This window comes from Pseudopodoces humilis, chromosome 2 (assembly GCF_049639895.1).
Source record: "Pseudopodoces humilis isolate 2021_Gansu_Grassland_sample_001 chromosome 2, ASM4963989v1, whole genome shotgun sequence".
Taxonomy (NCBI): Eukaryota; Metazoa; Chordata; class Aves; order Passeriformes; family Paridae; genus Pseudopodoces; species Pseudopodoces humilis.
In genome coordinates, this window is record NC_142201.1 from 36,756,310 (window position 1) to 37,728,434 (window position 972,125).

General features: G+C 37.9%; 10 protein-coding genes across 28 annotated transcripts; 4 read left to right on the forward strand and 6 right to left on the reverse strand.

The window, feature by feature from the left end:
- Positions 1–165,376: 165,376 nt before the first annotated feature.
- Positions 165,377–175,669, forward strand: SLC10A2 (solute carrier family 10 member 2). Its single transcript, XM_005516483.2, has 6 exons — positions 165,377–165,844; positions 168,937–169,055; positions 170,174–170,262; positions 172,380–172,555; positions 173,127–173,284; positions 173,555–175,669. The coding sequence occupies exons 1-6, from the start codon at positions 165,423–165,425 to the stop codon at positions 173,677–173,679; spliced, it is 1,089 nt and encodes a 362-aa protein (XP_005516540.1). The 5' UTR covers positions 165,377–165,422; the 3' UTR covers positions 173,680–175,669.
- Positions 175,670–232,723: 57,054 nt separating this feature from the next.
- On the reverse strand, positions 232,724–248,510 carry LOC102109939 (methyltransferase-like protein 21E). 4 transcript variants are annotated; one of them, XM_088051469.1, is made up of 6 exons: positions 248,385–248,510; positions 246,584–246,668; positions 237,597–237,754; positions 235,004–235,121; positions 234,549–234,577; positions 234,056–234,137 (listed from the first exon to the last, which is right to left on the reverse strand). In XM_088051469.1, exons 2-6 carry the CDS (start codon positions 246,651–246,653, stop codon positions 234,126–234,128), a joined length of 387 nt encoding a protein of 128 aa, XP_087907595.1. In that variant the 5' UTR covers positions 246,654–246,668; positions 248,385–248,510; the 3' UTR covers positions 234,056–234,125. The 4 variants fall into 4 exon arrangements, with proteins under 4 accessions (XP_005516539.1, XP_014118646.1, XP_014118652.1 ...); XM_005516482.3 differs by lacking the exon at positions 234,549–234,577 and having other exon boundaries at positions 232,724–234,137; XM_014263171.2 differs by lacking the exons at positions 234,549–234,577; positions 248,385–248,510 and adding an exon at positions 247,689–247,768 and having other exon boundaries at positions 232,724–234,137.
- A 1,681-nt stretch (positions 248,511–250,191) lies between these two features.
- Positions 250,192–265,700, reverse strand: ERCC5 (ERCC excision repair 5, endonuclease). Of its 2 annotated transcripts, none has more exons than XM_088068965.1 (16): positions 265,616–265,700; positions 265,004–265,121; positions 264,136–264,311; positions 263,524–263,639; positions 263,335–263,427; positions 262,520–262,580; positions 261,471–261,614; positions 260,403–260,610; positions 258,985–260,133; positions 258,377–258,609; positions 257,877–257,996; positions 256,112–256,325; positions 254,147–254,291; positions 253,145–253,347; positions 252,176–252,258; positions 250,192–250,847 (listed from the first exon to the last, which is right to left on the reverse strand). In XM_088068965.1, exons 2-16 carry the CDS (start codon positions 265,089–265,091, stop codon positions 250,296–250,298), a joined length of 3,585 nt encoding a protein of 1,194 aa, XP_087925091.1. In that variant the 5' UTR covers positions 265,092–265,121; positions 265,616–265,700; the 3' UTR covers positions 250,192–250,295. The 2 variants fall into 2 exon arrangements, with proteins under 2 accessions (XP_087925091.1, XP_087925092.1); XM_088068966.1 differs by lacking the exon at positions 265,616–265,700 and adding an exon at positions 265,307–265,325.
- A 992-nt stretch (positions 265,701–266,692) lies between these two features.
- BIVM (basic, immunoglobulin-like variable motif containing) lies at positions 266,693–281,352 on the reverse strand. 2 transcript variants are annotated; one of them, XM_005516480.3, is made up of 11 exons: positions 281,229–281,352; positions 279,563–280,163; positions 278,548–278,674; positions 277,536–277,631; positions 277,347–277,451; positions 275,466–275,560; positions 274,158–274,290; positions 271,791–271,862; positions 270,861–270,944; positions 269,164–269,260; positions 266,693–268,194 (listed from the first exon to the last, which is right to left on the reverse strand). In XM_005516480.3, the coding sequence occupies exons 2-11, from the start codon at positions 280,050–280,052 to the stop codon at positions 267,904–267,906; spliced, it is 1,590 nt and encodes a 529-aa protein (XP_005516537.2). In that variant the 5' UTR covers positions 280,053–280,163; positions 281,229–281,352; the 3' UTR covers positions 266,693–267,903. The 2 variants fall into 2 exon arrangements, with proteins under 2 accessions (XP_005516537.2, XP_005516538.2); XM_005516481.3 differs by lacking the exon at positions 271,791–271,862.
- Positions 281,353–284,237: 2,885 nt separating this feature from the next.
- On the forward strand, positions 284,238–293,394 carry POGLUT2 (protein O-glucosyltransferase 2). Its single transcript, XM_005516478.2, has 10 exons — positions 284,238–284,527; positions 285,950–286,155; positions 286,572–286,777; positions 287,528–287,605; positions 289,663–289,835; positions 290,789–291,026; positions 291,604–291,813; positions 292,176–292,265; positions 292,802–292,906; positions 293,127–293,394. Exons 1-10 carry the CDS (start codon positions 284,238–284,240, stop codon positions 293,142–293,144), a joined length of 1,614 nt encoding a protein of 537 aa, XP_005516535.2. The 3' UTR covers positions 293,145–293,394.
- A 1,051-nt stretch (positions 293,395–294,445) lies between these two features.
- On the reverse strand, positions 294,446–299,881 carry TEX30 (testis expressed 30). 4 transcript variants are annotated; one of them, XM_005516476.3, is made up of 5 exons: positions 299,859–299,881; positions 298,727–298,957; positions 297,231–297,282; positions 295,950–296,158; positions 294,446–294,808 (listed from the first exon to the last, which is right to left on the reverse strand). In XM_005516476.3, exons 1-5 carry the CDS (start codon positions 299,874–299,876, stop codon positions 294,635–294,637), a joined length of 684 nt encoding a protein of 227 aa, XP_005516533.1. In that variant the 5' UTR covers positions 299,877–299,881; the 3' UTR covers positions 294,446–294,634. The 4 variants fall into 4 exon arrangements, with proteins under 4 accessions (XP_005516533.1, XP_014118899.1, XP_087907791.1 ...); XM_014263424.2 differs by lacking the exon at positions 299,859–299,881 and adding an exon at positions 299,722–299,853; XM_088051665.1 differs by lacking the exon at positions 299,859–299,881 and adding an exon at positions 299,722–299,847 and having other exon boundaries at positions 298,727–298,899.
- Positions 299,882–330,118: 30,237 nt separating this feature from the next.
- Positions 330,119–339,225, forward strand: METTL21C (methyltransferase 21C, AARS1 lysine). 7 transcript variants are annotated; one of them, XM_088051101.1, is made up of 6 exons: positions 330,119–330,174; positions 330,512–330,588; positions 334,316–334,467; positions 335,756–335,898; positions 337,426–337,543; positions 338,093–339,225. In XM_088051101.1, the coding sequence occupies exons 3-6, from the start codon at positions 334,326–334,328 to the stop codon at positions 338,485–338,487; spliced, it is 798 nt and encodes a 265-aa protein (XP_087907227.1). In that variant the 5' UTR covers positions 330,119–330,174; positions 330,512–330,588; positions 334,316–334,325; the 3' UTR covers positions 338,488–339,225. The 7 variants fall into 7 exon arrangements, with proteins under 7 accessions (XP_087907227.1, XP_087907224.1, XP_087907226.1 ...); XM_088051096.1 differs by having other exon boundaries at positions 330,161–330,252; XM_088051095.1 differs by lacking the exon at positions 330,119–330,174 and adding an exon at positions 330,337–330,411.
- On the reverse strand, positions 338,855–389,813 carry TPP2 (tripeptidyl peptidase 2). Of its 3 annotated transcripts, XM_088051093.1 has the most exons (30): positions 389,596–389,813; positions 383,612–383,740; positions 381,799–381,894; positions 381,295–381,399; positions 380,520–380,644; positions 379,652–379,815; positions 378,232–378,386; positions 377,152–377,228; positions 376,482–376,609; positions 374,528–374,627; positions 372,392–372,540; positions 372,154–372,269; positions 370,412–370,580; positions 368,379–368,536; positions 367,810–367,886; positions 366,868–366,974; positions 365,908–366,062; positions 364,557–364,673; positions 362,872–362,972; positions 360,836–360,932; positions 360,424–360,561; positions 358,325–358,569; positions 358,042–358,120; positions 356,110–356,148; positions 349,415–349,566; positions 349,230–349,326; positions 348,297–348,427; positions 346,759–346,966; positions 340,390–340,509; positions 338,855–339,763 (listed from the first exon to the last, which is right to left on the reverse strand). In XM_088051093.1, the coding sequence occupies exons 1-30, from the start codon at positions 389,755–389,757 to the stop codon at positions 339,674–339,676; spliced, it is 3,786 nt and encodes a 1,261-aa protein (XP_087907219.1). In that variant the 5' UTR covers positions 389,758–389,813; the 3' UTR covers positions 338,855–339,673. The 3 variants fall into 3 exon arrangements, with proteins under 3 accessions (XP_087907219.1, XP_005516531.1, XP_087907220.1); XM_005516474.3 differs by lacking the exon at positions 356,110–356,148; XM_088051094.1 differs by lacking the exons at positions 338,855–339,763; positions 340,390–340,509 and having other exon boundaries at positions 346,792–346,966; positions 348,286–348,427.
- Positions 389,814–460,781: 70,968 nt separating this feature from the next.
- FGF14 (fibroblast growth factor 14) lies at positions 460,782–838,319 on the forward strand. Of its 3 annotated transcripts, none has more exons than XM_005516471.2 (5): positions 460,782–460,989; positions 744,080–744,190; positions 752,424–752,527; positions 828,801–828,999; positions 831,390–838,319. In XM_005516471.2, exons 1-5 carry the CDS (start codon positions 460,782–460,784, stop codon positions 831,524–831,526), a joined length of 759 nt encoding a protein of 252 aa, XP_005516528.1. In that variant the 3' UTR covers positions 831,527–838,319. The 3 variants fall into 3 exon arrangements, with proteins under 3 accessions (XP_005516528.1, XP_005516530.1, XP_005516529.1); XM_005516473.2 differs by lacking the exon at positions 460,782–460,989 and adding an exon at positions 619,940–620,161; XM_005516472.2 differs by lacking the exon at positions 460,782–460,989 and adding an exon at positions 711,901–712,093.
- Positions 838,320–838,557: 238 nt separating this feature from the next.
- On the reverse strand, positions 838,558–963,965 carry ITGBL1 (integrin subunit beta like 1). Its single transcript, XM_005516470.3, has 11 exons — positions 963,683–963,965; positions 962,189–962,400; positions 908,567–908,713; positions 905,688–905,810; positions 902,415–902,555; positions 899,528–899,668; positions 895,381–895,527; positions 854,309–854,425; positions 845,866–846,012; positions 840,938–841,051; positions 838,558–839,417 (listed from the first exon to the last, which is right to left on the reverse strand). Exons 1-11 carry the CDS (start codon positions 963,751–963,753, stop codon positions 839,326–839,328), a joined length of 1,452 nt encoding a protein of 483 aa, XP_005516527.2. The 5' UTR covers positions 963,754–963,965; the 3' UTR covers positions 838,558–839,325.
- Between the last annotated feature and the right edge of the window lie 8,160 nt (positions 963,966–972,125).

Here is a 972,125-nt window from a genome sequence, read left to right on the forward strand (position 1 = left end):
CCATTATTGACAAGAATTTTAATATTCTGCAGCACCAGGAACAAAAAAAAAACCAAACAAAAAAAACCAAAAAAAACAAAAAAAAACAAAAAAAAAAAAGAAAAATTAAATTAATCCAAACTCCACAGCATTTATACAAGTCAAATACAAATAAATACATCAGAAATATTTATATCTGCATAATTTCACAGTTACCTAACTTCTGTTTGAACTTCTGATGCTAAGGGCATACACATACAAAGAAAAAAGAGAGCTGAAAAAAATGAGCATTTTTTCAGAGACCTAAGAAGAAGTAAGGCTCATTACAGAAGTAATGTATTCTCAATAAAAGAAGCCCATATGAATAAAAACTGATGATATAATAAAGAAGAACTAGTTGCATAACATGACCACTTCTGGAGGACTTGGGAGATCAATAACTAAGTCTGTGTAAAATTATTCACATCTCTTCAGAAAGTATGACCTGAAAAATGAGTTGATATGTGTTTTCTTTTAAGTAACTAGGATGTAATGTAAAATCTGCAGACAAAATCACTTTTTTTTTTCTCCTTTGAAAAATGAGATATCAGGATGAAATTTTTCTGAAATATAACATCAATGAATTTATTGTTGGGATAAACTCATGCCTGTGCATGCCCTTATTTAAATTGACACATATATTCTTTTAAATCTTTCCTTTATTCTGCTTTGGAAGTTGAAAAATAATTGATTTATACTTGATTATTTCAGTTTCTATGCTCTTGTGCATTTTGAAGAGTAGAATCCCCAAATATTTTTGGTTGGTAATTGCTGGTTAAGCACTTAGATTGCCACAGGGCTGAACTGAAATTGTTCAGGACATGATGAGGCTGGATTTCTCTGGGCTTTATCAGCCAGTCAGAATTCAGGCAAGGCAGCCAATATATTAGAATGAAATGTCAATTACAACGCTCTTCAGTGTTACAAGTTTCTGAGGATGACTGGGAAATAAATGCATGATGGTTGGAAAAATTACTTTCTTTGTAGTTTAACTGTAATGCTGGCAGCCAGCAAAGGGAGAAATCTTATTTTCTGTTCAATTTATTTAAGGGTCTGCACATCTGTGCAAAGCTTAGACATCAAGACACGCTTCCTTAACCAGGCCAAGGTACCCAGCCAATTCCTACAGTAACAGCTCCTGCTAGTATTTTCAATACAATGTCTTTCTGTGTAAAAATTACTTCTAGTAAAAAGAGAGCAATGCCTCTAACATTAATTTCTCTTGCACAAATTGCTTCCACAATATTTATTCTTCCATTGAATTAACATTATCTTGGCTAGAAATTAGAATTTCTCTCTATTTTAATGAGATCTCCACAAAGACAAGGTCTTAATCTGGAATGACCTTACTACAACATCTCTTAATTGTTGATGGCAGCAAATGAAATGCAAGTGGACACAGAACAAATTGCTTAATTAACAGTATAGTCTATACCTAAGGAACTGTAACCCACATTTCCAATTCATGGACCAGTTCATCTCATCATTTATCTCCCACAATGAGATTACACTGCTCATGGAAGCTAACAGTATACTTACTTGTCACATTATGAGAATATGCTCTTTAGCAGCTTATAGTAGGTATTATTAATCATGTAAAATATTGTCTTCACTTCCAAATACAGGAAGATCATCATATTTTAAAAGCATGGTGTAACTGAGAACACATGAAAGGCCACATCAGCAACTGGATTTCCACTGAGAGATCCTTGCATTTGTCACGTGTCCTATTCAGAAGTCTACCTTCTCACATTGGCAGTAGGGCATCACAGGTCTCATTGAAAAATAAAAGTGTCAATGATAATAAACTTATTAGGTAAAAACTCATCCAAACACTGGAAATTAGGTAACATTTGAGTTTGGAGTCTGCTATTTCCATAATTGTTGTTGAAGTGTGAAAATTGCAATATTAAAGCTCTTCCTGGGATATTCAGCTATTTTCACAATTAAATGCATTTATGTGTATGTGGCACTGTGCAGCTTCATAAATTTAACTTTCTTTTAAAAGTAATTAAATAATGGTGCTCCAAAACCACAGAAGCAAACACATAGAAAATGGGAAATGACAGAATCAAGCTCTGTTTGCAGCTTCAGTTCAGCATCTTTCTTAAATAAAACTATATAGATAGCGGTGACAAATCCAGAAAGGCTAGTTAGCTTTTGTCTCAATGACAAATCATATTTGCTTTTATTACTGCTTTGATTTTCATTTGGCTTCCAGGCTGTGCAATGAACAAAGGAGATACAAAAATATAATGAGACCAATTAATAGATTATCAGCATGACATAAATGCAGAGGCTGAAACAAAAGGGTATATTTAATCTCAATTGTGTGGGTAAAATATTTTTTTTAAATAAAAGATAAAGGAAAAGGATGTTTAAAAAATAAAATCTACCTCTAAATAAACAAATAATTCCATTTTTTCAGGATTACTTTGGAGATTAATAGATTTATTTCAGGTGTTTTAAACTGGCAATCTGAACCAAGAGCTTCTGATGTAAAGCATAGCTGTTGAAAATAAATTATTCTTTGTGTGGAACTACCAGAGAATGGGAGGGGGAAGAAAGGACGGACCACGTATCTATGAAGATACTACTCTGCTCAACCATCCCCATCTGAATGTGATGAATCCAGAATTAACAAATCGCCAGAAGATGTGAAAACCTTATCTCCCTACCAAGCCGTGTACCAGTACCAAAGTCATGGTTTCAGCTGTTGTACTTCATCCATGGATCAACGTCTGTGAGACTTGTGAGCTTTCTCTGCACCTGCAGACAGCAGGCTTCTTCATAGCATGCTTCATTGTATGTAAACCTGTGGCTTTTCAGAGTCTAACAATTTTTCCAAGTTAAATGTATTTTCATAAGCATAGAAGAAAAGTAGTTCTCCTGCTCCTAAGCCCAAAGGCACTAGAACACTTCAAAGAAGCAAATAGTAATACTATTTTTAAAAGAAAAATGTTTTTCTTCTCCTAAAGTAATTTGCATTTTAAATGACAGAGACATTTTTACTGAAGCATTAAAATAAAATAACTACTTAAAATATGGAAAAACTTATTCCAAAATTATTAGTGTTTGAAGAAGTTATAACAGGCTTATAATAAAAAATATTATACACCAAACTTTACTCATAACAATGTGTTATTTCTGCTCTCCAAGCTCCAGATTGGAAGCATCCTAGGATCTGAATAACCACTATGGTACCATTTTTTTTTGGACATGAGGATTTAGCATGTATTGTAATTCAGTGTGCTCTCAGATTGATGGTTTAGACTGACCACCACTCACTGTCCTCTTTGCACTCAACACATCCTCTGAGACAAAGCCAGGTGTGGCTGAGGGATAGTTTCCTCTAGTCTGCAGGACTGCAGCTTGTTGTGATAAGGCAATTAAAGGTTTGCAGTTTCTCACACCCCACAGCATTATCCCAGGCACTTTTCTAGGCTCAAACACACCTATGTGTCATTATTACATTTTGACATTGAGGTATGTGCCCCTACTTACTTGACATAAAAACCTGATATAAGCAGACTGTGATATCTCCACCTTTATGTATTTCAAAACAAAATTATTCAGTCATTAAAGGCCTGTTGGGCCATGGGGCCACAGAGGAAACCTGAACCAGCTGTCAGGTAACATTGATATGCCAGCATTTTGGAGAGGAGGTTGCACTGGGAGGTGGGTCATCCTGCACCACCCACCTTGGGAACCAACAAAATCAATCTCTGAGCAGGGACTTTGGTAGCCTTGGCACAGCCAGGACCAAATCTGCATTGATTTAGAGAATGCATGAATGGCAAGAATACTCATTTTTTATTTAATCAGGCCTATGTGCACTGATTCAGAAAGCAAGCATTTTCAAGTGTCTGTCATTCTTTGAAACAATTCTGTTAGTGAGATCAAAGGCAGCATGAGTAATAAAGTTTAGCAGGGAAAATGTAGATGAGTAATTACACAAAAATCTATACACCTCCATGCAATCTCATTTGAAAACACTATGGACAATTTCTTGCAATGGACATCCCTCTCCATCTCTCTGCTGGGGATAATAAACCTTGGAGATTAAATGAAGGAAAGAGGGAAATGAGCCATTTAGTTCTATTAACTATTCTAACCTGACATGTATGGAATTATATGATAATTACTATTGAAAGGTAGAACATACCATATGGATAGGGCAGAAATTGTCAGGCAATATCAAACTACAGTTCATTTCAAACTGGACTGTGATCTCTTAGCACTGCCAATTTTAACACTCTTGCCAAGTCACTGAGGAAGCTGAATCAACAAAAATGAGGTTTTGATTGATTAGGATTAAGTCACGGTATTCCATTTTTCAAACACAGAGATATTGAGGTTATTTAAAGGTTATTAAATATATTCTTCTGTGTATATTTAAGCGTCACCCTAATCTCATCAAAACTATTCAAGAACAGATGTTTCTCAAATAGCTCAAGAAGATTTTGAAGTACAAACTGTTTATTTAATGATCAGTTAACACTGTGAAGGTCAAAATCCAAAAAGGTTAAATCCAAAATGCCACTATTTGCAGTTGATGGTGTGTCCCATTTCTACCACTTCTAGTAAACAAATACACTGTAAGCTTTAGATTCATAATACAAATTCAAGCAACCAAAAATTTAAATCTTTAGAAGCATCATGCAAAATGCCCCAAGGAACTTGAACAAAAGAAGGTTTACACACTGCAGGATGTCAGAATTTGGCCCTGTCTAAATAGGTGTCAGGTTGGTAAAGGTAGTTTCAGATAATAACCCTATCTGTGCAAGTTATAAAATTCCTATTAAATATTACAGTGATCCTCATGTACAATAAGAAATTAATAAAAATAAAAGTCAGAAGTGAGTATGCAGAGGGGAAAATGTCTCATAAATGAAAAATGACCTAGAACTTATAAGCCTTGAGTCATTTCTCTAACAGCTGCAAAAATGTCAACAGCAGTAAAACATAAAAAGGCAGCAGTGACTTCATTAATAGTACTCTGCTATACTGCAGAGGGAATTGTGCTAACATACACTCGAAGGACAGACATTTCCTTTAAAATTCAAATACGTGAACTGGAACTTTTCCTGGGCTTCAACTTACCTGCTGCTACCTACACAAATGAAGCTGGCCAACAGGAGATCATTAATCCGTGGTCCCTATGAATCTCTCATTTTCCCAGTGAGTGAAGCACAGCACGCTGGAGCACATTCTACTCACAGCAAGAGCATCACAGAGTCTAGAGACTCTGGAGGAATGATTGCCGATTATGCTAATTCTGCACTTAGAGTATCAGTTGAAAAATATCCCCCACACCACTGCAGGTCGAGAGCTACTATATGTGTGTCCTTGAGCTTTTTGCTTTCCAAATATTAGTGACTCCATTTTATAACTTAGCTTGTATTTAAAGCAGCCTCTAAAAAATGGAAAGCAAATACACTGTCTGTGAAAGGAAACAAAAATAAAGTCACTGTGGTTAAGATACTAAATGACATCTCAACAAATTTAGGTTAAATATTTAGATTTTCTCAGAGAAGCCTGGACTGACCCTAGACAAACCAAGAGAAGAAGTGAAAGAAATCACTTAAGTGAGGCATGAAGACACTGTCTTGTCTATTTAATACCAAGCTGCCTGATCAAAGAGGTTGTCTCCTATTATCTGCAGGTACAGTACTCATATACCAGGGCATCACTGAGGACTTCTTGGTGTTACTTTAATACAGCTTTATATTACAGCAAAGGTCAAGTAATATTTTGGGATGCAATAAATTTAATGTCGTAGTATCCAGACTGCCTGGAAGCAGTAGAAAGCTCACTGCTGTCAGTTCACACAGTGAGGAAGAAGTAGATGAGACATGGGGCTGACTGCAGTGCTCTGGCCACACCTTTCCCCTGCCTTTCCCCTGCTCTCTCATGTGACACTACAAATCCAATATGCTGATAGAGGCTAGAGTAATCAAAAAAGTTGAATGCCTGAAGAACCGGAATCTTAACACAGCTTGGAAGGATTTCTAATAGCGAAGATCTCATTAAAAGATAGTGTTTGCATGTAAAGCCAGACAATAGTGAGATAGGCCTCGTAGGCTGTGATTGACAGTGCACCTGCACTCTTCATCCACTAGAGACCTACAGGTTTATGGATCAGCAGCCAAGGACATGACACTGCTTAATTCTGAACTGCAGAAATGAAGCACAATAGTATACTTTCCTTCTCCTGTTTTTCTTACAGCACAGGTGACTTTATTCCATCAGGATATTGACAACTAACGCAGTGGTGTCAGATATTTTTACTGAAGTTAATTTTTGGGAAAAAATCTCTGTGTCCTAGGCAGGAACAACTGTTGAATGTCAAGTTAGATCTATAGTAAATACTGAGGAAGTCAAGAGCCTTGTAGTGGGAGTTTAACAGGCAGAATGTACATTTCATTATATTTTAAAGATATTAGACTAGCTGAGATGTAATAATTGCCTTGCTATTTTATCTCCCAGTCTCTTTGTTAAAAAAGAATCAAAATTTTGTAATCTATTTCAAATAGACAATAAATCTCAAGTCTCTCACATTCTCTAAATCTTAATTTTTACCCAAGAAAGAAAACAATGCGAAAGAATTTACATATAATAAAGATCTTAATGCTCTTTCACTCAAGATATCTTTGAAAGCCCTTGAAAACACAATGGAAAGGGGATAAATGAATTTCTGATAAAATTCTTCAACAATCTTCACAGATCCTAGGAGCAGTTCCCATTTTCACTGATGGAAAAGCTATGTAAACATCCATCTTTTCTTCTGGTCTCTCAAGCAAGTCCTGTTTCTCATTTGCCAAAGCTTCAAAACCTGCAGTTCTTAAAAAAAAACCTCCTGCTCTTAACAGGAATAGTGATTTATTCCTGGGAGAGCCTACTTGTAGCTGTTCTGAGCTACCCTCAATGTGGCAGCAGGGTCTCTACAGGCCTGCCTCCAACTTTGGTGGCATAGCCCCAGTGTGGCCTTCTACACTCTCCTTCCTTTAAAAGAAAAAAAAAAAAAGAGAAATCTGTTTGACTTTTATCATCAAGGGCTTTGTAAATCTAGTTTTAGCCTTCATTTTAAATTTTGCCTGAATTCCACGTATTCCATAATCTCCAGACAGCTATGCGATTACTCAAACAACTAATTACTGTGTGCATTTCCCAAAGGAAATGTGGGAAGGCCATCAGGGTCTTCTTAGCCCATCTCTACTTTCCAGCAGGGAAGCATAAAAATCCTAATCTATTTCTTATACCCTGATTCTATTCTATTCTATTCTATTTTTATAAGCTTCTGTTAAACTGAGTCAGAGTCACAGAACATCATGGAGAAATTTTCCCAATTTTTACCCAATCTTCATCTATAAAATTTTGTGATGGATTGACCCTGGCTACCTGGCAGGTACCCACCAAACTGTTCCATTGTTACCCCTCCTCAGCTGGACATGGAAGAGAAAATATAATGAAAGGCTTGTGGATTGAAAAAAAGGACAGGAAGAGATCATTCACCAGTTACCACCACAGAATCACCAAATGGGTCAGGTTGGAAGAAACCACAATGGGTCATCTGGTCCAACCTCCCTGCTCAAGCAGGATTATCCCAGAGCCCATGGCACAGGATTGTGTCCAGATGGTTCTTGAACACATCCAGTGAGGGAGACTCCACAACCTCTCAGGGAAATCTGCTCCAGTGCATGGTCACCTGCACAGTAAAGAAGTTCCTCATGTTCAGGTGGAATTTCCTGTGCATCAGTCTCCGCCCATTGCCTCTTGTCATATTGCTCGGCACCACCGAGCAGAACCTGGCTCCATCCTCTTGACATCCTGCTGTCACATACTTAAAGATATTGACGAGGTCCCCTGTTAGCCTCTCAAGGCTGAACAGGCCCAGCTTCCTCAGCCTTTACCCATAACAGAGATGCTCCAGTCCCCTTTGTATCATCTTTGTTGCCCTCTGCTGGACCCATTCCAGGAGCTCCTGTCTTTCTTGTACTGAGGAGCCCAGCAGTGGACACAGCACCCCAGATGTGGCCTCACCAGGGCTGAGCAGAGGGGCAGGATCACCACCCTCCACATACACGATATCCCATATGAGTTTTCTACTGTTTTTCTACCCCATGTTACAGAAACTTTCTTGTGGGGAGGTTATGGTAGACAGTGTCAGAAACCTCGTTAAAGACAAGACAAACAGGATTCACCACTGAGCCAGTCATCTCACCATGGGAGGCTATCAAGTTGGATAGACATAGTGTCTGTCACCAGTTCCTTTCCCCATTCAGCACCTGTCCTGCATATATCCAAGTCTCTCTGGTTTTAGCTAGTCATGTGCCTGTAGAAGACCTTCTTGCTGTCCTTCATATTCTTTGCCAGATTCAGCTCCAAACAGACTTTAGTGTGAGCAGGAAATGTCTTCTCAATAAAAATGACAATGTTTCAATTTTAATGAAATTCCCCTTTTAGCACTAAATGTCCCATTGGAAAAAACTGGCTGGAAATACGTTAGTAATTATACACTGCTTGCATACTCTCACCCTGCGACCATTCAGCATGGTTTGGCTTCATCCATACCAACAAACTCTCAGTCTTCAAAAGAGGTGATCATATGTCTGTTCCAAGTGAGCTAATAGGATAAATCCAAAAATATTACCGAGTTGTTTGGGGGTTTTTGACAGCAAAGACAAAAGCATGGCAGAGATTATTCTAACAATGCAACATGTGTGAAAGTCTTCCAGTGCCTGGAAATATTTCCTGGTTTCATTTATATATTCATTTATAGCTTAAGCATAGATTCTGTGATTCAAGATGACAGAATATGTACCTGGATGTTTTACAATACACACCTGAATTGACTTTTATGGGATTATACTGATTTACAACATATGTTGATACAAGACTCTAAACATTTGATTAAAAATTAGGTGGGATGTGTATATATACTTTTTACTACAGTCCCCAATTAGGATACATTCTTTATTATGCAGGGTTTAATTCCAGTCCCTTTGAATCTACCCCATCATGTTTATCAACACTACTCTCCTGTCCTGGAGCTGAGGCAAGGTTTCTTGCCCTTGAATATATATTGTAATACTAATCACACAGTCTATTTTCTGCTGGTTTTAGCTTTCCAGGCCTGTCCTGCTCTGAGGTTTGCACCAAAACGTGCAAGATGACCAGAGAAGAGGATGAATAAGAGACCTTCTTGCCCTTTTTACTATCAGGTTAAGTGTTGAAACAAGAAAGGTGCCTGCCTTCAACTTTGTGCTTGGACCTACCTATATTGTCAATGAACTCTTGCTAAAACATCACAAAACACTGACTCAATATTTTAACAGGTTCATATGAGCACCATGTCATTCAACACTATGGTACAAGTACAAAAATAAAAATCCCATGTCCCCTTGGGTTATGAATCCTTCAAATGAAAAGTGGAATGGTCAAGCTAACTGTTACTGCATGTCCTACATGACCCCACTGAAAATTGAATGTTGCAGAGAGCGAATGCCAGCGCCAAGCTGGTCCTGGCGTGCCTTCAGGTGCAGACATTACATTTGCCCATGGGTCACCCACAGATCTGCTTTAATTTGAGCTGCATCTCCACTGATTATCCTCAGCTTTGTGAATAAAAACATGAATGAGACTAATTCTCCCTGCATCCCTTGTGAAGGGCTCACAGCACAGCCTGCATGCATCCAGGCTGCATCAGCCAATAACAGCGTGTGGTTTAAAAGTATGAAATATAGACATGGCTCTGTTCCCATGGAAGGCAGACTGGCACAATGCTGATGAAGGTTTGCCTCCTGCACTTATGTGTATTCTGCTAGGTGATTACATTTCCTTAAAAAAACTTGTCTGTTTATATAAACAATAATTTTTTTCCCAGTGATTTTATTTTCAAATTGACTTCAGAGTATTTCACACGTATTATGCTCCATAATTAATACTTTAATATTGTAAATTTTTACAATATACTGCTCCTGAAGTTATAGGACTGTATTGAAAATATAATGAGCTGTATATAAAAATATCTGAGCATTGAGGTTACTTAGAACTAGAAAAAATAAGCATTAGGAAGTTTGATTCTGTACTTTCTCCTGCTCATAACCTACACAACTTTTATTGGTTTACATCACATACTTATTATTTCTAATGTCTTTCAAGATAGAATATAAAAGGTCATTTCTAGGTATATAATTATGACTGAGGACAGAAGAGAGAGGAGTTATATCTTTTTCTACTGATGGGCAGACCAGGCATAGAGAAAAAAGATCAAGAATGATATCTTTGCCACTACTGCATGTACACAAGATGATTCAAACTATCCTGCAGTCAAGCACTGTGTTAAAAGATAAATGTTTCCTAGGTGAAATTCTGTGGCTCAGCAGTGACAGCACTCCTTACTCACTTGTAGCTGTGTAATACAACCCTACTCTGTTCATTAAAGTTGTAGAAATAAAACTGGAAGATCATTTGTCCTTTAGTTATTTCATAAATATACATAGAACATACATTTACGTGGATCTAAGTACTGCAGGACTTTTATTTATGAGGGCATGTGCAGAGGAGAGAAAGTGCTTGCTTCTCAAACTCATTGAGGGCTAACAAAGTAAATCCTGCTCTCAGGAAAAGCCAAGAACTGTTATTTTCATACTGTCCTAAGAAAATTGGTAAAGGAGGTGAAGGTAGCACCCTCTCTCCATGGAGTATCAGTTTGAGGAAGTGATCTGTTTTAAAGCCTTCAGTAATCATAAAGCTGCTTTAAATTTAACCACTCATTTGTGTAATGATCTGAAAAATATAATCATTCCTTCAACCTATCCTGAGAGTGAACATTTTGTCTCAGTGGAATAATTGAGCCATAGAAGCTCTTCCTGACTCCTTCTTGTGGTGTAAACCTCAGCAATATCTCAGAGTGGAACCTATTTAGCCACTCCTACCGGATACTATTTCCACAAAATAAAGGGATACTGAGTGGACATGAGTACATTCCAACAGTGCACATGAGTGCAGATGCAGGCAGAGCTGATGCCCTAGAACATGCTTCTTTAAGAAAGATCAGCAAGGTAAAAAAACTTATCTGGTTTCCACTTGAAGACTATTACTTAGGTCTGCATCACAACAAATGACAGAAAATTATAAATGTCTTGCCTGGTTACATCAATTAACTGTGTGAAAATGTACTGTAATCTGCAGTGTGAAGACAACGTCACCAGCAACTCAGTCCTGCCTTCTTTGTTACAAATGTACTGGTTTTTTAATATGCCTTCTTAAAGGATTAGAACATCACAAAACAGCCCTAAAAATTAAAATCTGAGAAAAGGTTGTTTAGAGCAAAATAGCAGTGTGTTGTTTTAGAGGTAGAATTCAAGATTATGGAGTTATTTCAAGTTATAAAATTGTCTACAAAACCATGACCTCCTCAGCTTTTTTGCACTTGAATTTTATAAGCCACCTTCAATTTATGAAAGCTATTATTTCATCAACAGTGGCATCTTCTGAATATAACAGAAAATATGAGACATGCTAGGAGCAATGTGTCTGTCCCTCAAATCAGTCTGCTGTCTGTGGGAGTCCCTGCTAGACCTAACAGTTGTAGCACTTACATGCAGAATCTATGCAAATTTGGTACTTATAACCTTTGTAGGTTTAATTGTAAGATGGAGCCAGCTGGAAAGGACAGCTACACAAAAAACCTTCAGAAAAAATTTTGCAGACCCTTATACAATACTAATTATCATCTTAAAGGGAGTTCTGCACTCAGAGTAATGAAATTATAGAAAATAATTAGCAAAGTAAAGGCATTTTGGTTTGTGTTTTTTTTCCTCTATACTATTCAGAACCCATTTTTGCTTTTGAAGAGGGGGTGTGTGTGTGTATAATGGCTTCTAAAATATCCTGTCTTCAAGTAATCTTCTGAAGTTTTCTTGTTTATCTTTAAAAACATTTCATAGACATATAAGAAGCAGCACATAACAGATATTCATTCCTTCCTAACTAGTTGCACCCACATATTACATGGTTGCACAAGAACTCCAGCCCCAGAAATGTTCTGCCACAATAATGGAAAAAAAGCTGTGTTGTGCGGCCAGCTCCCCATCACACGTTGAAAACATATGCACCATCACATGTTATACTAAAGGGGAATGAAGGCTACAAGGACACCCATGTGCCTTCCTGTCCCAGCCCATCTGCTGAGATTCCTTTGTAAGATGAAAGGATTTACCTTGGGTTATGTCTATTTACTGTGACAGGATCACAGGCGTGCTTGTGGCAAAGCAGAAGAAGATCCCATTAACATGTACACACAAGCCTGAGTGGTTGTAGCTTTTCAAGAGTCAATATTCACAGAAGATATTATGCTATTGGTACTGGTGTGTTTTCATGCAATCTGACATCTTAGAAGGCAAAGACATATCTGTACCAACTAATGGAAACACTTCACATAGTACATATTTTTGTATTTCACATTTCTGTTTTTGTCAACCAAAGAGTATAAAATATATTTCAATTTCATTCTATACAGCGTGCTAAAAATGTTGCTACGGATAAAAGCTATTTGTCACTGGGAATCTTAATTTACTAGTGCCAATTCTGCAAGATATTTCTGTCAATGGACTGATTGAAATTACATCAGGGCACTCACAGGCAAAAGAGCTTCATTTATATTTAGAATTATTATACTGTTTTTCTTTAAATGGTAAAATAAGAGGAATTCCTTAATGGATCTTCTAATTCACACATGCTCTTTTAGGAAATAGTTGTAAACATTCAGACAGCATGATTTACTGGAGGTATCCTATTAGAGAAAGACATTAGACAGAGTCAGATGAAGCATCTGAGTGCTTCCAATGCAGTCTTGATAACTTTACTTTCTCAACTCCAAATAATGCAGCAACTTCCAGCTTCTCTCTGAGAGTTTAACCACAGGCCTTGGGAATCACCTTGATGAAACTTCATGCTTCCACTTTACAAAAAACCACATGGCTGGAAACTTTGGTAAAATAACTAATGACACATTCAGCCTGGCAGATTCAGAAAACCAACATTTAAGAGCTAAATATTTATTCTGTAGCATATTTTTCAATTATCTCATACCCTCAGTTCACCTTCTTGGAATATTTACAGACATTGTAGTTATGGGCTCCACACTTGCTGTGTTTTTCATACAGATTCATCTTTAGGCCTGGCAAATATTCAGCTTGGGCAAACCAGTATAGTTAAGAGAAAGCAAAGAGACTTGATTTTTGAGTTCAACCATCTAAGAATCCAGTGCTTAATTTGCCTCTGAAACTCTTAAGGCAATACAGCTTACTATACTTTCCACAAGACACTTTATCTGTTCCCAGATTAATGTCTTCTTCTCTGTGCTCTTACCAGAATTACCATCCTAAAAATAAATTGTCCTAAACTAACTTTCCAGTATAAAGTACCTACTTCTTTATTTCCTTGTAATTCACATACAACTACTCAAGACCCTCTAGCAAACTGTACTGTTTGTATATTTGTTCCAACATTCTATCAGCCTGAACTATATATATATCCAGTTCCTCCCCCAGTGTATAATAGTATTGGAAAGATTAAATATTGATTTTCCCATATTACTTTAAATTATTTAGGGAAAAATGCATTCTTTTGAAATTATGGGTTTCAATATAGTGCAGTAGGTTTTACTTAGATTTATTATGTACCATGTTTTACAGTATGAAAATACTGTGAACACTGAACAGTGGAGTTTCAGTTCAGCTTTTGCATTATTCTGTTGACCATGTAGTAAGAACAGTCAGAAATAATCTGCTAAAGAAATGGTAAGAGTTTCAACCATGGAATTATGAGATTGGAATTTTTTCATTGGATTCTAGTGCAAGTTAAAAAATACTGCAATTAAAGACTTGGAACCTGAATGCCTTTACATATTAATTGAGTTTATATGACATAGCTTATCAGTGTAATCACATGTCGTGGTTTTAAACCAATAACTAAGAAAATTACTTATTTCTTGCTGTGAGATATGGATTAGAACAAGAGCAAAACAGGCATAAAACTTAAAAGGGAAAAAAAAGAAAGTTTATTGACAAACTACAATAAGAACACCAGAATAAACTTCCAGAAAAACCTTTTCATCCCCTGTCTACCCACTATTCCCTTGTTCACATGACAAAAGAGACAAAAACTTTGGAACTTTGATGGTTAAAACAGTCCCAATTCTTGCTATAGTCTTTTCACCAGTCTTTATAGAGAAACAGAAGTTTCTTCCTGTTAATTTATGGAGTTTCTCACAAGAAAAACTATTTTTGTTATAGTTTTCCATTGCTCTAATGTTAGCTGCCCAGAGCTGCTGTTATTAGAGCCCACTCCTCCCATTTTCACATCACTCTCAAGTGTGTATGGGCCATGAGTCTAGGGATGGGATTTTTAAGGATAAGTTATTCAAAGGCAAAAAGTCTTCTTCATCTGTTTCCGTGAGCTTCACCAGAAAACAGTTTTCTCATTGCCTCTCAAGGCTTCAAATCTTCCAGCACTTCACTGTGCCATAATTACTCTACTTTTTACTCAAAATTTACACTTTGAACACCCTATTCCTCCCTATATACTGTCATGAATTAAAGGAGTGTTTTCAAGACCTTATTGTCCATTTCCATAGTTTTAACAGAAAGATATTTCAGCTTAATTAAAGCATCTTCTTAATTCTCTACCTTTTCTTTTCTTTCCTGTCACTAGTAGTTTATAAAGTCTCTTTTCATGTTGATCACTCTCTTTTCTCTGTCTGGATAAAAAGATTAATCCGCAAGTCTCATCTGGGAAATGAAAGAGTTAAAATCTTGCCCAGGCTGTTGTAGGTAGTTCTGTGGCCTCGGCCGGTGCAGGAGCTGGAGCCGTCTGCGATGGAAAGTTCCTCATGGCTGCTCTGGAGAGTGCAGTCGCCGCGCCCAGCCCGCTGCAGGCCCAGATCCCCTCTCCTTCTTCACTCAGCAGTCTCCAGTGAATCCAGCCACAGCAAAAGACCTGCAGTCGAGCCAGAGATCGGCTCGGCCCGGCCCGGCCGGAGCCCGGAGAAAACCCCCTCCACAGGGCCCGCATCTCCCGGCTGGGAGACGCTGGGCCCAGCCCAGTCCCCGCCCGGCCGCATGGCCTGGGCAGGGAACGGGAGGCCTGAAGCTCCGCCACCCTTCCCAGCCAGGAAACAAAGAGAACCAAGAGAGCTCTGGTTTTACACTTTAAGGTAGGGTTCACAAGTTGATCCCACTTTTCAATGGCCTAAACTGCTGTCAGTTCTCAGCAATGACCGATAATTGGTCAGGAGAAAAGACGCCAGGCAGATCCCAGCAACTTAAACTTTCTTAAAGGTAAAGTAACTCCATGACATCACACAATAGTCCTCATTTACTAGTGTGCTTCAGTTTTATTCAAAGAATATATCTTGAAATAAAAGGCCACTCTGCTCTGAAGACCATGTCCTCAATTTGATAGTCAGATTCTGGCTGATGCTGATTACAAGGTGTCCAATCATTTATAAATATTAAATTTATATTGCAGTCAGTCCTGTTTTACTATGAGACCATCAAGGGAGCAGAGCAACCTAGAATGAAACAATTTTCAGTTACATTTGCCCTGGGGTTAGATTGTAAATGGTGACTGTAAAGAGCTTCTGATCCTATTACCAAGATCTCAGCAACACAGTCTTTAGTCCCACACTCCAGGACAAAATTATCACCTACACTGCTTTGAGCATTTGCATTCCCTAGAATTCCTTGCATTCCCTAGTTTGTTGTTTTGGGTTTTTTTTTAATATGTGGTAACTAAGGTACTTATTCACCGAGAACAATCTAAACCAAAATACTGTCACTACTGCTTTATGAAATAAATCATAATAAATATGCAGATATACACAAATCAAATCACAAGGGAGAGCCTAAAATAATAAAAAAGCACCTTAAACTCCATCTGAATTCATACCATAAAATAAGACTTCCCTTTTAGGAAGCCATAATGACTGTAAAAGGTCCAAAAATGTAAGTAATTTCCATAAGCAAGGTGTATATTCTGCAAATTCATGCAGGTCATGCTCTCTAAGATACATATATCGCATTTATTTAATGATTTTTTTTTCAAATTCTTTCTTCCAATATTTTATAGGACTTTTACCTCTCACTACAAAGAATTAAGGGCAGGGTAATTGTGTGTGCTTAAAGCACCACCAAGAAGAGAGAGGTTGTTATTTTATAAGATATGTCTGCTCCCAAGACCTCCAGCCTTGAGCAAAAAAAGTAGCAATAAGGGAAACCCTGATGGGGAAACTTTTCAGTTATTTGGTTCATTGGGTGCCCACAGGCGAAAGCACATGCATTTAATACACAATATTTTGGTCACGGCTTCCTCAGTCCTTGCTGTTACAGCTGCTTTGCTTGAGTAGGAGAAGCAAATATTCACTGCTCTAGAAAGTTTGAAGAAGCCTCTCATTGAAGGTTTTTTAATGGTTCCCTCTTGATTAGCCTCCATCCAGTGATACTAAAAAATACTTAAACAGTACATTTAAACTGTTTTTAACTGTGTTTAGACAAGATTCTATGTAAAAATGAGCATCCATAAATAATATTTGTTTCAATTTTCAGAAGACAGTACAGATTTACCTCTGTCCTTCATGCTATAAAATATTTTTTGATATGCACTAGCATCATTCAAGCAACATTTTTTCATGTAAAAAAGTATTTTCATACATTTTATTTCTGGAATTTAATTTTTTCCCATTGCCTTGTTAAGAAAGGCTTCATTCTTTTTCCTGAATGGAGTTATTTAGGTTTTAAATTATTTTTCCAGTACATGATTTGCAACAATCATGTCTTTATTCACTTGTTCCCATATTCTCCCACTGTACTTTTTGTACAGATGAAATACTTAAATAAATGAAATAATCACTCAATCAATTTGTCATAGTCACTGCAGCAAAAATACTCACCATTATGGAGAGGTGCCACTCTATTCCCATTAACTGCAAGGAAGATCATGGTGATTGTGTTTGCTAGTTCCTTGCTGTCAATCCTGCAGATTAGAAGGTTAAAATTGAGAAAGGTGTCCATCTGACCCTGAGAGCCAGCTGTAATAGTGCTCACACAGAAGTGAGCAGATGCAGGAAAACAAGAGATGTGTTACAGATTACTGAAATATTTCTGTGGCTGTTGCTGGTCCTGGCCAGTGAAACAACCACTTTGGAAGTCAGGAATGGGAATTTCTACAAATCAGTTATATTCTTGGACTTCCAGTACCCTGAGCGTTGCTTTAGGAAAAATTCTCCATGATCAAGGCAGAGACAGGAAAATAAGTTGCCATTAAATGTTGGCAGCAGGAAGAAAGGGGCAAGAGGGTTGGTTTTGGGTTATTTTCCCTCATAATTAAAGAAAAACTTAGTTACTTTTTCATACTTTAGTATTTCTCTTTTAGAATTCTGACATAACTTAGTGCAATATTTTTTTTTCCACTCAGAAGCACAGTTTTCTGTGAAAGAAATTCAGAGATGGAACAGTAAATAAAATCTGTTTCTAATTTTGTATGGGCAGAGTAGGCCAAAAAAATATTTGCTACCACATTTTTTGGTTTATACTATAAATTCTTTTGTGTGAGAATGTTTTAAAGAAAATTTTTACAAGTCAATTTCAGATCTCACGGCCAGAATAGTTCAGTGTTCACAACAGAGCTTATTTATGTGTTAAGCATGAGCAAAGTTTTCCAAAATGTGTCTTAAATGTCTAAATGTATCAATACAAATAATAATGAAGACCTAAAGCAAGCAACTTGTTGACAGACAGGAAATCCCTATAAGCTGAGGAAACTTTTCTTTCAAAGTGATTCTTTCCAGAAGAAATCTTCTGATTCAAAAGCATGGAGACATTTTTTTCAAAGTTATCACTTTCTTCTGCTGGTTTGTGTGAAATATTTTTACTAAAAGTTAAGAAAATAAAAACTTCTATTCAGAAAAATAATATAAACTGATACCAACTTTTTTTGGTCTTTACAAGGGTCAGTGAGCCTAGAAAAAGTAAATTTTACCATAGACTACAGGTGAAAAAGGCCTCTGTTATTACAATTAACCCAGGAAAGTATAGGCTATCTATTTTTCCTGTGATCTACTCAAAAATAGCCTGGATTAGCCAGGTAAGACAGCAAATTCTGCATCAGTGTTGACAGCAATGTCTACATACTCTGATATTCATACTGGTCTGATAGACTTCATAGGAGCTAATAAAGCCACATGTCTTAAGGATTCAGTTTGCAAATTATGTTAGATTCAGCAATGACATTTTTCATCTTGTTTTTTCTTTTCCCTGTCTTCTCATATACTGTTCCATTTTCATCTTCAAGCATTCAAAGTTAGCTTCTATTTCATGGACATGAGTCCATGAATTCTAATATTAATCCTTTCTAGGTTCTGAAATGCAGCTGTCTTTACATAGTAACAATCAAGTGAGAAGAAAAGACCTGATAAAACCTCTCTTATCCACAGCAGATACCTCCTGTGTCCAAAATGACAGATACATCAATGTCAGCATTTCAGACATTACTATTCACAGGTAAATCTTGGATTTCCTACCAAGATTAGGTTTCAGACAAAGTAAAACAAGGTTCTACAAGAACCTGCTCTGTGAAGAATTCACATACCCAAAAAAATCAGAAAAGTGTAACAATTTAGGAGGGGCAGAAGGAAGCACAAAGGAAGGAATCATCTTTTTTTTCTTCTTTTTAAATTCTTTTTTTTAATTTTGTTAGGGTTTTTTTTAAGAAAATATATCTTCAGGCAGCAGAGAAGCTCACAGCTGCACTGTTTCCAGATCTGCATGGGCATGGGAAGAGCATGTGTGCACTCATATAATATGTCTAGAGCTTCACACTGCAGAGCAGGAAGTTTAATCCCAGCCAAGTAAGGCTGCCTGGGGTATGCAGAGCATAGTAACTGACATGAGTTTCAGTGAAAGCAAGCCCACAGGAACACCCAAAAAATGAGTGCCAAGAGAATGTTAAAATAGAAACTTATATATAGTTACTCTAGGGAAGTATGCTTGGAAGGAAGAGGTAATATCTTTTATTAAATCAGTTGATATGGTTGAAAAAGCAGGCAAACTTTCAGTCTCAGAGTCCCTTCATCAAATCCTTACTGTTCCTTCTATAATTCACAAATTTTTATCATCCACTTGCATGAAAACAGTTGAAAAGAACTTTTTTGAATGCCAACGAGGCATTCTTTTTCCTTTTCACCACATTTGGGTTTGTGTTTTTAAGTGTGAATGAAGGGAAGGGACAAAGTAGGCTAGGACAGTAATAAAAATATACTATAGATTAATCTAAATATTGAAAAGTATTCCAGTTTTTGTTTTGGACTATATCAGAGTTACATCTGAAACATACTGACCCAAAGCACAATGACCTGAGAATTTTTCACAAACCTGTGTGGGAAATGCATAGATAAACTGGAGAATAAAACTAGACCAAAAAATTACCTCATCATTTTAATAGTTTTTTTCCCTGGGATTTATAATAAGTCTTGGCAGCTTGTCCTGACAAAAAACTTGGAGCACCTATGCCTAAATATATTCACACATCTATCCCTTCTCCAATCAATATTCAATTCTGCCTGGGAAGTGGTTGACTTTAGCTCACATTTTAATATTTTAAAACAAAAAAGTGTCAGCTTTTTGTGTCCCAGTAACACAATCCAGAAATGACCTCTCTCTCAGAAATGACAATTTCAACAATAACTGAAATATGAAAGTCAATGGCATTTGAAGAAATAGCCAAGATTTAACTTTTTTTCCTCCCGCATCCAGGAGTTTTAAGAAAAGTGTTTAGTAAATCAGTGAATCTTCCTTATAACAGAAAAGAAAAAAATAAATTCACTTAAAGTTTACAAAGTTTTCAGGAGTTTCCTGGTGACTGAAGAATGAAAATTTAAGTTTTTCTCTGTTTGTTTGTTCTCAAGCCACAGAGATGCAAAGCAAAATTGTTCTGAGACAGCTGATGTGGGAACACCTGAATAAGCACATCAATTGTAGATTGTAGACATGAATTCAGACTTGGACAGGTAGCATACCTGAGGTTAAAGGTGTTTTTAGGGGTATAAATATCTGGGTGAGTAAGCAAAATTCAGATTTATTTAATACTGTTCAGTTTAGAAAAACATTTGGCATGGCTTCTATGTGAGGGGGTGAAGATACTGGCAACAGGGTAGGAGGGGGGAACTCCATGATTCAGTGTAGAACCCAATAATGATGCCCAAAAGTTTGGTCCAAGCAGTTGGGTAGATCATGTAGACCTGACACTTCATGGGGCTGCATGTCACTACCTGGGGACACGTAGAAATAATAGCTAAGCTCCAGAAGCAGTGCTGCTTCTTGTCAATATGCTCTGCCCACAGCTGATTAACCATTTCCTTGTCACAGGGCGACTCTGCCAGCCCCCAATCCAAAAACAGCTGGAGAAGGTCTGCCTGTTACTTTGTATGAGAATGGCCTAGAGACACAAGATAAGCAACAGATATTTGAAATCAGATTATTATGAAAAATTATCTGAGAGGCCTGTTTTTCAGAACATGGCTTGTATGTATATATCTGTGAGTGGAACATTTGGGCAAGTACATGAAAAACACAGAATCAGAGCTAGTTTTTGTGGAAGGAGGAAAACTCTTCAGTCTGAATGAAGGTAGACAGTCTTATAGAACTGCTAAGTCCTGAGAAATATTTCTTACAAGTTTTAAGAGAAGTAAGTAACTTGCTTGAAGCAGGAAGTAAAAGGAAAAAAAGCTAACAGAAAAGAACATATTTCAGTTTTGACGGAACACCTATGACTATCAGAGATGAAAGTAAGAAGTGCTGTGCAAACTTTATAGTGGCTTTGAAACATTTCTTCTATTTGTCCCACTGCTGTAGGCCAGACCATTTTGATAAAGAGAACTCAACATAAACAAAGCAATTCTTCTCTCCTAACTTCTCCAAAAGTTAAAAAAAAAGCCAAAAAAACACAAAAAACAAAATACTTTCCGTTTTAAATAGACTATGAGGGGCACCTTATGACAACTATATATCTGAAAAAATTTAAGAAGTCCGGAACTATATTCATCTATATTGCTAGAAATCATTGTAACCATCTGAGAAGCAACTTTGCCTTACATTTATGTCATAATGGAGACAAAAGTAGCTTGTAACATGGTCTGAAAGTCATTCAAAGAGATATTTAGAATTATCATCCAGCTTCATCTGCACTTTCAAAGATCTTTCTCTTTAGCCTGTTGATAATAAATGTCAGAAAGAAAAAGCATCTTGTCTGCAGCAGACTTAACATTCTTTCATCCCTTGAAAATGATAGACATCTACAGCAGGAGATGACAGTATCAAGGACTGAAACTTAAATCCATCTAACCTGAAAAATACTTCTTGTGAGAGCTGAACAATCATTTTTTGCAAAGAGCAAAGACATCCAAAGATAGCTTCTCATACTGGTAATAACCATGTGTTACTCCTATCCTCAGCTCTACCAAGAATGGAGTTTTCAGCATTTCTTTGGTGATATAGGTATTACCAGTTAACAGCTGTTGGAAATAATAAGTTTTCAGTTGTAAGCAGTGTGCCTATCACCTGGCACTCATCACAGTGTCACTCAGACACCAAGATCCATAACAAATTCTCATAGGATTCAAACTCTAAAGGATATTTTTAGAAAATAATTGAAAGGAACAAAAGGTGTTGCTTTTTCTGTTGTTTCATTCTATCTGTGACTCCAGTACTAACACAGAAAAAACACCAATAGACTTAGCAGGAACAGGGAAGGAAGGACTAACAGACATAATTTTGTATTCTTCCTTGACCAAAGAAGAAAAGCATAAAGCCTGAGTATTGAAAACTATTTTGGAAATGTTCTCAAGAATCTTGAGATATTTTTAGATTAATGATTCCATTCTCATAATAGCTAAAAGAAGACAATGACAAATTTATTGTGTCAAATGGCAGGCTAGTGAAAGCCTTCAGTGACACTCTTTGTGTCTGACCACTCAAAAACCTGAAGGGTTGAGATTATTTACTGGTGATTTGCGTCTGCAGTGGTCCTGCAACCAGTTATCATTTCCTCTGATAGAGGCTGCTCAGGAGACAGTGCAGAGACAGTCTTTGATAAAGGTTATATCATATTCTTCTGTCATTCCATATTTCATTGCTGCTTTATTTCTTGTCTTCAAGGCCCAGCAGCACCTATGATGCACACTATGATCTCGACGGCATTAAATCCCTTCCCCCTACAGTGCTCGTTTTCAGCCTTCGACCAAACATCCCAGGATGTTTGCAGCCATGGCTGCAGTAGGCCCAGGCTGGCTCAGGCCCTGAAGCGCTTCCCTTTTGGAGTTCAGACCAACATAAGCATTCAGTAAATCAACCATATTTAACCATATTGTAGTTGAAACAAAGTGACCATTAATCTCATCAGGAAATGCAAAACATAACACAGGCAAGGTTGATAATGCAACAAACAATTTGTGAGTGCATCTGTCTCTCCTGAGAGTGAGATTGATGTCTTCCTGTACAATTTGATAGCCACTCAGCCTGGGCAATACTTCCCTCTTGCTCCCCATCTCCCTGTTTCCCAAGAATATTTTTTTCACATTTCTAAGTTCATGAGCCTGCTTCTGCCTTTTTAACTTGTGAAATATTTTATGTCCACAATGTCCCAAAAGTCTGACACTGAGACCAGAGACCTTGCTTCACAAAAGCAAAATTCACAAGTGACTGGGTTTATAGCGACTGTGCATGCAGAGCAACCTGAACTTCCTGCCCACTTCCCCGGTTGCTTGATATTTTCACTTCTCAGAATTAGCCCTTTATAGCCACAGAGCAAACTGCATAAGGGCAAATAGCTGAGTTCACAGCAATGACAACATAACACATCCATCCGTCTCACAGAAAACCACAAAATGGAGACAGTGTGTGCTGCTCAGTCTGCCTAAAGATTCAGCCTTCTGTCTGCCTGTAGGGAAAGTTGCTGCAAAATTATGCATCAGGGACTAAAAGGTACAATAAGTTGCAAAGTAGGAATTACACCAAGTTAGCTAACTACTGCTCAGTCTCCAGAAGATTTAATGTTCATGACGATTTTACTCTGTCAGCAAATGTGGTGCTCAAAGCACTCTTCCTTAAAGGAGAGGAGAAAGGATTTTCCTTTCAGCTCCTTAATCCTATGTATTATTTCCAGATTTCCTGATTAGATTTGACAACCTTGAGGTTTGTTTCGTTTTTCCTCCATGACTTTGACTAAAGCTGAGAACTCTCTTTTGTCCCCCTGGAGTCACCTTGTGACTTTCCTTTCCCCAGGAACACCTTAGCTGGCAAATTCATGTGTTTTCCTGATATTTAAGTAGTCAAAGGTACCATATGATGCAGGCTTTATTTCCTAGTTTCAGAAAGTGTGTCTGCCTTTCCCCACAGTTTACATACAAAGAAATAAAGGACACTCAGCCTCACTCAGAAGACATTTTGTCGTTTTTCTAAAGAAATGATTTTTCCCTTGCTAAGCAACTGCCCAGTACAAGCAGATTTCTCCCCTCCATCTCCACTCAGTGACCTGATCTGTGCTTACTACTGTGATTCTGCAACTTCGACAAGCACTCAGGAATTACACTGGAAAATGCCATCATCATATTTCTGAAATACTGATGTCAGCTTATCTCTGGCACTGTGCCAGGATGTATTAGCCACAAAATTTTGATTCAGACATTCCTTGTTTCCCTTTGAAAACACCAGAAATTACATTTTACCTATTTGTAAGAAAACGAGCTGTTCCTACAGAGGATGCCAGGAACAAAAATTCCTTTTAAAGAAGCTTACCTTCTGTTTCATCTCTGTCTTGCTCTGACAACCAGTTGAAGTGAGATCCTCAAAGTCCATTTTAATGTTGTTCTTAGTATGGAAATTAACAAATGTAGCCCCAGACCATGACTAATTTCTCCATGGTATAACACAATTATCTGATTACAGCAAATTCTAGATTACAGATTTTTTTTCTTTAGTCTGGGCAACTTCCTCATTATACCACCTCTTTTCCTCTCAGTCTTGAAAATTATGAAGAAAAATGTATGGTTAAAAAGGGCAGACTAAAACTAGGCTTCTAAATAAGATTTGCAGTAGTGCTAAGCACTTCTAGTCTGTGTCTGTGCTTTCTTTTTTTTTTTTTGCTGATGCATTTTAACTACTCAGTATTTAATAGTATGTATTAGTATTACAATAATAGCCTTAGATGCTCATCTTCAGAGCCCCTGGCTCAGTGAAACACACTGAATTGCATTTTGCCCTGCATTTCTCACAAGAAAGCTACTAGCAATCTTTGCAGTATAAATAGTCTTCTTTATAGTATAGACTGTAGCATAAAAACCAGCTATAGCAACTCAAGAAAGAATCATAGAATCATGGAATTTTTTGGAAATTTGGAATCTCTTTTAAGGGTCATTTACTCCAAACCCCCCCTGACATAGGCAGGAACACTATCGACTAAATCAAAGGGGTCAAAGCCCCATCCAGCCTGATCTTGAACTCTCCCAGTTATGTGATAGCAATCTCTATCTCATCATCTCTATCACAAAAAATTTCTTCCTTAGGTCCAATCTAAATATACTCTAACTCAGTTTAAAACCACTGTCTTGTGCCCTATCACTACCAGCTTTGGTAAAAACTCTCCATTCAACTTTCTTGTGTGATGTCTTTGTATATTGAAATGCCACAATAAAGTCTACAGGCTGAACAACCCCAACTCTCTCATTTCTGTGGTCCTCCACTGGACCCAGTCTGAGTCCAAGTCTGATCCCAGACTTGGATGCAGTACTTCTTACAACATTCAGGTGAGGGTCTCATGAAAATGGAGTAAACATTCATAAACATACTGTGAAAACACCCTCTGACTGAGAGATATGATCATGCCTATTATGCCCTTACTGAGATATGTTTAGCACTTCCATGTGAATGCTAACATGCTGGGACCCAAACAAGGAATATATTTCCTTTTCTAGGTGTACGCTTATCTTATACCTGTAAAAAGTGATTCCAGGTATGATTTAATCTGTTTTTTCCTCTCTTCTGAAGCTAGACAAATGATTCACAGCATAAAATATATTCTACTGACTCTGCCCTTTGCACGTTATGAGATTTTAACAGATATGACCAGATCCCAAAAATTTAGATTAATAATTTATGTATTTACCTGTGTGGTCGGCCACAAACTCTCTAATGAATTTATAATTTCTGATATGTTCTCTTCATAAATATAGAGTTTTGATTCAGTCTGCAAATAGCTGCACAGTGGTGAATAAGTAGGAGTACATATCTCCTTCATAACCTAACTAGAAGTGAATATTTCATTCTCATGGTATAATAAAATGAGTGTTTATTGCTGCCACCAATGCTTCTTTCAAAGAAGGGGGAATACTTCTGAATTCAAAGAATAATGTTTCTTTATGAGTGACCAAGGTGCAGTGTACTCTCTGTAAAACTTAAGAACAGAAAGTGAATACCCTGAAGACGTATAGTGAACATATGAAAGGGGGCAAGAGAATGTGGTTCCTCTTCCATTTCCCTTTCACTTTGAATTTCCAGTCAGAAAATACAAAACTCTTAAGCAAATATGGAAACAAAAAATCAGTATATTTTTATTTTTTTTTCAGAGTGAGGCAAAATTGTTGGATATTACTGAATATTTAAGTGTAATTCATTAACTCAATCCAGAATTACAGCTGACATAACTATCAATTGTCATGGGGACTTAAAAAGTTCTTTTACTTATTACACAGTTATTGGCCTTTATACTGTGGAAATCTACACAGATTTCTCTTTAATACTTACATACTCCAGAAATATAAGGAGACTGAAGAGAGAAAATATATAATTAATTTTTCATACATAAGATGGACGTATTTTCTTAGAAGGTAAAGGTAATCCTTTACCTAATCAGCAGTGTCTGACATTATACATTATGTGATTATGCATTATCCATTTCTAATATTGCAAAAATTATACAAGTCAAGCATTTCTACATTTTCTGTGTTTATTTTCTACTAAATTTTTTGTTAGTGGTCAAAGGATGCATTGCAATAGTGTAAAAAGAATAGTTTCACAGCATAGGCAAGAAACTGCCTTACTTTTGAGACCTTTAAATCATGTCAATTTAAATCATATCCAGATTTGGTGCCATAAAAAAATACATAAAAAATAAAAAAAAACTTATAGCCACAAATGTAAAGTGAAAATTTCCATAGAGTGAAGATTCTCCATACTTAGAGTAACATTTCATTTCCTCATGATCAACACCCATAAACATCCGTAAACGTATATGTAGTAGAACTGAAAATATCTTCAGATCCTTCAAGATTAATTGCAGAAAAGACAGATTTTCCTCGCTCTAAATACTGACAGTTGTTTAACATTTTGCTTACATTGAAAATTCATGCCTCCATCATAATCTTTCAACAGTTAAATATTTCAGCTTAATCGAGAAGCAAGGCAAATCTATTATTAACCACTATGACTGCTTAATTTTGTGTTTAGATGCTTTATTAATCACTAAAATATATTGTAATTGGCAGACATTATCTTAGTAGGGTTCCATTCAAAACAATATTTATTACAGATTGGAAATACTTCCCCACTGCGAATATCATGTGCTTGGGGATAATCTAGCACAATTATCCCATAAATAAAGTGTGTTATCATTTTTGTTATATGATGTCTTGATCCAAAGATTTTTCTAAATAGTTATGAAATAACAAAGAGTTTGCAGCTCAACAATATTATTAATTTATTCATTTTTTACCACAGATAGATTCATTAGCAAGTAAGCCACCAGTAATGCTCTTTTTGTATCAATTTCTAAGGCCACTATCTCAGTCCTCTCAAGTGAAAAGCAGCTTTAAAAATAAACAAACAAAAGAAAAAAAAATGGTTTTTTCTTATTGAAAGTTCACACAAATAAATTTATTACAACAAGGTAGATTCTCTTTCCATCACACATCTCACAATCAGTTTCACTTTTAGGTAGTCAGAAAAACAATGGTTATGAAATGATTGTGGTAGTAGTCATAATAAAAGAAGCATCACAAATTTTGAATAATAGATGAATAATCTCAATACTTTATGGATTTATTCTTATGTGCTGAAAGGATCTAAAAATAATATAAATTCTTTTGCTTTTAAGTTTTCTAAACAGAGATTTACTTGAGGAAAACACGTAACATTTTAATTCCATTAAATTGCTGAAATTAAAGAAAAATAGGGAGAAAATTCTGCTTACAAAACTAACAAGAGCCAAAGAGGACATTTTCTTCAGTTCTGGGGAGGAAGAGCAGGAAGATATTAATAGAAAGAGCTTTGTAGTTTTAGTACTTAATCACATCTGGAAATACCTAGCACAAATCTGTCTTTAAAGAAAAATACATAACTTCAATTGATAATAGCCCTAATTATAAAATGCACTTATGAAACTGGTCAGTCTGCAATAGAAATAAATACATTGAAAATCTAATGGGGTTTTACTCTGCAAAATTCTACATAGCACTGCTCTTAACTTAAAACTTTGAGGAAGTTCAATGCTGAACTGAGACAATTGGGACCCAACTGACTACTGAATATGTTTGTCAGAAAATGTAATTTCTAAAGATTCATATCATAACCAAAAGGGTCATTTTTCACCCACATAACATGGTAAATAATATTTAGTTTATCATAAATCTCTGTAGACTATACTATTTTTCAAAAGTCTCAGACTGTAGAGATGAAAGTTAACATTAAACCTAGGAATTTATTCCTACTTTAAAAAAATATTAATTTCAGACTTGTTCTTTGGTGATTCCAAAGTCTATTTCTATAGAAGCGAGCAACCTTACAATTAATTAACACTGACTGACAAGACAGCTTCTCCATATAATTTCCATTACCTATGTACTCTAGGCTTAGATTAAATGTCCTTTTTTTAGGATTGGCTTTTGCTCTTCCCTGGTCGTGATCATTAATAACTTCTTATATGTGATGATGGGTCTGATGGACACCAATATCTGATTTTAATTCAGTTTTCATAGTGGAGGAGGGATTGTAATATTTATTATTTTACATGGTGTACTTTTTCTTTTTTTTTCTAATGTCTGTCAATAGTTGCCAAAGCCTGGGAGACCTAATTGAAAAAATGTTCTTAATGAATATAAACAAATGCTCAGAACATAGTGTTTGACCTCCAAGTCTGTGCTTGGCATCAACACAAATAGGTCTTGATGCAGCTTTTTTTTTGGGAAGAGCAGAAGTGGTAACAGCAGGATCATTAGCATGAACAGACTGTAACAGGTCAGTTTTTTTGCTTTCTGAAGCCAGTGCTTCTTCCACTCCAATATTCAACGAGTAAGTAATTTTAAAATTATGGTTTCTCCAAGATCTTCTACAGTTTTAATCAAACTGAAGAACCTGTAGGTCAGCATATTTAGACAAATGTCAAAACCTGGTATTGAACTGGAGGTGAAAACCAATATATGTGCCCATATATGTGCCCATATATGAAAAATGTTCTGAAAGTATGGACATACTTTTGTCATATTTTGACCAGTTGCTATGGCATCCCATGATTTTAGATTTGTTTATGATGAGTTAAAAGTCATCAATCCATCCATCTGGATATACGGTATAATTACGTGACAAGAAGGACTACTTTCCCTGCAAAGTTTCTTGGTTTATTTATTGAAGTATTTAAGTTCAAAAATAAAAGGAAGCTAGGGGAGGATTAATTTGCTACATATTTTTCTTTATTTGCATTGTGCTGATCTGTTGGTCTAGGAAAATTAGTTGAAATGGTGTGGAGTAACATAATTACTTATGAATTTTGATGATATAGATTCATATAAATCAGACATGTTATTTAATTTTAGTAAAGCATTTATTCTAACTAGACTGTCTCTTTATGGTATACCAAATGTATATTTAGAGAGTTAAATATGGAAAAACAAGCTACTAAATTTTTAACAATATTAATCATTCCTGCTCATTATTCTAATTTAGAAAATCAGCTGAAACAGCACCAGCAGCCCCTTCTACCAAACCACATAAATATTTCCTTTTCGTTCAGGGATTTGCACACAGCAAAAACGGCAGTGTGTGAATCAAGGAAAGAGTAGGTGAGTGAAGTGATATATACCCAGTCTCTCCATCTCACTTAACTGGAGTCTTAAGGAGGAAAATATAATAAATATCAGGACATTGCATTTAGAGTCCTTACTGGTCCTGGTGAAAGTTACTGCGACACTTCACACTGCGACACTGGTGAAAGTTACAGCGTAGCTTCCATGGAGCAAACTGTACATATTGCTTTGTACATGGGCTTTGTACATATTGCTGTGATGGAAACTGAATATTTAGATGGTGTTCTTAAGCAGCAATTTGAATAGGCATACTGGTCACAGGCAAGGGAATTCCCATGAGGAGAAAGTCATAGCTCATAATTTACTGCTTTTCATGCTTCCTTCGATTAATATAAATGTTGTTTCCAGCATGATAGCTACTGATGAGCATTTCTTGTTGGAAGTTTAATAAACTGGATTCTTGTAATAAGTTTAAAATTATTTTTTCTTTAATTCGGTAGATTTTAACATTTCTTTCCCATTATGAACTTTTATTCATTGCAGGACAGAACTGGAGGGTATAACTTCAGTGGGAAAAAAAAAAAAAATGTCCTTCTAAAAGTTATGGAGTTATGGAGCCTAGATATTTTTTCTTTACCCTTAAATTAACACACACACACAAATAATTTTAATTTTTGTGGTCTCGTTCTATTTTTGCTTCTGCTTTCACTTTCTCCAGAGTACAATACCTCCACAAAATAAACAGTCCTTGACAGACTGCAGACAATAGTTCCTTATCCAGCACATGATAGACAAGGTGTTCCAGAAGTTATCGATGATTTATTGAGATGCATGTTTTATTAATTGAAAGACAAATTTTTCTTCTAAATCTACCATCAGTAATTTTTCTAAATATGTATACACGGTGGATAATAACCATTTTATTGGCCTCAGTGTTTTAAAGACTGGAAAGACCTTTTATTTAGCTAAGAATTTTATGTTTGCACTCTAGATTGCTTCTACACTGAATAAATGGGTAAAATGTGGTGGGTTTTTTTTCTTGTTTAACCACGAGATCAGTCCCCCCTCATCTCAGATTCCACAGTTTATGTGCAAACTCAGTGTTTAAATCTATTCAGCAATGTCAAACAATGATTTACTTGATATATTATTTATGTATTGTTCTGAGTAAAAGAACCACAGGAAAGATAAGGATTCATAAGAATATAGCATATATTGTTCTACTAAATGATTGTATGCAGTCAAATAAACAATCCAGCCTCACTGTGTCTTCATTTGAACTGACTCAACAACTGCATATAAAGAGTAGAGAGGAAAGGACTGAGAATGGATTTTTACAATTGAACTGTGAATTAGTATCACTTGCCTCTATAGCTGTTTTATGCATGTGTAATTTGAGGATAACAATGGTGCTTTCCTTTGCTTAGAAGGAGAGGATGAATTGAAGTGAAAGTCTCAAACAGGAACAAAGAACTGCAGATTTCATTACTGATTAGTGGTCTCACTATTTTGCTCCTCTGAAGATAAAAAGAGGACTCTCGGTACAGGGCAGACAGATAAGTCCTTTGCATAACTAATGGAAAATGAGCAGAACACCAGAAACTCTTGTATTAAGAAACCTGTGAGATTATATTTACAAGCTGTAGAGAAGTAGCTTAAAGGCAAACATGCTTCCTTACTTTGCACTTCACTTTTTATATTTATAAGGCACTTTGGAAAGTGTTATGCACTGCACTGTACTATTGTCAGAGGTTGATTTGTGGTGCTGTATTGAGCCTGTTTTGCCTTTAGGGTACAAGTCCTCTGAAGCACTGCTCTGAATGTTTGGCACAGTTCAGCTATTGTAAAATCATCGTGTACAGGTAACAATAAAGTTATAATAAAATAATGTTCTGGTTTGCTTCTAACTCTGTGCTCTAGGCTGACTCAATAAAAAGTGTATTTTAGTCTACATTCAGATGAAAAATACAGTAATATACACACTGAACATATAGCAAACCAAGATTACTTAGTCTGATTTCAGACCTTTCTTTGTTATTGAAATAAAATTTTGAGAGAGTTCATTAAGATTGCGGTGTTAGTATTTCCACTATATCATCTGGATATGTTCAATTTACAGGGAAGAAGTTACAGAACTATAAATCAGAGAGTTTTTCTTGCCTAGATGAGTGGAAGCCATAGGCTGTGATTTTTCATTACTTTCTGATGGCCCATTAAACAACTATTCTACCTATAACCAAGATGTGTTGCAGTTCAAACCAAAATTGTAGGTACCATGCACAAATCAAGGTAAGGTGCTTTGATCTATATTGAGTCAGGGATCAAACTAGAGAAATATTATTGGCCTTTTGTCCCAGACAGACATGAGGGGCAATGAGATATGGAGAGATGACCTAACAGAGTCACAGCTCTATGACTTAAACTCCTCTAGAAATTAGTTGGCCCTTTCTTCATATAACAGAGGCTATCATTTCCTCTTTACCCATCTCTCTGAGAATGACTGCTGTTAATCCTCACATTCCTCTCCCTAAAGTTCTGCTTTAAAATTAGTCCCTTGCCTTCTACTACAACGTCTTTTTCCCTCCTTACCATGCCAACCCTCAAGGCCTAGACCAATATTGACCAGAGATGCCTAATTCAGACATCTGGGCTCCATCCTGGACCCCAGGATGGACCATCACTTTCATAATCATCTTTTCATAAGAATGTTGCTGTCTGTATCACAGACAATGAATGAATTTGCAAAAAATACTTGCACACAAAACGAAAAACCTGACCTTACTATTCAGCCCTCGATTAATTTTTCTTCTTGTCCCCTTCTTCCCCTCCCCTCAGCTCTCTCAGCCTGGAATTGTAAAGAAAAGCTTTTCCCAGACTTGAAAATTACATCAACTGCATTAACCAAACAAAGTAAAATCTGACTTTTATTCAAGCCACTAGTAGAAGATACTGATGGAGAAGAGGGGGAAGATAGTTTCGGGAAAAAAAACCCAGAACTACCAAACCTGTAAATGCATTTTGGTGTTGTTGGGTTTCAATGCCTCCTCCCAGGTGGTTTTGCCCTCTCCTCCTGATTACAGGTTACAGAGAAAAAGCCTTGAGGCAGCCATAACCTCTTATATGAACCAGTCATGTTTTCCCATCTTTGACTTTGCTGTGGTATATTCTGGTCTTTGTACCGTGTCCCTCCCTTTCTCTGCTTCACCCCATAATGCTGCAGAAGGTACTGAATATTGTGTACATATATATCACAATTGCAGTAAACACACTACTATTTGGGAGACTTTCAAAACATTTTCACTTTCAACTGTTAAGTTTATTCTTCTCTGTTGCTCTCCTACCCTGTACGAGCCCTGTAGCTACCATCATGAACATCACTGTAATACGTATTGCCATTCCAGTCACAGGGTAGGTAACGTGACTAACATTTGTCACTTATAGTGTAGTTTGGTCTCCCATCTCCAGTTCTCCCATCACATTAAAAAAATATATATATTTGATGACATTCACAAAGAATATAGACTCATAACATATACATTGGCTTCTTTTGCTGTTACAGGAAGATTTGCAAATCTGACATTTCATCCTAAATCTCCGTTATGCATGTTGTAAAATTTAAAATAACTTTGTAATCTCAAACTTCACGACTGCAGCTTAAATAAACCTTGTTGGCACTGGTAGACCAGAAATATTTTATGTGACATCAAGTCAGACAGTAGTTTTCACATCATAATTCATAATGAATGATATCTAGAGAGAGATTGCAGGATAGCACTTCATAGGGGTATATCAATAGCATGCTCAAAGTGCTTTGTTTCTTTTAGCATGAATTATTTAAGTAGGAAAAGACAAGTCCCAGATATGAATTCAACTTTAATTCTCAAATTGCATTAGTTTTGAAACCCAGCTATCCATGTTGTAGCTCATAAAGCATTGCACTATATCTGTCTACTTAGGAAGACTAGGAAAATCTATAACCTTCTTATGTCCCTAAAATGTAAAAAAAAGAAATGATTCATATGAGCAGACTTGTAAGTCTGAAATTAAAGTCTAAAGAAAAATCTAAAATGGTGCATCCAAATATTGGTGTACTGCCATAATTTTCATAGGGATTTCATATGTCAGCCAAATTATATTTCAATGCTCTGCATCCTAAAGTCAGATCATCGCTTTGCCATGGAGGAAAAAAAAACCCCACGAAATTTCATTGCAGGGTCTGACATAAGGTGCTGTCAAACACGGGGCTTACAACTGTGACAATGGCAGCTGTTCCCTTTGGCAAACAAAACATCTGGGAAAACTACACAGAATGAGATTTTTTTATCTTTCTCACACACCATGATCTGAATGGGCATATGCCCAAAATATTAGCCATGTGGATGAAGGAAGCTTCTAGAGCTGGAAACCAGTTTGTCTGCATTGTATGCTCAGTCTGTTCTTGTTAAATGCAAAATGCTGACAAGCTAAGAAGAAAAAATCATAATGTTCTATGAGAAAAAATATCTGCTTAGAATTTATTACTAATGCATAAGTGTGTTTCACAAGCTCAATGTCCTGGGGTGACTTTATGATACTGGTATCCCCAGTCGTCTGGTTTATGTTATATATTAAGTTCTGCACCTTTAAGACTGGCTTTGAGAGCAAGAGAGGGGGAAGAAGAAGCGCGCAGTTTGTGTTAAAGAAAAACATCACTCCCACACATCCCGCTCCTGGACTGTGGTGTCTGCAGCACGGACAGACAGCGGGACAGAGCTTCTCTCTGGCTTTTAGTTAGTTCTAGCTAGCTGAGGCAGAGGAGTTCCCTGGACCTTTGTTTGTTTTTTTCCCAATTTTCTTGGATCTGTGCAAGCCTGCTCTGGACTGAACACCCAGCCAAACCCCGGGAGCTCACGCCTGTGGCCCACCGGGGCCTGGGCCTCGGCACTTTCCAGCGCCGGAGGGACTGATAAGAACCTGAGCGAGCCGAGCTACACCACATGAAAAGGACTTTTTTTTCTTCCTAGATTTGCCATCCCATCGAACAGCAAGAAGTTTTATTATTTAATATTACTCAATTTCTGTTAAATAAACAGCTTTTTCCACTTCTCTCCAAGGAATTTTTTTTTTCTTTTCCCGGACCAGTTGGTGGAGAGGGGCATTTCCCTGGGGAAATCCCCATTTAGAGTTTTCCTTCCTAATTTGCCCTAAACTAAGACACTCAGCCTGCCTAGTCCAAGGGCATCCTGACCTAAGCAGGTGAGACAGTTCTCTGAGGGAGTTTCACTCATATAAGCAATCTGGAACCTCCTGAAGAAACTTCAACAAATATTAGGCTGTAAGAGCTAAAGGTTAGTTTTTCTCAAGCAAGTACAGTCAAAGACAGGAACACTGGAGAAGGAGTGCAGTGCCAGACATTGCAGGAATGCAGCTCAAGATGCACTTTAAACTACCATTTACTTTTGAGTTTTACCTGCAGTACCAGAACAAAGTAGGAACAAATCACCTGTGGACCCGATTTTCTGAGTCTGAGAGAGTTCCCAGCCTGTCAGTGGCTGATTTGTTCCCAAGGGAAAATCTCTTGAGAACATTTTCTCTCAAGGACCAGTTTTGTAAATAACTCCATTTTTTCTCAAAACAATTCTGTACAGCTATGCTGAGCATGTTCTTCTCTTGTTCCACCAATGGGACAAGAGAGGTGGTGTTTCCTTTTCCAGTCACGTTAAACCTGTATTGTAACACCCTATAAAGAAGCTGAAAAGTTCAGAAAATAAACCTTCTGATGATTCTTGCTCTGCCTGATGCATAGAATCCATGCTCTTTATTTCGTGCCCAACAGCGACAATCACCTATGTCACTATTCCAATAGGGACATAGAGCATTTCTCCTTCAGAAGAGTATTTTGAATTTGTACACAAAATACTAGACTCTTACCTCCCCAAAATACCCATCACAACCTGTCTAAAGAAAATTCATTTTGGTGTTTACAGGTAAAACACTGAAATTGCAGGGCACAGAGATCAGAGGTAACAGTATAACCTTGGGAAAACAGCACCAGAAACCCTGTCCATAACATATATGTAATCAACAGGTCAGCTAGGCAGAATTTTCACAAGAGAATAGGTTGTAGAAATTTCTGTTCGATTTTGCCATATGTGGAGAAAAAATTTTCAGAGGTACAATTTTGACTGCCATTTTGGTCCGAATATTTTGGCTCTTTTTGGTGTGCATGCATATCATATGATCATAATTATGAACATAATTATGCATGAAGCATGTAACACAAGATTATTACAACCAAAACATTGATTATTAATAAGAAAACTATTATTTCAATTATACATAAACATATTAATATTTCACACATAAAATTTTACATATATCACAGATATGCAAGATATTTGCTGTCTTAATGTCAACATTTTTTCCATTTTTCATATTTTAAATAAATTAAGTAGTCATTAAATTAATTAATATTAACAATACAATATTAATATTAATAACTGACAATTAAAATATTAAATATTTATTAAAAAGAAGGAATAGTTTTGTTAAAAAAAGAAGGAGTAGGTTTTTTATGACCTTGCAACTCTCTTTATTGAATGCTCTGTCTCTGCCTGCTGTTCAACAAACAGGCTGTGGTCTGTAAACAGCTTTAAAGAGTTGGAGCCAAATAATGCAGCAGTGCAATGATCAAAGCAGTCCAACTGTCTATTATTCCATCTATGAAATATAAGTCTTTTCCACATTAAAAACACTAAGCCTGGTGTAAAAAATAAAAAAAGCCCATAAAGAAGACTGAACTGTCCTCTATAAATCATTGTTCAGAACAATAATTTCAAAAAGACTAACAAGTAGTCCCAATGTCACCAGGGTTTGTTTCGATCCCAAGCCAAATGATCTTTAAAATTCATAATTATAAAATAACATCATCTTTAAAAATTTAAACAGAAAATTAGAAGCACCTGGGAAACTGTTACTAAGGTTTAAATCATCAAAAAAAAAAACAAATATCAAGAAACAAATATGTTTGTTATCACAAATAAACTCTAGATTTGTTACATTTTTTTAGAGAAAGAAACCAGAGAAAAAGGGTACAGTGCTATTACAATTTAATTAATTTTTATAATTTATATATATATATATATTTTATAATTTTTAATATAATTTTAATTAATTTTAATACATTTTTACATAAAGTATGTATAAACTATCCAGCCTGTCAGACTGATCACAACCTCACCCAGACATATACAGGATAGCCATATATAAACTTAGGAAAATGGTTGTTTTTAGAAGTCCAGGGCTCTGTCAGCAATTTATCTTACCTGGTAAGTTTATTAGTTTGATGGGAGTAGAAAGAGTAGGTAAACATTGCATACACTGACAGATATATTCTGATAACTTCCAGGAAATAAGTTATCTATAGTTTGCCTTTCAGAAGTCAATGTAATTTGGAAAATAAAAATCACTAAGATTAAGGTTATCAGAAATAAGTTCCCAAAAGTTGCCTCCAAAAGACTGTCACAAAATGTAAAGCAAGTCATCTTTTGATCAGTCTTTGAAGAATAAGAGAGATACTTGAATAGTTATATCTGGTTTCTCATGAAAAAAAACCAAAAACAAAACAACCCCCCTGCCCTAAAAAAACTACAAAACAAAACAAAACAAAAAAACAGAATCAGGAAAAAAGCTTAAAATAGAAAAGCTGGAACTGTGTTTTATAGCTTAAATCATTCGCCACTGTAAAACTACTTAAGTCATAAAATTTTTCTACAATAATTTCTGATGTTGTAACATGCTCATCACAAGCTATAACCACAATAACAGCAACAATTATCTGGGGAAAAAAATGAAAACCTAAAATTAATACTTGCCATAATTCAAACCAGTACCAGATCCTTCTTTTAGGTATTGTTTCTTTTTCCATGATCATGAAGTTCAAAACCAGCCATGAGACAACAGCAGACCCAGGTCTCCGTAAAACTGGAGTACTGAATAATCTCCAGCAATCAAGATCAATGAGAGAACAAGGTTAAAGGAAAGAAAAGATGCTTCAAATTAATATCCAGACCTAACTTTCACAAAATTTCTATTGACCATAAATTACATATAATCTGCCCTTCAGCATGTACAACATTTATCTGAAGAATAAAGAGTTGTCATCCTTAATGAGATATCCCATGACCCCTTCCAATTTATTTCCACAATGCTGATGTGTTTACTGCATTGAAAATATTTCCACATTAATAGCCACACCATGGAAAATATTAGCAAGGACTTTGGCACCATACAAATTACAAGTTCTGCAGTTCATTTTGCTAATAGTTTACTCTGATGGTAGCCAAACTAAAATAAGTGGGAGGGAACAACTGGTTACTATTTGAAATCAGCAAATTAAATAATACGAGTCTCAGCAATTTCTATTGCACCCCAGTTTATTATTATTATAAAAACCTGTTTACGGTTTGAGATTAAGATGTAGATAGCTCAGTCTTTTTATTTCATACATGTTTATTTTACACATATATAAGTGAATTTTAAGTTTCAAAATTAAATTCAACACGTCCCAGAAATTGCAGTTCTGAAATTTAACTTTTTCTTTGGATTTCAGTGTTATAAATACAATATATAAGGAGTTCATTTGTCCTAATTCAATCTCTCAAAAATTACATATTCATATCTAATCTGGGCTTTTCTATAATGGAAGCAGCAGATAAAGGAAAGGAGTAATCCATCCAAAAATAGACAATAAGAAATAATTCAAATGTCAAGCTTAGACATAGACATCTGAACCTTACATGACTGAAGTTGATCAAAATACATCCAACACAAGGGGAAATTACATGCCTGATAAGATGATAAAATAGGTTTCATTTAGGAATAATCAAATCTTGGGAACTGTGTACAAAAGAACTGACTTTGTTAAAAACTGACTCCCTCTGTACAGGCCTAATTTTTAAAAACTTTATTTTGAAGGATATTTCAAAGTGCCTGAAGTTCCCAGATGTAATCCATGGGCTGAAGATTTTTAACTCCAACTTGATAGTTAACAATTTCACTTGTTTGCAATTTCATCAGGAACATTGCCAAAGATGTCAACTTTGAGTCTTTGTCTATAGAGGATTATTAGGAGCAGTGATTTCCAAACATTCCTAAGTATGAATTCTGCATCACCTGTAAAGTTGGGTCTTTAAACCTGTTCTTCTGCTTTATTAGCTCAAGAGACTTTCTAAGATTAGATTAGGTAGAAGACTACCTATACAACATACGTAATTGTCTTTAAATGCAATTTTCCATCTGGAAACAGGAAGGTAATTTACTTCCCAGGCACCATCAAAATTTCTGCTGTCCAGAAGCAAAAGTTTCACAGAATTATCTGTGGTAAACACATTACAAGTCCAAGAGATATGTGGGACGTACAAATATACTCATCTCAAGGGGTGAATTGGCCCACTTATAGGCTAAATCAACTTTTCAAACTTATTTCTCTCTCTTCATCATAATGGGAAAGTAGCACAACCACCTTCCTAAAGAAAGACCAAGGTTAAGTGCCTGAAGATAGTCGTGTAACATCAATTTTGAAATAAATGTTTTGACTATGAAATTATTCCTTAATAAATTAAGAATAGCTATTGCTATCTGCAGAGGATGTTTTGATGTTTTCTCCTGAGAAATAAAGGAAATATTAGCAAGACCAAAATAAGCTCTATATCTATTAAACAAGAGACATCAGAGTGAAGAATAATTCTGTGTGCAGGCCAATTTTTTAACAGCTAAAACAAGTTTGTATGGAGCTGAAAAAATTTATTGCACCATTAGCTTGTACAAAATAACAACTTACGCTACAAGAAGTGCTTTGATAAAGAATTGTCACCAAGAGCTAGCAATCAACAGCTAATGAAAGCATATATTCAGTATGCTTACTAAAATACTTCAAAAGTGCATTTAAATTTCCAAATAGTCTGACCAGAATATTATTGTTCATTCTGAAAAATATATTAATTTTGCATCAGCTGTAAATAAGTGATTGTCTTTCTACATTAAAAATATTTTAAAATACTATATCTCTCTAGAAGTCTTCCTACAACAACAAAAAACTCACTGAGTTTAAATGTACTCTCGCAAATTGATTTGCATTTTGTTATATTAGCAGATAATCAGAACAAATAGGAAAAAAGGCAGTTTATGCCCACTTTCATCTTGGCAATTTGGTTAAAGCATAGAATTTATAATTGTGTTTTTACAACACTTTCCTTGAGTTGATTTGCTAAATTTTAAACTTTTATTCAAGTAAAATACTACTTACATCAGGTAAGAAATACTTCACAGTGTTTCACAGGTGTGTGAGACAACAGAGATTCAAGATGTGTGTCACTAATAGAAACCATAATTTTGACAGATTCCAACATAGCTGATCATGATAATACTAGCCTGCTCTACAGAATTTACTAGAGCAAAAATAAAGCACTGTTTAGTTTGGATAAAGATGGGGGGAATATGTTGCTTCTTACTTTACATGTACTATATCATATTTAGGTAGAATGCAGACACTCAAAGAGGAGATTGGGGTAAAGAATTTTAGCTAGAAGTGAATTTCCATAGGGTTAGTAATCACAAAGGAGAATGTCTTTTTCATCTCTGGTGCTCGATAAATTTTCAAACATAAGTGTGCCATGGAGAAAGAGAGATCACAAGAAATAGAACGATTTTATGTCAGAACTATTCTAAAACTACTAGGCAGCAGCACTTTATTTATCAAGGAAAATAAGCTGAAATACCTCCTCTGTCATTAAACCAGTCTCTGAGACAGAAATAAAAGAAAGAATTCAGAGCCCTTGGCTACTTCCTTTTCATGTTCTGTTCACCACTTCCACAATATGCTTAGCATCACACAGTCCTTACATTTAATTGAATTCCTTTAATGATTGTAATCAAATAATCAAAAAAAAATAAAAAACAAGCGACAACCACTCATAACAGTAAATAAGGAACAAAATAAAAAAAATAACTAATTATATAAAAATAAATATTAATAAAGAGGAATAACAAAATATTGTGGACTATCACAAATTCAAATGTGACCAGAATAATTCTATAATAATCTTCAGATGTTATGGAATGTTAGAGTTTTGATTCATTTGAAAGTGGGATATAGCTTTAACATCCTGAGGGAGGAAACACAGTCCAAAGAATGAAAATATTTATCCAAGCTTTCCCATATATATTCAGGTGGCCAAATGTCTGTGCTGGTGCATGAATACAGGTCTACTTCATTCATTTAAGAGAAATCTCTGTCTCTTTGTATAGATATATTACTATACATTGGCTGGCACCCTCCTGGTTCTTGCCTGGCGTAAGAATTTTTTTAACTTATTCAGATATGTATAAAAGTGTTTTAATGTTCTTTAGCAGTGCAAACTAAAACCACCAAACTTACAACTCTGTCTCCATAGCATAAAAGATGAATCATTTGCCTTAATGAATGTGTCTATGGGTTAAATGTCTAAATGCTGGGTACTCACATACACTTTTTTTTAGTTATCATTGTTGGAGGGAATAAGACACCTCTGGAGAACGTTTATTCCTATCTGAAAACAGGCATCTAGGATGAGCAAAACCAGTAGTCTTTCACTGGCTGTAGAAGGAGTTGAAGTGACTGCCTTAGAGTTAATGATTAACTTTCAGACAGCTGAAACTGGAGAAGCACCATCTCCCAAAAACAAGAGAAGGCTCACAGACAGAAGTCTAAGTAAACAGTTACATTTTTCCAGATCAAAATGTTCTAAGTTGCAAATACATAATATCTAATTCACAAAAATATTCTGAGATACCATAGGTAGCTGTGTCCCTGAGCATGATTGGACACCACCCCTCGTAGACAGAAGCGTAGGTGCCAGAGACAGTCTCAAGAGGTGCATTCCAGATAGGAAAATATATGAAGGCATGATGACCCCCACAAAGGCCTGCAGATACCCATCACAGCACTGTTTATGGAAATATATTTCTCCTCATGGAGGGCTTCATAGCAAGGCTGAAAAAAAGAGATTGCTACTTTAGGCAGACTGGATCTTTCCACACCAGTGTTGAGTAGTAATAGTTAGTCTTCACTTTCATGCATTCATCCTTGATTGCACTCCTGCAACATAAGTATTGTTTCTATAGCTGAATTATCAACCCCTTAAAATCCCTGCTTCAGTAATGGGATTGGTGACAGCACCTCAACCATTATAATTATCATTATAGGAACAGATCTTACAGCAAGGCAGAGTGGTACACTCATTAATTCACTTGCCTGATGCAGCCAGGAGTCAGATACAGCTCCAAGTCTAAAGGTCAGAAGTTGTATCAATCTGTTCCATAAATGTTGATTTTAGCGAGATGCAATGTCATGAGGGGATGGCAGCAAAAAGCTTCCATGTTTATACAGTGACCCAGAAGCAACAAATTGAAAATGTTAATATCCAGTTAGATTAACTTTCTGTAACTTTTATTTTTAACGTAATGGAGATAAAAAAACCCTGGGGAAAATTCATGCAATTAACACCTGATTTGGCTGTGGATTTGTTGCTGTTACTGCATTTAGAGAGTTTGCTTGAAAGAGTGTAGCACATATACTGGACTTTCTATTACTTACAAAATCAGTTGTGTTTCAATATCCTAACTTTTAGACTGTAGTGACAATATGCAAAGTCCTTTTTTTCACTCTGTGAGCTTCAGCTTGCTGTTCCTTTCTTGCTTCAGAAATGTAGGTTCTCTCAAAGCTGGTGCATTTAAGCTGTGAGACAATTCATATAACCTGGACATCAATTAATGTTTTGTTCTCTGTGTATTTTAAGCAATGTTTACATGACAATATATCCTCTTCCTTATCCTTTTTCATAGGATGGCAATGAGTGAAAAGACAGCTGAATACAAACATGATACAACAATGTACTGTTTCAATAAAGACAACCACTAAAAACATATACACTGAAAAATTATTGGACATTAAACACCACATTTACCCATACATTAATAAATATGTTTTCTTCTGTGTCTGTGCCTTGTCTAGAAGCCTAGAGCAACTGAAGTTAACTTTTCTTACACTGTCATTAACTGACTAGAGTCCACAACCTTGATTAGCTTGAATGATTGAAGATGAAATACAGTTGAAAGCTGTCATCATTTATGTAGTCATTTATTTATTTATGAAGACTATTGTTCTTGGGAGGACTGGAAAAATCTTTCATTAATTAGTCTTGCTTCTCCTCATCCAATATGTTTACATCTTAACATACATACACGTCAATTTATAAAATTAATTGTTGATGCTGTGTCAGTGTTTTCTGTCATCATCTCTGTGTTAACAAAGTTTTAAAGTTCAGATGCATATAAATCCACAAACACCATGCTGGTATGTTTCCTTGCTGTTTCAACCCTATTTTTTGACAGACAATGCTATGTTTAAAGGCTTTCTCAGAAAATAACCTGAAACACATAATGTACACAGAAATGGGGCTCAATCAGCACCAAAAAAAAAGCTACTTGAAAAGGGGATTTGTTTTTTAATATAATATATTACTAGCAAAACAACTACTGTTTTCCTACATGAAGCAACACAATATCCCAGTCCTTCCTCCACCTATATCCTGCCCTGAACAAATGAGCTCATTATGCAGATTCCAAGGGCTAGAAACCCTTCAGGGAGATATTCTAGGAGCAAAATACTTTCCTCCTCTAGGACAAAACATGGGTGAACTCACAGAAGGGTCACAAGCTGCGAGGTTGATTATTCCTTCCTGACTTTCAATAGAAGCTGGATTATAGGCAGTGTAGATGGTTTTGGCCACTGACTTGAATGGCCTTTGCAGTTAATCACTTCTGGCTCGTTAGCCAGCCCAGCCCAGCTGCTTGGATCAGCTTTTGGACAGGTAGCAAGCAATCAAAACACAGTGAAACATGAAGTAATGATCATTACAGAAAATGAATGGGGGAAAGAGAGAATATCCCTCATAAGTAAATCTGAGAACATCATTACATGGCTGATGTTGGGCAGTTTGCTTGTTTTGTTTTCTTTCTGACACATCAGCACCAGCAATGGGGAACCAAACAATAAAAAATCAATCCTATTGTTCCCCAGTGTAATTGGGCAGAAATATTTGGAAAAGACTGCTATCATGTTTTCTAGAAATTACACTATTCACTGTCATTTATTCCAAACTTATTAAAAAACACAAGGACCCTAGAATGCAGACTGCATTCATCAAATCGTATCTGAAACACTGAGTACACTGGAGATTAGAAAACAAAACTCTTTTAGCATGGGCAAAACCATTTCTTCTCACTCCATGAGGTTAAAACGTTTTGAACTGAAAATGAAAAATGAAAAATCAATCATTATGTGCCCATCCCACAGGCTTAAAACTTCCATCCACAGCCATGATGCTGAAGAGAAGCAACACTGTCATTAAGTATGTATGTCCTTAAGTGTCAGGAGTGAAATCTAGAAAATTATATTGCAGACAAGATCAAACAGTAAGAGCATTCAGATTAAAGTCTCTCAGAAAATAGAAACTCAAATCACTGTAATAATACCTATTCCTGCCAAACAGAAAACAAAGTAGGTTAAATAATTCAGAAGCATTTCATGAGCAGAAAATGTGTGGTGTTCTGGGTAAGAAAGAAGCAAAAAGACATCCACCGTTTGGAAGGATTTGTACCTGCAACTTCTCCTTCCAGCATTAATATAAAAATTCTGATATTGGGTACCAAAGGTCAGCATGGGAGTGCTGGTTAATACATAGAGAAATAGAAAACTGACCTCTGCACCTTAAATAACATCTCAGAAGAGAAAATGATGACTTATTACACAACTTTAATTGCTTTTTTCTTGGTTTCAATTAAATTAAATGGGTTGTTAAGATTCCTTCTGTAGCTTTAATAGTTCTACAATGAAATTATGTGGGAATTACAACATCACTTTGTCCATCATAAGCAAAAAATAAAAGATATGCAAGAATGATGACAGTACATGCAGACAAACTGTGTGCACACGAATTGTATAGTGGTGTTCAACTATATTTTTTTAAGAATCCATAACATAGGCAGCAAACAATAAATTAACCACTTCCAAGCAAAAATTTCAACCAGCTATGTTTCTACAGCAAAAACCAGAATAATAATGATCCCTTAGTTATGCAGTAATCTAATAAAACTTACATCAAACTTAGCCTTTCTGGGTTTACCAATTTTTTCACACCAAACTTCATTACAATGACCCTTATATTAAAATGCTCAAAACCCATGAAACTCAGAAATATGTTGTTGACCATGGTTTTAACTAGGTTCCATGAAGTTGACAAAAAGAAAACATTAAGCTTTGCAAGTATCTATTACATCTCAAGTAAATTCATAATACACGTAAAGTTCTTGGTGCTTATATGTCTGTAGCTATATCCACAGAAGGAAAAAATACAAAGCCTACATGTTTATACCTGCAATATATGTGTAATACCTGACCTAACTACATCACTATCTATAAAAAGTCACTTACCTTGCACTAATCAGAGCTTTTTTAAGATTAGTAGTTCACACACCCATTCTACTGCTAATGCAGGTGTATCTCATGGAAGACAGTTTACAGGTTTGAGGTTAGCAGCAGCCTTTTGTGCACACCCGTGCCAAATCTTCATATTTGAAGGGAAAGGTTTACAGGTGTTCCCAGCAGCCACACCCTAGCTGCCCACTGACCCCCAACAAATTGCTGTGCAAGGCTAGAAGGAAGGGGTGGGCACTGCCTTAGCTATACAATGCAAATAAAGCCAGCATACCTGAGAGAACTCCTGTTACTCTAAGCAGCTTTTTCTCTTTTAACAATTACACATTTATGCACGTTCCAATTAATAGAGCATTTCAATCCAATGGTATAATATCAGAATACCAGTAAAGAAAGCAAAGCACCATGGTGAATGGTGCCCTGGACCTGGATGTTTCACAGAGAATAAGGTCATCACTTGAAATATGAATATATCTTTGCACATTTGCTTCTTGTCTGCAGTTACATCAGCTGCTGTTCCATCATTCTGTTCTACCAGTTTAAATAGTCTTCTTTCAGATGAAAAACATAGCCAAAGCACTGAAAATACTTTTGCTCTTCTTTTTCTTGATTGTTAGGCAGCTGGCACTCTAAGTGGGCCAGACTTAGGCAACTTTCCTCATTGTTATTCTGAATTCTTCTGGGTATATTCACTGCAGACGGCAAAATGAAAGAAACTCAATTTTGGGAAGCTCTGTGGACCTTCTCCTAAGTATGACAGAGGAGCAGGCTTCAGCTTGATTTACCTCCATTGGTGGTGAGAAGGAATGTCTTCAGATAAGCATATCCCGAGTTCTTCAAACAGCAATTTTCTACAAAAGCTGTGGAAATCTGCAGGCTCTCCCCCTCTCTTGAGTGCTTTCTCTGACAACAGCTGACACAGTTTGCAGTTGGAGCTGTGCAGACCCATTATTTTTCCTTACCTTTTTGCCAAAGTCTGATCCCAGCTGGGCTGCCGGCATTTGGAGCCAGTCTGCAGGTTTAGTCTCACTGCAGCCATCATGCAGGTAAACCAAAAGCTGAAGCATGTCAAAGCTTAACTATTCCCCAGAGATCTTCTTTCCCTAATTAACTTTTTTTCTTTTTTCTCAAAACTCTCATTGTACTTCCATTGCTTTCAAAGAGTAATATAGAGAGTTCTCTTGTGAGTAATTTCAGCCCTACAAAATTTGCTCAATTACCATGAAGTGCCATACAAGAGAGAGGAAAATGTCTCTGTACTCAAGGCATTTAGTTTGAAACCTACCAAAGTTCTATTTTTCATTTAGAAATGCTATCACCTCTCCATCAATTATATTGCTAGTTCTACCTTTTTAAAGAACAAAGTGGATAGGAAGATGAAGGAAACTACAAAAAAACTCTGACTTGTTGGTCACATTTAGGAACAATATCTTCAGCTGCAATACCCAGAAAATCCTCTTGCTATTGTTACTGTTATTCAAAAATAAATATGGGTTGCAGAGGAGAGGCATTTTCTTCAAAATGAGGGATTCTGCATCAATTAGTTTTCTCTGACCCTTAAAGACAGGATGGAGATATATAATGAAACACTTAAAAAGCTTTAAAATATATTTTCCACTGGTTTTTTTACCAGGATTTGATGCATTTGAGCACACATTACAGCAGACCAGTTGTGCACAATTATTTCACAGTCAAACTTACTGCATGAGGACAACAGAATCTGGCTTGTATGAAGTAGATACATGCAAAACATCTTTTGATGGCCTTGTTACTGAAAAAGTAAGAAGAAAGAAAACTCTGAAAATCTTTCCAGTGATTAAAATAAGTTATAAAGATAAATTGTTTTAAATCTTGATATTGTTGACTTTAAAAATAGTTTCTGTTTTAGCTCAAGGCAAATTCTATAGATGCTTACAAAAGCAATGAAAATAAGGTGCTGACACAATGTCAACTTTAGAGTAATAATTGCTCTGGTATAATAATCTGTTTAATTGTTGTTTATTGTAATTAAATTCTCATGCACACCAGACTTGCAATTTTCTTTTCCATGTCAGCAAGGTTTCCTTTTATAGAACAGTTTGCCCAAAGCAACCAGTGAAGTTACTAGACAGACATTAATCAAAGGACCCTACAAAGCTACACCTGGTATCCTTGAGGCAAAATGTTTGCCAAAACACAAAACCCACATAAATCAATGCATGGTGGTTATGGTGGCATTGTTATGCATGAAAGCAAAAATTTTATAATTCATTTTTAAGTATCTATTATATGAAGTAATATTCATAAGCCAATATTAATCACTTAATGATGAAAATACCTCTCATTGTGAAGACTGACAGCTAATTACAATTAAAAAGACCAATAATTTTCCCATATCCATTTTCCAGATGTTAATGTAAACTAGATTGACAATGTAGATAGACATAACAAAGGAGTCTAAGAGAATTCATTTGCACCTGCTCAATACCAAAACATCAGAGAGGTCAGCAGAAAATTCAGTGTTAATTTTAAGATTTTGATAAGTTGAAATGACATCTGGCCTCGAAGGAACATTGAGGGCAAACTCAATGAAAATTTATACCACCAAAGAAGCCTGAATTAATAAAAAAAATAAAGAACTCTAAAGATAATTAATATTACTTCCACATAGAGCATCAGTAATGTTGAAGCTTAATGTGAAATAAACACTTGAGTCAAGTTAATCTGATGCTAAAATGATTGGGCAATTTATTACAGCTTAAGAAGGACATTGCCACCAGAACAGGAAATAAAGGTTTTAAAACTTGGGTAATTATTTTCAATCAGAGCTGCTTTCAAGGTCAAATGTTTAATACTAGCCATTATTTTCTCTCTGCTAACTTTGGCAGGCATTTCACATGTCTCATCCATAAATAATTAAAGAAGTAACTGCTGTATCAGCTTAGTCTTTGGATTAAAATTTGAGTGTGCAAGGAAAAGATTTTATTTGATTTTTTCCCTCAAAGAGAGCAATGTGTAGTTTATCTGGCCTAAAAAATACTGTATACTGCTTTCTAATTCAACAATATAAACATTTCCTAATAAGCTTTTCCTATGATTTATTTTTCCTTTTCGACCATACTCAGCTACTTCAGCAAATTGAGACAAATAAACCCAAAAGTCCTCTGTAAAGGCTATGTGCTAACACATACACACCAAAGAAATTAAATGGAATTTAAGCTGCTGGCAGGCAGAAATGAAATAATATTTGATGTGGTTTTATTTTACTATTATTTCAACTATTTGAGAAGAAATGGAGCTACTAGGTTTGTTTTCAATTTACTTGCTCTTATACAAAAGACTAGATCTAGTAAAGCTTCTATATTAGTTATATATATTTATATCAGATTGAACCCCAGAGACTGGAAAGTCACATCAAAACAAATCAGAAATAAATAAAGGGAATGAGCTATAACATGATGTGTTGATAAATTCTGAAATGCACATTACTTTCTGAGCATCAACATCTAGAGTTGATGTCCTTAGTATTAATCACATTCGGTTTTTCAGACCGAAACTAGGAAAAAGTTCTACACAGCTAAGTACACTCAGTCCAATTCAGTTATTGAAGCACATGCTTAGAACTTTCTTTAAAACAAAATAAAAGTTATAAGATATGTTTGTTCTAACACTAAGCAAACTTCTAAATATTTTCCTTTCTATTCTTTTTTTTATATCATTTTTTTGTGAGTCTACTTGATTAAAATAATTGTTCTTTGTGGCGGTACAAGTAATTTGGGGAGATAGCCAAGGAATCAGTATTTTACAAGTGATTAAATATAAGTTGAGGTAATTTTTTACATGTCACAATTTCAACACTAAGAAGTTATAAATTAAAAGGAAGCTTTGTAAATAGCAAGAGAAGTCACCCATAAATTAAAAGAAGAAATCAAGCACAGTATAATTAATATAAAATGTTTTAAAAAGAGGAGGGAAAGGGAGAGGGGGAAGTAGGATTCTCATTGGCATTGGTGAAAATATATGGCATTTAAACAAAAAAAGACTAAATGTCTGTGGAACCAAATAGCTTTAAACCCTTTTAAAAGTGTTTTTGAAAATTTAGCACAGTAGTATCTTTACTGAGGCTGCAAGTCAGCAAAATAGTAAGCAATTGCCTAATTTAAGTCCATTTACTCCTTATTTAAATATAAGATTATTATAACTAAATCCTTCCCTCAAGAACATTCAGCCTTAAAATTCTACTCATTCTATTTGCTCCTGATTATTTTAAAATTGCTTCATTTTTTCATTTTAATGTCATTACACACACATAAGTGAATTCCCTGACAAAGTCTCTTTGTATTTACTCTAATCCTATGTTATTTCCCACTGCTTCTTAAGCTCAGCATTTCTTGTTGAGCTGCAATTAATAAATTTATGCAATATTTGACTACACAAAAAGCAACTACATCACTGCCTACAACAACAAAAAAGAAGAGTGGGAAGGCGCATCCAAGAAAAAAAATTCTAACCTGCACAAACTTATGGTTTAATTGCCTTCTGCTAATGCAAAGCAAAAAAAGTTCTTTAAACCTTTCTCTTATTTTTTTTTCCTCTTGTGGTCACAAATGAGCAATTTTCACACTTACAGACATTCTAATAGACATAATAGCTTCTCTACTGCCTACCATAGTAGTCAGTTATTATTAACTATTAAACCAATTACTGAGGATTGATTTTGAAAATTAACCTGTACATAGTAGTCTAAAACTAAATGCCTACTGGTTCACATTACAGCAGCCATTGGGGAATGTATGTTGGCCTACTGCTGCCTAGATTTATAAAAGTGTTTCACATTAACATAGTGTCTGTTGAGTTATTCTTAGGAGCCATTACAATTTCAGTCTTCAGGACAGGGTCAAATGCAGAACCTTATTTTCTCATCTTCCCTCTCTGGGACATGATAATTTAGAAAGCAGCTCACTTTGCCCCAGGAAAAAAAGAAAATCATGATCAGAGTTCTCCATATGTCACTCTTTACAATCTTTTCTTAATTTAAAATGAAGTCCTCAAATTAAACTGAAAGGTGTATTTTGGAAACAATGTCTACAAGGATGTGGACCCCCTGGAGAAACTGCTCCCACATGAAAGACCTGCAGTTTCTTCCAAATCACCTAGAACTGCTGTCACCTGAATGCATGTAACACTTTGAGCTTTCAAAACAGGCAGAGGAAAAATAGGGTAAAACATTTAATACAGTAATAGTTTATTTTGCTATTGGAAAATTGATAGTCATAGATGAGTTACATCTTTGATATCTTTTTCTTTTTAGAAGCATCAGCCAATCATGGATTAGAACACACAAATTAGCCAACATGAACAGACCTTATCTATGCAGAAGATCCTAAATTTTGTTTATAAAGTGTCATGTCGCAGTATACTGAAAAGGCAAAGAAAAAAAAGTTTTATCATCAGGTCTACAGTATACCTCCTCATTCTTCAGGCAAATTCAGTGTCTTGAATAATAGGATCCCTGGAGGCTCTATTATGATAAATTTACAATGATCCATCAAAATGGAAGCTACCTGCTTCAACTTGTAGATAAAGCATTTTTATGTAGATAAAGTGCAAAGCCTTTACTATTTTTCCAGCTCTTCTTGTAAGTTACAAGCTACACAGCTGTAAACATCTGGATGCCAGGTAACACAAAATTCCATGTCCACATGAGAAACCTACATCTTTATGTAATCAGATAGGTGGTTCCTTTGGCCATAAATGTACTCAATAATTTCATTTGACGGTAGAGTGAGGATGGAGAGGAAGAGTGAGCTCAGCATTTTAATTTCTGAGTTAATATTAAATTCTAGAAAAAAACTTACTAACAGGTAAACCCCAGCTCAAGGCCTGTCATTAGTCCCACTCTTCAGTGGCACCTCTACAGTTCCTCAGAAAGGAAATAATTTTGTCTATTCCTTCCAATCAAGCTTCTTTATTTTGTATAATCCCACATGTCATATCTTTCCAGTGCCGTGGAATAACAGAATATTTTTTACATCATATTTTAGCAGATGGAATCCGTCCCAGCCAAATTTATCACTGCCAGATGGCTGACCCTTATTTACTGATGGAAAGTTAGACACAGAGGTAAACCTTAATCAGTTAAAACATCCAGATTTTCTGCATGAAAATGGCTGGGTAGCTCTTCCTTCATCATATTCAGCAGAACTTACAGATTATCAGTTTCCATCACATCACTCTCTTAAACCAATCTCTTCATGTGAGATTCTAACATCTTCTGGACTAAATAACAAGATTAGCCAGTAAAGGACTTAGGTCTTTGATACTTCATAAGGAATGTACTAAATAATCTTTCAATGGCATTAATCCTATATTTGAAACTAATCATTTATCAGTGTTTGCAAGATAAAAACCCCATCTACAACAGGAAAATTGTATAACAGAGAATGAAAGGGTTAGTAGGTGTTACAGAGACAAATAATATATTACATACATTATTTATTGGCTACTTTCTTAGTTGGAAAATAAGTTCTGAATCTAGAAATTTTATGTGGAATGAAAATTTCAGTGTTTGGGCAAAGATGGAGATCATCAACATCTTACCAAGAGGGTTTAAACAAAAAGAGCTAAGCTTATCTACTGAATTTATAGGCTTTGACTTCATCCCAGAGTGCTTCTATACTATGTTCTCCTTTTTAACAGCATACTGGTTGGATTCTCCTTTTGAAAATGGTGTTAAATGTTGCATAGAAAGAGATGTAATGAAGGAGAGACCCCAGGAAAGTAGGTAACCCTAGGCTTACAATTCATGGATCTGAGTCAGACAGCAAATGTGAACCCCAGCAAGAAATATAAGTGGTTCTGCAAATAGTTTGTAAACACTGTCACAGTGTGCAGCTTCAGTATTACAGGTGGCTTAAAGACAGGGTGCGTTTTCCTACATGTTGTGCAGATAGTACAAAAGAAATCAGCACTGTGAGGAATTAATGAAAATGTTGCACCTTTTTCAGAAGTGTGTGATAACAGCTCCAGTCAGAAAAAGAATATAAATTAGGAGCAACCATCCTATTAAAACCATTTCTACCTTCAATTACAACATCAGAAATCACATGTAGTGTTATATATGAAATGTTTATATGAAATATATATATATATTGTCATTATCAAAATAGATACACATTTCATCTTCATTGGCAAATTATGAACCAAATATTACACAAAAGTGACAGTGAGTGGCATATATGAAAAATAATAAGACCTTATTTGTTTCTTTCATCTCTAACTCTTAGCCACTGGTTTAAAGGTAATATATCTCTCTTTATTTATGTTTTCTTTAGCTGTATTTTAGCCATTCTTTCTACTATTTCCACTAATTACGGAAAACATACTTTCTCTTTTTTGTATCTCTCTTGCAAAGATGAGATTTCAAGAACATCTGAGGGAACAGTCTACCCTATTCACTCCTTCCTGTCACAGTTTCCCATGTTCCTTCCTCTAGTTTGTCTGCTTCTAATTCCTTTGAATACCATGCAAATAACATTTTACATCAGTCTGTAAGCACACATGTTTCCAATTTGGGACATGTATATGCAAAAGGTTAAGGTGATACTTTCAGATCTATTTTTAAAGATGTATATGCAGTCAAAGATAGACCACTAGCAGAATTACAGATATTTTCATCTTACTGCACGCATTCCCATATCCAGTGAATGAAATGAACATACAAGTACTTTTTTATATAGAAAAATATCCCTTAAAGCAACACAAGAAGGAAGTTAGCACTATTTCATTGCAGTTTTAATTCAAGTTTTCATGTCATTTGCTAATCTCCTGTTTACCTTAAAACAGGAAGCAAGCTTTGAGCATTCATGCCATCAAGAGATTTCCGTGCTGTAATGTGGAGGATCAACTCATTCCTTCAGAAATTTCCAGGAAAGGGGTGGATCAAATGGGCCAGGAGACCTAGTAGCTAGTAGCTTGCTTCCTCCAGATCTGTGGTCACAGATAGTACCTAGTGTATTAGCTCTAGACTGCAGCAAACAAGGGAAATAATGCCTTTTTTGAAGGCTGCCAAAGTCTCTAATAATGATTATCATGCTACCTATATATAATGTCTGTCTCTTTTAAAGCTGTGTTATAATATACATTCCTCTATCAAACAGTTCAAATTTAAATCCAAAAGCTAATGTCCATATCACAGAATCCCATAATCATTTATGCTGGAAAAGACCTCTGAGATCATCAAGTCTTACTTTTGATCAGCATCTTGTCAACTAGACCATGGCACAAATTGCCATGTCCTGCTGTTCTGTGAATACGTCCAGGGATGTGGCTCCACCATCTCCCTGGGCAGTTCATGACAATGCTTAACAACCCTTTTCACCAAGAAATTTCTCTTGATGTCCAATCTGAATCTCCCCATGTGCAGATTAGGGCTGTGTGGTCTCATTGTGTCACTGGTTGCCTGGGAGAAGGGGCCGACCCTCATTTGGCTCCTTCCAGGTGATTGTCAAGAGTGATAAGGTCTTCCCTGAGCCTCCTTTTCCCCAGGCTAAACATCCCCAGCTGTCTCAGCTGCTCCTCACAGGATCTGTGCTCCAGACTCTTCACCAGTTCTGTTGCCCACTCTGGGCACACTCCAGCACCTCCTTGTCCTTCCTGAATTGAGGGGTCCAGAACTGAGCACAGGATTTGAGGTGTGGCCCCACCAGTGCTGAGCACAGGGGACAATCACTGCCCTTGTCCTGCTGGCCACACTACTGCTAATACATCCTGGGATGCCACTGGCCTTCTTGGCCACCTGGGCACACTGATGTCCATGCTCATTGGCAGGCAACCAGCACCCCCAGACTGGGCACCCTCCCTTTCACTCTTTCCCCAGCCTGTAGCACTGCATGGGGGTTTTGTGACCCATATCTAATACTTTAATTGGACTGTTCAAGAAGCACTTTAAGAATCTTCTCAATCCAGCTATGAATTGATCACTAATAAGAAGCTCTAGTTTCCACAAATACTCAATTTAATTTCCTCAAACATACTTCTTTTATCAAAGAATGCGGTATTTCCTAGTGCAATGACATAAAGCACACATAATCAGACACATCACTTTAAATTTCTTAATCAGTGTGTTCAAGATTATTTCTCTTGTTCTCTTTCCCTTTATTTTAGCAAGTAGAATTAATTCAGCCACATGCTGAATCATGAAGAATGCTGAAATATTAAAGTATTGGAAGAATGCTATCAAAACTTCTAATTGTTGTATCACTAGTGGGTATTTCTTATCTCAGACACTTGTGTCTGCCCCATAAATGTATCCATAATAGCTTGGCTGGAAGTTTTTCACATAAAATAATAAAGAAATGAGGAATCAAAGCATTCAGCAGTGTGAAAGGCAATACTTTAATTATCAAAGGAAGATATTTCAAATCTTTTTATAAAACTAAAATGGATGTCCAGGACAGGATTAGACTATAAAATAAACCATATTAATTTCCCTTTCTAGTCAGAGCTACATAGAGCTAAGACATTCAATATTATTCAAAATGAAATTACATGTAATATTCTCTTTTACTTTCTCTCTGTGAAGAACCAAATTGTAAAATTTAAGTAATAACCGTGAATCTTTTTTTAATGGTATCTGTAACGGTACCAAGAAATTCTACACCCAGCTGTAGCTTAAATAAATTTAGACTCTCAATAAGGAAATGACTGCTACACACAACAAATAACAGCAGCTAGTTCAAACATGAGCCTTAGGATAACTCATTTCTTGAAAAAGCAGTTTAAACTGAAATTCCAATTTCACTGCTTATTTTATCAGATAGCTTTTTACCACAACACTTCAATGCCCAGTGTTTACATTTTCACAGTAAAAGATTACCAGATTAATCCATGTTTAACATTCACACCTTACAAGATGAAGATTTCTCTAAATAAATATTACAATAGAATCCATTTACACACTTTAGTAAACAGGTCATTCTGGATAGAGGAAAAGTACACACAAAACCACAATCCTAAATTGCAGTCTGCGAGGCCAGTAAGATTTATTTCGAATTGACTGTCAAATGAGATTCTGAAAATTGTAAATTGGCTTCATCTTTTTTTACATGCAGAAGTAAAGTGTGTGCCAGTGTTAAATAAGTAATTAATACAGGAGCACAATTTGGAGAATTTCTTCATTTAACACACATTTTTCTTTAGTACTTAGCAAACATTTTTCCACAGGTTCATTTTCTCATTCTTATTGAGGAACTTCAGTTTGCACAATATATTCTTCTAGCAAAATGAAAAATACCTTCTTCACTGAGTAGAAGGAGCTCTACAGTTCCTCTTTCTCCCCTTAAATTATTGTTTTGGTTACAGCTTCATTAGCAAGAGCATCACAGTATGAATTGATCTGTAGAAGAAAATATTAGTTCTGAGAAGAAGTGGTCACATCTTGTGTGTTTTGCCGGCCTCCAGACCTGACAACCAATAGTGTTTGGAGTGCATTAAGAGGAGATTCTGGAGACCATCTTTTGATTTAATTTCATACAGGTTAGACACAGATTGGGGCAATGACTGGGAAATCTACTCCAGAAGCAGACTAGTCTGATCCAAACTAAAATGTGCAGATTTCCCCATTTCATGATATTCATCTCAATATAGAATACAATGGTCCTCTCTATACTTCCTCCACTCCTTCATGGTATGTTCCTCATAGTCCATTCCATTTCAGATGATGACCTCCTTGCTTTCTTAAGAGAAGGTCCTTTTCTCAATGAGTGTTTAAAATTCTCTATTTCTGCAAACCGCACTATTGTGAGTGACTGTTTTCCAAAGCTGAGATCAAGAGCAGTGTAACAAACTGCTGTAGTAGCTCTCCATTTTCATATATGAAGGTTTTAAAGAAAAAAAAAAAATAGAAGTACACCATTTCTAACAGATTTTGGAGTTGTTCAAATTAATGAAAATGCCTTGCTTGCTGTAGGATGCTGCTGACCTATTAAAAATGCCTACAAAAGAGAGAATTCACTATTGAAGTCTAAATAATTTTGAAGTAGTTTCTACAGATACCTATTCTATTTCTAATGAATTTTATAAGCTAAATCCTAAGTACGAAACTACACTATGGCTTTTTGTTCTAGGCAATAAAGCACAATGCATAGGGTGTGTAAGTTTTGTGTTTATTGGCTTGAGAGAAACAGAGCTGCTTAAAGAAATCTTTATAACGGCTTCTACATCTTTCCTCCCAAAGGGAGGAAAGTCCCAAAGGACAACTAAATTATGGTGTGCTGAAAAAAAATGCATGACATGTATAAATTTTCTAGTCCTCCACCATCTTCTGTTTCGCAACCTTTGCAGGGCTGATCAGATTTGCCCAGCCATTGCCAGTCATAGGCTTTTGCATCCTTGTCCAGTTAGGTGTTGTGCTTTTAAAGCATACTCAAATTTTTTAACATTAAATTTTCAATTCACTTGGAAATAAGCCTCTTGGATGTGTTAGAGACCATACAGAATCTTTAAAGCAATGCAAAACCATAAATTCTAAACTTCTTCCCCCTTAACAGAGGCAACATTATTCTATTAATATTGATATAATGTACATGACAGTGCTGAACATCTGCTCAGATTCATTAGCCTAATATATTTGTGATAGTACAAGAAAAAAAAAAATAAAGAGGAAATATAGTTAAAATCAACAGGCATATCTCCCAAAATTAGAAAAACATAATGTGAATTATTTTGTCACATAACTTCTTCCAACAAGAAAGAAGACAAAGAAATAAGGATATTTTCTGTCAAGAGCATAAATACAAATTCACATTTCCAAAAGTAACATGTGGTGGAGAAAAACATAAATCTTGAAAAAAAAAAATAACACCTTGTTCAAAAAATAAACACTTCAGCACATTTTAGCTCAAGTGTGTGATAAAGCTGATTTCCTAGACAGATAAAGTGTGAAATTCTTGCCATGGTTCTTATTCTAAATAATTTCAGTAGGTCACCATTCAGCATGTAGCCTGGAGCAGACCTCTTACTGAAGTGCTTACCATGTTCTACCACACAGAAAATGTTTCCTCTTGTCCAGCATTTTCCCCTGATGAAGCAAAAGATTAAGAGGATTAGATGCCTTTCCTTGGATCTGTGTTGTTCAAGCTCGTTGCAGCTTGTGAACATTTTACTGTCTTTTGAACATTTGTCCCTTCATTATTCCACCTTTGATCGGCTTTGTCTCCCAGTGTCTCTCCCCTTTCTTTACCCCTTTAAAGAATGACAAAGCTTTGAAAACACCTCAGGACATTCTGGACAGTTTATGTCTCATATTTTCTTCTGCTTAGATTCAAAAGATTAAATAACCACCCAAGTGAAAACTCCCTTTCTCTAAAAAGAACATATTTGAAAGAGTCCCCCTGAAAATATGCTATTTTTGCATTTTCCTACTTTTTCCTACATATTTTCTATTTCTCACTTAAGGCATGTGTACTTGTAAGAGCTCATTTTCATAATGGGGTGCTAGGGCACCAGCCATTAAAGAGAAAATGTAAAACTTACATTTTCACTTACAAAGGACACAACAACTTTGTTGACTCAAAGAGACTTCCTCGTTAAGAATGCCAAATGCACAGGACAGGCACATATTTCTCTAGACTGTGCTCCTGGAGACTGAAAATATGGCACCCAGCTCCTGCCCATCAGTCTCACAGGTGTGTGAGCACAAGCTCATAGCTTGACTAATATTCTCCTTTCCTGGAAGCAAAGGCAGAGCTAACAGCCTGGTACACAGCCACACATTGAATGGCCCTAACTTCTCACCTGAGACAGACCCTCAAAGACATAATTGCAGCAAACTAAGGATCAGCAGACTCCAGGTTTAACCGGCGATGTACTACGCGTAGACTTGACAATCCTATCTGGATGCAGACAATTTTACTCTTGATTCCTTTTGATGTATAGCCCTCACCATGTCTTATACTGTGTGTCCTGCAGTCTCAGGCAAAAAGAACTTCCACTGCTCCAGTCTGTACTCTTCTGTGGATGTCAGATCTAAATTCCGAAATTTCTGGATCAAATCCAGACCTCTGACAAAACTAACTGTGTCACCTTGCTAGTGTTTACGTAAGGTTCATACTCATGTTTCCATCCATTTGGAGTTCCCATTATCCAGATTTTCTACAGGTCTCAAACATATTCAGGTGAAAGGTTCTGTGCCATGCAGTACTTTACACAGTGGGGGTACTGTAAAAATAACAATTTAAAATATGCTCTTATTTCATTTGGCCATGCTGTTGTCTACCTGAATTGGATTTACTTAGGACAGCTAATTGCTCTTATGTGTGGGAGCATATACGTACACATTTATAAAATGTAAGTAATCAAAAAAGTCTTCTTTCTCTTTGTCCTTTCTACCAATATGCTGCCTGAGTGCTCTTGTTTGATCAATGGAATAAATGAAAGTGTTTCTCTGTGTGTCAACTCTCTGCTATTGTACCTGAATCACAATGTAGCTGTGACCTTGTGCCTTGTCTCTACTGTACTAGTAGAGACATGTTGTGAGTAAGTCCCAGAGAAAAGAAGTCTAGGATCTTTCTGGAGGTTGTTCCTTGTTGTCACATTTCTGGAAATACTGCCTGCAAGAAGAGCTGATGTCACCTCAGCTGGTCACTGTGGCCAGAATCCAGTTACAGGTACTCTGACTTTTCCTTCTAATTCAAAACAAAAAATAAAAACCTAAAAAATTATCTCGAAAAGAGTGCTCAGGAATAAATCCAGGGTCACCAGTTGGGAGGGCTGTGCTGTGGCTGGGAGGAATCTGCCAATCCCAGACACACTCTAGCTACCCATTGTACTGGTCAAGCAGGACAGAAGCAGGATTGCTGCTGTCCAGGCAAGCTGCAATCTCCCAGCAGTGTTTTCAGTGATCATTCTGAACTTTTAAACCACCAAAGTGTCTTGACTCAGCCTCAAACATAAATCTTCTCCTTGGTTAGGCTGTGTGTAGGTTCAACAACTAAGTCTGCATGCTATGAATAGGTTGTTGGCAGAAGTGAGAGGAGAAGAAACCTGCAGAAACCATTTCCCAGCATAAATGCTCCAGTATTTTCAAACTTTTTAAACCTTGTCTCTTTTTACTTCAAGTTACTGACTGCAGTCTAAAATGGGTAGTTTCCCTCTGTTTGCCTATTGGCACAGAGACAGTTTGAACAACCCTGATGCACACCCTAGTCCCAGTAAATTTAGGTTCTGCAGTGAGGTTCACATCCATAAGATTGTGTCAGAGTCTAATTTCTGTTTGAATTATTTATTTCATCAGTCCCTTAGGTGCCTGCATCAGAGCTAGGAACCAAGAGAGCTTGATAAATCTATTAAATATTTCCTTTTTATCATATATAAATCTGTATCTCCCTATAGATATATATTTAGATATATGGCTGAATGTGACTGTAATCGGTAAGGTAGGAGACCACTCTACACTCTTAGTTTCACATTATGAAAAGGCATCACCTACTGCCAGTCACGAAAGACATGAAAAAAGCAACTTTTATTAATGGGACCATTGGTCAGACATGCAAAGCCTTTTCTGCTACTTGGCTATACTGGAATAGCCAATCTTTAGCTAAGTTCCTTTATCTTCATTTGCACAAATAGCAGCCATTAAGCAAAGACTGAATTCAATCAGCTTGTCTCCAATGGGAGATAAAGTTGAAACCATCTGCTAGTTCTTAAAAGCAATGAGGCAAATTTTATTACAGAGTGATTTGGTTACTGATGCCCTTGTTTCAGCTGACACGTTGAAGTCTCTCTTCTAAGTCTTGCCTAAGGTCCAAAATGAGATAGGAATGCCCAATGCACTGTTTGTAAACATCAGAAAAAATTGCCATGGAACTACTGGACGTAGCTGTTCAAAAGTGGCATATCAGGCTTTTGGGTAGAGATTAACATGAATGATGGGGCTTCCAGAAGTCTTACGATGTATTCATTTTCTTTAGACTTTTTTTTGCCCCCATTCTTATATTATCTTGTTGACATTTTGTTTGTATGTCCATTTTTCTTGAAATAAATAGTATGGGAAATTAAAAATTAACATGAAAATTGCACATGACCTTCCAAACTCAATTCTATTACAAAAAAGTAAATTATCTCTATAACAGTATTTAGACATCTTCATTGCATTCACCATGGCTAACTTTTAAGTAAAGCCACATGTTAATGCTAACTCAAACTTCCCAGATATTGATACTGGCAACAGCATGAACATCCTTGCTAGCTCTGCATTTTCAAGTATTCCAAAGAGGTCTGGACTACTTACTCCAAAAGTAAATACATGGGCAGAGACATGTGGTCTTTGAAATCTCATAAAACCCTTCAAATTCCTTTCCAAACCACACCACAAATGGATGGGGGAAGTTGGTCTTTTAATTAGAGTAGCTATACAACAGCTCTGAGTGTATATACCATGATAAATACATGCTATCATAAGGTACATAATACTTTCATTACTCTTAGGAAGATCAGGTAATTATCAGATTGGAATCATTCGAAGAAATCACATTTTCATTCACATCCTCATTCTATAGCAGGCTAGAGAGGCTGGAGCTGAAATGGTACAGCTACTTGAATGTCAAGAGGTCCACAATTCTTTCTGCTCATTAATGGAAAATAAAAAATTCAGATTATTCTTCACAGCCCTATTTCCCAAGACTGCAAGTTATTAAGCAGTTTACCAGTTGGTGGCTGCATGGAATGGGAAAGACTGGAAGGTTACAATTAGATGAGCTACTAAAGATAAAGCTTTGGGCAGAGACTCCCTGAGCAAGAATTTAACACACCTGAGAGAATTAGAAACCTGAACATACTGCAAGGACTTGGGAACTGCAGTCTTGCTCTGTTAAAAAGCTCTGACATAAACTGAACGCTGAACTGCTGGTGCTTAAGTGACTTCTGCTTATAACTAGATACTACTCTCTTCTAGGATTTTTCAGCAGTATATAAGGTTAAGCCTAAGATCAAACATTTCATTTGTTTCACTTACTTTATTCTCCCTGTCAAACTCCTGGGAAAATGAAAAATGCTTTTGTAATAAACTCACTGAACACAACAGCTGTTCACTCTCCTTTCTGAGTGACACAGTTGTGTTAGATCATGATCAATTCTTGTTTTTCACAGTGACACTACTGTGGTAGGAAGCATTACTGGCTATTTGGAAATTCTGTTTTAGCAAAGAAATAAATTTAAAAGTCCTCTCTGCTACCTCTATTGTAGTGTTACGACATTCAGATTTATGGGAACTGTCTGGACTTCTCTAACTGTAATTAGCTGGAAGTCTTAGGCAGGGGTGTCCTCTTGTTTTCTTTTCAATGCATGCATGATATTTCAATGCAAGCTATTACTGGTTTTGGTCAACAGCTCTTGAGAACAGATTTCTATATCTGAAATTCATTTAAATTTTACACCATACTATATTCTTTTTGTCCATCTTCATCAATTCAGAGGTTCAAAAATAATAAAAATCTACCAAGAAAAGAAAAGGAAAAACAACAACAAAAAAAATCCCTCAAACACCTCAAGCACCTTAAGAGATGCTTTGATAGCAATGGAAAATTATAAACTTTTCCTTTAGGCCAGGGAAGAATAAGGGAAACGCAGCTGTATTTATTCAACTGAGTCAACTCTTACTGGGATTTTAAATAATGTAGAAATGCCTATAGAAATTTTAAAAAATGAAAAATGCAATTTTATTCACAGGAAAAAGATCTCTTGGGAAAAGGCTTAAGCAATTTGAGGGTGGAGCTTATAGAATTTTAAAAGCACAGGTCCAAAATAAACATTGCCTGTAATAAAAAGTAAAATGGCATGTGTTCTGTAGATGAAAATATGGATCCATTACACTATTAGAAAAAATTCTGAAGGTCTATAAAATATGGGAGGTAAAATACACTTGCAATTTAAATATGGATTAACAAGGGCTCCAAGTTTTGGTTTTTTATCGAGCAATTTGATATTTCCAATAATCAAAGCAGACTGCTTATAGCAGTCTCAATCTTGGCACAAAAAAATAATTACTATTTCTTTCAAGAAGACACCAATGGATTTTTTTTATTTTCTCTTTTTTTTGTTTCCTTTTTTATGTTGTCAGGAGGGATGGGCAAAAAGAGATACACATGTAATGCATGGAGAAAAAAAAGCTAAGATTAGTTTTAGTTACTCAAAACAATGAAGTCAGAGGAACTTAATTTTATGCAGAGCCAAGAATTCAACACATGTGGCCACTAGGAATACATAAAGAGGTATTTTGAGATTCTGGGTTAGCACATTTTAGAAGGCAAATTAATCACTCTACTCCAAGGGATGAATTAAGTGCTTAATAATCTTAGCGATCTCTGACTACATGGTGCATGTAGGGCATGAAGATACCAATAATGTCTATGGAGTCAGAAATCTCTTCAGGTTTCAAGTTTAAATAAACCATTCTAGGCAATCATCTGTAGGAAAATAAGGCTTGAGTTGTTACAGAGCATTACATTAGCGTATCTGGCTGATGTTGCAGCAATATCAAATGTCTTTCAAGAACTGCTTGTCTGGAATAGTTTTTCCTCCCTCACTAATGGGAAGAAAAATCATAACTGAGCTAAAATACTTCATGGACTTCTGCAATATTTCACTCTCACTGGCAAATAGTTGTCTTACACTGTATGCTTGTTGCTTACATTGTGTGTATGTTGTGCCATAAAAGTTATGGATCATCTGTAAAGATGTGGACTGTAGCAAGGGACAAATGTTTCCCATTCTGCATTTGTGGTGTAGTACCTATATATGACTGGATTCTAATTTCATATTTTTCCACACCTAACGATCTCCACATATTATGAATTAATTTTTACCAGTGTTTCCTATATATACTTGTAATGATTTCAGACAATTCTTAACAGGCACATCCAATTACAAGAATTTTGGGTTTTGAAATTAGATTACGACATCACAATTAAAGAGAAAATACTTCTAAGGAAAGTTGGGTTAAAGGGTACTGTGTATGCATACTATATACACCTAACTATTTTAATAAAACAATACATTTCCACTTTCCTTCCCTGCTTCTGAAGCTAATGTACTTATGTAATTTTTTAAATCCCATTACAATCCTCAGTGCCAACAGAGTGAAGACTTTAGCTACATTTAATACGTTTTAATACATTGCCCTACTAAATTCCAGAGTCACTTGTAATTTTTTTACAGCTACTTCAGGCAGAGTTATTAGAGAAAAAAACAGAAATGCGATGATCATGGTTTCCACCTGAAGGCCACACATGAACCCTCTGTCTGTGATATTTCTTTACCTGGCAAATTTTTAATCAAACCCAACCAAAACAGCCAATCACATAAGCTATTGGGCTAGCTCAGAAGACTTTAAGGAGTCTTAATATCTTTAATGTCACACTTGGAAGTTCAAGAGTTTTATATAAAAACAGTCAATTAAATTCAAATATCTCTGAGGAAAACACTGGGTTATGGCTGTTTTAACAGTTGCTTAAATTGATGCAAATAGAAACCGACTTGTCATAGGCTCATAAGACTAAACAGCATCTCAAAAAAATCAGTTATTCCTTTCTGATACAACAATGTAGAATTAGTTATGTATATCTCATAAAAATAAAATCCCTACATAAGCCATCCCAAAGAAATTTCTTAAACTGCTACAGTAATTTGTTTTTATCTTTCTTCATTATAAAAATCAAAAAAGAGGAGATGATATTTTTACTATTACCATTCAGAATGAAACTTCGGTTTAAATTTCTGAGACAACAATAGTCTGATACACTCTACAGGAAAGGAAATCTTTCTCCTTGCAGTCAAAACACTGCCACAAAGGCACTTTGCAGAAACTTTTGGATAAGTTTAAGGAAATATCCTTTACATGCAGATGAAGGCTCAAAGACAAGATCGGGTGAGGTGAGAGAAATATTTTGAAGGAGTAGATCTTCTGCCTTTGATGGAATGATGCACCACTCAAACACAATTTTAACTACCTCTCCAAGAAGATGATACCTGTTTCTTGATTGAAAAAGCAGGATTTCTTTCCTGAAAAGTTGGATTTTTAAGATATGATATGGTAGGAACTGCATGAGATAGAGTAATTCTTAAAATCAATCCTTAGCATCTGTATCAGAAAACCATTACTCGATCCACTGTTCATTAAAATATGCTAATGATATATACAAAGAAATACTAAAATAGGCCTTTCCACATATTTAACTCCTGAATAGCTAAACTTCACAAATTCATTTTCCTGAAACAGAATTCTGTTCTATTGTACACATTACTTCAACAACCTGTTCAATCAGAGTAACTTCAGGTGAGTTTCATTACAAAGTCAAATCCAACCCAGTCACCTGGGCTCTTTCTAAAGACAGTGAATCGAGAGACACCTCACCTGGTAACCAAGGAAATCCATCTCATTCTGAATCAGCCATCTAAGATCCCTCATCAGGGATTCATTTGCTCTACTTCTCTCCAAGCAAGATATAAAGAGCCCACCCTGATTTATTTATATTTAAACACTGATCCAGATGCCAAAGGGACAGCAGAAGCCATCCAAGTGTCTGAATAGGTAACTTAGAAACTGTCTCTGCAGCTGACCAACATCTACTTAGTAGAACAGCTGAGTTCTACTAAGTACTCCAGTACTCATTTTTTGAGTCAGACAGGCTGACAAACTCATTGCAGAGGCTTAATCATCAGGAGTTGATGGATATATCCTGCAACACATCATAAAGCAAGCAAGTCCATCAGCACTGACTCAACTCAGTCTGTGCCTAACCTCATAATCCCCCTACATACAAACCCCTTAGCCTTAGGTGGGTGCATGTACTGTGAAGAAGAATGAAAAATATCCTGGTGTGGATTTTGTAGATATTTTTTTGGTAGACTTTTGCCTTCTGTGAAATGATATTGTTACTGTCACACTAAAATCAAATTGCTGTTGACATGGTCTGCAGTTTATCATTTCTGTAGTGACTAGCCTGATGGATTTTAACACCCATTGAAGCTCCTCCTGCTGAAATGCAGGCATTTTTATTGCACAACAGCATGTGAAGGGTAATAGAAGTGAGGAAAATTTTTTCTTAATGTCAAACAAAGCCATTTGGCTATCAGAAAAGCTAAATATCAGAAAGCTACTTATTGTGTTGTTACAGTATATGTTATCTGCATGTTTTAATATGGAACATATGTAATGCTAACATAGAAGTAATTCCCAGTGTCTCTAACATTTCCTTCATTGTACAAAGAAGTGTAATTAACATTAAATTATTCTTAAGTAGTTTGATTTATGAGAATCTATGTATGAGTATACTACATAGAAAACTTTAGAAAATTAATTATGACAGAAAAAAATGTACAATTAATCGTGATATCAGTCTCATCTTTTGTTTATCAGTATATGAAACAGAAGAGATAAAAAATCATGTTTTATTAGGTCAATACCTCTAAAAAACTACTATTAAACACAAGAGGGGAAAAAACTGTGTAAGACAGATACCATCCAGGTTAACTAATTAATTCAATAAATACAAAATATAAATTCTTGTTAATTATAAAGTATATCCCAGTCAGTTGTCCGAAAATCCCTTTTATTTGCGTTAACTACTATTTCAATTTAGTGCATCAGGCCCTGATTCTCACAGGAGTTTAAATTTGCAAACACTGCCCTGAATGCAGCACTGTGACTGAAGTCTGGTGTGCATGTTTTCACAGCATCACAGCCTCATGAGAATCACTTCTGTCAGAAAATAATTCAAAAAGCTGATGCACTAAATGCTTGAGGATTCCTCATTTACCTGTTGCCGAACTTTTGAGAAGAAACAAGTTACAATGCATATCAGGATAAAAAAAGATGCTGGAATGAAAACCACTTGAATGACTGTCTTCACTGAAAAACAAGACAGTAAGTATTTAGGAAGTTTCTTGTCCCCAAACAGCACCACTGAAATTAATCAATCCTCCCTAGAAAAGATCTGCCCTCACAGGAATCTTTGTATTACTGCTTGGGCTCTGTGAGCCTTTTCAAGTGTGCAGTGAACAGATGGAGGTTGTTACAAGCTTTTCAAACCAGTGTTTACTGCAAACCTTCAGGCAATCTGTCATGGTTTTTTGTATTCCCAGGGACTTTTTAAGTTCTTGGAAAGGGACTGAAATCATAAATGTTCCTTACTAATTCACTTCTGCTTAATTCACAAGTAAACTTTTATATGCAGTATCAAAAACATGTATAAAAGGTGAAGGCAATTTTATAAACCTCTCAAAAATATCAAATCACTTTTGAAGATGGAGCCATATTTATTGCTGTTTTCAGAGAAAGCAGACTTTGTTGGAATGACTGGATCCTTTCCTAGACAACAAGCCATATCTTTTCTTCCAGCTATTGACATGATTTGTTGAATGTAGTTGTAGGATAATATGCAAAACTAGAAGCTTCATTCTTCAGTCTAGAAGAGTGTTCTCTGAAACAGATAAGACTTAGAGTAGTTTCAAATAGTCCAAGCTAAGGAGCAAAAATAGTTGTGCCCTTATTACCAAGATTTTCATTTTACCTTTTCCTAAGCATTTATGCATGGTTAGAAGGCAGCTCCTTATTTACATATCAATGAAATATTTCCCCTAACATTTTTCATAGTGACAAATAAGGAAGAAATTAAGTATCTCCCTCAGAGGCACTTACAGAAGTGTATATTTTTTTAACCTTTGTTATTTCCTATAAGTAATACCTGCTGCCTTGTTTTTATAATAATATATACACTTTTTTTAAAAGCTTCAGAAATTACACTGTTTGAAATTTTTAACTTTTGTGAAACTCAGATCGTGAGACAAAAAGTAGAAAAATATGGTATGATCACTAACAACTTTTTCTTCCAAATTTCATAAAAAGGAGCAGAATACAGCTTAAATTTCTGTTCAGATGACAGTTTCAGAGTTCCTGGATTCTTTTTCTCCCAATGATTTCTCTAATGAGTCACTACATCTGTCAGCAGACAGTGCCAGTTGTAAATTGCTGACAGGCAACAACCACAATTTGAAAGGATTCTTTCACAGGGTTTCCTGCTCATAATAACATCATCATTGACATCCCAAATTGTGTCTTGTACTTGAAATGACAAAAGGTCATCAGACGAATATTTTTATTTGTCTAATCAGGAACAGCAACCATCTAATGCCTAAAGGCTCCCTGACAGATCATTTGAAAAATCACAGTTGGTAGATGATAATCGATGAACGCAAAAAAATGCCCAGAGCACAACTGAAGCCAGTCCCTTCAAATTATAGAATAGTTTGACCAATGAAAGCAAAAGCTGCCAATCTCGAAACTCAGAATAATGTCTTATATTCATCTGTATCACATACAGTAAGAAAAATGCTTATATGCTTAAGGTCTTTGCTATAGGTTACATGGTGTTTCACAGATTGGAATTCCTGAGATTTCTTAATTTATTCACATTTACATGAGCATTTAAAAAAACCCCAAACCTCTTGCTCTTTTTCATCACACTCCATCTTATGCCCAAGGACAAACCAATCTGGTTTGTGAAGCTGCAAAACACAAATAGAGCCAGCTCACACACTGAGCAGGTGATCAAAGTCAAACCTCCTCATCAATTATTTCTGATGCTTATGGGGATACAGAGGGCTTTGTTGCAAGTGACAGAATGTTGTCTGGGAAAATCTGTCCTACTGGCCCAAGGGTAAACTTACTGTAAGAGCCAAGCAGCCAAAACCATAAGGAAACAGTATGTGTGGTCTTAACAGTCTTTCAATTCACCAGTTCTAAAAGACAAAGTGATTCACTTCCCAAAATCTTTGAGATTTCCCTGGTAATCTTATATGAATGATGCAACTCAGCCTTAGAAACCTCACTGATTTGCTCTGGAAAATATCTAACAAAACACTTGTCCTGAGACCGAACATCCATGGTATGAGGAGCAGTGATAACCCTCCAGCAAGGCCAACAGAACTCACTTCAGAGATTTTGCTTTTCAGTCAGAAAACTGAAAATCACTAAAAATGCATTAAGTTATACAGCAAATTGATAGAATTCGTGTTTTCATGTATAGCTTTTACAGGTTGAGGAGCAATAATCCATCTAGCACATACAAGCCAGGAAAAACTTGGCAAGCTGGGAATATTTTAGTTGGCACTGCACTGTAAAAGGGGTTTTAAACTTCAGTGAAACCACACGGTTACCCGAAGCATGCGAACATATTCAGAAACCATTTCAAAAGTCAACCATCTGTAGATTTTGAAACTATGGGAATGCTACAGGCAGCTGAGCATTTCTATTGCTTGATAATGAGCAGCATGATAAGTCTCAAATGGACCCTTGTTTTCCAAATGGTGAAAGGAGTATGGTTAGGCCTATCAAATACCTCATGTCCCATACGGTTCTTGCAGCCATTTGCTTATCAAAGAGTGTTTCTTGAACCCTAGGACCTGAGGCCCACACCATGACTGGGTACATAGCCAAAGGAAACCTTCTTGCCACAGTGTCTACCTGAAATGTGTGCCTGAACTGGTCCCAGTACAGCAGTGTCTGTAGGCTGGTAACACTGCAGAGAGGCTGCAGGAGGTCACTTGTGCCAGCAGAAGCAGCAAAGCATTCGTGTGCTCTCTCAGGAACGCGCAGGCTCTCAGGATGGCAGATGAAAAATGCAGTGCGTGCAGAGGGTTTTTAGCCTAGACGTCTTGGAGAATAGGCATTACATTCATCCATGCACATTATTGCATGCATATTCATAATTCATGGAGCAACAGATACACTAGGGATCACAGCAGTTTGTTCATCTAAGTTATTTATTATAAAACCTTTTTCTGTGGTGTTTAGCACACGATGCTCTAGTCAGGAAGAATCTGCCTAGCCACTCCTCAGATCATCAATAAAGAGGAGTGTTGTGAAAACCATTTTAGAGGTAGGCATTGAAAACAATAAAGGGATAAACAATAAAGACATGATCTGATACATATTTTAACACATTAATAAAAAAGCACGTGCAACTGGCCATCTATTAATGACCCAGCGAAGAAAAAGAGAAACAAAAACACCTCATGTTTTACATTCTTTAATAATTCCACAGTTTAAGATTTATTTTCAAGTACCAAGATATGACTCATGGAAAGAAAGTACCCACATAAAGGTCCACAGAGAGGCTATGTAAGACATTTACTAGTAGCTGTTTAGGAATATCGGTACCCTAGTCCTGCAAAAACTAGTCCCTAGTCCTCACCAAAAACTAGTAGAAATATCTGCATTGGTCCAGCCTTGAAACTGTCTATTAAAAACAACAACAACAAAAATAAAAGGCCTATTTCTGCCAAGAGAAAAAAACATGGGAATGCAATATCAGCTCTGATACATAAGCCACCCATGTACATGACTTTTACAAAGTTCATTTCCAGGAAAGCATAAATCCCTTCTGTTATCACTACTTCAAAAAATTCCTCAAAAAAAAGCACAGTCCTCAGGGGGAAAAAAAAAATATATAATGAGGCTTTTAGGATTTTAACACTAGTAGAGTCATACTGAGTCATTTTCCATACAACATATGTTTGCATCCTCCATCAGATAGGATGTGAACCCTCTTTAGGGAGACTTCTTAAGTATTTAGTCTTTTTATAAATTCCTCTTCTCTGTTCTCATTCAGCTCCTCCATAGCTGGAATCTCTTGAGTAATTTGTTATTTATCAGAACAAATAATTTTTTTATCTCTTTGATGAGGCTTTATATATTTACTCTATTTCTCTATAGTAACACATAAACACAATATTTTTCTTTGTAAGGTGATTTCAAGCACTACAGTTAAGGTCAGAATGTAAATAAAGAAATTGATTAAATGTCAGTTTACCTAGATTAGCTGCATCTTAAAGGATTTTTAAGAGATTGGCAAAATATTTTTATGCATTCTAAAAATAAATAAAAGTAATACCTCTGATAGAGGGGAAAGGAAAACTACAGTATATAAGGCTTATACTGAAATCCTGATTTGATTTATAGTATAGAGAAAGTAAAATGGATGTTTAGAAAAGCTCAGGAGCTTGTTACTGAAAAAACTCAGTCACAAAATTAGAAAATTTAAATGATTCAGTTTGGAGTTTGACATGAGATAATTCTCCTTATAAGAAACCCATCTTTCCTTTACAACATTATTCTTACAAAACAAAATGGGGCTCTCTAGCACAGCAAAATCAAATACTAGAGAATATAATTTGTGATGCTGAGTAATAAGTCACGTTCTTTTGTGTGTAAAACTCAAGGAGTTGAATTTGAATCACATCTCTGTTTTAACAGTACATTTTATACAGGATAGAAGATAATTCACCTTGTGCATTTGTATCTATGTTGAAAGAATAGATCCATTAGAAACCCATTCTACATTCCATCTTGAGGGAAGAGACAGATGATTCACTGACAGTTAACAAATCTAAGGTGTTTTCAGAATGGCACAGGTCATGAGAAACATGCAAGGGACACCTGACTTGCTTTCAGAGCTAGACTTTGGATGAAATTTCACTCAAAGCCAAAAAAATTATATAGATTTTTAGAATACCTTCCACAGTTCATACCAGGCATTGTTTAGAAGGAATGAGAGAGTTAACCACAGCCAGACCACTAGGCAACAGAACTCTATTTATTCACAAATGCTGGTACAACAGGAAGAGCTGGAAGGCAGTATGACAGATTGTCTATTCCATGCCCATCAACATACTAAGAAAAACAAAGAAAATTAATTGATGTATGCATACTATTAATGCTGTTTGTCTAAGATTTTTAGTAAGGCCTGGGAGACAGAGCTCAGCTGATCACACATGCAGGAAGACAAACGGAGCCTACTTTTAATTAGTGGAAATACTGGAACAATAACAGCAGATTCCCTATTTCCTTGGAAAGGACAATTAAATTAATGCAGTAACCTTCAGAATAAGGGTCTATGTGGCACAGGGCATCCCAAAGTCATAAAAATCCAAAAAAATCTTTATTTTACAAAAGAAAGCACAAATACTCAATGGTAACATGACAGGATGAGTCAATCATTTTTTCAGTGCTAATCCAAGTAACCAAAACTCTTCCAGGGTAAAACCACTGAAAGTAAAACTACTAAGCTCCAACTATCCTTAGCTGCTTACAACAGATAAAGTTTATGAGCTTCTAAATAATAAATAAATAAATAAATAATATAATAAAGATATTTTTCTCTTTTATCTGTTTAGAATAGATGTTGGCTCTATCTCATATGTTAGATAACAGAGAAGGCCCTGTGATTATTAACTGTGTCCTTATAAAACATTTAATTTTCTTTTCTTTACAGGATGGGAAAGAAAAAAAACAAAGAAACATGTCAACACTCACAAGAACTTGTCATATTTTTAATACAAAAATATTTACCATTAAATTAAATCAGAAAAGACAAGTCAATCACAGATTAGTACTAACTAATACATGACGGAAAAATGTGCACCACGACCTTATAAAAAGGAAAGTGCCAAAAAATGGATAGTTTAGCAGGAAGTTTAGAATTTAATCTCTGAATGTGCTACTTATCTGCCCAAGTAGTTCCTAAGAAGATACTCCCACTAGTACTTGTTAAACAGATTAAAATTATTTGTGTAAATTATGGTAGCAAAGTCAGGCATTTAGGGAGCAATACAACATGGATTGCTGTTAGTGCAGCTTTTGAGATGATGAAAGGGAAAAAAAATACTCCCTTCCAGATAAAGACATAAACAAATACCTAAAAAAGGAATATCTTCTGGAATCCTGAATCACGGACTTTCACCTGCTGGCCCCACCTCTGCTGCCTCACATACGCTGACCCTGCCATGAGCCAGCTGAAGATCCCAAACAAGGAATGGATATGCTTTGAGCTGTTTGGTTGGAGTTTCGTGCTGGTTTAGCTCCTACAACCAGTCACTTGGATTTCAGAAATGCTAAGGCAGAGAAAAAGCAACAAATTCATTAGTTCAGCAGTAGGCTTAGTCAGGCTGAACAGTAACAAGCAACCTGATCCTTCATCATGGGATCCCATTCATTGCAAGGGTTTGTTGTAAACCAGATCAGTGAAAAAAATTCAGGATTAAAAACAGAAGAGGGTATGAGCTCTAGATAATATGACTCATACTTTTCCAAGAAAAAACTGCAGAAACAGTTGCACTGGCACAACAAAGGAGACAGTGATTTATGAGGGGCAGAAGAGATGAAAGCAGCTGAAAACAGAAAGGACTATGACCTTCCAAATTCAGACTTGTCATGAGAAAAAATATAATAAGCCTCAATTAAACATTTTTTCAAGAGTTATCTTTCAATTATTTACTACAAAAATAATTTTAAAATGTTTTGTATACCATTTTCAGCCTCTTTACCAGGAGATTTGCTCCATGTTTGTGGATACCCTATACATCTCAAGTGAAACACTGAGGATTTCTATTGAAAACCTGTATGTACATAGCCAGCCTGATTGCCTTTTATCTCCAAGCCTGTTGAAAATGCTTTTCTATATTTTTCTCTCCTTCCTCTTGTGCCCAAGGTGCTGAGAGCTAATAGCTTGCTGTCAGTGCCAGTGCTTTGTGGAAGGGAATGGTTTTGAGCTGATCAGTTAATAGCTGAGAGTGAACAATGGCAAAAAAATCTCTACAGTCACAGCACATATCTGTCTGCTCTCATCACCCTGGATGGAACTCAGAATTGCAGCTTCTACTTCACTCTAAAGTTTAAACTAATATCAGAAAACAGGGGATTTTACGATTAATAGCAAACCCAGACAGAATCATAAATAACACCATGAATATATGGTTTCTGAATGTGCATGGTACTTGTATCTGATTTCTGCCTTGCACTGAGACCTAGTAACAAGCTATATTTCCACTTCCCACTGATTCTACTCCAAATCCCTGCCTTTCCTTGGAGAAGAACCAAGCCTGAACTTCTTTTGAGCACACATGCTCCTTCAAATATGGCATAGCAAATTGAATCCTGTCCTAGAAATAAACATCATAGAAATGTATCTGAATACACCAGTTGATTTAACATACTCTCATTCTTAGGCTGATGCAGGCTGCCTCTGAATTTTTTTTGATTCTCTGCTGTTGTCGTAGAATTTTTCAGCCCCATCAGTACTTGACTCCCACTTCACAAGCTGCGAAGTCATCTTCAAGCAATGAATAAGGCATAAAGTGTCTGCAGAATTATACAGTATTATTATCAAGTAGTTGGAAATTAATGTACCCTTAGCTGTGAGAAAGACAATGAGTCATAACATAACTTGCTTAGTGTTTAAGCCTGGAAATAATGAAGAGTATCTGGCAAGTCATATTCATAACTTGTGAATTTGTTAGGTATTCTTCAGGGATTTGACCTCATCCCCAGGTCAAGCAAACCTTTTCTGTGTCGTTTTGTGTATGTGAGTTTCTTTGTAAACTAAAAAAATATAAATTTAATAATTTAAAAAAAAATAGAAACATGTTAAATTTTGAGGGCTCTTTTTAGGGCAGTGCTATGAGCCTAACACTTAAATATCATTTTTTAAACCATTCAGGTTATGTAAACACACAGTGGTTCATATGCCACATGCAAGTCCACTATAAAATGTCAGATATTTAATACCCCAAAGCTTTGAAATCAGAAACAGCAATTATACACACATTGAAAAGAACTGCTGCCCTTTGGTCACTTATACCCTCTGTAAGCAGGTACTTCACACTTTTCAGCAAAGCCAAATGCTGCAGTAGTGACACCGGTTAGAGTCTGTCTATGAACACATAACTAAATGTCATGTCATTAGAAGTGCTGTGTTTCAGGAGGACTTCATTTTTATGTGCATTTAACTACTTTCTTTGAGTCCACTAATTTACAGCTATGTTTGCTCCAGATGGAAACATTTAATTTAATCTATGCCTCATTTTCTATACTGCTCATGACAAGGCCTTCAAGACATTTAAGAGAGAGGAGGAGGGAAAAAGTGATCTGTAAGATTTTGTGAATGATTAAAGGCTCTGCAACTCCAGAAGGAGCAGGGGGATGTTTGGCATGCTACTTACGCTTTTTATTACCAAGCAAACAGGAGAAATAAACCCCTTTCTGTCACACTACTCTGCATCCAGCAGCGTTCATACGGAAACCTTGTGAACAGTGGCAGCAGGGACAGACTCAACATCTGGTGCCCTGTTTTTGCAAGTCTCAACTGTTTTGCTCTGTGTTCCACCAGCGAGACCAGGGCATAAAGACTGAAAAAACAGAAACTCTCCCATTTGTTGAACCAAGACATTGGCCTAAATCCAGGTGCACTTTTCTCCACTTGTACCTGTTTCTGTTGAAGTGTCAGTATGCTAAATACTGTAAATCCCATTTTGAGGCATCCACAGCTTCTTAGGTATTATAGAGGTCCATAGACATTGATGTCAGGTTTGCAGCCCTGGACCCAAGTTCCCAGGCCAGGGCTAGGTGCAGCAATGCTTAGTTTCCTTGTGTTCAGCCTCTAGGGTACCTTTCTCATCAAAGAATAATGCAGCCTTTAAAAAATTAATCTTCTCAAAGGATGGATTTTAGTGGCTTAACCACGAACATAGCATATTACACCAGTCACACTCAAGCAAATCCGTAATTTAAACTACCAGGATTCTGTATGGAACATTACATCAACAGTTAAGAACTGAGGATTAAATCAGTTGTTAACTTTTACTTTGGGCAGCTTCAGTTTCCACATCTGTAAGAGGACAGATATTAGAAAGGGCACAGAGGAATGGCTGAGGAGAAGGACCAGATGTTATGTGCAGAAGGGTTAAATAGGTTAGAGTGGAAGAGGGATGTCTGAGGATAGAGGAGGGAAAGATTTACAAAATCCTGAAGAAGGCAGATAAGGTGGATAAAGAGCTGTTATTCCCCAGATGTTGATACATAGGGAATTTCTATAAATTGCCACTTAGAGATGCAGGGTTCCTCAACCAAAGAGTCAACAGCTCAAGTCTGAAAGCTGATGCTTTCAGAGAGAAAAGGTGGGATCAGAGGTCCATAGAATCTCTGAAAAAAACAGTCAAAATGCAGTCAGGTATCCTAAATACTACTTTTATTTTAAAATCTTGTGGAAGAATATAGGTAACTTTCTTACCAAAAGAAATGTTGTGTTTTGATAACTAAGATATAAGGCATGTATCAGAAAGTAAGCACCATCCAAAATAAATATCATCTGAGGCTGGTAGGAAGTTCACATCTTCTTGATGATTGTGAAAAAAGAGTAACAAAATGAGCTAAGAAAGGGCAAAAGAAAAACAGTCCTGCTAATTGCTGATAGCTGCTCATTTTTAAGCAGTCAGTGACATTTCTGCTCTTTCATTTACTGATGGTTTTCACTTTGATCCTAACAAAGATAATCATCAGTACCGTAACCTGACAGGTAATGTGTTAAACTGTGCATTTAGTTTTTCTCTCCCCTGTTACTCAAATCCTGCAGAGGCCAATTATATTGTCTTAACCAGCATCATTTGGGGTGCTAGTGATTATAAACACCAAGCTACACTCTGAATAAGGATTGTGCTGTGAAGTGGTGTTTCCACTTTACTTGAAATGCTTTTGAGTAGAAACACATTATAACTTACAATGTGGATACTTTCTCAGGAGTATTATTTCTGACTACAGGAAGACACCTGTGTTGTGCTTCCTTCTCTAATTACAAAGGTCAAATAATTCACCATATATGAGTTTTTCAGTTCTTCTCATTTTTCAACATCATGATTAAGTATGATCTATGTTTCACTTATTAAATCTATTATATAAATAATAAATATAGCACTTTGTCAATATTTGATAAAGCTGCTAAGAATTTCTATTTGGAAAAATTAAAACCAGAGAACTCTGCTCTCATGCAAAATATATTGACTTTTCATCGATGTTTGAAAACTTTATAATCATCTGTTTCACAACTGCATTTCAGGCAATTTCACTGTTAAAAAGAACTCCATTTTTGAGCAAAGACAGAGGCGTTGCAAGAACAGAGAGCAGGAAATTGAATGCTTCAGTGAAGAACAATAGAGGTTAAAGAGACATTCTTGACAGTATATCAGGGTAGTGATAGATGAGCAGCCTTATATTTTTTACACATGGCATTTCTTTTCATAGTAAGAGTGTTTTAGAAATTAAAGCAATGTTTTAAAATTAAGCCACTTGACTTTTATAATACTGGTTATTGTTAGCTTCCTAAATAAAATACTCATGACATTTTAAAAATGGGACTGAAGGTTAAAGTCCTTCACTTAGAGAGTTTTTCTAAGAACATTTTAAAGAAGGTTGAAGAAAATTGTTTCGGAAAACCTCTGTTTATCTGAACTTCTCTACTTGGCTCAGTACTCAAAAACCATGTATATCAAAGTTAGTTTGATGCAGCCATGTACATTTGTGTAACTGTGGGCAAGGACTTTGGAAACCATCTCTAGGAAGGGTAATTGGAGGAGTCTGGGCAGTTAGGACTTCACACAAAAGCCCATGTGTTCTGTGGTACCCTCAACTGAATAGAGATTTTAGGACATCTGTGTAAGGTTAAAGACACAACCAGGGATCTGGGTAAAATCTGGAATTCCATGGCCAAGAAGAAAGGACAAGCCATGTAGTCGTAAACTCCTACCTGAATGTGAAAATCATAAAATAACAGAATCATAGAATCTAAGGTTGGAAGGGAATTCAACGAGCATCTGGTCCAACTTTTCTTGTCAAAAGCACAGTCTAGACAAGGTGGTCGAGCAGTCTGCCCAGGTGAAACTTAAATGCGTCCATTGTTAAGGAATCCACCTATTTCCTGAGGAGATTTTTCCAAAGACTGATTTATTCTCATTGTGAAAAATCTTCATGTGTCATATTTGGAATCTCCCCAGAAGTAACTTGTACATGTTACCCCTCATCATTTACATGTCACTCCTCATAAAAAGTGAGTTTTCATCTTCTTTGTAAAGCAAAAGATGTCCTCCAGCCTATAAAATAAACATCACAAAAACGTACTTCATATTTGGGAGTACAGACAAGGGGCTGGGAGACCCAGGAACCTGGCAGTGTTTGAAGGCTTCAGCACTGTTGGCTGAAGAAAGTGCAAGTGCCAAGATCGGTGGGAAAATTCACCCTTGTAGCAATGAGGATTCATTTGCTAAAGTTTTAAGTCCAGCCTTTATGTGAGTGTTCTTCCTTCCCCTTGTCCAAAAGCAAAAAAGCTAAATTTATATATATAAATTTATATAAAATTAAAAGTTAATGTCACCCTGTCCTAAAACCAGACAAGAAGTGGTAGAAAGGTTTGAATGACTTTAACCAACCTGGTAGGAACAGACTTTCCCATGGAAGGTTGCAGTGAGACCTGCTTTCTTCTTTTGTCTTTATTCATGTCCTTTAACAACAAAAGATAATTAAATACTGAACACAAGGTGCAGGAGAATGAAACATCTACCAAGTGAGATGAAAGATTTATTACAAGTACTTACAGAGAAAGAGAACTTTGATTACAGGCATCCTTGAGAACAGTTGCAAGAATGAAAGGGCAGGATGTTAAACAATAAATCCCAAATTACTATTATATTCTAGTAAAAAAATCTTGATAACATAGTTTGACTAAACTAAGGCTTTGTGGCCTTTGTAAGGATAAACATTCCAGCCAAGGATTGTCTATAAGCACACTTGCAGTTTCCTTATGAAGGTGGGCATGAAGAGAGAAAACGAATTTTCTCTTTATATAAAAAGAAGGTGCTCCCAAGCACAGGAGCCCATTTCACCCTGCACAGGTTTCTCTGGAAGATCAAAGTGTGCACTCACACCAGGTGTTCAGTGTTTGTGATCCCAGGGCAAAGATTTGTTTGTACATCCTGTCCCACAGAGGCACCCATTCCCTATATGTAGCCTGTCATTGAAATTGTCTCCACACAAGCAGCAGGTTTTCAGGCTGCCACTGAGGTATGTGCACCACTGTCCCCAGCAGTGTCACACCCATTTGCTTAGGACAGACAAAAGCTGCCAGCTCTTTTAGAACACAGGCTCAGCCATGTCGTGAGAGGAGAGCTGTGGCTGACAGTTCTCAGGGACTTCTACATGGGTCTCACTGCTGCATTGCATTGCATTTTGTTGCAGGATTCCTGGGTCTCCAATCACTTTCTGTTCCAGTTCCTTCTTTTTCTTAATTTCTTCACTGACGCATTGCCTTTCATCCTTCCTTCTTTCCCTCAGCTGTTTTCCCTTTGATATGCCTTTGACATCTACCTTTCTTCACCACAGGAGGGTTTCTCAGAAAGAGCTGGGTCTGATTATACAGCACTTAGATCTCCCCTTGCTCCCACCAGCTCTTAAAAAGATAGGTGTCTAATTGGAGCCAGCTGCTTGGCAGGTTTTCCACCTATGTGGTAGTTCAGTCTGTCACAATGGGATGACAGTGGGAATAGACCATAAAAATCCTTGGAAGTGAAGACAAGCAGCTCACATTTGATATACAGAGGAGAAAGCATGTGGAGGGAATCAAAGACAGGGGCTGCATGGTCAACAGACCTGGAGAGAGATCTTTAATGTAGTGCTGTGGCAAGTCAGCTTGTGTCGAGGGAAGGGGTGGCTGCAGCAAGGAGGTGGGAGGTGATCAGAGCCTTGTGATGTGGTTTAGTGATGGAAACGAATAAGAAAACCCAAAGCTGAGAAATATATTTAGGAAGGATCAGAAAAATTTAGGGAGTGTTGATGTAAAGACCAAAAAAAAATAGGGGATTAAGTGCTATACATTTGCCATATATGACTAAAAATTTAACAGGAACAATGAAAATACTGCAAATCCACAGACTGATGTGAACATAAAGGCTCAAAGTTTCCTCCATCTTTTTCCCACATTTTCAGCTCTCTCACCTCAGTTTAGCCTCTGTTTCTAAATTCTACATTCTGCGGTCTAGAATCAGGATCAAAATGAGAAATATGCTCATTATTTATTCTAGGTATAAAAATCTACTCAACATTGTGTGAGGCTCTTTAGAGCCTCAATAATAAATAATAGATTTTAAAGTGTATATAGCTTATTTTTATTTTTTTCGTATATAAGAGGTATGCTTTAATATGTTAGAGTAGCATCACAATGTACCAATGTATATCATACAAATGAAAAAGTTTTCATTTCAAAACTGTAGTATGATATTACGTTTGCTTCTTGTCAATTCACCATTATAATAATAAGCTTGAAGATGTAAAAGAAAGAAGTGGAAATTAAAAAAGGAAAAAGAAGGCAAAGATGGGAAAGAAAAAGGGAAAAAGGGAAACCACTTCCCAATCTGCTAGAGGTGGAGGACTTTACATGCTCAGATGCTACTGCATTTTATGTAATAGTATAGCCCACCCAGAAATTTCAGGAAAATTATGCAGCCTGCTACCTAATAATTTATTTTGTTTTTTCAGAGTAGGATGTAGCTTAATCTAATTACGGACTGCTGAATTCAAGTATCAGCTTTTATGCATCCTGTTTATTGTACACTTGCCAATTATGTCTAATAAAGACAGACATGTGAAGTTCAAAGGAATAATTCAGAGAGTTATAATGGGAATCACCCAAATTAGCAAAACTGTATGGCTAAATCATGATTCAAAGAAGTCAAAGGGAGCTTTGTTTAAAAAGCCAGTGCACTTACAAGTGGGCAAATTAGGGTTTTCTAAACATGGGTGGAAATCAGTAAAGAGTTCATTTAAATCCTGGTTTCAGTTATGTCAAAAGAAATTTTGACTTTTTTTCCCCAGTAAGTTCGAGTTGCTAACAGTCTGGTTTTTGTTCTTCCCTGAATATATCATGTAACTTTTCATCTCATCTGGAAGAATACACACAAAGTGCATGTAAATACACTCAGCTGTTAACTGAAGACACCTGCCCTGGTGACTCTGAGCTTTCACAGATAAAGTGAGCTGGATTTAGGCAAGGTCAATGGCATCCCTTAGTTGGATCCCCTCAAAATTAGGTGGGTTTTGTTGCAGCACTGATGTCAGTCCACAGTGAGATAGAAACACAGAATGCTCTTGATGCTCATTGAAGTTTCTGTGGCATTTCTCCTAAGACTAGTATTGCTAGCTTCAGCATAAATGGTTTTGACCTGACTAATTTCCCATTGAAGCAAAATGGGTTTTTTTAGAATCTCCTTTTACTCACTTCATGATGCATACTGCTGGGCAAGTAGCTTCACTGAGCAGCTACTGAGATTCATCTTATGGAGCTGCATCTCAATGCCAATAAGTCTATTTACATATTCCTTACTTCTGACACAGAAGTAAGACCAAATGTGTTAAATGGGGACAGTGCAGGGGTTCACTTCAGCAGGGCCCAAACCTGGAGGGTGCTGGAGTAGCTGCAGTCTGCCAGCCAGGACTCTAAAAGCACTGCCACAGCTTGCCCTCTTTTTTAGGCAGCAAAAATAGAGGTACAACAGATAGCTGTATCTATTTCTGTCTCCTTGTGATGATGCATTGGCAAATATTGGCAAATATTTTTGTGTAAAGTGCTTAATTTCAATAAGCCTTAAGTTAATGCAACTAACTACCCTGTTTTTGAATAAACTGCTCTGTTCTGAGTAAGATAAGAATGGCAGCTTTAAAAGCAGCTTTCCTATTGTCCTTCTGTAGTGTTACAAACTATTACGAGGCTTACCTAATATTATACCAGAATTATGAAGTCTAATTGCAGAAACTATTTTATTTTAACACTCTATAGATAGAGTGTTAGGCTCAAGCTGAAAAATGTACTGATTTCCAGTTGCTATTTTTTCAATCAAAATTTAACATGTAAATATTTTTTATTCTTTTTCATTATTTCTATCAGAGTTTAATGACTAGAGAAAACAGAACCATAAGTAGCAGGTAAGAATGTCTTTTTTTTTTAAGAGCATTTCCCTTAAAAATATTGATTTCTTATTGCTTTCATCTGTAAAGGCATGGAATATAAATCCTGAACTCTATTACATTGTGCAAGTCCAGTTTAATTCTGCTAAAGGAATTCCCTTGGAATAATTCTGGCTTGACACTAATATAATCAAGACCATGACACCTTGGTTGTTAATGAAATCACAAGAATTATGAATTAGTATTAAAAGAAGAGTGCAGCACTCTCTCTGTAAACAAGGATGAATTTATACAAACATTTGCATCCGTATACTTATTTTTTTTTACCTTCTTCGAGAATTGCAGGTTTACATTCCACTACAGAGGGCATCAAGGAGGGTAAAAGTTGACATTGACTTCTTAGGAAAATGTCTGAGTGAAAGAAAGAAGTCTCTGTGAAGAAGAGAAAGTACTTGGAAAACCACAAAAATAAGCTCTTGTTTGTCAGTTCAGAAAAGAAGTTGCCAAATCAATTGAAGAAAAGGAGCTAAGCACCCTAGTTCACATCAGCCAGAGAGGAATGCCTTAGCAACAAAAGGCAGAGCACACAGGGCAGTTCTAATCCCAACTGGAAATGGTGGTCCTCACTGGTTTTATCCAAGGGCTCTGGGTGCTGAGAAGCTTGGAAAGCAGCTTGCTCTGCAAGCAGAAAGCTGCTTTCCAAGCTTCTCGCTCCGTTCAGAGGTTAAAATCTTCACCTTCCACATCAGAGTAAACATTTGACAGAGTAACAACAGGGCTGAATAGGGCTTTTAGCACCCCATAAAACTGAGCAGCACCTGAACTATTTCTTCTAAGCACTATTGAGTTAAAAACAGAGAAAGCCTGCTGGTGTCTTGCTGCAAATACGTATAATGACAGCAGAAATTACATATAAAAATGCATTATTTATAAATACTACTACAGTAATTTCTAAGCAAGATCAAATTAGTGGGTTTTTATAGCTGGTTTAGTAAAACATTATTGCCTTTTGTACTAACACAATACCTAATCCTGAATTCAGACCATATAAGTGTACCTTTGGCTTCTGCCACAATCAGGTGACTTCAGTGCACTACACAGAGACCAAAGCAGATCACTAAAGAGCTAGTATTAAAATAAAAGGTGGTAGAATTATGGATAATGATAATAAATCAATGGTAATATCTCTGATAACAGATTTTTTCTTATTATTTTTATTACAGGTATTCTTTTAAAGCAGCTCATTAAATTTAACAATCCTTTACAATAAAATGTGAATACATTAATGAAAATTAAAATTTTGACAGTAAATTTTGCTGTAATTTTATTCTAACCAAGAATTACTACAGCAGTATCAAGCTTCTGCCATTTCAGGGAGGAAAATTAAAGTCCGCTGTGTACAAGAATTCTTTCTAATAAATGTCAGCTATTTATGTATACCTTCATGGGATAATGTGTACAGGGTCATGTTTCATTTTTATAAGACCCTGCAATTTAGCTCTTACTAAATTCTACAGGCTCTTTCCATTCAGGGCATAAAATAGCAGTTCTTGAGATTTCCAGTCTGATAGTAGCCCAGTTAAGACCATCCAGGGCAAGTCCTGATCACCAGTGCCTCTAGAGCATGGAATCTGGTGGAGCCCACCAGGGTATGTTCTGTGCCAGTGAGTCTGGGCTTTCTCCCATTGGCAGACCTGTCACCAGGTGTCCCACAGTGGGAGAGGGTGAGATGGGTCTCACAGTTTAGCTCAGTGTACTTCACTCCATGGTCAGGCAATGATAGTGAGGAGGAAGCAGAAGCCATGGCCATGCTGGTTTCTCCACAGCATGTGCAGAGTCACCTTCCCTGAGCAGCAGTGACAAGACCACAAACAGAAGAAAGCAGAGACACCACATTTAGGTTTACCTTCAATCATGGCCCAGAGTGATATTGGTGTTCTGGCTCAAGAGCTCCCTTAATGTGTCTTCCCAAGAAAAGTGCTGATAGAATTGCCCTGATTTTCTGAAGTTACCATAAAATAATGGACTCCCTGTTACCCAACAGCCTGGAAGGAACTATCCACCCAGGTACAAGGACAAGTATATAAACTACATTCACACATGAAAAGCTTCCTGAAAGGTCAGCAAAACCCAAACAAGGTCATACTCAAAAAGAGAGGGACATAATCTGCTAGAAAACCTGTCTAGACTGTTTTTCTCCAGTAGCGTGTGTTGTCCTATTGTCCTATATTACATTTATTTACACACCTCTGGGAAACCCATGGTCATCTTTCCTTCTTTAAACAAGCATCTGATGGAATCTACTCTCCACTCCATCTGCCTCTGCTTAATCAGTGATCATGTCTTTCCCCTTATTTCTAGGGAAGAAGCTCACATTCCTTCTCTCAAGATGAGTCATTACTCTCCCTAACCTGTTTTGCAAACATTGCAGCTTGCACAGTGACAGAGCTGCCAGGTTGAGCCCATGTCCTATTCAACAAACCTGGGATCTAGACTCTTAAGAAATGTTGCAACCATTTTGCATCTCTCTTGCAAACATAAACCTCTGAGCAATATCATCAGATTTAATTACCCAAAATGCCAAAATGTACTTTATGGGCTAAAATGACTTTCCGGTTTGCAGAGCCCACAAAAGGATTACATGTTTAAACTATTTCTGTAAATAAACAGATACAAAAATGATAAATAAAATGTCAAACAATGTGACAGAGTCAGAAGCAGACAAGACTAGACACAGACCATCATGGCATTGATAATAAGCAGGCCTGCCCTTCCAACAGGTCTGCCTTGCAGGTGATGTATACTTTGTCTGACAATGCTGACACATATTATCTCAAAACTGACATGAAATAATAATGAAGCCAAGCTTTAAAAGAAATGGGGAGAAAAGTCTGTAATAATAGTATTTTGCTTTTATTGCCTAGCAGTTAAAATAACCATCTTCTCTGGTTGGTGCCCTATTACCAACAGAGCAGTAAAGCTTCAGTGTAACTCCATGCCATAAAATCTAATTGACTGTTGTCCAAACATTGGATGTAAGCAACATGCCACAAACTTGTCTCTTGTCCATTTACTGCAGTGCTTGGGAAGTGCTGTGGTGATTTACTGATCAAGGTGCTCTGCTTACTGCCTATGATTTACTTTGCAGCCATGCAGAAAATGACAGGACTGACAGATTTTTCAAAAAGTTTGTCAGCCATTACCCCCATGAGTTAGTCAGCAAAATGTTCCGGTTGGTGATAAGAAATTCTCACCAGAACACTATTTTGTATTTATTCTGGATTTTATTGTCTTATCCCTCAGTGCTTCTAAAAATGCTCTTCTTAAGGTTTTGAATGAAATTTTTATTGGCTCACATAGTGTGTAATTCACAGTCTCCATAAAAGTGCTGAATGCTAACCAGAAGTATTAGATAAGAATTTTAGAAAGCTGTATTTAAAATAACTTACCAAGCCATTCAGAAACACAGCAAAAACTAAATACTGAGAAAAGCAAAAAAAGAAAAGAACAGCAAATATATAGTGTGCTATAAAGTGTCAGCTTTTAGTGGTGCTGCTCTAAAATGGCTTGATTGCCATTTGCATAGAATTACAGAATTATCTACAGCCAGAGAACAAAGTAAAATATTATTATTTGGATTTGAGCTAAGCTGCTTTCTCAGGCAGCGACAAGGTTGTTAGGACATTATCACTCAGGTGCAAGGATTAAATGAGTTCTTTACATTAACTTTTCTGGAGACAGTAATACCCACTTTCAGGACAGAGGTGAACAAAGCATTTAAAGGTTGCCAAATCTCAATAGCCTAAAAGGACAGCATATCATGCAAGACCCAAGGTCTGTCTATAGAACCTGAATCAGTAAAAGAGGTGCACGTGATAGGGCAATAAAGGATCACTGCCTTGACACAGGCGTCGAGCTTCTCAGAAGCAGTTTTTTAAGAGACAGCATTGCCCAGGATTCTTACAGAAATGCATCTATTGTTCTTCCACAAAAAAACAGACAGAAGACCCAACTTGATGCTTTGCTAGTAAGAGTGAGCAATTTTGCTTTGAGAGCTCTCAAAAATGCCAGACCCCTTGGGCTACGCAAGCCCAGGAGAGACAACCATTGTACAAGAGAGACTCCAGCCTCCACACGAAGGTCAGACTCACATGGGAGAACATAACATGCTATCAGCACTCTCTAAAAGGAATGCAGATATCACAAATTTAAAAAAAAAAAAAAGTTTATTAAATATGAGAATATTCAGCTTTATAATACCTTAGCATATCATGTTACATTATGGGCTCCAGGGAAAATTGGGAAGAGCAGAATTGACTGTGTTGGTGTGAGAGAAACACATTAAGAAATGGTTTTATTAGTCAGACACTAGTGGTAGTGTCAACGAACCTGTGATGGTCTGAGAGAAAATGTTTAAATAGTTAGTCATATTTCTGAAAGAAATGTACAAAATTGCAAATCACACATGCCCCTGCTCAACGTCAAACAACGCCTGAGGCAGGAGCCTGTTCAGCTGCCAGTCAAAGCCTTTCCCTGGGGTAGTATTTCCCTGGGACTTTTCTTCAGCACAGGCCTATGGGAGAGCATCTTTACCAGAATTTTGCAGATGGTCTGCATGATGTGGTCACAGCCTTCTGGAGGCATGGGATTCACTATACGACACTTTCAAAGGGGGCCCAAGATATCTCAGAAATACCAAAAACTTCATGAGAGTGACAGTTCAGCTGATGTGCCTGAAATTTTCAGTTATATATCCAGCAATATATCCAGAGTAGAGGCAGCTGCATTTTCAGGTGTGAGGTACTTAGAAAAATTACTTCATCCTCAAATTCTAACCAGGCAAACTTCCAAGAACAGATAAGTTTTTACTTGGGGAAATCCAGATGTGAAGTTAGGAGAATAGATTACAGGAAAGCCTCTCAATTGTAGATAGGTTCCTGCTTGGACTTTGTTCTAAAAGTGAATTAAAATTATTTTAAGAATAATTTCAAGTGGATTTCAACAGTTCCCAAAATGTTCACTTAAGACAATGTATTCAGAAAGAGAAGAGTGGCAGTGCTTCTTGGATTGCTTAGAAACTTGTAGAGCTGTGGAAATTCAAAATAAAAATCCTCAGAGATATTAACATCAGAACTGAGGCAGTAGCAATGCTGAAGGAGACCCACCTTTAGCACTAGATGACAAGAAAAAAGAAAAATGGGTGAGTTCTCTGAAACAGCCGGGAATAAATCTGTGGAGAACGTGAAGATGGTGATCTTAAAAGAAGTTTTTAATAACTTCATTACTCTGCCTCATTTTGTGCTGTTGATGAAGAAAAAATGAATTCAGGTTATGTCTAGGGCCAAAGGACCTGGTGGCTGAAGAGCTCTGTGGTTCTTTGCCTTGAGTGGCCATTCAGAAATCGAGAAGTCAATCCACACAAGTGGAACTCAAAAACCAGAAGGGAAAGCTAAATCTCTTAACTTCTAGAAACAAACCTCCCCAAAATGTGTGTCACAGGAACCATGCCACCCAAACATCATTATGAGACACAAAGAGACAGAAGAAATCTCAGCTAATGTTAGTTACATATAGGATTAGATCCCTTAGCAGCAATGGGGATAGGTGTCTGAAGTAGATGGAATAACTTAGAGTCAGAAAGGCAAATCTCACATAAACAGACATAATTTTGGAGGAGATCAAGTCTGAACAAGACACAAATACTTTATTGATTTTAATAGCTCTAGTCTTAATTTGTACCATTGCTTTCTAAAAGGAAGGCAAATATGAACAGAAAAGAAAAAAAATACTTAAAGGTTATCTGAGCATAATATTTCAAGACTGTACTTCAACATTTTCTAATATGAAATAGTAATATTGGGGATTATTCTATGAACGTGGCATTTTCAGAGGGGAAAACGGCAGAAGTACCCAACTCATGAACAATTTTGATTAAAAGTAAAACAAAGGGGAATTCAAGTATGAAAATTTTAACTTAAACAGGAAGTACTATTTTACTTTCTATTCACTTTCTTTATGAAATGCCTTTCCAGAAATAATGCTTTTTTGAAGGAGTGAAGGTAAAGGAAGACAAAAAGACTATGTCCTTTACTGGGATTATTTCTTCTTTTCCTTACATGTTTATGGAAGAAACATAAAAGCTCAATAAATATTAATCTTTGCATGTCACACTAGCAACAATGCAGTAAGGAATGTTGGAGTTACAGTGAGTATTTTTGGCAGAACCAAACTCATCAGCTGTAGAGATCTGTGTTTGCGAGTGCCTGGCACTGAGAAACACAAGCTGAACAAATCCTACAAGAAATATAACAAAAAGTATTTTAAAAATATAAGTAAAATATATAAAACCCCCTTTACTTTATTAAGCAAGTGGAAACACCAAAAAATCTTCTACACAATACCCAAGCGGTAAGACAGGTTGTAGTCTACCAAATCATCTGTTTAAAGATACTCTCTCCATGGAAACTGTAAACAATTTGCAGCTAGCTCTGGGTGCAGCTGCTGGTGCCTTTCTTGTCTCCTTGGCAGCTACTACAGATGAAAGAAAAACAAAAACAGCACAAAATGTTATGTTATGTGATAACTAAGGATGAGCAGAGTGGATTTCAAGTGCCGACAAATTCAGCCTCCTCCAGAAATTATTCCTCTGCCCATTTTACTGCTACTTACTAGTGGGTCAGATTGTCTAAACTGTTTTATTTATTATCTTACTGTGCTTTTATCCCAGGTGAGCACACCTCACTTCCTTTTATTGTGCCATTTAAGGATCACTTTTCCCACCTTGTGCTCTGTACAGGTATAGGTACTTACCTGCATGTAGTAATACTCCTAAATGACCAGAGACTCACAAATGAAACATAGTTCATAAATAACTTCTGAAAAGTCAAGAACTGACTTACAAAATTACCTGGCTCCATCAATCAGAAACCATAGGACTGAGAATCTGGAATTATACTTTCAAAACTTCCTACCCATTCACCATACCCATCAATGCATCCTGCACATTCAAAATCTTCCCAAATCTTTCCAAGGAAAGTAAGCCAGAAGTCAAACAAAGAGCAACTTTAAGTGTGGGTCTTGCCTGTGCAGCAGTGTGGAGATGAGCTGAAGGACTGGAGGAACCATTAAATTTCTGGGCCAGTTCTACTGTAGTACAGCAAGGTCCCAGATTTTCACCCAGGTCCATATATTTCTATTTATAACAATTAAATAAAATGGGAAATTTTAAACTTCATGGCCAGAAAAATCCACTTTTACATAGTTTGATTCCTGGATTTAATGTTAATTTTTTTTTCCTTAAATTACATTAAATTAAAGTTACACAGTCAAATTGCCTTCAGATAATTCAGATCAATTATATTTCTATTTGTGTGGTTTTGTAGGAAAATTACTCCCTACTTAAGATGAAGATTTCTTTTCAAAATAAGTCCTGTAATTCAGAGGCAGTACAGCAGGTAGATTCACAAGTTCTTGAAGTCAATGTTAAGTATCCTGTTAAGTTTGCAGGAAATGGCACTCTTGGTAAAAAAGAAGTTTAACCGAAGAAGAGATTTTTTTTACATCTCTGTCCAACTCTGAGTTTCAAGTTTGCAGTACAGTATCAATCAAACTCCAATGGGTGTGACCATATTTGCTGGAGCATGTCCCTGGCCCTGCAGCTCTCTGCATTGGAAGAATTGCTACTGCTCCCAGTCCACATGTCCTACTGCCAAAGAAAATGGAGGAGAGAGAAATGCATGTACATAGTTAAACTGTGCCTCTGAATGGTATTGGGAATGGCCAGAATGCTCGCCAGGGCTTTGGCCTAAGAAGTTCGCCAGTGACTTGTCATAGAAGCATAGAACGGCCTGGGTTGAAAAGAACCTTAAGGATCATCTAGCTTCAACACCCCTGCACAGGGACACCTTCCACTAAACCAGACGGTTCAGAGCCCCATCCAACCTGGCCTTGAACAGTTCCAGGGGTGGGGCGTCCACAACCTATGTGGGCAACCTGATCCAGTGCCTCGCCATTCTTCACAGAATTTCTTCCTAACATCTGAATGAAACCTAATCTTTTTAAGTTGGACGCCATTGTCCCTTGTCCTGTCACAACAGGCTCTTGTAAATATTCCCTCTCCATCTCTCTTGTAAGCTCCCTTCTGGATTCTGCACGATCATTATTTGGTCACTCCACAGGCTTCTCTTCTGTAGGCTGAACAATCCCATTTCTTCCAGCCTTTCCTCATAGGAGTGTTGCTCCATCCCTCTAACCATCCTGGTGCCTCTTCTCTGGACTTGCTTTGACACATCCATGTTCTTCCTGTGCTGGGAACCCCAGAGCTGGATGAAGCACTGCAGATTGGATTTCATGAGGGCAGAGTAGAAGGGCAGAATTCCCACCCTCACCCTGCTGGTGACACCTCTTCACTTTCAGCCCAAGACACGACTGGCTTGCTAGACTGTGAGCATTGCAGGTCCTGTCCAGCCTCCCATCCCTTGTCAATGTCTGCATGTCTACTAGAAATATGTGTGGCAAAACACGAGTCTGCAAGAGCAAGGGCATCTGACCTGACATGACACTGACCTTGCCTAAAGTTATGCCTATAGAACACTGTGTTTCGGCAATGTAGGCCAGTCTGACAGGTTTTTTCAGTGCTTCTTTGTCACCTGTTTGAACAATTCTTCAGCAAGAGTCAAAGGAGGTTTAAGAAGGAGACTGACCTCCAGGAAACCAATTAGATATAAAATGAAAGCCCTTTTGTAATCTTCTTTAAAATAATAAAAAAACTGACTAAGTAAAATACGGTTTACCTTTAATAAAACTACCACAAAGTAATTGTATTGTATAACAAAGGATATATCAATGCCCATATTTATAGATTTTCTATAATAGCCAAAGTCAAAATGATCCATGTGCCTTCAGCCAGGTTAGTTATTTCTTATTTTAGAAAAATAAAAAGAATAATTTAAATTTAATTATCCTTTTAAACTGCCTTAAAACAGAGATTTAGCCTTCCAAGAAATCTTCTTCTTTAAATTCATCTCTGAATAAAGTGATAATGCTTCTATAAGATGGCTAATTATTTAAAATATGGTTCCTATTATGGGTTAGTGTGGACAATAATCAGCCCACCAATGTGTAGAGCTTTTGGAGTTTGACCCATCCGAGGGACACGTGTCCACACATTAAATCCTGACCTCCGTTACTGCCACTGTCATAGCTGCTGGTTCAGCCTGTGCCTAGTTCCAAGCATGAATCCCCAGAATCTAATTACTAAAAAACCTTCAGGATGAACCACTAAAAACTAGTGTGGATAAAAAAGTTAAATTAATATAATATCTGCTAAGAGTATTTGCTCCAAATCTAAACTAAACTTATATAATGCCCCTGAGGTTCAAAGCCATAGGCTTTGAATTATTCTGGTATGTTTCAGCTTTTTGAGCTTTGGAGATGAAAGTGTCAAAATATCACAAGTCAGCTTCCTCATATGAGATTTTTCATGACATTTTGCAGACATAAGAGGTTCAGGAAATTTAGGAAAGCTTCAATTAATAGTGTATAGCTTGCCTTTGCTCACCCTACAGTATTTATTAGATGTGAACAACACATACAGGCAAACACACACGCAGGGACTTCTTAGGTGTTTAGTGCCATCAGAAATGTTCTCTGTCTCAGACCAATGAAAATTGGAGTTTTATATTACCTGGGAGGAAGAAAATCAACAGCAACATTTGAATTGGAGTTGATTTATACCTGAAGGAAACAGTTAAATATGTACTGGTTTAAAATATGGCAGGATTTATTTCTTAGGTTTCCTTAAGATTCGGTTTGAGAATGTCAACTGGTGTTGTACTAAAGATTTTGTCTAACCAGAATGAAAGTACAATGGGTTTTGAATATCAAGAAGCTTTTTCTAAGGTATAACATACAGAAAATATGCAAATAGGTTGCCTCAATGATAAGACAAAGAAATAATTGGAAAAATCATACATACCTGAATAGAGTCCCATTAAAAACAACTTATATTGAAACAGCTTTTATTATGGCCAAGAGTTCAATTGGAAGTAATGAATAATTTCTTGGCTTCAGCACAGTCAATGACAAAACCTGTATCTATTTCATCAGAGCCAGAATTTAAATTTATACGTAGTGAGTATAATTAGGGCCTGTACTCCTCCTGCCTTTCTTACCTGAAAATTAGCTTATTCACTTGTAGCCCATTAGTATCCTGTTGGCTTCATGTTCCCTTCATCAAGACAAAAAAATTCTTGACTTTCAACCAAACTATCACCAATAATTCTTGCATACTGGATGAGCACTGAATTAATTCTGAGAGGGTTGATTTGAAATGTCATCCTGAAATGCAGAAGAGCTGCATTTGATGACCAGGGAACCCCCTAGTAAACAAAACAGGGATTCCTGATCCAAAGATAGCAAATAGAACATTTTCTAGATTTCTGTACTATCCTCTATTTCCATCACAATTAGTAGAATAAGACTGCTGAAATTATTTCTTTTCCATATTTCCAAACAGGGTGTTCAAGCTTTCAGATTCTATGGATGCATGTAGACACATTTGTATAGACAGTCATAATTTCTAGTTTGCTGTTTCAGATCAGTCCCAGCCTTTCCATATAAATGTCCTTGTATCTTAGTTCTCCACCTGTAAAATGGAAATTTGGAAAAACATCTCCTTACCTAATAAAGCTACTGTAAATCTATATTTTCAGTGTATCTGAGATGCATGATGCTCTGATGATTACAATTGTACAGGAAAGGAGAGAGAAAATGTTTTTTCTATAATTCTTTCAATCTAAATTGCAAGCAAAAAGACCAAAGGAGAACAAAGACACTAAAGTTTAGATCTGAGTTCTTTGGTCTGATTGCCACCTTTGGCTATGATCTTAGAGTTCATGAATGCAGGGAGGAGATATATATATATGTTGGAAGATACAAGCTCTTCTGATTATCTCTCAGAGCAGTAGTCATGTCTGAAGTGCTGTTTTAGTATCAGTACAGGAAGAGATTTATGGGATTTTGTATTTCTTTTCAAAGAAATTTCATTCTCTGAAACTAACTTCTAAAAATCCGAGTGTTATGTGTGAGAATTTTCTCCGTATGAGCTTACTAATACACTCCTAAACACTTCAAAATCTTTAGAGACTAAGAGACCTGGAGAGTGACTTTATAAGGGCATGTAGAGGTAGGATAAATGGGAAAGGCTTTAAACTGAAAGTGTGTAGGTTTGGACCAGATATTAGGAAGAAATGCATTACTGTGACAGTGGTGAAACACTGGAACAGTGCAGAGAAGTTGTGGCTGTCTCATCCCTGGAATTGTTCAGGGCAAGGTTCGATGGGGCTCTGAGAAACCAGGTCCAGTGGAAGACATCCCTGCCCATGGTAGTGGGGTTGGTATTAGAGAATCTAGAAGTTCCCTTCAAACCCAAACCATTCTATAATACTATAACTGCATAAAAGAACAAAACAGAGCTCTTTGCTTCAGATATTCCCAGTTTTTTATAACCTGAGATTCTTGATCTCCAGGATATTGGAATATGGAGCATTTTTTTCAGACATCTTTAGTTCTTCTAAACATAAAATATGACTTGTTCAAAGGGATCCATTTGAATGGTTCTAACAAATGTAAAAATTTTATTTTAGGCTTTCTGCCACTGATAGATGTCACAAGTCATTCATAAAAGTGTAATTTGAAAAAATAAAAGTGATTTTAAAATAAACTAAAACCCCAGCTAAAAGAAAACCACATTATAGAATATATTCCACCAGTTACCACCAGCACCTCTTAAGAGATCTGAATCATATATCTATATGTTCTGGCAAAATGAAATGCACTGCAGATCAGAATATTTTCATTTCCAGTTAACCAACCTGGGAAATACAATCTCATGCACATGTCTACTCTCAGGGGAAATAAATTGTATATACAACACTATTATATGCATTAAAGGAAGAAATAGTGGTTTAGTCACCCCCTAATCCACTATCACTCTAAAGGACTTCTCTGACATTATATATCAAGCCTCAGTCACAAGCTGTATACAGCTGAGCGTTGTTTTTCCAAGTGCATTTTTAATGTATTTTTTTTAAAATAAAGTGTATGAGAAATATATTCCTTAGTAAAAGAAACATTAGAAATAGTTATCGCAGGGAAGGAGACAGACCTCATTGAAATAAAATGCTCTTTACTAAACAATTTAGAGCAGAGGATGGGTCTCAGTAGACATATTTATATAACTAGGGAAATGAAATAATCCTTTTTTTCCTCCCTAAAATTTGGTGGGAAGACAGACTGTCTCTTCTGGAAGGATAAAACAGAAGTCATTGCAGAGGGGAAAAACACATGGTCTGGACTTCTGGAAGATTTGATTGAAGGAAATTAATAAGAAAGCTAGAATACTCCACTACAGGATATAAGTGACAAGCATAAAGCCTGCAACTTGAAAACAATCTTGACAAGAGAGGAAACAATCCTGAATTGAGAAGGAAAGGGAGACCTTTCTGATCTAATTCTAGGGAAGTAAGCTAAACAGATATTTTCTCTTGTTTCTTCACCCATTATTTCTATGGACTCTTGTGACTGAGCTATCTGCTTCTGACTCTATAAATAAATGATTGCCTATTTGTTCAACTTGTTTTGAATTAAGAATAATTTCTAAAAAAGAAAACCTGACTCAAACCGATGCACTTCTCAAGAAGTTTCAAAGGTAGATAGCAAATTTTATTGACATGGTAACAAACTAGGCCCCCATTTGAGCTACAAAATCAGAGTAGAGAGTAGGCAACAGAGGGATCAGGAGGTTCCCAGCTGTCTTCAGGTGGTGGCTGGGACAGACACTGGAGGATATATAGCAATCAATAACATACTGAGATACATAACTGAATGTCAAATCTTAAAGTTAATAAATTTTAAATAATGTCTGAGTGAGACAGAAATAAGGATAAATATATTTTTCAAGCATATAGTGGCACTGGCAGTTTTGTGTGTGTTAATTACAGATCTCAATTACTAGCAAAAGACATGGATTTTCCATTGTAATACATGGCTGTAAAAATGAAGAATTTTAAGATCAGGAAAAGGAAAAGAATTCAGAAGATTTCAAGGAGAATGATTTTATGGAGAAACAGAAGTTGCTGCAGTCCTACTTCATTGTTTCTTATCTCACTCATACCACTTGTTGCAGACAACCCCTTTTACATTCCTGAAAACTCCAAAGATTTAAGAATCATAAAATAAGCATAGAAATTATGAGATTGACTGTAAAGCCCTGAGATTTTTAAAAATATTTAGGTCTCTATCTGACTTTTTACTTTGGAGGCATTAGGCTTCACTTGAGCCATACAAACTCTTCAGCATGACCAGAATGAAATGAAATCTGAGCATTTCAAACACAGGAGCTGACTTTACCCAGAGTCCACTAAGCATCACAAGGCACATCATAAAAATTACAGGCATCAGCAAACAGGATTTTTAAAGCAGTCATGTTTTCAGAGAAACTCCAAGCCATGATGAATGCCTTTCTTCCCTTGATAGTCCGTTCCAGGGGCTAATTACACTTATAGAAGTTGTGGTTTCTTTTCATTTTTCATCTTGATGCTTTTCTTAAGTCAGCTTTGTGCCAAGGAGGGTCTTGCTGTGGCTTCATCATTTTAAGTCCCTAGTACTGAGAACCACTTCTATTATGATGAAAAGCACCAAACTTATACAAATATCCTTGGTGTTTTCGTGAGCTTTACACTTTTATTTGCCAGGGCAGCTGTATTGCAATGGACTGAAAGATGGAAAGTATTGTATGTAGACACAAAGGGAGCCTTGCTAGCTCTATTTCTTGCCAGTTGAATCTAAGTCAGCAGTGCCCCGGCAACCAGGAGGGCCATCCCTGTCATGGATGCATCCGGCACAGCAGCTCCAGTGGGATTGTTCTGCTCTGCTCTGAGCTGGGGCAGCGTCACCTTGAATGTTGTGTGGAGCTTTTGGCACCAAAATATAGGAAAGAAATTAAACTATGAGAGTGTCCAAAGGATGGCAACGAAGATGGTGAAGGACCTTGAGGGGAAGCTGTATGAGGAGCCGCTGAGCTCACTTGGTCTGTTCAGCCTGGAGGAGGCTGAAAGGAGACCTCATTGCAGTATACAGCTTCCTCATGAGGGAAAGGGGAGGGGCAGACACTGATCTCTCCTCTGTGGTGACAGTGACAGGACCTCAGGGAATGATCTGAAGTTTTTTTGGTAAGTTTAGGTTGGATATCAGTAAAAGGTTCTTCACCCAGAGGGTAGCTGGGCACTGGAACAGGCTCCCCAAGGAAGGGGTCACAGCACCAGCCTGACAGAGTTCAAGGGTTTGGACAATGCTCTTGGGCACATGGTATGACTCTTGGGAATGGTGCTGTGCAGGGCCAGGAGTTGGACTTTGTTGATCCTGATGGGTCCCTTCCAACTCATTTTATTCCATGATTCCCTGATTTTCTCCTGGTGAATAACACAAATGCAGAGCACAAGTCTGATCACAAATCATCAAATGGGGTCATCCACGTACATAAGCAACATTTGCACCTCTGAACCACAAGTGGTCTAAACAGTGAATACAGTGGGATCCTATTCAGTAAAATTTTCAATATATTCCAAACTCTTAATTTTATTTCTTCTTCCACAAATTACAACCCTATGTAATAAATAACAGCTGCAGTAATTTCAGTTTCATATAAGTAAGTATTTAACCTAACTCTTCTGAAAAGCAAACCACAAACCCCTCAGAAAAGCAAAATATTGCTATCCCAGTTTGTGTGGTATTCAAATATCACCATAAAATATAAGTTAACTATCCATTAAAAAGAAAAAAGGTCACTGTAATGCAAATTTTATATTTTGATATAACTTATTATTAATGTCTTCCATATCCAGAGGAGGATGACAGCAAAAGCTCCTCTATGGGTCACCTAAATGATTGTATAAAATAGTTATTCACATATTTCTCTCTATTCCCACACTTAAAAAGAATGGTAGTTCAGAGGACTATCTTGCCTGAAAGCATTTAGGAAGGAGGTATCCGTTCTTCTTGTTATTAGCCCAGACATTTTCATAAGGATTTAGAAGATATCACAGTGTTTTTTGTGTTCAACTATTTTTTCTGTGGCTATTACTTAATCAGGACTTCAAATATGTCAGAGAGTTTCTTGTCAAGAAGTCTAAAGGAAGAGTAGGAACAGGAACATAGTAAGTTTCTTGCAAACACATTATGTTTCACCCTTGAATAAAGTCTGGACACCAAATATTCCAGTTTTCATAACTGGATAATAATAAAACGATTTCCATAGTTTTACAGCTATGGATCCTCAAAAGGCACGTGGAGTTCCTGAAAGGTTTGCAGCATATAAAGTAAAATTGATTAATATAGAGGATAGTGGTCATCTGAGTTTCAGTTTGGGATTTTTGCAAGGTTTTTTGTTTGGTTTTCTATAATAATAAAAACTATTTTCTATATATAATATAATATAATATATCATTTCTATATAATATAATTTCTATAATAATAAAAACTCAGTTTCTGGAGCTTACATGTCAGGAGTATAGTGTGCCATCTACAAGAGGAAAAAAATCTTTCAGTGCTTGTGATACATTTTAGGACAAATGGAAGACTAAGCATTTGAGAAAAAAAGATGTATCTGTAATATTTTTGCCTTGATTTTCCAGAAGAAAAAATATCCAGAAGAAAAAAAAAATTAAGCGAACATCTTCCAGGGGATTAAACGGTACCTAGTAAAAAACAAAAAAAAAAAGCCAAATATACTAAAATGATACAAAGAATCTGAAAGTGTAATTCAGCAAATAATTTAGCTATGAAATATTTCTAGGATTTAAATGTAACTATTGCTTTGCTCTGTTTCATCTGGAACATCTGTTATTTGGAACACCAAGATTAAAGGACAAAATTTCTAATTCAATTTGTAGAGATAAGTTCATTGCTTCTAGTTCTACTTTAATTAGGTGATAGATGTTTAGAGGTTATGACCATGACACATTTTTCCAGAAAGCCACAAAAACCAAAGCCATAAAAAGTAATAGAGTTGAATCCTTTGATCCATTAAAATTTAACACACTGACATTTGTCATCTTGTATAGTTATGTACAAATACTTATATCTTATGAAACCAGATAATTTTTATCTTGACCACTATATTCAGATTTTTTTCAGGTTCATCAGTCTATTAAACCACATGCCTGAGAGATAATCTCGTATGAAAGTTTAGGTCCTGAGAAGGAGTTATGTGTTCATCAGCAGGCCCCAATGGCATCAGGTAAACATAGCTAAATGAACACATCCCCAAGCAGCATTTAGAAAGAAAGAAAGAATCAGAATTAAGTACAGCCAGGTCATCCAAACATGTCACCAGTTTCAGATTTTTTTCCACAGAACACCATATCCCTCTGTAATCATGAAAACGTTGTTATTGCATGTTTAATTCCATGGCAATAATGCTGTGTATTTACTATTCTGTCAGTTCATAACACCATCATTACATTTATAAATATCTGACAATACAAGTAGGAATTCCAAGCTTTTCTTCAATGCATTAAATCGATTAAAACCTTTCACAAAATTAACACTGACTGTTCTTTGATAAAATGTACAATAATTAATTCATAGATAGAAAATGTATTATTATTATTATTATTATTATTATTATTATTTTCTTCCTACAACTATTATTTTGGGCAAGTACAGCTCCTACAGATATGCTTTTTTTAAAGAGACATATATGAGAAACTAAATTCAGAAGAAAACATACCATGTTTTGATTTTAAAGGAGGAAAGCACATGTTTGTATTCTCTGGAAATTGTGATGTATTTTAACTCAAATTGTTTAGGAATCAAATTTTGGGAAATTATTATTCAACACTTTTGCTTCAAAAATATAACAGCTGAGAACAAAGAGGTTTACATAACATGATATGTATAGGTATCTGTCTTTTCTTGCTGTTTCTTATCTAGATTGTGATCAAACACTCTATTTGACTTCCACTTCTGGGATTTGTACTACCTTCTTAATCTTAATAGTTTGTAATCTTAATTCCTGCTCTTTTGAGCTGCTTTATCATTACCAGTATTCTGTAGATTTTTGGTAACTCAGTGAATGCAATATTTTCTCTCAATACTATCAGTATCAATGCAGAATTTAGGTTTCAGAAGAGTCTTTTATTTTAATTTGTCATTGAAAGGCTATGTGTGTCTTCATATGGATAATTTGATTGGCATACAACAAAAATTGCAAAGACATGTTCCCGTTTGATCCTCCAGGAGCACTGAGAAATGTATCTAGTTGAGGCATACGATCAGTCTCTCTGACCCTATGCTTAAGCAGGTTATTTTGGACAAGGGGCACAATCCCTAGGCACTCAGTTATATTTCTGCCTATATAAATATTTACAAAGGCTGCATGCTCAGGGAGGGAAGATAAGTCTGTATCATGCACTGCAGCACGATGTGAAGCTACACAAACCAGCCTTGAAAATGCTGGCAGGTCTACACAAGAATGGCTTACTGTGAACTCTTCTCTGCCAGCTGAATGCATGGACCAGTTCAAGGAGAAGCCAGATGAGGTTGTATTGCAATATAAGAGCATCACCATAAATGCTCTTCACCAGTTTAGCAATGTAGTGTCATGAAAAGATACTAGTTTTTGTCCCAGAGCTGCCTCTGTAATAGCAATGTTCTTGGAAATTAGTCCATCTTTTCTAAAGCATTTTTGCTTCATTATAATCAGATTTCTTCATGTTGCACCCTTTTTACAATGTCTGTTTTAGCTAAGGTCATACACTGCTGCCTAACAGCAGCCAGTAGCTTCCTGAGTTAGAGATCTGGTGTCTAACTCAGAGCAACCCTTTTATTCAAACCAACTCCAAACAAGCTCAAACATCACTTAGTGCTCCCATATCTTATCTGCCTCTTTTTAATGACTCTCTTTGGTGCATTGATAACTTTCTTTCTCTCTGTTTCATATTTGGGATTAGTAGCGTCTCTGATGGTATATGATGTCCAAACTCATTTTATTTCCTTAGTATTCAATATGGTCAATACTGACTGTGCCTAATCATCAATTCCCTTCAATTTCAATGCAGGCAGCACCATGCTATTTGTAGAGAAGGAACCTCCAGAATCCAAGCACAAAATTTTTTTTATTTTTTAACATAGGCAACTATTCTCTTTCTGACCACTGCAATGTTGATCAACACAAGGTATGGAGAAAGACCCACACATTGCCTAATCAGACTTTTTCAGTTCAGAAGCCACCCTCTTGAGCTTGAAATTTTGCCTGAAAGTTGAAGTCTGTAATAAATCATGTAAATTCATGCCCTCCCTTCACTACATATGATTTAGGACAGACTTGAGACACAGGCAAACTCTACAGAGTGGAACAAGTCATCAGAATCATTACCCCCAGGCACAGGGGTGGGTAAGGTCCCACCTGTCTGTGAACAAGCTCTGTGCCCAAACCCTTCTGCTGTTTTTTGGGACACAACAGAGCCCCATGGGCTCAGCCTCGGCACTGCAACAACACACAGTCCCTGGGGAGATAGATAAAGCTACAGCCTGGAGCCTCCACCCCTGCACTGGCAGTCCACCAGGGGAGGCAGGTCCAGTGAGGAGCTCCTGGAGAGGCTATCTTCCCTCAGATTGTGGCTGATTGTGTCATCAGAGACTGGCACAGGCACAGGAGGACACAGACTGGAAACGAGGTGCAGAGACAAGACAATAAATATTCCCTACTAGGGCTGAGCCACACATTTAATTCTTGCACATAGAGTGGCTTAAGGAGAATATTATCTTGTCCCACTAGGCAACCACAGGCTCAACACAGAGACAGTTGAGAAGGACAGGTCTCTGCCATAACCATGACTGCTATTTAACAATCCCCAAGACAGTATTATTTTAACTCATCTTAGGAGCAAGAAAATTGAATTTCATAATACTGAGATATCTTAGCCTGGTCTTGGCTGATCCCGACTGGATTAACTGATCACAACTAGATTGATCCCACTTAACTTGAAGCACTGTGCTGTGGCATATAATTTTTAAGGGTAGCCTGACCCCATTATAATCAATGGGATGAGAAAAAATGGGCTAAAATTGACTTCTGGAAATAATGTTATCTCTGTTCATTAACAAAGTGCATTTGACCCTAAATTAGACACCTTCATCTTGTGTCTGAAGCTAACAGGGAATGAATAACTCCTCTTAAGTTATCAAGTAACTTAAGATATCAAGTCCAATCAAGATTATAGTCTTATAGCCTTAACATTTATCCAAGATATTTGCTGCATCAGTTTTGTGTTGAACAAAGTCTAGGGTTTACTGCTTGGGTTCATCTGCTGCAGCAAACTAGTAGAGTTTCATAAAGTTTCAAAATGTAATTAATTGCCAGCACCACAGGCAGATTTAAAGACTGGGTTTTAATTCATGTACGCCTCTGCCTTCTGAGTCCCTACCATCAAATATAGTTTTAGAGACTCACTGTAATTCCAAAGGAAAAGTACATCCTGAAAACATATTTCAGCCCTTCAACTCCCATTCCCTGAGGAATTTTCCCTTTAGATATTTTTACAGCCTTTCTGTTCAGAGCTTTTGCTGCACAACCAGCAGAATGGATATATTCACCAGTCCTTTTTTTTTTTCATCAGTGGAACTCTGCACACAAAATGCTTTGCAGACTGGTTGGGAAAATCATCACTTCTGTTTGCTATACTGCTTTAGCGTGGGACATCTAACCCCTTTTCATCCAGGAGTGGTAATAACCAGAGCAAACAGACAATAAAAGAAAATCATTGTGATGGAATAAAACACAAGAAAGAAAGAATTTACACTAATTGGTGTAAAATTCAAAAAAACATAATTCAAGAATTTGTTTATATATTAATGTTATTCTACTCATTTTTTAACACTGCAAGGCAAGTAAACTTGTTATCCAAAGAGCAGTACAGAATAAAACGAAATATTTCCATTCTCTCCCAAACCCTTACTTCCCCAACATGTCAATCAGGGGCTTGCAATGCAAGAATCGTAATTCTAAAAACAAGGACAAATAATGTATTTTAAATACCAGTTCTGATGTGTGCATCCTTTTGACAGGAAGACAATCTTCTAAGGAAAGCAAAATATTACCTAAAGAAGATTTCATATTAAAATTGTGTATATTAAGATTATTAAATATATTAACATATTTCTATATTAATTCAGGAAAGCAACATTTTACCTTGCTTTAGCAATTTTTATATACATATATTTTTAGGAAGCGGTTGCTCAAAATATAGGAAGAACATGCTTGAAAGCATGTTTTCTGTATTAGGTAAACACAATGTCTCAGGCAGAATTTGATTAAAATATGAGGGGGAAAGGTAGTGGGTTTATCTTGAGTTTCCCCACCTCTTGCAGAAGACTCTTTCTAAAAGGCTTGCTTTATCCTAAGATAAAGAAATTGTAAGATTAATTCATCAAGTCAATGAAGTTCTATAATCTGAATAATCCAGAAGGTCAAGGTAGCTGATAAGAATGTTCCTTCATTGATCTTTTTTAATAGATTATCAGTTTGGTTTAATAGATTTAATAGTTTAATAGATTATCACCAGTGATCAAATCTAGCTTTGCTCTTTATCTTAGAGACAAATTTACAACATTGTGCTGATTCTAGCTAAAAGCCTCAGATAACTCTACAAGGAAAAGCAGCTTCTGTGAATTAACACTTAGATGCATTTCTATTGGAGCTTTCAATCTAAGTATCACCTTACTCACCTCAGAATTTCTAGGTCTTTTGCAGTGATGGACACATCTTCAAATAATGGGGTCTGTAGGGGAAAAACTTCACTTTTTCTGAAAAGCAGGTAAATGACCCAGGTAGGTACAAAGTATCGCTTTGCATGAGACACAAATAAAAGAATATGACACCACTTTAATTTGCAGGCAATCAAGAAATATATTATCTCCATCTGTAACCCAGACATAAAATTTAGAAAGATGAAATTCTGCAGCAAGGAGAAATTATTTCTGAAAATGCCATGCTGTCAGAAATAGTACACAGTTTAAGGAAATATAATATAAATAAGAAGCAGGTTTTTGTGTCTTTATGGTGTTCCATAATTGAAAGATCATTTGATAGCATGGCAGTGAGACTTTTTAGCATATTGGAACAAGGAATTTAACAACTTCAAGTATTGATCATTAATTAGATGGTAAGGTGCTTCTTGCTGTCTCATGAACCAGGAAAGCAGTAAGACCATTCATGCTATCTTACCCCAAGATATAGTCAGAGAGGATCTTGTCAGACAAAAGGTGAAAACTCAAGTACAAAGGCAGGCACACTTTTCTTCACAATGTTTGTCACAACACATTTACATCTGGAAATAGATGGAAGACGTCTTGTCTGGAGCTATTCAAAGTAATCTGCCAAATTCACACTGGCATAATTCCAGAAATCATCTTTAAGATTTGTCTCAGATAAATTTTGTCTAATAGGAAGCATAATATTTCTAGTGATGATGCCTCAAGGCAACAGTAGTAGGAGTACTAATCATCTCTATCTGAAGGTGTTTGCTAAAAAAAAATAACATTTAACTCTTCAATTTCCACACTCTGAGTTCAATGCTGCCGAGAAGTCATACATTATAAAAACATACTTATAAGCACTGTAAGATTTGAGAAAAAAGATTGTGCAGTGAGCTGTACCTATGTGGCACATTATTAATCCAAAGAGGAAGGCAGGCACATGACACTCTAAAACCCAGCGGTATTTTCAGACTTGTCAAATATGATCATATCTAATACTTTCCTTTACAACACAGTGGGCATCACTCAAGCTGTGATGATGCTCCCTGTGTATTTTGACTACACATCTTTAATGATTTAATGGGAGAACATATTTACATTATCTGATTTAAATGCAGGAAGAACAAATTGAATGGTTATTTGTGGGATAATATATTTAACTTTTACTTGTGGACATGTTCTCATGTCACAGGCATACAAAGAAATACCTAAATATTTAAAACAGTCTAAACAACTTCATGTAAGTTCTAAAAAGTCTAAGTTCCACTTTTTAAATAATTCAGGCTCCAGGAATCTAAGTTTCCTGTTAACACTGCTGACTTTTCAGTAACTAGATGGCTTTTGAAAATACACTAAGGTGGTCTTTTGAAAATAGGAAGGACTTGTTCCAAGATCAACTTCAGGCAGAAGTTCAATGCCATCATTTGGAAACCGAGCACTTTGAATGAGTACCAATTAAGAATATTCAGAGTTGAAACCCAAAATTACCCTATTCTAAAATCAAAACTGTTACACCAAAGATATATCTTACAGATTTTGCATACCATGCCCTACTCTGCCTTCTCTATCTAATCATAACTAGTATTTCAAAGGCATATGCTTAACAACTACTTTATTCCTAAAGGCATATATTACATAGATACAGAGAGGGAGTGAGGAAGAAGTATTTTACTTGCTGATCCTCTTCCACCAAGTTTGCATCTTCCTTGCTCCAGCCTTTCTGCTTGGTCTCCGGGACTTGCATTTCCTGAGGCGTGGTCTTGGAAAGACTGAGGCAAAAAGGCATTCATCACCTTAGCCTTTTGCAAGTCCTGTGCAATCAGGTCACCCATCTCATAGTACAGAGGGCCCACATTGTCCTTGTTCTTCCTTTTGAGTACTTATAGAAGGCTTTCTTGTAGTTTTTAACACTTGTGGGCAGATTTGATTCCATTTGGGATCTGACTTTCTTAAACCCATCTCTGCATGCTAAGACAGTGTCTGTGTATAACTCCCAGATTACTCATTTTTGCTTCTGCTCTCTGTGTGCTTCATTTTGTGTTTGAGTTTGGCCAGGAACTCCTTATTCATCTGCAAAACTCTCCTGGCATTTTTGTTTGACTTCCTACTCACTGAGTGCAACAGAAAATCTTTAAATATTAACCAGTTTTCTTTTCTTAGGCTCTTACTTCCTTTAGGACCTCATCCCATGTGACTCTTTCAAGCAAATTTTTGAAGAAGCCAAAATCTGCCCTTCTGAAATCCAGGGCTGTGAGCTTGACTTTTTACCTTCCCCTTTCTCTTCAAGATCCAAATTCCACCAGTTTTGGGCTACTGCAGGAAAAGTCACGTTTGACACACAATCCCAACAAGCTTCTCCTTGATATGATGTTCAGTAGAGCACCTCACCTCATTGGCTCCTCTGTCATTTGGGTCAGGAATATGTATCATTTATTGGACTTGCCTTGCTTTCCTTCCTCACGTCATCTATACACCTTCCCAGTATATGTGACTGCTGGAGAGGAGAGAATGGTTCTGGATGAGTAGTGTTCATCATACTATTTCACAAGCTGGAGAAGAAACATTTAGCTTTTGTGGCTCACAAGGAAGCTCTAGAATAGTACATGATAAAGGAAAAGTCCAAATGCTATCAATGCAACTTATGAGCAAGTAAACAACAAAGTCCTAAGACTGTCACTCTGAATTGTAAATGAAGAGGAAAACATAAGTAGAATATTTGCTTCCTTCAAAGGATCAGCTTTGAAATGTTTGCTGTACAGGCTGACAGTTATAAGACATAATTTGTTTTCCCATCTTTCTATTTTTCTGAAATGTGTAGGCATTAATTGAACTAGGAAGGGCCTCTAAAACTTCATGTTGCTGTATAATGTTTTACAGTCAAGGTTTCAGATTTTAACTTTTTCTCAAAACACTCTTGATCATAAAAGAGATATCTTTCTGCTTTTAGCACTTAGTTTTCATTTCCTTCCAGCTAATGCCAGCAATAACTAGTGCTTCAGCAGGTTATTATTCATTAAATGCTCATTTAAAACACATTTTCTTCTGTATACTTTGGACTCTAAATAGTGTTTTGATACCTAGAGCCTTTTATATTATAAGCCTTTTCTTTTGCAAATACGATCTAGTTTGATTTTTTAAAACAAGGGGGTTTTTTATACACTTTATTTTATTTGTAAAATTTCCAGGCTTAGCTTTAGTTTAAAAAGTTAATAAAAATATAAAAATATTGCCCCCCAATCCAACAAAAGTACGGGAAAAATGATCCTATAAAACAAAACTTATAAATAGGGTATTTCAGTGGACTTTTACTAAACACTCCAAGTCTGCCAGAAATAAGCTCAAAATATTTCTGATTTGAAGTTGTAACCCAGATTCTATAAAGCCCTGGAGCTGTACCAAATGGACCATCACATTATTTTTAGAAAATAAAGTATGAATACACTTAGATAAACTATTTCTTTTCAACATGGTATGAAATTGGGTTCATCAGCTATCCAGGTTTAGGCACATATTTTTACTGTGAGGGTTAAACAGGGTTTTATGCTCAAACTTCTTTTATACCAAACAGGTTCTTCCAAAGAATGGTTCCAAACAAGAGCCTCTCTCTAGAAAGACACTGGAGAGATTGCCTGCACAAGTAGCTCACACAGTTACGTATCTAAATGTGAGACCAAAACTACACCTTTTCCTCTTACAAGCAGAAAACTAGAAATTCAGGAAAGGCCCTGGGTGTCCTTGTGGATAACAAGTTGAGCACAACTCAGCTAAGCATCCATTGCAGCAACAAAGAACAAAAGCCTTCTGGGCTGCATTGTATATTGCCATATTCCACTCCCTGATGGAAGTATGTGAAGAGACAGAGACAGACTCTTCCAGGAGATGCACAGTGACATGACATGGGGCAGCAGACGCAAGCTGCAACCCCAGAAATTCTGACAAGGTACTAGAAAAAATTCACCCTCTGAGAGAAAGCAGGCGTTCGACTAAATTGCACAGAGATGCTGTGGGATCTCCACCCTTGGAAATATTTCATTTTTGCCTGGAAAAAAATCCTTGAGCAGCCTGGTCTGACTCCAAAATGAATCCTATTTTCACCAGGTGGTTTGACTAATTTACTTTAGAACGTCTTTTCCAGCCTCAATTATTCTATGAGCCTGTCAAAATGACAAAGAATTTAAAGCAGACATTTGCTGCATTGACCATGTTTTCATATCAAGCTACTAGCAAAACAGAGGCTACAAACATTCACAGGAAAAAAAATCTTTTTGTAAAATACTTTTTATCACAAAAGAATATAATTTTTGCCAGTTTGGAGAGTAATAACATCTCTAAGAGTTTCCTCAGATGCAAATAGTCAAAGCTGCCTAGAGACCTATTCCTGTTCCTCTCCATTTAGAGCCTAGATACATTGCCAACCAAAACTCCTATGTATTAGCCAAATATGAAACAGACTGAAAAGGCCAGTAAAGGTCACCCAGGAACCCAGTCTTGTGGCCAGAGGAATGTGGCCAGAGGAATGTGTCTGTGGGTGTGGCACACCATAATTAAAGTCTGATTTCCTCACTTTTACACTGATATTACTTTAATCTGCTTTAAAAGTGCCTTAGTCACTCAGTCACATCAGCATGATAGGCATAACAGATGCAAATTTGTACCCAGTAACACATGTTGCTGGTGATTAAAAAACACAGAACAGAAACTAATGTTAATGAATTCTGCATACCATAAATAGTGAATTACCCTTGCCACTACAAACATCCACAAAGGCAAACCTTGACAGAAAAGAGCATCAAAGAGAAACAATTAGGATATCCTTTCTAAAGAGGCATTACAAAAGCTTGTTCACACAAATCTGTCAGTTACTCTTGACTTCTAACAGCACTGCAGGGTACCAGGCTCTGTTTGAGATGCGCACTCCTGTCCACAGTCTAAAACTAGCAGCATTCAGGAAAGGCCCACCAGCATTACATGGCTCATCCCTTCTTCCCACCTGTTTGCCAGTGCAGGTTCACAGCCTGAAGCACTCTGGCCACACATTGGATTCCCAAGATGTGAATGTGTAAATCAAATCTTCAAAAAAAACCACACAACTTCTTGTCTGTGTACACCCTTCTAACACATGGAACAAATCAGCCTTCAGTATTTAAGTATTCATGGCCATTTTGTTGCTTGCAAACCACTATATGGAAAATCCTCTTAATTTGTGTAATATTGCTGACTTCACCAAGCTTGTATCCATAAATGAATGGATTTTAGTTGAGGATATTTATCTACAGTCCCAAGTTTAGGTGTTGAATCCACTTGCTCTGTCATTGTTGATATCCATACAAACTTTCTGGATGTTTGCATCAATGTTTGAAAAAGTAAATATACCGTTGTTTTTCTCCATTTTAATCTGGTGATCACAAACTCTGAGGGACTCAAAGGAGATGCAAAGAGAAGGGCGCACAGCATTCACTGAAGAACATTTTGATATGAGGCATTTGCTTAAATTCTTCACCTTTTCATAAAATTATTGTCAAAATAATAGAAATGTTTGAACAGCTTCTTAGTATCCCATCTAAAATTATACGCTTGGGGAAAAAGGAGTGAGATTACATTTGTATATCCACTACAAAGACCTAGTCACAATACTAGTATCTCACTTCAAGTTTGATGACAGACCTCTCCAAAGCTTATGCAAGCTGGACATTTGAACATCTGCTAAATGATAACCTGTGATCTGTACACACTCTAATATTATGCAAATTGTCAAGACACAAACAGAACCCTGGGAAGAAATTTTAAATGGTGCATGAATTCTTGTTTGAAACACCCCAAAACATTCAAAATAATTTTAATTGCATTCAGAGGATTGTTATACTGTCATAAGACACAGCATCTCTACAGACATCTCAGACAAGTGTTGGCATAAGAGAGCTAGGAAATAACATGCATATGTTCTCATAGTGTATTTACAAAAAGTGTAGGGAGAACATATGGTAGACACTATCATGAATGTTACAGGGAAAAAAAAAAAAAGTGCTGTATGTCCCATTCTCCCTCTCTGATGAGAACTGCAAATAAAAGCAACATGAACAGAGTAACACTGCAAGTGGCAAACCAGATATTGATGGATCAGAAAATGGCAAGACAACTACCATTCACTCAAATGCCTTTAAAAAGCATTGTGCTACAATGGTTAGGAAAGTCAAAATGGATCTTTACTACTGGTTATACACGGTAAGAAGGTAATTATTTTTTTTTTTAATAGACATTTGGCTGAGTTAGGGATCTCTGTTCTTCATTCCATGGTGCTTCAAGAACTAGATATTCCAAGACCATTTTTGCTGCTCAGTAAATTGAATAAGATCTTTAGTTTCAATCTGGAAATTAAATGAAATAAAATTATTGATATTATTTTCGCTTTTTTGCAGTGTTCAATGACATCAGAATTTGACTGCATATCTAAATATCAACTATCCTCTGAAAACTGTTCTAATTACTAGTACAGAGTAAATATATTAGAATCGTAACTTTTACCATTAATTTCTTCAACAGTTTTCATTATCACTTAGGAAAATCTGAGCCAAGTACAAAGACATTTACTTTCAGTTTTTTAAGCAAAATAATTTTTAAAAACCTATCCATTTTCTTTGTATTAAAAGTATCATTGACAAAAATCATCCCTTTTTCAGGTTGGCTTTCTATTTAAGGTCAGGAAGGAAAAAAACATAGAATTTTGGCAAAAAAAAACCACAGTTTTTATTCTTTAACAAAGTAATCTGGAATTTTGAAAATAATAAAAGTGCTTACGGGAGAAAGGAGAATAGAAGTGCAAGAGAAGATGGGAGAGAAGTTGTAGTCTCTTTTACCCCAAATAAATCCCTAATGATTTTTAATTGAATTTTAAGAAAAATAAACTCACTTCAATTAACTGTTCACAGGTATACTTTATAAACTTTTCATTGTAAGTGCTTCACAAGCCTGATTTCATATGAGTTTCAGTAAACACCTACTTAGAACAAATTTTCAGAAATTAAACTTGAGTTAAACAGTAAAAACTGAGGGGTCCAAGAGTGTTCTAGCACAAAAACAGAGGGAGAAAAATATGTTTTAAGACTACTGCTATAAGCACAATATAAAGGATTATATGGTAGATGCCCTGGCATAATCTGTCTTATTAAGACTCTAGAATGGTATTCATTGGACCAGATGGAGAGGTCTATAGCAGGACTCCAGGTTTGAGAGTGATGGGGCTGCCTACAGAAGAGATAACAGTCACTTTCGGGCACAATTCATCTCATACTTATTTCAACACCTACACTCTTCTTCAATACCTCAGCTGTTAATGGGAGGTGCTGCTGAGGGTCCTCTGCCAGAGCTGTCAAACAGATGCCAAAGGTTTGTACATTTATTTTCAAGGTCTCAAATGCTCATTGCAGTTTCCAGGATGATTTCTTGGCCCGCAGTCCCTCTTCCTATGATCCATCGCACCTGACCTTGTGGAAAAACCAATGTTGAGGTTAAAAAGAGCAATTTCAATTTCTGATCATTTAGGGGTGACTGATGGTAAAGTCAGTTGACTTTTCTGCTCAGTTCAGGTCACTGAGGCCACTGCTGTCAGCCCTGAGCTGTTCCAAAGTAAGAATTGTGTCCTTTTTATCAGGAATATGTGAAATGTCTGATTTATTGTACAACAGGGAAATATCTTTGCAGGTCAATGGATTTTTCTATGAAAAATCCCTCTCATAGGAAGTTGGTTAAAAAATAATATGTGACATTCAAAAATCTGGGTGAATGTATATATATATTCCAATCTACACTGACTTGGAAAAAAACCAGCAGAAGAAACGAACACTAGATAGTCTAAGGGTAGCAATTTTTAAGATACTTTTGCTGTCCATAACCTCATTTCAAAATACTGGCATCTCTTCATATACTAAAAAAAAAATTGAACAAATCTTACAAGGAGAAATAAATCAAAAGTACTTGAGACAGCAGCTGACCAAATAAAACAAACAAAAACAAACAAACAAAAAACCCACAACAATAAAAAAAACCACTCAGAGTACAGCTGTTGATCTTTTTCATGTGAAAATAAAGAGAACAATCCAGGGGTCACCATTATGTAGATTTTATGTTGACCAGAGCTCTGAAGCTATGCATACTGTTATTTAAATTTTTTTTTTGTGAATTATGTATTTCTGTTATGTAAACAGAATCTGTTTCTAGAAACTTAAATCAAGCAATGAGAAAATGTTAGACTTGCAGTACAGTCATAACTAACAACCACACACAGAAACAGAAATACCTTTATGAAAACTGACGTAAGGTTTCCTACTAGATAACTACTTCATTGGTCCAACAATTTTTGGTTACACTTTAAAAAGATAGTTAATATTAAAATAGCATGTTTTTACTAATATATTCCTAATTTTAGCATTTGACCAGTATGATTTTGGGGTTTTTATAATTATTGTCACAGTAAAATGTTTTTCTATACCATTTGAATTACTTTCATTCATCTAAGACAGACACAGTACAGCCTCATCAGCTAAGATAACCAAAGCTTATTATTTTCCTCAGAATTCTGCTTCCATTAACATAAGAAATGAAATTATTTGCCCTATCAGTAGCAGCAAAATAAAAATATGAGATTGCCTATTTATGAGTTATGCATTTTACTGCAATAAAATTAGCAAACCCCAAAGAAAAGGTAGCGGTAACTTTTGCCCAAATCAGACGCTTTTCACTCATAAGGTACCACTGACAGCAAACAACTGCATGGCAAATTAAGCTTGGATCTTAACAGAACGCTTGCATCAGGAGACTGAAATTTTTCTAGCTGAAAGTGACTGTAAAGCATTTTTAAAATCACTGCAATGATTTGAAGAAATTTGAGAAATATCTTGGTAAATACACACTGCTACATAACAAATGATGTCTCCAGTCTTAAACTGGACATTCTTAAAAACTCATTCCATGGAAAAGCTCAGGTATTGTTTCCACATGTGCATCTACAACACTTATGCTCACCACAAAAATATATAGCAACAAACACACTTTATTCATATTTGGATGCAAAATCCCAGATATTTATTCCTGAGCATCAGCTCAGGTTTCTAAAATCTGAGTTCAAATATGGTTTTGTCTGCACCTTGAAGAAGGAGCAAACCCTGCCTTACAGATTTAACTCAACAACTGTAGCAACTGCAAAGGATGGGAGCCCTGCATGAAACAGGCAGCCGTGTACCTCCTCATCCCACAAACTGAACATTGAGTGAGGAACTGTGTGGCACTGCAGCCTGGTTTGAAAAGGTACAGTGGACCACCTTCCCTCACACCCCTCAGAAATCAGATTTCAGCTGGAAGAACTTATGCTGACAAAGCAGCGTGAACCAGTTGTCCGCTCTGGTGGTCTCCTCTGCTCCTTTTCCATCTCGCCTATGACTATCCTTGAAGAGTAAAAAGACATTATGCCCAAGAAGGGGGATGGTTATTACCTTTCACATTCCATCCTCAGGCTATACTGCTTAACATTCCCACTGTGGCTGTTTGGGAAAGTAGCACCATTTCCATCTCTTATACTTTCTTGCCCTCTGCTGGAAAAACTATCAACTGAATGTGCAGAACTGAACTTTTAAAACTGATTTCTCAATCAATTGTGAAAATAACTGATTTTCTCCACAGGGTCTTTCTGCAAAAGCCTGGTAAGAAATGCCAAAAAATATTTAATTTCTTATTAAAATAATCTGATTTCTAACATTTAATCTTACTTCAGAATCAAACCAAGATGTTCAAAGTGACATCTTGCTCCCAAAATACACTCACTTCAATATACAAGGGGAAAGTTGATAGGAGTGAAGAACAAACACATTAGAGAAAGTTCAGGAACGAGTAATTTGATTGCATTTTTCAAAAACATAGATGAAATGCAGATACTGGTGTTAAATGGGAATACAGGGCAATAGTATTTTCTGCTTTAATACTATTTGTTTATAATATTTAAAGTAAATAGGTGGGTAACAGGTTTAAGTCCATTTCCAGTAAATAGCATATATATGTTATCCTACCCACAATGAAAGAAGTTTTCATAACAAGAACTAAATTGCCTCTCTGCTCTTACACCATTACTACATGGGCATATTCAGGAGCATATTCAGAACTTCTGTGAGAGAATTTTGCTCCTTGTTTTTATGTCTTCGAAACTTCAGGCCTCCAATTTTCTCCAAACACTTACAGTTTCCCATGAATAGCAGTTGGAAAAGCAGTCAGGTTTATCGGCTGTATTGTCACCATTCAACTTTCCATCAAAGAGTAGTTATGGTGGATTAAAAAAGTAATGTCACCATGTCACAAAGAAGGAAGGATAGCTCTTTGTTAAGTATGCCACTGGGAAGGACCTCTCTGGCTTTTAATGCCTCTTCAGGCCTTTCAGACAATCAGTAGTTCCCTCCTGTGAGCCATGAACCTTTGCAGAAAGTCTTTCTGTCATAAGTAACCTTCTGCTTTTTATTTAGTGACCTTAATCTTCAATATGACAGGGTATTTCCATGGCATGGAGAGTTCCCTTGCACACCCTTACCCAGCATGTAACAGCTCACAAGAATAAGCATATCATACTAAGGAAAATGGAAATTTTCTTTTATCTGTTAATATTTTCAAAGACCAGGTCTTTGCCTGATACTGAAAAAAGTAGTACTCTCTGCTTGGATAAAACAGATGGAAAATTGATGTGAGAAGAAATAATTTTCCTCTTCTCAGCTGCAGTCATGTTCCATTTCAGATAGTCAGTCCTTTTGCAGTGACTGATTTCAGTTATCATGCTATATTCTACTTTAATATCCACAAGTTCCAAATAATGTTTCATAATGTTCAACTCTGTCCTCCTGCCCAGATTTTTAAGGATTTGTTTATGGAACTACCACATTTTCACTAGCAGTACAGAGAGCATCTTCAATCCTGTTGCTGACTACCTAATACCCTTAACTATAACATCTTTTTATTCAGAGTAAGGGTCAAGATCTTTGAATTTTTAAAAGCATCATAAGAGCTGGAAACTAAAAATAGATCTAGCAAAATTCAGTCAGTAAGTTTTCAGTAGACTGTTGAAGGACTTCAGACTACAGATTAAGAAAAATTGATTCAAACTGCATTTGTATAGATTTATATATAGGCATAGTTTATAAATACTTCTATAGAAAGACACCAACCATGACATCATCTTCTGACAGTGTTATTTTGCCAACACAATTGCAGAAATACATCTTCCTTTTGCCTAAATATTGTTCAAATAAAAAACCCCAAAAACATCAGGGATAATATATTTGCAACGTGGCTCAGGGACTAAGTAAGGGACTAAGTTTTTGTTTCAGAAACATAAGTTCAGGCTCTGCCCAAGGCACAAGAGGCCTGAAAGTCCTGTTGTGACTCCTCTAACAACACATTTAAAATGAGTTCATTTTCAAAATCCGATTACTTTGGTTTTATTTTCCAAATCCAGTGAATATGTTCACATCACAAATAACATCAGCATAGAAGACAATCTTCTTAAAGTTTTTAGTAGAAAGGTCAATGGTTCGATGGGATTAAAGCATGTAAACTCATTTGAGTCATGTTTTCCTCCTTTGTCAGGACACCGAGGAATAGAGGTTCTCTTGAGCAGTTTTTCCAGAACAGTCACCCTGTTCCTTCTTTTCAGAAAGAAGTCAGTGGGAAAAGGAACAAATGTCATTTTGAGCTAGAGCTCTGTCACATCAAACAGACCTGCCATGTGGTCATATTGCTTTCTTTTTGTCACATATTGTGTGTATACAGTATTGTGGACATCTCGGAACGTGGGTAAGGGTTCCTGTGACTAATGTTAATGCAGTTAATACCAGGGGTAATCAAAAGTGATTTTAGGAAGGAGAAGCTATGATTCCCACAACAGTTGCTTGATACCTCTCAACAGGAAAGAGGAGCAGAAGCTCTTGAAATCCACCTTTAAGCTGAAAATTTTACCTCCATTTCTCATCTCTTTTATTTCACAAAAAATCCTAATTAGATTGGCCAGTTTACATATAAACTCTCCAGATCAGAACACTCCAAATTCCAAAAGGGACTTTCTGCCAATACCAGCAATTACTACAGAACAAAATATAGCGCTCCAGAATCAATCTGCAACTGAAATTCAAGACTTTTGGTGTGTGACAATACCATTAGTAATAATTTTGTTTCAGGGTTTTTTTGTAAAAGTTCAACTTATCAGACAGTTCTCTTCTTATAGTAATGTTTTTTTTCACAAGCAATAAATGGATGCTGAATGTAATACATTTTTCAGAAGTAAAAAAATTTACATTCACTTTGCTTCACTTTTCCCTATTCTGTGGCAGAGGACAATTCACAGGCATGATACAGACATCATACACATGTAGTCAGATCAGTAGTAGGTACCTGCAGCTGTTCATAGATTTGGGCAGTGGCACTAATCCACATTTTTATTTTGATGCTTCTGATTTTTCTTCAACAAGGGCATGGTCTTGACATTGATACTATTTGTCCCTGTACCAACCAGCAACACCTTGTGAGTTTCCTGCACTGTCCTGTTCTTGTTTTAGCAAATAAGCAGTATTTTATTAGTGAGAGTTTTTTTCTTACAGTATTATTCTATCTAGCAGGAATGCAAAACAGTGTTTCACAGGTGTTTTCCAAATTCTCACAGGGAGTTGTTTTATGATTTTGGGTAGGTCTACAATATACACAAAAGAAAATAGTTGTAAACTATGTTATCTAACTCAAGAGAGCAATGAAGATAAACTCAGTTTTAACTGGGATTTTACACTCTCTTTAAGGCATTACTCCAAGAGTTAACTGTCATTACTGAAGTTTAAAGTCAAGTGAAGAGGGAACTTTGTCTTTCAATGCAAGGTACACTCAAATTCTCAGAACTATCCTTCTTTAATGCATTTTTTCCCTTAAGGTCAGATGGAAGAAAAGGGGAAAATCTGCCTGTTAAAAGCATCTCACCAAATACAAATGGCCTGAAAACATCATCTGGGATTCACCTCTTCTTTGTGAGGACACTGTAGTATCAAGCACCTTTAAGGTATCAAAGAGAGTGCTTTTATCCACATTATACAATCAAGAACTCTAGATATCATTTGTACCTTGAATCTTTAATATTTTCTCTAATTTTAGTTACTTCTAATGGACAAGTCATAAAGTTTGTCAAAATATGTTCTACAGAAAGTTCTCTTCTACAGGTACTTTCCAGTGAAGATCCTGCAGTCTGCACACAGCAGCCATTAGCCAACATGCAATTTCAAGTTCTTCAGTGAAACTACTATCTTTTTCAATTAGTTTCACCATTATCAAGAAACTGTATCTTTGCATCCCTTCTGTTGTATGAGCATAGACAGAGCTGCTTTATCTACACCGTGAGGGAGGGGATCAACTGTATCTGGAAAAATGAGCTAGGATCTGAGGTGGTAGGATCTGAGTGGATCCCCCTGCAGGCAGGGCAGAGCCCCTCTCTGAGAAAACACAGTCCCCAGCACCTGCACAGGGTCAGGACAGCAAAGGTGAAGTGTCCTGGATGAGGCTGGTAGTGAGTCAGATTTGAGGTCCATCCAGGGAGTCTAGTCAATAAATTCAGACAATACAACACAGGGCTGCAACCTGCCTCACCTAATGCTCCACAACAGATGAGGAAAAATGGATTTATGAGCCCATGGGGTTTAGAAACATGTAATGTCTCTGCTTGCCACTGAAACAACATGTACACACTGAATTTGTAAAAGTCTGGGAAAGCCCAGAATACAGTAAGGATAAGAGTCAGTGCTGGATAATGGAGAAGACATGGTTGTTCCACGAGACAAGAGAACACAGCTTCCAGACTGGTATGGCATTGTAATCTGTCTAACATAAGAGTAAGTCATTATCCAGAGGACCTATAGCACCTTTTAACCTTCAAAGGAGAGAAATCCAGAACTGATGAAGAAAGGGGATCACCAAGTATGAGGACACAGACTGACTCAGATTAGTCAGTAAGAATGCTATGCATTTCTAAGGATTTGAGTATCCATTTAATTTTTTTTCTTCCATTCAGAAGGACACCAACTTTGTTCCCATTCCACTCAGATTTAATTTGAGCAGCAGTGCAACCCTGATGCAAGATCCTTATCTTTGAAGTAAATGCAGCAGAACTGTGCCCACACAAGTTTTCAATCACTGTCTAATCCCAGCCTGCAGCAAATCACCCTGACTCTGACTTCACTGCTACACCAGGGAAATTCCAAGACAAGTACACAGACTGAGAGCAGAGGTGTGGCAGGAGGCAAAGGTGGATGGAAACCTATCCTGTATTCTGAAATAAAGAACTAATTTGAAGAGAAAATACATTTATTCTTTCTACCATATCTGCTATATACCCAGTCAGTGGTGTCACGTCTATAGTGACTCATGGTACAACAAAACTTTTTATGCTGAGCTCTTTGTGGACATGGTTACTTTTATAGGAAAGAAAGAATTTGAATGTGGATCATTATGACTGATGTTTAAAATAGAATGAATGTTATTTGAGTCACTTTCAAATTAACATGATTGTTTAAAAATATATGAAGTGCTTCGCTGAATTTTAATCTCTCTACTGCAAAAACAATTTTAAAAGATTACAGGCTTGAACATTTTTAGAAGGATGTAATCATACTAGCTAAAACATAAATTTCACACACCACAATAATTTTTAATCATTCTGCAGTGCACATAGGCAGCATTCAAATGTCTCTTTCAAATGTCAAAATAAAATTAATATTTATTACCATACCTCTGAACTAGTACATTTACAAAACTGAAGCTCAGGACATTTTCTACTAAGCCATTTAAGCCAATTTATATGTTCTCAGTTAAACATATTTTCTAGAGCTATTGCTCTGCCCCAGGGACTCACAGGATTTCTGAAGCACTTTATGGCTTTTTTGACTACATTCTCCAGGAAAAATCACTCAGGTCAAGCCAAGAAGAGGATTCCAGTTTCAGAGGTGGCTTTGAATGTTGGTAGCTTTCTGTAAATAAAGCCATAAGCATAACGTTACACACACAAAAACCTGACTAAAAATGTAAAATTAAACACAGAAAAGTCATATTTGTACCAAAACCTTTGACTTTGACATCTCCAGGGCACAAAAAAAACTTCACATAGTAAAGACAGCATCCATAACAACTGGAAAACCCCAACCAGGTAGAAGAAAAGCTAGGTCGTTCATATCTCCTAGTTTGGGGAAAATAATTGCTCAAGAGGAGAACTTCATGGGCTCAAGACACCTGGAAAAGTATCAAAAAAGACCTGTAGGATCTTGCCAGAGAGAGAAAGCACTGTTCCCAGTCCCTACTGCAAACTAAACATTGGAGAGTATTTTAATTGTGTCCCTGACTTCATCTACATAGAGCATGGAGAGGGACGGGGTCCCCGTGCATTTCTCTCTGCAACATTTTTGCATGATACCCTCACTGTTAAGAGGATTGTAACAGAGCAGGTCTATCCAGAGAGATGTGCAAAGGATTTTGTATACCCATAACAACCTCTGTGCTGAGTTTCTTCAGCCTCCTATTGACTTTTTTGACTGTCTTCATACTGCAGCCAAATCTCAGGCGTTTAGGAAACTCCAGAGGGGTAAACAAGTACATTTATGATACTAGTCCTGTGTTACGTGGAAGGAAAAAATGAGCAGATCCATTTGCATCTGCACTCCTAAATCACTTCACTGCCTCTGAAAAATCCTACCTTTTCCACAAAAACACTAGCTGACAAAGATCGTGTTGTCAAGCAGTATGCACCAAACAAAAATCCAAACAGATATAGTATAATTTTTTGCTACTGCCCTTAAAACAATTAACCTGGTTTTAGGTTTCTGAGATAGCAAACAATTTATTCACAGAGTGAAATGGTAAGTGCTGCTGCCATGGTGTACCAGGAAAAAGTTGGAGAAGGAAGCTCCTTTTAACTGTTTTGAGTACAGCTAACTGGCAGCTGCTATCTTATTCATCAGCACAGAGCCAGCAGTCTGCCAGCAGTTTGTACTATCCAGTGTTTGGTAGGACCCCCTAACACCTCACAGCACCAGTACTGGTGGATGATGGCTGCCTTTTTACAGCTATAGCAAGACCCTGACATTTACTGCATACACCCTGCACCTCTGAGGCTGTAACACTTTGTTCAGTCTGGGATACAGATGAAGTTTATATTAAAAAGTTGAGAATTAATAATTTTCTATTGGTACTTGCAGTCATTTTGAATTTATTAATAAGACTGGAGTGACTGTTCTCAGAAACCATGGCACCCATAAACACCAGTTGCCCCACTAGAGGCAGAGTTACAGGTTGTCTAGTGTGGCTGCAGAAACAAGGAACATTGCTCAAGGTGTCAGGTTGGACTGAAAAAACCTCCTCTGCCCCTCCGTAAATGTTTACAATGTAATGCTAACACATGTTTCCAGCAGAAAAATGCTCTTCTGAAATTATTCTGGCAATGATTCCATATAGATAAGATGCTCAAGAAAGTCCCTCATCTGCAAATGGTTACGTAACTCATCCTGCTGTCGTGGAGTGACCTTGCTCATGAAGCTCCTGGCAAACAAGCAGCCACCTCACCCTGTAATTATACAAGTATGCAAAACCACCATACCAAACCTCCCAGAAATCTCTGCTGCTTCATTGATATCAGCACAAGGTGCCAAAAGCCATAATTAACTTTTGATTGAACTTTGATCAGTCTGAATGGATAGAGCCTGTGGGCAGTGCCTGGGCTGGGAACTCTGCCAAGCCTTCAAGTGCCTACAGGGAAGAGAAGCACTACCTGATGGTTGCTCTTGTTCTCATGTCATCTCCCCAGATATTTGCTACCCTCCCTGTCAAAGGCATCAAGCTGAGCTAGTTTTTTGACCTTGCCTGGTGTAGTTTCTGTTTCTTTTTTCATATGTTAATAAGAATTTCTTAAAAAACTCAATGACACCCAAGCAAGGTAGATCAAAGGATTGACAAGTCACAGCAGAAAATGGGAATCCCCTCGCCTCAAAACTGATCACCACCCAAAATTGTCCTATTCTTCTGACTTAAATCCAGCAAAGTTTGGGCTCTCATGACATAAGTACAGGCTGTGTCAAGAAGGACAGAGGCTAGAAATAACTACTCCTGGTCTACCACACCAATCCAGTATACCCAGAAAGAAATGGGATTGGGAACCTGGCAGGGAAAAACTGCATCTTGTATTTCTTCTGTTAAACATGGTATATTATTAGTGTTATGCTAATTTAGGTCACCTCAATGGGCTCTGCGTAATTTCATAAATTTAATTACTTAATAAAAGATTGGATTTGGCTGGGTGTCAGGCAGCCAGTTAAAGAGTGATTGACTGATACCCAGGGAAACACCACTCTCTAGGGTGGAGAGACCCCATCTTGGGGTTATGATGCCAAAGTATCTTTGTTAAACAAAGACAGGGCTCTTGGCAATAGACATTCCTGGTTTCAGATTCAAGGTCCCAAGTTCAGGCTTTTCTCTCAGTGATCTTCCCAGGGGTGTTCTGTTACACACCGACAAAGAAATGCATAAGCTGAATAAATCATTAATTAAAAAACATTTGTTCGGCTCTGTGCAGACGCAATGCCTCTCTCCCTTAGGGCAAATGTCTTACTCTCAAATCAATCCAAAGTGCCAGGAGAAGAGGATGATAGTTTCACTTACCTCTAGTCCAGTTCAAGAAGAGTGAATGTAGCTAATTAAATGTGCACTGTTTCAAAAAACAAAAAAATCCAAACGAAAAATGAACAAAAAAAATCCTGTGTCACTGGCTCCTATTTAAAAAAAAGAGCAACATACAAACAAATAAAAGACCCAGTGAGGCAGGAAGACTTTTAAATCTTCAGAGATGCAACTTGTCTACATAATTGCTCCTTGAGGAACAACTATGACAAATGTAAAAGACACTTAATTTTGTTGTTGTTGTTGTTGTTCATATATGTAATTGCAGAAGTATATGGGAAAGGAAGAGTTAGTTTCGTTAGTGCAGTTAGTGCAATCTCCCTCTTCAAGATATCTTGTAGATTCTTCTTTTTGTTTGGCTTTAATACAGGCTTTTATAGACAAAAGATCAGATATTGTGGTCAAAGCCACACAAGGCAACACAATGTCAGCAGTCAATGCACATCAACTATTTCCATTACTGTAAAGTAGTAGCTGTTTTTTACCCTTCAGCTGGTTGTCAACACTTCTTCACTCCTAGGATGGGTTTCTTTCAGGCAAATATAGATATTTTTATCTGAGACGGCCATCTCAAGCCCCCTCCAAACTTCTAAGAAAGGAAAGGCACTTTCAGGACACGCATCCTTCCAGTTCCGTTTTACTAAACATGTAGGTCTTTATTGCTGAGTCAGAATGCCTACTTCTAAAGTCAGTCCCTTCAATAGGGGAATATGGCCACCTTCTGCCTGGATGGCACCCCAGAGAAGTCTCTCCCTCTCTGCTGATTAGGGTGAACATGAAATAATAGTTATGTCCATAGTGGACTTCTCACTCTCCTGGTTTTTTACAGTATTTGCAAGAGTAATTGCTAGATCCTTCACCTAAAATAATCAAGGGTTTGCTCCTGAAGAATTTTGTCCATTTAGTAGGGGAATGTCTTACAATTTGCTAAAAAAGATAATTTCCTTTGCATACTTGTCTTTTTTATTTTGACTTGGAATTAAAATAAGATTAGGGGTGGCTGCAGAGCACATTCTCTCTGTTTGTGTTTAAAAATTATGTGCCTCATTTTCTGAAATTCCATTTGAATTTTATTTTAGTTCCTCCATAATGCATTTTTACTGTTCTACATGAGGTCATGCCATGTCAACAGTTCAAACATAAAGACTGAACTGGATAACTGAACTGGATAATCTCCAGGTATTCCCTTCCAAAAAAATCTTTCTGCCATTAATATACAGTAATCATAATTACATTTTAATACCTCAAACTCTAAAAGGTGTGCCAATTTAAATATATTAACATTAAATTTTATTTAAGATTGCAAGTTTTAAACAGTATTTTGTGAGTGTCTGAAGAGACAGAAGTGTCACACATCAGCAAATTTAAATTCAGGGTCCTGCGCTTCCACTTGTCATTCTGTTGTACCCAAGAGAGAGGTGAGAAGTCAAACATTTGACTAATTGAAAAGTTTTATTTGCTTCTATTCATGCTTGATTTCTTTCTTTGCTCTTCCTTCTTTCTACTCCTGTTGCTGTTTGTTGTGTTTGAAATGGATTGAGGATCTTCATGGACAGTCACTTAAATGGAAATACTCCTGGCTGAGCAATCATTTATAAAGTCCTTATAAAGCTACCTTCAGACAGGTCACCTAGCTCTTTTTTTCCTGTATAAAATCATAAACTTCAAAGGAATCTTTCACATACAGATCTTGAATAGGAATACCTGTACAAGAGTTGTGGGATGAAATTTCCTAGTTCAATTAACTGTGTGGTTTTATTATACACCTCTAACTGTTAGACAAATCCTTCTAGGACTACAAGACATGTGAAACCCAAACAAATAAACTTCACCTTGAACTTGAATGTTCATAGCAAGGTTTGTATGTGCATTGAAGTGAGACTGAAAATACTGAAATGAAAGAAAAATGTTATTGCTGTTTAAATTAAATATGAAAAGCAAATTGCCAGTAAAAGATACAGAAAGAGTAAAAAAACCCAAAATCTAGCTGGCAGACAGACATATGCTTCATTTCTAGACAGATGATTTTGCTGCATCTCATTTTTATATTGGATTCCTGTCTAGACCTCAGACAAGAGGCTTGCTGATTACCCATTTTGGAACAAATTAGGAGATGAAGTTCATTGTGCTACAGAAAACATTTTATTTGTGGCTATGCAGCTGGCTAAGAGCAAATTAGTCTGAGGCAGCACACAGGCCATCCTACCTTCCTAAAATTTCGCTCCATGATAAGTGCTTATTTTCCCAGAAGATTTCTAGTCTTCAGTTTATTCTACAAAGCGAATAAATAATAATAATATAATTATAAATAATAATTATAATATTATAATTTATAAATAATAAATAATAAAGCATAAATTGGTCACCCAAAAGTTTTTTCATGTCATCTGAAAGGTCATGTCATCTTTTTTTCCTTCATGGAATACTATGCAACATATTTTAAGTTCACAGACCTCTAGGAACTGAAAAGCAACAAGCCATTTCTTGAAAGTCTAGAAGCTTTCTGCCTCTCCAGATGAGAGATTATTGCAAGATTTGTCTGGTGACATTTGTTTTGTAAATTTTCACAGCTTTCCCTGGATTTTTTTCCACCCACCAGTAATAAGAATATAATCATGTCTGCACATATTTGTCCTTAATTGTTGGACAAAAGCCTGAAATAAACAGAAAGAGTGACTGGCATACCTCATTCTCACACACATCCCATACCACAACAGACAGAAGAGCATATTTTTAATGCAGTAACCAGAAATATTTAAGATAATTAACAATGCTCTCTTGTGTTCCTCCTACATATAATTGTTTCTTGTATAAACTCTTCAGCAAATTTAATAGATTGGTTAGGCAACACCTGAACCATGTAAGCGGATGACATATTTCTGGATTCCCCCTCAGCACCAATAATATACATCATATTCAGTAAAATTGCTTTAAGTGATAACAGGTGTTAAGCATAATGAAAACTGCTGCTAGTTGGTCAACACGTAAATTAATTTTATTATTTACGGAACCAGATGGCCAATTCTGGAGTACCAGCATGGGTAACATTAATAAGCCTCCTTGCTGCAAAACATGATGTCTCATCTGTAGCTTCACCAGTTTCTTGCATGTGAATTGCAAGACTACCTCCTCTGACAGAAAGATTAACTGACACTCTCTGCCCAAGAATACTATACCATATATCACCAAGTAAAAGTGGCTAAAGGTCATACAAATGAACTTCATGAGAAATTAAGAGAAGTGGTAAGAAAAAATAATGTTCAGCTTTTCCACTTTTTCTACTCTCTACTTCCTAAAGTGTCAGTATGATTTGATATCATTTTCTACCTGCTTGCTTGCTTTCTTTCTTAGAGCAACAGCTTGGTACTGTAGAAAATGCAATTTAGATACAGAGTTCAACAGATAATTTGCATTATCAGACAGATGGGCTTATTACTATACAAACTTTTCTTCAAAAGTCCTGTTTGAGAAACTCATAACCTGATTCAATCTGTGATTCAGAAGAAACCCTTTTCCATCCACAGTCAAAGTTTGTTCAGATGAAGTAAGGCAGACATATACAGGCAGGACTAAGAAATCCCACTTGGCTGAACTTCCAGAACCACACAGAAAGGGATGCGAAGACCCTCAGCATTCCAGCCACATTACTCAGGGCAGCACTCTTCCCACACACCTGCAGTGTGAGTTGTGCACAGCAAGCAGGGGCAGTTGTGGGTTGGGGCACACACGGGTTGTGCAGCTGGGGCACATCAGACCCGGAGCACTCCAGCTGTAAAATGCATGGGAGCACATACAGCACCCAACAGCAGCTCCTGCCTCATCGCCAGGCGCTGGAGAATCACAACTAACCTTTATCCTCAAACTGCAGTTGGACAAAGTCTAAGGCAGCAAACCAGGCCACTTCAGGGAAGCCCAGGCATGCAGTAGTCCTGCACACACCTACAGCAAGACAGATTTTACAGCAGAAAACACTGAATCAGGCTCCTTTGGATAGCTGTCTCCTCATCTGTGATCCCCTCCCTTTGTGCTGCACAGAACTGGCCTGTCTGCCTGGAAGTGGAGTGACCAAGTGGCAGAGAGGCAGGATGAGTGTGCTCACAGTCCCTGCAAACTGCAGAGAAGCTCCTCTCTTCCCATGTGTCCAATGCATTCCTGTTACACACTTTAAAGTTATAATGATTTATGCACAGTAGAAAGAAATAGTAATTAATAACAATTTTGTGCCTCATGTTTTCATTTAAGCAGGTTTTTTTGATGAATATAGACAAGAGTGCAGTCACTGTCCACGGCATCTTTGACACTCCTCTAATCCAATTTAACTGAAGGAAAACATAGAAAATATAAATGTGGATTCAATTCTAATCTACAACTACAAACATATAGACCTTATCTAGAACTTATATATTCTGTTTCCTTCTCTGTGTGCATCAAGAATGTTTTCTTCTTCTCCTCTTCACTACTAGGAGATTAGGCTTTAAAAATGCAAAACACTCAGTTGCTTACTAAGAATTATCAGTACATATGAACTAGTTTTGGAATTCAACTTGCATATCTGGAAGCTTCATGTCACACTGAATTATTCAAGTAAAGAGTTATGTATTAAAATGGGTAAAATACAGAGTGTACTAGTTGTTATTTTTTAAAATCCTGTCTATTTCAGAAATATTTTGGTCTGTTAAAAAAATAAAAGCATGCAGCAAGGTGAAGTAACATACATTACTATGGATTGCTTAGATTAGTGGTATCCCGTACTTCAGTCCTCCACTCACAGCTACAGTGGCCCTAAGTAAATTAAACTGTACACTACTTGTGTTATACAAAACATTTTTGCTGTTAGCATGCTCTGCAAGGTGTGAGACATCAAGCAAAATAAGTCATGGAAGAGCATAACTTGGTTATTTTTTGTGAAATACATATGTAACTCCAAACAGCTGCAAAGCACCATGCACTAACCAGGTACTTCATCTTCACAGCTGGGAGTCCATGAGGCATTAGTTGGCCAGCTTAGAAGAAGAGTAAATCATGGTAAAACATAGAAATATATTTAAGTCACAGAAACTGTCAAGGTCCTTAATGCACAAAGCAGTAACACACAGCTGCAGGTGGGTAAAGGTTATCATTCTGGCTCAAGTGTTTTGACTGAAGCCACACAAAGCCAGGGACAAGGACAGAATTAGGGATCCAAGCTGGCATTAAATGAGGCGGCATTTTTGAGTAGCCAGTTACGTCAGGGCTGTGTTGCTCTGTTAAATCTGTTGTGTACTGTATTCCAAACGGATGCTACATAGATCTTGTGGGGAAAAAAAACAGACACAAAACAAAATCTGCAGATGTTTATCTCCCAGGAAACACCAGAGAGAAAGGGAGAGAGCCATTGCTTTGGAAGAGCTCTTGCATGTACCACAGAACTCCCCGAATGGGCCATTAGAAGAATCGAGAAACCTGGGAACTGACTGCATGAAGAGTTTTGAGTTGCACAACATGTTGATGGTTGCATTCAGCCAGGCAAGCTGTTGGCAACTGCTCGGAGTGTCAAATAACAACTCCAAAATATCTTTTTACAGCCTGAGTCTTTTCAGTGACCCAGTTTGCAGCACAGTTCCTCAGATTATACATGCGACTGTTTCTGCTTTATTCCTGCTATTGACATTAAACTGTGCTTACAAACAAGTGTGTAGTGATTTAGTAAAACATTCTGAACGCAGAAAACCAGATGTACAGGCACTGAATTCTGTAGTATTTGAAGGAGATCCAGCTTTGTACAAGTGAATACATGTCCTGTGGTGAAGGAATCTTCCCTTACACACTGGTGGAAACCTGCATCCCCTCTCAACATGCCCAACAAACCTCTTTTGGTACAGGGCACGGGCAATTGATTTACAAAGTTCAGTTGAAGGAGGAGGATCATTGATTTCCTGGAGAGTGAGACATTGTCTGACATCTACAGGACTGTACTGTGCCACCCTACTGAAGAAACAAATGCAAGGAGTGCTGAATGCACAACACATCTTTTTCCACTGGGTATCTTGATCCCACAACTGCACCACCTACTGTGGTGAAAATTCTTCCTCCCAGTATCAAAATCGCTACAAATTTGTGTCAGTAATGCTGCATAGTTTCCTTGAAAACAGCCCCTGACTTTTGTCCAGCAGCTGGCAATTTGTTCCTATTATTTAATACCAAGAGTGATATGCTTGAATAATTAAAGTTTAATTAAAGCATTAAATAAACAAACAAACAAAAAAAAGTCTTTCTCTTGAAATCCAAATAAAACAGAGAATGAAAATTGACAAAGGAGAGGGAAAAAAAAAACACAGCCAAACAAAAAAACCCCAATTAACAGGCACCAAACCCCTGATAAACCATTCAAGCAAAACAAGCTTATCCCAAATCATAATGATGGCTCATTATAGAAAAATCTAATGCTGCACAAACCACAGTGTTTTCAGTAATTGCGATCATCTTACTTACCTGCAATTCAGTGACAAGAGAACAAGAGGAAGGTGAAACTGCATAATAAATTGCATAAAGCCTGTGCTGTTCTTCAGTATCTGTATATGCAGTCAAATTTTCCCCAGCTGAAATTCCCAGCTAAGGTGAACAGGCTGTGCTCAAATTTTGGACTGACGGAGATGGGTTGGCAGCCTTTGGTGCAGGCAGAGCTCCTGGGTAGCTCTCAGGTGGCTGTGCCTGCAGCACAAAGCTGAGCTAAGGGTCCTGAGCAGACCTCACACGCGGGCCTCAACAGCAAAGCTTGCAAAAGGAAGGTTAAGGGGTGTAGTAATGTCAGGAGATGGAACAACAGCTGGCTACAAGCATATCTTAACATGAACATGACTTCTAAGCATTCCGTAGGGGTTAGAATAAGTACCTGCATGCAGCAGTGCAGCACAACGAAGCAAGCTGTCAAAGTGCTTTAGATATTTCCAAAGAAAATTAAGCACTTTTCCCATCATGGCTGCAGGACTGAATGATGTTTAGTGTAGTCAGGAAGGAAAACAAGTTGCATTCAGTTCACTTAGGAGCACATAAAGACAATAATTGCTTTTAAAATTAAGCTGTGTAAATACCATAAATTGTGTTTAAGTAATCAGAATATAACATTTCTACCATCCCAGTATCTCAGCCATAGATAGGTACTAATTTGAGCTGCTTGTAGCAAAGAATTCAGAATAGAATAGAATACATTCTGTCTCAGATATGAACAATTCAAATAAAACCAAGGATATCCATAAGCTTGTAGAACATACACAAAAATGTGACAGAAGGTCAAGGTAAGTTACAAATGTCTGAATAATATTCCCAAAGAAGAGGAAAACTTTTAAATATTACCATAAAAATATGTAAAATTTTCTCTGTGGCATATGAGGAGTTTGTGTGTTTGGTAACTCCCTGCTTTTCCAGTGTGTAAAGCAGTTTTGCCAGTAGGTAATTGTATTAGAAAGAACAGAGGATGGAAGCCAAGCAGGAAAATATGTGGTTGTCACAGAAAATGCAAGAGGAAAATTTGTGAGAAGTCTCTGTATGTTTCACAACAGCAACCTGCAGTTTTATTACATCTTTCTTTAAAGAATTCAAAGCACTCTATAAGCAAGGTTTCATGCAGTTACACCTTGGCAGGACACCAAGACCTTCCTGTTTATTCGGTTTGGTTTTTGCAAAAAAAACCCTTTCTGTTCTTTAAGACTGTCATGTAAATTGGTGAAATAATACCTAGTTGAAAGAGACAGTCAAGCACCAAAGTTAATTTTCTCTTCTTGGTCTCTGTGGATACCTCACTATTAAATTACAGCAATACTTCTAAGATAAATCTGATACCTGCACTCTGTGTGCACTGCAAATTTCAACTTCTCAAGGACTTCTAACTAAGAGACTTCCAAGAAGAAGAGCAACAGAAACTAAGTAAACTACACCTTCATGCCTTGATGTGGACCTGCCCACCTCCTACCCAAAAGTCTACAAATGAGTCTTTAAGTTGGAGACTCATGTTCCAAATAAATTCTTAACTCTCAGCTGAGAAGTCTTGGATGTCAGTCCTTGGAAGTATAAAGGCACCTGGACCACAACATCTCCAGTCTTAATGTTACATCTATAATGAACATAGTCATAGGTTTAGAAAGGGCATTTTATAAAAACTTCCTCATAACTTTGAACAGAGAATATTTACAAGCAAGTGTTTAGGAACAAAAATAAAGCCTTCCAAAGGTTTCTGCATGGCTTCAGAGATTAAGTTCCACTTCACAAGTCATCTAGGAACTAAGGACAGGTCCTCTGAACTGGTTTCTATTGATAGTTAAGTTACTGCAGGGTAATAAGGCTTATTAAGTGTAACTGACATGCTACATCAGCAGAGTTCCCAGAAGTAATTCTGCTTGATCAGTATATCTGAAATTTGACCAATTTAACTTGTTTCATTCAGAGGGTAATTTAATGTACTGATGCTGACTTAATATGCATCACTTTACAGTTCTTGCTGAATTTCCTCTTGGAGCAGTTAGCTGCATTAGAATATTGCTATTTCCATACAAGGAGAGCACTACCAGTGCATATATAGCCTGTACATCATTTAAATTTAATGGGGCCTGATTTCTCAGAAATACATTTTAGAGATATTTAGGCTTCTAAGGATGAAGTTAATGCTTGAGGTACTTTGGAAAAAACAGTATTACCTATGTGCATCCCAAGACATCTGATTTCTTTGCAAATAAAGACCAACATGAGTTACTTACAGGTACGATTATCAAATTAATCCAGGACTTTTCTAGATGCAGTGGCAAATAGACAGCATAAGCAGAACTGCAGTCCAGGAACAGCAATTCAGAAGTCTGTGCAGTAACCACAGAATAACCTTTCTTCTCTTTAACTACTTCACTCTTCAAATCAATACACACTGATCAAAAACTACTATGCTTTAAAAATAAAATTTTCTTAGGCTGGCAAAGCCATGTTTAAAGTCTGATCAGAAGGGAAACTCCAATATTGTAGTTTTAGAATCATTATAAGTTTGATTCTATTTTACCAAGGCCTATATTTTAGACAACTGTTAACAGTAATTATTGATTGGGTGTGTATGCACATATATTTATATTCTTATGGCAGGTTTTGTAGCTTTGGTAATATGACTTTTATTTAATGTTTTGTAATGGTAATGTCCTTTTTTTTAATTAATAAGTAGTTTAAGAAATAATAATATATATTGCTAACGGACAAGGAGCATTTTCATAAGATACCAAGGGAGATAGGTAGATAAAATAATTCTTTCACAAGCTCCACTTTGGCCACAAATCTATACTTTGTTCAATATTTTAAACTGGTAGCTTTATTCAGTACCTCTTCTAAAGATAATTACACTACTCAGGATTCATTATACTAAAAAGAAGAACTATAAAGGTAGAGCAAATTAAATTTCAGGAGCACTTTTGTTTCTTAATTGATCAAAAGAATTATGGAGCACTGTACAACTGTAACAGCCACAGGTCTAATGGACATGTCAGCCCATCTGGCCTGCAAATGGCAGGAAAGTCACTTCATCAGATGAGCCAGGTGGCTAAATTCTGCTGTCACTACACTGAAATAGATGGTGTTGGGCAACTGTGTTTAAGAGCAATTTGACCCATTGACTGTAGTGAAAATTGTGCTAATGCATGTGAAAGAATAAATGGATCTTTCTCAGCTTAAATATAGCAGATTGAGCCAGGAGTATTATCTCATTTACATTGACAGGGGCCATTTGAAGTAATGCTATTGTGTTAATGCAAACTGACATTCTTTATGTCTTCCCAGCAATCTATCAGTCTGCTGCTATGTATATCATATATAATGTGTATTGTTTTAGTGAGGAAAAATGACCATTTTAAATACATAATGTCATGCATCTGTCTTTATTACAGCCAAAACAATGAAAGTCTGCCATTTCACTCTACAATCAGACCTCTATTTCTTATTAAAGACAATTCCATTATTCTGCAATAAGGGACCTATTACATGCCCTCATTTTGGTGAAATTACTAATGCAGATTGAGTTTTCCTATAAGAATTACTGAACTTCTGTATTTTTTGAGATTCTAACTTAAATCATGTGCTTATCATGATAATGTGCTTTATTATTTGTTACACCAAGCTGATGAATTCTCCCTAGGCAATGAGTAATTATTAGACAGTCCCTATTACAAGAACATTGAAAATTGCTATTATACAGTGACTCCATGTAGTTTACACCATCCCTCTTATATTTCATCTCCTGACTCAGAGCTGTCACTCTGATCTGTCTGTATTAATTCAAGGACGAAAGTTCTATTAAATTTTCAAATTATCTAATTATAGTGCCGATTTTGCATTAAGATATAGGAAATAAAATAAGAAGACTTGGCATTATTTTATCAGTTTAACATTCCTTAGGTATGTGAGGGTACTATCCCAAACCCAATCCACTAAATGCAGCTTAGTCAAAATTTTTAGGATATGCTCAGTAAAACTGGGTTAAAACACTTCTACAGATGAATAAGCAAAAAAGTGGGAAATGCTACCACCCACTTTTCAGATCAACTTACAAATGTCCCACATTCCTCATTCAAACAAAAGCCAGTAGATCCATAAATAAGAACCCAGAGTATTTTTGGCTGATTATTTCACCACTGATGTTTTTCATTTTATCGCTGTTCTTTTTCAAGTGTTTATATACAGAGTTTTAAAATACCAGAACATTCCAGCTACTATTAAAAATTTAGTTTTATCTCATAGAAGTTCAGAGAAAAGCTTAAAGGTTATAAACAAGAACCCAAGAAGAGGACACAAGAAAATAAATTCCCACTTTCCCATATGCATTTAATTTTTAATATCTAGTATTTTCCTATTCAAAATTTGTAAGCCTCAATTTAAATGTTCTATGCCACTAGTGAGTAAACAGCCTCCTTGACATATTCTGGACCAGTAAGACACCAAGAAGTTCCAGCACCTGAGGGATGACAGAAGTTATCCAGCCCAGTCATGGACCACTTTCCCTAGCTACCTACTCTAGTTAGCTCAACTGGTCACAGAAATTATGCTCTTTCAGCAGAAGAAACCCATCTTCAGAGCCCAGCTACACTTACGCAATGCTGATTTAGGGTGCAGTTGGTTTAAAAGTTGACATTTCCCAGAAGATCTTTTCTAGGCCCTTTTATTCAAAATCTGAACACTGGGCTATAATCAAAATGTTTGCTGAACTAACAGAAATCTTCCACTTGGAGTCAACCTGACATGAAAATGCACTTTGTGCATGTACCCTGTACATTAAAAGTTCCTGGAGCCCAAAAGAGAGAAGTTGTTTGGCCCTCTGGTCAGCTGTGTGGAGGAAGTTGTCAGCAGCATGATAGTGCAGAAGCTTTCTACAAATAGAACCTATTGCTTGGTCATGAGAGAAACTGTATTTAATCTTTAGCAAAAACAGAGCTAATGTGTTCATTACACTGAATTTCCCCTGTTAAGAATTATTCCACTCAGTTTGTGGAAGCTGTAACAGTGAATTAAGCCAAAGCAAAAAATGGGAGCTGTGTTTATTGCATTACAAAGCTTAGAAAAGAGCTTCTAGGACCTCACAGGTCACCATGAATATTTAACATCACATAACTGCTATGGTAGTGTCGTTCTAGTTTTATTTTTCTCCAATATAAGAAGATATTTCTTCAGTGTGAAATTGTTGTGCCGGTGTGGAGGAATTTCAGTTTACATTTCAGTGATGAGGCACATAAGCAGCAGCAGATGGTATTTGGAACACAGTGAAGATACAAAGATATCTGGGGAGCTGGAAGAGAGGATCTGAGCATTTCAAGCTGCTTTATAAGCCCTCACTGAAGAAAGCATGCACTTCTTCACATGTTTACTTGCTAACATTGTTTTCAGCTACTCTCTCTAAAATGCTAACAATAAAATATTGCTCCGCATTCTTAAAAACATTGCAATAACGATCAAAAAGAAACACAAAAGTATAATTATGTTTTCCATCCTTTATAATTCCCTCCTCTAACAGAATTCCCTCCCTGCTTAACAGAAAAGATTTTTACATGAATTTGGCAAATATGGAACTGAGTTGCAGAGGGACAAGGGAACCCCACTGGAACCTTGCAATATTGCTAAAAAATCAGCAGAAGTCTCCAGGATTAAGCTATAATGCATTAACTGTGATGTTGCCTGTAGGAGAAATCAATAAAAGGTACTTGAATGTGGAGAAAAACAGGAAACAAGCGGTAAGGAAGATCTGGTGGGAGTTTAGCTGGTTATCTTTAGAATGTGCTACAAACCAAGATTATGATCTGGGGCTAGTCAAGAGATGCCAAGTCCAATGCAAACCATATATAGGATAGGTGATTGGAGTCCTGGATTGCTACTGAAAGCTCAGTTCTCTTGGGAATTAAGTGCTGGTGATGCTACTCTCATGTTACATGTCACCTACCTGCAGAGATAGAGATCATGCAGGTAGAGAAAAAGTAGCTCAGGTTGTGAATGCAAACAGGTGGCAGATAATTGGAGTGGAGGTGGGTGTGACATCATGTCTCAGACTGAACTTCTGAGTTTCATGCAGAAATCAGCTACTTCCACTATTACCTTTCATAAAACCTTATAGTGAACCAAAGTAGCATCTGCCAAATCCTTTAGCTGGTAAAGAGACAAGGAACTAAAATTAAAAATTAGGAGGCTGATCATGGACTATGCTTCTCCACACACAATATTGACATTGGGAAAACAGAGGACTTTAGGGACTGAAAAGAAAGGGAAGGTCTTGACCAAAAGAAGTGTCCTAGGAGTGGGTGAATTTCCTGGAGGCCAGAGCTGCATGTAGAAAAATGCCCAAAGCCCTTGGCTCCCAAAAACCAGGCTGGGTTGTGATGAGCAACAGGTAGGAACCAACCCAACTTTCTGACCAGAATTCCCTAACTTCAGTGACCTCCTGGACAAAAAGGGATGGAAAGATCTAATGATCAGAGCTCTGAGACAACAAGGGAGCAGGAGGTGTGTAAAACTCTCATCTCACTTCTTAAATAGATCTTAGAAGCCAGATCCACTCTGGGTTATCATTCACGCTGTCTCACTGTGGCACTGGAGTCTTTGAAGTACTGTCAGGTCCCATCTAGATATGGCTGTGGTGAATTAAGCAAAGGAAGTCCATTTTTTAATTTTTGTGCAGGTTCAAAATACAAAGCGTTCACGAAGTTCTCAGCCCAGAGAAGTTTAGGTATGCAGGTACCTAAGATACATTTAAGTTTTGAATATTACTTTTTTCCTTTGTACACTTCATACACTTCATTTCCAAGTTCAGTTCTCTTAACAGAGTTTTGTTGTATGACAAAGATTCATGAAGGGATTATATGATTTGTGAGACACTTCACTACAGAAAACATCTGAAAAGCAGAAATCTACTTGACCTTCCACCTGCCTTTGCAGGTCTAAAAAAGAAATAATTCCCTCTGCCTGGACCTGGGATGAAATAGGCTGTTTATTTTACCTTTGTTAGTCTTACTCTGGAGTAGGAATTATGTGACATCTTATTTTTAAATTCTAGTTTATTTTAAACTGTCATTGAGTAAATAAGAACACACTAATTGTGATTAGCGATAGACAAGGATTGCCTGGAGGAAAGCTTGGATTTGATGAGAAAGGGTTAGGTTTTTTTAATCTTGTAATGAAATCAAAACATAGAGGAAGCATTTTAACTGATTAATGGGCTGCATATTTGTAAAAACTCTTTATTCAAATTGATGAGGCAAACAGGATTTTGCCTTAATCCACATGGAGTGACCAGAGCACTTCACCTTCCTATAGTACTGCTGCTAACATGCTACAAAATCAAGACTCTGACAGAAGGAAATTGTTCTTACCATCTCCTTTGCATGCAGTGCCTAGGGGAGGTTCCATACCTAGGGAGTTGCAGAGACAACTGATCTGCTAGAGAAAAAGGAAAGAGATACTGTTAATAGATAGTTTTCATTTAAAGACAGAAACATACACCACTAACAGGTTAAAAACACTGAGCTGTTCAGTGTGGAACTGCTGAGTGATTATTTAAACATCTTAGTATAGGTGGGAAACTATGAGAGGAGTAGGATAAATATTTGGGGGAGCTGGAGCCAATATGACCTCCTTAATTTTCAGCAGCAGTCTGAAGGGTATTTCAAGAACATAGGTAATGAACAAAGATCAATTTTTCAGGTACAGAATTTTATCAGCATTTTCTTTTATGTTGTATAATTTGTTTATATTATTTTATCACCTAGGAAATAACCAAGATGAGGATCCCAATGCCTATTACACGAACATTTGGAGAAACAGATGGAGCAGATGAACATTTATCACTTGTTTAACAGTTAATGCACTGCAGTGCTCCAGTCATTGGGGTTGCTCTGCAATTCCTCAACAACCATCATGTGGTTAACTCCTGATAGGATCTGACATCTTAATGCCACCTTCTGAGGTACCTCAACCTCTGGAGAAATAAAAGTATATAAAAATTACACCATTGCGTTTCAATGCATAATTTCCGTGATTGTCTAGAACACTGAAAATCTGACTGTACTATTTTTTATAGCTACATGCTTGCAGCAAAAGTGATGTTGTTGTAAACAGATGAGCCAGCAGTTTGGATAGTGTATTTGAAAAAAATTATTTTTATTAAATCAGAATTGTATTAAAATATGTTGTCTGCACAAACAAGATTGAAAAATAGCAGACGTTATTTCCATAATTTTGGGGGTTTAAGCATTAATTGAATTTTTATTTTGACTTTTTATATTATTAATCAGTGAAATATAAGCATTTTAATCACAAGTTTTCTGATGTCCTTCTATTATTTTATATGTTACAGGTGACATGCAGTTGTATTAAAACTGCCAGGTTTATAATACAGATATAAACCATATTTAGATGAATTAATGCATGGTCTAATGCTAATTAAACCAAGAGGGTTAGAAGAATTAATTAAGCTGTTTCAAGTTCCATTCAAATTTGCATTATAGATACAGAATTGAGGTGACTTTTTCTATTTCAGTCTACACCATAAGTTTATAAAATCCACAGTTATCTATATTTATATTTTTATGATATTTTTTATTAAAAAGAGTATGAGAAAATACTTCTAGTCCAGTGTAGCCCAAAATAATTCAGGAAATATTTCTCTCTCTCTTTACTGTCACAAGCAAGGAAGACAGGTTTCCACAGGGTGCATATCCAGACACCCGCATTTTCTTTCTGTTCCCCAAACAGGGCTTCAGATTCTATCTAAGGATGCTTAAATAAGAGTAAATCTGGATGGTACCCAAAGTCTTCAACAGAGAAAGGAAAGTAGAAGCATCTTAATGAACGTTCAACTCAATTCAAATTCTACGTGTATATTGATAATATCGCTTTCAGATCTCTTCAAAGTAAAGCGTGAATTTTTTCACCACGTTGATATTTTCATTATGCTTCATTCTTCTGAATGCTTAAACAGTCAGGAAAAAATAAATGTGGTATGCAATAAAGACATATATGTACACAGATACATAACTGGGCAAAAACTGTAACATATAGAGTGGGTGTTGCAGTTTTTTGTGCAGGTCTCCAAGAAAATCCTATCCAGGAATTTAAGAGATGTTAGTCTTAGAACTTTATAAGAATAAAATCAAACAATTTTTGATATTAACATCTTAAACATAAATTTGCAATCTTAAATGTGAAAATAACAACCAAGAAAACACACTCTTCCTTATATATCAAGGGTCAGTGAATTTTATCTGCTGGCTGAACCTGACAGACACTTCCTGATAGGAAGTGAGACAGATTTTTTTTCTGCCCAACCTAGCAAACTGATTTTACCTTAAATATATATATATATATATATATATATATATATTGTTTTTATTAATGCTAACATTCTGTAACTTTATCTGTGTAGTACTAATTTATAATAATAATTTTTTATACTAAAGCACACAATGGAACAAGACCCAATGAGGGTCAGATCCCACCCCATTAAATCACTGTGAATATCTGATTCTATGCATAACAGCTCATGGCAGCACTTGTCACAGGGTAGGTTATGGGAGTGAGAAGGAAGTCACCCCACCACAAAAGTAACTGAGGCTGTTTCATTCAACATCCAAGCCATTAGTCTTATCTTCCTCTTAGTACAGTTATTAATGTATTGACAGACAACAGTAGTCATATATTCATGTGAAATATAAGGGAAAAAAATATGCAAATTTTGTCTGCAGAAATGGTACATTACCTTCCCAGACATTGAAAAAACACCCTGAAAAAGCAAAGGTTCCTCATTTGCCAACATGGGAATTTACTGCACCTCTCCTGCCTTGATCCTATCAACTCAATAGAAAATCAGAAGCAGCAAGGGCCTGTTATCTCAGAAAGAGAAGGCTAAATATCCCTGAATAAATAAAGAACTAAACAGTCTTAATTTAGTCTTGAAAAAATGGTCAGAACTTAAAATAATGTGATTCTTCCAGACTCAGCTCCTCTTCTAAAGATGCACCCAAGGCAGCAAACAGGACTGAGCACTCTGCCACTTGCTCACACCGGTCATACAGCTGACAGCCAGTAGACATTGAAGCAAAGAGAAACGTTTCTAGCTTGCATTTTGGAATCAGCAGATGAAGCCCATTTTTTTCGCCCCTGCATCTTTATAAAGCGTCTTTCTCTCATGTGTGCTGGATATTTAACTCCTGTTCTCTTCCACCTAACCTTGACTTGTATCAAACATCATTTCAATGTCATTAGCTAACACTAGATTATCCCATCCCTACAGTCTGGTAATCTTTAAATAAAACAGGCTACTGGAATAATGTCACAGTAACAAGCATACTAATACACGCACTCCAGAGAAAGGGCCTGTACTTTCACTTAATCCCCTAGGATGCTCTGAGAGGTGATATTGCAAGGATGAGAAAGACTCATCTTCCAGGGACCTGCATTAGTCAGAGAACAGCTCTGACATATGGCAGCAGAGATCATGCTTTGGAGCCAAGGGAATTTTTAACATTTCTTCTTTGATGATTCAGAGAGGCTTGGTTGGCATATAATTGGATCCCATCAGCACATAATCTACCAGTGAGAATAATTGCATGCCTGTGCTCAAATCATCAGCTTTCCAACTTCTTTTCCAGATAATCTCCTCAGTGTGGCTGAACTAAGTAGCAACTTTAACAACACCAAAGGTTAATTAAGCTTTCCAGAAGTCCATGTGTTGCTGTTTTGATAGCAACCTTTAGAAATATTACCATATAATCTTATGCATTTTCATATCAACATGTTTTACAGTAGGATCAGCATCTGATTTCAATATTTATTGCAGCAGAAAATGGATTTCCTTACACTGTAAGACTTCAGAAGGTAAAAAAAAAAAAAATACAGAAGAAAGATTTTTATTAAAAATAATTTTCTTAGTCCAGGTCTGAACACAGAAGATTTCTCTCTGCTGTTTTTTTACTCAAGGCCTGACCAGAAATTCTCAAGTCAAGAACTTGCAAATGTCTCAACTTTATGCTAATCTAGATGGAAAATCTTGGAGTAGGGAGTGCTTATATGGTGTTCTCAGTCCTCTTCAGAGCAAAGGTTAGAGACCCCCTTTCTGGACTGGAGCTGCTGTCACTTATAGAAGGACAGTGGAACCAAGTGACAACAGTTCTCCAACAAGTAAAAATTCAGTCATCATCAGTTCTGGCTGAAAAATCACTTTTCAGTGATTGGAATATCTTTTCATTCTGTGAATTTTTGTTTAACCATACATTCCATAGTTGAAGCTCTGTCCAAGTTTGGTGTGCGTATTTACTAATTTTCATGTCATTTTCTTCTTTCGTACACCTCTTGGATAGTAGAAAAGGAAACGGATTACTTCACATAAAACCCACTTTTAAGTAAAGTGTTTAAAAAAGACAGACTTTTAATTACAATTCCAATTTTGCAACCTACTGAAAATATCTGTATTTAAGGGTTGAAGTAGATGATCTTTCAAGGTCCCTTTCAAGCAAAGCTACTCTATGCTTCTATGAGTTAAAATTTCTGTAGAAATGTGGACACCTCACATATTAAATAGTAAAAAATCAAACTATTTGTTTACCTCACTCTTTTTTTATTTTCTCCAAAAATTATTGCATCACGTACACTTTATTCATCATCTTTAAAACAAGAGATAAATGCAAAGTATGCTTCTACAAGTAGAAGAATTATTTAGTGACAAAATTTCAGATGAAAGAAACAATAATTTTCCAATTATCAAAACTGACAAGTAGCAAATCTGTCATTAAGCATAACTCTTCAAGAGCACAGGTTTACTTTCTCCAATCATGATTTTAACACAACCAAATTAATCCATTAAAATTGGAAGAAATCCCATGAGAAAAAAATATGTACAGCTAAATATGCTGGTAATAAAAATATTATGTTCCTGAGCAAATAATTATTATAGACTTCTTTAATAAACTGCTGAAATATAAATAATTATTAGAAAATGTTTTCATAATTTTAAATATGATTCATTTTAGCTTTCATTTATTTAATCAGGACTATGTTGATAAAAGCACTATTTCCTACAAGCAAAAGCAATAGAATGTGAGACTTAAAAGTGGAATTACATTCAGATCTACATTTGAATTAACTGTTTATTCCTCACACAGGCCTTGAATTTGCAAGCAGTTGTAAGAGTACCCCTGTTCATGTATGCAAAAGCAGTTTTGTAGATATGCAAACCCTTGCAGGACAGTAATCTTGCTGTACTTGGTAGATTTTTCTTCTCAGAAGTTTATTTCTCTTAACTTATGCAAGTATAGGCTGACTGAAGTGTTTGTATCTCAATGTTGAGCTCAGAAAAATTAGTTTAACAAAATCAAAGTTTTTTCCATTTAAAAATGGAATTTTTTAATTCAGAACCTTGAAAAGAATTTACATTTCTCTTAAATCTATAAAACCAGAGATGTATTTCAGTGTCTCCATTCCTTTGCAGTTTGAATTTGCTTCTTCTTGGTTTTAGCTCACCCAGAAAAAATGTTCTCTTTATGAGGGGGAAGCTTCTCTTAGCTTTGCAAACAATATCTAGGTTTGAGTAGAGGAAAGCTATTTCTATTGATTTTATATGTACAGTGAGTTACAGTATTGGACTGACTGTCAGCACAAATTTGCTGTGAAATACAGATGATAACCTCTTAAGATCCAAGTACCTCATATTCTCTTCATCCGACATTTCTGTAAAGGCAAGGAGGAGACAGAAGTGTATCACAGCTAATATTTATTCCAAAGAAATATTGCGAGGGTTGTTTATCACAGGCTCTAAAAGTATATTCTAATTATAAGCATATGTTAAAATCCTCAAAGGGTTCTGCCATGACTTTGGTGTTTCTATTTTTTGCAGCATGCAGTAGTCTTGTGTATCTGGTGTGTGTTTATTGTAACAAGAAAAATCAACCACAGCACCATTGCTTTACTCTGCCAGAACACCTGTTCCACCTGTTACTCCTACAGCTGTGAAGAGCAAGAGATTAAGAGAAATCTCTTGAATTTCTAGTTCTTTATTCTCTTATGCTTCATAAGCCATGAACCAAACACAGTTTCTACTAGATGTTTCAGGGTTTTTTGTTCTCAGTCTTACATCGGATTAGAAATAAATTAAAAAACTGAATATACAATTTTAACTCCTTATTTCTATTTTATTTGTTTGATGTTTGTGACTGGCCTCTTAATACAAACATTCTTAATGGTATCAATGAGTAGAGTCACCTTTTTTAGTCATCCATAGCCATTCTGTTCCATCATGGTTTTCAGACTCCAAAACAAGCAAGAAAAAAATTATCCCCCCGGCCAAGAAAATTGTTGATGGCAAAGAGGTATGTTCATGCATAATGTTCAAATGCTTCCACAGACCTTGAAAAGTGTTTTTCATGAAAGTGTTAACATATCTAAATTAGAACTAGAGAATTAGGGACTCAGTGCTCTCCTCAATTGTTTCAGCTCAGAAAGAAAATACTTCATGTTACTCATGTGGACTCTGAAGATCTGTTTTAGCAACTGTCTTTAGGCAATATAAAGTTAAAAATTTAAAAGTAAAGTGCTTAAGGCCCATTTTTTTGCCCAAGAGTTATAAACTGCTTTAGTTACTCTTTTCCTTCAGTGAGGACTGAAAACCCAATTAGGTCATTGCAGCAGTAGAATGACCACTTGCATAGTAGCCAAAAACCTTCTTTTCAATTAATAAGCTCGGACTATTTGCTACTCTTCAAGAACATTTCAAGTTAATTAATCCTTCAATTTTCCGGCTAATCACTCATTAAACCTGTCCTGATAATAATAATTTATGAGGTTTGTTATATAACTCACCTTGAAGGATTGCAAGAAGTAAAACTTGTGTGAGATTTCATGCTGCAGTGACCACTGATAGAAATTTGTAACATCTGGGCTGTCTTGGATCCTCACTTCTTAATTCTTTGAACAGGCTGCTAACATAAGACCCATATGCCTGTGAGCATGATTCACATCTGTAATTGATGTCCTCCTGTCTACAGGAACACTCTTCTGTACCCATAAGATATTAAGATGAATGCTGCACTGATCTCTAGGAGAAAAAAATACAAATCAAAAGTCTAATTTATTCAGCAGCAAGAAAGGAGCTAAAAGTATTATGCATTATCACAGACAAGGTTTAGTTTGAAGACGATTCTTCTGTTTAGGTAGGGTAAAGAGACATTAAAAAGCATCATAAATTGTCATGAAAGCCTTAAGGACAACATAAAAGTTAGATAAGAGATAATTAAGAAATTTTTCCAAATCTTTGGGGTTTTTGTGTATGGAAAATTGTACATTTTCCACGCCAGTGTCTGCCAGTCCCATTAACACTGTACTTTCCAATAACAGAGTAAATTGTAAGCTAAATTGACTTCAAAGGGTCTCTCTTAGCCTTACTCTTAGCCTTCCACCATGGTCAAAAACAGATCCTATGGTGACAGCACAGAATTTGTACATGGGGTTTTCCCTGGTTATGGGCACAGAGAACAGTGGCATAAAAAGAACCATCTTTAGAGTTATAGTTTGGAACTCCAATTTGTCTTCCTTGTCTTTATGTCCTAGAAAATAGTTGTCACAATTATTAAATTAAAATTTAATGTTCATTTTCATACAAATATACATATATTCATTTTCATACAAATATGAGCTGTGTGAAATAAAGGGTTTTGTTGTTTTTTTTTTAAAAATTGTGGGAACCATTTAGTTTGTATTATATACCCCATTCTTCCCCCTGCAGGTACATCAAGAAACATTTACAGGTCTCCTGCTGTGCATGACTAAGTAGTAAAATAAAAAGCCCAAAAGTAAATAGAGCATACAGGCAAACTTATAAAGAGCATATGTGAACAGCACTGAATTCAGTTAAGAGCTGACAGGGAACCCAGTTGCTTTATTTTACAAATTATCTTAGAAAATGAATCTTAAAAAGATATTCAGCTTGAATTCTGAACCCATTTCTGTGAGAACCAAAGAACATCAGGAGGAACCTGCACTTTAAAAGCCACAGAATTTCATGGGCAGCGTTTACAAACACTTTCATCCACAACAGTACAAAATTACAAAACAAATCACTGCCTTTCTGCATGTGCATCTTCCTGTTTTCTCCGGCACTGCTAATGAAAGCCTAATGGAAGCTATTAAGCCTTTTAAAAGCCATAAAAGCCATTAAGCCCCAAACATTACAGATAGGATATTCTAACACACTCATCTAAAAATTAATGTTAAATATGTTTTAATCAAATGATGTCAAGGTCTATCCATCTAATTTTGCATCTCCAACCTTGGAGCCTGTTTTAGTAGATGTTAGTCTCGGGCTTTTAAAGAGCCCTCTTAAAGTTCTGGCAGCCTGTGACTTGGAGTCATTCCATCCAACTCCAGATGCCCAAGTGTTGTACCAAAGTTGGAAATACAGTTATTTTAGGTTCTCTATAGCATCCATGGTGTAAATTGTTCTCTTCCAGATGTCCATTCAGATCTTCAATGCCCTGGATATTTTGTCTTTTTCTTGCTGACCAACAAGAAAATATTAGTAAAATAAGAGGCCCTTATGATCCCAGCAGCACAGGAGGTCCATTTATGTTCCAAAGAGTTGACATTCTGTAAATTTTTCTTTCACTGAGCACTTTTGAAATGAATTATGTCCTCAGATAAAGACAAGATAGATCACTAAACCTGGATGGTTAGCAGTTATAAGAAAACACAGTCCACTAATGGAAAAATAAGGATAAGCAGAAGAGTGAGCATAAGAATAAGAGAATGATAAGTCCAGATAACTTTGCCCATAGGTAGGGTACTTGGAGCAGCAGCATTTTCCCCAGGAGCAGGAGAAAGAAGCCAGGCAGCACAGCCGGGGCTTTGAAACCACAGAGGTTATGGACACATCAACACAGAAGCGAAGCTTGAGGCAAAAAGCCTGCAGCAAATCTCACTGTGACAGCTGCATCCAAACTGTACCTTGTGCTTCTGAGAGCATGAGAGAGCATGCTGAGCATCAAGAGGAAGGGTACTTTCGAGCATGACAAATGTAGCTGCCATTTGTTCAGGAGTCTGTTGGCTACTGCTACAGCCAGATTAAATTTCTGCTGGAGGTATCCCCATCTCTTTAAAACACAAACAGCTAAACTTGCTGGGGATTAACTTTTGATGTGTGTATATCTATTTAAAAGCTTGACAGGTAGGTCAAGAAGCCCAAAGGCAGGTAGTTCAAGCACAAAAGAAGGAGGGAGATGTGCTTTACTGGCAGAGGAATCCCGTTTAACTTCTGCAGGTAGAGGCTGGGGCAAACAGCACAAACTTCAAGACTGAGAAGTCACTTATAAGAGAGAAAATTGAAGCCACTCAAAAAGGAAAATGAAAAGAAAAAAAAATAAAAAGAAAAAAAAGAAGGCATAAGGGTATTTTTAAGCCTTTAAAAGCATGAGAGAAAGCACTCAGTAAGAAACACTATAGCAAAGTGCTTGTGAGGCTGAGGCTCTTGAAAATGAGACACTTAGCCTACCAGGGTCTCTGAGAAGGCAGAATTGAACCTGAAGCAAAGGCTTTCAGATAGCAGGCACCATTTCTGTAGCACATAATGCTCAAATCCTCCATGTCCAAATGGTCAGGGATGCCTGAAGCACCTGAGAAAAGGGAAAGTTAATGCAGACACCTGATTTGATTAGAAATGAGTATGTCCTCCAGGCTGCATATGAAAACTAACAAAATCTAAATGTACGTGATCTAATTATGAGGACACAGAAAAAAGGTGGAGAAACAAATAAAATTTGACAGACAATGGGTGATCCAAAACTAAAGATGAATGACTTCTCTTCCTTAAAGATACAAAATCCAAGCATAAAAGTACAGTTAACACAAATCCTCCCTGTGGTTTAAAAGTTTTTGTAGCTTTACAGAATCTTATAACTATAGAACTTTTCTAAAGTGGAATCACATAGAAACATTCAGTATACTTATAGTAGTACATATTTTGAGAGGCCTTAATTGTTTATCAAGTTCACCCCTAAAAGTGCCTGAAGGAATTTGATCAAACTTAAAAAACAACTTTTAGGTAGGACAGAATGCAGAGGAATAAAGTAAGTTCTCACAGCTATCATTTAAGGCAATTAGTGTAACTGGAAAATCTCTAAAAAGAGAGCACTTAGGTAACAATATCTATCCACACGCCACAGAAACAATTTCACTAAAATTCTAAGAGCTAAGATAAAAAACCTTTAAAAACTTTTATGGTAGGAAAGCTTTTAGGAAATATAGGGTCAAGGCTGTCTCTTATAAGCTCTCTGTTTAGCAATGCTTCTGCATCAGTAAGAGGGAAAATATCTGCAAGATATCACTCAAACAGCTTGTTATAGAAAGCTTGCCTCTGGTCCACACCAAATACTGGAGTCAAATGAAGCCAGCAAGACACTAATAAAAAATAAATATTAATACTGCAATATAATGAGCTCATCATTCATTCTTCTATACTTACTGTTAAGAATGTAGATTGTGATTAATTAATCTGCCTTAATCTAGCAGTTACAATGATTCATAGAATTTCCAGTATAAAAATCATGTTTCATGCAAATCCATGTCAATTATATAAAATTACATAGTTTGCTAATTTAATTCAATAAAATCTAGGAATAATTATGCAACTGCCTTCAGCAAGTGACTAAAAAATTTATATATGAGCTAGGAACGAATGAGCTACAATCAAACATGAAACATCTTTTAGATTCAATATTCAAGCACTCTCTTCCTCTGTAAACAAACCTTTCCAGACTTAAATCTGTAAGACTTACGAAGGAGTCACAAAACAGAGCAACAGAAATCCTGTAAGTGCATTTTAAGCAAGAACAGGACGAGTTACATCTTTCTTTTTCTCTTTTTTCTCTTTTTTCTCTACCAATATTTACAGTCCTTCTCATAATTTAGTTTAAAATATATTAACCTTATTAACTACAGTTAGAATGTTTCTTTATATTCTTGTGAGGCATGTACATTTAGAGGGGTTTTCCTCTCTAATAAAAAAAATCAAAACCAAAAATATATTCTTGCACAGTGGAAAAGAGGCAAAAGAAAAAAGGCCATTTGATGGTTATAATCAATGTCTCAACACAGGGTAAAAGTACCTGAGAAAGGTCAGACGTCCTTCAGGAGACATTTCCTGCAGAGTATTCACAAGTTAGTGCTCCTCTTCCACCAGAAAAAGCACTTTGCAAGTTTTGTCAAAGTAGCAATGTTCTGGAATTAGTTCTCCCAACTCAAACTCCCAAGCATTAATGTGTTATTTTCCTTACTAGAGATAGGGTTCCCCAAGAACAAGACAAATCTTGAAAAGGTGCTGGACAAAATCTGCTTGATGCAAAGCAGATCAAAAATACCATTCCCATATTTACAAAATCCATTGTAAAAGCAGGAATAACTGGTCTTGTCTTCCTGGCTGCACCCTGAGCTAAAAGATAACACTTAGGTAGTAAAAAGAGACTAAAAAATCAGGATTTGACAAAATTTCATTTTGGGATGTAGAAGCTGACAGATTCCTACAGGTTCCTACAGATACAGAGCTTTTTCTGGGGTAACCTCCTTACCCAGGCCCTCTGAAACAAAGCAGCAAGGCGTTGCTTCTCCCTCCAGCTGTCATCTCAGCCTCTCTGCCTCTCTCCCTCTGGAACTAGGTATTCAACAAGGCACCATGGGTGATAAATTTACAGTGAAGTCCTAGACTCTCTCTTTTATCACAGTTAGGTTAATCTACAAGCCATATATGACAAAATGAACAAAAACAGTCATAGCAGTTAATGTGATAAATCACTGTTCAAATCAGCAGGCCACTGGTAGTGGTCCTCCCAGTACTGCACTGGCAATGGGTCAGAATCTTGTCGCTGGAACGCAGCTAATGAATGTGATTAATGACAGAAGGGTGTGACATCCTGGACATTCATTTTTCCTTAACTTTACAGTGTTAAGCAGTTTTACTTGTATCCTCAAAATGATAGATACACCTAATCAGTAGTAGTAGAAGTCCCATTAAGTTCTCATTAAACTTCTATATCCTGTGTATAACCTTGAACAATGCATTAGACACTAATGAGTGTATTCTCCTTCCACTGTGCACTCCACCCCCAGAGCCACAAATGTGGTGTAAATACGCACACGGACATTGTTGGAGAGGGTTTTCTCTGCAAGCCTCAGAATAATTTCTTTGACTAGTGGAAGGGACAGTCTTAACACTAGCTGAACAGACAGTCTGTGTGTATTTATTTGCTTTGCACTTGAGTTCTAAAGGCAGGCCAGGACCTCACTATATTACATGCTGTACAAACACACACAGAGGACACCAGAGCTAAGCATGAGCTAAAAATAGCGACATTACAATACTCAGACTCCAGCTCTATTGTTCTTTTATTAATAGGCTAGGTGCAAAGATGAAAGATGGCATGGGGGTGTTTTTTATAGTACTCTTCTTAAAATTACTTAGTGCCTCTGTTAAGGCTATAATTAGTTATATGGTGCAATTTCAAGCAGCAATACACCAGCAGGCAAATAAAAATAAGTCTTTTGCAAGCTGCTTCTCATCAAAAAATGATAGTGTTAATGTTATGAAGCATCAGGAATGACTGAGAAATCTCAGTGCTGTCCAAAATAATGAGGTCAAGCCGGTAGGATAGGGATTTCAGCAGTGATCCAGTGAGTTATGTGCTCAAGAGCTCACGGAAAGCCTTTTGGGTCACATTAAGCCATTAAGTTTGGTTTCATTGAGCCACAGTGCTTGGAAAAAAATGAATAACAGCTTTCCTGTTTTATCTAATGAAGAACTTCATTTTAATATAGCTTGAGTGACTGGATTTCTTTCATTTTCTTTTTTGAAAAATTATACCCCAGTTTAAAAAACAAGAAAGGATTAACTTGTGTTCACGTGTATCAAATAAGTTCAACAAAGCATTAAGTATATTCTTAGATCAAAATATATTTTGTTTAGAGAAGCAGCTTGAAATCCAGTCGCAGGCTAGCAGGCTGCATTCACTTCAGTCAGTCCAGAGAGGCACTCACACTCATGGTGATTCACACCATACACTGAGAAACCTTTCTCTTTCCAGGGGATAAAGGGACCTTAGCCCAACAGGTAAGTTAAGAAAATTGAAAACCTGCTTCAACATAGTTCTGGAAAGGTCTGGAAAGCAGTTGAAGGAGGATCACAAAATCTCAGGTGTTTAAACTAAAAGGCGCTAATTAGTAAGGTGCAATTTTTCATCTACGTTTACTATCTCTTCATCCAGGATATGATAACTAGTTGTATTTCTCTTCTAGAAGTAAAAGCCAGAGCTTTAGAAACTGAGGTTGACTTCTACAATAATTATCAGTTGAAATATTTTGAGTACTTTCAAAAAGACATTTATCACTGCGAGAAAAAAGCTATATATAGTATATGGAACAGCAGAAGAAATTACTGGAGCAGCCAAAAGCCCCACTGCAGTGTTAAACAGGTGAACAAAAGAACAGCATCATATGGGAATATATCACTCTGCATTTTTTTCCCTGAAATACCTCCATTTAAGTTTGTCTTGAAACTTTAATTTCTGAAAGATTCCTTCATTCCTTCTTTTAAAGATTCCTTCCAAAGATGTCCAAAAAACCCTTCTGTGACTTTTCACCCACATTTATGTCTCTTAAAGATGATTCTTGTGCATCAGAGATAACAGAAACCTATTACTTTTTCAAACCTAAGGAGATAATATATTGTCTACACAACACATTTTAATGTAACTTATCTGATTTTCACAGTGGACCATATGTACACTTTGACAACAAAGATTTATGATAATGATTTTCAATTTAATATAGCTATTCCATAAGATGACCTTCATTGAGCTAATAGAGAGTTAGGGGCAATTTTGGTTTGCATAATTCAATTTGCAATGCAGATTAAGAATGGAGCCTTTGCATGTTTTATATTTTTCTAACACTTCTGTTTTTCTATTTTTACTGTAACATATTTCTACTTCCACCACAGATTCAATGCAATACTTTACAGTACATACAATTGTGGAAAAAAAAAAAAAAAAAAAAAAAGATAATAATACTTATAATACTTTCAGGCTGAGTGTTAAATGCGTTTGGTATTTCATGTAGACCCACAGTATTTCTTGAATAGCTTCTTATTTTTCTTCAGCATTGCGAGAGAAATGTTTGGGCTCGTCCATGGTTTATTGAAGTGATTGTATTACTGTGCTTCTGTGAATAATGTTGCCCAGCTTTGAATATGCTTTATTCTGTGCAGGTAGATTCTGGCGACTTTAACTGTCTGAATGCACCATATAAATATACTTCACATGAATTAATTCATTCTAGAGTTAACTCTAACCAAGACCACAGACTGATTTTGTTCAAGTGAGTCATATCAGTCCTTTTGCCAAGTTTTGCCATTCCCCAGATGCTGGTCTGTGGTATGGACTAGCCTACAAAACCAGACAGAAGCTACAGACAAAAGTGATGCTGATCCTTTTCTCCACCAAAAAAATTATAGTTCATATAATTCTTGGTTTAAAAAATTACCTCATATTATTTAAGTTCTTAATGACTTTTACATAAGTAAGATAAGTTAAAGTTATGAACTCTATCCCAAATGAGTTCTATTACAAAGGCCTTTGTTGGGTGCAAGCTAGACCCACACTCATCCCAGGCCTCATTTTGGTAAACTGCAACCAGTGTAGTTACAGACAGAACACCAGTAACTAAGCCACAGGTCTCTAGCCTAAGTTATGTAGGAGACCTTCTTTTTCTTAGGGGCTTAACATCTGAATCCACTGTCTCCCCTTCCCACTGCCCAGAATGAGCAGTCTGATACGATGCATGTGGTAGCTGCAAAAAGAAGTGGCTAAATCCTCTCTGTGAACCATCTCCTAAAATTGTTAACTTACTTTGCTTTCAGTAGCTGAGAGTACCTTCTGTTATGCTTCTTCTTGCTCACAGTGAAGGAGAGCTGGAAAACATGAATAACAATAGTCTGTTTCCGTGCCTCGGTCAGCCTGCACAAAGCATCTGTTCTACTTTAATATACTATAACCATAGAAATGAAAAGGTGTGAATAATACATATTAATTGTGATTTGAAGTGGAAAATTAAAATAAGATGGAATACATTTAACAAGGATGATTTCTCTCGCATGCACTTTTCTTTTAGATTGAATAATACTCTGCAACAAAGTCACAAAACACAAAGTATTGTGTTAATGGACTGCTTAGACACTTCTAGGACAGAGAGCTCATCCCTGCAATGTTAACCTCCCTTGTTTTGATTGCAATGTTACTTATGTTAATATTCAAGCATAAGTACCATTTCAGGCATTATTTTAAAGCTGATTTAAATAACTATTTGAAGAGTGTTAGAGAATAGAGTCATATATAGGAACATTTGTGTTCAAGTCTAATCCTGCTCCAGCATATTCAGACAACAGAGTCAAGGAGACAGCAGCCGTGGCTTTTGAAGAGCATTCTCTGTCTTAACTCTGTTACAGAGAGATCTCAGGAGCATATAAATCCTTTTTCAGGCAAAGGCACTCTAGGACTCATTTCATCCTGAGTTCAAGATCTAAAGAGGTGAGCCAGATCTTACTCTGAAAATACTTAATTTTTCTTTGTGTTTATGAGTTAAGACAATGATGGCTCATCACTCACAACTATGTCAAGGTCCTTATCAACACCTTATCTGAATTCAGGACAAATTAATTCCACATTCAAGAACAAGTTTAACAATAACAAGCAGTTAGAAGTAAAACAAATATCAGGGAACTCTGGAAGCAAGCCATGAGGTAGCTGGAAGCCAAATGGAAACGTACTTTACTTTTAAAATACAGGAAAACAGTCTTTAAATCTGTAGTGAGATAAAGAACAAAAGTTTAGCTAGTAGTCATCATAAGTACAAACTTTAAACAACTACAACTGGAGGAGCCTTGCACATAGGAGCAGATTTTGGACAAATTAAGATAGTTTATAGGCATCCTCATCTCCAGTGAAATGCCATTGCTTTGGCTTGTTACCTACTTATGGTACTGTATAAATCATGAGAGATTAAAATCAATAGAGGTACATAAATGAAGATGCACTAGCAATTAAGTGGATGGCTGAATAGGTCTGCCTGGGATGGAGTCCAAAACAGACTGCTTGGAGTTCCACTTCACTCAGAAATTTAGCTGATTCATTTGGGCACCTAAGCAAAAGTTACCCAAAACCGAAACTAAAGTCATCCTTATTAATTTCCTAAGCATATGGTCCTTCAGAACCCCTCCCCTGTGGTAGCTGGAAGGAATCCTGAAAGCCTCTGTGCTACTGAACTGAGTGAGAGCAGAAGGAAAAGTAGAGACTGGGAGGTGGAAATGTTTTTCAATTCTATCTCACCCCTCCACATAGAGAGGGTTTTAAAAACTTTGTCAGCATACAGTGGTAGCACAAAATTCCTGACAGAATACCTGGAAAGAAGTGTTCATTTGAGGCATTTCTAAGTTACAGTAAATGGCAACAATAAGGGCTTCTCAGCATAAAAACTTATATTTAAAAAGCTGAAACAAAACAAAACAAACAAAAAAAACAAACAGAAAGCTGTGAAAAAAATTTCAGAGATTTAGGTTATTTCTGTGCCAAATTTAAACAGTGTTTAGCAAACCCTCCTCAAGAATGTGGCTCAAGATTGTACACGGTAACTGAAATAATGCCAGATACATCTCATGGCTGAGGGGAAGTAAAATTACTAGCTATTTGAATATCATTCATAGGCATTGCAATGTCATAGACATTAAACAACTTTCCAGGCAGAAATATCTGTATTTTAATTCATATCAAAAACTGCTGGAGCAAACAATGTTCACACACTTTTGAAGTAAAGGAGACTTAAGCTGTATTAACCAGACAGTTTCAACATTAGTACTTTTCACTGTTTCAAATTTCCTTAGGAAATCTCTGTGCTGATTGGTAAACTAAAGCTGAATCTTTCTGGGAACACATGATAACCACTGGCCTATGACAATACTATCTCATTCAAAACAGCATGCATCCAGTTCACTGTACACATTTGTGTTATAAAGCAACTTTCACCAAATAAGTACTTTTTAAAAGGGGCATAAACCAGCACATCTTTAAGTGTAGGAACGAAACAGAGCTGCAGCAAAATCCAATTCTCTCCTTTGTCAAATTTAACAATAGAAGGAGCATCCATTTATTTCTTCTCAGCAAATAGGTCTTAAAAACTGATCAATGTTGACAAAGCCAATCCCAAGGATTTTTTGTGATTGGATGTCACAAACGATTTTCACATGGAAATCACACAAACTATTCTAAGGCACTACAAAAGAAATCTATAAGGAAAAAAAAATTTAAAAGTAACCAAATAATTCCATATCCAAGAAAAATTCAGAAACAAAGAAGAAAGCTTTGCATTCCAGTCTTATAATTTGTAACACAACAAAAAGAAATTACAGTAGCACTCCTGCATTTAGCAAATGAGAAATGTCAAAACAAGGAAGGCACTAAATCCATATAGGAGCATGACAAATCGATTTTGAAATCATGTTTTCTGCAATCAGATGCTGTTTCCATGATTGATTGTTTCAAAATTTTATACACATGCAAGGTCTTAGGCTTATGTTTTTGAGAAGGACAAAGCAATTCAGCAATTCCAGAGAGCATTTGACATAAACTTGCATTAGTTTTTCTTTTTGTCATCATTACCAAAATTATGATACTTCATGGAGCCAGACAGAATTGTTAATAGACCTAAATTGTTATATGCCAGGTTGCTTTATGCTTTTGATTTCTCTTGCAAATAAATGGAATTTTCTTCCTACTGCTTATCTATTCCATAGTTGATACCTCTGAGAGCAATGCTGTTTTCTTTATTTGTTATGACTGGCAGTTGTTCAACAGTCTTTTAACATATTGTTGGATAATAGAGTAGAAACCAAAAAAGTAAAACTTCTACCTTCCATAAAACTTAGTTGCCTTTCATGTGTCCTTCACAGCACGTCTTAAATTCAGTCATTTTGTATAAGGAGAGCAGTCAAGTGTAAATGTGTAGGACTATGAGGTTAATTCCTCAGTAATAAGAACTGTAAGAACAGAAAATATCAATGGAATATTTTTTACAGTTAGACACTCCTGATCTATCATACAGAAGGAAAATGTTAAGATCTGTAACATAATTTACACCATAACAAAAGCTGAGATCATGCATCCAGTCACTATGCAGGTTTGGCCATGATCAGATTTTTAAAAAATTAGCATAATTTTGCTGAAATAATGGAGTTCATAAGTTGAAGAACAGATTTAATAATTTCCCTGAAATTTTTTTCATAGCACTAGGAATCAAAATTATTACATGCAGAAATTAATGCCAGAAATTAAACTGAAACACATTCTCCAAGACTCCCTCTTTGATCTCGATTTCCATAGAATAAGCATGTTTCTCTAACCTTTAAACTTCACCAGGATCTAAGACAAAGGGACAGAACTGTAGAGAGCAGTAACACAGTGTGGGAAAATGTCGGAAGATAGTGATATTTTTTATTTGGATTCAAGGCAGTATTACAGTTTTGTCTTCACAACAAAATGTTGGTTTGGCGTTAGAAGTGACACAAAAAAACCCAACTAGCTTCTGCAAAACTGTATAACACAGGTGACAAGGGGATTCTTGTTCCTGCCCTTGGAAGATGTCATTTTCATGCACTGCTGAACACCTGGGAGGGGTGTGGATGCCGAGTAGCGGGATGAGCAGTTCCAAAAGGTCAGTCTCCCTAATAAACTGTCTTTCTCACAAGAAAAAGGGTTTAGGTTTTTTAATAACCAAAAAGCATAATCAGTTAAATTCAGTTTTATTCATTTCTTCCTTTCCTGAGCTAAAATTTTGACGCAATGATTTAGAAGCGTCTCATGAATAGACAGACTCTTCTTGCTGTACCAGATGGGAAGGGAAAGTGACTAGACCAGAAGCTAGACAGAAAACAGCACTCTACATGGTTTAAAAATAACTTTTAGGTGCTTAGAACTAACTGACTGTTAGGTTCATAAATAACTTCAATGGGACAAAAGCAATAAGAAAATGAAAAGAGCAAACGTCTGCTTGGACAGACCACAAACACCAAGAGCTACTAGGTTAGCTAGGTCAGTACACAAGATGCAACAAACAGCCTCCAGATAAGATCTCCTTAATCTCCTTCTCCTCCTCCTCCACAACTCAGTGACAGCAGTCACACAGCACCTTCACACTGCCTAGGGTGACCACATTTTCCAAGATGAAAAAAGCCCCTGACAAGCTTCCTCTTACATTTTCTACCTCTACAAATTCCATTTCCCTGTAAAGTAGTTATCTTGACCTAATCTGTTTCCTGAACATCATCATCCACAGTTGCAAAAATGTGGATTTGTGCTTCTTTCAGGAGATAAAGTGCTTTGAGACCCAGACAACTTTGCTACAGAACAGTGGTTTCAATCTGACATTGGGCCCATGAACTGCCTTGGAGATTGAAAGAAGCTACTTTGAACAAGATAAACTACTAGATAATGTTGTCATTACCTTTTTATGACAAGTGTAAAAGGAGGCTGCTGAAGTGTTTATCTTTTTCAGCCTAAGCATTTGCTTAGGATGTCTTCCTTCCTACTGCTGATAACTTTCTAAATTTTATCACAAGACCAGTTGGCTGCTTTTGCTGTCACATGTCTCTTATCACAAAATATAAATGTCGTATGTTCAAGTGGTCCAGTCTTCCAGCCTAGTTATCCCAGTTACAGAAAATGTACAACCACCATACGGATTAAACAAAATATTATTGAACGTTCCATTAAAGACTGCAACATAGTCTTCAAGTTATACCTATGGATGTTTGCCCAACATGTCTTACCAAGAGACTTGATGCTGGTAAACTGAAACCTGGAATTTCTACCTGTTAGAAGTGTTCATGAAGATACATATAGAGCCCTACCACATGACGTCGGGATCAAAGCCTTCTAGGAGAGTCAGAAGGCCTTGGGATTGAACAGTGTCTCTTTCACTGTGTTGTTTGATCACTGTATTTCCATTCCTTGCTGTCCAGTATTGCTCAATGTGAACACTAAGTGTCAAACTATTTCTGGTAATCAGCTGCACCTTTAGGTTTGATGGGCTGTTGCAGACGTCATGGACCTTAATTCAAACATCATTTAGTCAGGACATTTGTGTCACTTACAGTGATTACAGGGGCCAATAATAATAAATATCTATTAAAAAGCTAAATAAGTGAGCTTTCCCTGCCCTAAAAGTAATTAAGTACTGTATTGCCGAGTTTTGAAATAGGTAATGGATAATTGCCTATGGGAATGCTGTTTACTTATCCTTACCTACAATTTAGGAGATTAAGTGTGAGTCTCCTAAGGCTGACTGTGCCAATGTATTAACAAATGCTTTTTATTTTCTTCCCCAGTTTGTGAATATTTCCACTCTCCCTATAAGTTCCTTGCACAGCTTTGGTCTGAGTAGTTTCCCACACAGGCAAAGGCTGAGCCTACCCGTGGTTCAAGCTGAACAGGGTAGCGGATCATTAACAGCTCTCCTCAGTTATTGCCCTTCCACATGCTCCATGTAACTTTCTGAGGAATTTAAAGTCTATTTCTTTAATTTCTTGTACACTAATCAGGCTAGGTTGAAGGCACAAGGCCATCAAAGTTCTGAAAGTTTAACAGCAATTTGGAAAAAGTAATAGAGCTGCAAGTGTGAACTTTGTAAAAAGGTCTAGTGTTACTGCAGAAATCAGAAAAACAAAGAGGCTTCAGGGTTCTGAGTAAAACATGAGCAAGCACCAAGCATCAGAAGGTATGGATAATGACAAGCTACCAGGCAGCTTTTCAGTGTAGCCCATTCTTTAACCTGAGGTAAAAATTACTCTCCCTGGAAACATATTCCTGAATAATGACAGCATGGATAGATATACCCATTTAAGTTGAACTGCTGAAGAATCAATGAATGTGGTATGAACTGGCTGTTCACTAAAGTGTCTGGGATGGAAAAGACAGCCTCAAGCCAGAAGAAATAGATAACTGAAACAGATTTTTTAATTTTAATTTTTTTTCTATTACTTGTGCAGGGTAAAAAGCATTTTAAAAAGGAAATCTGGGGCATTATCAATTTATTTATCTTGCTTACTCTTTATGCTCCTCGTCAAGCCTAAAAAGGAAAGCTTCCACATCTCTCAAGAAAACCCTTCTGTAGTCGCCTTCTCCTGATCAGTTAAATTTCCACATGTTTTCACTGGTAACCCCTCAGCTCCAGCTGGATCTTACCTACCGTGCTTACAGCACATTGTTGCCAATACCAGAGATACCAGTCCCATACAAAAAGAGTAAATTTAAAAAACTTTGAAAAATAAGGTAAAGAACAAGATGGCTTGTCAGGTTTCTCATTAAACTGACAATACCCAAGGCTTAAATTCTCCTCTTTATGTAGTTAGCAGTAATGACCTGAAAAGCCTGTAGAGGAGAAGAGCCAATCTCCAGCTCAGAGAGCTGCCTGGCTGGTGAGCAGTTAAGTGTGTGTGGAGCTACAGCTACTTGGGGGAAGTCTCATTTCTGAGAGCCAGAAAGGGAAAACTTCTCATTCAGATGTAAAGTAATTCCTTCCTATCTTGTCCCCCCTCTCTCCACTGTGCAAAAATATCCCAGGCCAAAGACAACAGGGATCTTCAGAGGGAAAAAGGGCTCAGGGGATGAGGCATTAATCATTGTCTTTGTCACTATTGTCCCACCAAGGACAATCACAGAGGGCAGCAGTAGGACCATTGGATTCCTGGAAAGTTCTGCCTATCAAACATCTCAGCGAGCCCCATTTGCTCAGGTGTGTTCAGTGCTGATAACACAAGTGCAAGCAGCTCTGAAAACAAAAGGAGACCTTCAGACTACTCATTCACTCAGACACGGAATCAGGAGACAATTAATATTGTATAAGAACTGCTGATGACATGTTGGATGTGAAGAAAGGAGGCTTCCTTACCAAAGACTGTTTTATCTTTCAGTTAAATAAATATTCTTCAATTTCCACAGAATGCTGTTGCTAGCAAGTCTCTTATTTGGTATGTCACGGTCTCTGTCATAACCAGGTTTAACTGAACATAGATGCTCTCATTCAGACAGAAACATTTTTCCCCTGAAGCATGTAAAAACATTATCTACCTCTTACTTTAGAGACTCCTTTTAAAAGATTTCCCTCTAGAAATCTATAAAACTAATAAGAAGTATTCTTCATTCTTGCTAAGTGATCAAAGGAGGAGTTAGATCCTAAAGATAAAGCAAGTTAAAGAGATAAAGAACTGTCTCCCCCACATGCTCAGCGTAGATCAAATCTCAAGGTCAGTGTGTAGCTAACAAATAGTACATGCAGAAACTCAGCCAAAGACAGCTTTGAGCTGTGAGATTTGTGAGTTACTTCAGTGAGCTCATTATTGTCTTGGTCAGAGCACAGTCTGGTCCCTATCATCACTGCAGACTGTATTGCCTTCAAAAAGCATCACTCAAGCCTGGCCTTGTACCTCTGTCCCTAAAGAGGAACCAGGGCAGGACATCTCCTCCAGGGAACACACACATGTTAGATGCACAAAGTGGCCATCTGACAGAGGTTTTCCTCCATATAAAAGCTACAGAAATAGAAACCGTTCTGAAGAGAGGAAAAATGAAAGGCATTGGTTCAGATCCTGGTACTAAACCTGAGGTTTTCCTTTTTTTCCTAACTATATTCTTGAGTGACCTAAAAAATTTAGACTTTTTGCTTTCATTTACTGTAGAGGGTTTTTTTCCTATTTAAAAAAATATGTACTTCTGAGAAATATTTTATAATGTAAATGGACTTCAGCAAGCTGTGTGCTTAAATTGGACTTCTTTTTTTATTTCAGCTTGTCCACTAATGGTATTACTAAGTCTCAAAGGATCTACCTTGTACTCTTAAGTCCTCGTTTCTTAAAATATTTTGATTTCTACTGCAAGATACCTCCAGGTCACATTGATGAAAAAAAAGGGGAAAAAAAGTGTGGGAAAGTTGAGCCTGCACATTTAGAGATGCAGATGAAAAATTTTTGGACCATAACTTTGTTATTTGATATAAAGTACATGAACTAATTTAAAAGAGGGTTAATAAATTTTTAAAATTTTAATACATTGGTATGGTTCTGTCCCATTTTTTTATAATGAGTCCCACTCATCAATTTTATATTCCTGACTGTTGCAAAAGCCACATCTACATTAGTAATTTGTGCCCATGCACTCTGGTATAAAACTCATTTGAAAGGTTTTTGGAGATAACACTCTGTGAACAGATAACTGGGTTTTGTCACCAACTTATTGATTTAATTGAAATTCCAACTTGATGTTTTTTTCCATGCAGGAGAATTCTAATTCTCATTTTAAGGGCATTACCAAACCTCAAAAAGGAGAGTTCAAAACCAACACTAAAGCTCAGTCTAAGTGTCCAGGGGTCAGAAGGCAAAGAAAACAAATTCCTCCAGTTAATACCTGGACCTTTTAAAAGCACTGAAAGGTGTTTCAAACATTTTGAACTGGAATAGTATGTACGCAAATAATCATACATTTAAATATGCAAACTGAGTCACACAAGAATCACTAAGAACACTGTAACAAAGTTTATAAATTACATGTCCTCATTTCTGATAATGTATTAAAAATGATGTGGGTTCTTTTTCCTAGTTAATGCTACTTGACAGTAGGTCACCAGGGTTTCGACTGATCACAAAAGCCTCATGAAGAGGAAATAGATATTACTGAAATATTTACTGAAGATCTTGATGTACAAAAAACTAATACTGCCTAGACTTATTTCAGCATCAGAAAGAAAAAGTAATCTTTTAAGTATGTTGTCATTTACTGAAGGAGGCTAGGAAAGTTTTTCACTTTTCATTTACATGGAAATTCTCAGAAAGCACAGGTGCTGTCTCACCAGAAATGCCAAACCACCTCCACACCTTTATTTAATATTTTTTCTTGTTGCATATACTTTATATATAGATGCATATATGTAGTGTTTTATATGTGTTTATTTTACATATTCATATATAAATAACTTTTCTTGTAAGGATGAAATCAATACACCTTGATTTATTATATTCCAAATAGGAGACATTCAGCTGTGCCGAAAATGAAAGCAACCAGATGCAGATTATATTTCCATAGAAATAATTTCAGAACAGAACTGATGGAAATAACTCTGACAAGCATTTTCAGAGCAGATATCTGCACTAGCAAGCTTCAAGAAGAGCTGTGGGTCCTGTACTAACAGGTTGCCGCTGCAGGAGCCTGACGCCAGGTGAGATCCTCAGGCTTTCTCCGAGCTGTCATTTACGCCTGACTGTGCCCCAGCTCCTGACATTACCAACAGGCAGAAAGCACAGCCAAGGTGCAGGAGCATGCAGAAAGCGTGTCTAGCATCTCTGCTCTTTTTTTCACCCACTGGTTAAAAAACTGATGTGAGCTGAAGGGGTAGAAGACTTAAAATTGCCGTTTCTGCCCAGAGGGACCTGAGCGTGCATCAACCAGGTCCCAGGCAAACCATCTGCAAAACTCTCTGAGCACAGCCAGCAGGCTGCTCCAGGCCAGCACTCCCTCAGCCAGCCCACAGAAACAATATGACATAATCAAGTATTGACTGGGATAGAGAGAGGTCACGAACTAACAGGGTTCATGGAAAAAGGAACCTGGGCTCCAGATCCTCTTCCAGTTCTTGTATTTTAGGATGCAGTGTGAAGGGGAGCGGGTGCAAGTCACACACCTATTCCCTGGCATTTTGGACTGATTGCTGTGCACAGCTCCCACCCTGCTGCATTGCCTTTGTGAGATCACCCATTTTAAAGGATGGTGCATGGGGACACCAAGCGTCTGAGAATGGATTCTCCTGGCTCCCAAAGCCCACAGGTTCAGTGTTGTCAACCATAAGTTGTCAACCCAAAGGGCTTACTGAAAACCCAAAATGTTACTCAGGCTCTATTAAATAATGAAATCTCAATACTACCATCTGTTCTATTTGTATAGCTCCAAGCATCAGTTAAGAATTATACTCTCATTTACACAGGCCCATGGCACATCTGGACTTCACTTTCTTAGACGTCTTTTGCAAACTTAACTCTTCTATGAACAAGTCTATGACAGAGGCACTTACACAGAGGCTGTACCTGTCTGGTCATCCTCAGCACTGCAATACACCAGGGCACTTTCTTCCTCAGTACCTTCAACTCCTACAACCAGAAAGGCATCTGTCTGAATTTTCAGAACTGCATCACTAAAGTTTCTGCTACCCAGGCAGGTGGCTCAAATTTCCCACATCTGAAGAACTCAGGAGTTCCCAGCTAAAGTTGCACCTACACAGCACTCCTAAATGTTTTATCATCATATTTCACCTTATACATATCAGGATAAATCTCAAATAACTCTATAACAGTGTCTCCTGGTAATAAAAGGTATCCTGAAAGCAAACAGCCAAACAAGATGGTGAAACTGGTCTTATCAAAGCCAAAAATTCAAAGTCCTAGAAACCTTATGCAGTCCCAAACACTATTGCTCACTGTAATAAAGATGGATGTCCCAAGCAAATTAAAATCCTGTGAAGAAGATGGACACGCAGATAACATTTTTCCCCTGAGCAGAGGACAATAGTTTTAGACTGGCTTTTCAAAATTCTTCTCTCATTGTATGTAATATGTATAAGTAAAGGGTACTCTTTTACATTCTTATTTTTCTTCATTTCTATAGTGCTGACATATCCCATATGGAGAAGGAAGATGAGAAATGTTACCAAAAAAAGAAAAAAACCCAGAAGTGGTGGGAAGTGGTGCTTAATATGGCCTTGCACAGCATCCAGCTCAAGTGGGATCTTAAGCTTGTAACAGCTGCTATTATCTGTTTCCCCTCCCTCACACCTCACCATATGCAATCAGAAAACTTTAGAGTCAACATTAGTAAAATCTGGCTGGCTTCTACTTCAGGTGGAGCCCAGACAGTTTTGATGAAGAGATTATTCTTTTATATTATGTGACTCAATACTTTCTATAAATCTGCAGAACGTGAAAATAGTACCTCATAATTAGGGTGCCAACGAAAGAGATGGCATATATGGGTCCCAGCTCAGACCTTTGAAGGTGCTCACCTGAAGATAGTGTGAGACCAGCAGCTCCCAATATGGTCTGTGGAAATTTTTAGTTCAAATCTCTGCCGTAAATCAGAAAAATAAATGCTAAGGAACCTCCTATGCTGTGTTCACAGACATCAGCCCAGGTTTGAGAAGGGAGAATAACCTTGTCAGTTAATGAATCTGTCTGTGTTCTTTAGGAAAGCCTTAATTCAAAGCAAAACATCTGTTAAATAATAGAGGGGAAAAAAAACAGCAAAACAAAGAAACAAAACCAAAAACAAATATTAAAAATCTAAACCAAAACCCAAAAAACCCGCACAACTTTACTTTTGCATTTCCTCTCCTTTACATTTTTTTCTCATTCCCAGAAATGCTGCTCAGTGCTTACCTGAAACAATTCCAGCCACTTGACTTTCTGTTCCTTTTCAAATTCCTAGGCAAACTACAAGCAGGAACTCAGTAACACTTCTTCACAAATTTCTTGTTCTCATTAAAGAATGTGCTCTACAAAACCTGGCTCTCAACATCCCCAGTGCAGCTGTTGATTCAGAGCTGTTCACATGAGCTTGAACTTACTCTCAGCAGAGAACATCAGGAACATCAGGCACAATTCACCTTCTTCAGCACAGCTATCCAGGCTGGGACTCAGCTGTTTAAATGTAGGCATCTAATGGTATTTTTTTACGCTGCTAGCCATGTTCCTGCAGAAAACACAACTCCCACAGCCCATGGCCCACCAACCAGCCCAGTGCAGATGACATGGATAACCTAAGGCTGCATCCCCTTTGTAGTTTTGGTCTGGAGCACTAAAACAATATTGAAATAAATCCCCAAACTGCTCCCATTTACTATGTGCCAGGTTGTTTAGCAGAGAGGTTTTGGGGCCTGTTGACTGGTTTTCTTTAATGGTTTATAAGCCAAGAAGCCACTGCAGATTTGCAGATGTGCTCCAATACCAGGGATGTATGAGTTCATACCCATGACTCATCTTTCAGACCATTTCAAAGTACACATGTTAGGGACACCTAAATCAGGGAAGACTACACCATGCTGAAGTAAAATACCCAGATTACATGTAGGGAAATTTTTAAGTCCTCATTTTTATGTCTCCATTTTTAAGTCAAAATGTTTTGATCTTCTGATCTGCTCCTGTCATGTTTTATTCCTTGATAAGCCACATCCCATCCACTAATAGGTGAATTAATTCATGAACACTGTTCACTTATTATCAATTGTATTCTTCTGTAATTCTCTGCTTTCTTTGCTCTACCTTTATCTCTCAAAATAACAGAGAGAACAATTAGGTGATTTCATTGTTATTATTCCAGTCAAAGAAAAAATATCAAATTCATTTATCAATTATCTAAATGGAAATTTTTAAAGGTGCAGCCAGGTTCCAGAGTTGGATAATGGTGGGAAAGGCCATTCGAACTGCAGGCAAAAACACTGGTTTCCTAATACTTGTCAGGAGTTAAATGTCATAAACCACACAATAAAGAAGAAACCATATAAGTGGTTTCCCCTTCTGATGAAAATCAAGAGAGCCAAATTTGGTTCCAAGAAAATAAAATTCTTATAATATTTTTATTTTTCTTTAACCTTGTAGACTTAAAATCAATCAGACCTTTCATCTAGAATTTATACATGTATTTTTTTTTTTGGACACTTATCCCAATTAAGCCTTAACACTAATTAAAATTACAACTATAAAAGGACAGGCAAAGGCACTGAAATATTTCTGTGGTGTGTTAAATCTCGAAGACCGAAGCCAGTCTTTGTTGAGGAACATGAAAACATGCTTTTATTTAGGAATCCCAATCCAATAGAATCATTCAAAAACTTACACTTTTATAGCTGGTAGCATGACTCATTTCTTTGATTCATTATGAAACTATCTAACTTTCAGCTTTTTTAATCAATGTCAGAAGTCACTCTTACAGTTGGGTAGTCAAAAGGCTATCTTATGCTTTTTTCAGATTTCTGCTGCTTGTCTCACAGCAGACAGTCCTTGCTGAGCACGTGAAATGCAGATTTCCCCTCATACACCTATCAGAAAAGAGCAAAATTCTTTGAAGTCTATGGCCTTTGCATTCTCTTCCATGCATTTGCATAGTAACTATGCACTTTTTTTGTTCTACTGAAAACACTCACATTTGGCTACTTAAGATGGGTACACTAAAACATGATTTGGATTGGGAAGTCTGAATTGTATCAGAAAATGCAAAAGCACTATGGATTTCTCCTGAACATGGAGATTCCTTGATATGGATTTTCCTTGAACAATAATTACAGTTCTGACAAATCATAGCAGAACCCTATCCCTCCAGCCAATCACTTATTCTATGCAGGAATCCAGCCATGATTGTAAGGTGCATCTCTCAGAATACATACATCAGCTAGCTAAGTGTGCCTGTAATCCAAGTATGTAACACATCAGGCTTTTTTTCCCAGCTGAGTTCAACACCTGTGCCCCCAATGTGTCATTTGAAACTCAGTTCAAGAGTTTAACAGGCAGAGTCCAGATGTCTGCACCAGTCAGTGAAATGTAAATGTAAAGATTCTGTAAATTAGCTTTGCAGATGACTTTGATAGGAAGCTATCCCTACCTAGATCTATTTTAATGTCATCAGTTTCTCTCCTGCTATTGCCTTGAGATTTTTTTTCTTACTGCCTTCTATAAGCTTCCAACATAGTAAAACTTTTAAAAAAGAAACAAAATCTTCCGTCTATAGTTATACTAAAGTTTAATGTTATAAACAAGGTCAGCAATACTAGGTACAGCTGCTGTCTCTCTTTTAAAGATGGTGGCAAAAAGCAGGTAATTGACTTTATGTAATCAATTATCTGAAAGAAAAGATTCTTCTAGCCAAGACATAAATATACTAAGAAGCATCTCAGAGTCTGAATCAAGCAGACAGGGAAGATTCATAAGTCTCATTAAGAGAAACATCACCAAAATAAGCACCAAACAGCCATAAAAGACAGTTAAACAGTCTCTCCCAATGCAGGCTTCTGTATGCACTTACTGCTATTCTTGTTTTATAACTGCCTGAGTTAATGGATAAATCAATTATCTAATTGTCAGCACAGGGACAGATCCTTACAAGTTCTACCTGGCTGGATTTGTTTGCTGAAGTGACATGGAACTCACTTGAATAAGCTGGTACCCTCATCACTGCAAAAATTCAAGACAAATCAGAGTATTTCTGTTTGAGATGCAAATATACATTTAGTTTGGTATTTCTCTATTTAAGCATTGTTTTTTTTCTCATTTTGGATGTACACTGACAGTGTCAAGAATCGGCCTGAGTATGTTAATCATCTCCAAAATGCCACGAAGTTCACCGCACTGCTCCTTCCTTCTCTGTCATTGGCAAATGCTTAAAATCCCCCTGACTAACATGTGCAACATGTACAGGCAAAAGATGCCAACTGGGTTCACAGAGCAGTACATAGTCCATCTTACCAGTTAAGCACCATAACTTGAGTGGAAAACAGACAGTGAAACAGCAGGCATACAGCTAAGTATCTCTGAAAACCATCTCTGAATCGCTGCTTTCTTTGAGGATGTCTCCTGCTAGCCTGGATTTAATCCATGCAAATGGATTAAATCCCGAAAGCACATTTTAAAAAGCAAAACAGACTTAGAGGAATGTTTGAAATCCAGCACTCCTGAGAGACCCACCTGCCTACTCAATAATACTATACCTCCTGCAACATGCCAAGTTTTTTAACTGTGCCTGTAAATATTTCAATGTCTTGGATAAGGTTTTAATTCCCTAACATACAAGGACTTCTTGATACAGATATTCCCATCTGTGCTAAATTGTGGCCGTGTCAGCCTAATAATAAGTTGAATTAAGAAGGGCACTCTTCTATTTCCAGACAGCATTTTTGTGATCTAAGGTTATGTACAGCTAGCTGCTGAAATAATGACTCACAATCATCCCTTTTAAAATAGAGGGGAAAAAACAAAGGCAAAGCTAGCAGTTAAACACAGGTTAATTTTACACAACTTGATGCTCCACAAGGCCACACAGGTGAGTAGCTGATGCGCTATGTGTCCTTAGCTAGGCACAAAACCTAAGCATGAAGGTCTCCTCCTACACACTGTTTCCAGAAATCAAACTCCAAATGACAGCTGGACTGTCTAGTCCTTTAGCAGAGGCTGGAGACCCAAACCAGTGAGATTTCATCTGTGCTGTTTGTGGGGATACAGCATCAATCACCCCAACACTGCCCAGACAAAAAGTGTGCAAGGAGAGAGGAGGTAAAAGTAAGCCCCTGCATGAGGCTCTGCTGAGAAACAGCTACTCTAACCTCACTTCCTCTCCCAAGCTACTCACTCTGGGTTTCCACAGCATACCAGACATTTACAGGACTAGGAAAGTTGCCCCCAGCCCCAAGGTTTGCTGGAGATTTCAAGACACTTGTAAAAAATTTTCATTCCAACAAAAAGCAAGTTCAAGTGCAAATCAAGACTCTGATAGAAGTTTTATAGAAAATATTAATACAGCATTATTAATATGGCTTTAAAAACCTTACTAGCCCTTTAAAATATTTGGATCGAAAAGTAAAAGCTCTTAAACATTCTGTTTGAAAGCAAACATAAAAAGGAGAATAAGTTTTTCTGCCAAACTGAGATCTTGCGGCTTTCTCTTCCTTTCATCTACTTATTACCTTACCTGTTGTTCTGTTAGACATATCCTAGTCACTCAGATGTGGCACTAATCACAGAGTAGGAGTTGCCAGCTGCCTGGGAAGATAAAGCTAGTCTGACATTATCCCATCAGGCACCCAACAGTGACTTAGGAGATACAGCCATTTAGCTGACCCCTTTGTAAAGAAACGGGTGCCATCTGAGCATGCTGGGAAATCCTTTCTAATGCAGTCAGCTCCCCCTACACAATTCAAGGTTTAAAGTGGAAAAAAAAAAAAAAAAAAAAAAGCAACTCCTATCATTTCACACACTGATGTTAGGCACAAAGTGCTGAGACTTCTAGTAAGAGTCTTGGTTGCTGAAGATAATTATGGCTTAGCTCATTGCCCTAGTAAAAAATACTTCTGTGTTGAAAAATAAAGATTATTGGGGGGACATCAACTGCACTTTACATGTCAGACTTGATTTTAGTCTAAGATCTACACTTGAAGATACTTCTGCCACAAAACTTGGGCACAGGTAAAGAACCATTAACATTCTTCCTCTGAAAACCATCCAAATTTCCAGATTTTCAAGGAAGCCCAAGGAGTAAACCTTTAAAAGCTTTTCAAAATTTGGGATTGCTTTTGAGCCATGGGGATTGTTGTGGTGTATTTCTGTGTATTTCCTTTTAATGGTTTATTCTGTTGTCCCTTATGTTGATGTTCCTTGTCTCTCCTTCCCTCAGTTGTCAATCTGTCCTTAGACCAGCCTCCTACCTGAACCACTCCCTTGGAATTCCCCTAACCCTGGAGGCCCCATTGACCCATGTGACCCACTCTCCTCCCCTTGTCATCCCCATTGGTTTATGTATTGTGTGACCCTGCTCTGTGCTCCTCCCCAAGGCATCTCTTATTGGTTCATCTTTTGTACCCACCCCTTGATCCTTCCCCTCTATATAAGTTGTGGTGCCCTTGTATCCTTTGTGTTTTGTCCCTGGACCCTCCGTGGGAATGAAACTTCCTTGGAACCCAGACAAAAGGCCTTCTCCTTGTCCTTGTGTCCACCCTGCACCTGACAGCACCTACAGCAGTGCCATAGAGCATCCGCTCTAAGCCGCACCTCGGGTCATCCTGCTCCTGGGGTGTGTCCCACTCTGGTGCGGGGCTGTGGGAGAGCTAGCTGGCTCCAGCACTGCTTCAGGGGATGACAGGGCACATCAAGCCATACCAAAGCCAGGCACAAGAAACCTGTCTCCTCACCTTTGTGCTGCACCTGTCAAAAATAGGTGACCTGCATCCTGGTGTGCATGCTGAGCGTGTTGTGGCAGGGAAGGGGGCGTGGTCAACTTACTGGGTGCCATGGCTCCACAGTTGTGGCAGCCTCGCTGCCCTGCTCTCTGCTCTCCACTCCTGACTCAGAGAATATATCTCCTTCCTGCCCTTGCCACCCCACTCTCCTCTCGCTGTCCACCACTTCCACTCCAAGCTGAATCGAAGTGTGACTGCACCAGCTGCGCCTGGAAGAAGGTGCCAGGAGGTTGCTGAATCTCCATGCTGCAAGAAACAAAGATTCCACGTCTTTCAAATGAGCCTGTGTGTTGTGCTGAATGTTGCACCCATTAGCAAGAGTTGCAGCTTCAAATCATATCTCAGGACTTCTGCTTGTGGTTTCTTGTGTTTCAGTTACTCACCACACAGACCCCTGTACTGCCAGGGTCAGTATGCAACGCTGCATGCATGAGCAGGTCTCCCGAAGGCACGCAAGAAATTCAAAGAATGAAGTTTAAACTTTCTCTTCCTCCTGTGATTCTCATTTCATGGGCTTGGCAGCACTACAAGCCTCCTTTACACCCTTAAATATTAACACAGCTATTCTCTTGATATGGGATTCCTCATTATCATATGAATAAATGATTAATTGTCACTGTACCAAGCAAGTACAACTTTTATAACTATATGAATCAGCACTGAGCCAAACCCTTCAAGAACAGTAAGAGTTTTCCAGCATTTATTGCACTTTATTGCTTCCTGGATCATTTAAAAGAAGTCACTGACAAACAATCGTTTACACAGGTTTGAAAGTTTACCACGGATGTAGTGAGCAGTTCAGTAGTGAGCAGTATTTCAAAATGCAGACAAACTTTCTTTCCCAGCAATTGAATGCTGGTTCTTTGGCAGAAAACTCCACGGTTTGTCCAGCAAATGCTACTATTTGTGATGGTACATCTTGCGTATTACCAGAAGATAATTTTAATCGAACATTGAGCGTAATTTTAAGTACTGTTCTAACAGTCATGCTGGCTTTGGTGATGTTCTCCATGGGCTGCAATGTGGAACTTAAGAATTTCTTTTGCCACATAAAAAGACCATGGGGTATATTTGTGGGTTTCCTTTGCCAGTTTGGAATTATGCCTCTCACAGCCTTCTTGCTCTCTTTGGCCTTTAACATCCTTCCTATTCAAGCTGTTGTGGTGATGATCATGGGATGCTGCCCAGGGGGCACAGCCTCAAATGTCATCGCCTACTGGGTGGATGGAGACATGGACCTAAGGTAAGAGTAGCCACTCTAAGTACTTCATGTGGCTCTTTACATTGTAAATTTTACATTGAAAAGGACTGTCTGATCTGCCTGATGTTTTTCTTAGCTTCCTGGCACAGGCATGGTGGTTTCTCCTTGGTAGAGATGGTTAGCTACTGAAATTGCAGTAAATATAAGTAGAATAACAAATGTCCTTGGTTCATTGGGAATTCATGAGGAAAATATTACAACAGAATTGTGTATATTAGAAAATATCTTTGTTGTAAAACTTCAGATCCTGGAGCAAATATCATCTATGAAAATAATTAAGATAACATACATTATGAAAACTTTGCCAAGTTAAAATTACTTCTTTTTTTCCAAGATCTTGAATAGTAAAAAAATTAAAAAACACATGGGAATTTAGGACGAGAATCCTCTGTACAAAACAGTGGCTATACAACTTTCCTTGAAGTAATGTTTCTCGAAAAAGAGCTCCTGTGGAAAAAAAATATTTTCCCTCCTCTTTTGTTCCATACAATAAAAAGACGGGTATTTATTTTCTCTTTGGAAAATAGTTCTAATGAATATCACTTGGGATAATTCTTTCGGCTCCTGGAACCTTATTGCAAAGTCTTCAAACTGAGGGAATATTTTACACTACTGTAAATAAATACTGTAAATAATAATAGTGGTTTATAAAACACTGCTTAAGGCAGCCCTGCACATTGGGAGGAATGGAAACCCTCCTTTGTGGCACTGTGATGGTCTCAGTGACAAAATACTGTGAACTCAGATGTGTAAGGCACCTGACATGGCCTAGGACATCAAACACACAGGAGAAGTGAACCCTACTCTTGATGCAAATTCCATGGGGGGTTCATTAAGAGCCTTTAAAAATAAGCCATCTTTTTATTTTTATGTCCTGATTACTTTGGTCTAAAATAAACAGGATAATTTCTCTCTTTCCTACAGAGTAAAATTAATTGGAGCATTCAGCCAATTTATCATATGCCAGTCCTAACTAGAAATGGAAAAAAACAGTAGTAGCAAGAAAGATGTGGAACTAGGGTAAATAGTCTAAGAATGTTAACATTTGTAGCTTTAATACATTTTTTCCATCCTTTGAAAGCAGTGAACTTTTCTGTCACATACAGGTGTTAATGTAAAACAGCTTACAAATTATGAATGAGGTCAGCTCTGCTAATCATTGACTTCCTCATTGTAGAGGAAAGATCTATGATAATAAGAACTGTAAGGTCCTTAATTTCAATTAATACAGGTCTAAGAAACAAAGATGGAAAGATATTGAGTACAAGGCAGAAATTCTGTTCTAATCTCTTCCTGGAAGAATAAACTAAGTTAAACTGTGCGTGGTCAGCTATATATGTTCAGAGTTACTCCACTGAAATCAGAGATAAAAATCCAAATTTATAATGTCATAAACATGGATAGGATTTCTATCCCATGATGCTGACAGAGGGTGAAGTTAATTTAAAATGCCTTTAAAAGGTTGTTTTTCAGGTAAAGACCTCTACCTTAAGTCAAAGCTTTTGGTCAGTACCTTTGAGACAAAGATACAAGGACCACATGATACAGGAGATTCAGTAGATTGTAAAGGCAAGCATCTTCTCAACAGAAGAATTAGATTAGAAGTTGTGTGGATGGTTTCTGGAACCACCACAGTATTATAGAAACCTGCCAATCATACCAGACAATGTTTTGGTTTTAACTGTAATACTTTAGGATAATACATTACAATCCATGGTCATTGTCTATAGTTCTGCTTCAAAACCTCTCTGTGCAAATAGACCACAAGTTAGAGAAGGAATTAGTTTTATAATTACCATTATAATCGCAGTCAGGTGAAGTATGATTTCATATATTTCTTAGTAAACCAAACCTAGCTGATACCATCTAATGCTTCCCCATGGAGACATCTCTTGATGTTTCACTAAAACAGCTTCTGTGGAAACAGGGACTGAGTTTAGAGGCTGGCCAGACTTTGGAGAAGAAGGTACATTCAGGGACAGTATAAAGATACAGGAAATACAGAGGTAGAAAACATAAGGGATTTTATCCATTTGGGATTTCATCAAACCTTCTTTGTAGCCCATGACTCTTTTTCTCTGTAGGAGACTTCTCCAGGAACTCTTTTGCCAGAGGCTCCTGCAAAATCCTCTTCAATGATTCTAAAGTACAGAGTGACAGGAACCAAAATTAATGCAGATATTCCTGTGGTTTCTGCATTAATTTTTCTAGATTTCTCTGGATCTGCTCAGTCTGGACCAGGATCAGTAGTCCCTTTTCTGAGGACAAGAAACAAAAAAGAGAAATCAGAAGTGAGGCTCAGAAGAATGCTTCAAAAATCTCATAACTAGAGCCCTCTCTCAGTATTTTTATACCAGAAAAATGAGATTTCTGTGCATAATTTTATCCATTGTATTCCAGTTCTGAGAGTTTCCTCCTTATTTTAGATGCCTTGCCTTTTCCTATTTCTTCATTCCTATAGCAGAATGCATCTTTTTGTACAACAGAAAACAGAAACATCTTTGCAAGATGCAGCAACAATGCTTATGCTAAGCCTCACTGAGCAATTCTTAACACCTATTTTTTGGCCTAGAGCAAAACAAGTCAGAAAAGGGAATTTTATTATATCACATATCCTGAATAATGAAATGGATTTCTATGCTGTCAAGTTCAGAGTGAAATTTTAACACTCTAGAACTGCTGGTATAATGGTAAGCTCCATTTGATGTCCATCTCTGCCCCTGTTTGTCATCCATCCTCTCTGAAACCACAGACAGGCAGCATGGAGGCAGACTTGCCAACAGACCTTCCAGCTGCCCACCTGTCTGACTGCCTCCTTTGTTCCAAAAGTTATGGTTCTGTGGCTGCAGAACACCATGATATTTCTTATTTCTTGATATTTCTTTTCATGTTCTTTTCAGCAGAAGCCATTCATTTCATTTAGCTTTTCTCTAACCTGATAAACAGGATAAATTGTCTGTAGCCAGCAACATTTCTTGCACAACCTTTTACAAGGTGTGAAATGATAATAAGAAAATGAGAAAGACTATGGGCTAGCATGAGATGAACTGTCACTGTAACCAATTCCTTTGCAGCATCAGCATGACAACTTGCTCCACGCTGCTTGCAATGGGAATGATGCCACTTTGTCTCTTTATTTACACCAAGATGTGGACTGATTCTGATGCAATTGTACTCCCCTATGACAGTATTGGTGAGTCCAGTGAAACAGCGCTTTCCCTTCTGTCTATCAGCCCTTCAGTGACAACCACCTCTATACCATCATCCTGCAGTCACAAAGAAATTACCTCAGGTTTTTAAAAATATTCCTCTGTCTACTTTTTAATAACCTCCATGAGCATTAGGTACCGAAAATCACATCAACCACAGCTCTGCCAAGGAAGGACTTGAAGCCATTATAAATATTATACAGATAATTATGACAAGATTGCATGCTTTTTTCTTTTTAAATGGTTTTGAGATCTATGTGGTAGTGGGATAAGAATATAGATTAATTCATATAGGAGTAGCTGCTTCTCCTGGATGAAAGTGTTTGTAACAGTTTAAAGACACAATCCTGCAAAGTGCTAAATGCTGATGCCATAATCTGGCAAAATACTTAAGCACATGTGGATAATTAAGCAAGCGATTAAACTGCTGAGTCTTTTTGAAAAGCTGCAATCTACGCTGCCAGGACTGGCTTCATTTGACTTCCTGTCAAAAATCTCATCCAGCTACAAAGAGAAAATAGTTAAAGTGTTTAGAAATACATGCTCCAGTGCTTTGCAGAGTTGTGGCCCTAGTGCTTATCAAGTGCAGTTCCATGTTGTGCTAATCTTAAAAGCCAGCAGAATCACTTTCGCATTCTTCGGCTTCACTTCCCATTGTCCTTGGGGAAAAAAAAATCACATACATTGCTTGTGCTTTCAAAATAAATACTGGAAGGGGAAGGCCAAAACAAAAGAAGCTCTTAACCAGTTGCTGATACGGTACAGTAGCGAAACACCTGCAGACAAAATGAACATTTAATATAGCTACTCACATCACAGGATAGCGATGATTAGCACACTCAGATTTCTGTCTGCCTTTCTGACGCAGGTGAATGAGCATGTAGCTCAGCAGAATGGCAATTACTTCAACAGGCTGCCAAAGATAAGAGTCTATAGAAAAGCAAATGGGCAGGTGTGGGTAGAGTGTGCATGCTCCAGGGTGTGCACACCAGAAACATCCCCTGAAGGGCTGCTCCAGACCCACAGCCACTCGGCATGGTGTCTGTCCTGTGTGAGCTCCTGCACCACACAGGATCTTAACTTCTCTCTTCTCTTTTTACAGGACTGTCTCTGGTAGCTCTTGTGATTCCTGTTTCATTTGGAATATTTGTCAACCACAAATGGCCTAGTAAAGCTAAAATCATACTTAAGGTACGATGTATAAGGCTGAAGCATAAGCAGTTATGGACAAATTATGGAATCAGTGGGACCACTAAAGCAGTACATTACTATTCATAGTATTAGTGTCTGACTTCATAAGACCTGGAAAGTTTTCAGCAGAAAACAAATGAGGTGCTGGGGAAATGTATTGCATTCCCCCTGCACAAACATGCATGGGTTGCATGCATTATTAGAAACCATCATTATCTAAAGAACCTACTTTTGTCTTCGGCTGCAACTATGTTAGTAATTGAGTTCAGTATATAATGTAAACGGAAACTGGAAGGAAAATCATTCAGGTCAATGGAAAGCAGTTTTACTCTGCAAAAAAATAAAAAATTAAATCACTCTGGATCAAAGTGCCTTTCTCCTTTTAAGAGAGTTTCCTGATTTTTTGTGGGCAAATTTTTTTGAGTGTGAAGTCAATTTTTATTAAAAAATAATAAACAGAAAATATTCCAACACTTACAAAAACCTAAAAATAAAAAATCACGAAATACAGCTATCTTTGCAATATAGTTTCAGATACATCAAAAATATGGGGATTTGGGCAAAAACTGTTGTCATCAAAATAATAATAATAATTCAGCCACATCTAGGTTGACAGCAAATTAATAATTTGGAGCATTTAGTTTAAGTTTAAAGAGAATTTTCAGATGTGCTGAGAATTCTTGGCCTTTGTTAACCATTCTTAGTTAACAAATATATTATCTAAATTTTCTTAAAGAAAACTAGTCTGGTCACTTGTTTTTACATATATTTTGTTATCATTTCTTTGCTATTGGCTCAGCATAGAGCACAAGTAAGGTCTTTTAAAGTCAATTAATTTTCATTAAACTGCTAGCTTATCATGTTTCATTTTTAAATGCATTCACAGCTTACCATTTCTGTTCAGTGAGTTGAGGGAAAAGCATGGACCTGTACTCAGATGAAAAGAAACTCTGCTTGATCTCTCAACAAAGCCCCATGTCATTTCTTCTTACTGAGTGGGTGAGCAGCCCACAGAACAGTGCACTGAGAGTTTGTGTAGGACAATGATGCATCAAGTGAAGATTGAGCCATAGCTGTCAGATTAAGGCCTATGTAGTGAGAAATTCAGACAAGAGAACAAACACAGTGTGCCAGGTGAAAGAAGAGCTTGTCATGGTCAGACCATGTTTCTTCTTCCTAGGTGCATGTGGTTAATAGCTCAGCCAAACAAAAGCACTTGTTCACTCAGTGCTCTTAAAAGTGCTTCATCCAAAGACTGATGAAGCCACTTCAATGGCAATACATGTTTTAGCTGAGGAATAGTTTCTCCTAAGCCTAGACTAAGAAGTCTGTCTCTGAGATTCCTTGCAACATAGGCTATAATGACAGACATTCCACTTGAGTATTGAAAAGAGAGTGAGTTATAACTTTTTTAAGCAAGCAGCAGTAAATATCTCAGTACATTCAGTCACAGGAAATAAGATCAATTGCAGTGCTTAGGTATATGCTGAAGGGCTATACAAGCACATAACCAGTTTTCAAGCATGAATTTTTAGCCCCATTAAAGATTTACCCCAGCACTTGGCAAATAATTTCCTATCACTGGCAGACTAGCAATCTGGTGTCTAATTAGCACACACTGTACTTAGCCTCAGAGTGTCATTCTCCAAGTGGGGGAGGAAAATGCAGTATTCTAACTACTAGACTGTCAGTTGTCAACAACTCTGGGGAAATTCTTCTATTGTTGTGAGATGATGGAGTGAGCACCGTTCCTCACTCATATCCCACCTGTGAAATTATTTTTAATCTCCATCCCTAAGTACAGTTATAGTCAAGGCTTCAAAAGACTAGTTTTACAGATATCTGCTATAGATTCCTATTAGAGCTGTGTCTTGATCTAGAACTGTAGTCACACCTTGAAGCACATGGTACATCTCCTGTTTGGTAAAATGGCAGCTATCTAATCTCTCTGCCTGCTGTGAATTGTATTGCTGTAAACATTAGGGTTTGTGTTTAACAAGACATTTCAGTGACTCAGACATGTTTGACACAGTGTTTGTTGCCATTAAACTTCCTTGAGATCTCATTTGTGTAATATTCTGTGATTCTGACTCAGTCCCTCTTCTTCTGCTTCACAGGTTGGTTCCATTGTGGGAGCAGTGCTCATTGTGCTCATCGCTGTGGTTGGGGGAATACTCTACAAAGGCTCCTGGATTATCTCACCAAAGTTATGGATCATTGGCACCATATTTCCAGCAGCTGGCTATTCTTTAGGATTCCTTCTGGCTCGTATAGCTGGTCTGTCTTGGCACAGGTAATCCATAGCCTTTATTCTACTGTGTAAAAAGGTCATACTTAATGATTAATCGATGCTGAGAATACTCACTAAAAATTAGTTATGTTGCAGGGTCATTCATTCACTAAGCCTGTCTTTTGCAATACTATGTGCAGACAAAAGTTTTCTCATGCACATTTATTTACAGATTCTGACTATGGCACTTCCTCCAATCCTTCATATGTTTTCCCTTTGTGTGTCAATGTCTTGCACTTCAAACAAAAGAAACAGGCCTAACTTGTAAGTGGTTTGGAAGTGCAGCAAAATTTCTCATGTAGATGCAGCAGTCTACAATTTAGAACATCATTGCAAGAGACGGAGACAGCGAGTGCCCCATGTGTGCCTTGAAGGTGGTTCATAGTCTTTTGCAGCTGCTAAACTGCCAGTAATTGGTGGTACCAACCATAGGTGGAGTGTTTTGTTGACTACATCAGCTGAAGGAAACAATTTTCTTAGTTATCCATTACATTTTTTGCTTATCCAGATTAGTAAAAAGCATAAGGACCCACTGGATGCTATTTGACAAATATCTTTGTGTTATTTCCTTTAGATGTCGTACAGTGTCTTTGGAAACAGGCATGCAAAACACTCAGCTATGTTCCACTATAGTACAGCTCTCATTCACTCCTGAACAACTTGAACTGATGTTTACTTTCCCACTCGTCTACAGCATTTTCCAGCTGTTGTTTGCCCTACTCATTTTAGGAGGTAAAGTATAGTCATTTACTATTATAGCATTATAACTATCATTATTATTACCAGTTTAATTTTTCATGTGTGTGGAGAAAACAAGAAAATATAAAAATAATCAAATGGATTTCATCAAAGCATAGCTTTAAAGGAACTGTCTGGAGGTGTTGAAATGTTTTAGCATTATAAGAAAAAAAAATGTTGCATGGATATATGTTACTACAAACATGTTTTTCAGACAATTTTTATAATTCTTTTATTTAATACTAACCATATATTGATCCTCAGGCTACCGTCTTTACAGAAGACACCGTGTCAAAACAAAGACAGATGTTGAGAAAACAGCACAAGAAGAGGATTCAAAACCAAGTGCTAACATAAACGGAGGATATATATCAGATGAGATAAAATAGACAATTACATCTGCTCCCACCAGCTGTGAAGATAAAGAATATATGGTTTATTTTAAACTATTTTTTTCACATGCTGGTTTTTCATGGAAATATTTAACAGAAGAAGAAGTTCTGCTGATACTGTACAGTGAGACTTTAAAATAATTAACTTAAGAAAGATCTACTTTGATTTTTAACATGGTTTTTGCCACAATTGTAGAATCTGGTTTTGAGGCCAATTCCCTAAAATTATGTAATGTTTTATCATGGATTAATTAACAAAAAGCAGAATAAAGGTGGACTGTTGATAAAAAGAAGCAGGTATCTGCAATACCATCTCCAGCCCATGGTCCTGCAAATCCCTCTGCTAGTCTCGGCCCCACACAAAACAAAGAGAAATCTTGTGAAAGTGTCTGAGCAGGAGCAGAAGTTGATTTGGAAGATCTGTTAAGGCTGAATATGAATCAAGCACGAAATTGGACCAAGCCAATAATGAAATAAAAATTTCATTTAGGTGAGTCTGGGCAGACTAAAGCACTGTATTAATTGCTTGAAGCATTAATTTATTTTAAAGCTACAATTTTAGCAAGGGCAAGGCACCTTATGACTCCACTTTTTTTCCCTAAAGTAATAGAATGTAACAGTCCTACGTCTTTGGCCTGGGTCTTTTAGGTCCTGGAAACAGGAACAGAGAGAGACAAAGGTGAGGGCTTAAGCCTTGAGCAATTTTAGTGACAGCAGTGACAGCTGCATACAAAGGAGAAAGCAGAGGTTCTGGAAGTGTAAGAAATGATCAGCTTCTGCACTGAAAGAAAGGAAGGCATTTGAAAAATGGAACAAAAAATATCCCTGATTCATCCAAGACTGCTTCCACCAACCTTAACATAAAACAGCAGTGCTTGGAGAGAGTTACATATTTTTGTTATTTTATGAGCTAAATTTGAACCTGCCAGATGTCTATGACATGTAGACATTGGTATAGTTGACAATTTTAAGATTTTATTTATATCAATCACAAATAGATATAATTGGATGTACACATACATTATACATTGTTTGTTTCTGAAAATTCAAGAGTACATGTGGAAATCTCTCCTAATTATGTGGAGAAAATGAGTACAATTCTAGGAGAAACAGTGCAGTAAACTCCTTGCAGCTGTAATTTTTTAAGGAAACACTCAGTAACATTAGTCCTGTAGCTGCTAGGTAAAGAAAATACACAGAAAACTTCAGATAAATAAATGAGTGAGAGGTTAGCTGACCAAAAAATTCAAGAGTGAACTGACTATCAGCAAATGTAAACAATGCACCTTTCTGTTATATTCAAGTGGACCTTCCAAGGTATGGTGAGTTAATGTGGCAGGTTTTTTACAGACACAACTGAAATTGTAGAATTTAAGTTCCCAATGTGCAGCTTTCCATTGCTGCAGAAACATGCCCAGTACTAAACAAAGAATAAATTCTTGTTGTCTACCATATTTTGGAGAAAGGGTCTCAAAATGTTCCTGAGAGGCTTGAAGCTGCTTTACTTTTGGCAGGGATATCAGAATGGTCGTAACTTCCAAGGAGTTCAACACTGAGTGGGAGTTAGTACACAACAAGGTGTTCTGTGTTTTATAGAACGGAGATTAAACAAAACAATGTGGCAAAGACTGTTATGGAGAAATCATAAATTGTGAAATAACACATTCATCAAGAAAAGGATGCTGTTGTTTGTAACATCTGTATAAAATGGTTATTGTCTTGCTCCTGCATCTGTCAAAAAATGGACAGTGGAAGTTAATTAGGATCATGTCTGTCTCACACACGAGGCTGCTACTCTTCCCCCATGCTTGCTGAACTTCAACGTTTCTGTGTGTATTTCAAGCAGATCTTGAAAATGTATTGAAGAATAATAGTTTGTCTTGCTTATACTCTGTGTGTGTGTGTATGTGTGTGTGTGTGTGCTTCTGTGTGTATTTAACACAACTGTATAAACATTGAACTAAATAAAGTCAGAAGCTATTTATAATTTTGCCCACTGGAGTAATTTAAGGTGAAAAGAATTGAGACTGAAACCGAACATGCAGACAGAGTTTATAGCTTTGAGATGTAACAAAAACATCTCATGTCATGTGCCAAATGGTTATGTTTAATAATCATTGAACCACGGAGCAGTTTGGATTGGAAGGGACCTGGAAATGTCATGTAGTCCAACCTTCCTGCAATGAGCAGGGACATTTTCAACTAGATCTGGTTGATCAGAGCCCCATCCTACCTGATCTTGAATGTTTGCTTCTAAATCTCCAGCTGTAGAAGTGAAGTCTGGACAACACCTGTATCAGATCACTTGTGGAGCTGGGGTGGGCTATTTCACAGTACTGTAAGGAACCATTGGGAGGATGTGTCCTCTCCTCACAGGTGTCCAAAAAAATGTTTGGCTATATATATAACTATAAATTCTGGGATATGGGCTATTCAGTTGCAGTGGTCTGGTGGCCTCCAACCTTGCAGTTATCATTGTCGTGGTATCATCAAAAGGAAAACCCTGGACTGCTGGGATCAGCTTGTGATCTCAACCTTCTCAGTGTCACTTCCTCACATTCCACAGTATGAAAATCCTTTCTATGAAAGGCAGTATCACTGAGTCACCACTGCTTTTTAAGCAATATTCTATGCACAGAAACAACCTGTGGATGGAACATTGCAGCTTGTGCAATTTAAAAGCATTCATGTTCAGGCTAATAAATGCCCACTCTAATTAACCCTTACACCTACTGGCAATCAGGAATTTACCACTTCTAAGAAGTCATAAAGGTTCTAGGCTACCACTGCTAGTTTACTTTTAGATAGACATTCATGTCCAGAGTGTCTGGGTAGTCCATGACTTTGCTGCAGTGCTGGTTCTCAAGCTGTTGCAGTCAAAATGAGACGAAACATGTCTAAGGACAGACACCCTAAAAGTTGAAATGACAGCTGAATTAATGCCTCACTCATCCCAAGGTCTGTAGTATAAGGCCTACAAAGATGCAAAAACCACACTTCCCAAGGCAATCTGTAGCCATAAATCTGGATATAAAGATACATTCCCTGGTTAGTAAAGAGAAGGAGACACAACACCAGAGTTAATCATGCCCACTGCCTCAGAATTGTCTGTCTCTATAAAGTAGATTTAGATGGCCTGACTTACATCAAATATCTAAATTTTTAGTCTCAGCCAGAGAAAAAAAAAAAAGCTGAAATTACTATCTCTTTTTATCTTTCTTTCTTTTTTCTGCAAATGGTCTCTGAATATCCAATTTGTCTCCTTTAACCAGGAAGATAGGCTTTGTAGCTGAGAAAATAAAAACTAGACAAAATAAAAGATTATATGGTGATTCTAACCTTCTATTGTATAACTTCTAATATAACTAATTTCTCATCTGACTTAAAGACAGGTAGAAGAACTGGTTCAGTCATGCAGTGTGCTGTGTTAGTCAGAAGAGAGTGTAATTTGGATAGAATTAACAAGCAAATTGATTTGCCATTTACATTAAATTAGTTTCTTGTTTCAAACTAAATCAGGCTATGATGTTCAAAACCTGTTTTTATAATATCTGCCAGTCAGTATTATTTTTGTCAGCCAGAGAAAAGAGGAATTAGCTTATTTTTTTGTGGTCCAACCAATTAATATACTGTACTCCCGATGCAAATCTAAAAGAATAATCAGTATTCCTGAGTTCCCAAGGTACCAACCTAAACTTCTTGGTACCTGACCAGAATCTGCTGTCCACAGACTAATTGTATTGCTTGCTTACATCCAGAATTGAAGAAAATAGAGTGTAACAGTTCCCTAACCAGGCCTGACTGGATTTTTCAAGCCAGAACTGAAGGGGAGTAGAAGCAAATTTCTGCTTCTATCTCATAAGAAATATTCATTTTGCTCCGGAACATATCAGTTAAACTGAACACTAAATTAACTTAAAATATCAAATGTAAAAATAGCTTTTACTTGCCAGGATATCTGCCAATTTTCAAACTGGAATTGCAGAATATGGATAATTGAAGGTTCTGAAGGAGTTCTAATTTTTCTTCATCAATAGATACGTACTGTGGATGTGCCTCTTCCTTTAATTTCCATTAAATTTAGCCATCTACAAGTAAGTTTCCAGTATCAACCTTCATCCTTCCCTGGAAAGAAGTAGTCAGTGCTGTTAGTAGAAAAGGATAGGTATGTCTGGAGAAGCAGCCATCACACTCTTCTGACATCTGATTTAGGGCAGGGAGAATTCTGGAAGGAGACAAAGACGTGCAGAATCAAGCATGAAATTCAATTGTCTGAACACAGGACCTGGTGTGATGTGAATTGCCCTGGGTTGTCCTGCCTGGTTTCCACTGCCAGTCCAGGAAGTCACAAGTATTCTGTAAATTCTGTGTCCTGCCTGCACCTACCATGGCCCTACAACATCTAAAATGGCACCACAAACTTGTTTAATCAGCCTAATCCTCCTTGTGACCTCCATATAATTCATCCTCATTTGCAGAGTTTCCCATGATATATATGAATTCTTCTACAGTCAGATGAAAGGTCAGCACTTCATATTGCAAAATTGTAAGGCCATAATAATATATGTGATATATTGTAAAATATTTTAGCATTTAGAAAAACCAACAACAAAAGTGTTACTTTCAGCTGCCTCTTAAGAGCTGACCAAAAGTACATCTCCTTAAAAAATTTCTCCCAGCTTTGCATCTCCCCCTAGAATTACATGGGACTTTGAAATGTCTAGAAATAAAATTCAGTGAGGACATTCTAAAGTATGTCTACATAAACAAAGAGCATACAAAAAAAGAGTATTAGTGATATATCTACTTGCTAGTAATGGACTTTATGTAAAATGATTCAGTCAATTACCAGTTTCTCTTGAGAGATCGTAAGTTAGCCTAATACCTTAGATGATTTAGGAAAACATGAAGCTTTGGAAATATTAAATTGAAATAAAGGACATTATCTTTTGGAATTCAATTATTTGGGGATTCAGCCATGGAGAATGAACTATTGTCTTTCTAACCACCAGCTGAGAAATCTTTTGCAATCACAGCAAATACTTAAAAACTCCAAAGAAAGGGAAGGGAAAGCTCAACACTGAAGAAACCTCTTGTTGACCACAACAGGGAGTGGATCCGCTCCTTTAAGTGGTTCACTTCCTGTTTACTGCGTATCCTAGATATTGTTATGAAAAGGTTTCTGTTCCAGGCAGACAGAACCCAGTCAATTTCCCTTAGAGCACATGAGGCTCATGCACAGTTTCTCATTCGCTGCTATTGTTCCTGGATATAAGAAATATTAGCACACCCAGTGTTTCTACTCACACAAATTTAGCATTGCTTCATATCTTATAGATGTAACTTAATTGCTTCAGATATACTGATTAGGTCTGCTGATCAGGTATCATTAAGGTAATTTGATACATTCTTTTAAATATGACTGCAGACCTTCTGTCTCCTTCTTCTGCAATGAGTTCAAGTATTACTCATTTGGGGGATTTCATCACAGTTTTTAAATACGCTTTCCCCCATCTGAATTCAAACTAGAAGCGAGGGGTCATATTGAGATGGTAAGGCCCTGATTAAATAATTTGATGGTACAATTAATTCCCCACAAGTAGAATTAACTGCAGGGGATTAATGAAAATGTCAGGGTTGCAGGTTGTGCTGGTGATGTGTTTCTAATGTCAGTAGTAAATCTGCTGTAGGTAAAACACAAATTCTTCCCACAAAAGGCTTTTTCTTTAAAAATATACCCTGAACTCATAAAATAAACCGCAGCTAGTATGGAACAATTTTCCATAAAAGTGCACCTACTGAGGAAACAGACAAAACATACAAGCTTGCCTAGAAGAACACATATTTCAGGTTTAAGATATCCAATGATTGCCCAAAAAAGGGATAAAATTAATGCACAATATCTTAAAAACGGGCTTAAGTAAAAGGTGAAAAAAAAGACTGATTTATGCACCATAAATTCATTGCTAGCAATTTAATATGATGTTCAAGGTAAAGCTCATAGGATAGCCTTTAATAATCATCTGCTGGAAGCTGCAGAGATATGTGCCCATACCTTTTACACCCTTTTCTAAAGCACCTACTTGTGTCATTGCCAAGTTAACTGAAGATCTGAGGGTCTTGTGTTTGTTTGTACAGTCATCTCCAGTAAACATTAAATCCAAGGAAAAACACAAGCTGCTTTCAAATATTTTGCCTGTTGACAGGGAAATAACATCTGAGTAGAAGGATAGAACAGTCTATACCAAAATGTGCAAGGTAGTCATGGGGGGACAGGAGAAAATTCAGATAAAATTATTTTATGAAGATACACCTAGCTGTCTATAGAGGAACCAGTCATTACACAGATTACTTTGTGTCTATTCTGTATCACTTCACCTGTTCTGCTGTATTTTTCAGGAATCTTCCAGAGAAGCCATTACATGCACAAATGAAAACCTGTCACAGTCAGAAAATATAAAACAGCCAGACTGTTTACAATATCAAAATCACAGAGGATATTTGGTTTGCCACTGGAATATGGTCAGACTAGTTTGCAGTTGAAGAGAACGTATCCTCCTCGAGTCTTTGCAGTCACCCAGGAACACAGTGGTGCTACAAAATGTGAAGAGGATTCTATGAGCTGGGAGGTGAGGAGTCAGGGATGGCTGGGAGAGGAATCTGTGCTCAGGCAGTGGTGAGCAGAGAGCACTATTTCACCCCTTGTTCTCCAGCCAGCTGAGGTACACCAGCTGTACTTGTACCATCCATGTGGGCAGTGAAGGACAAAGCAGTCACACTCTCTGCGCTGACTTTTCTCCACTTGGTTCCCTACAGACCAGAGCCAGACCACAAGCCACCACTTCAGCCTGTATGAACAAGAGAATAGGCTGGGCTCAGGCACAAATCCAAGCTAAGCTAACAGCCGGGATGAAAGTTTAGGCTACCCCTTTTCTAGTAAATTAACAGGGTAGCAGTCTCTGACCCCAAAGTCAAGCAGCATCATCTCACTCACATGAGCAGGAAGAACACATTTCTGGCTCCCTTCTGGGAACGTTCCCTTTCATCAGCCCTAGGCTGGTGCCACTCAAGAGTGCCAGGTTGTGAGAGCTGAAGCTGTGCCAGGAAGGGTGCAAACAATTATGAGACAGCCCCCAAGCCTGTGCCCTCCTCTTGGCTTATTTACTGATGTAGATGCAACAATACATGCCCAAGCCCATTTTTTGTCTTTAAACACTCAAAATTGTCTGGCTTTAGAGAGGCCAGAGAATTCAGGGTAAAGACCATGTGTTTTCCCCTATTGTTTCCTTATAGACTTGTGGCAGCTCTGACTCATGTTGTTAATGATAAATTAAGCTTTAACCAAGAAGATATTTCAGACAGAGCAATTCTGCTTCTATGGAAGAGAGCCTCCATTTATACAAAGAAATGGACATGTTCATTCCAAAGGAATACTATAGCTTTGATTTAGTGTTGGTTTGGGTTTTTTTTTTACAGTTTAGTCATGGTTCCATTTACACTACACTTTGAGCATTACATATTTTTATTGTTAAATAAATTAATGGCTATGAGAGGGAATGAAAGTGATCCCTGAAATTAAGTTCTCAGAGGAGAATTTCTACTTTTTTACTGTGTTATGAAGGCTAATTGCATTGCATCAGCTTTTTATGTTTAACTGTAGAGAACTACAAGGCCAGGTTCAGAGATAATGTGCTGTCTTTAGGCAGGTTTTCCAAAAAATCTGTGACTCACATGTTTACAGTGATACTTACTCCTGCATGTGCTGTAAGTTCACCCCAACCGGCAACTAAGTTCTATGCAGCTCTTTGCTCACTTTCCCCCTGTTAGTAGGATGGTGGGGGGAGAATAGGAAGAAGGTAAAACTTTTGAGCTAAGAACAGTTTAAAAATTGAAATAAAGCATATTAATAATAATGTTCATAATAATAATAATAATTACTATTATTTCACTTTATTTTTATTGTTATTGTAATGAAAATGTGAGAGAGAGAGAGAGAAAGAGGTGAATAGAACTCAAGTAAAACAGGGGATGCATCATATAATTGCTCACCAGCTGATGCTCAGCCCATCCCTGAGCAGTGATCATCCCCTCCCAGCCAACTCTCCCCACTTCATATACTGAATGTGACATTCTATTTTATGAAATATTAATTTGGCTGGGTTGGGCCAGCTGTAGCAGACATGTTCCCTCCCTCCCAGCTTCTTGTGCATCTCCTCACATTGGCAGAGCAGGGGAAACAGAAAAGTCCTTGACCCAGAGTAATCACTACTTAACAACAACTGAAACATCAGTGTGTTACTATAATAAATCCAAAACACAGCACTGTTCCAGCTCCTAGGAAGAAAATTAACTTTTTCGCAGACAAAGACCGGACATTATAAGAAGGGACACTCTTGACAGTGGAGTAGGAAGATTAGTGCTATGAGACCGCTCAGTTAGATACATAAACACCTTAGCAAAAGTGCAAAACTGCTTGTTGTTCTTAATGCTAAACTCTTCAGAAAAGCTACCTGAATTCCAGAGACATGTTTCAGTCTTATCTAGGAGTTCTTCAGACAGTTTAGTAACATAAGCATGCAGACTCTGAAAGTGCTTATAGCATCATTCAGGTCAGAAACGAGTTTACCCCAAAGCCCAGCAAGGACCTAGCAATGAGGAATTCTGCCACCAGTTGCTCCTCAGGGTCTGACAGGCGTGTTCTTAGCAAACCTACTTGAGTCCCAGAGCAACAGGGTGTTTCTGCTGGCTTTCTATATGCAATTGTTATTGATGACACATTTCTACTTCCTTGTCCTCCTGCTCTCAGTGTACATCAGCCAAATCACCTTTGTTTTGGGGGAGTAGGAGAGGCAGAGGGACAGAGTTCAATTTCCTCTTGCATCTAAGGAGATTTAAATCATATTTCTCAATTCCCTAAAGAAAGCTCAACCACTTAATTATTTTTATTACACTCATGCTCAGCATATATCAGCACCCCTAGCACAGAGCCTCTAAGCTGTCCTTGTAGTTATGCTCTCTCCACTGTGTCCCTTCTCTGAGGGACTGTGCATTCTCAAAGCAGAAGTCCTGTGTTCCTAGCAGCATGGAAACATCCCCTAGAGGTAGTACAACTTCTTACATTCCTGAAAATATGCAAGAGTACGGAGAATAGTGTGTAGGCAGCAATGGGAATGTACAGAGCACTGTGTGGTACAGTACTGCTCCCAGACTCTCCATCAGAATAACTGGACTGAGCCAGCAGCATACGTGGATTTTGACTTATTCACAAAATTTGATATGGAGGCATTTGTTGAGGCCTGTGTTTTATCCCCTTAAAAGAGAGCAGTGACACTGACAGTGCAGTAACACAGGGCTGAAAGATGCCCGAGAGACAGAACAGACACCATCCCCTGCCTTTGGGGCTGCCCTCCAGAGAACCTCTTCAGCCAGAGGGAAAGTAACCATGAGCTCAGCTCAGCTGGTGGACTGTGGGAGAGGGCCCATGGGCAAAGAGTGACCAGGACAGCTGCATCCCAGAGCTATGTGTGTCAACAGCAACCAGTGTCAGCCATGGCACCTCAGCTCCTTACACACTCCAGTCTGTAGGTGGAGATTACCCTGTGCACAAGGGAATGTGGCTAAATGACAAGGTGTCCAGGAAGAAAATCTGCACACAGGGTTGCAGCTCATGCCCACTGCTAGCTGTTTTTGCAGTACTTACCAGCATTGGCAAAGGCCAGCCCCCAGCACTATGGGCTTGAATCAGGCCCCATCCTCTGTTTTAATGGTGTATACTTATATATAGTGAGACAATCCTCCTCCTGTCTGTGTGGAGGTACCTGGGCCTCCATCTGAGATGTGCCTGAGCATGTGCAAGACCCATCACAGATAGCTCTGGTCTCCTCAGGAGGTAAATCTTGCATCCAGAAAGACACCAGCTCTTCGTCAGCAGTTGGTAGATAACGCCATGTATCGCATGGCACTTGACGACAAACAAGACACTCGACACAACCACAGAGGTACAGAGAACATCTCTGTCCTACTTCATGCAGATTGGCCGGATCACTAGCAGGCAGGTGGATAAAAAAAATGTTTATCTATTCCAGAAATATACACGTGAATATATGAGTAGGTATAAGCACAGGGGATGCTATAAGGAGAGAAAATAAATGAGAATGACAGATATCAGTAGAAGTGTGAGAGAGTGAGCAACTACATTAACTATGGATGGAAGAAAAGTCTCAGCAAATAGAAACAGAATAGATGTAACACAAGGAAATCCAGGAGTGTTGATTACAACATCGCAATCCAACCAAGAAGACTTTTGATATAAAACAGAGACGAAGGCTCAGAATTAGCAAGAACAGTTTTTAGAAAAAAACAGTATGTGAAACCTTTCATATTGACACCAAGAACTGCCAAAGAATTAACATTTTTCAATATTCCTCTTTTTCTCTATGAAAATGAACCTTCAAAATTTAGAGATCAAAACAGATGATGAAGTAACAGCTCCAAGTTTAATATTTCTTATGTCTTTAACTACATGCTGAATCAAATAGGGTGGGCCACACACTTTTACCAGTGAGTCTCATCTTTACAACCTCAGAGATAAAAATGTCTTTTCTTATCAGATAAATTTCAAGAGATATGAGACAAGAGCTCGTCTAAAAGATGCACTTTGGATTAGAAAGTGAACAATGGGCAACTGTTAAATGGCAAAGAAATAAAAGAAAATAATATATCCTTCCCTTCAACCTGTACCCTGGTAAATATACAAAGATCTGTCTAATTTTGTTCTTTTAAACATATAGCTCAGTCAGTTTTTCCCTGTAACCTTCAAGCAGAATTTAGTTTTACTGGCTGCAGTACAGGCCCTATCTCCTCAGCCCACTTTAATTTGCCTGGTTAGTTTACAAAAAGTGAGATCCACATTGTGCAGTTTCATATAGTGCACTGTTTCACTGAATTTATGACACAGACTGAGCTTCCACAGCAAAACGGTGTACTGTAGCAAATATAATCTATTTGTTCTTTGGAAAAAGCTTTAAAGCAGCCTAAGAAAATATAAAATATTTTAGCACCATTTTACTGTGCACTTATTAAGTAGTAGACTGCACAAATTGGTTTTCTCTTTCCTTCCTAACTCTGACATTAAACTTGTGAAGGTTGATCTGACTTTTGTGTGGAGAAGGGGTTTGCACAGATGATTGGGATTTATGAATTCAGATTTTAGACTCATTTTAGATCTCAACACAGATAATTGAAATCCTTTATTGCAGCTTAATCAGTCCCTTGAAATTTTGGCCTATGTGATAGTGAGTACTCCATCTCTTGAAGCACTATACTAAAACTTACTTTCTTCTCAGAACAAGAGTAGGTTTTGGCTGCAGAAATTCTGATGTGCATGCCACATTCTATCCTGTACCACCAAACTAAACAACCTCAATAGTATTTGAGATACAGGTAACTGTGGAGTTAAACCCATAGATCATCTCAGACCTGTCATTTGCTATCTCGACTAGGAAACAAATTACTATACTGCTGCATTTGTTTTTCCTTCCTTCCAACTAGCTTACATTCTTTTGTCTTGTCTCCTATTTTTCACTCTATGTCCTGAAGCTAAACTTTTGAAATCATGTGAAATATTTAAACAGAAATTAGAAAATATCAACATTTAACGTGACATATAATGGGAGCAGGAAAAATGAGCTTCAGTTTCATTTTGCATAATCATTTCCTGACATCAGATAGTTTCACTGCACAGCAGGATGTACCAGCACAGTGTATTCAAATAAAAATAATAGAAGCCCATAAATATTATCTACAGCAAGATGTGTGAAAAAAGTTACTGCTTCTTTGCATATCTTGTTCTTGAAAGCTGGCATCAGAGATACAAGATATCAAGGTGGAGTACAAACCCAGGCACTAATTGGTTTAATTTTTAGCTCTGAATGACATAGGTATAGGGTATGCTGATAGTGTACTGTCAAGTTTTATCTGCTTCTACTAAAGCGTCTTTATTTACCCAACTCAATGAAACACCAAGCCAGACAACCCAAGAGGAAACAGATATTCAATTAACCTCATGAACATGTCCTTGGCCAGTCTGCCTTGGTGGATGTGGACATCACTGCCTTTTCCTGCACTGCAAGATGTCACCCTGCTTGTTCACACAGCCCATGGGATGAGCATCCCACATAATCAGGAGTCACAGAATCACAGAATCATTTAGGTTGGAAAAGACTCTAAGATCAAGTCCAACTGTGAGCCCAAGTCCACCATTGATTCCTGAAGAGCAGATACATCCCAGCTATTGGGAAAGGTCCTCTTCATTTCTCTTGTGGAAGGTATCACTTCCTTAGGCTTAGATGTAAACAGAACCATTCCTGGCTATTTAATATAAAAGTTGTTGATATGGGACTAATTTTCAGAACAGTGTGAAGTGTTGCTCACTCTGTGAAGTTACTACTTCAATACAGTTATTACCACCTAGAAGATGGATGATATACTCATTCCCTTCTCCTACCACCAATAAATCCATCTTTATCCACCCCAGTTCTTGGGGGCCATTTGACCCTTCTTTGTTTGCTCCCCCTGCATCTCTGTCCATGCATCACCTTGAATGGAGAGGTTTTAGTGCATGAACTGGAATGTCATGCCAGATCGGAAGATGGTACGACACCATGCGTGCAGTGACGTACACATCTCAGAGAAGTCATTTTGTCTTCTTTCTATCTAATCTAAGTGCTTATACTGTAGGCGTTATTATGACTTCTAAGTGTTTAATTATCTTAGGTAATATTCTACGAAGATTGCAACACAATATTTCTATCAGATTCCATTGCCATTTATGCCGGTTTTGCTGACTCAAATGACAGAAGTCTCTTGGGAGTGTCTTAATTATGCATGATCTGCAATCTGAAGAAGTTCAGTTTCCCATGCCCTATATGGCAACAGCATTTCAACGTCAAAAATAAATTCTTTTCTTTGCTGAATTCTCTCTTCACTGATACTTCACAACTGGTACTTTTCCACAGGAATCCAATACTCTAATTTAGTGTCTTTCAGGCTTTTATTTACCAAAAGAATCAAGATCTGAACCTTTGTGCACTTTTAATGCTGTCATCTAGCTCTACTGCATGCATGCCCTGACATATTACTGCAGAAGCCTTCAGTTACACACCAGGTGCCCTCTCCATTTTCTTCTGTAATTGCACCCAACCCTGACTGCCTCCCAGAGCAGGTACCTGCTTCTTTTAGAGAAATGCATGAGCTCTGCACAAGAGTACAAAAAATTCAACTCCTAGGCTTTGGGAGTAATTTCCTCGTAGGGTGGCACAGGCAAAACCAGGCAGCTGGTACTTAATGCTCTCGTGTTGAGCTAAGGCAAAAAGAATGTGAACAGGTCGATTTCCATCCAATTATGTTTTATGTTTGCAGACCTGTCCTTCAGAGATTTTGTTTTTGTCTTTCATGTTAATTGGCCAAAATAGCATAAATCAGATCTGATCAAAATCACTCAGTGTGCACTAAAAGAGGGAAAGTTGAGAGGGGAAGGTCAGTCATGTAAAGGTGTGATACAGTCAGTATGAGCCAAGTTACTAAAGGGCTAGTCCTCTAAATGGCCAAGTTAAATAAGATACAATTGGTGCTAAGTTAACTTCCAAGAGCTCCCAAGTGTGGGCTTATGAGTGTCTGGAGGGACAGGTTTGCTTCAATTGTGCTGTATTTAACTTGGCAATTTAAATGGCAAAAGTCCTTCCTAACTTGGATCTTAATACAAATATCACACCTTTATATGGCTTAACATCTTTTGTAAAGTAGAAATTTTTTGTTCATGTTAATTAGATATTGCCATATGTGTGTACATAATACACACTCACATAAAATAAGTGAATCTTAGATATCAATGGAAATTCTCATGGGGTAGGTAAAATTTTCCTGCTTCTGGCATATAACATATGCTCAGAGTTTTAGTCTTGAGGAAACTGGTTTTCTTAAAGCAAGGTCCTAAGGACCCAGATAGTCCAGGGAGAAAAGGAACTGTGATGAAGGCTTGTAGAAAGAGATCCTATCTGCTTTGACTTGTTACTTCTATTATGTGATAATTTGGGGGGGAGTGGGGAGGGAAGTGTCTACTTAGAGTTTTAAAAGAATCACCAAATAAAGGGAACTGGATTTTCCACTGACATACATTTTCCTGATATCTCAATTGAAGATTAATGAGAGTTGCTAAAGATTGAATGAGATCACACTGTGGGGCTAAGGTGGGCATTGTACAGATGTTCTTCATCACAGGAACCAAATTCAAGTGAATAAGGGCTAAAAAGGGTGGTGGGATTAAATTCATTCTTAGTAAATCCTTCCCTAGCATTGACATGACTGAGGCCAGACGGTCTCTCTTTCCTACTTCATTTCTTAATTTTTATTGTGATATGCAATGAACCTCCACTACTATTTTCTATTTTAGTAATCCAGGTGTTCTTCTCTGGGATAGCAATAAGAAAATAATTGGAGGTAAATTGATCTGTATTGATTTTTCTAGAATGCCAGCCTCATTTACCCTCAAATTTTAAACTGTTCATCATTAATCTTGTGAGCTTAAATTAAAGCACTTCAGCTGTCTGATTTCTAAAGGACCCCTTTTCTCTCCTAACAGCCATCCTTTTCAGATAATACAAATAAAATAAATTTTGTTTTGTTTTATTTTACTTTGCACTGATTTAAATGAAGGAGATACAAGAGAGGAGACATGAATTTACAGTCTGAGAAGGTATATTTTCTGGGAGAAACCAGACTTTGCTTGGGCACCTTTGGTCTGCAGAATGTTTGTTCCCATGATGGACTATTCCATTGTCATGTATCAGATTTTGAAGTTGAATTTCACTTCTCCACCTCTCAACAAAAGTATTGAAGTTAGAAAGCAGATTACAGGTTGATGACTCTACTACAGGCTGTAAAAGAAAGATTTGAAATGAGATGCCTTGTTTTGTGCTCCACTTTTAGTCACTTTTATTTAACCACTGAATTTTTCAAAATAAGCTAGAAAAGCATCATCTCAAAATGGCTTTTTTCCACAATATCAGCGACATTTTTTAGGGTTGGGGCAGTATTCTTCTGCCAGTTCAAAAGGCATGTCATGTTTGGGTGATTTCACAACCTACAAACAGTAGACTAGGCAGTTTGGGCTTCTAGTCTTGCTGAAGACATCAAAAGAAAGTAAGCAAATATATCTGTTAAGACAAGGTACAGGATTTCACTACTTTTCTTTGTGTTTTATTGCATTGTCCATATCATCAGTTATAATCCTTGCTATCAGTAGAATGTACAATTACAGGAAGCTTCAGATACCAATTATTTGTTTAGGTGGGCCATTGCAATTACTGAATGCACAGTATTTCAAATAGGAACATGTATCTCAAATAACACATAACATCCCCATTTGATACTTAAGCAGTCATCACTGTTCCAAAGCCATAATTCTTTACAAAGTGGCTGATGTGGCAACATCATGCACAATATTTTATGCACAGACAAATAGACATTAGGAAAATGGCTTGAAGGACAGTTCAGCGGCTGGGTTCAAGTTACTGCTTAGTCAAGTGGTTTTGGGACAAGTTATTTAGGACTACACCCAACAAACAAACAACAGGGTTCAGGGACATGAGTGTGCCAAGGTCACTGCCTGAACTCCACATGTGACACAGAGGGGGAGGAAGGCAGTAGAGAGATTCACAGCAACAGTTTCTGGAGCCATGAAGGAAGTGCCAGGTTAGCATAAGACAGTAAGCTTCAAATCAGTGGAGAAATTAACATACCCAAAATTATTGAAATTAGGAAATAAGACTCCCAGGCACAGATTATCAGCCTCTTCAAAGTTACGTAATTGGATGTTAATGTATCCTATTTCAAAATACAGCTGAAAGAGGGGATGGTTCTACTGCTGCCATTTGTCTTTTGCACAATAAGTGAAATAATTGTTTGCTGTAGTATTTCTTCCAGTTCCCTGAAGTCAGTGGAGGAAAAGGTATAGATAACAAACATTCCAAATAGTGTTTCATGCTTTTCTGTTCTCCAGCACAAATCGATAGCGATGACTTATAAATATTCTGCTTTTTTTACTAAGGTTTTGTGTGCAGCAGTACGTCACAGCTGGGGAACTATAATTTATGTATTGAGTTTATGAGTGAGCCATATTCAGTGGTATGGTATTTTTATAACTGAGGGTGCTGAATGTTACAATTTAAGACAACATTAAGGCTCTAATTGACTCCAGTGTGGAAAACCAGTAGCATAAGTTTCCTTGAAACTAGTTGAGGAAATTTTACTATATTATATTAACTTAAAACTGGTGAAATTTTACTACTCGTCTTTTACTTTTTAAAATCTTTGTAATTTTAAATAAAACAAACTTCATTGTTGAAAAAGGTAGGTATAGAAAGTATTATTTACACTACTGAAGAACTCTAATGAATGTCCCTCATTCATCAAGAACTCCTAAAATTAGTAACACACAGTTTGGAGAACAAGGAGGTAGTAAAGAAACAGCAAATACATAAACAACAACAAAAAAAAAAAAAACCAAAAACTAAACTTGTGGAGTTCCTTAGGTTCATGAAACCAATGCTGATTTTGTTTTTCCAATCCTCCAAGTTTTTTTTCTTTCAGACTAAATTATCCTCTATTTGATTCAACAAAAATAGGTAAATGGGAACTTTAGATAGGCAGGCTAAGTTATCTGGAGCTCTCTAGAGCTATCCAGAGAAAAACTAGATCCTCCTACATGATTTTGCTCTGTTTAGCAGCAGGGGATCATGAACATGGATGGATGATGCTGTGATCTATTAAATTGAGTTAGGTGAAATAGGGATGGTTCTTCCTTTTTGACAGTCACTTGTCATGAATGGGCAGCCAGGCAATACAGATGTATAACTAGTGAGAGGCACAGTATTCTCCATAATAATCATTGGACATTTTTTTCATTTACAGCAGCTACATCATAAAGCAACCATAGCCTAAGGAACTGTTCTGAGCTAGTGCCTTGTAGCATCCCTAAATATCTTCAAGATATGGAAGATGTGTTAAAGCAGAGAGAGGTGCCCTTGCATGTGTCAAATTCAAACACTGGAGATACTTCACATCAAATGGTAACAGTCATGAAGCATGGAGAGAGCCATCTGTTTCCCATACTTGAAAGAGGTGTTGAAAAGGAAGCTTTTTTTTTTTCACTCAGCTAAGATTGTGACTTTCATGAGGCCAGAGTGATGCTGAAAACAAGCAAAAACGAGACGCCCTGTCCTTGGGAAGGTGACAATTTGAACTCTAATATTAGTCTAATGTGACTGGAGGAAAAAGAAAATAGGTAGGTGAGATAAACCTCCTGAGTGCCATAGTTTTATATCAGAAAATTAGGTGTGGGCCCTGTCGTTAATCCCTAGATCCTCACCATCCGGTGTTTGTGGGAAATGTGCAGCTTGGAGCATTGCCATGGTCCTGCAGTGACAGTGAGAGACTGCTGATGCCAGGCCACGAAGGAGTGCTAGAAATAACACCTGCTCTCCTTCAGATGGAGATAACTCTGTGAGAAAACTGTGACAGCTGTTAGAGATATGGGACACAGCTCTGATGGATAAGAGCATTCAGAGGGCAAAATTTGCTCTAGCAGTTCTGAGAGCACTTGATAACTTCCATAGCACACTATGGCAGGAGATCAAAGGCAAGTATCTTCCAGAAGTCCTTTCCTGTCAACAATGCACTTCAATGGTCTCAGCTTTCTGTAAAGAAACTGAAAATAAAACAGATTCTAAATTATCTGTTCCCATTGCTTGGCAAAGGACCCCATGAGAGATTCCCATGGATCTGGAGTGAATGTTTGCTCTACACCATTTTTTGTCCCTAAAAGAAAGGCATCAAGTCAGCACTGGCGGTTTTCTCTTTTTTTTTTATGTTAGAAATATATGCATATTTTTAAGTATCTTACAACAAAGTACTCATAAAGGGAGTTTAAAAAAAAATAAAACCAAAGAGTTGTTAGGGGCAACAGATGTTTAGTGGCACTTTACACAATTACAATATCAGAGATACTTGCAAATACTTAAAAAACAATCCTTGCACAGCTTACAGATGGAAAGGAAAGACTTTCATGTAACCATTTTTAGACCTCCATGACCAAGTCAACATGTCTTTAGTATCAGTATGTTTTTGTACAGCCACTTTTCCCAGTTTTATGTATAGAGAAAAGTTTGCTGTCTTCAGCAATCCTGAAGACCTTTGTGGCTTCAAAATGAGTAGAGGATAAGGCAGTACTTTCATGGAACATTTTTTCAATTTCTAAAAGAAAGAATATTTTTCAATAGCAGTAATGGGAAAACACCTTTGTTATTTCCTAAGTATTCACAGGTCACAGCTTCATGTAAACATCTGTAAATATAGAATATATTGTTAACATCAGCCAGGAAACTTTCCCTTTTTTTCCCCCATGTAGGAAATAAATACCTAATCCAGTAAACTGTGAGGTTAAGGACATCAGAAAACATGTTAAACATTAAGCAGCTGATGACATTTGAAAACCATTGTCACTAGTAAGAGCTATAAAAGTATTCCATAAAACCACATTTTAAAGGAAACTAGAGTTGAAGCCAGGTGAAGAAGTATCTTATAATCATTGCTCATTAAAGTAAAGTTTGGTTTCAAAAGAAAAAAAAAATATTTAACATTAAAGAATTATATTTTCACACCAGTTTCTGGTCTGGTTATTCACTGTCAGGCAGCTTGTAGAGATATTTTCCTCTGTGACTTCCCATGTTCCTGTGAAACACAGGTATTCCACTGCATGCTGTACAATCACTACCCTAATAGGCTTCAACAGAACTATTTGCATTATTGCAGACACAAAGAAATGAGCAGTCATACAAAGATGATGATGATGATGACAACGACGATGAGGACGACAATGATGATGATGTCCTAAGACCCCACAGTCCCATCAGATACCCAAAGCTAAGCCCAAGCTGTGGTGGATGTGAGAAGCACACCCTGGGTAGGGTGAGAAGCACACCCTGGGTAGGGTGAGCCTTGAGGCACAGGGCCATGGCTTACTGGGCACCACAGGACATGGAGTGTGCACCACCCTATGAGACCAATGCAGATGGAGCTACAGAAACTGCAAAACATAACACTGGCTGGCTATGTATCTCTGTAAATATAACACTTGGAATTTATTACCCAATAAACCCTGACCAAAAGGTTGCTATTTGAAGGACAACTTTGCAAAAAGAATATAACTTTTATTTCCGGGATTTTCTTCTTGTTTATATTACAGGATTTTATAAAGTAAAGGAATGTTTACACTGTAGCTCCTGACATAAAAATAAACACCTTTATAGGATTCTCACACAGCTGGTATGAACTCCCACTCCAGTTTTGTACTAGTTAGTTCACTGTAATGATGGCCATTCCTCCCAGTTTGTGCCTCTTATTTGAAGACAGAATTAAAGCAGGTGATAATTGCTCACCACCCATGGAGCTGGGCTGAGAGAATCCCAAACACCTTCAGGTGGGATTCACTGTATCCTATAGCAAATCAGCTATATGGTTGTGGTTTTTCATGGGGCACAAGAAATTCAGAAACTGGAATCTCACACTGGAATCTCTGTGCGAATTATGTGGAATATAAAGATGGCATATTTTTAGGGGGGAAAAAAAATCAGTAAGAAGGGTTTCTATGAGGAGAGAGGCAGTGAAAGAATGTCTAAGGAGACTGAGATTGCCATGTTTTAACTGCAGAAACTACACACCATATAGTCATTCACCCCACTCAATCCCCAGTGGGATAGGGAGGATACTCAGGGAAAAAAGGCAAGGCCCATAAGTTAAGAACAGTTTAGTAATTGAAATAAAATAAAATACAGTAATAAGGGTAGAATAAGATGAAGAAGATGAAGAAGAAGATTGGAAAGTGAGACAGCAAAAGAAAGAGAGGAATAAAGCCTAAGTGAAATGAGAACAAGAGATGAGCACAGCTGCTCACCACCCAATGACCAATGCCAACCCCATCCACCAGCAGCTCCTGACTCTCTCCCCTCAGTTTATACACCAAGAATGACATTCTATTGTATGGAATATCCCCATGGCCAGTTTGGATCAGCTGTTCTAGCCACGTTCCCTCATGGCTTCTTGTTCATCTCCTCCCTATCAGAATATGGGAAACTGAAAAATTTTTGATTTTGTGGAAGCACTACTGAGCAAATACCAAAACATCAGTGTATTGGCAATACTATTCTTATATTGAATACAAAAAAAAAACCCAAAAACAACACTGTACCAACTAGTAGGAATAAAATTATCTCTATCTCAGTTGAAACTAGGACAGAGAAGGAGAAACGTGAGGTACTCAATCCCTTTTTTTACTTCAGCTTTCACTGCTAAGAGCCCAGGAGCTGCAGGCTAGCCAGCCTTACCTTAGGCCCTGGGAAGAGGATGGACCAAATGTGCTTAGGAGCCTTCTCCAGGTCATATAAAAGATAAGGTAACTGCAAACAGTCAACATTAATTTACCAAGGCCAAATCATGATCATGCCTGATCAACCTGATTTTTTTTTTCTATGATGAGATGACTGGCACTGTTATAAGGGAAAGGGCAGGATTATGCCACACACTTTGACTTTTTCAAGGCCTTTGACACTGTGTTCACTGCCTCTGTATCACCAAACTGGTAAGATATGGGCTGGATGAGTGAACAATAATGTGGGTGGGAAGTTGGCTGGACTGCTGGCCTCAAGGAGTTGTTATCAGTGGTGCAAATTTCAGCTGGCAGCCAGTTAATAGTGACATCCATCAGTGGTGAATGCCGGGGCCAGCACTGTTTAGTGTCTCCATTATCATTGTGGGCAGCAGAGTACTCTCTGTTTTGCAGACACAAAATATATTGCTATTCAGAGGGATCCTAGACAAGCTGGAGAAACAGGCTGTCAGAAAAACTTTTAATATTTTTATAAATGATCTGGAATCAAGACTAGAATGCAAATTAGGTAAGTTTGCTGATTATACTAAATTGGGAGTGGGTGTAAGCTCCCTCGAGGGTAGAGAGGCCTTATAGAGAGACCTGGATAAAGAGCTGGCTAATCAGCAAACGTGAAATTTAACAAGAGCAAGTGACAGATTCTACACCTGGAATGAGTGTAATCTTGGTTACATGTACAGACTGGGGAGTGACAGGCAGGGGAGCATCCCTGTGGAAAGAGATCTGGAGGTTTGGCTTGACAGCAAGTTGAGTACGACTCAGCAGTTCCCTGGAGCCAAGAGTCAGACGTGCCCAGAGGGGCATCAGGCACAGCATCACCAGCCCGCCAAGGGAGGTGGTGGTTCCACTCTGCATTTCACAGTGCAGCCCCACCTTGAGCCCCCTTGAGTGCTCAGTTTGGGGCACCTCAACACGAGCAGAACATCAAATTATGAGACTGTCCAGAGGTGTGCAAACAAGTCGGTGAAAGGCCTCGAGGGCAAGACCTGTGAGAGGTGCCTGAGGTCACCTGGCTTGTTCAGCTTGGAGGAGAAGGCTGAGGGGAGACCTCATCACAGCAAACAGCTTCCTCAAGTGGGGCAGTGGAGAGCAGGTGGTGATCCTCTCTCTGCTGACCAGTGACAGGACACAAGGAAATGGGATGAAGCAGGGGAAGTCCAGACTGGACATCAGGAAAAGGTTCTTCACTGCAAGGGTGACTGGCCACTGGAACTGGCTCCCCAGGGAAGTGGTCATGGCTCCAGGCCTGTCAGAGATCGAGGAGAGTCTGGGCAATGCTCTTTGTCACATGGGTTAGCTTTAGGCAGCCCTGTGAGGAGCAGGGGGTTGGACTCCATGATTCTTACGTGTCCATTCCAATTGAAGAAATTCTATGACAAGCAAATTCAAAGTACTGCATCTCAAATGGTAACAACTCCATGAGATAGTACTGACTACAGGACACCCATTTAGGAAACAGCTCTGCAGAAATAGACTTCAGGGGCCTGATGGACAAGTGAAACAAACATCAGCAGCTGCAGCAAAGACCATCAGGATGCTGGCTATAAAAGTGCAGACAACACATGTAAGGACATAATTTTTTGGTACTTTTGAAACTGCATTTGGAATACTATATTCTCTCTGAGGGGCCACCACTGCAAGAAAGAGAAGGACATACTGGAGCAAGTCCAGTGGACTTAGTGATTAGAGAGAGATGATTGTTATCTCACAGCCCCTAATTACTATCCTTGAACACATAAGCTGTTAGAGAGGAAGTCACATGAATTCATCTACTGCAAGTACCTCAGGTGAGGCTCATTTACTGAAATTTTCAGTGGAAAAGCATGGAGACACAGCCTGAAGCATAATTCAAGGCAGAAATCTTTCCTTAGAATCTGAAGAATTTGGGAAGGTCTCTTGTGTTCCCACTGCCTATACAAGCCAAGGGATTTCACTATATAATTAAGGTTCACTCCATGAACCTTAATTCTTTTTTCTTAACGTTCAAGAAAATGTGCACAATTAAGTTTTATCACAGGTTAGCAGCTTTTGGGTTATGCAGGACTCTGTGCATCTGCTGTGACATCTCTGTGAGATTTAGGAAATTTCACAGTCAGTCTTATTTGTCTGCAGTGGGACAAGATTGTGGTAAGCAGCCTTCTGCTGCAGTACTGGTGTCAGGTTTCCAATGGAAAAGGTTCCCCCACTTGTGATTATCTGAGTAACTGGAGGTCTTATGCAATTAAACTCGGTGTATTTGAAATATAGAGGCTCCATGCCTTTGATTTACCCTCTACTATGCACCTGAGCCACAGAAATTCTGCAAGACACAGCTGACAGTGCTGCCAGAGCAAGGAAGTTGTAATAAGAGACAGTCATACTGTAAATATTTTATTTCATGTTACTAATTTATTCTATTTTATATCAATATTTTAATGCCATTTGCTACAGAGCATTTTCACTTTTTTTGTCTGTGATGAGATTTAAAGAGACCCAAATCCACTAAACTTTTATATGTTTAATTCTGTGTTGAGTAAATCAGAAATGGGGTCTTAAAGAGCACCTACTCTGTCCTGTATTTCTTGACAAGTAGTCAAATAATGACAAGTAGTCAGGTTTTCCTCTCCCTGCACATTCAGTGAGGCTCCAGTCCCCCAGTATCCCTGAACTGCCAATGTCTAAAACAGACATATATTGAGACTCAAGGTATTTTCCACCTGGTTAACTCGACGGCATGGCAAGTGTCAGGACTCAATGCAGAGCTCCCAGAGGATGCTGATTGGCTCATAGAGACATTTGCAAAGGAATTTTGTCTCTCGGTTCCTCACCTGTCAGAAATACTGTTCTCATTCCCCATTCCCCTTGGTCAAATTCCTAGTTCAGCTAGAAATGCATGCAATTGCTACTGCTGCAGTGTTATTGGTGCAAAGCCTAGGGGATGGGAGGTGGAGAGCTTAAGTATCAATAATCACTCCTAAATGTCTGTACAAGTGTGGAGCTGGCAGCATATTAAGGAATATTAAGAAGCTGAACCTCTATCTGTTTCAAAATACATGTTCAAAATTAAGGTTGTTAAAATAACAAGCCATTTTTACATTATATTAATTTAATTTAACTTTTTCTTTATTTGAAGACTTGAAGATTTGAAGTTTATCCTGAACAATACATGAAAAGTAATATGATGTGCTGGAGTGGGTCTGAGTCCAAAGGTATATCATCAGAGACACTCTGAGCTTTCTTTAAATCACCTATAACTGATCATATGCAATACAGACATCTCTTGTTCTAAAATTTCCTTAAAATGCATTTGTTATACAAAAAAGGAACACATTCTCATCTTAAAGGCATGCTTAACACATCAATGTACCTAGAAAGTTTGCATATGTTCCATTAAAAGGAATTATTCTCTTTCCTTCTGCAAAATTTATTGATGATCCCTGACCAGTGACAATCTAATAAAACTATCCCATTAACTGTGTAAGGAAATTCCCAAGAGCCAAAAAGTAAAATGTAAACATACTTTATCGTATGTTATAAAATGAGTGAGAAGGATTTTACTAAACTACTGCAGCTTATCATGATCTTTGCTTAGAGAGGCATCTGGCATGGCTTTCCCTTAGAACAGCAACAAAAAGCACTGAGGAGCACAGAAATAAGTTCTTCACTAGATGAGGAATTTCCTTTATAAACTGTAGTAAGCTCAAATTTTTTAAACCTGAATATCTGAAATGAAGGGGAAACATCAATATATAAGCCTGCCTGAAGAAGTGACCTGGTTTTTAACTGATAGTGAGCAGCCACTTTGTCCTTTTGTGTCATTGAGCATAAATTCATACCTTGAAACATACCTTGAAATTTGGTACACCATGCACATACTAAAGGTATCTGAAAATCAGACCACTTACACTTGAAAACATAAACTTTTGCCCTGAGATAGAAAAATCATCTTTCACATGCATATACTATAATTTCTCTTATATTGTTAATAGTTTGCAGAGTATGAATGGTGATGCTACAAGTTCCTCTCTTAGAGGAATTTTTTCTGCTTTCCTTCTGCTAACTTGCCTTATAATCATTTCACAAGCACAGTTTCTTTTTTTCTTTAAACTTATTCCAAGGTAAATTACGTATAGAAGACATTATCATCTTTTTTATATCACAATTATTGTGGTTTTGGGGTTTGTTTCTGTGGGGTTTTTTAAACAGAAATCAAATGATTCAGTAACCAAGATGGAGAAGATGTAAAATTGAAAACTTTTTGGGTTTTGTTTTGTTTTTTTTTTTTTACATATGACATCCAGGTAAAGAATTCCAATAGTTCTTGTTTTCAGTAAGAAATTTCTGTTTCATCAGTTGTTAGAAAATTTGTGATCACTTCCTCTCACTCAAATACTATGGCTTTCTTACAACATCACTTTTTTTCTTCTCTCCCCATGCAGCTGACTGTGCATTTCCCACACAGTGCTGGAGTGTCCAGGATCTCCCAGCAACCACGGGGACAGTTTGTCACCTTTGCCAAGACATTCTCTCTGACTTCAGGAAAAAGAGAGACAATGACACTGCTGGTAGTGTTCAACTCTTTACACTTCCTTCTACAAGTGTCCCCTTTTCTTTCCACTATAGTTAGTAAGGCTATAGCATGTAAACTTAAGGTAGAGGAAACTGTGGTTTTTTCTTAGGAGGTGCCAGCACATTAATTTTCAAAGCTCACATTTTCTCCCTTCTTCAAAAGGAAATGACTGGGCAGCATTCTTGTCAAAGCATTTTCCTGACCTACGCTTCTTTTTATAACTTCTACAGGGCTAATTGTCTCTGTGTCGCAAGGCTTTCAAGGTGTCAGTACTGAAGTTTTTATCTTTCTGCCCATAAGCCTTAGAACTGGTGATCCTAATAAATCATCCTGAATTGTGCTGCAGTACTCTCACAATGCTATATATAGTTCTTTTGAAACTTACGGGACATTTTTTAAGTCAAGTTCATTGTACTGAGTTGTTTAAAAACCAGTTTAGCTTTTCACACTGTAACCTTGAAACATGTCCAAACAGTACTTTAAAATTATCTCCCAAATTAGTTACCTATTACAAATTCACCACAAATTTAATACTAACTGCGATGTAATGTAAAGTGTTCAAATATATAGTTTTTAATGCATTGAAAGATGTTTAAATCTTTAACAGTTTGAAGATATAGAGTGGTTCAAGTACACCACTCTTGAACCATGAACACGGAGAATTCCCAAATGATTTATTTCTATATTTTTGCTATTTTATTATTTTTAAAAAATTATTGATTTGAATCATTTATGTATTGCAAGAGTAAAATATTTTTGTCCTTCAGATGAAAATAGGAGTTATGCTTATTCTGACCAGTTTTACCACTTTCCACAGAATCTTCTAATTTTACCCATGTAGTCAAGAAAAAGTTGTTAAGCTTGAAAATCTGGGGGATTTTTCTGCTAGTCATTCATCTGGAGTATTGCCTTTGTGTTTTGACTCAATGAGCTCATTTTTTATTTCCAACTGAAGACTTTCAAAATCATTTCTAGAAATTCATATTACTTGTGTCTTACATTCTTCAAATCACTTTTTAACAGCTCTGGATATTTGCTGTTAAGAAGTACTTTTAAAATTCTGTGTCCACCACAAGAATCATCATGCCTAGTCTGCATTTCTTATTTAATGAAGCAACCATTTTTGATTTCTAGAAGTTTTTCAATAGTTAGTCCATTATTAATTGTGGTATTTTTCTACTCTAGCTCTTCCTTGCTGTCTCTTTTTGTCTATGGATAGTGTGAAAACAAACCCATGAAAAAAACTGTAGAAGTAAAAGCAAGCACCAAAATAATTCCCTTAAAATATTCAAGTCTGAATCCCATGTTCTTCTGCCACTAAGAACTTGTACTATTCATCTACTGGTACTAGGATGGTACATTTTAAACCTGAAAATCGCTAGTAATTTTTTTTAAAAACTATGCTGCTCATTTGTAAAGAGGCATTTACACATGTAAATATCAGTTGAATTCTCAAACAGCAATGAATAGAAGCATCAATTTATGCAATGTAGATAACAAATTCAATACCTCTGCCGTTGGGTCTAAAACAAAAAACCAACCAACCAAAACAAAACAACAAAAAACATCAGCTATTAAAAGGGAGAAGTCTGCAACTTGTTCCTCTCAGAGAGAAAGTTTTTATGTGAAAGGAAGGCCACTGTGACCTTCCTGCAAGGATGGATTGAAGCTGGTACTAGCCCTGGGCACAGCCAGAGTAGGCTGCTGGACAGCTGCCCCCACCAACCAAATGGGGCACCTGCAGCTCCTGGCAGCCCTGTGCCCTTCTCCATCCCATTCAGAGGGATCACACCAGGCATTTAAGCTGGACCTCTGTGAAAGGACAGAGAGGAAAGCCCCAGGGGACTTCGGTATGAGGGGCTGGCCACAGCCTCACAGCACAAAGGGCAGGTGATGCCTCCAGAACCTGCTGTCACACCAGAACCCACCAGATGTTTCTGAGTGTCTGAAATGTGAGTAGGATTTTTATGGCATCTAATTGTCAGGAAAGCAAATAACTTTATTTTGCAGTGGCATTTCGAAAGAAGCAAAATCATCAATTGCCACATTCCCACACCCTGCACTGGAGGACAAACTGTACATGTGTGAATCAGCACACTGCTGACCTCGTACATATAAACATTTCATATTCTTAGAATTCCCAGTCCAGCAGAAACTTTTCTTTCTCTTTAGTGTGTTCTGGCACTCTTCCACTTGTGTGTCTTCTTCCATGCATTGAAATGTGCTGATGTCATATCAGGAGAGATCGGAAGATGTTTGCATATGACTCAGTACAACAGGTTGCCTATCCCATAAACCTTCCTCTTTCCTGTACATTTCTGAAACAATATATAAGACCTCCTTAAGTAGTAGTGAAACTGACAGTTATGAAACTAATGAATCCTAGTACTTGGAAGAAAGATCTAGAACTAAATCTTTTAACTTGATAATAATTTTGTGAAAACATAATCACTTTCAAGTAAAATATAAAAAGGCTAAAGACTAACTTTTAGTGTACTATTAGTATATACATTTGTGCCAAGAGAAGGAAAATTGAATAGCAATATTAATGTAGAGAAAGCATGCCAGATTTAATCTTAATCTCCTACTGGTATGAGAAAGAAGCCTCTGTAACTGATAAAACTAAAACCTTCATCTGCTATACCTCTATCTTGCAGTAATTGTACCAGTTCACATCATCCCCCAAAATATTCCACAGGAGAGAGATGGATCTTTTGATGCATCCATCTAGTTTTCTACAAAAACAGAAGGAAAGGTGATTGCAAAGGCTGCAGTTTCATTCAGTAAATACTGTCACTCCTTTTAAAACTTGTACAGGGACGCATGAAACATCAGATACTAGCAAAACAGACATGGCACAAACATTTGCATTATCATTCTGGAAAATCATTGACCAACAATGAACGTGGAGAGCTTTCCCACCACCTGCTTTGGGGCACTCAGTATTTCAAATAAACCAGATTTTTCTAAGCTCCCTTTATGCATAAGGGGGAGAGAAAATTTTTACTGTGTTGAAACTCAGTTTTAGTCCAGAGCCCCAGTCAGTGGAAGCAATACCTGCATTGCTGTCTGCCACAGGCTTTGCTTTTGCAAAGTGCCAAAGTTTCCTCCTGCTGAGGAAACAAGCCATGGCAAGATACCACAAGACAGGTGTATTTCTGTATACAACCTCAGAGCACTCAAAACTGTATTTCTGCTTTCAACCACTGCCCAGCCTCTCTCTCTCTAAAAGGAGTCTATATTTTGACTAAGAAGGAGACTACTTCTTAAGCTGGACTAAAGTTTTGGTCCCCAAAGTTAGAACATGTGAACTACCCCTGAGATTCAAGAAAGGTTTTCAGAGCCCAGTCAGAAAATATAGAAAGTATAGAATTAATTTGAAACTTCGTTTCACAAAATAATTTTTTGCTTATTACTTCTTCCTCTCATGGATGCATGAAGAAAGAAAAAAAATTGGAGTAAATTTCTTTCGTTCACTTTAAGGATATATTGTCAAGGTAATCATTATACAAGTTTCAGCAATACTGCCTGCACTGTGCTATCCTGATTTCATCAACTGTTAACTCTATAAAATCAAAGCAGGATAAAGTTCAAGATAATCGCATCATGAAATTAGATAGTACTATAGCTACTGTTCATTGGAATTTAGAGGTCAGAACTGTCCAAGGTTTGCCTTAGAAATAAAGCTCCTATGGACTGTGTGTCAGTCTGTACTGTTCACAGTGGTTAGAAGAGTGGTTAGAAGAGAAGTTAAAAAGAATGAGAAACTTAATTTAGCTTCACTACACATCTCATGGTTACAAACACAGCACCACAGCGCCCTAACCTCATCAAAAAGTGCTTCAAATGAGCTACTTAAAAAGAACAGTCCTACGTCATTTGTTGGCTTTTATGCCCATGAGATCTGGAACTTGATGCATGAGCCCCTGGGATGAAAACGAACATTTGTTGTGTGGATTCTTTCAGGCACAGCTGATGCAAACTACACAGCATCAGCTACTTGATATTACGTACTCACAGCTAATTCAGGGTAAGTGGTAAGGACTAACAGGTCTGTGTACAAAACAGTGATGATTAATATCCTGTAAGATTTAGACATTATAGAGAAGTATGATGTTAAGCAATTAATTTAGTGAAGTTAAATTTTAATGTTTAAAGCTGGCCTAATTTTTCAGCCTTCTAAACATTCCTATCACAGTGATCATTAATTTCCTAATGGGTTTGTGTTCATTTGCAGTGCTGTCTGGCTTTATCCCATACCTTGAAGTAGGCAGAATTGTTACCATTAAATTAAATGAAAGCAGGTCCAGAATATTTTTTTTTTAAATAGTCACTTTTCCTTCACTTTAGCCATCTTCTGTCTTTCTCTCACGTACTGATTCTCTTACATCTTTTTCCCCAGCATTGAAAAGGATGATCTTTTTCTCTCACTGAAGCATAAGAATTTCTCTATTTCTCTCTTATTTTTGTTGTGAACATATATTCTTTATGAAAGGCTAGGAGAAGCCAGCCATACAGGTGAGTACATGGATGACTTTTACTTAGCCAGAGATCCCATAGAAACATGGGGCTGGAGTGCAAGCCCATAGTGTCTAAACCAGCAGAGATGAATTACATGTGGAAGTGCCGATTTCTCTTCATTAACTGGAAAAAAAATTCAGGCACTTAACTTTGAGGTGATTCAAGTTGGCAAAACAAGTGCTGCCTGGAGCAAAGAACTGATGAACATTGCTTCATAATGCTGTCAGGAGTTCAAGGCCACTGTTTAAGTGCAGGATAATGCAGTAACCAGAGTGAGCTGTGCAGGTATATGATGGATCTCTTCATTTTGTTATTAAGTTTCTTCCTTCTGGGATATAATGGGCATTTGAGCTTTGGAATCTTCACTTAATTGGTAGTGGAGACACTGAGGCTGGCAGATTTCATGGGACTGGTGATAAACAGCAGGAAACAAAATTATTTCCTATTGGCTGAAAATGTCCTGATGTCCTGCATGCAACAAAATTTGACTGAACCATGTGATCTTTTAATCATTGGTTGAGAAATGCATCTGAATTGTTTTGAGACCCCTCTCTTTTCATTGCAGAGATTTGTGTATTGTTACAAAAATTGTCCTTGTAGCAGAAGGGTCTAAACTTCCTGATTGTATATTGCCTCCTCTAATTGTATTCTTGTAGCTTGCCAGAAACCCACATTTCACTTGACTTGAGAAACTAAGAAGCCTCAGTAATCTTCAATCCTTTTTTTTTCCCTCTAAATATGTAGAAATGTATATCCAGCTCAGCAAAGCAGTAATCAATATAGCATTTGGGTACCTGATAAACAGTAGGTAGGTAAACTAATTTCTCTTTTTCTCCTTCAGCAGCATAAAGACAGCAAACGTGGTATATGGTTTTCGTTGAAATGCTAAACCATCACATATTTCATAACCCTCAACTCTGCATAAAGTATGCTCTATAAAACAAGTTTTTGCTGATACACACATCTAGAAGTGTCATGAAATTAAAATCTACATTGTATGCTCAGTTTTCTCTTCAAGGGAAATGACAAATTTGAATGCAGTAAGGGACAGCACTGGGATGGTGCAACATTTATCTATTTAAAGTAGACTCAGAACAGCAAAGCTACATGTATGCTTACCTCAGCAGAAAATACAGGACCAGAAGCAAATAACTTTTGGGACTAATGAAAAGCACCTAGAGCAATAAATGTTGCCTTAATATACATTCTCTGAAAAATGAGGATTCAGGATTCAGAGGGATTCACCCTTACCTGATGTTTCCAATGGCTACAAACTACATCTGAGTTAGTCATCCCAAGTGCCTGGTTAGAGAGTGTATTTTCAGATATGGTTTGTCCATTCTACACTTAATTTCACATTTAGGATGGGAGGTGCTGGTTTCTCCCTTGTTTAGACTGGAGATGAGTGTTCCTCCCTGTGGCCTATAAAGGAAGTTGACCTGAGGAACCCCTCCAAAGATGTCTCTTCATTACACACACACACACACCTGACCCCTTACTGATGCTGAATTTAGGTTACTCTGCACATTTGTCATTCTTACCTTCCCCCAGGCAGTATTCTTGAAACTATGGAAGGCACAGAGAGAACAGGAATTTGAGAAAGATATTTCATCTCGGGTCATTGGTGACAATTTGCCAGTGACAGAGGCTGTCAGTGCAGTAAACAGTAGTTTCCAGGGTCACAAAAACAGCTTTACATATACTGCCCTCCAAGGACAGGGGAAGACCTGGAGCTCAGTGATGCCTCCCACATGTTCACACAAACTGAAGTTCAGAATAACCATAGAAGTATCCTGCCTTCTTTGGTGTTGCCACAGCGCTGAAATCAGTGCTGAGTTTCATGTTCGTATGTAAATATTTATAAATGATTCATCAGAATTTTTGTTCCATATGAAATTTTCTTTACATGGCTTTTAGGTCACTTTAAAATACAGTGTCACATTTTGAGGGCTGTCTAATATTACAAACACATTAGCAAACTGAGTGCTGCCTCTTCCACTGTGACTAGATGAGAATTGATCTATTAGTGCACAATACACAAAGCCAAATTTAATTTTAATTTTAATTAATTAATTTTAACTTCTAATTTGCCTTGTTCCTTAACATGCAGGAAAAAAACCACTCTGGAAGTTCCTGCAAATTGATGAAGTTTATGCTCACCAACAAAATCAAAAATGCAAAGAACAAGGGACTGGTCAGTTTCTGGAATTAGTGCCAACACTCCAGAGAGCTTCCAAGCTCTAAGAGTTGTTTTGTATACATGAATTTCATGACTTACCTCCATCCTAGGTACTTGCTACTACTGGTCCTGCTTACTGGTACTACTGGTAGTACTACTGCCCAGGTACTACTTGCTGCAGAAAACCAGGGGAGGTAACAACTGCTTTACCTGGATTAGAGAGATGGAAAATAAGAGGCATTTTGCAAGGGCAGAAATTGCTCTGAGAAGACTCTGGGAATGGTCTGATGATCTTATAATGTCATTGTCTGGAGAATGACAGTGGAGGAGCTTTTGTCTGGGAGTTCTGTTTCCTTTGTGCAGAAGCTCTGCTATCTATTGCCCACAGAGCTTGTCTTTGTGGTGGATAGCATCAAAGCAAAGCCTTTGATAAGAAAGTATGGCTTGCTGGGATGAAATTTCCAGCACATGAAGAAGTGAAACAGAGGAAAGTGTTCCTCAGCAGTCATTCTCTTCCCTTTTACACACTCCAAGTAGCCTTTTTTGCTATTCACCTTTTTTTTTTTCATGGTTTTACTTGGCTTTTTGTTTGGAGGCATTTTCTAATTTAATGAAGGGACTATGAACTGAAGCATCTGTCTGCATTTTGCTAGTGTTACTGTGTCTCAAGTCCCAAGAGGGAAGGGAGTGCCAAAAGTTAATTTATGCAGGTTCATTAGCCCAAGGTTTCTTCCCCTCTTGTGTGCACAAGACTGACCTTTCTCAGAAGATGCCTTGACTTGTGCCTGGCCTGTTGTCACTACCTCCTTGATTTTCTAGTTTTTCATGCTGTGGGTATGTTTTTCACTGCATTTCTGGCACCAGCAGCAGACTCACGCCCTGCATTAAATTCACAAGCAGCATCTTAGCATTCAGAAAGGTAAAGCATGAGCACCAGTTTGTCAGATAAAGTCGATAAATGCTTGTGATTCGGCAACAAAGGCCAGCCATGTAAACAGAATCCCAGTAGGCAATGCCTGCTGTAACACCCTTCATCCTGGGATCATGTCAGGCCAGGAAAAAGTTCAGCCTCCAGAACACTGCTGTCACAAATATGCTGCTTGCTGGAACACAAGAAGAATTTTCCTTTTCCTGGACACCATGGTAAAGGAGCAGTAGTTTGCACATGCCCATCAATCACTGTGCAATCAGGATATAACCAGACCACACGTTGGCTAATAACACCAAATACACTAGAAACTGCCTGATTATAGTGTTTAAATAAAAATATGTTTGTATCATGGGTCACCATGAAACAGCTCCCAGGCAGAGTACACCAACACCTTGTAACTCCAGCTAAAGGAGATCTTCAGAGCCCAAGTTAGTGAGCTGGCACTAGCTCAAGGTTGCCTTGAAAGTTATCTTTTCAGTGCTTCTTTATCCCAACCACAGCCTTGAAGAAAAGGGGGTTAAAGTGTCAGAGGTGGCATTCTAGACCTGCTGCAAGCAAATAACTTTTTTAACAGATGCTGAAAGTTTCCACAGTGAAATGGGGAGGACAAATAGAGAGGCAGAACATCTTTCTTAAGAAAAGTATTTTGAAAAATGAGGATACTGTGTGGTAGCAGTGTTTTTCTCTTTGCACTCCTCTCTCTCTCTGACACCAACTTCTTACATATGTTTATCAATTTATGTCTGAAATTATGCATCAAATATTGTATATCTTATTTCACTCCCCTCACTTTTAAGTACCCATCCCTCTTCTAGTTGCTGAATACATGCGTTAACAGTAACAAATAATTTTATAAATGTAATTTTAATAGAGACATTTAAATATCTGACTATTCTTTAGCTATAAAAACTCCCAAGTAGCTTTTTCAACTTTCCAACAAATTGAGTTTTACTGTCTATAATTTTGTATATAAAAGTCTGTACATCTATTTTCCATTTCAGGTTATGTATATGCATTAATAATAAAAACATTATAAAAATAATTCAAAAAGAGCAATTCACAAATAGTAGGTGTTTCTTAGTGATTAAATATCAACTGCATCAAAATTAATAATAAGGAAATTGTTAAAATACAATAATATAGAGATGTGTACATCAAAGCTAGAAGCTGACAGACTAGAAATTATTGAATATCTAAAATTAAAATGCCAAAGCTGGATCTGCTAAATAATGAGAAACCGATTGACTCAATTACCTCAGAGGAAATGAGTTCAGCAGTATAGAAATAAGCAATCAGGTCGACGGGTATCAAATAGAATATTTAATAAATTTTTTTTGGAGAGAGAGAGGAATCTTTCAGATGAGGAATATATCATGGAATAATGCATGGGCAATGAGATAAACTCTTACACCTGTGATTTGTAAGATGAGTGAGCTAGAACCTCATTCAGAGTGACAACATTTGCCCTGTTTAATTAAATAATTAATTAATTCTGCATCAAAATCTTATCAGGTATCTTAAAACGGGTCACAGATAAACTAATTCGTAGAGATCAGATTGATTCACTCCATGCCCAATTTATGACTGATAATTTCTGTAAATTATCTAATTTATTACAGCATGTAAATAAATTAAGCATCTCTTCTACAGCAATCCCAGATAATACCCAGAAAACCTTTAAAAGGAAATTTACTCAAGACCTGGAATTAACTGAATTTCCAAGATCTCTTACTAATTCTTTATTACTACATTCTAATGTCATTGCAACTGGTTTTTTTCTATTCTTTGCCAATGCATGCAGTGAAGATGAAGGGAGAGTTTTGGCCCTCCCTCCTTAGACATTTGTCTTGCAGCTCAATAGGATCAGCACTGAGGGAAGCAGTTCTTCCCCCTTTGACTTGTTTATTTCTTCTTTAGCTGATGGAGAAAATTAGGTGTTTAATAAAGCCTCAGAAGTCCTGGCTGTTTAGGCTGAGTTATCTCAGGTTTCCCCTGCCTTTTCTGTGATGAGTTGGAATGCTCTGCAGTGGCTGCTGCTCATTATGTCACTCAGACACATTCACGGGGATGGAACTGTGCTGTGTGCCAATCCCTGTCAAAACAAGCCAGCAAAACAATGCCCCTGAAAAATGTGCTGTTATCCTGACATTTGCTCTCTAGAGAGGAAAAAAATAGGGGGAAAGGGAATGGAAACAAAAGGCTAATCTCACAAGCGTGCTGAAGGAGGCAGCACAGGTCGTGGGCAGCAGCCTGACAGTTACAGCATCCACATTAGGGATGTGTGGGACCCACCTACGGGATGTCCCTGCTCCTGGAGTGTTTCATAACAACCGAGCTGTTCCTTGATGGTGTTGTAATCCCTCCCCTTGATGCTGCTCTGTTTTGTGTAATATTCTGAAATACTCCAAGCAGAATGAATGACTCAGTAAGAGGGGAAACTTGAGCCCCAGTCCCCTTCCTAATCCAGTTTGTTCTTGGCTTATATTTACAAAGCCAAGATAAGTGTCAGCAGAAGAGACTGAGGCAATGTTGTCAAAGGACATGTGTGTCCACCCCACATCCCTGGGAAAGACCAGAAGGATCTTAAGCTGGAGAAGAAGGTGAACCCTTGTCTGCAACAGCCTGAGCAAGGCAGAGGTGTAGCCCCAGGACAGGGAGGCCAGCCCTGCCTCCAGCAAGCTGGCAGCTGCTCTGAGGCAGAGAGTGAATAAAAAAAATCCAGCAGCAAAGAGAAGCAGAGGTAAGTGGCATGGTGTACCACAGCCTGTCTACCAGCCAGCCCACTATTTTTAAGGACTAACAGGCTTCCAATCAGAATTTGAAAAATAAAGAGGGTAAGACAATGAATTACTATCAGCAGGCAAACCACAGTGGTCTGAGGAAGAAGAGGCAGCACGTTTCTCCTTTTCTGGCAATGTGGTATCTGTCCCCTTTTTCTCTTGTCAGTATAAGAACTTCACCCTGAAGACAAATGTGGGAACAACCATTTCAAAAAAGATCAAAGTAAAGTCCTCTGACTTTTCCTTACAGCATGCTGTCATTTTTATGTAACCCAGTCTTTCAGCAAAACTGAGACAAATATCATGAATTATTATCAGCAACCTTGGAACAGTAGGGGCTTTTTTGTAAATATGTTATTCAGAGAAAAACACTTTGCCTAGGTCTAATCAGAAACTAATTAGAATCAGCATATGCTTTTCTGCACAGTTACCGTGTCATCTGGAACACAGAATGTACAAACCCAGATCTAATCAAACAGAGATGCTTAACATTGGGAGCATTATCATCTGAAGAGTCTTCTGCAGTCAACAGAAAAAGAAATAGCAGCATGATTCAACTTACCTAGTATCTTGAACAATCTTCTAGAAATGATTACTGTTCCTCCTTGACTACAGAAAGGCTCTGAGAGTGTGATTTAGTTGCATGAGTGCTGGTAGCCAACAGTATTTTGGATGGCACAGAGTATCCACCCAGCCTGCAGCTGCCCCTTTGGAAGAGCACAGTCTCTCCTAAGTCTCATGGTATATCTGCCAGGCCCAGGAAGGTGTCTCAGGTGCCCTGGAGAATCCCGAATGGCAACTATGAGCTGCACCATAGCTACCTCTGCATGCTTCAGGTAGGGCCTGAAGTCATCAGTGGTGAGCCTGGGCTGCTGGGACACTGCTGTAGGCTCAAGTGAAGAGTATCAAAGCTGGAGTACAGCTTGGCTAAGAGAGAGTCAAGGGGCAAGGGAGCTGCTGTGACACTGGTGTTACAAAGCTTACATGTCAAACTCTGCCTGAACCCACTCCCAACTTATACAGAGTCATGAAGCCATCAGGCACATATAAGGGTAAATCCCATTTTTCTGCAACATTTTTTATTCTACGCCTATTGATATGATCACAGTTATAGAAATAGCACTTAAAGAGAAACAACCAAAAAAAAAAAAAAAAACCAGAATGGGCAAAACTCTAATCTTTGGCCACCACTAAATTCTCTGTCAAATTTTCTTGCCTGATGAACATCCCATTTGTCCTTTTGGTGTTTCCTTTTGGATAAAGCAAAATATTTTCCTGTATCTAAAAAAAAAGACCAAAACTTCAGTTGTACCATTAATCATAGAAGTAAGACATTCATATGAAGCAATTCATTTTGTGGCAACACACTAGACTTTTAAAAGGAGATATGAGAGGTTTTCCATCTTAGGAGGATCGATGTTGTTGTGCAACCAAGAGAAATTTCAGTCCATTTTTCAAACCATCTGAAGTCCCATGCATTGAAGAAAAATCATTCAGCACATATAGTTTCAATTCAACTAAAATTTATGATTCTATATGACTACAGTGATATTTGTAATACTGGCCACCAAAGACTGTCACTGATATTTTGCCAAGCAAAATGCAACAATCTTTCAGGCTAATTGCATATTTAATTCAAACAAATTTGCAAGATATTTCACCCTCTGCACAATTGAAAACTGTTCACCATATTTACAGTCAGTAGGTAATTATGTGTAGTTGAATATATTTAACCATTAGGGAATTTCAGAGCATACAAAGGCACAGTCCTGTCCTGCTACATCACTATCCAGCTCAAGGATCCTAAGGCAGGTTCCTGAGCTGGAAATCTAGGTTGTCTGCACAGAGAAGCAGCATCTGAACTCTGCCTACACTGATTTTTACACCTATAGCAGATACCTCAACTCAGGTCCTGAAATAATCCCCACTTTGTATAATTCTGAGACTGATTGAGAGGTGGATAGAATGTTAATACTGAAATACTTGTAGACCAACAAAGACTGACACAGAAGTAGGAAGATGGACTGCAAAGATTCCCATTAATTTGTTTAAAGTAAATATGTCAGTGTGTTAGTCCTTTGTGTTCAGAAATACTAAACCACTCACATATTGTATTTAAAACCACATCTTTATTCACAAATGCTCCGGCATGTTCAACTTGTTGAGCAAGCGATGCAGGTGAGTGTGCTCTGATGACAAAGTGTGTGGAAGATTGTTTGTCCATCACATTGAAAAGCAGAAGGAAGAATTTTCGTGTGTGACATTGACCAGGCACAATCTTCAGAACTGCCCAAAGAACAACAGCTTTGTAGAGGTCTGGCCTTTTCAGCCTTCAGCTTGGGACAGGAGAAATAGCTACATGCAGAATTGTTCTTAAATAACAGAGATGTTGCTGGTTGAACTAAGAAAGAGTGCCAGCTTTGATAAGAAAGAAGGACAGAGACACTCTTGAGAAGTCGCAGGAGCACCGCTGTTGGAAGCCAAAGAAAAGGACATGATGAAAACCTTTGAAGATATCACACTGTATACTGTGAAAAAAAAGAAAGGTTTTGCAGATATTCTTTGCATGGGCACCCACAAATCATCCAAACACATTGGACACAAGCCCAGATCCATGCCCCAGGACCTTGGCTGGCCTCCAAGAAGCACCATGGGCAACTGGATCAGGTGAACTGCAGAAGCTAAGAGAAAGTAGAAGAGAATGTGCATCTGCTTGGGATGAAGTTTTAGCCAACAAGAACACTGATGCTCTTCCCCTTGCAACAGCCACGTCTAAGTAAGATAAATCAAGTATTAAATATTAACCTGCTGAAATGTATATACTTAAAAACTGTACATTAACTTTTAGTCGTAGCATTTGTGCCCCATGTGCACAACCTGCCTGCACTTCAAAGTCATCCCAGCAGAGACAACCTGAGTAGATTTACTTTTGTCTTTGTAAATTATTATAAAATTTCTCTAAAACTTGTTCTTCAGACAAACAAAAACTTAAGGGGGACAAAACAAGGTCAATCCAAAGCTAATAAGAGCCCAACAAAAAATCCTTTGAGCAGACCTTGAAGCTGAATGATACATCAGAGCTATTTACTAGTGAGATAGGCAGTGCATGTGCTTGATGACAATAATAATGCTGTTATCAACATAGAAATGCTGGTTTTAAACTTAATCTCTTCCCTGATAAACTCACCTTTCACCAGCCCAAGGATTTATAGCAAAAAGCATTTCAGACACAGGACCAAACAGTGCATTTGTTTGTCCCATTTCTGTAAGGATTTGAAGGCAGTGCATGTGAAATGCAAATGCTTAGACTCCAGACACCAGAAGCTGAGGAGCAGAGCTGAAGGATCTGAGAAGTTCCCTGGGGAGCCATACAGTGAGTAAAATGCCAGTGCAGCCAACTCTGCTGAGAGCTGGCCCAGGGCTCAGCAGCACTCTGTGCTCAGGGCAGCAGCTGAGGCAGCAGAAGTGGGGGTGGCAGTATCCAGCCGGCTGCAGCAAACCAGGGGAAACAAAAGTATTAAGCAGATACTTAGTGTTCACACAAGGTCTACAGTCTTGTAAGGATAGTAAAAGCTTTGTGCTAAAAAGTTCAAAAGGGGTCTTTCCACTTTTTTCCAGCAGTGTATGAAAAGCCTTTTTGTTCTTCCCTAAGAGGCACATTTATTTTGAAAATCATATATAACAAAATGTATTTCTGCTTCCAATTTTTATGGAGGTGCAAAAAATTGTTGTTAAATTATCACTAATTATTGTAATCAGTCATAGAAGTGTCATTTCATTTTTGCTGACAAAAGACATGTTCAAAACAGCTGAAATCAGAAATGTGTTTCTTGTACATACACTTTTCAGTAGCTTATCCATCATTTCAGTTTTCCCCAACTTACTGAAGTGAGAGAATTCCATGACCAAATCTGGTGATTATCATAGGGTGACAAAAATCTAAATAAAAGGTGAGCCACAGCTACAGCAAGAGAAATGGAGAGGTAAAGACAACACTGCTTCCAACAAATGGAGAGTCATTGATTCATTGATTCATTGAAGAATCAGCCAACATCATGCAATTAAGCCAGAAATTCCTGAATTTATGCTTTGCACTGAAGTGCAGAGGTACGGAGCTTTTTCCAGTGCCCAGGAAAAGAAATGGCAGTGCTTTTCTTCTACTCTTGACCAGCCTGTAATGCGGAGAAAAATTAGTACATAATGCTTTGAGAACAAAATTCCTTTCCTGACAGTAAGAACAGAATGTACAAATTGTCATGTGGGTTTTGTTGCTGGTTTGCCAGTAGTAACATTCAAGTTGCAACATGCAGCTTTATAATACAGTAAAGTTTGTTTTGTATTGATTGTTTTTATTAAAAACTGCCTCCCAGGTTGCTTTGCTAAATATTGGACTAGTCTCAGTTAATCAATAAATACAGCTGCAGGAGAGGAGAGCTGTCAGATCTGTAAGCAAGGAAAAAGGTTTCCAGGTGGTTTGAGAACCAGGAATTGCCTCCTCCTTCAAATGTCCACTAACAAGCGATTAGGATGCGCTCACTGGAATAAAAAGAGTTTGCTAAAGAAAATTTTGGTCTCTGTGGCATTTAACCTGGTCTGCTTCAACCCAGAATCTGTCACCATCCACATAGTTGAGGCAAGACAGTCCTAGAGCACCCAGGAGGAATTCAGACCACTCAGCTGAGGAGAGAAAACCATAGACTTCCCATGTCAGCTGTCCAGAGTCCATCAGTAACAGTGCAAGGGCACAAAAAAGGGCAAAAGAGGCTGTGCCGTCATTTTGTGTCACTACTCACCTTTTTGAGCCCTTGCCTAATATGCAGGATATTTTGCCTCCAGGCCAAAGGGTTTGGAGTTGTATCTTCCCAGTTTTTCTGGTTAGACGTGAAAAAAGTGACCATTGTCCCACATTAGTGCTTATGGAGAGAAATTCCCCCAAAGCAGAGATAACAGGAGTAATATCACATGTCTTTAAAAAGCCCCAGAAAGTATACAGTATAAATCCATGCAAATATAAACAAAATCTAATGGATCTAATCTGGTCAACAGATGTAACAAGCCTCATATAAAACAAAGAGATTATCACCGTTATTCTCAAATTCTTCATGATACAATACCTGCAGATAATACGTGTAAAATTTTCATATGCCTTTTCAAACTGAGGCAGAATTCCTGCTACATCAAGGAATCCTTCTCCATCTCCCTGGGTTTCCTTTGGCCATGTTTTGCCATGATCCTAGCCATGCCCAGGTTGACCGCATGTTTCAGAAGAGACTTGGCCTCAAGATTTACTTTTTAAAAGGTACCATTTGCAGGCAAAATACCTGCAAAGGCAGAAAGGGGGAAAAAAAAAATTACTTAATGTCATGTCTTTCACAGAATAATATGTTTTCAAATAGATTAGAAAAGTACCAGCAACACCTTCATTCAAGCCCATTTATTTTTACATTATAACCCCCTATGTTTTTAGGTTATTTTTGAATTTTCCAGGGGTCAGTGCACAGTCACAATTTGCTAGAGCATAGTTCAGTTTTATTTCAAGTACAGAGTGCTAACAGGAGCCCATAATAAGCACTGCTCATTCCAGTTCCCCTTTAGTGACACTTCCCATAGCAGTGCCCTAAAACCAAACTAGGCCAGCCCTATGTCATCAACAGAGCACTGTTTCTACACTGTAAATCAAATCAAGGAATTCTTTACCACAAAACTTAACATTTGAAACTGTTTATATGGGCTTCTCATTTTCCTCTTTTAATTAAAAATATTATACCCTGATGCATGCATTCAGACTACTGAGGAGAGTTAAAGTAAGCATTTGCACAGTCACAAAAGCAAGACCTCAGAGTGTAAAGTCCTTGGACGCACTGCTGGTGTCCCTGCTAAGGTTAGCCTGCATTTTCTGATGCCAACCACAGCAGAATAAGAACTTAGAGTAGGAGTAAATGGCAAACACTGGAGGATGGATTAATAGCTCTGTGGCTCTTTGAAGTCTACATCCAGGAGTGAAAATGAAGTGCAGCTAAACGCCAAGTATCATAGAAGTCACCAAACATAATTCTTTCCCAGTTCTCTTCAAAAGTGAGTTTAGAAGTTGAAGTGGGGAATTAACTTCAGACTGGAGGTCTGTATTTAGACCTAGCAAGAAATCATTGAAAAGAAAGAATGGCAACCCTGAGACGCAAATGAAATGAGCTGCCAAGCAGATTTTTCACAGTCATGATAATTATTTTTGAAATCTCACAGCTTGATTTTCTCCAAGTAGAAAGCAATTCTCCTCACTATTCTCTTTCATGACAACTTGGGCATCAGCTCCCACAAAACTGATTTTCACTTGGACTGGTATTGTTAATTATTATAATGAGATATGCAAGTATCTAAGACTCAAAAAAAAAATCCAGATATGGTGCCTCATTGTCTATTTAATTAGAATACAAAAAGTGTAGAATTTGTCCTTTTCAATGTTTTGCAGACAACTTTCACACATGTGGTAAGTCTGTTAGAAATTTCATGCATAGCTAGATTTAAAGCTTCCCTGATGTTTGTCAGATACAGCTGAAGTAGTGATTTTGTGTTGTAGCTATAATTAGGTGGCATATTGCCATGGTTTTCCCTTTTTCCCTCTTCTTTTTTGCAACTCAGATGTCAAAGCAAATTATCTATCAGCTGTGAGATGTAAGGTCCGCTATAGGGAAAAAAATTAAACCTACATTTTCATTAGTTTTTCATTTAAATTTGCAAGTTCCTGAGGCATATTCTCATGCAAACTGTGTTCCCCACTCAACACAGCTCCTGTTCTCTCATCCTAAGGCAGCCTGTCACTGAAATGTTCTCACCTGGGAAGTAATTGCGTGTTTCAGTCGGGATCTTGGTGATTGTGTGTCCTCCTCACAAGAACTATCACCCATTTCGGCTTTTTGATTCTTCTCAAAAGAGAAAAGGCAAGAACTGAAAGAAAGAAGGAGAAATAGTCTGCACAGTGTTTGAGAGATGGGCAGTGCTGCCTGGGTGCAAGATCCATCCCCACCACGCCAAGGAGCTATTTGCAAAGCCTTGGGCAGTGAGGGGCACCTCGTCCTGCCAGATGTTCTCACAGCTGCTTCTCAGAGATCACATTGAGACATGGTTAGAGAAACTGACTCTCCTTTTCCCCACTTCTGCACAGTTTTTCTAAATCAAGGGCAGAAGGTAATGATAGGCGATTTCAGAAATATCCTTCTACCATTTCCAGCTGTGTCCACTCTCCAAGTACCCAGATGAGAGATGGGATGGGCTTATCTGAACTTTCTCTGTCACTTCCCTTCACCACCAGCAGCACAGAACACAATCCATCTCATCCTCAGGCAAACATTTAAAGCAGAAGAGGCAAACCACATTTTGGAATTTCAAAGGTGCTTGGGAAGTCTTCTGCCTAGCAGAAAATGTACAAAAAGACAATGTAAGCGTCTGAAATTATGCAACATAAGTCCCACTCCAGAGTCCAGAGATAATGATCTAATCCTTCCCTGCACACACTGCACAAATGTTTTGGGAAATATACTTTCATTGGTGCCTTTCATAATGACAGACACAAAGAGGAAGTGAAAAATAATTTGCCTTTGCTTTCATTTTAAATCCCTTTTCTGTGCTGTTTAAAGCTTTGGTTCTTTCTTGCAGAAGCAGAATTCTCCCAGAGGGATGAATTACACTGCCCATTCAACAGCAGAATTTTGCATTTCTCGTAATATCTAAGTATTAAAATCTAAATGCCTCTTAATAACAAAATTGTATTTCATACTATATAGCTGTTATTTTATTAAGGTTATTGCATTGATAATGTTAAACAATAATACCCTTAGTAATATATAAATCTCTGATTTATAGCTTAGTTTGAAATTTCTTCAACAATTCTGTTTGCATCTCAATAGCTCAGGTAACTATTGTTAATTTGAAGATTTCAGGAATCCGAAATCAAATCCTAACAATCTTGAGACTTGTCTGAAACCCAGAAGTAGTTGCCTTTCTTTTCTGCTTTTGAGCTGATTGACTCAGGTTCAAACTCCTTCTAAGCTGCGCTGGGTCAAATTAATGCCTTTCTGCCTCCTTTCTTTGCAGTACCCACCCCTCGGGTGTGACTGCACTGACCAAGTATCATGCTTGTTTTGCAGGGTGAAGGGCAGTGGCAAATAAATTCCAAGAAAAAAATCGTTCCACAAAATTATGTGATGTTTAAGCAGTTACAGTATGACAACACCACCTCCCTGAGCCGCAGCTTTTATTTCCTACTCCAAACACGAGCAGACTAATGATTTGCCTCCTCACCTCTTTCTTCATACCTCTGCGGCTTGTCAGTGAATCCTGTACTATTTCTAACATTAGTGCTGTCTAACTTTCAGTCTCCTGCTGAACAGCATGTCAGTAGGTGGCAGCCCATGGCTCATTAAGGCGGTTCTGCAGTGCTAAATTCATAGCACAGTCTGGATTTACAACTTTTTCAGTGGACAATTTATTATTTTAATGCCTTTTTCCACCGTCTGTTATACTGGGAATGATGGAGACTAGCAGTAATGTGTCTAAATCCAAATTTTACTGCAAATTGCCCAATTTTATGTTCTCTAAACTGTGGCCCACAGTCAGACATTATTATTCACCATGTACAATGTGTAGTGAAAGATTGGCTGGATATGTATGATCATGCATTACTGCAGTAATTCCCAGAGGGAATTGAAAAGAGCGGTTCAAGATAGACCTCTCAACAATTTTTTAGCAAACATGAAAAGATCTCAGATTGTTTTTGAGAAGGAATGAAAAATAAAAGATGAAATGCCTTTGTGATCTTTTCATTCTAAGAGGGGACCTTTCAGAAGCACATCTGAGACTGCGCATGTAGCAACCAAAATTCCAACAGCTGGAAACAAACCCTGTTAACTGCACACCCTCAGTGACTCAGGAGCACAACATCAAGAGCAATCAGAGAAAATGCCTCCACTGTCCATGAAAAGCAAGTAAATAAGGGATGTGAGCTGCTACTGAAGCAATGCTACAGCATAAGCATGTGAATGATGTGTCCATCTGTATCCTCTTTCTGAGCCTTTGTCACACCCGCTGTTACATGGTCAAATCTTGTCAAAGTGGGTTGGGAGGATGATTCACCCTCACTGGAGGATAGCTCAGACCTTACAAACTGTTCATTTGAGGGTGTTTCTTTAGTTTATAATGTTAAAAATAGAAATGTGCAAGTTGCCTCGTAGGATGGCCACATCTCCAAGCTCCCAGCTGAAACAAGTTCCAGCAGAGCAAGGTACAAATGCAACAGAGCATTTTCTGGCTGGGAAAAAGACCCTCAGGACAGCTACTGAAGGCAGGGAAAAGCGGGAGAACAGGAAGGCTGGTAGTCTGTCCTGGCATGTCCTGGCAGAAAAGGAGCCAGGCTTAGAGAGCAGGGGCAGTTTCTTCTTCCCTTGTCTTGTGTAGAGCTGCTGTGATAGACAGTGAGAGCAACATTTTCACCTCTGTGTGAGCGTGAAGCATGGAAACAGGTTCATTTTTGCCATGGAGATGTCCTGGCAAATACCATTACAGAATTCCTGACTTTGCTGGCAATGTTTTGAGCCTTGCAGCAGGCAGAAGAGAAGGCTCACCTGTTCTGATAAGCAGAGGATTTCATGCCTGTATAACTGATGTGCAACCTGAAGCTGAGCAGGGCTCTGACCACAGCCTGCATGACAGTGACACCTGCACAACCTGCCTGCACTTCAAAATCATCCCAGCAGAGACAACATATTCTCAGAAAGTTCAGAGGAATAAAAGGGAAACAACAAAACAGGTTACCAGGACTGAGCTTACTGAGGGGGAAGAAAAAGCGAGAGACCAAATTGTTCTTCCAAAGGCAACCTGCCATGAAGGAGCCCAGAAAGCACCTGGTAAAACTGTTGGCACTAATTGACACATCCAGTTATCACTAACACCCCCCTCTCTTATGTTTCATGACCTGCAATAGCACAGGCTTAGCACTGAACCAGACTCAGAAGCGTACACAAAGACTTGCTTTAACCTGCTCATCCCCACCATCTAGAAGTTGGGTAGATGATACTGTTACCATTTTGTTAGGGTTGATATTGATATTGATATTGATGATACTGATAGAGCAGGAAGACCATGAGCAGGCTGAAACCTCGCAGACCCCACAGGTTTTGATTATTTTTCTCAGATATGCCACTGTGGTGGACATAGGTCAGCATGAGATGGTGGGTGCCACACAGCCTTAATGGAGACTGACCTGCATTTTAGGCTCCTTTAGATCTAGGAGGGGAAGACACTTATCCCATCGCTGTCTGATATCCTTGTCAAACATGGTAACAGGTCAAGCAACTGTTCTGAAAAAACAAGGAGAAACTGGTAAACAGACTGGAAACATTGGAGTGCCTGAGAAAAGGCAGACTTCATAGCACTCAGCAGGAAAACCATACTTGACTGACAAGAAAACAGTGGCAGGAGTGCAGAGGCTTGCCCAAAATCACTCAGGCAGTTACAGATAATTGGCAAATTTGAGCTTCAAGTACATCGCCCTGTGTTTGGTCTTGCTTCTCCCAAAGATGTTGATGTGGTATTAAGGACAGACTGATGGATAATGTCTTTCAGATGCCAGGTCTCCTGTTTAAAGCATGGCTGGTTTTTGTAGAGTTGTCAGCCACAGTTTTTAATCAGGAGCTAAAGAGCTGATTTTCCAAATTAGATTGCAGGTTAGGATCAAATGTTAACTTTTCTAAAAAAAATTCCTTTTGAGTTCTCCTGCAGCAAAATTCTAGTTGCAAAGCCCTTAGAAACTACCTTCTCTTCCTCTGAAACACTTCTTTAGGTCTGATATTCAAACTGAATGGTAGAAAAAGGATGTAAAAACAAAACATTTTGAAAGCAACAGCGTTGGTTGGTGAGGTATTACTTATATAATTTCTGTTTTCACTTTGAAAAAGAAAGAAGGAGGTTTCTCAATAGTGAGCAGGAGCACCAGTGGCCACCTGCACTTGGGACTCTCCCTTCTGTGCATGCCTCCAGGTCCATCCACACATATTTCCCCCTCCTCCAGGGATAACTGCTGCACCTGGAGACTTCCCCTTCCCTTCTTCTACAGGAACAGACTCAGCTCGCACTCTGTGTTCAGCCCTTTTCCCTGCCAGCCTTCATCAGGCCTTTTGAGCAAAACTGGTGCTACTGCTCTCTGCTTCTCTCAGATGTGACTCAAGCACAGACTCACACAGGGAATATTGTAGACCTCAAATAAAAGGCCTTTTCCCAGACTTGGCTTTCAAAGAAATAAGCCCAGAAGGCTAGTAAATCAGATGAAAATCCAAAGTCAGCATTCTAAATGTCTCAAATTTCTGCCAGCTGGAAGCAGTAGAGCGCGTACCTTCACCCTCAAATGGTGTCCTTTGTACCAGCTTCTCCCTTCTGTCTACAATTCTGTGAGACATGTTTGTGACACAAGAGGTTTTACGTAACACCTTGGTGCGTCAGAGGGGCTGTACCTCTCATGGTACCAATGCCTAACCACAAGACCAGCCATGAACCTATTCCCCTATTTTCCCAGAGTCTCCACATGTCCTCACTGGCATTTTTACCTTATACACCTTTTGTGTATGTGATGAACATGCAAAGAACTGTCCTGGAATAGCATTTCTCTATCACCCTTCAAATTCTAGCTCAGAACTCAATGTTAATGATGTATTGAGTGCATTTTTGCACGTAGTGAAGCCTAATATGTTGGTATTAACCTCCTAGAAGCTCCATAGAGAAGTGAGAGGTTCTGTGCAAGTCCATGAAGACACCAAACAACTCTAGCTGATAGTACCAGCCTGACCTAGCAGCAATACACCTAAAAGAGCGGTTAATGGGCAGTAGTGAAAGCCCCATTCATAATCATTTAGAGCATTTCTAACAGGAAATAAAGAGGCTGTCTGGACTTTCTGTCACCAGACAAAAAGGTAACACCGATCTGAAATGGAAACATCAGAGTCTTAAGCCCTTTCCAAATTTGTTGCCATTTTATTGAGATACAGACATAAAGCCTGCAGCTGCAGTGCTGCATGCTCTATCTCTACCCCACACACCTTGGCAGGGCTGCTGTCCTCTGCACAATTGCAGACATGACATGCAGGCTGCAGTGTTAGTATATATGGAGACAGATGAATCATGGGCATTCCACTCCATGATTTGGTCATCTTTTATCTTAATCCACCACACACTTTTCCAGCAAGCCTATTAGCATCATCAACGTCCAGACGTCCTTGAAGGTTATTTACACTAAGTATCAGATGTCAATGCACATAATAAACAACCAACACTTAAGCATGCATGAATTTTCTATTAAATTGGCTTGTTACCACCTGAAAGAAAGAGATGTGAATGAACACAGCTTCTCTTTGAGCTGTACATTTGCGACCTTTTCTGCTGTTCAGTTGCCAGCTCCCTCGCTTACAATGAACCTCTTCCCAGGGAAACAGGCAGATTGCTCCAAGCCACATCTCTCAAGTTCCTGATAGCACAGCTCATCTTACCACAGGGCATGACTGTCACCTAAAGGTGGGTTGAGAGGTGCCAACCCTTATTCACTCATATGCTTTCTTCTGCACAAATGAAGGGCAGAGAGGGGGAATCCCCTCAGAGCTAAAACATAAAAGGAAACTGAGTCTTGTGCCTTGCATAGGAGGAACTTAGGCTTCAGTGATTTTAGTAGATGTCAATCTACCAGAGCAGATCCTTAGTGTCTGTGTATTTTCTCTCACATTTATTGTTCATATTAACTGTTGATTGACTGTCTTTAGCTAGAGGCTTTTTTGGGCCAATATCCATAACTTCCAGTGACAGATCGCCAAGCTGCACCTATTAAAGTACAAGTGACAGGAGACAGTTCTGGCATGAGAACTTCACAAATTCTGAGTCTTTTTAAAAGTTTTTGCATTCTTCAACCATATTCTTATGCACCATTTGAAGTCAGGGACTGACTGAGCATATGTTAAAGCGCTCTGCTGCAGGAAACCATTTTGTGTATTACTGCCAAATTTCATTCTTCCCGAGCTGGCTTTAAACTGGATGGCTCGACAGCTGATGGCAGGACTGCTGCAGCAGCACAGAGCTCAGGGTGGGATAAAAGCCATAAAGTCTAACCACCTTTTCACATAGATTTTGCAGCCTTTTCTGGTGTCACTGCTACACATGCAGCAGGTGACAAGTTTCAGTGAAGGCAGCTCAGTGCTCGTTAGAGTGCCAGTTACAGTGCTTGCATATGCATCAGTAACCAGGAGTAATGAGAGCTGGTTTTAGGTCCTGGTGCACCAGGGCTTGCTGTGGCTATGTCATCTACCTGCTGGGAGGCAGATGTTGCACTTTTACTGTCTGGAGGGGCAAAGAAGGACAAAGGTGAAATTCTGAGAAACCACAAAACCCCAGTTATTATGTTTCCTGTATCCTCAGGGTTTAGCTCTCCTAAAGAGGTGGGCAGCAAAGGGATGCAGATACTTCAGATAACAGTCACATGAGGCTGGAAAAAAATTCATGGTATTAAAAATCCTTCCCTATGTAAAGATGAGAGAATGAGCATTAGCCTAGTGCCTTCTCTCTTACACTGAGCACTTGAAATCATCACAGCATGTAAAGAAGCACGTGGGAAGTGGACTCCTACACTATTTTCTCAAAATATATCCTAAACATGCACAATTTGAAAAAAAAAAAAAAAAGTGAAAAAATATGTCACATTTTTCAATTGGTTTTGTTTTTATTTTATATCCCACAGTTTTCACACTGTAAACACAGTAAAGAAAGTCTCAGAACACTCAGTCTTTAAACCTTTCCGTGGTCAGTTGTTAATTAATGTTTTTTAATGGTTTGGATTTTTGTTTTGGTTTTTGGTGGGGGTGTTTTGGCTTAGTTTTTTCTTGTGGGTTTGGGGTTTTTTTTTGTAGAGCTACAGTGACCTCCAGTGGCCAAAAGAAGCCTTTCACGCTTCCAGACTTATTTTAGGAAAGGTAAAACTATCCCTGATTATTATCTATGTGTGACAGGTGGGTCTGGAAATGGAGACGGAAACTGGATCCCTGTACTTCTGGATCAAAGCTGAAGACTAACTATCATCTTTATCTTGAATTAAGTAACAGGAGAAAAGTTTAAAGTATTCATTATCTAAACATTTCTTTAGCTGGTATGCTTTTAATTAAACAGTTTGTTTATCTGTCTACAAATCCTTCCAGCAGCATCTCTGCATTTAGAGTTTAGTGGGATAAATTTCATGCTTTCTCATCAAATGTGAACCCAAGCAGTAAAAAAAACCCATAAAATATTGTAAAGTATGGAAAAGCAAATTCCAAGTTACAGGAATGAACAGCTAAGTGAAAAGTGCAGAAACACATATACTAAGCATTAACTACTTTCTGGCACTATAGTTCAAAAATTTATCTATTTCAGCTTCAGATATGTGCAAGAGCTTTGTTCAGTCCCATGCTGGACTGATGAACATTCATGGAAGAAGGGATATAATGGTGTAGCCCCTTCTTTAGCACATGGTCTGGTAAATCCTATTCTGTCAGTAGCCCCTGCCACAGAGGTCAGACAGATTGTCCAACCAGCACACTCAACCTCCTCAGACATGGCTTTGGGTGGGAGATACCATCTTGCCCACCACTCATCTTTGTAACATTCTTCATTATGGTTTCTAGGCTACTAAAGTACTACCACAGTTTCTGAGGATACATACTGATACAGTCAGTAGCCTCACTGTTGGTGGGCATAAATGAAAAAAGCCTGGGTTTAAGACAAGCTCAAATAATGGAAAAGCAGCTCTTACTGGTCCTTTTCCAAGTGGTGCTATGGAATTTGTGCACCAGTCACCATTACTGTTAGCATAACCATTTTTCCTGCGTTTTTTCACATCCCTCCATCTTAGCATCAGCTTTCCAGGAAAACCTTCTAGGCCTTGATAGGACAAGTGTTAAAGTACCTACAGAAATTACATATTTAAAAGGCATAGGTATTCCTTCTTTTTGTGTCAAGAGATTCCCTACAGGTTAATTCACTATGCAGGTGACTCACAGCAACACATCTCACTGAGAGATGAGTGGGCTCTTGGTTGAAAAGAAGACTGAAGGACAGTGAAACAGAGGTTTCATCAAACTAAGATGTCCCAGTAATACCATAAAACTCCAAGCAGTAACTCATAATGCCCAAAAAGGAGGTAGGAAAGTCACTTAAACAGTGACAGAATCCACTTTGAATTATCATAGTACCTTGTCCCATCTTTGTCTCAAGATAGCAAGTCTTCTACATCTTTCAGCTGTAGACAGATGCAACCAGGATCTTCCTGAACAGTCATGTTCTCCAGCTATTTAAGGAGGGGAGGGGAGGGGAGGGGAGGGGAGGGGGAGGGGAGGGGAGGGGAGGGGAGGGAGGGGAGGGGGGAGGGGAGGGGAGGGGAGGGGAGGGGAGGGGAGGGGAGGGGAGGGGAGGGGAGGGGAGGGGAGGGAGGGAGGGGAGGGGAGGGGAGGGGAGGGGAGGGGAGGGGAGGGGAGGGGAGGGGAGGGGAGGGGAGGGGAGGGGAGGGGAGGGGAGGGGAGGGGAGGGGAGGGGAGGGGAGGGGAGGGGAGGGGAGGGGAGGGGAGGGGAGGGGAGGGGAGGGAGGGAAGGGAAGGAAGGGAAGGGAAGGGAAGGGAAGGGAAGGGAAGGGAAGGGAAGGGAAGGGAAGGGAAGGGAAGGGAAGGGAAGGGAAGGGAAGGAAGGATGGGAAGGGAAGGGAAGGGAAGGGAAGGGAGGGAAGGGAAGGGAAGGGAAGGGAAGGGAAGGGAAGGGAAGGGAAGGGAAGGAAGGAAGGGAAGGGAAGGGAAGGGAAGGGAAGGGAAGGGAAGGGAAGGGAAGGGAAGGGAAGGGAAGGGAAGGGAAGGGAAGGGAAGGGAAGGGAAGGGAAGGGAAGGGAAGGGAAGGGAAGGGAAGGGAAGGGAAGGGAAGGGAAGGGAAGGGAAGGGAAGGGAGGGAGGGAAGGGAAGGGAAGGAAGGGAAGGGAAGGGAAGGGAAGGGAAGGGAAGGGAAGGGAAGGGAAGGGAAGGGAAGGGAAGGGAAGGGAAGGGAAGGAGAAGAGAAGAGAAGAGAAGAGAAGAGAAGAGAAGAGAAGAGAAGAGAAGAGAAGAGAAGAGAAGAGAAGAGAAGAGAAGAGAAGAGAAGAGAAGAGAAGAGAAGAGAAGAGAAGAGAAGAGAAGAGAGAAGAGAGAAGAGAAGCTTCACAGCTCTTTATCACAAACATATTGAAGTGCTTTCTTTGACCCAGATTACCTGGGCAAGAGTATGAATTTGAGTCTCTGTGGGAACTTCATAGTGTCTATATCTTCTGTAATGGACACAACATCAAGGAATGATGATATATTTCATACAAATAAAAAATCCATACCTCCTGTGCACATCTGGTATCTGGTTTATGGACCACAACAGACTGATCTCTCTCTAATATATAGGCTTATCTCTGCTGTCTTAACTGGAGAAAAGATCCTCTTGGAAGAAAATACTAATCATCTAGTGAATTGGTTGAGTAAATTCTTCTAATGACTAAGAGAAATGGAACATGCAAAAATAAATAAAAAGTAGGTTTTTTTTATTTTCATGCTTGTCTTTGACATTATCTTGGTGAAATATTAGGTGCTTGTCTGAGGCTGCAATGATATATCCAGTATTATTTTTAATGCTCCTTAGACAATTAGCAGAGGCAATGCCTCAAGAGGTCTGCTGAATCTTCAAATTCACTTGCCATCAGTGTCTCCATCTCTCCATTTATATTACACAGAATTTAAACACTGTGGTAATAAACTAGTTTCCTTAAATTATGTGTCTCCTTCTCCCACTAAAAGAAAAAACAGGTGTCTCTTGATCCAGACTGGGAAGTAGTGGTGCAGGATTTAATGTATTTGTCTAGTGGTTATTACACTTATTAAAGAAGATAAAGACTGAATTTCAAGGGTTTTTCTCATCATGAACCTAGATGGGAAGAATCTCTGCTTTGGTTCTGCATCTGGGAAGGTAGGAGTTACAGGATACAGACACCAGAGATCCAAGGCTAAGCTTAGCACTACATGACAAATGACAAAGCTCTTTCAGGTGGGAAGACACAGCAGCAGTTTCTCAACAACTCTCTAAACTGGATATACATTTTATATCAAACTTCTATGAGACAGAAAAAAAAAATGATGAGGCCACACACATGAAAAAGAATCCCAGATCTGTTATTTCCTCTTCCTTCTATACTCTGACATCCCTTTTTTCCCACAGCCATCACAACCTCTGGTAGTGTTGAGATTACAAGTGGGTATCCTTATGTACTAAATAAAAGACAGATTCCTCTTCATAGGCTGTGTAAGATAATTTGTCATATAAAACTTTTTCCTGAGTCTATTATTCAGTTGCTTAAGGTTGCTATATGGACTATCTGCTACGAGGTTACTGAAAAATAGGCACTAGAGACTGCAAACAAGTATTGAATAAAGCTGAGCTATTTTACATAGCTCAGCAATAATTTCCATATGATTTCTTATCTCTGCAACCTTCTGCACAGCTTGTTTAATACATTTTTTTCCCACTGTATTTTCCTGATTAGAATTTCCTGGGACTCTACTGACTAGGTTCGTTTGCAATATTGAACAGTGAGTTTAACAGCACCCATCAGTTTCAACAAACACACTTTGACTGAAGTTATTTGGTTTTTGTGCTTCTAGGAAAACCAGATTTCAAAAGTTGAAGAGTCTGGGTCCAGGGTTTCCTCTGAGCCAAAGTCTTTCAGGCACCTGCCTTGGAGCACTGGGTTCCTGCCATTCTGGGAGACGGAGAACTAACAGAGGTCCCCAGGCATTAGGTGTGGACAAAGATGATTTCTACCATCAAGAGATCTGTGCACTTACCCAGAGTGTTCAAAAAACTAAAAAACTGTATTTACCAGTTAATACAGTGCTGCTTGACTGTTGGCAGGAACGCAGCCAAAATGTAATGACCCTTCTACTCTGCTGCCAAGGCTGAGCCCCTTGGAGTGCAACAGTCATTGCTGCACACAGGGGTGTAATAATCATGGGCATCACACAAGCAACAGCATTTTCTGTTTAAATGAACTGCTTTCAAACTTAAAAGAATGTGAGTAGGGTCAATAACATGGAGGACAGATGGCCTATAGCTAATTTGATAATATATCAATAATCATCTGATAATATATAATCTGTGTAATCCAATAAAGTAATCATCTCATACTAGAAGTTAATAATCTCTAAAAATGAATTAATATCTCTAGAAAATTAATATAATTATGGACCTTCTAGGACATAAGTATTCAGGATTTCAATGCATTTGGGCTTTGTGCCTGGATAGCCCCTAAAACTGCAGGATCTCTTAAGTAATCCTTAAGTAATATGTAACATAAATCAGGTGATTTGGGATACAAGCATCGTAAAGTCATCCCAGGACACTGATTTACTTCCCTCTTGATTTCCTTTCTTCCTCAGAGGTAGTCATAGTCACACTGGTGTATTTTAGGGTCTTGTATTTCAGGTAAATGGCATAACTCATGTGCTGTGATCCACAGGTCTTTAAGAAGGACAAGAAAAGAGGACAAAAGCAGGAATGGATTTGCACTCTATGAGAGGAGAATCAAATAGATCTCACCCTGCTGTCAATTAGACAATGGGTGGAGCCAAAAGCTTATGGGTCAGATCAGAGAGAAGCTCAACAGAAACATCTGCTATAGACCACTCCATACAGAAAAGGTGCCAGGAAGCCTTCTTTAAACAGTCTGAGGAAGCAGCAGGATCGTGGTCCCAGGTTCTCACAAGGACTTTAATCCTCCCTGATGTATCTTGGAAAGGTAACTTGCAACGCTTCAAGCAACTCAAGAGGTTTCTGGAGTGCTTTGACATCAAAAATCAATTTTTTTGAAGCAGGTGCTGGAGTGGCCAGATAGGGAAAGTGCTCTGCTGGAAATTCTACTCACAATGGTCTCATAAATAGAGCCTGTGTCTTCATTGACTGCAGGAACTCTGAAATGAGGGTTGTAGGGTCTGAGAAGAGAAGAAGGTAAGTACTAGGAAAAACCACTTAGATTCTATGACATTAACAAATATTCTAAAGACTTAGATTTCCAGAGAGAAGGCTTCAAGGAATGCGTAGATGAGATCTCATTGCAGACTACCCTGAAGAGTAAAAGTATCAAGAGGTTAACTAATATTCAGGAGCAATTCCTCAATGATGTTTGGTCTATCCTATCATGTGGAAAGCCAAGAAAATTCTGCAGGAAAATAGCATGTATGAAAAGGAATATATTCTGACTGAGCTAAAATGGAAAAAAGAAGAAATATCCAAAAAGTGGAAACATGGATAGGCTACCAGGGAGGAATAAGAGCCATTGCTCAAACAGGCAGAGCATGAGTTAGGAAAGCCAGGGTTGGATAAGAAGGTATGGATGTGAACACATGAACAGCAGAAGGAGGACAACTGAAAATGTGACTTTACTGCTGAGTGAAGTAGGGTATAAAAAAGTACATGACAAAGGCTGAGCTAATCCATTCCTTGGTCTTTACTGGCAAGGCCAGCTCTCAATATTCCTGTATTTTCCTGTTTAGTGACAGAATTTGGTGAAAGCAGTAGGCATAGGGACAACCAAACTGGCATCCACTTAAACCCTCTGGGCACACTGAAATCTGTGAGACAAGGCAGTGTCTTGAGGATGCCAAGGAAGCTGGCTGATGATGTCACTCTAAGAGTGCTATCAACTCTGAAACGTGACATAAACTGAAATTAAATGCTACCAAGACACCAAACAGAGGAAGGGCAGAGCTGCTGTGCAGAGGGACTTTGGCAGATGGAAGGAATAGGCCAATAAAATCTACATAAGGTCCAGCAGAGTAACAGGAGGCAAAAGCACAGGATTTAACTCATGCCAATTCATGAGCTGACAACCTAGGGACTGCATCTGCAGAAGAGGAACTGGATGTCCTGATGGAACAGGAACAAAGACAGCGCTGTAGGCTTGCAGTTGATGCAAGTTAACTGCACTGACAAGAATGTGGCCAAAGTGATCATCACCCTTCTACATGGCACAGTGGTGTCCTAACTGCAGGACTGTGTCAGCTTGTGGAGCCACTGGTAACAGGAATCTCAACAAACTAAAGAGAATGCAGAGGAGGACTAAAAGGGTTAAGGGGCTGGAGGAAGCAAAAGGCTGAGAGTACTAGGTTTCTTCAGCCTAAGTGGTGGATCCCATAGCTGTCTGCTGCTATGTAACAAGAGGGTTGTAGAGAAGATAAAGCCACAAGTGTGCTGCAAAATGACAATGGACAGATGCCCAGTTGAAGCAAGAGAAATTCCAGTTGGATATGTGAGGTGGGGGGGAAGAAATTAACAAGCTGCTCAGGTGTATTGTGGAATATTCTTTCTTCAGGATTTTCACATACAACTGAGAAACTGAGCAACCTGTTCAAGCTTTGAATATGTGAGCAGAAGGCAGGACTAGATAACCTTCAGAGGTGCTGTCCAACCTGAATGATTCTGAAATTCCAGACTATCCAATGCAGTCTATGTATTGTATGTTTGGATGGCTGAACTATGCAAAAGGAAAAATTGTTATTTTATTCTGGCCTATTGATTGCTGAGTCCTTATACTTTTAGGGTGCTTATAATTTATCTACAGTGGCACAGAAGTACTTGTTTTTATGCAATAATAAAATTAATTTACTTTTTTTTCTTAATGTAAACAAGTTCAAGCAAGGTGGAGCACAGGTAATGTTATTTTTACTGTGAAAGAACTTTGGTACTGGACTTTCCCCTGTGAGTGAGGTTTAAATCCTTTGACATTTAGCTCAGTTTCCTCTTTGCTTTACACCTGTCTAACAACATTTCCCTGAAGTCACAGACTCATTATAAGAATGAACATGTCAATTTCTTAATTACACCCATGGAGCAATGACATCTTGACAGCTTCTTTCTTTCTTTGTCACTGAACTTATCTTGAGGGCACCTCAAGGTTACCAGTGCGGTTGCAGCAGCTGAATAGGGAAAAGTCCTGCACCATTCAGGTCTCCAGAGTTCAAATGGTGTTAGCTGAATTGGTGACTTTTAAATTGGTGACTTCAAAATCCATTTAGGTTTTGAGGTCTTTGGTTGTTTGGTAAATTTACTATTTCTTCAGATGTGATGACATACTCAATGTGACACAATAAAGATCCATTCAGGAGGACACACATGGTATTCTTTGGTCTTTTTTGCTCTCCTAGCACTGACTAGGGCTTGTATAATGGCCAATACAAGTTCATCATTCAACTGCCATTTGGGCCAGGGGCAGTTATTTGGGTATTTTTAGCAGTTGTATTTCTTAGGCTGGGGCTCCATTACTGCTTCTGAATGAAAATGAGGTCTGCACAGTAGATCTGTACTGTCATTTGAATATTTTCTTTCTAAATTTTCAGCAGCTACAGTTTTTTCTTACAGTTGTTATAAGAGGTAAAAGCCCAAGTGAGTGGGTGTAATAATGCAAGCAAAACCAAATCGCTCAGAGCTGCAAAACTGAAACTCAGCAAGAGAGAGACAAAACCACAATATGCCCATATGGAAACTATAATGTTTAAAATGTTTGTTTCTTTAATTCTGAGAGGAAAAAGGCAAAGATTTGTAGAAAACTTTGATGAAAATATAGAATAAGCAGAAAAGTAGGTCACTGTAATAGTAAACCTACATATACTTTGTACAAAAAGAACCCTTCCTGAAAACGTTAGCACTTGAAAAACATATTGTTTAAGGAAAATTTAGCAAATACCATCAAGTTACTTAAATATACTGCTGCTCTTAGGTTGAAATACATAAAATCCAAGGAATGGATTGAACCTATACCATACATCCAAATTTATCTCTTAAATTAGTTTGATTATCATAATACCCTATAAGAGACTGAAGAAGCCTACCAGCATAAGCAGATTCTCTCACGTTCTTTAAAAGTGGAGCTCTTTCACCCACAAATATAACTGACCTTCTTGCACCCTGCCTTTCAGAAACTACAGCTACAAATGCCATCTCTATTAGCAATATAATGCACTGAATGACAGTTTGATCCTTTATCTGAGCTATTAGAATAAAGAATAAGTGGTTATTAAAATTATGACTGACTTTAGGGGTCAGCAATACTTGACATTTATATGAGACTTATTCTCAAAGAGCAGAAATAAACTCCATGGGCAAATGCCAAATACAAGCTCACCCTCCACTGGTCATGGCTAATAACCTGCCCATCACACCAGAGGACAAAAGTGGCTGCACAATGGAGCAGCCAGTCACTAGAGATTTCCCAGGAAGCTTCACACAGCGGTGCTAGGCAGACTTGTGAGAAAGAGAGCTGATGTTACATTCCAGTACATATTAACAAGCTCTTGGGCCTGAAGTGCTGAATCCTGACTCCATTTGACAAACACTTCTCCTCTTGGAATTCAGCAGAAGCTCAGCAGGGGTCAGTCTGTGGCACAAACAGGAGGGCTAGTCAGCAGGACAGATATTTAAAAGCAATCACACTTAACCAGTTTGCTGTAGTCTTCCTCTTTAGCCTTCATCATTTTGGAGCTCACAAGGTCATTTCACTAATTATACAGCCAATCCATTTATCCATGAAACATATGTAGACTGAGATGTCCTTCTGGATACAAGGATTATGGTTACAATTGCAGTAGATTTGATGATTGCGAGCAAGTAAGAGGAAAGAAGCAGAGAGAGGAAATCAAGCAATGACAGAGATCCCTGTTTGTTTCTTTATTCGCCTATATTAAACTGTTTCTATTACACAATGTGGAAAAAAAATATTTCCAAATATTTCCATTCTGCAGTCTGTTTTTCTACAGCTGTAATTATCTAAGGACATATGCAAAGTAACATTATGCATAAGAGTAATACTCTCTGTCAGCCAGTATCGAGTCTAATTTTCTAGCTATAGTGATTGATCCAGTAACAGATTCTACCTCTATCTACAAACTTTGTCACAGGAAATTTACCGGTGAGGACTAGATTTTTCTCTAATAACCTCCAGCCCAAAATCCCACATGTGATTTCTCAGCAGGAGAGGTAAAAAAATAGACTTGACTATCTTGCTTTTCATTTTGCTTCTGGGCTAAGGCATGCTACTAATTGCTTTAGTTTTATCCTAGGGTCACCCTTTGTGTTTCACCAAGGATGCCCTAGGATATCCAGTTCCCACTGGAAAATTTTGGCAGATCAGCCTCTCCTCTCTGCAACACTTCACCTCTAACACCAGGCACCAGTGTTCAGTTGGGACAAAAAAGTACATTCCACATCACATTTACCACAGTTCTGCCCCAGACTTGTGTCAGAGTAAATAAGTAACATGCATCTGCCACAAGCAAAGGTAGAAATAATATGTTCAGGGAGTCAGCAGTAAGAAATAACAAACTCCTTGAGAGAATACAGATAGGAGCTACAAAAATAAATACTGACAGTCCCCAGAGCCTCCACATTACCAGGGCAGTTGCCTGCTAGAGTAGAGGCGACAAAGCCCTTCTCTAGCATTGAAGGCCTCAAAATCAAATACAAACAGAACCAGAAAATATGGTGTGTGGAAAGAATGATTTTATTAATCTCCCCAAAAGAAAACTCTTGGATAGGACACCGAAAATAGGAGCATGCAGTACTGAGTGTCTAGGAGGAAAATATTTTGTTTGTACTAAAAAACAAACAAATATCTAAGCCTATCCATGCCTCAGCCACACCATGAAAGGCTGGTTTAGTTTTCTGCCTCCAGCCACCAGCAGTGCAAAGCTCCTCTCTTGATGGCCACTGTCCTTTTTCCACTGTTGTTCCCTCAGGTTCAGATAACCGTTTCTATTTTTGGAGGAGCAGACCTCCAGACCAAGAATTAAAAGTCTTTGTAAAGGGCAGCTGGTGATATGTTGTATGCTTCTAATATGAGACCTTTGTTCAAGCAACAAAACATTTAACTCCCTCTTGCCTCATGTGTGTGGCTGTGTGTTAAAGAAACCCTAAATATAAATAAAAAATACAGCATAATTATTACATTAAGAGTAGCTAATACATTCTATCCCTTTATCTCAATAGTGTGTTTTCCAGGTGGTGAGGTTTTCTCTGCTCCTATTAAGAGTATTCAAAGGAAGGATTAACATGATAGTGAGAATAGGAAATATCAGATTTAACACCAAAACTTTTAAATACAAAGGTTTATAGTCTACACTTTTAAATACTTGTTGGAATTTTAAAGAATCTGTTCAAAGTTGAAATTGAAAACTTTTGGAAATATTCATTATATGACCCATAACAATAATGCTAAGATTTGTAAAAGTTATTGGAGTTGCCAGCTTACCACAATAAAAGTCAAGACAATGTCACAGATGTAACTCTTCTGTGTGTAACACTACTGTCAAATTGAATTTAGGAATTTATAGGAATTCCCTAGAATTTGATGATTTGTTTTACCTATCTCTAGAAATGTCATTCAAGTGTCAGCAGTTACTAAAATGGAAATTATTAAAGAGAGAAAAAGCTGCAGAAGAGCTGAAAGTGTCACCTCCCTGTATCTCTCTTTCAGACCTTCAGTTTGGAAGGTCTGGCTTTCATCCTGCCTTTCCTCATTGCTTTATACAAGGCTATGTTCAAACTGGGAAAATTGGAAATCATCTCTAAGTCAAACAGTGTCTGAAATCTGTCCACAAATTGGTTCTCATTCTCCAGCCTAAATTTCATGGCCCACAGAATAACAGTATCATTCTTGCACAAGTGATCAAAAGTTAGGAGGAGTTCATCCAGGAATGGATGGTGGTAAACTACATCAGCAGCCATAATGTAGTCAAAGTGACAGGAAGATCTAGGAAAGTTCTTTTCCAGATCAATTCCCCAAGACAACTCCTTAACACAAGGCTGGTGCTTGCACTTCTGCTTTGTATTTTGGAGAACGTTGTACTGAAGGTTTCCCAGTAGTTCTGGCAAATCTGTGGCAGTCACAAAGGCACCTGTGACACAGAGAAAACAAATATAATATTTGAATATATATCAAGACTTGAGTAAAAGCCTATTCACAAAAGCCACTGCACAAGGAACTGATTTTTATCAGGTAACTGTCACTGAGGGCAATAAAAAATGTAGATGCTGCCAATAACTCTTACACATTGTGCTTAAAATAAATATTTGCTCCCTCACAGTTCTACTCTACAGATTGCCACCTAAATGCAGCTGGTGGGGAGATATCAGATACTTCCTGTATCTTGATGTGGCTGACTAGGGATTGATGAATACCAATTACTGGATCTCAGAAGTCAGCATGAGATTTAAGCATTACCTCAGGTTCTTCCCGTCTCACACAAGAAGAAGCTTTTTCAAACTATCAAAAGCTAAAATTCTGTTAAAATGCAGAACACACTGACCTGGATTACTCTCCAAGATGAATAGGGTGCTATAAGAGAAAACACAAGAATGTAGCAGAAAGATAAAGTTGCTGAAGGAAAATACTGAAACACAAATGGATAGAAGGTGGCCTGGCATCCAAGAGCTGTTTGGTCATACCTACCTCTGGCTCAATCTATTTGCCATTGACATCCTGCAAAACCACTAATTTCTTATTTTGATCCCCAGTTTAGCACAGTTAATGACAACATATCTACTGGGACCTCCTTTATTGTATCAATACACTCTCAGGAAAAAAAAAACCAACAAAAAACAACAAAGCATGTTTCCAAACAAGCCTTTTAGAATTTACTGTTTCTTGCTCCTGGAAGCTTTCAAACAACACTCTCTTAGAAGAACCAAGCCACATCCTTCATCCTTCTCTGTTCATCTGAAAGGTGTTCCCAAGAGCATAAGAGAAATACCACATACTCACCCAGCAAACTGGCTACTATGGAGACCAAGCCAGTTCCAGCTCCAATTTCAATCACATTTTTGTCAACCAAATTGCATTGCTTAGAATTAGTTTCCAAAAAATAACACAGAACAAGAGCCTGTAGGGGAGGAAATCCATAAACATACTGAAAAAATTAATGAAATAAATCCCTTTACTAAATTTGAATTGACTTTTAAAAGCATGCAAAAAAATTGTTGTCCATTCAAATGAGCAATAGTCATTCAAGATCTATCCCTAAAGGACCACAGCTCACGTCTTTGGGCTCTATAGGTCACAAAATAAATGCTACAACATGCCTCCATATAGGTCTATGAATTATTACAGCCAGAAGGAGCAACTGCAATTTGATAATCTGTCACAACACATGACATGAGTTGTAAAATTCCAGTCACCAGTTCCTGCTTATAACTGGACTTACTTCTGGTTGAGATAAAATCTGTCCTTCACAAAAACATCTTGATATAAAACTGCTTGTGAGAGAAAATCCACACCAACCCTTGTTAAGTTCTTCCAATAGTCAATTATTTCTGACAATAATTAATTATTGTTAGGGTTCAAAAGGGACCAATAGATTTACCCCCTTTTCTTCTGGTTCAGATTTTTTGCAGTTTCTATTTTCTTATCTTGTTAAGCTTAACAAACTTTAATGGTAAATATAGCCACAAAGAGCATCTACAACAGACTCCTTACACATAAACTGATTAAGAATCAGTTAATTTTAAAATTATTAGGAATCTTCTTCAGCTTTTCTGCCCTGTCTCACACTGCCTAGTGAGTTTTAGTTCATGGGTGAAATAGAAATTGGTACTTTTATTTCTCTCATAAAGATAGTTTCCATATTTTCTTCCATATTTTTCTCAGACTTTGATAGCTGTATAGTCTGCATTGACAAATAGGATGATTGCCACATTCTCTCACAATACAGATGACCATTTGGAAAGGCAATTATTAGCAGCTTGCTCAGGGACAGCAAAACTAGTTTTGCTTTTAACTAAGAATGAGAAGGAAAGGAACAGAAGCATTGTTGACCCAATGTTAACATGCTAGAAATTCAAACAAAGGTTTTGTTTTCTACCTCTTAATTCAGAGCACAGAAGAGAAGGTAAGGAGAACTTACTTATATCACTTAATCAACAGCACTTTGATATAGAAATCAGCCTTTGAGAACCAGGAATAATTAAAGTCAGGTTCCTAAAGACTGGGTCCAATATTTGACATTATAGTGACATTATTTTGACCTTATATTTGGATTTCCTCCTAGTTACAATAATTCCTATAATTCCTTCCTTCAGGGTTTTGCCATATTCTGTTGTAGAAACTGGCTGGCATAATCAAAGTTTCTGAGAAATTTTCAGAGAAATTTTGAAATCTGCATTCCTTCCCATGAAACATGCAGAAAATTTACTTTCCTTAAAGTTTCCGCACTCTCAATAAATTTGGCTGACATTTTTCAGAAGATTTCAAGTACAGCTAGATGGAAGTGGAAGGAAGAACATTAAGAGACAAAGATCGAAGGGTTGTCTTCCTTCCACGACAAAATTGGCCAAGCCCTTCCAGATAAAAAAACATGTTTTTCAGTGAAGTCTATGATTTTGTGCAAGTAAATGGGAGTCAGCCAAACTTTCCATGAAGACATGCACTGAGGTCACTAAAACATATAGTACAGGTGACTGGTCCAGGGTTTCTAAAACCAGGAATATCATTTGGACTTCAAAACAAAAGAGTAGGACAATTATCCCCAGCTGAACTATGTTCATACTTCTAAAAACCAGTATGATCCCAGGAGGCTGAGGCAGTTGGGAAAGAAATGGAGCATCCTGGGTCTCTCCTATGGGGACACAAATTTCATCATGCATCGTGGCACCTCCCTGGAGATTTCTTTCAGCCTTACTATTATTCAATTATTCAATTAATTATTTCAAAACAGTAAGATTGCTACATTGTACAGATTCAAAACTTGAAGAAGACTCTTTGTACCGTGAATGTGTTGATGGTTCTCATATCAAGAGCCAAAGACAATGGTTCTTTCCAACTAGATTTCTAGCTGTTTAAGAAACTGAAAGCTCCAGCTGAACATTTTCCCATGTCTATGTATCAACAAGGTGTATTTGTTCCTTACATGAGTAGGTTGAGTAGCTTCTGTGAGTGCTAACACCTTGTGAGCTCGTATCACAGTTGTTTTCGCAACCTGGATCTGCCTGCTACACAGCCATCTGTATTTATAAAATGTACAGAAACGCAATCATCATAAAACTGACATATTTCTTTCAAAATATGCTTGTAATTGGCTAATAGGATTAAAAGCTACCGGCAAGCGAGGCGGGGACACAAGTCATACACCTTTCATGACTGGGGCATGCACAAGGAATAACAAGTAAGCTTTGAGAAACATGAATCCACACAAAACCAGGTTAAATTCAGGTTTGGGATTTGTGGAACAGAGACAGAGAAGCACAGAATTATTTACTTGGGTTTATAGCTTATAAAAAAGCATATTTATTATACAAAACAAACTTTTAAATGCTAGGCAGCTCCAAAAATGAAAAATAACAATACTACAAAAATATTGTACCGATGGCCAGACGACTGCCCCGTAACAATCAGTGGCTTCGGTAATTCTTATCTCATGGCCAGCAAAGTGAAAGCCTTCCCAGGTCTTATAAGCTATAATATCAGGAAAAAAACGCCTCCCCATGATTTCTGCAACTATCTGTTCGTCTTCTTTTTCCCCTGCAAGCAAAAGTATAAGAGGTCAAAGAGGCTGAGTGGGCTGATAATGAAACTACCAATTCATATTGAAAAGCTGATTTGGAAGCAAGAATATAAATTACATCTGTGAATAAAACACTTTTCACCATTAATAGTTAGCATGGTACACAGCAATTCTCCTGAATTCTAATTGAAATTTTCAATGTGTGACTAAATAACTTCTTTCGTGTTTTGCTGAAGCAGCCAAATTCATAAAAAGTAAAGAAGGGGAATGTTAGCATACATTGTTTTCAATTTCAGCAGCCCAAAGGAAATCTTTAAACTTCTTTTTCCCTCCAAGAACAGCTGCCCTAGTGTAGACACTCACAGTGTTAAGCACCTGGATTTTGCATTGTTTTGCATGTCCTTTTACTGTTCACTTTCCCCATATTATGGTTCTTTTTGACACTAAACAAAAGGAACCAGAATATCATTTATAAGTCTGTCACAAAACTTGTGAAACAGATCCTAGCAACACAAATTATGACAGACAGGAGTGAAAGCACTTGTGTTGTCAGGAAAGCTTATCCACCCACCCCAACAGAGCCCTGTCAGAGGGATTCTTTCCAGTTGGCTTGATATCCTGAATGCCATCCCTGTTGCTAAGCAAAGAATATTTATGATAGCTAACAAAATCCTGGATAACTGTTCAAACAGAAGAGTATTTATTCCTTTTTAGCGGAATACCAAGCTAGTTTCAGTTTTGCCACCATCACACAAAACTGCACCACAATGTCAGGAAAAAAATATGTAAGAGAAGCTGTCTAGAACATTTGCTTAGCAAAGTCTAGATTCATTCCAAGTTTTTGCTGGAATTTTTCTTTCATTGCCAGCTATGGTCTGTTGGCAAACCAGTGAAAGAAAAAGATGTTTACAAGGTACACCTTCTAGAAAGCATGCTAGAGATTTAGGTAACTCAGTTACTTTCTTGTCCAAAGCAGAGTTTCTGTATCAAGCCTGCAGCTCCCATCAGAATCACAGATATTAATTTTGGGATCTGCTAGCTGTTGAAAATGAAACCATTTATGCTTCCGTCAACATAAAACATTTTGTTTTACTGAAGATTCTTCACATTTTCTTCCCCCTCTAATCATCGCAGTCACAGGACATAGCGACCCAAAGTGTTGTCATTTGTTTTGCCATATGCTTCAGTATTTTTATTGTGATAACTTATGAACAAAATCTCTTTTCCTTCCTTGAGATACAAAGCCCAAAGGACAAAAGCAGGGGTGAACAAAGAAAAAGATTATACCAAACTACCAAATTAGGAAGCTGCTCAGGCTCATTAGCCAGGGCTTTAAGCTTGTAACTCAAATTTCAGCATCACAGGAAACTAGAGAATAGCAGCAAACAAGGAAGAAAAAACAAAAATATTTGATTTTGATATGTTGACACTAAGACACAAAAACCCAACAAAAACTGATTAACCAACCACAGTACTTGTAGAATTTATTGCAGGGAGGGAAGAACCCTGATCATGGGATACAGCAAAATTAAAACTAATACCATGCATATATTACTGGAAAAATAAAGTTTTCTTATATTTTAGAAATGTAACTAAAATAAAATGCTCAACATTGGAATGATGGTATTTTAAGATATTGGAAAACAAGCAGTATGTGTCAGCCTCTTCAAGCCTCTAATGTTAAGCTGGGAGAAAACACATGCATCACTGTGCCTGTAATCAGGGAGCTCTTGACAAACATGAGCTAAGTGCCAGGGAAATGCTGCTTCAGGGCAAAATTAATCTTTTTCTTATGAAAGAAGTAATAAAAAGCTGTCTTATTACACATATCATAAGTGTATTTAATAGATCATCCTGTTTCCAAGCATACGAGATGTAGCCTGCTTTTAATCTTCTCCAATTGCTTAGAGCAGTTTGATCTTGTTCTGTGATCATTACTAGCTGTGGAAGTAAAAGCTATTCTTTCTATTACCTTTCAATTACAACCATTTTTCTTGATTCTTCCTCCCTTGACATCTGTTTTGGATCCAATTTTGTTGAGAAGCTGGTAACTTACTAGGTCTTAACTTATAAAGCTCCTGCAAGAAGATCTATAAAACTTTAGCAGTATTACAGCTGCTCTTCTAGCACTCAGTAAACACTTCCCACCTATTCCCTACAGGCTCAGCAAACTTTCTACTTCAGGTTTGCATAGCACCTACACTAATAGAGTTTGTAACCTACTGCTCTCTTCCTGAACACTACTTGTAGCCCTGAAAGAAGAATCCCGAACCTGCTGACCAATAACAGCACTTGAATTTTTTCCCATCTTATCCTTTTGGTAATCTTCCAGGTGGCTTACCTGGAAAAGCTTACATGTTTTATTTTTTTTTTCTATTTCCCTTTAAGAAAACACTACTATTGGGAAGAACCAAAAATAGCATCTGTTTCGTCAGAGTTATCATATGTTAGACAAGGGCCAAAGGAGAAACTTTATCAGCACCAGGATGCTTATGATCCTGACAGAGTGCTGACAAAATAAGGAGTGCAGAGTTTTAGTCAGATTCACTTATTTCATACACATTTCCCTTTGAACAGCAAAAAACACTCCTCTGTTTGCTGCTTTTTATCTTTCACAACAACTTCTTGTGGGAATGCACAAAAGGAAATAAATTAATTTTTCTCTAACTGTCCTCAAAGTAGTGAGAATAGAAAAATAAAGAACTTGTGGGAAATCTTTTAAGTGACACAAAAATTGTTGTAAGAGTAAGTAAAAGCCGAGTGGGATGAACTCTTTTAATACCTGAAAACTTTAAGAAAATTCTACTTTCATTAAGCTAGTTCCCTGATAACAGGTGTGAAAAGCTGAAAGGGGATTATTCTCCTGGAAGGGTTTACCTCTGTGTTAGTGAATATTCTCTTGTTCACAACAAAAAATCCTGAAATTATGAGTCAATGAATGGACTCTAATGACATTTTAAGACAAAAAGAGATGACTCATCAATAGAATAGGGTAGGATAAGAGAAGAGGAGGCTTGACTGACCTGTCTATCAGTTCTTGTAAGAATGGAAGTGCATAGTGGGCATTTCCAGCAATACTACTGGGGCACAGGTACTGAACTATTAGAACTTAAAAGTCTGCCAGGATTGGCTTCTTCACAGAGACAGAAGAAGACAAACACACAGGTTCTGTTTGACCAGATAGGTTTGTCCTCACCCCTCTTCTGTGACGTGGAGAAGCATGGAAGTGGTATACACACAGATTTTCTTCAGCCTATTCATCTATTTGCATGAGCAAACACAGAAACCACCAGAGTTTCTAGTGCCAGAACCTTATTTACAGTCAGACGAGGCAGTTTGATTCTGTTGAGGTAACATATAGAATTTGAGATAATTTTTTTAGTGAAACAGAGCAAATTCCTTTGTCTTGAACTTGTGTACAAAAAGTTACCATCTATAGATGCCCCAAATTCTTCAAGAATACCTGTAAGTTTCTTAACACTTTTTGCCTAATAAATTACTTACAGTGTTCTTTGGAATATTTTAGATAAAGCATTGTTTATTATAGAAGTCTACCATCTTTGGAGCATGTTCCATGAGCTCCCTTGTTGACATATACTCACTGAATCAACTATGTCAAATAAGCATAAACATCATTCTCAAAGGCAAAGCAACTGAAATGCAGACAAAGTTCTCCAAACAGGTCTACTGATCACGTGGAAGACTGGAGTTGTGAAGTCAGTGGCAGGTTAGGTAGAGAAATGTGTGTCAAGCTGCAAAATCCTGTGTAGGGAACCAGAGGATTTTGCTGACACATTCACACGTCATGTTAAGCAATGTTAAACATTAAAACGTTATATGAGAACAAAACCTAAAGAAAATTATGTGAGTTCTGCTAAGAGAAAGGTGGAGAAGTCCTTCAAGTAGGGAAGGGAAGGTAGAAGGAAAATAACAGAAAATAGACCAGATCAGAATGGAACAAATTTCAAACTGCAGCAACTTTTCTATAAAAATGAAGGCAATCCTTATGTGCACAATTTTCCTTAGAATGAGTAGAAATATTGCTTGTTTAGAAACAAGCTACATGATCAGCTATTTATACCACTTGTCACATAAAATCATGCCTGGAAGCATACAGCTGCATCAGAAATGGTAAACTAAAAATTCAGTTGGGTGTCTTCCATCAACTAAAAGCAGATGTTAAATCCCTCACTGCAACCCTAGTGATACTGCCTACTATATTGAATTCTCCACTGAACCAAAAGGGAGTAGAGACAGACATTTTAAAACAACATTTAGAATGCAAAAAAAGTATTAAGGACAAGGGAACAAAATCAAAATCATATTTTAAAAAAATTACCACTATCTAGATACTACAGAACTAAACCTGTTCTAGTTTAGTCTGAACTAAAACATAGCTATAAAAATAAAAGGACTCTTTCACCATGAAAGCTGTGAAGAATATACTAGCACTCCATATCTCCATTTTCAGAATCATTCACAAAAAACACGTAGGGCAGCAAAACATACTCCAAGTACTTTGCTAGTGGCTTAGAAGAAGCATTCATTCAGAAAAAAATAAAATAAAATAAGCCATTGATTCATGGGAGCAGCCTACAGGGAGGAAAAATAACAGTCTCTTTCAAATGTTGGCCTGACTCTGCTTTATCTCAGGAGGTCAAATGGTGTCACAGCCCAATGTCATAAGGAAATAAGATCCAGTCATCTTCTGCTTGTCTCCTGCTTTGATGGATTTTCTCCAACTGGCAAAAGGAATGAAATCTAAAACTTCAGCATGAACTTGACCTGACAAAGTTCAGCCCTACAGCAACATATTCTCCCATCTTCAGAAGCAGTATACTCTCACCTGTGGGGTTTAGATTTAAAGTTTACCATTTAGACTTGTCCTTACAAATATTTTAATACCATGCATCAACAGCTGTGAAGATGGCTGCTCTATGACTTCTCAGCAATTGCCTCCTCAAAGGAGGACTACCAGTGCTGATATTACTGAGTAACACTGGAGTGTTTCCAAGAGATTCCAAGAATTCATAATATCCAGGACTCTTCAGATCACCCTCACTCTGGACACACAGGAGTGGTGTCATCCAAACGAAGTATTTAAGTTGTATTTTATTTATATAATTTAGAAATAATATATAAAATACATATTGCTTATATTAAATATATATATTATAGCTATCTATATATCCCAAAGTCAAGGGGATACCTGAAAACTGGTCAGTAAGGGAACAAACCTACAACCAGTTCTGTGACTGCAAGAAATGACTGGAGAAGGAGTTACACTACTCCAGTGATAGAAATCATCCCAAGGTATCCCAATAAACCCCTACGTGTATTTCCAATGGCTCACACCAAGTTTATCCTAAACTACATACAGGTCACAATAATAGGGGACTTCGGAGTCTCAGAATTTTTACTGAGCTACTGACATGGCAGGATCAGAGCCCTAGTCCTACAAGTACTACAGATGGCTCCGTGGAAACATACACTATCCTCAATCACAACATAGTCCCTAAATTTCAGGTAGCATCACTTTAGTACCTTTATTTCATTCCACTTATTTCTATTTTATTCCATTTTAGCCTAAGGACCCTCACAGGAAGGTGTTAGGAGGGAAAGCTAATCCTGTTCTTGACTTCACAAAGTCAAATGTAACCTACACCTTTCTAAGAATATAAAGCAAAGTACCATTCCAGCATGTCTAAACTGCACAGTTAATTTTTCCTTACTTCATCCCTACCTACCAAAAGGGATATCATCACGTAAGGCATTCCACTACATTCATCACAATCTCAGTCTGCTGAAGTGATGGCAATGAAGGGGCGTATTATATTGATTAATCTGAGATATCATGTCAGGGTAACAAAATGCTTGAAACTTTATACTTTGAAATGCAGAAACACAAAACTGCCTCCCACAGGCAGCCTCTTGTCAGCCAAGAGACAAGATGCACTTAGCCCAGAGCATGAGGACACAAGAACAGGAGATGGGTTTGCTCACAGTATCCAGTCTATGTATTTACCCAGGCTTGAGAGGTGTGTTTCCAACTTCAAATTTACACCACTGATATCCCAGCCCTACAAGTCAAAGGTCATCTAAAAACCATTAAATGGATGAAAAAGAAGTACTGTAGTCATTTTATCTCATGAACATATAATGAATTCAAATTTGCAAAGTACCTCATCATGTCTGTCTGTCATTGAAAACATCTCCAAGTCTAGGCTCAGAAGCTACTTAATTTCTAATAATAACTACATTATTTCCCTTTGACTACAAAGCAGGCTCTGTTCTTAAATTAGATGGTCTATTATACATTATAAAAAGCAGCTAACCTCCTGACAGATAGGAAGACACCCCAAAAAAAATGCTGTCAGTATTCACCTACCAATAATTCTGGATTTCTAAAATATTCCTTTGCATAAGGGACCTGAAAGTAAGCTAACAGCACCAACTCATGCAGTCTTACCACTTTTCTCATGGGACAGTTGAGATATATTATTTATCGACAAAATGCAGCTACTGCAAAGGCTAAAGAAGTGAAAATAGGAAAGTTGGACACGTGGCTGAGAGGGAAGAATGAGTTACAGACTTCCCTAAAAAGGTAATGTATACTTTGATTATGTGAGTGTTGCCTCCAACTTCTGTTCTATCCATACACAAGAAGTTTTCACTTGAGTTTAGCAATGTCTTAAGCAAAGACAGTGTCTACTAATTGAGGGGAGAGAAAGAGAACAGAGAAGTATTAAATTAATAAGGTGGGTCATCAGGAAGCCAGGATTGCAGGAATGATGCTAGAAGGATAACAAGCAAGGAAAAGTCCAACTACAAATTGGCCACTCACTTGTGAAGAAGCAGACTTGGGGCACATACTCAGGTCCCAGGATGTTTTCCACATTTTACAGCAAAGTCTTTGGAGTCAGTGAAAAAGTAAGAAAATGGGAGAGATAAGAAGTATCTTTAAAAGTAACCCAGGAAATATGAATGAGATGCTGCATCACTACCTCTTCCCAGTTGAATTATCTTAAATTATAAGTTACAGGGTTAGGATGCTTTTCTCTTTGCTCAATTCCAAGTATGCCCCATTTAAGGCACCGCTCTGGACTCCACCAAGATGCTTGAAATGATGGCAGGAATTGCCATCAATTAGGACACCTGTTAGGCAAGGCAAGTAGGAGTGTGTCCCTTCTAAAATGTCAGGAGTTACGAGAAGGTTACTAGGTCAGCATTTCCTCAGATATTTATGGATTAAAAACTGAGCTGTGGCCAAGTGAAGTGAGACGATGGACTGTCAAGGACAAGTGCACCTTGCAAACTTGTTCTTCTCCTTTTGTCTCAGAGATAAAAGTATTCTGGTGTGAATTTACATAATGCAGCTAGGGTAAAGCAATTTAGTATCCCAAGAAATTAAGACAGGAATGGTGGCATCTGGTCTCAGAAACATTTAGCCAAGGAGAGTTAAAGCTAGTATGAGAAACTGTGCAAGAAAAGATAGAGAGACATCTAACAATGCAGGTGTGGAGAACTGATTGTTTAAAGCCACAAAAGAAATTATCAGACTGGGTGAGGACTGACCTGTACAAAAATAAGGAGTTTTAAACTGGAGAATGTATGACAAGTAAATTAATAAGCAAAAGGGAAGGCACCAAACATAAAGAGCTCAGATTGTGAGGGTGGTGCAACACTGGAAGAGGCTGCCCAGAGAAATTGTGGATGCTCCATCCCTAGGAGTGTTCAAGGCCAGGCTGGATAAGGCTTTCTTCTGAGCAACCTGGTCTAGTGGAAAGTGTCCCTGCCCATGACAGGGAGTTTAGAACTAGATTGTTTTTAAGGTCCTTTCTAGCCCAAACCATTTTGTGAGTCTATGATCCTATGACTGAAACTTGCAAAGAAACCAAACTAGAATAAGAACCCTGGGAGACCGATATTGAGACTGGGTGAAATAATGGTGAAATAATGAAATAGAAATGGAGAAAGCAGTAAAGGATGAGAACAAGGAAGGCACAGTCTCTGAGTAATTGAGCAAGCAAATCTCCATGCATCAGGTTCAGCATCCTTCCACCTCCAGACCCTGGCACAGAATTTGAAATGGCAAAGTGTGTAAAGATATCCAATTTTCCATTCATGTCTCCTCATACTCTTAGACTAATGTTTATAGACATGGAAGAGAACTACCTGTGACTACACAGACCACAACTCAACTGAGATTTTAAATAAAAATATTATGAAAATAATTAAGATAATTTTTCAAATCTCCTCCTTTTCCACTCAGCTGTAGCATATAACTAGACCCCATCATAAAATATATGCACTTGTCCTATTATCTTGCCTACTCCTGGTGGCCACTAAAAAGCGGATTATTTACAAAGCTTTAGAATCCTCAAAGATGTACAGCCATGAAAGTACTTAACAAGGAAACACTGCCAACAGCCCCTGAAGGTGTTTGAAAGTACGGTCTGAGGCTGTCTAGACAGAAGTCAAACTTGTAATGACCAATTCTCCTAACTGACAGCCTGTAAACAAACCTCTCTGAAGAGCTTGATCATGGTCACAGCTTCATTCCTTGGAACCAGACACAGTCAAGTAACTGGAGGACAGATGCCAGCCACCAGCAGGAAACTGCCATGACAAGAGTATGCAGGTATAACTCACTAGAAATACCACGTGCATTGCTAGCATACTACAACAGTGCTCTCTTGCATTTTCCTGACAAATGGCATAAACATCCTTCTTCAGAAAAAAATTAATTAGAAGATAGTTCATTGGCAGCCAGACATTTTGTTCCTTATATTTTATAATATTCTTAAGTGTAACAAAGAAACATAGTGAAATAAAAAACATTTTACCTTCTTGTCTTTCAAATTCTCTGACCCATTGATTTTGTAGATGATTATGGTGTGATGATGTCAAATCCATACTATGCCACAAACCCTAGGACAGAGAAACACAAGTCTGTCTCAATAAAATGACTACTTCTTCTTTCACACATAAGCTTCATTTAAAAAAAAAAAAATTACATGTGTTATGCTACAATTTACTTCTATTGATAATAAAGACATGAAGACACATAAGTATGCAATGCATAAAAGTACAACACACAGCAAACTAATTCAACTGTTATATTCTTACAGAGGAAAAAGAACAGATTAAAAAATTAAAAAAAAAAACACAAACCAAACAAAAGCTTTGATTAACGTTTAGAACTTAGAATTTTAAGAAATTTTAAAGTTAGAATCAATTTAAAAGATTTGGTAGTCTTATAAAGGATTGAAAGGAAAGGTAGAAACAAATTCCTGAAAGAGAAGAAAAATTGAACCAATATGATCTAACCTTCTTTGAATTAATTGGCTTAGCAGGGAAGGAAACAATCTAATAATAAAAGCTGCACATGAGAATAAGGGAGCGGAATCTACTAATAACATACTGCACAGAAAGCATACATGCCTACATGAGCACACAAAGAGCATGCTGGATAAAAAAGTAGTAAGAAAAGTGGGACAGAGGACAATACAATTTTCAGCTGTCTGCAGAGAAACAGACAGACAACCAATAGTCCCCAGCTCTTAATATTTTACAATCAGAAAGAACACTGAGTTCACAGGAAAAACAAAATAAAAATAACAACAACAAAAAAAAAATCAAGAAAACCCAAAAATAAACAAACAAACAAAAAAGCACTACACAGTGCTTTGGTTATTTTGGTTATTTTTGATACTTTGATATGATTTTTAACTGTCCACTCTTATGTGGAAATTTGGCTGATTTTTGCCAGGATGGTTACAGGCAGTGAACAGTTGATAATCTACAGAATGTCTAAACACTTGCAATAGGGATGCAATTAAATAAGGCAAAGACTAAAAGAGTATCTCTCCATAGTGGGAACAAACAATGAAAAGAAAAAAAGAAAAGACAATAAAAAAAAATATATTCTGAATATTAAATCCTCCTCACAGTGCAATGTCTTTGGCAGGTTTTTCCCTCAAAACTTCTGGATAAAGAAGACAGTAGGGAACAGGCCTCTCCTGATTGAGAAGATGCACCTTACTCTCTTGACTTCATACTACAAAAGGCACACAGGTTTAATGTTTAATTTTAATACTACAATACTAGCAGCCGTTATTCTTTTTGAAGGAGAAAATAACTTAGGGGCTTTCTACATATCACCATAGCACAAAGAACAAAAATATTGCCATTATATTTATGTCTATACATGAACTTAGCAATAGCAACATCATTAGAGAGGCAACAGAAAAGAGACTCAGTGGGAATCAAAGTCTTCATATGACTCTTCAGAATAACAAGTAGCATAAGAAACTACAGGGCTATTAAGCAGAAAATGTTACACACATTCACCAGCTTGTTGTCTACATCAGAAGTATTAAAAATGACACATTTTCTTTCCGTTAGAAGACAAAATAAAAGGTAAAATCACCCTACAAAGGACAAAACCTTTGTATTTTGTGGTCCTCTACATTTTTTATGTCATTCTAAAAATATCCTGAGGTGCACTGGACTACACAGCAACCTAAAATAGTCCAACAGGGGCATTCAGGAGCGCTATAAGCAACTAAACAGCGCAGAACAGCTCACAAAAGACAGAGACAAGTGAAACACGACTGGCATCCACCGCGCTTCGGTCAATGTTACCTGAATCTCTCACAGCTCTCCAAAGATGGTGCTCCAGCAGCCAAGTCCCTATCCTGCCGGTGGCTTCCCCCGCAGACAAACGCGTGTTTCGCAGGCTGCGGCACACATTGCCAACATCCCCACACCGGCAGCGATCACAAATCCCGACAGCTGCAGCCCGAGCACAAAGAGGGCACCACGCAGCCCTTACGTAAGGGAGCAATTTTGTAACAGCAGGAGGCAGCCCCTCCAGGGTGCTCCAACCACAAAGTAACCAACTTGGGAGTACTGTTTACAAAATAAATAGTGGCAGGGTATCAGCAACTCCTCCCAGGGACTAAAAAGTAACCCAAGGGCACAGTCATTCTTCAGAGCCAAAAGGGACTTCCAAGAGAAAAGTTTACCACGGGGCAGGGGTGCTTTTGCAGCTGAGGTGTAGCAATGCAGAACTGCATCAAGGTATGCAACCCCCAAAATCCTGACCCCACGACACAGCTGTCACCCTGCATAAATCTAAACATATCCAAGATGTCCATTCACTCCACAGATTGCAAACACTGTCACGGGACCAAATACAGGTACCTAAGACATCTCTTTTTTGGGCTGTAATCAATTCAGGAGAGGACCCATCTCTCACTTTAGAAAAATCAGACTTCAGCCTCAACTGGGTTTCTAGGTGTTACCAAAAAATAATAAATTATTGTACCAAAATACTAAACAAGCCCTATGGAGAAATGAGAGTCTCTGTACCATAGTTAGCAGAAGAAATTAAGGGGAGCTCTTCTACACTTACAAACAACCCACCAGAACCTGACACACACTTTTAATGTAAAATTCAGCAATGCTAATGAGTGATTTATAAAGTAGTGTCTGGACAGACTGTGAATTTGCTTAAAATGTTACAATCTTTTAGAAAAGTAGTATCAAAAGGAATGACTTTTGCACCGTATAACTATACATGAAGCATTAGACGCCCTGCAATTGTAAGGGCCAAATCCCACCCTCTTCACCTCAGCCATTTAGGAGAGGATAATGTCTCATCCAAAACTTGAACGTATGCACTTGGATTTCAAATAATGAAACAATGAGAAATGCAGTAGAAATATCAAACTAGGGGAAAAAAAAAAAAGGCAAGAAGGACAAAAATATAAGGTAAGAACACAAGACAGAATTCTGTGCTTTTCCACAATACACAGGAGCTGGAAATAAATTCTACATTCAGAGAAGAGAGGTGTCCCAAAAGTCTGAGCTTCACATAGCCCTACACAAATTAATCCAGTGTGAGTGCTGCAACCAGTAGATACCTCTGAACATCACCTTTGCAAACAAATACTGTATTTGGACACAGCCATATAACTCCAAATCTAGAAATATGTCTTTTACATTCAGAACATAAACAATTATTATACATCAGATTATAGAGGGACTTACTGTACTGCATGTTTTTTCCTTGAGATATTTTGAGGGTTTGGATCATCTGTCTCCAACAAACAGTATTATTGTGGGCAGAAAACTTTCAAGACAGGCTTAAGGAAGGGAAGAAAAGCAAAAAAATTGAACCTATTTTATTTCTCCCAACACCTAGAAACAACCCAAGCAATTTTCAGAATTTCATTTAAATTTGAAGTTAAGGAAGCAACTGATTGCAGGTGATTTTAACAGCTCTATCAACTCAATTAGAATGCAAATAAATGGACAATATGTTTTTGCTCAATTTTAAAATCTGAAGGCTGGAAACCTCTTACTCTTTCTGAGTGTGCTAAAATGAGTGTTTTGTTTAGAATCACTTCTATTTAAGTCCTGGACAGAAAACGCATGACAAAATGCATTACAAATAGGGATAATTTATTATATTTTAAAAATAATTCATTAGAATATTTACAAAGCTCAAGACAGAAAAATCACAATCTCTTTTTATTTTTTTTTTTTAATTTAAGACATTTTCTTTCTTATTCCTCTCTTGCTTCGTGATTTCTTTTTTCTGCCTTCAAACACAGGTTTGGCAGTCACCATGACTACATTTCCCAGGTCTTCATCCTCACCACTTGAGCTACTGCACCTTTTTTTCTCTTTATGGTCTGCTGTCTCTGTTGCAGACATGTTTTTCCTCCTTTTGCTCTTGCCTAAACCTCTGCCTTCGGATTCCTCCACTGAGGAGTCACTAGAAGTTTCTGAAAGATGCAAATTTCCAACAAAACCACCTCCATATAAAAATTCTTTTCTGGAATCTGAATGTTTTCTTCTCTTTCTGCTCTGTACTTTTGTTGCTGCAGCTTGATTTGCATCACCTGTGGTACCTTCCCCTTTCTTTTTCCCAGGCTGTTTAAGTTCCAGCTCCATGACAGCGGTGGCCTCCTGAATTTCATCGTCTGCTTCCTTTTCCTTTCTCTTCAGACAAGTCACAGCTCTGCGCAGTCTCTGACTTTTAATAGCTTGTTTCTCGTGCTGTTCTAGTCTGAAGAATGAATCTATTCGAAGCTGAGTCTATCAGAAATAAAACAGAAAAGCAGTTAAGTATTTTTGTAATTGGAATTTGGTTGTTAGCTATATCATAAAGCATCTAAAACTAAAGCAGGACAAAGGAGTAATGAAATTAATACATATGCACATAGATGTGAACAATAAGATTCATCATTATAGTAATACCCATACTTTATAATAAATTAGGCAACAAGAACCTTTACAGAAATTAATAATTAGCAAACTCCAGGGAGATTTCATTAATTTTGTGCTGCTAGTGATTAGACATATGTTGCTGTTGTCAACCCTAATACAGAGAATCTCTGTAGTACTCTTAAGTATGTCCTTACAAACACATCCTTAGCTTCCAGCTGTTAAAGCAGAATGTTTACTGAGTAAATGCTGTAAGTGCACTTTGCATTTGTGCCTCCAAGTGCAAGAACACGCAGGCTTTTGACTCCAGTTCACTGCACCACATGCTGCTACAGTATAAAGACTGAAGGATAGAACTAAGAGTCATCACACAATGTGGATTTGTGCTATTCAACCAAAGCTAGGCTTTTTGCATAGGCTAAGCCAGTCCTCTACCTTTCCCCTAAAATTGTCTAAGAGAGAGACACTTCCAAAGGATATTCCAGTCAACCTGAAATTATATGTATATAACTAGGGGGCTTTCACTTCACCCAGTGATACTGAGAACCTAGAACACTGGTTTAGACAAGATACCTATCTTGTGTATGTTAAAAGGAAAAATTAATCTGAAGTTGGGGATCAATTTTACAACCCCCTTTGACAGGTACTGCAGTGGGCATCACTATTCATTTTCAAGTGTTCATGAAGTTGACAGAACATTTACTTGGAAATTAGAGTAATATTATTAATGGACACTTGCTCAACAGTTCAGTCTGCATTCATCCTCAAAGGATGTGTACAGCATCAAAAAGGTAGTATCACTCCACCAAAATCTATGGGGCACTTTTAAATATATTTTATAAAGTGTTTATAAAACTGTCCATCATCTTCTAAAAGTACTGAAGTTGTTTTAGGTACTTGTAGCTTCACTGTGTCCAGAAACAACAGCAGCCTGGACTTGAGATAGGTGCTTGATAGGTAAGGAAACTTGAAACCAATGTCTGAAATTATGCAGAGTCCCTCACAGCACACTCAAATCATACAGAAATGAAGTCTAGAGAAGCAAGCTTAGTGACTTTAAAAGAAATAAATACAGCAAAAGATTAAAAACCAAAGCCCAGCTTCTGAGAAAGATACTCTACTGCAATGCCTTGCTGTTCTTTTTAAAATGATGCTCTCACAATTTTCCAGTTACCCTTAAACCATAGGTAGATTTTCACCTGCTGCAAGTTCAGCTGTTTCATCACAGGCAAAAGGATTCCATCTATCTTCGTCCTAGTCCAGCCAAAGTGATCCTTGCAGAATGTGCAGAAAGTTAAGGAACTTTACAGAATGGCTACTACCGGTATTTTGTAAACACATGAAATGAAAATTCCTGAGGTAAAAAATGTCTGGAGGAAAGCTGCTCCACTTTAAAGCTTTTTCTACTACAAAATCAGACAAAAGACTCTTGGTTAAAACAACATATCACAATCACCCTGCTACATCTCCATTATTTGCACAACTTTTTCTCTAATAACATTTCCCAAAGTATGTCTCGGTGAAGATGGAACTAATTTTGGCTAAATGGTATTGCCATAACAAAAAATGCCTATTATAAATAGGCAAAAATAAACCTTATTTTTGCACTTGCACCTACCAAAAGTTTCATTTACTGTTTAAAATACTATTAGCTCTGCATTTATTGCCATTTACTTTTCAATAGTTCACTGCAGCTCAGACTTCAAATGAAGCAAAAAGTAGACATTATTAGAAGAAATGCAGGGAACAACTAGGGATAAAGTGCAGACTAAAACACCCTTTCTGTCTAGAACTCAAGACTTATTTGTGAAAAATGGCAAATATACAGAGGGAGTGTGCAAACAATCCCACTTAAAGAGGAGAAAGAGGCACAGGACAGTTAGAGAAATATAACAATTACAAAAATATCACAACAAACTAGTCAGTTCAGCTACAAGAGTGTCTCTGCATGCAAAGTGAGGCAGCCCACTCTCTCAGAAGGGCAGAGCAGCCCTGACTGGCACACATGCATGGCTGCACTCCCTTCTGTTCTAGAGCTGGTCTCATTTTAGGGGAGCACATGCAGATAGGGCTTGGGGCCCCTCACAACAAAGAGATGTTAAGAACTTGACTCTCCATTACTGACTCCTTACGAACTTTGAGTACTTTCACCTAACAAGTAAAAGGATATTCTCTGATCTGCTCTACATTGGGCTTTCCCCAGGTGAACGAACCCCTTGACTCATCCACCACAGGCTTCAGGTATGCTTCTGCCACTGCTGGATTTGGGAAACCTGAATAAAGCTGTAGCTCCCGCAGTTTCTTCTTGACTTTGGTATCATGTGGATTAGGCCTCGCTTTCTTATTCTTCTGAGCCTCATTCCACCACTCACTGAAAAACAGAGAAAATTATTAATTTGCCTCATAAAATAAAATTTGAAATATCAAGAGCCACCATGCTAATTTCAATAGCCTTAGTCTCCCTACTTCAATTATTACAAGATATTATGTAGAAAGATGGCCAAAGGGACAAAAAAAACCTTAAAAGTAGAAAAGACAAAACTTACACATTAAATGCAGCTATTGTAAGCCACAGTAGCAAATATCACCTAGATTCCCCATAAGCTGCTAAACAGAAGTCCCCAACTTCACCCTCACTTGCAGAGGATGTTCCACACACAGTGATCATTTTTGGAGGTTTTTTGGTACGCAAGGAAAAGAAATGAAAAATAAAGTCTTCTAACCATCCTTGCCATTGCCATTACAGCTGCATTGGCCCTCCTATAAATCTTGTTCTTGCCCACACCCTACTTGTCTGCCTCCAGGTTAGACATTCCTCAATCAAGTCCTCTTTCTCTATGAGCAAGTTACAGCAACCTCTCACCAACCCAGGAAGAATGAACCTCTGCTCCACTATGGATCCATGTCTCCAATAAACTCTGAGGCAGGTGAACAATTCTACAGCTGTTCTGCTGTCTTTATTTGTCTCACTGTGATTGCTCTATCAACTTGTCACTTTATCTACTCATCATTCCAAATAGTGATATAAGGGAGTCATGTTTTATAGCCTACTTAGTCTCAATAATGATGGTCAGTGATGGTCTCATGTTTTGCTGCATGCTTAAGCATCAGAAAAGCTATTAATAATCACAATAAGGAGATCCAAAAAAGCAAATCACAATGAAGCATACGCAAATTTTAAGAGAGGTTCCAAGCCATGCCCAGGAAATTCATTTAAAATCTCCATTGCTGTTACAAAGCCAACATTTGGGATGCCCTCAGTGTAGTCACTTCCAAGCAAGTATGCCAAATTAATTAGCTTGCTTCTATCCAATCCTGAAAAAAAAAAAAAGTGTATGGATTCATAATTTATTATCTTACAAAATAAAAAATATTAGCAGAAAGTCAAAAATTGAAAGAAACACAAAGGCATTAACTCCATAAAATTATATTTAATTCAACATCAGAATTTGCTAAGGTATATTCTGGAGCAGTATCAATATACTCCTGCTAACTCAAGCACCAGGAATTGTGCTAATCTGGCAAATATATTTTGCAAAAATGAAAATGTTACAATGGACATCAGGAGGAATTTTTTCATGGAAATGATTGTAAAACATTAGAATGGACTGTGCAGTGAGGTGCTGGAGTCACCATCCCTGAAAGTGTTAAACAACTGGATGTGGCACTCAGTGCCATGGTCTAGTTAACAAGGTGGTGATCAGATAAACGTTGGACTCAATCTTAGAGGTCTTTTCCAACTTAGATAATTCTGTGATTCTGTAATTTCAAAATTTGGGGTTGTTAAAAGATTTTTTTCTTTTCATTTATTACATCCAGTTACTGTCCTGTTCTTATCTAATGCTGACCTGAATTGAGTAATGCCAGAATCAAGTAACATTCTGTTTGAATTCTAGTCCACAATTCCAATGCCTGATTCCTAGAAGGGCTCCTCAACTGGGAGCCTTTTTCTCTCTGCTGGTACAGCTACTAAATAGACCAGAAGAGCCTGTGAAACAGCCAGAAAGAAGGAAGAACTCAGCTGACCACTTCTATTTGATATGCTATAAGGTCTAAGGCAACCAGACTGTTTTTAGTGACCAGCTTCAAGAGTTTAGATTTGAAAAAAAAAGTTTTTAAAAAATTCCATGCAGAAAAGGAGGTACGTGAGTCTAAACACGCAAAGCAGGACAGACCATCATCATGCTAGTCATCATATCCATCAGCTGTCCAGACAGAGGAATTTCTGCAATGCACGGGAAAGGAGAAGCACAAGACTACAGAGGAATGTGACAAAAAGACTGATGATGACTATTTTTTCCCAATAAATAAAGATTTGGCCTAGCACATTAAAACCAGTTAAAAATCACAGACACGCTTTTACAGCAATCCTTTCCAATTAAGCTACAGTAGCATACTTAAGTAGGGGAAAAATATTTCATTCAGTTTGCTGGAAGAAACCAAAGCTACATTTTTCACCACATAAAAACATTTTTCACCACATAAAAATGTTATGAAATTTTACCTGCTATTATTTCAAAGTCTATAGCCTCTCAAATTGAAAATGTCAAAACTGATTTTAAAACAGTTCTGCCCAAGACTTAAAGCATGTTTAAATCAGCTCATATTTTGCCTAATACTCTGTGTGACACTGAAGCTTAGTAGTTCAACAAAATTGATCACAATTTGGTTAGACTAGCTCAAGAGCAATCAGATAGAAGAAAAAAAAATCTTTCAGTCTCAGCTATATGAAAAATGTTTTACGCATATTCCAGATCCTCTTTTACTATACTACATCTCAGTATATCCAAAACTAACTTTCATCTCCAGAAGACTAAAAATCTGATGACATCAGAATACCATTTTCTCACCACATCAGAAAAGTCATGCTAACATTTACACAGAAACTGGTATAGCAGTTCATATCTCCAGCCTTGATGATCATTACACTAACTCAGTATATTAAATGCAGCTGGTCTGCAAATTCAGGAGTGTCATCTGGCAGTAAAACAGCAACCTAACTGAATGGCTTTAGAGACTCTCCAAAGAACAGACACTAAATAAGAGACACAAAATTCTGTAGAAAATACAAACAGACAGATGACAGATTTCTCCAGTTAAAGACTGTGTTTAACAAATCAGTCCCTGAGGCTTACCTAGCTCGTTCTGAAAGTCAGCGTACTGATAATATTCTACATATTTGTTCTGACTGAAAAAATTTTTATAAACATGTCGTGCACCAAACAACCAAACATCACTGTCATCAGTGATTGTCCCAGAGGTCTGATCAGTAAGGTCCAATACGGCACACTGTGCCTCTGCCTCCATCGGAGCTTCGATATATGGAATGCCAAACAGACGGAGGAGCTCCTGAGGGATGAAAGGAAAAGAGTTAATATTTCATCTAAAGAGTTAACTTCTAATACACTTCTGCTTGATTCAGAACCACTAGATTCACACTTGGGAGTTATTTAATATTTGACAACAAACCTTAAACTCCCGGTAAAAAGCACCTAGTTCAGTTAAGTCAAGGGGGAATCCCCACTCAACTCCTCTCAAGCAGACAGTGCCATATAAGTCAAGCACTACTTGAGCACACTTTTACCACACAGTTTGAGAACCTGCCATCTTAATTACACAAGCATACTTAAGTATTGTTTTGCACAGCAAGGAGAAAACTCCATGCATTACAAATTAAGTGGGCTTCATGAGAGCAAGATGCAGATTAAATATAAAAAGTGAAATAAAAAACAAATCTTATTTAAGGAAAAGATTAGGTCATCACTTCATCTAAGAAAGTAGTATGAAAGCATACAAGAAACATTCATATCAAGCAGGAAACAGTGGGAAGACTGATCATTCCTTGGATAGTATTTTGATATGCTTCTATTTTGATGCATTTTTGCTTTTATGGGATACACTACACAACCTCAGTTAAATATCCCAGATGCACTAGGTTTGCAGGTTTATAGGCTTGTGCTAGTTACATAGGTCTGAATGATGTCCTTCACTCAGGTGGCTTTTGAGGCGTGACAGAATCACTCTCAAGACTTTAAAATTTTTACTGTAATTAAGAATAAAAGCACAAGATCAAAAGACAACTATAATGGTGTGCCTATGATTACATGGCACATGCTACAAAAGCAATCTACTGGCCTTTACAAAAATCACCTGAAGAAACAAGTATGTGCAAATATTTAACCAAGATTAAATATGATTTTGAAACTACCTAAACTGTCACATTAAGACAAAAAAAATAAATACAAGCATTTACATATTTCTCAGAATTAATTTGTTCATAAGTTTATTTTTGTATAATTTGCATAATTTGTGCATAAGTTTATTACATCGCAGACACTATCACTAGTCTACTCTATTATGGGTTTGTTAACCTAAACACATTGTATTAAACATCAAAACATTTGACACAGAAGTAACAGGCTTATTCAGGCATTACTGGTGAGATTCATTCAAATTGTTTACTCAGGGCATAAACTATATAGACTCCTTGTAATTTTTTAACTTTTTAATTTCCCTGGGGGAAATCACAGTTTACCTAATACACAGACTGCATCAATTCTTTGCTGCTGAATATAGCTTCCAAGTATTTTTTGTTAATTTTGCACCTTTCACAAAAAACAGGCCAAGATAAAACTGGTCCAACTTTTAAAAGTTGGAGCTTTAAAGATATACTGATTTATCCATATTATTATTTTATAATGTTATTACACTTATTTGAAATAGTTGGAATTCAAGATCACCTCAACACTTTCAAATATTTTAAATCAAGCAAACTGAAGAAAACAAGCTCCTAAGAGGAGAAAAAAAGTGACTTATAACTAAGCAAAATTACTAACAGCTTTTGAGTAAATGACTGAGGTGGAGGAAGGAAACAAATAAAAATGACTCAACAAATACTACCTGGCTTTCCAAGAACATCTGTCCTGTTACAGAAGCAGCAACACGTTCCTGCTGCTGTTTTTGAGACTGAAGCATATTCTGCTCAGCAGAAAGGTCCTTTTCTAATTCTTCTAGTTCTTCCTGAAAATATAAACCAAGATTTTTATTATTTCAACAATTCAGGTATACTTAGTAAAGCACAAAGTCTCCAACTAGTTATTCTGGTATTCTATGTTCCATTAATTCACACTAGGAAGTTGTTACAGCTTCTCTAATGCAGCAAATTGTAAGACCAAAGATGGTCTAGTCATCAATTTGCTAAAACCTTGAAGTTTTCTTTTGATTTTAGGGAGATTATGATTAACCACCTTTAAAGAAAGATCAGTTCCCATACAATTAGATACCTATGTATCTATGAGAAAGCAATGAAACAATAAGAAGCTGTTCAATAGTTTTTCCTTAATAACTATTTGGAGACAAAATGCTCCATTACAAGCTCAAAACAAGAAACAACAAGTTACCAAACTGATGTCTTGCCACTCATCCACTGCACTTTTATCATCAGCTTCTTTTTCAGCATTCTGAGTGTTTCCCAACTGCACCTCATCAGACTTCTTCAGCAAGTCCAGTGTGAAAACATCAGGTCTGTCTGTCTCCACTTCTGGAAGTGTTGGTTCATCACCCATTTTTTCATCATATTTAGTAGGAAACTCAGCCTCATTACTGACCTCAGCATCCACTTCAATAAAGCTTCCTATCAAAGGAAAATAGAGACTTGTACATATTTTTAATTTGGGCAATGACTTTTTTTTTTTCTATATGCATTAGATAAATATAAGGATTGTGAAATTACATAAATCAAGTGGCTGTCTGGTTAATTAATACACCAGTTAAATTCAATGTACACAACATGCTTTCCTGACTCTCCATATTCTATACCCAGGCTTCAATGATAAAATGTGACACCAAGGGGAAAAACACAGCTCAGATTTTCATCCTGCCTCCTATATATGTGGGAGTGGATGCATTTTTAAACATTTCTTACTAAGAGAAAAGGTTAGCTTCAACTGACTACAAATACAATATTTTCCTATTTTCTTATCCTTTTACACAATCAAAAAGCACGTACCATCAGAATCACTATCTTCGGACTGTGATATGCCTTCTCTTTCCTCCTTAGGATCTATTGCTCCTGGAAAAACTCTAGTAACCCCAGATATATTCTCCTCTGTTTGTGAAATTACTTCCTGGGTATTTTCAGAAATTTTCACATTTTCCTCATTTTTTGAAAGGTCTGTTGTTTCAGCATGACTCAAAGCATCTATACCAGTTTGCACAGGGGAACAACGTGGCTTCTGCAAACACAAATTCATATCCTTATCTCCCAGAGACTTTAAGTCCATTTTGGAACCATTTTTTTCCTTGTCTAAGTCTTCTTTGTCGTTTCTAGTATCATTATTGTAAGAATAACTTTCAGCTCTGGATATACTGGTATCATTTGGTGAAATATGATTTTTGGAACCATTTTCTTCCTTGTCTACATCTTCTTTGTCTTTTATAGTATTGTCAATATAAGTTTCAGCTCTGGATATACTGATGTCCTTGGGTGCAATATGATTTTCCGAATAATTTTCTTCTTTGTCTATATCTTCTTTGCCTTTTCTAGTATTTTCAATAGCAGAGTAATTTTCATTTCTGAATACACCAGTGTCCTTGGGTGTAATATGATTTTTTTCTAACTCCTGACCCTTTTGTTTAAATTCAGCATCTTGCATAGTCACTTGGATTGATGAATGAATTGCAGCTGTAGGAATGTTTGTTCCCTCCTTAACTTCAGGAATCTGCTCTTCCTCATCTGAGCTATTAAGCAGAAAATCCTTCCTTTCAGGTCTTTCTGACAGCACTCCATCAGTTGTAGCAGTAACAACTTCCTCCCCTTTATCATCTTCACTCAGAGCTTGCTGAATTGCCCACAGTGTTCTTGGAGATACACTGCTTTCCTCTGACACAAATTGGTCCACGTTCAATTGTCCTGCATCTAGTTCTTCTTCTGAGCTGCTTTCCACCATGGCTGCCCGGATAGCAAGCAAAGTCCGAGGAGAGGGTGGTGCTGCCACCACATTGTCATCTTCCTCTGTCTGCTTCCTGTCAGATGCAGGCAGCTTTGCATTAGCAGGAGATTCACTGATTTTATTTAATTTAGCCAAATCATGCATTTTTGATGAGGGTCCTGCAGTAGCTTCCAAGTCTCTACTCATAGCTTCTTTTGCTTGAATACCTGAAAGAAAGTTTTGTGTAGAAAATACTGCTTTATAATAACATTCCATTTTACATAATGAACATCATTATATAAAGATTATTAAACCACTTTTCTACAGTTTTACTGGTCATAGTTAATGACATGTAACAGTAATGCACATTTCATCCAAAGGACTGGCTACGTGCACCCATAAACAATATTCAGGTTTTTCTTAAAACTGCCAGTTTTAAGTGTGACAGAGCGCACACTCCAAACAACAGGTTTTACAAAATTAAGACCCGACATACCCTTTATCAGAATATAGTGAGAAGTCTCTTCAGAGACCACCCTCCTTGATTCCACTTCTTTCACAAAACCACCTTCATTTTCATATTGTGTTTGGATTTCACCCGAGTGTTGTTGATTCATTTCTTTTTGTACATTTTCTATGCACCGATTGAGGTTGCTTTTTTTAAGCAAACCCCTAAGCTGGTACTGGGAAAAGTCATTGGAGTCCTCAAAAAAAAAACAAAACAAAAAACAAAACAACACAAACAAGTCAATTGAAATAAAACACCCCTTTTAAGAAAGTTCATTTCCCACATTCGGGAAGAGTGTGGGAATTCTTTCAAGAGCTCGTTTACGCAGCTACATTTGTATTTCACTGGATGCTGCACTCCCAAGCAACAGCAGTACTATACTGGTAACAAACAATTCTAAAAGGTATGAGTAGTTCTGACTGCTGGCTAAACATGAGATCTCATTTTTGTGACCAGCAAAACTTAGCTGGTTATCAGAGCTCACACTCACCGTAAAAAAAATGCAATTAAAAGAGAATTCCCACGTGGATCATTTTAAAATTATGGTTCTTGGCTTACACTTGGACACAAGCCATCATTTGATCGGATGTATACTGTACTTTCAAAACCTCATTGTAGAAGTGGAACTGTAGGATTCCCCATTTTTGTCTGAACAGCTCCAACACATCTGCCTAAGTTACAAAAGCCTTTTCCCAGCTGCCAGCTCCTCTAACAACATCAGAGTTTAGAATCCAAGCTGTGTTCATTCTGCCTGGTTCATCCACACCAGTAGCATGGGTCATTATGCCCCAGTCTCAGGCATTATGCTGATGAGGCATGAAACACAGCATGATTTTTAACATTTCTGCCAAACTGAATTAGCTCTTCTAACTTTAGTGGAAATCAAGAAATAAGGCTGCTAAGAGTCATTATCTCATTGGATTTTTTTTCTCCTCAAGGTAACACCTCTTATTAAATAGTCCAGGGTGTAAAGATTTCCAGATGTAGTACCCTTTCTTCATTTGCATTATGGCAATAGCTCCATTCCAATGCCTTGAAAGCTATTTTAAATATTACCTCTGGCATTGCTTCAAACAATGTTCTTCGTCGCTTTGTAAGTTCTTTGATATCAGTCAAGATCTCATGTTTTATTTCTGGAGGCAGCTTGTGGAAATCTTCTGATTCAATATCTACAGAATACGGATTTTCACATAACTGTTCCTATAAAAGCGGAAAACAATACTTATTTTGTATTGCAGCACAACAAAAATAATAAAATATTTAGAGCATCATTCCAAACAAAACAAAAGAAAACCACGTGAACTTTGTTGGTACTTCCCATATAGAGAAGAAAATAAGAAAAAAAAAGTAACTACAATGTAATAAAAAAATGTTAAGTACCCCATTGATGTATACCATATAGAGAAACTTGATTTTATTCTTTTTACAAAAAGATACTTAGTATAAATCACTAAAACAGGTCATATAGGCTCAGCTACTCTGATTTTATCCTTTCAAAGGGTTCTCATTCCTTCTGAATGAGAACTTCAAAGATAAACAGTCTTTCCAAGAGTTTCTTCTTTTTTTTTCCCCCATGGATGAAAGCAGAGATAATTTTATTATGTATTATGTCTTCTTCTTAGGTTATCTATTTCTCTTTTTCTCTTCCTATCAGATCAGCACATCAGAAGCAAATACAGAATTTATCTGTGACAACTCAAGGACTGTAGTGCTTCAACTTCAGTTCATATTTGGAGAAGCATAGGAATTTTGTTAAATATGCTGTCTTTTACATGCATCTCCACGTGCACAAATGCATGCTTTCACCTGCATTGCTACAAAAAACAATGTCTTCTCCATATGTTCAGAGGAAGTAGCAAAAAGGAAAAAAAAAGGATACCACAAGAATTTTCTGTTCTGCTGTATTCTAGTGGAGAAATCACATTTATATTCCCTCATTAAAAGGAATTCTTAGAGTACTGAAAATTAACTCATTTGCTTATAACCAATGCCATAGTAAGACCTATATCTCAAAATAATGGGATTTTTTAAGCTTTTTGTCTTTTAAGCATAGCACATAAACGTGAGGATTGTTCACAGTAACAAGGCAACTAGGTTGCACTTACTTGCAACATCTTTCTTTGGCTCATTCTCATTTGCCATTCTTTTTCTTCCTCCTCCTCTGAGCTAAAAATCACAAAGATAAAACAAAAGGTGTAGATATTTACTCAGGAAAACAGAGTTTCTATTTTAAGCAAGAAGTCATTATCCATATGCCTTTGCTGGTCAAGTACAAAATCATGCAGCGTCAAACACACACACACACACATATTTATACACACACACATAAACATGCACAGGTCAAAATAGATTTGAACAGAAAGTAAGAAGGCAAACTTATATCAGTTAAAACTAGATGAAGACAACTGCCTCTATTTAGATCATGGCACAATTCTTACTTGGTCAGCATTTGAAGTATATAAAAGTAGAGATGTGCAAAGAGAAACCTACAGAGCAGCTTCATGTTCTCACTTAGTGTTATTTAAGAAGATGCCATAAGTGTGACAAGTACGGACAAAGCCTGCTGAACACGTCAACACAAACAGAATCAAGCTGCCACACCCAAGCTAGAACAATCAGTCCCATTTAGTCTTATGGATATGGCCTTAGTGACCGAGTTAGAACTTTCATCCTTATACATTAATCCAGTTAGAAATTTAATCTGTGGGCTGAAAGCTTCTGTTACTTTCCCATAAATAACTAGGAGGCTTCTGTATCCAAAAAGAATCTGAAATAAAATATAAATTAAAGAAATATACTTTATATATATATTACAGCGTCTTATAGATCAAAGGCCTTTCATCAGCATCAAAAAATGTGGTTTATACTTTTATCAAGTTTATTAAAAGCCTTTTAAGCTTTTTTTCTTAATTCTACATACCTATTCTTCTCTTCATCCTCTAAAGCAGGCAATACATACATATCATCAACTCTTTCTCTTCGAACTTGTGTAATACTGGGCAAAGCTTCATTGCTTGGGAAAAAAAAAAAAGAAAAAAACCAGCAATTAACAGCTTCAAAAAGACTTACTGTCACTTAAAAGCAAGGGAAAAATAATTTTTATTCTTGCCTTTTGCCTGTAAGAGCAGTTTTGATAACATGTCTCTTCAAAAGTGTTTTCAAGAGTTTCTCTGTAGTTTTTCTGGAATCACTGATAGCAATTTCCTTTCTTTGTCTTCGCTTAGCCTATGAAAATAAGAGTAACACCAACATTTGGCTGCATGATGATGCACATCCAGTGAACCCCTGTTAAAATTCTGTGTGCTGAGCCTATGAGCTGCTCCTAACTCATCCTACACCAAGGGAGACAGTCTTCAGAGCCTTTAAAACTATGTTTGTTTCCTCTGTGGGACTCAGGAACAGCTTTCAGCTTCTGGGTACAAACACCTGCAGAGCTGCATTCAGGTCCATTCTGGAGCACAAGCCAGGCTTTTGCAATCATCCACTTTTCTGCAACCTGGCTCCCCTGCAAATCAAACATGCCTAGTTTAAAGAAGCGCTGCTGCATGCTCCAAGCTAACCCAGGCTGGGACTGCAAAGGACACCTGTACAGCAGTGGACTTCAATCCTCCATCCCCACAGCTCAGAAACATAAGCAGAGCAACAGGAAGGAAATCAAAAAGGGTTGCTTACTACGACATACAACCTCTTTTACACTGCAATAACTCACTAAGGTACTTACCAAGGTTTGTCTCTTCAGAAGAGGTGCCTCTCCATCAAAAACAAAGACGGGTCGAATCCGGAAAAACAGTAACTTGCAGAGTCGATGAAACAGAGTGAGCAGGTGAGCATTCCGTACAGAAATACCACCACGATCTCTGGCTCCCTTTATTGCTTGGTTCAACCAAATACTGATATCTTAAAGAATTGTTGAGAGGAAAAAAATATGCTCTTTTACACATATACCACATAAAAGTTCCTATAAAGCGCACAGATTTGACTGAGTGGCTTTTACCCACAGCTCCAAGCTTGTCTTATCAAAATCAAGAATATCCAAATAGTTAAGAACTTGGAAGAAGAATATATTATTGCCCCTATTGCCCTGCACAAAAAGCAGAGTTGAAGCAGAAGTGCAGCAAATACCTCCCCAGTTATTTTGACAGGTAAATGAAAGGTAACTTCCTTCCACATCTTTCCAGCATTTAACCAAGTATACAGGGCAGGAAAGCTGATGTGTAAGTATAAAACTTCTTCATCTTGTAGTCCTACTGAGAGAAGCATATTTATTTATAAAGTGCAAAATTCTATAGTCCAACACATGTACGAAGAACCTACTAAAATAAGTCTGGTTTTTTTAAAGATGAAAATAAAAAAGCTTAATATTTCATATATTATAAATATATTTATAATGTATTTATATATATATAATTTATATAATTTATATAATATATATATATTCACATATTATAAAGCAAAACTTCCACTTACCAAAACGTAGGCAATTTAAATGTAATAATAATAATATTAAAATAACCACTTATAAATAAGGGAAATAGTTAAAACAATCTCTCTTGCGACTTCGGTTTCCCAGCTTCACTTTTAAAGGATACCAACAGCAAGAATTTTCCCTTCCAGCGTTTCCGGGTTTATGGGTCTCCCGGTGCATTCAAGCAGCTTCCAAAGTCCTTGAACTCCCATTGTCCTTCCTTAGCTGCTTTGAGCGAAAATCTATGAGGCACAAAAGAAGGAATAACCCAAAGATTATGCGGCCCACGACTGCTTTATTAATTTACACAGAAATAAGGTGACAGCCGCTCGGGCCGGGATAGGCAGGGGCAGGGGCAGGGGCAGGAGCAGGAGCAGGAGCAGGGGCAGGGACAGGGACAGGGACAGGGGGGGTGGCGATCCCGGACCCAGGGCGGGCACGGGATGCCGGCGCAGGGACGCGGCAGTAAGGCCCCACCACTCCCCGAGCGCCGGCCCCGCCCGGCGCTGCCCCGCGGGCCGCCGGGAGCCGCGGGGCGGGGCTGGCGCAGGGCCCGGCCCCGGGGCAGCCGCCCACAGCCCGCCCCGCACACCGGGGCCGGCCGGCTCCCCCCGCCCTTTCTCCGGATCCTGAGGGCGGCGGGCTTCTCGGCTGCCTGGAGGAGAGCCTGGTAGCAAGCAGCAGAGAATAACAGAATGTTATGTTGGAAAAGATCTCTGAGATCGTCGAGTCCGACCTGTGACCGAACGCCCCTCTGTCAACTAGACCATGATCGAAGTGCCACGTCCAGTCTAAACGCTCCAGGGACGGTAACTGCACCAGCCCCCTAGGCAGTCCCTTCTAATATCTAATCACCCTTTCTGTGAAGAAATGTCCTTATGTCCAGCCTAAATCTCACCAGGCTCAGCTTGAGGCCATTTCCTCTCATGCTGTCATTTGTTACCTGGGAGAAGAGGCCGACCCCCTCCTGGCTACAGACGCCTGTCAGGTGGCTGTAGAGGGTGATAAGGTCACTAACAGCGCCCTCAGCTGCTCCTCACAGGACTTGTGCTCCAGAGCCCTTATCAACTCCAATGCCCTTCTCTGGTTGGAGAATGGAAAAAGTCTCCTATCCCAGAACAAAATCCCACAAGGCAGACAAAAGTAGTCCTATTTTTCCTACCCCCGAACACGATTTCCCCTGCAGTCTGTGCTCTCTGCTCTGCCCTGACCACAGCCCCAGTGCCCCTCACTGCACGTACCCCACCACCCGGGCAGCCTTAGGCAAAGCTCCCTGCAGCGCAACCCCAAGAACATGCACCTGGCTCCTGCTAATGCTGGAAGAACCCATTTCTACATACTCTGTGGATGAAGTGTGACAGCGTCCAACCCAAGAGCAAAATAATGGAAAACTAGAATTTAATCCCAACCTACGTAAGCAGAACAACAAGCTACCATCAGAGGATAGACTGTTTCTCAGTGTAACTATCATTATCAAGCAAAAGCTATGAGACTCACATGTAACTCTGGCTATTAAGTCTTAAATCCCCTAAAGAATACAGCTCAACCCAAACTCAGCTTGCAAAAACAGGGTCTGAAAATAGCTCATCTGGAAAATAAAATTTCAAAGCATATGGGTTTTGTTCAGTCATGAGGCTGCAGGCTTCAAGAAATTTAGTAGAAGTCACAGTGGCTGCACAGAGCACTTTTTATGACCCAAGAGATCCTACCTACTTTGCTAAGCAGTAGTTGAAACTGATCTGTCGCTTACCTACTTCACTGAAGACATTCACTAAATGCAGGGCCATCATTTTCAAGACAAATGAAAAGCAAACAAGATAGAAAACCAAATTTATTGAATGAACAAAAGTCTAAAAGTCTCCCATTTTTGGTTAACAAAAGCAGCAACCTACAAAACCCCTGCATTCCATGACAAATCTTTTTATGTCAAAAAATTAATCCTAGAGCAGGTATGAACATTTGTACACAGAACAATACAACTGTTGAGATGTGTCTGGGCAAACAACTGGCTTTATCAGGGAAAGAAAAAGGAAAAGAAAAAAAAAAGGACTTCACCTGGGACACCTGAAAAAGCTTGATTTGTGTGCTGGCTGAGAGGTATATCATCGGGGCTGCCAGCAGTTTTCAGCACTTGCATCCCCTTCACACAAAATGAAAAGAGCAGCAGAAAAAGGGCAGAGATTTTAAGACTGAGCAAGGAAAATAACTGCCAACGGAACACAGTGTCCAGCTACCTCATTTGGCTAATGGTAAATGCAGCTTTTAATACTGAATTTCATAAGCTTGTGTTAAGTGAGTCCGTGCTCTCAGGAGGCTCCAGGGTAAGAATTCAGCCACTTTACCCACGAGCAAAAGTAACAGAAGTTCCATCCTCAAACAGACAATTCCTCAGTCAAAAAAAGGCAACCAGATAAGGGAAAAGAAACTGAGACCTGCTTGACAAGATATGATTATCTGACTGACAGAAGTCTAATGGGAATTAAATGGAGAATGTGCACATTCTCTTTGTAAATCCAGTAAGGTTTTCTAACCTATGTGATCTTTTTTTTTCATTTGCACTGGATATGGGCAGCCTTACTAAAATGAAGTGCTAAAAACAAAGGCAATGTTTATTTTTATCCTTACACCATTTGCAGAATAACCCTTTTTTATAAAGTCATACCGTAAGTTTTCATGCTTTTGAACAATAAATATTTTCAATAAAGTCTGCTTATTACATTGAGTGATTTCAACCTGCTCTTTTGTTTCCACAGATCAGGACATAGTACAATTGTTTCAAAAGAAATTATCGACTTTGCTATCATATTCACCTTTGATTGCAAAATTACAACAATCTGTGCTTATCTGTCACTTTATACATCAGACCTCATCTATTGCAACCATATCAACATATTTATTTAATAATAATGAAGCTGTATCTTATACCATAATTTCTATTCTTATGTGTTCTAGGACTAATAAATCCCTAATATGTTTTGATTAAAACTAACTTTAATATATCAACTCTAGCATCTAAAGTTAATTTTAATCATTTCCATCATAATCATTATAACTCTGATACCCACTGTTCCTCCTCTCCCGAAGATTAGATTTCTTCCACATAGATTCTTGATGAAAGCTAGCACTAAAAGATCGACCCAGTCGTCCGTGTTGTTTCTTAGATATATTGTCTTCACTTTCAGATTTGGAAATTCCTTGTCCTTGTGTTTGGGATTGTTTATTCTGTCTAACATTTCCAAATGGAAAATTCCAAGGACCAAATCTTTGCCAGTTAAGTCTCTGAAAGGCAATGATGCAATGAAGATTTCCTCCAACCTAAACAAAGCAAAAAAGATTCTTTGTTAAATGCACACCACAGGCACATTTCTAACATAAATAGATATTTGACATCAACATTTTGGCAAGTAACACCATACTTTCAAAAAGAAAACAAACAAGAAGTGCCACAACATACAAACCAGGAAAAAAAAACAAACAACAATGAACAAAACACCACAGAATCATATACAGAAATATACAACTTGCATCAATCAGTTCTGATTGTTTCCCAGATTCAATTACTGCTTTCTTTTTCATCTTTTTGATCTTTTTAAGCTATCCATTTTATCCTTCATGGGCCAGTATCACTTAACTTCTGCTATTCTTTTTTTGCTTTCTAGCTACCTTCTCAGCAATTATCAGTTCTGGTCCATTCTGATCTTGCTGACACAGTCTTCCATAGGGTCTTCACATCTGAAATCATCTCTTCAGTCTATTATTTCTCACAGAGTTTCAATCTACAAATCACAAATACATCCTCCACCCATGAGATACAACCCTATCTACAGGACAGAAAGCCACATGCATTGACAGTAACTCCACACAAGGGAGACACACACATTCTTTTATGTCTGATCCTACTCAATTGTACTTTCTTTCCCACTTAAATGTCATTGGAGGGTCATACACCAAAGGGTCTGTAATCTGTCTGCAGAACATTTCTATTCTTGCTGCAGCTACATTTTAAACCAACAAAGTTAAATATTCTGACTAAATACATTCTGTATACACAGATATCCTGATTAATCCTAGCATATACGAAGCTACTGATGGTTTACAACTTACCCAGCAAGTAAATCTAAATTATTTTGGCATGCAAGAACCTACATCATACTTTTGTCTTCAGCAACACTTCCTAACAGAAAAAAATCCTTTAGTGAAGTTATCATCATACACTGCTGAAGTATGAGTAAATTTGCAAAAACCTACCATGAGTTTCCTCCTATCTTAGTGAGTTTACCTTACCTTCTTCGTTTTTCGATGTTGTAATCCTCTCTCTAGGTGTCGAATATCTAGATATTCTGGATTTTGAGTGTTTAGGTCAGTGACAATATCTGTCCACCTACAGAATAAAATCATTACTACTCAGCTGATATTTATGAAACCTCAGCAGCACAAAGACTCACATACACATACACACAAATACAGACCTTTGGCTTTAAACAGTCTTATCAGTGATTTAAGGATAAATGAATGTGTAAAGTTACAAAAGGTTCAGCATTAGAGACATCAAGCTAGATGTAAAAGTGTCACTTTTAATCAAAGCATTCACAGTGATTATTCCTGCTCTTGGAAACATCTTCTAAAATGAGTAAGAGCACCATGAGTCATAGTTACATTCCTTACGCTTACCAATTCATAAGTTTGAAGAAAGAAAGCAGCAAGTATAGTTTAGGCAAGGAGATACATTAACCTTTTTTTAAAAACTTCTCCTACTCTTTTGTATTAGTTTGTTCAGTTCCTTGGTTTCTTTCACACACTAAATGTGATTTTAGACAGCTCTCATCATAACTCACTCCTCCATTTTATTTAATTCTAAACTATCAATTCAATCACTCCCCCACTCCCCATTCACTCAGATTTTCAAAGATTCTTAATTCCTTCCATCCCAACTGAAACAGATATTTTCATATTTCAGACCTCTTTAAACCTGCACATCACCTTTTCATTTCCATCAATGTCTAACTACATGTTTCTCTTTAACACCACCCTACTAGTACAGAAAACACATTTCTACTCCAACCTTTTCCCCTTTTCCTTAAGCACAGAACTTCCTGCCAGCTCTCACTGGGAGTGCAGCAGGAGCAAGAATGTCTCCACAATCAAAATTAGTACTATAAATGGTTTTATCATATATTCAGAAACCTTTTCCTGTGCCTATATTGTACCTAATATACCACACAACAAAGTTCTACCCTTGGGACCTACAATATGGCATTTCTCAGTAATCAGATGCATGTGATTAATAATGTGATTTTAATTTTGTTCCACTTAATCTCACAGTCCAAAATACCCCGGTATTTGCAGTTATTGACAAGGTCACATCACTGACAAAAAAAAATTATTAAATATAACTAATCCATTATATTTCTACATAGCACCCTCTAGCTCTCCTAGTTTGTATGTCTAGCTTAGACATCAACTTTGAGTCAAACCTCATTGTAAATGTACCACTTGAATGCACAGATAAGCAAATAACACAACAGAGTATAGGCTGCACCTGCACCTGAGCTAGGAGGTCTCAGCAGTAGCAGAATATCTTGTGCATAGCCCAGACACAGCCCGTGGATGTCCTCAGCTCCAGTGTAAACTCCTCCAAGGGCCATGCAGTCTGTAAGTCACAACTGGCACGACTGTAGACAGCTGAGATGCCTTTTCTTCCTGACTAATAAGAGCTTTGTCACACTCAAACAAAAGATATGGGCTTTTGGCTCTCAGCAGCCCACATAAGTTCTGACAGGTGATATAAAACTGCAGAGCCAGCCCTGAGATCAAAACACAAAGCTTCTCACTAAAGCAGCATCTGTGTCTATTAGATACATATATATACACGTGTATATATTCATTCGAAATAACGAAAAAGTCACTCAGTGACTCTGAGTAGAGAACTACAAACTGTTTTGAAAGAAAACACTGTTTTACATTCTTAACAAATAACATACCTTTTACAGTGTATTGTTGGATGTTTTCTGCTGGGCTCTCCAATTAAGATCCAATATTCTACTTCCTGCTGCAAGACACGGCCTCTGTTCAATAGAAGATACAATCCTAGTAAGATTTATTGTGCATACTAAAAAGAAAAAGAGGTATTAACAGTCTCTTGTTCTTTTTAGGATTTTCTAACACTTAAAATTGTTTCCTCAGCCAAACTAAAAACCAGCTCCTGTGCTATAGTGCTCACAATTGCATACAGGGAACCTTTTGTTTCACAAGGCCTGAAAGCAAACCTTAGAGATGCTGCTACACATTATTTGGGAAGACAGATTTCCACCAAAAGAAATTTTATGTGGATGAAAGACAGACTGGTACATGATGTAAATATAAATATATAGGAAACAACAGAAATAATTGTGGAAAGCCACATAAATGTGGTACAAACAGCTTCCTCCCTATCTGTGATGTCTAACAGTCATGGAAGAGTCCTTTCCACTGTTTCTAAACTATACCTCAGCTGACAGTTGCTACTAAGAGCTGTAGGGTTACCTGTAAGAACAAAACCAGCAACTCCAAATGCTTCCTTCTAAACAGCCAATACCAGATACTAAAATCCAAACCTTTGAATTAATACTACTTTGCAATCAACTTCCAAGAAGCTCAAAGCTTGCGGTAACCTTGTCAAGGAAGATTTTTGACAGGTATTAGGGCAGAACTGATGAGACTGCTCTGTGATTTCCTGTGTATAATTTTCTCATGGAAAACTACATCAGTTTCAACTGTGACAAAACCTGACATTTTTCTGCTTAGGTTATAAGCATATGGCTTTATTGCTTGGAACAATTTGTTTACCTACAAAAAATTCCCTTTAAAATAACAATGTATTCCATCAGTGCAAAGACGGGAAACCAAGACACAGGATAGATTAATTGACTTACCTAAAGTCACACTGGAAGTCTGTGGTTGAACTGGGAACTGAACCCAGGTCTCCCGAGTCCAAATCCAGCAACCTAAGATCATACAGGAAGTCTGTGGGTGACCTAAGAACTGTCTCTAAGCTCAGCCTAACAACCTATCCACCCACTTCTTTTGGGACCTAAAATGTTTCTTAGCTTGTTTTTTAAATAAAAACTTTCCTTTTTAAGTAGAGTGCAAAAACAGGTAACCAAGAACTGCTCCAGAATCTATTGGTAGTGCTTCTGAAAACAAAACTTTTTGTTTTTTCCCTCAGCAGGATCAGAAAACACAAAGAAAACAGGATGCTCGTCTGGTCTGACCTCCAGCCTAAAGCAAGGCTATAAAAGCTTCTAAAACTAATTATTTCATGTTACATTGTTAGAAGAGAAGTGTTGTTAAGAAAGTTAACATTGACTTAAAAGTAACATCACTAGTGACTAAGAATCTTTTCCAGCCATGGGTAAAAATGGAAGTGTTCTCACTCATTACTAAACAACATAAATTTAAATTAGTTAAAAGGCATGTTATGTTTCCATACACTGGACCATATTATTTCTCAGATTGTATTTTTGATCTATTTTGATCTATTGATTGTATATTTGATCTATTAAACTTTTTTTTTCACTTTGGTCTTCTAGTTAGGATTCTTCCTAACTGATTAAGTGATTAACATTTTGGTAAACTCAAATAGTCTGATGTGTTAGATTTCTACTTGGGGCATATTTTTTACATTCTTCTTACAAACCTGGCAAGTCAGTGAACTAAGTCTCAACAAAAAACTGTATTATTTTGTACATATACTGAAAGTTTTCATTAACCCTATCATAAGCTTCACACTGGGAACCAATTAGATTCAGATGATTATGTTTTATCATCTCCAATCAATGACCATTTTGAACTCCAAAAGTAGAGCTAGCATTCTCTACTCCTTTATGTGATCCTATCTCTTCAACAAAGTCAAAGTCAGATAATCAGTCAAATAGCCAGAAGTTCACCTTATCCTAGTGACCTACACTTTTCACTGTTTAACATTTACCAACACTGGTATCTGCTAATTTTCTCAGGGACTGACTTCTTATGCTCTATACTAATACTAATAAATACTGACCAATGGCTGGGCATCGAGAAAGTCCAACAGAATCCTTTAATACATACCATGTTTGCAACTACTTTGAGAGAGGAAAAACAGCTTAATATGATTCAGTGAATGAGGTAAAACAAACTACTCTCGTTAAGAGGGTGCATAGAGTACTCTACTATGTATAGCAATCTACATTGAGCAGCAAGGTAAATGTCTTACAAAAGCTAATATATATCTCAAGAGTTAATATTTTCAAAGTTGAAATTTGTAGGTTTAATGCAAGACTCTCCCCAAATTCCATATGAGTATTAATGCTATTACCTGTTTTTTAAAATCTGTATTTAATTGAAAACTATATCAACTATTGCATTATATTATCCTAGTAGTGTAACTCTGACAAATCTGAAATTATTACACAGGGAACTGTACTTGTATTCTAAAACAACAGGAATATTAACCTTATAGAAGTACTCCAGCACTTCAAGCATTATTAAAAAAAGCCAAACATAATGTCATAGTCCAAAGATCTCTCCTAGTTTTTCTCCCTCCATTCCCTCACAATTCCTGGTAACAGACCATTCACATCTCTTTACTTTTCTATGTCCTACATGTCAGAAGTTGGAGTTTACCATCACCATTATTAGTCAACATTAATGCAAAAAAAGTACATAAGCACCATCCTGTGATACCTACAAAATCCCTGCTCTTGCCATACACAAACACTGGTTCCTAAACATAAATTTCATTACATCCACCTCATGAAGGATTAATATCATTGTAGACCTTTTACTTCTAGTTTATACAGGAAAATTGCAACATACATACACTTCTTTTGTTTTCTCTTCCAAGCTCTCTAGGAACAGACTCTCCCCATAATTAGCTGGCTTTTTATTGTTTAGCCTTGAAAAAACCTACCTGGCCTTTTTTCAGCCCACATTTTTATTTTTCAGATTAGTTACCTTCACTTGTTCTTCAATAAAATAACTACCTTCTCTCTATCTAGCTAAAAGGTCTTTAAACCATTTCCTAATACCACCTACAGTTTTCTCTTTTAAGCTCTCTCAGTGTAGTCTGTTTAGTTACATTTCATTTTAAGTCACTCCTTTCAAATCATACTCTAGTGTTTTTTCTAACTCAGACAGATGTCTACATGACACAAACTGAAATGTTATTTATGGAGAAAAATGGTATCAAATTGAAGTAAATTTTTCTGTATGTTTCTTCCACTAGCATAAGCATAAACACAGATAAGCATATAGTATCTTACCTATAGGCTTTACTAGCTTTTACTGGGGTTGCTTCAAAACCAATTGGGCAAAAATAATGATTTTGGCAATGGTAGATATAGGCCATTGATTCATCTTTCAGTCCTCGTGTTAGCTTTGCAAGGGCACCTGCAGCTACAAAGGAAAACCAGGTTACAGGCCAGGGTGCTTTGGATCCTGAGTAACATATTCAGCAGAAAAAAAGATCTATTTAACAACAAAAGTAGTTATACTGCTTTTTAAGTGGAAGGACGTGACCTGACAAGCATGCACAAAATACGTTTTTGATATCAAACTTATTACTTTTTTGTACCAGGCAGGAAATTAAATACTGTCTGCTGCACAGTCCGTGCCAGGGAAATGCAATATAAAGTATGCTTTGTGTTTAGATCAAAATCAAATTTAAAAAAGAACCATAAGCATATCTTGAACTAGGAAATACACACTGCAATAGAATGCAGTCCCAGCTGCCCTAAGTCAGATGTGGCACACATTGATGATACTACCAAAACCACTGAAAACACTCAAAAACATTTTGGTATCATGAGCTTCTTGGACCTTCCTAGTCTCAGGTACACATATGGGCATGCAGTGGTTTATAATGTGACCACAGTGCTCAGTTTCAGGAAAAGACTAGAAGAGGTACTGAAACATGACAATTTTCAAGTGGGATACCAAGGAAAAGAAATTCCATTTTCATAATCTCTAAAAATTTTCAGCATGATTTTGTGCTTTACAAGAACCTTTCAGTTAGAAGGTAATTACCCAGACTATACCAAAGGCTAGTAAACAGTGCATGAAAGTAAATTTTTTTAAAATGCATACCTAAAAAATAGACAAAAATGTAGCTGCATAAGCTAATTGAGAATAATCGCCTGACTTTAGAGAAAGGTGTTAGCTACAGTTAGGCAAAACACGTAAGTTCATTACCTTTCAAACTGGGCTTTTTAAAGGCATGAAACATTAAGTAAGGACTTTTTGTTCTCTCAGTGGATGACAGCAAACAAATTTTCCCACACAACGATGCAGAACTGGAAATGCAGTGTTTTCTTGGATACCTTAAAATTCCAATTCTGTGACAGCAGGATATGTAGCACAGAATGTATTTTATCATAATAGAAGTATAAATGAAAATTTTAGCTAAATAAGAGAAAAAGTAAAAGCAGAAAAATCAGCCAACTTGGAGGTATTTGATACCTTATCTCAGACTGGAAGTACTGCTTACAGACTTTGTCCTGTCAAATACTACATGCTGCAGGATTTTTCAAGTTATACACTGTAAGACGAATGCTTTCAGAGTAGCTACGTACCAGTTTCTCCAGCTGTCTTGTTCTTCCCATGAGGTTTATACAGAACGTATGAGCATCCCTTGATATGGAAGTGATCATTTATTTGCCTAAACCATCTGAAACAATAAGCTTAAAGATTGTAGTAACTCAAGAGTTATTAAATACCATTTCATTTCCTCACACTTTTCCTGTGCTTTGACTGTTTAGGAAAAAAATTATTTATGTGCTACTAAGTACCTACCTCACTAATATTTAGATTGTAGATGACCACAGTACCCAATACAAAATTTAAAATATCCTAGACAGAGAAGTAAATACACAAAGCCTTCTCCTTCATTTTGCTTTTCCAGACTCGACATAGAATCATAATAACCAACAATCTGGATATGAAATGTTGGTCCTGTTGTATTTAGTTCAGTCATCTCTAATGTTCAATTACAAAGCCTCTAGAAAGACGCACAAATTCTGAGGTGCCAAACTGCAAACATGATTTGAAAGGTACATAAATGAAATCTAAGACACCAGAAAGGACCCTTCAAGTGTGACTTTCTGGTTATCCTGCTGGATTTCTCTCACCTAAACTTCACAAAGCCTGAACATTACAGGAGCCAAATATTGCAACTCCTCACTGCAGCACTAAGTGAGGACAGGCCAGCAATTCTTCCACATTGGAAGATTCAAATTCACATGTTTGAAGATAGTACCTCAATCATAAAGCTATGTTGGGTAATGGGGCTGGCTCCCAGCCCTCCTGTTTCCAAGTCTGCTAAGCACTTCAAAATTATTGGACCAGGCCAGAAAAAAAAAAAAAAAAAAAGAAAAAAAAAAAAGAAAAAAAAAAGATGGGTAACTTCTCTGCTGCATAGAGGATGCTCACAGGGGAAATCAAAGAATTACAAGTTTAACTTGTCTGTATAGACTGTTGACACAAAGAGATAGAATATTACATCAGCTTGGTCTATAGGAGTTGCTATACCCTAACATGCTCCTGAAGAGACAGAAAACCTGGATCTGAATTTCCTAAAGCAGGTAAGGAAATCTTCATGACATTTTCCAATGGTCTAGCCAGTATGCTGAATGGAGATTAGACTGCTGCCACATTTTCAAATCCAGCATCATTTACAGTGATCAGCCAAACACTATATATTGCCCTAAAAAAAATTAACTAAATCAAATGCAACTCATGAAGCAAGCAAAAATACAGCCAAAGTTTTTAATCTCACCAAAGGGTAACACACCGAAGTCCTATCAAAACGTTCAGCATTCAGTAGTACAATATGCTTCTTGGCTCTGTTTAATCCTAGAATGTCTTATTAATTTAATACTAAAAAAAAAGTACAAAGAATTTAGGTCCAACCTATAAATATCAGGAAACAGCAGAGCAGAAGCGATAAAAGAATTTCAAAGTGTTCTGTGACTCCAGCCCCATGTTTTTGTTCCTGAACAGCTCCATTGCAGCAAAGATTCAGCACTATCTCATTTTCTATTCTTAAATTGCATTTTACATTAAGCTAATAGTGTATCAACTGTCTTGTCAGGCCATTTCAGTGATATTAACAAGCATTTAACTTGCATTTTCAAAAATAGAAAAATAAGTGTAAAGAGAAAGTTTCCTAACCAGGAGACTAGACTCATTAGAGTATTATACAACCATTACATAAACGGAACCAAAATATCAAATAGAATTTCACATTGACCTGACCTGTGTAATAACATCACACCATTCAAAGCAACCACTGCAAACAACTCTTTGAGAATTTCAGAGTCAGAGTACTCAGGTACGTTTCATTATTCTAAAACTTAAGAGGATTAACATGTCAGCCACTTTGTTTTTAAATAAATAAACTACTACTGTATTTTTAAAGGTTCTATCTCTTAGCTGCATCAAAAGAACAAACATACCTCATTAGAGTTGTATTTCCAGTGAAGGGACCAAACCTAATCTCTTCAAATGGGGGCTGAAAGCCCAGTATATGCAAGGCTTCTTCTTGAGTGATGGGGGGTAAACTTAAAAAAAAAAAAAGTGTTGTAATTAGAAACATATTTTTGACACTCTAGAGGCAAAGCAAAGCAGTCTGTGTATGACTTTACCTTCCAGCTCCCAGTGTACTATACAAGAAATTCCAGCAAGACACCAAGGACGAAATTCCACAGGAAGTCTTGTATTGAGGTCGGCTAACACAATACCTTAAACAAAAACCTCAAACATATTAGTAACACAGTCTTGACTCACATATATGACAAACCTGAACTACTTTTTTTGAGCCATGTCACTGAAGTGCCACATTATATTGAATGTTTTTATGTCAGTTGTATTAAAATAAATAAGCAAACAAAAAACCCAAAACAGCTATATCCTTAAAAACAAAAATTAAGCAATGTTAAACAATTTCTTTGCCTGCTGGCACTACCCTATTTCATATAAATCAGTCAAATTTCTAACAGCCCCAAGAGAGTTCTGTACAAATGAGCCTGTAGGAAAATATGATCCTGTACTAATATATCATATGGTTTTATCCAGTCTCTTCTAACACGTGCACTTGCGACAAACCACATCTCTACTTATGAATGTCATTCTGGGCCACAGATTCTGTAGGTTAACTCTAACTTTCTGGTATTACAAAGTTAGAACCAGACAGATGCATTAAACTGATTTAATTTACTGAGCTATATTAATGCAATAATGGTTGCATAGAAATTATAGACTCTGATCAAGTATTTCCCAATAAAAAGTAAAATCAGAAGTAAAACGTATCAGCGGTACATTTAAGGTTACTTTTGGCCTGACCATGTTACTGAATTTGTATTTTGTTTTGCAGTGAATCCCCACATAGGTTTTTCCCTTTCCTGAAAGTAAAATGGATGTTTAGAAAGAAAAATGTTTTAAGAATTTCAACAGATGGGAGGGAAGCTCTAATTTTTCTTCAAGAAAAAGAATGCAAGAGACAGTGTGTGTATGCTTAACGTTTCTACTAAAGAAAAATTTCCAGGACATTATTGAGAAGTTTGCAATCAGGTAACTAGCAACAGTGTTTACTGAGAAACTACATAGTTAGTGTAGTTCATAAATTCATAACTTCATAAATTAATTCATATATACTACCATCTCCGAAGGTCCAACACTTTTCTCTCCTTCACGTCTTCAAGAGCGGAACGCTGAGGACACTCCCTGTACTGTTTGCTTTTTTTGTCCACAGACTTTTTCTTTGTCCCTTGTTTCTTCATGTTGCCTGCAAATCAAATTTCCAAATCAAATGCATGTCTAGTTTGCCATTCACTGTTTTCTTCTTAAATACTTTTAGTAATAGCATCCAGCTCAAATAGAGACACGGGTTATGTCAGTAAGTTAAACTAGGACTAACCGTTAATTGAAAGAAGGCTCAAATACATAATCTAAGTTGTCAACAGGTCTGTAAAGCTGCCATTAGCTCTGTAAACAACATGGTGTTTAGATCATGAACAGAATTAATGACGACCTGCACAACTGCTAAGAGAGATAAGTCAATCTGATTATTCTAATGCATTAAATCATCCATCCCAGAAATAGACTCTCTAACCAACATGGACCTCCCAAACACTAAGTACACAAGGAACATAATAAAATGCTTGTTTCTCACTGCCAGCCTTGCAACCACCTACAGTTTCTGATGAAAACTTATATGCAAATCCATTAATAATAATATACACCAAAGATCTTTTCCTTTTCATAAGCCACCGTGACAGTGTTGGGCCACGTCCTAAAGCAGAAATATTTTTGTCCCATTCTGAAGTCATACATCCAGATGCATAATATACTAGGTCATACTAAAACAAAAAAAATCACTCCAACAACATAGGGGGAAGGATGGGAGGGATATCAGAAACCACCCCAAATAGCACACAATTAAGCAGAAGTCAGCCTTGCTTTGGATCCACTTCCCCTGGCAGTTACACTCAACTTTTACTCCTCTCTCGCTCTCACTCTCTTCTGTCCCGATGACAGATGCAGGTTCCTTGAAATGAAATACAGGCTCTTCTATAGCACTTCCTTACTGACCACATGTGCTGGCCAGCCCCTTTCACAAACAAGCTGGAAACATGAAGCCTTTTCCTTTCACATCAAAACTTTACCACCTCACCTGCTTTGCTCTTCAGATTTGAGTTCACGCCATTGAACTCTGATTTGTCTATCTCCCATGCCAGTGGAAGCTTTCCAAGATTGCCAGGCAGGCTTTCCAAGTTAGCATCTTCACGGTAGATAATCTCTGAAGCACCAGTTTGAACGCTGAGTAAGTTAGGTGTGTTATTTCCAACGTTTAAGGCAGCGCTGCTTGATAGGCAGGCACTAACAGAAGCACTTGGACTTTTACAAATAGATGTTACTCTGTTTAAAAAAGCATAGTCTGAGCAGATGGTATAAAACTTCTCTCTTGTATGAGTCACAGGACATCCCCATGGATAATGCCCATCTTCCCTAGACACCAAGGATGCAGTGGAAGCGTCTGACATGCAGTATGGCTTCACAGGATCGTGAAGAGAAGCTTCCGGGGATTCTTTACCAGGTGTGTTTTCAGTGTTTCCATTATTGCCAGAACCATTTTCTTTTTCATCTTCTGAAATAGTAGGCATTGAATGATACTAAGAGTATTGCACAACAAAGAATACTTTTTCTTTGTGTTTTAATTACAACAGGGTTTTCATCATTGCCTCCATTGCCTCTGCAAGGTATCAACAAGGTACCTGAAAAAAAAACAGAAAGCTAGTACTGGTGTCTCATTCAACATAAAATATACACAAAGCTTATCTTTCAACTCACAGCCAATAAAAGCTGAAATACCTTCAAGATACCACAACACAGGGTGTCTTTCCCTAAGCATCTCTAGAACTCTACAATCATCACCTTTTATCATTTGTGAGGTGCCAACAGCATACACTACAGTGATATCAAGACAAGGATGTAATAAGTAATTACACTTATAAGCTGCAGATAAACAAAAAAAATAAATTAAAAGCTTTCTACATGTTCTTAGTTGTGGTTGCTCTCTTCTATCCCTTATAGTCACGATACACTGTAAATATGGGATACAGAATAATTTATACAAATTAATAAATCATCATACAGTGATTTAAGATCTCTTAATTCTGCTGAATCCTGAAAACTTTAGCTGCAAGTGAAGTTCAAGCATACAATTACAGTAGCTATAACCTCTATCGATTGTAAATTGACAACACCACCCTCAATCTGTTCCAGTGCTTTCCTCCTATAGCTGTTAAAGGTTCCCTTTTATTTTTACGTGCCTCTTATTCTTCAAGACGTGAGAAAGAAAAGCAGGTTTTGTTTATGGCAGCTAAGAATTACCAAAAACAAATTTAGACGGCTGGCTGGCTTGCTTTAAACGATCATTTTTAAAGGGCAAGCTGACAGCGTGTGTGTTATCTGTCATCTCAGCAGCTCGCACGTCTGCAGACACGCGCCGCAGATGGGAACCTGGCGCGAGGGAGGCAGGAATTCCGCTCCACAGCTCCACAGCCTCCTCCTGCAACACCGGTTTCGGCTCGCTGCCCCGCACCTGCAGCGCCCCGGCAGCGCCTCTGGCCTCCCACGGCCGGCCGGGCTCCGCTCGGAGGAGCGCAGGGACGCATCCAAGCACCCGCCCCTCCCCCCGCGCTGCCGCCAGTCGGCTCCAGAGCCAAAGCCAAGGGCCGGGGAAGGGGCCCCCCGGGACCCTGGGCTCGTTCCCCTCCTGGGCACCTGCGAGGGGCATCGGCGGCGGGGGTGGCAGGGCTGCCCCCGGTCCGTGTTACCTGCGCGGAGCGGGGCTCGCCGGCGTCGCCTCCCCGGCCGCGGCGGAGCGGGGACGCGGGCGCGCCGGAAGCAGACACAGCCGCGCGCCCACCTGCGCGCCCCCGCCGCCCCCCACCTCCTCCGCCGCCGGCCCGCACCAACTCCCTCCGCCGCACGGGGACGGCGGGAGGCGCGGGGCTGCCCGGCGGGCGCAGCCGCGGCCGCGCTCCTTCTGCGGGATCTCACGGTGCCTCGGAGGATCCAGTGGCGAGCGCCTCCCGGCTGGGCCGCGACTGCGCCTCGGCGCCTTGAGTGGCGCCTCTTCGGTCGCCTTCCCCCCCCATATGCGCCTTCATGGTCTCGCCCGCTGGTGCCCCGCGGGCGGGCGGGGGAGGGAGGAGGGGAGGAGCGGGTCGGCCATGGCCGAGGCGGGAAGCGCCTCATGCGTGGGGGCCCAGCGCCGAGTAGTGAGAAACAGGCTGAGGGAGATAGCCCGCTTAGCCTCGAGAAGAGACGTCTGAGAGGGGATCTCATCAGTGTCTACAAGTACTGAAGGGAGGGTGCCAAAAGGATGGAGCCAGGTTCTGCTCGGTGGTGCCGAGCAATATGACGAGAGGCAACGGGCACAGACTGATGCACGGGAAATTCCACCTGAACGTGAGGATGAGTTTCTTTGGTGCAGGTGACCAAGCATTGGAACAGATTGCCCAGAGATTGTGGAGTCTCCCTCATTGGAGATACTGAAGAACCGTCTGGATGCAATCCTGTGCAGTGTTTTCAGGGCTGACCCTCCCTGGGCAGGGAGCTTGGACCAGATGAACTTTTATTTGCACCAGGGTTCTCTTGGTTCCCCTGACAGTAGTAAGAACATGTGTAACAACAGTGCTTCTGTAAAACCGTATGAAGGAACAAAAGTTTGTTTCAGGTAACGTGAACTGCTGACAATATTTATCTCATTCTTCACTGCAGTCAACGTGAACAAACACAGTGACACTGAAGATACAACTGGAACTGTCCTGGTACTGCCACAAATATGTAAAATTAATTATTGCTTAAGTACTCAGATTGATTTTATAACAAAGTCTTTATAAAAATTTAAATAAAGTATCAAAAAGTTAAATGATGTCTTGCTGACAGAGGATTCACTCTTGGCAATTATGACACTGTGCCCTCAGTTTGCAGAACCTCTACTCCCAGCAATACTTTCTGGGACAGATGCTGCAATTAATGGAAAAAAACCAGAATCTAATATCTCCTTAATTATTAGTGTTGTGTGATAGTTCTCAGTGTCTAGGCAGAGCTGAGTTGCCAAAGCGCTTGAGCAATTGTGGGTACAGCCATGTTTGCCATCCTCTGGACATGAGAAGACCTAGATCACATTCAGTAGTTTATGTGGCTTCATCCTGAGGCAACCTGCCCCTTGTAATGGAGAGCATCCCTTATGCCTTTGCCAGCTGGAAGCCTGTTGAGCCTTAGTCGGCCAACAGCCTTTGATATAATTAAATAATTCTGCCTTCAAAGCATTTTTATCTGAGCCAAATTATAGGCATTAGGATAGCGGTGATGTTGACTTTGCCAGCCAAGACTAAAATTAGGTTGCATGATTTATCTTGTAACTTGTTTGGGTGCTGACAGTGCCAAATCTCTGCATGGATTCCCTGAGCTGCACTTATGTGGGGGGAAAAAAGCTGGAGGAAAGAACATCAGGAGGGTGGAAGTGTGTCACCTTTACTTCATTACTGCTGTCCTTTTTTTAACATGTCTGTGCCATCCTGCTGAGAGGAGGAAGGATGATCTGTGAATTCTACAGCTATCAAATTTCTTTTTAAATAAAAACATCTTTAAAGTTCTCTTCCACTAGAGGAGACTGGCTTCTCTCATACAGCAAAATATAAGCTGAGAAGGAGTGTGATTTCTGCCTATAAAACACATCAGGAGAGTAAAGATGGGGAAAGGAGAGGAGCCAAAGGATCATGGATATACAGTAGAGCCTGTGTGAATTTTTAGACTGGAAACTTCTAACTGCTGAATGTCCTGAAAACTCATGTCAATGAGAACAGGGCGAAAACTATGTCTTCAAAAGCTGGAACTTTGTAGTATTTAAGGCATTTTGTAATGAGGTTGTTGGTTAGAAAAGACTCTCTTCATCGACCCAAGTTGTTATTTCTCAGCTTGCAGTTTTCTCCAAGCAAATGATTTGTGTGTGCTTTTCTTTAGGCATATTTGCAGTATTTCAAAATGTAAAATACAAAATCTCTTTGAAATGCATGAGTCCTTGCTGATGAGTTTCAATTTTCTGTATTGTTTGCTTTAACAAGAAAGAAGCAATAGGGAGCCAAGTTGAAAGTATTTTAGAGGTCTTTTCCAACTTAAATGATTCTGTATGTAGTTAAGAACAGCATTAGCGTTTGGGACTAGCTCTCTACAGTTGGAGACTAGATTATTTGACAGACAAAGGGCCAAAGAATCACCAAGACCTGCACTGGGTGATGGAGTCCCCTCATCTCTGCTCCAAACAATGCCAGACCTGCACTAGCAGCAGCCACACATCACAGAGTCACAAAACTGTTAGGGGAGGAAGAGACCTCGGGAGATCATCTAATCCAACCCCCCTGCCAAGGCAGGGTCACCTGGAGCAAGTGGCATGGGAACACAGTGGGTTTGGAATGTCTCCAGATGGGAGGACTCCACGGCCTCCATAAGCAGCCTGTTCCAGGGCTTTGCCACCCTCCGCGCAAAGAAGCTCTTCACCTTCAGCTGTTCTGGGGAGGATTTTGAAAATACATTTTCCTGACTGTAAACTCCATTTCCCACCCTAATGTTTGGGAAGGGAGGCGGGAGGGGAAGAACTTTAGCGCACGTCACGGGTTAAACAGCGGCTCAGACATGTCCGGATGCGTACATCAGGGCCGCGGGCAAGAGCCGGCTGTCCCCAGTCGTTTTCCTGCTCCGGGTCCCAATACTTCCCGGGGGCTCACCCGGCGCTTCCCAGGGGCTCGGCCGGCGCCTCCCGGCAGCGCCGCCCCGCGATGCCGCCGCCCCGCCCCATGGAGCCGCTCCGGGGGCGGGACTGCCCGGCGGCGGGCCGAGGGCAGGAGGCCGGTGCCGGCGGGGTCCGTCCGTCGGGGGTAGCGCTGCCGATGCGTGCGCTGTGGCCGCTGTGCCTCGCCCTGGGAGCCGCGGCGGCGGCGGCGGCCGCGGGCAGGGGCGGGCGGCCGAGCGCCGAGCGCAGCACCGTGTGGGGGCCCGGGCTGCGCGCCGCGGCCGCGCTCCCCGCACGGTACTTCTATGTGCAGGCCGTGGACGCCCAAGGGCTGAGGTGAGGGCGGCGGCGGCTTTCGGGGAGATTCTGGGCAGGGTCAAACCGAGAGGCTTGCGATTTGCTCGTAGAAAGAGCAGGCTAAAAGCTCTCCACGTGATTCTATATCATTTGGCAAGAGCTAATTAATCTTTTCAAGGAGTATCAAATAACGGCGCAAGGGGATGAGATAAGTGGATGAGAACGTTCAGCAGCAAAACATACGTAGTAGTGGAAAAATTAATGATTTATTCTTCTTTGTCAAAACTTTAGCAGTGACTAATACATTTAATTTTCATAGGCTCAGGCATCCTGCTTATTTCCACTGTTGGGAACATTGGTATTTCTCCTACGTGCCGAGGCACGAGATCAGTAGAGACGCTTAGGAGTTATTCCGCAGGCCAATAGGTAAACTTCATAAGAATGAAATAGGATGAGGAGCAATGGCCATAAACTAAAATACCAGAAATTTCACCTAAAGTGAGGAAAAGCTTTCCCCTGGGGATGGCAGAGGACTGGAACAGGCTGCCCAGGGAGGCTGTGGAGTCTCCCTATCTGGAGACATTGCAAACCCCCCTGGACACATTCCTGTGTCACCTGCTGCAGGTGACCCTGCTTTGGCAAGGGCATTGGACTAGATGATCTCTATTGGTCCTTTCCAGCCTTAACAACTCTGTGATTCTGTGATTTTTTGGAAGATACTCATTGCTTTCCATTTATTTAGGAAAATTGGTCATACAACCTAGATAGGAGCTTGGAATGCTCCATCAAGGTCATCCAGATTAGGTGGACCATGGCTTGTGTAAGTATGGAAGCTGCCAATTCAGCTTAACTTGGATAGTAAATATTTCTTGCATTTAATTGAACTGGCAGCTCTCAAGTACGTGTGGACAAGTTTTAGGACAGCTGGTGGGAGTGGCTGAACTAAGGAGTTACAGCCCAAGAGCCTGATTACTGCCTGGAAGAAAGGTGGAAGGAAGTTGACAGCACTTTGACTGTATCAACCTTGTTAATATCTCAATGATATGTACTAACTTCATGATTATTCAGATTATTTTATTTGGTTTTATGGAGGTTTTTCTATGTTTGATGTATGGAGAATTTTACCAAAACACCTCATTTACACATTGAATTATGTGATCCCTCTATAATGTTTTCCCTGTTTTTCTCCCCATATAAGCTACCATAATGATTAAGAAGTTTTACTTTGTTCTTTACTTCCTTTATACCTGGAAAACAAGGTAATCTAGAAACATTTTACTTCCAAATGTAAAATAATAGACTTGTTAACCTGTTAAAGTGAACGTTAGGATGTCCTTGTAGAGGCCTAACATGGCTCAGAGAAGCCACTAGAAATCTGTTGACTTGCAAAGGAATAGGCCAGACTAAGAAATCTGTTGTATGTTTCCTTTTTTATTAAGCACCCACTTATTCTCTGGGTAGGTTCACTTCATCACCAGGTGAAAACACATTCCAGGTGAAGATCACTGCTCCTGAAGAACAGTTCACTCGTGTTGGTGTGCAAGTATTGGACAGGAAAGATGGTTCCTTCCTTGTGAGGTACAGGATGTATGCAAGCTACAAAAGCCTGAGGATAGAAGTCAAAACTGGAGATAAGCATGTTGCAAAGTCTCCGTATATTTTAAAAGGTAAGACGCACCACTACACACAGGTTTCCTGTCATGGCTCATGAAGTGTGTCCCAGAATGTCTTTTGCTACAAGCACAGGATTCCTTGGGACCTCAGTACTTCTCTGGACTATCAAATCTCATAGGAATTATGGATTCATTATATGTGTCCTACACATGGTATTCCAAATAATAAAAGGAAGTAAATGCTGTGAAGCTGTTGCCTAATAAATACAGGTAGAGGGCTCACACAGAAGCTGATGTAGGTTGATGTGACCATATTAGAGTTAAAAAAAAAAAATTCAGATACATCCATTTAGAGTTGCTGAAGTTTTGGCCTTAAGCAGTGAATGTTCAGTGACTGACCCTGTTCTGTGATCTCAACAGCTTAATATTATGACTTATTAAAAATAAAATAATAATTGTGTTCCCAATAGGACCTGTTTACCATGAAAACTGTGACTGCCCTCAGGAGGAAAGCAGTGCATGGATGGAAGAGATGAACTGCCCTCAAACCATTCCACAGATTCAGAGAGACCTAGCAAATTTTCCCATTGTTGACCCAGATAAGATTGCAAAAGAAATTCCACAGAGGTTTGGACAAAGACAGAGTTTATGTCACTACACCATCAAAGACAATGAGGTATGGAATTTGGTTGATCTGAAGTCCATATGGGAGTTTGGTGGCAAGCCATGTTTACTGGGCAGTTTGTCTGTTCCCAGTTGTAAAAGCTTCTTGTAGTGTGTTCTTTAAGAACAAGACTTTGCTTGCTTCTCTGTCCTTGAATACTTTGCAGTTTGTATATGAGCTCAGCAATGTCTGTCCTACTTTGTAAGTGCTTTTTTGTCCACGTTACAACTGAAACACAGTGAAAGCAAATTACTTTCCAGGCAATCAGTATGAGTGCTGGGCACACACCCAAGTCTCCTAAATGCTAATTCAGTTTCCTGTTCTCTGAGCAATACTTCTGCAAGACATCACGATCATCTAATTTGAAGTGCATCAATAAATTACATTGTGCATAATTCTGAGGTAAAGAAATACCACTTTTAGCTGCACTGAGGATCAGAGCTACATTTCTTTATAAAAAAAGCTGTACTTAATTCAGTGGAGATTTATATGGAAATCAGAAGAATGGAACACCACAGAAATAGGCAACAGTTTCTGTTTCCATGAAACAGACCTTGAATGTCTGCAAAAGCAAGCAAAGCTTGTTTTTTATTTTTTCATCTCTTTCCTGTATGCTTGATTTCTGTTGCTTCCCAGCTGATTCATAAATCTGTACAGCCCTATAATCTGTCTGACTAATTGCTGTGCAATTAAAAAAGCTCTGAATTGTGCCAGCTATTCTCTGAAATGAAATCACCCAGTAAAACCTTCATTTATTTTCAGGTTTATATAAAGACGTATGGGGAACACGTTGGCTTCAGAATCTTCATGGATGCCATACTGCTTTCTTTGACAAGAAAAGTAAGTACATCTGTACAGCCACTAACTCTGCATGTCCTAATTTATAGAAGCCTGGGCTTAAGTACACATCAGCATATTTGTTGCCATTTCTGTTGAAAAACTTTTGCTTGTTTATTAATTATGGAAAGGTCATGGATTTTCCTTGTTTGAAGCTGTTGTGTTCTAGAATGCCATCTGATTGAATATCACAAAAATTAATTGAATAAGTAGGCTTTTATAGGAGAGTTTGATAGGCCACAATAGCGTGTGTTGATTTGGGCATTTTTCTGTAGAATAAATAAATCATTGTATAGCATCTAATAGAAAATTCTGTCTCTGCAGGTACATTTCTGCAAAAAGCTGAACACAAGTTAACATAACAGGTTACAGAACTATCAAGTAACCTTTCCACTATCCTTAGGATTAGTGATCAGTTATGCTACTCTGCCTTTGGGTGTCATGCTTTAAACATGGTTCAGTTTCTAACATAGCTGAACTAACATTACACAGGAAAATAGGACAAATGACTAAATGTACAAATGAACATTAACTAGGGATTGTTTCATCTAACACTGTCTACAGGAGGACATGATGTCTAAGGGAAGACATGAATGTAGACTACAATTATCTAGATTGTTCTCTGGAAGATGGAAGTAAACTGTTCTTGGTGTCAGTAGTGTTGGACATGGAATAATGGCGTTAAATTGCATCTAAGGACTTTAGACTAAAAGTTGAAAAAGGATTGCTAACTCCAAAACCTGAGTTTACAGATCTAGAAAACACATTAAATACCATTAAATAAGAATTTTTGTTAGGATAGTGTCACTGACTGACAGCAGATAGTTGGTTGGAGAAGAAGATTTAAACTGCTGAGTGATTCTGCCACTGAGGAGGTGTAGAAAACACCATTTGTAGGGTTTATGCCTATTACAACCATTAGATGGCACCGTAGTAATGAAGTTTAGTCCTGAGCATTAGACTGTGTAGCAACACCCTTAGAAAGGAAAAGAGTGTCTTCCACCATTTAGAAGAGTGTTTGATATTTGGCAAATTATTAATTTCTTTTGCTTTGAAAGAGGCAACTGAGGGGAATATATTGGAGACGTATATTTTTTAAAAATGAAATTAATAAAGTGAACTGAGATATGACATTAGTTCTGCAGTGACCTTACATGTGCCTTTAGGGTTCTGAAAAACACAGCCATATGTCATGTTTTGCCTCTGACTCTCCAAACTGAACTGTCCCACCATTTTCAGTGTTTTCTCACAAGGCAGCTGGTCTTTTCTTAGGAAAACTACAAAGCTGCCTTTCTTTGTACCTTTTCTTACTTCACTTTAAAATACCTAAACCACACACAATGCTTAATATAGGGGTGCATCATAGTTTCATAAAGCAGCAAAACTATTCCCTCTGTCCTGCTTTCTGGACATCAACAGTATTTTTCTTGGTTTTTGGCTGGAACAGTGATTTCAGGTATGGTTCCACACTACCAAGTATTTTAAGTAAGTGATGTTATGCTTAATAATTAACTGAAACACTGGCTAAATGTGGTGTTCCCATCATGGCTGTTTATTTCTGTTTCTTCTCTTCTGTTGTATTTAGGCATCCTGCAGATACAGGGTGAATCAGATCACTTATGTGACAGAAAACTGATTTACCAGCCAGCATCAATTTTCCATATAGTAACAGGGTGATCCAACTTACCTTGGAACTATACAATTGCTGACTAGGTCCCAGTGCTATCCTGATAAAAAGGTTGTGTGGCCAATCATGTAAAGTGTAACAGGAACCCATCCTCTAAAGAGTGCCTTATGTGACTTTGTACAAATATTTTTTTAAAAAAAAAATTTAATTTTTTTTAAAATTAATTTTTTTAAAAAAATTATTTTGTAGGCTTTACTCTGTGGTCTCAGTACCTCTAGCAGGTTTATAAATGTCAATTATTTATTACAGGTACAATAACTATATTAGACAACTGGCTATTTTTCCTCCTAGTGAGGTTGTTTTCAAAATCCAAGGTGCCAGCAGAATACTGTTTTGTGTTAAACTGCATTTGTGCCTACTTTGTTCTGTTTAGGTGAAAATGCCAGATGTAGAATTTTTTGTTAATTTGGGGGACTGGCCTCTGGAGAAAAGAAAGCCCCCACAGAACTTGCACCCGATCTTCTCGTGGTGTGGGTCCAGTGAGTCAAAAGACATTGTTATGCCGACATATGACTTAACAGACTCAGTTTTGGAGACTATGGGACGGTAAGAAATGGCTTAAACTTCTTACAAAATTCATGATGAATCATCTTCCATAGAGATCTGTGTATTAACAGTATAGTCACTGTTTTCGTTTACTCATTGAGACACTGACACCCTAGGTAGGTAGTGACTGTGTAATCAATATATTAACATTACACTTCAGTGTTTCATTTCAAAAATCTAAATTTATCTAAACATGGTCAAATCACTGAAAATAGTACTTAAGAGTGTTTCAAGTCTAGGCATTTGATTGTTTACTTTTTTTGTCCCCCCATGAACTTGTTGACAACTGGCCACGTGTCTTTCTTTCCTGGTTTTGTTAGAACCTGTTTTTTGTGTACCTTTCAAATCCCAACATAGTTAACGGGAATTCTCGAACTAGGAGCTACCATCTCCTACTTTGATTACTGACTATAACTAGCCTTGGCAACTGCTCTGTTCTGTCTTGAAACACTACAAAGACAGCTTGCTTCCAAGAAATCTTTGTAATCCATCTTGAACTTGTCTATTGTTTCACTGCATTTAGTTCAGGTTCCTTTTTTTTGTCAAGACTTTTTCTAAATTTACTATCCCTTGCCTTCCCAGTTTGTGTGTTTAATTTCTTAACATTTTTAAGGATGTGCAATATGTTTTATTTAACAAGTTATACTACCTTGCATCACCTCCTCTGGCAACCATATCCACTTTTACCTATTTTTTTCCATGACAGCTGACAGGTATTGTTTCCATATGCCAGGTTGTTGAATGATGCTCTCATGCCACACGCCTGTGAACTTAACATTCATTATCTGTTTCTATTGCTGCAAATAACTGATACAGTAACAGACATCTTGGTGTGCTCATGACTTGCCTTCATCTTTGCTCTCTGCCTATAGGTACTATGAACTCTTTTAAGTAACTGCACTTTAAAAAGTTTCCAGTAGGCTTCACTATTAAATCACTTCTTCCTCCTGCAGAGTCAGCCTGGATATGATGTCAGTCCAAGCAAACACCGGCCCATCGTGGGAAGAAAAGAATACCACAGCCTTCTGGAGAGGACGTGACAGCCGCAAAGAGAGGCTTGAGCTTGTAAAACTCAGCAGGAAATATCCAGAGATCATAGATGCTGCTTTCACGAACTTTTTTTTCTTTAAACATGATGAAAGCCTCTATGGCCCTATTGTTAAGCACATTTCATTTTTTGATTTTTTTAAGGTGAGCCACTAATCATTTTTTCATAGAACTCAGTTCTCACTGTTTCCCATTATCAAATAACTTAGCATGTATTACTGAAAATAAAGAGATTTTTAGTTTTTTAGGACACCACCAGTAACAAGCATGACTAGACATCCCTCCAGTGGGATTAACTGCTATGTAGCTCTTACCCTCAGGATAGTAATGTTTGATTTACCTCTAAAGGTTCTGTAGAACCTTGTGTAATCTATGTAACTTCAAGTTCCTTTTTATTTCTTTTTCCTGATTCAGCGGTCAGGACTACTAACATAACTAACATAGTGGGAGAATCAGTGGATGAAGTGGCACATCTACCCTCACATCTGAGGATGAGCACCTAAGAATTCCTGGAGAACTTAATTGATGAAGCTCTGTGTACTCTGCACTGTGATGAATTCCAAACTAGATAATAAAAGCTTCTTAGACATTGATGCTTGCCTAGCCAGTCCTACCTGTCTCAATATTGGCAAGTCAGTAACACCAGTGCCCTCAGAATATAACCTAACCAAGCCACTAGGATCTTGTGGTTTTTAGTAATTTCTGATCCTTTTCTTTCCAGTATAAATATCAAATTAATATTGATGGCACAGTGGCAGCATACAGATTGCCTTATCTACTAGCAGGAAACAGTGTGGTGCTAAAGCAAGACTCCATCTACTATGAGCACTTTTATAACGAGCTGCAGCCATGGAAACATTACATCCCATTTAAAAGTGACCTGAGTGATCTGCTAGAAAAACTACAGTGGGCAAAAGATCATGATGAAGAGGTAAAATATTCATTTAGAAGTATGCAGAAGAGAGAAGAGAACAAAAATTGTATTTCTTTAAAACAAGGCCAAAAAAAATACTAGGAGGACTTGAAATTTATTTTTACCAACTCTACAAACAAGAAAAACACTTAAAAATGCATAATATTGTCCTTAATTTGAAATCAAATTGAACTTCAGGAAAGAAAAAAGAAAAGAGCATTTTCCTAAGAATGCCTTAACTTTTAAAAAGAATGTTTTATTTGAGTTGTCCTAAACTGTCAACATAATTTGTAGCTCCACAACCAACAGTAGCACCCTGAAATAAATACTAGTTCTGGACAATAAAAAAAAATAAACCCAACTTTCATTTTCTTTGACAGGCAAAAAATATTGCAAAGTCTGGACAAGAATTTGCAAGAAACAATCTCATGGGAGACCACATTTTTTGTTACTATTTCAAACTTTTCCAGGTCAGTATATTTTTAATGGCTACTGGCACAGAAATAGAAATCACACAGCAAGAATTTAGGGCAACAGAGCTGCTGGAAACTGGCCAGTCTGGTATTTGAAACCACAAAGCAAGCAGCAGCAATTAAAATCTTCATTTGGTTTACAAACATTGTATTCAATTATATCCTATGAAACCACTTAAGACTACACTGGCTCTTTGAGAGGCAGTGGGATCCCATAAATCTTGATCTAATCTGCCAGAATATGTTGCCCACAATGATCAAAGAATTCCACATCAGACACACACCCTGTGAACCACAGCTGAAAATATCTGTGCATTAGCACCGAGATACCAAACTCCATGGAGGCACCCGAAGGGACTCCTGTTTGCAGCTGAGTGTTCCCTCACCCTGTCTGTGACAGAGTCTGCAGGAACAGACTGTGTAGCTCCAGAGGTTTTACAGAATTGCTCAGCTGATTTGGTACAGTATTGGTAACCAGATGTACAGTCTAAAAAAATGATGGATTAACAATACCTTCCTTTTTTTAAAACCAGGAATATGCCAGCTTGCAAGTGAGTGAACCAAAAATCAGAGATGGAATGGAGAAGGTGCCACAGCCTGATGATGACCTTTTCCCATGCACTTGCCACCGAAAAAAGGTACGGTACATGCAGAGTTAAATGTAAAGTGCTGAGTGTCTTCAGTTCCTGCTCAGCCCTGCTGGAGCAGGGCTGCTCAGTACCTCACAGTATCAGTTATCAGGCCAGGCCATTAACACCTATCGAACTTAGAAACACTTCTTGATGTATTTGCAGGACTAGACAGTGAAAAATTAGGCTTCCAGTTAACTGAAACATGTTTCTTCTTTTTTGACTGCAGGCCAAAGATGAACTCTGACAGAAGTAAATAATATTTTTGGTATTTATCTACATTCAGACTGTCTTCTTAAAGAAAGAAGAAAAATCTGGCTTACTACGCCTTTGGATAATGTCAGTGGGTATTTTAAAGTTTACCATTTCATGATTGACATATGGAAGAAAACAAAGCACCCCCGATTTCCTTTTTATCATGCAGTGGTGGCAGAGCCTTATTCAAACACATTTTTATAATTTCTTTTTTAAAATAAAAACTATGTTTGTATCAGTCATGTGTTCCTGTCCTAAGTTGCCTTGGAAATGCAGATACTTTTTACTCATGCTTGTTTATAGTGAGTCTTTTCACAAACATGAAACTGTTCTGCAAAAAAAGGGCAGACGAGAATTGTACATCTTCCCCACTACTGTCTGTCTATCTCTCCATCCAAAGGTATCTTTTTTCATACCATAACTTTGCCCTTTCTTAGAAAATCTCAAAGACAATGCTGTGGGGTTCATAATAAATCCTGTTAACCTGATGGAAAACTTCAATTCCAATATTGCTGTAAGCTTGGTTATACTAACAGGTTACTCACAGCCCTCATTATTTTCATAATGAGAAAGGCTGTCAGTACACACAAAGTGTTTCATCTACTCTGCAGTGTCAGGGCTCAGGAAGGGACCTGAGTGCCTCCTGTTAATGAGATATGTGGTGCAGACCCTGGCCTGCCTCTTTAGACCCCTCTGGATAGAAGCCTTGTGTGACATGTCACAATGGATGCAGAACTGATTCCTGCTCCAGGAGTTCCTCCATCACTAAACACAATTTGTCTAACAGTTTTTATTTATCAGAGGGCCCCTGTGATCAGTCGTTTACACAAAGGACATTGGTGAAGGGGACTTCTCAAAATGGAACAAAACCATGTTCTTTGCTCCACATGCCAAGCTGTGCCTGCATTACCTCTTCCTCCTCCTCACACAGGCAGAATCTGGCTCTCTAAGGTGGGAGACACTCTCAACAACCAGAGATTCCTCTCCCTGCCTAACTGCATTGGAAGCACCTGGGAAGGCCAGGACACAGCACCAAAGGCAAAGGAGTACACCAGGCTCACCAGCCTCAGGGGGTGTTTTAGCAAAACCCCACAAATCAGTAGGTTTTAATTGCAAGTGAGTACAGCATCAGTAATGTACTCAGAAGTTGAACACCCCTAAAGATAAGCTGTCCAAGTAGATTTTTTCCAGTATATTACTTTAAATATTAGTCCACAGTATTACTTAGTCCTCTGCATTCCCAAGCTGTATATGGTTATTTGCATAGAAACACAGAGAACAATGCTGCCATGATATATTTTCTGTCCTTCAAGAAGTTCTTTATTGTTTTGCATATTTTTTCCATTCATACAAAGCTTTATTTTCATTTGCAGTCAGACCTCTGAAAAGATTGGTTTTTAAAAAAATATGCCTCTAAAAATAACAAACCATTTATTTGCCACATTTAGGAAAAACTAAATGAAGATGCTTGAACACCACAAATTATTTGTGCTGAGGTTGAACATTCTCTCTAAGCCAAGAAAAAACTTGCACATTTACTTCTTCCATGATGTCATCTGCTGTTCGTCCTTTGACTGCCATCCCATGGTTTGCTTTATCAATCCAATGGATTTTTTTAGGGGCTTTCATTTTGCTCACCACACCTTTTAGCAATTGCTATGGAGAAAAAAAATGTGCAAATATTAGAGAATCAGCTGCTACAAACTCTGGAACTCCTAGATGTCTCTTGCTTTGCCTGTGTAATGCAAAATAGGCAGCTCCTAAAAACCAAATGGATTTGCGCGCACATGAAAAACACCTTGATGGGAAAATGGGATGTAGTCTCTATTCAGGAAATGAATACTGGGATCTGCTCAAAGCTTCACCCTCACTCAAACAGAGCAGAGCAGAAAATTAGAACTTCAAAACCTGCATAGGTCACAACCCTGTACGGGCACTCCCCATACTGACAAAGGAGCCCACATTTACTGTCAGAGGGTAGTGCTGGCAATAAAATTTTAGCATTGAAGCCAGATTAGCAATGTAACTCCTTCGGGACTGGCTTTGACACTGTTGAAATTTCTCAGCAACAGATCTAAGAACAAGCTCACAAAGTTAAAGATTTCCCCATTAAGACGGCACACCAAGGTTCTGCTGGTTGCTAGGTTCAGTACTTCAGTGTTTTGGTGACAACTCCTTACAAAAGCACTATGGCTCCTTAGAAACTGTCCAAGCATGGAAAATGCCAGTTGCACATAGCTCCAAATTCACACTGATCTGTTCAAGAACAACAGCCACCTGTTTGCAAGTAAACAAGGCAGAAGAGCACTGTTTCCCTGCCTCTGCACACCTGCTCTTCATCTCTACAAAAGTATCACTTTCTACCACAGAAGCCTGATTTCAGGGTAGAACTGCTTTGCTAGAATTTGTCATGAAAATGTGACCAGTGTGAAATTGGAGGCACAGCACAGGTTTTGTAACCTGAAATGATTAAAATAAAATAGCAAATAACTCTCTCCTTCCATAGGCCACTTTTAATTTGTACAGTCCTACTAATACCATTTAAATCAGTGGTATTTTAGTGGCCCAAAGATGAGCTTGCTAAAGTGGAAGATGAAGCATGATCTACTAAGTTGTAAGCAGCAAAAGAAAGCACTGACAGGCTTCCTTGTGTCTGATTAAGTTGCCTACCCACGGCTTCCTTCAGAAGACACCTATTTAAGGAAGATTGTTAATCAAGTGAAATACAGACATCGCTGAGGCTCACTGCTTCTCCTCCAGACTGCCCTTCCATAGCAGGATTTACAAGGGTACTCACTTTTTCACACATCTCATCTGCTGATCCTGAGACAAACAGCACTGGACAGCTGATCAGTAATAAATCCTCATCCCGGAGCTTGGACTGCAGTTTTGGTCGATGCAATGGGTAAGATAAACACACAAGTCCTTGAATGAAACCATCATCATCATCATCCTGGCTCAGCTGACGTATCACAGAGGCAGCAGCTCGTGAGCCCATGGAACGGCCTTTCTCCCAGATAGAAATACAGGAAAAAAGTATTATCTGCTGTTACCTCATCTACATTCTAATTTAGTAAACAACTCCCAAAACCAAGCCAACTGAGTGTATTTTGGTGGTAAAAAATGCTAGGGATGTTCTACTCCATGAAAAACATTAATTCTAATTTCAAAATTTTTTGCTAAGATATTTGTCTAGTTGTTACATTTACATCCCTGTTTAAAAAACAAGGGGAAAAGAAAGAAAAGGGATAGGAATCCCTTGTAATACTGGAAGGAACAACAGCCCATCCTGGGCACAAGGGAAGAGAGGGACTGGTCCTATGCTCCAGAGCCTGGAAATTCGAGATAGCCATGCTATGATCCATTATCATTATTTTCATGCAACCTCAATTTACTTAAATTCAAAACAAAATTCTGTGCTAGATTTCACCTTCCTTGCAAAACAAATCCAGCAAGTGTTTATGCACACCTTGAACTTAAGCCTAGAAGTAAAAGTAGAAGGGAGGGGAAAAAATGTATGAACTAGTAACATGAAGTCAGACAGTACCAGCAAGGGAGTATCAAAGTATCTCCTCAAAGAGCAGGCAAATAAGCTAACAATACGCTGTAACTAAGTCTTAGGAGTGGCTGATTCTTACAGCAGCACAGATTTGGTTTCACTTAAGAGAAAACATAGAATTTCCCCTATCCAGATATTCCTAATCACACCCATCTATTCCCCTTTTCACATAACACAGCTGATGTTTTTTGTCTGCTGCTAAGTTTAGATTATCAAAATCTGCTTTGGAAAGACTGTTTTCCATTTATCAGTAAGCAGAATTCTCCAAGACCTGCAGTTATAAAGTGCACATGGATAATCATAAAACTCATGCCCTATAATTTCTAAGTGATAAGGATGTTTTCTCTCTAAGTACCTGGAAAATACAATCTATTGCTCTTTCCTCCTCTGCAGTAAGATGTATGGTATCATAAGGAGGGTTCATTCACTTCTCACCAAAGTGGGACAGACTTGGAATTGCAGATTACTATTATTAAAAGACAGTATAAGAGAGAAAATTATTGATTATAAAAACAATACCTGCAAGGAAAACACCAGAAAGTTTATAATCATCAGAAAGTTTTAAGTATTCCTAAAGAAATAAGAGAAAGAGAAGCATTTCAATTCAGAATTAAGACAGCTGGGAAGCTGGGGATCTCTTCTGTTTGTAGCTACTACACAGAAAATGGGAAGGTCTTTCAACACTGTAGATTAAACAAAGAACAGATACGTATAAGGTGCTCTCTTGGGTTTTATCACACAAATGGTTTCATAAAATTCTGCAGCAACAACATAAACATAATCTATTTCACATGAGCTCTCAGTAAGTCTAAAATATCAGATGCCTTATCAAGTTACCAAAACATAAGTGATTACTATGTATCAAGTCACTTATAGTAACAGACGCCATGCACACTCTTGGCCCTCAAAAGGCACAGCCTTTGAGTTGGCAAAAATGCCTTTATTGAAGTTATATATTTCCAATTAAAAGTTTGTGACTTGATCAGTTAATCCTGACAGAAAAGATAAAATTCAGCAACGTTTTTTCAGGTTTTAGGAGACGACTAATCAAATGCTATCTTAGCAGACGCCTTAAAATTACCTTTACATAGCAGCATATTAAAATAAACACACTAACAACATTATACTTCTTCCAAAAAGAATGGAAATCCACATTAAAAACAGCAAAGTCTGACTTCAAATTAATTGTACATATAATCACAATGACGTCATACAAAATTTCTTTAGACCTGGACTTTGTTCCCCTATGAAAAAGCCTCATGCTCAAAGCAAAGCACTTCCTATGCCCCACCAAGAGTCCCTAGATAAACAGGAAAAAAATTCCACTCCTCCCTACATGTTCCAGATCAGGGGGATAATCTTAAACTGATATTCTTGCAACAGAAGGCTGCTTATTTTAGCAAAACATAGGTACCTAAGGACATCTTTAATAGGGCAGCAGCAGAAAGAGATAAACACATGCAGATAACACTTTGAATTGATTTTGGAATCAAAGATTACTTTGGTTCTAAGGCTGTCATATGCTGATTCCAATCTCTCTTGCTTCAAAATCCTGCTGTGACCCTGTCCCTGACTCTTTCCCAAAAGTCTGTTTCTCACACCTGAGAACCCTTTAAGATGCAGCACAATTCTCAGACCAACTTCCTCTCAAAACTGCTTCCAAAGCTGTCTCTTTTCTTCTCCCTCCACTCACCAAACCCTCCCAGATCACCCAGCTCGTTTCCATCTGAAATTCTTCCATTTTTTTCAAGCCATAAGTTTTCCCACGAAACACCCTTGCTTTTTGGCAAGCTTTTCTTTCTCCCTGGACTCAAACCCACACACTTGTGGCAGCTGTTCCAGCTGTTGCCCACCTAAGAACTACTTCTGCTGTTTCTGTTCACACACAGTGTTCCATTTATCTAAACATTGGTTCTAATTTTCCCAGTGTTGCTTGACTTATCTCTAATCTAAGAAACCTGCAAGACAACACCCATGGATCTAAGCTTTGGTCTAAGAATTTGGTCACTCCTTACCACAACTGCTTTGAAAGCCTTAGTCCTGTAGGCAACATTAAGGCCTTTACAAGTAAACCGCAGGCACAGAACTCCATGGGATGCAAGATAGGCTGCCAAGGACACTAAGTGAGGGAAATTCATATCTCCTCCAGCTCCATGAGTAAGAACCACTCCATATGTTGGTTTCTTCTCTGGGACAGAAAAAATAGCATCAAGGTATTTGTTTCCAAAAGGTATTTTCACTTTAACCTAGAAATGAAACAAAACCCAATATTATTTTTAAAAAAAGAAAGTGTTCCCAGTCTACACATCTACCGATTAGTATGAAGAAAAATCAGACAATTAAGAAGTAAACCAAAATTGCAAGCCTGTTTGTATTTCTTCTGTTTAAGAGTACTAAATGAGAAACTGAACCTCTGGTTCAAAGATTTTCCATACAATAATGGGTAAGTCACTTTATGACTCCACACCTTATGTTCTGCATTAGAAAACGAAGCTTGAAAGCATAAACTGAAATGATTCTGACCCTCTCTATATATCCATGTCTAGCTTTTCCAGACCTAATTAGCTGCCTGAACCATAAGAATATGACATTAAGACACAGCCTTGCAAACATTTTGAAATCAGAGTGGTAACCACTGAGTGAAGCAGCAGCCTGCACAGAGGCAAGGACTGACCCAGGGACAGGAGACAGCACAGGCTCTGCCAAAGCCCCAGGGGACCACAGGGCCTCCACCAGCACAGACAGCTGGAGGAACTGATCCCAACACAAGACCCGCTCATGTTCTGCGGAATGAGCGGGGACGGGGCAGCACAAGTGCCGCTGTAGCGGCTCCTGAGAGCGAAAAGGACACCCCGGGGCTGGGATGAAGCTCAGCTTTATCCACTTTTGTGTTCCGCAGAGGAGCCGCACAGGCCGAGGGAGGCGCTCAGCGTCCGGGCCGAGATGCTGCCTCCACAGCCCCTGGAGGGTACGCGGGGGCCTGCACACAGAGCTGCAGCCGCACACCAACCCGGGATACACCACTCCTCCTGGGAAGACGGGGGCGGCAGCGCAGCCACCCGGCCCCCTTGCCCAGCTCCAGGCCCGCTCAGAGAGGACGGACAGCTGCCGCGGGCCACACCCGCGCACACATCCCCGCCGCCATACCTCCGCCTGCCCGCTCATCCCGCCCTGACGTCACCTGAGTGACAGCCCCCCGCGCCAGTCCCGCCCCGCGCCCCGGCTGCCGCCGCGCTGATTGGTCGGAGCCGGCGAGGCCGCGCCTCCCGGGGCCGTGAGGGGCGGCCGGGAGTTGTGGATGGGCCGTGGGTTGGGCCGTGTAAATAAGTAAAACACCCATAAATAAATAAAGACCTCTAAATTGTTTTTATTCACCCGTGTGCACAAAAACTCCGTGGACTGCTAGGTGGTAATTCAGCACAAATAAAGCCAATTGCTTAGCGATTGCTCGGAAAGTCAGGCTCTTACTGACTTTAAGGACTACAATGGGATGCTTATGATGAGTTACAGAGTCACAAAATCATTTAGGTTGGAAACGATCCCTGACACCATCGAGTCCAAACACCACCATGTCAACAAGACCATGGCACTGAGTGCCACATCCAGTCATTTCCTGAACATCTTCCAGGGGTGGTAACTCCACCACCATGAAATTTAGAAACCCTTTCCATCACGAAATTGCCTCTGATGTCCAATCTGAACCTCCCCTGTCACTGCTTAAGGCCATTTTCTCCTGTTGCTGGCTGCCTGGGAGAAGGGAGCACCCCTCCACCTGGTTGCATCCTCTTTCTAGGTGGTTGTAGAAAATGATAAGGTCTCCCCTGAAACTCCTTTTCTCCCCTTCATCTCCCTCAGCTTCTCCTCATAAGGCTTGTGCTCCAGACCCTTCACCAGCTCCATTGCCCTTTTCTGGACTTGCTCATGCACCTCAATGTCTGTGCAGAAGTGAGGAGGGACACAGGATTCGGGATGTGGACTCAGCAGTGCCAAATACAGAGGGAAAGGTTAGGTGTCCACAGCAGCAACAGGCAATTATTTTGGCAGCTGTCAGCACACTCAATCTGTGTGACATTGACAAACGGGAGAGACACTCAATGGCTGATTTTCTAGGTACCAACACACATCTGTTCCCTGGGCTGTGCTCTGTTGTACAGTAAATAACCTACTGTGTTCAAAATGCAGCCTTAAACTGGTGTAAGGCAGCACCAACAATATACAATAATGCTTGCAATATTTGTATATTGTGTATTTCACAGGCAAAAAAAAAGTATTCCAAAATCCTCCATTGCAAGGTATTTAGCAAGAGCTCATGTTTTCTTCCAGTATCATTGTATAAAACTTACTCATATCAATTAAGGTGCCCTATTACTTAGCTGATTGAAGATATCATCACCAAGCAGAACTTTGTTCCTCACATGTTCACCTGCTGGAAAATAAACACTCTCCAGCTTGTGCTCTGAGTGTCTCACTGTCAGCCTGCCAGCTGGATGTTGTCAAACACTGGGATTGAAATATTGCAGCCCTCTGAGAAGTGAACCTGGCAGGGTAGCTCAGGTTCTGAGCTGCTGTCTCAGTGACCGTCCTGCTGCCTCATAGGCCAATTCCCAGTCCAGGCATTATGCAATAGGTGTGAAAGACAGAAGTGGAGAACCTTTGAGATTTACATGGCAATTTAGTTGTCTGGATTTCTACCTTGCCTAAAAGATCTCAAGCTAAAGTGAGATGCAGAAGCGTTAAGCTGAGTGAAAGTTGCTGGCACAGCCTGCATGAGTTGTGAACCTTCCACTGGGAGCTGAACCACAGATGGTGCCCAGGTGGCTGCTCCTGGAGCCATAGCTCACATTTGGGGAGTCCAGCAGACTAGGGAAATGTCGGATTAATTTATCTTGATTGGAGATCACACTATTCTAATTAGTCGTTCCCACCAGTTAAGCCTTTGTAAATAAGATACTTGGCAAAAGTGGGCTGAGAAGATTTGTTGTCCCAAAGTAGTTACCACCCCAACCTAGAAAGCAGGCATGCAAGAAGGTTAAGAAAAACTTTCTTCATATTGACTTCTGGGTTTTTCATTACTGCTTCCGTTTCTATACCTAAAGGATATTTATGTGCTTTGGTATAGTTTATATTTTTGGTGCTGTTTTGTTCCTTTCTTGGTCCGCTTTTTGCATTCTCTTTCTTTTTTAATTTTTCCTCCCTCTTCAGTCCACCTGCTGTGTTTGTCTTGCTTTACTCACATACTATCTCCAGAGCAGTCCTTGAGGAACATGTGTCCCATTAAATCTACCCATGTGTAACCACTTCCCACTGGAAAACTACTTTCTTATGCTTTCTGCATACAGCAAGCTGCTACCAGTTTACTTCCTATTTTCTCTGTTCAGTTTCTCTGTCTAAAGTCTCCTTTCCGCACTTGAAACTCTTCTGTGCATAAGCACAGCCTTTGAGGTAGGGTAGCTAATGCCCAGCAGAGTTGAGAACAATGCAAATGCCAGGTTGGATAGGGCCCTGAGCAGCCTCATCTAGTGGAAGGTGTCCCTCCTCACAGCAGAAGGGCTGGAACTAGATGACCCTTAAGGTCCCTTCCAACCCAAAGCATTCTGTGATTCTGTGATAGAATGAATGTGTGAGGAAGGAGAGACCCTGTCATTCTTCAGTCCTCTGGTCTGTGCCAATAGGGTTGTACCAGTACATTTTTGCCACATTTTTCCTGCTGTAACTTTCTTTCTTGGGAGATAATGACCCCAAGCATTGCTGGTATATCAAAGGCTAGACAGTTAAATTATAAATGCATATATTAGATTCCAACTCATGGGGAAATTCTTTATGATGGATAAATTCTGGGTTTTATTGAGTTCTGCATATCTAATAAAATGCATTAATTAACATGAGAATGAATTTGTTTTTAATTTGGCATCATAAATCAATTTTCATATCAAACTATTCCAAATCAGGTCTTTCTGGATTTAGGGAGGCATTTAAATAGATTCTTGTTGATTTTCAAGTGTGCTGAATAACTCTTCTGAAATTCAGTTTTATTCCCTTCCAGGAATATTGAAAATCCTTATGATTTTTTTTACACACTTAAATATTAATTAATATTTTAAGTTAAAGCTCCCCCAAAAAACTCAATTATGAACTTTTTCTGAACTTCTGGATCAATATTTTTAATTTAACATCTAAGAAAACATGGTTTCTTAGGAACATGGAGTCGTTTCATAACTTTAACCTTACATCACTCCTGGAAATAGAAGTTTATTCTGGAAACAATACAGTGCATAGTAATCTGTCACCAAATATGAAAATCATTGAAGGTATGTGATTTGCCATTTCTCAATGGGAATTTATGTTGAGTGTTATAATAACCTATGAGCTGCTGTAAGCACCTCTGACAGATTTGATATGCCAAAGGCAGCTGGGTTTGAAGAAACAGTGGCTGTTTATCAAAGAATTACATTATCCCCTGTCTAAACCTGGGACCTGATAACTTTCAGTAGCACATCAGACAATCCCTGTTCTTTTCTTTGGATTATAAATACAGCATTTCATACCAGAGACTTAGATTAACACACAATGGGAACAACAGAGATGACCTTTTGCATTAATCTTTTGTTGGAATAGATATGTTCAGAGGAATGTATAAAAATAATTCTAAAAGTATGAATCATATGTAGGGGGGAGTCTGTATTTCAGTGTAAAATAAATAACAGCTTAAGGACATTACGATCAGAAACATTTTTTTTCTTTTTAATACAGGACCATAAAAAATTTGTTTGTTTGTTTGTTCTAGTCTGGAGACACACTTATTTGTTCTAAAAGTTCAACTTTCCCTCTAAATTAAAAACTTGACTTTTGAGCAAGAACCCTTTTTTTTGCCCTGAGGATGAGGATACACACCAGCACATGTACATGCTGTGTTCACAGGAATCAAAAGTAACCTTTAATAATTTTCTGAAAGTCATCAGCCAGCTATTACCTGATTAGCCAGTATAGTTTCCTGTGTTTAAAAGTGGTGATATCCAAAACACTGCTTAATTTTTAGCTATTACATCATACTTCCTGAAGGTCTGAGGAAAAAAAAATGCAGGATTTTAGCACTGCATCTGTGAATCCCCATATCTCCATGATGATCTGGAGAACTTGGTCACTGGCACTAGATGACTTTCTCCAGGAAGGGTGAAGGAGTAAACCCAGCTGTTTTTAGTCTATTCAGACTGTAATATATCAGTGACACACTTACATAGTAAATGTGTTACTGATAAGCAATGTATAATATATAATAAATATATAATGTGTATCTGCTAGACATGTATTTTTGTGGAGCTATGCCATGGACAGAGAACTGGTGCCTTTTGTAGCATTATATAGGTCACAAACTATGGCAGCACAGACAATGTCAGGTGACAAACGTGCAGTGCCTAAAAACATCTCTCCCTGTGCATGAGTCTCTTTGGGAACATTTCTGGCTTTGTAGTTGTGGTGCTAAATGGAAGTTCCTTACCTTAATTAAGGAAGGTGTCATCATAGCACATGCTTCTGCACGGCAAATTTGGATGCTATACATTTCTCAGAGTCTTTGTTAGGGACTTTGAATTCCTGCACTGTTCTTGATAAATGCAGCCACTTTGTTTTCCAGTGGCAGCTGTTACAGTTCTTGCGTGTGCTGGGACTACACAGGACGCTGCTGGCAGGTTGCTCTGGTTATTCTCTCCCCTTGGCTGATGGTGAACTGACCTAGCCAGGAGCCAGTGGAACAAACCTTTCTGTTCACACTGCTGCAAGAAAAGATTTAATAGTTTTGGCATGTTTGTACAATCTTTGAATGCTAAGTTCAATTCCATGTATGTTTTTATTCTGAAGTCTCACTCTATCTGTTGCTTTTTTAAAAGGTTAGCATGGTCAGGGATGGTAAAGAATATGATTGCTGCTGCTAGTGTTACTTTTTCTGTAAAGACTGTTTGGAGCCTCTTTAACATTTCTGCAGTTGTCATCAACCATCCAAGTAAGTTACCTATCTGGAGTTTATTGATAGTTATAATTATAAACACCATGCCACAAGCCCTAAATATGGGCACTGTGTACATTTTTCATCTTGCTGCAGGATCCTAGGCTGTTTTCACTTCCATTAATATGATCATTATGAGATGCAGGAAGTGACATTGCACTTCTCTTTGCCTTTAATTCCCACATATGTTCACAGAAAATTAAGCCCTTTGCTTATCCGTAAGTTGTCAGAATGAGTAACTGCAGAGGCTCTGCAAATACATGTTTTACCTTCGTCAATTATCATTCCTCCAGGTCACTTCTTTCATTTAAGCAGACAGAATCACAGAACCACAGAATCGTTTAGGCTGGAAATGATCTCTGAGACCGTTGAGTCCAACCTTTGGCTGAACACCATCGTGTCAGCTAGATCATGGCACCGAGAGTCACATCCACTTGAAGAACTTCAGAGATGATGACTCCACCACCTACCTGAGCAGCCCATTCCAATGCTTAGCTACCCTTTCAGTGAAAAATTCTTCCAGAGGTTCAACCTGAACCTCCCCTAGTTCAGCTTGAGGCTGTGTCCTCTCATCCTGTCACTGGTTGCCAACCAAGCCCCACCTGGTTACAGCCTCCTGTCAGGTGGTGGTAGAGAGCAAGGTCTCCTCTGAGCCTCCTTCTCTCCAGGATTAACCGTAACTCCCTCAGCTGCTCCTCATAAGACTAACTTATGATGTTTCTAAGTCTCTTTTCCAAAGCATTCCAGGAATTCCTTTTAGTCTCACATTACCTGTACAGCTAAGAAGTACCTTATTTACTCTGGAGTCCAAGATATTTCGAAGTATAGGGAGTTCAAGAAAAGAGTGCAAGAAACTCTCTCTGATTTATTCTTCTGTTCCGACAGAATATCAGCCTCAGTTGCGTTATTCAGAAATGTTTTCTGGTTTTGCATGTGTGCTGCTGAAAGTTAATTTATGCTATGACTCTCTAGTCTGATAGAAAGAAACAAAGTGTAATAACGTCAACATCTATTGCTGTTCACAAAATCTACTACACTGGGGCAGGAGGAAAAATTATTTGGTTTCACACAATTTGTCAAATCCATTCTGGATATTGTTCAGCTGTTGGTAGATTTTGGTGTACACAAGGAGTGTGTATTTGCTTAGTGCCTGGAACTGAAGTCAGACTGAAAGGTCTAATTATTATCTACCTGTTTTCCCCTTTTATCTCACACACTGTCATATATCATGTCATGTTACATGTGTAACAGGATCTAGTTTATTCTGGAAACTTTTAGTTACCATCTATATACATATATATCAGTTTGTTACCAGCTATATACATTTGAATATAAACATTTATACTCATATATATACATGCACACCAGAAGTGTCAGGAAGCAAGGAAATGAGCCTGAAGACTGATTCATGCAGCTGTGGGTGGCCCCAGCAGAATTTTAAAAGAACTGTTACTTCTCAGAGCAGTTTTCTAGCTCATCATGTGTTCATAAGACAGTTCATACATCCTCGAACTTTGCTTAGTGAGTCTTAGGTGGAGTAATAATTGCAAGGCTGTCGATAACTATTTTAAATCCTTCTGGTGTCATGGAAAGCTGCACTCAATGCTCAACCAACTAGAGAACTCATCTCAGTTCCTGTGCTCCATGCATCAATTCTTGCAGTTGCCAGCATTGTGATGCACTTGGCAATCACAGAATCATAGAATGGCTTGGGTTGGAAGGGACCTTAAAGATCTTCCAGTTCCAGCCCCCTCACCTAGGGTAGGGACACTTTCCACTAGACTGGGTTGTTCAGAGCCTCATACAACCTGGCCTTGTTCCAATGATGGAACATCCACAACTTCTCTGGGCAATCTGTCCCAGTGCCTCACCACTCTCACAATGAAGAATTTGTTAATAACAGCCAATCTAAACCTAGTCTCTTTCAGCTTAAAGCCATTGCCCCATGTCCTACTACATGCCCTTGCAAATCCAGGTAAATGTGCGTTCTTAAGTCTTGCATTTTATCCCATATCTAAAACCAATCTGAGCATATCTGGGGAGAGGATATTTGACCACGTTTTTTTCTTATCTGCGATCTTCCTCCCAAGTAAACCCCAGCCAGAAACATTTTTCAGGACCTTTCAGTCCTGATCAGGTATATTCTCACCTCAGTCCTCACAAGTGTAAGGATTTTTTCACATCTACAACTTCCTGAAAAGCAATGGTTAAGTATGGCCTGAGTGATCTCTCCCCTACCTGTTCATGCTCTGCAGTTTTGGTTGTAAAATTTTCAACAGAGATGCTTGGAAACTATAACATGAAATGGTGACAGAACTAGGAACATTCTTTGAATAAGGCTGAAAGAACTGCTCTGACTACTATACAGGGTTTTTTGTGCCCTGCAGATACTCAGCTGAAACTCACTGGGAATTAATGGATCAGAGCTGTTATAAAACTGTATACATATGGCTTTTGTCGCCATTGCAAAGACTTTGATAGGCTGGAAGACTCAGGAATGGCGCAGGTAGTGACACACATGTTGTACATGGTCTCATTTAAAATCCCTAATTTAAACAAAGCTGAGCCTCATAAGTTCTTCTCTGATACACCATTAAGTGTGTCCTGACATATTTCTCATCTGAGAATTTCTTGCTAGGTGAAGTTAGCCATGTCAGTTATCTGACCTCCACTTGAAGTTGTGTTGCATGTCACAAAGTGTGCACTTCTTTTACATGGACAGGTTGATTGCCAAGTGGAAGATCTTTCACTAGATATTGCGAGGGCAACAGATTGCTGAAGTCCCCTTGACAGCTTTTAGCCCCAGACGTGTTTAGCTCCTCTTCTCAGCTCTTATAAAACGATAGATTATATGACATGAATAAGTTCAAGAGGATGACAAGAAGAAAGATGAAGCACAGGATTTCATCCACTGTGAGTACTCCTAAGACCCTGTAGCATTACAAGACTTTTATTTATGTGGGATTGGTCATCCCAGGGTTAACCTCTGGACTTTTGGACATGCAGCCTTGTCTTGATCACCTGAACATTTCAGCACGCAAAGCCCTTTGGAGATTGGATCTAAAAACACAGGTCTCTCAAATGTCTGTTCCACAATTAATCTCATTAACTGAAAAGCAAATACAAAAAAAGATCATTACACTGCAGCATTCTGGGAAGACACTAAGGATAGTAACATTACACTCACAAGTTGGAGGACTTGTTTTCATGAGGAATTTGTAGGTCTTTGCCAATTGCAGCAAATCAGACAGAGGATGTCTGAGCAATGACGTCGGGCACACTGTGGAGTCAAGAGGCAAGTTGGTGATAAAGCCAGAAGGAGGCAGGCTTGGCAAACTGCATCATTCCCATGCCAGCTTGTGACAGGGCACACAGAGAGGTTTTGGCCTAGTGCTTGGCAGTGTGATGGACAGGGACAGGGCTAATGAAAGGGGTGGTGAAAAGATGACCTAGGGAAAGGTCATTGCAGGAGGGAATTTATGGTGCTATTTATTTTGTGGTTTAATTGCTGCTTTCAGTCCTTCCAATTTTATATGCTCCCTGTGGGTTTTACTTTGATTTTGGGGTTGTGGGTTGCTGTTTGGTTTTAGTGGTTTTCTTTTGGGTTTTGGTTATTTGTTTTGTTGATTGTTGTTGTTGTTGTTTTTCACCAAAGAAAATAATTTCAGGGTTTCTGGTCAGTGAGTTTAAAATATTGACCCTTAAGAAAATGAACCATTTCCAGGTTAGGGGAGATCTCTAAGCCCTCAGTTTGGGTCAAGACCAGATTTAGCTCAGAGTAGAACTGTATCCAAATCAGGCTTAGGACCCAATGGTAGCAAACTATGTCTATGAACTTGTCATTCTCTTAGATGCTTTTCTCACTTTGAGCTCTTGGCCTTGTCTAAATTCTGAGCTGAGGTTATAGGCCCTCATGTGGTCAGGAATTAATTTATATCTGCAAAAAAGAGGGTCAGATCAATTGATGAGTGAGGAAGGTCAGTTGATTCGTCAAAGAAGAGTTGGAAGAAAATAATGGTTTTGCATTGATTTTGCATCCATCTGTTAGAATTCTTAAAATCTTCCTTTCACTATTTACTAGTGGAAGTGAAATGCAGCAGAAACATATCTCAGTAGATGCTTTGACATCACTGTGGTTAAATATTTTTTAAGTGGCAAGTAATTTTCCTAGAACTGCAAAAATGAGAGAATACAGCTATGTCACCTAACCCTATCCCTGCCAGTACAACATTATATGACTTTTGCTGTGGTGACTGTCAGGAACTTTTAAGACCACATTATGGCAGCAGAGGGGCTTGCTCATTGCAAAGAGGCTGTGCCAGTACAGGCACAGTGGATAATTCTGTTTAGTCCCTGCAGCTCTCTCACTCCTGTAAGTTTATGCCTCTATCAAAGAGTATCATTAACATCAGCTGTTTGTCTTCTCCCCCTCTGCCTAGAGGAAGTGTGCAAACAACCAAATGCCATCTTTTGAGATGGATTGCTTGTTTTCTCTTTGTGCAAACAGTGCAGGGTACTGCATGTTTAATGTTCATACAACAAAGTTTTTATGTGCAAGGTCCCAGTCCCAGATCTCACCTACATAGTAATGAATGCTGACTCACAAGGTTTAATACAGACCTGCACTTACAGTTTCACAGTGTTTTTATTCAGCTGCCATGAGCATTCCTCCTTTTGTTTGGTGGGGAAGGCAAATTTTCTGCAGACTGGCACACATAATGGGCACCCACCCCAAATGGCCTGATCTGTGCAGGGTGTGCTGACTCTTGACCAGGCAGAGTCCTCAGGTAAATCCAGCAAAATCGTTTAAGGAGAGGCTGGAGGATGCAGCATGCCATTTTGGGTTCTTGTCTCTTGTGGGCTGATCTCTCTCTGTCCTCTTTCTGATTTGTTTCAGTGGAGCATTGTAAAGAGGAGTTTGGTTTCTGCCACTCTGCCATTCCTTGATACTTGCAGACCCATCTCCATATTTTGGAGTAGCAGAGCAGTTGGAAATGTCATATTGTCATCTCTTAAATATGTCCCAACATTGTTTGCTACCAAAGAAGTGAAACTGGATAGTTGGCAATCAAATGATTAGCTGCAAAGTGTCTCTTGCCAGCCCGCTCTACTGGATGCGCTCTGTGTGAGACCATGGGGTTTCACCTGCAGGCCTTGCCAAGAGCCTCAGATTCTGGGCAATCTGAAGGCAGAGACTTCATAGTTTCATGAAGATCTAGTCCTTTAAGTTCCTGTGCTTATGGATTCTTGTTCTGACCTCCTTTCACAAGTCTTCTAGTTTATTGTTTGAGGCTGATAATACCTCAAATATGTCAAGTGCTGCTTTGCCTCCTCCAGTTGTTACATTCTTTTCTTTAGCTTTCCAAGGACACTCACCTCAATTTTCTTTCTTTCTTTCTTTCTTTTTTTTTTTTTTCTTTTAAGGAGCCTTGAATTCTCCAGTGCCAGTAGCTTTTTTTTATTTATCATCTTGAGGAAGGTTTAGTCATGTGCTACTTGTGCTGACAGCTTCCTATACTAAGTGCAGGCAACTTAGCCTGCATTATTCCTCCTCATTCCATGGGTTATTGGTTCAGCAGAAGCACGGAAGCAACCCCAGTGGTAGCTGTATTGGTAATGCTAGCACATGCTGAAAGTCAGGTGTTCATCTGCACGGATAGCCTATTGCTATCTTGAAGTGCATGGTCTTCCCAGAGCCTACTGAGTTCCTCTCTTAGCCAGAACTGCAGGAGTGTAGTAAGTGTAGGATTCCTTCTTCTGCACAGATTACAGATGTTGGGAAACTGCTAAGAAAAATCAAGGGAAGAAGATGACTGAAATATCAATCAAGAAGGTCTTCTATTTCCCATTTTACTCCTTCCAGTCCCTAACCAGCTGTGAAAATAAGACTGCATCTTTGGCAGATATATGTACATTCACTACACCATTGACATGACACCATATCTCCTAACTAATCTGCAGGCAATTGATAAAAGGATTTTCCAAGCCACAGGGACTGGTTAGATCATCTTGAGCCTCAGGGGACCACAGGGATCATCCTTAATGCATTCTGTTCTGTGCAGAGGAGGCACAGATGGACACTTGCAATATGTACGTTTTGTTGGGGTATGTTTACAGTCTTGGAACTTGCCATTCCTCATTTGCAGTGTTAATGTTGTGCTTATTGCAGCAAATAAAATACTGCAGGAAAAAAACCCAAACCAAACATTCCTTCTCATGTTTCTATTTATACCATTAAATCTTTGGTCAAAAACTTAATGGGGTGCTTTTTCGAATACCAGCACATGGGAATATCCACACAAATGTGCAGGTATGCTGATGCATATGCAAAACAGAAGTGTTTTTTTTAAGCTTATACCAGAATTCTTACAAGTTCATGGCCTGCAGGATGAAGCAAACTTTCCTCTGGAAAGTCTAGCACAAATTCAGCATTTAGGTGTTATTAAAGGCCCAGTCTGAGAGGTTAAATAGCATTAAATGTTGCAGAAGCCTCATGCCACATCTCTCCAAGGGGAGTGGGTAGAGTTCATTCACTGTGAAGTAATGCTTGTGTTAATAGTTAGAGGTAGGATGACCGGGAATCCATGCCTGGAAAACCTGTGATCTTGATGATTTCAGTGCCCTCTCTGGCATCCTGTGAAAAATCTCACATGACAGCTTTGAAGGTGGCTGGATCCCTTGCCAGTCAGCTGCTCCCTTCAGAAAATTCTTCCCCAGATATTCTCTGGATGGCAGAAATCCCCATCAAAACTCCCGTCAGAAGGAAAAGAGCAGCAGCACTGTGTAAACAGCCTGGGGAATGCCCTCATTTCAGATGAGCCTGTGAAAAACACTGCTAGGTCAGTAACAGTAACCCATCAAAATGCTGCAGCACTGGAGCTCAGCTTGAGCTGCTCAGTTCATTTCTGGGGTAGTGTTTGAAGGCTTGACAGCACCCCAGGCTCCTGAGGGAGGCTTGTCCCCAGTGCTTAGGGAAATGAGCTGGAAGGTGCATCCACGGGGCAGAAATACCTACAGAGTGACATTGTTTGGGATCAATCAGTCAGGAATACATAAATAAATCAGTCTTTGTGCCAGAGACACTGCCTTTATGAAAGGCATCTGATCTGCAGCTTAGGCAAAAGTGCTGTGGAGGTAAGGACGGCACCTCTCAGTGTGCCCCACAGGGCTTATGGATAACTTTGGAGAGTGCCTATACCTGGGCAAGGCCATGCCTGCCAGCAGCAGTGCCCTCCTTGCTTTAAGCATATAGATGCTGCAAGATCAATGTCCCTCAGGGAATGTGACTTTTCAGAGATGTTTCTGAGGCCATGCTTGAAATACATACTGTGGGTAAGCAGCTCGTGAGGCAGCTCAGTGAGCAAGAGGTCAGCAAGTGAGTTCTCTATGCTGGTACAAGACTATGTCTGAGGACATACTTGAGATAGAAGTGGCCTGAGTGTAGCACAAAGCCCTTCACAGTATCCTCTTCCCTAAGGCTTGCAGTGTGTAGCTCTGGAGCAGCCTCCCACCCTACTGCCACCATGTTCCAAACAGTAGTTTCAGGCTGCCTGGCCTAGCAGGATTTGAAATGATGCCAGGATATGATTAATACATTTCCATGTGCTTGCAGGAAGGGCAAGGAAAGCAGTGCTGGGAGCAGCTGTGGGAGATTGCTGAAAGCATGAGGTGACCTCCATCACTGCTATGGCTGAGTGTCCCTCCAGGCAGCAGAGTGGAGCTTGAAAAAGTCTGACTGGATCTTACCCCACAGTTCCCTCTCCCTGGATGGACTCCCCTTTCCTGGGCAAGCGGGCTCTGCTGTCTTGTCCTCATCAGCTTGAGTGCCATTACCAGTCAGTCAGAAGAGGTGACAAACCTCTCGGTGACAGGAGGCAGCCCCAGTGTGCTGAGGCCTCCGTGATGGCCATGGAAGAAGAGATTATGGGTGGTTTCACCTTTTTTTCTGTTGCTGGAGAAGAAGGACATTCCACCTCCAGTCTTCTGAGGCCCAGCAGTTCCTCCTGGGTGAGTGAAAGCACCTCAGCTTGCTGAGGCCGGCCCACCCCAAACCTGTGTGGGGGAGTGAACAGAAAAGCACCGTCCACAGGCACATGTAGCAGATTTTTTTGTTGCTGTTCAAGTGGGAAGTCTTAGCTGGGAAGTCAGGAAGTGGACTGTCCTCAGGGTATTTTTGGCCATGCAGGGCTTCTCACTTAGCAGTAATCTAATCCCCACAGAGGCAGGGGGATCCTGTATACTGAGGTGCAGGAGGTAATGCCTGCTGCCATTCTTTGTGTCAGCCTTTTTAACTTGCTCAGCAGCTTGCCACAGACTGAAAAAAAGCAAGCATAAAAAGCCATGCCAGTGGATGTGTAAAATGGAATAAAAATGGAGAAAGGTATGTGTTGCAGACAGGTAAAAGATGTTATAAAAGCAAGGCCTTATTAAGTCAGGCCTTGCTCTGCTAAATAGCCAAAGCTAGCCTGTCACTTCTTCCAAGGGCAGATTGCAAGTTCCCAGGCAAAGCACTCTTGGGAATGAGAGTTCCTTTGCACAACAATCTATTCTTGGGAAGAAAAATAAGTGCACCTGTGTAAACAGTAAGATTTTTCCCGTGAGAACCCACAAAGGAAAAATGTAAGCACCTGAGCTTTAGCACATACACAAAAAATCACCTTCTGACCAATGAATGAAGTAGTAAGAAAATAGCCAATTGGTGTTGCACATGAGGTCTGTGAAAATTGTATGAGTTGTGTGAATAAAGAATTGGCTTTTTATGCATGAAGCAAATGGAGTCTCAGCTGATTTATTACAACAAGTAAATTGTGTTTCTGAAACTTAGTGAGGTGTCAGATATTAATCAAGATAACTTTAGTCTTTGTCATTGCTAGACAGTTTAATTTCCCCAGTCATATATTAGCAAAAGCTTTCTGTGTGTAACGTCTCTTTTACTTTGGAAGAATGGCAATGCATTAAAAAAGCCCTGATTCTCAATTTAATGAAAACACATCTCACAGTGATTTTATATATTTCATAGTTGATTAAATAAAAAAAAACAACCTCTCTCTCAGGAGCAAAGATTTCCCAGCTTATGGAAAGGCAACATCAGTTTTTCCTTGGTTGCAAAGCTCATTTTTTGCTATAATTGGATATTAACACCTCTGACACTGACAGATATCAAAGGCAATGCTCTGGCACTGAGCTGGCAGGTTAGTAGTTGAGCTCATGACAGGGCTGCAAAGTACTTCTGACTTCAGGTTTCAGTTTCCAGGGATGGCCCATGCCATGGTATACCCTCTTTCCTCAGAGGTGTGGGGAGCAGGGTCAGGAGTGTGCCTGGCTGTGTCAGGTGTCCAGCTTCTGTGTATTTCCTGATACCACAGGGATGCAGCGTCACAGTTAAAAGATATGGATATCTGGGTGTGCTTGTAGTGAGATATCATAGCATATCCTGATCTGGAAGGGTAGGATCATTGAATTCCTACTGCTGGTCCTGCACAGGGCAGCCCCAGGAGTCACAACATGTGCCTGAGTGCATTGTCCAAACATACCTTGAAATTTGGCAGGTTTGTTGCCATGAAAAACCCACTCCTAATGTTCAGCCTAAACCTCTCCTGACACAGCTTCATGCTGTTCCCTCATTCATGTGTCTCAAAGATTATGTGGAATGCTTTTTTAAAGAAATGTGTGTGTGTATGTGTGTGTGTGTGTGTGTGTGTGTGTGTGTGGAGTCCATGTACACACATATTTTACACATACGTATTTCAACCTAAACTTTGCTTCTGTTAGGTGTATGAACAGTCACTGAATGGGACAGTGAGACTGTTCCACGTGGGTTATGCATCTGAAGCACACTGAGATAAGGAAACACGTTATTCCCAATGCTTTCAGGATCCTTCTGTACAGTAAAGTCAAAAAGATTTTGACCCTCTGCTGAGGGAGGCTGGGAAGCTCCAGGATTCAAGGTTACTTGTGAAGAGTTTCACCCTTGTGATAGAAATAAACATTTACAGGCTCTTTTAAAATAAGAAATAACCTTAAATGTGAAGACCCCTAAATGTATGTGCAGTTTATTAAACAGCTGCTTTCCAGGCTATATTTAACTGAAGAAGAAACTACTTATATCACATCCATATCAGATCCAAAGGAGTTCACATCTGGGGTCTAAGGTCAAACATAAGCTTGTAGGCACATTCATGACCTGAACATGCCAGGCATTATGTGATGATTACAGCTACCTGTGCTTGAGCCATGGGCTACACGTGTACCACCATGACCTTTGTCAAATTAGACTTAGTGGGGTGCTGGCTTAGTGAAATAAAATAATGTAATTAGGTAGCTTAGTTTGTACATTGAGCTTTATTCTAACAGGACTGTGTTTCCATTCCAGCACAGACATGTCCCACTGCCCAGGAGGCTTTGAATCAGAGGTGCTACAGCACATGTATATTGAAGTCTGTAATTGAAAAGATTCATTGCTTCCCTCCTTGTCTGTGTCTGAAGGAGGAAATCCAGATGTGACAGCTGCATGGAGTGAAAGGACACTTGGCTGTGGCAAGCTCACTGTGCTGAGTGCTTTGCAGGCAAACAGACATGGTCACTACTGAGGAAAACTAAACACTATTGTGATCCAATAAGAAGTTATTTACAGTAGAAAGTGAAAATTAATTAGTGCAGTTGCTGAGGTACCAATTCAACTGGCTTGGGAGGGCCAGAGTCTCTGGTCCGCTGTGGCCAGGTTGCATTGTAGGTACAATAAATAGTGCCCTTTCAGGTTTTTTAAATTACATTTTGACAAGTTTTAGTCATGGCTTTCCATCAGGAAACTATAGTTCTCTTTCTATATAGAACCAATAGTCCTGGTGCCTGGAGTCTCAAGACAACTGGGTGAGGTGGTATGACTGGTCCAGCAGCCCAGCAGAAAAGGCAGCCTGCCTTAGCCACTGTCCTCTTGCACTAGAAATGCCACACTAGACATGGCAAATGATTAGGACCTGGTTAGATGTCAAAATGCAGGCCTTTAAAGCAGGGAGAGGGTAAGATTAGAAAAGCCACTGTTCCTGTGAAAGGAGTCTTTGCTCATGTGAAACTGTGCCAGTGGACTTTTCTAGCCAAGAAATGAGGAGTGCTCTGGGAACAAAGCAGAGTAAGAGGGAGGATGGGGAAGAAATGGACAAGTGAGATGAGATGACTTCTCAACATCTCTATTGCTGTCAATGTACAAAGCAAATGTGCTGTATTAGTGTACTGAATATGGCTGGCAAAGGAGCTGCAGCACTCCTGCACAGGACAAGCCACAGGCTTCATTCCTGGTGTGTGAATACCCCGTTGACTGATTTAAGTGAGGCAGCTGCAGGACTCTTAGTGGGGTGGGAACCTCTGTGTCAGCACAAACTGTTAATGGAAATGAGAATGTGGTTCATCTTCTTTCTTCACTTCTATTCCTCTTCCCACTGCTTCCTACCACACAGTGCCACTGTTTCCTTGTCCTTGGGTGCTGGTCGGCCACTGGCACACACAAACACTCTCCAGGAGAAGACTCCTCTCCTGTGGGGAGAGGCTTACCAAGCTCAGTGATGTCACAGCCAGAGAGTGCCAGGGCCACCTAAAACCTGGGAGATGGATGGAGAGACAGGCACAGACATGGGGAGCAAAAACTTCCTGCTTGCAGTGGTGGGAGCACCAAGGGCATCCCCTTCTTGCTGTGGAGTTGGGTGAATAGATGGGTGCTACTCTGTCAAGCTTCCCAAGACCTGGATTGCTGATGGCTCCATGCAGTGGAAAGCCCCTTGAGCCAGTGGGATGCATCCCAGGTGCTCATTCAGGCTGTCCCCTCCTGCCTCATGGAGAGCTGAGTAGGTCAGACCTAGGATCGAGAGACTGGAATTTTGATGCTTGACTTAAGAGGGTCTCATGGCTCATTTGAAACTAAGCCTGAGCTAATTAGCACCTGAAGACAGCAGTTCAGAAATAACCTGTCTGGCTCTGAGTGACATGGTGGGAAAGGACGAGGAAAGTTCATCTCTCCCGATCTTTGCTCTTGCCTGGCACATGCTGTGAGGTGTGTTTTAGCTGGCTCCAGCCCAGCCCTGCCTTCTCTGCCTAGGGCTGAGGGATAAAGGGTTTCCTAAATGCTTTTTCCTGAGCTATTTTGGCTCTGCCAAAAGGCCTATTGTTTTAGGCCTGTGTTCAACTACTGTCATTGTCCCCCTGGATTAAAAACCCCAGCAAGTTCTCCCTGAACCTGCTGGGAAATGTTTGGCTTAATCCCAGGTACTCAGCCAAGCCAGGCGCACAGCAAGAGCAGAGCCTGCAGGGCCACCACCTCTTCCTGTCTCTGGGGGAGACACAAAGTGAGACAACCCCTGGCCTTTGCTTCACTTTCAGCAATGCTTTAGAGCCCTAAGTATAGGAAAGGGATGTTTCCAGGGACAGGGAACACCAGGCATTTCAATGTTTCTGATAAATCAGTACTCACAATGGAAAAAATTAATACCACATTTGTATCCAGAGATCAGAGCAATGCAATAAGTACAGAAGTCCCTTAATAAACAACTATCAGCCTGATGTTATAATTGGTATTATATATATTATATAAACCATTATATATATTATATATAATTATTTCCTTCTTAAACTTAACAGCTACTTTCTGATTTTTCCTCCTCTGGATGAGGCAGGCTGTTGCTCTCTTGCTATCTTTATGATTTTTAACTTGGCTTCTGCAATGAAATCAAAAACCAGTCCTCACTTTAAAAATATGTGGTCATGTTTCTTAAGTGAAACAGTGTGATGCTGAGAGTACCAAGACTGTAACTCAAGTTGCTGATCACAAACTGCCAAAGTGATTTTTCTTTCAGGATATTGCCTTTCACTGAACCTGAAGATTGACTTACAATTTGTTGGACTATACATATCTGTTGTACCATGGATATCTGTTACATTTAGGAAGAATGATTTACAAACACTGCCAAGGCATTCTCCTAAGTAATATGGCATTATTACTCAATGCTGAATTTAAATGAAAAGATAAATATTACATGTCACAAGCCTAGATGTATGCAAGTTTTGCTTCTGTTGTTTATTACATATTTCTAAAGTAGAAGATAATAATTCTGATAGTTTTGGAGCTGTACTTAAGACCCAACAAAGCTCCTTATTAAAGGAGCTTCTTCTTCAGAGCAGCATAGCCAGGTGTTAAGCTAGAAGTGCAGGAGAAAACCTTTAATACACTGCAAGATTAGAAGTGCTTTTGTAGAAATTGTCCCCTTCAACTGACAACTGAGGCTGTATTTGTTTTGTCATAAAAATTGAAAAAAATTGAAAGTGCTGTTTTTTTAAAGGGATTTTATACTGCTTTGGCTATTGCTGTCCTGGTCCTAGGAAGAGTCATGCCAGCAGCATTGCTCTTAGGAAGATGTGTTTTGCCACCAAGAATTAAGGCAATGACTATCTGGTCCTGAATTCTCCCATAAGTCAAGAAGCAGAGAAATGTTTTTCTAGTCAGACCACACACAAAACAGGGACATGGCATTCTGCAGAAGAGTGACCACTCTAAGAGGATGCTCTTAGACAAGTCTTCCTGCTTGTACAGGTGCATCAGAGCTCATGAGACCCATTAGGTTGTAGCCTTTAGAAGAGAGCCCATGACAATTTGGTGTTCAAAAGAAGGGCTTAAAATTATGGAATAGCTTGAATGTGCATGGGAAAGCTGAAAAGAGTTGGAAGAGGCAACCTTATCCTCATTAACATCATCTTAAATCACTGCATGAATGTCCTTTCTCATGTTTCCTGCACAGATGCTGGAGATAATTCTGAGTCTATAAAACTTTGCTGGATATAGCTCTGTTTGCAGGCCCTCATTCCAGTTTTGAGGAGTAAGTACATTCTTGTCCGGTCTTCATAGTGATATGGCTTGGAAAAAACAACATGCCAAAGCAGTTCTCTTCCATGTGGTCCTCCTTCAGCATAGATGGCTGCAATATCTGTGCCGCCATGTGAGTCACACACTCACACCTTTCAGTTTACACACATTTTGAAATGTCGTGGGGATGGGAGTAGGGTGTATGCCTACCTGTGCTATTTTTTTCTCATTAAATGAGCATTTGCCCTTTAATCTTGCTAAGAAACACAGTTTAACTCAGAGGGCACTCAACAGTGGAACTTGTTGGCTCATAAAAGGTTGGAGCAACTTCTTGCCATGTAAGTCTCAGTCTAGAGAGGTACCAAGGATATGGAAAGGTGTCAAGTAATGCCACCTCATGCTCAAACACAGTTGTGGTTGTCATTCAGCAATGTGCTTGCATATATTTTTCAATTTAATCTTATTGGGTTTAATGGGATTTGGAGTGTCCCCAGTGTTTGTGCTACAGCTGTGCAATCATCTGACTTGGAGCTTCGACCAGAGGCTGCACAAAGGCAAACTGTGCAAACCTGCTTTCAGCCTTGCACCTAGCACCTGTGATGCTCTGCTCCTCACAGACCTCAGTAAAATGAAGACTGCACCTCTTGGCAGGTCTTGAAAAGCAGGTTAGTCAAATGTCCGCCAGGAATGGCTCAGATGTACTTTCTCCTGCATTGGACTGGAAGAATGGTCTTCTACAAGCAATTGCAACCCAATTTTCTGAAATTTCTAGGAAATTATATCACCTGATGGTTAGACTATTAGATGGATGACAACTACAGTACTAGCTAGTAGCCAAATTGTCTGCCTGGGGAGATGGTGGAGTCACCATCCCTGGATGTGTTTAAATGAAAATTGGATGTGGAACTTGGTGCCATGGTTTAATTGAGGGTTTAGGGCATGGGTTGGACTCAATGATCTTGAAAGTCTCTTCCAACCTAGTGATTCTGTGAAATGAAACCTCCCTGCCAAGATGATGAAAGGTTTCCATTGTCAGTTTGACACAAGCACATGAGTGATACAGGAGAGCAAAGATTGCATTCAAACTTAAAAAGGTTTGGGCAAACTTGTTATTTGAGAGCACATTTCTGTGCTCTCACATCGTCCCCAGTGCCTGCATGACATTGAAGAATCTGGTCAGTGAGGACTGGAAAAGCCCATCACAAGTGGCTTTGCAATTGATCCTTCTGTGAGTGCACAGCAGGAGGACCAACAGCTGAGAGAGAATGACATCCCTCAGCAATAGGCAGGCACCCCAGGCTGCTCACTGCCCCCTGAAATGCATGCAGGGGAAGCCACTTCATCAGTGGGGAGCTTTACTGTTTAGCTTACATGGCACTAGCACTAACAATATTCTTTTAGAAGAGCTGCATTGCAGAAGTGATAATTAAAACCAAAGTAAGACTTTTTTTCTTGATTAAGACTAATTATTCTTCTCGTTGAATTTCATTACTCATGTGTGGATAACTGCCTAGCAAAGCATTTACTGCATAACATCCATAATAGCTATTTCCATTTGAAACAAGCTGGAGAGAATTCCTTGCAATCTTAGCAGTACATTTCCGTGTTTGACCAGAAGGACAAACAACATAAAAATATCCACACAATGGCACAGTTGTTGTGGAGATAAGTGAGTAATAATTTCCCCACAGAGAGGCTTCACTCAGAGCAGGTCACTCAGACAGGTGTGAGCATCACTCCCTACCTCCCAAGGACACAGGAGCAGAAAGGCAGAGCACCTGCCAGTGAAAGCAAGCATTCAGGCAGGAAGGCTGGAGCTCTGGGGTGGAGGGGAAGATGAACAAGGGACACAAAACCAGGTTTGGAACACCAGATGTAACTGTCCAGGATTGCTACTGCTGCAGCAGTGGATTAACCTGTGCTCTGTGGCACTATGTTGTTACTCATGGCATACATTTCACTTGAAGAAAATTTCCTACACTGCACAGCTACCCCTCCTCTGAGCTTCTGTCTGTACTGCACTGCTGAAATTGCAGTCCTTAAAGAGCTTTTAAAACAATTGTGGTTTTGACCAATTGGCATGAAAATGGAGGCCTGGAACCTCTCCCCTCCCCTGGGAGGGGAAGAGGAAAACAAAGCATTTGTGGGGCCCATCACTGGTATGAAATGCATAAAGTAACCCTTCATCTTTTGGTGGTGCTGGCAGGGAATCATTTTAACTTTGATGTAATAGCTATCCCAAAATATCTTTTCTGAATAGCCTTACAAAAGCTGCCAGGCAAATCTTTCATAGCTTTAAGCATTACTGGTACTTTCCAGATAACGTAATTCTGCTTTTTCTGGGCCATTCCTAGCATACTACAGGCACACTGCGTGACTGCAGAGGCAGGGACACAACAAAAGGTTTGCCAGGGCTGACTTCCTCCCTGGCACCAAGCTCCTGGGCCTTCTGGACTCCCACCTTCACAAAACACACTGATAAAATAGGTGAAGCTGAGGAAATAAGCTAAGATTCAGCTGTCCCTCTGATAAAATAAAAAAAAGCCAAGTGTCTCCCTTCAAACAGCCAGGCTTTGATTTATGTCTCTAATTTGTGCTTCTGCAGACTAAAACTAGGAACTAATTTTGATGTAAAGAAATCATGATGCGTACATTGTCAGCAGTTCCCTCTTTAGTGAGCCAGTAAGGACTTAATGATCACTTCTGACTGAAGATGTTTGTTAAACATCCATATTACAATTCTTTTAAACTTCTACAGAGCCAAATCAGCATCCTATTCCTAACTATGAGATGGACAGCTCAGCACACCTGTGAAGCAGGTGCACAGCAAGAAACAGCAAATACAGTGAATATATAGCCCATTTATAGCTCCAGCCAGCACTTAAAAGATGTGATAATAGACATTGGAGCTCATTTGATTTTTTTAAAATAAATATTATTAGTGACTCAGGATTAAATTCTGCAGTTCTTGCTTGGACAAAGCTGCTGAGCTTTCAGATGTGACACACTGCAGCACACAGATGTTGATTAAATCTGAGTGAAACCGGAGGTCTCAAAACTATCCCTTTTGCACCTTAACTCATTCTATAAATGGAAAAAAAGAAGAGGCAAGAAATAAAACTTCAATGAAAGCACAATGCCAAATATACAAGAGACCTCTTAAAGATAAACTTGAGAAAAAAATATAGAATATATTTTTTGCAGTCTAAGGCAAAAAAGCCCACTGTCTCCAGTGACATAGAAATTTACCTTTTGGTAACCATCTGATATTTCCACTATGGTTTTAATAATGTCATCAAGAGTCTGAGTACTAATTCAGTCACAATGCTGCTTTGATTTGCATTAGATTTTTTGATTTGCACACACAAAAGTTAAGGAAAAGTACTTTGCATTTGTATTGTGCATCTGTATAGTGAAACTTGTACAAGTCCAGGTTTGTTAAAAATCAGCAGCTTTACTTGAATAAGAACTTGAAGAATTTATTGCTTGGCAAATATTATTACAACAGTGGATAATTATATATCCCACAAAAGAAAAACATAACAAAAAAAACCCCCAAAACAACAACAACAACAAAAAACCTTAAATGAAAAACCCTAAACAAACAACAAAAAACAACAAAAAAACTAACAAAAAAAAGCCCAAAAAACAAAAAAAGCCCCCAAACTACACAGCAGTGAAAAACTCCAAAACCCAACAAAACAAAAAATCAAACAGTCCAACAAAAACAAAAAGTAAGCCAAAGCATGTAGCCCTGCAAGTGTTCATCCTTGACACAGCCAGCTTGAGTTGGTCCCTCATTTGTGTATATAGTAACCAGCCCCAAACAGATCGAGTAAGGGCAGCCACTGCTGTTAAACTTCCAGTTCAGCATATTAGGACCATCACAATCTTAGCTCTATAAAAAGCTCCATGGAATTAGTTCAAGATATTTCCTTGCCATTAGGAAAAAATAGCAGATGGCATTGCGTCCTTCTCTAAACAAGTGGCTGAGAAATGGTAGAGGGACCACAGGAGGTAAGACAACACTCCATGGCAAGGCAGGGGGCTCCTCAGTGAAGAGCTTTGAGAGAGTTCAGATGAAAGTTCAGCTTTAGTGACTTCTCTCTGCAGGGAGCAGCAGCACTCCAAACAGGTGGGATGAATAAGTAGATGAGAAAAAGGTGGCACCAAAGGGAAAAATCTGTCCTGATTTAAAACAGAGAAGAACTGAAATTAATGATGAAATTAAAACTAAAACAAACAGCTTCAGATTTTGAAAAATTACCTATAGAAGGATTGAATATATCCTCAAAACTCATTGCTGAGTTTTGAAGGTATATTTTGAGGGAAGCTGAGGTATGCAACTTTATAATTAAATAGGAATTAATCAAACATTGTCAAAAAAAAAAAAAAAAAAAGAAATCCATGGATGAGTTCTATTTCTTCTGCTGTGAAGACATGAAAATGAGGGCAAAGGATCTGATTTGGCCATGATTTCATGCAGTCAAATGCACTTTTCACATCCAGCAGTGCCAGAGGTTGTGCCTCCCTGCTCCTTCCCTGCCCTCTCTCTGCAGTTTACCTCTCTAGCCAATCTCTTCATGCAAGTGCATGGCATCTAAATGGTCTTTACCATGATCAGAGACACTTACAGAAGCTGGGCAAAAAACTCAACAAGGAAGTTACTAGTTAGAAAAGCTCAAATAACCTGTTAATTCTGGTATTACAATGCGTGCTTAAATAATTCTCCAGGACTCTTCACTTAAAGAAAAGTGAAGGAAGGTCCTACTCAGCCCACCATAAATTTTTGACACACCTGTCCACTTGTTTTTCTTGCAAGACAGGAAGAGCTCTTGGTTCAACAGACAGCATAGATGGAGCCAGATGGAGCCAGAGAACACATCTATCATCGCATGAATGAGGTTATTTAAGATAATCCAAAGCAGCCTAAATTATAGAGGAAGGTTAGATTATGGAAATTAGCACTCAGTTTAGAGTCCCATTCCTCACCACCTTTTGTGATAAGTCCAAGTGATGCAGCACTGTTTTTCCCAACAGCTTTGTTAATGAGCTGCAGTGCTTGCACTGCCAGGGAAGGGCAGAGCAGGCATTAAATGCACTATACACAACTAATAGCAGCCAGGAGCTGGTGACAAGGTGGAGGCAGCCTTGTGTCCCTCTACTCAGCATAAAATCTTGGAGCACTTCTTCACTCTTTCATGCTCCTGAACGTAAAGATCCCCTATGTGTCAGCAAAATTTAAAGTTATTACTCAGAATCACAAAATTGGATTTTGGGTTGGAAGGGACACAAAGATCATCTAGTTCCAACCCTGCTGCCATGGGCAGGGACACCTTTCACTAGACCACGTTGCTCAGACCCCCATCCAACCTGGCCTTGAATCTCCAGCAGCAGGGCATCCACAGCTTCTCTGGGCAACTTGTTCCAAGTTACCTACCTACCAACACTCAGCTTTGCTCCCTTCTTTAAGATGTGTGTCATCTCATTGTATGTGCAAATAAGGTTAAGCTTGACATGAAACATTGAATCAACTTAAGAATAAAAATAAAATTTTTGTCAAGCACTGAGACAGGCTGCCCAGTGAAGTGGTTGAGTCACCATCCCTGAGCCAGACAAGCAAAAGAAGGCATCTACCAAGGAGAATGGATTTCTTATTCTAAAAATAATGAAAACAGTGTGCTTGGTTTGAGGTTCATATTCAGTGTTATCCTACACCTTTCACTGCCCTTATTCAGGAAGGCCACCAGAATTAACTTTGGGTATTAGTGACCTTAAGCTGAGAATTCATTCCATGGCCATAATGAATTGGAAAAAAAAAATGCCAAACACTGAAGATCGTGCTTTGGGTTGGAAGAGATCTTTAAAGGTCATCTAGTGCAATCCCTCCTGCAATGATCTTGAACTAGATCAGGTTGCTCAGAGCTCTGTCCAACTTGACCTTGAATGTTTCCACGGATGGGGATCTGTCCGTCCCCCAGCATGTACTGGAACTTGGGGTTGCCCTGACCCAGGTTCGGCATCTTTCACTTGGTCTTGCTAAATGAAAGGGGATTCCCACGGGCCCACTTCTCAAGCTTGTCCATGTCCCTCTGGATGGCATCACATCTTTCAGGTATGTCAACAGCACCACTCAGCTTGGTGACATCTCCAAATGTGCTGAGGGTGCACTCAATCCCTTTGTCTATGTCATCAAGAAGATAGTAAGTAATACTGGTCCCAACATGGACCTCTGGACCATCTGGACATTGAACTATTGACCATTACCCTCTGGATGTGACCATCCAACCAATTCCTTAGCCGCAGAACAGTTCACCCATCAAATCCAACTCTCTCCAATTCAGAAATGTTTGTTGTTGAGGACCCTGTCAGAGACTTAACCATAGTCCAGATAAATGACATCTGTAGCTTTTCCCTTGTCCACTGATGTAGTCACTCCATCATAGAAGGCCCCTGGGTTGGTCAGGCAGGACTTGCCCTTGATGAAGCTTTGCTGGCTGTCTCAAATCACTTCCCTGTCTTCCATGTGCCTTAGCAGAGCTTCTAGGACAATCTGCTCCATGATTTTCCCAGGCACAGAGGTGAGACTGTGAGGCTGGCAGTTCCCTGGGTCCTCCTTTCTACCCTTTTTAAAGATGGGTACTATATTTCCCTTTTTCCAGTAGCCTGGAACTTTTCAAGTATCATGGGGAGTGGCTTGGCAACTACATCAGCCAATTCCATCAGGACTTGGATGCATCTCTTGGCATCCCAGAGACTCATGCACAATCAGATTCCTCATGTGGTCACGAAGATGATCTTCACTAACAGTGGGAAGCATGTTGCTCCCTAGCTCCTGTCGTGTGGTCCACTCACTCGAGAGGTGTGGGAAGAGAGGCCTCAGTGAAGACTGAGGTAGAAACATTGTTGAGTACCTCAGCCTTCTCTTCAGCTGTTGTTACCAGTGTGTCAGCCTTGCTTGTCATGAGTGGTACAGTTTGTTTGACCTTCCTTTTTTGGCTGAGATATCTACAGGAGCACTTCTCGTTCTTTGCATCCCTTACAAAGCTGTGCTCCAGCTTTGCCTTGGCCTTTCTCACCTCATCACTGTAGAGCCAGGCTGTATCCCTATACTCTTTCCAGGAGACCTGCCTTGCTTCCACTATGCATGTTTCCTTCTTGCCCTTTAGTTTAACCAGCATGTCCCAACCCAGCCACAACAGTCTCTTGCCTTCTTTGCCTGATCCAATTTCTTGCTCCTGGGAAGCTCAATCTCTTGCACTTTGTGTAAGGTATCCCTAAAGATCTACCACGTTTGTACTGCTTCCTTGGCCCTGAGGGCACTTTCACAGAGGGTCCTATTTACTAACTCCTTGAAGAGCTGAAAGTTTGCCTTCCTGAAGTTTGTGTTCCTAAAGTTGAGGGGCCTAACTTTACTGCTGACCTGACCCATATCTCTCAGGACTGCAAACTCCACCAGCACAGGATCACTGCAGCTTAGGCTGCCTCCAATATTGACATCCCAGAATAGTCTTCTTGTGTGGGTGACCACCAGGTCTCATATCACATCCCCTCTGGTAGGGCTGGCTATTACATGGGTCGGGAGGTTACCCTGCGCACATTCCCAGAGTCTCCTGGAATGCCTACAGGCACCGTACAACTTTCCCAGCAGATCTCAGGGTGGTCCAAGTCTCCCTGCAGGACAAGAGCCTGCAAGCACAATCCCTCCTGTAGCTGGAGCAAGAAGGCTTCACCAACAGGCTCCCCTTGAGCCCCTGGGTTCTGTAAGCACCCACAAAAGTTTCTCTTTGCTGCCTTGGACTCTGGTTTTTGTCCCAGGTTTTCAACCTGCTCATGTCTGTTCCTAAGAGACAACTCTCCACATTCAATCCACCTCTTGGTGTAGAGGGCAACCTGACCACCTCTCCTTTCTCCCCTGTCCCTTCTAAACATCCTGTAGCCATTGACAGTCACACTCCAGTCATGGGATTCATCCTATCAAGTTCCAGTAGTGGCAGCTAGGTCATAGATTTCCAGCAGCACAGTGACTTCCAGCACCTCCTGTCTGTTTCCTATACTGCCTGCTTTGGTGTAGAGGCACTCCAGCTGAGCTGTCAGCTGTGTCATCTTCCTAGGGAAACATCCCTTAATTCGTGTGAGATGTTTCACTGGTGTTTCCCTGTCAGGGATTCAACCTGGAAGAAATTCACCTCGCAGTTGTTTATACTTCAGCAGATCATGCCAGGACCATGCTGTAGACATTTATCTGGCTGGTGACAGATGTCTCCAGCAATAAGAATTGGGAGAATCTGCTCTAGAAGTGTGACTGCCATTTTTCATCAGTCATTCACCAGGACACCCAGGCCCTCCAGCAAATCCTGCAGGACCTCCAAGACGATGAATGTCTTAATCCAAGATTCGAGGCAAACACTGATTATATGCAATAATATCTGAATTAATGTAGTGGAAAAAACAGTGTTCCTTTTTCAGTTTTTGTTTGTTTGGTTAGCTTGTTGGTTGGATTTTTTTAATTTCCTTATAAAAATGCAACAATCCATTTGTGTTTTTGATTAGTGATGTGGTTTTGCAGGTAAATAGCTATGGTATATAGTTGTCTCTGGCTCAATGAAGATCTCTTTCCCAGGTGCTACTGAATTAGAGACTGTGTATTATGTGGTACTTGTCAGCACTGAATTTCATTTATCACATTATCACCTCTCATAACATGCCAGAGATCATTCTGGAACCCTGCAGCTTATTTTTCTTTTTACTGTCCTGAATAATTCTACATTATTGTCAACACATTATTTTCCACTACATTTTAGGAATACACTCAACAGCACAGGTCCTTCTGGGTCATTGGAAACCTGACCATTTATGGCCTCCTTGCTGTTAAATTATTAAAACAAAATATAAAACTCCTTATCCCAACAAAACTCAATTTCTGTGAGGACCTTTAGTGAGTGACCTATGAAAACTATGTACACTATAAACTGGAGGACCATTCATGACATGCTTGTAGACATTGCCAAAGAACACACAAAACCTTCTTTACAATACCTCTTATTTATCAGCAGCACTGCTGTTCCTTTCAGCACAGATGTCAGACTTACTTGCCCCACTGTTCCCTATATGCCTTCAAGACTCCCTTAGAAATACAACTCACATTTGTACAATTTCCTGTGCTTAGGTATCAAGGCTACTTTCAGAGGCAGGCTAGAGCTTTTGGTCTAGAGCTGGTAATACCACAGTGGAGTTCTGAGTAATTACCCATCTGATCCTGCTCATCCTTGGTTATTGATTTAAGTGACAAGAAAATAATTTAACTTTTCTGATTTAACTCTACTGCCTTTTGGCACAAATCTAGCAGGCTTCTTGCTCCTGATGGGTTTAATGACCATAAGATTTTCATTCCTGTTTATCCCAACCTTTCAAAGCTTTGATAGTTTTGTATTTTTTTAATGCCGTAATTGGTACTATTAACAGCAGAGGAACTTTTAAATTTGTTTTAAAATTTAAACACTGTAATCTATAATCCAATAAATGAGTTGAGATGTTAGGGCATGGGTTGGACTCGATGATCTTGAAGGTCTCTTCCAAACTAGTAATTTCTGTGATTCTGTGAATATAATTTTACTCTGCTGTACACTGAAGAGAATGTTACTGCTGAGTTTAGTGACACAGTCAGAAAAAATACTCTTCCCAGCTTTCCTGATAGTCTAATAGCACTAAACGGGAAAAAGACCCACACAACCAATTAGGTTTCACATTACCAGACTTAACACACCCCCAAACCTACACAAGTTACACAATTCTCATTAAATTACATACATTCTAAAAATATTTGAAGTCTGCTTTTCTTATCACATTTGGCAGCCTGCTGCATTTTGTCTTCCACCAATGGTCTAGATGGCAAAATTCCCAGGAGTGTTTAGAGAAAGAGAAAAGCCAACCAAAAAATTCAGAGCTTTGTGGAATTGGATGTTGAATTAACAACTGAAAAATGCTCTTTTACACATTGAACTGAGGTGCTGTATTGCTCTCAGCCTTCCCATTCACAGGAGTCTGGAGAAATTTTAATTCCATGGGACTATCCCTCCAGACAACAGTTATTTTCAATGTTAAACAAGAAATACTTGGAGACTGTGTGTAGAACCAGAAGTATTTCTAGAAAGTATATAGTAAATATATGTCAACAAAAGCTACATTTCAGAGTATCAGTGTTGATTCCTGCATGAGTTATAATCAAGAAATTAAGCCATAATTGCATGATTCATGAATAACTGGTAACACTGTCCCTACAGTTTCCACCCTTGCTACAAGAGGCACCTTACACAGTAAGCCAATTCCTCTGATTTCCTTTAACAAATAAACTGTTTATGTCCAGCACCAGTCCCATTCCAAAGCTTAGGACAGAGCTCTGACAGCAGCACCAGTCTGAGCTGCCTTCATCCCTGGTGACAAATAGAATAAATATGACAGCAGGAACATGCCTGCTAGAAGGAACACATCTCAAAAAAAAGCCATGGCAGTCATTCCAACAGCAGCCTGTCTTCATTTGCAATAGCAGCTACTCCCCTGTCTCAGGACCACTCACTTGCACTACTTGTAAAGTCAGGCAGGTCTGTGGAATGCAAAGTTTACAATATCAACTTAATACAGTGGATATCTTAATACTAGTTCCCAATTATAAATTAAAAAGCATCTTTTAACTATCAAATTTCAGAGGAAAGAAGCTGGGGAGCATTTGAACATGGAGCCAAGTGTTTCCTATCCTTGGTGTGATTCCTAGAGACATGCAGCAGCCCAGGCATGGAACAGCTGCCATGACACAAAAGGTTCATTTTTTTAACTTTGCCACTCTTCAGGAGAGCATTACCTAAATTCAAAATTTTCACCCCAAAATGAAAATGCCTATAAATTGAGTTAAAAATCTACATTTTCTCTGCCTCCCCCATTTCTTTTGCCAGCTTCCATCCGTCCATTAATTAGCCAGGGGGTGTTTTCTAACTCAGTGACTTTCAAAGTATCTTTTAAATTGTTCTGTCCTCTAATGGGATTGAATTACTTTTGGCAAAATCTTTACAAAGGAGAAGGGAGGGCAGAAGGACAGCAAAGGAATAAATGTCTTTGATAAGGCATTCATTAATAAATGAATAAACCTCTCCAATTCTTGAAATGTGTAAGGAATACACATCTGGTTCATCTTCAACATCTGTGACATCCATCAATCTGTTTTAAAATAATCAGTTGGAAGATCTTCTGATAAAAGTGGGACCTCTTTCAGTGGATACAATATTTCCTATGGTTATGACCTGCAGTGAAGATGATGAGAAAGTTGTTTTTTCCTTAGGACTGACTCTTCCCCACACTGTCCGTGACTCAGGGCAGGGAGGGTACCCACAGTTGCCCCAGCCAGACGCTCAGCAGGGCAAGGAAGACCTGACCTTTTCCTGGTAGTGGGAGCTTCATGAACTTTTCCCTGCATTTGGGCTGCTGCCAAGTTGCCACACTCATTATTTATGTGCTAGTTTGCCCACGGTAAGTTGCTTGCTAAGTTCAGCTCCGCTGACGTAAGGCGAACACAGGGAATACGTCGTCTGCAAAAACAGAACAAGAGTCTGGAGGAGCTGAGAAAGGTTTGTATGCTTGGGACTTCAAAGTCTAAGAGAGTTTTGATTTTGTACTGCACATGTGGAAGACTTAAGTGTAACATGGTAAGTTCTTTGAGCACTGCCTGGTAATGTTACTCTAAATAACCTGCAATCGGACTGGCTGAAGGGGAAAGTTATTCTTTTCAGGTGCACGCCTGTATAAAAAACCTCTGGAGCGTGCATCCACCCACAGGAAACTTCCCATGCCCTCTGTCACATCAGGTACCGCCACACAGCTGCCCAGCTAACCTTGTCTGATGTGCCTTTGTGTTCCCTGCTAACTAACAATAGAAATACCTTTGTCTGAATTCTTGTATTTCAGGTCAGCTCTGTGAGCCAACAGAATCCAGCTCTCTGTTTCGTGCGGAGTGACGGTCACTGCTGGCTTGCGGTATTTGGGTGTGTTTACCTTGTGGATTCAAACACCACATAGATTTACTATGGTGATGTTCCTAACATTGACATTTCCTTTATTTCCTAGCGTTTGTATTGCTGGTGGAGGTTTTTTAAACTTAGCGCATGGTAACATGAGAAAATTGCATGAGCTCTAAGAAACAGATGTTAATATACGGTTCAAGTATCGTTAAGCCCAGTCTTGCAAAGAAAAGACTGCAACAGCATTTTCCATGTGAGAAAATTAAATTGGCTTTTGCCCAAGTATTTAAACTAACACAGACTACACTGAGCAACTCTGTGCTGAGGTGAAACACATTTCAGCAGAGTTGTGTTTACAGCTGAAGACCCAGTGACACAGCACTGCTCACTAACCTACTTTTTTTTGGCAATGTAACTGGATATTAAAAGCTCTTTCAGAGTAATTGATTTCAGCAGTTTAAGAGGCACAAAGTTTATTCATATAGGGGATAAATTGCTGTCTTAAGGTTTATCATCATCTTACAATTTGCCCCTTAAGAGTTACCTTGTTAATTTCATGTAATATTGTCAAATATATATAGGTTTGAGAATTATTCTTTCTTCCTTAGGTTCTGAAGAAATTAAATGTGATTTTCTAAGTTTTGTTCACAACAGCTTAAGACTATTAATGAAGTTGATACTAGTTTCAAAACTCAGAAAGAATTTAGATAATTATTTCCCAACAAGACTAATTTGGAAAAAACCCTAGCTGCTAACATTCAGAAAGAGCCAGCATTTTCTAAGGGAACAGATTTTGCTTGCAACATTATCAAACCAAAATTCTTTCAGAGAAACATAATTTTTAGTAAAATATGGATCAGAAAAATATCAAAACATTTTGTAATTCCAGGAGAGCAGCAGCAACTTGAACATATTACACACAGAGAATGCAATAATGCAAACACCACCTATTTGCAAGCATTTTCCTGTTGTTTGCATCTAATAAAAGACGTACTGTTAACTCCTACAAAATATGTCATTGAATAATTATGGCAGTAGAATGAACATGCATATATATACATGTATACACACTTATAAACCCCTTTCTGTTCAGCAAAAACTACACCTTCACAAGGTATTATTATAGTATCCAGAAGGTCCAGCCAAAAACCAGAGCCCAGTGTGTCAGGTGACATACAAACACAGAGTGCATAGTGTTTATCCCCCCAAATCACCACCTAGGAGCTCAGGCAACTTATGTCTTAAGGACCACACCAGCAGCAGGGTAACCACTGGTGTGGATTTCAGGCCTCCTGATCATTTAAATGGATTTAGCAAAACCAGCAAGGTTCCTTTATAAATATTTAAGCAGACTCCCATTTTAGGGGAAGTCAAAGGACAAAGTGAGGGAAAGCATAACGATTTTTAATTTGAAAATGTAACTTTACATGTCTAATCGAATCTGAATGATTGATAATAGGGTATACATATATAGAGTATGCATATATATCAGGATCAGAGATATAATTTTATTTGCTGCAGGTACTTAATAGTTGATCAACAAATTTGTATTTATTAAGCATGTTTCCAAGCTGTTTTCTGGAATTCACTGCCACCCACAGCCAACTGAGATTGTGACCTGTTGTAGTAAGAACTTGTTTAAGCAAGGAAAAAAATATGGGGGGATCACTTTCCACCCAAACTGACAAATTAACAGTTTACTCATTAAACAAGACTTCTGGTTTTATACATAGTAGAGCACTGGACAAGGTAACATTTTCTCCTGCTTTTCTGTTTCAGAATTGGCTTTTTCACTTAAATAGCACAAATCATGCTACAAGAGCCTTACAAAAAATCCCACCAAAACAAATACCTCAAACCCCCAAAAATGAGAATGTAGTGCTCTGTTGGTCTCAACATAAAATGTGCAGACTATTGTGTCTTCAACCAAATGTTTTCTGGCTGTATCCATCACCAGTTCTGACAGATTCTTCTCTTTTCATTACGTACCTTCCCAATTGTACAAGTCTGAAAATATTTTTCACAGAGATTTTCTAAAACATTAAAACATGGGCAGATTTTATTCCAGCTCAAGGCATGAAAAGGAGACATTTCTCAAATCCAGAAGCCTACTTTTGATTAAATGAAAAAAAAGCATTTTTGGTGGAAGGAGTCCCACTGTGACGTGGAATGTGAACATGGATGCACTCACTCTTGTCAGGGAATTCAATGACTGCACCATTAACTTGTCTCCTACCTACCATCGTCATACTTCAAATCACACACAATGGGGGAAAGCCAGATCTTGTTACTAGCCAGATGGAGGCGCTTTGAAGGAAAAGAAAAAAAAGAAAAAAAGAAAAGGAAAAAAAAAAAAGGTGCAGAAATTGATTTAAAGCACTCCTTTCTGTACCAGTCCAAAATCACTGCCAAGACGGAACAAATGCAGTGTCAGAGTAATTAGAACAGAAATCCTGTCCTTGTGAATAAAAAGAACAGCAATAAGGAATATATCAGGTATCAGTAGAATTGCAATGGTGTCAATATCATGTGCAAATTAAATCACTCACATAAGTCAGCAGTCACACTGCTCCTTAAAAAAACTACCTGCAGGCATTGCTAAACATCTTGGCCACTGCCAAAGATTCACCCCTTCCAGTCAGGATATCTAAAACAGCCTCCTGCAGAATGATGCAACCCAAATGATACAACACTTTGTCTGCACTGCCTGTGGCGGGAGAGAGCAAATATGCAGTCTCAAAAATGAGCAGAACGGATAAATGTTTTTATCATGGATAAAAACACAGCTCACTCCAGCCATCATGCTAGGTGGGAAAGGTGAACTCGTACAGCCTCTGGCCAGAGCAAGTTATGAACCTTTTGCTCTTTACATACAGATGTGTCTGTGTATATATCTATGTCTATATATATATATTTCCACATACTCACAGACATATGCATATATATAGGTGCTTCACTGAAGAAAACTCTAGTCAAGCAAAGAATTTCACTGACCGATGTCTCTCCAAGCAAATCTATATAAAGTCTATCAAGTCCTGTTCCTGCTTTTATTGATGTCAGCGGGTATCAATCAGTTCCTTCTTAGACTGGGTGCTGCCCTGTACACTGGGGATGCACAAGAGAGAGTTATCCAAGAAGCCCTATGGATTTAGCCTTCTCACTGCGATGATTTCCTGACTTGCCATCTGCATACTCTGCAGTTCACTGCATTTCAGTGCAATAGAGTTAGCAGTTCTGTGGGAATAGACAGGGAAGAGAAGGCAACTCTATGCAAGGAGACAAAATCAAAAGCATTGACTGCAGCAAATGAAAGAGTTTTGTCTCTGGAATCATAAGTCCCAAGTTTTTTTAAAATAGTAAATTACACATAAAAAGTCACAGATATTAAGGCAGTTATCTTTCTCAGCTATTACTTCAACTTGTAAGAGTAGTTCAATTTTCAGGCTGACTAGTGGTATCAATTCAGTGACATAATGCTAAGCTTCTGCATAAATGATAAAATAAACACAACAATAAAAATTATAAAGGAGAGAGAATAAAAATTCTGACAGCATGATTACATTCCCAGAAACAGCTTGTACCACCCAGTGGAGTGGGGATGTCACATCTCATCCGATTTCTTCAATCCATCACGGAAAAAAGCCCCAAAAGGCCACCAAAGGCCACCTAAATTACTGTTTTTCCAGTCATATTTCATATGAACAGAGTGCCTGCAAGATTTTAAAACATTATTTTTCCCCTTCTGTTTCAGCTCTTTTTCGATGATCTCTGCACAGCAGCAACCATTCCCCAACAAAATTCAAAGAACAATGGACTGCCAATCCAAGGAAGAAGAAACCTGTGAAGAGCAGTATGACTCTGAAAACTGTACTTGCAGCTCTGAGCATGCGGAATCTGATGCAGGTTTAATCCAATTTAAATACTGCAATTGCTATGGCATGCTAGCATATCATACTTTGATTTTTGTCCGTCTTCAAATAGTAGATGTCATCATGTAACTTTTCTTTGATATCAAATTTTCCCCATTATTTCCCCTTATGTTTGCATATATTATCTGTTCAAATCTACAAAAAATACCTATCTCCATAATTAAGACATATATTTTAAAAGGTCTCTAGATTTTACTTAGACATCTAAGAATTATTTCTCAATTACAATCTCTTAAAAAAGAGATATGGTTATAATAGGCATTGATCGGGCTGGCACTATTGAAGCCACGGCATTACAGATTTCAACAGGCCAAACTGCTCCAACCAGCAGCTAGTAAGGATTCCAGGCAGGCATCAGTTAAAATCCCTGCAAGCCAGAGCAAAGTTTTCCCTTGCACTTAATTCTACGCCTATCCTTGCAACAAAAGTTCAGTCATTCAGAATAGTGTCCTTGTTTTCAGTGAGCTCAGATGGAACAGCCTCAGCACAAATCTGAAAAACCTCACCCACGAGCTTCCTTGCTATGATGAGACACCCTAGGACAACTGTAGCACTGACCTGCTGAACTATGTTGCGTATGCCAACATAAAAAGTGTCTTACAACCCTCCTTCTGTGGAAGGACGCTTAAAAAAAACCCACTAAGAAAGAGTTAGGTTTCCTTCAATGTAGGATGTAAATCCTAAGTCCTTAGGTAAAAAGCTTGCTGTTCTAGAGCTGCTGGCCTCACAAACGAAACCAACAGCACAAACACCAAAATACAAGCTAACTTGATCCTGAAAGTCTTCCAGCTGTTATTAGCAGTTTTGTATTTGAATTAGTAACTTTTCCTAAAAGGTTCATTTCTGTCTCTAAATTGGCCATGTGAATACCTAGAATGGCAGGAAATGACCATTGTTCCTTTCACTCCCTGGCCACCCAGACTCTCTGGTTTTGGACAGCAACTGGTCTTCACTGAAAGCGTGGTCAGGCATTGGAACAGGCTGCTCAGGAAAGTGGGAGAATCACCACCCACAAAAGTGTTCCAAAGATGTGTAGATGTGGCATTTGGGGACATGTTTTAGCGATTAACATAGTGCTGGGCTGGTTAATAGTTGGATTTGATGATCTTCCAGATCTTTCCCAACCTTAACAATTTAACAAGGATTCTATGATTCCTGAGAGCTTTTCTACTTCATGTGCCTACATACTGTTTATGTCAAATACATTTTGCCCTTTAACAAGTTGCATATAAACTTATGAAATTCCAACTTTTCTCTCACAGGTTTACCGGTAACTCTTAAAATACTGCAGAACTGGGTTCCTAGAGTTTCACACTACTTTGATAAGGAGCACTATACATACGTTGGCCATCAGATTGTCATTCAGGAGTCCATAGAACACTTTGGAGCTGTGGTATGGCCAGGGGTAAGTACACAGGACCACACACAGAAAGCTCACGTGACACAAGAGCAAACCAGGACAGCAGCACACAAATATCAAGGAAGCTTTCTTACACGACACTTCTGATAATGGAAGCTTCCCTATGCAGAATGAAGTCCTTCAGCAGAAAGCTCTGCCTTAGGGCAGTTTGCCAGTTCATGCCAAGAGGACTGGCACCAAAGCACTTGTACATTGGATGTAGGGATTGAAAAAAAATTCAGTAAGGGAACTCAGGAAGAAACATTCAGTTTCCTCCATGCTTCCAATCAGTCACTGCCGGCAAGAAAATAATCAGCAGTACAAAAAGGAGGCTGAAAAATAAAACTGTGAGAGATTAAATAAATAAAGGACGTTGTAATGATTAAATATGCTTCCTTTAAAGAAAAGGCTGGAACAGTTTCATTACAGTATGGAAAATCATACATGTAAGCAGTTCTTCAGTCTCTGCTTCTCCTATGCTTAAAACCAGAATTTTACGCTAAGAAAACTGCCTTTGAGGGAAGAGAGGGTCAACTGATAAACACAAGAAAATTAGGATTTCAAAATTTTTCAGATCCACATTTATTTAAAAAGCTCACAAGAAAATGGCAGACAATTTCAAAACAATAGAGAGAGAGCATATGGGTGTGTGAAACAGTATCTTATTTTGAAATGTCAGATCATCAATTTGCACATTAATCAAGTGTCAGAATGCAGATGGTAAAACTCTCCAAGAAAATTGAGAGGTTGCACAAATTGGACCAGTGATTTATTAGCTGTCAGCTTTCCCAGAGCAGGTAGACAGTGTTGCATTATGAAAAGCACAAGAGTTAAAACAGTAACACAGTTCTAAAGAAGAGAAGCAAAATGGGGAAGACAGTTTCTTTGGCATCAGTTTATGTTAATAAACAGCCCACTTATATTCTACTATCTGACAAAATCTTTACAAAGGCCCGATAATATTTTCATACAGTGCTGCACTGTTTCTTTTCAAAGTTTATACTATTATTAATAAACAAGTGTTGAGTTTGTAAATAACCAATTTTTAATATTTTCTTTGCTAAAAAAATTGAAACAAAAAAAGCTTTTTCAAAAATCTCTGCCGAAGCCTAAATTTACTTTATGATAGTGGTAGCATAACACTTAGGATAATAAATCAGAACATTACTTCCTACATATTGTTAAACTTTGCTGTTCTGACTGCATGGTTCACATTTTAACACTGCCTGTCCTTGTGGGTCCATTCCAACTCAGCTTATTCTGTGATTCTGTCTTGAGCTGTCAGAGGACTCATGCAGAAGTGTGTAGTAAATCCATATCACATAAACTTAAAAGTAAAAATAAACTGCTTTAATTTTTTAATATATAAAAAAAACCAGGATACATCACAATTCTTCCCATCTTACATTTTTGTTACACCCTTCGTTGTTTCTCATTATACTAAAAAAACCAACACCCTTGTATAAAAACTTCTAATGAAATTTTGTGCAACTTAGCTGTTACCCTCTTATGGATATGTGTTAACTGTTTTAGGCACTGGCTTTATCTCAATATCTGGAATCAAATCAAGAACAATTCAACCTCAAAGACAAAAAAGTTTTGGAAATTGGTGCTGGAACAGGCTTGCTTTCCATTGTGGCCTGTATCTTAGGTTGGTAAATTTGTATTTCCTTTTGGATTTTAGTGAATGATGATCTAGCTCTGCCATTGTCACTTTAAGGCAATGAAACAACAGTTGAAGCAAACTTTGTCACTTTTTTTTTGTGGTTTTTTTTGTGTTTTGTTAAATGAAAACTATTGTAAAATACCGTTTTGTTAACTAAACTACCCTAGTTATCGGGGAAGGGGAGGTTGGACCAGTTATATAGATAAAGCTTCATACATGTTCAACTACATACCTATGAATTTTGCCCTGTCTCAAGTGAAAGGATGAGAGGAAATAGCCCTAAATTATGCCAGGGGTGTTCAGATTTGATATTAGAAAAAAAATTTATTTTACAGAAAGGGTGGATTGGCACCCTTGCAATAAGTTGACCAGGGAGGTGGTGGAGTCACTGTCTCTGGAAGCATCCAAGAGGCATCGGGATGTGGGACATGAGGATCTGGTTTAGGAGCGATTATGGGTTCATGGTTGGACAGATGAAGGTCTCTTCCAACCTTAGTGATTCTGTGAATTGAAACAAACTCCCATTTTCTTTAGGAGCTCATGTTACAGCTACTGATTTGCCTGAAGTTCTTGAAAATCTTTCATATAATATTTCAAGAAATACACAGAACCTGAATATGCACAAACCTGAAGTGAGAAAACTGATATGGGGAGAAGGCCTCAATGAAGACTTTCCTGTATCAACTTACCATTATGATTTCATACTGGCAACTGATGTTGTGTACCATCATGGAGCTCTGGACCCCCTGCTAGCAACAATGGTGTACTTTTGTAAGCCAGGAACAGTATTACTATGGGCAAATAAATTCAGATTCAGTACAGACTACGAGTTTTTGGAAAAAGTTTGCAATATATTTAATACAACCATTCTAGCAGAATTTCCAGAATCAAATGTCAAGCTGCTTAAAGCCACAGTTAGAAAGAATTAAAGCAAAAACTATTCCTGATCTTTATTTAGTGGCAGCACCTCACAGATTGGAATGCTTTCCAAGATTATGTTGCACCTTCTGTGGATTTATGGTTGTAAAGATGCATCTAAGTTTTAGATTGTTAACTTAGTTGCATCCAAGTTTTGCATTGCAAGTACAAAAAAAAAATCCAGCAAGGCAAAAGATACAGCAGTTTGTCTCTGGCTGATACATATGACGTGTTCAAACTGACCAACTCCCCTCCACTGAAGGAACAATGTTAGTAAGAAGGCTTTAACAAAAAGCATTGATCTTCTGGGCTGCACTGCTGTTTGTAAGCTGCTTTCTTTCAGCAACTTTTATTTAGGTACTCATCCAGAAACCAGTACAATTTTTAGCTTCAGTATTTTTATTCATTATAAAAATCTTGTAAAGTATCAGAGTGAACATGGTGGTTTTTTGATCTTCAACTTTGCACATTTATTCTGCTGTGTTTTATATTTTTAACATTAATAAACATCTATGTATAGCTTTACAATATTTGATCAAGATGTAACTGTCTGGCACCTTTATACATGTATCAGCCTGTCATCATAGTCAGCTTCACCAGGACTTCTGAGCTTGCCTGAAATCACTCCAAAATGAAGAGTTCTGAAAATTTACAAGAGTACCTATGCATCAGCAATTCTGAGAAACATTGCAACTGTTTGAGAGGTTGAATTTTTCTTAAAAACATTAAATGTAAACTCTTGCAAACAATACAGGTGTCCATTATTTTCATCTAATAAGTAAAATTTTAGCTACTCTTGAAGTAGCTTTAAGGCCTTCATACAATTGAAATTAAGATCAAACATGTTAAAATTCAGTGTACCATAAAAAATACAGAACTTTTACCAGTTTGCAGTTAAAAGTAACAATTCAGAACATAACATGCATGCAGCAATTCTTTCCAAACTAATTCCAAATCCTTGATGTTGGCAGTTCTGGCACATCCATTGCCAGCAATGGGATGCACAATAAGGAACTCCTGATGACAGGAGTTAGGTTAACAGGTATTAAGCCATACCCAGGTGCCTTTACTGATAAATACACACAATTTAATAATCAGCATTCAGTAACGAAAACATGCGTTCGAATAAAAAGTCAAACTTCTCTTTTCCTATCCTGTCCCATATAAAATCATTGTAATTTTACAGTTGTTGATTCTCTAGAATACACAATAATCAGGTGGATACATCACAGGAAGCCAATTTGCAGTGAAAGTTGCACAATGAGTCCATCCAAGCAACTTCATTAGCTGAAGAAAAAAAGCATGCATTAAAAAAAAATGAGTCTTAATCTTTTTAATATCTGAATCTAAACAAACACTGCACTGATATCAACATTTTACTAAAAATTTCTATTATCAGAAAGAAAACAGATTGAAGATCTGGTAAGCTTTGAATTCCTCAGTCCTGAAAGGGGGGACCCCTCCTCCCCATTCTATATGATCCACATTCTTTCAATGTAATGCGCAAGAGCTTAATCTTAGGAATTCCCATTAATTCTTCGTTAAATTCTATGAGCAGGAATCATGATTAATAATAGTAAAAAATAACAGTAACAGCAACATAAGGGCATTTTTATGCAGATTTCTTTGACTAAGTTGTCTCTACTTCCTTTATGCCCCGAAGTAAGTTCGAAAAAGTAAATCTGCTGAAAACAACACTTACTCACAAATAAGTTATTCTAGAAAAAGGAAGGAAAAAAAAAATCACTGTTTAAAGTGAAGGCTGAGCTACAAAATCTGGATAAAGTTAAAATGTTACATTTAGTGCTTTCTAAAATGAGAAGAGTACAAAAAATTCCAGAGGACTTATATTTTACTTCTGAAAGCTTACGCAGCATGAACGCAGCCCCATTACTTGACCAAACACTCCTTACCTGAATGCAGTTTTTTAAGTTGTCCTTTGTTGGCTTTTCTTCTGCAAGTTTTGTGGCGAACTTGAGACCTCTTCCATACATTTTATTTACCAATGCATGCTTATAGGCAAAAGTCAAAACCTACAATGCAAATTAAAAACACCAAAGTAAATTAGGTATTTTAGTATCTTACAAGGCTTCAAGTAATATCAAACTCTGTTCAGGTAGCAGGTAAAACACTTACATGAGATATTTGCAGTATAACATGATTCACAGTAGTAGTCATAAACATGAACTTCCTAGAGACTATTTCTGACTTCACAAACATATTTGACTTCAGAACTTATGTAACACAGATGTCATTATTTTAATTTTTTGTCACATTTCTAGCTTCTTTGGATTTTCATTCTCTACAGGCAACTATATAGCACATTAAAAAGGTAACTAAAGAATCACCAACCAAGCAGGTATATTTTTGACCCAGAGAAGCAAAAAGCAAATTGAGAATTTTAATTCCTAGGTAGTCACAAACTTACTGCAGAAACAAGTATGAATGTACACAGTGAATGATATATACAGACAAAGATAGAGAAATGTACATAATTATAAACAAGCAATGAAGACAGGTAAGCATGAAGACAAGCCTCAGGTTTTAGGTCAGCTCCTCACTATTGGTAATTTTTTAAGAAGAGATTATAAAAAACCTCCTTCTTGATAGTATCATTTCTAAAAAGCCACCTTACAGTCCTTACCAATGCAGTAGTTCATGTGAGAAAATGAATGTGTCTACCTAAGACCTAACGTAAAACAGATCAGGTTCTTAATACCTAAACACCGACAGCGTTCAGGGTGTTGCCAGAGGGTTCAAACCATTTCACCAGCTGCAGCACTAAGAATTAGAGCAATCATGACACTTTCATATATTCCCTTTGGAACACTCATAGTGAAACAAGGTATTTTTTATTTTTTACTGAAGAGCGACATAGCAGTAAAGTTGGTGAATATGGCAGTGTGTCTGTCGTTGGCAGTGTTTATGAAATCTTTTTTAGCTTGCTATTCATTTTCCCTCATTCATTACATTTTTCCTTTGCTCTGACTCCACGATAAAAGTTGAAGATTTCCCACTTAAAATAACCCATTAAGAAAAGCTAATAAAAACCCTTCAAGGATGTTCAGAAATATGTTTTGCATTACAGAAAAAAATAAAATATTTCTCAAGAATATAAACATTATGGAACCAGAGATCTCAATCTTGCAAGGAGTGAAGGACCTGTCTAGTTTTAGCAGCCTGAACACTTCCACTTAATGTTAATCACATGCACAAGATTTTGCAGGATCAAGAAATAGTTAAAATATAAAAAAGAAATAAACTTAATTATCAAGCAAGTCAAGGATTAATTTTGAAGCTTCAAGATACTATGCCAAAGTACTCAAGAGTTGCTCATTCTTCTGTCTTCAAATACTTCTTTTACTGTGTTGAAATATTCACTTAAGCTGTTGTAGCTTACAACACACACATATATGCAACAATGAGCATACAGCACCATTCACATATACAATTTTCCAAATATTGCTATTGGAAAAATACTCTGCATGCTGCATTCTCAATCCAAGTATTTTGGATATTTTCCTAAAGCAAAACAAATTAGCAAACATTTCTAAATAACTGTTGAGTGGATCCATTAGCAGACTTAGTTTGCTAAACTAAACTTAAAAAAAAAATTGTCTTCTGTAAAAGATGATAGAACCACAAAACAAAACAACAAAAAAAACCAAACAAAAAAAAGTCAAATGAAAAATGCATTGGAGCTCTCAGCAAATATAACATTTCGGAGGCTAACCAGAAATAATGTCACTGCTCTATGAAGAAAGCTCTTACCTGACCCTGTAAGTTTTGAATGGTTATTGAACATCAGTGATAAAGGCAGGAGGAAAGCCACTTGACAGCATTTCTTTCGTAACAGGGCTTCCTAGAGTTTTTGTGGCAAGAAAACAAAGCATTTTACGAAATACCCTTGCTCCAGCCAAATAAAAGGTTGGGTATTTCTAAATGAGAAAAAGGTTCTCTGCTGAACCAAAAGGTTGAAAGCAATGCTCCAAGAGCTCTTGACATAAGACAATAATTTGTGTCTTAGTGTTCGTAAAAAAACCCCCAATCAACTGTATACAAGTTCAGCAAAACTACTAAAAATTCATTAGCATTTAAGAAGCTATGAACAATGCACGACTTGCTTTAAAATCAGAATTTGTTTATGAACAAAAGATGTTAGGTAAGAAATAGTACTTTACAGCTTGTACGCATATTGGCCAAATTAAGCCTTATAGATAAAATATTGCAAGCTTTATAAGATCACAGAAATAAAGGTTATGATTCTTTGATATGTGTAAGGAAAATGTAAGGAGTACTACTAAGATATAACAGAGAAAACAGCTGCTATCTGAATATATAAAACCACCAACTAAACCTATTTGTAGTATCCAAAACCAAATTGTTAGATGAAAGAATAGTAATGACTTCAAAGTATTTGATATTATTTCATAACTATGTAATGAAGAAGGCCAGCTTTTGTGTAACAAGCAATATGGGTCAGAAATTGTAGAGAGAGCAACAGAAGTATATTGACAAAAGGCAATGCATACTTCTAGGGTACTGTGGGAAAAAAAAAACAAACCAATCATTGTTAGATACTTTATCCCCCAAACTAATGGTCTAGAATACTACAATGTGCTAGGAGCCAGACCCATAAAAGTGTTTGGATGTCCACCTCCTAACTAGCTGCCTAACTTGCCATTGGCTATAAAGATTCATATTTAGGACAGTAAAATGCTGGAATGATCTCTCTGAAGACATTTGTGGGGCTGAAGTATTTAAAAGCTAGAAAACACTCTGTAAAAATGCATGTTTAAATCCAGAAATACCAGAACACCTAATGAAACTTTTCTAGTGTTCTAATGTTGTTACCTATGGAAACAGACTTGTATAATCAATTAATTAATCATTTAAAGAGCTGATTAAAATATACCTACGTTTACATATAGTTTAATTACTAGGTTAAACAATACAATCTCTAGTAACATGCTCCAGCTATTTGTAAGAATACTGAAGTTGTAATGTTGACAATTTCCAACAAATGAGTTTTTTAGGTTCATATACATCTATAGTAATAAACTAGGCTTTCTTAGCTCAGTTTGATTATTCTCTGCTCTATTAACTGCCCTATTACAAATAAAAATTACATTAACAAAAAAAAAAAAAAAAGAACCCATATTTTTGAGCAAAGGAAGTTAAGGGAATCCAGCAACACATTTTTGGCAGTGACTAAATATAATCACCTGGAAGAGAAAGCTGCATGTGATCATGCAAACAGTATCAGGAAAGCCAGTCCAGGCTAAAGATGTTTAAAAGGTAAGATGGAAAGGTGTGGGCCTTTTACTTATTTTTAAGTGTGACTTTTTGCTTTTCCTCCATGGCTAACAAAGGTTGAGGGGCATTACATTCCACAGACCGGTCATTCCCAATAACAAACACACAGCATCCTACTACTCTCCTGTAGCAGTTGTGTTTAAAACTGAGGATTCTGGTCTACAAAATTTAAAGTCATGTTCTAGGAAAAAGGACTAAAGTACTATCATAAACATGTTAGCATAATCAATCAAATACTTGCTGCATAAAGCTGTCTTAACTGGAGCTCATTTGAAAACTTGTGTACACAGGGGACATAAATATTTTCTTTCAAGTTTAGTTGAAAATGAATCTTCAGACAATAGCTGAAAGTATGAACAAGGGCACTTATTATCCAAATTAAAGTTACTTCCCCACATACTTGCTACAATATGGCAACAAGCAGGTTACTTCAATGACAAACAGACAATTCAAAGGAACTACCAAATGCCCTGTGGTGTCCAGACACTACATCTGCAGAGGAGAGATGAAACAAGGGACAGTACTTTATTTACGAGAACATGAGAAGAAACGCACAGAAAACTGATGCTGCTCCTGATTCCTCTTTAGAAACAATCAAAAACATGATCTCTCTTGGTTTTCAAAAATTTATTTAGCCTTTTAATTACTGACAGCTGCATGAACTTTATAGAAAGCTTAGAACTAAGCACACTTAGAGCAATGCTTCTATCTAAAGTCATATATATACATATAACTGAATGATCAGTGCAGTATTTAAATGCCTGATTTCCATCCTTATTCACCCAGATGTTCCATCTTTTGAATGGCAATATTATACAGCCATGTTTACATAAAACAAGAGCTCCACACTTTCATCTCCAACACACTGCTTCAGAAACTGTCTCTTGACACCTCTCCTTTGAAGGACATCCACACAAGTTCTATCCCCTATCTGACTTGACTGCTCCATTTTGAACCTGTGCTGGTTTAAGATGGGCTAATCAATTTTCTTCACCGTAGCTGGGATGTGGCTGTGTTTTTGATTTGTGCTGCAAAGGGTGTTGATAACTCAGAAATGTTTTAGCTGTTGCTGAGCAGCGCTTGCAGAGTCCAGACCTTTTCTGCATCTCATTCCACTCCAGCAGCGAGAAGACTGGTGGTGCACAAGGAGTTGGGAGGGGACACAGCCAGGACAGCTGAACCCAACTGACCACAGGGATATCCCACACCATATGACACCATTCTCAGCACATAAAGCTGAGTAAGGAGAAAGGGAGAAGGTTTGGAGTGATGGTGTTTGTCTTCCCAAATCATGGCTGCATATGATGGAGCCTGGCTTTCCTGGAAATGGCTGAATACCTGCCAGCCCATGGGAAGTGGTGAATTAATTCCTTGTTTTGTTTTGCTTCTGTGCAACGCTTTTGTTTTACCTACGGAACTGTCGTTTTTTGCACCCTGTGAGTAGCTCTGTAGGTCTCATGACAGTCAATCAGTTTGGATTTCAATTTGAGTAATAAAACTCAAAAAAGTAGGAAAAAGAAGACAAATGTACTGCATAAACAGGATGGAAGTTATTTCCATATGAAATACTACAAAAATCTAGAGAAGTTTTGATCTTCAATACAGAAGAATCAATTTTCAGAGCAAAACCTGAATATACGCCTTGACAACTCCATGGTTAAGACAGTTAAAGAGAGGTTCAACTCCTAATCCGTAGAACTCAAATCAGAGTTAATTATGCCAGGCCCAGAGCATGCAGCTCAACAATGCTATCTTGTCTTGAAATAAAAGCCAAAGAGTGAAAATCTCAACAAAATGTCTATACTGGCATTCTTCCACTAAAATTATTCCCATCAGCTTTAAAAAATAAAACAGGAGACAGAAGTAAACCAGGGGTTACTATGCTGGAACAAAGTATTGCATTTACAGACAGACAGCAAGAAAATCATGTGCCAAACAATATGATTGAAGCACAAAATCTGCTACATGATATTACCATCAGTTAACAATTAGAAGAGATATGCTGAAAAGATGTATGTGTACAAGGACATAAACATTAAGGCAAGGATGGTAAGCATCATCAACCTTCTTGACCAGGCCTTCACCTAAACCATGAGTTCTTACAGAAAGTTTATCTACTGTCAAGGAAGTTAAAGGTTTTATTTTGTTTTTTCCTCTACTCTTAAAAGGTCTTCTTTTGTAACTATCTGAAGTGCTTTGGTAATTTTACATTACCATCAACAAACACCCTGATCACTCCATCTTCCACTAAAACGCAGCCATATGTGACAGTTAAGCTCAGGAGCTAATTAACATCAATAGCTCAAAAGTTAAAAATAAAAAGTCATAACCTCTCTAAATTAAAAGCTACACAACTAATCTCCAACAATGGATTATTTTTTCCCTTCTGTAATTGCCATCTTGAATGAAGGAGAAAAAAAATTCAGCTCTCAGGATCAGGAACTCTGAAATGTCAGGGAAGTCTGTGCTAATAAGTATGTAAGCGTAATTATTTCCAAGGGTTTCTTCCTTTACCTCTACAGACATTATTGACAGCAAAACAAAACTCTTGCTCATAGTGTGGAAGAGGCTACAGCATGCAGGACTGAACAGGGTAGGGATGCTGCACACTTCTGTGTTTACAGCTACACACAGCACAGAGGTTAATCAAAAATATTCCCTGGAAAGTACAGAAAGCAGCAATTCAATAAAGGAAGCAGTTTTTTTGTGGAAATCTGGTACTGTCTTACACCCTTCCCTTAACCTCTACATTCACTTAAACAGAGATGGGCTTACCATGGATTTGACAGGCCTAGCAAAACCTCTGCGGAAAAAGGTCATAAAGGAAGCACAACATATGGGGACATCATGGAAAAGTAGGATGCAGGAATGTACAAGGCTGTGCACATAAAGGCAGTGCATAATTCCAGAATAAACCATTAGAAAACCCAACATGCAAATAAAAAAAAACTGCTCTGGTCTCTTACCTTGCTGTCAAAAAGATCAGTCCATTTTGTTGTTTCCCAGAATGTTTCTGTCAATGCTTCTGAGCAGCTCTCATGATCCTCATCTTTGCCTTCTGCATCACTGGAAGCAGCCCCTTCTTGGGCCTGCAGATGAAGAAGCTGGTCAGCCAGCGCACTTCCCTTTCGACAAAGTGCATCCACTAAAGTACTCTTCTGTTTTTCCATTTCACTAGGGAGAAAAAAATCCAGTATGAAAAATGTTTAGAATCTTCTGCAGATACCTCCTTAAGAACAGAAACAGTGCTAGCTCACTTTAAACTAAAAAAGTTTATGGCTGTACACACAAGACTATTTACTGTAAATTGAACTACTCATAAAAGATTACCTAAAGACACTATGCATTAAAGATACTCAATCATTCTTGAAGTATTAAATGCCTTAGATGACTTAAGGTAAGGGCAACTCAGGATTCTAAAAGAAAGTCAGCACCTAGAAATACAGCTTTATAGTTCCTGGCATTATAAACAGAAAGTCGAATCCACCACTAAGATAAGCAGATATAGTTCTGCTGACTTCAAAGGAATTGCATCCATTTAAAGCACCATTGAATTTGGTGTTCAATTTCAGATGTTATATTCAAAACACATGACCTAATGGATCACTTTACCAAGAAATGTTTAGAATTAAATTTATTATGTCAAGGCTTTGCTTTTATATCAGTAATTCTAGAATTACACACAAATCTGGATTCAGGAGAGCTAGAACACACAGACTAGCTTTACAATTGAAATCTGATATTTTATAAATAATCAACAAAGATACATCTCCCATTTTAAGGGCCTAATATTCAGATCTGCTGTTCTGTTACTAAAACAGCACCATGCTAGACACAGCAAAATCCATCACTTAATTCTCCAGACTAAGGTGTCACATTCAAAATACTATCTTCCTAAGAATATATATATACTGATAGAACAGAGGAACAATCTAAAACTAAAGAACAATAAGTCTCAAAAATACTCTGAGGCATGATCATCACGCTTTTCACAAATGAAATGTCTTGGAAGCAGTTACTTCTTAGGCTGATGTCAATTTTGTCTTCAAATATAAATGGGAAAGGTTGCAAAATATAAAGAAAAAACAAGTAGCATTCAAAACAGATACTTCTCCTAATACTTCAGTGGTCTCTCTGTGCTTAGATTAAGCTTGATACAACAACTTAATATCCCATTTTTCTGATACATTTAACTCCTGAAAGAACTCTTGTTTATTTTATTGAATTAAAAAAAACCCAAAAATTAAAAAAAAAAAACCCAAAACAAAACAAACAAAAAAACCCCACCAAAAATAAAAAAAAAACAAACTTCTATGTCCCTGCATTTCTGGAGATATAATAAGAGAACACAACAACTGTGTAGTCATATTTTAAATTGCCCATGCCACGAAAAAGCCCCCACAAATTATCAAAAAAGGTGCAGTCATTCTATTTCTTACATGCAGAGACAAATTACACAGACTACAGAAATAGGATGCAGGAAAATTATTTACTGGGTAGGTACTTTTTTATAGTAGTTGCATCAGGCCTGGGATCAGTCTTCATGGCAAAATATACTGCTAATGCTGTTTGATCAATATGAGAGATTACTGTATTTGCAGCTTCAACAATTTCATCAAGTCTTTTCATTCGTTCCTAAAAGAAGAACATAAAGATGCACAGCACCATGAAATCACAATACTTCATTGTTGATTCTACTAACATTAGGGTGACTGTAAGGCTATGCAGAAATAACATTTGGTAATTCAGCATGTTCTTTTCTCCACTTCATTCAAATTTTGCCTAAAACACCCCAGAAAGTCTTCAAGATTCCCTTCATACTTAGTCCATTTCACTGAAAACAAACTGTGAAATATGAGGTTGGACTATGCAAAATGCAGCGTTTACAGAAAGAAAATCACCTTTCAGTACAAATCAGTACTCTTATACAATGTAGCAGTTATTAAATTCAGAAATAAATATAAAATAAGAACAAAATCATAAAGAAAAGAAAAATATTCAAGTTAATGGCATATGCACAAAGGTGTGTGTCTTCAAGATAAAAAAAAACACATGCAAACTCTTCTGTTGACAGTTCCCATTTTTGAGGACAAGGATGGAAGCTGGATTTAGCTGTGACACTTTAGAGGGTTAATGTCCTCAGCTGTCTGAGTCATGCTGTTAGGAGAAATTAGCAGCCCAGAAGAGGAACAGAATAGGATGTGTGTTTGTCTTAGTAGCCACCATTCAGAATAAAACTGTTGTAGACTAAGTAATTTATTATTTTGTAGGGTTAAGTAAATCACAGTCGAGAGGCACCTGTCATTCTATTTAGAAATTTCTGCTTTTTAATACTGAGTACAGTCACTTCAAATTCAAATGTGCACAAAGAAAGACTTAGTTCATTAGGCTATATGAGCGTGTTGAGATAAATCAAGTTTAAGAAGTGTTAAATAACCTTTTCAGAATCCAGCTGATGAAGTCTTGCAACATACAGAGGAAGATGATTAGGAAATGCTTCTTTCAACTCGCTATACATGTCAGTGGTATCCAGCCTAGAAGAGAGGAGGATATAGCATGAAAGTACAGATTCTGAGTATTTTTGTGAACTTCAAACTTGTGCAATAATGATCGCAGACATACTTGGTCATCCACTGTATTTTTAGGTCTCTTAAAGCTTCAGCAAATTCTTCTTTTGCATCTTTTTCTTTTTCCTGTTCTTTTTCTTTTTCTTTGCTGCCATTTTTACTCTTTGATGGTGATGGTATCAGGTGATAATGAACAGTAAGGACATCCTGGAGGTGGGAAAAGAGACACATACTCAGAGGGATACAGTACACTTTTTTTTGATGTCATATGAAAGCTAAATCATAGCCAGCACTTACTCTGAGCTACACATACAGTGGATAAGGGTTCTGAGAGTAAAGGTATTAGACAGTAATAATTCAGGAACTGCTTTAAGTTTTTATGCTAAGCAATGCAAGGATGTAAATATTAAAACAGCACATTAGGTATAAGAAAAGGAAACCTAAAATTTAGCCACTGTGACATTTTTACATTCACATAATTTTACATAATATTAGTTAGGGAATAAGGAAGGTGCTTTTCTGTTTGTTTGTTGATAAAAAAGCAAATAACTTGGTTAAAAGGATAAGAGAAAAAAGATAGAAATCCTATCCTACAAATGTGGCAATAAATGAATAAAGATGGCAGAATTCTAAAAAATAGTACCACAGTAGGATAAACATGAAATATGTCACAGGATATGTTTGTTCCTCCCAAGATACTATTTCTTCCATGTGCATACTGAATTAGCTGATGCATCCACAGTCAACTGATTTCCAGTTTGCTGTCACAGTTTGCAGTTTCACCTGTATCTCAGTTCTAATTAAGTAGACACAACAGTAAGATTTTTTTTAAACCTTAAATGGTAGCATAGAAATATCATTATAGTTTGAGTTCATGCTATGCTAATCAATAACCACCATGAGAAAACCAGTTACAGTTATTTAAAAAGAAAATCCTAACTCAGACCATGTTCTTGAAGTCCATTTCCTGAAAATTTACATATAAGTTTGCAAATAAGGTAGCACTAGGTTCCATCCAGGGCTTCTTGAAACTATCAAACTGCTGGGTGAGGCCATTTGATCGTTTTGGTTTTAATGTTGCAATCTTTAAACAAGCCTATCCCTAAACAGCGAGGGCATGTGTCCCATTACTTCACATACCAGATACTTCACAGTGAAGACCACATAAGATTAAATTGTCTAGATACCACTACTCTGTTGCAAAATATTAAGCTGCATGCTCAATTACTGTGGCAATTTAATTATTCTCACCAATTATTCTAGAATACATTTGTGGGAATGCTTCCCATAAACACGATCAGCGTTGTGTTGCAAAATAAACACCTTGTATACAAGATGGAGTTAAAGTTATTTAAATAGTAAGTAAAATGGTGACAGAAACTGCAATAATGGACTTAAACACTACACTTCTGAAACATTCAAAAACCACGCTGCAAAAAAATTTTATTTGAACTCTTAGCTCAAACAAACTGGCATCTTGCTGTGGGTTACTGAACAATACTGGTAAAAATGATTTCAATATTCCCTTAAAATAATTCTTACAGCTACTTAATATGTAATCACAGAATCACAATATGGACATTTAAATACTTTTTTTTGAAAACTAGTTTAGATAACTAATCTGCGTTAAAGTTTAGCTTTCACAGGAACTATCTGCACACATGCATTGCAAGTATGAAGTGCTGACAACCAGTCAATACATCTAAAAGAACCTGCAACAAGACCTAGGCCAAAGCATGACAAAACAGGTCATGGAAGTAAGTGCACACAGGAAGATACAGAGGTCAGGAACATGGTGTGGGGATGAGTAAGGGAATTAGAATAGTAGAAAGCAACAATATAGTTCACTAAAGCAAACCAAACATTAAAAAGTCAAAGAAGCTAGTTAAGCACAAAAATCTTAATTTACAATATTTTCTAAAAGACATCTTCTTCTGAGACTAGTATTTTCCTAAGAAAGAAACCTGGCTTTCTAAGAAATATTCTTCCAAGAGTTGAGGATTTCCTTTTTGAAAGTTCATTTTCATTTCACCTGCAGCATATTTTTGGAGTTATATATCTAGATGACCTCTGCATTCTCAAGCTTTGTCTATATGAGAAGGCTCTACAACTCTTGTTTAAGTTTCAAACCAAACATAATTGGATTAACAAAATCTCACTTATGTGATTGAACACTTGCATTTTGAGAGATTAACCCTATGTCGCCAAATCATCAACAGTAAAATGTCATCTCCCCGTTCTCTCACATAGGTACTTCTGGTCTCATGAAGTTCCGCAAGCCTTACAAGCTATGACCACAGAAAGGAAAACAATGAGCTTCAGACCCAGGCACCCTCCTCTCAAAAGAGCTGACAGAGCAGACTTCTCCACAGACCTCAAACTTATTTCGTGGGATAAATAAAGTTTGGGTTATTATCACATTTACCTAACTATTACAGGGCATTAAGATGAACTGAAGGCTTCTTTATTTATCTGCAAACACTAGGATCCTTTACAACACTTGGCAACTCCCTAGGTACCAGAAGATCTCAGAATGGCACTGTCATTGCCATTACAGAAATATTCATCATTAGAGATTAAGGAGAAGAAAGGCAGCTCTTTCCAACCTGTTTTCTTATTCAAATTTCTCTCTGACAGGAACAGAATTCCTAGAGTAGTGTACTGGATTTCAATTTTACATATAACTATAAGAAGATAGAGAGCTATAGACAGAGAGCAAGTGAGCATATTATCCACTGAAAATATTACTTTAATGAAACTTTCAATTTTATCCACTAAAAAGAAATGCAGTATTGGGAAATTGCAAAGCATAGAGGATACACACTTTGGTCAATGTGCTCTGTGGCATCACATAAGCTTCACTGGGTTTACTTTTAACTGAACTACAAACTACACACATAAACAAGCACAGTGCCATCAAAACAGGCACCTCTTCAAAGACCTTAATTAACAGTGAACTTGGCTTCAAGATTTCAATTTAGATTTCTGTCTGGTGTTTTAACATCTAGTACTTTATATGTAAAACACATATAAAATGATTGTTATTTGTACTTCAAAGCATTCACAGCAAAACTAATCACAGGAAAAAAAGTTCCCTCCAGGAACAGATTCCAGGTCTCATTTTCCATTTAATAAGTATCTTCATATTAATGCCTACTGGCACATACAGATGAATATACATATGGAATTTGAATCTGCTTTAAGACACATACAATTTGTGCAGTGTTGCTTATTTTTATAGCAATTTCTCATTCAATGGGAAATTAACTAAGCTTCTTGAAGTCACCAGGCAGGCTTACACAAAATTGTACCAGACACATACCTCATCCTATTTTTGAATGCCTCATGATGAAACAGGGATAGTGTCTTAATGCTCAAAGGCAGTCACCCTTTTACACGTGACTTCACAATGGTATTTATTAGTCTTCCACTAGTACTTATCAATATAATACATTTCTTGCTTTAAATTGGTAGAAAGGATAGCAGAATAGGGAAAAAGGTGTAGAAACTTTCCATCCCTTGGCTAATTGTTACACACTGCTGTTCAAAGGCTGCATTATGTAAACCAACAAAAAATTATTCTTACAGACCCAAAAAAGTCAATTGTATGTTTTTCATTCTAACTATGTTCTGGACAAAGCTTGGACACAAGGGGAAAAAGTTATCAGATTGTAACTGCATTACAAATTAAAACAAATACACTATTTTATTACATGGAGAGAACCCCTTGACATTTTTGTACAGTTGTAAAAGTATTAATTATCTTTGGAAAACTAGGCTGTTACTTCCTGGCATAAGCACAAACTGTTTTTATGCAAAACAGAGATGCAGTCAGGTGGATTGAAACCTGCTGAATATCTGGGCCCAGAAGGTGGTCAGTGACATGCAGTTGGAGGCCACTAACTGTGTGCCCCAGGGGTCAATTCTGGATTGAACCCTGTCTGATGTCTTCACTGATTACCTGGACAATGGGGCAGAAGGCACCCTCAGCACGTTTGCCAGTGGCACCAAACTGGGAGGAGTGGCTGATATGCCAGGGAGTCTGCTGCCATCCAGAGGGACTTCAAAAGGCTGCAGAAATGGGCTCAACAGGAGCCTCATGAAGTTCAACAAAGAGAAGTGCAAGATCTGGAAAAGAATAAATCCAGGCACGGTATATGCTGGGGGCTATCCAGTAGGAAAGCAGCTTGGCATCCTGGTGGACATCAGGCTGAATATGAGCCAGCAGTGTGCCCTTGTGGAGAGTTACTAATCTTACAAGAAGGTCTAGACACATCTTTGACAAATATGAAAAATCTACACATACTTTTTTGACTGACTGCATCACTGAAGAAATATATAAATAACTTTTCTGTGCTGGAAAACATCTTAACTGCATGTAAACTTATGACAGGGCAGGGTAAATACAAAAATTTTTAAACTAGGAAGGCCTCTGAGTAGCATTCTCAGCAAAATGCATTAATTATTGGAGCTCTTACAGAGCAATGCTCTGAAATACACTGTTTTATTTCACAGAATATGCCAAGTTGGAAGGGACTGAAGGATCATCAAGTCCAGCTTCCGGCTCTCACTGTCCCCAGGTCCCACCATATACCCAAGAGTATTGTCCAAATGCTTCTCGAACTCTGTCAGGCTGGTGCTGTGACCACTTCCTTGGAGAGCCTGTTCCAGTGCCCAAACACCCTCTGGGTGAAGAATTTTCTGCTAATATCCAACCTAAACCTCCCCAGACACAACTTCAGGCCATTTCAGGTCCTATCACTGGTCACCAGAGAAGAAATCAGTGCCTGTGGCTCCATTTTCCTTCATAAGGAAGTTGCAGACTGCAATGAGGTCTCTCCTCAGTCTCCTCCAGGCTGAACCGACCAAGTGATCTCAGCCGCTCCTCATATGGCTTCCCCTCAAAGCCCTTCACCATCTTCATTTCCCTCTGGACACTGTCTAATAGTTTAATGTCTTTCTGATATTGTGGCACCCAAAACTGCACACAATATTCAAGGTGAGGCCACCCCAGAGCAGAGCAGGACAATCCCACTGGTGTTGCTGTACCTGATGTCCCCTAGGACATGGGTGGCCCTCCTGGCTGCCAGGGCACTGCTGACTCATGTTCAGCTTGCCATTGACCAGGACCCCCAAGGTCCCTTTCCATGGCACTGCTTTCCAGCATCTCATTCCCCAGTCTGTACTGAACATCCAGGGTTGGCCCATCCCAGGTGAAGAATCCAGCATTTTCACTTGCTGAACTTCATATGGGTTGTGACTGCCCAGCCCCTGAGGCCTCCCTGCAGGGCCTCCCTGCCCTCAAGGGAGACAACAGTTCCTCCCAGTTTTGCAGTGACTGTGAACTTGCTCAGTATCCTTCCAGTCCCGTGTCCAAGCCACTAATGAAAATGCTGAAGAGCACAGAGCTCTTTGATGGAGCTCTGCAGAAATCCAGTAGTTTATGTGCTGCTAGTACACTGGGTGAGTAACAGATGGAAGAAACAAGGATAGTTTTTATTTTGGCTTGGGTGGTTTTAGTGCTCAGATCTGAATACAAATCTCTGTTCAAAAACCAAAGGAAAAAAAAAGTAACCCACGAAAAAAACCCCCTCAAAACCACAACCTCTGGAATCTGTTTAATAGGTTTTAATAGGTTTTGTTATTCAAATTGTATTATTATTATTAGAGTTTAATTCCCTTGTTAGAGATTCACTTAGTGAAGATCTTGTACCCTATTTACCAGGAAGCCATGCATTCTCATGGGATTTTAAATTATCTTTCTGACAGTGATCCGCATGATTATTAGGTATGAAAATAAAATTCAGCAACATACACTAAAATGCTTCTTGGAAAGCCTAATCACATTCCCACATGGTTATTACACCACAACCAGAGTAAGTCAGCAGGTTCAGCTTCCAGCTTACTATTCACAAAATAACGGAATATGACCATAAACTATGTTACTCATGTTTCTCAGGTCTTACTTCTAACAAGAAGCCTGCATGTCACTCCAGAACAAAGTACCTTGAAATCAACAGAAAGTAAATACAACCTAAGAACAAGAAAAAACCCAGCAACCTTATGTAGGTAGTCTAGTGAAGCATATTTCTGCATTTTTTTAAACAAACTGTTTCACACTAACTGCTGGCAAAATATTTTATTAACCTGATGTGAAAATACAAGAAAGCACAATATTAAACACTGTTATACTGAAAGTCACCCCTTTCCAAACTATCTTATAAATGCTCCAAAATTCATTCTGTGAATATTACTACCTGCTACATGACTGTACATACTCTAGCTTTCTACTTTATATTTTTTATGACTGTAAAGAAGACAACTCTCAATTTAGTAGACTGGGAATACAGTTAAATATTCAATTATTCAATTTGAAGTGTTAGGTTCACATTTGATTCTCAATCTGCAGACAGAATAGGCGGAAACATTTGCCACAAAAAGTCTTGACCACAAACACTGAACATTACTGAGTATTTAATAACAAGAAAAATTGCAGACCACTAACACCACATCCATTTTTACAGCACTTATTGCAGAAGTATACAGATGCTCACGTGCCTCTCAGCTACGCATTACAGCAGTTGTTTTATCATTCTACTCGTAAACATACTTAAGATGCTGAAGTAAATAAATCAGGTCTAAGCAGGTAGATAAAGGAGACAAATTAAAAACCAAGACTGGTAGACAAATTCTTTAAGTCATATGCAAAAAGACTTCAGTATATCTTTTTCAAAAACTAGCATTCAGTACCTTTTTAAATTTTCCTTGTCGCTTTGCTGCAGACTGCCCCTGGGAGTTAGAATAACACACTGTAAGAAAACATGCACACACCACACAGGATGGAGACACCTTCTCTGTACAATTATAGTTATACTTCCAACCTACAGATTTCCAGCTTTTAGAAAGTCACATCTATGATGAAACATGCTCTTAAAGCATGCTCTTTCAGGTTTTTAAAATTAATAAAACAAATGCATCACTCTATACACAATCTATTACTCTTGCAATATAAGCAAGTGTTGTTAACCACTTAGCTTCAATTTAAAAATTACAGGAATTCAGTCTTGAGAATTTTAGACTTTTGACTGTTTAGTGGCATTGTTCTATTTCATGATAAATATAGATAAATTAGATACATTTTCCCCTACCTTGCATCCATCCACTGACTTAGAGACAACTTTGCTGCCTAGTACTCCTTTCTTGTCTCCTGGTACATATTGAGGCACTAAAGGCAGCAGAAAGTATCAGGTACTATTTCATACCATCCTTTTTCCACAGAAATATGACCATAGTAGTAAAGCCTTAGGCTATGACATGAGAAACACCTCAGCAAGAATTTCTTTCTGTGTAAGGTATTATTAAGTATTCTGCCTCACATGAAATTTGACAGGCTGTATCTACCTATCTCCTGCTTCCTATCCCATAAACTACTGTAGATATCCCACTTAGTCTGGTTTTAATATAAAACATGCAAGATTGCAACCAAGAGTTCAAGGAAGTGCACAATTCTAGCTAGGGAAACTAAATTACACTAGTGTAATGGATTTATCATGGATTTCATAAAAGCACACTTGCAACCTCGCACGAATCACAAAGAAATATTTAGATATTTTAGAGCTTCTAGTTACTGGGTTTTTCCTCACTGATACATAAATCCTCCTGATACATTCTCACCTGCAGTTATATGCAATCTTCCCCAAAAGTACAACCACTTCAGACTGAATTAACTAAATGTTTATGCTCAACAAGATCTAAAGGTATATGCCAACCTACTCACAGAAACTTACTTTCTATGAAGACATACTCTAGTTTTACACATGTTGTTCAGCCACGTCTAGTAATACATGGACATAGATCAACTACCTCTGAGTACTAACAGTCACCAGGATTGACTAAAATTTAGTCGCAGGTTTACCATCTGTTTAAAAACAGCTAAGGGAATCTTCTGAACACTAGAGCACCAGATACACAGAAAAGTGACAGTTACTATAATCAGTGTTGCATTACAGAGTCATGTAAGTTAAAAAACATTCTTCACGGGATGCTGTCTTATGAGCAAAAAAATATCCTTCATCTTTTTTTTCCTAGCCTCACACACAGAGATCTTATGCCATTCTGTTGAAGCATACAATCATACTAGTGGTTGACAACATCAGTGTGTAACAGATAAGAAAATCTGTTTATGTATTTGAGTCACCAAAATTCCTACTACTTGGTAATAGTAACACGTATGTGTTTAGAAAGCACTTTTTTTTTTTGCTGAATATTGCATGCATGCAACAAAGTGTATTACAGAACCAACATGCACTTAACACTGTATGCATGTATTTTCCATTCAAAAATTACATTAAGCTAGGGATTTACATAAGGTCAATTTTAAAGGCTCCACACCAACAAGAAAGCAGTTGCTTCTAGAAATAAAAGACTTCAGAGCAACAGAATTAAAATTCAAAATATAGAAAATGAAATTGTATTCGAAATTAGAAAATGAAAATAATAACAGAACTACTTAGAAGTTATGCTGACTTTATAATGAAATGACTGCTTCTAAAATGTATTATGTTAACAAACCTAATGCTCTTTAAAGTATTAATCCCATACAATACAGCAACTCCTGGCATGCCATTTACACACTAGAAAAAATTTCAGAAAAAACCCCCGTCATCCATTCCATATACTCACAGCTTTCTTTCCAAGTTCTGTTTTAGACAGAGTAAGACTTCCTGCAAGATAACATCCGGGTCCTGCTCCTTTAGGTATTCTGTTCAAAAAAAGTAAGTTCAGTGTTAAAACCAGGTTGACTGAGATTTCATGGAAAACTACAATAAAGAAGCCAAACAGGGAAAGAGCAACATGAGTACTAACCAAGCCTGGACAGGCAGACTTTATATTAAAGTATCATTTTAGTGAGATGCAGAGGCAGCTGCCTAGATGCAGGTGAGAAAAACAGAACTTCGTAACTTACTTGTCATCAGGCAGAGATGTAACAAAGAATGGCTGACTGTGTTTTGGTGGTAATGTCAAACTGTTGGATTTCTTCTTCCCCAAAAGAGCAAGGCTATGGTTTTCATAAATATCTAAGCTCAAGGTACTAGACAACCTATGAGAAACAATAAATGGCAGGTCTTTGATGCGATCCAGCTCACTGTTCTGCTCGTGACGAATTTGTAACCGAATAGTGTAATCTCCTTTTTCCAGTTTCACAGAATACTGAAAGAAAGAGAGAAGTTCTCATAAATGTGATGATTAAATATTTCACCATTCATTAGAAAACCTCCATACTCCAGAGACTGTCATATTCTTAATCCATAGTCTACACAGTCATATATTCATACAGTTCTAGCAATTTAAACTATACTAGATTGTTTGGTTTTTGGAATCTCCTGAAAACAAAACTGCTTTCAAGACATGATAGCAGCCAAAACACGTTTTGTACTGACTAAAAAAAAAATTAAGTTTTCAGACCACAAAACAGACTGACATAATTTGTTCCTATTTCAATACTGTTTTAACTGTTAAAATAATAATCAGAACTGTTAAGTTTTCATTTGAAAACCTCCGCAGGTTTGCCTTGATACACTTTCAATTTACTATGTTGGGGTGCTTTGCAGTTTAGATCACAGAACATCTGCTGCTGTCTCAAACACTGTACCAATATTTACACCAAGGAACCCAGTAATCCTGTGAGATGCAGTTTAAAGAGCTGACAGACTCTTTGTCCTGAGCTTGTTACTGAGGAATATGCAGATAACATCATCTCCATTACTTAAGAAAAACTCAAAACAAACCAAACAAAAAAACCCAACAGAACTAAGAATCCCTCTCCACCCCAAACTACACAAGGAAAAAACCTCCAGACTCTCAAATTTTTAGTTTTGAAAACATTTCATTTTTATCAACCAACAGGGCAAGATGCTGTTTTGAGCAGTAGAGTATGATAAGCCTTCTTTCTGATACTGCTGCAGTAATACAGAAGGCAGCCCCAAGTAGAAGGAACAATAACTCAGAACTACCCTGCTCCCAGAATCTCCCTCTCCTGACCTAGAGTCATGCTTCCTGTTGGTATTTCTTCCCAGATGAAATAATTTTGAACTGCTTCAGAATTGTCATATGATGCACAACACCAGAGATTTACAGCATGATAGTCCACCAGGTCTAAGTAACAAAGCACTGCGGTGATGTCTGGATTTTAGAGCATCTTAAAAATGCAGAAGCTTACACAATGCAATTTCTGAAAATAATTTATGAACTTTTAAGCATGTCTCTTGAAACTATCTTTTGTACATTTCCAGAATGATCAACCTATCAAAATTAACTCTAGGTTGCTGATGTTCAACTGTGATTTTAATTGGTAAAAAATAGTTTCAAAACAAAAAAAAATATGTAAAATGTGTCTTTTATGGCTTTTTTTCCTTTTTAAATTTTTTAAAATTTCTCTCTACTTCCCCCATTATTCAGACACACAGTCTGTTGCAGCAGAAAGAGAGTCCCATAGAGTATCTACAAGCGTTGGACAAAAAACTCCCTTTCAAAGATGGCAACAGGAAGCAAATGAAGCTGAAGCTTGAAAAAGGCTGTTTGAAGATATCAACAGCACACGGGACAGCATTCACGAATGCAGAAGCCTCTACTCTATCAGCACACCAGTCAGACTACAGGAAAAATAATGGATCCTTTCCACCTTGCACAGAGAAGTTTAAGGCATTGTCCTTGTAGAAAAAAAAAACAAAGAACAACATGATTTTGAATTCATTTCTTGAAAAGCACCAGGTAAGGTCACAAGAAATCAGAAGTTAACAGCTTTTCCTCTTTCTCCTTCCTCAGGAGAGAAAAAAAACCAAACAAACATGTTCTATTTCATGGACACATATCTATCTTTTTTTGATACAAATACATCACCATTGAACCTTGTATGTCTTCTTGTGAATATATAAAAACACGAAAACTATACATCAGAAAATGTGAAGAGCTAACAGGAGGCCTGGGAGGTGCAAAGGAATAAACACTTTTTTTCTTTCACAGTTTGCAGCAAACAGAAGGTAAAATAAATACATTACTCTGTACCTGGTGTGGATAGGCATCTCCTGAACCCATCTGTCTTTTGTTCTGGTCAAAAATAATCCAGAGTTGACTATCAAATTCAGATTCGTACAATAATTCACAAAGAAGTGGACAGCTTGGAGTTACTTCTCCACTCTTAGGCTATTAAAAGAAAGGTAAAGGTATTTAATCTACTATAGAATAAAACAAGTGCAATCCTTACATGCATATTCAAAAAGATAACTGAACTGTAGCCTGTTTCAAACAACAAAAGCTTTCAAAGTGGACCAAATCAGAATTTGACTGTTGATAGTCTAGAGTGAGAATCTGGACTTCCTTTCTGAGAGAAATCTAGTTAAAATTAAGAGTTGGTTTTAAAAAACATGCTGTATTTATTAACTTCAAAAAAAAAAAAACCAACTAGCATAACCCTTACCTGATGGAAGTTATAGGTCAAAATCATCTCATACAGCTGACGGTTATTTGGTAAAATATCTCTGGAGCCCAAAGGTTTTATTTTCGCACTCACTGGTCTGCAGTTAAACAACAAAAGGTTCTCTTGAGAAACACGTATCCTCTATCAAAATTTGTCTTGCTTAAGTAGAAGCATGTTCTGAGGTACAAATGAATTCAGTACATGCCATAACATCTCATATATTGTAACTATCCAAGCAGCATAAATTCCTCAGTTAAAATTAATGTCAGTCCAAAAACAAGGTTTAATGACACTACAGACACTGCCAAAAAAAAAAGAGAAGCCAATGTAGTAAGCATGTCTCAATTCTCAAAATTAAAGGCCATTAAAAGTTTAAGCAAAAAAAAAAAAATCAAGTTGCATTTCTAATATCCATGCTGAAATCAACACTTGCATTTGTAACTGAAAGACTACTGGCACTGCAATTAGAAGACAGAACAACTGATAATTCTTTGTTACAGAAGGTTGTATCTTCAGAGAATGTAAGAAGCCTTACAGAAATGTGAGTAGTAACACAGAAGAATGTACACTACAGAGTGTATATGTTAACTGAGATACAGTTGGGAAAAGCAGCCAAAGTTCAGGGCAGCCAAACATTTCAGACCTTAAACATCAAAGAATACAAACAAAATAATAAATGATATAGGAAAAAATCAATGCTTCAGAAATAAAGAATAGCAGAATCAGGGTGGTCTGGCATAATTTAAGTTTACATTTCATTCATTAAAGCAGATAACCTCTAACTACATAATCAGAATTTGTCTCTAAGGTTCTGCCAGGTCTTTCATTGCCGAGGACACAGACTAGTCACCCAGTTAGATATGGGTGCTGGGTCAGCCCACAAGTCCATTTAACCCAGGTTTCCTAGTCTGGCAGACACTGGATAGACTGCTGACAGGAGCCTTAAGAACTGAGTAATACCACAAGACATGATATGCCTCCCTAACATTCACCCAGCCTCCAAGCATTTGAAACAAGAGACAGAATGAAAAGCCATTCATTAATTTTCCCTCTGTGTTATGACTCATTAGTTTATTCAAGAGATCCTACTCCTGCCTTAATTTAAATACATAAATATTTCTCTATAGTTTACTTAATTGCAGTTCATTTACTGTCAGATGAGTGCCTTACAAGGAGTAGAGAGCACTTCCATTTTTCCAACCAAGAATGAGATAAAGCTGTGTTGAGGGACTGCTTTATTTCCTCATTTAGGGCACACCAAATGGATTATTTCTGAATCTAACATTAGGTAATATGTTCATTAAACCCCTGGCAACCTCAATTTCAGTTACAAGTACCCAAAAGCTCCAGACAGAGCCCCAGTTCCCCACTGACAGGCCCAAATAATGGAAAACTTTGGATTACTGACTACTGTGAAATTGTCCCACATCTCAAAAGTACCATTTGAACCACATGGGATTTCTTTATCCTTCTGAAGTGACCAACTTTAATCACAGATGCACCTTTTAGAAATTTTCCAGCAGAGGAAAAAATCAGCATGTGTCTAACTAACAAGGTAAACACAGCTTTCCCCCCAAAAATCTGCACCAGATTCTACAAAAACACTTTTAGTCAAGCAAGAGAGAGAGGACAGTCCTCCCAGGCCAAAATTTGGCAGAATCCCAAGCAGCTGTTTAGGAAAAAAAAACAAACCAAACCAAACCAAACAAGACAACAAACAGTAGCACATAACTCCAATAACTCTACAAATTTTTTCTTTAGATATTAAACTACCTCTTATCTGTAAGTGTCTGGAAGCAATGGAATATTTTTGTAAAGTTTTGATCTTTCAAATTAGCTTAAAGAAAAGTAATTTGTCTTGGAAAAGTCACCACAAAGAAGAGAATGCTGACAAATTAATTTATGCATCCAAAGCTACTTTGAATTTGACAGGAATATTTTTGTAATCCTGAATTTCACTGCTAATGTATTACTGTTTTAACTCTACATATGAGGAGTTTTCCCAGTCTCCCAAAACAGTTCTCCAGATACTCTACCTGAGCGTTTGAACCCAGCTTTTCAGATTTATACATGGAGCAATATCTTCGTATTTCAACAGGGACTGAACATCAAACCGTACAATGCCTTCTGAAGCGTGCTAGAAGAGGAGTATAGAACAGTTATGCTTCTGTGCACTTGCAACATCAGATGGGGACTACCCGTTACGACCCTCAAAACACAACATAAGCTGTAATTATTTATACTTCAAGTATAATTTGTCATTTGTGTAATTTGGAAAGTGTCACAAGTGCATCTCTATTTTACAACAGCAGATAATACTGGGACTTGCAAAACTCATACAAATAAAACTTAAGCTCCAGTTGTGGATTTTTTTTCCCTTCCTAATTTAAATACTTTGTACAGAACTGGTAAGTCATACTTCAGGCAGGACTGAATTTGTGCATTTAGGGTGATTTACTTTCAATATTTAATTCAATATATACAATATAGAATATTAAAACAAGTATTTTATGGTGCTTCCTAGGACTATTATTACAGAACAGATTAACTCTGCAAAAGAGAAACAATACTGCATACACAGACCTGGTGATGGGCAAAATAATTTGATAAGTTTATTTCTAGCAGTACCCCATGACAAAAACACTACTATATGAGCACTATTGAAAATGATTTTATGAAAGTTACTGATGCTCAAAAAGGAAGGGCAAGAGTATTTGTATTCTTCTATTTTTCACTGTCCATTATTCATTTGGCATAATCCTGCTGGACTGCGGGCAGCTTCTGTGCACACTATCACGAACAGTTCTTTTTCTGTTCTACCATTCAAGACCTGGTACCTTAACACACTGCACCCACTATTTCTTCCTCAGTTTATTTAACTCTTAGAGCCTGAATACATCCAAATTCACCCACAGGACAGCTAGAATTTGCTGTGGCCTTTAGCTGAAAAAAAAGGCAAGAGCCAAGACAGATTAGCATGGCACTGCTTCATGTAGGTACCAGCTCTCAAAGAGCTCTCTCCTGAGGGAAGCAGGGTCAAGCCAAGCCAGGTTGCACAGGACAGCAAAGAACACAGGACTAAGACAAAGTACTGTAGTTATCTCACTAACATTTTAAGCAACTTTTTCAATCCTTTAGTATCAAAGACCATTAGGAATCATAACACTGCCCTACCCACTGTACCTTCAACTGCTCTAAATGATGCATCTCAAGCCAACTATGACATGTCAACAGAACACTGAACAGAAAATAAATTTTAACAAAATTTTACTCTCAATATAGTATTGAGAATGCCGTTTATTTTACTATTTACTACTATTTAGCAATGGTAGTCTAGATATTCAAGTTGGAGAACTGTGGTCCCAGCAAAGTTTATTTATATAAAACACTTAGTACTGTAAGCATATTTTCAGCCATTTAGTATGTTTTTTCTACTGGTGTTGAGTTTAGGTTGTTTGTTTGCAGGTTTTTTCTCTTCCTTTTTTCACTACTGGTTTATAATGAAAAGGCATAGAAGAAAAATCATAAATAATGGTAACTGGGATTTCTCTGGGACTGAACTCCTATTTAACAATTTTTAAGAGAGAACATTAAAGTCCCACATACAAAAACACTTCTATTGTTTCTAAATACAGACAAGAAGGAAGAAAAGCTGTTTTTTTTTTTCTGAGATACCATAGGATTTCACAATAATTCTATATAAGCACTCTGGAAAACTTACCATGTTTAGCTGAGGAGCACCACAAAGTACACCATGGAAAGAAATTGTGTAATTAATGCTAACATCACTAAGGCTTGCCCACCACCGAGCAACACAAAATTCAATGGTTTTTCCAGCCTGGATAACAAAAGCAGAAAGTTAGATTCCAGGTCCCATCTTCCTCTTCTATTGACCCCAGCCTCCCTAAATCCAAGCCAAAAAAAAAAAAAAAAAAAAAAAAATTAAAAAAAAAAAAATCAGAATACAACTCAAAAAAGACTCCTTATGCCCAGTTTACTCCAGTTGTATAGATTTGTACAGTATTGAGTAAGACATTATACTTGGTTCAAAAAACACAAGACAATTCCAACAAAACAGATGACTGACAAAGGCTTCAAAACAAAAAATGCCAGGGTATACCCTACACAGAAAGGTAATGCTTTTAAATATTCTGTCTTCCATTCTTATTCCTCAAGAAAGGCAGACAGGTTAGTTCATAGATCAGTTAAATCTAGTTAAATCTAAATTTAGTGTGTCCCCTAAAAAACATGTATTAGAAAAAGAGATCTCACTCTCTGACTAAGGAAGATGACGCAAAACTTAAGAGGTTTGGGTTAGTTTTGTTTTTGTCTGTTTGGTGGGGTTTTCTGGGTTTTTTTTTTTTCAGTTTTTAACTAACATGATGAAATTCATAATGTGTCAATGGGACCAACATAGCTTATGGTCCCCCACCTGATACTTCCAGAAGGTAAGGGACCGAATCACACAAAAATTATAACTACTCTTTGGCATTAGAGCTATACAACTAAACTAAGCAAAATGGGACAAACTTGAGAAGGAGGCTCTGTTATCCACACCCCTGAACTGTTAGTTCATTCCCTGACTGTTTTGGACTCCTGAGCTAGCATTATCCAAGCAAAGACTCCTGTACCTAGGATGCATGAATGTGAGCCAGTCAGTTACTCATGGCTTCCAGATGAAGATGTCCCAGAGTACCGCATTAACCACTAAAGGCAAAATATACTGAACTATTCAACAAGTCATAGCCCCTATCTGAAAGGGAAACAAACTGCTTTGTATAAACAAGTACAAACAAATTCAAGAGATTAATGTGTATTACATCACAAAATAGCTCAGAAATATTAGCAAGCTCTTAAAGATCTTTTCAAAACTGAAAATCAAATGCGTTGACTACTGTAACAAGCACACGATGTTTTGGGTTTCAGGCTTTTCTCAGGAAAAAAAAATCCCAAATAAGTTATGTTATTAAACTGTTATATGCTATAACAATACATAACTATACATATACGATATATTACTATATATTATATGTTATACATTACTTTATTTATTCCACCCTAAGCTAACTTACTAAGACAGGAAATGCTTCAGTAATTGAGCCTTTTTCTGGTAAGGATGAAAATTTGTAGAACTCATGACTCCTGTATGCTTTTTGTTTCACGAGCTGAACAGCATGAAGCACAAACTTGGCAGTCACATCAGCTGAACACGAACACACTGTCACTTCTAGATCAAAAAAAAAAGAAAATTTAGTCTGAAGACACAACAATTTTAGAAGAAAAGCAGAGATTCACCAGACAAACAGTACTTTCACATGTAATTTGTAATTTAAGAAGTTATGCAGTACCCCAAGTTGCTCCACATGTATGGATGCTTATCTATCAATTTCAAAAGCCCTTTCAGGTAAAAGGAAAACCAGCTAAATTCAGAGGATGGTTAAAGAGAAATAATTCTCAATTAAATGGTCAAAGTTAATCAGATAGTACATATGTATCATCTGTATAGGACAGACTGCTGAATTCCAAATTAAGAGTCTTATCACTAACTTCAGTCTAAATGAAAGATTTTTGAAAGGTCTATTGTTTAGTAATCTCACAAAGAAAGACAAGGGAAAAAAACCGTTTTTTTCCCTTCTTGCGAAATTATGAGCTTTTTACCCATTGTGAAAAATCACATATTCTTCAGTTACGACTTCTTCCAATACTACATCTATACACCCTAAAAACTAGGTAAGCCTCAGACACTGATACTTTTACCTAAACATGGGGCATTCCTCTAGGTATAAGCAACCACTTCAGATTGTTATTGGCTGGTTTCTTTAAGATTTAGAATCAAGATCCCACTATACCAAAAACTGTGAAATAACTCAAAATCACTCATCTAAGAGATTAAGAATCAAACAAATATTTACATATTCATGGGCCAAAACCTTCAGTATTTATTCAGGCAGAACTCAAAATTATTTAAAACTAACTTTGTCAAGCCTGGCAGATGCAATCTTTAATTTAGTTAATGTGGTTATCTTCCTTACCAGCCCATGTAGCTCCCTGTGGAACATCAATGAAGTGCCTTCGGATCTGACCAGGTTTAAAATGAACATCTGTGTGTGTTAGGTCATAGCTTGATGATTCATCTACTCTGTATGTCAAAAGGAAAACACAAACAGTAGTCAAACAAGCTGTGAAGCCAATTTTTAAAGCATTTTAAAATGCAAAAATACTCTAAAAATGTGTACAATAAGGATATTTAATTTTTAACACCAATTATCTTAATCCTACTAACACAGAATCTGACAGCACAACATATCCAAAAGATTTAAAACATCAGCTTCACCACACTGCGTAAACACCTTCCCCACCTTCTTGAAATTATATTGCTTAAACAGAAATATCACAAAATCCTCATTTTCAGTGGATCTGCTTTTCCTGACTGAGTGAATTGCCACTGAAGTGAGCTAAGGTATGGAAGTAGCAATATTTCCTTGAATGAGTTAGAGAACATTTACTTTGTCTTTACCCCTCAGGGCATATTGTCCAGCAAACAAGTTTAATAAAATACTCTCCTTCCCTATCAACACCACTTAAGTCTTATGTTTAAACCAAGGATGGGTGCAATACCAACTCTAAACTCATTGTATTGAAGTCATGATCAAAGCTTATCCCAATGTATACAGTGGCCAAATAATGCCCTCTGACTCTATGTGCTCTAGGTCACCAGGCAGAAATGAAAAACCGAACTCCAGCTGACCTACACATATGAGCAGTACATTGATTGATACTTTGGTCAACAAGCCAGAAGGCATCTGTATGCTGATGGACCAGGAAACTGCTGCCACTGTGGCTAAGCCCACCAGGACACACTGCTGTCACAACCAAAACTATAAAAAACGTCACAGCTGCATAAGTCTGCTGTAAGAATCTTTTCAGGTGTTTGTAGAAAGTTCAGGAACTCTCAGAGTTCTGAATTTACTTACCTTGTTGGTATAACAACAGTGATTGGAACTCTGAACAGAGGGCCTGCATTAGGCATTGCTGTATCATATCCACACACCTAACAAAACAAAATAGAACAACTCAAAATCTTTGGTCAAAATCCAGCTGTAGAAGACAACATTCAACTTAAATGAGTCTTTTGAGTCTTTGTAGCTGTCACTGAGTTTGACCACTGTCACCCTAGAAACAGTAACACATCAACAATCACTGAAGAAAAAAGATGTATTTCCCATTTTGACTCATTTCACTAGAGGAAAAAAAACTTAATGGTTATTTATTTGGCTTATATTTTCTATATGCTTTTATTTTGCAAACTCAGATACTCAAAGTTCTACAGGTATGTATATACAACATCGTATATATATATATATATATATATTGCTGATCCCCGGCTTCCCTCTGTATAGTGAAATAGTGTGGCATTACCTTCTGGTCTGTAAAGCTCAGAGATTTTATTTTCTTATAAATTATTTCTATAAAAAGTTGATAGAAACACCATAAGGGCACACAAGGGCACAAAATCCTGCTCAGAACACCAGTACTTCCATACCTCTGTATAATGTACTCCTCCTCTCAGGCCACGTGGATCTACACGAATATTTATGTGCCGACACTGGTTCATGAGCTCTAAATGACTAGGACACTGGACCCATGGTGCATTTGAAGTTAAAGCTAAATGAAGCTGGAGAGATATTCTTTCAGTGTTTTCTGTCAGGAAACAAATTATAAAAACAATTCAATAACACAAATATGTGCACATAGTCCCCTGTAACAGTATTTGCCAATAAAATATAAACATTGGTAAAATATAACAGGAATCAATTCCTTAGGGCCCCTGGATCTCAGATTCTGCACTCTATGACTTCTTTTAACTTGACAAAAACAGAACAGCAGCAGTAGGCAGTAAAATAAAGGTGGTACCCAGGAGGTATTTGAAATTCCTCGCCCCTAGAACAGTCAAACCTGACAAAGTCAAAGGTAGGCTGATAAGCAAGGCTTCAGTTATCCACAGTATAGTCTGGAAGCAGATACAAACTTTCTTCTATAGATAAAGTGTTGCCTAATGAAGAGAAATACCATAAAAAGCAATCACATTGATTCTGAATGCTATGCTTATTACCAAACTACATTATAAAGCATACTAAGCAAGAGGTAAAGTCTACTAAAATTACTATGGTAATCTAGTCAGATTTTGCCAACAGTCAATCTTGGCAGATTCTTTAAATTAGCTTCCATGCCAAAAATGCTATGCATTAAAGCACAGCTTCCAGAAAATCATCCAGGGCAGTTGAAATCTTTTAGTTATTAGCAGCTTATTCCTGCTCTAAAGATTAATGTCACTTTGAAAACTTTTTCCTGTTTCTTAGTCCTAATTAAGCTCATCTTAATTTTCAGACATTTCATCACATCTAGATTAAGCACAAAAAAGAACACACTATTGTAACTACAGGAGAAGCAATAGAAGCTTGAAGAGAGGTTCAAACTGAGCAATCAGCCTCCCTTATTTACAGTTTCTCAAACTCAGTCTTGTTGAATACACCAGACACAGCACAAAAATAACTAGGGAAAATAGGTACTAGGGAAAACTAGGGAAACAGCATCTACAACTACTATGTGCCAGTCATCCACTGTCGATGCCTAATTGTTTTTATATTGCTTATTTCCTGCAGAAGTCTAGCAAACAATTATTTTGTGTCACATGTTAAATTAAAAATGCACTGATTGCAATGTAAGATATCAGGCAATTAAGTTATTCAGAGTCAGTAATGTACCCTAATTCAGGCCCTTTCTGCCCCTAAATAAACTCATCCCTCTGTCACATGCCAACCTTCTTACTGATCACTGGTTTTAGGAAAGGAATAAACCCAGTAACAAGATCTCACATGGCTCACTTTTTGAATACAACATAATTCAGCCTCTCAGTGAGTTCCAATTATTATTAAATAAAGCAAGGCAAAAAGGATTTGTGGAAAAAAAAAGTCAAACCTTATTTTAATCTGCACAAGTTCTTTTTACTCTTTTAGTAATAAAATCCATATAAATTCCTGTACTGCCCTTAGATATCTTTATTAATTATTAAATACTGAATGGAAGTCTAATTTGTTAAACAAGATTTTTCTCAGGTTGCAGAAACTTAGATGAATTCCAAATGTAGAATTTATAGTCTTTAAATAACTGAGAAACTAATTTCTGTGTAAATGCTTTCTTCTTTAGAACAAAAGTTATCTACAACAAAAAAACTGAAAATTCTGTAATTTCATGAAACATCAGGGATCTATGATTATTCTTCTGTTTCTTCCTAGTCCCCTAACTTGACTTTAAATTTCTACAGAACAGAGAGATCTTTTTTTCAGTGAGAAGAAGCATGAAGCAACAGTCTACTCAAACAACATGAAAGCCCTGCAGATGCAAGTCTGAGGTTGGACTGGAAAAGTTGTTTATTTGCACATCTTCCTTTACCATGAAACTTACACTGACTCTTTTTACAGTACAGATTCCTATCACTCCTCATTATGATGACTTTTTGTTTCAAGTTGACATTTGTATTTCTCCACATCTCCACCTACAAAAGCTCTTTCCTACCTGTATTCTCAGGAAAGACAGGTTCTATGCCAACCCCATGATCAGATGGTGCCACTATCTGGGCTGGATCCCTGAGGTAGATTCCACGGTTGCTGCCAACAGTAACTGTGAAACCGATGTTACTTGTGAATGATGAATTCTGAACGAGGTAGTCATAGGCTTTATCAACCTGTTAGAAAGAGCAAATTCTAAATTAACAAATTTCAACTTAATAGCACTTTATGCATATTCTCTTGATTATGAAGTGTTGAGCAAGCACAGCAACAAACAGTGAAGTACCTCACATGTTACCTGAGCAACATGCAAATCGCACGATACTCAATGAGGCAATTTTTGCAGTCTGCAATAGCTACAGAGAGCCCAAAAAGCCAAGAATATTTAAAAAAAACAAACAAGGCCAAGTCTCCTCTGCTATAAATCCATCAAAAGATTCCTATTCAGAGATGACTTTGAAGAAGAGGACTTTAAGGCCCAAACCTCCAATTCTAATTTAGGTGATTTTTTCATAGGCGAGGCAACAGTAGTTAAAACATTTAAAACTTTTATATAAGAAGTTGAGCTATTCAAATGAGACAAGCAGTGGAATACCCATACAAGTTTTATATATTGATATGAAGTAGAACGATCAGGTCATGAAATCTAGCCCTGGGTCTAAGTATATGAGCTGCCACAACAAACTCACATGACAAATACACCTTCTTGTTTTAAAAAGATACCCTTCTACCTCACTTGCTATTTTACTGACGACAAAAATCTTAACTTGTCTTCTACATGCCATCAAGGTACTTTCATCAGTGAAGACTAGGGCACCCTCCTTTGAGACAAATGGACATACAACACCTTGTCTCCCAATCAAATTCTAATCACATTTTAACATGTGATTTAATCACAGGCTACTAAAACATCTAGTATGACTGGTGCATTTTATTTTTTATTTGATATGGCTACCACCACTGCTGCCTTCTGTACCAATCTCAGCATTACAGATGTGCTTAACAGGCATTACCTACTAGGTTCTAGCATCTTCAGAATGTGAGTTTTGGGTAAGCATTTAATATCTGGCATCTTGAAGCACAAGAGAAAAATCTTGTGATTTTTCAGGAGTGACTGTAGACAAAAACCAGTCCCAGCTCTGTAAGAACATAAGCTTATGCATAGGGAGACACTCAGTACGCCTTCATCATACAGAGGATCACATCACAGATTTCCAAACTACTCTGAAGCTCACAGGAAATGAAGAGCATTCAGACTGCTTAGTGCAGGCCTGCAGCAAAGCCACCATACAACTGCAGCTGTACTTCTTTGTGAACCAGCATGGGTATCTGCTTTCACTGCTCAGAACTTACAGTCTCAGCTTTTGTCTGGACAGAACAAGTTCAGCTCTCTCTGATGATACATCAAAACATTTTTGGACGTTAATACAGAATTTAGGCACCCAAACCCACATGTGGGTGATGAAAACACCTACTACATCCTACTTTTATGTCCATGTATCTTTTTGATCAGTCTAAGAATGTGTCCAGTTATCACATTTATTTTACAGTAACTGCATGCTGAAACTGGAAGAACCTTCTCATTCCTCCTCCCCTCTTGCTACATTCCCTTCCTCTCCCGCCATGAGACTTTAGAATCAAGTAGCATGGAACAAACTGAGTGAGATCACCTCTAAAGCCGCTTTTTTTTATGGGTTAGTTTTTCACCAGCAGTTATTTATATTATACTATTTTTTTGGTTGCAAGTACCTGAATAATACCATGTCCTTGTGCAAATACTTCTATGTTTTCAGCTTTCACTGCAGTATTTTCTAATGCTCTTCTGACAGAATGAACAGTGTAATGAACTTTATTAGCTTTGAGTCCTGAAATTAAAAATAAGGTGTTACTGGATACAGCAAAAAATATGAAAGCGACAGCGTTTTTTAAAGAGAAAAAAGTATCTCTTTTAGATGATGTATTTATGTTTAATATTGTAGCACTTTACCTGACAGTACTAATGCAATGCCTCCACATGCATTGGGAGAAGACATGGATGTGCCATTCATGAGCTGTGTTCCTCGCAGAGTCCAGTTTGGAACAGAAGCAATAGCACCTCCTGGGGCACTGATACTTACTCCAAGGGCTCCATCAGTGCTAGTGTTAAAAAACAACAGTTAAGACACCAATTTGTTTTTTTTGCATGCTTTAAGATAAAGTTTTCAGTTCATTTTAAAGAAAAAAGGCTCACCTTAGAGAATATTCGCTACGCTTTACTTCACTAAACCCATTAAACCCCTTAAACCCAAGAAAAAGCATGCCACCAAGTAACAATTTAAAATGTCATGTTAATCATCAGCTGTGCCTGTTTTATGGTGAGAGGTTTCTAAATTCACACTCCTTCAATATTCTCCACCAGGCTTCAGTTTAGCCAGCAGAATACTTTCTGTGATTTGAATTACAAAATGCACACAAACCAACCTATTGAACACTTCAATAAATAAACTAGTAGTCCATGTAGCTTATTTAATGGTTATTACTTCTAAAGAAAAATAGGGGAAGGAAGGCTAGAAAAGATCCAAGACCTAGACTTCTAATTTAGCATGTTGACAGTTCATTACCAGGTCAAGTTTTGAATTACAAGCCTGAGACAAGAGGGCAAGGGGAGAACACATAAAAAGCAATGTCAAGAGGTAGGTCAGGATCAGCTAGGCCTGATCCCTAAACCCCACTTTTTCTTTCACAAGCATACTGAAGAACAGAGCAACTGTGTGCCTATGACACACTTAGCGCAGCATCTAGTTTTCAACTCAATAAGCCAGATATGCTCCATCTTTCTTGCTCTGGATAGACAAAAATTGCACTGCTTGAATAAGGACAGCCCTGTGCCTAAGTTATTAAGTTCTATAGACAGGCAGGATATTTTAGGGTACTTATATCCCATACTAATAGCTTCATATGTCTAAAACTATCTGAAATCAGAATATTCTAAGTATTATACTGCAATGTGATATTTGGACATATTTTATGACAGCTGTATATAAACCCATAAAAAGGTTCTGCATCCCAACACCTCTGGACAAGCAGTGCACAGCACACTGGCCTGAAAGCCTCGGCTGCTTACTGAGATACTACTACTAATCCCTACACCAAGACTGTTCTAGTAAACTTCAGGAACTCTTCAGTCATCCGCACATTGCACCATAAACAAGGACATAAACATAAACATCCTCCTTTGGCCAGACTAGGCCTTTCAGCTGATTATTTTACAGGGCACAGTGACTAAGCACTCAAAAAGTGATCTATATCACTTTTTTATATATGTCTGTGCATGTCTATCAAAATTAATTACAAATTGATCTCCCTTTCTCAGCTGAAGGCAGAGAGCACATTTCTCTTTTCCCTACATAAAACATGACAATTCTTCATAGTAAGATTCTTGAAACAATATACTTGCCTGTAAATGTACAAACACCATAACAGCTAGAGAACTGGAATTAAGTCTAAACACAGGCAAGAACTCAAGAAGAGATGTTACTATTTTTTTCTTTGTCTATCACATTACTATCAGATGCTTCTGAGACATGAAACAAAAATTGGAGTTTACTTTGCCCTTGAAATTTCTTTTACAGATATATATAAAAAATTTCTGTAATGTAAGGTAGAAATAAACTTTTCTGCCTACTCACACCTCTACTGAACTCAAACAAAACCCTTGAGTAAGTAATGCCATCCCAGTAATGTAACTGAAGCCAGAAGTAACACCACTGCAGTAACAGTATTTATTTTTATCTTCATCAGTTATAGCACATTTTTCACCACACTAACCTAATGAAATGAATGGTATAGAAAAAAATAAATGAAAAAAACCCCAACTTTCAGTAACTTTTATCATATTTGAATAGATCTGCACCCAAATATTTTCCCAGATAATACAGGCTATGCTGAGGCAGTTCCATGCTATTCCCTTTCCTCCAGGAGTTCTAGAGCCCAGCATACAAAGGTGTTACCAGAAAAGCAGGCTAGTTATGCTCTTTCCACAGGAAAGAAATATTTTTATTTTGGTATTACTGACCAATTTTAGATTTTGAGTTATGTCATTTGAACCCCAAAGTAATCAATTTGTTCTTGGAATATAACCTACCTAGGCCCTCTGGATGACCACGTGTATTGATTTGCTGGCAGTTTTTCCCTCAGAGAGTATTCAGCAACCATCATGTCAGGTGACACATAGGCACCAACACCTGTAAAAAAATATTCAAGTGTTTTAGATGTAATATGAATTTTTGTTAAAAACGAAAGTAAAATACTTCTGTAGTTTAAATTCTTTATGAGAAGAATTCTTGCTTGACATTTAAAATGGAAACACATTTTCCATCTCATTAAATCTGGATATTTTTGCAAGGCAAGTGTAACGCATCATGCTATGCAGTACCAATGCTGATGGGCGCACTGTATAATAGTAAAAAATCATGCAAACTTTAAAGTTTCACTTTTATTCAGCTGGAATACAACCTTCTGCACTTCTTTCACAACAGGTAACTTGTATGTGCCTTCTTTCTCTCCTGCACCCCTCTCCTCTGCTTACACTGCTCTGCCACACACTACAACAAATGCACCTCAGGCAAATACATGTGAATCGGTTCCTGTTCATGTTCAGCTACACCCCCTGGAGCAAATGGCCACATCCACCCATCTCAAGCAGTCAGGGGACAGTCATTACAGGGTATTGGTTCCAAGTGCACAGAGTATGTAAATGACTACATCGAAGCCTGATAAAGTAGCATTTGTACAAGAGAATGCCAAGTATACACATTGGAACTATGTCATCTACCTATTCAAGATGGTAACACTCCACTTTGTTTACAGCACAAGCACTACCAGGGTAGTACAAAACTACCATACCAAGCTGACAAATTTGGCAAGGCCCATGTCTGTGTGAACTAAGCCAACCTGTCAGCTGTATTTTGCTTTACCATGAAAAAATGAAAACTCTATCTGGTTCACTCCAGATGGAGGACAGGAGCAAGCTACTTGGCATGTGGAGTGAATAATCACACAGTCTCTAGAGTGATACAACTAAGCTGAATTGACAGAGTAGATGCACTGTAAAAGCAAAGCCAGTGCTGACCTGGAAAGAGCTTGTTCCAGTTACAACCCCCAGTGTCAGCAGTGAATTAATAGCAGAATAACTTCCAGAAAGTAATAGCATTAATTCTACTAGAAGCCCTAGAATAGCAGCTATCCAGCTTTCAAGGCTTCATGCTAGTCTCCTTACACACTGGCCTCCTTGCATAGGAATTCTGAGACTTAAAAAGCATCTTGTGTAATGCACTAGTGAGACAATAAAGGATTTATATAAAAATTAAGACTAAGGAAATGATACCTGAACGCTAGACATTTTGCTAAATCTTGTAACTCAACCTTTCACTAAAATATCAAAACCGTGTATTAGCCCATCAGAAAAAGAATTTTAATGACAGTAATAGACTTGCACAGCAGTGGCACTGCAGCTGAAAAAATTCCTCCCCTACAAGGACTTGTCTAGATTCTGACATGGAATTATTTTCTATCCAAATTAAAAACATCTGTTTCACTAAAAATAAAAATCAGAGTATCTGATGAAGACAGATGATCCAAAACTGTAGTTCTGACAATTCAGAATGCACTGCCAGACTTTCCAGAAGACTAATGAAAATTCAATTTAGAATCATATTTTTATATGCTGCATTTACCAGCAGGTATTGGTTGGAGCAAAGTGGTGTGCTTAGACAATTACAGTTGAAAAACTAATCCTGAAATATTCAAGTAAGACAGACCAAAGATTTATTTTGCAAATTTTATACAAAGCCATATCAGATCAAGACCATTTGCCTCCCACATCTTTTCTACACAAGTAAGGTCTTGAATTGTAAGAAGATAACAATCTAAATTTGTATACATAAGTTTAGAGCAAGTGTCTCTCTCAGAATTAACCTTGTAGCCCAGCATGCAATTTTGTAGATTTAGTTCAGTAATTACACTTGTAACAAAAGTACAAAGTTTGAAAAGACAGAAGTTGAATACTGTCAAAGTTTTTTTCTAAATTAATTATTTACCTATTACACTAGATGTAGTTCCACCAGGACATCCAACTGTAGAAAGGCAAGGACCATTATTTCCTGCACTTGAAACATAGATTACATTGTGTTTCCACACTGCTTCATTAATCACTTCACAAATTCTCCTGGAGTAAGAGAAAGAAATGAATCATTTACTCAACAATATTGCTTTCTTTCACAGGACAAAGCTCCCATTCTGTGTACAACCTCTGACCATTCAACAAACAAGGAATATTATGCAGCCTGCTTCCCACACCTAGTAGAGGCAGTTCCAAGACAGAAGCTGACCACAAAAATATCTTCTGGTTTCAAAAAGGAGTGATAACTATGTAGTGATCCTAGGTCTTCAAAAAATACCCCACAGCTCATGTGGTGTTGCAATTATGGAAGCTCTTTATTATGCTGAAATACTATTTGTGTATGTATAATACGTATAATATTATAAATCTGTGTACTATGTATTTGTGCACATACTATAAATTAAAAGCATTTTTAATGGGTTTACTTCTTTTAAAGCAAATTTAAAATTTATACTGCACATATTCTAACATATGAATCATACGAGCCTGGATGATTAACTCTTAGTCACTAGTTAACTTAAAGAAAGCCCAACAAATACAATTCCACCTCTGTGAAATTAAAATACTTTAACCACAGTACTACTCACCCAGAATTTGGCCAGTGTGTCGCTTCCCCATAGCTGTAGTTGACAAGATCACATTTGTACTTTATTGTTTCTATCATCTGGTAAAGTAAAAATGGAAGTTATAGTATGTGCTAGTCAAAGAATGTTAGTGACTTCAGGAATGACAGCGGACATCTACTTAAATTGATTTACTACATCTAAGAAATACAGATAAATCTCTTGAATCTAGAAAATAATTTACTGCAGCCAGTTAAGTGCTGTTTTCCCAAAGAACAAAGAAAATTTAAAAAAACTATTCCCTGAAAAGCCTAATTCTTGCTGTGTTCCCAGCTATAAATTAAGACATTACCCTATGAGAAAACTGCAGACAGCAAACATCATCAGTATTGTCTCAAGAACATAAAATTCTCTTTTCAGATACAGTTTGGTTTAACTACAAAAAGTTGCAAAAAAATTATTGTTCATGTTGCTACATCAAAATATCCCATGGACCACAAATATAGTCTTCTATTTTCAGATCCTTTTCTCGTGTAAAATTTTTCTTTATAAACTCATTATACAGAAAAGCTCTTGGGTCTTTCATCATTAAAAGTAACGATATTTTTCCTCACTCTGAAGAAAGAGTTAACACAAATACAGCAACATAGGTAGATACTTGTCTCTATTCTAGATTTTTATGTCTCCTACAGTTATCTAAGTAACTATAATAGATATACTGACAACACAAAGAACTTTAAGCAAGTAGGCAAGTAACTTCTCTCATGCATTAAGCTAGCGAGACATTGCAAGTGTGTTAGCCTAGAGAAACTCTAAGTGCTCTGTGCAACAGAAGTCTTGTTTTATACTAAAACACTAATCTTACAATATGCTTTAAAATACATTCTAGTTGTTTTTATGGGTTTTGGCTGTGTTATTTTTGCTTGAGGATGTTTTTTTGTTTTTTGGGTGGCTTGGTTGATTTTTTAATTTTTGATATTTTTGTTGGAAATACTGTAGAACCATAAAAACAAAGCCTATAGACAAAAAGGGCATGAAGTTTCACAGTATTTTATACTTAAGTCAAACTGCTGAGATTAATCATTTATTCAGTGAAATACCCACAGCTCTTATTAGACCAGTGCCAGTTTCCATTGTACTTAGTCTTGTATCACCAATCTTAATTGCAAGAATCTGAGCTCCAGGAGCCACACCATTTCGTTCTGGTTCTTCTGGAAAGTATCCAGCTGCAATACTAGCCACATGTGTTCCATGTGCTCCTGTGCAAATGAAAAGTATGCATTTTTAGTGGACTTCATTTATAAGAACTCAGTATGCTACAGCTCAATTAATTTTCTCTTTTTGAGTTGTAAGCACATAAATCCAGTCAGTGGCCAGTCACCAGTGCTGATGCTACCAAAAGGGTGACAGTGTTCACCAGGACTCAGAAGTGCAGCCAGCTCTGTTTAATATTTTTTTTTGATGATCTGGACAAGGGGATTGAGAGCATCCTCAGTCACCGTGCAGACAACAACAGATTGGGCAGGAATGCTGATCATCTGGAGGATAGGAAGGCTTTACAAAGGGATCTGGACAGGCTGGATCAATAGGCTGAGGCCAATTGTGAGGTTCAACAAAGCAAACAGCTTTTTAAGGAGAGAAAGGAGGCAGCAGAAAGAGATGAACAAAGTATTAACTTAATTCCACTAACAAAAGTTACTTCGAAAGCTCAACACTTCCTACTCAAAGTTATGAATATTACACCTGAGACAGCTCAGGTAGCAGGGATTAAGAATAGAAAACAGAACTGCACAGAAACAGAAAGGAACATCTCAAAAAAGTTACCATCTATTTAGAAACCTGAATTGCTTATGTAGCTCTACTGATATGGGATAGTGTCATGAGGAGTTAAGAGCATTTTCAAAGCAAATGCATCCATACCATCCTAACCACTCCATTTGCTTCCAAAATAAATCATGATTATTTACAGAATACTCTAAAACAGGTTCAGAGGTTGGAGCTACAGCTATATTGACACTTGACATAATAAAAAAAGTTTGTACAAACCCAAATTAAGATCATTACCCATTTTGTTCATGGATATTATATTTAAGTATAAATTTATTATCTTACAATTTATTGTATTTTAAGTGTAGGAGTACGAAGGAGAGCAACTAAAAATCAATCAATCATCACTCTATATTTAACAAACAAAACAAAAAATGTTTTTTGAAAGAAGGTTCTCTTTAGTTTAGGCTTTAAGATGCAGGAACATCTTAAAGAGTACCTAAGTATGCACATTCTATGTATATATAAAGTTGACAATATTTCATACAAAAATGCAAGCAAGCTTGGCAATGAGCTATCATTATAGATATAGTTCAGGAAATATGAGTATTGATCTTAAAACCCGTAATAACAGATGCTTGTACTATGACAGCTGCTTTGAGCCATCCCAAGTATCAGAAACAGGACCCAATATAAATTACTGCTTCTCATGATACCAACTTAGCAGCAAAATGTTCTTAAGATGACTTCCATTTACCTCCACTTGTCACAATGGAAAGGAGGTTTCCATCATCATATATATTCACAGAATAATTCAACATCTCAGATGTTCCAAAAGATCCATATTCCTGAGCCTCTCTGTAGGTTCTCAGCACTGTACAGTTAGTTAAGTCACCACTCTCACTTGTATCTATGCAGGCTCTGTTGACAAAAACAAACAAACAAAAAGGTAATGTCCCAACTGCTGCAAACCTTTGGTTACTTACCCTGTCCAGCTGAGCATAGCACAAAGACCTCAAGAAGTCTGGTTCTGTATGTTATCTTTAAAATTTCTTTAAGCAACTACTTTAAAACTTGGTTGTTTCTACTGAAGATTCAGAAACTATGAAGTTATCTAAATAAACTTATTTGCAAACACTACTAAATTCAAATAAATCTGTATTTGAAAAGCAAGAGTACGAAAATTCATGCAAATTCAAGGAAGAAATTTTACTAAAGGTAGATGTTCAGTGCTGGTACACAAATATTTGAAGTTTTACTGTTTTGTATGATGCACATTATCAGTTAAGAAATGTGCCATGTTACATTCTCAAGTCTGTGCAAAGACAGGTGTTTTGTTTTTTTATCATATCACCAATGGATAGTCAAAACAGATTTATTCTGCTTCAGAAGAAAAATCCCATAAGCTTACACTCATATCACACTGTCTTCAATAAGACTTTATGCCATCTTCATTTGGGACCAGAATTTTGTCAAGAAATTCAACTCAAACAGCAGGATAATTTTAAAGTGAAAAATACTTAAAACCTCTACAAAGAGGGCAAATACAAAAGGTAACAGGTCTTCGATGCAAGCGATCGTTTTATGTAAAGAACAAGACATTTTAGACAAGTTTAGTCATTTACCTCCAGGTCTCACCATCATGCCACACTACACAATCATATACTGGACCAGGATCACTGTATTTTTTCTCAAAAGAATTCAACAATTCTACTTGATTTTGAAGTTCTTCCTTTATTAGCTTATTTACCTAATAAGGTGAACAAAATTCATTAGAGTATTTAAAAAATTATTACAAGATAGGTAATCCTACATTCTTTTCTAGTGCTATACATTTTTCCCACTACTTTCTCAGGAATGTTAGACTATCCTAGAAGCCACAAATATCTAGAAGTTAAATGGCTTTCAACAGTGCACTATTTATATTTCACTTATTATGTACAACTACTTCTGATTTCTGTTAATATAACATTTAAAGCCATTATTTTCTTGAAGACTGTTAAATGATAAAGATTGAGGCATTTCTGGTATTTCACTGAAATAGTAAACACTTTATGAAAGAAAGAATATGTTTAGAAAATTCCAACTTTGAACACAGCAAGGATGGTGGCCTCAAAAAATAGCACATTAAATTAAAAAGAAAATTTACTGAAAACATCCAGCAATTTTTTTATATAATACCAGTTTCATATCTGACACCAACTCTCAAAAGCGAAGAGCAAACAAAACAACTACACACATAAAGACTTATAAAATTCATCAGAATATACACTGCTAAGTTATCTGCTAAAATACTCACAAGCACCCTTCCTTCACTCATCTAATGAAACATTTTAATCCTGTCAACCAGTAACAAATTGTTGCAAAGAACAAGTTTATAAAGGTAGACTTAATGCAAACCTGTGAGGGAGAGCTATGAGCAGCATCAAATTCTTCCTGTTTCCTACAGGCCTCTGCTAGAGCCAGCCTGTGAACAGGATCCCAGAGCTTTTCCTTGCGCTCTTTCTGTAAAATAGAATAGAGGTTCCTCAATATATTAAGAAATACATGTCAAAGTATGAAGTCTATAAAGATAATTTGAAAATTCTGATTTGAGAAATGACTAAAAAGTTCCATACAATAGTATAAATAAGCATAAATTGCCACAAAATTTAAAAAATGGCGTATCAGTAATTTCGTACTTTTCACCTCAATGGACCACTGTGAGGAGGAGCACTAGGCCACCTCCTGTTGCTCTGAAAAAAATCACAGAAGAAATGGATCATGTAAATAATAAAAATCAGAGAGAATAGTGCTCAACTGCTGGTTAGCAGCCTAAGCATGTTAGAAAATCACATGCTGTGGTGTTCTACAGAACTGTAAAGTATGACTATATACCAGAAAGAAAAGATAATTCCTCCTTACCTGAATCCTCTCCTTAAGAGCTTTAGGATAGATATCATAGCCATTTTTTATGCCAATGTGATATTTGCCTGAAGGATTTACCCAGTTTGCTGGAATCTACAGAAAAGTATATATAGAAATAGGTTAACTAATGGCACTAAAAAAATTCCACAAACAAAGCAGTTCAGCACTGTGTAAGACAGCTTAGCAGAACACACCTACAAATAATGCCAATTTAATTCCGTGTCTCCATAACAGTAACTACTGCACTGTTCCAACAACATGACATGGCACTTTCAATCCAGTTCCCAAAAAAACAATATCAGTTCATGTGACACTGCCATTAAACATCTTTAAGTATTAATTCTTCTGACAGTCTACTTTTAAAACACAAAGTCCCAGCTTTACTGAATTTACTGGGTAGAGACCTGGAGAAATAATAGTACCATAAATGAAACCTAACATGAGCCAGTATGGTAGAAAGTCATGACAAACATCTGAATATCTCATTTCACATCTTGATGCAATTTAGACTCAGTGTATCAGGATCCACTCATCCTAGTAACAAGAGTAAAAGACCAACAGATTCAACCTTACAATCATCCTCCGTGCAAAATTAGTAAGAAAGCTGACAGCATGGAGAGATCCAAAGACGTGATGCCCCCACATGACATCATTAATCCAATGAGGAAATCAAGAACATGTTAGCAACATCAGTTCTGTGTACCCAAGACCACTACTATATTTTGTGTCCTTTCTGAAAACCCTACATCATTTCTGTTCTATGCATAGTGGGAATTCAGTGAGTCTACCACTAGGTCCTCAGAGATTTTTCAGACTCTAAATCTATTCACCACAAGCTTAACACAATCCCTCTTGTAGCTTATGCAAATGTGGAAAATACTAGCACTTTTAAAGACACAACTGTGTCTGATATTTTTAAAGCATATTAGCATGTTTTCTTCAGACAATTTCCAAAGCTGTATCAGATACTGTTTTGAACAAATAATTAATCATTTGTCAAATCATCAAGCCACCCAAAAAGCCCTATACACACTCCTATTCAGCTTCAGAAAATACTAGAAATAAAGTCGTATAAAAAGTGTAGGAAACACTAAGCAAACTGCGTGAAGATGAGCAAATGCAACATTAGGTTTGGGTAAGATCTGGTTTGCTGGTTTCAGCTAGGCTAGGGTTGATTTTCTTCACAGTAGCTGGTATGGGGCTGTTTTGGATTTGTGCTGAACACTTTTGGTAACTCAGGGATGTTTTAGCTGTTGCTGGGCAGTGCTTGCACAGAGTCAAGGCTTTTTTCTCTTCCGGGCTCTTTCTCTCATCCATGCCAAACAGTGGTCCAGCTGGAGATGCACAAGGATTTGGGAGGGGACATAGGTGGGACAACTGACCCCAGGCACATTCCATACCATGTGGCATCATGGTCAGCATATAAAGCTGGGGAAAGAAGAAAGAAGGGGGGAGCCATTCAGAGTGATGGCATTTATATTCAACTCATTTCCTGGAGATGGCTGAATACCTGCTTGCCCATGGGAAGTGGTGAATGGATCCCTTGTTTTCCTTTGCTTGAATGCAAGGTTTTTGTTTTACCTATTAAACTGTCTATCTCAATGTATAAGTTTTCTCAATTTCACCCTTCTGATTCTCTTCTCCCCATGTTGCCAGGGGAGGGCTGAGTGAGAAGCTCTATGGTGCTTGGTTGCCAGCTGGGTTTAAACCGCAACATCTGGTTAAAAGGTAGTTCTGAAACAGGTGCTAAATTTGCTGTTAAGCAGAGAAGATGATGTCCAGTGCGGTCTCTGTACCACCAAATACTCACCTTTAAAATTCTTCCAGAAAGACCAGTAATTTCTCCATCTTTAGGTTCTGCAATGGTACATGTAGTTACATCACCACTGCCTGTGGTGTCAATTATATCAATTATCTTCGGTTTCCCATCAGTTGTAATCTGAAAATATGAGCACAGAAAAATTGAAAATGTACTTAATTACCCCTTAGCACACAAACCAGGAAAGTGTTAAAAATATCAACTAGCTTCCTCAGACACCCAACCTTTAACTGAAGGACATAATACCAACTTGAGCTCAAGATGAATTTTCAAAGAACTAAGACAAACATGTCCATCTTTCTGGTTCATACAAATCCACTTATTTCTAATAAAGATTTAGAAGATAAAGTAAAAACACTGTATCAACAAAGCACAGGCAGCCTCAAATTAAAAGGAAGCCTAAATTTGCAAAAAACCAAATTTGCAAGAACTACTATTTGTTTTTGTATTATTTCCTGTGTTGCTTCTAACCCCTCATTCTGGATAAATTTTATAATAATGAGCACAAGTAAGAAGATGAAAGGTGCTGAAGTACAAACTCTCACAAGCTGGAGTCTCTTAAATGAGCTTAAAGGAACCTAAAAGGAACACAAGTTACTATTACCTTATTTTTCCTGTTTCAAAGATTCTGCTTTGTGTTTTAATCCATTTGCACCGTTAGAAGCTATGGCTATATGCACCTAATACATCTATAAGAAGTCTGGAAAGATGATACAGCAGCCTCCCAGGACCTAAAGAAGGCCCATAAGAAACCTGAAGGCAACTTTTTACAAGGCACAGGCAGTGACAGGACAAGGAAGAATGGCTTTAAACTAAAGCAGACTATCAGACTAGTTATAAGGAAGAAATTTTTCACTGTGAGAACAGTGAAACACTGGAACAGGTTGCCCAGAGAGGTGGTGGAATCCCCATCCCTGGAAACATTCGAAGTCAGGTTGGATAGGGATCCAAGCAATCTGATCTAGTTGAAGATGTCCCTGCTTCTTGCAGGGAGGTTGGACTAGATGGCCTCTCAAGGTCCCTTCCAACCCAAACCATTCTATGATTCTATAAATTTATCATATGTACATATTTTTACAGTTCTATATCAAACACTGATTAAAAAAAATCAATCATCTTCCTAGTATGTTCTATACAATAACTACACCGAAAGTGAAAAAAGCTTCATATTCAGAAAAGCAGCAACATTTGTTGTTTCCTACCATTTAAACATATGCTTTTTTCCTCTATCAATAATTTTCATATTAGACATAATATATGGAAGGTTGTTTTGTTCCAATAATGCTCTGAATTGCGAATTCAGCTACTGGAAGCTACTGAAACATTCAAACAGTTTCATAAAAGTCACTCTGATACTGCCAAAAGGACAAGAGCCAGGTTCTTATCTCATCTCCACAAACAAAAAAAATTTGATACTTCCATGTATCAAATTCTCATGGCTTAAAAAAAACCAAACAACAAAAACCCAACCAAAACACATACAACCCAGGAAAAAACTCCCGAAAACCCAACACCAAAAAGCCAACCCAGACAAGTAACAAGCAACACCTTGCATGAAAACAGGCTTAAACAGCTTAAAAAAATAAAAAGAACAAATCCCAAATATTCCAAACCCATAGCAACCATAAAAACAGTACCAATTTAATTTCCCAGAAGGTAACAAATACTCCTTTTGATCAGGCTTGCTAGGGAAGAACTTCCATGACAAGAAACCAACACTCTACTCCGTTCATAGAACTTCAAGTTCACTGAAAAAAAATCTTTAGAGCATCTTAACCTTGTACAACATTGACTGAACTACAGTTACACAGTAGTGAAAATTTACTTGGGAAACTGTGTGTAGGCATAAACTATACACTTTACAAACATTTGTAATTAATGTCTTCAATGTTGGCTGCAATTCACACAAAAGTCAGGAGTTGCTCCAATACTAAAGCGACTGCAAGCCAAACCTGAGATTAGCAGCACTGGATATTTTTCAATATGCCTCTACTCAAAGTCAACTATTCAGTGATCAAAGTACAAGAAAACAAGAATGAAAATGTAATCCAAGGTGACTTGTTTGAAGGAGGCAAGTTATACAGCAACAGGTGGCCAGAACACAGATTTATGCTGCAGCAAGCTTGGGTAGTTTTAGAAGTTGTTTCCTAGACCAAAAGACAAGGTGGAACTCCTACACATTATGGCTCCTTGCCTCCTAGGTGAAACCTAGCAGGTCCACACATGCCACTCATGCACGTGAGTTTGTACTGTCAGAAGCAACAAATCAGAGTCTTTCAGTCAGACACAAGAAACTCAGAGTTTCAGCTGGTCTAAGGTTCAATTCCTAACAGCAGCAATCCAGACAGGTTCACGGTAATTTAGGGCAAGTAACTGATACGGCATCTCCTGCTACAGTGAACTGCTCTTCGGCACACTGCCCACCAGCAGCAACGCCAGAGTGAAACTCAAGAGTTCAGCTCCATTTTCTTTTGCAAATCTTGTAATTCTGAGTTTAAAATTATAATAAAAAAAATAATCAAGTGACCTTGATCAGCTTCCTTATGTGAATAGAAGAGTCCTGAAGTGATGAACTGATTACAGATAGAAGGTACGTTTTAGTACCTTTCGCATTAAAATAAAAAAAAAGAATTTTTATACAATTAAAAATATTTTATACTGTATTTAGAAAAACAAAAAAATCCCCATTCCTGCCTTAATTATAATGGCTTGCCTATAGGCATTTGAAAAACAAATTAGTAGTTTAAAACTGAAAACTACTTGGCTGTTTATACATTTCTGAAGTTTGAAAATCCTACTTACATGTTAGTTCTGACTTTGTAAAGCAGATAAATTGGTAAACTGAGAACACCAAAATTAATCTATGGTGCATAATCCTAGCAACGGATCAGTTATAATGGAAGTAGAGAAGCACCAGTACCTATGACAATTACAACAGAAAAGGGAAAGCCAGGTGAATCTGAGCATGTTTTTGCCAGCCCATACAATCATTCGCTCCAACTGACAGCTACTGCAGCCACAAGAGATGAACAAGTTCTTCAGCACTTTGGTGACAGGACAGCTGATCATCATAATCACAAATAAAATAATTTCCAACTAATTTGTTTTTAGCTCAGTGCTGAAATGCAAATAAAAGCAAACTGCTACTGCTAAAAAGTTGTCACATGAAAGTACAAATTAATATTAGTAAACAATAATTCCAAATGCCACTTCATAAAATAAATGAATTTTTAAGAAGAGAAATGAACTGGCTCATCTATCATGAAACATAAGAAGCCACAGCAGGAACAGGGAAAGGACAGGGTGGGGACTGAGCAAAGACTACACATGTACAACCACAACACTTCACTAATTGCACCTAAAATTTGATCAGTCGCTGTGCCTTAATAAGGAATTACAAACCATGACTTGGCAGACAGTAGGAAATGCATTTTACCAAGAGGATTGAAAAGGGGAAAAAACTCACATGAAAGAAGCAGACAAACTAAACTTTATAGATGCTGTCAACTGGTGGAAAAGCAATGAAAGAGGAGGTGAAAGGAGTTCCCTAGAGGGCACTGGTTACAAAAGATCCATAAAAGAAAAGTAAAGTAAGTAAATACAAGATAGATTAACGTTTTACGCATCAAAGAAAGCCAACCAACAGGCAACAGATCTAAGAAGGTTTGTTAAGCTTAACAACTATTCTCTCCATAGCAGCAAACATCCAGGGAAGAATAGGAACATAATGGTATTTCCCTGTTAAATTTTGTCCCCAAATCTTTCTGTCCCTTGAAAAGGGAACAAACAGTGCTTATCAATGTTTACAAACCAAGTCAGATTCAACAAGCAAAGGAACCCTACCCAGGAATGACACAGTAGGGAGCAGCAAAAAAAAAAACTGTTTTGTTTGACTAAGATCTCCACTATATTAACATGGTAGTTAATTTTAGCCTGTAATAATTATTGTCATTAACCAGAAGTTGTAACACCTATTAACCTTGCTATAGATAATGTCTCCTCCACCCTCTAAGCAACTGATTCAGCTCTTATAGATCTAACTCTATACCAGGCTAGGAACTGACAGTAAGAAAAAGCAGCAGCAGCAAAGACAGGGGTTTAAAAAAAAAAATAATTCCAAAAATCGTCCCAAAGTTAGAAACTACTTCTTGCAGTACAGCTATGCTGCATCACTGCCTGTGCCCAGGACACTAACTCATTGCATCAAGGCAAAATGTGAACTGGCAAATACTCCAGAGAGTGAGGACATTCTCTTGCTGAAGAAACACCTACAAAGCTATTCTAGACTGGGTGCTACCTATGCCTCCTTCCTAACTCCCTGTGCAGTAAGTCTCACCAGGCTGCAGTTCAGCAAGCCCCTAAAGACAGGTCTATTAAGCGTGCAGAAAGATCGCACAACTTCTTTACATGTTTTTCTAACAATCCTGAAAACTTGCTCTCTTTCACCCACTGCAACATGAATTCCACATCCTGCCCTCCAAATCCTTTACTTCTTTCACAAATCTTTTACTGCACTATTTGAAATTTTATCCTGTGCATAAAGAAGTTGGAGAAAACTGATATGGTCAACACGGAGATCATAAATAGCCCTTATAAGACTTGGGTTACCTAGATCAGAACAAAGTTTCCCATTACTGCCAATAAATTCATATTGGGGTTTTGTTGTTGTTGACCACTACTCATTCATAATCTCTAGAAACTTAGGGGTTTTTGCTTTTATATGTGAAACTTCAGAACTATGCACATCATTCAATTTATATTCACACCTTCCTAATTGTCTTCCATTATTTTCTACTCTGCCCATTTGGCTAGCTTTCATTAAGCTTTCCAATTACTCTTCCACTTACCCACAACTTCTTGCCAAAAGCACCAGCTTCATTTCAGCTTAAATCAATTAAAGTTACAGCTGTCCACTCCTTCCTTCCACCCAACCTGTCCTCTTAACTCATTCTCTAGTTTAACCGAATCCCATAAGGAATCATTTCAGAACACGGAACTACAGATCTGTCAGGGTCAGATCCCTGAATGAGGTCATTAGGAATTAATTCTACACCAAAGAAAGGGTAGAAATCAACAGAAGCTCTGCTTAGTCAAAACAAAACAAAACAAAGGATTCCGCATCGAAGTGAGCTGCATACAGCTCCGAATCATTCTTCCATGGACTCTTCTGCTATAACTCAGAGAAAACATGTTGATAAGAAATCAAAAACAGCAGTGACACAAAAGGCCATATGCAAACCTACGAGATAAAGAAATGTTAAAAGACAAGAGTTAAAAGAAGTAAGTACTGAGAAATGCCCAAACCGACATCACACACAGAAATTTACAAAACAGACATGGAGACACAAAGTTTGCAGACCAAAAAAAAGAAAGCTGTCAGAATCGAACTTGATGCAGACTGTTATTGCAATAAAACGCACGAGAAATAAAGAGATAAAGACGGGTATGCAAATTGTGCCAGAAATACACTTTTCATGTAAATTACCTAGGCGGCTGTGTGTAGCCTCGAGCTACCTACTGACGAAGTAATGCTAAGGTTTAACAAAAACACAAAGCGTTCTTTTATAATGAGCTCTGCGTGACAGAAGGCAGCACAAGAGATTTAAGTGCCATAACACGCCTGTGGACGGCTTAGGAGGATCCTCACAGCAGCACCCGGAGTGACCGGCGCGGAGCCCCTGGCTACGGCATCTCCCCGCCCTCCCGCACCCGAGCCCCCGCTCACGCGTGCTGGGCGGGAACCGCGAGCGAGCACACAGCCACGAGTCTCCGGGACAGGGACAGTCCCCGCGAAAGGGCAGTCCCCGGGACAGCCTTCCGGGGCCTCCCCTGCTCCCGCCGCCGCTGCCTCGGGCCGCCAGAGTGCCATGGCCACCCCCGTACTCGTCCCCGTCCTCTCGGGCTGGGTTCGGCGGGACCTGAGAGCTCCTCTCGGGCAGCGGCCGTGACCCAGGGCCGCCGCCGCCCCGCTCTACCTGCATGCCCGGCGCCCCGGGGTCCACGCCGGTGTCCAGCACGGCCAGCAGCACCCCTCGCCCGTCAAAGTCCGGGAAGCGGGCGAGGAAGGCGGCGGCGCCAGTCTCCTTCTTGGGCAGGAGCCCGTGGAACGGGAACGGCTCCTCGGCGGCGGCCGCCATGGCGCGAGACCAGGGCGCGGGGCCGGAGGGGCGGGGGGGACAAGCTGCGAGCGAGAGGCCAGGGGCGGGCGGCGCATGCGCGGTGCCGCCCCGCGGGGACGCGCACCCCCTCGCGGCCCGCGGCGCGAGCAGCACCGGAGCTAAACTGACCAATAGGGAGCCGAGGAGGGCGGTGCCTGATGTGGAGGCAGCCAATCACGGGAGGGACGTGTTCCACGCGCCGGGGCCGTGGCGGCCACGTACGGCGGCGGCGGGAGCCGAGGGCACCTTCCAGCGCCGTTCTCCGCGGGCGGGGCCGCCGCGGTCTCCGCGGGGCCGGACCTGCCCTGCCCCGCCCCAGGGCTCCCGGCCGGTCCCGGACTGCGGCCTCGGGGCCTGCCGGCGGCTGTGCGGGGGTGCGCGGCATCCTCCGAATCGAAAACGGAATCACGGAACCACTTAGGTTGGAGAAGACCGCTGAGATCATCAAGTCCGAGCTATGACAGATAGCCTCCAATATCGATTAGACTATGGCACAAGTGTGCCAAGTCCAGCCCTTAAACACCTCCAGGGACGGTGACTCCCTGGGCAGCCCATTCCAATATCTAATCACGCTTTCTGTAACGAATTTCTTCCCCGTGTCCAGACTGAACCTCTTCTGGCACACGTCTTGAGGCCGTTTCCTCTCGCCTGTCGCTGGTTGCCTGGGAGAAGAGGCTCACCCCCACCTGGCTGCACCCTCCTGCCAGGTGGTTGTAGCGAGCCGTAAGGTCACCCCCGAGCCTCCTTTATTCAAATAACCCATGTGCAAACATTTACCTAGTGACTTTTTTCGGTCTTCTTCTGCTGATTCATCGATGAAGATAAATAGATCCTGCGGTGGCAGTACCAGTGCAACTGTTTCGCAAAAAGCAGGAAAAAAAAACCCAAAACCAAAAACTAGCCAATCAAAAACCCCAACCAACCAACCAACCAAACCCCCAACCACACAAAAACAAACAAATAAACAAACAAAACCCTAAGGAAACCCACAAAAACCCCAACAAAACAAAAATCCCCAACAACAACACAGTAAACCTACGAACCCAAAATACCTAAAGGGGGAAAAAAGCAACCTAAAGGCTATAGGGAGCTCAAAATAAAAGTTTTGGTGAAGTTAATGGAAAATCTTGACTTTGAGCAGAGGTCAGAGGTTTCAAAGGCATTTTTCTAGCTTCCATGCTCACATACAAACTTGGAAAAGAACTTGAGCTGTGGAGTACCAGAAAACATACACACAGAATGTCTTTTGGAAAGATGCCCTGTTTATAGTGTCTGACACGTGCCTCTTCAGCTGTTTTAGCTGGTAATTTAGCTGGTTGATTTCTGGGGGATCACTTTGCTCTCTTCAGGCAAGTTTATGTTAAGAGTCACCTTGGCAGACACAGGTGTTTGTGAATTAATATGTTCACTGTAGAGCAGTGGAGATTTTGACCCCTGGGAGTTTTTCTGTGTGTGTATTTTTTGTTTTACAAGTCTGATGAGATTATTATGGAATGTTCATCAGTTATTAATCTTCACTGAAATTGAGCTGGCATTTGTTCTTTCTCTAGAAGTGAGAGAGGATTGCTACCAAATAGGGGTACTTCATTTATTTTTCCCATTTTGTCAGCTACCATCAGCATTGTCTTCCAGCTCACTTATGGCTTTAGAGAGCCATGTGATTTTTATCCAAGTGCTGAAATAAATCTGAAGAGCAGTACCTTAAAAATGCACAGTATTAAAAAAAAAAAAAAAAGTGAAAGCTGTACCACATGAATGTAGTATTTAACTCAGTCTGCTCCCCACTTTGGTTTTTAACCGTAAATCAAAACTTTACATTTTGATGTCTAGATACTATGTGCTTAACTTTCTTAGAATACTGATGGTGCCTGGCTGCATAATCAGATTTATTTTTTTTAATTACATAAAACTTTGACTGATCTTACCACAGTGGAGAGAATTATTCTGTCAGGATGGTTGTTCACTTGCTTAATACCTAATTCACTGCCCATTTGAGTTTAGATTTCCTTCTGTTAATCATTGTTAGTGCATCTCAATGGGAAAAGCTTGTATTTCTGGCAGCATGTTGACATGAACATAAGTCTCATATGTCCTATTCCTAGTACACTTTGAGACATTAAACTACAACAAACTCTCAAAATATTTCATATCCCATTCAATGAAAAAGCTGTGTGTTATAATCTGGAAACATTCATTACTAAACCTGAGAATTTCTTCCCTGTTCCGTTGCCTTGGTCTCAAAGTTATACCACAAACAACCCATCTAATTAGCAGGTTCATATTGTTCAGGTACGTATAAATTATGTGCACTGCCAAGTAGTAGGGCAGGTTCTGCAGGAAAACCCAGGATTTGAGGAAGGTGTGCCAATCAACTTTTAACAGACTTGAAAGTGATACCGTGCAAAGAAAAAGCTTTGTTTCAGTGAGTCTTCAAAATGTAGCTGTTTTGTTAATTGTATGATTACAACTGTAGCATTAGGACATGAGCTTAAGGATAAAGTTGTGCATCTTACTGAGACTCTGCAGATCCTGAGGATACTGAGAATTTTGGAATTTTAAACTTAATCCTGTGCTTCTCAGGTTTCTTATGTTTGGTGTAACACTCCCAAGTCCTCCACTAAAACATGTCTTTAAGCACCACATCTGCATCTTTTCAAATACTTCTGAGGATGGTGACTCAACCACTTCCCTCACGCACAGCCTGTTCCAGACGGGGAAAAACTTTTTATCAGGACCTGTAGCAATAGGGCAACTAAAAGAGGGTAGTATAAAGAAAAGTTTGTTTTACAATGGGAGTGGGGGAACACTGTAACTCTTGCCCACAAGAGGTGGTGGATGCCCCATCCCTGAAAGCATTGAAGGTTAGGTTGGACAGAGCCCTGAACAATCTGATCAAGTTGAAGATGTCCCTGCTCATTGCAGGGAGATTGGACTAGATGGCCTTTTAAGATCCCTTCCAATCTAAACCATTCTATGATTCTATGAACATCTGACCAGTTAGCTAGATTTGCATAGGCGTGTTACACTCCACAGAAATTCTGCTCTGAATACTCCCAATATGGATGTGCGTCTAGGTCTGCACCTGAGACCTGGCAAAGGTGTTCTGGTCTCGACAGCTGTGAGTTATTCCTCATAGTGCTCATGTGTCAGGCCTATCAGGATGTGGAGCTGGCCAGCGATGACCTTTGATTTCATGTGCAGCCTAATGCACTATGGGTGAGAAGGCTGATGCCACTTGCTGCATCTTCTGCCTGATGTTACACCCAGAAGTCCCATTCTGGGCTTCAAATCTCTTTTCTGTCTGAGCATGCATCTTTCTGCAAGCAAAATGCTCTAGCTGCTGCAGGGCTCTCTCTGAGTCAGACAGCTCTGTTTTGCATGGAAATATCCCAAAGTGAACCCGAAAAAACATGACCTAATATCTTTCTAGTACAGGCATTGACATGAATGTAGAAGTACTGGGCGGTATGTTCTTCCTATAATTAATGTTAAATTATTCTATTCAAAGTATCAATTGGAGTTGCGCATGAACTCTTTCAATTTCAGTTGCAGCAATTACCTTAGTCACTATGTTTCAGATTTCACCCACTCCTTCTTTCAACCCTGCCTCAGTTACAACATGTGGAGAGGAGGAGTCATCCTACCAGTTAGAGCATGAGAAGATGTGTTTGATCAAATTGTGTTAGGCAAGGAAGGCACTTCAGTGTTCTGAGTGAGGTCATTAATTACCAAGGTGCTCAGAGAGACCCTTCCTTATTCCCCTTTAAGAGAGAGGAATGGTTTCAGGGAATAATGGGGATAGAGGATCTTTGAATGAAGTGGATGTCAAGATTTGACTTAATTCCTGCCATTGCCTTCTGTCTCCTTTCCTATTCACTCTTCTTATTGATGTGTAAGCATAAAAACCCACAAATGCTCCAGAAGAAGCAGTTTCCCACTCCTTCCCAGCCTGATCCTTGGCCCTTCACTCTCATTCTTCTGCTTCCCCAGTCACTTGTGCTGTTGTGGCTTCATGATGGAACTGATAAAGGAAAAAATGTGGCTGAAAACTATCCCACATAAGCAGCTGGGAGCTGGTACCTGAAACAGGCTACCAAAACACCTCTTTCATGTTTATGCTGGTGCAGAGTGGAGACGATCCAGCACAGTACTCCTCAGTAAAACACACCATGGAACTAAGGCACTACTTGATGGAACTTGGCCACTGCATGTGGCCCACAACACACTTGGTAAGGGAAAATGGGTTTACAGGATTTGGGGGTTTTTTCACCAGGTCCTGTACTGAGACATCTATAGAATACATGGAGAGCTATGAGCCTGTGTAAATTTTTTTGTGTGTATCTATTTAATAAAGATTTTCAGAGAAGACCCCATGGAAATATTTTTCTTTGTTTATTGCTGAACAGTTCAGCATGGACAAGTATCAACTCCGCAGAGTGAACTGTTTGATGCTCTTTCTTCACAGAGAGGAAAACATTTACTAGTCTTTTAGTTTTGATAAGTATTCTTCGTTAATGCAGAATGTATCTTCAGCTTTGTCTTCAGGAAGTTATTTACTTGGTTAGGTCAATTTGCCGTGTCTTTCCCTTGATAAATAAAAAAAGATCATTGCATACATATAAGATTATGAGATCATTAGTGGACAACAGCTGGCATTACTCTCCCACACAATCATATCTCAAGTATGTCTGTTAGAGTTACCAGAATGAATTCTTATTGTTCTCTGTCACAGACTCTTGAGGCCTAGCTAATGTCTTTATGGTGTGTTTTCATTTACAGACTTGTTAAAAATTGTCTGAAATTATATACATATGGAGAGGATATAATAAGAGGATATAAAAATAGGGATAAGTTCATATCGTGCTTTAAACCCTTTCTCAATAATGCTGCTCAAAGAAATTATTAGTCCTGAAAATTCAAGAAGGTAGGGTTCATTTAGCACCGGCCTCAGCAAAAAGCTGCAGCTGCAGTTCAGTACCAGTTGAGCCTCAAAGCTTTAGTGGTTTTCTGTGGCAAAATTGTTAGTAGGGTTGCATTTTAAAAATATATTTCTGTGAGAACAGAGTCACTCTTTAACTGTGCTGCAGAAATGAGCAAAGAAATTACTGACTATAAATGCATACTTGTTATTTCTAGAGCTGAGCATGCATATTCATTTTTCATATTTCTCTGTAGCTTTAAACAGAGTTCAGTCTTTTTCCCAGACTTGGCCTTGTATAACTTGCAGAGATTTGTGATAAAACTACAAAAATTAGTAGAATGAATTACGGATGGAATTGTATGTATATAAAAGCACCAAAAGAAACAATATCAAACAAAGGTTAAAAAATGTCATATGCTGATAACCAAGGACACCGTTAACATCAGTGAAAGGGGTGAACAACAAGGAATCCATTGTTTGCAGCCAGACCAGAAGGCCTGAGTTCTCATGGGGCCACAGCACGACAACACTTAAGTAGACTTGAACTCTTCTAACAGGAGGATGACAGCAAGGTTGCAGCCACAAAGATGCCCAAATGGGGATCCATGGGTATCAATCTTCCAAAAAGTATATTGAGGAATCTTTAAACAAGATTCTGGAGCCTAAGTGTATGCCATAGTGACTGACTCACAGAGTGAATTAAAACTAAGTTTAAACCCCATTGTCAGCAATAGGACTCCAAGTGGTTTAATTTAAAGTTGATAGCTGATGTCCCTTGTCCCTCTGTCAAGTGTAAGTGAAATTGTCCAGACTACTGGGACACACACATCTTGGTGCAAAGGAACAGGAGAATGCAGGAGAACAATTTATGAGATAATGAATATAAATGATCAAAATTGGTTTTGTTTAATAGAGGTAGCATCTGCTTCCTCCAGGTGGTTTCACACTAATTTTTCTTGTTTTAAATTTTTGCAGTGCACTAATAGGGTGACTGCCAAAGCAGTTGTTGTTTCAAGTGCTATTCTGTCACATGAAAGTCACTTTGGAGGTTTTAGGCTTTTAATTAGTTGGATTTTGTAAGACATTACAACTGTGTTTCTTTTTAAATTTATAAAATACTAATACATTTATGCAGAAAATATTATGTCATTGTTTGACCCCAGCTGACTGCTAAGCTATATGAAAACTCTCGCTCACTCCTCACTGCTGGGGTAGGGGAAAGAATCAGAAAGGTAAAATTGAGAAAACTTGTGTGTTGAGATAAGGACAGTTTAATAGGTAAAGCAAAAGCCATGCACACAGGCAAAGCAGAAAAATGCACTCATTCACCACTTCCCAGGCAGGTGAAAGCCAAACATCACACACAACAAGGACTTGGGAAAACAAACACCATCACACCAAATGTTCCCCCCTTCCTCCTTCCCAGGCTTTGTATGCTGAGCAAGACACCAGACAGTGTGGATATCCCTGTGGTCAGTTGGGATCAGCTGTCCTGGCTGTGTCCCCTCCCAGCTTCTTGTGCACCCCCGGCCTGCTTGCTGGTGGGATAGGGTGAGAGGGAGAAAAGGCCTTACAAAATCTCCGGAGTTAGATGGAATCCACAAGAATCATCAAGTCCAGCTTCTGACCCTGCACAGGACAACCCCCAAAAAAAAGGCTTGACTATGTGTAACCACTGCTCACCAGGTGTTGTCAGCACTGTGTTCAGCACCAATCTAAAATACAGCCCCATAGCAGCTACTAGAAAGAAAATTAATTCTACCCCAGCCAAAATCAACAGACTTTTACAAATATAAGTACAATTATTGTTTATTTATGATGGAATGTAAAATCTTATGAGGTCTTTCTGAAGATTTCCTGTGTTTAACTCCAATATCCCACCTTAAAGAGGCTGAAAAATGCATCATGTATCTGCATACATATATTAATTATGTACATATTCCCTATAACAGAACTCAGGAGCTTTTGTCTGAGAAATGCTTTATGTATTTGGAAGTAAATATAGGAGGCATTTGAAGTTATGTTTTCATAGTCAGATACTATACAATATGGCAACTAGGAATATTTCCAGATTTTTCTGTAAGCACTTTTACAATATTTTTTTGCATTTTTTTTCTTTTTCGGTTGGTGAGCCTACAGTAAAATGGAAACATCATCTGAGATCTAAAGTTCCAGTGAGTATCTCCAAAGGATAAATTTGAATATCAAATCTTTCTTTGGCTTACTCAAATAGGAAATGGGTAGCAGCTGTTGGATTTTGGTAGTCAAGATTAAGGAATGTATTTCAAGGACCAACATACCCTGAAATAAAAGAAAAAGAAATCTGCATCATGGTAAGAGAAGTTACTGTGAATTCCCTATAATATAAGAGTTGCCTTTTGTGAGAAATCTCTCCAAATGGCAGCAGCTCATTCTCTGACTATAGGGTTATCCCTATGTCCCTCTTAAATCTTTCTTTGTTGTTGCACCCCATGCAGTAGTACAAATACTCAGTGACAATTTATCTCTCTTTTAAAGCAGAGGCAGCTACTGACCTTATACAAACTATTTACAACATGTAGCAACAATTTACATTGGCAAATAATATTCCTTATTTTTTTTAGTGACTACTTGGACACATTACTGAGATAAGAAACATATATGGCTATAGAAATTCAAAATTATAGAAGTCTATAATGTGCTTAAACAAGCAGAGAAAAATAAAACAATGTAGCAGAAACAGTTTGTAACATATCATATAAGAATTTAGTTGCCAGGTAAAAACATTAAAATAAGATATATTGCGAAAACTCAGCAAAGCAAGACCTAGGTATTATAAAAACCTGACAAAGTAGAAACCTGTAGCTCCAAAAATCAGCCAAGATTGGACTTGTAGTTTTACTCCAGACAAGCTGATCTGAGAGAAAGCCAAACTCTCACTGCACCTGTCCAGAGACAGGAGTCAATCAGCGAACACTGAAGAAGACATCTTTACTTCATCAAGAAAACCACCATTTGCGACTGCCAAAAGGCATAGCAGCTAATTATAATACAAAGCAAAAGAACCCAAAAATAAATGATCAAAAAAGTGTGAGTCTGTGAGATCAATGTGTATTTATACCTAGAACCTGTCTTAACTCAGTACACATAACTTAAAAAAAAAGCCCTCTTCATGCATCCCTAATGCTATCAGCTAATATAATAAAACATATCTCTCTGCAATTTCAGTTGTCAAGTCCTAATTCCCAAAATCATTCCTAGTCCTCAGTGGGGATACTGCTGTCTCTATTCAGAGTCATATGCAGTCAAGTCCGTTACTTGACTACAAAATGCTATGTTGACAGTGGTGACATGACAGCTATCTAGTGTCTGTTTTTAATTTGTATCTGATTTAAAAATATGAATAACTGTAAAGCTAAGTATTTCAGACTGCATTCTCTTCAACAACATAGTCATCTGGAGGTTTAATGGCTGGGATGTGTTTCTGTTTTGCAAAATATGAAAAATACATCCCTTCAGTCACTGTTTCCAAGTAATGTCATATACTAGATATTTGTTAAAGTTCTCCTCTTGAGGGCAGCAAACATTCAGAACTAAAAGTCGTTCATGTTTCTTAATGGTGTGATAAAGAATGTTCTGGATTTGAAATAGACCAGAGTTAGCTTATCCCTTGGCTGTCATGGTTTAGAGAAAGATTCACTCACAGCTCTACAATTCTTACACAAAGCCTGAAAGTTTAAGTGAAAAATGCAGCATATGAAATCAAGGCTTTACCTTATAAACCAGCTGAGAAAAGAGTAACCAAGTAGAAACATATAGAACCATAGAATCATCAAGGGAAGAGACTCTTAGGATCATCAAGTCCAACTGTCAACCCATCCCTATCACCCATAAGTTCCAGCCTAAGTTCTCTTAAACTAGATCAGCCTTTTCCTCCAATAACTTATCTTTCACAGAATTCACAGAATTCATAGAATGACTAGGTTAGAAGAGACCTTCAGAATCATCGAGTCCAACCCATGCCCTAACACCTCAACTAGATCATGGCACTGAGTGCCATATCCAGTCTTTTATAAACACATCCAGGTATGTTGACTCCACCACCTCCCTAGGCAGACCATTCCAGTATTTTATCACTTTTTCCATGAAAAAAATTTTCCTAATATCCAACCTATATTTCCCTTGGTGCAGCTAGAGACTGTGTCCTCTCATTCTGTCAGTTGCTGCCTGGCAAAAGAGACCAACCTCCAACTGTCTACATCCACCTTTCAGGAAGTTGTAGAGAGTGATAAGGTCACATCTGAGTCTCCTTTTCTCCAGGCTAAACAACTCCAGCTCCCTGGAGAAAACAGGGATCCCTGCACATGGGATGAATATTAAACAATTCTTCTTAAAAATATACCAGCCTTCCTGAACTCCTTTGCCCTTCAAGACTGACTCCCAAAGGGCTCTGTCAATCAATGTCCTAACCAGGCCACAGTCTGCATCCAAGGTCCAAACTGGAAGTTCTGCTGGTGCTTCTCCCTATTTCACCCCTTATAGAAAACACTAACATTTCATGGTCATTATGCCGAAGATGCCCACTGCCCACCACACCACCTACTAGTCCTCCTTTGTTCACAAAGCTCTCATGGGATACCTCTGCTGATAGGCTTGTTCACCAGCTGTGGTAGGAAATTGTCTTCCACACACCCCAGGAACATCTTGGACTACTTCCTCTCTGCTGTGTAGTATTCTCAGTAGACATCTGGCAAATGTGTTTCAATGAGTACCAAGGCCAGCAATCATTAAACTTCAGCCAGCCATTTGTAGAATGCCTCATCAGCCTGTTCATCCTGGTTGGGTGGTCGGTCTATCACAGACTTCCTCCATGACATATGCCCTGCTGAACTTCTCCCATGATCTTTACCCATAGGCACTCAACTTGTCATCTTCATCATCATCCACTCCAATACAATCAAAACACTGTAATTTACAGTAACATATGGTGAAATACTCTGTAATGTACTCCTGTCTTGCTTCACATGTCACTTCTATAAAACTTATAGCCATCCAACAGCAGCCATAGTCATAAAGTTTAAAAGGAGCTTTTAAACATGATTTCATAATAGCGGAGCTCAACTGAAGTCGGTGTGAGAAGCTCAGGTGCCTTGGACATCTCTGATGATTCATGACCATATTCACACATGCCCAGCCAAGAATGACACCTGTGCCTACATTCTGTCTACTGTGTCTTTATCATGGGCACAGTGCAGCATCTCCAAACAGAGAAAAGAAAACAACTACCAACCAGACAGAAAAAACTACTAATGTGTTGTGGTTTGCCTGTTTATTGCTTGCGTGTCTCCAATGTGGCTTCACTCTTCAAAGAGGTCTCATTCTGCAAAACAAGTAAATAAAAATTATTGCAGTGGTCAGTAAGACTGTGACAGGTTTCAGGAAGTATTTCTGTACCTCAACACAGCACCTGTTCTTGTGCTGTTCAATGTGTTGCACCAACATCATTGTGCAAAGTCAACTGTCATTAGCAAATTCAATGCAAATGTAAAGAAATAGTTTATTTCCTCATTCATTAATTAATAAAAGAAGAATTTGAACAAATGCACTGAAAACAACTCTGACTTCTGTGTAATCTTTGAATGAAGCTAGATAAAAGATTAAATTAGACAAGTTTAAGTGTAACCATTGCTACTGGCAGTGCTACAAATACACATTGGTATGTCTCATTTTACTGTTGCCTAGATTTTATTAATAGAAACTTTATGTTTCAGAACTTTTCTCTTTGCTTTTGACCCAGAATGTATGCCTGACCCAGGAATGACCTGCTTCCCTTGAATTTACTTCTAGTACTAGAAAACATAATGCCTTCAAACTTGGAGAGTGATGCAGAGATCCTGGGAATTATGGAAGGAGTTTGATTCTCCTCTGCTTGTTCTTTGGTTTACTTCCAGCTCCCAGGAAAGCTGGATATTATTTTCAGTGTGGTATTTCTGGTTTGTACCAAATCACATTCTCAAGGAGTACTTACTTGCAGTCTTGTAGCAAGAATGTATACTCCTGGATGAGTTATCCAAATCCCATACCTCAAATTCCCAAGTAGGTTACATGTATTTGAATTCTTCACTCATTGTGATATTGAAGAGTTCATGATAACACAGAGAAAATCAGGGGAAGTTATCTGAAAGGAATGTCTTCCAAAGGAATAAAATTCCTTGTGAATGAAGTGAAAGGCTGTGGGTGTTGCATGTCCATGCAGGCTTGCAAAAGAGACCTGACCTTGCAGGTTATTCTGTATGGTGTGCAGTCTGCACTGCATCTAGCCTGGTGAGAGTGTCTAGCCTCCACCATACAGAGCCCCCTCCTGCCTGTGCCTTGAAGAGAGGCCAGAGGGCAGGATCAGGATTGGATGGATCATCACTTCATCCTGCATAGGGCTGGACTGGGGAACCACGCTATTCCTTATCCATAGAGTTCCATACACTCTCTTCTGCTGAGGAACTCAAGGACTGGATGCTGCTGGTCATTCTTCATTGGAAATTAAGACACTGATGGCCCTGGAGAAGTCAGAAGGCCAGGTACTGGTGACTATGCTGGGGAAGCTGGGGAAGTCAATATTGCCTCCGTGAAATCCTTCAGAATGCTGGCCATGAGGCCCCTGTGTGATCTCCAGAAAGGTTTCTTTTTCCCTTTCCTTGTCTAGGTAGATCTTTCTTTTTCCAGAAGAACAACTTATCCAGGCTAATCAAGATTTTTGTCCCTATGCTCTAACGTGCCCTGAAGACTTAGTTTAAGGAAATGTTGTATGTGCCTGCTTTCAAGGATATAAAAACTTCAAATCTTTGGTTGTTCTGGCTATATTACCATTTTACATGTAACAGTTGACTAGTTTAATAAATGGCATTATACCATGCCAAAATCAAAATGTTTCTGTACCCATATGGATATTTGAAATGCTTTCTGACTTTTTTCTTACCTCCACTAGTGTTGAAGAATTTTTTGCTCTAACATAACTCAGAATTATAAAATATTGATTTTTTGCCCAGATATATGTGTGCCTTTCTTATATGGGTATTTCAAATTTTTTTAATGTGCATACAATGTAAATAGAAAATAATAGCATTTGATAGGCAATATAAAAAATGTCTCTCAGCTTAGCCATGCAACGTATAAAGCAATAATTAACCTTAAGGCCACTAGATGTCAGTGTTTCTCTGTGTATACATGACTGAAGCATCACTCCCTGCTCTAAATCGTAGTCCCCTAAAAAAATTCTGTGGTATAACTCTGCAGCGTTCTAGTGCTCTGTCCTTAATGCTATACATTGAGTATTCACCATTCCTCTTAGCAATTATACCTTAGAATTTTCAAAGCAATGAAAATACATTATTTCATTATTTTGAAGTCTTAACCATTAGATCTTTATATTGGAAAAAAAATATTATTTCTAGAAAAATAAATTGGTTAATCAATTAGTAGATTTTTGCATGGAAGATCGGCTAGATGGTTTTTCATTCTTTGGTTTGATTAGATGCTCAAAATATTTTATAGTTTAGATATAACTGAAAAGTGAAAAACATGTCCCTTCATATGCCAATTTATTTCCTCTGACTCCAAAATAACACTTTAGGGCTAATTAAAAATAAATTCAATAACTTTTAATTTTTTTTTTCCATCAGGCCAATGAGATGCCTATTTGTCCTTCCTAGATAACTCACCCAAAATATCTCCTGGAGTCAGTCTTCTATTTATTCCCACTCATGAATAAGTTAGGAATACACATATGGTCAGCAAAGTGGAATCACAAAGGGAAGTTGCAAATCATTGTGAGGTAAATCAAGTTAAGAATGGGACTCAAAAACTTTAGAATCTTCAAAAATAACGAAGCTGCTGGACATGAGCTTTAAGAGATTGTGAGACATAGGCATTACATGTTGCTTTTAAGTCAGTGCAGACCGTCCACAGATTTTAAAATATTTAAAGATTTTTTGTTAACAGCAAAGGTGAAACTTCAGAGAAGATTAAATTCATGCCTATTGTCTCTTATCTTCGCATTGCACATCACATTGGATAGTCTGACTCCCACCTCCTCAAGCTTCCTATAGATAATTTGGTAGCTACGTAGTGTCCCTAAAGCCATCTCTGCTGCAGGCTGGACAAGCCCCCTGCCATAGGGACACTGCTCCAGCCTCGACCATCACTGAATTGCTGCAGTTTATCGATGTCCTTCCTGTGCTGGAGAACAGTATCTAGATGTAGCTAGTAAGTGCTGAGCAGAAGGGGACAGCCCTGATCTCCTGGCTGTGCTCCAGGGATGCAGTCCCATATGCCTTTGGCAGTCTCTGCTGCCAGGGGATGCTGGTGGTTCCTGTTTAAGTAATTGGTTGGAATAAGAAACACAGCATAGGAATAAGTTCTCAGCTCTCTAGATTTTAGGAATTCATAAGTGAGTTCTGCATGGATCTGTGTGAAACGTACATGCACCTGGAGAAGTAGCAAATTAAGAGTTTTCAAATAATATTTGGTCCTTAAGGGAAATGAAGAAAGAGTGTATCACACATAAACCCTTCAGAGAAATGAGGGCAAAGAAAGTGTATCATATATAAAATGCAGCATTATACATAGATATATGTATATCTACTCAGAAGTGCCATTTTGAAAAGTTCTGGTTGCATTGATGAAAATCCTAAATCAATGCCTGACAGAGGTCAAGAACCTAAATATTAAATTGTTAGTATAAGGTGCAGAGAGTGAGGCAGAATGCCATTATACCATAGCTGTATGGTTCATTACATACATTTCTGCTTGCTTCATCTCAAAAAGGGAAGAATAAAATAAAGTGTCCAGAGAGGAGAAATAAGAAGGCAGAAGTGGAAGAAGCTTCAGAGAAGAGCTACAAAGGTGATCAAGTTCATGGATTTTTCAGTAAACTGAGATGCTGGAAGTAGTCTGGAAAAGAGAGAAATGAGGGGCATAAAGCAGAAGTCTAAACAGATGAGTAGTGTGCTGAAAGTGAATAGGAGTAAGTTCTGCTCTGGATCCCCCAGTGCAAAACCTGACATGCAGCAAATAAAATTGGTTGTATATCTTTGCACACAGAATCCATTTTCATGGCATGTTGTGGCTATTCAAATTTTAAGGGATCAGAGACCTCATGGTTTTTAGTCAAGTAGCAGTTATTAATGCTTATAAACCTTAAAAACTGAGTGTACACAGGTCACAAAAATTTTGAGTTTATGGTACAGACAAAACATTCTATATGTTTATCCCATTCTTTCATATTTCATTGAGCATCCCCCCTTGTTTAGTGCCAAGGTCAATGTACTGGGCTAAAGGGACCTATAGTGAGAGCCAGTGTGGTTACTGTTATTTCATAATTTAAAAAAAAAAAAAAAAAAAAGTATAAGATGAAGGAATGAAGAAGGATTTCTGTAAAGACTGCTTTTGAAAATTCAAAAGTTTATTTCTTACCTGACTGTTGAAGTCCCTATAAGATGGCATTATAAGGAAAAGAATAATGGTAACAAAATTGTACAATATAAATCCATATTAAAAAAGTATCTAATATAGTGTCATAAAAACAAGTAATTACTAAATTAATGAAAATTATATTCATTAATAATTTTCAAAATCCTAAGTGTGGATCAACTACTGGCTGCCTTACAATTAAGATTATGAATACAGACTATGTACACAGCTTCCAAGATGGTTTGCAAAACCCCTTATGTAATTCCATAGGTTATCCACCAAAAAAAGAAGAGTTTGGTCTATCAGTTGGAAATTACTCTTTCATCCAGTTCTTCTCTTTTAGTGTTTTTACTGCAGGCAAAGAATTTATATCTTTTCCTTGGAAGGTTCAATTTGTCCTTTAAAAAGAAATATTCCACATGTTCACACTATTTTTATTTCTTTGTCTTGAATATTTTTGCAGTATTTTCTAATCTTTACGTTTGCATACCCTCATATTTCAGAACTCTTATTGTCTGCTGTCCCAAGGGAGTCACTCCTTTTCAGATTTTTGTGAGATGTTATTGGGTTTTTTCTCTCAAAATTGTCTTGTATTTCAGTTTTTCGAGATTAAAATATAAACCAAATATCAAATCCTGTTATTTTATCAACAAAGAACAATTTTTTGACTCCATCACTTTCCTGGACAGTCCATTTTAATGCTTGACAAATCTTCAGTGAAGAAATTCTTCCTGATGTCCAAATGGATTTTTTTTTTTTTGTCATTCATATAATTTGGTATGAAATGAGGTACAACTGGAATTTTGTCACATTGGTAATACAAGTATAAATTACTGTAACAGATTGTGACAGACTAGTGTTATTGACAGGTTAGTAATTGTTAGTGTAACAGGTTAGTTAATGAAAACAGGGAAAAAGACAAATGTAGATCTCATTTTTCTCACCACTACGGGAGATGAACATTCTCAGTGCCAGCTCCAGTACAGCTTAAATACAATTTTCAAACTTTATTGGCAGTCCCTGGGCTTCAAACAGCAAAATACTAGGTTCATTTCTGACATGTTTTTAAGTCTGTAGTCTGACACCTTGCAGGGAAGGTTACCTTTAATCTCCCTTTGGGCAGCTTAAAGCCCCAAGTGTCCCACTGAGGATCTCCCAGCCTTTGTGTGGTGTGAAGTCTGCTCAGTTGCCAGTTTGGGATTTTTTTTCCTTCCCTGCCATCAAGACTAATGGATAAAATCTCAGCACTCCCCATAGTTTTTTCTTAGTCCTGTGACTAAACTCTTTGAAGTCTTACTGTAAATGACCCACCTTCCCATCTGTGAACAGTATTAAAAGGCCCAAATGAATTATTTAGATATAGAAAAATGCTCTACCCATGAAAATTTTCAAAATACTCAGAGTAATCAATCACTTCCTTTGGAGATAATGGAAAAATTATCACCATCACCTATTAGCAACTCTTCTTCTACTCCCTATCACCACTCTCCAAAAATCTCACAGGATTTCACAAGATGTCAACTAATTAGATATTGCCATGTGTCTGAACCAGCCTTAATCCCTCTTCTTCCTTCTAGCTGATGGCATGTCTTCTGTGCTCTAATTTGACTAACTGATAGTGTTCTGCCTGATGATATGGCATTAAGGAAAAGGATTAGGGGAAAGAGGACAGTGAGAGAATTAAAGCTGAGACATCTCTTGAAATATGCCTGGAGGAGTTGTGGAAACAATGAAAATCCATTGAGTGAAATTATATCTTCCAGGTGTAACCAGGAGTGATAAAGACATTTTTCAAAGACAAAAATGAGAGTTAAAATTATCCATTTGGAGTGCTTTTTATGTGGCCTGGGTGAGGCTCTGTCAAAGCAATCCTACAACATGGATGCACTTTGCCTTGAGCAATCTCAAGAAGCATCTCTCTGCAATTAGTTTTATAAGTGAATGCACTGAATTGTTGTGCATTTCTGTTAGGTATTAAAGCCACCGGGCTAGAAGCCAATCACTATCGACACTCTCAACTTAGTTTTCACAGGATGGAGTGAACAGATTCAAAGCCACCACTGCTGACTGAGAGGTCTTGCTTCCTTTTCAGTCTGCCTTGTTGCCTTCTCCAGCATGTGTGCTACTCCTGCTGAGCTTTTGGAAAACAATTCGTTTTGCTACAGCAGCACAAAGCAAACAGGATTTTTCTTCTGTTCATTTGTTTGCTTGTTGTTTGTTTGGGCTTTGTTCTGTTTTATTATAGGAAGGGAGCAGGACAGAGCAGCAAATCCACCAGCCTTTTTGGTGGTGGAATGAGGGCAGCTGTCTGTGAGGGGGGATGAACCCTTGAAGTCCAGAGAGACATAGTTGTTGCTGAGGGTGTTAAATGGCAGGTGCTGAGTGGGAGCATTGAGACCTACAACTCCCAACCCCTCATGAAGAGAGAAAAGTAATGTAGGTACACTGATGGCATTTCCCAGGCTTACGTCAGAAAAGCTCGCCTCTGTGATTGAGTCCCATGCCAAAGTTCATTAAAAACCTTGTTTAAACTTGTTGAGTGGAATAAGACCTGAAGTTACACTGGTCAAAAAAATTAAGTTGGTACTTAAGGCCCTCATCCTTTTGGACCCAAGCCTGTCTGGCATCTGCAACAACCCAACATGACTTCAAGGCTTAGGGTTTTAAGTAGCTTTGGGGATTGTTAAAGGGGAAAGCCCAGGCTCCTGCAGCCCCTCAGCACGGCCTTTGCCTTTCCTGCAGCATTAAAAGTATGGGCTTGGTGGGCTCAGTGGGTTTGCTGGTCATCTCACCCACACTAGAGGAAGGGTCACATGGATACAGAGCAAACCGGTCCACCCAGGCCTTCCTGGGGTGTAGTCCAATGCAACCTCCATCTTGTGGCACTGTGTGCTAGTTTGGGCTGGGATACAGACAGTGTTCTTCACTGTGTCTGGTATGGGCTTTTGATCTGTCCTGGAAAGAGTATTGACAACTCAGGAATGTTCAGCTGTTCCTGAGCAGCACTTGCACAGAGTCAAGGCCTTTTCTGCCTCTCACCCCACCAGGGAGTAGGCTGGGGGTGCACATAGAGTTGGGATGGGACACAGCAGGACAGCTGACCCCAACTGACCACAGGGATGTCCCATACCATAGGGCATTGTGCCCAGGATATAAAACTGGGGCAAGAAAGTTTGGATTGATGGTGTTTGTCTTTCCAAGACACATTGCACATGATGGAGCTCATCTTTCCTGGGTATGGCTGAACATCATTGCCCATGCAATGGAAAATGAATGGATTTCTTGTTTTGTTTTGCTTGTGTGGGTGTCTTTTCTTTTACCCATTAAACTATTTCTCACTTCTACTCTTCTGATTGTCTCCCCCTTCCCTCTGTGGGAGAGTGAGCAGCAGTTGCATGGGGCTGAACTGCTGGCTGAGGTTAAACAATGTCAACAGACTGGTATGAAATGTGGTCAAGGTTCACTGTAGACAGCTTGGACTAAATCAAAGAGGAGACAGCAAACCAATGATCTGGTTTTCCCAGTGATCTGCTTTGCCAGCCATGGGAGTGACTGCTTGTCACAGCTTTATGTTCAAAAGGAAATGATGAAGACCAGCTGTTTATTACCCTAAGCCTTTGCCTGGACATTTACAGACCTTTAGCTAAACATGCCCTGCAAGCACCAACAGCACTTGCTCAACCTCTTCCTCTCCCGCACTCATCGGCCACATCACAGCAGTGACCCTTGTGTCCCAGCAAGGTCTGCCTCATCTTCTGGTTCAGGCACCTGCAGATCAGTGTTGTCCCTGTCTTTCTGGACCTTGCTAAGTTGCTACTATCTAACTCAGAGCTGACCTGGGCTCCAGGTCTGTGAGGGATGAGAAAAGCCAAGTTTTATGTTTTGTAAGAGCCAAGTATGGAACAGCTTTAAATTATTAAACTGTTATATGCTATAAATGGGTTAATCTAAGACACACAGCAAGGAAAGATGAATAAAACTAAAGTTTTAGCTGCAGTTTTCAGTACCTACTTAGAGAGGGATGTTCTTGTTTAACCAAGTAGGGCTGCATAGCTAAACTTAAATCTATCCACTATGGATGCTGAATTCATTGCAGATCCCTGCTCTTCAGAAGGTGTGAATCTGAGCTGCAGGTAATGTAGCGTATGTCATCTCTGAAATGCAATTAGGGGAATTTTTATTTTTTATGGTGTGCTTCTGCTGAAGCCACGAGCAAAATAAATGACTGAATGAATGAAGTCTCTTTATGTCAGTGGAGACCAAATTATCTAACAAATTAACAATAAATACCTTGCTAAATAAATCTTATTTTCTTTGAATAGCCATAAGGAGTGTGAACATTCAGCAGCAAGTTGATTGTATAAAAACAAAGACATCTTAGACAAATGCCAAAAATTACAAACAAGGTATCATTTAACATCCTGATACTCAGATAAGAGTATATGAATGTGATTCAGACTTTACATAAGCACTCTTTCTCTTTGAAGGAAATCAAAGGGACATCTCAAAGCAAAATGATGCTTCAAGTCAAAATTATTGTACTAATAAAATAGGATTTTATAATGAAAGATGTTTGTATCTTTCTATATAATACCTGCTTCCTCCCAATGAGATGCAACCCACTGCTCACAATATTACATTGCCCATAGCTATTTTCTCTTCTCCCCTATGGATATACACAAACACGTATGCATGCTTTCCTATCTAACATGGAGATACTCATCCTGTGCTTTCACACATCCTCAAGGGCTTTTCCAACTAATGGAACATGCTGCATCCTTAGGCTGACATGAAATATTGAACACCTTACAGAGGTTATGCAATCCTTTTTTATATGTAATTAAACTACTCTGGTTTACATGGATTAAAAAATTCATAAACACTTCACTCAGTTAAATTTACTAGTACAATGGAGTCACTCCCTGAAAACACTGTATAACTTTCTCATGGTGGCAGGGAGCCTTTTATTTTCCTTTCTTCCAGAATAACATAAGAGACTGATGTGAAAGTTGTCATCTTTTTGTGCCTTTTTTTTCTTATTACAGAAGCAACAATGTCTGGAGCATGTTGTCTCTAAACAGTAATCCAACTGGTTTACTGGATTCCTTGTCCCCTCATCTGCTTCCCCCTCATATATCCTAGCTCTCATTCCCCAGCCCTCAATACTCACTTGCCAGAGGCAACACTACCTGCAGCTCTCTATCTGAAGGCTGGCTCCCAAGCTAGCACCAAACCAGGTGTATCGCAGCTGAATTTTGCCAGAGGTTTTTTGAGTGGGAACAATAATATAAGCTCCTTTCCAGAATCACCAATTTTCATATGGTTTACCAGACTTCTCTTATTTTTTCAGGCTTTGCTAGAAGTGCCCAGTGGGCTGAATGGCTTTAGGTGGCTGTGTGACACACCTCAGTGCACAAGCAGGTAGGCAGAAAAACTGTAATTTTTGGTTTTTTCCTTCAGCAAGCCAACCTAGGAAAGAGAAGACATATAAAATCCTGTTCAGGCCAAATTACAGCTAGTAACTAAGAGGGAATGGGAATAGAGATCCCACTGTGGAGGACCACTCTGTTGTGGACAGGTAATTCTGTATTTGAACAAATGCTTTTCTTGTTCCAGTTATAAACTGATAGAAATTCTTATGCTAGAAATAGGATACAGGCTAACTGATTCTATGGACTGATCAAAAAGGACAGAAATATTTCCATCTCTTATACAACATCAAGTTAAAAAAAAAAAAAAGAAAAAAGAAAGAGGAAATAGCAAATAGTTCTCCAAGCAGCAGTACTGTTGGGTTCTGATTTGCCTGGTGTCTGATATATTTAAGACTTCACTTAGTCTGTCATAATGAATTAAGATTGACTGGTAGCTTCAAAAATTATTACAGTGAACAAATGGAGAGGTGAACACAGAGGTGAACAGGCAGGACAAAAATACCTCTCCTCTCCAATCTATACCTAATCAAACTTTAATTAAAGTTTCTCATGAAAGTCACCTGGATGAGAATCCTGATTTATGCTCCCATGATTTAATCATATCATCATCTGACTTTCTGACTGAGAAATTTAACTATTATTCTAAGTGTAGAGCGATCCCACTAAGTTTCTTGCTTAAGCATCAAAAGTCCTTAGGTGCTGGTTTTCCAAGCTGAGAGTAGTATTTTAGAAATAAATATGCCATGGATTTTATTTCCTTCACTATGATGATTTGTCCCCAATTACCAAGTTACATGAATGAATATGTTCTGTTCATAAAGAGTGACCATACAAAACTACTCATAAGTCAGAGGCAAATCCTGAATTCAATTACCAGAAGCTGCCTCACTTTCCTTTTCTTTCAGCTTTCCCTCTTTAGCTGTATTTTAAAATCAGAATCATGTGTATTTAAGGTCCTTAGTGACTTTGTACTGAGTGAGAATGATGGAGAGGTTGTTCTGGGGGAGGGTGAGAGAGCGAACAAGCCCATGCAGGGCTGTTCCTGGACCTCAATAGAAAGAGCCTGACAACAAAAGTATCAATAATATAATTGCTATAATAAGACAGATTAGGAAGAAATATATGTAGTGAGTAGACATTATGTTCCTTCAGATGGACGACACAGGTGTTCATACAGCATCAGAGCTAAGACTGAATGGAATTTCCCTATCATGCTATGCAGAGCTGATCATGTCTGTGGAGGGAAGGTCTCCCTTTCTGGCCATTTGAGCAATTGTATAATACAATAATTGTTCTGCATACAAGAAAACTATTGTATTCCTACAGGATGCTCGCACATTAACTTCTTGCTCTTTTTAGATGAAGTCAGGGCCATGCTGTGATCAGCAGAGTCAGGTGGGAGCTGCCTGCAGGCTCCCCTGCTACCATGAGCTGGTGGAGCTCATCCTGCAGTCAATGGATGTAGATGGCACAATAGGGCCTGGAGGCCACGCTGCACATTCAGCCCATACTGGCCTGTGCCTGCTCACGTGTGGTGTGGCTCACTCCCTCCTCAATGAGCAGTGCTCACCTGGTCAGGTTCAATGAACACCATCCCTTCATCCATGTAGAGTTTACCTTTCCCAAAGCTCTAAGTTGCATAAGATATTAATAACATGGGGGCTTCTCAAGCCCTAAGTATGAGCCCTAACAAAGCAGATGAGACCTATTCAAGATCACTGACTCCTTGAAAGCAAAGTCTTCAGCAAAGCTGCCTGAACAGATGTGTGTCTCTTAAGGTTTTCCTCTGCACCTTCCATTTAAAAATAAATTGGTACATATGAAGTGTGCATGAATCATTTAAAAATGTCACCAGGGAGTTACATTAAAGGGTAATGTAATACTCTGTAGAAATTAGAAATAAATCCCCTAGCACAGAAAAATGCTGTACTGCAGAACAGCAATTACAAGCAAACAAAGGGAAACAATAAGATTCTTGAATATTCTGGCTGTATCTCCAAACCTAATTAGTTCAGCCTCGAACAACATCAAAGAGTGCTTCATTAATGAACCTCTGAATCATCTGTACTCATCTGTGACTGATAACCATGACTCAGTTCTACCAGTGACGAGGATGAGGTGGTTTGGTAATAAAGACATAAAATTTCGCACTATCTCCAAGTTCTGCCATGAACTTGCACAGGCAGGCTGTCATCTCTGCATCTCTGTTCCTCAATGAAAGGCAGTGCTCCTCAATACTGTGACATTTATATTTCTCATAGAATGGATCAGGCATTGCAACGAGCCTTGAGCCCAGCAGAGTCCCCTAGGTAGTCCTGGAGCACTTCAGAATGCAGAGAAAGCATCCACAGATGGGGGTCCTCAAGTACAGAATTACCTAATGTTCCAGGAGTTTCACAAGGAAGAGATTTTGGAAACTTCTAAGTTGTAGTAGTTGCAAAAACAGGAGTATGGTTTTAAGGAAATTATATTTAGGAGTTCATAGGAGAAGAATGAATAAAGAGGAAGAAGTAGTGAGCAGACCTAAGTTTGAAGAAGAAAAGAAGAAAAGAAGAAGTTTGAAGAGAAAATAGACTGGAGTAACTTGGGGAAAGAAAATAAAGTTGCTATCAGATTATATGGAAGGAGATTAATGAGAAAACTGAACAGAGTTATTCTGATAGGGAAATCAGAGAAAGCTGTTTAATGAACAGAGGAAAAAACTACCTCAGATAGTTAATTAAAACAGTACTGCTCCTGTAAGATACTAGGTAAAACAAATAACCACAGAGATGCCATTGTATTCAGAATTCTACTGATGACAACAGTACATTTTAGCTGCTTCTTTTCTTGCAGAGACACATCAATAATGAATACTTTAATTACATTCAACTACAGAACCTATGTATTAGAGTGGTGACACTTTGGTGATGGATAGAGATGTCCAACAATTTGTCATTTTGCCAAGTACCATACAGGGACAAGCCTAAATTACCTGTGTAGATCTATAAGTGCCATTCTCTAAAGAAAAACTTGAATTTATGCATTAAAAAGTGCATTCCATTGAATATTAGGAAATTCCTAACATAAATACTGGGATAAATTCTGGTCTCCTCATTGTAACTAAGATAAACTGTTAGATGTATCTGAAATACAAAAAGTCCAAAGAATGACAACAAAACAGAAAAAAAGATGATGCTTCTAGGACAAAAAATCTTGCAAAATCGAAGATTTTCTAACCTGAAAATTAGCAAAAATAACAAAAATATAACACTTCAGGAAAAAGTTATTACAGCTTAGGGAATTTAGATACTCTAAGCAGGTTTATCTGATTTTTCTAATGCTCTTGTAAGTGAATGAAATTAAAACGATGAAAAACAAAGCTGAAACTGTCTTTACATCACATATTTTCAAGTGGCATCAAAAATTCTGCACAGGTTTTGTTGCATATTGGCATATACCCCTTACAGTGCTTTACTGCTAACATACTTTTCACAATACAAGAATGGTAAGATTGCCTGCCTAAGAAACTGTCAGGCAAAATCCTGTTTACTCTAGCATGTCATAAAATCCAAGTATAACAAACTTTTCTGTCAGTTTTAGATTTTGAATATAGTTGGATCTGACATCAGTTCCCTACATAACAAATTTTGACTGTCAGTTTAGATATTTAAAAATTTATTTGCTGTGAAACTAAATTGAGATAGCAATGTTGGCTTTTCATTTCTTTTAAGTATGAAGTCTAAGGTTAAAATTTCTTCAACCACAAATGCTCTAACTGGAGAGCAGTAACTGCTGTTTGACACCTGAAACAATCCTGCGTGGCAGGAATAGAAGTTATTTATTGCTTTCCTTTTCCTTTTCATATTTTTAATGTTTTTCTTTTTGATTGACTGTAGATAAAGACATGCTTTTCAGATTTTGCTTCTGGTGAGAAAGACATTTATTTAAATGTGAAATACTGGAGGTGGACTGTATGGGCTATGTCTGTGACATCTGGTAGGAGAATTTCCAAGATCTTCAAGACATGATGGCATGGAGCTTGTGTTGGCCTAGAGACCTGTCTTGCATGGAGGTAGGAGCGTTGAAGAGTGGCTGTTTTTGTACAGCTGGGCATCTGGTTTTTGGCCTTCCCTCCAGTCCTCACAAAAACTTCATATCATGGAGCTTCCCACAACCACAGGTTGTCCTCATGGACTTCTGGGGTCTGATGTAGCTCAGGGCCCACTACAGCCTCATGCACAGAATCCCTTTAAAACAGCCAAAGGGCAAGATGCAGCATTTACTTTTCTGGGTATTAGTGATGTTAATTCTAGGGCAAACTGCCAGGAGAGACTCCTTCCCTTCCCTGCTGCACAGGATAGCCCAGACCTCTACAGTGGGCAGAGCCTCACTCATGATGGACATTGTCAAATGTGTTAGAAACATTGTTCAGAGAGGGCTGCATGACATACAGTGGCCCCAACTGGGGCTGTTAGCATGTGATACTTTCAGACCTCCTACTTCTGCCATGCACTAACCCCCTTAGCAACCTCAGATTTCTGCCAGATTTCTCTAGTCCTACAGCCGAGCTTCCATCTTCAATCCCTGCAAAGTCCAAGTCATAGAAGGCAAGGCTTCTCTTCATATGGGGAAAGTCCCTCATATGGGGTCAGAAAGACCCCATGACAAAATGCTGGTATGAACAGTGGCCCTAATTACTGATCACTCAAGGTTTTCCTACTCCCCTTCTGGGATGTCTTCGAAGCTCTGCTCACCTCCTATATCACAGCTGAGTGAAAACTTTGCAGGCATTATGGAGTCACACAGGCCCTGACGGAGCCTGTGGTGCCATTTGTGCAAGGAAACTCTCCTACCAATGGAGTATTCAGACACTTCTGTGTCTGTAAGTGTTCACAGCCTGTGCCAAATTCAAGTTCCTTTTAGACACATGTAAGGTGCTAAATTTAGGAAACTTCTGTGCACAAAGAGATGTTTGGAGAAGAAACTACCTCTGAATGTTAGCTTTCAGACAGCTTTTTGGGGTACATAGTTTCCTGACTGCTGCAACCTACTTCCCACCTTTGTTTCTGCTGCCACCCAGTCAGTATGGAAACACTGCAGAAAACAGAGCCAGATTTATTGGTTACTCCCCTTCTACCATTGAGGTGTCCCAGACCAGTCAGCAAAGTAGAAGGGACCACAGGAGACATTGTAAATCCTAGGCTCAGTTATTTGTTTGTAAGGCTAAGACTTTTGACACTAGTGGAGCAAGGATGAAAAGTCCCTGTTGGAAGCTATCCATGTAAAGGAAACTTTCAGTGCTGAAGAGATCTTAAGAAAGTTGGTTTATGTCAGTCCTGTTAGTCTCTGCCAGGGACCTGGATATCTAGTATTTAGTTTTACTTCACTCCTCAAATAAAATTGTCCTATAGTCGTTTCTTCTCCTTTCATTCCCAGACTGCAAGAACCACCAATCTGACACAAATGTGGCTTTGTCCCCTCTATCAGAGCATTGTAACATCTTATTTTGTACTTCCACTCTCATCTTTCCTTCATGTTGGCCCATTCATGTTGGCTTTTGTTTTTGTTGAAAATCCTCAATTTCTCCCTTCTACAAGTCTGAGCTCAGAGAACTTGAAGCATTTATCATCATGTGAGATTGCACTGGAGTGATGTGAGGTGTTACCACTGAATAATTTTTCATTCTCAGTAATCCATCATATGAAGTCAGACAGTGCAAGCACCACAAGTTTTGCATGGCAGAAATAAAGTTCTGCAGTGGCAGAAAAATAATATTGAAAAATCATATAGGAAATCTTATAATTCTTTATACATCCTTAACTGTGAATATAAATACTAGATGGACCCCTCTCCTCATATTGAGCTAGTGAAGAAACAGAGGTGACTTTTTGTGAATGAAAAGGAAGATGCAGATGACTAAAAACTTCTATTGCTTTTTCCTGTCAATAATATTCCAGACAGAATGCAGATTCAGCAAGGCCAGAATTTTTGGTCAGTGATACAAGATAGCAGATGCATGAAAGTGCAGTGAATTTGTGGGGGAAAACAATTGATCAGTTCAAGCTATTTTATGTGGAGTGGAAGTCCACTAGAACAGACAAATGTTAAAATGGATGGGTGTCTTCAGTCCTGTATGATTCTCTCCTGGGAACTAAAAGTACAATTAGGACGAAAAGTGCTGTTCCCAGGAAAGTAGAATAGTCATTCAGTGTTCAAGTGAGCAAGAAAAGAATGTGCTTTGTAAAGATTGTTTCATTCTCTGCAGCTCTCATGGTGCAGAATCACTCACTAACACTTGCTCTGTCATTTAAGTCTAAGACAAATACTTTAATCAAAATATTATTCTCATTGAAGTTTAAACATAGAACCAAGGAAGGTTAAGAACCATCTCATGACATGAATGCTTTGATATTAAAAATAAATCTTACTTGTAGAAATAAAAGCTACATGAAAAATACAATTTGAAGCAAACAAATTTGAAGCAAACACATAAACCATCTTGTAAAAGTGCCAGAATTACCAATATCCTTCAGATTTAAAAGGATAAATTTCTCTCCACAGCAATACAACCTGAAAATACCATAGCTCCTATCCACTAGGCAATGACCTAGGGAATCAGTATTGGACTGGAAGGCTGGAGTTACAGGGAAACATACTCCTTAATGCACCCTAAGAAAACCACTAAGCAGAGGGAAGAATATAGAAGGAAACCCCCTAGGTGGCTGGTCCAACATTGGCTGCTGTCTTTGCTTCCTTCCATAGTCAGTGGAGAGAGGAGCAGGGTCCTGCCAGGCCAACTGAGAACAGGAACCTGCCATCACACATTCTGCATTGTCCACACCTCCACTGCCTTAAGCTAAGAGCTACATGAAGAACTTCCAAAAGGGGGACAAAGGCAAAGAAATGAACAAAGAAAATGGGTGGAGAGCAACAGAGAGGGAGTACGAGCCAGCAGGGCACTTGAATGAGTAGAAGACCCACAGTTACATGGCAACTTGGTTTTGCTTCTCTCAACAGGAGAGAGCAGAGTTAATGCTTTATCGTGCAAGAGATTAAGGACCCAGTCAAGGATTTTGGATCTCATGTTAACTGTAGTTTGGAGCAGAACTGAATGAGTGTTTCAAGCTGAACAATTGTAAGAACAAAATGTTCATTGAGAGAGAACAGAGACAGTAAACTTGGAAAAAAACAAAAGAAGGAAAAACGACATGAAGTTTTGCTGGTGGAGATGTAAAGAAAAGGATGGATTTTGAAGGATATTGAAAAAGTTGACCATGAGAAGCCTAAGACAAGTCAGAGAACTGCACAGCTAGAAATCTGAATTAATGGAAATACATCTGAAATGCCAGTGACAATTACCTAAAAGAGGGACAGGAAGAAAGAAAATTCAATTTTAGTTGCCTTAAGCTAAGGAAGTACAGGCCTAAACAATATTCCCATGTCTCCATTGAGAGGGTCACAGAGTATGACAAACTGTGTACCTAATGCAGGCTTTTATCTTGCACTTAAAATTTAGGCAGATAGGGCCTCCTCCTGTAGGCTTTTAAAAGCACACTCCTCACTCCACTAGATATACATGAGGCATACAATTTACGAGAACTGATGAGCTAGGAGCAAAAAACTGAGGCAAAAATCTGACTTCTGAGTTATTCAGTCTAGATCTGTGCACGTTGTCCCACTCCCCTTCCCCCCAGTATTTGGGCAGAGGATTAGACATAGGTCTATAAAGCAAGATTCCACAAAAGAAGGAGAATTAAAAATATATGCCAGGATATGAGGAATAGAAAGACTACAGAGCAGACAGGATATGACATTAGGGAGTGGTGAAACAGGGAAAAGCTGATGAAAAGAGTCAGTAACAAGAGCAGAAGAGAGATTTTTGTACCTCAGTTATGCAGAAGGATGACAATGCCTTCAAAAACAAGTCAGAATTGGACTACAGTAGAGTTTAGCAGAGGATCACAAGTTTTTTGTGCCCTGGACATATCAGTTAAGCAAGGAATGGTTGTAACTTTGTAATTCAACTGTCAAAGACAGGTTTGAGTCACATAAACTCAGATCCAGCTCTAAATTTCCCTTGCCCGCTTTGAAGGGTATTTTCATTTGGATTTGATTCAGTACCATTATTTCTTTTAGTGGAACTCCAGTGCATATTGAGATCTGGAGATATTCCTAATTTTTAATGGCATTTTGATTCACATTTTATGCTTATTAAAGAAGGGGATGTATAGGATTTATTTGAATTGGAACTTATTTTGTCAATGTAACTTATAGCACAGTAAAATTAGAACAGCTCATGAATACATTTGTCAATACTATGAAGATAAAATGAAAGCTGATCTTATAGATTAGAGAATAAAAATTTGGTAGCAGTTCTGCAGATAAAGCTATCCTCTGCAAAGCATCAAAGATGACTTCTCTATGAACTGTTCTCCAAATAAAGCAAATTTTTTTATTCCGCAAAAAAACCTGTTAGAAGTCTAATGCATCAGAGATGGTTCTGTGGAAGTGCAGTTTGGTTAAAATCTGTTGAGAAAGTCAGCCAACCATGTTTTCACAGCAGTTTTCACTATTCACTACTGTTATGGTGAACTGCAAAGTAGCAGTGTATAATCACATCCTGCTCTGACGTAAAAATGGGATTTTTAAATTTAAAATAGCAGTTCTCACATTGCCTTCTCACCAGCAGAATATTTTTAGCAGTACTGCATACCATGGTGCTCCATGCTATGATCTGTAATACTAAAATTCAAAGAGTAAGGAAAGGAGATGCCTTAACTATGAAGTACAAATGTTATTGATTATTTTACTCTGAAGTCTTGATCTCTATAGGAACATTGTCATAAGAAATTAGGTGTGATAGCTTTGAAATAGTATTTTATCAGTGGAAGACTTCTTAGATTCAACCTGAAGAAAATACATGAGATCAGCACACCTTTCAAAAAACCTCGTCTATCCCATTTGTGTTCACTTAAAATCAGTGGGAAGTAACTAAATGACACATCAATTTTTAATCAAAAATACTTTAGCTAAATATATTTCTTTGGGAAGCTACAACAAAATGAATTATACAGTTCTTTCACTGTACAACTCAAAAGAGAATACTTAATAACACCATGCAGCACGAATTATGCTTGCATAGCTATTTTCACAGGATGCCTTAAGGAAAATTACACATCAAGAGTAAAAAAACCACAAATTTAGATCATTGAGTGGAAGCCAAGGAGGACAAATAAAATTTAGGGGTGGATTTATAATCAGAAATTGAATCAATAGAACAAACCTCAGTAGGCAATATGCTCCAGATGTGAGAAATAGTACCCCAGCAAATCTCTAGTTTCAAACAAAGGTTATCATACCATTAAAACAGCTGAAAAAAATAGCACATTTATTACCATAGTGACATTCTGCCACATATGTGAACAAAAGGCAGTGGGTTGTGCTAGGTTAAAATAGCACAAAAGATGAAAAGTAATATAGCCATTTTCATAACAGATGTACTGGCTGAAAAAATGGAATGATGAGCAAGAAGATACTGAGCTGTGGTAATCTGTGTTGGTTAACATGTGTCTTGAGGTCCTTGAACCAGACCATGAATTAACTGGTAACAGTAATCCTGAAAAGAGTAAAGTTTATGCACTTGTTGGTGTTTGTGGATGAGATGATAATGCAAAGCTGAGTTTTAATCTCAGCAAGCCTCTGAGATAGTGACTTCCCAAATGGATCCATGATTTTCTAGCTAATTTATACACTGTTGTCATATAAGCTTAATATTTTCACTAACCAATAGCTAAGAACTCTGTCATAAGCAATAGAGTTGTCACCCAGAAAACTTTGAATTCTCCCAAAGCTCAGAAATCTAAATAAAAGTCTTTAATCAAGACTTTTAAGCCTTTGAACACAATTGGGAAAGTATGCATCAGAAGCCAAATGTGGTATGACAAACACCTCTAACGATACTTCAATCACATTGTGACTATGACAAAATATTGTCCCTTCCTTTGCCAGCAACCTGTAGCTGAGCTTTTCTACGCTGGCACTTTCTTCACTGCCTGCTGCATGAGGCTCAGATACATGACCAGATTGCTGAGGGTACAATGGTAGTACATGTCTGCTGAGAAGCAAGAGACACTGGTGCCCACATTCCTAGACCATGGCAGTGTGCAGGAAGCCACTTGCTGCTATCCCTCCTCACAGTGGGCTGTCACAGTGGCTGTGTCTGAGCTGGGCACTGACACTTCCACACTTCCTTCTAGTCTGAGCTGATGTTTGTGTCAGCTTCCCAGCTAACATCACAAAACACTCAGCACATCAGACATTGTATCTAGTCAGAAAAATCACAGATGTTAAAGTTGAAAAAACTTACCAGTAAACTAGTTCCTTACTCTCCAAATCCCAGGAGTTGCTATTTGGGGGAAAATACCCCCACCAAACCCACAAAACTCTAGAAATATCTATGGTTGGAAAAAGAAAAGAGCAAAAAACTCCTTTTCCTTTGAGGCTGAATGAGGCTGGAAAGCTGAAGGGACAGGAGTGTTGTGTTTTATCATTAATTTGGAGGACTGTGGTTCTGCCTTCTTACAGCCTGGCAGGTGATATTAAATGGTTAAGGCAGGATGGTATGACATGAAAAATGGGTAATTCTATTTGCCTCTCTAGGTCTGATATATTTTTCTTTGGAAGAGTGGCTTGCACAAAATCATGTACTATCAATGCTTAAAGGAGAACAACTGAAGTTCAACTGAATGTGTGGTTACTTTTTGTCATGGTTAAACAGAATGTCAAAATATAGGGGCAGTTGATTTACTAAAAGGGGAAAGAACATATAAGATAGCATATTAAAATTTACATCAAAATGTCAATAAATCAGAAAAGGAAAGTGAGACTTTGTGGCTTTATAAGAAGAAAAACAAAAGCCATCTATTGATTTTGCATGCAGTAATACACAAGCATATATTAATTTAAACACAAAATGCTGCTATCTTGGGAGATGCAGTTTGTTTCAGATAAAACCAATCTGCCTTCCAGTCTCTAAGGTGTGGTAATACACAGGTAATCTGCTGGGAATACAGAATATGAATTCATCCATCTCCTCAGGGCTGACACTTTAGCAGATGATGAAATGTACATTACTTAATCAACAAGGCTTTTGCGGTCTCTAAATGGGTGAACATTGGAAGGCTTACCATGGCTAGGCCCTCACCTTGCATAACCATCAATGAATCAAGCAACAGTAAGTCAATAAAAGCAGCTACAGGGGTTTGTTTTTTCTGTTCTGTTTTTTTGTTGTGGTTTTTTTTGGTGGTTTTTTTTTAAATTTTATTTCAAACATGATTTTTTTTGGGACAAATTAGGAAGAACTGCTGGTTTCCTCATTGACGTGTTATATTACTTTGACAATTTATATTCAGCTATATGCACAAACATAATATTAAGAAATGTTGCTGACTAGTAACAGACAATTTACTGCACAGTGAACCTGTCAAAGTCATTCTTTTACCATGGTATTTTATTAAATAATTAGAAAATTGATCACAAAAAGAATTATAGTACAGCATAGTACTGATAATAAGTACTTTGTGAAAAAACAAAGTGTTTAAGATTTTTTTTCTTGTGAAGCATTTTTTCTGATTTACTTGTGGAGCTATAAAGCACTGTAATGATGCTTCAGAAATCTGTTTCATTCTTTCATTGAAGGATGAGGATTTAATTTTTAGAGGAGAGTACTGAGAGATGAAAGGCCTGGATATTTGGGGAAATTTCTTCATATCTCAAAATCTTGATGCCTCCCATTTCCTTAGTAATCTTTGGAAAGTGCCAACTACATGAAATTAGGCACTGACAAAAATACTGTTCTTAAAAAAAATTCCTTATGTCTGATACTTACATAGTTGATTCACCATTAGCTGGGGATTAAAAAAAACTGAATGGCTTTCTGCTGCATGAATTTTCTTCCAGACTTCCTCTTTTTCCTCACACATTTAACAAATGTTACAGTAGTAGGATTTATAAGTTCATTAACAGAAGGCTTAATCGTACCTTCATTATAACTAGCAAGAGAAACTTCTGGAAAAGTTGGGCCAGCAGTAGCTTAGTATAACTTTGCAGTTTCTGTATTAAGGCACATAAGTTACATGAGCTTAAACACTCAATTAAATGTTATCAGTATTATTAATGTTAAAACTGAAACCTGAGTCGATATCATCTCCATTTCATTCCAGATGGGACCCTTAATCCTGAATTCCCTCCCAGAAGAAGAAGAATGTCAGGTCTTAATTAACTCACAGGAATGTTACAAGTCTCCACTATTCTGTAAAATGCTTTGAAAATATCAGAAGTTTAATGCTAAATTAATGCTAACAGTCCTTATTACAATAATTATTAACTGTTTACAGTTGTAATCAGGTTGCTAAATGCCCTGCTCATTGCAAAGAGGCCGGAAAAAGTTCAATTTGTTGCATAATCAGCTATCTGCTCTTCAGTACACAAGCTAAATATAGTAGAAGATGTCAGCTACTAAATATGTAAGACTTGACGAAACAGCTCCTCTCTAACCTCAATTCTTCCAAACAAGTGTTATCAAATTCTGCAGAATTTTACCTTTATTTAAATATCAGTATGGAAATAAACAGGCTCAAGCCTGTGTAATTTAGATGGAAACCCTCTTTACATGAGGCAGGAATGACAAGAACAATGCTGTCTTCCTTGAGGTTACAGGCACACAGCTGCCTGTGCTCCTGTTGCAGCTTCCAGCTTTCCCAAGGGTTATGGTTGGATGAGGTCCTTGACACTTATATCTGCCCTAGATGTCTATTTTAGAATAGATGAATTGGTGCTGCCAGGATTGCTGTGGACAGTGGCAATGCTGGGATCCCTGAGGACAACTGAGCAACTGAGAAAACTTGGGTCAGAATCATCCCCCATAAGCTTGGAGGAGCTTTGAAGAAGAGTCACAGTCTGGAACTATTTACAGCAGCAGGAGATACAAAATAGGATGAGAAGAGAAAGACAAGCTGTGGCTTCCTGCTGAACAATAAATAGTTCTGCATTTCCAAAACCAAAGGTGGGAGAAGCAGAAAGAGAAAACTCCATCTGGCTTGAAGCAGTTGGGAGAGCTGACGGGAAAGAAGGACTTCCTGTTATTTATCAGACTCTTACTGAAAAATGCAAATGAAGGGTTTCTCCAGCAGTGACAAAAGCCAACAGCTTCTTAAGAATCCATGTGTTACATGTTAAAGAGGGGAGACCTGATATTCCCTCAGACCAATAAGAGCTTTTGTTTTGAATCACTTTTATACAAAGTGAGAAAAATGAGAACATTTTAGCCTAGTCCACAGAGTTGGCAGATGTGAATGGAGTACTAACATTTTGTTTATTTGTTTGCACAGGTTTGGATTTGCCTACTATGAATTCAGATTCAGCATAGTATCCTCATTATTCTTTAAAAATGACAAAGTGTCAGATGACACCTGCAAATGAAGGTGAATATTTTTGGAATTGTTCGTGTTTCTTTGCCCTTCATCTGATAGTGAGGAGGGTAATAGTGAATAACTCTAGTTGGGATGTGATTAATTTTGCCTAAATTCAGACACTCAAAATCTAGACATGTACAGAAGGGTCACTCAGGTAGTGGTTAAAGGTCTCAATCGCATTTCCTCCTGGATTTAGTTCAAGACATATATATTATCTGCACATAGCCAGACACAAGAAACAAAGAGTAGGCTGTTTCCAGACCTTAAAGGTGATAGTAAAAAGAGCTGTAACTTGAGGCAGAACTTAACTCCAAAGAAAGCAAACCTTGCCAAGAAATGCAGGTATGATTAGCTGCAGTAACAGTGATCTAAAGGACAATTATTGGAGTCAAATAAGGAAGATTATTAGGAAAATGCAGTGCTCATACTAACTGTTTTAAGATTTTTATATAGGGTTATCACCAATAGGAGATGTATATAAGAAATTTTAGGCATAGCTGACAGTCCCTCCTACAGTTCAATTTTCCTGACACATTCCTTTAGAAGACTCTGTTTTCAGTTACTTAAAATGTTACCAAAGATTAACCAAAGTTCTGGACTAATTTTTTTCCCTAGGCTGTGAATTTGTAGTTTTTTACAAGATTTTATGTAAGAATGACCCTAGGGACAACCTCTTTGTCTTTCTGCTATTAAAATTATATTTGTGAAGAGTTTATTAATGTTCTTATGCTATAAAGAAGGACCTTCAAGTTTGATGGCAGAGTGTTTCTTCTCTCCCATAAGGATCTATACAAATTTAAACATTTAGGAAATTCCCAAACATGCTTAGTTTGGTAGTAAGGCAATTGAATTTTTATCATTGCAGTGGCTGAAGATGTTACCTGTACAATGCACTGGATAGATGGATCTACAGGGTTCTCTGCATCCCACAAAATTAGTGTTGTGGCTTCACTTCAGAAACAGACGTGTGATTGAGAACCCAAAACAAGCACTGTGATACTTTTATGAAAAGTACTCTCTGGCTAGCACTCCAGACTTGTTTCAATAGTATCTCACATTAACTTCTATGAAGCTGATCCCAAACAAAACTGCAAAACTGTAACAGCTTTGAAATACCATCATCTGATTTTGTTATACTGAGTACCAAAATCAGTGGTGCTGATACCACTTTACCCCTGGATATCTATGCCTAAACAATAAAGGACAGATTTCCCTCCAGCTTCAGGTGGCAGATTCATATCCAGCTGTGTCTGGCTTTTACATTAAGATAAGATCTCTGTGTTTCCTCCATTCCCTGCCCACAGGGTCATTTTCTGTAGAAGCAAAGGCAGGGTAGGAACCATAGGATATTCAGTAGTTTGGTGTGATGATCGGGAAGCAGAACTGGGAACTTCTCTGAATCATCTGCTTCATGTCCTTGCATGCACAAATAGACTCTGAAACTTCTTCCACTTTCCCTTCTCACCTCCCTTGAATTTGGCTCTGCATGCTCAAACCAGCTGTGGTGTTGCTCAGCTATGTCATCTGGGTCAGATGGCTGGGAAAGGAGGTGGGCCATAGAGAGTGATCCTACCCATCCCTTAACTTGGTATCAGCTTTTAAGCCAGGGTTAACTGAACCTTATGCTGAACTGAACCCCCTGCTCCTGACTGAACTACGCAGTGGGAAAGGCAGTGCTCACTCTGGTACCACATAAGGCCTGGCCTTGTTGTGCTGACGTACCTTCCTAGATTGAGTTTGGCCCTGCCTTGTTGCAGTGAACTGTCCTGGCCATATGAACTCTTGTCTGACCTGGGTGGCTATTCCTGGACTTGCTCTGCTTATCTGTGAGCACTGTGGGTCTCTATCTGGTGGGTCACAGTCCTGCCTCACTGCCACATTTTTCCCCCATCTCCCTGCCTGCAAGGGCAGCACCTGTCTGGCTTGTTCCCTGGCACAGATCATGGTCTGATGTACATAGCAGCACATACCACGAGCACATAAACTCTCCCACCCACATGGAGATGGTTGGTTAGCAGCCATAATGATCTTTAAAGAAAACCTAGATTTAGGAAAAAAAAAAACCCAAAATCATTCACACAAGAGAAGGTAGTATTGAACATACCAGAAGTCCTAATATCCACACAAGTATCCAGTGAAACTTAGCATTGTTAGATAGTCCTGCAGTTCACTGCTGTTTCTCCCAGCAGTGTGGACTTTGGGAGAGTCAAGAGGGATTGAGGCTCTTTCCACACAAGAGCTGAATAATGAAAGTGCTCTGATGAAACTGGGCATTTTGTGGGGGATCTTCAGACATCTGAAACTAAAGTTAGAGATCACTTAAACCTTATGGACACAGAGAGAGCATTCACTTTACAAGTGAAGCAAGCCAAAAGAAAAAATATAGGAACACAGAAACAGTTTTGTCAACCAGCATGTGTTTTTAACGTTAAATATGCAAAAGCATTAATTGTAAGGACTTAAAAAGCACAGTTGCCTGTCTCAAACACTGCTAAGTCCACAAAAGGATTTTGCCATGAGATAAGCAGAGAATGGAGCGACAGCATGGCTTAGCTCCAGGCCTGGTGGAGGTGAGATCTGGTTAGCTCATCCCGGTTAACACATGTGGATAAAAAATCCCACTGTGACAAAGAATGTTAAAGTATATTAAGAAGTATGTTAAGAAGTAATGGCTCATACACATGTCATTGGTCAAATAAAGATCACCCCAAGTTACAGGACAGATAGACGACATCTGCAACCACCAATGACCACCAAAGCCCCCCAGAACATGCTTCTGTGCATACTAGGAACTCAGACTATAAGTTAAGCCACAGTAAAAACTTGAGATAAGAAAAACACGGTACTTTTGTCCAGGTATTGACTCAGACTTAGGGGGAGGTCCACAAAGCTTGGGGAGAAGAATCTATCACTGATAAGGGACACAAAGAATTCAGAATTTATGGGCCACAAGGAAAGCCAACTCTGTAACCGTGTTAAAATCAGTTCTTATAGGTAAAAGGTAATTCTGTGGGAGACTGTGACCAGTGACTCACAGCCTATCAACCCAAGAAATGACCCAAAAGAAGAGAAAGACTGAGTGTGTGGATTAATTAGCATTAGAATGTAAGAATTAGCATAAGAAGTGAGGGAATAATTTAACAAGTAGAATAAAAGAATTATACATCCAATGAGCATTAGTTCCTCTGTTTGCTAAGTCATATAAATAGTGAAAAATTTTGAATGACATTGGGTGGCCCAGCACAAAGAAGTCAATGGGATGCTGCTGGATCCATGGGTGGCGACATTTCTCCTTCTCCTTCTCCTTCTCCTTCTCCTTCTCCTTCTCCTTCTCCTTCTCCTTCTCCTTCTCCTTCTCCTTCTCCTTCTCCTTCTCCTTCTCCTTCTCCTTCTCCTTCTCCTTCTCCTTCTCCTTCTCCTTCTCCTTCTCCTTCTCCTTCTCCTTCTCCTTCTCCTTCTCCTTCTCCTTCTCCTTCTCCTTCTCCTCCTTCTCCTTCTCCTTCTCCTTCTCCTCCTTCTCACCCCCCTCCCTCCCTTCTCTTTTCTATTTCCCTCTATCTCTCTACCTCACATTTACTGTTAAATAAGATCTGTACTACTGATTTCAGCATATGGTCTCATTTTCACCTTAATTTGGGCAGAGGCATCTTTCACTATTCAGATCTTACACATAATGTCTGCCTTGTCTGCATGTAGATATTACCAGGACACCCTGTGGGATCAGTGCAAAGTGGTAGCAGGGAATGATAATCATTCTGTTAATGTGGTTACCCTCACACAGCTTTGCAAATACAGCATAGCATACAGGAGTGAAAAAAGATCATGCAAATTTCCAAAATTCAGCTGACCAGACGTGCAGCTGTACTCACTACTCAGTGGAGACACATCAGCCATTTGCCAGGAGGTATTGGCAGCAGGTATTGTTCATACTAGCTCTAGATAGCCCTAGATGCTAGCCCTAGTGTACTGAAATGCAAGTGTAAATAGTGAAGAAGAGAAAAAATAAGAAAAATTTGAGTATTTGACTAACAGCTTCAATGTCTAAATAAAAGGGTTAGGAGATTGATTTTTTTTTTTTCCAGACGAATGTTAATAAAAACCCAAAAAGTTAGCGAACACCATTAAGTTTATCACAGGTTTCAGCTCTTCATTGTGAGGTGCTTCTTGGAAAGTCCAAGTTCTGTGTGCTTTCATCAGAGGGACCATTCACATGCTGAAATCAGACTGTGCCACTCTGCAATAAATTCTTCTGGCACCTGTGTATTCCTGAGCCAAGAACTGCACTTGAGAGTGACTGAACTTTGGCTGCCTGATAACCTCCACACAATATAAAAAATGAGAAAAGTAGAAATTTTATGGAGCTACTTATAAGCTTATCTTCTCCAGAAAGCCTCACTTTTTAAGTCAGTCAGTGGCAGAAGTCAGTCCAAACCTGACAGCGACACTATTCTTGTAGAATAGTGTGTGCTAATGCATCTGAAGGCAAAAAAAAGTAATGTCAAACTCCAGTATGTGCTAGCAAAAAGAAATCCAAGCAAGGAAATAAGCTCTTTTCACTCAAAGTTCTACTTATTTTGCTAAATCATTGAGTTACAACTAGAAAATCAGAGTAAGCTTGTGTTCTCTCTCCTCCAAGGCTAAGGGTAATCCTGAACATGCCTCAAAAGCTGACAGTTTGAAGAAAAGCCAACCCACATCTCATGGAGCACAGTGTTTAAAACCCACAGATCTATTGATATAGCAAAGTGCTTTGTCCCCTTCCTTACATTAGCTGACACCTGACCGCTGTTTTGGTACTCCGGTACTCCACACTTCAGGCCAACAGAGAGTTGTATGTTACTCTTCCATGCCAACTACGTCTTTCTTTCTCATCAGACTGGTCTAATAAGCTCTTCTCTCTCCTTCTCTATACTGCTGAGACTTGGCATTGAGTCTGCAGTTCTCACTTCTTCCAGTCCCTTGACTCTCCTCCCTTGCTGCACTGCTTCTGTTTTTTGTGCTGGGTGTCAGTCCCAGCCCTAGTTCAGCTGCAGCTCTCACCTAACTATCAAGTTTGTTTCTGGACCTTATCTCTATTTCCTGCACAGTACATTTTTCCTAATCACAGTATTTTCTTCTCTAACATTTTCTCTACCCAAGCTCTTCTTTTGCAGACAGCTTTTTCAAATTTGGGACAAAAAATAATACCCCTAATGCTCTTTCTCCCATTTGTTTCTTTCACCTAATCTAAACTGAGATAACTGTTCAAAATTTTGAAGATAGCAGGTTCCTACAAGGGTTGCCTGTGAGGGAAACAACCAATCCATGTGCAGAAAAGAGAGTTTGTTTCTTCAGTATCCAAGTGCCAGATTAGCTAAATTCTCATACAGGAGATCAGCTGGCTATTTTTAAGGAAATTTTGACTCCTGCTACTGTATTTGAAAGCCAAACAAGCCTGAGAAACCAAAAAGGCTTCAGTAGAAATGTAGAAGAAAATGTAAATGTCTGAGCAGTCTTCTGTTGTTTCACTCTGCTGAAGTTTTAGGAAGAAGGAAGACATAAATTCAGTAGACATCATAAACTGATAAAAAAATAAGCACATATAAATACATAATTAGCTATACATTAGTTATATAATTAAGAATACAAAATCTCAAATATTTTAGTTATAGCCATGCAGTCTTATCCCTTAAATCTCCCAATTCAAGACAGGAGAAGAATTTTTTTAACTTTCATGGCTGTTTTACACTGAAGTAACTTGTCCCACTTTATGCTTGCACAGTGCCTCATGCAAAAGAATTCTGCTCTGCCTGGACACTAAAATAAGAAATAAAATTATTATGCATCCATAATTCCACAAAGTATAAAAATGGAGATCAGTAATTTACAGTACTGCATTTATAATTTCCTCCTGTTTTATATCATCACTGGAAGTGAAAAAGGTGAAGTTGAAACAGGAACTCTGATCCTTAAAGACCAGCACTGCCATTCTTCATTCAAAAGCTTTATCAGAGACAGAAAGGGAGCAATTGAGTAAGACAGTTTCCATCACATGCTGCTTCACCAAACAGGCTTTTGACATAGCCATATTTTGTGTTCCCCAAAATAGCACTTCAGCACGCTTCAGTTTATGAACTTGTTTTTTTAAACTCCTTTGAATTTAATTAGGCTATTCATCAGTTTGGTAAATGCAAAGAACCTTTTAAACGGAGAACAGTGATTGATTTTTAAAGTGCTATAATCACTCCAGCTAACTATAAAAAAATATTTTCTAATATATTTCAAAATATATTAATATTCACTTTTTAAAATACATCTTCCATCCTTATTTTAATATATAACCAAGAAGCTACCATAATATCACTAGGTGAAGTTCTTTACCCAGCACAGCTCCTGTATAAAGCTCCCATTAACATCTGTCCTTCATGTGAACCTTCCTGACACAGGAGGAAATTTTGAGAGTCAAATAAAGTTTGTCTTACACAGAGTCTGGATCTGAGTCTGAATGGACTCACATGCAAACTAAAGATACATGGCTATAGCAGCACATATCCCACTAGCATAAACTACCACTATTTGCACCCAAATAATAGTTTGAGAGGGGTGTCAAGTATTTGCATGAATTATTGCATTGAGCAATGTTGAAAAACTGCAGAAAGAGGGAAGCCCAGAACTGACTAACTTGCCTAAGCAAACCTAAGGACCCATGAAACCCTAAGGAACCCCAAGGAACCCTATGCAAATCAAGTCTCTCGTTTTGCAGAGTCTTGCACCAAATTGCATCAGAAAAATACTTCATATATTGCAGCATGTTTAACTCAGTCAGTCAGTCCCAGGGAGGGAATTCGCCCTTGAAATTTGTGTATTCTAAATGTTTTCAGCCATAGATGGTGTCACAGACATGTCCCTGCTGCAGAAACAGAGGTTATTGCCTCAAAGAGAAAGAGCTACTATTCAGACGATTACTGTGATGGTTTGCAACTTTTACATTCTTGCTAAGGCCCAAACCCAGCAGCTCAGTCATCAGGAGCACTGCCTGTGTGACAAGGCCAGTGTGGCAAGGCTGACTGCTCCAGGTGTACACCACAAATCTGACTGCTGAGACCTCTGATGAATGCAATGAGTAGAGTGTAACTCTGCCTGGGGCTGGCCAGCTCTGGAGAGAGAACTAATACTTGTACTCTCTGTGTGGCTGCCCCTCTGCAACCAGCAAATACTGTCATGTAATGAAAAGAAAGGCAATGAGACACCTTTGGTCTCTCCTTTCCATACAGCAATTGCTTACCAACACTCCCGCATCCCTTCTCTGTACCACCCTGAGTCCTTTACTTCACTGTCTCTCACTTCAGCTGTCTGTCCTCCTCATTTATCCCCCTGAACAGGATCAGCTCTTTTCCATCTATCAATAGTGTCATCCTTTGCTTCCCCTAAGTATTTTTCTCTTGCTTTGTCATTAATAGGAATAGCGTTTCTTCTCCATACCCCTTCATTTCACTTTGTTGATGTTTTTTACCTTACCTTACCTTACCTTACCTTACCTTACCTTACCTTACCTTACCTTACCTTACCTTACCTTACCTTACCTTACCTTACCTTACCTTACCTTACCTTACCTTACCTTTGTTTTATCTTCCCTTTGTTCCATCTTGGCTTCAGCAACATACAGGCAGACTTGATCCCATTCCAGCCACAGCCCATAGCCAACTGAAATCCTGCATGAGGAGACTGTAGTGATGTGGTGCACACCTGCAGTCTGCCATACCTTTAGCTAACAAGAATCTACTCAGCCCATGGATATTAAAAATTACAAAATGTGTGTGGGACTGTAATTGCCATTCCTCTCATTTTGCCGTTGGGTTTAAAGCATGTTAAATTGACCACTATAAAAGTATTTCAATTATGCCATTAACAGCAGAAAGAAAGCCAGTCATGAGTCACACCAGTAAATTTTAGGGAAGACAAACAGACTCATACTGTGTGCACACAGACCTCTTCTATTGATACAATACTCGATAATCCTGAAGTGCCTGACTCAGTGTTGCAAGTAGAGAGAGCTCAGGAGCCTTCTAGTGCTCAGGGATGCTCTCACAGCAACTCTGACCATAGATCAGCCCCCAGGAAGGAGCCTGGGAGGAGTGAAGCACCAGACAGGTGCCCTTCTTGAGAGGAGGAGGAGATGGTGGCACCAGCCTATGCAGGGTGTTTTGCAAGAGCATCCGTGGATTATTCGGGCCTTGAGAAATGAAGCAGGCTTATAAAGCCGAGAACTGTAGCCCAAATATTTTTCTTTCAGGAGAAAACAGTGTGGAAATGGGCATGTAACTGCATCTTTTACTGAGCTTTACAATCTTCTGTCATACATCTGCAAAAGAACTGCACTTTTGTTTTGGGAGGGAGTTTCAACTCCTTTCAATGAAGAGCACTGAACAGGAAGTAAACTCTCTTCACTCTACTACATTTTATCTGATAGATTTAAATAATTCATATAACAGCTACAAAAAATCCCAGAAAGCAAAAGTGTTTTAAAATTTGCTTCCATTTGTGTACTTCAGGCTTCAGTGAAACAGCTTAAAAATACAGGCCCATTCAAGCTGAAAGAGGACAATTTTGGGGGTTTTGCACAAAATACTTTTACTCTCAGAGTAGACTGCTCTGAGTGATCCTTTTCTTCCTCAATTTTGTTGCTACAAATAGCAAACTCTCCTGCCTCAAAGCTGCATCACCTTGAGAAAACAAATGCTGCTTACAGGATTCAGAACACTACACAAGCCATCAAAACACTACAATGCATTTCAAGTATGGAGACAACACCATGGAAATATGCCCCAAGAATGCCAGAGGTAATGACAAACTGATGAATAGAACATGAGATGGATGAGCCCTGCCCTGTCAATTTCTTCCTTTTTTTTTTTTCTCCCTGGGAAAGCTGGTATATTTTCTTTTCTTTTTTTTTTTTTTTTCTTTTCCCCAAGAATAAGCTATTTTCATTTATTATACTTCAATCCTTCTGTTATGCATACCATACCCATACTGGTTGCAGGATGTGTAGTTCTTAAAATGGATTCTGGTTGCAAAATTAATTCCTGCTTTCATTCAGAGTACAGGAAGTTTTAGCTACATTTTTTATAAATTGTTGACGCAGATACCTTGATTAGTCTGTAAAATCTCTGGATTTTGTTCTTACATAATAAAAATAATTTTTAGAGGTTGTAATTATTTTTTTAACTGTAAACTATTTCCATACATTTAAAAAATTAGCCATTAATGAGGCCAATATACTTCTAATATAAGAAATAAAAGGGAGGATTGCATCAAGTCAGCGTAATTTAGCAATTTGCTTGTACATACATCTTAGGTTTCTAACAAAGACAATTCTTCTCAAGCAGGTGCTAAATTTTCCTGTATAGATAATTAAGGTGCGTCATTGACTTTTATGATTTCCAGCGGGAGAGAGATGCTGTCTCTCAGAGCTGAATGGCCTGGGTCTTGAGTGATGAAAAGCAGGAAGAGACTCCTATTGTGTGAGATCCTATTATATTGAAACATTTTTGCTTGCAACTTTAACTAGATAATCACCTCTACTTAGAAGATTTTAAAAAGGAGCGTTTTAGCAAGCTCTATGCTCTTGTACACACTTTCAGTTTGTTGCCTTTAGCTGCTGGAGAGTTAAGAGAAGGCACTCTTTCATCATGCTACATTTTGCAGAGAAGAGCTGCATGTCAAGGACTCATCCCTGACATCCTACACTGTGCTTCATGACATCCATTTATACCAGGCTTGTTGTATTCCATCCCATGACCTGGGATAATGAGGTGTATGGCTGGTGTACCAGGACTTGATGTGTTGCAGCATGACATTATCTGGCTTGGGAAATGTGAAATGAAGGCAGTATGCAAAAATATAATTAAGGAAAAGGTTTCTTAGCCCTTAATAGCAGAGCATGAACACTATGAAAGCTGCTGCTGGTTTTGAAAAGAAATAGGATAACTGATGCAAAATAGAAATGGTTTTATTCTTCTTTGGTTGGAGGGAGCATTTTGGAAAATACAGAGCCTCAAGAAATATAGAATGAACTGAAGAAACTGAAATCAAGGTGATATAGTTCTCTTGAAAATCTAACTTAGGCTGTGTGTTGTAATAATGTATTATTATATTTTCACATCACCTGCAACCCAGTAAAAGGAGTTATTCCCTGAAAATAAGTATTCAGAGAATTCATATCCTCACAAAGGAATCATATTATGAGAATCAAAAGCAAAAGGTTTGCTGGATGATCAGAATTTGGAGACAAATTTTTCTTGTACTGCCTGCTTACGAAATCAGCCTACAGTGCTGCTGAAATCACAAGGGTTTTTTCATAGAAAAAACACAGTCATGTAATTCATGGTTATACACATGAAAATGCAGCACTAATCATATGTTCTTATGACTAATGGGAATGTTGTTATTGTCTGTAAGGCAGTGGCACATAAGAGCAGACCTAATATGGATTTGGCATCCATTACTTTTAGCATTCTGGAATCAGGTGTTATACAAACACAAAGGGTGGAACATGCTTGGGAGAGCTTACATCCTAACTTGACATAACTAATCAATGAACCTCACTGGTAAAAAAAAAGGGGTGAACATGGAGAGAAAGAACAAATGGGGAGAATAAAAACCATATTACATAGGTGAGAAGAAAAGCTCATTACTTTTCTTTCTCCAGGACCTTTTTGGAAGATAAAGCTAGATGTCTGTCGAGGCTTGTTGTATGGGAGGATGTGAGAGATGGGCAACACCAAAACTAAGGTCCTGGCAGGGATGCTGCACTTTCCATAAGAGATCAATGTTTGACAAAACCCCAAGAAGATGGTTTAAGTAAAGGAGGAATACAAGAGGAAAAATAAAGTAAAATGTCCCAAAGGAGAAAATGTTTGCAGGATCAGAACCTTGGTTTTTATCCTCTACAGAGTCCTTTATATTGAGTTCAGTGAAATATAAAACCATTCTTTCCCTTTAGTCAAGGGATGAAGCTGTATAGAGATGATGAGGCTAGTTGTGCAAGTGGGGTGAACACTATTTTCCCACATTGGCCCCTCAGGGAAAGAATCTGTAAATTCCATTTTCAAGGTATGACAGAATACAAATAAGTGTGGCTGTACCTTCATCAGGTTTTGAAGTCCCTGTAATAACAGCTAGGTCAGTATGACTGTGTGCTGTTTTAAATGAGAATTAGACTGTGAGCATCTGCATTCTTCTGCAGTCCTTTCCTCAAAGGAACGAAGCCCACACGCCTCTGCCAAGATGGCTTTAGGCCCCACATTTCAAAAAGACTAGATGTCCCATTGCTGCTTGTTATGGTCAGAAATAGCTTCTTGAAGTTGCACATATAAGTGGAGTTAACCTGCTCTAATTAGGGTAACATCATCAGTCAGGAGTGCATTGATAACATCTTTGCAGATTCCTCATGTTGGTTCTATACATCAGCTCTCCTTCAGGTTTTAAATGTTCAGTTCTGGCTTTATGAAGGCATTGAAATAAAAGAACCATGCAAACCACAATGTCCCACTGCCTGAAGTCCTAAATATTGATGACAGCACAATTGAAAGAAGGGCAGCAGTTCTAATTTTGTCCTGTCTCTATCCTGTATGTGTTGGACATCCTGTAATTGTCAAAGCAGTCTGATGACAGATTCCAGTAAAGCGAAATTGCTGTTTCAACTGTTACAAAATGACAATCAGCAGGCTTTGGAGAAAATAGCTGAAAATGGTGACATGAATATTGCACACTCAATCACATGATCCAAAACAGTCACTGATATAAAAAAACTGAAAACTAAAGGTGGCATACTTTGTTACCCACCAACACGCACAAAAGATGTCTGCTCTCCAATACAGCAAATATTGAATAAATTGACTTTGCTGCAGAACATAATTATTTTGTTAGTAACAGTCATTAAAGACATTCCAGCCTCTGAGTTTTTTACATCTGTTAAACTTTCTTTTTTTGTTTTTATAATATATGGAAATTTAACCAATAATATTGAATTCACACTAAACCCTTTCACAGATAAGGTCTTTTACATGGAGAAGAGATGAAAATTTAGAAATAAGTTTTCAAGGTTTCATGACACACGGTTATGTTACTGTATAATTATTTTGTAAGCAGAAATTGAGCAAATTCACACCTGGGTAGTGAAGACTGTATTTAAGCTTTAAGCAAAGCTTCAGTTCACACTTTGATAGTGTTGAAATCCTCAGAGTTGACCACACAAGAATGAAGGTGTGCCCAGATGGAAAGATTCAGTTGTAGCCCTCAGCTCAGGGGTCCTGGCCTGTCCTGGCCCTGGTGGCATTTCATCATCTGCTCATATGCCCCAGATGAGCTCTGCCCATCCCAGGGATGCTCCCTTTCTTCATACTGCACAAATCATGTAACTTCATGCTTTGAACCATCTGTCATTTAGAAAAATGTTCAAGTGAAATGGGCATTTAATTACCTCACTGAGAATGTCACCTACCAATTTTTGGTGCTAGTCTATTGTTAGAAATACCACACTGGTTCTGGTAGTTTCTGATATATATCTTTTCACACCAGCCTGTAGAGGTGAGCTGAAGGTCCTGCATCTATTTACATTACAAAATACTGGATTTATCCAGAGGAAATAATGAGAACAAAGAGCTACATTTATCTTTCACCTTGGCATGTGCACATATATTTCATGCTAGATGCTGCATAAATTTTTTTAGGGGGCAATCAGAAATGGATTGAAGGAAAATGACTGAAAAGGTACCTCCCATAGTTTTCACAGGAAGTCACAGAATATGTGTAAGATATTTTTAAAAGCCTTTTTACTACTTCAATTCTTTTTCTAGTGGTTCACTTTTCAGCTGGCAAAGTGATTTATTAACTATCTTTAAAAAAGTTCCATTTCATTGAACAAATGATAAATATCAAAACCTTAAGTCTGACCCAACATCAATGTCAAACATTTTCAGACTTAGTTTATATTTCAAAGAATATAAAAAAGGAGAATGAATGAACACTCAATATAAGAACAAATTAGAAAAGAACTATTGCTAGCCACAGTGACTGGAAGACACAACTCATTGTGTTAATTCCACTGGAGGCAGATGATAATCACATTTGAAAATTGTAAATTTCCACTCCCCCACCGGATAAGGGGCATCCACGAAGAAGGAAATGTACTTTTAATTAGCAAAATAAAGCAAAACACTATTCTGTGTCCTGATACTTCACCTTCTCCTACCCACCATCCACCTTGGGAATGCCGTGTGACAACTGGCGTTGTCACTTCTGTTAAAATCATGGAGAGGTGTGACTTGGTGCTCCAGAAAGTAAATACAGCAGGGGAGATGGTGTCATTCCCAAATACACACATGCACATGCACACACACATTGAGTGCAAAGGCAAAAACCAGGAAGCAGTCAGAATTCATTCATTTGTAGTAAACGTGGTTTCCTACACTTCATGAATGCCATTAGTTTAATCTAAGCCATTTATAGCTCCTTCATTGTATTTTTTTTAAGCACCAGCCTTCCTAAATTGATCTTCATTTCAAATGCTGTTAAAAACAGAAATACATAAATATGCAAATAGCAAAATATTCACAATTTTGATTCTACTCATTTTACATCTTGCTAATGCTCGTTGAACTGGCTGTCAGCACAGTGAAGAATGGAAAGGATCAAATAGTACCCAGCTGCAGTGACACCTGGCAATTCGCTACACCTACATGTGTCAGTCAATTCAAGCCAAGGGCCTGCAAGAAGAATGGAAAATCCACACGATCAAGTCAGACTTCTTGCAACAACACCATTTCCTCATTTTATCAACATCAATCTTCATTCACTCCTTGGAAGGTGATGGAGGGCTGAAGAGGTCCAAAACCCTCCAGAACAGATTCAGAATTTCTGTGACCTGTAGTTTCTTAAACTGCACTTCAGCACCAGTAGCAGAGGAACAAATGAGCTCATCTGTGGAACTGTACATATCGTTTTCCCCAATCAAATCCTAGACACTACCAGCAGATGATTTAACAGCATAAGCCAGAATACCTTTAGGCTCTTAGAAACACAGCTACTCTGAACATTTCCTGGTGTCCATATGGCACAGCAGCATGTAACAGAAACAAACTCGGTTTTCAGAAAGAATCTGGAAAACCGTTCAAGGAGAAAGGTTTTTTAGAGTAGAAGAAATGGACCAGGAGTGGAAATCCTGTAGTGAAAGAAGCAAGAAGCTTGAGGCAGTCAGGGCAGATTCTTCCACTGAAATACACACTTCCTCAGTGGAAAGATGACCAGAGGAAAGGCAGGTTTGAACCCAAACTAAATATTAAGGATTTTCTGGCTTTATCTCTGAGCTCAGCTTCCAAAGGAACCATTGCACAACAGTGTACATTTTAGTAATTTAAAAATTATAATTTGATTCTACTTCTTGAGCTTTACAGAAAGATGAACTAGAGGAAAAATTTTGCAGCTCAAGGAATACAGAAGATACATATTTTTAGTTATTCTTGTGTAGGTCCCTACTGTATCAGAACTGGCTGAGACAGAGAAGCCTCTGCACAAAAGCAAGGAGAGGATAAGGAAGATGAGAATGGCATTCTTCAGCAAGATAAAAATAGAGCATAGACAGAAAAAAAATTGAGTTTCTGACCTATTTTTTCTCCTGTAAGATACCAGATTGGTAAACAGTAAGTGTAGCTTGTCTCCCTGGCACTAGCTGAAGGCCAAAGATAGCATATCGACCTTCTCCAGGGTCTGCTGGGACTGGGGTAACCTTCAGGGTCAGCCTTGTCAGATTTTCTGATATCACAGGAGATTGTCTCCATGGCTAAAACACAGGCTGCTATCATATATCTTTTTGTTGCTTACCCAAGTGACCATGAAGAAAAAAAATTAGTTTAGGTTCTCTGAAGCAGAGCTGCACAAAATTCATGTGGTGGGAAAAATGTGTGGCTAAATGGTGTTAGGATTTGTCATAAGAATAAATGTGCTTAATTATGCAGTCTAGTTTCCACCAACTTTTAGATTCCTACATTAAACAAGAAACTCTATATATGGATGGCTACAGTGTCAGGACATTGACAGAGACTGCAACAGGTGCTTCTGGAGAGGGCAAAACAGAAAGAATCAAAAGTAATAGTGCTATACAAAAGTATATACAGATTGGAAAATTTCAAAGGCAAACCCTCTGCTTTATATGACCATACTCAGTAAGCTCAGAACACTGAAATCACAGGGAAGAGAACCCTCTTCCTGAGCAATTCCATGTGTCACCAGGTCCAGCTTAATCACAACCAGCTCACAACAGCGTTTCAGCTCTCAGCATCCATAGCTGAGGTTCTCCACAGTATTAATTACCTGGGTTACTTCACTCTTTAGGCTTTCCAGAGAAGTGGTGACTTTCCCATTCCTAGAAGTTTTTGAGGCCAGGCTGGATGAGGCTTTGAGCATCAGATCTACTGGAAGGGGTCCCTGCCCATGGCAATGAGGTTAGACTCAAAGGTCTTTATAAGTTCCTTCCAACCCAAACCATTCTGTCAGATTCTGCAATTCTATGACTTCTGCTTTAACCTACTCAAAGTCAGAATGCAATTATAATACTTCAGTGTCAAATTTGAATGGTAGAGGAAACTCTATCATTTTGGTTTGTCTTGCTTTTATTTGATTTCAGAGATCAGATCCTTTCAAGATGCTAAATTTTCATTCAGAGAGTTTCTGGTAGGGTCCCATTCTTTAGAACTGAAAAAATCATCAGAAATGCAAAATCCTGTGGAGCTACACTCCCCACTGATAACTTGGTAGAAAAAATATGTATTCTTCTAACCTTTTAAGACCACAGGATTGCAGGAAAGATTTTTAAGTGTGCAAAAATCAGTTAAGGACCTATTTTCTTAGAGATATGGTGGAAATCATGTGTGTAACTAGTATTTGTATCTTCTGAAATTTTCCTCTTCAGTGAATATACAGTTATTCCATTTGCCAGCATAAATGAACAATTTTCATGATCTACTTAGGCAAACATACTGTACTGAAACCTGAAATGATTTTAAATTATATATAGCTATTTTATCTTATAAATCTGGAAGTAGTCCTTTCATGTAGTTGCTGCTGATTATTAAAGAAGAGAAACATGTTCTTTACATATCATATAGGTGTTCATGAAGTGATGATAAATATGTTCTGCAATATCTATCATAAGTGGCTGTCTTTGAGTTTTAATTTTTATTCTTTTCTGGAGAAGCAGCATCCAATTATTTTCTGTGTTTTTCCTGATGGTAAAATACATCCATTTTATTACATAGCTCAAACAAGCTTGCTTTGTCAACTGCATGCACTTTGAAATATTTTACTCTATTTTGATGTAACTGCTTATTATAAAAATACAATTTTATAAATTATCCTGAGAAATATGTCTAGCAACATAAATGTTTTTCTTCAAACCATTTTGAAGTGACATGTTTTGGACACACTGCAACTTTTTTGAGTCTTGCATCTAAGTTGTAAGTCACCTACTTCATCAGGGAGTAAAACACATTTCCCTGTAAGTAGTGCACTTTACAGGTTTCAAATGTGTTTTTTCAAAACTATCTCTGGCAAAATCTTTGCTATCAAACATAGCATGTATTCAGCTTTTTTCTTCCTTTTTGTTCTGAGCCTCACTCTAAGAAGAAGAGTGAGGCAGCCAGTATTTCTTTTCTGTTTGATTTTTTCCTTGACCTGCCCTTGAATCTTAAAATGTTGCAATTTCTTTTTTGAGAAGTTGTAATAGGTTCACAATGACATGTAGCAGTTGAGTAGTTCATTCTGGTTTATTTTTAAAATCTAGTATAAAAACACCCTAACTCTCCACTTTCACAATGACTACAAATAGAATTTCTTCCCCCCCGTTATATTTTCAAGAAATCTTTTTCCAGAACTCAAAACCAATTTTTTTTTTTCTTACTAGATGGCCATCTTCCTTTCAGCTTTCAGTGTCACACTGCCCTTAGAGATATCAGCATCATCCTTGATCAAGGTGATGCTCCTCCTTGACTGAGGAAAAAAAGAGAGAGCATCAAAGTGCAGGGGAAAGATTCAATATTACCTTTGCACAAAGGAGCAACACGCCACAGTAATAGTTCTACAATAGCTGTACTTCTGTCTGCAGTAATGTGTTGAGCTACTGTAATGTGCTGGACTACCATAGCAGCTCTGCTATCCTCACTTCCAGAGGAAGAGTCATAGAATGAAATTGCTAAAAATAACTCTTCAGATGCGAAGCTGTTCCTGTTCAGCTTATAAAAAGGAAGCTGAGATAAGATCTTGCGTAGCTACTCATACATGTAGGGGAAAAAAAATCTTACAAGTGTGTAGTTCTGGCTTTTAGGAAAGAAAGTAAAACTGGAAGTCAGTATTATATAACATGCGACAACCAGATCCAATGAGCAGAAGTCAGGAAAATTCACCTTGACATATGATGCAGTTTTCTAACAGGGAAGATGATAAATTAACACTGATTTTGGAGGGTGGTGCAGTCACTATAATTGGAAGGTGACGTTAGTTGCTGTCCTAAAGATAGGATTTGATCCAGCTTCTGAGAGTGTGAAGATAGCACAGGCAGGTACCAAAGTAAGCCTAAGAGGTTGTGGTCCTTCTTGCTTTGGATCTTGTGGCTTTAAATACCACTCTGCTATCCACTTTCAGCCACATGTTCCTAGGGCAATGAAGGTACAACAGTCTTGCCTGTGCAGTGCCACAGAAGTAGAAGGTCTGCAATAAATGACTGTAATCTGTTCCCAAGGCTCCTCATTTCAATAAGAACAACTGGCCAAATTTAGTTTTCTCCATTTTTCTCCCTTATTCTAAGACATCAGACTTTGACTGGAACAGGACAACAGATGAACTGGTATTCTGAAATGCACCTGTCAAAAGATGGATGATTGACATTTACTTAAAGTCAAACTGAACATGAGGTATGGGATTATAAGGAAATGCTTCTGGGAAGAAAAATATATTCATACTGGAAAGACTCATGGCACTTTTTGCAATTTAAGTAAAAGAGGTCCTTTCACTTGTAGTTGATTCCCTTTGCTGTAGACTGATGCCTCAATCTCGTCTGTTTCTACTCTATGGTACAAAAGGGTTTAGTTGCTTGAGGATTGAAATATTTAAGTCTAATTAAAGTCATTGTGTTCAGAACGGAATGTGTGGGTGACATTTACAAGCCTTTAATACACGAGAAGTCAGTTTAAGTAATTTAACAGTCATCTCTGGCCTCTGAAGATGACATATTCCATGAAATGGTGAAATCACTACTTCTCTTAATTGATCTCCCTCATAAATACAGCATCAAATCCAGCCATCTGGTGTCATTTGTTACCCTAAATGCTTTTTCTTACTGAGAGCCTTTTGGGCCCTTCTTAATCCCATCTCCTTTCAGTTTCTGCTACAATGTGTGCACCTTTCCAGCGTGGATGGGCAGCCTGCCTCTGCCCTGGTTCCTCTCTGCTTCTTCGTGGGGGAATCTGTGGGTCTCTCATCCAGGAGCAGGGAACTAGTGCACTAAGTTATGTGTGACTTCTACAACATCTGGAGATAGTATAAAAGGTCCCAGAATCATCGCAAAACTGGTGTCTCCACCAGAACCCAAAGGGTTTAAAACTTAGCTATAACCAGGAAAAAGGTGTCACATCTCATAGGACTTAGTAAGTTTGTCTATGATTCTAAATTGGGAGGAGCTGCTGACTCCTTCAAAGGCAGAGGGGCTCTGCAGAGAGACCTGGAAATAGTCAAGGGTTGGGCAATCACCAACCACCTGGGATGGGCCAACCCTGGATGTTCAGTACAGACTGGGGAATGAGATGCTGAAAAACAGTGCCATGGAAAGGGACCTTGGGGGTCCTGGTCAATGGCAAGCTGAACATGAGTCAGCAGTGCCCTGGCAGCCAGGAGGGCCACCCATGTCCTAGGGGACATCAGGTACAGCAGCACCAGTGGGATTGTCCTGCTCTGCTCTGGGGTGGCCTCACCTTGAATATTGTGTGCAGTTTTGGGTGCCACAATGTCAGAAAGACATTAAACTATTAGACAGTGTCCAGAGGAGGGCAACAAATTTGGTGAAGGGCCTTGAAGGAAAACGTTATGAAGAGTGGCTAAGGTCACTTGGACTGCTCAGCCTGGAGAAGAGGAGACTGAGGGGAGACCTCACTGCAGTCTGCAACTTCCTTGTGAGGGAGGGGCAGACATTGATGTCTTTGCTGTAGTGACAGGACCTAAAGGACTGACAGGAAGCTGTGACAGGGGAGGTTTAGGCTGGATATTAGGAAAAGATTTTTCACTCAGATAGTGGTTGGGCGTTGGAATGGTCTCCCCAAGCCTCACAGAGTTCAAGAAGTATTTGGATAATGCTCTCAGGCACATGGTGTGGATCTTGGGACTGTCCTGTGCCAGGCCAGGGGTTGGACTCAATGAGCCTTGAGGGTCCCTTTTAACTCAGCTTATTCTATGATTCTACAAAAACCAGCAAGAACCCAGTAGCTAAGAGCTCTGAGTGCCTGTCCTCATGGTTCCAAGAAAAGGAGCTTCCAGAAGCTATAAATACATTCATAAAATAAAGATAAATGGAGAAGATATATGCAATCACAGGAACAATCCTTCTTACACAGGGAAGAGGTTTCCAGTACCTTTAGAGTGCCTGTATCAGAAAACTAAACAACTGGTAGTGAGATCTGCTTTACCACTTCTCCCCAGAACTAGTGCAGTTCATCTCTATTAGGACCTGCTTTATCTGGATGATCCAACCCTCCCCTTGGGGCATTGCTTTCCATCCCTTTTCCCAGAAGACAAAAATCCTACTCCTAGTTTTTGGTCATGCCTTCAAAACTTGAAATCCTCTTGGAACAGACTTTACAGGCAGGGTGAAAAAAAAAAAAAAGACATCTTGAGATTAAAAAACAGCCCCTCATATACAATCCCATTAGTCGTAGCATCCCAGAACTCCACTCCCTGCTCAAGTCTTTGAATTAGAGTGGCTAGAACACTGAATAAAATACTGCCATGTCACAGACACTTATAATTATTTGAGCATTAGCTTCAAAAAGCCAGGGAGTCTGGAAGATAGTGTTTTATATTTACTTTGTGCTGTACAAACAGGCCAAAGAAAGTACAGGAAGTGGACAGTCAGGTTGGTTCCTTGATTCCTTGGAAGTCAATGAATCATTTCACTGTATCCTGAAAGCACATGTACAGATATATAAAACATATATACCACCTGATGTGACACAGAGTGGTTCTACAGTGGGAGTTTTAAAGTACTTATTGTAATAAGGTCTGTGGAAAGGGAGTCTGCGCAAACAAACACAATGTGTCTAACTAATCTATTAAAATATGCAGAAATTTGAGGTATTAGGCCTGGCAGGAGAAAAGAGAGTGCCTACATTTCCTTTAGAGTTAGTGGGACAAGGGTAGGTATCTCCAAAGACAGTGGAAGAGAGATGCAGCCTCACTAAGTCAGATCTTTATCTCTCATCATTAGTTACACGGAGACTAAAATGTTAGACGACTTTGCCTATTTAAAATCCAGTCCACATAGCCCTCTTTGAAGATACCAACCTAATAAAGCATGACCAGTTCTTTTTAAAAAATAAAATGATAACCATTTTGTCCCACTTTTCTATCACATAGATAGTAACAGAGCAAATGTTTGCTCTGGAGTGGGACAGCCTTGGCTGTGCTCCCTCACAGACCCAGAGAAGTTTGTCTTCATCTTTCCTAGGAGGATCTGCTAAGAGGTTCTGGTGTAATAAATACATAGAGAATTTCTCCTCTCTTTGTTCTAATATGGAAAGGTACCCTGTGAAAAAGGACAGTCATGGAGTTAGTTTCCTTGGAAATACCTTGGACGCTGTTATCCAGGGATTTCTGTGTGCCAGTTCAATCATTTTTGATATGCTTTCCTACCTCTTTTCCAGGAAATAACACATATGTGCCAGGTGATTGAGACTTCTCCCTTTCCAAGTTGAAAGAAATAGCTTAACAGCTATTTGTGCAGTCAGCCACATCTGTAAGTTGCTAATATGTATGAATGGGCTGTGGCCCCGGGGTGCAGGAGGGGATAGTGCATGTAATATATAGAGTAAAAGCTGTAACATAAGCCCTGAGCTTTAGCTACTAACAGAGGTAGCTAACTCGCCCCCAGGGACCGCTGTTCCTCCCTTTGTAGTGATGTGCTATCTGCAAGTTTATCGGCTGGCTTTCCTCAAGCCTTTCCAACTATTTATTAGGAAAAAAAGCACGTATCTATCATAATATCTGAGGTGTTCATAAAACAACATTTTCCACAGCAAATCAGTGGTGAACAAGATCAAGCAGAGAACCAGAGGTGTTTTTGTAAAGGAGAAAATACACAGCTATCATTTTAAGATTGTAGGTTAGGAGGGTCATTCCTCCCTTCCTCCTCCTGCTGTCAAAAATAAAATCCAGTTTATCATATAGGTCTCCTGTGTGTAGGTTTTCGTGAATGGGCTCTACAGGGACACATGGACATGGATGGAGAAAGAGTTTCTGGAAACAGCCATTCAAAAGCAGGCGATGGAACTGAAAGGGAGCATGTGAGGGTCTCCCAAGAGCTGAGGAAATCCCAATCCTCCTCCAAGCCCATGAGAATGAACAAACCCATAACACACCAAGTCAGTGGAATTTGAAAGCGGTTGCCCATGGGCATCATCCTCAGGGGTGGGTGGGGTGTCCCAAAGGACGTGGCTGCCTCCCTGCAAAGGCTGTGACCAAGCACACAGCTGCCCCACGGGGCTGGGAGCCTCGGAGGGTGCCAAGACAGGCTGACCCCGCAGCCCTCAGAGCGAGCGTGTGGCTGGGGCGCTCGATGGATAATTGTAGTAGTCTGCCTCTGTTAAGAGTTACAGCTTCAGCTATACTGGGTATCAGATACTAGCAGGGGTCTGTGTCTCCCCTGATTTGGCAGCAGGGAAAAGGGAATGTTCAAAACCTCCAGCCTATTTTAGATGAAAAAGCATCCTGTTTTTTTCCCCACAAAATTGCTTTTTTTTCCCTCAGCTTTTCACTTTTAAGGCTTTTCTTGACTACCATTTGGGGTTTTCAGTCATTTATAATTATTGTTATCCCTTTTGTATTTACTTCACTGAAAAATTGTAAATGTGGGGAAGAAAAGGCATCTTGTCAAAGCATTATATGTTTTGTTTTTCAGGGATAAATAAAAAAATTACTACTTCAATTTAAACAGAGAGCGTATCTGAAAAGAACCAACACTTGTCAGTTAGCTCTGTTAGGAAACAACTGAGAGGCTTCCTTGAGCCATGCTAGGAACAAATCAATACAGCTGTGCAGCTGCCCACATGTTCTGGGTGGAAGAGGGCAGCAGATGGATTGTAAAAGCTACCTATTTCCACAAGAATCACAAGCACTTTCTGCCTGGAAATATGCTCAGGTTAGTCTATTAGGAAATGAATAAATAGTGACATCACTTCAGAGGCTTTTTGTAAAATTGAATCTTCAGCAATCCTAAATATAAATCCACATTCCTTAGTACCAATCTTGTCCTGCTCTATCTATGGTTAGAGTTTGTCTGTATATGGGAATTTAGCTACAAGATAAAATAGTCCTTTATATAAATATCTTATGAGTCAGTCCCAGCTGTAACTCCAAAGTGGTGAAGTCGTTAAGTAAACGCTGTTAAAAGAAATGTTAAATGAGCTATGATTTCTTCACAAGAAAATGCTTTTATGGCATTTAATGAAAGAAAAAAGGTTTTAGAAAAGCAGCATTGAACCCCATGTCATGCTGTACAAATGACTATTTGAAAAGTAACAGGGTTAAAATAAGATAAGAATCAACATGTCTGGCATAGCTCCCCTGATAGGTTTACATCAGTCACACTGGGGTATCCTATGATGCTTCAGTAGATCAAATCTTACAATATTTTCATTGTAAGGCAAATGGATCTTCTATGAATATGAGAAATGATGTACCCTGTGCATAATGTGTTTCTGTCTGTAGATAAATCTTTGTATTATTAGCTCATCAAACCTATTCTGTTATTCTATTATTAAAACTGGTTAAATTATTAATACAATTTTTAATCAGTTGAATTAATGCCTATAATGGTGGCTTGTGGTAACTTTGATTTCTACTTCTTTTCACTATGAATATTAAAAAAATTGTAATTAAAAGATGTACCATATTTGTAGGTTTCTTTTTTCATCTGTGGTATTTCCTGGAAATTTAAGTTATGCATTTTTTATTTTTTTGTCACAAAACAGTTAATTCCTTTGTAGCTGCATCAAAACTGGACTGCCTGGGGAGCAAGCCAATTTCATCAGCAATTAAAAAGGTCATTCTTTTAGGTTTTAAAATATACTGAGTAACATTTTTTACAGGCCATATGTTAAAATAGAACCATGTTCTGATAAGTGATCACCATGTACACTGGTTTAATGGGATTCTAATTTTTATTGTTCTTTAATGTTTTTATTCTACATGTGCTGCTTTATAACCAAAGTGTGCTTGCCAGCTATGCTATGTTTCTTAGATATATAGACAACTTGGGAAACAGCTTCCATCAGCAACAAATTCTGTTTCAGTTTCATTGCCTTGATAAGATGTTCCTGGATGCCATTGAATTGTCTTCTAAACTGCCACTAGCTTAAAATCAGTAAAAGAGCCTTGCTCCTTTGTGATCACACCTGGCCTGCATTGCTAACACCACCAGAGAGTTTACAAGCCCTCCCTTTTGGTCTGACTGCTTCATGTAAGGTCCATTACAGGATGAGGATGGTTGCCTCACAAACAGGGACATGGACAAGGCAGAGGTGTTTGACACGTTGTTTCTCTCTGCCTTCAACACATGATGGACCAAGGAAGGGTGTCTCCAGCCCTGAACTGGAGGATCATGACTATGGGAATGATCTACTCCCAGGTGACCCTGAACTTGTGAGGGATCTGCTGCTCCAAGTCTATGGAGCCTGATGGGATACATCCAAGAATCCTCAAAGAGCTGCTGGTGTCACCAGAAAACCTCTTGCGGTGATTTTTGAGCTGTCTTGGGAATCTGGAGATGTCCCAGCTGACTGGAAGCTGGTAAACATTGTCCTGATTTTCAATAAGGGCAAGAAGTAAAACTCTGGAAATTACATGCCTATCAGCCTCACTTCAGTGCCTGGTAAAGTTACAGAGAAGATTGTTCTGTGAGATCTCATTGCAGATTATAACTCCCTCGAGAGGGGAAGAGGAGGGGAAAGTACTGATCTCTTCTCTGTGATCAGTCACTGTGACCAGTGACAGGACCTGAGAAAATGTCCTGAACTTTTGTCAGGGAAATTTTAGGCTGGATACTAGAAAAAGGTTCTTTATCCAGAGGGTGGTTTTGCACTGGAACAGGCTCCCCAGGGAAGTGGTTACAGCACCAGCCTAACAGAGTACAAGAAGCTTTTGGACAATACCCTTGGGCACATGGTGTGTCTCTTGGGGATGGTGCTGTGCAGGGCCAGGAGTTGAACTTGATGATCCTTGTGGGTGCCTCCCAACTCAGCTTTTTCTGTGATTCTGTGAACTGTCTTGGTTTTGGTGGTTAAAGCACAGCTAAATTAGCATTGAGAACAGATGTGTGGCCGATGGCGCTCCTGGTGTTGCTATGCTGGAAGCAGATTAAGTTCACACTTTCAAGTCAGAAGGTACTGTATAAAGAAAAGGTGTGTCCGTTTTCCAGGATACAAAATGAGGAACAGATCAATTACAAAACAATGTTCCCTTCTTTAGAAATTAAAACTGGACAGAAAGTCAGGCAGGAAAGAGAAATGTCCGCAAAACCCAGGACTCCAGACCAGAGGGGAAGGCAACAGAAACAAAAAGCAGAGGTGTGAGCATTAAGCAAAGCCCACGAAAACTGGCCTCTTTCCTAGAAGGGTAAGTGGGAAGCTGAGTGTTGTGTGAGGGTCAGCACTCTGAGTTACTCTGACCTGCTCAGTGGCTTAATTGCCACTGTACGTGCAAATGACATCAGCTCTCTCAGGAGAGAGGTGAGGGTGGGCGGTGTAGCCTCCTTGGGATAGCTGGCCACCATCAGGCAGCAAGGAGCAGAGAAACACTGCAAAGCAGTGGGAATTAGGAAATGTGGCTATCTGAATCATGGTTTGTACTGCAGGGCCATTTTCCAAAGCCTTTACTTTTTACAGCTATGACAGAAAACCCTTTGCACGGAATAGGCTATAATACTAGGAAATATTGCCAAAATGGTATTTAGCTTTTTGATGAGGTTTAGATCTGGAGGCAAGCACTGCTGCCAGAAGCAGCACTGTCCAGCTTTCTGCAGAGCACTGCCTATGCTCTTTGAAACACCACTTTCAGAAAATGCAGCCTGTGCTACCAGAACTGTTCAGTTGGTGAGAGATTATTTCCAATTCGTTTCTTTGCATATGAAGTGAGTGCCAGTTTGGTCAGTCCTGCCCCAGTTTAATGAAAGAGAAATGAGGATTCAATACTCATGTTTCCTCTAGGATGAAAAGCTAGATCTTCTAAACATGGCTGTTTAAATTTAAAGCATCTGAGCTTTAAGTTGCAGAGCTTAGCAAGATGACAGTAGGAAAATATTATTCACTAAAATTAGTTAATCTGTAAATGTTTCCTGGGTGTTCAGAAAATGTGTAGGTCCATGTAGCAGCTGGTGAGTAGTACTATTTCTCTCATCTGAATCCCTGCAGATGCTAGGGTAAGGAATGTTTATCTAAGAAGCTGCTCCCTGTTTCAGAAGCGCATGGTCAGACTTTGTGAGGCCCTGAGAAAGAAGCAGGAACAGACACTATCACACCGGAGACATCACTACTCTAACAGATGTGAGGAAGGGCTTTCCTTTTCTACCTACCTAAAGCACCAAAGTGGAACACACAAAATAATTGCCAAGCTGCCATGGAAAATTAAATACTTGATCTGGTGTGCTAGGTTCTGAATGATGTAGGTCTGGGAATAAGATGTTTAGTGCTTTCTTGGGATAGCTCTGATTAAAAAATTAAACACCTCTAAAAATTAAATTAGACTTTGTAAAGAACAAGGTAATTGAAACAGATCTTTGTATGGGATCCAAATAATTATCACGTTGAGCAAAACCATGCCTGAGGTTGAGCCACTGAGTGCAGAGCTGTGAGGTGAGAGTCAAGATGGGAATGCTGTATGCCTAAGTGCATTTTTGGTCATGTGTTTTTTCCCATATTGCCTTATTCAGACATTCAGCTTGAAGTTAAGGAGAGGAGAAAGAATGAAAAGGTGGATTCATATAAAGGAGCCCTGAAATTTTGGTCCTACTTGCAGGCATCCTGAGACGAATCTTTGTAAGCTGCTTGCATCTATGTACGGGGAAGAAATGGTCTCACAGCAGCAGACAATGGAGAAGTAATAAAAAAATTAAATTAGATAAAATTAGTTTAAATAATGAGAAAGAATACAGAGGAAATGATCTCAGATGCATGTGCCCTTTTGAGAAAGTAGCTTTATTAGATTTTGATTTAATTTATTAAAGCTAGGCTGATGGTGTCCTTTTTTAATGCTGTGTGGAACGTTATCTTTTACTCCTGTTGATGGACAACGACAAAAAGCAGTGCATTTAGAATTGAGTGTGGCTAGAGGGAGGAACCGAAAGTTTTGTTCTGTTTTTCATCTTCTCTCTATATTTTAGCCCTATTTGCCAGTTGATGCCTGATAAATAGGCTTACCACAAAAAAAGCAATGAAGACTTGGAATTTTATGATACCTTGTGGTAACTAACTTGGAAATAACCTCAATAACACTATCAGACTTAGATTTACTGTCTAAATAGTGGAAAAAAAGTATAATTTTAGTAGTTATTTTAGTTAAAGATTTTCAGGTCTAATATGTTTCCAGTCATCTAATAAGTTTTTACTTTCTGTCTCTTTCAAATTAAATCCAAAGAGATATTATGGGTTCTTTCTATGCTTAGATTGAGGATGACCTAAAAATTCTTTTTATCAAACCATATTTCTTCTTCTTGCTTCCTTACATTCCTTAAAAGCATGTTTTAAGAAGGAAGAAATGGGGCCCTCATTCCTAAACTAAACTCCCTCCATTTTAAAAATGGCAATAAGCCTATATCAGCTCTGGGCACACTGCAGCAGGGCTCTGCCTGGCTTTTGTCCTTGGTCTCTCATCAGCCCTAATGTAATTTTATTTCTTTTTAATAAAGTATTTTTAAAATGTCTTTTTTATAAAGTTTTTAAACTTGGAAATTAAGCAAACTCAAATTTTCCCATATATGAAGTGCTTTCTACATTGTTCTGTGATTCCATTAGAGTTTATGAATGGTGTAAAGAGGGATGAGTATAAACCAGAGTAGGAAACTATTGAATCAGCCTGTGCTGACTATTTACTTTCCTCTGTGTCATTCCAATACATTCCAGGGATAGTCAGATCCTAGATGTCTAGATATCTGGGCAAGACTGTTACTTCCTATAGTCTTACTCAGAAGATGCTTCCCCAGCCTCCACCCCTGCTGACTGGAAAGTTTCGAAAATGTTCTTTCCTGCCCATATTCAGACAGTCCTGAGATGGGATTCAGAATGCACAAGGAATATATATTAAAAAAAAAAAAAAAAGAACCCTAGGTGATTTATTGAAGAGCATAACTGTTTTCTGCTTTGCCTGGTTTTCCACAGCAGTACTTTCATCCTTGCCATCTGTCACTTAAATTGGATTCTTTCTAGAACTCCATTGAAACCTAATACATGTTGGAGGTGGGACTAATAAATATAATCAGTAATCTATTCACTCTTAAATTACTTCTACTAGCCTTATCTTGCCACCATTCAATGTGAAAATGAGGCTTACTTGAAGAACTAATAGCAGAATTTTTGCAGCTGCTGCAACATCCGAACATACACTAATATTGGTTAAGCTGATTTCTGGGTTTCTTGATTTTGCTGATCTAGATGTGACTTCAGATGCATAAATGGGGTTAAGCAAATTTGCTTTAATTCTGTTTTTAATGCTTTGTTGCTTTATCTTTTAAATGAAAGTGAGTGAACTGCTGCCCCTGAGGAGTACATTTTTTCCTTTAAAAAATGGTGGCAGAATGGCTGAGATGTCTCTACAGAGGATGATAACACCATTGTTCTAAGCCATCTTCTGCTCTTAACTTGTATCCTTAATAAGGAATAACAACTCCAGTGATTCAACAGTGATTCCAGGTTATTAAGGATGCATATGGGAAACAATCTTGGGCTTTCTTTACCAACAATGCTCACATTTTATCACTCCTCATTTCTTTTTTCTATCGTTCTGCGACACAAGGCACAGCGCAGCCATTTAGTGTAACATAAATGCAAGATCTAAGAGGTGTGGTAGATACACTGTCAGTCTCTCTTGTAATTTATTATTTACAATATGTTCTCATTCATTTGCAGTACAAAAGTACATCACTATGTGCTTTAATTTATTAAAGAGTAGATTGTTACCTCTAAGGCCCATGCTTCAAGTACGAAGTAAAGCTTTTAAGTGAAAAATTTTTGGTGATTTCTGTGCAAACTCTGCAGTATGAGTGACTACTCAAAAAAAAAAAAAAAAAGTTAATGTAGCTGAAAAGCTGGTGAGTTGCCCAGATCCAACCTGAAACTAATATTTTGGTTGGGAAAAAAATATGAAAAAGATGTGAAAAATTCAAAGTGAATATTTTTCCTTTGGGAAAAATAATTAGAAAGTTCTTTAGAAAGATGTTCTCAATTAACAGTTTTTTCAGCACAAACATCTACTAAATACTGATATGAAGAGAAAGACATGAAGAAATAAGTTATGTGTATTTCATTTGGAACCTTCCATTCTAATGTAAGATTGGTTTTATTTTGCCTTCATCATTTTAATTGGAGTTGCTTTGTTTTGTTTTTTTTGTTTTTGTTTTTTAATAGCAAAATTAAATTCATTCTAGACCCTTTGCTTTTTCCATAAAATATATATTGCTGAAAAAGAGGACTCAAGACATAATTCTCATTTATAGATAGGCCTAGCTATTTTATTCTTGCAGAATAGAAAATGTCAGAGGGAATTCCTTCCAGATTAAAGCTTCATACACTAAAGATACAAGTGAGAATGACTGACTGAAAATCAGGATAGCAAATGGCATGCTTTTTTTTTGAAAAACCTTGCTTTCTGTTGCTCTGTGGTCACCAATTTACACCCTTTATACCTATAAAAATAAATTATATATAGCCACTTACAACTAAGCAGAACAAATTAACATAATGACTGAATCTGAGGTCTGGACTTACCCAATCATTTACAACTCTCTCTGGATTTGATAGCACAGGGAGAAAAGCAAAGGGGGACTTGACTTCTGTGTGGTGCAAATCTCTTCCTTCAACAGTAACAGCATTGAGAAAAAATCTGGAAATTACAAGTGTCAAAGAGGGACCATCACTGAAACCAATCAGCAGACGGTAATGCCAGAATCTGTAGGAGAAAAAAAACCTACTAGCAAAAAGCAAAAATGCTAACTGGAAGAACAAGGAATAATAATCATAGGACCTGCTTTCTTTTCTCACTGAAGAAGCTGTGCTAACATTTTCAAGCTGGATATTTACATCAACATTGCCACACAGCAATCTAAATAAATGTCCCAATTTTCAGATTGATGTACTGTTGCAGCTTTTCATGGCTCCAGAAAGTATGAATTCTCAGCACCTCAGAAGATCAAGCTGTTTATGTGGGAAGTGATCATAGTAGAAAGTGAAACTGATGCGGCTTAATTTGCACGTGCAGAAACTAACATGTCCACACAGAGGGTATTTTTCAGGAGTCAATGTCTGTCTGCCTATTATTTCATTAATTTGTTTGCCAGTATGGTATTTCTTGAAATTAGCCCAACTTGTTTTCATTCTCTGTTCATTGGCATATCACCTATATGCAATAAAGGACTGGACTCAACCTGCAGATTAAGGCTTTTAAACATAATCTCTGTTATGGAAAGCAAGTCAGTAGGGTCAGTGAAATCAAGAGTGGTTTTCAGCTGATGCAGTACACAGCAGGTCTGGTGTCTGTTTTGATGGGAGCAGAAAAACACTAAACTACAGACTACTCTAAATTCTTTGCACTCCATTCACTGTTCTGAGGAAATCTCACTGACTACACTGGGAACAGCTACCTCAAATACAGACATATATAGATTATGTAGACCTCTTACATTTAGGTATTTTAAGCTGGAAGCTGAAATCCACTCACTATCACTGTCATCAGACATAAAAGTTTTATTTCAGTCTTGAATAGTCTTTTTATACAGCCATTGTAGAATAACTGCATTCCTAGATGTAAAAAAAAAAAAAAAAGAAAAAAAAAAAGGCCTATTACAGCTGTCCCCAGCAATGATCACATGTTAATGTGCTCTCAAAACTTACAAAAAATTACAGAGTAGAAAGCACAATTTTGGATCTGAAGAATGGATAGTTTTCCTGTTGTAGTCTTTACCAATGAAAGAGTTTTCTTTATTTATGCAGGAAGAAAATGCAAAAATGGGTCAGCTGTGGGGGACACATTTCCAAATCTCAGCTGTGTCTCAGTGGTACAGCAAAATTGCCCGTCAAGGTACCCAAGCTAAATCTGAATTAGCTCGGTCTTGGGTAAGCCATGGACTCTTTTATGGTCAAGGGGAAAAAAAAAAAAAAGAGAGAGAATAAGTATCTTTATTAATCTTCATTGTTTAAGCTCTGGAAATGATTAGTGATAATAAAATCTGGCATGTAGAGAGTTTCCACTGAAAAAAATCCAAATGACAGCTCTTGACACTGTCTCTACTAAGCTCTTTAATTCTTTTATCTGCTTTGTGGGTTTTTTGGTCTTATTTACCTGGGCAATTCACAAATTTTCGTGTCATTACATCAGACATATACATAACACAGAAGAAAGAAAAGGCTCCAGTCAGTGCCTGTCCCATGTGTGTTTTGCTGTACTGGACTGTTGTTACACATAATAGCAATGACAGGTCATAGGGATTAGATTATCACTCTCTTTATCCTGAAGAGAGCCCCTTGCTTCCAGCTCTAAAACTCTGGCCAGGTGGACTGGATTCAGTTCCCTGCATAATCAATAGAAGATAAAGATACTCAGGCAGGATTTCCCCTCTTGTCTCTCATGGCCAAGTCTCTTGGCAGGCAACTATATAGGTGAGTTGACTTCTCTCTCCAGCTGTTTCTTACTTATCTATTTGAAGGGTGCCGTTTATCTTATGACAGTTTGATTTTTCTGGCTGAGTTTGATGCACTACATAATCAAATCAAGCCTGGAAAATAATTTGTTCTGAAGAAAGACACGTGTACTTGATTGTGGTTTTGAATGGTTTGGGTTTCATTCCTTTAGGGGACTCTGATTTCCTCTTGTGGATGATGACTATTGTTTTGGAGAACGTGTCTTGATAAGAAAAAGGTAAAAAGAAGTTTTCTGTGTCCAGGAGGTAGATGTTTGCAAATCCCCCTAGTCTGCTTTGATGGCAAACAGATTTTTTCTGTTCTTTAGTGACCCATTCCCACAGCCAGAGTGCTGCACTGTCTTCACACTTCGCCATGATTTGTTTAAATGGCCTGGCAGCCCACCACACCACCTTTCACACCCACCACTTTAATTGGCACAGCTGCTGCCTTAGGGTGCTCTGCCAAATGGTGCCAAGGCAAAGACAATCTGAAAACGTGTTCAAGTTTGTCACCACTGCACCTCTCTCTGTCTCTGCAGGAACCAAGTCTCTGCTTTCTGTATCAATAACACTTGCATGCAGATTGACATCCACTTTATGCTTCCTTGTTGGACCATGAAGGTCAAGGCATCATTCTATCCTTATGTTTTCATGAAGGTCAAGGTATCATACTATCCTTATGTTTTCATCAGTGTTTGCTGTTTATCTGTTCTAAGGATCTTTCAGAGACTTTGTTGCTTCTACTGCTCAAGTCAGTGAAAAAATTACTGTAGTATCTTCTCCTTTCCCGAACTGTTTGATTTCTTCACATCTTTCAACTACAATAAACGGAGACACAAAAACTCTGCTGAAGCAGAATTATTTTCTTCCACTTAACCACTTAAAGCATTTTGCTGTCCTTCACTGACACCATTTTTAATTTGGCCACAGAGATGTAACACAAATGCTTTGCCCTTAGGAACTATAAAAGTGTCACTCGTCAGTCTTCATAGCAATTACACATATCTGAAATTAAATCAAGCAACTACAGATACCAGGCCATTGTATCACATAAACAACTTAGACTAAGCTATTTTAAGTCTTTCCTCTGTCGTAAAACCTGCAATATTTGCTAAGGTTCACAGTTACCTGCTGCTTCAATGCCATTGTCCTTAGGTCCGTGAGACATTTCTCTCAGTATATTTATCTTAACTGTACCTTCTTCCTCAATGTTTTTATATTTCTAAATTACTATCCTCTGCCCTGTACTACATGCTGCTGCACTTTATGAAATGCCTGTTATTGAAGGAAAAGAGGTTCAATCTGCCTTTGAAAGTAGCGCCTTGACCAGGTTTGTTTAAAAATTAATTTCTTCTGCTCTATTACCCATAGCTGTATTTTGTTTGAATGACCACAACAATCTCCTGTTTCCTGCAGTTTATGGTCTCTGATTTGTGTTTCCACAGAGCAAAACACTGAAGAATTAGCCTTGCAATTTAAACAGGGATACTGCCTAGCTTCCTGCCATAACCAGAGGGCTTTACAGCTGCCTGCACACCACGGAGTAGCCAGGACTCTGCTCTCAAAGTTTTGGTCTGTTGGGGAGGCTCTGTGCTAAACCTGTCTGGAGCTGGTCCCAGAGCAGCCCCCAGCAGCACAGCCAGCACAGCCAAGACACGTCTTCAGGCTGAAAAGCTCAATCAGGAATTCCTTCACCACTTTCTAGCCCCTGCCCTGTGCCCTAAAGGCAGTCACTGCCATGTGGGTGCCACAGATCAGGCAGAGGCAAGTATGGCTACCACTACCTGCTTGAGCAAGTCTGCTCCATGTCTGATGGAAAGAATTTTAATGGGCTTCCTGAAGACAAATCCTACATGCAAACCTACATGGCATCCCACTCTACCCTTTTTGCTGACTCTGCACTCTGCCAGGTCGCCTGCATTCAGCCTCTCCCTTGTGGAACACACCCATGATACATGGGCTGATACATGGTTATGGCCACTAGACCTTACATTTGCTAGGGAATATGTTCATGCAGTTAAGGCATGCAGGAGCATTTCCGTTCCTTTGAACATTGCTCAAGTGTTTTACAGACTAATGAATGGATTACATTTTGTCTAATGTGGGACAATATCTGAGCTGTCTCAATCCGGCTGCTACTTCCAATTTAGGTCTTTTATTCTCCTCTGCAAAAATAGATTTAGTCCAGGCACAGTCTTTATGTTTTACCAGACCCAGCAGGCCAGAGTCCTGGCCCTTGAATAAAGCTCCTTTTTCACATTGATACATAAAAATCAACAAATTTCTCAGTAAAGCAAACTTGGCACCTCCTTGTAAAGCCTCTCATGGAGCTTCCAGTCCAAAACAGAGTAACAGACCAGGGATTCTGGTCCTGATTTCTGACTGTTTCATGTATCACTGGATTCACATCACAGTCATATCCCATTCACCACCCAGTTAATGTCTCGTAAAATGTTACTATTCTCTATGGAAACAGTAGGATTCCTTCCACAATTGCTCCTGCTGAACATTGGGACCCTAGGCCTCTGCTGAGCAGGCAGCCCCAGGCTTTTTCTCCCATTCACTTAGCTCATTCTTTCCCACACAAGCAATGCTGTCAGGAGATACCAGGTTGGTAGGACAGAGTCAGGCAATTGAGGACAGCACTCATGCTCATGAAAATACCCACTTGCTTTAGTAAACTGAAATAATCCCAGGCCCTCCATGAATGTTCACCTTGACCCAGGCTAGTCAACCAGGCATCACCTCTACAGGGCACCAGTGCATCACAAGTTTAGGGCACTGTTCACTGCCACAAGAACTCCCTGCAGCTCTTTCAACACGGTGGAGCAACAAGAAAATTCTGATATTTGGTAACTTCTTTTTGTATACATGGAACAATGGATTTGGCCAACATCTGAATGTAAGAATATGGTCTATTCCCCATTTTCTAGTCCTGCAGAAATTGGTACTGGGCTGGAGCTGGTGGATCAGCATGTTCAAATTTGTTTATACTCTTCATTCACTCAGGGCAAGTGCACCTGTATACTGAATCAAGGGAGGTTGATAATTCCTTCTTCCCTTTACCACTAGGAACAAGGCAACATTTCCAAAAAGGCTCAGTACCTTTATCTCTCTTGCTCTTGGTACTTGAGATCTTCTTTCAGATCAGTTCTCTCTGTGGAACAGTAAAGAAACCAATCTATTATGAAATAAAATGGCTTCATGTCCTCTTTCTCCTCCAGACACTGCCTGTGGCATAGAACAGGAAGAGATGAAGGTGTTCAGAACTAGCTGTCTCCAAGGATAGTGGGAGTCTACAGGTATAAACATTTAGTTTGGAGTACTGTTTGTAGGCAAGATGCCTGAACTGAACTGTGTGTGCGTCTGTGTATGAGCTGAGTATCTAAGCTCCCGTGCAATCAATAAGGATTTAAAAGCTTCATAAAATAGCTTACCCATGGGTAGCAATCACTGTCCTTTTGAGATTCTCTAGGATGAACTGTGCGGACTCCACCTGCAGCTCTGTAAGGGCCTTGATCTCCCATAGATCCAGAATCAGATCTTCCATGCCTTAATTTGCAGAATATCCTAGGACATCCCAGATGGCTCTAGATGTCTCTTGGTTTGTAGCTTTTTGTGGGTTCTTGTTTTGGGTTTGTTTTGTTTTTCGCTTTTTTTTCCACATTAGGTCAACTCTTCTTTCAAAAGGCTGATCTTTCTGTGACTCTGTCCTCACATAAAGAGGAATGCTGAATAAATTCTTGCTCTTGCTCAGGTATTTCTTTGCAGGCCTGCCATGCTTTGGGGACCTTTTCAAGGGCATTAAGTTATCAGACAGGCAAGGTGTGTATTGTCTCAATTGAGATACAAACCTCAAATCATGTTACTACCATTGGAACCAGCCCCCTTGGGTTCTGTAGCCATAATTCCTGACAACTGAACGACGATGAGATGCTACAGAGAAGTTTTACTCTCATTTAGAAAGTAGGCAGTTACATGCTAGCCCGAGGGACTAGCCTGTATATACCAATCAATTAATAATTATATTAGTATAGAGCAATTACTTGGGTGGGAAGCTGGTAAATGACTTTTTGTTTTCTACAGAACACAGATTGTGCCTAGCTACATATTGTTGGCTCCTGCGGTCAAGATAGACACAGACCTCAGATATTTTGGGAATACTCTAGATCAGTTTTATGTTTGTGGAGAGTTGTGACATATGAGCTACCATGAATAGCACTAGGGCTGTTGTGAACTCCCAGCCAGCTGGCTGCAAGGTGGCCGAGCCAGCTTGTCTTCCCGGCAGCCTGTGGAACACCCGCACGCCAGGCAGGACAGCTCAACAGGCAGCACAGCCAAGGTGATGGAATGAAAGACCGTGTCACTTCTTTTCAACAAAAAGTGTCACCTCTGTGACCTTTGCCTCACTCTAATTTTTCTTACATTTAATCTATCCAGCTTTGTTCTATTTTTACAACTTGGGTGCTCGGAGGTAGGAACTCTCCAAAGTTCTGCAAACTCCATGGGCTACTTCTCACAATTTAGCACGTCATTCCTGTGTGTAATTCTTCGTCTTTGTAAAACAGGGTAATGATACTTAAATATAATGTAGCTGAAGATCTGGTAACCAAGCTCATCTATATGAATACATCTAGAATGAAATTAACTACTGGAAAATTTCTGTTTCCTGGTGGGTTTTTTTTTGGTGTGCTGACCAAATGTTTAGTAAAAGCATTTTTCAGTGTCGATAAGCAACAGATCCTGGCAAGGCAGAAAAAGCACACACACAAACCTCTGCATTTTTCTTATTTTAGTCTTACACTTCCTTGAGCAATGACAGCTTCCATGAGTTCAGGAAAATATACCAACATCTGACCATGGCTAAGGGAATGTGAATATTATTAGAGATTCCATACATGGAAACAGTCTCCTGGTACTTCCAGTTTGTACTCTGATACTGGAAAAAGTGAATGGTCAAAGAGCAAACCTTTCTTCAAAGAGGTAAACATGATCATGAAGATATAGATTACTTTGGCAGTGGAGGAGAGAGAGGGAGGAGAGGGAGAGGAAGGAGAGGAAGACAGAGCTGTTCACTGTCCTCTGATCTCCCACCTGCTTTCTCCTTCCACCCTCTTCTCAGCAACTCCTTTTTTTACTACTGCCTCATAGTATTTCCCCTCATTTATTCATGCTCTCTGTCCTATTTCTCAATATTTTCCAGTATCCAAACAGTCCACACAGCTTCTAAAGGGGAGAGGGAGAACATGGGCATCAACTTTCAGCTCTTCCAGTGCCACTAGTGCCACGCGTGTGTGCAGGCGCTGTGGGCTCGGCTGTTGCAGCCCTCCGGCAGAGGCCAGGGAGGGCTGGTGAGAGGGCAGCGCTCCCTGGGTGGGCCTGTGGAGAGCATCGACTGGTGCCGCTCAGGAGCCGGTCCGCCTGCCCACGGCCGCGTTGTCAACTCGGCTGTGCAGCAGGTGCTTGGTGGAGCTGTGTTAGCCCTGACTCTCAGGGGATTTCTGGTACTCGGGAACCCCAGTACCGGCCCACGGATACGGTGGTTCATGGCATCATCACCCCATGAGACATACGGTGTTTGCCTCTGGTGGGGCAACCCCAAAATCTCACCAGAACCCTCTCTAGGTTTGGTGCCAGCGGGTTGCCGAAAGAAACATCCCTCTCGGGCTGATTTATTCAGTTCGCGACTGCGTTGGCCATTCGTGGCCGTTGAGACCATGGCACGGCCGAGACGGGCAAGAGCCACACTCGGGGGAGGGACAGATTCCAGGGGCGCTGCGGGTGAGGGGGACAGGGGTGCGCGCTCGGACGCCAGCCCCGGGGCAGCCCGCCCGTCCTGCCCGCGGGCGGTGCCGGGCCGGGCCGGGCCGGGCCGCACGTGGCTACGTGACGGCGACCGGGGCCGGCGGGGCTCGGCGGCTCCTCCTCCCCCGGCGCCCGCCGGCGACTGGGCGCCGAGGCTGCGGCGGGCGGCGCGGGGCGGGGGTGCTGCCTCCTGCGCGGCGGAGCGGGCGCAGCGGCAGCCGGGGCCGGAGGCGAGCGGCCCGCGCGGGCGAGGGCGGGCGGCGTCGGGGGGCGGCGGCGGGGGCTGCGGGGCATCGGCGGGGGCTGCGGGCGGGGTCCGCGCCCGCGGCCGGCAGCGGTCTCTGCGCCTCAGCCGGGCTTCGCCGGGTGCTGGCGGTGCGCTCTCCCGCCGCGGGGCTGCACAATGGCAGTCGTTCAGTAGGATGGATCCTGCCGTGGCTTTTGTTCTGCAGATCCACCCATCCTCCTAGCAGTCAAGTACCAGGCTATGGTTTTCTCTCTGGGGATCTTTCTTCCGCGTTTTGCCGGTGTCTCCGATGAGGTTTTGGCCTCGGCTGGGATTTCACTACCTTACTTTTCGTTTGGCTTCACGCTGAAAAAAGGGATTTCTTATATTTGCTCTCCACGCTTTTGGTTATAATCCGGTGTTGGTCTAGGGGGAACAACCGTTCAGCCTGGCTGAAAAAAAAGCATCCGTTGAAAAGTCTCAAAGAAATATACCACGTGAGGAAAAAAAACTGGGAGAAGATCGGAATATAATCGTTTTTTCTATGATAAAACTGGTGCCCCTCTTCAGGAGAACTGATCTCAATTTATTATTATGCAACCACAAGGATCTCTTCTTTCTCAGGGTGTATAAGCTGCTGGATTGCTTTTCGCCCAAATCAATGTGGTTTCTTTGGAACATTTTCAGCAAAGGATCGCATATGCTGCAGTGTCTTTGTGGCAAGAGTCTTAAGAAAAACAAGAACCCAACTGGTAAGCAATCCATTGCAATGCGTTGTTTTTCTTTAATGCTACCCTGTCTGTTGCTCGCCGAGGTAGATCTGCAGTCCTGGTGAGGGGAGAAGGGGGGATATATCGAGGCCACCACGGACATGTATGTGCATACGTGTATGAATAAGCAAGGAGCGGTTTGTATTAGCTTCAGCCCCTGTCACCACCGAAAAGGGGTAAAAAAAATAAAATCAAAGGCGACCCTCGCCCAGCCGCCACCTCTTAGTTCCTATGTGCTATTTCCAAGGAGGAAACTTTTGTATCACTACCCTTCTTGAGGGGAAGGCGGTGGAGCCCCCCGCTCCCGACCCCGATGCAAACCCCCCCCCCGGTCAGTTTTGGGAAGAGGAGACTGCCTCTCCTGTGCTGGTGCTAGCCGGCCCTGCCTGCGGTGGGTGAGCGTGCCGGGGCTCGGGTCCTGCACAGCACTTTCTGAATAGCTTGCAGTATGTCACCCCACACGCACACACACCCACCCAACCGCCTCGCTCGGCTTTCCAAAGTCAAGCCAGACACCCCCCTCCCCCGGCTTGGGGGCTCCCCGTTATCACTCACCCCCGGCACTCCAGGCCGGGAGGGTGGAGGGTGGTGAGGGAAGGGGACGGACACTTTCCTGGGGCTTGTGCCCAGACGGCAACTCAGCCAGCTATGCCGGGTGGCAGCAGCAGCACCGCCGGGTTGGCTGTGCCGCTCCTCTGCCTCTCGCTGCCGGGATGACCCCTCTGTGCCACACACCGGTGTCTCTGCGTCCGTCTCTCTGTCTGCCTGGCAGCCGGGATCATGCGCTTCGGTTCAGCCCGGCTCCGAGGGGGAAACTTGCAGTACATTACATAAGAAATGCAAATGCAGGTGCTCTGGGCCGCCTGGTCCCTGGGGGTCACGCTGCTGCTGTTGCATCCCTCTTGCTCGGGGCGTCCGTGCGGCCAAGCCCGTGGCTTGGCGAGCAAGGTGGCAGAGAAGGGATGCTCGGCGGGCGGGGGAGACGGGAGCTTTTCTGAGAAAATACCGGCCCTTCCCGCCGGCCTCTGGCCCCCCACGCCGCCTTGCTCGCTCACCCCGGCCGGCAGGTTGTCTGCGAGCACTTGCGTGCCTGGGAAGGCGAGAGCCCGGACTGCGAGGGGAGGGATGCCGTGTGTGAGCGCTGGTGTGTGTGTGTGCCGGCTGCCCTGCAGTGGCAGCTCCCGAGCAGGAGGCTCCTGACGCTGGCACTGCAGTGTAGTAGATCATAGGCTCTCGTTGCCTGACACCCCAACATCAACAAGCAGCAGCCCTGGCAGCCCGCACCCCACTCCTTAAAGGCAGCCGGGGTGCCGGCTGCTGCTTTGCCCAGCCCAGGTCCGGTGCAGAGTCGAGGTGGGCACCTCGGCGGATTTACCCTTCTCCGCCCCCGGCTTCCGTTTGCCAGCTCGTCTCGCCCCTTTCCCCCCCGCTGCTGCCGCAGCAGTGAAAAGCAGCCACTTAGCATACCAAAGAGGCTGAAATGCCCCGCCGGAGACTGCGCTCAGCCTCCCGCAAAGTGCCCTTCTCTTCACTCGTCCCTTAGCACTGCAGCCAGCCGGGGGCCACTTCCCAGCCGTGTGCCCCCCGGGGCGGGATGGGGCAGATACGGTCAGGACGGCCGACCACCTTCTCGCAGCCCTTGGGGGATGCCCCTCTCCGCCTACCCGGGCCGCGACCGCGGGGAGAGAGCAGAACGGCGGCGTGGCCCTGCCTGCCCTGCCCGCTGCCGCCGCTCCCCAGCCCCCGGCGGGGCTGGCTCTGGCGCCGTGGTGCTCTGGGCAAGAGGCGATGCTCCTGAGGAAGGGATTTGGAGGGAGTGCGGCAGGAGGAGGAAGAGGGCTGGTGGTTTCTAGGCCTTTCAGTTTTCATTCCGGGGGGGTGAGCCGTATACCCCTCCACACACACACACCCTGGTCCACCTCTAAGGATTCGTGTCCTTTCCTTGCTGAGGGCAGGCTGTCAAGACATTGGCTCTGAAGCCGAGTTGGGTCCCTCGGAGTGCCAGGCAGCCGCAGCATATCTTTCCACCTCCCCGGGGACTTTGCCGCACTTACCTACTCCCTCTGCACGGGACGAGTGGTTTTGGGTGGCAGGAGCAAGCTACACCCCGCCGCCACCCTGTCTGTAAAGGGCTGGACTGGCCCGAGGAGGGCTGACCCCCTTTCCTGAAGGAGTGGGGGGAGCACGTCTAAGCAAGCGAGGTGGGCAGGGGTCGGGGAGGCGGGCAGTGGGCCCTGGCGGGTGCTACCCCTCCGGCCAGCTCCGCGGTCTCGCTGCCCGCCCGCACAGAGCGCTGCTCCGCTCCGCTGCGACTCGATCCCGTCAGAGCAGCCGGGACGCCGAGCCCAGCCGAGCCGCACGCCCCGTCCTGGCACTCCGTTCCGGGAGCGCCGAACTGCGGCTATCTGTTTGAGGAGGCTAATAATCCGCTTGGCCGGATTAGCTGGTAGCTCGGTAACAGGCGCTGTTGCTCTGACGGCAGATCATCTCCATCCAGGCTGGAGTCTCCTGCTGGAGCGCAGGGAGCCGGTGCCGTGATGCCCGTCCTCGCCTGGTGCCCCCGGGCCGTGGGGCTCCCCCTCTGCGGCAGCCCGCAGACCCCATCCCCGCTGCGGCACCGGGCGCCGCTACCGCCCCCGGCCCCCTTCGCCCGCCAAACTTTTAGGGAGCCGCTGGGCTTTTCAGTCTCAAAAGGCATCAAATGAGCGAGCATCTGCCGCTGATCCAACCGTGCAGAAAATCCAGCAGGTTAGGCAGCTAACGCTGGCTGTAATTGCAGTTTATTTAGCTATTTTCGGCCTGCTGCACTTTTTTTTTTTTTTTTTTTTTTTTGTCCCTTCCGAGAGCTGGTCTATTTCCAGAAGCGGGACTAGGTGGCTGCTTTCCGAATGTTCTCTGCTTTGCATTTCCTCCTCACCGCTGGCTGCAGCCCCCCTGCATGTGCGGACCCTCTCCCAGGCTCCCCTGCCCTCCCCGGGGGCCTCGCTTCTCCGGCACCGGTCACCGGCACCGGTCGGAGCTCCAGAGACGTGGGACGAGTGCGGCAGGGAGGGATGGGGAGTCCGAAAGGCTGTGTGTAAGTCTCTGGCAGGGTTGCATCAGGAGGTTTTGGTTTTATGGTTGGCTGAAACCCCCTGGTTTCAAATTTGATATCCTCGATAGAGGAGCTGCGTTTGATCACTGCAATTATTTACCTCTCACGTTTCTTTGTGAGGAGAAAAACTTTGAGAATCAATAGGTGTGGCTGTGTTTCCAGCTACTGAATTTTTTTTGAGTGCTCCTGAGTTTAATGACACTAAAATCAATAAAGCCCCACATATCTGCAGTGTCTTGTCTGTCGTGAAAATGTTTGCCATATGTCAGGTTTCCTGGGCTTCACTTGCTTTTGTAATTATTTCTAATTCTGCCCTTCCTGCTTGTCATACACACAGAGAGGACTTTAAAAAGTGCAAGACCAAAGGGACTTTTCTCTCACAAATAGTTAAAACCTGCTCCAAACCACAAGTCCCAAACCAGGGCTTGTTATAATTAGATGTGGTCCTCCTGGTTTTCCCACCACCATCCCCAGCCTCCAAACTGGGTATCTCAGCTAGGGAATGGCAAAGTCATGGGGAGAATTTGGGGCCTGAGGGGAAGTGGGGAAGGATATTATCTCTGGTTGCGTTTTGAAGCAAGTCCAGCAAGTGAACAGATTTTTTTTTACCAAATGACAACTGTTTGGGTGCCCACGGGAGGTGTGTTGGCTGGAGTACTAAATGCCCCCATGGCGGGAATTGCTATCACATTTCACTCCTGGTGGCAACCCAGCAGACAGAAGACGGATCAGGTTTCCTCTCCATTCACTTCCAAGGAGAAGCATCTCTCCAACACAGTCAGGGATGTGGACAGGAGAGTAGGTGGCAATTGGCATTACTGTAAATATATTACTGATGGAGGACTTAGTTTAGGAAATTAGTATCAATCTCACATAAATTTCAAATGCAAAACCTGTTTATAAAGCAATACATCCAAAATCCAGGGTGCTGCTGAACTGGAATCTCTGCATAGTCCCATGTAAATTTCCTAATCCATAAAATAACTTGGCTGGTATTTTGTGGTTGCTAATTTTGAAAAAGTTTCTTAGCAGTCATGTGAGGATCTGTTTGAAATGGAAGCTTGTGTTCTGCCCATAAAATATACAGAAAGTATGTGTCTTTATCTAATTTCTGAAAAAATTTGACCTCCCCACTGCTTTCCTTATTCATAGAAAACAAACCTCCCACCAAAAGACAAAGGCAGTAAGAGCTGTGGGATCAGGTCCTTGAAATTTCTTTCATGTAGGTCCGAAAAGAAGCTCTGACTGCTTAAATACCATAATTCCTGTAATGGGAGTTGAGGCATGATCTGTTTCTCTTGATCAGATGTGAAACTGCCTATTTACATGTATTTCACCTATTGAAGTTTTGTCCTCTATGGAATACATTTCCTGAATTTATACAAATTTAATTATTCTTGATCAAATTAAATTGCATACTCTACTTATTAAGGGGTGAAATTTATGCCTGCTCATGCATCTCCCTGCTGTAATAAAATGTTTGCACCTAGTTCAATGTCTGCTAATGACAGGCCATTTATAAATGAATTCAAATATAAAAAGGACGACTTAGGCTTAAGGAAAATACAAAAAATGTATTTATGGATATCGTTGGTTTAAATATTTATGTGTATGCATTTTTCGTTTGAGCTTGATGTTTATTCTACTTAACCTCCTCGGCTTATATTAAGTATATTAATTTTAAGTTAGAGTTCCTATTGACTTCAAATATAAAAAATGAGTGATTTAGACATTCAGAATTTGTCCCTTTGTAAAGATTTTCTGTCCAGTAAATGCCTGTAAAAATATATTCTGGAGATGAGAGAGTTGCTTGTTATTGGAAACCAGTATTTCAAGAGGACTTCATAAATCTAGAGAAATGGGAATTGGGCCCTTACACTGACTCTGAGGGTACATTTTCTGGTGATACAGTTCCTGGTGGGGTCACTACTTCGATTTTCATAGGAACAGTCAACATGTAGGATAAAATACTCTGAATCTAGATTGCAGCTGGATAAATGAAGTAGTTGTGTGCAAATAAAACTGAATATTTACAGATGCTTGCCAAGCGTGCCTCTAAACAGTGAGTCCTGCTGGAGCATGTTTCACTCAGTCAAGGAGGATCTTGTTGCTTGGGGAGCAGTGATTTGTTTCTATACCTAGTTCTGGTTTAGATGGCTTTTGTGATTTTGGACACTCTATTACTTACCTATTCCTTCCCTTCCTGCTTGTTAGAAATTGCAGGCAATGTCTGAACATTGCACAAGTGTGCTGTTGGCCCTTTTGTTTGTTTTTCACATTTCAGTGAATGATAGCTTTTCAAAGATAAATTACTGGTTTACTGAGCAACTCACTGAGTAACAAAACATTGAACAATCATAAAACTTTACAATCTCTGTTGTGAAAAAGAAATTGCTGAGATGTAGCATGAGGCTTGCTGTACAATTAATGTATCCAAGAGCTACTTGCCACTGTACAGAAGGAGTGTATATGTGTATACAGTAGAAGAACAGTTTACCTGGTAATAAACTTCTTAGGACTGCATCCAAGTTTCTTTCAGAAAGAGCCCCTTTTCTCACACAGTGTGCTTCTATTGTCACAGCAAATTCAGCTGGTAAGAAAACCTTTTTATTGGAGACCATATAATAAAGTGCTTAAAAGAGTATATTCATCTTCAGACTGGCTATTGAAAAAATAAATTTATTGTGTTCTTGAAGTGGATCCATGCAGTAGATCCACCCAGAAGAACTGAAAATAATAATTGCAAAGGGAACTGATGGTGTTTGGCACTGTGATGGACTGAACACGCAGCAAGAAAAATGTAAGCGATGTATTCTTCTTAATATATTCTGCAGCAAAGATAAATAGCATGTGAATAATTAAAGTTGTTATCCAAAACAGGGGCACACTGACTGAAGAATAACTTTTTTGAGGCCAAAACATCAAAAATCATTAAGTGAAAGGCATTTACTGGATTCATGGAATACAGGTTTGGTGTATTTGTAGCATATGCTGTTAGAGGCATTCACATTAAATAGTAGCAAGGAAAGAAAATAGTTGCTGGTGAAACTGCGTCGAGAAGCCAGAATAATAATATCTGTAGTAATATTCAATGCACAAGCCAGATTAATAACACCTTCTGCAGTAAAATTCAATGACTAGTTTAGGTACCATATGTGGTGAACATAATCAACATTTTAATAGTTTTTGACTTAATATTGAATGGTTGTGTGGGTCAAATGACAATAGGTAGCACACATTTGCTGGCAGAAATTGATAGTCTAATTTTAATGTCTGTATTTTGTCTTTTCACTGTGACACGTGCTTATTTGACTTTTAACTGGAAACAGCATGAGGAACTGCTCAGAACAAGTTTAGCTCCTGTATACAGTAGGCACTCTCTTGGAAATTACTTGGCTTAATCTTCTTGTGTCACTAAAAGAACCTGGTCCTGTCAGACAGTAGAATCAAGCCAAGGTTAAACATTTTAATTCCATTGGAATTTTTTTGGCTTTTGCTTGAGGACAGTGAAACAAATAAACTGTAATTCTCTATGAAAAACCTTGATCTAAGGAGATTCTTGAAAGGCCTATATTTTACTGAGCTGAAAGATGAATAGATTTTGCTTTTCACTGAAATTCATTGTGTCATCCATGGTTTTTTTTTGTGTATGGCTTTGTCATCTGGAAGGATAAGAACCTAGTGAGGATACAGAATGTGCAGGATTTCTGCCTTAGCTGTTGAGCATGTCTTGTTTCCATCTCTGGGTGGTGATCATGTAAAGGGCAGTGTAAGAAAAAATGCAAGACTTGGGCAAATCTTCGGGTTTGATCCTTCCCCGAATCTGTCCTCTCAGTTTTCAGCTGTCACTGGACTGTGAAGTTGGAGCTTGTATTCAGGTCAGTGTGTGTAGTAGCTTCTGAAAGAGCTATGCAACTTCAGTTATCAAACAGCATTTCTATTTTGGGCATCAAAAAACTTTGCATGGCAGCGAGCTCTACATAACCATGTGCTGTGTGGAAAGGATGTGGAGGGGTTTGCACTTTCTGTGGGTACTCCTTGGTTCTTCTGTTGAGAAACAGAGGCTAACACTGCTATTCCTGCCCCCGTGTTTGTGATTACTGATTATGGTGAGCTTTTCAGGTGAAAAGCTCTTCTTTTGTGGTGCCTTCTCCTTCTTTGAACTGTCCTGAAGTCCTGGACATTTATATCATCTTGGTTCCTGTGCAGTATAAGTTGCCTTTGCTGAGGGTATAGGATATCTTTGACTTAGAAGGACAAAAATGAGGCAGCAGCTGACACATCCCTTTGCATGTGCTGCTTTTGTCCAGCTAAAAGAAGTTAATTTCTATTGGATTTTGTAGGCCTATGGGACAAGGAAGTATCTCCTGAAAAGGGCATGTTTTCACAATGTCCTTTCTCTTGAGGGAAGAAGTGGACTATTACTCCCTTGAAGAAGCTTTTAAAGAATTAAGCTCTAGTGTGACTGAAAACTAGAATTTCAACCGTTGTTGAACGGTTTGAACAGGAGAGACAGCTTGTGTATAAAAGCAGATTTCTGTTTACATATAAATCTCTTGCTTCTTACCAATGCTAGCAAAGGAAATGTACAGGAATTTCATTGCCCTTTAATGAAGTTTGAGATGAAAATGCTAATTTAAAGAAGGCAAGTTTTCCACTCTTTCAGTAAGTGTATTTCTAAGCATGTCCTGCTAAAATCAAACAAAGTGTCCCAATGAAACAGTTCCCAGTTCATGCTTCTCATTAAAGAAGTGTACTGTGGAGCACTGCCATTGCTCAGTAGTTTCTACACATATCACTCTTTGCTGTATAGGTACATTTATTGACACTGAATGAGATGAAGAGGAACTAGCAGTGCAAAGCATAGTGGAAAATACATGAAAAAAAGAAAAGATGTGGAAAAATTATAGATCAGGGTAATGCTTAAAAAAATCAGTTAAATCATTAACACAATAGTATCTTACAGAGTAACCTATCAGGAATGTGTTAACAAGGATTAAATTAATAGTGGTCCCTATTAATTTGTAGTACTAATGACACAAAGAGCCCACTTTACAGTTCTGATTTTCTTGGGACTGGAAATTGCAAGTCAAACCCAGACAGCCAATGGTTCCTGAGAAACTGAACCTAAATGTCATCTAGGTAGATTATCCCACTAGGAGATCAACCCAAGATCTCAGATGTGAATTACCGTTAGGATGTCTAAAACCCAGGTGCAGTTTTGTGGCTTGGACTCTTTTAATAAAATCCATATTTTAAAGTAACATTAACAAGTGGATTAAAATTTGTAAAGCTTTGCACCTCTGAAAGAGTTCTTCCTAGTCACTTGCTTTTTATTTTTGTGTTTGTCCCCATGTGAAGGAGACTTTCTGCCTCAAAAAATCTGGTTACACAGAGTTTCATAACCAACATTGCTAGTTTCCCACCTTTACTCAGATGTTTATTATCTCTGTGAATATGACCTTGATCCATCCCAAACTCTGTCATCTCCATTACAGCCTCTCACACCTCTTTGAGTTTTTTCACCTTTTCCTTGTGCAAGCATCTCACCTTTTTATTTTGGATAATGTCTTTGAGGAAAATTATTCCTTAATTGTATTTCTTTCAGATATTTTTAAGTCCTCTCCACCACTTTGAATAATTAGCTAGTAACCATGAGCAGATCCACTGCACAGGCTTTTTTTATTAATGATATAATAAGTATTTAGGATGGATGAAGGGTAGGTTAAGAGACTAGCCCTTTTTTTATTGGGCATGAGCTGTATACATTGTTGTTTTCCCATTTGCTTCTAATTTACAGTAGCAGAACAATAGCAGAAGTAAAGAAATGCAGAGGCTGTAAAGCAACTGTAATTGATTAGGAAAAGACAGAAAAATCAGCAAGAGGATTTAGAAGACCTAGGAACAAAAGTTATCCTTTTCATTTGTTTAGAGGATCATTTGAGGATAATACTTGCTTGAGGATAAAATGGTTTGTGTGACATTCTGCTGTTAAAGCAGGACTCCTTAGCATCCAGGGAAATTTTCTGGGTATTATTGCTGAGCATTTATTATTTGTGTTGGTAGGCAGTTGGTTCCAGGTCCTGGCTTTTTCTGTTCACTTAGGTGCTATGTATCGCCTTGAAGCTTGTGGCCATGGCACCCTGCAGGAGAGATCCCAAAGAACTGCAAAACCTGTGTGGATGCAAGACATTCCCCATATGTCCATATCCTCAGCAGGGTACAGACAGAGTAAACCTGTGGTTTGGATCTTGCTCTCTTTTGATTCACCTTGTTCACCTTTGAGCTCACTTTTGATAGCTGAGTTTAGAGACATTATTGTATGAGAGGATTGTAAGATGCCACTTCAGTGCAACGTGCTCCAGGGCTTCTGCTGACCAGGGACCTGAGTAGCAGAGCCAGTGACTATGTGTTACTGAACCCTGTGTTCTGAACTGTTGAGCTCCGGCTCTATGCACAAAGTTTTGAAACATGGCAGAGATGAGTTCTCTTACCTTTGATGGTAGGATGGTATTTTCCATGAAACAGGGTATCTGAAAGGAGTGTAGGATTATTTTACAGCAAGTAAGTAATTATGTAGTGTTTGTGTGGAAGAACCACATTTTTTGAAGTTGATCTTATTTTGTTTTCAAACTGGACTTTAAACTCAGATAATATTTGTGGAATAGTGAAAATACAAGAGAAAAAAAACTGTTGTAGTTTCCTATGTAATACATATCTGGATGAAATAAATGTTTTCTCATGGTAAGAGAAATTTGCACCAAAAAAATGAGATTAGAGGAACTGTGATTTTCTGTTCTAGTGTCTCTTCTCATTTTGATTTGTCTTTGCAGTTTATATGAAATTATGTATCTGAAGAATTACTGACATGAAGTGGAGATGAATGCAGTGATTCTTATGCCACAGGAAGATATTCTTTCCTGACTGAAAGTTTTCTGTGAAAGCATGTCTTTGAAGGCACTGGCTTTCTTAGCACTTCAACATCATGGATGTTGATTTTGACCATTTCCATACACCACTGATGAAAACAATCTCTAAGGGGTTCCTCAAGGTAGTTACATAAATATGTTGCTCTCATTAAAAAAAAAAAAAAAAAGTCTGTAAGGAAAATGAGAAAAAAAAATTGAACATAAGTATATAGAGGTGAATATCATGGTAGTTTTAATTGAGGGCTACTAAGTTTCTCTTGGATGCTGGATGAGAATGATTTGTCATGCCAGCTGCCATTGAATGAAAATGGAGGTTGAAATTTTGGCCCTTATAACTAAAGCAAAAACGAACTGTACATTGTGTGCAGTCTGGGTTAAAATACTTAAAAAGAAGTATTGGGAGTAACAGCAAAACAAGGGTTTGTTATGTTTTCTGGAGTTCTTTTTCCTTGGATTTCAGTGGCTGTCTGAAGTAACTGTGGTCTTGGTTGGCTGCCAAAAAAGAACACCTGCTAATAGATTTAAGACAGAAGATGAAGAGAAGATAAATACTAAGCCCTTGTAGTCATATATGTAGGTTAAGAATTTGGGGGTGGAACTTGCTGAAGTTAGAACAAAAGTAAGTCAGAATGTGATGTTAGTACATTAGGTGAGTTTTTATCGGGGGCTATGTGGATGATACATGAATAGTGTGGGATGCTCTCTCTCCCACTTATTCTCAGAGGGAGATGGAAAAACCAGAATGACAAAAGAAATTATAAAGTAAATAATAAAGGGATTAAAGGAGTCTGTAGTCATTTAGACAGGTTAGTGATAGAGAGTCCTACAGGCAAGCAGAATTTAGAAATTGTTGAAGCTATTTATCAGTTGAAGAGCAAATAGATCTGAAATTTAAGGACATTTTCATGGAAAACATCTATTTCTAGAAGTGTTTCTTTCCAAGGACATATAAGACGGTTACATTTGAGAGTCTAGCTTCTCTCAATTTAGTCCATTTATAGCTATCTTTCTAAAGGTGAGATATCCTTGTAAACATTGCTTTGCTATTAGAAATGAAGGTGCTCCCATGCTCCCCTGAGTCTACCAGCTGTCACTGCACAGCTCTGAAAAAGTGGCCTCCAGTGTGACCTCAGGCCAAGTGTCGAAGGCCTCCTGCCTTTCTGCTGTCACGTGGATGCCCTGAGAGCCTCCTGTCTGGCAGCCCTCCGTGCTCTGGACCTGCATGGGTGTGTGGAGTCCTGTGGGTGCCGCAGCTGCCTGGGCTAACACCTGCTGGCTCACCTGCAGCAGTGGTGATGGCACAGGCGTTGGCTCCTGAGGGTGGCCTTCAAGCTAAGCTGAAACAGCCTGTGTAGTTGCCACAGCAACTGCTGGGGAGAGGAAATCTATCATCCCCCTCCAAACTGTTTTACAGCACAACTTTCAAAATGCAGAATATGTACTTCCATGGATCTTTGTGCAAGACACCATATCCTGGGCAGTACAAGCTATAGAAGAAGGTACTATAGGTTCAGTATTAATTTGCATTTTTCTTCCAATAGCTTATTAAGTTCACAGTCAAACAGGTCAAGAGTGTTGGGTGCCATTCAGCCCTTGTAGATGACCACAAATCTGCATTGGGAAGCCTACACCAGAGATTTTCAAGTAACTTCAAAGGGAAAGCCAGTCTCTTCTTCTCATCAACAGATGGCAAATCAGAATTGTGAGTAAGAACCGTCCACCTTCAGTACGGCATTGATATCATTCTCCCACCTTAAACTCCTCCTAGTTGTTCAGGAACATAAGACTGAATTTATATTGCTTAATTAGAAAGGGCCAGGGATTGATCCAAGTCCAAATGGCTCTGGCTGGCTCATGTCCACACCACTTACAGTTATCACCCTCCCTGGCAGAAGAGCTTGGAGAGAGCTTGCTGAGGTGGTGCCTGTGTCTTAAGGAGCAGTGCGGATGAGTAGGGCTCTAGCACTTCCTTAGTTTAATCATCTGAACATAGCCAAAGAGGATTAGAAAAAGCCTTTCACTCCCAGTAAAGAAAGTTAAGGCGAGCTCTGCTTGTAGGGTGGTTCACTTGTGCCCCCAGCTTCAGAGAGGAACTATACCTGGACTAATAGCAGCATAACACCATCCTGGGTTGGCTAGGGGGTTATTAGAGCTTCAGTAAAGTGGATGAATCTCAGCTTCATCCTTTCAGGAAGGAGCACCTAGAAAGGGGATTCCTATGGGCCCTTGGTTAACCTTGTGCAAAGCTGGTGGAGGAAGGAGAGCAGGAGAGGATACCTGCTTCTGAGCAAGTCTGGCAGCTGAGCAGCAGGGACCTGAGTCTGCAGGGAATGAATCACAACGAGTTTCTGAGGAGGATGAACCAGACAGGAGGAAATCTCAGTCTTGCTGGGGAAAGGAACGTATCTTCTCTTTTTTCTCTCTTTCACAAGAAGAAGAAGGAGTTCCAGGGTATGGAAGAGCTGAAGGACAAGAGATTTCCTCTGTCTCCAAATAAAATCTTCTTCTGCTTCACTGTCTTGTACTTTATTTCCTTCTCACTGACCTTATTTGGGATCATCCCTTCATTTGTGTGAGCATGTGCATCAACACTTGTCAGCACTATCAGTCATCTCAGTAACCTGTTGCTTTTACTGCACATCCACTTTTTATTATCTGAGCTACATGGGCATCAGCCTGAATTGTTGCTGCATGTACTTCTTGATCTTCTTTTAATTAAAGGATATGTATTTCTCCCTAAATGGCCACCGGTTGCTCTCTTCCCTTATATGGTTATGAGGAGATGAGTAAAGAAATAGGGTTTTTTTTCTGAATATTGATGCTTTAAATATGTTGGCAGACTTAATCTGGTCACAGTCTGTGAATTTAAAAGGTCTGGTTTATAATCTAACAGTATGGTCCAGAATATACGTGTGTTTTTCTTAAAGTAGTGAAAATGAAACAGCATAAAACATTTTGCATTTGGTTTTTGGTTTGGTGGGTTTTTTTTAATAGTTTTAGGGAAAATCAGTTTGTGGCACTTGGAATCTTTGATTCTTCTCTGTGAGGATGCACTTACTCTTGCATTTAATGCTGAATGTGAAAAGATTGAATGTAAGCAGCAAATTATTTTTTTCATTAATCTCTTGAAGACCCCTTAAGGTGACTGTTCCTTTACAAGTTGAATATCTGAAAAAACCCAAGTATCACTGTTTTATCTGGGGTAAAGAAGGGTGTTGCATTTAACAGAGATTTTTATGTTTTCATTGCTTACAATAAAAGCAGTTCCGAAGAGCTCTTATGATAGGACACAGTTATGTTTTGCATTAAAATGAGGCACAGTGGGGGGCTGTATTCAGCCTGTTAGCTTGTTAGAAAAAGCTGGGATTTTGGAAACTATTCTAAACATCCTGAATTTGGAAGTCAAGTAAAATCTTCTAAACCAGTAAAGTCTTCTTAGCAATAGAGGAATAAAAGACTTTCAGTATAAATACTATATAAATGTATTAGGTATCTTGGAAACTGTTTTTTCTGCTAGCACAACATCAATGTAGCATGTCTAAGAGTTTTCTTATGGCTTGGCAATTAAGACAACATGGGCCAAACTAACTTCATTAAGATTCTTTTCAAGGATGAAATTTTGAACCTTATTTTCAGTCCTACTTCTAGGTTTGAGAAATTTTTTTGGTGTCTGAATTTATAGTGCTTTCCGCTTTTGTCATGCTAATTATAAGCACCATCTTTAATCCTTCTTCTAGGAAGTTTCTTGCTATTTGCTTTACGTGGCAGTGCTCCACTGTCATATTCAGGTCATCAAAGACCTCCAAAGTTGTGTTTTACAGGAGGATAAAGGAAGCATTCTCTCCTTGGCCAGAACATGGGACTGTTCTTGTGGTAAATTATCTTTGCTGTATGAAAAAAAAAAAAAGGGAAAAATTTTTTTGGCCTTGGCACATTGCTTTGGGTTTTTAAAAATCTAGCTCCATTTACATACTCAAATCTTTTCTTGCTAATCCCACTCCATGGCTTTTCAAAGGAAAGGTCCCTGTTTCTGTGGAAGACAAAAATTTTCTTGTACAGATTAAATAGTTCTGTCCTTAATCTACTATTACTTGAATAATTCTTAAAACATCATATTCAGTCTGCTTCATCTTCTTGTCTTTTTATCTTGCAATGACTAATTTGCAAAACAAGCATACCTTCCCATGTTTGCACTCAAGGGCATTAACTAATTTAGTTAACAAACTAGTCTAGGTCTAGAGAAAACAAATTGAACAAGCAGCAAATGAACAGCTGAGAGTGGACAACAATATTCTTCCATGTGGACATGGTTGTCTTGGGTTTTCCTCTAGAGAGACCTGAGCTTTTTTCTCAGAATCCTAAAGTTTCTGTTTTTGTCGTTGCTCAGTTAGGTACAGAAAAAACCTGAAAACCAGAGCAAACTGGAGGTTGCACAAATAGATTTCAGAAGTCTCAGTGTGTCTTCAGTGAAGGACTGCGAAGCCAATTTATTAAATGAAAGGCTGACTTGGCAGGAAGTTCTAATCCTTTTGAAAAAATACTTCTAAAAAAAGGAATATCAGAGAATGAAAGTTCAAACTGCCTACATTGCAGTATACAAATTAGTAATTGAGTCACCTGGTAGTCTCCTTGTCCCTGGTACATGGCATTAATGTTTTCTCTGTCAGGTGTATGTACCCTAAGTCCCTGACAGAGTGCTACCATTTTTTTAAAGTGGGTTTATTTTTTTGTTGTTGTTGTTATTGCTGTTGGTGTGCTTTTGTTTTATTTTGTTTTAATCCAGTACAGAAAGATCTGGCTAATACAGAAATATGTGACATCAGTAGATCTTAGCAGTACTTTTTGAATAATAGTTCTACAAATATTCATTCTTTTGTGGTCAGATAATAGTGGTGAGTATACAGAGCTTCTGAAAGAGCTTTGTTGGAAAGGCTAGTATGTAAAATGCTGCCCAGTAGACTGCAATACTCAATAATTATGAAATAAAGGTCCACCACTGAAACAAAATATAGCAATTCTTGCTTTAAATTCATAGATATTTACCTAGGAGGGCAGTTAAACAAAAGACCCTCCATTATCTTAATGTGGTACCTTCTGCAAGTCTGTGCTAAGACTTTTGAACTGAGAAGACACTGAAACAGGCAGCTGGGGTAGTAAGACTGTTTTCTGGAGTGTTTATAGGAACCAATTATATGCAATTTGTTTAGATTAGTGGTGAGCAGTTCTACATTAACAATTGTCTTAGTGCTAGCAAGTAGGAGTGTCTAGAATGTGGCACTTTGCATACTCAACTTGTATCTGCACTTTCAACACACTCAGTGCTTTCATAGCAAGAGGATGGAGCTAAATCTTTTCTGCTCAGATATTTTTACAAGCTCCTCTTTTTTTTCTGTTTTGTTCTGAGCAAATTGTTACTGCTCTTTGTACAAGATAATTAATTAGCTGTTGCTCCTATATTTCCTGCAATAACCCTATTAAAAGGCACCATTTCTATCAGAATATCCCATGGCTAATGACTGGGCTGGTTGTTCTTGCCCCTAGATGCAGATACCTAATTAGAGATTATCCTGTTACACAGCGCTTTAAGCTGTATTTCCTTTTCTTAGCCCACAGAGAATGTAGAATCACAGAACAGTTGGGGTGGCAAGGGACCTCTGGAAATCATCTAAGTCCCCTGCTAAAACAGGGTCTTTTAGAGTGGATTGCACAAGACCATGTCCAGTCAGATTTTGGATACCTCCAGAGACAGAGATACGAACATGGGAAAATTTTTTGCCAGTGCCGTGACCTCTACTGCTGTCTATCTACTTATTCTCCTCCTCCTGCTTTTGTCTCTCTCCCCATCTTCCTTTCAAACAAATTTATTAGTGAAAGAGTGAAAATCCTGCTTTACAGCACTGAGTGGGGAAATTTTCCCACCTGGGGATGGGATTTGGAGCTAAGTTTCCTCACCACTCTCCCTGCTTCAGTGGGAGCAGTACAAAGCCCTGTCAGTTCACATCCTTTGCTGTAGTGCAGAGCCTCAGCAGCCCTGTGTGTTTCCCTGTATTTTAAACTCTAATGGATTTAAAGAAGCCTGAGAGCTAGGACCCTTCTGCTGTGCTCCATAAGAGAACTCATGGTCTTGTTCCTGTTTTCCTTTAGTGCTGAGAGGAAGTAACCTGTGACAGCTTTCAACACCTTAGTAGCAGTGACCATCTTTTCAGCACGGTGTGTGTCCCCATCACTTGATGAGTTTCAGCATGGAGATGTTTCTTAACAGAAGCCTTTTCCTTAGGAGTGAAGAGGTTTTGAGCCTTGAGTTTGTGGTACTCTGGGGCAAATACTGCCCTTCTGAGAACAAGATCCACTCAGAACAAATTAGGGTGTATTTGAATAACAGATGGGGAGGGAAAAGGCTTCTGAAGTTTCTCTAGAGAGAGCACAAGATCTGCTCACTGTACCATCCCGCCTGTGTGCAGAGGGATTTGTGTGAGTGGAGTAGAGGGAGGAACAACAAAGCCAGTAAATCTGCTGGTAAGCAGACGTTCAACAAAGGAGCCTCACATTTTGTGGCTGAGAATAAACGTTTTTGGGTCTTATTACTGGAAGTTCTCTTCTTCAAAATGTGATAAAAAAGAATTAGTTTTTGTTTTGTTACAAACAGCCCTTCTGCTCTTCCTTATACTATACTGACAGTATTCACTGTATATTACTCTTGCTTCCTGCTCTTCCCAGCTCTTGGCTACCATGAGACTGTTAATACTTACTAAAGGGCATTTTTTTGGTTCTTTTTCATCATGCAGCAGCCATTTCAGTTTGGTCCACTCAACTTTGCTCCATTTTTGGCAATACTGTAATGAGGGTTTAAGAAGACAATATCTAAACAGAAGCCAATTAGGCATATTTATGATGGATGTACAAAGAGCTCTTAGAGAACAACTTTGGTATTACTTCCCTCTTATTTCATAGTTTGGCATGTACAAAAAAGCATGGATTTTTCAGTGGATGTTGGTTCAGTTAGATTTTGGGCTTTTTGCAGGCAATTTTTAGCTCAAAAATTCTAGTGATAATCTGAGAAATAAATAGGTTAATACATTATACAAATGCTCATTCTGCTGTTAACAGATCTCAAAATGTTCCTAAAGGCAAAGTGTAATGCTAATGGTGGGATAAGGCTCAGGGCCTAGTTGTCATATCTTGGAATATCAGCTGTGTTAAAAAAAATTCAATTTGTTTGGGAGCATTCAGCTTCAGACCAAAGGTCTTTCAGTAAGTGTGAACATTGCCCTTGGCTTGGATGAATCTTGGGGAGAAAATTTCTCCATGATTATTTAATGAATGTGAACTATTCAGTCAGCAACAATATGCAATAGAAGGTGCCACTTGCCTATTTGGTTTTTATGATTAGTATTACCATTCAGTTTCTTAACCAGCCTTTCCCAACTGGGTAGTATTACCAATGCATTTCAGTATGTTGAGAGGTTTAATGATGAGCTCAGTCACTCAAAAACCAAATTAAGTCAATAATAGCAGGCTTAAGCCCTTTCTGTGTCTCAGACTTTAGCCAATGAAGATGTTAACTACAAATTCACTGTTTTTGAGATTAATTGTTCCTGCAAATAACCCAGTTATTTGATTTATCTGTGAAAAACTAAGAAATTATTATTTCTGAGTGAATTCTATTCTATTCTATTCTATTCTATTCTATTCTATTCTATTCTATTCTATTCTATTCTATTCTATTCTATTCTACTCTATTCTACTCTATGCTACTCTACGCTACTCTACGCTACTCTACTCTATTCTATTTCTTTCATTTATTACTGTTTTAACGTGTGATTTTTTACTTACATAAATGGAAAGATACTTCAGTAGGAGATAAGGAAAGTACTTCATCTTAGCAATGTCCTTCAAAAGCTAGAAATTACTCACTGTTTTCTCTAGCTAATCTTGATCGATCCTAAGTAAATTTCTATGTTATTTTTCATCAGTCTTTGTAAACGTTCCAGGGGTAACAGGAAGGTAATGCTTAGTTTGTCTTATCAAGACAAAGAAATGTTCTCTCTTATAAACAAAATAGGTGACAGTACCTATAGGAGTGGAGGTACTAGAGTCATGGTCATATACATCTTCACTTTTAGTACCAAGACTGGAAACCTGGCTTGCTCGGAATACTTCTTCAGGGACAAAAATTATTTAGAAAAATATCACCAAACAGTTAAAATAGAGAATTAGATGGTCACTGTTCTTCATTCCAGCACCCCACAGTACTTACTGCTTTCTGTCCAAATTCGGGTTCTCCCATATGTGGTGACAAAGGGTAGGATTTTATTATTGAGTCCTCTGCTTTGGCATAGTGTTGCCATGGCCATGAAAAAAAAGCACAAAAATTACGTGCTGACTGTGCCAGATACATCTGAAGAAAATCCCTGTACAATAATGTGCACTCATTCAAGTTGTGCTATTCATATGGTAAGGGTGAGATTATGCTTTATTTCTGCACTTGGCATGCCAAGGACAAAGTAGTGCTTAGCTCATTCTCTCCCTCATCTTCCTGCAGAGTGGCTGGCACAAACTTATTTCTTCTATTCTGGGCATAGAGAGAGATGTCCAGGAGGTTGATTCTTGACAAGGTGGGAAAAGCCATGTCTCTGCCGTTTCTGCAGCAGCCAGAAGGCTAGAGGCAGAGCCATGGACTGCAGGATGTAGAGTAATACTGCATTTCTTGCAGTTACAACAAATCCATCTCTGGTGTCACATGGAGTGCTGCAATTCTGCTGATTAAAAAGGTACCTAATTCGCAGATTCCTAATGGTGTGGGGGATACAACTGCAAAGCCACTACTCTGCTTTACTATGGATAGCAATTAAAGTTAACAACTCGACTTAATTTTTTTTGTAATATTTTTTGAAGTGTTATTAGACACTTTCTATTCCTCATTCATTTGTCCCTGTGCTGTAATGGCGAGTTTTACTTAGGACAGCAATTAAAGTTTCCTGTTTTTCTCATTTCCTTTGCTCAGTTGACAATGTACACTACTGTCAACTGTTGCAGAAGTTAAAATAACAATTACAGGATGTTGTTTAAAATATCTGACAAATATCTGAGTTCTAATAGCCCCTGCTTGTGGGTTTAAGAAGGTAAATGAATTTTAGGGATTTTAGTGACTTTCAGAATTTGGGTTGTAATTCACATAGAGTTGCTAACACACAGTATTTACACAAATGGAAGCAATATTACCTGTTCTACTGCACTCTGAGCATCTGTTCAAAAATGGATGTAGTTGATACCCAAATGACTTGAACACAGCATGTGCAATGTGAGCAGAAAGACCTGTGTGTATTTTCAGCTATTTATGCTTGAGTGAGGGCAACTTTGGAAATCAACAAAGTGGGGGAGCAAAGAACCACCTGCCTGTTGCAGAATTGGGATCACTCCTTTTCCTAGTGTTTCTGGTGGGTTTTTTTTCAGATCAGGTCCTTGACTATGGTTGTGGCACAAAGCTAATGCATGGGCATATGATGTAAATAAACATCTTCACTGCAGACTTGCATTCCTTGTCTGGATGGCTGAGATGGCGGTGGGAGAACAAAGAAAAGAAGTCATGCCCCAGTTCCTTTGGCTGCAACCTTCCCTCTATGAGCATGTGAAAGAAAATTGCCCAGGAGTCATAAGCATGTCTCTGTCTGATGTGGGCACAGTGTTGACAATTCTCCTGTTTAAGCTACTGGATCTGCAGCAAGATTTCAACAGCCTCAGGAGAAAAATTAGCCACACCCTCACCGTAGAAAGTGTCTCAGCTGATGGAAACTGAAAGGGTTTCTTTCACATCAGTGATGTTGTGGAGATTTCCTTCTGTCACAACAGCACTTACTTCCTAGAAGGACTGCCACACAATGTAATATCTGAAACAAGTGCATTACCTTTTCTTTCTGTATGAATAGAAGTAATCAAAAGAGCTCAAGAATATTTTGCAACTGTAGTGATTTTAAGGAGAAAAGGGTAGAGGTTTTTGGCAGGTTTCATTGATAATTCCAAGCATTTTGATATTTTTGGGAGGTGAAAAAGTGTAAAGGTAATTAGTGCTATGGAAACTATAAGATGTGTAGTAGTTTCACTTATTTTTTCCTCTTTAAAATTAGGTCAATTTAAATGCATTCATTAAATGGAGTGCTGAAGGCTCTGAGAGAATGGGGCATGCACCAGGAGCTTTGTATTCTTTTGGTTACCATGTGGTATGAAATGTCCAGGTTTTTTTTCAGGCGCACTATAGAAAATACAGACAATAAAAATTAATTGCTTTAATTTATTGCATCCATCCCTGATCATAAATTATTATGCAGGTGCTATTTATTACATCCAAAATTTCTGTGGGCTAAAGTAGTCTTACTAACCTCTATCTATTTAGAAATAAAAAAAAGAAGGACTAGAAAAGCATAGTGATTTAACATTTTTGCACAATACTCTTTCTAAGAACACAAACTTATTTTTCAATGGCTAAACCTTAAAACCGTTCTTTGCTCACTAGCTTTAATACTGTGGCATCCAGATATCTGAAAAAAAGTAAATAGCTCCCAGGGATGTGAGACAAGATAAACCTGGTGCGTGTAAGCACAGTGCTTGTTTTCAGCTTGTTTTTGTTGCTGCTAGATGATATTTGTCAATACATCATTAAAACAAACAAATAAATTAAAATTCATTAAAAGGAGCTGCAAAATCAAGCATTCAAATGTTAGGTTTAATTGACTTTAGAAGTTAATGCTTCAACTACCTCAGCAGGATTAAATCCTGTAGTTTTGCAGGGCGTTGTACCAAGGAGGAGTAAGAAGCCTGGGTGTAAAGCAGCCTCGGGTATGTAGAGTTGTTAACTTTCTTCTTAACTGATCTCCATTATATGTATTAATTTTGTTCGAATAGGGCTTTAATTACTTGACTGCCTATTGGTTGTTTTCTTTGTCTTCACTACCTGAGCACTGAGCTTTGCCTGAGCACTGGAGCCACACTGTAGGATTACCTCAAAGGCAGCTTGGGAAGGGGGTTAGGAGCAACCAGAGAGAAAATCCTCCTTACTCACCAATCAAAATCCTGGGCTGGAGCATGCACAGCACAGCCAGAGATTTTAGCTCCTAAATTCTAGTAAGTCTATTAGAAAAACCCAATCTGAGGATTTCTGTGGTGCTTTTTACAGGCATCTGGATGCACTAGACCTTTTCAGAGGATTGACTGAGAGTTTTTTTAAATATGGGCAAGATGTTTCCAGACAGCTCAAGCTGACAATAATAAGTCTCAGGAGGTCTTATTAGCTCAGGTGTGATTAGAAATCAAGCTGTCTCTGTGTACTTGTGCTGCACCCTGGCCAAGTGAATAATGTTTCCTATTACGTGGTGTACTGAAGAGTGCAATACATAAACATCCAAGTGGCTACCACCAGAGCTGTCTAAACCCTTCTGAAACTGGTGCTCATCTGGAGCTAAAAAAACCCTGATGAATGCAAACTGATGCCAAGTACCTCATGCCATCTTTTCACTGGTGTAACTTTCCATATGCAGAAAGTAGGTAAAGCAGGTGCCAGTTCCTTTCCAGGAGTTAGTTCAGTGTCCAAACTTTTCAGGGTTGAGGACTGCTGTCTGCTTAAGGACAGAGGCTCTGAGGACTTTGATAAGAGAAATGGTTGCAGCTGCAGTTTGAATTTACAGCCACTGTTTTAAAGTGACAGAAGTATGCAGGATTCATAGTTCATTTCTTCCTTTTCTATTGTTTCCTTCTTTATCACTTATATGTCAACTTTACCAGGCACAGTATTTTCTTAGTGGCAAAACTTTATGCTCTGTTGTTATGAACTAAAGCATAAAGTTTCACCACAAAGAAAGTGAACTATGGTGACCACATTATTTGAAGCTGTAAGAGGATAATAAAAAATGAAAGGTGATGTTTCACTGCAGAAGCAAATGGATTTTGTTTATGACACTGGGAATGGCTTATTAGTTTGTGCTTTCTACCCCCTAATAGGAAGTCTTTATGGAAGGCTTATTTTTATCACAGAATCATAGAATATGCTCAGTTGGAAGAGACCCTTCAGGATTGAGTCCAACTCCTGGCCCTGCACAGTACCATCCCCAAGGGACACACCATGTGCCTGAGAGCATTGTCCAAACACCTTTTGAGTGCTGATGCTGTGACCACTGCCCTGGGGAGCCTGTTAGAGTGCCCCACCACTCTCTGGTGGAAAAGCTCTCTCTGATATCCAGCCTAAACTTTCCCTGACTCAGCTTCATGCCATTTCCTTGAGTCCTGTCACTGGCCATGCGAGTAGAGAGATCTCTACCTACCCCTCTGCTTCCTTTCTTGAGGAAGTTGTGGACTGCAGTGAGGTTTCCAGTCTCCTCCAGGCTGAACAGACAAAGAGACCTCAGCTGCTTCTTTTAAGGCTTCTTCTCCAGACCCTTCACCATCCTTGTGGCCCTGCTTTGAACACTCTCTAGTAGCTTAGTATCTAACTGCTTAGTGCTTGTCAGTTGTACATAAGCACCTATTTATGAAAGTACTGGGAAAAAAACACAGCAATGTTTCCCTTTGTGCACTTTCTGAAATGAAGCCTGGTTTTTCCTTGCTTGTTCTTTTCAGAAGTGTTACACAAACACACACAGGACATTGTATGAAAGTCCTGAAATGAAATCTGATTTTAACTACTGCTTTTAAAAAATGTCTTCAGTCCTCAGATATTTCACTTTGAGCAAAATACAGCATTCAAAATTCTGCCTGAATTATTGTAAAGCAAATGTAACCAATTTGATACAGCTTTTTTCGTGGCAGTATTCTGTAGTTTGTACAAGGCACATTTATGGAATAAAGAATACATGCCTCTGGAACCACAGGAGAAGGGGAAGGAGAGCTTTTAGTTTTGACTCACACATGGATGTGTCTTGTTTTGTGTTTCTTCCCTATTGTTTTTTATTCTTTGCTGTCTGAGCACTGAGCTTTGCCTGAGCACCGGAGCTGTGCAGTAGGGACATGTGCTGGAGAGTCTGCTCGTTGAGCCAGGAAGGCACTGAGGAAGGTGGAGTGAAGGTAAGATGAAAGCAGGTGGTTTGATCTTGGAAACCAGGTGTTTTTTTCTTTTGCTGGAAATGTCTGATTGTTGCAAGGGCTCAGTGACTGGGAAGATCTCTCAGGTGGGCTTACTCATGTTTGACTGGGAAGAAAGCTCTGATGCAGGTTTGAGAAGAGGGTAGGTTGGAAAGGCATTGTCATATGTAGTAGCTTGGCAGGTAAAGATGCAGACTGAGTCCTTCTTCTCTCGTTGAAAGTGTTTGTTCTTTCTAACTTTGCCTTCACTGGGGCAAAGGGATGGGTTGGAGTGGAACTCTGTGGCTGCTGTGTGAAAGGGGACAAGATATGAGCTGAGACTGCCACATGGAAAGGATGTTCGGCAGCCCCAGTCACAGTGTGAAATACAGCATTTGTCATTCAGGCTTCCACAGGTAATGGTGAAACAACAGCATGTCAGAACCAAATTCTTCTGCAGGGTCAGAAAATGTGACCTCAACTCTCCTACCTCAGTCTTCCTGCAATGCCCAGTTTCCAGTGTTAGAAAATATGTCCCAGTCAATCTGGCAACTGTGAAAATCTTGTCTGAGTTCACTGTAGCTCTTACACTCTAGCTTGGATGGCAATTACGTTTTTGGTCTTCTGACACCAGCTGTGTAGGGGAGCCAGAGCAGGTCTCCCATCTGTGCCTAGATCTGTAAAATCCTGGCCCCTTTCCTGCATCGTGATCTCAGTAGTTTGAACTCAGGCTAAGGGCATGTAGGGGATATATAAAACTGCCCCCGAGAATGACTTCCATAAGTTTTGATTAACCAGTTTGGAGCCTTATCTTCTAGATATTTTCTGGGGAAGTGGGTGGAAGAAGAGGACTAACTGTAGGGAAATGTTCTATTTCATTCTCTGGCTGCTTAAATAAAGATGAAGCTGTCAAATTCCTTTTTCACTCCTATTACTGTTTTTCTCTTTTTGCTTATAACTCCCAAGCAATGTGAAATAAAATGTTACAGTTTCAAAGGAAAATTGGATTATACTCACTTGGAGGGAGGGAAGGAAGAAGAAAACAGGCTTTATATTTTGACAGAATTCAATCCAGACTTTGAAAAAATAAAATGAATAATTTTGCAATATTTTGTAAGACTGTGTTTTCTAAAGACACAGCTAATCAGATATGCATGCAAATTTAACATGGATTGCCAACTCTCATGCGGTTTTTTTATTATTTTTTTTTTTTTAATTTTTGCTACGATTATGCGGTGTAAAAATTGGCCTCTTGTGAGAAGTTGCTGACAGCTCAGCAGTTCTGCTTCAGTGCTGGCTGCAGAGGGTGGGATGGCTGCCAGTGCAGGAAAGTGGAAGATGGCTTTGGACTGGCATGCAGGATGCTTCTGGTGGAGGCAGGTGTTGCATAGCCTGCACCAGTTTCTGCTGTCCTAGGAGTGACAACCTGTGTGGCAAACCAAGAAGCATCTCCTCACCCATCCTTTCCCATTACACAGGATGAAGTGAGGGAAGGAGAAGCAAAGAAGAAAGTGTAGCAGGTGCCCAGAATCTCTGTATTTCCCCATTTTACCCTCTGTTTTCATGTAATCAGATCCCAGAGGGAAAAAGATGAGGAAAAGGTTAAGAACAGTTTGGAAATAATATTCATAATAATATTTATTTTGCTTGTGGGTTATAATCTTATGAGGTTGGCAATGCTATGTGTATGTATAGATACACACAAACCTGTATAATTTGATAAAATTTGCAACTTGAAAGAAAATGAGAGGCAATAAAGCATTTTAGAGAAGTTCTCAATTACTGTGATATTTAAGTGCTGAAGAGGTAGCTATACTTTTATTAATTTGGTCCCTTATTTATTTGAATTTTGTACAAAATACCCAATTACCATTTCTAGGTATCAGTCTATTGATATTAAAAATCCTATGCAGAAGTTTATTTGATTTAGAAGAGGGATGTGGTGTAGTTCATTTTTCTGTTATATTCTCACATATGCTGCTGTTTACTTTGCGACAAGAACAAATCTTAGTTATCCAGTATTATTACCTGTAGTGAGTTCTGATGAATGGCTTTGTAAGCCTACAAAGTCTTTACAGACTTGGTCAGTACAGTGATCTGGTTTGTGCCAGGCTGTGGCTGGAAGACAGACCTTCAGGGCCTCACCTGTCTCATTACAGGGCTCCTCTTGGCTCCACAGTCAGACTGGGAAATTCAAACCATGTTAGACAGCCAGCTGAAATGAAGAAAACTTGTTCATTTTTACCAGTCTACAGATAAGTGAGAGAGTGAGAGCTAGGTGCTAAACAACCTGGAGTAATGAATGCTAGGCTGCCTCCTTTGCTGCTGTGCACAGGGTGAGGCCTCTTGTGCAAAGCAGATACCAAATCTGATCTGTCTGCCTACTGCTCTCTCGTTTTGCACAGCTGAGAGTTGCACGAGTCATGGGATGGGGGCAACTGAAACAACTTATGGGCTGGACATGTGCCACAAGGACTTGAAGCAGATTGACTTGATTGCCGTGTGGCTCTTCAACATGACACTGCTCCCCAAGTCCCTGGGATGGAGGCTGGGTGTGTAGTACGGCGTCTGTGGCACCGTGCTCCAGCTCCAGGCTCAGAGCCCACGTTACACCCAACCTGGAGCTGCTACGCCTCCTGAGTCTCTACCTAATAGGGAACATCCCATTATGTGAGGCTTTTTGGGTGTTGCAGGGGAGCGTTGTCACATGTTGTAACTGAAATGGTGAGATTTGTTGCTCAAGCTATAATTCCCAAAGTGTGAATGTTTTGAAGCACTAATTTTAACTTAAAAGACCAAAGACTTGAAGACTATTTTTAACTTGAAGACTTGATTCTCTGTGCTAGGAAACTAAAGATGGATACAGTCAAAGGATGTTATAAATACAGTGTGCCTATTCTAACTCCTCGCTATTTTGATCACGTAATGAGTATTCAACCTGAGTGATTTGTATTGTAAGGGAATGTTGATTTCTTTTGCAAGTTATAATTGAAATTAAAAAGGGAGAGATGTAAAACCTCAACTTTGTAGTAGATGAGTGGTTATATTATGGCTTGAAAAAGATAATGGTCCAGAAAAGCATGTCTGGTACTGCAGCCTTTGTACATATTTTAGAGGGGTCTTTGAGGCCAGACAGCATATCAAAGCTGATGAATACAAAATGGATCACTTACGTATTTGCTATGAAATCATTAATGTTTCACACTAAATGTGTGTCACATCAAGACAGTAGCTCATATTTTTCATTTACACATACAGAAGAGAAGAATTATTTTAATTTCATGTCAAACATACCATATTTTTCATCTTGAGAACTTTATAGTCAGATTTCAATTGTATATAGCCACTTGGATTTGTGCTCAAAGGCAGAACGGAGCTCAGTGAAGCTGTTTTATCTCCTGCTGTAGGTAGCTTGCATATTTTCAGAACATGGTTACTCATAGAAGTAGTTAAAAAAAAAGTTATTGTTTATAACAATCATTAGGGTATATTAATGAAAAGTAAATACGGAATTCAGACTCATGAATGGACATACTGCAGATCAGATGAGCTATGCTTGTGTAATCAGCAAAAGACACATTCAATTTAAGCTCTGTCAAATTAACTTTAATTTTGAATTGTGAGTATTCAACTTCTGATACATTCTTGCAATGAGCAGCTTATTAAATATCTGTAGGAGAGGATGCAAATGCATAAAACATGCTCAAAAGAATTTTGAACAATGAATGCATTTATGGAAAACATGTTCTGTTCCTAGGCAATTCTTGTTGAGTAATAAGTGCTAAATTTGACTTAATTGCTGGCTATTATTATTCCTTACTGTTTCATGTGGTAAAACCATTGAAAATGACCCAATTTTGTGAACTGAGGATTAAATGAAAAGCAAGTGAAATAGCAAGGATGATTTATTTCATTTTGTTCTGAGAAGAGCTTTCTAATCCACTGTGTAAAAATGAGGTGAATTCAAAATGTCTTGGTAAACCTTCTCCGAAAAACAGAAACTTTAATATATTGTAATGGCATGAGATTAGCTGGAGCAGTGCAGTCAGTATGTGCAACCAGCAGTGAAGAGAGTGACTTGAGCTCTGAGTTTTTACCCAGGACACCTTGTTTGATCCAGTTCTAGCTGGGCAGTGATCAATAGATCTAACTAAGATTAGTCTGGTTGGACAGGCATGGTAAAAAAACTAGGCTGTATTTACGTAGTGAGTACATCTCTCACTGCTTTCCTAGTTGTTTGTTCCGTGGACATGGGCAGGTGTGGGTGGGCATGTACAAGACACAGAAAATCTGTAGTTGCATACAATACCTGTGGCTGATTAACCATGTTCCTCCCACAGGAAAATGACACTTATCAGTTATTGTATCTAAGCAAAGCACTGCATTTGTGGATTAAGGAACGGTGACTGACCACAATCTTATCTTTCATTGTTGCTCCTTTCAATATGGAATGCATTAAAGATCATTAATGTTCAGTATGACATCTTAATAAAAATATATTAATAATATAATTGCAGCATTATAACACATATATGTAACATTATATACTATACATTATAATATTAGTCATGTCAACTTTTTTTCTAAAATAAAAATTTTATATTGCCCGACTAATTGTTATGATTTCTCAGAAAGAGGCCTATGGGTTGCTAGAGATGATTGAAAGAGATGTGAGTTGCTTTGAAAGTGGAAGGTGAATCCCACCTCTGGTGTTGATGCAATTCACTAAGAAAAACTTTACTATAGAAGGTTCCATTCTTCCAGAAGGATCAAATTATTTGCCAGATCCTCACAGTATTTGGGGTATCTTGCTGCTCAGTCATTGACATCTTCAAAAATAGGGATTAAGGCCTTGAACTGAATATTGCATGGAAAATGCATGTAATCCAAAACCAAATCTGATAATCAAGATGGGTATGGAGATGAGCTCCAATTAAGGTGTCTCACCTGCTATTCACTCTTCTGTAGAGATTAAGTTGCTGATCTGCAGCTGAGTGGTGATGAAAGTGCCAACATCCTAGGGAATTGCAGGCCCCACCAGCTGAGAGGTAGATGAATCAGTTTCATTGTAGTAAGGAAAATCAGGTGAAGTCTGCTATCATCCTTTCTCCAGATGGATGGATATCCAGTCCTTTGTGCTGCTGGTCTCTGTGTGTGTATGCTCACACACACGTAAACACGTATATGTATTTATATGTGCATCATCTTCTCACAGCCAGTCTGGAAGGCAATATGAAAAATTTAATGAGATTCACGCATCATTTGTGCATATGTAGAGCTTTATGGCAGAAGGTAATTTTTATGGTGCTCTACAGCTTGATTATGCACTGGTGCTTTTGAGCACAATACCTGTACATGGTTTGACATGTCAAGAGGTGCAATTAAAAGGTGAGCTCTCAGATTAGCTGTTCATAAGAATTGAAAAAGGAGGGTGAGCCTTATTGAATTTACATTTATAAGTGTGTACAACTGCAGATTTGATAGAAATGAATGCCATTATAATTAAAATGGTCTTTCTATAACATTTTCTGTTCATGCAATTAGAAAAAGAAGGCTAACCTTTGTGTGAGTCTTTCTTGAAGAATGGCTTCCATAGGGAGAAACTGAAATCCCTATTTTAACTCCCAGGCTTAATTACAGTTGCATGTAACCTACATGGCAAACCTCTCCTTTTTGTCTGCCTTTGTTTTTGTATTAATTGTTGGAAAAGATATCTTCTTTATATGGCTAGGTGAAAAATCATAGAACAGAGCAGCATCCCTCCATAGCTGAGAAAGTTCTGGAAAACAAATGAATAGGATTACAATAAGTAGTTATCAAAAAAGCTGAAGCTCTAATTTTGAGTTTTAAAAGCCTGCATTTTTCTTAAATGCAGGGATCTTGATGGGCAGTGTGCCAGGATTTTGATTTACTATAATCTGGAATAAGTAGTCTAAATCAGAGAGGAGTCATGACTATTAGAGTAACATGCGGCTGACATAAGCAAAGAGACCTTTCAGACTGTGGGCTGGAACCCTTAACCACAGATGAAATAATTTCTCTGTTAATGCCTTAACCTTATGTCACTTACATGACTCATATAAAAACTTGTAGCATACTAATATTTTAGATGCATTATGAAAGTATTATTGCATATTTCTTTTACTTTATTCATTAGAAAACATTGTTATGTAGCCAAGTTAACTTCACAACAAGTCCTGTTTACTTTTATATTAACAGAAGCTTTTAGGGATTGTTTTGTAAATAAGAACCTGATTCTCTTTGCTGTTGTCTCTTGCTGATTTAATTCTCTGAGAGACAGTGAAAATAATCAGTTCCTAAGAGAGTGAAACCAAAAGAGTCACACCTGCGCACGTGATATCATCCATGGAAGCTGCTTTAACAATTGCTCACTAGAGGACAGGCTCAAAAGCATGATTAATAGTGATTTTGGGTTTTTTTAGTACATGAATGTCTAACTCAGGTTTGTTCAAGATTTCCCTTTCTCCTGAAGTTACAGTTAATAAGGTACTTCTGTCAGAAGGCAGCTCTGGTGCTGCAGAAGAGCTGCATTTACTACATCTGAGGGGGAGGTGAGATTCGTATGCTGTGATTCATGGTGTGACTCTTGGGGATGGTGCTGTGCAGGGCTAGGAGCTGGACTCGATGATCCTTGTGGGTGCCTTCCAACTCAGCTTATTCTGTGATCCTGTGATTCTGTGATTCCTGACTGGCACAGTGTGGAGGGGGACACACTCCACAGGACAAGGCAAATCCATTTTTTTTTTCCCCTGAGGGCTCAAAGTACATGTGCTGTGTATGTGGGCAATGAAGTTCAGGCCAGTGGCTGAGTGTAGGCACTCACTGTGTGCTGAACTCACAGGCTGCCCCTGGAGGTTATGCAGGCTCCATCCTTGGAGGTATTCTGAAGATAAGTGGGCAATACCCTGAGAAACCTGGCATGATCTTGGAGCTGACCCTGCCGTGTGGGGGAGACCTTCTGAGCTGGCTTCCAGTCCAGATTGTGCTCTGGTCCTGTTTAGTGACCGGCAGCCGATTGCTGCTCAGCCATCCTGCGGCACTAGCACAGTTCCTACCTGAGGGCAGGACCCTGTGTTCACACAGACAGAAGGGTTCACCTGCGAAATCCTGGCACACAGCTTCAGCCATGGCACCACTGGGAGTGTGGAGCGCACTGCCTGTCCAATGTGAATTTCAACTTAAATGCAGCCTCTTACTAATGGTTGGTAAGTAAAGTAAATGGTTTACATTAAAGTAAATCGTTGGTGTTGGCACTATGCTGCTGAGAAATGAACTGGATCTTAGCATGACTTGGAAAAATCTCAGGATTTTCCAAGATGCTGACAGACTGTCATAGATCTGACAGGTCATTTTTCCCAACAGACAGTGCTGGAAAATTATTTTTGGCTTTATTTTCTTTTAATCCCATTCTTAGTAATTGAAAGCAGTAGGGCACAATTTGTTCTATATTTCATCTAGCAAACTCTCACACATTGGTTATCAGTGCATTGGGTTACTCAAATCGAACTGGTTGCACTTAGAATTTTTTTTTTTTTTTAATAAATTGTCAGACAAATATGATTCCCCATCGAGTTCATTTAAATTGTATTTTGTTTGAAATAAATATTCAGAAGTGGTTTTTCCACTTGGCTCTCAGATGAATATAAATATGGTTCTGTTGCAAAGTGTTCTTTGCCTCAGGCCCTGTTTTTTATAATATTACAATATAATTAATTCAACAGGTAGACATACATATCAATGGATGCTGACAGTTTTGGCCATCAGTCACAAAGAAAAGAAAATAAATTCTTTATTTAAATAAGGCATTTCAAAACATGGGACTTTTATTTATGTTTAGGGATCAGGTGGCATTCAGGTGATAAGGTTCTCTCCTTTTATGAATTCCACTAAAATTTCCCTTTTTTACCTTACAGAGAGTTCCTAAGTTAAGTTAAATTGCGCAAGAAGTGTTTTGCATTAATTTGCTTTAAAGCATCATCTGTATATCAGATTCTATGAAGTAGCTACATCTCCATCATAGCTTATTCTTTTTTATAACATGATGATGTAGATAATAGAATGAATGCATTATTTCCATGTTCTTGAATTGTTACATTACGTTACTTACATTGTTCTTGAATGACAAAGTTTGTGTGAAAGCCTTTATTTTTTTAGTTTTTGGGTTTTTTTTTTAAAGTTTTTGTAAATAGGAATTTCCTTTTTATTTCTTGGCATTTTTCTTGTTTGTCTTGAATAAGAACCAGCCTCATACAGACAGATTCAATGCATATCTGTAAGCAGAAATTTTCCAGGATGCAGATAAGCAACAGTTTAAGTCACTCTATGTACTGATGGTGTGCTCACTGGAAAATCACATATATTTGAAAATATAACATTAAACGGTTTAAAAGTACTGGGAAGTGTAGATAACAGTACCTTTGCATCTATCTAGACTTCACTATAGCTGAAGTATAAGGGGAGAGATCCTAAAGGACAAAGGGTATTGCAAACTTGGTGATGTCTTCACATCAAAAGTGGTCTGAAGAAGCTTCATTCTGTGCAGCACCTCATACGAAGTCTGCTGGAGTTCATAACAGATCCTTAAAATTTCTGTGGATTTCACTTCAAGCTTGTGAACCATAAGGAGTACACTAGATCTGGGGATTTGCATGTTGAGTTGCAGGTCTGTAATCTACAAATAGCTTTCACTTTATGGTTAGCAAAATATTTACAGAAATTGCCAATGTCTGCAAGCACACTTTGATGCTTTGCCACGGAAATATACTTAATGCCGCATGTTAGATTTTTTGTTTGTTTTCATGGATTATTTGTTCACAGAAGATAGGGCATATCATCCCATTTTTGTAAGAAACTGAACCCTTACTGACATTCATAGGAGTAAAAGTCACTCAGTACTTTATGACACTCAGTATCTTGCAATATCACAGTTTATGTTGTTGGAATAAAATATGACAGGATAAATTGAAGGGGATTTAAACAGTGTATGCCATTACCAGTTCTTGTGTTGGAAAGAGGAGTGGCGAGCAAAGCTTAATGCAAGGAAGCCAAAGCTTGGTATCAAGCACAGCTGTTAGTAGTTCTGATGATAAAGCTGTCCAAAGAATGGCAATTCTCACTGGCAAATACTTGCCTGCTTGTCAGAGACTTGCTGCTTGACTAAATTATCTAGCAGTGTTCGTGGCCAGGGTGAAAAATGTTAGACTCAGGATCATCACTGCATATGTTTCTTTCAGAGATTTAAGGATTGGAATTTAAAGGACTAGTATGGTGTTGTCATAGAAGTTAATCAGGAAGAGAAAGTCAGGGTTGGGAATACAATACGTAGAAGTCCATGGTTTTAATTACATATAATTGCAGTGTGATGTACTGTGTACTACAACTGGTACATGACATTCTCAAGCAATAGGCAATATTTACGTATTTACATATGTTTTGGGTTGCTTATTTACTGGCTTCTTGAAGCTTGTGGATATTTCCCAATATAAGTATTCTGTAATGTTGTAATAGCAGAATACACATTTAACATGTTAACTAATAGAATTTACATTTTATTTGAAAAACTGAAACTCTGCATAAGTTATATCATAATTTTGTAAAGGTCTTTATCTGAATTGTGGGAGCCAAACACAGATCAAACACTAGAATTCTTTATTTTGCTGAGTAGGGTATTCTGGTGTTTGAAATTTGTGAAGTTTTTCTATTGTGTTGGATTATATATTTGAATCAAAATAACAAAAAAAAAATATATTCAAACCACAACCAGCTCCCCAAAAGCCACTTTCTGATAACTCTGAGACCCAAACTGCACACATGGGCAAAAATAAATTTAGAGATTTGGGGAACACATCATCTTCTGTGTCTGAAGAGTATAGTAAGTTCAGCTGTTCAGAAAGTCCTTGCAAGAAAGCAGACAAAAATGTGAATTACCACAAATCCACTACTGTTAATGTGGATTGTCATATGGTTTGTACCAAATTTTCAAATTTAAGCATCAGAAATCATGCTGGATGTAATACAAAGAATGGTAGCTGGCATAGCAGAGACAAAGTATGTTCCTCTTCTATAGATTTTCTGGAGAGTTGGGATAAACAAAGCATCTCTTACATCCCCTACTACAGCATGAGGGAGATGCCTTTCTACGTCAGAGTGGTATTGAAAGGATAAATATGTGCTGGATGATGTGCTCAGAAGTGACACAACATTTTGCTGTATTTATACCATGGCTTTTGCAAAGCCTTTTGCTTTTGACTTGGGTAGGATAGTGCTACTCTAATACAGGCAAATGCTAATAATTTATTAAAGTACATGGATTTGGATATAGTTTTTTGAGGACTTCAGCTTCTTGCCTTCATATCAGTGTGCATAGTAAAAAAAATAAATAATTTTTTTGCCACAGCTGTGAAATAACTTGTGGCTGGGAGCCACATTGATTGCTTTACAAGGAGGAACAATGCCTCAGGGGTTTCTGTGCATCACATGTGTGTTTTGTGAAATCTGTTTCTGGAACTACTGCTGTGCTATATTTCTATGACTAAAGAAGGATAAAAAGAAAACATGACAGAAGTCGGCAGCGCTATTGGAAACCCACCGGAGTGTAAAGGATCAGAGTATTGTATGGATATCCCTATACCAATATCATGTTATGAGTTATGGATCTCATTTTGGAGTAAAATGTGCCTACGCGGGTCATTTAGCAACCTTAATCTCATTTTGTAAGAGAGTAATTTATAAATGTCACGATATTTGAAGAAATGAAATTGCTTTGTATATACTTTGTTTATACAGGGTTCACTCACAGCCAAAGCATTGCATGTATTGTAATTTATTGTGTTTTGTTCATCATTCTCTCTAATTTAAAGCCTATAACTGAGCATTGCCAACAGTCTTTACAGGGATAAGAAGGAAAGTCTGAAAATGGTGTGTATGTATATATGTGTATTTATATATATATATATATATATATTTATTTATTTGGTTTTTTCAGTACCTTCTTCCAGTTGTTTCAGGCTCTGGATTTCTCTGAATATTTCTTCTCAAAGCTCATGCAATCTTGTAATTTATTGACAGGTGCAGCAGATTTCAGGTGCATTGCAAGTACTTTGCCTTCATTTCCTTAAGGTCACACAAAGCTGTAAACGTCAGAACGAATTTGATTACATACATGCTGTTTATGTTTTAAATATTCTTAGCAGTAATCTATTTCAGTGGCAATAGCCAAATGCTCATGATTCTAAATGTGTAATTCTTAGCATTCTATGACATATTCAAAACTCATGGAGGGCGTATAATACCCACTGTTTTTACAAGTGTCATAATACTTGGAACACTTTTTTTTTTTTAATTTATTTAAAGGCTTCCACCATTAAATATATTTCCTATTATTGATGTTTAGGCTGTACATTCAGTAACCAACACTTTACAATTACTGGGAGTTTTTTGTTTCTAATTGACACATTTTTCTAAATACTTATAAAAATTTAAAAAAAATAAATTCTTAATTTTTAGTTCATTCCTTTCAATTGCTTTGTTAACATTTGGAATAATGCTAAATATTGTATCCTTACATAGGGTTGAGCAATGTCAAAGCAACTCTAAGTTAACAATTTCATGCTGCTGAAGCATTGTCTTACACAGCAGATAACTAAGCAAAGCATGTGTATTATTCTGCTTATTTAGTTTCAGTCACAATTTCCTTTCTGGAAAACAATGTATTTCTGATTTTCATATTTCCTATTGCTGTAGCTGCTGCTGTTCCTTTTTAAAATATTATCATTTGGATTGTATTGTCTGGTTAAAGTCAGGCTTTGTCACTAGCAATCTTTTGCACCTATATACTTTAATAGTATCCCTCAGTCATTCATGATTTTATTATTCATTAAAAATTGCAGCCTCTTTTCTTTATCCACTTGCAAGCTGCTGTGTCTATCATTCATCCCCATTCTTTTGAAAAAGGCTGAAAACCAGGTGTGTTTCCATCTTCCCCAGTGACTGGAGAGAAAGATCACATAAGTATCTGCTCCTGGGTCAATACTGCTTGCTTTTGGGGAAATGGCCCGCAATTAGCCAGGTGCATAAACATCCATTTTAGTGGGGCCACACAGATGAAATGTAGAGCTGAAGATCTTCAGTGGAAACCTGATTGTATTTCTCTAAAGTGTGGCAGGAGTGCCAAGGAGTGTTTGGAAACATGCAGGTAGCATAATACCTGGTTTATGAGGCCCCTTCTCTGTTCTTACAGTTTTCTACACTCAGGTTTTTTTTATATTTCTCTCAGAGAGGAGGTGAATATATCCAGTAAACCAAAAAATGTGTTTATGTCCATGTGGGTGTATATAAAATCTTGAATCTGTCATTGGTTTCCAAAGAAGAAATGAGTTTTCCATAGAAACCCTGATAGTAATAAGAGTGAAGATTGTGATTTCTTTACAGAAAGCTATAGAACTATGTAAGCATAAATCTGTGTTAAAGATTAAAAAGACCATTTTGGAGTCTGCAACTGCAATAACAGTGTTTGCTTTGGATCAAAACAATTCTATATTAAAGGGGCATTTTGGTGGTTTTTAGGCTTCTAGTTTTTAAAAGCAAAATTTTTGCTTTTTTGTGTAACAGCTTAATTTTTACACCTGTAATTTCTGAAAAAATAAGAGAGAAAACTCACTGCTATTTTCCTAATTCAGGCTCTGACAAGAAATATGATGACACGTGATTTGGACCTTGCACAGAAGAAAAGAGAGACAAAGAAGTCACAAAAGTAGCTTGAGCTTAGTAACTGGCTTTGGCTTGGCTGTGTCCATTCGTGAGGATCAATAATGCCAAGAGGATTTTTTCTGTCTTCCTGTTTTCTGCCTATCTCAGCATTCACAGGCATCACTTTATGCATTTCCTTCTTCACTTGTAGGTAATCAGATCAAGTAATATCGTTATGCTTTGATCTGTAGAGCCAAAGTGCTCAGAAAAAAGAGTAAAGGTGGATCTTTCTCTGCTTATGGCTTCATTTCAGTATTACTCAGGTGTGTCGCACAACATAAAAAGTGAGTGTCAGTGACAATTACTGTCTCTACTTCCAAAATAGTAACAGACCTATACAATTCTTTTCATTTCCTTGGGGACAGTAGCTTTTACAATTTTCTGGGAAGGTTGATATTTTTTTCTCTTTTTTGGGAGTTAGTTCCAGCCCTGAGTGTGATGTCAAAAAAGAGTTCTAATGCTTTTATGAATTTCACTGTTGAAAATGACAGCCCTATTGCTGTAGTGGGATACAGGTGTTCTGGAGGATCACACAAAGTTGATTTCATGACATTCAGCTTTTAAAGAAGAGATTTTGATTCTATGGAATTTAACTCATCATTTAACAGGACAAGCAGGTAGTGATGTACTTAATCACATGCTATTGATTGCTCTGTTCTGACTGAATTAGTTCCTTTAAAGATTAGAAGCATCATAAAGAGACAGGTGGATTGTAAAGGCTATTGAAAACTATCTAAATAATATGGAGGCTTTACATTTGAGGGCATTGAAGCTCAGCTTTTATTTGACGACATCAAATCCAACCTTCTTTAAACCTAGGAAAGTGGAAGCTATTTTTATTGTAGTGGTTCCAGTTAGATATTCAGAAGTAGACATAAATTCAAGTAACCAGCCTAGTTACTGAAGGTCTTCACGATCTCAGGGCAGACATTTATTGTGGGGAGTGCTATTATGGAAGAATTTGTGCGCTTCCATCTACTTTTCTCCTTGCCAGCATCATTTTAATCTTTGTAAGATTCAGTTCTTCAGGAGGCTGAACTAGCCATGAGAAGTATATTGACCAGGAAACAGGTTTCTGTGAACCATGCTAGGCTTTATTCATGTGTGTGTGTTGGAGACAGTGTTTCATACTCAGGAAAGCCAGTTGCCTCACTCAGCCTGGCAAAGGCAAGAGTTTCCAGTAGGAACCAGGACATCGCAGTCTTGGACAATTCTGCAGTGCAGCATCCTCTTCCTAGGTTTTCATGTGGATGAGCTGAAAGAGAGGAAAATAAGAGGAAAATATAAGCCCCCTCCATTAGGGGGCTTATAATAGTCCATTAGAAGGCTTATACTTATTGTATTATTCTTCATGGGACAATGCATTTTGGTTCAGTGAGGGTGCTGAAGGGACTTTTATCTCTCCCAATCAATTAATGATAGCCCCTGAGCTGTAATACAGCGCTTGTTGTAGATCTCTTACTCTGGCAAACTCCTGGCATGCCACTTGAAGGCTCCAAGACAGACTAGCACAGAAGCTATTTGCACCAAATTCATGGTTACTGTTCAACTCCCCTGTTAAATGTTGCTTGATTCCTTCTGTGAACTGCCAAAGAAGCATGAAAGTCTTGAATGCAGAGTGAAGAATTTAAGCAATGCTGTGGATGAGTTTCATATGTACTGAGGGCATATGCAAAATGATTTTGAGCATGACAAGGTTGGCTGAATTAAGAATTCTGAATTAATTTATCATCTGTCTGATTCCTCTTACAGCCTTGGAATGTTTGCTTTTTCATAGCAAATAATTGTAGCTGCCACAGCTTTACTGTTTTATTTTCAATCCACCATGGCTAGTCAGAAAAAAAATAATCATCACATTCTTTCCCTCTTCTTATTTATGTCTATGCCTTTGGCTCAGAGAGTATGTTGCAACAAAGAACTCCACTGAGTCACAGCAACATGATGGTTGCCTCATCACAGTGTGACACAACATTTTGTGAAAGCACAGGTGGTATGGTGCCTTCTTATTTTGAATACCACCTGGCAAAGAAGCCATTTCTAACATTTCAGTTACTGCAATCCAGTGTTTCATACTGGAATAAAAACAAAGTGCAGCCTAGTGCAGAGAGTGTCCAAGGAGCCAACATCAACAGCAGGAGAAAAATCAAGGCCTAGGCATGGAAAGCAGTGAGTTAAACACAAGGAACCAAAACACGCGCACATTGATTACGCTTCAAAATATGTTCCTATTCTACACCATGGTTTGTTTTGTAAAATACAGGTTTTGTATCTTGTGTTTATTTTTTAAAATAATAAAAAAATAGAACTAGACACTTGATAGGCCCTGGCTGATTGTGAATCTATTGATACATGTCTCTGCTGCTCACAATGCTCACTTCTGCTTCCCTGTCCCTCTGCTCCCCAAATCTTTGCTGGTGGTCATATGCTGGAGACGTGGATGGTTTGAACAAATGTCAGAAACCCAGACTTCTCTCTTGGACACACAAAGCTTTATGATTTTACTGCTCTAAGGGCACCCTCTGGCCATGAGTTGCTGCTAGACAAAATGTCTATTATCTACTCATCTGACCAGGAACTGTACACATTTAAAAATCTCTCCTGCTTGCCAAGGCACATCCTCCTGTAATATGGGATTCAAATGGCAGTCATAGCCGCTTTAAAGAAATTAATTCTTTTTCTGAGAACAGGTATTCTATTCTAGGATTTTTACTTGCTATTACTGTTAAGAATGTTTCTGAATTTTCACTGCAGAGACGTTTCATGTTTTGATGGAAAATAATTTTTATCTGTCTGAAATTTTGTGCTAGCTCAGCTATTATTTAGACATCTAAATAAACAGATTTGTTTTATCAAAATATTAATCGTACTAAATTTAGCATACTATAAAAGTAGAAACCATTGCACCAGGACTTGGTTATCATCACTTCTGGAAATATGGCACTTATATTTGATTTAGGAAGGTGACTCTGAACAATCATATTTTAAAAACTGGAATTTTAGTTTTAGATTATAATATGTAGTTCAGAGCTCCTGTGTCAAGAAGACACCATCTTAAAACAATCTACTCTACCAGCAAGCATGTTTTTTTCTATGGCTGTTTTTATTACAATGGCCTTGCTTTTTGTTTCTTTGTTTGTTTTGTTGTTTTTTTTTGGGAGGGGTGGGGTTTTTTTGGTTTTTTTTTATTTTTTTGTTGTTGTTGTTTTTAACATTAGAAAACTGGTTGCTCCTGTACTTGAAATAGATTTCTTTTCTACCTCTTTCTAAGCTGTGTCAAATGTTCTACATTACAACCTGCGCTGTCAAAACATCATCAGTGTCTTGACACAGTTTTAAAGTGGGAAATCTCAGCAGCTGAATGCAGATTGGCAGTGCAAGTAATGCTATCTGGGGACAAAGAAGTTAAAGAGACAAGTTGAGGGGTTTCAGTAAGACATAATTCTGAGCTGGGCTCAAAGATAAAAATGAGGAAGTTAACTGGTTTCCTAGGTGCTAGCTGATACTTGCTAGTTGGCTTGGATTGAGGGGTCTTTGAATTGTTGTCAGCAGATCTCAGGAAGTGTTTGCAGCTACAGTAAGTGCCACAAAGTTGTCCTGTGGAAGCAATCAGATTTGTCTTTGCTGACATCTCCACTGGCTCTAATATAGCACAGCAGACAATTTAGGTATCCCAGAGACTCAAACTCTATCGTGCTTCTGCCTGAAATGAAAAAAAAAACATGGAGTAAGACATAGAGGTACGAAAGACAAAGATCCAAATATGCTTAAGAGGGTCTAGCAATGACTTCTGGAGGCTTTTCATAGTGTGCTGTGAAAGTTGCTGTTTTTTGCATTTCAACTATGATGGAACAGAAAGAGATACCAAGGGAAGAAAAGCCAAATTAAATAGTCACAGGTACAAAATGATAGAATAACACTTTGCCTTTACAAGTCTCACAGGCTAGCAAATAAGGTCGTCATTCCAGGAACCATGAAAATGAGGTTTAAGCTTAGACCAAATCTACCTGGAAACACAGTGACATCCTAATTACAGCAATATATCATAGTTACAGGAAAACAGCTTAATTTTCATCATTAAGTAATAGAAGATGGGCTTTGTCCTGCAGCAGTGTTTTTCTGGCAATGACTCATCCTCAGCTCTCAGATGCAGGCACAAAGGACATCCCAGAAGTGGCATCTTTAGAGAAGCTAAGGAAGATTTAGCACAAAAGGGCTGACTGCTTGCTAAAGCTTATTGACATCTTTCAGCTTGTATAAATGTTATCTTTTTGATGAGTTAATAAACATCTCATGTATTTCTTTCCTGTAGTGCTTGTATTACATTAATTTGGTTTATTTGCCCTGTTCTGCAATTAATGTTTTAGGTAATGGTCTTCTGTGGATTGCTTCATTTCATTCCAGAACTCATTTGGTGAATGGTTCTCTCGTTTGAGAGTCATAACTTCTCTTCTGCCTATAACTCAGTCCCTCCTCTGGCGGTAGGCACTCTGCTTAGTGGTCCAGGAGAAACGTCGAGGTTTTACAGAAATACTTTGGCCCAGGCTGGTTAGGAACTGCTAGTTAGACTTGAAAAAAATATTTTTTCATAGCCTTCTTAAGCTCCTTCTTTGCAAGTGCTAGCTATGTAGATTTGTAGTGCTGAAGCAGGTCAAAGGGCTGTGCCAAGTAAGTGTAGGAAGGTGTGGGAACATTGCTTTAGAAATATTGAGTCAGACAGAGTAGTGAGAGCTGACAGTGTATGCCAGAAGTAAAAGGAAGGTAACTCAACACAAAAAGTCCGTTTGCTTAACGTGATTGCTGGCTGTTGGCCTTGGTTTGCTGTGGCTGAGGAAATTAGCCTAATAAGCACATAGTGGTTGCCTCAATGTGCTTAAGAGAAGGACTTCATATCCAATCCATATGATGGATTTCTGTCAGAAATAGTCTGTAGCTTCAAAATCTTTCATTATTTCTGCTCTAAGAACCTAAAAATTAGAAAGTCACCCTGTACAAGCATTTTGAAGAAGTAAAGAAGAGGAGCATGCAGTGGTAGTAATTATTTTGTTTATGTTTATTAATATTTTCTTTTTTTAAAGGGATCCTGGCCCATATGTAAGGAGTTGTGTGTATAAGAGCTTGATCTGCCATTGAACATGCCATGGAGATTGCTGATTCAACCCTTTAAGGCCTGCCAGCCCTTTGTTTTTCATATAAATTACCAAAATGAAATGTCAGTCAAATGGAATAGATATGTCAAATTTTGTTGGTTTTCCTGCCCTTTTCATGAGGGAAAAAAAGAGAAATCTTTGGATGTTTTACTTGTTTTATCATTTTAGCAGCTGGGATTGCTTAATCACACAGCCATACTTTACTAGAGTCTCCATATGGCATATGAATGTAGGAAAAGCAAACTATACATCACATGCTTTCTCCCCTGTAATTTATAGACTAGAATATAATAGAGAGGGTCAAAAGGATTCAATGGAATAGACTATTTCAGTTGGAAAGGACCTACAACCAACATCTATCTAGTCCTGGGGGCTGACCAAAAGCTAAAGCATGTTAGGTGCATTGTTCAAATGTCTCTTAAACACTGACAGTCTAGGGGAATCAACCACTTCTCTGGGAATCTCATTCCAGAGTCTGAGCACCCTGTCAGTAAAAAAGTGCTTCCTAGTGTCCAGTCCAAACTTCCACATGCGCAGCGGAACCATTGCCGCATGTCCTGTTACTGAGTACCAGGGAGGAGAGATCAGCACCTCCCTCTCCATTTCACCTCCACTGGAAACTGTAGCATGCAATGAAATCTTCCTTCAGCCTCCTTTTCTCCAAAATAGACCAGCCTATGAGGGCTTTAGCCTTCCAGCCCTGTTTCTCCAGCTTTATTGCCCTCCTCTGGAAGCATTCTGTGGCCTTCACATCCTTCTTAATCTGTGGGACCCTACTCTTGGCTTTGATTTATTTTAATTTCCCAAAGGTTGCATCTTTCAGTTTCTTTTCTTTCATCACCTTCCCTTCACTCTTCCGTTCTCTCCTTGTTCTAACTATTTTATTTTATTGTATAGCTGTGGCTACGCTCATTTTCACGCCGTAGCTGTTGATCTAGTGTTACTGGAAGGTGAGAAGCTGAAACAATGAGCAGTGCGTCACTGGTAGCTTTGACCTCATTTCTTTCTAATTCTTTTCTTTTGGTCTGAGTAAAAATCGCTCGGAGTTTGAAGAGGGCACACCTGTGTACTTTCTCAAACTACTTGCACATGTGAAGGTGACTGAGGAAGTCTCTGGACTTGGCTTCCAGTTCCCACCTTCCCACCTCAGCTTGTGACTGTTCAGGTACACGTAGTCTGCGGATCCAGTCTCCATACAAAGACTGGGAAATACTCAGTGTTAAAGATAATTTTTCAGAAAAAGGTGCACGATTGATGCATCTGAGAGCTGTGGCAGTACAGGGACCTAAAGGCAAAGTAGGCTTTGGTATTTCTTAAAACGACTTTGCCTCTGAGAACAAGTGTTTGTGAAACTATGTCCTGACATGGAGAAACACACACACACATAGACAGATGTCCCTTGTGCAGTAATGCAGGGACTGTACAGTTCCCTACCACCCCTTTTCCCACACATCCTGCTTTGAGGCTTTCTAGCGAGCTTCAGTGCTCCACCTTGGAAACCGGTGTTTTTAAAGAGACTACGGAGTGATAAGAAGTAGCAGGACTTAATGCTGCTACCCAGGGAGAGAAAAGTCTTTGGAAAAACGTTCCTAGAATTTTTTTCATAACACTGTAAAGCATTTGTTTAATAAGAACTTTTTTCACCTATGATAATCTTTTTTCTTCTGTTTGGACTTGCACTTCAATATCTGTCCTTGAGACCTTTCCATTCATTGTTTCCTTTAATCTAGGACTTTATGTTCTGAAGCTACTAATGTCAAAATAGGTCAAAATAATATTAATCATCTTCCCAGATACTATTGCAGTGACATATAGATAGTTTTTTAAGAATAGCTCCCTGCATGAAGGAGGTAAAAGAGCTGAGATGACCTTTTCTATTATTGCTGTTTGTTTTTCTCTGGTGATTGTTGAATATTTGTACACTTAGCAGGGTTGTCTGGTTTCTAAAACAGTTTCTTCACGTATGAAATGAAACCTTTTTTATGCCTTTTTAATATTTTTTCCTTAAAAGAGAATTAATAAAGCATGTCATGAATTAAGAGCAAATTAAATTGTATTTGTGGTAGAGTCATTAATAGTAGGAATACAGTATCTGTATTCCACAATAAAAAAAAAAAGGAGAAGAAATGCAAAGACATTCAGCTTTTAGACAATGTTTTCTGCTGTGAATCTGATTCTCAGATCACATGCAGACTGATAGCAGGTTTTTGTGCAGGTTGATGGCAAGAGATCATTAGGCAAAAGTAATGTATCACCTTCATATTTTGCTTTGGTCACCTGAAGCATGTGTTGACAGAGAGAACTGTAAAATGTATTCCCCTCTGTGTTTTTTCCTTCCTTCCTTCCATTTTCTTTTTATCAATTTCACTGATAGAAAATCATGTCTCATTGGAAATCCTCACAATTTCTTAAAAATCTGCCTTAAAAACTGCCTACTGACTGTGTTAATAAAAAAGAAATAGATATCTTAGCTGTTGATAAAGTGGTTTTTAAAAGTGTTTCTCACTGTGATACCTAGATGCTGAAACTTGATTAGGAACATTATGAAGATTCATTGGCTTTTGGAAATGACAGTAATGGGTTTGAATGCCGTGAGATAGCATGATCTCATGAGATTTACAGAGAGTCACAAATGTAAGTCACCTGAGAAACAATTTAGAAAGGAATTATTTTGGAGCATTTGATATCAAGCTACTCATGTTTATAGAATTTTACTGATTAGCAGAACTTAAATCCCCAAGATATGAAGTACTGAAGATGTGGTATTTTTAGTTTATATCCATGAACAAGGGAAGAATGGAAAAAACCCAAACTGACAGTAGTACTACTTTGAAATTTTGACTATTAGCTCTTCTTTCCACTCTATGCTCCAAGTCTGTGAGATCAAAGATTGGCGGTGGGTTTCAGAACAGCAGGACCTTTCTGGCACTTTAGAGAAGGTCCTTCAGTTACCCTGCAGAACCAGAGCCTGAAATTCTTCCCGAGATGGAGCTAGTCAGTTGAGGGATCATGGTTGCACATGGGATGCACTGCAGAGTCCTTACTCTGCTGAAGTCACCATCAGAAGAATCCCCATGCATGTCAGTGGCTGTTGGGGTTAAAAACTCACCAAAATACCTGACAATGGGATTGAGTCCCAGTGCTGGCCACAGTGTTTATTGTTGTTAATCTAGGTTAACTATAAATAATGCTTGTCTTTTCAGAAAGACTAAAATCTGTTCAGTGTGAAGAATTAACTGCAAAATCCCTTGCTGCTCAACAAAAAGAGAGAGAAAAAACACCACATGCAATATTTAATATAATGTTTTTATGATTAGCATTGTGAATTTAATTAATTTCTTTGTAATGATAAATAAAGTTAAAATATTCTTTAGATTTTGAGAGAATATTCTTTCTGTTTCTTGTCTCTATTAATGCTTAGGCCAGGAAAATATTTTTGAGATCAAATTATGGTGTTAGAGAAGCATAAAGCAGTACTTTTAAATATGGGGTTTCATTAGTACTCTTGCCAGAGCTTAAGCTTTCCAACTTTGTTATTCTCAAATTTAAAGCCACATTTGGATATAGATTCTAGTGACAGAAGTGACTGTGTATACTGCACACACATACAGATCTATTTAAACTCACATAAATGTAGTTTAAGAGATGAAGAGACCTCCTGTTCTTTGTTATCTACGTTCTGTCCATGCATCACTGGTGCATAATCTTTTATATTGTCAGGCATGAGTAAGTCTGCTAGAAATGGTTAATGCCAGAAGAGGCTCTCAAAAGAAGTGTTTTAGTAGATTTATTGCACCGTGTATTGTGTGCTCTTTTGGTTTCAGAGGGGATGCATCATGGTAAAATGCACTGATTGTGTCCATGTGTCTTTAGAACTGGGATAACTTAGGGGATAGGAGCTAAATGAATGACAGAAAAAGCAACTGTTGATAGAAGAAGATTTTGCAGGAAAAAAAATCACCTCTGCTGGCCCTGAATTAGGGCATTGTCTGTTAGTACAAAATTCCATTAAGTATTTAAAATTATTTGGTGTAATAGAGAGTTCAGGTTTGAGGGTTTTTTTCCCCCAAAATGCGATCAATCTGGCCATGTAAACAACTTCGTAGTCAAAAGATGAATGGACTCAATGCATTGTTGTGATGTCTTTGTTTATTTCATCCAAATGTGTTTTATAACTTCTGCATTTTTGAAGTTAATTTCCAAATTTTTTTTTTCAGTCTATATATATATAGTTGGGTTTTTCTCCCTCTCAGGTTCTGTCTTGTTCTGTCAGGGTAACTAAGGCTTACATTAAGATCCAACATAAATTAATCTTATTTTATTTGACTATGAAATCTCTGATTTTTCATGAATTATTTGTCTGTAGTTTTGCCTCCGTTAGTTTAAATGGGAATAAAGATGAGACTCAGCTATTCAAGTTTTTAATCATTGGGAAATGATAGATACAGCGAATATCATCTTGTTTCATCATTATTTTTTGACTTTCAGAGGTGTAAGAAATAAAATAAATTAAAATTCTAGTTATGGACATTTTCTAATATTTGTAATATGGCATAGGAATTTATATGATGTTACATATAATTAAGTTTCAGTCCTAGAAGAAACTTCATAAGGTTTACTGGAAACAATTAAAAATTTATCCCATAAGCAATAAACAGATTTGCCCTTGAACTGGTTTGCAATGAAGTCTAAATTAAATAATAATAAAAAAACCTCTACATTCTTGATGACTTTCCAAAGCACTTATCTGAAAAGGAAGGGGAGAGAGACCTTTTTTTTTGAGATGAAATATAAATTAAGCGAGGAAATGTTATTCCCAAGCAATTACAGAATTTCATCTAGAAATTCCATACCAAAATTTCAGTTCCTTAAAAGATAAATAAATGAAACAGGACTTTAGAGTCAGGCATGGATATTTCAAGCATTATTTTAAAGGCTGTCTGATGCCTATAATTCTTTCTCTCCAGGAATTAACTCCCACTGCTCGCTCCAGGTGGAATGAAACCTTTCCTTCATTAGGAGGAGATTGTTGGTTGTCAGCACTATCATTACCTGCACATACTGAGGACTGTTAAAAACAAACCATGCTTTTTTTCATGGCTGCTGCCCCCTGGTTACACTAATACTGCTTTACCAGGGGTTTCTATAAGTATTAAAGCAAAGAAGGTTTTCTCCAAAAAACAAACATGCAATGTATTTATATATTAATTTGGACTTCAGCAGGAAAGTCTGTTAATGTTCAAAATTGAAAATTAAATTAAAAATTAATCTAGTGTTTAATAGTTGAATTGCTGATTTTTCTAGTGCTGACCTGTGAACAAAAGAAGTAGTCAGCAATTGTTCTTTTGGCAAAGACGTTGGTGGTGTGCTGAAGTCAAAATAAGAAAAGGATTTTTAATGCCATTTTGTAAGTTTTGCTTTTGAACAGAGGTGTGAGGGGAAAACAGCTGTTAACTGGTAAAAGGCAAAGAAAAGTTCAAATATTTTCAAAGGTGAAAAACCAGAATAATATTTGGGAAGTGAAAACAGGAGTTTTGAGGCATTGATGTGATTGAACAGGGTACGTTTACAAGCTCAGTTTTTCACCTTCCATCATCTTACCAGCAGCTTTCAACTGCCTGGCTGATGGCTGATGTCTAGGCCAGTGGAGAGATCTCAAGAAAAATTGCCTTTTCTGTCTTGGCTGCACTGAGCTGTGTGATGTTGGTGATGGAAAGCAGAAGAATTTGCATAGCTGTCTGTCCAGTGTCTGCCAAAAATTTTACTGGCTCCCAGTGGCCATCTGAAGGGCTGTGAATTACTAATGAGGTTTATCCAGATCTTCTTCCCTCCTATTTTTTTTTTGCATTGCTGCAGGAGATACACAAGAAACATGGAAGAGAGAGATGTTTTTTTCCTGTAGTAGGGAGGATTTCCTGGTACAGGGTGTAAAGCAATGATGGAAAAATGTGGGGAAACTGGTCTTTTCGCAAAAGGAATGAGGCTGAGCCACCAGCACAGCACTATAGGTCTTGTGGCTGTGCCAGCTACCAGCACAACTACAGGTTGATCTTGTGGCCATGCTTGTTCTATTTTCAATGCAGGTTTTATAATCTATCACCATGCTGAAGGGTTTTTTCCATTCTTTTGTTTTTGTTTTTATGGAGAAACAGGAAGGGAAGAATAAGTTGGATTGTATCTCTTCCAACTTCATTTCTGTAGTAAAAAGGCTGTACAGAATGTCCTAAGAATAATAAGTGTATACACCTTAGAAGTGTAAATACAATTTATATCAGCAAAGCAAAGGGATATTTTGAGTAGATAGACTAGACTAGAATTAGAATTAGAATTAGAATAGAATAGAATAGAATAGAATAGAATAGAATAGAATAGAATAGAATAGAATAGAATATTTCAGTTGGAAGGGACCTACAACAATCATCTAGTCCAACTGCCTGACTGATTCAGAGATGACCAAAAGTTAAAGTATGCTGCTAAAGGCAATTGTCCAAGAGCCTCTTATACACTGACACACTTTGGGAATCAACCACCCCTACAGGAAACTATTCCAGTTTTCAGCCACCCTGTTGGCAAAGAAATGCTTTTAGTTTTCAGTCTAATTTTGCTATTTGACCTGTGGTGTTGGGCTTCCATGGGAGGTGGGCTGCTGCATCAGTGACACAGGTTGTTCTGAGGCAGGTCCTCAGTTCAGAGCTGGCGTGTCCTGCTCTGCTCCTTTGAAAAAGTATTTGAGCTCAGGCCTTGATTCAAGAGGTTCAGGGCTCTGTGAGCTGACTCATCTGAGGACATACACTACTTGAATTCTAAGTGAGGTGACACAAATTAAGTGTCTTTTGTTTAAAAAAGTATTTTGTAGAAGCTGACTTGAAAGTAACTGAAAGGAGACCTTTTTGTATATTGTCAAATGACAAGACAAGGATAAATAAGTGCAGCATGCATTTTCTTAGGAAAAATATGCACCAGGGTGTGGGCATAAGGAAGTGGGATCCAATCTTGGTATTTGGTTTTGGAAATTTCAAAGGCTTTGGAGCCAAAAATTTTATTCAGTGTCAGGACATCCTACAAAGATCTGCAAGGGGTAAGCAGATGGATGTTCAGTGTGTTCCATTTCCCACTCCCTTTTTGAGTTTGGACCAGTTTTATGACAATTAGCATGCACTCAGAATAACAAGCTTTAAAAAGCTGAAGGGAAAGAAGAAACTTAAGCTTATGTTAGAATATTCTGGGTAGACACATAGAAACAAGAAGGAGGTTTTGCCTCATTCCTTGGTCTAGACATGATAGAATTAAACCTCTAAATTTGATCTTGTAATCGTAGTCTAGTTTCAGAGCGGATGAAATGGGGAATTTCATGGTTTAATTTGACCATTTTTAGACACGTTGTTTGGGCTGAGCTGGATTCCTCTTTGCAAATACTAGTTTATTTTCATTGGATAAGGAGTGATCAGGCTGATTTGCTCAGACCTGGATGTCAGTTGTATTCCTGTGTTAGACCATGTGAATTTCACCTGGATTGTAGGGGAAAGTTGATCAATGACTTGATCAAGAAATGTGTTTTGTCATGATAATTTCATTCTAGCCAATCTGCAGTGACTGTGTGACTCAACACAAGGACCAGCCAATATTTCCCTGCCTTATTCTTAAAGGTAGACTGTTTCCATGAAAAAAAAAAAAAAAAAAAAAAAAAGCAGCTTTGAAGACAAAGAGACAGAAGATCACTAAAAAGGAAACATATTGTTTCCATTTAGTCCATCAGAAAATGTGACACCTCATTGTCTAAAGTCATTATTTTTCAGCAGATCCTCATTAATGAACTGAGACAGAATAGTACCAGCTCGCTGAACAATTTTGGTTCACGTGCAGCACTGTGATAGGCTGCCACACAGGACTACTGGAGGCTGAGCAAGGTTTTACAGTGCCACATTCTCCCACTTTCCTGTTTCCTAAACATAGCTTTATGAGCAAACTTTGTGGCAACATGGGCTGTTTCCTCTGGACAGTAATTAAATTTATACCTGGAGTCTTAGCCCCTGGGAAAGAGGTTTCCATGAGAAACTAAGATATTTAATGCAGAGGGACCTCTAAGGGATATTGCACACTGTTCAATATTATCCCTGAACCAAAATTTAAATCCTAACACTGTGGGTGCAGCAGAAGACTTTTGCCATGTATATATAATGTAGCCATTAAATTCCAGTGTTTACTTGAAAAACTAGTTTTTTTCTGCTGAGATTTAAACATGTTCAATGAATTTTTAGTGGAATGTATTATAGAGAGGATACATTGTCCCACAACAAGGCTATGTGCCCTGATTATATATTGCAAATATTTGGGCACAATAAGACCTTGATGATCTTGTTTGCTGTTTTGTCTCTTGGGGCTTTCTCCTTCTCATTCACTTCATTTGTAGCTCGCTCTGAGAAATGTGGGGAAAGAGAAGGGGTAGGGCTTGGAGAGTACATGCACACATTTACCTGACACAAAGTTATTTTTCCAAGCACTTGCTTCCACTGTATTCCTGGTCTCTTCACCTCTCCATGGCATCCTTTATCATCCCTGTCAAGGCCCTGCACTGTCATTTACTGCTAAGACCCTAAGTTGGCCCAGCATGCTCAACTGTATCTTCCATTTCTTAACTATCAAACATGCATTCTTGACTTTGCCCCTTAATCTAGGAAGGGCTACTACCTAAACTTTTTCAAAATTCTATATGAACCTTGATGTGTACAATTAAAGCGTTACCTAAAAAAGTGATTTTTCTTTGAACTCTGAATTCTAGCTTCTACAGCAGAAGAGCAAACTATGGATTTATGCAACATTCATTCAAAATTTTCTTTTAATTTTATGGCTATTCAGTCTTGTTCATCACCCTTTATCACTATGAATAGGAAAGTGGATGTGATTTACTTTCTCATGCATTCTCTCCCTTTTAAAATTGGTTTAGGGCTTTTTTGTTTTTTTTGGTTTTTTTTTTTTTTTCATCTACCTCATTGAAGTATCTCCCACTTATACCTTAATGTCTTTATTCACCATATCTTCTGGTCTTTCTATGTCTCTACGGGCTTGGGGTGGAGGGAATTACCTGCACTCTCTGATGCTCTTCTTCCCTTTCAGAGAACAAAACATGGTGTTCCAACTGAGGCTGAGCTGGTTCACACACAAGCTTTATAATCAAATCGAAAATTACTTTTTGTTCAGATTGTATCCCAGCATTGTTTGTTTTATTGATTTGCAGGGTGAGCAGGTGTCTTCACTGAACTCCTCTGCAGGATGTCCATGTTCTTCTCTCATGAACATTTTATCTGTGGTAATTTCTTCCTATGGACTACTTATTTTTATTGCCTAAAAATAAGTACCTATTCTCTGAAGCATAGAAATACTCACTCCTTTCCCATTTCTCTTTTCTTTCTCCTTTGGTACTATTTAAAGATATTTGGTATTTTACCACGTAAACCATTTAAAAATCTCGTTTTCTTCATACTGTGGTTAAAGTGTTTAGGGTATTCACTCTCTTTCAGTGTCTTTTTGATCAATTTCTTCACTTTCGTTTTTAAAAAATACTCCTCTCAGAAGACTGATGCAACAATGTCCTTTTATGCTATGATTTTTCCATGGAAGAAATTGAACTTAATTGTTTTTTGTCACTGTTACTCAGTGGCTTGTAGTGATTTCTTTAACTGATGGCAGCATCTTTAAGAGGAGAAACCTGAGAATAGCTCCAAATCCTGCATACTGTGAAAAAAGCTGTTCTGAGGAGAATTATATAATCTCTAATAATTTTAGAGATTAAGCGTATGTCACATACTTTGCATGTGTAGCTGAAATATCTTATAATCACTTGACATTTGGGGCTTTTTCTTTTATATCCCTTAACTTTATGAAATTAACTTCCTTCTCTTGGTCACTGGCCCTTGAAATGCAAGTACTACAAGTGAACCAGAACTGCTGGTAAAAGATGGAAAACAGCTTGGTGAGCCCTTCCACCAGCTCCCTTAGTACCCTACAGTGGATCTCATCTTGCCCCATAGGGTTGTGTGTGTCTCAGTGGCGGGACATTTATTTTACATTTAATAGATTAAGAACTAAAGAAATGTTGGTAAAAGTGTTAATCCAACATGGAATGAAAAATATAAAATTGTTAGAATGATTCAGGAAAAATAGATTCTTCAAAGAATATTTTTTCTTGTATTTGGGAAAAAATCAGGGTGGTGCATTCTTACTACATGAAAATAATTTTGACATTCAAATTCTGGTTCATAAACAATTTGGATGGTAAACAATGTCTGCTAGGAAAAAGCAGTTTTAAATCACCTGAACTAGTAAATTCATTGGAAGGTTGTCTGCCACCCTAGATTTAATTTTTAAAGCATATCAGATAAATACTGCAATTTGAGAGAACTATCACAGGAAAACATTGCTTCAGCATTAGAGAAAAGTAGTTAGTCTGATATGGGTAACCATAAATGGACATAAGCACTGGGAAAAATAATGAAATTTTGATACTGGATGTAATTATTAATGCCTTAGATTGTAGGAAGTTAATTAATACCAGTCAGCATAGTTTTATGGAAAACAAGTCTCATCAAGCAGCCTTTATTTCATTTTGAAGAGATTACAAACTAGATTAAAAGACTGAAAGAAAGCTGTGTAGGTGAAAACAAGTTTCTTAAAGCTATTGTTGGTTCTCCATATGTAGAATACCATTCTAGTTTTTTTGGGTCTTGGGACCTGAGAAGTTGCTTGTTTTGTTTTCAAAGCTTTCAAGATTAAATTTAAAAGTTGCTGTTAATTTAATACAAACAAAAAGAAATAGATCATGTTAGGAGAGATGATCTCTCTGGGAGGCGTGATCACAACACATCACTTGGACTGTTTGGGAAGGTCTGGCTGCTAGAGCAAATACACACTGGGATGTAGGATGGAGACCCTATTTACAGAAAGGAAGACTACAGAGAGGTAGGTCTTCAAAAGCAGCGTGGGCAGCAGGGCAAGGGAGGGGATTCTGCCCTCTGCTCTGGTGAGACCCCACCTGCAGGGCTGCATCCAGCTCTGGGGCCCCAGCACAGGAAGGATGTGGAGCTGCTGGGGAAAGTCCAGAGGAGGCCACCAAGATGATCAGAGGGATAGAACACCTCTCCTATGAGGAAGGGCTTAGGTGATTGGGATTGTTCAGCCTGGAGATGATTTTGGAGTGACCTAGTTACAACCTTCCAGTACCTGAGAAGACTCAAGAAAGACTGCAAGAAAGATGGAGAGGGACTTTTTACAAGGGTATGCGGTGATAGAACAACAGGGATGGCTTTAAACTGAAAGACAATAGGTTTAGCTCAGATATTAGGAAAAAAATCTATCCTGTGAGAGTGGTAGGGCACTGAAACAGGTTACCCAGAGAAACTGTGGATGCCCTATCCCTTGAAGTATTTAAGGCTGGGTTGAGCAAACTGGTCTAGGAGGTGTCCTTTTCCACACAGGAAGGTTGGAACTAGATTACCTTTGTGGTTCCTTCCAACCCAAACCATTCTGTGATTCTATCCTATGATTCAAAGGCATAGGAGAAACCAAGACCTGATAGCTGAAGCTGGAAAAAGTCCAAAATAGGCATAATTTTGTTAATGATCAAAATGCCTGATAGATGGAACAAATTATTAACAACTATGTCATCAAATCTAGACACAGTGTCTTTCTGGAAAACAATTATTTAATTTGGTAATTTTTCTAAATTTGAATTCTCCTTGAGTCACCAGACACTGCTTAAAGCACAGGAAAAGGATTGTTTTATCTTTGTCCACACTAGGCAAAGCGTCTGTATGCTGTCTTTTTAGCTAATGCTCTGAATAACCTCTCCTAGGTTTTTTGAGTTTTTTTATTTTATTTTATTTTTTGTTAGGCCAGTACCCTACCATAAAAATGGATGCATTGCCATAGTTTTAGTCACTGAAAGGAAGGAATTTATACTAGTAACAGAGGAATTTTTCTCTTGTATAGCCTGCCTCCCTTTCTGTAATTCCCCTTCTTTTTGGACATCACTAGCCTGAGAGTTTACCCTACATTCTGGTATGGAAATGCATATTTCCCAGGAGACATAAAATTATCTTTATTTAAATCCAAGTCTTCAATTAGAGTTTTGAATTAGAAGCTGTGAGAGAAATTTTAAGGAAATTCAAAGTGATTTGATTTTTCTTTATGTTTTTGTCTTTTTTCCCCCAGCACTGATATGTCTGCCCACATGCATAACATGAAGCTGAAGTAGGCTTTTTGGCCTGAAAGATTAGGCACATTAAAATTAAACACATTTGTTGCCTTTCATCTAGTTTAATGTATTTTACATGCTACAGGGTTTTAAAGTGACGTTTCCCTATAACTTCTTTGACACATGCTCACATTTCTTCTGACCTCACTTGTAGAACATATCCTTATTTAATAAGGGGTCTTTGTGATTCCCTGTATTAGAAAGTTGATAAAGGACTTGTCAGAAAACCATTTATTTGCAGACATTTCTAGGGAAAATAACCTCATCTAGATTCCTTTCATGTTTATCAACTGGGTAGATGAACCCATCATTTTAGTGGTGTCATCGCTTTAGACTACAACACTCATATCCAGGAAGCTTTTTGTCTCAATCATTAAAATAGGTTTTGAATGTGTTATCACCTCTAATTAAAAATACAACATTAAATTTGTGTTAATAAAGATGTGTGCACATCAAAATTTTACTTCTAGAGGTTTTATTGCATTAGAGTACCAGAGGGAGGCTGTACCTGTACTTTGTACTTTTCTTGGTGGATTATCTGTTATATAAGTCTTTTTCCTACTTTTACCCAAAACTACTAGAAGGAAACAAATGCCTTAGTAGGCAACTTCTATTTTCTTCTCCCCTAAATGCCTTCATTTTGGCAGGGAGGAACCATCTGCACAGTACTGTAATTTCTTCCCACTAATGTATGCTCTGATGAGAAACATAGAGGAGAAAATCAGTCCTTGTTATAGACAGATTTAGGGGGTGGTATTTGCTTGACTGAAAGCCTCCTCACTTCACTTTTTTAAAGCTTCATAGTAATAGTGTTTGCCATAGGTGTCTCCTGTGTCTAGGTGGCCCTGCCAGTTGCATGAAAAGTGATTAATGACAACTCCTACTATTTGCATTTTGCACTTTACATTTTGTATACAGGCTCATCTTACAATGGCTTTTGCAAATACTTTCGAGCTATAACCAATGAATGTTTAGGCAGGCCTGGTCACATTAAAATCTAGTTAATTCATATGATGTCTTCATTTCTTTAAATTTGAATCTTGGCATTGTGTTTTAGATTTCTCTTTGAATATGAAGTTCCAAATTCTGAACTATTTAATCTTACAGGGTTTTAAAAACTCAGTTCTCCTTTCTCCTTTACAAATGAATACCAGATCTGTTCTTCTTTCAAGTATTCTTTTAGCCATTAGGGATTCTCATCTTTTCTGCCTCCATACTCAAAACATGTCCCAGTTTAACAAAGACTTCTGTGAGTTCAAGCTCTGCTGAGTTGATACAACATGAAAGATGGGCAGATATTTAAATACATCCAATGGGAAATACAAAACAAATTCATGAAGGCAATAAGAAGATATTATTTTGAAATTTAAGGAAGATTGTGGTTATCCAAATCTGAAAACAAGGAGTGTTTTTTCAAGAGCTCCTTGTCATTGTTATAATAAATTTACAAATCTGTTTTCCTGTGAGCAGGGGGTAGGTTCAAGGAATAAAAAACGCTTGCATTTGAGTATTTCCTAATCACACTACCCTTGGAGGGTTCATAGACTCTGTGTCTTTGGTTTGAGGCCATGCCTCCTATAAGCACTATATATATACACTGATACTTGCTTCCTTTTAGGGAGAATGTCTGAGGCAGGCCTGTCTTTCAGTACACCCAAAATGAAGCATTTAAGATACATATTACAGAATCATGAGGTAATTTAGGTTGGATGGGGCATCTGGAATTCATCTGGTTCAATTCCTTCTCAAAGTGGCCTGACCGGATAATGTTGCTCAGGGTCAATATTGAATATTTCCAAGGGTGCCAATAACCTCTCTGGGACACCTGGTTCAACATTTAAACTCCTTTTTTATGTTAGCAGACAAAAGAAGATGTTCAATGGAAAAGCTGTTCTTTTGCACAGATTGGCATTACAGAACATCTCTTTCTGAGGTACCACATCTGCAACCTCAGTGAATCAAGGGAATTCCCCAACTTTCTTTTCCACTGTCAGGGCAATGTGTTCCTGCTTTTTTTCATGGATAAACCATACACTCGAGTGAGTAGCGGAGGTTCAGGTGATGCCTCACTTTACCTCCTTCCTGCCCACTGAGTTACCTATACAGAGGCAGACCAGACCCATCAAAGTTTTGTCTGTCATTTTTTAAGGCCCAATTTTGTATTTTGTCTGTGATCATCTGGAAAGGTTTTTAGCTGTCTTATTTTTAGTTTGGATAATGTCTGATCAAAGGAAGCAGGGTTAAGGTTGATGCAGGAGAAACACTCCTTATGGTAATTCCATGATTACTCAGAAGAGCATCACTTCAGAAAAATGTTAGAGTATAAGGAAAAATGAGGTGTGCTTGGCAAATTAAAGTTTTAAAATAATTGGTGCAACAGCAGTGCAGCCACACAGATTTTTAAACATGCCCTGGCTTAAACTGATGGGGAATTATACAGATACAAAATGGAATTATATAGGTACAAGATGTAATTATACATACAAGTACAAGACATACAAAATATAAGTCACTTGAGAAGAGGGAGGGAGGAAGGAAAAGGAAAGAAGGCAGGAAAAGTAAGGAAGGAAGGAAGGCTTTGGCTTTGGAAAGGACAGTGCATGACATAGAAAGATCTTTTCTTTCAGTGTGCTGTGCTGAGGAAATGGCATGCTGTTTGTTTATTAATAACAACAGAAAGGTCAAGTATCGTTCCTTTTGCTATCAGCTCTATGTTCTGTAAGCTGCTGTCCCTAGAAAATTCCTAGGGCCTACATTAAAGGGATGAAGGTCATGTTGTAAGTTCATATAAAAAAGATGATGATGTCTGCTTCAAGATGTTAGGAAATTATAGGCGGAATGACTACATCTCGTAAGTTGATTATAGGTGATGTGTGTCATGGATCACAAGGTCACAGGCATTGGTGTGAATTCCTTCCAACTTTAACATGTCTTGCTGGTATTTTTATTTTAACATTTATAAGTAAAATGCGAAGACTGTGGTTTGTGTAGCGTGTATGCAACAAGGTTGAAACATTTTGGACAGCTGGTGCCACACAAAGGTCTACAGAAGTCCCATACTTTCTCTGTGCATTTCTATTTATTGCCAGCTTCCTTATGTGGAGCATGAAAGGAGGTATGTGAGACCTTGTTGCATGTGGGGCAAATCAGTGAAGCCTATTTATTTTTCTCCCTGAGAACAATGTGGAAGATTCTGTGCTCTGTGTCAATTAATATTATTCTACTGACAGTGAAGGGGCTTTCTCCACTGTTAATATGACTGAAGATCAATGATGAGAAGGTTTTTAAAAAAATATTGGACTAGCAGAAGGAGAGAAGTCATGAAGGGAGAAAAATGATTTAAAAGATTGTGACCACTCAATTCAGAAAGGCTATGGAGAGTAAAGAATGCAAAGGGATGAAAAAGGTAAATTGAAAGCTCTGATAACTCAGAGATGCAGGGGCAAGGAAACTAAGGGACAACTAAAAGAAAAGCAAATTAAGTATTTGTACTGCAGGAAACTCCTGTAGATCAACAATTCAAATGGATATCAGTAATGAAATGAATTAGGGTTAAAAGGTTTATATGAAGTATAAAGCAATCAGACACACAGCAGAGATTAGAAAGAAACACCAGCAACTGGGCTGGTACCTCAGCCACAGCCTTCAGTGCTGTGACAGTAGCCTGTATGCTGGGGATCCACCTCTGTGACTTTGGAAAATTCCAACTCAACACTTTGAGGCATAAGCCAAACTTCCAGTATTACTGAGGAATTAGAAAGATTTTATTTTTTTAGGAAGATTTTATTTTTTCCCCAAAGGAGTAATTTAATAATCGCCTATTTCATGATTTCTTTGTCGTTAACTGAGGAGCTCTGAGGGTGCTGCTGTAGGAGACGTTCCTGGAATAGTCACACCACCAGACAGGCCTATCGTACTGTTTCTGGGCTGTGCTGGAGCACAAGCTCTGTGTGTTTAAAATGGAGCTCAAGCCTATTTAGTAGTGCAGTGTGATAATTACAGTGTCACCACGATGCTCCTGAAATAGGATTTAAAATTCTGCAAACTCTCACAGCAGCTTTCATAGGACCAGATGCTTCAGCTCAATCTGTGTTGACTCAGCTCAAGTGAAAACTGCTTGAAGTTTCTGCAGTTGACGAGGAAGTTACTGTCTCCAGAAAAGAAAAAATAAGTTTATTTTTAACCTTCTTTTACAGATTTAAGAAACTGCAATTTTATTTTATGAAAAGTCTTTTTGAAAAGACTTACACTATTCTGTGTGAACATAAACCTTGAAGTGGCTTTATAATCACTAAAATGAACAAACAAAGGTGTTATTTTTCTTTTCTAGATTTATACGTTCTTTTCAGTTATGTAAATATTTATCAAACACACGTGACCAGATTTCAATTGCAGGATCATAAAAAAAAAGGTTAAAGATCTCTTCAAGTTTCCAGATCTATCAGTAAGCTCAGTATATCTCTCCCTCATCCATGTAATTCCTTTCAGCTGGAGTTTAGCTTGTCAGAAACAAGCAAAAATAATCACATGTGACTTTAATCACTCAGGCTTTCCATCATGTCATGGTGGATGGCATTATCTTAGTGCAAAATGTAAGAAGATATTTGTTACTGTAAATTCATTTGTTAAAGTTATTGATACTTTCAAAATTTCATACGGTGCTTTTTGGGGGGAGATTTGTTTGGAAGAAGGGATCATGACTTCCCTGTCAAGTGCCGTTAAGATGTAAATCATTGATTCCTTAGAAAGAACAAACATGATTTAGTCAGTGATGATTCACTCTGAACTATATATGACCAATATTCTTGAAAGGCATCTCTTTTTTTCCCTTTTTGCTTCTGTTTTGAGTTGGTAAAAGTTGGAATAATTTTTATACAATAAGTCATAGCAGCTTCCTGACAGTTCAGGTAATTTTTGTAGCGTTCTGTCATCCGAATGACTTGGTGCAGTTGGTACGAATACAGAAGGGAACATTTTGTAAGTTATAACCACAAGATAATTTATTCATACAGAGAAGGCATTGTGTTTGATAACTGATAAATTTCATTCTGCTTTCATGATAAAAGCAAAAATGGGTGTGTGGATTGCAGCTGCTCGCTTAATAGTGTTAGTGATGACTAAGGAGTGAATGGATCTTTCTGTAGGTTATATAATCAGTTTAAAAGCTCTCCACACTCTGCCTGTAACACTTATTAAAAAAAAATAAGTAAACAACAGCCCATGAAAGAGAGACCTTTTTCTTTTTAAAACACCTCTTTTAGATGGCTGTAACAGCCAGATAAAGATGTGGCATGAAGTATTTGAACAGTGTATCTAGGAATAATTTTAAAAGTAAGCGCTGAATCATATCTGTATTTAAATGAAACTAAATACTATGTTTATTTAGACTAAGAGATCCTTATTTAGTAAACTATGAAGGGAAGGGTTGAATATTTAGCTCACACTAATTGGGAGCTTGCTTGGAATTATGATAATTATTAACAACTGAAGGAAGTAGCAAGACAGAGCTTTTTTCTCCATACACTAGGGGCTAGTGCTTCCTAAAATTGAGTTTTGACTGAAACAGTGATAGCCTACATAAACACACAGTCCACAGGGCATTTGAGTTGATTCTTAGCCTGGGACTGACTATTGGCTCAGCAAAATTCTAAGTGTATGATTATACTTTGTCTCTCTGACAGTGTCTTGCATACATCACATTTACACCTACTTAGATTCTCTTTAAATGGAGCAGCAGAAAAAGCCCAGAAAGAAGAAGGTGATTCCATAATCTCCACCAACTGCCTTAAAACCCAAACAAAAAAATGAGGTATTTAAAAAAATAAAAATATGGGCTTGGGTGTTTTGGGGTTGGTTTTGTTTTGTTTTGGTTTTTTTGTTTTGTTTTGGTTTTTTTTTAAAGCAAACACAATGTCAGAGTAGAAGAAAAACCTTTTATCACATAAGGCCAGAGGTTTCTTATTATCTCCAGGGAGGATGAGGTTGTGTTTGCATCACTGGTTTTCCTCCCTAGACCCAAGAGAAGGTAAATGCAAGGAACAGACATTGGCATTAAGGTAGTAATGGGAGATTTCTGGTGTTGTTCTCTTGCATGGGAACAGAGTCTGTCACAAGTTTACCCACATCAGGAAAATAAACCAACAAAGAAAACAAAATAACTGGTTGATTATGATGAGGAACAATTTTAAAAGAGGTAGATGGAAGAGTCCCACCACAACAAAAACACTCCCTGGTATTCCTCAGACCCTGAGCTTCATCCTGTGACCAGGCACATAACACTACAGGCAGCCTCTGTATCTCCTACTACCCACATTTTTCTTCACTCTTTGTTTTATCATAATAATTTAATACCTTGGTTACTTCAGGTGTAGGATGGAAGAATTATTCCCAACATCTGGTAGAGCACATTATCTGCTCAAGTAGAAAGTGTCAAAACTGTGATGTTGAGCACTTCTGTTGGGTTATTTTCTGCAAGGCATTCTATTTTTCTCCATGTTTTCTTAACATTTTACCTTCCTTTCTTCACAGGGTGTCTTAGCTTCTTAAGGTCTTTTTGTATTTTCCATAATTCCTGAATGGCTTCACAGTTTTGCAAAAAATAATATTTCTTTGGTGTTAAAAATGTATGTTGAAGAAACCAAATGTTAAATACAATGGGATCTACTAGCTTTTGAAAGATCAGGCTTGGACAATAATTGGCGCAGACCAGCTGAGCTGTACAGGTTTATGTATGCGAGATGGTGATGTGTAAATGGCAGGGAGAAAGGAGAGAGACGAGGGATTTATAATAATAATCATAATAATTTTGTGATACCTTGACAGAAGGAATTTAAAAGAGTAGAAAAACCCATTGGTAATGTGAAAGTGTTTCTGTCCATTTCCAAATCCTTTTGTGCCCTTTTGTTTTCTTTATATGTGATACTGGAAGCATCAGCTTATCTCTGGAAAAAATGTACATGTGTGTGCTTCCAGGTCTGGAAGCAGTTCCAGGAAGTTTGGAAATAAATTGATTCTGGGAAAACACTGACTTGTACATTCAGGTAGTGTTTCTCATCTTGTTCTTCCACATGATTTTCATCATCTCAAAAGATACTTTGAAGGATTCAAAATCTGGCGATGCAACAAGGCTGGTAGCAGTGCTGACAGCAATCAACACAGTAATTCTGTGACAGTGGAGGGCCTCAAATACTCCTGGAGAGAGAACTCAGGAAAATGTTACTAGAAGACACAATGCAAGCTGAAAGTTTAGCAGAGTTTAGTAAGAAAATTGCTGAAGCAAAAGCTTCCAGCAGTCCTCTTTCAATGCACTTGCAGGCTTAGTTTCTTCTTGGTTCTGCCTCCCAAGCACAGGGGAAGTCCTGCTGTGTTGGTGGTTTCTGTGCTTGGCACATCTGCTCTGCCTGACTGTGCGCTCCAGCAGCAGAGTGCTCACCTCTGCTTTGAAGGGAGCAGCTCGGGTATTTATGCACTCCAGAGTGCCATGAGAGAACCAGAGTGATCCTTTTCAGCTGTTGACTTCTGTATAAATAAATAAGTACAGAGGTTTAGAATGTTTGCTGTGGTTGCCTACCATAAAGTCAATTTGTAATTATGGAAAAAGGTACACTGAACTGCATGGTCTTTATACCAAAACACTTTGAACTTACAGGGAAAGAAGAAACAGATAACATTTTACTGGTCCTTACTGCTTCTGTGGTCTGCAGATAACACTAAGATTACAGTTGTGAACAGAGCAGCTTTTTGGAAATACTACATTTTTCACATTAATCTCTATTGAAATTGTTAAAAGCTTAGTGTTTTTTTCAAGTAAATCATTGAATGGATACCATATCATTTATCATCTGAGATAGCTGAGGCATATATATGAAGTTTGAAGGATCTCTTAGCTCATATATTGCAATGTTGTGTTGACTGACAGGAGATTAAAAGACAACAGTCTTGATCACTCAGCTGACCTCATTCCATATCATACAGGTTTCTAGGCAACCTGTGCAATGATAATTGCATTGTTTAATAAACAGATTGCAAAGAGGTGTGTTTAGCTCCTGATAGGAGTGTTAAGGTAGGGCATTGCCTACCATGTGCTTAATCCTAACATTTGATTAAAATTTTTTTCATTGTGTCTTAAATCAACTCTTCACAAAAATGGCTTTAGTAATCCTCAAACACTTGCAACACACTGACTAGCACCCCAAGAGAAGCAGTTGTTTTATATTGAACTCATCTAGTTCTTTTTCACTCTAAACCACTTTGTGCTCCCTCTTATCCTCTTTATATGATTTAGCTTTGCTCGTTAGCATGTTGCCACTAATTGAATCTGATGATTCAAAGGTAGTTACACCCAAGTGCTAAAGAAAGACACTCACCAACTGCTAATGAAGGTGTTTTAAAAGGATAGGAAGTGATTCAGTCATCAAGAAAACTCTGAAAGAAATAATCTTTTACTTTACTAACTTTAAGCTCAGTATCAGTAAAGATCTTTATTTTTTTTATATCCTTCAAAATTCAGGAGTGGCTGAGTTGAAAGTTAAATATGCCTTCCATTTCTTAAGTAAGCTTGGAAGATTGCTTACATCTCCTTTCTTTTAATATCCTTACTAAAAATTCAAATGTTATGGGTTTTTTCTGACAGATAATCTGTAATTTTATTTTTATGGAGTGTCGTTCTCTGATGAGGCACAATAACACCAAAGATAGGGCAAACTCCAATTTTTTTGTTTTAAGCAAACTTTATGTTTTGGAATAAATAGTCTCATTTTTTTCTGTTAATTCACATGCTTCCATGTGCTGTATGTGTCTTATGTAAATCCACAATATTTCAATTTTTTTTTTCTTTATCTGATACTTAGTTTGGAAGAATGTAGTTAAAATCAGAAAATATATATTTTGGAGCTGAATCTTTCAGGAGAGATTTTGGCCTTCACAAGCTCCACAGCAGATTTTATCACCAGAAAAAGATTGTAAAAGGAACTGTTAGGCAGACCTAGAGAAAAAAAAACTACATGGCCCTTTCTTCCCCTTCCTGGGTGAAAAGGGTGAGATCCTCAGCAGATATAAACAGCAGAAGTTATGCTGTAGTTTTAAACCGTATAAAATTATGTCAAGGTACATTTTAGCACTGTGGAGAACTGAAAATATAGAGGTGCCATAAATTCAAGAGCATATGCTAATCCTTTGCAGAATAAGCCTGTTTAATCTGGGATAACAGTAACTACGCATGTGCCATTTGGTTGATCTGGGCATGAGTAAAATATCTGATACTCAAAAAAAAAAAATATATATATATATATATAAAGCATCCAATTTTTCCACATCCCCAAAGCAAACAGCCTGTTCAGTGCATAGGAAGACTGTTCTTGTGCACTGTGGGTCTGATCTGTATTTCTGTGATGGCCGTTTGCCTATGGTTTTGTGAACATGTGGCAATACGGACAGGGCTCCTGCTACTGTACTGACCAGCCTGGGAAACACTCAGGCTCCTCTCATGAGCTCCTTTGGCTGTTGTATTACCAGAATGTCCAGGTGGAAAGAGAGGTGTGTGCAGGGCAGATGTGCTCTGTGATAATTGTCTTGTGTCTTGCAGGATAGTGCTTGATGAGGTGAGCCAGACAGAAAATTGCCACTTTTGCTTAGCATCTGGACAGGGAGCAACAGCACTGAAACTGTCATTTGTATGGTGGGTCAGATAGTGAACAGCTTCCTGCAAATAGATAAAAGAGTTTTACACCTGGCTACAACTCTGTTTTGATGGTATCAAAACTTTAGAATTAACTAATTCACACTGAAAATCTGATGTTTTTATTAACTCAGTTGCAGCAGGTTGGTTTTTTTTTTTTTTATTTCTGTTAGTCATTCCTGAATTTTTAAATATGGACCATAATTGGTACACTTTGGTTATAGATGTATAAAACTATCACACAAGGATCACACTGATGTGGTGAGTGAGTGAATCTCTGTTCTCAGAAATAATTTTATCTGAGGCATTGCTGAGATAGATTATCAGTGCTTCTGGGGAGGTTTTCACATTTCTGCCTGTAATGCATCACCTGTACTGATGCATCTGTGCTTGCTGTAGTTGACAGTATCATTTTTTCAGACAAGAACTTGATTTTTTCTAAGACTAGGTATTTTTTTTTTTTTCTAAAATAAAAAATAATAATTATTCTGGTGTATTTATAAGAAAGAAGAGTCTCAGATCTAGTTAGTTATTCAAAGCCTGTTGATGTCTGTGTTCAATAGCAAATAGGTGTGATGGGGCCAGTTCCTAAATTTTTCATGCCCTTGGTTTCCAGATGAGCTGGGTGGTTCAGATTCATATATACAAGAGAACACTAAACAAGTACATTTAAGTAAATATACATATAACTTTTTTGTTCTTATGTGGTATATAAAACATTTCATGATTTGCTTTGTGTAAGTTGAAAACTTAGCAAGAATATCAAAACGTTTTCAAGAAATTACTTCAAACAAGCCTACGCGGGTTGTAAAAATGAAATATATCAGGTGTTGCATAAAACTTCATGGGACTTGTGCTTTTCCTCTTATTTTACCAAAATGCTGAGAAAATCGAGTATTGATTGGTTTCCTGGAGAACCCTACCCACAGAAGGATGTCATTCAAAATAGGTAAAAATTCTTGAAAATATTTTTTTTCCATTGGCATGACAATAGTAAGGGAGACATTTGAGATACTTATTTTGCTCTTGTGCACTTTAGTACTGTAAATTCCAGTGTAGATAAGCTGAAATCTTGGTGGAGCAAAGATGAAATGTTTTTCTACATGGGTTTGTGCTACAGCTTCAAGAAAACATAAGGCCTGTGAGTGGAATCCATTTTTCTTGATCTTTGAAGTCTGTAAAGCTGAATGTGAGCTACTTCTCCTCAGCCATTTTAATTGTCACTGAAGAGAAAAAGGCAACTCTAGAAGGTGGTACTTGCCAATCAAAATAGACACTTGTGTTTTACCAAATGAATAATTAATATCTGATGCAAAAATATGAATGCCTAAATTTTAAACACCTAAGCTAAGTTAGATGTAGTCCAACCTAAGTCAGGAAACTGTTCTTCTAGTTCAGTAGCACCCATGTGAGGAGCTCAAGTAATATTTTATCTTCAGTGGGTAAAGTTCAAAACTGACCCTTTAAGTGGTAAAGTTTGTTTACCTTTTTTGCAGTTTGAGGCAGTGGGCCAGGCAGGTATTTACAAGGTGAGGATGCACTATAGTTTCTTAAAATGTTGCTTTACTGCACAAAGTTGAATCTGGTAGTTCTTACCTAAAAATCAAAAAGCAGCTTTAAGAAAATACAAATTCAAATTAAGAATGTTAAACACATAATCACTGAGAAATGTTCCTTATGAAATCCCTGGCTGCCAAAGTTTAACCTAAGCCAAAGCTAGCATTTGACAAAGGCAGATCTTTGCTTAGTCTGATATACAATTTGATTTTCATAAGGTAGTAGTGCCTGGCATGTGGATAAAGGGAATTCTTTTGTAGTATCCTTTTAAATTTACTTCCCTAAGAGTGCTCGTGCATTTGATTAGCTCCTATTTTCTTATAAAACTGATGTTAAGAAAATGTTAAAATGTTTTTAACTCATGCCATAGAGTCTTTATAATCTTATTAATATGAGAGAAAAAGCAGAGCTTTTGAATAGCCTTAGGTGCAGATAAAGATCTGATTTCCCAGATAGCACGTTCCTTAAAAAGTTCAGGCGCATGCAGTGGCTCTTTGCTTTGCAGAGCCAGAGAGAAAGAAATGTATGCCTACAAAGGAAATTCTGAAAATAAAGAGAAATGAGGGCTTGTCTAAATTAGCCCTTTATTACTACTGGACTATGAATCAGCATTTAATCTGAGGATCTTTTTTCATTGCCAGTGTGTCTGTGTTCCCAGAGCTCCTGTACTGCCACTGGCTCTTCACTTCTGTGTTGGGCAGGAGGACTGGGGAGGGCACTGCAAAGGACTGTGATGGCTTGGATTGACCTGAGCTTGGATCAAACTATTCAGGATTTAAAACCGTGCCAAAGCAGGAGTGGGGAAGGGAAAAGAAAACACATATGCACCCTGCATCCAGCAAGAGGAGGAGAATGCAGCAGCAGTACCTTCCCCATACATCTCTGAAGGGAAGGCTGTGTTGGGTTGCACATCCAGGGACAGTGCTGCCCATTCCCTGCCCCTCTGGGCCAGCACGGAATTGAGCCTAGTGCAGGAGCTGAAGTGGTCTGACTGTCAGAGCTCAGGGACATGGCTTAGGGCATCATTTGAATCAGATAAGACAGCAAACAGAAGCAGCTGGGAAGTGTCTCTGTAGTTTAAGAGCTTCAATATGTAATCACAGTACAAATCAATGATCTGGCCAAATCACAGCGCAAAGGAGATTACTGGATTGTCACATTGTGCTACTCGATTTTTCTTTATTAATATATTTATTTGGAGGCTGCAATAGAACACTGCTTTTAAGGGAGTACCTGACCAGAGATTTTACACAAGGACAGTGGGCCTTGTCTGTTGCTTTTATGATGCATTTAAAAAAAAGAACATTATTAAAAAATAAGTACTACAGCGAGAAATTTCCTAGTCTGTGCATCAGGCTTTCTGAAGAGAGTGAATTTTTTAATACTGATAGAGGTGATCATGGTTGGCATCTGAACATCAAATGAAAGAAGGTGCTCCAAAGGAAACCAGGAGGGATCAGTCACTCTCTGTGATAGGTCAACTTATTCCTGCCTTACAGTCAGAATAAATCAGCTTTCTTCTCATTGATTCCACTGCTCTGCAGTTTTAAGTTGTCCCAAGGCTTAGTTTATTTAAACGTACGTTGTGTGACACTGGACATCTGATGTGACTCCTTAGCACTGTGGGCTTCCACCCTGCAGGCAGGATTCAGAGAGGATTGCAAATAGAGTCTTATGCAATGTTATCTCCAATGGAAAAAATACTTCAATTTTTCTGCTTTCTAATGAAAAAAAATGTTTTGAGGAACATGTAGCAATTTGCTGAAAATGTTTTTGCGCCAGTGAAAATGTTTATCTAAGTTGCCTGCCAGGTTTGTCGGCAGAAATGCTAATGCTATTTTATGAGATTATTTTGAGCTTTGAGGTGGGTTGGAATGGGCTGCTATCATGTGTTGGAGTTCTTCAGCCTTCACAGGAACCTGATACAATTCTATACCATTGCAGAGGTCTCTACAAGTTACTGTAATGCCACTTCTTGAAAGTCAAGGTTTCATTTTCTTTTCTTGGATTCAGGTTGATGAATCATATTAGCTTTTTCTTGGTTTTAGATACTTACTGTTATAATTACATGACTCTCTATGGCTTTCTTTCCCTTCTCACATTTTCAGAAATCCAAACAAATTTTCCTCTGTCATTCAAATGAATTTTACACTAAGAAGGCCTGAGAAGAAGAGGTCTCATCACTCTATACTGTTCTGATATACCTATATAGACTAGATAACTTGAAGGAAATACGGTGCTAAGGAAATCAGACATTTATTCATCCTCCCCACTCAAATTTATCTTGCAATTAGCTGATTTCACTGTTCTTAAGGCCTGTGCAAGGTGCAAAATATTTCTGACAAAGAAAGTAGCTTTGAGGTGCTTATTTATCTCTGAGCTAACATCAGATACTCATGACTCTTCAGAAGAGTCCAGAATATTCTGACATTTATCCCTTTCTTCCATCTTTCTGTCCTTCATGCATTGAGTTTCTTCTCCTTTCCCACATTTTTACTGTCTTTTCCCCATCATAGAAGGAAAAAGTTCCTATATTCTTTTTTCCCTACTATAGAGGAAAAAGTTCCAAAACTTAAACACAAACACAAGCAGCAGCCATGAGCACTGCTTACATAGAAGCTAGGTGAGTGTTTTGTCAGCATCCAGCAGCTGTGAAGCTGATAAGACAGGATTCAGGGGAAGCAGATGAATTGTACTTAAGCACTGTTGAATGTTCACTAATATGTCCCTGTCAGGGACATCAGTTTTCTTAACCTCCCAGCTGCTTCAGGTGGCTGACCTTGAATAAACATACACTGCTACAAATAATTTGCTTGCTTCTGGCAATTTTTGGTACTCTGTCCTCTTCAGTACAAAATATGCAGCTACCCACTGCATTTTCAAATGATGTGCAAATTTCACAAGTGAGAATAAAACGTTTGGTCCTACAGCAGTAAAGGTTTTGTTTATTTTTCTAAAGGTCTTAGACATACGCACAGCAAATATTACCTAATTAGAAGCTTGCTATCAGAAAGATAATACACTTAAAAGTGGTGACATTTTTATAAGTGAGTTTTTCTATGTATGAATCTATGGGGTTACCTCTCTGTTATGCATTTGAACATATTTTGACTGAAAGATCTTTAAAAAAAAGTCCTAAAAACAAAATATAATTTTAATATCTATAAATAATTTTAGAAATGCTTACATAAAATATTAAATTCATTTAGTATTCAGAAATTAATGAAAGAAAGCTCAATAACAATAGCTATCTCCAAGAAAACATACCCAGTGTAATAGAATGACAACAACACCTCTTATAAAGGTAAGGAAAGATAACAATTTCTAAATTTTCTAAATTTCTAATGGAAGTAAAACAATGGAGTCCCTATTGTTTAATATTTATTGTCTCTATTTCATACTCAAATGCCTGTCTAGTTGACCAGAAAATTTAAAAGAACTAAGTGAGCCCAGGGCAATGCAGGAACTCCTCTGTGTGTGTGGTGTGTTTGTGTGTATAGAAGGATAAAAAAGTGGTAAATTGTTACCTGGAAAAGTGATGCAACTGTGATTTACTTCAAATATTTTCAATTTACAGGCTGCTTGAGATGGCTTGTAAACTGCCTCTTAACCAGGAGATAACACAATAACACTTGTCTAGACTTTCACTTCTTGAGAGATATTCCCCATCACAAGGGCAAGGAGGAACTAATTTTTATTTAATATTCTTGGGTTTGCTCTTTCCAGTGGCAGGAGAATATCCTATTCAAGAATTTCATAATTTCCCATGCTGTGTTTCCACCAGATGATAACACATCCTGGAAAAATAATCCCATGTATGTAATAGAAGAGAATAGCAAAAGAGAGCATGACATGCATAGAACTGCTCTTGTAATAGCAGTGGCTGCTTAATGATACAAGGAATGCTCAGTTTGTAGTAATGTCAACCCATATATTCAGAAAAAAGCAGTGAACCCACATGCACCCCTCACCCTGATGTGCGAGACTAAAAGCTCGCCTGCAACTTCTGACTCTTTTGACTTCTGACTCCCAGGTGAGAGATAAAATGCACTGCCTCTTCCCAGAAACAGAGTGGTTCTCACATAATGTGGAAGTGTAGCTGCTACTGCTTTTGGGCTGGGAACAGGGTTAGGTGGTTTCTCCCATTTCCTTCTGGGGAAGTCCTCAAGCACCGAGTTCCTCTGAGCTTTCACTGCACTCATGCCCACCAGAACCATGGCAATTTCTGAGCCACTGAGGCATTTTTGAAAAAGGCTCAGTTCCCTGATGTGGTCAGCGAGCGCTGTTTCTGTTCTGCCATGAGGGTGAGCTATGCAGGAAGCTCTTTGCATTACCCTGTCTACTTGTGATCCATTATAGCCTGTGTACCTGTAAGAGGATCTCTGGGACTTAGCAGGAGCCATTAGTGCTCTTATACATCCATCCCAGTTTACTTGCTTTTTTTTTTTTTTTTTTTGCTAAAATCCCCTGCTTTGGAGTCAGATGAAGATTATACATATCATTTTTGGAATGAGTAAAACATTTACAGGATCAGAATTTGATCTCTATGCAAGCATGAGGCTCAGAGATATAAGCAGCATTCACTGAATCTGCCTGCTTTGACTGAATAGCATGAGAAAAGAACAGATAAGGTACTTTAAGAAACAGATCTTCTCTAATCTAATCTACTCTGTGTATAATTTGATTTTATTCAGACTCAGAGGAAAGGAAATTTTTTTTTTTTTATATCTTTACAGAAGCCAGATCAGCAGCCTTTCCGTCCTGAACACTGTGTATTTTAATTAGTTTAATAGCCTAAAGGCTGCAAATGTAAGTCCCTTGATGTGAAAGATGAGGAGTCAGGCAAAGGAGATGTCACAAAGAATGTCCATACATAGCCTACAGGGTAGTAGTCACCAGCTTCTGAGGATCCTGTTGGGAATACTCCACCCGTCTAAGGATTTTATGGATACCCTTACTCAGGCTCATCAAAACTACTGTAGCATATTTAAGCAGCTGATTCAGCAGGACCCCTAAATAACTTCTATCCAGGCCTGCCCAGTTTGGTTATAAAGTCCATCAAATAAGCAAAATGACAACTAATCAAAGAGAAACCTTTTCCAGGAAATAACATCTTCTAGCCTTTATGTTTCTCAATCCTCCTGCGTAACTTGGCAGCAGAATTAAAGGACTTTTAGTTCATTTTTGGGGGTGCAGAGCTGATCTTAATCTTACTGGCAAGGTGCCCCCTTTGTTATATGACAAAACCCTCTCCTTTTCTGTATTTCTTTTTGTAGCAAGGGTCTACATCCTCAAAATGCCAACTACAAGACATTTTATACGTTTTTTTAGACACTAAGGCTGCATCAACTGCAAAATAAAAGAACACCAAGGATCTTGATAACCACTTTTTTAAGGATTAGCTTCTCCAGAGCTGGCTGGCTGGCTGGCAACAGCATGGTACCTGTTATTGGTTCTTCTCTGGGCCTTGCGTGGGGAATGTGTGGCTGCCTTTCAGAGCAGCATTTTGATGTGTGATACTCAGGCTGCTACAAACCCTGGCTAAGGAGTGTGTGCTTAACCCTGCAGAACTTGGGGCATACTTGGAGCACATCACGTGGTCTTTGTTTCTACTGCTGTTTGGTACAGCTTGCACTTTATGAAGAGTAACCAGAGTTTTTTAGAGAGGATAGTCAATCCAGGATTCAGTTGTGTGATGAAATACCAAATAAGCGATGGGAAAACTTCTGTGATTTAGGTGTGTAGGTGTACCATAAGAATCTGGCAAGTTGAGATACAATGTTCAAAGGCTGCCTTTGAGATGTGTGGTTGAGGTGGCAATGTGGGCTCTTGAGACTTTTTTAATTTTGATGCAAGTATCTGGGAGAAGTTCACATTAAAGTGACTGCACTGCTTCTTAAATCCAAATGGTGCCACACAGACTTTCCTGTTTGCTTACTGTTGCTGGGGTAGCCTTTGCCAAGGCCCCTTCTTTCTGCCCTAAGCACCAGCACATCTCCCCACAAGTCATGACCTGTAGCACTCACAGCTGGATCGTCCCTTGACTGTTTTCCCACTCTGGGGCTTTCATCTAGTCTTTTGAATAGCCTGTCTCTTTGTCTGTGCCTTCTGTATATGTTGCATCTCCGCTTGGACTGATGTGTAGTATAAGATTTCTACTGTTTACCCTTAGTCCTAGGCTTTTTTCCACTAATGCAACCTTTCAAATTTTGTTATGATAAAAAAGAAAGTTAAATCAGGAAGTCCAAGCAACTTGAGAAAATTTAATTTTGTCTTTCACTTATCTCTCCAGATTTTGATTCCTTTGCAAACTTCATCTTGATAAGAATAAGAAGATGATATGTAACTGTTACAGCCAAGGGCTTTCCAGCCACGTATAGTGATTTCTGATGTCTAAAATTCTTACAGTGAGTTTTGAGCCTTGTTATACTAGTCTCTGACTCCCACTGACCTTTAAGAGAGACTTGTAAAACAGTCATTACAATTTTTCTGCTGGGACAGATTTTCTTTTGCTTTCTGCCATAATATATAGAAGGTAAAATGGAAAAATAAAGTTGTTTTTGTTGCTATCCCTCAGTAAGTATTTGGCATTTTATCTTATGACTGAGAAAAAAGTCAAGGTTATGTTATTCAGTTCCTCTCTATGATCTCATTTCCCTGCTGGGGTTTAGTGTGGTCTATCACTGGGGACTTTGTGTGGAAAAATCTGCAAGCGGATCTCTGTTCCTTTACAGTGTCTGGTGGGAACACGGAGGGCAGTGCCTTCATGTGTATTATTTAACACTGTTGATAACAGTTACTGAACAGCCCTGTTCAGAAATGGTCAATATGAATCTTTGATTTAAGTACTTGTTGCAATCAGGTCAACTGATTTGCAATCAGGTCAACTGATTTACATGTGGAAAATTCTGGGTTTATACATTAAGCAATATCCTGCTCTTAACATACATCCCTCTTATTTTTCCTCAAGGGCAGAGGGTGATTTCTCAAGGTTCTTGATGTTTTTTTTAATTTATCATTCACAGCTACTAGAATTGATAATGGGTGAAATGTAGACCTTCATTTTGTATGTAGATTAAAATAGGAATCAGAGTACACAATCAACACTGAAAAAAGGTTCTCTTGGTCCCTGTCATCAAGGCATCTGAAAGGCATTTTAAAGAAGACATTCCAGCTGGCTTATGACCACTCTGCCCAGTATTTCTTTGCTTCCTAAGATGAGCAATAGTTTTGCCAATTATAGTTTAGTAACTTATTTTGTCTGAAATAAATGGTTCAGTAGAGGAATAAAGATTAATTATTTGATGGAAAAACTTTGTAGTATAAAATATAAACCTTCAATAAAGTTTAGCTTTCCTGCTCATTTGTTATCTTAAGATGAACAAAAAAGGGCTGTTGCAGCCAGATCAGTGTAAGGAGTGTCTACTAATTGCTCTCATCCTGACCTGTAGTTTATTCTTCTGTATACTTAATCAGGATTTTGCAGTCTTCATCTTTAGACAGACTGTGAAGCAATAATAAATCTTGAAGATGCTTGTCCAGCTTGATTAAGAATGGGAATAGAGGGAATATTTTCAAATTAATGTTATAATATATCATTCTCCAGTATAACAGGAGCTTCATAATCAGTATGGACTTACTGGGGAATGAGGGGGTTTATGTGTGTGTTTGCTTGCTTGTTTGCTTTTAACATTCTTCTAAGCCCACAAACTACCCTTTCTTTTCCCCTAAGAATCCTTATCCTCTGATAACCTCAAATCTGCCAGACAGTTAGTGGCTAAACAACCTTTCACTATAGTCTCATCTGAGAAGACAGAATTTTCTGAGCTGCTTTCTCTCTAAAGGCCGTTTTTCTCATGCAATTTTGCCAATCTCTGTCTTTTTTTCTTGATCTTCTGAAAAGCAGAAAGGGGATTTCATTAGCTAGCTTGATGTCTCAATCTGGACATGGAGAAGTGAGCTCAAGGGGATCTTATGAAGTTTGTCAAAACCAAGTGCAAGGTTCTGCAGCTGGGCTGGGGCAACCCCCACTATCAACACAGGCTGGGGGATGGACACACCGAGAGTAGCCCTGCAAGGGCTTGGGGGTGCTGGTGGATGAGAGCCTGGCCATGACCTGGCCATGTGCATTTGCAGTCCAGAGAGCCAATCTTATCATGGATGGCACCAAAAGCAGTGAGACCAGCAGGTCAAGGCAGGTGATTTTGCCCCTCTACTCCAGTCTGGTGACATTCCACCTGTAGGGCTGCATCCAACTCTGGGGTCCCCAGCACAGGAAGGGTATTGTTGGAGCAAGTCCAGAAGAGGACTTTGTAGAGGACACTAAGATGAACAGAGACATGAAGCACAGAGGCAGCTCTCCTATGAGGAATGTCTGAGAGAATTGGGATTATTCAGCCTGGAGAAAATAAGAATTTGGGGCAACCTAATGGCTGCTTTCCAGTAGCTGAAGGGTGCCTACAAGAAAGATGGAGAGTAGCTTTTTACAAGGGCATGTCGTGACAGAACAAGGGGAATATGGCTTCAAAGTGAAAGAGGATAGGTTTAGATTAGATATTAGGAAGAAATTCTTTACTGTGAGGGTGGTGAGGCACTGAAACAGGTTACCCAGAGCAGGTCTGGATGCCCCATCCTTGGAAATGTTTAAGGCCAGGTTGGATGGGGTTTTGAGCAACCTGGTCTAGTGCCTTATATTCTATAATTCTAGGAAATCTCTTCATCCAGTGCTGCTGAAGCTAAATAGCTCTCCCCACTCCCACTTCTTCCAAAAGCTCAGTAGTTACCACTGGGTCCTTACAGATGTCTTTCCTCCCTACCATGACTCCTGTCACCTCTTACAGGTTCCATATGTGACCTCTAGTTGGATAGTTTTGGTCAGAGGTTTGGATTTTAGGGGTCAAGTATTTTTCCAGGATTGTCTTTTCAGAGTGAATGGTCCAGCTGTTACCAAAGGGTGCCCCTCATGGTCTGCAAAGAATCTCTGCAATCACTGAGTTAAACCATCACTTTAAATACACACTTCATTTCTTCAGCCAGGTAATGAGGAAACTATGGTTCCTAGCAGTGAATACACTTGCTAGTATACCCATTTTGTGCTCCAAGTGGAAGTTACAGAACAGGCAGTAAATGACTATCAGACCATCTAATACGGCCTTTTAACTTTAATGTGAATTATTCCATCCACATTTCATGCACTCGACATCCAAGGCAGGGTCAGGAAGTGGAGAAGTCCAGGCTATAGGTGTCAATTCTCAATTTATATATAGTATTTAATTTACTAAACATCTTGAGCAGCATTGTCCTTGCCAGCTGCCTGCCCAAATGAGAATTGTGCATTCAATCAACAACAGGACTAGGGGTGTACCTTTACAAATAGTAGAACAGTACAAAAAGGGAAATAGATGAGATACTGGAACTGGCTGACTTATTTGAGGATCTGTACATTTCTGTGTTTTCTCCCAGTATTATTCTGACACTGGTTTCTTTTCTCCCAATATTATGCTGACACTGTATCAAGTGTCTGCGCTTTCTCCTAAATGCATAGGAGAATTGGGAGAAAAAATTATGTAAGTGAAATATTAGAATTTACTATTGCCTTTAAAGAAATAGTGAGTTTGACTTGTTCCTTACAGATGTAATTGATTGGGATGAAATTATGCTTTTTGCTGGGATTTTTGGTCCCTTTCACAGTGGATCTCAATTTATTTCTTTTTCTTTAAGGGCTTGATTCAATGAAAAGACAAATTGGTTCTCTCCTGCATGTTTCAAACCTCAAATGATGCAGGATGTACTAAGACATATGGAAGATAGATATTTCGATATGCTGGGAATATCAGAGTTTATGCACACCGTTTACGATACAGCTGGAATTTCTAGAGCTAAGAGAGGAGATGAGGATGACAGATATGCTGAATAATAAAATGTATTTCATGTCAAAAGAATACAGAAGTGACAATTGCTCACGCGTCTTATTTCCCTGTGTGTGGTTTGCTGCAATCTCTCAATGAAGGGCTGGATAAAGATAAATAAACAGGACAAGTTCTGCAGCTGATTTTGGGACATTGTATTCCAAACTGACAGCCATCAATAACAAAAGAGGGTAAATATCAAATTGCACTCCTTCACAGTGCATCCCTAGTTAATTTAGCCATCATAAATGGTGTTGCAAAGGGACATTTTCCCACCATATGGTGCTCTGCAAACAAAACCACACTTTCCTTAAACTTTCTTTAATTTGGGAGCACTCCAGTTCTGGCCTTCTTGGTTTCTCTTTGACCAAAAAAAGGTTTGTGGTCTCTTAATGAGTTCAACATGACCCTGTAGTTTTGGCTGTCTAATGAACAGGGTGAGCTGGGGTCCTGTGAGTGCACTGTTGGCCCAAAGCGGTGCCATATGGGGGCTTGGGTTTTCCTATGGCTTCCTGAGATGCTGGAGACAATCAGCACCCCCTTTTCAGGGAGTCCAAACTTTCATATAGTACAAGAAGCTATAGATCCAGGATCTGGTTTACTGCTGTGTATGCTGAAATCCCCTCCTTCCTCTCACCTAGCGATAGAGTCTATCTTAAGAAAATTCAACTTTCTTTTCTAGTTTAGTTCAGTAGGAGATCTTGATAGCTGGAATGATGTTCCTTGTCTCATAATGATTTACTTTTTATTTTTAAGCTCCCTAGCTTCACTTTGCTGACCTAACCATCTTCTTGTATGGTGCTCTTATTAAATGGAAGATTTTTCAGTATTCAAGAATATCCATTACTTAGTGATGCCAGCACTGCCTTAGATTTCATATATAAATGGAAGTAAAAATAATAATAGATATGTCAGGTTGTTATAAAAATTTAAATATAAGCTGTCATTTAACAAAGGTATACACAGGGAGTTCATAAAGTCAGACTGATTTCCACACCTTCCTAATACAGTGTTCATATGACCCCACAGTAATTATATTTTATGAACTCCACCATGTCAAACTGTGAACGTGTCTTAAATTTCTGAATATTCTATTACCACCTGCAGCTTTTCAAACAGAGAAACCTAATAAATTATCAGCAGAGGGATTCAGGCGGTTACAGAAAGAGAGCAACTGTGGTATTCATAAAAGCTAGTAAAAATGATTTTACCAATCACCTGTGGTAAAGCAGGGGATTTCCTGGGGTTCTGCCATTGTACAGAAACTGTTTACTGCAGAGGATGACCAGTCCACTGACAGGTCTGAACAAGCTGAAATTAATATGATTTCAGTCCCTGGATACAGCTGAAATTCATACAGAGGCTCCCTGTGCCTCAGGCACTTTTGTGTGCAGTCTGGCCTTATCTTTTTAAATGCTGTATGAGGATGATATGTAGGCTCCAAAATTACGTACTGTCACTGAAAGTATTGCCCTTTACTTCCAGTGACCTTTTTCAGCTATAAGAAGACATGGATTTTGGACTTTTACTGTTTTTTTTTTTTGTTTGCCAGTCTGAGCCCTCATGTTGCCAGCACCAGAGTAACCATTTGGATGGACAGGCAAAACAACTACGTGCTTTGGTAGGACTGACTTTGGTTCCAGTTGAAATCAATTCCACTAGTTCAAAGAATTTCTTTTCTTGTTGACACTAGAAGATATGTTGTTGAAGCCAAAAAACCCAGCAGATTACATTTACCTGTACTGAGGAAAAATCCTGGAAGAGTGGCAGTGATGCCTGAATCACTTGTCTTGAGACTCTTACAAGAGAATCCATGCAAATAGATTCTTGTATATTATAAAATATAAACTAACAAAACCAAGTCACTTTAACAAAACCAAGTCACTTTAACAATAACAATATGTTAATTATTCCACCATTTGCTCTCAAAGAAAAGTACAAAAAAAAAAGAACATTGAGAAATATGAAAGAAGTTATAAATGCATTTTGTCTGCTGCAGGCTTTTTCTTGTCTTTCCTATAGGTGCTATAGACATAATTTAAATTTTTTTTTTTTTCTTTTTGTCACAAATTATTTTATAGACTTCTGAAAAAAAAAGTCCCAGACAGGGGAGGAATGCTGTACAATTATCAGTGTACAGGAATAAATATTTTTTCCTCACAATGTAACCCTTACATTCTGAGCATCTGAATCAGGATCCCAGGATGTTGATGTTATGGAGGTTGTTTAATTAGTCACAAATAACATGGAAGAAGAATGAACCTTTGTGCCTACGTGCTGTTAATAATAAATAACTTGATTTCAATTTATATTTTCACCATATTTTATTTGTTTGCCAAACAACATTTCCAAATGCTAGTTTAGAAGGCAGTAGTTGGCCACGAGAAGGTATGTGATTTGCCTGTGTAATAAAGGGTAAACCTGTTAACCTCCCTTGGGGATTTTTAAAGGCACTTCCTTCATTGATTGTATCACCCTCTTTGACACTTCTGTTGTGAATCTTTAGCAGTGATTTGGAACATACACGCAAGTTAGAGAGGCCAGATTCCTGCCTCCTGCTTGCTTTTCACAACATGCATATAGCTTTGGATGTGTTCTTCTAGAAGAAGAAAGATATGATCAGAGCAGGTTCAGATATTCCTAAACTAGTGTTCACCTAAATCTGACAAGGGGATGCAGAAGCACAGATACACAGCTACAACAACCTTGTTACCAACAAAAATCTTATTACAGTACTTGGGTGTTATCAGCACCTGAGCTCTGCTTCTGCCTGTGTTGTACAGATTTGGCCAGGGAAAGTGAAGTAAACAAATACTTAAACTATTCCTGGAACCAGCCATTATTGGCTGACCAAATTACCACAATTTGTGCAGTTGGTTCTCATTAGCCATAATGCGAACATGCAGATCTCTCTATTAAGGCTCAGTAATCCCTCTCCCTCCTGTGTGGGAATTTGTGTGCTATTCTCGGCAAAAGTAGTGCATTGATTTCCAAGTCCCTTCAGAAGAAACTTCAACATCTACATGAGAGGCATGAGAAGATGATGGGACTGTAACTGTACAGGCTTATTTTAAAGTTAATTTTCTTCCCTTTATTTCTCTCCATCCTTTCACATCTCCTCTGTAAACTCCCTGCTTTAAGGAGCTCAGAAGTCATAAAACAATTATGACCCCATACCTCCCCTTCACAACTACTCCCAGGAATGGAAAAGTGCTTTGTATCGTCATTCCACCTCACCTTCAGGCAGAGCAGCTCTCCTTTGCAATCACTTATACAGAAAGGAAAATAGTTTTCTTGGATTTGTGTTACTCAGTTAAAGCATGGTGATTGCACAGACACTGTACAATTGTTACTGGTTGTGTCATTTTTATAGGCTGAATAATTCTGTTTCTCCTACTTGAGTAGATGCATTAAAGGCAGGGGCTAAGGATGCCATCTCTTGTGACTTTTTGGCAAAGAGGAATGAAGATTATTCCTCTGTTGGAAGTTGTTTCTCAATGTTAGTCTGTCTATTGTTACCTGTCTGTATAGTATGCAGATGCAGCAATGTGAGATCTAATGCAGATCCTTTGTTCTTGTATCTTACAAGACTGAGTAAAGTCAGATGGCTACTGTGCAGAGGTTATGATCTGATTGTAGTCTCTACCATTTGCTCCCGTGTGGTGCCTTGAGATCTCAAGAACTTTAACTTCATAACAGAAATATTTGAACTGAATGTGGTAAGACAGGGTCATGGACTCTTCATGTTGACTTTGATGCTGTTGTGGTAATAAAAATAGTAATACTTAGCAAACAATCAGTATTAAATATTTTACCTACATGACAACATGTAGCATTATCTGTAGTGGAAAACCACGTCTCTCTTTGGCTTGTGATATTAAAAGGCCCTACTTTATGTTTGGCTAGTTTATGGTTTACATTTCTACTGGCCTTACTCTTACATCTTCAGCAGATGCTGGAAATACGAGGTATAATACAGAATGATGGGAAATCCTCACAGCTGTCTGCAGCTTCAGAGTGGATCCACTCTCCAGTCCCTTTGAACAAAATTTGCTGAGGTAGAGCACAGAGGCTGTAATTCTAAAAAGCTATAAAAAGAATATGACTACATATATGCGTAGAGGGGGTAATAAAAATTATTTGCATTGCATTTTTGGTTTCATATTTAGGACAATTTGCCATTCAGAAAATCTTTAATTTTTTGATTTCCTCCCTTTCTTTAAAACACAGAAAACTTGCACATAACCTTAGTGTTGTAACAAGCTTATTATTTCAGCTGCACTCCCAAAACATTGATATTTTAGTCAAAATTAGTGTGATGCCTTAAGCTTTTGAGATAATGCAGCAGCAGGGTCTGAACCATGTATAGAAGGTATACACTGATGCTTTGTAATGTCTGTGTGGCACTGACTTCTAGTCCTCTACTCCTGCCTTGAAAGTGGACGATTGCAATGGAATCTGAGAGCTGTGTTCCTCTCTGTCATTTTAAGCAAAAAAAATTCTGAAAACAAAGGGCAGTTTAACTCTTGTTTGGTTTGCCTTGGCACCTTAAAAGATAATGTCATTAACCTTGATGGAACATTCCACGACAACAGTTCACATTAAAGAATGTCTGGTGTATTTTTGACTCCTTGTCAGAGCATTTTGAGGCAGGACACATTTGGGCAGACTTTGAGCTTCACAATTTAAGCATCCCATTAATACTCATTGTTCTCTGAGAAGATTGATAGTGCTTGCTGACTTCACCACCCATTTTACAAGTAGGAGAATGTTTAAACAACTGGCCTCCATGAGAAGACCTGACAACTTCTTTGTAGCCTGTCAGGTTGCCTTGCTTTGGAAAAGGACTGAGGATGAATTATTTTCTCTCTGAGCCTGATGCTTGTGGGAAGGCTGGCAGTGGATATTGCAGCATTACTGTAGCATTTCAGAATTTTTTGAAAGAATATAAGAGTCTGTAAGAATTTCTTGTTAGCTTTTATTTCCAGACAGAAACCCCTATATTTCAAGATCCTTTTGAATCCTGTATGCTTTTTTTATCTCACCCTATTGCACTGTATCATAATAGGCAGCAACTCTTGTTTTTGCCTTTGCCTCTGTAAAGTGACTTCTGCTGCATGTCTCTCCCATATTACTGCAAAGAAGAAAGCCAGGCTTGTGCTGGCATCTGTGCAAGAGTGAGGAATGTATAACAGTATTATATCTGGCAAGTCATATGGATGCCTTGTTTGATCACATCAGTCACTGGCTTTGCTGCTGAGACTTTTTAATGATAATACCAAGCACATTCCAGGAATCTGACTGAAGCAGAAAAGCCTGGACCCAAAAGGATTTCCTGAGAATCTAAATGTGTCTCACACAGAATTCAGAAGCCAGTGCACAAAGTTGTGACGTGGAAACTGCTGTTCATCTCCTTCCTACCCTAGGAAGGGCAGTATGAGTTCTGCTCTCTTGGACTACAGAACTTCTTGGGCACCTGTAGTCTGACTTCTGTGAATGGAAAGGCTTTATGATTCTTGATATGATCAAACGGCTTGCACTTAAGTGCTATTTGGATCCAAAGCTGCTTCTCGTTTACCCTGTGCTAATCTGATCTGAGCACACTGAGCAGCTCAGGAAGCAAGAAGCAAATGTTGGTTCAGTTTCCTAGAGAGCCAAACCTTCCAACTCCCAGGAAATTGCCCAGTACCACTTGGTAAGAATAGCTCAAAGAGGGTAAGGGGAGCTTCTCTTCTTACTGACTTCCTGTTTCCATGTAAAGCAAGCTGTCTTCCATATCAGACAGAACTGCTGTGGTCCCAGACTGAGCTGAGAAATGTTCGTCTGATATCATCAAAATTAATCTTTGGAGCAGGAACTGGCATTTGCACTCTCTTAGATGTGTATTGTGTCTATAAAATACTGTGTTTCTAGTTTTTAGGTGTCATTGCCTGGTATGAGGTGGAATAACTGTCGTAGATGAAGAAATGGATTGAACTATGAATGCCATGGGGGACAGATAAGTGGATGCACTCATGTGCATGGGTGAGTGTCTCAAGTTGAGCTGCTGAACTCTTGAGCAGAAACCTGCTACTCGCTGGCTGCAGCCACTGTAAGTTGCTTTAAACTTTGGTTACATCTGGACTAAGCAAAGTGTATCATCCTCAGTTCTTCAGCTAAGAGAAACATGAGCCAGAAACAACAATCACACACTTCTGCATGTAGGCTATTTAGATCAGGAAAACTCAGGGCTTGGAGTGCTGGGAAGAAGAGGTGATGTCAGTAAGTGCCTAGAGAGATGAAGGTGAAGAGCTTGGTTGGAAGAAAGATCATGGAAGTCCATCCTGAAGACCAAAGATCTCACAAAGACCCAACTGGAGATGGATGCCTGGGGACACCCGGGGACCTTACCTCCTACCAATCAACATGGATCATGGTGAGCAATGACATGGTAGAAACTAACTTGACTTTCTGCCTGACTGTCCTGAATCAGCAGCAATATTCCTGCTGGGAGTAGATGGCAAAGTCTAGTAGCCATGGCAGTGGGGGCAGTGGAAGTGTGAATGCCTCATAATCAAGTAGAATAAAACTCTTGTCTCACTGGTTGTTAAGTAAACCTCAGCACCTAAATCCTCAGGGGGATGCTGTTTACTGTCATTGCACTCTGAATCATGGATCCTGTGGCTATCAGGGTCGTGGTGATTTGGAGCAGTCTTACAATTGACACTCTACCTTCCCTTAGGGAGCAGGAATTTATGAAGCTGGAAGGATTTTTGACCACATCCATTTTGCCTCTGTCATGCATTAGCAAACCCTACAGCTATTTCAGGCCAGGAACTCATATGAAGTTAGCATTTTTTACTAAAACTGGGTCTTTGGAAGGGCTTATAATTATCTAACTCAATGATGCGACCTGAACTTTTGTAAGACAGATGGTTTTAAATATAAAAATACACTTCCTGTAGATACATAATATATTTTTGACTTATTTCTCCTCTCCTATGTGACTGACAACTATTTAAGACTTGCAGATACAACTACAGCATGGCATTCTCATTTTCTTCATCTTTCTTTCCTTCGCCCTTACTTATATATCTTACATTTCTCTGGTTTGTAATCCCCCCTATTCTTTCTCAGTGTTCTACCATGTCTTCAAGTATCTTCTTTCCCTAGGTGCTGGAAGGCTTTTATGAGTGCTAGTTCATTGTCCTGGAAGAGTCTGTGAAATACTTCCAATGTCCACGTATACTCTTCATCAAGGAATTATAAGCAGAAAAATTCAGTGTACTGTCAAAAGAGAAAATACATTTATTTTCTTTATTTATGGAAATTTGGCAAAATTCGGCTTATGTATGATAATGCCATTGGTACTTTGCAGGTTATTTCATTTTATTTGATTAGATTTCCTATCAGAGACACTAGTAGAAATTTGATAGAAGTCACAGAACTAGTAAAAACACTGGATTGATGGTGGTGTATAAGTAATGAGCAGTGTTTTGATATCAAAATGAGAACAGAAATAGGCCATATGGGACACTGCTAGTAACACCACTGGAGGTACTTCTGGCATGAGAAGTGTACATGTGCTAGAATTAGGTCATGCTCCTTGTCCAGCTTCTAGCACAAAATTGTCTGACCCTGGCACTTACCCCAGTGCACCTGAGGGAGAACGATCTGGCCTGGCATCTGTCATCAGTTTTAAATCTTAACATGGAGATTTATGATAGTCTGTGGAAAAATCAGTGCCTCAAGCAGGTCTGCTGTGGTCTGCATTACCTTTCCTGAGGGTGTCTGTGATTCTTGACGGAGTCTTGGTTGTTAGTAAGGAAAATAGGAAACTGGAGGGCATTTATTTCAAAGAAAAAAAAATATTAAAGGGTTACTCTAAGTAGAAAATTATGAGAAGGTTTGTTCCTATAAAGAGTCAGAGTGCACAAGCTGGGTATCCCAGCTTTGAGAGGCACAGACCTTGGGGATATTTTCACTCCTTTTCTGCAGCACTGACCACAGGTCGGCAGCTGAAATCATCTTGGTACTTCTAACTGGCTGGCAACTTGCCATCACAAAAGTATTAGATATTGTCTACATGTCAAAATCTCCTGTTCTCTACATATAACAAGTGGCTTCTCATCCCCTTCGTAGGTTGAACTTCTTATGTCTTTACTGGTAAATAAAGTGAGCCAGGAGATGGCCTCTGGCTGTGAAGCCAACTTGTACAGCTTGTCTTGCATCCTTTGGGTGATGCTCTTCCTTTTTAAAACAAGTCAACACACACCTACCTAAAACCTTGTAAGAAACAGGTTTTTAACATTTTAATACTCTGAAAGAAAGTTTGCTAATGCTCACACATGTATATTTGTGCCCAACAGGTAGCTGTTTATCTAACCAAAGTCTCTGGACCTTTTCTAGACGTGTTCATTAGGCAGCTAACGTGTAAAATCCACCTGACAAGATCTGTTTGTCCCATATTGGGGGTATGGAGAATGCCAGGAAAATCTAAACATAAGGATAAATGGGCAGATGAAAGCTGTAATAACCCACGGGTGCAATGTAGGGTGTGTATGTGGCATGGAAACAGACCTCCTTGATATCCTACATCCTTTGCCAGTAAATTGGATTGGGATTTGAATGTTAGATGCTGGGATTACCATGGTTGATAAAATTTCAGGTGGGGGAGGCAAATATTATGCGTTTCTTCTGTGAGGAGGAACTCTCTGTGAGTTCTGTTACTAAAACTCTTGTAGAATTAATCAGATTTATATTTTTTAATTGCACAAAGGTTGATATATGTATTATAAATTTTTCAACACTTTTTTCTTTTGCTCTGCAGTGTAACATGACATTTATACTATTTATTAACCAACTGGTCCTATGTCTTGTAAAACTTTGTAATCCTCTATAATAGAAAGTCCTTGTGGGCTAATGGAAATGATGCAGATGAAGAAACTGGTTTTGTGCTCACAAAAGGAAGCTTCTGTGCAGTGGAAAACCACAATTGTTTTGGATTTTTCTTCTGCAGATCACGTAATGTTGGATATATAACAATGAATGGATAACACAGCAAAATATTACACCCTTTTAAGATGATTAAATGAATGCCTTCTCTGACTGATGAACAGCTTAATGCTAGAAATAACTTAGGAGGCTTTTTTATGTCAGCCTGCTTGTAGAGAGAGTGTGGCAGTGTTTTAAGTAGTGCAGTATGTTCTGTGAGTTTGGTGCAGTGCAGCAAGCTTGTATAATATTAGCATCATCTTGATGTTACATTTGGATCTTAACTTAGAGAAATGGAAAGCATCCAGTGTTTTGCCTTTCTTTTCTGTGTCTCTACCCCATCTCTTCTCTTCTTAAAAATAAAATTGTAGCTTAACAAATGAGTTCCAGTGCAGTGTTGCTACCAGCAAGCCCACCATTTGCTGTGGTTTGATTTTTGTCTAGATTGTTAAAGACTTTTGAGCAAACTTTGGGATAACCCTGGGAATTCAAGGGTCTAAGTCCTGTTTTAGTTCTGTGTAAGAAGGGAATAAATGTTAGGATACCTCTGTGCTTTTCTCAGTTTGATATTCTTAAAAACAGTTTTAGGGTTAGATCCATTTGTCAAGTATTATCAAAAGCCCCAGAGCTGGTAGCTCTTTCAGTACTAATATTTTATACTTTGCTTTCTCTAAAATCTTTGGAACATCAATGTGACACATTTTCCTTTTGCCACCAGGTTTGATATTTTCTCACTTGCAATATTTTCAGTGTAATAGGACTCCACAACCAAATTCTTGAATTCTGGAATGTGAGGCTCTTAAAAGAGTACAAGTCTTTAGCTTCTGTCTTTGAGATTTTTCCTGCAGTAAAGGTGTGTTTTTCCAGGCCTTTTTCTGTAGATCTGCTTAGTCTCATAGTAATCTTTTCTGCTTACTCATAAAGGGGCAATCTAATTTAGATGGCTGCTTCTCCTGCAACATAATTTTTTTTATCTGCCAGTGCTACCCTTATTTTTTGGAATGAAGTCATCTTTTTCATAACTGAAGACTAAAAATGATGAATGATTTAATTTATAATTTATTTGTCCAGGCAGAATAAAGCCTTTTTTTTTTTCTTTTTTTTTTTTTAAATCAGGCTTATATCAGAATTAATGCACCTAAAACGCAAGTCAGCAGTCACCTTTCTTGTTTTCCTCAGTTCCTGCCATGATCATTAATTAAACTGCATCTTTTAAATGTAAACATACTGCAACAAAGTAAAAGTGTTTTCTGACCATAAATCTCATGGATGTTGTTGCTAGGCTGTTTATGTACACTGTGACTATTCTGCTGCTCTTCGGAGAGGTAACAGTGATGCAGTAATTTATAGTCTCAGAAAATATAATTTACCAATCATAAGATCAAATGCCTTTCAAATAATAAAATCTTTGGGATTTTTTTGACAATGCATCTGTCCCTCAATATTTTCTGATGTCAAATGAATGGCAGGAGAAAGAGAAATGAGTCAGGCAGGATTTTTCTGGTATATTGAACGTATCACTATATGATATTTTATATATGCTATTACATATTTTCAATCACCTGGTCAGCCTCTTCTTTTTTTTTTTAATTTCTCTCTATTATAAAAAATCTATTTATTATTTCAAATCCCAATCTCCTTTCAGTTTCCTGAATCTAACTACTACCTGCAGAAGCAGCAATTTCTGATTCAGTTCATTGTTACGTAGTTTCTACTAAAGGAAGTTCATTCTTAAACGATTCCTGTAAATCAGCTTTCCAGCAGAAAATAAGTCTTGATGTTGGATGCTGCACCAAAATCTGATGATGCAAAGACATCTGGGCTAAGGCAGAAAGGAGATTTAAAGCTGACTTTTTTCTTCTGAACTCATTCTGCTCTCCCACACACATACATGCACAATTTCTCTCCTCTGCCTCCTAGTACATTTGCCACCTCCTTTCTTTCTTACTTTTTTTTTTTCCCTCCCTCAATAAATGTCTAAAAACTGGAATTAGAGACTGGTTACAGTCATGTTGCATTCATTGTAAAAAGAAGCTTTGACTGCCCTGCCCAGGGAGCAAAAATCAGCATTTCTCAAAGAACATGGCATGCAGTGGTAATGAAGGAAAAAAAACATTGAAATTCCACTCAAACCTCTAATCTCTATTTTTGATAACTTCTTATTCTCAATGTTTTCATTTAAACTCCTGGGGTTTGGTTTGTTTGTTTGTTTGTTTGTTTTATGGACATACCTTATATTTCTAGTACTTTTGACAATGAGTATAAAGGATAATGAATTTAAGGACAGTTGCTGCTCTGTTAAAAACTTTCCTTGACTATGCTTGGATATGTTCACCACAGGATGAAAGCTGCATGCTTTCTTTAGCTAAGGTACTGCAGAGCCCTAGTGAACATTGGGGTGTTTTATACCTCCCAGACAGAAAACAGATCAAAGGATCGATTGGGGTAGAGCCTGGAAGTCATGAAATATTTTTAAAACTACTGGAGTCTAGTCTTCACCAGGACTTCATCTCAGAGGTGGTTACCACAAACATAAAGATGTATTTGTGCTGAAAAAAGGTTGTGTGAAAGAAACAGAATCCGTCAGATATTCAGAAAACTTCTAAATGCTAGCAGCCTTGAATGCAAAGGTTTGGGAAGAGCCACTGACTTCTGATGGCTCCTTGCTTGGAATTCCACCTTTGAAGTCTTGTTTGGTCCAGAGGGAGGACCCAGCTATTGCAGTTACAACCCCCAAAAGTGTAAGCTAAGTGTAACTTACATCACACTGCCATTCAGAAAGGTGACGCTAGACGTTCAGAAAGAAAGCTTTAAAAATGCCGCTAAGATCTCTTCCCAATTAATTGTAATTTCTAAAGGATGAATTCACATGTTTCTCAACCTCTGCATTTATCAGTAGCAGTATCATATTTCTTTTTTCTTCTCAAGCTCTCTTAAGGAATTTTATCATTCTCTAAAGAAATAGAAAATGTTTTTTCTGTGTCACTTAAACAAATTAATTTTAGGAAGACTTTTGTGTTACTAAATATATTCTTTGTTCCTTTTCAGGTTTTCAAGGTTTAAATGTTTTGCGTCTTCTGGTCCTTTTTTGGCCAGGCCCTTTTTTGTGGTACACAGCAAAGACTTCATTAGATCATGGCAGACAGACCGATATGACTGATATGATATCCATTATTAAAGGCAGGCAAATTACAGAGGTGAATGCAACATTTTCAGGGTGCAGAATCTCAAGTCTGATGAACATGAGGGATGAAAGAAAGAACATGTAAAATTATTAAAGTCTACATTTTGATATTACAAAAATATTCTTAGTCAATCTGTTCATATTTATATTCAGTGCTACCATGGTGGTAACATCACACTAGTGAGTCAAAGTACAAAAAGAGAAGCTTTACTTTTTCAGAAGTGAGTAGGAGAGCAGTTTTCATGCATCTGCAGAGATAGCAGTAAGACTTACTGGAGTTTGTGCAGAATAAATTTCTCAATCACATACGAATGACTGTCAGATGTAGGGCAGCATGTAAAACAAGCAGATCACAAACCCAACCCCAGCATAGCTCAAGAATAGAATTCTTGAAACTTTTGCAGAAATAACATTATAAGATAAGAAAACATAGTAGGTAATAAAGAAGATTCTGGAGTAAGTATGTTGGTTTACTACATATTATGCATAATTATTCATACTGATGAATTAACTATGGTAAAAAATAAAGTACTGCTGTTTGCCACACAGTAGGATAGAAACTTTATGAATAGTCAATCATGTAACACTTCTTAAAATTAGTTACTTCTTTGAAAGGATATATTTTTCTCTGTGACCACTGATGCCTCAGACCAAGGAAACACCAAAATGCTTCAAAATTATTTGTTATTATATAGACCCAGTGAAAAGAATCTTTTGTTTCCTTGGTTATATTTTAAAAGAATTAGGAATAGCTTAAAATATAAGAATACATACTGTATAAACTGCTTTCAGTTTTGACAGGGTATCTTCTTCATCTGCAGCTAAGAATGCTTCTATTTGTAGACATTATTTGTAGACACTGTCTTGTCTAGAGATAAGTGAAATGTAGGATGAACATTTATTTCCAGGTATTTACCAACTTTTTCACTGCAGCATTCGGCAAAGTCAACCATCATCAATTGAAAACTGTGTAGTAAAAATTTCGATTTCCTTCTTGTTATCAACTCCAAAAGAGTCAGACCTGTTTATATTCAATTAAATTTCCTCTGGCCTCTGTCACACTCTTCAGCTCACAATCAAAAGTATATAAAAATATTTTCCAACTGGTTTAAGATGCTTCCTACTTTGTATGAAGACAGCAATTTTAAATTCATTAATGAAAGACAGAGATGAAGAGATGCTGCCAATGACATAATACTAATTTCTATTTCTGTCACAGTATATTTAAAGTTTTTATGAAGGCATTTGAAAGCTAGATAAAAAAAAACCCTATTTTATGCATGACAAAGTTTCTGACACATTAATGGTAGTAAGTCCTTCCTTAAAAATAAGTTCTGGTTATTATTTTTTCAGTATACACACATTGTGAATCAGCAAGACACAGAGACTTTAATTCTGCAGTGTATTAGCACATAAATGTCTGCCTCCAAACTGTAATTTCAACAAGAAAATTTACTTTAACTCGATTTAGCCCATTTGCTCTTGTCTTGATTTTAGTCATTCTGAAATCATGATGTTCAGTCTTGCCTCAAACACATCAGTGGAAAGTTATCTAAAGACATCTGGACAGATTGCAAGACCTGCTGAATATTGATTCTGTTAAGCCTGAGCTTCCAATTAATGTTCAATTTTCCATACAGAGTGTTCTGTGAATGAAGAAAGATGTATTCAAATAAATTAAAACTGATAAGTACTACTTTAAGTAATAAATTTATTTACTTTTAATTATTGAACTCTCTGTTTGGAAGCTTCAGAGGTGTACATTTCAGGAAAAGTACGTGTTATATGGCATTTCTTGGACAGATGGTGTTTTATTTCATTGTCTTTTTCCATCTAAGGGATATTTTGCCTCCAGTTTGACCTTATCAAAATAAGGATTAGTGATAAATTATTATACTGGAAAAAATCCAATAATCAATAAGAAAATCTTCCTCAGGCTTGAATAGCTGAAATAAACATCTCCTGGCAATGATAGAAACTGATGTTTAAAAGCAAAATACATTAAGGTTTTGGGTTTTTTCTCCAGTAAAAATAAAATTGGACCATGAACTAAAGGAACTCATCAGATATACAGCATGCAAAATGCAGATATACAACATGCAGGTGGCAAAAGGAAATAATTTCTTTTTAATGATAAACTCTCATTTGTTTCATAGCAATTTAAAAAAAAAATGTAAACATTGGCTGTACAAATAAAAGCCTTCTTTGAAAGGGTGTTTCTTTGGGATGACATCATGCTGAAATGCATCACTTTTTTTGTAAGCTGATTCATTTGACTTCTATGATTTTATTAACTGATTATTTATGCCTTTATGCAACATTCTTCTAAAGAGGTTTGGTGCTAATTTGTTTCTTGTAGCATTACTGTTTAATTAGGCAATCAACTTTGTGTCTACCTGCTGCTGGAAATAAAAGAAGTGACAGCCTTACACAATGTGTTAATTTAAAACTGCAAAATATCAACTTGAACTAAAAACCCCAAATGAGCTTAAAATACAGCTGAAGATTGTTAATGGTGAGGCTTTTATGTTAGCACAACTCCATTGCTGGGTATAACTCATGCTTTCTTGCTTAGAATATAACAGAAATTTTTCAAATAAGGCATTATTTAACTCAGTAATCCTTCTGAGACTTGTAAAATCCCTGAAAATCTCATGTTTAAGTTTGACCAGATTTTTCTTCCTTTACTCAAGTCAAGTAATGTCTCTTATCCTTTAAAATTCTTACTGTAATCCCTGAGATCACTTGCAGGATAAAGTGATGCCTATTCTCCTGAAAATGTGAGAATGCTCAACATAATGTCCTTTGGAAAGTGTAACACATAAAATCAGCAAGTTTCTTCAAAAGAAAAGAGCTTAGACATGCATGGTCTGCAGCATACCAACAATTCAGGGATTTCTTGGACAACATATGGAGTCAATTCCCAAGGTGTGGACCTCTTTTAAAAAGAAAAAAGTCCTGGTAGCATTTTTTTTTTCTGTATTGAGAAACCTGAAAAAACATCAGCGAGAGCAATTATCTTCCAAACCTCAAAATGCAGTCCAGAGTAGCTCATTTTGGTTACACAATATAGAAGTAAACAAAGCTACTGAACATTTACAAGCCTTGGGTCTCAAATTATTTTATGCCTCTCTCCACCTGTAAAGTAAGTGGAATCATAACTATAAAGAGTTTAAAGGCTTGAAAATTGATAAGCAATGAAAAGGCACCCAAACTCTCCTCTATGTACTTCCTTAAAATACATAAAATACCTCTCAAGTATATGTAATATCTTGCAGTGAAAATAATTTTGTTTTGCTAACTTCTTTTTGCCCCTTTTAAATGTGATATTTTCAAGCTTTTCATCATGAATACAAAGATACACATTTATTATAATTTTTTAATAAAAAGCTCTCATTGTAATGTACTATTCTAATTTCAAAATTTAAAGGAAAAAAGCTCCAAAGTACTGAAAGAACTTTTATAAATTAAGGAGCAATTGTGCTACTTTGTTACTGGTTTGCTATGGCATTTCTGGCTTCAGGAACTGCCTCTGTCTGTGGCAGTAAAGGAGTAAAGAGCTTTCTCTGTTCTTACATTTAACTTATTTTTTTTCAATTAAGGACTAAAAAAAAATCAGTGGTTTAAAAAGAAATGGTTCATACAATTAATCATCCCACTGAAATTGGATCTTTCGTTCTTCTTTTGTTTGATACTTCAGTAATCTTTGTCAGCTTTGCAAAGCTTAAATCTTCTCACAATATGTTTCAGTTATTGGCCTAATTAACATACAGCTTTACATGATTGAGTGATCAGTGCAAATTAGATACCAACAGGGGCCATTGACCTAATGTGCAGACTATCCCCAAACTAGATCCTCAAAATTTTTAATGACTTCAGAGTGTGGATTTAGCACCATACAGCACTGTGTAGCTGAGCTCCTGCAGTTAAGAAAAGTAGAGAGGACTTGAGTGTGCCCAAAACACTTCACAGTGTCTCACTCCTATCAATGAATGGATTAGCAGAAAGAAGATAGTAAGTGACCTCAGTCACTTTGTTATACCAATGCAAAAGTTAGAATGACATTTTGAAGTGAACCGCTTTCTTTGGGAAAGCTCAGCCTCTTTATGATACTCATTTTGTTGGAAAGGGAAGAGGGGAGGTAACCTTAAATTTTTGTATTTGTAACAAATGAAAAAGTGTTTATACTTCCGATGGAAAAACAAATCTCTGAGCATCTGTAATTATTTGGTGGACTATTACCTAAAAACTATTCACAGGTGTTTATAACTAGTACTCATCAGGGGGCAGAGGCAATGGTATTTGCAAGGCCCAAAGCAAGTGGATCTCGGCTCTGCTTAATGCCTTTCTGGGAATTATTTTGAGAAATACAAGTCCTGGTACCCCTGAATTAAGGTCAGAAGCATTTCTGTTGCTAAAATTTGGGGAGGAGGGATATGAAAACACTCTTTGAAATGCATGCAAAAATGCCACTTTAGTTTTTGTCTGTGATATCTGCCCATGATGGTCTATTTTAAGAATAGCTAGGCTGTGTGCTGTGTAAAAGTGTGGTTTGCCTTCTTAGAAACTTTACAGGTTAAGCAGTTGTTTGAGCTGCTTACCTTACAGCCTTGAAACAGTTGTGCAGAACCTTCTTCCCTGACTTCCCAGTTTTCTGGGATATAACAGAAGAACATAAGCTAGAGCTGTCACCCACAGGTGTCAAATGGCACAGTCCACCAAGCCCAGGAAATACCTAGACCACCAAGTTTTTGCTGATGTCTGAAAGCATGAATGACATCAGCGTTGGTTTTTTTCCCTGGTATTACATGACCACTTGAATCGAATCCCATTTGTTAAAAGGTTTTCTTGGCATCTGAAACCAAAATATTCTTTGTAGTACTTCAGAGTGAATAAGTGTGCACTTCAAAGCACAGACATAGGGTTGTCTTTCATTTTTTGCCCCTGTGTACAGCTTCAAAGAATGAAACAAAGGGAGATTTATTGGAAGATTTCCATTTATTTATTTATTCATTTGTTCATCCATTCATTCACATATTTTGAAAAGACTCCATTTCATTTGTGCACAGCAGATAAAATTAATTACTGCACTGCAGATAATAGCACATAAAGGTCATCCTTAGAATTGTGTTTCACTTTGTTGTCTTTATCATGCTTTGAAGATAATGGTTTGATGTTGTTTGTACACTGTGGAGTGCAGTTCTATCCCTTGGGAAGCATGCTGACAAAACAAATAATAGTAAGAGAATGGCAGAGCATAGCTGTTCTGCAGTGTTTGTCCCTGCTTTAAAAGTCTCAGCTGCTTAAAGCAGTGCCTGATGACAGTGCAGAGCTCCTCAGTCCGTAAACATGAAGGTATTGATCTGAAGACACTGAAATTGATGTATCTGTGTGTGAGAAAAGGGATGTGGTGTTCTGGCAGCTATTAAATTATTCACAATGATTTGCTGCTGTGGTGCATTTCTGTAACATTCTTCCTGTGCCTCCTCTTCTCACCCAGTGCTGGATTAGTCAGTTTTCAATGGGTCAGGGATCACAGAAAGGTGTTTTGTTTATCAAATGTTTTTCCCCATACACAGTGCAGGAGTATAAATGAGGTTGCTTGGGAGAAAAGTGTTAGATTTCATCAGTATTCATGCAGAAATTTTTTTCCTGTGGACAAGTGCTATGGGTTTACTAATGGTCACAGAGCATATGGTTTGGCTACCCCACGTTGAACTGGGTGACAAACGAGGCGCATCGTCAATGAAGATGCAGACAGCAAGCTGCATGTGTTCAGGGCCTGCTTTGGGAGAGATTCCATTTTTTCTTTTCATATATGTGAGTGGGGCCAGGTTTAAATGATGGAGTTAGCTGGGCCTCACCAAGATTTTTGGTGGCACCATGGGCCCCGGTCTGACATGACAAGGCTCCTGGGCCAGGGGAGGTGTGTACATGTGCCTGTGCCCTGGCTGTGGTGTGGCTCTGCTGCTTCTCCCTCTTGGCTGGAAAGCAGCTGGGAAGCAGTGAGTTGCCAGCACTGTGGCAGGGAAGGGAGAATATGAGGAATGAGGAGTGATATGAGGAACTCAGGGGCTGGAACTTGATAAGACTTTAGGCTCCCTTTCTTCTTCTTGAAAACTAGCTCCTGATGTTGGTTAGAGATATGTTGCTGCTAAAATGTGATTGTATGGCTTAGAAAAGCATATATTGGATGCATGTAAAGAAGATGAGAGAGAGAGGAAGGTGGCTCCATTACAGTTTATCTTATCATAAGAAGTCTGTAGAGTTCAACTAATTTCTGACCTGTGAAATAGCAACAAATCTTAATTTTAAATATGCTCTTTTTCAAATAAAATCCAGTTTTATTACTTAAATTTTAAGAAATCTAGGAGGCTTGATAATTTGTTAGGAATGGTAATGATGTTTGAAATTTTCTCCTTGTAGATGTTGGCCAGTTCGGAATGTTTAATGCTGTTGAAAAATCTAAGTAACTTATCCAATATCTTATTGAAACTGTGTTGATTTGCATGTAGCTTTCACTAGAAAGATACCTACTTACTTTTTCATTAATTAAAAATTAATGTTCCAAGTATGGTTTAGAGGAAGAACTGGACTCCTAACAGTAGTCATGACTACAACATGTTGGTGGACTACTGTGAAAGGCATCTGTTCAGGGCCGTGCAGTTGTGGGGAATATGACAATCCTTATCTCAAGGTCATAGTCATTCCTCAGAGAAACTGAGATAACTCTCAGTACACCAACTCAGTATTCAAATAATGTGGCTTGCAAAGAAACTCCCTGTATAGAAATTTAAAGAAAAGAAAACACCATCTAGTGCTTAATTTCATCTGCTGTAGGTGATGGGATAGGTTCTTTCTAGGAATATATAGGCTATTATTGTGGTTTAAGCCCAGCTGACAACTAAGCACCATCAGCCATTCCCAACCTCCCTCTCTCCACCCCTTGCCATGGTGGACAGGGGAGGACAGTCAAATGTAAGACTTGAGGGTTTGGGAAAGAATAGTTTAATAATTGAAAACAATGTAAAAAATAATAATAATTGTAAATAATTTTAATAGTGGTAATAAAAAGGGAAAGGGAAAAAACCCAAACATGTGATGCACAATACAATTGTTCATGAACTGCCTGTGGATGCAGGCCCTGTTTCTGAACCCACGCTGGCCTCCCTTCCACATAACTCTGCCAGTTTATGTACTGGGCATGGTGTTCTATGGTGTGGTCTCAGGTCACCTATCCTAGCTATGCTCCCTCCTATTGAGTTGCCTTTTTTTTTTTTTTTCCTGGACCTCCTCAATGGCAGAGTGGGAGAACCCAAAAAAAAAAAAAAAAAAAAAAAAATTCCTTGATTTATTATGAACTCAACTTACAAAAACTCAAAACGTCAGAGTGTTATCAATGTCATTCTCATTTTGTATCCAAAACAGCACTGAGAAGAAGTTATCTCTATCCCAGCTAAAACCAGGATAACTATAAAAGAGATATCCCACTTTGCATAATGAACAAGTGTTGAATAGGTCAGAGGTGTTAAATTTGAAGCATTTAGAGCACATCTGGGTCATCTGCAACCAGGAAAGGATGCATTATATCCAAAGTACTAGGCCACAAAATAGTTTGAATTACCTTTGATACCTTTGATAATTACAATGTGATCCTTGTCTGTTGATAGAAGTGTTTCAAAGGAGACATAGCACTGAGTCTCGAGGACGTTGTTAGTGCTGATGAAATTGCTTATAATCAGTAAGTGGTTCATCATGCTCTTAAAAGTCAGTTGGGAAAGCCAGTAATACTGAAAAAAGACCTCAAAGGAATGGTATCACTGTGTGTCACATTACTCATATCATTATATGGATTCTCGTAATAGCTTTTTGTCTGGAAATAATTTTTCATGACAAGCAATATTTGTGTCATTAAATGTTTGTGCCATGTAAAAGGACCCAGGCTTGAAGAGTGTAAGAGAAAAATTGGTGAAATATTTTGAAGCTCAGATTCATGTTCCAACTTTCTTCAATGAAATGACAATAAGATAAACATGCAATTAGAAAAAATGAGAAAAAAAAATCCAAGAGTAAATTACTTTTTTTTTCCCATCCTTAATTTCCTACATTTATTTAGAACAGGTTCAGTGTGTTTTGACAGTGGTTGCCCTGCCAATAGAGTACTGCTGTCCAAAAGGGAAAAGCATTTCTGCTCTAAGTGCCCCTTCAATTTTGGGAAGTAGCTCTTAACACACTGGTTACTAAATCTGAAGGTAATAAAAGCCACTGTGTAATTCTGACATCCTTTCAAAGATTTTTAAGAGGTCCAACTGTTCTGAAGCAATGAAACCTAGCTGTTCAGGTTGATATGTTCAAGGTTATTCAGGTGGTCAGGTTTTATTCCTGTAAACAGTTGTTCAGAGTGGTTCTTCCAGGGCTTGTTTATGGTCAGTAGCTACTCAGTGACTGGAGAATCTGTAGGGTGCTTCCTTCTTCACCAACTGACCCCATCCATTTCTTAAAAGGAGATTGGCAAATCAAAAGCAAAAAAAGAGATTATTTTTAAATTCAGAATAACTTAAAAATAACCGGTGATCTGCTGGTTGTTCTGTTTGTTGCCGAGTCAAAGGCTGCACCCCCAAAAGACTCTTTGTGAGTGAAGGCCCAGCATTGGCTTAAGTGAAAGCTGGGCACTTGCCTATCTGTGAGGATCTGAGCCTTGTTGTGGAGGGGGAGAAAAGGATAAACCCCTTAAAAGTAGTGTCTTTCAGATACTGTGCATCTCTTGAAGGTGTGCCAGAGACTGTTAACTCATTTAGCGAGATTATTTGATCTGTTTTCTTCTCTTATGACAATAGATAAAGGTGCACTTCCTCCTGCAAATCTGCACAGCAGAGCTCATTTGGGCGAAATTTCATTGTTCCATACCCAATAATTCTCAAGTCTAAAGAGAGACAGTAGGAACACAGTAGGTTCAGACCTATTCAACAACGCAGGAAGCTGAACTGCTTCCAGAGAGCTTGCTTTGTCTCTGGCAGGCTCTGTGAGACAGGATATTATGGGAAGACACCTCTGTCCCTCCTCCACCGCCCATCGTCAGCCCTTTATGTAGGAGATTCTGCACTCTTGTTTTTGCAGCAAAGAGGTGGCTCTGTGGAGCCCCTGGGTGGTGGGGCCCGCTTTCACAGCTTTGTTCCCCAGCAGGGTGTGAGTATTAAAAATAAGGTGGCTCATACAGCTGCCCCAAAGCCGGGGGCTGTGGGACTTCTGTGGATGACCTGTGGTTCTTCATCTGCCCAGGAACAGAGCTCCCCTGCGAAACAACACCAACACCTTGTGGTCCCACGAGAGGTAGTGGGCATGCTCATCCCTCCAGCCCTTCCAGGGGACTGGAATTGGGTTTCCTTGTGGCAAACCCCAAATGAAATACTGGGCTGTGCTTTCCCCAGGGTAAGCACAGACACCATAATATTTTGATGTGCTTCCTGCTGAACGAGGCAGTAGGTAGGCCTGCTCATCACTTTGCTTGATCCACTCATTGCAAAAGAAGACTGAGGGTAACCAGCTGGGTCAAGGCTGGGAGGTTTTCTTTGCATCAGCACAAGAGAGGCAGCTGTGGTAGTAAGGGAAATTGTGTGAAGCATACCTAATCCCTCCTAGTCACACGTATCTGCTGATGCCTTAGAAAGGCATCTGGCTTTTAGATACCAAATCACATTATCCAACATCCTGGGCAATACATCTTGCCTTGCTCTGAGCTCTGCTCTGCCACCAGAGCGCAAGGAGTGCTGAAATCCAGGTGCTGAAGCAGTCAGCCCGTTCTTGAGGTGATCACAAATAGAAACAAGCGTCTTTATGTTATTTCCAGCCACCCATAATTTAAGTCAGAACTCTTTTCAGTTTGACCTGAAATAGCAGTATCACTTTGTATCTTCAGTACTATCTTCTCCTTATTTCTGAATGTGACAGTTGTTCCCACTCATATGGAGGAAAGGAGTACATCTGCACCCCAACGTGCCACGGTAAGAGCAGAGGACTCATAAATTCCTAATTTCCTATAGGGCTCGTAAGGCTGATGATAAGCCTTTCTCCAAACCCATGAGACAATATCACCTAATCTAGCACAACAGCTTTTGTCACTGCCATGGCATCAACTAACTCCAGGCTTCATCTTCAGTTTCAACCTTGGAAGATTAACATCTCAGTGAAGTCTTGGATGTGCCAGTTTTCTTCCTAAAAGCTTCTGTCTCCACTGGATGAGGCAATGCTGAATATTTTAGACCCTGTGAGGCTTTTGTGGCTTCACAGCTAGATTGGTCCAAAAAAACTGATGAATTTGTGCTGATAGTTGGGTTTAAGAATTTATTCTGCTTACTCTGGTGACATCATTATAGCTGTGCTGCCAAAGATCAGTTGTTACAAATGAGGCCTTACCTACATGAATGCTCTAAAATGGCTACTATTTCTGCACTATTTCAGAAAATTCTGTAGTTAGATTGGGACCACTTCTGATAGTTGAGGTCTGCAGACAATTGGTCTCTTTTGGAGCAGAGCTCAGTGCTCAACCAAAGGAGGTACATCTGTATTCACTGCCCAGATTTGGTCGGTTAGGAATCTTTTTAACTCTTACTCTTTTTCTCAAAATTTTGGAGGTATGGGAAGTTCTTTGTTGAGCACCCTGGAATAGGAACAGAAGATCATTGAAGAAAAAAATAAGTTTCTTAACAGTACCTGGAATTTGATAGGAAATTCCCTTCATCACTACCTGTATTCCTGTTTTCTTGCTAAAGTCTCCTGGCTTTGCAAGTAGTAAGATTATAAAAAATTGAGATGACTTCCTGGCTAACATGGAGTTTTAGACTCACGACTGAATAGGTATTACAGTGAGTTTTTAGATGTTTCCATTAGCACAACTCTTGTGTTATACTGCAGGTGTTTACCTGGAAGGGATGCCAGTTGTCCTCCTCTTTGATGCTGCAATCTGCAGTTGCAGTGAGCTGCTGGATGCCTGGCAATGCCACACAGCAGTTTGTGCTTTTTTATGCCATGGAACAGATACTGATCACCACATTTCCTTCCAAATGCCATCATGCTCAAAGCCTCTCTCTTTAACCTTTAAAAGTGAGGGTCACACAGACCAGTACATTTTACTGCATGACTCATAAGGAAATCTAAGGAATTTATTAGCATTTTCTTCACTTTCTTTTACTGGATTATTTCACAAGAAAACTTTTCTTATAAACCTTCCTGTGAGCTTGGTGGCAAAGTAATGTCAAACGGGACACTTTTGAAGGGAACTCCATTTAAATTTGGTCATGGAAAGTGTCTAAACTTAACAAGCATCTGTAATGGACTTTACATTTTGTGCAATTGGAGTGCTTAGTGATTATTAGATAGCTGTTAGGCAGAGAATTAAGGCTTACTGTAGATTTCAATGTGTTTGGTTTGACAGAGGCCATGCAATTTTTTGTGTAACACAGTAACATTTATAAGCTGATTCAAGCACTTCATGTAGACATGCTGTCCAAGTTTTCTTATTACAATTATGCATAATAACAATACAGTTATATGGAAATGATAGTACTTGGGTAATCACAGTAATGGGAGAATTTGTCCTTCATTCTGAAGAGCAGAGAAGTGGAAAAGTGTTCAATGTGGAGAAAGGAAATTAATATTTGACCTTGCAGAACACGCTTCTTCCTCTGGATTTGCATACATCTTGTCATACATTTTCTGCATCTTGCTTATGCTTCTGTCCAGTTCAGCAGGAGAACTATTTTTGTTTGATGCTGGGGAACAGGTCTGAACTTAGAAAAATTAGTTTTGATTATTCTTGTGGGAGAGTGTACATAAGTATACAATGGTTTTCTCTGACTGTCCCAATTTCAAGTAGTATTTAGCATTGGTCTGACTGGTAGGAAGACCCACAGGGCACAGGGGGACAAACTGCTGGCTGTAAACTTGCTGCTTTCCAGATAAGCAGTGTTTTCTGTAGTGGCTTTATTCTCATGCTGAAGGTCTCTTCTGTGGCCTTGGGCATTAGGAAGTTTGCCTGTGCCTCAGCTCCTTCCAGGCCTCTGCAAAAGATCCTAAGCAAAGTTGCCCAAGGAGTACATGGTTGCTCAGCACCAGAGAGTACACAGGGCAACAAAAATGCTCACTTGAGTTTCAAGACTGACTTTTAACCTATGTGATTTGGACAGGCTCCTCTTCTAATCTTTTGCCCTGCTAAAGTATGCTCTAGATGCTGAGTAAGGGGACCTTCCTTACTTGGTGATCAAAAATTTTGCCCACCCATTCCAATTCTTCCAGCTGACTGGTGAAAACCAAAACATTACTTGTTGACTGCTTATGTGTAGTTTCATCCTATCTGGACTTCCTTTTATTCCTTCTACTGAAGTCCTCCTTCAGTGAATTTGTACTAAAAATAGATGTTGGCATATGCTCCAGCACCTCTTCATGTTTCTGCAGCATACTGGATGCTCAAAGGGGGATGTCAGAACTTCTCCTTCCAAATAAGTTGCTTAGACCTCCAAAAATAGTATTTAAATAATATTTAACATGTAAACCCATGTCATTTTTCACCTGGTTAATACTGAGCCTGTTACTGCTTTTATCAAAAAATATAACACAGTTCTGAATTTTATGTATCATGATTAATTTTTGGCTAGCTTATACTGTTTTTTGAGACTTTATGTACCTTAGCAGATGGTGTTAAGAATTCTGTGAATAGTTTAATTTAATTTCTTCCCACCTTCCTAGAATTACTCTTTGCTTTTAATTATTTGCTTGCAAACTAGCTGACACAAACTAGTTGAACACACTGATGACAATGGATTGTAGCAAAAATACAAATTTTAAGATGTCAAGATTTAAGCATTGGACTGTTTTCAAGGAAAAACTTTTCAAGAATGTGACAACCTCTTTATTACAGGTTACTATTATAAAATAGTAATAATAATTTAAAAACCCATTATAGTGCTATATGATAGATATTCCTGAAATTTGGCTGCATGTTATCTTGGACATAATCACACTGAAAGGGTGAAACACAAAGATAAGCTTTATCACGTTCCAGTTCTGCAAAAAGCATCGTTTTGTGTGGGATCCACAGAGTTGGGGCCTTTGTCAACAAAAATGCTGGGAACAGATTTTTACTCAGTTATGTCATAATCTCATTTTCAGGCATCTAAATATATAGCCTTTTCCAAGGTGTACAGTATGTGCTATTAATACGCTTCAGAAATATCTGTTGGCATTTAATTCTGAAAGTTAATTATTTCAGGCAGGAACAATATAGGTGTGAAGTACCATTAAATGTACTGCTGGCTAATATAGAAGAAGACTTTTAGGAGACTCTCTGGAGTGCTGGTTAAAGTTAGACAGGACACTTCATGGTGCTCCAAGTTGTGCTGTATGTCTCAGACAGTGAATCCAGAATCTGACACAGTGGGAGCTTCTAAAGAAGGACCACTTTTGAAGTCATATACATGTCAAAGCATATGCATTGCATCTAATAACATTAATTTAATTTTAGACAGTAAAAAACAGAATTTTTTTTTTTCTGCATACTGAAGTAGTGGCAAAAACAAATAAATCAAAATAGTGAAAATTTTCATAGTTATGTGTTCTAGAAATAGTATTCTTGCTGCCCTGTTATTAATGACAATCTCTATACCTTACAATCTTGTGTTTCCTGCATCATTTGCTGCAGTATAGAACATTATGCTTCTAACAAACTGCATCTGTCAATGTATGGAATAGATTTACAAGGTATTGTTGATGACGGTGTGAGTTTAAAAAAAATAGCTTAAGAACCTTAAGTTTCAGGTGATTTTTTTTGGTTTACTTACCTGGAGCCCAAACCTGAATCAAATTGAATTTTAATAAATAAATAAAGATAAATTAATGCATTCCAACTGATGATAAAAACTTATTCCTTCTTTCATGATTGTAAAATATCCTAATTTATCTCTCCTTTTAGAACTTTCTGTGCCTTTCAACAGCTACCTTTTACACTTACAACCTACAACTTTTCAATCTGCTTTTCCACGACCATTACACTGTTCCACTCCTTCTCAGCTCCATTAAAACACATCTCAGTTCAGCAGTGGAGCATTAACTTCTTTTACCTGGACACCAGCATCATTTGCTATCAAATAAAAGAATCGGTCCAACTACCTTGATAGACTTGCACAGGTTTCTGGTTTTAGAAAAAAGGAAAAGCTATATTTAGCTACAGTTACATTTACTGAACTGCAGCCTGAAGCTGAAGGCAGTTTTCATTTTGAAGTTCTGTTTTTTCCCAGCTATAGTACTGGCTTGCAATAGTGGCTCGACATATAAAAAGACCAAATTCATGCTGGAAGCAGACGTTAGCGTCTTCTGAAAATTTCAGAATTTTCAGAATGAAAAGAAAGTCATCTTTGCGTCATCCTTCTCTAAAGTTCTGACTTTAATCTGTCCATCTCCACTGCTCAAAATAGCCCCTTATTGATATGCCAGAATTATTCTCCTTGCACACCTCTATGGTAACTACACTATAGGAACACCAGTTGTATCGAGCAAGGCTCTGAGTTCTGCAGTCTACAGCGTGTGGTTCAGTTCTTACCTCACTAGTGGGAGTATTTTTTCCCTGCTGCAAGAGCACGAGAACATTATTCTAAGTGTGCCCATGGAAATATACAGGGAAAGCTATAAATATGAATATATTAATTAAATGCTTCTATGCTCTGATATTTAAAGACACTCAGTAGTAGTCAAATGGCTGTGAACAAGGTCTATTGTAAATTTTTCCTTTTATTTACAAGGAATGTTGCCCATCACTTTTGAGCATTCGTTTTTCTTCACAGTTGCTATCAAAGGTAAATTAAAACCATTTTTGGCTTCTTTCTGTATAAGTTTATCGAAATAAGATGGGGTTTTTGTTGGTATTTTGACTTGCCCATGGTTGTTTTTTTTTATTTTGAAGAAATAGGGGCTTGTCTTCAGTCATTATGAACATATAGTTTCAGTAAAGTCTTCTCATTTAAAGAGCTTCAGATATCTTTTTCGTGAACAGGGTTTAGGAAAAAAAATAATTATCTAAGTAGAAAATACAAACCCTATACAAAACAAAAAAAGAACAAATAACAAAGCTTAAATACATAATAACATCCTTTGTATTACCTGGGAAGCATTCAGTTGCAAAATCTCATGTGCTTTAGCATTTTTAAAATGTTAATAAACTGTTATTGGGACATTACTGGTATTTTTATACTCACATGCACCTTTCACTGGTACTGCTTTGCCCTTCATACTTGGGCTAATAAAAGACCATGAGTAGTTACAATGAATAATGCATTTGAAAAATGTTGTCCTTCTTTTCCCTGTCTAGGCCAGTCTCATGTTCCTGCAGTTTTCCAGCACTTACTTGCCTGTGGCTTTTCCAAGACAGCTGCACAGTATGATAGGCTTCATCCAAAGCAGTCTTCGTTATTTCACCTCCATTTTCTCAGTAGCTTTTATTACAGTGCTGTCACTGCTTTCTATTTATTCAGGCAGTTTATCTTCCTAAAGGTGCATTTGGAAAGGGATCTCAGTATCACAATCGTTACTGAAATCATTATTTTAATCTCTCTTTTCATTTACTAACATATTTTCATTTTTTTGTAGTTCTTCAGTTTAACGTTTACAGAAGTTCCTCTTAACCTCTGTGGAGTAAGAAAAAAACCCATAAAAACATACATTATAAGTCATGGTTTTTTTCTTGTATTTCTCTTTCCTTCTGCTGATTTTCACTCAGATTTACTGGTCTGTTAGTGTGAGACTCTCATCACCAGGTTTCTCATGAATACCAGAATACCTCTGTCTAAATTTTCTGCTCAACTGTGCATCCATAACTGAATGCATTAACATCACAGAAGTCAATAAATATTTAATTAATAGCAATGTATGAGACTGAGGGGGTCAGAATGTGTTGCAAGTAGGTGTTATGCTCAAACAAAGCTTAATAGAGAGGACTTTTACCTAACATGGGCTACAATTTTAGGCTACTGATTCCCTTAAATTGACTTAATCTGCTAAACTATTTTCATAGGAATACAAGTGGAAAGAGTTGGATAACTCAGAAGTATCCAGAGGCAGAGCCATTTTGCTGAAATCCGTGTACTTGTGTTTGACAGATGTGTTATTCTTCTGCAGGCATTTCCTGTTCTCCATTTGCAATATGAGGAATTTTATTATTTCTTTAGATAACAGCTTCATCACCTAAAGTTTGAGTGCAAATTATCTGCTGGAGTCTGGCAGACTGTGCCAACAAGGCTCAGCACAGGGGCAAAATCTTGCTTAAGAGCAGCGTAATTTTCTTTGTAAAATGGATGTGAAGTTGTTCTGTAGATTGCCCAAGATTTGTGCTCAGCACCAGTTCAGCCCACACCATCTCTTAGATGGCTTAAGAATTGTACATGGCCCAAGCACCTGTGTGAAGAAAGCACAGCAGACTGCCCTATGAAGTCAGTGGGGAAGGAATTAAATTTCCCTGTCAGAGAGCAACTGGGATTTTCTTTGTTTTCACCTGAATTTCAGAGCCTTATTTTTGTATAGCTTGGCTAAGCTCAATGCATATTTAAAGAACGGTACAAGAGATAATATTTAAATGTGGAAAACTGTGAAAACAATTTAAACAAGTCTTTCAGTTAAGCTTGAAAATTGCTTTCTGGCATGTATCCAAACAAGAAAAGCACACAGAAATGTCTGCCATTTTATATCCAGTCCAGTATTTTTGGAATAACAACAGCTGAAAGAATAAAACTCTAACTGAAGATGGACACACATGTGCTTTCACATGTGTTCACAGTAACAGGCACAATCTTTTACACCTTTGCAACTGCTTATCTCCAATGTTTGTCAACTTTGTATTGACATGTTGGTCAGAAGAACTTCTGCTTAAATGAGAAATGCCAATTATTTTTGTGAGTAGTTACCACCAGAAAATAACACTCTTGATTCTGAGCTGCTGTTTCATGATCAACAAATATTTGCTCTGTAGAGATTAATTTCAGTGCAGATTAAGCTTAATGCATTTTTTGTTTAATTATCTGGTTTTGTAAATGGCAGGTACAAAGCCCTCTAGGGTTATGGTACACGGCAAAAGAACTTCTCTAGATATACTTAAAAGGCCTGTGTTGCTCACAGGCATTGAATATAGCATTGATTAGGAAATTTTCTTAAGGTTCTAGTTCTTAAAGTCAGGAAATGATTCAGCTGTTTCAATGTTCAAAAAACACAGTGCACCCAAATTCTCCCACCTAAACTCTGCCTAAAAGTTTGTGGAGACCAGGTTCAAGAATTATGGAACCAGTAATAATGTGAAGGGTGTGGGAGATGCTTGGGCTTTCACAGACATGTTCACACCCCCAATATATTGATAAATTTCCGAAATAAAGAAAACTGTACCACAGGAGTGGGGGAGCTGCTGATACTGAGTAGGTAACTGAGACTAATATTATAGAAAGAATGTGAAAGCTGTACTGCTTGTTCAAAGGAAAAAATTAAAATTAGGAGAAACAGACATAATGAGTACTGAAGGAAATCTCACTGGTCTTAGGGCTTTCTGCATAGTGGTGTCCTACTGGCATCTGGAGAGATATGCATTGGCTAGAAATCTTAAACACCTGCCCAATTCCCAAAGCCATTCATAATCAATAGGGAAAATTAAAAATAATTTTTAATTGTTGCATTTTTTTACTCTACTCTTGCTGGTTGAGATTCTATGGACTGGATTTTTCATAGCCTTGGTATAGCTTCATAGATACTGAATGGGGAGATGAAGCACAGAAATTGTTATTCAAGTTATTTGATTGTGTTCATGATTACACATGAGCACAAACAGACTTGAGGAACTCATGGAAAAATCTGAGAGAGATTATATAAAATATATATAATATATGTACATATATATAATAATAAATGTACCTTTTTATTCCTGATACTTAAGAACAAAGAATATTAACCAAAAGCACTGGCTAAAAAGGCTGAAGGAAGATAACTTGATTTCTTCGGCAAGATGCTGGTAGTACCAAGGTAGTACTTAAGAGTACAATCAGAATAGACTTGAAAAGTCATTGCTCTTATTCTTTCTGGGAAAATTTTGTGCAACTAAACCCCACACAGCCACTCACTCACTGTCCCTGCGTCAGGATGTGGGAGGGAGTTGGAAGAGTAAAAGTGAGAAAACTTACAGGGTGAGATAAAGGCAGTTAATAGGGAAAACAAAATCCATGCACACAAGCGAAGTAAAGAATTAATTCACTACTCTGCATGGATAGGCAGGTGTTTCCATCTGCAGGAAAGCTGCCCATCATGCAAAATGGCATCTTAGGAAGACAAACACCATCATTCCAAACTTCCCCCTCTTCCTTCTTTCCCCAGCTTTACATGCTGACCATGACACCATAGGGTGCAGGACATCCCTCTGGTCACTTGGGGTCAGCTGTCCTGGCTGTGTCTCCTCCCAGCTCCTTGGCCACCCTCAGCCTGCTCCCTAGTGGGGCAGGAGGAGGAAAAGGCCTTGACTCTGTGCAAGCACTGCTCAGTAAAAATGAAAACATCCCTGATTTATCAGTATCTGTTTTCCAGCACAAATCCAAAACGTGGCCCCCCTCCACCTCCCGTGAAGGAATTAACTCTCCCACAGTCAAAACCAGCAAAGTAGATAACTTTAGCAGACAGCTAGGGACGGGATTAACGGTATTGTCACATGGCCATTGGAGGGCACTTAACAGTATCAGTTTGCTCCGAGTCCGTTCAGTTGTATGCTGATACAAAGATGCCGTTTCTTTCATTTCCCAAGAATGCATTTGGCCAACCTAAATCAGCTGCAATCTCATCTCTTTCTTCCAGTGGCTGCATGAACCATAAATATATTTCATTGTTATAGATGTCAATCTCCTCAAAAAATCTAATCTAAGAAATCTCTTGCAAAATAATATCCTTCCAGTTCATTCTTTCTTCAATTTCCCACTTAACAAAACATGAGGCTCTCCTGGAAACTCAGAAATCTAGTAGAAATGAATTATCTCCTCAGAACTTTTTTGACAGTTTGAACCTTTTCTTTCCTCATGGCTTATTGAACTGATCTACAGACCAATCCTATTCCCCCAGATTGCAAAAGAAGATGCTGACTGTGGCACAGAGTTCTGGTATTTTAGCATGAGTGATAGTAGGTACTTCTCCTGATGGATAAATTTGATTTATGTAAGATGTCTGTTGGAAGTCCTTTTATTTTTTTTTCTTTGATTTTCAGTAAGAGACCCTGAGTTACGCCCCCTTAAAAATATCTTAACAGTCTCTTTTTGAGAAGTGGTGTGAAGTTGAATTTTTTTTTTTCTCCCCTAGAGGCAGCTGCTCTATGAAGGGTAAAAATAGTCCATAGTAGCTATCCCTTAATTGCAGGAAGTCAAATGTCTTTCTAGTTTTCTTACCTAAACAAGGGCCAGAGATTTGAAGCAGCCCCAGTATGCCAATTACAGGCTTTTAATAAAGTCTTTTAATGTTTGTTTTGGGCACATTTCTTTTTATTGATCATTCAAATGACTGGCAGCACTCATGTTCCTTAGTGATGAATAATAAAACTATATAGAGACAGTTAAGTTAAAAAAATGTTTCACCATGGAGCTGCACTCAATCATTCTTGCTCTATTGAAATTATTGTTCCATTCATGTGTCTGACACTTTCTTTTCGCTCATCAAGAGGAGAAAAGAATATTAAACCCAATGATGATAATTTTTGCTACCATAGTTGCATATCTCATAAAATGATAGGAAAATTCATTGGAGTTGCAGGTTTTGAAATATACTTAGCCATGAAATAGGCTTTAATCCTGTAAGCATGCACATAACTGAATATAAATTAATAGTTCCATTTAATTCACTAATACTTTTCATATACATTAAATTTAAAATAACATGTTTATTTTCACAGATGTACCGACACAGAATGGTTTGGGTTGGAAGGGGCCTTAGAGGTCACCTGGTTCCAACCTTTTTGCCATGGGCAGGAACCCTTGCACTAGACCAGATTGGTCAGAGCCCTATCCAGGTCATTGAACACTTCCATAGGGTTTCCATTTTGTACGGTTAAAGTCTAAGACTACTCTATGCTTTTGTTTTTCCTCAGGGCTGAATGAGTTGATGACTTGGGATTGGAAAAATAAGGCTTAGAAACAGAAAAAAAATCCATCATATATTAGAGACACAAGTTATTCTGTTTATTGTATGCTTTTCACTCTTTTCTATGATAGCTACTGTTCAGGCACTAGGAAAACTTCACAGAGATTAGGACTTCATAGAGCATTTTTAATATTTATAGTTTTATTTTTACCTTCATTTCTTGTTCTTTTAGCTACACATAGTGAGACTCAAAATATGTATTTTCAGATCAAAAGGAAAGCGATTAGGTACTCTGGCTAAATTGCCTTGTTCTTCAGAACACATTTATTCCTTTACAGATTGAAGGAGTGTGTTCATTCCTTAATGAATTAAGCATTCATGAGACACTGTCTTTGTCTCTCATTTTGTTTTTTGTTTTGTGGAATTGTCTGTGCTACTGCTGTTTTGTATTGGTGCATGGTACTGTAACCTCTAATTTGTGTGAAATACTGTTAACATTTTTTTTTTTTGCCTGAAGGGTATAGACTGTGGTTCCCCTTGGAAGGAAAAAAGATGCAGTTTCTTCATTCATGCAGCTTCCTTCTGTAAACTTGCATGCTTTATTTTAATCATGGTTGAACTATAGAATCACCATTACTATGCTGCTGTAATATTTTACAGCAGGATTCTAGAAGACTAGAATAAATTTTGAGGGAAAAAACCTAACAAATTTGTTCTTATTTCGAAAGGACCCAGAAGTGTTAAATTTTTACATTTTTCATTTTGTCACTTCTCCAGACCGTTTCCTCCGAGTGCAATAAGCTAACATGCTTTTCAGTGTGCACAGTACAGATAAATGCTAATAAAATATCTGACGTTGTAGTGTGGGGTAGGGTTTACAAGCTCTTTCAAGCAGAGAAATGGTTAACACAGGCACTGGCAAGACAGCAGATGGGATGATGAAATGCAGCTGCAAGGGATAAATGCACTCAGGAGAAGGCTGCAGAGGAGGGGAAGTGCCTAAGGAAATAGGGAGAGCACTTAGAAGAGTGCTGGTAGAAGGGCATGCTGTGAGGCTCAAGGTGACATGAGCCTCTGAAATTAGGGAAAAGGAAAACAGCTATGTGGAGGTGAAAAAATAAAGATGCACTTTTGGGAATGGGTTTGAGGATGAGTAAGGAAGAGCCTTTTCTTCCTAGCAAGGCTGCCTTTGGCAAGGATGAGTCCCAGCAGTCAACCTGTTTGTAAGGACATGGGTAGGGTTCAGCTCCCCAAACTTCCAAGGTCTTTCATGAGACACAAGTTTGCATTTGAGGTTGTTGGTGTTGGCCCCTTCACTGTCAATGGAAAGAAACAGATGCTTTTAGGGCATGATTCATATGACCTATTTTGAACACCTGCCTTAGGAGGAGTTGAATCATACCCTAGAACTGTTTCTGCCTATTGACATAAAGAGAGCCTAGGGCAACTAAGTCAGATTTAAATACCTATATAATAGATATCTTGGCTTGGCCAGATATAAGTGGTCCCAAATAACACCATGTAAGCTTGAATGTTATCATTGTGACAGCTCTAGAGCATGAGCACTACAGCAGTTTTTCCATATTTACCTTAAACTCCACTGCTTTGTTTCTGTACAGGATCTGAGTAGTGGGAGGTGGTGGCACAGCTATTTTTTGCCACTCGATGTATGCTGAGGTCTGATGGCAGCTTCAGAAACCTATGGCTCTGCCAATTGCCCCAAAGCTCCACTGATTCTTAGGAATTGCTTCCCTTAGATCTTCAGGGGAGAAATTCACAAAGGGGAGAGAGAGAGAGAGGGGGGGAAAAAGCCCAAAACACCCCAGGTCCTTCCTAACTTTCTTAATGAAATTTGGCAAGCCTACCAAGTTTTTCTATGTTCTAGGCTATCTCACAGCACCATTTTAAAGGAGCACTTCATTAATTAGGAGGAAGATTGTGAAATTTTGCTGTGGAAGGGACAAGGTTATCTTGAAGTGAGATTTTTATACATGGGAAAGATAAGGTTATCTTCACATCAGCTATTTTTTCCATTAAAATATGCTCAGTTCTGTCTGAATGGCAAGCTTCCATGTACCTCAGTTTGCCTAAGTCTGACTTGGCATTTGTGGACATGTCTCACATGATGTCACTGTGTCACAGATTCCTAGCTGGGAAATCAGGATTGCTGCTGCAGCCCTCACTTGCAAAGATTAATTGTCTTGAAGCTTTTGTTTAGTGTATGGTAGCTCTCAAAAAACTGATGAGGAAATTAGCAATGGTTCTTTCAAACTAGGGTTTGAGTAATTTTTAGTAAATAAGACATTGGGCTAAGCATTCAACAATAATTAAATGTTGCATAAATATTCATCAAATGTACACCATGAAGCTTATGTATTTACAAAGGCATTGTGGAAAAAAAACATTTTGAAGAAATGAGCTCTCCTAACTCTAGCATATCCTAAAAAATGGACCCTCTTAATTCTCCAGCATTTCTTAAAGGCTGAATATGAGCAAGTGGCTTGGAAACCATAATGATATTCTTTGGTGAAACAGCTCCCTGGATGGATGAGGGGAGAACAGTGGATATTGTCTACTTTGAGTTCAGCAAGGCTTTCAACACTGTCTTTCACAAGATCCTCATAGACAAACTCAGGAAGTGTGGACTCGATGAGTGGACAGTGAGGTGTGTTAAGAACTGGCTGAACAGCAGATCCCAGAGAGCTGTAGCCAGTGGTACAGGGTCTAGTTGGAGGCCTGTCACTATCAGTCCCCCTCCAAGGTTCCATACTAGGGCCAGGATTGTTTAAATTGTTCATCAGTGACTTGGCTGAAGGGACAGACATCTTCTTAGCAAGTTCACTGACAAAACTGGGAGGTGTGGCCAATACCCCAGAGGGCCATGCAGCCCTTCACAAGGATCTCAACAGGCTGGAGACATGGCCAGAGAGGGATATTCTGAAATTCCACAAAGGCAAATTCAGGCTCCTGAACCTGGGGAAGCAACCCCAGGTACCAGCACAGGCTGGGAGCCAGCTTGCTGGAAAGTAGTTCAGCACAGAATGACAGAAAGCCCTGGTGGGCAACAAGGTGTCTATGAGCCAGCAGTGCTCTTTAGGAAGAGCATTGCCATGAGGTTGAGGGATGTGATCCTGCACCTCTACTCAGCCCTGGTGAGGCCAGATATGAAATACTGTGTCTGGTTCTGGGCTCCTCAGTACTAGAGAGACAATGGAACTCCTGGAGTGGGTCCAGTGGAGGGTGGCAAAGATGATGAAGGTCTGGGGCATCTCTCTTATGGGTAAAGGCTAAGGATGTTGTACCTGTTCAGCCTCGAGAAGAGACAACTGAGAGGGGACCTCATCAGTGTCTATAAGTATTGAAGGGAGGGTGTCAAGAGGAGGAAGCCAGGCTCTTCTCAGCAGGGCCAAACAATAGAACAGGAGGCAATGGGCAGAAGTTGATGCACAGGAAGTTCCGACTAAATATGAAGAACTTCTTTACTTTGTGGGTGACCAAGCAGTGAAAGAGATTGACCAGAGAGGTTGTGAAGCTTCCCTCACTGGACACAACTCTGTGCCATGTGCTCTGGGATGACCCTGCTTGAGCAGCAAGGTCGGACCAGATGACCCACTGTGGTTGCTTCCAACCTTACCCTTTCGGTGATTCTGTGAATCTTTACATGCAAAATGTATGTGCTATATCAAAATATGTTAAAAATAAGGTTTTTGAAGTTCACTGTAATGATAATGTGTGTATATAATCTCTAGAAACATAAGTTTGAGGCTGTGATTCTGTTTATAATATTTGTGCTAAGAAGGGAAATATCTTGTTATTATCAAGCACAAGCTTAAAATCATTGCAATTTCTCTATGAGCCCATCACATACCAAGTTTGGCATATCTCCTTTTTCTAGAGCAGATATTTGTCAATACTTGGCTAGAGGAAGTAAATATAGATCAAAATAGAGATCTATATTTTATATTCTTTACATTTACAGTGAGATGATATCACTGACTTTAAAGATGGCAATATTTGAATTTAAAAATTAATGGAATTAATTATTATTTTATAGTTATAAAAAAGTTCTGCCTACTTTTCATATTAATTATCCAATTATTTCATACCCAAAGTACAGAAAAGACAACTTCTCAATATCACTGTTTTTCATTAAACCCCACCTTTAACAAACTTAAGCACAAAGAAGCAAATCCTTCACCTTTATATTTTTTTGGTTTTCAGTTTGTAGTCTGTGTTTGGCATATTTTCAGATACTGTGCTTTTCTTCCACAGGCAATTCAAATGATTCAAGGAGAATTAAGTCTTTGCTTAGTGAGTAGTACACAAGCATGTTTTCAGAATTAGCCCTAAGAAGTGAATTCAAATCAGGAAATATTTTTGTCAACACATTATACTTTCTCCAGGAATTTAAAAGAAAATGGTCCTTAATGTCAGATTTAGATTATCATATTACCTACATCTTTTAGTGTATAGTGTATCTATACATCTTACAGTGTATAGTTTATTCTGTTTCTGTGCTTCAAGTTTGACTCAATGATCTTTAATGATTCTTCTAGTCCTATGTTTGATGGTACTCCCACATGAGGGGAGAACTGAAGTGGCACAAATGAGGTCTGCTCTCTTACTGTAATTCTGCAGATGCTGAAGCTTTCTTATAGCTAAAAGTGAATGCATACAACCTCCTATTAACAGGAGTAGAGGAAAACCTCATTAGGAGAAAATTTTAGGATCATATGCAAGTGTATTCATTACTTACTGTATTTGCCATATATGTCAAGTTCTCTTTATGTTCCAATGTTGAATGAGAGGACCCGAGGTTTAGATTTTAAAAGAAAGGTATTTAAAAGAGTATTTAACTGATAGTATGTGGTTATTTGAAATAAAATATGAAAATTCCCAAATTATAAGGCATGTCTCACTACAGAAGGCAGGTTAAAACAGCTGAGGTTATTTGATGAAAATGTTGGTAAAAAGGAGAGCTCTCCCATCCAGATAACCAAGCAGTTTAGCAAGGCTGCCTAAAGCTCTGGTTAAAACCGTCTCAGATTAATTTATTTCCCTTTTGCATGAAATAATTGGTCTTCTGCAAAGTCAGGACTGCTGCTAAGAAAGCTGACACTGCCTTTTTAAGGTATCTACTTTTATATATACTCTGAGTTGTTAATCACATTTGATACATTGGTTTAAAATCTATTATTTGAAGGGTTGGTTTAAAAAAAGAATATCAGAGATATGTGGATGAACCTTTTTGAAGGAAAAACTATCAGCTTGTTCTTTGATGACAGAAGTTTGACTCTCAAGCTGCACACATTGTGCTTGTGTATTTTTACTGAATACTACTCATCCATAAAACATAATACTGTTTCTGACTTCTGACTAAGAAAATATCTAAGGCAGATTTATTTATTACTTTCATCACCTTAAGATATGATTTGAATATGTAAAATAGATAGGGAAAATGACAATTTTCAATTAATTTATTTAAATAAATAGTTATAATTTAATACTAGTGAACTCTCTCTGCATTAAGAAACATGTGGATGTAAATAAATGTCACATCTGGTATCTTGAGTGTTTATCTTTATATACATACTTATATGCAGAGTAATTTTTATTTTTTTTTTCTCACATGAAACTTTTGGTCACAGTTAAGACTTCCTTAATTTTCAATATCAAATTTGCATTTCCCTTTGCTGGGATTTTGCAGTGCTGTATCTGAAAAGGGTCATCATCTTTGGTATCTAGTGGACTTTGTCCACTGTGGACTTCTTGTAATTGCCAAATAACTTTTTCCCAGAAGGAAGCAGTAGCATGTCTGCCCTGTATTTGATAAACAGATCAAATCAGACAAATTTGGTAAACAGATCAAATCAGATCAAACAGATCTGACACACACTTTAAAGACTCACTTGAGAAATATATTCTGAGTGTTTCATGATAACAACAATAGAAGCTGGATAAGACTTAGTAAGCTGAGGGAGAGAAAAACTTCAAGGAAAGAGAAAAAACAATGTAATACCTAAAACTTTTGAAGATTTGGAGCTAATTCCTAACAGTTTATATTCTGCTTAGTATATGGCCTGTCTGCCAAAGCCTTTATAAATGCTCCTGTGACTTCTTTAGAGTAGCAATTTTTATATCACGAAGGACAGGAAAAATTAAGTTAGCTGCTGTCCACCTGGGTGTTCACCTGAAATCCAATCACAATGGATTTTTAGTGATTCTATTGCCAATTAAATATAGAATATGAGGGCATTTTTGTATCCCTATATGGAAAACATACACTCCCCCTTCTGCAATTCCAGCCTGATAATGCAGACTTTTTGATACTTAAAAAGTACTTGAAGTGCTTGTGGTAGTCAAGAACAACCTGCTTACATATTCAGTGTGGTGAGTTTAGTGAGTAGGAAGGCAGTTCAAGGTTTAACTCTCTCTGGAAGCCAGCAGCTGCACCCGTCACTTGTCCTTGTGACCCAGGTGCAAAGGAAGAGTAACTATGATAATAAGTACTGATCATCATGCAGATTTATGTCACCAGTCTGACTTGGCACTGATAGGTGGCCAGGTCTTTTTTTTATTTCCATTGTGATGTAAATGGCCAAGCTGAGAGCTGATTAAGTAAAATATCCCTAACTTTAAGGGGGAAAAAGAAGCCTAAGTCTTAAATACCTCTTTTTGTGATGTGGAGGGATAGTTCTATTCTTTCGTATTTTTTTCTTTTACTTTTTTTTTTTTTTTTCAGTTGCTCATAAGTGTTTTCCTTTTTGGTTATGAGAGCAATCACTATCATCACTGTAATGCAATAAGTACATAATAGTTTTATAGGTATAAAAGCCAAAATCCTATTGGTGCTGAGAACTATCATTTTAGCAACTGGTGTTGTTAAACTTATGTGTAAGAACCTAAATGATTTACTTATTGTTATGTATTCACAAAGTTAGTAGTCATTGAAATTTCCTATGCACTGTCTTTTTTGAACAGAAATGCTTTTGCCTGTCAAGTGCTATGTTATTAAAGAACATTAGTTAAATTAAAGTTGCTCCTAGGCAGAGAGTGTTCACAACCCTTAATGGACTTTTTGCAGTTTGCTTCCAAGTACTTGTCTACTAACAAGATTACAGTCATATTAAGATGAGTGTATTTAGGCTGGAGGGGCAGGTTTGGGAAATTGTGTGCTTAAAAAATAAAGCCACTTTCAGCTGTGTGTCTTTTGAGTCATAAGGGACAGTGCAGCAAGGTAAGCATCTCTCCTGCCATTGCTGCTGTAGTCTGGCAAGGCACTGAGCTGTAGCAAAGGGAAAGTAAGATGGGTGACTGCCCCAGGTACTCTGAAAAAAAGGCTTAAATAGCAGTGAGGTCGGAGCCTGTCCTGCAAGAAGGGGGGTGTGTCCTTGGTGGCAGGCTGGTGACAGGCAATAGCTGTAAACATCTGGAGGTAGAAATGTGGAGAATCACTCTCAGGAGAAATCACCTCCCCTCCTACCCACCGCATCTTTATGCCACAATATTTTCTTAGAGTTCTGCTGCATTAACCTACATTTAGTGAGAGCTCTGTTATACATTTATGGTCTTGTGCAATTTGATAACTCCTCCAGACAGCAGAGTAACTTTCCACAATACAAGCATATTATTTCCAAAAATTGTCAGGGTCTCTGGAGACTTCATCAGTATTTATAAAATGTCTTTAGATGTTTCTATGAGAGGTATTTTATACTGTGATAGGTGTTGTGGAACAGACCTCCCTCCCTCCCTCTCTCCCTCCCTCTCTCTACACTATACCCAAAACAAACATCTCTACAGTGGTAATGAGAAATTTCTATAGCATCAAGACAATTTTTTTCATCAAAGGCCTGTGCCATGTGTTTTATAGGATTCTCTATATTGGTATTCAAGTCTTGGTGTGGTAGCATGGCAGAGCTAATCATGTCCATACAACACTGAACTGGGCCCAAATGAAAAATACCTGATTGGCTCCAAGTCATCCTGTTGTTCTGTCCCACTCTAGTCTCATTCTAAACTGAACTTCTATCTATTGCCTTCACTACACAGTAACAGCAGAGAGAAGACATAAAAGAAGCAGTTTGAATTGCTGCCTTGCTCATGAGACCACCTTGGTGTTCCTTACCTGTGTGGTTCAGGTGAACATCTGGCTGGTTTTGAGTGGTTTCTCTTTCAATTGCTGTGCCAGCCTTTGCCATGCCACACATTCCTTGCTTCATATGAGCAGCAACCAGATTGATTATCTTCTGTTTGTTCCAGTTGTCTTGTTCTGGATGGGTCACTAAATTGATTTCTAACTACATCTTCTGTTACCTGCATTGAATGAATATGTTGGGCTGTGAAGAACGGAGAACCGTTCTTCACCGGCTATAGCTGTTTATGGTTTGCCTCTTTTAAAGAGAAAGAATTGAAAGTTGTGCTTTTTAGCTTCAAGGTGGAAATAAATAAACCCTTTCTAAAAGTGCCACATTAGGTTAAAATCAATGGGAACAACACAGAGGGAAGTTACGAGAGTACAGATGATCCAAATTAGAAATCCTACTCTGAAGTTTTAGAAGTCAAAAGATGGAAAGAAATATTTTTAGTTCTGCATATTTCATCACGAACTAGTGTAACAATAATATTGCAAAGTGTAGGTAACACTCTTCCACTAATTGTCAAAACATCCTTTAATAGTGGGATTTCTCCAATTTGTACTTATTCCTACAGAATGTCTTGTTTTTATAGTTTTCTTTCCTTCTTTCAAATATACATTTTAATATGCTACTTGTCAAGTTAGTACTTCCTAAAGATGTCAAAATTTTTGAATAATAACATCAGAATGAAGTCTTGCTTTTATTAAGGAGCAGAGGGACATAGAAATTAAGTTTCCATCTTTTGTAACTGGAGGACTAAACGTTATCTTGATAAAGTCTGCAGATATTAACCCCGTGTACAGAAGCTAATTAATATATTTTAAAAATTACCAACCTTGATTTGATCGTCTGAGGTTTTTGTTTTGAAAGGACTGCATGTATTATGTCTCTAACCTGTACCTGTATGACACCATTTACATAGTTTTCAGCATTCAGTGAACTGCAGTTATGTGTAAATTAATAGCAAAGGGAAACAGATATTTCCTAACTGCAAGAGATCTGAAAATCCTTCTTTTTGGGGCAGATTAGCATTTACATTGGTCCAGACAAGACAACCAGTGGGAGAGATTAATTGCTGGAAAGGGGTGATTCAAATATGCATGTGCAGCATCATCACCAAAGGAACCTTAGGCAGCCAGGTCACCCCTGAATGACTATGTTGGTTCCAGGAAATAGAAGCAGTACTGTTATTAACAGGTACTGTAAATCAGTGTCAAAATAAAAAATCTTGAACAATTAGAAAGTAATAATATTGTACTGTTGAGAAAAAATACTAAGACTTAGCAATAAATTTACTTGAGTGGAAGATCCGTATGTCCTCCAGTAAAATTAAAAGACTCAAAAGCCTTCATTTCAGTTAAAGATTTATAACACATTACCATGAGAATAAGACTGAACTATACATTCTGGAGGAAATTTAGAGACTAGCCAGCAGGAATTTTTTTTTGGTGGTATACAGATTGAATTATAAAGCTGGTCTCACAACATTATTTTTAAACTTGGTGGTCATGTTTATATTTTCTAATTTCAGCTTGTTTTGAGGATTTACTTTTTTTTCTGCCCTAAATTACACTTTAGAATATTTCTTCTGATTTAAAGAAAAGTGACTTATTCTCTTTAATAATGTATCATACTTATAGCTTGCAACATTTATTAGGAGGGAAGTTCAGATCTCTGTTTTCACTTTTGGGTTTTTTGGGAGAGGAAGGCATACTTGGAGAGATTTGGTAGCAAGACAAATCTATAGAGTGTGTCATCTCCCACAGTATCATGTCTTTAATGGTCAGCTGTTGCTGGAGACAATACAAGCATACTGTGAACTTTCTTTTTACTAATTATCCCAATTTTCAATAGGCAAAATCTAGGAGGCTTTCCTTTCATACTTTCAAGGGACAAAACAATTGCTGAGGGTCAGAAGGGAATGCATCCTGAAAACTTGAAAGAAAATAGATTTTTCCGTAGGCAACATCAACTGCTTCTTAACATTCCTAACTTTTCAATAGCTGGGAATAAACAGTCCTAGAGACTAGCATTATACTGGCGTTAATGTGTTGTTGCAATGTCTAGTGCATTAAAAAATAGTTTATTGTTTCTTTAATTCTTTTCCAAAATAGATGAATAGATAATATTTGTTATGTCTCTGAAAAACTAGAATGAGATGTGTTTTTCACTTTCACTGCTGTATTATCAGGGCTGTAAGTTTGTCTGTATATGCTATTTTCAGCTGATAAATTATGTTTTTTCTGACTTATTCTATAGAGACTATATATAGTGCTGGTAACTTTTCCCTCTCATATATAAATAATTTCTTCTGTAGAAATGTAAATTTTAACGTATTTTTGAAAATCAGGCAGAGTGAACATGCATTAACAAGAAAGTTAATGCACAAATGCAGCAGGCTTTTTCTTTCTTTTTCTTTTATTTCCAGCCAGCTTTATATGTGTTCAAAGCTCAAGGCAAGGAGTTAAAAAGAAGCCACTGAGGTCAACAGGTAATTATTAGTAGTAGGCAAGGTAAAATTGTCTATTTTGAAGGGAATGTTTTTGTATAAAAACATTAAGAGGTCCTCCAGCTTGCTTTCAGAGCAGGTTTTTACTAGATAGCAGTTAAGTATTCTTGAAGAATCTGCATCTCACAGAGCTATTTCACCTTTCTTCAACAGTGCTGTCATGATGTTTCAGGTGAATTTGAAAGAAGGCTGAGTGGTTGTTCACCTCTGCTTGCCCTTTTTATACCCTGGCCTCTGGGTGCTTGAGAGGGAGAGATGTGCTGAATTATCCCTCTTCCGTGAAGCAATTGTTGTGCTTTTCCTATTCCTAACTTGCTTTTTGGGCCAATTCAGGCATGACCCCTGTAAAGACAGGGCTCATTCCCAGGAGGGAATATCCTCCTGCTCTTCTCATGTTAAAACCATCTTGTTCCCTATTTTTGAGAACACCACCAAAGTTTTTTACCTCTCCCTGCTGTTATCTGCAATAGCCTGTGCTTGTATCAGCACTAGTGTGACGAGCAGGACTGGGTCAGTGATCCACGCCTCATGCTCAGCACTAGTGAGGCTGCACCTCCAATCCTGAGTTCAGTTAGGGATCCCTCATGACAAGAAGGACATTGAGATGCTGGAGTGTGTCCAGAGAAGGTCTGATGAAGCTGCTGGAGGTTCTGGAGGACAAGTCCTATGAGAAGCAGCTGAGGGAGCTTGGGGTGTTCAGCCTGGACAAGAGGATGCTCAGGGCAGACCTTACCTCTTCCTACAACTACGAGGCAGGAAGGGGGGAACATGGTCTCTTCTCCCAAATAACAATAGCATGAAGGGAAATGGCCTCAGGTTGCACCAGGTGAGGTTTAGATTGAATATTAGGAAAAGTTCTTCCCAGAAAGTGTTGCCAAGCATTGGAACAGGGTGCCCAGGGAAGTTGTGAGGTCACCATTTCTGGAGGTATTAAAAGATGTGTAGCTGCAGAACCTGGGAACATGGTTTAGTTGTGAACTTGTCAGTGCTGTGTTAACAGTTGAACATGGCGACTATAAAGGTCTTTTACAACCTAAAAAAAACCCAGTGGCTCTAGCATGCTATGATACTGTATAATTCTTATTTGTATTTTCATTATGCACCACTGACCTATATAGTTACTATTTACATTTTGTTAATGGAATTACAAGATGCAGGAAGATTACAAAGGCTTTCCATCCTGACAGAAGTTCTTGAAGTGAGTACAAGTTCATAGCCTTTACCTGAAGATCACCCTTCTCCTTCAGATTTATTGTGTCGAAAAGTCTAACCTGAAGTCTGAGTTTTCAGTGCATATACAAAGGATTTTTGTATATGAGTAACTTTCATATTGCTATTTGACACATAAGGATGTAAATACTCATTTCTAACATAGATAATATCCTTTATAAATTTAAATGTAATTTAAAAGTGCCATTTAGTTTCTGAAAATCAGATATAGTCATGGTCACTGTAGAAAGGTAAAGACAGACATGTAATAAGTAGCATTGTCTAAGAGGATGAGAAGAATATTTACAAAATATGGATGGAAAAAAACCAGAATGACCACATATATAATCAAATATTTTTGTGAGTGGAGTATTTGGCAGCTTGTTCTTCTCAATGGCATGCTTGCCTAAATCTCCCCATGTAAATACTTAGAGAATAATTGGTGTAAAAGCTGTCATAATTTCTCTACAAATGTGTGCTGCTGATTATTCCAATATATTTTGATTTATTGCAATGCTAAAAGCAGTGTAGCTGGACTGTATTCTTTCTACACTGCTGAAGTAAAAGCTGAAGTAAGTACAAGAAAAATAAAATATATTAGTTATTAGATATCTATCACTTTTATAACCTAATTACATTTTTAATAGTTTTTAATGTGTTGGAGTAGAAAAAATGGTAATGAAAATGCTTGAGTTAATTTTAAATTGAGAGGACCCTACTAGAAGAAAATCTAGAGGGTGGCAGGCTTTGCATCTGGGGAGAAAGTTTGGTGGGAAAGGACTGGATCAGCTGGCATTTGACTAATTAGTGATAATCCAGATGCAACAGCTGTCTCCTGTTGTATTCAGAAATGTTGTGGTGTAGAGAAGGAAAAAAAGAGGAACACTTAACCCAAAATTAGTAAACTAATTTTCCTGCAAGAAGCCGTATATTGAAGTAGTTTCTGGATGTCTACCATTGCATTCACAAAGTGCAACTCATCAGCTTAACCTGTGTGTAAGAGTTTTTGCAGAGTGAAAAACAATTAAATTTCTAGGAAATTCTTAATTTTCAATAATGAAACTTCTCTGGTCTGAATGGATTTATTGCTGAAGTTGGTCTCTTATCTACTAGGGCATTCTGTTTTGGTAGCTGAATGAAAGAATTGTATGGGTAATCATACACAGTCAGACAAATATTGACGTAAAGAAATACCAGGATCATGTGCAGATCCATAGCATTTTAACAAAGTCTTTTTTCTACCTGCCACACTGTTCAAGGCAGTTAGCTGTATAACATCAGTAATGAATACAGATCTTGGGTTCCTCCTACTGCTTAGGAAGTTTCCCGTGTTTTAGTTCACATTTATATGCCCAGAACTCTAGGGCCTAGTGTAGGCAATACATCTTGTACAGGCCACATGTTAATGTTAGCTGAGTTATAAAATTGGTGTGGGACAGAACCAAGTTCCTTGTGTTCCTGCTGCAATGAAGCATGTGAAGGCCTGTCATTTGGTTACCTTTTACAAATACCCTGGAGCTGCAATATTAGTGGTGCAATAAGGTAAACCATAGAATTATCATACAAGAGTTTGGGTTGGAAGGGACCTTACCAATCAACTAGTGGCAATCCCCCCTACTGTGGGCAGGAAACCTTCCACTAGACCAGGTTGTTAAAAACCTTGTCCAACCTGGCCTTGAACACTTCCAGGGATGGGGCGTCCACAACTTTTGTGGGCAGCCTGTTTCAGTGCCTCACTACTCACAGGATTTCTTCCTACTATTTAATCTTAACCTGCCCTCCTTCAGTTCAAATCTATTCCCCCACTTCACTGCAAGCCCTTGTAGAAAGTCCCCCTCCAGCTCCTTGTAGGCCTCCTTTAGGTACTGGAATGCTGCTGGAAGGTCTCATGGAGCATTCTCAAGGCTGAACAACGTCAATCATCTCAGCCTGTCTTCATAGCAGAGGTGTTCCAGTCCCCTGATCATCTTCATGGCCTCCCTTGGGACTTGCTCTGACAGGTTCACATCCTTTTTTTGTTGTTTCCCCCAGAGTTGAGTCCAGGACTCCACATGGGTTCTCACAAGGCAGAATCACCTCCCCAGACTGTTGGCTGCTGTTTGGATACAGTTGGCTTCCTGGCTGCAAGTGCACATTGCCAGCTTCTGTTGAGCTTCTTGTTAACCAATGCCCCCAGGTATTTCTTATCAGGGCTGCATCAAGTTGTGTTAGCTGGAGTTCTGGGGGTCCCTGCTTTCCATCGACATGTTTTTATCAGGTGAGTTTAGGTTTAGGGCTGAAGGAAGTGGGTGACAGTTCCACTGTAGATTAGTTTGAATTTTCATCAAATCACACCTGGGGTTAATTAATTTACCCTTTCAGGGAGGTCACTCCATTTTTATCTGGACCTGACTTTGCTACCCCTCTGCTTCTCTTGCAAAAGTATCTGTGTAGAGACAAACTTGTTCTCAGGTTTGGGCAAGTTGCACTGAACCTGTAACACAGAGACATTACCATGAAGTGTGCTAAAATGGAGTAGTGTTTAATTCCTCATGCAGCTTAAGTGTATCTAAATCACACTGCTGCAAAAGGCGTTTTGTTGGCACGGCCACCCCACCTGCCAGCACCCCCTGACCTGGGCACACAGCTTGTGCTTGCTTAAACAGAAACCAGTGTGGCCCAGTAAGGCCACCTCACTCAGCCAGATGAAAACACCCAGCAGAATGGGGATGGACCTTCGTTCCTGGTGGCTGTGCTGCTGCACAGACACATCTGCACCAGGCCTTCTTGGCAGCTGATCGTGGTTAGATGTGCCACAAGGTGGCTGCGTTAACTGTGTCTTCATGATATGGGCGTTTGAGTTACCTTGAAACAGCTGTAAATTCAACCTCATCAGCCCTCTTTTGTAGACAAGCCTTCCAGCTTGATACAGCACTAATATTTTTTTGTTATTATTTTTTATTATATTTTTATTTTTGTGAGTGGAGAGAACAGTGTATGCTTTAGTTTTGTAGGCTCATATCTCAAAAGACTCTTGGACCCTTGATAAAAAGTAAATATTAAATCCACAAAAATCTTATTGATTCTAAAACTGGGGATTCAAGGAAGGTAGGAATTGATGCAAGAATTGACTGTTATTCTAATCAGAGTTATTACAACCTACAGATTTGTATTGAGTCAGAAGTCAAATCCTTGCTAATATTAATGTTATTTGTAAAGAGTAATGCCCTAATTCCCTTGGGTATCTAACTTCATTAAGTGTACATGATCTTTAAACTGGCAGGCAGGTGGTGTGAATGCAAACTCCAGCGATTATCACTTTTTTGGTGGACTCACCTTATTGCTCTTTCTTTCAAATCTCAGGCTCTGTTTATTTCATGATGTTTAATATTTTAAAAAGTGTCAGTTGTAACAATATGTAAAGGGAGCTGTCAGGAATAAATTGAAAATGCTATTCTTTACTTTTTTGTGACCCCATGGGTGTTTGCTGGTATGGAGAGTTGAGCTCTTTCTTCGGATGAGGCATAAAGCTGTGTAGAGTAACACCACTTGGGAGTATCTGTTTTGTTTAGGATTACTGCAGGTCGATGTTTTCACCTACTGTGCACCTAATATTTGCAAAAAAATATTTTTTTTCCAATTCCAGTGCTTTTCATACTGTCAAACTGGGTAAACTTCTTGATTTAGTATTCTGTGAGGTTGCCAAAATAGGAAATCAATTGAAAATAAGATGTTGAACAAACTTTTCTGGGGGGAAAAAATTTAAAAAGTTTTTAAAAACAACTAATTTTTAATTCTACTTTATATTCATTATAGATTGACATTTCAAGAAAGGGATTCAAGTCATGCTCCTCTTCCAGAGTATCTCTGTGACTAATGGGAGTTTCCATAGTGCAGGTATTACACCTCCATAGGAAGGTCAAATTGTAAGGAAACCTTGAGTTCTCAGGTGTCACCTCTCAGTTCCTTTAGTAGGAGAATGAATGTCCTAAGAAAGGAACAAATTTTAGTTGTCAAACAATATTTTCATATTAGACCAAGCTGAGAAAGTTTTTTTGATTTTATTATCATTTATTGAATAATAATGCTTAAAGTGTTTATTTTGAGAGAAACATGAAGTAAAGTTTTTATAATAGAGATTCTCTGGAGAAAATAAAAAGAATTTTTATTCTAAAAGTTTTTGACAGGTTGGGAGGATATTAATAATTTAGTGAATTGAGGTTTATGATGATGCTATACTTATCAAATCAGTCCCAAATAACTCAGAAGGTATAGCCTTGAAAAATATGCACCTCTTTCTAGAATTGATTACATTAGATGTGTGTCAGTTTAGTTATTTCTGCAACTAACACAAAGTGGATGAAGAAATGTACCTTGCTTTTTCACCCTTTCTTCAATACCTGGAATTTGGATAAGAAAATGCTCGCAAATTACTACATTCCAATAATACTGAATATTTATTTTAAATGTTCTGGAATGGAAAAAGCAAGCTTGTTTTTGTTTTACTAAAACACATTAGTCCAGTAAGAATGATTGAATAGCTGTTATTTCTCTTTTTCATAAATTTTATCAAACTTTCATTCACTAGTTGTTTCTTGTCTTCTTGGTGTCAGTTTATGAGCAAAAATGCCCCACAGTAGTTACATAATTTTAGCTCTGGTGAAAGAATGATTGCCTTAGCTTAAGATAGAAATGAAACTTTTTTGGGGCTAACAACTTCTCAGGGGCAGAATTTCATGTAGCAAGGCACCTAAGTGATTCTGTTTTGAATTACTGGGTACTTCAAGAGGCATAAAAATTGTATTTTTTAACTTGTGGCCTAAGGAGATTCTTCAGTCACTTACAGCACTGTATGAGAAGTTAATTCACTGGTGTATTTTCAAAATTTTCAGGGAGAGGATTTTGAGGCTTAATCTCTCACTACTGAATTTTTGTGCTTCCAGCTAACACTGGTGAAGTTGTACATGTGAATAAGTGAAGCAAATGAATATTTTGAAGTGGTTCACTTTTCTGCATAAATTATCTTGTTCAGGTGTATATGGCATGCTGCTGGGATGCTTGGGGTCCTTTCATTTGTGTGTCTAGCCAGGAAAAGATGAGCAAACTTGTAATGGGAAAATTGCATACAAGAATGGAAGATAGTGAGGTGCAAATAAGATGAATTGTTGAAATATAGGTAGTTAAAGGGTCCCGAGGAAGGAATGAAGCAAATGTCACTGTGAGACTAAAAATAAGCAAATAGTTGTCAGGAGCAGAAGGATCTCTTGGATTTGCAGCACTGTGAAAAGCTGTGCCCAAGCAAGAGGAAGGTAAAGACCTTTCTAGGACTGTGTTGATATGAACTTTGATACCCAGAAGGGGCTTTTTTTCCCTTAGGTTTTACAAAATTCCCAGATCATCCAAAACACACAGGTACAGTCAGCTTTGTGATGGACAATGAAGCAGGCTACTTAGGGTGCTGGCATTTCTCATACCTACATCGAATCTCTGTCTCAGTGCTCAAGGATTACTGAGAGGCAGCAATGAATGTTATTCTACCAACACACCACTACATTTCCTTGAGCCCCAGGCCAAAGTGAATTGAAATCTGTGCTGGAACAGCTGGTTTGCACTTCGTGTGAAACAGTTCTACCAATAATAATTATATGGAAAACACTGTACTTCAGTAGCAGGGGTCAGACCCAGTCTGTAATCCTTCTGTGCCAACCAAGTGTGATCAAAGGGGCTGTTGAAAATTCAGTCTGAGTGACATCTTTTAAAAGTGTATTTTGTATCCTCTTACTTAGGGATTAGGTTTTGGGTTAGATGCTTCCTTCTTGCTGTTAGTCAATAAAACATTAATTTTTTTAGCTGAAGATTTCAACTTCTCTAAACCTGCAATTATTCTTACAGCATATTCTTATATTCTTTATTTAAGAGTTGAATTCTTAACACAAAGTATTAATAATAATAATCTATCAGCCAGGAATTGCTTAGTGTGGTCGTGTCCAGGAATGCACAAATCCAGTAATTCTGATATTGTGTCTGTGTGTGCTCATGTAGCCATTAGATTTCTTTCCTTACCAGTCCAAATGAGAGAAGCCAGCAGATCTTCAGGGCATTTCCTGGTCGTAGGACTTGGAACAGGGCTACTCTGTTCTTGGAGGTCTCTCTTAGTCCTTCACCCACTGCTCTTCTAAGGTCTGCATACCTCATCAAGGGTGACCCAAGGCTTGCCCTTGCATTAATGTGGCTGTACGTTGTCCGAGCGTTTTTGTACTGACCACTGTGTACTCAGAGACCAGGCACACATTTGCAAGGTGGAGTTCTTTGGCTACTTCTTGCCAAACAAAATGTTGTCCTGGAAAGAGTAAGTTTCACATCATAAAAATTCAGCTACAGCCATGTACATGAGTCACCTCTAAGAAGGTTTCTCATTGTCTAGAAGAGGAAAATAACTATTTGAAGAAGAAGGAACTCAGATGGGATTGATTCATCTGACCTGACATTCAGGCAGGTGTTTACAAAGTACATGGTTGATCAGAGTATTACTCAGCTGTGAAAAAATATGTACTCCATATTTGTCCCATTTCTTTGTAAATTCTCAGCCAAAAATTGATTTATTTTTGAATTAATGTGTACCATGCTTTGTTTATTTGAAATCCCCCATTTTTTTATAGATCACACTCTTCTACAAACTGTTTTGCTCAAATCAGTATTTGCTACATTTATTCTCTGGGGTGTGAGGTGATCCTATGACATCCTCATATCTTGAAATAGTTGCTGACATTCATGTGTTTACAATACTGAGTATTTTGCACCATTGAACTCTGATTACCCTTTTACTGTCTGTGATCTCTGCATCTACGTCTCTCTGCTTGAGGAATCTCTCATTTCTTATAATTATTCATTTCAGCTTGTGTACTGTTGTTTAGTGAAAGTTTAAAATGTGCACCTAAAGGATTAGTCTGTTGATTGCATTGAGTCCCTTTCACAGCAGTCAGTAGAGTTGCCTACACTGTACTTTTGCATGAAGTCCCTTTTTCCAAAGGACAACTGGGGAGTAAATTGTCTCCTATTTCCCTTTTGCTATACAGCTGTTTATTGATTGCAGTGAAGATAGATATATGCAAAGTAACATGTAACATTTGTTCTAACAGAGCAATCAGATTAAATTTATGCTAGTTGAAATGATCTTTGAATTCTGACACAGTGTAGTCATATAAGGAAAGAAAGGGTTAACTTGAAATAAAATTACTTGTCTTGAGTTACAGGCTTCCCAAGTCATGTGTGCTTAGTGTTAAAGGCTACATATATATATATATATATATATATATATATATATATATATATATATTTAAAAGGTATATTAGGGAATTAATTAATAAACTGATAAATGGAGTCTGTCTTTATTTTAAAATAAAACCTCAAGGCCCTTAGGCTTTGAACAAAACTCCCCACCTGCCGTTCCCAAAGTGAGCCTTGTTGTGTGTGAAGTCTTGTACATCATTTTCAGGTAGGAAAAATACTATTTAAGGGATTTGCTAAAAGGCTAGACAAGTGACACACTGGTGAATAGGGTGGGTGATTTAGTAACTGGAGGCATGGGTAAGGCTGATAGACTCAATGTTGTCTTTGCCTTAGTCTTCACTAGAAAAGTCTTTCAGGCCTCGAGCTCAGTGAAAGCTTTGGAGGAAGAGGAGAATGCCCAGCACAGGATGAGGACAAAACCAGATTGGCTGCGTTCAAGGCTGCTTAGAGACCTGACTGATGTACTGGCAAGGCCATTTTCTCATCTTTGAAAGCCAGCGAGACCAGGGTAGGTTCACAATGAGTGGAAAAGGCAAATGTTGCACTTGTCGCTGCAAACTGCAGAAAGGACAAGCTGGGGAACTACAGAGTTTCAGCCTCACTGTGATCCCTGTGGGTGTTTTAGAAAAGGTCTTCTTAGAGCACATTTCTGGGCACATAAAGAAGGTAACTGGGAGCTGCCAGCATTAATTTGGCAAGAATAAATCATGTCTGACAAACCTGACTGCCTTTTTTGATAAATTTATTGGTTTGCTGGACTAGGGAAGAACGGTGAATGGAATTTATGACTTAAGCAAAGCTTTTGGCACCATCTACCACTGTATTCTTTGGTCCACGTTAGGGTGTTCCAGACTAGATAATGGACTATCAGCTGGGTGAAAAGAATGGATGGTCAGGCTAAAGTTCAGTAGTTGTGCTCTACCTGGAGGTCAGTTACAAGTGCACTACTGCAGGGATCTGTTCTGGGTCCCACCCTGTTCACTTTGTCAGTGTCCAGCCAATTTGGAGGAGAAAATGGAAGGCAGCATCAAGAAACAGAAGTCCTCTGTTTGAGAATAGGGCTGCCATCCAGAAGGGTGTAGGTAAACAAGAGGATTAATGAAATACAGCAAGTCCTTTTTGGACTGGGTGGTCCAGTTTGTCATTGTTGTGGGAAGCTGAGGAAGAGGGGCTTCTTCAGCCTGGGCCAGAGATGGCTCCAAAGGATGTAACCACAGGAACATTGTGCCTACAGGGAGGGAACTGAGGAGTCTGATCTGGTCTCTGAGGCACTGGCCACAGACAGAAAAATGGGAAAAGTGACATTATAGGAGTGTATCCTATGTCCTTCTCAGAAGGACCCTTGGGCAGTGGGACAGGACACGCCCATAGAGATTGTGCAGAGTCATTCTTGCAGGGTTTAAAGATGTAATATGGTAAAGCTCTGAGCAACCTGGTTGTACCTCAGAGTTGACTCTCATATGGGCAGGAGGTTGGACTGTAACCCTCTGATGTCCCTTCCAACCCAAGTGATTCCGTGAATGAACAGAAATAAAATTATATTTAGCTTTCACAGAATGTAAGGTAATATATCAATTTTTGTGTGTTCAGACAAGATTTTTAAATTGGGAAGTGAAGGATTGAGCTGTCTTAATCTGTAAAGTGTGTTCTTTCCAGAGTTTGAGCATCAGTATTAATAAGTACTGGATATGCAGAGGCAGAATAGATGAAAAGAGGGAGATTTATCTTCTGAATTGGTGGTGTCTTCACTGCATTTCAATCATAAGAAAGTATTTTACTTAAGAGCTGGAGCCCATACACTTCAATTTCTTGGAGATAAACTGATTCCAGTGTGATTATTTACTGGATATATTCCATCGAGTATAGTGTTTAATGTTTCTCTGACTGATTGTTCTGACAGAAATTCCTTATGTACTCATATAAAAATAAAAAGGGAGGCAGGGAGCTTGAGTTAGCAGCCTTCCAAACAACAAAATCATAAATCCACTACTGGGTTGCTTTTCTTCCCTTAAGTCTGACATTGTTTTCTTCTGAGTGAATTTATATCTTTTGAAGGGTGAAGAAAAAAAATTGTGACTGTGTTTTGCAAATACAAGAATCTGTGAACTAGAATAAATTGCCAGCTATTGGCTTGATTCTGAAACTTGAATTCAAGCACATGGTTGGTTAGTCATACAAGTATTCCTCAAGTAAGTCAGCACCCTATTATCAGGTGTTAGGTTTGGCTATGATGTGATGAACAATTTAAGATATTTCGAGTTGATTTGAATATTACAGTCATATTTATACTTAGGCTGACTCTGTGAGTGTTTTGAAAGCACAGACTGGTTTTTTTTTGTATAGGAAAGGCACATGCTAGCAATATATATGGCAATTATATGGAGCATATAAGGTATCATGATGAACAGTCCCCCTTCTCCCTACTCTCCATTAAAATAGACAAAATTTTAAAGGACCAAGGGCTTAATCTGGTGTATTTGTTACTGTCTTAGATCTGCCCACAGCTGTCCCTTGAAGCATGCAGAAAGATTTGATAAGAAAACGTTGCCAGATGGCTAATGCTTGAAGGGAACGTTTTCCTACCAACTTTGCAAAGTACAGAAATGCTAAGGCGTAGCAGAAATGCTACAGGCGTAGGACTGCTCTGTGCTTCAAGGAACGCGCCCATGTATCTCATCTCCTGGAGTGGGGTCAGAGGCTCAATCAGCTTTTCAGGTACCCTTGGCACAGCTGACATTAGCGTGCACGTTTGTGGTCTTGACAGGGTTAAAAAATGATTACACTGTAGGGAATGAAGGTGCCTCTAATGTGCAAGTTCCTCAACATCCTACAGGTAAGTGAAGGTATGGACAGGGAGAAAAAAGGCATAAAAAGGAAAAGAAACTCTGGGAAAGCTGTTAGCCTTTTGAGGTGACACTGCTGGACACACTGTTAGTGAAGACAGTTGCTTGTAAGTGCCAGCTGGTGGGTGTTGAGAGAGTAGCATGTTCTGTCTCCTCTGTCCCCATCCCTGCCCTTGTGTACAGCTGATGCAGCCCAGAAAGAGTCTGTTGAGTACAATAATTGGTCTTTTGTGCCTTAGTTGTTGTGAATATGTCATCAAAATAATCTTTTTGCAGTACTGAGGCAGCCTCTAGAGAGGAATATCGCATCTTGTGATATAGTTATGCTTGGAAAAGCACTTACATCTTCTCCTATACAGATGAATGGGGAGAAAATGAATTCAGGTCATCGTGTATTTGTAATTTCTTCTTTTAGAGATTGTATTTGGGGATGAATAAACTAAAAAGAATGGGATTAAATAGATATAATAGCTATATATTACTAGTTTTCCCCATCCTGTAATATAATTTCTATTAGATTTTGGACATTCGTAAAGAAATGAACCTGATTAAAAAATGTCTTTAGTTGTAACTTCAGAGTATGAGCCATCAAGTCTAGAAGTTCTAGTGCATCCATCTGTGCTTTACACCCCCAAGGTCTCATATCATGTTCAGCATGGCTTTTGACAAAGTGGAAGGAACGTAAGGATTCCTACAAATATTCAGCTTTATGGTTCTTGCGGGAACTCTACCCAACCTGTGGTATAAGATTGTGGTCTGAGGTCATGTTAGTGTTCCTTCCAAATTTGCAAACTTCCCACCTTAATTTGCTCTTTCCACCTCAAAGTAGCTTAAAATCCAATTCTCAACTACAGAATTACTATTGTCTGTAGTAATATCAAACAAGTCTTAGCTGAATGCACTCAGTGATCTTGGATATCTCTTCCAACATTAATGATTCTGAGATTCTATTATTCTAAGTTTTACATCCTTTTCTGAGCATGAGAGGTAACAGTGAAAACTGAGCTGTTGTATACCAGTTGTTGGCAAACACTTCTTTGTGTAATAGTTTTTCTAACCTTGAGATGTTGGAAGTGAAGTAAAACACCAAAGCAAAGCCATAACTTTGGATGGTTGTGTTACTGGAAAGCATCCCATAATTGCTTCCTAAAACACTTAATCATGAAATTCTTTGCTTCCCAGACTTTATGTAAGCAACAGATCATAGCTCTGCTGAAAAAAAGCAACCTCAGGAAATTGCAGCGGAATTTTATTGTTGTAACCTATGGAGCATCTCTTCCCTTACTATTCATCAGGATGACCTTCGTAAGAAGTCTAAAATTTGTTTTCTTCAAGGTATGAAAATGATTAACTTAGACATTTATAGGACACAAATATTTTTCATCCCCTTTGAACAACAGTACATTTGTATCTGTAAATAAATGTCGGAAGATATCGTGTTGCAAGGGAATTTTATCTGTTGGTTGTGAATCACACCTGAAATGAGTGAGTAATCATTGATAATTCGACAGGCAAGCACCATTAAGTTACAGAAAAAATTCTCTAAATTTACTGCAATACTAAAATGTTTGTAAAACCAAATTTGAAGTATATTCCCCTAAATGCTAAAACAAATTTTCTGCTACACTTGCAAAAGCAATTAATATGAACATCTTTATTCACATGAAAACATTTTTCTTATAATATGAAGTAAAATCCAAAAGTAGTAGTCTATTAGGATCACATGCCATGTTTCAAATTTTAGCAGTTATTCCTGCAGTCTTTCCTTAAAGGAATAAAAATAGGATAAAAATATCAGCTTAGAACATTATTTTTCACTGTTTGACTTTTGAAGGAAAAGGAAAATATACTGTAAGAGTACCTACAGAGCTACCAATTAGTGCCTGGTAAAGCACTGCATAGTGGAAATTACTTGCAAGATGAGGGAGCCAAATACTGGTACAGATCATATTGATAAATAATGTACCTCAGCAGCTTCCTGTGGTGTTTAATCTCAGCTGTTTCAAAATGTTTTCCATAACTGTATGAATAAACCACTTATTACACGGAGTAAAGAGTATTTCATTATTTTCTTCCCTGCTTTTTTTATGGTGGATCATGTAGCACACCTCACCTCTAGAAGAGAAAAAATGGAAAGCCAGCAATGCATGCCAGTCACTCTTCCCTAAGAGGTGGAAGGATACGATTAAGTGATACAAGTTTACACAACGTTTTAAGACTCTTACAGAAACAGGAATGGACTGGACCAGCGACATTTCTGTACCTCCATAGAGAAGATGCTTCTGTATTTCAAAGGGAGCCTCAGCTGAGGCCACAGAACCCCACTAAGACCTTGAAGAGTATTCACAGGCATCAGAAGTGTTTCAGGTAGAATCTTTCTACACAAGGCAGTCAGGCACTTGCAAAAGATTATTTAAATGAAAATTACAGTCATAGAAACATGAAATGGCTTGGGTTGGAAAAGACCTTAATGGTCATCTAGTTCAAACCCCCCTGCCATGGACAGGGACACTTTCCACCAGACCAGGTTAGTCAGAGCTCCATCCAGCCTGACCTTGAATACTGCTGGGGATGGGGCATCTTGGAAACCTTTTCCACTGCTTCACCCACCACCCTCACAGTAAAGAACTTCGTCCTAATGTCCTAATCTAAATCTACTCTCTTTCAGTTTGAATCCATTCCCCTCTGTCATCTCACTATATATTATTGAAAATAGCCTCCATCTTTCTTGTAGGTGGTGCATTACAAGCCACACTTTTTTTTAAATGATTTTTATATTTTTAGGAGAAACCAAGTAAGTAAGGTTTTTTATTCTTTTCTTGTTTTTTTTATTGGAAGGTGCTATTTTTGGTGGTTTACAAGTTTAGCAAGTTTAAACATAGAAGTAAAACTATCAATGCTGATTGCTTTCCTCGGAATAACTTTGGTTTGCTTAGTGTTTTTTTTTAATTTTTTTTTTTTAAACTCGAAGTATGTATGTTGAAGGGAAGGAGAAGAACATGCAATTCTGAGGAATTTAAAATTATATGTACTTTTGCAGGTCTTTGATGATCTGTAGCTAAATGTGAGTCATCTTAGATCTGAAATGGTGTCACATTTTAACCTGCCAGGTGGCTAAACACCACACAGCTGCTCTCTCACTCACCACCCCAGTGGGGGATGAGTAAGAAATTTGTGGGAAACAAAAAGTAAAAAACTCTTGAGCTCAGATAGTGAAAATTTAATAGGACCAAAATGCTTCCTTTGCACCCCAGCCTGCTCACTGGTGGGGTGGGTTGAGAGGCAGAAAAGGCCTTGACTTTATTTCAACACTTATTAGCAACAACTAAAGTATCAGTGTGTTATCAACATTATTCTTATCCTAAATCCAAAACACAGCACTATACCAATTGCTAGGAAAAAAACAAACTCCCAGCTGAAACCATGACAATACCCATCCCTCCTTCTATACCATTCCCATCACGGCCAGGTCCCAATATTTCCAACATATTCTTTCCTGTCTTTTGATATATACAAGCAAATATAATTCCCTTAGTCTGTGGGCTGTTCCTCTAAAATATCCACTGAGATAATTTAGTCCATGACTTTGAGCTGTGTCCATCAGAGCAGTCCTTTAAGCCAGGAAGTTTTTTGTGATGCTGGATTGCTACATGCTGAAGCCAGTTTTGGTTTCATCATTTCTGTGCTTGTCCAGGTCTGTCATTGCTGCACGCTGCGGATTCATCAAAATTCATTCTTCGCTAATCTGGGAAATTACTTCTGTCATATCATTTACATGAACATATAGGAACTGTTGTTGTGAGGACATGCAGTATTATATAGCAGTTACCATGATGTAGTTCAAATCACTGGCTATAACCAAATCTCACTAAGGCACAGATCAGACTTGCCCATCCTTCCTCATTACCTACCAAATGCACCCAGGTCCTTGAGAAAAGCTGTCTGACAAATGTGTGTGCCATTGCCTGAAGCAGGGGTAACCTAGACAGTCTTCTGCAGCATATTTTTTATGTGCACTACAGTGACTTTATCCTCTTCCATAGTGTGTTAAATATTGACTTGGCAAGGCTGCTCGGTTGGCAGATTCCTTAGAGTTAACTAACCAGGTGGCTTTTTCTTAATGTAGACCATGATATTTGAAGGTCCCACTGCTCGTTTCTCTCAGTGTAGTCTTTAAAGTCCATGGTATGATTTGATTTTTCTGGAGACTGGTGCATGATGGGGGATGTGATTTACCCACTCAGTGCCATGCTCTTTGGACCAGGTGTCTATGAGGTTGTTTTGGAATGACTACCATTGTCTGAATCAATTATTTTTGGGATGCCATGTCACCATAAAACTTGTTCTTTAAGGCCCAAGATAGTGTTCTTGGTGATGGCTTGGGGCAAGGGATGTGTTTCCAGCCATCTGGTGGTTTCTTCCATCATTGTAAGCATGTGCTGCTTGTCTGGGAGGGTTTGAGGAAGCGTGATATAGTCAATCTGCCAGGCCTCCCCATATTTATATTTCAACCATCCTCATCCAGAGGAGGAGGTTTTTAGTGCTTGGTCTGCTTGATTGCAGCACATTTCACATTGATGAACAGCCTGTGCAATAGTGTCAATGGCTCAGTCTAACCCATCTATGGGCCCATCTATATGTTTCAACTCTTCCTTGGTGGCCTGAGGTGTCATGAGTCCATTTGGCTCTAAATAATCCACCTCTTCTGTTCCCAGCTCAGATTCAAATGAGCCATTTCAATTGTAGCAGCCTAACCCACCTGCTGGTTTGGTTTTATGTTTCTCAGTGGCCCAGCTCTTGGGTACAGGATATATATGTGACATACTTTTACAACCAGCTGCAGTATTTTGCCATAATTCAGCAACACAGATGGATTTAACTCTGTGCTGTCAGTTGCTCTGCTTCCATTGCTGTAACCACCCTCATGACTCATTATAAAGTATTGGCCATTTTTCTCATTCAGCAACGTCTAAAGCCAGCTTGATGGCTTTCAGCTCTACAAACTGGCTCAATTCACCTTGTCTTTCAGCAGTTTCTGTCACTTGTCATGTGAAACTCCACACAACAGCTCTCTGCCTTTGATGTTTTCCTATGATAACACATGATCCATTGCTTTTTATTTCATGGTAGTTCATTATACAGTGGGGCCCCTTCAGCACAGTTGCCAAAAGCCCCACAATGCCTAAGAAAGCTTGTGTTTCTTTTTTTGCTTGCTGTTGGAGACATTGCTGTTATCTTGTTAATTTTATCCACTGGGATCTGACAACCTCCATCTTGTCATTTTATTCCTAAAAACTAGATGTCTTATGCAAGTCCATTGACCTTTGTTTTATGGCCAAACTGGCTTTCAGAAAGATTTGGACTATTGTCTTCCCCTTCTCAAAAACTTAGTTTTGAGGTGTTGCCCCACACAATAATGACATCCATGTACTGCATGTGTTTCAGAGCTTCACCCTATTCCAGTGCAGTCTGGATCAGTCCGTGGCAGATGATAGGGCTCTATTTCCACCCCTGGAACAGTCACTTACAGGTCTACTGGACACCCATCCAAATGAAAACAAATTCCACTACCAAAGGGATCGAGAAAAATGTGTTAGCCTGGTGACAATGTTCTCACCTGGACAACAGTTCAATTCTTTCACATAACTCAAAGATCACACAGGTATAGGGGTTTGGTAGTTACTGGCCTACCTCTTCCTTCATCTGCCTATCTTTTCCTCCTGTCCTTGTGATGCCCCTGTGTGGGAGTAGCACAGGGTGGGGTTTTTCCTGTTTGTTTTTGTTGTTGTTTTGGTTTTTTTTGCTAATAATAAGTACCTACTCTCATGTGTGGAAATGAAAGTGCAATTAATGCTAATATATTTTTCCTGCAATGAAAAAACTGAATTGTGATTTTATAGATAAGTTTCCATTTTGAATACTCTCACTTCCAAATACTTGTTATATATATATGTATATATTTGCATACCTATGTAGTGATTTCCAGTGGTAATTTTATGCAAGCTGGGCTGATCTTTAAGATTTGGGCTGATCTTTGTATTATACTCTAGATTGGTTACAAATATATAGTGCAGATTGAGAGAGCACAAAACCAGATCTCCCTCTAGAGACCATTTTGGTTTGTATTTTCTTGAAATTTAAGCAAAACAACATGAAAGCTTGGAGAAAACCTAACTTCTCTTGGTAAGAAAAATTCCACACAGTGATGGCAAGCCTGGAGATGGGCAATTTACAAGTGGATTCCACTTCCATGTAAGGACTGGTCATGAAAATTTTGTTTTACCCAATTGCCACTTTCTTCCTTCTGCTGTGTATTTTTTGAAAATTAAGTATTTTTTTTTCTTTTGCTATTTTCTCCTGAATGTTAAAGTTGACTTAGAAGTCTGAATCTTCAATACCAATTAAATACGGAGGTCCAAAACAAGCAGGGTATGGCATGTTTGCAAAGGTATGCCGGTTGCAATAACTGGCTTTGCCAGTTGCAAAATGCCCATCAACAGAAACACTTTAATTCAAATTCCTCTTTAATTGTTTCCTGTATATATTAAGGAATATTTTTTTTTTTTTTTAAATGCATTAATATTTTGGAATGCACCTATGGAGAAATGAAAAAAATAGCATGTATCCAGCATACAGAAGTGAAACACTGATCCAGAAACAAAGTGTAGGCAAAGCTATCTTGAAGAAGAAGCTGCAGTCAGATTCCAACCCCCACCCCAACAAAACAGCTGATGTGTGAGCTTTTGCTAAGCTGAAGCAGTTTACCATCAGAGTGTCTTCTCTGATATACTGTATTAATGGGAATGCTTATATAGTATCATAAATATTTGTTCATTACCTTGGCAGTTTCACTGCTAAAATGGGCAACTCTGAAATCCTTATAATGTTTGTTTGGTGTTGCTAATAATAGTGTAACACTTTCTTACATAGAGGAAGAAACAGTTACATGGTGTTTCTATAAATAAACCTAGAGAATTAAAGGCTTTTAAAGTGTCTCTCATTGTTGGTAGTGAATTCGGAGATCATTTCCAGTTTTGAATAACTGGGAGTGCACCTTTATCAGCTTTTGAGTGGATGTCAAATCCCTAGAGCCAGCCTCTTTGTTCTGCAGATCTGCTATTGTTACATGGAGCTACTTGCTCCTGTAGATGTCAATGGGAATATGAACTTCTTTCACGTTAGCGCATCTTTATCTGTGCAGGATAGATGAGAAAGAGGGGAACAAGCAATGGGAATGCTAAACAGGAACTGACTTCCATTTTTGTAGTTTTGCATTCCTTTTAAAATTCCTTTTATTTTTTTTCTAGAAAGTGTGTGGTTTTATTTTGTTTTGTTCTGGTTTTGGTTTTTGCTGTTTTTTGGTTGTTGTTTTTAACGGGTAAAAGTCCTGCTTGAGTGCCTTTTACTATATTTAGAACTAATGACCATTTGACCATTCCCTTAGGTACCGGGGAAGGGATGGTGGAAAAAAAAGTTAGTTGAGGTGGACTGCTGGTTTAAAGGGTTTTTTTTTCTTAAGACAAAATGTACTAGAAGAAAGCAGCAAAAATAGAAAAAGCCATTCTTGTCTCAGGTGCTGGAAAGACGTAGGCAGAACACATGGTCTCATCAGCTGCTCTGTGATGTGGTGAACCTGTAGCAGGATTGGGCTGTTGAGACTATTATTGAGTTACCTCATTTGTCACAAGTTCACAGAAATGGCTCGTAAAAAAGACGGCCTTGCATGTCACAGTGAGACTCAGGTAGGAGAGAAATAGGCAGCAGTTACAAACCAGGTATCTCCCAGGACTTGCTCAAGATTTGGCCAAAGGTAATGGGTGTGGTAGTAAATCTACATCCCACCTTTTTGTCAAGTCTTACTGGGACAGCACTCAAAAAGTAAAAGATTCCTCACTGTCCTGATGGGTCTGTGGCTCTGGGAAAGGATGAAAGGGGTAGTAGTGAAGAGTGTTCCTCTACTTAGTTTCCTTGCTTCCATAGTTTTCCTTCCCATGTAGTCTTCTTCCACCTTTCCTCTGACTCCCAAACCAGTGATAAATTAGTAAAAATAAGATACAATTAATTTTATTCTTTTGCATCCTTTATTACTGTCACACCTGTCACAATTTTTATTCTTTCTGTCAAATATATTAATTTTTATTTTTTTTTTAAATTAGATCTGCTGTCCTGCTCCACTTTTGGGCCTTAATCCAGTAACATCAGGATGTTGGGATGCATTATGAGTTTTCACACAGTTTTCAAGAGTGCAATCTAAATAATACATATATTTGTATGTTCTTATATTACATATATACCATCTTCTTATATAATATGGTGATGCTAATATTAACTAGGTGTCTTGTAAAGTTGTAGTGGTCAGTCCTTCTTCAGTGTTTTTAACTTTAAGGATGTTAATATCTCAGCTGGGATAGCCAGGTCACCTAGTTATAGATATTTGACATGGGATACATTGAGGCTTTCTGGACAAGAAAGATGAACCCTGAATGTGGAGGATTTCTGAATTATCCTTGAATTCATAAAAAGCCTAACAAAATGGTATTCCAAAATGACATATTCATAGTGAGGCACTTAGAATCTCAAAGCTGGTTGGTATAATAATTTCTTTCCAAGCTCTGGTCTGTCAACTGTTCTCACTTCTGCCTCTCTTCTCAGGGAAAGCTCAACCATCAGTATTGCCATGATTTGAACATGGCACTGCATTCCTGAGCCTCATTTTTTTTCCCGTACTTGCTCTTTCCCACTCCTCTTCTGCTCTTCTGTCCCACTGTGTTCTTTCTATTACTTTGTTTGATATGATATAATGAAGAATGGGTTCTGGAAAGAAAGTTCTGGGCAGTAAAGCCTCTTTTTAAAAAATCATGTGCATAAAGTAAAAATAACAAAAACTGCCAAAAGAAGCTGTTAGTGTGAATGTATTTATTTTATCTTTGGTGGAAAAGCTTAACTCAGCTCCAGGACTTCAGAACTACAATAGACAGTAATTTCTATATGAGTAGAACATCTATTTCTCTTTTGAAATATAGGACAATCTGAACCCCAGGTTGTCAGCTGCTTTTACAAGTTTCAGGGGAAAAATAAATGAAGAAAAAGACCAGCTATTTTTGAACCATTTATCAGTTGATAATCCAAGTCCCTTTCAGGATTTTCAGGACTGGGGTTAAAGCATACCTGCAGTATAAGTGAATACAGTGAAAACTGCAACAGCTTCTGGGTGGTGCCAATAGAGTGTGGGTTAGAAACTTTGACTTAGAACCATGTTCCTGGAGGTAAGGGAGAGTAGTGGGGTCATTTCACAAGTAAGGAGAGACAGCATGGGAAGGAAAGAGACTTTTCTGCAAGGTGCTGTGGTAGCTCTTGTAAGTTTATGACATCCCAGTGCCTGGGCCTGGTCTCCCCTGGCATCCCTGGTGCTGTGCAGCCCCGGTGCCCAGCTGTACCCACCCAGCCGGAGCCGAGCTGCGCACACGCCACAGGTGGTCGCCCACGTCCCCTGGGGTGGGAGAATCGCTCACATGACTGAAGTCAGGAGCTGATCTGTGGGCTGATTCTTCTGTTTGGAGACTGACTGGGAGGAGAGGAGATGCTACGGAGATGTGATTCATTCCTGATAAAGAGTGGGTGAAACTCAGGCAGGCAGAAAAGCTGTGATTCAATGAACCTCCTGTACAAAGAGAGGACAAGGAAGAGAGCAACCAGCAAGGGTGCTTTGAGAATGAGCTAACGTGTACAATTAAAAAAAAACTATACCATTTTGTCCCCTTGAAATAATGTTTTTGGGCACAGTCACAGCTCTTTATAACACCTAAATTTTACAGTAAAAATGTGTTCCTTAGTGCATTAAGACATTTCTCCCTATAATTTCCTTGATTTGCTAGATAATGGATTTATTCAAACACTGAAAGAAAAATTACAGACTAAAAATAAGTATATCACCTAATTAAAAAGTATATAGAAACATTTTTCAAAATTTGATCAGAATGATATTTTCTCTGCTGCAGTAAATTCACTATTGTAAATCTGCAGGGGGAAGAAATAAGCAGAGAGAAATTATACAGCACACTGCCAGCTTCATAGATCCTGGGTGGGATGAATCAGATGGATAAACGAAACCCAGAGCTAAAGGTCTATTCAGCATCTTAGAAGAAAAAGTGCTTATGAAGAAGGAAAGAAGGAAATAGGCATAATAAATAAATAATAAAAATTTAAACACCTGAACTTGTTTACTTGCATTTCTCCCACCCTGACACTTTTCATCTGTAGCTTTTCTTTTGAAGAACAAGTCTCAATTTCATGAGCAGAAGCAATAGACTGTGCAGAGTTTTATGGATATTTCAGGGGCTTGGCACCAACCGAAGAGCCGTGCTTATGAATTGCAGTGCTGCATCAAACTGCTGGAGGGTGTGTTCTCTAGGGCAGAGATTATTAGCCCTTCATTTGTGCTTTGCTGAGCCTATTTTAGTTATTATCCCTGGTCAGACAAGGGCTCTGTTCTGCAGTTGCAAGGCCCCGGTTGACAGGGTGCTGACACTGCAGCACCGCTGTGTGATTACCCTCTTGTGCTGCCAGATTCCAAGGAGTGCTGATAAGAGCCAAGCATGGACTTCGTTTTCTGACTTGGGAGTGAGATGTGGGTCAAAAGAGCTCTGTCTTGGCATTTTCACTCACTGTGTTTCTAGCCCTCACTTTATAACACTATATATATATATATATATGTATATATATATTATTTTTCAGTGATTTGAATTAATTTGTTGCTAACCAAGTTGTCATTTCAAGATAACAAATACATTTTAAGACAGAAATTTAAGAGGTAGCTCTATTGAAATCATATCTGGAAACCAAGATTAACATTAACATGTCCATGCATAATATTGGTTTATATTTGGACAAAATCAGTAGGCATTCCTTAAAGAACTAAATACCTATAAAGTAATTATTCATTTGCTCGCTTCTAGACAAAAGTGTACTGACCTTTCCTCCAAGTTCTCGGAAAGCAGTAGTGATGGAAAATACACATCATGAAGGGAAATTGAGAGGTCAGGTGAAACAGTAAAATACTACTTTGTAGGCAGTATGCCACTATTCAGAGGCATGGCTGTTAACTTGAGAAAGATATTTCCCACATATACTTCAATAAAGGCAAGCAGATGCAGCAGGTTATTTATTATCATGGAGCAAGTTATATGATGTGCAAATATTTTGGCAGCTTGGAGGACTTCAGCTTTCCCATATTTATGACCGTATCCTTCTCTCAAGGGATAAAAGAAATATGGAGAAACCTTTTTTCTCACCTAGCAATATTGATCAGTGAAGCTACTGTTTTCATGAATTTATTTAAAAGTTTCTTCTATTTCTGGAAGCTTCTTCTTCTGAAAAAAAAAAAGTGTATATATACATATGTAAAACTGATATAATACCTTATATCTTAATTTAAAAGCCTTATATGTTCATACAACACACTGTAGAAATTAGAGTGCACTATAGAAACTTAGACAGTGGACAGAGTGAAAGTTTATAAGTGTTCTAAGTAAGCTGAGAAAATCATGATGGAAGAGTCCAAGGCTTGTATTCATGAAATTTAAATTTTTATTTAGGACACAGTAGGAATTAAAATGCTTAATTTTAATTTGAAAATAAATTTTAAGCTCTAAATATAACTACAACATCAAATTCCACTAGATCTGTGCTGCTTAGTATTACTTTGCATGTTTAGGAATTTTTTCAATGATGTTTCTGAGCATATTAGCCCATGCTGAGAATTCACCTTCCTCTGAGCGTTTTGGAAAAAAACTTCCTTTAGAAAGCATTGAGAAGCACACTGATATTGTACTAAGAGCATTGGTTTTAATGTCAGTACTGTAAATGTAAATGATTGTACTGTAAATGACGACCCGTTTGCAGAATGCTTCTGACCTTAGCAATCTGTACTTTATGGCCTTTTTTGTCTACATTCAGTAATGCTTTCTATTTTAATCAAAACAGTTATGGTGGCAGACTGCACACTTAGGCTTGGGATGTGGAGCTGTTTTGTCAGGGCATCCTGTTCTCACATTCAAAGTGGAAACTCAGTGCAAGCACTGCTAAAAACACATGAGGAAGCTGATTTGGGTATTCTGTATTCAGGACATGAAAGTGTCAGAAGTTTCTGCAGAGCATGGAGAAATGCAGTCTGTGAGAAAGGTTCAAGGGGAAATTGTGAAGAGCAGCCAGGAGTGAAGGTTGCTGTTTTCATGGTGGTTGTTTTCATGGCAAAGTCCCGAGTAGTTTGGCAAGGGTGCAGTGAGTCACTGCTGCCCCAGCGATAGCCTGGATGGGAGGCTATTCCCACACCGTTTGTGTGGCAAGAAGCCCATGGGAGGCTGACAAAATCTGTGATTAGCCAGGGAGTCTGGTTGTGGACAGCCATTGTTCCTGGCACTCAGCATGTCCCCAGAATGCTGCGCTAATAAGGGCTCAGGTGTCTTCACACTAAAGTAGCAGCTGTAGGCTGGGTTGAGCATTAGCTTAGCTGGCCATTGGTGCAGGTACAGTAATTCCACAGCAGTATCTCGTTCCTGTGCACTCTGGTTGTTCCTTCTGTTTACTTCATTGATTTGCACACAGGTCTCCTAAACCTGGACTCTGTTTCATTCACTTCAGCAGAGGTTGGTATTATTTGAAGAGCAATAATCTAAATTCAGATTTCCTGGTTCTTGCAGTCCCTTTTGGGCTTCACTGTGTTACCTCTGACTGTGGAAGGCTAAATGTATGAGGTGCCTACTCCCCCTGGACTGTTTTAGGGAACCCAGGATCTGCAGCTTGCCCAGGTGCAAGTGTGGTGGCTTGAGCAAATCTCCAGCTTCAGGAATTAGCTTAGCTGCCCACAGTTATTTCAAAAACAGCAAAACTAGTCCTGCTTTTAATTTCTTGGCTTTGTTAGCTTATTTTAGAACTTTTCAGAAATTTGCTATTCTGCTGCAGTTTATAGAAGAAATAAGTCTACTTATGCTTTTGTATTTTCTCCATGGAACTTGATTCTTGTTTTCAGAGAGAATAGGGGTCTCACAGTATAATCCAGTCCTGAAGCAAAAACTAGCTACTGTTGCCAACAAGAATCCAATGCTATAGAAGGCAAGTAGAGCAATGCTTGAAGGAAGTAGTGGAGGCATTTTTGTCATTAGGAAAGCACAGAAACTAATGATTCACTTCTTTCAAATAGTTTCCCACAAAGGACACTACTAGGACGGCTAGCTGGTGTTTGTAGTTTTGTACACCTCTTTTAAAATAATCTTTATCTTGATTTTGAAAAGGTCAGAGGGAAGAAGAGAAAATGGTGCTGATTGAAAGTAAAGTTTTGGGTTGGACATTTTTTTGTTCGTTTCTTTCTTGCTTTCTTTTGCCTTGCTGATAGTGATGCTGTTCAAATTTCACAGGCAGTCCTTGGCCCTCTGGGCAGAAGTATTGCAAAGCACATATCTTCAGATGTACCAGCAATGTAAGTGGAGAGATCCAGTCAAAGAGAATCTTGAGAACAAGGGTGAATTTTTGATCTTGCTGAGGAAGGGAATCATAACTGCTTGACAATGAAGAATTTGTAAAAGAGGCAAGTTTGAGAAACTCCAAGCCTTCTAGGGAAGGAAGAAGTAATTATAACTTTGAACATCATCCTTTAGTAGTAAGTCCCTAGAAAATTAATTATTAAAAGATAAGCCACTTTAATAGTTATCTTGTCATAGTATTTTGAAAAAAAGTTTTTTAATATCATTCCATAGAAACCAGTCAATTTAGAGAAGATGGAAATTAATGAAAAATTCCATTAAGAAATTGGTGAGGGATATGGAGACCAGTTTGGACTGAGAGGAATGCACTAATAGTTGGGCTGTGTGCATAAATATGCAGACGAATAAGAGCTTAGATTAAAAGACAGAAATATATTCATTGTCACAGTTGTTTCCAGTTGGAGGGAATATAAAGGAGTTAAGTCATAGACACTGAGATTTGTTACCTCAGTTTTACCCTAATTTCATACTTGTCAGAAAAATCTTGTCCCTTATCATATTAGTTATATTTGTAATTTCCTTGTTTTTTCACTCCTATATTGCAGAATAACAGGCCTAATTTTCTTTTTCTTGTTTGCACCACAAATTAGTCTTTACTTTCCACTCAATTTATTTGTGATTGAGAATTGCGTCAAATGTAACCCTATTTGTGTAATTGATCCCTTTCTAAAACAAAATCAGAAATAAAGAAGTAAATGGATTATCAGTTATCTCTCCTTAAATGGAATAAGGAATATTGTTAAAAAGTCATTATAATATCCATCTGAGCCTTCCAGAGCTATTAAAAAACTTACATTTCACATTCAATATTAGAATACACATGCTGCAGAGTACACATGTGCACTAACAATTGAATGGGTACTTTCTGCATGAATGTCATTTTCACTATTTAATTAGATGCCTCTGAATGTAAACCTAAAATTCACTTTTTTCCTCAGTGGGGATCTCTGCAGCTTGTAGGAACATGTATCCTGGTTTTTTTATTCTCCAGTTCAGGGGTCAGGGGGGACAGTAAAACTCTTTAAAATATTTAAGTTCACCACTATTCTGATGAACATTGTGCCCGACAGTAATTTGCTCAAGTTCTTGTCATGTCTCTTATATAGCTGATACTTGCTTCCAAGTAATTTTAAAAATATTTTTCCTGTCTTCACAGGGTTGAAGGTTTCTTCTTTTTCAAGCTGAAATAAACTGGTCAATAAACTGGACTTTTCCTTTGAGAAGAAAAATTTCAAAAATTTAGGGGGTATTTGCTAAGATTTTTAATACTCATTTAGTCCAAAAGTTCAAAAGAAGGGGTGAAATACCAGAGATAAAGGAGATGGAAGCAAATGTCTTTGTAAAGGGTATAAAAAAACAAACTAGATTAACTCATTGGGTTCAGTTGAACATGGTTTGGCTTGCTTTTACTTTGTCCTTTTTCCTTCTCAACCAAGCATCTCAGTCTTACTTGATACAGTTAGTCGTTCCACCTATGGCATTAGTCAGTGTTTAAGGATTACAGGCAACCCAAAATCTAGCAGAATCAAGGAACTGAAGAGCAGTCTTTTCAATATCATGTCTCTCTCTAGAAATATCTCTGGGGATTTTTAGCTGATAAGCTATAGATTTACTTAAAGCAGACTTTACATCAGTGTGGAGTAACTCGCTGATGTGAATGTTTCTGAACTTTGCAGGGTTTTGAAACACACATCTTTTCTAAGTACATCTTGTCTAAGACTGAATTACAGCCAGCTCCAGGCAAGGATTATATTGCCTCTGGAGCAGCCCAAAAGTGAAATTAACTTTCATGTCCAAAGACTCATGTCAAGGTTTTGGCTATTATATTGTAATGCTGGAGGTGTGCTTTCTCCAGGCATCCATCTATTCCAGCCCTTGAACTGTTCTTCACAAGTTATTGAAAGACTTTTCTGAAAGATAATCCCGTAGCCTGTGTTGTTCACCATGAAGGGCTTCCTGCCTAGGCTGTATACCTTCCTGATTTTGGATGGCTTTTCTCCCTGCAAAAGCCTCCTGAATGTGCCCTTTTTGTGGATTTTTTCTTTTGTTTTGCACCTCTGCATCATTCACCTGAGTTATTTAATGAAAGAGGTAAGCACTTAAATGTTCCTATTCGGCAGTTTTCAAATCAGATGGATAAATCATGTGTTACTGCGGAATGTTAACTTTTGACTTCTTAATAGTTTATAGTTTTCACAGCTCCTCTAAGAAATTAGAATTCAGAAGCAAGAAGGGATAGTTTGTGACTGATTAATTTCTTGATTCTCTCAGAGTGTGATGCATGGATCGCTCATCAATTTTATGGAGTAATGTATCATGCCACTTATAAATATCTCATTATCTTCTCTATGCAAACACGTGTATCAGAAATACAGCAGTTGAATGCATGCAGGATTTATATTTCCTTAGGGAAAATTAAGACTTCAGACTCATTTATAGCATCCCTAGACCCAGCTGGTTGCCATATCAAGCATCACCTGGTTTACTGAGTGCTTCTTATGGGTTCAGGGTGGCAGTAAATGTATCCTGAAACCCCTCTGGGTGTTAGGCAAGTTATTTGGCTTGGTCACAGGCAAATAATTTTTTTTCTTATTTTTATGAGAATTTCTTGCCTTTCTCCCTTTTGCTGTGCAATAAAAGTTGAGTTAATACATGAGGAAAAAGTAATGCTTTACTTGCAGGTCTTGTTTACACAAGCAAGAGCCATGCAAATGCTTCAACATTCTTGTTATTTTCAGCTTTTTACTACTACTAATTTTCATCCCAAATATTCAGTAAATACATTTTTAATCAAAACTAGAGATACAACAAGATAGAAAATGGGAGATTTTAGCAAAGAAGACTGGAAAAACCTGTCTTTTTTGGAAAAAAAATAATTTCACAGAGGCATTATTGATTATGACAGTTATTTTTATGGACCTACCATCTCAGTAACAATCAGAAGGTATCAAGTGCTAGGAATTTATAGGAAAATAACTGAAATCTATAAAAGAACAAAGTGTATGTTTGCAGGTCTGTGGTTCACCCATATCTTGAACACCATATTGTTCATATTCTCTCTTCTCAAAAAGGTCACATTGCAGAAAAGGAAATATTCAGGAAAAAACAACGACCAAAGGCAGGGAACAGCTTCCATACAAGCTGTGACTTGGTAGGCTGTCCATATGTATTGGGTTCCCATTGCTAAGTTTTGGTAGCAGGGCGAACTGCAGAGTGGGTTTCTCTGAGAAGATGCCAGAAGGTTCCCCTGTGTCTGACAGAGCCAGTGTCACCTGGCTCCAAGACACACCTGCCACTGGATGCCAAGCCTGCTTGTGATGATGGTAGTGATTCTGGGATAATGTGTTTCAGAAAGGGAAAAATTGCTGGGAAACAGCATCTGGGAGAGAACTGTGACAGTATGTGAGAGAAGTGACTGTAAATACATGAAGAATGTGAGGGAGGAGGTGCTCCAGGCACCAGAGCAAAGCTTCTCCTGCATCCCATGTTGAGTCCCTGCACTCCATGGAGGTCCATGGTGGAGCAGGTATCTGGAGGACCCCATGCCAGGGCAGGTGGGGTACACAAAGGAGATTATGACTCCCTGGGAAGATCATGCTGGAGCAGGGTCCTGGCAGAGCCTGTGAGCCTGCAGAGAGAAGAGCCCATGGTCAAGCAGATTTTCTGGCAGGACTTGTGACCCTAAGGGGGGGCCCTCACGGGAGCAGCCTGTTCCTGAATGACTGCACCCAGTGGAAGGGGTTTGCTAAGAACTGTAGCCTGTGGGAAGCAGTTCTTGAAGGACCGTATCCCATGAGAGTTATCCCATGCTTGAAGTGTGAGGAGGAAGGAGCAGCAGAGACAATGCATAAGGAGTTGACTGAAACCCCCATTCTCCATCTTCCTATCCTGCTCTCAGGGAAAAAGGTAGAGACATCTGGGGAGAAGCTAAGCCTGGGAAGAAAAGGGAGGGGGGAGAAGAAGTTTTTAGATTTTATCTTATTTCTTGCTATCTTACTGTGTTTAATTGTCAATAAATTAAATTAATTTCCCTAAGTCAAGTTTTTCCCACAACAAAAACTGTAGTGTGATCTCTCCCTGTCCTTATTTCTCCCCATAAGCTTTATTTTTTTCCAATTTTCTCCCCTGTCCTTTTTAGGGAGAGGGAAGTGATAGAGCAGCTTGGCAAGCACCCAACAGCCAGCCAAGGTTAACCCACAACAGATGCCGCAAATAGATGACGTGGAGATGGTGGACATGAAGGAGACGGGCACATAATAATTCTAAAATCATGAATGCCGTGGCAAAAGGAGACACTGCATGCTGCCTCTTCAAATACAAGAATTAGGGGCATGAAATTAATCTGAGAAGACCATTATAAAACAGAAAAAAAAAAAAATTTTGTGGGAATGGAATCAGAACCGAGGAGCTTGCTGATAAGCAGTGTTGTGAGTGATTCAAAGTTACATGGTCTCTAGAAAGAAATGGATGAGTACTTGGAAGAAGCATCTGCTGGGGTTAGTAATCCAGAAATCACATAAGGCTCTGTAAATTATCCCAGTGGAAAACATCTGGAAGGTAGGAAAGTACTCAGGGGAATCCTGTTCAGGTAAGGTTTATGGATGGGGCCCTGAGCAACCTGATCTAGTGAAAGCTGTCCCTGCCCATGGCACAGTTTTATTAGATGATCTTTGAAAGTAACCCACACCATTCTATGATTCTATGTGGTTGTCCCTGTTTTCAGTCTCATCAATTGGGTGCCTATAGCCATTGATAGAAACAGAATACAAAATCAGATGAATCTTTGGACTTTATGCTGATATTATTAAGAGGAAATACAAGGCTGAAACAGATACCTATAGTTAGATGGAAGATGGATCTCGCTTAAATTTCTGAGAGGAAAAATTCAGTGTGCACAGTTCAGGGGATAGAAAGGGGATGAAAATTCCTCCTGGAAAATGCATCAGCTTTGATATCTTCTTTGTCCATACAAGCAGACGTCGGGGTACAAATAGTGAGAAATATTTGAAAGCACTTCTCTAAAAAGGCTGTATGAACATTGAGAAATACAATCTTTCAACATATTGAGAATAGGAGCAAAGTGCAACACACAAAAAAGTTATCTCTTTGGTCATTTCTAGTAAACTTTCTTCAAAGTTCAGGGCATTTAGGTAAACCTGCACCGGTGAAAAGGAACAAGCATTTAGATGCAGACACTCCAACACACTAAAGGAAGGGCATTAAAATTACCTCAAAGACTGTGAGCAACCTATTTTCAGGCAGGCATTTTGGCACTATGTATTACAGTATTTTTATTTTGCTTTGAATGATAATATTTTTATTTTTTTTTTGTAACCTGTTGCATTCAATCTTCTATTGAATTAATAATCCAAAATTAGTGTCTGAAGGAGTGTGCTGTGAGGGACATGGGGGGCTGAAATTCTTACCTCACAGCCTAAACTATTATTTCAAGTATTGAAAAATAGACTAGTCATATCCTTATTGATGAAGATAAAATTACATCTCTATTTCTTAAAATATATGGTCTCTTTCATCAACTTTTATGAATTTTCCTTATATAGAATCAGAGAACATCAGAGAATTTAGGTTGGGAAAGATCTGTAAGATCATTGAGTCCAACCATAGAATTAACCCAGCCAATTCCACCACTAAACCATGTCCCTAAGCACCACATCTGCATGTCTTTTAAATACCTGCAGGGATGGTGAATCTACCACTTCCTTGGGCAGTCTGTTCCAGTGCTTGATAACGCTTTGGTGATGAAATTTTTCCGAACATCCAATATAAACTTCTCCTGGCCCCACTTGAGGCCATTTCCTTTTGTCCTGTCACTTGTTACCTGTGAGAAAGGACTGACCCTTACCTTGCTACAATCTCCTGTCAGGCAGTTGTAGAGAATGTTAAGGTGCCACTCCTAATCTCTTTTTCTCCAGGCTAAACAACACTGGTTCCCTCAGCTGCTTCTCATAAGACTTGTGCTCCAGACCCTTCACCACCTCTGTTAATTTTCTCTGGGTATGCAAATCTAATTATCATCTAACCAGCTTTGAAAAACTCAACTTGCATTTACCCTTTCCAAGTATTTTGACAGCTTTGTACAGAAAGGTTATTCACTACTGCTGGTAAATACTGATTTCACCCCTGATTTCTCTTAGAACTGCTTACTGTATGCTAGAGGGTTTTTGCAGTTTACTACTCGTTGCTTTAAAGTAACTGTAAAATATGACAGAATTCAGAGGTGTCCTTTACAGAGTCCACCCAAAATAAGAATTTCAGCATGGAATTCTGCCAGTATTTTTTTACAGTGAACACTAATACAAAGAACATATGTTATTCTTTGCAATTCTGTCCTTTGACACGTTTCTCTTGAGTACTTTGATCAACTGTTTGCCTTACAGACTTTGCAAACTTCTTGCTACTGATGTGTTTGAAGAAAGATTTTATATCTAGTTTAATTACCGTTGACAGTTGCTCTTCAAACCCTATTTTGGGCCCTCTTGGTTATGTTTTTATATTAAATCTGCCAGAGTTCATGATAACTTCACTTTTCTTAGGTTTGATACAGCATTTGCTTTCTGATGGAAAACTTGTTTCTAATTACCTCCCTAACCTGCTGCTCAGTCATCATGAGTTTTCTACCCTTTCTAAAAATACTTTCAAAAGAATCTGTGGTATGCATTCATCAGAGTTGCTCCTTCAACAATCTCCATACTGACTGTCAGGTTTTGATTCTCTTAGCTGCTCATTTTAAACAAGTAAGTTTCTTTGTCTTTGTGTGGTTCTACCTCCTGAAAAAGAGCAAAACTCTGGTGTATCCCTTTGTCTTTTGTTACTAATGTAGAGGCAGAGTTTATCTTGATCCACATGTGCAGTTTTGAGCCAAGACACATGTGATAGTGAGGACAAGGTTAAGAGAAGTGTCCTGGTTTGTGGGCTGCTTTCACAGCTGCTCCAGGATGTACTGATCGATGGCCTTGTAAAAATGTGATCTCTGTGTCACGTACCAGTGTAAATCTTCATAAGGGTAATTACTATTCTCCCATTTTCTGCCCTTTCTGCCTCCAGTCTCCCGTGGGATAGCAGGTAGTGCTGCCATCCTATCTAGGTGGTCACTAATGTCTTAATGTTCTTCCAATTTAGGCCTTGAATTTTGGCCTCTAAGGACATCAAAGCACTCGATCAGGTAGATAGTTTGTCAGTTTTGATTTTAATCAAACTGTGCTACTCCAATCCAGTGACTGTGGGGAGGATGACTGTAGACATGAGAAAGTGAGACAGGAAGGCAGCAGCAACAGTTCAGGGAAAGGGGTTCTTGCTCCAGGAATATGCCCAAATTTTCTCTTCAGTCGGAGAAGCAAGAGAAGCTCTTCTAAAGAACATTTAGTCCTATGTTCTTTAAAATAAGACTAGCCAATTTATTCTTAAACTTAGATTGGCTGCTTCTTAGTCATTTTTCCAATGGCAAAACATACATCTGAGGTCTTGCTAATGAGGGATTTAAGTGCCTGAAGTATGCCTTCAGGGAATAGAGGTCTGTCATGTAGACTGATTGGTTTGCTCTCCTTTCTCCTGCTGAAAGTGGTCCAATTAAATCTTGTACTTGTTGAGGACAGAGGTCCTTAGCTGGTAGGGCTCACAAGGGGAGGGCAACAAATGGGATACATTGGTTCTTGTGCTTATTTTTATATGAAGTAGTTAATGAGTAATTGAAATCCTTGGATAGAGATTGTCTGTCAGTAAATTAACTTTATTTCTTAGCTCTCTCAGTCTTGCACCAGTACTGCTTAAGCTTGGAGGCACAGTTCCAGGTGCCTGAAGGATTTTGAAATCTAGATTTTGAGGGTTAAAAGTTTTACTCTTTTCAAGGATAATGGAACACTTCTTTACATAAAGAGAGAGATACGAGAGGATGGGCAATATAGAATGGAAGATGTATTTTTATGTCTTATGCTTATAAAAGGACTTTATTCCCCTTAAGTAGCTTAGAAGAGATATGTTGGTAATTTAAGAGGTACATACCAGTTATTTGGATTCAGCAACTGTGGTGGTTTTAGCCAAAACTGCCAAACTACCACAGCAACAGAAATAACTGGGTTTGTGTAACATATAATCACTTAATAAGTGATTAATTCAAGACTCTTTCTGTGAGACAGTGAGCTTTGTGTGCTACTCCATTTGGAAAGGTGCAGGCACTAAATCATCTCTGGTTTGAAAGTAAGGAAAACCATGGCAGCCCATAATAGCTGATGAACAGCCTCTAAGTACATAAAAGATGCTTCAGCAGCTGCTGTGACTTAGCAAATTTAAAATCAACTTTCTTATGCATTGAAAGTTGAAAGTAAAATTTATTTTTTTTAATGTTCCAAATAATACATGTCTTTGCAAGTTTTGGTCAATTTCAAATTTAGTAAACATTCCACAGAGTACTAGCATTACTGCCTGAATTGTCTTATGCTAGGCTAGAAGCAGCTCCTTGTGGGCTTCCTAAGAACAGAGTGTGCTGTTTTGTTCTGGATCATTTTTATGACCGTACTCAGAGGAAGTACTTAATGGGTGGCAATTCACAGATTTGAAGTCAGTTTTCAGTGTACATGACTACATTCCAAAACAACATCAGAGGGATTTAAATTATTACCTTTAAAGATAGGAAAAGCAGAAAGTTTTATAGCACTTAGCAAAAATACTAAGCTTCCACTGGTAGGTGTGTTCCTGTTTAACAACCCAGTGAAGCTGCTTAAACTGACAACTTCCACTACAGCCAGAATTATTCTTATCTGCAATCTCATGTATCAAAGCATTTATATTCTTTTGTTCCATTTCATATCATGCAAATTTTCATTCTGAAGTGTCTGGGCAGCTTTCTGGAGTTCAGAAAATATTGTGACTAGCATCCATCATATCTATTCTTGCATCTATTCCTTATGGGAAAAATGAAAATAGTGGAGGTGCTTTGAGTTTATAAATTAAGTCAAAGCTGAAAATAGCTTTTGCACATAGAGATGCCCTTTTGTTATTCAGGAAATGCATTCCAAACAGTTAGCCCTGGAGAAAATGATGCCTCTAGTGCAGATGAGCTTTACCCTCACTGTAGAAAATTTCAGCATGTCAGAGTAGCACTGCTGTTGGCAACGTTGCTAATGTTGGCCTTTCACTTATCCTTGCTTGAAACAATGATGTACTTGAAGACAATAACCGAGTCCTCGGGCAAGAATAAATACTGTACAGAGAGCTGGTTCAGGAAGCAGAGGGCAGTTTTGCTTCCCAAACAGTAGAAAATGATGTTTGAAGGAGGTGCTATAGCATTTTGAACTTCCTAGTGTTTTCTAAGTGCTGAAGGCTATAAAACCAAATCTGCTGTGTTACCTCACTCAGCTCTGAATTTTTCATGAGATAATATGGTCACTGCCCACTGGCGTGAAATGGACGACTTCCTGTCACTGGAGGAGAGCGGATGCGCCTGACAGACTGATGTCACTACTGCCTGCCTCCAGCAAAAAGGATTATTTCAGGCTGACTTCTGGGTCTGTCCTGACAGAACACCCGCTCTAATGCCATGCTTTGGCTAAATAGAAATGCTAACTAGCTAAGAAACAAGATCTAGCTTTTTTCCTGGCTAGAGGAATTGCTTTTCTGGTATGAGTAACTCACAGCAGCCTGGCCATTAAAAGTAGCATAAGGATTAGTCTGTCACCTTCCCATATCCTGCACTTGATCTAAATAAACAAGTAAATAACATCTCCCTCCAAATATCCAAGAATTAATCTCTCCAATAGAAATTTTTCTCCTAAGCTGTGTACGTGTTAGTTTTAACCCTGTGGGAGTTGCTTTTCTATAACTATGTCTGGAATTTGGCCCTTAATAGTGACTGAGTCTTCACTCTGTAATGTAGGTCAAGAGAAGAAATTAAATGATGACATTGTGCTTGCTTGCTGTGGCATCCCCCAGGAGTTGGTATAGTCCCTACTGATTGCCTTGAATCATTAATCAAAGGGAAACTGCATTGCACAGCCTACGATATATTCTCAGCAGGCACATGCATTGATGATGCTGCACCATGAAAAAGACTTAATTGCATTGACAGTACATTTTTTTCACAGTTTAGAGTGTTTATCAAAATTGTGCTTGTAGCATCTAAAAATACTGTAATTAATGCAGCTTTTGGCCTCTTCACACACTGTTTTCTTTTTAGTTTCTTCTGTTAAAGAAGACAGCTGTTTGCTAGGAAAACAAATTCATCTCTTTTCCTTCTCTCTCTCGCCTCCTGTTTTGTATCTGAGTGCATCAGTAGGAGGCTCACAGTTTGTTGTAAATGTTCATTCACAGTTTCTGCAGATTCCTACATTCATATTCACAAAGGCAGAATATTTCAAGATGTCCTTCATATCAAGTTACTGCTACTTCACATCAGACAGGAGGAATATAAAATATGGGCATTGCTTCCAGAGGCAAAACAAAACAAAAAAAACCCCAATAAGGTACAAAAGCCACTGTCCTCGAGGAGAATGTGACAATTTGGATCAGCCATTTCTTCATTGTTAAATTGTTTCCTTTCATTGCTGATCTAAGGGTGGCTTGTGGGTATTAACTTGTGGAGTATATATAAGGAAAACAGACCTTCTTTGATAAGATAAAGAATCTGCAAGAGACAGGGAGGGAGAGGCTGGTGAGGCAGCTTGTGACACCACTAGGCAGCTGTTCCTTGGCTTCTGGGCAGACCAGGACAGTGTTTTCCTTTCTCCTCTTAAATATTCAGGCTGTGAGAGCAGGAAAGGACACAAAAGCATGGCACATGGTTTGGGTCAACAGCATAAGCTGTCGCTCCTGTGCTGGGCAACCTGTGTGCATGTGGGGAACTGCAACCCCATAAGAAACCCACCTGCTTAGTGACAAGCAGACTGGGAGTAAGAAAGCAGCATCTGCCCTCCTGTGCAGAGAGCAGCAAGAGCAAAGGGAATTTGTTATAGAAAGAGATCTAGGTTAAAGAAGACACTAGGAAAAAAATATCTGTTTCAGCATTAAGAAAAAAGTGACTTAACATCTGTTTTGCCCACACCTCTACAGAAAAATTGTATTATCATGACTTATTTTTGTCATCCATCTGCTACCATTAACTACTGTAAAGTGCTCTGTTACTTTAAACATCCTCATCAGGTTTTAAAATGTTTCAGTTCTACATATTGCTTTGCAAATCTTATATTAGAGTGAAGAAGACTGTGTATGCAGCAGAGCTTTGCAAGGCCGCAATTTCACTGAAATGACTATTATTACCTTATAGACTGCAATGGTAAAGCTCAAGTGGTGCAGTATATAAAATCCTAAGATTAAATAATGGATTTTACCATAACATTACACTGGACTTTATACTTCTGCTGCTGATGTAGGACTTGAACTTCTGTTAACAGAGGAGCCTATTGAACATCTTTATCACTGTCTGGCATAAAAGCCTGCACTGTGTACACACACAATGTGAAGGTTCATGATCAGAGACTAAGTGGAAGTATTTTGAGTTTATCAAATGCTTTCTACTCTGTGAATAAAGATATCTAGAGTCAAGCTGCCCTTACAGTGCTAGTTGGTGATGCATGTGAGAATGGGATTCACAACTGATAGCAGGACCAGAAATGGTCCTGTGGTGAAGCCTGCATTTAAGCCTATGAGCACCACAAAGTGAATTAATCAGGAAAACATATTAAACAATAGAAAACAAATTAAATATAATTAAAGAAAAAACATTCATAATAGTTAACAGAGAAAATTAATGAAAATTAAATGTATTTTAAGTAATTAAGATTCTAATGAAAGTTCATTTAAACAATTTTTTTTTCTTCAGAACATTAAAGCAGTATTTTGTATGGGATGGAAGAGCTTGAAAATTTCTGGATGGTAGTCTTCAAGGATATTTATTGAGCAAGCAGATTGTTTAGGCTCCTAAAAAATTTAGGTTGCTATCATCTTCCAGAGTGGTTTGAGTTTAATGTATTTGGAAAAGATCAGGCTGCTTTCTTTTCCAGTATAAACTTTGCTTTTGGAAGTGCTGTTTTACAGATTAGATCAAAGAAGAAACAACATCCAACCAAAGAAACATGTCCCTAGAATAGAAGATGCAGGTTTTGCTGGCAGTTCTTTTCATTTCATTCATGACCAGGACAGCATTCAAGTGCAGTGGCTATGTCATTGCTGTTAAAATTACATGATGGGTGAAGAAACACAGACCCAACATTCTGTACCTGCTCACAGATAAACTGTTAAAATTACCCGTGGCCTTTACATTGTAAGATCTTTTTTCTTGTATAATGTGGAGAATAATGGGTCTATTTTACTAATTTTCCTTTGTCTATGGTTTGGAAAACTACAGAAAAAAACTATTTTGTAACTGAAAAGTATTTTCAGCTTTCAGAAAGCATGGTACTGTAAAGTGTTGGACGAATAGGAAAGAATCTTCCCTTTGCATCATTGGGCTGCTGAGGTTTTTCCAGCCTTTCAAAGCGGCTACATTAAGGATGAGAATACTGACATTTGAAAGCCCTCTTGCCTGGTGATGCAGGGAAGTGCAGACTGACTTCTCTCTTCCCCAGCCATGCCCAGCTGCCTTCACATTTCAGCAGAGGCACCCTTGTCTTTCAGCTTAGCAGAGAAAGAAAAATGGCAGAAAGGGAAACCTTGGTCATTAAATTTTACCCGAAATATGTATGTCGATTTTTGAATAAGTAGCAGCCTTTTAGCTGGTTGTTTGTCATCCTCCTGTTTCACTGTGTCCCCCAGACAGGGGCAGTGAGGCAAGCCCAGGGCACCACGGGTGCCTTCAGAAAGCTGCCCCCAGCCCATGAGAATCTGTTGTGCTGAGGGCAAGGGCTCTGCTTGCAGCCCAGTGTCTGGCCACCTGCAAATGCCCTGACCCACAGCATGAACCCTCATGTCTCTCCTCTTTTCCCCAGCCCACATGGGGTAAATGTCTTCCATGGCACAGCCAGGGGGATGCTGTGATGCCATCTCGCTCCAACCGAGTATTCCTGGCTCTGTTATCACTCTCTTAAAGAAGTGAGTGTCAAAGCCATTGGTAAAGGAGCAGTAAATAATGGGTGGGGTCAGCCTGAAAGAGAAGCTGGTTACTGCTTGTTCAACACAGGATCATCTTCACACAGGCAGGCTCAACTTTTCACCGCTGTCCTTGTACCTTCTGTGGTCCAGCAACTTACAGAGCCTTTGAGAAAGATTATCAATTTTAATGATAGTACAGGGGTAAACCAGCAATTTAAGTTCAACTGTCACTCTAATATTAGTACTAGCTTGCTTCATTTAAGCTGGCTTTTGTTCTGTGCTATTTTAAAAACTCTTAGTAACTTCAAATGCTAAAATACAGGTGCTATTACTGATTTTTTAAAGCTGTTCAGTTACACTAACATTGCAATTCTTCAAATATTCCAGTCTAATTTTACTATTGAGATGAAGTTTGGGTTGTAGCTCCACAAGAATCAGTTCTGGAAAAGCAGAAACCGGGTTGCAAGCAGTTCCTATCAAGCAGCCATTCAGATAAATGTGCCGCCAATTGCTTCACAAAAAGCCAAATTGTTATTTTCAATAACTAACTCCTGCACACCATGTTTACTGGTTGCAACATCGAATAATAAAAAGTCATCCAAGGCTGAGGATTTTTATACTGAAAAAAAGATATGGAAAGACTGATTTCTTTTTCATGCTGTATGTACTTTGAGGAAAGTAGTTTTAAAGAATTTACTGTATAAAATTTTCTTCCTGCTCTTAAACACAGAAGAGTAATTTTGAGAGACATTTCAGATACTGAAATTGGTAGATTACTAATGTTCTTAAGGGTTTTTATTCCTCATATAAATCATACACCAAGCTCCTTTAGCAGTCACAGAGGTTATGGGCAGTGCTGAATGATTTGTCTTTTCCTTACTAGCCTAACACATAATTTTGTGTATATGAATGATATGTGAACATCCTTCCTTATAAGAAATGTACGGTTTTTCAACAAAACCAATGGACATTTACTACAGCATCTATGATATTTTGCTTTTCCTTCCCTCCTTTATTAATTTTTCATGCATTCAGGTGGTGTGAAATTTCTTGGCATACTGGAATACCATTGTGAAACTCAAGGAATTTTCGTGAAGTCATATTACTTCCCTTAAAATATAGAAACAAACTTCTACCAGCCATACTTTCTAGGGGAAAGGAAAAATAAACAAAACACCCCAAGCAACAGACCAATTAAAAAAAAATAGATTTCTATGCCCATGACTGAAAGCTGCTTTTGTCCTTGTAATTCTGTGATCATGGGTTTTGGCAGTCTAACAGCACAAGGTGCTGTTTGTGGAGTGGCAGTGTTTACTGCCTTGAAAACCAGACTCTAGATCCTTTCATCACTCTCTGATAAACTGGTTAATTACATAAGCTGGGTCATTGAACTAGTACTCCATAACCACTGGGCTAATAATAGTGGGTCACAGCCCTTTCATAGCCTGTGGTTTTGGATCCTAACATAAATGTTTTAATCCTTCTACGGCAACTTATCTTGAGCATATGTGTGCAAATTTCTCTTGCCACTCATCCCTGGGGTGTTTCAGCTGGTGCCTTCACTTCCACTCACCGCTGTTTAACCAAGATTGCTACAGGGCTTTCTGTTACTGCATTACCCCTGCACAAACAATTATTACCGAGTTTCAGACTAAGATCATTTTCTCAGCCAGAGATCATTACTTAAAATGTCATTTTTCTCCTCTCTTGCTGAATACAATACCATCACCCCTATCCAAGGACTTGCCAAGCTATGTTGTGTCTCTCAGGCACCCAGTGTGTTTCAAGACATCAGTAATGGCAGCAAACTCTCTCAACAAGCTAGAATCACTCCTTACATCTACAAAAGAATTGGTGCTATAAGTATCTCCTGGCTAATTATGCCTGAATCTGCTGTCTCCCAAAGGGTTGAGCAAGTGATTCTGCCCAATCTTAAAGTCTAAATATTCCTCAGATAGTGGAGCTGCAAGTGTTGCTTTCATATTGCTGGAGATCACCTGCTCTTGGTTTCAATGCTTGACTCTTGAGATCTTTTATTTCTAGCATAGAGTTTTGCCAACCTATGCATGAAGGTGGTTCGTGGTTTCTTACTCCATTTGGCTGTACCTTCTCCTAGGCATTCATTTTAAATTTGAAACACAATTATTCTAATTCCAATGCTATCCTCATGACTCATGCAGAATTCTTGGAAAAATAAAGATACAAAAACCCCTCTGTGCTATCCTGCAGTCAAACCCCATATATAAAACTGCAGGGGTCCATCTTGTCTTTACTTTACACTTGCTTGTAGATCTTCAGGGCCTCTATTAAAGATTTAATATCATAGCATATATTTAATAGCATTTATTTAAAATGCTTGTATCTATTAAAGATACAAGCATTAAAACTGCTTGTATCTTTTACTTTTGTACATATTTGCCTTCTCCTTTTTACTAGGTTCCTTGGTCTGTCCTGGGGAGTATTCCCAGACCTGCTAATCTGCCCTTCTGAATCCAGACTGTTTATGTTACCAGGGTTCAAAGGACCCATCCTCATCTGCAAGGGATGAGTGGATCCTCCAGCACTGCAGTTTTGAATGGTAGCTCATCCAAATTGGACTGCATCTCCCTCTGGCACCCATCTAATAACCACAGACAATAGTTTCTTTTAGCATGTGACTCTGGACCATATGGCTTTTGTTCTTTCAAAAAAGGCCCCGCAGACACCATTTCCAGGGGCCTTAACACATCTCAGTTCTGCCGGTATGCACAGTTCATTTGCCGTGGCTGGTGCTTCTTTTGGGTTGCACATGAAGCATTTTGTGGCTGCACAGGCTGTTTCAGGCAGGTGATTTTCATCTGCATTGGTCCACTGGGGGTGATTTGTTTTCACAAGGAGCAGTACCAGGTAGACAGGGATCATTCCAAACCCCTCTGTGTCAGTAATCAAGACCCTGCTTTGCTAGCTGTCCTGTGGTTTGTGCTGCTTTACCCATTTTACCTGTCACTTCTCTGTAAGCTTCTCACTTATCTTCCTGAAAGAGTTGTGATCCCCACCCTCCTGTCTCCTATCCTCTCTGTTTTCTCCAGCACCACTTGTAACAGTTACCTTAGCTAACTCAGTTTTCTTTTTTCTCCTCACACCGTGATATCTGAAACTTCTTTCTTCAATCTTTCCTAGCACCCTCACCATCCTCTCCTAGCAGCAGCAGGCTTTAGCCCTTCTGCAGCTGAGGTACACTCCCCAGCCTTGTACTCCCCAGCGTGATCCCCACAGCATTTTTTTCCTCCCCTAATGCCCTGCTCTTATCTTCACATTGCTCTCACTAGCTGCCCAACATTCCTCCAGCCCAGGCCACCCTCCCTGTTAACTCCTCCCTTCCCATAAACAATCCACTCTTCCCTCCACTCATAAACTTACACAGCTTTACTTAAAAGACTCTCAAAAGCCTTACATGTGTAGGCACGAGGATATAAATGTACTGCCTGTTCTTCTACCATAGAAGCCATGGTCTCCTTCTAAACCATGGCTGAACTGGCTGCTGGATTTGAAAAGACCTTCACAGTCCTGCTTTGGCATACATGACATGGGTTATGACCTTTTTACCAACTTGGTATTTGAGTGTTCTTGTCCGCTGTGTGTGACAGTGATACAACTTCTATTTCTGCTCCACTCAGGCTCCCACATTCTTGTTCTTATAGCCTTGGTTGTTGAGTTCTCCACATTCTCTACCAACCTGTGGCATGAAATACATGGTGTTTGCAGGACTCATATGGTGCAGAGTGGATGAATAAGAACAGGACTGATTTTTAACTTCTTTTACTAAACAAAATTGAAAGAAACATAAAAATTGCTAACATTTGTGTTGTGCTAAGCATTTTTGGGGGTTACGTTCATGTGTTTCAATATGCACAAAGCCTCAGGGAGGAGACGATTGAAGAAGAAACAATTTTCAACTGGACTCTCAAATGGTAGGTGAACTCTTCCATATGGTGCTCATTGTGGTTTCTATGTACTATTTGACCTTCATATTGCTCTTTATATAATTCTGTTTCATAGGAAAACACTCTTTATGTGGTCTAATCAAGATGGTCTTCTAGCACAATTCAGTTTTCATGTAGTTATGTGTACACAGCTATGTATTGGTGAAATGTTGTTTTGTAAGGTGGCCTTAGTTTTTCAGCAACTTTCCAACCTACTCATATCTCAAAGCATTTAGTTCCCCTTATCCTTTAATATCCCAAGAGTCCATAGCAGCTGTGTTTTGCAGCGTAAATAGTCGCGGTCAGCAGCAGTAACCAGGATTTCCTGTGCTGGACATTGTCCACTTGCAGTAAAAATTAAGTGGAACTGAAGTGGTTTGTAGGCTCTTTTAGCTGCATCATGAGAACTGTAATTGCATTCCTCATTTAAAACTTTTGATTATTAACAAATCTGTCAAGACATTAAAACCACTTTGCAGTTTCATTAATTCTTTCTTAAGCAGGGAAGAGCTTGGGATGGAAACTACAAGTAAAATGGCTCTGAAGTAAGAAGAAAGTTTTAAGTTCTGTTGTGAGGCTTTAACGAATCTGGAGGGGGGGCTGTCTATTGTTTGTTAGTCCTGTAACCAGCTCTACAGGGGGCCTGCTCATGAGCATTGTTACACAAAAGTAAATTTCATTGTGTTCTTTATCTTGTCTGTGTGCAGTTTTCCATTCACTTTTATCAAGATTGATCAAACCTTTGGAATTAGTGAATTGAACCCAATTTCCCATGTATGGAAGCAGTTTCAGTTTTTTATTACTTGCCATCACAATTATCTTTGGCTTACTCTTTGCAAATATCCTCTGTAATGTGCTAGTTTTCAGCTGTTCCTAATAGACCTAAAATTATTAAGACAGTATTTTGTGCTATACTGCTTCCAGTTTTGACAAGGAATATACACTGAATTTGCCTTGTATTTTACACATGCTTTGATCAGCCAGACTGATTTTCTCTCTCTGCCATTTTCCTACTGTTGACACATGTGCAATTCTGGAAGCCCGAGGTTATTCCACAACCTATTCCCACTTGTAACTAAAATATTGGGTGTAACTCACCAGAGATTATTCCTTGCAGGTTTGTTTTGTAGGACCCCAGATGTCTTACTGGTATTTATGGGTGGAAAAAACTGCAGTGTATCTCTCAGTTTACCAGAGCATTCTGATTTATGGTGGTTAGTTCACCAGTTAACACAATTTGATTTGGGAATTCCAAAGTAATAGAGAAATTGCTACAAATCAGGTAACTTGGTCATCTTAACCAGCTACAGATTTTTTTAAAAAAATATTAGAAAATATTTTGTTGATGAAAATGGTAATCAAAAAGTCACACCTATTAGTATGGAAATTAGTATGGTTTACTCTTTAACTGTTTAATACAGGCTAATCTGTGAGGGTGGACATTTAAAGTTCTTAGGATCAGTAATAATATAGTACTGCCAGTGGAGAAGCTGTTAACCTAGAATCTCTTTCTTTCTTTTGAGAGAGAAGAGAAAGACTAGAGATAGGGAAGGTCAATATAGCTAATTGCTTATGAATTCCCTGTGCTCCTTGCCTTTATATCCCTGCTGCTCAAAACAGAATGCCTTTTCCTTCTGAGGTTTCCTTATGGAGGTTAATATTACAAAGTTAAAAGGCGCCTTGTGAATGGGCACAAAGATGTCACAAGAACTAGGAGAGTTTTTGTTACTTTTTTCATTTCTTTTCTGTCTTTTTGTGGGATGAGATTCACATGTAGTTTGCTTTTATGATTTTTATTTGAAGGTGGCTTTGAATTTTGGGGGGGATTTATCATATGCATAATCACACATGTATCTAGCAACATGCCTGAAGTCTGTTTCACTTTCTTTCCAACAATGCATTTTAAACATGGCACACAAATGAGTATTGACACTGAGAAGTCAAGCCTGGATTAGTTTGCATCTTGTAGTCCTGTTTAATTTTGGATAACATTCTGAAAACAAAAGGTATCATTTAGTTACTCATCTGCCTAAAAAACTAATGATTCAAAGGGTGCCAGCAGAGACTTTGTCCTGAAAACTGAAACTTGCTGTTAAAATTTGCCAGATTATTCCTTAAAAAAACAAAAGAAAACAAAACCAAACAAACAAAAACAAAAAAAAACCCACCAACTCCACCCCCCCCAAAAAAACATGTAAAAAAGGCAGAATACTGGCAGTCATTATCAGAAGTGTGTGAATTTCAGATAGCATTTTCATTGTGGAACCATAAAATGCCCACCTTTCCTTATGGAAAACAAGGGTATATGTTTCTTGGCTGTGATAGCCAATGATTCTGTCCCCACAAAAATTTCGTTTTGTTTTATTTTACAGTTGGAATATTCTCTTACAGCAAGAATATATACTAGCATTTTGTAAAATATTCTGCTGTACATTCATTAAATGCCCTTCTCTTCATTTAGTATGCTGCCATCATTGGCTTAATAGAAGCACTGTAATTTGAACTCTTCTAACAGCTCATTTGATTTTATTTCTTTTTAATAACCTTAAATCTCACACTTTATCTCTTTAAATTTTACTTGGTTTCGTTTTTTACTTAGTTTGATTCTTCTTTTGCATTGGCAAAGAGCCTCAATGTTTCCTCGCATCGACTGCAAAGGTTATTGGTCCATCAGGGCTTTTATGTGATACCCACAGATTCCTGGGGTTCACCTCATAAAACTAAAGATAAATTCAAGAAACTGCTTGAGTGTACTTAACTGTAGACGTAAGAATTAATTCTGATTACAGAGAGAAACTCCGACAGTGTTCATTTTCCATCAAGCCCTTTCTACCATGCACACTCCTCCCAAACTGCAATAACAATTTAACTGTATTTCAATTTCAAGGGATCTAGCTATTGCCCTCATTCTATAGGTTCTCTAGATAATGATGCATAATATGTTTCTGGGCAAACAGAAGCCCAAAACAAGAAACTGAAAAAAGAAAGGGCAGCTTAGTTTGCAGGAAGGAATGTTTGATTCCACTCTGCTTAAGGCTTAACATCAGAAAACCCCAAAACACCTAAAACCTCAAAGACTATGTTCAGTATGTGTATAGCTGAAACCAAGAGTTTAGCTGTGATTTTTTTTTTCAGGCTTGGCAGGTGGATGGCACCCCAACCAGACCCCTGAAAAGGTCACCTACTTTAAGTACCACATTTCATTCACCCAAATTCTAGAATTAATTTCCCTGAACCCCCACCCACAGTATTTTCCTTTTATTAAAGTTTGCCTTATTTAATTATTCTGACTCTTCCTCCAATCTTTCTTCTCTGTTCTAGGGTCTTTTATTTAATATTCACATTTATACCATTTTATTAACCCTAATAAATTTAGCCATATGGCTGATAATATTCAAACTCCTTTTTTTGAGTCTCACTCCTATTCTCCATTATCAGAAGTCCTCTTGCTTTGAATGTGAAGTCATCATAGCTTTGCATCTTTCAGCATATTTTTTCCTTTGGCTTTGATTTCAACTCATAAATTTCCCTACAAAGCTTCCAATATATGATTTTTCTTTATGCTCTGATATTTGCCTTTACTTACTTTCACCAATATGCTTTAGAAATAAGAATTTTTACTGGTAGTGGCTAAAAACAAACTATTATATATTCTTCTCTCATATCTAGACACATACTATTTGTAGCAAACTTAATTAAAGGGAAAGAAAAAAAACAAAACATGGGAACAAGAATACAAATTCTTGTTATACAAATACAAACGCCTTTCCAAGGTGCCTTCTAAAATGCTGTTGACAATGAGGACAGCAGCCTGGGTGGGCAACAACCTGGTCCTGTGTCTGTGCTTTAGCCTTCCCAGCAAGCCTGAGTCTATGGCAGCTTACAACCTGCATGGCACATTGGATTGGGTTTGGGTCCCTTTATAATTTTAATATATAGTGCAGCTCTGCTTCCTGGAGACTGCAGCAGTGTCCACCTCTGCATCTGAGCAGTCAGGCTCTCAGAATATATACATGTAGTTACTTTGCAAGGAAATGCTTTATCTCCTCAAATCTCTACTACATGTCACAACTCTGGTAAGCAAAGAAATTTTTTTCCAGTTTTTTTTTTTTTTTTGCCTCAGTAAGCATTTTGTTCCCCTTTCTTAATGTACAATCACTGTGGAGGTATCTCTGCGGTTATTTTTGAAGATATCTCATATTTCCTCCTGGTTTCAGACAGGGAGAAATCTATAATGGGAGTTGGTAGAAAATTTGATTCATTGGTCTGTTATTCTGCCTAAAGCCGCTCTAACTCTGTCCAGCAAAATGGAATTGGACCAATTCCTGGGAAAATTGCTGGTATAAGAGTCATGTGAAACTAGGGTAGTGCAGTACATCAGACCTGTTCTCTTTTTAGTTGTTTTCCTGCATTGCTGTTGATGCTGCTCCTAGCGGTGCATTTAGTAACTTCTACCATTCTGAATGCTGTCTTTGTAGATTTCCTGGGTGCCTCCAATGAACTTTTGAGCAGACATCTAATAAAATGTTCTGTGGTTTGTTATTTACATAGCATTTAGCTATCCCTTTGTAACCTTCACTAATATAAGGGAGACCAACACTTTCTGGTAAGCAGCACACTGAAACAAAGCTGTATGGCATGCTGTATCCAACTGTTAAAGAAAAGGAATCATTATTCAGTTGTAGGGGACTTCCACTACAAAATAAGGAAGATAATTCTTACTTTTTCCTTGTGTGATTTTTAGTTTTCTTGGGTATTTTTTTGTTTTTTTTTTTCAAGAAGCATGGTCTATTTCAGCAGTTGCCATGGGCAGTGCCATCAACTTTCAACATTTTGTCTTAATTCTCTTGCCATTTCTGGTTTAGATAGTTTGTCTTTGCAGATGTTCTATTTTGTGAGGGTTTCTTTACTTCAAATTACAGGAATAGAAGTGCTGGGAATGGAGTCATATTGACAAGTTCCCCAACACAACATACAAAGGATTAAGGCAAAGCTGTTAATTTTCTCTGCTTCCATTGATGCAATTTGGAATCATCATGACGCTGGCAAAGGAGACTATTTAACAACATTGTTCTGCTGCTATTTATAAATGAGATCTCATTTAAATTTAGAACACAAAACCTTCCTGGGTGGAAAACTGCCATCTTGTGTATCCACACGCAGTGCAGCGCAGGGGATCCGATCTGATCGCTGTCAATACTGCCACTGCAACACAGACAGCAATAATGACAACAGCACTGAGCTGTCCTTAGGGCTCAGTTCTGTAACCTTGTCACTTCTGAACCTATGCCCTCAGTGTGGAGTTTTACAGAGACTATGTGTTTAAATGTATGCATTCATCAGGAGTTATGGACCATCTGTTGTTTGGACTGAGGTACATCAGATCTCCGAGGGGTGCTTCCCATCTACACCCAGGCAGCACCTTGGGTTGCATGGAGGATGCCTACCTTTTTTTTCCCTCTTCTCCTGCCAAACCTCTCATTCTTCCCCGGGGAACCTGGCTGGGCCAAGGAGAGGTGGGCATGTGAGGAACACTGGGATTTTTTCTGAGCCAGCACTGCAGTTTTGGTGTAACTTAGGGAATCTTAGTGTTTGCATACTGCCAGCGATGGAAACATGGCCTAAAAAGTAAGAGCTTCTGACTTGCTGAAAAGTCAAAGAGAGGAAATATTGTTATTAAGTAGGACTATTTGTAGCCCAAACTAGATATTTTGCATATTGTAATCAGTTCCTCTCAATCTGTGGAAAGTCTCACTAAAGTATCTAAGACTTGAAGTCCTGAACTCAGCTCTGCTTTTACTATTCCTAATTCTTGTAATTTGCTAAAGTAGCAAAGTCTACATGGATCTTCATCCACGTAGAGGAGGCAATCCTTGCACTGACAGTGATTTTTCAAGGATATAGTAAAAAGCATCCAACAAATTCCTGTTTGTCCAGGTAGTTGCCACTTTTATCTAAGCTGAGATAAGGCAGAGTACGTTTATGAAGACTTATGAAAGATCTTTGTCAGATCTGTAATTTCAGTATGCTAGAGGCACTTATCACGGTCAGTTTCAAAGCACCTTACATTTGCAAACAGTGCTTCATAAAAATTGCTTGATATGGTGATTTGCCCCAAATAAGAGATTCAGGCTTCAGGAAAGTCATTAAGTTATCCAGGCATTTTGGGCCACATTTGTTCCATGTGGGAGAGATGGCTTGTCCCAAGTCTAAACTTAAGTATCAGGTATGAAGTAATTGATATTCAACAGTGGTTACATGAAAAGAGTACAGTCACATAAATCACAATAATTTGACCACCTTGGATTAACAAATTACTGCCTGCCAACTAAGCAGCACTAATGTGCCAGGTGAAAGTCACGAAGATGATTTTTTTACAGTTAGTGTTAGTTTATTATAATTATTCTTGGAAAATGCAATAAAAAAACTACATTAATATTCAACTACTGTTGACATTAGATCTACTCGTACTCTTAAGAAATCACAAATTGCTTATGTGTAAATCCATAATATCAGTCTGTCCTTTTTCTTTAAATAAATTCTTCCTGTATATGAGAGTTCAAATGGCAGAATCTACTGTTTGCATTACTGCAAAATGGGTTTTCTACCTTTTGACTATGGCAGTTGTAGAGATGTTGCATTTATAAACTGATAAGGATTATAAGAACAAAAAAAAATAATTTCCATGGTTGGAAGCAGTTTTCAGGATGCAGGAATGTGCTCTAACTCTACCAATGGTATGCATTTTTTGTTTTTTCAAGATTGGAAAGGGATATAACTACCAGTATTTCTGAAAATTATGTACTTGCACTGCTGTAATTAACTTTGCTTTGGATGCTTGCAGTGGACATAGTGGATATCCCTGCTTTTCAGGTTTTTCACATGCATTGGAAACACTCTTAAGCCAGTATGGAAAATCCTGAGTTCAAAGTCAAGAATTCAATACCTGTCTGAACAAAGAGACCAGCTGGTGAAATCTTGCACTACAGGGATCAGTTATAACATTTCTGTGAATTCAGTAGACCCAGGACTTTACCTCTAGCTTAAACTTCAGAAACTATGTACAGAGGATAGGTGTAACTTCATCTTTGCTAAATATATTCCAATTTATCTACTTCACTGGCTGGTCATTTATATAACTGCTAGTTTATTAACCAGTAAGTGATAATAAATTCTGAAGACTTTGAAAGACCTGAAAAATTCTTTCTAACTCTGGAACATCAAAAATATTTCCTTAGTTTCAGCTTCCTCTTTAGACGGTCACACCACAAATTCATATCTTTGCCAGAAGTGCAGGCTTTTAGACTGTTGAAATATGCCTCTGGCATTGATGGCTGCAGATGTTCAGATACTGCTTGCTTTTAACCATTTTTCTCTTTGAAGGGGGCTTGCTCTGGTTTAGGTGGCACACCATAAAGGTCTAAGATGGCTTAGCTGCAGGGTCTGTCCACACCCATCCAGTTTTATGATGTGTGCCCTTTTTTCTTTCATAGTTTATTGCAAAGTCCCTCTTTTCAAATACACATGTGGAGATGAAGACAGATTGTGAGATGTGATGTTCAGTACAGCTAAAGTCATGGTGCAGCAGTGTCTCCTTGAACTTTTATCTGCTCAGATTTCAATAAATGGAAGCAGGACCTGATCATTCCAAACTGTGGTGAACATCCTTCCCAAAAATTCACTGACAAGTCATGAAAAGGTATTCCTGGCCTTTGTCATGGGTAGGAGTGGGATCTTCAGACAAAGTTAGAGAAGCCCTGTTGTTGAACCATGAGGTGCAGAAAGGACCCCTTTGTGTTCTAAACTGCTTCTGAGAAAGGAGCCTGGGTCCAATCAGCCACAGACTGTCAATGGTTTGAGGAACCTTGTCCTGCAGGATTAAAGATGGTAGATCAGATATTTTTATATGAAATGAATTATTTATTATGACAAATGATTAGACAAAATATCTCAATCAGAATTATTTACCAGTCAGTATAAAAGCTGAAACTACTTGTAGTGTATAGTATATTGTATATTGTAGTATAGGGCACTTTATCAAAGCAATTTTATCATAGCAATTATATTAAAGCTAGCAAATAAAAACCATTATTAAGTAGAGATTGATCTAACTCACCCAGTCAGGTAAAGTCTAAGATGACTGGAAAAAGGGAAACTTTATACCTACCTTTAAAAAGGGTTGCAAGGAGGACCCAGGGAGCTATCAACCTTTCAGCCTCAACCTCTCTGGCTGGAAAGATCATGGAACAGATCCTTCCTAGACACTGTGCTAAGGCACATGGAGGACAGAGAGGTGATTTGAGACAGCCAGCACTTCACAAGGGCAAGTCCTGCCTGACCAACCCAGTGGCCTTCTGTGATGGAGTGACTACATCAGTGGACAAGGGAAGAGCTACAGATGTCATTTATCTGGACTTCTGTAAAACCTTTGACACTGTCCCCCACAACATCCTTCTCTAAACTGGAGAGAGATGGATTTGATGGGTGGACTGTTGGGTGGATAAGGAATTGGTCGGACAGTTGTATCCAGAAGGCAGACCCACAGAGGTCTGAATTGGGACCAGTGTTCAATGCCTTCATTAATGACATAGGCAAGGGTGTTAAGTGTACCCTCAGCACATTTGGAGATGTCACCAAGCTGAGTGGTGCTGTTGACACACCTGAAGGACAGGATGTCATCCAGAGGGACGTGGACAAGCTCAAGAAGAGGGCCCATGAAATCTCCTGGGGTTTAACAAGACCAAGCATGAGGTGCTTCACCTGGGTTGGATGAATCTTTGAGCAATCTGGTCTAGTGAAGACTGCTCCTGCTCATGGCAGGGGTGGTGGAAATAGATAATCTTTAAGGCCCCTTCCAACCCAAGCTGATCTACAATTCTATGATTTAATGACAGTGTAAGCTGTATTTTCTCTGTAGAGAAAACAGATCTCCCCCTTCTGTCTACAGTGTGTTCCCATGCCTAAGCAGCAAAACCATTGGCTTCCATCAGTTTTTTATATCCATTCTGGAGGAATTTGATCCTCAATGTCTATTAGTTTTGTGGATTGAAACACTACTTTTGGATCTGAGAAATTAAAATATCCCAGCCATATGTGTACAGCTGTAAAACCAGTGAAAGGGAAGGGTAGGGCATGGGTGAGGAGATTTTACCTATGGTGGACAAATGACCCCATAGTGACGTCAGTTATATGGACATCACATCTAGGGAGGTACGGGAAGCCCTGAAATACTGACACTAGTGAGGGGTGTGGTTCATGTCCAAATGGAGACATTCAAGAAGATGCCAACAGGAGGAAATGCCTGGGCACCTGTTAGTGAGTGAAAAAGCAGTAAATATGCCTGGTGGAGCAGAGGCCGCTGTTCAGATGGGCAGAGCTGATGGTTGCTCATGAGCTCCTTCTCTCCCCATTGGAGACACGAGACACTGACTAGATACTGACACTGACCAGCTCTTGAATTATTACAAAGGGATATAGAAACCCAAAGTCACGTGTCTGAATCAAGAACTGTAATCCAGCATAGATGCCTAAAATCTAAGTTATTGGAATGAATTGAAAGTGAATTTAGGCATGGAAGAACAATAAAGCCTTTTTCTTTATTCCTAGCTCAGGATTTTGCTTCTCTGAGATGCAGGTCTTCTCATTTCCCCACTTTACCGTAACGTTTTCCTTTAACGTTTCATCGCATTTCCATAAAATTAATAATGTGCTTAAAACTACAAAAGGAAAAAAAAAATAGCAACAGAACAAAGTCTGTATTTTCAGATGTTGAGGTGAAAGTATGAATTACCTTAAAATATGCAGCAATTCTTTTGCATATTAATTTTTAACTTTTCCACAGACTTGAAACTTGTCAGTCTTTACCTAGAACATATCTTCACTTGAATGGTTTGCCTACATGCTCTGCTAATTGGGGAGGGGGTTTTCCTTCTTTCCTCCTTAGCATACATTCTGGTAACTGAATGAATGATATAGGCAATTGGCAGTCTTTTCCTCTGCTTAAATATTATTGACTTGAATCTAGAGCTTGGTCTGAGAATTGGGCCCTACTCTTGCAAAAGATGTATGTGTATTCTCTACATTTGAGGACATGAATAGTTCCACTGAGATCTGGGAGTACATTGCAGCGTAAAAATTAAAGAGCTATAAATCTTTGTAAGATGAGGCTGTGGCAAGAAAAAAATTAACTAAATGCTTATGGTGGATCAAAAGTAGACATATATTAGCTTGATAAGTTTGTAAGATCTGTCTGATATATTGATGCTCTTACATTAAGGAATTTAACTTGTTTGAATTAATGAACCATCTTGTTCTATCATTTGTCTATTAGAAATAATTTGGATTTTTTTTTCTTTTCTTTTTAGAAATACTTTTGTCAGTAATCAAACCTTTAAGGTGAATAAGCAGTTCTAATTTTAAAAATGTTATAATTTATTATGCATTAAGTTTCTTTGCTCAAGTTCTCACACAGATGAAATGCATTTGTGTGTGTACAAAATAATTTTTTAAATGTTTGAGAGCTGTCCTTGCTTGCCCATGAATCAGTGCTTCTACTCTACTCTAGTATGGTTTTGTTTCTGTTTGGGTCTTTGTAGGAAACTCGGAAATTACCAACCTTTCTATGAGATCGCTGTCAGGTTAAATTTACATTTAAAAAGTTGCTGGGATCTTATTGGCTTTTTAAAAATTATTTTTATTCTTGTTAGTTGTAGAAATATTGTTGTTCTACTGGATCTCAAAAGCATTATTTGTAAAAGCTGTTAAAATGCCCAGCCGTGTCCAATATCTGAAGTGACCCGTGTCACACGGTTTCACTTGTGATAATGTATTATAACGCAAACTGAAAAGCTAAATAAAGGTATACTACCTTTGGAGCTTTCCTTCAGTCTGAATAGACTTAATTACAAGATTCCCCCACCACCCCTGTAAGCATTCATGGACAGGTAACAATCAAGAAAGAGACTGTAACTTTGAAATGCTTTGTGTACAGATATCTGTTAACATTTTGTGCCAGCCAGAGAGGTGATATGTGCAATAAACAGAATGGAGAATCTATTCCATAGAAAATCATCTGAAAGAGCTTTACCACCTGTGTGTTCCTGTCAGGAGATGCTGCTGCAGGAATAGTTGCTGGCTGCTTTTGCATGTGCTGCTACTCCTGTCAGCCCTTGGTACAGGCATTTATCATCCTTCTACCTTGTCTCTAAGCAAGCAGCATGCATTCTGGTTTCATTGTATTCTTAAACATACAATGTTTATAGCATCCCTTTGCTAGCAAATTTTTTGGCCTTCAGTTCATCTTTTATTTTCTTTGATTTGGTTTACAATAGGCTTATATTCTCTTGAGATGATATGGTGAAAAAAATCAAATTTCAAGCTCTTCGGAGGCAGGAAACTTGCAGAGACCTGCTTCCTCTGTTGAATTGTTATGACTAATACACAAAAAATATGGTTGTTTGTTGAATCTTTATCATGAAGTTTTGGTTTTTTTTTCCCTTGGAAATTCTTCTTAGCTGAAATCAGATGTGAAATATGAAGTTGCAGTAGCAGTATAATGTCCCTTTTTAAAATTTGTATCCTTTGTGTAATAGCACAGCATTAAACCAAGTTTAATAGGAGGTGCATACCTTAAAGCATAAAGAAACATACTCAAGTGTTTCATATAATTGAAGGTTCATCTGTCTGTTTTCATGTAATCCTAACACACAAAGGTAAACTAAATACATACCAAAGACTGCATTTTTTGTAACAAACTGAGGTAAGTTTTAGCTTTAGTTTTAATTTGGAAAGTCTGTCATTGGTCAACAAGTTGTTGCCTTAGATAAATACAAGAACAAACTGTGGAAGTATCATGTGCTAAGAAGTTGTAATGGTATTTTCCTCGTGGGGATTTTAGAACTTGTTTGGTAGCCTTTTACTGCACTATGTGGACTCAGAGCCTTCCTCAGCTTCTAATGGGAAGAACCCACACCCAGGTCTACCTACATCCCATTCAACCTTCCAGCATCTCATTTCAGCTTTTACTTCCACAACAAAGTTAGTCATCGGTCCCCTGGATAATACAATGGAATTTGAGATAAAATGGTAATTGTCCCATGGTAGCTTTCTTCAGTGTCAGTGTCTCTTTTGTGATTCCTGGAGCCGTGGAGGAAGATGCAAGCCATGAGGATGGCACTCTGCTGCAACTGTAATTACCAATAAGGATGCCTGTATTACCCTTTCCAATTAGTCATTCTTGGAGACATGTCTTTTTTAATAAAATGGAGGGGATCTGCATGTAGAGGGAGCCTATAAATATTCTTTAATAGATGTGGTTCTGGAGAATTGGAGTTTTTCAGTAATTTGTCAAAACACACTGAATGAAGCATGGGGTGAGATCATATTTTTTTTTTGCTGCAGCAATGACTTATTTGCTCTGGGAATGAAGCTGTGTGGCTTTAGACAGAATTGTGTCTCCCTCTCTGCTGCATTATTTGATATATGTTAAATTAAGAAGAGCTGGTTTTAACTGGTTGTGTCTTGGCTGTCGCAACTGTGCTAGCTGTGCTGGTGAAATACAGCTTCCATGAGCCATTTGGTTTACCAGTACCTGTAATTTAAAAGATACTTTCCTCTCCCTGTTATTTCTCCTGTGTGTAATGTTTTCAGCCTTTTTCATTTCAGTGCCACTTAATACATTAACAGCTTTTAGAAAGACATCTTATCATATACACATCAGACATATCTGATACTCTCTTGAACAGACTCTCACATCTCTTCCTTTCTTCCCCAGTTATGATGGGTAATATTGAATCTCTTTATGAAGAGAAGATGCTGCACCATTAAGCACAGATGGTACTCCCTTCTCTGGTGTCCTGTGGAATAGCTAAATTCTCTCTTCAGCCAAATCTGAGAGAGAGAAGCGCTTGTTCCCTTTTCCTGTGCACACTGATTGTTTCTCAACACAATGCTCATCAAAACTCCCTTTGTCCAACCACTTTTCTAAACCAAACATCCTTTATAAAAGGTTGGAGGAGGTCTCACTTCCAGTAGGGCAAGCTATATCTCCAATTCCCAGATCCAGTTGACTGGGGGATGATCTGGTATCCCAGGATTGCAGCTTTAGTTCCTTTAATGGTCCATGCTAATACAGCATTATTGGTAAGCTACTGGACAACTACCACTGTTGAAGTAGCATTTGGCTACAGGAATTCATTCCCTCAGTGATTTGTTTTTGGAAACAAAAGGTATACAGGAACACCGCTGTTCTCAAGTAAAACCTAATAACTGTCATTGCACAAAACGTGAACAGCAAACTGTGACCTTTTTATACTTTTTCTCCCAAACAATTGGCACATAATTCTAAAAAAAAACAAAAACAAACCTGAAACTGTGTGAATATAAAGCATATTTTTAGAGAGTAAATTTGAGTATTTTTTCACTATTGCACTAATAAGACAATATATAAGCAGTAAGAGAAATAATATTAAATAATGTTAATGAAACTGCAGAATTTGTAAAACACCACTTCTTTTCCTCAATGGAAATTTCACTAGATTTGGTATAATAAAATTTTTTCCCCTGAGGATATTTTGTGGAATTTGTGTTTGAAATTGTTGGAATGGAGAAGTAAAGCCGGGTCTGAGTTGAATGGGTCTCTTGATAGGACTCGGTGCTTTGAATTCAGTCCTTATGCAGTGTGTGGTGATTCTACACTGTTTTTATTAATTTGATACTGTTTGAAATTCATTTTTTGAAAAGGAAAATTGAAATAACAATGTTTAGATTTGATGGATTGTGTGGTTCCCATCCCTCCTCAATGGTTCAGCAAGTGTGATGAATGGACATAACTCCCTCATGAAGTCTTAAAATGGATGGTGTAGAATTAGTTTAGATCTGTTTTCATTGAATGTCTGTACCCCGTGGGATATTTTTTTTTTTAACAGACTTATTGGGCATGTATTATTTGCTCTCTTTGTGGGAAATGAGCATGTTTGTATTATTGTCACAGATAACTTGCTATCAAAATAATCTCATACTTCTGCAGAATTGGCAGGGGGAGTTTTGAAAGGGTGAGAGTTTGGAATTGAAACTGTTATTTGCTGACATGTTCATCTTTATACCAGAATTACACTTTGCAGGGTTGGTGGGTTTTTTTGTGTGCATGTGTGCACATAGTTTCAAGTAACATGATGTGTTAAATCTGTGGTGTGTATCTCCTGGCAGCTACTGTAAAAATTTAGCCCAGAGGCACTGCCCTCATCTCAGCCAGCCTGTCAGTGGAGTTCAGCAATCTCACAGGATGAGCACTAGCAACCTGTTTCCAGGGTGTCTTGTAATTTGTTACAGCTCAATAAATCTCTGCATGAGCAGTAAAATTTGTGCTGTAAATCCATCCATGGAATCAGCTAAGCCTTGCATTTAGAGCAAAGGATAGTTCTGGGCTTTGCAGTGTGTCTGTGTGTGCAGGGTTGGTTGGGCCTTCCCACTTTCTTTCTCGGTGGATAGCTTTGGATCTCCGCCCCAAATCCTTTGGGTCCTGTTGTTTATCTGGGTACATATAGAGATCAATAAGCAATAAAGAAAAGGTCCTGTAAGCAAGGGAATTAATTCAGTCCAATATTTTTGAATATATTAAAAATAAAGTTTTTTGTATATATTAAAAATAAAGTCAAAAATTCTAATTGTGAAAAAGCTAAAATGTATAAAGTGAAACTCTGTTAGGTGAGGATATAAGTGAAATTGATATTAGTATTTTCCGCATTGATACACTATTGTCTTTAGAATTCTTTAGTCTGCTGCCTTCTCTAATTATTGGTCAAATGCTTAGAGACATAATTAAGGAAAATAACTATTTTACTGTATGTTGTACTGTAAAAATGCAACACTTCTTGAGTTTAACTACTTTTAATGAAAAGAAGTTTTTTCCTGTGAGATCTGTGCTAGAAGGAGCATATACAAAAGACTCAAAGGATTAACATTGGTCACATGACAGAATTTACCATTTCAGTAGCAAATAATGAACATGTCTGAAGGTAACTTAGAAGAACTGGTAAAATCTTGTTATCTTCAGACACAGAAAAGCCTTATGCTTACAATACCAAATGAAAATGTAATCTTCTTAAGATCACACTGTAATTGTGCCTGAAATGTTCCTTTCTGTAGAGAGAGTGTTGTAAGCATAGAACCTTCTCACTTTCAGGGGATAGTATCTCTCCCTAAAAACTGAGCTTTCTGTTTCAAAGGGATGCCGTTAATGTTTTGAACACCTACATTTGCATCGCCTGTGAAAATGGATCTAAAAGACAATGAGAGCCTACTCTAGGATTAGAGAAGGCATTTCCCTTTTTCTTGCTCTGTTGGACCCAGGAGTATAAGAAATTAGTTAGCTCCCAGGTAGAGTGAAAAGCAAGTGAAGCTAATGGTTTGAAACAAATTTATGTTTTGGAAATCAGCTTTCCTAAGGAAAGGAGAGGAAGAAGGAAGATCAGTAAGGAATTAAAATAAGTATTATCAGAGTATCACAAAATGCAATGGAAGGTAAAATGATAAGTTTTAAGATTGTTTAAGTTTGTACCTTTTTTTTTTTTAATCTGGAAGGGAGGAACTAATCAATTTGACCCCACAACAGCAAGACCAGAGTGTGATCTCATTTCCAAATTATTCTGACAAAACTGGAATTCTTCTGAGTCCCATGTGAAGGAAATTGAAGCCTGTAATCTCCAACAGCATGCTGTTCTTGGGAATATAGATGTGTGTTTGTAGTTAGCATGGAGGATCCTTAAGGAAATTAGAGAAGACCCATATTTAAACTCAAGGTGGATACCCAACCGAGTGGCACAGTAAGTATTTTATGCACTGCCAATTTGAAATTTAAATGAGTAACAGTTTCACACATGTAAGTTATAGACAGAGCCTTTTTTCAGAAGACTGTTGCAATACAAACAGCATATGGCTTGTGCCCTTTGTCACCCTTGTTCTGGAAGTGACTGCTTTACACCGACAGTTACAGTGACCGAGGGACATAAGATCTCTTGAAGTCTGTCACCTGGTGCTAAACTGAGGTTCCAGTCACTCTGCAGAGATCTGTAAACACTCTTATTTGGGCAAGCGTAAGTGAAAAGAGGCTTTATTATGAATCAGCATTTCTGGAGTCTTTAGTTCTTTGAGGCAATAATTTGGTTGTAGGAAGAAATTTCTGTGTTGGCATTATTTACCGAGGCAGAAGACATTCAAGCATTTTTGTTTCTAGGCTCATTCTTGTAGCACAGGGAGCTTGGTGCATAACCTGAGCAAAGTTTTAGATTGAACAGGATTTTACCTATTTTTGATGCATATCGTCAAGCAATGTCAGATGAATTCATATGAATTTTACCTTTAATAGTGCTTAGAGCCAAAAGTCCTCCTTGGTGATTTATTGTATTATAAGTTTGGTGTCCTGACCCAGCTCCTTTACAAATACTCCTGTGTTTAGCAGTCAATGATGTGGTTTCCCCACCTTTTCTCCTTGAGGATTGAGCATCTTCAGTGTGACCTTGATTTCTGGCATGCATTCCCATATTTGCCTTTTATTGTAATTCTAATTGTGTGTATCAAAACCAAAACAATGCCCTGCTCTTAAACTGGGTAGGGTTTTGGTGAAAGTTTTTTTTTTTTTTTTTAAATAAATGGGAGCTTTAAAATTTTTAATGTTTATTATTTTATGCTTTCTAAAGTACTTTAAAGGGGCTATTTCAGCCTTGTCAATCTAAATTCAAGCCAGTGCTTCTATGATGAGACACAATACATGAAAGCAGCACAGTTTTCTTAAGTTTTTTTTTTTAATTTTTTTTTTTTATTTTTTTCTTTCTTTTAGAAGTACACAAGGTTTATATTTTTTTCTTTGCCCCTCAGATTTTCATGTTTTCTATTTGGTTGGTTTACCAAAGAAGGAAAAGAAGAAAAACCTGCTGAGCATATGCTGCCAGATGCATGAAATAGTCAAGAGTAAGAATAAGGGTAAAAGAAGAAATCCTTTTAACTGTTGAAACTGCTAAATCTATCCTTAAAGAGACTTCTCACAGTGTGACTACAGGCTTTTACTTGAGCACCTTAACCCCAAGGCTGTCCTTGCTGTAAATCAGCTTGGAATGGGATTAGGAAAAGTAGAAAAGTTTTGTGCTTGTTTTATGGTCTGAAACATGTGTTGAGCTTGATGATAAGACAACACCCACTCTTTAGGTTTTGATTTTCAGTTTTCAATTTTTTTTCAGCTTTTTATTCAGGTTTTTTTTTTTTTTTTTCTATTATGCTTGATTATTTTATACTTGCAGCATTACTGTCAGCAGTGAAAAATTTTAAGATAAAGATAAAATTTTCCCATTTTATATTATTTCCTGTCAGTTTCAGGAATGGTTTTAGGGAACAGGACCTAAAAGTCAGTTTTTGGGGTATGGCTAGCTGTTGTGCAGCTGCATCAGTGTCTCCTCTGGCAGTGCTGCCTGCAGGGCTTCATGGGGGGACCAGCTGCCTGGTGCAGCCCATTCCCAGCCTGTGACTCTGGTCCTTGGTGCATTCTGGCCAACACCAGCCCTAAAGGGAAAATACTTGAATTCTGGAGTTCAAGGAAACAACATGCCCTTCCTGTCCCTAGCTTGTTCCATAGAAAGATGAGTTGTGGGTCCTGCTTGGCATACTGAAATTGGGACTGCAGTTCCAAGCTGACTTAAGAGTCAGAAGCTCCAAGGAATGTGAGCTCATGTCTCTTGTTAATGGTGTTTCCCACTGCTTGGTTTTTGATGACTTGCACTTGGAGCATGAAACTCTGGCTTTATGTCTAATTCTCCTTGGGCATTTTATGCTTGCTCTCAGTCTACTTCTGAATTTTCTATTCTGCTTTTTGAACAAGATTAAAAAAATTACACATTATTTAGACATTGCCATTTAGATAGGCCTAATTTAAGACAGCTGTTTCCTTCAGAGGATTATTTTTAAGTCCTTCTATGGATTCAGGCCCAGAAATTTTAAAGTTTTGGTCTTCTGATGTCTGGTGTTAGAATAGTCTCAGCCACTCTGTAGATTTAGTAGCAATAAATTATCTTGAGAGGTTTATGGAAGAGTGAAAAATTGAGTCTGCATCCAAGGCTAGGACTTTAATCAAGGACTCTTTCTTGTAGCATATGATTTTCTGTGTTGCTCTGCTGGTTCAACTGATGAGTGTCAGTGCACTACTTTGCAATTAAGCAGGATTCTTCATGTTGTGTTTCTGAAACCAGGATTGGATATCTATTTAGCCAAGCTGGTTGCATCAGTAGTCTGACTATTGGGATAAACTAAAAATCAATAGTTACATGACAGTATTTATGTACAAGGCCATCCAAATAATTTTTGTTATTTTCATGACCAACCAGTGCCCTGCCAAAGTTATTTTCAGCCTTTTTGGGGTGCAGTTTCTTTTTAGAGCTGATCGAAACTAACTGCGGGTCTTAACCCCTCACCTGGACCCTCAGGGACTTGCAGCTTCAGTCTCCTTTGCACTTGTGCAGCATGCAGATGAGTCATATTGATTTCTCTTGGGGATAATTAACTAATGAAAGTGCAGGATCCAGGGCTTCATTAGATCACCAACCTTATCCTATTTGCCCTCCATCCATGTGTTCATGAGATCTGGCAGGAAGCAGAGTAGAAACATGCTTTTGGCAGGAGTATGTGATTAGGTGTAGGCAGGTGTAACGTATTTCACCTTCTGCCAAAGAAGGCAGTGATTTAATGTTTGTGTTAAGGCAATATTAAGTGACATTATTTTTAGGGTAATATTAAATAAAAGTAGGCAATATTTTTAGAATAACATTTTTTAATTCATTAAAATAATTAATAAATTGATACCCAACCAGCCTAAGCACAGTACAAACACATAAGAAAAGGATATATATTATATAGAATTATATATTATTAATATTTATTATTATAATATATAATAATTATGTAATATATATTATATATTATATTATATTTTTAATTACACTGTGTTTATACTACATATGCATAGTTTTATCTTGGCTCTCTTAGAAGCTTTGACCTCATGCTCTGTGAATATTAATGTGTCCTATCACAATTGCATCTTTAATGTTAGTACTTTGAATCTGGTAAAACCCCCTATATTTGTAACAAGTAATGGGAATTTGTGATCAACAGGCTTTTTCCTACAGACCTTCCCTCTCCTGGACAGTATCCTTAAAGTATTAGGAAGCCTGTATATTAAATGACTTACAGTTTCCACCTGAGAAAAAGTAGCTGAATCCGATAAAGGTGATCTAAGGCCATCTGAAGGAACAAGGGAAAAGGTCTCAATGAGCAATTAGGCATATTTTACTGTATCACAAGTTAATTAAGTTCCTTCACTGAAGCATGAGGAAAGCTACTTTTTGTTAGAAGGATTTGAGATAAACTTTATTTGGGATGCAAACTTAAAAGAAGTCAGACATCTTAACCATGTGGGTACTGAAAGTGTTCTCTCTGAAGTGTGAAGACCAGATGCTTTTCTTTCTAAAAATGTCAAAAAGAAACATGCCTATTAACATCTTTCACAAAACAGGTTTTTATTTTTTTTGTTGTTATTTTTTTAAAAAAATTATTGTTAACCTTCTCTTCAAGTTTTGTTCAATCCCAAAAGAGAAGGGCTCCTGATTATGCTTTCACTTGTGTTAGTGCACAATAATCAAAGTATCTTATTTACAAGCAAACAAATAATTATATGTAGCAAGCATCTGCATGTGATGCTGAAGGTATGTAGTAAAATACCTGTTATATCTATAATAGCATGATAAAATCTGGTTAGTTATATGGTAGATGTACCGACTCTCTGAAAAAAAAAATGTTTTGCCACTGAAGTTGCTTTTTTATTACAGAGAAGGGACTATTGGTTAAAGTTATCATTCGCTCCTGCTTTATAATAGATTTGCTTTTAGCTTGTTTCCCTGAAACATCATATTCCAGGCATAATGACTAGAAAGTAGCACATCGTGAGATCACAGTAATTAGTAGTATGGTTAAAAGTTCAGTGTCTTCTACAACCTCTGGACATTTTCTTTCCTGAGTCAGAGTCAGCTGGCAGTGAATAATGTTTTTTTAAATGATTTATTGCATTACTGATGGAATGAAATGTGCTTTGACTGCATGAATGTTGGGAAGTGGCATGATCATGGCTAGGTACGAACTAAAGGAAAAACCAGGGGGCAGTGGAGAGGTATGGGAGGGACTGCCTCTCAGATTGCAATACTGCATGGTTCTGTGAAGAAAAACTTTTTAGGGCTGATACTTAACATCCTCGGCTAACCTGTATGCTTTTGTAACTTTAAATTGTATGAGACATTGAACTCATGTGTGATATTTGGGAGAAATAGCAGTTTTATATTTTGGCCCAGGCTATACCAGAAGGGATGGAATATAATTGCAAAACCTTTCCCACACCCCAAACATTTTGTCATTGTTTCCTGAATGTTTATTATCAGCTCTGCTTCTAAAAGGAAAGCTCAGTGCATGGTCCTCTGTTTCTACATCTTCTAGTGAGAGCCTTGGACTGCCACAAACCCTTGAGCAGTAAACGGAGCTGGAGCATTTCTTTAGGTTACAAACAATCTGGTGGGACTGACAGGTCCAGGTTAAACAAAAAGTGTTCTTTGCTACAGGTACTTCATTAAATTTCATTAAACTATTAACAGTCAAGGAAAAAATAAGCAAAAACTCCCTTGATACACATGTCCTATGATAAGTCCTGGTTTGTAAAAGTCTCTTTACAAAGATCCTGACAGGAATTTTTCTTTACTGAATTGCTGCATCATCAATGTGAAAATGAAGCCTTTTCCCAGCTGCTTTAAAATGTCAGGAAATTGTTGGCAGGTACAGCAGAGAGCTAAAGCACTTTTCTTTCTCTCAGCAGGTTGCCAGCATTGAGGACTGCTGGGGAGGAAGTTTCTCTAGGTAGTAATAAATATAATAATAAAGTTCCTGATGGCTCCTCTGACACAGAAATGTTCCTTTTTGCTCTGTTTTGGTGACAGAAATAAAAAGGAAGCAAGTGAAGGGTTCTAGTAATCCATTTCCTGAAAACATCAAACTGATAAATACCCACGTCATGGATACCAACTTTCCCCTCACACTTTTGCTCAAAAGTGAAGCTTCTGATGTCTCTTGCTTCTTTATATTTTGGCTCCTTAACTTTAGGAGAGCGTATCTGTGGTGTGGTGGCATCTTTTCTCAGTAGTGTAAGTTCTATATCAATTCCTTGTATGAATATAGCTGACTATCTTTTTATTTCTTGAGGACTGTAGTTGCTTAACTGTAGTTGCCTGAATAGTATGGAAGCAGGGATTTTGCATAGTGTCTGCCTATTTTTCTCCTTGTTTGACAGGCTTTGGAAAAATAGTCAAACCTATTTTTTTATTGTTTTTGTTGGTTTGTTTTTGATCCTGAGTGTACTAGTCCTCTTCTTGGTTATGGATTCGTTTGGGTGTATATAATTAAGAATTTAACATTCTTCCAGTTGCCAGCAGTAAGGGTGCCCAAGTTCAGGCTTGCTAGAACTCTTCTAAACTTAAATCCAGGTGGCAAAGAGGTTTTCCCAAAAAAAGTTTTCATTTTTCATTTCTAGTACTGGGAGTTAAAACAGGACCTCTTTGAGTGTCTCACTCTCATTTTGAACCTAATTAATTATTCATTAATGTGCAGAAATAGGAAAAGAAAAACTTTTTACTTGAAGGAGAAAGTATGAGAAAATGGCATGTGAGGAAATGTCAACTAAATATATAATAAAAAAAGCCAAATGTCACTTATATTCAGGAATCTAATTCACTTCATAGCTACAACAACTAAATGCTTTGGTCTCATTGAATCACAAAATAAATAAGCCTCTTTGGCAGGTTCTTGGCAGCTAAAGGCAGCATCCCACACTTCCCTTCCCACTCTTTGTGCTCTTGCACCACCAATCACCACTGAAGGTGCAACAGAATTTGTGAATTTTTGCAATATTTATGAATTTTTGCAGCATTCCTAGTCTGGCTCCCATAGGCTTATTCCAGAAAAGGTATTAAAATAACTAGATAGAAACAAGAATATTTTTTTGTCCTCTGGAAAAAGTGTCTATTGAGTGCCCTTTGATGGGAGGGCAGATCCTTTATGAGTTTGAACTGGAGGCCAGTTTGACAGTCTGGTTTGTCCCTCCCACCAGCTGATTGTGTTGTGCAGTAAATGCTCTTATATGATGATATTACATGAACTTACAGCTCAATGTCGGTCAGAGATGGAATAGATTTGTCATCCTCTTTTTCCTTTGATTGCTGAAAGAAAAGGAATGAATTGTCTCAGATCAAGGTGACCCACTTGTCTATTCCTGTCCTGTTGCAGCAGTCTGCAGTATTGGACATACAGTCAGAGCTTAAGTCCCTAGTAGTACTACAGAATGTCATGTGAAACTCTGGGTTACCCCCAGTCACATCCAATCTGGTGCCAGTGAGATGATTACTCCCTCTTAGAGAGGGAGTCTTATTCAGTCCCTCCAAGCTTTGTAGCACCAGACCTCACACAGATCAGAGGAGATCCCTATTTTGATCTATAAACAGGATTGCATATCCAGGTTTCTCTCTGAGGCTGTTTATGATTTTTGAAGTTTCCTGAGAAATGCCCTTGAGACTAAAGGGACAAAGTTTTCCTTTAACGTTTCTCTTCCTTCTTTAAGGAACAGTGGCAAGTGTGCTGTGAAAGTAAATAATTTCTCTTGAGCACATTGTAAAGGAAAATGATGCAGAAAAATAGTCTGTAAAATACAGTGTGTTTTTGGGCTATAAATAAGGCTTTTCATGGGTGAAATAGAAAAACATGTCTCATGATTCCATGAGACAAAGAGGAAAATAAGCTTATGGCCTTGTTTGCTAAATAAAAAAAAAAAGGTAAAAAGCCTTCCCAAACTGAACTGGGCATCAGATCTTTGTATGGATTTGGAGGATTGCTTCCTGACCTGCTGTTGCTTCAGTAATTTCACATAATTTATTTCAACATAAATAGCTTCTCCTCCTGGATGAAGTCTCACTTCTTGCACAGTTCCTTTTTCTTAACTGTTTAATCAAACTAATTGTGACAAGCAGTGTATTTGTATAAATATTTAAATGTGAAGCATGAGGATTGAATTATTTATTCTGCAAATGTAAGCTTAATGTAACTATCTTTGGAAACCATCTCTTTCTCACAAGGTTGTGCAGTTTGGTCATGCGTGCTCTCTGCTCAGTTCCATGTTTAATGTTGCAAAGGGCTCAAATAAATTATATTATTTGCATAAAAGCTAAACAAGGTGCCAGAAGAAACAAAACACAGGAGGTACCTTAGTTTAGCACACACAAAAACTAGTTGTCTTTCTAAATTCAGCCGTCAAGGGACCCTAGATTCCTGAAAATGGGTTAACAAAGATACAGATGATGTCATTCATTGTCCAATCTTGTCTCATGCATGAAGAGGCATATGTTCTGACCAGATTTTTCTCTTGTCTGATTTTGTGGCCTGTAGTACTTCTGCACCACCCCTTTCTGGGGGGGACCAGAGCTGTATGTAATAGTGCATCCCACTGTGTGGATGAGTTATTGCTCTTTAGGGAAAAAAGCAGTGCTAAACATGAAAAAGATCTCATGCCACAAACCATACCACAACCCAGTCAGTGTGTGACTGGTAGAGTCTCTTGCTTGACTGCATGCATTAAAGGGAAGCTTAACAGTGCAGAAATATTTCTTCCTTGCACTTTCCATCCCAAGACTCGGATCAGCTGGCCCCAGCTGCTGCCATCCCAGCAGCAGAGGTTCCACCCAGCTGCTGCTGCTCCCCTGGGCTTCAGCCACCGAGCTGAGAGCTGTTTCAGCAGCCGTGCTTCAGGAGGGAGGCAAGGAGCAGGAGAGCAGATCTGAGAGGGGGAATAGAGTTGGTGGCATAGGTAGAAATCAGTATTTGGCATGCTTATTTTCACCTTTATTAGGCTCTGCAGCAATAGGGTCAGTATCTCTAGACCGTACCTTGTGCCTCCTTACCTTACACTTCTAATTTACTGGGATCAGAGCAAAAAACCTCAAGGGTATCAGTGAGTGAGCTGAAATTAGTTAACAACAGTATACTCCAAGCTCAGAAAGAGCAGTAGAGAAAGAGTTTCCCAGCCCTGTCCCTCCAACTCCCTGTGTATTCTTCCTTTAAAAGCTGTGCAAGCGTATTCTCCGGGGAGAATGTTCCCCTCCTGCTGATGGTCTCTGGTGCTGATATCATCTGCAGCATGTTTGGGGAATGCTTTTACTTTCTCACTTCTTTGCTGTAGAACAAAGCTGCAGCAAAAAGAATTCTTCTCTGCTTTTGAAAACACCTTATTATGAATAATTTCTTGTTTAAATAATTCAGGATGTCGGCACTACTTCAGACAGGTTTAGTGGTTGATGTTAACATTGGGAGTTTTCAGTGGGAGGTGAAGTATAATCCCAAGGAATTATGCTACAGAAACCAGAGGGTAGACACCAATCCCTTCTGAGCTGTTTTTTTTCCCCTTAACTTCTATTTTTATTTTTTCTGAATAAAATTTGCACTGATTCTCAGCTGTCTTGATGAGAGACCTAGAGAAGCCAGTTTGCCTGAGCTCAGCTTGTTGTGAGACTGCACACAAGCAGCCAGGTTTTGCTACAATCTTACTGTTTGAACCCCAGAAACCTGTCCTAGCGCTTGTACTAGATCAAGTATGGAAGGTAGGAATTATTTCCAATTGGGTCTCACTCCTATATCTCAATTGCCTCTGTCAAATACCATCAAATTTTATCAAAATCAAGCATGTCTTGAAACTTCTGATGGGGTTTTCTAGGTTTTATTATGGGGTTTTATTTTTTTAGGTCTCTTGCAATAAGTGGGATTTCAGAGTTCAGGCTATTTCTTTGATATGTCAGAAACCCAGGCACATGTTTTTGTGTTAGGTGTACACTCGTGCTGTGCCTTTCTGGCTCATGTGCTTTGCTGGAGAGAAGGCTTTTTCACGAGATGTCAAAACTCTAAAAAGTTGAGGGGAAAAAACTTTCAAAATATTTTTGTGACTTTTTTATTTTTCATCCAGCTCTGCCTGTGTCCTTCAGATGATTTGATTCTCTGAAAAGAAATTGTGTGACTATTTCTAGAGTTGCTTCTGGGCTTGATGACATAATTTACTCAGTTTAGCAGAACTGCAAAAGTCTAAATTAACAAACAACTGTGGTCTGGTGCTTGAACTAGATCAACAAATAGTGTTTTCAGTGAAGCATTGCACCTTTCTTTTTTTCTCCAAGGTTTCTTTCACTGGCAGGGTGTCAGCAGGGGGAGGAGAGATATTCAATGTACAGATCAGAGCACAACTAAATTTTACTATATTGCAGTTTTGGAGGGCCTTTTTTTCTGTCTGCCATGGGTGTTGATCATTTCCAGTAGAAGTGAATTTCCTACAAAGATGCCAGTTTTAATTGTGCTTTTTTTTTATCACACATAAAAAAAAAAAAAAACCAAAAAACAAAACAGCTTGGTCTCAGCAATTGACTTCTCTCAAAGGAAATACCTGTTTCAGTCCCATGTAGTCAGAGGATGCTTTACAACACCCACAGCAGCATTTTGGGGATGTTGAGAGAGCATGAACATCTACTGACCACCCCATGCAGAAGGCTACAGCAAGAAGGGTGTTGACACCACCTGGCCAAAGCTTTCTAAAGCCCTGTTGGTTTTTCTTTTCTCATTAGGAGAAACAGAGCACCTCTGGGTTACCCCCCCTTATTTGTTCCTGCTACTTTGCAGGTATGAAACAGCCAAACAGCCTCCTTGTGGTTTTTTCCTTAAACAATAATTTTTTTCTGCTATTCAATTCCTGTTTAGCTGAAAAATATTTTCATTAAGAATGTGATATTAGATATTTGTCCTGTTTGATGGGACAAGGAAACCACTGTAAAACTCTTCAAACCAAAGCTACGTGGTGAAAAGGAAAGTATTCTGCTGGATCGTGTGCCATTTCAAATGACAACAGAATTTTGCCCCTAATGCTGAAGTAGCAGAATTTACTTGAATATCTCAGTTACTTAAAAAGAAAACCCATGGAACCAACTGATATTTTTGCTTAATATATACCAAAATTTTAGATAGATACCCTATAAAGAAATTGTTCCAAAGTAAACAAGTGGTACTCTTCTTTTAAAGAACTATAAAATTAATTAATAAATGTGAAGGTACAAAAGTAATTTTGATGCCCTCCAGAAGAAAACTTTGCCTGACTGATTAGCCAGTTTATGCAGCATCTTTCTCCTCTGGGCTGCAGCTTCTCTCAACCTATGTACACATTATGGCTGCCCAGAGCAGGAATCCGTGGGTATTCTCCCTTCTTTTACCTCATATCTTGAAACTGGGGAGCTGCTAACTTCAGCTGCATCTAAAGATGCATGAATGTTGATTGGCATACATTTTTCAATGGGAAGGAGCTCAGGAAAATATGGCACAAGCTTTGGAGGGCGTGGCTCCTGTGGGCTGTGTGCTGCTATCCTCCTGGCTTTTTTTAGCTCGGTTCAGTGACAGTCCTTCGGGGGAATGGTGCTTCTTACTTTTATAAAAATAAGAATATTTTTGTATCCCATCATTTAAAAAAATTTTTTTAGTCTTACATTATTATATTTTCTTTTTGTGCTTTATATTTAATCTCCTGACAAAAAAATATAAAATTCTTCCCTGATAGAAGCCAAACTGACATACTCGTTTCGCTAGGGAATTTTAATACAGATTTTCTTTTAAAACAAATTGGATTTTCAAGCTTGCTCTAGAGTAAGGAAATAATTCCATAATACAACAACATGCTCTATAACATCAAAAAGAAATCTGTAAGCTACCATATTGTGAGACATTAAACCGAATGTGAAGGTGACAAGGCAAATGTGGTTGCTTTTGTAATAGATGCACTTTACATACCATTATATGCCATGACACTATGACTGGACATGTTAAAGGAAATTATAACAATGGAGAAATGTTGCAAGAAGCCTTGAAAACAGACAGGGCTTCTGGGGGTGGATGAAAGAAACTGGAAAACAAACTAAGGCTGTCTTTGGGGATTGCTGGTAAACAGCAGTTGTCTTACTCAAATGTTAATATTTTCTTCATCACAGCAAGAATACAGCATTGTTACTTGAAGCACTGTTGGGACACTTCACTGTCTTGCGTGGCACCTTGCAAAATTGTGAGATTGAGTTCTTTATGCTATGTTGACATGTTATGTGACTGTTTCTCAAACGGTAAAATTGACACAGTCAGAAATTAGTGTCTGGTCCAGGCTATTTATTTATCTTGCAAGTGATAAACCAGCATATACCTGTCAAATCTTCCAGAATATTTCAGATTCAGATTTTTTAAAAAATCATAACTGCACTGAAATTCTGAAAAGCTGTTTTATTTTCCTAAAAGTAGATGGAAAATTACAGAGTTCTGAAATTTAATGTATTTATTTATATGTGGTGTTGTTAGTATACGTTCCATTAATTTAACAGAATATATTCTATGTACAGGTGATAGCTGATGTGACTGACATTACCCAGACTCTTAAGGAGTATTAAAAAATGAGAATAAATTTATTTAGGAAGAGTGAGTGACTAGAGCAGTTAGAGACTCTAGTAAAGATTATGTGCATAGCAAGTAGTTCAGTTAATGTATGAGTTCTGACATACCAGAATTTCTGCGCTGATATCAGTTTGAATTACAAAGTTATCTAGCATGATGGAGAAAAGACAGAAATAATGAATTGTTTTGCTTTAAGGAAAGCTGGGAAAAAATGAGAGCTACTGAAGAAGTCAGAGGAGAAGTTAAACATCAGCTGAAAAACAGAGTCATTTTCTACCTGCAGATTTGGTAATTTATACCAAAGATGTTCTGAACAACTTACCACAGAATTCTGAGTCGGTGACAAAGTTAAAAAATTCTGATACTAATGATGCATATATGACAGCGGGAAAATGCAACTGGTCAGTACATTTTGTTTCTTTTTAAAGTAAAAATAGACTGATAGAGAGCACTGCAACCAGGTTAGTTTGTTATCAGAGCTTGAAGACACCACAGGAGATGCAGTGACTAAGATATCAGAGGGTGAAATTTACTTGAGTCAGTGAGCATAATTTTATGAAGAATGAGACCTGTCACAAAGACATCAGTGATAACATGTCATTCAGATGTGACAGTGCTGCCTGCTGACAGCATTTCAGAGTTTCTGTAGAGCTCTTGATTCAATATCCTTTGTTTGGATTTTAACAGTCCCATGATCCAATGGTTTGGTTCCCTTATTAAGATTTGTAATTTAATGGGCCTTCTTAAAAGTACAGTGGGCATTTTCTACATTCCTTAATCTCATTATTATACCTCAGCTAGTTTTCCTTTAATGACAGAGTTTAATATTGAGGCCCCTGAGGCAGAGAAACAGAAGCTTCAAAACCTCGGAGTCTTTCTGCATTTAATCAACATTTTTTGAAAGCCTGAAGCTGGTGGATTATATTTCATATCAATTTGCAATTAAACATTAAAAGGAAAAAAATTAAGGTTTTGCAACATTTCAATATTATGTTCAATAATATTGATGTTATATAACTGGAAATAGCTATTAGAGATTTTATGGAAATCAGTTCTTAGTTGCAGTTGTGCATTCTGGTCAAAATTTCCTATTAGATATGAAGTCAACCAGATCTCTTAAGTGAAGACTTATTCAAGACTTCCTTCTATTTGCCAAAATACCTGTTATATTGACTTACCTTTCATTGCAAACTGCAAGAGTTGACATTTGGATGTACTTTGTCAAGTGAACACTCTTAACATCCTTGGTGTGTTGACACAAGTGGTTTGACTGTGAATGGAGGAAAAGCAGTACAGAGACATCCTTCCCTTCCTTACAGGAAAACACAGAGGCCAGTAAGTGACACTGACTGTTTGAATCTTGGTGTTTTCCCACAGACAGAACCACTGCTAGGGAATCTGGATGGTCAACTACTCACAAAAGCTTTGCAAGTTTCTGGTATAAGATTCAAAGTGAGATAATAAAATAGAAACATACTTTATATGACTTATTAACAGCTTGAGACACATTCATTAGTAGAATACTGCTCTGTACATTTTTTCTGAAAAAAACATAGATCAGTGTAGAAAAAACCAATTTTTTTCTCAGCATTTTCTGCACAAGACTAGCCTGTTGCATTCCTTTTCCCCATGTATCAATCATCTTAGAATATTTTTATTTTACATCCATACTATATATGTTTAGGAACTGTGTAACAAACGATCAGTGTAGATTCTTGTTTATAGTACACCAGCTGGCAGGATTTATAAAGGTCTGCCTGATCCGTGTTGATTTGTAAAACAGTGACTTTACTCTGTCATGCTGCTTAGTCTTCAAGGTGTTACTATCTTATGCAAAAGGTAAAAAACACATTTCAGGATTGTGATATGCTTCAGTAATATGTCTGTTACTTAATTGTTTGGTATTCTAAATAGCCTTTTTATTGACAAGTTTTAAGATTTAATACAGAAACCCCCTGTGGATCACCACAAATTCTTGAAAGAACATGATGCTGAAGAATAACAGTAGGAAGATACTGGCAAGGACAACTCTTACTGGAACTGAGCAAGAACATTGCACCAACATTTGTGATTTGTAATATGAGAACCTGTTTGGCTTCTCCTTTGCTCATTGAAAACAAAAAGTTTTAACAGCACTATCTAATGTGCTTCAGAGATTTCTTGAATCTGAAATGTCATCTCTGACAGTCAAACTTCAGAGAGGAAAGATTTATTAAAATCTTTTGGGTGAATCACTGGTAAACTCTCTGATTATATCCACAGCACTGGAAGCATGGTTATTTACCTCCTCTTTCATTCTTTTGTTGTTCATTTCTAGTGTTGGTCAAACATCTGAAATAATTTTGATAAAATCTCAGATGAGTTGGAAAAATGCCATCTTGGTCACCCTGAAACATGGATGTTACAATCTGGAGCTCCTTGAGGGAGCTCATGCACTCAAAGAGGAAGGAAACTCTCCTAAGCAGGTCCAGCCTGCCCCAGCTACTCCCAGAGTGCCAGAGTGTTTTTGTCAGCTGCCTGACTGTCTCTGTCATGCTTTCTTGAAAGGCTTGAGTCAGTCAAAGGGTGAGAGAAAGAAGTGACTCACAAATGTCACCTCAGGCACAGTGCTTTTGAGAGGTTAGGGCATTCTGGTGTCACCCACAGCCCCTGAGGCTGACAGGCATCTTTTGGCCTCTGTTCCCCAAACATTCATGTTCTTTAAATTGCAGAGAATTCTCAGGAGATGATGCTGGTTAGTAGATTCAGATGTTGTATGAAGATGCATATATTTATCTATTTTAAATGCATATGTAATAACAATTGAATTCCAGAATGCAGTTTTATTTTAAAATACTCAGTGTTAAATTCAGAATTTCATTGGAATATGTAGATTCTTTGTATGATTTTTAAAACTTCTAGTTTGCAAGGATCTTTTTTTCCTTAGGATGCAGTTAATGTACAAAACTGAAGAGCGATATATGTATAATCAAAATAACCCAACCCTGTTAAAAGGTGTGTCTTTAAAATATTTCTAGAAAGAGTTAGCAGCAAATGTTCTCCTGGAATTCAGTACTAATTATTAAATTGGGAAAAATTAGATACCTGTGACTTGCAGCTAGGTGCAGCCTATTTGTAACACCTATTTGTCAGGAGAGGCTAGAATGGTACAGTTACCTCAGAGTATAATATACCTGAGGAGTTTTTGTACTTCATAGAAAAAATATTGGAAGGATGCTCTGTTTCAACCTCCTTGCTTGTATTCAGGACCTCACCTTCTCACCGGACCAAAAAACTAATCTATATTTTTACTCTCTAAAAGGATTGAAATTAATTCTAGTTCACTTTACACATCACCAGAATAGCTCTTCAAATAATGCCTGTTATTTCTGAGTAAAAACAATATTATTGTGCACAGGGTTTGTGTTCCATCCAGTCCAAATTTCTTTACTACTACAAGCTTCTCCACTTCTTTCTTGGGTAACTGATTAACTATGTCTTTACCATAAAAAATTATAGTATCTTCTTCCTTCCATTCTGACATTTGTGGCTGAGAAAATTTACCCGCTCCAAAACTGAATTCATCCTTTGCACCTGTATTTAAGGGATTTAATGTCTGCAAGCTGGAAAGCCAATATTAGCTTGGTTACTGTGGTAACAGACTCATTTTCAGCAGCCTGTAATGAATGCTGCTAGAAGCAGCATTGCTATTCTTGAATTTTATTTATGTAAATGTGTTTTAAACACCTTTCTCCCATATCATATCTCCTGCTAATAATCTCCACATATGAAGGTACTGGTATTTGAGGCTATCTCATAAAGTTCAGGTTTCAGTGTGATGGTGCATTTGGATAAAGTAAACTCAGATGTTTTTGCAGAACTCTGGCCTATCACCCCAGTTAATACCACACTGAAAGTCTGCCCTTGGAACTGGGTGCTTCAGTGAAGCTTCGCTCTTCTTGCCTGTTTTACAAATACTTGTAGGTAAAAAGCCTTATGGGCTCTGGGTTTTTATCCACACTTTTTGAGAGATCAAAGGAGCCTGCCCACCAATATGTTTGAAACTATATCTCAGTTTAATAATTCTACTGTTGGAGACAGGAACATTGTTCCCTGGATTTCTTGTAAAGCAATAAAAACTCTTTAAATCGCATCAGAAAAAGCCCAAATGAAAAAAAAAAATATATATATTATAGAGGATTGCTCGTCATTTATAAAGCTGCCAGTACGTTTATGAGATGTTTTTGTTCTTACTCTCAGTGCTTAGCTCTCTTTGGAGTTAAGTTTTCACAAATTTTATGGAAGTTTACTCGTGCCAAAACCTAAAGACAATATTCTGTAGGCATAACCACCTTGAAACAAAAACCCAAATGTATTAGTAACAAGAGAAAAAAATAGTACAGCACTTAAAATAAGGGTAAAAAAAAATTATTAATATTTGTTAATATTTGTTGACCACTAGGCCTTTCTTAGAGAGGCTAACATTTTAACTACAGAAGAGCTGAATAAGGGAAATAAAACCAGCATAATTTTCAGCGTCATAATTACTTTCCAATATAGGAACAATCCTTGAGAGATTTATACAAAGATTACAGAAAGGTAATTATGAGAGCATGATGTAGGAATGAAATACAGATGCCTGCATTAAATTAGTTCATTGCTCAGAAGAACTTTGGAGGACGTTCCCTACCCTGTGACCAGTAACTTCCCCATGAACTCAGAATGACACAAGCCTGGCCCTCAGGCAGGGGGAGGTTGGGGCTGATATGATGGTTCACCATAATTACTCAATCATTAAATAACAAACCTACCAGCAGTACTAGTAGCACCACTGTTTTCTCTGCCTGCTATGAAAAACGCTTTCTACAACTTGGAAGGATTATCTCTGAAGTATTTCTCCCTTGTGTAAGTATTTTGTCTCCTCTGATAGCACCTGAAAACAAGCTATGAGAAAATATATAAAAAGAAATGTTTGAATTTGAGCACAGGGGTCTTGGAGTCAGCCCCAGCTCATTTTCTGTCTTTCCCATTGCAGTATTCCTCTCAGAGTTTGTAAGTACAGTAGGAGGGAGGGAACAAAGCAGTAATGGCTGTATTAGAGTATTGTGTATCACCACAGTATGATACTTGGGAAATTCAGGTCTTCTATGCGGTACAGGGATGTTTTTTTCTCACTCTCTTGCTACTCTCCTGGAAATATCTAGTAGCATTTTTTCCCACTTCCTGCTCCACTTAAGAGTTAACAATGTGTTAGTTTTACTAGAAACATGCAGGCCATTCAAACAAAATTGAGCCCCTGTTTTTTATTCTGCTATTGTAATCTGTATTTTAAAGTGATGCTAGACGTTTGCTAGAAACAAGGATCAGACATCTTATTCTGTAACAGCATCTAACTTTCTGTCCTCTGAGATTCACATTTTAAATTTTCTAGTTGAAAGGTAAATAAATATACTTTCCGAAGAGTCTTTTTCTTAGATGGGAGGACTTTTCACTAATCCTAGGGAAACAAATTGTCAAAAATTCCTCAGCTGCTTCATGCTGTGCTGCAGCGTGTGTGGATTATGAAGGCTAAAATGCTGTTACATTCAGCTTCCTTCCAGAAGGTGATGCTTTCTGGGGATATGCACACAAGTGCAGGAATTTGGTATGGCTGGCACTGCAGCACACAGGGCTCATCAAAGACAGAATGATCTGTGGCAGCTCCGGTGCCTCTCCTGTAGTGCTCATACACATGCTCTGCAAAGTACCATCACCTACTGACTCAAACACCTCCTAACATTCATAAGATAGTGTGCAGGGATCTGGTTTTTTTTTAAAAAAAATTTACAGCAGAGAAATGATGGGTGTCAGCCTTGGAGGGCCAGCAAAGCTCTGTGATAAATTGCTGGTGAGAGCAGAGACCTTATGTGCATATGGAGAGCAGCAGAAAATGCATCAGCAGTACTTTCTCTTGGGGGGATCAGTGAAAAGACACAGGGTGAACAGATGTCTCTGGTTTCTGCAGGCCTTTGCTAAGTTCCTCAGTCAGGCTGTTGGGGACTGAATCAGCTCACAGACCTTGGCACAAAGCAGCCTGTGCCAGGGCGAGCCTGTGCTCTCTCTGCTTGTGCTCCTTCACTGGCCAGGAGGGGCCAAACCCTGCCTGACAGGAGGGACCAGGAGCTACAGCTTCTGCCTTGCTGCTGTTCCCATTTGTTTTGGTCTCACTGATCATGCTGTTGCCTGCACTCATGACACAGATGTAAAGCTGTGATTGAATCATGGGAAGTGATGCCCAGAAATTACTTCCCATGCCCAGAAATGGAGAGGCTGGAGCAGAGCAGACTCCAGGGCTGTATCACCGCTTCTTTGATGCTAGTTTTGGTTCACGTTCAAAATTTTAAATTTTACTAGGAAGCAGAACACAGTCTCATCATGTTCTGCTGCTTTCATGGCCTTGCCAGACTGCATCGTATTGCATATAAGAAGCTAAACCTGCATTTAACGTGTGACTCCTCAGATAAGCTATCTGAAAGTACACTGCTGCAAAGTTGAATAGATGGTGAGGTTCATGTTGTAAATTATGCTGTTCTTCTACTCAAAACAGAGATTTCTATCGGGATGCAAAGGGAATAGGGAGTTGTTTAAATATTCTGAAACATTTTAAATTTGTAACAATCTTAAAAATACTGTGCTTTAGGGAGTATAAATATCTGGGAGGGATAATGAAAGTGTTGGTGGTAAATGTGAAAATTATGGATTTGAGTACAATCTTGTGTGTAGTTATTGGAGGTTATCATGTGATTAATATGATCTTGATGTGGAATTGGGATAGGGAAAAAGAAGATGAAGAGACTTCTCCTTACCTGTGTCAATTAAGAGAATATTTATTTATTCTTATTAGTAAGCTATCTCTATTTCCCCCTTCAATCCATAGAAAAATACTTCAGGGAACAATTAAAAGCATTTGACTCCCCTTTGTGTGTTATTTAGCAAAAAATTAATTAATTTTTCCAATACCTGTGTCAGTTAACTATTTTAAGTTCAAAACCAAATCTCAGCTTCTTTTCTTTGAGAAGAGAATGAATGGGGAGTTTTTTTTCCTTGCTAAAAAAGAATTTAAAAAGAGATTGTAGCTTTTCACATTTTTTGCATTTAAATTCCCCAAGTCACTATTGAGAATGAAGTAATTTGATAGTACTGGTATAATGAGTAAGGGAGAAATTAATAATATTTCAGAGGTTTCTTTGTGTCATTGACAGCAAGAGGGCCTGGAGTCTGGTATTTTTGTGGGGGTTTGTTTGTTTGTTGTTTTGTTTTTTCTTGCTTGTTTAATAATAACTAGAATTGTTAGCATCTGCTTAGCACTGAAATCTGTTTTTGTCACTGGTGTATCAGGATGACCTCAGTCAGGATTGGCCTGTAAAAATCTTACAGAGTGTCTCTTGCAGTCATGTCTCCAACACCATACGGCAAACAGGGATCAGCAGAGACCTCCTTCAGCTTTAGTATGTCTCATTGACATGATTTATTCCTAAGCACCCTTGCTTCAAGAAAATGGTCTTGGGTGATCACTGGTCAGCCACCACTCCTCCAAAAAAGCACCAGCAGTGAATCCTGCAGGACTACCTAGCTATGACAATTACTTCTGTGCACCTGCAAAAAATCCTCATGAGTATCTGCTTCCTGCAACACCCAGGGGCTTCTGTCTCCAGTGACATATCGGTTGTCCTGGCTGCTGAGGGCCATGTGAAACTTCCTCTAATGGGTACCAAAACATTTCATTGCCCAGCAGAATGAATTGTACCAGCACCAGAGTTTTCTCATGAAATCTCACTGCGTTACAGAAGCCTGTGGCATAACTAACACCAGCCCATTGCAAGTTTCAGGAACAGCTGTAATATTTGAATTCAAATACTACTTGATGTCAAATTTTCAAGGGAATGAAAAATGTTGCCAGCTTTCATTATTAACAATTTCTCTGTTTCTCTCTTTTCCTGCTGAAGAATTCCATCACAGTAATACAGAACCATCATGCATTTTATTTAAAATAAAAGAGCACAGAATTGTAAACAGTGAGATTAAAGGCTGAAGTGTCACCAGTAAGGCGTCCACTGGAAAAACTGACCACTGAAAAAAAATAGAGAAATTATATTTTTTTAATGGTTAAGCTTTCTTTTGCCCCAGTTCCAGGTTTTCTGGTGATAAAGCAGTATGTATTCATAAGGCAGTAATAACCCTCTACCTAATGGCAGGATATACTTGAAGAAAAAGATAATTTATTATTAATACGTTTTCTAATGAGCTGTGTGCCATAGGGAAATTGAGCCTAGAAATGTGAACAATTGATAAAGAACTGTTGTATTTTCCCTATCATAGGAGAAGAATGAAATATGTATATAAAAGACACAAAATTTGGACTAGTTTAAAAATAGGGTGATTTTGTTTGAAGGCATTTGCTTTCTCCCTCTGCTGTTTATTTTATTTTAGGATGCGTTCCACAGTTTTCACCCTCACCTTCTGGAACTTGTATATCTCTTTAAAGCAAGTTGTTGTAAAGCATATTTAGTGTCTCGAGTATTAATACCAAGCTACATTATTCATTGAAATTTCTACTAGCATCCAGTAAGTGATCAAAAGGAATACTACCTCCAGTAAAATCTGCTCATTTAAAAATAGCACATTTCAACACCTCATTTTATTGAATTTTGACCTGGTTTTGTCACCTTGGGTGGGGGGGTTATTGGTGGGGTTTTTTGTTCATTGTCTTTTGTTTTGAGAGAAAAGAAACATATGTGGCCAACCAATTGGGAAGAACGGCAAAGCTCTCTACGGGCAGACATTGCTCTAAAGCTCATTTGGATGTGTTTGGATTCTTCCAGAATTGGTTTTGTTTCACCATGCTGGCCAATGGGATGTACACATGGCAGTGTCCATCTCATGCTTTACCAGTGTTGTGTTCCTTGTGACCAGGGCTTTGGTTTTTTTTTTTTGTATTTGATTATTTCTATTGACCTGACTTAGTCTGTTTTGCTAAAAGCAACACTGACTTTTGCTATTCTAAAGCAAATATCTCCTGTAAACAGGCTCCTGATGGACCTTAAAATATACTGGCATATGATCAGCTGCAGGACGCTCATTGCTGGCACACTGTGGGAGCGTGATTGTCCTTCGTGCCTGCTCCTCGTGCTTCCTGGTTCAGACTTGTGCTGAGAGGAGGAGGGAGAGGCAGGCTGAGGTCCTCTGTGCTTCCCTGCTGCCACACATGGCAGCCAGGCTCACGCCATATAGCACAGTGATGGATTCTGCAGGGACCAGAGCTGTGCTCATTTTTTTTTCCAGATGGGAATTTACTGTTTGGGATTGATTATCTTGATTACAGTGATATGGTCATCCAAAGGGAGGTATGTAGGCAGCAAAATGTAGCATGTTCAAATTTACTTGTTCAAACCAAGGGTCCATCCAATTCTTTTTGCCATCACTCAATAACAGATAATTGGAAAACAATAAGAACAGGGTGAACAGGTAGGGATGCTTTTTCCAGAAAGTAGTTTTCCACTAACAGGAAGTTTAGGGGCTTCCTGAGTCAGAGGCAGTATGCTTTTATTAATTTGACTCAGAAATTTTGCCTGAGAGCTGGTCAAATCAATTTTCAAGTCTGTTGATGCCTTGATTCACCTACAATATTCACAGATGAAGAGCTTGACCCTGAGATTTGGTTTCTTTCATGCTTGTCCTCTCACAGCTTCAGCTGTGCATTTGGTCTCTTCATATGTTCTCTGTGGCACTTCTGAGTTGACAGAAAACTCTTATCCTCCCCAGCAACAGCAGTATTGCTGTCAGTGCTGATCCTAGTTTATGCAACACTTCTAGGTAAAATAATTAAAATGCTGATTTTTTTCTGACATTTCCCACTATTTTTCAACGTAATCCATTCTGAACTTTTACCTAAAATCCAGAACGTGTTATAGGAATAGAGGCACCCAATGTCTGAGTTTGGGAAGGGTTTTTTTCCTTTTCCTGTATCAACTGTTTCCTGGATCTGACTAATGCATTTTCTTTAAAAGAAAAAACACAAGCATCGTCCTGTTCCACCAACCCCACCTAACCTGACCCCTACCCTTCCCCCCCACAAAAAAGAAAACTAGCGATCCATTCCAAGAATATCTTCCTAGATTATATTTTCCTTGCACAGGATATAAATTTTTGGCTACACCGTTAGGAAAAAAATAAAATATTTGCTTTACTTTTATAGTTCTACATGTATGTATGAGAGTGCATGAATAATAACAATTTTTTTCAGCAGTTGCTATGGAAAACTGTTTTGAGTGGTGAATCATACTTCGACTTTTGTTGAATAAAATCATCCTACTTATTTTATAATAATTTTAATTACAAGCATTTGTTGAAAATCAAAATGTTAAGAAGTAGGATGTATGTTTAAGTGAATACACTTTAAAGAAGATGCTTTTTTTGTTTTCCATTGGATGATGTGTGGCATTTTTAATGCCACTCTGTAACAGAAAATATATCATAGTATTCTAGAATAGCATGTTGGAAGGGACCTTACAGATCATCTGGTACAAATTTCTTGGTGAAGGCACAGTCTAGAAAAGATGGCCCAGGACCCTGTCCAGGCAAATCTTTAAAGTGTTAAGCTGTGGGGAATCCACCACTTTCCGAGGGAAATTGTTCCGATGGCTTACTGTTCTCAATGTCAAAAATTTACCTTCTGTCCAATTGGAATCTCCCCATTCCAATTTGTACTCATTCCCCCTCAGCTGTTCCATGTGACTATGTGCAAAAAGGGAGTCTCCACCTTCCTTTTAGTCATCATTTAAATAATGGAACATGGTAATGAGGTCTCCCCTAAGCATTCCTTTCCCAAGGCTGAGCAACCTCAGTTCTCTCATATGGCAGGCTTCCCAGTCCTCTGATGATCCTTGGTATAAAATCTTTGAGGTATAAGTGGTTTGTAGGAACAGTTGGGAGGGGTGGTTTCCCTGTCCATAGGACATATCAGATTTTAAATTCATTTTGTTTTGCAGCACAGCTGAATGACTGGAGATGAGCTAATGGCCACGTGCATATGTCTCAGAATAGCTAATCATCCTGTTAAGACCTAACTGCAATTTGTTTGCCATTTTACTATATTTAGTCATTGGACCAAAAAAAACCTGGTAATCAAAATCCACTGGGGTATGGAGACCAAGGTTAAAAAGTTTTGCGTCAAGTGGATTTTATATGGGGCTTCCATATACTGAGTGTTGCACTTACTGGGGATGTGATTTAAGTATTACTTCCCCAGGCTGCCTTTTTTCCCCATTTTTTTTTCATTCCACTTCCTATTAAAAAGCAAACAAACAAAAATTTCCATTATTGTGAAAAGTGATGAATATATTCTAAGCAATTATTTAGATTTGTCAGATTATTATTTTGACATCTTTTGACATCTGCTCCTTACCTCTCTGTTTTTTTAAAATTTATTTTTAAAAAGACAATATCACCCTTCACTTCATGAAGATATTGTTGATAGGCTGCTTTTAGATCACAAAGTGAAATACACTGATAGTAAGCGAACACTCCTAATTTCAATTAGCATTTCTGAACAGGAGCTAAAATAGTTTAAATAAGTAGTAATAAGGAGTGGAAAGTCAGTCACACTAGTCATAGCAGACTAGAGTTTTGCAAGTCAATTTATGGTAAATAAACATTTTAGTCTTATATTTTTTTTTTTCATTCCCCATCAACTCCCTTTACTGATTTTAACATTGAATCTGATATATGTAGTCTTTAGAGAAAGGACAAAGTCGCCAAAATCTGACATAGCCATCCTCACACCTATTTATTCCCCTATAAACAGTTTCTTGTTATTGAAGCTGGTTCATGAAAACCTTGACATTTACAGCTGGAATGAAATATAAAAATTGTTAAAAGAAATCAAATTAATTTTGGCCGTTTAATTATTTTATTTTACTCATGTGTGTTATAACAAATTCAGTAGGTTTTGCAACTGGGAAATTTAAATTGTCCTAGCACTTGTGAAAGGGAAGCTAAGATAATGAAAGATGAACATGCACGTGAATAAAACAGGTAATTCTTGGTGGTATTAGATGCAGTTCAACATCTGACCAGCAGAAAGCCTGTGACTTAATTTCATCTAAAGGATGAAATCCAGGTCTTGAAAGACGTTTGTGTCTGTTTTACTCCCCCCTACTTGGGCAGTAACTGTTCATCATCACCAGAAATAATGAACTACCAAAAGAATCATATATAATTTCCATTTTAATATTTTCTTTTCACATTTTAGCCTTTTTTGCATTTTCTTCAGCATCCTTTTCCAAGTTTTAATTATATGAAATGAAGAGATAACAACAAAAAATGTTGCCTTCATTATTTTCTTCTTGTCTGGAATCTGAACATATTTGTCTTCACCTGAATTATCTCTATAAGGCTGCAGGATTCTTTTTTATCCATCCCAAACCTAACAAGCCTTTCCTTTATTAGTCCTAAAAATTACATAAAGTTTGTAATGAATGGCAAACTGAGACTGGAACTCTGGGCCTTATGCTTTCTAATTTCGTGCCCTTTGTGATGTTCTTCGCATTATTCTTGTGTCAGATAGCACTCCTCTAGCTCATTTATTTTTCTCTTGTTAACAAGAGGAAAAACTTTTGGTGATAATTAGTGATGCATGGTTTCAAGTCTTCAAATAGGATATATCTCAGTGGTCTAATAGCAATTGGATTTCTTGTCTCAGTATATTGCCTTATGCTAATTTCTTGTTTCAGCACAAGCTGAAGTAAAACAAAAAAGAATGAAACATTATGGAAATAAATAACTGTGATGCACTGGATTTACTTTGAAAATTTGTGAAGTTAAGCAGATAGAACTACTTGTATCCAAGTTCACCCAGTGACGCATGAGTTAGATTACAGAATTTGTATTAATTAATTTCTAGATTAACAGAATTTATATTAATTAATCTGTATGCAGGAAGAAGATGGGAGATTGTACAAAGTAAATTCCATTTTGCCTTTTTATGTTCTATTTTTTCTTTTTTCTTTTTATATATACTTAAAAGGTCATTGTTTTATGTGGACTGCCTAGCCAATAATATTTTTTTATATTTGTAAATGATTCAGCAGTAAGTATTATATATTACCTAATAACCTGAAAATAGCTGATCTTACAATTTACTGAATTTTATGAGTACAGTGTGGGGTCCTTGTTTTTATTTCCAAATTAAATTTTTTCAACTGTAAGTAAATAAAAAGGAGTACTGGTGAGTTCTATTTCTTTTTTTAACAGAAAAAAATGGTATGTATTGATCAGGATTGTTGCAGTTTTATGGTAGTATCAATAGTATATCTTCTGTTCCTGATTATTGAATCTTCTTCAGAGCTCTCTTTTGTGTCATAACATTCTGTAAATGTAATTGAAAAGGTAAAATCATTGTCTACCTTAGGGTGTTTTACAGGTTTGCTATTTTGATAGTGCATTTAGAAGAAAACCAGAATAGCTTATTGGAAAACTCCTCTAGTTTTATTTATGCATCTTATTCAACATTTTCTAGAAGAATTTAAACCTTTGGCTGTAGTGATAAAATCATAATACTACTATTGGAGAAAATTCAGTTGAGGGGGACAAACTGTGGAAAATAACAAAAAGATGGTGAAGCAACACAGCGGCGATGGAGTGCGTGTACTTTGTTTCATTGTTTTGATGGGTGGCTTTCCCCAACGCACACCTCACCTGAATCATAGTGGGTTGGTGGAGATGAGGCTTTGAGTAAAGCTGTAAGCATGTTTAGTGGAATGCAATCTGAATTTTTATCATTCCCATTATTTCGGGATTTCTTCATCGGAAAAAATGCCAAACCATTGGATACTGAAACATGTTTTTATGAGACAACAGCTGAAAAAAATTTGCAATTTCAAAAGGCACATCCAGAAACTAGCTGAAAATTCTTTTCTTTTTTTTTAGTTTAAATTCTGAATGCCTCTGTATTATGTATATGCCATTTGACAAGTGAAACAGAGATCTACATTGAGATTACAAGTTTGCAGTGCTTTTGCTCTAACAGAGCATCTGAAAATTGGTAGGCTGGTGGGTTTGTTCCTTTCTGCAAATGCTTGTCTTCATTAGATAGTGTTCTTTTCTTTGTTCTTTGTTACATCTCAGTGGATTAATACCAATCTTTTTTCTGAAGTATGATTCTCTATGGGTATAAACATGTGAATTCATAGAATCATGGAAGCATAGAATGGTTTGGTTTGGAAAAGAATTTGAAGATCATCTCATTCCAACTCCACTGCTGCAGGCAGGGACACTTTCCACTAGACCAGGTTTCTCAAACTTGTATCAATTAAAAAACCCAAACCATTAAAGCCTAACTTTTTCAAACATTTCTAATAATACTGTGGGTATAAATGTGTATAGATATCCACATTGATATTGATCTAAGGCAGATAAAATAATAGTGATTTATAAAATAGCCAAGACTTTTTTTTCAGGCTCCTCCTGAACATTGTAGCTACATTCTGCTAACCCTTGTCAAGCCTCTCTCTGTTGAACTTGTCAAAGGACAGGGGATTCAGCCAGAATCTCCTTTGCAGTATCTTTTCCAGTGTTCCCATTGACTGCTATATCCATCCAACTTTCTGAGAAGACTTTTCAAGTCTGAAAAAAAAAATAAAAAATATTGGATTAAATTAATTCGATTTCTTGGTGTGCTTTTTTCCTCTCCTTTTGCCAATGAGCAGTTGGGGCACAATATAAAAAAATATAAAAGTTAGAGGTATTTTTAGTGAAAGCAGTTGTATACATTGTCAAGAGCATGGACTGCAGAATAAAATTACATTTTCAGCAGTAAAAAGACCATTATAATTTGTATGCCTTAGGTGCATAAAGGACAATATGCTTTCCCTTACATGCTCACTCAGACCAGCCAGTAAAAGTCTTTTTCTTGATTACAAAATACTCATTTGTAGTTAACACTTATAAGCCTATTTTTTGAAGAGACAAAAAGCCATGAAACTTTAGAAAACAGGAGCAACGTGATTTTGAGGACCTGTCTCATGATGGTATTTACAGATATTTGTATTTGTAGGACATAAAAAAATATTTATAGGTACTTCCAGAACATATACAAATAATAATACTTTAACACTAGTAAAGACCCTCCAAAATTGGGGTTTTTTTTGGTTTTTACTAATTATATGTTTTCTAGGATTTTTGCCTTTAAACATGTTTAACACCATTTTTTCCTAGCTTTTCATCTCTTCCTCTCTCTGTTCCTTTATACCTGAAAATATATTTTTTTCAGGTACGACTTCACAAGACTATTTTATATACAGTGTTGTATGCTCACAAACAAAATCTGGCTCTATTCCAAAGCTTAAAAAGTGTTTTCTGTGGCTTCTGCACAACTGTATGACCTATACAACATTGGCTTCTCTGATTTTTCTCTTCTTTCTGCTTTTTTCACATATTATTGAATATAGATGAGTAGCTGCAAGTTTGAATTACCGTAATTTTTCTTCAGTCAGTACTATATACATTTAAAAGAAGTGTTTAACTGCATAATATTCCAATTACATGACTGAAAACAGGGTTACAAGTGTTCTTAAGCTTTTTATAGTTTTTCTAATAATGCTCAATCATTTATGTTTAATAACTTGCTCTGAGGTTGTTCCAAAGTTTTATTAATCCCCTCAAACACGTAAATTGTCGCCTCTCTGTGTTTCCTCCAGCATTAAAGTAGATATTTCACATCTATTCCTTGTAAGTTCATACTGTATATGCAGCAAGGCAAAATTCTGAGGCAGTGAGTTCCACAGATCAGTGCACACAAAGGTATTCATGTTTACACGCTTAAATTTGGCTCGTGACACTGTTTGTGTTTTTCCACCATCATGATGTGCAAGTCTCCTGTTCCTTGCACGTGGTCTTCTCCTCCCTGTTCCCTGAGCAGAGGCACCAGGCGAGGGGGCGTACGAAGTTGGGTGGATGCAGTCGAAGAGGAGGCTGGAGAGAGCGCAGAACAACCCCCGCGCTTTGCGCACCCCATCGTCATTTCTATTCTCTTGAATTTATCCTTGGCACTTCCCTGGACAGATAAGAGTCATTTATTCAAAACCCTTTTATCAAAGGGGCTTTTATTTTCATGTTTCCAAGTTTAATCTGATATCAGAAACAGTATCTCTACTTATCAGGGACAAAAACATCAGTTAATGTGAAAATGTAAGCACCGTGCTGGCAGCGCTGAATTTATAATATTGCTTACAGTGCTCTTCTGGATGATGTTACAAAACCCCACGTAAATGGTGTATAAAAGATGCACTTACTGTGGAAGACAAACAGTGATTTACTGCTGTGTGCAATGGTTTCTTCACTCATTGTGGGGAATAGCTGGGTATTGTGGTCTTCTGAAATGCATTTGAAATGTTTCAGACTTTAATGATGATAATAATGATAATAACAATAATAATAATAATAAGTCACACAAATTAAGGTGAGGAATCTTAGAAATATAGAAAACATTGCACACAGGAATTTCTGATATTACCTAGGCATTGAGACTTCTGTTTAAATTCATCATGTATCGCTTTCTCCATAAACATTGCAGCTAATATGTGTTTCTGGAGAGATGGGTGCAGTAAATAATGGTTGCAATTTCAGAGAACTTGTTATACTTACCAAAGGTGTTCTCATGAAAATGTTATTTACAGAGTTTAATTAACCTCCTGCCTGTTCAGGTTCCTGCTGCATACAAATAACTGAAACAAATGGCTTTATTATAATTATCTTCCTGCGCTTTCTTCCCTCTTGTTCACCTTAAAAAGTTACCACAATTTTCACCTGTTTATATTTCCTATATTATTTGCAAAATTTTACTATTTTGACTTTAATCAAATCTGAAGATCATTTTGTTTGGTCATAATTGTCAGGAATTTAAGAGTACAATGACAGAAACTTGTACAGAGTTTTGCCCTCTTATTATTGCAGGCAGCACAGCTATCCATTTTTAATATTTTTCCATGTCAGAAATTTATATTTCTTCTTCTTTTCCACTACTCTTCTGAGTAAGGTGTTCTAAAATATCATAAGTCTGACATTTAAAAGGTTGGGGACTTTTTTCTCTGCAATTAATTTGCTCCTCCATAACTTACATTCATATATTCTTCAGCCAATTCTGTTGTAATTTTATCCTGAAGGAATGTTTTAAAATTCAAGTACTTTTGAAGAGTCAAATTTTTCACAAAATCAAATCCTTGTTTACTGGAAGAGTAAATAAATTCTCAATTGATTTTAATTTAAAAATGAAGCCTCAAATTATTTTTTTCTTTTGTATTCAATACAAATGTTCAGGCTTTTCACCTTTAGGGTCCAATTCATGGTACAACGTGAGTTATAGCCCAAAAGAGCATATCTGCTGTCTTTGCAATGATATCTAATTTAAATATTTTGCTTGAACATAAATGTCTGAAGTCTTTTGGTGGACCAAAGTTGTCAAGCTAATGCTGCTATTTTGACTGAGCTTGCTGGGCATCTTCAGATTTGCCTTCCCAGTTCTGGTTTCTAGGAGAGATCTAAAGACTGAAAAAATCCACATCTGTGGGAGGAGAGAAAGGAGAATAAGAAATAGGTTGGTGAGCTTAAACAAGAAAATGGAAAAACTGTAGAACGATGGAAGGATGAAAGAGAAGGGATTTGTGAATACAGTAAGAATTACAAGTCATACCCACTCCCCGTCATAAAAAATCCAGTGAAAATTGAGTAAAGAGTTTTATTATGTCATTGATCTTGTACCATTTGTCAGTGATCAACAAATTATTGTTAACAAAGATGCTATTCCTGCATGTCTATTAACTCTTCATCACTGCAGATGGGGAAAATCCTGATAGTGATGTGCGTAACGGCTGTGTCCAAGACCCCTGGTTTGGCTGATGCTGATGGTTCTGATTTCTGTTGTCCTAGTGCCTCTTGCTGCTTTTTTACCTGACCCTAAGTACCATCAGGGCAAATTGTAGGGAGACCTAAGCCTTCTGATAACTCCTGGTCCATCAAGAGAATGAAAGAGATGTGGATAAAAAATTACTGGAGCTCTGGAGGTTGAAGGAGAACTCGGACATTTTTTGCTGTGTAGGTGGTTCTTAGACTGATCTCCTCAGCTGCAAGGCAGTTGATTCATACTGGATTTTGGAGGTGAGGCTTTTAAGGAATTTACAGGGATGCAAAATTTAACCTGTTTAATAGTGCTTAATCATTTTGTATTTTGGAAGGTGCTCAGGAGTGCTGCTTGTTGTGGCTTCTGTACAGGAATATATGTGACTGGTTTCACTCTCTGAACTCTTACCTCATAATTTCAGACAAGATTCCTGTGTATTTTCTATCAAAATTACTTTGGATGATGAACACTTAACGTCCATTTTGGAATTTGACCAAATTGTATGTCTTTATAGCAATTAAAGTAAATGTTCTTATGAGAAGAAAATTTTTAATTTCTTCTTTTTTCTCCTGGTTGCTAATAGCACAGTTGTAGACATGTTTTGTTTTTATCACATGCTTTGACCAGAATGAATAGCTAAATATTTTTGTTCCCTTTCTTCTGATAATAATAAATTTATAATACCTGGGTAACTTTCACTCTGTAGTAAATTGATTCCCTCTATAATAAAAATATGTATTTTTAAGGCTTCATTAAATACTTCATATTTTTTGCTCTTCATAGAAAGAAAAATTCTTTAACCCTCAATCAATGGGAAGAATTTTACAGATAATACAATCTCTTGGGTTTTGTTTAGTTGGGATTGTGAGGAAGTGGGATTGAGAGGTGCTGTAAATGAAAATACAAAGAGGTATCACTTCCAGTCTTCATTTGGGTAGATTAATTTCTTAGAGTGTCTTGCTAGGATGAATTTGAGCCCAAGTGAGGAAGAGAACAGTTATGAAAGCTGAAGGTGTATGCACAGAGGAAAAACATTTTGTGAATGTTCCTTGGCACTGAACTGGAAACCATGCTTAGCATAGTGAGAACTGTGGCCAATAGTCAAATTTTTCAAATACAGCAAGTTTTCCCAATTGTTAATAACAAAAAAAACCAAAACAACCCAAAACAAAAAACAAAACAAAACCCAAACAAAACCCAAACAAAACAAACAAACAAAAATTATCTGACAGGTTGCTGAAGTTCTGCTTCAGAAATCCCATATAAGAGGCGTTATAAGGCTGAAAAAGTTGCGTTCACATGCTTCAAGTGACTTAACATGTGGTACTTTCACAGTGGGCTGAGTTTGTCCCATGTGAGGACACCATGTCCAGAAGGTTTAGTGTTCTTGCACACAGAGTTTCCTTGAAGTGTGGCAGCATCATCCCCCTATGTCAATAACAGCTGATTTCCTCTTGCCTCAGCTCAGGAACAGCTCATTTGTCACTCTTCCTTCTGCCAGCTAAGAAGGACATTTTCTCTGGGAAGTGGAAGATCTTATAGCTTTTCTCTTCTTTTTTTTTTCTTTTTGACTTTTAAAATAAAACTCTTTAATATATTCAAAGAATTTCCTAGTAGTATGAGAAAATTTCAGTAAGATTTGGAAAGTTTGTTTTCATGTAGAACTTAGTGAAAAATTTGTAACTGGGTAGAATTTGGAAGCTTTCTGTTCCCCATAGCCAAAGATAGTAGTTTACAAGAGAATAATTTAACTGCATTTTACACTGCATTTTTAAAAGTTCTGAAATCAAGAGAATGTGCTGAAACTGTGGCTTGTTGTGCAGGATATTGATTAAGATGAAATAGTGTTGGTAAAAAACCCTAGTTAATTTTTCTGCCTAAATTTGATGTCAAATATGATGATTAAAACCTTAAAATTTTGATGCAGTACTTTCATATTTTTTGGGTGTTCATCCTCTTGATTTTCATAATCATTAGGTGTTAACTGTGATGATACATAGTGAGTACCCATGTGTAGGATTTGTAATTTGAACCTTCAGCAACCTGTATCCTCCTATAACTCCTTGCATATGTGTAAGTACAGAAGAGGTTCCTTTTTTGCATCAGCAGGGGGTGGTGGTGGTGATGAGATTTAGCATTTAAGATGTTAGCTAAAGTTCTCAGCTGTACTTCAGTGTCAATATTACTATTCCCCTAAGTGTTGTATTTAGTTTGTCTTCACGCTGCAGAAACAAATTCCTAGTTCTAATGGATGTGTGTGTGATTGATTGGCTACAATCAGATCGCTCAAAGAAGAGGAGTTTTCATCTGTATTTACTTACAAAATTTTTAATTTTTATGTTTTTAATCACCTTTAAAATGGAAGACATTTGACTTAGGATTTTTTTAGCTACACTATTCCAGACTGAGGTGTTGATCTTATTAATGGAAGTGTTTTTCTTTTTTGAGTGGTATATTATTTTTTTTTCCAAGTTACTTTACATATTTTGAGGTGAAAATGGCAAAACAGAACAAGTGCTGTTGTTTTCTAAACCTCCTAAGACTCTCTAAACCTCTAAAGAGGTTTCTTTAAATTGAAGACCCAACATTGTGAGAAGTGCTAAGAGCCCGACAGATACTGCAGGGAACTCTTCAGTTTGCAGGCCCTGACTCTTTCAGCGACAAAATGCATATCCTCTTCCTTGCAGTACCCGGTGCTGCTTCCCTTGAATAACTTTATTCAGAGATTGATTTTATTTTCTGGTGATCGCATAGTGCTGGATTAAATACAGCTCCGAGTCCTTGCCACAATGAATGAATTTTCCACAATGTTCTTGGGATAACATCGGAAATCTGAACATTTGAACAGATTTTTTCCCTGGCCAATTAAATATCAGTCTGCTGCAGAAATTTGAGGGAGACTGTGGAGAGTTTGGCCTAGGATCTCCCTGACTGTCAACTGTTGCAGAGGTCAAGAATGGAGATCTCTGTCATCCTTAATGTCCTGTGTTCCTCTGAGGAACCTCCACGAATGGATTGGTGGGAGACACTGCTGGCTTCAGAAACTCGTGATGTGACAATTCCCATGCTGCTACACGTCACCTGGCCCTTTGTTCATGTTCCCTGCTGTATAAACAGTGTTCATATGTGAGAAGTAAGAGGGAAAGCACACACTGCACACACACAGGGGGGCTGAACTCTGCCATTCCCAGGTGTTTACAGATGTTATCCGCTGCTCAATGATGCGCTGGTTGGCAGGAGCAGTGTTACAGGTCAGGGAGGATCGCATACATCTCAGAGCTCGTTTGTGAGAATATGGATAGCCTGTCTTTGGGCAGCTTTTCTGCAGAAAGTTTATCATGTGTATGATTACTATGCTGACTGATATGAAGTGAAATTTTGTTGTTTGCCTTGTTGAGAAATTTTGAGGTTCTTTGAGGTGGAAATCCATTCAAAACTTCTTTTGTGAAATATTCAGTAGTGGGATATGAAGACAGATTAAATGATACTGTTTTGAAAGACATCTGGTAAAGAAATTAAAATCTTCCATCAAACTAGGGTAATAAAGTACTTAACCCAGATGATTCTTTTGTTGTACATATTAGGAGCTATCATGCTTTATTCACTTGGTAAATATACTTCCTATTTCAGAAGCTCTGAGTACGTTTAGGTGAGCAGGTTCTTGCTTTGCATCTTAGTTTGATTAAGTCTTTTACTGTCCTTCCTTATTATTTCACAAAATAATAAGAATGTGTGTAGCAGGCTATATCTTTTTTTCCACTTGACATGTTTGCAGTGCTGGACATCACGCTGGAAATATTTTTCAGGTCCAAATTAATTACAGTACTGTTAAGGTGATTTTCTTTTGGTGTCAATGGAAGAAGATTAGGTTTCCTAAACTATATTTTTCTTTTTTCTAAAACACTGGTAAAATACTCCAATCTTCTGTAGCTATCAAAATAAGACATCAGCTTTTTTGGAATATGCTAATGTGTCAGTTGCTAAGCATTTTGGAAAATCTTTTTTCAGCACCTGAGTGGAAGCTGGACAATTACAAAAATCATGCACAAAGAATTCCTTAATGACTTTTATCTTTTCAGATATAGGAGGAGATAGGTCAGTGTGCATTCATTCACTTATTGGAGAACTATAACAGGCTAAGTGAATCTGCACAAATCTAGTCTGTAACTGAGTCTATGTGGCAAGTTACAACAACTTACAAAGTGTGAATACTTAGTGTAAAAAGGAGGGGTTTTAAAATGTACAAAAGGCACGTAAATACTTAATTTTCCATGGAGTTTACAGTTTCTTTCCTTTTGAACTAATTTTTCAGATTTTTTTTTTTTTTTTTTGTAGAAGAACAAAGCATTTAAAAGAAAATGGATTAGGAAATAAACCAGACATTTGTCATTGTGCACAATTTGTTGGACCCATAATAATTGCTGATGCAGGTTAGGTACCGCTCAACAGCTGTCTGATGTGCAGACTGGACAAAATGCCAACCCTGGATTCAAGCTGTTACAGACCAACATAATGTGTTCTTTTTACTTCAGCATATAATACATTTTAAAGAAAAGGTAAGCAAGCAATGTACTGAGGGGATATAATCAACACTTCTACAACTGATATTAGTCAGCTTAGCTCATATTCTAGTGCTTGGGAGGGCTTACAAGTTAAAAATCAGCCTAGTTCTTACATGCTAGCGTGAATTATCATAACATACAAAAATACCTCAGTATTCAAATGCAGTTCAACAACCTTAGGCATTTAATTGTGTGTCTAAACACGCAGATGTGTATTTTTATAGATTTTAAAAACTATTTTGGCAGTCAGAATAGTGTGCTGGTGAGACCTACAGAGAACTGAGATTTCTAGAAGGATGTTGGGGTGTCATTTGTTTCTCTGCTTTCTACTTACTGTGCAGATGTTTCTTTCATGTATTTCTTCTTTTTGAGACTAATTATAGTTTCTTAAAATCTATTTTCAGCTCTTTTAAATGCCTGCTTCCCTCATCTGCTAATTGTTTTCTATTTTAGTTTCTTCTGATGTTAGTCTCCCCCTGACACACACAGGCGTGCGCACACACACACGCCCCCACACATTTTCTGTTATTCTATTGTCTCCAATTCTTTTCTCTCCTCCAAATGCAAGTTCTCATTCTGTTCATATGGGGGTTCAGCTTGTGTAGCTGGGAATAAGACTTTCTACTCCAGGTTAGGTATCTAGCACTTCTGACATTTGTATAAAAATGACACATAGATCTCTATCTTCTCTTCACATCACATGTTCCTCCTTTTCTGTCTTATAGCAGCTTTTGCATATTTCCTCTAGAGAATTTTCTCTTGTCTTTCATGAGGGCCATTGTATATTATTCATTGAAGTTTGGGGGTGGTATTATAATTATTTTATACAATTCACACTTAGATTACTGCTTTAAATTAGAAAGCCAACCATTCATTGCATATTCTCAAACATACAAAAAACTATGTTTATATTTCCAGAAAGTCAAAATATTACAAGCAGGTATTTTTATTTTGATGTGGAATTAAAAACTCAAGTAATCTTTCCTAATAAATGATGAACAAAGACCCACTGAATAATTTAATAACTTGAACTGCAACTGAATAACTTTGCACACAGATTGTATGTACTGTAGTAGTACCACAAAGGCCCAGTCCCAGTCCAGAAACACACTGTGTGCTGTAAAAGCAAGCAAAGTGGATTGTCAAGCTCTAGCTTTCATACAGCTGGGGAATGACATTCTTCCTTGAAGCAGCATCTCTCAAATACATCAGCCTAGGAAATACAGTGGAGGTTAGTTGCAATATGGTGTTATTCCAATATTTATTGTATGAGCCTAGTAGAGTAATTTTCTTTTCTTTTCTGAGTTTCTGGTTTTCTTCAGACTCCATAACCATATCTCATAAGACCTGAATTTAACTTACAATGCTTATATCCTAGAAGTTCATGCTATCTCCTTCTCCAAGACATCTTGTATGTGATTGTCTTCATGTAAAAATGGTTTGATACAACAAACATGGTATTATCAAATCATAATTGTTTATGGAGCAAACTTGGGAGAGCAAAAGGTGCTCATTTGTAAATGAAATCAACTCCTTTAATTATATGGCTGCATTTTTACAGCTGGTACTTGCTTGGCGCATTGCTTGTCCACAGTATGGTGAGAGATTAACTGTGTGAACTGTGTGACTGGGCAGTAATTATTATTTATATTGCAAATTTTCGAGCTGTTACATGTATACATGATAACTTTGATTGTGCTATGAGGGCTGTAGAGCCAGAGGAGTTTAGTTACCTTTCAAAAAAATTATGAAATGTCTACAGTTGACTGTAAGCTCCAGTATGAGTATTTATAATGAGCTACCAAGTACACAAGCCTAACTGGCCCAAACATTAAATACCCAGTCTAGACTCTATTAACCCTGATTTTCACTGTAAGGATAACAATTAAAAATCTAAAAGACTCTGGAGAAACACAGTTGTGTGGTCTCATGAAGGCTGTTTACCTGCCTATCTGAAGTGTGTCTGAAGACTAACTGGTCTCTTTCATTTAGTAAAGGTTACTATTATTGTAGATTTATGTATTTCTAGTTTATGAGCAGCATTGTTATAGGAGTAAAGGCCTGAAAACCAAACTCCAAATTCTCATCTAGTATGTATTTTCTCCCTTTTTTTCTGTCTTTTCTTACACCTCCATCATCTAAGGTGGTGCTGTTGTGTGGCGATTGCAATACTGCTCTCTATGCTCATCTCTCAGAGATAGCTGAACCTTACCCAAATAAATTTTCTGTCCTATTTTTCAGACTTCATCTTAATTCTATTTTCTTATGTTGCTTCTTACTTTGGTCCACAAAATAACTTTCCTTACAACAACCAATATAGTTCCACCAATTTGAAATGAGGGAAAAGAGAGAAAATTGAATAGTGCGAGGTGTAAACAATTCCATTGCATGCTGCCCTAGCGCACTGGCTCTCTTAACACTTAAGTTTCTGAGCCAAAGGCTTTGTCTTTCAAAAGACAGCAGGGTGCTCAGGCACAAGGTGTCTCTCTTCTTGTACATGCCTCAAAGATACCTGAGGGAAAAAAAAAATCATATTCAAACTTTTGTCAGCATTATTGACTGAAGTGTCACAGGTTGCCTGTCTCTTGCAGAAGTGTGGAAATTACATTGTTCTGTCTCTGATCACAGCATGTTGCCACAGAATATCCAATATCACTGACATCCTGGCAGAGCAGTCAGTTAGTAGTAGCTGTCTCATTTCCTCATTCTACTTCTTAATGTTTCAGGGTTCATTGGTTAGTTTTTGATAGTATTTTTCCCTTTTTGTTTTCTATTTTTAAAAATCTTTTCTCCTTTCCCAAAGAGACTATCAAGGAAAACAGAAGTTCCACTATTTGAATGCTATTTTCAGATGTATATCTTCTGGTCCTGCTTATGATAAAATTCAGGCTGCAGATATAGCTGAGCACAGTGTCTTTTCAGATTTTGTGAGAAATTTCCATTTTTGCTTTTTTTTATTTTCTTTCACCATGAAATGATCTGTCAGCAGCCTTTTTTTTTGTCCTTTTATGATCCTTGGGTCTTTTCCTTTGTGCTTTTCCCCCCTCCAAGTATTCTGGCAGCTGATGTGTTCTTTACAATCAATATAACTGTCCTTCATCTCCACTGCCCAAAAGGTGGTCTTTTTGTAACTGTTCTTATTATTTAGTCATTCTCTTTTTAAAATAGGCATTCACTTCATACTCTTTATTCTGTGCACATTCACCACTTGCTAAATGGAGCGTGTCCCACCTAGAAAAGACTGTCTCTTCTGCAGAAATAGATTCCTTGCTTTTTGTGTCTGTACTGCCTGCTCCTGATCCAGCATTGCACACCAGTGGGCCTGTTCTTCAAATAATTAGATTTACACAGATAAAAATAACTTTGACAAAAAAACAATTGCTTTGCAGATTGGTAGGGGAACTTTCAAATGGGATAGTTTTCTTCTGAGTAAAAAAACAAAACCAAATCACCAAAACCTTTTCAGAGATTTCTAGATGAATTTTCAAAACCCTTTAGATTATGGTATTTAGCACCAAAAACTGGCAAATTCAGATTTTGATTGAGTACAGTATTTCAGCAGGTATTTCCAATGTTATATCTTTTGTATGAGGAAATCACTGCAAGCCGTGGAACTTCTGCAACTTCAGTAAAGCTGCTCGAGATCAAGCATTTTTTTCTGAAGTGGAAAGAAGATTAGAAATTCTGTATTTCATGTCAGTTAAAATATGTTTAATTAAAATCAATTTTGGTGATTTTTGCTGAAGTACAAACTTTGCACTGTAGGAACTGGCTATATATTTTTTTGGTTAATTTTTAATTCAAAAGATCTTCCAGATACTACAAGAGAACAACATCTCTTAATGCTCTCTCTGTGTTTTCATGACCATTAACATCTTTCTGGTGAGAAAATAGTATGTGTTACTTGGAATGAAGATGACTGAGTGCAGTTTACAGGCCTGAGATCATATTAACAGCTCTGTGCTGTGAGATTTGGGCCTCCTTGGCCATTCTGTACTATGTACTCTGTGCAGGCTTTCCTCCTGATCTGGACAGGCAGCATGTATCTGACAGCAAACTGCATATAAAGGTGATGCAATCTGATTGCTAGGTCTACGAGGATATTGCTGCTGAATAAAAAGTGTTTGAAGGAGGGGAGTTTGAACTCCCATGGGAAATCCAAGCCTGCTATCTTCTGTCTTCAGTGGCTGATGTGTATGAGCAGGATTCGATTGGAACTCCAGGAGCCTGTAGGGTCAAAACAGCTTCCACGAACAAAAAGTCAGAAGTGCAACCCCATGCTTTGGGTTTCATTCCAGTTCCTTATTGGAATTTCTGCCTTCCTCTTCTGGAAAAAAATTCTGTAGGTACAAAGGCAGAGGTGTTGGGTCCTCTGGATACGTGAAGCAATCTGTATCATCATAGAATTGTTGAGTAATAGATTAGTCTGGGTTGGAAGGGAGCTGAAAGATTTGTAGTTCCAACCCCCCTGCCACAGGCAGCAACACCTGCTAGACCAGGTTGCTCAAAGCCTCATCCAGCTTGGTGTTGAATGCTGCCTGGAATCAGGCTCTACAGAGTCTCTGGGCAACTCATTCCAGTGCCTCACCACCCTCACAGTGAAAAATTTCTTCCTAACATGAAATTTAAACCTGCCATTTTTCAGTTTAAAGCTGTTTCCTTTGTCTGCCTGCCCTTGTACAAAGATCCTTTCAGTGTGGTTGATGGTTTCAGGTAAAGCAGACGTGAATGGCTTATTTGGGCAGCCAGAAATTGCTGGGTATTACAGTAGCTGTAACATTTGCCTGCTTCTTGGAGCATCTATAGGAGCCAGTTTGTATTGTATTCCCTAACCCAGTGGATCATCTGGTAGTGCTGCATTCTTTTGTTTTCTGGTGATCTGTAGCTTTCCAGTTTTCTTGACTGTCATCCACGAGTATCTTCTCTTTGCTACATGAAAATAGAAGTTTACTGATTATTTTGTAGCTACAATAAGGCAAATATGTAATTTATGTTGCATTCCTCTGTTCTCCAGGAATGACAGTACATTTTTCTTTTCTCACAGTTTCTCTGATTCTCAGTTGATTTTTTTTTTTTTTTAATTGGGTTATTTAATTTTTAACCAGCCTCAAGGTTTTCTTCTGCTAGGTCTACTATTGAGAAAAAACAGCTTATTTTGTCTTCTCTTGAATTTTGCTTCTTCCATCATACTGCTGTTCCTTCTTGCTCTGTCTACCCTCAGTGACTTAATTATATTCTTCTAAAGGAGAGCTCATATGGAGTTGAAAAATTTTAATTTTGTATGTTCAAACCTTTGCATCTTGTGTAGGTAAAATTTTTATAAAGATCATTTGAGAGAAAGATCACTCTCTAAAGTTTGCAAGTTTCCCAGTACTGTAACATTTCAAAACGTAGAGCTTAGCTATATTCCAGTTTCTGTGGCATAGTGAAGGAACTGTAACTCCTATGGGAAGTGATATAGAAGAATGGTTTCTGATTCTCTTGAAACCAGGTAGTTTATGATCCAGAACTAGCAATTAGAAGATGCATTTATTTAACATGTCAGGAAACTTAGTTTCTAAAGCTTGTCCTGTTGTAACATTTGACCAGTGATTGCATGAGTGATCTCCTCCTCTTTTGGCTTTGTTGCCTACTTAAATGTGTATAAAAGCAGTGCCATAACCTGCTGCAGAAACATGTGTTCCAACAAATATTCTTTCAATCTTCTTGAACTTACCTACAATTCTGGTAATAATTATATCCTATTTGTCTTATAGTTGCAACATCAGTTTCTCTTTATATCTTTAAGCATTGACACTGTTTTACATCTGTTGAGATCTCTTATTTTAGGATGGTTTTGTTATCAAGTGATCTCTAATTGGGTGGTAAATCCCCCTTCCAGTGAGATCACCAAAAAACTCTTTAATGCTCAAGAAGTTTCTGTGCCTTCTGTATTCAAGATACAGCCTTGACAGTAAGCAAGGATATTCCTTATTTCAGACTATGGCTATTCCAAAACGTTCATCAAAAAGTTTCTTTGAGCCCTATAATTTCCTTCTACACAAACAGCCACTGAAGTCAGAATTATTTTTTTGAACTACTTCCAAATGAACTATGTGTGTTGTTCTTCAATTTTCAGCATTACAGATGAACAGCTATGCCTCTTGGTTACTTAAGAGCCATCAGATGTACTTGCATCTTTCCTGACCTAGATCACGTTCATTTGAAGAAGAGGTTTGCTTCATTCCCTGAGAAAGGAAGGTTTTAGTAATGCTAGAAGTAAGCAGTGCTATGAAGATACTGAATTTGGTACAGAAAATCTTTGATATGTACCTGTCAATAAGTAGCTCATTGGAAGCATTTTAATCTTCAAGACCAAGGACTGAAATACCAATATTTGTTATTTGCAAAGCTCAGATTTGATCCTTCATACAGTTCTTGCCACTGTTGTTATCAAGACTTGGTGCTTAAGGCATGATTTGATTGGAGAATTCTTCAGGTTGGCAATTTAGACGATCCTGTCTCCCAGTTTCATTTCTTACCACTTCTGCTTGTTGTATGGAATCTTGTTTTGTAGGATGGGAGGAGACAGAAATTACAAAGGTCTAAATTACGTACTAGTAATTGTCTTTGTCATAGTCTTGTTTTCTGCCATCAAATCTTCCTCCTCCTTTCCCCTTTTTACATTCTGCTGACTTTCTCCATAATAGTATATTTCCTTAATCTACAAAATTTTTCATTTCTTTTTTTTATGGACTGCAGAGGGGGGAAAGGGTGGAAGTTTTCTGTATGCAATACCCCTGTGATTGACAGTCTTTTTGCCTCCTGCTTCCTAGTAGGTAGATAACGCTTGCTGTATGGGATCTTGTTTTGTAGGGTGGAAGAAGAGGGAGGACTACAACAAACACAGATAGTGGTATGTAATTTTCCCTTTCTCCTTTGTCTCTCCCTACTTACCAGCCTTAACACAGAATTTTCTCAGTCACATGGTGATACCTTGTGCTGTTGTTTGCTGCTTCTCATAAAAACATATCTTCCCAGTTTTTGTTTGTTGAATCCCTTGCAGCATTTTAAGAAAGAATGCCAATGTTGCACAACACAAAGGTAGTGAATCAGACTGTGCTTACTCTTGGACACAAATTGACTTAAACTGAGCAGGTTCTGTAGCACATTGCAATATGAGATGTCTTCTAGTCATCCAGTATCTTTAAAAAGATTGAACAGGCTGTATAGGGGGATTTCAGAGAAAACAGCTGTGATGGGGCAAGAGTAATCATCCTATTTAAACTAAAATCAGCTATGTGCATAGACTGTGCTATCTTTTTGAAAAGCTAATGCAATAGAGCTGATAGAGAACTGCCTGATTTTCTGGTTCAAGTTTCATCAAAATGTTGTAAACGTAAATTCTAGTTGCAGAATCTTATTTTGAATGACAGAGGGAGATGATACTCAGCTAGGCATAATACAGATTATCTAGAGGTAAAGGGATCATTTTTGTAAAATAAAAGGAAAGATTGCTATTAGACAGAGAAATTGTATTATTTCTAAGGATAGGACAGCACTTTAAAAAGTATTGTGTTGTGTAGTGTTTGAATGTTTCACTCAAAAATTCAGAAGTTATTCAAAAGTCATTGTCATTTGTTGTGGGTTTTGGTGAGAGTTTTTTCTGCCAAAAAGTTCTCATTTCTGCCCTCTTGTTAAAAAGGTACAAGTTGTTTATCAGAGAGATACATAAAACATCAGAGCTGTAGAAAAAAAAATTATGGGGAAAATGCTTTATTGAATTCAGTTATCAAAAGGAATAGAGAAAAGCAAATGATGTGTCAAAAACGTGTTTCAAGGAAGATAGGATCTTCACTAGACCAATTTTTCTTTGCATTGTTCTGGATTGTTGGTTCACTATTGACTGAGAAGGAACATGTCTTCTCAGTGAATCATTCCTAGTTTCTATGACACCCCTAAGATCTGCACAGTACAGCTACTGCAAAAACAAGTCATATTTTCAAGGTCTGAATAGCTGTGATAATTAGGAAACAAGAGCTGCATTTGTATTCACCATGATGATAGGAAAGCTTTTCCATTCCAGTTGAAAACAAAAGAACACAGTAAATTCTCAGCAGCAGAGTGAATCTGCTCTTCTCTTGGTAACAGCACATAAGGGATCAGATCCTGTACATTAACTGATCTTCACAGATTGTGTGTTAAAAAACTAAATGGAAAAGGCAGAATAAATTTCATCTGTCTGATACTCAGTAAAATATTTTTTTTTTTTCTGTGAGAAAAACATGTTATAGTGGATTACTTTAATCCTCAGAATGTTGTTACTGTTAATGGACTGACACAATGTCTGTGATCAAGATAATTCTTTTCTTTCTACTGTGAAACTAGAAACAATGGGTGTGATCTCTCTGTGCTTGGTCCATTTAATAGGAATGTAGTGGGTTGACCCTGGCTGGATGCTGGGCACCCATCGAACCCTTTCTATCACTCCCCTCCACAACTGGACAGGGGAGAGAAAATATAACAAGAGTTTCATGGGTTGAGTTTAGGACCAGGAGACATCACTCCCCAAATGCTATCATGGGCAAAACAGACTTGGGGGATATTAATTGAATCTATTACTACCAAATTCAGAGCAGGATAATGAGAAGTAAAAGAAATCTTAAAAATTACTTTCCTCCCAATCCTCTCTCCCTCCCAGCTCTACCTCCTACTCTGCAGCAGTGCAGGGAGATGGGGAATGGGGGTTATGGTCAGTTCATCACATGTCTCTGATGCTGCTCAGGGAGAGGAGTCCTTCCCCTGCTCCAGCATGGGGTTCCTCCCACAAGAAGTTCTCCACAAACTTCTCCAGCATGAGTCCATCCCACAGCCAAGAGTTCTCCATGAACTGCTCAGATATGGATCACTCTTCCATAGGGTACTGTCCTTTGGGAACAGGCTGTACCACTGTGGGTCCTCCATGGGGTCACAAGTCCTAGCAGGAAACCTGCTCCAATGTGGGCTCCTCTCTCAATGGATCTGCGGGTCCCAGACTGGACCCTGCTCCAGCACAGGCTTCTCATGGGTTCACAGCCTCATCTCAGGCATCCACCTGCTGCAGTTTGGCTTCTCCACGGGCTGCAGGTGGATCTCTGCACTCCCACTGACCTGCATGGGCTGCAGGATCACAGCTCCCTCTCCATGGTCTGCACCAGGTTCTGCAGGGGATCTCGGCTCCAGCATTTGGAGCACCTCCTCCCCTTCCTTCTTCACTGACCTTGGTGTTTGCAGGGTTGTTCTTCTCATTCTCTCTTCTCAGAGAGCAGTTGCATCAGCACAATACTTTTTTTTCCCTTCTTAAATATCTTATCACAGAGGCATTACTATCATTCCTGATGGGCTTGGGCTTGGCTGGCAGTGGGTCCATCCTGGAGGTGGCTGGCATTGGCTCTGCTGGACATGGGGAAAGCTTCTGGCAGGTCCTTACAGAAGCTGCTCCTGTGTCTCCCAGCTACTAAAACCTGGCCACACAAACCCAACACAAGGAAATTCAGACTTTCAGTGGAGAGATTCTTCCCAGACTAGGGTAAAACCTAAACTGACATTGTCAACATGGAGCAAAACTACTCCATCATGATGGAAAATGAGTCCCCAAAGTGTATTTCATTTAAATAATAACTGTATATTGTGGAAAAATATGAAATAAGATGATAAAGAACTAATTAAAATCTAGAGGTTTTGTACCGATGGCATTTGGAAAAAAAAAGTTAATTGCTTTTATTATTAATGTTATTCATAACATTATCATTAATTTTCATTATAACTTTTTTGCATAGACGTGACACATATTGAATAGACCTGTCTGTTTGATAGAAAATGCATGGGCTACTAAGATGTCAACAATAATGGCACTTTAAAAGTTTCAAAAGGATGAATAATTACTGTGGATTAAGTTCTATTTAAGCTGAGTGCAGAGGGGTTGGGGTTTTTTCCTTTTTTTTTTTTTTTAATGGGATTGTGATTCAGCTACATAATCAAAAAAATCACCTGTCCATGCGGAATAAAATATTGTTTAAATTTTAATTTCAAGAGTTGTTTCTTGGCCTAGAGTGGAGGGGCCCACCACCTCCAGGTTATATTGGTACATAATATCTTTGCCTTGGCGTGTGGATGAAAGATATTGTAATGGGAACAGGTGTGGAGCAGTGATTCTTTTACCACTTGCAGTGAAGAGGAAGGGAGGTGCTTGGGGACTTTAGAGAGTCCTTGATAACTCTGCATCACTTAGAAATCTGTGCTAGCAACAAAGAGACCAGTATCCATTTTGTCTGGTTTGTGAATGAAAAATATATGTTGCAGCATTTCAGTCTTGTATTTGCTGTTTTCTGCATAAAAAATTGTGCAACAATGCTCCTAATGTGGTGAATTATATACATACTTTGCTAAGAATACAAAACCCTTTTAAGCAATGCTTTCCTGTGGGCATAAATAAATGCTTAGTAGCAGGTGTGTGGGCGTATTTTCTTCCATTTGGTAGATTCTCATAATTTTTCTGTTATAGGTAATGAAATAAAGCACTTAAGTATACTGAAGGTTAGGTTCTGAGACTGAATACTTACAAGTATTTTGAAGTTAATTTAAAAAAAAAATTCTAGTTCTCAGTCATATTGAATTTTTTCAGTGTTAGTTAGAAAGATGTCATGTTTTGAATTGCATTGGTACCTGAAAACTGCTATTCTGTTATAACAAATCAGATTAATAGGGGTCCTATGCTGATGCCTATTTTGCAGTTGATATATACTTTTGGTTGGCTTTTCTTTGACCCATAGCTTAAAATTTTCTTGTCTTATGGTAAATATATTGTGTTTTATTTTACAGTTTGATTGTTGCCTATAAAATAAATTTTGGTCCTCTGCTTCTGACATTTTAGTTTAAAATTACTATAACAAGTTTGTAAATATGCCCATCCACTTTTATCCTGCTTTTTTCAAGCTATTTATAATTCTCATTAGCAGTAGTAAGAGTAGAGATTTCTCTACTCTTTTCTATCTGTTAAACTCTGAGATGGGATCATGGAGATACTGTGAAGAGAAAATTGTTAGTCATGGACTTGATGTCCAAAAAAAATAGACATCAACCAAAAAGAAGTAGCCTTCTTATGCAACTAATTCCCAAGAAAGGAGAATTAGTAGAATATTACCTTTCCCGAGTTTGAGGCAAACCTGTAGTGCATGGGGAAGCAAACCCAAACCATTCTGTTATTCTCTCAGTCTATGAAATTAACTCCAGTCTAATTCTGCTAATAAAAATAAAAACAATTAAAAACAAAAATTCATGCCGTTGCTTCCTTCATATTCCAGCACTGCTGACTTTTGTGAAGCTGTGTCTGACCTGCCCACCACTGCTGGAGATGACTGACACACAGGGTTATGATTCAGCTTAGCTCCCTTTATCCTGACTGAGGTACAGGGCTGCTTATTCATGCTCAGTAGAGAGACTGGCCCTACCAGAAGCTGATCCTTCCTAACAACCTGAGCAGAGTTAGATACTTGTCTTAACAGTATTCTTATGGCTCAGGTGTGGTAAATTATTTCACAAATCCATTCAAGAAATATATAGCTCCAATAGTTCTGCTGGTTTTCTTCATGTGACTTACAGATAATTTATTCTTCCTTTGTAAATGTGTGTGTTAAATTTTCTCTACAAATGAGACTCGAAGATGCAAAGTTTCTCATTTCAACAGATCACATTTTTCCCAAAGAATTATACACTTTATAATGGTATGTAACATAAAGGATTAATGATCTTCAATAAAAGTTAGATTCCTTTACCTTATAAAGAAAAAACCCCAAACTTTATCCTTTTGTCTGAGGAACTCCATGCTGTCATTCTGTTTTCTGGTTAGGAAATTGGTAATGGTCTTCTTCATAGACTATGACCTTTCCAAAGTTATCTTACACATGCTAAGCTCTCTAAAAAGTGAAACTAGATATTTAATTGTGAATCTTCTTCTCAGTATTTTCAAAAAATAGTTAATCTCATATTTAATGAATTGGCAACATATTTCTTAAATAATATAAAAAAACTAACCCAAGAAATAGTCCATTGTAGAAGAGGGGAAGCTTGCAGCAATGTTGAAAAACAACCAATCAACTGATCAAAACAAACCAAACCAGAACCAAAACCAAAAACCCATCTAAATTTTGTAAAATTGCTGTTTGGGAGTTGTTGTGAGATACTGATCCTGAGAAATGTTGAATCATCAAAGATAGCCATACGTTTAGTAATTTCTCTAAGGTAACTTACAGAGTTCTCACTGAGAAATATGAATAATTTAATACTGTGCAGCATGGGGCTCAATATTTTGGGTTTCTTTTTCAGATTCTTTCTCAAGTTTCCACATTAAATATTCTCAGTTTAAAACATATGTGTTCTATGAAGCTTTCAAACCTCATGGAATTGGCCTAGAATTTAAAAGTCATTGCAGTTTCTCCACTCTCCCCTTGTGATCATCAGTACATTTCTTCTGTCAGTGTTTCTGGTCAAGCTTCGTGCTGCTGTCTCCTCTGTTTCCAAATGTCAGCTTATGACATACTGTCAATTTCTTTTTTTATTTTTTCTGAAAACATCAGGGCCATTCAGGGCCAAAAACTCATCACTGAGTTAGAGATTTGTCTGTATATGAACACACATGGGAAACAAATTTTTTACATCTAATGCTCTGGACTTTGAAGGGAGAAATCAACAATGGATCATGCTTGGATGAGTGATCTGGAAAACAGTAGCCCCATGATGCAATCTTCATGGACACCAAATAACCAGATTTGCAAAACAGAAGCATGGCCAAAGAAGATTGTTGTGATTAAATATTTCATAGCACTTAGCACTTAGATTATTTCCAAAGGAAGAATAATGCTTATTTTATACTTGTGATGCAATGATACTGTTCTCTGGTTTAGAGGAGAATTCAGAAAAGTTACTGAAATATCAAAATATAGACATGAGGGAGGCCTAAGTTTGAAAGAACTCTTGCTTTTATGTTTGTCCAGCCTGGATCATGGTCAGTACATACCCAGTTTTTGCTGCTCCTCTGAGTTCTTATCTTATGTATTTGGCTTAATGACCATGATTACATTATTTAAATTATTTAAAATCCAGAATATGGAATGTTGAACATGCTTATTAAATATATTATAGTCAAACGATTTACCATGGAAACTGAGGGTTTCCCAGTCTTCATGTGATATTCTTGGAACACATCTTACCAGTAATGGAGTTCATTTTGCCATCTGCTTAATATCAATGAATTTTAGTGAAGGAAAGGAGGTGAGCTGGGGTTTTTAAAACATGACTTCTTGGAAAAAATTGAAAAACAAACATTCTCTGTCAAAGGAAAAAGGACAACTGGTTGGCTTTTCTACTCCAATCATTCTTCACACTGTTGCTTATCCCCTTCTTTAAGTTATCAGTATCACATGACTGAATTTACAGAGGTTGTGGCTGGAACTCTGCAAAGTCGGTAAGAGCCGGGGCAGTCAGCTTTCTAAAAATAACTGGCCTGATTTTTATACTTTAGAGGAATTTTCACTCAAGCAAAAAAAAAATTGTCACTGCCAGATGGTGATGGAAACATTACTACAGCAAGTGAATGTTAACAAAGATGCACTCAGCAAAGCAAATTGTTGCCATAGCAACAGGATGCTAAGCATTTTCAAATAAATAAATAAATAAAATTAGACAGTATTATTTAGATAGCACAAAGGCTTCAACCCAAAAAAATTTGCATGATTTTTCCTTTTGGAAATAGATGTGGTTTTTCTACATTTTGCTTAAAACTTTGTTACAACACTTTCTTGCTGACTAGGTGCGTTTCTTTTAAGCTAAATACCCTTCTCATCTGTATTCATTTTTATTCCAGACCAATTTCTGCTATTTAGTCCCTTTCCTCTCTGCATTCTTCCAACACATTTTTACAGGTAAACAGTCCATAGGATTTGCAGACTTCACGGTTTGGTAGCAGGATATGACAAGCAGAAAAATTAATATTAGTGTTGTAAGAGCTTCTCAGTGTCCTCATCCAGTGACTGCCCTTCCACTGCTATTTATCACACAGAATTTCATAGAAATGTGGCTACAGTAAAGGGTCTCAAATTTGGTGTTTTTACCCACCTAAAAGAGGGCCAAATGAAACCTTGGAGGAGGGAAGCCTTTGCAGTGCACAGGAATGTTAAAGCAGGCGTACTTTAAAAAAAGGAAGCAGTAGTGATGTGTTTGTCTGGCACATGGCCAACGATACCACCTTCAGTGCTGGAAGGGTGGGCTGTGGTGGTTGTGTTTTTTCTCAAAGTCTTGTAAAAGTTGTTTGAGCCACACGGAAATTTGCAGAACATTTACAAACCCCTGTATTTACACCAAGCAGGGAATGGAGGGGAAGAGTATAAGAAGGGGAGAATGCACATTTTCCTTTCTTAATCATCATATCACTTCTTTAAAAAAAAATTCATTCCACTAAATCAAGAACACAGCAGGCTAAGGCTGATGTGGCAAGGTTTTAGAGGTAAGAGATTTCTCATCTTTAGAAATGAGAGGAAATGGCTTGGTGGAGCCATTTCTTAGTGTATTTGAAAAGTGTCCTGACAAAGGCATGAAAATGTAGAAAATGGGATGGTTCTTGAACTGGTTTGACGACTTGTTGGTTCATGTAGGAAGTGTGTCAATTCTCTTGCTGTTGGGACCAAATCGTTTTCAGTTTAATGTGTTCTCCACCAGCCTGAACATATGGAATATTGGTGTTGCTCCCATAGTTAGGCTCTCTTTCCTGCAGGATCACACTGTGTGTTGTATTGGCACCATCTGTCTCTATTTTAAATATTTAGATTAATGGTCTAACACTAATCCAATGTCTTAAACTATTAATTGCTCTAGATGTGTACAGAAAGACAAAGAAAAAATCATCTCCTCCAGGAAAACTTGCTCTAATTTGATTTTTCGCTTAAAATATTTTTTAGATCAGGGCCAAATACTCTGATGCAGTTGGAGCAAGCAAAGTGTTCAGATGTGAATAATCCATGAATATACATAATAAATCATACTTAATTACATTTTGATGTCTGGGTGGAATCCAGTATGTTTTGTCAAGTCTCACAGAGAAACTGCACAGGCTATTTATGCATCATTTCATAAATTGTTTCACCACCAGGCCTCATTCTGTTCTTCAAGCATGTTTTAAAGTTGACATCACTTGTTAAGACCAGCACTACTTTAGAGGAAACACAAATTTCAATATAAAAGCACCAAAGAATAGTCCAATGAAGCTTCACTCAGTAAATCTGAAAATATTCCCTCTCTTCAATAAATTTAATCCATTAAGAACCTGGTGATGTTATGTTATATTTGGTAACCTTAAATAAAAACCTCTAACCTTCTTTATGGAAGTGCAGGTATAAAATTTGCTAATAGTTTTTAATCTCTGGAATATCAGCGTCATATCTTGAGTGAATGTGGCACTTGACTGTTAAAATTTGTTAGTATTTAAGAATCGTAATGCTTTGTTGTCCTGAAGAATTGATTTGTCATCTGTCTGCAGTGTGCACCCACATAAACACCTTTTAAAATATGTAATGCAGTTCTTTAATCATATACAAACCTATTCTAGCTTTTTTGCTTGCTCCTTTGCTTGCTTGGTCATTATTTTGGATGCAGCCTTCAAAAATCTGACCTTTAATTACTTATTGTTTGTCTTCTTTTTGATAGTAAGTACTTAATTTTCTGTGGTTGCATAAATAGGTGAAGTTAAAGATTTCAATTATATTTCCAGCTAGGGCAAGAGTAAAATCCAGAGGAAACAAGTTAATTAATTTTTTTTTAAAGGATAAAAGTCATGATATATAAACACGTCGCTACTTTAGCCATTTACTAAATGCATTTATGTGATGTAGAAATGTGTGAGAATATTTGTCTTAGCCTAAAAATCAGACATTCTTTTCAGACACTAATTTGCATGAATATTTGGTTATTATGACTTGCATACTTAGTCTTGTTAAGATAATGCTTTGGTTTAGTGAAAAAAAATATTCTTTTCTTACACATGTAGCTTTCTTCACTGCAAGAGACAACAAATTAATTCAGCTTTATTTGTCATGCAGGCCTGCAATCCCAAACAAATTTAATAAGCTAAAGCTTACTGAACCAGTATCAGGAGGGTTGGGGAAATGGGTGCTAGGACTTGAAAATGGTATTTTTCTTTTTGATCATTGGCCATAAATCTGCACTGATATTAGGTAAATATTGCTGCAGACTCCAAACTGTGTGAAGCCTTGAAAAAGTCCCCTGAAGTATTTAGACATCCATGTCATCAGTACAGTCATGTCTTGGGCCAGTTGCACCCTTCAGTGGGCTCCTGATCTCCAAAAATATTTGGTTTCTTACCTCGAGGATCCTTGAGGATCCTTCTCCCTCGAGGCTCTCCTCACTTCGCCCTTGGCATTGGCAGAGCATTGCTGAAAGCCTCAACTGTTGGTGCCGCTTTCCCACTGTCAGGATGTTTGTGTCCTTCATTAAATACATTATTTCTCACACAGTTTGATGTCAAATTTCTGAACCTACTCAGAGAGAGTTTCTTTAGTTGTGCTCTGATGGAAACTTTGGTGTTTTACACAGTATAGGTGATTTTCTATTTGGTGTTATATACATAATTAAAATAGTTTGCAATGAAAGTTAAGTTTTGTCCATCACAAGTTGTCAAAATTGGATCACATTATCTATAATTATTACTTAAAAAACACACTTTAACCACTCTGGAGTAAAGAAAAGTTGAAACTGGAAAAATTATGACTGGCAATATATGGATATATTTGAGGGCCCTAGAAAGTATATGATCTGCAGGACACTTGCATCTATAACAGCTTTGGTGGCAGCAAGGATGGTGGAGGAAGAAGGAAAGTGGGAAAGGAGACTTACCTTCTTTTTTGGGGGGGAACTTAGAGTATTAAATAACATGAATAGGTGCCATCTGAATAATTTTTATGGGCATTTTTAACTTCAGCAATAGATTTTAATTGGTGTTTTACCAGACAGTGTTCTCATAATTTGTTTGATAAATACCAACTGTTTCATTTAATTTGCATAGAAGATTCAGTAAAATTTACTTTTGTGAAAGGAATATAGATCAGCTAAATATCTATATTCATTCTGTTTCTATTGGGAAAAAAATTCTTAAATGATGAAATTTATGCGACAGCTTGTGATTATTATTTTATTCCATGTGCTTTTGATATTGCAAAAACAAGGCACTGCTTTGTTATTTTTGTAGCTCTGTTTTAACTGTAGCTGCTCAAATGTAACATTCTCAAAGTCCGACTAAGGGGTAGAGATTCAACCTAAAACATTTGTGAATGAGAGTAGTGCTCATTTTTTCACAAAATATGAAACATGAGGCCTGACTGCCTCAAAAAGAAAAAACGTATTTGCCTCCTTGTGACATAGTTGGCTTTATTTTGTGTCATCAAGTCATCAAGCTTAGGTACTTACACTTTCAAAATGTTAGAAGAAATGTGTCTTCTTCCAGTGTTCTAAGAGTAGCTGACTGCATCATCATCATCATCATGCTCCTGGTTGCTCACCCTTACCATGTGTTTAACAGACAACTTTGCTCCCTGTCTTGGGATCCTGGGGACCATCCTGGGCTTGGGCAGCTCTACCAGTGTTGCTGTGACTAAAGGAGGCATTGAGCAAACCACTGAGACACACAGTGTGTAGTTTTAGCCTAGCCAGGAGAGGACTTCAACCTATGAGAATTTGAGCTGATGGGTTTTGCATTCAGGCAGTGTAAAGATGCATGGGAAAACCAGCCTGCTATCCCAAGTTTCAGCACTGAGTGGGCTGTGAGTCCCTCTGTTTGCCCAGCTGACTTTGTTTATGTTTGTATCCAACAGTTTTAAGTGTGGGGCGGGATCCAAACATTTAGGCATTTGATGGTCCAGTGTCAAAGAGCCTACAGAACTCAGATTAGTTAAAAAAATTAATAACTTAGGGTTTGGACCTGATGTCTAGTGCTTCACAAAAGACAACAGACTTCTGGTCAATGAGTCAAATATTTCCATTTGTCTTCTCTGCATGAAGTTCTTCATTACCGCATACTTCTGCTTACATAGTTTCATTAAAGCAATGCAGTAATAGCTCAAGGTTGCAAACTGTTGGAAGTCTCGTGAGTTTTAAAATCCCGAAGAATGTAACTATTTTTTTTTCTTTACTTCTCTTTTCTTGTTTCTTCATATTCTTGGAACATTTTTTTTCTTTATTTTTAAGACTTTTACTCAAAGGAAGCCAAATATAAGACTTTACTCTTGTGCATGCACGTGCTAGCATCTTCGATTCTCTCACACCAGTTTTCAGACAACCCAGCTGGCATTTTTTCCTATTGATCATTCTAAAAAAGTGTCTTACATTTAGGTTATTCCATATCTTAGACTAGAAAAAAATATTATGAAGTCAAGGTTCAAACCATATTCAAAACTTTTAAATAAAGACTCTATTCATTTCATGCTGACCTTTAAAATTGTGTGCTTAGTGAATTAAATAGAAAAAGTGCTTCACTATCACAGGAACAGTTTGATGCTGAGTGTTCTTTAAAATCATCTCATTTACATCAGTGACTAAATGTGGCCTTTTTTCCCTGCTCAGTTCAGTTAAGTATTTTGAACTGAAATAATATATCTAATGGAAAAGTGGTGGTAGCTGTCTTTCAAAATGTTTTTCATATTTGTAAAATAAAAGTAATGCCAAAAAAAATACCCTTTTTCTAATTTTAAAGCCATATTTAGGAATTTAGAAAAGGAAATACTAAATTTTAAACTTTAAATACTTCTGGATGTGTAACGTATTTTGGTATATCAGAAACTGTTTTGAAAACAAGTACAGAAATGCTCTGCAGTCGCATTTACTTAGTTAAAACAGAGCTACCTTAGAATATCAGGTCTCCTGCAAAATTATCAAGTGAGGTTTGATAACCATAGAGAAAAATGTCTGAACTAGTGTCTTCATTTCTCTTGCTGTACAATTTTACCTCAGATCATTCCCTGATTAGGTGCACTGGGAAGAGGATTTAACTTTTAATCAGTTTGGCTAAATGAATTTTGAGTTTTGGCATTTATCTTCAAATGTCTATATGTGTGTGCATATAATATGTATTTCGTAGCAAAAAGCTTCAATTATTCTCTAAATAATGGCATTTATATACCAGATGTAAAACTCTTTTCAGTTCGAGAGTTACTGCAGTGATCGTGTTTTCATTGTGCCTTTTAAAGATATTTCACTTTAAAAGTATCTGCATTTAGCCTGTCCCAAGGTTTTATTTTTGCTTATAGTGCCCTCACCTGTAACTTAGGGCCAACTGCAGTACTTCAGCAATAAAAATAGCTATTTTTTCTTTGAATCATAGCTTGTCTTGTTTTGACAGCCAGAAACAGCTAATGTGTTCCAGCTGACTTCTAGTAGTTTGCAATGTTACACTTGAAATATTACTGTGGTTTTTAGTGTACCCTGAACACAGCTTACTTTTATGTCAAAACATCAGTTGTGTATTTACTCTAAAATGGAACCTGCAAACCTTAATGAAGCAATTCATTCATTTTTTAATTTCAAATACTGTCCTTAATTTAATTATTTTTTTTATCAAGTTATGGGATAGAACAGATCAAAATAGAAAACAACTAAGGTAGGAGGAAAAAAAAAGAAATCAGTGTAGCTATATTTTATTCTTCCTTTACTCACTTCTGTCACCTTCCTAAGTGAAAACTCTCTGCAGAGTTCACAAGAATGATAAGCACAGCTTTCAAAAACAAACTTCATTTAGGCAACTTTTCAGAAACAAAGAAAACTAGGAAGGATAACTAATTTAGTCTGAATCCTTTCATCTGGAGTTTTAAAATTTAAGATTATACAGAACAATTCTAATAGTGATAATTTATATCTGAACACAGACTTAAGCGGATAGGCCTGTGGGATGGAAAGCAGGTACAGTTTTCTCATTCAGAGGTCATCTTGGTTTGGTACACAGACAAAAACAGCATGGACCACTTCACTTCTGACTCCCAGTTTAGTACACAGACACAAGGTGATAGCTGATAGAGTACAAACATTTTTCTAGCTCCATGTCTGGGTTACAATAGCTTTCCTTTGACTGGGGAATTTGAATCTGGCAGAATCTTGCAGTACTGGATTCCCAGGATTCCTTTTTGGGGGAACTTTTTTCTACTGTGATTTTCCAGGCTCTGTATCTTCAGCACCCATATTGCCAATCAGGCTGCAGGAGTAACTGGGGGTGCAGTTGTGGAATGCTAGGTGAAAATAAAAAAAAAAAACAAACACACAACTTGCATTGCTCTTTTCTAAGTGGAAAATTTATCACACAAAAATAAAAGATTTTGGTCTGATGAGAAATGGTGTAAGGTAAGAAGTGGTGTAATGAGGACTGAGCCTACAGATCACTGAAATTAAAAAAGTTCAGATTTCTGCAAAATTTGCAGGCAGATTTCTTTGAGTATGTTACAGCCAGAAGCTGACTGTAATTTGGGGATGCTCTTAACTCCTTTTCTGAAGGTGAAACCTATATCCTGTAAATCAAAGATTGCTCCCTTGCATACCTGCACATTCTCTTTCCCTCCTCCCCTTCCCTGCAAAATCACCCTTCCATTAATTTTGTTCATACTAACCTTAATATTCTGATTACAAATTTCTGCCCTGTCAACAGTGGAGAGTATAAGCTCTTCTTGTGCCTGATTAGACAATAGAAGGTTATTAAGGACAAATATCTGATCTTCACACAGATACGTTTCAGGGAGGCATTTCAGGGATGCAGGAGAATGGATAAGTGGAATATTGTATGTTTTGCTTCCTGTCTACTTTATATATGTGTATGAATATTCATGAATGGTTACTCTTCTCATCTAACACCTCTATGTCTTGGGCCAGGACCCCACTGTGCTGAGGCTGTTTCAAACAGTCTTTCCATGTCTGAAAGCCAAAATTAATGGGATATGTGGGATCACAGCCAATCTAAATTTAGTTTTCACCATATGTGTTCCACTGCCACAAATAATAATTTAAATTACTTCCCCCAGCCCCGTCTTTTTTTTCTTCTGTTTGTAGTTTTGTTCCACTTCCCAGTTCTCAAGCATTAACATTATACTATAATACTTGGACAATTAAAGTGAGGACATATTTTTTAAATAGAGCTTTTTCAAGAAATATTTGTTTTGTGGTTTTTTTATGAACTTAGGTTGCTCAAAAGGTTTCTTTACATCTTCCTTATGAGCTAATTTACATCAGCAATGATTCCTTTAAATATCAGTTGTTATGTCTATCTTCCTCCATGCTCATTCCCATCATTTTTATTTTGATTTTCAAAACATGAGGTTATTGTAGAAATTATGTATGAAGTTCTGACTATTAGTTTATGTATGATTTATTTAATAAACACTGGGAATTTGTATGGGTACAACAGATGGAAATGGGCTCAGTGATTTTAACTGTCCTGTAGCATGACTGACATTATTAACCTTGGGCAAGGATTTTGGGTTGGCCTTCCAAATTGGAGATTATCAGCCTTTGCAAGTGTTGGTGGGTAGGTTGTTACCCTAAAAGTATTGCCTCAGGAACCTGCCTTCAAAAGCCTTGGTCTTGGTCAAGAGGCTCAAAATAGGAAAGCAAGCTTCTTGTTCCTGTGGTGGAAGAGCTGAGGAGTTCCTTTGGGAATTTCCTTTAAATTGCTTTAGAAGTTATTGACCAGAGCAATCTGAGTGTGATTTCTGTCCAAAAGATATTTTAAAAAGATGAAATTATTTTGCAAGCATCCAGTTTAAGAGCAAGTTTTGCTTTTTTTTTATAGCTAAACACACAAAAAAAATCATATTCCTTTGGACTTAAATGTGCAATAACAGTGGGTTTTGTATGCCCATGTGTGTCTGCCATTGTAGCTACAATTTCTAAAATGTGTCATTGACTGGAACAGCCAATGTTGATGTTTTTTGAGGTGCAGCAAATTTTGTTTCTTCTTTCAATAACCATTGTTACAGTTAGCCTACAGATAACTTCCTGTTGAATATTTCTCTAGGGGCATGACTCCTCCTGTAGGATAACCCTTTAAGGGCATCCTTTTGTGATAAGTCTCCAATAAATAACAGCTTTATTTTAAAAAAGTTAAGAAAGCCTAAAAATCTGATTCTAGAAATATGTCAGAAACTTCTATTTGTTTTTCCTTTTCAAAAGTAAACTTCTTCATTTTGATAAATCAAAATTAGTATGGTGTTAAATTAAGTCTTAAGTCTTCCATTAATTTAAGTCTTAACTATTTCTTCAATTATTTTTTTTTAAAGCTGAAGCAATTTATTTCATGCTTTTAAAGATGGTCCAGGAAAGGATTCTGACATGGAAAACACATCAGACACAAGTTTCAATAACCATCAAAAGCCTCCCTAATATAAGAGGCCACCCCTCCATCTCTTCTCCATTTCCTGTCTCTTCTGAAGAGCTTGTAGCCATCTAACCATATAATGTACCCTGATCCACCACAACAGAAAAGCAGAAACCATGTATAATGCAGTATTTTATTATCCTTTTCTCATATTTCCTTTTGCAAAAACAAAATTTCAAACTGAAATAGCAAGCAGCTCTTCCCCAACTGCCTCAACAGAGATAAACATTTTTAAACACATTCAAAATAAATTTGGAGTACTGTAATTGGCAGCTATTTTGGGTCTGATCTATCAAAATCATTGACATTTTGCCATTGATTCCTTGAAAAGTCACTTCATTAGTACTATCACTGTAATAAAAATAAGCACTTGTTATGAAGTGGGCTAGTATGAAAGAGGTTTTCAACATTATAACAAATAGAAATATGCAGTTTCTGTGTCTCACACAACCCACTCATTGAATCTGCGTGTTTGAAATAATTGGGGAAACAGGTCAGTGAACAATTTAAGGTAGTCATAGAATCATAAAGGTTGGAAAAGACCTCCAAGATCATTGAGTTCAATCTCTGACTGAATACCACCACATCAACTACGCCACAGAACTAAGGGACATGTCCAGTTGTTTCTTGAATTCTGCCAGGGATGGTGCCTCCATCACTTCCCTGGGCAGGCCATTGCAATGCTTCCTTTCAGCAAAGAAATTCTTCCTGATGTCCAGCCTGAACCTCCCATGGCATGGCTTGAGGCCATTTCTTCTTGTCCTGTCACTTGTCACTTCAGAGAAGATGCCAAACCCCACCTTGCTACAACCTCCAGTAAATTATCTGAATTTGTATGTAGGTTACTAAAGCCAGTCATTTACTACACATGGAAAGCCAAGATAGAGCCACAGAACCACAAATCTCTCAGGACTTGTCCCATTGAATGACAGTGTTTGTGCAAAGTATCAGTGAACTCCAGTGCAGAGGTCAAGCCTTGTACTACAGAAGTCATGACTGAGACTTGGGCCAGACTGCTCTATATTTTCTCAGAAAATGGAAATCACATACAGGGTAAATCAAAATAATTTGGTTTAACATTTATTCTATAGCTTTGTTTTCTAAAGGTAACTTAGTAGCTGGTCTAGTAATCACAACGTTGAACTGTAGAAGAACATTTGTGAACAAAACGCAATCGTCTGAAAATTCCTTGAGTCCACAGCATCTCCTTTCTCTCAATATAGAAAGTCTTTAAATCATCGTATGTCCCTGGCATTGACTTTGAAACAGCCCAACTATTTGCATGAGATACCGTCTCTTTACAAAAAAACCCTCAGGAACAGTCATTAAAGTAGCTTTCCATTGATTTAAAAAATGCAGCTCAAATATTTTAAATGTTTATGAAGCCCTTGTGGTAGAATATTACAGTCATAGATTTCCAGTGGCAGTAACACTTCTGCTAACAGCTGCCAGACTAGCATGCAAACTTCAGAAGTTTGAGCATGTAAGGCAACCACCTATTACAGAGCATTAGACATTTTAGGAAAATATACCAAGCTTTTATAAAGCCATTCATCTGGGAGGACTTAGGTTCTTTGTGGTCTCACATTCCTCTCCTCTGCCCTCCAGCACTGTGACTACATGGCGAGCAGGAACAGCATGAATATCCAGCAGATTAACCTGCTAAAACTAATGCCATTTTTGCTATTGGATGTGTGAGCTGCTCTTACTCCCCCTAAAGCTCTGTAAAGAGAGAAGCACTGCTCAGCTATGGGAGCTGGAGACTAGTGGATGAATCAATGTAAAATGAAACTGCATTTTGTTCAGGAACTGAATATCTATCTAAACAGACACAAAGCAAATGCAAAGAGAAATGTTCTCTTGGCTAAGACCTTTCATGTCCACAGAATGACTATATCTTCTGTGACCAGCAAATTGCATTTCTATACCTCTAATCACTTTCAAAACAAGAGACAGATCCCTAGTCTTGGCTCTCCATTGCTGTGCTGCACTTATTGCCCCTTCCAGAATTTCAAAGCTGAGGATAAATTGCATAAAAGGGGAGAAGTTGTCTGAACATATTCAGTGTCTTGGTGGGAACATTCTCTGACTAATCATTGACATTTCTTTTGTGCATCTTGATGACATCGACATGGCAATTAATTTTGCTTCTACTGCACCATTATATGCAAAAAGTGAGGAATGGCTAGATGTTCCCAAATTGCCTGTCAACCTTTTAATTCGTTGCTCTTGGGTTTATTAATGGTTAAGACACCTGCTGTGAATCTTTCTCATTAAAATGGCTTCTAACACAGGCATCTGACACTATTCCTTGAATTTAGGCTGTGTGGGGAAAAAAAATAAAAAAAATTCTGGTTTTCTGCTGGCTAGAATATAATTCTTTTGTATGCTAACATATTAAACTCTGCATTCAAATAAAATTTTGTTTGAACCAGAGAAAAATCACCTTTCCACAACAACACGGGACTAGTGTCAAACCACAATTCATTCTGCATCCAAAAATACTGTAGATATTTATTTTATGATATTCAAAATAATGGCTGGTATTGCAAACTTTTTATAGGTAGCATGGACAGTTGAGATTTTCACAAATAACCAGAAAATGAGATCCCTTGATTTTTGTGTATCTAATTTAAAATGAATTTTAAAGCCATGTCAACTCCACCTGTAATAGGTTGCAGAGTTGTGACCCCTGAGCATTAGTTCCTTTCAGGCATTTTTTCTTCTAATGCTTGTTTATTTAACTAAAATGAAAATACTTAATTTCTTCATGTGACTTTTAAATATACATTTACTGGTATTAGCATGCAAAGCCAGTATACCTGTCAAACAAAAAAATTTTGTGAATAAAATTTGTTTAATCTGTAGTTCCTTGTCTGTACTAACAAAATACAATTTTAGTTGTTTTTTTCAATAGTGCTATAAACTACTCTAGAATTGTTTGTATTTATTCACTTGGTATTTACAGCTAGAGCCTTTTCTGTAAGTTGGGCTCAGAACTTTCTTTGTTACTTTAAACATTAGATTTTATTCAGTTTCTCCTGCTATGGTGCACAGCCAGCACAAAATAAAATTAGGTTCATTTTTTTAAAAGAGCCTCTGCAGTTATAGATTTACTTGCTTTGGACTATAGATAGAGATACATAGATGTCTGTATAGATAAAGAGATCTTAGCTACACACCCTGTGCAGAGAGGAGTGGCTTGGGAATGGCAGTTTACAAAGCAGGCAATGAGAAGGGGCAATCTCTCTTCTTTTCCGGCTGTAGCCCTGTGCAGCAAATACCTTCTAAGAGAAGGGAGCACTAGGTAAGCTGGTAGCCTTGTAACAAAAGAAAGAGGTTTCCTGGCTTTCATTTCCTATTGGTAGGGCAGTTTTCTATCCTGCCCAGTGAGTTCTTGGTCTAAAAATCCCTTAGAGGATGGGGGAATAACAGGATTTAGAATTCTGATGGGAAAGGCAAAGATTGTGGGTAGAGGGAAGAAGCAAGAGAGGGCAAAAAAATGGAGGCAGAAGGTGGTAGGACAGAAACCACATTCAATAATTGCTGCCACTGGTAAGTACTGGGAGCATATCTGATAGCATGTGATTCACAAAGATTAAAAACTCAGGTGATTAATAAAGTATTACCAAATTAACCAAGAGCATAATAATCCTCAAAAGTTGTTTATCATTCTTACTGCTCAGGATAGTAAAAAAATAAAATAAAAATAAATCATTAGTATTGACTCTTAATCCCTGAGATCTTCTTACAATGAACCTAGCGTGTCCAGATGTTCTACTGAAAATGACTATTGCAAGATTTGAATGCAGTTATTTCCATGGGAATTAATTTAGCTAAAATAGATGTAGCTAATGAATTTTAATTTCTCACTGCTCTTTTCATTTGAATATCTTCCTACGGTATCTACAGAAAGTTGTGACATTTGTGACCATATAAACACAAAGTTGACTGTGCTAAAAAAATTCAGTGTTCCCTCTCCTGTTTCATACCAGCTTGATGGTCTTAAAGGTCTTTTCCAACCTAAGCAGTTCTATGATTCAACACACAAATGGCTCTATGCCAACTGCAGCTTGACACAACATGAGGGCTCCAAGGCAAAGCAGCTTCAGCCTGCTTCATGTCTTCTCTGGTTCTGGTCTGAACCCAACCTCCAGCAGAGAAAGAACAGCTTCTACAGTATCTCTCCCACACCTGGGAAGAGAGAGTCAGAATTCCAGAAGAGAAGGAATAGTTGGCAAAATACAGGATTGAAAGAGTAAAGATAATCTATCTGCAGGTTGGACAAAAGAGGCTTGTAACATCTTGACCTGGACTATGAAAAAGGGACAGCTATTAAACCTAAATCAAGGTTTAAGAGAGCTCCTTGTTAGAAGCTAGATGCAAAAAAAAGTTCCTGTTGTACCAAAGCTGTTAAATGCTTCCCTCTTGTTTCAACTAATTCTTATGATCACAGATTTATTTATAATCAGTAGAGGGTGGTGAGATTTTTCCAAAGTCTCTGTGGGTGTTTGTCTCCTTTGGACAAATTGATCCATGTAGAGAGAGCCTGCCTAAATTTCAAACTTCTAGTGATGAAGTTTAGGTGACCTCAGTCTACTTCTTTGCATCTTCTGTATCAACCAGACATCTGAATCCTCAAAGTGTTATTAATGCTTGTCTGTATTATATACACATTCCTGTGTGATCTCCCCCTGCTAATTCCCACAGTGTTTTCTTAGCAATGTTTCTTTGATTAGCTGAATATTTATTAAGGGGTCATAATAAGCATGAGGGTTTTTTCAAAAATTTGAATAATATTAGCATTGTTTGGAGCTTGATTTGAATCAGTATGACATAAAAAATAAAGGAACTATCTTTGGTCTTGTAGTGAGGAAACTGTAATACATAATAATGTGTTTTGGGTGAGCTTAAGCACTATTTTTACCCTTTGTGCCACCTGCTGGTTAGACAGTAGGGAAAGGGGAATCGGGCAACATTCAGCTTCTGAATGAGATTGTATTACCTGGCTTTTCTGTTTATTGTTTGTCATAAAGTAACAAGTAGTTTCAATTTTCAAGTTATCAGTTAAGGCAACATTATAAGTGAATTAGACTCTTAGCCTCTATGAACTTGACTTTTAAAGAATACATACTGGTTTCATTTTTTTATTTTTTTGACTCATAAAATTTTGATTTTCTAAATGTGTGGTTTAGGGTGTTTGTTGCTTTATTTGCCATGTTATGTGGGCAGAGGATAAGCAAGTAAATTGCCTCTAATTGGCAGTAATATTGAGTGTATCAGAAAAAAGACTGTTCTTTGTCTTTTAAAATCTACATACTGTTCTTCAGAGTTCATTTCCTTTCCTGTATTAATAATTGTAATTACCACAAAACTAAGACTACATGGACACCACTGAGAATATGGCCCAATTGATACTAAAGTTAGGTAGTCTATATAGTTTAATTTATATTAAAGGATGTACAGCTTTGTGCTCTATATCAAAGCTTCACAAATATTCTGATGCTGGCAGCAGCACTGATTTCCTCCTAATATTTTGTATTGTGGGAGAAAGCCATTAGTGGGATGGATAGGTGATGAAACCAGGAATGTTTAGCATATGGAGATCACCAGTGGGCTGCAGGATCTGTCACAGAGGCTCAGGCCCTACAAGAGATACCACATATACAGAGCAGTGTAACACTATGGGAATACTTCAGTGATTTCCAAAGGAAAGCTCTGCCACAAAGGAGAGAATAAGATTTGTATATAGGGGAGCCAAAACAAAATAATTTTAAAATAACACAGACTGAATCTTGACAATGTGCAAAGGTTGTGCTTTTTTTTTGGGAGCAATACAAAGTTAACAAAGCCAAAGTAATGGAACAGAGAAATAGGAGGATTACTGGTGCTGTCCACCAAGTAAAGGAAAGAAACAGAGAAAATACATTTTAGGAAATGTCAGATGGTTGTCACTAATATACATTTGAAAATTGTGTATCCACAAAGAGATCTTGGAAAAATAGAGGGGATTTTTTTGCTTGCACTTCTGTGTGTATCTGGAGCAGAGCAACCCAGAGCAGGGCAGTATCTCTAGCCTGCCTTTAAATCCAAATGAAGTTAAAATTCATTTTACCAAGGCAATGTAAACATGTGCTGATGGTTAGAATGAGTCAAGTTGTGTATTGTGTTTAAATAAGGTATGGTGTTTAATTTTATGGCAGAATTGCATCAAGAATATTTCTTTAATACTTGATTTAGTTCAATGAACAAAATTAGCATTAGGCTCATACAAAAGGCCAATGGATTGTATAGTATTTTAATGTAAGAGGCTTTAAAATGGAAATATTCTTTCAAACTCAAGAGTGTGTGAAAATGGCTGATGCCTTTCTTTTTTCTCTGAAGATATATTGGAAGCTGGGAAGGCTTTACAACACAGAGCATCTCAGATTTTCATCTAATGCATTAATTTCACTTCCTCACTTCCACCCCAAAAGCCCATCATTGGCAAGTATCTTGCCACTTATCTGCAGAGAAATAGCAGAGATAGCCAGCTCTTATCACAGAGAATAGATGCTCACACTACTATTCATTTCTGCTAGCTAGATAATAAATCTGCAGTTACTTTCCTCTCAGCTATAAGGTCATTATGGGAGCCCCTATGTGCAAAAAAGTACATGAACATCAGATTTTGTTTATATGTTAGAATGTTGATTAAGTATAGTCAGAAGAGAAAGGAGATCTGTCTTAGGATGTGTTCAGGCATCACTGAATAACCAGGAGAAATGATCAGAGCTACAATACAAAATACTAGAAGTTTCAGCATATATAACTGAATGCATGAAAGGTGGTAATCCCTGATAATTTATATTGTTACAGTGTTTCACGTTATAGCTATTTTACATAATCTTTTAATGAGCACCCTTGCTGGCTTTTGTGAGAAAATTTAAATGGCCTAAAGATTTCTGATGGGCATGAGCATTATAAGCAGGAAAAAAAGGAAATCCAGGATATTTCAGCTGATGCTGGAATACAGAAAGCCTATTTCAAACAGCCACTTATTAACTACTGAAAACTGATAACTTTTTAATAACTTTGAAAAATTATTTTTCTGAAAAGCTTATCTCAAACCTTTTTCGTTGGTATAAACCCCTATAGGAACTTAAGTACTTCATTGTGTTTGAAGCATCAGCAGTGCATTTCAGAGAGGCAGAATTAGGCTTAGGAATCTGAATCTAAAAGCTACTTTTAAGGCCAGTGGAAGAGGAGCAGGGTCTTGGATTCAGCAGCTCAGAATATGTGTTGGAAAAATGCCTGTACATGCAGGGTGCTGATATCACTGTTAACTGAAACTCTGTGACAATTCATGTTAAGGTGATTGTCTTATGAAGGGGATTTTCCCAGCAAATCCACCAGTCTGCCTTAATTTTTTTATGAGAACAAAAGGTCCTCATTTTTGTTTGGAGTGAATCAGAAAAAGGCACAGCAAGGCTTCTCCATGATAATCACTCTGTCTTTTCTTAGATATTATCCTTCTTGTCTATTACCAAGTTTTTAAATTGTTAAAACATTAGCTCTAACTTTGCTATATATCATAAGTTATGATATAGATTTCCATTTCAGTAAGATCAGGTTTGTTGATTGGCAACAGTATGATACTCCTTGAATTTTTGTTTCTCTTTTTTCTATTTTTTAAATAAATAAGTACAAATTTTCTGGCAATTTTTGTCATATACAATTATTTTCATAGAGAAAAAATGGCCTATTTATTTTTCAGTGTGCAAAAGAGATTTGTTCTTTCAGTTCAAAAAGGCTTTTCTGTAGCTTCATTAGTTTTCTTGAATAATTGGAATAAAGAAAATAATCTTAATTTAGTTATGATAGATTTGAAATTTGCTTAGATCACTAAATTTGTCACAGATTTCTTTGAAGAACATATTATATTATTTTCTAGTCTCTCCATCATTTGTGTGTTTTCACGTGTCAGTATACATATATAAAACCTTAATTCCTTTATCCCTGTAAAAAAAATTCTGAGAACTTTTAAAGACACATTTTCTTATTTTCTATTTCTTATGCACTTCCATCTTGTACCTATCTTTTCATTTAGATTCACTCCTGATAGGCTATCTGAGGTTTTGTTTTCCAGAATCTGGTCTTACATTTCACCTTTGGCAGTGGGAAGATTGTGTGTAGCTGTCTTTCACTTCATAATAAATCTATGCCTTTCTAAGGCATAATTATTAACTAAATATTTTTAAGTAAAACTGTAAGAAATTATGTCCTATGAAGATTTTGGAGAAATGTTTTGAGAACTAAATTGCTTAAGCTTTGTCAGGCAACTGCTGATATTAATATTTGAGTCTCTGTATATCATTGATAGATTTTCTTCCTTTGGAGGGAAAGTTTGAATGTCATGGTTCATAAATCAAGGTCATCAGAAAATATATTGAAATATATTGGAAGTGGTAAAGATTAGCAGTGCTTCAGAAAATCCCATGTCATCTGAAGCATGTAAGAAGCAGTCAAGGTTTAAATTGCCAACAGCTCCACATGTTAAATATGCTGACCTATAACCATAAATGATTTCAGAAATAAATTGTGCTCAGGCACCTTATCAGGTAAAATATTTTTAATCCTTTATTTGCATACATCTTAAGTTAAAAGATCCTGTTGTTACACTGAAGTGTTTTCCTGTCTAGGGATAATCATTGGATTTAGAAATATCTATATACTGTTCAGATCCAGGTCTGCTGCTGTTGGTCATCTTCCTTTTTTTTTTTTTTTTTTTTTAATTAGAACATTTATTTTTAAAACAGCTTGAATGCAGAGCTGATCTACCTATAGTAAGTAGTGAGTTTAAAAACTGTGAGTGGCATCAAAGCACAATTATTTTGTATTACACAAGAGCAAACAAAATCACCAAGAACTTACTTATATGAGTGATACTTAGAGATACTAACTTAGAGATACTACTTAGAGATACTTAGAGAGTGTAGTACCCTATTCCACATGTGTAAAACTGCAATGGTAATTTTAAACTTTCCTCTTTTTTTCACAATAAATCATTGTATGTACATTGTTTATCTTCAAGCTTTAAGGCTCAGAAAGGGTTGCTTTGTCTCTAGAGAGAGAATATTACCAAAGGAGCTAAGGTTCACAGCAATTTTGCTGCCAGATTGTTCTGTTTTTAATGACTTCTGTTCTTCCTTGTCAGTCTAGCATAGCCAGAACCTCTCACTTATTATTTACAGAGCACAGTTTGGATTGCATGAAAGAGAGCTTCCACTCATCAAGCTGTTTCCTGATATTAATTTAGCTCTTCCTCCCTACATCTGTAGCTAAATCAAGCTTCCACAGAGTTTAAACTAAGTCTGGAAATAAGTAAAAAAAGCCCCGAGACTTGGGCTGATAAATTTTAGTTTAAGTTTATCTCAGTAAATGCAACACCTACCTGAACACAAAAGGGCAATGCAAAGGATGCTTACAGATTTTTGGTAATAAATGTGTCCCAGGGGACTGAGTTTGAAGAGAAACCTTATCCAGCAGTAGCGAGTTCAGTTTTAAGGTGGATGGCTTGGGAAAAGTAGGGTTTGGGAAGGGACAGTGCTCTGGTTCCCAGTGTCAAAGCCTGAGCCGGTTGAAGAGCTGAAGTGACTGGAAGGAAGTTTCAGCAGTCTCCGAGTTCAGTCCAAATATTCTTGTTGCCTGTTCATGTATTAATGACTTCTAAGTCACTTTTATATGCAAAATAAAAGGCTGAGAAGGTAATTGACCAAGTGGATACTCCAGGTTCTCAGAGATTGGAATGCAGCCTGCTAGAAGCTAGATCTCACACCAGTACATCTGAAGTTCCCAGCTTTCTGGTAGGCAATTTCACAATAGTCTTGGGCAGATCTCAAATGATCCCGCCACTGAATACAACTGACTTTTCATATGACAAAAAACATAGTTCTGATAGATGTTGTGGGTGTCCTGTGTACATGTGCTGGCAGCAGACTGTTGGGCCTTGTTTATGAAGTTTCAGCTGCATTAGGCAGAAAATTAGCTAATTATGCTATTAAGATACTGGACATTCTTACATGAGAACTGCATTTATTTTAAATTAAACTGATAGGTATTTTAGTAGGAGCTTAATGAATCATTCGAATACTGAAATATTGAAATTGCTGCAACTTTTTCAATAGTGCCTAAGATAATATTATATGTGATTAAACCTGTGCATGGCTTTATTTAAATGCTTAGACTTACTTTCTGTTTTTAAGATGAATGGAAACTGTCTTCCAACTAGCTAGGCTGATTTGTACTAAACCTTCTGCAACTCTTTGTGTTGGTCTTATAGCTATCTATTCTTTCATCCTAACAAAAAACCTACTCTTCAGCTAAATGTCAAAGTACCTGTAAAAATATCACTGGGTAAAACATATCCTTTGCAGATCTTGAACAATTGTTTTATTCAACAAATGGTATGGGATACTGAAGAAAATATTATCCTTAGAATTTTTTAGCTTGCTCATCTCATTATTTGCAAGAATTTTCTAGAAAATGCAAAGGCTGTACAGTTTCATTGTCATAAACATCACTCTGTGAAAAATACAAACAAAGAATTATTTTTTTTATATCAGAACATCTTCTACGACTTGAAATTATTATGGTTAAGATAAAAAGCAACCCCATGTGAATAAGCCTATATTTATTTTTCCTAAAGTTGGTTTCTTTGGTGGTTTCTTTTTGTTTTTTGTTTGTTTGTTTGTTTGTTTTTCTAAGAAAAGGGCAGTATTGTATTACACAGATGTTGAAAAATATTCTTACCACACAATCTTTACTCAGCTTGTGTCTGGTACCAATAACTCATTTTTTTTCTTTTTTTTTTTATATTTAATTACTTGCAGTTCAAGGAATAAAAGAAAAAATATGCCAGTATGTGTTGCAAGATATTCCTCAGTCAGTATATCTGTGAATAACTAGACAAACAGTGTCCACTGCTGGCAAATCAGATAATTGCACTGCACATTCGAGAGATATTATGCTGAAAGGTTTTGATGAGTTAAGTCTTAACTGACAGATATTTTGTATTGGCTTTGTAAGAATGGGTTATAAAATCAGGTCACTATGTTAGAAGTATTCATGTTGTTACCACTTTTAATAATAAGTAATAATAAATAATACCACATTTACCATAATAATAAATGCTATGGTATTTGAACTAATAGCCAGGAATTTTTTCAGGATTTAAAAATAATTCTAGTATTCGTTATATTCTATCTATCATGTCTACAAAATAAATAAAAAGATAGCAAAAGTCTATGAAATTAGTCTTGATGTTCTTGATCATATAAGTAACAAGATAGGTAAGCAGAAGTTATTAAATTCTTTTTTTTTCATGTCAAAGCATTCATTACTGATTTTGTTAGGTTTTTTTTAAGACTTGAAGTATAGAAGAAATCAATGTTTCTGTTTCGGAAGAAGTGAAATGGAAATGCTAATACAGCAAGTACCATTGCTGTAAATGAAGCTAGAGCTGAATTAAACTGATTATTAAAGAGGAAAGAGAAGGCTGATATCTAAAAAGTTTCCTCCTGGCATTTTTTTTTTTTTCCTAATAGATTTCTTTGCATCTTTTTCTAAACAATAGTGTGTTAATGCAAAGAAAATCTTTCAGTCAAAGAAAATAATACACAATAACATAAACATTGAGGGGGAGAAAAGAACAACCTGTTCCTATGCTAATATGAACAAATATTAGCTTGTCAGATACTTCTGAAAATCTAGATTAACTAAAAAGAAGCTTGCCATACTTATTTTTCAGAGATTTATGTTTGTCATTAATTTATTACATTCAATAAAATATTAGACAATGCACTGAATTTTCTGTTTGTTTGGAAAGGGGAACACAGAACAGGACACTTTTCAGAGAATATTGATTGTGTCTGAACCACAAGGGAAGGGATATGTCTATGTGATTAGATCTGAGAGGGGTTCAAGGAGCACCCTTTGGATGAATATGGCACTATCTCTCATTTTCTCCCTTCAGTACCCAGAGAAATACTGTATTCCCCCTTGAACAAGAAAATAACAGGATGCTAGTTTTGGTTTTTTGTGTCTTGGTGGGGTGTTTTTGTTGTTTTTGGAGGGTTTTTTGTTTGTTTTTTTTCTTCTTTGTTTTTTTTTCTTGTAAAAAATCGTATCAAAGAGATTGCAAAGCAAAAGTTATTAAAAATTAATAGTAGAATAATTGCAAAAAAAGATGATTATCTAAAAGTTATTTTGTGAAATTAATCACACTGTCAATTTTAGGTTGCACAGAAGAAAATAAGACCATTTTTTGCCTAGATTATTTGGCAGGGAGTATTTTTCATTCTTTCTTCCAGGAAACAAAGTGGTGTTGTGGATGAGTTTGTGTGTGCATGCGTGCATTCAAGAGCATGGGCAGACATGCTCCAGTTCTTCCTGTCAGTGGTAAAAATAACTTTTTATACTTATAAGATCATTAGATGTGTTTTGAGGGGAATCATCCATCTGCTTCTCAAGATAGCAATTTATGTATATCTCTGCTCATACTATCTTTTCTGTTCAGTGTTTTATTTTAATGGACATTAAGTGCTTTTTCTCCTGGATCTCTGTGAGATGGTCAAAATCCAGCATCTTCCTTGTTCTAAGGGCTCAGAAATATTGCATAATTTCTCTCATATTGACATGTGTTTTCATATTTGTTTCAAGGAGAGCAAGAAATCCACCTGTAAGTATGTCCTAGGTGCAGGAAATCCTCACTGCAGAGTATCATGAAACAGGTATAGCAGCTTACATGCTCTGCCAGCTGTACTGACTCCAGAGAAAATTCAGTGCAGAGACTGAATTTCTTAGGAACAGCGTTTCCTCTGTTTCTGTAGAACAAAATTAAGCAGACTCACCTTACAGGGACTTTCAGTTACTTGAGAGAATGACAGCAAAGTCTGTTGCATGTTTCAGAAGTCAGGCAAAGCAGACAAGTCCTGCTGTGGCTAGATAAGTAAATGCAACAGATGTTGGCTTAAGCTGTGCATATTAATGAAGGAGCTCTCCATGCTGTTTTTAGGCCTCTAAATCTTAAACTGCTCTCTGCAGCTGTGTGGACTAAAGATGGGGGGGGGGTGGGGGGGTGGTGTTTGTGTTTGTTTTTCTTTCATTAAAGTCCTTTTTCTGGCTTGTGTCACTAGAGCCTTGTTTGAAGCAGTCTTGTGGCAGATCTGCTCTTGGCTTCAGTAAGAACAAAATTATTGGTAACGTGTTTCTGTTATTATGAACATCTCTTTATAGAGATAAATTCATAACTTAAAATCTTACATATGTCACTGCAGAAACCACAATGTATTTAGGTTTTAATTACTTTTTTTGATTATACACTGAAAGTGATCTTGTTTCTTTTTTTTTTTTTTATTTTTTTCTTCCTTCACTGTTGTTAACTGTTTAAAAGAGACTTGGGCCTGGGAGAGCTATTTTGGAGATCCTCATATGATTTGTGTGCTGTTCAGATACTCCTGTCAACCCAGCTGGTTTCTTTTGTTCACCTGGTCTCAAAAGAATTGGTATCAAAAGTAGAGGGCAGATAGAATGAGAAACAGGAAGAGTCATGGAAGATGTCACAGGAGCTCTGCCAAAAGTTAGCAGCTGTAGTCAGGCATCTTATCTGGCTGAAAAATCAATTGTTAAAAACTGAGTTAAGAATTTTCATCCACCTTTTTCCCCTGTTGAAGGATGAGGAGTTAGCCCGTGGAGTAAAAAATTAAACTCTGAATTAAAGCAAGTATTTTACTTGACATGGGACTATTCACGAGACTCAGTACTGCAGGATAATCACTGCAATTTAGCACTGGATAGGGAAGGGGGACAGCAAAGTCAAAAAAAGCAAAAGCACACCCAAGCAATCTAAGAATTATGTAATGTCTGAGGAGTAAGAAAATATCTAGTATAGAGGTACTCAGTCCTTTGAGTTACAGATGTATCTCAGGACATATGTGAAAGAAATGAATGAAATATGTGAAAGAAGTGAATGGTCAATGCAGATGAAGTATTGCACCTGAGCTGCTACAGGCAGCATCGTAGGTGTTATGTATTTGAATAGTGTTATGTATTTGAATATAATTTTGTGATAGCTCTCTGCATAACCAGTCATCTAATGCTGAACTTCCTTGCATGGTGCATTAACTTATTCTTGTATATACAGGAATTGTTTTAATGTTTTTTCTTATGAGTTGGATACATAAGGTCAAATAAGTCCAAAGCCTGTGAAGAAGTTGGCTAAAATATGTACAGTCCTTTGAACAACATGTTGGAAGCTTACTTTTGTCTTAATTAAAGGGATTCACCTGACCTGTTTAAACAAGTGATTCCATAGGACCTTCTATGTATTTAGTAAATTTTAAGAGGTATGATTTTGGCTCCTCAAGCACATTGTGAATGCTAAGACTGAAAGCTGAGTGCTTTTGACACAAAGTGTGAAAGGATAGAAATCCAAATTCTGGGAAGCATATTATCATGTTTAACAAATTATTGATGTTCTTCAAAGTCTAATTGATAAGCATCAAGTGTTCAGGGTGTTAAGGATTTTAAATTTCAGTGCTTCATTGTACATTGCCTTTTGGGAAATTAACAATAACTTATAAGGAGAATTATATCCAGATTAATGGACAAGAACATATTAAACTGACCTAATTTAAACTCTTTACAGCTCATTGCACAAACATTCCGTACTAGTCTTCTTACAAACATAGAATGCACATAACTCATCTGAAAAGGGAACTTTTATCTATGTTTTAATATGTTCATACTGGTCTGCTCATGAAAAATATAATCTTTTAAGTTGACAAATGTTTTTTTCTAGCTTATTCAGTTTTGTACAATTAAATACCAAACCATGCAGTAAGAACATAGATTATATGTTTCACCTTGTTCAAGTCATTATTTCTCTCGCTCCATCTTTTTCACCCAAGAAAATTACATCAAAAAATGAAAATTACTGTTGCATACTGACACCTATCCACCCCATATGTACACACTGTGTGCCTTGGGAAGATACCAGTTTGTAATTACATGAATAAACCTATTTGTAGGACTGTATCACATTTTCTTATTATATTTGGGGGAGTAGAGGGGTCTTAGTATGTACATTGAATTTAGACACTCATTATGGTCCACCAAAACTACCAGCAACCTTCAATATTTTTTTTTTTTTTAATCAGAAGCAACAAATCAGACTCACAACTTCAGCTGGAAACAGTACTTTGGCAATCAGTCTGCAGTCTGATCAGAAGCACCACAAGAGTGATTAAATAAATCCATCACAATTTAGAAACAAGTAATTTTTCCACTCCTGAAATGTCTATTCTTGGAATAATGAATTCTCCCAGTGGTCTTGATGTACTTTCATGCATGCCTTTCAATTGTTAGGCCTAAGTTGATATTTTTACCCCTAGACCATCCTATCTATTTTGAATGGTATAAGGAGTAAGGTGCTAATACTTTTGCTACTATGGAACACAGGCTCTTCCAAAGGAAAAAAACCCAAACATTTTCAAAGACCCAAACCAATCTTCAACTCTGTAGAGTCTGAAAGAACATCTAGATTCACTGTACTTTATTAATGACTTCTAGAATGTAAGCCAATTTTATCTCATCTTCTTCTAGTGTATTTAACTGGGAAAGTGAGCTGTGTGTGCCCTACTCTTTGCAAGCAAGTGCAATAAAGACTTCACTATAGCTCATGGAACTTAAACATGTTTAGTAGTAATGTAATAGTCTGATATTTTACACTTGTAGAAAATACATGCTTGATATATTTTGGCATATATGAAAATATATGCTGAAGAACTTTGGCCTTTATTTGATTGATTTTGGTTCAGTTTTGATATCAAGAATGTTTTCAGGATATCTGCGAGGAGATAATTTGTGTGGAGTGTGTGTTAACTTGCCAGTAAGAAATTAACAGATGGGAGAATAGAAAGCACTGAAAATTTTTCTCCCTCTCTTTGGCTTTTAATAATTTGTTTTCATATCCAGAGTTTTGTTAATCAGAAATAAAACTCTGTTTTAATGTAGAAAATGTCAAAACTAAGATATATCCATTTGTCCTAAACGCATATTCTCATGTAGTTCCTAGTCTTTAAGGTAACTGATATGTTCATACTTGTACAATCCATCTGTTAACAGAACCTTCACTTTGACTAGAACTGCACACATTTTATCACAGGTTAGGACGCCAGATGGCTCTCTTGAGTTTTCTTTGTAAAACCCCAAGCTGTAAACAACTGCTCTGCATTTCTGGGATGTGAGTACAAAGCTTTTTATTTTATTATTTTTTTTAATCTCTGGAGTAAGAAACACGTTTTCTCTGTGTCTATAGGCATTCTGCCCATTTTCGCCCTCTCTTTTGCTTTTCTTTGCCATCACCCTGAGCATCATGTTGTTGAGAAATGTCAGTGTGTTTTGGCAAGGGCCCAGTGTTTGAAAGAAAATATAGAAAGGAACAATAGTAGTGGATAGCGTATCTACTTTATAGCATCATCGGATACTATAAAGAGGAACTTGGGACTCATACCTTTTTGGAGAGAGTTTCTCATGCAAATGTTAGGGTTATATGTATGTATTATATCTCTGCATTCCTAAGAAAGTGAGAGATAGTGGGTGGTTGGCCTCTATTCCACTCTACTCCCTCTCATTCATTCCTTTGTTTGGAGCCAGCAGGCAAGTCGAGCTGAATTTGGGCTGTGTCCTGTCAGCTCCCCGGCGATGGGGTCGGCGTGTCCGTGTGCCGTGCGGGGCCGGTCGCTGCTCCGCTGTCCGTGGTGCTGCAGGCAGACACAGACCGGGACGGGACCGGGCACCGGGGACCGGGCGGGGACGCCACTGGGGCGGCTCTCAGAGGAGCGCTTCCCTCTCGAGGGGTCTTAAGGAAGGCCACTCCGTGTCTTGTCCACTTTTGAGAAGGAAGGAAGAAAGAAAGCAGCATGCAAAAACGCTACACTGAAATGTATTTATTTGTTTTTTAAATAACCACCTCTCTGTCTAATTGCATTAGTTAAGGCAATTGTGACCGTTGTAAGGAAATTGCTGCTCTGTAAAAATTGCCAGATAGAAAATCCAACGAGTCTAAGCTGAATCTCTTTAGAGACACTTTTAAATAGAATTAAAATGTATTATCCAGATCCGATTGTGCATGTTCTGTTCCTAGTTGGTCTAGTATTAATACAAAATCCCTGTATACTGGAGTTCCCACCATACACTTTTGCCCTCTGTATAAAAATAGCGCTTTGTAGATTAAAGGATTTAGGAGAAAAATGGTCAATATCACAGAAGTTGAAGCTTCTGCCGAAACAAGAACCTATTATTACATACTAGGTTCTGTATTGCAAAGCGGTGAATTTTTCTGGATGGATATTTACACTTCCAAGCCTGTTTAAAACACAACAAAGAAAAACAAAACAAACAAACAAACAACTCCCCCACAAAACCATCTAATAAGAAATTAGAGTACTGTGAAAACCGTATAAAAGTAGATTTTACATCGTAGTTGCCTGTGCAAGCATCTGCCCTTCTTTATAGGATAACTTCATATTTTTCTGTGTAGCTGCTTGTTTCCTTCTTCTACTTTCCTCTGGCTAGCTACAACTTCAGGAAGTTTAACCATTAGGCTTCCAGAAAGTAAATCTGAAAAACTTTGGACCATTATTTGAAAAGAGAGACGAGCCAACAGGAAAAGATGAAAGGAAAGCAGTGGGGTGTCTTATTTTACATGGTATTTACTATTTGCAGTGCCTTGTGAACTTCTCAGGGCAGATACTTCTTAGGTGTTCTGTGTCTAGTGAGCTTGGCTGGTGCTGCCCTAAGTGCTCCAAAACATAGCCTGTAATTTTACACGGTGCTGGTGAGCAGTAAATCCACCTGCTCTTTGTGCGTGCTACATGCTACAATCCCTTTGGAATTTTGGTTTAAAGTCCCCTCAGCCCCGTAGATGTACTTCTTCCTCACGGCTCCAAAACCTTCCTGTGAGGCAGAGCCCCGTCTCCCTCCACATTTCACCTCCTGCTCGGTCCGTTCCTGGCTTGCGGGCAGGCGGAGGGGCTGCGCGGGGCAGGGTGCCCTTGGCGGAGCGCCGTGTCTCCTCAGCCGCCTGCCTTGCCCCCCGGCTTCCCCGCCTGGGGATGGGGACAGGTGCCCGTGTCACCGCCGGGTGAGGCCGGCAGGGAGCGGCTGCCGGGGAGCTGGAGAGGGTGCGTGCGAGGGATCCTCGGTGTGCCGGGGCGGGCGAAGGATTACGGGGAGGGCCATACGCCCCTCCGGCAGCGCGCAGGGCCCTCCTTCTTCCCCCGGGAAGGGAGCCCCGCACGAAGGCACCCGGAAACCTTTACGGGGGGGGGGGGCGGGGGGTGGCAGAGGCAGCTGGCGGCGGATCCACCGGGAACCTCCCGGTTCCCACCAGAAAATCACATCAGCATCACCCCGTCCCTCCGCCTCTCTCCCCGCTTGTGCTTTTTCTTCTGCCTTTTCCCATTCCCCCTCCTCCACTGCTTACACCCTCACCGCCCCTTGCCTTGGGGAGGACAAAAAAAACCCTCCAGCGGTGCGTGCCTGTGTGTGTGTGCCTCTGTGTGTGTGCGTGTGCGTATCTGTGTGTGTGCGTGTGCGTGTGTGTGTGTGTGTGTGTGTGTGTGTGTGTGTAGGGGAGGCTGGAGCGGGGTGGGACCGAGGAGCCGTGATTACAGCTCTCCCCGGAGAAGAAGATTGCTCTCTCCAGATGCTGATTTCTGAAGCACTTGGCAATCATCAGGCGGGAGTCGGGAAGAGGCGGCGGTAGCCGCCCCGGCCGTGGCGATGGCAGTGACGGGCGAGCGGCCGGCGGCGGCTCGGGGCTGAGGGGCAGCCCGGAGAGGCGACGCTGCCTGGCGGGCCCGACCCGACCCGACCCGACCGGAGCCGACCGGGCGCGGCTCTGCCCCGAGACCCGCTCGCTCGGCGCCGCTCCGCTCCGCCAGCCCGCCCGCAGACAGCCGCCCGAGCGGGTGTCCCTGCGCCGGGACACGGCGGGGGGGACGGCGGGGCACCCATGCGGTGACCCTCGGCGGCGGCAGCTCCCGCCGGCCGCAGGGTGCGGGTGCCCCTCCGCAGCAGCTCTCGGGCCGGAGGAGGCTCCCGCTCGCCCGCGCCCCCGGGGATGGGTCCCCGCCGGGGCTGAGCGCCTCGCCGCCTCCCTCCTCCCTGCCCGGCGTGGGCGAGCCGGCGAACAGCCATGGCAGCGGCCATCGCCAGCGGCTTGATCCGCCAGAAGCGGCAGGCGAGGGAGCAGCACTGGGACCGGCCCTCGGCCAGCAGGAGGCGGAACAGCCCCAACAAGAACCGCGGGCTCTGCAATGGCAACCTGGTGGACATCTTCTCCAAGGTCCGCATCTTCGGGCTCAAGAAGCGGCGGTTGCGGCGCCAAGGTGCGTCCCTGTGGCCGGGCCCTCCCGCGGGCTCCGGGGGCCGGGCGGGAGGGGGAAACCTGTGGCGAGAAACTTCCCGGGCCGGGCGCCGCCCCGGGTCCTGCCGGCCGGCGGCTCCCGGCTCCCCGGCAGCGGGCCAAGGGCTCCGCGGGCTGGGGAGGGCGGCAGCCTGCGGACCCGCTGTCGGCACCCCCGGGGCCAGCCTTGCTGCCTGGCTGTGTGCGCCGGGGCTCCGCCGTGGGTCACGACAGGTGTGTTTCGGGCAGGAAGCCCCACGGGGAGCCCTGCTCGCCGCCCCGCGCCTCCCCCTCTCGTTTGTGCATCCCTCTGAAGGACAAAGAGCGCACAGCGCTTTGGGTGTCCGGTGCCCGGGGGCCGCCCGTCGCCAGCCCCTTCCCTGAGCCACCAGTATGGTTTTGGCAGGCGCAGCCTGTCTGTAGTGAAGGGGTCCCGCTCCCCAGTGCTCGGTGACTTCCCAGTGAGCACAGTGAGAGGTGAGGCACAGCCGGCAGCTGTGGGTGAGCTTCTCGGCATCCCTGTGGGTGCCCAGGTGCAGGTACACCTGCCTGTTGCCCCTTCCCAGCCAGGGCCTTGCAGACCAGGAGGTTTTGCAGGCAGTTTTTCTTCAGGGTAGATGATCAGTAGTCAGCGGAGAAAACTGGTACCTTGGTGACTGCATTCTACCCAATACTTTGTATTAGAACCCTAGAAATAAAAGGAGTAAAATGGTGTCGCAGTGACTTCTGCAATCTTTTTAAAATTTTGTGGTATTCAACAGCATTCAAAAATGGTAATGGCTTACTCTATGTCCTCAGAAAACAAGTAGTTTTATAATGAAAGGATTTTATTGTGAGGAGTGAAAATGTTAAGTATCACTTGAAACATGGCTAATACCTACCAGGCAATGATAAAGTACAAACCACCCTCTGTTACATTATACAGAATGCCACCATGTGTTGTGGTTTGGTATGTATACTACAGCTCCTCTTTAGGTTGGGTTGGAAGATAATTTTCAGCATAATCAGGGAACTGTCCTGATTGGTGTTTTCTCCTTCTTTTCCATGGCTCACATTTTAAAAACAGATCAAAAAAATCCACACAATTTTATTTTTACATGGCTTTCTTGCAGTAAAATTATTTGTTGTAACTCCTAACATAAGCCAAATCTTGTCATTTTTGGATAGTCAGGGATACAGTGAATATGAGCAGGAAAATGTGAGTGGCAAAATTTATGGTGGCTTTTTTTTTTTAAGCAGTCTGTGTGTGCTTTAAAAGACTAGAGTATCTGGTTTATGGTGGTGGATTTTTATAAGTGATACTCTTCAGGAAAACAAGTTTAGGGAGATTTGCTAACAGCAATTGTGCTTGACCACCTGTGCAGTCTTATTTGGGAGAAAACTCTGTATTTGACAATATTACCATTTGAGGAGGAGATTACTGTCTTGCAGCACTGCCAAATATTTTTTTTTTAGGTGAGAAGGGGCTTTAAAGAGACTTTTGATTTCATCCTTTTTAATTCATTCATTTTTCATGAATTTCATTTTTCACTTTGTCACATTCCTGAATAAGAGAACTGAATTATAACATAACTCCGCTGTTAACCTGTACCACTGACACAGAACATATCAGCAGGAATAACCAGAACAAGGGCTCTTCACCAGTAAAATCTGCAGTGTCAGACCCCTCAGTTTATTTTCATTCATGAGGAGATGTGGTGATATTTATCCATTGGTTTACATTAAGTTCTCAGAATTACTGCTCATCTGTAACAATTCCTGCTGAAAAAAATTACTATCATAGCTTTTACTATCTATGTTCCTAATGCACAAAGTGATACATGGATAAATGGAAAGAATACCTGTGGATTCAAAGTTGCATTCTATTTAAGAGGGAAATTGAAGAAACAATCAACCAGGAGTCATCACTTAAACATCTTATGAAGGATAGTTTTGAGTGAATAATCATTTGTGGAAAAACCCAAGCAAACCACATTTAATAAGGCTGATTGGTTTAAAATACATTATGAGAGTTAAAAAATGAACATTTACCAGAGTCTGGTTTTAGTTTTTCTAAACTGAGGTGAATGACCGGTGAATTTGTCACTGAAATCATACTGTCAAATCCATTAAAATAAGTCTTTGCCAAGCAAAATAGGATGAATTTCAAAACATCTGTTGTCAGAAAGGTGCTATGGGATTTTGACAAATAAACCTTGTGTAAGTGATACAGAGTGTCACAAGAGCATTGTGAAAAATGAGCTAATCGAGATGTGACAAACCATCTGTAGCATTCTCATACAATTCAATGGAAGAGTAGAATCATATGTATTTTTTTTTTAATGTAGAACAGTAAAAGCAAAACTCTGTTTTTCTTGTAACAAAGAAGTGTTTTGCTTTGTACTTACATATGAAAAATAACTGTCTTCCCATCTTTGAAACAGTCAGGCAGCAAAAACCAGTGATGCTTCTTTTTAAATTAAAAATACACATTTAACCTTGTGCATATATGTATATGTGAACTGGATAAATAATATACACAATATATGCCCACATATCAACATGTCAGCAAACTTTAAAAATATTCTTTAATTTCTCCTTTAAAAATGCCTGTTAGTACTGTTCTTGTTCAGTGGGATTTATTTTAGAAAAAAATGAGGTTATTATGAATGTATAAAATGCTTCAATCATGTGTATACCCTGAAGAATTTTTTTTTCTGTCATTGTGACAAATTCTCTGTTCATGGTCCTTCCTTTAGGGGCATACTAAAATATCAACAGAAGTGTGCTTAGGGAGACTAACATTTAGGAATTAAAGATACATCCAGGAGCTCACTCAAAATAAAGAGTAATATTTGTATTTACTTACATATTTGCTCTAAAGATAGATGCCATGGTAGTTTTAAACAGCCTTTCTAAGACTTTGATTAATGAATTAAACAGCCAAAGTGATTTCTGTGGGAGACTTGTCTGCTAATCTACTGAGTGGATGAAACTATTTTCATTTACTGGACATCTTTGATTCGTATTGTTTAGTATTGTGGTATTTCAAGTTTATTTAATTTAAATTTTATTCTACCTGTCATCTGAGGAACAAATCACTGTCATTAATTTCCGAATAAGCATGAAGCCAAGATCTTGCCTATCTGATGCCAGACATCAATCAATTTTGAATCTTCCTCTCTTGCATTGCAGGTTGTTTAGTTATAATAGTTTAATTTATGTTAATATAACCACAACTGGGAGAATTGACAGGTATTTTGTTTTCATGTTAAAGAACCTTATCTAACCTGTTTCTACCCAATAAAAAGAAAATATATGTCACTTCACCTCATGCATCTACAAAGCACAGCTATTAAAACATATGCTTCTCACTGGTGAAAATTCAAACTACTTAGCCTGTATTTTCATCTACATATCTAGCTGCTTTGCTAGTCTGAAAAATCTTCATTTGGTTAATTAGGGCCCTTGGGAGTATTCTACTGAAAAAGACTCAACATTTAAATGTATTAAAAACTAAGTGTGATGTTTACTGTTTCTGTGTGCTAATACCACATTAAGATTTCTAAATTTATACACAGTGTATGAATTTTGGGATGGCTTGGCCCCTGATTTTGTGCATTAATATTTATAAGAGAGTCCTAGGGAACATGTTCAGAAAATGCAGTGATTAGATTTTACTGCATCTACAAAGGTAATTTAATTCTCCAAAGAAAGCATTTTTGGAAAATTAATCAGTAGATCACCTAATGTTTTTTGGCAGATGTGGGAGTGGCCCATAATCTCAGATATAAAATAATTCCCAATATTCATAGTGCCCTAAGTAGTTTCTAGTTCTCCTACTTGTAGAATGAAGTGGAACTGAAATGGAGATCTGTGCTTGTGAGTGTACATGACTTGTTTCCTAAAGCTTAAGAAATCACATGAACCTCCACCAGTAAGTTCCAGTGCTGGATGTTCTGCCTTGCTTAAAGTTTCAGCAGACCAAAACACATGTCTGTGCTTTCCTGTGAGATTGCCCTCAGGATTAATTCTTCTTGGCAGTTCACTAAAGTCCACTGCTCTTGCATTGTCTAGGTGCAAGGCCGTCTATTTTTCAGGGTGTTGAACTGATGTTGCTTGTTTTTCATTACTTTTCTTCAAATGAAATTGATTAACCCACAAACCTTTTGGAAGTATAAACACAGTCTTAACAGTCTATATAAGAAATCATTAATTTTTTCCATCATTGCTGTTAACCTGTTCAAAGGACTACATGATAATCACAAACTGAAACTGTGTAAATATGCTAGATTTCATGTAAAATATTCTAAGCATGCTTAAAAAATACTTTAGAAAACATGACTTTCTAGACTCAGTCTAGAAGATTTCTTAGACTAGTCAAGCTTTCTTTCCCATGCATTCAGTATTTCACATAAACCCTCGCTTGCTAACAGAAGCTTTTAAAAGAAATATGGTAATGGCTGGGATGAAATTTTTATTCTAAACTAGTATTGGTAGCTTTAAATGTGATGAATGAGTTGGCTTTGAGAGCAAGTGGGAAAAAATAGCTTGAAAATGGTAACATAATTTTAGGGACTATTGATTTTCAGAAATACCTCAAACAGGGGTGATAGAATAGTGGGCATTTAATGTACAGATAGTGCTGTAGCAGTGTCATTTCAGAATATCTTTCATATACTAACATTGCTTTTGAATGTCTTCACTTAGTAATTGGTGATTTAACTCTTCATTAAAAAATGAACTCTTCTTTTGAGTGACCTTCTGGATCTCTTCAGGCAGTTTCAGTCCACATAAAGTCTTGTAAAGTTCATCCCTTATTGTATCTATTAAATGTATTATAGAACTAAATTATCTGATTATTATAGATATTAAGGGAGATTGTAATACAGGTGGTTTCTGGTGCGTGGTGATGTACCAATAGAAACATTAAAAGTGAGATCAGGTTTCTATACTTTTCTATTTAAAGGCAGAATCCTGTCTTTAAACAATATATAATCTATTAACAGATGTAATTTTTTGTTGTTTCAGGCTCCGATTTGAATGAAAAAAAAATCCAGAACTTAAAATTTGTTTTGAATGATGAGTTTTCAAGTCAGCATCTTACAAACATAAGTAATTAATTTCAATACAGAGATAACACTCAAAAAGATTATTACAGAACATCTTTCTGTTGAAGTCTTTTGATTTAGACTCTAAGCATAGTTTTGAAGATACACAACTGTGGATCCCCATTTTTCATAGTGAGTGAACAGAGGTCTGTCTTATTTGGTCATATGTAAGCTCCTTTCTGCCTTAGGTAAGTATTGGAGTTAGTGATAGACAGGGAGATGTACTTCTGGCGTGTACTCTTACTGTGCCATCAGCTTTTTCTGAAAACCTTTGAAGGTGGCACGCTTTAGTTCTCAAGAGTTTATTACTGTTGTTATTATTATTATTATTATTATTATTATTATCATCATCATCATCATCATCATCTCAGATCTTATGCTCTGCCATACTGTGAGCGGTGTGAAAATAGAAAGAATTTTCCTATTCCATGGTAGAAAAGGATGAAAAAATTAGTAAAGCTTTAAATTTATTTTATTATGGTCAAAAATCAGCAACATGTTTTCATTACATTGTAGACAGTAACATTTCTGTACTTTAGAGTTTGTCATTTTAGTTATGTAAATAAGATAACCTGCTGAGGTCCAGCGTGGATATTCCAATTAATTTCCTGTAGGACTGAAAATTAAGGAACATAGGCCTTCCTGGCACCAAGGAAGAACCTGTCTGCTTTTGATGCCAGGATGTAGGAACAGATATTTGCATTAAGTTAGAGATGGTCAGGAGTAGAGTCCAGGACTACCAAGATCTGATTCTATGTTATAAACCATATTTGTTTTTAGCAATAAGTAACATTACCTAAATTTGTATTTCTGTAAATAAATACATACCCAAAGAAAAAGGAGGTTTCTTGTAACTCAAAGGAAAGCGAGTATAAGACTGGAAAGATTAAATGGTGAAATCTCCATATAAAATTTAGATAGATGGACTGTGTTGTAAAAATATTACAGAAATGTTACTACAAGGTTTTCAGGATTCCCGGTTTTTATGGTTGCCATTTTGTAAAGTGGTGAGTAGAAGCTAATAAGCATGATATTGGATGTTCAGTCAGAGGCTCATAAATGAATCTAGAGAAAGGTGATTGAAATGGGAATGTGAAGAATATCCTTTTCTGAGATATAAGGTATAATCCCTAGGATGTAACTAAATTAAACAATTTAATTACATCTGTGATCCTTATTCTAATCCCTTACCCAGGTGTAGAACTTCTGAAAGACATTGGAGTTACTGTGCTATAAAACTACTGTAAATTGAATCAAGACTGGACAGGTGATTGGCAGTTATCAGCTAAAATAAAAAAAAAATAAATTTAACTCATAATTTTTAAAAAACATTAAATCAAGCATTTTGCTTGATGTAAGAGTTGAGCTTTATGAAACACAAGTACACAAACAGTTCTCTCTGGAGAAATTAATTTTAAAAATATAAAAATAAAAACACCATCATTTACTATCATTTCCATTGCAAAGCCTGCCTTTTCTTCTTTATTTTGCAAATTGCAAGATGTATCCAAGTTACTAAATGTAGTAAATGCTCCTCCTCTAGTACAGTGAAGCCTGGCTCCAGAAATCATGTAGTTTTGTTTGTTAGATTGTTTTCAGTGGTTTTTAGAAAAAAACATGGATGGAGGGAAGGAGGGAAGGAAGGAGGGAAGGAAGGAAGGAAGGAGGGAAGGAAGGAGGGAAGGAAGGAAGGAAGGCAGGAAGGCAGGAAGGAAGGAAGGAAGGAAGGAAGGAAGGAAGGAAGGCAGGAAGGAAGGAAGGAGGGAAGGAAGGAGGGAAGGAAGGAAGGCAGGAAGGAAGGCAGGAAGGCAGGAAGGAAGGAAGGAAGGAAGGAAATTAGTTTTAAATTAATCTACATTTTAATGGTTCTTTTTACAGGTGGCTATGAGTGGAATTTCATGTCCTAATGAAAAGGGACTTTCAGAGCCTCAAGGCATTTTTATTACTGAATTTCAAAGTCAGTCAGCACACAGCAGATATGTCAGGCTTAAGAAAAGGTCAGCAGGTTTCTTTGCAGTAAAGATTCTTGTGGAACTATGAGCCTAGGGGTGGGAGCTGGAACCAGGGTCTCCCTTAATGTAATGTGTTATAGGTGTTTCTTGTTTGGTTTTGATAAGTATTTGCACTCCCTGAGTGACAGAGAGAGAGACTTCCTTACAATTTAAAACAAGAACAACGGCTGTTTTTTTCTTTTTTTCAGTAAAATTTACTATGCTTCTATTTTTGTATTTTCTTTAATATGAAAGAGGGTTTTCTGTGAAAGGTAACTATTTACCTCAAACTTCTGTGATCATAAGTACTAAATTTATGGCTTATTTATACCTACTTAGGTAAGTTGCATGTATATAATTCTTAAATCATGTTAATGCTCTTTTCTTTAAAGTATGTTCTACAATGAACCAAGTGAAGGTTCTTATGATTTCTTTCCAAATTTGCAGCAGAGTTTTTCATACAAGAGCAGACTTAACTTTTATGATTAAAATGATCTGTGTGAAGCTTATTGGTAGTTCGTAAAGAACAGACTGTTTGCTGTAGGTGTTTACATTTGTTTCTGTTTTAATCATTGGTTATTTTTTCTTTGCTGTGTTTTGAGGAAAAATCCTATAACAAATTGGTATGTTCAGAAATGTGGTGAAGTAAGAACTTTTTCCAGCCACTCCTCCTTGTAACTCTGTAGTTCATAGATTATATATTGTTCCAAAATCTTTCTACATTTACAGAGTGTTTAGTTGTTCACAGACTTACTGCTTTATGCATTGTGAATATTCCAGCTTGAGCAGATGCTCCTCTCATTTTCATCTATGTAGTTTATATATAACAGAGACTTGGATTCCTCTGTCTTAATTAGTGGTTTGTATCTCTTCATATGAAATTCTGATGAGTTGAAAAATTTGCCACTGTAATCTGTATACCAGCGACTATTAAATAAATGAACTCTTAAACTTCATTGCTCTATTTTCTTCTTTCACTTTTCTTGCTGTGTAATCAGAACAGTTCCTTCTGTGTAATCAAAGCAAATACACATGAAATGTGTAATACTTTGTTCCAAACATCATTTTAAACTGTATTATTAAAGCAAACAAAAATAAGATTCCATCAACTATTGAATCTCTTTCCATGGCATTAGAAAAAAACTTGCATGGTAGGAAGGGCTTTGCAGGAGCAAAATTTAGCAAGTCTCCCCTTGTGTCTAGAGCAAGTTTTGTCTTATGAGAGGTCTGGTCAGGCTTCTACATGGAAGTTCATTTATGGCCTCAGTCCTGAGAACTAGCCATGCTTGCCATCAGGCAGGTAGAGGCATGATTACAAGGTGAAGGCCTAAGTATGGTCGTGTAAGGACACACAATAAATTAATAATGAATGCCTCCCACTAGTAATTACTTTTTATCATCTTATAAATTATCCGGGATCATGACTGTGCCAAGAAGTAGGAATAATTATAAAATAGCACAGGATACTTTAGATTTTTTTAATAGAAAACTATTCCTGGGACTGAAAAATGGAGAGATTGATCTCTGCTGATATAGGTAACCAGAAGAAAAGCCTATTTTTTTTTGCTTCTAGCAAGTGTTACTGAACTTAGCTTGTGTATATTTAAAGGATTTGAAAATTTATATCTTCCTCCTAAGGTACTCATTAGAAAATTATTGATAGTGAACAATATACATCATCATCATCCACATCAGTTCTTAATGCCAAGCAAGTAATATTTCCATCTGAACATTTTTATTCTTTCTTTGGATCTTACTTTGTATTTACTGTCTTTTACTCTTTGGATAATCAAGTTTTGTGTTTATCACAAACTTCAAACAGAGACTGGTGCACATATCACTTACACATCATTCACAAAAAATGAAAAATCAAGACTGTAGCCTTAACTTACTTATTAACATACTTTGGGCCACCTTAAAATAACATCCTGAATTCTGAGAACAGGTTTTTGGGTGACTTTTTTTTAATGTATTTTTTAAATATTTTTTGTGCAGAGACTAGTGTATGGCTGAACTCTTCAAGGCATTAGATTGATAAATCTATGATAATGATAAATCATTATGGCTTCCTGTTATATTTTTGTTTTCTGACAAAGTAGAAAAATATGTCATTATACTTTATGTATCCACAGATTTTTGCTAAACAGATTAGAAACCTGCATCCATGGAGCATCAGTAATGACTTTTTGAGGCAATATTTAAGGAAAAAGAGATAAAAGTTTTTTAATTTCAGCTCTCAAGTTGTTTCCAAATTTGCAGTTTATGTACAACTAAGAACTGTAGCACATTTACATCGGTAGATGTAAATTAATTCATTAAATCTTGTTATCTAAGTTGCTTGTATGTGCTGAACAACTGCAAGGTTGTGATGTTACTACCCTAAAAGCATGTCTTTTGATGTAATGCACATGATTTGGGGATTCTTTGCAAAATTAATATGTACTGCTAACTAATTTTCTGTTGCAAGTTCTATGTAAAATAAGGAAAAAAAAAACACATGTAAAGAAATCAAAATGAGTAGATGGCTCAGATTTATATACATTATGACACTTTGAAAACCCTGAGTGCTACTAATAAGCAACCATCTCTCTTTGAAAACAGTGAATATCACTGTAGAGATAAGATAATTGAATCCAAACCAAGGAAAGGAAAAAAAATTAAACCATTGCCATTAGCCATATTCTCTAGTTCTCTATTTTAGAAAGGTTTATCATCACTCTCAGACTTTTTTTTTGTTTGTTTGTTTTGAAAGTGTTTTTCTGTTAAACAAGAGAGAAACAGACTCATCAAGTGTTCATAAAGTTAAAAGTTACAGAAATCAATTCAGGTTAAGACTGAATAATCTCGTTGTAATGAAACTAAGGTATGAATAGTCATTTATATCTCGTTGTGAAGACAAAGTGCTTGAATCAAGCCTGTAGTCATCTCAGGGCCACTTATCATATTCAGTATAATTCGATCAATCAATCAATCATCATCCTGTTTACCAGTGGTTTATGTTGCAAACATAATGGTTGAAGTTAACTGGCGCCCTAAGCAAACAGTTCTGTTGAATCACTGGTTTATGTTTTTAGGTCAATAGATGTCAGTGAGCGGGTTGTGTTCAAAATTTGTTGGGATAAACAGTCAACAATTCAGGGCCTGAGTAACAAAAACTCTCCACTTTCAGAGATTTAATAAAAACAGCTAGAAATGGTTTAAGCAGCCTCAGTGGCAGAAGTGTGAAGACCATAGTGAATCTCATCTTAAAAATTGTTTATGCTTAGAGATTCTTAACTATAATTTTGTCAGCTCGTTACCAACTTCACACAGTATTGTTATTTTGGTTTTCACAGTTTGCAGTTGTTTCAAATATAGGGAGGGATGCAAGGAAGATCAGCCTGTTTTCTACTCTTTGCTGAGTGTTTAGGTGTAAGTAGTACATGGCTTGAAGGCAAGTAGTTGTGGGGAATGAACTGGTGGAAAATTGCTGATGTTTTTACAAAAACATTCACTGAAAATTTTGGCTAAATTTTTAGAAGTTTCAATCACATTAAGGTGTGGAAAGGGAAAGTTAAATGCACCTGAGCAACCTGGCTAGAGATCTTAGTACTTCTAGATTAAATAGACTTGCAAAGACAAGGTAATTTTTAGGGTTTTTTAATTCTCTTTGTCCTGGTATTAACATCCATCCAGGACATAACAGGAGTTGTTTGAAGCACTCTCTTTGAATTGAATGAACTTTGAATAGAAGTAAAATGATAACTTCAGAACTTTAGTTCCTAGTTATAGTGGGGATACCAGCTACATTTGGAGCCTGAAGCAGAAAAAAGGATTTGCTTCCTTTTAGGTATTTTTGTTACAATCAACTCTATCAAGGATGACCCAAATTACAGCAAACACGATCTGATGTACAAACAGTCTTTAACTACTTGCTATTTATTTTTATTCTACTTACTCTGTTTAGTTTTTGATTGTGCAAATATTTACATGCATAATGGTTTTTGTTCCAACTGGTTTCCAGATAGATGTGTGTGATTACATAGGGACAATTTAGGTGTTTGCTGTTGGTTTTCCAGCACTGTTCTGATGTGACACCAGAGGACTAATGGCACAACTCACATCCTGAGTCCAATAGATTGTGGCATACTGAGTTCTTTTTTAGGGATATGTCATAGCTGTGTAGGAAGTGAAAAAATGTTTCTTCACTCCTGCCATAATATCAGCAGTGTCTTGCACAGTGGCTTTAGTATGTTGACAGCTCTGTGAGTCCTGAGTGCTTCCATTTGGTTATTGGGTTGAATTTTTATCTCTGCAAAGGCTTTTTTCTTTTTTTTCTTCTTTTTTTTTTTCTTTTTTTTTTTTCCTAAGTAACATGAAAATTATGCAGTTTTGGACTCTACTGGCTACTGCCATGGAGACAAAAAAGTATCTTTAGTGGAAAACTATTGAAATACCAGTATTATTCTTTTTGTATCCTTTGCTGAGCATTGAGAGAACATTTTCTTGATGAATTGGACCTTGTTTTTTTTTGTATACTGGATGCAGTTGGGCTTTCCACATTTTGATTGTATGGGTAGTTACGTTTATTCTTCTCACTGTGTACAGAGGCATTGGATCAGTGTTTTATAAACTTCTGTGGGGCAGGTCATCAGTAAGCTGATTCTGAATGGTACTATCTAAGCTTCTGTTTAGAGGAAGATGAAAAAATGGAATAGATTTTTTGAACGGCAGTCATCCAGACTGTATTTAGAGCAAGATAGAAATATTCTTATTTGCATTCCTGCAGAGGAAGAAGAAATATGGATTTCTATAGGTCTGAAAGCCCTTTGCCACCACCTTTACCTGTATATTTCAGCAGAGATGCTTTTGAAATGAACAGGGTTGTTTTCCAACCATCCCAACAGGCAGTTGTGCAGGCCTGCCGCTTGGAATCACAGGGATTGTGTTGCTAGCCTTCATCATTGCGAAGATAAGGCTGAAATAAGGTTTGCCATGAGGCTGTTGCTCAGTCCTTAAGGTAAAATCAATCAGCACTGGATATCACATCTTGTTCCAATGGGAGCAGTGAAACAGTTATCTAGAGTTTATACACCACTTGGGTAACTAAGTGCCCTCAAATTAAATTAGAGAAAAAAACAGAGAGAGGAAGTTCTTTTGACTATGCTAGCAATAGGTCAGAGCAGCAGATGCACCACATATGCAGATGAGTTATGCTGTTAAATGTTAAGGTTGCTGGGTATTAATACTCTGGGTATTTATGTGACTTCTGTGGCAAGTAGGTAAAGTGGTAATGTTGCTTCCATGAGCACTTGGACTCTTTAGTAGAAGAATATGACACTGATGTAGACAAGGCCATAGTTATTGTTATCTATGCTGTGATAAAGCTTAGACAACTGCAAGGTGTGATGTCTGAGGTCCACACCTTGAGACTACTCAAAATCCAAAAATAGAGTAGTAGTCTTTTGTGGTTTTCTTCCTAAGAAGCTCCAGATAGAAGGGCATAGTGCATTGTAAACTGCTCTGGCTTCTCAAAAGCTTCAGCTTGAAAATCAGAGTAGTAGCAATATCAACAACTTATTAAACAAAGCTGTTCAGAAAATGACTGTTCTGTCATCTGGGAAAGCAAACTGACGTTTAGGTTTGTGGAGTTTTTCACTGCAACGCATGCTGTATTTTCTGTTTTGTCAGAACAGTATTTCCAGTCACAGCCTGTTTTGACAGACACATCCTGACTTACCATATTGGTGAAACACCTGATTACTCAAGGAGGGGGATGGAATGGGGGGAAAACTGACAAATGTGCTATTCAAATCTTGTTCCATCTGGAAAACTATGGTGGATATAACAGACTTATTCAAAGAGTAGTTACATGAATTAGTCAGGCTTTAACTTTATTTCATTGGTTCTGCAACACCTCATATCTGTCATGATCCTGCAGTTTCATGCAGTAAAACACGACCAAGGGAAGTAAGAGTTGTTTGTGACAACCAGCTAACTGACAGCAATTAATGTCATTTCAGTCAGCGCAGTGGGGTTGACACTGAAGTCAAGCAGTACTGTAGCTGAACTTCAGACCTATCTCTGTATCCCTAGTATATTTCACTGAGATGATTTTTCTTAAAGCTTTATAGTAATAAAATAGGCAGATACTTGGAATTAATTTTAATCCTGTAGAGAGAAAATAAAATATAACTGGTTTGTTCTGTGACTGCAATTTTGGAATCTGCTAATGATCACAACCAACTTTTGTACAGGTTTTGGTAAATAAAATCAGAGATTTTGATTCCATTTCACTAATTTCTGTGAGTGCAGAAGTTATATAAATCTTTCAAGACTGAGTTTTTCATTTTAGCGTATGAAGTTGCAGAAGTTGCTCCTCATTCTTGTGTTCACCACTTGCTTGCTAGCAAGCAAGACTGTGAGACCAGACAATAAGTCCATGAGAAATAGTCCTGGAAGTGGTACATATATGAATCAAAAATATATCTTCTTTTATGTTCATGTCCACTTTGAATATAAGGAAATACCCCTGTGGGTTCATTAAACTGCTGTGGCCTATTAGAAATAAATGTTATTTCATTTAAAGGTTTTATTTGAATGGAAGCTTTAAAAAATCCAACCCTCACCCCTGCCCGAACCAAAGAAGGATCAAGCTATTATTTGTCTCATGAAGAATCAGAATTGATTTAAAATATAACTAAAATTATTTTTGATGGAATTTTTACTGAATTCTTACTAAAACGAGTCATGTTTGACAACCAGATAGGTTTCAGTACACAGCATTGGTCTTCTAGCTTGCACTCTTAGGGGAGCTGCAATATCAAATGTAAGCAAGCCTGCCAAACTCCAGATACACAAGTTCAGCAACATGTGAAGCTTAATATCGAGAGCTGTGTAGGTCAGAAAGTTCCAGCCATCATTCTAGGGAAGCAGAGATATGTATGGTACTTGGTTTAAAGACTGATATAAGAGTATGTTTTAAGACATTAGCTTCATTTATCTAGGCTTTATTTTTAGCAGCCAAACACAAGCTTTGTAAGGGTTTGTGCTTTCACATAATGACAAAGGAGTGATGACAGTGGTAAGTCACCTGTGCTAGAGGGGGTAGAATGTGCACGCATGTTTGTACTAATTTTGAGATTGTCTACTGCTGTTGTAGCAGTAATGAAACTCGGTCCTAATGAATATGAGATCTGGGTAATTTATTTTGTGACTTCTTCAAGTGACCTTCTGTTGTGCTATATTTAGTTTTGCATTTTGCATTTTGCTTTGTTTTTTATGCTTGTAGCTATAATTACTTTTTGAAAACAAAACAAAACAAAAAATCCACCAAAAATGAAGCAGTTCTTTAGGGCTGTGTATCATCATCAAGTAAAAGAGAAAAAAATTAACCAGATATTTTATGGTGAACAAGTAAAGTGAAATTGTCACACATGATCCTTCTTCCTAGACAAATGAGCCACTTTTTTTTTTTTTTTTCTGGCCTTCTGGTAGAGGTTGTTGGACTGATACTTTGATTTTGCCTGAAACTGTTTTACTGGTCTGTCAGGTCTGGCCAAATGCCAAGCTTTCATCAAAACAGGAGAGCTTTGTTAAAAATTTCTGCTGGAAAACAGTCTTAAGGCTGGAGAATTTTTTTTTTTTTTTAAACCCCTGGGCATAAAAAGCAGCTCTGCAGCTTGAACACTTTTCTGTCATGTGGACATTTCAAGTCTTGAGTTTCTAATCACTTTGATTCAGATAAAAAGCCTTTAACCCCAACCTGCATTGGTTGCCAAGCTGATAGTTATTCCTGTGTGAGTAACCCTGGAAATGTTTTTCCTTTCCTTTTATTTTTTTTTTTTAAAGAAACCTTTATTCTGGGCTTTATCCTGAAAAAAGTATTTCACAATGGGAACATTATTTTCTGCTTGGTTCTGTTGGGAAAGCTTTTTCAAAATACATTGACATAGTCAGATAACAGGTGACTGATGTTTATTACAAATGCCAGGACATTATCAGAGAGGGTTTGGTGGTGTGGAGCAATGGTAGTTGTAGGCAGATAAAGCAAAAAAATAATTGCTTCAATGTCTTAGAACCATTTTTCTGTTAAACAAAGACATAAAATTTAACCCCCTTGAGGTTGGTTTTATGCATTTTCCCACCACATGGTGATTTTAGACACCAGTTGATTATTTTAATACTTGTGGCACATGTTCACTTTTGTTACCTGTATGCTGTAAATGGGAGCTAGATCTTTATGTAATATGCTTTTTGCTGTTGAAAGACATCATAAACTTGTTTCTTCAAGGGACTGCATAAGACAGGTGTCAAGTAGGATGGGAAGTAATTTAACTTGTGGAATGCTGTGGGTGTCACAAAGGCAGAGGGGCTGTTCCCCTTCAGAAGTGTCATTCAGGGGAGGTTTAGCCATTATCACATATTTATATAGAATCCTGATTTTAAGGTAGTAATTTTATTTTATTTAGAGAAAAAGAGAGTTATTTAGTACCTTTTCCTGTTTTTCCTGCTAGGAAAGAGTTTTCTCTTAAGTCCAGTTTTGAAAAAGTTCTGCCTTAAGGATTGCATTTCAAAGGATTTCCATATTGGCTGGATTCAGATGACTCATAACCTTTCTCAGACAAGTTTCATTGCAATCATCTGTTACATCATTGATTATTTGTTGTGGTCATTTACTGTTAAATCTGAATGTTATTATAGGATATTTTGATGCTGGTGAAGTTCCAGGAAAAACAAAGTATGTTTTCCAACCAGTTAATAGGTAGGTGGCCACGGATCTACTCTAGACCCTTGGGATCAAGTTTACCTAATTGAATGAAAATTCTTACTATGGAAATACCAAAATTTGAGTAACTTATAGGTTCATATTTTGACTGACATGCAATTAATTAAAAATATTTATTTCTAGGAAGTAATTCGTGACACCCTGAAATAGATGGGTCCACTAGCTGTGAAGGAAGCCAAGGAGGACTGCATTGGACGGAGAAGCCCTAATGACTGCAGTCAGTGTCTGCTCTAGAAGCAGTCTTTTTCTGGTTCCTGAAATACTGCACAGCAGGCCAGAGGAGAGCTGAGACCCACAATATTGCTGTAGATCCCAAATCAAAGCTATAGTCCTCTTCCCAGCCTCCCAGTTTCCTGTGCCTGCCCAATGGAGCTGGGAGCCTGAGCCTTTGGGAGCCTTCCCTTGCACTGCAGTGACAGCTTAGAGTGTCCTACTCTCAGCAGAGCTGAGGGGAAAACTGGATTCTTCTCTCAGGGAGAAGTCAGATTTCTAAAGAACAAGGAGTATCATGGGTACAAGAAATATATTTTGAAATCTAAAATTTCCTACCATTTACCTGGGGTTTTCTCCCTTCCATTTCCATCATCCAAAATATTCTGATTATCTTAATTATAGCCCTTCTCACTAAAATTTATTGTTTTTTGTCATGCCTGGAGTGTAGACATTTCTGTGATATAAACCAGAAGCATTTAGTAATGTTTGGTTATTTAGGAGAGTTTGAAAGCTCCAACATTTTAAATTTTGCTGTTATCCCAGAAATATGTAATTTTCATACTAATTTCCAATTTACTCAGCTTTAAATGTAGGTTGCCCAGAAAAAATTGTGAGTGTCCCATCCCTGGCAGTGCTCAAGGCCAGGTTGGATGGGATTTTGAGCAATCTGGAGTAGTAGAAGGTGTCTCCTGCCTATGGCAGTGGTATTGGAACCACATGATCTTTAAATTCCCTTCTAACCCTAGCCATTCTATAATTCTGTGAAATGTCTCAGGACCTTTAGAAAAGTCTTAGAGCTATTTAGGGTTTGCAAAAACTGCCATTAAAATAATTTGTGATTTTTCAGAGGAGGTAATTCCACGGAGAAATTATGTATTCTGAACAACACATATCCAGTAGTTAACATGCATTAACCAAAACATAATTTTAGAAGCAAATTGTTTGATTTGAAATTGTTTGGAAACTGTTGACAAGGGTTTCTTTATATTTTTTCCCTCCTTCCAGTTGCATTCATTAGTAGATGACATTTTGCTACTCAGATAGGTGGTTTCTAATAAATTATGTCTATTTGCACTGACATATTTTTATTTTATTAAGAGTGGCAAGCCTTTTCCTCTTCACTTCCCCCCACTTTAAATTCCTCTTTTAAAATCCTTCCGTTTGCCTCAGCAGTGAGATTAATACTGCTTTGCAGAAACAAACACAATCAGTGTATAACTCAGGGCCTCTGACAAGCTTGTAAATAGTGCTTTCATCTACCCAGTTACTAATTGTGTCTTTTCCAGTCCTATTAAGTCCTTCTGTATAGCCTGGCAGGGACATCTACATGCTGGACTAGGAAGCAGAAAACCACATTTGTACTGCTGCCTTGGACAAACTGTTCATCCTTTTAGTTATTTTATTTTGTTGTCTGTAAAGCGAGGGTGATTCTAATCCCTTGTGTTTAGGTATGGCTTGGAAATCTGCTGGCAGCAGAGTCTTTTTACTGTGACTTTGCTGTGACTTTGCTGTGACAACATGAGGCCAGTGCTGATCATCCTCCAGGAGCATACCCCTGTGCTCTGGACCATCCCAGTCCCCTCCAAAGTGAAGCCTGACCCACACTCCTCTCCTGATTGAGCCCCTTCTGCTTTGCCCATAGGGCTATCCCCACCTTCTTCATGCTGCTGGAGTTACACATTCACTAGAGTCTACAAATTGTTAATTATTTATTAATGAATTATTATATTAATTATTATATTAATGTTAATTAATAGGGAACATTAAAAATCTTGTGGCTACTATGGGTTTTTTTAATCTAAATATCGTGGAAGAAGCTTGTCTTCAAATTCAAATATTCAAATAATTCAAATAATAATTTTGATTAATTACAGCCTTTAAAATATATATTTCAAAATATTCAAAGCTAAATGTGTTCTGAAATGAAAGGATGCTAAATAAAAACACATAGGCAACTTTTGAGGCAGTTTTAGGCAGAAATGAAAAACTAGCTTTGGTTTCCTTTGCATTAGAGCTGGAAATCTGGAGATTTCAGGAGGCAGCCAGACAAATTCTATGGAAGACACTCATCCTCTCTCAGTACATGACACTTTCCCAGGGAGAGGATGTAGGTTCTGCTCTTATGAGAATCTGAATCTGGTAGTAATTCTCTGCTTCCTTGGTGTCTCCATGTTTCCAAATTGGGCATATACCTATCACAAGTTCTTTAGATTTCAAGTCCTTTCATATACACCAGAGCTAGGCTGGAACCAGAAGCGTCAGAATCTCTCCCATTGACTTAGGTGGAAAAGATTTATATGCCTCTGCTTTAGCTAGATTATTTGGTGGGACATGACTGTGTTTCAAGGTACTTTTCTTTGCAATATAGAACTCAAAGCAACAAAAGATTCTTTGCAGACTTTAACCATGTTTCTCCTCATAGGTAAAAGGTGTGAACCTGGGAACAGTTTGGAGTACAGATTTCATTTTCATATAGAAATTTCACAATTTTGAAATTTTTCTCTGGTTTTGAAGCAGGTCTTTTTTCATGTTGTCAGTCGGTTGAACATTGTAGTTTTAACTGTCTTTATATTGAACAAAATATTTTATTTGTTAGGAAACAAAGGATTTAAACTCTGAGTTTATGATGATTTTGTTTGTTTTGGTATGACCAAGTGTGTTTTTCTGCAAAATACACAGTGAAAAGTGTGGTAGGTGGGTTTTGTGGCAACACAAATCTGACAAGTGCATGAGTCGGAGTCCTGGGAGCTTTTACTTCTTCCTTTTCCCTTCTCTGGCAAACCCACACTTTGCATATGGATAGAAATAATTTCTTAGAAACATCAAATGTTACCCATTTGATGAGGTTGCTGCCACAGATTTTAGTGAAGAACCTAATAAAGCATAATGAAGGCAAATCCTCACTTTGTGTAGAGAAAGGAGTTTAGCTGCTGTGTCAAATGGGAAGAGTTATGTTGGACAGTTCTGCTGTATTTGAGTTGAGAAACAGAGAACTATATCAAAGGTCTCTGAAAAACAAACATCTTTTGCTACAATCTGAACTTCATTGAAAAGGAAATAGATTCATTTCAGATAGCTTTCTAAATTAGTAATGTCCTGTTTGTTTGTTTGCTCTTCCTGACTGCCCATGAGAGCTGGAGAAGCTTGAATTTATGTCCTGATAAAAAGTAGAAGTGCTAGGTGTTTCAGCTATGCTATGTTGCTCTTGAAGTGTGTGTGAATCTGCATTGGAGATGTGTTAGGATACAAAGGCACACAACATTAAACCTGCAGTATTACACCAGCATCATCTCTGCTTATGGTACAGAGGATCAGTCCTTGGACTGCTCATTGGAGAGCCTGAGTAAGAGCATGTGAGGGTTAGAAAATGAAAGCAGGACAGGCAGCTCAGGCCCAGCATGGGGAAGCTGAAGAAATCTGAAACAATCAGTTGAGAGCTGTCTTTAGGACATTATCACAGAGTAAAATTTGTAGCACTTGTTGCAACTGCTCAGTGCTCTGGGCTGATAGCAGAGCTGTCACTGCAGCATCACCAGGCACAGGCAGAAGATGTTGTGGAAATCCCAGGAACAAATTTCCTACTCTTCAATATCTGTAATCTTTCAGCTTCTAATAACACTTGTTGTTATGATAAATGTGCAGGAAATAGAAGAGATTTAAAGAGAGTTTCATATTAAAAGTCAGAAAATGTTGTAATTTCTTCTCTAGAAGCATGTCTGTTGGCTCTCCTGAATGCTGGTGAAAGACATCTCAATCTTGACTGTCTCTCACAAGTTGCAGTAGCACATGGATCTAGAGAATGAAATTGCTTTTGATTTCTGTTTAAAACATGCTATTTCAACTTGTATGTTCTGTAAAGTGTTTTTCAGGACAAGCTTCAAATTGAAGGGTGGAGTGGAAGTCCTGGTGTGAGAAAAATCAGCAGCTGATAGTTGAGGATGCTAAGCAGGCTAGTTTAAATTTAGTTGTGCCCATATGGTTGCATGTTTGTAGTATAGGTAGCTTTCCCAACATGACATAAAGTGAATGAGCAGCTGTCTGGAGCTGGCCATAATTCTAGTCCAAACATAGTAGTCTGATGGGGCTGGAGTTGAGTCTTGGGGGAGAAAGACTTGTCCAAAATGTAGAAAACATTAGTGTCTCCACAGTGTGAACAGGTCTGAAGACCACAGGATAGATGTTTTGTGTGCATAACTAAGCCCTCTCAGGTGTAGTTAATTCAGTGCATTTCTGGCCTTCAGAATGAGCTACCTGTTTCTCACTACTCCATCTTGAAAGAATTAAAGATCAGTAGCTCAGGGAAGATGTCTATACATGGTTAGAGGAATGTCACCTTTATTGAGAGACACCAAAAAAAGCAGGTCTGGATTTTGCCTCATTTAGTATCTTCACACATAATTGGGCATCTGGAAGAAATTCAGAGATGATGCCAGACTTGACAAGGAGTGATAATGCTATTAACTCTTTCAGGCAAGCAGACAGTGAAGGAAGTAGACAGTTATGGAAGTGTTATAGCTCAGCAGCCTTGAGGAAGATGTTTTGGTTTGGGGTTTTTTGTCAGTCTTGTGTTACACATCTTGAGAGAGCATACGCATTTGAAACTGCCATGGTTCTTCAGTCTGGCTCCCTACTCTGCAAAATGCACTTGATGCTGGATGGTTGCTGAAGTTACTGGTGGGTTTGGATCTTTGTGATACAACCTGAAATTATAGACTGCATTGCATTTCCTGGTAGCTACAAGGTAGTTTGTATTTTCTGTTAGGTTCACAGCCTGAAAAGAATCTGTCTCTGTAAATTTGTAAAGAAGGACATACGTGACTGAAGGCAAATTTGTTTTATTTGTTGAAGCTTACAAATCTATTTTGTTATTAAAGTTAAGATGTGATTTGGCAGCGGAGTGGAGGGTTATCTTCTTATGTCCTGTTGAATAGTCACTATTGTTGGGCATGCACAGCATGAAAACAATACTTGAACAGAATACAGTTGGAAACAACAAAGGAATGAGAGTGCAGTAGGTAGGGAGTGAAAGACAGGATGTGAGAAACACTGGAAGGAAGGCTTGCAATCTGAACACGTTAAGGAAGCATGCATGGTAGATGTGTAGCCAGATCTGCATGATGAGAGAGCTGCACTGGAGGCAAAGCAAGATTTTGCACTAAATCACTGCAAAATTTCATTAGATAGGATGGGAGATTCCTTATAAAGCACTTATTTTTATTTCATTTTCCGGTTATATATTTAAAAGCTATATGTTCTGGTCTATGTTGTAATAAAATTTAGATTTAGAGACTGAAAGACCTGTCAGGGTTTTTGAGGTATTTTTGGACATCATCAAAACATGAACCAACTTTGGGCTCCTCCAAGACCTAACAGGTATTTTCAATCTTTTGATATGTTATAAAATTCTTTCATTTTCTGTAGGTGGCAGTGAGTGGCAGGGTAGTCTCTGCTGAGTGTGTCACCACTATTTTATCAAAAGATTCAGAACTGGAAGATTTACTCCTTATTAGTGAATAATCAAGTTGATCTGAACTGATTCTGCACATTTTCTCATAAATGCGATGAGTATAGGTCTGATTATTTTCTGGTTAGTAGCTAAATAACTGGACTAAATAGTGTTTTCAAAACAGTCAGGGTAATCTAAGCAGGATAAACAGTTTGATTTTGTTTGGGTTTTTTTGGTTTGTTTTTTTTCCTCTAGGAGCATCGGGTAGAATGAATGGAATTTGCCAGTTTTAGCCATGCCTTTTTGTTCTTGCTAGAGACGGTCTTGAAAAAAGAGAAGTTCCAGAGAAACAAAGTTGTTTGTGCTGAAGTCCCTCAAAGAGGTTTGAGTTGAGTGACTGCCTGTCACAGTTTCCTCTGATTGTCCTGTATCATTAGTGTCAAATTCTGTTGATTTCCTTAAAGCCCAGATCCTGGGGTCATATAACTTCATAATAGTTTGTTTTCTTTCTGTGTATTCCAAGTTTTCTTGGATAGCAGAGATGGGGAGAAGACAAAAAAGCCTTGAAGGCATGGCCCAAGTTAACCCCAAACTCAAAAAATAAGCAAAGTAGCTTCAGTTTTGTCATACCGAGGATAGAAGAAATTACTCTCTTATTTGGAATTCAAAAAGATTCAGACTGTGTTCTTCAAGTGCAGGGGATTATTTTCTTGTCTCTGAAAATCAGTTTTTCAAGCTGCTACTCTTAGGATTTCTGAATTGTGTTTAATGCCACAGATTACAAAGCTTTGCAATCTGCAGGCTGAATGGACTTTTCACTTTCTCACAGGGAGAATTTGGAAAAAAATTATCTCAGGTAACCAAAGCAGCCATGCATTACTTCTCTTTCTGTCTCTCCATCTCGCAGTCTTCTCACAAAGAAAACATGCAAGTGTTTGTGCATATAGTAGAATAAAACATAGGAAATAGTCTACTATTTCTTTCCTGGTTAAAGAGCAGTCCCAGGTAACACTTAGTTACACTGCAAAAAATAATTTCATCTGTAGTATGACAACCTATTTTCAGGTTCAAATAGTTCTCACTAATCCATTTCTGGTAACTCATGACATTTCTTGGGTATATTTTTTTAAAAAAATAAATAAATTAAAAAAGCAGAGCATCCTCAATTACAGTATTTTTGGTAATGCTGCCTCATTTTCACTTCTGTTGCTATTATTGGTCTCGGAGTTTATAAGCGAAAACAGCGACTCTTTGTGAAAGGGGAAGGTAATGCTATTTAAAATATTAAAAAAGTAGTTAATGACACTGTATGTGTAATGATATTAAAAATTCTTTTGTAGCTCTTCTATAAGAGAATTAATGCCAGTGCATTCGTGCTTTCCTGTAAAAATAAGTATATTTCTAAGTAAATAAGGCACTGTGTTCATACCAACAGCACAAACTTCTGCTTGCCTGATGGAACCTCTGTAATCTTGCTTTATAAAGAAACAATCATATTCTTAACTAATAACAAATATGGAAATATATTTATTTCCCTTTCACAATAAGATTATCCATTTCTCAATCAATATTCCTTTGTATTTCTTTGTCTCCAGTAATATTGCTTCTTCATGAATTGCAATTTGCACTTAACAGATCTCATTTTGCATTTTGCATTTTGCATTTTACATTTCTTTGTAAAAAAATTTTGTCTTTGTAAAAAAGTCTGTTCAGACAGTGATGGTGAATGACATGGTTTGACAATGAGTATTTATGTTAAAGCATAATGATTAAATAATAATTTATAAAAATACATAGTGTTCTACTAAGTAAAATTCTTACTTTTCTAATTTTTAAAGGTTGTAAGTTGGTTTATTGATCCAAATTTTTCACAATAAATGTTTTCCTGTCTGATATAAAGAAGAAATCCCTTTTTTTTTGTACCTTATTGAGCACTAATGTAATGTTTTATCAACACCTTCATTTTCTTTTAAATGAGTTTTTTAATTTGAAATAGGTTTATTTATCTTTGGTTACTACTTAAGGCTTTTATTTTGTTAATCAGGACTTTACATTTCTGCACTAAATTTTTAGCACTGATGAAAAAGAATAACTCCTGTTTCTTTTGGCTTTATGATTTATATATTTAAACCTGCACAAATCTCAACTCAGTCTACTCAGCTCAACAAACTGTCATGTGGAGATGACAACTTTTGATTTCTGTAATTTTATAAAATGTAGTATTGCATCTGTGGTGGCAGTAAAAAAATGAGACTGCTGCATTAGGAGATATTTGAAATCTTCTGCACCTGAAAGCAGGAAAGCTCTTAAGTTGTTCAGCTATCAAAGAAAATTGAATCTTTGCTCTGCAATGTGTCTCTGACACACCTTACGAGAAAAAATCTTACAGGGATTGGCTGAGGGAGCTGGGGTTGTTTAGACTGGAGAAAAGGAAGCTCAAGGGGGATGTTATCACTCTCTACAACCACCTGAAAGGAGCCTGTACCTGGATGGGGGTCAGCCTCTTCTCCCAGGTAACAAGTGTCAGGACAAAGGGAAATGGCCTCAAGTTGTGCCAGGGAAGGTTTATGCTGGGCATTAGAAAAAAAAATTCTTCATTGGAAGGGTAAAAGCGTTGGAAACGGCTGCCCCAGGAATGGTGGAGTCACCATCCCTGGAGGTATTTAAAAGATGTGTAGATGTGGCACTCAGGCACGTGGTGGTGGACATGGCAGTACTGGATTAACAGCTGGACTTAAAGGTCTTTCCAAACTACATGAGTCTATGATTCTATATTTTGCAATTTCTAATTGTCACTTCCTAACTAGGGAAAAATCTTTTTCCCAGTTCATTGGCAGTGGAACTTCTGTTTTTCTCCAATTTTTAGGTTAGTTGTTAATTTAAATTTCTTGAATGTAATTTGAATGGCTTATTTCAATATTTTGAGCCATTGGCAAGTAAATAAAACTAAATATAATACACTATGTTCTTCACAAGCATATTTCAGATGTGATGGTTTTGCATATCTAAACAGAGGGAATATACTTCATTTTTTAGACTTCTATGTATTCTGTCAAGAATTAAATCAAGTTAATAGCAAGTTAAAGACCCCTGCCACTTGGTATTATGGAAGCTTCCTGAATATAACAATAGAAAATGGAATGCTGTGTAGGATTCAATACTTAGTGTTAGAATTATCCTGTTATCCTCTCTCCATTAACAATTACCCTGATGGCTTTGAATACTTGTAGACTGTTGGGGTGTTTTGAAATTTAGTTCTAAGTCAGCTGGTGAAAGAAATAGAAGCTGACTTCAGATATTTCATTACTTAGTAATGCAGCATGAAAGGAGATAAATAGTAGGTGCTATGTGAAATATATTCAGTTACATGTGCAAAGGTCATCTATGCCCATCCTATTGTGCTTTCAACATTCAGCGACATCTTCAGAGAAATCTCATTTTTAAATCCCATTCATTTACTGATTCCAAGGGCAGTGCATTAGTCAAATTTTGTACATAGGTGAAATGGTAATAGAAGCTGTCATGTTGTTGTGCTTTGGTATTTTTTGAGTATGAGCAAAATTACATTCAGTGCTTGAAAAAGGCTTATCATGGAAAGATAACAAAGTAGAGACTATTGCAAATTGAAAACACAGAAATTACTTAATTTGGGGATCTATTGCTTGATGCTTTTTTCTTTTCAAGAGAAATATTAAACAGTATTTTGTATAATGTTAACATTTTGCTGTTGAAATTTAGAATCAAGAATATGCCTGGTAAAACTAAAGTCAGGTACAGGAACAGCTCCAAAACATAACACTGGAATGTTATTTTATCTACCTTAATAAGGTTCAGTAAGACATACTGAGTATTTTTTAGGCTTATGTAAAATGAAAAGAACAAATAAAAACTGTAATAGCAAGACTTCTCTAACATGGAATTTAGACAGTAGAACTTTTAGTGTTTCAAAGTAAGTTGGGAAAGCGAATACAGTTGCAAAGATGGGGCTTTTTCATTAGTGGAAGATGATACTTTTTAGTTAAATATGTTGAACTGTAACTGGTGCTACCTAAATAAGCTTGCAATAGAGACCAGCTTCTTCTCAATATTCCTGTGTGCAACATAAACTGAGATATCATTTAGATATTAAGAAATTGGAGATCTTTGAATTTTAGTGTAGTAGCCAAAAGTGGAAGGCAGTGTTTAGGAAGGAACTTCACAAGTAATCACTGTGTTGCAAGATCAGAACCATCAGATTTATACAGTATAGTCCAGTAGGAAGAGAAATGCAAATTATTAAATTAATTTGCTAAAATTAAACTACAATGCTCATATAAAACTGTGATTTTGGAACAAAGTGTTTTCTGAACAACCTAATCTTCTTCCCCTTCCAACAAATACACTCCAAAAATATTATGTCTGGTAGAAGCTGATAATTGTTAAGCTGTAGACAATCTATTAAATCAAATCATCTTGTAAATCTGAACAGATATAAATTATCCCTGTCAGCAGCCAAGTTCCTTTAATTCTATTGATGATCAAATTTGTGCAAGTAAAGCCATATAGCAAGAAACAAGTCTCATGTAGTTTGAAACTCACCGTGAGAACCAGAGACAAAATGCCAGCGCCCACAAATGGAAGGGAGCACATTTTGCAGTTAACATAAAAACATTTGCAGCACAAAGGCCAGGATGCCGGCACAAAGAGGGCTTTTAAGAAGAGCAATCATTTTGCAGAACTCCAACCTGCTTTCATAGTTTACCGGGAAATTTCATAAACGCTGTGGAAGTGCCAATGACAATGACAGCGCAGGAACGTGGGAGGACTCTCTGTCTCTTAACCGCGCTCTCAAAGCGCGGTTCTGCAGGGGATGAGCTTGTGATGTGAGACAAACGGACAAAAAGTAGAGTTAAAAATAAACACCAAAGTTAAGTGCCCTGTAATCATCATGAGAACGGAAAAATAAGTGAGCAAAGAGAAAGCCACCTCGTTTCAGAACAAGTACTATTATTACTTATGGGAACAGGGAATAATGGAAGCTATTGCTTTTCTGAGTTCACATTATGTGCTTTTCCCTTCTGCCCTGAATAGAGCAAAACTTTCTTTCAAAAATATTATTCTCTCAAGTCTTTAATTAAAGTTTAATTTTCTGATGCATATTGTGAGATACTGAAAAAATTATTATTCAAATAAGAGAGCACTACCATATAAAATAAATGTTTGTATTGTATCACTTCCTATTAACAATGAGAGAAAGTAAAAACATGATCAGAAACTTGGAAACATTGAGACACCAGGTGATAGGACTGTCTAATAAAGAAGTTAGGAGTGTATAAAGCTTTTGAATGTATCACTGTATCACTGGAACAGCTGAAGACTTTAATAATGAAGGATGGTTTTAGATGCCTATTTAGGATTTTATCACCTTTAAGTGAAGTACAAAGTTCTGCATTTTGAATTCCCTATTGGCAATGTACTTGCTTCAGGAAGCTTGCCGTTACAATTGTGTAACACACATTTCAGTGGACCCTGCACTTCTGTGTGCTGGAATGACGATGCAAGGCTTGGCGAAAACAAGGGAAAATGTAATGTGAAAATCTGTAACGACTGTACCTGTTTGAGTACTGCTGCAATTGAACTGAAGCAGTACACTTGAGAAGAATATGACTTTTTAAAACTGGGAAGAGCATTAGAGCAGAAACTGTGATATGTGAAGTATGAATCCAAAGAAGAAAATGTAGTTTTTATGTGGAATTTTTCCCTGCTTCTAGAGTAGAATTGCTTAATGGAATGTGTCTAAAATACAAGCATTACAGAGACATGTTTAAAGTTTAATAAAGTATCCAGACATTAATTTGAAGCAACAATAAGTTTCTGGGCAGAAGCCAGTGAGGGATTGAAGATGTCTTGAACAGTGGTACAGTGGATGGGGTCTAACCTGCAAGCAGGGAATAGTTAATTATTATACAAAGTTAATTTTTATGCAAAGTAGAGACACTTCAACAAGAGAGATGGCAAGAATTCCAGTCCAACACACCCTACACACACACTACTTTTGGAGTACTATTGTGTAGGAAGTCAGGAGAAAGGGCTTTTTGCATTTCCCAGGCTTTACAAAATAATAGGGAGATGAGTCTAGAGTGGGTGAGGCACTCTGGACTTTCAGTGGGTGTTTTACTTTCCAGGTTCAAAAGGAATTTTGTGGTTGCAGGATATTGGGGGTTGACTTTTTAAAAAAATCTGAATACAGACTATAATGGGGTTTTATTATATTTTCAATAAAGTTAAATAGATGAAGGAGAAGGTTCCTAACAAATGTTGACCATAACATCAGCAATCAAGACATGATGGCCAAGTCATGGTAACTATCAAGGTACCATTAATATTAAATAAAAAATGCTCTTTCATTTTTCTTTTTTTTTTCTTTTTTCTTTTTTCTTTTTTTTTTCTTTTTTTCTTTTTTCTTTTTTACTTTTTTTTTTCTTTTTTATGAGTGGTACTTTTAGTACTAAAATATCCAAAAGTGAAAACTGTCAGATGGAAGTGCAAAGAATAAAGGACAAGTAAAACATGAAAGACCTGGAGCTCTTATCATGAGTTTGATGCTCTGCTATCTGAGCAGAATGTACCTCTAAATAACAAGCTTTTACTTGGCTCACTGAGCGACTCATTTTGTGACAGACTGGATAGTGCAGGTTATTCTCCATAAGAATGTGAGTTGATGTGAGACTACCCCTCTATTAAGCATTTGCTTGTCAGCAGGCTTTTATTTAGTCCCTTTGCACAGAAGAGGGAGAAAATAAATAATGACAGTAAAAAGAAACCTTCCTCTGGTAAAAACTAAAAATTAAAACTCCAGTGGATGCTAAGGGACTAATTTTTAAAATATACAATAGGTATATTCACCACTGCTCTTTCAGCATTTCTATGTCTTAACACTCAAATTTAATAAGTTTTTTCCCTAGTTTATTTTATATCTATAAAGTTTCTAAATACATCTGTCCTGGCAGTGTGTTGGAGTGGGGAAGTACACGCAAAAGCCATTCTCTCTGTGAACAGAAAATATTCACAGTTCAAACCATAAAGTGTCATAATTGTGCTAGAGCAAGAGCTGGATTCAGCCTGTCATGAGTTAATGCCAAAGCCATTTTTGTAGCCACTATTTGAGAGAGAAGACATCTTAATTAAACTCTGCCTTTGTCGAGGACATTAGAAAAGCTCCTGACAGAATGTTCATGCTAACTGCAATCATGCATCCTACCATCACCACTGACAAAGAAAAAAAGCAAGAAAAGTGGGTTGCAAGTGGCTGCTGTCACACAGATTGCTGTGAAAAAGAGGCTTGAGGAGCTGTTGCTTTGTCCATTCAGTATGGCTTTGAATTTTAAGATACAACCTCTAATAATGACAAGTCAGAATAATTTTTCCCAGCGAACGGCATTGCTGACATGTCATGCTGAACTGTTCATCCTCAGGAGTCAAGGCACAAAAAAAGATTGATAAAAATCATTAGGAGATGTTGAACTCTTCCATAATTTTTGATGCATGGTAAAGTTTGCTTTTTTTATAGTTTGAGTTCCCCTGAAATAAAGGTGGTTTAAATTAAATAGGAATTATATTGTTCACAAAGTAACATTGATATAGCAGCTAGGAGTTAGAGAGAACTAATAGCAAAACTCCTATGATAAAATCATGAGAGCTGGGAGCTCTCTGGTGAGGTTGTCTGCTCTTATCCTGTTTCTGGTTTATTTTATTGCTGTATTTTCTTGCCACTGTTTTTCTCTGTGGGAAGATAAAAGCGAGTATAGGGGTTAAAGGGTAGGAATAAATGCTGGTCTGTCTTTCTGTCTGTCTTTGCACTGTGGTGAGAGTTAAAAACAGGTGAGACACACAGTACAACTGTGGACAGGCACCACCAGTCTTCTGCTGTTGTTTCTGGGCATTGCTGCTCATTCCTGCTGTCTAGCAGACAGAGAAAAAAAACAATAAAAAAATCTAAATTTTTTGATCTAAACCAAATACAATTTGAGAAACTCATTTGTAAATCATCTGACTGTTCCTGTAATATTATTAAAAGACAAAGGGTAGATAAAATGCTACAGAAATACTGGGACTAGCAGATTTCTCTTCTCTGCTTGCTGCTCAGGTGTCTCAAAAAGGACCTGAAAGGGTAATTAATCTTTCTGCAAGGAGAAGAGATAAACTTCTTGCCCGACAGGATTGTCTGCTTCATCCTGGAGATACTTACCTTGAAGCTGTATGGAGTGACTATTTTGTGACTATTGCTTATTATGATTTGCATCAAGATTGATGTGTCATTTCACTTTCATTCAGATATAATTTTGGATAGCTGGTAAAGCAGGGTTAATTTTAAAGAATGCTTTTGATGAAAACAGATGAATGATTATTAGAAAGTATATTTAATTTTGTCAACTTAATTTTGTCAGTTTAGAAAAATGAATAGAATGAGCATAAACAATGACTTTGAAAGTGACTTCTAAGTTTGACATTTTTCCCTTGAAGCAGTAGATGTAAACAGCTGGTGACAGTGAGTTGACTGTACTTTGCCTTCCTATGAAACTTCTTTCCACCAGAAAATGTTGATAAAAAGTCATTTATTCATGATTCCTTGGGTATGGAAAGTGTTTTTCGGAATGTTAATACTTTTCCTATAAATAATTTTTAAAGATCTAAGTTTTAATATTATTTTTATTATACCTTTATTTAGTCTTTAAAGATGCCTTTTTAATGGGTGTTAAGCAAGCATGTTTAAAATTGTCAATTTGAAGTACACATGGAAAGCATACATTGACAGGAATAGTGCCTGTGTAAAAGGAACTCACTTTTTGTTTTTAAATTATGAAAATACTTTTGTATCACCTGATGAAGTTGATGACGACAGTGCCTTCAAATGAATTGCAGTTTAACATGTTTAAAATTTTGAAATATATTTATTTCTGAGTATTCATATATAAAGACAAACTTTTGATAATGTAAAAATTAACAGAAAGCAGAATTTTCAGTTAAATTTTAAAAATTTAAGTTGTAGCATGCTTATATGTTGATCTTCGATTGTCCATATTATTTATTTCCATGCCTCAGAAGTCTTATAGTGTTACTATTTATAGTAACAGTTTTTAATTATATTTACAGTTTATCTTGTATTTTTAATTTAGATGGGCTTATTGTTTAATACAACTTTGTAATTTGGATATTCAATAAAAACTCAACATTTGCAGGATAATTTCATAGAACTGAGCCTCTATAGAAATTTCAGTACATACCATTTAGAGGCAGTTTTGTTTATCACTGTTTGTTTTCATGTCCCCCTAGGATACTCTAAGTAACCCAGCATGATTAATTGTGAGAGCAATTATACACAAATTTTGTATTCTGCCCGCAGGCTTGCATGAACATACTTTCTGTCTTCCTTCAAAGTTCACATGTTTATTTTATTATGTATCTGTATCAAAGTATTTATTAATTTAATTAATTATTGCAGAGCTAAGCATGATATGATATGATATAGATATTTTAATGCCAATATTCTCAAAATTTATGTACTGGCTGCCTGGAACTGGGCCTCACAGTTAATGTGTAACAGTATTAATACTGATATCATACAGAAGTAGTTCTGCTGAATTTTTTAAAGATGTGATGCCTTCTTTCTCTGAACCAGTTTTGCAACAGCTCAGTTTGTGATTTGGTGAGGCAACATCTGTGCTGTGAATCAAAAAGTTTGCGACTTGGCACTCCCCGTCCAATTCTTGGCAATTTTCATAAATGCAGAGTATTAAATGGAGTACCATCATTCTTCCAGCTACCTGGATTTCCCATAGCTTTAGCTTACTGAGAGTTTTTTCAGCTTTTTCTTTCTACTGAAGAAAGATTATGTCTTGCCCTGATTGTGGGTGTTATTCCCTGGGGAGTGGGAGAGGGCAGATGAGTTGGTTCTACTTCTAGCTTGGTTAAAATATTCTGAGAACTTCAGATGGTACTGTTGCAAATTACACCAGATAAGTTTACCACTTTTGATAGGAAAGGAAACCTACCTTGTCCCCCCAGTTTCCTTAAAACTTATATGCAGTACAGTAAGTTGCTAACATATATGAAACCAGTAGGGTTTTTCAAATGTTTTGTTAGTGTCTATAATGAGCTATATTGTTTCTGAAGTCTAAAATGCTTTTCAGGGCTTAATATGGTTTAAGCTTTTGACTGGGTATTTCGGGTGTTCTTTTTTTCTCTGTTTTACCTGTATTAATTGTAATGAAGGATGTTGGAGGCAGAGAACAGGACACAGAACTGACCTAACAACACTCTGCAGAGAGATTTTTTCTCCATCTCCATCAGCACACATCCTGTTGTAGTACTTACTTTTAAGACAGCACTGCTGCTTCACCAAACATCCTCCTACAGTGAGAGAAGTAGGGATAACTCTTGGAAAAAGTTTTGAGGCTAGTGACAAAATATGTTTGTCTTTCAGATCCCCAGCTCAAGGGTATAGTGACCAGGTTATATTGCAGGCAAGGCTACTACTTGCAAATGCACCCCGATGGAAGTCTCGATGGAACCAAGGATGACAGCAGTAATTCTAGTAAGTGACTGCCCCAGGGGAATGTCTTAATCGCACACGCAGATCGCATCGCTCAAATGTGTTTGCACAGGCACCGTGTTAATGCCTGCCTTTGGAGGGTTTCTGAGTGTGTTTTGTCCCAAGGAGGAGGGTTCTGTCTGTTCCAAGCCTGATGTTCCACCAGCATGGCTCATGCAGGACATTGGCCTAAATGTGTTGCCTCTGAAGGGGAAGGCGTAGGTGCTAATGGACCTTAGGAGGAAGATATTTAGGCCAATGAATGTCTTCTGGTAATTTTATAAAAGTGGTAAAATTATATTAAAATAATTTTTTTCTAAAAACTCATCTAACAAAAAATTTGTATCTTCCAATAAATAAAAAAAAAGAATTAACAAGACATGGAAACTAAATTTCTCAGAAAAATCTGAATTTACAAGCAAATAAATGTATGCTAAACTACCAAAGACCTTCATAAAACACATGCTAAATTACCTTGCTGAAGGTACTAAAAATTTTGGGGCTAAAATCTTGTGCCAGCCAGAATTCCAATGATGTTAAGAGATTTTATGCCACTGTAGAGACGACAAAAGTGGCAGTTTTTAAAAATGTTCCAAACAAAAGAGGTCTTGAAAGGCCGTGTGGATTGCTGCTTTGGTATGCTTTTCATATGATACTGCTACGTATTTTCGTTCAATGAGCATATATATATGTTTGATAACTTCAGCTGCAGATGGTAATTAAACAAACCTGTTCTTACTCTGGAAACAGTTGATTTGTGTTTTGTTTAATTATCATGACATATTTAAGTAATATTTCTGTGTCATCTAGAATTTTATTTTAAGCACTTTTAATACACAAGATTTTTCTTCTTATTATGCATATATAAATAACCCCTTCATTTTATTAAAAATGTTGAAATTAGGCTGGAGAAATTAAGGTATTTGAGGTTTCTGACTTACATTGGTAAGGTCCCTATTTTAATTGATGCATAGCTGTCTTTTATAACACCTTTCATCAGCAGATAGCATGATCATCTTGTTAGTTTTTTTTTTTAATTGAGAAAAATCGGTTAATATATATTTTTGTGTATCTCTGCTTGTTTTCCAAGTGGTTTTGTTCCCCTTTCATGCCCTCCCCATCCCACCCCCATCCTTGTTTCTTTTCTTCCCTCTGTTTCCATTTCTCATGCCCACTTCAGTACTGGAGTACATATGAAGACCTTAAACAGGACAAGATTATTCTCACTTTTTACAGAAGTTTTGCATAGGTGAGGTCTAAGAACTGTCTTAGGGTATAAGTGCATATCTCTCTCCCTCTGCCCATCTCTCTTATTTTCAGCTTCAGCACTAAGATGTGTATGACTGCAACAATTTTGTAATGCTTTTTTGTTATTTCTGAGAGATTTTTTAACTCTTAGATCTCTGGATTTGGAGTCTTTTCAAAGCTAGACCACAGTGCCTTACTTTGCTCTTTTTGATGTTGTCAGCTTCACAAATTGTCCTCTTTTGGTTTCTTTTTTACTCTTTCTCTCTCCTCTTCTATGCATTTCTGATTTTCCAGCTCTCTGCCCATCTCCCTTATTCTTCTTTATCCAAAACGTAGAATGAATATTCTATATAATAAATAATCTGATATTTTTAACTTCTCCAAACTTAACAAAATACTATACAAAATATAGAAGTATTATATAAAGTATATAGAAGTATTATATAGAAGTCTATATAAAATATAGAAGTATTGTGAATTTTGCATAAATATTGTTAGATAATTTGGTTTACTCCAAAATTATTTTTTTGCTAAAAAGGTGTGGGGTTGTTTTTTTTTTTTTTTTTCACAAATGCTTTTTTTTCTTCTGTCTTTAACTGGTGGGATTATTTTTTTCATAACTACTCCAATTTTCCAATATTTTTTAGTAAAGACAGTTCAGAACAGAAGTATGCAAAATTAATGTGTTTGTCAGGAAGGCTTACAGTCTACTTCTGAAATTTTGTTGGTATATATGAATCAACACTATATTAAGAGCTGAAAAGATTTACCTATTTGGTATCTTCATTATTGTATGAATATATGTTTGTTTCTTTTGTGCTGCCAGTCTTAGTTTTTTCCCTTTCCACTTTGTTGCCTTTAATTTCCTGTTGAACTTTTCTTTTCCTATTGCTTTTGTTTGTTGCAGCATGTGTTGTTTTTCCTACTCTCTTTCACTTTAAAACAATCATCTTCTCATGGATGGAATTTCTAGTGTTTTGATATTTTATTTTGTGAACTCCTTAGCATGATAATTTCTCTCTGAGGCTTACAAGTGAATTACTTCTGGCAGCTGCCCAAGGGAGAAAATTCTGCTTCTGACCGTGATGCTTGCAGGCTGCCTGTTTAATGTGCCCGGTGGCTGAAGGGAAGGACAGGTATCAGCTGTCCATAGGACAGATAGACTACTTACCTGGATAGTGAGGATGACTTCAATTCAAGGTGTGTTTTCATCAAAAAAAGGAAATACAGACTGCCAAAGGGTGTGCATCTCTGCCAGCCTTCCACCTGACTTCTGCTCTATTCACTGTCCCTGAAGAGAGCCCACTGAGTAACTGGGTGTCAGAGAAGCCAGAGGGAGAGAGGAGCGAGGGAGAGAAAAAAGATGCAGTTTCTTTTTTGTCTTCAGCAGGGAAACTGAAGCTTAGTCATGCTGCTACTTTTTGTGCTGTTGCCATGTATTTTTGTGTCAAGCAGTTAGAGAAGTAGTACTTGAAGTTAAAATTCCCTCAAGTGCCTGTATCATTTTGTACTCATTTCACATGTATGTCAGTAAACATAAGTTTGCACGCTTTTGGAGTCACAGTTATAGAGAGGTAGCTCAAACTAAAATTAAGATTTGCTTCTATCTAAAGTCAAATGAGTTTTACCAGTGGTTTTAATCAGCTGCTCATTATCCCAGTTTGAGTAAGGTTAGAGACTGCGGAGAGAGATGACAAGATTTTTAGTGTATCACTGTGTGCAAACACATGAAAAAGGAGGAAAGATGTGATGTGCAATTGCATCCCAGAATGTACTTTTGTCTGCTCATGTCTGCCATGATATTAGAACCCAGCCTAAACAGACCAACAGGTTTCAGTTCATTGCTGTAATTTCTTTTTATAACTTTGCCAAGATAATGATGTCTCATGAAACAATGGTAATTAATGCACCTATTGGTTAATGGTGCTGACTTTCCTTAAATCACTTCACCAAATCAAAGCTGTTATCCAAACAATCTTGTGTGTACAGTCTGTATTTATTTGGTTTTTGCCCCACTCTCAGTGATATCTTGTTTTATCTAGTTTTTTTTTGGGGTTTTTTTTTTTTTTTTTTCATTTAACTCCTCCGATGCCTTTCATTTCTGGTTTGCTTTTGTGTCTTGCTTGTAGCAAAGGCAGGAGTGACTGTGGTTAAAGCTGTGGCTCTGGTTACTGAGGTCCTACTCATTCTAGCTGTCACACTCACCCTAATTCTCCTGGATTTTACAGGTGCAAATGTGGCTTGCTTCACTGGCCTCAGCATTATTAATTAGACAAAGCAAACTACTACACAGAAATCATAAAGATACAAACTATTTCCATACGTGTAGTAACAAGCATTACATTCTCCTTCTGTCCTCCCCACCTAAAATAGCTCATTTTTAGGCTTTGGTCTATCTTCAGAGTTTTGTCTCATGAATTAAGAGTTGTGAATAAAAGACTAATTAATTTGAGAAACAGAGAATTGCAACTTTTTATTTTCTGAGATTGAAAACCTGAATCTTTCAGCCCTATATTTTGTTTTAATTCACCTAGAGTGTATCTTAGCCAACAACCACTGAAAAAATGCAGCGTAAATGGTGATACTTTCCTTTATAGGTGACAAACCTGACTGTAACACTCCAATGTTGCAATTTGTACCCCTTATGAAATTACAATTGTGTTTATAACATGTTTATAATATTCTCTAATTAAAAGAGCATTAATCATTGGTAGTCTTATTTCATAAACTGATAAATGAAAAAGTGAACATTATCCAGTAAATTTTGATTTGGCTGTGCTGTGCAAATCTTTTATTATGCTGCAGCATGCTTTACCTCCTTTGTGGTGCATGGTACCTGGTACAGTTGCTCTTCAAGAAATCCTGAAACCATTAAACATTCCTTTATTTTCATCTTTTAATGCATGCTTCTAATGTTCTCTTTATATCTCCCAAATTGAATGTGGAAGCATTAACTTTTTTACCTCTTTATAAAATACCTACCACTTCATACCAGTTCATATTTTGGTTTGAAGGTACTCATAAAATAACCTTTACAGCACCCTTGTATGGTAAAGGAGGTAATTAGATAGAAATAAAGCACATAAAGATTAGGGAAAAAACACCTGCAGTGCTGTTAAATTTGGATTAATTAATGTTAATTTTGGATTACTGCACTGAGATATCTGCAGCCTGATGCTTGCACTGGTTTTTACTTAAGTTTTTCCTCAAAGAATTATACAGGCATTTACTCCTCTATTTACACCACCTCTGGGAGCTAGGTAAGCCTGTTTCTCCCACTGGGATAATCTTAGTCTGAAAGGTAAATGTTCAGTCATACTTAAAAGAAAAGTTTTAATTATGTCTTCTGTAAGACTGGGCAGGTAGAATGGGTTTGCTCCATAAAAAATGGGTGGACAAGCCTCTAAACACCAAATTCCTTGCAGTCACTGCCAATCTAAAAGATGCTTTGAATAAATAGTTGCCTTGATCTGATTGGAGATTGGGTGCTGTGGAAAGTTTTGTTAACTGTCACGAGGGCAGTGTGTGTGCAGAAGAGACTGCAAGTTCATAACTCTTTAGCAATCCATCTCTAGCAAGATTCTTGATAGAAACAGTCATCTGTAATAGCAATTTTCTTGTAGCTGCAAGTCAGTTGTACCTAAATAGACTTTCACAAGTATATGGAAATACCTGATTTCAGGCATTTCAGATATCAAGTTAATGGACAGTGTTGGTATAACGTAAAAGAAGGAAAAAGTTATATGGTGGTTTTGTGTTCGGCTCAAGAAAGGAGTGATTGGTTATAAAAAAAGTGGACTCAAACATTTGGTAAAACTGGGTTAGAATCCAACTCAGATTTAGAGTGCCTGCAAGTCTCCTCCATGAAACCTAAACAAATAACCCTTTTTCATGCCAGTTGTTCCTGCTAACTGCCCCCAGCCCCATTTTCTGATCTTTTTTGTGGTGGGAGTAGGCTTGCAGGCTTAGGAAAATGAGAACACAATGCTTTATTGCTGTGATCTAGATAGAATACAAAGCAAAGTGAAGGAGTGCGCACAGTCTTAGCACCAAGGAGAAAGGGTTTTACTTGCACCATTTTTGCCAATCAGTTCCCTTGTCTTCCCTGATGCTCCCACTTCTTACTTATATTTGGAATTGCCAGGCTTTCTACTTAAGCGTGCAGCATGGGAATATTGAGCACCAGGCACCGCTGTAATTTCCAGGGCTGTTGGAGGGTGCGTACCTCTCCTCAGCTTATCTATGGCCTCACAGAACTGACTTTAGGTACATAAAGTTGTTCAGGAACCTCACTTCCCACTCCCCAGGTTTTCATTTCAGATCATTTTCTGAAACAGAGAGGGAAGCAGGGGACATGGCTCTTTTTAGTGACCTACTCAGATAAGAGTGTAGGTTTGGCTGTGCAGAATTGGAATGCCAGAGCTCTCTAGAAGACTTTCCGCTTTTCTTAGAGCACATTTTTTACTAGAGTGAGGAATAGCACAGGTGAATCCTAGGAATGTGTGAAATGTTTAATTGAACACAAAAGTCTTGCTCAGTAAAGAGCACTGCCCAGTCAGGTTCTGGAGGGAATTGAATTTCTTTTGGCCTGCTTCAAAGTGCATTAAAACCACATGCTGTTCCTTATTGGTGCATGTTTTGCTGACCCCAGTATGAAGCACATTGCTGAACATTTGTCAATCAATAGCTGAATGTAGACTGGCCTCCCTAGTTTCACTCAAGTCTAAAGGATTCTGTGAAGCTTATTGACTATTCTGAATGTACAGAATTGCAGCATTCCAGGTCACACTCTAAAATTTTGAGTGTTTAGATTAATTGCAGGAGCTCTGAAAATCTCCAATTAAAATTTGGTGGCAGTAAAAGATGCATTACATGCCCTCCACAGTGCTTTCTGAATTCATCAGCGACTATAAGCCACTTCAGTAACTTTACAGACTGCACAAAACACTGCTGTGCTACAGGCGTGTAATTCTTGTTCAATGGTGGTTGGATTTATGGGTTTTTTTAGCTTTGATGCTTTATTTTTAGTATTAAAATGGCAAATAATATCTACATTTCAGAATTTTTGACTGAACCACTTTGACTGGGAGTTATTTTTCATTAGCTGACAGTCCTCATGGCTGACTTGTCTTTTGTGTTCACCTCTTTTCTTTTTATAAGTATTGTTTGTTTTTCCTTCCTGGTGTCCCTTCAGTTGTTTCTTCAGTCCCTTTAGCATGGTGTTCATATGGAGATTTGCTCCTGCAATTTTTTTTCTTCTAGGAAAAAATCCAAACTCAATTGCTATCTGATACTTAGTTTTGCTGTGACAGACTCCCCCTCCACAACCCACAAGAGTGATTTTGCTGGTTTTGACATTGTTTCATTTGAGGATAATGACCTTAACTGATTTTTGACTTCCAAATTATATTGAACTAAAAGCCCTCAAGCCATGCAGTGTTTAGCTTATATATTTTTAGGATATCTTTTCTCTGAGTGCCATATTTCACAGTTTTACATTTATTAGACAGGAAACCTTATCTATAATATTACAATATTACAGAATATACTTTTTTTTTTTGTAGTAAACAGCACTGTAATATCCTAATGTAAAGGAGAATTTTGGAAACAACTGAAATTAAAATGCTATTTATTTGTGCAAATTCTTCTTATCTCTTTTAATTTCTTTGTAAAGCTGCCAAATAGCTTTGAGTTCTTGTAGAGCTCTTTTGAATATATTTTTCTTTCTACCGCTCTAGGAAGTGCTCTGCTACAACTCCTAGCTTTATATTGACTTTGTGTATTCCTAAAATTATCTGATGTTACATATTATTTTTCTGCATAACAATGCTGAAGGAAAGGTGTCTCTTTTTTTTTTTTTACATGCTTATATTTCTGGTAGGTATTCCTACCTATGTTTTTTTTTTTCTCTCAGTTGTAAAACTTGATCATATTGATCATAAACAAACTGTGGATTTTTGTCCTTTGACCAAATAGGAGTTTTCATACCTTGAGAAATGTATTTGTCCACTGCAACTACATGATCCTTTTTCTCTTGATTTTGGCTTTGGCTCTGACATTCTGATTACAGATAGCCTCATATAATACACTTCTTGGTCACATCTATGGATATCCTTCTTAAAGTTTGAGGAACTCACTGTAGATGTTACTGTGTTCCTGAGACCTGACTTGATAGAAACGTTCCCACTGCATATGCTGAACACACTGCTTGTGCTTTTGGTTTTCATCCCAGGACTTGTGAATCCTTGGCTCATCCAGAGTGGACAAACATTTGGCATGAACCCTGTCTCATCCAGGTCTTCCAAGACTGATGTGCGCTTTGCATCTAATTTTCTAGCAGGAGTCAGTAAATGTAATATAGGCGTGCGCTGGCACAAGTTTTAGAAGAATTGGTTCATGCCACCTACTTATACAACTTGTGTTTTTCTGTGGTGAGGCTGGTAAACTCCCGCTCTTCACACTGGTCTTTTTTTCAGAGAGTAATCAAAGTTGTGGCTGATTGGATTACTACAGAGGTATATAGTATTTCTAGGGTATTTGTTATTAGGTGGTTTTCTAATTATTTTCTAATTATTACCCCAAGTTCTGTATTCTTTTCAGTAACATTTATGCACAAAGTTAAGCACATATTTTAATGCTTTTATGAATTATGATAAGCCTCTGTCATTACCTGACACCAGTGCCTTACTGTTTGTATCACATATAACATTCACAAAAGAAAAAAAAAATAAATTTGAAATAACAGATCCCTTGACATCAGTCTTTAATAAGGGCACCTCTTAATCAAAAACCTTAAAAATGCCCAAGAAAATAAAAAGCTACTTACCAGAATCAAAGAAGCAAGATTTTCTGAGTTGGTCTGATTTTAAAAGCATAAAAAAGTTATACAGAAGCTATTTTTCTTTCTTCTTTTTTTTGCTAATGATGTTTATTAGACTATTGTATTAACCACAACATATTTATATCTGGGCATGTTTTTTCTTCACAGCTTTATTCAACCTTATACCAGTGGGGCTTCGAGTTGTCGCTATCCAGGGTGTAAAGACTGGGCTGTATATAGCCCTAAATGGAGAAGGTTTCCTCTACACATCAGTAAGTACCTTGCTGAACTCTCTTGAGGAGGCACAGTTGAAATCTACACAGGAATGAGACACGTGCCCACTTTCAAGAAGTTCTGTAATGTCTGTATACGTTGCACACACTGCGCTCGTGTGTAGCATTATCTATAAATGGGACACAGGGAAATCACTGTGTACTATGTATGAAAGTCTGAATGTTAACAATCCTAAAAAAACATACCATAGAACTCTTTTCCTGGCAGGGTGTAGGGGGAGAATGCCATATGCCACAAAGATTATAATTTTCAATTAAGTTCTTCAAAATTTTAAACTAAAGACCTGTGGTTTCTTTCTTAGTGACTTGTTGATCAGAATCCAAAAACCGCTCCAACGGTTCTTTTAAATGATAAGATTTATGAGTGCAACTTCCATCTAAAAGGTCATTAACAGCCTTATGGTTTATCACCATATAACTGTTTGTTTTGTAACTGTATGCTTATTGTTATTGATTTTTTTTTAATATCAGATATAAGGAAAATAAAGAGTTCTGTGAGGCACTATTACCTCTGTAGAATGATCAAAATTTAAAAAAAAAAATCTTTTGAGTCACAAAGAAGACTGCTGGAAAAAGTGGCTGGAAAGACCTCAGATTGTGATATTTCAAATGATTTGATGCTAATCACTCAGTGTGTTGTGAATATAAAATTCCTCAGTTTTGTATAAATTTACGGTCTTAACTTCCTTTGAAAGGCAAGCAACTTTAATGTGAACAGGCAGTTCTGTCAGGTATTAACAAGGTGGCTTAAAGGATTTTTCATTACTTTATTTTTATTTACATCTTTGTTAAATTTATTTACATAGTGTTTTTTCCTTTTTTTACGTCACATAGTTCTTAATTCCCAGCTGAGTTACAATACACTGCTTTGTTTTCAATGTCCATTGAAAGGAAATTGGAAAGATTAAGTTTCTGATGCCTGAGGGAAAATATTCTGTTTGCTTCAAACATACAATTGTCTTGCAAAAGCTAATTAGGAAGAAAAAATGGAAGAAATCTTGAATGCCAATGTTAAGACAAAGAAAAAATTCCTCCTCATAAAATGCCTGCTGGAAACTCCAGCAGTATCGTCTACATTTTTTTTTTTACATCATGTACATTTTACATTTTTTGAAAAAAAATTTACAAATTTTTACATTTTTTACATTCAAAATAAGAATTCTATTACAGGAAAACATACAAATTTGCTATCAGAAGGAAGAAAATATGAAGAAACCTTGAGCTATTAGAGAAAATGAATCACTTTCTTTCCAGTTCCATCACATTGTGAGGGGAGTTAATTTCTGGATCATGGCGTGAAGAGCATTATTTTTAAAGTGTTGGCACAGTGAAGAGTACATTCTTGCCCAGCACTGTTCCTGAAGTGACTTCTCAGTCCTCCAGAAAGAAATACAAGTTTCAGAAGCTGTGCAGTTTCCTGATGGTTAATTTTGCAGGGGGACAAAACATGTACAAATTGTGGTAGGCAATGTTTTATGTATTATTCTGGAAATGAATCAAGTTAAATGAAGTTAAGTGAGGCAAAGAAATGAGTGTTTTTATAATGTACTGCTTACTCTTCCTTGTACAGAGAATGAAAAATGAGTGGCTCATTCAATGACAAATTTTAAACATTAGAAAACACAGCAGAAGACTCTGTTATGTCTACAAAATGATTTTCAACTTAAACTTTTGTTAAGTAGAAAAATAATATCATTTGATCAAAAATTTAAAGATAGTGATTCCAAAACATCAGTGCTGTAATAAAAGTTTGTTTATTTTGTATTAATGTATGGACAATACTGATAATACATTTTTGTCTCAGCAAGTGCCTGCTTTCACCTTAAGGACTAATGCATTTGAATATAAAATGACAATGACATCAGAGAGAAGTCTGTGTTCTGAGGATCAAGAAATAGTGTATGCAGAATTACATATCACCATTTGTAGAAAAATATTTTTAACCAATCACTTTCTCTTACTGTCTTGGTGGACTTTTTGACTCCTTTTTCACATCTGTGTATCTGTTAACACCTAAATGCAGAAGTTCTGTATTACATGTCACATGTTTTTCCCTTGGTTATTTAGGAGAGAATGGGAGAAGAAAATTTTTTAAGTTTCATATGCCGACTACCATCACTGAAAATGACTGCTGCATAATGGGAATGCTAGTTAAAATGTACATAAATTTATACTTATTACCAAGTTTTTATGAAGATTTAAAAAATGGAAGCATGCCCTGTAGTCTAAGTAGCATTTTTAATCTAAGTTGAGACTGAAGTTGTGTATAGTCCTTCTCTGCAGAAAAGGTCGGTGTCCCCTCTTCCTATCACATTCATATTTGCAGTATATGAAACCTTTATCTGTGAGAATATCCTACATGGTGATGCTTCTCTTCAGAGACTGAAGGCCCCAACTCAATTATTTTTATTATAAGGTTCACATCACGTTGACTAATTAAGCAACAGCACTGACAGGAAAGGTATTATGTGTGAAGCTGCTGAGCGTTCTTTAAGAAGAAAACGAAGGTACAGTGACAGACTGGTTTTGCATACAGATTATCAAATGAAAATTTACATTGTTTCTCACCTTTTTTTAAATCCTTTTTTTAATGTTTTTTTGCATTAGATTGAGAGCTGCTCTTTTTTCCCCCTTTATTCTGCCATATATAAGATTTTTTCAACTATTTCTCAGAATTAGAACTAGAAAAATGTGCAGACACTTCATAGAAGAGTGTTATGTTGTCAGTATTTCTTAAGACAGAAACAGGAGGACAGCAAATTGTGTAGGAGGATCAGTCTCAAGAGCTTTTCATACCTATTTTGCCTGCTGTGGCACTTTGAGATTTGTATTCTGTCCTCTGAGAATAGGTTCTCTAACCTACACTATCAAAGTCTTGTAAAGTAAAGGAGAAGATTCTTTGGAGTTTGATAGGGTTTTCAAAATTCCTGAGAGAAATTATTCAAATTTTTTTCCAAAATCATAACGTGATTTTTTTCTATGCATTTAAAGTAATTATTGTAATACCATATTTAATTATTTTCTATCATGTGAAATATGGGAACAAGAGCCTTTTCATGGTGTGTTTTTCCCTGTTCTTTTAAGGGTTAGCTCACTTAAAGACTATCCATTAAGCTTACCTATTTTGAAGCTTTAGATTGCTCCAGCTCCAGCTTCATTTCTCAGAGTGTTTATATTCATATATGCTTCAGATCTGTATATCAATATATATCTAGTCATAAATAGGATATATTTACCTACTGGAAGCTTCCCAGTTCTACATGTATGTTAGTGAGCAATGAGAATTATAAAAGTGCATTAAAATTTATTTTAGATGGTTTAATGAATTGTGAATAATTTAATATTTATGGCTGACTAAGTAACTGTGAAAGCTAGTTGGAGAATCTGGATTTTTCCACAAACAGCCATCTCAGTTACTAGTGAGGTTTTTGAAATAGTACTTATGGACTTCATATGTTAAAGTCAAAAAATCTGCCTTATTCCTTTCTTCCTTTTGAAAGGGTGAGCAAGATGAGGTTTCATTTCCAGTTTTTGTCTTGTCAAAATCAAAAGGAATGAAACTGGCTCCATGCACTGAAAAAGGGAGCACAGCTGCAGGGATTCTCCATGGGGAACAGGTATTGCCAGCAGCAAGGTGGCAGTGCAGTACTTGGCAGAAGCTTTTGTTGGGTCTGATGTTAATTTTGATCAGCTCCCTTTGCAAATGGTTCATTAGTTCAACTTCCTGGGGGCTGCAGGTTTTGTTTTGCTTCTAGGATTTCCTGCTATCTTAGCAGGAAAAACTATAATACTTAGCAGGTAAAACTTATAATATGTTAGTCCATTTTATGATTCCTATTTTCCTGTGATGAGAATAGGAGAGTCTTCTGGATTTACATCAATAGATTTTTCTCCAGAATTATTTGATATATCTGGGAGTGTTAAGAAGGTCCACTGGTTCCCTTTTTCATCATAGGAGCAGTCTGGCACGGTACTACTACCTGTATTTAGTATCAGAGCAAGAGAGAAGGGAAAATCCAAAATGTAGACAAGGAAAAATCCTCTCTAGAACATCTTAAACTTCTTGTGTTTTCTTCTTTGTGTTTCCTGTTTCACCATTTCTTCTACCACTTTTCTGAGACCAGGGATGTGGAGTAAACCAGAGAGGAAGGGGTGCATCTGTGCTATTGTCCAGCAGCAGGTATCAAAGTCATAGGAATTCACTGCATGGTTTCTTAGTGAGACTGATGCTTTAAAAGATGACTGAGCCTGCAGTGCCAGGTCTGACCTCCCTGGTCCCCTCTTCCACCATTGTGTGCTGTGGTTCCAGAGCTCCTCTTCTGGGTAGTGGGAACCTCACTGCAAGGATGTAGAAAGTCAAAGAAAGAGAAGAGAGACATGGCTGCATTTCTGTGAGGTTTTACCAACTTTTTGTAAAGTATTTCAGAATTAGGAATGTCACACTACAAACCTAACAGAATAATCTTCTTGTGAGGCGGGGGTTTGTGCTTTTGATCTGCCATGGTACACAGTGTTGAGGGTGTTGGTTGGGGCAGCGTTTCTGTTGCAGTAAGACATCAGTCTGTGTCACAGCCTTCATGAAAGAAGAGAACATCAGTATCTGTTGCTGAGAAGTGTATTTGTTCTATCACTCTGGCAACTCTCACCTGAAATAAAAGCCTTTGAGGATTTCTCCTGACATTTCAGCAGCTTCCCAATGTCGTTATTTCTGCCACTTCTTTAAGCCCACATAATTGACCTCTCTGAGGAGAACAAAATTCAGCCTCAAGGAAGAACATAGGAGCACCTTCAGTGAAGCCTGGAAAAGAGTGAGAATTAAAGTAGTCTGTATTTCTAATATTCAAATCAAAGTCAAATGAAAAATAAATTTTGTCTAGCTTTTCATAGAGTCTCACTTTATGCTTTGGAATAACAAAGCTTTGCATGTGCAGTATTTTGAATAAGGTGCATAAAACCTTATAATAAACAGAGCAGAAGGGTGTTTAAACTAGACAAAACCGAAGAGGAAATGTGATGATTTAAAATTTTAAACATTTACAAGAATAATCAAAAAGGGGTTAATGTTGACATCAGAAAAACATTGTTGCAACAGTAGTTGACCTATGTTTTGGCAAAGATCATTCTCTACCTTGCAAAGTATTGTAGAAATAGTCAGGAATATATCTGTTTAGAGAAAAAGTAACAAATAGTGCTTGCTCTGTGATTGAAAAGATTTCTACTATTATTTCTAGTGGTCAAAAGTATAAAGCTAAATATCAGAAAAGGGTAAACCCCACTGCTCTTGAGGTGTCTGTGGTTTCATGAATGTAAGCACATCAGAGTGGCGTGTCTCATAATATTGTGATTAGTAGAAAACATTATTTTCTTTCTTATGTCAGACTTATGCTTTATGGTCTCAACCTGCTCCCACACATTCATCTTCCAGCACAGACTTTACTAAGAAAAGGATGGGACCTTATTTCACTTGTCATTATTTGTATCTTGGAAATATTCCGGCTCACTTTGGAGAGAGGGAAATGGATATTTTTAATTATTTGAAAATAAGGCTCTTGGTGAAGACTTTTGGTAACTGTTTATGTGACATTTTTAGGAGTGTAAAGGCAAAGACCTTATCCAAACTCTCTTATTTCAAAGGTTTACCACTAAGGTGCTTCCTTACATATGTATACTATTTTTGCATTTCCAATTATTTTGTATTCAGTTTGGAATCAGTTAGAAAGTGACCTATATTTGCTTCATATTGGGAAAAAAAAAAATTGAGAGGGGTACAGCATGTTTCAAGGTCTGTGTTCCTCTGTAAACTGGGCTGCATCTCTCAAAAGGTAAACAAGTTCAGCATGTTCCAGCAGTTGAAGTACACTGACAGGGAGGAGAAAAACATCTGCATGGTTTATGCTTATTTATATCTGCTTTTGGAGGTAGATAATTTGTTGCTCAGGCTGCCTTCTGAAAATAAATACAGAAAATTGTTAATGAATTTATTCTATGGTAGCACTTAAGGAACAACTAATAACATAGCCCTGCTATGTTGTACAAAAGAGTGTCAGATGTCCCTGCTACAGCATGTAGTAGAAAAGGGGTACAAAATGCATGCTAAGTCCATGACTTTTTTCACTGGGTTAGGTTTTCAGTACATTTTTGATTGAATGTGCTGAAGCCAATGCTTCCACACACAAGATAAGGTAAGAAAAGGAGGAATGCAGAGAGACATGAGAGTTTGATAAGGCAGGGGAGAAGTGAGAAGGGAAGAGATGAATGGAATGAGGCTGACATGAGGAGACTGTGATAAGAAGGGATATAAGTGGATAAATAGCACAGTGGAGCAGAACAGTATTGTAGAAAACTCTATAATGATATCATCATTGTAGAAATGTTTAGGATGGTATCACTATTGTTCAAGTCTCATGCTTACATTGATTACCACCTTTCTCAGTTTTTCATACCACACATGGCTACTATTTGAAGTACTGTTCCTAAACCATATTGTTTAGTGAAAAATGCTACTTTGAATATATAGGGATACAGTATTTTAGTGTGTGCATTTAGTTTATCTTACTCTATGGCCATATTTTTTCCTCCTGGAATTTAAATGCTGTGCTGGAGGTAATAACAGAACTTGACTCAAAACTTGGAGCACTGTTTCTTGCCACTTAAACCAAATATGTACGTCCTGTTTGTGTCATTGATGTCTACAGTATCCAGGATCTAGTTGAATTTTTATCTGTAAAAACAGTTTCATATTTGCTTAAATTATTAATTTTCCTTTCTCATGTATATTTCTCATGTCCCTGTGTAAAAAATCTCTTACTATATGTGTTCTCTCTCCCTGGAATGTAGATAAAAGCACCAAGGTTAAAAGTTGCTCTTCCAAAGTTTGCAAAGCATGGATGATCACAGAGTATTCAGCTGCAGCTGGATATTTCTCGATAATTGTATGACAAGGAATAGTAACTGTAGGTAGGCAGGTATGCTAAAATGAGGTAATCAAATCTCATGCTTCAGGAAGTAGGAGGACTGCCACAGGGACCGAGAGGAATGCTTTCCCCAGTGTACAGCATCATATAGTGCAGTTGCTCTGGAGGAGGTTTGTCTCTGAGCTGTTGTGCAATGGTCACAGCTAAAGGCTGAGCACAGGCTTGATGGACTAGCAGCTTAATCAAGTCTGTCAAATTTCTGCTTCTAGCAATTCTGTCTCTCATGGTAACATCCCTGTATTTTTGGCCAATGTTTGTTTTGTTGCATAAATACAACTACACTGTTCTGGATGTTTCTTTATTCTCTGCTTTGTTGCTCATAGAAATTTGGAGTTGTCTGTAATTCTAAATGTTGAATGCATCTCATTCTCTATTGTATACTACTCTTGCATTTTGTTCTCTTCCCTTCTAATTGTCACTTCCAAAGCATAAAGGATCATGTTTGAAATTTCTTATTTTCCATTATTTACTGTTTAATCTTATTTATTGCATCCAAGTAAGGAAAGAGGCTACCAAAGACTTGGAATCTGAAATTTTAAACAATTGTCAAAAACTTTTTTCCAAAACAAACTCTTACTACTTCTTTCTATTAGTGGCTAATGGATATTGAAAATATTAATGACAATTTTTATGGTAAATTTAAATCCATGTCATAGTAAGTGGGGCTCTAACAGTGTTGAGAAGACTTCCTATTGCATTGTCGAGAGGTATAGGTAAGAAAAAACCCTCAACTTTCTGTGGAGTAAAACACATGTGGCGCTGTCTATCACTTCTGTAACTGTATAGTTAATGCATCTTCCGTTATTCAGAGCTATTTCCAAAAGATACATGTCTAGATACAAAGATAGATGAACAGAAATTAACTGAGAGCTTTTAGATATATAGTCTATTTTCCAAAATATGTTTCTGTTTGTCTGAAGAATGGCTTCAGTCAGGCAAAAATTTGCTCTCATTATGTGAGAAAAAATCCACATTACCTTGAAGAAATGAAATAGTCAAATGCATATTTTGTGATTTCTTTTAAAAAAATTCCTCTAAAATTAAATACCTTTATAAGAATATTCAGTTTATATCTGATAATATCAAGACAAAAGATGAGAATGGTATTTACCTAGGTAATTAAAGAAAATTATGCAAGCATCCTATAATTTCAGGGAACTTTCTAAGGTATCTCCCATATCCTACAATAAGATTGTGTGGGCTCAAATATGTGCGTATTAAATTATCATCGTATCTTTACATATCTTTACAACAGCATTCTGTATCATGTGGGGTCCTTATGATTAGACTTCAAAAGAAGGATGGTATATTTAAAATGTCATTGTAATGTGCAACTCAACAGGGCTTTGTATAAAAGCTACAGTTCTGTAAATATCAGATGTTGACAAAAGCCATAGTTGCATTTGATGACTGATTTATACACAATATCCATTACATTTTTGTAGCAGGTTTCCTATTATTCCTATTATTCCTATTATTCCTATTATTCCTGTTATTCCTATTATTCCTGTTATTGATTTTTTACAGGTCTTGTTTCATCTTGCCATCATACACATTTGTTTTATTGTTGTAGCATGTTCATTTTTTCACTTGAAGAGGTAAATGTGTAGCTAAGCTTAGTGAATGATGGTCAGCAATACATTTATATCACCTGTAATCTTCCCATATGCCACGTGTCCCTGTGAAAAAATTTGGGGTATTTCTGTTTCTAAGGCAGCTTTAGCCATGGGCTGGATCCTGTATGGAAACTCGACCATCTGGGTAGGCCCACAGGAATGCTGATGCTGCATGTCCTGACTAGTGACCCTTTGCCTTGGCCTCTCACATGTTGGCAGGGTTTGTTAATTGGGACCTGCCCGAGGGTTCATACTGCCGTCTCTTCTGTCTGCGTGTCGCAGGGGACAGGGGCTGCTTCCATCACCTTTCCCCATGGGATTTTCTGGGACCAGGGACAGGATCTGGTGTGCAGCTTTGCAGACCTATGACAGTCTGTGGGCGATTATGTCCACAGAAAAGGCTGAGATTATCCCTGAAGCCTTGTCATTCCTGGGGGACTAAGCCTCAGAAAGGAGAATTTAGGGACCACATTTCATTTCCTTTCAGGTAAATTTATAACTATTAGTCGATTAAAGTTCATTTACAACGTAAGTGTTACCACTGATTTTTATGTGTCTATACAAAACTGATTAGGGAAGCAAGTGTCCAGCAACTTGTAGATAGCCAGTTAACATCAAGCCTTGATTTCCCTCTTGGTTTGTCAGATTCTTCAATCCTCCTCTTTACCTGCTGGCAACTTTCCCTAACAGTCTTCCTTGGTGTATTGCAGGATATTTGGCTAGTGCATATTTATACACTCATTAGTGCTCATTTAGATAAATATCATAGATCTTTGTTCCCATATGGGGCCACAAGTTGAACAGTGACTCTTTCCTGACTTTTCCTCTTTCCCTCTTTTAGGGCACCATTCATTCAGAGGAAGCTTATGGTGGAAACAGGCATCCCAAAAGAACGTGTGAGGTTCATTTGGTTTGTTACTTGACCAGGCACTAGTTGTGGCAGAGCATCAGAATAAATCCTAGCAGTGGTGGGTGGGACCTTTTCTGCCCACAGCTTAGTGTAATTAAAAAATCCAAATTTAAATTTCTAAAATACTGTCTGAACATTGAAGGGCTCTGAAATTCTTAGAAGTACCAAGTGTTGGTCTAGCTCTGATGCTAATTACAATTGCTGATCTTATAGGTATCAGTGTTGGCATAACAGAGCATTTTCAGAAATCCCTCTTGGAAGGGTTAAACTGGTGAGTTTGTTGTGCAGTGTTTATTCAGCATATTCTATTCACTGTCAGATGAGAAGCTCCTTTGAATGATTCCTGTTGATTTGACAAGGATTCTTGTTTTTTAGAAGACTACAAATACAGTCTTGGGGGCATGTTTTCTCTCCCTGAGGGTGTCTCACAAGGAATCATAAATCTGTAGAAAAAACAGCAGTCAAACCTGAATTTTACTGCAGCAAAAAAGTTGGAGTATGGGTGAGTAGACAAGTCACCCCATTGTGTTTGAATTCAGATGTGGCTCGGCTCTACATTGTTTTCCTGATATATTTGTCGCTAAAACATTTTGTAATAAAAAGTGACATGATGCCACTACCTGGAAAGCCGTGAACACCTGGACTTAATAGACAGGATTTGTAGGAAAACCTTGTACTTTGAGTAAGTGAAACAAAAATCTGAAAACTTAATTCCTTCTGTGCACTCATGGCTTTCTTTTTTCAATAGCACGTGATGTTATGGAAGGCTTTGGCTTATGAACAGACTGATAAGATTTTTTTGCATTACCAGACATTTACATGGTATTAAGTAGTCTTTAGTGTGATTGTGTCTGCAAAACTGAAAGCAATGTTTCAACATGAAAATGAAATACCAGTACTTTGTGGCTCCACAGATGTACAGAGCTAAGGACCCAAAGTTTTCCACAAAGAGATGTGATTGCCTAATTCACCATGGAATTGTTTACTTATTGCAGAATTGCCTAACGGCTGGTGAATTTTGAAAAGATAGAGAAAGAGTTTTATGCCACAGGCATAAAACAAAATATAGCCAACGTTTCAAAAGCATAATATGTTCTCTTTTTCATGTCCCTCTTGGCCAGCATGTGACTTCCATGTTATGACTGATGTCTCCTAAGCAGTTATACTCTTTCACATTGCTGTTCAGGCTACAGGCCAAAACTTAACACAGCCCAGATCATCAGGAAAGAGAATAATATTATGAAAAGATCTACACTTAAAATTAGCTTAGATGATGTTAGGAATAGGTAGAAGTATAAGATTTTTTTAATATATTTGCCAAGGATTGCTACTATTTCTCCCCCCAGTGCTTTTATTACTGGATGAGTATGGCTTTATTAAAAACAAAAAAAAAAAAACAACAAAAAAAAAGTTTAATTTTTATTAAAAAAATTAAAAAAATAAAAAAATTATAAACTAGACCTGCCTGGGATTCCAAAATTCTTGTTGGTAATTTTTTTCTTTACCCTAGAATGGAATTGGCTGTTCACTGCCAAGGGAAGTACAAAATACATGAAAGTGTATGTACAAGGTTAATGTGATAATGAAAGAATAGTCTAGTGAGAAAAAAGAGTAAAGTACAATTAATACAGAACCATCTGAAAGCACAGTCTCTGTAAATTTAGCTTTGTTTTTACAGTGGTATAGAATGACTTCTAGGTTTGGTAGCAGTTTTTTTCCATTTGTTCAGTGGGATCTGAAGCTGTTGGTCTGTACTTCAGTAAGTAGGATTTGTATAAGTGTAAGCATCATTCTCATTCAGCTTCTTGAACAGAATATATCAGGGAGAATTCCTTCATTTTATTGAGTACACAAAGGCTGTTAGTAGAAATGCATTTTTAATTTCAACCTGCTTTCAGCCATGTACTTTCCTCTTCCCCTCTCCCCACCCCTTTTTTCTCTGGAGAATTTCTTTTAAGGATTAGGGTAACATAGGAAGAGGCATCATTTAAAATTCTGTTTCAACATTTAGTTGTTTACGAGGAAGATGAGTTGAGTATTTTCTTCTTGACATTTGAAGATCAGGAGTGTGCCCTTGTCTCTTCATTTTCAAGTATCTATTGGCACCAGCAGCAAAGGAGATGAAGGAATCGGCCTTTCAGGCATTGGAAATGACAACTTCAGGAAGCATCAGCTGAGGCTATTCTATCACCCATTTAGCATTCATCTGACCATTGGAGGTGGCTGAAGAATAGCATTAGAAAACAGAATAAAAGACAAAATTGGTATTTCCCTTCATACTTACTGAAATTTCACTGCATCTTTGACAAGTGTCAACATCCTGCCTGGTGCTCAGAACTGTAAAAGTCACTTTTCTTCAATTGACATGATTAGAGTAGAAGATAGTTCAACTGATTTTTGATTTTCAGGGATTATCATGTGGAGGTCACTGCTCTATAGATGGAATAGGAGGAAGAGTGAGGTAGTGCCTAAACTACTTTGTTCAAATCACAGCTTTTGATGTGCAAGTATGACATTGAGAAAGAAGGAGACAGAGGAAAGGTCCACAGGTATACTATATTAGGTTCACTTCAAGCTCTGCCAATCATATGAAAACAATCTCTCTATATGAACACAGTCTCACTAGTGAATATTGTCAGAAACTAGATGTGATAAAAATAGCCTCACTTGAAATTGTTGGAATTACCCTAACAGGAAGTGCAGGGACATGGGCCATGTTGGAGACAGACAAGTTGCAAAATTCACACTAAATGACTTTTTATTCTGGCAGATCACAGATTTTATTAGTTGTGAAGAGGCATGGTCAGTTATATTTGTTTGTAGATACATCAAGCTCAGAAATATAGCATGGAGTTCTGCAGTCTTGCTCTTAAAAATTGCACTACAACCTTGATATCCTCATGACTTCCATAGACAAATTTTTGTGTGAGACTGCAGTGGTAGAAGCTTCATGAATGGATTTGAACAATAATACATTACTCATGGAAATGTAAAGAAAATGTTGATAAGTTGTTTAACTGAAAAGTCAAAAAATACCTCCACAAGTAAGCTGTTGACATAGATATTGATGAACAAAGGAAGGATGTAAAGAAATTGTAACACTCTAGGCATTCAAGGTATTAAATAAAAATTAAAAGTACTTTGAAAGAGAAGCACTGAATTCAAGTAGGTATTTTTTTTTAATAAAGTAAACAATCCAAAAATGAACAAAACAGAAGCAATTACTCAACCAAATTTATAAGATTTTTAGGAATGGAGAGAATGCTGAAATCTTCCCATAATTTTTAGTAAAAGTTCTGCATAATCAAAAGAAAATAACTTCATAAATAAAAGTTCATTAAAAAAGGCTCTTGATTTTATATGCTTAAAGGGGTGTGTTAGTGCGTAAATTTATAATTAGACTAAGACATATTTTGGTGAAAGAGATGGACATTCTGTAAATAGGTTTTTTCACATGTAATTTTTTTCAAATAATTTGAAACAACCTCCTTTTCTTCACTTTCTTTGCTCTGTCAAAATAAGAAATGCTGAAAAATGCCCACATCTATTTTCTCTCTTTTTTTGTCAAGTCCTATTTGTTAAAGTAGCGCTAGACAGTTTTTCCTTTGTATCTGGATAGAAGAAGGAATTTTATTTGGCATTTCATGGCCTGATGCTTTTTCTAAAGGTTTCCAACTCAGTTCCCCTCACTGGTAGACAGCAGGGGGTTCTCTAGCTATGCTTAGGATTGTTAGTAGTATCTTTCTGTTAACGTCAGCTTGATATCACTCTGTGATTGGAGTGACCTGGAAAACCAGCTCTGCTGGATAAGTCCTTTTTAAGGTGGCATACCGTTGTTTTATTCTAAAGTAGATATTTACTTTCAACTGTAAAAAGACAATAAAATAATGAAATTTATTTATTTATTCTATAGTAATGATAAAAAGCAAGCAAATATTTTTATTGACATCTTTTTCTTTGTCACATTCCATTCTAAACATCAGTGTTGAAATATTGATAGGAAAGCAGCCTTTTGTAGGGCAGGTTATTAAAATTATAATCTTATAATAAAGGAATATTTATTATTATATATGAGGAATATCAATAAGGGAATATGCCAAAGATTTCTCACACACTTCAGTAGTTTTCATGCTTTTGGGTAGCCTCAGTGAGGAGGGAACTCTGTTGTTTCCATGAGTGAAACCAGAGCCTTAGCAGTGTCAACAACTGCCCATAATATCATAATGACAAAAACTTATTTTGTTGACAAATTCCACCTGGTGACCCCCAAAAATCTGACATGCAGAAATGAATGTAGCTTTGTTACTCCCATGTGTGCTGTACAAGAATGACAGTAAACTTTCTTGTCTTCCTTCCTTTATCTTCCTTTTAAAAAACTATAAAATTTTGGAAGCTGTTTAATTGAGAAGAGTTTAAATGACCATGGTAGCAGATGTATATAAAGTGTCAATTATGAAGCAGAGATTTGAGATATGTGAATATGTAACAGTAGAAGCTAGTCTGCACAGAGATTCTAGATCTTTCTCTAGAGTGCTTCAGTCCAGGCTCTAACAGGATTAGGAAGTAGGTGTCTGAATTGCCCTTTGCTCTCTTGATTTTGAAAGTCATAATAAATTCATCATAGCACCATAGCATGTGGTTTGAATGTAGTCACAAAGCCTTCTGTCATGTGGGAAATGTCTACAGAAATTATTGACAGATTCAAATAATTTGAGGTAACTTTATGGTAGTATGAGTTTAACAAAACTGAAATTCTTTCTGCAGAAAGCCTGATATAGTCTGCAGTGTGGAATACTCTGATTTCTGCCACTAAACCATGGCAAAATTGCATTGTTCATCCACATGCTGTCTCCATAAATGTGTCTTCAGTAGATTCTGTAAAAGCCCTATCTTTTCATCATTTTAACAAATTGGTGATCAGTGGCAGAACAGTGAGAAAATGTCTTTCTCATATAGTTTGTTTGCTGGGGGCTAAAACCTCATGTTCGAAGTAACTGTCTAAAAATGAGCTAAAGAACTCATTCTTGTCTTCTCTTTTCTAGTTCTGGTGTCTATTTTTCCCCCTCAAGCCTATTTTGTTAGCTAACTGGACTACCTGAACACAGGGACTAAGTTGTGATTTCTTCCAGAGGAATTTTATATTGAGCCACCTTATCATTATGCAGATAAACTTAACTTTCACAACCTGATCTGGCTCATTTGGTCTTGACCATGGATATCTCCTAGCTATGCTGTTGATGAAGACAAAGCAGGACCAGGTGCAGCTTTTGGTAGTTTCTACTGAATCTTGGAAAAGTTTCCCTAAATAAGACTCTCTTCTAGTCTTCTAGGTGCAACTTCTGCAGCAGAGATTAGTAAAAAAAGCAATATTTTTTAACAGAGAAAACATAACTAATCATTTCAAATGTCAGATTTAGCATACACATTGAATAATACATAATGATTTCAAAATCACATCATTTAGAAATATAAAATCCATATTTCATGGGTAGCAATTAAGTGGAATACAATGAGGTGAAAAGCATTCCAGGTCATATTCTGCTAAAGCTTCTTTAGACTTGGCACCTACTCCTTGAGAGCATCAAAGGTGATTTGAAATGTAAATAACACTTAGAAAAATAGCCATACTTTTATTCAGACCTCTACACTTAAATCAGTGACATATCTTGCAAAGTTTCTATATTTGGAAGGTGTTAGGTCAATACAATTGAACAAGGTTCTTTCTTTTTGATGAGATGTAGTTAGTTGTTTCTCTTTCGTCTTAAAAGTAATGTAATAATGGAAGATTTAAGGTTGAAACTGAAAGGACACTTTTATTTCCACTTCTTTATATTAAAATGGCTTTATATCTATTCTATGCAATAAATCTAATAAAACAAAAAATATTATGTTAGAATTAAACTACTATTTTTTTCTAAGATACTGAAAAAATTGAGTAACATCTATAGCTAGGTGTCGGTGTGACATTGTCCCCTCTTGGCAGAGCTTCTGGCCCTTGGGAGCTTGTTATATCTCCTTGAATGCTTTTCTTAAGTGTAGTTCACCATGCACATAAGTATTATATGCATTTTACTTTGGGCTTCAAGAATATGTCTCAACAATACTTTTTTGAATCCTTGAATAACCATTTGGGTGAGTTTTCCACTTTCTGTATTTTCAAATGCTGTATGTCAGGGGATATGAAAATATTTTAAGCATGTCATTTCTTTTACTTCAAAGAACAGCTTCGGATGTTCTGCTAAATTTATGTTGAAAAATAGTGTTTTCTAGCGGTCTAGAAGACACTAAAATGTCCTAAAAATGACCTGGTAGTCAAAGTAGTATTAAGATATTCAAAGCCAATTGATGCTTCTTGCCAATAAAACATAGGAGTATAGGGGGGCAAAGAGGAGTATTGGACTCCTATAGGAGTGTTTTCTTTTTTCCTTTTGGTCCCTAGCTTGCTTTAAAAATTGCTAAAAAGGTAATGAAATCAGAAATATCCTGTAAGGGTTTTTTTGGTTGTTTTTTTTTGTTGTTGTTGTTTTTTTAAGTCAATATTAGAGCCTAATTAACAGCCCTCTATTGCAGAGGAAATCCATTCTGCAGTATTCCTGCAGTTAAAATGCTTAGTGCAATGGAGCATTAGGCTGAAAACAATATTCCTGAGGGGGTTAAAATCAGTGAATATTATGCAAAACCCAGCTACAAAAGATTTTCCAGGAAAAGTGCACGTGTAACAGAGCATCCAATTTTCTACTTTTGTTCCTTAAGACTACTGCTTCCTTTCCAAAAGGAAATTGAGTGTACATGGAGAGTGGCTAAACTTCTAAACCATGAGAATGGAAAAGCTGAAGATAAATGCAGTCTTCTGTAATAAAACGATAAAAATATATATACACATGGAGTTGGAAAACTCAACCCAAAGGATTTTCCATTATGTATAATCAATTTCATTTCTATTCAAAGGAACAGGTGGTCAGGGAAAGAAAAAGACCTTTCAGAGAGAATGTCTTCAGGATATACCTTACCACCCAGCCAGTAGCATGATGCTGGCTACTTTAGTAAAAAAACTTAATAAAAAATAATAATAAAAAAATAAAAATAACCAAAAAAATTACAGTAATAAAAATTTCCAGTTAACTTGGAAATGTAAGATGGAAATGAGAATGCATTTTTCTAGCACCCAACTCTGTCTCTTCAAGACAATTGCCAGGAGAAGGTAGGAACAGATTGGTGCACCTGAAACACCATATATACAAAATAGAAATTGCTGCAGAGATAGCTTTGAAATGAGAACGACCTATGAATAAAAAGATCATAGAAACAAATGTTACTGGAGGTAAATTAAATGAAAATATGTGACTAAATATATACCTTACCTTTTCCTGTTGAGATCTGAAAGGTAATTTGTGAATTTTACCTGTAGAGTACAAGATTATTATGTAAACTTAAATGCTATCTATAGCATAAATAGAAGTCTTACTAGTCTGTACTATAGCTTTTCCTTGTTTTTCCCTTTCTCTTTACATATTGTTGAAAAATCTTTTCCATGGTATTGCTTTCTTAGGTATGCTTTCAGCTTAAACTTTTTTTTAGTGTAGAAATTAATCAGTTAAAAAAAAAAAAGAGTTTCTTAATGTAAAACCTTAAGAAAAAGTTTTGTCATGTGTTTATGGCATTTGAAGGTCTGCTTCAGAGCATTAAAAAAACTTAGTAGAACTTTTAAGATTTTTTGATACCATAAAGTTTGGGTTCCATTTTCAAGTGGCATGTCCTAATAAGTTAACCATTGTTACAAATTGTAGAACAAATGGGAACAAGGGTATGAAGATGCCCTTTGGGCTATAAAAGCACATGGTGTAACTCTTGGGGACGGTCCTGTGAAGTGCCTAGAGTTAGATGATCCTTGTGGGTCTCTTCCAAAGCAGGATTTTCTGTGGTTCTCTGGTTCTGGGTGGGCTAGTGGTGAACTGATCTGTCAGAGAGGGAAGTTAACTCATGCTTCAAAAAGTAGAACACGCCTCTGTTATGCTTTTTTTGGCCTCCTGGTCTATAATGCTCATATCCTCTCCTCTCTGATCCTCTTCTCCTTCCCTCTGTATCCCAAATGTTATCATCCAAAAATATTTTTGTTACAACCCAATATACTGGTAATATTTATACAGTCTTTTTTAAAAGGAGTTATTTGCTACATGAAAGGGAAACTGTTGAATTCAGTCAATAAACAAAACCTAGTGCTCTGGAGAGCTGCAGAGAGGTAGTTACAGCACTAGTGTCAATCCCCAAATTTCTTATGCCAATCCTTACAAAATACAGCTTAGAGCTTTATTTTGAATTATCACATACAAAAAGAAGAATATAGGAAAGGAAGTAACAATGATTCAAAATAGAAATTAAATCCAGTAAGGAGCACGGAGCATAGAAAATCCTTCCAATAATATTTTGTCCATTTTCTTTCTATTTTTATTTGCTTTTCTCAGTCATTCCTACTGGTTGTTTTGCTATATTCTTGTCCAAAGCTAGAGTCATAGTAGACATTCATTTTTATTTGAGTGTGCAAAGCAAAAATGAGCACAGAAAAATTTTTACTTTCAAATGCTCTGAGAAGATTTTAAGTAGTCTTCAGTGCTGTCCTTCTTTCCATGGACGTCCAGACCTTAATTTTTATCCTTGAGAGAACTAAATGAAATGAAACTATCTAGTCTAAATCATTTCTTAGAAAACAATGCATGCAATGGCCTTCATTTGGTGTCCGGTAGAGCTCAAAGAAAAAGTGATGTGTGGCTGCTGTGCCTGATTGAAATCTGATGGTTCAGCAGCACAGGTTTGTAGCTACAGTGTAGGTAGCTCATAACCTCCTTCAGCAGCTCCAATGGCCCAAGATTAAATATGTTCATTTTAGATGAAACTCCCACTACATTCAACTGGAGCAAAGCCCAGAGAAGAGTGAATACTTTTGCAAGTCCCACTTCCTATTTCATTAAATGGAATGATGAAGCAGTTGCCTATTTTCTGGTGTAATTAAGTTATTACAGAAAATTAGGTACCACATAAAAGGACTCAAAAGTAGTTGAACTTCTAACACTCTGAAAAAAACTATTGCTGTGATTTACAGCTCAGTGTTCCTGGCATTAGTTTGACTGTGAGGTCTGAGAAGCTTTAATATATTCTTGAGAGGTGATGTTTTTAAGAAGTGAGAGACAACAACAATGCTTGATTAGTTCAGCAAGCTGTTTAAGAGTAAATTTATATTTTAGTTTAACCTTCTGTGTTTAGGGATAGTTTATATTTTCTTCAAGATTTCCAGTAGCTTTGCTCTAGGTTGTGCTGAGTGCATTTTAGTTTCAACCGCAAATAACATTCAGAAAGCGAATGTCATGATGACCAGATGACAGTTCAGAAATAGGATAATAATCCTACCAATAGTACAATATTTCACGCTACTGAAAGGGGAAAACATTAGAAAACCACAGGAAAACAATTATGATAAGCTGTGTAAAGAGTAGAAAAATAATTCACTTGTCATGGATGAAACTTTGAGTGTTACATACTCTTGTTTTTTCATATCTTTAATAAAACCACCAAAACATTAATTGTCAATAAGGGAAATTTTATCACAAGTAAGAATTAAACTAAGTTGCAGGAGATTCCACCATCATGCTGTATCACAGTAACAGCAGAAGTATATATTCCTCGAGGAACTTTTTCTGTGAAATCTCCTGTGACTTTGTATTGAATCCAAAAATGTGTCTGCCTAAGAAGCTTCAGTTTAAGCTTGCTTTGTGCACCATTTCTTCATTCCCCTCTGACTTATTTTCTAGCAAAAGCTAGAAATAGTTTTAATGCCTATAAATTCTCTTGAGGGTAGTTTAATATGACATGGCTGTGCAGTAGGGCACAACCTTTGAGCTTGCTGTGAAGGTAAAGTATACTTTAGAAATATTACAGAGATTAGGAAGCAATCGGATAGACGGTTATTACTTCAAGACTTAAAAAGCCTCCACAACACAAAAAATAAAAGTGTGGTTGTTCGACCTTTTTTTTTTTTTGTATTGACCAGAATGTTTCAGAAAAAAATAGTACTGTGTAAAGGAGATGCTTGAATTTTGGATGTATTCAATAAAAGATAAATAGCCAAAGTTCATGTTCAGTCAAATGTTTTGGAGCTACATAAACCTACTGCACCAATTTTCTTCTGTTACCACAAGTAGTTTAGAAAATATTTGAGATAATCCAATGCTATGAGTTTTCTTGATGGTTTTAGATTGCTTTAGCAGTGTGCAAGTATAAAAGCTTCAAGAAGTGAAATTATGTAGGCATTGAATATAACTATTACCATTGGAAGACAAATCTGCATCCTCTGACTAATAGAGACTCACAATGAAGATACTAACCTTACTTCCTTTAAAATAAAATAATAATATTCAGTAGTTTTCATTCACCAGGTTCAAAAATTTATGACTGAAAGAGTATTTAAATGAGTGTGGTGTCTTTCTGCAACTTAATTATAGAGCTTAAATTTACCTTGATTTTTTTTGCTTTAAGGGAAGTTCTAGACCCCAGTATTTTTGGAGTGTAGAATTACTACTGAGCCTATTGTTCTCCATATGGACATAGATTAGAAGATATGTTACTGAAAGTAACTAAACTGAATCAGAGGCTATCATCCAGGTAATTAAAGTCTCTTAATTATACTTAATTTGAAGGACTATCCTAGGGTAGTTCTTTCAACACTGTAAGCAAGTCTTTCTTTGAGTGATAAATCTGGTGTCACTTTTGTTTTTACTTGGAATACAAATTCCTTATATGCTAAAGTGTGGTTCTTGTCACACAAAATTACTCAGTGTCATGGTGACAGTGCTTTCTTGATAGGCTTGTAAAGTAAGTTCATAAGGACTGCATGTTCATTATGTTAAGTGATAAATTTTAGGTTTTAATTAAGTCATAAACTACAGCAATAGCTAATTGTTTTGAAGGTTCTGGGGTGTTTTTTTTTTGGCAGAGCACTATATTGCAATTGTAGTCACCATGAAAGAAACAAATTATATAGAGGTTGTAGCTGTCTGTGTAGTTCAGCATGCTAAATTCCCAAAGCTCTTTCTTCATTGTGTATAGCAAACTGATTTAAACATTTAATTGAAAATATGAAAATTCCACAATTAAAAGTCCAGAAACAAATTATAATAGCCCTGTATCCTTTATCCAGAACTAATCATCTAGTTTATGTAAGTCACAAATAAAGGCGGTGCCCAGTATCTTCTAAGACTTCTGTAAAGAAATGTATTCATGTTAAAACATTGTTCTTCACTGAAGGAGATCTGCCTCCACCCTAGTCCATGTCCCTCGTACTACATAAAAATGCTGTTGTTATTGCTCTTATAAGAAAGGAGGGGATGCAATGGGCACAAGCATTTTTACATAGGCCACCACCACACTAGGACCATATCTGAGTATGATCTGAATACGATTTACAGGTTTGGGCTGTTCGTTTGTTTGGTTTTTTTCTATTATAAGAAAGTGGTGATAGTGATTTTCTATGTACCTTATGTTTCCTGTTTTGTTGTTGTAGGTTTGGGGGATTTTTTTGTTTGTTTTTTTTCATTTGTTAGTTTTGCTTTCTACATTAATATAAATTTGGCTGGTGTCCTGTGTTACAGGGCTAGATGGTCTTTGTTCCAATATGATCCTTCTCTGTGGAGCCTTATTCAATGGGATTGCAGCTGGGTTTTTACTGCCGCAGTTCTGCTGTCTGCTGTGTGCTTACTAACTACACAGCATGAAGCAGGCAGAGTAAAGGCAGTATTTAAAGATTTTTTCGAGGCCACATCCATATCTGCTGTACCTCTGTGAAGTTTTTCTTTTTTTTTTGTGTTCCCCCAAACTGTAATTTCAGCATCAGCAGTATTCTGTATCTTTGGTAACAGCCAACAGCTGGCATCATGCTAGATAACACTCCTTGATGGTACAAAGATATTCGTCATACTTTGTAGGTACAGAATTCAATATAAAGATTTAAATTGCAACTTCAAGAGGATAGTTTCTAAAAATTCAGTTTCCCAACTGAGCAACATCTTCCTGTGTTTTTTGCTCTTGAAAGGAAACATCACTCATTTATTTATTCTATGGTAATTAACCAGGAGCTGTATTAGTGTATAATTTAATATCTTCTGTGTCAAAGTGATGCCACCTTGGCTGTTTCCTGAGCTTTCTGATCCTGGTGTTTCTCCTTGTCAGAGCAGTCCCAGGAGACAGGGATGGATGCCGGGGAGATTACTGCCTCTTAAAAGGATGTGCCAATACTCATTATTCTTGCAAAACGGAGTCGGTATGTGGGGCCTGGGTGTGGGCACAGGGGCTAATGTAAAGAGCCTGTGGTCACTTTTGCAGAGCACCTGTTTTGCTAAGACCTCGATCCAGGGCAGTAAGACAGGATAGGAGCTGCAGGGGATGTGCAGGCAGGATGCTGTTCCTCTCTGCTGTCCCGTGGGGTACCTGGTGTGCTGCATTTCCAGTCCCTGTGGTGTCAGGCTGTGGGTCCTGGTTGGTTGCCCAAGCTGTTTCTGAGAGGACAGGTACACAAGTGACTGCTGTCTGTAACCAGCCACAGGGGCTGCAAACAGCTCATTTTGCTTTTTACCCCCCTTCCAAAGAATCATTATGCCACTGCCAGGGGTGACAGTGCTACATTAAGATAAATGGCACATATCACATACTTAGAACTTTCTGCACTAGCTCTAGGAAATCCTACTAGTATTTTCAAATATTGTGTCTGTGTTTTAATTAGCATGATTTTAAGAGTGACACATCTGGTTTTGTTCAAACAGCCGTGTAAGGGAAACACAGTAATTTATTTCTAAGAATGCTGCAGTTTTAGCTCAAAACATGACTGAAGAGTGCTCCTGATGTAGCCCTGACAGTGGCTGTGATGGTATTTTAATTTCTTTTTAACTAGAGATACTTGTACATGAGGGAGACTAGATAAATGTGAAATATGAAAAGTTAAGTTTTGCTCAGTTCTTAGTCACTGATTCATATAATTCTTTCTGACACCCTTCTTTTTTTTGTTTTGGATTTTTTTTTTTTTTTTGGCTAGAAGCATAAAACACGGATAGAAGATTTGATGTGGAGCTTTGCTTATAATTTTTTTCTCACATACAAAATATATATACATATATAAATACAATATATATATGTATTTATATATTACAATATATATATTGTATTTATTATAATTTATATAATATATATAATCCTAAAATATATTCTCCTTTATTATTGAGAAATATTCTCTTTTTAATAGCAAAATCAATTGGAACAACAGTAGGTGTATATAATACATTTAATAATTTGTGAGGACATGGCTTAAGCATTAAAAGGAAAAGGAAGTCATTAGCTCAGAACAAACAACAGCACAGTTACTATTATGGATCTAATAGAAATGATGTAGGCTTTTTGTAAATATGAAAAATCTATTTTTACTTTTCATGCACACAGAAATCAATGTACTTTAGTGAGACCTTCATAAAGAAAAATCCCTCTGCCTCTTGGTTTAAAATCTTCAGATGCAGCTAACTTTAAAGGGACTCAGCAATACTTCCTTTCTGATAAAAGGACACATTTATTTTCTGGAATCTGGGGCAGTTTCATGAGTTGTTTGTGGTTTAATGAGGGTGTTGTGGTGGTAAAGGAAACCATTATTACCGCTAACAATCACATTCATTTCAAATGGCTGAAGCAATGCAATTCAGTGAGCAAAATTTGCAAATCAATGATGTAAAAATGATTTGTTGTGCTTGAGTTGAACAGCTGATGTGTTTGTTGCCTATAAAACTGAGATATAGTGCATGGTGCAATGATGTGTAAGTGGATATATAGTAAATAGAAATAAATGGGGTTTTCTTCTTGCATATATTTCTCTTTCAGCACCTATCAAGGATGCATCTGTGTTCTATGTAACAAAGACAGTACCCGAAGGAACTGATGACCTTAATTATTTGGTGTAGTTGAGGGCACCCCAGGCCATTGTTTTGCATTATCTTCATACCTTACATTGACATCTGATTTAAATCTCCTGTTTTCACGTATTACCATAGTAAATTAGGTACCTTTTTAATTTCCTTTTTTTTTTTGCTCTCAGTTTTTCTCTGTAATGAGTAACTAAGAGCTTTTTTTCAGAAGGAGGACTGGCAAGTTTGATTTTTGATTCTGATAAAATTGATTTTTGCAGACTGTGATTGTTCAGATTTGGCTTTACTAAGCTAGTAGATAGTATCTTTTTCACTTTTTTCTATATAGGAGGAAGTTCCAAGGTTTGCTTTTGTTCTGGAAAAGCATCTGCCTGTCCCATGACTAACATTTGAATCAAATTCTATTTGTAATGGTTTGTTTATTAAATTTATGACCTACTAAACTTGAAGATTTGAAGAAGTAAAAAGAAGAAATCTAAAAATCCCTGCCAACCAACCCTGTTCAAAGAAGTTCTTTTCTTTCTATTTGATGTTTTATTCACATCTCTGCAAATCCACAGATTTCTGGGGTTTCAAGGCATCTATTTTTGTCATCAACTATGGCTTTTAATGAGCTGGATATCCTTCAGAATTCAAAACAAAACTGTTACTTTTCTTCTCCAGCGTGCTTTGCGAACATGAGCCGGTCAATTCTAGTGCTGGTGTTACCACCTTGATTGTTTAGCAAGTGCTGTAAAAAAACCCCTCATGGTCTGAGATTCCAGACCTGTGAGACTCCAGATTAGGGAGCTGGCATAGTGGAGCATAGCAGAGAAGTGAGAGGTCTCCTCACAGTCTCAGGTGTTGTGGTGTAAGATTCACTCAGGTCTTCTGTATTGCACAGCTGTACAATTCCGAAAATTCAGTTCGAACAAGATATTCCATTACTCCTTGTGAACAGACTACAAAATAAATTAATCTGGGAGAAGATTTTAGGCTGGAGGAGAAAGGAGGCTGGTCCTCATTCATGTGATCAAAATCGATCCAAATTTAAGCAATTTCTAATACTCCTGACATCATGGTATTTCACCTCCATGTGTCAGCCTTTATGATGTTACAGCTCTTGCCACTGACTTCCCATTTGATCTTAAGACCTTTCTTGGCAAAATAGACCAGATGCAAATTTTCTTACAGTGTTTTATTTCCTTTTGTAATCCATTCTAGATATAATTCAAGCCCAAGTTTATTTCCCAGGCAACATTAGAAATAGTTGCAATTTTTAATTAAAAATTGGAAATAGAGGAAAACAAGAAATAGTTTCACAAAAGTTCCTTTAGTTTTGATCAGGGTAAAAAGCTACACTGATACACTATGTATCCTTCTGAAAAGGACTCCTCCAAACAGTGAGAAGAGTAGTGTCTTTTAGTTTGATTCCACATACAGCACCTTCAGTGAGAAAAGAAGACAGAATTTCATTGACTTAATCATGTGCAAATCTCTGTAGTGTACTTAGGTTTATAATTGATAAGAAAATTTTAGTGTTTCTGCATACAAATTTTGAAATAAATAAAAAACCACATTGAGATCTCTATGTAAAATTTCATATTTTAGTTCATAAATGCCTTGTGAAAAGTTCTTTTTTAAAAAAAAATAATCTTTATATCAAGAAAAATATTACAGATAACTCCTGTGTTTGGTAGGGGATCTAATATGCTGAGACTTCATAGCACAGTTGCATATCTACAGAGATATCTGTAGAAGCATTCACTGAATTTCTCAGTCACACTCTTGTGCATGTTAAGTGTTTGAAATCTAAGTTAAACATTTTTCACAACTCTTAGTGAGGCATGCTGCCTCAAGTATTTGAATTCAGCAATAAGATTTTTTTAGCCACTAAATCTCTATTCTAGTGGTCGTCTCTAGGGCTGAACTGAGTTGAGTTCAGGGCTGTACTTAAACCTGGATATGGATAAGCCTGAGTTCATCTCTTTGTTAATGTTTTGTCTTTCCGCTGCATAGTTTTGGAAAGAACTGAATGTAAGTAGAGAAATGCGAATAGAAAAAAATATAATTTCCTAGTGACCAGTTAAACTACAATTTTGTGCCTTGAATTTCTATTTGTTTAGTATTATGCACTTAACAGCTTTGCAGCTACAAGGAGCAGATTTAACTTGTGAAGCCCCAGCCAGGTGACCTTTCCTAGTCATTGCTCATTCAGAGCAAATGGTACCGAATATCAGCTTATAGCAAGGCCATTCCTGATTGGGAAACTTCCTTCCCTGGGTCACATGTACCATTCCCTCACAGTGTCCTTTGCTCCTGTTTCAGGCTCAGCTAAATTCACATTTTCTGTATTCTCTTCAAGAGTGTTAAAACTTGGTCGTTAAGCCATGTCGTAGGAATTTCCTGTAAACCGTATCATTGGCTCTCCAGAACTTGGTGAAATTATATATTTTTTCCATTTGTTTATGGTTTGCCATGCCATACTGTATTGGACATGTCAAAACACAGCTTGCTTCAGAAGATGAAATAAAAGGCTAAAAATCAATAAATCTTTTCACAGTTTTCCACTAGGGATCATTATGCAGTGTTTATTAGTTTTACCCTTCAGATGTAAGAAATAACAAATCTGTTGAGTCTTGGTGTGTCAGACTACTCTGCTGCCTGCCTGTGCTGCCTGTGTGAGGTATCAGCATGGCTGGCATGAGCAGCAGCAGTCCAGCCATGCTGGGGAGGCATCTGCTGTGGGCTGGGTGTTGGATCATAACACACTGGGACATCTCCTCTCAAGACATTTTTTGTAGCCCTTTCTCATCAATTTTCATGCTTCCTCAGCAGGACCACGGATGGTTCAGTGCCAGGTACTGTAACACCAGCCCCTGAAGAGGAATAGGCATGCTGGCACTTGGGGCTTGAGGGGTGTCAGCAGGAAGGTTTACTGCACATGGCTGCATGGTGTTTTCTCCCCATCATGGCTTGGACTGTGAGGAGCCCCCTCATGGACATGTTTCCATCTTGGAATTTCTCATCTGTCCCCTGCTTAACTGAGGACTTAACTGTCCTGCTACATCCAGATCAATGCACACGGTTCAAACCCATATGTCTGATAATACAATTTTCTTACCATCAGAGAGACAAATGAAGAACACAACCATAAGAAATTCCAAGATGTAAAAGCATTATGTGCTTTTCTTCCTTTCTCATAATTTTTTTCTGCCTTTTTTAATGCTTTCCTAAATTTTCTGGTTTGGCTTTTGTACTGATTTTTAAATTCCAGTTTTAGAGATCATTGATAAGTGATGTGGATTAAAGAAATCGTACTTGGATCTTTCATGAACAAGGAAGACTGACGATTTCATAGTTTAAAATAGTAGTAACTAAAAAGTGTTTGCTTAGCAATTCATGAAAACAGTGTAAATGTGAAGGAGATAACATTTCTCCCCAGGGAAGTGGTCACAGCTCCAGCCTGACAGAATTCAAGGAGCATTTGGACAATGCTCTCACGCACATGGTGTGATTCTTGGGGATGGTGCTGTGCAGGGCCAGGAGATGGACTAGATGATCTTTGTGGGTGCCATCCAACTCAGCATAGTCTGTAATTCTGTAATTCTGTGATTTTATTCAGGCTGGTGAAAAAGGAGGTAATTTAGTCTCCAAGACTGGAGGAGTCCAACACACATTTTGTCCTAACAAAAAATGTATCACAAGAAAAAACTGTCTGCTTAAAATTTCTTTTATATTTGTAATAATTTTCATTATGACTCTTTTTATAGACTTGGGAAGTGGTGGGCTGGAAGCCATTATCAAAAACTTGGTAATGAAGACTATAGGCAAAAATCTGAGACAAAGCAGGCAAGTGAGCAAAATTAAAACAGAAGTTAAAAATGGTCCTTGTTGCAGCTATTTCAGCTCTGTGCACTGAAAAGGCTTCAAATAGATTTTTTTTCTCTTGAGATCTAGGCCAAAATAGACAATCTGAAGTTGAAATTGTCACCACTAACCTACACTTTTCCTGCACTTCACAGGTGATATTTACAGTCTTAAAGTTGTTTAAACATGTCTATATTCTGTACAGATTTTTCAATGTGAAGGAGAAATCAGTACAGAAGACAAAGCTGCAGCAGAGTCTCATTATCCACAAGTGCAACTGGGCTTCCATGTAAATCTCTCTTTAAAGTGATGTGAATTTTTTCTTTGCTTTGTGACTATATCAAAGCTTAATATCTTTCATTCCTGTAATGTATTTTGTAAAGCATCAGGCACATTAGGTTGTCTGATATATTTTTGCTATTTTCTTTCTGACATGATATCCCATGAGGCAAGTGACTAATCTGCACTGGCATATTCCCTGGTGGCTTCGTATTGGCAGAATTAATTCACAACTCGAGTCCCTCCACATGCTGTTCTATAGAGAAGTAGTTAGATGGAGCAGGTGTGCCAAAGGTCTGAATGAGGTCTTGAGGGCAAAATTATAGGTGAAAAGGTTAAGGAATAAGAAGCAGTTTTGTTTCCATTTGTTCCTAATTGAAACATTGCTATCAGGAACAGGACGTGCCCTGGGGTAAGGGGAAACCAAACAGACCCAGCAAGTCCCTGAAAACTGCAGTAACCAACCTCTACAGATAACTGGAAAAATCCTGAGAGCTCTTCCTTAACTGTGGCCTGCACAGGTGACTGGTACCTCTGTGACAGGATCCCAACCAAGGGGAGGGATATTCCCTAGGGTGTGCTGTGGCATCCTAGTCCAGATTAGAGACACCTTTTGACACCTCCCCTGCACCAAACCTCACTTTCTCTCTGCTATTTTATAGATGTAATATAGGACAAAATCTAGTCTGTTCATGTGCCTGGCAATTGAAAAGGAAGGGGAGAAAAAAAAACCCAAAAACAGTAATGGTTCACCATTCAACACCTTTATTATTGAAATATTCAACACCACTTTCTGCTCTTTATTCTCCAACCTGCCTGTACGTGTTGTTTTTTGCTATCATGCACCCAAATCATTTTTGCAGCACTGCCTGGTGGAGTGGTGGTGGAGACCAGTCGCAGAACTTCTTTGCCTCCTGGTTCCACTCACCCTAAACAGAGCTGCATCTGTTTAGTGGCAGCTTACCCAGATACTGGCTATGGCAATGCTTTCTGGAATGCTCAGCTGTGGAGTTCCACCTGAACAATTCTTGTGCAGTTCCCTGATGCCCATCTTTTCATAATTAAGCCATCACACTCTGTTAAGAATTGTCTCCAACCCAGCAGTAGAGAAATTCTTCATCTAGAAAGTCAGTTTAGGCTGATAAAATAGAATTTTTAGATCAGTTTGAGGAAGAATTAACACATATAAATCTATCCAGATTTGGGTGTGGCTGCCTAGTCTTGGTGAATTTTTGTTACATAACTTTGCTGATACACAGATCTCTGGCATAAAAGCCCTCTGAAATGAGCTCTCTAAGATAGCTAAAGCTATATAGAGAATGATGATTAATAAAGTCTCCTCCTCTCTTTCCTCCCTCCATCCATCTGGAACAAAACTGTGGCAGACTAGAGAGATACACATTACTTATTTTCTGTCATTATGATCTGGGTGGATTTATTTGGAATCTCTTGAGAGGATGCAGAACAAGCACATTTTGATTTTGCTTTTTGATTCTGTCAGAGAAGCGTTTTCTGCTCATATCCCAAAATATGGATTTAGGTTTGATTGTATGTTAGGGCAATCAGGAATAACTTTAGGGTCAATAGAAGCTTTTCTGTGCATTAAAATGTCATTGCTTCTAAGTATTGTGTCTTACTACCTTTGAGGAGTGGGATTGGAGGGTTTCCAGATTCTCACTCTACCACAGCACTGAATTTAGCTCTTAAAGGCGTTCAATATCATACTGTTTTCAAAAGCAAAAAATTGTTAGGGCTCCTGCTTAACCTTTTCCTAATGATAATTTAGACATCTTTCAGAAGGATGAGAAGCACACTTTTAATATTATCGTTTTACGATCCCTAGTACATTCTTGATACATTCTTTCTCACAAGAAAATTTATGGATACCAGCTCACACAATTGTAAGGAATAAATGTTTGATTAATACCTGTGAAACGTAACATACATGACCAGCATTTGTTCATCAGTCCTGAATTTGATATGGATATGTGACCAAATTGTAGAAATCACTGAATTTCATTTTTTTCCCCTCACAGTTTTCTAACCCTTCATTCTTAGAAAAGCAGCACTGACTTATGCCAAGATAATGAAAAGGTTAATGAAACACAAAAGCAGCCTATTTTCTGTCAGTAAAGTATCCATGAACCATGAAGCAATGAGCCAAATATTTGTACTACATCTTAATATAGTGCTATTTGTTCTATACATGTTTGTAAAAGAAGCCTTGTAACCCCTGGGATTTCCCCATGCACAGAGTAACTGTAATCCAGAATTACAGAATGAGCTGTAATCCAGAATTAATTCTCAATTACTTTAAATTTGGAGATTGTACAGTCTTTTTATTGACAAGTGCACCACTGTGTCTTGAAACTGCCACTGCAGATATAGGATTTACCTTCATGTGTTATTGACACTGTGATATTTTAGTACACTCAGTAGAAGATAGTGTTCCCTAGTAATTAGTCTATATTAGAGTCTTGATTGATATTCCTAAACAGTCAGTAAATCAATAGTAATATACCTTTTAAAAGTATTTTATTTTGTGATAAGCATTTTTATGCTACTTCAGGTTATTTATTGCATCTTGTTACATAATAAGGGGAAAAGTTCACATTCATTCTTCTTGTATTTCAAAAGATACAGCCTGGATTATTTATTTTTTAATCCAGCATAGATCAAAATCCAACTGCTTCCACTTGCAAGTACTCATCAGTGTACTAAAAGGTTATGCTAGTAAAATATCTGGTAGCACACAGCTTCTGACTTTTTTGTGGTGTTCTGCTTCTTTCATATTTCAACCTTTTTCTAAGGCACTCCTTTCTTGCAACAGTGTTTTGCAGTGGCAGAAATTAATTGCAGCACTATGTACCCTACTGTCCTAATATTTCCAGGCATGCAGCATTGTGTTGTGCTGTAGAAGAGCTGCTCTCAGGGTGTGGTAGGTGATGAGGATCAAACATCCTAAAATTTCATTTTTTCATCTTCTCCATTATGGGGATTTTTTAAAGCATCCAGCCACTATCTCCAACTTGTTTCCTGACCACTGTTCCTCAAACTGACTTTTACTCTCTTTACAACTTCCTCATTAGAAGCTTCTATTTTGGAAAAATGGACTAAAATGCTTTGTTTTAGAGTATGTATAACCAATCCTTTTGTTTTCCTTCATTCAAAGCAACTACTAGAGCAGTCAATCATGCTATGTTGGAAATTAGATCCTTTGAAAAATGCGTGATGAGGACAACAAATGGAAGTTAACAGGTGACACAGGCATTTACATACCATAAAAATTGCTTACGGTGGAGTAGTAGTTGTAAACCCACTAAATACTTAGTAGCAAGTGTGGAAAAATGCAGCTACATTTTGGCTGTTGCAGAACTTTCAAACAGGGGGATATAATTCCTGAAATTGTGCATAATGCTCTTCCTATCCCTGCAATGCCATCAGCTGTGAGATGAGCAAGTGCTGGCTTGATGATGGAAATGCGTCTTGCTATCCTGCCTAGATTTGGACAATAGTAATTATTTTGGTATCAGAAAATCCAGGATAAGCATGTTTATCATCCACAGACAGAAAATTTCAGGGCCAAACAGGAATATTCAGTGCCATTACTATTCCAACAGCAGCTCTTTTTGGGCCCAGACTGGTCTCTACCTCACAAAACCCTAACAGAGATGACACAGAATAGTTTACTGTTGGAGCAGGCACAAGCTGGTTCGTCAGCACAAGTATCGCAATAGGATAGTAGGACAATATCCAGATCCTAACTCACCAAATATTGCTGCTGCTGCTGCAAGAAATTTTAGAACTAACAATGCCTACAAGTGCTACTTCCTTCTTCTCCGAAGACCGGTGACCTTCCAGAGCAAAGCAGCAAAGAAAGGAAGATACACACTCACAGTGGCACACATTTTTCCTCACTGGAGCATGAGGACATTGCATAACAATGTGGGCCAGTGGTTTGGGCCAGCACCTCCTCCTCCACCACCATCTGAACATGAAAAGAGTCTTTGTTTTCCTTCCTCCCCCATAGTAAGACAAAATTTATTTTCTTCTTAGAAAAAAAGGAGACAACAAATCACTCATTACTCCAGAAAAATGTAAATAACTGTGCACTGGTATAAAATATCTAAAATTAATCTCAGTGGAACTGTTGCTACTGTTTTGTCCTTACAACATTCTGTAATTTCTCTGATTATTGAACCGAAGTGCAACATGCAAGTAGTTTCCTTTGCACTTGACCTTTTGTTCTGGAATACAAAAAACACATGTATTTTTAGATAGAAACAATGTTTTTGAGAAGTTCTTATTAGTATGTTTGCAATGTGGCATAGTACAAGTATCCAGTTTGCGAATTCTTTACTGATAAACTTTGAGATTTTCACCACACTTAAATCAGTAATGTTTCATATACATTTCTATTGGTTTCCTTTGTGAGTATGTTTGCTTTTGACTGCATTATAAGCCTCTGATAAAATGTTTTCCTTGTGAATCCAGACTTTTTTTGGTTGACTTTATTGCTGCTTTTATTTATTTATTTATTTATTTATTTATTTATTTATTTATTTTTTGGAAGACAGCAGTAAAACCATAGCCTACAACACCACCACACACTAGATTTCAGGGAACGATTTGTAGGGCACACAATGTTTTTAGCATGTTCCTCTTCAAAGGTAAAGATTGATTAAAGATTTTTCACCCTGTTTACCATCAGTTAGCACATACATGACCCAGAAAGAAACTGGCTACCTTGAAGTAGAGAGTTTTTGTTTCTGACATTTATCGTAGGAAGAGAAGGGTTTGGAGATTGTGATGGGACACAGAGAATCAAATGCTGAAGCAATAAAGAATGATATTTTATATTTATTTTTTTTAATATGTGTGATACAGAGTTTCTTTTTTCCATCTTTCTCCATAGTTTTGTTGAGTCTGAAAGAGCTCATAGTTGTTTATGGGCTCTGCATCTTCTATGTTTCCTTGCTCTATGAACTCTTCCATGTCTTTTGATAATGGGTAGCCTTTCTCTGGGTGTTGCAAGAGTATTCCTTGTTCCTGGAATGGCACTGATCCCTGTACAAGATGGCACTAAGCCCTACGCAGCATTGTGGCTACACTTCTTTGTTTATGTCCTTTGTTTTCTTGTTTCAGGTCTCAGCTTTCCCCATGTGGTGAAGGGCATCTCCCATTAGATTTTGTGTCTTTTTTTAAACGTCCAAAGAAACATCTATATTCCCTCTGATTTCTGGCAGCTGACCTTCTGAACTGTTTTACTATATCCTCAGACTGAAAAAACAGCGAGGCTACCTTTCCTTATCTAGGGCAGTAACATCCACTTGTGGTTATTCCCTTGATGACCTATGCAAAGAAGGGGTATTTCCAAGACACTGTGACATCTTAAAGCTTGTGAATGTGTAGTCATTTAATCCTTGGGTAGCAGAGTTAGAAAATCCAGCCGGCAGTGCAAGTGTTATGGACACCGGTGTTACAGCACTGCCACGGTGGCATTAGAGCTGTTTGTGCTGCCAGACACCTGCACAGACCACCACAATGCACAAGTGCCAGTCAGTCACATAGCTCCAAGGATTGCTATTACTATACTTGCAGAAGGTCAGAGTTCAGCTGTCTGAAATTAGACTAGAATACATATATGCCCTGGACCATGCTGATAGAAGGTACAGCATTACAGCATTAACCATATCTGATATATTTTCTGGAAGAAATATCTCTCAAGATAATTCCTCAAATAGTTCTCAGCCTAGATTTCTCTCTTTAGATGTCCTTGGTTGCTTCATAATCTTTCTTTTGGGGGCCTGTTTGATACCAGTCCCCAGGCTGCTTGTGTTCCTATCCCACTGATGGCAGCTCCTGTTCAAAGGACATTTGTAGCAGCTATTTAATTCTGTGTGGAGAGAGAAGCCTTTGAAATGGATGGACTTGTGGTGAACTGTCAGAAAAGAGCATTAAAGAAACAGTTTTCCTGTATTTAGAATATTGTTAGCATTTTGCATAATTTAAACATTTGGGTAGTCATGTTTTACTTATTTGAATGCTGCTTACTGCGACATGCCTTGCAGTAGAGCTGTGAAGGGAGCGGTGATATTTCAAAACAACCCAGATTACTTGGGCAATATCAAATTTTGTGAAATGGAGGTGATCTGAGGGGATTAGGCGGTGCTCATACATCCCTAAAAGTATTAGACAAGAGCAGCAAGTAAAAATATCAATTTATTTCCTTCTTTCCCTCTCCTTCTTCCTTTGTTATTTCTGCTAGACAAGTTTGTCCTCACACCACTGAGTGGGAAGAAGAGGTTCCAATGGTTCAGAGGGTATTCCATGGTTTTGAAAACTGCATGTGAAACTAGGAAGAAGGAAGGAGACAGAGGAATTTCAGCAGAGGATGAACTTGCTAGAATTAAGAGTAAACATAACTGATTGTAAAAGGGATAAACAGTTTTGTAAATGTAGCAGCATCTTCTGAAGGGTCTACCCAGGAGTATTCTGACATCCTATGGTCTTCAGCTGCTTTTTGTGAATCAGCAAGCTGAAGGTATCTATATATCTGGACTGATACATAAACTCTTGCCATTTCACTGCTTAATACAATTTTCTAAAAATTAAAAAAAAAATTGCCCAAAAGACCCAAGCCTGCCCTCTAGTTGATTCATTACCAGTCCTGCAGATAAAATTAGGGAATCTTTTCCTTGCTTTCTGATTGCCTATTTTTGTACTTGGAGAACTTGGACTCCCAGAGGAGAACAGCAACTGATTCTGTTGTTCTTTCAGAGATACCTTTTGACTGAGCTTCCTGAGCACAGATTTTTGACAGTGCAGTTCAGATAACTGGAACCTGGAGTAATGGATGGAAAATGGTTTAAAGAGAAAGCCTGAAATATTTCTACAAGCTTGTGGACTGAGGAAGGACCAGCAGGCTGTATTTACCTTCACAGTGGTATAAAAGCTGTAGAGGGTCAGTGCCAATTGTCTATGTCTCTTCATCTCTTTAATTGCTAAGGTGTTAAAACTGGGCACTGTGCCAGAGAACCACAGGAAAACCTCGTGTATGGAAACTGGACAGGAAGGGTTAGTTATGTAATAATGCAGGGCATCACCTGAATTCAAGTCTGTCATCTCCCTTGGTTTGATCCCATTGTGTCTGGTTTCAGATAAAAGCCAGTGGTGAATAATGTGTGGGGTTTTTTTTTTTCCTGTGGTTGTGCAAAACAGGGTGTCATGCCTTATTACACCGAGAAACAGCCCAGGTTTGCCCCAGACTTTAGGTATGCCATTGGCATACTTAACTCACGAGTTCAGTCCTTCTATCCGTGAGACAGAGGATAGAGGAGTCACTAGAAAATCTCCTAATTAGGCTAAATTTGTTTTCTGAACCTTCAAAGTACAGGTTGGATGTCATTGGTGCAATGAATTCTGGCATAATCAATCTTTTCACTAGGCCAGGATATCAGTGCTGAGATGATGAGGTACACACACTCAACTAGCTCATCTTTTTCACCACCCATTTGGATAATAATGCTCTTGTGATTGCTTTGTAGTTTCTAAATTAAAACTGTGATCTATTTAACCAAATCTAAAACTAAAATATTTTTGAGATAAATCAATTTTGTCTAAGAAAGGTTTAGCATTAATTATATTTCATTTCCAAAAAATATTTTAAGTCTTTAAGTCACAAATATGGGGTTTTTTTTGTTTTCTTCAGTTATCGGTTTCAATAAGTTACACACACAAAAGATGTGTACTCTTGGCTTCTAGTGCTTCATCTTTGACACTCGTGTTCCTCTTGTGTACTGAAAAAAATTGCAGTCAGTCCACTCTGTGCCATTTGGTTTGACAGGGTCAAAAACTTCTGAAAAGCTGAAGCTGTTGGTTGCCATCCCTCTATTGCCTTCCTTTGTAGTGGTACCCCCCAGGTGACTGTGCATCACCCTCAGGAGGGAGTGCTACTCAATTATTCACACCTTAACCCTCAGACTTTCTCCACTTGTTCAGGCTGTCTCAATACGAGGATTAAAAAAAAATTCTTAAAAATGTGAAGTTTCAACATGAGACTGAAATTATGACAAGATATTGGCAGTGGCAAAACTACATGCAAGTCATCAGGCAGAATACACAGAGTAATTATAAAAATTAATTAAATGTGTTAATAGCATAAAAATTCATGCTTATGAAGTAATAGAAAATTTACAACAAAAAGTATGTGGAACAGCAAGATCGATATTGTCTTTTAGCTTGTTGTTAGTCCGAGTTCAAAATGCCTCTTTATAATAACAGCTCGGTCTTGCCATAACTGCAGCTCTTTTTTGATATAAACATTTAAGCATTTAGTGAGATATGGGACACATTTTAAACTTTATCCTCTAAAGCCCTCTAAAGGATAAATCCTTTTAAAATGGATTTAGCATCATCTCAGTTTGATAGATATTTATGATATAAAAGACCTATCCCACCTGCTATTTTCCTTTGTCAAATAGGATTATTTTTATTCTTGGTTACTTGATAATACTTTATTAAATGGATTGTGTTCATTTAGTCATATAAACTCTATTTTCTTTCCCAGAGTTCTTTCCTTTATTTTTAGTGTTTGGCCACAGTTAACGGCTTAAATATATTTAGTGTACAAAATTCAAATAAAATAGGAATGGCAGCTGTCCAATACAGCAGTGTAGCTTAGCATTATGAGCACTAATATAGAAGATAACAAGTCTATTAGTTAATATTAATTCTTTGACAATGTGTGCAATTGAATGCAGGACAATAAAGAGGAATTTAATGGTTGAAAAGTCATTAGACCAGTTAGTTTATCAATATCTGGTTTTAATTTTAGAAATGTGAATCCTGTTATTTTTAATTATATCTGTTTCTATCTCCTTGAGCATCCCTTTTTCTACATACATATTTGGATGTGAAATTTTTGATTTTGTTCTCAACTCATCAATCTGTCTATATTTGTTTTAAAAAGTATGAATGAATGAATGAATGAACCCTCTCAACCATCTCTGTGCATTTCTTCCAAAATTGCTCCCATTTAGCAGCATGGGGTAGATTCAAGCTGCATAGGATACTCTCAAGAGTATAATCAGCAAACTCATGTGGTTTAAGAAATCGGTTCTATGAGTACAGCAGTATATAACCAAGATCTCAAATTCTTAATAAAAAGTTGTGCTAGGCATGCTTCTCTAGGACATACCTGACATTCCTACAAACCAAATTTCTTTGGGACTTGTACTGGGAAAAGTGCCATCAAAATCTACTTTGTTCCAAGATGCTCTCTCCAAAGCACATGCTTTCATTTTACATTTGCTTCATGTGTATTATCATTAATATTACTTTCTTATATCAGAGTAGGCACATTTTAATAAAACAATGCATGTGTTATTGAGAACTTAAAAACTTAACTTTCAATTAGCTGTTAACAGAGGATACTAATGTAGGGCAATCCTCAGGTCTGGGGGAGAACTGCTGATGGTGAGTTATTGTTCCTTTTCATTGTATCCCCAATCCCATGAAGACTTACAGAAACTTCCAATTTAGTATATACTGTGAATTTAATTAGTGTTGTTAGCCTGTTAGATTACTTATGACATTGCTAATTAAAATTTAAATTAGCACTGTTGTCTATGCTTCCCTACTGGAAAAAAATTAATGCTAACTACGAAAGTGAGAAATACCTGAGCACTCAAAATGAATATATTTTATATTTTTATTCTCATAAATGACCTATATGAATTACCAAAATTACCTATTTTTCTTTTAAAACTTTTTGAACAATGACATCTGAACTCTTCTTTGCATTTTTAATTGATTTTTTTTTTCTGACTTGCTCTGTGGTGATACAAAGGAAACCTTGGATGATATTTTCAATGTAGAACCAGACATGGTGCTGCAAATACAGAAAAAATGTAAAATTCATGAACAAAGTTATAGAAAATATAGAATAGCAGAAATAGAAAAATGCAAAGTAGATAAATGTAAATGATAAGGACATCCCAAGATTTGATGAGATGATGCTTGCTTTAGCATGGAAATGGACTGGGGAGCCTGAGTTTTTGATTTTGTGATGTTTGAGCTGCATTTCTCCCTGAATTCAGAATGGTTTAGAAATGATCTGCAATAGTGCTCCTTCTTTTCACTCCCCAGACTTCTGCATCCTCTGGAGCATAAAATCTATCTTGAAAAGCTTCTGTCTGTTAGAATGGAGAGGTTATATCCCAATTGCAATTTGCTTTTTCCCTCTCATAAGATAACCAGAAATAATATCCAATTTCTGGGTTTTTTTGCAACCTTTTGGGATTTAGTAAAATTGATGCATTTTGTTGAATTTTTTGAGAAATATATTTTTATCGGATACTCTGTCATATCAAGTTACTTCTTGCAAAGTTATTATCTTTTCCTGGTTGAGAAGATACTGCTTTGGCTTGAAGAGTTTTAGTCAGAGAGTATTTCTCTGTGGGCATACAATAAATTATAGAAACATTGTCTGAGTTCATGGCATAAGCTATGATGATAATTCATGTTAATACAAATCGCAAAAATATTTTTTTCATGTCTGAATGCTTTATGCTCTTATCCTGGGAGCCAAAGGTGCCTTCTAACTACACATTAGAGATTTAGCAAGAATGGAATATAAAAAGTATTTTTATTTTTAACATTCAGATCTTATACAAAATAATAATTTAAATAAGGAAGGATTGATTTTAAAGTCATTCAGTGTTTTTGTTAAGAATATTTATTTCCTTACCCACATACAGCAGACTTCTTTGAAAAATGGGATATGATTACCAAAAGACGCAATAATTGAATTCTGAGATCTTCTATGCAATGAGCATTAGTTTTATCCTGGTATGGAATACTAAATAAAGAACATCTGTCCTTGGAACTGCCAGTGCTATGCTATAGTGCATTTGTCTATAAGGTGGATGGTGAGTAGTCAATCTTGACCTATATCTCAACAAACTGGATTATGAGCTATACCTCATAATTCAAAATTCACATATCTGCATTAGTACTATGACATGTGTAGTCAGGATACTGTTCCTCAGCAAAACTTTGAGCCTGATCTCAGAACTCTGTTGTCACAGGGGTCATAGACTGGACCTGCCCCAGAGCACAAGGCAAAACTTGCTCAAAATTATTCAGTCTCTTACCTAGGCATCCCCTTAATATTTACCAGTTATCTGGTAAATGTTAAAGGGATGCCTACATTTCAATTTTGTATTAGTTCTTCATTTTCTAATAGGGTGATAATACCTTGGATAATAGGGGAGGGCAAAGGGAAGATCCATTTCCTTTAAGTGTAGGGCACAGCCTGTGACACACAATACAACCTCATTCAGATGGACATTTAGACCAGTGAACATTGAATCAGTCCTCAAGGATATGTGATATACATCTTCCAGAGAAAACTGTGATGAAAGAATAGATAAATACAATGCTGGCCAGCTCCACAGCTGTTTATTCCCATGCTTCCAAAGGTGAAATAATGGGCATCAGAAATGAAAACTCCATTCCTGACCTGATCGCATTGCATAGAGAGATAAAGCCACCTCCACTTGGTTTTGGTTTATTAAGTCCAGACTGCTGTAAGCCCTATTTGCCAAAGCACTATGCACTGAGAATTCATGATAGATTCATCTCCACTGACCTTCTGTCCTGTTAAAAGTTTGTATTTTATATGATTTTTAATCTTAGTTTTAGAATTTTTATTTTAATTTTGTCCCTAAATAGCTGGGTCTCCACATGGCTGTATTAAGGCTCAATTTTTCCCTCTTACAATCAGTTCACCCAGTACCTGGCTTTCTTGTTTAGGGTGTTTTCCAGGAAAGATATAATCGAGACATGTCTCAATTTTTTCATTCAAAATTATGAAAAGTATCAAGTAAGATGCTTTTACAAGTTGAAATATGGTATGTATGGACACAGCTTCTTTTCCTTTGTCAGCTACCAAATTTAAGGTAATGAATAAACTGATATTGCTCTGAAAAAAAATCCAAACATTTTCCATAGTATAATGTTGAATTGACTACTTACATGCCTAAGTTTTAATTACTAATCAAATCCAATACAATTTTTGCTCTAACTGGTTCTTTTCTTGCCTGGTGATTGATGCACCTGATTGTTGCTGTGTTAACCGACATGCACTCCCTCCATTTGCCCTATTCAAATATTGACACAGCTTTAGAATGAGAATTTCCTTACTAATACCTGTTTGTATTAAAAATGAGAATGGTTGCTGGAGATTCATCTTAGCCAGCTCTTTCACTTCTTAGAAAAAATAATGTATGTTCAGTTCTTTCCTGAAAAAAAATATGTCAGGTGTTTGTAAAGATTTCTGTGATGTTTTGATACTGTAAAATAGTACAAAATATAGAGGATATGGTTTTTGCCTGAAAGATTTTACAAGCTACATTACTTGTCAGTCATGCATATTCTCACATACCTACAGACACATCCTTTCTTCTCCATGGGGAGAAACAGCGAAGTTACATTCTCTCTCTCACCAGAGAGAAAAAAGGGACTGACAAGGGAAGTCTCTTGCTCATTAAGTAAATTGCATGGTGAGCACCATTTCAACAAACCTGGAATGATCCCCATGCTTTCACACCCTGAGAAAATGGTCTATGTTTTTAGTATTTTGTGGTCCATAGGGTAGCTTAGTTTCCAGGTCTTTTGGCTGGTTTCTGTGTCACTGGAGTGACTTCAATGGGCCCACACTTGCTCCCTAGCTGCAAGTCAGCAGAGACTCAGCAGCCCATTGGAAGCATGTATATTTTATATTTTCTTGAGGAAAGCAGGCTTCTTACACATTTATTATGTGCTTAATTTGGTGTGATAGGTTGCATTCATTTTGCAGTTGTGATTTTTGAGAAAAGGGTCCCTTTCAGTTATTGCCAGAAAGCTTTCCATTTGTGTTGTACCATGTGGGTTTTGGTGCAGGTAGTCTGTTCACAGATTGGGCTGGCACACATTACAGAAATCTACAGGAAATCTGGATTCAGAGTGAATCCAATGTACCAATGTAATGTGTCTAATGTAAAAGCAGAATTAAATATCCAATAAGCAATAGGGAAGTATAATTACCTTTCCAGGTGGGGAGCTATTACCAGATCCAATATGTCTGATCGTGCAGTCTTCAAAGTAGTTCTAACTAAATTGATAAAATTAAAAATTCTTAAAATAAATGGATACAAAATCATTAACCAAGTACAGTATCCATAATAATTTATGTTGCAATTTATTGGAACAATATCATATAGTGAATTTTAAGGACTGGTTTTATGATGGAACTGAGAAATTGTTTGATGTCATCTTTATTTGCATATCCCCTAGGAACTATTCAAAGAGAATGATTAGATCTAGCAATTTACCATCTCTCTGAGCTTTCATGTGTTTGGTTACTTTGAAACTTCTGTAAGCTTTGGGTAAAACCTGAAAGAGGAGGAAAGTAGAAGGGCAGGGACATGTGTGCAGAGCAGTTTCATGGTGAGACACCAGTATAAATTTTGTGGTCTTTAGTCTTTCCTTGTTTCCTGTCTCTGTAAAGTGGAAGCTGGAAACAAATATTGGTAAGTGACCATCAACATGTCAAAAGACTGTGAAGCTTCCAAATGCAAAACAGAAAAACCTTAAAAAAATTAAATACTCTGCAAATTGTAGTTGAGGGTTTTATTACCATATAAAAGCAGAGGTCCTTTATGGCTGCAAAAAAATTTCTGAATGGTCCCTATATTCACATTTGTGTCAATCCTTATTCTATTTTGGCACTTAAATTGTATCTTTACAATAGCTTCACTTTGTCTGACTGAACAAGAAGCAATTAACTTCTTGCTGAAGTTCAGAAAAATTGCCTGGTATGTTATGCCACAAACTGCATCTCTAATCCTTAAAAAAAGAACAGTGTGGGCAGATGATTTCACCTAAATAAAGGTTTTTTGGGGGAAGTCAAGGGACTCCATGTGGGTGTAATGATCTACATTTATGCACCTGTGGACCTCAAGACTCAGGAAATTTAAGGCATTAGAGGCTCTATTTGCTTGAGTAGTTCCATTAATTTTAATAATAAGACTATTCACAGTTATAAGCACCAAGCTCAGAAGCAAATCAAGATCAGCCCCTACAGTATTTAAATGTTTGTGCAGTTCTGGCACCTTTGCCACTGAACCTTTCTCTTCTATCCTTGCATAAACAAAGGATGCATCTGCAAGTGAGTCTGAAAACAATGGTCAGCTCTGCAGGATCAACATCTGTTGAATGCACAAGGCAATAGATCCTGTGTGTGCTTCTGTGATTTGTCAGTTTTCCCTCCTGCTTCAGGAAAAGCCCAAGGATAGTGACAATGATACCTGCTGGTAGACAGACGATCTCTGAATGCTGACAGCTGTACTGTAAAATCCTTATTATGGATAACCTTGCCATACTATTTGACTTTGCAAGGAGCGTCTGTCCTTTCCTAAATTGAATGATTGGATGGAAATTGTCATTCTTAATATGTTTACCTTCCATTTATTGAGCAATCCCTTTATGAAGGGTCAAAAGAATGCAGGTACATACATGGATTTTGTTACAGTTCATCAAAGAAAATCCCCTTGCGATGTCAGAGTTCCTCTGTGGCAGGTGGCACCAGGAGCTGTAAGTACCCACCATGGAAGAGGGAATCGTTTAAAGTCAGTGTGAAAAGATTAAAGGGAGAAAAATTCAGACTAGGACTTATCTAAGGTCAGGAAATGCCTCAAGGTACTTCCTATGGAATTTCAGTATTTTGCACTGTCTGGTCTTCCATTCCCTGTGCGAGGTCTTCCAGTCATCAGGGCTTCTTCTCCCTGGTACCCTCACACCACTTTTCCTATTACCTAGGTTTCATCATCATGACAATGTAAAGACAATAGAGAAACATTTTGAGAGATCTTTTTCTGCTTTCAAGAGTCTCCACTGACCAATTTCTGCCTTTCTACTCAAGTTAAAAGCATGGTTGGTGGCAAAATCTGTACTGCTGACTCTGGTTTTGAATGACTCACATATTCTTTGACTAGTCAGTAAGTGAAAAGAGAAGTCAAACAAGTGTAAACTATAGGCAAAAATCTATTTTATGGCCAGGGAACATGTGATGTGCCATATCGTTGCCTTCCTTTTACGGTCCATTATTCCAGTGAATGATTTCCATCAATACAAATGCTTCCACAAAATTCAATTTCATCACTAAACTGTGGTCAATGTCCTGGTCACAAGAGCAGGCAGCGAGAGTCTGTGGCTGTCACATGGAGGGTTCCATGTACATGTTGGGAAGAGCTGGGACCGTGTGTCCTGACAGATCAAAGCCAGGTTTGATGTGCCATTCAGCAAAGGTCAACTCAGAACCCTTTACAAGTGAGGGCTACTTTTGTTTTTATACAGACCTCATATTTACTAGGAGCATACTTTTATACTTTTTGTTAAGTGCAATTAGCTACATACTGAATTGAAGTAAGTTCTCTTTTCAGATTCTATGGCCTCAGATTCATTTGCTTTTTGGAGGTGATGTTGGAAATAGCAAGCTGAGTTATTTCTGTATTTTCAAGGGCTACTGGAAATAGTAGAGACAGGCAGGTGAGGAGGTTAAAATAAGGATAAAACAATTGCTTAGTGAACCATGACACACAAGAGAAAACGAAATAGGTTTTTATCTTATCCAGTAGATTGAAGCAGTTTCATGTTCAAAGCTGATGCAGAGAAAATCACTTGGGATCAAGAAGGGAGTTTTTGCATTCTAGGGAGAGCATAAGCTTCTTGATTTTTTTCCTTGTAAGAATATTGAAATTTCTGTTTAAAATCCAATGTGAAGCAGCATATAACATTTTACACCAGAAAAACAATTTGCTCATGGGAAACTAATGGAACTGAAATCCATTCTCTGAAAAGGATACTCAGCGGAGGACTGACGGGAGTTTTTTTTTAATGTATGCATATATGTCTTTGTGGTGCTACCTAAAAAAGTCACGTGAGTCAGTCTTCTTCCAACTAAAAAAATACTTGCAGAACTAAGGCTATATGTAATTGGTGACAATTGGTGACAACCTGGAGTCCCAGAAGCCAGAATTATAAAGGACTTGAAGAGGAAACTGCTCTCTCACTCTGAAGGAAAAGCCAACTTTTCCTTTGGTTTCTTTCAAAGCCAAAATTTGGCAGTTACATAGCCCACCATTGACCACCCTTTGCACTGAAGCTTCCCTAAGACTTTTCCAAGTATGGTTCTCCCTTGAAATCCTCCTAAATTTTAAATTCGGTGCATTTTTCAAAGGGCTTTTACTGTTGTTGTTTTTTTTTTTCTGAAGTATCTGAAGTACCTAACAGTGTGAGCTATTAGCTGTAGTAGCTATTCTATGGTAGTGGGAATCGCATGGTTGTGTTTGCTTACTTCGTGTGGAGTAACAGTGACATCCAGTGGTTGGCTATTTCAGCCAGATGTATAAATCACTATTCCAGGCAGTATTTCAGTGAGTGCAGTTCTGCCAGTGCTTCCCTTTTAAGGTTCCTGTGGGTGGGAGATGAGGGGAAAGAGAAACAAAATTTATAGTGCAAGAGATTTACTCTGGGAGTTTAAGCAAGTGTCGTGCTGAAGTGAGAGAAAAGTATTTATGACTTTAAATTTAAAAAAGTAATTTTTTTGGTGTTCATTTCTGTGGTTTAAAATCAGCACTGGAAGGATGCTTCACGATTTGAATTTTACTTTGTATCTGAAGTTCATAGAATCATAGAATGTCTCTACAAAATAACTATGCAGCTGTGCACATAAAATAAGACATTTTTCTTTACCATCTGCAATTAATAATCTTGTCATTGAATAGCAGAAAGAGAGAGAAGATAATGGGAAGAATTTTTCATCTCTTTTCTTTGTGATATGACATATGCTTATTCTAATGACTTGTGAAACTAAAGCGTCTGTTATTATATATAAAATAAGCATCCCAGTAACTGCATTCATTCTATAATGTGCAACTTGTTGGACAATTTTTTGGTTGTCAAATCTTGAATGAAGCTTTTAAGAATGAAAAGAAACTTTTATTATTGTTCATCTGAATCAGACACGTTGAAAGACACCTGAACACAAATTCTTTACAGTGTGTTTCTGTGCTATTTTTCTTGTAGGCCGTATTTTGCTTCCATCTAAACAGTTGATCTGTCAACTATAAATGTAATCCCAAATGGCTTTTATTTATATGTCTATATAAATTACTTCTTTTCACTCTTGTCTGACATTCTGTAATAGTCTCTTCTAGTCCCTTCATAAGCTCTCAGCAGTAATTATTTCTGTGGTCATTTAGGAGAAGGAGCATTGGTGGTGGTACCTCTGCACCTCCCTTGCTGAATGCTAAAGGTTTTTCGTGCACTCAGTAAGACATCTTTGTACTGAAATGGAAAAGCATTTGAAATCATGTCTAAGCTTTGAAAAGGTTGAAGTGCTGGTGCATGGCTTTTGAGTTATGGCAGGGATCATTCCTGAAATAGTGCTCAAAGTGATTAAGACAAGATAGATGGAAATGCCAGGAGTAATAAAGAAGTGCTTCTTTATGGTCCCCCTTGATGGTGTGACTGAAAAAGTCAACACGTTGCAAATCCAAACAGGCAATGTCCCCATAATTTCTAGTCAAATACTGAAAAGCCTGTGAATTTTATTACCAGCTAAGTAAATAAGAAACGCTGATTTAATTTTGAGAAAGCAGCAGTATGTTTCCATTCTCTCATGTTTGTGTATTTTCCTGCTTCCCTAAGTACCCTGGTTCCAGTAGTCCGTGATGAAATTTCTTGTTATAGGTTACGAAGGAAAACTTTGAACAAAAAAAGCCCTTGTAGACATTTCAAAATCTGGTGATTTGTGACCATCTCTTCCAGGGTTAAAATGAACAATACTTTCCAGTTAAAGGCTGAGAACTGTCAGATGTACTGCAAAGTCCCCTAAGGCTGGAAATAGTGTTTCCAGCCATGTGTGCAGTGAAACATTTACTGTGGAGGTGTCTGAGGAGACATGTCAGCAGCTGTTCGGGGAAAATCTTGTGTCTGTCCAAGCCTTTGTACATGTTCAAGCTGATCTTAAGAAAAAAAAAAAAATTAAAAAAAAAATAATTTTAGCCCTTCTTTGGTGCAGCTGGATACTTAGTTTAATTTTATAGATATCTTTCAATTCAAAATTTAAGGGAAAAAAATGGTGTTTGCTGTTCTTGGCTTCAATTGTCATTAGGATGTAAATCCTTCAGTGCAGTCAGGTAGGTGAGCTTCTGGGGAGACTCAATTCAGGACTGATTTGCTGATGTGTGAAAAATAAGAGAGGTGGTTGACCTCCTCCAGTACTTTTGGTGTAGATGGAGACATCCTTTCAACATGAAGTGTATGTTTCTTTAAAAGCTACTTCACAGCATATCATGCATAGGAGGTATTGTCTGAAAAAAACACTTTTCTTAATTACAGTGAAAGTAATACTTTGAATAAAAAGGTTTTCCCACTTGCATTTCATCTATGGCTAGTTGAAGTTATCTTCTGCTCAAAATTCTATCTTCTGATTTGGAAACCAGTTGCAGCACTCCAATTCTTTTCAATTCTTGCTTAGTAAAAAGTGAAAGAAGTGAAATGAAAAAGGTTGTTATGTACCAAGAAAACAACTTGTGAATTGTCCTTAGTTAACAACTGTGAAAAAGGTCACTGGATTTCAATATATAGGTACAATTCTGACTTAATAAGCAAGAGCTCTTGCTAATCTGTTTAATACCAAAACTCCCTTATCCAGATATACAGCAGTTTCAACCCAGCATTACTAGAACAAGTCATCATTTAATAAACATGTTTGGTCAGAAGGGAACTTTAGAGGGATTTTTAGGTTGCCTCACTGTATTTCTCTGGGTTTTCCTGACTTCTTTGCATCTCTGTAGCATAAAGGCTGTTATTAATTTGGTCTGTTTCCAAGCTGGCATAGCTAAAAAACAGTTCTGTCTGAACCTTTTTTTTTTTGTTTTGTTTCTGTCATGTGAAAAACTTCAGATATCTGTTTCTTTCTTATTTTAACCTTGAGCTTTGATCTTTAGTGACAGTTCAGATTTAAAATCACTTCCTACTGGATCACATCAGTAGGATGATTGAAGGGAATTGGAACCCAAGCTGTTTACTCGGTTGGCCATCAGAAAGTTTCCCTTCAAGGGAAGCTTTTCAATTAATGTTATACAAACCACAATGAGAGTGGAGACCAGCCTAAAGCCATATATACGGGTGTCAGTTAAAATCAGATGTCAAACATGGCTTTTAATTACAGACCTACAGCTGCAAATCGATGGTATCTGAAGCATGCTGGTGATTTCAGCTTCACTTTGGCAACCCATGATATCTGAAAGTGAAGTGAGAGCCTACAGGTAAAGGTTTGTGCACGGTCTCCCTGTGCTTCAAACTGTGAATACAAAAGCTTTGTTTGCTCATCAGCCAGGAGTCTAATGAGTAAACAGACTTCTGTTCTCTTCACTGTATCTTTAAATGATGGGAATGGCAGTCTGGAGAGGGTAAACACAGGCTAAAGATGCCTTAGAGGTTTTCCAGCTCCTCCAGCTGTTTCCTCTATATATCCTGCTTGCAACCACAAGCTCACCCTTTGGGCAGTTCTTTATGGAGAGCATGTTAATATTTGAGCATATACTTTCTTTTTATTAATTTTTTGTTTTTCACCTCCTGCCTATTCACCTGCAGGGTCCTCAATTTATCAAGACAAATGTTTCTCAGATTTTTTAGATTATTTTTGAGGCACTTTTAAACATTGATGAATAAAAGGAGGACCATCATGTTTTCCAGATGAGAGTGAAAAAATTGTCAAGTTGACATTGACATGGTGTTGTGGAATCTTCCAAATTTAATTGTTTGAATAGTTTGAGTAGAATAAAAGAATGGAAGTTCAATTTAGCTGGAAATGACAATATTATTCCCAGGTAGAAAAAAGTTCATCTTTCCTTTCTGGGATGACTGTTCTGTTTTAGCAAGCAACATAATAGCACACCAGTCTTTTAGCTTAGTGATAGATGCTTTCTGTAACAGTATTTGAGTTTTTACCTTAGGAAACAGAAAAAAAGATTTCATTCAGCAGCAGAAATCTAGAGACAAAAATATGTAATTTACAATTACAGGCAACTTTCAATTTTTTGTATTCAGACTCAAGAGGCAATTAGGTGTTTTACATTTTCCAAATTTGTCCCTTTCACTTGACCAAGACAAAAGTAGTTTTTTTATTTGAATTCTTGATGCACTTTGGGGATCACAGCAGCAATGTGCCTGAACTATTTAAAACCATTTAATACCATTTGCTGAAGCAAATCTATGTCTGAAAGCACAAGAGTAAAATCAGCCTGGCATAGTACCATGAACTGCACCTCTGGAAGCAAGGTACCTATGAAGCATTATTGCAAACTTCAAAGTCAGTCAACAAAAAAATTTAAAGTAGAGTGTGTTAACTACATAAATAGAATCATAGAATCATAGAATCATAGGTTGAAAGGGATCTTTGAGGTCATCCAGTTCCACTCCCCTGTCATGGGCAGGGATACCACCCACCATACCAAAAACTGAGAAGCAGCTGCAATAGATTTAATTTCTAGTGATAAAGAGATTCCGCAGCATGGAATTAATAGTTTTGTTAAAATTTTGGTAGTCTTGTCTCCCTGCAGTGCATATTCCATTCATTTCTAAAGCTTAGCACACCAGAAATTCGGAAAATCACTGTAAAACTTAACCCCAAAGACCCGATATCTGTACAGCATATGTTTGATTATTATAATCCAGAGCTATTCTTTGGGGGTTTTCTGGGTGAATTCTTTGGAGCCTGTACAATTTGAAGAGCAAAACATGTTTAAAAATATAGTACATTCTTCAATACAAAGTTGTCCCATGAGAACTGTTTTTCTATTTGTATAGAGATGAGCATGTACATACCTACATGTATCTGGAGAGAAATAGTCTTTTAAAACTCTCAATTATTTCCCACTAATTATAGAAAAGTACTTTGGACTATTTGAATTCCTCATTATACACAGATGAACATATTTTTTTCATTTCCTTTTCAGAACTTGTTTGAAGAAGGTGCTGATAAAGGTTAGATAAAGTGTTAATTGGATTACAATGTATTTGTGAGAGAGATGAAGAGGGAAGACAAAGTTCTTGCTCTGAAAAAAGAGTGGAAGTGTCTGCATGTCCCAGACTATGATAATGTAATTTAGTTCAAGTAATTACAGGGCATTTCGCTTACAGGAAAAGTTTTACTGGCTCCTACTTGAGCTCTTTTTCCCTGCTCTAATGACAGTGTCTGCTAATTAAGTTAATTCATATTTAACTGGGCATTTCTCCACTTAAGAACAACGCTTATTGTCATCAAGCTGGGATTCAGCTGCCTACCCATCATTTTTGTCACTGGGCCAAACTAGTTTTAGGAGATGCTGTGGTGACATACAGTGAGCTCAGGACTTGCTGGACATTTAGGTTAGTTTAAACTACCCTGTTCTTTAGAAAGTCTCCAAATTCAGATATGTAAAGTATGGAAGATCAGACAGCCTCATTCAGATATTCTGTTGAGTGTGGGATTTATAGGGACATAGGATTTCTAAATTTTTTTTTCTGTCTTCTGAATTGTTATGGAGTTTTGTTTATTTATTTATTTACTAAATAGAGATGTTTAATTATCAATCTATTTCAAATAAGTAGCTAATTTTGACTGTGCTGTTCTGAAATGAAAATTACTGCAAGTAAACAACTCTGAACTAGCAAATCTTTTGACTGTAGAGAAATCTAATATGCCAAATCTGTAAATGATTTAAATCAGGGTAAGTGGCTTTACAATGTGATACTGCATTGCTGTAGAGACTGTCCCCTGTTTGTCAGTGTGCCTCTCACAGTGTATGTGAGACTGCCCAAAGAAAACATGATTTGTCCTGTATGAATGTAAATAGTATTGCTGTGCTGATCTGGGGTCACTGGGGCATTCTCTGCTCCTGGGAAAATCTCTTACAATTAATTAGTCTAGCACATGCTCGTTAAAGTTTCAGAAGAGGGATGCAGTTTCCAGCTAAACCCATTCTGAGATTAGTGTGTAATTTGTCAGGTAAAGCTGTGACAATTTTGCACCATGACCAGGAGGACTTTTGTATCTGGGCTGCCTTGACCACCTTGTGGTCTGAGAAGCTGGTTCAGTTCTCTGTAGGTTTGGTTCAGAATCTTTTCCAACCTTATTGCTTCTTGATGAAAAGCTGGTGAAGAGGAATATTTTTCAAATATAAATAATCAGTTGAAGTGGGCTTCTTAATTGCTACTTCAGTGTAATCCCACCACTCTGCTTCTTATGCTTGCTATGACCTTTCCAATACTTTCACATTTATGCATAACATTTAAGAAAAGATTGCTGATAATTGTAAGTAGTAAGTATGTGGTGATAACTGCCTGCCCAAGAGATTAGAAGGGTAAATGATTACCAACTGAGGAACATCATGATAAATTTAGGACCAGTCCATGAAGAGAAAATAATGATAATTAGAAGCTCCTCAAGTATTTGGCTCTGAAAACTACAAGGCAGGAAAGGAAAAGGAGTCAGTAGTAATGAAAGCAATGAAATAAGGCTGCTAATGATGATGAGCTGTCAGGTTCCTGGTTGCAGGAAGACCATTGCTAATGAGTGGCAGTTTGAGGAAAAAGCAGCAGTTTTTTGTGTGGGTGCCAGCTGTCCTTCCCAAATATGCACAAGTTGACTTTAAGTATGTTGCCCTTTTTCTGTGTATTTTACTGCTAGAAATGGATGTTTAAGTGCAATATTCTGCCTAAAGTTTCACTGATAACACCGGTTTCCAAGCTTGTGAGCCAGAAACAAGGTGGAGATGAAGAGCATGCACTTTTTGGCAAAATGCATAAGCACACAGGTGGGATGCAGAGAGTACCATTAGTGAAAGGGGACTGATGAGGAGGAGGGAGATTGTCCTGCGATCTCCATCTCTAGAAAACCATGTATTTTAAAATGTACTTAATAAAATTAATTTATAAACATTTTGCTTCTATCTAGAAGATAAACCTTCTGTCCGGCAAGAGTCTCTATCTTCCAATTAAATCACAGTATCTCATGTCTCTCTCAACACACTTGCCTGTGTGTGTTGGTTTATGAAATACTGAGCAGTGTGGGGGGATGATTAATAGGATGTTTTGTTCCAGCAGTATGATTTTTTGTAGAGATACTTCTAGTTGATATTAAAGCCAGTGACCAGAGAAAACACTGGTCTCAGTTCCTGTTTGGCTGCCACACATAAGAGGAAGTATTAGTGGTGCCATACAATTGTGGAGGCAACTTTTGCTTACATGGAATAATGGTTTATTTAGCTAGCTTGTGTACTACAAGCTGGGAAGATGATGATATGTTAGCACAGACCTCTCCCAGTCCGTGTGCTGCTGCATGTCCTGCAGGGAGCAGACACTGCCTGCTGTCTGGAATTTTAATTGCCTGTCACCCACAAGCACTGACCACACTGCTGCCCAGCACTTCTTATTTGCCTTGGACTAACTCACAGGTTTCCAGTCCTTGTGGACTGAGCATGTTCTTCTTCTCCACCTTCCTAAAATTGGATGCATGTAATGTGCTATTAAATAACAATCTAAACCGTGAGTAAATGATTTTACAAAGAAAATTGTGATAAGTATTGTATTTAGGCTGTTGGAGTACTTGGCATGATCCATCTAACTCCTTTATAAGAGAATAGGGATCCAGTTTTACATCTCTTGTGAAATTAATTACTCTTAGAGTCTTGGAAACACTTCCAAGGCTGCAGTTGCTATGGTGATAGATGTAGTATGGAGATGTAGAGAGATTGCCTGAGAAATCCTACCCAATCATCTTTAAACTTCACTTACCACAAACCAAACAACTGTCATTTGTTGGTTTTATTTTTTTTTTCTTTCTCTTTCACAAACTGTATTATGCCTGATCCTATAATTGAAACCTTGTGGGCTGTATTCATAGGGCTTGAGTACAAATCTTATTGTCTGGACCCTATGGTCCCTCTATCTGAACACAATTTGGAGCCAATGATTATTTAATATACTTTTAAAATAGTTAAACATACTTTTTTGATAACTAGTTTATTCTAACATATAGGATATTTCCAGGGTTTTCCTCTGTTGCAGTGTGCCCTCAATGAAGCAGAGTAGTAAATGCCAGCACCACTTCAAGCCTTGAGATTCCTTGATGCCAATCGTTTTTCAGCTGTCACCCAGCATTTTTATTTATAGAGAAGTATCTGTGCTAGATACTGATGGATTTCTGGCAGTATAGATCCCTAAACACAAAAGAAGAGAAATTGTAGGTTTATTTGTGTAAGTTATTAAAGGACATGTCACTCACAGTTATAACATGCTTATAACACATTTACTATTCACTATTTTTACCACACCAGTAACTCCGGGGTTTTTTTCTGAACTTCAGCAATTAGCATGAGATGATTGTCCTGTGAGATTGTCCTATGCATTCTTTATGACCAGTAAAAGAGGACTAGTCTTACATATCTTCAACTCATAGGTTGCAAGGGGTCCCTCTGTGGAGGTGCATGTCTCTCAACAGGCTACCTAAGACTTGAAAGATAAAGTTATGCCAGAGAGTTCCTTTATATCCACTGCTGCTGAATATATATATTCTAGTGTAGAGGGTATTTCCTATCTTCCAGGAGGATGTAGTTACAGTAGTTATACACTAAACAGACCAGGACATAGAATAATAGAATTATTTGGGTTGGAAAGGACTTTAAAGATTATCAAATTCTAACCCCCTTGCCACAGGCAGGGACACCCTCCACTAGACCAGGTTGTTCAGAGCCCTGCCCAACCTGGCCTTGACCACTTTTAGGAATGAGCATCCATGGTCAACCTCTTCTTGTACCTCATCCCTCTCACAGTAAAGAATTTCTCCCTAATACCTAATCTAAATCTAATCTAAATCTAATCTACTCTCTTTCAGCTTAAAGGCATTCCCCCTTGCCCTATCACTAAATGTTTGTGTAAAAAGTTGGTCTCCATGTCACTCATAGCCCCCTTAGGGGCTTCTGGACGGTCTCCCTGCAGCCTTCTCTTCTCCAGGCTGAACAACTCTAGCTCACTTGGACTCCTGTCTTCATAGGAGAGATGCTTTAGCTCTCTTATCAGCTTTGTGGACATCCTCTGAACTTGCTCTAAGAGGTCCATATCCTTCTTATGCTGGGGACCCCAAAGCTGAACACAGTACTCAAGTGGGGACTCATGAGAGTGGAGTGGTGGAGAAGAATCACCGCTCCTGATGCTTTCAGTATTCCTACTCCGTGTTTTTTTTATCTCTCTGGCATGAAAAGATTTTTTCAGTGACACCTAGTGTCAAGTAATTAAATCCTTTCTGAATAGTTCCTGTGGATTATTTTTCTTAAGCTGTTTGGGTTATTTCCTACAAGACTGAAGCTGACCAAGAGACTGCAAGAAGAGCAAGTTGGAGTTGGAGCTCAGCAGTTGGGAGGCAGAACAGCACTGAAAGGTGTTCGCTGAGGCTGCAGCAGCAAGCCTGCCCTAATGTAGGTCATTGCCTAGAATTCCTCAGGACATCTGTGGAAAAAGAGACAAGCAGGAAAATTTGGCTGATGCAGATGTAGTCTGAGGAAATAATAGACTTACAACCACTGTTTTAAACAGCGCCATCCAAGGCCACCAAACAGCTGTTTAATATTGAGGTATAAAGAAGAATTCTCAGTGAACAAATATTCTGCAATCATTGTAGTTAGCAGTACATGAATAAATATCCTGCAAAGAATGTAGATAAAAAATCATCTGCAGCAAGGACCTGGACCGAAAGCTGGGCAGTCGTAATATGTTTTTAATGTCTTTGCTGCCAAAAGTTTCAGACAACTGGATAATGACTCATCAGAAAGCCTATTGGAGTAATTCCACAGTCCTGCAAAAACCTAGATTTGGTCTTTTTTTCCCACTAAAAATTGCCATCAGCTATTTAGTTTCACACTGGTTGGCCAAGCAGCATGGATTAGCATGGGAGAAAGTCAAATAATGAGATGGTTTATTTTGTCACTGCACTTGAGAATATAGGACAGCTGGCAAAATGTGTCAGAGTGTGGTGCTTTGCTCCAGGAGTTCCACGAAAGTATGGCTTGGCAAGTGGCCACAGAGGCACTCAGCACAGAGTCTCCTCTGAGGGCTGGGCAAATCTGCCCCGTGATAGAGGTTCCAGGGAGAAGATGCTGATCCTTATCAAAGCCAGGATTTGATTTGATGATTTGATAATTTGGTAATTAAGACTGGCAGTAAGCCTGCTGGGTAATACAGCAGTTAGTTTGCTGCTCTTAGGGTGTGGACAATAATTTTCATTTCATTTACTTACCCATGTCTGCCAGGAGCAAGATCAGAATGGGCTTTTATGCAGTGAATGTGACACAGGATTGTTATCCTTGCAAAATGCACTTTGAAAATGCCCAAACACCCCAGAAAGAGACCAATTTTTTTTTGTCTTCATAGAGTTAATAGCATATTAACTACTTATATTTATTATAGATTAGGGCAGGAGAGCTCAGAAATTTGCAGGACAGAAACCTCACTCTGCTGCTTATGTACTTGGTCTAAGAGTGGCTCCGTTTTTGCAATAGCCTGCTGTGTTTTTTATTTCTGTAACTGTAAATTGTACACACCTGCACTCTGATTTGCTTCTGATCTGAGAATTTTCTCCTTACGTGCTTCACAAAAAGATGCTCATTTGCTCCCTCCCACACTTTCAGAATAACAACTTTGCTATTCTGTCCTGTTTTTTGTGGAGTTCTTGTTAGCTAAATCTGCTCACAAGCATTATGAGGTGATTGTCTCCAAAACAGTAATTTTTCTGCACTGAAAAATTAGAATAAAGATTGGCTACAGTCCTAGTCTCTGACTGTAAGTCATTGCAAAGCTTATTTCTCTATGTACTGCCGCACATATGCTGCAAAATCCTTGACAGGTTTCATATCCTAGGCACAAAAACTATCACATTGGAGATTGAGATTTTTGGCTATGGAGGAGATGCCAGGAAGGGTCCTGCACTTTTCCATCCTGTTGTTTCCATGTCTCTGCTGCTGTCTGAGCTAAGTGATGCATAGGCGAGTCTGTGTTTTCCCATCCATTTCATTCTTTAGTATTGTTATGGGTAAAATGATGGTATTTAATAATAAAGTAATTTTTCTGAACATCTTGGAATCAGATTTTCACGTGGGTGATGAGTCCAGGGCCCAGTTGGATTGGGTGCTTTCAGGGACTGTGTTTCCCTGTAGTCCCAGGCTCAGGTGATGCCCTCAAGACGTGGAGAGGTGCAGGACATTGAAAGTGATGGTAAGGGATTTGATGAGCACAGGTGGGAAGGGGCTGTAGGCACTTAGATGAAGCAAGAGTGGTACAGAAAAGAGAGTAAATAAGATAAGGTAAGCCCAGAGTGTTAAGCAGGCCTAGAAAGATTTTATCTGAGTGGGTATTTTATAAGATGCAAATATGCCTTTGCTTTTACTTCACAGGGTTTTTTATCTCAGGATCTGTCTTTGCTTGTGTTGCAGTAAGAAGATGGGAACAGCAGTATTTATTCAGTTACATGAAGTACCTAAAATCATATAATGCATAAACCTGCCTTGGTGTTACTCAACTTTGAAATGCATTAGAATACTACCTATATATTTAAGCTATATTAATGATGTAATCTTAATAGAATTTAAAGGAAAGATTATTTTAAGCTGATACTAAATTTTGCTGAACAAACAGAATTCTCAAAAATGTGTTCAACCTCAGCCATATGTTGTTTTAAAAGTGGTAAGGAATTAGGACAGTAGGTTACTTATATTTCTTATTGTATTATAAAGGTTATTACAAATATGGTGAATAGGAGTATCCAGGCTGATACTCTGCAGGAGTTCATCACAAACTTAAAAAACAATACAATTTACAGATAATTAATTATTTTTTCTTCTTTCCACAAATGAAATATTTTTTAAAAATTAATTTTTTTCTAAAGCTATAAAATTAATCAGGAAAACAATGTGAACAGAAATGGCTATGCCTTTTTTTGGCTGAGAATTTTGCTTCTGGTTTTCTTTAGAAGTAGAAAGAAGATATGCCAACAGATATGTAGAGTGTTGGGATTGCCACTAAAATATGTAATTTTAAATTTTGTGAGTAACTACTATTGTTTGGCATCAACTTCACTGAGCATTCTTACTCTTATTAATATTGTATCTCTGTGATTTTTAACTCCCACTTGATCTTTCTAGCTTTTCCTTTTTTTTCTTGGTAATTCAGTTAAGAGGGGATTCTTATTTTGGAGGGAATTTCACATGTTTAAAGTGAACACTTGGAATTTGAAGAGTTTGGGTTCACTATCATCTAATAAAAGCTGATTTAAATATGGCCTGAGTTAGAAATGCCTTAGAAAGTTGTTATTACATAACCACTTTGTTGTTGTTACAGCACTGTACTGTTCCTCACAAGTAATTGGAAAACATTGATTTAAAAATTATGAGATCGGAAAACAGAGAGCAAGTATCAAGTTTAATTTGATTTTTTTCTTTCCTTGCTTGCCAGCAATATAGACAATAAAGTAATATCAGGGAAAAAAGCTTTGGCAGCATCCTCTCATATCTGACTCTGTTTCAAGTACTGGTTGGACCTTCTGAAGCCTCTTTTAACCTGAGTTATGCTGGAATTCTGCTGCTACAGCTAAACAAGCAAAGCTCCAGGCAGGCCAGGACAAGCCCAAGTAGAGCCTGACAAGTCATGAGTACTGTTCACCAGCCTGACACCCAGCCAGTGGCCTGATGGAAGCAATGTGGCCACCCTTACCTGCCTCCATTTCTGGAAATCACAGCAGGGTCACCTTCATCTCCTGAGAAGAATGGGGAAACCCATTATTTCACTCTTATTCTTGTGGCTGTAATAAGCATCAAGGGTTGATTGGGAGAGGACTTATCTTCATCCTTCTTATTCTTGCTTCACACAGCCCCTTCTGTTGCAGGGCTTTTCTGAACAAATAGTTCTTAGCAGTAAAATGATTCAGCTCACCTCTCCAAAGAGGTCATCACTTCTCTGTGTATTCAGGTCTCATTTGCTCATCAGTAAAAATCCCAAGAGGTGCTGCAGCTTTTCTTTGCAACTACAAGGGAATCCCTGAAATCTGTTCTTAATTAGTAAGGAGATCAGAACACAAAGGGAAAATAAAAAAGGACTCACATATTTTTAATGATGTCTTTAAATGCTGTACCAAGTTCATCTAGAGGCAGAGATGACTGCAGGTTTGGATGCACACATTGGAAGAAGGGACACCAAGTAACAACATGGTGCTTATAGCTTGTTCAGTGAAGCCTGGGCTTACCTTTGACAATTGAATGCCATGTTCTGATTTAGAAGTATCAGCATCTCTTTCTCCTGATAATACCTCAGATCTGACTTTTGATGTCACTGATGTGTTTTAGTACTGAGGCATTCAGAATCCAAAAAGAGCATTGCTCAGGGCATCTAAACCACTTAATGATAGGAAATAGTTTTGTGCGCTCTGTGGGTCAGTTACTGCCTGTTCCACTTCAGGAGTTTTATTTATCTTTCAAAAAGATTTTGTAAATCAATTTAATGAACTGGAACTTAAAATTAATTATTTCCTAATACTTGAAATTATATCCTGTAGTTTTGGTCTCATACAATATCTCATATATTTAGATTTCTATCCTAATAAGCTGTGTCCCAAACCAAATACCTCTCAGTGGGTTTGTAAGGAGGTACAAAAGTAGCAAGGCTTCTATAAAAGGCTTATATAAAAGATATACACATCACTGGAGGAAGAACCTCATTTAATTCAGATTCCAGATGAGCTCAGAAAGACTGTATGCCTCGACTGGCATCTGCAGTAGTTAAAGAGAGAGGTGGTGGAAGGGATATTTTAGCAAGGATTGTATTTGAGAAGTATGCAATTTTTAGGCTGGAAAAAGGGCTCATTATTTTGCCAAAACAGATGTTTAAATGATAATGCCTTCTCTGTTACAAATCAAATGTGAGATTGCTTTTTGCCATTGAGGAAATGGAGATCTGCCCTTTCACAAGAAAAGAATTGCATTGTCTTGTAGTATGAGGAAAAAATACAAATTTAATAAAACAAAAGGAAGGGACTTTTTAAAAGTCCTACATTGTTTAAAAATTTTCAAACTAACTTTATTATTTGTGTTCTGGTTTTAGATTAGCTACTGAATTAGCTCTTTTCTTTTTTTCTTTAATAGCACAGCTGACCTAGTTCCCTTCACTGTCATTCACATCATGTGCAGCTTACTTACTCATGCACAGTAGTATTTTGTGAGAGCAGTTTTCACTTTAGAATAAATATCTGAGTTATGAAAGGATAGGGGGGAAATGCATCCCAATCCAGGCATTTTACCATAGATTAGGTTCCAAATCTCACAGTTTTGAGCTGTGACTTTTTCAGTGGCAGATAAAGGTGAGGCCAACTCCATGACTGCTTAAGGGAGCCAGCAGTGATAGATACATGGAATACTTCACAGAGTACCTCTTTTCAGATAATTATGTTTTTTGTGTATTTTAGTTTACGTATATATATGAGTGTCCTTCTAACATCAGGTATATTAATTGAGGTTATTTATATTTATAAATGTTTTCAGGTTGGGTCTTTGTTATCCAAGGCACTGGAGAGACTTTAAGGTTGCTGTTTTAATCCATAGAAAATAAACATAACAGGAACTCTCCTGATTGTTGGAAGGCCTCTCTATTCTTCATGATGAAAATTTTTATGAAAGTAATGTACCTGCAGCTTCTGAGCCTTAGAAAGAATCAGAGTACCCAGCAACAGGGATTAAATTCAGATGAGACTATCCATATGAATAATATGTTCCTGATTTTTATTTTAATAAAATTAATTACAGCACATAAAATTTTATGTTTCTTTAACTAATTTCATAAATGAGAATCATATACATGTTATATTTAGACAAATAAACACATTAAAGACTATAAATTATTTCGGAATATTTTTACTCAGTTCTGTCTATTTGCCATTTTGCTCATTGGCACTGAGGATTGATGCCTGATAGAGGTTTCACCAAGTCAGGGAACTACTTAGTCTATTAAAATACATAAAATCTAATGTAGATTTGAGGGTGACTGAGGCAGGGGGTGGATGGTTCTCCCCTGGACATCACTTCAGAGCAGCAGGAACTTCCTGCTCACTTCAGAGCTCCAATAAAGTGTTTTATACAGAATTCTACCTCTTTTCACAATACGCTATTATAATTTTTGCTCAGTATTTAATTTAAACGTATGTAAAACAGAATGTTTTTAAGAAATGATTTCCCACTTTTTTTTCAATTTTCTATTTGGGTTTTCCTTTTGGGGCGGTGAATTACAAAGGAAAAATATATTTTATGTGGTACATTTATTTACTTATTACTACAGTTATTTACTGTGGTAATTTATTTACTAATAAATGTGGTGATGCCTACAGAAGGCTTTTATCCTGAGAATTAAACAAGGAGTGACCTATGAACAAAAATACTCCACAAAAGTTTAAAAAATGTAAAAATTAAATTGCTCGAGGACATGATTTTAGAAGTGGAATCTAATAAAAGCATTTTAAAGAAATGGCCAAGATAATGAAAGTCTGGAATCTGCTGAGTTTCAGTGAAGGGAGAGCCTATTTTAATATCCATAAATTGAGCCATAACCTGGCTAGGAACAGGTTCCTTCATCTGCCCACTCTGATGGACTTCCTGGAAGAATCCAAAAGGAAATGATGTTGAACATCTGTCATGGCTCAATCCATCATTTTTCTGGGAGGCTCAGGTCCCTGTTTACAGCTTCTGTGCCCTGTGGCCAGTTCCAAGCAGATCACAATACCTGCGGTTTGCCTGTGCACCTGGGAAGGTGCCATGGAAAGGGACTGCTCCCTGCCCTAACTCCCTGCTTCCCCCATGCCAGGAGCATGTATCCACAGCAGGAGCCAGCCTGGTCCTGGGGAAATTGTCTTTGATGACGTCCCTGTAGTGTCCTCATGGTGTGACCTGTTTAGGATAAACTCAGGGCTTTAATTAAGGGCCTTTGAAGCCCACTCTGCTATCACTTTTAGGTGATGGTGGGCATGGAGTGACACTGATGTGAACACCCAGACAGAAATGTTAGGTATTTGCTATGTTGGTATTTGGTGAAATCACTGGCCAGGGGTAGCTGTATAATTCTTCCTGTAATCTCAATATAAAATTTAGCATTTAACCAAAGAGAATAACTCACCTTCAGTACTAAAATCAAGTAGATCTTTATCAGACATGTGGAGCCAAGTACTTAAAATATTAATTCTTACCTTCCAATGAGGATCCTGAGTATTTTTGTATCAATTTTCTGTGGGGTGTAATATTTTAAAATTTTACCTCTTTTTTTGTAACCCAGTGTATATTGGGTTTGAGTCAGTCATGTTTTATAGATACACAAGCTGAGGTACCAGATAACTTTTTTGTAAAAGTTAAGCAGACTATGGATGTTGTACAAGTTGTGAGTCTGAGTGGTGTCAGGCAAGAGACAGATACTATGTGAGCGGAGAGGGGAGGTTGTTAGTTTTTTTTCTTAAATGTCGCAGCACTTTATTATTATTATTGGTAAGAGCAAATAATAAAATGCTTACAAAAGCATTCTGGAGGCAGTGATAGGTTAGAAAAAAAAGGAGAGGGTTTCTGTCCCTTTTTCTTTGTAAGTATGACTCCATTTACTGAATTTCTGTTCTTGAAAAAGCTTTGCTAACACAAAATTGATCGACTGAGGCAGGGGGTGGATGGTTCTCCCCTGGACATCACTTCAGAGCAGCAGGAACTTCCTGCTCATTTCAGAGCTCCAATGAAGTGTTTTATTCAGAATTCTACCTCTTTTCACAATGTCAGGCTGAAACCTGTGACAACTTAGTTGTCCTATGAACATTCCTTTTCATGTTCCAGATCTGGATGTGGATAAGTGTACGGCATGGATTCAGTCTGGGAGGAAGGCTGGCAAAGCAGGGAAATTCTTATCTTATTACCTTATTAATTATCCTATTATCTTATTATCTGCTTGTCTTTCCATCCTGGGGTCAGTGTCTGTCCTAGCATCTCCTGGAGAAAGCTGGGTGAGTGATTTCTAAAAAGGGAGGAGTGGCAGGAAGATTTGGCAACTAAAGTCCTCCCCTCCTGCCAAAAAAATGAGGCAGAGCTGCAGCATGTCCAGCCTTGAGTATCAGGATGTCCTCAGGCCCACCTGAAGACCACTTTATATGTTTATCTGATCCCAGGTACTTTTTTAATGATTAAAAATGCCATTCTGCATTGGTAAAATTCACAAGAAGCTCTGCAAACGAACCCTAGAACTTCATTGGTTATATGGGAGGAGAGGTTTCTATAAGCAATATTTTTGTAACTTAAATGTACCTGTTCATTTACCCGTGGTGTTTCAGCCCAAATGAACTCTGCTTTTGATTCCTATGACTTGAGATCTTGAACATCTGTACTGCTTTTTCTCTGTCCTATAGCACTTCTGATCTGTTTTTTAATTCTGAACTCAATTAGTGGATTTTATTTTTCTTAAACACTTACACTGATGAAACACCAATAGATAATCTATTCACCCACTCAGTAAGTAGACTTGAGGATTGATTTGCAACCACAGCTCTGAATTGCATTTGATCTGTATATGTTTTTAGATCAGGACTGGGTTTTTTAAAGTCTGATAGTGAGATATCTAACTCTTTTTAAGTGTTGCACATAAGGTATAGACAGGACAGCATAGGTTAACAGTGACAACCAGTGGTGAAAATGCCCCTGCCCATTCTTGGGGCTTCCTGAGGAGGCCAGGCACAGGCAAGCCCAGCACTTCAGCTCGATTGAAAAATGGGACTGATTTTGTGAATTTAGGGGAAAATGTTTCTGGGTGGATTTCCCACAGTTCTCTATTTGGGGCACCAGAATTCCTGGCCTGATTTTCAGAAGCACCAGAGCAGCTGAGAATGAAGCAGAGGGTGCCCAGTGCTGCATAGCTGACCATGTGGCCTCCAGGTATTGCTGTTAGGAGATCATCTCAAAATCAGAGATCACCTTTGAGAATGCTGGCTTTAGTCTCAGTTTTACAGGTTTTTCTAGATGTACTTCAAAGGTTTTTTTTCCCAATTTATTTATTTGAAATGAAAGAGTACTTTTAGATCAGATATTCTGAAGAAATTATTTACTCTCAGGGCAGTGAGACATTGGCACAGGTTGCCCAGAGAAGTCATGGATGCCCCATCCCTGGATGTGTTCAAGACCAGGTTGGATGGGGCTCTGAGCAACCTGACCGAATGGAAGGTGTCCCTGCCCATGGCAAAGAAGGTTGGAACTAGATGATCTTTAAAGTCTCTTCCAACCCAAATAATTCTATTATTCTGTGATTCTGTTTGCTGGCAAAGGTGGGTGGAAATACTAGTCCAGACCTTTGAAGACATAAAGCTTGACAGAAATGAAAAAGATAAAAAAATTTCTGTTTGTCTTTTTGTGAAGTACCAGTTTTGTTATTGATGCAAATCACAGGGAATGTAAACAACATGTTCTTGTTACTGCGGGGGACTGAGCGCCTCAGCAGAAACTGTGAGTGTTATTCACGGTGACTCCCTCTTTTCTAATTGTTGATCTCACACAAGTACATAAAAGAGTTAAAGTTTATTCACTGAAATTAGTGACTTGTGTAGGCAGGTATATCTAATGCCTCTGATTTTATGTTTACTGGCAGCATTGTTTCAGTTGCTGCCTTTTTTCCATGGAAGAGTTCAGCTCCCAGGCTGAAGGGTTTCCAGAAGCAGCAGAGGAGGCACACCTGTAAGCACGACTGCAGAGGCAGCTCCCTGCAGCAGCACTCATCTCTTAATCACTGGCAGAGCATCGTGTCTGTGCACATCCTGAAGAGGAGGGCTTCTCCTTTCTCTTAGCAGCCTCATTTGGAATGTCACAGCCTGTTACTGGCAGCCTGATTCACACCCTGAGATTTCCCAAATATCTTGGTGCTTCCCACTGACATCTCTGAATGCTTGGTGAAACACTGAATGTGCAAGGTGATGTATCAGTAGGAAGGATCAGGTCTAAATACCAAGGAGAGGTTACATTGTTGGGGACCCAGACAAACTGTATCATGAACCAATCTCTACATTTGGATTTTAAAAGAAATGTTTATTTTTTACTTAATATTAAAACTATGTTATTGTTTGGAAAAAACTCCAACCAGTTGCTTCTCCCATTTTGTTTTAAGCACTGGTAGGTCTGCCAAATGATTATTATTGTGTTAACATATAAGAATTGTCCTTTTTTTGCAGCTGGTTGAGACATTCAGTGAATAAAGAAATAACCCTGGATTAGCCAAGTGATATATCTGTACTAAGATGTTGTAAATTATACAGTAGAAAACTACCCACATTTAAAAAATATCTAGGCATTTTGGCATGCTTGGGTTTTTTTTCTTGTTTATTTGCTTTTAGTTAGATAAAAAGTACAATTAAAAAGACCTGACAGGCAAACTAGAGAGGCAGAAGTAGAGGAGCTGCCACCTGCTGTAAGTTTTAGATGCTTAATTGCATGTTCAGTTGCTTGATTTCTCCTGCAGACTGCAGTCTCAGTTTTGTTACATGAAATACAGCAGCTCCAACTCTTTATGAGCTGGTTTGGTCTCCTTAGTGTTATTTTCCCACCCTTTATTCCCTACCCATCACAGAAATCAGGTATATGAACAGAACAATAATGGGTAATAGTCTCTAAACTTCAGTGGGGTTTTTGACTGCAGCTGTCTGAAATCTTTGCAAAAGAGTAGAAGTGGGATAAATAAATACAACTGATGATAAGTTAAAACTCAAAGCTAAAAAAAAAAAAAATACAATGAGAAAAAATAAAAAGGAAACAGGGCAGCACAGTACAGACTATAGTTGGGGAAATCTTTCATTTATTGCAGTCAAAGCTCCCTTTCCATGTCCATTCATTCATTTGCTCTTCCCCGGGGCATTGTGTTTGTGCATTTTAAATTGGGTCTGTGTTCCGTTCTGACCTTGGCCCTTGTAGATCGTGGACACAGATGACATGTTGCTCATTTGTGCCTGATCCCCCTTGTGCAGGCTTGCCCCTTGCCCGGGCTGTGCCAGGGCTGCAGAGGGCACGGCTGGAGATGTGGCAGCACGGGCAGTCCCTCGGGGCCACTGTGAGCTGGCACCACTGAGATCAGCCCCGACAGGCACTGAGTCACACCAACTGCTCCAGTCCCAGCCAAAAGGTCACATTTCCTCGCCTCTTCACATGTATCTGAAACATCATGTTTTGTAAGGAATTACAAGCAGCAAGGCAAAAATAATCTGTTGATTTTACAAAGGAACAGTACCGGGAGTTTTCAGGGAAAATAAACACATCCATATCTAATACAGACATGAGAACCAAATTCAGTTGTGATAAATATTGAAAAATAGGCTTTTATGCACAGACTCACATGGGACTACTTGTATCTATCTGGACCAATGTAAAAGGTGGAAGCTAAGAAATGTAAACAAATGGAACAGCTTAAGTCTAAACTCTTCATCTGCATTGTTGCTTATTTAAAGAACTTAGTGAGGTAATCCAGTGGGAATAACAGCAGAACACACATGCAGTTTTGACAGACTTTATGAACACATGTCATGCAATGTCTTTAGGACAGGGGAGAAATTGGAAATCCAGATAAAGCTGAGGATAAGAAAATTGCTTGTTTATAGCTCTAAACATGAAAGTATAAGCAGGCAGTCAAACCGAAGGTCAAAGTAAACAGTTACGTTCCTCAGCATACTTAAATATAGAAACAGGTGTGCAAGCACTATGGCATTCTCAGGAAAAGGAGTTCCTCTGGCCTGTAGCAATATTTTAATATGCTGATGGTTTGATTGTTGGGGGAGAAAGATTCAAAAGGTTCTTGAAAGACTTGAAGGGAATGGACAAGAAAAATGGAATGTAGATCAACAACTATTAAAAGACAAAAAAATCCCACAATCTTGTAAGCAAGGAGGCAGCTGAGCTCAGGATGACTACAGAGGCATCAATCAGCAGGCATCACCTGGAGCTCACCAACTCACTGGCTGAAGTTCAGCCTCTTTCCAGCCTTTTTGAATTATTTCTTGAAGTTCTGAATTTGTGTGCCCTATGGCTTGATGCACACCTCTCTTGAGACAGGAACATGTGTAAACCGCTCAGCTTTGGTGAGCCGGTAAAAAAGTGTGCTTCCAAGAAACCTGGAAATCAAAATGCCCAATATTTTCACCTTCATGCTTATTGCTTTAAAAATCAGAGGGCTGTTTCTACAACCTTAAAACGGTCTTCTCTTTGCATTTAGCAGGACCATGTTAATATGTGTGCCCATTCTGTCTCTTTTAGCAGTTGAAGGCAGGTTACAGGTCACCTTACGGTTTGGAATTAGCTAGAGTTTTGACCCTGATCCTCCAATTGTTTTTATACACAGTTCAATAGTAATATATGCTTTCTAACTCAGTTTATTCTTGTAATTAGTCACTCAAGTCTATACATAATGTGTTTTAATTGCCATGTTTACAAAGAGGAAGATCCTCCATTTTTCAGGAATGTTGTTGATGTAAACTAAATTCCAAGCAGCCATAAAAGCAACCACAATCTCAAGAAAAAACCTCATCGCTTTCTTGGAAATATATTCACAACAGCTGAGCTTCTTTGAAGAAGCTGTTATGTTTTACAGTCTGCCTTCATCAGGAGTAGATTACAAAGGTTAAAAGTTGGATATTTTAATCTCATTATTCACCAGGATAGTTCATGAATAGATTGTAGCTGCTCTAGAATAAATATGTTGTGTCCATGCAACACAAGTGCTGACTTTCTCAGGATGGCTATAGGAATACCATAGCATATTGTAACACTGAGGCAAATAAAAGCCCCTAACCCTTTACTACCCCTCTGAGTTTTGTATCTTTATGGGTTTTTCCAGGCATCTATATTCATGTTATATATAATCAACCCTTCAGAGCTTGCTGCTGAAAGAGGAATTTTATCTGAGCATCAGGATGTAGCTTATAACCACCTTGGAGTTGCCCATCCATAACAAAAACAAGCATCACTGCTGAGTGTGTTAGGAGTTGCACGTAATCATCTCCTTTCTAATGAGATCCATTAAATTTCTGGGGTTTTAGCACATAAATATATACCCAAAAGTGTCTGGCTTGTTTCTTTTCACAGTTTCCAACTGGCTAATGTTGTGATGCCATTCCACAAAAATACTTTTTAGTGGCTGACATTTTATTTCCCGTTAATTGTTTAGTTAAAACAGGAAACATAATGGATTTTCTTCTGTATTGATTCATAATGCAGTTTTTAAATGTTTGGGTGTGAGTCTCTGTACTTCAAGTTTCTTCTGATAATGGATACTTGAAGTAACAATTATGTAGATGTGTGAAAATTAAACAATAATAGGAACATATTTTTAGATCTCTAGATTAAATGAAATATTTTAAGTGAGTATTGCTATTTGCATTATATATATATATATTTATATATTTGTATTTCCTATACTAGAAAGACTTTTGGGATTCATGTTTAAATTTATTCATTTCAAGATAGGAAAATTTGCTCTTGTGTTATGTTTTCTGGACAGATACTTCGTGGCAGGCAGCAGTTTGTTCGGTATTCCATCCTATGTGCCCTGTTTTTTTATTTTTAAGTGGAACAGTGCTGTAGGCATCTATCTCTATGAAAGAATGAAAATGCATAAAATAAGAAATAGTACAGTATATTTAAGAGCTTGTCAGCCTGTCAGGTTTTGGCTGTCTTTCTGGTTTGATGTCCATCATTTTCTATCCTCTCACTGAAAAAGGAGAGAATGAAGAAGAACAAAGAATGGATTTAGAGTGCTTTGTCTTCATATGTGAAGCTGCTTTGGAAGGAAATGGAGAAAGCTTGTTGAATATTTAGTTGTGCTTTTGAATCAAAACAAGGATGGGCAAAAAGATGCACAGTGAAAGAAGGAAGAAATTGGTAGCTTCTCCTAAAACACATATTTTCTGTATCACAAGAGCTAAATAACAAACATCTGAGAGTTGTCTCTGTTCCCTTTGCTTCCCAGCCTTCAGTGATCAACTGAAGCTCATATTGAGTTGTGAAACTAGGAGAAGGTTTAGCTAATGCATTTTCTCAAAGATGTGATGGCATTCATTACACAGTAGTTTTGCCTTACACAAGTCTCCTCACACTCAGGCTCCTCTGAATTTACCTTTCATGTTCTTCTTATGAATTCTGAGTGTAAAACAGCAAAAGGATGAGAAAAAGACATTAGCATGAGTGTCATATAATAATCATATAATTTTAATTTCATAAAACCTACTCTCCTGAATTTTATTCATTCCAGCCCCAGTCTTTTATAATAGTTGATTTTTAGACAGTATAATTCATACACTGACAGGTCATAAAGAAAGGTTGCAAGCAGAAAAACAGGCTCACAAATATAAAGAGAAAAGAAATAGAAAAGAGTACACTAAAGTAGGCCACTTCATATAGCTTGAGTGTTCTTGCAACTTTTTCTAGCTTCTCAGCTTGTAAATTACACCCATTTTGAACTTTCATAAGTTCTCACATCTTTTGGAAGGAACACGTAGAACTGAAAGCCTAAATTATACCTTGAAAAATACTTCTGAATTTGCACCTATTTATGTTTATTCTTGCATTTGTACATTGTTATGGACATGCCATACTATCATACTGAGAGTATATACGCCATATATGTGAAAATATATCATCACCTATGATGTTGCACTATAGTGGCAAAAACTGTAATAATTTTACTTTATCCAATAATTCAGTGTATTAGAGACAAGCAGAAATTTCCTTGCGGTAAACAACTAGAAAAAGTCATCCTCCTTGGTTTTTTTTGGGTACTTGGCCATTCCAATAGCTATTTTTGCAGTTTTCTTTATAGTTTGTTTTATTTGAGGCATTTGCATTGCAGAACATTGTCTACAGTGATGGCTGCAAGTGTCTGGATAAACTTATGTCAAAAATTTCCATTGTCATTTGGAAAGGTTTGGTCTATGACTGAGTGTCACTGTATTCCTCTTGCATTATTCATCCAGGGACAGTGGATTGATGGGCAACCGGATGAGAATTTCTTCCCCAGCCCATTGTGGTTTGTTTCAACAGCTATGTTGTTAAATCCTTCCTTTCAGTCTCTTAATTTAGTGCCATCCCATTTTTCCCTTGGCATTGACCTTTTCTAGATGCGAGCCTGGTGCTGTCAACAAGCTGATGAATTATGGCTATTCTAAGTGGAAGTGACCATCAAATATTGGCTGGTTTACTCATCCTCTTCTCCAAAACCCCCCATGACAGTACTGGGAGAAAATATTCCCTGTAATGCATGCAATTTCTCTTAGTCATGCCTTGGGGCATCCGCCTTTCTTATTGATACTGGGTTTCTTTAATCACAGATGCTGTACAGGAGATAAAAGATGTCTCTGTGTTGATACAGCAAGGAGTTATTGTTGGTGTTTAAGCTGAAGCCTTAAAGCAATTTTTACTGAATATTTGAATCTTAAGGGAAGGTAGATTCTGAGGATTAGGTGGGGAGGAGATGATGCTCTGGGAGAAGGAATATCTCATTTCAGTGATACAAGGATTCTGGCTGCATTTCTTTTAAAGCCAAAGATGTACCCAAGCCAAAAATTACACATTTCTGTGAAAGTTCAGAGTTGAAATGAAGCAGAAAATAACTTCTCTCCCTTCATGTGTCTGTGGGGATACTTGACCATATGCTAAACTGTGTGATGGCTCTTGGTGGGCTGCGGACCATTCCTAGACCAAACCCATAGGTACAAATTTGGCTTTTCAATAATACTTCTAAAATAAATTTTGCTTCTTTTATTCAGGGGAAGCAGGACTGTTTTAGTGGTTCTACTCTTGAGAGTAGTGAAGTATTCTAATTTTTGAATGAGAATCATAAAGACAGTTTTGAAATTTAGTAACCTTTTCCAGGCTGCTGCCCCAAACTTTCTCTTTTGTTTAAAAAACCTCCACTCACTCATTCCCAGGTGAGGGTTATGTTTCTGGTCTTCATGATGGGCTGCATTTCACAAACATTAGGTAATTTTTTGAGTCAAATTGTCCATCTTTAAATAACATACATCAAAAGTGCTCATATCAAGGAAATTTGTCCTATCACAGCTGTGTCCCACTGAATTGATGGCTATGAATTGTAAATAGCGGTCAAAAAAAGATTAATACCAGAGCACTGCTTGCAACTTAATAGTAGCTTCTGTGTAAGAAGGAGAGAGAAATATAGGACTTCACCCGGCTAGTATATATAAGTAGCAATTTAGGATCATTCTTGCAGTTATTATTTCAAATATTCTTTTATCTCTCACATTGTTTCATCTTTCAAATGGTAAGTTTATGAAAGAGCATGTGCTCTGTGCTCTGCCTTCCATAAAAAAAAATTATTGCCTTTAATAAATTATATATTAATATGGCCATAGCTTCTAGTTGTAAGCAAGGCAACATATCTATTTTGAAGGAAATTTTTGTAAACCAAGACACTATTCTGGTTTTGCCTCATCACTTTCTATAACTACCTGAAAGGAGGTTGTAGGCAGGTGGGGGTCAGCCTCTTCTTCCAGGCAAACAGACACAAGAAAAGTTGAAATGGTTGTAAACTGAGCCAGGGAAGGTTCATGTTGGACATCAGAAAGAATTTCTTCACTGTAAGGGTGAAGAATTAAGCATTAAGCATTGGAATGGGCTGCCCAGGGAAGTGGTGGAGTCACCATCCCTGGAAGTGTTCAAGAAATGACGGGATGTGGCACTTAGGACTGTGGTTTACTTGACATGCTGGTGTTCAGTCAAAGGCTGAACTTGATGATCTTGGCGGCCTTTTCCAACTTTAATGATTCTGTGATTCCAATCTGGACATAAAATTAAGCCAAACTTGGGCTTTGACCAGTGTGTTAAGGGTGTTGGTGTCTGGATCTCCAGAAGTCCCTTGCAAGTCTCTTTGTGATTCTATGATCCTCTTAAACACACAGGTATCTGTTCAAGCCATTTTTTGTTAGCTTATCTTTATGTATAGTATGTGAATTTTATTCATGACCTTATTTTAGGTGCTTATGAATGTACATGAATAAAAAAATTGCTACATGATCAATATTACCATTCATATCCATGCTAATTAGAATCCTTGTTAAGTGCTAATATTTGCAATAACATTAACTTACATTGACTTTTGCCTAAATTTAGTCAAAAGTGTTTTATTTCTTTACAAGCAGTTACAGCCACATTTTCAAGTCTTTAAAGAACTTGAAAGTGAGATACAGAAATCATAGCTGAAAGTTTTCTTTTACACACTGACATTTTAATGTACTCTCAGTGATTTTTTAACCAGCAAGAATTATGCCTGATTTTCACCTGCATGATAACAAGTCCTCTTTTTATAACTTCCTTCTCTTTTAAGGACCATGAAACAGAAATAACATTACCTTAGAAGAGACAATAATGGTGTTCTCTGACTGTTGCAATTTATTGAGGAAATTTTCTGTCAGAAAACACTGGAAAGTGTTTGAAAGGGGCTGTGAGTGTTTGCTGCTTTTCTAGGACATCTACATGATTGTTGGGTTCAGCTATTACTGCCTTTACTTTTGAAGTTAGTAATTTGACTGCGAAGCTTGCAGTGGCAGCTAAAGTCTTGTGTTCCTTGGTATCTTACTTGGACAGTTTACACATAGAAAATTCTGCCAACTTTGCCTGTTCTGATGTTTAAAAATTATGTTTGCATTAGGGTTTTTTTAGGCCCAGATGCACTAAATGTCTTCTCAACCTGTGTGAAATAGAATATAAATTTCCCCTTAATTCATAAGGTATGTAACCATGTGTTGCTGTGTTTTCTGCCCTTCGAAGAGGAGCTCATGCACAAGATGGTTTCAAACTGCAGACTTCTAGCCCTCTTAACTGTTGAGAAAATTTTTGTTATGGACAGGAAATGTTAAGTGATTTTTTTTTGTTTTCCTACACAAGCATTTGTCAAATAGGTTTGCTGTAAGAAGGTAGTCTAACTCATCTAATTCAGTGTTCAGCAAGTCACTGGAATATCAATTTAAGTGTATTCCAAGTCTCATGTGAAGGAGAAGCCTCCAGATCTTACAGGTTTTGCTGCACAAATGTCTGTGACAAGGCCTTTTACTGTTCCACCCCACTGCAGCTGTTTTCTGGGATCTCATCATTTCACACTTTGATCACTGCAGCATCAGTGCATCATCCTCCTGCACTGAGGAATACAGTGCTACCCCCACAGTCCCCGTTCAGAACTCTGCCACAGAGTTCATTTGCCACCTTCATTATTTTAACTTCTCTTTTGAGTGCATTTTCCTCATTAAGCAGACTGCTTCTTTTCAACCTTAAGACCAGTCTTCATGAGTCATCTCCAACCTTTCTATCCACTATTAAAATGTCATTTCCTTCTTTTTATTCCTGTGTTGCTAGCCTCTAACTCTCAAAACACTTTTGTGCTGACTCTGTGCTGCTTTTCTCTCTGCAGAAATTTCCCAAAAGCCTCCACAAAGCTCGTGTTGCCCTTTCTACAGTCTGGCCTTAAGAATCCTTTGTCATCGTTTCTACCAAAAAAAAAAAAAAAAAATAAAAATTATATCCACCTACTACTGTGCTGATACCATTGATTGGATGTGTTGGTTTTTTTTTTGATTGTGAGGTGTTTGCATCAGTCAGATTCCACTTGGCCTGTACTTCAAAAGCTCTGAGGTCCTGTTCCATAACCTGTACTTTTAGGTGCAAGTAATGAATGGTGTCAGGGTTTTTTACAGTGCTCGATTAGACTGGCTGTTCCTCGCCTGGCAATCTCTTTGATTTTGTGTTGCAATTGTGTTTTCTGCATGGCAACAAGGAGAAACTGCAGCTAGTCCAGCCTACAGCTGTGCTTTTGCCTGCTTGATGAACAAGTCCTGTTGTGCCCATCTCCAGGGGAGTCCATCAGCTCCTTGTTTGCTGCTGACTGCAATTCAGGAAGATATCTGCTAGCTTTATCACTTCTGTGAGCCCTAACTAAAGTCCTTCCTTTGTATATTTCAGAATAAAACACAAAACTAAAGAGGCTTAAAGGTTCAGGACTAGAAGGTAGGAAACTTTTGTGGGAGCCCTTATTGTTGGGACAGCTGGCCATTGTAGAGCCAGGTTCTTACACTGTCCCTCACGGTGTGCAATGGAAGGTTACTTTTTGTTCAGTCCTGGCAGTTCATTATTGATTTACTGAACAGAAATATAATTTAAAACTGCAGGTGTCCATTTAATTTTTAAACAATATCTGGATGCTCTGTGGCTAGTTGTGTTGATATGTTACTTTTGCTTTGTAACTCTGTGGTTCACAGCATATTTCTTCTTTCTGAGAACTGGACTAGGAAAACACTTTGCTTCATGGGGTTTATTTTAAGTGAAAGATCATGTCTAAGAATGGATATGTGCAACTTCTCTAAAGCTAACTAACTTGAACAGACAAAATTGGGAAATCACAGCAATGGGAAGTTACTGATAATCCATTCAAATATTTTCAATTACTCAATGGCTTGTGGGACAATAAAGTTTGCTGTACTTTGATTTTGAATGATAGCCACTTGCTACAGTGCCATATTATTGATTGGCATTGAGGCTTAGCTTCATCATGTCAGACCTCAGCTTTTGACTGACAGGAAGACATTACTTGGTAGGGAGTTCATCTCAGATGTCATCTGAATTACTTTCAACAACCCTTATATCTCTGTGCTGACACCACAAGCTACCTGATCTGCGTTGTTCAGAAACTCCCAGACTTGAGAAGTGGATAATGGCTATTTTAATTTTATTTCTTTTGTGTTCTGTTCTTATATGAAAGTAGATTCTGATACCACCACATGATTCCATGAGTTCCATCAGTTTCAGTACTATAATGCTAAGATTTGACAGTGCTGCTGAGGGCCCCAAAACTAACTCTGCAATGACAGAACTTTTGATTCCACAAGTTTGAATTCACAAAATTTAATTAGCAATTAATGCTACTGCTACTAGAATTAAAATACCTCCAAATATGACTCACATTAAGCAAAAATTTGATGAGAATCTAGAAAAATATCCAAGTGAAAATTCTCCTCAGCAAAGTGCAGTTTAATACATCCTTCACTTCTCTGTGACCCAGGAAGCTGTACCAGATTACAGTTCACAGCCAATACCCATTCCTGGGGTTTTGGAAATTGGCAGCTGGTATACACTTTATTTCTCAAATGTTGCTTTGACAGGATAAAACCACTTTTTATATAAAACTACAGGCTAAATCTGGGCTCTGACCTTGAAAAGGAAAATCCTGAGCACAAGTTCTTGTTTGCAAATCATGTCTGGTTTTGCAATTTATGCATTCACTTCCTAATACAAAATGTCCTGGGATCAAAACCCAAAAAGTCATTCTTGCAGGGAAGATCTAAATTATTCATGTCAGCCAGATGCAGATTTGGATTCCTTCAGGTTGGATACAGAGAGGGAGGTAGCCTAGAGGAGTGTCCCCATCACTCAGTTTCCCTTATAACACACCCTGTACATCAATATTTGACCTAGGTAAATGCACAAACAACATCTTATGTGTTATGGCTACTTTACTGTAGAAAATAGAGTAGTGATTTTCAGCCACCTGAAATGGTGTCTGAGGCAAGACTTTAGGCACCGGTCTTAACTTGGAAATATTCAATTTCACCTGAGCCCCAGGGAAGAGGGCCTTTTCAGAAGTCTCCTGATTAACTCTTTCCTTAGAGGAACTGGTGTCTGCAGTTCAGTATAGTAATTGTCAGGTGTCTAATTTTCATTAACAAATACTCCTCACAGTGCTGGAACTTTTAGTCTGCCTTAAAGTAACATATATTTAAGGGACTTTTTGAACGAGAATTTAACCCAGGCAGAATAATCTCCTAATATACTGGATGAATGCAAACCCTGTCCAAAGCTGCTGCCCAGACATCTGAAGTAGGATAGCTGCAGTAGTTTCAGGCAGAATACAGTATTTGGGTTTGGCTCTTCCTTGTATTAAAAATAAATAAATAAATAAATAAATAAATAAATAAAATATTAAAAAAATCAGACTATTATTATGGTTTCTGTAACTACATAGTAGTAATGATGTCAGTTTGTCCACTCTATTAGTCTTCAATAGGAGTAGCCAAGTGATTGCATTGACAAAATCTGTATTTTTTTTTTTTTTCTTGGTAAAGTAAATGCCTACCACTTCATATACTCTGCACTGTCAGAACCACTATTGCAATACCAAAGAAATGAGAAAGGAAAGAGACTGGCTTGATTCAGGGAAGGGATATGAATTGAAGGAACCTTGTTTAATTATCATAATGGATATTGTTAGGGAAAACATACAAATAATGTTTAGAGGCAGCCAAGCAGCTCTAGTACGGAGGAACATAGAATGACAAACAGCTTTTGTTTATAGCACAAAAAATGTGAGTATTGGCTAAGAAGTAGTGTTTATGGTAATTGAGCTTTACAAGGAAGTAAAACTTCATGGGGAACACAGGGGGTAGCATTTTCAGTGAAGTAGGCAATAAGGAGAGCTGTGTAGGCATTTCCTGATTAGCATCTGCTGTTTCAACAGCCAAGGAACATGACTCGCATGTAAATGCTTGTGCTAGGATTTAACAGGCATTCCCTCTAGCATGCCTCCCTGCCTTCTGGTTTTATTTTGAGTCTCCTCCAACCCTACTGTGACTTGAAATCGGTGGAGGAGAAAGGAGAGTAACACAAACAACAGATGTCTTAAAGTTTTGAACAGAGGGAGAAAAAGCCCCATGGCAAAGGAGAAGGTGCAGTTAAGGTGTTTTCCTGTCATTTTTATTCAGTGCCTCTAGTACAGACTCTATTTGCATTTTTGCATTTTTACATATCTATATATATGCAGTTGGTATGCAGTGGTACACGTGGTGGGTAAAGAAGTGGTAGTGTAAAGAGATGCCCACTGCACAATTCAGAATTTTTTTTGCATCCTGTGAGTGTGACCTAGAGACACTAAGTGTACTGGCTGACACAGCCAAAGCAACCTCTTTTAGGGCAGGCTCACAAATTATTTCCCCAGCTGTTCTCTGTTTTTAGTCTCTTGCTGCATAAAATACTTTTTTTTTTTTTTTTAATCTGAAGTTCAAAGATTAGGAATGCTAATAGTGTGCCTGGTGTTCATCAAGACAGCTTTGATTACAGGTGGCAACTTAAGCCATGGCAATACAAATACCATGTACCCCATCACATTAGGAGAACTAGGTTGTGCACCAAGTGACATTCAGTGCACATTCAGAAAAGTCTTTAATCTGTGCTTTTTGGTATGAGGAACTGTGATTTCCAGAAAGCAAATCTGTGGCAGAAACAGCTGTGAAATTCTTACAATATATAGACAGCTGGGGATGGCATAGAGACCCTGAAAATACATTTCCTGCTGGGTGTTAACTCAGTACTGCATGGGGCCAGGAACAAAAAGAAATGGAAAAAAAAATACTGTGAACGAAAAAGTGAAAAGATGTGAAGTTTCCAGATTTTTTTTCTTTTTTGGGAAAGATAACTGAAAGAAATATAAAGAGTATTCAGGGCTGAGAACTTTGAGCTCTGAAATCTTTGCAAGCTACTTCCCCCTTTCCCACATCTACCTCCTCCTTTAATGTCTTATTTCTTCTACAGATTTCAGCAGATGTGTCCACAGACGGAAAATCACATTCACACAAAATCCTATTTTCTTGTGATATTTTAAATGTATATTTATTTGCTTATTAACTTGCTGGGTTTTTCCAAAGAATTTTGGCAATCCCTATCTCGATGGATATTCACACTGTTTATTTTGTTGGTTACTTTTGTTATAAATATTTATACATATATTTTAATTATTATATATATATATATATATATATGTAAAAATTATTTGTCTACTGGACTACAAAAGTTCATGCTTGGATTAACCAATATAGAGTTTAGGACAACTGCTGTTACTGAATGTGTCTTCTGAAAAAAAAAAGAAAAAGAAAAACCAGTTTTGAAATGAATGCTGAGGATGCCAGTAGGAATCACTGTTCTTTGTCCAGAAATTTGTACATCAAATGTGGTACATTCCTGGACTGTGGTGATATTTTCCTGGACTGCAGGGAATGCTATATATTACAATATGTTGGTAGCAGCACTTTAAGGATTAATATTAATTATTGTAAACAAGCGGGAGCCTGCTGCATTCAGTTAAGACAGAACAACTGTTATCTCATTAATGCTATTTTAGCACAGACTTTCTTAATCTTTGTAAGGATATCCTATCAGAAAAATAAGCATAATAACAATAATTATGCCCATATTTTAAACAGTGCTTTTATGCCTGTGTGGCTTTCTTTCTACTTTAAAATATACTATCTCTGTTGCACAGATGGGTAAACTGAGGCATGCATGGGAAGTGAAATAAGTTCACTGGAGGTCTTCCAGAGAAAGACAGAACTCCTGTTCTTAAAGCAGAAGCTTATCTTAAATCATATATAAAACTTTTCACAAGGTATTTGTAAATTAACAAATCCTGCATTTTAGAGATACCATTTAACATTTGCTTTTCTTCCCACAGGAACTTTTTACACCAGAGTGCAAATTCAAGGAGTCTGTTTTTGAAAATTATTATGTAATCTACTCATCCATGCTCTACAGACAACAGGAGTCCGGGAGGGCCTGGTTCTTGGGGCTGAACAAAGAAGGGCAGGTCATGAAAGGAAACAGAGTGAAGAAAACAAAACCAGCAGCTCATTTTCTACCCAAGCCATTGGAAGGTGAGGCTCAGTCCATCTCTGGCAGACTCCCCTATTGGTCTCACAAGAGGGAATGGTTTCCAAAATGCCCTTACTGAAGGTGCATGCCCCACACAAGGGCCAATCCCAATGCCCTTCCCAAAGTTTCACGGAGCAGTTTTGTGCTTCTGTGTAGTGATGTTACAAAGGACATGTGTAAAAACATTTTTCCAGGGACTGAGGTCATTCTACAAGAAAAGAAAAAGAAAATAAATCTTTTGAGGAAGAGCACTGTGCTGCTTTTAAAATATTCCGTTGTTAGGGACTTGTGAGTCTTGCAGTGAGAAAATAGTTCTTTCATTAGGCAGAATGAAATAATGAATATTGTAGCATGATTAGGAGTTGTAAAGGGAATGGATGAAATGTCAGCATTTCAAAGTAAAAGCTTTCTAATACAAAACATAAAGGTCTCTATAAAATAAATCATGATGTATTACTTTGCCAAGTGGTGTAATGTACTCAACTCGTGTAAGTTGGCCTTTAGACCAAGACAGGAGCAAGTAACAATCACAGTAATCTTACATACCAAAATGATGTCACATTCTCTGAAAAATCCATTTATATCTTGGAACTTTTGTGTTATTTGATGTATTCTGCAGGCTTTAACCCATGCTACCTTTTGCTTCTTGTCCTGATGGCAGTACTCATTGTTCTAATTGCTGCGCGTAGCCTCAGTCATTCTGAAAATTATCTCATTTCTTACCATCTGAAAACACATACCTGAGTAATACTTTTGTTAGCAGTCCAGTTTCCTTCTTGTGAAAGTTTACAGTTGTTTCATAAGCTCTCAACAATACTAATAATTTATATCTTGATCCCTCTATATTAAATTAAGACTTAAAGGGAGGGAATACCAGTGCATTTTTTAAAGCAATGCAAATCTGTATGTACTCGGAAAGAAGTTACTTTTTTTAAATAATGTTTGGATGATCAGACTCCATCGAAATAGCTTAGACAATGCTTAGAAATAACTTGATTTACATTGCCTATGAGAATCATCAAATATGACAGCTCTGCTATTTAATTCCTTACTTTGTAGTTTCATTTTGTGCTGTTCAACATAATAATTTTGTAGGTCACCGTGTTATCTCACCAAGCTCTTTTAATTAATCATCAAAGTGCCCTAAACACGTTTATAGGCCACTATGAAGATATATATCATAATCAGCCTTATGTACTCTAGAGAAGACATTTAATTTCAGTCTTTCAGAAACTATAAAAGGATTTGGATTATGTCACTGGAAATGTTAGAACAAGTATTTGATTAATTAATGATGCTGTGGGGCCATTTACATTTATTATGAAACTTCACACCATTGAAGATCAAGGTCACTACTTTGATGCTCCAGCCTCCTACTCCAATTAGCCAAGGGATGAAGGAATTGTGCTCTCTGTGGTAGCACACACCCAGTCCAGAAATCAGTGTGAAATCATTCCTTTGACTGCTGTGACACCTCTCTTAACATTGGTCTGATATAAATAAATGCAACTGAAGTTAAGTGGAAATATTACCTGATACAGTGACGTGGAAAATGAAATTGAATTATCCAAGAGCATTAATCATTAAGGCAGCTTAATGCTGGAATTGTGTAATTGAATACATGTATTTCCCTCAAAAGATTTGAAGCAGTTAGATAGGGACTGAAGCCCAGGGGAAAACTTCTAATTCTTCTAAGAATTCAGTTAATGGTTTAACTTGGAGTTTTCTGCACTTCTGCTATCAGTGGAGATTAGTGGCTACTGCATATGTTTTTGGAAATGAGAAAGAAAACTCCCAAACCTCTTTTGTACTCTCCACATATCCTGGATATTTCTTCAGAATACACCTGAAGAAGTGACCATGGCCAAATCCCTCAGATTTGGGAGACTGATGTACATGTAACTTTGTAGAACTGGACCCTAGCCTATTCTTGCAATGTATGACTAAGAAAGAATATTTATGTCTAGACAACTGTATTGTATGAACCCACTTTTTATTTACAGTCTGTCTTATCACATTTTTTTACTTCTAAAAGCTTGCATGTTTATTTAATATTTATTTAAGTGTTGTATATACATACATGTGTATCCACATGTATATTTTTGTGTGCTTTTGGCAAAGACAGAACACTATTTCATTTCCAAGAAGCTATAGTATCCATTGAACAAGCAAGAATGCAGTCACCTACTGCATTTTTAATTCAGATGCAGAAGAAGTGTGAGAATTTTGGAGGCTTAAGCAATTCTATCAGTGATGTAAAACCAGTGTCTGTCAAAATAAACAGCTTCCCTGGTATGCAAGAGGAACATAGAAAATTAATCCTATTTGAGATGAACTCTCGTATGTGATACATTGTTAAAAATGCCTCTCCTTTTCTCTTCCTTCCCCTCAGTTGCCATGTATCGAGAACCATCTTTGCATGATATTGGAGAAACAGTGCCAAAGGCTGGGGTAACTCCAAGTAAAAGCACAAGTGCATCTGCAATAATGAATGGCGGCAAACCAGTGAACAAGAGCAAGACGACATAGCCAGATCCTCACAGGTGTTGTGACTTTACTGAGTCCCAAGTACAGTTGAGTGATTTATCCTTGCCAGACTTCCCCTCGGCAGTGTCTGTGGATCAGCTTGTGGCAAGTCACCAGCTTGCCCGTTGCTGTTTCTGAACTGAGTTGTTGCAAGTGGATAAATCTCAACATGTAGCTCCACCACAACGAGAAGACACCTGGATGAACCAGCTAAACTCAGACCATGGAATGCCCTACCAGATATTGGAATGCCTTTTTAATATCTTTTCTGTGACTGTGACACTTCATGTGAATGACATACTTCACAAGTACACTTGATACCTTGCCTGCTGACAATTGCCCATAATCCCTTTTTGAGTCCAGTTTCAGCAAAATCCATGTGTTTAAGTTCTATTTTGTAGCACACAAATAATCAAGTAATTTCTAGTTAGATGCTGTAAACCTGTGCTATTATGGATTTCTCTTCTTCCCTTTTTTATAAGGCTGCTCGCTCCACTGTTTGTGACCTTTTGCAGGGATTGTGTTTCTCTATAACTTAAGTGTTGCCGGTGGCTTAGTTTTGAAAGCAATCAGGGAATCAGGAAGCCTTCAAAAATCTATTATTACAAATTATATCTATAAAGAATAGGATCGTTGTCTCTGGCTTAAAATATTGATTAAATGTGAATACTCTTTAGTAACAGATACTGTGCTTCTGAGGTTGGCATTAAAGTGGAGGGAAGAGTGTCAAACACAACCAACGGGGAGTTTTCTGAAACGTGTGTTTGGCATCCCCCTATAGTTTCTTTTTGTGTGTGTGTTTTATACATATCACAGGCTTACTGGTAATGGTAACATTTGCCTTGCCCAGCGAGCAAGACCCACTCATTTTTGGAAAAGTGGGTCCAAAGAATTTTGTAGGCCTTGTAGGTCTGAATTAAGGCTCATTTTTCATCTACTAAATCTTCATTGTTTGAAAAACAACCACCACCAGTAAAAGAAAAAAAAAAAAAGTAAGACTAATCAGAATTGCGCTACCTAACTCCATTTCAAATATAATCCTTTCCTGTTTTTAAGGAACTGAACTTAATGCCATTGTTATTTTTGGCTGAATCCCACACCTACTTAGCAAAGCATGGGCAAGGATGTTGTTGTGTTCTTTTTTGCAGCACCAATGCAAAGGGTAGTTAAAAATTATAGTTTAATATTTCTGGTGTTTTAAAAAAAGAAGTTTTAAAACTGGACATATTACAAAACTTTATTTTTATTTTTAGCTAAGCATGCAAAGTCCGGTCCTATGTATTTCACTGATATCCCAGTATGTACCTCCACCCAGCTTCCTAGGATAACATGCCCACCAAATTGCTAGATTGAAGGTGCCTTGCCTTGATCTCTATATACTGTACTTTCTCCTACATGAACCTAGAAAAATTCAAAAACATCATAAAATTGAAGCCTTGGATCATATTACCAGAAACAACATCAACCCTTTGAGTTTGTCACTTGTGAACAATTAAACCAGTGTTGCGGGGGATGAAGGAGGGCGGGGGAAAGATTTAGAGAATGCCACAGAGATGCCACTGAAGTTTTTTGCACGCTTAGTCACAGGCTTTCAGAAGATGAAAATTACGGGCACTCTCTGTATGCTTAAGAAGGAATTTGTTTCTTAGAAATGGCAGCAAAGATCAAACTGTATCTCAGCCTGGAAAACTGTGTGGCAACACTCTCTTGGCCTCTTGCTGTTACCTTGATATTTAAAGACAAAAAGAGGAAACCATCCTTTTTTAGCACTGTATTTCTGGCAATTTGTTTTATCAAATTTTTGAGCTGGAGTCCCTAACAGAGACTGCTGATTATTTCAAATTCCCTGTCTGCTCAGCTGAACAGTCTGATTCAGTCTGAATGACCTCTTCATACTAGTTTTCAAATGCATTCTGTTTTTATAAGCAACATTTAGTGCACTCTTCAAGGAGGCTACTGTAAAGCTGCTAAATTCTAGGTAAACTTTTTCTTTTTTTCTGTAGGTCAGACTTATTTTTGTATGTGTGATATGAGAACAGCAAGATATAATGCTTGATGTTGGGTCTTTCTAGGGAGGGAATGAGTTAAGCATGAAGCCCTCTATCCATATAGAGAAAAAAAAAAACAAACCTAATCTAAAACTGTGATAAAAATGCAAAGAAACTTTGACTTAAGACTGTGCCCTTGCCTGCTAGCACTAAATCTGTGTGCGTGGGGAAACAACACTTTTATTAGAAACTTTGGTGTGCCCTTCTCATCCCATCTGGTCCAGTGGGATTTGTGCACCATCCCTGAGAAAACAAAATCAAACCAAAGCAACTCAGATGGTGAGCTGGGGGCTTGCTCTGCGCTGCAGGACCCATGAGAGGCAGCAGCCTTGACACTGTCCTGTCCGCTGGGTCCTGCCATGGCCCCAGGCCTTCCTACAATTGTTAGAGGAGAACTTCACAGTGCTTCAAGTAAGATAAAACAGCTGAAGGCTACATTCTCTCTCACCTGATACATGAGGAGGGAATACATGAGTTCATGTCCCATTCAGCTGTCTTTTAACTCACCCAGTGTAAGAGCCTGAGGAGAGACAGGGCTGGAGACCTGGCTGAGCCATGCAAGGAGGATCTGGTTCATTGCCTGATCCTACATAAGAATTGTTTTTAACATTAACCTTTTGGTCCTGAGTAACTATGATCTGTGAACCAGTTTGGGAGGCTATAATTAAAGCCAGATTTAATTCCTTTAAGCAGTTAGTACATACTGGAAATACAGCTCTTTTTTTTTTTTTTTTTTTTAATTATTGTTTTCTGGTTTTGTTTCTGTGGGCTAAATTCATTTGAGTGTTTAATCCAATGAATCAATGTCCTGATATTTTTTTTTTCTACAATCTGTTTAAACATAACAAAGGTATCTTTGTGCTTTGTTTCCTCCTTTTAATTTTGTCTTGTCTCATCTGTTGCATGGGAAGAGTATGATAAGGATGAACTAACTGCATGTTGTAGGTTGTGTCTGTCAAAGAACTGTTGGTCAGTGTTACAAATTTACATACATATATGCAAAGAGTTTGTCTGCATTGTACAGTTTGTGTTTATTTTTATTTGTTGTATACACAGATTCAACATGATGAATAAAACATTTATATGAAGGCATACTGGAAACCAACAAAAAAGTTTATGTAAGAAGTAGACTGTGCAAAGCATCATTGCATTGGCCACAGGATGGTGAAACTTCATGTAAATAGGTTGGCAAACTCAGTTCTCCCCCTTTACCATGCCAAAGAAAATTTCAGCTCCTTAATATAATACCTCTCTTGCTGTTCTCCAGGATGAGAATTCACCATTTTCTTCCCTCTAAAATTAATTTTGCTGTTAAGTGAAAGCTGTTTTCAACTGTCTGTTACTACTAAGTACTGTATAGTAAACCTGATGGAATCAATTTGTATTTACAGATTGGGGTTTTTGTACTTACATGTGCAGCTGTCCGTGAATCTGCAGCGTTCCAGGTCTTTTGCATGCTTGCATTGTATTTTGTTCTTCTGGGTTTCCTCTAATCTCTGAGAGACTGTTCACACTGCAATCTAACCTCATCTTGCCATTTTATATGTTAACACTGCACAGAGTCATTTTCTTCTGGTTTTTTGATCTGTATTTCAGCTACAGTTCTATTTGGCAAAATCAGTCACACCTGCACAGTTTTAGAGATCCAGTTTTGAGGAGATATGAACTACTTCAACAAAGCACTATTTTGCTGTACTTCAAAAATTTTATAAATACACAAGAATCCTTATGAGGTTGTTCACATGATAGAGCCTATGGAAGGGTCTCTAGCTCCTCTTAAGTGCTTTGTAGTTCACATAACAGAACTTCTGTTTAATTTGCTAGGTTTTTTAGCCATTCTCAATTGATTTTTAATATACTGTCATTTTCATTAATGCTGGTTCTTAATAAACCCCTCCCAGCCCCTCCCCTTCACCAGATATAAAGTAAAGCAATTCACTTTGGTATAAAACTGAAACAAGACTAAGAACCCTGGCTTTACATATCGGGGAAACTTTTTGTCTTGGTTTAAAACTAGTTTAAGCAATGAGGTATGAAAGCAGGCAGTTTGGTCCATGCAGTAAAAGTGTATCATGATGATCCATCTGTTTGTTGGTATAAAGAATATATTATTCAGCTACATTCAAATGGGAATGGAAGCAAAATTAGACTAAGTAAGAAGGTTCTCTTTCTTTTAAATGGCCCTTTAGATAAATTCATATTTCATGCAATGCATTCTAAAATGTTTAATAACAGGGTTGTTTTTTTTCTGTGATGACTAATGCAAATGCTATGAATTATTTTTGAAGATGTAATATATTTTTTGTTCAATTACTTAGTCACAGAAATATTCAACTTAGCTTTCTTCATCCCAGTATCATTTAGCTGTATCATTTAGCTACAAAGTGAGATGCCATTCTGCAAAGAAGCAAGGGCAATGCACCAGAAAAGTGAGAGCAAGTACATGATTAAATGCATCTATGTGTTTCTAAGAAATAACATAGCCAGTGGAAAATAAAAAAACGATCACAAGCAGGTTAATAAATTATAGAAGCAAATGAATCCACAGGTTTTTTATAGGTTATATTACAGATATGTTATACACAATAGATATAATCCTGCAAGTCTTTTATAGAAGCACTGGCACACTTCTGGATTGTGTTCTTTCTCACATAAGAAGAAAACAAGGTTATAGTATCTTTTTGTTTATAAGGTTTATCAACCTAATCAGTAAAAAGTCCCCATTTATCCAATTTGGTTTTGCTGTTTGCCACAGGCCTGGAAGCAGGTTTTTACAGTCACTACCTATGAAATATCAAGCAGTAAGTTTCACTTCCTTATGCCTCTTCCTGCATTTACAGTTTATGTATCTCAAATTTCCATCACAGGGAATGGATAAGGAAAAAAGATAACAATTTATTAATACAGATATTATATTCAAATATGTGGAATTATAATCTTATTCCTTCTGATTTCATTTTGCTAGGGAGGAAATGAGCCACAAATACGATATGCTGAGTGTCACATCACCAGTTACCTCAGCATGAAGAGTAGGGGAAATGTTCAAGCAACATTATAGGAAACAGAAGAAAATTTGGAAAAGAATTAATGTGTACATTACATTTTTAGTAGTCTTAGTTAATACTTTAAGGTTTATAGTAATAGCACCATTTTGTTTGATAATTGCATTTAAATGAACCACTGAGAGTAGCCATCTTAGATATTCCAATTTTTTTTTCCAAATGTACGTTAATAAACAACTTGGATAACACTTTTTGAAATGCTATGGCTACATAATCCATCCAGTAGTCAAAAAGGTTGGAGCTGATTGGTTAAAAAAAAAAAATGAAGGTAGAAATAAAAATTACTTTATACTCTTTAAGTCTATAAATTTAAAATTAAAGCAAATGACAAAGTAAAATGCATCAAATACAACACTGGAACCACCTAAACAATTGTTCTTTTATGTATGAATGAGTACATGAAATACCACAGCTGATCTACAGTATATATAAATGTTTTGATGCCATGAAACAAGTCAAAAGGACCTACTGATACCAGATAAGAGTTTTGATTATGTTGTATTTTCTTAATACAGTACTAAATACAAATGGAAGGAAAGCAAGGAGAACTTTGTATCCTTCATTGTTTACACTCTGATTCAGCAGATGAATGTATATGAAAAAAACCCCAGTGATTATGAGATGATTCAGGTCAGCGGTATTCATTATTCATAAATATAAATAAAAGCAACAATTTGTGCTCTCCAGACACTAGGGTTGGCAAAATGCATATATGCTAAAACTTAAGAAAGGATTCCTGTTGAGCCCCATGCAGTTTAAGGGTTTCAAGTATAAAACATAAATTAAAATTTCAAGATGAATTTTACTTTGAAGATTCTTTATGCTTTATGAATACAATTTAAAACTCTGCCTGATACTTTGGTTATCTGATGAGAGAGTAGCTAGCAGCTTTGGGATGTATGTCTAGTTATTTATCTGGATAGCTTATATATAAGTTGGATGTTTGTTAATGGTACTCCCTGAGAATATGGGCTTCACAAGCTTCGTTTTTAGAAAGAAAGAAGCCAGGTTAAGGGGGGAAAAAAGTGGTAGTTAAAGAGCAAGCTATATGGGACAGGGGAATAATAAAGCAGTTAAATAAATTAATTTGAAATTTTGCATTCTATTACATGTTCTGTACCATTATATTTTCCTATTTCAAAACTGTCCTTTCTAAAAGAAAAATAATTTCTAGACTAATAATGGAAATACATTCTTTTTGTTAATACATAGTTCCATTATTTCTGAGTCATGTACCTCTTCAAAAATCAGGACCTTGGCACCTAAACCACAATGCTAAAGTTTGGTATCTAAAAGAAGTATTTTTGAGCCATTTAATCAACTTCTTGCTCAATCATGGTTTCACAAAATGTAAACACTTTTGAAACTGAAATGTATTATTTTTTTTTTGCTCTAAAGAATTCAAGGGCTGCCAAATCTACATGTACAAAAAAATAAGAGACTCATATGTAAATAAGTTAGGGAAGTCCCAATAGTTGTGCATCGTTCATAACTCAATGTGAATTTCACACTGAGCAGCATTTCACCATTGGAAAATAAAAATAAAATTTTTGTTCATACCACTGCTTTGTTTGTATTTACTGTATTAAAACTTCAATTACTTTGTTGCCATTGTCCAAACACCTTTGGCTGAGACCAAGCTATGGCACAGCACAGATCATTTTTCAAGTAAGTTGATGTTCATGTTCCCCACTTCTATGAAAGCAGTTAAATTCAGTGAATTCCATGTGTGCCATGGCAATTTGTCCTGAACAGTAATTTTTAAAAGTAGACAGAATTTTCATCCTAAAAGTTACTAATATAAAATATTTTCATTTGCTTTACATGTAGGAGGTAACTGTAGATACATAGAACAGCACAACAAAAGTACATGTGAGTTGCAGAACACATATGCAAAATAGGCAATCATACTTTTATATCTTTATTTGTTTCATTCCATATGTTTCTATAGGTTATGTATTTGAAAGTATTGTAATATGTAGATTAGATAACCAACTTACTGACGTATCAACCACGGAAACTAAAAGTTCTCTTGTGGAAAAGGTTCCATTCAAACATTTTGGGTCTTCAGCCTATGAGTGTAACATAACTGGACTTCAGCCACACAATTATTTGACCAAATAAAAAATCATTAATATTTTTATAGGCTTCTTTACAGTTTCTCTCAATTTATGAGTTGGTTCATAATCAGGATTGTTGAAAAGAAAGAAGGGCCAAATAATGTATTTTTCACACACCATAAAACAGATTGAACTAATTGTTTGACAAATATTCAACTAGTGCTACTCCTCTACATGTGTATTGTTGCGTAATGATAAGAAGACAGGACAACCAAGTAAATTATGTTAAAAAAAGGGATTTCTTATACCTTTGCCTCAGGTTGCTCAAAGAAATACTCATTATTGGTAAAATATCAGTTTGACTGAAGTTACAAAAAAATCTCTGGAGAAGTTCCATAGGGCCAGTATTTTATGACTTCACCCTCTAGAGAGCTCGGGCTGTCCTGCTCCCTTGTTTAGCTTTCTGATGCATTTCTTTAAGGAGCAGATCCTCAAATGTGTTTTAAGGTATTTACAACTGTGTATGTGTGCGTTCATGCATACCCACACCCAGACACTTCTGAAATTAAATGTCCTAGCAGCCTAAAGAAAAACAAACAAAAAAACCTCTCCTCAATCTTTGGCGTCCTTCATTAAGGGTATTCTCTCCCCAGCCAGATTTCACAAGCATTTCCATTCCATCCTTCCCAGCACTCACAGTTTCCACAGCTACAAACACCGTTACCTAGAATAGAATGAATAAAGTGCAATTATCATAATTGAAATGTACTACATTATAATGTGTTTTATGGGAAGTAAAAAGCTATGATAAAGTAGATGCATTGTTCCTTTATTGTTCCCCTACCCCTTTTCCCTTTGGAAGGGAGCAATAACTGCACCATTGCACTAAGAAGCCACCCCACACCTATACTTACAAGGCATTAATAGCATATTCTCAATAATTCCATCAGCAGTATTGCAAATGTTGAAATTGTGTATGGTAAAGTGTGCTTGTGCACACCAGCTTTTGTACCCAGCTGGTGAGGCTGTGTTCACACTGTGCCTCCAGGTACGAAGAAAAACAAGATTACTTTTAACTATTATTCATAAAGAAAAAGACATTAAAAGCTACCAGCAGAATAGCAATAAAACCATGACTTTGAGCATGAAAAAAGTTAAACCTAAAATCTCAGAAGTGCCATACAAATAAATCCTATCTCAAACTCTCTATTAAGTGAAAAATGTCCTGGCCCTATACTGCAGCAGGGAAACAGTTGAGACACATCTATTAATTTTATTTAAATGTTTTTTTATGACCCTTGGATGTTTAGCTTGAGACCTCTTTAGCCTTTGTATCTATCTATGTAAACCCCTCTTCCTTCTGACTTTATGAAGATCCATGATTAGGCATTAGAGCTACAGATAAGGCTCCTGTTCCTGCCATACTAGTTAGTTGCCTGCAGAATATGACCCTTGCTAACAGAGCTAGCTGGAAGACAAAATTTACTAGTGTCAGCCTTCCCACTCTCACTCTAATTGGCTTGCAGAGTTCTTCCACATCTAATAATTGCTCAGCAAAGATTTTCTAAAATTAAGATTTGTAACAGGAAGCAGCCAGTGAGTTAATTTAGCAATTCCCATGCTGCTTCTTGTCACTATGCTTGTCATGAGGGTTTGTTGGCAGCCTGCCCATTTCTATAGACATCTGCCACCTGCATATTCAGACAAGGTTAAGGTGAAGCTGCTTGAATCATTTACCATCACATCATAAGAAAAGCTATCAGCTATTCCAGCCTCCCACCGACAACTGTCTGATTGCTAGGAAGCTCTGTTAACCCACGCAGCTATGTCCCTAACCCACCTGGGATCATCAAACAAGTGAATTTTGTCTGTGACTTAAATTCATTACACACGTGGATTGTCACACGTGACAGAAGAACAAAGGCTAAGGAATCCTCATGGCTGCAATGCTGACATTGTGTCCTTTGCCAAAAAAACAGTAACTTGTAGTCTATTACAGAGAGAATTGTTGATGCATTCCATAGCTGGCTTAGCTGTTTAAATTCATACTCAAGCTTTTAACTGTTGTTTTGAAACCTTAATTTGATCATTGCGTTGCATGAAGAAACAATTATAGCAGTTTTGAATAACCAGAAAATACACTTCCTCCATCAGTGGGGAAAGAAGAAGCTGGGCTTTGTCTAACATAATTTCCATCAACTCAGTTTGTTTCCTGAAGCAATTAAGTGTTAGCCTGTACTGCACCTGTGCAAATGAGACCATCGTGTTTGTCACAGTCTCTGTCATCGCATTCACAGAAATCACCCGAAATGTACCATTCCTGGGGTGAACAGATGCACTTTCCACAGTGGCAGGAGCCTGAAATCACAAAAATTATTACTCACAGTCAAAGAGTACTGGCACATTCAGACTAGAATAACAACCCAAGTCACACATATGCACACATACGCACATATGCATGTGCACAAAATTGCTGCCTAAGAGGCTGTTGCATAAAAGAAAATAATCAAGCTAAAAGCCTTTTGAATGAAAGGATTCTTTTGGCATGAGCTAGAGTATGGTAGGATGTTAGTACTAATGCTTTGATCCTGCTATTTCAATTAATCAGGACTCACATTTTGAAGCTTTCTTTTGGTTTCAGAGACCTACAATCAGGGCTTCTCTCCCCAGTAGCTTCTATTTTTTTATTTTTATTTCTACTAGCAAAGCTCAAATTGTCCCTGACCCATTGTTACTGAAGGCAATAAAATTACACCCAGGAAGAAAATAATCCTCCTCATTTAAAGCTTATAGAGGTGAGTTCACAAAAGAACAGCAGTGCCCGAGACTAACATCTATGGACCCCCAAAATCCTCATCACCACAAATGAAGCCTCCCCATCTCTCATGGAATTACTGAACATTTGCTCTAGGTCAGAATGAGTTTCTGCACATAATGGCAGCTCAGCAATTGGCTCATTGGTGCAGTGTACCCTTTTTGAGACAAGCTGCTCTCCTTCTCCTCAATGATGTCAGGCCACACCCTCACAGGCAAAGCAGGGACTGGTCAAATTCAGGTGATGCCATAACCCATGGAGCACCAGAAACTTCCCTTGAGGTGAAGTCTCTGAGATATCCTTACCCTCAGGAGAAAGTTCGTGGCTCTGAATCGTGGAAAGTGACAGGTGCCCCCAGACAATCGTGTCAGGAAGCCTGTAGTCTGAGAGGCGTGTGAGAGAGGCTCTGCTGCAACTAGAAATGCCGTAAGGAGGTGGTAATTCCTCCTGAATGACTTCAGCACCTGGCTGAAGAGACTTGGCTTTTACAGATCTCATCTTCAGCAGCCTGGTCCTATACAGATTTCAGACTGAAGTGGGGAATCTTACTAACTGCTAAGCAAAACTCCTTTTGTGGACCTAGCCCACAGGTAACAGCAGAAATGAATGTTTAAAAAAAAATTAAAACCCAGATAAACTATAGCATGCAATATTTTCAACTAATAGGGACTGAGTTAAAAAAAAGTCACCAAAGAAACTGTTGACCTTTTACAGAAGATGCTTATAAATTAGTTAAATGTACTTGAAAATCCCAGCCTCCTGCAAAATTTCCAGAATGATTCTATTAAAAAGTCATCAATGTGCTGAATGCATTATTAAAGGAAAAAATATATAGAACTAAGCTTGGTTATGTCAGAATATACCCTAAACAAAATGCATGGGTTACTCAACTTTGGCCTGAGCCAAAGCCTATAAAATCGTGCTTTTCCATCTTTCCAGTTCTTTCAGTGACCTTTGAATAAAATCCACACTAATAATCCTAATACACTTAAAGAAAAATGTTGCATCTGTTGATATCAACCATTTTTCCATTCCTTTTTCTATGAATACTGAAGCTTAATTCTTGAAAACTTCAGAACAGCCTCAGCAGAGTGCTGATTTTTAATTAAATATGTAATTTAATGCTTAGTTTAAATTCACAAAAATTAACTAATTTTCTGATTTTAGGGAAGTGCTTTAACTTGTAACATATGGAACATGTAAATATATTCAGGAAGAGCTAGTGATTAGAACCGTTGAGGATGGAAGCATTTGATTAAGCATCAACATTTTCTGTGAGTTCTGAATACTGCTTACTGGGCCACTGCCATAGGAAATATTGACATTGCATACAAGGATCAAAAATGCTGCTGTATAAGGAGGCAGTGGAGGATGGCATACATATCACAGGGTTGCTCTACAAGAGGTACACTAAGGTGTACTTGAGGGTAATTTAAACCTAATACCTCTGCTTATACAAACAGTAAGGTACTGACAGCTGAAAATAATGAGGACTGGTATGAGTATTTGAGTGAAATTGAAGCAGTTATTAAGAGTATTACACTGTAAGGAGCTTGAAGTGATTCTGCATAAGCAAGCACTGGTGCTGCTACTGAGGGATGCCCACGATGTTTAAAACTGTTTTGCAGAAGATACAGCAAATTTAACACCAAGTCAAGCAAGGAAGATAAGCTCCAAACTGGAGCAAAAATCTGTTAGGGAAATGTATTGAGTTTTCTCTCTGAACAGGGCATGCTGCTCTGGGAGGCTCCCCAGTTTAACCGAGTCTAATGAGTTGCAGGGTGTTTCCTGGGATCCCAGCCAGATCCTCTTGGATGGGATTTGGCTCATTACCTTGCCCACATCCTGCACCGTTGCAGTCACCATGTACAGCCCTATCTTTACTGCCAGGGAGGCAGCAGCGTGGTGGGTGTTGCTGTTTTCCTTGGGAAGAGCTTTTGCTACAGGTGGCACAAGTCATTGAGCCAAGATTCTGAAAACAGCCCAGGAATGTGGATGCCCAACCTTTGCTTACATTACAGAGTGCAATTTTCTGATAGCGTTCAGCACTTATCTGCTAAAAACCAGGACTCCTCACAGTCCATTTAAACCTACATACAGAAACTCAAGCTATCCTCAGTCCATTTTAGCACTTGCATATCATGGCTAGGTTTCCAACAAAAATGGAATAACCACCATTATTGCACAGGTTCAAAATTCCCTTTTATTTGAGCAGTAATCATTATTTTTTCTCACTGTAATGAATCAGAAGGAAAAATTTGCCATTTGGGTTCCCAGATAGTGCTTCACTATCTATGAACAGTGTTTTAAACTATGACTATCTAGTAGGACATGATTTCCAGATACATATCTTAGCATCAAGAACAGATTTGAAAAAAAAAAATAAAACAAATAAAGGAGAAAAAGAGCTTAGCAACGGAAGTTATAAGTAATTAGTCTGTCTTTTCCTGTGATCCCCATCCTGCTCAGAGAAGAGGCAGGCCACACACTATTGAATATGTCTTATGGAGGTGATTTCTCTGCTGGGACAAGCATTTATATGCGAACTGCTGTTCCTACAATACAGCTTAAATTGCATCTAATTTGACACAGCTTTTTTATATTGATTGTCCTCAGGGCAACCTTTCCAGATGTTGGAAGCTAATATGTGCTTAGGGGCCAAAGAAACTTAACTAAAAAACAAACAAACAAAAAAAAAATTGAAAAAAAATATCCCACCACTGTTGCTGAGTATGGATTTACAGGCACAGAATCACAGAATGGGTCAGGTGGGAAAGGACAATTCTAGAGCACCTTTCAGGCTGCTACAGATTATATAAGTGACCAGATCCCAAACCATGCCCCAGCAGCACAGCCAAGAGAGGTAAAAAATCCCTGATATCTCTGCAAATTCCTGATGGATTATCTACTCCCAAAGCCTCAAAGTAAATTGTACCCTTGAAACGCATGTTCAAAGCTAATTGTTCTCACAGTAAGACCCACAGGCTGGAATAAGTAGAAATTCAGCCATTCATAGCAAAAGATAGCAGATAATACAAACATTTTAAAAATCAACATCATTTTTCATTTCTATATTTATATGGAATCTTACATAGTGCATTATATTGATACCAAGCATATTCCCTCACCTTCATGGTTTATATAAAAAATCTCAGTGAGGCACACATTAAGAGAAAAAAAAGTTAGCTTCTGCAGTAAAACAGAGTAATTTCCATTTCTCCAGTAACCCATCCTCTTACACATATGCTAATTTAGAGATAGTCCCATTTGGAAAACAACAGAGAAACTGTGCAACTTTCTCAATTTTTTATACATTGCATCAACTGAGGAAGAAAAAAACCCCAAAACATAATGAAATGGTGCAATAGGGAGAATTCTGATAAGTGATAATACAGATGGAGGAAGGCTGGGCTGGGAAACCCCATCTAAATTTCCTTTTCACTGAAATAAAATTTACCAAAGGGAAAACTGGAAATCTGCCTCATGTAGAAGGTTCCTAACTGTTTTTTTTTTCTAGCTGGCAGATTTCTTTCCTGTATGCAATGGACATAGAAATACAGAAAATGGCACCTAGAGTCTGGATTGAGTGCATTCTTGCCTCCAACCAGTCTCTTTTTTGTCTATTCTCTTTCAGACATATGATATACAAAAATAGTCAATTTGCACTACAGGGGAGCTAAAAAGCTCCCTCTTTCCATTAATGCAATTTCCTAGCCTGAAAGACTGCAAGGTAAGAACCTCAGAGAATAATTTCAAATAATTATCAAGATTTTCTAACTTTTATTCTTCCCTATGGCAATTTTTTTGAGCTGAAGCTGATGCAACCACCTGAATGAAAATTAGTAAATGAGAAAGTTTGTAGGACTCATTTGTGGGGGTTGCAGATATCTTCTTTTCCTCTGCAGCTGTTTTGGGAAGCAGGGTGATTAAGGACACCAAATTGCTTTTAAACACCTTCCTCCACTTACTGTTGTCCAATATATTACATTTGCCATCTTCCCCACTGGAGTGTTACTATGGGCAGTGCCCTTTTCCCCCAAAGTGGAAGCACTAACAGTTAGTTTACAATGTACAGCTGTTCCACACAGACCATCAGCTAAACACACACAGGAAATTATATGCTACTAACCTAAATTGCATAGGAGAGCAACGCTGCTGAACGTTTACAGCTGGGGTGGGTGTCTGACAAAATGGAAGTGCATTGCAGAGCATCCCTTAACATCCTTTTAATAATGAGTGCCTTTGAGAGACAGGGTTACTAAACAACAACCCCCTGCCATGCACATTAGTCTTCCAGAATGTGAATATTTTCCTCTGTCAGGCGCTGACACAGGGTAGCTCAGCTGCCAGATCTTACCCTTCCCAGAGCATAATATGCCATCCGCTGACTCGCAGAGACTTCTGCTCTCCTCCTCCGTCATGTTGCACTTCCTTGAGTGCTGGCACCACTTTCCAAACCACCCATCCTGGCAAATGCATCGGCCACATGAGCAGATACCATGGCCTGTAATGACAGCAAGGTTGGTTATGAGCAAGACAAGCAGAAACCTGTGACTGTGGTCACAGCTTCAGACCTCTTCAGTGTGAGGTGTGAGCTATGGGATAGCAAGGCTGATGGGTGGACAACATCAGCTTCCCAACAGGATGGCCTTCTCCAGTTCTCTCCTTGTGTTAAACAGGGTGCCCCAATGATGTGCAAAAAACAAGTGAGGGATAGGTCAAAGAAACCCTGGAGCATTGGTGAGAAATAGACACTAGAAGCCATAATTCACACTTTAAAGAAGGGGAGGGGAAAGATAAAATAGGATTTTTTAAAAATTATTTGTAAAAAAGATTACTAAAAAATGAAAATATTTTGAATAATAAACTGAGTAGAAAATTTGGCCAGAAAGAAGGGTAAAGTGGCAACAAATATAGATAAGAATACAGGAATACAGAAAAAAAGTGAGAAATGTCTCCCAGCCAGAACTACATTTTGCAGCTTTGCAATATTTCTGCATGAGAGGCAATAATTCCTTAGCTAATCAGTTACCTGGGAAGCAAATTATACATGCCAGTGACTATTTTCCTATACAATCTGTTCTGTAGGGCAAGGCAGTCGAAATGAAGGGACTGAGATAATTTGGGAGCATGGACAGGGAAGAAGGGAACAAGCAGTAGGAGTATCTGGGAAAGTATGGAGCTGTAGGATGCAGAGAAGAAAACCAGAGATTTTTCTTTTTTTTTTCTGATTTTTTCTCATGAGCCACCAGCGCAACTCGATTTTGTAAACTGAGAGGGAACACTGGTAGAAGGAAATTAAATATACACATAAAGCAGATTTACTGAGAAGTGGTCTGTCAATATTTGAGACCCAACAGAAATCAGTTAAAATCACAAACAAATTGCATTGCAAATGCTTATTCATAAAAAGCTAGGTTAATGAACTTTAAATAATCAACAATGTTTTAAAAATAAATTCTCAAAGAATAAAGACTTTGATGAGGGAGAGGCAAAGAAGACAAAAAGATGGTGTCAAATACTCTGTCATTTTCTTTAGAATTATAACGCAAATAACCACAAGATTTTAATGTGAAATATGAATTCAGCAAAAAGGCAAGCTGTGACACATTACTAGCAGGGGCCCATTATAACCCAAATCAACCTGAACCAAACTGGACATCAGGATGAATTTTTTCTTGCCATGCCTGGAATTGAAATTGTGTTGTTGTGGAAAATTCCAGTTTAGGACTACTCATGCAGCTGTTGTCAGTGTTCCCCAAAAATGTGCATGACCATTTTGTAATACAAAAGGCACCACTACAGGGGAGCACCAGCATAATGAGAACGGTGAAGTAATCATTACAAAGGGAGCTGGTTCTTATTTACAGACTATTACAAATAGATGATGTTCCTGAAGGGCAAACTGAGGCCAGATCCAAGCAAAATTTGGCACCTCAGGAACAGAAGTTTCTCAAACTAATACTATATCATGTATTTTAAATGGATGAAAAACAATAAGTTTTAAAAGTGTAATATAATTATGAAAAATTGCAGCATAACACAGGATCAGGATCCCTGATACAGAACACCACAGAAAATGAAACAAATATTTTTCTCTATATTTAAATAGAAACAGGATTTCCATTTTTATTTTTTTCTTTTAAATCACAGTACTTTCCATTATATTATTAACAGAAAAGAATCTTAAACCACATATAACTACAAGAAATACTTCTAGGTGAGCAGGCTTCATTACCGTGCCCAAATATGCTAAATGAGCTGCTAAAAAACATTACTGGAACAATGATTTTTATTTTTTTTTTGGACCAGAACAGTTGCAACAGCTGCAGTTAGAGAAGCCTAATATAAATGTGAAGTGAAATACTGACTATTATATTTTCAAAGAAAGTCACTTAGTCTTGTCTAAATCTAATGAAGGTGGACTGTGGCTCCAGTTGGAGTAACACAACAGTCAGGCAGTTCAGTGACACCTTCAAGTGAAACACTGCAGCAGAAAGGGCTAATGTCATTTTCACGTCTACCAACCCGGGAAAAAAAATGAGGAGAACAAAATTAGAGCATTGATGAGATGGGGTTTAAGTCCTGCAATTCTGTGACAGCCACGTTTGCAGAGATTTTTGCAAAACTTGGAAGGGTACTAAAAATTTCTGAGGAATTCAGAGGGTGTCAGAGCAGGTATTCCCAAACTACCAAAGACAAAGCAAGAGAGAAAACCTAATGCAGACAAATTCATTTAAGAAATGAACAAGCTTTTTAAACATGGGTGATGACTATTGGAACAAACTTTCAAGTGATGTTGGCATGGGCTAGACATGTCCTAGGAGCTCTGAGAGCATGGCCTGCTCAGAGACAAGCTTCTGCTGCAGACAGTGCACAGACTACTCTGCAGGGCACACATGGCAACGATGTAATGGCCACTTATAGCCTAATGGAAGAGGTTCAGAAGAAAAGCCCCTTTTGTATTCACAAAATTAATATCTGTTAATCAACTTAAATCTCAATGTACTAGCAGGAAGATTAAAGTGCTTTTTGCAAACCTGAATTACATTTTATGCTACCTGAAAAGCTAAACAAACTAAGTTCTCTGAGCATCTATGTAAAGTGTTGACTTTTCATACACCTACACAAATGTCTCTGTGACCAGGACAGAAACCTGTAGTGAATTTAAAAGAAAAATTAGAAAAATTAAAATTAATTTAATTTAATACAGACTATGCAATGCCATTAGTGCCTGTACTAGCTACAGTAGTCACTCTTGTATCTAATACCTACTGATCCTTTCAAATTTATCTGTTGCTGCCCTTGTATGTGCCTCAGAACTAGGATGAAGCAGTTAAATACAAGGACACAGGCGCTGAATCATTAATTTCTCCTCTTAGTATTGCCAAAATAAAACCCTAATTCACATTAGTTTTATTCCAGTTAGACTATGAGTTCTTCACTATTTAATACCATCATTTTCAACTTTGTTAGTGCCAGTTTTACTCAGTAAATGTATATGAAATGTTGGTTTGGTTTTCTGGGTTTTTTTTGGTTGCCTGCCCCACCCCCACCCTGAATAAATTTCATTTTTCAATAACAAATACCATTATAAAATTTATCTATTAAGTAATATATATAGGGAGAATGTTTCTATCTAGTATATTCACTAGCATGTTCAGTGCCAAAACCTATCTTTCTTTGGGAGATTGACAGGCATTATTTTTCTTTCCTAATTTGTTTTTTACATATATCAAAGAATTCCACAAATGTCTTATATACTGTTTCTGTGGATCAACATTAGTGCAAGAAATGAGGAAATTGTATGACTGCAACTGTACCATACTTAGCTTTGCTTAATGAAGCATATAATTAATCATAGCTCTCTCATTTCTATGGTTATGGTCTTATTGGTCCTCATAAGAACATGTTATCTGAAAATATCATGCTTCTGCTTCACTGAACAGATGACAAAAAGAAATGTCATTCATGATTTCTGCAGTATGGACTTAGAACTTTCATAAAAATAAAAGATTTTACATTTCCTGTTGTATATCTTCTATTAAAAAAGAAAAAAAAAAAACCAGTATTTCCTCTGAATCCAATTATTTAGCCTGGCTGGAGAATAATTAAAATTTTATATTCAAAGGAACATGGCATCAGGGGCAACTTACACCAGACTTTTGAGAGGGAGCTTTACCATCGTATAGTGATGACTGTGCAATCCTAGAATCCACCACCATAAGAATGTGATATGAGGTTTCTGTCTCAGTTTTAAAAGTTTAAATCATTGGAAAGCTGGGAATTGTGGCTTAAGGGGTATGTATGGCTTATAAACTCCAAATTTTCCCTTGTTCTCTGGCAATTCATAGAGAATAACATTGAAATCTTAATACTGGTGCCAATGATATATGGATGAAAATGTGTAAGTAAGCACCAGAAGAAACAGCAGAATGAGGTCAAATGCATGACTTGCTCTGATAACCAAGAACACATTCACAGGAGTAAACTAAGGAGTGTGTTACTTCATCAAAATCAGAAGGTCTGCACTCTCATAAAACAACAATATGATGAATGTCATGGTGACTTGTTGGCAGAAGGATATGTGCTGAACAATAAAAGATGTCAATGCAGACAAAGCACGTATCTTGTGTCATTCTTTTCCTCAAAACCCTGACAAGAACAGCATTGTCCCAAGAATGTCAAAAATCAGGAAGCACCAACAACAGGCACCAGACTTGCCTGAAGTTTGCAGAGATAAAAGTAGGCAAAACTGAGTGAGTCAAAAGGCTCACTCTAACTTTTGGGTCCTAAATACATAAAAGATGTATTTAAAGACCAGTTTGTTACTGTCAGTCAAGAAGAAATAAAAAGACCTAGCAAAAACTTGATGGGTGGCATCCCTTGTCCACGTTCTGTGTCACACATAAGGAATCCTGACCAAACTATTAAATGCAGACACTTTGATGCTTGTATTTGGGTGTGAAAATGCAAGAGGATGAAATAAAAAAAAAAAAAAAAAGATTTGTCTGAGTGGTGAAAATTAAATTACTTGTGGATTCCTCTCCCATAAAGTCTCAAGCAGAGTTTTTGCTGCACTGTTTTCTTATACTTAGAGAAGAGAGAGGTGTGAAGGCAAATCTGAGTAAGGAGGGAAATATTAATTACCCCAGCATTTGCTCCAAGAATAAGTCACCTCCTCCAGCTTCTAGAAGCCATTATAGTATAACCAGAACGTCAAACTAATGATAACTAATGCCTTTTACCAAAAAGCACTCTTTGATGTGACACAACGGGATTCCCTGCAGTGTTAGGATTGTATTTTGATGAGGACTGTATTTTGATGTGCCCTGGCCAAAACAATTACTTTAGAAGTCCTCAAAGTGGAATTGCTCACTTGAAAATAAAGAAATCAGACATAAAGTATTCCACTGTCACCAGTCAAAGAGCTGGTTTACTGGAATGATCAGTCTTAATTGTTTCTTAGTATAAAAGACAGTGCAAACATTTATGAATAAACATTAAAAGGTCTTATCAAAGCTAATGTTCTTATTGATGGCCCACTATTTGAAGTACAGAATGATATATTGATGTAGTACAAAATGGGTGCATCCACAGAAATATTTAAGAGTCTTGTTATGAGTTACCTATTACAAGTTTAAGCCTTTGCTAGTGATATTAGTTTCAACCAACATTTTACTATTTTTGTTGGATTTGGTTTTATTGCAGAGTTTTTAATCAGCATAATTCTACAGGAATTTTTGGTATGGAGAGGACCCCAAGGGTTTTGTTTCGTTCCTTCAATGGCTGCTATTTGGCTATGACAAGAACTCATAGCTAGGCCAATATTCGTCCAGAGAACAAATTTAAGTGAATGGAGTTAAGAGCACTATAAAATCCATTTCAAATTGATCTTTACTGTTGTTCTGAGTTCTTGTTGTCTGCCTGCCCTCAATCCTAAAAAGGAAAAAATTGTAACGGACAACAGTTGGCCCAGTGAGGTGGAGCAGCCAATGATGAAATCAGTGGAAAACATGACTGGACACAGAAAGGAAACAAATTCCACTTGAAAGCTTAGGATGCATCTGCAGCAAGCAGCACAGCCAGAACCTCAGAGGGCAGAAAGAAGTATGTCTCACCAGGATACAGGATGAGTAAATATCAAGCCTCATGTAAAAAAAGCGACACAGCATTGCCAAGGACTTGTGATTCTCTGGTCATGTGTGCACACCAAAACCACTTCACTTGCACATGAAAAGACTCAAAGAACCAAGTGAAGCAAAACGAAATGTGATGTGAAATACTTTGGTGGATCAACACTAAAGTACACCTGGGAAAATCTTACATAATCAAAAAACCTGAACAGTAGGGGAAGGGGCATTAGGTAGAACATCTCTATCCCAAAAAGGCTGCATGAGACATCTTCTCCAGTCTTAGCATATTAAGTCTATGTACAGAGGCACAGACAAAGGAAGAGGAACATGAAGGAAAGACCTGGAAAACAGGTCAAGGAAGGTGAGTCTCCTCATCCACTCCACTCTGGGGAGACTCCACCTGGAGTACTGTGTTCAGCTATGTGGTCCCTAGTACAAGAAAGACATTAATCTATAGGAACAGGTCCAGAGAATATCCCAAAAAATGGTCAGAGGGATGGAGCACCCCTTTTACGAGGAATGGCTGAGAGCATTGAGATTGCTTAGCCAGGAGAAGTGAAGGCTCAGGGGAGACCTTATTGTGACCTTTCAATGTTATAAAGGGGGAGTATAAGAAAGACAGAGAGATATTTATTTTACCAAAGTCAGTAGTGACAGAACAAGGGATAATGGTTTTCAGCTGAAAGATAATGGGTTTATCTGGGACATAAGGAAGAGATTTTTTATGATTAGAGTGTTGAGACTTGCAACAGGTTGCCAATAGCTGTGGATTCCCCACGCCTGAAATGTTCAAGGCCAGGTTGGATGGGGCTCTGACCAGCCTGGTCTTAGTGAAAGGCTCCCTGCCCATGTCAGGGGTGGTTGGACTAGATGATCTTTAAAGGTCCCCTTCAACCCAAACTGCTCTGTGATTCCGTAATTATATGAATCAATTTCTAACAGTGGAACACTGTGAAATCTATGCCAAGTCCTCCTGCAACCTCTGTCTTTGTGGAGACATTAAGTCTCTATTCTTGGTACTGCACTGATGGACAGCTGAATTTTTAAGTGAATGACTCACTACAATCATGGAGAGACATGGCCATGGGGTCTCATTCAGTTGTACCCTAATTTATCATAGCTTTTGCTTCATGTCTTTCTATCATTGCATGGACAGCTGGTCTGGAAAGCAAGCTATTAATCAGTCTCTGCTGGTTGAAGAAGGCCAGTAACAATTCTTATTCAAATAATTTAGGTTGTCATTCACATCTCACATTTCAGCATGCATTTAATCTGAAAACACTGGTCTTCCTTTTTTGTGCTTACAGGCACTCAGTGCTCTCAGTCAGACCCCACACGATCCAGCTTATAGCGCTCTGAAGACAGCAAGACTAGCTGAAAACTAGCAAGGGCTTACGTCCTTACTGTGATTGCCTAGGCAGCAACAGTGGTAGAAAAATAGCACTGAAAAGAAGACAAAGAAAGAGGAAAGAATAAGCAGTTCAGCAAGACATTTCAGGAAGTTCAGGCTGAGATGGAAGCACAGACAAACCCAAAAGAAAGAGAGGGAGATGTAATAATATAAAATATGAGTGATATAAACAGAAGATATTTTCAGCATGGACGATGATGAATTTTATTTCCCAACTATTTAATTTCTAACAAATATGAAACAGATTTTCAGTGCTTTTATGACCTTTACGCAAAATTAAATTTCAAATTTTTTTTTTCTGCACACTTATATTATTGAGTTACTCTGAATGCTGTAAACTATTTTTATGGTTAGACATTCAAACCAAAATTTTCTATATCCTGCATGGCAGACATCTTGAAGAAATATTCCCTGTAGTCAGAATTTTTTATGTACATGAGGATCATAAAGCAATACATTCTTTTTCCTACATAGAAATAAGGAATACAATACAATGAACCATTGTTCATTCCAAAAACTTTCTTAATATTTAGAATCAAAGAATAATTGTAAAAATGAAGCACATAAAATCTGGAAAGATAGAATTAAAGATAAATATTATTCACCTGCTTATAAAATGCCATGTGGTATGCATGCACTTACATATCCAAATCTACCTCAAAATACTGCTGAACACCAACACACTTTACTGAAATATCACAACGTAAGGTTTTCACTGTCAACACTAAAATAAACCACCTGCATCTCCAATTATTATGACACTGTCTCTCAAGAATTTTACATTCTTTCATAACATATTTTTGCTACTTTTTTAGAAAACAGACATATCATTGTTGGTGAATACAAAACATTTAAAAGTTTTGCTGGTCATTAGTACCTTTAGGTTTATTAGAACATCCTCAATAAAGCATCAGTTGTACTAAACACAATGTAAGGTTAACTAATGTTTTAGGTTTTTGTTTAAGTGTCTGTATTCTTTAATGAATACTGACAGAACTTAGGATATACTAGAGCACCTCCATTTACGTGTTAGCATTCCTGAAGTCTTAAAATAAATATTCTCTAACATGTTCAATACTTCTAGTGCTTGTTTCGTACAAAAATCTGCCATCTTATTATCAATCAACGATGTAAATAGTCTATACTGACATTATACTATAAAATCAAAGGGAACAGAAAGCATTACTGTCAAGATCTAGTTCTGTAATGTTGTTAAATTATGCTATGTTATGTGATATTCAGTGAACACATACCCCCACAGACATTGCCATCTGCATTTTCACACTGTCGATCATCACATTCACAGTTTTTGCCATGAACTCTGTTGTCTCCTGGAGGGAAACAAGTGCATTGGCCGCATTCACATCTCCCTGTAAGAATAAATAATTGCTAGAGTCATGATTTCAGTAAAGTAAAATAAATGGAATAAACCCCAAATTTATGCTACATCCTAATCCCAAAGACAAACTACAAGTCACACTCTATTAATTAAAGTATAGCACATAAACACAATTAAAAATCAACCAAACAAACAAAAACAGCAAAACAAAACGATTCCTCCTCCATGGCAACCAGATGGAAAGTGTATCACTGTTATAATCTTTCTGGAAATGGCAACAATAAGCAATCACTGGCACTGCATGTTTTTCATATCTGAATTTACCCCATAACTGAGCTGGCCCATGCTTATCTGCATAATTAACCTCTATAATTGATCTAAAATATTTAGCACATAACTCAGAAACAAGACAAATGTGACCAGAATTAAATAGTCTATGCACAGAGCTAAGATACTATATTCATGTAGAAAAATAATTCCTCAAATACTCTGTCAAGCTTTTTGAAAGCAAAATCCCTGTAATTTTTCTTGTCTAGATCTGAGGAAATAAGCACAGCCTCTGTTATAGTCTTCCCTTCCATCAGGCTATATACAGGAGAGCTCCCCAGAGCTTAAAGGGACAACAGATTTATCCAAGCTCCCACAGATCTTCACTTCAAAACCAAAAGCACTGAGTACTAAATGACCAGATGTGGACAAAATGAATATCCAGTCTTACATTGCATATACCTGGGACAAACTCAGTTCAGGTGATGGACCCTAACTTCTAAGAGCTTGCCTCTCTCTGTTTTTAAATTATTTTATGCAATGCTGGTGAAAGAATGTTCTAAATATGGCACAAACCATTGACCAAACTCATACACTTGATGGACTTGGGAAGGGATATTGTGTGTAAAAGATGGTCACCAGAGACATGGACTAGGACGCAGAAAACCTGCTTTTGTTGATTTAATTTAGTCACAACATCAGTGAAACTCAACTCAGGCCTGGTCATTGCTCTACTGACTGCAACCCCCAAATTTATAGTAGTTCTGGAAAGTGAAAAATATCCTCCCTGTGCAGCCTTTCATTATGCAATCAGACAGTTCACAACACACTGCACCAATTTTTTCCAGCACTTGCTGAAATATGTTATTGAACGGAAAGGACTGTTAATGAACATCTCAGTGAAGGTTTTCTAACTGTAGATGTCACGACAATAAAATCTTTTAGGGTAAGGTACTGAAAGAGAATTATCAATATTCTTCTTTTCCCAACTTCTAACCTTAATTTGTTGTATTTGTTTATGGGACTTTGGGGATTGTTTTTTGGTTTTTTTTTTAAAAAAAAGAAAACAGTCTAATTAAGTTGGATTAGGGAGAGATCTTTCTACTTATGGAAAAAAATTTCCAAGCTCATTTTATAACTTCTATACTCTTCATCTTCCCAAGCCTCAACGTATATTGCATTTTATGCACCAGGATTCAATCTAGAAGAACATAAAGTGCAAGAATTTTAGAGAAGATATACTTACTGATAGAGAAAATTAGAGTAAATATTTCTTAATACCTTTATTATATGCATGGTTTAAAAACTGTGTTGCAGCAAATTATATGAGGATACTTGTTTCAGAAACTTTTTATAGGATGTGCATCTACCACATCATGAAATAGAGTTGTGCTTAGTAATCATGTCAAAATTAAAGATATGATTGTCTACAGAAGAAAGATGCTATTTGTCTGCATTGTCTAAGCTATAATTATTTGTCAAGGGCAGCCACATTAGAAGTTTGAAAAAAAAATAATCCTTAGTGCTTAAATATACAGAGAATTTTATTGAGTCTAATTTGTCTCTTTTTATGCATTCACCTTAGGCAACCTGTTCACTTTTACAGAAGTGCCACATCTCCCTGCCCCAAGGAACAGTCAGTAATCCGTAGGCTGAGAGGTACCTGATGAACAGGACCCATTTGTTGTGGAGACTGTAACAAAAACAAAAGAAGAACCTTCCTGGCCAGCCATTGCTATAATAAGGATGCCTAAAGATGCTAAAATCATTTTAAGCAAGCTGCTTTGACTAGAGTCTTTAGAGATGGAAAATCCTCCAGAGGAATGAGCAAAGGAAGGTCCTATAATGAGGATTCTGCATGTTCTGTAACTAAGCATTATCTCTGTAATGCTTAATTTAGTAAGTCAGAGTCCAGTGACTGGTGCCTTGTGCTCCAATGGGAACAGGCTCCTTCTCACTCCCTGCTGCAAGTAATATCTATTCATTGTAGTTAATGTGCAACAGTTTTGACAGCAGAAAAATGGAGGGAAGCCCATCTCTAGGCAGACTGGGCACATTTTTGTCATGTAAGAGATACAAGATCAAAGGGAATTTAGGCCCTGCTTTCTCAATCTGTGCCTCTTTTTTTTTTTTTTTTTTTTTTTTTTGCCCGGCTCACACATAAATTCAGGGTATGGTTTGGATCATCTGTTTGCAGACCTCAGCAAAATTGAAAGTGTCTTGAAAATAGACAGAAACCTCAGTCAGCAAGTGCTCTGGAATAAGGATTTCTTTGAGCTATTCCTTTATTTTTAGATATTCAAAAATACAATTATAGTAGCTTATTACACTGCTGCTGAAATTGATACTCAAATTCTTAGTTCCTTTACTGTTACAGATGTTACAAGATCAGCATGAGAAATTAACTAAACGATGTCACAAACTAAATGCAACTTTGTACTGGCTATAAAAACATTCTGCTTCCAAAAGTATTGAGATTTGGTTAGATTATATAAAGTGGGCTCACTCTAATGAGCTAATTTAACAAACAATTAAAGTCCTATTTGTTCTGAACAGCTACCTATACAGTATGTATCTGCTGCTGAAATATCAGAAGCCACACCTTATTCTGTAATCTTCTTCTCTTAGCTACTTTGATAAAATACTTACCAAACAAATTCAATCATTCGGAAGTAATTTGAAGCTCACATTATACTGAAAAGGGATCAGCACTTTACTAAACATACTCTTTCTTTGTATAGAATAATAGGTTTACCATAGCAACCTGATTATACAGGGAAAGCTACTGCCATACATCCTAAATTCTCTTTAAATTCCAAGGCATACAGAAACAGTTAAAGACGGGATGACTATAATATTCTGCGCTTTCTCAACCATCTGTGCGAGAGCTACACTTTACGAGTAAAAACAAACCAGTTGACCTCCAGTTGGCTTCCACTCTTCCTCACTAAACAGGGAAAGTGCCATAATCTGATGGCTTCAGATGAAGGAAGCTTTATGATGGAAGTTAGATGAGCTATTAGTATTGAAAAGCTTAAGCTACTTATTGCAATGCACGATGCTAAGAATAGAATAATTATACAAGACATTTATTTGCCTACAGTCTTAATATTTCCTCACACTTCTTCCTCCCATTGATGTCAATAGAAGTATTAACTTATCTCTAATCATTGTTAGTACTTGAAGAGTGACAAAAGATCAGCTTAGGCTGGGTTTTCTGTTTTTAAAGGGAATTGAAGTACCACATCTCATCAAAACACAAGTTCATTAGATAATTGACTCTAGAATTCTATAAAAAGTGCCATAAGCTTTCAGCTTTTGATTTTATTCCCCATTTATTCCTATTTTATAAAAAATATTTTGATATTTATTCCCCGCATTTTTTCATTCCTCATGTCCACCATTTCTAAAAACATAACTAAACAGTGTCTAGATTTACATCAAACCTGGTCCCATGCAAATTGCTGTGACCATGAGCTGCTTGCATTCAAACCAGTTTCCAGTTGCCTATATGGATTAACTGAAAGCCTCCTCTGTACAGGTAATATTAAAACTGTTCTAGAAGTACAGAATTCGTGTAATTAAGCATTTTTACCTTGTTATTGTAAGCAAGGGAAAAGATAGTAACAGCTTTCAATTTAAAAATAAACACTGATTATAAGGTATAATAAGATAAGGTGATAAGATTATAAGATAATAAAATATATTTCATTGTCTTTCCCTGCCTGTAACTCTATAACATAAAGGATTTTTCTGTGCAGGATGATGAATTTTTATCTTCTAAATGAAAAAAAAAATAAATAAAGCATTTTAAAAATATATTTATTTATTTTTTTGTTTGTTTGTTTATTGTGTAAGGAACACAGTGCCAAATTTCACTTGTGAGACTGTGGTAAAAACAAGCCAGGTTCATTTGGCATATAGAAAAAAACAAAACAGGTGTTTCAGGCTACTGATAAATAGGAGGGAATCTGCCTTTAGGAAGGACTTTTCTGCCCCATGGCTGTCCCAGGCGTAACATCTGACAGCATTACCTATCAGAAATTGCAATTTCTTTTTTATCAGTAATCTCAGGCAACTTGAGCACATTCAGTAAAGCTGCTCTGTCTTTCTGCCAACAGAACTCATTTCATGCTGGATGTGAGCAAGATGATCTAAAACAATGTTCAGAAATGGCAAATCAGGGAAGGGGGATGGGAAGATTTGTACAGATCACAAAGTTTCAGTGGACATAAAGGGTGAGGGGAAGCCGATGTGGCTGAAGGGAGTAATAACAGATAGCAAATTCAAGTAAGACAAAAGAAAACCCACTGGGGTTTAGTGGTGTAGGGAACAAAAGACAAGCAAAGGGAACAAACAGTACCACAAAAGTGGCAAACAACATGCAACATTTGCCAAAAATAGGGTGAGCAGTATCACCATGCCCTGCTCAGTCTGAGGTGGTCAGAGCAGCACACTCCAGCTGAACTTGATCAGTGTGGAGAAATTCAGAAATCAGTGGCCATGCATTGTGTGTTTTGTATGTTCTATTCCAAAAATTGCCAGGAATTAACTGCCATGTAGAATGGCTTTAAAAAAAATTCATATTGTACCGACTAGACAGAAAATAATTCTGCCTTCTACATGAAAGGATCCTTGGGTTTTTAAATGCTGGCAATTCTTGGATCTGGTTGGTTGGTTGTTTATGAGCTGTCAGAAAAAGGAAACCTTTGGAACCATCTTAATTATGTACAAAAGTATCCTTAAAATCTCTTTAAATGCATGAATATCTGACTGATCTTGACCAAATGATGAAAATCTGGGGATTAGCTTCTTATGAGGACTTTAGGCAAGCAGGATATGAACCTGTAAGTGCACCTATGACGTAAAATATTTTCCTCCTCTAAAAAAGCTTTATGAACTCGTATTGGTACAAGATACAAGAACCATGAAGGGTTTCTTTTCTTGCACAGGATTTTTCTACCAGGTTGTTAGGGGCTTGGGGTGATGGATTTGTTTTTGTGGAGATAATTTGAAAATTGGGTGACAATTGGGTTTTCCACAAAATGTTCAAGCAAGAAGCATCTTTTTTGTTTTTTTTCTGCAATGCACAATGAAAAAATAAATGTATGCATTTATCTCCTCATACATGAGAAAAAACATTTGGCAGTTATCACAAGAACAGCTACTTGTTTGGGTTTGGATTGGGAACTAGCTTTCTCTTTCTAAATCAGTATACAGAAAGTAAACATGCCTTGAGTCTACTCATAAAAAGAGATTATTTGCAGCATGACTGACCCAAGACCTCAACTAAAGATATAAAAGCTCCAGAGAAGGGCTTAGCTGAATCATATTGACATAAAATGAAATTAAAATGGCTTTAATAAATCCAAAGTAATTTCCAAACTTCAGACTTCTGTGCTTATTTTTTTCACACTAAATGCTTATTTTTGTACACTAAAGTAAATCTTTAGCAGCAAGTTCTGAGATTTTTTTTTAAATAACATGAACAGTAGATGACATATAGAATTGGGTTAAATATCTGTATTTTTCTTAGTCTTACTGCTCATCTCTCATCCACAATAACTGCACTAGCTACTACATTCAGCACTATCAGCAGGTCTGCAACAAATGGATATAAATGTATGTAAATATTTGGCCTAAGAAAAATAACAGAAATTCACAAAGAAAGTAATTTGTTAAAGCTGCCCAAGACTTTCCACTACTGTGTGTTTCATTAAGTTGTTCAATAGTACAAAGTAGTAAGACTTCCCTTATATAATAGGTATCATGGGCATATTTTCTTATACAGAAAAAGTATGCTTCTTTTAGTTTTTTAAAAATTGAATTTCTTTATGATGTGAAAGAGCACCAAAAAATGTCTGACAGTTTAGTTTGTCCTTAAGGGTATAAAACCTCAAACCACAAAAACCCCAAGTAACCCTAAGATAAAAAGACCTCAAGAAATAAAAGTACGCTATTCCAAAGAATGCAGCTTTCACAACAGTGCAAGCAACAGAATATCCAGTATTGTAAAGGCAAATATTATGCAAGAGCAACTTCAAACAGCTGAGACGTGTCCCCCAGCTTTAGAACACACACGATGTATGACTGGAAGTCTGATTGCACAGTTGGCATATGGCACCTGAAGTAAATGCTTTTTCTTTGTGACAGCTTAATAGTGAAATATTTCTTTAGATAATTCCACTCAACAGCACCACTTTGCAGATTTAGCATCAGATAGTCCTTCAGAGTTCCTGCCAATCAGCAATACTGATTTGTATCTCCTTTTGCATGCTGTCTTTCCTTTTCTCTACTTTTTGTTTTTCATTTTTTCCCCTCCCTCTCTTTAAAAATGTTGGTAAGAAGTACGGCTACACTGCTAGTTTCCTTCTCATATTGTTAGCTTGACATCTGCTATCATCATCAAGCTGACATGTCTCCTCCATCTGCCTGCTCTCAGTAGCCCGGCTCTGAGGATGCACTCGAAAGCTCCTATTGCATTTCTGCACAGCCAGCAGGGAATTTCTAGAGGAGTTCTAGGAGAGAAGTCATTCAGATCACCCCTGCCCACTTTGCAGGAGCAGCATTTTAGCCGTATGCATCACTTTTCCTGGTGACATCTTCCTCAGGTTCTCCCACTGGGGGTGCACCCTTGGCAGTTCACTCACTATATTAAGGGGACAAGTAGGACTAGGAAGGCAATTACTTCTCTGTTCGAAGGAAAGGTGATAGTCAAAGTCACCACACAGAGAGATGTGTGAAGAAGACAAGAAGGAAGGCAGAAAAACACTTTCTAAAGTAATTTGTTAAGTCAGAGAACAGTGGAAATTGAAGGGGAGGAGAAGGAATACATTGGGGAAAAGAGAAAAATAGACAGCATGGGAAATTTCACTCTGAAGATGTACAAACCCTAGAATTCAGCAAGCTATCACCTGATTTTTAAATTCCTTTCCTCTGCTCGTCTCTTTTTCATTCTCCCCCCCCAAAAAAATGCTTTCAAAAACTCAAACTATGAAGAAAAAATACTGCAAAGAGATGCCACTAAATCAAGCAAAGGATACCAAGCATTCTACTAAAACTAACGTCTCCATAGAATATTAAAAATTAAGTTACACTTGATTTAAAGGATCTGACCTGATAATGCTTTCTCTTCACCTTGACAACTATCAGAAAGAATAAGTCTCATTTCCTTTTCAGCCTATTCAGCTGCTTGATGCTTAGAATAAGCTGCTACAAAATATTTTCTAGCAAAAGCCAAACATAGTGAAGAGGTGCAATCCCACAGTGAAAGATGCATGAAACACAAGGCCATTGTTCAAGAAGCCATGATGGTTTTTCAGCCATTTAGAGCTTTACATATCTGACTGCCTTATCATCCAGAGGATTGACTGCTTACTGCTTTTTCTACATGATCTGCCATGTAAAGAGTCATAGCACTAATTCCACAGAGGTATTTAATTTGCAGATTAATTTACTAGAAAATGTCAACTCCTTTGTGGAAATTTAATCACCAAAATGTTAACCTTGTTCACTTCCTGCTGATGCCTGTTGTTTATTAGATAGTAAAATTCAAGATATTTTAGGGTTGTAATAGAAGCTTATCTATTAAAACATTTAAACTTCTAAGTGGTCTGCTCTTTCAAGCTTTAGCTAAGATTAAAGTGCTTAATAACAGTAAAACAACAATATAAAAAGATGCAACTGCATAGCAACCATCAATACCATTTGCAGATAACAGACTGCTAAGTTCAGAAACCATGGCAACAAATGACATCACACAATAAGGTATCTACCTTATTGATTAGCTTTCACCTCAAGACTTTTTCCAGAAATGAAAGACATTTCCTAGCAACTGCATCATCTACTGAGTTGTTCCAAGCTAAAATGCTCTTACCCTTACTCTTAAGCTAATTTTTCCTGTTTTGCTGCCAACTGGCCAGATTGTGCACTAGCCTCTTGTTACAAGGTTCTCTAATCAGTTGTAGAGACACTGCCTTATGGCTTTTAAAATCTTTGCCCCAAATTTAATGGCGTCTGTGAAATAATGTTTTTTCCCAGCACCCAAAAAGGCTGGCTCTGTGGAAAAGTATCCAATATGGAACAGAGAAATAGCAGCTTTTGAAGGAGTTTAAATGAAGGGGTAACAGCTTTTTAAGTGCAAAGTTTATCTCAGAAAACAACACAATCCTTCATTTCCCCACTCTGTGATTTGAAGTATTAGTACTAAATTCTTCATTGCAAGTAACCCTGGGTTTACAGATTCCGAGGAGAGTGCATAACAATGACAAACCAGTTACCAAGGGCTCTCAAAGGACCAGCCAGGCACATTATACATCACTCTACAGGTGTGTACTTGTTTATAGTCCTTGAAAGTAATTCCCTCTTTGCTCATATGTCTTGGTAGAACCCCATGAGTAGGCAAGGACAGTGGTAAAACTGAGTTGGAGAGAACAGGTATAATTAGGAGCCACATGTATTTGTATTCAGCCTCCTGTTTGGATGACCTGAATAAAACTCAGCAGTCAGAGACAGCAGTTTTCAAGCTAGTTGAAACACATGTAACAAGTAATTAAAGCCTATCAGTGAGGGCTCCCCTATTTCCTGCATAAAAAAGATGGATTTGAGATCAGACTCCAAACATAGCAGTGTTTGTTCCTAACAAGACAACAGTGCTCTGAAACATTAAAATTAAGGCTTTTTTTTTCTACTTAGTTAACTCAAACTCCTATGAAGAGCTCAATACTGAATAAATTACCTATTCCTTAATATTCTTGCTAATTCTGAGAGCAAAAAATCAGGTTTATAGTGTGAATTAGCCCCAAAATTTCTAGAAGGATCACTGCTAAAGATGTGCTCCTGCCAAAATTTCTGCCTTGACTGGAACTGACCTTTATTTTGCTGGTTAGCCACAATCATCAGATTAACCTGTGTGTTTAAGCTGTAGATGTAAAAAGCAGCAGTCTTCTTGTGCAGCCAACCTGGCTCTTCTCTACCACCTGCATTCAGTCCTGACCCACTCTGCCACCAACTGCTCTGTGTCTGTTCTCAGTGGGGCAGCCCCCTGAATTCAGCCATGTCTGGAAGAGCCTCAGCCCTTGGCTGGTGTCACACACGGGGCAGGAGAGGAGGAAATACAATGGGCAAAAGAGGTGCTTGAAACTGAATGGAAACCAGGGAGCAAGAAAGTATTTTTTTCCCACTAGTGCAGAGACTTTTACATTTCCACACAAGAACTTCTGGGAGTGCCAGGGAAGTTTTGTATAACTCTCAATTCCTCCCATGACTTCTTTCAAGAGGGAAAGAAAGAAAGAAGAGTCCCCAGTGATCCCCAAGAACATTAAAAGTCTTCCAGCAGCTAGAGAATTCAAAACCCATGACCAGGCATCAGTCCCTTGAAAACTTTAGTCAACAAGATTTTGAGGAAAAATTCAGTCATATGCATGATATTAAATACCATATCTCTTTTGGTTTATGACTAATGATTTCTGTCTTTAAAAGTCACTGTTTAAAAAGTGATACTGTTATCAACATTGATACATGGAAAAATTAAAGATGAAAGTAAAATTAACAAAATGTCAATTTTTTTATAGCATTGGAAAAATTTAAAGTCAAATGAAACAAAAATAGAAAAACTAAGGTCTATTACATAAATCAGAGCGTAAGAGGATCTTTTACAACTGATTAAAAATGTTAAGATGTAAAGCTTTGTTAAAATGTTAATGTAAAGCCTGATAAGTACGGTAGGGAATTTTACGTTAAATTGAAAACATCTATCCTCTTCTGTTTTGGAAACAAGTATAGATACTACACAAAGTACTGCTTTGTCAATCTCCCCAGTCATCATGTAAGAATACAAAGACAATGCAAATTGTTCTTTTTACAGACCAATTGCTCTATTAAATATTTAAAACTTCATCAGAAATGAGACTGCTGGCAAAAAAGAAAAAAACAATCATTTCAAGGAAAAAGCAATATTCACTGTAATAGTCTGGCAAAAAAGTATCTGCCAAGCCAAAGAACAACTGAGCACAGAAATCTGGGCCTATCCAGTGAACCCTGAAGGTTTTTATCTTTCTGCATGGAGAAAGAATGCATCAAAGCTGCCTACTGTAGCAATTTGTGTACCTTTTCTCCCCCAGAGTACTTTTTCTAAGCACACTCAATAAATTGTAAACTAAATCTGCCTATTTTCCACTAGTGAATGTATGGAGAACATAGTGTTCCCAGAGACAGCAGTCACTATTACAGAAATCTAAAGTTAAATGCAACTCTCTACCCCCTCCAGCTATTTAGGAACAGTTCTTCAAAACTTCAGAGCAAGGTTATTCCAGGGGAGAGGAATGAAAGGACTCAACCCTTCACATAAACCACATTTTTCAAATAAACCCTATAAAAGTTTATTTCAATACATTTTTAATTAATGATAATTTACCAGTGAGATGAACTAAAGCTCACTGGTAAAACAGTGAAAGTCAACAAAGCTGAAACACAATGGAGATGTAAATTTAAAGGTGGGAGAGGTTCCTGGGAACTATTTCTTTCCTTCTTAGTGCTTTTACACTTAATGGTAGGAGCAGAAAAAAATATCTGAATGGTTTCAGAAGCAGCAGAAGATGGGACATGATGAGAAGACCATTAAAACAACCTCTTACATATGGTAAGTATGCTCTGGAATATGTATGTGTAAGAAATGTAATCTAAGTTCCACCAAACAAAGTATTCCCATACTAATGGCAGAGATAAAGACGAAGGCTTAATTTGGATGAGTAATGAAATCATAAGAGAGTAAAGGCCAGATATACCAAAAACTTGTAAAACTGGCAAAAAAGAAGATTTTGATAGCGCATACCAAGATGAATGAAAAACTTTTGGTCATGAAGTCAGGACACAAAAGCAAAACCATTTACACAGAAAAATAAAGCTTGAAAGATAAATTTGGAGTGCTCCAAACACCCTGAGAAATTAAAATTTAAAATGGAAGGAAAGAAGTGTAAAGATGCCTGCATAGGACTGAATCACAGAATCTTTTAGGTTGGAAAAGACCACTAAGAGCACCAAATCCAACCATTAACCCATCGCTGCCAAGGCCATCACTAAAACATGTCTCTAAGTGCAACAGCTCTGTGTTTTTCAAATGCCTTCAGGGATGATGACTCAACTACTTCCCTGGGAAGCCTGTTCCACTGCCTGAACATCCTTTAAGTGAAGAAACTTTTCATAATATCCTGTCTAAAACTTTCCCTGATGCAACTTGAGGCCAGTTCCTCTCATTCTACTGCTTGTTACTTGGGAGAAGAGACCAATTTGCTACAATCTCCTTTTGGGTAGTCGTAGAGAGTGATGAGGTCTGCTCTCATCCCTGAGGAATAGGCAAGGGAGGCAGGTAAGCAGCAGAGCTCACAGAAGAATAAGTGGGTAATGGTGAGAGAACAGAAAGTGAAATGATCAGCCAAAAGAACAAAGCAGGAAGGAGAGCCTGTGACTGACGCTTCACAAAATTAGGTGAATTAATCTCAAAAATACAAAGGTATGCCAAAGGGAGAAGGATGAGCAATTCTGAGGAAGATATTCCAGCAAATGGAAATCTGGGTTTTTTCAGGAAATTTTTTCCAATTTGAAGAAAAGTGTCATTAAAAGAGAATTAAACACAATAGCTAGGTCAAGCAGGGGTGTGAAGAGGGTGAAATGCTATCTTATTTTCTAAAAGCAAAAGAACTTCTTTCCAAATCAAAATGAGTTTATCCAAAGAAAAACCCAAAATATTTTCTGTAATACATAATCAGACTCCATTTCCATAGCAAGACCGCTCAGATTAATCGAGATACTCACTTTGCTGAAGTATGAAGCAATAAATCATTTTACAGACCACTGAGCCAACAGAAATAAACACGATTTCCTGCACCACCATGGCTGAAAACTTCACCAGCTTTACCAACTTTACCAGTTCTTGTCTGAGAACAATTTTTCTGTCACTGCTATGGCCACCCTACCTCTTATACACTTGCAGCAAACCACCCTCAGGGTCATGGTGCATGGTTGCACCTTCTGAGTTTCATCTTGGATTTGAATTCAGGCAATTGTTAACGATCCACCCACTTGTCTACAGGAAAGAAGCAGAATTACAGCCCCTGCCAAGCAGAGCACTAGCAACCCACGTATTAAAAGAAGTCAGCATTCAAACTGGTCCCCACATTCCCCCAAGAAAGGGCAGGTGGCTGTCCCTGGGGACAAACTCAGCTGTAAAGCCTAAACTTTGGCTCACAACAACCACTAGAGATAACCACACAAAGTTTTGCAGCTTGTATAAAGTACCATTTGTTGTTTGTGGCTTTCACTGTGAGAGATGGAAGTGATGTGAAGGAACAGACAACAGGCAAATCCTAGTGGTGAGAAACATTGTTCTAGCACTAGGATGCCATCTCTGAGTTTAGCATGCCATGAATTAGTGCTAAAGTCGTATTTGCTCATATGGACTTTTATAGAAAATCAAAAATTCATCCCAGCCCACTTCCAGGAAATGTCAGAGTTCTGTTTAGCAAAGAACAAAAAAAAGAAGGCCCCAAACCAAACAATAAAACAAACTAAACAAAACAAACTAAACAAAAACAAACAAACAAACAAACAAAACACCCAAAAAACCCACCAGAAACTAAAAAAACCCTAAAAATTAAACACAGAAAACCCCACAACAACCACAACCAAACAAACAAAAACAAAAAAACCCACAACCAAACAAAAACCACCCAACATTATGGCTAACCAGATAGAACATATTAGTTTGACAGTCTCTGTCAGACCTGATTTCAGCTGGAAATCAGGCCTAGATGGAGTATTCCATACTTGCTGTAAACGTTTTATTATAGAAACAGAGTGGACCTGGTATTACCTGTTTAAATTTGTGAAAATTGCTTTAAATACATCATGAATATGGGATCTACTTTTACTGCTATTCTAGAGAAAAGTACTCTAAATAACTCAGACATATAAAAGCAAAAGTTTAATGCTATACTTAAAAAGCAATTAATTCTACAAATCTGTTGTCTAAGCTAATAAAATCTTTGTTTTGTTTTACTTTGTTTATAACAACAAGCAGTAATGATCTAAAGAGCATTTATTTCTTCAAAGAAGGTGGTTTGACTCCTCTTTGCTAATAAAGTCATAAGGAAATTGTATTTAAGCCTCCCCTCAGTAGTTCCATGCAACTGAAAAACTGGTATGTTATTAAATTCCTGTGAAGCAAGATGTAAGGTTCCAGCAGCTGCTTGGATTTTAACCCTTCTCCCCATGAATTTGAGTTATGGAAGAGCACTGACAGTAGCAAAAAGTCTGCCACAGAAGAATTAATAATTTTGTTGCTATTTTCATTTCCCCCTTCCTGGAGTGGGAAGGCTAGTGAGGCTTGGTGCTCAGGGAGTGCGAAGAAATAAGGAAAATAATCAGTAGAACTCATTATTTTTCTGTGAGAAATAGTGGGAGGCATAAGTTACAGGGGGTGGAAATTGTAGATCAGACAAGGGCAGAAACTGATACTCAGTTGTGAGAGGGAAAAAGAGCAGTGTAGACATCAGCTGAAAACAAGCAGCAACCACATGTACTACGACATCAGTAGCATGCAAAACACACCGAAACTCTTGCAGTGCACACACAAACAAAGAAATGAAGCATTTATTTTAAAAAGGCAATCACTCTCCACTTCCTTCCCAAGAGCAGCAGCCCTGCCTTCTCCCCAGCAGTGAGGCTGCATGCATTTCAGCACCACTGCCAGAGACAAACAGGACTCTCCACTTTGCACAGTAATAGTCTGGCTTTCAGAAGCTTTGATGGTAAAAGGGGTCAACAGGCAGAGCATCAGCAGGCAACTGGCAGAGCAGGCTGTGTTGCAGCAGACCTGGACAGTCTGAGTGTTGCTTTCAGGATCCAGAGCCCGAGCACAGGCAGATCACAATGACAGAATTTAATATCTTCCTTGAAGCCTTCATTATCAGCACTGCTACTTAAATGAATGACTCATTCATCCATCCTGTCTCAAAGATCACAACAGGAAACATTACACCCATCTCTATCTGCTTCTCCACTACTTTATTTATAGCCTGAACTAATGAAAAAGAAATGTATTTTCCCAAGAAGTTTCATGGGAGAATGGAAAACTATCCACAATCTGAATAATTTACACAGTGTAAGCAATACACATGAAACCATACACACAACCCTGCCTCACTTTAGTATTTGATTGAAAGACAACCCAGGCTTACCCAAAAGAAGCCACCACTGTTGAGCAGAGGTTCAGTGTTCAGAAGTCAAACAAAATGAGCATACAAAACAAAACAAGCCCCATCTCAAATATCAAGAGACAAGCCGAGTGCAATATTTTGATATGACAAGGGGAAATGGTTTCAAAATAAAAGAGGGTAGAATCAGACTAGACATAAGGAACACATTTTTTATTATGAGGGTGGTAAAACACTGGAACAGGCTAAACATGTCTCTCTCACTTCAAAGGGGTTGGACTACATGACCTTTAGAGGTCCCTTCCAACCCAAACAAGTCTGTGCTTCTATGCTTCTAATTCTATACTGCAAATGCAATCATTTTCATAAGCATTTTTTCCCCAAAGGACTTGATCTGTAAATTGGTAGTACAGATGGATGCATATTTTCTTCATATAAGCCCCATGCAAGACCACAGGCACCCAAGTGCTTCTTAAAGGTAAAATGCAAAAAAATGTTGAGCTGTCACAGCATCATGTATCAAAATCACATGATCACATGACTTATGATACAGAAAATCAATATAATTCTAGGGAAAATGATCCCACCGCCATTTAAAAATGTCAGATTAAAAGAACTTCCAAATGGAGAGAAATTTGGAATGGCAGATAGAGTCGTGTGTGCACACAGATCTGCAACATCATGAGATCTGCTCACGAGTCAAATGGTTCAATTCTGCATTGAATCACAAAATGGTTTGGGCTGGGAGGGACCTTAAAGATCATCTAGTTCCAACCTCCCTGCCATGGGCAGGGACACCTCCCACTAGACCAGAGTGCTTAAATGCTGTCCAACTTTGCCTTGAACACTTTCAGGGATTCATCCACAACTTCTCTGGGCAATCTATTCCAGTGCCCTCACAAGAAAGAAAGTCTTCCTTACATCTGACCTAAATCTACTCTCTTCCACTTTAAACCTATTCCCCCATGTCCTATCACTATCTGCTCTTGTAAAAAGTTTCACCCCAACAAGCCCTGGATGCACTGACACTAAAGGGTAAGAAATTCCATGTCAGCCTTCACCTCATCCTCCTGCTTCTGCTAGGAAGTAGATAAAAGCTATAATGATTGATCTGTACAACCTTTCCAAACAAAACCGGATCCAGAACTAAGTTATCAGCATGAACACAGATGCCTAGCAGAATTCAACAACTTAAGCATGCTGCTGTGCCAATGTGTTTTCATCTCTGGAACTAGATCTTGCATGGCATGGCTGACACTGGGAAACACAAACCCAGGACTTTCTGTAGAAGACCCCATGGAAGAACTTAGCAATGCTGAAGAGTTTTGAACTCATTCATGGTCTATGTTCCTAATGAAATTATATCTTTTTCTGAAGAATCATATTAATTCCTAGAGAGTGGTACATACCATAAAGAAGCCCTTGATTAGATGCAGTCCATGGTAACTAGGGAGATGTGTCTTGAACTCAAGCTTGTGGAAGCTCATATATTTGTTTTCAGCATACAGATACTTAATGAAAATAAACTAAAATTTAAGAATGCCCATGGCTCCAAATATTTTAGCAGAGTAGAGCCCCACTGGGCAGCACAAAAGCTAATGTGAACCGTAAACTGACCAACATGGGATGTATGCTTCCAAACCCAAAAAACAGAAGGAGCAGCTCTCCTAAACCCCCACTTCAGCTCCCCCTCTTGCTGCAGATGTTAACTCCAGGCAGTTGTGGTGAGTGCCTGCTGCAAGGGAACAAATTCCTGAGTAGTTAAGTGATGAGGGACTGTCCAGTTTTCATGTACTTGTTACACAAATAAAAAAAGAAACACAGCAAAAGATAAATTACCAGTAATCTCTGCATAGATATGTAAAACAGAGAGATACACACTCTGAAGAGTGTTTTAGCTTTCCCTTTGCATTGTCATACATGACAACAATACTCTCAGATGTGAGCCTATTAAAATGAATTTGCACCATCTCAAATTAGAAAAGAGATGAACAAAATATTCTGCTCCTATGGGACTGCAATGCATTATCTTTAATTGAAATTAATTAATTTGTATTAATGGAAAAATGAAACTGTTACCGTGAAGCCATGCCGCAAAATTCAACAGATCAATGTGTCCTTGTTGGAAAGTCTTTTCAGCTAATCTAAGCCACACTGCCATCAACAGTGATCACAAAACAGTTGAGGTGGGAAGGCACCCCTGGAGACCATCCAGTCCAACCCACCTGCTCAGCACAGGGTGACCCTACAGCTGGCAGCCCAGGATGGGATCCAGTTTGGTTTGGAATGACTCCAGAGGTGGATATCACATAAAATCTCTAGGCAGCCTTCTCCAGTTTGTGGTCACCCTCACAGTAAAACATTTTTGTTTCATTTTGAACTTTTTCCTCTGCTGAATTACCATGGCACCAAGATGTTCATGGCTTTCCATTACACAGAAAATGACAAAATTTCAAGATGAATTATTATGATATTTCTCATATAGGAGGTGAAGAAAAATAATATTATTTATTGATTAATAATAATAATATTTATTGATTAATTGGTTATCATTGAGGGGGTTTTGGGTAAAACAAATACAGGTTTCCCAAAAGCTTGTGGTGGAACTACACAATTCACATTTGCACTCAACACTTTCTGATTCATCAAAAAAATACGAAACAATCTGGGAAATGGAATATTTTATAGAACTCAGTATGGCCACCTTACAATTCTTTGAAAATTAAGTTATGTACTTGTTTTGCAAAGGCTTTTGTTAATAAGAGGTTATGCTTTTTCTGTCTACATAAATTAGGACCAGAATCAATACAGCAGCAGATTTTACTTACTTCTAAGTAACACAGAAATTAATTCTTTAGAGTGTTGCTTTTGCCAGCGACCTTTAAAACAGTGATACTTGCACTTCAAGTAATTTACTTTTCTTGCCCCACTGTGTGAAGGATCCTCAGAAAAAAGCTCCGAATTAAAAATGGCACCCATCTAGAAAGAAATAGTCGTATACTATCAAAATTGGGGTCCACATTTATAATAAATGTATTTCCTAGGGAAGATAAAAGTTTGTAAGACCTCACATCAGGAATAAGCCAAGAATGAAGCTATGACAGCATTAATCTTTCTAAATATTCTATGAAGCTATTTCAACTTATTTTTCACTTTCTTTTTTCTTTAATCAAAGAATAAAATAGCTTGCATAAAAAGATATTCAGTGTTCTCATTTTGAGTCAGCTAGTAGTGCTGACTGTAATTAATACCTGATGGTTTGTCTACGCTTTAGGCCAAGAGCTACTGTAGGATCTCAAGACAAGTTCAGAGAATCACAAAATCATCAAGGCTGGACGAGACCTTCATCTGTCCGACTGTCAACTTAGTACAACCATAATCCACCCTAGACCATATCCCCAAGTGCCACATTCCAGCACCTCTTGAGCAGTTTTCAGAGATGGTGACTCCATAACCTCCATCATCAACTAATTCCAATGCCTAACAACTTCTCAGTGATTTTTTTTAATTATCTAATCCTCCCCTGGTACAACTTAAGACAATTTCCTTTTGTCCTTTCATTTGAGAGATGGTAGAAGAGACTGAACTCCACCTCAGTACAACCTCCTTTCAGGTAGTTGTAAAGAGCAATGAGGTCCTCTCTGAGCATGAATATTTACCTTCTCTGAACATCTCTTCCCTCGGCTGCTCCTCACAGTACATGTTTTATGGACCCTTCCCCAGCTCCACTGCCCTTCTGTGGACACACTCCAGCACCTTACTGTCTTTTTTGAAGGGAGAGGCCCAGAACTGGACACATTTCTTGTGGCATGACCTCACCTATTGCCAAATACAAGGGAATGATCACTGCCCTGGTCCTGCTGGCCACACTGCTCTTGATACAGATCAACGTGCCACTGATGTCCTTGGCCACCTGAGCACGCTGCTGGCTCATGGTCAGCTGGATGTCAATTGTTTCTGCTGAGCAGTTCTCAAGCCACTCCTGCCCAAGCCTGTAGCACTGCATGGGATTGTTTTGACCCAAGGACAGGACCCATCACTTTGCACTGTTGACCTCCACACCTTTAGCTTTGGCCCATCAATCCAGTCAGTCCAGATATCTCTGCAGTCTTCCAGCCCCCAGAAGAACAGCACTCCTGCTCAACTCGGTGTCAGCGGGAAACAGACTGAGGGTGCACTCGGTCCCTTCACCCAGTTCCTCAATTTAATCAATATTAAACTGGAATAACTGGTCCCAGTACTAAGCCTTGGGAAACAGCACTGGTGACCAGTTACCAGCTGGATGTAACTCCACTCACCAGCACACTCTGGGCCCTTCAGCCAGTTCTTCACCCAGTGAAGAGTGCACCCATCCAAGTCATGGACAGCCAGTTTTTCCAGCAGAATGCTGTGGAGTTCAAAGCACACCAATCCGTATCTCAAAAAAAAAAAACAACCCAAAAAACAAACATACAAAAAAACCAAACCCAAAAAAAACCCCTAAAAAACCCTAGTGTATTATAGGAAACACAAGTAGAATTTCTGGCAAGAGAAGCATGACAGTAGAATAAAGCCTCTGAAATAAAAAAGCTTAGCAATTCCAAACAACACAATTCAGATTTTATCTGAGCTTTGTATAACAGGATATATAGCTGAACACACAAAAATTGTGCCAAAATGTCATTGCTACTGTGTTTTTCACTTACATACAAGTATATAGATAACTGTAACTGTTTTGTTCTCATCATAAGCGATATATAGAAAAACCTAAAATCATTAGAAACAAAGTATCTATCATTTTAAAGCAAAGAGCTCTAATCTATAGAGATTATCATGAGACTCTGCAGGTTAAAGACATTTTTCATTCTGCTCTAAATTTATTTCATATCCTGCCCATGTTATTGGAAAAAAAAGGGCTGTGAGAAATGCCAAATTCAAATATCACTTGAATGAAAAAGATTGCTCAGTATACCTCCATGTCTTAATCTGTGAAATACTATTCAGGAACATGAGTTAACTCCTACCAAGCATTGTTTCTGTGTTGTAGTGTGTAGATGAAATGGCATTAGGAGTGTTCTTTGCTCTCTCTCTTTTGAACAAATAATTTCAGTGAATTATTCCTGTATAACATCAGGATAAATGCTAGCATCAAAAAACAGTAAGAGTCTAAGAATGAGTGCAGGGGCTTCCACAATACAGCCAGTTGAATTACTTGAAATTAGTAGTATGAGTCACCAACAGTCAGGAACGAATTAGGAAAATACATCATCACTATTTAATATACTGAGACAGGTGCATTGATTCATTAAGCCAATGAGAATAAAAATAATAAGGAAATATAGAGGGCAGAAGGATGTAGCAGAAGCCCATGACTCTGGCTGCATGGACTGGCCAAGGCTTCATCTTCTTTCCAGGAAGAAAGGAATATAGAAAGTGATAGTGTCATGTCCCTGCTGACTCCTTGCAGCATGCTAAGAAACACAACTGTTTTTAGTGAGAGTAGGATCTCATCACACCATCTGTAATCAGCGCCAGTCAGGCATTGCCCAAGCCCATTAAGGAACCCAGTGAACAGCTGTATCTCCTGCTGCTCACTTCTGCTCTTCCCTAGGGACTTTTCATAATGTAGATATTCTGGCCCAAGACTTAGATAAAGCATAGAGGAGGAAGGACAGGAAATTATCTGTTGTTATTAAACCTTGGGATCTTTGCCCTTGAGCTTCATCTTTTCTTCAAATTGAAGTATTTCTGTGCATTGTCTTTCATGAAGTTATGGTCTTCCTGATATCTGACTCAATAATTAATGTGTAAAGTTATTGCTTGCATGCATAATCTTTCTGTCTCATGAATATGTGAAGGAGGAAAGATTATAAGTTGTCAAATGCTTCTAGAGCCTCTCCCCATGACAGAATGATAGATCCCAATGCTGTATTTAAAACACAGCTGAATAGATAAAAATAGTGTTTAACTTTTATAGTCATTATGAACCACAGTAATTTATTGAACCCTTCAATCAGCTGAGGAAACAAAAGATTGGGAATGGGTGAATGACTCATTTCTTTTCATGCTGTGTGCACTGATGCTCCAGTAACTTGATGCTCTAAAGGCTAAATAAGACTTCACAAATGTATCACTGAAATGAAGCAAACAAAGCACATCATAAACAAAAACAAATCAGTGGAAAGCACTGAGGGAAACTCCAACTAGTGGTTGGCTCTTAATTAGCTGTATCTGCAGGATGTGTCTGAAATAGTTGAGAAGACAAATGTAGATTTCACAGGGAAAAATAGATAGTTTCAATAGGAATAAAAAGTCTAAGCAAATAGGCTCAGATATTTCTGCACCGAGCAACTTGACTAAGGCATACATGCATATGTTTTGCACCCTTTTTTTCTCTTTTCCCTATCCACAGAAGGAATTTGGATGTCATGTTAACACAAAGCAGTTTGACTGTAACCTCACAATATATATTGATGAAAGGCATCATCTATTTATATTTACAGAAGACACTGAAAGATTTTTGTGTTACCCTGTTTATAAATTGGAAGCTGAGGTACCACCTCTCATGGAGTATTTGTTAAGTCAGTTGTTTGAATAAATCTGCCAAAACACACAGAGATTCTGATTTAGAATAAACATAGTATATCTGGTTCTGTATCCCTTCACTAACCATGAAGAGATCTGGAAGATTCATAATAATTCAGTTTGCTATGATGAACTCTGTGTTACAAAACTCCCTACCATGCATCCCTCACAGAAGAGCAGGAGCCCTTCAAGATTGCCTATAGATCCAAAAGCAGGGATAACAATTACAAAAAATCAGATGAGAAAAGGGCATATTTAATTCATGAATTATTACCATTCATGCTTGGCTGAATGTACAGAGAAGCCCATTTCTTTCCAGGTGTCAAAGCAGTAAGCTTCCAGGAATGTAAAATGAAAGAGGGGAAAAAAGGGGGGGGGGGGGGGGGTAATCACTCCTTGCCTTGTTACATCCTCAAAATTTTCTCCATCTCTCCCAAAGGAATTCAACCAAAAATCAGAAAGATCATTTCAACACCTTCAAATGAAGGTCAAAACTCTGAAAGAGGTGTAGATACTCCTCATTGACTCCTAAGAATGGAAACACAATCATCATTATGGACAGTGTTTTGAATGCAGCTATGAATATGCAATCTTCCATGATTTTGCATACACTGATGTTGTAGGTTAAACTGAAAACATCATTGCCATTGATGCATTTGCACTTTGCACTCATAAAATGAAGACAATTCTTTTAGTTGCTATCAAATAGCACTTAAAAACAGTTCTGCAAGAGGTTTCATTTTGTTTTGAAATTTTTGCTGTTCCTTATGGGATCCCAAAGCCCTCTTTAAATCAACTGACAGAAGCTATAAGGTGTGAACTAAAAAATCAAGTAAATAACCATGTTAAAATTTACCATCCACAACTGTCTTCATTATCTGTCTTCATTACTAGAACTGCCCTATATTTCTTTGTCAAAAGTGTCCATGACACCAAATATAAACCTGAATCACACTAAATAAGAAGCAGTGAGAAAAAATCCTAACAGAGTAAATATGAATCTAGCAATAAATACATGGTGCAATCTAATTAATCTGTGTTGTTTTGAAATATTAATTACAGTAATTACTCCTCATGGATCCATTAAGATGGTAGGCAATTATGAAGGTTCTTGAACCCCATTATGGGCAGTGAAAGCAGATGTTACTCAGTATTTCAGATTAAAAGTTCAAAATATTCCATCATGCTGTTTTTAAGTATCTGACAATGTATTTCTTACAGGGGAATATCAGGCCTCACAATAAAACATATAGTTTGTCAAACCTCAGAGCAGAGAAAGTGACATTGTAACATAGAAGACAAGAGAACAGTTAAAATCTCAGGTACATGAATCCTGAGAAGGGAATGTTCCCTTTTGTTCCCATGTGCCCTTAATTATTGACAGTGGAACAGAACAATCCCTCCCTAAACAGGAAACCTCTTCAGACAGAAGTCATCACTTGTTGCCACACAGGGCTCACAGTGCTTAAAGAAATACTGCTGTAACTCCCCAGTGGAGAGCAGAGGCACTAAGAGAATACAAATGATGACTGTGTAATTGAAATTAAACTGGTGACTAAATGCAGAGCCTAAATATAAACCTCAGTTTGGTTTATTGAACATATAGACAGAATAGAATCATTAGCCTGCCATTATGCACCTACTCGCACACAAATAGTGCCATTTAAAAGACTCACAAAAGTGCAGTATTTTACCCTTCCTTAACACTAATGTGGTGTCTTTGAAAGTAAGTATTAAAAGAGATCTGAGCTATCTCAGTCTGAAGCAAGAGGTTACCTTGAAGCTACCTGCAAACCACAAAACTATCCTGTGGTGTATTTCTTTGTGAAATTCACAGCATTGCACACATTGCAAGGGTAAAGATTGGACGGCAAACTTTGCTACAGGCCCAGTTAGAATCACCACTATTTGGGGCCTTTTGGAATGGACAACAGGTTCCACTAATCACACCACTTAGTGATGCTTAGTATAGCATCATCTTTTACTACTGTTAGAAATGTTTGCCTTATTTTTTATCTACCATTCTTTCCTATCCTCTTAGCTACTTAGCACTAATTGTAAAGCAATTCCGACTTTGGTACTACTTGACCTTATTTCAAACATACTGGTACTCAAAAACAAGTACAGTGCAGTGAATATACAGTGCAATGAAAGTACACCTCCTTAATGATGATTTTTGGATTGGTTATTTGAAATAGCCAGATATTTCTTTTAATGTGACACCAAGACCATGCAGAACACAGTTGTAATGAAATTCCATGAAAATAATGACAGTTTGTACTTTTACCTACCTGTATCATTCAGAAAAGGTATTAGTAGTCATTATTCAGTCTTAGTCCACAGCAGTAATCACCACCAATACACAAAACTTCACACAACGATTTTTAGCCTTGATTTCATCCTGATTAATGATAACTATCATTCGACAAATGAATCAATTAAAACAGCATTGATTTTGTTAGAACAAGGGACCTTTTATTCTCTTTCCTGGTGGGCCTGCCCTACAATTAATGCTTATTTATTTTTTAATTATTGTATGGAGTAAAGGAGACAGTTTCAATGACTTGTTGGTTAATTGGATTGCAAATGGTTATAGTAAGAAAAGCCTTTTAAAAATCAAAATGTAGTCAGAGAAAGTGTTAGTTTCACCTTCCAAATGAGAGTCATAGACTTTTCTTGAAAATACGGTTTCATTCATAAATAAAACAGAAACTAATGACCTCAGTATGTGTCTGTGTGGAATCCAAATATCCGAACTGTCAATTGTTTTTTCAAAGTTAAATTCAGTGGGAAAAATAGACCCAACTTGGAGAAAATTAATTTTAATTCTAAAAATAATATAAATATTTAACTGCTAGTAATGAATATTTAATATCTGGTAATAATAAATATATATTTAATTACCAATTTCAGTACTTGAAGACAAAAAGCAGACATTAAAACTAAACATATCTTATCCTCTTCCCATGTTCAGCTTCACTACTGCACTCAGGAGACTTCTCTCCTTCCCTGCCAGAAGAGGCACAGGGGAAAAAAGGGCAGTGGAAGTTCTGGTCAGGTCATCTCTGCCTCCCTCCTAGTCACATTTCTCCCCTGTTCCAGTGTGGGCCCTCCACGGGCTTCAGTGGATGTGTGCTCTGCCATGAAGCTTCTCCTTCTCCTCCTTCTCCTTCTCCTTCTCCTTCTCCTTCTCCTTCTCCTTCTCCTTCTCCTTCTCCTTCTCCTTCTCCTTCTCCTTCTCCTTCTCCTTCTCCTTCTCCTTCTCCTTCTCCTTCTCCTTCTCCTTCCACAGTGTTCACACTGCTGTTCCTCACTCATAGTTTCCCTCTTCCCTGTCCATCATTTCCCAACCTTTCTTTAATACACTTTCCCAGTGGCACCACCCCTGTGTCTGTGTCTGTGGCGGGTTGGCTGGAGCTGCCTGGAACTGACCCCCACCTCACAGAGGCTGTACCCCCACCACCACTCTGACACCTACACCCAACACAGGAGAAAAAGAGAATGGATACTTTCCCAGTATTTTTGCATTTAAATTTCTTCAATTTCAAAATCTATTTTACAGTATTTTGAGTTTTTCCTATATTTTTTTTTCTGCTTTACTACTGAGCTGCACGTAGATATTCAGATACAGCAGGAACACTTCACCTTGTCATAAATGTTTCTATATTCAGCCCCCACTGTCTCCAAAAGAGTTTTAAAAGGCTGAGTGAAGATTTACAGCATACATCAATTATGTGACTTTTTGTTATTGATGATAGCGCCTTACACTGAAACATTTATGCCATTATTAAGCAAATCATACTCTACAATACATGATTAATATGAAAATTGATCAAAAACTACTCAAAAAATATAGAACACAACACATTTAGAGTTCTGACAAAGAGTGTAGAAACTGTAATGGATTCTCTGTAATATAATGCAAAGTGCATTGCCCTCAGCACCGCACAATCCTTATTGACATAAAGTTATGTCATGTTAAGATTGTAATCAGGTCCCTGACTGGCTTATTTACTTGCCTCTGCAAGAAGACTGAAAAATTCTGTTGGTTTTCTGAGCCAAGATTTGCCCTAAATTTAAAATAATAAAAGTGTAGCAATATTGAGATTCTGTGAATGTCTGTGTAAGTAAATTCCACTCATCTGTTCACAGATATGAATTTTTATAGATGCACAAGCAAGGTAAATGAAAATTAAGGTTTACATTTGAAAATATGATGCCTACATTCATCCACCCTAAATATGACTAAATGCTCCACCACTGGAAATCTAGACATGTTAATGCCCAAAGAAAATCTTCTGTATGGGAGGTGATATAGCCTTTTTCTAGCTCATAAAAGATAGCTGTCAAGAAGTCACCCCTCTCTGAGGAGAGACATTTCTAATTTACAGGATTTTAAGTAGCATAAATCATTACAGCACTCCATTATCTAAATGATCCATTGCTCCACAGCCCTTTTAAATTAATCTAGAAGAGATTATGTCACCTTGCTGATTCGGTTCAATGTGTAACACTCTGAAGACTCTAACACCAAGCTAGATGGACAAGATGGAATAATACCCGAAAAAGTCACAATATCAAATTTGTGATGATATGAGTCATTCCCATTGAGAAAGAACCACATTTAGCATCTCAGAAAAAGCTCTTCAGAAATACAGATACATGTTATGTGACAAAATGACAGTCCATATGCAATTCCACATCAGTCAGCACTATTTATAAGGTCATTTACTTAGTGTGAGTTACGGTTCACACCTAAAGGAGCCTCAGATCTTATTTAAGATATTATTACCACTGGTTGTTTGCATGTTCTATTTGAATGGAATGAGAGGGTTTCTCTGAAATTCCTGTGACCTACTGTAAATATACTCACTGAGATGAAGAGATGAACTGTAATTAATGTCTGAAGTTTGGTGTGTGAGATAATTCTACAGGTGACAGATTTTTGCACAACTTGCTTTGATTTAGGTGGAGCTGTTCATCATAACACATTTAATTTCAGACCTTTGAAAAACGTGTGACATTGTTAGTTAATACATTTGTATTTATATTTGTAATGCCTTCTGTCCTTTTGGAGCTTTTTTTCCTGCATCTTAGTTAGCTGACATTGCCAGCAAAGAACTCTTCAGGCTTAGGAAATGATAGAGCCACCTCTTACGATTTACCTCTACTCACCATTACCATTTTTGCTGTTACTACTGTGTTATTACTGTGAACATTCTTATAAAGTTATGATAGTATGTTTATTATTCAATTACTATTCCTCTGTATCCTCACAAAAACTGGACAAATACTTTCTTGAACATAAGATCATGGTGATATCTCCAGTCAAAAATCAGCCACCTATGACTAGTAAGTGTAGGAAGCCAATAAAGAAATTGACTGCTTCATATATACAGGACAAGAGGCCTCTAAGTGGATTACTTCTTGCAAATATCTGTATTATGTGATAATCAATGATCCATCACATTCCAGTTGCTAAGGGATCAGCTAAGGTCACACAGAGGTATCAAAATTATCTCGGAATCTGCGATGTGAAACAAAAAGTTTCACAAAAATGAAGTTCAGTCCGTACAGATTAGATATCCAGTTCTTTCTACATCAAAAAGAAGGGAAAAAGATCAGCATATTTTTTGCTTATGGTAACAGCTTTTAAGTATTAAAACATGCTGAAACTAATAAAACAAAGCTATTACCCATCTGGGCACAAGCTCAAAGAAATGTTACTAGAGGTAAAAACTTGAATGAGAAGATCCAGAATTCATAACATTTGCATGCCAACTCCAGTTAAATACCAGTCCAGTAACAATAAAGCAGATTAGTAGTCTGTGCTTTTTTGACAAAGACATGGATTAGGAGATTCAATGAAATTTAATTGAAAAATATTAAATTGCATCTCTAATTCAACAGATAGGCAGAAAACAGAATTCTAGTATGTCATTACACACATAGAAAAGTCTGCATTTATTTGTGGTATTTCTGGTTTATACTAAATCCCTTTATCTTCAGAGTTCATTCAAAGCTTATATGAAACTTTAAAGGGTGAGAGACACTTTGAGCTACTCTTCAATTATGCTCCAGTAAATGGTCTGTATAAAAATCTGAACCTTTATGCAGTGGGGAATAAATACTTTTCTACATAAAACTAATGTGATTCCTTATGTGTTGAGGTAGTATTTTCTCTAAGAAAGCATAGTTTCTGAAGGTCATTTACAATGAAGACTGGGAAAATGGAATAACCTCTGGATAGCAGAGCATTACTGATGACCTGAGTATTTTTTCCATGGGCATTTTGTTCATAATCATAAACATAGTAAAAATATCTTTCTTGTTCCCTGGCTCTCAACTTGGTCCTCTAACTAGAGGGTCGTGACAAGAATCGCCCCTGCCACCCAGTCAAAACTCACAGGACTTCTGATTGTCCTGGGAATAATAGATTTTTCTCCCAGTAAGCACAAATGTGCAGTTAGGTAAAAATCTAATTTTTTTCTTCAGAGTTAAAGGGTGTAAGCCTTTCCAGGTCAGTTGACCTGGTGACACAGAGGGTCTTCCAACTTATTTCTTTGGTTTGACACAGCTGTACATTATTAAGGCCTGAAAGTCACTGCAATTCAAAAGCTAGGTTTAGAAACTAAGCCATAGCTGGTATGAATTCATTATTTCATAGATACATATTTATTGGAAATAAATATGAAAAATTTGGAAAGTATTCTGCATTTGGCAGTACTTCCTCCAGCCAGAGAAGGCTCATTTGCCAAAATCTGAGAGGCTGCTGCTCACACTCACCTCTAGCTCACATGTGGGTACAGATCACTTTTTCAGGCATAATGTGATGGAATCTGTCCACATGTGATAGCAAACTGAAACAAGTGCACTCTATTCCAGTATCCCAGCTGGGAAAATTGCAATTTTAGTGCAAACACCTTCAGGGGTGTATGGCTCCTATTTACTTGTTGGTGTATGTGAAATAAACATTCAGCATGGCCAAAAGTCACAATGATCAATATCTGGATTATGCACTAGAATATGCAATAAATTTTGAATTTTAATGGATCTTGAAATATCTTCTACACATCAGTTGTTCATTTTTCATTGCAAAGGTCATGGATTCCAATATGATTAATGCATGAAAAATCTTCTGGTTAGATTCCATCAACGTACCTTTCTTTTAGAGCAGCCCTCATTTCAGTATGCATTGAAACAGTCACAAAATTTGTGATGCCAATATACATTTCCTTGTTAATTTTACTGGGCTTTGGGTTAAGCATTCAAATAGGAAAAAAAAAAAAACCCCACCAACCCCTTGAAGAGCTATAAACTAAACCTGGTCTTGAGTCACTGAGTTATTCTCTCAGTTCTGCCACAGATCTAACACAGAAGAAATGGTTGTATCCATAGTCTGTAGGTGTTGCAGACAGTAAGCAGTAAGGGAGAAAAAAAATTCTTTAAAGAAGTTTTCTAGAATGAAAGCAGCAACAATATTTAACTCTAAACTCTCTATTAAATACTCTAGCTTTCAAAAGAGGAAAAGGAAAACCCTTTCCTCTTCCTCACCAAAATAAAAGTAAAAATTACTGTTAAATTGCATCATTACATTATTCCATAATTACTTTCATTTTGGAAAGAAAAAAAATCAAACAATAAGACCTCTTTGCTGAATTAAAGTAAGGAATTCTAACACACACTTCAAAATAGCAGGCATGTATGATTTCCATGAATATCCTGAAAAGAGAATGTCTATCATCCACCCTCCCTCCCTAAAAAAAAAAAAAAAAAAAAAAAAAAGCACCAACAAAACAACAGAACAACAACAGCAAAAAGCCTGACAAAAAACTTTCAAACTGATAGTTATTTAGTTAATATAAAGAATGCCATCTACCGGCAACAACAATAAGTAGCACTGTTTGTAAGTTGCTAGGTGGGGTAGGTTGCCACTTTCACACATTGCAAACAAGGTCTAAGGTCATTTCCTTAAAAAGAAATCTCTAAATTTGAAAGAAGGTGTTATGTTCCAGGTTTCTCTTCAATGTCTATTCTTAATCGTTGCCTTATGTTTGGAAACAAGTCCCTAGTGGGGAATAACAGACTGGGTTCACAAACCACTTAGAAAGAAAGATTTTTTGTGAGTGTGGTTCCACAGCTTTATAAACATACACAGTACTAGCATAGTTACTAAATGGACAACTCTCACATTGAGAAGAAACAATCAAAGGGTTGTTATTAACAAATAAACTCCATGCACACTGTTCCTATGCTGGCCTGCATCAATGAGGCAGAAAATGCTGGTAAAAGATTCTTGAGTAAACTGATAAAGGGACCCCACCAGAAACAGTTTCATGCTCAATATTTTGTCCTACAAATTTCCAAAAGCATTCATTGTTAAAGTGCTGTCATTTTGAAACAAGTAATTAGGCAATGACTGATTTATAATAACTAAAGTAGATACTAATTATTTATTATAGGACATATGAGAACGAAAGGGTGCACATATTGCACTTTATAAAAAATTAGGAGCAGCATGTCTTCAGATACTGTTTCTTTAAAACCACAACTATGACCCATGAGAGAAAACAAACCCCACTAACCAACAAACAAACATACAATCAAAAAAAAAATCCAAAACAACAACAACAAAAAAAATCCGAAGGCTCAAATAACAGCAATGTTTATTATATGATTTTCCTGCCCCTCTCTGCTTCTATGTCTCAGAGGGACCAGATTGAGCCAGGATTATTATGTTTATGAAACAGCAGCTTCTTGAATCTGGTATTTATCCGTCTTTCTGAAAAGCTGTATAATGTAAGACAGTTGTTTTGCTTGGTTTTACCCAACACTATGCTTTAAATTTTAGAACTGGAGAGCTGAGGTAATGGTAAATTTCACTGAAAGTATGATTTAATCAGAAGCACTTATTTTTGGGGTTATGTCTTCCTTTATTGGCTTTATGAAGTGTGATTAAGATGACAAACTAAAAAGAACAAAGACATGGACAAATATCTGACTTCAAGTATGCCATAAAATAATTTTCAGAACTGACAGAACTGACAAAGCTGTCTCCTGAAAGTATTCTGAGCACTGGACAAATTAAGGTGGCAAGGAAAGGGCAGAACATTTGAACCCACAGGCCTATTACTTAGAAAAACTTCAGCAGTTCCTGTAAAATAAGTACATTAGTGGCATTCAGGAAACAAAATGACATAATGTATCATGGCAATTTCTAGTTCCTCTTTGTGAAACCCTGTCTCAGAAAGAGAACCACAAACTCTGGGACAAAGATTTTGACTGGGAAGAGGACTTTTATTAGCAATTTCTCAGTATGGAGATGAGCTTTCAACATGACTTTTCTTGACTTTGAACTGTCCCTGGACTTTGCACAAGTTTTATCCAGACATAAATTGCAGAAAACAAGTTTACCTTAGAGTTATTGCCCAAGATTTCATATAAATACTTAGACTTATAACTAATGAATATTTTAGGAAGTATTTAGGCTTTTATTTGTTAACTCTGTTTCCCACTATTCATTGATAACTGCAAAAACTCTCAATGAGAGATCAAAAGTCAGTATTTCCCTCAACTGCACTTCTCTCTATGTTCCTTGTTTCCATTTAAAAAGTTTAGTCCGGTCTCTACTCAGGTCTCACAACACACAAATATCTCTAAAAGCATGGAAAAGTAGGGAAACAATTCCAACATTTCTCTCTCAAGGGGCCAATGCTGTCATTTCAGTTTTTCTATGCAAAGGAAGGATGCAATTGCTTATAAAACCACAGGGAACAAAATACTTTAAAACACTATCCACAAAAAAAATGTTGCTGAGTTTTAAAATAGGTGTTTGACGGACTTCTAAAATTCTAAAGAACATATTTTTACAGATATTCTTACTTAATACCAACTTACCAAATTTACTTTTTAGTTTTATCAGAAAAGAAAATGCTTCTGCAAGATACTGGGGTTTTTCCTTATAAATCATATATTGATCACACAAAAGGAACCTCTGAAAGTAATACAATAGAAGTTCAGCTTAAATATCAAGGTCATGTTGATTTGAATTCAGCATTTTCTAAATGTATTAACTTCTAAAAGTTTGTTGAAAGAAAGATAGACTTTTGTTCTTGATAGACAAGCTTACATACTTTGAAAATGAGATTAAATGACTTAATAAATTACCTTTATAGTGTTCTGACTCTTAGAAATACCTGTATCTCTAATGTACCAGTCGGCTTCATGCAAAGTTGGCAAACAGCACTTCAGAATTTAATAAAGCAGAACATAGCTATTGACATAAACATACAGGTCTATTTTGGGCTACCAGAAAAATAAAGTTGGCTTATCATTTTATTGCCTTTCTTCCTAACAATTTAAAGACATTTTTAATTTTTGTCCCTATGTGCTTCAAATACATTACAGATACGCAGTTACCATGGGAGTGGAATAACTCATTTTGTAACATAAGTACAGAACACCAAAATACTTGCAGAAAAATAAGGAACTCCTCAAACAAGAAATTATGAAACAGATAATGAAGTAATCATTGTTTAGGTTATAACCTGGTCAGGATTAAATCCAGTAAAGAAAAAAGGGTGCTGTGCTATTTTTACCGCAGAAAGTTGGACCTCTAAAATTATTCTATCAAGTTCAGGCTTCCTTTCCAAAAAGCAGATCCTAGCAAAACACATCATGGTATTCACCAAAAATCTGAGTACCTGCAGTTCTTAACAGTTTTAAGTTTAAAAATTGGTTTTATTTGAATTTTCAGGATCTTTCAGATATTTCTAAGTAAAAATTTTCATAAGCACAAAATAAGAAAAAAACCAAATTCTTCAATCAGCCTGGAACATATTAATCATCTGTCACACTATACAAAATCAATTTTGGGTCAGAACTGATCCACCTATTTTACACAAGTTGCTGCCTTGAAGAAGGCACAGAGCAAGTAACAGGTTCAGAGTAAGCAGTGGGTCTTTGACATCGTGTGCTGGAAACTCTTTCATCTTTTCCTGAAGGCTTCCTAGGTACCACACTAACCTCAGTGCAGAGAGAAATTCAGTCTTCATGAGAATAACCACAGTACAGTGTTTGATAAATGCCTCTTTCTTTGTGAATTAAATGGGATTGGGACAGTTCCCTGGCACTGAAGCCAATTGGGAGGGAAGAAATGGCATCTGTGCTATCCAAGTGTCTTCCATGAAGGCAGCTTCATCCAGACCGCCTACTGGGACCAGTAACTAACCCACACTGACTCCTGAACTATTATCGGGAATTGTTTGGAGAGAGTACTAGCTGGCACAGGGCAAAAGTGGCTGTTCTATCAATCCCATTTTAGACAAGCAGGTTTCAGTGCCTTGGGGCAACCCATAGAACTGTTTAACTTATGGGGATAGATGTCACTGCCAAGGAAGCTCAAAACACTCTACAAATGACAAGTATTCAGGAAAAGGACTCTTATCTGTGTATCAACAGCAAAGGTTCCTTGCTCCAGCAGACTTCTATTACCTTTATTTATACCGTAGTAAGACATTATATTTGGGGTAAATAATTTTGTAAATTGCTATGATTCGTAGAATGCAAATGCAGGCATCTAAAGGTTAGCCTGATAGTAATTCTTTTAAGGACAGTAGTATGAAGCATGAATTATGACAGTTCATCTTATAGTAGCACAGAAACATAGAAGAAATGGGGAAATCAATTCTGATTTAGAAATACTATCATTCCACCAAAACCAAAGGCTGAAATGTATTTTTATGTCTAGATAAATTCAGGGTGAACCTCATCCAGAACATTCTTCTGTGTTTACAATAGCTAGCACCTATTCAACATGATGACTTGACTCTGTTGTGCACACACAAGTCAGTTCTGCATTTCCAAATGCAAGCTGACTCATGCACTAATGTTTCAATATACATACATTTCTTATGGTGATGAGTAAATATTTTGGACAATAGGGACTTTAATCTCAGTTTTTGCTGCACTGTACAACTTCATGACTTTACAGGAGATATCTGTTCTAGTAAACAAGCTGTGAAATCTAATCAGCTCTCACATAAACACTTGCACATATCTCTATGGCTTCTTTTTTCCAACAGAGATTCTTTTGGAATATCTCCTGTTACTGTGATTAAACTAAGAATACTTGATGTACCAAAGTCAAGAGAGAAGGTACTTAAAGGTACTTTCATTTTAAATAGCTGTGTTGTTCCACAAATGCAAAATTAACTTGCATCTGTGTCTCATGTTGTACGCATTGCAAAAGCATTCCTTCTTACAATTACCCTTGCACATTGCAATGAATAATTTTTTCGTCAGTGTGAATTATTCCCAAATCTCTGCAAGAACTCAAGACGTTCATAAATCCTCACTTTTGGTCAGACATCACTTTCTGAAGTGAACCAAAATAGGATGACAATTTGGAGCAGCAAAAATCTAAGCTACTTTAAAAATTATTATTAATTTTAATTTGCTATATCTTCTGGACAGACTGGAATGCATCACTTATATTCTATCTCCTTACAGATTAGTTTATTATATCAAAAGCAAGTATATTTAATGTATGTTAGCCATCCTTCAGCAAAAACTAAAAAAAACTTCAAATCTCTGACTGTCAGGATTTACTGCTTAAGAGTGTGCAGTTTCTCTGTCCAGCACTGACAACAATATATTTGTTTTCTAGGCTCTACAAGCACATACCATCCATCAGAGGCCTTGATGTGTTGTGGGTCTATGTGCAGCTCATTATCTAATCAAATGAAAGAGGCAGACCAGAAAAAAGACTTAGAGGAAGTCTAGCATGAATGAGTGTCAGTCCAGTCCTTGATTAGGTAATAGCAATTATGATAATTACAGCAATCCACTACTGGTAAACATTCTAAAATTGCCAGCCTGTAGCAAAGTATAGCACTTGCAAGAATCCACTTATGCCTGAACATTTTGAATACTAACCATGTTCTTTCAGTTGTATAAAGCATAATTTGGCTTGCTAATTTAAGACAGTGATCTATTAAAAATATTAATATATAGGGGAATATATATTAATGTATAGGTGAATTCTTCTAAAATATACTCATCATCTACAGTTATAAGTCTCACTGGAATACAAATAGAACAAACATTGAATATTTAACCCAAACTCACACACAGTATTAGGCAAAACTATTATTTCTCACATACTGTTTTTCTGGATAGTAATTTCAATATTGAGACTTTTATATTATATAAACAATAGGTAAATATGACTTTTTTCCCCCCACAGTTTGCATTCTGTATGTTACCTGCTCTGCTAAAGAAATCAAGTTCAAACAATTTGAAAAAAGCAGGTGTGCCTGAAAAGAAGGCCAACTGTGTCAAAAGATACTCTAACAATCACTTAATACTGACTTTTAGAGGAGCAAATGGGAGTCACACCAACTGAAATGGGCAGATAAAGGTAAAGAAAATTAATCAAGACTGGGATATGGAAGACATTATGTACAGAAGATAGCTAGCTGTCAGAAAGAAGGCAGTCCTGGTCTTCAAGGTCTTTCACAGACATCTTTCACAAATGAAAGTCTTTGCCAGAAAGAGAATTACAATCAAGAGAACAATAATGAGGAAGACAACATCACACACAAAAAGAAGTTTGTAATGTGTCCAGAGGTGGTGGTAGCATTTCAGAAGCACTGACAAAAAATGAGGTATCTTTCATGTGGTCAGTGCTTACAGCCATTAGAAAAACACATTCTTCCCTGAGCAGTAAATCTGCTATTTTACAGATTTGTGCCTTTTGTACGCTAACATTCTTACCCTTCAGATTAACCTTACCTAAGCCAGTGCCTCCAAATACACTCCAATAGGCATATGGATCATTATAGAAGCAAAATCATGTTAGCTGGCTGTGATTAGCAAGGCCTCCAGCCTTGAGGCTTCCTTCAGCTCTAAGACTGTAAAGCTTCTTTTACATCCTTTCTTGATCAGGTGGTCTGTAGCAGACAGCTACCATGCTCATAATAAGTAATTACATATTAATATAACACATATGAATAATCAGATATATCTTATGTAAATAATTTATCTAGCCTCTGGCATATTCATTTAGACATCAGATTTTTTTGTCTTTTACTGCCTTTCATACTGGTGAGAATAAAATGAAACATATTTTAATGAAAACATGCTATATTGAAAAAGAGCATGTCAAATTATTCTCATTGGTGAGGTGGCATCCATGGCTGTTATTCTACCGGCCACTGATACCATGGTTTAAAGATTCCTTTTTTATACTGGTCTTTTATTCCATAGCATACATTCCTAAGTATCACCCTAAACCAGATATATTATTTTTCCTCAATTCTTTACTGCTTCTCAGAATTCTCACCATGAAAACAAGTGAGAAAATACAGAACAGTAAAAAATCCTGTTACAGAATTACCTCACTCTTAGAATATCATCTACATCTCAGAAACAGACATCTTCTAACACACCCTGCTTCTACCAGGATAGATTAAGAGAGCACTTATGCAGAAACAAAGTACTTTATGGAACATTTTTTTACTACTGAGTTATAAGCACTGCAAGTAAGTGTTCACTGAAGAAATGAAATGTTCTTCCCTTAGTTCCTCTGTCCCTACTTGATGTCTCCCAAAAATACAACAGCATAAGGTAAAAACAACAATAAGAAGTGCTGTAGGTGGGTCACAAACAAGTACCTTTCTCTACAGAGAAAAACTGGAGTGCTGAGCTCCTGAACACTTTCTGATTTCAAAAAACCCTCAGAAAAATTAAAATTTAAAATTTGGAAGCTTTCTTAACAAAGACAGATTCCAGAGGATCCTGCTTCAATTAAGAGAAAAAGGCTCAAACAGAGCCTGAATCAGAGAAGCCGTTTAAAATCAGTGATCTAAACTATTGATACACAAATCTAGACTGGGATGCAACTATTTATTTATTTATTTTTCCTTAGACTTCAACAGACAACAATGGAATGCAGTGTGTCAGTCCAGCATGTAAGAGTATTCCAAATTGTATAACAAATACTGTTATGCCAGCTCATCCACTATTAAAGTAATAGCATAGCAAGAGTGCTTCTCTGCTTGAAGCACACAGATGTAGAAAGGAGCTCGATCTCAAAGTTGATGAGATGAAAGCCAGAGATGTGACACATGATTTGAATTTGTGTTCTGTTCTTGTTACACCAGCTAATAATGCTACTTGCTGCCAGGCTGTCGACTATAGTGCTTTAATTAAGACCTCCTTCAGAATGCAGGGGTCATGCAAAATGAATGAAAACAGCATGCCAAATTCAGAGATGATGTACATTAGAGTAATTTACACTTCAATTAAACAGCACAATTTGCATAATAAGGGGCTGCAGTAAAGAGCTAGTAGCGGGGGTAGTAACCTAGATTTTACCTTAGGATTGTTTACACTTTTCTGCTTTGACCCCATCCTGTCATGTAGAAAGTGCAGTGAATTATTGAAGTAGTAACTTCTACTATCATCTCACCTTACTTACTCCCCTTAAGGCAACAAGCCATAGGCTTTAGAAGCAATGCTTTTCTATAAGCATCTACTAGATATAGGAATTTTTTTTGTTTAACAGTTTTGGCAATATCATACTAGAGAGAGACCCCAAAGTCCTTAATAACTGCACTTAGAACAAAAGGACCAGAACTGTAAGGTTATAAAACTACACTCAATGAGGTTCCAGTGCTAATAGAACAGAACTAGTTCTCATGATGTGACACATGCCACCAGCAGTCCTTCTACCCTTTAAAGGCATCATACCCAACTGTCAGGACTTATCTTTTGTAGAGATGAAAATATCATGATTACCACATTACAGTTTGTATAAATTTAAAAATCTTAAACATATACTGAATGATGTCATTCAAAGGTTTATATGAAGCCATAGTAGGTAGTGACCCAGCCCAAAATTTTTTACAAGCTGATTATTTTATGTCACATTTTCCATCAGTCATGTAAGACTTCACGAAGTTCAGAAGGCAGTTGCTTAGTTGCTGGTTTTAGGCAGGTATTTAGCAAATTATTTTTATCTAGGTTCCATCCACTCTTGTCACTGCACAGATACAATTCTTCCACGTGTGCTTCTCTTTCCTTCTGTGTATGTTCTCCATGTTGTATCACTGGAATCTACAGCAGTTGATACAAGAATTTGTATGCAATGAGATGTTTCAGAGCACCATAAACTGTATATCAGGCAATAGGACACACGAGATGCTCCAGAAAAGGATTAAGTCTTTGCAGCAAGCACTGGCCAATGGCCCTGCTCTTTGGAGTCATCACTGACCTTTGCTTTCAGGCTTCAGGAGATGGTATCTTGCCAGACTGGCAATAGCATTACAGAACACGAGGGATTGATTCCATGTCTTAGTTCACCAGAAGGAATCTTTAAGAATGCACTGGACGCTGCTGCTATTCCATTAGGTCAATCAAAATCTAATAGTTTTAAATAGAGAAGAAGCAGCAAAGCTACTGCTGTCAGTAAACTTTCATACAACACAATATGCCACACAACTTTTGAACTAACTATTTAGTATTTTGAAAATGGGGCTTAAGGGCCTTTTCAAAAACAACAGAAATCTTCTTAAGTACAGAATCACAAAATCCCTTCATTTTTCAGTTAGCCAATGCTAGAGTACAAGTGTAAGCAAGAATTTCACCAATAAAGAAATAGCTTCATTTTCTCCAAGTGGCAAATAAATAAAAGCAATTATAGAAAATATATTTAAATACTAAAAGATAATATCAGTAAGAAGATTTTTCATTTATCTGGCTTTGGAAATCTGCCATTGAATGGCTGCATTCACCAAGGGTGAGGAAAACAAGATTATTTTTAAAAACCCCTCTCATCTATTATTCTCAAAACCTACTCTTTTTATTTTCAATTATCTTCCTGAAGGCTTTTTTACTAAAACTATTTTTAAATCTGCTTTGTAACTGAAGGGGAAACTCAAGTGAGTGATGTGCATTTTAAAGAGAATAGTGGTTTGTCTTTTCTCTCAATCCTGACAAAAATACAGTAACTCTTTACTTCAAACCAAAATGATTTTTTGCTATGTCTTTTCCTTTATCTCTGACACTGGTCTTACTGTACAGTGTGTTCTTAAAAGTAACAGATTTTCACTGTGAAAAAAATGAAAGTATTACATCTACAGTTAAAAGTCATGTAGCAAGCTAAAAAAAAAAAGCAGCACTCTTGGGAATCAAAGTGTAGAAGGAATTCTTCGCTTTATATGAATGAAGATGCCTAGAATCACTCATCATCCTCAAAAGACTTTTGTAGGGAGAGTAATTTTTGGAAAGTACCTAATGTGTTTTTATTCCTAATTTTTTCTTGCTATCTTCTCTCACCTTATATATAGCAGGAACTACTGACGGTATAGACAGCCTGATTGATGTAACTGAGAAAATTTCTAATTGCTCTGTCTTTATAACACCATTTCAGCATGTAGACTTTCCCTTTACTACTCAGCATGTCAATATGAAGCCTTCTCTTGCCTTCATCTCCTGGAGCAGCTAAGAAATATAAGACCATGGTGTAATATTCTTTTTGGCAGCCTCTCAGCTCTCCCCACATGCTGAGCAGCACCCATGAAACAGCTTGTTATTCCAATGAGTGGGGAAAATCAAGGAAATTACAGTCTAAAAACAAAGTTCCCCATATCATCTACCTTCAGAAGAGTAAAATATAGACTGAGAAATTATAATTTATAACACTTTATAGATAATGATTATTTAATTTTGCTCTTTTTGACCTGTTTTTAATTCTCTAAAATTTTTAATGCAACTTTTATATACCCCTGATACATTTAAGGTTACAAAAAACCCACTTTTTTCACTGTTCTTTTTTTTTTTCCCTATATTTTCTTTCTCTTGCTGAGATTACATGACTAATAGTTAAGGGAATCTGGGATTATCAAAATCTATGTGGGATGTGCCAATTCTCTTAGTTTCCATTGCTATAAAGAAAAAAAGTATCTAAATCTAAAAAAAAAAGGTACAGATGAACAGAAAACATTCTTTAATGAAACACAATGCATGGCAAAAATCCAAGAAGTCCAGGGGAAAAAAAATACACTGTGAGTAGACTGAAATATCTTCCCAATGTCTTACACAAAATCGTTCATAGAAATAAAACAAGATACTGCTTTCCATTTTTAAATGAAAGTTTCCATTGGGATTTTTTTTTCAAGCCTGGAATGCAGAATCTCTTGTTCCTTCATTACAGCAGCTGTCTATCACACTTTGTCCTAAATCCACATATGTGCCTTTTGCACTCCTTGAACACCTTAGTGATCTCTTCTTGTTTGGAGGTCAAAGTTCAGTGAAAGCCAATGTCAATTAAGCCCTTTTTCCCCATAGATACTTCTTTTGAAAATTTTGACCAACAGATCACTCAGTCAAATTATTTCACCTGAAAATTACCTATTTCACTGCCAGGATCTCAACAGGAGAGCACTGCCAGCATCATTAAGCATATTTTCAGAAAGCCAAAAAGGTAGAATTATTGTCATTAATGTTAAAATATTTACATTTAGTTTTCTTATTATAACTAATTATTATAACTAATCTTAAAAATTCATATATATTTATGATATATTTATTGAAATTAAAATTGTTTTTATGGTTTTCATTCTTACTCTGTCATTTGACTTGAATAGAGAACAATGGAATTAAATCATAGAACTGACTTCAAGCTCTCAAGATACACGACTTTTAGTGAAGCAGATGAAAAAAGAGAAAGAGACATTCAATATCCATAAGGACAGGAAAAAAATAGATCCAGTATTAAAAAAATAAAAAAATAAACCAATAATCAATGCTCCTTTCTTTTAGTTATCATGCTTGCAAGCATGAAAAATAAAATGCAGTTAATTCTCTACAGATGCCCATTTCCCAACTACCTTGTTGCAAAAAATACTGTTGCAAAATTTTTGCAGGAAAAGAGTGAGAAAACTAACTGGACAACTGCAGCTTAATTAAGATAAAAGCAAGCAACTGTCTGTTAATACACAGCTCTTTTAAGATACTTCAAATGCTATATTTAGGAAGTGAATGAGCTGCTACACAATTACAGGGGGAAAATAGTACAATTATCACAGAGATAACTTGGGTGGACAGCCTACAATTTTTGACTATGTTAGATAGTATTAATGAAAGAATAAATCACAAATGAACTGACATTAAGGGTCAAACACAGTAAATCAAGAGAAGCTTTAGGCCTTTCCCGGAAAATACTTAAATGGGCAGAATTCATAACAACTTCAATTAACCAGTTTTAGCAATATTCTGTCTTGTGTTTACTTTTCTCTCTTCTCTCTGCAGAAAACCACATTTCACACAGTGAGAGAGGAAAATTAGCAGGTCCCTTTTCCTTCTGAGAAAAATTGCTTGCAATGTACATTTTAAGTGTATGTATGACTGCGTATATATTTTTAGTCAAAGTTTTTGAAAAGGCTACAGTGTCACAAAGAAATGCCTTCAAATGAAAAGCCAGTGGCCAACTAGCAAACTGTGCTGAAGCACAGCTGCGTCTTACAGAAGTCAGTCCTACACTTAATGGGTTGTTTCATAGAGTAAATCCACACAGTCCTTATCACAATGGTTCCACAACATTTTACACAGGCTGAAAATCTCATGCTGCTTTTGTCAAAAAATGCACAGAATAAATTCATATTTTTAATGTATCTTTAGTAAAGACTTAATGACAGCAATTTTCAAAACACCCTTGGAAACCTCCAAAATAAATGTTAAGACATGTGAAATAAAACACAAAGCAGGAAGAATAGGTGATTTTATTCTTCTCCTAACCCACAAGTTATGCAGGAGCGATTCATGCACAGTAAGCCAAGAAAGTACACATTTTTTCAGTACTAGTAATGCTGGACATCTTTAAAAATTCTTTTAATGGAAATACATTTAAAGGGCATGAAAATTCTTCCAGAAATGTGCTTACCTCTTCCAGAGCAAGGTAAATTAGAATTTCCTTGGCATTTCTTAGCACTTTCTTCAACTGACATTGGACAAGAATGTGGATGTTCACACTTTTTCCCAGTCCATCCTTCTTTACAGTCACATCTTCCACAATTACACTGCCCATGACCTTTACAATGAATACAATTCAAGATTAACCTCCATCCTGATGATATATAAAAAACTCTTAATTGGATGAACTTTGATAAAGTTGGGGCTTCATTCAGTAATGGGACTGGCAAAAAAATATAATGTATTTTTATGTTATTTTTCTAGCATGGTTGCAGCATATTCTCTAAGAAATATATCAATACCATTCTTTATCTACTTGCAATCAACATGTTTCACCAGAGACAAGCAATGACATACCAATTCCAAGCCTCAAACCAGTGCCTCCTACTAAACAGTTACATATAAATAATAAAATATTGAAATATTGGACATAATATTCTCATTCCAATAGGACAGTTGGATGTGGTTTTTGAATGTCTGGGACTACTCTCTGCATGTATATTTCCTCTATATAAATGCAAATATATGCATTTTTTCTTGAAGTTTTCTCAAGAAAAACTAAGAAAAAAAAAATATAATTGTCCTTCTTCTTTGTGCCCTTTGAAAAAAAGCATTGAAATTCTGGCAATACAAAATATTCCTGAGAAAAGCCTGAGAATCAGCAAAACAATATTCCTTGCATAAAATCAAATATCTATTTCCATGAGCTCGGACAGCAGGTTAGATCTTTCACAATTTTCACACAGTCCTCATTCATTGGACAGAGGACCAGTGCTTCAATGTCCACTCCTCTATCTAGGTTCTTCTTGATAACCATAGTAACAGAAACTTTGTATCTTTCTAACCATACTTGCATTTTAGGAATTTACAAAACATACTAGTTTATTAGTTCACAAGGAGAAAATGGGAGGAAGCAATCATTCTAGGAGTCATCAGATTACTTCCCAGAATACAAGCCTTTTTATTAATTTCACAAAATAACTTTTCCTTACATTAGTTATTTGTTTTCTTTGAAAAGATTTACAGGGTTTCTCTTGTTTAGAGGATAGATTTAGATTTAGATTAGATTATTAGGAATAAATTCTTTACTGTGGGGATAGTGAGGCTCTGGAACAATTTGCCTAGAGAAGCTGTGGATGCCCCATGCCTGGAAGTATTCAAAGGAAGCCTGGATGGGGATTTGAGCAACCCAGTCTAGTGAAAGGTGTCCCTGCCCATGGCAGTGGTTGGAACTAGGTGATTTTTAAGGTTCCTTCTGACACAAACCAATCTGTGATCCTATGATTCCTTCTTCTGCTTTCATGTGTACCTGCTGACAGATCATGAATTAGATTTATGGTCCCCGACCCAGAAAGATACTTATGAGAGGATTACATACATTCATACAATAATTTCTTTGCTAAAGCCAGAGCAAAGGAACTAATGAAATGTGTGAACATACAAATTTTCTTATGGAAGCGTGTTTTCTTTCTGTGTCAAGTCATGAAAGCCATTATCTCTTTAAATGAAGGTAATCACTTTAATGTCAAGAACACTTCTGAGAGACAATAATCTAGTAACATTCTGAATAGCACTTCAGGTGTTAAAAGAAGGCATCCAGTTGTCAATATGACATACTGTGAAATAACAGTCACCTCAATCCATATGAAGCTTCCGAAGGGAGCTGCCCCTGATGCTAAAACCTCACATCAGGGCTGTCAATTCCTCTCCTTTCTATTTTATTAAATAAACACAGAATTTCATTCAGTCACAGCAAAACCCTTTACATGGAAACAGGATTTCCTATAATTTCTCCATGCTACTCAGGACAAAGTGGTTTCCTGTCTCTACCTATTAGGTAGACAGAACAAGACAAGAAAATTTTGTATCATCTCTGTTTGATGAATGTTTTAAGAGAGATGGATTATTTTCCCTAATCTAACTAATCACTCTTGGATTCATCCCAAATCAATTTACAAATAAGTGTGAGAAAAAATAAAGATATTTTTCAGGCACACCTAATGCGTGTACACTTTGTGCAACAAGTAAATTTATTTCATATATGCAATTAAAAAACCTGTCTCACTACAATTCCTCTATTAAGTCTTTGATTTAATTGCAGATAATGCCTGACTACCACAATAAACCAAAATCAAAACTTATGCATCTTTTTCTATTTCTGAAACAGGATGAAACAGCAGGACTAGAAGACATTGTTCACACTGCTTCATGTGCAAATGGATTTTTTTTTGCACAATCTATTTTAGGAATGTATACTTGGATGGCCAGCTAAGGCTAAATTAGGCTTTTCTAAAACATAATGGAAAAGGAATGGATAAAAATAACTAATGCTAAAATTTTTGATGAGTAGATGGAAAAATAAAACTATAACTTGAGTTTTAGTCACATCAAGCAAGTCATATGAGTCCCTCCTTTTATTCCTGTTTTCCTTATTTACAGTTATGTCTGTGTAATGAAGAACAATGTACCAGTCCTTAACCCAATGTCAAATGGCAATATCTTCCCCCAAGCTCCTTTGTAAATGTCTGTACTTATCCTCTGCTTTCTTACAGCTACTACCATCCTGGGCAGCAGCAGCTGCAAAGGCAATAGTGTCCAGGAAAGAGGGAGTTCAAGCATGACTTTTTCAGTTTTACAGGATTAGTTGTAGATACCACAGGTTTGCTTTAATCTAATTAGGTTTGAAACTCTTGTGCTCACCCTTAACAACAGAATGCATTCACCTTGTTTACTTGTAGCTCTGTATTCCTTAGTAGATGGTGATATTTTGATCAGTCCCTGAGTGCTAAAAACTCTGACAGCAATACAGTGATATATTCAAAAATTGACAACAAAGTCAATCTTCCTGCTGCTCTTATGACTGCACACAGTTCTGCATCATTCCAGCTCATTCATTAAATAAATCTATATAATATCTGAAAGTGACTGAACAGTAACAAGTAAATCAAGACACTGAAGGTTTTCAGAAAAGCTTCTTTTTTTCCCCCTCATTTTATTAGCTAGCAGTTCCTCAATATATATTTAAAAACAAACAAACAAACAAACACAACATTTAAGAAGATTTTCAGTTTTTAAAAAGGCAAAGCAAAGGCTGAAAATTTTATATATCATCCTGGTTTCAGCTTTCTTTCTCTACTCAGAAAATTCCTATGATCTTTCTATGAGACATCTCTCACTCTATGAATAGGAGGAAAATATACCACATCATTATTGTCCTTAATGTGACTACATTCTTCCTATTATTAATAAGGCCAGACCAGATTTCTATGGAATGCATTCAAGCTGACAACCTCCAGTCTGTAAAGTCCCTTTGAAATCATGTTTATTTCTTTTTGCAGAGTTGCTGTGTGTACAAACTGCATGCTGAGTATTGAACAAGGTCCTTCTCTCCTGCCTAGTATTAGCATCTTTATTTAGTATCCATTGCATGTTAGGTCTCTCAGAATCTCAGCTTTTGTTAGTTGGTACATGGAACATCTAAACTACAAACCATGGATGGATGGATGTTAACTGTTTTGAATATAATGCTCTGAAGTACAAGTAGAAGAGAAAGGAAGATGGATATGTCTAAGATGTAGTCTGGGCTACAGCTACAGATACACAGCTGGGCCACACATTCATATTTTTCAAGTATTGATGCTCTACTCGTTCTCATGTCAATTTGTATTCTCAGGGGACTGTTTTTCATTGACTCATTTATTTACTCTTCCTTGAACTTCTTCTTCTTGACTATCATCTCCCTGTCTTATAAAGTGAAATAACAAACACAATCTGACCTGAACTTTCAAATTCAAATTTTCCCAAGAAAAGACATACCCATATTTTAAATTTTCAACCATTATCCAATTCATGTTAGGTTACACTACAGCATCAGAAGGGAGATGGGCACTTAAAATAATTTCATATTTACAGGATTTTGTTAAATATCATGGAAAAAAACCAACAGAATTATATCTTTTAATTTAAAAAGCCCTCTCCAAGACCTCTCCTGCCCCCCAAGCTTGGTATATTTTAAGATAGGAAAATAAGAATTGAAGCACTAGGGAAGAGGAAGATCAGCCCAGTTGGAACATTTTCTATAAAACTACACACAAGGCCCTTTTATACACAAACTTTACCTGAACAGAAGTCATCAGAATATCTATCATACACTGCTTTGCAGTTTCTTTCATCACATTCACAAGTATCTCCATGAATATCTCCCCAGTCACCAGTTGGGTCCACATCATGGCATGTGCATTCCCCACAAACACACGTGCCTAAAAATAAAGAAAAAACCAACCAAACAACAACAACAAAAACAAACAAACAAACAAAAAAATACATCACAGATATTGAAGATTAACTGTGTAATTTAGAGTAATAGCACTTTGATTACAGGAGTTTACACTTGTGAATTTTCAGCTCTCACAGAAATGCAGTTTCAAAGCTGCAAGTGACAATCATGAGTGTGTACTCATCCTCTATGATTTGAAACCTTCCATGATTATTTAGTAGCAATACTTTATAGAAACAAATTGGCTTCCTGTTCATGTTTCTTTTTGCTGTTGAGCCTTGCTAAGAGTCAACAAGAAAATGCAGCTCACAGAAGAGTTGCACATCTTTGACATCAACAGTAATTTGCCCTGTCAGTAATGACAATAAAAATCAATTCTGTTTAAACGACTTGGGCTTGGGCACAGGGGATAATTAATGGTTGTTAAAGCATAAACATTTAAACTACAAGAGAATCCAAATTAACACAGCTGAAAATGTCTAGGAGGTCATTCTTTACCCAAGAAGAACAGCAGCACGTATCTGCATGAAAGGATACTTCTCCACTTTTCCCAAGTCAATATTCAGGGCTACACGCTGTTGCTTACAATTAGAAGAAATGTGACTATGACAGAAAACAAACTTGCATATTTTACTAATAATAAGAGAATATGCACTCTACATATTTAGGAAAATCTGAACAAAACCCCCAACCAAAGGAAAAACAATATTTTCCTTATTCAGAAAGCCAAATATGCTTTGGGCAACACGCTCACTACTCTTTTTTGAGATGCTAACAGGCTTATAAATGCAGTCTGACCTTACTGATGCATGCAGTTCATTTCTTGCAGAGTGGCTTCACCTTCTGCTACTCTGCCAACACCTTTGTCACCTTTTTTAGGTTACTCCAAACAATATAATGCATTTGAAGGCAACAGGACAGGATGACTAAGCAGTACACATAGATATGGGCACATTCTCTAACAAAAGGAGAAGGTCTACACAATCCAGCATACATGACATGAGCAGGAAGAGCTACAGCCCTGTCTAATGTTAAAAACCCTGAGACAGCCCTCAAGAAATTTGTGACTAATTTTTTTATACTTTCACAATTCAGTGACATTACTGAAGAAAAAAACAAAACCATCAAACAAACAAACAGACAAACAAAAAGAGGAAATGCCTCTGGAGAGTGATTAATCCTCTCAGAAACAACTTCAAAGTTAATCTAGATCAGCTTTCCTGGATGTCAGAATGCAGAACATAATCTCACCAAAGTTTAAAAATCAAAATTTTCACATGTGGTCTAAAGTGGTTGACTAGATAGTGCAGAGGGAAAGATAAGAACAATTTATCCATCTTAGCACTGAAGGAGGGTGGGCAGCAAGGCTAGCCTTCATATCTGATTTTTAGAAACCTCAAGACTGACTATATGAACTTTACTTATATCACAAGATGTATAAACACAGAAAACTGGGGAAGTAGGACTAAATGGAGCAGAAATACTTTGTTGGAAAGCAACTTCATGTTGTCAGAAGCCTACAAAATGATTATGAAGATAAAATCACAAATACATGAAAGTACCACACAAATGTACCTTTGTATTGGAGGTTACAGCTACTCAGAATACCAACTATGCAATTCACACAATTTCTCCTATTGCAATGCCAGTTTAAAGAAATTATCACACATTAACATTTCAAATTTGATTAAAAGCTTGCTTTGACAAGAAACTCTTTGCCAAGAAATTACTTTCTCAGTGCAAAGAAAACATCTGATATGAAGACACTTTAATATCTATTATTTCCAGAACTACACGAAAATTTTATGCTGAAGTACCGAGGCTAAATGAGCCTACATGATCTCTGTATTTGAGCCAAACTTTCCATTTCCTCCTAATTATGAGAAGAGAGTTTTCTAAATGCTCTCAGGATGATTAGATGTTCACAATACAGCAGGTTTTGTCAGTAGAGATGTTTTATTTAAGAGAGGTATCTATGTGACTCTTGCTTATGTACTACTATAATTATTCTGGACTATTGACAAAAACACATGCTTTTTTTTTTATCACTCCTTGATCAATGAAGCCAAACACAGCAGCTAGTGAAAAGCAACCTTATTTTGTGTGTTTGTTTTGTGGGTTTTTTTTCCCAAAATGGCAAAATTAGACAGAAGTATAAGGCAAAACTCAAATTCCAAAACCATGTGCAGATAAAACTTCATATAGTTAGAAAAACTGTGTGAAGTCTACCTTTCTATATACATTCCACAGCAACTGAACACTTCACAGGTTTTTTTTCAATTGTAGTGTAAAGTAATGCTTCATGTTTTCATTTTCCCCATTCCATTGTGGGTCCTGTGTTCTTTAAGAGTGAATTGACATGCAGTTCTGTGATTTTACAGCACCAATCCATTCAAAGTCATAAATCTGGTAACATTTTATTTTGCAAGGTAGGTCTCTTACCAGAACAAATATCTACTAAATAACAAATTATCCTGCTCAGTCTTACTACAGAAATAAAGAATGGGAACAACTTGAGTTTGCTTAATCAATAAGTGGAGGTGGCTTTGTGTAAGTTTATACCTAAACACAGGTATCTACCCACTTGGAAGTGTATATCCAGAGCTGAACTAGGTGAGAACAAGTAGAAACTCAGCAAATACAATATGTGCCCTACTGTAGAGAATCCAAAGAGTAAAATAAAAGCCAACTATATAAATATGTGTAGAAGGTCCATGCAAATGACACACCTCTGTTGCTGCAGATTTTGCCATCTGGAGATGTGCATCTTTTCTTGATCTCCCAGGGGCTGATGTCACACTGGAATTCACATTTATCTCCATGCCAACCAGCCTCACAGTAACAGTTTCCACAGTAACACTTTCCATGGCCTTAAGCCAAAACAAATTTTGTACAGTGAGAAAGAAGCAAGTTTTTAAACGCCATTAACAATTTAACTATTTTGATCTTTTCTTTTAAAAACTTTTACTGCTAGACTCAGAATAGAAACAATTTATGGACCATGTATGAATACATAAAATCAGACAAAGGATATCTGAACGGTATTTTTCCCCACTATTTTAGAACTGATTTTCCTTTAACCACAGATTAAATCTAATCAGTAAACACTAATTGAAATCATAATTTCTATTTGATATATTTTTTATATTTGTAGCCTTTTTTTTTTACTTTATAGGCAAATTTTGAAGACTGTATTAGTTAAAATTTAAGCACAGCTTTACACACCAAGGTAGGATACATACTTGGCATGTCTAAGAACACCTTGTGTGTTCTTGACTCCTCAGATAGTTGCAGTAAAGACATCTTGACTTATTACACACCAACTATGTTGTATATGGCTTCCCTTCTTCTCCCCCTCTGTCAAGAAGATTTTAGAACATTGCTAAAACAGTTCATTAAAGAGAATTCTTTTAAAAATCAATCTTTCAGACATTCATTTAACAAAACATACATATCCCAAAAAAGAGGGCTGCATCATCCAAGTGAAACCAGCTCCAGAACATTTTCATCTGCTAAGGTACATGTGCCATGTGCTTCAGGGCACAAAGCTTTCAAATTAAGTAGTTTCAATTCTTACTAATCTTACAGCCAAAAGTTAATTCTTTAATAGAAGGATCAAGTCAGGATCTTGTTCTTTCTTCCTTTGAGCTTAGTAGACCTGGCCACCTCTACCACAGTCTGGTCAATCTGTATTCCTAATTATCAAGACTTCAAATTGTTGAATACAATTTTTTACTGGTTTTGCAACTACATACAGAATTTTCATTACATTTGGTTAATGTCAAAAACCAATTAATTTAATTACATAATTAAACAACAAATACAATCAAAAATAATTACTATGAAAAGGCTGATCATGAACAGTAGGAAAGTAGGAAAAAATAAAAGAAAAAATGCTAAAGGAGTATAATAGTTTGATCTAGAGGCAATTTTCACAGATAAAAACATCAATACTTCATTCTTCACTCACACTTTTATACTCCTCAAATGAACATGAATTAAATGATAAAATTTTCCTCTTGCTCTTGGCAGGAGAAAAAAACCATCACTCTCTTAGAGTAAAAAGCCTTAGTTTTAAAAAAAAGACCAGGACCAGAATTTAATTCGCTATTAAATATGATACTTTTCAAAAATAAACATCAACTTGACTCCAAAGTGTAACCTCAAATAAAAAGTGGTAGTCAACTGACTGATAAAATTCCAACTGAAGCTGGAAAAGCTTAACACATCTTTGCAACTTTACCCTACCTACCTGCTTAACAAATTCAGTGCCCTTGTGCAAATATTAAAATATATGTCATCTATATCTCAACATGGCATTGATTGTTTTTCCAGGATAAAATCCCAGCTCAAGGTTGAGGAAAGGATGTGTCTTTGACCCTCATGTTCATGTGCTGCCATGTGCATTTTTTCTGCATAAGGCTTGCTTCAATATAAGATTTCATATTGTAGAGGTTTGTTAAAAAATAAAACAACATAAAACACCCATAAGTTGTGTGCACAAACTTTTCAGCTTACAACAACCCAAACAAGTCAAGAAAACCATTAGTTTATAACTTATACTTTACTTTAGAAGACTCCAAAATTTCCATGAGGTATCATGGCTTTTATAATGATCAACCACCGACTTTAATGATTTGAATCTATCAACATTTTTTGTCCCTTTATATCAGAAAACTTTGAATTCTACATACATACAAGACTAGTCTTATACACAGATGCTTTTGGTCTTTTGGGTAAAATGGGAAGAGTGGATGAGACAACGGGAAATAAAAGCTAAGTAAAAGCTAACAATATAAACCAGAAGCAAAACACGTGTGAGGGGAAGAAACCAAACCAGACAAAAAACAGCAGTAGGAGAATTTACTGGAACTAAGTGACTGGCAATTTTTTATCACATTTGGTACCATGTATAGTGCTTAGAGGCAAATATAAATGGAATAAATGGCACATAACAATTGTTGCCTTCCCCTCATTTTATTTTAGGCAATTACTGGAAATACTATACTCTGCTGCTGAATCTAGACTTCAGAGGATCATTCTGCATACCCTCACTTAAAATCTCTACTTAATCCTCTAAGGATTTAAAAAAATGTTCTTTTTTTTGCCTTCAAAGGCAAATAAATAGAAACTATTTTGCTGTCTGTGTAAGGAAAAGACAGAGAAAGCTATTTTCCACAAGTACTCTCTTTCTTCATACACACACACAGGAAACACTACCACCAGATATATGAATAGCCTAGGAGCTGATTGGAACACTCCTGTGGGCATATGGACACAATCTGCACATGTGTAGCTTGAACAATGTTTGTAGCCCCTCCCAGCTCAAGGACAAGCCTCTTTCACAACATGGGCAACAGCATTTATAGTGCCATAAATGGTGTGTGTTGCTCAAACCTTAACTGCCAGGTTCCTGCCTCATAATGACATAAGAGTTTGAATTTTGGTTGCTTTTTGATCTATCAGCAAAGTTCATTCCATCTTATTTTCTTGTCTTTTCTATCACAGATGACATTTTCCTTATTCACTCCTTTCTCTTTTTATCTTCCTGCTTCTGAGCTATCATCCTACATTTATTCCTGATATTTTTAATTTTTGTTTCCTTGAAAAAATTCCTAATAACCCATTTTCTCATTTTAGGGTTTTTTTTTCGCATGTTATCCATTCTACTCTTTCTCATTTGTGCCACGAAGCATTCACATTCCTCATATATTCTACTGAAGACAGACACACTAAGCTATGAATTACCTTAGTGAATTATCTTTTACAACCCTCTTTGCAGTTCTCCCGAAAAGAGGAGAATGTCACAGGATTTATTCATTCTTTAACCTTATGCTTAGCTCATTTTTGCATCTGGAATTTGCACTTGCAATTTGCAATGTGAAGTCTTGCAAATAGAGTTACTTTTACTTTAAGTCATGCATTCAGTAAAGATATTTTGTAGAACCATGCAATTAACTAACAACCTTCATCACTTTTCTTGCACTCATTAAGATACATACCTGTACAAATCTCTCCTGTTTCATCATCAATGCATTCTCTGTCATCACATTCACAAAATTTGCCATATACTAGTCCATTTCCTTCTGAGTTTGCGCATTTGCATCTGCCACACTGACATGTGCCTGTAAATATTTAAGAGACATTACTCAGTGACTGCAGATTACAGAAAGAGTTTCATTAGTCTGTCAGAGATGGTACATATTTTATTTCTGAGAAGGCTGAAATCTAAAGATCATCCACACAAATACAGACACAGAAATTATCTCTATCAACAAAAAGCCTAATCTTAGCTGTACAGAGATAGAGCATTCAAGTGCCTTGGAAGTGTAACACTGTCTTTTTCACAGCATAAACCACAAAAAAAACAACTTTCTGACATAATGAAAAGCCAGAGCACTCAGGCAATGCAAAGGATGCAAATAGATTTGTAAACAGATCTCTCTTCTATCACTGCTCATCAGGTGACACATTTACTCCTTGGTGTTTCGAGGAGGGTTTCCCCTCAGCTTAGTGGCTGCCTCCCTCCATGACCTGCCCTCCTGAGTAGGAAACAATCTCTTATTGCTCCCTGGGAAAGAAGAATCCCCTCTTTTCCCTCAGAGGGTCTATCTGACCTGAGGTCATAAATAAATGTATAAATAAGTTCCACAGTCAAAAAAAAAAAAAAATCACAAATACATTAAAATTACACTAGAAACAAAAGTATTGCTGTCCCACTCATATAAGAAACCCCTTTGCCCTACCTCTGTCCCCACCTTCACTATAATTGAAAGGGTGGGAACTTAGTGCAGTATCACATTACTGGGGCCTTGTGGTCAATGGTCTCAAAGAACCAATAGTCAATAGTTGTTTCAATAGTCAATAGCATCACTATGCCAGCAAGTACATATTTTTTTAAAACTTCACAGCATTCATACTCCTCACATGACATCCATATGTATTTTTAAAAACATGGTAATTGGCATCAGAGAGGCTCTCCAAAATAGAAGATTTATCCTGATATTACACAATATTGCTTACAAGCATAGCACGACTTTCAATAAACATCACGCTAATCCAAAGAACAGAAGTACTGGGCTCTGCGACAGACATGGCCATTCTGAAAGAGTAAATTTTATTAATGTTTGCAAGAGCTAATATAGTATGGTATTAACAATAATAATACAACTGATAATACAACATCAGTAACCCACAGAACTAGAATTACTTGTTACAATTACTTGGTAAACAAATACAAATGCGATTTTTGAGAAAACTGTCATGATTACCGATAATTCCTGAACAGGAAAGAAGATAAAACAGAAAATTGATTCCTGGGTATCTAAAAAGGTCAGAGACACAGTGTATCATAAAGATGTTCATTCCTTTCATTGCTAAAAGTGAAAATTGCTCACATAGAGAACCTCAGTTTAGGTAGGACATCCTGGACATTGTCCATGACAAATGATTAGGAACAAAGTCAGAAAAGTGAAATTTTAGGCGGATCTTGATTGGTTACTGAAAAAAATTACAATAAATGATTATCTGTGTGACAGCAGAGCAGTGTTTTTGTAAAGGCTCATGTCATCCCTTCCTATATTTTATTGGTAATTATAAAACAGAGCCGAGACCCCAACAGTGCTAGTAGTAGATCAAAAGGCAATCCCACCAAGACAAAATACAGCCCATCAAAGTTACCCCAAACTCCCTAGTCAGTCTTATTGGAATTCCTGTCCTGTTTAATATCAGCAAAAGCAAAACCATTTATTCTTATGATGCTACAAACACCCTAGCTACTTGCAGTGGTTGTTAAGCTATGTTGATTTTCCTGTGAAGAGTGGGGCCACTTCCAACCAAGTAAAGAAAGAGGTTCTTTTTTAAGAACTTTGACTAAGTGCAATGAACTGCACTTATTTTTGAAAGTTGATTTCTCATTTAGCTATGTCTCATGTCTCTCTCAATAGCAAGTTTCATATACCTATTGTCATAAATTAAGTGTATCATTTACTCAGTAAGCTGCATACTAATAGTTTCATGTTAAACTGTTTTCTTATCCTGTACCAGCTTCTCTCTAACAAGTCCCACCAGTCCTTGGGATTCTTTGCTCATGTCAGCGACTAACTTATGAGAAATTTACTTGTATGAAAATGTGTGGATTCCAACAGAAATTAAAGACCAGCAATAGTGAGCAGAAGTGGAGTTCTTGAAACATTCTTTCACTTGGAGGTCAATATCATGGAAAAACCAGAAGGCAATTTCAAGTCTCAAAACTTGATTGGTAGAAAATGCCCTTTAAAACTTTTCCATTGAAGTCTACTAAAACCCATTTGGTTTTCCTTAGAATTTTTTTTTTAAGGAAAAGACTTTCTATTTAAATTAGGATGGTTATAAAACTAAGGAATTAGAGAAGAACATGTTACCAAATCAGAACACTGAAGGTGGAAATGCTCCTTTAAGTGATCCATCACATCTTCTACAACTGATTTTAATAATCATAGATATGATTCAAAAGTGTCTCAAAAAGTTGCACAGCTTATAAATGTCCAGGAAAAATATTTGCAAATGCAATTTCTGCATCCTGTAAATACAAACACTTGATAGAAATTATGTCACTTCCTGTGTTAATGCCATTACAACAATATTCTGATGAGGAAAATAAATTAGAGTTGCAGTCTCTTCAACTCAAAACAGTTATGGATATAAAGTAGGTGTTCCTAATCAGTGTACATTGTATGCACAGAAATAAGCCTATAGGAAAATTAAACACTTTAGTGCACCTACAGTTACATCTCAGTCTCTTGAAACATACTCTACAAAATTACTGGTTAGAAATGACAATGATTCTCAAGATTACACTGGGAGAGCATTAAGACATCAAAAGCAACAAAAGACATCTTACCTGCACCAGAACAGATGATATCTTGAGAATTCTTGCACATTTCATTGCTTTTCTTCCGTGTAAGATTGCAAGTAGTTGGATACTGACAAGCTTCACCATACCAGCCTTCATCACATTTGCACTTCCCACAGTCACACGCTCCATGGCCTAGCAAAGGAAGGAAAGAGTGTGTCAGAACTCTTTCTTTTCATTCAGTGGTATTTGCTTACCCAGATTTCAAAACAGATTCCGTCAATTACCTTTTTAAATGAACATGACTAATAGATTAATTTAACAGAGTTCATATGCAATTAAAAATAGGAGACAGCCAGCACATGGCTCCACCAAGGGCAAGGCATGCTTGACCAACTTGTGCCCTTCTGTGATGGAGTGACTACATCAGTGGAAGGGCTACAGATGTCATTTATCTGGACCTCTGTAGAGCATTTGACACAGTCCCCCACAACATCCTTCTCTAAATTGGAGAGAGATGGATTTGATGGATGGATTGTTGGGTGTATAAGGACTTCCTTGTGTGGTCACACTGAGAGGCCAGTGGCAAACTTCTCAGAGTCCTGAGACTGTCCACTGACAGGTGGAGTGCCTCAAGGGTCTGTACTGGGACCAGTGTTGTTTAATATCTTCGTAATGACATAGACAATGGGATTGAGTGGACCCACAGAATATTTGGAGGTGTCAGCAAGCTGAGTGGTGTGGTTGACACACCTGAAGGATGTGATCTCTGACATCCCGAGGGACATGGACAGGCTTCAGAGGAAGGTCCCTTGGAACCACATGAGGTTTAACAAAACCAAGTGCAAGGTGCTGCACCTGGGCTGGGGCAATCCCCAGTATCTACAGCGGCTGGGAGATGAACAGATCCAGAGCAGCCCTGCCCAGAAGGACCTGAGGGGTGGCTGGTGGATGAGAAGCTGGTCAATTTTCTGTTTTATTTTGCATACCAAGTACCATTTTTCACACTAACTTCCAGGGGCAAATTTTTATTATTTCATTCTTTAGCATTCCCATACAATTTTAGTTAGTAAATGTGAAAACAATTGCATCTCTTTCAAGTCAAATTTAATTTAAATTTAAATTTTAAATTGATTTTTTAAAAAAGTATCTTTTGAATATATATCTGATTTACAGAATATTCCCTTCCTACCACTATATGTTATAAACAGAATCTAGTTGCAGTCCATTTTAAGTGCATCTGCTCCTCTGGTGTCAACTGCCTGAAAAATACAAGCCCATCCTGCTGCCAGTAAGAAGTAATTTAAATAACTATTCTATGTGACAATTTTAATTAGAAAAGGTGGTTTCTTTCGTTGCTCAAGAAAACTTTGCTTGCCTTCCAATATGGTCCTAAGACAAGATACAGTTCAATAGCTGCAAAAAACATAAATAAAAAACATTAGAAAACATGTTAGTTCTTATTTTAAAACATGAGTTGCCACCTTAAAAATTGCTGAATGCCTCCATTGGTAAAAGACAAGAAAAAAAAAAGGATATAAAATACAGAATAAAAACCTACTCTGATGACTACTCTGCTTCACTGACAGACAACAGCATAATCCATTCTACAATGTGGTGGCAAATCCTAGGGTAGCTTACAAAAAAAGTAAAGAAAAAACATAACTGTCTTCCTTCCTTTGAAGAATTACTTGTCCTATGACTTTGCATTCTCTATGTTAGGCATTCCTGTGATTTAACAGTTTGATGTCTGCTGGTGAAGAAAAAATATTTTAATGAAAGTAGGACTCATTTTCCCATTCCCAGGTCTAAATGACAGAGTAAGGCAGAAGCCACTCCATATCAGTTATTACCAATGGTCCAGCAGCATTAACCTCTCTCAGTTAGAGATGAACTAATCAAACACATGATGCATGAAGGAAATAAATAATTTCACTTAAAATGCAACACAGTCTGTTTAAAGAAAATTAATAAAATACTTTTATGAAAGTGATTATACAGAGTAGTTTCCTGACTTTATCTAACAAGAACACACAAATAAAAATGAAATTAATTAAACTTTGAGAAGTAATGGAAGATCATTTGCATGCAACAGAAAGAAGCTGTCAGAAATTGAACTAATATGTATTTGTAAGATTGCATATGTGATTTTCAACTTGACCATCCCTTAAAATATATTCATATTGCCATTTGGGTTTTTTTGGTTTTGTTTTTTTTTTTAATTGTAAAGAAATGTCAATATTCTGCCCAAACATCTGGGTGAGAGGACTGTATTGAAGTGTAGAAGGCCATAACTGCCCACAATAGCTTGTACACCTTGCTGCATCTTCCCTGTCACATGGATGATGCAATTGATCTACAAGGCAGTTTGACACAGAAATCCCCTTCTTGCTTATTTCCCACACCCATATGTACCAATATCATTGCCTTCCTCATGATAAAAATAATGATGTGATGAAGTATAAATCAAGTATGTGATAAACTGTAAGAAAATTAGGGAAATTAGAAAATTATAGAAAAAAAATTAGAAAATTAGAGAAACCACAGAAGTTTTCTTACTGTATTTGTATATGTATAAATTTCTGCATTATTTAGAAAGCAAATAATGTTATGAAATAGTAAATAAGGAGTAACTAGCACTATGAAAGCTATGAGGTGAAATTGAAACTTAGCATAAAATAAATTTTAGCAATAAAGGGTAGACCCAGGTACTTGAGGATGCGACACAGAACATGAGAGAAGTGAAGTATAAGACCTCACTAAATAGTTGAGCAAGAAAGCTGTATCTCAAAGTGATGACACAGTCATTCTATTATTTTTTTTAAAAAAGTAACTGTAACACAAATAAATGCTAAACACAAATAAATCAGAACCTCACTAAAATAAAACAAAATACCAAGAAAACAAGGAAATAAGGAAGACTCAAGAAAATGCAGTAATTCCTTTAAGAAAAAGACTGGCTGAGGACTGTGAAAAACTTACAGCTTCAGTCATGGGGAGAAACCTTTCATAACAAAGGGCTCAATTTCTAACAAGATGAGCAGTCACCTCAGAGAGTATATCTGGACTATACAGAAAGCTTGTAGGGTGGAACATAAACTAAATATGCTAGGAAAACAGTCTGATTTCAGAAAATGTATGAAGAAAGTGCAAACAGAAAATTTTAGGCAGGGTCAGATCTTGCAAAATTGCAAGTACTGAAATGCACTTTCATCATCCAAATAAAAGGAAAACAGGAAAAAGAGTGTCTTCACCAAGAAGCAAAAAACCAGTTAATAATAAAGACAATTTACAGGCCAAAACAAAATTAATATGGAGATGTTGACTACTAGTAGCAAATGCAGCTTGGCTAATGACACGCTCTCTGGAAATGAAAATTACTCATCTAAGATTAGAGGAAAACAAAGACATAAAACTATTTTTAAGGAAGTGTCTAGACCAAGAGGGCAAGACCCCATAACCTCCATTTAAGAGTACTTCAAATACTTGTATGTGGAAGGGCAGTTCAGCAACAAACACTTTTAATGAATCTATCAGGCTGGCAATCAAATCCCTGAAAAATAAAACCTAGCTTTTATTTCTTTGAAGCAAAAGAAGTGTACATGATCCAGACAATATAAAAACAAGTGCCTCTGACCTCATGAGCTGTGCCAGGGTTTGAAATAAACTACGAAGCATTGCATAGCTAGAGACACTGAAGTAATGAAAATAGAATACAATGAATAACAGCTTTACCCCTAAAGAGACTATCACTATGCCAAAATAACCTGGCATATCTTTGTATGAGATAATGAATACTGTAAGGAAAGGAGCATAGGAAATCCATGTGACAGGATCATATGTTACATACAATGCCACCCATGAGAAGAAAAAGTATTCTGGACAAAATGCTCACAAAATAGTTTAAAGGCAGGAAACAACATTAGGACAAAAAGGCACATTACTGGATATAAAAATATGTCTGGCTATGTTTCAATTTATGTTTTTGGAACCATGTGTGTTTTACTGATACTGATAAAGAAATTCAGATAACACAAATAACATTTGGCAATAACAAACCTATAAATCCTCACTAGAGAGGTGAAGATGAAAGATCATACAAAAATAAATGGACTGACAACCTGAAGGACTGAAGTAGTAAAAGTGGGTTGAAACTGGAAATACAAGCCCAGGATCACACACTAGGGGAAAGGAAATGATGCCACAGCCTAATACCTCCCCAGCTGGAAACAAGAAGAATGTGACTGGATATTGACATCAGCTCTGGAAACATTGTGTGACTAAGCCTATAGCTGATAAGTGTCTCAGATGTACTCATTGAAGATATATCACAAGGGGCAGGAAGCGGTAACACATCTGCCTTTGAAATTATACACACAATGTATGGGATATGGTCCTGAGCCCAGTTTATCCTTGAAAATTGATATTAGGTCTCTAAACCTTGGAAGATTGAGTCAAGTTATCCAGGGAAAACATTTGTAGAATTTTAGCCACCTGCAAAGTTACAATCTGAGCAGGAAAATGGTAATTTAAACCACAAGCATTTGGCTCTGGTCACATACTTTTGTGCTTCAACCCGTGACCTCAACCTAAGTGCCTTCTAAAAATATTTTTCTAACATATTTGCATGCCTACAGGTCCAAGAGCAAAGAAACAAAGGTAAAATCTCTGACAAAAAGTTCTGAAGCCCCATCTGTACTGCAGGTATTCAGGACATTGATTTGGAAGCCTGCTTTTGCTGAGCTCTGTATGTAATCCATCATGAGAGACAGGCACTTCTGCAGAGTGACTCAGGCCCTGTGTGGGCTGAAGTGTCTTCAGAGATTGTCTGCCTTTTTTCACTAAACTGCTGGGAAGCTGGGACTTTGGAGTTTGATGCATCACTAGATATGTTTGCATGCAAACACAGATCATTCATTTATGTTCTTTTGCTTCACTTATCTATACAATATTCAACGTCAGGTTTTAAATATTCTGACATATTTTGAATGAAAATGGAGCATGATGTCAGATTAGTTATAGGTTGAAATGCATCAGTTTATAAAAACAATTATATTAAGTGATTATTGGATGGACCAGAAACTATGCTTGAACATTGATTTCATTTTTATATGTCTACAGAAATTGCAGCATTCAACAGTGTTATTGTTATTTTTGTGCATCTTACTGGAAAAGATTCTCTCCACCTTTACGCCAGTTCTCATTAATTTTTTTTATTATATACTAATTTTCACTGTGACTAGAAATCTGCTGCATCCTTCTGCTTAAACTTTCCATAGGCAATGAAAACAGTCAAAACAAACTACTTGGTTTGTCACCTCCCATGCTCCTGCTAAGAGCATGTGTGAATGCATGTATGTTCATCTGCCATAACTATCTTTTCTACAGAGCAGCAGTGGGACACAAAAATGCAGACTCCTTAACAGAAAGCAAAAATAAGAAAAGACTTACCTTAATGTTAAGACCTTGAATTGAAAGAAAGGTGACTGGGTTCAACTCCTGTATCTTTCATTTTCTGGATAACCTCTAGCACATGAAAACATCACCAGGAGTCCAAGTGATGAGTTTAAAATCTCTTCTTTATAAAGCAAATATTGATAATTGACAGTTTCATAGAAATTTTGGTAAGGATAAACTTCTTGGTACTTAAGAGCTTTCAGCTGTTACATATGAATAGAGGTAGCTAGAGTAAAAAGCAACAAACAGCCCATGATGCTACTGTTGAAATTGCAGTCACCATTTTTCTCAGCAAGATGAATACAGCACTCCCTGTTTAGAAGGAACTGTGAAACTATGGCCATGTGATTATTAAACTGCCAAAGCTTTTAAATAAATTCTTGGTTCATTAAGTAAACACAACTGGAAATACTGCCTTTGGAATAATACCTACTTATGTCATTGTGCCGTATTAGTTATAGCAAAGTAACCCTCACGTCAAAATATGTGTCTTACATGAGCACAGAGATCTAGGGTGTTTGACCAGATGCTAAAATACAGTCAGATGTTCTTGCTGTCATATATTTTTGATAACTAAAGCCTAATTATTCTATGTAAGAACACAGCTGAGGGCAGTTCTCATTTAGAAATTGTAATGGAATCAATTTTCTACAGGCAGGTGAGATGCTTATGCTAAGATAAGGATTTTATCTCAAGCATGAAGTCAGTCATCAGAAGAAACGCAGCAGCTTGCATGATAAATGAATTGGGCACATTACTACGCATTTTTAGCAAACTCTGAGTGATTCCTCGAGTGCTTTTTAAATATTAAAAAAAACAATTCATTAAACAGGTAAAGGAATATGAAGAATTTGTTGTTATGGATTCCAAATTCTGATTGGGATATTAGGAAGGATAATTTAGCTGTAAGAGTTAAAAATTTTGGAAAAAAAAACTTAACATTGTTCCACACTTTCAGCCTAGGCAAGTACAATGAAGATGTTTTTAATACTTCTTTCCAACTGGATGACTTTTTTTCCAGCAGTTAGTGAAACAGATTGTGCTATTTGACACCAATGTAAAGCTAGTGAAAAGATCTCAGATTACACTAAAATAGGATTTGCAAAAGGGAATTTATTTTAATTATTCTAGAATTCTATTTAATTGAATTTGAGATTCTCAATAACTGTGCCTTGAACTCGGAAGCATTTCTCTGAATTTCCTTTTACAGAATTGTTAGAATTGTAGTTTTGGGGGAAAAAAATTAAGTTTGTATTATAACTTTTTTTCTTCTATCTCTGTATGTTTAATTAATCTCCTTTTAGGACTGGATTCTTGGTTGTCTATGTTGCACTACCTCCAATGAAAGCCAGGTATTCTCGACCTTTGCAGTATGACCTAGGGATTCTGCCCCTGCTGAAAGGAGGGTCAACAACGATGGAGTTTTCACAGGAATATTGCCTCCTCCTTCACATCACAACCACTTGTTACTCTCCCTGTGCTGGCAGGATGAGGTTAAACTATGGATTGACCAAGGGGACTGGTTGGAATTTAGAAATAATGCTCAAAAAAGCCAGGGGGAAATTTCAAGGGTAAAGTCTGATGACAATAGAACATTTCAAGCCAATTTTGTCACTGAAGCTTCTTTATCAACAAGCTACAGTCCTGATAAGAATTTCATCAGAGATTTTAAAAACAGCACAGTAGGCCCAGAGACCTTTAAGGATGAAAATAAATTTAACCTTATTTATACCTCATAGGGCTATTCAAAATGAAAAGAAAGCCCAGTACACTGGAAGTTAATGTGATGCTCTCACATTAAACCAATCTTTCCACGTTTATTGAAGGTGTCCAGACCTTGAAGTAGTCCAGAGTAAGAGACAAGACCACTGAGCACTGGCCCATGGGGAGCCTGAGTGACTGGGCCACGCTGACAAGAGCACACAAGGTCTGTAGCACAGTTTGCTACAGTGCTCTGTAGTGACTGGATTCCCCACGCACATTTAAGTTTATCAGAAATGGATTTTCAGAATTAAAATGAAAACTGATGACACATCATCTCAATCCAGTTATTACTTGAAGCACTTTAACAATGAAAACATCGTAAATGTTGTTAAATCGTAATTCCAACAGAGGTATGGATAAAACCTAAATAAATGATTGTAGATGTTTCCTAAGGAAAAGAAAAAAAAATCCTCTTGCAATTGTGCTGTGCTTTGCAGGGATGGCTTAGAAAAATATTTTAGTAAACAAATATCAAACAGTGTTCTAAAATAAAAAAATCAACTATAACCTTCATTAATATATAGAAAAATTACCAGAGATAGGTGTGAGGGTATGACTGATGATGATATTTAATTTTCAGGTTGTAAATCAACTAGACACAGTGGCTATTTCTATTATATACTCTATATTCTAAAATATTATTTACAGTGATAAGATATTGTTACATGTTGAATTGTGTCAATGTGAATTCAGAAGTTTATAAATCTCTAATCATCTCCCAATACAAGTTGTGCAAATAAGCTGATTTAAAAGTACTATTGCTAAATTTGGAGAGAAAAAGTATTAGCATTTACAGAAGAGTATCTTAAGAAAATACTTACAATTTGCATCATCATACATGACATGTATTAGATAAATGCACTAAGAATCTATGGATCAGATCAAACAATGCCTTAAAATTGCTATCTTTAGAAACGAAAATAGAGTAGAAAATGCAAATTGAAATTTAAGAAAAAACTTAAAATATTTTAAAATTGCTGCCCCCTGGAAGGTATGAATACTCTCCACTACTGAGACTATAGTTATCTTTCTCTGCCCAAAGAGAGCATGCACGATTTTACTTAGTCTTGGAATTTAAAACTATACTTACTGACAATTGCAATTCCACTGACAAGATTAGAAATTGAATTAAAGGAATGCTTATAAAAGATTTTTATTGCATTTACTGGTCACAGTACTGTTTTGGTTTTTTTTAATATATGCTACTCTAATCCTATATTTCAGAATTTCAGAGCAACCATTTCTGAAAGAGGCCAGGAAGGATTTTCACTCTTTTACATGGTCTGTAACTCCATATAAATTTTTGAATTTTTTTCCCTCTCAAATATCTGTCTAAGCAAGAAACAGATTTAAATGAGATTGTTTTCTGTGCTCTTAACACAACCCTTTGTGTCAGGTTATACAATTTTACACTTTCTAAGTCTCCATCCTGCTTCTGCTTAAATGCCTAACAAGGTATTAGAAACTAATGTTTTCAACAAATATATAATGCAAGAAATATATAATGTTCAATAATTCTTTTTGATATCAAGGAGTTCCAGATGACATTAAAAAAAAAAAAGTTTTTGGAAGTTAATTTACTGGAAAATTCTAAAATAATTTTTTCATCATTGTTTAAAAATAAAAAAGTGAGCAAGAGATATGTTTTCTAAATATTTCTACTCCAATTTCATTGCTGCCAGTTGCAACATATGGCAGGGGTAATACAGTTTTAGCACTCTTAGGTTCTGGACAGTGCTCTGAGACCAAATGGTCTTTCATACAGCTTGAGTCTTTTACTTGAAGTATGTATAAAACCCACAATTGTATTTGTAAAAAAACCCTATGTGTTTTATTAATACACATGTGTACTTAGTATTAAAAAGTTTGCCCCTGTGTGTACAAACATGTACCTCAGGAATTAAAGACAACGAACAGTTTTCTCTACCTGTAGTAAGAGAGCCCAAAGTACAAGGAAGAATAAATTATATTTATTCTTCCGTTTTTCCCCTCTTGGCTATAGATTCAAATTCCCTGTAAAGTGAAGAGACTCCATTTTAATAAAAATCAATTGAATATTGTGAATGATTAAAGTGAAGGAAAGCAACACTCAGCTGAATCAGCTCCAGTTTGCTACCCTGGAGGTGGCACAAGTTGATATCATTTTAAATGTGACTCACGCTGTTTAGACAGATGATATAAATATCTCAGGGAGACAGAGATAAATTAGTTTTATCCATCAAAACAGTCTAGAGTCAAGGTTTCCATTAATAATTCAATTTTTCTATGAAAGATTTCCTACTTATTTTTAACCAAATGGTTTCTCTTTCTTTTTTGGAAGATCAAAAATAATCAACTTTTAAGTAAGAATATCTTTAAATAGGCAGAGTAAGTTTTCTTTAGCTTTTCAAGAAGACTGCTTTTCCATATGTTACTTTCCCAGTGTAGACTTGTGCACAGATACTGCGCATATCAAACAAAATTATACCTGAGAGATGAACAATTCCTTTCCATGAGATAACTTTCAGAGAAGTTACCCCTAGTGGGATGGGGGAGAGAATTGGAATGGTGAGAGTGAGAAAACTGGTGGATTGAGGTAAAGACTGTATAATAATAGGTAAAGTAAAAGCTGTGCACACAAACGAGACAAAATAAGGGATTCATTCACCACTTCCCATTGGCAGGCAGGTTCAGCCGTCCTCAGGAAAGCTGGTCTGCATCACATATGACAGTGATTTGGGAAGAGAAAAGCCATAACTCTGAACATCTCCAAGCTTTATATGCTGTGCATGATGCCATATGAAATATGCCTGTGGATGCTAGCTTTGGAGCAGGCTGCAGGCCCCATGGCCTCTCAGTCCTGCCTGAGAAGCTAGCCTGAGAAATTCATAGGAGGATTTCAAAACAATCCTCAGAAACAGAAAACAACTGCCAGGTGCTGTTTGTCCGTCATCTTGTTTTCCTTGCAGGAGAAAGTCAGGGGGTGGTGAACCCCACTGACCAATGATGGTGATGTGGTGATTTACTAACCAATAAGAGTTTCCTTTCTGTACTTTCCACGTATCGGTCTATAAAGAGACCTGGAGTAATAAACTAGAAGATTTCTCCTGTTCTGACTCCCTTGAGAGTCCGTGTTGTTCTTTCCCGCCATTCCTAATTAGAACGACATCTGCCCATGCTCACTTGGGGTCAGCTGTCCTGGCTGTGTCCCCTCCCAACTCCTTGGGCACCCCCAGCCTGCTCCCTGGTGGGGTGAGAGGAAGAAAAAGCCTCGACTCTGTGCAAGTGCTGCTCAGCAACAGCTGAAACATCCCCGAAACTCTATTTCCAGCACAGATACAAAACACAGTCACATACCAACTACTGCAAGGAAAAACCAGTACAACCCCATTTCCTGAGTCTAGTCAGTTTGGTGTGTGCTTCAGGTTGACTAACATTGTCCCAGATACCCTTCACTGGCTCCTTACATGGTCTGTGGCTACACATAACCTTTTGGCCTCTGTAAGTATAAAAGTGATGAAACAAACCTGACTGAAGGAGAATTTCTGTCTCCCTGTGAGATTAAAAATATCACCATCGCCCTATGAAAAACCCACAAATGCTGCAGGGCTTTTATTAAAAAAAAAAAAACAAAAAAAAGAAGGCACATAAATTTATTAAAAACTCCAAATGCCCAGCTCATTAGTACTGAATACCTAGCTAAATACAAACCTAATGTTACCAGTGTTATCAGATCACTGAGGGGGGAAAAAGTAAATCAAAGTAAATCAGAAATTAATTTAAGGGTAAATCTACGTTATACACATTGCACATTCAAAATGAATGCAGCTTGTATTGCAGTTTACATAGTGCACAGGTTGACACCAAACTTGCTTTAAGGACTGGATGAGCTCAGATTAGCCATATAACATTTAATTTGCTACATATGAAATAAGTGGCCACCTGTGCGGCTTTGCCTTTTTCTTAGTTCTCATGTGAATATGAGACATATTCAAAATGACCCATAATGGTTACCTCTGAGAAAATCCTATAAGAAGTCTGAAGGCCACCAGACTGGTGAACTTCATCACAGACAAAATTTGGGCAGCCTGACATGCCTTGATTAGAAGTCCTTCTGATGGTGCACTGCCGCTCTGAAAACTCAGCTTCTGAGCTTGCTGACATAGTTTTCTAAAGACTTTCCCAGGACAGTAACTGTAAACATAGATATGTGTACATTCTTTCTGTTACACATCTTCTGATGGGCATTTCTCATGGCCAGTGCAGTAAGAAAGTGTTATCCTGACCATCCAATCCCTGGCCATGGTAAGAAGCCTATAAATCCTGGGAAGAAAAATAAACTCTGCTCTTTCCTTCACCACACCTCAACCTGTGTTCGTGTGATCTATTGATCTTCAGAGGTAACAGTGCACAGCTTAACGAGATGTAAGCTATACAGATATAAAAATATATGTTTTATTCCTTTTTTTCCTTCTTGTGTTATCTCCAATAAAAGATATCAATAAAAAGTATTTTAAACAATACCTTATGGAGTCTGCAAGCCTCTATTACTAGGATTAACAACAAACTAGCACAGATGTTTTACAATTCTCTTTAGCATTCTCTAATGAAATCCCAGACATTCTACCATTTCTAGTTATCTGCTGGTCAACAAAGTCCACATTAAACATGCCAGTTATCGAAATATTACATGGAACAAGCCAGCTGGGCAAGACAGCTCTAAAGAGTACAAAAAAGTGTCAAATACTATTTACAGCATGCCAAACCTCGTGACCAAAGGGTCAAAACTACCAGCCTGGCACAGTCCTGAGCTGTAAAGAGAAGAACCTGCACCTAATCAAAGCCAATGCACTGCCTGTTTGATGACAGTGTTGCCACCACTGAGTCAGAATCTAACAACTTGATGCTGTATCTCCTTTGAACTGTGAGCTGGAGGGCAGAAAAGGGGATATAACCTCACAAAGCAACTACCAGCTTCCTACAATGACTATACTTAAAAGAAATCTATCAGCATTATGGAAGTTATTATTATTCAGTAATTGTGCTTGAGAAATGTCTGGTGAGCCAAAGACTTTGATTTTCAAACCCAGGATCTCCTAGATGATGTGTTTTCTTTTCTGAAATAATTATATTGTGTTATTTCTTAAAGATAGATTGTTAACATTTGTTATCAAAGTTGTATGCTTTATAAAACAATTTATCAATAGTTTCATGGCAAATATAATTAGTTAATTGAAACATATAATTTTAACTGTGTTAAAATGGTGTTTTTACATATGTAGGAAATTAAGAGACTCTACATTCTTCCTATAGCTCAAGATCATAAATACAATTAACCGCGTCCTTTAGAATTGTGTCTGCTAGGAAATCTGGCTCCTTTCCCTTCAAATCAATGCACATACAGAGGACATAGAAGAAAAGAAAATGGGAAACAACAGCTTGTCACAGATTTAAATTGTTAAATACCATCTAGTAATCCCTGAAATTGAGTCACTAATGTCTCCAAAACTTTTGCTAGCATATGGGGAAAACTCATTACAAAAGTAAGAGGTGTATAAAACTGGAGCATTCAAGCTTGCACTAACATTTAAAAACAAACTAAACATTGCATATATTTTTAGTAGACCATTAGTAGAAGAAAATACATGGGTGCATCAAAATCTCATTTTAGAAATTTTGAAAATATCTGACACATATAAGGGTTGTAACTCAACATTCCAATAAAGACCATGGATCAAAAAATTAAATACAGTTCTGAGTATATAAAGTTGTGCCTGCATTTATCTACTGCCAAATGTTAAACAAATGCTTCTCAGTATTTGTTCTGGCTACACTCTTCCCCCACTGTACTGCTAGATATTAGGTTTTTCTTCCCTTGCTTTTTGAATACTAATCATCTCTCAACACTCTAAATTTTTTCCCTATGCTTTTGGAAAAGATAAATATTTGAGAAGTTTTAACCTGTTCAGAGATTGCGGTGTTTTCTTTTTCAGCTTTTAGAAGAATCTGAAATTCAGCAAAATAAAGATGGATCTTGTTTCCTAGAACATGCCTCAGGTTGACAGTTTTTCTACAGTCCAGCCAAACCTCCTGCAGCACCTGTTGTTATCACATTCTTCAGAGTACAGACAATTTGCCAGTTGTGCACTGGCTCCTCAGTGAAATTAAAATAGGCCTCACTTTCTAAAACATGGTATGTGGTATTTGGGAAATTTAATTCCTGAGCTAACAGAGGCTAAAATATAATGCAATTGCAGTGTCTTCAAGAAAAGGTCAGGTCTGGACGGGCAGCATCCTCACTTCTGAAAATATTCCTCATCCAGTGACTTGATTCCATCAGAAGGAAGGCTCAACAAGTGGAATAATAGGAGGACTGATGAAGAAATAAGGCATTCAAAATGGATTCTTTAAAAATACATTGCATTTTCTTTACAAATAGGGAGATTTCCAGAGAGAAGGAGGTGGCAGAAGAAAAAAAAATTACTTTTTTCCAGATGGGTCACAGAATCATAGAATATTCAGAGTTGGAAGGGATGGACAAGAATAATCCAAGTCCAACTCCTGGCCCTGCACAGGAGCACAAGAGTCACATCATGTGCCTGAGCCTTGTCCAAACACTTGTTGAACTCTGTCAGGCTGGTACTGTGACCACTTCCCTGGGAACCTGTCCCAGTGCCCAACCATGCTCTGGGTGAAGATATTTTTCTCATATCCCCTCACACATCTTCTTACCATCCCCTCAGATCCTGTCATTTGTCACTACAGGGATCAGCACCTGCCCTTCTTCTCCCCCTCACAGGAAGCTGTAACTGCAGTGAGGTCACCCCTCAGCATCCTCCTCTCTAGGCTGAAGAAACCAAATGACCTTAACTACTCTTTGTATTGATTTCCCTCCAGGCCCTTCTTTGGACACTTTCTAACAGCTTTATATAAATAAGTTATTTAAAGTAATATAACTATATAATAGATGGATAGATAGATATAGATATAGATAGACAGAAAGATAGATAGATAATTTATTTTGAGACAATCATGAAAACACTACAGCCAGTGGCTCCAACAAGCAGCTTACATCTGATTTAGAGCTTTTGATTTGATTTAGAGTTTTTTACATTTGATTTAGAGCTTACATCTGGAGAAAATAAGTCTTTACCAGGATATAAAATATTCTTGCTTATAGACCCCTATACATTTCCCACATAATGTGATAATTTTCAGAAAACTCATATATTTTGTGAAATATATATTAGAACTGATTTCTTCATTTGCCTTTTGGGAAACTTTACAAAGAGCTCATGTCCTCACAGTTCTGAACAACACAGTCTGGAAAACAATGTAGGCATATTAGTAAGATAAACAGATTATTAACTAAAGTGTCTTGGGTATGTCATCATGATTGGGTGGGTGAATTTACTCAGACCTTTCTGTAAAAGGTCAGACAACTTAGGAAGAGGCTTTTGCAGAGTAGGAGCTATTATATTACTTATTCTTTGCATCAAATCACTTAAAGAGCAAAATGAAAAACCTCCTTACCCAGAGAAAGAGTGAGAAAATAGCTGGCAGGTGGGAACAGAGCTCCAACTGTGATAGTATGCACAGATTACCATCCTTTTAAACAAAGAGTAATCAGCATAGTATTATACATTTTTAAAATACCAGAGACTGCAATTCATGGCAAACTGAAATTAACTCTATTTTTATTTCTTGGTTCAAAATAAATCAGGGAAATCTTCTCAATTAAAAGAACATAATGGATAGGAGGTGAACAGATTGTTTTATTTGCTTTTAAGACATTGTTCCAGATTCTTAGTGTAAAAAGATTATTTCTAGGTGTGGGTGGTATAATTGAGGTTCTGAGTCTTTTATGTTGTTATTCTCCTCAATGCACATTTAAATGTAGTGCTAATAAGTAATGGATCTAGAAAAAAAAAAATCCAAACAGTTGAATGACATTTTCCATTCCTTAGGAAGTCTGAAGAACAGGGTAAAATATATCCTAAAGTTCTGAAGTAATTTCAGGTGAAGTCCTGAATTCCTTTAATTTCAGATATTTATATAGTTCAATTACCATATTATCTTAGCATATCACAATCAATTATTAGGTGTTTGTGTGGCCATGTACATTCACAATGCCCAGAAAATGTGGTAAAAAAAAAAATTACCCAGGTTTTATTGATAAGGAAGAAAGAATACTGGAAGACATGTAAAATGAGTTTAGCTAATGTTCCCAAGGTATTCAAAGTGAGCCAGTCCCTGCCTTTACATTCAGATTCCAGAAGTCAGTCCCTGTAGGACTTGTTCCTACACTTTGTACTGTGCATTTCCTTCTTAGGAAGTAAGTAGACAGGGAGGAATGAAAGAGAACACACAAAATGAACACTGTAAGCAGAGAAGGATACAGAGATTGGCCTGATGAAGTCAATGGCAAAATTCACATTGATTTTCTGATGTCTGGTTTCAATCTCCAGTTTAATCACTCTTGCTCATGTCAGAGGTGTCCTCTCATCTAATGAAACCATCAGAGGATCTTCAAAAGCTCAATCACAGCAGCAAGAAAGGAAGGCTGTTCTAACAAAGGATGCTAGGTACCTTTTGATAACAGATCTCTCACATGCACAGACAAAAGGGCAGATTCTCTGTCAGCTTTCAAAAGATAAAATTCCTAAGAACTTCTGTTGCAATAAATGAAAAAAGAAGAGAATAAAACCTCTAAAATTACAGATTCAGTAAACAAGACTCTCATTGTTCTTCTGAGTTTGAGATGAAGAGAATCTCATCTTATTTTAAAGGACATAATAGAAAAAAAAAGAAGCCAAAGAGTTAAAGAAGTTTCACCAAGCTGACTTGATAATAGAAGAGTAGTTTTTCTTTTGTTCCCTAGGATTTCTACACTTTTAAAACATTTTGAGGAAGAAGGTAGGAGTGAAAGGTCTAGAAACTCTAAAAGGAACAAGTATGGACATTTCAGAAATCAAGGATAAAAATAAGCTATTTTGCTTCCAACTGAGACACACTAATAGGAACACAACGTGTACTGCACTCATAATTTTTCTGTTCCTGCTGGTTATTCATGCCTCTTCAAGCTTGACATAATCACAAACCCATTCTAGTTACATTAAGACCTTGACTAGTTGGTGAATTAAATGGTTATTATATAGAATTTTTAAAAAGAGATTAAAAAAATAACTTAGGAAAAAACCTTACTAAAGTTACGAAACCCAAGGATAATGCAATTAATAATAGTTAAAACAGGATTTTAAAAAACAAGATCAACTCCAAGTTCTCCTGTTCTCCTTTTGGGAAGCACAGCTTTGTTTCCCAGAGCTTCCCCAATGTGCAGCCCTAGCTAGCTTCTGTGGAAAATCAACTATCACATAAATTAATAATGTCTGTTTATTATGGATATGTTAGTTGTTTTAAGAAGCAGATCAATTTGAAAGATAGATTAGACAAGGACAACAAATTCATGCCAATACTGAAACTTATGAATATGGATTAAGACTGACTATGATGGCTCAGACAAAAGAGCGTACATGAATGCAAGAAAAAAGTAACTGCTTTGTAAATAGTACTTAAAATACTAAAAGCTAAGATGAACAAATTGCTTTTTAATAAATTCTTTTAGTCCAGGCTTGCCGTAGGAAAAAAGAAAAAAGATAAAAGTACAGGCCAAAAGGGAACGCAAAGTATTGGAGAGGAGAGGAAGAGATAGGAACCAGGTGAAAATGTCAAATGCTTTAAATGGCTGGGGCAGTAGGGGTAGGCAGAGGACAATATTAAATAGAACATGTGTAAGGAACCTAGAAGCAAATGAAGAGGACATTAAAGAGTCTGAGGAAATGAAAAAAGAAACCGTAGAGAAAAAAAGAGGCAGGACCAGGTGAGTAGAAAGAACTGGGATATAATGCAGACCAAAGACAATAAAACCACGTAAGTGAAGAGAGGATTCAGAAGAAATAAAAGAAGGGAAGGTGAGAAAATATAGACAATTGTTAAAACATATACTTAAAATAAAAAAGTGAAAGAAGAAAAAAGAAAGCAATGACATGAAAAATGCAACGAAAAAAAACACCATAAACATAAAAAAAAAAAAAAAAACAAAAAAACTTGGCAGAAAGAATCAACCTTGTCAGTCAAAAGGATGAGATGTGATCACATCAAGAATCAATTCAGGCCTTGCAGAAGATATTCCCAAACAGAATGCAATTTCCCTAAAGGAAATGCCTTTATAACAAGAAGAATTAACAAATCAATAGAAGAACTGCTTAATTTTCTTGCCATTAGTTCAAATTCATGTTCTCTGGAAAGAATGTGTGAATGACAATCATTGAGCAAAGCAGAATCTCATTTATATTGCAGCTGCCAATCAAAGCTACAAAGCTACAATATGTATTCAACTGGGGTCTTTGGTAGATGTCTACAATATAGAGGTCCACAACAAAAAAAAAAAGAGCATAGTAAAATTTTTATTTTTTACTTGAATATAAATTAGTTAATATTTCTCTGTTACAAGCATTTTAAAATAACGGTATATATGGTAGTGTGATTATCATGGAAAAGGTGCATCTTCATGAATTCATTATGAACACTGCTTGGTTTAATCCAAATTAGACAATGGATATTTTTTTTAAGCCTTAGAAAGGCTTTAACAGATGAAAATTTTCTCACGTGCTTCTAATTTCTTCTACATGGCTCACCTAATTGCATATGTAATATTCAAACACTCTTTTCTCTCATCTAAAAAGACTGGTTATTGCTACTTTCTATTGTGTCAGGAATACTCTGAAGGATGTCTAGCAGTGACTTCTCTAGCCCACCACCACAAACACAGTCATTTCTCTTTCACCTCAGTGTCCATGGGATGGAACAGAGATGAAGTGAATGCTGAACCTACTGAAAACACTGGCTAAATTCCTTTCTTACGTCCACACCCCTCACAGTGTGTATGGGCGCTGATTTTCAAGACCCTAAGTTTGTGCATTACAAAGCAACTGCATATTTTGTTAATTCCAGTTGAAATCAATGTTCTTGAGAGGTGCTCAGTACATCCAGAAAAAAGCTCCCCCAGAATGCTGGGATTTTTTTCCGCATGAGGCTGACTGCCCACACAAGCAGCAGGGTTTACATTTTGTGGGCATAAATTATTGGTTAGGAAAAGAAGTTTATATTCATTTTAGAAATACATCCCAGGCAAAATGCATTGGAAGCAATTTAGCATTCCTACTAGTTAAACTGCTGGATTACTGCTAAGTGCTATTCGGTACGCACACTTTGCCTAGCAACAAGTGCCAGATGTCATTCCATTTCCTGCACACACAATAGAAGTCCATAAATTGCTTCAGGTTTAAGCATTCTGGAATTATAGCTGCTGCTCAGAATTCATTTAGTCACAAAATATCTTGCATACAAATACTGTATATAATCTCTTTACACAGATGAACATGTCTAAAGATAAAAAGTGAGGGGTTTTAGATTTGTTTTTTTCTCCAAATCCTTGTGGTTTTCTATAGGAAAAGTTACATTACTGAGAGACATTTTACAAGGGCATATAGCAATAGGACAAGGGACAAAAGCTTTAAACTAAAAAAAAGTAGATTTAGATTAGAAATTCAGGAAAAAAAAAAATCTTTACAGTGATGGCACTGGAACAGGTTGCCCAGAGAAGCTGTGGATGCTCCATTCTGGGAACAGTCCGAGGCCAAGCCAGATGGGCCTCTGAGCAATCTGGTTTAGTGAAGATGTCCTTTCCCATGGAAGGGGGGCTGGAACTAGATGACCTCTAATGTCATTTCCAATCCAGGCCATTCTATGGTTTTGTGATATATACCGCAAAAATATTTTGAATAATACATTTTTAGATTGAGAAGCAAATAAACTAACATACCTAGACTCCAAGGAGACTGCAACAAACAGAAAACTATTTAAAAACTTAAAATCTAAGGTAGAAAAATGGTAATACATAAATATGGCAGGGAACTAACCAAATACTAATTTTTATTGGTGTACTGAGAGTTTGAACATAACTCTAGGTGAAAAATAGTGTCTGGCAGCAGACACCAGAAAAAACTGCAGTATGAAAGTGTATTCTGTAAAAAAGACAGGGAGTATTGATCATAAACACAGAATTTGAAAATATTTTAGGATGTGTATTCTGCATGAAAGCATATATCTTGAAAGAATAGAGGTCTGGAAACACCTGCAATCAAAAATAAACTAAAATAATATTTAGAAAATATCACCTAGGTGGGCCATGTAGTCTGGATATTAACCTTTGTATTAGGTAGGTGGGTATTCAGTTGTTCAGTGATAAGAATGGAAAGTCATAGTGGAAAGGATACCACAATATTTATGTGATGTGAAAAGAAAATTGCCACAGATGGTGGAGTAAAAATGTAGGAATAAGACTCTGGAAATAAATAAGTTCTAAACAGAAGAGTACTTCAGGACTGTGCTCCTCCCTGTTACTGAGTTAGCACAAATCATCATAATTTTGTCTTCTATAGACAACTTTTTATCGGGAATATCACGTGGAAGCAAAAGTAGCAAAACAACACAAAAGGATTTAAGTTTATCTTACTATCCCAGATAATGCTGTGGCATTTCACTTCAATTTAGGAGATGATAGCTCCATTGGGACCTATGATATAGCAAGACCACAATTTTGAACATTTTGAATTTTGAAGCGTATTTCCAGGTCTATCAGGTTGGAGTTTCTTGTCACCAGATAAATAATGTTATTATTCTGAAACTAAAAAAAATTCCAAAGCAACAAACAAACTGCATTCCCCATCCCCTGCCCCCCTCCAATATTTAGCATTTTATTTAGCATATATATAGCATATATATTTTATTTTTTTATTAATCTTCAGTTAATATCTGTTTCAGGATAATTTTTTTATTACAGAAATAGAAATAATAGTTTTTGATATTATTAAAGTTGATATTGTAAATAAAAATAAGTACTAGCAAGGAGAGTACACAATATCCCACTCAGCATTTTAATATGTGTATCTGGTGCTTAATTTCTCCACAGATGTTTAAAAGAATAGTTTTTAAAACCTATTACACATTGTTCTTTGGGGATTAAGCAAGTCAGAAAGGTTACCTGGAAGTTTTTCCACTGCTTTTTCAGACAAATCATTCCCACATATAAACATGTACATAAGCCACACATATAAAATATAGGTACATATTTACCTACAAAAATAAATATAATTAGCACCAAAAAAATGTATACATTTGGCAAAGGTATTGCAAAATGAATAGGATATAACTAAAATGGAAGACTAAAACGTATTTGACATTCTACATGCTGCCATAAAATGTCAAAATAATTTTTTTAAAGGTCTCTAAGAATGTATTGGGAAAATAAGCCTCCACCACACATCAATAATGGGTAAAGCAGAAAAATGTTGTGGGTCTGTTTAAAATTCTCTTGAAATAGAAAGTGGGCATTTTTTCATTACAAATAATCATCAGATTTCAAGAAAAGCAATTAGAGCAAGTTGATTTTTGTTCCTTTTCTTAGCACACTCTTTTTCAATCTTTCAATTTTCAATGACTTTTCTTAAACTACCTTTTCTTTGGAAGAAAATTGAGACGTCAAATGTGAGGGGCAACAGGATCTTACTATGCAAACTCTGATTTTTTAATTCAATATAGGAAGTATCTGTAACTGGTTGGGACTGATAATGAATCATCCTTAGGCATTAACTTAGGACCATGGGAATTGAATCTGTAGGCAGGATGTTAGCAAGCCTGTTCATATATGGTTATGCCTCCAGAATCTTCTCAGTTCTCTCCTCTGACTGGCCGTCATTTGCTGTATTTTTTTTCATATTCCTAATCCTGGTCTGTAATTGGAACCCTGCCTTTAGACCTTCCCTCAGATCTTCTGTAGATATACTGTTGTACCCACCCTTTTTTCGCCTTCTGTGGTTGGCCCTCTACGATATGTTTGCCTTTTGCTGTTTGCTATTTTGCCATTAAAGTGCTTTTACTTTTCGCATCACCCAATCATGCCTGTCCTTTTTACTTGCCACACTGCTCCTGGCTGGTCTGGGTCCAAGGTCTCGGAAGCCTAACGCAACAACTATCTTCTTTTCCTTTTTCACACAATGGTTGCCTCGAAAGAGCAATGCAATTCAGTTAACTTGCATTTTATACTGATTTTTTGCCTCCACGCTTTCCAAAAGAGAGCTACATTGAAAACTCAAGAGTTTCTGATCTAGCAGTTGTAGTTAGAATGTTGTAAGAAACAACATTAAAGACTTTACTGAAGTTCAGACATTCAACACCCACAGCCTTTTTCCCTCATTTACACAATGGTTTGCCTTGCTACAGAAAGGGATCAAATTGGTCAAGCAGGACCTCCCTTTCCTAAACACAAGCAGGCTTGGCATGGCCCCTAGTTGTCCTGTGCATGCTCGTAATGGCACTCAGGATGATCTGCTCCGTGACCTTCCCCAGCCCTGAAGTCAGACTGACAGCCTGTAGTTCCCCAGATGCTCCTTCCAGCTATTCTTGTAGATGGGCATCACATTTGCTGACTTCCAGTCAACTGGGACCCCCTGGTTAGCCAGGGCTGCTGGCAAACAGTGGATAGCGGCTTGGCAAGAAGCGCCTATGTTCTTTGGCTCGTTGGAAGTGCTTTTCATCTGTGTTAGTATGGGCAGTCTTGCAAAATAACCTCCAAACCTTCCAGCAATAACATATAGCAGGTCAGGATATTTCAGGTTGGACTGCACATGGGAATGTGTGCAGGAGAAAGTAATATCAAAATACTCTCTCTTTTGAAGAACAGCAATACCATTAAGACTTTGCAGATTGTAAATGGCAGAATGCTAAAAGCACAGATCTGGATGCTCAGCTTTTTTCAAACTGGGATGAAGGTGTGATTGAGACACAATAATCAAATCCTTCCGTGTATTTGTGGCAGCTAATGGAGATTCAATTCTTAATCAAGTTATAATACCTTTTTCTTTGTGCTATAAGCTGTTTCAGCATACATTTTTCCTCTCCCATACTGCACAGCCAGAATCACTCCTTTTTACTATTTCTGGCAAAAATAGATCAGTAAGAAAATTCTTCTAAACATATTAACCCACTTCGAAGGAAGGGAACACCAGGACTTGAATAAAGACGTCTGCATGATCTTGTGCTGACCTGAACACAGGAGACCTCCCACATGCTATTAAGCTACAAAGCCACGGTGAAGTCATACTTCCTATGTCATGGCTTTCATTTGCAGTGAAAGCTTTCAGAATAAAAAAATAGTCTTGTTGAAATCAGATTTCATCCTTAGGATCTTGTGTCACTCATGTCCCAGCACATTCTGTCCTGGTACTCTAGCTCAGTCTCTCGGAAGCAGAGAGAAAAGAAAAAGCACCAAGGAACAAAAATCATGCTATTTTCAGAAGTAGTTTCCACCCTAATTTCACCAGTGCAGGACAGAAACATCTCTCACAATTCTAGCTTCCCACTTCTGTTCCAAGAATTTACTTATCCAATGGTCTGAAATTGCCATGAGTGTCAATTGATGCACAGCAACTTCACAGGCTCCTGAAAGAAGGACAGAACAGGCCATTCTGCAGAGCCTCTTCCTTTGCAGAAGTCAAGAAATTTTTGTTTCAAATTGAAACATTAATTTTTTTAATGGGTCATTGTGAGCTTACACCATTAAGAAAAGCTAGAGGGGTTGTACTTACTGACTGGACCCGCCATCTGCATTTGTGACTTTCTACAAATGGTTTGATTTTTAAGGTAGGTATTTATTTTATGGATCAGTCATGGATTTTTGCACAAGAGTCTGCAGCTATCTGTAGTTTTGTGGTCTTGCAAACTCTTACAGCCACACATATGAATCTAAGGTTTGCTACGATGCTTCAGTGGCTTTTCTCATCTTTTTAGTATAAATTTGCAATTTTAGGCAATGTTTAATTTTACAAGTATTGAGCCAGTGAAATAATTTCATTGTAGCATGACAAAGAAATCAGGTAAACCCAGAATTAGACATGTGTTCTACAGAGGACAATTGGTTCAGTAAAGTGAGTTTCAATTAATGTGTTGTTGGGTTTTATTTGAATGTTTTAAACTTCCTGCTGGTTATGTTTGTCCTTATTGGTTTGGACTTTGTTTTTTCCTACTAAGCTTCCCCTCTGCTTATTGGAATGAATAGCAATACAGAGATTAAAGTGGAAACTCAATCCTTTGCATGTCCCTTCAGTGGGAATGTCTGCTTACCTATAATTATTAGCCTTGGGTGTCAAAGATGTCCAGGTCTAATCATTTTAACATGATCCCTGTAAGTTTAAAACAGGACAAGACTACACGGAAAAAATATCTAATGCTAGACATGCAAAAATGGACAAATCTAAATGCTTAAAAAAGCAATAGAACTCTGACATTCAAAAAACTTTTGCTTTGCTTTACATTCAAATTTTTGCCTCAGGTAAGGCTTTCTATTCAACTGTGCTTTGCTATTTTTCCTCCAAAAGCTAAAATAAATCTCCCAGATTTCTATAGAATTGCACCATATGACTTCCTGCTGACACTGAATTGAAACATATAGTATTCTCCTCTACAGTCTTCAAGTTATAATAATCTTCCATGGCACTCCCCCATCTCAGCAGTCTAATATCAGCGGATATTTCTCTAATAGTCTAAAAATTAGCATTTAAAATGTTAATTGCTTCCTGAATAATGATGAAAATTACGAGTTAAATGTGCAAGAATTATTTATAAATTGCAACGGCACACTAATTTTCTCTTCATCTTACAAAAATACAGCAGCCAATGAGGAATTTCAGAGCAATTAGTAAGGTAGACTACACAAATCTGTGCAAGTCAAGCTTTTGTAGTTTGCTTTTTTGGTCTCTAAGTGTAAAGACTGCCAAATTTCTTCACCTAAGAAAACCTGCTAGATAAATTCACTGTCAGTGGTTTTCTTAAACTTTCAAACTGGATAATTAACTTCTGCAAGGATTCAGCAAGAAAAAACATAATAGCTATAGTGGTATCAAGTTTTACATACAAACATTACCACAAACAGTGGCACAATTTAGCAATATGTATTTTTTTTCCAATTGGTTCTAACACTTAGAATTTTCTTAGATTCACACAGTGGAAGATAAATGAAGGACCTCATTTTCAGTATGAAACAGGTTAGTTAACACAATTTCAACAAGTTAAAATACAGCATATCTGTAAAAAAAAACATAAAAAAAAACAAACCCAAAACCAGAAAAGAATTGTATGTATGTATTTTCTTCTCAACAGAGAAACTGGATTTGTAAGAAATCCCTTGAACTGGCTTCTTTAGATTCCCAAAATGTTTCTACAGCTGTGGTTCTGGCTCCATATTCATTGCTTTGAAAACCACAGAACTTGATACTTTTCTCCAACTTTTAGTCTGAGACTCCATCCACGAAATAGCTGCAGGACTGCCCTACTAGGAATGAGTCCTGAGTGCTAATACTTCAATATCTTTCAAAATCCAGAGATTAATTCTTTCCCTTGCTTAAATTCTAGTAGGATGTAAGAGAAAATTACAGCTGACCCAGTGTAGGGGATAGAAAAACCCACAATATAATTGAAAAGAAGAAAATTAAATCAAAGTCAATACCTTTAAAGAGCAATAGTAAGGTAAGGGAATAAGATAAATATGGAAAGCATGTAAACAAGATAGTGATAGATAATTAGGAGATAAAAATAGAATGCTACAGTGACATTTTACAGCCAGTTTTAAAAAGCCAGATTAATTTTTAGTGTCATACTCCACTTTAGTACCTCTGCTGGCCCCAAGTTATCAGTTTGGCAAGTAACTGGAGCTTTGCTCAAACTTTTAGTCTATGCAGATCTACTGTATCACTGAATTAATTCATCGTCAGTATTTATTTATACTGAAGCGCCTCTGGCTAGAAGTGGAAGAGGGAGGATGTTTTTTTTAAAAAAAAGAAAATAGTCTGCGAAAAGCAAGATAACATAAATGTTTTTGTTGCTGTTATAAAAGTAAATTAAAGTTGCATTTTCTTGTTTGTCCATCAGTTTTTGCAACAGTTATGCTAAAAGCACAGCTATTTTCTTAGCACCACAAGGAGCATATTTTCACATTGGTAAAAAATTTTTGAATAATTACTCCAGCATATTAGGAACAAAAGCATTTAAAAGTGGCTACACAGGGTCACTTTCATCTTTCCTAAATCTGAATATATCAGACCCTGCTCCAGTATCATTTTTCTATCGATTGATAGTTCAATAAATGCAGCAGCACAACACATGTCTACATACAGATGAGATGGGAGCGCTTCCAAGTCACAGAATCATAGAATCTTAGCATTGTTATGGTTGAAAAAGATCTCTAGGATCACTGAGTCCAAATAGGACACCATTCAAACAATTTAAAATATTAATCTCAATTTATTTTAAAGGCAGATCAACTGCAGATCACTGAATTTAATTTCATTATAAAAAGCTGAAACAAGCCTGCAGGTGTCCTCACAAAATCTCTTCCAGCCTTCCTGCTTTTTCACTATGTAGCATTTACATAAATCTTTAGCTACTACAGGTTAGAAATTGCCTGCTACTCTACAGTTTTATGGACAGGCAAATCATGGTTGGTGGGTCTGAGAAGAAGCATCCACTCAGCCTGTGCAGGGCACAGCCCTAAAACACACAGGAACTCTGCATGCACTATGCTGCAGAATGGAAGAGAAGGAGCAGGTGGAGTCTCAAAGAAGGATGTTCAGTGGATGTAACCAGATGAATGGTCTGGCTGTAATAAACTAAGGAATTAACATGCTGAAGATACTCCCTAAACCCCTTACAATCCCCTTCATACCGAGCTTTGCCACCTGGTCTTGGCATTTGAAACAGAATCTGCATCAGAAGAGATTAACACTGCCTCCAGGGCCAGTCAAATTTATTCTAGCAAACTAATGTGAAGCAAATAACCCTCCCTGACAGCATTTATAAGAATGAGACAAAAGAGATCAAAACTTGAATATCCAGCAGGATTATGTTATTCATCTTTGTCAGGGGAAAGAAAAATTCACTGCAAAAATCGTAACAAAAAAAATAAGAAAGTAAGCACAACTTAAAAGGCCATTATCATCTCTCATTTTAAACAGATCTAATTTGTAAAAGCAAATGTGGGCATAAGGCACTCAGTTGCCCTTGTTTTTCGAAGAACAGCTCCCTGTGTTTTTCCAGGAACAGCCACGTAAAAGAACAGTGTTGGTGTACAGAACAAACTTATTTGGAGCATTCTGTCAATAGGAAATGATCAATTGATAGGACACTTGGTTGGAAAATATTAGCAAATTTAAACATATGTGATGTTGAAAATGCATGAACATATCTACTATTCCTTGTCAGTGCACTCAGAGCAGATACTTGACAGAGCTGGGTATATTTTACAAGCATTCTATATTACCATGATATTTGTTCTTGATCAGCTTTATTCAAAGAATTACTATCAGAACTTCGCCACATTCAGCCATCTATTTTTTCTGAAAAGATAATTTAGTTTTGCAGGATACAGCATGCATTGAGAAATGTTTTCAGATGTCCTGGGGCTTTCTCATGGGCCTTGGTGACTGCAATTACAAGAATTTACATACAATAGTACACTGAGATATATTTTGTGCAAATACTGTCAGAACATAATGCCTTCCAGGACAGTAAGTATCACAGTTATTAGAGTCTGGACAGCACATGTCATTAAATTAAAATATTAAGCTATTATTAATAATATTAATATTATTAATATTAAATTAAAATATTCAGCTATTTTGCACGCTACATGAAAACAAAAAAGTTATTTTTAATTTAATTGAATGATTTATACTACCTCCAGACTTTTCATTCCAATCACCTGTGCTCTTTCAGTGATATTCCAAGAACTTCCAGTGTATAAACACTGACTTAAAACACTTGAATTATTGCCTTTATCATAAAAAATGGCGTTAAGGAATTTGAGTCAATCTGCCAAGAAAAGCCAAGTCATAAGGCAAATGAGGAGACAGCTCTGAAGCTGGCAACACATTTGTCTGAAGATTCTGCCAAATAACAGATTCTGCAGATGTTTCTGCTACATAAGTGTGCCTGAAATTCAGCACAGGAATCCAGAAAATACTGTAGTACAAAATTAATGACCAACGTTTAATCTAGGGAAAAGTGTTCATTTCAGACCATGCTTTCACCAAGAGTTGTCAAGAAAATTTAGAAAAGTCACAGGAGAAAGGAAGTTACCAAACAACTGATAAATGTATCATTAATTCACTCTAACCACTGTCACACTGTAAGAGGTAATTGAAACAGAAATCAATTTCTGCACTACTTTAAAAAAGATTTCTGAGAATAATCATAATAAAATAACTAAATAATCATAATAAAAATAACTAAACAAACTTCACCAGTATTTCTGTAGAGTAAGAGGTATATTGAATGAAAATTTGCCTATGAAACCAGAAAATCAGTTAAGAGACTGATGACAGAGTATGATTTTACATTCTTGGCAAAATCACAGCATTTATTGATATCAATAGGAATTGTTTCTTTGACAAAATTGCAAGGCACTTTCCTACAGACATCCCAATGGAAAAGAATTAAAACTACTGCCCTGTATTTTCATTCTTCTTTTTCTCTGCAGTGAACCAGTAAAAGTATTAAAAAAACTTCTAGTGGTCATTGTGACTCTTTCACTGTTCTCTGCAGCAGTACAAGCTGAAAATCTTTTGTTGGCAAAATACAACTAATAGTGCTAAAACAGCCTAGAGCCTAGTAGTAGTTCCTATGCCTCTAAGTACCAAACATCAATTATGAGCTTTTTTCTTTCTTTCATGTTTGAAGTAGTTACACTTTTCCACGGGGAAAGAGACAAATCTTATAATGGTAACAAGCACAACAGAAGTGAGTTCAAGGAAGTATAAACAATAATTTGGAACCCAAATGACCATAAAAACCATTTAGACCTAATCTTTTGCATAAACTCTGAAGGTATTTGTGAATAAATATGTCCTGGCACCAAAAGAAAAAGATGTATGAGTTTTCAAAGTTCATAGACCAGAACTTTGCCCTTAGAAGGAGCACAGTACTTTTGTAAATGGTATGTATACATTAAAGTTAGGTTTAAAAGAATTTGAAAACATACTGAAGTTTATTCTAATTACAAGGGTTCTACCAGCTACTTCATTTGTAAAGGGCTCATGAAAACTAGAGGAATAACTGGAGTTGTCTTTAAAATTCATTTAGATCTTTGTTTAAAAGAAAGAGCCATTCCTCCTTCACCAGTAAGATCTGTAGGCCCAGGTCTTTCCCTTTAAACCCAGAGCCACATAATCACACTTCATAAACTCTAGGTCTCCCCTGTATCACATGGAAGAGCAGCAGGGTCAATAGCCTGAGGGCTGGACCAGGCTCAGCACTCTCCCCATGTCTCAGATCCGTAATTCTGACCAGCAACAAACAACCCTCAGCAGCAGGTTAGGCCACCAAACTGTGACCTCCATTCCCTGCCATAGCAATCTCTTGCTACTCTCTCCTGGTGCTGCTGTGCAGCTCAGGATCAGCCAGCTCTGGCTCTGTTTGTCATTGAAGGTAACTCCCAGCTTCTCATCTGCTACCAGGGCACTGATCATCTTCTCTGAATGCCAGAGTTTCTAGGCTTTGTCATCATTTTCCAGTCAAAAAAATGCAGACTCTGCCTGCCTCTCAGCATAGCCGTGAACTCTGGTTCCTGTAGCTACATGGCTTGGGAGAAGATCGACTTTTTGTTTGTTTTTATCATCTCTGATACTGTGCAGCTGCTAACCTCCTCCTGCAGCTCCTTTACTTGGTGACACCTTCTACCAGCAGCCAAGGGCACCATCTCCCCATCCCCTGCCTTAGCAAGAGGCTCAGGCCACCGGGAGCACTGCACTCTCTTTCAGGACCATTGTCTGACCTAAGGCTTCTGATGTTCCACAAATAGTGTCTCCAGTCAGTGCTGATAACAACGGAGCCCTGTGGTGCATCACCACCAGCACCCAGCACATGGTTTTACTGCAGATTGCTGATGGCTCATTAACATCAAAAAGGTGTGCTTACCATTCTAAGCTTAATGCAGAAGCTGTCCTATTACCATCATTCACCTGTGGGTTGATTAGTGAATCAATAAATTCATGATTTGCATTGAAAACACTTGAGTATATTCCTTAGTAGAATGCCTGTGAGCACCTTAAAGAAAGTCACGATTCTGGCTTGTTCTTTCAAATGGTGTCCCTAGCTCATTACAGTCTCACTGCCATCATCCCTCTGTGACAGCACCTACTACTGCAGTGTCTTCCCAGCTTATGTGAGGGGCTTATTTGCATATCCATAAATTCTAGCTAAAACTAACACAAAGATGTACTGAGAGGCTGGTGTTGCAAAGTGTATCCCTGGTAAATATAAAAATATACACAGCATCCAAAACCAAAAGTCTTTTTGTGAAAATGTTCTTTCCATTTGACTTGTGACTTCCCTGAGTTTGCATCTACTGATGTCATCAACTTCTTCAACTGAGAATCTAAATTGTGAATTTAAAGACACACACTCTTTGACATACTAACTTAAAAGCTTTTCCATGGCCCAGCACTCACACAAAGATGTTCTCAGGTAACAGTATTCCAACAACGCCCATTATGAGAAATTTGGGGCAAATCCAAATAGTCTACAGAACTGTTTATGGTGCAATCCTCTACAGAGGACTCGGGGGTCCTTCCTCCCCACCATCTTCCAGGAAACATCCTTTGTTTAGCCTGCATCAGGCAAAGCACTACGACCAATCTCAGGCTTAAAAAGAAAACGGGGGAGGAAAAAAAAAAAGATTAACCTCTCAGAACTCTGGACAGGCTGCTAAGCAAAATTCATCCTTCATCCAAATGCACAGGAATTACCACTTCTCACAACTGAAAAGCCATTTAAACAGGATCAGAATTTATCTGCTTGTCTGCATGCACTTCAGTATGTAATCATCCCTTCAGTCCTATGCATCAACTTTGTTCAGGTCTGAAGTCCAACAGCCAGTAACCATCTGGCTAAATCATTACTCATATGTATTGTCTAAACAGCTACTCCTGTGCAGAAGCAGCTTTTACTTCTCCTTCTGTGACTTCTCTCCCTGCATCAGCAACAAAGATCTTCTATTTGAACTCCCTGAACAGGTAGTCTCAAGCTTTTCTCTATCTGGAATGATATAGAGACAATGCTACAAAAAGCCTCCCAACCAACATCTTGTTGTCTCTTGCCTTTTCATGCCTTGCAGAAGTTCAGAAGGATCAGTTTCCTTTGTGTGCTTTGAAGCAAAAGTGTTTGCTCTGTACTGCCCAGTGTTGCACTCCTCTATCCTCATTTGGAAAGTGCTGACAAAAGGCCTGAGCATCGTCATGGAAACACTTTACCCAATATCCTTGTAAATTTATTTGCCAAGAGAGGCAAAGCATTAACACACTCTCACTTTCTAAATAACCAACACATACTTTCCACAAACAAAATGCTTCTGCCACTGTTTTAAATCCAATGCCACAAACTTTCTTTTTTTTTTCTTTTTCTTTTTTTGCTTTTTTTCCCTAGGAACTGCAAGTGCTGCTTGGACCCAGTAATTCCAATTTGCACAAGAAGGATTTAATTTCCTTCTCACCTCTATCAGAAAGCACAAACTGGCCCTGAGGCAAGGCTGGAACACCACCTATTGGTGAAAAGGCCACGGGTTGAGACCTTTACTATACACCTGCTTTTGTTACACTTCTGAGGACAAACCTCTAGGATCCTCTGAGCTGAAATGTGAGAAATTGAGATGATAATGAGGATGATGTAGCCTGAAAATTCCAAATTCCCTCCCTGAAGTTGGCCCACCAGCCATCCTTCCCTTGGCTGGGAAGGGAAGTGATGATTTTCTATCACAGACTATCTCCCCAGGTAGTGTTTTCTACTGCTCCTCTTTCCACTGCTTCCCTTAACTGCATTCTCAAGTTAATGATTTGCTTTTATAGTACATCACTTGTATTCTCTTTCCTATGCTCTGAAACAAGCTTCCTACAAACAGGTATCACTGTATTTCATTCTATATTCCTACTGTTTTGGTTTTTTGGTTTTGGTTTTGGTTTTTTTCATATTTAAAAGGATTCAATAAGAGTCCCCATCAATTTAATATATCAACCCATCAATTTAGTATATCTGAATCTTCCATAATCTGTCAGACTGTTTTTCCACTGTTTCTATGGAATCTAATAGAACAGTATCTCAAAAGTTTGAAAGTTTATCAATTAGCCTTGTTAAACTAATTAAAGTGCCTAACAAAATCACAAAGGGATAAATAATACCCTTTTCCAAGAAAAATCAATTCTATTACCTCAGCATTATTTTCTTCTCAATTTAGACACGAAATTTAAGGCTAAGATTTCTTAATTGTTATTCAGTGTCATATTCATTTCCAATTTTCATATCTAGTAACTTATTATATTAATAAATGTTTTGCAATGTTCAACCTTTCTAGACATACACAGACAGTCCACTGTGAATGGTCAGTGCCAATTTCAATCAGTGTTTTCCTCTCTGCTCAAACTGCCAAGTAGTTTTCTCAAAGAATCCATAGACAGCATATCAGTAGGATGCAATCATCTTTCTTGTAATAATTGTTGTTAATACTATTTTTTCAAGGATTCTTTTATGAGTTAATAAAAGTAATGTCCATATATTGGCCATTTTCCATGAGAACTGTGCAAGATACAGTCTTTATTTTATGCCTGCCTCTGTAAAGAATACTCTGGGTCTTAAAAACTGGACATTCCCTACTCCCTACCCAGAGTCAGTATTACAAATTTAGTGATGAAAAGAAAAATCTGGTCATTTTGCCACATCTTCTATTACTCTTGACCTTTCCTGGTCCTTTGGACCCGTTTCCCCTAATCATCAAGCACCAGATCCACGAGCAGAACACAGGTCACATAAGCATCCTTGTTGAGAGTCAGACACATCACTGTTCTAGTGTTATATGCCCTGATCGTCCTGATTCACAAACCTTAGACATTTCCTGAGGGTCAATAAAGCATAAGGAATCCTGGCTATCTACAGGGTAATGCTGTAAAGCTGCTTTCTCCTCATAAGAGGAGTATATTCAGTAGAGTCACAGATTTACAGTAGAGATCTTTAAGTCTGAACTGCAGAGGCCAGATGTACTTGACCAAGTGCTCAAGGACCTATCCTTGACTGAAGAGTCACTTAACCTGAGCCAGAATAACCTCTCAAGCTAGAGCATGTAAAGCATACCCATGGTGATGGCTTGAACTCATGGCTCCTGACTGGCAAAACTCAATCTGCTATGCCCCCCAATATACCTCTGCCAAAGACAAAGAAAAGCAAAAATGTGCATAGCTTCACAGGTGGCTCATTTCAGTTGCTGTGCTGTGTGACACAGTCCTTTGAGCTGACTGCAGGTAGAAGCATGCCTCCTATAACATAGAGGGAAGGAAACAGGAACTTTTATGTCACATATTTTAGGCACAGGACTGAAAAAAGCAAGGATAGCACCTACAAATAACAAATCTATCTAAGGGTGAACAAAGAAGTGCAGGCATGACCTGGAATTGTGAACTCTTGTCCCAGGTAGCTCCACACTCATTTACAGGTGCTGACTTAAAATGCCACCTCAGTCCTGGGGTCTATGACTCAAGTCAATTCAAGCCAGGAAAGTGGCATTCTGAAGAAGAAGAAAACCCTCTCAGTTCTTCAAAGGGCAGACAATTTTTGAGCTGTATGAAGGCATCATATATACTTCTTTTTCAGTATGCATCTGTGGTCATGCCTTCTCTATATAGCAAAGGGGTTTTTTGAAAAGGTATTAATACACTTTAACAAAAACAGTACCTAGTTAATTCAATCAAATTTGAGTTTATCTAGGGAATTATTCTTTATCCCCCACCATGTGCATCATTCTTGGTCCTTCTATTCAGGCTCTCTTTACTGCACATTCTTTTTGAATTGTGAATTCCTATAGTTCAATTTAATGCTTCCCTGATTATGCCCCTAATAGTAGTATTAGAAAATATCTTCATCAACCACTCTGCCATCTTGCTGTCTTGTAAATTGTAATCAGTACCCAATGCCTTTTTAAAGCAGCCAGTCTCTTTGAGAAAATAAATTGATTAGTGACTGTTAGTAGTTCACTCTAAATACATCAATAAAATGTGAATCCATTCAAAAAATAAGAGCCTGCTTCTCATACTGCTTAATGTAAACATTAATGATGGTAAAATTTTCATCTAAATTGGAAAAATTTTGGAAAACTTTCCATAAAAAAACAAATACAACAAAAAATTAAGGTGTCCCAGCTAAACAACCACTTTGAACAACCAAACTTGTAATTTCTTCAAAGAATAAAGTCAAGTTAATTTGAAGAAAATTAATTTTTAAAAAATCCATAAAATCAGGTTGACAATTATAAATTATATTCTTATTCATTAATTCTTTATCAACCCAATACCAAGACTGTCCTTCTGTTATTTCATCCCAAACTTATAACACCTTATGGGTCACCAGGATCATTTGAATTGGAGTTTTTAACATTACTATTATGTATCATCTTTAGTTCTAATAAAATAATGTGTAAGCTGAGCATTACCTTATAATTATGGTGTGCAAGTTTTCACACTTAAATTTTAAATTATTTAATTTTAATCTTAAAATGCTTTTTCCTAAAGAAAATGTTTAATTTGGCCCTTGATAATAAAGGGTTGAGATGGTATTTTTTAATCATCACATGACAGTTTGTCACTCTTTCCAAATACAGAAGATTAATACCCATTGAACAAATTTGCTTTTTCTGCCAAAGTACTCAGCAGTGCTAAGAACTGACACCGTGTTCTTAATAAGAGATTTTTTAACTACCATAGTCAAAAATAACACAGATTTTAATAATTGAAAGATGTGTTATTTTCAAATAGTTTCCCAAGGAGGTGGTCACAGTGGTAGTGTTCTGTTTAATTATATATTATTCTGCAGTAGTGGGACAGATACGTTGTTTGTAATGGATATAAAATAGTATAGGAGTAGGTGTTACTTGTCTTTCCTGTGAACAATTCTGGGTATCAAAAGTGTTGTGGATCATTTTTTAAACAACTAATGAATTAAACTGCTTAAAATTGTGGTCTTGTATACTATTTACCTGCTTTGTTTTTTACTTCAAATATTTTTACTTAATGTTAGTAGACAATTTAACACATCAAAGCTGTTTAAACTTGCAGGTAATAAGTCTTCCAGTATTTATGTCTCATCTTTGTCTCTCCTGACTAAATTCTGTAAGAAGTCATGCCTTCTAATTAAAGGGAAAGAAGTGGATGAGGGAAAAAGAAAACAGCGAAGCGTTAAAATTTCTTTCACTTCCAAGGTGCTATTTGACCTATGAATTTATTTTTCTCATACTTGCCATTGATTTTGTATTATTTTTTTTTAATAGTATTTAAGATGGTATGCTACATATATTTTAATTAGATTGTTGACCAAATTTACTTTTCATATTCAGTTCTATTGGTATCTCATATTGGCTGGAAAGTATTTTAGTGATATTTTAGAACAGTATTTCTAAATACAACTATATTTAACTTCAGTTTACAGTAACAGCCAAGGCGATAAATTGAAGTAAGATTTAACCAACAAAACCAACCTGGGCTTAATCTGCATTAAAGCAGATTAAATCTTAAATCAATAAGGTAAAAAGAATTAGAAATGCAACTTAAAAAAAAAAAAAGGAAACAACAAATAAAGTTAGAGTATCTAAATTAGCTAATTTTTTTCTGGTCTTTATTTGCATAATCCAGTAAAAAAATGGCAAAATATGCAATTCATTGCATTATACCAGCTGTAACAATGCAAAGTATGTTCACAATAAATAGCACAACTTTCAAACAAGTAAGGTGAAAATTACTGGCAAGAGTCAGAATTTTAATTTAAGCATGCTTCATGTGAATAGACTGACAGCAGTGAGCACAATAAAATGGTCTGCAAGTGTCAGTGCTTAAGAAAACAGTGGCATCAAAGGAAAATACATTACTTAAAGGAGAGTGAAGCCCAGCTTTCTCCTAAGTTTTAAATGCTGTCCTTTAAAAAGTTGTTAATGTTTTTGACAGTTTTCAGTCTGACACATTTTCCAAAAGTGCTATGCGCATCTTACATCCGCATATAAATTCATTACCCTTCATTCAAGAGACTGAAGTAATAATTTTGTAAAGCCTGTTGCTGCTTTTCTCAGAGTAATGTTTCTTCTAAAGTTAGTATCAGTAATTTTTCATTCTTTATTTTTCTTTTTGCTATTAAAAGCAGAGCGGATTTCTGAATATTTGAGCACTACAGAGTTTTTGTTTTCCTCTTAGAAGCTGGGAAAAACATACCTTTGTTTTATTCAACTGATTCATATATAAAGTAGACTTTTTTTGAACTTTTTATTGAAATGAAATTAGGGTAAGGATAAGAGATGGTGCTAAATGAAACTACTTGGCTTGGCAATGGTTTTGCTACACTTTTATCCTTTAACTTCTCAGTACTCTATTTTATATCAAAAACCTGTACACATAAATCCCTGGGACCATCCTGTCAAGTTCCAGTAGTAAATTATAGCATATATCCAATAATGCTAAAGCAAGGTTAGGAATATATCTCAGAAATATTAGACAAAGAATTTAAAGGTAAATGTAAGTAGAAAAAAAAAAGAAAAAAGCTCCATGCCCCAAGGCAGCTGGCTCTGTGTGCTCACCACCTTCATTTCAGCACGTGTGATGCAGCCCAGCAATCCTTCATCCTTTTGGGTCACTTCCATTAATTACCTTCAGCAGGAGGTCTTAATTTATTTATGGTCTTAACATCTGGCCCTCTTGGGGAAGCCACCTAGAGCATCCCCCTGAAGGGGGATTGCCTTGACTTAGTTTCTTAGTACTGGGAAGGGGCAAGTTTGTGGCACTTCTTTTCCTGCCTCCAACTCTTGGCATTCAGTTCAGGCAGGAAATCAGCTTTTAGTTGCTGCCAAACTGGAACCTCACACAGCAATAAGTTCACAGTGCCATACAGAACTTTGTAATAAAGCAAATCTTGAGCACCTCTTCATATTTACTGAGCAATGAAATATCACGCCAGAATTAAAGGGTGTTTCTGAAAATAGTTTGAATGTGAATCAGAGGATATTTCAGCAGATCCAATGGAGTAATTACAGGGTAGGAAGAACAAACAGACTGTAATAGATAAGTGAGACAGGCAATCATATACAAACTGTTTACTTCCCTGCTGATGGATGAATAGAGCAAAGGGTCACCTAGGTGTTTTTTTTAACTTTTTTTTCTAGCAGATTCATTCTTGAAATCAGGCTTAACAGAAAAGATCAGATGGAGCTTTTTCTTTAACATGAAACACTTCTATGGAAGTCTTCAACCACCTTGCAAAATAGTTTTTATTATGGAAGGATAGTAATTATACCCCATTTATAAAAGGAAGGATGAGACACAGGGTTAACTAAACTTATCTCACAGTCAAATTGAGCCAGGGCAACAAGACCTTCCAATTCTTAATCATGTTTTAAGCAGTGTCAAAGCAGCTGCCTTTGCTAGGCTGTAATAAAGCGCTAAGAAAAAACTTTGACTGAAGCTCCCAGAAACTCTGAGTCTTAGAGTCATTAAGCCTTTTGTGACCAGTGACAAACCAGCTTGATAAAGGCATGATCTTACTAGGCACAAAGTTTGAGACACAGATAGTACTTCATCTTATGTCAACAGGGACATATTTGGACTCAAGCAATAAATCCAAATTTTCTTGTTTGATTTTTTCTTTTTGTTCAAGTGATGAAACTTTCGAGTTCGTTCCTTCAGTGTATTTTCAACTTATGAACATTTAAGATCTTCAAACTTAAAAACTGCTTAGCACTAGTAAGCAAGTTTAACCCTCTGCTTTCTGTAACATGCCATGTGCCATCTACCACTTGTCTTCCAACAGGAAATGCCCAAATGTGCATCACACACTCCACAGAGAAACCTGGGAACAATCACTGCAACCAATCAGCATACATGCAATAGCAAAAGCCAAGTCTCCTAGTGGTTTGAGTGGTCAAAGAAATATGGAAACACAAAGTAACCTGTGGCAGATGGACTGATTGTATGCTAATGCAGTAGGGCAAACTACCTTTAACAGATTTCCCTTAGAAGACAATCCACAATAGTTTTTACTTTTCTGTGCTTGCTTTTTTCCTGATGTAAACTAGAGACCTTTATTTTTAAAAAATAAAATTAAATAATAATAAAATACCCCTCCCAGGATAAAATAATTATACTTTTCATTTAAAAAATGGCAAAAATAAATCAGCTCAGTTTCATAAGCCACCTCTCCTCATGTCAAAAGTTATTTTTAACTGTTCCTAATTTTTGTCAAATGAGTCAGATAATTAAGCATTATTTCAACAGAAGTTAATCTGTGCTTCTGATTTTTTTTGTCTTGTCACACAGACGTTGACTTCATGCGTATGACAACCCTGAGAAACTCTGAAGACACCTCTCCTTCAGCAGGAGGCTGGACCAGCCAATCTCTACAAGTCTCTTCCTAAATCATTCTTTGATTCTATTCTGGTAAACTGGCTATGAACTAGACCATTCTTTCTGTTTCCACCATTTACCTAATGCTGCAAAAAAGATGGCAAAAAAGATCTCTAGACAAGCCTTATTTTGTGCCACCAAAAGATATTCTATATTTATAATAAAAGGTACATAGAAAAAGAGATTTGTTTCAGAGGGGTTTCTGAGTCATATATGTATTTTTCCATTTTCCTCCGGCCAATATTTCTGCTTGACCATCAGAACCAGCATTATACACAAAATCAAAAAAACCCAACCAACCAACCAACCAAAAAAAGAAACAAACAAAAAACCCAACAAAACAAAACCAAGAAAACCCCAACTGATTAATTCTGATATATAATAGATTCCTGGTGGGGAGTAAAACTTAATGTACACATCTGAATTTCCAAAAGAAGCACTAAAATTCTTTTGATCATGAAGTTTAGTTTGCCCTTAATGTTGAGTGAGACACAATCAAAATCATGACACAAAGACAGCTCAATAGCAGTGAGAGGAAGAGCCTGAAAATTCCATCTCAGCACAACTCACAGTAATATTGCTGAAGTTTAATTTTCCTAACCCTGTCATTTCTGCTGTCTGAAAAACAAATACCAGTGTACCCTTCACTACTTTCACCTAATTCCCTTTTGCATGTGGTAATTTTATTGTGACCACTATAAACACTGCAGCAAAGTAACGGAAGTTTTACAGGCAGGCAGAGCAATGAAGAAAAATGACTGCTGTTCTTAATAGGTATTAACAGCTGTATTGATTCCTGTCTACTTCCTCTTCATTTCATCCTCTATGATGAAATCCTCTCTTTCATCCTTTGATGAAATCCTCCTGATCATCCTGTAGGATGAACAGTTGCCTCTAGGCATCCTCTGTACAATTTGTTCCAATACCAGTGTTTCTGTCAATTCCCTGCTCATTTACCAACTGCACAATTGCTTATGAGATTTTAAGGACCAATTCTCATTACTCAGGAACCAAAATATACGTCTTGAAATTTTGTGGCAAGGCTAGCTTAAAATGTTTACAGGCCCACAAACCTATTCATCAGACTGCACAGCTCTGAATCACTTTTGATTCCCCAGGATTTGTAAATCAAAGAGCATTCTTACACTATTTACCAAACAGCAAAGGTGATCTAATTTCTCAGTCATACTAAAACACAGATGGAAATGCATTTGGGAGAAAACACACAATTCTTGAGTTTAACTGATATAAATGGTATGCAATACACACTTCAGAGAGCCTTCTGTAGCACATCCTACTATTACGTGCCTGGAAATCAGCAGAAAAGATTAACTGAAATCTCTACACATCACTAGAACAACATCTTGAAAAGAAAAAAACAAGTGGTTACAAGACGCATTTGCAGACCAAGTAGCTCCTGACAGAACTAATCTTGTTGTTTTGCCTCTGGAACTGTTTGAGAACCAGGTATGCCAAAGTGTACACTTGGTCCACATACACACTGTAGCAACAGAAAAACCGCATGCAAGAACAGCAGAACAGATGGCCCTTACAGACGTTAAAGATGCTTATATTCCATTTACAAGTGAAGAAATCTTTGTTTTTAAGGTTTACATCTGAAAACAACAAAAAAACCCAGTAAAGTCTGACTTCACTGATTTGTCTCTATAGAAACCAGAAGAAAGACTCTTAGTTTTCAGATGGTGATGCTCTGCTCACCAAGTCACTCCACTGCATTCAGACTGCATCTGGTTTTGTTTTCAGACTTAAAAGTTTCAAATGATATGGTGCAAGTATTACATTTAAATGCTTATTTGACACATTCCAGTATTTTGAGTGGGGAAGAAAAAAAAAAAATTTAAATTGCATTTCTATTACATAAGAAGTATGAAATGCTTTTATTATTAAAACACTATCTTGGAAGAATCCAGTACAGTGGGGAAGAAATGAAGATATTGAACTTTGCTTATTTCCTTACTCATTTTATTTTAATGTCAAAACATACAATTCCAATACAATATGTTTCAACACAGCAGTCAAACAAATCATCTTTCTTGGCTCTCTCTTACATTTCTTCTAGAAATGAATCTTGCTTATCCAAATGTCTAAAACAGGATTTCCCTGCCTAGATGTTTGCCTAGAAAAAAACTGGTATTTCCCTACTGATTTCTGGCATCTGTCACTTTAGTCTCTCTTTTCTATACCACATGCACAATATCTTCAGGCATTTGTCTCCTCCATTTGCAGGCAGAATGAAACCACTGAGTTAGGAATTTTGTGAATGTTAGCATCACAAAATTAAGTTACTGTTTAAAAACTGTTGCTGCTATAACAGACCTACATTTTCCTGTTCTGAGGAACACTTTGTACTGCATGAGGTTTCATACATTCCAGCTGCCACCTGTATATGATTTTTTTACATTTGTTTCCAGCCTTTGATCCTTTTCTTCTCACTTTCACCACATTAAATTTCCTATGTGCATTTTGACTCTTTTTCAGCCAAGCAGTAAGACACAGCAGAGTGGAACTCTTGGCTTCTGATGCTTGCCAGAAGGTGCTAGGAGATATGTAGCCAATGCAATGCTCAGTCTGATCCATTTTTGAGAAAGGATTTAAAAATTCAAACTGACTGTTCAGAACAGAAACAAGAGCTTGAGGTTTTGACACCACTATGAACACTAAATAAATAAATAAATAAATAAATAAATAAATAAATAAATAAAGTTTGCTTAAGATAATCAGGTGTCTGTTATAAAGGTGTCAATTAGATGACCAAATGAAATTTTAGCTTTTAGGTGAGAAAGTGACTCTGTATATAGTGAAATTATTAAAGAAGGGACTAAATTAGCAAAACTATATGACTCACTGGAAGACATTTAAAGCCACTTATGTGACTCACATGGGGAGAAGAGACAGATCAAGAGGGTACAGTGGGAATGTGCATTATGTGAAGAGAATTGGACTCCTCAACATCACCTTCTGTCACTACACTGGTGAGGTGACAGTTCTGTCACATAGCACAGATGGAGTAGCATCACCCATTAGAAGTACTGCTTTTCTTCTGAGGTTAACCTAACAAAAAATTTAAGCACCACAAAGTTACTAGGTTTTACAGAATGCACAGCCCAGAAATGCAGATGATTCCCTTACAGCTCTTTCAGATTTCATTGCTTCTCAGCAGCAGCTCCAGGAAGGGCTTGTCCAAAGGGATGTGGGGAACACTGGGAAAAAGGAGAAGTTAGGCAGTAATATTTTCACATTCATTGGATACGGGAGAAAATGAGAATGGGGAAGCTTTCCGTGGGTGGAATTCCCCATTTTCCTCCTACAAATGTACACAAGTACGATGAATACCATATGCCTAGGGAATGCAGGAAGATCAAGAGAATGAGAGGGAAGAAATATTCATCCAGACCTGCACTGTATGCTGTGTATATAGAATTATCTTATGTATACATGGGTGATCTAGCTGAAGAAGGTAATAGTAGGGGCAGTTTCCCAGTGACCAGTGATATGAAAGAAATCAGATTGATGGAATGAAAGTGTTGCCCCCAAACAATGGCAACTTTTGACTTGTCATAAATCTAAGTAATGTTTTCAGCTATCAATACACAGTTCAGTTCATTACTGTCCAAGAATAATTAACTTTCTAGAAGGTATAATTTTGGATTGAAACAATGTAGGGAACACACACTGTCATAGCAGCAGTTAAAAAATTACAATATACTACTACTACTTGCTTCCCCCGTTTCATTATCTGACAAAGCATTTTTACTATTTGCTTCCAGTGAAAAATGTAGAACAGATGTGGTAGCTGTTTAAGTTGGAATTATATTATTTGCTGTTTAATGGACCCAACAAGGATGAATAGCTCCTAGAATATAATTTTTAACATGGTCTATATTGGTCTATGTCAAACAGCAGGGCAACCATTCACTTTCACTTAATGTTTTGTTTGTTTTGCCATAACTCCATAATGTCAGTAGTTGACTAAGAATCCATTTGTTAAAACAAAGTAAATTTTAAAATATAAATGTTTCTGTTCAATGTTTTGACTGTTATTTTTCCATCAAATTGCAAGGACTGGATAAAATATGTTTTTCCTGACACTAAGCTTGTTACAGAAGTTCATCAACCACTTGTATCTAGAAACAGTAATTTATGCCTTTCTATTGAAAAGATGCCTAAACTTCAAACAAGCGAGCTTGTTCTCTGAATCCTTCCTACTTAAAGACTCACTAGTGGTCATTTAAAATATGTGGTCATTTAAAAACTTGAAACACTCATATTTTATAAAGTATTATAAACACTGCAGAAAATGAAAGTTCTTAGTATTAATAGATTAAAATCAATGGTTATTCATCAATTTCAAAAAAACTATTAAATTTACAAACATATTAGCATGACAAAAACTATGGTTATACTACCACAGATCCTCCTCATTAAGGCAGAGCATCAAACTGAGGAGAACTTGTTTCACATTCAAATAAAATCAGCTTCAAAGAAACCTCTGGAAGAGATCATCTGGTCCACTTCTTTGCCTGGACTCATAAACAAGGGTGTGTTGATCCCTCCTGACTTGTCCAACCTGTTCTTGAAGCCCCAGCTACAGAAATTCCACAGTCTCCTTAAGACAAGCTTTTTACTATGGTCAAAACCATTTCACGTCTTGGGAATAGGAAGCACAATGAACAGATTGTTTGGAGAAACTAAAACAAACTGTAAAATTTCAGCGTGCTGTGCCACCTCTCTTAGGGAGGAGAAAGAGGGGAAGCAAATAGAAATGATGTTACAGGAGTGTACACCTGACTTATGCCTATTTTAAAGTTTCTGTGGTTGCGATTCATATCGTAACAAGTTCCCCTACAACTGAAATACATCTGCACAAGTAAAGCATGAGCTAAGAAAGAGCATTTGATTACACACAACTGTGGTTAACTTCTACAAAGTCTGTGAATACCCAAGGCAGTTCAGCTCCTCTTGGTGACATGCCTCCTTTAAGATGCCTGGGACACAAGAGCAGAGGTTACTGGTTGGAGATGGAGCCACCAGGGAGTGTAAAGAGAGCCAAGGTGGATCTGACTTCCACCCAGGTCCTCATGGAAACAACTGTTCTTTGATGAGCCAGAGGAATGGATTAGGACAACTGTGAGGAGAAGTGCCAAGGAACTGAGCCAGATAGAGATCACCCAAAAAGCAGAAAAGAGTGAATGCAATTAGTAAAACAAATTGGCAATTGGATATGACCAAAATGTTGAGAGTGGGGGTGGCAACCATGGCTCACGCAAAAAAAAAAAAAATGAAGGAAAAACCAAGACAACACCTGAAATGCAAAAATACAGAGAACTGGAAGCCCATGAAAGGCCAGAGGAATTATGATCTTGTTTCAAAAGAGCTTGATACATGGTGTTCCAGACAGAATATGATTATTTTAAAAACCTCTTAGTTCCTTCATTAGGCACCAATGAAATAAAAGGAAGTCTGTGCTCATTGTACTATTTAAATATTATCCTTCAGGATATTATCCAGTAAGAACATATCATCATGGGAGATGACCTTTTGAAACCTCCTACAGAGAAATCATCTTGTATTTTCTGGACAATATCTGTAAATAAAAGCTTTTCTAACCTGTATGTAAGTGTACATACATTTAAAGCAGTTGATACATTTAGAATAAAATTTCCTCATTTACAAAAAGTCATATACAAAAGCTTTAGGATGGTGAGAGGAGAGAGGGTTGAGACTTATCCTGCTCATCCAATTACAATATATTAATTTTATTATGACTTTCCAAACCAACTGACCATTTAATAAAACTTGGGATAAATCTGTCAGTGTAAACAATTCCTTCATTTAAACATACTTTGAAAGATGGTTTTCATTTATCAGATTGTTTCCTCACAGAACTCTCATTCCTGCTAAGTCCAACTCGGACACCCTGGAGAAAAATTATTTTGGTCAATGTCCTGTCAAACTACCACTAAGTAACATATAACTCTTTAAAGCAGCACAATACACAGAAGGAAAACAAAACAGAAAATCATGTAAAGTGCTGTCAAGCTTAAAAGCATTCAAAACTTTGGAGATGTCATTGTTGTTATTGTTTTACCATTACCACTTGCTGGTAAATGACAGGGTCTATATTTTGCTGTCATAATTTTGTCCGCTATTACCTAGAGATTTTGGTCAAACAAGGGCCAGACTTGCTGTGAGACCAATTCTCTGTTGGAATAACTTTATTGATTTCATTAGACTTCTGTCAGAAGAAAACACTGGCTTCTGTTTAGCTTTATTTAAAAAAAAAAAAAAAAAAAAAGAAAGGGGCAGCTACAACATCTGCTTTTATTAAAACATATTTTTAACCCGAAGAGTAGAGATGAGTGACAGGATCCATTCCTAAATCTAACAAAGTACATGACTGGAGTTTGGTAATTTTGCCAATCCCATCTCAAATCAATTTTTTGCTATATTTCTGTATCATGTACACACAGTCTGTAGGAAGCTAAACAACATAAATCTTGAAAAGACAATTATTTTTTATTGTGATACAGAAATCTATGCCACATTTAAGTCTCTCTATTACCAATGCCAATGATATCCTCTAACATTTCTCTGCTATGCTTTGATTAATTAAGAGGCCTTGGGGGGGAAAAAAAAGGCAGTAAGAAATGTTCCAGCACTTCTTACTGCAGGATGATACCCTAAAGCCCTGTGAATGAGAATTGAATATGTTCTAGAAAGAGAAAAAAGTTCATTGTTTCTGGGTTTGCTGGGCAAAAGGATTTCCACAAATGCCAACTGCAGGCAAACTCACATAAATGGAAAGTAGTTGTACCCACGGCAATAGCTCCTACATTCTCCATTCCCATCCAGAGAAACTGGATGTAGGTGATGGGCAATTTTCCTTCAGTGATAGCTGGCACCTTGATCTCTTCCTAGGTAAGGAAGTTGTGCTTCATTATACTTGCTGTGTCTCTGGTGAGGCTTAGCTGTGGCTTGAAACAGAAGTGAGAATGAAACAAAATTATTTAAAAAGACAGTCATTGGAAATACCAGTGCAACAACAGTGCTTCAATTAAGTGCTTCAAGACCATTTTCTGATTTTAAATACATTTCTTACTGGTTATCTGCTTCCCACAGAATTTACCTGACTACAAAGGTACCAGAGAAAAAAACTAAATAAATTTGTAACACTCACTTCTATGATTCTGTAACAGAAGGTCTCAGCCTTACCTCTGCATGTTAGACTACAGATGCACAATTTATTCACTGTCACTACTCTTTCCAGTTTAAAAACTGTTTGAGAAAGGGCAGAATCTGTCAAGACAATTAGGGTTAAAGTGTGCTATGTTCCATGAGACAGCATGAGTGGGTTTTTTCATGTAAATATATAGTGATTAAAAGGCACAATTCTGCAAAAGCACTCTGGACAACCACAGTTCAGTATGTTCTTGTGTGACTTTTCATCATGGCATCATGACCATCCAGCATGACTTAGTCCTTCTGCAAGTATGCCCATGAGATGAAATCGGTTGTCCTCCTCCACTTCAGTTCTTTCCCATTCCTCAGGTGAGAGGTCTAAACTTCTCCAGTAATCCTTCAAAGCATGACTTCACAAACCACTCCTTTGAGGACTGTGGTCTGGAACACAATCTACCAGGCATGTCACTGCACCTACAGTTCCCAGTGGGACTGACCTGCTACAAATTCACTTCCCCATTTATACGTGGAACACCTTTAAGCTGGAAAGCACACTGAGTGTTTCCATAAAGCCATGTTGCTCTCACTTGGATAATACACAGAGAAATCAACAATTATGGCATGCCTAACGCACAGGTAGTTCTTAGGAAAAAGAATACATGACTATTTTTTGTAGGAAATAGTATTTTCAGGACCGAAACATGAAACATAAAATGTGGTTTTTGACACAGCCTTAACTGATAGTTTTAATACTAACAGATTTTACTCTTACACCTCACAGGGACTTGGTGGTTTGAGAGTCCCTAGGAAGGACTCAGAAACTTGGGTTCTCTTCTGAATCTCATTATCAGCTTTAGATGATCAGGAGGTATATCCTCAACCTTCCCTCTTTTCAATATCAGAAGAAAAACACATACCTACTAGTAATTTGTTGCAAGAACTGCAAAGGTAAATATAAGAGCTGAATGCTGTGACCATCACAGTTCAGTTCAATATACCAGGCATGTTCCCCACATCTGAAGCAGGGCTTGCATTTTTGGGAGGAACCACATTATTCACGGGACATACAGACATAGAAATGGTTTGGATTATGTAAATTTAGCTCTTGTTCACAGAATACCATTCATCATTCATTTCTTTAAAAATGCCTGTATCTTCATCTGCTGAAAAGACATTCAAATTATATACCAACTCTACTTGTGTCCAATAATTTCCAAAGGGGTAAGGATAAACAAGAAATGAGTCTGGATGTTTCAGGATGTGGAGAGAAATGGGGTTTTCTGAAGAGGGGCTTTTGGCTTCTGAGATTCAATGAGCCTGTACCATTTGAGTCACCCAAGTATCCAGTTAATTCCTGCAAAATACTGTTTAAAACACTTGAAATGGGGTGCAAGAAAACTGTGTTCTCTGACACTGCTGTGTTACCAAACTGTTTGCCATGTGTTCCCCACATTTCAGGCAAATGGATGGACTAAGTTAAATTATTAATGTTTTATCTTGCTTGAAACATATTGCCAAGTTTGTAAACTAAACAATTTCAAATACTAAGAAGCAACCATTTTCCTCCTGTTGTTGCTGCATAAGTTCACTGGAGAAAACCATAATGAATATAAAATTACAAGATGCATAATAGTGCAAATGCACAGGACTCTTCAATAAATGTAGATAGATTTAGCATTTCTTAGCTGTCAACTACACAGCTTCAAGATTTAAATAACCTTAATACCACCTTTTAATTAAATAGGAAATTATATGCAAAACAGGAAAAAATACTTAAATGATCTATTTTTACATACAGTAGCCTCTAACTCTGGATTATAAAAGCTAACATCCCTAATATTTAAAATGACAGACACCACCTGGTTGAAAAGACTGAACAGAACCTGCTGGAGGCAGACAACCGGAAAAGGCATTCCTGAGAAAGATAGATTTCGGCAGTCTCTTTGGGGCACGGCAGGATTCACCACCAGCCCTCTCACAATCTCCCCAGCCCAGAACTGCCCCCAGAAACAAAACACTGTGACCAGGTGCTCTGGTTAGAACATCTGCTGCTGCATGGGGCTGCCAAGGCAACAGCATTCAGCTGTGACGTTTTCCAAATCACAAAGTTAATACTCAGCTCACTCCTGACAGAGTTGGCATTCCCAGTGACCTTCCCCATAAAAATGACCCAGATATGACTCCGAAACCTCTGACTGCCACTCTTAGGTCACTGACAAGAAGGTGTTCCAGATTATATCACTGATGCTACTCAGCTGGACAAGCAGAAGGGCAAAGCAGCTCTTTCAAGAAAGGGGACAGGTGCAACTCCCATTAAAGTCTCTTGAATCTTTATTTTTCTGCATATATGAATATGGTCATGCAACTGCTCAAGTTGGTGTGCCAGCCTGCTCCCAACATATGAAATGTAGACAAACACCTATTTGCAAAAATTACTCCCTCCATTGCTCAGATATTAAGCTTTTAAATAACCTTTAAAAATAGAGTTAGAAAGAAGAACAGGTTTTTTTCCCTTCATAGTCCTTTCATCTCCAAAGGAAATTTGAATCCAGCAACGCAACTGTGGTACACATGCCACAACGTGGCCTCGACCACCACACCCTCCAGTTAAAACACTGATAAGTTCTGGTACCACATATGTACTGTGGGGTCCTTCTTGCATGGCCAAAGTCAAACTCCACTACTTTTTCAGCACAAACTGCCCTTTTTCCTAGACAGCACTAGCAACGTGTCCTTTCCTCTCAGAAAAGCTCGTGGAACATTTTTAATCAGTGGTATGTTCTTTTTCAGGAGAAACTACTTGGGAACACTAACGCTACTTGGGAACACTAACGCTACTTGGGAACACTAACGCTACTTGGGAACACTACCTAGGAAGACTAAAGGTCTACAGTGCAGTGCCATAAATGATGATTGTTTGAACTCCTTGACAGGACCAGCTATGAACAATAAAACTTTTAATAAGCATAGAAAACTATACCAAGACAGTCAGTTTGTCCAAAAAAGGCTGTCATAAGAGCACATACTGAAACTCATCCACTGAGAAAGCAGGTAAAATAATTAATAGACCCTTCTGCAACATTTAATAGACCATCTACTTTCTATTCACCATATCTTTTTCGTAATAATGATATCAAAACACAAATATTAATAGTAGAGGTCAGCCTGTGTAAGCCATTTTTTCATAAAGAGCATTCTTTCAAATAAATAAAAAATATACTTCAGTTCATTATCAGCCTGTGAGGGGCATAAAAATTCAAACACATTTCAGAACACTTACTTGCATTGATAAAAGTCACACAAAGGGTTTTTTTCCCCCTTGCAATGGATAAGCATGTCACTCCAGACTACAGAAGGACATAAGGCAAAGGAGATGCTGGTCCCCACCTTGTTTTGCTGTTGGTGCCAGCCTGAGGAGTACATTCCAGCTCTGCTAGGTGCTGTAAAAGCCTTTGCTTCCACGTGCCCAACACACTCGCTTTTACTTTATAAACTAACATCTATTTTCCATCAGTAGTGCCTACAGATAAAGGTGCTCAAAATGAGGACTAAGCAACTAGGTACATATTGTTTAATAAGTTACTTTTAAAGTGCTTCCCTTCCATTAATCTCGCCTGCAGTTTTTGTGTCTGATTCCTCCTGCCTCACCACTTCTATGAACCCACACACGGTATTTGGAACTACAGCAATTGTCATTGCATCAAAGGCTGCTTAATTTTACCCAGATCAGGTACCAACAGCACAAAGTTGAGAATAATACAGGGTTTAGCTTCTGCTTTTTGTGTCTGCTGGGACCTCAAGCACTTAGCAAGGCAATGAACCTGCAATAAGGTCTATGCTATCACGACTTTTCTTCTACTAGAGCCTGAGGAACCTGTTTTGAGATGAATATGGATGCTATAATCACACCTACACACCCTTGCTCTGGGAGAAAAAATGTCACAAAGTGCCAAGTTCTGAAGTCCGGACTAAGGTAAACTAGGTCAGAGCAGAATTGCAACCTCCCTTTTCATCAGTAGCCTCCTGCCCTATTTTTAACTTGGTCTTTAAGGAGACTGACTCCAATGGCCACATGTGCCACAGCTGAATCTTTGCAAGCATGGCCTCTGACAGAGAAGAGGCTTATACCTGTTCTCAAAATCCAGGGATTTGAATTTCCCTTTGGATCAAATGGCAATCAATGCAGGTCACAGGCTGACTTTTCTTCACACGTTTAGCAAGAAATGCTGCTCAATGAACAATCAGAGTGTCAGACCTCCCTTCAGTATGAATACAAAGGCACAATTGTTAGAGCCTTTCCAGCTCAACTTTGATAGCTCTGCCTAAAGACACAATTCAGCTTCTGTGCAAAGAGCAGTCCTGAGCACAAAATGTCCTCCAAATTCCATCTTCAAATTCCTCTCTCCCTCAAACTTGTATATAGTACCATACATCCAATAAACCCCATGGATTCATAGCTATGTATTACATTAATACTTTAATTTGGATTTATCTTTTTATTTCTATATCTACTCCTTCTCAAATTAATTTTTCACTTGTGCTCTCCACGTAGTTTAGAATTTTACAGATCAGAAAATAATGGCACTTATATCCTTTTGTCCTTCATGTTATGGTAACACCTCTAGCTGCAAAAACCTACGACTAACACTAGCATTATCTTGCTGAACTAGTCTTAAAATAGGTAAAGCACCCACAGCAACCACAGCTTTAGAGAAAGGAACAGAAAAATCTTTCATTGGCCTGAAAAGCAGCAAGTTCTACAGCAACTGCTTATGGAAAATCACACTGGGCCACCATTTTTAGGTGTAAAAATACCACTTTTTAGTGTACACTTAGGTGTAAAAGGTACTTCAGTTTGGAAGAAAAATGGTTTATCAAATGTTTACAACTAAAAAACCCAAAGACAATGAATACAGTTCTGAGCAAAGACAAACCTTCTTCATATGTTGCTGTCTATGTTGTCACCAAATTGTGCGTGTCTTTTGATCTCACCAACTACAGGCAGTGCAATCACAGCATCATGTGTCACATGCTGGCAGTTCTTGCGGTCCATTCTCTAAGAACACCTAAAGTGTTCCCACTTCAGTTGGCCAAGGAAGCCTATGCTTAGTTTCATAATTTTATCTTCATTAACCACAGACACAGTAAAGCAAGATTAAATAAAAAAACCCAAACCAATCAAACAAGAAAAACAAAAAAAAAACCCTCAAAAAACAAAACAAAGATACCTAAAAACACAAATGAAAAATAAACAACAAAAAAACCACCAAAAAATTCACTAGAATTGATTTTCCTCTATACTGACAAAACCCCACTGAGAAATAGGTAAAAAGCAGTGATGTGACAGGAATTAGTCCCATATCCCACTTTCCCTCGTACACAATATGAGCTCCACTTATGCTAAGAAAGCCTGAGGCAATATGCAACTGTCTGAGGTCAGAACTACTATCTGCAAATAAACAGCAACAAGCATAAATCCTTTTGAATGAATCCTGAATGAAACATAAATCCTTTGGGGATTTGATTGGTTTTGATTCAGTCTTCCTCCTCTTAGCTCATCTCCTTGAATATCGGCAACAAAAGATAAAATAAAGATGTCCCTGGCATTGCAAAGAGAATAACAGGACAGTATCTACTTGATTTCCTCTACACCCCATGCTACATTAAGCAAATAAAAAGGCCAAAGAGGAGGACAAGAGACTCAGTGACTCAGACCACAGTACTTGGTTTTTCTCTTTGTTTCTGACTCCATGAGGGATCACCTATTACTTTATCAATCCCAGTGGGATAAAAGGCAAGAAAATTATTGGAACTCCCTCTAAAGCACCTGGAAGCATAATAGGAGAGAAATACAGCAAAGAAGTCTCAAGGGAAATAAAAGGACAGAAACACTTAAATCTGCTCTTCTGTATTACTCATGGCATAATGTCTTTTCCATTTTTATAAAAGGTTTATTAGAAAAATCAAATCAATCAGATGGACATCTGACATTTTCTTTACCTTCAGGCCTTCTCTCTTCAGAATATGATTGTTCAACAACTGGTCCAGAAAGTGGATCTGACACAAAAAGTGTCTTGAAGATAATGAGCTGAATATTGAGCAACTAAATCTTTTGTTTAGCTTGGGACAGGCAAGGGCAGTGGAGATATGTCTGACTTGACTGGCAGGGAAACACAGCTATCTTTGGCATTTGTGACTCAAACAACTCTGCCTGTCCATCTGTGAATATGAACATCACTGGTGATCAGACATCAGTCACTTGAAAAAGGAATCACTCTGGCAGCTTGAAAAGTAGCTCGTTTTAAACAGCATTAGCCTCAAATACCATGGCTTTCTAGGGGGATACAGAAAGAGTGTCTAGAAGTTCTCCATGTGGTACCAGTCAGCAGTTGCTGTTGCTGCCTATGTCAGCAGAGATCCACAATTAAAAGCGACAGCAAATGTCAAAATAAAAACAACAAAAATAAAATTAAAGCAAGAAATAGAAATAGAACTGCAGTAAGACATTATGATTACTCACTTAGAGGAAAAACATCTTCATCATTAAGTCAAAAAATGGCCCAAAAATGCAAATAAAGGGAAATATTTCATATACTGGAAATTGGCCTGGTGATGTAATGTTAAGAAACATCACTGGATGTAGTTCATTTAATAGTTGGGTAAGGGAAAATATTATTTATACACCATAAGGTCCAGTCTCCTGCCAGTTATCCTAGATCTGACCTTCTTTTCTATGCTCCTTTCCTCCCAGGTATACACAGTTTCAGTCACTAAAAACATGGGGGAAAAATGAAGAGGGCAACAAGCACAGCCTGAAAGGAGGTGTTTCACCAACTGGATCCCAGGTCCTAAAGAGTTACCTGGGGCTGCTCTCCTGCAGTGCTAAGCAGCTCTGGAGCACAACAGCTGGATTTTTAGCACAATTGTCAAAAAGCCCAAATGAAGCAAGGAAAACTCCTGCGCTCTTCACAGTTGTTTTCCTCCTCAGGACTTCGTGCTGAATTTTTCACTACTTATTTTTTTTCCAGAAGAGAGAATTCAGATTATTTCACATCTCAGTGGTAACATGGTAACGTGGCTTCAATACTCTAGCTAGGAGTGACAAAGTGACAAGTACAGAAAATAGGTTTTAAAAAACTTTAATCACTTAGCATTCACATCTTTGAACTGCTGGATGAAGTGCCACCCAAAAGCTAAATATTGTTAAGAGATCTCTTGGCTCTGTTTATTCTGTGAGCACACTTTACCACCAAAGCCCTGACAAAACTTGCAGCCACTGTTCATGATATTAACAGGAACATGATGGTGGAATTTACAGTGGAGTATTAAAATTGAAGGAGTTTTCAGTTTCCTTTTATGCAATTAACCCACAACAACAGCAAGCACTTTGAAATAACACTACCAATCAAAAAACTAAGGTTTGGGACAGCAAAGCACTGAAATGCTATGGTATTTCTTACTTGGGGGATTTAACACTGCTAACTGCAGATTCTATAAATCAGTTTCTCTACAGAACTCTAAAGTCATAGGTACAAAATATAAACCTTTTTCTCATAGTCTCATTCTTGGTCTTTTCATGTTATTACTGGACTTCCTGGATAAATTGTTGCTAAAATAAATTTGGTCTTTTTTCCTACAAAATTTGCCAAACCAACTGCTGGAATGCATTTTTATTGTCCTCTTACTAGAAGAATTTCTGTACCATTCCCATTGACCTAATTGCAGGTTTTGGCCTGAAAAGATGACACGTTTCTGTGAATCTGGTAAAGCTGTTGAAACAGGGATAGTAGAAATGAAGTACCCTTCTGGCCCCTTTCATCAAGCTCCAGGCTGAATCCCCTTAGGAATGTGATGGCATTTCTTCTCCCTGCTCTTTTCTAAAATCCTATTCTAAGCTGCTTTTAAAAAGAAAAAAAAAAAAAAAAAAAAGAAAAGAAAGAAAATGAAAATCTGACCAAAATAACCCAGAAACTTAAGTAAAAACAGCTGGAAAGATGAAAGAGTGATAATGCTTAGATGTAAACCAAAGCGACATGTTGCAACAACTGGCAGGGACTATATTTTGTCCCAGAAATGTATGTTATTAAAGAATCAAGTGTCAGTGGGGAAATCCCTGAAACCACAATACAATTACATTGTTTTAAGTCTTTATTTGGAAAGCATTATCATTACTTAGAGAAAAACAGAGTTTTCATGTTTATATAGCAAATGTAAGTGTGGTACATCTTACAGCAAGTTTTTTTTCTTATAGCAGGAGAAGGAAAAAATAATAATCACAGGACAAAATTGATTGTTTGGAGATAGTTTAAAGCCAGGGTAGATACCATAAACCATCATTAGGCAAGCAATTCAAATGAAGAAATACAAAAAAAAATGAGCAATATTACATACTGTATTAGATTTAAAACACAGTTTGCAGAGCCTCCAACCCAAAGCAATTTCTGCTTTTGCCCCTGATGCAGACAAACCTTGCTCTAGGCTAAGTCCCATTTTATGGCAGACACAGTGCCTGTAACTTGTATCCTTTAATCTGGCAAAATCCTTGGATGTGCCCACGATTCCATGTAGAGTCATGTTCCAGAGACCCATATATAATCATGTCTCTAGTGTATCGGTGTGCTGTGTTCCTGGTTTTAATATATACTCCCAGTTTTCTAAGCTTCTGTCATCATCAGGGCTTCCTTACCTGTGCAGATTTTCCCGTCGTAGGTCTCGCACACCCAGTCATGGCACTCGCAGAGAGGACCGTAGTATTTGCCAGACTCAGTCACTTGGCAGATGCAGACTCCACACTCACACCTGCCTCTGTCATTGCACAGCTTCCCCCCTGGGACGCGGCACCTGAGCTCCGACTCAGCCCGGGACAGACGGCAGGGAGCAGGAATACCCAAACCGCTCCTGTGGGGGACAGCAAACAGAGTACGCTTTGGTCAAAGCCAGGGGCTGCAGCTCAGAGCTGATGAGAGCTTGGCTCATCATTTGAAACCACCCTCCTGTCACTGCCTTCAGCCAATACCCAGGATATTGTTCTTACCACCTCTTCAGCTACGGTTGCAAATTATTACTTGCCTCAAATCAACCAATTTTATTAATTTCCATCAGAAATCTCATTGCTACCTGTAAGAATGCTTATACTTTATTTTACTTACCTTTTTAACTACATTGGCCTCATTTACTTTCCCATCAGGCATATCTGGTATATATGCATAGACACGTGTGGTTTGATTACCCATCATGAAACATTTTGATCTTAATTATTTCAAAAAGCTTAGAGACACCATATTCATCCAAACATCTGGGTAGCATAACAGGAATATGTATCACACAGCATACTTAAGGTTGATTCTAATAAAATAATGTTTGCCAAAGCAATCCTTCTGGTTGTCATGGATCAAGCATATATGATCCATGTTTCCAATGGAAAAGGAAACCAAAGTAATCATGGCTTTCCATCCAACATTGTAGGCTGTGGCTGTGGTTTCGGTAAAGGCAGCAGAATCCAATTCTAGATCCGCAGATATGCAGCTCTGCCGTGCAATTGTACCATGCACTGGAGCACATGGAGATCAGGACTTTCAGGAATGCTCAGGGAAAATCACACTTCGTGTCATCAGGAGCTGAATCGTACATAAAAAAAAAAAAAGTACTGCTCAGGCCAAAACCAGGTCTTCCCAATACTGAAGATGTAGATGACTAGAACCTGCCCTTGTCAGACAGTAGATTTTGCAAGGCTCTGGAGCAAAGGACTGCTGGCTTTAGGAGCCAGTGTGCGCTGGCTGTGTGGAGGTGGAGAGTGAAGGGCAGTGCACCTCGTTGTGCCACCACACCAAAGCGCAGCAATAAGCAAGGTTCTGTGGTTAGGTGCCTGCTCCACTCAACCAGCAGAATTCAGGGGTTTGGGTGTAAAGGGTCATCACAAGCCAGCTCTTCCCCCTCCACTGCTTTCAGGGTATGCATTTGGGGCATCGAATGCGTTGTTGCAAGTAACTCCACGGTCTGCACGGGCACCTACCTACTGAGGTCCCCAGTGACCCAGAGCGCTTCTGTCATTGTCACCTTTAAGCAGGCAGAGGAAGAGCCAGCAAAGCGCTGCACAGCTCCCTTCGCAACCCCAGCTTGCACACTCCTGGCACCTCGAAAGCAGCCGCACCCCCCCGTGAGACCTGAGAGCCGCACTTACCGCAGGGCCGGGGGCGCGGCGGGCAGCGCGGGGCCCAGCAGCAGCAGCAGCAGCAGGGCCGGGGAGAACATGGTGCGAGCTGCGCTGAGCCGCACCTGGAGCGCTGCTGCAGACGGGCGGACGGACAGCCGGACAGACCCGCCAGGCAGGCGGAGAGCTGCGGGCTGGAAAAGCCCGGCTCCAGCGCTGCTCCCCCCGTGCTCCAGTGGCTCTGATTAGCTGCCTGGGAGCGGGATTTGGGCAGCACTCTGGGAAGGAGGCCGGTGCCAAACCCCGAAGTTTACAGTCTAGGCAGGGAAGTAATTAGAAACAGTTGCGCAGCCAGATGGTTTATTTTGATGTTTTAAAAGTGGCCCGTTCACAGATGTGAACGAACTGTCTCATTCTCAAAGTGCAGGCACCGTAAATATTTGAGGTATGTGTATCCCCCGTCCTTTGACAGACGGCTGCTTGGGATAATCTGTGAAACTTGTACCGAGGAGAAGACGGGACCAGAGCTCCGCAGCTGTAGCATCCCCGCGTGGCTGCTGGAGCACCTCCCTGGCGCCTGCCTCTCCAGGTCCGTCCCTTCCCTCCTTCCCCTAAGGTCACCTGCTCGCGTCACAGCTCCGTGCGACACTGCGGGCTGCCAACCTACAGCAGCATGAGTGACTGCACATTAGAAGTATTATAAGTTAGCCATTTCCTAATGCCTTGTTAAAACACAGACCAATACTTCATGTCAGCAGTGGGAGATTTTTGAATTGCTTTAAGCTAAAAGGAAGGATAGTCTCTCCAAACGAATCAGTTTTGGCAGATATGGCCACGTGCACTTCTTTACGCCGCAGAAAGGTTTTTGACTCCTGGCTGTCCTGGGAAATTGCTGATTGTCTGATACCTCCCTGGGATGGGAAGGTCTTAAAGAAACAAACTTAGACCACAAAAGATGGGTAGTTAAAGATGTCCTAGTCTACACACACACGTTTTTAAAGCAGGCAGCTGACAGAAACTTGCACTGGTTTTGAAGCCTGTATTGGAGATTAAGATCAGTAGCTTTCTCAGAATGAAACACTCTTGTTTTAATTTCATATTAAATATCTAATATTCTACAGATTATACCATTTCAGAAAACATTTTAAGATGTAGTTAACAATTTCTGACTTGGAGTTCGCCTTTCCTATGGGTTTAAGTGTGTGTCTTGCATTTTACATAGTGAACTAAAAGCTACAATTTACAGCATTCCTGCTAACATTACTAGTTCTGCTAGTTATCTTCCTGCAAAAAAAAAAAGAAAAAAAATAATGCATCAAGGATTTTAGCTTTGTTCTGCTGTCCTTATAGATGACAAAAAAACCTTTAAAGTCTAGTTTGGGGCCAGTTTTCAGTCAAGTACTCAGTTGGAGGATAAAACTTTATTGAAACACAAAAGAAGAGACTGGACAAAATCTGCTCTAGCATATTTGTAAACATACATTCTTATTCCTTGAAGATATACAGGTTAAACCCAAACATTATTCCAATGGACTATTAAAACACAAGGCTTTTGTCATATTTTAGTAAGTCATCTTGAAGTTGTGAGATGCAAAACTTCACTTTCTACTCAAAGTGTATTACCTTCTTTATGAAACATAATTTTACCCTAAAATACAAGTAAGTAGAATTAGGATGTAAAAAAATCTAAAAGCCCAATATACAGCTGTTGTATACTGAATCTATTTTTACCAGTTTTGCTGCCCTTTATATTTCATATTGCAAATGTGTTAAAATGTTTTCTTGAGCAACACAGATCATTAAAATCCTGTGTTGAATGATCTGTTTGCTTCAGTCTGTGAATGTTTACAGTCCTGCTAACCCCATGCATTTGACTTACCTTGATGGATCTAGTGAAAAAGGAAGTAATATTGGCAGGCATTTACTTCTGACAGTCCATGAACTTTGAAGTCCATGCTTAATGAAGCACTATGTGTTCTATCTGCGTGATAATTTTTGAAATGTATTTATAATACTGCAGTAAAAGAAAATTTATAAATTAAAACCCTTTAGATTACAGAAAGGAGCACTTTTAAGAACAATGTGATTGTCAGAAATTGTACTGCCTGAAGACTCAATTTAGAGAAGAATAAATAGAACACTTTGCATTTTAAACAATAGTAATTCCCTTTTAGCACTAAATTTATCTTTAATCCACAAATTTAAAGGCTGCCATCTGTTCACCTTCCTCCTTTTTCCCTGAGCAGACTGTTGCTGACAGGTACTCAGAATACTTTCAAGTAGACTACAAACTATAACTTCAAATGTACGCGGAAAAGACATTCACCATGATATGATGAAATTATCACTGTCTTATTTTTTATTTATTTACATCTGTCATGTTTTGAAGAAATACACGCCTTTTAGCTGTGGACCTTTTGCGTTTAGAGAAAGCATACTTACACAGTTGAAGGGTGCATATTTGAAATGTGCACCCAGAGATTGTATTTAATAAATGCTTTCATGAGTACTTGTCTCTAATAGAACATCTCAGTGCTCCCTTAATGGATTACAACACTTTCTCAGATTATTATTTAATTATTTAAGCCTAGAATGTTTGCATGCATGCATATATGTATATGTATATGTATATGTATATGTATATGTATATGTATATGTATATGTGATGTGGATGTATTCAGGAGCTAATTGGCTTCCAAACAGACTGTAAATTCAATCTAAAAGAAGTCAGTCTCATTCTAAATGGGAACCTCACATGCTGCCATGAGAATTGCTCACTTCCTTTCAGCCACTCCTGTATACGACCCTAAGGAACATTGTTATTTACTGGATAACACCTACAGGAAGCACAGCACTTGTAAAATGCTACTTTTCTCATGCACTGGAGTTTCAGACTAAGCTCTAGACCTGCTTGGTAAGGTGTATAGTTTACAAGTTGTAATGCCACTGCTTGCAGAGTAAAGGTAGAAAAGAGAAAGCATATTGCTGATTAGGAGGAGAAGCTGTAACATACCTGCTAATGCTAAACAGACTTTTCAAAATAGGCAGTAGGTTTAAATAATACATGTCAGACTCAAAATTACTTCAAATGAAGATATGGAATAAAAAAAAATAGGTCCTATTAAGCACACTTACACTTAAACCTCATTTTTAAAGTGTATCCCTCTTACTGTTCTTGATAAAAGTTTTCAGGATTAGGTAGAGATTGGGATAACCTTTTCCCTGCAGTTTTATTGACCAGTAGAGGAACCAGTAGGGTAATTTTCTATCCAAACTGGTGAAGGTTATTTTTTTGATTTCATAGTCTTCTGAACTGTAAAAACTAAGCTGCAAGCCTGGGGGTAGACAAGATAATTCATAGACAGTGATTTTATTTTTTTATAGGCAATGTCTTAACTTCAACTTTACCAGAACTGTTTATATAATAAATCAAATAAGAATAATATTAAAAAATAAGGAAAAAAACCAACCAAACAAACAAAAAAAAACCTAAGGAAAAAAATTTTACTGTAAGTGTGGTCTCATAATGGAGCAGAATGTCCAGAAATGCTGTGGAATCTTCAGCCTTGGACATAGTCAAAAGCCATCTGGACAGGGTTTGGGCAACATGCTTTAGGCTATCCTGCTGTGGGCAGGTGGGTTAGACTAGACAATCTCCAGAGATCCTTTCCAACCTCAAATATTCCATAATTATATGACTCTGATGGCATAATGTGCTATTGAAGAAGGTTTGATTTGGTCTGGAGAGGCAGATGGACTCCGCCTATTCCTTTATTACAGCCTCCTAGTGAATGTTTTAATTTTGTTGTCACTTTAATAAAGCCATCAGCTTTGCAAAACACATTCCATGCCATTCTTAAGGATTTTCTTCTTAATAAAACAAATCAAAGTGCACATAAAGTGAACAGTCTAAGCTTAAGAAAAATGGAAACCATCAAAATCTATCAAATAGTCTTCCTGGGTTTCCATTGAAGCCATTTTAGTAACAGCATGGGTTTCTAAGAGTGGAGACTGAGGCATTCAAATGCAGAGGCATTCAGTTGCATCAAAATTTTCTAAAATTAACCAGAAGTTGAAAATCCCACATATCAAACAAGTTATTGTTCCTCCATAAAATGTGGAACAAAGAGAATTGGAAGTGTCCAGTGATTCTTCTGTCAAGGATATACAGTCACTAAAGTAGATGGCTGTAAAGATCTATGAGAAGCCACTTCAACAGCCGTGAAGCAAAGTACTCGATGGAGTTAACTAAAATCTGTCTAAATTGAACAGTTCAGAAATGCATGCAACTGTTGAGAGTCATCACTGTGCTGATGAATGTCATCCCTGGAAGGAAGCAGGAGACAGAGTACACCAGAGCTGTACAGAACTGAAAACCTTGTGTTAATTTTGCTGGCATGACATGGAACCTGGGACAGCTGATGGTATCACACAGGGAATACAAATAGATTTTGGAGTTACAGGATCAAGGTTAGAACAAGATAAAAGCTGAGCTGGTCTGAATGTAGCTGGCCTGAATAGTACAGAACATAAGCTACACAAACAGTTCATAGGCCAGCATTAATCAAGATGTTATTTTGTTATACTCTAGGGTAAAACCTTAGCTTACTCCTTCATGCCTCAGTTGAAACTTTAAATAGCTGGTAGGTCTTTTGTTTGTTCAGTGTTTGCTAGTGAATTCCCCTACACAGCAGTAATACCCTGCTTTTACAGAGGCTTTAAGTAGGCAGAAGATATTTAAGCATGATCTTGCAAGAAAGCTCAAAATGCCAGCAACAATAGTGCATTTTAAAACCCAGTCTACTATGTTATTAACTGTTTAGCATTTATTTCAGAAACCAAGTAAAGCTCTGTTATAAGCCAAGGTAACAGTATAATTAAAGAGCTCAAGAAAGGAAATAAAAGGCATATAATTTTTCACCACAGATTATTACTTTATGGTCAGTTTGTGCCTTATTTCTCAAAGGGACAAGGTTTCTTGATGCTGGGAATCTTGAAAAATCAAAAATAGTGGTAAATACTGTTGTATTTGTGATCTTTTTAAATAGTTACCTGAATAAGTTACAATGAAGGATCTTTCTCATCCTTTTTACCGAAGAGCTGTTCCTATGGATAGCAAATTTTAAAAATAGATGCTGCTGACTTCTTCAGGACAGAACTGCAGTAACTCAGGTTGAATGCCTAAATTGAACACATGCACACCAAATACTCCAGGGCAACAGCAACCATCTTGTATGGTTTCAATGCTGTCTTGCACTGCTTGCACTGCTTGCTGTTAAATCAAATATGAAGGAGAGAGAGAAATTAAGAAAAAGGAAGTGTGGGAAAACACCACTACTGTCCTTCTGAGAACTCCATACCTACTGGAAGCAAACTAATTCTACACACTGTTAGTAGCAGACTTGGGACTCTCTGTAAGGTGTGAAATTAAGAAAACCATACTCCATGTCCTTTATTCTGGTTCCTCAATGTTGACACAGGTCACAAACACTCAAGAATGACAGTTTTTAACCCATCCAAATCAAAGTTACTCATGAACATTAACTGAGTTTCTCTTGCTGTCATTTGTCTGATGTTGCTCTGTGACCATTTCTGTTATAGTTACACACCACTAGCCAGAGCCATAAAGAGCAGATAGGTGGAAGCAAACTGGGCTGCTCAGCTCATCTGATTCACATGTTATTCATCCCCAATAATACCAGAGTGCTGCTCAGCATACACAGAGCAGGACTTCAGACTATGGGAGAACTTTTTGGTAACCACCATTAAGATGACTAAGGACTTGGACACCCTGAGGCTAAAGAGCAACAGGCAGGAATTCAGCAGTTTTTTACTTGTATCCTATGCCAAAATGATTAAATCTTACTTTGGGTCTGGAGTTTAATTCTGAATCGCTAAATGATATTTTGTGACCTTTTTTAAAAGCTCAAGCATAATTTCAAAATTAATATTTCATGAATTCTTTTAGTCATTATAGACAGTATGAAATCTGATCAAGCACTGTGTTTTTTCATAAGTGGTAGATCAAATTCCAACAATGGTAATCCCAATAAGATCATCTCCTTGTGATGTTCTAAAAATTTGTTTACATTACTCTTCAACTACTTAACAAATACTTAGGGAAAGTAAGAACAATAAAGCAAATAAAGATTAAATAAATTCAGAAGTAAAACCAGGGCTTGAGGGCTATTCAAATTCTGTAAGGAAATATACTATAAATAAATGCTTTGAATTCCCCATTTTTTTAGGAGTGAGCAGGTCTAGGAAACTTTAGTTTGTTAATTATTTTTAATCCATGAAGATCTTACTGGATTTGCAGATTATGTTACAGAAATGAAAGTTATAGGTAAGGTTAAGAATTCTCCCCTTAAATTCTCAGTACAAATCTTCCGGAATTTTCAAAAATTTTCTTTTAAATTGACATTTTGCCATGACCAATTTCAAACATGTGTTGGAGTTTGAAGGATGAATAAGGAAATTCCTTTATCTGGTCTTGATTTGTAGAGATGAGGTTTGTTGTTTTTTTTTTTTGTAGAGATGAGATATTTCTTTACTAAAAAGTATCTTTATTTTTGACCTATTTAACATTACCATAAAGTAGTATTGTAAGATTAACTCCAAAATTCTGTCTTTATTTATATGTTTATGGCTTGCTTTGTAGGCCAGTGTGAATTAAAACTTTTACCCTAAATATTAAAACATCATTACAGACTTTAAAGAGCTAATAGGTTATTTGAAAAATTATATCAGCAATTTTATAGACACCTAAGTTTTCTTCTTTATCCTCATATGCCTGCTAAACGCCACTCAAGTTCTAAAATGTTCATAATTGCTTTTCATGTGCCAAATCTGGAAGTAAATTTGTGGTTAAACAGCAAAGCAAGAAAGGGCTTTTTCTTGCCAACAGGAGACCTTCACCATCTGCACAATTCTATGAATGGAAGACTACTCTTTCGCCTTTGCACACAGGCAGCTACATCAAGGTATCAGGGGCTAAACCCTTCTTCCAGCATTAGCATCATCTGGTGCAAGTTGTGCTCACAGACAGAGAAACCAGTCTTCTGCTGAAAGTGTGGGTCCCCACTAGCGGGTTGTGAGTAAGAGCAGGTAGTAACAATATGTTACCAAATACATCATCAGGTGAAAGGATAAGTGTCAAATACACATGGAAACACATAGCCTATATAACACAAACCAGTTGTAAGGAAATGAATACTTTTTTTCAGGGAACTCATTAAACAGTATCTAAATTACTGCATCATACTTTGAACCCCCTTCCAACACATGACAGATGCTAATATGTGAATTCGGTGGCAGGCCACCAAGGCGGTTGGAACTGGAGCATGAGGAGAGGCTGAAGGAGGTTGGCTTTTTCAGCATGAAGGAAGGATGGGTTTGGGGACACCTAGGAGTAATCTGCCAGATTCTATGCGGAAGATGTCAAGAGGACAAAGCTGGGCTATGCCCAAGGGTGCATTGCAGGAGGAGAGACAGCTGACAAGGGAGGGTCCAAGTGCATGTCAGGAAAAAATCTTTCAGCACGAGGCCAGTCCAGTACTGAAACAGGCTTACCAGGGAAGCTGTGCAGTCTCTTTCTTGGGAGGTTTTCAAGATCCAACCGGATAAAGCCCTGAGCAAGCTGGTGTGATCTCATCTCTGAGCCTGGTTTCAGCAGATCAGTCAGACCAGATGGCCTCCTGAGGTCCCTTCCAACTGGAAAATTGTTCTGTCGAGAATTATTTTTCAGAGGCCAGTATATCCATAGAAAAAATGTTACACTAAGTCACATCTGCTTGAAGATGTTGATTTCCTTTGTTTAGATATAGCTGCAACGTTTCACTGTTTGCAACTGTCAGTTTTCATTTATGAGATGCTATCACCAACAGCATAATGCTGCCTAGCAACTTATTCCAAGTAATGAAACATTAAGTGGGGAGGAAGAGACAAAATGGGAAGAGTATTATTTGTCAGCACATTTATTCTTAAATTGTTTTGCTTTACAAATTTTTTTCTCATGAAATATCAGCTGACTGCTATCAAAAACAGCAAACACTAAAATTAGGTGCTTAAATTTACTGGAATTGCTAATGCTGGTAATGCTTGTAAGTAGTGCTGGCAGGACTGCATCTGTAATCCTGAGGCCAGCTCCCTAACTGGCTTATTAGTTTTGGTTGCCAGCATCAAATAGATATAATTTAAAGGAACGTAATACAATTTATGCCATGCACTTTCCTTCAGTTTTCTGGGGTATTTTGCTAGGGGCTTTGTCTTTTGAATCCTATTCCACATCTTTACCATCTCCAGAAAGTTATAGGCTTACATTATTCCCCATCATCCAGTTTAATTTAAACAGAAATTTTACACAATTTTACTTTTTTTTTTTTTTTTAATTTGTTCAAGAAGATAAATACAGATTGGAACATGTCAACCTGATTTACAGAAACAATTTTACAATTATTTCTTCATCTGTTTA

Coding starts and splice junctions, on each gene's coding strand:
- SLC10A2 (XM_005516483.2), top strand. CDS start 165,423: ATGCAGACAAACTTTCTTTCCCAGCAATTGAATGCTGGTTCTTTGGCA. Junction 165,845..168,936: donor GATGGAGACATGGACCTAAG/GTAAGAGTAGCC, acceptor ATTCCTTTGCAG/CATCAGCATGACAACTTGCT. Junction 172,556..173,126: donor GCTGGTCTGTCTTGGCACAG/GTAATCCATAGC, acceptor TATTTCCTTTAG/ATGTCGTACAGTGTCTTTGG.
- LOC102109939 (XM_005516482.3), bottom strand. CDS start 246,653: ATGGATTTGACATCATCACACCATAATCATCTACAAAATCAATGGGTC. Junction 237,755..246,583: donor AGAATTTGAAAGACAAGAAG/GTAAAATGTTTT, acceptor TTTTGCTTGCAG/GGGAAAAAGAAGACGAACAG. Junction 234,138..235,003: donor CATAGTAGCCAGTTTGCTGG/GTGAGTATGTGG, acceptor TCTGTGTCACAG/GTGCCTTTGTGACTGCCACA.
- ERCC5 (XM_088068965.1), bottom strand. CDS start 265,091: ATGGGAGTTCAAGGACTTTGGAAGCTGCTTGAATGCACCGGGAGACCC. Junction 263,640..264,135: donor TTCTGAAGAGACAAACCTTG/GTAAGTACCTTA, acceptor TTATTTTCATAG/GCTAAGCGAAGACAAAGAAA. Junction 257,997..258,376: donor AGTGGCAAGACATCAGTTTG/GTAACTTGTTGT, acceptor TTATATTTTCAG/GAAGAACTAGAAGAATTAGA.
- BIVM (XM_005516480.3), bottom strand. CDS start 280,052: ATGCCTACTATTTCAGAAGATGAAAAAGAAAATGGTTCTGGCAATAAT. Junction 277,632..278,547: donor GTGTTGGACCTTCGGAGATG/GTAGTATATATG, acceptor TTTTTGTTTAAG/GTATTGTGTTAGCCGACCTC. Junction 275,561..277,346: donor GGAAATACAACTCTAATGAG/GTATGTTTGTTC, acceptor TTATTGTTTCAG/ATGGTTTAGGCAAATAAATG.
- POGLUT2 (XM_005516478.2), top strand. CDS start 284,238: ATGCCGCCGCCCCGCCCCATGGAGCCGCTCCGGGGGCGGGACTGCCCG. Junction 286,156..286,571: donor GTCTCCGTATATTTTAAAAG/GTAAGACGCACC, acceptor TGTTCCCAATAG/GACCTGTTTACCATGAAAAC. Junction 287,606..289,662: donor TGCTTTCTTTGACAAGAAAA/GTAAGTACATCT, acceptor TGTTCTGTTTAG/GTGAAAATGCCAGATGTAGA.
- TEX30 (XM_005516476.3), bottom strand. Junction 297,283..298,726: donor AGGCTTTCAAAGCAGTTGTG/GTAAGGAGTGAC, acceptor TTATTTCTTTAG/GAATACTTAAAACTTTCTGA. Junction 294,809..295,949: donor CAGATGAGATGTGTGAAAAA/GTGAGTACCCTT, acceptor TTTTCTCCATAG/CAATTGCTAAAAGGTGTGGT.
- METTL21C (XM_088051096.1), top strand. CDS start 330,181: ATGCTTGGGACTTCAAAGTCTAAGAGAGTTTTGATTTTGTACTGCACA. Junction 334,468..335,755: donor GCATGCGGAATCTGATGCAG/GTTTAATCCAAT, acceptor TTTCTCTCACAG/GTTTACCGGTAACTCTTAAA. Junction 337,544..338,092: donor CATTGTGGCCTGTATCTTAG/GTTGGTAAATTT, acceptor CATTTTCTTTAG/GAGCTCATGTTACAGCTACT.
- TPP2 (XM_088051093.1), bottom strand. CDS start 389,757: ATGGCGGCCGCCGCCGAGGAGCCGTTCCCGTTCCACGGGCTCCTGCCC. Junction 362,973..364,556: donor GTGCTCCTCAGCTAAACATG/GTAAGTTTTCCA, acceptor CTCCTCTTCTAG/CACGCTTCAGAAGGCATTGT. Junction 358,121..358,324: donor ACATCTCTGCCTGATGACAA/GTAAGTTACGAA, acceptor TTTTTTGAACAG/AATACCTAAAGGAGCAGGAC.
- FGF14 (XM_005516471.2), top strand. CDS start 460,782: ATGATAAAACTGGTGCCCCTCTTCAGGAGAACTGATCTCAATTTATTA. Junction 460,990..744,079: donor GAAAAACAAGAACCCAACTG/GTAAGCAATCCA, acceptor TTTGTCTTTCAG/ATCCCCAGCTCAAGGGTATA. Junction 744,191..752,423: donor GGATGACAGCAGTAATTCTA/GTAAGTGACTGC, acceptor TTTTCTTCACAG/CTTTATTCAACCTTATACCA.
- ITGBL1 (XM_005516470.3), bottom strand. CDS start 963,753: ATGTTCTCCCCGGCCCTGCTGCTGCTGCTGCTGCTGGGCCCCGCGCTG. Junction 905,811..908,566: donor TATCATCTGTTCTGGTGCAG/GTAAGATGTCTT, acceptor AAATATTTACAG/GCACATGTCAGTGTGGCAGA. Junction 854,426..895,380: donor TTTACCTTGCTCTGGAAGAG/GTAAGCACATTT, acceptor TTATTCTTACAG/GGAGATGTGAATGCGGCCAA.